This window comes from Bactrocera neohumeralis, chromosome 5 (genome assembly GCF_024586455.1).
Source record: "Bactrocera neohumeralis isolate Rockhampton chromosome 5, APGP_CSIRO_Bneo_wtdbg2-racon-allhic-juicebox.fasta_v2, whole genome shotgun sequence".
Taxonomy (NCBI): Eukaryota; Metazoa; Arthropoda; class Insecta; order Diptera; family Tephritidae; genus Bactrocera; species Bactrocera neohumeralis.
The window spans coordinates 41,426,838-42,510,835 of record NC_065922.1 but is presented as its reverse complement, the minus strand read 5'-3'; the positions used below and the strand labels follow the sequence as shown (position 1 = coordinate 42,510,835).

The following is a 1,083,998-nucleotide window of genomic DNA, read 5'->3' as shown; positions in this document are numbered from 1 at the left end:
TGTTGCCGAAGAAATTTTAGCTGTTGCTGACTGCATATAATATGCTATTTTAAAAAATATAATTTAAATATTTTTATCAGCTCTAGTTTCAGAGTTTCAGCTATGTAGGTATTACACAGAAAAAAACATGTATTTATTAAGAAAAATTTTATTAAGAAAAATAATTAATCATTAAGTTCTAAAAAACTTCGTTTGAAAGCTCTTCTAAGTTGTGTAGACTTTGGAAAATGACGTATTAGAGACCAACAATAGTCAGACATCATATTTGTATCCCAGAAACCCTGATAGCGCTCTTCCATGACGCGTAAGTCTTGATGCTTACGCTCTCCCTGCTCTTCGCTCATATCTCCTAAATTTTCCGGAAACCTCTCTAGGTGACTATGGAAGAAGTGGAGTTTTATACTCATATTGTATCCCAAATTTTTTAATTGTAGCAGAAGGTCTTCTACAAGTTCAATATAATTTTTAGATTTTTTATTTCGGAGAAAATTCTGCATCACAGACACGAATGCTGTCTAAGCCTTTAGTTCTGACTCAGTCATAGAATTTCTAAATTGAGTATCTTTCGTAAGGTGTCTAATTTGGTGGCCATCAAAAATTCCGGCTTTAATCTTTTCCATAGTGAGCTGAGGAAATTTTTGGCAAATGTAAGAAAAGCAGTTCCCATCTTTATCTAGTGATTTTACAAACTGTTTCATGATGCCCAGTTTTATATGTAATGGTGGAAGGATAATTTTGTTACGAGCTACTAATGAATTGTGGACTATATTGTGCTTTCCAGGCTCCATTTTTTCTCTCAAGGGCCAGTTTTTTCTCACCCAATGCTCTTGTTTAGCTCTACTGTCCCAAAGACATATAAAACAGGGAAACTTGGTATAACCACTTTGTTGACCGAGAAGAATGTTGACCATTTTTAAATCGACACAAATTTGCCACTCATGGTCATTGTATTTTATTTTGTTCAAGACTAGCGAAATGTTACAATATTCCTCCTTTAACTTTGTACTGTGGGCAATAGGTACCCGTATTTATTTCCATTATGTGATAGAATACATTTAAGGCTACGTTTTGAGCTGTCAATGAATAAACGCCAGTCGTTTGGTTCGTATTGCTTCAAGCCCATTTTTATCAACAAGTTTTTGATATCTGAACAAAAGGTAATGCAATTTTCTTCGAAAAAATAACGCCGTAATTCTGCATCTCTTTCACGATAAAAACTTATTTTAGTATCCGAGGATAGCAAGTTTTTTTCTTTTAGTCTTGATGCTAACAATTCTGAAGCTTGTTTAGAATGATTTAAATCTCTTACAAGATCATTCAACTCATTTTGGGAAAAGGGTTTTGGCTCATTAGACATACCTTCAAAATCAGCATTCTTTTTCTGATGAGCTTGGTCCTTCAATGTCTTGCCCTAATGGTTCAGATATATTTCTAGGCTCTGAAGAGTTAGGTGAATGCTGCACTAGACGTTGAACACAACTAGTACTTGGGTACTGCCATTTAGCTCGATTTTTAGTGTTTAAACCGTTTATGTTCACACTACAAAAATAACAGTCTACGAGATGATTTCGTGGTTCTCGCCAAATAGTCGGTGTTCCAAATTTAAAGGCACTTCTTTTACCACTTTTCCATAATCTTAAATATTCCACACAAGATTTACAAACACAATTGGGAGCCCAAGAATTCTTATTTTTATCCAAGAGCACCCCAAAATACTAAAAATAGGTATTTTTCACCAACTCTGATATAACTTTTCTACAATTTTTAAACACATACATATGCTGCGGATATGTAGCAAAAATGATCTGGTTTATTTAAACAACGTTTTCTTGAACTACTCATGACGCAAAAACTTGAGAAACTAATCTTAACACAGTAAAATACGCCTGTTTTCGATTAATATATGTATATGCTTAAATGATAAAAATCAAAAACAAAGTAACTCGAGTTGCTCAAACATTTTTGAGGGTAGATTTGACAAAAATACGTAATAAGTGAACAATATCAATCGCAGATATCGCGGCAACAGACAAAAAGTTCAATACTGTAAACTAGTGTTATCATTCAAAAAAAAAACATTCTTTGGCATTTACTTTTTGAATATTATCTATTTCAAATCTTGGCTGCGGCTACGTTTCAGATGATCCATCCGTTGAGTATGATTTTTGATGACGCGTTCGAGCATTTTAACTGGTAATTGAATCGAAGCGGGATTGTCCGCATAGACTTTAGACTTTACATATCCCCACAAATGTCTAAGGGTGTGAAATCACACGATCATGGTAGCCAATTGACCGGACCAAAACGTGAAGTTATCTGCTCAACGAAGTGTTCTCTTAATAAATCCATTGATTCATGCGATGTGTGGAAAATGGCGCCGTCTTGTTGCCGTTTTGATCACGAGCTTCAATTTCAAGCATCAAATAATCGGTTATCATGTCGCGATAACTATCATAATTGACGGTTACGTTCTCACCGGCATCGTTTTTGAAGAAATATGGACCGATGATTCCATTGCACTACAAATCACACCAAACCATTTACATATGTACATATATTCTGGATGAAATGGCATCTTTTGTATCTCTGCTATATTTTCTTCACAGTGTGCTAAACGTAGTCTATTCGGGCCAATATTATTTAATAATGAATGCTGGATCTCAAGATGGGTGACTGTGTTGCGAATAGTACGCTCAGTAGGCCGATTATGTATCCGCACACTCTTTTCACGAGTCTGAGCTGCAAGACGAAATATCTCCGCTGTCATCAATTAAACACTCTCAGCACTTGCGAATTGTCTTCCCACGTCAAAGTAGATTTCGTCTATCTTGAAGAAAAAATTTCTATTTTCATATATCATTCGAACCATTCACAATAATAAAATCAATAATAATAAAAAATGCAAAACAAAACTTGTCTTCTTCTTCTTTATTGGCACTTAGGCTGTTATAGCCGAGTTTACAACAACACGCCCGTCGTTTTTTCTTTTCACAATTTGGCGCCAATTCGAGATATAAAGTGCTGCTAGATCCTTCCACACCTGATCTCTCCAACGGAGTGGAGGCCTTTACTTAACTCTGCTTCCCCTGCGGGTACTGTGTCGAATACTAAATGAGCTGGAGTATCTTCATTTATTCGGACGACGGCGTAGCCACTGTCTCTTAATTCGCTGAACTACGTAAATGTCGTTGTATATCTCGTACATCTCTTCGTTCCATCGACTGCGGTATTTGCCGTCCATTCCTTCCTTAGCAGATTGGGGATGATAAGCGATTTGTAGAGTTTGGTCTTTGTTGGTCGAGAGAGGACTTTACGTCTGCTTAGCCCGAAGTAGCACCTGATGGCAAGAGTTATTTTGCGTTGAATTTTGAGGCTGACGTTGTTGTTGGTATTAATGCTGGTTCCAAGATAGACGAAATTATCTACGACTTTGAAATTATGACTGTCAACAGTGACGGAGGAGCCTCGGCGACTGTTTGTTCGGTGACACGAGATATATCGTCTTGCCCTCGTTCACTACCCGATCCATTAGCTGAGCTTCCCTATCCAGTTTAAAGAAAGCAGAACTGTTGTTGAGGCCTATGATATCTTACAAAAGTTGTTACCTTGTCTGAAACCTCGTTTGTTAGCGAACGGCTCGGAGGGGTCATGATGGAGCTTTTGGTGTTGCTCAACGTCAGTTTATACATTCGTATCAGTTTTGCGGGGATACAAATTCATAGCGGCATAAAAGCAGCAAATAAAAGCGCTGTCAAAAGTAGGTTTAACATCGACGAAGAGAGAGTATGTGTCGATCTTCTTTTCGCGGGTATTTTCCAAGATTTGACGCATGGTGAATATCTGGTCAGTTGTTGATTTTCCAGGCCTGAAGCCACACTGATAAGGTCCAATCAGTTTGTTGACAGTGGGCTTTAATCTTTCACACAATACGATCGATAGAATCTTATACGCGAAGTTGAGGAAGCTTATCCCGCGGTAGTTGGCGCAGATTGTGGGGTCTCCTTTTTTGTGGATTGGGCATAGCACACTTAAATTTCAATCGTTGGGCATGCTTTCGTCATATTTTACAAAGAAGCTGATGCCGGCAATCCTTATAAGTTCTTCGCCGCTTTGTTGTTCTTCAGGCGGTAATTGCTATTCGCGGCTTCTTCATGGTCGGTCAATGGAACGTCTGCTCCATCGTCATTGATTGGAGAATCGGGTACGCTCCTGGCGTTTTACTTTTACTGCCATTCAGCAAGCTAGAGAAGTGGTCCCTCCATAATTTCAGAGTGCTCTGGACGTCAGTCACTAAATCACTTCTCAAGGTTCTACAAAATTATCCTCCGGTCTTTAAACCTTCTGTTTATCTTCTCGTAGAATTTTCAGCATTACCCCTATTGGCTAGCTTGTCAAGTTCTCACTCTCGCATTTTGGTCTCTCGCGTCTCGCTTTCCTCTTCAGCTTTCGGTCTATCACTACGTTGCGAGGTCGGCTGTTGACTGTCGTAGTCCTCATTGTGCCAGCTGTTCCTTTGCATTTTACGAAAATCAATGACTTCGCGTGCAGACGTACGTAAGTACCTTGAAATGTTGTCCCACAGTTCCCTTATACCGAGTTGTTGATAAGCGCTCTCACAGATCAGTAGTGCAAGTCGAGTAGAAAATCGTTCGGCTCTCTGTTGTGATTGCAGCTTTACAACGTCGATACTTCCTTGCGTTTGTTGATGTGGGTTTTTTGCTGTGCAAAGGCGGGTGCGTATCTTGTCTGCAACAAAATAGTGGTAGTATCACAACATGATCGATCTGGTTGGTTACTTTTCGATCCGTTGACAGCCAGGTAGCTTCATGAATTCGTTTATACTAGAATCTAGTACCACAGATACCCATATTTCAGGCCCCGGCGAAGCCGATCAACCTCAACCATTTGAAGATTTTTCGTCGTTCCTTGCGGATACTGGCGTTAAAGTCGCCAAGTACGATTTTGACATAATGGCGGGGGCAGCTCTCTTAAGTGCGCTCCAAGCTCTTAGAAGGTATCTTTAGTCACATCGTCTTTCTCTTATTATTGTGGCTAGACCTTCATCCACCACCAATCTCACACTGAGTTCGCGCTATTAGTAAAAACAAATTATGCGTTTTTATACTTTTAGTAATCACTTTATTATAATTTTGCATATTGAAGTAACAAAATCTACTTCCCAAGGGACCATTTAAGATTTATTTTATAAAATTTAAATTTGTAAAATTTTTTTAAGCACTTTTTCATTACCTCAAACTGTTTATAACGTTGAATATTTTTAGCAAAATTTTAGTTAAAAATTTATGGAGGAATATGTCACGTGTTTTAGTATTGACAAGTGCATGTTTATACATGAATATTTTATGAAAATAACGGTTGGTTTTTGGAGAAATCGACAGGCGTTTAAGAGTTAAGTATTATATACGTTTATATACTCGTATTTTTACGATCATCCACATTTGCTCACCGTTTTCAATTTTTCTGATTAAATCCACAGTATTTCTGCGAATTTTTCGTAGTTCATTAATAAATGATGTTAGTTTATGATGATATCATTTGTATGAAATGAGTTATTAGCATTCAATCGGCTTGCATAAATCTTAATTTGCTCAGCACGTTTTCCTCAAGTGCATGTTTGTTGCACACATGTAATCACTTAATTCCCTACATTAGTATTACGCAAACTGTAAAAGTATCCACAACCCGGCACAGAAATCAGTTGTCAACAGCCAATTCAAATTATCGAAACTGTAAACACTCAATGCGCAAAATACTTAAGATAACACATGAGTACTAGAATCAAAACTAAATGCTCAGTACTATTATACATAGAAATATAAAAAGTTCGTGGGAATTAAAAAAGTAAGTATTCCTTAAAAAATAAATGGTTTTTATTAGGCGATATTGTCTGAGCGTTCCCATCTTTAACTGAATTTTAGCTTAAACTATAGTTAATACATACAAAAAGCTTATTATTCGAAATAACTTGAAGAGTGGCGAATCGAACAAACAACTGTCCCAAACCCAATAAGCTGTCATAATAAAATAGAGAATGAATTAGAAAAAATCGTGCTACACTAATGAGACATCCACTTGCTTTGGGAGTTTGAATCAACTGCAGAGCTGTGATATGTGAGGGAAGCACTAGAAAGTGTTGAAAATAGGGCAGTGTAACACGTTCAGCTAGCATGTGAAATATACTGAGTGGAATTGTATGGCAAGTTGCAAGGCAAAATCTAATTTTCTTGATTTCGCTTTAATCACGCTGTTTGAATGCAATGCATTGTTTTAGGATTGGCATTTTAAATTTTTTGCTGCAGGCGGCGTTTATCAGCAATTTATTTGCTCGTGTTTGGAATTGCATTGAGTAAGTTTTGATTTGAATTCCTGTAACTGCACCGACGGGTTCGTGTTTGTTTTTTAGAATTGTAAAAATTGCGATTTATCTAATCAATCTGGCAGCTTATATGTTAGTGTTTGTATAATGTTTGACAATGTGTATTATTATTTTATAGATTTACAGTGAATTACGAATTCTGCTTAAATTTAAAGATAATCTAATCGAAATCCGTATAGTCTTTCTATGTCAAATGCAATCTTTATATTATTATTATCACAAATTTGGATAATTTCTGAAAAATGTGTTGCTAAAGGTAAGAGAGCTATGTTTTAAAAATATCTGAAGTTAGTTGTGCCGAACTGGAATCGATATAATACAAATAATCCAATGTTTCTTTCGACAATTTTTTTTTCGAAATTTACCTTATAAAAGATAAATTTTGAAAACATGCATAGATCTACGAACAACAAATAGACAGAACCACAAAGTCGCCCATTTGATGCTTCTTCAAAGCGTGAGTTTAGTATTAAATGGACCGGGTTGAAATCTGAAAAAGCGCCTTCAAACACTTATGTAACATCTCATAAAGACCTTTGTGATCACCTCGACTTATTTGACTTTAAGTACTTTAGATTACAGAATATCAAAGAAGTTAAAACTTGTCACATCCAACAAATTTTATTACAATGGAGAGAAAACGCTTCGCTCAGGACAAGGCAGTTTGATAACGTATCCGGTTAATATCGCTCAACACCCTCCCCTAGACTGTCAAAGTATATAGACGCGGTGTATAATGGAACTCGGTTTGTACTATATGTCAATTAAAAAATTGTATTTGCGATGGTCTGAATTGGTTTACAAATTCACTAAATAACGAATGTTGTTTTGTGCAACATGTTGCTTCAGAGTATAATAGCTTAGTTCACCTCCTAAACACCTAAAACTAATCGAGGTAGTTACAGGGTTATACAAGTATGTATATATACATATGTAGGTACATATGTCCAACTGCCAATGGACATTTTTATTCACAAAACAGCAGCTATTGCGGCGATAAGAATAAAAGAATTGGGAGGTTGGAATCAGCAGAACTACGGACATAGTGTAATCCTAAACAAGCTCACCATTAATAAATCAGACAACATTCTCCCAAAGACATTTCAATAGACACTTCCAGGTGTAGGATACCATCTACACGAGAATGGAGAAGAGGTTGTGAAAGAGGAGGATACCATCACCCACTTTTTGTTAAATCGACGGGTTCAAAATGGACTGCGGAGTAGGCACGTCTACCGGGCTTAGCATTTTTCTCCATAGCTATATCAGGCGAAAAAGGCGAAATTCTATTACACAAATCAGGTGGAATGTAATATAAGGATACAATATTGAACGGATAATAAACCTGATTACCAAAAATTGCTCAAATCCAAGCAAAACTGTTCAAGCCCCTAGGTCCCGAATAAATTAACTCCAATTTCGATAGTTACCGAAAATATCGGTAAATGTTTGGGATAAACAATTGAAATTCAGATTCAAATTCCTTTCTTGAAAATAGTAACTTTGTGTATCCAAAATGGGTTGAATCGGTCAACAACAGTGAAATATCACTAATTTCAAAAGTTGCGAACTTCCAGGTGGAAAAACTACAAAATGCTTGATAGCTAAACAATTTGAAGTTACCACCATGAATATGACGCGAAAAGAACCAACGACTTATTAAATACTTGATAAGAAAAAGCATATATTTAATAACAGCTTTCAAACATCCGGGCTTTACTCCATTTGATTGGTGAACATGTGAGGTAAATTAATGAAACACAGGGACATTTTTTTTAGCCGAGGCATGATAATAGGGAACAAGGACACATTTCCACTAAAAGCTATATATCAGACTTTCGTTTTTCTAACAAACCTCGAAAATGGTTTGAGAGAGAAGGTAAAACGTAATAGCAGATACAGGAGGTTCTACGAATAGTGTATCAAAATGGCACATCAAGTGCTAATTGAGCCCGATAGGGCTGCACTCCTTCCTACCTACCTATAAATGATCAGAATGACTAGACGAATTGACATCCATGTGACTGTCTGTCTGTCCGTCCGTGCAAACTGTAACTTGAGTAATAAATGAAATATCTTGATGAAACTTGGTGTGCTCGTTACTTAGCAAAAAAAGAAAGAGTTCGTAGATTGGTGTTATCGAAGCACTGCCACGCCCGAAAACCTATAAATTCGAAAGATAATTCGGGGTGCACCATTCTCGATAATCGAAGAAAGCTGTTTTGTCGTCTTCGGCTCACCTTTGCCACGATCTGTTTTATGATCGTAAGCATAGATTCAAGACTCATCGTCATACATCCTGGCAGTCGAAAAGTATTGTTTCGCAGACGTTAACGCGTCGCGGTTTTCGCAAATATAGAGTGATTTTGGAACCAATCGTTTTCACTTTCCTTAAGCCTAAATGATCTTTCAAAACGGTTTCTACTGATCCCTCCGAGATTCCAACAATGACGGAGAATCGTTGATTCTCAAGCACCAATTCCTTTACTTTATTGACATGTTGATCATCAGTTAATGTTGATGGCCGTCTAGACGTGGTTCGTCGACAAAGCCTTCTCGACCCACTTTGAATAATTTGTTCCAATCAAAAAGACTTTCTCGAGACAAACTATTATCACGGGAGACCTTATCCAACATCAGACATCAGATTCCGCTCACAAAATTTAATGGAACTTCTTTGTTCAATAACTTCACTCATTGCAAAAATTGGCGGATGGACTCTATGTACATACTTCAGAAAGACAAGTGTGTACTAAACAGTAATAATTATTTTGATGTGATATGTGGCACAGATATCACTGACTGTCATACCAACATAGAAAAAGATATTTCGACGTATGGGTTTGTTCGCAATTTAAACTGTATCTGGCTCAGGTTTTACATCTTAAGGTATTTCCCTGGCGTTGATTTCTGCAAGTTGCAAGAGTATAAATTGTTACACTCGAACTTAGCCTTTCTTACTTGCTTTCCTTAGATGTTTTTAAATTTTTTATTTTATAAAATATTGCTATGTAGAAAGTGATTCCAAGATCATTTGAATCGTGAAACTGTCGGCAAAATTGAATGAATATGTATTATTGCTGGCTTATCGCTTATTATTCGGTATTTGATGCGGAAAATAGTTTTACAACAAAGTAAATGTTTACTGTGAAATAACAGGTCTCATATAAAAGAATCGGTACAAAAACAAATTTCTAAGGCGTCCGCGTAGTAGATAGTAAGAAATGTCAGATTACGCTATTTTTTGGTTTAAATCATTACGTCATAAACGAAAAAGGGGAAGGTCTTGTTTACAATTATTATGACAGTTTGGCAGTTCGTTTTATATTGTGATGTTGTGCACTATAATTATTGATGGCACTTCAACTTTGAAGACACCGCATATTTTTATAGCGTGAACAGGGTGTATAAAGTTTGCCATGAAGATTGTATATCAGGAAAGAAACGTCGGAGACACTATAAAATATTCTTGTATATGTATATGATCAGCTTTGCGAGCAGAGTTGATATAGCCATGCCCGTCTGTTCGTTGAAGACGCAATATATAATTTCAATAAAATTCTAAAAGTTAAAGTTTAAGTTAATTATTTCTTATAAATTGGTGAAATCTTCAAATTACATAATCGGAATTGTCAATAACTTTTCAAAAGGTAACATTGTGTTAGACTGTTATATTAGAAAATTGTAATAAGCAATTTTATTTACAATGCCCTTATTAATAAAATGTCTAATCAACAACAACAGAAGATACAAACAATTTCATTAGAAAGGAAAATAAAAATGCTAGAGTTTCTAAGAAGTGGCGAAGGTTCAACATCTGTTGTCAGAGCTTTTGGTTTAAACGAAGCGACAATAAGAACAATTTAGAAAAATGACAGTTCCATTTGACAATCAGTATCAGTGGGTCAGCAATTAGTTCAAAAACAACCTTTTATAGTCGAAATTCTACTTTGGAGAAAACTGAAAAACTTATGATGTTTTGGATTGAAGATTTACAGAAAAAAATCCTATCGATGGGAAAATTATTAAAGAAAAAGCCTTAGAAAACTTCAGGAGTTTGAACTATCTGTATCCCATCAGGGAACTAATAAAATTGCTTTCAATGCAAGTCATGGATGTCTGACAGGTTTTTTTGAAAAGACACGCTTTTCACATTGTAAAAATTCAAGTGGAAATGGCATCGAAGGCGAAAATGCTACAAAAAGCTATCCGGATGAACTAGCAAAAATAATTCAAGAGGGCAGATACACTCCAGATCAAATATTTAATGTCGACGAAAGATCGTGTGTTTTGGTAACACATCTGGCGATAAAAGAACCTTATTAAAAATTCAAAAGACAGTCTCTAGTCTTTTGAAGACAGCAAAATCAATTTGTGACTAGTTTCTATTCACTAAACAGTCTCTAGCATTAGTCTCAAAAATGACTCTTGAAAGCAAGACACTGCATAGAGATCATCACAGATATTAATCGATTGTAGTTATTTTCTATTTTGTAAGCAACTCAAACACGAAAAGGTTAAAAATAAATCAATTTTACATAAATTTCGTTAATATTATGAAACAAAGTCAACATATATTTTTACTTTTATTGATAATTATGTTTTTTGACTATGTTATAGAAAATTTAATATTTGTTATCGACATATTTATTTTCATTCAAGTTTAAAAGCATCTCTGAATAATGAAATGTAATAGATTTTGTGACTGTCACTTACAGAATAGCAAAATCGTCTCAAGTCTCAAAAATTGTCTCTAATTCAAAATCTCAAATTTAAAGACTTGAGACAGTATCACAGTACAGAATCGCACGGTTAATCAACAAATCCCTTATGCCAAGAGCTTTAAAAGGTAAGGACATTAAAAAACAACTTCCAGTTCATTTTTGGCGAATAAAAAGGCATGGATGACGGCTAATCTGTTTAATAACTGTTTTGTTTCTGAAGTCTAGAAATATACTATATGACATAAAAAGGTTTAGAATTCAAAATACTTTTGCTTGTTGATAATGCACCTAGCCACACTGCGCTGGCACAGTCGAATATTCAGTTGCTGTTTTTGCCGTCTAATATCACTTCTCTGATTCGGATACTCGATCAGGGTATTAAAGCAGCATTTAAAATGTACTACATATAGGTGGCGATGGGTTTGACAACATCCAAACGGATGACATCGATGAATTAATGCAAGAAGGTCCTATTGATGATGACGACTTAATTGAAATTAAGACTAACATTGATAATAAAGATGTCGATAACGACGACGACGAAGATAAAGGTCAGGTTTTAACGGCTAATTTAAATCATGAGGGCTTGAAATTCGTTACAAGTTTGGAACAATATTTTCTTGCTCATGATTCGATATGAAGCGTGCTTTACAATTCCAACGTAAACTTAAATCTTGTGTTGCTGGGTTCAAGAATTATCTAAACAACTGGAGAAACCAAAAAAACAACTTCTTTTAATAAACTTTATAACAAAAAAACCCATAGATGCCGCTAAGAATGAGGATAATTCTGCATTAGAGCAAAACCCAACAGTTGTGCTAGACATATGTATCTTCTGACGACAGTGCTATTCTTAAGCCAGTCCATAATAAAGTACATGATTGTTATCAACTACTGATGAGTAGCTGTATTCTTGTTTCTTATTTTTTTAAATTTTTTTTTGTACTTATAAATTGAAATTAAACTGTAAACTAGATTTATTTTCTTGTAATAAATATGAATTGTTTTGGTTTATTATTACTTAATGGAGATTAATATTACTTTTTTTTGCACGTTTTTTTAAGAAAATATTTGAATTTTTTTCATTTTACCCGATTTTTTAAAGTTGTGTAACAGATCTCCAAATTTACATATGAATCGTGTAATTTTTTACACAATTTTGATTTACACGGCTTTCTTAGGAACATATGTACCTACCATGTAAAAAAAGATTCTATTGCACATCATTTGGTTAGCATACAAACTGAACGATCAGAATCAAGTTCTTGTATGGACAACTTTTTCATTTGACGAGATATCCTCAACACATTTGAAACGGGTTATTATGCAAGGAAACAGTGCAATCACATAAGAAATTGTCGGGTTACTATAGCACATAGCTTCCTTACAAACTGACCGATCAAAGTTCTTGTAAGGAATCTATCCATTTGTGATGGATAATGGGACTACGGTGCATCCGAAACTACAAATAATTTCAAGCGTTGTCTCAAATTCGATTGATTCACTGATACACTGTTTATACCATTTATATATTTACTATGTTCCATTCTACAGAGATTGCTATTATACATTTGATATACAATTTTCAAGATTAACGTTTTATGGCAAAAATTTGATGCAGAAGTGTCAAGAATAAACCAAACAAAACAAAAGCTGGAAATCACTTGAGTCAATCCACCTACAGCAAAATCTCTACTTATAGTATATATGCGTATATAATCCACCGTTATTCATAAGTACATACCAGGAAATTGTTTCAAAACCTCACAGGCACTTCGTTTTCAATGGAATCGAGAGTGTGTGAGACTGTGGCGCTACAGCAACAAATTTCAACAAACTGATAAGGCACAGATGATTACGTTATTTGATTAAACAAAGCTTTTGTTTATTTATAGCGTATAGTTGTAACCGCTTATTCATATGACTTCAATATACATATATAAGTTTATACATATTATCATTTTGCAATGACATGTTGAACAACACACACGCGCATACGATTACGAGGGTTACGTCTGCTCCAGCACATTTAATTACTTAATTTAAGTTTTAGTTATATTTATATTTAATTATTTTATATACATTTTTATTTACACCTTAACTTTAGGTTTGCTAATTTCAATAGTAACTAACACAACTTTCAGTATATACAAAAATTAAGTTTTAACACACAAGCCTACAAGGAAGTTCCTTGGCTTCGTCGCTTAATGCCTTTGCTACCTCCAAAGTTGGCATTTGCGCGGTGGATGCATGCGACTGCCTACCTGGCAGTCATACACGCGTCCGAACTCGGCGAAATTCGCTAGCGCATCCAAGACGCGCTCTTTATCCGAGCCATGCTCACTAAACTCTAGGTCCCGCGAGCTGGTGACGGGAGAGCCGCAAAAGAACTGTGCGAAATTGAGAAAGAAGACATGCTCCGGTGAGAGGCTTGTGAAATGCAGTGGACGCACATTTGCGTTAGGATTGCTTTGATTGCCCTGAAAGTACGCCTCGTACGCCCAGCGTAGTCCGCTGACATCGGCTATTTTTTCATCGACAATTTGTGGATTTCGTAAACGCAAACAGCTCAGATTCGAATCGAACCTGTGATTCGATTTGATGCGATCGGAGGGGCCACGCATATTGCCGCGCTTGTCGAACTCAACGCCGCTGTCATCGAAGCCGTGCGTGATCTCGTGCGACAACAGGAAACCCAACGAACTGTATTTGAAGATCTCGTGCATTTGTGGATGATAGATAGGCGTGTGCAGCAGCGTCAACGGCACAATAACCACATTTGAGCGCAGCAGATAGTACGGTGAAGAGCTGGCGCCCGTTTCGGGATCTTCGAGGTGAAAGAAGGAGTCATCCTGTGCAAGTAGCTCATTTAAGCGGTTATGCTTGGCGCGTGTGTAGTGTTGCAGTAGGCGCAAATGATTGCCATAGAAGTCATTTGCTTCGATTTGCAGGTCAGCGTAGAATTCCTCGACTAACCGACTGGTGGCCGGACGTGGCAGGTTGCCGACCTTAATGCGCATTGTATCGATTTTGTCCTGCAAGAAACGTAAGATGTGTCCATCAAATTGATTGGCGTTGCTGTGCAGTGTTTGTGTAAAATGTTGCAATAACTTTTGAAAAAGCGCTTCAATGTGGGACTTTTCATCGATGAGTTCGGGATTGTGACGTTCGTAGAGCCAGGTCATAGCCAGCGGCATCATACTGCGTGTATGCGAGACGCAGTCGCCTTTAAGAAAGTTGCGCGGTCCGTCGATATTCAGATACCAGAGAAAGCGCAGCATCAAATAGCGGCAAATGAACTCGGGCTCATGCTCGTCCAACACGGTGAGTAGCAGGCGCATATATGGCAGGTTTTGTATGGTTAGTTTCATGTAAGGATCCACCGGCTTCTCCAGCAAGATATCCAAGTAGCGCGTCAGAAATGGCATATTCAGCTCTGCTAATGTAGTTTCGCGCTGAGCTGCCGCGCTTTCCTGGCCTTCTTCCGTTGTGTCCTCCACAAAATCCAAACTCTTCAGCTTCGTTTCGAACTCATGCAAATCATCCCACAGTTTATTCTTACGTTCCTCATTCGTTACACCCAAATATTCCATGATCAAGAGGAAGCCCTTATGTGGCATTGGCTGAAAGCCACCATTTAGCACAGGTTTGTCCAAATCAATGGCCGAAGCACGCGCATAATCTCGTCGCTGTATAACCGTCTCCTCGATGAAAACAGAATTCATGCCATATTTGCGTAGCACGGCCAGCATATGCAGCCAATCGTGGCGCAAGATTTTTCCACGTCGCTTCGCGGAACGACTTGGCAAAACTGTCGGCCATGCCAAATGCTCGTGCTCCTGCAACCAATCGAGATACAACTGCGGCGTGTATTCGTACACTGTCAGACAGGACTTGTAGTAGTCGAGCAGCTTGCGCACGAAAGCGTGTTCCTGCCGCAAACGCCGCCGCCGACGTATACTATTCAATAACAGCGCATATTCCTGATCCACTTTGTAGTCGATGAGACCGATGGTTTCGTAATACTCCGCGTCCGCGTGCACATGCTGCCAATTGCCACACGCATACTGGTAGTAGTCATCACAGGGGTCCGCGCTCGGATCCATATACCGTTCGATGGTCTTCAACTGCTGGCGATTCATGCTACGCGCCGCGTCGGCGTAGCTGAGCAGCGGCAGAATTAGGTGCAACAGCAGGAAGACAATGAGACCGGCGCGCATTTTAACTAGGTTATGCACTTGCTAAATTATCGAATGCGAATAAAAGTTCCATAAGTAGCACAGTATTGTGTAATTGCCGTATCGCGTTGTGGGCGCGCGCGTTTTCCGGCTGCCTCTAACAACCTTATAGTTTCTCGTGTCACAGTCAACTGTACGAGCAGTGCGCGTTCCGACTTCGTTCCGACTTCTGCGGCCTTGCTTTGTTTACGATCAGCAATCAAGTCGCTCTGCTGTCGCAGCACGTACGTACTATTCTCCGATTGCGCTTAGCGTTGTGAGCTATCAACGCGCCCTATCAATTTTATTTTAAATAATTGACAACAACAATAATAAAAAAACGCCAATAAAAACAACAACAAATTGTTTGCTCATTTCTATTTGCATTAGTTGCTTAAGCAACTGAGCCGCGAGATCACTAATGAATTAAGCTTTTATTTCGTGCTGCTCAGGCTGGCGTCGTGATGGGCGTTTGGCAATCGTCTTCGCCGTCCACTCGCGCTGCAGTCATGCATAAAAAATGTGAGCGTGAGCGCAATCGCGCAAAATCATCAAGTTTAATTGATAACCGATTTTCATGAGCGAGAACTCCTCAGCACATTTATGATTTAGAATAATTCTGTTTCTTTCAAGTTGTGCATGAATATTGCGCATCGCTGTTGGTGTTTCCGGAGTGCGGAAAGCGTGGGCTGTGGAATATTCATATTTGTAGCCAGCATTATATATGGGCCTATATAAATGCACAATGCAATAAGTCACATTAGGGCGATCCGAAATTTGAAAAATGCAAAAATTCTCGATTTCATTGTTGTGTATTTGAGTTCTCTCTTTTAAACTTCTTATTATCACTTGCTATTTTATGTAATTCCAGACTAAGTGCCATTAGAAACTATTTCGGCGAAAAGCACAACTTAACCATAACAAAACTCATTCTGAGTATATGAATGTCTTCTTTTAGTATATTTCGAAATTTGGGAACCCTAGTGTTGCAATCTGTCAACCTACAACTTTATCGAAAAGTGAGACATTTAAGAAGAAGAGACATTTTTGATGTACGAGCGCTATTTGAGTTGCTTACTTCTTCTTCTTTTTAATTGGCGTAGACACCGCTTACGCGATTTTAGCCGAGTTAACAACAGCGCGCCAGTCGTTCCTTCTTTTCGCTACCTCCAATTGGATATTCCAAGCGTAGCCAGGTCCTTCTCCACCTGGTCCTTCCAACGGAGTGGAGGTCTTCCTCTTCCTCTGCTTCCTCCGGCGGGGACTGCGTCGAATACTTTCAGAGCAGGAGTGTTTTCGTCCATTCGGACAACAAGACCTAGCCAGCGTAGCCGCTGTCTTTTAATTCGCTGAACTATGTCGATGTCGTCGTATATCTCGTACAGCTCATCGTTCCATAGAATGCGGTATTCGCCGTGGCTAACGCGCAAAGGACCATAAATCTTTCGTAGAACTTTTCTCTCGGAAACTCGAAACGTCGACTCATCGGTTGCTGTCATCGTCCAGGCCTCTGCACCATACAGCAGGACGGGAATTATGAGTGACTTATAGAGTTTGGTTTTTGTTTGTCGAGAGAGGACTTTGCTTCTCAATTGCCTACTCAATCCGAAGTAGCACCTGTTGGCAAGAGTTATCCTACGTTGGTGTTTACGCTGGTTCCCAAATATACGAACCTATCTACAACTTCAAAGTTATGACTGTCAACAGTGCCGTGAGAGCCAAGTCGAGAGTGCGACGACTGTTTGTTTGATGACAGGAGATATTGCGTCTTGCCCTCATTCACTGCCAGATCCATTTCCTTTGCTTCCTTGTCCAGTTAGGAGAAAGCAGAACTAACGGCGCGGGTGTTGAGGCTGATGATATTAATATCATCGGCATACGCCAGCAGCTGTACACTCTTATAAAAGATTGTACTTGCTCGATTGAGTTGCTTACAGCAATTTCAAATATTCATTATTATCGAAAAGATTTTTGGGCGATAATTTTTTACAACTTTCGACCGGTATAACTTAGCAATAATCCTGATAGCGCTCAGCAATAGTGCTTCGATTTAACTTACTTATTTACATTTTTGGCGATGAAGTTCCAAACCGAATTTCGTGAAGGTCGTACAAAATTAGTTATTGTTCCGAACACTACTAACGCTGCACGCTAGCTGATATTGCACAATCGTTATAAGATATATCAATTTGTTCATCGCCCAAAAAAGAACCGCTCGTGTCGATTGGTCGAAAAAGAAATACATCAGCGGTCGAAACGCAGCTATGACATCGTGACAGAGGATACTCTGTGGATTTACGTGTATGCGCCCATAAGTAAACAGCAGTCGACTGTGTGTGTTCCAAGATGAACCGAATCCAACAAGAGTTGTTGGCGTACAAAGCATTTCCTGTTTTTTTTTTGGAACAACTGAACATCTTGCTACCATACCACTATAGCAAGGCTGAACAATCAAATCTGAGTGACATACAGCCATTTTTTCCAATTGTCTTTCAAGAAATTTGGAAAACCAATTGCCGAAGATGGATCACTCATCACCACGCAATGTAAGCTCTCATACATCGACTGAAATAACTGCATTTTTGAGCACTCAAAACATCGATTTGATGAGTTATCCATCGTATAGTCTAGATTTTGCATCGAATGATTTATTTTTATTATTGTTCGTAAAAAATAAACTCAGAGATCAACATTTTTCGACACATGAATAGGCCGTTGATGCGTTCAAAAGGCATGTTTTTTGAGATACCTCAGTTGCAAAAGTTTATAGATTTTAATGGAGAATATTTTGAAAAATAATAAAGCGATTTTCGATCTTTAGAATTTGTTTTTGTTCCCGACTGTTGAAATATAAAAGGCAACCTACGTATAGGAACAATTCCAGATTAACGCTTTCTTTTACTCGTCTGTAAAGTGTTGTATGCTTTAAGCAAGAGTGATAGAAGATAGGGCATCAAAAGTCCACATTTGTCGATAACACTTGTTTCTTTTTCAGTTTTACAAAAATTGGGACATTTATGTAAACACGAGGCTACAGTGGTGTTGTAGTCCTAGTTATGAATTGGATTTTGGATACATCTGTGCTTATAATTCGTGAAACTATCAATCGATTCCATCAACTTCAATACCTTTCTTCTAACACTTTTACATCCTGGTGGAATCGCAATCCTTGTTCCACACTATAATTCTCTAAATTATTCGAGAATATATCCAAATGATTGCGAAGATATTTTAACTTGATAGTCATATTTGCTTTTCGAATTCGAAAGCTTATCAGCATATTTTGCACAATTTCTCCATAATTCACTTTACAGAACAGTTATATGTAACTTGATAAAGACTGTACCTTTCATTAGTTGATGTGCTTGAGAACCATAAAAACATAAAAAATTCTAACATTCAACACACACATCATCTACAACACTTCGAGAAATTGCTTTATCATTCCTAACTTGAACGCGAATTAATTCACTTAGTTAATATTGACAGTTTCACTGTTAGACTGTGCCGATTTCCGGGAGTTTGGAGACATCATTTTTTCTGAGAATATGCGCATCACTTTTGGTGCGAAAGTAAAATTTTCATTGAGCAAAACAAGACATTTTGTAGATTCTAAGTTTAGATTTGTTTGATGTTTGATTTTTTCAAACCTCGACACACGCTTATTTTGAGAGTGAGGCTGACGTGATGTTTATGTGCGTGAAAAAGGTGGGTAGAACCCAAATAATGACTGGAAAAAATAAATTTTGTTGCGAGCAAGTCGTTGTTTTATCAAAATATAAGACATGCAATAATCGTAAACACAGAAGCACATTGAATAAATTCTTAAATTCTTAATCTGAATACTTGAAGAAATCAAAATACATCATATCCACGTCAACAAAATGAAAGGTTTTTGTAGAACAGCAGGGGACTTTATTTAACGAAAAATTGTATCTAACATTGAAAATATCGAATACTATTTAGCTTACATTATTATGCCTATACAAGTATATTATAGTTATTTAAACACTCTAAAATCTTCACAGACACTCGTTACTGTAACACATTCTTACTGACAGAGAATTTCTTAGTTCAGTGAAAGCAAGAGAAGAGGAGCAAGGTGACGAAGAAGAAGATCCGACTGTCGTTGTTTCTAGAGAATACGAAGGATGCGGCAGCAATTTGCAATCTACTATAATCAATTAGGCTTTGCCAATAACGGATGTGTTAGTTGGTGCCTTATGATGGAGAAAGAGCTTTTTATTTCTCCAAATAGAACCTTGTTTTCTGCAATTTGATGTCGAATCAGTACAATAACTCGGCATAGTAAAACCCAGTGGCCAATTTTTGCTTCTCTAGGGAGTCGATGTAGTTTATACTTCTTCGCAGGTGGTTTGTAGTTGAAGTCCACTTTTTCGACTGTTGTTTTGTGTCAGGTGCGTACCTGTGTATTCATTCGGCGGCGGTCACGAAGGAACGCAGCAACTGCATCGGATTGTGTCTGGTTAGCGTCAACAAACGTGGTTGACAACACGCTGACAGCTTTCGCATGCTCGAAATTTCATGCAAAATTTGGCCCTACAATCTTTTAAGCCAGTAATCTAAGATGCTTCTTTCCCCTTTAATTGCTGATTACCAATATGAAATCGTGAACATTTATCACGCTCTCAGGATAGTATAATTTTCTGGCGCTATCAAGAGGTATGACTAGATGATTATCCAACTGCCCTCGTGCATACTAACATACATGTTCACTTTACATATGTTTAGGTAATAAATATGCAATTAATTTGAAAAATATAATTAAATTAATTACATTTTTCTGATAAAGACGCTATTCTGAAAATTTACTGCCATTTTCTTGTTGACAACATGCAAATAGAATGATTTTATTTGCTCGATTTTAAAAACTGATGAAGATAACCATAAACAATAATTGTTGAACTAACAAAGGCGATAATATGTGCTTATAAAAGACGAGAAATTACTGATGAGATCAGAATCGCGTGACATAAATGCTTCTGAACTTGTGAAAAATGGTCGTAGGTAAATAATGTATTTATAACAATAAATAGGTGTATAGTAACAGAGAAAGTCTCCCAAGTAAGAGCACTTCTGAAATATCTTCCTAAAAATAACTTTGAAAGCATACAAAGAAACGTAGTAATTTATCGGACTTGCCTACTATTGATCGCCTAAAAATCTGCCAATGGGTCTGCCTGCACATTTTTACTTGAAATGTATATCTCAAGAGCACTTGTCCCGCATTGGCAAGATTATGCTGTAAGTATCTGGGGTCCGCACGGTATGAGAAACTAGAAGTGGTATCGATAGTGAAGCCACAGAGTCTGTTGAAATTCGCGTCAAGCGCAGCCATCCTAAAGGATGACAACTCCTCATGGAGCTAGTAACTGAACTTCAGGTGGTATAGAAAGGATCAAAACTGGTCTATGCGCGGCTCACCAGACTAACCTAACCCAACCTATATCTCATGAAATCGTGACGGTCTCCACTGAATTGGAGCTAGCACTAAAATATATTAAATCGGCTTGTAACTTCGTTCAACTATCCTGCACAGATGGCTTTTAATTCTATTTAACTTTACTATCAATGTAGCGAAGCATAATTGAAATATTTTATCCGTAATATTGAATATAAATATAGCTTATGCTAATACCTAAATAAATAAATAATATAATACTACATACACGCATATACAAAAAAATTTTCTTGCATCAATTCCATGAAATAAAAGGCTGCCGAATAGTCTGCAATTTGCCGATAATGTGTGAAATTATGAGTTTTATTTGCATGACTAATTCTGCGAAGTAATGATTGTACTAATAATAATAATGAAGTCATCAACATTTGTACATATGTATGCAGTATGGACTGCTCGGAGAATTATATGTAGTTCTGTGAACTTACGAACCTTTATTTGAGTGAATACTTATGTACATACATATATTCACAAACAAATACACAAAATTATTAAAGAGTGGGCAAATATCCGGGGGCTACTAACTGAAAACTGGTACGATTCGAGCGCATACGGTACTACTCGTATCACTTGCTCTTCTTCGGATAAATAAAGAATACATTTTGTCTAGTTGATGCTTGTTGTCTCACGATTTTCTGTATTTCCTTCATTAACAATAATTTTTTACTTTCCTGAGAGGTCCTTAAAAACTAGTCAAAATAGTATTCGCATATAATGGGTAGTCGAAAAAGTCTTTTCGTATTTTGTCAATAGAAATGTCGTTGTAGTCGTATATCGCCAGTGCTACCAACCACATTGCCAAATAATATCCTTTATGCACTTACGTACATATGTCAGTTGATCAATTGGACCTAACCATCTTCACTCCCACAGACTTCACTTGTACAGACACAATTCTGCGAAGGAAACCTATCCATAAGTGGGCTTCTAAGCTAAACTTGATTGCCTTCTCTGAAAACTTGAAATCCACACATCTCCTTTAAGGATGAAGAAGATACTATAAGCACGCTATGCACAAAACTTTCTTTTATTTTCGCTTCTAACTGAAACCAAAATTTGATGGCAAACACATTTAATACCCGACAAATAATTCACATATGCTTTGTGGCTTTTAGAGAACTGCTCATGACCAATGTAAGCCCATTGCAATTTGCTCACTTTTACCGCAAAATTCGTATATATATACTATATGTCTGTTCGGTACAATCTTTACGATCTACATGTGATATTGAAAAGAGAATCAATTGGTCAGTAACGCTCGTGCGGCTTAGGATGCTTGTATCTTTTGTGTAATAGTTTTCTTTGTTTAACACATTTGGTCTTTATTTTCGTTTTCCATTTGCCGTAATCAACAATCACACTCTAACAAGTTTGGTTTGCAATTGAACATATGCTTTCACCATAAAACTCTATGCAATCAGCTTTGGGTTTGCTTGGATTTTCTTTATTTTCAGCCAGTCTGTAGATACAAACCTGCCTGACTGTCTGCTGATGTGTAAATGTTATGTTCTAGGTGTTCTCACAGAAGCAAGTACAATTTGCGCTTATAGAGACTAGGGTAGCACTAAATTGTTTGAGAATTTAAAATTAAAAAAAAATTAATCTCTGAAGAGAAAATTATAAAGGAAATATAAGCATATATATCAATATATATTGTCTTCTTTATTGGCGTAGACATCGCGTCTGCAGTTATAGCCGAGCATTTTGGCGACAATTGGAGCCTCCAAGTGTAGCCAGGTTCTTCTCCACCTGGACTTGCTCTTCCTCTGCTTCCCCCCAAGGGTACTGCGTCGAAAACATTCAGAGCTGGAGTCTTTCTTTACTTCTCAATTGCCTACTTCTTCCAAAGGAGCATCCGTTGGCTAGGTTTATTCTGCGTTGGACTTCGAGGACGTTGTTGTGGTGTTAATACGGGTTCCAAGATAGACGAAATTATCTACGACTTCGAAGTTATGACTGTCAACCGTGACGTGGGAGCCAAGTCGTGAGTGCGACGACTGTTTGTTTGATGACAGTAGATTGAAGAAGTCGCACAGAAGGGACTTGTCTGAAGCTAGTTTGGTATCGGAAAGATCCTGACAGAGCTTTTGGTATTGCTCAGCGTCAGTTTACACAGTCATACTAGGTGTGTGCCGATCCTCTTTTTACGGGTCTTTTCCAAGTTTTGGTGCATGGTGAATATCTGGTCAGTTTTTGATTTTACAGGCCTAAACTTACACTGATAAGGTCCGTCCAACATGTTGACGGTGGGCTTTAATCTTTCACACAATACGCTCGATAGAACGTTATACTCGATATTTAGGAGGCTTATCACACAGTAGTTGGCGTAGATTTTGGGGTCTCCCTTTTTGTGGATTGGGCAGAGCACACTTAAATTCCAATCGTGGGACTTATCAGTTCTTCGCCGGCGTAGAAGTGATGTTAGACTCCAAATATAACTGAATAACTAACTTAATATTAACTAATTTTTTTAACTATTTTAAGGTAATTTTGCTTGCGAAGGTGACTGGAAAAATGAAAGATAGTTTTGAGAGTCATTCGTGTTTTTGCTGAAGAAATAACAACACAGAAATTATGCGTGTATCTTTAAAAGAGAGTACCTGTCTAAACGTATGATTACGTATCAATTAGTCTCAAAGAGTTGACTTTAGTTATATTCATTAGTTGTTTAATGCTAAAGCCAATTTTTATTTTCTAACAATTGTTAGTTTAGACACTTTTCGGGTATAAAGGTACCATAATTCTTCACAAGAACGGTTCTTTAGAGGTAAAAATATCAAAAGTGACGTGAATTACAAGTTCTTTTGCGACTAATCGGAAAGTCATCTTAAACTTGTCGGGGAACCAACCTAATGCCAACTATACAAAATAGAGCATCTACACACATATGCATAACAGTAAGTGTGTTTAATACATATCGACTTACCTATGTGTATGAATATTCATTTCATTTATGCCGGCACTTGTTTGTATGTGTGTGTATGTAGGTAAGCGTGATTTGCGCATTAATTTCATGCCTCACAGGTGTGCAAGGATATCTAACACTCGAACACTTGCTATGTCTATACAAGTATATGCCTGGATATATTCTAGATCTTGGTATAAGAATTCTATTTAATTCCTCTGAAATTATTCCTGTAAATATATATGTATGTATGTATGTATAATTTATATTGTCCATTCTAATACGCACTATCACCTATCATACCTACATATGTATGTATGCATGTCTGTTGCTTATACCATGGCACATACTTATATATGTATTGGTATACGACGTTTATAGTGAGGCAGAAATCATTGAATTTTGAACACAGTTTATTTATAGTGAATGGCTGGAACGTGTGGGCGATGCGGTGAATTGTCAAACTATCAAAGAATAATTTTGGTTTGCCTGCAAAATACATCGATCCATGATTTGGATATTTGATACCGAACATATGTCTTTGATTACACGGTGTATCGATTGCCTATGTGTATGTATAAAGCGAAAAACATAAGCACACACACATATGATATGTGTTTATTTATATACATACATATATGTATATGGTATCACCAATGCTGCCAGGCTTATTTGTTGTTTGTTGCTGTTGTGTAGTGGATAAACAAATAAATGAGTTTGGACATACGTGACCTGACGTTGATTTATTATTTTAAGGAGATTGATTCAAGCTTTCCGAATGCATTAAAGAAAATTCATTAGACATGCCCTTTACTCATGAGGAGTATCTCCTTTGTTTTGCCAATTTACAAAGCACAAGTTGCAATTTTATCACTAATTAATTGGAGGCAGCGAACGTACTTGTGTTGAAAATTGAGCAGCTTTTGACAGACGTACAGCAGAGATAACTAAGTAACAACGCTTTCCGAATTATTTAATGTACTCGTATAAGTTTGCTTTTCACTTATTTTCGTCTCCGGCAAAAGACTGTTTCGGCTCACCTTCAGCAAAAAACATGAGTTTCAGCCAGTGGCATAAGCAGTATTTCTTTTCGTTCCAACAGAAAAAAATATTTTTTCCAACATTGCTTTAATATTTATGTTACTTCGTAAATTCTTCTGGATTTGAATTAAAATTACTTTCCTCACCCTGATATAAATGATAGCGAACTTTATGAATCGATCTAGTAACTACTTCGCACACGCAACCTTTTCTTTCAATTTCCTCAAGCAAGTGAAGTCCTAAGAAATTCTTGTTATTTTTGGTACTGACTTGTGAGTATCTCCGGACATAGTCCTTAGAACAGGGATGGCCTTCAGCGAATTTTGTTTTATCTCTTCGATCGACTGAAAACGGATTCCACGCAGCGGCAATTTCGGTTTGGAGAACAAGAAAAAATCACACTGAGCCAAATCTGCGTAAAAGCAAAACTAACTGCGCGGGTGTTGAGCCAGCAGCTGTACACTCTTATAAAAGATTGTACCTGCTCGATTAAGTTCTGCAGCTCGAATTATTTTCTCCAGCAGCAGATTGAAAAAGTCGCACGATAGGGAGTCGCCTTGTCTGAAACCTCGTTTGTTATCGAACGGCTCGGAGAGGTCCATCCCGATCCTGACGGAGCTTTTGGCGTTGCTCAACGTCAGTTTACACAGCCGTATTAGTTTTGCGGGGATGCCAAATTCAGACATCGCGGCATAAAGGCAGCTCCTTTTCGTGCTGTCAAAAGCGGCTTTGAAATCGACGAAGAGGTGGTGTATGTCGATTCTTCTTTTACGGGTCTTTTCCAAGATTTGGCGCAATGGTGAATATCTGGTCGGTTGTTGATTTGCCAGGTCTAAAAGCACACTGATAAGGTCCAATCAGTTTGTTGGCGGTGGGCTTTAATCTTTTACACAATACGCTCGATAGAACCTTATATGCGATGTTGAGGAGGCTTATCTCACGGTATTTGGCGCAGAATGTGGGGTCTGCCTTTTTGTGGATTGGGCAGAGCACACTTAAATTCCAATCGATGCTCATAACATGACTAATTCAGAGCTCCGATTTTTGATTTTTTTATTATCCACGTCTGCCTCGAGGATTTTATGGCAGGTTCGTAAGGCAAGGTAGCTAACGTTCTCTGAAATTGTAATTCACGGAAAATTTTGCTATTTGTGGTCATACGAATAATTAATTTGTTGACGTTGGCTGTGGTTTCTTAGTGGTCTTGGATTGGGTGCTTCTTGGTGCTGACTGATTCGTTGAAAATTATAGGCTGTTTTTGTTTGAACTCTGTAATTTATTTCATTAGGAAATTTGGTGTTATTCCGTGGCTCAAAAGCATACAAAAACAAAAACTAAACAACTCCGCACTACAAAAAAGAAATCGTGATTTTACAACATAGTCTATTGAATTTCTATGGATTTCGAGATAGTGATCTGACTCACAAATGGCCCGAACCCCTCTAACTCCATTCAAAAGTAATTTATATTGAAATACTTTTTAGCGCTATTTGTTAACAACAGCGAATGATTTTAGGTAATTTTATTATAATTTTCTTGCATATAACGAGTATTTTAAAAAAAATATATAGATTTTTCTAACAATTTAAGCTCAATCTTAACAACCGTGTCTTGCGAGAGTTAGAGTTTGTCAATCGCTGTTCGATTTGTTTTCAATATGAAATTCCGAAAACTTTTGCAATAAAAATAAGTGCTGCAAAACGACAGACTAATACATAGAAAAGAAATTGAGTGTGAATGCGTAAAGTCAAAAAATGTTTTGCATTAAATTACTTAAGGATTGTGTGCCGACGAAGACCTCTTTGTACATTGGTGTTGGTGCACAAATCAGCAACAAATCCTATTGATGGCATTAAGCCAGAGGAGGGAACTAATATAACGGACAAAGGAATGCAAAAGTAACATTAACTGTTGTGGAAAATAAAAGCGCCACTTATGAAAAGTAATTCAAAGTCCAACCGAAAGACCAAGAGGCTGCCTAAACCTTTAAACTTCAATAAATGCACAAAAAATAACAAAACAACAAGTAACAAGTAAGGAAGGGCCAAGTTCAAGTGCCACCGAACATATACCATACTCTTGCAACTCGCATGAGTCAAAGCCAGAATACCTTAAGGTCATCCAGAGGATAGGAATGCAAGCAATACGACTCAGCTCGATCATTTGTATAGGGTCTCTGACGTTCCATTTAGAGTGTAACAAACTCTGTGGCGAACTAAATATAGTATACCCTGTTTCATGATGGTATTATTAATAGAGTTTTAAGCTGACATCTTATAAGAACATTTGTCATGACAAAAATACACTTGAGTTTTGCAATTAACTGTCTGTTTACTACGAAAAGGCAAAATTACATTTATTTTCGAATTGCTTTGAAATCGTTCTTCTTCTTTTTTTGATTTAAAAAAATTTTACTTAAACATTTTTTTCCTCATTATGAACGTTAGCTTCATTCGTAGCCTCTTAAAGTGAAACTTATGCAGAAAAAAAATTGAAATGAAAGAAACCGAAGTGATGCCATGTGGACGTATGAATGCACACACAGTCTGTTATAAGTAAAATTTTCCTCTTTAGGCGGCAACTACTTGCACACATATGTACGGATACTATATATACTGGACATGGCATGTTAACATACCATATGTATATGTGTGGGCTCTTATGGATTCGAAAGTAGGTACACTTTCCAAACTTATGTCAACATGAATTTTTAATTAGAGCTATTTATACAGCAAGACTAACATTCTTTCACAAATAGCTAGTTGGTCGCAATAATGTAGAAATTATGCAAAATACTTAGGTAATTCTGAATTTTAAATTATATAAGGAGTTACATGGCTTTCCTCGGGTAAAACAGCCTTTTTCAATAATTTTTTCTTATATAAAAAATGAAATGTTTTGTTATAATTTTTTTATTGTTACAAACATATGCTACACTATTAACAAAGAAATTTTTTGGAAAAAAATATTTTAAACGCGGCCATCGCGATGTCATTTCCGTTGACCCTTCGGAAAAAAAATACGCCGGCGTTGACCTATAAAGTGAAAAAATATTTGTTTTAGTTAAAACCTTAACTTAGAACTTGAACGAAGGTAAAATAAAAAAATAAAAATTTCGCGGCATTTTTTTAAATAGATATAATAGAAAAAATCCTTCGTCCAAGTATTAAAGAATTGTATCTCAAAGACCTGTGTGAAATTTCATGAAGATCGGTTGAGTAGTTCTCGAGAACTCTTGACAAACTGACTTCAAAAACACAGTTTCGAGAAAATCGCGTTTAAAGACGGCGCACTTAGCCTAGCTAGCCTCGAGCGCACAAGTTATCAAGGCTGTATCTCCGAAACTATTCCTCGGATCAACTTGAAAATTTAGAGCAATATTCTAGAGGTATTGTAGAGCCTCACAAAACGACATGTATCTCAAATACTAATAAATATTTTGACGTGAAATTTAGCATAGATGTCATAACAGTGAAAACAGAAAAACAAATTTATCGATTCGAAAAACACGCGAAGTATAAATTAAAAAATTAACTTTCAATTTGATCACAGTAGTAGTATTAGAAGCCTTTTTTCTGTTTCAATAGGACTGTTTCGATAGATAGACAAAATCGAAAATCCGTTCTCAACTGAAACAAGAAGAAACATTAAATAGTACTGAAGCTAATACCCTTCACATGAACTTAATTCATAGTTATCCGATCTGATCAATCTTTTCGGTTATTATGTTATTGTCTTAAAGTTTTCCATATGAGAACCTGATTGCGATTGTTCAGTTTGTGTGGCAACTACATATATTCTATATGGGTCAGATATCGGCCATTTAAACAAATGAGCAATTTCGTGCTAAGAAAAGGACATGCGCAAAATTTTAGATCAATATCTTAAAAACTAAAGGACTAGTTCGTTCATATACGGAGAATCGAAGCAGTTTATTAAGCTGATCATATATATGTATATATGTATGTATACCCGACGTCAGGGTATTAAAGCGGTATGCTTACTTATAAATGTTCTACTTTTGGCTTTATTTTCTGTTAGACTTGTTCTCGTTTCCACGAAAGTCTGGTCTACGTAATGAGAACTGAACCGCAGCGAGTGTTACTGAAACTACAATTTATTTATTATTTTTTATTGTATATTTCTAAGTAAAAAAGAATAATGTGATGGTTAGGTTGAGTAGTGTTTACCATGCTTTACACCAGACGAAATCAGTAAAAGTGGTTTAACAACTTCCATACAAGTAATATATGCACCCAACACAATAAATTTAAGAGAGAACAGAGGAAATATCAAAAGTTCTAAAAATAATTGAATTTAATTTCAAATACATATATCGAACTTTGGCTGAACAAGTGTTTTTGAGGATGGTACTTTTTCATAACTTTAATGCAACCGAAAGTCATGGTATTTTTTGGTAGTTTATGGTGAATATGCACTAGTGGGCCCAAAACGATTAAAAGTGGCGATTTTGGCTAGGAAGACGAAGAACGTCCTTTGCGACCAAAAAAATCAAAGATGAGGAACTAAAGGCGTTACTCGTTTATTTGTTGGAAAACACTAGAAAATCCGCAGAGTTTTATAAGTCACTCAAATAATCGTTTTAAAATATTTAAAGGCAGTCGAAATTGAATTGAAATGAATTGAAGCCAATAGCCGTTTAAAGACGATTTGGTATGTTGGAAATGCAACTTGAATGCCACAAAAAGAAATCGTTTTTGCATCGCATTGTGACTGGTGAAGAAAAGTTTATGCGTTACGACAAACTTAGACACAAAAATTCATATGTGAAACTTGAAAGCTGAACGTTTGCCGAAAAATGCCCGGAATTTTCGACTAAATAGTAGGAATTTCCATCATGAAAACGTTCCGCCTCATGTTGCAAGGCCAAGGTATCAAAACTTGTCAGTTCTTTTGGGATGGAATCCACAAATTGAGAGAAAGAGGAAAAATGTTATACAAGTATGTTGTATCCGTCCCGATGACATCTAAAATCGAAATTTGCCGTACAAAATGAGTTTTTTTGTCTGATAAAAAATATTCAGTTTACCACTTATTCGGTTTCGAATTAAATTTAGTCTCCTCTTGGTTTATTGTAATCAGTTGAATATCAGAATGAAGATAAAATTAGTTGTCAAGTTCTTCAAAAAGATAGAATGAAAGAGGTTAAACACGTGTAATATCGGAAAAAGCTTCCGGAAGCATGCCAAGCAATAACTCAATTACAGTTTGCCATTATTTTTTCTGATCTTTCATATTTATATTTTAATTTTTATGTTAACTTGCCACAACTGTGTACCAGTATTTCCACATATCTGTTTATGAATACCGAAGTTCCATATAATTTTTCGCGTAAAATGTTTAATACACATTCCAATAACGTGGTATGAGTGATCCCATAAAGAGGACTCCCCGCCAACAGGAATCGTGTGTGCATACTCAAGTGCACTGGAGCCAAGAGTTCAGCTGATGATATTGAATATTTTATGCTCCAATTTATTGCTATGATAAGGTGCGCACACATGAGCTTCTCTTTAAAAAAGGCACCATCTTCCCATCAGAAGTTATTCACAGCAACAGTAAAGACGGCGCTTGGGCGAAGTGTCGGTGCTTGGCGAAATCATCAAGTAAAGTACATACACTTATAAAAATATCTTTAAATCGCAGAGTAATATTTACAGAAGAAGGGAAGAAAAGTGCGTGCTCCCGCTGTGTTGACAGTACACAAATCTTAAATATGTGTATGCTCATTCAGTGAAGCGGAAGTCAAACGGCGTCAAAATGACTCAAATGTTGTGAAAATAATTGAAAAAGTAAATAAAATAAAGCAAGGTGTGGGCGAAAATGTACTATTATTTTATTAGTACACCATTTTTACTCGACGGCATTGAAAGGTGTTCGAGGTCGCGGCGCTCACATATTGACTTCTTTGTTGTTGAACTTCTTTTGCAGGCGTCACAGTGAAATGAATAATGATGTGGAAATGTTTAACGTATAAATTTAAGGCTCCTACACGCGTCCCCACCCGCAGTGTTTCTGAACAAAGAGCAATTTGTTATTGTTCTCATTTTGTCCAATTTAAATCTCTGCGGTTTTGTTACGATATTGAGGTAAATTTTCTCGATTTTGGCTTTAGGAACTGATTGTTTTATACAAATGAACTTTCAAGTACAGGGAAATTAGATATTTTAGCATTTTTTCCATTTTTTTATGAGCGCACAAATGTTAAAACGGTAAGCAGTGAGTACTTTTTATGGAACTACATCTGAATACCAAATGAAGCACAACTATAAATAATATATAGCAACATTATTGGAGGTCAGGTCTAAAAAAACTCGGAAGTACTGATATAACTTTCCTTTCCATTCGTACCTGGTTCATAAAAAATAAAGTCCCAAGGTTTAAGCTGTAAAATTTCAAAATATCAATGAAGGATGGAGCCATGTATGGAAGTTCACGCAAGTGGGGAAAGTTCTCTGAGCGTCATTCACTTGGGAGTGGCCTGAAACGATTCTCTAACAAATGGGTCAAGCAGATCACGATTTCCCATCTTAAACCAAGTATCCTCTCGGTAGCCAAAAAACAGGCGATCTAAAGTGAGAAGGCGAACCATCCCTCTTTCTCTTTTCCCAAAGAAAAAAGAAGAAAATAGTCTTGGATGAGAGTCCCCTGCAAACGTGTTAGAGATTACAATTTAAGCGCATTCAATTGGAGTGCCGCTGCCCAGCTGGTTGATGTCCTCGTTGGAGTAAAGATTGACAACACCGCAGTCGAAGAAATGCGATGGGCGGGACAAGGGCTGAGGCGAGTAGATCTTTGTGACATTTAATGTGTATTGACTCTAACTCCGGTGGATAAATGTCTAGTCACAACTACACGTCTTCGCCGGGGCCCGAAATATGGTTATCTGTAGTACTAGATTTAAGTATAGAAAAATTCATCAAGCTACCTGGCTCTCTAACACGGCTGTGTAAACTGACGGTGAGCAATACCAAAAGTTCAATCAAGATCGGGAAGGACATCTCCGAGCGGTTCGCTACCTAACGAGGTTTCCTGAATCTACTGCTGGAGAAAATAATTCCAGTTGCAGAGCTAAATTGAGAATGCACAATCTTTTATAAGATTGTACAGCTGCTGGCGTACGCCGATGATATTGATATCATTGGTCACAACATCCGCGCCGTTAGTTCTGCTTTTTCCAGACTTAATAAGGAAGTAAAGCAAACAGTCGTCGCACTCTCGATGTCATAACTTCGTAGTCATAGATAATTTCGTCTATCTTTGAAGCAGTATTACACCACAACCATTGTCAGCGCCGAAATTCAACGCAGAATAACTCTTGCCAACGGTGATACCTCGGTCTGAGTAGGCAATTGAGACGTAAAGGTTTCTAAAATTCAGTCTCGAGACCAAACTCTACAAGTCCCTCATCATTCCTGACCTGCTATATGGTGCAGAGGCATAACCAGTCACATTGTCTGATCAGTCGGCCTTAGGAGTATTCGAGAGAATGGTTTTCCACAATATTTTTTGTCCTTTGCTCATTGGCAACAGCGAATATCGCATTCGATGGAACGATGAGTTGTATGAGATATACGGCCTCATTGACATAGTTAAGCGAATCAAGAGACAGTGGCTGTGCTGGCTAGGTCATGTGGTCCGGATGGAAGAGAACAGTCCAACTTTGCAGGTTTTCGACTCAGTTCCCGCCGGAAGAAGCAGTGGAAGAGGAAGATCTAAGGTCTAAGAGATAAGATTTTAATTAAATATAAATGACTCCAGGATATTCTTAATTGATTATCTCTAATATTTTTTGGGTTCAAATACTCTCTTGTATATCTAATTGGTAGCAGGGTGCAAAAAAAGTATGATTCCTTGTTCTATATGTTGCAATGTCGAAGAATTCGGAACGGGCGCCACCATAGCCCTTTCACAAAACCAAATTAATTTAGTACATTAAGATTATAATTAAGAAACCAGTTTTAGGCTGGTAGATAAACGAAGAGCTCGCTTAACGATCAGCTGTTATACTTGCTTGTGTTCTTGATTTTTTTTTTTTTTTTTAATGATTACAATTTATCAGCTGATTGCTAATTTATCAATGAGCACAACCTAATTTACAACCTGGACAACAATCGACGAGTTCAATACATCCTAATCTTCAGTGTGAACGGCAACCCGCAGAACTGTATTCCAGTTCCATCTCGATTATGAATGTAATGTAGCACAATAATATTTTATTTGATATGATAAGTCGATCTAAATTAGGGCTTTAACCGAGCAAAGTTTGGTTAGTCAATGGTGATTAATTAAATCCTGAGCGAAAAGGCTATAAGCCCTCTAAACGCGGTTTTCTCAAAAATGTATTTTCCATTTGGACTTTTGTCGGAACCTTCGCTTTAATGGGAGGTTTTTTGGTGTTTTTGCATGTTTTTTTTTCATAAACGACGCCCTTGCTTCCGTTGTCCATCTATGAGACTCGAATCGAAAGCGTTTTTCGCTGGAACATAATTTTCTATTGGTACAATATGGGCATTCATTGGGTTTTATGCACTCAACTATATTCATGTCACCGTATGGCTCTTCTTCGACATTCATCGCTCACCCGAACGTCTCCAAAGATCTTGCGGAGAATAGTATGTCGAATGCGGTAAGGGTTACCGCATTTCCGTTCATCCTGGTCTATGTTTCCATGCCGTAAAAAAGGATGGGAATGATAAGAGACTTATAGGATACGCAGTAATTCTTATTCGACGGAGCAGGCATCTGCTTCTCAATTGCTTACCGCTCCCAATGTAGCACATGTTGACCTGACTTATTCTGCGCATAATTGCCTGATTTAAATTGTTGGCGGAACTTAAGCTGGTTTCAAAATAGACAAAGTCATCCATTTTTCTAATTTAAAGCTGTCAACAGTGAAGTAGGAGGCTAAGTGTGCAACCTCTGGGTTTCTAAGCTGGAAAAGGCTGCACTGGCGGTTGTTAAGGACACTATTTCAATATCATTTGCGTATCTCGCAGAGAGGATCACAATAAAACCTCATCTGGCTTTGAACAGTTCGGAGAGGTCCTTCCCGATTTGGACGGAGGGAAGAGTTTAACAGGAGGTTCCGCATGTTGGTGTTCTCTCCCCTCTACTGTTTCATCAGTACATTCCGCAGCTCCCACAGATAATTAGACGATATAGATGTCGGGTAATGGAATTGATGTCTTGTGTTCCAATGTGAATGCCAATCTTTTAGATCTTTCTCGTTTATTCACTGCTAGGAGAATAAAACTCTCCCCTGCCCAATCCATGGCCACCCTATTTTAAAATCGGATAAAGCAGTACCTCAACATTTGCGTCGATTTCATAATCATCGACGCAAATGTTGAGGTACTGCTTTATTCCGGCGATAAACAACCGTCTCTGCACTCCTTCACTCCGCACACAACCCTAACTGAAAATATCCAACCGCAGCATCCGACGCATATTGAAAAATGAGATCAAGGTCAAGCCTTACAAGTTCCAAAGGGCCCATGATCTCACACCGAAGCAGCAACAAGTAAGACTTGAGAGTACCCGCCACAAATAATGGTCCGCTGTCACCGCAGATGGGCGCTCTCCAATTGTTTTCATCGAGCCTGGCGTCAAAGTAATTGTGACCTATTGTCGGGAAAGTGTTTTGGAGGCTGCTTTGAAGCCGTGGGCAAACAAACATTTCAGTCGCAAACCATGGACGTTTCAACAAGACTCAGCACCGTCTTACAAAGCGCGAGTGAACCAAGAATGGCTGAAAAACAACGTTCCGAATTTCATTACGACCACACAATGGCTCTCGAATTCACCAGATGCGACTCCAATGGATTGTTCTCTCTGGTCCATTTTGGAGAGCAAGGTCCGAAGTAAAAAATAAACCAATCTCAAGATGCTGAAGAGAGCCATTGTCCGTGGGTGAGCCGAAATACCGGCAAGTCACATTCGGGCAGCTTGCGATTCGTTTTTTGACCGTCTCAAGGCCATAGTTAAGGCAAAAGGTGGTCATATCGAGTAAAAGTGAACTGGTCCTGAATTTATGATTATTTTCACACATTTTGTACTTTAAAATAAATAAAAATAATTTTCCAAACCTAATTTATGGTTTTTTTAATTGGTTACACTTCGAGTGTCCCTGGACCCTGTACATGAATAGCATGCTTAGAGTCCAAAAACCACCCACAGCAGAACAAGAGTTCGAATCGCCGCGTGAAAAAAAAGTGACCCCAGCTCAGCTGCGTGCAATGAGTTCCCGCAGGACACTAATCGCCTTTTTGTAACCCAATGAAACCAACTCACCTCTCCCTACAATCCTAACTCGTTGAAACAACTTCTTGACTGGGCCTACCATTAAGTGATTTCGATGACAAGTAACTTATAGCTTTTCTACCCAGCAGGGTCTGGGTAATCATTACAACAACAAAAACAAGCGAATGTTTCATTGTGATTACTGGTTATGTTACCATCTGTTCTACTGCTTTCATTCATTCCTGAGAAGGTTCTGAATACATGTTTTATACATTTTTAATACCACATTTATGATATAATCGTTCGCCATATTTTATTTGTTTGAATATAGGTATATCACCGTTTCAGGGATCATTTTTTACAATGCCTCAAATTTACCAAATTTATTTATATAGTAAACCAAATAGATAATGAAAGGTGTTCACATGACATTCAACGTTTTTGTTTACATTTGCTTCTCAAATAATAAAGTCACAAAAATATTGCTAATCTTTATTTCCATAATACAAGGTCTGTCGCAAAAGAAACAGAACTTTTTAAATATAACTGTTTCTGGTGGCGCCACCTATTGGTGGGTATATGAAATAAAAAGTTTGATCTCTTGTTGACATTTCGTGAAAATTTTAAGACAATTGGATAACTACAATCGATGTTATCGATCAAAAAGTGTCAGCAGCTTTTGGTCATCGGTCGTAAAATGCATTTTGAACAAAGAGCAAATATTAAATTTTGTTTTAAACTTGGGAAAACGTTTACTGAAACATTTCAAATGATGAAAAAAGTTTATGGTGATCAGTGCCTATCCCGTAGTAATGTGCATGAGTGGTTTAAGCGATTCCAAGAAGGTCGTGAGGACCTCTGTGACGATCAGAAGTCGGTCGTCTTCAGAAGTCAAAAATAAAGACAATGCTGATTTGCTTTTACGATTCCGAGGGTGTTTGTACACCGAGAGTTCGTCCCACCTGGTCAAACGATAAATGCTGTGTTTTTCCTTGGTGTTATGAAGCGTCTTTTGTCACGCATTCGTCGTGCTCGACCACAATATCGTGAGGCAGGGTCCTGGCGCCTGTTGCACGATAATGCGCCGTGTCATCGGTCGACGCTTGTCACTGATTTTTTGACAAAAAACTCCATATTAACCATTAATCACTCACCCTACTCACCTGATCTGGCACACAGTGATTTTTACCTATTTGGAAATCCTCATTTGCTCATGAAAGAACACTGGTTTCAGGACATTTCAGCTATCCAAAAGGCGACGACCGGTATTCTCAAGAGCATTCCGAAAAATGACCTTAAACACTCATTTGAAATGCTAATTGACCGGGCTAAACGCTGTATCGAAGCACAAGGAAACTACTTTGAATAAAAAAAAAAATATAACTTTTGAAAAATATTAATTTTTTGTTGTTTTTTTTAACAGTCCTGTTTCTTTTGCGGCAGACCTTGTATATTCTTAAATTCAACAAGCATTTGCTTTCGAAGTGTTTCATATGTGTATACATGTACATATGTGTTTTAGCTTATCTGCATTAGGGAATTCCGTGCGTTCATCAGCTAAGTTAGCACATTCTACAGATGAGATATTATGCCAATCTGGCTCACACGTAACTAAAACATTTATTCAACGCCTCACACTTACAATTACATTTTTGCGTTTACGAATCTGAATTAAACACACTGCATTGGGTAATTTATGGTAAAATTTATCATGTCCTGACAACCGACAGCAGCCCGCCGGAGTACTTAGTCGAGCGCCAACAAAAAGCCTGATTTGTCTTCGAAGCAATTAATTGATCTATTAATTTTTTGCACAGACGCAGTGACTTATAGGTACGCCTGTATATACAGACATATTGGCCATAGATTGGCTAAAAGCAACAGCCTGCCTGAAGCCGGTAATTTGTTTGTGCAAATCGCGCTGGGAGCGAACGTAATTTTGCATAAATTTATATATTTATACTCCGACATACGTACAATATATAGTAAATATGCAGATGAACGCATACTTGTGGCGGTACGCTTAAGTCAAAGACTGCACGAGCCTGCTCAAAATTATCTGTATACGTAGCTGATTCTTGCGGCGCCTAAAAGCAGACTACATATATATAAATATAGTCACGAGTTGTTAATTCTGTTGGCACAAAATTGAATGCAACGACACATATTATATTTGCTATTTTCATCAAAAATCATTCAGCACGCTGCTAATTTTTCGGATGTTAATACGCAGTTACTGAAACGCTGCTAATTCGAAGACTTCATGAGACTCTTTATTATATTCGAAAGCATGTCAGCTGAAATTATGATGAAGAAGAAGACCGACATTTGCATATTATTGTTACTAATGATGTATGTTTGAATGTATTTATGTATATATATGTATTTATGTATATGATTTCAACTTTTCTATGGCGCATATTAATTTTGATGGAGATAATTGAGTAAAAGAAACAGTGACATTCATTCCCTGGACGGGGTATATTAAGTTTGTTACGCTATAAAGTATATATATAAATGATCAGTATGTCGAGCTGAGTCGATTTAGCCATGTCCGTCTGTCTGTATGTATACGAACTAGCCCCTCAGTTTTTAAGATATCGCTTTGAAATTTTGTAAACGTCATTTTCTCTTCAAGAAGCTGCTCATTTGTCGGAACTGCCGATATCGGACCACTGTAGCATATAGCTGTCATACAAACTGAACGATCGGAATCTAGTGCTGGTATGGAAAACTTTTGCATTTGACAAGATATATTCAACGAAATTTGGTGTAGATTATTTTCTAAGACAACAATGTAATCTCCGAAGAAATTGTTCAGATCGGATTACTATAGCATATAGCTTCCATACAAACTGGACACATAGTTACTAAAAGAAATGCACCTGCGAAGGGTATATTAGCTTCGGTGCAGCAGAAGTTAACGTTTTTTCTTGTTTCATTATTAAAATTAGGCCTATACGAGATTTACGACGACATTGACATAGTTCAGCGAATTAAGAGACAGCGGCTACGCTGGCTAGATGATGACGTCCGAATGAAAGAAATCGAAGAGAGGGACCTGGCAGCACTTGGAATCTCCAATTGGCCCCAGCGAAAAGGAAGCGCGTTGTTTTTAACTCGGCTATAACCGCGTAAGCTGTATCTACGCCAATCAAGAAGAAAAGTTGTGCTATTTGTGAGTCTCACATATAAATAAATAGAGATTGCAATTAATTAGAAAAAGTGCTTTACAATTAAGTTTATATAAATAAATAGTAAATAATGGTAACCCGCAATTCACTAAACATCTCACACATTACTCACTCTCACGCAGGTGTTTAAGCCGAAACCAAACACGCAAATTTGGCAAATAAACTCTTTCTCAATTCAGCAGAAGCGCCACATAATTTACAGAGTAGCTAATTAGAGCTTGTGGCATGCTGGCGATGGCGCTTACATACACAAATGTGTGTCTATGACTATTATTGATGTGTGCATACGAGGTTTGTTCAAAAAGGTTCGCTAATTTTGTATTTCTTAAGAAAATGTTTAGTTATTCATAAATACCAATTTTTCTCTGCAAAACAATCATCAACAATCCCCCTCCTCCTTCTGCCAGCGTGTTTTCCAATCCTCAAAACAGTTAAAAAAAAGTATTTTTTTATGATCTTGTTTAGCTCCTCCTTCCATGGATTAATCGTAGAGAGGCGTCGTACTTTAATGGGTATTTTCAGTTTTGGGAACAAAAGAGTCAAAGGGGGTCAGCTCTGGGGAATGCGGTGATTGCGGCACCAGTTAATGTGATGTTTTTAGCCAAAAAGCCACATCTTCTCGACCCTCAGAGAACATTTGTTTTTGTCTACGATAGTTTCAGCATATGCCACAGTTAACATTCCGAATGCTTCTGCGTACTTATTTTTGTTTTCCGAACACAAAACACCAAAAACAGACTGCAAATTTATCAAAACAATTATAGCTACAGGGTAATTGGTATCTTTCTAAATATTTGAAGAGGCTACTAATAAGAATCCACGTAGACCTCCATTGTTCCTAGAGGATGATTGCATTGTATATTGTACGTTTTAAACACCAATTAATATATCGTAACAAAAAATTGCACGAATAATCCCTTTAAAGTTTGCCATCTCAGGCTTAAACATTGTCAATTATTAAAAAAAAAATTATTATCGATATGTGAGATATATTATTGACGTAAGGAAAGAATCCTTTCCTGATAATAGTATGTCTATATCTCAAAACTAGGTTGAATCCGGTCAAAACTTCCCTGAGCCTTCATATACCTAATACAAAAATTTTCGAACTTCCGGCTGAGTTTTTATCCCATACATCGATAAGTATGTTTTCTTATTTCGTCGATTATGTAATAATTTTTGTACTCTTCCAACCTGTAGTTACAGAGTATTATAGTTTTGTTCACCTAACGGTTGTTCGTATCACTGTTAAAAACACTGTTAAAAAACACAACAAAAAATTAATATTTTTCAAAAGTTATATTTTTTTATTCAAAGTAGTTTCCTTGTGCCTCGATACAGCGTTTAGCCCGGTCAATTAGCATTCCAAATGAGTGTTTAAGGTCATTTTTCGGAATTCTCTTGAGAATATCGGTCGTCGCCTTTTGGATAGCTGAAATGTCCTGAAACCAGTGTCCTTTCATGGGCAAATGAAGTTCTCGAAATAGGTAAAAATCGCAGGGCGCCAGATCAGGTGAGTAGTTTGAGTGATTAATGTTTAATATGGAGTTTTTTGTCAAAAAATCAGTGACAAGCGTCGACCGATGAGACGGCGCATTATCGTGCAACAGGCGCCAGGAACCTGCCTCACGGTATTGTGGTCGAGCACGACGAATGCGTGACAAAAGACGCTTCATAACACCAAGGTAAAACACAGCATTAATCGTTTGACCAGGTGGGACGAACTCTCGGTGTACAATACCCTCGGAATCGTAAAAACAAATCAGCATTGTCTTTATTTTTGACTTCTGAAGACGACCGACTTCTGATCGTCACAGAGGTCCTCACGACCTTTTTGGAATCGCTTAAACCACTCATGCACATTACTAAGGGATAGGCACTGATCACCATAAACTCTTTTCATCATTTGAAATGTTTCAGTAAACGTTTTCCCAAGTTTAAAACAAAATTTAATATTTGCTCTGTGCATTTTACGACCGATGACCAAAAGCTGCTGTCACTTTTTGATCGATAACATCGACTGTAGTTATCCAATTGTCTTAAAATTTTAACGAAATGTCAACAAGAGATCAAACTTTTTATTTCATATACCCACCAATAGGTGGCGCCACCAGAAACAGTTATATTTAAAAAGTTCTGTTTCTTTTGCGACAGACCTTGTATCTTGATGAAACTTGGTATACAGGTTCCTTAGTATAAAAAAAATTCGAGATCGTGGATGGGCGTAAGTGGACCACGGGCACGCCCACAAATCGCCATTAACCGAAAACGTATAAAGTGCCATAACTAATCATTAAATTAAGATATAAAACTCATATTTGGCACAGAGGTCCGCAGTAGCAATGGGTGGGCAAATTTTTTGAAAAAGTGGGCGTGGCCACACCCTTTAATAAGTTTAGTTTACATATCTCCTAAGCCACTTAAGTTACAACAACCAAATTCGCCCAGCACGAATATTACAAGAGCTCCTACCGACAGTGTTAAAATGGATGAAATCGGATGAAAATCCCGTTGCCTCCCCATATAACGGTACTGTTCAAAAATGCGGGATAAATCAATAACTAAATGCGTCAGAAACGTAAAATTTTGCCGCCAGGATAGTATGAAAAAGTTTTATGGGAGCCGGTGCGAAATTGAAGGATGGACGTGGCACCGCCCACTTTTTGGTGAAATCCAATATCTCGGGACCCGTCTGACCGATTTTGACAAAATTTGGAACGTGGCATTCCTTTCATGTTTCTATGTCATACTGTGATAATGATTGAAATCGGACAATAACCACGCCTACCTCCCATTATATACAATTTTAAATTCCACTTTCTTTTACTTTCCAGTACACATATCAAGATGCAATTGTTAAAATGAGATTAAACGTTGCACGAATAATGCCTTTAGTGTATGCCACCTTATGACAAAATATTGTTCAAATCCAACCAAAACTGTTCAAGACCCTAGATACCGAATTTGTGGACCCCAGTATCTATAGTTGACTTTTGTTCGAAAATATCGGTAAATGTGTGAAATATGCAATAGAAATTCAGACAGAATCCGTTTCGTGCAGTAGTAATTCTGTGTATTCAAAATGTGTGAAATCGGGTCAATACTTCCCGAGCCTCCATAAACCTAATATAAAGATTTTCGAGCTTCCTGGTGATTTTATGCTGGATATATCGCCATTATTTGAGTTATCTCAATCAAAATTTCAGAACGTATTTGACCCATAACACTGTGGAACATTTTTGGGATTATTGTCTGGGGGGTGAGAAATTCCAAGTCAGGGTGATGGTACTAGGTCAGTATAGTAAAACCCTCAAAGGGTTTTTTTTTATGACCTTTTAAATTTTTTCCTTATCTTGATGCATTTTCGCTTAGTTGTAACATTTTGGCAAAAACGTAGTTTAACATAACTCGCGAACCACTATTATCTATTTTTCAATCCATTAGACGGTTGTAGCAGCTTTTACACACTATATTTGGTACCCAATTTTAGTTCACTATAACATATGTAAGAAAAAATTTAAAAGGTCATAAAAAAAACTGACACATACGAACGCCAAACCCTTTGAGGGTTTTACTATTCTGACCTAGTACCATCTCCCTGACTTGGAATTTCTCACCCCCCAGATTAGCTGTTGTACTGTGTAATTAATATTGTGCCTAAAATAAATACAACTAGGCGAAAACTTCACCTACCCCCCATATAAGCATTAATAGGATTTTCGAACATTCGGCTGATTTCGTATAAAGGTTACGTATAATGATTTTGGTATTTCTAACAAATCTGATGCCGAAAATATACGTATATATATGGTGTATGTATATATAAAATTGCTTGGATTCCGATCCTCTGGTTGACGTTGTACATCGTAAGGTATTTCCCTGACTTTGATTCCTGCAAAGTTGCAAGAATATAAAATGTTAGGTTGCACCCGAACTTTCTTACTTGTTAATATGAAGTTTGTTCAACACCTGAGGTATTTAGCCGGCTTCGATCCTTGCAAGTTCGAAGAGTATACAATTTTCGGCTGCATCTGAAATTAGCTCTTCCCAACCTTTCATGTATGCTTGCAAAACCACGGCCCTTGAGAGCTCTGTTTATTTTTGAAAATATAACATGGAGCCACGTCTGTCGAATATCAAGGTTGCGCCATTGCTACGGTGTTGTATTTGGTCACGAAAGAGGCGAAAATCGCCAAGCTTATAAAAGGACGTCCAACCTTAGCGGCTGCTACAGACAAAGTAAGCAAGGAATACAGGTGATATACGTATGTGTATTGAGTGGAAGTATCCACTGTTATTTGGTTCCTCATTTGTTTCTAGTAATTTGCTTATAACAAGTGAAGATTCCTTTCGGAATTGTATATTATAAATCCTTTAGCTCCACTAGTATTTTTCTTTCAAACGTATCCACGTTGTTATGGAGCTGTGGAATCGCTTGGTGTATTTTTATGTGCAATGTAGGAACTATATTTCCATTTTTAAGCAAATTAGTTTATCAAAAGCGTTTTGGTTACTCACAGACGTATCTATTTCCAAATAGGTACACGCAAATATGAAGCTTTCGTCGCGTTGCATCATGAAGCGCTACTGCAGTTGCTTACGGTTGTTGCTGAATTTGTGGCTTGTTACTGTTGTTATTGGGTGCATACATAGCCCGAATATGGGTTGAGCTGTTGGCAATGCACCTATAACATCGTTGGCGCTGAAATGTTCACAACATGAAACTAAACCACCACGAGAGCTTAAGCGATGACTAATACCACACACTTACATATGTCCGTAGCATCCACACGTGCGCCACAGCGCTGGTGGCAATGTCAGTTCCTCGCTTGGCTGCACAATTGATGCTGATGACGTCCGTGCTGATGACGACGCTGCTGTTGATATCAACCGCGCTTACTGCAAAATTCCGTACATGTATGTACGTTAAACTGAAATCAACTCCTTTCTACTCGCTGTCCGTTGGTGAGGTCGGTAGCATGCGACTACTATATCGTCGCAACTTGGCTGATTTTTACGGCGGCTATTAAATTTATAGTAGATAAGAAGAATAGTTTATGAATACACACATGTATACACGGAAGACTGCCACTTTCATATTAAAGTTATGTTACACATATACGAGTACATATACAAGTATGAAAAAGTTTCACTAGGGTAAATTTTAACGACCTCAGTTTGAGCTTCATTTTGAAGTGTTTTTAATTAAAATTGGGAATTCGACCATAAACGCGTTCACAGTGTGAAGTACACGACCAATACACTTGTTAGACTCATATAGCATACTAGGAAAGCAATTTCAGATTTTCCATGTAAATACTTCCTTGATAAGCGAGCTAAGTCTAGAATCCACACCCACGGGATTGTTAACAGGCATCAATTCTTTGAAGTAAAGTTAACAGGCTTCAGACGTTTTAATTCCTCGAATTCTAAGTTCATGGTTCCCCAAACGCTAACCTTAAGAGAGGTGTTTTCCAGCAAACATTTAATTTAATAATCAGTTCCATTTCTCATTATAATTTTACTTTACCTGCATACAGTCAGCTCTAAAGCCAACATCTTGAAATCACATGGTCCAAAATTGTTATATAACACATTATCCTTGGGCCAACGGTCGGTAAATTCAGCCTTTATCGTGAAACATCCCCAAATTGGTTGAGGCTGATCGACTTCGCCGGGGCGCGAAATATGGTTATCTGTAGTACTAGATTACAGCATAAGAAGATCCTAACATCGACTCGGAACACTATCTTGTTGCAGCCAAGATCCTCACCCACCTTTGTGTACCAAAAAACGCACGTCAACAAACACCAGGAAGAAGATTCGACGTCAATAAGCTGCAATCACAACAGATAGCCGAACGATTTCAACTCGGCTTGCACTCCTGTTCTCTGAGAGCACTTGTCAGCAACTCGGTACAAGAGAACTGTGAAGTTCGAATAGCAATTACCCGTCTGAAGAACAACAAAGCGATGGATTGCTGGCAGAGTTATTCAAATGTGGCGGCGAAGAACTGATAGGAGCATGCATCATCTTCTTTGTGGGATGGTCAGACGAAAGCATGCCCGACGATTGGAATTTAAGTGTGCTCTGCCCAATCCACAAAAAGTTAGACCCCACAAGCCACATAAGCCTCCTTAACATCGCGTATAAGGTTCTATCGAGCGTACTACGAGAAAGATTAAAACAGAACCGTCACCAAACTGATTGGACCTTTTCAGAGTAGCTTTAGGCCTGGAAAATGAACAACTGACTAGATATTCACTATGCGCCAAATCTTGGAAAAGACCTGTGAGGAGAGTATCGACACACCACCTCTTCACTAATTTTAATACGGCTGTGTAAACTGACTTTAAGCAATACTAAAAGCTTCATCAGGATCAGGAAGAACTTCTCCGATACGTTTGATACCAAACGATACTTCAACAAGGCGACTCTCTATGGTGCGACTTCTTCAATTTATTCCTGGTGAATATAATTTGAGCTGCAGAGATGAATAGATAAGGCAGAATCTTCAATAAGAGGGTATAACTTCTGGTGTATGCCGATGATATCGATATCATTGGCCTCAACAAGCGCGCTGTTAGTTCTGCTTTCTCCAGACTGGATAAAGAAGCGAAGCAAATGGGTCTGGTAGTGAGCGAGGGTAAGCCGAAATTTCTCCTGTCGTCAAACAAACAGTCGTTGTTAGCAGTCATACCTTCGAAGTCGTAGACACTTTCGTCTATCTCGGAACCATTATTAACACCAAACATAATGTCGGCCTCGAAATCCACTCTTGCCAACAGGTTCCACTTCGGGCTGAGTAGGGAATTGAAAGGTAAAGCCCTACCAAACTCTACGAGTCACTCTTTTTTCCCGTCCTACTATGTGGTGCAGAGGCATGGACGATGACAACGTCCTTTGCTCATTGGCTACGGCGAATATCGCATATTTGGACGATGAGCTGTATGAAATATACGACGGCATTGACATAGTTCAGCTAATTAAGAGACATTGACAACGGCTACGCTGACTAGGTCATGTCGTCGGAATGGATGAAAACTCTCCAGCTCTGAAAGTATTCGACGCAGTACCCGCCGGGGGAATTAGAGGAAGAGGAAGACCTCCACACCGTTGAATAGACCAGGTAGAGGAGGACTTGGCTGCACTTGGAATATTCAATTTCCACCAAAGAGCGAAGGGGAAGAACGACTAGGTCTGTATAATGAAAATTTATCTCGCCACATTTCCATAAGTTCTCACTGGATACTGACCTCATGGTACACAAGCTGTGATATTTAAAAATTGTGGCGGACGAAAATTTTCGAAGCTGGGTAGAAGAAGGCAATACTATGTCGCGACAGTTTCATTATTGTGATTTGGTTCGGCGCACAACTCGTGCGGACTTATTATCGGCTTCTTTTTGAATGAAGAAAATTTATTGCAAACAAAAAATTCTTAAATATAATACAAATTTTTTGGATTCAATATTTGCAGTTTGCTAAAAATATTGCACTTAAGCTAATTGCAATCCCAATGCCTTTATCTTGCTTGTCAGCCATCTCTGTACGCCGCTATTGAAGAATGCACAAAATTGCTGCAGGTTAGCAAAATGGAAAATATGTATTTGCATACTTAAATGGGTGTCATTCAAAGCAAACACTTGCAAAAGAAATGCCTGCGCATGCGTACCTACTTATCTGTATATATTTTTATGAAACGTGACATTTTTTATTTCAATAAACTTCAGGCCACTTAGCAGATACCCAGAAGCAAATGCAGGCCATCGCATGCAGCTGCGTGCATTTAAGTGAGTTCGGGTAAGCGAGCACCTGAGAATTGCACGCCCGTTTTCTAACGCTGTAAATGCCACTTTAGCACTTTTAGCCGCTTTGGCTGCTGCTATTGCCTTCGTTGCATTCTCTTTCATTCGCTCGCTTTCCATATCGCTTTGGTCAGCTTTGGAAAGCTGCCAGCTCGCCATTGCATGGCTAATGTGATTAGAACGCATACTAAAGCAGTTTGCAACTAACTATTTGCAACACTTTAACCGACATATTGCATATAACGGTTGTTAAACCAGCCAGCCGGGCGGCGAGTTGTTAGTTGGACGACGGGCTTTTCAAGCCGTCAACGCAACATCTGCACGGTTGATAATGCTCGGCTGCTGTTTGCTGGCTGTTAAGTGCAGCAGTTACTATAATTTAATAAAATATTTAATTACATTTGCACGTTGATATGAAATTAGCACAATTACCGTTATGACAGGCTAAGTGTTGTGGATACCGGTAAAAATGGTTATGGAAAATGTACGCGCTGGCAAACAGGAAACGACTAATTAACGGTGTTGTTGATAATTCGTAGTCGCACCGCTCATCCCTTGCAAAGCCCAAGCCCAATCCTCTACACAACAGTATTATGTGTCTGTGTAAGTTATGTAAAATATTTCGTTTTTCACTGTGGAGAGCACATGGCGTATGAGTAACATATGAGACAAGCGTTCTGAACAGGATTAAAGCATCAGAAAAAATTTTGAAACTATGATATTTTTAATGTAATGGTAAATTCTAGGAACTTAATAGTTTTAATGGTAGCACAGTTCTCCCTAAAGCAACTAACCAATATGTTGTTGAGAGGAATATGCTTAAATTTTTAAAATAATTATAATTAGGGTTTTATATAGTCTGATAAAGTTATAACGAACGGAAAGCATGGCGTTGAGGATTGTCATTGCGTAAACTCATTTTTGTATGTAATGCATCAGCAATTTTATTACACAAGTGTAAACATTTATGATTTTACGATGCGCTATGGCAAATTGTGAGTCCTCTAATTAAGACCTGAAGTATATCCCCTCACTTACATAGAACATTCCACGCGCGCAGAAAATTTGTATTATAATTTGTGTAGCCATTTTATTTAGTTTGTCTACAAAGCACTTGTTTTTGTAAACATAAATTAATCGAATTTTGTGTTTAAAGAAGCATATTGGAGGGCGTTAAAATTAGTTTGGATGGACTAAGTTCGGAAAGCTCAATTTTATAATATTAAAGACTAGATATACATAGATTAGCAAGAGTATATATTAAAATTAAATAACGATAACTGAAATAATCAGGCTTAACTATTTTTGTTACTCCGTCTACTGTCAGCCCTATCACAACGTTCTCATATGGTGCGGCATGGGCTCAAGGAAAATTATGGTTTAATTCCGACTGTTTTTATGTGCGAAGTTTTGTTCATTTATATATATTTCATACATTGTAAATTCACTTCTCGAGAAAAATGTCAAACAAAAAAATTAGTGGAAAGTATTTCGCATAACAAAACAAGATTTAAATAGCAGCGATACACTTTTTGGTGGTCCTGTTGAAAAATCATCATGTTTGATCTTCAAAAATAAGCACTAGAAATATTCTAAAAACACACATTTCGGTGAGAAAATTTAATGGAATACAAGTAGAAGAAAGACATTCATTATTTTTTTATTGACCAATATGTATATGAAAAATATTCAAAATTAAAGCTTAAGTAAGATTTCTTGGACTTTTATTTCGGCAAAACGTTTCGTCTTTATTCGTAAATACTATTTCCATTGTATTGTATTGTTTAATGTTATAGTATATTCATGTATGTTTCATTTATAAATCAAGCTGCGTAATTGGTAAAGATGTGAAGATTCCCCTCGTTGAGATTTTCTCCCGATTTATGATACTGCGTACAGCGCTTCCGTGCCATAATTAATGAAAACTGCTTCTGAGAGTTTTCTTCAATCAATTAAATCACCTTTAGTAGTATTCAATATAAAGTTTGTAAGAGAATTGGTCGTAGTTATTACAAATGCCCCATTTGGTGTGATCATTTGTACCAAACTTCAACTTTGTAGCTAGATTTTGCGCTGACGTATGGCGAATCATACATATTAAGGAGAGTATCTGGTTCGATAAATTTAAAAAAAGTGAGCATGGGCCCGCTCTTAATAGAATTAATGTTCATATTTCCCAAACCATTTAAGCTAGATCAACCAAACGTGAACAAATATTTTTGGCACTGAAATCGGATGATAACCACTCCCCATATAACGGTTATGTTGATAATTACTAAAAGTACATTCGATAAATAAATAAATCAGAAACAGTCGATTTCGCACCCAAAATGACACAAAAGAGCTTTACAGGAGTAGGTGTCAAAATTGGGCGATAAGCGTGGCACTGGTCACTCTTTGATGAAAACCTTTACCTCAGGGCTTACTCGACCAATTTCACCCAACTTTGGTACATAGTATCCTAAGATTCTCATATTACCGTGTCACGCCCACAAAATTGCGGAAACCGAAAACCTATAAAATGTCATAACTAAGCCATAAATAAAAAGTGAAATTTAGCACAAAGATTAATAGTATGAACGAAGTGGGGCGAATACAACTCTACAGAGTCGTTTTCTTCGAACAACTTAACCTACTTCCCATATAAACAAATTTTAAATTACATCTAATTCTTTCACTTTCCAGTATACAAAGCAAACACCAATGAATACATCGGGCTAAGCCTTTGCACAACTAGTGCCTTTAAGGTATGCCACTTTATGACCAAACGTTTCAAAAATCGGACTACTACTGTTCAAGTTTCAAGGTGCTGAATACGTGGACACCAGTGCTTGTTGCTAACTTTTAACACGACAACATCGGTCAATCTGTCAGATATACATATGAATGAAATTCTGAGAAAATTATTTTCTGTCAACAGTTTGCCTGTATGTCAAAAATAGGAGGAACCGGGTTGTTAAGTATTGACCTCATATAGCTAACAAACAATTTTTGTATTTCCGATTGACTTATAGCGCATAGTTATAGCGACAAATATGTAAGTTATCTTAAAGAAATTGAGAGATCGCGTTTTTTTAATAAAAGTATACCTTTGTGCCTAAAGTGGATAAACGGCTGGGTATCATATAACTAATACTTTACACTTTGGTTGAACTTATATAACATATACAGTCGTGGTCTTATAATTAGAAACTATTCTGAAGCATATATGTAATTGTAATTGAGATTAACAAAGTAACACATTTTATTTGAGTTTTATATAAAAACAGAAACAACATAAATCCTATTTTTAAGAAAATGAGCTAAACACAAGAAAAACCCAATTCTGCTCATATGATTTGAGACGATAGTAACAACTTAAATATATCTATAGAAAATTGAGCAAAATGGATTACATATTTAATGTTTTTTGAGATAACCCTTATTTTTAACAACAGTTTCCAGTCGTCGAGGTAAACTTTGAATTAAATGATTACACGTTCGCTCAGATATTAGGTTGTCAAATAACTTCCGCTCTTCCGCTTTTTTCTCTTTATTCAATGCTATATAAAAAGTGTTACAGTGATCGAATTTAGTTCAAATATGCGCCGTTTCCTTCGATAATTTGTTTCCATCTAGACGGCAATTTTATAATACCCCCTCGTAGAAGCCCCCTTCCTTATTTGCGAAGAACTCGGACAGCCACTTTTCACAAGCCTCTTTTGAGTTCAACTTTACACCAACAAGGGCGTTCGCCATGGACAGGAATAGATGGTAATCACTTGGCGTTATGTCCCGGCTATACGGTGGATGCAGTAAAACCTCCCATCCGAGCGCCCGTAGCTTCTGACGAATCATCAACGAAGGGTGTGGTCTGGCGTTGTCTTGGTGGAATACTACACCCTTCCTGTTGGCCAATTCTGAACGTTTATGGTCGAAGCGGTCCAGTTGTTCCCATATGGGAGCAACTCATAGTGGATGATTCCCTTCCAATCCCACCAAACAGACAGCAAAACCTTTCTGACCGTCAATCCCGGCTTGGCCACTGTTTGGGACGATTCACCGGCCTTCGACCACGACCGTTTTCGCTTGATATTGTCGTATGTGATCCATTTTTCGTCGCCAGTCACTATCCGCTTCAAAAATGGATCGATTTTGTTCCGTTCCAGCAGCATAACGCAGGCGTTGATTCCGTCCAGCAGGCTTTTTTGCGTCAAATCATCCGGCACCCAAATTTCAAGCTTTTTTGTGTATGCGGCCTTCTGCAGATGACTTATTATTGGATTGGTGACTAACTCCCATCCCATCATTTTTGGAGGACGCTTTACATATGATTTTCTATACTCTTTTTCATTGGCTTAAATACCGCTCACGCGGTTATCGTCGGCGAGCTTGCAACAGCGTGCTATTCGTTCTTTCGTTCTGATTGGATAAATTGAACTGGGATTCGTCACTCCTGAGTAGTATATTCCAGTACTGAGGGTCTTCTCTAACATTCCATTTGTAAGTCTTAACCGCGTCTCAATATTTTGTTTTTGATATAAGGGATTTTTTTTGGCAATCAACCCACGAATGTCCGACTCTTGTAAGCACCTTCTTATCCGAACTGAGATTTGTTCATTAATTGTATGTCCTACTTTGACCTTTATTTCACAAGAAGTCAAGAACGGATTGGTTTTGCTCGTCCTACAAATTATCCTATCTTCTGCTGGCGTGGTTTTTCGAGGTCTGGGCTTCTTGGTAAGTGTTTCAAAGTCCTTTGTTTTTTTAAACAAATAAATAGCTTCAAATACCATTTTTTGGAGAAAGCGAACCTTTGTGCGATAGGCGACATTTCTCCTTCTGATAGAACCTCACAATTAACACCTCATCTTCCTGTTAGTAAAATAAATTATTATGTCTGCAATAAAAATAAAAATCTTCTGAAAGTTCAATATTGTGAATTTTTTGGAATATAATTCTGTTCCAACATATGTATATCTATCTCGATGAGATGTTGCTAGCAACTTAGTTTAAATCTTAAATAGAATCAAGTTTTTATGTCCACCAAACCGGCTGAGATCGATACATAGTATCAGAAGGTCCAATCGACAAACCAGCAATATTTTACCGTTGTATGCAGTAAAAAAAATGATTCATGACACTAGGTAGACCAGCTAGCCCAACTATTTTCCATCATTTGTTGACTGTTCGTGCCAACGAAGAAAAGATGATACGAAAATAGAAACTGAATAGTTGATGTGGTCACACATTTGATTGATAGTAGCCGGTTCACAACACAAACCCTTTGAAATCATCAGTCACAAATACATCGATTTTCTCCACTCCCCTTAAAGCAGGATTTTCATATAAATTCTACACTCTCTCATAGATTGAACTGCAAGGCACACAACGGTAACTGCTCAACTGCGTTTAACAAATTTTTTCCTGCATCACTTCTGCGAAATTGCCTGACGTTAACTCAAGTTCACAATTGATAGATGAAAGCGACATTTTTACCACAGAAACACCTACTGTATGTGTGTTGCAAGTATTTGCGATATTCCTTTTATAGTCGCTTGATTCGTAAGCTCTTCGCATAAGCCCATTGACCATTTGATTTTGTGAAAAATGATCTGAAAGCGAACGGCGTTTGCATGACAAATATGAAAAATGTATGTATGTATGGATTAAAGCACACTGGCGTGACCACAAGTAGGTTGCACTGGCGATTACAAGGCATCAAAATATGCATAGCTCCTCTAAATGTCTACATATTACGAATTTTGCAATGCTTACTGAGGAAATACTCGTAGGCATATAAATTTTATAAGCTACGCACTTTGCACACAAATATTTATATAAGGATAATTTGTTTACTTAGTATTTCCCTTTACTTTATGAAACTTGGTACCCCTTTGTTGCCTAATATCAAGTTGCACTATAGTGGAGAGCTCAGCGAATATTGCTTAAAGGTTAAATGCTCCCTTTGTGATTAGAAAAAGTTGCAGTCTTTCTTAGTAATTCTATACAATGTGTTGGTTCTTACATAACTGTATACTGCATATACGAAGTATACACCATACCATTTGCAGGTGCTTTGCAAAATTCTGTACAGACCATATGAGCACCGAAGAAAATGAACGCAGACGTCCACTACAAAAGAGAAGATTGCGGTCGAAAATATTAGGTTGTCAAAAAAGTCTTGCGGTATTTTCGCTAGTTGGCGCTGAAAGCGCGTAGTTCTTTTCGCGTAGTTCTTTTCGCGTAGTTCTTTTCGCGTAGTTCTTTTCGCGTAGTTCTTTTCGCGTAGTTCTTTTCGCGTAGTTCTTTTCGCGTAGTTCTTTTCGTCGCATCGGCTCATGCTATACCTTTTTGGAAAGCTCATTTCACGCGCTAACACGTGTTTGATTGACTGTCGTTTCTTTTAAGTCGTTCGTAAGTTATAGCGTCGCAAACATGGAGCAAAATAAAGAGAAAATACGGCATATTTTACAGTACTACTACGATAAAGGCAAAAATGCATCTCAAGCCGCCAATAAAATTTGTGCAGTTTATGGACCTGATACAGTTTCCATTTCCACCCCACAACGATGGTTTCAACGTTTTCGTTCTGGTGTAGAGGTGGTCGAAAATGCGCCACGCTCCCGAAGGCCTGTCGTCGAAACTTGCGATAAAATCGCTGAATTGGTCGAAAGAGACGGGCATGAGTCATCAAAAATTCATTTCAATTTCAATAAAAAAAAAAATTCAATAAAAATACTGCAAGACTTTTTTGACAACCCATTATTAATAAAACCCAAAATTAGATGGCCACAAACAGTTAAAAAGCGAACATGTTTGATATATTTTTAGTTTGTATGTACGAAAGCTTTGTCCAAAGAAAATTTTTGCAACAATACTTGATAATGGATAAAACATGGCGCCATCATTTTGCCGCGGATCTAATCGACAGTCGTTTGAGTCGACTAACGTGATCAGCCGAAGCCAAAGCTTCGAAAGCACAACAGTCGGCCAAGACATCAGTATTTCGCGATACGCATGGAATAATTTGCAATGATTATCTTGAAATGAAAAAATCACCAACAAAAACTACATTATGGCACATTTGAAACATTTAACAGAACACTTAGAATCTATCTGATGAAGTTATATACAGTTAGAATTTTCAAAAAATCGATTTTTTTTATTTTATTTTCTTAATGTACATATATTTAAGAATACACACAGAAAATTTCATATCGTTCCGGTGAGTATTTTCAAAGTTACACGAAAATTTGAAAAGGCGTTTCAGAGTGCTTGGAAGTACAAGGCCGGAGCGACAGCGCTTACCTCGAACACTATTCCTTTTATGCACATGGTTGTTGTAAATGCTCTCTTCTAATGTATTTAGATGCGTAAATCACCAGTGTGTTAGCGTTTTTTTTATACCTGAAATCAATGTGAGCAGCCAAGCAGTAAACTTGCGAGTTCGTTCATATTTTTTGCTATAATTTTTTCGTGAAAATGAAGTCTTTCAAAGAAATGAGAAAATACCTTAAAATGCGTAAGTCGAAAACAAAACAAAACAAAAAAGCTGAAACCGATGAAAGTAGTTTCAGTGCCTCTGTAAAAAATTTAAATTTGTATAACAGTGTTTGCAGCAATTTCTGAATATATGAAATGTAAGATCTGTGACAGAAATATTAAGTTTCAAACTGCTTCCGAACGAAGATTTGGTTAAAAAATTGTTTTGCTGTGTGATAAGTGTGCAGATCGAAACAGAAATTCTAGCCCTTTTGTCGCGCACTCTTATGAAATACTACTGTGATCAAATTGAAAGGAGAATTTGTACATTTCATCTCCCTTAAGGTAATCCCCTCCTGCTTCAATACTCTTATGATAACGAATTTTCCAGTCATAATTGCACTTCGAAAAATCCTCCGTCTTGATGGCCATCAGAGCCGTCTTCTATACAGCTTTTAAATCCTCAATTGAGTCAAAACGATGTCCTCGGAGTGGTCATGTGTTACTCGAAGGTAAATCAGACGAATAACCAATGCAGTATGAGATGGTGCATTATCGCCCTTCTTTGTTCAATAAATTCAGAAATAGTAAAAATCGAAAAATTCACTTTCACAAATACTAATGAATATTTTGACGAAATTTAACATAGATGTCTCCAACAGTACCACCAGCTTACAGAAAAAAATTATCGATTCCAAAAATGCGCGAAGTATAAATCAAAGATTCACCTTTCGATTTGATCACAGTAGTAAATCAAAGATTTTTATTTATCGGTTTAAGGTTAAATTTTGTGGATTTATGGACCTGCGAACTTTTATATCACAGCTCACTTTCGATTTAGTAACGTATAATATTAACTTCAGTGTAAAAACAGCCATAGAAAAACTTTTTCGACAGGCTGGTACTGAAGAAAACAACTTGACTTCTGAACATCAGGGTGATGAACTTTCGACAGAATTAACTGTATCTGGCGATGGCACTTGGAAAAAGCGAGGGTTTACTTTCTTGTCTTGTAAAATGAGAGATATTTTTGTAAAAAGCGCCTACTGCAAACTGAAACTCGATACCGAATAATACGAGTATAATAAATGGTTTGCAAGACATGAAAATATTTGCACTGCAAATCATTCTGGTTCTTTTGGGAAAATTAAATTTAATTCAGTCATCGAAATGTTCTAACGTTCATTGGAAAAACTTGGAGTCATGTACAAAAAGTACATCGGAGACGATGACTGCAAAACATACTCGGAAATTTTAAAGACTGCTCCTTTAAGTGTTAAAAAATTTGTGAAAAAAGAAGGTACTAGACAATACAGAAACGATTGGGAACGCGACTACGAGATTATGCAAAAAAAAAAAAAAACTGTTGAAGCAGTTGAAAACAAAAAAGGGGGAAATAATACAAAAAAAAAGCTCTTGGTGAAAAAGGCAAACTTACTGGAAAGATGATCGATAAGTTGACAGTTTATTATGGCCTTATTGCTAAGGAGAAATTGTGATTCCGTTGAAAAAATGTATAATTCTTTCTGGACCACATACAAGTGTATGTATTATCATTATTGTTCAACTGACGAAAACCTCAGCACGACAAGTAACCGGATGGACAGCTTCCACATTCGAACATGATCATGAGCCATTACCAGAAGATGTTGCTGAGGCTATACGTTCGATTTTTACAGGTCTCAGCAATCAGAATTATTTAGAAAAATGTGCAGATGGTTTTAACCAAAACAAAAACTAGAGCTACAATCAACTGATTTGGAAAATCTCTCCCAAAATTGTTACGGCAGATTCGAAAACTATGAAAATATTATATAAAGACACTAGGAATTGCACTTGGGCCCAATGCGCATTCACATGTCGAAAAAGAAGATGAACAGCGCGTGGACATTTCCGATCGCAGAGGGCGTGAGAGCACCCGAGATGGAAGAATGGAGGGTGTGTTATATGGTCCTGGAATAGACGACTCCATGTAAGTTAAAAAAAAAATCATCCCTTAAAGGTGTTTTCAAAGTCGGTGACCAACATTACTCGAAAACGGCTAAACCAATAAGTCTCAAATTTTAACACGAGCTTTTTAAATACATTTTTTGGTAATTAATCCAAAATTTTTTCTCACCGATAAACATTTTCTTATAAATAATTTAAGGCCGAAATCTTGGTCAAAAGTGGAATTTTTTTAGAAACCGCCATTTTGTAAAAAAATTTATTTTGCTTATTCCTGCGATTAATTACTACATTTAACATTATTTTCACGAAATCTTTGGTTTTTTTAAATTTCAGAGGGTCTACTTCAGAGATAAGTGGTCTTTTTTGAGAGGAGCTCCCAGAGATCAGCTGCAGTTCCTTTCCAAATAAGTATTTTTACTCATATTAGATCTTAAAATACAGCTAAAAGATGCCATAATATGCGTACAAATTTTTGAATCAAGAGATTTAAAAGTTTTCTCAGAAAAAAAATAAGAAAGCAATTACAAAATTTTCTGAAAGGAAAAATATTATACAACAAGTAAGGAAGGGCTAAGTTCGGCTGGAGCCGAACATATTATACTCTTGCAACTTGAAAGAATCAAAGCCAGAGAAATACTTTATGGTGTAAAACGTCATCCTGAGGATCGAAATCCAAGCAATTTTAAATATGAATATACTATATATAACTCATACACTGGAAAACATATACAAGGTCACTCCGTGTTTCGAAAATCCTTGTATTAAGTATATGGGGGCAAAGGGAAGTATTAATCTGATTCAACTCATTTTAGACTTATAGACATACCGTTATAAAAGAAGGATTATCCCTTAATTTCAGTTATATATGTCACACATTGACCGACATTTTCGATCAAAAGTCATCTAATGGTACTGGGACCTAAATATTCGGTACCTAGGAGCTTCAACAGTTTTTATTGGATTTAAACAGGTTTTAGTCATAAGGTGGCACACACTAAAGACATTATTCGTTCAAAGACTTATCCCGTTATATCAATTTCTTCTTGATTGATGTACTGGATACTGAACGAATCAAGTGGAATTTAAAATTGTGCTATATGGAAAGTAGGCGTGGTTGTTGTCCGATTTCCATTTTTACAATGTGACATAAGAATGTAAGAAGAATATCACGTACCAAATTCGGTCGAAATCGGTCTTTCCGGTCCCGAGATATTGGATTGCAACAAAAAGTGGGCGGTGACATGCCCAACGTTCAATTTTCACACCGGCCCCCATAAAGCTTTCATATACCATCTCGATCATAAAATTTAATGTGTAGTTATTGATTTATCACGCTTTTAGTAGTTTTTAACAGAACCGTTATATGGGAAGTGGGTAGGGTTATCCTCCGATTTCATCCATTTTCACACTGTCAGTAGAAGTAGAAGATAAGATTTGTACTCACCAAATTTTGTTCTTTTAGCTTAAGCGGTTTAGAAGATATGTACATACATTAAACTTCTTAGAAGGCGGTGTCATGCCCACTTTTTCATAAAAGTTTGCCCGCAGCAACTGCAATCCTCTGTACCAAATTACAGCTTTAAATCTTATACTATATGTTTTCGGTTAATGGCGGTTTGTGGGCGTGGCAGTGGTTTACTCAAGTTACAGCTTGCACGGACGGATGGACAGACAGGCAGTCAACCGGATTTCAACTTTTCTCGTCACCCTGATCATTTATATATTTATAACTCTATATCTATCTCGCTTAGTTTTAGGTGATACGCACAACCGTTAGGTGAACAAAACTACATACATATCCTACTCTGTAGCAACCTGTTGCAAGAGTATAAAAATAAGAGTGAAATCAATTGAATACAAAGGGGAGATCTAGTGGATAATACCTTTTTAGTCTCCTATCGTCTTGGCTACTAAAGAGTAGTTGGATACCAAGTGCGTTATCATGGTCCTGCAATCGACAGAGGTAACGACTACTAAATCCTATAGTTATATTTGCTTTTACAGTGGGCATTTTTATGTCTCGATGGCGGACGTCATTTCTAACATAAAACGGTGCATCCACTATAATGTGAAGAATTTATTTTTAAAGTTTGAATAACTTTAAAATTTAGCTCCCCGCGGTTTGAAGAACATTCGGTCAGATCAATCTGAGTATTGTCTTATATGTGTATGAGTAGCTTGTTCTTTAGACAGATGCGGTATCTTGACCTCAGAAATTAGTGCCTCTACGCAAACCTTAACCTGAGCTGGATTGTTCTGATTCCATGAATATCTGTGTAATCAATTGTATGTGCTTGTTGAAAGAAGAAGCTTGTTGAAAGCAACTGACCATATTAAGCCACTCTGAACATTATTCGTGTCTGAAAACGTCACGTGTATGGACTTTTCAGTATTATTGGCCATGCTCCATTTGATGAGCCACGGTTCTAGAGCTATCAATTGCGCTTATAGTTTCCTAGAGGCAGCAGTACCATTGCTACTCGACGCCAGCAGTGCTGTTTCATCTGCATAGGTGGCCATAATTGGGGAATAGAGCTCGGCAAATATCGTAACTTGTTAGTTAACCACTGAGAGGTCAGCCGTGTAGAGAATGTACAGCACAGGCGCAAGAACGCTGCCTCGAGGTACTACTAGCGTAGAACGGCAGATTATGCAACTATGACTTCAGCAGAAAATAGTAAGTTATGGGCAGTTTTTCCTTTAACTCATACAACAAGCCTAGGTGCCAGACCTTGCCAAATGCTTGACAGAAATCAAGGAAAACTGCAGAATAGTGTTTGCAATTTTCTTTGGCATCAAATTCAAATTATACAAAAAATGTTGTCTCATGTAAACTGTTATTTATTTCTTAGAAAACACACAAATTATTTGCCTTGAGTTTCTTGTGCTTGTTAGCAAAAGAGTATTTGTGTAACACTTAATTCCTTTCCCCTGAAACTGAAGCACTGTAGGTTGCAGTATCTAATCGTAACCTGTCAAGAATCAAGCTTTATCCGGCAATATTCTTTTCTTTTTGGTCTTTTGCTTTCTGTCCTTTTGCCTTTGCAAGTTGAAAATTTTCAGCTTTTGTTTTGCTTTCAAATAACGGTTGCTGCACCTGCATAACTGTGTCGGTATTCAAATTTGACCCTGCCAAATCAGTGAAAATTTATAAGGAAAGCAAGTTGAAAGGAAATATTTTCTGCCGCTTCATTGTTGGAGGGCTTAAACTTGCTCATGTTTAACTTGCATTCCTGCATTTCTGTATGTAAAGAAAAATTTATATATACATATGGACATAAATTTGTAATATGTAGGAGTTTTTAATGAATTTTAAATGAATGTCAGCAATGTTTTGAGATGACAATGCAAGAGGGTCTCAATTGACTAAGAATTTAAAAAGGGTTAATCTTGGCAGGTGGATAACAAGACAATTCAAAGTGATTTATGTAAATAATGTTAAATTTATATATGCATCTTTGCCTTAAACACCGCGCAGTAAAAAGGAAACTCAACCCTAAGACTTATATAATATTTTTGTTTGCATAAACTAAATTATGTTATTTTTTTGTAATATTTTTTTTTACAAAAACTTGATATTACTACTTTTAAGACGTTTCAAGAGAAAAATTAGTAGTTATTAATAAATTCTACTTTTTCAGGAACGAGACTGTCTGCAAAATGTTAAAGTTAAGCAAATTAATATTTAAAATTTATTTTCATTTTTATTTTTCTAGTAGTTGAAAGTTGCTTCAATATAAATTTCTGTGTAATTCCAGCTGACAATTCAATTGAAGCTATCTGCTGCCTATCTGTATATATTCTAATGGCGCCTAATGAGCAGATCCAGCAGATCCAGCAGATTAAAATGACGTTGCTTGAATAAATTACGATTTTATTGCAAATACCATAATTACTGCAAACATATTTCCAAGAACATAGACTTAAGTATGCACACATTGGTTATACTCACTCGTTACTTATACGCCGTGGCGACACAATCGTAGCGTACAGCACATGAAAATTTCTTCTTTGATTGGGTTTTACTTGCAGTGGCTTTCGGTCACGTTCGACTTGCAAGTAGTAGCAATTTATGTCGTAAATTAATAAACTTAATTACGCTTATAATTTAGCACTAAGCGGTTGATGATTACAACTGCTTACTTAGTAGTTACAATGTCAGCCAGAATATGCTTCAGCTGGATTGAAGCTCACTACACTGCCACTCATAGAAACTTAATCTGAATAAGAGAATAAGACAAATAAGTACACTGTTGGGCAAATAGTAGAATTTTAGCTTACTTCTGTGTAAATCTGAAAGCTCATGACAATGTTTACGTAGGTGCGTTAGAAGATGTGCCACTTGCAGAACTTGAAACGAAAATCAAACATCATAATTTGTTTGGCATGTGCAGGGTGTATTTAGTTGGTCACGAAATTTGTAACACGGAATAGAAAACATCAGAGACCCAATAAAGTATATTTATATAAATAATTAGCATGTTGAGCGGTGTCGATTTGGCCCTAACCTTCTCTCTGTATATATGCGAACTAGTCTCTCAGTTCTTGAGATACCGATCTGAAATTTTGCGGCAGTTCTTTTCTCACCAAGAAGCTGCTGGTTTATTCGATATTAGAAATCTTCATTTTAGACCACAACACATATTGGCATACAAACTGAACGATCGGAATAAAGTGTGTGTATGGAAAACTTTTTTGATTTTATGGCCTTGGTTTGATATGGATTGTTGCCCAAGGCAATAATGCAATCTTCCAAGAATTATTGCTTAGATCGGATCACTGTAGCATATAGCTGTCATATAAACTGAACAATCGAATTTAGGTGCTTGTGTAGAAAACTTTTTCTTTTACTTTATTGTTAAAGGAAACGATGTAATCCACAAAGAATTGTTCAGATCGGTTTACTATAGCATATAGCTGCCATACAAATAACAAAGTTCTGGTATGGTAACTTTTTTATTACTTAGGCGTATTCAAACTTTGGTGCAATCTAAGTTAACATTTTTTCTTATTGATTTTAAATTCAAGCTTTAAAGAGATAGCACAGAACACTATAATTTTTAGCGAGTCCAATTTCATCTTTGAGATAGTAAGGCTAACAACAAGTCGAAACCACAACTGGACTCATATCTACTCTGTTTAGATGAGGAGGCTACTTTCTTTCATCTGCTGCCACCCAGTTTGCAGCGCGTTTATTCGAATGACATGTTTCAGTCGTGTAGCCTTACCTAGCCACATTAACGACGGGTCGCACGTGCAACACGCTGGGGCTTTGTAAGCGAACGAAAAATGCAATCACTGCAATGACAGTGAATTGTAATTTTGGCAATTGCGCTTTGAATGGCTCCTATCATCACACCACAATTCATCAGCTATTGAACGTTCGATTATGAATTTGTATTTGTCGCTTATGTACAATTTTATAGTGCTCTCTAGCGCTTTAAATTTCAGAACATCACTCGCAACAATTTTTCTGCGTAAAATAAATTTTTTTTACACGAAAATGCATTGATACTCCAAATTTTTAGCTTATTTTTTATCTCAAAGTTATTCATCTACTTTAAGTTCGAGCGATGACCCTTATCCCACTAAATTAATTTGAATGCTATGTTGAACGGTTCATCATAATAACAGTTTCTTTCTAAATTGTAAAAGGTTCAGTGCATTTAGTTGAAGCTGATGCCAATAGCCCCCGCCGCTTTGTTGTTCTTCAGACGGTTAGTTGCTATTCGAACTTTTTCATGGTCGGGCAATGGAACGTCTGCTCCATCGTCATCGTTTGGGGAATCGGGTTAACTATCTCCTGGTGTTATGCTTTCACTGCTATTCAGCAGGCTGGAGAAGTGTTCTCTCGATAATTTCAGTATTCTCTGGGCATCAGTCACTAGATCACCCCTGGGGGTTCTACAATAGTATGCTTCGGTCTCGATACTTTCTGTTAGCCGCCGTATCTTTTCGAAGATGCTGTAAGCGGATTTTTTGGCTACCCAGAAGTTATGTGATCTAAGACCGAAAGTCGTGAGCTACTTGAGTCATATATAAAAGAATCGTTTCTGGTCACTCCCACGTAAATGGCGCTCAGAGAACTTTTCACACTTGCGTGAACTTCTACTCATGGCATTATCCCGTCACTTAAAGACTTACGCCGAAGACCTGTCCATTTCAAAAGCGTTTTGTTTCAGCAAGATGGAGTAACTGCACACATAGCCAGATCGGATAATTTGAGATGTTCCACCACCGCGTGTGTATCATTATGTACATATATGTAGCTTTGTTAGTCTTACGAAAGTTAATAATATCACAAATGAGTTGCATATACATGTTGTCACGTTTAATAGTCCCAGAGGGCAAAGTGTTCGTAAAAAGTTAACCGTGCCTCGAAATAAACTTCCGCATATGTAAAACGATGCAAGCACATTGTTGCTCCTAAAACTATTATCATATTCAAAGTACGTGCCAATGGAAGGAATCGAACGGCTATAATTGAAACCGAAAGTAAATTTACTGCTAAGGCAGAAGTAAGTTAGCCAAGCTTATAAGCATTTACTCAACAGATTCTGGCAAAATCATTTCCACCAAATTTGAGGACATTTGTGCCACAAATGCAGGCAGACTCACTTTATATGCAGCACTGTGCTCCTTGGCTAAACAAAAATTTAGTTCGTGCATTTGCTCCCATGTGACAGACGCAAGTAACACTTTATTATATACACAAACATATCTACCTATTAGCTTAACATACGAGTACAGCATATCGTCGTAATTGTTTCTTAGATAGACATGCCAAATACGTTAACACAGCTATATTAACAGCAAATAAATAAGGAAAAGTCCTGGTGAAACCAAATATTAGATACTCTCCTGTTTGTTGAAGATACCGATTACAATCAACTATTTAGACCGATTTTAACCATTTTCCTATTGAAGCTATACGAGGGCTGCTATATATATTCTGGCCTAGAGCAACACTAAATGTTGCCAGGTGCAATCTGACATTTCCATTGGAAAGCTTGACATTTTTTAGCATAACATCACTCAGAACGTTTTGTCATTTAATCGTGAATTGTTTTATTTACAGGGAATTAAAAAATTCATCTCGGCCAAAAAATGGAATTAACTCGTGAACATTTTCGTGCGATCATTTTTCACAACTTTCGACGTGGATTATCACGACAAGAGTGCATCGATGAACTAAAATCTTTGTATGGCTATGAAGCACCATCCTATAGCACTGCAAAAACCTGGTACAACGAGTTCAATCGTGGCCGACGCACGCTCAAAGACGAATTCCGTGAAGGTCGTCCAAAAACAGCCGTTGTGCCAGAAAACATCGATGCCGTACGTGAACTGACAATGCAAGACCGTCATGTAACATACCTTCAGATAGAGGCATGCCTATGCATTTCTCCCACCAGCATACATTCTATATTGCATGAACACCTGGCCGTAAAAAAGGTTTGTTCTCGTTGGATCCCGCACAATTTGACAATCGCTCAAAAAAAGGCTCGTGTGGATTGGTGTAAAGAAATGCTGAAAAATACGATCGCGGTGCTTCAAAAGACGTTTATAAGATCGTCACAGGTGACGAATCATGGATCTATGCGTATGAGCCCAAAACAAAACAGCAATCGACAAAAAAAAAAAAAAAAAAAAAATTAAAAAAAACATTTTCGTTGATAAATATGCCTATTTACATTATTAGGCCAGAAATATATATAGCAACCTACGTATAGAGGTATTAATTATCTAATTATCTAATGTTGAAAGAAGTAATATCATTTTATTGAAGTATATAGATAATCTTTTGTATTGAAATCAACAAGAGAGCTGAGCTCAAAAAAAAGACCGAAAAGAACGATTCGAAGACAACTATTGAAAATAAAACAGATCACAACATTATAAACTTGTCTGCACTTAAGTCTTTTAATCTGGATTTACTTTGAATGGCTAGATAATGTCATAGATAGACTTAACCTAAACAATAATTATCTTAATCAAGAACATTTTAATATTTGTAACAAAATATCAGCTCAATTCCTATGTGTCGTATGGGTATATTTAAACAAAGTACTAACCTATGTATGTATGTACCATACAAGTGAGTATAAATTTACACATACATTTTGTACGTTTTCTACTTCGGATTCAAATTGTTTCCATATTTCCTGCGCCCATTAGGCATTTCTGAAGAGTTTAATTGTGTTATGCTGGTACCAGTATATAGTTAATGCCTTGCCATTAGTTATTAATGAATGGTGTGGTGGGAAACATGCTGGGAAATGCATGTGGTAGGGTGTCCGATTACTGAGCTCAGGACTCATAAGTAAATAGTCATTAAAAAAACCACAATAGCTCCAAATAATATTTGTGCAAATGTTTTCTATACTTACCCATACAGCTTCAAATAAGCTTATCTGCAGGGTAACCCTTAAACGTGTAGCATGGAGTTAAAGATGAACCAAGCACCGACGGAAGAGAACTTAATACTCGTACTCTACTATCGGAAATAATAATATTTGTAATCAACACTCAGTTTCATTTATGGTAGATCTGAATCATTTCATTTCATCTTCATTGGAAGACAGAAGAAAAGTATGAAACAATTTCACTTATTTTTAATAAAATTTGTTTGAGTTCTAAGCTAATTTATTAACATCATATTATTAAGACATCGCGCACATTGTCGGTAGATATGGCAAATAGTCAAAGAATGAAAGAAAAACTGAATAAATGAACATCGAAATAAATATATGTATATCGGTTTAAACAAAAACAATTTGTTTGACAGCATAATGCCTCGGTGATTACCTCTCAATTGTCGTTAAATATATTGTATTTCCAGCAGCAACGAGGTCGGAGAACAGGAAAGTATCAATGGAGCCAATACTCTTGATAAAAAAAGTATATTGATAATAACAATATTTTAGGTGAAATACCACACCTTAAAAAAATTTGGTCTATGACATTTTATTGACTTCAGTATTTTAAAGTATGAAAAGGTAGTACTTGTACATCCGTTAAGAACCACCTCAATCTGACCGCTGTTTGTTTACGATGCTAAAAGTATTTTTCGGCGCTTTAGCCATTAAAACCAATGAACAACGAGTTTGCGTGAAATTTTGAGCTTACAGTGGAATCACCGTTGAAAATGTTGCAGAAATGTTTTCGTGTGTCTACTTTATGAAGAGTGAAATTCCTCATAACCGGACACTCACTGTCGCAATGTCCGAATAAGGAAGCTGTCCATTTCTTGGGGCGCGACAGAAAGGAGTGTTTAAAATTTTTCAACTCAGAATTATTTTTCAATTGAACTAATAAATGCGAGCAAATGTCAGCCAGAAGTGAAGTGAATATAATTAACCCATTAGTTTCCGTTGAGATACTGCGAACCAGACGACAACGGCGCAAAGCAATTTATTTACTGTGATAATTTTATGTATTGTTCTTAAAAAAACTGTCTCAAAACGCCACAAATTAATAAGAATTTAAAAAGCGGAAACATTAAATAAATAAGTACACAATTTACTTGACAACTTTTATGAAATTTATGAGATTGAGATGAACGAAATATGTCCGGGTCTGAAATCTGCTCATGTCCGGGTATAGAAATTGGCTTTGTGTGAAAATAACAATAAATTAATCATTGGTTTTATATAAAACAAAAAGAACTAACAAGGTTTTATTCATCAAATTTGTTCAATTATGGCAGATGTCCGGCTATGAGGACTCTTCGTAATGGGAAATTTCACTATATTTGATTAAAATCGCCATAAAAAAAGACATACAGAAATCAAACTTCACATGTACGCGAAATACTATAAATATTATTGTATTAATATACGAAAAAATATTTATCGATTCAGTTTCCATGCGCAGTTATAAGGACCTGTCCGGGCTTAATTCGATTTTGTGTGTATATGTGAACTAGTCCCTCAGGTTCTGAGATATCGTTCTGAAATTTGAACACATCCTTATCTATCAGGAAGCTGCTCATTTGTAGTAACAAACTGAGCCATTAAAATCAAGTTGTTGTATAGAATACTTGAAAACTTTGACAAGATATCTTTACAAAACTTTAGAGTTTAATTTTGTCCAAGACAGATATAAAATTTCCGACCAAATTTTTCGAATCAGACCACTATAGCATACAGCTGTCGTTCAAACTCATCGGTCAAAATTTAAATAAAGATCTTCATAATAAATCTTTTTTCTTTAATTCGACTTAGAAGTTGAGGGTTAACAACGTGGCTAGAACTATCAAAACTTTATCCGTTGAATATAAACCGGAGGCCGGTTACGTTTTCGGTTATAGTAATACATACTCGTACATGGTAAAGTAAACAGAACTTTAAAAAAAAAGCAGAACAAATGGTTTTTTCGGCAAAATAAATTTATTTTATTCAAAATAGTCTTCTTCTGCTTCAATACAGCTTTTTGCACGGTCCAAAAGCATGTCGAACGAGTGTTTTAGCTCGTTGGCCGGTATGGCCGCCAGTATGCCGGTGCAAGCCTTTTGAATGGCCTCTACGTCTGCATAACGCTTTCCTTTCATGGGTAAATGCATTTTTCTGAAAAGGAAGAAGTCGAATGGTTAAAATTTGATTTTTGGTCAAATAATCGTCCTTCGAATGTAGGATTCTGAGCAATTTTTGGTCGTCAGTCAATTTGTGCGAAACAAACCGTGCACACACCTTTCGTAAACCCAAATGTTCGGTCAAAATGCGATAAATCGATGTTTTGGAGATGTTCAATTCCATTTCCTTGAATTTCAATGATGATTTCGGCTGATTTTTAATGAATTCACGCACAGTTTCGCTGGAATTTCCGGTGATAACGGATTTTGATTGGCCCACATGTTGGCCCAAAAAATGTTGCAAGTCGTGGAAATTTATTATCGGTTCACGCGACGCTTCGGTCGGTAATTCGAGCAATCAATGATCGGTTACGCAGCACGTTAACTCTATCTGAAACCGGCCACAATGTTATAGTCATTGGGAAACCATATATAGCCATGGGTAAAGATTTTCCAATAAATCGGCGCTTCATGCTATACAACTTACGAAATAATCAATTTATTGAAGGAAGGCCTATGGCGTGGCCTCGAAGATCATGCAATTTAACACCGCTGGACTACTTTTTTGTGAGGTTATGTGAAGTTGTTTATTTATGCATATAAGTCCTAGACAATTGATGCCTTGAAAGAGTAAACTTCGGCACTGCAATAAGTCTGGAATTTATTCAAGCCAGCCGCGGCGGTCACTTGCCCGAAATCATTTTTAAAACATAATATCAAACTCTTATTTTTATAATAAAGCAAAATTCTTGACCACAACTTTAAATTATAAGTGTTTTTTTTTTTTTGTTGAAATCCACATGACTGAAAACAACACCCTTTACTTATTGAAATAAACTCATAACAAAAACACGTTTACCATCAGAAATGTCGTCTTGTCCGTTGGCCTTAATTAACACACAATTAATATCGATTGCCAATTTTTGCTTTCGTCTGCTACCTTTACCTTTTACTCGGTGTGCACACACATGCATGCAATTTATTTATCCTTTTAATTACGCCGCCACAGTTGCTGTTGTTGAAGCTTGGCTCTATTACAAAAGGATTTTTTCCCACTTGGTGTTATGAAATTATTTCGCTTTTTGGCTGCGCATATAATTTCATTATCTCGTTGGCTACTCTTTGACACAAAGTTATGACAGTTCGCCGCCGGCTGTGAACGCATTTAAGCCTACGAATTCTACGCCGTCCAGCAAAGGACTTAATATTGCTAAAGCATATACTTTACGACGTGCAACACATAGGCACGTAGACTTTATTATGGCGACTCAATTGTCCTTACAATGCAAGGAGTGGTATTCCTTAATACATCTTTGTTTCCCATTTGCTGAATCATTTGTTGGACTTTTTACGACACGACAATGAATGTCTAAGGAACATAACTTGGACATGCTTGTTGCGTTTGAATGGGGATTTGTTATGCTGCGACAGTAAGTATTTAATATTAAAGAATAATATATTGTCCGTCAACCCGCAAATATATGTATGTATGTCTGCATGACTTTGGAAGAATTTAAGAGCTAGCTCTTTTCAACTAAACATACAATTTATTGTACACTTTTGGCTGAAATGGTGAATGAAATATAGTTGGAACTATTACAGCGAGCGAAAGCTCCATAAATTCCCTAACTTGTGCATAGTGAAATATTTTAAGAAAAAGGTGATAGAGTGTGTGAATAACAAAATCTGCTGATATATTATTCTTTATTATTTTTCATAAAATTTGAGGTTTTATAAGTCAAAGTTGAAAAGACAGAACCATAAAAGTGTCTTCATCCATTTTTTAAGTAAAATTCCAAAGCTCTCAAACCACTCGGTCGGTTTCCACTAAATTGTCTGCCAGTCTATGGTATTTAATACAAATTTTCGTTCTCATATGTGTGGTAAATCTCTTCGGATAATGCGTAAAATATCTTTTTTCTTGTCCCCAAAGAAACTGCAGGTAAAGTGGGTCGCAGAATTACCAACGACAAAACCAAAGAAATGCGTATCAATACCACTTATACACATTAGAACATCCAAGTCGATGGTACGGATCTCTATAATGTGAAATAATTTTTTTTTTTTTTTTTTTGATAGTGTTATATCTGCAAACGGAGGATCAAGAGAAGACATCATCAACTGCATAAAGGGCGCCAACCAAACTTTTAACGCCTCGAAAGCATGTTGTAGTTCCAGGGTCATTATGAGGCATACCAAAAGAAAAAGATTCAACTCCAATGTTCAGCAAACGCGAGTATACGAGTATGGCTGCGAAACTTGGAATCTCGTAGCCTCTGATACTATTATTCTCAGACATTTTTTTTATTTTTATTGAAAAAATTGCAAATTTCAAATCACTATACATATTTAATCGTCCAATTGAGATAATCAAACTTTGTCGCAGAAATTTTTAAAGTTTGAAAAGTGAACTTTCTGAATATGTGATGGTTATTTTTGAGGAACGAGAATTAGTTGATGAAATTTTAGTTTGAATGAAAAAACGAAAATTCCTATGTTAAACCTAAAACAATAGCGACCCCTGTGAGTTAACCTACATCGCCTGGCTTGAGGGAGGATTTTTTGTTTGACAATCACTAACATTTGAGGGTATAAGAGTTGAAAAAAATATTCAAAATATTTTTTTGAAGCACCCTAATATATATGGTACCCAAATATCAAAGAGCTTACTTTTTGGCTTTCAAACATCTCGTTTGTACTTGATAAAACATACTAACATAAGTGTGACAAAATGTAGTAATTAAGTTGTTGCTGTTGGTGTAAAGAAAGCTGGAGCCAAAACTACGAGGTTTATTCAAAAAGTATCGCGTAGTTTGTATTTCCTAAGAAATGTTTATTTATTCATAATTATCTATTTTGTCCCCTTCCAATCACTCCCAGATATATAGCACTTCTGCCAGAGATTTTTCCAATCTTCAAAGAACTTAAAAAAGGATTTGTTTGTGATACTGTTCAGTTCCTCCTTCGATGGATCAATCGTAGCGTAACGTCGTCCTTTTATCGGCCTTTTCATTTTTGGGAACAAAAAATTTCCAGGGGGGCAGTTATGGAGAATTTGATGGCTGCGGCAACGTTAATGTGATGTTTTTAGCCAAAAATGCCACATTTGCTCGATCATCGCTAAAGGTATGCCGTCAAAATGGTTCTTTTTTAATAGAAAGTTACACTTCATTAATGTGTTCACCGGGTCAAAAATAATTGAAACGATGGAGGAATTGATCTTCGAACTGTTTAAGCTTCCATCGTATTCTCCGAATCTGTCGAAGCGGCTCTCTGCTGCCTATTGAGAGGATTTTGAAGACAACGGCAGATCGTGCATCATACACTTGCAATCAAAATTAAGTGATAAACCCTTTAATTTATATAAACTCCGAGGTATTCTTTCGGTAAAGATAGTTTTTAACCACGCCCATACATTTTCAATGAGGGAAAAATCGGGATCTTATGGGAACCATTCCAGCAACCTCAAGTTGCTATTTGCAAAGGAGCTTTGCCATCTTGAAGGATAAAATCTTCGCCAATTAATCGCCTGCCTTCAGGTATGATGACTTCTGTGATTAAATTAAGATACACTAGAGCATTAACTTTGCCTTCAAGTATCACTATTTTTCCTATAATTTCGGCAGAAATGCAACCCAATTCTCATCTTAAAATGTACTATAGGCTTTACACACTTGAATATCAATGCTTCGCCTTTTTTACGCCACACATACATTTGGCTACGACTATATTTCATCCTTATCATTGATTCGTCCGTCCAAAGAACTTTTGCCCAAAAGTTATTTGGTTTCAAGACATAGCCTGCATAAAATTGCATCAGTTTTTCCAAGTTGACCTTGTTTATATAAGGAATCTCCTTGGTACCCTACCGTAGATATCCCCTTCGTGTAAACGTCTCAGAATCGTTGACAACGAGGGTGCACTTTTCCCTTGCGCCACCAGCTGAGCCTTAATGTTCGTCGCGGAATAAAAACTATTTGATTTAGAAATATTTATAATCCTGAAATCAACACGTTTTTACGTAATTCTAGGCCTTCCTGTGGAAAGCTTTCGAGCAATTCGATTCTCATTTATGAATATTTTTATAATTTTGTGCACTCCTGAATTAGATTTGCTGAAAGTTTTTACAGTGCGTTCCGTCGTACTTAAGGGAGAATACCCCCCTAGGATCTAGGATTTTGAAAAAATCGATTTTTTTTGCATACTTTGAAAGTTTAGATTTTCAAAAATATGACCTTAGAAGGATTTTTCAAAATTCAACTTATTTTCGGAGATACAGCCGATTTTGTTTCTCTCGAAACTACTTTTTTTGAGGTGGTTGACATAATTTCTCAATTTATACTGAACTGATTCCTTTGAAGTTCGGTATATATCTTCTTTATACAATGCTCTATCGTGTCTGCCTTGGATTTCTAAAAATTTTGATTTGAAGTATTTTTAAAAAATTCGAAAAGGTCGAAAAAATCGGGTCAAAAAATTTTTTTTTTTTTTTCAAGTCGAGGCAATTTTGTTATTATTATTTTTTTTTTTTTTGAAAATAGTCAACCCGATAACGACATCCTTACTAATGAAGAATCTTCATGTTTTTTGTGTTTTAGATCTCTACAAGGGTTGAAATCACGTCAACCAGGACGCACCGTTTTTTTTTTTTGAAGGCCCCACTCCACCGGCCCGTATCTCGAAGAATTTTGGTTTTTTTTTCTTGCAATTTGTTTTTATATTATTAAAATGTCAATAAAAAACATATAAAAAAATGTATGGTAAAAATGTTTTTCATTTTTTTTATCTTAGTTTAAAAAATGACTAAAATTCATTCGTCTAGACCAGAATACCCCCTTAAACGTTATAATTTTCCCATATTCATTAACTGAAATCAAATATTTACGAAAACAGGATATGATATAGAAATGTGGCTTAATAACATTTATTTCACTCAAGAGAGAAACTTTATATCTTCAGTAAAACCTATTTTCACTTCGAATGATTTTACACAGTTTTATTTGATAAAATGTTGCCTTTTCACTTATTTATGATTCACCAATTTTTCAATTTGTTTGCTTATGCGTCAAGAACTCGCTCTGAAATGAATAGCTAGATGAAATTTAAAGTAACTGTAAATTAAATAATGACGGTTATTATAAGGCCTTTGCACATTGCTCCTTACCGCAGAATACCCTAGGGCTACATGTTCACAATAATAAATAATAAATAATAAAAAGTAAAAAAAGTGTTTTTTTCGATTTTATTTCTAAATATACAAATATTTAAGAAAACACACAGAAAATTTCATAGCGTTCCGGTGAATATTTTCGAAGTTACACACAAATTTGAAAGGACGTTTCAGAGTGCTTGGAAGTACAAGGCCAAACTTTAAACGCGTTTTTCTCAAAATAAAAAGTCGGTAACCAACATTACTCGAAGACAGCTAAACGTTTAGTCTCAAATTTTAACACCAGCTTCTTAAATATATTTTTCAGTAGTTAATCGAAGATTGTTTCTCACCAATAATTTTTTATTTTTTATTAACAATTTAAGTTCGAAATTTTGGTGAACAATCGATTTTTTTAGAAACCACCATTTTGTTTTGCTTATTCCTTCGATTATTTACTAGATTTAATATTACTTTAACGAAATCCTTTTGCTTTTTCAATTTCAGAGGATCCAGTTCAGGATATAGTGATTACCGCAAAACGTATTTTTTGAGAGGAGCTTCAGATGATCAGCTATCTGTCCTGTTCCTGTCTGAATAAATATTTATACTAATACAAAGTGTTAAAATACTGTTAAAATATATCATAATATATACGCAAAGTTGTGGATTATTATATTAAAACGTTTTTTCAGAAAAATTCTGGAAAATTCGCTTTTTTCGGGCTTCCAACTGTATATAACCGCTTAAGGAACGAATATTTTTTTTCTTCTATTTCTTTTACCAAACTAATACACTCTTACTTATGTATATATGTATTTACAATAATGTTTGAGGAATCATATAGAACTATGTCTATATAAGTTAACTTATGATCACGGCTGGAATCTAAGTTATTCTACATTTACGAGCATTATTGAAAGTAACGTTTTTCTTTCGCAAAGTCAGTGTTTATGCACGTTTCGAACCGTTGACTCGAAATGCAATCAAATAGGAAGGAAAGCAACATGTACGACTATTTTACGGTTTTCAAACGTTTACTTTCAAATCAAAATCTTTACTTAAAGAACATAAACGTGTCCAAGCGTTGGTTTTTTGCTACATCCTAGAACCGCTTAGATCTTATCACGTAGCAATAAAATGGGTTTTGTTCTTGGCATCTACGTTCTACAACCAAATGAGAATTGTGTCGTGCAGTTCGCTGCACGCAACTTTTCCCTTTCAAATACGCCAAAATGAAATTCGGAAACTAAGTTCAAATGCATAAAAGTTTCATTCATTTTGAAGAGTATATATTTGCAGGGTCAATATGCCCTAACTCCGTCGGCCAATCGTATTAACGAGAAAAATGTATTATAATATCGTTTACTTTTCTCTCAAAAATGTTGCATTTATGCTGCCTTATTCTCGGGCTGTCAAAGTTGTGTGTTCATTTCACAATATGTTTTCAGGTTCGATTGTTCTTTTCTCAAAGTGTTGCCTTCTAACCAGGCAAAATTGCATATATTTTCTATCCTCTCAAAACGACAGAGCGTCAGTTGCCGTGAACTTTTTTATGTTTTCTGAATGTTTTAAAGTACTTTATTCAAGTTTTTGCACAAAGTAAAATTAGTCGATTAGTTTCAATAAAATCATTATTGGAAAATATGAGTTGGTCATTTCATCGTCATCATCTTCAGAGAATGAAATGAGGTTACTCAGACTCAGATGTAAAAGGAAAAGTTTTAAATGAGAATTATTTTCAATGGCTTAGAGTTTATAAAGTTTTTATTATTATCCTTCACAACCTTATACTGATATTATTTTTATGAAATCTAAGTAATATTTAAATTAAATTAAATTAAAATAAATGTTGATATAAGATTTAATTGGCATTGTCTTTAAGGGAGTATTCTGGTCTAGAAATTTAAAAAAATCGATATTTTTTATATTTTCAAAGTTTAACTATTCAAGAATATGTGTACAAGAAGATTTTTCAAAATTCAAATTATTTTCGGAGATATAGGCATTTTTCTGACCCGGCATCCAAACTGGTTCGGCCGGAACTAATCGAACAAAAGACTTTACGCGAAACTTCAAACGCGTTTTTCTCAAAACTGACTTTTTCGGAACGATACCTACGATTTCTCAGGTTCCACTAGACCGATTTATTTGAATTTTTTATACTGTCTTCTTTATAGGCTTGTCTATGGTTAGAACTAGCCCCATCCCCAAATTTTTATTTTTATTATTTTTAAAAAATTCGAAATAGTCAGAAAAAGTGATACAAAAAAACTCTTTTTTTCAGGCAGTCGCCATTTTGTGAAAAAAACTTTTCCCACTTTTCCGTAGTTCCGGCCATTGCAACATTATTACAGATTAATAATATTTTTTTTTTTGGTTTCACATAACTAGGAGGGTTGAAATCAGGTATGGTCACGTGGAAATTTTTAGAGACCCCCCACTTGGTCAGCTCATAATTTTGAAATTTTTTACTTTTTTTAGTTTTTAATTTTTTTCTGTACTCTTCTAAAATTAACAAATAACTAATAAAAAAATGGATAGTAAAAATATTAATTGCCTTTTTTTACGACACTTTAAAAATTACCTGAAATTCATGCTTTTAGACCAGAATACCACCTTAAGGGTTTGTACCGATTAATTTGACTTAAAAAGCTTAAAAATTTGATGACATGAGAAAGGTTGCCCTAGTATAAAATGAACAACTTAGACAATGTTAATATGTTGGCTGTTGGCTTTCCTCAGCTTAAGTATTTAAGCGTCGATGTAATATTATAATAACTACTAATACACAGAGTAATATGTATGTAAATGAATGCAAAAATAGTTCAAATATAGTTAATTATCAGTATAGTTCCAAGATCTCAATCTAACATGAAACTCTTAGCGATTGCAGAACATTTAATGGTAGCAGGAAGGAATCTCTTGAGGCTGTACGAAATATTACTACTTGACCAACAGACCAAAATTAATACTTTAAAACAAAAAATTTTATAATTTTACATGGCTTTCCTAATTCCGAAAGCTTCGACTATATTTTCTTGGATATAATTTTCAACGAGCGCGAGCCAATTCAAAGGCATGCTTGCCATATTCAATTATATAGTCAGCATATAGTCCATTTATACTTTGTTTTTTGCACATAATACAACATATATGTATGCAAATATATTTTTTTAGATAAATATATGTATATATGTATATAAGTACTTGGAATCCAAACTTAAATGCTTTAAAGTCATCTGACTGTACAAGAGTATTTTTGTTGCTGTGTGAAGATCGAAAGCAGGTTCGACTTCTGAATCAAAGTTATACAAGTCATTACTGCTTAAGTGCAACTTATAACGCTAAATACATGTAAAAGTTACTTATACTAATATTACATACTGGTAATTATCTAACATTACATACTGTTTACTAAACATTATTTTGAAACACTTTGCGATGGCAGTAGGCACTTCATTAGAGACAGGCAAGTGATATCGACATGGGTAATATCCACAAACATATATGAAATATTTCCTAAACAGCGAAAATACTGTTATCTGCAACAACCTTCACATACACACTACTACGTCTGCGTGCTCATATCACGCTGGCGGTATCGCCTATAGTTGCACCAGGCCTCCAAGGCGTACAAGCAGAATGCAACATAGCCGAAAAACTGCGGAGCAAAAGCATGCATAATTATTAGTTATTATATGTATGTATGTATGTGTGTGTATACGCACCGCTGCAATGGAGTAGGTCACCAGCGCCAACGTCAGCGCGGCGGATGAGGCAAGAAAGCACAGAACGGCGAGTGTGGCATGAACATACAGCTCAAACCTGGTTGCATTGCACAAGTGCCGCCTACAAAGCCGCATTTCGCAAAAATTATTCAAAAACACCAGCGCACTGCCGAGGCAGGCGCACGCCATCACACACATGTAGACGAGGCCGCGCAGATTCGTTACTGGCGCCGTGCTAACAGCAATGCATGTGATGCCAGCCACGGCACATAGCTAAGAGATGAAGAGAAGAAAAGCGGGGAAAATGTGAAGAAAAATATAATAAAAATTTACTGAATCATAGCTGCATTGCGCGCGCTTACCATACAGAGCAGTTTGGCTAAACCGGAAGAGCTGCGGACATAGAGTCGATCGTAGCCGGATGTAGAGAACATTTTCTGTGTATGACTGTTGCATAAACTGCAGCGTTATTACTGCGTGCGGAAGCGTTCCTGTTGCAAGCGAACACTTGGCTTATTTGAGCTTACTTTTTGACTGGAGGAATATATGGATGTCTACACTAATAATACGAACTTTGTTTACACAAAATATTTGGAAAATATTTATACAACTGTTATTTCGTGCATAAGCAAATACAAAAACAACTTCATATACTGCTTGTTTTCCGTTTGGCGTATACTATTGTCGGTATATTTCGTTTATCTGCAATATTTTTGTTGAAATATTTTTTGTATGGTTATGCGAGTCTCGTCCAGCAGTCTTATCAAATTTCGGAACACTTGTATCTTTCGCACTTCGCGGCGAACAACAAATTAAACGGCACAGCCGGACACACTCAGCCGCACTTATGAAACGCTCGACGGCAACTGCCCGGCGTAGCAGATTACTCACTCATCTCTCTTGATGATTTTCTGTTTTTTCCAAATTTGTATATATTGTATGTATGTATGTATGTATGTATAATAGAATGTTTATAAATTGAAATGTACCATTTCACATTGTTCTTTTCGTTGAAAAGAAATGCGCTCACTTAATCGCACACAAATGAGTTGAAATCGAAATGCTATTTTAAATTATTGTGCGTACTTAATGAGCGTAGAATCAAGCGCTCACACACACATACACAAACGTAGACGAACAATCGTTTTGCTCGTATGTATGTGCCATAAATGCCAACTTTCACGCAGCTTTTCAAAGCAAACCGACCGCTATTGTCGCTTATCAAATTTGGCTCAGCTGTAATACAATCGAATTCACACACGCCAGAGCGTTGAGCGGCACTCACTCCACTCGCCAATTCTCGCAACCGCTCTGGTGTGCTCCACGACGTTTGTGCACTTGATTAAACGTCGATTAAAATTATTGAATACCGCCTCAATATAGAGTGACCAGTTAAAGGGTTTTTCTTATCACGAACACATTTGGTACACACGACAGTCTGGTTGTGGACTTTTCACAGTCACCACACGATATGCAGAGCAGAGTCTCAGTGCATAATCACTTTGTGTATATACAATAGGGTGATTCAAAAAAAAAATTTTTTTTTTGCAATTGGTACTCGCAAAAATAGGTTCCTAGACACCTCTAAAAAAGCCTCTCCAAATATGAGTTTTTAATTGTAACGGGAAGGTCCTCCGCCTAACGGTTTTCTATTTTTTCTTATTATCAGATAGAAAAATTTATATCTCGCTTCCAACTACTTGAAAAAATATTTTGTTCCTTAGATTTTATAGGAAATTGAATGCTCTACAAAAAAGGTGAATTATGATTTTTTCGTAAACCCAACCGTTTAAAAGATATTAACAGTTAAAGTTTGATTATTTTTGGGAAATTTTTTTATTTCTTATGAATTTTATAACTCAATGAAAAAAAATTATTATGAATAGGTAGAGGTGTCTAGGAACCTATTTTTGCGAGTACCAATTGAAAAAAAAAAAAAAATTGTTTGAATCACCCTAATATACAAGTATGTACATATATAGTGAATTGTACTATTTATATATGTATGGTATGTGTGTGTGTGCATACTGAAAGAATATATTCGAGAAATTTGAAGCGCCTCAGACATGGAAACAAAAACAAATTAAAATGTAGGCACTTTAACAAGCGATTTTCTAAGTAGTAATAATAAAATGAGTAAATATTTCACTTGAATAAATATTTATATCAGCCTCTAAGAAGTTTGTCAGCACTTTCAAGAAATGTAATATCTAATTTTCAACAATTAATTAACGAAAAAGTAAGAGAAAATGTTTCGAAAGCAAAAGCATTTCAAATAGTATTGAATACACAGTGCAGTGTGCGGGCTTGAACCACCTTGAGGTCCGGGTCCGGTCCGGGGAAATCAAAATTCGATGTTTATTTACATTTATGTCTGAATTACATATATTAAGTACAATATTTATTGTATCGTAATCGTTTTCGAAAATCATCATAATTTTACACAATAATTGTATTCAAACTATTTGCTCATATTATTCAAACTTAGAGCAGAAAATGTGCATATAGAACCATATAGGAACATTTTCTTCTCTAATTTTCAAATATTCGGAAATAATAGTATTCAATTTCATCAATATTTTTTTACTCGCCTTATTTAAAAAAAACACAATTTACATGATTCAACCGACTGGCGTTTATAGTTTTATTAAAACAACTTTCTTAATTCAACTCTTAATTCAATTCTCAAATTGAGAAATAATGTTTTTAAATATTAAAATTTTTGATCAGCAAATACTATCACTCCATTAATACTCAGCTACAATTTATTTTACACGTTATGATACATTTCACTTCACTTTTTGTAAACTATATATTTTTACTATTAATATAAACTAAACAAATCCAACGTTCTTATTTATTTATTTATTAAATGAAAACTAATAATACAATTATTATCTTACAGAGTAAGAAGCACTAGCTGCCAGGGCTTATGGCTTCCAACGTTCTTAGTGTGTTAGTAAAATGAAAGCTCACCAAAAAGCACGGCAAAGAGAGTCATCTGGTCACCTTGCAGTAAGCCCTCTCTAAGGCATTAAATCCGCGTACAAATACTCTATGAAAATATTTACATTCATGTTTTACACTTAACACATGCTCCTGTTGTTTACTTAATTTTTATAAATAAATAATAAAATTGTACTTGTTCGCGATAGCTTGAAAATTATTCTACTTATGATAGCTGTTTTAGGTTTTGTTTTGTTTCACATGAAGGGGAATATACTTTAATAAAACTATTTTAAATTTATTTGAACGGTATTTTCCGAAATGTGTTGTTACTCAAAGAATAAGTTCTATCTTATGGTTTTCGAGAGAGTTATATAAATTCAAAAATTAAAAATCGCGTGCTTTTAAATTAAAAAAGAAAGAACGATTTAGTTGTCGACTATTCAAAATATTCTAAATTGCGTTGATAATTTGCAGAACTCAACAAAATATGTTATAATTATAATTAGAATAATTAGATAAGTAAATTAAAAAGTAATATTATACGTAATCCAGAATTGTTCGATTTCTGTAATTAATGTGCCTATCATTTCCGAAGTAAACGTCTTATATCAGTTAAATATGTTAAAACATTCATTTAATTTTGACCCAGATATGATTACCCCTATGTTTCCTTACAAAATGTGTTGAATATAGTATATTACAACCCTTTGCAGTCTTGACAGACGGCATTGTTAATCCGTATTAGTTCAGGAATTAGTGAAGTTAACTCCGCTGCTAAGTCCAAATTAATCCTCAAATGTTTAGAGAGTTACGTAGGTTGCTATATATATTTCTGGCCTAATAATGTAAATAGGCATATTTATCAACGAAAATGTTTTTTTTTTTTTTTTTTTTTTTTTGTCGATTGCTGTTTTGTTTCGGGCTCATACGCATAGATCCATGATTCGTCACCAGTGACGATCTTATAAACGTCTTTTGAAGCACCGCGATCGTATTTTTTCAGCATTTCTTTACACCAATCCACACGAGCCTTTTTTTGAGCGATTGTCAAACTGTGCGGGATCCAACGAGAACAAACCTTTTTTACGGCCAGGTGTTCATGCAATATCGAATGTATGCTGGTGGGAGAAATGCATAGGCATGCCTCTATCTGAAGGTATGTTACATGACGGTCTTGCATTATCAGTTCACGTACGGCATCGATGTTTTCTGGCACAACGGCTGTTTTTGGACCGACCTTCACGGAATTCGTCTTTGAGCGAGCGTCGGCCACGATTGAATTCGTTGTACCAGTTTTTCACAGTACTATAGGATGGTGCTTCATAGCCATACAAAGATTTTAGTTCATCGATGCACTCTTGTCGTGATAATCCACGTCGAAATTTGTGAAAAATGATCGCACGAAAATGTTCAGGAGTTAATTCCATTTTTTGGCCGAAATGAATTTTTTAATTCCCTGTAAATAAAACAATTCACGATTAAATGACAAAACGTTCTGAGTGATGTTATGCTAAAAAATGTCAAACTTTCCAATGAAAATGTCAGATTGCACCTGGCAACACTTAGTGTTGCCCTAGGCCAGAATATATATAGCAGCCCTCGTAGTTGCATTTACAATGGCTGTTAAAAATGGCCAACTGTAATCTGTCGGCTAACAACCGCAATGTTTATCTTCTATCCATTTTCATTGAAAATATTATAAAAACAAAAAATGACAATCAACATTTTTACTCTCGCATGGTAAAGTGATAATCGAACTTTCATTATCCGTCATTTACATATTTTTCAAATTTGTATTTGTGTAAAGTTTTATTCCGCTATCATCATTGGTTCCTAATGTTTATACTCGTATTATACAAAGAAGGCATCAGATAATTCAAAATAGCTATTTATTACATTAATATAATAAGGGTGTTAAGCAATTATAACATTGAAATCCTTCTCCATTTCTCCTGAGAATTTCTTATCCTCAGCACGATTTTTTTTTAAAAAAGCCTGGGTGCAGGTGCAGTAACTTCTTCCGTAAAATTTGTTTCTGACACATGTGTTGAGTCGGTTAACGCATTTACGGAGAATAACATAACCTTTGTATGGGATGTTATTATCCGGTTTCTTCCATTTTTGAAAGTAATGGAAGGACTGAAGAAAACGACTTTAAAAAGTTTATTGAAGCTATAATCGTTGCGAGAATTACAAAAAACTTAAAAAACTTCCAAAAAAAGCTCCAAATATGTCCCTCTAATGCGATCCTTTGTGCCAAATTTCACTTTAATATCTTTATTTATGGCAGTTATGACACTTTATAGGTTTTCGTTTTCCGCCATTTTGTGGACGTGGCAGTGGGCGTTCTCTTCGAATAACCTTGATGGAGCAAGGAATACGTGTACCAAGTTTCATCATGATATCTCCTCTCTTGTCGGACGGACAAAACGGACAGATTGCCTTTCATCGATCACTTTGGTATATATCTATATCTGACTCTTTTAAGGAAACAAAAATGTTATGTGAACAAAACTATCTGCTCTGTAGGTTAGCAACATTAAACGAGAGTATAATGACAATCAGTTTTTGGTTTTTAGAAACTCGCATATGCCATTGAAACTTAAAAACTGTAAAATAATGTGCTTTAATCCGGATTAAGCCATCTGTCAGAGGCTATAAGAAAACTATTTATAACATTAATATAATAAACTATTTGAAGCAAATATAACATACGAAATAACCTTCTCCAAATAAATAATGTATAACGTAATAAAATAATGTGCTTTTCCCACAGATCTGTAGACCTTACTTCATATGTAATACAAAACTTTAGTTTGGAGCAAGTATGCAGTTTGGTTGGTCTAAAGAATTTAGAGATCCGCTTTCTACAAAAATTCTTTTTACATCTTTGGTGAGGCCTATATTTAGAATGCTTCTGTAATATGGAACCCTAGTTATCGAGTCCATTCGAAGAAGTTAGAGTCCGTTCAAAAACACTTTTTACTTTTTGCCTTAAATCATTTACAGTGGGATACCAGGTTAAATCTTCTTCCCCTATATATGTATCAATCGTTTAAAACTTATAAATCTTCTTAAGCTCGCTAGTGGTAGGGGACTGCTTGGTTTAATATTTCTTATAAAACTTATGAATGGGTCAGTCTGTAACGTTCCCGTTCACTCAATCAGTCAGTTTAGAGCTTTAATTTTAAAATTTTCTAGAACAAATTTTGAGTTAAACGAACCTTTCAGCAAAGAACATATACGGATGTCACGATTTCAATGCTCATTCCAGCACAATTGAAATAACAGGACTCACTCTTTACCATTAAAAAATATATATTATTTATTCCAAACAAGTAACATGTAAAAATAATAAACTTACTTTAATCTAATTCTTAATTTTGGCTGTTGAAATTGTTTGTTTCTGTAGCTGAGCAGCTTAAGATCACAAAGCTTAAAAACTCTCTTGCCTTTTACCATGTGACTCAACTAATTTCGCTCGTTTGCGGATTGCGTCCCTCGCGTCGATTGGGCAAGTGGAGGGTAATCGTTGGGTATTATTATTATACATACGTACTAATATATGAAAAAGCTCATAAAAATCCTTTTTTTGATTTTTTTTCAATCTAACGTTCTTAAAGCTTTACCATGCAGTGTTGCACTTGCTATTTAGCAAATAGCATATAGTAATCAGTGTAGTAAAATGATAAGAACAATTTTGATGCGTTATACTACTGCAACTATTAAAGCTAGAAAATTTGATGGTTAAAATGATGGTTAAAAGTTAAAAATATGAAGTTAAATTCATTACATCACTATTCAGCGCTAAATCATCTCAATGTTCATAAATTAGTTGTTGACGAATTTTTTACCCAATTGTCATTACGTGCAAAGGAGCGTGATGTAGATTTCCAGTTCATTTTAGAATGTTAACCAAATGAATTGGTGATAAATACTCTTTCGATTTTTGCTCTATTTCGGTTGTTGCTCCATCCTGTTCGAGCCAGATGTTGTCAAGATCAACTTCTTCAAATTGCAGCATTAAAGGATGGTTATCATCGATATATACCGCTCTCCATTGACAGCAACGGTGTTGCCAGCTTCATTTCGAAAGAAGTACGAACCGATGATTCTACCCGTCCAAAAACCCCACCAAAATGTTAATTTACATGAATGTACTATAATAGTTGTTCATGAATAATTTGTTTTCGCACCAGAATCGACAGTTTTGTTTATTTAGCGCACCACTCAGATGAGAGTGAGCATCATCGGAGAAAATTTTTTTAAGTAGGTCCGAAAAAACACAAAAAAATAAAATTTAATATGGAATGTTTATTATCATTAGAAAGAACATTCTTTGGTATTTATTATTTGAAGTTTATCGCTTTCAAATGTTGCCTGCGGCTATGTCTCAGATGGTTCAACTGTTGAGTGCAATTTTCGATGATTCGTTCGAGTATATTGACTGGTAACTGACGAATGACACGCGTGATGTTTTGCTCCAAGGCCTGAATCAAAGCGGGATCTTCTGCATAGACTTAAGACTTTACACTTCCCCGAAGGAAAAAGTCTAACGGTGTGATATTAAACGATCTAGGTGATCAGCTTATAAAGTAAAATTATATGCTCATTGAAGTGTTCTCTCTATAAATCCATTAATTGATACGGTGTGTGGGAAGTGCCGCCATCTAGTTGAAACCAAATGTCGCCCAGATCACGTGCTTCAATTTCAGCCATCAAATAGTCGGTTATCATGGCCCGATATCTATCTTGAATCTCTTCAGGTTGCTCTTTGTCACAAATGCGGAAATTTTGCTTGAGCCGGAAATGGGCTTCATTGCTGAACAAAACTTAGATAGAAAACGTTGACTCTCTACGGTTTTCGTGTACACTCTCAGCTGCAGCTGCTATATTTTCTTCACTGCGTGACGGCTGTGACCTAGATGGGTGATTTTTTTTTTATTTTATTAATACATATTTGAAATAAAAGAAAGGGCTAATAAGCAACTTGAATATGATATAATCCTATAGTTATTACAAAATTACAAAACTACTTTGAGAGTATTTACTAATTTGAAAGATCGTTGGGTTTAAGGCATTTGAGCCGTCTTGGGGGTTCATCTCTAGAAGTTAACATGGCTACTTCTTCGTTGCAATGCTGTAGCAATCCTGCATTTTACGCCTAGATAACGCTCTATATCAACATATCTACAATACCAAGGCGCTTTGGCAATTAGTCTGGCAGTTCATGCGTGATTTGAATATAAAGAAGAGGGTCCAACACACTACCTTGTGGAACTCCTGCTTTTATTTTCCTAAGAATAGAATATTTCTCTTCTTGTTTATATTTGTCGTAATGCTGTTTCGGTAAAATCAGTTTCAGTTTCGAAAGCAGTCCGTTGTGACAAATTTTATCGAATGCTTTTGCAACATCTAAAAACAAGATAATATAGAACAGAATTTTTTCCTTAAAGGCTCTTCAGTAATGTGTGTAGTTCTGTAGATTTGATCAATCGTAAAATGGTTAGCTCGAAACCCAAACTGATGCGCTGGAATTGTGGTTTTCATTCAATGATTTTATTGAGACGTTTTATGACAATTTTCTCGAAAGGCTTCGATATTATCGGTAGACGTGATATGGGCCTGTAAGAAGATACATCATATCCTGGTTTTCCTGGCTTTTGTATCAAGATAACTTTAGCAATTTTCCAATAATTTGGCACGTATGTTGAAAAGCCGCGTTAATAATGTTGGTAATTTTTACTATACTTATTGGAGGAAGCTGTTTTAGAACCTCGGCATTAATCAGGTCGTAACAGGGGTTGTTTTGTTTTGCAGATTTTTGATTTCCTCACTTAGCTCACTGCTTGTGTAAGTTGAGATTTCTTCGCTTTCTTGACTGGAAACGTGTGTTTCATATGGGATAATATTTTGGTTATATAATTCGAAAATACTTTCGCTTGACTGATCTGTCAAAGAAAGACTATTGAAAAAACTACGTCTGCTTGGATCGCCCGTTATATTGCATATAAAAATATTTCTTTATCGGTTTTAGTGTAGTTTCGAAAAAAAAAATTATTGTAAAAAAGTTTCAAATATTACCAGTCTGTCGTTTTAATAATAGTCACGCTCTTAACTGAATTCCATAAAATATATGAAAAGCTATTTGTATTTACTTGGCCCACAATCCAGAAAAAAAATTTGTTTTAGTGTTTAGTCGTATTCGAATTACTTTATTAAAAATACAGATATTTATTTCTTGTTGGGAAAATTTTTTGGTTTGCTTTTACCTCGTTTCATACTCGCTCTCTTCTGGTTTAGCTGGAAATAATAAAAGTCATTTAACAAAGTGATGAATTGATAATTGTCAAAGCAACCCACGAATATTTTATTTTTTTGTCTTTTTTCGTAAGCCAATTTCAATAAATGAATGTCCAGAATTTCAATCCTCTTAATTTGTATAAATGCTGCCACCGACGCCACGAACACCAGGCAATAGGTAATAATAGCACAAATACTACAAAGAGTGATGTGCTTGTTTTTCCAAAATTGTTTATTGAAATAAATTATCCATGTTCCAAAGAATCCTGTGACCTGCAAAATAAACAATTTTCGTATCATGAAATATATCGAATTAATAATTCAATTTAATTAAATTAAAAAAATCTAAATTGATTGCAAATCTCTCTCATATATTTTCAACCGGAAATCAAAAGGACGCTATAAAGTATTTATGTATACTAGGTGTTTTTGTTTTTTTTTTTAACTTTTCTTGTTTTTCGCTCCCATTATGAAATTTCTATGGAAATATCCTTAAAATATAAACATTTTCCATTGAAAATATACGAGAATCGTGTTTTTTTATCTTTAAATTTCTATAGCTCAGGGGCATTTTATTGCGTCGCTTTGACTTTAAACACATATTACTCAGAATTGAACACTCTACAAAAGTGTCCATTGCGGCAAAGTCGAAACTCACACCGGCGAGGTAGTACGTGGCTCTAAACCGGATTTTTTCACGAAATTCCCATTTTTTTGTATATATCTCGTAAATGACAAGAGCTATAGAAGAAATCTAAATTACGAAATTGTAGGAAAGTTTATTTTCTATGTACAATAAAGGTCCGAGGTCAAAATGCTATCATTAATACTTCTCGAGATATTCGGCTTTTTAAGTAAGGCTGTATGAAATTCTCGTGTATTTTCAATGGAAAATTTTTACATGCCTTGGTCCAGTTCTTAATGTTAATATTAAGGGGTAAAATTTTCAGTGAATTTTTTTTAGGGTATCTCTAAGGAAATTTCATGACGGGATTGAAAACAATTAATAGTTCAAAAAACAAACACCTTAATGTATACATATATATAAATGATAAGCATATTGAGCAAAAGGCCCTTTGAGATATCGAATTGAAAGTTTGCATACTTTATTTTCTTTTCAAGAAGCTGCTCATTTGTCGGAATCGCTAATATCGGACTGTAATATACTTGTAGGGTAGTCGAAAACGTTTTTTTCTAATCAAACTTCATTTTATGTTTTTTTTATAATGAACCAAATATGTGCCATTTTGATCGACCACTTTTTACCATTTTTCCGCTAGAGAAATTATTCCATCAGTGTAAAACTTCTCTGGTTTCTCGGCGAAAAACTGCGACAAGTAATTTTCACAGGCTTTCTCTTTAAGCCATTAAGGGAGCTCTGCATTGACCGAAGCAAATGGTAGTCCAGGGCTATTTGGTGGATGCATCAAAACTTCCCCGACAAGCTCTCCTGTGTTTTGTCGAGTCATCAAAGGTGTGTGTGACCTAGCGTTGGCCTGATGGGAGACGAGGCATTTTCTGTTGATCAGTTCTGGGCGTTTTTTTTCGATTGCTTGCTTCAATCTCAGTTGTTGACAGTGAAATATAGAATCAATCGTTCGAGCAGGCTGGAGCAGCACAAAGTGGATGATTCCTTCCCAATCCCACAAAACACTCAGCATAACCTTTCGCACGTCAATCCTGGCTTTGCCACCATTTGTTGAGCTTCACCACGCTTGGACCATGATCTTTTTCGCACATTATTGTCGTATTTGATAAACTTTTCGTCTCCTGTTACCATTCGCTTCAGAAATTGTTCGATTTCTTTTCGTTTCAGCAAAGAATGTCAGATGTTAATTCGGTCCATTAAAGTTTTCACAGATCATTCATGTGGTACCCAAACATCGGGCTTCTTTTTGTAGCCAGCCTTTTTTAAATGGTTCAGAACCGTTTAATCATGAATGTTAAGTTCCGTAGCGATGTCATAGCTGATTATGTGACGGTCCTGGTCAATCTTTTCCATAATTTCATGGACTTTTTCAACGATAGGTCGATCAGAGCGAGGTGCATCTTTCACATCGAAATTTCCAGAACGGTAGCGAGCGAACCATTGTTGTGCTACACGAACTGATACAGCATCGTCTCCGTAGACTTCACAAATTTCATTGGTGGCTTGCGTGGCATTCTTCTCTTTTTTATACAAAAATTTCAAAATGTAGTGAATTTCTTCATTATTTTCACTCATTTTTGAACAGCTGTGACTTTTTTTCAAACTTCCCCGAATTTAATTTTTTTTGTTAAATAAAGCTTAAAATCTCACCTTTCCAACACAATATGGTATTGCACAATGTGATTACTGGAGATAAACGACTGCAACGACAACCATTTACAAAATACGAAAAGACTTTTTCGACTACCTAATAGTATATAGCTATCATAAAAACTGACCGATTAGAAACAATATAGACAATGATTCATGAATGAGAAGGGTATCATAGCTTCGATGCAAGTCTTAGTTTATCAAATTATGCCGAAATTATTCGCGATTGCATTCCATTTTTTGACCGAGGTGAATATTTTAAGTTACTGTAAATAACACAAAAAGCGCTCGTATGACAAAATATTCGGTGTATGTGTAACATAAAAAATTGTCAAACTTGACGATAATGTTATGAGTTGCCAGATTGCATCGTTTTTTTTTACCAAATCTCGAAATATAAAATCAGTAATCGCACAGATATTTTTTTTTAGGTAGGCATGGCATGCTCTTACCATAGTTTTAATCTTTTAAGCTATACCAACCAAGCTTGCCAAGAACGAATCTTATCTGACTGCCTTAAACACTTGGAAATTTGGGTGATAACCACGCCGACTCATCCTATAACGATTATGTTGAATATTACTAAAAGAGAGCTAACTCTTTAAATGAATGCTTTAAATGAATTGCACTCCAATATGGCCTTTAGAGGCGCCTGTGTGTAAACTGAACAATGGACGTGCAGTCGCCCACCTTTAGGTACAATCCTAAACCTTAAGACCGACTCGATCAATTTCAGGCAAATTCAGTGCATAATGTTACCTTGACATGTTGATATTACATTGTAAAATGGTCGAAATTCGCAAACTAAGAGTGACAATTCCCGTATAACGCAATTTTAAATTCCAACTGAATCTTTCACTTTAAATAAATAATATATCAAGAAATAACGCTTCTAAGGTATGCCACCCCATGACTAAAAATTCTGAAAATCGGATTATAACTTTTCAAGGTACCAGATAGCGAATATGTGAACCCCACTACCTATGGCTGACTTTTTAACGAACACGTCGCCAATGTGTGAGATATAATACTAAAATTCAGAGATAATCTTTATCCGATAATCCTTAATTAATGTGTTACAATTTCATTAAATAAAAGAAAATTAATTTGTATTTTAATTTCGTGAATCTCAGAAGAAGTTTTGAAGATAACTAGCACACAAAAACTATACTTGTAATACATATAAATATCATATATACTTTTAATAGATTTCTTACCAAACTCGCGAGTTTAAAGAAATCGCAAAAAAAGTGCAAGACTGGGTTGGCAACAAATGGTTTTGACGTTGTTTTCGCTGCTGTTGTTGTTGTGTTCGCAAACTGCCGGCAATCCGGTATCTCCTTCACTTGAGAACTCGTAGGTGGTGACATTGTCACAAGCCAACTGAAGAGTTTCTTAAAAAGATTTCACTCTGGAAAGTTGCACCGGTTCACAGTCGCTCGGAAAACAAACTGGATCGTAGATTTTCAATTTATTTAATGTTACACACAAATAAGAATACTGTAATGAATAGCTGTACATTGTGTAAGAATTAAAAACACAAAAGTCGTTGTGTTTTAGTGTGCTAAAGGCTTGATTTGAAATGCTTATCATACGCATACTTCTACATACATATGCCTAAATAAGAGATATGCATTCACGATTACATACTTTGTACATACTTATATACACATATATATTTTGCGGTTTTGTATTATATTCAGAACTCACTAAATATTTTTCCATTATTTGATTATATATTTCGAAGTTACGACTTTTATGTACATAAATTCTCCAAATTTCATTTTTATATGAAATTTCTCAACTTGAAACTCGAGTTCTTAATTCTTTTAGAACATTGAAAGTATCAAAATTACTAGACCGTTGGTTGACAGCTAAGGTTGTAGGGCACTGCATATAGAAGATTCAATAAAAATATTACTAGATATTCATTCCCGCGGTCAGACGGGAGAAATTTTCAACCTGTATTATTATCAGGGCAGGATGGCTGTCTCGTGTTCACACAAGAAATGGTTATCAAAGCATTTATCGAACGGTGCAGATCTACTGTCACATCGCTTTGCTAATATTTATAATGCTTGTGCCTTTAAGTTGATGGCCGAAAGCCAAAGTTATCTTCAAAAAGCTACTCCTTGCCAAAATCTAAGAGACCGTTCAGCCAAACATCCTTCCTACTAAAAAGATTCGTGAGGATCTGTGACGATCCCATCAAACAACAAATCCCGATAAACCATTTGGAGTTCAGGCAACATGCGTATATTAAGAGGAAATCGGTTGATACCGTCTTACATGAGGTAGTTGGGACAACCAAATGATGCTTAGAAATCCGAGAATTCACCTTAGCGGCATTCATTGACGTGGAAGGTGCATTCAACAATACTAACACAGCTGCACTGTTATTTGCTATTGCTACTTTTGACATATATTATAGGCATTTGATAAGCAACAGACAGGTATATACGATCACTTATGACACCTCGCAAGAAGGCATGCTATCACCCTTACTTTGGGTCACCTTGATCAGCAAATTATTACTTATCCTCACTGTCCTCTGTTCAGTGTTGAACCTTAATCGCCTACCCCGGCGCATAGAGAGGGTCTTGAGTTCTCGGCCGACAGGTTAGAGGTTAATCCGGAGAAAACAGAAATCTGTCTTTTCACAAGAATTGCGAAAACCTTGCAATTCAAACTCCCTTCCTCATGGGGTAGAACTATTGCAGTCTCGAGCTCGCTCAAATATACCCGAGTTATCCTAGGTAAAAAAACAAAAGAACACATTGAGAGCAGAGCTTAAAAAGCCCTTCGAATCTAGAACTCCTGCAGAAGAGCCATTGCCTCAAAGTGGTGTTCACGACCCTACACGGTCTACTGGCACTATATAAGTGTCATCCGTCCCAAACTAATGCATGGTGGAGAGGTGTGGTGGACGGCATTATCGAAAAAGTACCGTATTAAACCACTGGAACAGGTCCAACGGGTCTGCTTGCTGGAATTAGGGGCGCAATGAAAACCACTTCAACAAAGCCCTGGAAGCCGGCTCATGTTTTTAAGCCAGGTTTGGCGTCACTACGGAAATGGTATCATACTCGACCAAGTTAATGAACTCGGGTTAAGCTGGCAATGCGACCGAGGAAAGAAGACCAACGAGAACTGAATACATTGTTTTCATTCCGCAGTAGAGAAGATTGGGCCAATTGTTCTTTTATCGACAGTTCCGACAGTAAAATCTCCATATTCGCTGATAGATCAAAGGGTGGAACAAGAATAGGAGCGGACTTCTTCTGTAGTAATTGAGTTTCAAACTAAATGAATAAAATTCGTTATTTCAGGCAGGAATCGTGCGCATAACAGAGGGTTCTGCTCTAAGCAGCAAGTCTATAAATGTTTTAGTTGACAGCGAAGCGGCAGTTAAGGCCATCCATAGCGGCAATTGCGTCTCATTGCGTTAGTTTATGCACGCAGGCAATTACTAGACTGTTAGTAGCTAACTCAGTAAATATCATCTTGGTGCCGATTATATGTAGGTATAGAATGAAAAGTCAGACGAGCTGGACACCCGTGTTCCTACAAAGGTTGCTTGAATCAGTGGACCCTAGAAAAACACCTCAAGTAATGGAATACAAACTGCACAGGGTATACCACAAAGTTACTTTGGGATAGTGTTGATGGTGGTCAAACCAAAAAATTCCGACTTCTAATCAAAAGGGAGCTTAGCAACATTGTACGGGTCATCACAGTTTGCCTACCATTAATATCACCTCTTCAGAAAACGCGGAAATTGGATTTGGCGGAATGCAGGGCATTGGTGGAAGATAATAAAACACTGGAGCATTATCTATGCGAATGCGTAGCCTTTAGCCGGATGAGAAGGAACATATTCCGCGGTTTCCAATACTGCAACTTAAGACACATTGGGCAGCTGAGGTGGAAATCCTCACTAAATCATCTGAGTTGTTGTATAAGGCTTAAATCAGTTACGACCCGGGAGCACAATGGGTCTAATGATGGTCTAAGTGCGACCGCCGCGGTCCAGCGTTTACGCGAATCCCTTTTCAACCAATCAAGCAACGGCTACATATGAGTTGGGCTCGCTGATCAAAGACAACAATTCGCCAGGAGCGTTTAGGCATGCATCATTCCTTTACGAGATTCTCAATCAGACCACATATTTTTACAAAAATTTTCGTACAAACGATAGAGGCATACTAATGACGACTGCATAGAGAGGTGTAAGCACTAACAGTCATATTTATTTCATCAAAAGATTTCAACGCCAATGAGAGGTTTTGAAATCCTTGACAACAAATTTTTTAGTTCGGTTCGGTAAGCTTATATTTTAGTTACTCTTCGCTGGTTTCGCAATTTCTAATTAATTGTTTATTACGGAAACCATAGCAGTTATCCGAAAGTAGTCAAGCACGCTGGCTCCCACAGCCAAAAGAGAGTGTAATAATGCCGCAAAGCTTCAACTATTACTTGACAAAATAATAATTGCCAATTAATATCGGGTTAATAAAAGAAAATTTATTACAGTTGAACGATGTCCGCCGGCCGTCGCCCCCCTGTACATAAATGATTGATTGAGTAGTAATGCTGGTGGGCCAATGTAACTCCATAATAAAATGATATGGTGAAGCAGCGATGTAACGGTAGCACCCAAGAGAATGGTTTACCACAATAAAAGTTGTACAATAAAATCAAAGACGCGAAAAATTTGGCGCCAATTAAGTGCCGACAAATGCGCATTTACTGCAATGGAAAAACCCTTAAAATCGCGCGAGATGTCAAGGCAACCACAAGAACATAAATTGTTGAGCGAGTGGGTGGCCTGGGGATAAGACTAAATGCCATGCTTTTTACTATTTTACATAGATCTGCTGTTTTTGTTGTTGTAGTTGCTGTCATTAGGGGCTTTGCGTCGCTAATATCGATTAAATGTGAATTTGATTTGGCGCAAATAATTGTTTAATTAATTTAATTGATACGTCTGTATGTGTCAGTGCACTCGCCGGGCAGGAAGGCAGGGGTAAGTGTCGAAACAGCAATAATGGCAGCAGCAAGATTTTATTGACACATCTGCACGACACCCCGAACAAGGCAAAACAAAGTGCTGCCCCCGGCTAGCGTTCCCCAGTCTATATTTGGCAGCCCATTATTGCCTGCCGCTGCAGCCAGGCACCACCCGTGCTGCTTACAATAACAATATCGATGACTGCACTCGATTTGTTTAGGCTACCATTATGCTTGTTTACTGGGCTGTGTGAGTGGCTGAGTGGCAGGCTGGTAAATAGTGGTGAGTAATGAGTTAATTTGATTTCATTTACGTTCACTTAGTCGAGGAGCACCCTTCGCCGATGTCTGGTCCGTTGTCCTTCGGGATGCTGTGCGATTTCAGCAATAAACGCCTTTGTCTGCCGTTGATTTTGCCTTAAAGTCTGGCAGACTTTAATTCATCATCAATTCAACCTCATCACACCGCTTACAGCGCTACTACTAAACATGCTCGTTTTATTTTTGGTGGTATTTAGTGAGGTAATGAGATTTCATTGTCCCTCTGTACGTATGTATGAGTATGAAAGCATGTAAATCTCGCTCCTTCGCTATCAGATTTAACTTTGAGTGATTTTTTTGGTTTTGCGCGCGAATTTCTTTGCAACAAATCAACATGTTTGTTTATTCACTGATTTCACCTAAATTGGCAATTAAGTATTTGAGTTTGTTTTGCAATTGGCGAAAGTTTTGTCCATCACTTTGATGCGATTGTTTACCTGAAATTAATCGTTGTAATTAAATGACAGAGAAATTGAAATATTGTTAGCATCTTAATTCGACTCTGCTTGTTTATTATCCAAATTAAGCAAGCACTGTTCGGGGAATTATTATATTTTAGGCATTGCGCCAGAATTTAGGATACCTACGGTGTTAAATATTTAGACTTACTTACACTTCTGTGTAATTAATTTCATTTATATATCTATGTTGTATATGATTTATATAGCATAAAGCAATATTTTTGGGATGACGAGACAAATTGATTTTGATTGATGGCGATTAATTGTCCGGCAGGCGAAAGCTAGAGTAAAAATTTAGATATTTTATTGATATACTACTGTGCCCAAAAAATAAGGTGGCATTTGAATTTAAACTGTGTGCGTCGAAGGATTTGGAGAATTATTTTTTTTTTAGGTTGATATTATTGTCAGTCACATTTATAGTATGGTTACGAATTTCTGGAAAAAGTTGATGATTTGGATGCGCACAAATATATATTCGGACTGTTGACACGCCCACAAAATGGTTTCATTCGAAAAACCATGAAATACCATAACTAAAATATGGTTCGGATGATCACAGTAGGAAGTAGAAGTTGTTCAAAAAAAAGTTTTTTTTTTTTTTTAATAGGGGTGTGCGCGTCCTCTATAAGTTAAATGTACGTCAAGAAATATTAAAGCTATGTCCATCAAAGCTTAGTGGGGGAGGTGGTTTTACTGAAAAGCATTTTCAACTTACCTTTAAGATTGTTGTTATTTCATAAATTCTTCTGAATTTGAATTAAAATATTTTTCGGCGCTCTGATTTTAAGATAGTAGCAGACTCTATGAATCGATCTAGTAACTACTTCGCACATGCCATTCTCTATCAATTGCCTCAAGCAAATGACCGCAAACTAAGCTCAGAAAACCTTGCTATGCTAAGACCTGCATCTTGATATAGAAATCATCCGGATATACTTATAACTGAAACCACTGTGCTTGATGGTTTTAAATTTGACCCAAGGGTTGTTATACTCATTGCACTTTTGCTTAAAACTAAAATCCTATTTATGACGCATAATAAAATGTTTCGTCTCTTTCAACCGAGCTCTCCTAATAACCCGATGCAAAGAACAATCTACAATATATGTGACCTGGTCTACGAAAAGGTGGCTAACGTGCGAAAACTAGTTTTCTGGGAATAGCTGTAAAAAATAATCGTCAGTTTCTCGTTATCTCATTAATTGTTCTCCTTTTTTTTGACACCTAAGCCCCCTTTTCGTAGACCAGGTCACAAATATTGGCCGCCCCTACGTCTCAAATGGTCCATTCGCTATTCGACTGGTAACTGGCGAATGACATGCGTGATTTTTTGCTCCAAGGTCTGAATCGAAGCTAGATTGTCTGCATATACTTTAGATTTTACATATCTCCACAGGAAAAAGTCTAACGATGTGACATCACACGATCCAGGTGACCAATCGACCGCCCCTAGGCGTGAAATTATCTGCTCACTGAAGTGTTCTCTCAATATATCCGAATGTCGCGAGCTCGAATTTCAGGCATCAAACAATCGGTTAGCATGTCGGTTATCAAACATTTTAAAACATACATTTCTTACCCTCTTGTGTGAATTTTATGTTTTATGTAAGGAAGTCTGTTATAATGTATATACCAGTAGAAATTCGCATGTAAACAATTCCATGAATGCAGATTTTGGAAACTTATTTTATTAAAAGTTTTTTGGACAAACAGTTATGCAATGCTGCCGTTTTTTTAAATGCAAAACTGGACATCATATTCTCGTTAAATTTTTATTATGGCATTCTTTGTTGCTTTGAGCCCGAAGCAGCGTATTCGATAAAATAAGAATAGAACGAAATAGACGGCATATCTCCTCGAGATTAAATTTTTGTGTCTCGGTTGCACAAATTTCATTGTATTTTAATATTCTTTTTTGAGTGAGAATTTCAGCGAGTTGGAAATTTAAATTTTTGTTAATCCTTAAAAACCGGAAGGAGTTATTAAAAATTGGTTTCGGAAAAAGAGGGTTTGCCTATATAAGGCAGCATTTGAGAGTTAGCTTATTACAAGAATCGTTTTAAGGTGCCTGTTTACAACTTCCAGGCAGTTAAAAATGAATTGCAAATCAACTCAACTTAATATACATATAAGAAAAGGGTTGATCTCTGTTAGCAGATAGTCCAAGAAAAGTACCTTTACTGAAAAATGTGCTCATAAAACGGCTCCTTTAATTTCTTAGAAAAGTTGCCTCTCTCTCATATGATTCTATGCGGCGATGACACAAAAAATGTTCTATTTGGTAATATACACAATTAACTTACAATCGCTGTGAGATAAAGTTGAGACGCATTTAACATATTTTTTTTGTTTAATGATTGAAAAATGAAACACAGGTTTACCTAGATATCTTACCAAATTACACTTTGTCGATAGCATTTTGAATCATTTAGATGAAGAATTTTCCTATAAAGATCTTTGATAAAATGCAAGGAACAATAAGAACTGAATATTGTTGCTAGTCTATAATGAACGAGTGAGTTCTTGGGAATTAGTTAAAATTTTTTGATTATACATACATGTATATTGCCGTTCTTATACAGGGAGCAGGGTACAAGTCCGTTATTACTAAAATTATAGTCTTACATTGCTGTTTCGATTTAAAAAAAAAGTATTTTTGTTTGCATCCTAAAATGAGTCTATCAATGCACATATGTATGTACATATATTGATTTCAAGGTAAATACGGAGGACTTACATACCTTCAAAGCTATAATATGGATAACGATGCTTAAATATATTATTTGAACCAAGCTATTCGTTTTGACAATGTTATGAGTCGACATCAGAAAAGTTCCACATTAGCACCAAAAGAGAAACAAACTGGTGGACGATGGAACTTCAAAGATATGGATTCAAAGAGGATAGAATTGCTTTGCTAGTGCTCTTTACATGAAAATAAGGGAAGGCATCGCACAATCTAGACCAGTGTTTCCCAAAGTGGGCGATAACGCCCCCTTGTGGGCGCTGCAGGTATCAAGGGGGGCGGTAAGAGACCCAGAAAGAAAATGGGGGCGTTGTGTAGAGGCCTGGGGGTTATTTGTAATTTTATTTAGCTCGGAGGCCTCTTAGACAACGACTGCATGAGCTCTCGACTCTCAACAACAACTTGTGAACATCAAGCAAGATGACGACGGACTTCGAGCTTCGTACAATATCTCTTTGTTAATTGCTCAAAAAGGCAAACCACATAACATCGGAGAAGAGTTAATATTGCCAGCAATAAATGAAGTAATAACTACCGTGCTTCATAAGCCGGCCGCAGATATTATCCGAAAAATTCCTTTGAGTAATAATTCTGTGCAAAGACGAATTGATGAAATGGCTGAAAACATTGAAGAATCATTGTAAGATCACCTGAGGTCAAGTTAATTTTCAATTCAGCCCGATGAGTCCACTTTACCAACTAATGAAGCATTGTTGTTGTCTTACGTGAGCTTTATTAAAGATGAGAAAATACTATGTGAAGAACTATTATTTGATAGAAATTTGGAGACCGATACAAAAGGCGAAACCATATTCAATATATTGGAAAAGTTTTGCGATGAGAAAGAAATTCCTTTGAAAAATATTATTTCAGTTGCTACGGATGGCGCTCCGGCTATGACAGGGTGCCATAAAGGCTTCATAGCGTACTTAAAAAATAAAATTCCAGATGTCCTTGGTGTACATTGCGTTATTCATAGACAACATTTAGTTGCTAGAAACTTAAGTGAAAAACTATTTCAATCACTGCAATATGTCATCAAAGCAGTCAATAAAATCCGCAACAGCTCTTTGAATGATAGATTATTTCATCAGCTTTTTGTTACTAATGACGAGGATTTCAATCGTTTGTTGTTTCATACTGAAGTTCGTTGGCTATCAAGAGGCAATTGTCTGACTCGATTTTACAACCTGTTCATAACATCAAAGAATGATATAGCTTACATGACAGACCTGTATAAATTGTTCAACGACATAAATCTTCAACTGCAAGGCTATAAACTAAATTTAATTAAAACAGAAAACGTCGTTGCTGCTTTCGCAGCCAAACTGCTTCTACACAAAAAGAATCTGGGCAGACGTGAGTTTCACAATTTTCCGAATTTATCAGTATCATGCAGTAACGACGAATTGTTTGCCTAGTGCCAACATTTGAACCTCCACATTGACTTCACCGAACGATACCAGGACATTTTGAACTTGGAAATACCAGACTGGGTGTTGGATCCGTTATTCTCAAAGTGGGCGGTAGACAAAATAAGTTTGGGAACCACTGATCTAGACCATCATTATCGCTACTTTTCACTATTGGGCAGATAAACGGGTGGGTTTTCGAGTTTGAAAAATAAAGGCGTAAAAAATACTTACAAATTGGAAGGTAGAAAACGTAAGTAATTTAGGGAATGGCAAATAATTTAATTTCATTTGTAAATTTATTGAACGAAACCACACAAACTGACACAGGTGTTCCTACTCATTACACAAACCCACCAAGTTAAGATAAATATCTTTACATGGCATAATATTTCCCCTGCTCGACCAAGACGACACATTTATGGCAACATTTATGCAATAAAATTTAGGAGTACATTAACAGAGGAAGTTACATTAACATCTTTTAAAATTCTTATGTTAACTTTTGTAGAGTTTATATTATGGCAATAACAGACTAAACTATTATTATAGCAATGTAGCAGAGTTATGTTACAGAAATGTCCCCAATTTTATTGCTATGTAAAGTTAACATTGCTGAATACTGTGTAAACGGACGGCATGAAAATAGATATTTTATACACGCTAGATGGCGCTATAAATTATACAAAAGTTAACATAAGAATTTTGAAAGATGTTAATGTATTTTCCTCTGTTAATGTACTCCTAAATTTTATTGCATAAATGCTACTATAAATGTGTCGTCTTGGCCGAACAGGGCTTTTTTCTTTTCTTCAAATTGGAGTGCGACTCAACTGAAATTAAAAGGAAAGCTGCCATGAAACACTAATCAACAACAAAAAAAACTATTTTTTTTAACATTTACATTAATAATATTACCAAAATTTTCACAAGTTCAGTATTTAAACTATTTTCTTATTGTAAAATAAATGTCAAATATAAAAGCAATATTTTCCCATATGTATGTTTTGTCTGATAAGCATTTCATATTCTCAAATTAAAAGTCTTAATCTTTGTTTCAATATTTGTATTTATGTATATGAATGACCATGCTCTGAAGCAGGAAGGTTCACTGTTTTGGTAGAAGATTCAGAAAATCCATTTCCATATGCGCACGACATTACCATCTTAATAACGGATAGGTGTCTACAGCAGTATTATGACCACAACTCTCAATACAGTCCAGAATTGGGCATCGCAAGCGGGTCTGGGGTTGAACTCGTTCTTTCAATAAATGGGACACAAATCTCTCAAAGACTGCACCAAGTACATTGGGGTAGTATTTGAAAGCTAACTGTATATGTGGGCTTGAGAAAGGGTAGCAATGCTTTGTATGCGTGTAGGCAGATGCTAGGCACAACCTGGGAGCTCTCTTCCTCTCTCATGTACCGGTGCTACACAGCTAAGTAAGACGAATTCTGTTCTAAGGAGCAGTAGTATGGTAGACAGGCGTACGGAAATCCACCTACCGAAAGCCAATGGAAAGAACTTAGAGACTCGGTGAGACGTGCATAACGGGAGCTTCAACGGAGGCACTAAATCTGCCACCAATTGACCTCTTCGCTGAAAACTGCGCAGCAAATTCGGCGCGATTACTACTGGCTGCAGGAGCATTTACTTATAGAACCTTCAGGCATAGCTCGGTGGATAATGGCGGTTTAGCAAGCACCGATCCCTCTTTTCAACTGAGAAAGAAGGTTCAAAGTAAACATAGAAAGAGAAGGTTGGCCTAAAGGTATGTTAGCTGGGCGCAACACTCTAAACGGATGGCTTAATGCGGGAATGTATTGTCCAGATTGAGGCATAAGCCAGCCTTTTAAGTTGGCGGACCACTGCACTATAGTTCAAGCTGAGGTCTGCATGGCGATCTGGACAGAAGCATGTGTAGGAAAATCAAAACACGTTGGAAAGAGTTGGCTGAATGCAAAACTGCAAAAGTCATGTGTCAGACGGTAGATCGGAAGTACATAAAATTTCTATTGGCACTCTATAAAAAAGACTGTAAGAAAATGATCGTAATACTAACTGGTCACTATCTGGCGAGAAACGCCCGCAGAATGGGGCTGACCGAACGAGAAAACTGCGGCAAATGTCTAGAGAAAGGCACCAGGGAATCATTGGAGCATCTCTTGTACACTTGTCCCACATTGTCAAGACTACGTTGTAAGCATCTGGAACCCCTACGGTATGACACTGGAAGAAGTATCGATAGTGAGGCCACAGAGTTTGTTGAAATCCGCTATTCTATCACTCAGCTTACACCAAATTTAAACGATTTTTCAAAAAACCAAATTGTTTAAATTTAATTAAGCCGCTTGTATTCTAATTAATCATTTGGGCTAATGTGTGTAGGCTTCATTGCGGAAGCGACACAGTAATTCCGTCGAAAACATAATTGTTATGTTATAGTTCTTCAAGAATGCGAGATAACAAGATAATAGGCTTAATTATTGAAATACTTTAACTTACTTATATTAATACATATATGTGTATGTATGTATATATTTCGGTATAAACAAGAATGAAAACTTCTAATATTCGATGCTAAATATCGGTTATTTTAAATCGAGCGTTTCGAATTCGAATAACAACAAAGAAAATATTAGCTATTTCTACAAATACCTCTACATGTATGTGCATATGTAAATACCTATATACACGAATGAAGACACTTATCAATCATTTGAAAATATTGCACAATAAAAACTCAGATGTGCAAAATATTCTTAAGTAACTATAAGTAAGTCATTAAAAATATAAACATATAGTTTTTTTTTGTTCTTGAGTATTTTCCTTCCTAATACTGACGAGATGTACTGCTGTGATCAAATTGAAAGGTGAATTTTGTCCATTTCATCTCCTTCAAAGTAATGCCCTCCCGCTGCAATACACTTATGCCAACGAATTTTCCAGTCATAATAGCACTTTGAAAAATCCACCGTCATGATGGCCATCAGCGCCTTCTTCGATTCCGCTTTTATATCCTCAATTGAGTCAAAACGGTGTCCTCGGAGTGGTCATGTGGATTTGCTGAATAGCCAGAAGTTACACTGAGGTAAATCTGGCGAAAGCGGTGATTGCGGCACGATATTAGTTGCAAATGGTGCGAAATGATCACAAATAACCAATGCAGTATGAGATGGTGCATTGTCGCACTTCTTTGTTCAATAAATTCAGACATAGTAAGAATCGAAGAATTCACTTTTTGAGCCTCACAAAACGACGCGTATCTCAAATACTAATAAATATTTTGACGTGAAATTTAGCGTAGATTTTTAAGCATACTACCAACTTACAGGAAAAAAAATTTAGCGATTCGAAAAACACGCGAAGCTAGGTTAAGTACACTCTTATCAGTTAAAAACGCTCTCTCATTTTCATTGAAATACCTCACATGTTGGTCGATATATCCAGTATAAAGTCACCTGAAATTTCGAAAATCTTTATGCTAGGTATATGTCTAGGTAAGTTTTACCCTATTCAACTCATTTTTTTACACAGAGATACAGGAGATCTAAAAGATTTTTTCTAATTCAAAAATCGGTTTTTTGTCCAAAGACTTAGATACATGTGGGGTCCACATATTTGGTAGCTAGGAGTTTGTTTTGCTGGGATTTGGAAAGTTTGTGGTCATGAGGTGGCATATTTTAAAGGAATTATCACTGCAAAACTGTATCCTGTTTTATTAATTACTTCTTTATCTGTGTACTGAAAAGTGAAAAAATCAAATGGAGTTTAAAATTGTGCTATATGGGATGTAGGCGTGGCTGTGATCTCAATTCGGCACATTTTCGCATTGTGACGTATAAATGTGAGAAGAATCTCACGAAGTAAATTTAGTCGAAATCGGTGGATCAGTTGCTGACATATGTGATTTAACCTAAAAGTGGGCGGTGTCACGCCCAGCGCTCAGTTTTGATGACGGCTCATATATAGCGCTCTCATCTCATATCGGTTGTCAATTTTTATGTGTCTGGCATATTTAGTTATTGATGGTGGTTGTCTGTTTATCTTCCGATTTCACCTATTTTACAGTATCGTTAGGGGAGTTAAAGAGATTTGTACTGAACGAACTTGGTTATTGTAGCTTAAATGGCAAAGGATATATTTATATTAAATCAATTAGGTCGAGGCCATGCCTATTTTTTCAAAATCTTTAGCTCACAGGTGCTTATTGCGACTACGATCTCATGTGCCAAGGGTTCTGTAACTTAATTAAGAGCTTAGTTTTTGCACTTAATACGTTTTCGATTAATGGCGTTTTGTGGGCGTGACAGTGGTCCGATTACGCTCATCTACGTCTTACCTTTTTGCCAAGAAACATGTGTAGCAAGTTTCATCGATCAATGTCTTAAGTTTTACTCAAGTTGTAGCTTTCACGGACGGAAGGACGGACAGACAGATAGACAGTCACCCAGATTTCAACTTATCTCGCCATCCTTATCATTTATGTATATAATCCAATATCTATCTTGATTAGTTTTAAGTGATACATACAACCGTTGGTGAAAAAAAAAATATTATACTCTGTAGTAACATGTTGCATGATAAAGTAATAAATTTTATTTCTTTCCTTATTACATATTATATGAACCGGTAGTAAATATTACTGATATCAGTACATATACAGCTATTGACAACTAATTAGAAACGCGACTTATTTTGAAGTAAATGAAATTATTTTCGATTAAATCACTTATTTTTACCGCTTTTTCACTCATTTTTTTGAAACTTACATTAAAGTTAGACTCTAATAGTAAACATTTTAATTAAAAATCCGTTTTTTGTGAAGATTTTAACAAAAATGTGGGGAATCAACGATTTGAGTGCGACAACTAATTAGAAACAAAAAATTTTTATCGGCAAAAAATACTGCTATTAAAAATATTGCTTACTTTCAGTTAGTATTTTGTTGCTTAACCCTTTTACTTTAATACTGCTTCACATCCACTGCGAATTTACGTTATAAAACTCTGACAGCGCACCACTAGTGTTGCTTGCCATGCCGTCCTAATTTCATCAAAAAGGACATCTATATTTGTGATATTTTTGATACCTACAGCTTTTTTGACATCAACCCAGATGTGTACTCTTCAGGCCACTTCAAAACATTTATGGAATTTTCAACAAAAAACTTTTGTGTTGACTTTGCCGTGTGCTTTGGATTGTTATTTTGTTGGAATTTCTCTATATCAGGCAAATTGTCCTTAGTCCATGGCAGAATGACATTTTTTAGGATGTCGACGTATTTCTCCTTATTTAAAACTCCATCAAACATATGGAGCGGACCTACACCATTCCAGCAAAAAAACACACACACCACACCACGATTAATCCTCCACCCTGCTTATCTACGCGTGAAACATAGTGAGGATCAAATTCTTGATAGATTGGTCGGCAAACATACCGTCGACCATCAGGACCTAAGCGATTAATTTTTGTTACATCGTTGCAAACGACATACCTCCTTTGATTTGTTGTCTTAGACCAATGAGAGTAGGCAAAGCCTGCCAGTCGTTTCTACGAGTTTTAGTCAGCAGTGGTTTCCTGCGTGCTACCCTGCCGTGAAATCCAAATTCGACTAAGCCCCGTGCAATTGTTTTCTTGGATATTTGGACATTATGTTCGCCTTGAATTTCATGTAGAATGTCAGTGGAACTCTTTTTTTGGGTCTCCTCGGTAGATGGTCGTAATTCTGCGGTATATTTCTGTTGAAGTTTTTCGGGTTTTTTCTTTGCGGGCAATATTGAAAATGGTTTTAAAATTCTGTATATGTTTAAAAGTATTGAAAACAACTCTTCTTGAGCTTTTGACCGGATTCGAAATTTGTTTGTATGTCTTTCCAGACTGACGAAGGTCAAAAATGTAACTACGTAGGGCGGCTGTGTATGAATAATACATTTGAATATATTTTAAACCGCAACTTTGAAACACACCCTTACCAGAAATCAATAATATTATTAATAAAAATTAACACCTTGAGAAATTTTAGTTCTTTAAATAACTGTTTCTAATTAGCTGTCGCGCTTAACTCACCTTCACAACTACAAAACAGAGTGAATTTAGTAGTAAATAGAGTAACACGAACAATGCAAGACTTTTATATAAATAACAGTATATTAAAATTTTTTATCATTATACTCATCAGCCACCTACAAAAAAGGGAGCGTTTCTAATTAGCTGTCAACAGCTGTATATATTTATCCATTTTTTGCAGAAAGGCACATATAAGTAAAGAGTAAAAAGATGACCTTAGTAATCTTTGTAAATGATCGGGTTACGCTAGAATTTCATACCAAAAACTTCTCAAACAGTTTTCTAATAGTTTGACTCAAACAGAGTTTACATCTACAACGCTTAATTGTCTCTTTTACTAAAACTATTATGCCCTTCTGTAACATGCTGAAGAGGAAACGAATATAATATTTCAATTGCAATATTGATTTCTGCAGTAAGTATTTATCATTTTTAAAATATACGAGAAAAACTTGCTGAATTTTAGTTAGATTATTAAGATTAATAAACTCAAAAAAATATATACATATGTACATACATAGCTGATAACCATATAAAAGCTTTGATGCAAATACACCAACTGTGGAGACCGTATCAACGTATCTACCGGTAACAAAAGAGAAAAGCAAATTTGCGTAAACAAACGAATGATTGAGATAGCAAAAATCATATTCAAAATTAGTCATACATTTTGAGTCTGAGCTTGTTTGTATGTATATTAGCTGCTTCAACTTTAGCGCGCCGCTGTCAACTAAGTGATAAGTGTCATATCTCCATATGTTATGCATAAGTATAATAGCTATTATGAAATATGATTGTACGTGCAATAGACAGAACATGATTGCCATCGCGTCAACGGAATTACCACTTTTTCCATTTCATTAATTTATTAAAAACTAAATTTTTAACTTATGCTTCGTAAAGCCTGCATTTACCTTTTTTTATGTAAGAGATATTTTATCGAAAATCACTATCCTAATGTTTATCTACTACTCTAGTCTATAAGTATAGTATACCCTTATCGAAGTCATGGGTATTTCACTTTTCATCTTTCAATATAACATACTTCTATTATTCTGAAGTCAACAATTTCCATGTGAACTCGATCCATACCACTTCACTTCTCTAGATGTTACGCCTTGAGTACAGTGGGTAAATGGAGTTGATCAAAATATAAATAAATTATTATACCTAAACTGGATACTTAATAATTTAACTGTACTAAGTTTTGAAGTTGAGCAAAGAGCTTTGTTGAACTAAAACGCCTCGAGAATTTAGAAGGGTCATGCATTTGATTCTAAGTATCTCCAGGAAGCGGCCTTAAATTTTCCAAATGTGAGGATTTTCCGCTCGGAATTGACAACCAGTAACGGAATCCAATCCTGAGTGACCAAACTAGTCCATTCTTCCTAAAAATGAGAAAATTTATTGTACGGTACGGCTAGTTACACTATCCTGCTGGAACTTTCGATACTTAGACTTTTGATATTGCTGACTTTGCTAAACAATGCCGTACCATTTGTCTGTAGCACTCGTCATTGGCGGAAACGTTGACTCTATCTAGCGTTTTAAAAAAAGTGTGAATTCTAATGGACCATTGGCAACCATGAAGGTAATTACAAAATTATTTCGATAGAAAGTGCAGTTGAATGAGTTGTATTAACAAGTGAGACATAAGAGTTGCAGCGGGCATTACTATCAATTCGCCAACCTCTTGAGCTCACCGAGTAATTGCTCAAAGTGCCGAGCTTAATTGCGTCTCTTGGTGTCAGCTTGGCAATTAATCCTGCACCTGTACCGACGATTGAGAAACCACTTTTAATACCACAAGAAAGATATGCGTTAAGTAGAAAGCAAAATGAAAGAAATTACAAAAAAAAATATGCGTTTGCTTCCTCAAACCGTTTGAATTTATGTGGCGTCGCACTGGATGCGACACAAACAGCAGATACAAGTTGTTTCGAGACAACGCACATTTTCTTACGTATCATGAAAATTATTATTTAAAATTACTTGACAGGTATGTTGATACATTACATTAGACATTGCCAACTAAACATAATTGCATTTTAGTTTGAAATTTTATTAAACAATTTTAAGTGCTTGGGCTTAGCGCTGATAAATTGCTTGTGACTGCTAAGTCTTCCTAGTTTAATCACATGGTGGTATTTGGTGCGTACGAAGTCTAATATTCAGTAATTTTTTTCCCATTTTATGAAGAGAAGGATAGATCATTGACACATCCAACCGTCATTTCTCTCGATCCCTTACTAATGTTATGCTTTGTAATGTTTTTTCATACAAGGAATTCAAGGAAGGAATTCATTTTGATGCTTAGCAAGAGTGCTGCGTATTTCTGGATAATCCCCAGTTTGCTTCGCTCTCCAACATGACGCTGATTAAATTGTCAGCGTTTATTGGGCCGACCAGGTCTTCTACGGCGGTGCGTTCTCCTTGCCAGCGCTCACTGAATGGCTTCTTCGACTTTTCCCATTCTGTAGAGGTACTTTTTGAAGTATCCGTGGCCGGATAACAGCTGGGTTGCGTAAAAGTCTACATCTCCGAATTTACGACCTGTCCATAAATCTAGATCTTTTATCAGCCTGGCCGTCCATCTGCCGGACTTTCATTCTCCCATCTTTGTTGCCATGATGTTATCGTATCTTTCCTTATTTGTTGTTTTGCGGTCTTGTTATTGCCGGGTGATTTCTTTAGCTTCCACAGCTTTTTCCTTTCATATGCTAGAAGGTCGATTGGAGCATTGCCGATAACTAATATTGCGTCGCCTGATACTGTTCTGATGCAACTCTGAGGGCTGCGGTGCGGTACACTCTGGCCACTGCCTTACGCCATTTTTTTTTTAAGCGCGTCTGCTCAGATTTCGGCCCCATATAATAGGACGCTGATTGTCGTCGACATTAGGAGCTTTCTCTTTTCTCGGCTGGGGCCTCCTATGTTAGCCATTAATCGGCTCAGTTGAGAAGTGATCTTCGCTGCCTTACCTGCGGCGTGCTGGATTTGTACCCAGAAGGTTAGTCTGGGGTCCAGTCATACGCCTAGGTAGCTTACTGCTTTTTGTGTTCTAAGAGTATCCGTAGTCGTGTGCATGCTTATCTCGAAAGGTATGTGCTTTTTTGTTAGCAGTAGTGATTCTGATTATGGTTAACCTAATCAGAAACAGACGAATATAAAGGTCAACCAAAAAAATGTTGTCTTGAGCATGGTTTTACTTAATAATTCTGGTTATTTAAGCAAAAACTCTCATGGCCACGTAGTCCAGTGGCTTTTCTTATGGTAATATGCACTTTAGCTGAAATTGTAACAGTTATGTTCAAAATTGAATAAATTTTTGTTGTGATCTGTGCAAGAATCTTTTTTTGACATTGAAGTGTGAAATGTTGACAAATATATTTGAATAGTTTGTGATATATCCGATGAAAAACTTTTTTAAAAAATGAAAAACTTTGATTCTGCTTGGGGACTATTTTTATTTGGTCTTTCAAATTTTTTTACATCAAGTCGAGAATATGATATCATGTAAATGGCCGCCACCACAGTTGATTGTCATTTGAGCCCTTTTTATGGCATTTTCCATCCCTTTGGCCAGAACTTCCGGCGATAGGTCCTCACATTCTTGACGGATATTGTCTTGAAGAGCTGCAAGAGTCTGAGGCTTGTTGACATAAACACGCGACTTCAAAAAGCTCCACAGAAAGAAGGCTGGAGCGGTCAAATCAGGCGATCTTGCTGGCCAGTGCAAATCGTCAAAACGGGAGATTAGGCGCCCGGGAAATGCATCCTTCAGCATATCGGTTGTGGCACGCATTGTCAAAACAGAACTGACATTAGAGGTCAATTGCAAAATTTATAGCATCTTCTGACTTTTGCGCCACCCTGTATAAGCAATTAACGCATGATAAAAAATTGATTATTTTTACATTAAAGAAGGAAGGAATGTCGGTTCGCCAGATAGCGAGAAAAATGGGATGTAGCCTTCCAATTTTAATCAATTTCCTAAAAAAAATTAACCAGGACGATCTTTTGGAGCGTTACAGTAGATTTGGGCGTAGAAGGAAGACATCTCCTGGAACAAATGATGTTATCCATATAATCCCTTTTAAGGATCGCTTTACAAACTCTATAGAGACAAGACAGAACTGAGAGGAGTAATACAATTTGGCAATAAGTGCGAGGACAGTACGAAAGAAGTTGCAGGAATATGGTTTGAATGCGCGAAAACTAGCGGCTAAACCGCTTTTACTGAAGAAAATGTCGCTTGCTCGTTTGGAATGGGCGAAAACGCACCGAAACTGGTCCTTGAAGCAATGGAAAACGGTAAAATTGTCGGATGAAAGCAGATTTAATTTGCACTGCAACGACCATTTACCGTAAGTCCGTCGATTTCCGTTGGAACGTTTAACCGAAAATTGTGTGACGAGAGTGTTTTAACATCCTGAAAGCCAAAGAGGGGTATGCTTTTCATTTTATATCCGGGGTTCTCAACTTTTTATTGATGAACGCTCGGAAGTATGGAGAAGTTGTATACCATTTTATCGTGCCCGTCGTAGTTGAACAATATGGCCTACTTCTGGGACCATCTTCTAGGACGACTCCGCACCGGGTCATCAGGCTAAATCGGTAAATTTTATATGCTATTTCATCAACGATACATTTTTTATGTTTAAGAAACATTTCTTGCAGGTTCAGAAAATGTTTACAAACCTTGGGTTATCGCATACGACATGGCCAAGAAATTCTCACGATTTGAACCCGATCGAGAATCTTCGGCATGCCATGAAAAAGAAAGTAGCTCAACACGGGGCAAACTCAGAGACATAACTGAAAAAAATACCTAATACGATGTGTGGAAATTTCAACCGAATGCCTTGAAAACATCTTTGTTTCAATGCCGGCATGGCTCCAAGCAGTTATAGCCGCCAAAAGTAGATCAACTGCATATTACACCATTTAATGAAATATTTATCAATTTATCATTAAAAAAAGCAAAAATTACTCGAGTATTAACAAATTAGAATAAACAAGTAACGAAGGCTTAAGTTCGGGTGCAACCGAACATATTATACTTTTGCAAGAATCAAAACCAAGCGAGGTGGAAAACATCAACCTGAAGATCGAAATCCAAGCAATTTTTATATACATATAACGGGTTTATCAATAACAGCGCTACAAAAGATTGAATGTGCGTAAAATGATCAATATGATGTTGGTTTTCAATTTTGATCAATCACTTTAAATAACAAACTTTTAATAACATTTAACGCCATCCTACATCCCGACAGGGTAACGAAAGCTTCTCGGCTGTCAATTGCCAACTGCTGATAGGTAATGCTAAATGCCATCTAAGTTTACCAAGCCACTGGCCAAGTATTTTTTTACACGGTTTTTTTTCTACACGGATTTCTGAGGAACGTATCTACCGTGTAAAAAAAGAGTTGGGTGTATAGAATATTCTAAAAATTAGAAAAAATTCTGGTAATACCACATGGATTACACTAGTTTACTGTATTGAACTTTTTCTCTGTTGCCGCGAATTATGCGATTGATATTGTTATTACTTGTTTTTGTCAAATCTACCCTCATTGTAAATCTTGTGTGGAATATTTAAGATAATGGAAAAGTGGTAAAAGAAGTGCCTTTAAATTTGGAACACCGACTATTTGGTGAGAACCACGAAATCATCTCATAGACTGTTATTTTTGTAGTGTAAACATAAACGGTTTAAACACTAAAATTCGAGCCAAATGGCAGTACCCAAGTAGTACTAGTTGTGTTCAACGTCCAGTGCAGCGTTCACCTAACTCTTCAGAGCCTAAAAATATATCTGAACCATTAGAGCAAGACATTGAAGGACCAAGCTCATCACAAAATGATGCTGATTTTGAAGGTATGTCTAATGAGCCAAAACGCTTTTCCCAAAATGAGTTAAATGATCTTGTAAGAGATTTAAATCTTTCTAAACAAGCTTCAGAATTGTTAGCATCAAGACTAAAAGAAAAAAACTTGCTATCCTCGGATACTAAAATAAGTTTTTATCGTGAAAGAGATGCAGAATTACGGCGTTATTTTTCCGAAGAAAATTGCATTACCTTTTGTTCAGATATCAAAAACTTGTTGATAAAAATGGGCTTGAAGTGATACGAACCAAACGACTGGCGTTTATTCATTGACAGCTCAAAACGTAGCCTTAAATATATTCTATCACATAATGGAAATAAATACGGGTACCTATTGCCCACAGTACAAAGTTAAAGAAGGAATATTGTAACATTTCGCTAGTCTTGAACAAAATAAAATACAATGACCTTGAGTGGCAAATATGTGTCGATTTAAAAATGGTCAACATTCTTCTCAGTCAACAAAGTGGTTATACCAAGTTTCCCTGTTTTATATGTCTTTGGAACAGTAGAGCTAAACAAGAGCATTGGGTGAGAAAAAACTGGCCCTTGAGGGAAAAAATGGAGCCTGGAAAGCACGATATAGTCCACCATTCATTAGTAGCTCGTAACAAAATTATCCTTCCACCATTACATATAAAACTGGGCATCATGAAACAGTTTGTAAAATCACTAGATAAAGATGGGAACTGCTTTTCTTACATTTGCCAAAAATTTCCTCAGCTCACTATGGAAAAGATTAAAGCCGGAATTTTTGATGGCCCCCAAATTAGACAACTTACGAAAGATACTCAATTTAGAAATTCTATGACTGAGTCAGAACTAAAGGCTTGGACAGCATTCGTATCTGTGATGCAGAATTTTCTCGGAAATAAAAAGTCTAAAAATTATATTGAACTTGTAGAAGACCTTCTGCTACAATTTAAAAATATGGGATGCAATATGAGTATAAAACTCCACTTCCTCCATAGTCACCTAGAGAGGTTTCCGGAAAATTTAGGAGATATGAGCGAAGAGCAAGGAGAGCGTAGGCATCAAGACTTACGCGTCATGGAAGAGCGCTATCAAGGTTTCTGGGATACAAATATGATGTCTGACTATTGTTGGTCTCTAATACGTCATTTTCCAAAGTCTACACAACTTAGAAGAGCTTTCAAACGAAGTTTTTAAGAACTTAATGATTAATTATTTTTCTTAATAAATACATGTTTTTTCTGTGTAATACCTGCATAGCTGAAACTCTGAAACTAGAGCTGATAAAAATATTTAAATTATATTTTTGGAAATAGCATATTATATGTAGTCAGCAACAGCTAAAATTTCATCGGCAACAAATGTACTGTAAACTAGTGTTATTAACAGCGGCAAAGATTCTCTTGACTTTCGGGTGCTACGCATACATATAATATAACACATAGATCACAGTTTTGGGCAAATTGAGATTTTCTTAAACTAATAATTATCTACATATAACGTGGCAGGCAGCATGTAACTGATATGTACCTGCCACTAAGCTTATGGTGGACAACATCATCGGCGAGCCGTCTATTTATCAACCGCTTCCCGTCCCAGCGACGTCAATGAAAAATGTCACACTTCATGTTGCGTGCAAAGGCTTCCTGCTTGTTTTGCACTATTTTCGCAGGCGCGTTGCCCATCAATGCGTTGGTTTTTGTTTATACATAAAACATTTTTCAGTTAATTTATTGAGCTCGACTGCGTTTGACAGCGCAACGTTGTTAATTTTGCACGAATTTTTGTTTTTGCCCAAAGAAAAGTTGCTGCCTTGAGTTGCTACACTTTTATCGCATTTCCGGCAATTTCTCCCGAAACCAGCCAGTAGCATATCGGGCTACAGATGTTTTTTGTCTTATTTAACAATCCTGAACTCCATAAAATCGTTAATCGTTCGACCACTTTGTGAAAAAAGTTCGCATTTTGATTTTATGGGTTTGCTTATTGAGAGTTTTCCGCGCGAAAAACCTCTATGTGTATGTGTCCGTAAGTATGAATATATTGCTGGCAGCCGCAATAAGTATGAAGTGGGGCAGTTGGCCAGTGAGACAAACTCATTCGAGCGTGGTCAATTTGTCGTAAATTGTAAATTTATATTTTCCAATTTTTTGTTTCGACTGTGATTTGTTTTTGCTCCGCTCCGAACCTACATATGTATATGTGGATGTATATTTATGGGGTTTTCTCCATGGCTTGTCTGTCAGTTGTTGCTGCTGTTGTTGTTGGGGCGCACGCACTTGCATATCCGTGTCTCGCGATAACGCTGATTTCCTTAGTCGCTGGCCGTTCCACGCCGCTGCGAGCGTTCAATATTTATATGCATCATTTGCAATTTCCCGCTGCGACGACTTCGCTCTGCGCGAAATAAAAAAGTCGGCTTTTCAGTTGGCGCAATTCTCGCTTTTGTTGTTGTTGTTGTGCTTGTCGCACTTGTTGTGGCACTAATTTATGTATTTCAAAACAATTGTGGCGGTTTCTTTGTGCACACACACACACACAGCATGAACATATCGTTGCTGCCCGTGTTCAGTTATTGTGCCACACACACGCAACGCGGCCAGATTTCAGTAATGAATTGTGCGCGTACGCACTTCTCTCAAGCTGTGTGAAATAGTGCAAAATGGCTAAATTGTATGTAAAAAGTCATGCGGTGTCTTCCTGCTTTACACTTGTTATATTGATGGCGGTCATTGAGATTGTCGGGTGATGAAGGCGATTGCGCGCACGTCGCTTCGCATTTCACAGATCCTGCTTTGGCGCATAAACAAGCCGAAAATTAAACGAAACTCCATGCGAAATTACTTAACCAGCGATTATGCCGTTATTCATTACAATTGCATTTTTATAACTTTGTAATTAATTAATTTATGATGTCTGATTTATGAACTTTTCTATCGGATTTGGATAAACGCCTTTTGCCTTTTATTAACCAGTTCACAACGAGGAAAGCTTTATAGATAAATATATAGGCACATATGTCCATTAGTTCTTTAATTATAGCAATAACTGTTAAGCATTTTAATGGCAGGCCAAGCATAGCACTGGGTACCCTCCCTACATATAGCATAAGAGTTATTTGCTCTCAGGCATTCATTTGTATTCGAAGAAACTTCAAATGCGCACCTCTCCTAACCGTTCGATTCCAAACGAGGTTTCAGGCAAGGTGACCCCTAATCATGCGACTTCTTCAATCTATTCCTGTAGAAAATAGTTCGAGCTGCAGATCTGAATAAAGAAGGTACAATCTTCTACAAGAGTGTATAACTACTGACGTACACCGATGACATCGCCATTAGTATTGCTCTCTCCATGTTGAAATATCTCCTGTTATCAAACAAACAGTCGTCACACTCGCGTCTTAGGTCCCACATCACTATTGAATGTCATAACTTCGAAGTCGTAGATAATTTCTTATATCTTCACACCACCATTAACAGCAACAAAAATGTTAGATTCAAAATCCAACGCAGAATAACTCTCGCCTAAAGGTGCTACTTCGGACTGAGTAGGCAAACGAGAAGTAAAGTAAGTCACTCATTATTCCCGTCCTGTTATACGGTGCAGAGGCATGAACGATGACAATATCTGATAAGTCGACGTTACGAGTTTTCGAGAGTTCTGCGAAAGATTTATGGTCCTTTGCGCATTGGCAACGGCGAATACCACAGTCGATGGAACGATGGATATACGATATAAGACATTGACATAGTTCAGCAAGTTAAAAGACAGCGGCTACGCTGGCTAGGTCATGTCGTCCGAATGGATGAAAAAAGTTTGGCTCTGAGAGTGTTCGACGCAGTACGCGCCGGTGGAAGCAGAGGAAAAAGACCTCCATCCTTTGGAAAGACCAGCTGGAGAGGGACCTGGCTACACTTGGAATCTCCAATTGGCACAACATTGCGAAAAGGAAGAACGACTGGCATCGTCGAATATTAACTCGACGTCGAAAAGCACATGAAACATCTAGGACCAGATTCGAAGCTCGATATATAGGTTCCTCATGTTCTTACGGAACGAAATTTGCTTCGTCGCATTAAGAACTGATTATCAAACGTCCAAAGAAGTGGGTTCAACGTTTTCAAAGTGGTCGTGAGAACATAAATGACGATCAACATGTGTGCCAATCAAAATGCGTGATCACCGGAAATTCCATCGAAACTGTTAGTGGATTCATCAAAAATCAGCCGAAATCATCATTGAAATTGATGGAAATGGAATTGAACATCTCCGAAACATCGATTTATCGCATTTTGACCGAACATTTGGGTTTACGAAAGATGTGTGCACTGACTGACATTGACTGACGACCAAAAATTGCTCAGAATCTAACATTCGAAGGACGATTATTTGACCAAAAATCACATTTTAACCATTAACCACTCCCCGTATTCATCTGGTATGGCACCGTGCGACTTCTTCCTTTTTGGAAAAATGCATTTGCCCATGAAAGGAAAGCGTTATGCAGACGTAGAGGCCATTCAAAAGGCTTGCACCGGCATACTGGCGGCCATACCCGCCAACGAGCTAAAACACTCGTTCGACAAGCTTTTGGACTGTGCAAAAAGCTGTAGTGAAGCAGAATCAAAATAGTGGGCGCGTCATAAGTCCGATTACGCCCATCTGCAATATCCACCTTTTAGTCAATCTTTTATTCAAATCACTTTCCGCTTTCGTCTCACCACAATATAAACGAACAAAATAAAAATATATTTCCTATTATTTGTTAAGTTTTCTACGAAGTGTGAACCCAGAAGGAAACATCAGAGACCCTATAAAATAGGTAAATGATAAGCATGGCGAGCTGAGTCGATTTAGTCATGTCCGTATGTTTGTTTATAAGTGAACTAGTTTCCGAGGTTTTTGAGATATCGATATGAAATTTTCATACGGCCATTTTTCTCCAAGAAGCTGCTCATTTATCTGAACCACCGATATCGGAATTCTATAGCATATACTGGCCATACCAGCTGAATGATCGGAATCAAGTGATGAAGAGAAAAATGTTTTAGAGATTATTTCACGAAACTCTGGATAATGTTACTGTTTCATTTTTAAGAAATTTGCAAATTGAGTCATAAAGCCAAAAAAACTGACCGATGAAAATCAGATTTTTGAAAGGTCCTTATGTATGTACATACTTACCCACCTCTGGCTATCGAACTATTGTTTAAGAAACCGTTTACAATAATCCGCATTTGAAACGTGATTTGCTAATGTTTCTTGACATTTTTAAAGTAAACATAGTTTCGGCTAACTACTGTTTTGCGCCGCCTTTTAAGCCATTAAAAGTGGGCAATAACTACCCAAATGGTATTATGCAACTTGACATTGTGTTTGTGGTGAACGTGTGACTGTCAGTCTGTAGACACGATCGCTGAATGGCGTCTTGTTGGTTTCACTGAATGTTTGATTGGTTTTGCTTTCATTTAAGTGCAAACTTCCAATCACTACGCACTCATAATGGCAATTAAATCATTTGCCATTGGCAATTATTATATTTATTTTTGCTTATGAGTGCTGCTTTACGAGTTTACGTAGATAAAACGTTGTCATTGTTATCACAATGATATATGTCAAAATTGTCTCTGATTCAATCTTTTACGAGATCTTTAGAAGGACTTAATGGTGATTGATCGATTTCAAAATTAGCTGTTGTGCAAATATTGGTTTGCCTAAGAGACATAGTAATTAAACTCCAAGTTTTATTATATGTGTTGATTTTCATATGAAATGGAGGTAAAGCGTATTCCTTTATTAAATGCACAAAGTTACCTTGTTAGTAGAAGAATGTTTTTAAGTTTGCTGCTGTTTTTGCTAATGCAAGAAACTGAGGATCGGGTAAGTGGAAAATTTTTCCTTCGATTAACAAAAGACAGGAAAAGAAGAGAACGCAACTTAAACTGAAAGAATGGAGAATAATCAACGAAAAGCTCATTGGTCACTACGTATCGGACAGCAGAACTAATAGATTAATGGATAATAAAATGGTGAATCGTTGAAACTGAATTTGATTTATTTTGTTTAAATAAAACTTATTAGTGCAGAAGATAAAACTCAAAATATAAGATAGTTATAAATATTGAAGTAGACCAAACTCTGGCAAGCATTCCTTCAGCTGTTGCATATTGACTTAATACATATGTACAACTTAAACTTAATTTTAAGGATTTTTGTTATACATATATTGACCTTTGAAATGCCGCTTTAGTAGTTTAAGCAACTATCATCTCACATTATTTATTATATAATTAGTCTAGCTATAGAAACGTGAGCAGCTGAGCAATGCGAATTTAATATACATAGAAAGATTTGCCATAAGATCAATAATGTACATATGATCTAGTGTTAAGCTCTTGAGTTTCAGAGAACCAATACTCAAATCTTTGATGAGTCTCAAACTATATTTCAAGAGTACTTGTTTGGTTGTCCTTCCAGCCATAAATATACCACCAGTTCTTACAATCCATAAGTATTAGTAAGTCAAGAGCTTGGTTTTTTTGTATGTGGATTGGGCAGAGTAAACTTATCTAATTATCGAAGGGTATAATTATATTTCTTTTTCATTTGGGGTACTCACAACGTGTCATAAAGCATCGTAAAATCATAAAATCACAAATTTGTATACTAGTTTAAAAGATTTGTTGTTGTATTGCATACTAAAATAAGTTTAGGCAAAGACAACTCTGAACGCTATTTTTTCGGATTGTTATAACTTATAACTTTATGAGACTATGTGAAACCCCTAATTGTAAAATTTTTTTACATTCAAGCTTTTTCACTCTGGTACACTTATTAACCTTATTGTTAGATACGTAGATCTGGAAACGCAAAATTTCATCGTAAAATTTGATATTTTTAATGGTATACATACTCAGAACATTTTGACAAAAGAGCGCTTTTTGTGTTGTCTGCAGTAACTTAAAAGATTCTTCTCGACCAAAAAATGGAACTAAATCGCGAACATTTTCGCGTGATTTTTCAATTTTGACATGGATTAACTCATCAAGAGTGCATATATGAACTTAAATCACTTTTTGACGATCAAGAATCAGTGTTAATCGATGGTATGGTGAATTCGAGGTCGTAGATCACTCCAAGAAGAGTTTCGGGAAGGTCGTTCAAAATCAGTTGTTGCTCCGGAAACTATTGATGTGTGCAAACTGATATTGTATGATGGTCATGTGACCTATCGTGAGGTTGAGACAACTATAGGCTATAGTGAGACTAGCATAGTACATTCAACATTGTATGTATAAAAATTTGATTGTTGAAAAAAATTTACGTCTCACACAATTTGTCGACCGCTCAAAACAAGACTCATGTCTTTTGGTACAGAGAAATGTTGACAAAATACGATAGCGCTGCTTTGAAATATATGTAGTATGTCTATGACTCGTGGCAGGTGATAAATCGTATACTTATGCCTATGAGCCCGGAAGTAAACAGCAGTCGACTGTATGCATGTTTCAATATGAGCCGAATCCAACAAAAGCTGTTCGTGCATGAAATACTTCCAAGAAATTGGTTGCCTGCTTTTTTGGAAAAAATGGATACGTGTGGTTGCGATAACTGGAATAACGCAGAATAGTAAATTTAAAGCGGTACACAATCATTTGCCATTCAAGAAATCAGGAAAACAAACTAAGTTCTGGCTTTTCCGTTTTTAGCTTAATGACATTTGGTGGGCGTACCAATGCACTGTGGTTTGAAATTCAAATTTTTTGGCATAAAATAGAAGGAGTGGTACTAGGCCATTGAAATTTCGCATACAGGTTATATATGACTTAGTTAAGAAAAATTCCAAGAATGGATGAAATCGGTCATTCTCCAGGGGTACCTCCCTTGGACCTATAGTAAAAATTTTTGAATTTCAGCTCCAAAAATTGCGATATCTTCACGAAAATTGGTAAATATGTTGTTCTTGTAATACGCATCGTCGATACCGAAAACATTTGAAATCGGTCAGTCCGTAGGAGTACCTCCCTTGGACCTATAGTAAAAATTTGGTTTCATAAAATGAAAAATTTGCATATGATAGGCAAAAGTGGTCAAATAATTTTATTACGTATATCCAAATATTTATACATATGTTTTTACTGAAACAATTATTTTTATAATAACATTGACTGTACATCGGAAATGAGAGAGAAGTTACAGAAAGTAGCTTGCATTTAATTACTTCCTCATAGCTTGGATATATATTGCAATTCCTTTCTTTATTTAACAACCTCATGTTGATATATTGTCTTTTGCTTAAATCATTTTCAAGTAAAAATTCGAGAGCTTCTTCCGGAGTGAATGGATCTGCTTCCGGTTTTTTGGAGGTAACAGCTTTTCTTATTTCGCTTTGTTCTGCTTGATGTGCAGTTTTCTTTAAAATAAATGCTAAATGACTTTGTTTTGATTTTTTTGCCGCCACAGTAGCTGCATGAATCAAAAATCAACATCATTGTTTTCACAAGAATATACTTGTCAGCTTCCTCTTAAGCCGATTTGCATCTGTGTAGCTAACCTTTGGTCGTCTTGCTTTACTTGAACAGGGTTTTTCAAAATCATTGTCAGTCAATAATAGTTGTTGCGGAAACCCAGTATTTTCTTTAAATCTATTAACCATACGATTACATTTTTAATTTTTGGCGATATTAATAAATTTGTATTTTTTTTTCTTATTTCATTCTTAACTTAACTCATTAGTATTAATTTTTTTAAAAACCCAATCCAAAACAACATTAGTTTTGCGATCGCCCTCTATCCAAACTCCAAGATTTCTTCGTGTTGGAATTTAAAGGTTTGAAAATTACAAATATACTTAAATGGGGCAAAAACGGGTCAATGTTACATACATGATTTTAAAGAACATAAAATCCACCGAACATAAAAATCTGGAACAATACGGGTTAATACGAAATTTTCGGTTAAAAAAGCTAGCAAACAAAACTCCACACTATACAGTTATAACACAATAATCCAAATTTTTTTCCATTGTTAAAAAATAGATACCTTTCTTATATTCTTCCATTATAAATTTATTTCTTTTTTTTCCATTTTAACTATTATGGAACAGCTGTTTTCTTACAATATTTTACTGAACTGTTTTCAAGTTTGTTGTTGCTTCAGAAGCATCATGTTTTACAGCTCATATTTAGAACAGAGTTGCCATATCCAAATAATTGTTTGTATATTTTAGACCACTGAAATGTCTCAATTAATACTGCGTACCTATTTTTCTGAAATAAGAAAAAATAATTTTTGGATTTATGCCAAAAAATTTGAATTTCAGATCATAGTGCAATGGTCTGATATGCCAGTACACCACATATATATTCGATCGCTAATTTTGTCTAATTTTCCGATGCTTCGCTCTTTGAGAGAGTAATTTCTCTTCGCTTGCGCTTTTCTAATACCCTAATATATGGTATACCCTACCATATGTAGGTTTTGAGACAACTTTAGGGTGTCAATATACAAGTATTTACAGACATATAAATGGGTATATCGAATTCCGAGCTGAACTTACTATAATGACTGGACTAATCGGCCCGTAGCAGCACAGAAATAAATCTCCAGCAATACGAAACAAATGAAAACTGAACAATATAGTTAAAAGTATAATTAGATACCAAGATAATTAGATTGATAATTTAGGTGTGTCCCATAAAAAAATTTGGGTTGATAGGCTATTGAATTAATTGTAAGTACTCGTGCTTTAAATTCGCCACTGCCATATCTAAGAAAATCTGATTGGCTGTCAGGCATGACTAACAACTAGCTGAGCCGTGATGTTGCTCATGTAATGTTATTTATGAAGTCTTAAGGATCTATCATATATGAATATATGTATGTGCGATTTAAATAGTAACTATTAACGGTGCATAATGTAGTTTTAGGAGTATTGTTCATTAGAGCAGTTCAATTAATTGCGATATTAAAATTAGATTACATGCTTTAAGAGAATTTCAGAAGTATTGCTGTTGTAAATAACTTTTTATCTTTTCATATAATTAATAGAGTATAGCACGTACTTAGTCTACCATAATAGGTCAGTCAAAAAATTGTGTATAAAGTGGTAAAAGCTAGAAAAGCTGAAGCTGCTGAAAAATAATCTGCTCTACATTATCACATCTTGTAATTCATCGAATTTCTCTACACTTTACTTTCTGTGGTATTTTGTATAAAGCCTATGTACATACATACATTTGACTGCGTATGCGTAAATTTTTCGTTAACAACCTTGAGTATTCCATTGCAATTTGACAGCTTGTCATTAACAATTGGCTCTCAGTTCGGTGCTTTCTTGGAATTCAAATGCTTATTGTTGCTGTCAAATTATATTTGTGACAAATTTACTTTTGATAAAATGATTTACAACAATTTTTACTTTCAAATACATAGTGAACAATTTGTGCTACTCAAAAGTAATAATTGTAGTAATTATCAAATACAGGGTTTGTAAGAAAGATTTGGACTTTGATTACAGGGTCGAGCAGTTCCGCGCGCCATGTTTCTCTGAGTGGTGCAAGCCGAAAATGTAGCGTTCATTAGAGCAGAGCTCACTTTTGACAACAACGACAAGTTGATGATTCGGAACAGTGTTTGAAGATGTTCAGGTGTAATAAACCCGCCCCACATATCGGAGCGTCGATATGTGACAATTAATGAAACATAGCTCCATCATTTCACACTTCAGTCCAATTCACAGTCATCCGAGTGAACTGGAATCGATAAACCTGCTCAATTTTGGAAAAACGCAACCGTAATACCCTTAAATGGAATTATGTTGAATAAAAAAAATTAATTTTGCCGAAAAAATGTGTTTTACTATGGTAGGTTCATGGTAGGAACTCTTCAATTGACCTATTAGAAGCAATAGTGTTCTCTTCTGCTGGATAAAATTATACCTGTAATAGATTATTGCCTCAACAAATATTAGTTAAAGGCTAAATTAAGGCAATAATCTAAGCAAAGGTTGTCATTGCCTTATACCTTTAAGTTTTTTTAAATAATAATTTTTATTTCAATTTGTTATTTTAATCTTTACAGTAATGTATTTCTCATGATCGCAAGGTAATTAAAGAATAGTGCACTTATATGGCGATGAGCCATACCTATAAAATCTCTGGAACGGACGATGAGAATTACTTTTGCATCACCGGGGATGATCTACTTATTAATATTTACAAATGCATAAGCATTTGATGTCAGTTGTCTATTTGTGAAATTTCTCAATGAAAATTAAGTTAGCGTTACTCAAGCTACCTCAAAGATTCTGGGAAAGCTAACGATGCATTTCCATGCAAGAAACAAAATGAAGAAGGTGAATATTTACGCTAAAAGCCAAGTGGCAATAGATCCCATATCGTTTTACAACAGAGTATGTCCTTAGAAGCTGGGAGGGAATAGTTATAGTGACTGCGGAAAGCGACTGGCTCAAGAACACAAAAGGACATTCAGGGAAACGAAATAATTGATGAGATTGCCAAAAGTACCGCACCAGTTAAGGAAACACGCAAGTCGTTAAAAACGATATTTTCTAAAAGGCTGACAGACGGATCTGGGTTAGATGAAAAAACTTAAGGACATGCAGGATCACAAAGAGCATGTGCAAGGACATGATTTTTATTCACACGGTCTCAAAGAGATTACAAAACTGTTGTTGGCCTAGTGGTAGACAAAAACTTACTGGCATAACGTAGGAGACGGATGGGTTGTAGGAGTCACATATACAGAAAATGCAGGAAAGTATGCATGAGAGAGACACTGGAACACCGTTTTTGCTTTCAAAAGTCGAAAAATATCCACAATTTGTATTATATATCTAGGATCTTCGCCGCTCAGGAGACTAGATGAAGTATCAAAGTTAAATATGTATTAAGCCGTTGATTGCATAAGGAACGTTCATTTAGAATTATAAAGACCCTAGCGTGAAAGCCATTTGGTATAACCTAATATAAGTTAGCATATTTTATGATAATAAAATATTGATGAAACTTAAACTAAAAGGTGCTTTATTTCAAGGTTCCCTACTCGACTGATAATTGGCGAAACACGTGCGTGATGTTTTGCTACAAAGTCTGAATCGAAGAATCGAATTGATCGAAGAGTCTTTAAACTTTACATATCCCTACAGGAAAAAGTCTATGTCCGAAGATTCCACCGGCCCACAAACCACACCAAAAAGTTGTTTTTTGGATAAGATGATAGCTTTTGAATCTCTTCACTTCTCTCTTGTCGCAATTTTGTTTGATTATATACCCATTGTGCCAGAAATGGGCCTCATCGCTGAGCAATATTTGGCTTGAAAACTTCGGATCTTCTTGAAACTTTTCATGAGCCCATTCGGAAAAACGATGTCTCTTTGGAAGGTCGAGCGGCTTCAGTTTTTGGACAAGCTTTATTATGTATGCTTTCAATTTAAGATATCGACGTAAAATGCGCCAAGTCGTTCCATACGTCAGTCCGAGTTGCTGCGAACGGCGCCGAATCGACTCTCCACGGTCTTTGTGAACACTCTCAGCTACGATTGCTCACTGACGTGGTCAATTCTATTGAATATTATCCAATATTGAATGCTGAGCCTGAAGATGGGTGATGGTGTTGCGAATAGTAGTAAGCTGATTATGTTGAGCGAAGCGCGCGAAATACATTCTTTAATTCTTTATGAAATGCCAAACAATACTGAACAAAAATAACGTGACAGCAGAAAGTATTACCTAATCTAAGTTAGCATCTTTTCCTGATGATAAAAATATATGAAACCTTAATTACTACTTATAGTAATTTGTGTTAGATTAATTTAGTTAACCACAAATATTTCGGACAAGAAGCAATATTTAGAAGCAGATTCTTCATCTTTATTGCTGTAGAGACCGCTTACGCGTTTATACCCGAGTTTACAACAGCGCGTCAGTCGTTCTTACTTTTCGCTGCTTGGTGCAAATTGGAAATTCCAAGTGTGGCGAGGTCCTGGTCTTTCCAACAGAGTGGAGTTCTTCCTCTGCTTCCTCCTCCGGCGAGTACCCTTAGAGCTGGAGTGTTCTCGTCCATTCGAACGACATGACCTAGCCAGCGTAGCCGCTGTCTGTCAATCCGCTGAACTATGTCAATGTTTTATATTTCGTACAGCTCTTCGTTCCTTTAACTGCGGTCTTCGCCATTGCCAATGCGCAAAGGACTATAAATCTTCCGCAGAACCTTTATCTCGAAAATTCTTAGCGCCGACTCATCATATGATGTCATTGCCCATACCTCCGCACCATATAGGAGAACGGAATGATGAGGGACTTATAGAATTTGGTCTTCTCGGTCAGCTACTTTTTATGCTGTCAAAAGCAGCTTTGAAATCGATGAATAGGTGATGGTGTCGATCCTCTTTTCACGGGTCTTTTCCAAGATTTGGCGCATTGTGAATATCTGATCAGTTGTTGATTTTTCAGGCCTAAGATTACACTGATAAGTTCAGTTAGTTTTTTGACGGTAGGCTTTAATATTTATGTATCTTTATATGCGATGTTGAGCAGGCACGGTAGTTGGCGCAGATTATGAGATCTCCTTTTTTGTGGATTGGGCAGAGCACATTTAAATTCGAATTCTGACAAGCTTTCGTCCGACCGTATTCTACATAAAAGCTGATGCATGATGCAGAGCTTAACAGTTCTTCGCCGCCGTGTTTGAATAGCTCGGCAATCCATCGACCCCCACCGCTTTGTTGTTCTTCAGGCGGGTAATTGCTATTCGCACTTCTTCATGGTCGGGCAATGGAACGTCTGCTTCATCGTCATCGAGTGGGGATCTCCATAATTTCAGTATACTCTTTGCATTACTCACTGGATTACCTCTGGGGATGCTCTGGTCTTGAAATCTTCTGTTAGTCGCCACATCTTTTCATATAATTTTTTGGCATTACCACGGTCGGCCAGCTTGTCAAGCTCTTGGTACTCACGCATTTCGGCCTCTCTCTTTTTTGTCCGCAAATGCAGTCGCTTTTCTCGTTAACTCTCGATATGTTGTGGTGGACTGTAACGTAGCGAGGTAGACAGTCTGTTTTGAAATGAGATTAGGTCAACATATAAATAAAAGTTGATAAGTTAATACAAAGTCAATTATGTCTTTATTTTTATTCATTGTCAACAATTTTGAGTATTAAGTTTCACCAGCATCTGGAAATAATTCGCCGCCTTCGACCTACGCAAAATACGAGTGTATAAAACATTAAACTTAGCACTTCCTGACTTACTTAGTTACCCAGTTAGTTTTTTACGCTATCAAGTAACTAACTTTCGCTAACAAGCACCACTCCTGGCTTACTTTTGTATTAAAACCTGGTCGAGTTCTTGTATACCAAAAACAAAAGCTGTAAACTAGTTTACTGTTTTATTCGAGATTTCTTGTCAGTAAAGAACGGCTAGAGCAAGCAGTAACGGTCAAAAGTATTCGGTCGAGTAGCGGTAATTACGAATGACCACCACGTGCTCTTTCGTTCGTTGATATCCGTAAGTTTCGCTTAAACAAAAACACATACGAGAATTGGCTCGTAGGCAGGCAGATACGAGCGATCGAGCGGTCACTTACTAAAACTACCGGTTCGAAACAGCTGATCGAGCATGCCAGGTGTGCCACGAAAGGCATTGTAAACAAAAACCACGGCGCATACGCTATACACATGTTCATTTTCATTCATAAAAACCGGAGTCATGAGTCGATTGCTATCAGCCAATTCATCCGCTCGCCAGATCGTTCATTTCGATTTGATCGCGAGAGCCGCAGCTCAAATTTGAGCACAGCCCGGCCAATAGATTTAGCAAGCAGCTTAAAACACTGCAACCTTTATGGAGCAGCGAACAAACGGTGTTGGGCGTTCGTGAAGAGCGTACGCGTTCATTGTTTTCGTGAGGTAAATTGTTGGCTTAACAAGCTTAATGCGATTTTGCGCTGGTGTACTTAATTGAAAACGGTGTTGCAGATTGCTGACTTGTCGTAGAAAGATGTGTGTTCGAAAAGTGGAAAACGAGTGAAGTAAAACATTTGTTTACAGAAAAGAAAAACTGTGAAAAGCCGTTGACAATACTTAGTGATGCATCAATGAGAAATATATGCATACCGTTATAATATGAATATTAGTTTTCCCTCACGTCTCGACAACATGTCAGCTATTTCGTTTGAAAAACGTGTCTTTTGAAGGGAAAAGTCGTGAGCACGAATTTTGGCACTGTCGCTGCAGCACACACGTCTAACTGCGCATACTCGGGCATGCATATGTAGCGCTCGTTGCAGCTGCAGTGAGATAAATCACAGCGCAACGGCGACTTTCATCGGCAACAGTCAGTCATTATAGTATCATCACCGTCATTAGTGAGTGAGTGTTGCACTCGCTGTTGTTTCAACGCTTCGAAATAAGTGTTTTGGCAAAGTTGTTGAGTCGAGCGCGCTTCAGCGTCGAAAATCGAAAGTGCTGTGTGCTGTTACTAATGTGGCACGATCGCCACAAATATAACTGACTTGTGAGCAAACGAAGCAATCACCTTTTAGAAATAAAGAAAAACAATATAAAATGAAATGAAAAATAGCAACAAGTGATTGATCGGCAATTAAAGTGCGATTAGTGTTGATCTTTGAGCGGTGATCGGTGTTCGTTGATCGTTGATCTTTGCAGAAACGAAATGTAAATCTGAAAACGAGTGATCAAATGAGTGACAAAACAAAAAAACTGGTGTCGACGGAAATGTGTCTGCATGTGTTTGCATAATAATTTATAATTTAGCGTTTATTCATGAAAAATGTGGCAAGTGCATTGCCGTTATGTAGCAAGACAAAATTATTGATTTCCGTGTGCAGGAAAATGTGCATAAATATAACGCAATAAAGCGCGCACGAAAGCAAAATAAACAATTTAAAAATAGAAAAAAGAAATCAAAAATAAATAATTAAAAACAAAAAAGAAAAAGAAAGCAAAATAAGCAAAAAAAAATTTGAAAAAAGGAAAAAGAAAGACTGAGAAAAAATGCGCGAAACTAATAACGTTTTCAAACATAATTTAAATTTTATAATTAATCACAAACAATTTATCGCATTTTATTTATAAAATGTAGAAAAATAAAGAAATATTTTTTATAAACTTATTTTGTTGTTGTGCTTTTTGCAGTGTTACCTTCTCAATTATTTTTTTATTTTTATAATTTTTTTTTCTTTTTGTTAATTTTTATTTTGCATTCCAGTTTGCACGCGATCGCATTGAATTCGATAAGTTTCTGCTCTAATAGTTTGCAAAGCCGCGAAAAGTGTCGGTTTTCATAATTTTTACACGCCACTATTTATTTATTTTTTATCGAAGCTCGTTTTTCTAGTTTATTTTTGGTTTATTTCTGCAGTTTTTGCGCATATTTTCCTATGCATTTTTTATGTGGCTTCTGTTTGACTGACTGCCTGAATTACGAAACGCGCTTACGATTTTGCTAATTCCATTTGAAGTTTGTATGAAAAAAAAATTATATAAAATTTATATTAATAACTTCAAAATTACAACAAAATTATGCATGCGCCGTAGAAACACATGAATAAGAAACCAAATATGAAACTCGAGCGCCGCCGACAGCCATAAAACCGACTTTTCCTGCCAGTAATTATTGGTTTGGCGCACAGTAGCCACCGCCGCCGCACTTTTTTCTTTTTCTCTCTCTCGTTTTCTACTAGCTATACCGTTAGTCAATGGCATAACAGTGCGTTGGCCGCAACACTGACCCCACACACGTCAAATCGCATATTGGAGTCAACACGCGCACACACAGACACACATATTCACAAACACACAAAACAAAACTCAATGCACAAAAACAAAAATTGAAGCAACAACCAGTCGCCAGCCGCCAGCCGCCAGCTGCCACAGCGCTGTGAATAACTTGCTCAAAAACAAAGGAAAAGTAGATGCTGGCATTTCAGCGGCGTCACGATCATGTTAATTTCTGCTTAAACTTTTCCCGTTTACAAAAGTGAAATTTCTCCAATTTTCACCTGCGGTCGCTTTGTTTTTTTTTTTTTTGTTTTATTTAATTATTTATATTTATCAATGTCTGCAGCCGCTGTTGCTTTAGCTGTTTATTGGCGTTGAGTGTTGTCTTAAATATTATTTCCCATTATTTTTTAGTTAAAACAAGCATAAATTGAAATTTTTCTGCAACAAAAAAATAAAATAAACACAAAGAGAAAATTAAATAACAAAAAGGCGAAAATTCGTATAATATTTCATCTTCGGCGTGAGAATTAACTCTGCTCCCACTTGTGACTTGTGACTTTCGCAGTTCATTCAAATACTTTTACAAGTAATTTAAAAATGACTTTTGAAAAACAACGCTTCATCATCGGCCTGTGTTTGCTTTTGCTGCACTCGGCAGTTACCGTTACATGCTCCAAAGCCGATGTTCAGGCAGCTGTAAAGGAGACGAAAGATGATGCAAAGAAAGGTGAGTTTTTTAAATTATTTACTGAAGCTGATTGCTAACTGAAATCGTTTGCTGAAATTATTTGCTAAATACAGACGTAATTTGTGAAAAAATACATATTAATCATAATATACGCCAGTCAAAGCTATGTAGGAAACCAGGGTCAAAATTAGTTTTGTTTGAAGGGTTACATGGGTTTCCTCGGCTAGAAACAGCAATTTTTCAACAATTTTTTTCACATATAAAAAATTAAATAATTTATTATAATTCTGTACTGTTACAAACATATGTACACTGAAAAAAAAATTTAAACTCGGCCATTGCGATGCCATTTTCGGCGACTAGTCGGAAAAAAGATGCGCCCGCTTTAGCAGGATAACTCCTTACAAGGTCATCTAAAGTGGAAAAATAAGTTAAAACCTTAACTTAGAACTTGGACGAAGGAAAAAAATTTAAAATTGAATTTTTGGCAGACATTTTTACAAAAAAATTAAAATTTCAGTAAAAATTTGGCAAATTTTTTTTTTTCAAATTAGTAATTAAAATCGAAAAAAATTCTTTGACCAAGTCTTTAAGAATTGTATCTCAAAGACCTGTGTAAAATTTCATGAAGATCAATTGAGTAGTTCTCGAGAAATCTTGCCAACCGACTTAGCCCAGCTGGCGTCGAGCATACAATTTCTCAAGCCTGCATCTTCGAAACTATTACTTGGATCAATTTGAAAATTTAGGACAATATTCTAAAAAATTCGATTTTTTGAAACCGTAAACCCATTTTACCCCTTTTAACCGTGTTTTAGAAACTAAATAAGAATCTTTAGCATTGCTTTGACTACGAGTATCTTTGGATTTCAGATAGTCGATTTATTTACGTTCTTACATCTTGATACTTTTCACACGCCAAGGTGAACAGAAATTGAGAAAGCTAAGAAAGTTATGTTATGGCTGCAATAACAATACACTTGGCTGTGTATTGGACCAAACCAATATTTTTAAGATATAAAGAAATATTAATATTTCGTTATGTTATGCTTTCCGCAGATAGATATGGTTTGGTTCTTGATGGATGTTCTCCAAATGGCCAATGCCCTTTATGGTAGCTGTAAGGCTTTAGGCTTTCCTAGACCTATTTAACGCATTTCATTTCTCTGTTGCGCATACACAACATGTGCCCTATGTGTGAGGTATAGTGATAAATTTTTTTAAGGGTTTTTAGTTCTTTTCTTGTCGTATTTTGATCATATCTGCTTCGCTAACTTGCATTTTGTTACATATTTCCCTTTTTTTCTAATTCAAATTGTGTGTTGAGCTCCGTCTTGATAGTTCCTAGCGGGCACGGTATTACATATTTCTGCCACGAATTCGTGGAGGTTCCTGACTTGGCCAACTCGATGTCGCAAATGTTCTTGTTACCAGGAACCTAAATTTTTCTAAAGTCAAGTTGACCCGACAGTGACTATCAAGCCTTCATACATTTTTCGACCAAGCTGGAGTTTACTTTTGGCGACGATAAGACTGGAAATGCCGCCTGGATATCTGTGCATCTAGTACCTCTCAGCTTACTCATATAGTAATTCCGTAGAACTCTACTCTAACTGGAGGACGGATGGAAAGAGAGATTTCAAGATAGTCGGATCTGTTCCTACTCCGCAGTTTATTTTGAGCCCAAAGGTATAGATTTATATAGCATTCTCTTCCACTATTAAGCTGGTTTCAAAGTCGAGCCAGTGTTTATTTTACAAATAAAAAATATTTATTTTGAAGATTCGACTTGCAGCTTTATAGTGTATATGTACATATTGTATGCTATAGAAGCTTGGCCGAATATAACAACATATTTTAAAAACCATTGAAATAAGATGAAAAAGAAGATGTTGTCCATTTTTTTAGTTTTTGGGAACTTATATTTGATTCTCCATATTATACATATTTTTAATGGAATAATGAGAAATTTTTGATCTTAATGTCAAGGTACATTACTTTATATTCTGTTTGGTATGCTGAACTCACAAAGCATTGAATCAGCTTAAAATATTTTGATTAGTTAAGAAAAATACGGCTTTTTAAAATAGAAATTCCTTTATATCGAAAAAGAATTGGTGTTAAAATTTTGTAAAAGAAATTGTGTAGTAAATAAGTGTTTGTTATCTATGAAATTTCTAAATGGCTACAACCATACACCGATTTCCTAAAATTAAAAACGCCTCTCTAGATTTATTATGTTAATTCGCTAAATATCTGTAAGACAAGCGTACAATAGGACGGTGCATAAGGCTATACGAAGTTATAGATTCACTTCAACCACTTCTGGAACAGAGTTGCCACAAAGGAGAGTTGAGTTAGGTTAGGTAAGTTTAGGTTAGATGGCTGATTGTTCAACATAGCATCTGTTAAATGAGAATACTATAAGTGCTCTATTTTGTTTCGATATGCTTATCAAAAATTGAGTTCCCTATTATAAAACAAAACAATAAAAAGCACAATTAATTAGAGAGAAGGATAAACATTTTAACTCAAATGCGCCCATATTGCAATTCGTTTATTCGTCTAAAAGTAGGAATGATATATCTGTCTTACTACCAAATTTGTATTATTGTACATATAGTAGTATTGAATAATATTTTTATGCGAACATTTTTCGGAATACCAAAAAACTCTGGTACCATATCTAAATTTATACTTATTTTAAGCTGCCAATCACTTGTGCAAACATCTGAGTAGTAAATAAATGAATATATGAAAATAGCAGTAAATTATCAAATTTTTGAAAATCATCCTTGTGTTGATACGAACAACAAATGTCCGCCTTCATTAATCACCATCCGCTGGGAAGGTATTGCAATTTGCTCCACTTACCGACATTTGTGACTAATTAAGTAATTATAAACGGAATAAATGTCAATTAAAGACACATAAAGTATTAATATTTCGACATAAATCAATTTCCTCAATAAAAGCTATTAAAAATGCAAATCGCATTATGTAAAACGCACTTCATTAAAAACGCATCACTTCATTAGCAATTTATAGCTATTCATTAAATGAATAATTGGCACATAAACTTCCAACAAAATGTGTGGAGAAAGTGGGAAAGCGGAATGCAAAATTGAGATAAAAAACTTCAATTCAATGGGGAAGACTTTTGCTGATTTGAAAAATAATCTAAAATTTGGGTGAGATAGCAATTGTTAGTGAAGAAACAAGGGAGGAGACAAGGACAGTTGGCAAAAAATTAAAAGTTATATAGAGTTAGTAGGCCGAAAAAAACGAATTCTCCAGATTTTTTATAAGTAAACAGTTAAATTTATTGAACCCAAAATTTGAACACATATTATGGTATCTTTTAGCTATTTTTTAAGATTTAGTATTTGTAAAAAAATTTATTTGGAAAGGAACTATAGCTGATTTCCGGGAGCTCCTCTGATTGAATTGGATCCTCTGAATTAAAAAATCCAAACATATTTCGTTAAAATAAACTTAAATCTTGTAATTAATCGAAGAATAAGCAAAATAAAATTTTTTGGCAAAATGGTGGTTTCTAAAAAAAAATCGATTTTTGACCAAAATTTCGGCTAATTTAACTTTTCGATTAAATAGTTACTTGCGTTTGAATGGCTTTACAGGGAAAACAAGTTTATTATCTTACTGTCATTTCACATCTGACTTTTTATTTAATTTTATTTTATACATTTTCTTATTTCCTCTTCTCATTACCATAAACGCTTGCGGCGGATGCTTTGGCACGCACTGCCCATTTGAGCGTCAGCTGGCAACCCATACAAAGTGTGCCACATGCCGTCACGAAGCACACAAACTTATTTAAGGTACATAAGGAAATATGATAGAGCTATCTATCTATGTATCTATATAACATACATATGTATAAAATATATTATAAATTTACATTGATTTGGGGTTAGCTGAATGATAAGCAGAGTTCAAAACAAGCAAGCAATTAATAAGAAAGAAAGTGTTGATGACACAAGAAAAAAATTCAAAATTCATAAAAACTTGTTGAAAAGTGTTGGAGTAGTATTAGTCATGTTCTCTGGCAGATAGGTAGAAAAAGTTGTTGCTAAAATATCAGAATGGTTATTTAGCGACAGTACACACTCTTTTGGAGCGGAAGAGGTCAAGATTGCACTATAACAAAAATCTCTTTCGTTGACTTAGGAGAGTAACTAACACTTTCACTATGACATTGCATCGAACAATGCTCTAGTTATTGCTCTCAAAGCATAACAACGCTAGCGCTGTTACTTTTGTTAAAAATGAAGGAAGTGAAATTTGCGTTCTGTTACTAAAATATTCCTGATGGCAAAAGCAATGGGGCACAAATATGATAATTATGCCCCAGTATATTCGACGGTTTCTTGAGTTGCGAAGCAACCGTACAAGTAATGAACATAGTCAGAAAGATTACAAGCGGCTTTAACGTTCGAAACAAGAAAATTTCGCTGGGTGATCCTAAAATGAAATTGTATTGAAAGTGCCGGACAAATTGAAGGAATTACGCTATAAAATAGTGCCCCATTATCTTCGTCAGATTTGTCCTTATGCTTTGACTTATGGGGTGACTTTTCATTGAAATGATGACGTCAAGTTAAAAGTAAACTAATTTTTGAAGGCCTGGAAACTTCACACTATCGAATCGGTATCGAATCGTAGGAACACCTTTACAATTCTTTTACAGTAGAGGCCCGCTGATCCGGATCAATTAAAACCGGCCCCTATCCGGTATATAAGGAAATCCGGACTACCAAAGATATATCAGAACTATGTATTATGAAAAATATTTATAAATTTCTGTTTGTTTATTATAAGAAATAATACATATGTTCCAAAAAAAACTTAAACCAATAAAGCACAAACGCGAAAGTAGTGAATAATAAACATGTGATCCGGATTAGAGAATACGGATAGAGAATGTCGGTCCGGATTACAGGGGACATAATAGAAATTTTGAGTTTTTTAACTCTGTCCGGATTACAGTGGAATCCGGATTAGGCCATGTCCGGATTAGCGCCCCTCTACTGCATACAGATTTCGTAGAAGAATAAAGCCATATTTTTGTTCAAGAAAAAAACATTATTCCATTGTTGAGGGTTACATGGGTTTCTTTGGGTAAAAAAAAATATTTTTCAAAAAAAAATTTTCATATAAAAATTAAATATTTTATTAGAACATTTTACTATTACAAACATACTATTAACAAAGAAATTTTGAAATTTTTGAGAAAAAAAAACTTTTAAAACAATTTTAAACTCGGCCATTGCGACGCCATTTCCGGTGACCACTCGGAAAAAAATCTGCCCACGTTGGCAGGATCACTCCTTACAGGATCATCTTAAGTAAAAAAAGGTGTTTAAGTTAAATATTTAACTTAGAACTTGAACGAAGGAAAAAAACTGAAAATTGAATTTGTGGTAGACATTTTTACAAAAAAATAAAATTTCAGTGAAAATTTCGTGAATATTTTTTCCAAGTAATCGAAAATCAAAAAATGAATGGACTTTATTACGTTCACGTATATGTATATGTGTGTATGATTATTCAGTGAATTAGTGCTACAAGGTGCGTTCCAAAGTAAACAGGACTTTAAAAGAAAAAAAAACAGAACAAATGGTTTTTTCGGCAAAATCAATTTATTTTATTCAAAATAGTCTCCTGCTTCAATACAGCTTTTTGCACGGTCCAAAAGCATGTCGAACGAGTGTTTTAGCTCGTTGGCCGGTATGGCCGCCAGTATGCCGATGCAAGCCTTTTGAATGGCCTCTACGTCTGCATAACGCCTTCCTTTCATGGGCAAATGCATTTCTCCGAAAAGGAAGAAGTCGCACGGTGCCATATCAGGTGAATACGGGGAGTGATTAATGGTAAAAATGTGATTTTTGCTCAAATAATCGTCCTTCGAATGTTGGATTCTGAGCAATTTTTGGTCGTCAGTCAATTTGTGCGGAGCAAACCATGCACACACCTTTCGTAAGCCCAAATGTTCGGTCAAAATGCGATATATCGATGTTTTGGAAATGTTCAATTCCATTTCCATGAATTTCAATGATGATTTCGCCTGATTTTTGATGAATTCGCGCACAGTTTCGATGGAATTTCCGGTGATCACGGATTTTGATTGGCACACATGTTGATCGTCATTTATATCCTCATGACCACTTTGAAAACGTTGAAACCACTCATGCACTCTGCTACGGGATAGGCAATCATCGCCATAAACCTGTTTCATCAATTGAAATGTTTCGGTAAAAGTTTTACCAATTTCAAAACAAAATTTAATGTTGGCTCTTTGTTCGAAGCTCATTTTCGCATTGATAACACAAACATACTGACACTTAAAACGCAATCACTTCACTTCCAATCAATGAAATGTCATGAAATTCTCACTGAATAATCGATAAAGATAGCAAATTCTAACGCACCAGTCGACATATAGATGGCGCCACCAGGAGACGCTAGATTCAAAAAGTCCTGTTTACTTTGGAACACCCCTTGTAATTTAAAAATGTTTTATTTGCCTCACTTATAATATTCTGTTCATGAGCGTATTGTTTATGTGCCGAAGTACGCTATTCTAATTTAAAATAAAAGCAAGCGAATTGTTAGATATTATCCCAACATCATATGATAAATTTTAATTAAAGTTAAGCAATTATTATCAGAGTAAAAAGACATTGGAACCTAAGCCCAAAGCAATCATCCTACGCCAATTTTCTTTTATAAGCTACAACTATAACTGTATATTTTATGGCTATGCAGGAAATAATATTCTGATCATACCAAATATTCTTCAATGAGATATTTGAAATTCGGGTTATTAAAGTTTCTGATTCGAAATAAACTTTTCAAGAAAAATCTGTGTACTAATTTCCAAAAATTAATAAGTTTCAATTATTCATATAATTATTACTTTTTATTTATTATTTTATTACTTGTTATTGTATGAAATATTTTTATTAATAATAATTATGATATTTGATTATTTTACAAGTTATTAACAAGCTATAAAATAAGTAGTCATAATGTTGGCCAATCGATTTCAAGAGATTTAAACATTTAAGAGCTTAATTATCTCTGCAACAAGGCAAGCATATTAGTTTCAGAAGTTGATTAAACAATAATTGATTATTTAAACAACTGTAAAAATCACTTTGCCAATAAATAACTGCATTGTTTAGCTGCACATTATTTACAATATACCGCTGGCCACTAAATCCTAAGCGCAATCAATTGTAAAATAAACCTTTTATTGAGCCAATTGTTTGCTTATTTATATGCGCAGCGCTTCCTTATTACCAAATAATTACCTTTCCAAAAAAATACAACAAATAGCGTCAGCCTTTGTAATTTCTTATTTGGCAGCGCGAACGGCGTCTAGCGAATGCTACTTTGCGGCAGCAAACTTCCACAAGCGCCGCCTGCTCCCAAAGCAATGCGCTGTCTAATAATTTACGATCTCTGCCGCCCACTCCCCACCGTATTGTTGCCACATCGTCCCCCTTCCAGCGAACTGTGCCGCCTTGTACCTTTTGGTTAATGTGTCAATGTGTTAGGCGCTTCGCGAGGCGGTTGAGCCATTGTTTGCCTACTGTATTTCTAATCTTTATCTACATACCGCTGCAGCACAATGGAATCGCATGAATTTCGCTTTGGATTTACTGACTTACTGCACTTTCACTGTTTGTTGCTGTGAAATTGTGGCAAACAATAGCAAGACTTCTGCTTTTTCTCTAAAACAAAGTAAAATAGCACACATGCAATTTATTTTGCAATCAATGCCACACACACACATACATATACACGCATTAAAAAATATTAAATAAAACAATGCAATTGCGAAGAGTACTTCACTCACACGCTTCAACTGACTCACACACATTACAAAAAGCGCACAGGCAGATTCGCTGGCCATGCATAATGGCAGCCGAAACTTTTGCAATCTGCTTGACTGGGTTTTCTTTCAATTATCTTTTCCCCACATTTTCCAGCACTTATTTCATGCATTTACTGCGCATTGTGCAATCTTCAGCGCTTGCCACGGCTGCTGGTTGCACACAGCTTACTAAACTATGCGCCGCTTGGGTTGAAGGCACAGAGTTTGCAAAGAAAATCGAAATTCACTGAACAAACAAAAGACTTAAGCGCCGAACTTGCGCGCAAAAAAGGGCAAAATTAATTGCGGGCTAAAGTTTTGACCCACATTGTGCGCTACGCACAATTTACAGCCAAATCATACCGTTAAATATGAAGTTCGACAGCCAAGCAGCCCGCCAGCTAGGCGACAGAACATCGCAACCAAAGGCGCACTAAACGGCCATTAACCCGTCAAAAGCACCAGTGGCTGATACTGTTGAACGCTAAATATTGCAGCATTACTCAAATTCAATAATGCGCCAATGCAAAAATATTTAGGTGAGAGTTCATGCAGTTAATTGCTGGGATCACGCCGCACTCTTTACGAACTCTTTCTCAAAGTCACTTGAAATTTTTGCATCTTTCGAAATTAGTTATTGCATAGTTTATGTTATTTCACGGCTGGCAGCATTGGCAAATGTTGCGCTAAGATAATTGAAAATGCGAAAAAGTATAATTGCAGGTAAATGAAAAATCTGCGCTTAACCACAACACGATTTTAGTTGTGGTCACTGGTGGCGGAAGTGTGTTGTGTCGAAATGCGACAAAGGCGAACTTTTGTTTGTGTTTTTTGCAGAAATTTTTTTCAAATTTCGTTAAAAAAAGTGTTGAAATAATTTTAGAAAATATTTTATGTTTATTATTATATCCATGTATATTCGAAAATTAAAAAAAAAAGCTTCGAAAACCAAAAAGTAAGAAAAAAATTAAAATTTAAACTCTTTTCCTCCTTGGAGTTGCTTGCAATTTTCAACAGCACAAATCAGCTTTATATCGCAATTGAGTGAAGCGTTATTTTAAATATTTTGAAGAAATTCAAACAAGAAATATTCAATTGAGTGTTGAAACCTTAAGGAAGTTGAAGCCGCGGGTGGAAATGCATGCTTAATAGCACTCGCACACTGCCTTTACACATGCATCTATTATATGTCCGTATGCTTGATTTTATAAATCACTTTAAAGCTCACTGAGCACGCAATGCAGCAGCAATGCGAGTGACAACAACAGCAGGCAATCGCAAGCGGTGGCTGCCGCCGTCACAGCAGACACAGTGGGATGCCGTGACTGCCAACTTGCCGCACCAGCAAATAAACCGAAATCTATGTGAATTCATGCATATATGTCATGTAGATGTGTAGCTGAGTAATAGGCAATGTTAGCAGCCGAAAAACACTGACACACGCACATGCATACACCTATGCATCGCTATCAACTCTGACACAATATCCCCACATCAGCAGCAGTAACCCAAATTGACAAATGATTGCGTTACTTTACGCCGCTCTGATGGCAGATAGCGTCTCATTGTTTTCATGCCTGCCAAATACCACATGCGTCTGTATGTAAACATGCCGCGCCAGCTGTGGTTGGTTGCACATGCGCCAAGGCGCCCAGCAGCCGGGCCGTGCGGCTTGCGTGCCGAGGACAATACCAAAATCTACACACATAAATTATGAGCCTAAAATCATGCGCTGCGGCACCTACACAAATATACAGACAGACATGTCATTACATGAAAGCGACGCGCATGCGCATGTCCGTGCACATGCGCGTGATTATGAGTACTCATGCAAATGCCTATGAACATACTATACATGCACAGGCACATCTATTCGCTGGCACGATCGCTTGAATTGACTTCATTAGGGTCTCATTATGCACATAAATAATTGTGATTTTGTGATTTGTAAATGATGTGAATTTTCTCCGTTTCATAATTGAATTTCGCAATGTTTGCTTTTTTGCGCTTTCAATACTTTGAGCACAGACTTATGAGCTGTAACTTCTTTTTTTTTTGACAACTTTTTAACTTTTGTTGTAAAGCTGTGTAGTTGGCGATTGATGTGAATTTTCTTAATTAAGCCATTATCACATTAAGCTGGGCTTGTTGGGGTGTGGCAATATAAATTTATGCATTCCTTTGCAATATTGCAACTGCAAATGCATATATGTGATGATTAAGGTACACTTATGCACATATAATAAACTCGAGACGCCTCAGTAGTAAAATTCAAGTTTATACTGTACGGGCGCTTATGATGATGAGTCTATCATATAGGTATCATATAGGTAATAATTATAATATCGCAAAATTCAAAAATCTTTGTTAAAGAATCAACATTTTGTTTTGTGGGGAAATCTTCACCAGTTCTATAATAAATATTCCTTCCTTCAAAGTCTTCTATAAGTTTATCATTTAAATACCTTAAACTTTTTACTTTTATATATTATAATTTGGGGCCTTTCTTTCAGCTTTGACACCAAAACTCATAAGGGAGTTGTCACTGTAGCTTCCGTAAATGGTAGGAAATTAGTGAATCACTAAGGTTTTTTTTAAAGAATTTTATTATATTTCTTTGAACACAATAAATTCAACTTTTCGATTTTTACGCCGCTAAACCGTGATTATTAACTTAGCCCATATACTTTAAACAAGTAATTTAATATTGGTAGGCGATAGCTCCTGATCTCTTATCGAGAAATCATATAGAAATTATTTTTTTCGAAGCGATTGATATCCCTAATAAACGCGTATTTTTGCGTTTGGATGATGCGTTTGCGTCTCTAGGTCACGCTGTTTAGCATCTAATTGCCGTCAAAGGGCGATACGTAAAACTGCATAGTTTTTTGGGCCATTGCTACGCCCCTAGTAGTGCTAGACATAATTGTTAAAGACAATAGAAGACCTGAGTGTCGTTTAGCCGAAGCAATTTATTTGATCCATCTTGTTACATACTGCGGCTGTCAAATATCGCAGAAGGGTGGAGGTGACAAAAAAATCACATAATTCATTCTAAAGAATTTCAACTGGTAATGAAAGGCGGGTGATTGTTGATAATAATGGTAACCCGCAATATCCTCAAACAAACCAAAATTGCCAGAGCACCACACCTCAATAATCGAACAAAACTGTTAACATAGCTTTGCTTTTTTACCTGTTTTGACGTAATTTTTCCGGTTTCGGCTCACCTTTGCCACGATATTCGGCGATTGATCGTCTTTTTAAATGTCGTAGCATAGATCCAAGACTCATCGCCAGCAATAATATGTTTCATGACACCCTAGTGGTCGGAAAGCATTGTTTCACAGACGTTAGCGCGACCCTGTTTTTTGAAACCAATCATGCTTTCACTTATCTTAGGCCCAAATGATCTTTTACGGTTTTAGTGTTCCTCCGATATTCCAACGATGCCAATAAGATCTCTGAGTGTTAATCGTCGATTCTCTAGAATCAACTGTTTTATTTTATTGACGTCTTGATCATCAGTTGATGTTGATGGCTGCCCTATATAATTTGCACCAATGAAAAGTCCTTATTATTACAAAGTCTTACTATTTTTTGACCACAGTAGTACCTCGTAGAAAATGCATTGCACGCCAAATACTGTTATTTATTTATTTCTGAATTTATGCAAGTTGTTGGTTATTTTATATTTCCATAAATCAATGGCAACAACAAATATATAATAGCAACTGACATGTTATTACAAAATTATTCTTCTTCATTACATAATTGTCTCATCCGCCGTAGAAATATGCAATAATCGATGACTAAATGTGTCCACCAATAGCTATAAAACAGCAAGGCGAATGTTTTATTCATAGAAAAAGAGTATTTTTGCAAATGTGAGCATCATTTTTCAATCCCCTTGCAGTGCGGTTTACTCATGCATGGCTGAAGAGTTAATGCATGCATGAATATCTAATAAAAATATTGCATATTTGAGCGAGTCTGCATGGATTCTTAATGCTGTTCGGTGCAACATCTCTTGCATATGCTTACATTTGCAGTCAAACTTTCTTACATAATCGCTGAATGAAGAGAAAACCAAGCAAGTATTGATAGCATTGCATAATCGTTGACATTTAACTGCTGGTGGTAAGAAATTTATTGTCTCTTCATTGCTGACCATTGCATAACTATCTGGCCATCCAAGCACATTGTTGGCGGCATCATTTGCAATGAGCTCGCTTGTGTCTAGCGTGTATTTTTCGCCACGAGTTTATTGCTTTCGCTTCTAGCTGGCGACCAAGCGCTGGTCAATTTTGAGTTGTTTTTGCTTTTGTAGCTTTTAATTTCTATTGCCGAAATATTGCCTGCGTGCCGCTTACAACATTTCCGACATGAATGAAAACATATAAATCTCTTTTCCATTAATTAAATTGACGAATTCGTCTTCATCCGAGAAACAGAAAGCTTCAAGCGTTTACGTTGCCGAAGGCACAAAATTGCAAACAAATTCGGCATGAGCAGCGAAGATGTAGACGGACTTTCACAAATAAGAGCCGTTAGCAAACATTAATTGGTTTTCAACACCACCAAAAATTAGGCAAATTAAGGGTTATCATTCGGTAGAATTAATTATTTGACGCCCGGCGAATGGCCGAGCACCACATACATAATATGACTGCTGCACTTTTACTTTCGTGGCTGCTCGTGGCTACGAATGGATAGTAGGTCTTATGTTAATGAAATGCTTACAATTGATTGAACTTTAATTGATTTCAATTTCGATATTAATTATAAAGAGCTGTGAAGCGTGTGTCTGGGTACTTAATGTCTGTTTGCAATAAAAAGTACAAGTGAATTTTTAATGAATCGTGCTATAATTTACTCTAAAGTAATTTAAAGTCTTTGTAAAGTGTGCATTGATGCCATTCTTCAAATCATAGCCCTTCCAGAAATCGTTCAAGCATTGACAAAAATAAGCGATTGGTTGAAAAATTAGATGTTGTAGTCTAAAAACCCAGAACATGTGGTCGTCAGAGTCATCGAAACAATCACCCATCATCTGTGAAGACTTATAAAGGGTTTCTGCATACATTCCACTCATTAACACGGTCATACGAGATTTAAAAACGAGGTTTTCCGATGAAGTTCTTAAAATTTTCAATATGAGTCAGCTGTTACCAAAATTTAATCAAAATTAGAAGAAAAATTTATAACTATACTCACTGAATGTTTAGTTAGACGTTTTGGGAAAATCTTGCCTGGAAATAAAGAACTAGGACATTGCAGTGGAACCGGAAGAAGTAATAGAGATTTTTAGTAAAATTAGCAAACACCGTATTGATTTTATGTTTTAATGTTATGCTTAAATATGCATCAAAAATAAAAGTACGTAGGTTGCTATATATATTTCTGGCCTAATAATGTAAATAGGCATATTTATCAACGAAAATGTTTTTTTTTTTTTTTATTTTTTTGTCGATTGCTGTTTTGTTTCGGGCTCATACGCATAGATCCATGATTCGTCACCTGTGACGATCTTATAAACGTCTTTTGAAGCACCGCGATCGTATTTTTTAGCATTTCTTTACACCAATCCACACGAGCCTTTTTTTGAGCGATTGTCAAATTGTGCGGGATCCAACGAGAACAAAACTTTTTTACGGCCAGGTGTTCATGCAATATCGAATATATGCTGGTGGGAGAAATGCATAGGCATGCCTCTATCTGAAGGTATGTTACATGACGGTCTTGCATTATCAGTTCACGTACGGCATCGATGTTTTCTGGCACAACGGCTGTTTTTGGACGACCTTCAGGGAATTCGTCTTTGAGCGAGCGTCGGCCACGATTGAATTCGTTGTACCTGTTTTTCACAGTGCTATAGGATGGTGCTTCATAGCCATACAAAGATTTTAGTTCATCGATGCACTCTTGTCGTGATAATCCACGTCGAAAGTTGTGAAAAATGATCGCACGAAAATGTTCACGAGTTAATTCCATTTGTTGGCCGAGATGAATTTTTTAATTCCCTGTAAATAAAACAATTCACGATTAAATGACAAAACGTTCTGAGTGATGTTATGCTAAAAAATGTCAAACTTAGTGTTGCAACACTTAGTGTTGCCCTAGGCCAGAATATATATAGCAGCCCTCGTATAGTGAAGTACAAAATTATACAATTATATTCTGGATCAGCCCCTGAGGTAATTGCTGTCAAAAAGAACACTTACTTAAAAACCCTTTAGACAGGCGCATAATTGAGTCAATTAGTGAAAAGTTAAAGTTGAATTAAGGAACAGCATTTGGATATTTTTGTAAGCCAAATCCCTATTTTGTTCACCAGGGTCATCTTAATAACAACTGAGTTTGTAAAAACTGAGCACTAACTCGATTCGTAAGTTGTGAGAATATGACTTAATCTATTATATTAAAGATGGTTATTACCGAATAAGGATTTTTTCTCCGGCCTTATCTCTGCAAACAAAAAGCTTCTCAAAAGTATAAATGCTCAATTTATCGAATCTGTAATTAAAAACAAGAAAAAACGTTAACTTCGGTTGCACCGAAGCTAAATACCCTTCACAGGTGCATTTCTGTTAGTAACTATGTGTTCAGTTTGTATGGAAGCTATATGCTATAGTTAACTGATCGGATCAATTTCTTCGGACATTACATTGTTGCTTTAGAAAATAATATGAACCAAATTTCGTGAATATATCTAGTCAAATATGAAAGTTGTCCATACAAGCATTTGATTCCGATCGTTCAGTTTGTATGGCAGCTATATGTTATAGTTAACCGATCTAAACAATTTCTACGGAGATTACATTGTTGCTTTAGAAAATAATATATACCAAATTTCGTGAATATATCTTGATAAATGTGAAAGTTTTCCATACAAGCATTTGATTCCGATCGTTCAGTTTGTATGGCAGCTATATGTTATAGTGGTCCGATATCGGCCATTCCGACAAATCAGCAGCTTCTTGAAGAGAAAATGACATTTGCAAAATTTCTGAACTGAGGGACTAGTTCGTATATATACAGACAGACAGACGGACATGGCTAAATCGACTCAGCTCGACATACTGATCATTTATATATATACTTTATAGGGTCTCCGACGATTCCTTCTGGGTGTTACAAACTTCGTGACAAACTTAATATACCCTGTTCAGGGTACAATTAGTGAAAAAATACTCAATACCCAGTTATTATGAAGACACCTTTAGTAATTAGTATTATGTGATGGAGATTTCTTGAAATATTACTTGGGACATTTGGACTTAAAAATCTAACAAATAGAATTGAGTAAATTTACTATATGAGAGTACGGAAGCAAACCACAATTCGCTACAAGCTACATCTTTGTTGACATATTTTCATTTTCACGATATTTTGTCATATGTATGTACATAGACAATTGTATATTATAAATGTAAATACAAGCACCTACATGTGCATGTTCGCTCTCATATGTACATATAAAATATATTTAATATGGTGCTACCTGCGACTACTCAGTATGACTTTTTGTTGCTAGCACTTTGTGAATAAATCCGATAACTGTCAGCACATTTTGCTTTAATTCACATCAAGTGTCAAATATTGAATTTATTTTAACTAGAACGAGGAAATGTCTCAGAAGGTGACATGCGCTGCAAGAATTAATGATGTGTGCGTAAGCTTGTCGTGGAATATGTCATTGCGCTGCCAACTTCTTTTAATGCTAAAATTAAATCAAGTGACAAAATATCCGCGATTCTTGACGATGCTATTTTATTGAGTAATAGATTTGCTTAAGATGTGAAAAAAGGAAAACTGATTTCATTATTCTAAAAGGAATTTATGCATTTGCGTCATCGACAGTTAATTGTGTGACAAACAAATGGATTTTAAACACCAAAAATCCAATAATTAATCTAGTATTTGAAAATCCGTTAGTTAGGTATATGCGTTCCAAAGTAAACAGGAAATTTATGGAAATGGAATTCAACATCTCCAAAACATCGATTTATCGCATTTTGACCGAACATTTGGGCTTACGAAAGGTGTGTGCACTGTTTGTTCCACTCAAATTGACTGACTACCAAAAATTGCTCAGAATCCAAGATTCGAAGGACGATTATTAGACGAAAAATCTCATTTTAACTATTAACCACTCCCATATTAACCTTATATGGCACCGTGCGACTTCTTCTTTTTCGGAAAAATGCATTTGCCCATGAAAAGAAAGCGTTATGCAGACGTTGAGGCCATTCAAAAAGCTTGCACCGGCATACTGGCGGCCATATCGGCCAACGAGCTAAAACACTCGTTCGACATGCTTTTGGACCGTGCAAAAAGCTGTATTGAAGCAGAAGGAGACTATTTAGAATAAAATAAATTGATTTTGCCAAAAAAAAAGCATTTGTTCTGTTTTTTTTAAGTCCTGTTTACTTTGGAACACACCTTGTATATGCGATAATTAATATAAATGCACATAAATGTGATATGAATTAGTAAGGATGGACTTAGTTGTGAATAAAAAATTAAAACATCAGCTCTATTGCTTGAATATAGCAAAAGTAATTAAAAAATGTGTGACGGAAGTTTTAAAATATATATACATGATTAAAGTTGAAAGCGAGGTATGCAGTGTGTCATTTGATCTATTTCGCCATTCTCCTAATGTACACACACAAAAAATTTGTAGAAGGAAGTGATATTCTAGTAAAAGAATTCTCCCACACGTTTCAAAAGATTTAAATCCGCAACGAAACCGATAATCATTTTATGCGGTTAAAAACAAGCTTTGTTTCACTTTCACACGCCACTAATGAATGATCTGCTAATGCATTGCTATTGAATTACCAAACAATCGAAAACTCAAAAACACCCGAAATGGAACAAAGACCGCAACAAAGCTCTTTTAAATGGGTGTAAATTACCGGTGCGCGTGCGTAATTGATCGTTTCGATTTAATGTGCATATAATATGAAAGTATGTATGTATATTGTTTGCAAGTCTTTTTCGAAAAAATTGGCTTGTCTTTTATGGAATTGATCAATGTTTAGCGAGTATGCTTTCGGTGACATGAAATATTCAGTCATAAGATCATAAAAAACTTGGCTCAGGCAATTTTCTATACGACGATGTCATCGAGGTGAGAAGCGCTCAAGAAGAGTCGTACTAAGCGACCTGCGGCTTTTGTAAAAGAATGTTGAGCAAACGGCCCCTTACTATTAAAACGTCTTGGTCGCTACCAGTGTGGAATGATTAGACACTTGCTTACTTTGAAGATCATTATGAATAATAGAAATTACTATTTTTATTGTTTTATAAATGCAAACAGTTGGAAACACGGCTCAAGCAATATCTCCAGCATTAAATTTCTTAAAACTCTTTACTTTTCTTCAGCTTCATCTATTTACTTGTCTTACATTTTTCAAACTGATGGCGTGCATCCCCAGAAATTACATCCAAAAGGAGTCCGCCAACTCAAATGCATGGAATGCTAGATCAATCGTTCGCATATTCGTTTTGATGGCGATAATGAAGATAACCACCTTAAATAGTTATTTTTTAACGTTTCGGTTAAATTTGATGAGTTGGCAACAGGCTGCTTTGTAGAGATATTGGCATTAATTGCAGAAACTAGTGCAAAATATTGTAAGAAGTGTTGTACTAAGTCTGTCAAGGCCAAAAATTACGCCGAAAAAAAATATCACTAATTTCACGGTTACTTCGAACATTTGCACCAATAACGTGAAATCATTTCAAACCATTGTATCTAAGATATATTCATGTATATTGTACATACACTCGTACACTCGTATAATCGTAGACATATACAATTATCGCTGTTTTCTGCAATGCAGCCATGCAGAGTATTTGTGTTAAGTTTGATTATATCACTCAAGTTTTGAGTTATACGCGTTATTCAAAAAATATAATCACGCAGAGCAAACCTCATTTTGCAAAATCGTTATTCATTGGAAAAGGGCAGACAGACACATGTGGGCAACATTCGAATATGATAAATGAGTTGCACTACGCCCCCTTTCACCCAACACTTTTTGTGGATTTTCGGTTTACAAATTTCAGTGTGAGTGTATTGAACTTTTGCTGAGAAAAGCGATATTCGTTTGTGTGTTGGAATATGTGTCTACCATTGGCCGATATCGTGATTCGCCGCTTTGTAGACTTTTACAAACTAAAGTGCGTGCTTTGTATGTATTGGTAAGCACGTGGATTTGTTATTTTCGAAAAAAGGCATTACCGTATTGAAATTTAATTAAATTCGAATACCGATGGATTGAAACTAATTGTACGAAGAGCAAATTTTTGGCGAAAAATGGTGCTATCACAACGCCTAAACAATATATACAAAAGTAAACTTTTCACGTTGACCAAACTTTTGAATCTTTTTTTATACGAAAATTAAAAAATTAATTATTGTGGTTTGTACTTGGCCTACAATTTAAACATTAGCATTTAGTAGCAATATTGTAATATTTAATTGATTTTTATAATTTCTTTGATCTGATTACTTTCGTGCCCATAGGCATTATAATATTACGGTTTTTGATTTTTTTCCATACAATTAAAGTTTTTGTCGTAAGATTATTTTAGCATCTGGAGTTTGATATCAGTTATATAATAAGTCCTTCGTTTGCCTCCTTAGCTGAAATAATTTTCAGACAGTTTGCAACCTTGCTCGCACGATATTTTTCGCTCAAACTTTTTTAAAACCCATCAACCGGCCACCTTAAAGTCACATCCTATATCTCAGGAAGTTCTCAACCGACTTCAACCCAATAGTGCATTCCAAAGCAAACAGGACTTAAAAAAAAATGGAACAAATGGTTTTTGTCAATTTATTTTATTCAAAATAGTCTCCTTCTGCTTCAATACAGCTTTTTGCACGAACCAAAAGCATGTCGAACGAGTGTTTTAGCTCGTTGGCCGGTATGGTCGCCAGTATGCCGGTTCAAGCCATATGAATAGCCTCTACGTGCGCATAACGCTTTTCTTTCATGGGCACATGCATTTTTCCGAAAAGGTAGAAGTCGCGCGGTGCCATATCAGGTGAATACGGGGAGTGGTTAATGGTTAAAATGTGATTTTTGGTCAAATAATCGGTCACAAGCGTCGATCGATGAGACGGCGCATTATCGTGCAACAAACGCCAACTTTCATCTTCGCGATATTCGGGTCGAACACGTCGAATACGGCGCACCAAACGCTTCAAAACTCCAAGGTATGTAGAATGTCGCATTAACGTTTTGGCGAACAAATTTTTTGTGGACAACACCCTTGGAATCATAAAACAAATCAGCATTGTCTTCACTTTTAACTTCTCCAAGTGCGATTTTTTGGGTTTCGTTGATTATCATTTATGTCCTCACGAGCAGTTTGAAAACATTGAAACCACCCGTGCACTCTGCTACGGGATAGGCAATCATCGCCATATAAATTTGTTTCATTAATTGAAACGTTTCGGTAAAAGTTTTACCAATTTTAAAACAAAATTTAATGTTGGCTCTTTGTTCGAAGCTCATTTTCGCAACGATAACACAAACATACTGACACTTAAAACGCAATAACTTCACTTTCAATCAATGAAATGTCATTCTCACTGACATATTCGTGAAGTTTATTCTTGTTGGCGAAGCGCTTCTTCCAAACAATTTTTTAGTCCCATGTTAATATTCCGATCATGTTGCTAAAGTGTCTTCTATCAAGTTCCAATAGGAATTTTGTGTACTTCCGATCCATCGTTTGCACGACTTTCGCAATAGCAAAGGTCTCAGCTTGAAATATACTGCATTGATCCGGCAACTTAAAAGGCAACCTAATGCTTAACTCTGGACGGTATATCTCTGCACCAATTCCATGCTCCATTTTCGAGCCATCTTTTTAAGTGTTTAAAGTGTTACGCGCAGCTAACATCTACTTTTACGCCAACCATATTTTTCTATGCTTACTTTGAACCTTCTCTCCCAGTTGAAAAGTAGAATCATATAGTCAGTGTTTGCCAAAACATTACCCATCGAGGTCAGCCTGAAGGCTCGATATGTAAATTCTCCTGCAGCCAGTAGTCATCCCGCCGATTTTACTGCGCAGTATTCAGCGAAGCGGTCTCTAGGTTGCAGGTTTAGTATCAGTTCAAGAGTTACCATTGGAGTTGTTCTTAAAGCCTCTGAACCCTTTCCATTCGCTTCCGGTAGTTGAAATTTCTTACGCTTGCTCACCATACTACTACATCGCAGAACTGGTCTTACATATTTAAGTTTTGTAGCACCGGTGCCGAGCGAGCTGGTTATGTCGAGCATCTGTCTACGCGAATATAAATCATTGCTAGCTTTTCTCACGCTTTCTTCCACAGCAGTTTGCTGTCCAAGCTTACCTTAAGGTACTTGGTGCGGTCCTTGAAAGAGAGTTCTGTCTCATTTCGGCAAGCTCATAAAAATACGCTTAAGCTTAGCGGCTGCTACAAGCAACGTAGCAATCAATGCAGCTAAAAAATTTGGCGGACTTCAGATTTAGTAAACCAAAATTTTGGCAATTGAACTCTCTAAACCCGCGATATTTTAAATTCTAAAATACCAGTTATTTTCTGAAGACATGTCGTATACATAACCTAGGATACCGGTTATTTGTTTGGTATTTGAGTTAACTATCATATTGTCGAATAAGCATAAGTGATATTCGTGAAATACAGACCGACCGCTAGACCACAGCCGAGCAACAACTCTAGACACATTTCAGAAGTTTGCATGCGACAAGATAAACTATTATTTGAAGGCTACAAACTCAAAAGATTCAAGCAAGTAATAAACCATTCCATTAAGTCGCTGGACAGAACGTTGTATAAAGGGGTGAACCCACACCTCACTGGGCATACCTGGAACAATATTAATACTTGAATTAGATCTGTTACCATATTCGCGTATTTTCTATTTTTCAAAATTTTAGCACCTATTGAAGAGAAATATGTTCCGTAGTAAAAAGTTTAACATATTGCCTTTTTGTCTTTTTGGCAATTTGTGGATACCTTCTAAAAAGAAATGCGTCGGCTGAGCGGCCAGGAATGAATCAAACCATTTCAATATCCTGTTTTTATGTGAACCGTACTCTAGTGAGTACGGTCTGCATCGGTCTAAACAAATGGTAGAGAAATGGCAAGGTCTGGGCTATTAGGAGTGTGAGGCAAAGTAGTTTTCTAAATAGCTTTTGAGCGGTGCAACCTGAGAACGAACGTTTTTATGATGGAAAAAATTGTCTCGTGTCATTTTTCGACAATCAATCAGCTTAATTTGATGAAATGTTATCAGTAGCGCATCCCTTTTGATGGTTTTGGAAGCTTATAATACAGCACGCCCTTCCGATTCCCCCCAATATAGGGCATTAGCTCGACGTCATGAATATTCGGAACTTGGCTAAAAAGCACGGGGAGTTGTGAGAATTCAATTTGTGCTAAAATACTAACTTCTTTGCAGGGCAACCGATAGACATATACTTCACCAAACCAGTCACAAAATCACTTCCATCAATTCAACATTACTCAAGTGTAATCAACAGTCACTTGAATGAGTCACTCAATGCTTATACAATCTATGAAATGCCACGCTCGCTTTTTTCGCAACATATTTATTCATATTTATTTTTAATTTGCATTAAGCCAGCATTATACTTTTTTCGATTTGCGTCACTTTAATGTGTTCATAATTAATTTTTAAATACAGTGGCCGTTCTGCGCGAGCAACTCAACTATAATTCAGCTCGAGTACAATTAAGCACAGCAAAATGTGTGAACTCAGCGCTGCCACCTGTCAAAATGATAAAATACTCGAGTGCGCATTGAGTGAGTGACTGAAAAGTGCTTGAAAAAAGCAATTCACAAACTACTTAAAAGTGTAGCAATTCTAAAAAATAAAACGAATTTGTTTGCGCAGCAGCGGCGCATGCGCGGCGTCTTTCACCTACACCACCGTCAAGCAAAGGCACCGTACCTGAGCCACAGTTTGCCATCATAATTAAGAACAAATAAGCGCTTGTGGAGTAGAAGCGCCTGCGCCTGCGCAGTCGACCACTTGCTTAGAGACAAGCATATAACTATATTAATATATATATAGTATGCATATATTCATATAGATATATAACTGTGCAAGAGCATGTATTTACATATATATTATGTACATTTGAAGGTGTGTACGTTGATTATGCGCATTCGGACCAGCTGTGCACCGCATGCCGTTTAATTGTGAACTTTTTTGGTGTTGTTGTGCAACAGCGCGGTGCGGTGCGCTGCGTTGCGGTGCGCTGCTGTTGGACTGTTGTTCAATTAATTACGGAACAAATTGCTTGCGAGTGGAAAAATGCAAATAATGGGAAAAAATCTCGCGACTTTTGCGATTTGCACAATACGCTCGCACGTCTGAAAATCTTAGAATAATGAGCAAAATCAAATTAAAATTGTAATGCCATAATTACAGTGATTTCGTTATTCGGATTTATTTTAATTTCGGTAGCCACATCAGTGATGGCACATGCGTTGGAAACCATTGAGAGCATTTGTTCATTTTTATGGTTTTTAACAATGTTTCATAAGCAAGTGTGTATAACTCAAATAGAAATGTGCGAATTTCCAAGAGCTCCGTTATTTTGTCGTACACTATGTTAATCTAGTACCGAAAAACGTGCAAATTTTTCTGCAAAAAATTTTCTTTTATTTATTTTACATTTCTCATGTGTACGTTTCTATATGGAAATTAGAAACATTTGTGTTTCAGAGCATGTCTTGGCAGTTATTTTAAATAATAATACTACAGATAAGGAACATACATTGTACCAAAAAGATCCCGTGAATTGTAAATAAAACGCAAAATATTTCAATTCATCAATATTTATTTTGTCGAGTTCTAAGTAATGCCCACCAGAATAAACTTATGCCAACGATTTTTCCAGTGCTCGAAACCCTTTTCATAAGCACGTTTTAGGATTGCCTTTAGCTCCGCAGCGAATTTTATTTTATCTCTTCGATCGACTAAAAACGGATCCCACGGAGCGGCAATTTCAGTCTAAGAAACAAGAAAATATCACACGGAGCCAAATCTGGTGAATACGGTGTTTGATCGATGGTATTTATGGCGTTTTGGTTTGGTTTCGTGGGTGCATTATCATCACGTAAAGTCCATGAATTGTTCTGCCACAATTCCAGCCGTTTTCGATGGAACCCAAACGTCTGAATACTAAATTCATGATTCACCAAATGCTACAGTCCTACCAACTTTGTAAAGTATATTTTTTTGAAATATCATTTAATAAAATAAATTAATTAAAATACAATTTCCGGGTACTTTTTTGTCACATATATTAGATATATATACTGAATAGTTTGTAATCGGCAATCGAAGGCAATTTCAAAGAGTTACACTGGGAAAGGAAAAGAAGTACGCTGGATGCAAACAATAGATCTGAAACTTGTTATGATTCGAAAATACAATCAAAAACGTTGACTTCGGTTGCTCGGAAGCCATGATACCCTTCACAAATAACAAAGATTCCTTACAAGAATTTAATTTTGGTGGATCAGTTTATATGGCAGCTATATGCTTTCAGTGATACGACTGAAACAACTTCTCCGAAGATTTTACCATTGTCCTAAACAATAAATTATGCCAAATTTCATAAAGATAGCACCTCAAATTAAAAAGATTTCCATACTATATGCTATAGTAGACCGAAATCGGCGGTTCCAACAAATAAACAGCTTCTGAGGAAATAATTTGCGTATACACGGACAACGTCCGGGGTGTTTAACGTGGGTACCAGCTGACGACAGCCTTAACCCACGGCGCTTAAAAGCACAGAGATCAAATTAATGCGTTGATCAGCGCCCTGAAAATGCACCACCTGTCAAAATGATAAAATACTCGAGTGCGCATTGAGTGAGTGACTGAAAAGTGCCAATTGGCAGTGAGTAATGGGCACACTAATCACCTTGGTAGGGTTCGAGGCCCATCTAAAACCTCTGCCGTACTTTGGGTCGGGCATCAGCTTGCAATGCAGCAGGTTGGAGCGAACTCCAAGGGCTCCTGCTCTCCGTGGTAACAGAATTAAATCTCCGGCCAAACTTCGTAGCCGAAACTACTACCAGTTGAGCTTCCATACAGCTCTGTACTCGTGACCAGGGGTTGGACCCCATACGCACTTTACACGCACACACCCTTCACACAAGAATTTGTATACACAGACAGACGGACATAGCTAAATCGACTCCGCTATACAATTTATAGAGTCTCCAACGTTTTCTTTTGAGGCCTACCCTAGTTTGACTTAATTTGGAAATCATTTTATAAAGAACCGGTGGAGCGATATATGTACTATATGTATGTATATTATCCAATCTTTTTCAAGTACTTGGAACAAAAAAGGCTAGCTTTAGCAAAATGAAATCATATTCATTGATTAATACAAATTTTCTATTCGGAGGCATAATCTCTATAATAAATAAGTTTCTTTTAGAAAACTAGCGGTAAATAGCAAACAATTAGCCGAACTATCATATACTACTGATTAGCTTTCTTGCAACATTTACATATATATTTTTCGACATTAGAAGGCAACTCAAGCAGTGAGTTAATTATTTCTTAGAAACGCTACCACTGTACCCCAGAAGACTATAAATGTATCGTGGCGTAAAGTTATTTATACCAATTATTTATGTTGAAATCTTTGTATGTATGTGCTTTAAAATTTTTCAAACTTAAATTTCATTACATTATTTTATTATTAGTCGATTAATGTCACTTTTATTTTATTTTATTTATTTCAGGTAAGGCCCCTGATACACTTTATGCAAAGGTAGATGATATGTAAAGCTAGTCAATATAGAAGATTGCGGTGAGTCCTGACTTCAAACCTTAGTCACAGCGTAGAAGTAAATTTTGAATCGCCAATAAGATGTTGTCAAAGCTTGTGTTGTGTATAAAGTTCTTTTAGAATCAACTAAGTTTTTCGGATGAAACATAAACATCTTTGCTCATGTAAGAGTATGCAATGCTGATTAGTTACAGAACTGCCGCCTAAAACATTACCGAAAACTCATTAAGAAAGTTAGGTCACCGATTCTGTTTGGTCGCATCTGTCTCACTGTTTCAAGGCTATTGAAAGTGCGCTAAACTATCAAAGGAAATTATTAAAAAATTAAAGCTTTGGGAGGTAATTAATTATGTATGAGATATTGAGACATTTGAGCCAGCCAACAATGAGGCGCCAACAAAAACAGGGAATAAAATGCAAATGACTTTGGTGAAACGAAATATTCTCATATATGGAGTGACGAATGCAGTCAGCGGACGTCAAAAACGTTTAATTAACACCAGGCGTAACACGAGTGTTGACTGTCGTTTACGCTATTTAATACCGTGCGAACATGTGAGCTACTAAACTACACAAAGCGACATTAGCGAAAAGCGTTTAAAAGAAAATACAATAAAGTGAACATGATATTAAACTCTGCGACAGAATGCACCGCTAACCGCAGTTCGGTATAAATGCGGCACGTAACACCTTGGAACATATTCGGGCACTTAAACATGTGGAATAACAAATAAATAATAAAGTGGAGACAACACAAACAAAAACAAAACAGTAAAAGTAATTTGATACAAATGCTTTAAATAAACTCATTTTGACTCAGATTTAAATGGTTAAATTCATATACAGGTAGCATGTGCTGCTCATACATACATACATATATAATAATTATGAGCCATAATTATTTAAAAATGAAATGTGACATTAAAATTAATAATTTATTGCTTGATTAGATAACTTTATTCCACTCATTGCGCGCATGAAAGTTATTCCAATACAAATAAGTAATAACTTAACAATATAAAGTACCCAACAAAACTATGTATGCCCTGTGAATGTGAAGATCAATATGATTATATCTATTGAGAAGTGAAAATTATTATTTTGTGTGTTTTCCTATTTTCATGATGGGTATATAGCATTAAAAAATTAAATTTAAATATTGTACATTTGAACTATGTATTAGTTGCAAAATACGCGATCATCTCAAAAATGAAATTTTTTGGTACAACACAAATATAAGCGTATATATTATAAGGTTCCCTTCTAAGTAGAGCTTCAATATTTAGAGTTGCCACATTGAACGTTAATTACAGCCAACTAAAAGCTGTCTGCCAAGTTGTGAAGAAGCGATTGAGGTATGTTCTCCCAATATTCCGTCAATCTATTGAAAATTTATTGTTTATTGAAACAACAAGAAGATCGATCGAGTTTATCATCCAAATACTGCCATAAATGCTCAATATGTTTTGGGTCAGAGCTTTGGGCAGGTCATGATAAGAGTTCTATAGATTTTTGAATGAAAAATTCTTAAGCAAACTTACTTGTACGTTTGTGATCATTGTCCTGTGGGTATACAGTAGGTAGAAAAAGTAAGTTATCAAAGTGAAATATAAATCAGCGAAGTGAATAAAATTTAAAACTTTATATTTTTCAAACGAAATATTTATTTTTTATTGAGACCATATTTCAAAGTATCTAATTAAAGTAATTTTAAAACAAAAGAGAAGTTCATTGCTTTTATAAAAGGAAAACATTCAGTAAATTGCATGTAGAAAAAATCAGTTATCAAATTGTTTAATATCCACAATGTCCATAATTACGTCTTGCAAGTTGATCCAATCGTTATTTCATGAAGTTGGCAAGCTTCAAACACTAATTTTGAGGAACATTATTCCAAATGTTATAGATGCAGTTCTTCAAATCAACCAGGTTTTAGGGTTTCTCCTCAGTTATACGCATCTTAAGAATTACCAAAGCTTTTTCAATAGGTGACAAGTCAGGGCTTTGAGTAGGCCATTTCAATACATTCATATTTTCATTTTGTAGATGTTCTGTGATGATTTTTGCAGTATGAATGGGCGCGTTGTCCTGTTGAAGAAGGATAATCGGCCAATTTGTCGGTGATCCTCGGGGATGGTGTGCTCCTATAAAATATTTAAATAAATTGGAGCAGTAACTTTTCCTTCCAGGATTAAAATATTGCCAGGGCCATTCGCAGATAAGCATATCCAAACCATTAAGCCCTTTTTCACCCACTTAACTGTGGGTAGAGTGCACTTGTATGATAGTTCTTGTTCGGGTGAGCACCAAACGTAAACCATACCGTGGGAATAACGAAGACAAATCATCGATTCACCAGTCCACAGCACTTTATGCTAAAATTTTTAAGATTTTAATATGTGATCTTTATAAAATGCTTGTCGCTTTTTTTATTTGCCTCATTTAGGTAGAGTAACTTGCTTGCAATACGGCTGTGAATATTGGTTTGGGGCAAACTGTTACGAGCAGTGTGCACTTAGGGGCCATTCATGGCTTCGTTTGAAAGCTGTGCGCGAATTTTTTAAACTGATTTGAAGGGATCAGAATTGGAAATATCCGAAATTTGTTTATCAACTCTCCTGTTGTTATTTTTGGGCGCCCTTGCTTCTTCTTCCTGATGACTCGATTTTCTTTGTTGTAGCCGGCAATAACTTTCCGTATTGCGACTTGGCTTTTATTAAAATTTTCAGTAATATAACGCTGTGTGTGACCATCTTTATGCAAATTAATTATGGTTGAACATTCCTCATTCGTTAATTGTTTAAAATTCACCATTTTCAGATTTTTTTTTAATTCACCGTAAAAAAATCGCCTTAATATTTCAAAAAATTAAATTTAAAAAAAAATGAAAACTTTAGTTACCAATTCAATTTCAAAATTTATTAATATAAACAATTCTTGCACGTTTAATACTTTTTTGTAATTTATTTTCAAGTTTTAATATGAAAAACACTAATTACTGCACTTGATAACTTACTTTTTCCACGCTTTGTCACTGAGCATTTCTATAGAAGGCCACGAAAATTTCTTACCAGATAAGCGGTTGCCAAAAAATAATCAATTGCGGTACTTTGATAACGGTACTTTCCGAACATATACAAAAAAAAATTATATTCAATTAAGCGAAAAAGTATAGAGCGTTTCAAACAGCGCTGGCTGTTTTGAAAACTTATTTTTTCTACCTACTGTATATAGTAATCTTGTAAATAAATTTTTTACGCTGCGGGCTCTAAATTTGTACTCAGCATCTGTAAGTAGGACTCTCCCGTCATTTTGCCTTCGACAATTACCAGATTTGATAGATCACTATAACTAAAGTAACCCCAAACTAAACAACATCTTCGAACTTAATGGTGCTTTGGTTGCACTTACTTTGAAGCCTCTTATGACGCCAACTTTTCTCTGCCTTTCGTATTTTTAAATCAAAATTTTCTCTCATGACTCCAAATTACTTTTATCCAAAACTTGGCGACATTTGATACTACATTTTGGCAAATTCCAAACGTGGATTAAAGTTCGTTTTGCTGATGAATGGCTTTTTGATCTTGTAGTGACTGAAATAACGACCTTCTCGGATTTTACGCTGCATTGTTCACTCAAAAACCTTGCATTAAAGACTTTTCTGAATATATCGAACTGAAACAGTCGGGTCTTTCTGGACTTCTCTGATTATTTTAATCTCTTCACGAGCAGTGGTTTTAGTAAATATGATCTTATAATAATGACTAAAACACTTAATTGCTATTAGAATTATAAAATTTTACCTTTGTCAAATTTAGTGACTGATATACGTAGGTTGCTATATATATTTCTGGCCTAATAATGTAAATAGGCATATTTATCAACGAAAATGTTTTTTTTTATTTTTTTTTTTTTTTTTTTTGTCGATTGCTGTTTTGTTTCGGGCTCATACGCATAGACCCATGATTCGTCACCTGTGACGATCTTATAAACGTCTTTTGAAGCACCGCGATCGTATTTTTTCAGCATTTCTTTACACCAATCCACACGAGCCTTTTTTTGAGCGATTGTCAAATTGTGCGGGATCCAACGAGAACAAACTTTTTTACGGCCAGGTGTTCATGCAATATCGAATGTATGCTGGTGGGAGAAATGCATAGGCATGCCTCTATCTGAAGGTATGTTACATGACGGTCTTGCATTATCAGTTCACGTACGGCATCGATGTTTTCTGGCACAACGGCTGTTTTTGGACGACCTTCACGGAATTCGTCTTTGAGCGAGCGTCGGCCACGATTGAATTCGTTGTACCATTGAAGTCGTTGCACAGTGCTATAGGATGGTGCTTCATAGCCATACAAAGATTTTAGTTCATCGATGCATTCTTGTCGTGATAATCCACGTCGAAAGTTGTGAAAAATGATCGCACGAAAATGTTCACGAGTTAATTCCATTTTTTGGCCGAGATGAATTTTTTAATTCCCTGTAAATAAAACAATTCACGATTAAATGACAAAACGTTCTGAGTGATGTTATGCTAAAAATGTCAAACTTTCCAATGGAAATGTCAGATTGCACCTGGCAACACTTAGTGTTGCCCTAGGCCAGAATATATATAGCAGCCCTCGTATCTATATATATGGAAACCGCTTACTTTCCGATTTTTATTCGGATTGCTAGACAAACAAAATATCGCAAAAAGGGTTCAAATTAGCACAAAGGTTCTCTTTGTTATCCATAGTCAGTACATGCTCGGTTCATACTTGGGTTTTCTATGTACATATTTTAGAACTACTTAGCTCCTTATAGTAGTCGCATCATTTAAGGGAATAAAATTTAAAAATATTTTTAATTGCTAATCCTATTATATTCTAAATCATATCTTAAATCCAGAATTTCTTTCTGGAGGTGCTTATTTTCAATATTGAAGTGTCTTCGTAAAATCTTCTTTATTTGAATTTGAATTATTTTCCGTGCTCTGATTTTATTTGATGATAGTAGCGAACACTAAGGAATGATTTATTAACAATTTTGCCAATACAACTTTTCCTATCAATTTTCGAAATAGAACCGCCACCGACCTTACTAAACTTCAGTGAAGAAGTCGTGTATAACAGTAATTAAGTTTGGAAATAAATTTTCTCAAGAAAAAACTCATTTTGATAAGTTTAAGTTTATTTGTTTTCTAGTGATTATCTTCAGTTAGTTTTATTTTAAAAGCGTAGGCGCCGTTACAAACTCTTTGAATGCGTTGGAGATACTCTGGCGGCCTTGTAAACCTGAACAATTTAAAATTGAGCGATTGCCAATCGAAGACGACGCCGACTTCTTGTACAGTTTAAATTTTCTAAACATAAGCAATTACATTGAGGTGATTCTGCTTAAAATAAATAAAGCGCAACCCACCAAAGTGTTGGTTCAACTGTCAAACCACTAATTGTCAGCATTAATAAATCAACGCCTCAAACACCTCAGCTGTCAGCAGCTAAATTTGTCGACTTCGTTCGACCGCCGAATGATTGATCGCAACTGCTTTATGCTCGTATCAGCATCAGCTGTCAATGTCAATACTGAGTAAATATTTTCGAATGCCGCGCAGTAAAAAAGTAAAATAATTTTGTGTAAATAAACAAATCGTTCTAACAAAAAGCGCATCAAATGCCTTTGTGGCTTGACGCGCCTTCCGATGCTCCGGCTTACATTCCGCGTGTACCCAAAACTGAAAATTGCTGCCAAGGTTGCTGGAAACAATAATAAAAAATAAATTTGAAAATAGTAACAACAGCAAAATCGATAACAGCAAAAGAAATACATTTTCGATAATTTTTTGAAAGTCGAAACGTTTAGCAAAATGCGAACAAAAAATAAAGAAGCAAAGTGCTGAAAACAACAAAGCACTCGCAAACAAAGCATGCAATTACGCTGATAAATGAGCGTTTAAGTAGCAAATTTATGCTCAAAGCAAAATATGCGCGTAATATTTTGACTCCCCAAAGTCAGCCTAAATTAGTAAGAGATAATTTGTCTAAATTGTCTAAGTACTCGTCCTAGTTTGTGGAGCTTGAAGGCGACGTGGCAAAGATGCTCACGTCACAGCGCACAAATTATGTGGCATTTGTAGGTATGTGCTATGTTTGTCTATATGTACACAGCAATTATGCGTATATTTACCTCTTTGGGTTTTTTTTTTTTTGACTCACACTCTTTGATCTGCAACATATTCGCAAACATTAGTATGTGCGGCACGCGGAAAGCCAATAATTAAAAGCGTTTTATAATTCCTACAATTACACATAATTAAAAACAAATTAAAGGTGACCACAGCAGCCCAGTGTGCCAATCTTAAACGCTTATGACAGGCTCAGATGGAAAAGCAAAATGAGATATTCTTTGAACTGATTCTGCCATTTTGAGATTGCCACTGCCAATTGCCCATGGTGGTTGCCATAAATCTTCCGCTGACAGCAATTTGTCGGCGCTGCAAACAAGGCGACACCAGTGTACAAACGCACGCAAACACCCAAACAAAGATGCAGACATACAAGCCATTTAAAGGTGTGAATGTGTGTGGGCTAACTTTGTCTAACCATTGTCTTGGTTTTTCTTGTTCGCTGGCGCTTGCTGCATTTTGATTTCACTTGACTTTTTCGGCTTAACTCGGCTAATTTACACAAAGTGGCTGCTAAGTCAATTTATATGCTAATTTGTCGCTGGGCACCGAAAGCAAAGTCTGATAAATACGCGGCACACTCTAGCCACTCTTACCAATTCATAAGCAACAGTTATGATTTTACTTAATATGAGTAAAATATTGCTGCTTGTTGTGTCGCTTGTTCTGTGTGTGCGTGTGTGACCACGCATTTTGTATGCAAATTAAACACCCGCTAATTGCCATCGCTTGCACCATTTATCTCATGCATGCATTCAACTCCGACTTATGCTAATTTTATGCGCTGATAATGGCTACTGGTTAGTTGTAGTAACGGTGGCCGATGGCGGTCTTGGTCAAATTGTCAAATAAATTTTGATTTATTACTAACGGAGATCTACGAAATGTCTTAATTTTTTCAAAAACATTTATGCATAAATTTTTATACCCTGAACAAGGTATATTTTGTTTGCCACACCCAGCAGGAAACTTCAAAGACCCTATCAAATGTCAAAAATTTATATTGGTTTTTCGAAAATTTTCTATAAAACTTAGTGCCAAGACAAACAAGATCTAAATACTTATTAAATAGGTCCAAGAAAAGTAAGAGGGCATTAGACATTTGGTGAACATGCGTTAAAAGTAGGAGGGGCATTCCGATATTGAGATCCATTAGATACCAAACCTTGAATGGCTGTCTACAAAAAGCATATCGGAGATAAGTATAAGGTGTTTTTTTTTTTTTGGAAATTGTTTTCAAGAAGAAATAAATCGTACATAATTTAATGTTATGATCAATAGCCTTATTATAAAGATAAGAGCTTTGATCGCTCGACATAGCTAGAATACAATTTAAGCTAAGTTGTCGACAACTTTTTGCAGTAATTAGAGCCGTATGTCAGTAATAATGCTCCAAATATTCTCATAAAAGTCGTTAGTCATAACGGACTCTACGTAGACATAACCCCGAAAAAAATAGTTCAGTGGTATGATCTTAGAGGCAACGTCTCAGACTCACGAAAACTTCTCGTCAATAAATTGATTATTTCGTTATAGCATGTAGCGCCGTCTTGTCGGAACCAAAAGAAGCCCACATCAACATTCTCCAATTGAGGCACAAAAAATCATTAATAATAGCTCTATAGCGTTCCCCCTTTACTGCAACTAGTGCTAATTGAACCTGAATAGGCTGCACTCCTAAGGTGCGTATCTAACTACCAACACATGTAGTTCTTAATATTTATACCCTGAACAGGGTATATTAAGTTTGTCACGAAGTTTGTAACACCCAGAAGGAAGCGTCGGAGACCTTATAAAGTATATACATATATAAATGATCAGTATATTGAGCTGAGTCGATTTAAAAATGTCCTTCTGTGTGGCTGTCTGTCCGTCCGTCCTTTTGAAATTTTGTAAACGTCATTTTCTCTTCAAGAAACTGCTCATTTGTCGGAACGGCGATATCGGACCACTATAACATATAGCTGCCATAGAAACTGAACGATCGGAATCTAGTGCTGGTATGGAAAACTTTTGCATTTGACAAGATATATTCACGAAATTAGATTATTTTCTAAGGCAACAATGTAATCTCCGAAGAAATTGTTCAGATCGGTTAACTATAGCATATAGCTGCCATACAAACTGAATGATCGGAATCAAATGCTTCCATGGGAAACTTCCTCATTTGACAATATATCTTTACGAAATTTGGTATGAGTTATTGTTTACAGAAATAATGTAATGTCGAAAGAAATTGTTCAAATCGGCTCACTATAGCATATAGCTGTCATACAAACCTGAACGATCGGCATCAAGGGCTGTATGGAAAACTTTTGCATTTGACGTGGTATCTTCACAAAATTCAGCATACAATATTGCTAAGGCAACAATGTAATTTTCGAAGAAATTATTCAGAGCGGTTAACTATAGCATATAGCTGCCATACAAATTGAACACATAGTGACTTAATGAAATACACCTGTGAAGGGTATATTAGCTTCGGTGCAGCCGATTTCTTCTTTGTTTTTTGGGCTTTGGAAAATTTAGTATCTTATCCTTTGTCTATTGACAGACTTAATAAAGCGAAATTACTTGGTCTCGCTTGATTTATCCTTAAATTAAAAAATAACTTTGAATATTCACTAATTTAGTTTTCTCATGGAAATATTATTAGCCAAGCCAATACACATACTCCATATACCTATCTACATATGGCACATAAAAGTCAACAGTAAATTTTCAAACGAGATCTTAGTTTTGTGGGTACTAAAAACCAAACAATTTCGACAATGCTAGTTAAGAACTCTTTCTGAAATTATTAAAAATATACTCAGCACTTGGAAAAAATTGTTCATTAACACAATTACACAATTTACCCAGCAATGTTTTGCATTGAAAATATAGGCGCACCTTCATGTTACGCAACCGCAATGCATTATTTAACTTATAAAAAGCGGACGTGTAGCAAAAGAATCTATAAATGGTGCTTAGAATGCAAACCGGCGCTGTGCGAAAAACAAATTACTTCACCACCCATAAGTCACATTCTTCGGAGACATTTGAATTTCTGCGCCAATCCACCGTGCATTTAACACCACGAGCTTTGATCGATTTCAAGCAATAAATTGTGAATTCCAGACACGCCGTTTACGACAGCGCTGCATATTAATTACCATTGTGTTGTAGATAACGAGTCTAATGTACCCGCATTGTTGACAATGAATTCATCCTTGCCTATCAGGCATGCAGACCGCGCAGCACCAACAAAAGACTTAAGCGACGAACTTGAAAATAATTATTGGATAATATGTATTCTACAAACTGTTGGTTGATAGTGAAAATGTCAGCAATGCTGTTCACTTCGCTGCATTTATTTTGGTTAACGTGTGTTCTTGCATGCCAATCAACAGTTAATGGCTTTATTGGCTTAATGCGTTCGCTTAATGTGTGTAATATCTGATGGGCCTCGGGAAATTTATTTTTTCCAAATTAAAAGCGGTCAAGTAATATGCGTCAACCAGCGCCTACGTTTCATAATTTTGGATATATTATTTGTTTTGAGGCTAATCAACGTAAATATGAAATTTCAAATTGACATACAAATCTTCAGAGATGAACTAATAAGAAGCATTTCTGCCAACTGCATAAATAACGATCCACGCCGCAAACAGTGAAGAAAATGGGCTTGAACGAATAATATTAGCGCCAAATATATAACTTTATGTATATTAGTATGTATATACATACATACAATCAGTATAAAAGAAGACCCGCTTGAAATTTTTTGCTGCCACCACTCCGGTTGTATGAGATCACACCTAAATTGGCTATGCCATTGGCGCTTCAATGTTGCAACATTTTCGCCGTGACTGGATTATATTGCAAATGTCACTCTACCCACCTTTATACTCGAATTACTGAATAAATATTCCTATATAAATATGTTTAATTTGCAATTAATTGTATTGAGCGCCTGCTGGGTATAAAGCAGCGTTTGTCAGCGCCAAACCTTAAAGATGACCTTAGCATTATACTTTTTTCGTGGCAAGCAACAAGTGCAGCATAAAATTCTATAATTTTTTCTACACAAAAAATAATATTATTAATGACATTAAAGTTTAGAAAAAAAACCTAAAAATAGACAATCCACGCGCACCGTAGTCATACACATGCACAAATCATTTGAAAATGCCAAGTCAAGAACAAAAGCTTTTTAAATAGAATAATATATACCGCCTGTTAACCGCCAGCTACAACTTAGTTAATATGTGTGCTGGGGGAAAAACTAGCTGTTGCGGCAGTTGGTGATGATTTGTGGCACATCTTGTCATTGCCAACATAGTCATGCGCTGCTAAATATGCCAAACTCTACGAGGCGCTTCGCTAGCGCTAGAACGTTAAGCTGGCTTAGCGGCTTCAATGTCAGCGTAGACACAGCGAACTACTGGAATAATGAGCTAAGAAGCTACAGTGTCTAGAAAGATTCTAAACAAATAATTACACGTCGAATAATTTCATGACATAATATATGCTACGAATTAATATCTTTAAGTAAAACAGAAAATATGTAGATATTCATATAGTTTATATAAGTAAAAAAACAAATAAATTATATAGCTTATGATAATTTCAAATATATATATCGAATAAATATTTTAGTCAGAGTTTCAGAACAATTAAGAGTTTAGCTCCTTGGAGGCACTCAATACGAACGAATGCTAGAGATATTTTACAAAAATGTACATACATAAATTACTATTTACGATTTTAATAAATCTTTGTAGACTGTAGTACTTAAGTTTAGACAAACTTATCCGAACAAATGTAGCCACTTTTAAGAATTAAATTTGTTGAATTGATTGGACAAACAAAATCGAAACAGGCTTGGGCCTTACCTTTACTTTCAAGGGACTTAAGTCTTTTAGAGTTCCTGTCAGCCGAAATTAATACCACTTTTGTAGTTTAATCCAGGTAATCGGATACCAAACTTTACATTATGAATGGCAACTGAAGAACCTATCGTAATTTTTGGGCTACCATCTTTGCTTATCGTCGAAAATTAAAATCAAGACAACTGCATTAGCATAGAAGCCGATATATTTTAGCTTCATTAGTATATGAGATACGCGTCGTTTTGTGAGGCTCTAAAAGTGAATTCTTCGATTTTTACTATGTCTGAATTTATTGAACAAAGATCATTGCGCCACACGACGAGTATTTTTCCAAGTGCGATGATGACTAGAAAATTCGTTGACATAAGTGTATTGCAGTGGGAGGGGATTACTTTGAAGAAAATGAAATGGACAAAATTCACCTTTCAATTTGAGCACAGTAGTATATCTATTCTCTTTTTCATTGCTTATGAACCTTCCAATGGAATAATTTGCTAAAATATGTCTTCGAAAGCAATGTTTTCCTAAAACTTCTTCTTATACATAATGTAAACTATTGCTATGGTAGCCGTGATTAATAAACTGGCATATATTAATTCTTTCACAAATTTGAAAACGTTTTAATATATAGAACGAGGGAGTTTTTATATCTGAGCTGAGTCGATTTAACCATGTCCGTCTGGCTGTCTATCTGTCTGTCTATCTGTCACACAGTAGCGGCTATAATTTTCTTGCGGTATGGTATGCCTGTCGTAAGAGGCGACTAAAATCCAATATACACTATGTCTGTTATTTGGCTTGCACCCAAATTTCAGCGTAGTCTTGTCAGAAATAGTGCTATAATATGGCACTCAGCTTGAACTCATATTATAGACTTTGAATGAGGTTCCTTTTAATGAAAAAACATTTGAAGATCAAGCGACAAATGTCACCAGTCATTGAGTTTGTTGAGAGCTGGTACTAGCAAAAGCAACAATCTGTTCATTGTGTTGGCTTTGTGGTGAGATTCGTGGTGGCTGTGGTTTAAACCTAAAGGGTAGAATTGAAAATTCAGTTCAATGTGGAGTCCGAGTGGAGCGGCCGGGTGCCAGACCCACAGCACGGCAGAGATTTTAGGTCGGTCTCGAGCCCGACCAAGGTGGAAAAGTGTGCCTTCCACCTGACCAATTAGAACCAAATAATTTTTGCAAAAAGCATGTATTATTTGTGGCGCTGATCAACGCCGTGCGGTAAGGTTGCCGACTACAAGTACTCTCGTAAAAACACAACGACTGTTGTCTGTATAAATTCCATCTAGTCTCTCAGCTTTTAAGATGTCGTTCTGAACTGTTTTGTCTTTATAGCCATAAAAACTGGCCGATCGAAGTTCTTGTAAAAAAAATTTTGTATTTGTGACAGGAGGCTCTGATGGTTCAACCGAAGCTACCTTTTTTCATGTTTTATTTCAAAATGACATTCCGTAGTGGTGTCTTAAGAAATTTTAGATTTTCGATGACTAAAATGACTAACCATAAATATCTTAATGCTCACATACCACAATTTTTTTTAATAAAGACCTTTTCGTTTCACCCACTAAAAACTGTCGCCGTTATTACTAAACCCTAATTCCCACAAAACTTTAATGTTTTGACAAAATTTATTAAGTAATGATAAATTATATGATTATTATAAACATTTATCAAAATTAACTCTGTGCACTTAACATATTACTGTACCGTGTATAATAACTGTTTACGTGCGAGATTCGCTAAGATTTGCAAAAATTCTAATTCGCCGCCGACTCTGTAGATAAAAGCCAATTTAGCATATTTACTTACGTATATAGCAGCGTTTAGCTAAAAGTCAGCACGTTTTTAGCCCACAAATCGCTGCGTGAGAATATTATGTTTCAACATATGTGCACATGTGTGTGTGCGCAATATTATTCAAAGACAGTTTTGTAGGCATGAATGGCCTTTGTTTGTTGCCGCCAAAAATAGAAAAAATTTAAATAGATAACAAAAACACACACACAGTCTACTCTGTGCCCAAACACTATTCAGCGACATGAATGATTACCCGCCGCTACATTTGCTTTATGACAATCGCACATGTGTTGTATCGTATGTGTCGTGTACATTGACAATGAGAAAAGCTATAAAGTTGCATAGAAGCCACCTAATGTCACCAATGGCGATGCCACGCATTTGACCCCAGCACACCAGCTGTTGAATGGCTAAAGTCATGAACAACACGAAATATCATGGCTAACACTCGTACTCGCACTCGCATTAAATATTTTTCTGTTTTTTTCGTTTCTACTCGCTTGTGATATTTAGAGGTGGGGTATGCGCCGACGTTTACCCATCAGAACATCAAATTAAAAATTATGTGCGATATTCTTACAAGTTTCCACAAACTATGACTACTCCCCTCGGACTTACCAAGTGCACTCCATCTTGTATCGCAAAGGAACCAAACTGGTCTGTGCGTGGCTTATTGGCCTAACAGATTAACCTATCCTAAGCTTTTAAGAATTTTTTGTAAGGGCTTCATCTGAAAATAATCAGTAAATGTCGTCTGAGTTCACAGAAATTTATATTTTCACTAATCTTTACTATCTACGTTAACTTTGTTGTAATTTTTACCATTTTTACTAATTTTGACAATTTTGGGTACTGACAAGCCCATTGGTACCTTCTTTTTAAATAAGGATTCACCGTGTTTCCGAATTTCATGTGTCTGCCTTCTAATTGCTTCCGTATCCACCATATTTTCCGAATCTGGGTCTCATCGACCTTTTTCTGTTCTCAGATCTCAAAAGTATACTCCTTCTAAAGACATTTAACGACAATGAAAAATTAACCACCGAAACTGAGGTTCACTTTGGAGCAAAAGGAAAATCCTTTTCCAAAATTGTTATCGAAAGTTGAAGCTTTTTAAATCGATATATTTTACTGTTAAATAGTAAAATCAAAAGAATACAAACCTGTTATGTGATATAAAATATGAATTCTTGGTTAGAAAAGATCTCAAAAATTTCTGTTAGACCATCCACAAGGATACAACGTTACACAAGAGTTCAGGAGAGTGGGAACTGCAGAAGATAAGGTAGTTTTTTCTAGTGAGAGATCAAGAGAAGGGCACATATATAACCTAAACTCTACATATATGTATTTTGGAACCTTAAGAATGCCTATGATTTAATATTTAGTAAGGCGGTATGCCGATGGTCTTGTTATACTTTAGAAAACGAGTGTGCCACTTTGGAACACAGAGAGCTCAGATAATGCTATTCTTAAAAATATTGCTTCCAACATTGTTTGGGTTGAAAAAATATATCTTAAATAATCTTGTGTACATCTTACAACAATCTTCAAATATTTTTGTTTTTTTACAAATGTGGATGAATTTGTGTCTCGTTACCATTAATTCTAAAGATGTTCTTATCCACATACAAACTTTTTTCCGGCTGGGTTGAATGCCAATTACACTCCAACACACACATAATTGGAAACTTCGAGTCAAGCACCGCGTATGGTGTATTCAACATGCTTCATAGCTTCATAGCTCATACTTCTAGCTACTAAAGTTTCAGATAATTATTCTTGACGCTCCCATCGTTATTCTTGCGCATAATTATGCTCATTGTGTACACGAGTCATGCGCATTTTTGTTTGCGCCAAAGGCAATTTATATTAGTAGCATACACTTGTATAATTGATTTTTTGTAGCGGAGTTAGAGTTTCAAGGTCTGTTTTGATATGCAAAATAATTGTTCCGCCAAGTTGGAGTTTGATGTTGGAGAAGATTTTCATATAATATTCTATTTTTACAATTTGTTATAACATTATTAGACTCGCATACAGACATTTACGATTTTTGAATTAGTTGAAACAGCGGGTGGCAGCATTTATGGATGGCGAGCAGTGTTCTGCTTGCAGACATTTTAACGGATTTGTCTTCAATTTGAAGTTCAAGCAACTGTTGGTTTTGTTGTTCACCGCTTTCTAGCTGGAGCACATTCGAAAATGTTAATATTTTTCTATCTGGTGATGTGATTATAAGCGTTGTTTCAATGAAGATGTATCCGCTGAGTTTAGATATCTGTCAAAGTCTCATAGGTGGCTAAAAGCCTATAATTTAATGGCTTATTCCGATGGCTAAACATATTTTTCTTCTATGGTTTCAATACAACATATAGGCATTATCCTGAAGCCTCTAGACTAAAGAAAAGTCAAATCACCATAGATGCTACTACCACTTTAACTGCTAACCTCTTCACTGTTTGGATAAGATATTCACTGAAACCATTTTATGCAAAATATTGAAAGAAACAATAGAGCCTAGCAATAGATGATGATTGAATAAATTTTGGCATAAAATGAAGAACGATCAGATATACATATAAGGTGTTTGATGGACTTAAGATTTTTCTGAAATTTGCCAACGGGATATACAAAATTATATTTGAAATTGTTCAAAGTTTCTGTTAACCACACTTGAGCGCCCATCGGTAATTATATTTGTGTAAAACTACCTTCGATTTGCTTTAAGGTACTTACTAAAACAATGAAGTTAAGAAAACTTAGGGTATTTCAAAATGCACACTTTGCTATCCGTGCTCTTCTTTGATATTAAATGTTTCATGTATTGTTATTTTCATCTTGACAGATTCGGTAAACTAAACTTACACATATACATATTTTAAAAATGTATTTCGATCCAATTGAAAAGTAAAGGAAGTAAATTAAATATCTAATAATAATAATAAATCTTATCTGTCTATGCAAAATTCTCAAGAAAAATGGAAACAAACTTTTGTATCAGCCACAAAAGTCCGCTGAAGGTTGAAGGAATATAAGAAGAGCCTCAAGCAAAAAACACTACACAGAACTTTTACAAAATAGTAGAAACTTTTCGTTTTCATAATTTAATTGCGTTTTCATATGTAAAGAAAATAATTTACGGAAAAGGTAAACTGTGCCACTCAATAGTAAAATATAGTGTATACTCAACCCAAAAACACTAATATATAGTATTTCACTTAACTATAAGTTATATTATTTTTATTGAGTGAGTGTTTTAGTATATACATATCGTCACCTAAAATGTAATACAACGTAACATCAAAAAAATCGAATTTGAGTTTTTTATTGCTTACGATTCACTAAATAATATTACATATATGTATGTACATATGTAGCATAAACGGCTTCCGTCGTCAGATATAACCAATACATAACCGTTTTATAACCCAAACTCAAATTTTGTTGCAATACGAGTGGTTTCTATTATATCGTTTGTCTTTCATACTTTATGAAAAGTGATGTTACTTGATTTAGCATTTTAAGGGACGCTATATAGGATCTCATATAAGTATAGCTTTTAAATCAGCTGTCAGAGTAAACGCATGTGTTTGGCATTAAGGGGTCAGTAGGGCAATATTAATTTTTTTTTTTTTTTTGCATTTTCAGTTCTCTATGCCCTTAGAAATAATGTAGAAACCCACTTTACCATTGGAAGGTTTCGAAAAAGGCCCAAAAATAATAATACCGCTCGACGTTCGGAGCGCTCGGAGTTTCTCAAAACACATGATTCCGGTCGAACTATTCAACCGAATTGCTTAATTATTTTTTTAAATGTTCACAAAACGCCTGGCTATCGTCTCTATAATTTATTGACAATGTTATGACAAAAATTAATGTAAAAACACATGGGGAAAAATTAAAAAAAAAAACAAAAACAAAAAGTTAAATACTTTTTTTATTTATCAAATTTTTTTCATGATTCTAATAAATTGAGATCGTGTCCGCCAGTGAAAAAACGCATCCCATTCACCCAGCCATTTCTCCGGCAAATATCATCAAAAAATTCCGAAAAATTTTGTTTATACGCTCCATGATATACCTCATGATATGTCAAAAAAGTTCTATTGTAGAATAAAAATTTCTATGAAAGAAAAATGTCTAAAAAACAGTCCAGATTACCCTACTAACCCCTTAACATTAACACGGAACTACGTTTCACACTTGGCGAAATTTATTTGTAAACTCCAAACAGAACACTTCTTACACATCGGCGATAAGACATATTTCTAGCTTAATCAGTATGGTAATACGAAAATAAGTCGTTTTGAAGTGAGAACTATTCTGAAGAGACACCAGACTACAGTTTTTGCCAGCACGAAGAAGGAAGGATTAATTACATGGAATATTGAGCCAACGTTGTCGTCAATCATGAGCACTAGTGGCAAATCATAGGAAAATATTTTATTTTTTCCATTAATAAAAAATATCTAAGTGGTATTTGGTCTCATAATGATGAAGCGACAAGTGAAAGGAGACTGTCAACTGACCAACTGATATGATTTGGCATTAGTGAACTAGTGTTTGTGAGGACACGTTGAACCAGTGGTATAGATATGTACATATAATATGCTTGTAAACTGATTAAGACTTACGTGTTAGAAAACAACATTCGACTCATAATTATACCCTGAACACGGTTATTAAGTGGGCCATGAAGTTTGTAATAGCCAAAAAGAAATGTAAGAGACCGTTTACTCCGGCAGTTTTTGAAACATCAATCTGAAATTTTGCACACGTTCTTTTTTCCTCAAGAAGCTGTTCATTTGTAAGAATTATAGATATCGGACCACTATAGCATATAGCTGCAATTGAAACTGATACACAATAAAATACCTTGACTGACTTAAACAAGTTATCTTCACGACATTTGGCAAGAATTATTGTTCAAGGCAACGATGCAATCTCCCAGGAAATTGTTTAGATAGGACTCCGATAGCATTTAGCTGCCACACAAATTTAACGACCTTTTTTTTTGTTTTTAACGCCGATTTGAAGTTACAAATGGAAACAATAAAATTGCTTCTTTGCTAATTTCAACCAAAAACAGTCACAATAATTGGTCAAAATGGGGACTTGGGGAAACTGGTTCAGCGTACGTACTTTATTGAACCATTTAGGTAAAGAAAGCATTTCTTAATGAGAGATAATATAGTCCAAAACAATAAAATTGTCGCTGATATTTGAAATAAAGCCTGAAACTTTGACAACCTAACCAATTTCTATATAAACGAACGAATGTTGTTGTAGCTAAGCAATTAGTGAATTCTACCAAATTAAACGCATTGACCTACTTTCGTTAATCTCATAATGTAGCTGTAAATTTCGAGTACGAGCGTGTACTGTTAGCTCATTGTAAAGATTTCGATTTTCAGGTGAAGGGCGCCGGAGGAAATTCGATAGGCCAGCGTGGCTGTGCGTGCCAAGTGCAGGCAATGCGATATTTATCTAATGTAGCTGAGCGCCACATTTTATTTAACAGAAAATAAGTATTTATAAAAATTAAAAGCAACATTTTTATATTACGAAATCGCTGCCCTTGTACGCACAATTTGTAAAAACGCAATTAAATTTGCTTAATTTGCCATAAAATTGGTAAAAATAATTTTAAATAAAACCGAAATTGTCTAAGCTATTTGCATACAACAGTTTATCGCTGCAAATAATCACGAAATTTTCAAGCGTTAATTGCAGTTATTTACACAAGTCCAATTTACTTTCAAAATCATCATTATAAATCTAAGCTAATGCGAAAAGGGCAAACGTTTAGCTGCTTTAGAGGCTGTTTTAGTCATTAACGGATTAAGTCCGATTAACGGCGCTTACTGCCAGCGTTTAAATATTTTTCACATATAAGCATATACATACATATTTATAATATTTCTAGCATATGTATGTGTAAATATCATATAATATAGTACATATATATGAAACAGTGTTGAATACGTCAAGATTTTTTCTTTTTTTTTGTCTATACAATTTTTTTTGGAATTATTTATTGTAATTTTCTGCAGCAAAAGTATGCACATATACAATGTAGCGGTATATATTTATTACATAACTACTTTGAGTATGCTTATAACGGTATTTATGCAATTGCAACTTGACCCGGAAGATAGAAACTCGCAATATTTCTGCAACTTCAATGTAAGAAATTAAAGTTTCAAGGTGCAAGTGCTCCGGGTGCCAAGCGTAAACGTTAGATATTGACCACATGTTGCTGTTGTTGTTGTTGTTGTTATTGCGATTGAAGGAACGACTAACTGCCCATGACAGTGTGCCCGTTGGTAAGCGTTGAAAGTGGCGTCAAGCCAGTCGCTTGCCAATTACCCCCAGCAATAGCCTGTGCAAGAGCATATTTACATACAATACATACATACATACATATGTATATATGTAATATGTATTATGGTATATATGTATGCACTCATTTATAAACATATAGTTTATTTCTAAGTATAAATTTTAGCTTGGAAAGCCCGTTTAGCCATTTGGTGCGCTCCAATTAACTGCCGAGATCAACTGCAACACAACAGCAACAACAAGCCGATTACAACAGCTGACTGACGACAGCGATGACAATCAGCACATCGTTAGACAGTCCAGCTACCGAAGTGTTAGTAGCTCGGTTTCTGTGCAGTTACAGACGCGCGTCGCTTAGAGGACACAGTCCCTCAAGATTTATAGCCAGCCTGGGCTAATTTCAAATGCAAACGCGCCACTTTAGTTACACAATCGCACAAACCTCGCTACATACATACATACTAACACATGTTTGAGTATTCAAAGTTGCATGAGCAGGGGTTGCCGCCGCCGCGTTGCTGTGGCTGTGTGTTGCATTCAAGGCTTCGGCCATTGTCTTTGCGAGATTGTGGCAATTAAGCGCGGATGCAATGCTGCCGGTCTTAGTTCGTCGGTCAGCGGTTGCCTATGGGCCGCCAAACAAGTATTTTCGCATTGCATTTTGTATTGTGTTGTATGGTGTTGTTGTGCTTAAGCAAATGCAGAGCAGAGCAAATGTGGCCTGTAACAATTTCGTACGAAACTATTTGCCAGCATTGGCAATGAAAGCCCAGCGCAGCGCAGCGATTAACTTTAGCAATGCCAACGTGCTCACAAAGCGCAAACAATTAATTAAAAATGAAAAATGGTATAGAAATCGCTTGAAGAGCATTTAGCCGCACTTCTGACAGTCCATCAAGCGACAGACCTCACACACACACACCAACACTAATTAGCCGATTTCTGTTGGTGCTCCGTGGTCTAGAAAAGCTAAACGCCATTTAATAATACCATACTCAAATGCCTAACTCCATTGTTGTTGGCTGTGTAAACTAATAATTTGGTTTTTAGTTATTTAAGTGTATTTTTGAAATAGTCACACAGAAATATGCATGTCAACAATTTCATTGTTGCGCTAAATAAATAACAGAAAACATAACAAGTGATTAAGGGAAGGCCGAAGGCATTTTTTCGTACATTATCATCTGTTTTTTGAAAAAGTTGCAAAAGAATTGAAGTCAAACATAAATACGAAACAATTTAAAGAGTGAAAATATTTACTTCGAAGCAGATTCTTCAAATTTCAAAAGGCAGATTTTAGTCAAAAGAGAAAAAATCTCTTGCCTCGCTAAGTGGAGGTTTTTAACTGACAGTATTATCCCTTTACAGCCATTGTGAAATTAATATATTTTACGTCACTGACTCATCACATTGTAAAATATAACAGTCAATCCATGACACCAGCCGACTACAGTTATTGTGATCTTATGAACGAAATGAGTCAAAGGCTTTGTTTAGAATCATTATGAACTTTTGACAGTTTCTTTCGTTCCCATACTTTTCTAAAGAAAAAACACAGAAACATCAAATTTATTATTTATTTAATTATTATCATTCGATAAAACATTCTTTGGCATTTATTTTTTGAAGACTATCTCTATCATATCTTAGCCGCGGCTACATCTCAGATGGTCTATCCAATGAGTCTAATTTTCGATGACACGTTCTATCTTTTCGACTGGTAACTGGCAATCATAGCGCGATTGTCCGCACAGAATTCGGAGTTAACATATCCCCACAAGAAAAAGTCTAACGGTGTGATATCTCAAGACCTCGATGGCCAATCGACCGTCTAAAAACGTGAAGTTCTTTCAATAAATCGATGGATTTATGTGATGTGTGGTAAGTGGCGCCGTCTTGTTGAAACCAAATGTCGCCCAGATCAGGATCTTCATGTTCAGGCATCAAATATCAAATGGTCGGTTATCTTGGCGCGATAACTGTCGCCATTGACGGGTACATTCTCACCGGCATCATTTTTGCAGAAATATGGACCGCTGATTGCAACTACCCACAACCCACACCAAGTCGTTTATTTTTTCTGTTGAAATAACAGCTCTTGAATTTCTTAAGGTGGCTTTTCGTTCTAAATGCGACAATTTTTCTTGTTTATACACCCATTGTGCCAGAAATGAGCCTCATCACTGAACAAAATTTCGAAAATATCGGATCTTCTTGGAACTTTTCAAGAGCCCATAAGCGAAGCGATGTCGCTTGGGAAGGTCGAGCGGCTTCAGTTCTTGCTAAAGCTGTAATTTTATTTTCTTCACTGTGTGCTGGACGTGGTCTATTTGGTCGGATATTATCCCAAAGTGAATGTTGGGTCTCAATAAGGATGACGGTGTTGCGAATAGCAGCCACAGTCGGCCGATTATGTTGACCATGTGTTGAGCGAAGCGTCAGTCTTTCCATCATGAAATGCTTCTTATCGCCATGAGTAGGTTAATATTGGTTGAAAATCGACGCATTAATAATTATCACGCTCACAAAATGACGTTAATCAAAACATATAAAGTGCAATAACAAAGCAACACATTGTTAACCGATATGAGCCAAATTTTACATCGTGAAATCGGTCTATAATCATCACCACTCACAATGCATCTCAAATCAATGAAAACTATGACAAATTTTTATGAATTTGAATTGCTTTCGTAACCACCGGGTTTTCCGGATTCGGACAATTGTTTTCCATTTCCAGGCCTCACGAAAAAAATTCGCAGAAAAGAAAATCGAAAATGAAGAGATAAATAATACTTTTTTTACAATAGGGCTGTCCCAAGAACTACTGTTAAACTCCTCGAAAAGGTTGACCACTTTTAATAAAAGAAAAGTAAGTTCGACAAATCATTGATATGAAAAAATAGTGAAAAAAAGCCTAGGTACAAGTTGGCACGAGTTCTGTTGCTATTTTTGGTACACCGAGCGGCAATTCGTCATATTTAGTAACGATAAGAGTTTAATATAGATGGACCCAACGGTTTCAGTACTACGATCGTGATATTCGTCTTAAGAAGAATATCGATTCGGATCCCTTTCAAGGAGGAAAAGCGATCCTGAACCAACTTGGATGTCATGGAAAGGCTCTAGTACGTTTTGTGTCCACACAATAAACTAAGAAGAACACTTAGAGCTTCTGAATACCTTGCTTGTGAAGCTAACTATGTATTTGTAGTGAAACGTGGACTTTCCAACACAATAACGCACGAATCCATAGAGCAGCGTCTATCCGGGGATTTGAATTTGAATGCAAGAAATATATGTATTGGTATGGCCATCAGTAACCTAAATCCAATCAAAAACTTTAGAACATTCGAACCAAGAAAATATATGCCACAGGAACTCAATAGCAAACAGTTTTGAAATTGAAAATAGCAATCCTGAAGAAATGAGCAAATCTTTATTTGAAAATTGAATTAGGCCGATGCCATTTTGTATTTCTTCGGTGATAAATAAGGCCATACTGATTACAAAAATCTTTTTGAAATTTCAAAAATTGTCAATAAAAAATAGATGTTGACTATTAAACTGAAGTAGAGTAACTTGTACCATTTAACTATATCGCCAGTAACTTTGTTTGTTTAATGATTTGTTTATTAAATAGCTAGAAATTAGTTAAACATATACAATGCTTAGAACTGTAGCTTGGATTTCAAAATATCGAGGATATTTGGATTTTTCTGTTTCTGGTTAGAGTTTTCTGTTTCTGTTTGCAGTTTTCTTTTTTTTTAAATTAGTGGCAAACGGTTGTCGCACATAATTATTTCGCGCAGTGTATATCACCTTACATAATAATCGTTAAGAACTTATAACACATTTTCATATACATACATACCTATGTTTGTACAATTACTTACTATATTTGTATTTATAAATAAACGCTGTTACTTTCAATTATTTTCGAACATAAAAACTTCTTGCCTGTGCTTGTCACTTCTTCTGATTGTCATTGCAGGTGAATGTATTATATTGTTATGCAATTATAGCGCTGCACTTGCAATATGCACACTTGGAGTATGTGTGTGTGTGTAAAGCATGACTCATGGGACATCTTGTGCCTTACATGACAGAACTGGTTGCAATGTTGCATCGGATACATTGACATTCCACCATTTCAACATTGTATACTAGCACTGTCTTATATAATGGCAATTTATGTTTTATATGTAAATTTTTTATATAAAAACCAAACTCGTGCACGATGTAAATTAAAAACACTAATTGCATGTGGAATTAAATGAACTATTTGCTGGAAAAAATTATAGAAAATGCTCAATATGAGAACTGCATGCAAAGCGGCTTACATAACATTATATGTGCATACTTGTATGTAAAGAACAAGCAACATACCAGTTGGATGTGAAGCAGCAAAGAGTTATGAACATAAGTATTTAGTATTGACTGAAAAAAAAGAAGTTCAAACATAGACATAGACAGGTTGCATGCTAAAGTGGCAGAGAACACCCACCGTTGCTTACAGACTACTACTCACAACAACAAATTGTTGACGTCCCAGACCATGGCATAGAAAATGTGTTTTCAATATTAACACTTTGCGAATTCTAAGTGGAAATTCATAGGGGAGTCGTTTCAGAACGCATAAAATCACTAATTACCAATACAAAGCGCATAAAGTAGGCAAGAAACGATAAAAGTAGCGAAAAGTATCACAAACAAGCGAAACATGCAAGCTGTCAAAACAAAAACAAAGCACTGCAATGATTTCTCATATTCACATAAATGAATACAGCTCATAAACATTGAACTAAAGGCGGCAATGTTGTGCATAAAACCATGCATATGTGTATTGTTCAAGCAATTACTCGTCAACGCCAACGATTCTGTTGCTGTGGCTGCACCTTAGAGATTCTAGCGAACAATGCGCGTGCGCAGGTGATCACATCATTCAACGCCAACAGCCGCAGCTACAGCTAAAATTGCATCCTAGGCATCTTTTCGTGCGGCATACCTACAAATACATAGCTACATGTGTGTATGTATGTATTTACGTTTAGTTAGATATTTACAAGTATGAGTTTTGTATCTGCAATTAGTCGCATAAGGCTGCGAATATTTAGTACAAAAGTGTTTGCAGGTTAGGGCCGCCATTCGGGCGTGAACAGAACGCACAGCGCTTAGTTAGTACCATAGATGTAAGACCCTCAAAATAAAATATATTACTAAAAATAAAAACTAAATTTAAAAAATTCAAAATTCTTTTATTCAAAGTCTTCTGTCTACCGCTTCAAGCCTTCAGTGCGAATCGAACTCGCAATCAGCGTGAGCAAGCAGCTACGCGCAAACTCACTAAGACGCCGCCTTGTAATGAAGCGCAAATGAAAAATAGTAAACAAAAAATTTTAAGTTGAAAAAATATAATCACATACATACATACATATGTATAGGTGAGTCCGTCGTAGCTGTGAAGTTTAAGCGCGCAAGCTGTTTATCTTGAAATAATTTATATTTGTGCATTGAACTGACATTGACCAGAAGACCGTCAGCAACAATGTACACGACGCTGCTGCTGCTGCTGTTGTTGTAATGTAATATTCATACAACAACTGAACACGCAAGCACCGCATATGGTTTTATTTGTCGTCGACGTCCGTTGGCAATTCTAGTTTAAATTTATAAACACATAACAATTTAGCACGATTGCCTTCAGTATTAGTACCGTAGATGCTTTCTTCCTCCAATTTCAATCTACATAAATACTTCAGATTGATTTATTGTTGCTGCCACTCAGATGTACTGTAATTAAATTTGAACCATTTAAAGATATGTAAACGCCTTCATGCGATTAACTTGTTATTTAACCCATAATTTATGTCCCGGAACCTTCTTTCAGTCAGTTCTTGGTGAATAACAATAATGATAATATTATTAAGAATTAATATAACATTTTTTATTTCGCTAATTTAATACAAATAATACTGCTTAGGTAATGGAAAATATTTTTTTGGACGAGGGCTACTTTTCGATAGGCATATACTTATTATATTATAGAATATATGTATATATATACTATATATATGTACTCGTCTTTTAAGTTTTATTAATTGCTATTTCTTTGCTTATAAGACAAATTTATTATGAGTCATTTAAATACATTCACATTTAAGGCCTATTATCAATTACTTTTGCTCTTAATTCGAGCTTTTATTTAGCATAGTTAGGGTGATCCGATTTAGATCAAACACCATGACGTGTTTTTCGCAATTTCATATAGAAACCCTCGACCTTGTTAGCAAACATATTGAACAGTCGATTTTCACAAGCTTCTCTTGAATACATTTTTCACCAGGAAAATAAAACAATAACAGGTAGCAATCACTGCTGCCAGAACTGATGGATAGTTAATATCGTGTTGTGTGGCCTGGCGTTGATATGATGAAACACAATGTCCCTCCTAATGGCCGCTTCAAGGCGATTCCATCTTTCCATGAGTCTAAATGTTGACAATACATCTCTGATTGCCTGCCAATCAACCGAAACACCCGGCAAAACCGTCCTGACCGTCAGTTCTGACTTAGCCACCATCTGCTCATCGCGATTGTACCACTACCATTTTCGCTGGACGTTGTCGTATGTGACCTATTTTCAACACCAATGACCATATTCTTCAGAAATTTATCAATTTTGTTGCGGTTCAGCAGCAATTCGCAGATGAAAATTCGGTCCATGAGGGCCTTTTGCATTAATTCGTCTGGCACCCATACATCAAGAGTCTGGTTGTATCCAGCCTTATATAAACGGACGGTTTCTAGTCTTCCAGAGCGGCTTTTACAGTATCAGCACGTTTTCGCCTTTATCGAAGAAAAACTGTAAAATATAGCGTATTTGTTTTCTATGCTGGTGTCTTTGGTTCATTGGAAGCATAAAAATATGAGAACTTTTTTTTATAATGTATAAAGTGAGATACTAATTAAAGTAAAGGGTAGTCGAAAAAGTCTTTTCGTATTTTGTCGTGTAGAACAATAATGGTTCGCTCGCTTCCGTTCTGCAAATTTCGAAATTTCGACTTACACTGATGGTACATTTGATTTATTTATTATTATAAATTATAATAAGACTTTTCGACTACCAAATATATACCGTATACGTAAGTCATATGCGATTTAGTTTACAATTGGTATTAAATTAGCTTTCTACTTTTCTGTATTATACCAGCAATTCCTAAACATTCAATTGTTCCAGCCGAACAGTTTCGCTGTAGTTGTATCTGTTAATCCGCAATTACAATCGTTCATGTTTAGTTCAAATGAATAAGGAATACCTTAAGTTTCAGTAATGACTTCACCCCAGCCTTACTTAGAAGCATATTTTCTTAAAAACGTAGTTCCGTATTCTTTATGTATGTTACCAGACATTTTTTCGGATAGGATATTGAAATATAATGACTGCTATAATCAGTACTTCTCTCGAATGAATCTATTTAGGTGATTAAAAACGAATTTTGCCATAAAACCCTTAATCAGAGGTTGATCTCAAGAGTCATATCCACTAAAACTAAATTGTTTCAGAAGGTCTGTAATAACTTATAATTGCCAAAAGAAACTATTAATTCCACTAAGTTCTGCCCACCAACTAACACCACATTTAACGGAACTCTTCTATCGTCGTTTTTGCAATTACTGTAAGTTAATTTATTTGCACGAGGCACATCTTCTTCTTCTTGTCACAAGGACTTACTCATCTCAGTCTTTGCCCATACATCGCAATTTTTGGACGGCGGTGTTGTCAACCTCCACTCTTATGGGCACATCAACCAGCTGGGCAACGACACCTTCCTAATTAAAGGACCGGACATTCCACCTGCATGCCAACGATACTTGGTCTACGACCGGAAGTCGTGAGCTGCTTGAACCGTATGTAAAAGAATCGTTTCTGGTCCCTTCCAAGTGAATGGAGCTCAGAGAACTTTCTTCATTTGCGTGAACTGCTGCACATGGCTCTATATTCCACAAGGCATATCATTGATTATACCAAAATGCATCAAAATTCTTTTATTCCGAAGCGTATATCCATTTGTGAACTGCTAAAGATATATGATATGATGATATACTTATATCATATGATATACCAAATTTGTACGATTTAAACAAAGTCATTCTTTTATGATCATATATAAATAATATACATATATAACTTTAATAGACCCTAGTAATTATATATTCTTACCTTCTTCCTTGGCCTTTAGCATTCTCGAAAAAAGAAGGAATTAACCACACAATACTCAATAAGATAAACAAAATACACAGAGAAGATCCAGTTCACATTACAAACAACTCCCAGAGGAACTACGCAACAGTATTGCGACATGGAACGGTAATTGCAGCTTGAGAATCATTAGCGAATGTGTAAGACATTAGCACAGTTGGCAGTTATGCCAATTAAGGTCTCGCTGCAAATACTCTTTGGCTATGAATAAATGTATGAATGTAAATTACGAATAATGTCGATAGCAATCAACATTTTATTCAACAACTTGTAGCAATCATTAAGATCGCAAACTGTCAAATGGAGCAAGGAAACCATCAGCAGCCAGCAATGCATGAGCATGTGAGCAGTTAGTCAGTTAGCAGCCAAACCGCCAAAGGCGAACTTAATCTAGATCTTGGGAAGCAGAGTACTTCTGGCTTGCGCAGCGGTTGATTGGTATGTGTGCAAATATGCACTCATAAATCGACAACAACAAATTTATGCACTTCACATGGAACGTGATTTTTGACGTGACTAATGAGCAGCACATCAAAAATGTGGCAACTGTTCGCGAAGTACTCGCACCGATGTAGAACAAAAGCGGTGATGCCGTGGCATTGCAGAAGTTATGCATTATTCAGCAGAGTACCAAAGTGTAAACACAACAAAAAACAACAACAAAAGAACAAAGAATGAAAAGAGAGTTTGCGTAATTTATGCATTAATTATAAATGAGTTTGTGTAGCATGCAGCGTTCAAGTGAACGCACATCCACACTCACATATGTCCATAAACGCGGGCTAAAAGCAAAATCATATTCAATGGACGGCTATTAAACTTTATTGAAATAATAAATAACAGCATTTATCGTCAAATTAATCTGAAATAAAATGTAATTTTATTCTTTCTCAAACAAAAGCTTTATTACTTATTGAAGTATGTCCATATAAATGTATACACTTCCATGCTTTATATGAAATCACAACGAACAACTTTAGTGTAGCAGACTCTGCACCAGATTTAGACGAACGCTTGCATAACTACTTTATAGCGGTTGTGTATAATGATTATTACACATTTTCTTGCTCAGTTGGAAGCAGTATGAAAAGTCTAAGAAGACTATGAGAAATATAGCATTTATGTATGAATAAATTAGTATGTAGATATACGGTAGACGTGCTGTAATGATGCTTGTGGGTACACAATTATTTCTCCTAGGTTCGATCCCAGTTCCAATGAGCATTAAAGTTTTTTTCTTCTAGCAATTGAGACGGCATAGCACAGGCGCAAACCTTTGTGAACGTCTTTACACACTCTCGGTTTGACGTTGGCTTAAGGGGGTATTCTGGTCTAGAAATTTAAAAAAATCGAAATTTTTTTTTTTTATATTTTCAAAGTTTAACTATTCAAGAATATGTGTACAAGAGGATTTTTCAAAATTCAAATTATTTTCGGAGATATAGGCATTTTTCTGACCCGGCATCCAAACTGGTTCGGCCGGAACTAATCGAACAAAAGACGCGCTCAAAACTGACTTTTTCGGAACGATACCCACGATTTCTCAGGTTCTACTGGACCGATTTACTTGAAATTTTTATAGAGTCTTCTTTATAGGCTTGTCTATGGTTGGAACTAGCCCCATCCAAAATTTTTATTTTTATTATTTTTAAAAAATTCGAAATAGACAGAAAAAGTGATCCAAAAAACTCTTTTTTTTAGGCAGTCGCCATTTTGTGAAAAAAATTTTTCCCACTTTTCCGTAGTTCCGGCCATTGCGACATTATTCTAGATTAATAATCTTTTTTTTCTTTCTTTCTTTATTTTCATCTTTTTTTACCTAAATACTTTCACACTTTTGGATGTTCTAGGCAATTCCTTATGTTATGCTAGGAAAAATCTTAGATCAAAGACAAGGGAGAGAGACGAACGGCTATGAGATTTTGATGGGGTTCTCTTTAATTTTTACAAAGCGGAAAACTTGCCGCTGCCACAAAACGATCTCACCCAGTGTAAGAACCTTCAAACTAAAAATAGGCGTTTAGAGAGGAACCTATCAATTGGATCATCTATAACGTGGGTGTAGTAAGCAGCTAGTAGCGATGCATTCACGGTAAACTGTCAGCTTCAATAAGGTACTTGTAGCATTAAATGCTATAGCAACAACCAACCAAGAACTTATCTTATGTAAAATGGATAGAACATTATTCCCTTGTAGAACCTTTTCCATGTCGACAGCAAGTATGATAAGTATGAGCTAGAAAAAATGTTTGACATTAGGAAAAGTCTTTAATCACTGGGCAAAATTTTTGCCCTGAGTAAGAACCTTCAAACTAAAAATAGGCGTTTAGAGAGGCTATCGGGATATAGTAGCGAAGGCATTCACGGTGGAATTCAAAATTTATACCGTGGTCTGGTCGAGTAGTTCCTGAGAATGGTTTTTGGTAAGACAAGCCCATTTTCATATGATATGAAACAAATATTATTTTGAGCCAAGAAATACGTGTACCAAGTTTCATCAAGATATCATTTTTACTCAAATATAAAATTGTTTATTATAATGATGAACGCTGGGGGGCTGAAGGGCATAGACTTACTTTGCAAGGGCATAATTTTAAATTATAAGGTTACAAGCAATTATTGTTAGAAATGATAGTAATTCAGCGACAAGAATTGTAGGGAATTATTTGAGCAGAAAAAAGCAAAAATTGACAGCACCGGGCCCCCTGAGAAGTCTGAGCTCGGGATGAATTGTCCCCGACCTCTCCCTTCTCTTTCCTGCAATAAATATATATTTTACACACATGGTGCTTAATATTCCAGTCCGAAAGATATTGGATTGCTGGGGTGGGTTAGGTATAAAAGTCTTGTAGAATTTGCAAATCTGGCAAAATTATCAATATTCGTGCTAACCTGTAGCAAATAGTTGAACTTTTAAACTCGCAGTTTGACACATGAGAACCGAATTAATTTTTCTCAGTATACCGTAATTCAAGATAAACGGTAACAAAATGTATGTAAGCGAGTACTAAAACGAACATATTTGTATGTGCTATGTGTTGGAGCGGCTCACCGCAAATAGAAATATCAAAGTTAATTCATGGCTTCAACGCTAATCATAATAAACGATGCAGCGATCGATCGATTGTGGCAGAGATAAAACTGTTTTAATTTAAGAGCGAACAAGTAAATACGAACTTGCAGCGTGAATGCGACGGCGCGCGATTGTGATCGCTAAGCGTTCGTCGTTTTTATTCGTGCTGCGGGAAATCCTATGCATTTGACTTGTACGAATTAGCGCGAGTGAGTCGTGTGAGCGGCGCATGCGCGAAGCCTAAATGCATGAAAGCACATGTGAACTGATTTACTTTTGTGGTCTGTGCGACCATATGCCTTTGCTTTTGTTAATTTGCGCGCACAGTGTTGTATTTTATGGTGTTGCAGGCAATTAGACGGGTTTTTATGTCTTTTATTTACCTTTACTGCGATTTATTTTTTTATTTAGTTTTGTAATTTTTTCCCATTTCAATGCTGCGTCGCTGACGGTCAGCGCGGCACGACATGAAAATACAACGCACAAAGTCAAGGCATGAAGGAAGAGGTCAAGTTGCAGCTACCAGTTAGAAGCGATAAAGCGTTGCCACACATACTCATACTAAAAATAGCAAAAATATGCAGATATGTAAACGAGCATGTGGCGATACGAGTATTTACGCTTTCGTTTACTTTGCTGGCAAAGAGTTTAATGCCAAGTATCCGCTTGGGCCCCCTTGAGTAATTGGATTTGTGCCACTTGATTGGACACTAAAAATGCACGGACAAACGACAAATGCAAGCGTTGTGTGTTTGCTGCCACCAATGTCAAGCGCGTAAGGTTAACTTTTTTGCTCGTAAATGCAACATATTTAACTTTAAATGCACACAACATGCAACATGCATCATGTCATCGTCAATAAAAATGTAGTCACACACACAACGGCGCGAGCACAAACATATTCGCGGCCAAGAACACTTTGAAAGAGTTAATGTTAATTTTGGATTCACCAGTTTTCTGATTTTTTTTTTTTTATTATTTAATTTTTATTGGCAATTTATGTTTTATGTGCCACGCGTGGCATGCCACAGATAACATGCATGCCCCCGGCGACACGACAACAACTTCAAGATTTATGTGACCTTTATGGCTCGACAGTCGCATGACAAAGTTGGTTGGAGCAAAAGATGCACGGCATCGTTTTAAGTGGCAGCGGTTGCTGGTGGGACACACACCGACGCGCGATCACCATTTGCCACCATAAATGCCAACATTTAGAACTAATTCTTGACTTTAATCCGCAGACACGATCGTTGTGTGCATCTCCTTTTTCGGTGCTGCAGGCGAAAAAGTCAATGTCAAAGCGATAGCGTTCACATGTGAGTGGCAAGTTGCGCGATGATGCACGATCGTGATTGCCAAATTGTGAGAATTTAAGGCCTTAGAGCGGCTTCTCAACAAAAACATATCATCACAAGCAACATTCTAATTCCCACAGCCGAATGCTCGCTCCAAGCATTTTTACTGAATTATTGCAATTATGTTGCAAACAAGCGCTGGGTTAGGTGTGGCATGCATCTCCTTTGTACTTTAAAGCAGCTGCTGGCATCTGCCACTCTCCGTGGTGGCATTTTAGTTTTCTCGTGCACCTTTTTAGATGGGTGCACCAATAAACATGTTGTTGTTGCAAAGTTGAATAAATTTGTTTTGTTCGTTTTCTTATTCTGTTGTGGTGTGGCACTGCTTTTTAGCACATTTTGTTGGAGAATTCCGATTTCGTCCGCAATCAAATAAAATTGCGCATTTTTAAGCCAAAACTATTTACTAAATGACAAACTGGAGACGAGACATTAATTTTGAAATTCGGTTTTATTCAAACTTTAGAAGAGTAACAATTACATACATACTAATACATAAAATTAACAATAAGCAAACATTGAAGACGTGTTACATACGAGGGCTGCTATATATATTCTGGCCTAGGGCAACACTAAGTGTTTCCAGGTGCAATCTGACATTTCCATTGGAAAGTTTGACATTTTTCAGCATAACATCACTCAGAACGTTTTGTCATTTAATCGTGAATTGTTTTATTTACAGGGAATTAAAAAAATCATCTCGGCCAAAAAATGGAATTAACTCGTGAACATTTTCGTGCGATCATTTTTCACAACTTTCGACGGGGATTATCACGACAAGAGTGCATCGATGAACTAAAATCTTTGTATGGCTATGAAGCACCATCCTATAGCACTGTGAAAAACTGGTACAACGAATTCAATCGTGGCCGACGCTCGCTCAAAGACGAATTCCGTGAAGGTCGTCCAAAAACAGCCGTTGTGCCAGAAAACATCGATGCCGTACGTGAACTGATAATGCAAGACCGTCATGTAACATACCTTCAGATAGAGGCATGCCTATGCATTTCTCCCACCAGCATACATTCGATATTGCATGAACACCTGGCCGTAAAAAAGGTTTGTTCTCGTTGGATCTCGCACAATTTGACAATCGCTCAAAAAAAGGCTCGTGTGGATTGGTGTAAAGAAATGCTGAAAAAATACGATCGCGGTGCTTCAAAAGACGTTTATAAGATCGTCACAGGTGACGAATCATGGATCTATGCGTATGAGCCCGAAACAAAGCAGCAATCGACAAAAAAAAAAAAAAAAAATAAAAAAAAAAACATTTTCGTTGATAAATATGCCTATTTACATTATTAGGCCAGAAATATATATAGCAACCTACGTACGAATTAGGCACTCTTTTTTTTGGCAAATTTGTCAAATTATTGCTCTCAAATGTATCCCCGACTTGCATTATGCTTAGCAAAATATTCCCGTTTAATATTTTTTTTGATATGAATGTGGTATCGAGTGTAGGATAAACACGACTTTGTTACTGAACACAACTACGTTACTGAACACGACTATGTTATGAACACGACGAAATATATCTCTCAGCGTTAACCCATGTCATTACGGAACAAAGATCAAACCCAGATAAATAATTTGTAAAAATATATCTCTTATGTAATGTGAAATATTTTTGGGGACTAGGACGCCACGAACTCTTGATGAGAACATAACCATAACAAAATGTGAACCTCTTATTATAAGGCGGCTGCAACACCTCACCGTGCTCCTTTTTGGTTACAACCGCTACTTTGGATCCTAAATTCAATCATAATGATTTAAAAAATCAAAATGAGGAGTTAAAAATGAATAGCTTACAAAATAAACTAAAGTATAATTTTGATTTTAATGAATTTATTCATTGGTATTTATACAGAATATGTATCTAAGTCTAACGAAACCCATATGTCAGCTTTCTTAACAATAAATCTCATCTCCCTCCAAGCAACTTTAACAAGTTGCGTTCCCATTGAGCTTCAATCCATCCGTTAAAAACCCCACTGCGCCTCTTCTCCAGTGACTCCGCCCGCCCACAAATCCCTCGAAGCAATGTGCGCGAAAAACGGTCTCTATAACTCTCAACTTGAACTTAACTGTTATTCTCTCAAAGTCAATTATTTAATTTGTTTGCAAAGCGTAAGCTTAGAGGGTAAGCTGGAATTCAAAAATTCAAAAATGGTATTTTTACAATTAAATGGTATATATAATTTAAGCAATTCAACATTTCAAAGATACATATTTAAACAATATTTTGTAAAATATTACACTAAACTCCCGAAAATTTAGCCATTGGTCCCTCATTTCCCTTGACGTTGAAAAAATGTTCTTTCCATGGACAGTATAACTCAGAAGACAGCACAACGAGAAATCGTGTCCACCCACTTAAAAATTTGAGTTTAGAGATAAAAGCGCTTGAATTCAAAGCGCTGCACAGACGTGGCGGCACTTCTGAAGGGTCTAGGTAGGTAGGTAGGTATGAGTACTGCCACTTTGGGCTCAATTAGCCCTGGTTGCGCCATTTTGTTGCGCCGTCGGTGAACTGCTATAAACTTGTTATATCGTTTGATCTTTGAGCCCAAATCGCCTTAAAAAACTACTTATGTATGTCTGCTTTGCTTTTTGTGGGCAGCCCTTCAAGGTTTGGTGCCTGATGGGTTCTAAATTTTTGTGTCTGGTTTATGTTAAGGCTGGTTACTTAGAGAGAAAGTGGAAGACTTCTCGCGTGCAGTTGCGGAAAATATTTTAACAGGGCAGACCCATTTTAAGCACGTGTTATCCAAACGGCCAGTTGTCCGTTAAAGTTAGGTAGTAAGTCCTTGGTTCTAATCGCATTATATTTGCACCATATGTGCTTCATTATCTTGCCGTTGGTTACTGATTTCCATCTGCACTGTATTTTTTTATAGTTCCCAACGGACATGGTATTAACTCCGCTTCGAATGCATCTAAAGAGGCTCCTAGTTTGACCAACTCGTCTGCTTTCTCATTACGGAAAATGTTCCTGTGGCCGGGAACCCAAATTAGGTTGACTCGCCAATGAGCTTAAATCCTTTTTTCAATTGATAACTATGCTGGAATTAATTAGTGACGTCGACAACGCCAGCAGTGCTGCTAGATATCCGTGATAGATCGAAGAGTCTATCTGTTGGAATTTATTTTATATGACATTTTGGGAGAATATTTTAAATATATATTTTACTATTTAATAAGACACAAACAAAATCAAATAGATTCTTTAAAATTTTATTCGTTATTCTCTCATTCAAGATTTAGTTTTTGAACTTTTTATAAATAAGATGTTTTTCTTAAAGAAATATTATTATTTTAGTATATTCCGTTTCCAAATATGACCGGACTAACAAAAAAACACAAAATTTAATCCAAACACCTTGAAATATTTTTTACAAGTATGCAACTAGACAAACTTTTGATCATAAACCGCTGTCAAACACAGCTTAATTGACATACACAGATTTTTGAAATAAAAACGGTTTACCAATCTATAAATTTTTTTCACATACGTCCTCAGTTTAATGACCCACGATTTATTAATGTAGTATATATTGTTACATATGTTGTATTTGGTTATATAGAATAGTTCAAAAGTATCAGAATGGATCCACTTAAAATCCTCCTTTCCAGAGATATTGCTGTCGATAGCCAGTTTTCTGATGAAAAAACTCGCCTAAGTATCTTTAAGCCTTTTCAATTTTATAATCAAAGAGGGAACGAATAGACACCTTTTTAGTTGATTTTTGGATATCTTCAAACCCTAACTGAATGCTTTAAAATTAAAATTTTGCGTTTTCAAATTGCTTAATTTATTATGTTGATATATTTATGCCTCTGTAAAACAAAATCCTCAAAATTCTTTTGCTTATAATTATTTTTGAATGGAAAATGCCTGTTTTTATGAGCACAAAATTAAAAGAGACGGATCAACCATACTCCATATTCTTATTCCATATAAGGGAGATTAAAATGAAGAATAATTGTATATGTATATAAACTTTTGGGTCGTAAACAAACGCAGTCTCCATATTCGTCAGACATGATTGTAACACCTATTTCATAAAAAAAGAAAGAAAACCTTAAGAGGTTGTACAAGCATAGGTGACATTTTTTTTGAAAATTGAGTTTGAGAAGAGTTTCGACGACTGAAAGAAGCGCTAAGAGTATACTATCGAATGGGGACTATTTTGAATACGACAAAATTGTATATATATTCGGACAACATTGACGTAGATTAGAATGAATAGTTCAAAAAACGAAAATTCGCTATTTTTTTACGCCTGTGTATTTCAGTTTATAAAAACCTTTTTATTAATAATTAATGAAATAGCCTGCAAGCCTTGGAAATTTAATCAGGAGGTTAGGCGGTGATTCGAGGAAAATGTTTGAAAAAGTTTTCTTTTGAACGTTATATAACTTTTTAGTATAAACGAACGATCATTGTATTTAAAAATATTTTAATTTGTATTTTAAAGTTCAAAAAAAAATTTTTTTCGTTTTTTCATTTTTAATATGTATATTTTTTAAATCAAATATATATGCACTGGTCATGGTGATAGCGGCTTCAAATGTTGTCTGAAATAAAAAATCGAATGGATTATTATTCAGTAGTTTTGCGGCTATCGTCCTTACCAAATATAATCAATTTCATTAAAAACAAAAACAATGTAGAACTTCAAAAAAAAGTCACGAAAATGTTGTTTTTTTTCGTTAAAAATCGTTTAAAAAAAATAAAATATTTTCAAAATAAACAATTCTGGTGGAAGGATAACTATAAATGAGCATTGTTTAAATTTAAAACGCAATCGGTTGAATTTTTTTTTTTTTTTGACCCATGACCTCAGAAAATTCAGTTTACAAAAATAGTTTTATTGATAATTAGCGAAGATAGCGACTGAATATCGGCATATTCTATGAGCTGTAACTTATCAAATACTATGAATTTCGGTCTGAATTTTTCACAGCATCTTTTCAATAGGTTTTACTGTCTGAAACAAAAAAAAAATCGATTTCTTCACAAGTGATTACATACAGAATACCCGCACTAAAAATAGATTTTTCTACATAAGATTGTAAACAAGGTTCAAAGCAAAAATATACAAAAATGTACGTAAAATAGTTTATACAGAAACAAAAAGTTGCAATAAACAAAGAAAAAAATTGTAAATAGTTCACTAGACAAGATACGCTTCATAGCTACAAATAAAATATCAAGGGGATACTGGTGATAGTTTCCGAGTCGACCGATTTGAAAAATGCAGTTTCGAGAAAAAATTATTTGCTAAAGCTGACGAAGCCAAACTGTTCGACACTACACTCGAATATTTTTATTTCGGACTCTAAAGTACAGTTTAAGCTAAGATTTAATAGAGTTTTCTATTTTTTTGAAAATTTTAATCTGGCCTAATCTCTTAAAGCCAATAACAATTTGATTTCGTGCAATTGACTTTACTGTAAAATTCATAAATATACTACATTGAAATTTCCTAACAAAAAATGTGGAAAAATATTCCAAAAAGGTTCCTGTTTGGTAAAGCTATTTTGGAGAACTTTCTACTAATTATTAACTTGACCTTTTCTCGATATATAAAGTGTGAAATTAACTGGAGAAAATCCTTAAATTAGCCATACTTTTAATACATATACTCTAACGAATGCAAGATCAAAATTATTTTGTTTGTCGACTTTAGAATATTTTTTTCTAAAGTTGAGGAAATATTTTTTCGCTGTTTGTTGGACAATCGCGGGTATTTAATAATCAATAAATGTATACATATGTACATATATAACCAATTGCTTTGTCTATCCGACGGCTAGTAGCGAACAAGAGCCCCAGTTATTTACATACGTACATATTTATATGTGTATGTTTGCTCATAGGGTTCAAATAAATCGATTAAATGCAGTACCATTGGTTCCGCTTGATGTGGCGGTAGCGACCTGCAGACACTTTGGCTGCATATTTATGTAGTCAAATAAATGCATTTGTAATTATGCGACTGAGTCTGGCAAATAGCATGGAATATACCATACTTTGTCTGACTGAATGTGGCGCGAGTTGTTTTATGATTGGTCAGTGGCGTTTGACGCCTTTGTCGCTTTGTGCGCGCTGAATGTGTTGAAATCGCACTTAAGCAATCGACATTAAACAGAACTACTTACACAATGCAATAAGCTGCGGTTTACTCATGCTTTTGCGCTCTTGCGCCTTTGTTTATTCGATTTCCTCAGTACCTTGGTCCTATTGTTTTTATTTCTCGACTAATAACTGTGAACTGCCATGATTTATTACAATTTTTATATGCGCATGCGCAAATTCATATATTATATTATTTTATATGCATACAGTTTGTTAGGAAATCGCATGCGCACAAGTACACATACATATATACATATATATATATGTGTGGTACATGGCTGTGTATTGCACATTCTAAAAGCTGTTCACACTTATTCACTTTTTGATTTTTATTTCCCAATTTTGCAGCTTTTTGTGTTGAACTTGTCTGCACTTTTTGTCTGCTTGCCACAATTGGCTTTCGTTCCGGTGGCACGTGCTGGTGTGTTGCATGGCATATTACTTGACCGGCGTGCCGTTGTGAAACGCCTTATATTTGCATGTCTATGCATATGTTACTCAATTTTTTGTGCTCGTTGCTTTCAAATTATATCAATACGTGACTTTTATTGTGTTCTCAAACGTAAACTTGAAGTTTTGACCGAATTGCTTTCTCGCTGTTGCCTTGCATGGCGATATTTCATCCAAAGAGTGGAAAAATATACATATATGTATATATGTACCTACTAATATATGCAAATAAAGTCAAAAAGTGAAAGAGACTAATATTAAAGTGAGCCTAAATATTTCGGCAAGTGCTAAGAGATTTCGAACGAAAGATGTCATGTGATGTCCCATAAAACAAGTCGACGGAAGTCAATATCCGTTATGAAATTATGTAATGTTCCAGCATCGAATGAGTACGGAGAGACCGTAGCCAGTATATACAAATCTGGAGACTAATGAAAGCTGATCGCCGATTTAATCCGCATTTTTGCTCACATTAGGCAAATTTTTGAAAGAAAGTTGTCACATTACTTCGGATTTTACCTAAGCTGAAAACCAAAAAGACATTTTAATTCTTCTTCTTCTTAATTGGCGTAGACACCGCCTACGCGATTACAGCCGAGTTAACAACAGCGCGCCAGTCGTTTCTTCTTTTCGCTACATGGCGCCAATTGGATATTCCAAGCGAAGCCAGGTCCTTCTCCACTTGGTCCTTCCAACGGAGTGGAGGTCTTCCTCTTCCTCTGCTTCCCCCGGCGGGTACAGCGTCGAATACTTTCAGAGCTGGAGTGTTTTCATCCATCCGGACAACATGACCTAGCCAGCGTAGCCGCTGTCTTTTAATTCGCTGAACTATGTCGATGTCGTCGTATATCTCGTACAGCTCATCGTTCCATCGAATGCGATATTCGCCGTGGCCAATGCGCAAAGGACCATTAATATTTCGCAGAACCTTTCTCTCGAAAACTCGCAACGTCGACTCATCAGTTGTTGTCATCGTCCAAGCCTCTGCACCATATAGCAGGACGGGAATTATGAGCGACTTATAGAGTTTGGTTTTTGTTCGTCGAGAGAGGACTTTACTTTTCAATTGCCTACTCAGTCCAAAGTAGCACCTGTTGGCAAGAGCAATCCTGCTTTGGATTTCCAGGCTGACATTGTTGGTGGTGTTAATACTGGTTCCAAGATAGACGAAATTATCTACAACTTCAAAGTTATGACTGTCAACAGTGACGTGAGAGCCAAGTCGCGAGTGCGACGACTGTTTGACATGACATTTTAATTGGTATATTTGTAATTTCACATTTACGGCTATAACTGTATAAACCGTGTCTACACCGGTAAAAAGAAGAAGAAGAAGTTGAATTTCAATTCTGAGAATGTAACGAATAAATATTTTTTCTAGTTGGGGATATGAGAGACTGGCAGAAAAAGAAAATTCATATGATTTTAAAGAAAATTATTTTTTTTTGGAGGATTTTTTGTTTATATAAATATGTATATAAATCGAGAGAATAACGACAATCCTACTATTCGATATTAACTATGTAATACTATTATCCCTTTGCTTCGAAATAAATCTTGATCTCGGTTATTTATTATCACTACAATGTCTTTCCATAATGCGTTCTCTCGACGCCTTAAGACAAGAAAAAATCGTTGAGGTCAGATCTGTAGATTACGTATGTTGCCTTTATATTTCGGGATTTGGCAGCTCCAGTATTGCAATCTGGCAACAGACAACTGGATCGTATAGTTTGACATTTTTGACGGCATGCATACTCAGAACATGTTGGCATCCGGCTCTACTTTTTTATTTACAGTCACTCGAAATATTCTTCTCGTCCAAAAAATGAAATTAACCTAACAACTTTCTACGTGGATTAACTCAGCAACAGTGCATTGATGAACTTAATTAAATTTTTGGCGTTAAAGCTTCATCAAAGACTAAGCGATTATATGGTTAATTCATTCGAAGTTGTAGATGACTCCATGACGAATTTCGGGAAGGCCGTCCACAATCAGATGGTGTTCCGAAAACTATTGATGCTGTGCGCAAATTAATTCTGCCACATCGTTATGTGACCTATCGTGAGATAGAGACAACTATAGGCAATAGTAGGACCAGCAAACGTGCAATATTGCATGAACAATAAAAATATTTGTTCACGTTGGAGCCCACATAATTTGTCGATAGCTCAAAACACTTATCGCTTCAATTGTGCTAGAGAAGTGTTGAAAAATACGACAGCGGTGCTTCCAAACACGTCTATGACATCGTGACAGATGATAAAACGTGGGTTTACGCGTATGCGTCCGTAAGTAAAGAGAAGTCGATTGTATGGGTATTTCACGATAAGCCGAGTACAACAAAAGTACACAAGTGAATGGTACACAATCATTTATTTGCCAGTTGTCTTACAAGAAATTAGGAAAATCAACCGCCGAAGATAGATCACTCCTCATTACGATAATGCGAGCTCTTAAACATCGATTAAAAAAATTGCAAATCACCAGAAGGTCCTAAATATCAGATTTTCACTGATAGTTTTTTGTAGGAGAAGAAAGCGTGAATCAGTTCTGAACTTAGTTTCATAAAGAATTTTTCCATCCTTCGCTTTGTATCAAAAATGCAATCTAATACATTTAAGAATATCGGCTGTTTTCGAGAAAGTCGTCTTAAACCTTCCCAGAAAAACAGCAAGACCTCCAAAACCGATATTAATCTTTTTCTACCACCCTTAAGTCGGCACGGTAAATATTGCCTGTCGCCTAAAAAAATACACAAAATTCCCTTTGAAGTGAGTAGGCTCATTCCTGTTTTGGTATCATTACAAGCTGGAAACGATTAGTCCACAAATTTGCTGCCACGCTGTCGCTGGCGTTAGTGCCAAGCCAACAATCTCATAAACGAATTGGAATGCTGTAGTTGCCGCTTTCCTTCCGCTCCGGCGTTGCTGTGATTTATGCATTCGACGGTGGCAAGGCAAGCTGTGCACATGCAATAGCCGCTGTCAAACCGCAAAAAATCGCACGAGGCTACAAAGAGCAAATTTTGTTTGAGCAATTATTGCGAATAATTTTATCTTTGATTATTTCTGTTTTCAAATTGATACCTTTCTGTACTTTATTATCATATGTTGCTGTCGCTGACTCACATATTCACATTTGTGCTCGGTGTGTGCCCACATATTGCCAATTACCGAAAACAAAAAAGAGTAAGAAATATTATTTTGTGGGTTAGCAATAATCGCAAATAACGGCGTTGAGGTATTTTTTCTATAGGCGACTGGGCGCGTTCGCTGCCCCGTATAATTTTTCATACACATGTATCTACATACCGTTATGGCTTGGCAGTAATTTGACTTTTGATATATTACACGCATACAAACACTTGCACATATTTTGGAACAGCATATACACACACACATATATTTATGTGCGAAGTGGAAAACCGTTTTAGGCTTTGTCTTCGGTTCAGAAAACACACGTACTTACACGTATTTTTTACCTTCGCCTATTAATCCTTTGTTGGTGTAGATAGTGAATAGATTTATGGCCGATTTTGATTGAAGGCAGCTATTGTTGTTGCTGCGCTTGCGATTATCCGAAAATATCGCGTTTATGCCTGAAACTTTTTGTGTGTGGGCGCGGGTTTGATAGCTTACTTGCGCCATCGTGTGTTCGGATTTCATTGTGTTTATGTTTTATGTGTTTTTGCATCATTAATTGGATTGTTTGATAAGCTACTGGGCACATTCCGAACGATATAATATGTCTGAAATTATGTGAAAATTAGGTGGGTAACATAATCGGGACGCATTAGTAATGTGTGGTCTGCTTGAAATAAGTATGCAAAGATGCTTTCCCTACCAATTTTGCTGTCGAAACTTTACTTTCGTGTGTAAGGTCCCCAAAATTGGTGCAGAATATATTAAACAATATGTTTCTCTATCTAAACAGCAAACTTGATGATTCGATCTTGTAAATGTTGGATTGGCGCAATGCAAATATTGAAGGGAGAGAATTGCGTTGAACACTTTTCTTATTATACGAGGTATGACAATTAAGTAATGAGACTGATTCCATAAAAACCGTATATTTGAAAATAATTCTACAATCCTCCTTCAAAGTAGTCCCCTTGGGCAGCTATACAGCGATTCCAGCGCGTTTTACATGCTTCGTAACATTTCTGAAACGCTTCGACTGGGATGTCCGCGAGTACCCTCATCACGGCCGCCTGGATGTCCGTAATCGACCCAAAATGGGTTCCTTTGACCACCGATTTTGTTTTAGGGAACAAAAAACGGTCACAGGGTGACATGTCGGGCAAATAAGGCGGCTGTTGCAACACGGCGTTCCCTTTAGAGGCCAAATACTGGGACACGCTGAGGCGGTGTGGCACGGCGCGTTGTAGTGATAAGGGATCCAGTTACGAGCGATGTCTGGTCGCACCCTGTTGACTCGTTTTCGAAATCTTTTGAGTACTTGCAATAGAAGACTTGATTCACAGTTTAATTCACGGACTGGTCTCCCACTCCGCGCCTCGTCTTCCACGCTTTCACGCTCCTCCTTAAACTCTTTGCGCCATCGAAACACCTGGGCACGACTAAGAGCATTAACACCATACACTCTTACAATTTTAGCGTACGTTTCCGAAGCTGTTTCGCCCAATCTGGCGCAAAATTTTATCGCGACGCGTTGCTCTTGATTTCGTTTTTCCATTTTCGTGACGAGCACTACAAACACACGTCTACTCAACAGCAGGCGAACTGAATAAGCTAGAGCGATGGTACCTATATCAATGGAGAGGGGAGAGATGCCGGAAAAAGACAAAGGTAATTTCGAGGTCACAGTTTTACCACAAGCGCTGCAATAAAATCAGTCTCATTACTTAATTGTCAAACCTCGTATGCACACCGAGATTTCCCAATCGAACATTTTTGCGAAGAGACAAATTTTGTCCTCTGCATCTTTTGAAGTTACCGCCTGGAAAACCATCGTTGCCTATAGATTGAAAGCTTTTTCGTTTCAAGTTGACATATTTTTGGGTCATTAACCTTAAGGAATCGTCTCAGTGTGACCCTCCATCACTGATTTCCGCGATTTTTTTTTTAATCTTCAACATAACGAATACAAAATGATTTGTTTTTATATTTATTTATTGGCTCAATAATAGTTAAATAAATTGTTGAAAGGACACGTAAAAAATAAGATTCTCTAAGTTGTCCACGATTGCGGCCGCCATTTTGATCTAAAACAAAATTTTCAAAAAGACTATAAATCTGTAGGAAAGTCGCTATGGAAGCTTTTTTTTAAATTTGACAAAATGGCGGCGATTTGAACAAAAAGTATCGAATTTCGCCCTTTTTCGACAGTTTTTCGTAGGAAAAATAGGAGGATTTCAAAAAAAGAATAAAATGACGTTAAAAATGTTCTCTCCAAATTGGAACTAGATATCTTCAAAACTCTTCCTTTGAGAGTGGAAACCGTTTCGAAAAACACCATTCTGAAAAAAACGCGTTTAAAGATTGGAGTCGCTATGTTCCCCACTCTGTTCCCTTTCTACAAGAAACGCTGTAGCGACCGTAATAATTTGAATTTTGATTTCAAAATTTGAGAGTATATTTATTTTAGTGTATGCAATCCGATAATGCAACTTCGACTTCTCGAAAATTTCACACTGAGACGATCCATTAAACTAACAGATCTGCTGAATTGTGAAAGCGTACTTTCTCAAACGATTGACAGTAAATCACATAGCCATTGACAAACGCAATTTCTTGCAGTTCCCAAAAAGTTCGATGCCACCACCTTTTAGATTTCCAGTCAAGGCCACCCATAAACGAATTATAGTCTTTTACAACTATTGTACAATTGACATCATTAACAATATCTTTTTGATATTTTCTTAGAACGGTAGCAAATTCTGATCCATGGAAATTGGATGCCAAACATATCGTTTTTTTAACCATTCACTTGCTGAAACTTATGCCAGTAGAGGATAATCTAAAATCTCTATCTCCTCTTTTCATTTTTTTTATCAGCAATTAAATTTTTAAGATTTCACATGCGGTTGGCACGAATAGTACCACAAGATAAAACGCTTTTCGTTTTTAGTTTTTCGAGAAGATTAACTGATGTGAAGCACGACTCTTTCTCCAAGACTAAAGGCTGTGTACTTGCCTTCCAATTTCTCATCCTTGCCTTGATAGACAGAGAATTTTATAACCATGTTGGTCAGCCAAGCACTAGACTTTATATGCTCCTTTAATGGACTTTATTGGACAATATTGTTTCTTAATATTTCGTCCATTAAATAATATCATGGTCAAAGAGTAATAGCTATTCCTGTAGCCATTGTAAAGGATTAAAAAAATCCAGCAACAGGTCTTCTGGTATGAAGAATGCGGAGGTTTGTTTCATGTTTTAGCTGCCAGTTGCGATTAAGCTCTGTAATATTGCGTGAACTGTTGTTAGCGGCCATGAAGTCGTTTGTTTCCTTAATTTCAACTTCGTCATTGTTTTGATTGCCAACAGCGATACTGGTGTCTTCCTCATTTTCGTCTTGTTATATATCCTCCAAATAATGTTCTAGTATTTTGTTATTATTACGGCTCGATATGTCCTCGCAATCCTCCTTCAATATCAGTATCATTGGCTTCATCCCAAGGATTTGCTTCATTAATTTCTAAAATCTTATGGGAGTGAAGAAGTTTGGAATAAATTTCTGCCATTGTGCTATAATTTTTACCCACAAGAGGCCATAACGAACTTACTATTTTAGAGTCCACCACAGCACACATTTAGCAAAGACAAAAAAACACAGAAACAACTACAAGCATTACTTTCCTACTTTAAAACGGCAAATAACTAATCAATTGTAAAGATTGTAACACTTTTGCAATTCAAGTGAATATAATATTATTATTTTTTTTTTAAATTTGTAATAAGGGGTTAAGCGAAAAGCGCGGAGATAGCAAGAGCGATAACTAGAACGATTTTACGATATTCTATGAAACTTTTACGGTATTCTAGTTAGGTAAAGGTTAGCCTAGGTCACCTGGCTGGTGAAGTGACATCTCGATCAGAGCTGGGAGCTGGGCTACAGAGCTCGTATCTGTCAATACTATATATCGTTGAAAGGTCTTGACATAACCTACAAAACGACGCTATGCATAATTAGTTTGGATATTGCGTTCAACAGTTATAGACGTGTAAACATGGAGTTCTCTAACGCCGAATTTCACATCCGCTAGAGAAACATTCCGGAGATTAATGCTGTATTGGGAGATGGTACTATATCACTCGAACTGCGGAAGAATTATTTCGACGATTCAGAGCGGGCTGAAAACGGCACCATGGATAAGCCAGCCGGCGGAAGACCTGTGACGACTAATACCGACCAAATCATGGAAAACATCGAGTTAGACCGGCATGAGGCATCTCGTGACATCGCCCAGAAGATGAGAGTTAGTCACCAAAGCATTTTAAACCATCTGCAGAAGGCTAGATATACAAAAAAGCTTGATGTTTGGGTGTCGCATGATTTGACTCAAAAAACCTTCTGGACCGAATCAGCGCCTGCGACATGGTGCTGAAACGGAACGAACTCGACCCATTTTTGAAGCGGATGATGACTGGCGACGAAAAATGGATCACATACGACAATATCAAGCGAAAACGGTCGTGGTCAGGCCAGGAAGGTTTTGCTGTGTGTTTGGTGGGATTGGAAGGGAATCATCTACTATGAGCTGCTCATATAGGTCCAGACGCTTAATTCTACCATCTACTGCGAACAACTGGACCGCTTGAAGCAGGCAATCGACCAGAAGCGTCCAGAATTGGCCAACAGGAAGGGTGTAGTGTTCCATCAGGACAACGCCAGACCACACACTTCGTTGTTGACTCGTCAGAAGCTACGGGAGCTCCGATGGGAGGTTTTATTGCATTCACCATATAGCCCGGTCAGAGCGCCAAGTGATTACTACCTGTCCATGGCGAACGCCCTTGTTAGTTCAAAGTTGAACTCTAAAGAGGCTTGTGAAAAGTGGCTGTCCGAGCTCTTCGCAAATAAGGGGGGCTTCTACGAGGGGGTATTATGAAGTTGCCGTCTAGATGGAAACAGATTATCGAACGAAACGGCGCATATTTGAACTAAATCCGATCACTGTAACACTTTTTATAAAGCATTGAATAAAGAGCAAAAAAGCGGCAGGAAGATATTACAAAATTGCAGTGCCCTTAATATAAGACATTTATAACGCATTATTTATGCACAACGCACAAATGAGAACCGACTAAAAGAAGAGTTCAGTGCTAGTAGTATTCATTTTTAGAGATCTTCAGTTCTCAAGCTCTCCCTAAAAATTTATACTTCGCGTGATTTTTGAATCATTAAATTTTTTCCCTGAAAGTTGGTAGTACTGTTCGTGATTTCACGTCAAAATATTCATTAGCATTTGAGATACGCCTCGTTTTGTGAGATGATCGATTCTTCGAATCTTCGATTTTTACTGTCTGAATTTATTGAACAAAGAAGTGCGACAATGCAGCATCTCATACTGCATTGATTATTCGTAATCATTTCGCCACATTTTCAACTAATATCGTGCCGCAACCACCGTATTCGCCTGATTTACCTTAGTGTAACTTCTGGCTATTCAGCAAATTCACATGACCAATCCGAGGACACCGTTTTGACTCAATTGAGGATATAAAAGCTGAATCGAAGAAGGCTTTGATTTCCAAGTTCTATGATGACTGGAAAATTCGTTGGCATAAGTGTATTGCAGCGGGAGGGGATTACTATGACAGAGATGAAATGGACAAAATTCACCTTTCAATTTGATCAGAATAGTAAGTGTCATTTGCTGGAAAGATTGAGCTGACTTAAAAACTCCTGGCTTGTACCGTTTCCATACGAAGTAAAGATTCCAAAATACACGAGATTATGTACATGAAAAAATTACTAAAAGCAATGAATGTAATATTAAAAACTAAATTTTAGAGTCTTTTAAAGTAGCAATATTTCCTCGCTCAGTTCGGTTTCTCATGTAGTACACAAACTAAACGAAGTCTTATATGATATCATGTTATATCAGGTATGTCTATGTTTTTAATTTTGTTCATACGATAATTAATAATAATGTTTGAAGTCAGCTTAGTTTTGAACTTCGAAGGCAAATATTTTGATTTTGGAAACTAACTTAGAAAAACGAAGACATCACTTTTTTTACTACTGACTCAATCTTTTGAAAAAATTCGTTTGATCCAAAACCCAGCCAAAGCCATATTTCAAGCGTTTATATCTCTACAAAAGAATTTATAATGCCTCAGTTTTATGTTTTATGTTTGGTTATACAAGTAATTATGACTCGTAAAGTCATAAATCTTCACACTGTAGTAAATACACTTTCTTTATACATCACACCTACATGTACTAAATTTCTCTTAGTCTACGATCATTATTTATAGCCTCACATTCATCAACTGACGCTAATTTTACAATCTAAATATCAAATTATGACATTTATTAGTGATTAAATCTTTTTCTGGTGTCTGCGCTGGGCTTTTACGCGTTTGTTCAAATGCAGGAAATTATATTGACACGAGTTTACATCACGCTCCACCTAGTGCAGTTGATACTCCAATTCCAATTTGACTGCCGCTGATAAAAGCTGTTTTTTTCTCGTTGACGACGAATTGTTTTTCCTTCTGTCCATGCGGCGCATTGATTAAGTGAAATTTCGTATAACTTGGATATAAATACTTATACTTGAATAAGTAGTTGTGCAATGGAACTTGGGAAAGTACTGAATATATTTCATATTTTTTTTTTTAATTTATAGTTCGGTTGTCTCAACCGAAACTCCACAAAACAGAAACTTTTATATAAGAGCATAATACCTAAATCGTTTGAAAAGTTAAAAACACCCATTAGTCAAGTCTTAATATAATCAAATTAAATTCTAAAATACTTCTAATTCAACATCAATGTTCTTGCAAAACCAAAAATACTTTCCTATCTCCACTAGTACTGAAAATTTGTATAAAATATTGACTTACCATATACTCTAACTAAAGTAGTCTCAAGGAGTCGCACCATGGAATGTAGTGGCCTATTAAAGTCCAATTTATTTATAATGATTTACCGAAAGCTCTTATCATTAAAAAGTTGGTTTCAGACTCTTTATAACTTGTTCCACCGACCTATGGAAACCATTTATAGTGGTGATGATTGATATTTTCAAGCGGATCTAAGAAGCAGCTATATATCGATATATTTGTTTAGCTCAGCATTAATGGTAGCTTTGTATCAAACTTCACTTTGAAAACAACCATGTATATAATAAGAAATTTCTTCAGTATTTCAACAAACCAATTCGGCAACTTTGAATAATTGTGCACATGTTAGGCTTCTTCATTCTTCCATTGCTTGCTTTTGCCATGTTAAGTATTTGAGAGTTATAATATCGTACTATGGGTTTATGAACCACATTTTATCGTTTGCACTCGAATTCAGATTTTCCTGCAGACCCGTGCATGTTGTGTCTCCTCTTTTTGATCAAGATACCAGCTTGTCTGTCAACTATTTAAAATGCTGTTTGCTGTTTTTCCTCAATATACATTTTCATGATCGATTTCCATGTCGATAACTAAGTCTAACCACATTGAAGTAGACTTTTGGCCTGCAAAAGTGAATCGAAAACAAGTTTTTCGCGGAAAGTGCGTGAAATGCGTTTTCGCGGATGGAGTATAGTGTTCACTTCGATTGTATTTCAACTGACAGTTGATGTAAAGCGATTCATGGAATCACTTTACTTACCATACTACTTTAAGTGCGGTGGTTACGGGTTATGTGTGAGGATATGTGAGTGGTTTTCCGGCACGTGATCTACACTGTGAAAAACGAAGAAAATTTTCAAAAAACTCTTAAATAAATTAACAAAGATATGAGTACATATACGTAGTGTATTCAAAGCCTCTTCAATTGAATTTTATGTCCCGGAAAAGTGCCTTTTATGTACATTGTATGAAGTACGAAGATGTCGCAATGTTGGTACACTTAACCACGTACGAAATATTAAAGTAAACACGGATTCTCTCAAATGAGCATAGAAAAGCTGTTTTCTTGTTTATCATCGCTTGATTGTGCCTTATAAATATCACAACATTTATTTGTTCATGATACACTGAAAAGTGTTTTCTTTTTTTGGCCCTCACTTTCACTTGAGGCCTACCTCTCATTGTGCTTACTTGCACGTACATATGTCAAAATGAAGGCATTCAAAAATGATGACAAGGGCGAACAGGGTTGAAGCGAAAAGTAAACCAAACTGAACTCGCTTATAAAATTTATAGTTTCCTCAAATAGGCATGTGATAATATTTACTTAACCTATTGAGTGTGTGTGTATTCATATGAAGAGATTTTTACGTGCAAATGAAAGCAGAAGTCTTCCGAAGTCAGTGATCTCACATTTTACAACTTTGTTTTTGCTTTCTTCATTTTTTTTTACAAGTGCTTTTATATCATATTATTATTTTAGTTGTTTATTATGCTTTTTTGTGTAATTCGCATGTTGTCTTCAAAGCAACAACACTAACAACCTAGTATCAACTGCAAGAGAAGCACACGCGAACGACTGCCGACGACTTTAGTACGCCAAAACATTTTATGTCAACGGGGCATGGCCGTAAAAATGGCCTTTTAACCATTTTAATTACGCTTCATGCGAGTACAAAACACATACACATACACATACGTACGTTACATTACAATACCTCATATTTTAAAGCCCTGCCCAGCTGCCACTCAAATTGTAGCGGAGATTAAAATGGAGATGGGGACGGATAGTGAAACCGAAGGTGTGAAATGTACGCCAAGGCGCGAGTAAACAATGCTAAATTATTTTTAACATTACATACATATGTTAGAGCTTTTACAGCTGTGTTCATGAAACTAGTAGTGCTCGTGGTGCATAACCCTTAGGCAAGAAATTCCTTTAAAATGTACAAAATTCATAAAAGTAGTAGATATATGTATGTAACTGAACTTATTTTGATTTTAAGAAGAGTTATTTCAATAAAATCAGGTAAATTATAAAAAATAACGGGAATAATATTATGATAGGAAGAAGACAATGGTCTACTTTATTTAAACACAACCCTTGTTGCTCTTGCAACAAATCGCCAAAAATTCCCATATAAGTTTTCTATAGGACTCTATTCCAGAAATTGTCTTGCCACTGGACTTCTAAAAAATTTGCGATGTTTGTATATTTTATAGGCATCTCTAACTTATGCCAGCTTATATAATGGAGAACGTCCTACCCGATTGTTGAATATTGCTTCCAAGAAATGGTTAGATCCAACAAGAGTGTATGAAAACCACCCGACACATTCCTTAAAGTGTAACTGATTTTGAGGAGAACAAGGAAGTGTTCTATAAAACAAACCCACTTTCTGACATCTAAGCATATCATCATACTCTATTGTGACTAGCGAGTTCAAATGATTTTGGCCAATTTATATTTTTACAAACACAAGCTTATTAGTCCAAAAGTGTAGTTCTAACTCTCTTTAATTTATTTTTATTTAGCTGTCTTTGAACTATTATAGAATTAAGTTTCGAATAAAAATTGTTCACCACTCATATCTATCATTTTAGTAAGTAGCATATTTTTTTTTGTTTTTTTTTTGTTTTGTAAATCTTTTTCCAAATTTGTATATTTAGAATCTTTTAAGGAATTATAAAAAACAATAGCTACTTTTCCTGAAAACACAATAAGGTTGAATTATGGTAGTAAGACATTAAATAAAATTAAACAAAATAAAATTTATACATCCATTGAATCGAAAGTGGAAGTCTAGCGAGTAATATCTTCTCAATTTTCTAACGTTGTGAACTATTGTCCAGCAGTTGAATCGCAAACATAAGTATGTATTTTCATGTTGTTCGAAACGGAAGAGGTAGCGTCTGCTAATTTCTTCGATTGTTTCCCTTACAGTGAACAACTTTAGCTCCCGGAGGAGAACATTTTTTCTCACACAGAAAGGAGCCCCAATCTTTCTTTTACATATTCATTGGCAACAACTGACTGTATAAAGCCACTTGAGTGCAATTTTTGTGCTTGAGGGTATATACTACTTTTACGGACTTTTCGGTGTTGATGGCAACTGCATCTGCAGTTTTCAGAAAGCACTATTAGGGCTGCCACTTGATGCCAACAATGCAGTATCATCAGCATAGGCTGCCGCCATTGTGGAGTCAGAGTTGTTCGCTGGAATGTGTGCAGTATAAAGAATGTAGAGCACAAGGGCGAGCTGACCGCAACTATGAACATTGGTAGATCCATAAATTAGAAGTAAACGTGCTTTGGAGGTGTGTGGCAAATACCTCAGCTTTCTCTACATTGGACATGCACCAATGGCCTGTGCTGTTTTAAATGGTGGACGTCTAGATATCTAGCATAATTGTTATAAAAATAAATGGTTAAGCAATATAACAAAAAAGAGTTGCGCTACTATTTTCATGAACACAACTGTCCCGCTGTTAATATAACAAAATAATCCCAGCTGGACATTGAGTTAACTTCTGCGACATTTTTAAATAGGCAATACGGTGTTAAAAATGTTCATATATATAGTAGCCTACTAAGTCAAAACTTTAATATAAATTAGTATTACAGAAATTTGAATTGTCGAACAACTACTAGTTTAGCCGAACTGCCAATCCATTATTTGCTACTTAAGGAACTAACAATTATTAGTGTCTCCTCTTCGTATGGTTTGGCGCATTTTTGTCCAAAGTTAAATCTAAATTAAAATACTAATTAAGTAAAAACCATGTACTTTACCTAATTGTGTGAATGAAAATTAATTAATAGATATGTATCTATTTGTCGGTCTTCAAAGTACTGGTTAGGTCACAAACAGCAAATGTTAGATTTAATTTTCATTTTAGGTCAAAGTCGTCAAAATGTTTACAGTGAAAGTATAAACTATTATTAACTGAGTTTACTTTAAAGCAAATAGGTTTAGATCTCCACATTCACAGTTTTCCCAAAAAAGGTGTAACTCCGCAACTGAATGTTATATGAAGGAAAGATGTAACATTTTTGCCTAAGACGAGTATATAGTAGTAATTCATTGCATGGGCTTGTGTGTTGTGAGCTACACATTCTCTTAAAATTTTCTCCGACTTTATACAGAACACTAAGAAAGACTTCAATTGTGTACAACTCTCAATGGAACACATTTTCTGTTGCTGGTGCTAGTCTGACTTATTGGATACCCAGAATCGATTTTAGAATAAAGAAATATGATATGTACTCCTGTGCCAATTTTCGCTTATTCGATATCGTAATATCGTAAATAAAATAAAAATATTTCTGAAACTACAGGGTCCGACACTCGAAGTGTAACCAACTTCAGACCGTTCGCGCAGCTGTCGCACTGGAATCAGCTGTTTATAAATTTGCTGAATGACAGCTCGGAGTATTGTTCACAAGTGTACAAAAGCGTTTTGCCAAAAGTGAACGCAAAAAAAGTGATCAGCGATGGAATTCAAACGTAATAGTGTGATTGCTTTATATTTAGCTGGAAAATCACAGCCAGCAATTGTTCCTGAGCTCAAACACCTTAATGTGAATAAAGTTTTTGTTTATCGCACCATCACTCGTTACAATGATACTGGTAGCATCGCAAAACGCCATGGAGGTGGCCATCAAAAGACTGCAACGTCACGTGAGATGGTTCGGAAAGTGAAGAAGCGACTCGAGCGAAATCCACGACGAAGTGCCAATCAAATGGCTAAAGTACTGAAAATAAATTGAAATCAAGGTCAAGCCTTACAAGTTCCAAAAGACCCATGATCTCACACCGAAGCAGCAACAAGTAAGACTTGAGAGAGCGAAAAATTTTTCCAATTAAGCAATTCGTAAACTCTCAAAACGATAGGGTTTACTTGACCGACCTTTCATACGAGAATCTAAGTCATCGGTTGGCCACCAAGAGGCAGCACCCGCCACAAATAATGGTTTGGGTCGCTGTCACCGCAGATGGGCGCTCTCCAATTGTTTTCATCGAGCCTGACGTCAAAGTAAATGCGAAATATTATCGGGAAAGTGTTCTGGAGGCTGCTTTGAAGCCGTGGACAAACACGCATTTCGGTCCCAAACCATGAACGTTTCAACAAGACTCAACACCGTCTCACAAAGCGCAAGTGAATCAAGAATGTGCTGAAAAACAACGTTCCGAATTTCATTACGACCACACAATGGCTCTCGAATTCACCAGATGCAAATGCAATGGATTATTCTCTCTGGGACATTTTGGAGAGCAAGGTCCGAAGTAAAAAATACACCAGTCTCGAGTTGCTGAAGAAAACCATTGTCCGTGATTGGGCCAAAATACCGGCAAGTCACATTCGGGCAGCTTGCGATTCGTTTTTTGACCGTCTCAAGGCCATAGTTAAGGCAAAAGGTGGTCATATCGAGCAAAAATGAATTGGTCCTGAATTTATGATTATTTTCACACATTTTGTATTTTAAAATAAATAAAAATAATTTTCCAAACCGAATTTATGGCTTTTTTAATTGGTTACACTTCGACTACCATAGAAATTATACAGAAGACATACTACTAAAAACTCTATATTGATACTATACTTATGTATTTGTTAATGTGCACATTATGCTTATGAAAACATCTCGTCATATAATATAAAGTAAATCCATCTATACATATGTACATATATCTGACTTGTTGAAGTCTTCAGAAACACCTTCAACATCTAAGAGACGGTTTGAAACTTGCAATTGCCTTGAACATGGTCACAACGCACCCGACAAAGACAAGATAAGACGGTACTTTGAAAAATATTAAATTAGAACTTTTGGAAACTTTTTAGTATTGCGTCAAATATCTGAAACACTTCGATACTCCTTGAATTTTCCGCTACTTACACGGTACTCCAAACCACACAGTGCTCCATAAAATTAGCGACATTCTGTAAAACTTATAAATATACAAAATAGTTTTTAATTACAGTTCACCACTTGAAAATATACATTGCACACTTACATATGAAGTGGTGTCAAATGATTTCAGTCCGACTGCTTAGAATTGACTCCCAACTGGGTTCTGCTGTTTATGAACTTACAGAGTTACCTGCCGGCTTCAGTTGACTTATTTTCGTTTCATTACCTTTTTTATTATTATGGCATGAAGTTTCTTTTGATGTTACATTGTAAATGCCGCGCGCTCAAGTATTTTAAAGCCCACGCGCCGCTCTGACAGCTCACTAAATAAACAGATCAAAAAAGTAATAAAGACGTGTTAAGTGAGAATGCAAACAATTTAGCAACTAAAGTGCGAATCCCAAAATTGTAGATATGGTGTGTTCGCATTTGTTGTTTTTTCGTTTAACCTTAAAATATTAATTTCTAGGATTCCTGTGGAAGAATTCGTAAACGGCGTCAAATCGTATGACCGAGGCTGCAAATTGACTGGGATCATTTCGTGAGATAACACGTTCACCAAACTTTGTTTTCAAATAAATTGATTGTGACATTCGCTGTGTGGCTTGTGGCGCCGTTGGAACCACATGTAGCCCAAGTCCATACCATCCAATTCGGGTCAAAAATATTCGGTTATCATTCAAAGTAACGTGCCGGTCTTGATCATCACGAAATAAGTAGGCCCAATGACGCCGCCGGCCCATAAACCGCACCAACCCGTAATTTTTTCGAGATGCAATGGTGACTCATGGAGTACGTGTGGATTGCTGCCTGACCAATAACGCATATTTTGCTTATTGATGAAACCATTCAGCCATAAATGAGCCTGAAGATGATTTTTCGATGAAAATCCGGAACATTTTTAAGTTGTTGCTCAGCCCAATTCACGAACATACGACGATTCTGTTGGTCAAGCGGCTTCAGTTCTTCCATCAATTTGATCTTGTAAAGATGTAGACCAAAATCTTTTCAAAAAACTCACCACAACGGCTTCACAAAGATGTCCAACGCTTGAGAATGACGTGTGGGAGACTGATTTGGGTCTTTCACGATTATCACGATTATAAATTGAACGTAGCGCTCTTAAAATTGAGGCCACTGACTCCGAATTTCGATATTTTAAATAATTTCAACACGTTTTTGGATCGTGTGTCTTTCCATAATGAAATGGCATACCTTACGAATAGAAATATCAAAAGAGCGGAAAAAATGTGGCGTCGTTTGCTGCCCCTAACAGTCTACTTTTGAAGCGTCCCTATTGAAAACCCCGTTATATGACATGACTATAACTTATAAAGAAAGGAGAGAGCTTTACCAGCCATTTCGTAAGTGTGATGCTATATATTCAGATTTGATTATGTGGACTTATATACGTATGGAAACGAAAAGAAAAAAAATTATGGAGCTGTCTAAAAAATTGCTTTCTTCATTTCTTTGGAGGCTATTGCTATCATTTAGAAGCCTCTGGTTTGAATCATGTACCAGGGAGTTAAGAATAGAGGCTTCTGTATTAATGATAGCAAGGCATACTCTTACTAATCTATAAACACCTTACTTGATTATTCCGAATTTTCTTTTACATAGGTCTGACACAGTAAATTGGAATATGCAAATATTAGTTTTGTGATTGATTAATTGTGGCTTAAGGTTTTTGGCATGAAAACCCTAAAATCGCTCGTAGCAATTGCAATTTCTCAACTTGCTTTGTTTTTTTACCAAATAACGGCGTTTGGTTGCGTTTGCCATGACTATTATTATCGCATTATTCCACTTTTTGCTTCGACATTTGCGCTTGCGCATAACAATTTTATTATTATTGCTGCGACGCGCTGTGGAAGATGAGTTCAAAACCATGCTAACGTATGCTTTCATTTATACCGAAATTACTATTACAAATATGGGTCAGATTTAATTGTTGCTGTCGGCACTTTTTGGCAACATTAACTTAAAGTTTTTGTCTTTTCATCGCCCACAATCACTGGCGGATTTATGAGTGTCGAGCGCTAGTAAGGTGAAAATATCTATGCCGCATTTCAACACTTTGAGAGACTTCGGTTATCGGCAGGTTTGGTTTTCGATATGGAAATGTGTGACAAAAAAATTTGCTGATCTTTCCGAGACGTTTGAAATGAAAGTATCGTCGAAGTCTCAGATTTAAAAAATACATAAATATATTGCAGGGGGTTTGGAATTGAAATTTATGAGTTATCATTTTGTATAATTTTGCCGATCAGGCTATTAGTCCAACAGACTTATAGTTTTAAGAAAAAAGGAACAGAGAAACATGTTACATATTGTGTTAGGGACAGCTTCAGTCACTAGGTAATGTAAGATGGACAAAACTCAGAGCTTGATAAAAATTAGAGCATCTGTTCTGAAAACCCCTAAAGAGTTTTATCAATGAAGGCAAATCTATCAATCGTTAGCCCTCAGAATATGGGTATATAAATATATTAATTTGTGAAGAAAACTCAATATTAATTAAAAGGTAAATTTAGGCAGGGTACAATTATACTTGGATCCGCCACTGTCTAAAGTCGTTAAGTGCTCTAAAATTTTTATAGAGTGAACACGTTATGAAATAAAGCAAAATAACAGTTTGGAAATATTTCGTTTTCAACACAGCTCAAAATTGATACAATAAAGTATGTAATTAATTATGTGTGACATGATTTATTAATTAGTATGAATTGATGGCGCTGTGCTGTCACAACGTTTGTAAAATTTCGGCGGACGTTATCCGATGGCGGTTACTTTCAAGACAAACTTACATATGCTCTCTGAAATCAAACGAGAAACGGAAACGAGTTTGATCTGCGTTGCCATCTTGCGATTTAGTACTGAACCTATGGACTTCTCGTGCGCTTAGCAGGCGTTGGTCGACGACCCGCATCCGACTGCAATATCATTTTGGCCTAAAGCAGAGAGAGTACCCTGCGAGATCTACTGAACTAATTGCCCCTAGCAAAGTTCATCTTGCTGCAATCGTAGGAGTTCTTACATTGTCCAATTTGCATACATGCGGCAATGCCAAAAACTTGTTGGACACAATTTGTAAAGTTTTATGTACGAAGGTAAGCAGCAGATCTCCTACTCCGGAGTGCAGCCTCCTTCAGAGAACTAAACATTCACTCAAATAGCTGAGCGGCGATACTAGCCTTGAATTAATTAGCAATGCGTTGAGATTGGTCGAGGAGTGCCTAACCTCGCTATCAATAGCATCGAGTGTTTTTGTAATAAGGCTGGTATGAGTGCCAGGCCACAACGAAATCACAGGAAATCGCAAAGCTGATGAGCTAGCAAGGAAAGGTACCCTAGAATCGCTACCGATAGAATGGGAGCGGGTCAGTGCTTCCGTATCTTCTTGTGTTCTATAACTAGATAGCGGGACTTCGCAAAATTCGGCCACACTGCGCCACTATCGGTACATGCTCTGTCGTAAAATTATTTTGGCCAAAGATCGATCGCAAGAGATCTAGTGATCTCTTTAAGGCTAGCCTCTCCCTAGATGTCGGGCTTTTAACAGGCCATTGCCCCATTGGCGTCCATCTGTAGAAGATGTATGAAAGAAGATGAGGTGGAAACAACTCAGCATTCCTTCTTGACTGTCCCGCGTTTTTGAGGTCAAGACTTAAAATCTTTGGAGCGCATACTTCGAACATCCCACCGAACGGGCAGGAGTGGAAATTAAAATTGGCAAATTTGTATTGGCTACTAAGCGTTTTGCTAATTTATAAGTTCGAACACAGGAGTTCTTTCTTTCTACGGCTTGAACTCATTCTGGCTTTAATCTGGGCCTCGCAATGATCCATTCAGCTCATAATCCCTTTAGAAACGTTAATTAATTCAGTTAAACACCGAGAGAGACAAATAATCTTTATCGTTTTAACTAGAAAACCTTCAAGATTTTACCAACGGACTTTGATCGTCAAATGCTTGATTCAAAAGACAAAATTATTTAGAATATTTTGAAAAAATTAAACGATTTTCGATGTTTAATATTTGATTTGTTCTCTAATCCCGAAATATAAAAGGCAACCCTCGTACTTACGGCTAATACCTGGAAGCGATTACATTTACATGTAATTAAAAAGTGCAATATCATTATTCCACGGAGGGCGGGCGCTGACTGTGAGCAATTTAAACATGCCACTTGACCACGATCTTGTCTTGGGGACACTAAAAAGAGCAAAAGCCGTAGATAACATGAACTATTGTGGACAAGTAATGCATAAATTTATTTATATATGTACATATGAGTTTCGCGCTACTGGTCGCTTGCCCGCTACAAGCAATACAGACGAGGAAAAGCGCAAAAAGTTCGCAACGCTCGTAACTCGCTAACTGAAAAATCAAGTTTTGCGCGAAATCCCTGCTGACAGCGATCTACCGCTGACTTTCAATTGCCACAAGCCATAATATGTGGGTTGCCGCAGCCTTTTGGTCGTTGCAACGCTTTCACCGTATTGCTCGGTCATTGCATGGCTTTTGTCAACACTCTCTCGCTGGATACTATCAATACAGGTTTTTGAGGTTGAACATTTTTTTCATTTTGCTTTAAATGTTTTACATTTTGGTACATAAACTACCGTTGTCGCTTTATTAATATTTATTGCGGTTCAATGGCAATGCTGCGCAGCCATATCAGCAGAAGAAATGTCTATAGATTGGTCGCTGTCGGCTTCGTGCTCACATTTATATAAATTAATCCATTGTTAACGAAGTCAGAGCGTTAAACAAAAGCATAAGAAGATAAATGAAGACAAGTGGTGAAAGTTTTACCGATTCCAAAATTGAGAAGAATTGATGAAGCGGTGTGCCAGAAGCGATAAGTCCACAAATTCGACTTTTTATGAGGCAAATATTTTTTAAAAGTGGCTAAGAGTAGATAATTGCATATAAGTATTTGTATATAAAATATTAAATCATTTGTAAAAGTCTTGTAGTTAAGTTGCCAATCAATTTTCAACATTCATTCAACATATGCTTTTCTCTTTTCTCCCTAACAGCTGAATTCCCCGAAGAGGATGCTGATATGCTAATGGAACCAAATGACTTCACCCCAGTTACCGTTCTGCGCTCACAGGAACAGCAATTCCACGTACCACCCACCTACCAGTTCCGCCCATTACCACCCAATCCCCATGTCGTCGCACGTTCCGATGTACACCCCAACGTACCACAGCCAACGCCTGTTGACTCACACACACAAGCTGCACAAAACTACTATCCACCTTTCTTCCGTGAGGCGCCACCACTGGGCCACTCACGCCCCTACTTCCCCATACCCGATAGCCCGGTGATACCGAAATTTGCAGCGCCACATCCCGAACAAGTGCCACTAGGTCCAACACAACGCAGCTTTGATCCCACTATTTTAGGTTCCGGCGACTTTGGCGTGCTGCGCGGCGGCACTTTCTACCCCGAGGAGGAAATGCCTTATCACACCGATGATAATAGCGATTTCAATCAATACTACGGCGATGCGAATGGCCACGGACGCCCCTCGAACGAGGAATTCGTGCAGAAGTATACCTACCCCGAAGAGCAATTTGCCGATTTTCGTGACTTTGCTGATATAAATACGCCGGCCGATTCGGCGTTTTCGCAGTTTGTTGTTGTTTATGCGGCGAAAAATTCAACCAAACCAAGTACACATCCACGTCCGAAGAACATCTTTGAGCAATTGGAGCTGCTTGATCGCGAGAAGGAGCAAGAGGAGAAGGAGGAAAAGAAGCGACGAGCGAGCAAATCCAAATCGAAGCTTTCCAAAACGAAATTGCAAAAGAAGTATAAGAAGAAGACGAGTCCCAAAGACCTGGACTATGAGCCGCTCTTGGCCTTAAGTTAAGCTGTTAGTGGTAGGGGTGGTTAAGCAAATTGTAGTATATGACATTATTTATAAAGTAAGTGAAAGATGGCAATACAGTTAAACAAAAACTACGAAAGTAAGAAATAAACTTTGGCAGAATACATGCTGAATAGCATGAAACCGTTAATGCGAGCGTGGCAGTTATCATATTCATTATTTTCTTCCCTTTCATAACATTCACTGTACAAAATAGTTTCATAATTGTTGTTGATAACGGTTCGAAATGGAGTGCGCATTTAAAGTTGGATGCTGGACGTAAAAACAAATTCAATTTGGAAACCACTTAGTGCCGGCTAATGCCTTAGTTTAGGACTAATCATTTGATGAAACTTGCTCACTGCCGAAATGGTATTTATCAAACTTTCACTTAGCATCGTATTTTATATTACTTGAAACCTTTTCAGTATAGCCGAGCTCAAATATAGTTACATAATATGTATTTCATACGTTTATCGCTCACAATTTTCATGAAGCTTTCATTTTGCCGCATTTCAAAGCAATGCTATGAACGGAAGCTTCGTTTACAATAATAACAAGAAATTAGTTTATTTTTCAATAACGGCTCATTTTCATAACTAATGATTTCTGTTTCTTATTCAGAAACTTTAACCTATCATTGAACCTTATTTATCTAAATTTTGTTCTACGTAACTTTCAAAAAAGTCATACAACCTCTAGAAATTAAAAAAAAAAAAAAAAATTCAAAATATTTTTGTTTGGAATTTCATGCACTTTTGACTCATTTACATGTCTTTACATTTAATTGCACAAAAAAAAATTTAAAAATCGCATTGTGTTTGAAAATTATAAATTAAGAAAAATTCATTAACTTTTTACGTTTTCATTTTGCCCTCATCCATTCGTTCCATAACTAAAATAGGTTTAAACAGGTAATTTAAAAACAAATTCCATTTCACTTTGCTCTAGATTACTTGTGTTTAGCTTGATAATTTTAAAAAAAAAACGCATAAAATTAGCAAAATCTCATCGGTTCTTTATTTGAAACGTTAGATTGTTTGACATTTACTTTTTGAAGATAATTTCATTTAAATGTTGACCGCGGCTGCGTCTTAGGTGGTCCATTCGGAAAATCCAATTTTGGGCAACTTTTTCGAGCATTTCGGCCGGAATAGCCCGAATTTCTTCGGAAATGTTGTCTTCCAAAGCTGACTTTAGACTTGACGTAGCCCCACAAAAAATAGTCTAAAGGCGTTAAATCGCATGATCTTGGTGGCCAACTTACGGGTCCATTTCTTGAGATGAATTGTTCTCCGAAGTTTTCCCTCAAAATGGCCATAGAATCGCGAGCTGTGTGGCATGTAGCGCCATCTTGTTGAAACCACATGTCAACCAAGTTCAGTTCTTCCATTTTTGGCAACAAAAAGTTTGGTAGCATCGAACGATAGCGAACGCCATTCACCGTAACGTTGCGTCCAACAGCATCTTTAAAAAATACGGTCCAATGATTCCACCAGCGTACAAACCACACCAAACAGTGCATTTTTCGGGATGCATGGGCAGTTCTTGAACGGCTTCTGGTTGCTCTTCACCCCAAATGCGGAAATATTTACGTAGCCATTCAACCAGAAATGAGCCTCATCGCTGAACAAAATTTGTCATAAAAAAGCGGATTTTTAAAGGGCCCATTCACTGAAAATTTCTTGATTGGACTTTCCGAATTAAGACGCAGCCGCGGTCAACATTTAAATGAAATTATCTTCAAAAGTAAATGTTGAACCAATCTAACGTTTCAAATAAAGAACCGATGAGATTTTGCAAATTTTATGCGTTTTTTTTTAAAAAAAGTTATCAAGCTCTTAAAAAATCGATATTAGTATATATGGAGTATTTTATTTACTTTCATAATTAATTATTTTATTTACTTTCACTTCTAATTTTAGTGAACAAAAATCTATCAGCAAATTTTATTTTATTCAAAAATTATTTTACTTTATTTTCATTTTGTAATTTTGGTATAAACGATATCTGAACATCTTATCAGAACACAAATGCTAGACTATAGTTGTAATTTTAAGCATAATTAAATTGTTGTAATTTGTAATATCGAGATTATGTTCATTTTTTGTTATTATAGGAAATAAAATTATTTTAAAAATATTTTTTTTTGAAATTTTAAGTTTGAGAGGATGACAAATTGGAAGATATTGAGTTTAATGGAAACAGATAAGTATATTGGAGATAGTCTTGACCCGATTTTTATCTATTTTTTGCCAGTAGTTAAAAGGCCGCAGATTATTAAAACTCTGCCAAGGCTCATCGAGGTGCCTCACATATAATCACCGATCGTATGTAGTAAAGTCAACTGGGAATTCGAAACTACAAATGTTTTTCAACTAACGTGAAGTACAATCGATACTAAAACAAGTCGTATGTCATGAATAGTATAATCAATATTGACTTCTTAAGCTTGTAGAGCGTATATTTTATTGCTTAAGACCAATCACTTTAAATAACCTCGCAAGAAGTAATCTAATAGTGTTAAATCACCACTTCTTGTAGGCCATTAAATGTCACAATTTCTTGAAACAATCGAATCTCCAAACTTTTCTCGCAATAATTCGGTTGTAGCACGTGCTGTGTGGCAAGTTGCTCGATCTTGTTGGAACCAGATATTTTCAAGATCAACTTCTTTCAATTTTGGCCATGAAAAGATGGTTACCATCGATCTATACCGCTCTCCATTGATAGTAACGGTGTCACCAGCTTCATTTCGAAAGAAGTAAGGACCGATGATTACGCCGGACCAAAAACTACGCCAAACTGTCATTTAGATGAATGTAATGGTTGTTGATGAATAATTTTTGGATTTTCTTCGCAAAATTAAATTTACGATCGCAAAAGCCCAAGATAGATCGCAGGAGATCTAGTGATCTCTTTGCCCTCAGCAAGGCTAGCCTCTCATTAGTGATGGGGCTCTTGACGGGCCACTGCCCTATTGGCATACATGCTGTGAGACTGGGAATCTTACAGGACGCCGTATGCAGAAGATGCGGTAGAAACTAGCCAACCAACACTTTCTTCTTGACTGCCCTGCTTTTGGGAGATCAAGACTTAGACACTTGGGGGCACATACCTTCAGACATCCCACCGATCTGGCGGGCGTAGAAATTAAGCGCCTTTGCAAATTTAAGCGGTTTGTCCATCTTTAAGTCCGAACACGGGAGTTCTATTTTCAATGGCTTCACAAAGGACTACATTAGTTCACGTGCGATCTCTGATCAGCCATCTACCCTAACCTAACCTAACCACCAGATCAAAGGAAGTCTCTTCGGAGAAAATGTTTTTTATATCCTGAACAGAGTATATTAAGTTTGCCACTTAGTCACTCACTCACTAAGTGGCAAACTTAATATACCCTGTTCAGAGTATAATTAATATACCTCGATCAGAATGAAATGATCACGATGACACGATGACAAAACGAGTGAAATTTCTTATAACTATGTTTATAAGTTGTAATCGATATCAGGAGTAATCTGGTACACTTTGAGGAGTTTAGTACTCTAGATGGTCGGACTAGGATCATAACGAGGCCAAAAATAAAGATACGAACATGTTAATTGGTACTTTTCAATTAAAAACATACATATACGTAGGTTGCTATATATATTTCTGGCCTAATAATGTAAATAGGCATATTTATCAACGAAAATGGTTTTTTTTTTTTTTATTTTTTTTTTGTCGATTGCTGTTTTGTTTCGGGCTCATACGCATAGAACCATGATTCGTCACCAGTGACGATCTTATAAACGTCTTTTGAAGCACCGCGATCGTATTTTTTCAGCATTTCTTTACACCAATCCACACGAGCCTTTTTTTGAGCGATTGTCAAATTGTGCGGGATCCAACGAGAACAAACCTTTTTTACGGCCAGGTGTTCATGCAATATCGAATGTATGCTGGTGGGAGAAATGCATAGGCATGTCTCTATCTGAAAGTATGTTACATGACGGTCCTGCATTATCAGTTCACGTACGGCATCGATGTTTTCTGGCACAACGGCTGTTTTTGGACGACCTTCACGGAGTTCGTCTTTGAGCGAGCGTCGGCCACGATTGAATTCGTTGTACCAGTTTTTCACAGTGCTATAGGATGGTGCTTCATAGCCATACAAAGATTTTAGTTCATCGATGCACTCTAGTCGTGATAATCCCCGTCGAAAGTTGTGAAAAGTGATCGCACGAAAATGTTCACGAGTTAATTCCATTTTTTGGCCGAGATGAATTTTTTAATTCCCTGTAAATAAAACCATTCACGATTAAATGACAAAACGTTCTGAGTGATGTTATGCTAAAAAATGTCAAACTTTCCAATGGAAATGTCAGATTGCACCTGGCAACACTTAGTGTTGCCCTAGGCCAGAATATATATAGCAGCTCTCGTACTATATCCATATCCGCCAAATTAACTATAGTGAGATTTAGAAGAATATAATATCCTTGTCTAAAAAAGGAGTTTCTCTCGACGTAATTTCTTGTCCTCTGCAGGGATGTCGGAAGGAGAAATCTACTTAATGAAATCACTAAGGTAATGCGCTGGATAATTTTGTCTAGAGAATTACCAAAGCATTTTGTCTACGAACATATATTTCGTAAATCTATTACGATCGCCTTCAGCTTCCATTGGCAGCTTAATCAGCAATGTAGAATAAGTATAATAGCAATCTGTGCTATCTCAATAATAACACTAGTTAAAGCTTAATTAATTTGATATCTTCTCAACACAATCGGCACGTTTTGTCACAGATGTTGGTATGATTGGTGACAACATGTAATGCTCAAGCAGCTAACTGGAGGTGTTCAAGCATTGTAGTGCAATTAATTGCACATAAAATCTGATTGAAGTGGCAACGTAATGAACTGTTTTACAAAAAGACAAAAAATTAAGCAAATCAGTTGAAATCGCGAAACCAGAACGAAATATGCCACGAGCAAGTGAATGTGTCGCATGTCGCGTAGCTGCCTAAAAAACATGTTCTCCGCTGGAATAAAAAGGCGAAAAAGTTGCTTACATGCCAATGCGTTCATTCTTATGTAAGAAACCGTGTGCCCGCCGCACACATGCGCGAAAATAATTGACAAACTGACAAATTGTAATAAAAAATTTTACGGCCCCAAGTCAGCAGTGAAAACAAAAGCAATAATTCAGCGCCAGTCAGATAATGACCATGGCAGGCGCACAATAGGTTAGGCAGCTGTGACCCGTTAAACTGAAGCTTGTTCCGCCTAGAAGTGTGTAAAGCGCGCGCCGCATGTTCTAGCGCCTCTGGCGATATTTGGAGGCTACAGCGCCAACAGTTGCCAGACAATCAAGAATTCGAGCGCGGTTTTCTAAAGCTTTTTGCAAATGATTTTACGCTTATTAAAAGTTCTATGTCTGCAAATTTTTTTAGTGAAATAGACACGTTGATGTTTCTAGACAAACTTATCGCCGTTATGTCCATTTTCCTGCACTTGGCAATCATTGAGAAATGTTGCAATGGGTGGGTCTGTGACGCTTTGGTAATTTGTGATAAAGCTCGCAGCTTTCACTATTATAATGCGAATATGCGAATTCCTTTTATCTGTAATGTAATTTAAATGATTTTTAATTACTGCTCTAAGTAGTATATCATTTGCTCTAAGCAAGTCAGTAGTCAGTGCCACAGGTACATATATATAATTTTAATATGTATAAACGCCGACATTTTGCTCTACATTCGTAGTAAATGAGTTTACAGAATCTTGATTGATTTATCACCACCAGAGCCGCGCATATATTATGTATGTCGATATTTCTTAGAGTCCACGACATAAACCCATGTAATTACCTTTATCTCTGACTGCATCTGGACATTTTTGTAGGTGTGACAATCTCATCGTTTGAATTATTCTTTATAGTGCAAGCTCACTCATTGCACCCAATTGAAATGCATGTTGACATATGGCAACAAATTAATGTCACCTATCACCGCTTATGGGTGTTGACCAAGACACCCGGCCGTGGGTGCGCGAACTCATAGCTTAACTGCCTGCCTACGTGTGGCACATGAGTGAATTCCTGCATTTTGATTGCATATTTGCGAGCGATGAAATAAATTAAATTATAATTTCGATGTAATTATGGTATCTGTATGTGCTTGAGCTGTTAATTTAATTGGTTGTGCACAGCCTCTGCATTGTTGGCAATAATAATCACACCTAAACCACATTGCTTTCTTGGATTTCAGTCGTTGCGCGTGATATACCGGCTATGAAATGATTATTGCCAGTGGGTTGATATAACATACTATACATTGTTAAATTCACGGAAGTAATAGAAGTTCAATAAAGTGAAATTGTTGCCGTTTTATGCGAATTTCATCTCTTTAAGCAGGCGAGTGCAAAACTAGACCTCGGAAGTTTTTGCTTAATTTCGGGATAGAATACGATATTTCAAGACCCTATTCAGTTATCCAAATAACCAATTTTCGAGCAAATATTTACTTAGTTATTTGCACTACCTAAAACTAACTCAATTTTTCAGAAATTTAACCTGTCGAAGAAAACTTCCGGCCGCTTTAGTCACTCGCCGACTAAAATCAAGTTTGGTTACAGTTTCAATACTCTGAGGCAAGTCAAATAACTCTAGGAAAGCAACTTACATTTGTTGCCGTTCAACCAAGCTTCCTAGAATATATGCTTCAGGCTGATATCCCAACCGGATATGTGACTTGAATTCAAGAAATTTGCTAGTTATTTGTATATCTGATCAAAATTGAGTACGACTGGTCCATTTAAATTGCACAAGCAAACCGAATCTCTAAAATTTGCTCCCCTATTGGTACAATTCTTTTTAAGTACGTGTGAAATTTGATCTCCGTACCGCCCATCATGATCTTTGGCATTCCTGCCTGCCAAATGAACGTAGGGAGATGAAGCTGGTGGAAGAGATAGACGATTCGACATCCTGCACAGGAATAACGAAACCCCCACCAGAAATATAAGAATGTGTAATAGTTCGCTCGATATTACCTTTGCTAGGGGTGGTCTGATAAGTGACATAACCTGGTGACCTATTCCTACGGACATAGTCGTCAAATCCGCAAGGTTACCGCAGCTGCTCCCGCTTGCTTCAGCTGTTTTAGCTAATAAGCGCGACACCTTACCCGAAGGCTGCGCAAAGTACTAAAAGACTGCGCACTGCTATTGAAATCTGGGAAACCCGCCAACAAAGAAGGACTCTACTCGACCGATAACCCTCTTCTCTTGAGTAGTCAACACACTTGAGACCTTGCTACTCCCAACTTTCACTCACCATCTGAGTCTAGCAAACCAACAACATGGCTTCCGAGAAGTGCACAGCACCACCACAGCACTTAGAGTCATAAAAGCCCAGACAGTTCATGTCCTCAACCGAAAACCACCCTACGATAAGACGATCCTCGGAGCGTTGGACTTGTCAAACACCTTGGACACAGTCAAACACACAAGGCTACTTGACAACAACGAAAAATCTACGCTCCCTCCAGGTTTGAAGAGGTGGACTATGAACTACCTGAGCTGTCATCCGTTCGGTTTCGTGGTAAAAACTCTAAATTGAGAAGAATTCAACAGGGGGTTTAGCAGGGTGGTGTCGTCTCCCCGTAGAAGTTACATGATGAAACTTCCTCAACCAACGGAGGGAATTTCTATCACCTCGCACGCTGATGATTTCACGATATTGACGTTGAGCAGTGGGATTCCTGGCATGTGCTCAAAAGTTAACGGCTATCTCTCGGACATTCCGCGCTTCCTCATGGAACCTAACACTCTCCCCCATTAAATCCACAGCGAACATATTCACAAACGAAGGAGTGCAGGAGTGCGTTAAAATTCCAACTGTTAATAGCTGCACGATTTGACTCTCGACAGCCTGTGCTCCATCACTCCTCACACGACCGCGATTAATTCTAAAGTACAAAATCTCCAAATCGCTTTTCGGCAGCACATGGAAAAAGACAAGAAACGTTGTTGGCAATATACAAGGCAATCGGCCGGCCAATCTTTAACTATGCCGCATCAATATGGTCGCCAGGATGCAGTGAAACGCAGACGAGGAATCTTCAGACATGTTAGAATACTGTACTCCGGACTATATAGGGATGCCTCTTGATATCTCGTATCACACATCTACACAGTGAGGCCTGTAAACTCCTAGTTAAGAAACATAACGAACTCCTCTCCAAGCAGTTTCTGTTGGGATGTTTTCGTAGAAATCATCCCTGCATTACCTGCTTGTAGCGGAGCCGCCTCCTAGGAGCATCAAGAGATCCTTCTTCGACTACGTCGACGACATAAGATAATACGCTGACCAGACTTCGGAGGCAACTAACTTCAGATATGCACAGACCGTCTTTCACAGTGGAGCCATAAATACCTTCACCGGCTCCCTCTTTGTGAATGGCATACTTGAAGTCAAACCACCACCCATTGCACAAACGACGGTTTAACTCCTACTTACCCAGAATCGACTCCGATATGCCAAATATATGTCCAGCACGCAACGGTCCTCGCATGACTCTAACCACCTCTTTGCATGCCCAGCTAACCCTAAACATCTGGCACCTCTCTCCCTATGGTGCGACCCAGTTGAAATAGCACGATTCCTGGGTCTACCGCCGGAAGACCTCGATGACAATTTATCTGAACCTTACCACCCTAACGGAGAGTAGACAATCGTTGCAACAACAACTCTTCGAACTTTTCGATCCGGACATTCCATTCGAAAGCTATCATGAATTTAATAATTAGAAAAAAAATCGCGTGCTGAACGGCGACAACTCGGCTAAGCTGCAACATAAAATATGATGTAGACGTCATCCGGACATTCCATTCGAAAGCTATCATGAAATAAAGTGCAGCGCGGCTCACTCGCTCAATTGGTTTCCTACGAAGCCGTGCGCGGAATTGCATATAAATAAAATTATAAGTTCGATGTTCCAAACTCATCATCTTCCTTCCCCAAGTGGTGTGGTAAATAGAGCGAACTGTTATTTCTTGAGATAAAGTCGAAAAATGGTTTCAGTTTTGTTTTAAATCATCACTTAACAGCTTATATTTTGTATAGTGAGATCTCTAAATACACAATAGACTTTTCCTCTGTTACGGCAAGTATTCTAAACATTTGTCGACAACCAGAAGATTTGATTGCCCTAAAATTGCTTCTAAATAATTTTTGTTAATATATTATTATATTCTATTATTTCTAAATAATTTTAATATATTTGATATCGTTATATCCGTATCAGCTATTTATTTATTCAACAAAAAAATTGATATTTCTATTCTTAATTGCCATCAAGTACTTAATTGAAGTTGATTTGTCTTTTCGCAACAGATTTTCGAAATAATATATTGTATAATATTTCGTTGTCAACAGCTTCTTATTAATATAATACACTGTCATGCAGAAAATAACGAATTTTGTTGCAATAAATTTGACTAACAGTGTCATCTTCTTCACAAAAAGTTCTCATTGCGAAATTAGTCATCATCAGAGCGTTTGATCTCTTCACTGGTGGTATTATTTTGAAATATTTAGTCAGACAATTTTTATTTCAACTTCTTAGCAATCCACACTTCGCAATTCTTAACCATAACGGTACATTTTGCGATCAAGTCGTCTTATTAATTACACAGAGTGTTTAATTACACCGAACTTTGTGTTTGTGACATATATGACACGTTGGTCCACCAAGCGATTGACCGTCACGCAGAACTGGTTTTACACTACGCCACTCAAGAAGCGAATGGCCAATACCACCAACAGTTGACAATTGCGAATTCATGACATTTTCGATTTTGCACAGGCAATTCCAGAACTCGTATATCTTCATTACGTTGACAATTTCGGCAATAAACATAATTATTCTCCTCTTATTTAAATGCATTTCTATGCATGTTTGTAAAATTGTTCGCGTTCGTTTTATTAATTTATAAACATTTTTAATTACAACTTTGCAGCACGAGACATCACATAAATAACGCATCAGTAACGGCCACGGCCACGATTACTTCATGTGGGCAAGACCGGCTCAAGCTTGTGGTAAGAATTAATGCGCGGAAGGCAGAAAATATTTCAAATAACTATATATTATAGAAATTACAAGTTTCTCAACTAGAGACGGATTTTGAGCGGTGTTAGATTTTTTATAGTAAACTTAAGACACCGGTTCCTAATATCTTGACTCATGTCGCTCAACCATTGACCGATACGCCGTGAGTTAATGCTTTATGACAAGTTGACAGTTAAAAATTTACATAAACATAGTAAGGAGTGACTTAGTTCGGACGGAAAGTATCCCGTTTGCCATTTCTTATAGAACTTATAGAACATGCAGACCATAATAGGCGGAAAGCTTTATTCGATAGATATGGATTTGGGAAAGTATTTACAGATTTAAAACCATTTTGCATGACAAAGTAAAATTATCGATTTCAAATCGGTATTGGGCTTATCGGTGCTTCCATTTCGTCGTAAATATATGTATGTATGTTTATTGATGGCTTCTGTCTTTTCAAGATACATACACTAATCCAAAAAATAAAGGATCTTAACTTTACCAGCTGATTACAGTGTTTAAAAAAAAAAACTACTTTCTGTTGTCGACTAACTTATTTTTTTTTGTCTCCCGCTGGATTCCACTCTTCGATGGAAGCAATATGTTGATTTGGCCATGGTCAAAGCTACTAAAGCACCTATGGTGTGCAACCGGCAAGTTATACACCATGATCGTACGAACGTTTATCACATATGGAGTTGTGACTTGGCCCTCGAAAGCATCGCAGACTTCGGTAGGACTATCGAAGCTGCAACGACTCACCTGCATCTGCATGTCGAGTGCAATGCGAACATGTCCTGCGGCGGCACTTGAAGTCATGCTGGATCTAATACCGCTTCACTTTGTAATCGGTCAAGTTGCCAAACGTACACTGCCCCAAATGACAGAAGAAGGATTTGGCAGAGGTAAGGTAAACTCTTCCCAGCGCATGAAGGACTTAAGTGATTAAATACATCTGGCTCTTCTCCAACGGGACAGCATTACGAAAAAGGTAAACGTCCCTAAGAAGTTCAAAGTTACCCTCAGCTGTAAGGCTGAATGTGACGATTCCCCTCTCGAGCTACTGCTTAGGGACCGCCGGAGTACGCTCCCTTCATATCTATAGGAAGTTTTCCGAGCATATTCCAAGCAGAGGTCTTTGCTATAACTCGGTGCGTTATACTCAGCACCAGTCAAGCGGCACTAAAAGCGATCTCAGCATACGAGATCATATCGCTATTGGTGCAGGAGTGTATAGAACGACAGAACAGTTTATTAGAAAGTAACCATGTGCACCTTATCTGGGTGCCCGGTCACAAACGTATAGCCGGGAATGAACTGACTAATCCACCAACATGGTAGGACCCGAACCTTTTATTGCGCTTGGTACCCATAAAATAAAAGAACTGCTCCGCAAGAATGAAGGATTGAGTAGAGAGGGGTACTGGCAACAATTCCAAGGCATGTGCCATGCCAAGTTGCTAATGGGTGGTTACAACCTTATAAGGTTTAAATATGAATCAACTTCCCAAAGGAAAACTCTGGCTAGTTGTTGTTTTCTAAACTGGCCATTGTAAGCTCAAGAAGCACATATAAAACATGGGTCAACCTTCTTCTCCAGAACACTTGCTAATTGATTACACAGCAGTCTGTAAGGTAAGGTAAAGGCCCTTGGATCCATGTTTCCAAATAAGCATCACATCGCCTCAATAGCGCCTAGCAATATGTTGGAATTTATCAATATGCTGAGGTTAAGTGACCAATAGACCTTAGGTCGCGGTGCAATCCTCATTTATTTATCTAATCTAACCTAATCTCATTTTAAAGTCCTTCACAATTATTTAACCGATAAATTTTAAGGTGTCATTTCGACGTAAATTGGGTTCAACACTTTCTGTTCATTCACAATGTGTTATCAACCTGGCGGATACCTATATAGAAATGAATCGCTCACGATGACAGTAGACATATACATAGTATAAGCTTATATCCTCGTCCTTTTCCATAGATAGTTTCTGGGATTTCGTAGGGAACGAAACCCAATTCAAAAAGTAATCCTCAAGGCAATAAAACTAAAAAGACTTCTGGATATCTAATATCTCACAATAGCAATTGATGGAGGTAACGGTCCCATTCCCCTTGCACTAACATCGATCAATATTAGCTCATTCAGCTTACTGTCCACTTCTAATGTCGAGCTTGTTCAACTGAAAAGCCACACACTGTGAGCCGCTTCGGCATTAATGAGTTCATTACCTGCGGCCAACTTCGCGCCAAGGGGGCCATTCATCAAACTTTATGCGGCAGGCAGTGAGCGTGTGGTAAAACGGTTATGACTGACGCACTCAGGCGATAAGTAAAAGGTGTTTTTAATTAAAGCCAATTTATAATATTTTCACCTTTCGATAGCGGCAACTCCCTTACTTACCTTCTAATGCATACACATTTACATTGTATGTGTATGTGTGTGTTTTCATGTATCTACGATATGTTTACACGCTGATTTCATGTGCCCAGCACCTTTTTGTGATTATTGGTTTCACTTTAACCCTATCGCCACACAATGATCTACGTCAACGCACGCTCTATGATTTGCACCACAATACAAGCACTCGACTGAGTCACGTTAGGAACTCCGGCACAAAAGCAACAAGGGAATGCTTCACAGACATCGCTACATAAGTATACACAATATTTCGCTTTTGTGACGGACTTACTGTTTAATTTTATTTGTTGTACTCTTTAAGCTTGCAAAGTCATGATTTTTCGTAGATAACATCAATATTTATTATTTGTTTGGGGAGTAGAAGAAACATGTCATATTCCGATAAGTCTTTACACGCGGAAGTGTCGGCATGGCTGGCGTGAAACTATTTGTGCTACAAATCACTTAGCAAAAGGTAAATTGCCGCAAACCCCATGAATATTATGAATATTTCATTTCTACTAAACATTCACTGAAAAATATTGAAATATTCTATAATCATGACTGTGTCTGCGGTATTATATATTCTACCGATATTTACCTACAGTTTTTATTATCACAACATGGGCGCGAAGCCCATACATCGCCCGAGTGTACGGTCCCATCTTAGTGGAATTTGGATAAAGATGCCTTTTCCTGCAAGCTCATCAGCTTTACAATTTCCGACAATTCCTCTGTGGCCAGGCACCCATAAAAGTTTACTATGGAAGTACCTTGATGATGCTGCTAGTCCTCGAGTAGTTTCGAGCTCACAGTTAGCGACCCCAAAACCTGTATAGCAGTTCTGCTATCGGAATTGATTATGTTTAAATGAGAGAAGTTCAACTGCTGCTACCTTGATTGTGGTTATATCAGTGATCTGATGGTCTGAAACAAGAGTGGCTTCAGAGCTCCGGACAGAATACTCCCCTACCAACTCGCTCCTTGAGCTTCGATTCATCCATGAAAAAGCATAAAAATTGATATGTATACTAGAGTGATTCAAAAAAAAATTCTTTTTTCATTTGCTACTCGGAAAAATAGATTCCTAGACACCTCTAAGAAAGCCTCTCCAAACATGAGTTTTTAATTGTAACGGGAAGGTCCTCCTACATACAGTTTTCTATTTCAATGAAAAAAAAATATTATGAATGATGAAACTCACAGTTTTGTAGGAAATTTACTGCTCTATAAAAATAGTCTCATATGATTTTTCGATTAAGCAATGCATATTAAGGTGGATCAAAAAAAAATATTTTTTTTTCGTTTGGTACTCTGAAAAATAGATTCCTAGACACCTCTAAGAAAGCCTCTCCTAGTGGGCTGCCAAAATTAAATTCTTTATAAAACCAAAATTTCGAAGACTGGCATCCGGTAAGATTTGTCCGATTGGACAAAGACTAACTAAACCCCTAAAAAGAAAAGCGAAGATTGCTCAGAAAGTTCACTAGAAGTTTCGCTCTTGCTCGCTCGTTTCGCTTCTTACTTTGAAACATCTTACGACGATGCTATACTTGCTTATACTTGATGAATACTTGGTACGCTCGTAAGAACTAACTACTTTGTTGCCAACTAACAGAAATTTTTAAAGTTTTCTAGACAGATAACCTATTTCTCTTTGATATTATATGTTATTTCCTTCATTTTATATTATCAAAATACAACTAACTGCCTCACAGTAACAACGACTGACTACCCACTCTGAGCATTGAGATTGTCAACCGTGTATTCAGGGCTTGTTAGGGATGTAAAAAAAACATCGATGCATCGGAAATATCGATGTTTGGTATCCGATGCATCGAAGAAAATCGTTGTTTTGGACCTTCCGATATGCATCGATATATCGATGTATTTTTTTTTTTGATGCATCGACTTGTGATTATAATGTGCTTGCACTATTTATAACTTTTCTAAAGAGTATTTGAATACATCGGCTTGTTATTTTTGACTTGTATCTCTAGGGCTTATTAAGGAATGACTAACCACGCCATCAATGGCATCGAGTTACTTTGTAATGGTTGCCAGACCACAGCGGAATCGCAACTACATATTATATATGTAAAGCTGTCGAGCTGGCAAGGAAAGGCCACGCAGTCAGAAAAATAGCAAGAGTTCTGTGCTCGCCTCTTCTAGTGTGTTCGACTACTGAATAGCTGGAAGCTTGGCCAGCGATGGGATAACATCGGTTCATAAACTGTCACAAGGTCCTTTTGAAAAAAGATCGTTCGTTTTTGCCCTAAGTCAGGCCAGCAACTCTTTAGTAGTGTGGGTTCTAACAGGCCATTGACCTAGCGTCCATGCTGAAACGCTGAGATTCTTACCGAACGTCACTTGCAGAAGCTGTATGGGAGAACATGAATTGGAAACACTTCCTTCTTGATTTTCTCGCGTTTGCCAGAACTAGGCCTAGACAATAACTAAAAAGAATAGAAATGAAGTACATGACCAAATGTGTATTGGTCACAAGACGCTTTGCTGACTCATAAGAGTTCTAGTTTTATGGATTCACAAAGGACTGCAACCACCTATCAACTGAGAAATGAACAAAAACCAATGTGATTGCTGCATATAATTAAAATAAAAACTTTATGGTTCCATTAAATATTTAGTTAAAATTCTTTTAATTTGACTTACTGAATTATCATAGCTTTTTTATAACAAATAAAGTGTTGTCAGCTGGTGCCATACATCAGAGAGGAAAACATAAAAAATGTATTAAACAAAATTAAATAAAAAGTTAATGGCTGCACATTAAAAGACAATAAAAAGTAAAGATACTGTGGCCAATGCAAAAGTAGCATAAAAGTTTGCACAATTTGTTCGTCTGTAATAAAGCAAAAAGCTAAACGAAGTCAGCACAGAACTGAAATGAAAAGTATTCATGAGGAAACTAAATGTCTCCATAAGAAGCGCAAAGAATGAATGCCAGCAAAAATAAAAACATAAACAATCTTAGTGTTGCTGAGAACTTTATTAATACGCAAATCGTGCGCCTAATTGAAATTTATTGTTAATGGTTTTGTAAATTACGGTAACGGGCTTGGCACGACTCACACTTTCAGCAAGTGCGCGCCCGCAGGTTAGGCTCTTAACCCTGCGAAAAATATATTTTGGTTGATGATTTACACCAAAGGTGAGCCTATGCTAATGACTCGGCAATTTTACGTCACCTGCAAATTGAAGATTTATTCAAAAATGTCTAAATGAAAGAGATGTGTAAGAACAATAACATGGAAAAAATAATTAAGACGTTGTGTTCGTCCATGTTAGCCATAGAAAAAGTATTTAAATTATTTTGAATTGTTTAAGTATATGTATTGTACTGGTTTGGAAAATTATGAGAGCTCAGAAACTACAAAAGTAATTATCGAAAATATTCTACAAAACAATCTTGTAAGTTTTGAAAGATTTTGTAAAGCACTTGAGGGCAAGCTGTTAGCCAAACGGAAGTATACACTGATCATTAAGTTCTCTTCTTAATATGTTTGTTGAGCATTGTTCTAGCAGATTCATTTACAAATTTCACGGTAACCATTATATGTAAAATTAATGAGCGCTTTGTCATTACATACTTAAGTGGGGCCTAAAGACCTTGAAATTACTAGAAATTTTAATATTAAATATAATATATACATATTTTTGTACACAAGTAAGTAAATAAAGCAGAATTTTGTATGACACCAAATACTTCTTCTTCTTCTTAATTGGCGTAGACACCGCTTACGCGAGCGCCAGTCGTTTCTTCTCTTCGCTACGGGGCGCCAATTGGATATTCCAAGCGAAGCCAGGTCCTTCTCCACTTGGTCCTTCCAACGGAGTGGAGGTCTTCCTCTTCCTCTGCTTCCCCCGGCGGGTACTGCGTCGAATACTTTCAGAGCTGGAGTGTTTTCGTCCATCCGGACAACATGACCTAGCCAGCGTAGCCACTGTCTTTTAATTCGCTGAACTATGTCAATGTCGTCGTATATCTCATCATCGATGTCTCGTTCCATCGAATGCGATATTCGCCGCGGCTAACGCGCAAAGTACCATAAATCATTCGCAGAACCTTTCTCTCGAAAACTCGTAACGTCGACTCATCGGTTGCTGTCATCGTCCAAGCCTCTGCACCATATAGCAGGGCGGGAATTATGAACGATTTATAGAGTTTGGCTTTTGTTCGTCGAGAGAGGACTTTACTTTTCAATTGCCTACTCAGTCCGAAGTAGGATGGAGTCATGTGTAGAAGTTCACGCAAGTGAGGAAAGTTCTCTGATCGCCATTCACTTGGGAGTGGCCAGAAACGATTCTTTTACACATGGCTCAAGCAGCTCGCAGCTTCCAGTCTTTGACCAAGTATCCTCTGGGTAGCCTAAGAACATCCGTTCGAAGGCGAGCTAAAGTGAGAAGGCGAAACATCCCCAACATAGGGTTGTGCGCTGGGTTTGGGACCCGCCACGTAAAAAACACCCCCAATGAAAAGGATGACACCAAATACAGCGGGCCAAATTATTTCCCCACAGCACGACAACTCAATTTTTATATATACTTTCACAACAGACCATACATTTTCCGCTAAAAACTTCCAACCAGTAACTGTAATCCGATATTATAAACAAATTGAAAATACTTTGTTCAATCAACAGTTTCGATCCATTTAAACCCTCTGGTATGGATGAAATTTTTCCAACCGCGATGCATAATTTATTAATAGTGTTGTTACCTTACATAATAACAACACTAGTCTAACCTCATTCATTATGAAAACATGTATAACGGTTCTAGAAGTCTACATTAAAGCAATTAAATATTTCTATTGGTTAACATAGCGAAGGTACAGCTCTTCTATACGAAAGGTATATTCACTGAGATTGCACTTCATTCACTAACTTGAAATATAGTGAGAGTTCTAGAGTATAAGTAATAATTCTAGGGGTCTTCCTTAACATAAATGGATCATTGAACAATGTCTTGAGCTCTGTCGTCTCAAAATGCTTGCCTTTCATTGGCCTTTTCAGACAAGGAAACAAAAAAGTCCGGGCGGGCCGCATTTGGATGCCGGCCTTGGTTAGGTAGCTGTTCACAAGAAATGCGGTGTGAGCCGGGGCGTTGTCGTGGTGCAACTTCCACTGCAATGTCTTGTCGGACCCAATTGACCCTTCGTTAGAGTCTCTTGAGGACTTCCACGTAAAACTTGGCGTTGACAGTTTGTCCAAGAGGAACAAATTCATAGCGGACGATGCCTTTCATGTCATAAAAGACAATGAGCATCGTTTTCACTTTGGATTTACTCATTCTTCCGGTCTTCATCAGCGACCTCTTCCCGGCCCTCCAAAAAGGCCTGGTGCCACCGAAACACACCACTTCTTGCTAAAGCAACATCTGGGTAAGCCTGCTTGATCATATCAAACATCTCTGTCGCAGATTTACCGAGTTTCACACAGAATTTAGTGGCTTGCACCACTCACAGAACCATGTCGCACGAAAATGTTGGTCCTGGCTCTCCAGGTTCTCGGAGACAACTGACCAGCCGAACGCTGTCGGTGCGCGCAGCTCCGAAGTACAGTCAGTCCTATTACTTTCCGGACAAACTCTGATGTCCTATGCAGACGGCATGCAAGTAAAGTAGTATTCTAGTAACGTGCAAAGTCCTAGACACAAATAATAATGTGATGGATAATGCTGTAACGGTCATACACCAATGTGCGATGTTGGCTAACCTAGAGGTAAATAAAAGATTGTCTACCAGTCCGAAGTAGCACCTGTGGGCAAGAGCTATTCTGCGTTGGATTTCGAGGCTGACGGTGTTTTTTGTGTTAATGCTGGTTCCAAGATAGACGAAATTATCTACGACTTCAAAGTTATGATTGTCAACAGTGACGTGGAAGCCTAGTCTATCTAGCTCTACAGCTCGATTTTTTTCTCTAAAAGTAGGCTGAAGACGTCACACAAAAAGGAGACCTCGTTTGGTATCGAACGGCTCGGAGAAGTCCCTTCAGTGGTATTTCAAAATTACTTAACCACTCCAGCTCATTCCAGCAAGTCTATTTATTTGTTCTATGATGTTCTAAATATTACGAGCTATATAATATGCTCAGACTGTGTAGACATAAGTTTATTACAATTACAATAATTTGTCATGCCTCATTTACAACAAGTAATATACGAATGAATATGTAGACAAATTATATTTTTGTGTAGTCTAATAACAACTTGCACTGTTTTCGCTGCACTTTGGAATAAAACTGTAAAACAAATAAAAAATATCATAAAACATTAATTTTGTAACGTGCGAACTGGCGTTGCAAATGGAATATTTGAGTGGTTGCATTTATATATAGGGTATTATTTTGAAGGTATAGAAATTTTAAGAGCGATATTCTTGAAAAAACTGCATATTGAGTTTAGAGGTTCTTGTAAATGCAGAAATAGTTAATTTCTATTGCGATTGCATGGCAAAAGCCACGTCAAAATAGATAAAAAATCAAGGCTATTTGGACAGTTTTCTTCGATTATCGAGACTGTCAACCTGTCAAACTGTCAACAAGCTTTGCTTTGCGTGCCTTAGCGGCATATTATTAAAGTTGAACTAAAAGGTTAATATTTATATCTTATCTTTATATCAGTGGTGTGTGGAGCCAATATTTATGGTCAAACATAATACTTGCTAACTAATAAAGACAAGACACTTCCAAACTTTTTTATTATAAATATAAAAAGACATACAAAATTACAAGCCTAATGAACGGTTGTCATATAAGACATACAAACTAACAACCAAAAGGCAAAATACCTGGCATTTCTTTAATTTGTCCATTGTTTTATCAAATATCAAATCCTTTAGTCACCTCTAAAATAAACACCCTTTAGTTTTGTGCCCATGTGCATTGTGTGACATACAAAATTACAAGCCTAATGAACGACAATTCTGTAATGACTTTTATGGCGTTAGATAAAAGAACATACATATGTACACCCACCACCATACAGATAAAAACAATTCAAATTTACTGCACCCAACGCTTCGGTACCCCTGAAACCTCATGAGCTGACTTTATTTCTGCGCTGCTTGTTCTTAATCGCGTGGTGACAGCTCAAGTTATTGTCAGAGCATGACATCGAAATTAGCGAATATCATTTTGTGTCACACATACTTAGATATATAGAAATGCCGATAGCCCCAAGCTAGACATTCAGTACGGCAGAACAGCTTGTTTGCATAATTTACTTAAATTGCCACATTTTCGACTGAATTATTGAGAATCGGCACCATTTGTTGTGGTTCATATGAATTATTCTATTAAGCATAGCCGACCTCAGGTGCACCAACAATTTTGTGGGCAAGAAGTTATTTGCTGACTGCATTAGATACTGCCACAATTTTATCATAAAATCCGAATATTTTCTGTTCTAAATGTAGTTCGTGATGGAAAAGAGACTCCGTCGCCGAGTCCTGACGTTCACCCCGGTAGATCAACGTCTAGCCACAATCCGGAAAGCCAAAATCTTCAACAATCGCTGGTTTGGCGCACACTCCGACGGAAGAGAGGGACGATGTGATCAAAGATGCCTGCTTTGAGCGCTTGGAGCGCACTTAAAGGAACTGCCCCCGCCACGATGTCAAAATCGTGCTTGGCGACTTCAAAGCCAGTGTGGGTAAAGAAGGTATTCAGCCTACATGAGGAAACATCCCCAAATGTATTGAGGCTGATCGACTTCGCCGGAGCCCGAAATAAGGTTATTTGTAGTACTAGATTTCAGTATAAGAAAATTCATCAAGCCACCTGGCTGTCTCCGGATCGAAAAACCACCAACCAGATCGATCATGTTGTGATAGATGGAAGACATGTCTCCAGTGTTTTAGATGTGCGAGCACTGTGAGGACCTAACATCGACTCGGACCACTACTTTGTTGCAGCCAGGATACGCACCCGCCTCTGTGCAGCAAAAAACGCATGTCAACAAACACAAGGAAGGTTCGACGTCGAGATGCTACAATCACAACAGACAGCAGAACGATTTTCTACTTGCACTCCTGCTCTCTGAGAGCAGCATATAGCTGCCATACACAGTGAACAACCAAAATCTTCTTGAATGGAAACTTTTTTATTTGCGAAGGGCATTGTAGCTTCAGTACAACTGAAGATAACGTGTTTTCTTGTTTAGATATAAAACTTACTAAGTTATACTATATGTTTGCCTATAAATATAGAAAACATATTAACAGTTAAGTTCTTTCTCTACCCACGAATAATATTGCCATCCTCAAGCATAAGTTGTAAAGTTGTATACACAAGACTGGCACGAGTATAAGATATGTCGAATCACTTCAAACATTTAAATATGAATAAATTCTCACAAAAATAATAAAATGAGAGCGTCGTTGTCAAAAATACGCGTAGGCAATTTTTCATTTGCTGGACACGACTTCGAATGCACTTCAATAAATGGCCACTTATGTGTAAAATTTAAAACATTTGCCGTTTCGCAATTGAAAAAACTCCCACATTAAATTCGGATATTCTTTAATTTTGGGCACTTTTCGTACATATTTCCGTTATTTAGAATGTAAATTCATTAATTCATTACCACATTTGTGTAGTACATACATATATTTGTTTATAGAGACGAGCTGTCAAAAAACCAAATTTGATCCGACAAATATCAGATGTTTGCAAAATGAATAAATAGAGGTACCCGATGCCATTCTGCATATAGTACTCATAGATATCGAGGGAAGCTGTATGGCCGCGAAACTTGGTATCAGACGAACAAAGCTTGGGTTTCGAAATGATCATGTGTTTGTAGCAAGTTTTGACTTCATAATGAATCTTTTGCATCATGGAATGACCAAACCAACCTCTAGTGGATCTTTTTCTGCCCGTTGGAGAAGAGTTGCAGTGAACTTTTTTTTATTGATGTGTCAAAGTTTACAGCGAAGGTTGGTGGAGGCTTACACTGTCAGGAACTGTCTATAAACTTCCGTTTCAGACTTATTGGCTTTTGTAGTGGTTGCTGCCATCAAGTTGGCGATAGATTTACTGCTAGATAGTGTAGCCTCCTTCAGAGAAGTGAGTATCCACTCTGATGACGTTACTAATCTTAAGCCCATTAACCATTCGTTCAAGGCCTGATATCAAGACACAGCGGAATTACAGGCTAACACGCTAGCACGGAAAGACACACTAACATTTTTTACCAGTTAGCTGGGCTTTTGAATCGATCAATCTTAAGAGACCCAGTGAGCTTTTTGCTTCCAGTAATGCGATATGTCAAAGTTGTTTGGTTGAGAATCCTACCGTATACCGGCTGCGAAAGATGTATGGTGGAAGACGAGGTGTCATCTCACACTTTCAGATATCGCCAAAGCTAATTTGTATTGGCCGCAAGGCGGGAACTTATAAGATCACAAACAGCAGATTCCCTTTTATGACTGAAGAAAGGACTGCATATAGTAGTCCGTACCTAACCTAGTGGAACCAGCAACCGCATTCGTCGGTAAATAACGAAAGTTCTTCAAAGAATGATATTCTTAGCTATCTGAAACCCTATTCCCTCCTCAAATTTGTATAAAACCTCAAGACCATTCCACAACAAGATAAAACTTCAACAAATACCAGTCGAAGTTGCCAGTTAGTACAATTTATATAATTGAAATTGAAAGTTAACCATCCATCATCGCGAATCAATCTTAGATAAGTGAGGACGTATATACAGGGTGTGTATGTAATACTTTTCCCACAAAGATATTTATTAAAAGAACCATAGAAAGGAACCTGACGGTATACCATTGTGAGCAGTATGATGAGAAGTGGAACCCAATTTATAAACCAAGAACCTTCGAACCTTAAACCTTGAAAACAAAAATATATTTTGCAAAAAAAAGCGATGGATGCGCTTTCAAAACAAAGTAATTATATATATGTATATATTATACAAAACATGTCTTTTAGAAAAACTGATTGTTATTTTTCTTGCATCTGCCCACCGACATAAAATAGTTAAAATATATACCCTGTATATTAACAAAATAAATCAAGCAGACTAATTCATTGTCTTTGAGTAAGCAAACTTCATACGCCACAAGGTGAATGTGGCAACATCTTCATACATACATACTACTTAAGCATAAAACGTATGTACATAGCATTTAACTATATAAATGTTTATATATGTACATTATGTAAAGGTACTCGTATATGTTTCGTAACATTAAATTAAAATTTTCACAATCACCAATCCAATTGTATTTGTTATACTTTTTTGCTGCCTTCACAGCACTAATTCTTGAATTTTTATCCTCTGGCAACATGTTGCGCAGAGTAGAATAGTTTTGTAAAAATTCTTTCTCTTCTTAATCGACGTAGACACCGCCTACGCGATTATAGCCGAGTTAACAACAACGCGCCAGTCGTTTCTTCTTTTCGCTACGTGGCGCCAATTGGATATTCCAAGCGTAGCCAGGTCCTTCTCCACTTGGTCCTTCCAACGGAGGTCTTCCTCTTCCTCTGCTTCCCCCGGCGGGAGTCGTACTGTCAGAGCTGAAGTGTTTTCGTCCATCCGGAAAACATGACCTAGCCAGCGCAGCCGCTGAACTTTTCTCTTGAAAATTCGCAACGTCAACTCATCAGGCCTCTGCACCATATAGCAGGACGGGAAATGTGTGACTTATAGAGTTCAATGTCGTCTCATTGGCTATCTCAGTCCAAATAGAGTTATCCTGCGTAGGATTTTCACATTGTTGGTGGTGTTTACGTTCCAAGATAGACGAAATTATCGACGACTGCAAAGTTATGACTGTCAACAGTGACGTGAGTGCCAAGTCGCGAGCGCGACGACTGTTTGTTTGATGACAGGAGATATTTCGTCTTGCCTCGTGAATTTGCTTTGCTTCCTTGTCTCTGTAAAACTATACTTCTAGCATATATTGTATTATATAAAATGAAAGTATAAACAAATAAATAAACTTCGTACCAATATTATACGTGACATATGGCCACTATGATCACTAAAACTTTGAAATCGGTACCTTCCTTCCCCTATACCAACTATGAAGTATATACCTGAAAGAAACCATGTCTCAAATATGCATATCATTGATTATGCGAGAATGATATTAAATTGATTTTTTATTTATCAGCGTTCTTCTGATTGACTTTGTTTCATATACGAGTATGTATATCAATCAGTATAGGAAAAGAAGATACGAACTTCATCGCATACCGCCCACTATGTATGCTTGACACAGTGGGAAACTCTATGAAAGACTGCTTAAACCCAGACTCGAAGCGGCTATCAACGAAGCTGGAGGACTCCCCCTAGACAACACGGCTTAGGACCCGACAAATCAACTCTAGCCGCACAGCGTAGATGACATAAATACAAAAAAAGTGTTCAACAGCGCTTATCGTCTTTCTTGAAATAAAACTTTAAAATCCCCGACTAGCTAAGATCTGTGGTGTGGAGCTACCTGCACCAAACTAGAGAGGGATCATGACAGATTGGACACAACAGGAGCAGCACAATGATCCATTCTTAGACTTCTGGCACATTAGCTGTGCGCTGTGCCATTAATCGGATCATGATACGGATGCAAGCATGGCTCAACTCACACAACGTCCAGCTCGCTGCAGAAAAAACAAAACTACGACTGCTAACAAATAAGCACATCCCCTCGATATAAGAATGCAAACGACTATGCATATTCTTAGGACACAAAAAGCAGTAAGCTACCTAGGCGTAAGACTAGATCCCAGAGTAACTTTCTGTGTACAAAGCATGCCACCAGAAAGGTAGCAAAAATCACGTCCCAACTTAGCAGACTGATGGCAACATTTGCGCAGAGTAAAATATTTTTGTAAAGATTACTTCTAGCATATATTGTATTCCATAAAATGAAAGTATAAACAACAACTACAAGAAAAAGAAAAGAAGACTTAAAGGTCCCCAGCCAAGGAATGAGAAAGCCTCTAACATCGCCCCCAATCAGCGGCCTATTATACGAAGCTGAGATCTGGGCAGATGTGCTTAAAAAGGAAACTTGCGCAAGGTAGGAACCAGAGCGCATCGCACCGCAGCCCTCAGAGTTGCATCAGCCTAGCGAACAGGTGATGTTAGGTCAGGTGATGTCAGGTCAGTTGATGCAATATTAGTTATAAGCGGTAAAGGCCCAATTGACCTTTTGGCATTGGCATAGAAAGGAAAACACTGTAGGAGCTAAAGAAAACATCCAGAAATAACAAGAGCGCAATAGAGCAAATAAAGAGAGATACAATAACAACATGCAGACTAATAAAAGACCTAAACTTAGTAAGCCGCAAATACTAAAAGGTCGACTTTTATGCAACTCATCTGCGATCCGGTTACGGATCTCAAGAAAAAGTATGCGACAATAAATAAGTATAAAATAACTTATTAAGAAATCCTTAATACTGTCAAAAAAAGTCGAAATAATTTTATAAATTGGAACGTACCTTATTTTAAACACTACGAACCTTTTCAAACCTCTTAGAGTCTTACTAATTGTATTGGCTTAAAATGTGTAGCTACTGCCGAATCTAGCACTTCCTTACTCGTTGTTTTTATTTTTATAACTGTGGTAATAAAAGCGTATGTATTTACAATTGTCTGTCTGCTTTATTCTCCTTTATATTACTCGCGTGCAACGCTGCAAAGAATTTTTCGCAAGCGCAAATAATTGCCGATGACTCTGTGCATTGTCGCATTGGCAATAAAGCAATAAGGCAATGAGAAGTTTGCAACATTGGCAATAAAAGAACAATCACTTAAACACAGATATAGATATGTATATAGGAATGTATGTGTTTTGTGAATGCATGAGTGTGGGGGTGCTCACCCAAGTGTGACGTTGCATTGCGCAATATTACAACAGATTGAATTGCTAGCATAAAATTGACACTAGGTATATGTATACTATATACATATATATGTATGTATTAGAGTGATTCAAAAAAAAAAATTTTTTTTTTTCGTTTCGTACTCGGAAAAATAGGTTCCTAGACACCTCTAAGAAAGGCTCTCCAAACATGAGTTTTTAATTGTAACGGGAAGGTCCTCCTACATACAGTTTTCTATTTTTTCTTATTATCAGATAGAAAAATTTATATCTCGCTTCCAACTACTTGAAAAAATATTTTGTTTCTTAGATTTTATAGGAAATTGAATGCTTTACAAAAAAGGTACATTACGATTTTTTCGTAAAGCCAACCGTTTAAAAGATATTAACGGTTGAAGTTTGATTATTTTTGGGAAAATTTTTTATTTCTTATGAATTTTATAACTCAATGAAAAAAATCATTATGAATAAGGTTTCGGGAGAGGCTTTCTTAGAGGTGTCTAGAACCTATTTTTCCAAGTACGAAACGCAAAAAAAAAAAAAATTTTTTTTGAATCACTCTAATATGTATACTATTTTTATGTTTATTTTAATTTTGGTGAAAAAACATTTTTTTATTTTTTTAAAGAAATACTATATTTTTGAAAAAAAAAATTGAATGTTGCTTCAGCCTCTCAAAGAAAAATATTGAATTGAAAAAATGCAATACAAACAAGAAAAGACGTTAACTTCGACTACCCCGAAGCTATAATACCCTTCACAAATAAAAAAGTTTCCATACGAGAACTTGATTTTGATCACTCAGTGTGTATGCTATAGTAGCCCGATCTGAACAATTTGTTCGGAGGATATTCAGTGGCCTTTGACAATAATCTATACCAAAATTCGCGAAGATAAAAAACTTTTCTATACAACAACTGGCTTTTGATCGTTCAGTTTGTATGTATATATACCGATAACAAAAAAAGTCAAATCGATATCTCAAAAACTAAGGGACTAGCCGCATAAAGAGTTATAATTAAATATTAATTACAAAAAATGTCTCAAAAATTAAAGAACTAGTCTCTCTCCTACGAGTTACAAACTTCATTGCAAGCTTAATATACAAGTACATACTACATGTTCGGGATGTACTGAACACCCAAAAATGCCAAAATATTTTTCGTCACCAAATTCCGTATTCAATCCTCTGATTTGACGTTGCAGACGACAACACACAATGTAAACATAAATACATACCTGCGCCCATATAGAAGATTCCGTCAAATCATTATTTTTGTTATTTCTAGCGATTTATTATTGTCTGGGTTTTATTTACGTTGCCACTGTGTGGCAGAAGCAACAATCGCTAATCAGCAAAGCGTTCGTCACGCACCCACTTCATAAATACATACATATGTATATGTGTATATGTGTGTGTTTATGCTGCTTCATTTACTCTGCTGCCAGTCGCCTTGTCAACGTTTTGTATTTGATACACAGGGCGCCCTAAATTATTATTGCGTGAGTGAGTGTTTGTGTGTGCATGCAGCTTTAAGTCTGCTTGCAATTGCCATTGCCAAGTGAAGTCGATGAGCATACCAACTGCAACTCATATGTCAAGTCAATGAAGTTTAGTTTCTGAAGTACACGATATATTCAGTTACAACATCCAAGTCACAGCGCAGCTCAAGCGTATCAAACAATGCCGAACCTAACCATCGCCTTATCCGATGTCACAAAAACTCTGCTTACCAAGCAATATTTTACACTGGTGTTGGTACTTTGGTCGTTGGTGATGGCAAAGCCTTGTATTCAACAAGAAATCACAAAATTTGTTTATTTACTTAGTCTATGTATAAAAAAGTTGAACTCCAGAAAAGTATTTATTAAGATAAATACCAAAAGAATATTTCAGTTCAAGGCATAGTGATTAGTAGATATATCTTCTTCTTCTGTAATGGCGTTCTCCGCCTGCTCTTTCCAACGGAGTGGTGGTCTTCCTCTGAGTCCCCCGGCGAATACTGCGTCGAATACTTTCAGAGCTGGAATGTTGTCGTCCATTTGGATGACATGACCTAGCCAGCGTAGCCACTGTCTATTAATTCACTGAACCAGGTCAAAATCTCCTACAGCTCATGGTTCCATCGACAGTGGTATTCGCCGTTGCCAATGCGCAAATGACCATAAATCTTCCGCAGAACCATGCTCTCGAAAACTCTTAACGCCGACTCATCAGATGTTGTCTTCGTCCATACCTTTGCACCATATAGCAGGGCGGGAATGATTAGCGACTTGTGGAATTTGGTCTTTGTTCGTTGAGAGCTTTACTTCTCAATTGCAGTCCGAAGTGGCACGTGTTAGCAAGAGTTATCCTGCGTTGGATTTCCAGGCTGATATTGTTGGTGGTGTTTACGCTGGTTCAAAGATAAACGGAGTTATCTACGACTTCGAAGTTAAGACTGTCAACAGTGACGTGGGAGCCAAATCGCGATTGCAACGACTGTTTGTTTGATAACTGGAGATATTTCGTCTTGTCCTCGTTTACTAACAAACCCATTTGTTTCGCCTATTTGTGCAACTTGGAGAAAGCAGAACTAACGGCGCGGTTGTTGAGGCCAATGATTTGAATATCACCAGTGTACACCAGAAGCTGCACATTCTTATAAAAAATTGTGCGTTCTCGATTCAGCTCTGCAGCTCGAGTTATTTTTTCCAGCAGTAGATTGAAGAAGTCGCATGTCTGAAACTTCGTTTGGTATCGAACGGCTCGGAGAGGGTCCTTGTTATTGCTCAACGTCACCAAATTCAGACAAGCGGCTTTGAAATCGATGAATAGATGATGGTGTCGATCCCCTTTTCACGGGTCTTTTCCAAAATTTCCAAAATTTGGCCTAAAGCCACACGATTCTACTATAGATGCTCATATTGCGGGTGAATGCCAGGACTCGACGACGCAGTCTCTCTCCCACCACAAATCCCACACCGAATTTGTACACCACTGTAGTAATAGCCACTAGGACTTACTCATCTCAGTCCTTGTCCCGTCCGTCGCAATGCTTGGATGGCGGTGATGTCAGCCTTTACTTTTATGAGGGAACGGACTTGATTTTAATATATAAATCTTACTTCATTTAAATAAGTTAGAATCATCTGTTAATTACGTTCCAGATATTATACTCTCATGTTTCCTCAAAATTTTACCAAATATATGTACTTTCCTTTGAGAAGGATAATTAATTTCTTTCTTAAGGTAGTAGTCTGGTATCTTGGGTTCAAAAAATCGAAATTTTTTTGCTTAATTTGAAAGTATAATGTCTTGAGAATATACAATGAAAATTTCAGACAAACATTGGAAATATTTCGGGAGTTATAACGAGTTTCCTAGAGCGCCTCGGAGTCCTCTCTCGGAGTTGTTGAACTTTAAACGCGTTTTTCTCAAAACATTGTTTTTCTGGTCGGCCCGGGTTCTAACTTTTTTTCTACTGAACCGATTGCTTTCAAATTTAAGCAGGCTGTTCTACACACTTATAGTTCTCGTCGGCACTAACGATAATTTTTTTTACCCCTAACTTTTTATTTTGCAACCCGTTCATTGCTAAAATAAAAGGGCTTTCCGCCGTTTTGTTATTTACCCTTGAAATTTAACTTCAGTAGTTCCGAGCAGAATGACATGTCTATAGATTAAGAATAATCAAGAATATTTGATTTCAGATAACAAGATAACATCAAAAGCCAAAATCACCCGGGTCACCCACGCCTATTTTTTTCAGGTTCCAACTTCGAGTGACAATAATAATAGTAATAAAGTATTAAATATTTTCAAATAAGTTTATTTTTTATATTTTCGAAATGTAAATAAAACACTCTAAATATTCAAAATAATTAATTTTTATTTTCCTATAAAAAACCACCCTCCAAAGAAGTCATGAAAGTAGGCATAAGTTACCAGACTACTACCTTAAACAAGGTATTTTTTTGCAACATAGAAACAGTAATTTATCATTATTTTAATAAAGTTAATTGTCATCCATTCAAAATTATAGGGGCATTACAAAACTATCAGCAACTCCTGAACTCTTGGAAGCTGTTAACTAAAAAACTTTTCAGTTGCTCCATTAATTTCATAAAGGGAAGTCGACTCCAAAAAATTTGCTGAGATTTCTGATACTTGTACGTGAGTTTCAGGGAACATATGGATGTCGTAAAAGCTAAGCTTTCGATAAATCAAATCTCTCTCCTCTCGTGCATAAACTTGATCTTTTTGGTCTTCAGCTAAGATGTCTTTAATTGGTATATTCTTATGTTAATAATAGAACAGAAAGAGCAATATTTAATGATACTCTTTCAAATGCAATTAATGTCTCTTGAAGTGTTGCTAAAGGTGGTCCCTATTCTGTTCTTGTTATTTATTAACGATATCTTTTCTGTAATAGAGTACTCCAAAATTTTATTATATGCCGAAGACGTAAGGCTTTTTAAGCTAATGGAATGTACTACTGGTATCAAAAGGTAACTTGATGGCTATACGTATTATCTATGTTCTATGGATGGCATACTCTTAACGAACTGAGAATGGACGGGATCCGTTTTTAACAAATTGCTATACAAAAATTTCATCTAAGCACTGTTAACATAGTTTCACACTATCTTACCACATAATGCCATATCGTATTTCTTAGGTTTTTTTTGGCTGCACTATTAATATCTTCTCCATCAATAAGCATATCATATAAAGAGTAATGTATGCGCAATATTATTCTGCTTTCTTTTTACTACATGTAATCTCTGGAAAATAATTAATTTAATTTTATTATCATTCTTCATTAGCAGTTTCAAATTATGTGTCTCTTCATGTTATTGGACGTTCGATGCTATTTGTTTTGGACAGCAGGATCAATTACTAAACTGCTGTGCCACTAATTTACTACTCAAGCCAAAAGCGAATTGCACAGAACGACACATACGCGCCTTTCGATAAACACGAAAAAGGCACCTAGGCGGGTGACGCAAGCTGCCCATGCCCAGTTGATGAGCCGCGCACTACCCAATTTGTACCAGCCACTTACATTGAGCATTGCAACATTTCAAACGCTTCGGTGAGTGGCTGCGCTTGCGCGTATCCACACTTGAAGCCGTATCGCGATTTTATACAGAAGTGGAAATATCCAACAGCTGACCACGTCGCTAGTAATGAAGAAGCAACAAACTAAAAACTAATTTTGCGCGAACGTGTTAGCCATTTTAACCGCATGCCACTAAATTTATAAACATATGTATGTACATACCACTTTATATATATGTATGTGCATGGTTATCAGTATCTGCTTCGAAACGACATAAAAGTCAATAAGTTCCAGAACAAAAAATGTAGTTACTTACTAGTCCCAAACCAATAATCATCCGCAAAGAAAAGAAGGTCCCAAATCGACAGATCCGGATAGCTGATCAATGCCAATTTCCAGAAACCTAATAGCTTGATTCGAAGTGTTAATCGTTGAGACAATGCAATACGGTCAAACGAGCAAACACTCACTTCTGAGTGAAGCTATGAGGCTTGATGCAGTTTGATGGGATTTTTTGCTGTTTTGGGATTTTCAAAATCGAGCTGTTCGTAAAGATCATAATATGTGACCTGGTCTACAATAGGGGAGCTAACGTGCGAAAAATAGTTTTCTGGGAAAAGCTGTTAAAAATAATCGTCAGTTTCTCGTTATCTCATTAATTGTTCTCCTTTTTTTTGACACCTAAGCCCCCTTTCCGTAGACCAGGTCACATATACACAAATATCTCCTTACGGATCTTGCGAAATAGCAAAACAAAGTACCAGGGAACTTATTTGACAATATGTGAACGCCGTCGTTGACTCATTTCTGTTGGGTGGCTCTTGGGTTGTACACTCTTGGCGATCTTTGTTATTCGGTTGGCTTCGCTGAAAGTGCATTTTAATAGCAACGATGAGCAGCCAACCTGTGGCACTGATGTGTTGCCGATCCGCTTTAACACGACATGCCGCGAACAACACCATGCCTCATCGCCATACAAAATCTTCAGTGTAACCACATCGGGCATATACACATAGCCACACGCTTCAGACGTAAGCAGTTGCGTAAATACGAGTATACTCAAGCATTTAACGGTAAATGAACTTTTTTGTTTTCTACTTATTTACAAATTTTTTCATTATTCCTCATTTTTTACCGCATTTTCACACTTATCAAATAAATACTTGTTTGGGTGTCTGCTGACGAAAATTTCCATTTTCTTCTCCAGCTACAACGGATTTAGTGTTGTGGCCCCGATGTACACACGTCGCATTTAAGTGATGAGATATTTTTTATGGCTTATTGTTGTTGCTGGTGATGAAGGCGACTTGGTATTTGTGTTCATCAGGTCAATTATTATATAATTGAATGTACGCACATGCCGTTATGTGAGGTGATGAGGAAGCAGATTTAGCTTTTCTTTGCAATAAATTGAGCGGAGTTCAATACAAACAGGTAGATCTTGAATCATTAGAGTGTCGGGCTATCACATAATTTCAAGATAAGGCGTATTCAATTTGGCGATTTATTTTGTCTATATAGTTTATTTTAGCTTTTTACACTTGACTCGTCGATTCCCTTACTTCTTTAATTAGTTTGGAAAATACTTTTTCGAAAGGCTCATAGTAACGATAACGGCCTTACTTTACTCAAACTTGTCCAGCGCGTAACTTCTTAAAGTTTGGGAACAAAGAGAATTTCCTCTCGTCCGTGTTTCTCTGCAATTCGTTGTCGAATCCCTTACCTAGGTAACTGTGTAGATCATATCGTTTGAACCTCAGGAAACGTTGAATTCCACTGTCCCCTATATTTCTTGGTCACCTATGTGTGGATCCATGTTTCGGTAAAACTATTAGTACGATTCGGTTGAAATTTTAAGAGTAGAGTAACCGTCAAAAATAGTGCATTCTTCTTTAATCGTTTCTTCTTTTCGCAAGGTAACGCCAATTGCAGATTCCATGCGAAGCCAGATCTTTCTCCACCTGATCTTTCCAACGGAGTGGAGGTCTTTCACTTCCTCTGCTTGCCTCGGCCGGTACTGCATCGAATACTCTCAGAGCTGGAGTGTTTTCATCTATTCGGAGGACATGGCTTAGCCAGCCTAGCCGCTGTCTGTTAATTTGCTATGTCAATGTCGTCGTATATCACGCAAATCTTCCGCAGAAACTTCCTCTCGGAAACTCGTAACGTCGATTCATCAGATGTTGTCATCGTCCATGTCCCTGCACCATATAGGACGAGAATAATGAGTGACTTTGTCCTTCGAAAGGGTCCGAAGTAACACCTGTTAGCAAGAGTTATCCTGCGTTGGATTTCGAGGTTGACTATGTTGTTGGTCTAAGACTTCGAAATTAATTAAATCAACAGTGACGTGGGAGCCAAGTCGAGAGTGCAACGACTGTTTATTTGATGACAGGACAATATTTCGTTTTGCCCTCGTTCACTATCAGACCCATTTCCTTCGCTCCTTATCCAGTCTGGAGTAAGCAGGAAGAAGAATGGAGGCATGTATAGAAATTCACGCAAGTGAGGAAAGTTCTCTGAGCGTCATTCACTTGGGAGTGCCTATAAATAATTATTTTATATATGTTAAATCAGCTGACGACTTCCACTCTTACACCAAGTATTCTCTGGGTAGCCAAAAAACACGCGTTTGAAGGCGAGCTAAAGTGAGAAGGCGAATGTTGCATTTTGCTTTTAAGATCCTTAGATACCTTAATACCTAGCAGTAGTCGATTACCACATAGGCTGGTAACTTAATTAAAGCCAAAAAGATATAAATGAGGCATTACTGAATCACCCAGTTTTGGTGGCCAATTTTTATATATAAAATCAAATGACTTTGCAAATATAGAGCTCTGTCGAAAAGTTACCTAAACTCATTTATGTGTAAAAAAATTATAATCCGACTCAAAATGATTTCATAAGTAGTTTTCTGCAAAAGCCCTATATTTATTGAAATATTTCTACCCTTTGACGAGAGTATAAAAAATAAATTAAAATTTATATGAGCTCGCATCATTTCTTTATTCGAATTAAGACTTTGTGTCTATCGAAATTAGTAACACATTTATCTTTCGGAGCCATATTGGATGTCAATCCCCTAACCCTCATTATTCAACTATGAAATCATTAATCTTTTTAGTAGATTTCAAAAAAACTCACATAATGTTACACACTGAAATCTATAGAACAAATGTTTATAAGTTTTAGAAAAATGAAAACTTTTTGGGCACTTACTGGTCCTTGAAAAGTCTTCACAAAATCTTATACTGACACCCACGTCGCTGGTTTGCACTCATTACCTAATCATTTTGGATTTTTAACCAACAAAAACTAGCAATCATTTAAAAGTGTAGTGTTTGAAAAGAACAAAAAACATGTTGAAAGCACTTGAAAACCATAAAGCCATAAAGCACTAAACTCATAAAGTTATGGCACGTTATATTGCATAAATAATTTTCGTAATGAAACAACGGAGATGAGTTGAAGAACAAGGCATTAGAAGTGGTGTAGTCGGCAAGCAAAGCGGTTGAAGAACAGCAACCGAATATTGAGGAAGCTTAAGAATTCTAACAAAAACATCGTTCGGTTTGGCACAGTTTCGTCAGTTTCGTCGCTTCGTTAACAATAAATCAGCGTATTAATTTATGAGGTGTACGAAATGCTTTGTGAATCTACTAATTATGCAATTAATTTGAGCAACTGCATAAAGAGATGTACAGACTTAAGTATCGCGGTAGTTGTTATGCATTATTCACAATCAATCCTAATTTTTTTATGACTCTTCATTGTATTTAATGGCTAATCATTTAATTAACAGCTGCACTTTAGTAGACCTGAAACATTTGATATTTTCTTACTCTCGCAACATGTTGCTCAGAGTATTATAGTTTTGTTTCGCCAATGGTAGTTTGCGTTATGTATACCAAATTTTTGAGGATGACAAGAAGTCATGTGGTATATAAATACTCCTTGGCTCCTTGGCGAGATGCATCCAAACCCCATAACTCCGTCGGCAAATAAGTTACAAACACGGTGTGTGTCTTACAGATCACTAGAAACCCATCCTCTAAGGAACCGCAGCCTACACTGGAGCCAAATTTGCATTACTTCAGGGTGGCGTTCTATTTATCTCATTGAGAGATTTTCATCAGCGCACTTGCGTCCAGCTGACTTAGCAAAATCGCAGCGAATTTCTTTATAATCCCTTAGCTTGCTTCACTCTCCACCATGACGCTGATTAAATTGTCCGCGTTTATTGGAACAACCAGGTCTTCTACGGCGTTGAGGTCTCGTTGTCGTCGCACAAATTCAAGAAAATATCTTTAGCCTCATCTTCTGTCATTCTGTGGAGGTGCTTTTTGAAGTATCAATGGCCAGTTAACAGCTGGATTGTGTAAATTCCACTTCTCCGAATTTACGGCTTGTCCATGAGCTTAGGTCTTTTATATGTCTGGCTGTACATCTACCGCGACTCTCATTCTCCATCTTCGTTGCCATGTTGTTATTGTATCTTTCTTTATTTATTTGCGCTTTTGTTATTTTCGAACATTTTCTTTAACTCCCATAAATTTTTTCCTTTTGTATGCCAGATGATCAATTGGAGTATTACCGCTTATAACTAACTTTTAAGCACATCTGTCCCGATCCCAGCTCCGCATAATAAGACGCTGATTGTCGTTGACAATCTTTCTCTTTTCTTGGCTGGGGCCATTATATAGTATTATAATATATATTGGCCATTAGTCCACTAAATTCGGAGGTGATTTCCTCTGCCTTTCCTGCGGCGTGCTGGATTTGTACCCAGAAGGTTAGTCTGGGGTACAGTCTTAAGCTTAGATGGTTTACTGCTTTTTGTGTCCTAAAAATATCCGTAGTCGTTTGCATACCACAGCTCTGAAGTAGTCAGGGATTTTAAACCTTTTTTCGAAAGCTTCGATCATATCCACCCATCTAGCGCTGTTGAATGCATTTCGGACATTTTAAGTGTTCCTCCTCTTTTGTATTTATGCCATTTACACTGTACGGCTTCTACACTTTCAATGATGTATTTTGTGGCTCCTAGAGTTGATTTTCCGGGTCTAAAATCGTGTTGTCTATGGGAGAGTCCTCCAGCTTTGTTGATAGCCGCTTCGAGGCTGGGTTTAAGTCAGTGGTCGGCATTTCTTAGCACAATTGTGCAAACTAACTTCACACGTACGCTTACGCTCTGTCGTTCAGTCGTTGTCGAGCCAGCAACGAATTAACATCACGCAAGACTATAGCGCAAAACCAAATATGCCCTTCGAGAAATATTTTATGATTCTAAATGCCTTTGGTGCCATGCAATGCCTTTTATGTTCCAAGTCTTTTAAAGATAATAGGGAATAATATCCTTAAAAGACATTTTGTTTATTTTCATTATACTAATAATTATTTATAAAATTTGCTTAAATTTAATTCCAATTTCTCACTGGGCTACTTTTTTTTCGTGCTCACCAACACAGTGACAGATCCTCTCATGCCGACCACTGGTTTAAGTAGCCTTTCATAGAGCTTTCCTGCTTGGTAAGGCATGTATAGTGAGCGGTATACTGACGGCAAGTCGGGATCTCCTTTTCTTATTGATTAGCACCAGCCGTTGCTTTTTCCAGGGTTCAGGGAACATTCCGGCTTCGAGGAAGGCGTTGTACATATTCAATAGTACTGCCTCCAGATATTGGTCCAAAGAATGTAACATATTTTAAATTATGCAGTGAAACCGAGTAGCTTTCCGGTATATAATATATTGAATACCGTACTTATACGGTAGAGACATGGTACGGGCCGAGACTAGCGCCATCTAACAAGGCTAGCTTTTATCAACAAACTGTGGACCATTGTGCAAAGAGTTGCGCTGGGGTATAACAGTGAGGCAATAGCTGTGAGATATTCCAGAAATTTGGAAAGCAAATAGCCAAAAGCAATCAGGAAGCATTTTTGAACGCCATTACGCACTCGCCGCTGCAGCAAGCATTGTAAACGCCGATACATATTCAAATACGCATATAATGACTACGCCACCAACAAGCCACAATTTAACAGAAGAAATAATTTCAACTGGAAATGGTTGAAAATTGCCGCCAGGAGAAAGCCAAATGCCGATACAAATAATCACACGACTGTTTTCATACAACTGCATATGTGCCGAGAGAAATTGACCGCCGTCGGGGTAAAAAACAACATGAGCAAATCACGAAACTTACTAATAAGGGATAAGGAAGCAATGCTGATGTGCTTTGTGCTTCTGCTGCTGTTGTTTCGTGCTTTCACTTGCCGTTAGAGATGCTGCAAGTCAAATGCAATGAAAGTGTGTTTGTTTGTTGTTCGCCTTCGACTGGACGACAGCCGCACTTAGTTCGCAATGACATAATTTTCTCATGTCTTCACGATTTAAGTGGGACAAGTGACTTCCTATCTTTGCAGTACTTCATGGTGCATAAGCTTTATATGAGCTTTGTGTTTTCGAATGAGAATGTCGTGCCTTCAAGCTCGCTTTAAGTTAGTTGGAGGCATTTGTTTACTAATCACGAAGGTAAATCCCATGCTAGAAACAATTTCTTTAAAGTTATGTGCATCTAAATGAACAAGGAATTTCCTTACACGATATGTAACTCCTTCTATGCAGGCGTGTAAATCAAGTCTTCTTTTTTTGCTACGAGGATGGTTCAATAAGTAGCCTGTAAAATATATACCACATAAAGTATACAAAGTTTCCTCTTAACTCATATGCTTGAGCAGGCGAATCTCCAATTCCTTCACTCGTCTGTAGAATACGTTTTCGGGATGCCTTCAAAGTAGTCATCCATGGAGGCGATAACCTACTCATTCGACTCGGACTTTTGCCCAACGAGTGACATTTTCTAGCTTAGATGCCAAAAAAGGTAGTACAGAGCCGAACTAACAGAATACAGTGGACGGGAACCCAATAAGTAAAGCAGCTTAGTTCGAACTGACCGTAGTGATGAAGTGCCTTAGGTGTGATCTAATGCGGTGATATCGTAGAAGGCACCTTTTGCTTCGCGGTTTTTTCTATCATTTGACGTCGAATCAGAGCTCTCTGAAACGTTTGCCCTAATCGATGTAGATTAGACCTTGTGAAGAGCAGAAAACGGTCGGTTATCGGGTGGTGAGGCCAAGTCATTATCGGACTGCGCTCGTACGAATTCGTTTCCCACAGCGCTTCATAAGAGCCGCCGTTAGGAAAAAAGAAAATCAATTCAAAATTTTCACAAGTAATTATTTCTTCAGTCTGGCAGCAATATGTTGCCAACGTTACAGTTGACTGACAGCAGACAACAATTGTTATCTACTTACATACATACATACATATATACCTAGATTTGATACCAGTGCCACACAAAAGCAGGCGCATCACATATTCCCACAAACATTCATCTGCGAGCCAGTGAATAAAAAGTTGCAAAAAATGTTTCTGTTTTGTCTTGTCTTCCCATTGATTATACATTTCACTTGTTGCTGATGTGGGGGAGTAACGGCAAACGTCGTCGCAACAATGCTAAGCAAAGACAAGTGAGTAATTGCTGCAATGGAAGCAAAAAAGACCAGCTCCAAAAGAGTAATAGTATGTTTCAAAATAGTAATTAGTGAAATGAAAAAAGCACACAATCTTGTCTGCACAGACGTCAGTGGTCTCAACACAAATCGCGTAGTTATAGTTTGGATAAGAAATACCAAAAGCCGACATACCAACACCAGTGGTGGCACTCCAATCAAGTGATTTGATTGATATGTTTATATAACTGAAATAATTTCAAAGCTTGCGCAATGATTTGTGGAACAAGGCAATACTACTTTTATTAGAGAAGGGTATTGAGAAAAAAAAGACTTTGGAGGCACTCGAAAGATATAAATACTTTTGGTTTTTCAAAGAATGTCAAATGTGCTTAATTGATGTCACAATCGCCAATGAAATCTCAGCCTCTATGAGATATTTTATATAATACATATACATATATCTCTTTCATGAGGAATGATTTATAAAATATATTATGAATCTGTCTTTTTGGCTGTACTTAAGATGTTAAACTTGAGATATTTTTTAGGGCACCAAAGCACATGTATCACAATATTGTCTCTTGTGGATAGCTTCTATACAATATATTTAAATATTTAAAACTGTCTAAGTTTACAGATAACTTCATATCCAATAGTCATAACGGATACATAAGAAAACAAGTACGGAAGGGCTAAGTTCGGGTGTCACCGAACATTTTATACTCTCGCATGATAAAGTGATAATCGAGATTTCATTATCCGTCATTTACATATTTTTCAAATACCGTATTTGTGTAAAGTTTTATTCCGCTTTCGTCATTGGTTCCTAATGTATATATTATACAGAGAAGGCATCAGATGGAAATCAAAATAGCGTTATATTGGAAGAAGGCGTGGTTGTGAACCGATTTCACCCATATTTCGTATATGTCATCAGGGTGTTAAGAAAATATTATATACCGAATTTCATTGAAATTGGTCTAAGTAGTTCTTGAGATATGGTTTTTGGTCCATAAGTGGGCGACGCCACTCCCATTTTCAATTTTTAAAAAAGCCTGGGTGCAGCTTCCTTCTGCCATTTCTTCCGTAAAATTTAGTGTTTCTGACTTTTTTGTTAGTCGGTTAACGCACTTTTAGTGATTTTCAACATAACCTTTGTATGGGAAGTGGGCGTGGTTATTATTTATTTCTACCATTTTTGAACTGTATATGGAAATGCCTGAAGAAAACGACTCTATAGAGTTTGGTTGACATAGACTTAGTAGGGGGCCACGCCCCCTTTACCAAAAAAATTATGCCCAAATATGCCTCTCCCTAATGCGATCCTTTGTGCCAAATTTCACTTTAATATCTTTATTTATGGCTTAGTTATGACACTTTATAGGTTTTCGGTTTTCGCCATTTTGTGGGCGTGGCAGTTGGCCGATTTTGCCCATCTTCGAACTTAGCCTTCTTATGGAGCCAAGAAATACGTTTAACAAGTTTCATCATGATATCTCAATTTTTACTCAAGTTACAGCTTGCACGGACGGACGAACAGACGGACGGACGGATAGACAGACATCCGGATTTCAACTCTACTCGTTACCCTGATCACTTTGGTATATATAACCCTATATCTGATTCTTTTAGTTTTAGGACTTACAAACAACCGTTATGTGAACAAAACTATAAAACTCTCCTTAGCAACATTGTTGCGAGAGTATAAAAAAATGCCGTACTTGCTTTGAGAGCAACCCCAATGAGTCTCTCTATGTTTTTTTGTGTTTAGAAAAATGTGTGTCCGATTGTTTTTCGCACAGCAGAAACTTTTGACGGAATGAAAACTTCTGACAAGTGTGAATAAAGCAATGTGACTAACAGCACTCATGAAACCCACTGGAGTATTGCGTCGAATACTTTCAGAGCTGGAGCGTTTTCATCCATTCGAAAATTACCTTTCCAGCATAGCCGCTGTCCCTTAATTAATTCGCTGAACTATCTCGATGTCGTCGTCTATCTCGTGCAGCTCATCGTTCCCTCGAATGCGATATTTGCCGTTGCTAATACGCAAAGGACCATAAATCTTTCGCAAAACCTTTCTCTCGAAAACTCTCAACGTCGACTCATCAGATTTTGTCATCGTCCATGCAAAGCAGGGTGACTTACATATATGGATGACTATTATACAAATATATCCCAATTGCCAACTCAGTCCGAAGTAGCACCTTTTCGGCAAGAGTTATTCTGTGTTGGATTTCGATGCTGACATTGTTGTTGGTGTTAATACTGGTTCCAAGATATACGAAATTATCTACGACTTCGAAGTTATGACTGTCAACAGTGACATGGGTGCCTAGTCGTGGAAGCCACACTGATAAGGTCCAATCTGTTTGTTGACGGTGGGCTTTAATCTTTCACACAATATGCTTGATATGTTATGTTGAGGAGGCTTTTGTGCATTGGGCAGAGCAGAAAATAAATTCCAATCATTGTTCATACTTTGGTGCGACCATATTCTACAAAGAAGCTGATGCATGAGTGTTAGCAGTTCTTCGCCGCCGTATTTAAATAGCTCGGCCGGTAATCCATCGTCCGCTGCCGTTTTGTTGTTCGTCAGACGGGTAATTGCTTTCGAGCTTCTTTATGGTCGGGCAATGGAACGTTCGCTCCATCATCATCAATTGAGGAATCGTGTTCGCCTTCTTCTGGCGTTATGCTTTCACTGCTATTCAGCAGGCTGGAGAAGTGTTCCCTATGTAATAATTTCAGTATACTCTGTCATCAGTCACTAGATCACCTCTGGGGGTCTGAAATATTATGCTCCGGTCTTGAAACTTTCTGTTAGTTACCGCATCTTTTCGCAGAATTTTGAGTTGCCTAGCTTGTTAGTTACCGCATCTTTTCGCAGAATTTTGAGTTGCCTAGGCAGTTTGTTTTCTTGTCAAGCACTCTCATCGTAGCTGTTCTTTTCACGAAAACATCGTTTCGTTTGCAACTGCATGTAAGGAGCTCTCTCTTTTTCTGTCTGCAAGCGAGTAGAAAATCGTTCGACTGTCTGTTGTGATTGCAGCTTCGACGTTCTTCAGCTCTCGGAGCATATCTGCTGCAACAAGATAGTGGTCCGAGTCACCTTAAAACACTGAAGAAGCCTATTACAACATGATTGTTGGCTTTTCGTTCCAGAGACGTAGTTTGATAAATTTTCTTACGCTGGAATCTTGTACTGCAAGGAACCATATTTCGGGCCGAAGCGAAGTCGATCAGCCTCAATCCATTTGGGAATGTTTTATCGTGGAGGCTGAATTTGCGCTGCAAGCGCTCATACAAGGCATCTTTGCTCACATCGTCCATCTTCACAATTAAGGGAAGGTACTGCCCAAGTCCATGCCCTCAAATTGGAATCCTTAATTCGTTTGTCATGGTCGCCATCAAGGCATCGGAGGCCTCTCTTCGAGGCTGTTTAAACTTTTTCATTGGGGCGTTTTTTACTTGGCGAGTCCCAAATCCAACGCAAAACCCTGGGGAGGGGATGTTTTGGCTTCTCACTTTAGCTCGCCTTCAAACGGATGCTTCTTAGCTACCCCTCTAATACAAAAAGTCGTGAGCTGCTTGAGCTATATGTCAAAGAATCATTTCTGGCCACTTCTAAGTGAATGGCGCTCAGAAAACTTTCCTCACTAAAGTAGACTTCCACACATTAATCCATACCCCATCGTCAGTTACAGATAACATGATTCCTATTAGTATTACTGCTAAAATAGAAACATCCAAAATTGATAATTGAGACGTAAAAGAGTAAAATTGAACAGCTTGAAGAACCACTTACTAAATGGAATCTTACCATTAAGACTTTAGACTAAGAATTTTTTTGATGAACAACTTTCTACAGAAAGCTCCATCATCATCAACTGTTATAGAGTCGGCAAACGCAAACTCAAACAAAGAAAATCAAAATTTACATGTCCCAATGTCAACACTATCACCATTTCCAAAGATGAAAGCTAAAAAACGTATACATCGGACTTCCTATGAAATCGAAGACTATTACTTCTGGTCCTTATACACAAGAAATGGAAGAGAAAAAAAAACTGATTTATACAAAAAACAAACAGAAAATTCTGAAGCCTCACTGAGCCTTTGAGACGTAAATGATCACAAATTGTGGGAGGTAGTTTCGATTGTGATCGCTGCCGAATATTTTTCGTCAAATTATTAACTAATTTTAAAGTTTCATTTAAAGTAAGCAAAATATACTCACAATTATTACAATGATACCATACATATAGTATAGTCAGTAAAAATTACTAATTGTAAAGGCAACCGTACTAAAAGTATGAAAACAAATTTACTAAATTATTGCTGTGACTGCATCTAATTGTGTGAACTATATGTATGTAAAGGTGTGGAAGTAAACTTATTTGGAAATTTTGACAACAAAGAAAACTAATTGAGGACCCAGTGAGCTTTCGTTATGCTTCAGGTGGTTTACAGTGAAAAATAAGCATAAAATCAGTTCAGATTTCCACTGCGTTGTTCAGCTGGTGTATTTTTCGCCGCGCTAACGAGCTGCGTAGCAGGTTACCTTGAAAGAGCAGCGGGCCACTGAAAGCAGTCAAAAGGCCAAATGCCACGTAAGTTTACTTTTATAAATGGCCTACAAACGGACAAAAGTGAAAAATAAATACATTTTTCTATGAATTCACTTAGATACGTTCATGCAATGTACTGCAGCCCTGCTGTGGAAAAGGTCACAAACTCAACACAAAAACGAAAAACTTTATGCGCCATTCGAAAAGCAACAAACCCAAAGCGCACACCACACAGCATTATTCGCCAACATTTTTTATTACCTTTTTCCTAATGTCTTTACCTACTTCGCATTTACAATTTGTATACTTTTTTCTGCTTTTTGCACACCACTTTACTGCGCCTGCCAGGCAACCAAGAAATGTTGCAATCAAACAGGCCAAGCAGAACTCAGCTGCAACTGGTTGTTGAGCATGCCACACAATAACCCATTTTGTCGCTATGTGCACGCGCCAGTTCCACAGTGTGGCATGCTGCTCCGCCGACTCATCCCACCACCAACATGAATAGCTTTTGCCATTTGGATAATCTTTCCTGACATTTACTTGCCTCGTGAAGCAACCGAATCTCTGGCGACAACGACGCAACCGCAAAAGAAATCGGCAAATAAACACGCGAGAAAGAAATAAATGACTTTAAAGCCAGCAAATGATGGTGTAGTGAATAAAACTATTTAGCTTTGTGGCTGGCAGTTGTGCGCATGCGCGGCGAACACCGCAACAGCCCCGAAAATTGATACAATCAAACGAAAATTGGTAAAGAGGCGCCTTTACTCATACCATTTGCTGCTTCTGCCATGAATGCAGTCGCCAGCAGCGGTGTGTGGACCTGCTGCTGTTGATCACCAGCACTACCACCACTAGATTGAGCCACAATGTGTATAATGGCATTACTTTATTGGAAAATCGCGCCCTTTCACGTTTTCTTTGAGCCCGCGAAATACAGCTTTTTGGATTAGGGATGGGTCGAGCGCGCAGGCGAATGCAAAGCAAATTCGATTTCATGCAATTAATGTTCAGAATGACATTTTGCTGAATTTTAGGTGGCAATGGCGTTTTTAGACTCCAGCATTCGACATTGTGGGAAAGCACTCGAATAAGGTTGGTGAAGCCTAAAAGCAATTTTGGTACCAATAATTTCATTTTTTTACAAGATACTTATAAACACTTGGAATTTTTACATATTGGAATTATTTATTGTGTTGTGAGCTGCGTTATTTTACTCTTCGTTGCGGCAGCAAATAATTTTAAGGAATTTTTACCGTGTACAGAGCTCTTGAATGGATTAGACTCCGAGTCCGCACTGGTTACATTACCGATTTATTGCAGGAATTGCACTAGTATACTCATGTTTCTATGCTATAGATTAGTTATTCAGAATCAGTCGGCTTGTAGTATGTGTCATATTTAAAAAGTGGAAATAGAAATCTAATGTCCGGTTTCACAAACATGGAGATTGACACCAAACTGTGCTGGAAAATAAATATAGAAAAAAAGAATAAATAAAGCATACATGGCCTACTATACTTGTAAGAGAATCGTCAGCAAGAATTGGGGTCTCAAACCTAGTATAATCATGTGGATGTCATAATACCTACATACATATGCTTACATATGGAGCTCTGGTATGGTGGCCAGCGCTAAACAAACAATACAACATTAGAAAAATAAATGGAATGCAAAGAGCAGCATGTGCAGGTGTTACTGGTCATGTCCGACTGATGCGCTCAATGTGGTCCTGCATCAACTACCAATGGACATTTTTATTCACAAAACAGCAGCTTTTGCGGCGATAAGAATAAAAAGATTGGGTGGTTGGAATCAGCAGAACTACGGACATAGTGTAATCCTAAACAAGCTCACCATTACTCGTAATAAATCAGACTACATTCTCCCAAAGCTGGATTTCAATAGACACTTCCAGGTGAGGATACCGTCTAGACGAGAATGGAGAAGAGGTTCAATAGGGGAGGATACCATCTCAGTCTATACCGACGGGTCCAAAATGGACTGCGGAGTAGAAACGGGGGTATCTCTCTCTATACGTCTACCGAACTCGTCTAGCATCTTCCAAGCAGAAGTACTAGGCATAGAAGAAGCCTGCGGAGTTCTATTAGAAAACCACGAGAACATATGTACATAAAGCAACTGTATTTACGGATAGCCAGGCGGCGCTCCTGGCCTTGTCTTCACCCATGACAAATTCCAGTATAGTTCACAACTGCAAGAAAGCACTAAGCTCAATAAAAGACAAGCTCCAACCAGACTTGATCTGGGTTCCCGGTCACAGGAACATTTTCGGTAACAAGTTGGCAAAGGCAGGAGCTTTCCTAAACGAATCCGAGGCGGAGTTAATACCAAGCCCGCTAGGATCAATCAAAAGAGAGATCAATAGACAATTTCAACAAGTTGCAAATAACAGGTGGAAAAACATTACAAAATGCATCATAACTAAACAATTATGGCCAACATATGACAGGAGAAGAACCAACGACTTATTGAATAGGTCAAGAAAAAGTATTTACAGAATAACAGCTACCACAACAGGGCACTGGACATATGGGGAACATGCGTCCAAAATGGGTATGCTCTACAACCACATCTGCCGAGGCTGCGGAGTAGCAGGGAACAATTAAACAATTTTCCACTTTCTCTGTGAATGCCCAGCTCTAGCACAGATCCGACACAAAACACTTGGAATCCATCAAGCACCAAACCTTGAATGGATTTCTACTAAAAGCATATCAGACATAAGTAGTTTCATCGAAACTTCAAAATGGTTTGAGAGAGAAGGTGAATCGTAACAGCAGATACAGGAGGTTCTACGAATAGTGTATCAAACTTATATCAAAGATATTTTGTGAGATGGGTTGCATAGTTTGTTTGCAGATATATTGTACAGTCGAAATGTCTATACTTATGCACTATGCGCTATACCTTTTAGATCAAGTGGATATAGAGAAGAACGGACCAATGGTTCTGTGATCGATATTTCCAATGCTCAAATCTACATATTCACGATAGAGACAGGAGCAAGCTCCTCTGTAGTATTTCATACGCAGAAGGTAACCGCAAACTAAATGACTTTCAGGCCGAATTTGGTTGGCATATCAGAAGTTGACGTAGCGCCATAGCAAACTCTCACTACCTTAGGCTATGCTTGCGGGCAATAACTAGACTCTCAGTAGGTAACTCGGTTAATATCATCTGGGTACCCAGTCATATAGGAATAGAAGGAAACGAAAAGGCAGAAGAGCAGGCACGCTCATGGGCAGCTTCCCAATCTGCCATAGACCACCCAGCTCCCAGCAAGGGCTCTTAAAACACAGAGCATACCACAAACTTACTTTAGTGTAGTATTCATGGTTGGCAGCCCAAAAAACTTCTACTTCTAGGCGAGAGGGTACTTAGTAATACTGTAGGCGTCATCACAGGGCACCTTCTCTTAAGAACCCATCTTCAAAAAATTGGATTCGTATAAATGCATAGCATGCACAGAGATAATGAGACTCTAGAACATTATCTATGCGAAGGCCCAGTCTTCAGCCGGATGTGATGGGATATATTACATAGCTCTCAACGCTACAACTCAAGAGACATTGATCAACTGGGATGAAAGAAAATAAGGTATTTTACTAAATTTACTTAGTTGCCGCATAAGGCTTAATTTGGTTACCACTCGGGAGCACAATGGGGCTAATGAAGCCTAAGTGCAACCGCTTGTGGTCATACGCTCCTCTGCCTCGCTTTTCAATCAACCAACCACGATATCCTTTTGGAAATCTTCCAGATGTAACCACCTAACACAATACCGTTCGATTTTAATAAACATTACAGATTAATTTTTCTTCGTAAAAATTATAATTCGCAACTACTTACGTTGAAGAAGAAGGCGATGCATCGCTTACAGTGACCTTCCAACTTTTTTATACAAATTTTTATTACGACTTTACGTTTACTTCAAAATACTTCACAGTTCAACACTAAAAGGTAGCCAGGGTCAGACCCTAGGGATACCACACTATTTCGAAGACCAACTCACGCAATAATACACGCTGTAATAGTGCCCAGTGATTCAGCCTTTAAATATTCTAATAAGGCTAATAAAACAATCTATTGCTTTTCTCAAGACAGTCGTTGAAAATTGCGATCATCCCAAAAAACAGTTCCAAACACTGACCTTAATCATCAATCCATTGTTATTTTTAGATGAGACTTAAAGTCTTTTTCTCTCCCATAAAGTAATATTTAATCCGGTGGTTCCGTGGGAGTTGGGAGTAGCTTAGGTTTAGCGGATCAAAGTTCTGCACTCCGGCTTTCGATGCTCCCTCCAACTATAAAAAACACAATATTTAGTAACCGATAAGTCCAAAACGTTCCTAATATATGTATATTTATACCCTGAACAGGGTATATTAAGTTTGTCACGAAGTTTGTAACACCCAGAAGGAATCGTCGGAGACCCTATAAAGTATATATTTAAATGATCAGTATGTCGAGCTGAGTCGATTTAGCCATGTCCGTCTGTCTGTCTGTCCGCCTGTCCGTCCGTCCGTGTGTATATATACGAACTAATCCCTCAGTTTTTAAGATATCGTTTTGAAATTTTGCAAACGTCATTTTCTCTTCAAGAAGCTGCTCATTTGTCGGAACGGCTGATATCGGACCACTATAACATATAGCTGCCATACAAACTGAACGATCGGAATCAAATGCTTGTATGGAAAACTTTCACATTTGACAAGATATATTCACGAAATTTGGTATATGTTATTCCCTAAAGTAACAATGTAATTTTCGAAGAATTTGTTCAGATCGGTTAACTATAGCATATAGCTGCCATACAAACTGAGCGATCGGAATCAAATGCTTGTATGGAAAACTTTCACATTTGATAAGATATATTCACGAAATTTGGTATATATTATTTTCTAAAGCAACAATGTAATCTCCGAAGAAATTGATCAAATCGGTTTACTATAGCATATACATAGCTTCCATACAAACTGAACACATAGTTACTAACAGAAATGCACCTGTGAAGGGTATTTAGCTTCGGTGCAACCGAAGTTAACCTTTTTTTTTGTTTTAAATATTGAATACTTCTGCCCTACAGCCTATTTTGAACAATTTGTCTCATTACATTATACCGTACCCAACCGTTTGATTTTTTGAATGCCCATATACGAATACAACATGTTACACTGTGGTATACCATATGTACAACAAACCAAATAGTTTCCGAAAATCTATTAACCAGAACGCGAAATTTAACCAAGACCTCAAGGACACACACTGTTTTTCTTATTACAAATTGGCCGTTGTAGAAACCCATCCGCAACAAAAGTGCAACCACACATACATAAATATTTAAATATAACGGCACACATTCTCATTTGAATGCCACTTTTATTTAGGTGAACCGATTGCCTAACGAAAATTAAAACAAATTCCGCTGAATACACTAATCGAAAAACTTTGCCAAAAACATTTAAGTTGCCATAAAAATAAATAAACCTCATTTGCATGCACACATATACAGTATGTATGTGTAGGCATGTCTGTGCGCATGCATTTTTCAGCTGAACTGTGAGGAAAAATGAGCCGACGTTCACTGCAAGTGTTGCATGAAATGCTGAGCTTACTAAGCTTAAGCTGGAAATCATACGAACAACAACAGCAAACTAACATATTTGTAAGTGCCGTTTTATATGCCGATTTCAAGACGACAATGGCGACAAAAACAATGGACGTTCGCAAAACAAAAAGAAAACAAAGCTGTTCGGGGTTCGATTTGCAATAATAAAAAACCAAAAAATACAACGGGAATTTCGGTCGACAAATGACATTAATATTGACTATTTCTGAGTTCATGCTGACTTATTTTTCTCATATTTATTTCGGCTGTTTTTGGTAAAGCGCTTGTAATCCGAAACAACTGTTGACAGTTGCGCTTGTGAGTGGGCAATCACAGAACCTCACCGCAGCATGCCTCCGTACATTTATCGATCTGTCATATGCACATACATACATATGTGTGTGTGTGTGTGTGAGTGTATGCAGTTGCTCTTGCGACGTTCATTAACGTCCTCACCCTGAACGCTTGCCTGCTCACATGCGCATACGCGAACGCGAACGCGACCGGAGTGCAATGAATCACCGCCGGAGGGGCAGAGAAAATGTTCGAGTCAAATGCAGGAAAAAAGTAACAAAGCTTAATTGCTTCAAAGTAAAGCGAAACATTTGCACCAGTGGCATTTGATGTGTACTTCGCGACTCGTGGGTTTTGGGTGAACGAAAAGGATATTTATGGCAGACAGACATGCGAAAGAGTCATATTTGCAAAAGCGTTCTGATTTCTGTGTTTATTTTGAAAATATTTGCTGCTTCGATTTTAATTGCTTTTTTGATATATTTTTGTTGGATTTGCTTCCATTCCCCCTTATTATTTTTATTCCGCCATGCTTCGCAGCTTCTGTTTTGTTGTAGTATCTGTCATTGAATCGCGCATTTGATTGCATTACCTGCTGAATTCGTTGGAAAAATTGCAAAATTACCGTTATTGCCTTTTATAAATTTACATAAACAGACATTCTCCATTCGCTTGTCACTAAAGTTCTACTATTTTTTCTTTTAATAGCATTGTTGTTGCTACCGCTATACTACTGAATCATTTAAGGCAATCTTGTGCAAATATTTATATGATTTGTGTCGAAGCCAATACTCCTCAAGTGTTTAAATCGGCTCATAAATATATGTTTATTTGCTAGATTTTTTTGGTCACATTTACCGTTGTCACTGTCAGCAATGGCGATTCAATTTATGTCATGAGTTGTGTGATTTCTCAAATTCAAAATAGTTCGCTTAATAATTTTGTTTCTGACTGATTTTCATTTAGGGATAATGTTATCCCCTATTTCGAGCATCAAACCTTAGTACGAACAAGATAATGCGTTAATTTCAATCAAATATAAACCGGAAGTTCAGGCAAAGCCGAGCCTTGGCCATTATTTCTGCCGAAAATATTCTCACATATTGCGACACCTGTTCTTATAATATAGAAGATCTCACTTTATGGAACAATTTAGACACAAATACGAGTTTAGTTAAACAGTTAGATCCTTTTTTCAGATAACCATTTCGTACGTAGCCCTCTAATTTTTGTAAAACAAACTTTTATAATACAATACATATTGACTTGTGTATAAGCAAGCAAAGCCAACGATATTTATCTAACATATGTTATTATCAAGCCTTCACTGTACTTATGTACGTATGAAGTTGAAGAAGTCACTTATCGCGCACCATCGAATTTTCACAAAGCATTACTCAATACACGAGACATAAAAGTAAGCGACAAAGTAAACAAAACAGCAAATAAAATATGTAATGGATTGTAAATATTATGACTGTGTTAATTATGTTATTTGACGAACAAATTTGCTGATAAATACATATCAAATATACAACAACACAGCATTTATTTAAGAGTTTTAGTTAAAAAAGCGAATGAAAGTTCATTTTTTTTACTTGTAAAATTCAGTTTACAATTTGTTTGCTTATAAAGATCAAATAAAATACATATGTATTATTTGCCTACCGAGCTTTATTAATGTAATTATATTCCCAAGGAACACACATTTCAGTCAACCGCACCGAGCGCAACAGTAAAATCGATATAATATAAAGGCTAAGAATGGACGTGGAGTAATTTCAATAAAACTTTTGTATCAAAAAACGGTACACTAAGTTTGATATTCATAAAAAATAGTAGTTCACTATGGAAATACTAGCTTACACGCTTAGCTCACCGATTACCTACTAGTTTAGTTTGAGTTCTGCTCTCTCGCCAAAACTTTTACCCATTACAGGTAAAAGATGTATCAGATTATCAGATTGAAATTAGCGCAATGTAGTTTGCAAGCGGTGCCCCGACTAAGCCTATTCCAGCTAAGTGAGTTATCTGACATCAAAACTCGTTGACAATTTCGCCTATTAAAAGATATTGACCCCATAAGCTGGATTTTTCGAAGAAAACCCTGGAAATATGTCAAAAATTAAAGACGTGTTCATTTTACAATTTGATATTAATTAATAGCCTCATTATTCCGTATTTAACATTATATAACAAGTGATCCAAGTAGAAGTACTTTTTTCAATAGTATTTTCTTTACTGATCACGCGTGAGTTGCGTCAAGCTGTCATGCTATTTTAATCAGTATTGTTTTTCATTTCATCATGAAAAGAATTACGCTTGAACAATGTTTACAAATCGTTCAACTTTATTACGAAGATTCACGTTCTATAAAGAATGTGTTTCGCGCGCCTCGCTCAGCTTATGTTCAATATAGTCGGCCTGCTACTACAACACCTTCACCCATCTTGAGACATAGCATTCATCTTTGGATAATAGTCGACCGAATAGACCACGTCCCACACGCAGTGAAGAAAATATAGCAGCCGTAGCTGGGAGTGCACACGAAGACCGTGGAGATTTTATTCGGCATCGTTCGCAAAAACTCGGACTATCCAAGAAAATCCGACGTTTTCGAGCCAAATTTTGTTCAGCGATGAGGCCCATTTCTGGCTCAATCTGTATGCAAACAAGCAAAATTACCGCATTTAGGACGCATTTAGGACGAAGAGCAAGAACCTGAAGAGATTCAAGAGCTGCCATTTAGAAAAAACAACTGTTTGGTGTGGTTTGTGGGCCGTTGGAATCATCATCACATATTTGATGCCTAAAATTGAAGCACTTGACCGCGGCGACATTTGGTTTCAACAAGACAGCGCCACTTTCCACACATCGCATCAATCAATGGACTTATTGAGAGAACACTTCGACGAGCAGATAATTTCACGGTGTAAAATCACAACGTTAGACTTTCGCCGGTGAAAATATGTAAGGTCAAAAGTATACGCGGAATTCGCTACCAGTCGAAATGCTCGAACGAATCATCGAAAATTGGACTCAATGGATGGACCATCTGAGACGTAGCCGCGGCCAATATTTGAAAGAGATAATCTTCAAAAAATAAATGCGAAAGAGTGTTCTTTCGAATGATAATAAACACTCCTCATTAAATTTAAAGTTTCTGTGTTTTTTTTATTTGAAAAAGTTGGAACCTTGAAATGAACTAAAAAATAAATTTTACTATTATTAATAAAGGTATAGATATATACATGACTAGTATTGAGAATGACGATAAATCAACAGCAGACAAGTTAGTCAAAACAAGCACATCAGTATGCCACTAAAACACTAACATAAAACAACATAGACAGATGTACAAACACGTGTGAACAATATTAAATTTGTACAGGTATGCTCCCCAGAGAAAATTGTCTGATTCAGATTTGAAAATCAATAAATTTTTAATATATAGGAGAGAAGCTTTATTCCACAACCTTGAGTATTACGATAGCTACGTTTAATGAGAGCAGAACAGTTAAATTAAAATATCAATTTTGAGCCAACCATACTCATAGTACCAGATTATTTGGTAATATTAGAAAAAATCAAACCTTTATATTATTCTACTATAATCCACAAAACCTCAATAAACAAGAAATAGATTATTTAATAATTTAGTAAGGTATCTAACTTACAGGTAATCGTATTTTCTGCTATAATATCTCACTAAACTCATCGACAGATGCGGCTAGCAACCAAAGGCTCGTTGGCTGCGAGGAAGAAGCGCTTCTAGTCGAGATTTACTGTATTAAATCTTGAGAAAGCATTGAATGAATATTTGTGCATGTTAACGATTAAGGTAAAATGATGAAAAAAGTAATTTTGTTGCATTCCAAATGTCCATATAGCAAAATAATGGTTAACGTGCGGGTTAAGTATTGATTTCCTGCAATTTTCGTTGCAACACATGTGTATAATTGCACCTCAATCACATCTTCATTCTTGGTAATTTGCAGATCACACATTTCAAACTCGCAAGCACCGTTAATTCCTCATTATTTAATTGAAATTCAAATTTTCAATTTAGCGTATGGTTTTCAATATAATGCTCACGACTTTTTGATAGCTGAATGTTTGGGAAACTAATTGCTCACATTTCCTATTAAATGGCAAATGCAATTCATTTGACCTTTTCAATTAAAAGTGTGTCGAATTTGATGCGTCCATCTTCCTTCCGTATTAATAATGTGTTGTTGTTTTTTAGAAAACAACTAGTTGATAAATTGAAGCTTCTATTTCATTGCACGCGACTGAATATTTCAATTAAAGTTTTTTTTTTATTTTTACTGCAATATTTTAACAGATGGGAGTGGCTCGCCATAGAAAATAATCCTCTGAAGCACGCTAGCTCATTAATTAAGAGTTATACGTCATGTCCGATATTTACCAGAGCTTGATATAAATTTGTATATTTTCATTCACCATGCATTTGCACAGATTATATTATAATTGTTCTAACAGTACATATCAAGTTCTCTGCGCTTATTATTGCAATACAAGAAAATTATCGAGACAAGAATGGCATTATGTATCAATTGAAAGTTTCTACTTTCATTTTCACTTCATTATTCTGTCTTCTACAATAAACTGCGTTTAAATGTTGGATTTGTAGAAAATACATTGTTTTGTTTTAGTTGAATTTTATTTGCAATTATAGCCTGACATCTTTGATGGCAACTTTCAACTAAATTTTCCGCATATTCCACAGAAAGCGATTTTCAGGTATGTTGAAGCAGCCGAATGAAATCTTTTGTTGATGTTAAATGTTCTCTTGATATTTTGGCTTTCTTTAAAGCCCAAACATTTTTTATTGGATTGGCGTCATATGACTGGGATGGCTAGTCTAAAGTAAAGCAGAGAACCTTTCATAAACATACACCTTTTGAGGGTGTTTGGCACTCATTAAAATAAATGTTTGTCCTTTTCTTAGCCAAACACGTCGCAAGTGGTTGAACAATTAACTTATACCAAAGCTAAGATCACTTATCCGAAATTCGGTTTCTCAGTTTGGCTCTCCATTTTCAATACAAGCATGAGCAATGTGAGATCTTTTATAAATTTTTTGAGAATGAAGCATTTATATACATATATGTAAGTCAGCACTTCCCTCTGAATTCATATAACTTTCTGTGCAACAACAAAGTAGTATTACAACAGGGTTAGATATTCAATCACCGCATCTTCTTATTAAATAGATCACTACTATATATTTGTGTAATTAAAAAAATACTAAATTTTGATTTTACTTAATGAATTTGGGTAAATTGGTGAAACCACAATAATCCGCTCAACCATGAAGGCCACCCGCATTGCGTAACATAGTTCTAAGTTTGAATTGATGCAGTAAATATATATTTGAAATTTGTATTATATATGTATATACATTTTCAAAATCCATAAGCTTCTTACAAAATCCATTAGAAATTGATTAATTTTCATAATTTTGTCCTTGATAGACACAGCTTGCCAACACTTCCTACCCGAAATTCCGAAGTACATCACGTCGTGCCAATGGCAACGTCCAAATGATAACACCCATCTCAGAATTAAGTAATTATATTTATAAATTACTTATAGCCATCTACAAACATCAAAACAAATTAGATAAATTACTATAAAGCAATCATAATTTCTGGGTAGCACAGTAATTTTTTCGTCAAGCGCGGGTCAAGCACCTTGTCAGCTCACCTTTGCCACAAACGTTTTGTACCCAATGTTTTGGTTTTTATGCGATGCTGAATTAAGTAATTTAATTAATTATCTACACAAAACACCGTTTTATCTAACATCAAAGCCGTCTGTGCATGTGACTCACTAAGGCGGGGCGAACGAACTGTGCAAGCGTGTGTTAAGCTTTTGAACTTTTAGATTCTTAATCTTCGGCTATTTCCTCGTTATATCGTAAACTATATATAAATTTGCAGCAACAATTATATACGGCAAAATTATTACATACATCTTCCACATATACATATACATATGTACGAAAGAGAGCTCTTCAGTGATTGACTGAAGAACTTTTTGTAGCTGCAATATAATTTACCGGAACTAACACATTCATTTCCTCATGTCGTGGGCGTTTGAGGCTTCTGTTGATAATTAATAAAGGTATATGAGAAAGACATAGAATGACACAGTGGCTGTTGGCTTTAATATAACGTTATATAAAACATTTAGAAGTAGTAGTAGTGAGGTTGCATAAAATAAGCGAACTACCTACGAGAAGTCTAATACTTAACAGTATTCAGTAGTTTTTTAAGCTTCATAACATAAAAGCTTCCTCTGTGATTTATAAAAAAACAAAAAAGTGGGCGAAAAACCCAATTGTCAGCTTGAGACAATTTAATATTCTGAAAGGTAAATATGTCATTAAGCACAGCATAAGCATAATTGTGGCCTTATTGGCTCCAATTCAGTCCTAACCGTCTGATAAAAACGAATTAAATTTTTGTATACGTTTTTCGTTGAAAAATATAAATTTTCACGTATTTTTGGAGATTTACAGAGTTGATGTAACCGAAGAAATGTTGTGATTTTATTGTAGACTCAAAATTGCAAAAAAAAATCTTTTCTAAACACGGATCCCTATAATGGTGACAGGGATCAAGACAAGCCCCTACACAGTTTGCTGAAAACAGTTCTAAACACTTGAACATTTTTGAAACCAGGTAATTTTTAATGTTCAAGAATGTTACAATAGACAATTGAATAATAAAGAAAAAAACGAAAACTCCCATTACTTTTTGAACACATCATCAAACAAAAACTTTTGATTCTCATATCAGCACACTTTGGTCCCACTTATCCAATTTCGGAGGGTTTTCTCACAGAAGTGAACCAAAGGGTAATCCAAGTATATGTACTTTTTTCAATAGCAGTTTTTGACAGAGCACCTGTGAGTCGTGTCAAGCTGTCATGTTATTTTGTTCAATATCGTTTGGCATTTCATCATGGAAAGACTTACGGCCGCGAAAATTCGCGTTTTGTTAAGGAAGTGTTTCGCGCGCTTCGTTAAACTTATGGTCAACATAATCGGCCTACTGATCTCGAGATCCGTAGACCATCTCCAGCACGCACTGAAGAAAATATAGCAGCCGTAGCTGAGACTGTTCACGAAGACCGTGGAGAGTCGCAATAACTCGGACTGACTGGCTCTTGAAAAGTCCCAAAATTCGATGTTTTCGAGCCAAATTTTATTAAAAACTCGTCCTGTCTGAAACCTCATTTGGTATCAAACGGCTCGGAGAGGTCCTTCCTGATCCTGGCGCGCTTTTGGTGATCACCAGTTACCAGTCAAAATGTTTGAACGAGTCATCGAAAATTGGACCCAATGGATCGACCATCTGGAAATCTTCAAAAAAAAGTGCCGAAAAATGTTCTTTCAAATGATAGTAAATATTCCTCATTAAATTTGAAATTTCTGTGTTTTTTTCTTTAAAAAAGTAGGGAGCCTCAAAATTGATCACGCTTTACAAGTGATATTTGGAAGCCCCAAACTTATTTTAATAATAACTAATATATTTTTTATGAGGGGTACAATGCGCCTAACACTGGCTTAAGTGTATCGGCATGTGGTCCGAAGCCTATGCGCCTCCTTTTCTAACCAACCAATTTTTTTGTTGAGTAAACTTTTAGCACAAAATATTTACTAAGTCCGCTGTAAGAAACCTTTTAAAATACCCAAAAATTATTGCGTTTCTTTTAATATATTTCCCTTCATTGCCTTTCAAGTTCTTCACTCCATCATATTTCAAATTACCGGCAAAGGCAATGTATGTAACAATTTAGAATAGACACGTACGTCTAATTAAGCCATGTAGCCATCAATTAATTTCCGATCAGCGAAACGGCATCAAACTATTAAAATTCATTACAAGCATTTGCCCCGCTGACATTTAACCTTCCGTTAGCCAACATACATTACAACATTTAAGCAGAAGGCAAGAAGCGTCTTATTTATTTCAGCGTCGCTTTTGGCACATTGATAAGCATCTTTTTAGTACTCCATGTGAGTATGCACAAGCGTATGGAGTCGGCGCACAAACAAGTTCGTTGCTTAAGTCTTTTGTGTCACACGTGAACTAGCTGAAAAATCCAAAATCTTCAAACAATCTTGGATGCTTGCAATTAAGGCAAACAACCACATTACGAAAAGGTGTTAATACACCGTGTTTTTTCCATTTCATCCGCCAAAAGCGTAGCTACTGTAAAATCACGAAAAACGTCACGGTGAGCAATTAATTCGATTTAATTTATTTCTGTGTGTGTTTAGTATGTAACACCTTCATGGCACATGGACAAGTTAGGCGTAAATGATACAAGAGATTTGTACGTACCGCATAAGCGAGTGTGTGTATGTGCTCTGTGATGACTTAGCAGTCCAGCTGATTCTTTAATAAACGTATCAATTTTTATTTGTGCTGGCAAATTGCTTCCTCATTCGGCACACAAGCACAGGCGAAGCAAAAGGCAAAACAAAAGACAAAAGAAAAACGTTGAAGAAATAATAATGATTATGAAAAATAAATACACAACTCGAAAAAATGTAAAAAGCACACTTTGGCCTGCTGTCAACAAGACAATGGCTGTAATGGCAATAAAAACGGTTAAGATTAATTTGCCACAAATTGCCGCCAATGGGCAATTGAGGCGGCTTGTCGAGCAAATGACCGACTGCGTTTAGACAAATTATGGAATTTTAAGTGCGCATGTGTGTGTGCTTATGTATTCCTAAGAGGCTTCAGCGCTGTGCTTCGCTTGTATTTTTTGCTTCTCAAGAATAGCGTAAAGCGGAACAAAGGCAACGGCGCATAGAGGCTGTGAAGTGGGTTGTGGGCGCGCTGCATGCCACTTACCTTAATTATGCTACGCCCAGCAAACTGGTGTACTCAATGTTTATTGTTTGAACTTTTCGAAATCGTATGTAAATCATTTAAAAATAAGCAATGAACAGTTATTGTTGGCAGAACATTTATTGCCGTAAATGATCTCAGTTTATAAACGCTGTCGTTGCCTCTTACTTAGTTTTTGTTTTCCCAAATGTTTTTTTTTATTTTTATTATTTTTGTTTGCAATTGTGGCAAAAATAATTAGAATGGCAATTTATTGAAAGATTACGTCGAGATATATGGTTTTTGTAGGCATCAAAATATTTGAAATATTGAATAAAAATATTTACGCATACATTCTGATAGCATGACCTTGAAGTAAAATAATGTTATTTGATGTCTTGGCACTTAAAATTTATTTATTTCAAATATTTAAGTTTTGTCATTTTGCATTGAATTTTAACGGAGCTATACCGTTTGGCTTAATATTCGTTAAAGAGTTAAATTTTGTAGACATATGTATGTAATTATCATATAAAAATTAAACAAACTTTTGCCAATGTGTGAATATGTACCTACTTGCCTTATCTAACCGACTCACTTCAACAATTTAGCATTGACGTGGCGCTTGGCAAAGTGTGAATTGTCACAACTAAGCGCATATGTTAAGAGTAATCAGCATTAAAAGCTTTCAGAGCGTAGTGTCCAATTTTACATTAATTTCTCCTTACATACATACATTTTTGACAGCCCCTAATTGCTTTGCATTAAATAAATTCCTTTTTTATGACAACTGCTTATCTGACAAATTTAAATAACTATCTTTCGAACTTGGCGAAGTATTGACGGTTTCTACTGTTATGTAAGCAAACATGTAAAGAAATATTTACAATACCAAGATGTTGTGTTGAAAGTCAATATTTTTTGCAAAGTCAATAATCTTTGCTAGGATAGATTTTGGAACTAGGCGCCCATTTCGAATAAAATATTATTATATAGCAAAGTACACATATAGACTTTTCATTACGACATCTTATTTACATTTCTAACCTTTGCTCAGTAACCATGGGAACATAAATCGATTACGCCTATTTTCATTAACAAAATACAATATTGCAATTCCCACATCATCATCCAGTTTTGCAAAGGCATATCACTACTGATATGATGGGCGATGAAGACATCTGTAAAAGTTCACGCAAGTGACGAAAGTTCTCTGATCGCCATTCACTTGAGAGTGGCCAGAAACGATTCCTTTACATATGACTCAAGCTCACGACTTACGGTCTTAGACCAAGTATACTCAATACCAAGTAGCAAAAAAAAAAAAATACGTTTGAGGGCGAGTTAAAGTGAGAAGGCGTGGCATCTCCAGGGTTGGGCGCTGTGTTTAGGACCCGCCACGTAAAAAACACATCCCAACGGAAATAAGCATACCCGCAAAACAAAGTAGTATTTTCATCCATTCGGACGACATGCTCTAGCCAGCCTAGCCTCTATCTCTCAATTCGCTGAATTATGTCAATGTCAGCTCATCTTTTCATCGACTGCCGAATTCGTCGTTGCTAATGCGTAAAGGACCATAAATCCTCCGCAGAATCTTTGTCTCGACTCGTCAGATGTTGTCATTCTCTGCACCATATAGCAGGACGGTAATAATGAGTAAATTATAGAGTTCGATCTCTGTGCGTCGAAAGAGGACTTTACCTCTCAATTGCCTACTCAGCATCTTTATCCGGTTTGGGGAAAGCAGAACAAACGGCGCAGGTGTTAAGGCCAATATTATCAATATCATCGGCGTACGCCAGCAGCTGTACACTCTTATAGAAAGATAGTACCAACTCGAGTAAGCTCCACAGCTCGAATAATTTTCTTCAGCATTAGATTGAAGAAGTCGCACGATAGGGAGTCACTTTTTCTGAAACCTTGTTTGGTATCGAACGCAGAAGTCTTTCCCGATCTTGACGAAGCTTTTGGTGTTGCTGAACATTGGTTTACTCCGCTTTATTAGCTTTGCGAGGATACCAAAATTCAGACATATCGGCATAAAGAGAGCTACAGCCACACTGATGACGTTCGATCAGTTTATTGACGGTGGGCTTTAATCTTTCACACAGTACGCTTGATAGAACCTTATATGCAGTAGTTTGTAGATGTAGGTAAATTTGCAATATCAAGCACTTCTCGAAATTTCAGATTTTTTTACTTATTTTAATAACGGCATCTTGAGCCCAAAGAAATTGTTAAATTATACCCGTTTGGGAAAGCTTTAATATATACGAGGGCTGCTATATATATTCTGGCCTAGGGCAACACTAAGTGTTGCCAGGTGCAATCTGACATTTCCATTGGAAAGTTTGACATCTTTTAGCATAACATCACTCAGAACGTTTTGTCATTTAATCGTGAATTGTTTTATTTACAGGGAATTAAAAAATTCATCTCGGCCAAAAAATGGAATTAACTCGTGAAGATTTTCGTGCGGTCATTTTTCAGAACTTTCGACGTGGATTATCACGACAAGAGTGCATCGATAAACTAAAATCTTTGTATGGCTATGAAGCACCCTCCTATAGCACTGTGAAAAACTGGTACAACGAATTCAATCGTGGCCGACGCTCGCTCAAAGACGAATTCCGTGAAGGTCGTCCAAAAACAGCCGTTGTGCCAGAAAACATCGATGCCGTACGTGAACTGATAATGCAAGACCGTCATGTAACATACCTTCAGATAGGGGCATGCCTATGCATTTCTCCCACCAGCATACATTCGATATTGCATGAACACCTGGCCGTAAAAAAGGTTTGTTCTCGTTGGACCCCGCACAATTTGACAATCGCTCAAAAAAAGGCTCGTGTGGATTGGTGTAAAGAAATGCTGAAAAAATACGATCGCGGTGCTTCAAAAGACGTTTATAAGATCGTCACAGGTGACGAATCATGGATCTATGCGTATGAGCCCGAAACAAAACTGCAATCGACAAAAAAAAACTAAAAAAAAAACAAAAAAACCATTTTCGTTGATAAATATGCCTATTTACATTATTAGGCCAGAAATATATATAGCAACCTACGTGTAATATTTAGTTTATAATATTAGTAGACAGATTTAACACCTCTAAACCAGAAACATAGAAAATCATATATTTATTTATCTAATGCAAGCTCTATGCACGGCACACTAATTTCTATAAGTTGAAGAATATAACAGCATTTGTAGCGTGACGTAAATTGTCACATTTACCATGTCAGCTGAACAGAATGTGATTTTTCACATGCTCTTTCAAAAAGACGTTTCTATTTAAGTATGAGATTAATCGCTTAGTTGCGCATGATTTGCAGACACTATCGAAAGATTACACTAATTTGCGCCACAAATCACAATCACCAGCAAAACAAAGACGTGAAGCGTAACGATTCTCAACCTACATAAATATATCTTTTTGTATTTATACTAAAGTCAAATGCACAAAAACTGTAATGCCCATCATTCAAAGTTCAAACGGTAAAACGACAGACATTCATTGGTAATTTGTGAAACAGATTGCATTTGACGGCGCAGCCATTGCAGCGAGGCTTCGAAGTGCATCAGATTCGAAACTGGGAGTACGCGGTGCAGCCAGATGCAATTCATGTGCATGAAATTGATTTAAAGCCAAGTTAATTTCGTGGATGTCAACGTACTGACAAGTTCAATAACGCATTAGACGACGTGATAAATTGAATGCTTGCACTAGGATCTATATAAAATACAGGGTAGGATTGGATACGTAGCTCAACTAGACTAAGTGTGATTTAAGTGTGATTTAGAGGAATTTAAATAATGCGAGATTCAGGGCTTTTCGTGAGAATAATTGCCAAATAAAATGATTAATAAGGTTTTTTTATGTATTAGCTCAATGTATATTAAAATTTTTTTAATATAATGCTTGTTGACAGCAAACACTCTGTGGTTGATAATGATACCAAATAGTAAGTACTTATCGTTTAAAGAAATACAAGAGGTACAGTGTCCGACTATAATCGGGTGTTGTGAAGATATTTTTAATTTTTCAACCCCGTTATACAGACATCTAAAATCACTCAGTAGAACATATGATTTTTCCTCCGTAAGACCCTCTTCTTGGCCTTGGTTTTAATCTAATGCAAGTAACGTGCGATCCAGTAGAGGTACTTTTTCCAATAACGTGAGCCGTGTCAAGCTGTCATGTTGTTTTTGTTCAGTATTATTTGACGTTTCATCATGGAAAGACTTACGCCTGAACAAGGTTTACATCGTTCACCTTTATAACGAAAATTCACGTTCTGTAAAGAATGTATTTCGCGCGCTTCGCTCAACTTATGGTCAACATAATCGGTCTATTGAGCGTGCTATTCGCAACGCCATCACCCAATTTGAGACACAGCATTCATCTTTGGATAATAGTCGACCGAATAGACCACGTCCAACCCGCAATGAAGAAAATATAACTGCCGTAGCCGAGAGTGTACACAAAGACCGTGGAGAGTCGTTCGCAGCAACTCGGACTGACGTATGGAACGACTTGGCGCATTTTACAGCGAGATCTTAAATTGAAAGCGTACAAAATACAGCTTGTACAAGAACTATAGCCGCTCGACCTTCCTAAGTTACATCGCTCCGCTCTATGTGCTCTTGAAAAGTTCAAAGAAGATCCGACGTTTTCGAGCCAATTTTGGTTCAGAGATAAGGGTCATTTCTGGCTCAGTGGATTTTTAACAAGCAAAATTTCCGCATTTGGGATGAAGAACTACCTGAAGAGATTCAATAGCTGTCATTTCATTCGAAAAATCCAACGGTTTGGTGTAGTTTCCATATTTCTGACTGACCGACTATTTGATGCCTGAAATTAAAGCTCGTGATCTCGGCGACATTAAGTTTCAGTAAGACGAAACCACTTCCCACACATCGCATCAAACAATGGATTTGTTGAGAGAACACTTCGGTTTGCAGATAATTTCACGTTTTTGGCCGGTCGATTGGCCATCAAGATCGTATGATACCACATCGTTAAACTTTTTCCTTTTGGAATATATATGGACAATACTGTTTCGATTTAGACCTTGACAAGACTACCTGCTCAAGAAGATTCTGAACGATATTTGTAAAAAGAAAATTAAGTTTTTCCTGCATGAGGATTTTGCTGAATATACTGAATTTTCCTCCATCTTGCCTTAATTTTAATAAGAAAACAATGCAATTCAGAAAACAGGGCTTTAGCTTTCATGGAGGACTACTCGCAGACACAAGTAGAAGGATCAAGTCGAAGACAACAATGTGGAGCACACAATCTAGAAAAAGATATCACCTCAAGCATTCAAAGCAATGAAAACTAACTCAAAGACTGAACTATTCAACCACATTTTCAATGTTAATATAGGTAATAATAAGTATTGAACCTAAAATAAGTACATCCAACCACATATAAAAATAATTTTAAATTTTATTAAGTTTCACCCACTAAAAATATCTTTTGTTTACTTGGCACACCGACTACAACAACTATCAAAGCCGCGACACCCTGTATTTGGAACTTGAAACGCAGCTGGTGCATCATTCACTTTAATTTGCTCCAATTAACGCAGTAATTTTTTACATATACATACGTATGTCCGCTACATAAAGCATGTTTGTTAAATATGGATTAGACCGAACAGAAATACATACTTATGTGCACATCATTAACGCTGTCGTTTCACCACAAATATCATAACATACATGCTAGCAAGCTCACTAAAGTGCAGCATCATTCTGCTTATACCCTTATTTGTATCTGTTACCTAACTATTAGCAAAATCACAGTAAAAAATAATAAAATAGAAATAAGAGCATTAGCGGATTAAATCGGATGCACAGATGCAACTAATTACGATCACAATTGAGACACTTTATTTATGTAGTCACAAGCGCACTAACGGCGGCTAGTAAAGCCATTGGCTGCAACAAGCAGTGCTCGTATTTCCAGCAATCAAATACAGTCAGCTAAGCTTTGTCTTAAGACATCGTCGTACCGTAAAGTGAACGTCTTTTTGTGCCATGAGATTTTATAAATAGTTGTTGAAGAATTGTCTTATATTTGTGTTTATGGATGTGTGAAGCAGAACTAAAAAGCGGAATAAACGATTCTTTAGCTGTTAAGTTTGCACGTTAATAAGAAGCTAAAATTGCAAGAATTGGTCTAACAAAGTGGGATGCAATTGTCAGTCAGCGTTTCGAATCAATAGCTCCCTCAATGCTTAAGAAGTTGGTTGGCATGATCATCCGAGTTTATATAACCATACTAATATTATAATTTCTACGTATTAGTTAAGAGAATTCTTTAAGTTGAAACCTGCCTTTAAATGTCTGAAAATTGCATAGAAGCTGAAGGCAAGTTTTAAGGGTTCATTAGCGCAAAAACCCAGTTGTTCATAGAAAATATATAAAGTAAATAATTACTATTGAAGAGTAAACTCCAAAATTTCTAAAATATCTTTTAACGCCGAAACGTAAAAATCATCAAATGGGTCACATGTACAATGTATTATTTTCTTAAATCTACAACGAATTTCGACTTATAGCAGACAGGCAACATTTCATAACAATCACGCCATGAGTTTTGCTTTCTCCAGAATGGGAAAAGAAGCGAAGCAAATGGGTCTGGTGGTGAACGAGGGCAAGACGAAATATCTCCTCTCATCAAACAAACAGTCCTCGCACTCGCGGCTAGGCTCCCACGTCACTGTTGACAGTCATCCCTTCGAAAATAATTTCGTCTATCTCGAAACCAGTATTAACACCAACAACATGGTCAGCCTAGATATCCAACACAGATTAACTCTTGGCAACAGATGCTACTTCGGACTGAGAAGGCAATTGAGAAGTAAAGTTCTCTCTCGATGGAAGGAAGCCAAACTCTATAAGTCACTCATTATTCTGGGCCTGCTGTATGGTGCAGAGGAGACGATGACAACATCTGATGAATCGACGTTACGAGTTTTAGAGAGGAAGGTCCTGCGAAAGATTTATGATCCTTTGCCTCTTAGCCACGGCGAATGTCTGATGGAATGAGCTGTATGAGATATACGACGACATAGTTCAGCGAATTTAAAGTTAGCGGCTACGCTGGCTAAGTCATGTCGTCCGATTGGATTGAAACACTCCAACTCTGAGAGTATTCGTCGTAGTACGCGGAAGTGGAAGCAGACGAAGAGGAATACCTCCACTCCGTTGGAAAAACCAGGTGAAGAAGCACCTGGTTTTGCTTGGAATCTCCAATTGGCGCCATATTGTTAAAAAAAAAAGAAACAACTGGCGCGATTTTATCCAAAATCACTTAATATTTTCGTAAAACAGTGTCGCATTAACGTCGGTGAAACAATTCCTTCCGACTACCAGGATGACGTCAAAAGTATTACTACTGGCTATATAGTCTTACTATAGACCAATAGGACAGCAAACCATGCCATATTTTTCCCGCTCTTTCGACATTTCTCTTTAGTAAGGTTTGTCATTTCATAATGGAAAGATATACAATCCAATAATAAGTCGAAATTATTAAAATTTACTACCGAAAATCGGAGTCAGTGCCCTCAACTTTAAGAGCGTGTTTTTCAATAAGAGCGATACAATTTTTTTTTTTTTAATAAAACAAAAACTGTTTGCGATATCAATGAAATTATTTATTACTGTGAAAGCACATTCGTACGTACTCCATGAATATCCATTGCATCTCGAAAAAATTACGGTTTGGTGCGGTTTATGAGCCGGCGGCGTCATTAGGCCGTACTTCTTCCGTGATGATCAAGACCAGCATTTTACTGTGAATGGGAATCGCTAACCGAATATTGCTGACTATTTCTTGTGGGGCTATGTCAACTTTAGGATCTATGCCAACAAGCCAGCGACGATTGATGAACTTCGTAAGAATATCGCACGTGAAATTGCAAGATTATCGGCCGAATATGCTTGAAAACCGTGGAAAATTGGGTTCAGCATCTGGACTTCTGCAAGCTTGTCCGAGGCGGCATGCAAAAGAATCGAGTTCCATACATAATGGCATCGAATGTACTTTCATATGATTAAAGAATTTTTGTTTTATTTAAAAAAAAGGTCAGTCTACGAATATGACATACTTATAAGTGTGGACCGAACTTAGCCTAACTAACCATTTCGATAATTCCATTTATTAATATTTTGAGGCGCAAAGTTGCTACAAAAACTGCTATACTAGCCTTCGTTGTGTTCACCATTTTTATATAGCTTTTGATATTTTTCACTTTTTTGGACTTTAAATTTTTATTAGCCTTTAAGTGCCGTGTATAATTGGCATTTAAATGCATTTGGTTATGGCTAGACCATAACATTTATTATGACTTTGTCGGTCTGCTCATATTTCACAGATACTGTGTGAGAATTTGGGGAAAAGCTTTATTTATTTATTTTTAATATTATGCCATACAAACATAATCTTTTGAAAACAGTGAGCTCTATGCAGATATTGATACTAGACGGTGTCAATTCATACCAGGGCTATTGTTCTAATATTATTGTTATGTACTTCTTGAGCAGATGTCGAGTTCTATTGTCATCTCTCTAACACTTGCCTGATGATTTTGAAGCACCATATCCTTCACTTTTTTAATATTTTCTTCAGTTGAAGAGGTCGAAGGTGCCTCAACCATCTTTGAAAGCTTTGTACCACTTGTAGCTTTGTGTTTTTGATAAAACTGAATCACCGTGAGCTTTTTCAGCACTCGCAACGATTCCGCACATGAAATTTGGTTAGAAACACAAAATTTGAGACAAATTCTTTGTTCGATATTTTTATCCATTATAAAAATTGCAACGCACAATCGGAATCAAGAGCTTACATAGAAAACTTTTTCATTCGACGAGATATTTTCAAGAAATTTGGCATGTGTTATTTCTGAAGCGATCTCCAAAGAAATTGTTCAGATCGGTACAATAGCATATAACTGCAGCAAAAATTGGCCGTTCAAAATCAGGTTCTTGTATGAAAACTATAACCTGAGAAGGGTATTATAGCTTTGGTGCAGCCAAAGATCATCAGCCAGTAACTTCGACAAAATATTTTAGAAACGTTTATATTCCTAAGTAAAATTGCTTTTATGACCATTTAACTATATGCTAATAATAATTCATAATAAATACATCAGTATATGGTAAGTATATATGTATATGTATACATTAGAGCGGGTTTATCTACAGTGAGCCAAAAACAGTCGTGTTTGTGGAAAATGTTCTACAGTTCATTCTGAACAACTAGGACCAAGGACACTTTGGTTCTAAAACTACTTTGAAGCCACGGATTCTTATGGCGATTTTTTTTTATTATTTGGTATTATATTGAACATTTGTCGGAATCGATCAGATGGTATGATATCTGCCGTTATTCAGATTTTTTTAACTTCTTCTATAAAATTGGTGGCTCAAAATGATTTTAGACCGATAGTATCTTAGTCAAAGTTGTTCAGGATGGTCCATAGAATATTTCTATCATACGTGATTTTATAGAAAAAATCGACTCACTCTAATGTACACAACTTTATTTTCCATACTCTTACAGCTTACGAATTTTGTAAATAATGATCTGTCATTGAGTACTCAGAAAGCTTCTTCACTTCGCGCATCTTTTTCACAGCATGAAACAAAAGCTGCTGCTGACTACTGAGGCAGCACACGCTCCTGTCAAGCAATATTCACTACCTAGCACTTGCTTTTCTATGAGTGATGATGATGATGTGGAAAATTTTTCACAAATCTGCTGATTGTCGCTTAAGTATCACTCTTTGGTGCATTGAAGAGGGACTGCACGCACTGCGCTCCATCAAGTGGCTACTAGAGACTGTAGACAGTGTGGCGAGTTGGATGAAATTGGAGACGAAATTATTATTGATCAAAATGTATAACAACTCAAGTAAATATTTTTTTTTTAATTTCGGAAGTTATCGACTTTAAAACCAAGACAGTGTGGTTGGCTAGGAATTTTAGCGTTTTAAAATACAAGAATATCTATTTTTCTGAATATTTTATTAGAATTTCTGAAAAACTGGTTATTTTATATAGCTTTCTTAGATTCACCAAACGTTGGTCAGCAGCGAATCGAACAATCTATATCAGATATTCGAAAAACCCGACAGCACTTGTGGCGCAACGCCACTAACAATGTCTTCTGAATGGAAACCCATTCAGTGAGAGTACTCGACGCAGCACTCGCCGGGGAAGCAGAGGACCTGGTGGAAAAGAACCTAGCTACACTCGGAATCTCCAATTGACGCCAAGCAGTGAAAAGGAAGAACGACTGGCGCGCTGTTGTCAACTAGGCTATAACAGCGTAAGCAGTGTCTACGCCTATAAAGAAGAAGAATAAATTTGCGTTTTCTTGTCTCATCACCACTGTGCATCGGTTCGCTCGCATCTTCAACGTATATCTAATAAGATCTCATATTTCTTTTGGCAATATATTCACTAAAGTTGTCGGGCTCAAGCTACCAGACGTTGTGTGACAATGTGGTCAGTGAGTTTTGCACTTCAGTTCGGCGCTGTGATTTCCATTTTTACTTGATGTTTACATAATCACAGTAGCAAACGTTCACACTTTTTATATCGACAAAGCAAATAATGATCGACGATGCTTAAGCGGATTCGCAAGTAAATTTTATCAACATTATTTCTGCATCTTTAAAGCAGAAGTAATATCAAAGCATTCCATTTATATTGGTTTTTGAATATATGAGGGTATTCTTCATATTCTTATAAAAGAATTTGAACCCAGTTTGTGATAAAAGAGATCTCTGACACTTGTGACGTAACAAACTAATGTAGGGTTTTGCCAAATGCGCTTTAAAAAACAAAACGGGACTAAACTGTCATTTTTTGTATAAACACAATGACGCTGAGTGAAGACCATTACCACCCATATATAACTTATAAGCTCAAAGTTCAAGTAAAAATAATATTTCTACAATAAACTAGTTTGTACACTTATCCATTCCTAACTTAAATGTCAGAGGAAGCATTATTAAGGACCGACGGCTCGAAAGCAGCAGTTGGTGTTGGTACGGCAAAGCGATTAAGCTCATCAAACCAAAAAACAGATGTCTGAGCGTTTTTCAAATGAGGCTATCCATATCGTTATACTGAGCACATTGAGACAAAGCTCAAGGCAATCTCGCTGACTGCTCGGAAGGAAATTTGCAGCGAAGGCATGTCGAAAACTTATTAAAGGTTTTCTTACAACAGAGCCCTTATTCGCAATAAGCACCTAAGGTGTTCTTAGAAGTGAGATCTGACAGCAAATAATCAACTTGTCCAGAAATAAAGTAAGATTACTGATGACATTAGTACAGGCCACTACAAGCTTAGGGGAAATTAGGGCACATTCATATTATAATATTATCGTTATTAGAGTTCTTGATTGGAAAAAATGCAATGTACATACATAAATTTAGTTTTTTATTGGTTTATTCGAATTTTTTTTATCCAAACATGTTCCTAAAGTATTTCGATTACCCTCGGGTAGTTAGCATTATCCTTATTATTGTCGGCCGCACTGATGCTTAAGTTCTCGCCTGTTTTACGAGCTATTTGATTCCATACAAATTATACCGCTAGATTTTACCATTTTTTTCAATGTTCAGTGTCCATATTCACAAAACTCTTTGCAGATATCATCGATCACACTGCGTTTAATCCTTTTTAATGACATTCGCTGTTTTTTGGAATCCAACATGTATGAAATGAGTGCATGGACACAATCAAAGTAAAGCAAACCAGCAGTGCCCTCATTCAAATCCAGATACCGGAAGCGATTCACGTTGCAAGTGCAGCCGTCATATATAAAATATATTTTGTTATGCTCATCGTGTGCGCGAAATATCACATAATTGCCCCAGGGCGTCATGATGAAAACGCGATCCGCACAGCGCATACCAGCGCGAACCAATTTACAAAGACTCTCGTAACTACCGCTCTCCGAGCCAACGACAGCCATGCGTTCAGGTTCTTCTAAAATTCCGGGATAGTGATTTGGTCTACAAGCCACGGCTCCTTTGCAGCAAGCGTCTTCCGTGTAACGGCACGGATCATCAGACTTTATCTTATCATTGCATTTAGGCTCTGGTGGCGGCGGAGGTGGTGGTAAGGGCGCTGGTTCCGCGTGAACCATGGCCGATGCCGCTTTCGATTGACGCACTGACATTTTGCTCTTCTTTCGTTTGCCTTTGTCCTTGCCCTTACCCTTTTTGCCTTTCCCTAACGAGGGTTCTTCACTTAAAGCACTTTTGCGGTCTTTTTTGCCTTTCTTGCCCTTTTTTCCACCATCGGCTTGGTCATCTTTTTTGCCTTTCTTATCCTTTTTGCCTTTCTTAGCCATTATGATAGTGGAGGAGAGGGTGTGCCTTTTTTTAACTTTAAATTTTTTTAATTTTCATTTATTTCAAAATATTGCTCTTTGTTTTTATTTAATTTTGATTTAAACAATTATTGCAACATACTGAAATATTTTGAAAAGTTTGAAATGTTTGAATAACTTTTATTTCTACGTAAAGTTCAGAACGCAAAGCGTGTGAATTAGGGCAATGGTCTGCTTATAAAAATTATTTCTATTATATTCATTAAAATATAAACAAAAGCAGCTTTGAAATGGGCGAAAAGGGGTGTGTCGATGGTCAGTTGTTGATTTTTCAGGCCTAAAGCCTCGCTGATAAGGTCCCAGCAGTTTGTCGACGGTGGGCTTTCGCTAATACGATCGATGCGTAGGATTGAGACGGCTTATCCCACGGTAGTTGGCGCAGATTATGGGATCTCCCTGTTAATTGATTGGGCAGAGCACACTTAAATTCCAAACGTCGGGCATGCTTTCGTCCGACCATATTCTACAAAGAAACTGATGCAAGCTTCTTATCAGTAATTGCTGTTCGAACTTCTTCATGGTCGGACAATGGTACATAAGCTCCATCGTCATGGATTTAGGAATCGGGTTCACCATCTTCTGCTGTTATAATTTCACTGCTATTCTACAGGCAGGAGAAGTGTTCCCTCCGTAATTTTAGTATGCTCTGTGGCCAGATGAGCCTTCACACACCACACCCGCACACGACCTTATGCAGACGCATAACGCTGACACACTGCATTCACCATTTTACAAGCGGCAGCGCATGTACCGATGGTGGCACAGCTGGCTGGCCAAGCTCCCGTGATGCCGAGCTATCTAATAGTAGAATACTAGAGGATGCGGAAGCACCGACCCGCCCCCATTCTACTGATAGCGGTTTTAGGGTGCCTCTCCTTGCTAGCTCATCAGCTTTACAATTGGCTGCGATTCCACTGTGCCCTGGCACCCATACTAGTCTTATCACAAAGTGAGCCGACGCTATTGATAACGAGGTTAAACACTCCATGTCCAACCCTGAACACGCTGTTAATGAGTTCAAGACTAGTATCGCCGCCCTGCAATCTCGGCTCTGAAAACGCTGCAATAGTCAGAAAGTCTGAAGTTGGAGCTCCTGACAGTAAACTCCTCCACAACTCTCTCGTCGATATATGGGCATTTAAGTAGCAGCCACAGTTCGGATTGGTGACTCCATGATCCAAGTGATCCTGTATGAAGACAAAGTATGTGAGGATTTCCGAGTGTTCATACACGTGTTCTCTTAAGAACCAAGTTTATCTGAGTCTGACAGCAACTTTCAACACCTTCCGACGATGTCTACGGGTCATGGTAGGAATGGACCTTAGTGCATCACACATGCTGATGAGCGTCACCCGTTCAACGCTCTCAAGTTTCTTTGCAAGTGTAGTATTTTCTAGAGCCCTCCACCACATAAAGAATCCCTAGAACTTACTGTGTTTGACTATGGTATCTTAGAACTAGAGAACCAGTTTCGATGAGAGCCCCACCTTTTGCCAATGGCTCCTCTATTATTACAGTATTTAGCTCTGCTGGTATAGTATGATTGGGCAATGAACATTCAGAAAAAAACGAATCATAATACGATGCGTGTATTCCTAAAATGTTCGCACAGCGCTTGTTAGTAAGAAGTTGGTCGTACACCTGTGTCTGCAGCATAAAACCTCGTTGAAACGGATGCAATATTCTTACTTCTGTCTTCAAAACAATGTATGTATGTAGATGTTTATTTGAAAAGAGACTGTGTGAATGGACGCATGCAAATCGGGATTACACAATGGTTCAATGCAACACCGAAACCGTTTTATGGATGAACACATCGAGATATTATTATTCTAAACGTTTACCCGATCGCATACAATATTTTAATAGCCTTTCGTGTATTTTAGTGTCGTTACATTTTTATAGATTGAAAATAAAATAAAGCAAATGCAATCATAAAGCTCCTCTTCGCACACAACTTCCTCACATTTATGAGGAAATACGCAGTTAACCCTAACGGCATTCGCTTTGTAGCGTTAGTGACCGGACCGAGACTGTAAACTTTACCGTTATGGCTACATTCATTCATAGATATAAACATATGGTTATCTACTTATATTTATTTCTGCTGTTTTAGTAGCACGCGCGTTCACATATTACAAGCAAATTTTGGTCGGTGAGTTGTCTTCGGTTGCGTTTTAAGCCACGCTCATCGCTTGTATGATGCTTGTGTGAACAGAAGATGTGCGATTGCGTCAGGATTCGACGAAACCGCGAAGCGCTAACAACCGAAAAAGTGAATGGATAATTTTTGTTGTAAATGTAATGAATATACGCGAACAGCGCTTGCCGAAAAAACGAATCAATTATGTGGATAAATGCATTTAAGTGGCAGACAGAAACAGCTAGAGTGATTGTAATTTATACAAGATTCTATTGTATTTCCAGAGTTTTGAATATCGTAAACTGTGCGTTGATTTATACTCGTATATTTGCAATCCTAAGTTAGATCAAGATCAAATGTTCAATCGAATCAGTTGCCATGGTATGATTGTATTCAAGAATTTCACAGTTACTTTTTGTATATTGAATAACAGTTACCATTTTTTTATAGGGGGAGGAAGCATCGAAACCCGGAGTGCGGATCTTTAATCCGCTAAATCTAAACTACTCGCCCAACTCAAGACGCTCCCATAGAACCCCCGGCTAAGTATTACTTCGTGGGAGGGACAGAACATTTAAGTCTCCTCTATTGTTCGGATTTACGGACGCCTAATCTGTTGAAAAAGTCTCAGTTTTGTCATTAAATTGTCACCGTAAAACTACCACCGAGTGTGACTTTTAGTTTTCCCTTGTATTTGAAAAGCGAGAGCAATAAAATAATAAATGTTCAGGGCCTTCTACATATATACTCTGTACACGTCGGACAGATCGGATGTCTGGAATGTCTGGATGGAATCTGTAAAGGTACTTTCTAAAGCACCCATGCCCACTAAGTATTTGAAGTCAGATGGAAATCTTGGTGCCCATGCCGTCTGTCTATTCACAAGTGGATGTCCGGTATAAGTCGGTGGGTCCTGCGCTCTTTGGATGAGGAATTCCATACTGATACTGCATACAATACTACGGAACTCTTTACTTTTGCTATTAAAAATTATATTAGTTTCACGTCTGTTGGTTACTGCCTTCTTAGCACCCCGTCATACATGAGGTTCCATAATAGTAGGCATAATACTGAGAATTGGGGTACTCCACTGGAGATAGAGTAGCTCTTGGTACCTTCGTCCGTATCAAAAATCAGCCTTCTGTTTTTAAAATAACTCGTTATAATGTTTATGATGTACTCAGGGGCACATTTCCAGGGCATTGATTATGTGTGCCCATTTTGCCCTGTTGAACGCATTCTTGACATCCTGGGTAATCACCACGCAGATCTTTTTCGTGCCATCTCTCCATCTATTGCCACTTATTCATCAACTATCAACTATCGCTCGACGTATTTAGTCCGAAACAAATTTTATTATTTATAAATTTACCGGCCGGCTTTCGTACTGCCAAAATTTCTATGAATCGTGATAAAACTAAAGTGGTCAAGTTGAAGGCGCATCTACCATCGTGGGGAGTTAAATACCTAGAGTTGATCCCAAACAAGAAGCTTTTCGAGAAAAGACCAAAACAAGTTATCGGTTGCCCTGATTTGCTGGAGATGAGTAATTGGCAGAAGGCTATTGTACATCCAAATTAAATAGCGAAATTAGAAATAAAACATATAAGCAGATTTGTGAAAGCTTCTGGACGTTTTGACAATAGAAGCTTTGGAGTGTAATATGTCCTTAAAAATACATCTGATGGACTCTCATCTGGATTTCTTTCCGCAAATTTAGGTGTAGAGAGTGACGAAGAAAGCGAGAGATTCCATCAAAACCTTTATTAGAGAAGCCCTATTAAATAAAATGAGTGTAGAAATGCTTGCATATTATTGTTGGAGACTTAAAACAGACTTTCAAAAAGCCAAATATTCACGAAAATGAGGCTGATTTTTGTTCTTACTGGCCCTAATGCATTGAAAACGTGATTAGAGCTTTGATGCGACAAAAAATGTTAGAATTTTGTTAACCAGTGTTGTTTATACGAGGATAACATATAGTAAAGGGAAATTTAAGCCGATTGTGAACTTAATCTGAAATATGGAGATCGATTGCCAAGGAATACCCAAGATGGGTATTCGATGGGCGGATGGGCGGAATCGGATCATTCCCACGTGCGTAAAACGCTATTAAACGAAAACTTATCTTAGCCATCTTTGAATTTCATTAGGAAGAGGCATCTATTGTTGAAAATATTTTTAAAATATTTTTAAAAACCATACAGGGTCGGCTAATGGTTTTGTCATCTCTACCTACCCTCTGAAAATGGGTGAATTCGGGTTATAAATTCGGCTTTTTATCGAAAATTTTGGTCAATCTGAGAGAAAGATTTTAAAGCTTAAGGATGACTTTATGCCTCATATACATATACGCATATGTATGTATAGGCTAATATGTGAGTGATCTTAATAAAATTGCTTAGAATGGGACTATTTTTGTACTAAAATACCAAAATACTAAAAAAATATTCCTGGGTTTCATTAAGGTACCTTACATACAACCACCAATCACATGGAGCAAAGTCAGCCGGATGTTCGAAAATCCTGATATTGGTTATACAAGTACGGAGGGTAAGTCAAGTTTTCGTCCAATTTTATTTATTTTAGGCACAACGACGTAGTGTTATGAGTAAAACACGCTTTGTAGTTTTCATTGAGATAACTCAAATATTGGTCTATATCCAGTCACCCGGAAGTTCGAAAATCTTCATATTAGATATATGGGGGCTCAGCGAAGTATTGACCCGATTCAACATATTTTTAATGCACAGAAATACAATTCCCAAGAAAGGATTCTGTCTGAATTTCAATTGTATAATATATACATTGACAGATATTTTCAGTCAAAAGTCAACAGGAGTCCACATTTCCGGAATTTTGGGGCATGGACAGTTTTGGTGGGATTTGGACAATTTTTGGTCGTAAGCTGGCATAGTTACTTTAAAGAATTATTAGTGCAATATTTTATCCCGTTATACTAATTGCTTCTTGATTTGTGTACTAGAAAGTGAAAGAATCAAATGGAATTTATAATTATGTTATATAAGAAGTAGGCATGGTTGGAGGTTGGTATAAACAGTGTGGTCTGCTTCGAAGAAAACGAAGAATGTCCTGGAGAAGTCCAAACAGGTCACAAGACTCTACTATGGCAAACTATTTGGTCGATTTGGCTAAGAATTGTAGAAAATACGGAAAAGAAGAATGTAATCTTCTGTTATGACCGGATTAAAGAAGTTTAAAGCATCACTAGGTCAAAGCCAAGATTAACGAGATAAAAAGAAACTGTCAGACAGGTAAATTACAATTTTCCAAAATTTTCGTTTTTCTTTGTAGGCTAAATATTTACCGAACCAGCATCGCAGATATTTATGTATTTCCATACATACATGGGACTCTTTTTTTCCAAGTCCCAAGTAATGTACTTAAAATCACCTGTTTCGAAAGCTCGAAGCGAATGAATGCCTAGGTATGAAATGAAAATTTCAAACGCAGTTTTATTTATCAACGGAAAATTCATGGCAACCGCGGCATTTCCGTAAGTGGAGAAGAAATATTGAATTGTTCACCGTTAAATTGAACAAATGAACTTATGTAACCATATGTTAGCGATCAGAGCAATTATGTATGTATTAAAAGTTGTCAGGTGAAGAGGCAGGTTGGATACAGAGTGAAGCAACTAACTGACAATTTCAGTAGTTAACCGTTACTATCTTTCAACTGACTCACTGACTACTTGCCCCGGTGATGACACTCGCGGTTTATGCTTCTGGCTTTCCTGTCATGCCACACCATAATTATGCACTTAAACACATATGCACACATACATTTTTATATCTACCTAGGTATATATATATACATGTATTTTTGTCAACTATCGCATGCATCTCCAGTGGTACTCGCCGCGAGTTTACTGCCGCTGCTACCATACATACATACTCGTATTTACATGGAAGTACATACATACTTACAACCGGACAGAAAAACATGCCGGCCTGTAATCGACGTGACGTGGGAATTGCCTTTACTGCTGTTCAAATTTAGCTTTTATTTTAGACACTGTGACATTTCGTTGCAGTTTTTGTTGTTGCTGCGATTGGTTATACTGGCTTGAGTCTGGCGTTGCGGAAGCGAGTAGCGTCGTTATGGCAGCATTTCCTCACCTTAAGCCCCTCTGGTGGTCTGCTAAGCGCCTGTCGACAGACAACTCTTGCATTCACTTGCATTAACGGCGCTTAATGCATCTGCTATTTTTATATCGCTTTTTGTTGTTGTATACCAAGATGCTGCCAGTCACCTTTCGTGTAGTCAAATGTTTGCCGAATTTTCGGATTTTGTGCGCTTCATACTATGCCGTAATTGTATTGATTGCTTTGTTGTTATTTATCAATTGCGAGAAAATGTCTAGTTCACTAGCTTGTGGACATGCTTTAGTTACTGAATCCTGAACGCAATGTTTCCAATTGTTGCCGATTTACTAGTTGACGAAAATCCAATCGCAAGACTGTTAAGTAAATGCTCCATAACGCATTGGCCTGCTGGATGATTTTGCTTTTTTATGATACTTAATGATCATATTATATAAATATATTGCATTATAGAAACGGAAAGGGAAAACTTAATATCCAACTAATGAATAAAGCTATGTATATAAAGTAAGACAAAAAAAGCGAATTTTCCAGTTTTTTTTCTTTTAAATTTATTGATCCAAATATTTGTGCACATATTATGGTATTTTTAACCTGTATTTTAAGATTTAGTATTGGTAAAAATATTTATTTGGCTAAACTCCGGGAGCTCCTCTCAAAAAAAACGTTTGACCCTTATGTCTATGAACTGGATCCTCATAAATTATAAAAACCAAAAACAGACTTCGTTAAAGTAATGTTAAATCTAGTAATTAATTAAAGAAATAAACAAAATAATTTTTTTTTTCAAAATGGCAGTTTCTCAAAAAAAAATCGATTTTGAAAAATATTTCTGCTTTAATTGATTGTAAAAAAATATTTATCGGTGAGAAAAAATCTTCTATTAATTTCTAAACAATGTATTTAAAAAGGCTCGTGTTAAAATTTAAGACTAGTCGGTCAAGCTGTTTTCGAGTAACGTTGGTCACCGCCTTTGAAAACATTTTGAGAAAAACGCGTTTAAAGTTTCGCCTTGTACTTTCAAGCACTCTAAAACGCCTTTTAAAAATTGCTTGTAACTTCAAAAATATTCACCAGAATGATACGAAATTGTATGTGTGTATTCCTAAATATATGTAAATTAAGAAAAATAAATTAAAAAAAAATCGATTTTGTGAAAATTCTAACTGTATGCTATATAACCCCTTAAAATAACTAGAGTATTAGTTATTTCTGATCAGTTCCTTAAATTTTCAAGTGTCAAAAATTAAGGTGTAAATGAGGCAGCAAAAATATCAAATCGATATAGAAAGAAAGTTTAGCACAAATAGTGCATTAAACAACTGGCCCCTCTTATCTACACAAATAAATGGTCGAAATTGGGTCTTGGTATTTTTAGCCCTCATACTTGTATATAGCAAATATGAGGACTTGTTTAACTACAACTGAGTTTATGCCGAAAATATCAGGAAATTTGTGAAATATGTTAATTAACATTATTTGGAAAATTGTTGTGACAATAATGTGGACTGAAGAATCTCACAGAAAATTTGGAAGTCACTCAAGCAGCCGTTTCCAAACACACGTTTAAAAGCAGTCGAATACATTCAAAAGTAAGAAAATTGGCTGATTTGAATTCAAAAGTCGTTGAAAGACGACTTTGCCGGTCAGAAAAGCTACTTGAATGCTGCCAAAAGATATCCTTTTGCATTGGATAGTGACTGGTGATAAAAGAAATATCCATTACGATAACCCTAAACGCAAAAACTTATATATGAAACCTGGCCACCAGCCAGCAAAATCAAAAATCCCTTAAACCTGGTGAAACCATTAATGGGGAAATCTACCGACAACCACACAACAAATTTAAGAGAGTAATTGCCAAAAAACACTCGGAATTCACGACTAGACACGAGACAATAATTTTCCATCATGATAACCCCCCATTTTGCAAGACTGGTTAGACAATATTTTTTCCGGTCTATAGAACGCCACCGTCACATCAGGAAAGGTATTAAAAATTGATTCGATTCATTATTAGCGCAGTTCGTTTGGAATGAAATTCACACATTATGGGAAAATGTTACAGCTTGAGATGGACAATAATTTTAAAAAATACTATTGTAAGTACATGTGCTTCTTAAATAAATGTCGATATTTTGAAAATCAAACAAATATGCACGAATATATGTATGTATTCTAAGAAAATTAAAGATAAGAAATTATTATATTAAGAGTTTGATCCAAGGTTTGAACCAATTTCATTCATATCTAACGCTAAACTACATAAGTTTTTAGAAAACTTGTCCAGTTATATTTATTAGAATATCACATGCTATATAGACTATGAAAAACGGTTTAAAGTTAGTTGAAATGACAGAAATCACTATAAAACATATAGGGGATAGAGAAAGATAAGAACCGAAAGTCAACCAGAAGATCAAAAATCTTCATATTAGGTGTACTCGTAAGAGGGTATAGGGGAGAGAGATTTGGTCTATTTTTTATCTATTTTTGGCATAAGAACACACTGTAATCATAAAGACATTTTCTCCGAAGATTAACACTACATCTAATAGATTGATTCAGCAAAAAGTGTGCACTCAGAATTTAAAACTTTATTATGCTTGGTTATACTGTGTTTTCTCACATTTCCATACTGTATGATATGGATGACAGAATAACGTTATGTGTCGTATTTGGTCAAGCCGTCCTTCAAGTATTGAATTTCTTCTAAAGATGGGCGGCGGTAGTCTGATTACACCCATCTGCCATACCAATCTATGCACAAAATATTTATATAAACTTTATTCAAGTTATCACTTGCACGTGCAGATGGACGAACGGACAGACAGTCACCCGGATTTCAAATAGTCGCATCATCATCACATCAGAACTGTCACAATAGGGATATGTAAACCCTAAAATCACCTGGTTGTCTATCTTGATAATGAGCCATGCCTAAGCACAGTATCCCTTTAGAAAGGCGTGCTGAATATAATATTCTACTGAAAAGATAAGAATAGCGGAGTTAAGCTAAAAAAGTGCGTCGACGGCATGTACATATATACCTTAATAATAAAATTGTATTAACAGTAAAACAAATTTTACAGAAATTACATAATTTGTAAGCTTCAATCGCCGCTTAATGGTGGCTTCACTGGCGTGCATTTTCGTTGCACTAGTCAGACCGCACACTTTATAACTTAACCAAGCGCAACAAAATACGTGTACGCTAACATAACTGTATTCAGGTTGAATTGGAAGTATATACATATGTATATTGTGGACGTGGTAGTCAAGTCTAGCAGAGTCAATGTTCAAAAACCGTCAGACTGCACGCCGTCTAGACATTCGCTTGCTAAAATGACCGCACCAATTGAGTAGCGGCAAGTCTTCTTTGCTTCACCAATTTTATAAACGACTATGCGAGTGATCAACCAAACTCTCTATTGCAACTAGAAACTCATCATATACTAAGTTATTATCACAAGCGCTCTCTGCCACCGATCATCTTTTCCGTTCCATGCGCTCATTACTTTTATTGATGACTCGTTCAATCACAAAGAGATCGCTTTTGACGCTTCACTTGGCTCTACGCTGAAATGTTATTGATTTAGAAAGGTATATTTTATAACGGTAGATCAATAAATGTTACAGTAATGGAATTCGACTATATCATAAAGCTTAAAATAATTGGCACTTATGCAATTGAGATGTAAAATGTGACTGATTGAAGAGACTGACGATTTCAGAATGCAATTGAGTTATTAAAGATTATAAAAATATTTAGATATTTTTTTTTAAATATAGAGATCTTATTAATTTATTAGATTTGCACTGTACTTATTTTTGCAACTACCCGGTTATATTCAAAAATGGTCTAAGCTCTTAGCAGGATATTATTATTAAGTATTTTGAGAACTACTTTGCAACTGACGAGGAGATCCTCAGCTCAGTCAGTACTGGTTATATCACATTGATTTGTTCTAATAAATTTGTTCGGCTGGTGTCTAATATTGCGGACTGTGTTTTAATTTCAAGTAATTGATGTGATTATTATTCGGAAACATGAATACAAGGGCCTTAAACTTGCAACTGCAAACTGCTCTGCAGTCTAGCAACAGGTGCTCGAAATTTTCAGGCTCCATATCGTAGAACCAGTACTATGCACAGGATGTTAGACCCATATTAATAGAAGCACCAGTAGAGCTTTAAACTCATAAGCAGAGTGTGCCACTTGGCTATAGTTGAGTATGACGATAATTTCTTTTTCCATACTTTTTATTAGAAAAAGAAATGAGACTGATTGGTCTAAAAGATTTTACTAGTGAATATTCCTACTGCTTTGGGTATGAAGATCACCTTTGCAGTCTGCCATGGTTCAAGGATATACGCCAACACTAGGCTATCTATCATCAGCCGAACAAGGTGGAGGTCTCCGTCCCCGAAGACTAATATTTCGTGAAAGAGGTCATCGCATTTAATCGTTAACATAGGTCTTCCGCATTGTCTCCGGGAAATACGTAAGCAAAAGTGACATAGCTCTTACTTCTACACTAGTTGTATAGCCAGAAGCCTTGTCTAGTGATGTCTAGAACAGAAGGGAGTTCCTTGTAACAAACAGTGGTTCACGACCCGTATTCTCAATATTTACAAGTAGATTCTTCTTCTTCTTCTTTACTGGCGTAGTCACCGCTTACGCGATTATAGCCGAGTTAACAACAGCGCGCCAGTCGTTCTTCTTTTCGCTACATGGCGCGAATTGGATATTCCAAGTGAAGCCAGGTCCTTCGCCACTTCGTCTTTTCAACAGAGTGGAGGTCTTCCCCTTCCTCTTTCAGAGCTGGAGTGTTTTCGTCCACTCGGACAACATGAACTAGGAGGATGAAGTCATGTGTAGAAGTTCACGCAAGTGAGGAAAGTTCTCTGATCGCCATTCACTTGGGAGTGGCCAGAAACGATTCTTTTACATATGGCTCAAGCAGCTCACGACTTCCGGTCTTTGACCAAGTATCCTCTGGGTAGCCTAAGAACATCCATTTGAAGGCTAAAATGAGAAGCCGAAACATCCCCTACATAGGGTTGTGCGCTGGGTTTGAGACCCGCCACGTAAAAAAAACACCCCCAATGAAAACTACAAGTAGATTGCTGCTAATAATAATGTGTTGCAATTCATTCTGCCTCATTCCGTATGGTGAGCGTTCGCATCGCCCCCTAAATAAGAAGCAGCTTCATTCCCCTGCCTTGATGGAGGCTAGACCAAGGTTCCGTTTCATTAATATTTAACGCTTAACTCTGCGCTACATGTTTCCAGAGTATAAAATTGTGTATATTGATGCCATTTATTATATTGCTTTCGCTTGCCCAAAATTTATTTGAAAGAAAACAGAAAATCCGCCATACCATGAACATAACATAACATATGAGAATAACAATCTACTCCTTATTAAACTAATTCTTTGTACTGGTAACTGAAAATATATTTTTGTACTTTTGGATTATATTTTGTTACGATATGGTTCATAGATTTTTTTGTTTCGAAATGTCAGTAATTTTTTTCGTTCATTCGCATGATTCAATTATTCTTTATTATAGAATCAAACGAGTTCACTCGCATTTCATCCTTGCATATATTTCATTTGACTTTTAAAGACTATAATTAATTTAAACTGAAAACATTTATTTATTAAACGTTTACTGTATTTAATTATATAATCTTATACGATCCATTATCATGCCAGATCCAATACCAACATCTGCAATTTACGCGCATCCTTGCTCCGATCGCAATGTGAAGCAGGCGCCGTCGAATGATCTTCGTAAATTCAAACGTCTCAAGGGTCCCGTATATGAGGTTATTCTTAAGGAGTTCTACGAGGATGGCTGTTACACATCGGCACGTTATTTTGAATATTTAGTGGCAGTGGAGCGCGACCTGATCGAACAGAAACATGAAATACATTATGTCTACGAGGATATGGATTTGCTATTTCAACTTGTCGACAATGTAAAAATGGCAGAGCAAGTTTACCATTTGGACAAAGGACATGGTGTTTATATGATGAGGAGAATACTTTACCAGACTATTGGTATGGTTGAGAAACAAAACTTTGCTTGGTTAACTAAGCAATTGTACAACATAATATCTAAGTATATGCTCGAATCTACAACAAATTATTCAGCAAAAGAACAGTCCTCGAGATTCGTTTTCAAATACGCCAAGTTTCTGAAGCAGCAAGGAAAACGTTGGTCATATTTGTAAAAATCTGAGAATTAGACTTTAATATACTTTTTATTGAGCAGCGGAGCATCTTCGCAAAGCTACGCTTATTTTACCTGTCGCAATGGATGTGGCTTGTAGTGAAAGATGGAAGCCGGATACCAGCCCTGAAAATGAGAAGTTTCCTACGCTGCATGCAGCTTTGGGTACATTATTGGCCGAAATATACCTGGTCAAAGCCAAAGAACCTGGCATAACGCGGAAGCACGCTTTGAAACGAACACAGAAAGCAATCAAGGCTATTGCTCAAGGTTTCCAAAAGCTTTATAATTCACTCATATTATTTAAATACTCATGAATTGAAATATTTTATCATATTTCTTACAGTGGGCATTAAGGCAAACAAACTAATGGCGTTCAAAGCTTTTCTGGTAAAGATTGAACTTCTAATGGAGGCTGATAGATTTGACTGGGCATTGAAAGAGATACTTCTACTGAAAGAAAGCGTCATGAAAGCGACGGGTGCAGAGTTTCTGGAATCCAAGTTGGATGTTCTCAAGAAGCTTGGCACCACACTATATTGGTAAGATGGTAACTGAAAATATATTTTTTCCTTTCAATTAATAAAGTAAATTTTCAAAACTCAATTTGAAATTTATATTTTCCAAATATGTTCTTAAAATCAACGTTTATACTTCTCTTTTTTCTTAATAAACAGCCTTGACCAGTCGGTTGGTGCCATAGAAGTTTTCGCCAAAGCTCTGGACATATGCAAAGAGAATGAATACTGGCAAGGTGAAGGTGATATTCTACTGGAAATAGGGCATGCACAACGCCGCTTGGTCGGTGGCGAAGTAAGGGGACGTTTGGCATTTGAGATGGCTAAAATCCATTTTGATCATCAAGCCAATCACGCAAAAGTCTTGAGTACTAAATATATGATAGCTGCTTTAAGATCCGATCTCATACATCCCGAGTTAGTGAATTTAATGAAAGCTAAATCGTTTTGTAACTTCTATCGACTACGACGTTGGAAGAATCTTTGCGAACGTTTTTGGGATGAAGACAATCAAGTTGGCTATATAAAACAAAATACTTTGAGCAACATATCGAAGTACTCATCTCAAAACCTATATAGATTATACAATCTCGTATTGAACACGCGTACTTCCGTTTCTAAAATAAGAGCTTCGGAAATAGAAAACATAACATCAGAGGTCCCCAGTAGTGAAGAGGAAGTTGATTTGGAACGTATTGTTGCTGATAATTTATATTACAACGAGAAGGACTCAGTAAGTGACGTGTATGTAGAGAAAAACATGATACCGGAAGAAGAAGAACAAGAGGAGGAGTTCTTTAGTGCAGATGCTGAGCTTTCCAGCAGTTATACAAGGGATATAGAAAAAGGCGTTAGAACTAAATATGTGAATATAGTAACTCAAGCAAGAAGATTTTCAGAAAGTACGGTTTCAAGAAGATCTACAAACAAGTGGGTGGTCAGGGATTCGGATCCGATATGCTGCCTACTACGTGAGGAATGAGATGTTATTGTACTTCATCTTTTATACGTTTTCTCAAATAATATTCCTCTTTACATACGAAAATATTGTAGAAAAAACATATTTAAAAATATTTATTCTGCAATTGTTATTTAATTGAACTAAATAATACTATTTATAAACATGTGTTTAATTCAGCGTCGGTTGGGTTAAGTATTTCAATGTTACATCTTGATTTGATGCTTGACGATGGCGTGAGAGGATTTAAAGTTGTATGGAAATTATTGGATAATATTTTCTTGCGCTACTTTCTTCTTCTTCATTGATACTGCTTCTCCCAGCGGGTACTGTGTCGGATAGACTCCAAGCTGGAGTGTTTTCATTTATTCGGACGACTTGACCTAGCCAGCGTGTTCGCTGTCTCTTAATACGCTTAAATATGTCAATGTCGTCGTAGGAAGATAGATCCATGTGTAGAAGTTTACGCAATTGAGGAAAGTGCTTAGAGCGCACATAAGAACTGCCCCCCTACGATGTCAAAATCGTGTTTAAAGACTTTAACGCCAGGGTGGGAAAAGAAGATTTCTTTGCCACAACGGTCGGTAAATTTAGCCTCAATGAAGAAACATCGCCAGATGAGTTGAGGCTGATCGACGGAAGACAAGTCTTCAGTGTTTTAAACGTGCGTATGACGTGCGTGACGTCAAGAAGCTACATACAATCCAACAGATAGCCGAACGATTTTCTCCTCGGCTTCCACTCCTGCTCTCTGAGAGCACTCATCAGCAACTCGGTGTAAGAGTAGCTGCAAACAAACGATTCGTTGACGACTAACAGAAGGTTTCAAGACCGGATCATACTCGCATAGAACCCCCGGAGGTAATCTAGTAAACGATGACAGAGCATACTAAAATAGTGGAGGGAACACTTCTCCAGCCTGCTGATTGGCAGTGAAGGTATAAGATGGCGCACCCGATTCCATAATCGATGACGCTTGAGCAGACGTTCCATTGCCCGACCATGAAGAAGTCCGAATAGCATTTACCCATCTTAAGAACAACAAAGCGACGGGGGCCGATGCATTGCCGGCCGAAATATTCAAACACGGCAGCGAAGGACTGATAAGGAGGTATGAAAAATTAAAGCCCACCGTCAACAAACTGATTGGACATTATCCAGATCCAGACAACTGACCAGATGTTCACCATGCGCCAAATCTGGGAAAAGACCCGTGAAAAGAAATTCGACACAGCAGGATCGGGAAGGACCTCTCCGAGCCATTCGATATCAAACGAGGTTTCAGACAAGGCGACTCCCTATCGTGTGACTTCTTCAATCTGTTGCTGGAGAAAATAATTTGAGCTACAGAGGTTATTCGATCAGGTCCAATTTTCTATAAGAGTGTACAGCTGCTGGCGTATAGCGATGATATTGATATCATTGGCCTCAACATATGCGCCGGTAGCTCTGCTTTCTCCAAACTGGATAAGGAAGCGAAGCAAATATGCCTGGCAGTAAACGAGGACAAGACGAAATATCTCCAAAGAAACAGTCGTCGCACTCCCATGTCCCTATTGACAGTCATAACTTCGAAGTTGTAGATAATTTCGTCTATCTTGGAATCAGCATTAACACCAAAAATAATGTCAGCCTCGAAATCCAACGCAGAACACCTCTTGCCAACAGATGCTACTTCGGACTGAGTAGGTAATTGAGAAGTAAACTCCTCTCGACGAAATAAAACCAAACTCTATAAGTCACTCATTATTCCCGTTCTGCTATATGGTGCAGAGGCATGGACGATGACAACATCTGATGAGTCGACATTGCAAGTTTTCGAGAGAAAGGTTTTCGGAAGATCTATGGTCCATTGCAACGACGAATAACGTAGTCGATGGAACAATGAGCTGTATGAGATATACGACGACATTGGCATAGTTCAGCGAATTAAAAGACTGCAGCTACGTTGACTAGGACATGTCGTTTGAATTGGCAAAAACACTCCAGCTCTGAAAGTATTCGACGCAGTACCCGCCGGGAGAAGCAGAGGAAAACCTCCACTCCGTTGGCAAGATCAGGTGGAGAAGGACCTGGGTTCGCTTGGAATCTCCAATTGGCGTGACATTGCAAACAAAAGAAACGACTGACGCGCTGTTGTTAACTCGTCTATAACCGTGTAAGCGGTTTCTACGCCAGTAAAGAAGAAAAATGTATTTATAAAAGTTAGGTGTGGTTCAACGAGTTGAACAGAAGAGAAGTCATATTCGTTGAGAGGTTAGAAAACCGGAATCATAAATTACCTCTCACTGATCATTTGACCATAAACACAGGAACCTCTACACCTTTGCTTAGGCTGGGGTTAATGCAAATATCCCCTTATTTCATTTGACGAACCATAAAAGTTGTATATAAATATAAATTATAGTAGGTTTCTGAAAACTTTTCACATTTCTTTGTGTTTTACGATTTGACGCACAAATATATTTTATATTTTTATTTAACGACAGAAAAGCAGACCAATACAGACCAGACTTCGACTCGAAATAAAACAAAGGGACAATTGAATTACTACTAATATACCTAATTATATACCTTACATACTTACAAATTGTGAATATCTTCAAGGAGTGTGTTACAAAATGCCGATCCGGAAAGCTGTAGTCTTCTACAATCGTGAAAAAATTCGTTCTCAACTCGTTGAGCTCGACTATATTCAGGCACGGCGACTAAAGGGACCCATCTATTGTGCTCTAGTGAAGGAACTATATGAAGAAGGCTGCAAAATAGGTGCTGGGCACCTGAAAAACTTGGCAGAAAAAGAAGATTTCTTCTATGAAACTAAAGTCATACGAGATCGTGTTTGCGATAATGTAGAACTCTTAATGGCGCTGTTTGAGAATATACGTGTCGCCGAGAATGTGCATATACTTGGCCACGCACAGAGCTACAAAACGACCGCCATGTGCCTTCATCAGATTATTCAATTGCTGGAACCTCACAAACTTAAATTCGATTGGCTGCTCGAGGATATATATAGTGTAATAATACCAATCTGTGAATATATTGAAAGCATTGCTAATCACAATGCTGAGGAAACGATTGCTCGCATATATTTTAAAACCGCAAAATTTCATAGTTCAAGTGGTAGGTTGCCGAACAGCAAAATTAACATAAACGAATTTTTAATTTATTTTTCATTTGCAGAAAACTCCTTACCAAATGCAATCAAGTTTATGGAAAAAGCGATGGTATTGAGCCGAAATGAAGAATGGCTTTCAGACTATATAACCGAACGTGAATGGGGTGTTTATCCGACGTTGCACTTGGTGGCGGGACGTGAATTCGCTGAATTATTGTTGCGCTATGGAAGCGTTGTGGCAAAGAAAGATGCCAAGGCTGCGGAGGAGTTGTTGCACAAAGCTACAATAACCATCGCTGAAAGTAAGTTACTTCCCCAAAATTGTACCCTTTTGTCTTTCGAGTTTTAGCCTCAATGGTATTTTCCTTTCTGGCAACACAAAGCCCGTTACCGTTTTTAATCCCTGGTAACACATATCTGTTTTATGGTCACCTGAGCAGGGCAGAGTTGGTACCAATTGTGGGTATCTTTCACGTTAGACGTAGACTATAATTTTATTTAAGTAGTTTCAAGGCGTTCGGCGTCTCATAGTGTGCGCGTTCGTTAGAATGACGGCAAATCTTGGTGAATCATAATCTGATCTAATCGACTTTTTTCGATCTGTAGATAAACCAGTAGTTTTTTTCTTCCTTGTTTAGAAGCCGTTCCTTAGAGATAATCTAAATGGGCACCTTCAATGTGTAGTTTTTTACCGTTAGCAGAGATCGTCATCATAACTAGAGACCATGTGGAAAAATTTTCACACAATCTCGGCGGCTATGATGGGCACTTTCAGTCACCTTTCGTAATTTAAAATCTCTAATTATCTAATCAACCTTTTCGTTTTCAAAGTTGGTGTAGAGAAGAATAAAATTCAATACATACGTGCGCTGCTGTCACGGACTCAATACATGTTGCAATCGGAAGATTTTGATGCTGCTTCAAAAATGCTGCTAAAAGTGCGGAAAGATATGACCTCGGGGAACGAGGTGACCGATCTGAAACAGTTATTTGATCTATTTCTATATGAGGGGATATGCTTATGGAAGTAAGTAAAAAATTCAGTAAAATTGTCATACTCTCGCATACTCTAAATGGCTGTTGGTCTGTCCGAAAACTAAGATATTTGAGAAAGGAAATGTGTTCGACTCGAACTACCTTGACTAAACTCGTTGAAAATACGAACAAATCATTTACTAATTTTCACTTTCATCTCCCAATAACGGTATTGCTCAAAGGAAGATAGCTATCTACAAAAAAAATGTCAGTCATGAATCATATATCGCGAATTTTGAATTTGTTATCGATTTTTGATTGTTTTGTTGTTTAATGTTGGTATTCATATCCTTTATTTATGCTGACAAGATCGGCCAGATTTAAATGTTTAGATAGTTTTTGACAGCTGAGTCGGGTCGCCGCGAAGTTTGTATCAAAATTGCTTGCTTTCAACTAAAAACAGCTTCGCGTTGACATTGCCCTGGAGATGTTGGACTCAGTCAGCGACGAGCCAGATCTGGACCAGAAGGTCATAACTGGTGAAAAATCATGGGTTAACGGTTATGATTTCCAAGTCCAAAGCTTAATCATCCCAATGCAAGCTACCGCTTAGCCAAGACCAAAAAGTCCTCAAGTTAGGCGGGCTTGCAGCCACCGCTTCTGTGATTTTTTGTTCTCAAATCTAAACAGACCCATGAAAGGATAACGCTACGCTTCGAGCGAGGAGATAAAAACTGCATTAATAGTTATTAATAAATAAACACATTTTAAGAAATTTTTCTTAGTTCCCGAATAAGAGACAGGATCTATATATTTTCCTAACTACAATGTCAAACATAATGATCTCATTCTACCGGATACATCGGTCAATATGTAAGTCATTCTCATGAAATTAGCATTAGGCGTATTTACTGAGCACATTTCGATACCTATGAATAAACTGAATGAAATCCGTTCATATCTGCCCTATGTCCCTAAATAAATAGTTGTGTTGATTTTAATGAGGAATACTTCAGGCAATAAATCAGCTAACTTAAGCAAAGTACAGTTCGATTATTAGGTTATTGCAGACTTTGTAAAACCTTAAGATTTGCTAGAGTATCTAATGTTCGGTTCCCCCGAATCTAACTCTCCCTTAAGGTCCTTATGTACTCAAATTAAATGAAAATTATTTTCAAGCTCCAAGGATAAAAACGGTGCTATTTTGAAACTGCAAAGAGCTTTAAAATATGGACTAGAGAGTGGTTCCAAAAGCAGAGAAGCCGAAGCGCTTGTGGCTATAGGCAAGATTCATGCGGAAAACGCCTTAGAAAAAGGACCCGCTCGTCAGGCTTTCACACGTGCAAAGCAAATTTATGGGGAACTCGGTGACGTCTTGAACCGTAAGAAGGCCCGCTATATGTTGGCCAAGTTGAAAGCCGATGAGATATTCCCATTTTTCATGGATTTGCTTAAGGATAGTAAGGAGCGATTTTGTGGATTCTATAACTTGAGACAATGGAAAAATTGCTGCAAAGCGTTTTGGAAAACAATGGGTGTTGAATCATTGGAAACTGATGAAATTTATTGCCTGTTAGAGGACGATATTAAAGATACATTCGCTTGGAAAGGTGATATTTTCACTTGAATACCAACAACACTTTCCACATCACTTTCAGGCTAATCAAAATTGATTTATTTAATAAATGCAATTTCAAATGAATATCTTAGAAAGTGAATGATCTATTCCAATTAGAGTTTACATAGGACGGATTTCAGCTATACCTCAATAAGAATGAAATGGGAGTAACAGACGCAATCGCCTTGTGAAATCTCTGAGTGAATTCCGTGAAGTAGACGGAGTTTACTTTGTTACATATGTAAGTGTTGGCTATGGTAACTACTCAACTGTCTTGGAAATCATTCCTCACCATATTATTATTTGAGAGACAATAATGTGGTGCACGTTGAAGTCTGCTATAACCAACCAACTTTTATTATCCATGTTCGGTTGATATCCGGTAAGGTAACTTGCCTTCTGCTTCTTTATTGGTATCGACACCGCTTACGCTGGTCATCCTCCATCTGATCTTTACAATAGAGTGAAGTCTTCCTCTGCTTCCCCGGCGGCTAATGCGTCGAATACTCTCGGAGCTGAAGTGATTTGATCCATTCGAACGACATACCGGCATAGCCGTTGTCTCTTAATTCGCTGAACTATGTCAAAGTCGTCGTATATCTCGTACAGCTCATCGTTCCATCGACTGCAGTATTCGACGTTGCCAATGCGCAAAGGACCATAAATCTTGCGCAGAACCTTTATCTCGAATCATGCATGCCTATGCACCATATAGCAGGACGAGGATGATGAGTGACTTGTAGAATTTGGTCTTTGTTGTTCGTCGAGACAGGACTTTACTTCTCAATTGCCTACTCATTTCGTCGTAGCACCTGTTGGCAAGAGTTATTCTGCGTTGGATTTCGAGCCAGACATTGTTGTTGGTATTAATGCTGCTTCCAAGATAGACGAAATTATCTACGACTTCGAAGTTATGACTGTCAACAGTGACGTGGAAGTCAAGTCGCGAATGCGACGACTGTTTATTTAATGAAAGGAGATATTTTGTCTTGGCCGCGTTCACTACCAGACCCATTTGCTTCGCTTTATTGTTCAACCTGGAGAAAGCAGAACTAATGGCGCGGTTGTAGCCAATGATATCGATGTCATCAGCGTACGTCAACAAATGTACACTCTGGTAAAAGAAGGATGGAGTCATATATAGGAAGGATGGAGTCTTGTGTAGAATTTCACGCAAGTGAGGAAAGTTCTCTGACTGCCATTCACTTGGTAGTAGCCAGAAACGATTATTTTACATATGGCTTAAGCAGCTCATGACCTCCGGTCTTAAAACAAGTATCTTCTGGATAACCAAAAGACATCCGTTTGAAGGCGATCTAAAGTTAGCAGGCGAATCATCCCTCCGCAGGGTTGTGCACTGGGTTGAGGGTTCGCGACGTAAACAAATTTCCAAAGAAAAGGACTTTTGGACCACTTTTTAAAATACAACATATAAAACATAAATATTTCGATCTTATTTATAACGGTTAACCGGACAAAGTTCTAAGGGACATTTTAGCTTGGTTTTTAGCCCGCAACTATTGTTCAAAAACAATTCCCACAACAGCCGGACCTACGTTACCGACCCGGATCGACCCGGATTTGTCAACCATTGGCTGTTATTTCGGCGATCTAACCCTGTTTTTATTGGTGAGTTTAAGGTTAAGTTTGTCATCACTGGAGCAACTGCTAACAGTAGAGTTGCACAGTATCATCCTAACTCGTGCTGGCATTGAGTCCAAATAGAGCCTTAAGATACACAGGAAGTGGGCCACAAGTTACCTGACCCCATGCTGCCAAAGCACTACGGTGACATTAGCCCCTTCGGCTGTGCAATCTGCACCCAGTTCGCACACTTCGAAGCCACTTCAATCGAGATATTTTCAGAAAAATTACAATTTCTTTCTTTTCTCCAGCCAACTTTACTTCTTAACGCACGGGTTTTTTAACGCTCATCGCCGTCCTTATGGGCATGAGGAATATTTTGCCGGCAGTAGCACCCCCCATCGAAACTGCAGCTTTCCTGGGACTACCGTCAGGTGACGTGGATTAGATAACCTCCACAACAAAAGTTATTTATCAAAAATTCTCAAATTCTCACTCTTTCAAATACGATTTATCTTGTCAAAGTACTAGATTATGATCACTTTATTTAATTTTTTTTAAATTTCAATTCAATTTTATTATATATCATTGGAATTTAGAGGTTATGCTCTAAAGAAATCCAAAACTACAAAAATCGCTAGTTGAAGATGAAGACACGAATCACATATCGGCAGTGTGTTTATAATCATTTAGCAAGTCAAGGTACGTACATAACATTTAAATTACGCAATATACATATATAGGAAAAGTCTTACCAACATTTATATTTTTCAAATTTATTTATATATTTTGTTTTGCAATTATCGGTACGGACATTATTTTATTGTGAAATTCTTATAAAACCAACTTATACTTTAAGTGTCCAAAACTTGGATGAAATTACATTTGTAGATGTTTGTATACAGGAGACTGTATATGTTTTTCGTACTTTTACACAATTTACGTGTAAAATTTCGAACATTTTTCTTCGTAAATGAAATTACAAATTTAGCAATATTAATATAATGATATAACCATTTTTCATTAAATTACTTTAAGTAACTTTAAACTAAGTGAAACAGTAATGGTCTTATGTACAAACGTTAAAAAGAAAGATAACGCAATTTTAGTAAATGATATTCGATCAATATCATTGCAAAAATAAAGGCACCGAATAGTTGGCTAGTAAACACTAACAACTACAAACGCCTGCAAGAATTTCAAACATAAGTATAACAAATTGTCTTGGTTTTAATTTCGATTATTCAATGTAAAATACACAAATACACGTGTGTATACTTAAAACATAGGGTGAGAAGGAAGAGGGTTTTATAAACAAAATGAATTGCGGAATTACTTTTCATGTTTTTGTTTGTGTTTTTTTTGTTTTTTTTTTTTGTATGGTACCTAATTAATTAACGATCATACTGCTAAATTATCACTCGGTTGTCACTTTCGAGCTCAAAAGGTTCGTAGCTTCAACAGTAGAACCCAAATGCTTATCTTTAGAAATCTCATCAATTCGTTCCTTTACAATTCCGTCTACTATTTCACTATCTTCTATTGCTCTGTCCCCTAAGAAATTTGAATTAGCAGTGGTATCATCTGTAAAGAAAAGTTTTTTTCATTTAAAGCAAAAAATAAAACTGGCAAATTTCAAAAAGCGAATATAAATTACCATCAACAAACAACTGTAGAGATATGTCATCGTCTAATGTATCTCGCAATTTTGTATCGGTTATACAAATATTCTCAGGTGATTGGTTGTCATTTGTTTTTAGGTCGGAGATGTTGTTTGTATTCGAACTCAATTCAATGTCATCCTTCATTGTTTGCAGTGCTTCCTTTGAGCCAACAGCATTTTCATTGCACATAAAAGTGTTGACAATGTCGTTCAACGACTGAGAAGGTGACACTGAATCAATAGGTGTAAGTTGGGGAAGCTCTACTAAGTCCACGTCTATTGTTTGCTGTATTGTTTCCCCTACCACATTTTTATTATCTTCAATAGTTTTAATTTCATCGATAACCTTGTCAGTGGTGGTCAAGTTCTCAATATTTTTCATTGCCTCAGCTTCCGTATTACTAGATTGATTGGTGCTAGGAGGGAGCGGACTATCCACAGCCGATGCGAAACTTTCTCCTGATGTGTCTTGAACAGTGTCGGTATTGTCAATTGCGTCAATAGGTGTAGGTTCTAAATCACTATTTGATGCTTCATTAGTTTTTTCCGGAACAACATCATCCATGGTATTGGCGGAACTAGTTCGAGATATGCGACGTTCAGGTATTTCAATGGGCACTTCAACAGATATAAAAAATAGTTAATATGCTTCAATTGGAGAAATTTTTTTATAGAACTCATCATTACCTATATATTCACACTCGTCGTCTTCATCGTCCTCCTCGTCAACTTCAGCCGCAGTTAATCGCCGTAAGCTACTTGGAGGCATTTTTTCGTTCGCCAATTTAAGCTGTTCTTTGCGTGGGCTGGGCGTACCATCCCCTTTTAGTGGACTAAAAGATTTTTTTTCACGCTTTTTTTTACCTGGCGAAGCAAATGGCGTGCTTGAAACTACTGGAACAACAAAGAGCGAGGGGTCTAATTCGATATCGTCGACAACTTTACCATTTTCCACTTTTTTGAGACGAGCTGGAGTTACCGTTAAAGAGATCGGTACCGGATTCGTTGATTTCATGGCAGCTTCCGATGTAGACGCTACATCTGGATCACATACCGAACTCATATCTGCTTCCTCCGAATCACTGCTATCTCCAAATATTTCGACCTGATCGCGAAAAGAGACAGACAGATTTTTCGATTTTGATCGTTTTGCTTGTAACCGGCGAGCACGGGCATTAGACTCAAATATTAACATCATCGGATGCGAACACCGTTCGATTTTAACACGAGAACAAAATACGCGTTTGCCATACATTTTTATAAGATGTGTTCTCGTAAACTTAGTTGGTTTGGTGCTTGAAATTGCGGCGGCTGCATTTACTTTTTTCGCAATTGTTCCAGCACTCAACTTTTGTGATAACCTTTTTTCTTTTAGGAATCCTTCAGCTTTTATTTTTGACTTGGGTGAGCGGGTAAGTGCATTTATTTTTATGAAAAACCCAGCTGAATGTTTGGATTCTTTTTCATCACAAATTCCGCCATGTTTAGAATTAGATGACTTTTCTGAAGGTAGAATTCTATTGCTTTTATTATTTTTACCGCTATTAAGATATGATTTTTTATTTTGCGTCTGTTTCTTTTCTTTTGCATGGAACTCTTGTTTAAGTTTTGCTAAATCCTGTCTTAACAAACGCACCTTACAGCGTTTTACATTAAAATTTGTTAACTGTTGTGCTTTAACAAGCACATCTGGATCGAATAGCTTTTGTTGTGCCTTCGTGGGTGTTGACTTTTTAGGTGACTTTTCTCCATTTTTTACTGCTGATCCAGTAAAGTCCGCTGCTTTCTTGGTAAATGTTGTAGTTTTTGATGCTTTAGTAAGCTTCGGATTTTTACAATCTGAGCTTTCAATTTTTTTCCTCTCTAAGAGAACTTTAAATGGTCTTACAATTAGGCCTTTTGGAGGTGATAAACTGCGACTTTTGCTTATATTCTTCCTGACAAATGTCGTCGCAGGTGGAGGCATTGATTCACGACGCACCGCAGCATTATCTAAAGGCTTGGTTTCTGTCGATATCTTCTTTATTTTATTGGGAGTTTGCAAATTTGTATGTGATTCAGGAGAAGGTGACCTCTTAGAAGCCTTTATAAACTCACGTATATTTGTAGACTCGGCAGTTTTCAAATTTGCCGGCGTCTCTGTTTTTAGTTGGTCGAATAGCGTATCCATTTTTTATAAGTTATACCTCGCGGCACAAGCTAAAATACGCAAAAATATGTTTAGTAAATATTCATTCATAAACCGCCATTACATCCCGAATTTACACTTACTATAGTTTTTAATGTACGGCGTGTATTTTACTGTGTCAGTTTATTTATGCCTAAATAGTGATTTAAGATATATATGAGTATTTATTTAACATTTTCCTTACAATTTGCGGAATTTATGCTAAGAAAACCACCGAACTTTTTGTGCAGTGCAAAACAGACGCGTTCTTTAATGCTCTTTTCGCCGCAATGGTTTTCGCCGTTCCGATTTTGACAATTATTTTAATTGTAGAAGAGTGAAATGGATATTGCTGGCAAATCAGTGTTGTAAATCAATTTGAAAACAAAACTGCTGACTTGGAAGCACTCAAAATATTGTTGCATTGGTTTTGTGTTGTGATTTGGTGCGCCGAAGATAAAGTGAACGTTTGAAGAAGGGGTTAAGAAATGTAATTATTTAAATGAAATTTGAATAAAAATAACTCTTAATTTTTTTACCTAGTAAAGCATTTCGAATTTAGTATTGTGTATTATTTTGACTGACAGCTATAACTTATGTAATAATGACATGCGTGCTGTGCCAGTTTTCTAAAAAAGAAAAGATCCGAAAAATCTATTTTTAGCTTTTTCCCAGTATAGAGCCGCACCGAAAATTGTGCGAGACGCTTAAATAATTTTTTTGCTTAGCTCAATTCTGGTCAAGTGTACTATCTATACATTTTATATAGTGATACAATTTAAGCCGGCATAACTATATACATAAGTATATGTTAAATCTAATCTTGTCAAATAAATCTCATAAATTTGTTTAATAATTTTATTTTTTAGTTCGTCGACAAAATGGATCCAGAAGCATTCTTGGATATGGCCAATCAGGTCATAAAGTTGAAAATGTTTCCTTACTTTGACATTGCACACAGTCTGCTTGCCGCACTAGCAGTTAGAGAAGATCTAGGTTCGAATGCACAATCATTTTCACGTAAACATCCGCTTGCATGTTGGCTATCTACGATGCTTGTAATTTTCTCTGGAGGCATGGTCGCCAATGCCCTGCTTGGTGAACCTATATTGGCCCCTCTGAAAAACACACCACAATTATTCGTTGGCACAGTTGTATGGTGAGAATTTTATTATATACATATTTACATACGTACATAACATTTGGAAACATTTACTATTTAACAATCATTTAACAGGTACTTGGTTTTCTACACACCCTTTGATATCGGTTATAAAATTGGCAAGTTCCTCCCAATTAAAGTAGTTGCTAGTGCAATGAAAGAGATTTACCGTGCAAAGAAAGTTTATGATGGTGTCTCCCACGCTGCTAAGTTGTACCCAAATGCCTGGATAATTATGATTATAATTGGAACATTGAAGGGCAACGGTGCTGGATTCACAAAACTTTTAGAAAGACTGATTCGAGGAGCCTGGACACCGACAGCTATGGAATTCATGCAGCCTTCATTGTAAGACCTTAAAAAGGCATACGTTTAAAATTATTTGCTTATGTTTTTAAATATTAATTTCAGCTACACCAAAGCTTCTTTATTAGCTTCAATAATATTTGTACTGGATAAGAAGACAGACTGGATTTCAGCGCCCCATGCTTTAGTTTACTTCGGTATTGTTATATTCCTGGTATACTTCAAACTATCTTCAATTCTTTTGGGTATACATGATCCTTTCCTACCATTTGAAAATCTGTCCTGCGCAATATTCTTCGGCGGTATTTGGGATAGCTTAGCAAAAATTTTGGGACGTGGTCAAGCAAAAGAAGGTGAAGTAAAAGAAAGCAAAAAGAGCAATTAAAAGACCGATACTCAGTGGCTTTGTCGAAAATTGAAAAGACGCTAAAAGTGGTTTAAATCTATAACATCTAAATACAGCAACAACAACACAACGACCTTTTTTCGAAAAGATGAAATTAACGTAAACGATTTTCCTCTTTTTGTAATTTTGTTTTGACCACAGTACAGTTATACTACAATTGAATATTTTTCAGTTTGAAAACAAAAACGTCCTAAGCAATGTATTCTAGTCACTTTTATACCATAGTGCTCAAAATGAAACTCAAATATGTACCATAAAGTCATTCTTGTGATTGAACAACAAGTGGGTGTGCTTGCTCAATGATGAATTTGACTTTAGTGCAAAAGCGTTTTTATTGGAGTTTAATTATTATATTGTTGATTTTAGTAATTTATTATATTTTTATTTTATGATTTTTTCATAAATATCAGTAACGAGCAGAAATACATTTAATTACAAATGACTTCGAATTTTAACATTAGCATTAATGATTATATGCTAAGATCTTGCCAAATTTAATTTAAAAACTTACGTACCATCGTTTGTATATATTTAAGAAGTACGAGGAGAAAATAAAACAATAAGCTTTATATCTGATATGGCCACGAGAAAAAGTTCTCGATGTTAAATATATTTAAAGTAATTTTACAAAAACAAAAAATGAAAATAAAACAATACCTTTGAGATACCAAAATATAACTTATTTTTAAATGTTTTTGAGACGGAAACTGCGATGCAATTAAACCGTCGGGTTATTGTTATGGGAGCATTGATCAATCAATCCAATTCCTTTTTGAAAATTTATAAACTATTATTTAATTTCAAGGTGTTAGAAACATGGAAAAATTACAATTTTATTTTGCGGTGATGCAGTTCCACTCAAAGCGAAGCTTCTTGCGGTGACCATCACTACGTGGAGATCGTTTTATTAACAAATAATCTTGCGCCTGATCGAAGCTTTGTATTTTCTTTTTTATCGGGTGATTTTTTAAGAGCTTGATAACTTTTTTTTAAAAAAACGCATAAAATTTGCAAAATCTCATCGGTTCTTTATTTGAAACGTTAGATTGGTTCATGACATTTACTTTTTGAAGATAATTTCATTTAAATGTTGACCGCGGCTGCGTCTTAGGTGGTCCATTCGGAAAGTCCAATTTTGGGCAACTTTTTCGAGCATTTCGGCCGGAATAGCCCGAATTTCTTCGGAAATGTTGTCTTCCAAAGCTGGAATAGTTGCTGGCTTATTTCTGTAGACTTTAGACTTGACGTATCCCCACAAAAAATAGTCTAAAGGCGTTAAATCGCATGATCTTTGTGGCCAACTTACGGGTCCATTTCTTGAGATGAATTGTTCTCCGAAGTTTTCCCTCAAAATGGCCATAGAATCGCGAGCTGTGTGGCATGTAGCGCCATCTTGTTGAAACCACATGTCAACCAAGTTCAGTTCTTCCATTTTTGGCAACAAAAAGTTTGTTAGCATCGAACGATAGCGATCGCCATTCACCGTAACGTTGCGTCCAACAGCATCTTTGAAAAATACGGTCCAATGATTCCACCAGCGTACAAACCACACCAAACAGTGCATTTTTCGGGATGCATGGGCAGTTCTTGAACGGCTTCTGGTTGCTCTTCACCCCAAATGCGGCAATTTTGCTTTTTTACGTAGCCATTCAACCAGAAATGAGCCTCATCGCTGAACAAAATTTGTCGATAAAAAAGCGGATTTTCTGCCAACTTTTCTAGGGCCCATTCACTGAAAATTCGACGTTGTGGCAGATCGTTCGGCTTCAGTTCTTGCACGAGCTGTATTTTATACGGTTTTACACCAAGATCTTCTGTACGCACTGTACGCATTCGTGTGGTTGGTTTAATGTCCAATAAAGTAAACTGAGTGCGAAACTTGGTCACAATCGCATTAATTGTTTGCTCACTTGGTCGATTATGTAGACCATAAATCGGACGTAAAGCGCGAAACACATTTCGAACCGAACACTGATTTTGGTAATAAAATTCAATGATTTGCAAGCGTTGCTCGTTAGTAAGTCTATTCATGATGAAATGTCAAAGCATACTGAGCATCTTTCTCTTTGACACCATGTCTGAAATCCCACGTGATCTGTCAAATACTAATGCATGAAAATCCTAACCTCAAAAAAATCACCCGATATTAACAAAATGGCGTTCTCAGGAACAATTTTTCTAGATTAAAAGAAAAAAACCAACAGATAATTATTAAAAAAAATTGAAATAAAATATTTTTTATAAGGCACTAGTTTTATATTTAAAAAAAAATATATTTTTTTTTTATTTATAAAAGCTTATACAATGTTAATAACATATGTATGTACAACCTAAAACATGCAGCGATAGCTACAGAGGCTATCAGCTGGAAAGAAAAAAAATATATAAGTATATAGTTAATTGAAATCTATCGAAAGATTTTCGAGTTTCAAATGTCTCCAGTTGCCTTTGAAGTGTTATTGTTGTTGTATTGATATACCGTTAACACTAGAAAGACGGGAGCTTAGTTAAACCTCTATTGCCTGAAAGCAGTCAAAATGGCTGCCTTTGGGCAATGTTGGTATAACACATACTATATACATACATATATATACATATATATATTGGAAGTGAAGGAGGGAGAAAACAAATGATTAATTAATCCATTTATATCTTGTAGAAAAAGTCACAAAATTATTAGAAGCTATGTCTTTATTTAAATCACTATTTTTTAATTGAAATTCGAAAGCAGTCAAAATGAATTGCTTAGGCAATTTAGTGTTCAAACAGCACGATAGTTCTAGAGCGCCCGAGAAACTTTTGCTAATTACCGAGTAACTCGAAAAGTACTTTCCCAATTATTTTAAATCATGGACTAATATTTCTTCGATATAAGGCAAAAAACATAATTTTAAAATTTTTTTACTAATTTCTACTATTTATTATATATTATTCGAAATACCCAAAACTGGTCTAAGTGTTTTTGAGCCCTTGAAAGTATATAAAGTAATCTAACTTAAAAATCCGCAACAATCACCAAATAAGAACAGCAAACATCGGAGAACTAACACAATTTTTTGTCGAGAGCGAACGAAACGGGTTTCAATCAAGTTTATTGCAATTATAAATTAATATAGAGAAATAATATAAATGGACTTTTATAATTAGTCACCTTTATGACTTTATGTTGGAAACTGAATTGTTTTCTTAAAAAAATAATCCAATCAATTCTAATATTCCTTGTTAGGACGGCATTTGCTGAACACAGCAACTTTTTATAAATTCTTACCTTAATTTTTTTCGTTCTGGCAATGCTGTATACGTATTTTTCTTTTGACATTTTATATTTTACTGATTCGCCGCAATTAAATTATTATATAGTTGGCATAAACGAATGTTATTGTTTACAAAGCAAAACTTAACTTAATTAGAATCTTTGAAATACATTTTTAAAATTTAATTGAATTCAATATGGAAATGGATTATGAGGATGCGGGTTGGCAAGGACGTCAAAAGCAACCTGGCGAGGATGAGGTCAACTATATCTTTATTCTCTTGAACCATTGAAGAATTCATACGTTTGTAATTTTAGGAAATGCCCGAGGATAATCCACAGGAAACCATTCAAGAATGTCTTGAAAAATTTCTTACACCTGATTATATAATGGAACCCGGAATATTTACGCAACTAAAGCGCTATTTCCAATCCGGTGGATCTCCAGAAGAAGTTATTACAATGCTGTCGGAAAACTATAAAGCTGTTGCTCAAATGGCAAATTTGCTTGCTGAATGGCTTATTCTTGCTGGCGTAAAAGTCACCGATGTACAAGCAATGGTGGAAAACCATCTCAAAGATATGATTTTGAAGACCTTTGATCCTAAAAAAGCGGATACAATATTTACAGAAGAAGGTGAGACGCCTGATTGGTTAACTGAAATGATTGATCATCATACATGGCGTTCGCTTATTTATCGACTGGCGGAGGAGTATCCCGACTGCTTAATGTTAAACTTCACCATAAAATTAATCTCAGATGCTGGTTTCCAAAGCGAAATCACATCAATTTCAACTGCCGCACAACAAATTGAAGTATTTTCGCGCGTCCTTAAAACTTCCATTACAAAGTTCCTTAACAATCCCGAAGACATACAAGGCGCTATACAAGAATGCGCGCGCATGGTATGCCACGGACAGCATACATATGTTTACTCACAAGTACTAATTCAAGTATTAAGTCAGGAGACCAAAGGTGGCTTCAATATGAAGCGTCTATCACAAGAGATCACAAAGTATGCGCTGCAAAAGTAAGTTTAATTGAAGTAAATTAATTTAAACTGTGTTATAATAATTATTTTGTGAAAATATTTTTCTGTTTTTTTAGTAATCAAAATGTAACTCCCATCACTATGGCTCTTAATGGCTCTGCGGCATATCCACAAGCATGCCTAGCTCTGTCATCGATGCTTTCACGCAACACGCTTAATCCTGCAGATATTACTGTTTTGTTTCGAAATTATTCTGCGGCAGACCCACCACCAATCGATTTAATACGCAATCCTCAATTCCTGGAATTGCTCGTAGATTCTCTATTCAAAGCTGGAGTAAAAATTAATCCTGAACACAAGTCCAAGTATATCCATTTGCTGGCTTATGCGGCTTCAGTAGTTGACACGCCGGCAAAGAAGCGCCCTATGACCGAGCGTGTACTCAATAAAGATGAATTGAAAAGTACAATACAAGCAATCGAAAAAGTTCACGCAATTTGCAATGTTAACAAAGGTTCCACCGAACTAATTGCGGAATTGCAAACCCTCTACAATTGCATTAAGTAAATTATAAATTGAAAAAAAGAAAAAATATGTACGAATTTTACTTACAAATTGCAGATATCCAGTGGTTGGTGTTGGTGTTATACGTTGGATTGAGAACACAGTTACTGAGCCGTCTTACTTCAAACTATCAACCGACAGTTGTCCTACTCATTTGGCCATACTAGATGAAGTCGCTGCTGTGCATCCCACACTGCATCAACAGATTTTAAGGTTACTTATAAGGCTATTCGAATCGAAGCAGGATGAGCTTGAGATTTTAGTACAATTAGAAATGAAGAAAATGTTATTGGACCGAATGGTTAATCTATTGACCCGCGGCTGTGTAGTGCCCGTTGTAAAATATATTAAACAGTGCTGCGCTAAAGGTGATACAGACATATCACTCATACGGTACTTTGTTACTGAAGTACTTGAGACTATAACGCCACCATATTCACCAGAATTTGTGCAATTGTTCCTGCCAATGGTGGAAAATGAGGAAATTACGGGTACTATGCGTGGGGAGGGTGATAACGATCCAGTTTCAGAATTTATCGGTAAGTATTTTACCAATTTCCTTTTAAAAATTTTATATGAATTTTTGACACTTGTTATTTCTGTTTTAGTGCACTGCAAAGCTCGTTACACCACCGTTTAAGTTCAGTGATTACAAGTTATGGAAAATATAAGCATTATCCTGAAAGCTTATCGGACTTTAATAACAGAAATTTCTACTTCAGTGACTATTCACCACTAGGCGATGGCGGAGATATAATAATATATTTAACAATGTTATCTGCTGCAGTAACTTGTTTAAATTGTATTTAACATACAACTACACAATGTATTTCAGTTTTTACTTTTGTTTTTTTTTTCAGTTTATTTTTATGGCTTAATTCACAGTACAGTTGTATCTAAATATATTTTTGTATGACTAATTTATCGTTTTCATAATGACATAGGAGATAATGAATAATATTAACTGTAATATATTATAAAAGATTCAATATATGTTTCGTGTACAGGCTTATTGAAATTATTAATAGGGATTCGTTCCAAAACCTACAACAAATAGAAACTAGGACCTTCGCGCTTTATTACATATTGCTCGTATTATAGATCTATCTTGCAGTTTTGAAGAAAAAGTTTATAGAAAATGAAGCTAGAAACCAAAAAGGTCGAGCTTGTGAGAATAACCTCACGAAATCTTGAATGTTATACATATGTTTCAAATCTTTCAGTCGAGGTCAGGATTTTATAGTATTACTAGCACTTCTCGCGGCCGCTCTGCATAGATTTAATTTTATACTCTAATCAAAAAAGCTTCGATTCAGTACAGGCACAGGGTCAACAGACCTAATTCGTTCATTACGTTCACGCTGCGATGTGTTAGCTTATGCGCGTTCATCTGTAGTCGGTGATCGTCTTAGCAATGCCACATCATTTGCATTAAACATTCGCCGACCTACTTATATCGACCTAGCTCGTCTGGCTCGTGGCTGTAACTTTAGTTAAAATTGAGATATCTTGATGCGGGTTCTTTGGGAAAAAAATCTAGTTCGTAGATGGGCGTAATCGGATCACTGCCACGCCCATAAAACCCTATTGACCTAAAACCTACAATTTCATAACTAAGCACTAAATTAAGATATAGCACTGTAATTTCGCACAGGAGACTGAAGTGGTAACGGGCACATGTCGGCCGAAAGTTTTGAAAAAGTGGGCCCGCGCTCTTAAAGGTTTAATGTACATACTTATGTCCTAAAATCTTAAAGCTACAACGACCAAATTCGTCCAGAGCACTATTTTTAGAGCCTTTACCGACGGTGTAAAATGGATGAAGCTACTACCATAAAAGCGCGATAAGTCAATAACTAAATACGCCAAAGACAATAAATTTTACACTCGATATGATGTGAGAGGGCTCAATAGGAGCCCGGGGTAAAAACCTTACTTGACTCTCTCCATAGTTGACTTTTCACCGAAAATATTTTTCAATGTGAGAGATACATTGAAATTTGCAATGAACCGTTTCCTTAAAATAGCTTGACTTTTTCGCTAGACGATTTTATATAAAAAAAGACTGTTTACTTTTAAAAGTTTCCGAATATTTTTTGGGACTTTTTGTTGTACCTGATTTATAGGATTTATAGACCCCATTTAGGTAATAAGTCTCAAATTTGTTATCATCGAAATCAGGTCAACGTCTGATTGTGTTTAAGGTGGGATCCTGCTGTCGACAGCTTAACTCCACGGTGCTCAAAAGCACAACGGATCAATACAATGCGTCGATCAGCGCCCTGAAAACTGGGTAAACATGTTCAGTACCAATTGGCAGTGTGGCATGGACACACTAACCACCTTGGTAGGGCTCGAGGCCCATCTAAAACCTCTGCCGTACTTTGGGTCCGGCAACCGGTTGCAATGCAACTCCACATTCGACTGACAAAGTCAGTTCTTCCCGCGATTTGGGTTTTAACCACAGCCACCACGAATCTCCACAAAGGGCCAAACCAAATGAGCAGACTGGAGCGAGGGGCTACTGCTCCCCGTGGTACCAGGTTAAAGTCTTTGGTATGACCTTGTAGCCGAAGCTGCGACCAGTTGAGCTTCCATACAGCCCTGGAGTGGTGGCCAGGATCTTAGTCGCCTCTTACGACAGGCATGCCTTACCGCGGGTATATTCGGTTTCCCCCCCAATACGGCAGAAGCGTCTCGACTTAGGAAAATATTGGCACGATCGATGCACATCTTTCGATACCTTCAGAAGCCAGATCACTGTTGGAAGGTATCTAGTGAAGAGTCTAATGAATATTTGCTTTCCGGACGGCTCTGGAGACAGTAGAGACAGGGTCCTTTCCGGTAGACATAGTGCCAGATACTAATGTAAAATGGGCAATAGGCCGTTCCAAAACCTTTAAATCGCGGGATCCGATGGTATATTCTCGGCACAGTTACAGCAGTACCAGAGCTACAAAATAGCCTGGTTAACAACCATGCTTAATGGGGCATTGCTATTCAACTACTTGTATATTCCCTTGTTATGGAGGAAGCAACGATGTGCAGATCTGTCCGAAGGAGTACACCCTAAAGAGAAGGTGGTGATACCTCTCTGGACCTTAACAATGAAAAAAAAGTCGGTGGAACAGCGTAGGCTGCTGATGTGACAGTACCTGTTGGAGGAATTGAATACACTCGTTAACCAGACAATATTAAATGTTATTAAAAATGCCCGTATCGTGTAGACTGAACTTGTATGCTAACAATGCAGAGCTAGTATGTTCACTAGGAAACACAATATTCTATAAATTTCGCCGTCGTTATTAAATGGTACTAGGTTTGTTATTGGCTTCTTGGGACTAATTTTGGACAGCATGGAAAGCAAATATGGAAGCTAAGGTAAGGAAGGCAGCTACAGCACTTTACATGTGTACAAGAATGATGGGCCCAAATGGTGATTAACGGAATGGAAAATAAATACACGGTAAGACGTATAACATACAAGAATAGTCAGTATTTGCATCAGTGGAACTTTCGAAACAACGTCATGCCTGGAACTTAACGTAACTTTACACCTATTTCCGCAGACTTGTTTTGTAAGCAAATGACAGTGAAGTAAGCTCTTAGACTGAGGGAATCTTCCGATTTATTCGCCAGCAACAAGGGGCATTCTATGATACTTATAAAGTTCTCTTTTTCATCCCATTACCACGGTTTTTAAGAAATCCTACACAGTTGAATCTAAATCAGATCCGCAATAATACCCATTCTCAATATTGCCTTTCCTTCCATAGAAGAGTGGGAAAAGGCGAGGTAGACAAGAACGTAAGGTTAAGTATCTATAAGGATAACGCAAACTAGATAACCGAGTGAAAGGTGGTGTCTTCTCTGCTAAACTAGATGCCAAAATCGCCTTTTAACAGACCGCAGCAATAATAGAAAGCCTGCTTGTTCTGACAAGGAGTATGCTCATCACAAGGAACATATCTATAAATCCAGATAGCCAGGCCGCTTTCAGATCACTAAAGTCTCTTAGGGCTTCGTCTAAGTTAGTGAAAGAACGCATTGATCTCTTAATGAATCTAACGTCCTGTTTCACAACAAACCTGTAATGTGTTCCAAGTCTCAGTGAAGTCTCAGGGAATTGTGAAGCAAATTAATTATCCAGAACGGGCTCCAGCCTACAATTAAACTCCGGAAAAGTATAGATTTTATGCCTCCGGCTACTTGCAGATATCTAATCGAAAAATATGTTATAAATTTAGATGAGTCTCGGTAGAGGCAGTCTCTGACTTGTTCAACAAGCAGGCTAACGTGGCATGAATGGAATATGGGCCGCACATGCCGGCTATTAAAATTCAAAAGGAGAAATTAACTACTATGAATACTAACAGGTCCCTATATATAAATATAATATATATAACGACTATTGTAGAAGCTGTCAGGAGGTCAAAGAAGAGGAGACTATCAAGCATGTTCTAAGCGATTGTAAAGCCGAGTGTTTCTTGATGTCTCGGAGGTTGCTCAGATAAACTTTTCATGCTTATGAACTTTATCAGAAACACGCAGTGATTCAAAAAGAAGCCGATATAGTGGGAGGACTTTAGTTCCAGTGGTAATACAATGAGTCTTCTAAAAGCCTAGGTGCGTCGTAGTTATCATTTTAGATTCTCAGAAAGGACAATTATTCCTCAATTAAGAATTGAGTGAGTCCCAAAGTAAAGTACAACCGTAACAATTCTTTGGCATAACAAAGATTGTATTCATATTCAAAATTTTATATTCGCCTGCAACCGAACCTGGCACTTCCTTACTTGTCAGCAATTATTTTTGACTTCAACAGCTTACAACCCGAATACCAATAAAAAATATGTATACATAATACATATGTACATTTTTATTCCAATAATTCGCTTCGTCCTCTTTCCCAGCAAACTAATTTCTTGATTTATTTTACCGACTCATCTTAGCATTGATAAAATTTCTTTATCAAAATCATACAAAAGCACAAACACAAACATACTACTCATTCATACCTGCATACTTGCTTGCCCATTGACATATGTATAAAAACATGATTGCGAGCGCCAAGCGCCTTTACGTACATACATACATATGTAGATATGTACTCATGTCGCCGTGCTGATTATTTGCGATCTGTGAAGAGCACAACAATAACGTCCTCTCAGCAAGAACTACTTGTAGTATAATATCTACAAATGAGTGGCAGTGTTATTAGCAATTTTGCTTATACATACATACATTTATATACCGGCATTATCATAGCAACGGGACATGTCTGTATATAACGGATTATAGTGACACCTGAGAAATTTATGGCATGGTCGAGCGAGCATTATGAAGGCCTCTACATGCTTTCTATTTGACACATTCAACAGTTTATCAATAGATTCGGCGGCTGAAGAACGCCGAGTATAAGGAGCGGAACTACTAACCTATAATTCCATGTGATAGTGAACAAATGTTTAGACGAAATTATTTGTTGATATTTGCATATTTTAAATTCGAAATAGTTATGGAAGAAAGCTTAACTGCGCGTTACGTTTAAAGAGACTTAAAACCCGTTAATTGAAAGTTTGTGTTAAACGATTTCTTATTATTGTGTTATATTGAAGACAGAAGAAATAACGGTAGTGTACTTAAGGAAGCAACTGAGAAATATAGTAAGTTAGAGATGGTTATGTCTTTATGTTATGTATACGCCGCGTATACCCATTGTACTAAGCGATTATTTGAAAATTGTAATATGCTCAAGTATGAGTTGCCTGTTTGTACTGCACTATCCTTAAAAATATTTTGCTGTATGGAATTTTTATAAGAAAGCAAATTAATTCAATTTTGTGAAATTAAAAATATATTGGCGGGGCATATTTATACACTTGCAACCTGTTGCTGCAGAGTACAATAGTTTTGTTCAAAACTAATCGAGATAGATATAGGGTTATGTATATATAAATGATCAGGAAGACGAGAAAAGTTGAAATACGAGTCTGTCTGTCCGTCCGTCTGTCCGTGAATGCTGTAACTTGAATAAATATTGAGATGTCTTGATGAAACTAAGTATATGCTTTGCTTGGAACAAAAAAAATTAAGAGTTCATAGATGGACGTAATCGGACCACCTCCACGCCCACAAATCGTCATTAACCGAAAACCTAGAAAGTGCCATAACTAAGCACTAAATTATAATACATTATAAAATTCTAATTTGGCATAGGGGACCTTAAATGGGGGAAAAAATTAAAAAAGTGGGCGTGGCGCGCCCTACTTTAAGATTAATTTATATATCTTCTAAACTACTAGAGCTACAACAAATAAATTTGCTGAACGCAAATATTATAAGAACTCCTACCGACAGTGTGAAAATGGGTGACATCGGAAGATAGCCCCTTCACTCCCCATATAACAGTACTGTTAAATACTACTACAAGCGCAATAAGTCAATAAATAATTACGCCAGAGATATTAAATTTTACCTCCTAAATGGTATAAGAATTTCATTTATAAGAACCTGTATGGAAATTGGACAATGAGCGTGGCACCGCCCACTTTTTGGTGAAATCACATATCTTGGAACACAACTCACCGATTTCGACTAAACTAGGTAGGTAGCATTTTTCTCATATACCCGAATTCGGATCACAACCACGCCTACTTCCCATTTAACACAATTTTAATTTCCATTTGATTCCTTTAAAGTATGCCATTTCACGAACAAAAATTGTTCAAATCCAAGCAAATCTGTTCCATCCCCTAGGTACCGAATATTTAGACCCCGATACCTATAGTTAACTTTTGACCTATCGATCAATTTGTGAGATATACAATTGACATTAAGAGAAAATTCTTTACAGACAATAGTATTTCTGTGTATCAAAAATGGGTAGAATCGGGTCAATACTCCCAGCTCCCATATACCTAGTATACAGATTTTCGAACTTCCAGTTGATTTTATACTAGATATATCGATCAATATTTGAGTTATCTCAATGAAAATTACAGAACCACATGATTGGTGAAACAGGGAACATTTTTTTAGTATGTGGCATGATAAAAGTTAATAGATAAAATCGGCTCGATACTACCCCAACTCCCATATACTATATGTATATGTAAAATGATTTTCGTTTTTCTGACAAATCTTATGCCGGATTTGTCGGTCAGTGTATAAGTTATATAGAGTTTATGTATACATAAAATTGCTTAGATTTCGATCCTCTGGTTGACGTTTGACATCTTAAGGTATTTCCCTTGCGTTTATTCTTGCAACTTGCAAGAGTATAAAATGTTCGGTTGCATCCGAGTTTTCTTACTTGCTTTGATTTATAAATAGCCAATACAAATCAATTCCATAATCGTTTAAATTTATGGCTTGGTTAACATTTTCACCGGATTGTTATTCTAAATCGGTTATCTATAAAAAATCAAGAAACATTTCTGACATCAAATAATTACTTCGTTCAACAAAGCAAACACACAACACACAAAATATGCTCTGGACATAAAATAATTTGACGCTTTGCTAATAGTTTCATATCCAAATATATATATACATACATATAGTATATATGATATATGAATCTAACGTAAGATTGCAAAATATTACAAGCTTTTGGCTGCCAATGGGTAGATAAATATCGGAATCTCGTTCGGTCTCGATCAATAAGGAGATATTTTTTTCAGTAACTTTAAGGAATTGGTGATCTTGCTATGAAAGCTAAAGCATACATATAATGACCGGATTGTGTCCAGCTATGTATTACGAAATATCTTTACTAGAAACAGATAATTATGAAATAACCGCAGACAGTGGCGTAGCTACAACTTCGGGCGCGCGGGGCCAAGGATGTTCTGCCGCCCCCCTTTATCTACTTACCTACAAGTTTCATGAGGTGGTTCGAACAAAAGTGAATTTTTACAAAATATCTTCGAGGTATTAAAAAGAACTAGAAGCCACGCAAATTCTGAAGTTCCAAAAATCTCACAATACGGTTTTTGAGGAAATTGATAGTAAATTTACAAGAAATCTTATTTGTTAAAGTATTTTTTTGAATATTAAAAAACAGCGAAGATCGTTTTGCCGCCCCCAAGACGTTGCGCTCGGGGCGACCGCCCCCCTAGCTGCGCCACTGACCGCAGACATAGACAGATAGATGCTGAATAAAGGAAGTTTGAATGTCTTTGTATTAATTTAAAATTTTTATGTATGAATAGTAAAATTGATCATTTGTATACCGGAAAGTAATACAGTCGATTCTTAAAAAAATTTAAACGTTACAATTCTTTAAAAAATCAAAAGGCTCCTTTTGCTTCGAGCAGCGCTGATGATTTCCAAGCATTAGAGGCGTTACGGAAGAAATTCTCCGGAATAGCCTTGAGAACCGAGATGCATGCTGGTTGGATCCCCTTTCATAGGCCTTTTCAGGCAAGGAAACAAAAAACGTCCGCGAGGGCCAGATCTAGGCTGTAAGCCGGCTGCTCTTAGTTAGGTAGCTGTTCACAAAAAGGCGGTGTGAGCCATTTTTTGTCGTGTTGCAACTTCTAATCGGCTGCGAAGGCTTTGTCGGATCCGATTGACCCTTCGTCTCTTGGCGTTGACGGTTTGTCCAAGAGGAAGAAATTCATGTTGGACGATGCCTTTAATGTCAAAAAAGACAAAAGGCATCGTTTTTACTTTGGATTTACTCATTCTCCCGGTCTTCATCAGCGTCCGCTTCCCGGCCCTCCAAAAAGCCCTATATCAAACCTCTCTGTCGAAGATTTACCGAGATCCACACAAAATTTAATCGCTTACCTCTGCTCTAACGAACGCTGCATTTTCGGCTTGCACCACTCACAGAAACACGTCGAGCAAAAAAATTTGTGGTGACTCTTCAGGTACTGGAAGACAACTGCCCAGCTGCTCGTTTGTTAGCTAGGAACGCCCGCTACCGAATCCAGTCGGCGCGCGAACGCTCCGAAGTACAGTCGCGGCGGAAAAAAATCAGTCCTATTACTTTCCGGCCAAACACTGTATGTACCAGTATATATAACTCTATATCTATCTCGATTAGTTAGGTGTTACAAACAATCAAAACTTGTGGGAGTATACAAATTTATATGAAACAAAAACAAAACTTAACGAATCTTAAAGAAAAATTTGTGACATATGTGCTCAAAGGTTTGTGGGGTATTACAACTATGTACATACTATGTTCTGCTTCTCTAGCAAAAAACAGTTGTACATCATTCGGAAAGCAACCCACATACATATGTACTCGAGGTTAGGATGACGAGACGAGTAGAAACACGCGTTCCTTGGCAAAAAAGTAAGGACGAGTTCGTAGATGGGCGTAACCGGGCCACTGCCACGCCCACAAAACCCTATTAAAGAGAATCTAAAAAGTGCCATAACTAAGCACTAAACTGGCACAGATGATTGCAGTAGCAAGGGGCACCTTTGGGCAAAAGGGTTTGGGAAAGTGAACGTGGTCCCGTCCTCTAATAGGTTTAACGTTCATATCACTTAACCTAAGCCGGATAGGTGAACCCCAAAGCCTACAGTGTGCTTTTTACCTAAAATATCGGTCAATGTATAAGATATATAATTGAAATTTGGAAATAATCCTTTTCTGATAATATTATCTCTGTGATCTCTGTGATTTCTGAGTATTAAAAATTGTTTGAATCGGTTCAATACTTCCCTGAGCCACCATATATCTAATATAAGCACTTTTGAACTACCGGGCCAATATGTGCGTTTTCTTAGTAAAATTGAGCGAACGGGTTTTTCCAATAACAGGGTATGTAGTATATTTGTGTTTAGAATGAATAAAATCAGTTGAAAACTTGGCCTATACCCCATATAACTAACTAGCTTATGAACCTCAAGGTAATAATCAAGAGTATGTTCGGTTATGCCCGAATTTAGACCTTCCTTAATTGTTTTTTTTTTTAAGAAATAAAGTATAAAATATGATATCAATAGACTGATGGACAGGGAGCCTCGTCCTATATCCCCTATTATACACAAATTAAAACGAAAACGTTATTTCCGATATAAGAATTCAAAGAATTCGGTTCCACATAGTGCGTCCAAGAAAACTGACTTCCTTGTTCATTAGAAACATTAAATATACCTACAATGTATGTATGTATGTAATCTACTATATATACATATGTACATATATTAGTTTCGGTCAAGCGATGTTATGATGATATCCATTACCTTAAATATTATTACTAATATAAAAGCTATCCAATACAGTGAAAATATTATTGACGAATGAAGGCGAAAACATAATTGCCATTATAAGAATCCAAGGGATTGTGCCTAAGGTTTAATTTCGAAAACGGTTCCTAAAAATTTTTGTCAATAATAAATAAAGTATTAAATTTTTTTCTTCGAATTATAAAAACATGCTTATGTTTAGAAATATATACATGTTTTTTTTTGAATATTTTTCTTTTAATGTAATGATATTTAAACTATCCTTTAAGTTGACTCAAACTGTGCGCAAAGTGCAACATTTTACTAAAATCGGTTTAGTAGTTTGGTAGATAACTCCGGAGGAAGCATGACGTGTTATTGTATATATGTATTTATATGTAGTATTTAGTATATAAAGCAACAGAAAAATCTATTTTTAACACTTTCCCAGCTTATTTTTTCCTTAGCTTAATTCTGGTCAAGTGTACTATCTCTATATTTTATATAGTGATACACATTAAAGCCGGTATAACTATATGTAAAATGTAATTTTTTTGCCAAATAAATCTACCAAAATTTTTTTCAAATTTGTTTAATAATTTGATTTTTTAGTTCGTCAACAAAATGGATCCAGCAGCATTCTTGAATGTGGCCAATCAGGTCATAAAGTTGAAAATGTTTCCTTACTTTGACATTGCAAACAGCCTGCTTGCCGCACTAGCTGTTAGAGAAGATCTAGGTTCGAATGCACAATCATTTTCACGTAAACATCCGCTTGCATGTTGGCTATCTACGATGCTTGTAATATTCGCCGGAGGCATGGTCTCCAATGCCCTGCTTGGTGAACCTATATTGGCCCCTCTGAAAAACACACCACAATTATTCGTGAGCACAGTTGCATGGTAGGCTTTTATTATATACATACATATATGTAGAATACTCGTATACGTACATAACGTTTGAAAACATTTATTCTTTAACAATCATTTAACAGGTACTTGGTTTTCTACACACCATTTGATATCGGCTATAAAATCGGCAAGTTCCTCCCAATTGAAGTAGTTGCTAGTGCAATGAAAGAGATTTATCGTGCAAAGAATATCTATGATGGTGTCTCCCACGCTGCTAAGTTGTACCCAAACGCCTGGATAATTATGATTATAATTGGAACATTGAAGGGCAACGGTGCTGCATTCACAAAACTTATAGAAAGACTGATTCGGGGAGCATGGACTCCGACAGCTATGGAGTTCATGCAGCCTTCATTGTAAGACCTTCATCTAAGACCAAATGTGTAAAATGTAAATTGTACCTGTAAATATTAATTTTTCAGTTTCACCAAAGCTTCTTTGTTAGCTTCAATAATATTTGTACTGGATAAGAAAACAGACTGGATTCCAGCGCCCCATGCTTTGGTTTACTTCGGTATTGTTATATTCCTGGTATACTTCAAACTATCTTCTATACTTTTGGGTACACATGATCCTTTCCTACCACTCGAAAATCTGTCCTGCGCAATATTCTTCGGCGGTATTTGGGATAGCTTAGCAAAAATCTTGGGACAAAGTCAAGTAAAAGGAAGCAAAAAGCGGAACTAAAAGACCGATCAGCAGCGAAAGACGTTAAAAATTGCTTTAAATCTATAACCTCCAAATTCAAAACAACACAACGACCTGTTTTCGGAAAGATGACAGTTACGTAAACGATTTTTATATTTTTGAAATCTAATTTTGTTTACATTTAAATCGAAGTATATCAACAAAGTGCAGTAAATATTACGCTTATTTTGCAATAAAAAAGTAAACGATTCATGCATTTGTTTATAACGGGTAATCCAAGTAGAGGTACTATTTTCAATAGCCTTTGTTTTTGTAAATTCAGGTTCGTATGTATTTCGCGCGCTTCGCTCAACTTAAGGTCAACATAATCGGCATACTATTCGCAACACCATCACCCATTATGAGACCCAGAATTCATTATTGGATAATATTCGAACGAATAGACGGGCCAGCACGCAGTGAAAAAATATATCAGCCGTAGCTGAGAGTGTACACGAAGACCGTGGAGAGTCCATACGGCGCCGTTCGCAGCAACTCTGACTGATGATCTGATCTTAAATTGAAAGCGCACAAAATACAGCTTGTGCAAGAACTAAAGCCGCTCGACCTTCCCAAGCGACATTGCTTCGCTCTATGAGCTCTTGAAAAGTTCCAAGAAGATCCGACGTTTTCGAGCCAAATTTTGTTCAGCAATGAGACCCATTTCTGGCTCAATGGGTATGTAAACAAGAAAAACTAAGATCAAAAGCCACCTGAACAGATTCAATAGCTGTCAATCAAAATAAAGCAATGGTTTGGTGTGGTTTGTGTGGAATCATTGGTCAATATTTCTTCAAAATTGATGCGCACCATAAAAGACAAGCATATGTACTTATACATATATTTTGATTGGAAACGGAATTATAGTATTGTTCTACAGGCCATTGTCGTTGCTGATAAAAAATGTATTGACATTTATTGTGGGGAACCCGGATCATATCATGACTATGGAGTTTTAAAAAGGTCAGCATTTTATAGAAAAGCGGAAAGTAATATGGAAAGTTTATTTCCAAATTCTACTTTTATTCTTGGGGACTCGGCATACCTTTGCAGAAATTACCTCATTCCGGTGTCCAAAGAGTATGGTTCGTTAACACCTAATCAAATCAGCTTTAACAAAACACATTCTGCAGCAAGAATAGTTGTGGAAAATGCATTTGGAGCACTAAAAGGACGATTTCGAAGGCTTCTTAAATTTACGGAGCAGAGAAATAATGTGCAATTTCAAATTTAGTGGCAAGTGCATGCATTATGCACAACATATGTATTATAACAAACGACGATACTATCATTGACCATCAAATTGAAAGTGCCGTACCGGAGTCGAAACCTGCTAATGAGGGGGGGATAGAAACGAGTGGAGATCGTCGGAATCAGTTGCTTACCATTTTAATAGGAGGAAACGAATAATTATTTTAAAATGCACTTTTAGAACAACATTTTTCTAGTGCATATGTTTGTATGTATAGGCACGAGTACATAATTTTTTATATAAACGCGTACATATATGTACGTATGCATTTTTTCAAGATATGTAGTATTGTACATTTTATGATAGGCTTGACTGTGTATTTCCGTGAAATAAAACAATTCAATGAAATAAAACAATATCTGTTGTTTATAGAATCAATTAATTTTGCTATCTTTTATTCATAACATACTGTTGTAGAAGTTTTAGTTTTTCTTCCTCTATTTTTAGTTTTTTTTTGTTCGATTTCCATCTGGAGATCTCGTTTTTCCAGCAAATCCAGCGTAGAACTTCGCCTTTTCTTCTGTAGCTCGATTTTTTTTTTTTGAGCTCGATTATTTGTTCAAAATATCGTTCTCTAGCACTTTTCCGATAACGGGAATATGGAGTAGTATTTGCTGTGTTCGGCTCTTGTGGATACACTTCAGTTGGTGTGCACATGCTACGATTTAACACAGACCGGCTCTGCCTAGAGGTACTTGACATATCATCGAGCATGGCTTCAAAATCAGTCGACTCTTTTAAAAACTGATTTACTGTTTAAAAATATAAAAAAGCGAATTCAATATAAACAATACGTAATGAAAATTAAATTTGAACTAACCACTTGACTCAATCAATTTCTAGAGGATCTATTCCAATGTCTATGGTGTGGTTGTTGAACATTAAGCAACTTTCGCCAAAAATTTCGTCCATTTTCGACATGTATTGTATTGATAGATAAACAAAATAAATAAATATTTAGTTTGTGAAAAGTTGGCTTACAAATTAAAAAATTCAAATTTACCTTTTCTCCATTTCAAACATTCCGTCGCAATAAATTAAATATCAGCTGATTGTTTTTGCCCACGTTGCCAACATAATTCATATATAAGCGAAAATATGAAAAAAGCTAAATGCGTTTTATTTGTCCATGATTTAGCTTTTTAGCTTATGATGTTCAAATAAAACACGGCTATTATGAAATATAGTTCATTTTGAAATTTAAATTTTGTATAAAATTTACCAATCTTCATCCACATTCCTTAAATCGCAATGAAAAAATGTATATACTTACACACATAACGTGCTGAACACATAGAGAGCGACAGACCTCAAGCGACATCTGTCAAATATTAAAATACACACGTTCTTCAGGATACAGTTATGTAGTCGTGCAGCTCGTTTTATGTGGATCATTCACAATGCGTAACCACCTGTCAAAATTACTTGACTACAGCTCAAGGAATAAGGATTTTTTTGAGTAATTACTTAAGAACTGAACCTTAACGCAAACAAATTTTGTTTTTTAAGAATTTTGACTAATGTCTAATATTTCCTTCTATTATTTATTATTCAAAATGATATGAATGGTCTAAATTAATTTGGAATCTAACTTGAAATTCCGTAGCAATCACCAAAATTTGAACTTTATAAATACTATAATATTATTCCTCGGCTTACATAATTAGTCATCATTATAGGGGGATTCTCTTGCTCTTGCAAAACCCTTGCACGGTGCAAGAATTGCAACATTTTCTCTTGGTGCAATGGCACAACAACAAACACACGCAGAAAATTATTTGCAATGGCTTTAAAATATGTCAGACCAAAACCCATGTTTATTTTCGTGCAATGACACGTAAAAAAATAATTGCAACCCTGTGCTAGCTGTCATTTTACTTAAATACATATTTTGACGTTAAATTGTTGAGGAAGTTAAATTTTAAATAGATTCCATGTAAAACGTTAGCCAGAGGATCGAAATATATAACTTACACACTGTCCTACGTATATATTTGGCATACGATTTGTTAGTAAAACCAAAATCATTATATGGAATCATTATATACAATCAGCCGGATGTTCAATAATCCTGGTAATGGTCATAAATTAGGTGAACTTTCCCTCCCATTATATTCAATTTAGGCACAATGATATAGTGTTATGCGTAACATATGTACGTTCTGAAATTTTCATTGAGATAACTCAAATATTGGCCGATATATCCAAGATAAAATCACTAGAACTTCGAATTCGATACCAAGTTCAATCCCATTATATCAATTGCTTCTTTATTTCTGTACTGGAAAGTAAAATAATCAAGAGGAATTTAAAATTTTGCTATGTGGGAAGTAGGCGTGGTTATTGTCTGATTTCGCTCATGCGAGACAGAGGAATATAAAAGGAATGCCACTATCAAAATTTATGGAAATCGATTAGTCGGGCGCCTAGATATTTCACCATAATGTGGGCAGTGCCACGCCCATCGTAAAATTTTTACCACGGTCCCTTGAAAACCTTGTCATACCATCCCGGCTGCAAATTTTTACGTTTCTTCATACACTAGTAAATAAGTAGCAATCGCACACATACCGATCGAACACACATGTGGGCGTGGCGGTGGTCCGATTACGCCCATCTACGAACTCCGTCTTAAGTTTTTGCTAACATGTGTACAAAGTTTCATCAAGATATCTCAATTTTTACTTAAGTGGCAGTCAACCGGATTTCAACTTTTCTCGTCAGCCTGATCATTTATATACATACATACATATATGCGCTATTGACAGCTAATTAGAAACGACACCTATTTTGAAGTAAATGATGGTGTATTTTCCAATAAATCACGTATTTTTATTGTATTTTCATTTATTTTATTGAAACCTATGTTAAACTTAAACTCTAATGGTAAAAATTTGTTTAAAATTCGTTTTTGTTTTGAAGATTTTAACAAAAACATGTGGAATCAACGATTTGAGTGCGACAACTAATTAGAAACGAAAATATTTTATAAACAAAAAATAATGATATTACAAAAACTTGCTTATTTTCAGTTAGTATTTTGTTGGTTATCTCTTTTACTTCAATTTTGCTTTACATCGATTCCGAATTTACGTTAAAAGACTTTGACGGCGCACCAATGGCGTAGCTTGCCATGCCGTTCTAATTGCATCACAAAGGACATCCATATTAGGGATATTGGTGCATATGACTCTTTTAACATTACCCAGAGATGTTCTATAGGGTTTAAGTCGGGCTAGGTGATTCCCACTCCAAAACATTGATAGTATTGTCTTCAAAAAACTTTTGTGCCAACTTAGACGTATGATTTGAATTGCTATCTTCCTTATAACAGGCCAATTTTCATCAGCCAATGGCAACAAGACATTTTATAGGATGTCGATCTATTTCTACTTGTTTAAAATTCCATCAGTTTTATGGGATGGACCAACACATCCCCACACCATGATTGATTTTCCACCATACTCAACTACGCGTAGAATAAAGCGGAGATCAAATTATTAAGTTATTAGACGGCGAACATACCTTCGAGCATCAGGACCTATGCGCTTAATTTTTGTTACATCGTTCCAAACGACATACCTCCGTTGATTTGTTGCCTTAGACCAATAAGAGTTGGAAAAGTCTACGCGTTGTTTACTTTGCATTTTAGTCAGAAGTGGTATCCTGCTTGCTGCCCTGCCGTGAAGTCCAGATTCGACCAAACGCCGGGCAATTGTTCTCTTAGATATTTGCATGTTGTATTCGCCTTGAATTTCCTGTAGAATGTCAGTGGAACTCTTTTTTGGGTCTCTTCGCGAGAAAGTATAAATTCTGCGGCCTATTTCTGTTGCAGTTTTTCAAGATTTTTCTTTGCGTGTAGCATTGAAAATAGTTTTAAAATTCCGTATATGCTTAAGGACATTGAAAACAATTTCTTCTGATCATTTGAACTGATTCGAAATTTTTTTGTACGTCTTCCCGGATTGCCGAAGTTAAAAAATGTAACCAAGTAGGGCAGATGTAAAGCTGCCGCTTTTACTTATTAAAAAACTTGAATAATACATTTGAGTATATTTTAAACTACAACTTTGAAACACATCCTTACCAGAAATCAATAATTTTATTCATAAAAATTAGCTCCAGTATATAAGGTGCCGCGCAAACTTCATTAAAAAGCAACGTGACTCAAATTATGATAATAAAATTAATGCTCACACATGGCAGCAAATCAGACAAAACACCAGCTCATTACACCAACCTTTAAAGCAGTGATTACAAGTTATGGGAAATATAGGCATTGTCCTAAAAGCTTATCGGACTTTACTAACACAGAGGAATTTCTACTTCGGTGACTAACAATCTTATCTGCTGCAGTAATTTGTATTTACATACAACTATACAATGTTTTTCAGCTATCATTTTCACTTTCTGAAGAGAGTTTGTCATTTTGTACTTTTGTTTTTTTTTTATGATTGTATCTAAATATATTAATACATTTTGGTATGACTAATTTAGCGTTTTCTTAATGACATAAAAGATAATGAATAATTTAATTGTAATATATTATAAAAGGTTCAATATAGGTTTGTTGTTTGTAGCGGCAGAAATCTGCCCAGTTGACAGACCATGCAGAAAAAAAATCCCGGTCCGTTCCGGTTACGTAGACCCGACTGCCGTGGGAACGGTGCATGATTCGTTTTCAGTGCAATTTATATTATTCAATAGGACTCGTTCCAAGATCTGCAACAATTGAAAACTAAACCTTAGCACCCTATTGCATTAATGGACATCTTTCTGCATTAGTATTAGAGATCTATCTTGTAGGTTTGAAGAAAATTTTTATACAAAATAAAGCTGGAAACCAAGAAGATCGAGCTTGTGAGAATGACCTTACGAAATCTGGAATGTTACGAGTATATGTTTCAAATGTTCCGGCCGAGGTCAGGTATTTTATAGTAATACTGACGGATAAGGCGGGTAAGGTAGTAAGATCAGGTAGTAAGGCTTAAATTAGTTGTCAACGAAATCATCTAACGAGAGACCAGGGTAACGTGCGTTTCGACGGCGTCCGGACATAGAGAAAGAGGGAGAGGTATTGGGTGAGTGGGATTCATTGGGCATACAAAGAGGTGGTTAAAGATCTGCTCATCACGCAGAACATATATTTACTGAGTCGGGAACGATTATGAATAGATAGGAGTTTAAACAGTATCCAGAACGAAGTTTGTTGGTTACTCTAGATTCGCAACTCGAGCAATTCGTTTACAGTGGGTGGTGGTTTGACTCCACTGTGTATGCTGGTCTGTGCGTGTATGGAGTTAGTTGTAACCGTAGTCTGGTCGGTGTATTATGTATGTATTGGATGTCGACGTAATGAATGATCTCTTGATTCTCCTAGGAGGCAGTCTCCTGCAAGCAGAAGAAACACTTAACTTACATGTGTTTAACGCTAGAATATCCCAATCAGTGTTGTTGTGTTTGCAACGCTCCCTGCTGTTTATGACTGTCTAGGTCGAAGTACTTAAGTTCTCATTTTAATAAGCCGAACACCTAGTCAGATTATTTACCTGCGTGGGAGTTAGCAGTATTTCCTCCTCTCCTGGTACAGAGGGCTAGAGCAGTCTTCGTCGCCCAGGATGATGCTTCCTTATCTTTGCAGTCTATTAGCAGTAGACCTGACCTGAAAAAGAAACCCGAGAAGAAATAAGGTATGCTTCCAGCCTTTCAGCAGCAGATTCATAATGGAAGGGTAGTCAACATCTCAGCTTCCATAGGCTCAGCTGGATAGTTTTTAGGCAGTACCGCCATTCTGATGCCTGATCAGAGTAACAGCCTACGCTACATGTGCAGCAATAGCCGTTTGTGTTGGCCTCCTCTTGTTGCAGTCACTTGTAGTTGAGAGAGCAGTTTGTACCTCTTCCTCACAGGTGAATTTAGCATAATTTGACCGCTCCATCACTTTTCAGCTGGGCGCGGAGTTTTGTTCTAGAGCGGACCTGCAAGGTGAGGTTTCCCTCTAATACGCTCAGTTCTTTGAGGAGAGTCGTTGTCTCCTCTATACCTGTCCAGTGTTAGGGTCCTTGCTTTATTGGTGGTTTACCCTTCCTCAGGTTCCTGATGTACCATTTTACACTGGCTAGAAACCTCCTTCACAACCTTCCGTCGGCAATGGTGCTGGCCATTCTTCTTGCTACTTACCCAGCTGTCCATACTGTTCTTACGAGCTACCGATAAGACAAGCATTCACTGGTCTGGTTGAACCGGGGAACTGATAGTCCAACGCACCAGAGCACCATAGCGCTATAAGGCTACCGCACTTCTTAAGGCGGCCCTGTATTAGGAAGGCGCCGTCTAAATACAGCCGAATTTACCTCCTACAAATTAGTCCAGTAGGCAGGGTGCGTGTAACACCCTCGGCTAGGAGGTGTCAGATCTTCGTCATCGAACCACTGACATCGGTTGAAAGAGACAGAATGACTTTATACATGTACATATGTACACTTTTACTTCAACACTCGCTTCGTTCACTTTCCCTGTAAACTAATCCCTCGATTTATTTTGCCGGCTTATTATTGCATTCACAAAACTTCTTTATCAAAATTATATAAAAGCACAAGCACAAACATGCCATTCATTCATACCTGCATTGCGTATTGACATATAAAAACATGATTGCGAGCGTCAAGCGCCTTTACGTACTATATGCATATGTATGTATGTATGTATGTACTTATGTCGGCATCGTGATTAAATGCGATCTGTGAAGACAATAACTCCAACGGCCTCTCAACAAGAACTAGCGGATGTCAAGCAACTAAGCGATCACTAATATTGTCACCCCTAATGGTGAAGTGGGGAGAATCTGTTTGCTCAGACGTGAAATTTCTAAGAAAAAACTATGAAACACAACAATTTTGCAAATTTTATATTTATATACGATAATATCTACAAATGAGTGACAGTGTTATTAGCAATTTTGGTTATATGTAACTACACATGCATATTGGTATTATCGGAGCAAGGCGTCCGCTGAGAGCTAACGGAGACATGTCTGTATACATATGTACGTACACGACGGACTATATTGATAACGGAGTAACATGTGGTGTGGTCGAGTGAATATTATATGGGCCTCTATATGTTTTCTGTTTGACACATTCAACAGTTTATCAATAGATTCGGCGGCTTAAGAATGGCGAGTATAAGGAGCGGAACAACTAACCTATAATTCCATGTGAGAGTGAAAAAAAACTAAATGTTTACACGAAATTATTTATTGATATTTGCATATTTTAAACTCGAAATAGTTATGGAAAAAAGGTTAACTGTGCGTTTCGTTTAAAGTGAATCAAAATCCGTTTATTGAAAATTTGGTGTTATTCGATTTCTTATTATTGTGCAATATTGTGACAGAAGAAATAACGGTAGTGTACCGCGCATTTTAGTGACTTTAAGGAAGCAACTGTGAAATATGGTAAGTAAGAGTTGATCACCCACAAACGCCTGTCCATCAATTAAACCGAGCTTTATGTTACGTATACGCAGTGTAAGTCCATTGTACTAAGCGTATATTTTAAAATTGTAATATGCTCAAGTATGAGTTGCCTATTTGTACGGCACTAAGCTGAAAAATATTTAGCATGTATGAAATTGAGAACAATTGGATGCCATTTTGTGAAGTTAAAACTATATTGGCGTGGTATGTTTTTGATTTGTGATTGGGCCGAGCAAATTTAAGAATTGTGAAATTAATTTCACAATCGATAAAATTTATTACTTGACTAACGTTTATCAGCGTATTGTTTCAAAACAGTTATCTAAAAAAAATCAGCAAACATTTATGACAACAAATAATTATTTCATTCAATAAAGAAAACACATAAAAATATGCTTTGCAACTAAAATAATTTGACGTTTTTCTAATATCTAATCTAAGCTAAGAATGCTTTGCACTAACATTTTTATTCGTGTTTGATACGACTTCGATTTTTCGTACTGTACGTCCCCAAGTTTTACCAAATTTTTACCATTTTTCACCAAAAAGTGTTAATTTAGCCGCCTTCGACTTCAGATGTGTTTTTATAGAATTTTACCAATTTTCTTTTTAAGTTTGAGGATATTAAGGATAGTCTTGCATATAGTATACTAGTGTATAGTGCAAAAACCAATAGAAGAATATATATTTGCAGTAGCGACAAAATCAGAAACTCTGCGCTTCGGCTAAAACACTCTTGTTATACCGACGGAAAGGTGGAAAATGTGGTTGTGGTGAACCGGACCAGATCAGACTCATTTATATCGTATATCTTCCGAGTTTCATATAAAAAGTCAACTGAACTTAATGTGAGAATTCAGGAAGTTGTTTACAAACGTCTACAACAAATAAATTCGATGAAATCGAGCACAGCTTCCACACAAATTAGGTTGAAATATATCCAACAGTATTTATAGTAAAATATTTTAATTTAATGGAGGGGTGTGGGAAACTAGAAGTTGATCGACAAATTAAATCGTATTCTCTGGAGTCTAATGAAAACTCCGAACACTCTTTGTTCAATAGAACCCTGTGTGGATGGTTGAAGAATAAAGAAATAATAATCCGTGAAACATAGTAAGTCCTTATACAAAGTCAGGTCAAAGTTAGGTATTTCAGGAACTTCTACCTTCCAATCATTTCGAGGTTAACAACTTGTGTTAAGTACACCAGCAGAAATATACTACAAACTTTTAGGAATCGTACGATATCAACATCTAAATTGATAAATATATTTGTGTTAAAATATGAAAAAATATCAACATCTAAATTGATATATTTGTGTTAAAATATGAAAATGGAATATTTGGGGATGAAAACTGATTAGCAATCGATAAGAAGTCAGTGAGTTATGGTTATGGTTAGACAACTTTTTAGTTCGATACATTTTAATTTTGATTTGGCAGTCTAAGAATTACTAGTCAAAACTGAAGGGCTACCTATACATATGTAAATATGTACAGCTTATACGATATGTTTGTGCTTCCCTTTTATACGGCTTCTTATCTCAAGAACTACACAATTTGTAAGTAACTAAGTATCTATCAAGCCTATTGGCTCTGCAAATAAACATTTTATTTACATTCAAGTTTATTACTCAACTTCATTCTTGACATTGGCGTAAACATCCACCCGGCATTTAGTTTTCAAATACTTATTGCTATGAATGAAGTTGTATTTAGATTTCTGAATGCTACAAATCTACAATTTGAGAATAGCGTTTGTATTATTATATCATCTTTATACCCCTACAGGGTGTATCAAGTTTGCAAAGAAGTTTTGACGCCAAAAAAGAACCGTTGGAGACTCCACAAAGTATATACATGTATATACACGAACTAATTTCTCAGTTTTTGAGATATCAAGCTAAAATTTTGCACACGTCCTTTCACCCCAATAAGTTGCTTGCCGGAGAAGGCCGGAATCATCGATATCGGGGCACTAAAGCTGTCATACAAACTGAACTATCCAAACTAAATTCTTGTATGAAAACTTTTCTTTAGACATAAACACTATATTATATTTGTATAATCCGACTTCGCTTATTTTCAGAGTCAATCAACTCAGAATACAGATTTTAAAATTATTTTTTATTTTTTACTGGCGAACATAGCGAACAGCGTGCTTCTTCCAGTTTTTTCGCTTTTATCTGAATTCACTTTTCTTTAATTAAAATATTCGTATACGCTTCTGAATGTTCTTCAAATAAAGTGCTTGAATTAACTTCTGTAAAGAATAGGGTGTTTTTTTAGAAGTATATAAGTTTTACTTTAAACAGACAGCAAAAAAATTTAAGATATTAACTAACTTCAATCTTATTATTTGCAAAATTCATGGTACTTAGTCTTGGAATAGAATTTTGGCCATAGGGTTCTTATACTGCATCTTACTCGTATTAGGGCCGTTCTCTTGGTTTTATTTTGTAGTCGGTTTTGCTCTCGGTTTTATTTTGCAAACGAAAAATACACGCAATAGGTTAGGGGTGGGTGCAAAGCATATCTTCAAGCTGGGTTTCACTCAATATATAGAAAAGTGTCTCAAGGCTGAATATGACGGCAAGCAAGCTTTAAATAAATATATAAACAATACCTTCCTAGTACAAAAATGAACTTACTTCAAACAACACTTTAACTATGGTGTGTAAAATACAAAAACTGTAAAACTGTAAAGGTTTAAAACTGTATTATACTTATACTTATACTTATATGAGAGATGCTATATATATATAGCATGTATACATGGGGTCAAAGATGTATTTTTTGAAAAGCACTAGCCTGATTTAAAAAATGTTGGTATCGAAAGTGACAAAGCGTTCTTGCCTCTGATGTACGTACTATGTACTCTCTTATAAAAACTCTCTATAAAAGATATCTGAACGGAGGTTGCATTGCCCTACATAATAACTCATGTCAAATTTCTTGAGGATATATCGTCCACTACAAAAGCTTTCCAAAAACGCACTTTATTCCGCTCGTTCAGTTTGTATGGTAGCTATGTATATGCTAAAGTAGTTCATTTCAGCCGTTCCGAAAAATTAGCAGGTTCTTGGTATGGGTGCAAAAACTAGTTCGAATGTACATATACATAAATTATTTATAGCCAAATAATTTTCATAATTAAATATATAAATTTATTGAATAATTATTTCACAAGTCTTTGAAAGCAACGAGTAGTGAAACTAACATTCAAACTATATTCTGCTTCTAAAATGAGTTTGCAAATATTTGAGTCAGCAAATGGTTACGCCCTCCGCCTAACAAAGAAAAAACATTCAAATTATCTCGTCTATGTTCTCCTCACTTTAATAATAACTTTTATGGACCATCTTAAAGTCGATTTTGAAATAAAAATGCTTTTTTCGAGTAAAAAAAGTATATTAAATATTGGTAGAGGGACATAAAAGGTGCGTTCCAAAGTAAACAGGACTTTTTGAATCTAGCGCCCCTGGTGGCGTTATCTATATGTCTACTGGTGCGTTAGAATCTACTATCTTTATCGATTGTCCAGTGAGAATTATTGATTGGAAGCGAAGTTATTGCGTTTTAAGTGTCAGTATGTTTGTGTTATCGGTGCGAAAATTAGCTTCGAACAAAGAGCCAACATTAAATTTTGTTTTCAAATTGGTAAAACTTTTACCGAAACGTTTCAACTGATGAAACAAGTTTATGGCAATGATTGCCTATCGCGTAGCAGAGCGCACGAGTGGTTTCAACGTTTTCAAAGTGGTCGAGAGGACATAAATGACGACCAACATGTGGTCCAATCAAAATCCGTGATCACCGGAAATTGCATTGACTGTGCGTGAATTCATCAAAAATCAGCCAAAATCATCATTGAAATTCATGGAAATGGAATTGAACATCTCCAAAACATCGATTTATCGCATTTTGCCCGAATATTTGGACTTACGAAAGGTGTGTGCACTGTTTGTTCCGCACAAATTGACTGATGACCAAAAATTTCTCAGAATCTCACATACGAAGGACATCATTAAAGAGGTCAAAAAAGAGAAAAAAATTAAATTCCTTTACAATATTGTGACCGGTGACGAAACGTTGTGTTTTCAATATGATCCCGAAACGAAACGCCAGAGTGCTGAATGGAAGGCACCGGACGAGCCGAAACCCAAAAAATCGCACATGGAGAAGTCAAAAGTGAAGACAATGCTGATTTGTTTTTATGATTTCAAGTGTATTGTTCACAAAGAATTTGTTCCACGCGGCCAAAACGTTAATGCGGTACTCTACCTTGGAGTTTTGAAGCATTTGGTGCGCCGTATTCAACGTGTTCGGCCCGAATATCGCGAAGATGAAAGTTGGCGTTTGTTGCACGATAATGCGCCGACTCATCGATCGACGCTTGTGGCCGACTATTTGACCAAAAACCACATTTTAACCATTAACTACTCCCCGTATTCACCTGATATGGCACCGTGCGACTTCTTCCTTTTTGGAAAAATGCATTTGCTCATGAAAGAAAAGCGTTATGCAGACGTAGACGTAGAGCCATACCGGCCAACGAACGAGCTAAAACACTCGTTCGACATGCTTTTGGACCGTGCAAAAAGCTGTATTGAAGCAGAAGGAGACTATTTTGCATAAAATAAATAGATTTTGCCGAAAAAACCATTTGTTCATTTTTTGTTTAAGTTCTGTTTACTTTGGAAAACACTTTGTATATATAATAATAAACAATTAACAATTTTTCATTCATTCTCTGTAGCTCTCGTTTAGTTTAATATTGTAGTAGTTAGGCACTGTCAGACTGCAAACAAATGTAAATTCTTCACTCGAAAAGCGCAATTACCGTTTTTATGAAACGCTCACGATTCTTATCTTCCTGATAAGCTCATTTGCAATCAGTAGATATGGGACTGAGTTCACTTGTTGCCTCAGTGCGGGAGAACCGACTCACGCGGCTTTATCGGTGTACTGAAGAGCAAACGATATTGGGGAGTTGAAGTTCCTCTGAATGGCATTCAGTTACACCTTTAGTGTCAGTTGGTTTTGTCGATCCCACTTTTGCACGAGTATTAAATAAAAAGAGTGTTACATTTTGTACCTTGTTTGTTTGTACTCATACACATTGTTTATTTACTGCAAACTTTGATTTTGGAGTGTCGATGTGCTGTTTTCGCTCATTCTCAGGACATGTGTACGCGCACTTGAATATTACGGCAAAGAAAAATAAATAACTGCATGAAATCGGTTAAAAATTGCCGTATGAAAACAGCAGAAACATTTAGCAACGATTGTTTATAAATGAAACGTCGTGTATTTTTTGTTAACGCCGCTCTTTTTAGTCAGTCAATTTTATCAGAGATTAGGAAATATTTTTATGGGTTTGCGATAGTGCTTTTAGCGCGTTGCTATTCCCACATTTCATTGAAATCAATAGGAAGAGTCGATTTACTAGAATTTGAAAATACTAAAATAGGTACATATGTAGTCTAGAAGTGCTTGTGCTGGTGGATTAGTCGGTGAAATTGTGAACATTGCCTTAGCGCAAACGAACGGATGTGTTTTTGTGATTCGTTAGAGAAACAGTTTTATTTTGTACGGAAAAGAAACTCGCCGATAGTTCATTTCTAAGCTCGTGATAAATCTCACAATGGAAAAGGTCTTAAACACATTATGCGGTCGAAGAGTAAGTAACACCAGCAAAAACTATAAAATACATATTTAATACATTATTGACGTTAGCAAATTATTTATTGAAAGTAAGCAGGGCTAAGTTTTGAACGGAACCGAGTGTTTTTAACCGTCTAATGCTGGAATATGTAAAATGGTTATTATTTAAAAATATTTATAGCAATATAAGGAACATAAAATAAACTGTACGCTATCTGACTAGGTGACTGTAGTAGTGATATTTCGATAAGATTAAAGGAAGGTCTTAGTTCGTATGCAGCTGAACATTTTATATGTACTCTCGCACTTGGTGGGTGTCGAAGGGTGTGAAATGCTTCAAATTTTGTGTTAAAAGATCTTGCGTATGAAATTAATGCTCGTTACCCGAAGAAACTATGAATCGATTTCAATTATATTGGGTATCTTACAAGCTTATAACATAGGTCATGGAGTCATTTAGATTTATTACTTTATTTTACTTTATATCGCCTTACCGATTTAACTAATTTTCGCAAAAACAAAAAAAGGAAAATCTGTATTTAATTACCTAGAGATACCTGACTTACTGAGTATATATTATAATATAATACTAAATCATAACGGAAGTCAACCGGCAGTTGAAGAGGTCTTAATAATGGGGACTAGGGGAACTAATGAAACGATTATAGCCTAATTATTGTTATAGTGAAATAGCTTTATAAGCTTTCAGCTTAACTATAACTTGTGGCCGTGATATTGGTTCGATTTTCATCCACTCTCTTCTGTGTGTCGGAAGTCAATATCATTCACCATAACAGCGTTCGTGGTTTTAGCCTCCTATAGCCATTCAACTGAGCTTGGCACTGAAAAGTCTCTTCACATGTCTTTCCGAATTATCTAGCTTTGTAGCTATATACTTTGAAAAACCCATAGTCCATTTGTTAATTCCTTAAACCCTCTAACATGTTTAAAAGTACATATTTGCGTAATTATTTATAGATAAAAAAGTTATGTTGTGTTTGGTATGACTAATGCTCATATTGAAATGTTGGTAATTCAAGTGAACAAATAATAACAGCAAGTCAGTGGTGGTGATATCTGCATTTACGATTCCCGGTATTTGATAAGTTATCTCTGTTAGCAAAGGTTGTAAAGGGGCGCCAAATTCGATAGTGGGTAACGAACATGATAGTGGGTAACGAACATGATTTAAATTTAGAATACCTTAGTTTCTTGTGTTTTTTTTTTGTTGTTATCGGTGCCATTTGTAATCGTTTGTTATATAACTGTGTTGACCTGTGTCTTAATTGAACATCAAGTATATTAGCGCGGCGTTAGGTACATGTAAACAGAATATTTTTATTTGTTTGCACTTCTGCATATAGACTCAGTGCATGTGTTAGTGAAACCGTTACATTTCAATATATTCTGATTTAAGGAGGGTAAAGGGAAATAAGAACAGAGTAATTTTAGGCACCGCGCGTGAGAAACTCTTCCTATTTGTAAGAATTAGAGGTGTGAAATAACGGATTTTTCAATAACGACACTACAAAAGCAGGGACAGCAGGTCTTTTGACTTTTCTCTTCAGTAGGGTTTGCTATTTCATTATGGAAAGATATACGATCCAAAAACGAGTCGAAATTGTTAAAATTTACTACCAAAATTCAGGCCACTGAATCTCAACTTCCAGAGCGCTATGTCCAATTTGTGGTCGTCATAATCGTCTTGTCAGATTAGCAATTGATCTTCTAGTGGAAAAAATTGAATTCACAGGTATAATACAGAATGTACTCGTGCCAGTGAGACATAGAAGTGCCCGCAGTGTCGGGAATATTGCTGCAGCTAGCGTATCAATTGAGACAGATACAAATCAGTCTCTCACACATCGTTCTCAAGCGTTGGCCATCTCTGTGATCCTCGTTGTGGTACATTTTTCAAAAAGATCTTGGCCTACATACTTACAAGATCAAATTGACGCAAGAACTGAAACCGCTTAACCACCAGAATCGTCCAGAGCAACAACTTGAAAATGATCCCGATTTTCATCGAGAAATCTTCTTCAGCGATGAGGTTGATTTCTGGCTGAAACACTTTGTCAATAAGCAAAATATGCGCTATTAGTTAGGCAGCAATGTACTCCATGAATCAGCATTGCATCCCGAAAAAATTACGGTTTGGTGCGGTTTATGGGCCGGTAGCATCATTGGCCCATACTTCTTCCATGATGATCAAGACTGGCACGTTACTGTGAATGGGAATCGCTACCGCTCAATGATAACCGAATATTTTTGGCGCGAATTAGATGATATAGACTTGGCCAATATGTGGTTCCAACAGGACGGCGCCACAAGCCACACACCGCCTCGGTCGTGCGCCAAACCATTACATTTCAATATACTAGTTTGATTTAAGGACTATAAAAGAAAATGGGAACTCAATTTGTCTCCAGGAAAGGCCTGTTTCTGCAACTCTGCTTCAGCTTTCGTCTCCACGTATTGCCTGGTTTCCCTTATTTGCGACTCCCTTGAGGAACCCAGTCTAAGGCTGTTCTTGTGTTGACGTCTTGGATCTTACTCAACGATCCATTTTCATTTAGCTAGTCAAACTTTTCGCATTGCAGGGTCAAACAGTAAGTTAAATAAGAAAAAAAAAATAAAACACAGCCTTGTCTCACACCAGTTTGAACTTCGATACTATTCTTCTTCTTCTTAATTGGCGTAGACACCGCTTACGCGATTATAGCCGAGTTAACAACAGCGCGCCAGTCGTTTCTTCTTTTCGCTACGTGGCGCCAATTGGATATTCCAAGCGTAGCCAGGTCCTTCTCCACCTAGTCCTTCCAACGGAGTGGAGATACTACTATTCGATACTATTACTCAAATAATTTTCGTGCCTCACATGGCATGTAGCGTCTGAGTACAAGTCTTTTATGAGTTAGTTTATTTTTCCTGGCATGCAAGAGCTCGCCAAATTGCCTCATGTTTTAGAGCGTCGAATGTTTTTTTCAAGATCGATGAAACAGAGATAATGTGGAAGCAGGTCAATTTTTTTTGGGGGTGTGTTTAAGTAGGGAAGATCTTCAAGAATAGCTGGTTATTTCTAAGGCTCGAAAGTTTATATTACTGCTTGCTAAGTGAACTGTCAGGTGGTGCCATATTCGAATAATTCTAAAATCGTATTTATGGTCCAACTTGCTTAACCCATTTCCTTCCTCGTACGATATACATTTTTGCTATTTGAACGATATTCCCCTTAATATCTCCATAAGTTTAAATTAATATTTATATGAATGGTCTTAATCTCATAATTTGTGGGACACGTTTTCTCCGTTAAACAAAAGAATATCTATTATTATATGTTAACTTAATCTTGCAGATATCTTACTAATGAACTGATATATGTATGCCCGGTATAGTGCCAACCGGAAGCAGAAATTAATACAATATATAGTATTAGGTATATGAAAGTTAGCCTTAGTACTACAAGAGCAAAAAATAGAAAGACAGTTTTGTCGGTCGGAAGGAAGTCGGAATGCACCGCACCTCGATAATCGAAGAAAACTGTCAACATAACCTTGATTTTGACCTGCTTTTACGTAATTTTTTCGACTTAGGCTCACCTTTGCCATGATATTCGGCTTATTGATCGTCTGTTTCTGTGTCGTAAGCATAGATCCAAGACTCATCGCCAGTAATAAAACGTTTCATGACATCCTGGTTGTCGAAATGCATTGTTTCACAGACCTTAATGCGATGCTTTTTCGAAAAATATTTGAGTGATTTCAGAATCAATCGTGCTTTCACTTTTCTTACGCCCAAATGCTCTTTCAAAATGGTTTTCACAGATTCTTCCGATATTCCAACGATGCCAGTAAGATCTCTGACAGTTAATAGTCGATTCTTAAGCACCAATTCCTTTATTTTATTGACGTGTTGATCCTCAGTTGATGTTGAGGGCCGTGCTGGACGTGGTTCGGCGTCAACGCGTTTTCGACCATCTTTGAATAATTTGTACCAATTAAAAACACTTGCTTGTGACGAACAATTATCACCAAAGCCCGTTTTCAATATTCTGAACGTTTCGGCATTAGTGATTTCGCACACAAAATTTTATGAAACTTCATAGTTTTGTAGGAAAGTTACAGCTCTTTAAAAATGGTCTCTTATGATTTTTCGATTAAGTTAAGCGTTTACGAGATATTCATCGTCAAATGCATATTAAGGTGGATCAAAAAAAAATTTTTTTTTCGTTTGGTACTCTGAAAAATAGGTTCCTAGACACCTCTAAGAAAGCCTCTCCAAAAATCTATTCATAATAATTTTTTTTCATTGAGTTATAAAATTCATAAGAAATAAAAAATTTTCCCAAAAATAATCAAACTTTAACTGTTAATATCTTTCAAAGGTTTGGGTTTACGAAATAATCATAATAGACCTTTTTTGTAGAGCAATCAATTTCCTACAAAATCTAAGGAACGAGATATTTTTTCAAGTAGTTGGAAGCGAGATATAAATTTTTTTATCTGATAATAACAAAAAATAGAAAACTGTATGTAGGAGGACTTTACCGTTACAATTAAAAACTCATGTTTGGAGAGGCTTTCTTAGAGGTGTCTAGGAACCTATTTTTACGAGTACCAAACGAAAACAAAAAAAAAATTGTTTGAATCACCCTAATATGTACATATGTATATTTATTTTCACTGTATTTTTATTTCTTCATTTAATAAGATTTATGGTTCTTATCTTACCGACCAATTTTAGTAGCTTTGAGAGATATTATTTTAGCACCCACAATAAGCGAGATCTGACTGGTGCAGTTTAATAGACATTTGTAAGAGTATAAGCTTATGAATTTACCGTTTGAATACAAAACTACTCACATAGACATGTGAGAAATTGAAAGCTTGTTCTCAAAGTCATGCTCTCACTCCGGTATATGCCACAATTAAACTGAAAATAAAGTTAATTTAAAAGCACATAGCACGTATTTGTTGCATAAACTCACATGACGTCATAGTTGATTGAACTGTAAGTAATAAACGATGACAGAAAGAAATATTTTATTAAAAAAATAAAATGAAAGTAAAGTGACGTCTAGATACATACTACATACATATGTATGTACAGCAAATATATGTATATAGTTCTGCCTTATGTACATATTTACTTACTTTCATTAATTAAATAAAATATTGCGATTTGCCAATATTTACGCATATACATATTCGTATATGTTTTGAATATATGTATGTAGGTCCATTTGGAATTACACATTTTTGTACACATTTCCGCCCTAACAACTAAAAGCCTTACTATTATGGAGAGCTTGGAATTATGAGATTATTTTTAGATCATCAACCGAAAATAACAGTTACGATGAAAAACAAAAATCAGGTTAAACAAAAATTTGATAACAAAATTGAATAGCTCGCATTGTCAGAGAGCGACTAGCTTTGAGAGAGAACAAAACATCTTCCGGCTGGTCTTGATTTGTTGCAAGACCCGTTTATATCTGTTTGTATGCTACATAGGTGTATTTATGCCGCTGCTTGCCCCACCATAACAGTACCAAGTGGAACTTAAGAAAATGGACAATTAACTGTGCCAAGAAAGCATTGCTCTCAGCTAAAGATGTGCGCCAGACTCGAAGTGTGCCGAACAAACATGCAAACACACACACACATGCGCATGAAAGAAATGTGAGTTGTATCGAAGAAAACTGAGGTAAATGAGCGTAAAATCTGTTTTGGTTAGAAGATTTCAAGTTCAGCATTCGCTTGAATTGTTTAGTACTAGGGGAATCGTGCGACTGAAAGCGTCTAGGCGTCTATTCCGCGGATAGTTACTCAAGTCCATATAAACGCGCCTTCATACCTACATATGTAGTTCATGCAGTTCATGCTACATCGAGCGTTTCAAACACGAATATGTATGTAAATTTGGCTTTCGATCGCAGCGCATTGCCGGAGTTAATTGATCAGCTGGACCGGTCGGCTGAAAGTCATTAAGAGGAAACCGTTTGTGTGGATGTGGCATTTGAAAATAAATATCATGGTGATCAAAAGAAATAAAAAACAAAAGAGAAATATTAAATATGATGTTTAAATTATTCATAGTGCCCGAAAATGCATTGAAGCATAACAACTGATTGAATTTGAATTTATAAGTGAAATGATTGGAAAAACACATTGAGATGATGAAATTTGTGAAATCCTAAATTAAATCTGCTGTTGCATTTCGTTTTTGAAATATTCGGGTATAGATGAGAAGAAGATTTAATCATTTGTTTGTTCATTGCAGTATGTTTTCTAAAAAATCCAAAAATACATAAATTTTTCTCGACCATTTCTTCTACCATAGATTTGGCAGAGGAGCAAGTAAAGTAGTAAACTGATGATTAATAAATGTGAGAATATTTATTGTTACTTAGATCTTTTCTTAATATTTTTAGTTCACCTTCGAGAAAATTATGAACCTAACTTTTTCATAGGATAAGTACTTTATTAGAAGAGAGTATGGTACTGTAGAGGGTGATCCATTTCAGGATTCCCTACTTTGTTAAAGAAAAAACACAGACGCTTCAAATTTAATGGGAATGTTTATTATCATTCGAAAGAACATTTTTTGGCATTTATTTGTTGAGGATTATCTCTTTCAAATGTTGGTCGCGACTACGTCTCAGATGGTCCATCCATTGAGTTCAATTTTCGTTGACTCGTTCGAGCATTTCGGCTGGTAACTGGCGAATAACACGCGTGATATTTTGCTCCAAGGCCTTAATCGAAGCGGGATTGTCAGCATAGACTTTACATTTTAGATATTTTCACAGGAGAAAGTCTAACTTGTAATATTACACGATCTTAGTGACCATTTTACCGGCCAAAAACGTGAAATCATCTGCTCGTTAAGTTCATGAAACTTTACCTTAAACATTCTAGCACTTTCTGCTACTTATCGCAGGGACGAACTCTATGAGTTTAAATGTTATTAATTTTATCAAATTAAAGTTATTTGGATACTCTTGGTTTGTTGAAAAACTATAGCAAAGCATGTTCTATAAGCAGATCGGTCTGCTCCAAATCTGTGCCCTCACAAAGCATACTTGGAACACTCAAAGTAACAAATCTCTTTAAATCCATATAATTTTGGACCATTTCCTGTAAGGGAGCACAATACACAATTTCATTGTGAACTCCGTAGACTGTCCTAAAGGAATATAAAAAGCTTATTGGGAGCTTGAGTGTCCAAAAAAAATTGTACGACATACTTAAGCGATTATGCACGAGCCAGAAGTTAAGGATTCAATTCACATTATTGGCTTGTCTCAACTTTTCGTTCTTCTTTCGATACAAATAATTATATCAATCTTTGTCTCACGAAGTTGCCAATCCCAGTTGGTGGCCTAAATATAACTCGTTACATTAAGATTGTTCAAGAGTGACAAGCTGGTGAAGTAAGGCTCGTGTGTGTCAATAAAAACTTACGAACCTATTTATTTTTATAGCTTTGAGACGAGCTGAAAAACTTGCCATACGCTCGGTATACTTTTGCCAATAATATGTTAATTGAAAAGCTTTACAAACCTTTGTTCAGAGTTCCTTCTAGCATTAGGTGTTAACTAATGCCATTGAATGCTCGAGGCGCAAAGTGAAACATAAACACAATACTTATTTGATTTGATTCAAACATACGTAGACTCATCTGTAGGCCTTAGCTACTTCTAGGTTCGCCAAAAATGGATCGCGGGTGGCCAGCTTGCTATTTGACGATCAGTTAAATAGGTGTAAATAAGTGGTGCAAATGTTTTGAAAACAGTAAAAATAAAAAGTGTGGCAAATAAATTCTTCCACCGTTATATAAAATCAAAAGCAACAACAAAAATAATAACAAGCCAAAAACAGCATCAACCAATAAAAAAAAAACTATTAAAAAAGTTCGCAGAAAGTGATGATATTTAACATATTTTAAACTCGCATACTCGCGTAAAATTGCGGCAGCGTAATTTTCTGCAACAGTTTATACAGGCTAACGCTAAACAGACTTTAACTGTGATTTGACAACATGTTCGTTACACTGGTGGCGCAGGTGCATGCGCGGAGCAGCAAAGCCGCATGAAATTGTATGCGACGTTCCAGTGTATTTAGTTGAATGAATCTGAAATGGAATTCCTTATGACAGTTCAAAAGCAGCGCTGAACAAAATCACATTCCAACAAATGCTACGCATAACGCGCCAACGAAATAAAGTGAAATTTTTTGCGGAAATCAAAATCCTATTCAAGCGTGCAGTTTTACCTTTTGTTTCTTTGTTTTTGCAACTGTGATTTCGTTAATGTGTTTTAGAAGAAAATATGTATGATAATATCGGCAACAGTTGGAATATAAATATTTCGTAGAGTTCCGTTTTGTTTTTGGTTGTCGTGTTTTTGTGATTTTGGCGCGGGTTTCCAGCTGAAAATGAATTTTGTGGGTCGGCATGATCATCTTGCCGGCGGCTATCGACGCGTTAACACAGCAACTTATGGGTTTCCACTATTTAGCAATACGGATGAATCGAAGACCTTCGTTAAAGATAGCCTCTCTTGGAAATGGCATAAGGTGTGTGCAAAATTTATATTGGAAAAAGAAAAGTGTAAATAAAATATGTAGCACCAAAAAATAATATAAGTGGCACTCAACTTTTCTGCAATATGTCGCTCACTAGTTTTAAGTTTTAAGGTGGGGACTACCAAGCAGAGCTCGACCAACATAAAAAAGTTTATTTAAAAGTAATCGATAGATATGGTGTTATGTATACTATATATAAATGATTAGGATGACGAGACGAGTTGAAATCCGGGTCTGTCTGTCCGTCCGTCCGTTCGTGAAAACTGTGCTTGAGTAAAAATATAGATATCTTGATGAAACTTCTTCCTTGGCAAAAAGAGCAAAGTTCGTAATTAGGCGTAATCGGACCACTGCCACTCCTACCAAACGCCATTAACCGAAAACGTATAAAGTACCATAACTAAGCACTAAAATAAGATATATCTAATTTGACACAGGGTTTGCAGTGGTTGGGGCACCTGTGCGCTAAAAAATATTGAAAAAGTAGGCGTGCACACGCCTCGTAATAGGTTTCATGTACATATCGCCAAAGCTACAATAGGACTCATTCAGTACAAAACCTTTAAACACTACTACCGACACTGTAAAAATGGCATAACACCGTCTAGTCCCCATATAACTGTACTGTTAAAAACTATTATAATAAAAGTGTGATAACTCAGCAACTACATAAATATGACAGAGACATAAAATTTTACACACGAGGGCTAAAAATTGAATGATGGGCGTGTCACCGCTCACTTTTCGGTAAAATCATATATCTCGGAACCCGACCAACCGTTTTCGACTAAATTTGGTGCTAGACATTCCTCTCACAGTGCGAAATTCGAACTACAATTACGCCTACTTTCTATATAGCACAATTTAAATTCTATTTGATTTCACTCACTGATTTTCACTTCCAGTACACAAATCAAGAAGCACTTGATATAACGGGATAAAACTTTGCCCTAAGGCATGCCACCTTATGACCAAAAAATTCTTTCAAAACTGTTCAAGCCGCCAAATACCAGATATATGGTATACTCTATTATTTATAGATGACTTTTGACCAAAACTTCTCAATTTATGGAATATACAATTTAAACTTAGTGAACATCCTCTCTTGATAATAGTATCCCTGTGTGTTAAAAATGCTTTGAATCAGGTCAATATTTCCCTGAGCCCCCTTAATATAAATATTTGCGAAATTCCGGGTGACTTTATACTGTATATATCAGACAATATGTGAGTATTTGACCATAGTTCATATGATACCGGTACCAAAAACGATTATCGCAGCTTCCATAAATAAAACGAGCGCCCAGTGGTTACCCCGTTTATTATGTAAAATGTCGTTAGGAACTTGTACTTGAATTTACATTTGGAATGGGCTAAAAAAAATACTTCCATTAGCTTGTTGACGTCAGAATCAGCACGCAAGTCACATAAAGATATCAGATATATGTATGTACATAGAGTGACACGTCATAATTTTTGAGAGATAACGGTGCTTGCTGTGGCAAGCCTCAGCTTTAGTAAGCTCTAAAAATATATTATTGTATTTCCTTTGAGTACAGAATCGTCATAAAGCAAATAATGATATTTAACAACTATTGATTCTTTCGCTGTTTTTAGCTGCTTTATCTTTGAAAATATGAAAAAAAAACACCGTAAATTGTTTGCGAAAGACAACTGATTGTTGAGCTGATAAAATCTTATAGAAAAACGAAGAAAATTGTGATAATGAAAGCATGAAGTAACAAGTAAAGAAGTGCTAAGTTTGAGAATAGCCGAATTTTGTATACTCTCCAAGTTTGTATGACCCAAAGTTGTGTAAATATCTCCTGGCAACCAAAACTTACATTACAGCCATAACCTATTAACTGATAGTATTGGTCAAATCATTAATTAGAGTTACTACATGCACTGTTTTACAACCGATATCTATATTAAAATCACACTATATGGCGGAAATCATTATATCCATCATATGTATTAGTACTGTGGGTTTCTTCTGAATTCCATAATGCTAATCGAAATGTTATCGATTATATTGCGATATCTTGCGCTATACCGATAAACTAGAAATAACCCCAACCAAAGAGATGAAATTTAATATATTGAGTATATGCGAGGAAGGACAGGGTACGTAAATCTCAACTCGTCAAGTACCAAAATATAGGTAAATATATTGACGTATTTATATTTAAGTCTATAAATTCCAAATCTACCAAACTGCAATTAAAAAGTAAGCTAGTTAGTATAAGCTAACCGATAATTTATACGCATTTATTTAAATTCGTCTATTAAATGCAAATAATGGGCTTTGTAGATTCGGATTTTCGAACTTTGTTCCTCGCGTTTGCCGCTAATGCTGTGAGCTTTTCTCCACGCGTATAGCGCGAAATTAAGTACGGACAATCGCTCGTTCGGAGCGCGAATGATGAAGATTAAAAACGAACTTGATTCAGTTGGTTGGCAGCTCTATGCCATAGCGATCCGATCCGAGCAATTTCTACGAAGTTTGCATTATTATCTAAGGCAAGAGACCATGCCAAATTTCGTGAAGATATCTCATCAAATGAAAAAAAGATTTCTCTGCAACCACTTGATTCCGATCGTTCAGTTTGCATGGTAGCTACATGCTACAGATATCGGCGGTTCTGCAGCTTTTTGTGGAGAAAAGGATGGGTACAAACTTTCAAATCGAAATTTTAAAAACTATGGGACTGGTACGCAAATGTTTAAAGTACTCCTTTCTTGCTTTGAAATTTTTAAAAATCATGACTCCAAAGTTTTTGAAATTATGTCAAAAGAAAAAATACGTTTCGATATTTTGCCTCAAAGAATCAATCAAAAAAAAAATTGGTTTAAATTTTAGATGGAATTCATAATAAATCATAAAATCAGGGCTAACTTAAGCTATTGTTTTAGCGCCTTCAAAAAATCGATGTTTTTGAGGATTTTTCTGAACATGGTAAATAAAGAGAAAGAAATTTCGTGTTTATAGTTATATCTGATAAACATCAAAAAATTTCTTGGAACGAAATCTTGATATTATACCTTTGGGAAGCAATTGGCATCGTTCATTTGTATGCTGGTTATATATTTGACAAATGAGCATCTTGTTTAATTGGAAAAAGTGTAAAATTCTATACTTTTTTAAAAATTGAAAAAATGTGGTATTTGACCAAAAAAAATTTTACTTTATGTTGTGTAAAATATGTTCAAACTTGATTTTTCTTATTTTTTTTGGTTTAAATAGAATCTTTGATAATTAATGCCAAAGATAATAAACAATTCCATGCGTTTAGTTTTTTTCTATCCATGTGCATTTGTAAAAATGAGGGCGGGCGAGTCAAATGCTGGTCGCAATTTCTGGCGCTCGGAAACAATATTTCGAATTCCCATCTATAACTTTGGGACATATTCTTAGATAATTTTTAAAGAGATTCAAGCAAAAAAATCGATTTTTTAAGCTTCTAAAGCAGGCTCCCTCCTTAAGATTAAAAATAGTATGCGCTAGTTTTACTTTTATATTTTTATTGTGTCTAGAGCTATGTAAGCTAATGATCCAAAATAATTATTATATGATATTATATCTAAAATAATTATTTATTATATTATATTTGTGAGATATACAATTTCGCTTTGAATTGATTGCTTGCAGTTTAAGATGAGTCTTCTACAATTTTGCTGCATCGAAAATGAATTAAGTAACTCTTGAAACCATAAATATGTAATTTCGGTATTATAAATATGCTTATATATTGTAATTAATTTAATTTTTTTACAACATTTGAGTATTTTCGAAATTGTATTTCCTCAATAACATATGCTTGCAACTGTAAATGATAAATACAAATATTTTTTACACCGCTTGAATGTGTTTACGTTGGAAGCACTGACCGAACAAAAAACGGTTTTCGTATATGCATATATGTATGTAGTAAACAGCAAGTAAATTAAGATAAATCTACTAAGCAAGTGAAAAATTAAAAACATATTGGAAGCGTTAATTGATTAGGCGCACATCATTCGAAGTGCTATGAATAGTCATAAGGCTTGGTGGAAAGTCGAAAACTGCAAACATAATAATAATAATACATATTTTTATGTGAAAATGAGCTTAATCGCGATTGTGGGAGAACACCTGATCCTTTCAATTGTTCACAAAACCGGTTTTGAATTTATTGGAGCATTAACTCATTTATTTGCAAATTTAAAAATTATGACATTCGGTTTCTGTTGCCAACGGATTTCCTCCCAATAGAAAGCAGTGAAAGCAGCTTAATTTTGCTCTTAATATACATTTAGCACTTCTGTAAAAAACTTAACGGAAAATTTTTGTCTACTGTATCGCTTGCAACATGTTGCTACAGAGTACATATAATAGTTTTGTCCACCAAACGTTTGTATGTATCACCTATAACTAATCGAGGTAGATATAGAGTTAAGTATATATAAATAATCAGAATGACCAGAAAAGTTGAAATCCGGTTGACTGTCTATCTGTCCGAGCGTCGGCCGTCCGAGTAGCTCAGTAAAAATTGAGATTTTCATGAAACTTGGTATGGGCGTTCCTTGGCAAAAACAAGTACGCGTTAGTAGATGCAACTGCCAAGCCCACAAAACATTATTAACCGCAAACATATAAAGTACCATAACTATACACCAAATTAAGGTATAAAACTTTAATTTCGCAAAGGTGATCGCAGTAACAAGGGACATCTGCGGACAAAAACTCTTGAAATAAAGGGCGAGGCCCGGCCCTCTAACTAGTTTAATGTACATATCTCCTAAGCCACTAAGGCTACAATAACCCAATTAGCCTAACACAAATATTATAAGAACTGCTACGGTGTGACGGTATGAAAATTAATGAAATCGGGTGGTAACCCCGCTCCCTCCACATATAACGGTACTGTTAATATCTACCAAAAGCGCGATGAATCAATAAGTAAATACACCAGAGACACTAATTCTATCCCCGAGATGGTGTAAGAGGGTCAGTTTGGGTGAAAACTATACGATGGGCGTGGCACCGCCCACTTTTAGGTGAAATCTCATTTCTCGAGATCCGCCAGACCGATTTCAACCAAATTTGGTACGTGATATTTCTCTGACATTCTTATGTCACAGTGTGACAATGGGCGAAATCGCATTACAACCTCCTTTCATTATACTCCACAGTATAAAAAATTAAAATCAAATAATATAACGGGATAAAAGGTTGCACGATTAGTGCAATGGAACCAAAACTATTCAAGGCCCTATATACTTAATATATTTTGACGGAAAATATCGGTCAGTGTGTAACATATATATAATTAAAATTCAGAAAGAATCCTTTCCTGACAGTTGGACATATATAAGTGTAATAAATGGGTTGAATCAGGTAAATGTTAATATGAAGAAATCTGTGTGACTTTTGCATATATGCAGTTATCTAATGAAATTAAGAAAGCATGTTAACTCATTTTTAGAATGAATAAAAGAAAAAAATAACTAAAATAACCGTTACCTGGCTTTAAACCTTGCATGTCGCAAGAGTATGAAATGTTCGGTAATACCCGAAGAGGTACATAAGTTCTACGTTCGATTACGTTCATACGGATTAGCTACGATAGTGGAAAAATCGTATGAAATTCTTAAACCCAAACAATAAAAATAAAGTTTTCTATAAAATTCCGCTATAAGTATGTAATAATATCAAAGTTCAAAATTCAACTTGGACGCCATGAATAAAGCTGTGATCGCAAAGACGGCGGCACGACACGAGCTGCGGAATATTTTTATTGCAAATGTCTCCATTTTCGTTGACAGTGATCAGATTTGTTATACTAAAATTGTTTTCTTGAACGAAATTTAAATGTTTTGTTCAAAACGAAATTTTTTGTGCTTTTATTGGTAAAATAACGATAGACTTGATAGAGCTTTTAATAATATTTTTTATTTGTCAATTTGAAATGATTTTAAGGGACAAATATGTCGTCTAAATACTAAGAACGTCGGCACTTTAATTTTTTGACAGATGCTGTATGCTGCATTTATGTTTTACATACATAAATATAAAAAAAAACAAACTACTAAACAAATGAATAATCAATATGAATCTAAGGATTTTAGGCTAAACTTGACATAAATACTTCAGTTGGGAGCTTGGTATAGTAATGAATTTTCCTAAAGAGTTTTTATAGTTCTTTATTATTATTTTACACGCTCAAATGAAAGCTGTTTTATCCGCGGCCGATAAGTATTGTTAATAACAGTAAAATTACTCGATAAATGTTGTTAATACAGCTGGAGCTCCATCGTTGACGTATCGATTTGTATCTGGGATAATTAGAAATATTACTAAGTATATTTTTTATTTGGAATTTGGAAAGGAAATAGTTACTAGTTATGCTCTACAAATAAATGTGAAATGAATTTGAAATAACGGAAATTTGTGTGAAATATTTATATCCCTAATTTAGTTTGCACTTACAAAAAATGTACTTTCATTTAATTATTTAATTTAATTTAAATTACTTTTGTTTTTCTTTTGTTAGGGTTCCCGTGTGAGTACAATTAATGATTGGCTACAAATCAAAATTGGCGGCGATGAGGAGGTGAAGAAGAAAAAGGGCCGACAGCAATTAAACCGCATCAAATCCACAAAATATACACTAATTACATTCCTGCCACAAAATCTGCTCGAACAGTTTCGACGTATAGCGAATTTTTACTTTCTAATTATGACTATCATATCACTCGTAATCGGTAAGCCACACTTAGCCTAATCTTAAATATAACTTATTTATGCCACAATTATTTTACTTAAAAATTAGATAAATAATATATTTAAATAAACTGAATATCAAATGGCGGGAGGGTGCGAAAATATGTGTTTGTATGAACTGGCGAGTGCTAAAAGCCAGATAACGAGTAATTAGCAAGTGGTCTTACGCGACGTGAATGAACAGAATTTTGCAAAAATAACGCGAAATCTTTAACTACGCGACGGTTACATTGAGAACCCTAAGGGGGTATTCTGGTCTAGAAGCATGAATTTCAGGTAATTTTTAAAGTGTCGTAAAAAAAGGCAATTAATATTTTTACTATACATTTTTTTATTAGTTATTTGTTAATTTTAGAAGAGTACAGAAAAAAATTAAAAACTGAAAAAAGTAAAAAATTTCAAAAACTATGAGCTGACGAAGTGGGGGTCTCTAAAAATTTCCACGTGACCATACCCATGATTTCAACCCTCCTAGTTATCTGAAACCAAAAAAAAAAAAGATTATTAATCTAGAATAATGTCGCAATGGCCGGAACTACAGAAAAGTGGGGAAAAATTTTTTTTCACAAAATGACGACTGCCTGAAAAAAAAGTTTTTTTGGATCACTTCTTCTGACTATTTCGAATTTTTTAAAAATAATAAAAATAAAAATTTGGGGATGGGGCTAGTTCCAACCATAGACAAGCCTATAAAGAAGACTCTATAAATCAAGTAAATCGGTCCAGTAGAACCTGAGAAATCGTGGTATCTTTCCGAAAAAGTCAGTTTTGAAAAAAACGCGTTAAAAGTTTCGCGTAAAGTCTTTTGTTCGATTAGTTCCGGCCGAACCAGTTTGGATGCCGGTTCAGAAAAATGCCTATATCTCCGAAAATAATTTGAGTTTTAAAAAAATCCTCTTGTACACATATTCTTGAATAGTTAAACTTTGAAAATATAAAAAAAAAAATTCGATTTTTTTAAACTTCTTGACCAGAATGCCCCCTTAAAGCATGTAAACCAAAAACAAGCATAAAACATCAAACATTTTATTGATTTCAACAGAGTTACCCAGAGAATATTTAATTTCCACACTTCCTTGGAATTACCTTTCTGTTTACTATATTTTCGTATGTTTTAATGTTTAAGTATTAAAATAAGGCAAAGTTTTAATTTATTTGTAAATAATTGAATTTCATGAATTTTTAAAACTTAACGCTAAATTATAATACTTTCAATTAGATTGAAAAATCACTGCCTTCTGTTTTCATATCTTTTTAAATAATATGAGCAATTGGTATGTTATAGTTGTTTGATCAGGTCAATTCCGACAAGTGGTCAATACAACATCAAAATGCAACTGTGTATTAAATTTCATTCGGATATATGGAAAACTAATGAATAAATCTTTATAATCCATAAAAGCTAAAGTTTTTTAGAACCATAGAATAACATATTATATTATATGTTAAAGAGTTTTTCCGAATAATCCGTAGGGCATTTACTGCATATGCAATTTTATGGAAAATCGACCCGCTTTAAGTAAAAGTAGACCGATAGGGACAGCAAACGACGCCATATTTTTTCCCGCTCTCTTGACATTTCTCTTCATTAAGATTTGCCATTTCATCATGTAAAGATATACGATCCAACAACGAGTCAAAATTATTAAAATTTACTACCGAAACTCGTAGTCAGTGGCCCCAACTTTAAGTGGGCTTTTCAATAAGAGCGCTACAAAAGTTTTTTTTTTTAAATAAAACCAAAACTGTTTGAGATATCAATGAAATTCTTTATTCCTGTGAAAGTACATAGGTACCTTACTCTATGAGTCACCATTGCATCCCGAAAAAATTACGGTTTAGTGCGGTTTATGGGCCGGCGGTGTCATTGGGCCAATATTGTCCAAGTCCATATCATCCAAATGGACACGCTCACTTCTTCCGTGATGATCAAGTTCGGCACGTTACTGTGAACGGGAATCGCTACCGCTCATTGATAACCGAATATTTTTGGTCCGCATTGGATGATATGGACTTGGACAATATGTGGTTCCAACCGGACGGCGCCACACCAGCGAATGTCACAATCGATTTATTGAAAACCAATTGGCCGCCTCGGTCGTGCGATTTGACGCCGTTAGACTATTTCCTGTGAGGCTACGTCTAGTCAATGGTGTGTGCCAACAAGCCAGCGACGATTGAAGACTTCATATGAATATCGAGCGTGAAATTGCAGCAATATCGACTGATTTATGCTTGAATGCTTGAAAACCGTCGAAAATTGGGTTCAGCGTCTGGACTTCTGTAAGCATGTAATTAACTCCGCTCCAATCATCTAAAGAGGCTCCTAGTTTGGCCAACTTGTCTGCTTTCTCATTACTGAAAATGTCGCTGTGGCCGGGAACCCAGCCAAGCTTAAGTCTTTCTGCAAATGCATCGATTTACAGGTAAAACCGTAAAATCGCGTATGCGGGAATATTCTACGAATCATTCTGAACAATTTTTCCCAAGAGGCTATAAGTCTAAAGCTGGTTTCGAGCCAGCGATTCTTTAGGTGAACTAAAATTTTTCGAGTATCATAAAAGTTTCTTCGTCCGAATTCGAGATATCTGAATGAAATTTAATGCATAGGTACATATTAATATGCTATTGATCATTGTCGAGATCGGCCAGATCGGACAACTATGTATATCACATTTCACGCTTACATGCAGTTATTGAGATATTTTTTGTTCCAGCATCCTGCCTTTAATTAAAAAGCTAAGAGCACGTAATTTTGCAGATATTTAATTGTTCAAAGAAGAGCACAGTCCATTTTGGAGCTGTTCACGTTGTTTTCTCGAGACCTTCATTGCGGTCAAACTGTAGAAATATAATCAAAATTTTATTCCAATATGACTTAGGTTAAAGTTCACCGCATTTGAATATAAAATAGTAGTAGGAATTGAAAATTGAAAGCTCAACCAAAATGCGGAATGTAGAGAACTTGCTTAGATATAATATACATAAGTATATATGTATGTATTTCGATACGACTTTTCGAAAATGAAATGCGTATTACGGTCGCTTTTAAAAAATGCTCAAATTCCTTAAATACATACATACATATACATTATATACTTCTTTGTGCACTTATTTCTGCGGGCTAATACTCGTATCTAGAGTAATTTTGTAGAATGTTTGTTGATTGAAATTGCTGCAATTAGCATTTTTTTGTTAAACGACAGAAAATTCATACGCTCCTCTTGCAGCGCTAAGCATCCAATGGCGGTGTTTGGCGGACCTTGACCATCACCTTCGTGCGCCAGTTCGCACCCAACGCTGCAGCTCAAATTAATGTGGCACAATTAAAGTATCTATGCATGTATTGTTGTTGTTAGTGCTTTGTTTGTTTGCTTGTTTTTGCATTCTCTGCTCATTGATTCTGCGTTTTCAGCTCTTTGATTGATGTAGGCAAATAGGAATAGCTGTGCGCGCGGGAACTTCATGCTGGACAGCGTCGCTTGCGTAGCTCAATATTCTACAAATACTTCTACATATGTACATATGTATCTGCATATGCTATAGGTACACATACGCATGTACAAAATTTTTCTATTTGCGTCTTCGCTCTGTGCTAATATTCGATCATACTCAGCATTTGTACATATTGTATATTGTTATACCCTGAACAGGGTACAATACGTTTGCCTCGAGGTTTGTAATACCCTGAAAAAAACGTTGGAAAACCCTATAAAATATGGACAATTTCTTGGGGATAGAGGTACGTGGGAAAACTTACAGATTATAACTCTTTTAAAAAAAAACGAAAATGAAAATCATTTCTTGGGGATAAAGGTACTGAAATGCAAAAAACTTACGAAATTGAATGTCTTATTGATTACGCTTCACTCAAAAAACATAATATTAAATATGTTCAAAAGATCAAAATCTAGTTTTAACCAATACTAAAATTTTGTTTCACTCATGTTCCATTTTATTTCGTGTTTCATTCATGCCTCTGTAAATTTCGGAAAATGTTGTTACGTTATTTTGCATTTCAGGTGACGATATGTATATGCAGACTAATCCCTCATTTTTGTCGGAACCACCGATATCGGACCACTATAGTAGCTTGTAGCTGCCATACAAACATACAGATCGAAATCAAGTTCTTTTATGGAAACTTTTATATTTGTGTAGGGTATTATTGTTTCGGTGCAACCGAAGTTAAAGTTTTTTCTAGTTTTTGTTTTTGTTTGCTTCTTTCTATTGCATATTAGAATTTCAGTTCACTGATTGAATTTATGCGGTGACACTCTTATGTGCAATCAATTAAACTTTTATTGCTATGAATTATGGTTTTCGAGTGCTTTGTTGTTGGTACGCGTGGTACTCGAACTGTTGTTGATTATTAGCATAGGCGAATGCTATACATATGTATATACCTAGGAACATATGTAAATATATATGTATGTATATATGTTTATAGCTATATACGGTGCATATATATACATATACGCTTTCTTACAAGTCTAATGGATACGATAAACCCTAATTCCTCATTTATTTCAGCCATAATCTCCCGAAAAGTTTTAAAAGCATCAGCCTCACATTTTCTGATAATGGCTCTATCAGCATATTCCGTTGTTTTACGTTCAGGAGCTTTGTCAATTCTTTATTTTTCAGCAAATTACGATCGCTTTTAACAAAATTTAGGGGTTATATACCATTTCCTCGAACAATTCATTATTTTGGCAATCTGAGTTGGATTTTTGACTAATTTGTGTATATCAAGAATCATTATCCTTTTTTCAGTGTTAAAAACCAATTTCTAATCATTTTTTAACATTTTACCTTTATTAAATAGCTACAGTTAAAATATTTTCTTTTTTTGAATAAGATTATTGCATATATATTGTGACAAAAAAGTACCCGGATATTGTAAGTAAAACGCAAAATATTTATTTTGTCACCTTCAAATTAATCCCCACAGGATCACTTTCCATAAGCACTTTTTGGGATGGCTTCTTCAGCTCTTTCAGCGAATTTTGTTTAATCTCTTCACTCTACTGAAAACTGGTGCCACGGATCGGCAATTTCAGTTTGGGCAAACAAGAAAAAATCACACGGAGCCAAATCTGGCTCATAAGGGTTGGTTGATCGATGGTGTTTATTCAATTTTTGGCTTTAAATTCGGATACAATCGTGGCTCGATGCAACGTTGCATTATCATAGTGTAAAGTGTTCTGCCATAATTCCGGCCGTTTTCTACGAATGTTCTCACGCAAACACCTCAATACGGTCAAATAGAACACCTTATTACCGTCTGTTCTTCCGGAACAAAATTATGATGCACCAAATCACAAATATCGAAACAAACAATGAGCAGCACCTTGGTTTTTTGCGCGGGTTTTTGCTCCGATAAATGTTGACTTGTTTGCATGTTGAACTCATAAACCCATGTCTCATCGGCAATTATAATGCACTCCATGAATGTGCATCAAACATGTTCAGGGACACCTATTTAGCGTACTCTTTAAAAAAAAACATCTTTATCGGGACGCGTCGAGCAAGAACGCGTTCATACTCAAAATTATTCTAACGGACTTGTGTGAGATGACGAGCTCTCTTGGCGTCTCACTAACACTTGCCTGACGATTTTCAAGCACCATATTCAGAACGAGAGATGTCTTCAACGATCTCTCGACGTTGAAGGCTTTGTACCACTCGTAGGCTTGTGCTCTTGATAAAACTAAATCGCAAGCCTTTTCTAGCATTCGCAACGATTCAACACACGAAATTTGAAATACAAAATTCTTTGATCGATATTTTTAATTTAAAATTATGCTATTTCTCAGTTCATGACTGTATGTACATTTTTGATGCTCATACCTTTGCAAGATGCTTGATTGGTCTTCTCCTACCCTCAAAGTTATCAAACACATACTCGTATAAAGTTGTGTATCGTCTTTGATTTTAGAATTTTGTGAGAAGATTTTACATTAACTTATTAATATATTATATAATTTAATTAACACAACGAATGACAACTGTGTACACTTACATAAAATTGTACTTGAATTACCTAACGAAATCCACGGAAATTTCAATGTTTATTTAGCTAATTGAACGATAATGAAACCAAAGCAGATTCAATAATTAAAATTTTATTCATTGAGCTGTAAAAATGTCTGGATGTGGAGGAAAATATTTTAATTGTTTTTCACTTAATTTATTTGCTGTAAAATTGCCGCATTATTAGCGTTGCATTAAGTACTTTTTTGTACACAAGATATGTGTATATACATATATCCGTATATATATATGTATGTAGTAATGTAGATTGGTAAGAATAGAAGCTTAATTTCCACACCAGCTTTCAATCCATGCAAAATTCGAGCAAATATTTATTTTGCGGCAAAAATAATTAGGAAATGTGTATGACATATTTACTCATATTGTATCACTGCAAAACAAACCAATGCAATTAGCCCCTTTCTTTCAACAAAATATTTGAACACAATAACTGTCATTACTATTATATAATGCAGGAAGTAATACGAATGTTACTCTTTACTTCATTAGAACTGAATAAGAATTGATGGCATGGAAACCTATTTATACATGTCAGCTTGTTAAGTAGGAGTACAATATGTCATAAGGAAATATTAGCACGATATTTGATTTCGCGGTGTTCGAAGATGTTATATAGATTGTCCAACAGTTGTGAAATTTACACACGTATTTTTCTAACGACAAAGCATATGAATTCAATACTATAGGCACACTCTCTCAATATCGATACAACATTTACATCCTGTCTGGTATAGTTGAATTCGGTTAATAATAGGTTGTCAAAAAAGTCTTGCGGTATTGTCGCTAGTTGGCGCTGAAAGCGCGTAGTTCTATTTTTATTCGTCGCATCGGGTCATGCTATATCTTTTTGGAAAGCTCATTTCACGCGCTAACACGGTGCTTGGTTGATTGTCGTTTCTTTAAGTCGTTCGTGAGTTATAGTGTCGCAAACATGGAGCAAAATAAAGAGAAAATACGGCATATTTTACAGTACTACTACGATAAAGGCAAAAATTCATCTCAAGCCGCCAATAAAATTTGTGCAGTTTATGGACCCGATACAGTTTCCATTCCGCACAACGATGGTTTCAACGTTTTCGTTCTGGTGTAGAGATGGTCGAAGATGCGCCACGCTCCGGAAGGCCTGTCGTCGAAAATTGCGATAAAATCGCTGAATTGGTCGAAAGAGACCGGCATAGTAGCAGCCGTAGCATCGATCAAGAGCTGGGCATGAGTCATTAAAAATTCATTTCAATTTCAATAAAAAAAAAATTCAATAAAAATACCGCAAGACTTTTTTGACAACCCATTATTTTATCATTTTGTTACGAATCCAACAATAATATCTATGTTATGATAGACCATACAGAACTAATTTCCCATCCGAACGGAAATTTCATTCAATAAGCTCACATATTGAACAACATAAATGGTGTCAAGTAAGTTGGGAAGTCCGAAAACCTATAAATATAGGTTGATCTAGGGAAAAAGCTTGAGTTGACGAACTATACAAGAGAAAATGTTTCGACCCAATTTTAGAAAGATAACTCACACATTGACCGATATATTCAGTACAAAATCTGCTTGAATAACAAATGTTATAATATAATGTCAACCGGAATGTTTGAAAACACTTAAATAGGTGCCTAAGGAAAGTATGCTAATGCCGATATATCAATTTTCTAAGTATCGTTTGCATGGACAGACAGATATATAGTCAGTCAGCCGGAATTCAATTCGTCTTGTCACCGTGATCATTTTCATTTATATCGATATGTTTGAGATGATAGAAATAACAAAACTATTATACTCAGTTACATAACGTAATGAGTGTATAGAAAGAGGGATAGTTCTTCTGAGAATTTTGTTCATTTTTAACTAAAATAAAATCATGCATAAGTTTTGTTTGAATTGTTTAACATGTTTAATATAAATTAAAATTTTGTCAAAGTAGGTTATGTCACTTCCACTTGGATTAAAGGCCCGGTAGTTGTGCTTTCAATAGTTAATGCCTTGTCCTTCGATGGAAGATATTAAGTTAAAGAAAGCGATTCTGAATCTCACGCATAAATAACGATTTATTCTTAAATTTTTAATAACGCATCAAGTTATTGAAGTAATTCAGATTTCTGTTTCTGTTGATCGTCTCAGTATGGAAGTAATATAATACATATTTCTGTTGGTCATCAAAGTAGAAATTTCTGTTTCTGCTGATAGCCTAAGGATTCATGTAATACAGATACAATAATATAGTTCAGATTTCTCTTGATCGCCTAAATTAATACAGATTGATTGACGTAATACAGATTTCTGTTTCTGGAGGTCGTCTAAGTATTGAAGTAATACAGATTTCTGTTTCTTTTAATCACCTAAGTATTGAAGTTATATCGATTTCTGTTTCTGTTGATCGTCTAAGTATTGAAGTAATACAGATTTCGGTTTCTGTTGCTCGTACAAGTACTGATGTTCTACAGATTTCTGTTTCTGAAGTGTTGAAGTTATATCAATTTAAGTTTCTGTTGATCGTCTAAGTTTGCTACTTTAGCACAAATTACTTCTGACATTTTATTATTTGCATACATTTATGTATTAATTTTTATCAGACGATTACACGTGTAGCTTAAAATTATCAATTCGTTATAAATCAAATTGTTTTAACAACGATTGCAAATGCAACAAAAATTTGTGTGCGATTTTATCAAACAGCTACAGTGACTAATTTGTATGGAAGCTATATGCTATAGTAATCCGATCTGAACAATTTTTTCGTAGATTATATTATTACCTTAAGCAGTAATCTATGTCAATTTTCGTGAAGATACCACGTCAAATTGGAACGTTTTCCATACAAGCTCTTGATTCCGATCGTTCGGCTTGTATGGCAGCTATATGCTATAGTCAGCCGATATAAACATATTCTTCGGAAATTACATTATTTCTATGAACAATAACTCATACCAAAGTTTGTGAAGATATATCGTCAAATGAGGAAGTTTCCCATGCAAGCATTTGATTCCCGATCATTCAGTTTGTATGGCAGCTACATGCTATAGTTAACCGATCTGAACAATTTCTTCGGAGATTACATTGTTGTCTTAGAAAATAATCTATACCAAATTTCGTGAAGATACATTGTGAAATGTGAAAGTTTTCCATACCAGCACTAGATTCAGATCGTTCAGTTTGTATAGCTGCTATATGCTATAGTTAACCGATCTAAACAATTTCTTCGGAGATTACATTGTTGCTTTAGAAAATAATCTATACCGAATTTCGTGAATATATCTTGTCAAATGAGGAAGTTTTCCATACAACAACTTTATTCGATCGTTCAGTTTGTATGACAGCTATATGTTATAGTGGTCCGATATCGGCAGTTCCGATAAATGAGCAGCTTCTGGAAGAGAAAATGACGTTTGCAAAATTTCAAAACCATATCTTAAAAACTGAGGGACTAGTTCGTATATATACAGACAGACGGACATGGCTAAATCGACTCAGCTCAACATAATGATCATTTATATATATATTTATATATATACTTTATATGGTCTCCGACGCTTCCTTATGGGTGTTACAAACTTCGTGGCAAACTTAATATACCCTGTTTAGGGTATAAAAAGACTCGTATTTCAAAAATAGGTCTCACATATTGACAAGTACGAAATAGTTCTGCCGATTTAAAATTACTTACTATTATATGTATCTTATATAAACTAATTTAGTTTAACACATTTTTGTTATTTTGTAGACAGCCCGGTCTCTCCGCTGACATCATTGCTACCGCTAGTTTTTGTGATCGCAGTGACTGCCGCTAAGCAGGGCTATGAAGATTTCTTACGGTACAGAACCGATAATGTTGTAAATCGTGCGCCAGGTGCGTATTTATGAAAACTTAAGATTCAAAGCACATTTTCAATTGTTCTATTCAATTTAGTGACAGTCATACGTAACGGAGTGGAAGCAAATATTCAATCGCAATATGTCTGCCCAGGCGACTTGGTGGTGGTGGAGCGCGATTGTGATGTGCCCTGCGATTTGGTGTTATTGCGTAGCACCGATCCACACGGCAAATGTTTTATAACGACCGCCAATTTGGATGGTGAATCCAATTTGAAGACGTTGATGGTGCCACGTGATTTGCCGTTGGTCGATATAAACCAGCTGCACAAATTGGGCGTCATCGAGTGTGAGAGTCCTAAGACTGATCTGTATAGTTTCAATGGTAAGATAGAACTGGCCGGTGGCGAGGGGCGCGTGCTGCCGCTTTCAACCGACAATGTGCTGTTGCGTGGCTCACGCGTCAAGAATACCGAATGCGTTATTGGGTGTGCCGTGTACACGGGCATGACTACCAAGCTGCAGCTGAACAGCCGGCTAACGCGCAATAAGTCTGCCTCTAGTGAGATATACGTGAATCGTTTCTTGGTCGTGGTGCTGATGTTGATGATAGCAATCGTTACTATGTTATACTTCTTCAAACGGTGAGTCACTCGTCCGAAGTTGGAATTTCGAAATGTATTTTAGGCTGTTACTCTTATTTGTCTTGCAGTTATGAAGAGATCTTTGTGATACCTAAGCTTGCATATTTGGGTCCTGCTGCTGACGGCTACAGTGTCAAGCAATTCCTACAGGATTACCTGTCTTTCTTGATACTTTTTAATTACCTCATTCCAATATCGTTGTATGTAACCATTGAGCTGCAACGTGGTATTAGTGGATTGTTCATGGAGTGGGATCTTCAATTGTATGATGAAGCAACCGACGAACATTTTATAGTAAACACTTCCAATTTAAATGAAGAACTTGGTCAGATCAACATTTTGTTTTCGGATAAGACCGGCACATTAACGAAAAACGAAATGGTTTTCCAACAGTGCTCGATAAATGGACGAAAATATACCTTTAAAAAGACACGGTTGCTGGAAGATGGCAGCGGCGCATTGGTAGATATAAACAAGTTCAACGTAAGTTTTCTATATACTTATGTGATAAGACGTAAAGTTTGAGGATTATAAGAATCAGAGGTGTTTTACTTTGATGTTTAGAATCAGGCACTATCGCCAATGATATGTATATTGTACAATATTCATAAAACCGATAAGTGATCTGTTCATTTTACTTCATATATCAAATATTTACAAAGTCTGTACCATTTCGAGGTTCTCTACTTTTTTAAAGAAAAAAAAAACAGAAACTTAAAATTTAATGGGGAATGTTTATTATCATTCGAAAGAACATTCTTTACCATTTATTTTTCGAAGATTATCTCTTTCAATTGCTGGCCGCGGCTATATCTCAGATAGTCCAACCGTTGAGTCCAATCTTCGATGACTTTGACTGCTAACTGGCGAATGACACGCGTGATGTTTTGCTCTAAGGTCTGAATCGAAGCGGGTTTGTCCGCATAGACTTCAAACTTTACATATCCCCACAGCAAAAAGTCTAACGGTGTGATCTTGATGGCCAATCGACCTTCTCAAAACGTGAAACTATCTGCTCTTCAAATTGTTCTCTCAATAATTTAATTAATTGATGCGATATGTGGGAAGTGGCGCCGCCTTGCTGAAACCAAATGTTGCCGAGATCACAAGCTTCAATTTCAGGCATCAAATAGTCGTATTATGGCACGATATGGACGCCATTGACGGTTACGTTCTCACCGGCATCATTTTCGAAGAAATGATTCCATTGGTGCACACACCTTAGCAAGCCGTTGTTTTTACGGAATGAAATAGCAGCTCTTGACTCTCTTCAGGTTGCTCTTCGTCCCAAATGCGGCAATTTTGCTTGTTTACATACCCTTAAGTCAGGGCGTTATCGTTGAAAACAATTTGGGTCGAAAAGGTCGGAAACACATTCCTTACAAAACGTGAATTTTCGCTATAAAGTTAAACGATTTGTAAACGATGTTCCATGATGAAACGCCTAAAACACTGAACAACAAATAACATGGCAGCCTGACATGACTCACGTGCGATCTGTCAAGAAAAGACTATTTAAAAGTACATCTACTTCAATTACACGTTAAATATATATCCCACGCTCAATTGAAAATAGTTTTACACTGTATTGTAAAAAACTCCTTATTCTTATTATTTCCAGAAAGACCAAAGAGTTTTCTTTGAAGCATTGGCTATATGTCACACCGTTCAAGTAGCAGGGGAATCAAACGCTGATGCTGCCTATGAAATTGAAACACCCGACAAAGAAGTTAATGGCAAGAGTGCACTGGCAAAAATGTACTCTATTTCCGATATCACCGAGGAGAGTCATAATTCCAGTCGACAGAGTGGTGTAGATTCCGATCATTCGCAAACATTGGAAACAAGCCTATCCAATAATCCTGATGGAACAAAAACTGAGGGCATCATCTCCAATAGCATTATGAACATGTCCAACGGTACAGATTTAAGTCGTTCGAATGGTACGAATGGTGCAAATATGACATCTGACGTCAATCCGCTGCTTAACGAAGCAAATAAAGAAGAGAAACGCAAACGACCGCTAATTGTCAAACGAAGCCCAAATTTTACGCGCGCCTCCTCCAGAATACATCCAGCGCCAATGGGAAATGACGGACAGTTCTCTATAGAAATGGTGAACCGCGCCACGAATGCAAATTTGTTAGCAACACCCGGTTCACGACCCACTTCATTACCGTTCACACGTTCTACATCAGCCATCGATTTGCCAGATCTAGCAGTTGCACCCTCACCGACTGGACACAAGCGATCGCATTCTTATGGCGCACAAAATGCATATTTAACACCACCAGGTGAGTTTGGTGCTTTGATATGTGTATTTGGCTTTAATAAAGTAAAATAAATTATATTAATAATTATTCGCAGTGCAACAAGGCGGAGTTGTCATTCGCACAGCCAGTAATGTGTCGCGTGAGTCTTATGCAGCACCTAACTTTCAACGTCAACCAACCCTGCTGTTGCGTGCGGAGTCACAGCGTCGCAAGAATGAGATCGAACAAGTTGTGCAGTGAGTTTCTTACTTTATTGGTTATATAAGTGTATTTACTAATAACAATTTCCTCGCAGCATCCTCGACTACCAAGCCTCAAGTCCAGACGAAAAGGCGCTCGTTGAGGCTTCCGCCAATCTGGGGCTCGTTTATATGGGTGATGATGACGAGGTCTTGCGAATCCGTGTCGTACCTCCACATTTGGATTATTCACGACCTTTTAACGTTGGTAAAGTCAACGAAATACGTTTCAATCGCTTGCACGTACTGGAATTCTCTTCTGATCGTAAACGTATGAGTGTGATTGTGAAAGACGAGAACGGCACCAAATGGATTTACACAAAAGGTGCAGAAAGTTATGTGTTCCCGCTTTGTGCCAACAATCAGGCAAACAATGTGTCGCGAACCGATGCACACATAAGCGATTTCGCAAGGCAAGGTCTGCGTACATTGGCCGTAGCGAGGCGACGGGTTGGTGATGACGAGTACCGCACCTTCATCGACGAAGTGAATGTGGCAAACAGTTCGTTGGAAAATCGAAAGGAGTTGTTAGACCAGAGCTATGCCAAAATCGAGTGCAGTGAGTAGCATCCCTTCTTTCTTATAAGTAAAAAGCTTTCAAACAAAATTCGTTGCAGATCTCGAGCTACTGGGTGCCACCGCCGTTGAAGATGCCTTACAAGACGATGTCGCTGACACACTGATCTCACTGCAAAAAGCCGGTATCAAAATTTGGGTGTTAACCGGTGATAAGGTCGAAACGGCACTTAACATAGCGTTGTCTTGTGGTCATATACCTCCTGACGCTATCAAGTATTTTATAATCGATTGTAGATCGAAGGAGGATATGATGGTGCACTTGAATGCATTGGATCGTGAAATTATTTTCGGGATTGGTGCACAGTGTGCGCTACTAATCGATGGAAAGAGTTTAAGTATCGCATTGAGCGAGACGCCAGAGATGTTCCGCGATATAGCAATCAAATGCACGGCAGTACTTTGTTGCCGCTTAAGTCCATTGCAGAAGAGCGAAGTAGTAGCTTTAATTAGAACTTCGTCGGAGGATTACACAACGGCTGCCGTGGGCGATGGTGCAAATGATGTGTCAATGATTCAGGAGGCACATGTGGGGCTTGGCATCATGGGCAAAGAGGGTCGACAAGCGGCACGCTGTGCTGATTTTTCTTTCGCCAAATTTTCTATGCTGAAACGCTTAATACTAGTACATGGACATTATCATACGACGCGCCTGTCGCTCTTAGTGCTTTATTTCTTCTATAAAAATATTGTATTTATGGGTATAATATTCCTGTTTCAATTTTATGCGCTCTTTTCAACGCAATCCGTGTACGACTCTCTGTTTCTGACTCTATACAATGTGATCTATACTTCGTTGCCGATTCTATTTATTTCTCTTACAGAGAAAGCTTACAGCGAGGAGACGCTTTTGAAGTAAGTGCTGAAGTTTTCCTATATACTATATATTTAAATAATATGATTTCTTCTTCGCAGGCAACCAGAACTTTATAAAAAAAATATAAACAACAAGGGACTTCACTGGCAGTACTTCATCGGTTGGATACTTTTTGCCGTATACCACACATTGATCACTTACTACTTCACTTACTATGTGTTTTCCACAAACAATATTCTACTAAATGTTGGCCAGCCGGCGGAGTTTTCTTGCTTTGGCACTTTGCTCATTGAGATCGTTGTTGTTGTGGTCAACTTAAAACTGATGCTACAGTCCAAGTACCTGAGTTATTGGTATATAGCGACGATTTTGGGCTCCATTGTGACGTTCATGATAACTACTGTTATCTATAACGTAATTGACTTGTAAGTATATTTGAAACCAAACACAATTTTTATAATTTCTTCATTAAAAGAATCGTTGCCTTCTTTTTTATTTACGAAAATAACTCGGCCAATCGCGAGTGAACTTTTTTTGTTGATTAAAAACTCGCCGAAAAAACACAGAAAGCTCAAATTTAATGAGTTATGTTTATTATCACTCGAAGAAACATTCTTTGGTATTTATTTTTTGAAGGTTATCTTCTTAAAATGTTGACCACGGCTACGTCTCCGATGATCCATTCGTTGAGTCCAACTTTCGATGACTCATTCGAGCATTTTGACTCGTAACTGGCGAACGACACGCGTGATATTATGCTTCAGGACCTGAATCGAAGCGGGATTGTCCGCATAGACTTTAGACTTAACACATCCCGAAAGAAAAAAGTCTAACGGTGTGATATCACAAGATCTTAGTGGTCAATCGACCGGTCCAGAATGTGAAATTAACTGCTCACCGAAATGTTCTCTTAATAAATCCATTGACTGTTGCGCTGGTTGGGAAAACCAAATGTCGCCGAAATCACGATCTTAAATTTCAGGCATCAAAAATCGGTTATCATGGCGCGATAACGGTCGCCATTGACGGTTATGTTCTCATCGGTATCAGTTTTGAAGAAATATGCAGATAAGATTCTACCGGCCAGCGAACCAAACCAATACGTTGTTTTTTCTAGATGAAATGGCAGCTCTTGAATCTCTTCAGATTGCTCTTTGTACCTAATGCGGCAAGTTTGGCTTGTTGACATACCTATTGAGTTAGAAAGGAACCTCATCGCTGAATAAAATATTTCTCGAAATCATCGGATCTACTTGGAGCTTATTAAGAGCCCATGGAGCGAAGCCATGTCCCTTGGGAATGTCGAGCAGCTTCAGTTCTTGCACAAACTGTATTTTGTATGCTATCAATTTAAGATCTCGACGTAAAATGCTCCATTCGTTCCATATGTCAGTCAAAGTTGCTGCGACCGGCACCGAATCCCCACGGTCTTCGTGTACATTTTCTTCACTGAGTGCTGGACGTGGTCTATTCGGTCGAATGTTATCCAATAGTGAATACTGGGCTATCGAAAAAGTACCTCTATTTTTATACCTCGTTATTACCTTTCCTTTCCGTTGTGTTTCATCCTGTTATAATTGTTTTACTTTCAAAAATTATTATCCCTGATTTAGAAGCAACAAAATGTTTAATCTTTTCACATTCGAGTTTCTGTTAGGAAATTCATTTTAACAAAAATTATTTTAAATGCTGACAACTTTAATCTGTTCTTTTGCAGCGACTACGACACCGATATCTATTGGGCATATAACAAACTGCTTTGTTCGCTACCCGTTTGGCTGTTCACTATAATCACAGTTATTGCTTGCCTGTTGCCGGATTATGTAATAAGAATTATACCGAGAGTGATTAATTTCCCGAAACACTTTCGCTTTTTTCCGAACGCGGGACGTTTAATGATGCGACGTAACATGCAAACGACACATTTATGAGTTGCAGTCAACTACCGTTATATAAATGTAAAGTGTTGCTATATATTTTTTTAAATCAGTTATAGTATATGTACTATATATCGTCACTTTAAAGCAAAATAACGCAACATCACATTTCATAAGTTTACAGGCAAAGAAAAAACGTTATAATAGAAACCACAGATATTGAAACAAAATTTGAGTTTTGGTTATAAAATTGGTTATATGGTTATTTATTGGTTATTTATTGGTTATATATTGGTTATATCTGACAGTGGAAGCTGAAAATTTTATGCTACATATATGTAACATGATGTAGTGAATCGCAAGCAGTGAAAAACTCAATTTCGATTTTTTTGATGATACGTTGTTCTGCATTTTGGGTGACGATATAATTTTATATATAATATACCCGAGTGGGTAGCGTGCTTTTGAATTTAACTGTAAATTTAAATCGGTTTTAATAATGCTCAGTTCAAAGTTAATGCAACGTAAATGAAATAAATGTGCCAGATTTTTGTGTTAAGTTATCTTGTAGATATGTATGTGCCTCCCAAGCGATCGCAACCTCGCTTCCTACATTCTTCAATACGTAGTATGTGTATTGATAGTATTATTGTAAATTTAATTAGCGTTGAATTTAAGGATGTATGCCTTAAGGTGATTACCAAATATAGTTACGTAATTATTATTTATATTATTTTTATATATATTATATTTATTATGTATATATTTATATTTGTTAGCTTGTTAATTTATGCCATGACAACTACTTCCTCCATGTACATACATACATATGTATGCATAGTATTAGAACAAAATTTTTCGAAGCCGAAAAATTAAAAAAAAAAATTGTCAATATTTTAATAAAACAAAGACAATTTTGGATGTGAACGACTTTTTATTAATTAATTATTATTATTATGTATATATATTTTTAATAAATATTTATTAATAAATGATGATGTTGAGCAAAACAATGTCAAGTGCACAATATACAAGATTTTCTAGTGTATTATTAAATGGTAAATCGTAAGTCGTACGTAGTAAATATAATAACAATTTTAAAGATTTTTTTTATAAATACAATATAAGCACAATTGAGCAATTTAATAAACACAACACCATGCTTACGTCCTTAAGTTCTTAGTTTTTATATGCGCTTTTATTTTTATTTTTCTATTTTATTTTTCATTTTTATTTTTCTATTTTATTTTTCATTTTTATTTTTCATTCATACAGCAACACTTTGTTGCATAAATTAGCTCACATTTTTTTTTATTTAATATTTTTTTTTCATTAAAATTTTTTTATTATAGTAAAATATTTCGTAAAACGAGCACAAGTACGTAAGTAGAATGTATTTGTGTGTGTATATAAGTTTGATTGTTTTAGGGTACATTGTTGCTAGTTTTCTGTAAAATTCGTAAGTACAACACGCTAAGTTATGGTTTGAATGTTAGGCTTTTAACTACCTTATCCGATTTGTTTCACGATCGCACAATCGCACTGGATCCCGCTAATTCACTGCGTACAAATGCTTCACAAAATATAGTATATATATGTATATCCCACAAAATTTGCTAATTCTTTGTACATGCTGTTCATCACACTTATCAAAAACCCTGAAACATTTATTCATAAGTCATTCTGCAATTTATTCTAACTACTTTTGCTGATATGATTGACACTACAAGTAAAATCAGGTACAGCGTACCATTGCTGCATGAGCACTTCTTATTAGACATATCTTCCTTTGAAAGTTTTGATTTTTATGGAGCTTAAGTATTTCATTTTCAATTACCTTATAGTTTCTAGGTTTTACTTTTACAAATATACATAACAATATTGCAAATTATAGCTTACTACACTCTGAATGGTTCTTCAAAATTCCTACGCTATATCGCGCATATAATTTGGTTTAAGAATCCTTTCAAATATATTGTAGGTATTTGAGTATTGCCATTGTTTTATGTAAGAGAATTAGCCATTACCTTCCTTACGCTATCCCTCGCCTTTCGCGAAAACTCTCTCCCGAATAAAATATGGCGAACAAAAAAAATTTGTCTGCACTTGCAAAAAGAACAGAAAATCAGCTGAGTTTGTTTACGAATTTATGCGCCAATTTGCTGCCTTTGTTTAAAAACCTGCTTTTCTCTTCTTTGGCAGGAAAGCTAATATTAAGAATTTGCCATAAATAGTGGCAAACAACTAAATTCCATATTCTATTCTATAATTACAGCAAAAGAGATGGCGCCATTTTCGTGCCATTACTTTGGCAAACTTTCCCGAAACAAAATAAACCGGAGTTTTGCATAAAACAAACAATTTGTCTGCAATTTTTGAGTTGAACATAATCTGAATCTAGATAATAAGCTTTAGAAGATGAAAATATTGACCGAAATACTATTTAAGCTTGATAATTTTGATTGATTTGAAGCATTCAACACTCGTACTATGCTTCACCTTAAGCGCCTAGCAAGCGCTTGACAGAATATCCAGGCACCGAATAAACGAAGAGAATTATGAAGAAGAAAATGGCAAATATAAGCAGCGCCTTTAGTATGGCCCATTTGTAATTATGCCAGACAATGTAGCGTATAGATTTCAGCGGATTTAGGAACCACATGAAGGAAGCATCTGGGCGGCTGTAAGCATAGCAGGAAATTAATTAGAATTATGCACAATACATATGTTGCAATAAAATAAGTTTACTTTGGTTTCTCTAGTGGGTCCGGCTCGCTGCGTCCATAACCGGCGGGATTCTGTTCGGCCTCTTCTTTCGTTAGCAAATGGAACTCAGCTTCCACCTTGCCAGTTAGCTCCATTTCTTCATTCTGTTTCTTCACATAGAACGGCCACCAGCCACGTACACGTTTTTGCTTGAATATATTCACGGTGGGCAATGCAGTGTCCGATTTAAGCATGTCCAGTGTACATAGTTTGGAGGTCTTTGCGCCACGTGGAAAACGATTCAGATTAAAGGAAATCGCACCTGTCAAAATTATTTTATTAATGAAAGATAACGCTAATTTGTGCAGTTGTCAAGTACCTAGGAAATCATCAGCTGAAAAGTGATCCGCATCCCATACTTGTAGTTCGAGTCGAGCTGGTATTTTGACCTCGGTTTCGTCCCAACTGAATAGTGACTCGCGCCGAGAGAGCACAATGCGTTCTTCTGCCGCCAGGTACTCGAATGGAAATATGAAACGCCAATTGAAATTGCCCTCACCAGTAAGTGAGCGATAATGTATATCTGTTGCCTGCATATCTTGCGGACCCGTAAGCCAACTGTGCCATAAAAACGGTACAAAATAAAATTGATTTGTTGTTGCAAACAACAACTAATTACATACCCTTTTACATAAATATCTGACATTTTTTCTCCTGTGAAGAAAGCATCATCTTCCAGTACAACATCGTCGGTGTTCCATATCACGACGCGCAATTCGTACTCCTTTGGTTTGCGCGGTGATATATCCACAGGCGGACCTGGTAAGGGCATATCCATGGGAAACATATCGACCCACATTTCGATCTTACCCTGCTCAATACCAGGCTTTTCGGGATTGTACAGTGGTCGTGATTCTATATGCTCGGGCACAATCTGTTTAGAAAAGGGGTAGATTACAATTACAAATTAGACTTCTTACAAAGAAAAACCGGTTATATTTTCTTTAGCAGCATAGTTCGGTGCTTTGTATCTTCTGCTTACCTTGCAACCCACTTTGGGTATTTCACTCCATCTGTGCAGCACCGCAAGCGCCAGATGTTCATCACGATTTCTACAAGTTGTAGGTCCATTCCATGCTATTACCTCCTCATCAGAAAAGGTCATGCAGTATTTGCCGATGGCTACACGATCTTGAAAGTAATGTGGGGTGTCTAATTTGTTTTCTTTGCACAGCTTCGAGAGTATCTGTGTGGGTTTCATGGGGTCGCGCCACTGGTTGTATCCACAGCTGAGGGGGTTGAAAAGACATAGTTAATAAATACTTCAAAAGAATCGTTCTCACTTACACTTCATATCTCAGCGCTAATCCGCAAGTTGCTCGATGCTTACTATAATAGCGATTTTCTAAATCGATTCTCGTTTCGCCAATCAGATCATCAGATCCCACTAAATCCCAGTCCAATATTTGCACCGTAAGCATTGAATCTTGCGGAAAGATTGCCTCTACTTCAAAACACTTTCCAAATATCGGGTTGAGTTGTTTGCTAACGTAGTTCTCCTTGTCCGATATCCTCTTATTACCCAATTGTAACACAACGTAAGGATCTGCTTTTCCATTTAAGTCCATTGGATGTAAATCGGTTCCTTTTATTATATATATACGTACAAGTACATGAAGTGGATCATTGGTGGGTAAATTCGGTATAGGCAGTTCAGTGCCTTTTGGTGGCGGTAGTTTGTACACTTTTATGGCCCCTTTGAAAAATCCAACAGTGCGATTGTCGTCCTCGGTGGAATCGCCCGTCTTCTTTCCACGGTAAAGCGGAAATGAATGAAGCCATTCGCGGAAGTAGTTGTATTCTAGTTGGGTCTCCAGTTCATTGGGGTAGATCTAAAGGTTATGTTTTAGTAGGCGTAAAATTCTCTTACCGACTTTATTATTACTTACCTGACACATAGCTGTCGTGTTCATATTGTTCCTATTAGTCTGCTGGTTTGGGGATACCTTTTCGCTATTGGGGTCATGCTTATCACGCGATATACCCGTCATTCCTTTTGGGCTCAGCTTCTGCACAAACTTGGCTCCTTTGATGCCAAATTTCTGTACATTGGTAGTGGTGGCGTTGGGCGGCGGGGCTAGAAATTTTTCGGAGGCGTGTGACTTTTCCGTTTTTGTCAAATCGATAAGCCGTTCGTAAGACCAAAAATACTTAGTCCACCAATCTCGGCTAAGCTGGTCATCATGATCCTGATCGATCATTATCTCATTTGCGTTATTTAATTGCGCGGATCTTTTCTTCGATGCTTGCTTCTTGGCCCTAAAGGAAATATAATTAGTGATTCTTTGGAAAAAGATGTAAAAGTTTACATACAATTTTGTAACGCAGGCGGCACCGTAGAGCGTAAATTGATCACAGGATGAACGACGATTTCCATAAAAGTCTTTCATATTCGCCTGATGCGCATTGGCCGCAATCATGGCTTGCATATTGAAACCGTCTACGAGATTACTCAAACCCTCCTCATTCAGCGGTGCTGAAAGTATAATCTGTCCACCCATTGTTTTATATTTAGTGATGTCTTCCTTTGGCGGGGGCTTATAAATGTAGCGGTGCATCGATGTAATTTGATGTGTCCCTACCAAAGTATATCTACCGAACGAGCGACAATCCACACAACGTATAGTTATTGGTGGTGCATACGTTTCTTCCAGTGGTAGTTCTAACTCAATGGATTTCAGCATACTTGGAAAATTCGGATTTTTCTTTGCATTCTGTATAATATTGGAACTCAGAATTTTGCCCGAACACTCCACATCAATGCGTGGTTTGTCAACTGACATCAAGTGTACACGCTTGAGATCGCGCAAGCCCCAGAATAACACTTCTAGTTTGAATTTGGCCAAATGCGGACGCACTTCTTTCGGCACCGGTAAAATTGTACCTGGTGGCGGTGGCGCATTTTTCTCCTTCAACTTCTCCACTTGTTGACCACTCGGTAGTTGCTTTGGCTCTGTTAGGCGTGGCATATCAGTGGAGCCGATTTCGAGCATTTCAAAAGCTGCTAATAATTCGCCAGCATTCTCATGACCCCGGATAATATCAAACCATTCTAGCGTTGGTGTGGTGTAGGGATTCTCCCGTAGTTTTACACGCGGTTTCGCAATGGCGCGTCCAATAAATTCAGATTTGCCAACTTTATCTTGATCGTAAATCTCAATAATAATTGTGGGTGGATCTTTCTTGATTTCATCTTTGCTGCCGAAAACCAGAATTTCATCAAAAACCAGTAATTCATCCCAAGTGGGACTCAGTGTTTCCTCGATGACTTGCGTTGTCTTAGCGAACTCTGTAATATATACAGTGGCGTAAGGGTCACTGAGTCCAGACGCATCGGAACCTATTAGAGAACGTGCCTGGTAAATATGGGCGCGTAGTTGAAATGTCTGCAGAAGGAGACACAAATTGTTAAAAGTCTAAATTTGTATTGAATCTAACTTACAGATTTTTCAAGATAATGTATATTGTTCGGTGCCATAGCGCCAGGTCTTTCTGCATTACGCAACTCGTGCGACAGATCATAGCCGATGGGTAGACCTTCAAAGAAATGTCCTTTATGACTTACAACGCCTAACCAGAGGTAAATAGAAAGTTTGGCCTGTATAAACCAGCTGGCTGGACCTATGGACTGTTTGCCAGGTAATCTCAAGAAGATGGACTGTATTTTAGCACAATGCACTCCACTTTCCTCTTCGATATTAGAGTAAATTAAATCGCGCGCCGACATGCGATGGTAAGCATATCGCTTGCCATTGGCGATGAGCCAAATGAAAATATCCGGTAACGAGTGTTGCGGCTGAGAAGTAATAAAGTATAAATATAACAGCATTAACATATAAGTAGTAGAACCGAATATTTTGACCTACATCGTCGATAAGAAATTTAAGCTTTTGTTGGAACGTCAGTGCTGTTTTAAAACGCTCTTTGAGCGAACTTCGAGTCACCAGCGCGCGAAGATTGCGTGCCAAGTTGCCCAAACTTTCCTAAAATCATTAAATCATATTTATAAGTATGATATTACATATGTATAATTTTAGATTACTTTAGCAAGAAGTACTCACGATTTCATTCTGACAGAGTTTCATGCGTTCCTTGTCTAGCTTCGTTTTACCACTTCCCGGTCCGACAGCATTCGCCTTGGTTATGCTTAGATATCGAGCACAGGCTGAGGCGAGATCTTCAAGTGTGGTGCGTAAGCGCACTTCCGCCTTCACATCTTCGTCTTCTATCAGCTTTTTCGTCTTCATCAAACCCTCCTCCTACAGGTCATAAAGGGCTCTTTTATATTTACTTTCCCTTTGTTGCTTATATTTAAACTTACCAACTTCTCGGACATTTTCGATAACATGTTGCTATTATACATACGCCGTCTTAGATCTGGAAGTGTGCATCGCACGTCCATGCATGGCTTATAGTCCCAATAAGGCAAATAGTAATGCGACTTATCATGACTGATAGGCTTGCAAGCGTTTGTGACGCTGCTGAAGGATGTCGTATCGACCGTTTCCAGCACACAGCCATCCTCACCATCCTCTGTTGCCGTAGAGAAGCTTTCATTATGCCCGTCTAAAGAATTACCTGCATTGCCCATACTAAGTTCGAAGAAAACCGTTTTGTCGCTAACTTTCTTATCTAGCATTGAAGCCTCTATAATAGAACCAAAAAGAAAGAATTCTTCATTGCGTGAGTAGGAGGACTCTGAAATCGGATATGCTGGTTCCAGTTCGACATTCTTCTCCGTTGTCATTTCCACGTTGTCCGTTATTTCAGTGCGTATAGCGAGTAGCAGACGTGCGCGGTAGCTGACGCCCTCCCCCAAGCCAGTGTTCAAGTTCGAATGTTGATCGAGCAGCGTGTAATCACGTGTGGAACCATATAGATGTATGAACGACGGTCCAAAGGTGGGAAGAAACCCTCTATCACCGTCGTTCGAAATCTGTTTAAGATCAATGTAATGTGTACCAATAATGGCCGGTTTCATTGGGTCGGCATCGCGCAGCTGAATCTAAAATAAGATGAATCAGATATCGTGATAACTTACCCATAGATAAAGTTTTCATGATTGGTCTAACCCACCTTAATACGCTGACAGAGAGGAGGAAACATTTCGGTGAATACTAGTTGTTCATTCCACACGGGCGCGTAAGCATTTTTCTTAACTGTCGTCTTGCCCTTTGGATAACAATAATTCTATTTAAGCACGCCTCTAGGCTTTATCTTCGAACAACTTACCATTAGCCCAGCGAAGGAGACCTGCACATAGGGGCTCACCAAATCTTTCGCTTCGCCCGTAAAAGCTTTCTTTACATTAGCCATAAGTGAAGAATTCATGCGCGGTAGACCATCGGCACGGTATATTTTCACAATAAACTTAGCACGTTGACGCTCAATAGGTACGCCAACTGGGAGCAGTAGATTACTGTTTGCAAAACAATTACAATTATTATACAAATGTATCTCAACAGTGGACAACAGACAGATTCTTAATTATTTAAACGAGTTTATGTAATAAAGAGTCAACATAAAACGGCGGATCGAAGTACACAAAATTCCAACTGGCTCTCGATAGACTGTAGGAACATGATCGAAATACGAACTGGTCACTGTAGCGACAAACGCCTACAGAATGGGGCTGACAGATCGAGAGGCCACAGAGTGTATTGAAATTCGCGTCAACCGCGGCATTCTAAAGAATGACTACTCCTCATGGAATTAGTAACTATTAGTTAGAAAAGGCTCATTTTACATAATAAGTTTGTATTAGCAGTGAATTAGAGTGATATTGAGGTTGACGCTTTTAACTGTGATTGATGTAATTGTCGATAATACTCACGCTTCGATGTCATCAGGATCCTTTTCAGATTTTTGAGGCACCTTTACGGTATCACCTTTGCCAATAATACCAATATCACATTTCAGATAACCTTTCGGACCGCTATAAAAATCGTCGGGATCGGTAAGTAAAGCCCATTTGTGGTAGAATTGATGATCTGTAGAAAGCATTGTAAGAGACAAAGTTAGTACCCATAAACATTTATAGTACAAGCGTTCAGTTTGGATATTTTAATAATAAACAAGTAGAAAGAAAAATATTGTGGTGAGAAACATGCAAACATTTAGAAAATATTTAAGTGTATATATATATAGTATATAAATGAGTGACTTTAAACTGTAAAAATTGTGCGTAAGTATGGTTGCATTATGAGTTTTCAGAATAAAAAACCGAATGATATGTACAAACCGAAACCTAATTCCTCAATTAACATCGTTAATGGGATTAACTCAACGAACCAATAAATTTTCGACTGTAATTTAATTAATCAGAAAATTATTAGTTTTACACCCGAGTTTCTGGATCGGTAGCACTAATTATTAGATATTATGCTAATGACGTGCAAACGATTTAATATTTTCCACTAAATTAGTGGTTTGGTTCACAATTAATGGATTTCTCCTTAATCAAATTTAAACTAGTTTCAGACTAGTAAGTTACTAATCGAAATGTAGCAAATAAATCTCTGTCTGTGTACGCCCGTTGAGATGGTTGCAGTTACATGCTAATTTCCCACTAGTTAGCTTACTACAGGGAGTTCATAGCATTTATGCATTCTGCCTCCTTCCACCTTTTTGGTCTTCCTCAACGTTTGTGTTCAACTTAAATTTTATGCATGTATGCGATGCAAAGCTTTGTCCTCAGATGCGCCTAAAGTTTCACTCATTGAATTGTTGACTAACGGAGAGGCGAAAACTTGATATGACTGCAGGCGTGCGTAACCGCTAAAACAATCTGACTGATTTCCGCCACGCACTGCCTGGTTTCCGCCACACACTGTCATACTTAAATAAAAAAGTACGAAAACTTCATGTAAATGGTCGAAATTTTGAACTCAATGTACGTTTGTATGCTTTTTGTCGGAGGAGCGTGTGGTATTGACATACAAAAGAACAATCATGTCAAGTGACATTTGAGAATGCATTGAAAATTTGTCGGTTGACAGGCGTAATGGGACTATTTACTGCATTTATTACTATACAATCAATAATTGATACATGCAAGGGAGTGTTTCAGTGTTTGAGTGTCAGGATCATATCACATACGATGTCATACGAGTATAATACGATTAACAGCTATCAAATACGGTTAATGCTTGCCAAAGGATTTAATAGCTATTAATTGAACCTGGCAGTAAATTCTTTCACCTCTGTCTATACTGTCGGAAACTATCTATCAGCTTTTTTTTAAGCTTCCTGGTGACTGCTTTCCAAGTAGAATTGGCTGTCATAAAGATTGCGGTATTAGCCTTGAACTCGCTGACTGTACGCTTAAGACTAGTGAAGGCCATTTTAGACTTAACTACTAGCAGCTGTACAATCTTCTTCTGACCTAGAGTAAATCGTAAGATCTCAAGTGAACTCTTCGCTCTCAGCAAAGTCCACTTTACAATGTCTGAGCAGGATTCATGCGTTAAGATTGAACATTTTACCGAATGCCAGATACATCAGCATTTGCAGTTAAAAAAGAGAGAGGCTGAAATGCGTAAGTACGAAGAGCTTTACAAGCTGGCCCACAGGGGAATACTCGAAAATTCTACGAAAAGATGTGGCGACTAACAGAAGGTTTCTCGACCGGAGCATACTCTTCTAGAATCCCAGACGTGATCTAGTGACTGATGTCTAGAGCATAATAAATTTGTGGAAGTAATACTTCTCTAGCCTGCTGAATAGCGGTGAAAGCATATCATCAGGAGATGGCGAAACCGATTCTTTAATCGATGATGATAGAGCAGAAGTTCCATTGCTCTGCCATGAAAAAATTCGAATTGTAATTACACGTCTGAAGAATAAAAAAGCGGCGGGGCTGATAGACTGCCGAGCTTTGCAAATACGACGGCGAAGAACAGATAAAGAGCGTACATCAGCTGCTTTGTAGATATATGGTCGAACGAAAGCATACCCGATGATTGGAATTTGAGTGTGTTCTGCCCAATCCACAAAACGGGAGATAATCTGTACCAACTACCGTGGGATAGGCCTTCTCAATATAGAATATAAGGTTCTATCGAGCTTACTGTGTGAAAGATTAACAACTTACCAGATATTCACCATGCGCCAAGTCTTGGAAAAGACCGTTCGATACCAAACGAGGTTTTAGACAAGGCGACTTTCGATCGTGCGACTTTTTCAATTTACTCCTGAAGAAAATAATTAGAGCTGCAGAACTAAATAGAGAAGGTACAATCTTCTATAAGAGTGTACAGCTGCTGGCGTACGCCAATGATATTGATATCATTGGCCTCAACAACCGCGCCGTTAGTTCTGCTTTCTCCAGACTGGACAAGGAAGCAAAGCAAATGGGTCTAGCAGTGAACGAGGGCAAGACGAAATATTTTCTGTCATCAAACAATCAGTCGTCGCACTCGCGACTAGGCTCCCTCATCATTGTTCACAGTCATAACTTCGAAGTCGTAGATAATTTCGTCTATCTTGGAACCAGCAGCAATTTCTCCACTCCGTTGGAAAGACCAGGTGGAGAAGAACCTAGCTACACTTGGAATCTCCAATTGGCTCTAAACAGTGAAAGAACTTTGTTACAGAACAAAAAGTAAGTTTATTCCGTAAAAATGGATGGAATCGTAAAAATTAATAATTTTGGTTAAAAAATATTGTGAACAGGTCATGCTTATTTCTTGGAATCGAAATCTGTTTGGTTTGTTTTTAGAGAGGATCGATGGCGTCTTCGATGTGTGCCAAAAGCTTTTTGTCCTAAAATACATCATAATATGTGTAAAAACTTTTGGATGAATAAATTTAAAAGTTTTCTCAGAAAAGTTCTAAAAATTCACTTTTGTTGCAGAACAAAAGTAAGTTTAAAATTAATAAAAATCAATTCAAATATGACTTTGCATCGTGTATCGAATCATACTTTTGTAAAAAATCAATTCAAATATGATGAAGGTATCTATACTAAAACCAACTATAGTAGTATAATATTTTGATTTACGAATTTCTTCATGTATACTTCATAATTAATATGCAATGACAACGTAATAATCTTATCTCTAGAAGGTACTTTGTTCTACCGATATTTATACATCGCTTACACAGTTATTTGTGTTTACCTGTATGATGCCAAACTGTGGCCACATCCAATTTGAAATTGCCAATCAATTTATTACGCAGTAAAACATTACGACTTTGAAGGACCTAAAATCGCACACACACGCGAGTATTTTTAAGTTGTACATAAGTATTTTGGTGAGGTTATGTGCATTCAGTCCAGAGGTTATTGAATATGAGCAAGTTAATGATTATTTGGCACGCCAATTTCATGATAATTGTTAATGTGTTGTTATTGTGGTTTAGCGGTACTTATGTTAGTCATTTAGTACGTCGTTTGTTGAGTTTACAAATAGAGACAAACATTTTTCGGCGCGTTCGATTCGGCCAGTGATTAGAAGTTGAATTTTGGTGTGTAACGATTTTCATTTCATTTGCAAAACATTTGTGTCCGCATCGTTGAGATGCGTGAGGTTAGTTTTATTGGTTTGTGTCACGTAGATTTGTTATTGTAGTTTAGTTTGGAGCATAGTTTTGTTTTTAGTGTAGATAGTTCAAGGCAAGTGTGTAGTGATAGCGGATAACGAGTAGAACGCAGTTAAGATAGCAAACATTTAGAAGAAGAAACAAATAGAAAGAGGAATAGTTCAAAATACCGATCAAAATAGTGATAGTAATAACAATACATTTAATAATATTTAAATGATAGTGCTTACTGAAATGCTCGTGTACCTAAAAGCCTGAACCTTAAAATTAATATTTTAAAACCTTTGTATTACGACACATAATGTCGAACATAGGGAATATATGAAAGCTAAGTAAGGAAAGAAGAATCTAGATATTAAACGAAAATTAATGTCTCGTCTCATATTGAAAAATAAAATACCAGCGCTTGAATCAACCAACCGAATCGAATCTTGTAACTAATAAACATTATAAGGTCACACTTGAACAGCTAAAGACAAGCCTTTGTAAAACCGAAACGCAACAGTTGAATCTCAAGTATCGGCTTGCCCCTTCCTATGATTTGACTTCTTACTTCTAACGCTAATCTTGATGGCGGAGTAGAAAATTGACAAATCTAAGGATGCTAGTGATGAAATAGAAAGAGAGAAATGTATATACAAAGGGTGATCCAAGTAGAGGTACTTGTTTCAATAGCCTTTTTTTAACAGATCACACGTGAGTCGAGCAAAGCTGTCAAGTTATTTTTGTTCTGTATGGTTTGGCATTTCATCATGGAAAGACTTACTCCTGAACAATGTTTACAAATCGTTCAACTTTGTTTCGAAAGTTCACGTTCTGTAAAGAATGTGTTTCGCACGCTTCGCTCAACTTATGGTCAACATAATCGGCCTACTGAGCATATTATTCGCAACACCATCACTCAACTTTAGACCCAGAATTTATTACCGGTTAATATTCGACTGAATAGACTACGATCAGCAAGCAGTGAAGAAAATATAGCAGTCGTAATTAAGAGTGCACACGAAGACCGTGGAGAGTCGATTCGGCGCCGTTCGCAGCAACTCGTACTGACCTACCGAACGACTTGGCGCATTTTACGCCGAGATCTTAAATTGAATTCGACCTTCTTTGAATCCCATTTCTGGCTCAATGGGTATGTATAGAAACAAAATTGCCGCATTTGGGACGGAGACCAAACTGCCGAGATTGAAAAGCTGCCATTTCATGCAGAAAAAATAACGGTTTGGCGCATCAATCAATGGATTCATAGGTGAGCAGATAATTTAAACTTTTGGGACGGTCGATTGTCCACCAAGATTGTGTAATATCACACCTTTAAACTTTTTCCTGTGGAGATATGTAAAGTGTAAAGTCTGTACAGATAATCCCGCATTGATTCAGGCCTTGGAGCAGCACATCACGCGTGTCATTCGCCATTTACCAGTCGAAATGATCGAAAGAGTCATCGAAAATTGGACTCAACGGTTGGACCATCTGAAACGTATCCGCGGCCAACATTTGAAAGAGTTAATCTTCCAAAAATAAATGTCAAAGAATGTTCTTTCGAAAGATAGTAAATATTTCCCATTAAAGTTCCGAAGAGAGTTCCATAATGTTAAGCATTTTACCAAATATTCTATTATAATTGAAATATCTTAAATTTACCGAATGTACATATATATCTTTCTTACGGAAATATTTGAATTTATGCTATAGAAGTGAATACAGTGCCAAATATATTTTCAAAAAAGTTATTAAAGATATTACTATATAAAATAACTGTTTAAAATAGAAAAATCAAATAAACGTTCAACATTTATTAAGAAAATCGAAATATGAAAATTACGCTAACATACAAAAAAATGAAACGAGTGTAAATATATCAACATTTAAATCGCAAAAGTTATTCATAGATTCAAGGGAAAAACTGTTAAACAAATTTCAAATATTCTAAAACAAATATTCTTAAAGAAATTGTGATTTATTTTTCGTTTGTGAAAATATATGTAGCATTCCATTTAATGAGAATAAATTTGAAATACCCGGTGCATCGTAAACGGTAGACAAGTCAATCTTAAAGGAACCAACAAGCGTTCCCGATCGTAAAAATTTCCGTGATTGAATGACCTGAGGATAAATTTTCAGCAAAAATAGTTATTAGCAACTATTTCCTACCGCATTTACATATTTAAACTTAAAATAAGTATATTATATTTTTAATGAAATGAAGCTAATCTTTGGCATAGCCTAATGCAAACGATGATGAAGATTTTTAGTGAATCATGATACCATACATATTTGTCAAGCATTCAAAAATTGGTGAGATATTAAAACCCTAAAGCTTCATGAATCTTTTGGACCATACCCTAGAATATAGACATATCAGTTCAAAACTGAAATACCAAAGATTTCACTAAGTCTGTATTAAGTAGGACTTAATCGACAGATAGCTGAAACATATTTCCGCACGGTTTGGAAAAGTAATTAAAGTAACCTGAAGAAACAGGATTCATTCATAAAAAGTAAAGAAATAAATATACCAATAGTTTTTGATTTTTTTAGTTCGAAATTATTGCAGTTGGTTAAACACACTTTCTCGAAAACGGAGTAAAAGTTGAAATTTTAGCTCTTTCAGGAGCGGTTATATACTATAAAAATCACGAAAGTCGACATTGTGGAATCGAGTCTGTCAATATCATTAATTTGGACCTTTAAACTGCACATACCATATTAGGTGCGCACCTAAGTTCCCGCTGTTTGCCAATAAATGGTTCCACCAGTTAAAGCTGATCGATTTTGAAATATTCAAAACGTGGTAAACTTAACTACGAAATTTGAAAAAGTAACTGAGTTTTTATCTTAGAGACTTTATTTTATCATAGTTTGTTTTATCTAGTGTTGATTTTCTTCTTTCAGTCAAAAAAATCAGCGGCTGAAGCATTCCAAAAAGTTTATGGAAGTATTACCCCAATTGGAACAATTTGTCGTGATTGGTTTGCTTCGCTTCAAAGACGGCTATTTCGATATTCACGGCCGTCCGTGTGAAAGACGGCTAAAAACCTTCGAAGACGGTGAATTGGAGACGCTTCTCGATGCGGATCCCTGTCAAGCGCATGAAGAGCTTTGCTTCAGCATTAGGTGCTCAAACGCCAAACCATTTCAAAGCGACTAAATGCGCTGGGGATGACTAAGAAACCTGGGTTCTTTGTGACCTCAATATCTGGAAAAAATGCCTGCAGTAAGACGACATAGAAAACAGGATTGATTCACATCAAGCGTCACAAGATGAACCGAGCTTTGCCGGAAAGAAGGGAAAAAGTTGATACTAGCGATGAGCGTTTGTAACCTTTTCCTTACAATAAAATTGCATTTTCATTGAAAAAAAGCGAGAACTTAGTTGCACACCTAATAGATATAACTTATTACACTTTATTTCAGGGTGGGGTTGGGTTTTTCATTTTTTTCGAATATAATTTTTTGTTTTAAATGAATACCTCAAGAATGTTGAGTCTAAATTTCAAATCGATCCTACGAAAATTGACGACAAGTTATGAGGGGCTCATACATCTTTTTTCCGAGACCCTCTTAAACTATAATTTTCTATTTGGTTCTAGAAAAAGTGGTTCGTTGTTAATCTGTCTAATTTTAACTACACGCCAGGGGGCAGCATTTTGTTTATTTGCAAATTTGTAATTGTAATTTGCGCGCAAAAAACGCTTCAGCTTATGGCAACAACAGAAAGTTTCTAATTATATGCAGAGTTTTTACTCCACATTACTCGTAAAGTTTTGAATGCAAAGTAAAAACACAAAACACAAGGAAAAACGATAACTTTCGTTGAACTAAAGCTCTAATACCCTTTAGAAATAAAAAAGTTTCCATACAAGAACTTGATTTATATGGCTTAGTTTTGGCGGGAGTTATATGCTATAGTGGTCCGACATCGCCGTTTCCGACAACTGAGTAACATCTTGGGGAGAAGAGAATGTGTGCAAACTTTCAGATCGATATCTCCAAAGCTAAGGGACTAGATCGCGTATATGTAGACATACTAATATGAGAAAAAATGGTAAGACTTCGTTCATAATTTTAAAGTTCTTAATTTATTCTGCAAAACCTACATCATGCCCCTCAAAATAGTCCCCCTTGGCCCCAACTTGTGCCAACGTTTTATCCAATCCTCGAACCAGTTGTTAAAGTCAATTTCCGAAATAGCCTTTAATGCGGGTAGCGATTCACGTTTAATGTCTTCAATTGAACCAAAATAGTTTCCCCGTTTGTCGTCGGTCGTTTGAGTTTGCTGAATAGCAAATAGTGTGAATAGAAGTCACACGGAGCTAAACAAAGCGAATACGGTGGTTGCAAAAAACAAGAGTTTTCAGCACATTACTCCGACCTCTTTTTACGAATAGTTTCGCGCCGACGACGCATAACACTCAAATAGTATTCCTTTCGGTCGGTCGGAAGGAATTCGGAGTGCACCACACCTCGATAATCGAAGAAAACTGTCAACATAACTTTAATTTTGACTTGTTTTGACGTGGTTTTTTCGGCATCGGCTTATCTTTACCAGGATATTCGACCGATTGCTTGTCTGTTTCCGGGTCGTAATCATTGATCCAAGACTCATCGCCACTAATAATACGTTTCATGACATCCTGGTAGTCCGAAAGCATTGTTTCACAGACGTTAACGCTACCCTTTTTGCAAAAGGTACAAGGCCAAACTTTAAACGAGTTTTTCTCAAAATAGTGTTTCCAAAGTCGGTGACCAACATTACTCGAAAACGGCTAAACCGATTAGTCTCAAATTTCAACATGAGCTTCTTAAATATATTTTTTAGTGATTAAACGAAAAATTTTTGTCACCGATAAATATTTTGTTATAAACAATTTAAGGCCGAATTTATTTCTTGAGAAACCTCCAATTTGACAAAAAATTTTATTTTGTTTATTCCTTCGATTTGCTTTACTAGATTTAACATTACTTTAACGAAAACTGTTCGGTTTTTTAATTTCAGAGAACCCAGTTCAGAGATATAGTGGTCACCTCGAAACGTCTGTTTTGAACTGGGCTCCCGGAGATCAGCTGTAGTTCCTTTCCAAATAAATATTTTTACTAAGTCTTAAAATACAGGTAACAGATATCATAATATGTGTACAAATTTTTGAATCAATAAATTTAAAACTTTTCTCAGAAAAAATTCTGGAAAATTCGCTTTTTCAGACTTCTAAAGGAACTTATTTGTTGTATAATTTCACTCTTCGCTACAAATGTCACTGACGGTCATACCAATCTGGAAAAAAATACTTTGACAATTGGTTTTTCGCGCGAAATTTAAATTAAAGGGTCTTACTATTTTTTGCCCACAGTAACTTTAATCGAAATATTGAAAATTTTCGAATGCGTAGATTTGAATATTTATACGGCTATAAATTTAATTGTGAAATCGTTGACATATGTATTTTTGTTCAATATATTTGGAAATGATTAGCTTTTGAGGAATTGCGCTTCTCCCGCAACAAGTCATTGGACATTTTGCTACACATACGCCAAAGTCTGACGCTTTCATTACTGTAATGGTGGCTATTATCGCATTTATCTAATGTAAATAGCCAAACAGGTTTAATTGATTTACGCTGTCAATTAATCTAATTTATTAATTTGTTTGTATGTGTATGTGGGCGGCTATAACACGCGAATGAAACAGTGGTGGTCTAATTAGAACATATTCTACTCACCGACAAAGTTATAATCTTATCAAAGAGCATCACCGGAGGCATGTGAAAGTCAAACACGAAATACTGAAAGAGGAAAGAAATGTGGAGTGTGAGAAATTGATGAGAGTAATACTAGGAGTTCTTACAATAATTAGATTGAATTAAAGCGAGTTTCTTCAATTCATACATAAATGTATATTTATGTATTCATGTAGATATGTATATACATATATAATTTGTATTTGTAGATATATATTTGTATGTACCTCATTATAGTAGGGGCAATTGGTGCTCTCCTTGACGCTGGTGTACTTCTTTTGATCACCCACTTGAATGCATACAACTGGATCCATGTTGAGGCCAGGCAGCTGACGCGCTTCAATCACTGTAATGCAAACTTGAAAGTCCTGGGACTTGAGATGGTCGGTAGCGCGTGTCATTGCTTTGATCCTGCGTTGAAAGGTGAGCGGTGCACAGGTGAAGATTTGAAAAGAAATGCATAAGAATCGCCATTATAATTTGTCTATTTATACAAATGTACGTGTATATGTATATTGGCAGCGGAAAATGAACTTATTTACATTTTGCCTTTATCATAGTGCTGTTGTTGTTGTAGCTCCTCAACGTCACTTGATTGATTCGATTGCCCACTGTCGGCACCTGTTGCGTGGGCAGGCACACCCTCGCCACATCTGTCTCTAACGGTGAGGCGGCGTGTGTGCAACGCATCATCGGTTTCAGCTTCGGTTGCCGAAGTGGCGGTGGTGGGCGCCGCATCCGGTTCGAAAATTAGCGGTGATCTGTGATGAAGTACACACATACATATGTATAAAGTGTATGTAAATAATTGCTATGTGTTTGGTTTTTATTAAATTATAAAAATTTGTGATTTGCGAGTGCTGACTATCTCGTTTAAATGATGAATGAGTAGCTTGTAATAGCAAGTGCAATTAAATTACTAAACATAATATATGTCAGAGCATATTAAGGTAACATCTGGTGTGAAATTTATATAAAAAAATGGATTTGGGAAATCTCAGCAACACGCTAGGTCACTTTAGTGGCTAAAAAGAGTAGATGATGGAAAAACGGGGTGAAAAGAGCCTCCAGCCAGCCACGTCAAAGGTCGCACGAGGGAGAATCTTGTTTAGTGTAATCGCTAAAGTCGCCAGTTCAGTAGAACTTGGCGTACACGACCCCGCAGGGGAGGTGAAGTCATCTCCCTGGGCGAATGGAAGTGGCTGCTATTTCCTCTGTTTTTATGAAGGAAAGTCAGAGAAAATCATGGGCCACCATCTAGATGCGTGAATGCCGGATGACACAACAGTTTGTACAAATTAATAAGGTGTGCCGAAGAACGGTAATTCTTCTCTTCCTACCCTAGGCTGGAGAGTGAGAAGGTTGATGAGGATTAAGGAATGAAGGGTTTCAGGCGAATATTCCTTCTCTGATCAAAGATACAGTAGCTTATTTATAAAAACATTAGGAATACTAAATGGGAACTGTAGTGCAGGAAGCTTCGATCAGTTTAACCCACCCCGACCGACAACGATGCGATCATATGCGATTAATGCGTTCGTCGAGGTTTTCAGCTCTGTATGTAGGACTACTCTTGAAAGCTCTTGTCCTCTGAAAACTCACAAAGTCAAAAGGAAACATAATAGGGTAACATCAATGTTAACGGAGATCAGATCTTCGAGCAGAGGGCTCTTCAACAAAGCTCGTTGGGGTGGCAGAATAAAGGCAGTACTGGCTGAATATAAATCTGAGTTAAAGAAAGCCAAGAGAGCCTCATGGAGAGCCTTGTAAGAGTCCTCACGATTTAGGCGCATTCTAGCGAAAAGTCGTAACAAACTGCGCCAGCATCGAGGAGTCGTTCGATCTCAGTTTTCGTTGTACCATTCCTCGAAAAATGTCACTGGAGAGCTTTAAGTGGGCTGGCCCCCATCTACGCGAACTGCGTTAGATTAGGCCATGTGCCGTTAGCCTGGAAAATGGTTAGGTTTGCGTTTATACCGCAACCCTTAAAGAGCTCTCTGTCGGTGGCAAAGATTTCGGGCACATTAGTTTATCTTCGTTTTTGTTGAAAACTCTACGGTTACAGCGGAGGGGGTATAGTATCCAAACGAATAGAAACGGCTTAGCCGTCAAAGAAAAATGTGCCTCTCTCCTCTTTCGCAGGTTCATGTCTTCAACCTGTTGACAAGGTGAAACATCTAAGGCTTCTCGTTAATAGAAAGCTTTCATGGAGGCCAAATATTGAAGAGAGAGTTAGAAAAGCAAGGGATTCCTTATAATTCTGTAGAGGAGCTATAGGGAAAAGACGGGGATATTCACCAGAGGTTGTGTTCTGACTCTACGAAACAGTAGTGAAGCCAATAATATTCTACGGTGTATTCGTCTGGTGGAAGGCGCTAGAAAAGTCTACATTTGTCAAAAAGCTTGAGCGTGTCCAAAGAGGAACTCTTATACTAATGAGTCGAATACACTACGGACTACATCAACAACAGCAATTAATGCCATTTTAAGCTTGGCACCTATGGACATTGCCGGTAGGTGTATGGCTGCGAAGTCTGCTTTAAGGCTCAGGGAAGCTGGGTATAGAAGGGGCCCAAACTAGGACACTCTGAAATTATCTCCTTCTTCAACTGCATTCCTGGAAATTCGGACCACTGTGTCGCAGAAGCCACACGTGGCGGAATTTTATCTGCTCACATACCAACGAGGATTATGTGGATGGATAGAAGTCGCAGAAGAAGAATCGTAGTGGACTTTTTCACAGTTGGATCAAAGAGAGCTTTTTCACCGATGCACTGTGGTCTGAAATTCAAATTTTTTGGCATAAATTAGAAGGAGTGGTACTAGGCCATTGAAATTTCGCATACAGGTTATATATGACTTAGTTAAGAAAAATTCCAAGAATGGATGAAATCGGTCTTTCTCCAGGGGTACCTCCTTTGGACCTATAGTAAAAATTTTTGAATTTCAGCTCCAAAAATTGCGATATCTTCACGAAAATTGGTAAATATGTTATTCTTGTAATACGCATCGACGATACCAAAAATATTTGAAATCGGTCAGTCCCTAGGAGTACCTCCCTTGGACCCATAGTAAAAATTTGGTTTCATAAAATGAAAAATTTGCATATGATAGGCAAAAGTGGTCAAATAATTGTATTATCCAAATATTTATACATATGTTTTTACTGAAACAATTATTTTTATAATAACATTGACTGTACATCTGAAATGAGAGAGAAGTTACAGAATTATTAAATTCACTTGAATATAATATAAAAAGTTATATGTACCAAGCAAATCATTCGAAATCACAGTCTTCCGTATCTAAAACTAAAGCGTTCTCCATAATGTCTGCTTCCGATATATCGGAATCAGAATTATCCGAATCGTATTCAGATCCCGCGGATAAAGACAAGCTTGAAAGAAGGGGGTCTGAAGAATCCATTGCTCTATTGAAAACATCAGTCATATTATTTTTTCTTGCATGTGCTTTGCGATCTCTCTTGTATAATTTATTTCGAACTTCTGACGCATTTTCACCAAAACAACCAACAGGCATTACGCAATTTTGTATAATCTGTGAGCCGTGAACAAATATTTTATGAACTGTTGCTGACATTGGAAACCATAAATATTTTTATAAATTTTATTTTTAAATAAGAAGGCAGTTCTTTTGCAAAAATCTTCAAATTTTGTGGTATCTATAGAATACTCGCAGGAAATAGCAATTAATACAACTCTAAAGCTATTCAAAATTTCTATATCAATATTTGTAATTAAAGAAAAGAGTTCCAAATTGTTAAATGATCATTTGATGTTCCACTACCATTTGCTTTAGGCTTATCTACATGAAGGCCAATTTCTTCCCAAAACCTCTTTTGTACTTCTTTTTTACGAAGTTGGAATGCTTCTTTAACTGAAGCTTCCCTTATTTGCCACTTTTTTAATTCGATTCTATAAGCAATGCGTACAACGAATTCAAATACTCGAACCCATGCATGTAGTGGGCTAATACCATATCTAAGGGATGTAAATTTGGGTTTAAAAACATCAGAATTAAAATTTTTAGTTGTTACGAATTGTTTTGATGTAGCACCACATATTGGGCATTTTTGATTAGAATTGGTGTTTGTTATAACATTTAGTACTTTTCCATCAATTAAAGTCATATGCAAATCATAATTGACAATAATTTTTTCTCCGTTATCAAGGTAATATTCAAATGGATTTAAATAAGATATTTGCATATCTAGCTGACTATTTTCTGATAGAATTAGAGCTGTAGATTCTTTTGCTAATTGCATTTTTAATGGCCTGCAAAACCGCACTGATTGCGTAGTGCGGTTCCTCCAAATAATTTTGCCGGAACTGTCCAACATTTGTAAAGGTATAATGGTAGTTACAAACAGTGATTGGTCAAAAAGTTGATGTGTACTTGTCTCAAACCTTTGTTTAAACATATTTTGTCCCGTTGTACCGTCAAACCCATAGCTAGCAATTAAAACAACACTCGAAATTTCTGCCATGACGTGCAAAACATCTTTTTGGAATAAAAGAATGCGTTGTGCGGTATGGTCTAAGGGATTTTGCAGTGATACTTCTGCTGAAGGCTCCGGCTGGCAAAGTAGCTTGCATTTAATTACTTCCTCATAGCTTGGATATATGTATGTATATTGCAATTCCTTTCTTTATTTAACAACCTCATGTTGATATATTGTCTTTTGCTTAAATCATTTTCCAGTAAAAATGCGAGAGCTTCTTCCGGAGTGAGTGGAACTGCTTCGGGTTTTTTGGAGGTAACAGCTTTTCATATTTCGCTTTGTTCTGCTTGATGTGCAGTTTTCTTTAAAATAAATGCTAAATCACTTTGTTTTGATTTTTTTGCCGCCACAGTAGCTGCATGAATCAAAAAATCAACATCGTCATTGTTTTCACAAGAAAGATCACTTGCCAGCTTCCTCTTAAGCCGATCTTTTGCATCTGTGTCGCTAACCTTTGGTCGTCCTGCTTTACTTGAACAGGGTTTTTCAAAATAATTCTCAGAAATTTCAATAACAGTTGTTGCGGAAACCCACTGGGGGTATTTCTCTTTAAATCTATTAACCATACGATTACATTTTAATAATTTTTGGCTAACATATGCTAATAAATTTTGTATTTTCTTTCTTATTTCATCTTTTTTCTTTAAACTTAACTCATTAGTATTAATTTTTTTAGAAACCCAATCCAAAACAACATTAGTTTTGCGATCGCCCTCTATCCAAACTCCAAGCATTTCTTCGTGTTGGAATTTAAAGGTTGCTGAAAATTACAAATATACTTAAGTGGGCCAAAAACGGGTCAATGTTACATACATGATTTTAAAGAACATACCCCAAACTTCCACCGAACATACAAATCTGGAACAATACGGGACAATACACACAACTTTCACTCCACAGAACACAGGTCAATACGTAATTTTCGGTTAAAAAAGCTATCAAACAAAACTCCACACTATACAGATATAACACAATAAACCACATTTTTTTCCATTAAGTTAAAAAATAGATACCTTTCTTATATTCTTGCATTATAAATTTATTTCTTTTTTTTCCTTTTTAACTATTATCGAACAGCTGTTTTCTTACAATATTTTACTGAACTGTTTACAAGTTTGTTGTTGCTTCAGAAGTATCATGTTTTACAGCTCATATTTGAAACAGAGTTGCCATATCCAAATAATTTTTTGTACATTTTAGACCACTGAAATGACCTCAATTAATACTGCGTACCTATTTTTTTGAAATAAGAAAAAATAATATTTGGATTTATGCCAAAAAATTTGAATTTCAGACCATAGTGCGATGATAGAAAGGAAGGTTGAAGGGAGAGTTTTCTGTAAGGTTAACGCCTCCCTTAACTTTAGGTTACCCTGTAGTGTTTTCCAGAAAAGTGGCTGCTATCGAGGTGGCGGTAGACGTGCTACAATGAAGTGCAGCTTCTTGCAAGAAGGTGAGCTTTCACTCCGACAGCCGAGCGTCGATACTAGCGCTGAGCTCACTAACTGTGCTCACTAGAAATAGCTTAAAACTACTTCATCATCAGGCTCGTTTATTTGCCTGTTCACAGCGGAAGCGCTGGCAACTGCAAAACCGATATGTTAACCAAAGAAAGCACTCTTGAACCGCTTGCATCTGAATTGGACATAGCTGGATCTTCATTGGCGTCTTGCGTTCTAGCACTGCACCAATGGACCTAACGTGCACTTAACAGGCGCTGGTCAAAGACCAGTTCTTGTGTTTTAGCGAGGTCCTTCCCTCCTAGAGTAGAACGCAAGAGATCTACTGGACTACTTGCCCTGAGTAAAGTTCATCTTGCCGCAAGTGTAGGAGTTCTTGCTGGACACTGTCCAATAGGAATGTACGTTAAGGTCTAAAATCTTGTCGGACGCTGGTTGCCAAAGTTGTATGGAGCAGGGGGAGATGGAAAAATCTATGTTCTTTTTAGTCCAGCCTTTGCAACACTGAGGTTGAAACATCTCGGTAATCTTACCTTCTGCGAACCAAAAGATATAGCCGAAACTAATATTAGCCATTGGTGTCTTATGACCCAGTTTTTTAGGAGTTTATAGGTACCACAACGGACTGGCATTATTCTCGGATCGAACTTTTAACCTAACCTTTAGAATTTATGGTACTCAAGTGGTTTTAATATGGGCTCATACAGAGATATGCATACATATATCCATACCCATATACTCAAATTGCAACTAAATGTGTAATAACCCATTGACGACTCGAAATGCTTTTAACATGGAACAACTTTTATATATGTATAGTATAATACATTTGTAATGCAACACATTTAGCAATTTTTAGAAATTGTGTTAATGCTTGTGTTCAGCAGGGAGGAAAATTAATTTTTCATTGTTAGACGTACATACAACTCAAAATGAAACTTCACCGAAGTTTCACATCAGTTGGTATTTTATTAGCATATAGGTCGTTCGGTGTGTGAAAATATTAGGGTTGGTAGAATTGGTTAGTTTTGGTTAATTCTAAAAAGAATACGATGACTAATAATTTAGTTGACATTAGTGAAAAAGCTCTCCTTGCATTGGAAATGGGGGGCGTAATCGCGCTGAAAGATAACATTTAATGTAATTATACCCTGAACAGGTTATATTAAGTTTGCCACGAAGTTTGTAACACCCAAAAGGAAACCTCGGAGACCCTATAAAGTATATATATAAATGATCAGTATGTTGAGCTTAGCCATGTCCGTCTGTCTGTCAGTCCATCCGTCTGTATATATACGAACTAGTCCGTCAGTTTTTAAGATATCGTTTGGAAATTTGGCAAACATCATTTTCTCTTCAAGAAGTTGCTCATTTGTCGGAACGGCCGATATCGGGCCACTATAACATATAGCTGCCATACAAACTGAACGATCGGAATCAAGTTCTTGTATGGAAAACTTTCGCATGTGACATGGTATCTTCACGAAATTTGATATAGATTATTTTCTAAGATAATAATGTAATATACGAAGAAATTGTTCAGATCGGCTTACTATAGCATATAGCTCCCGTACAAACTGAACACATAGTTACTAACAGAAATGCACCTGTTCTGTTAGCTTTGATGCAACCGAAGTTAACGTTTTTATACTCTCGCAACAATGTTGCTAAGGAGAGTATTATAGTTTTGTTCACATAACGTTTGTTTGTAAGTCCTAAAACTAAAAGAGTCAGATATAGGGTTATATATTCCAAAGAGATCAGGATGACGAGTAGAGACGAAATCCGGATGTCTGTCTGTCCGTCCGTCAATCTGTCCGTCCGTCTGTCCGTCCGTCCGTGCAAGCTGTAACTTGAGTAAAAATTGAGATATCGTGATGAAACTTGGTACACGTATTCCTTGGCTCTATAAGAAGGTTAAGTTCGAAGATGGGCAAAATCGGCCTACTGCCACGCCCACAAAATGGCGGAAACCGAAAACCTATAAAGTGTCATAACTAAGCCATAAATAAAGATATTAAAGTAAAATTTGGCACAAAGGATCGCATTAGGGAGGGGCATATTTGGACGCAATTTTTTTGGAAAAGTGGGCGTGGCCCCGCCCCCTACTAAGTTTTTTGTACATATCTCGGAAACTACTATAGCTATGTCAACCAAACTCTACAGAGTCGTTTTCTTCAGGCATTTCCATATACAGTTCAAAAATGGAAGAAATCGGATAATAATCACGCCCACCTCCCATACAAAGGTTATGTTGAAAATCACTAAAAGTGCGTTAACGGACTAACAAAAAACGTCAGAAACACTAAATTTTACGGAAGAAATTGCAGAAGGAAGCTGCATGCAGGCTTTTTTAAAAATTGAAAATGGGCGTGGCCTCGCCTACTTATGGACCAAAAACCATATCTCAGGAACTACTCTACCGATTTCAATGAAATTCGGTATATAATATTTTTTTAACACCCTGATGACATGTACGAAATATGGGTGAAATCGGTTCACAAGCACGCCTTCTTCCAATATAACGCTATTTTGAATTCCATCTGATGCCTTCTCTGTATAATAGGAGTACATATATACATTAGGAACCAATGATGATAGCGGAATATAACTTTACAAAAATACGGTATTTGAAAAATATGTAAATGACGTATAATGACGTATATAATGACTCTCATACGAGAGTATAAAATGTTCGGCGACACCCGAACTTAGCCCTTCCTTACTTGTTTCTTTTTGCGTTTTACTTTTAATTATTTTCTTCTGAAACGTAAAAAGTGTAGAACAAACGCACCCTAAAGTAAATGTACGCATGTATGCACATGAGCGAAGGCAAACTGATGACAATCAAATGAAAACATAACGGAAATTGGTAAATTGACATTTTGTGGTAATGGCTGCTTTTCGCGGAAAAGTAAAGTAAAATTGATGACACGAGTATAATTTCCTACATACATACGTAAGTACAACTCGCAGAGAAAGTTCAATTATCGAATCAATACGAAATTACTGTTTCAATGATGGAAAAAGCTGTGGAGGTTGGAGTAGAGTTAATCAGCTAGGAGTTGTCGGATATACGGAATATTTTTCATACTACCAAACAAACTGTTGAAGTAATGTGTGTATATGTGTTGACACTTAGCTGAAAAACTTTACAGTAGAATAAATCATAAATACTTACGCTTCGGATACAAATTATTACAAAGCTTGTACTTGAGCAGTATCCTTCCATCATTAATTAAGCAATTTTATAAATTTGGCCTTGACTTTACCGCATCCTTAACTTTTGTCCATCCTAAGGGACGTCAACAAACCTTAAGTTAATCAACATTAAGCAACGTGTGTGAAGCCACACTCTTAGAACGTTTTAAGAGCTCAATTCTCAACTGACTTCTTGCATCTTTAGGGAGCAACCATCTCATTCTGCGTTTAAATACTTTGAATTTCATGTCTTTTAGCTGGAACGGCTGCTCTTATCGCTTATTTAAATTACTAGCGAAGCCAAACGCTGGCATAAAAATGAGAAAAGACAATTGACGAGTCGTAAAGTAGTGAAACAGGAAATGTGTTGTACATAAAAGTGAAATTGTACAAGCCCTGAAGGTTTGTGCTCACATACCGACCAGGAACGTTTCTACGTCAAGATATCGCCACATAATATACAATTGGATTAATTATACTTGACGCACACAAGAAACCGAGGCTGAGGGTGAAGAGCTTAAAGTATTGAAGTTAGAAAATAGTACCGGAAATCTTACAGTTCGTCATATGCAACGAAATGCATATGATCTTAAGTTTGATAAAAATTTGTATCAGAATGAGGAGGGATCGATTTCCGGAACATACTCAAGGTTTTAAGTAAATCGTTCTCTAATTTGCTGAAGAAAACAAAAAAATATTTACTTACATCAAAAACAAAACTTAGGTCACCTTAAATTCATGGTGGTTCCCAACAGGTTCAAAAATTTACTTGGACACACTATCTTATGAAGGCATAGTAACTTCCGCTACTACCAGCCAACAAATCAACATATAAATAAATATGTATACATAACGGGTTTATCAATAGAGACGCTACAAAAGTAGACCGTAACGACCTGTGCAACTAATATTGATATTATACAAAGGTTCCAATCAAAAATGCTTAGAACAATCACGTCTTCACCATGGTACATGCGTAATGAAAATATCCATAAAGACCTTGGTATTTCTATGGTAAAAAAAGAAGTAGAAGATAGCAGAATTAAATATTTATCTAAACTCCGAGATCAGCCAAACCCTTTGGCTAATGCTTTGGCACATTCCTGCGATCAAACACTCCTTAAAACAAGAGATATGCCTGCGTACTAAGGAGCAACGTATCACCAAAACGGCTCAATCACTTACTTGAGCTTGTCTATTTTTAAATAGATTTAAGATTTTATAACTTATTGTTAGGCTTTTAAAACAAAAAGCAGATACAATAAATAAAAAAAAGATATTGCAAAAAGAAAAAAATGTTCGTGAATTGGGCTGAGCAACAACTTGAAAATGTTCCGGATTTTCATCGAAAAATCATCTTCAGCGATGAGGCTCCTTTCAGGCTGAATGGTTTCGTCAATAAGCAAAATATGCGTTATTGCTCAGGCAACAATCCACACGTACTCCATGCGTCACCATTCCATTCCGAAAAAATTACGGTTTGGTGCGGTTTATGGGTCGTCCATATATCCATAATGGCATGGCATGTACTTTCACAGGAATAAAGAATTTCATTGATATCCCAAAACCGTTTTAATTTTATTTTAACTTCTGTAGCGCTGGTTTTGAAAACCCCGTTATTTATGTTGTTTGTAAATATGTATTCATTATACAAAAGCCGCTTTTCCCCGTGTATTTTACAACAGCTCACTGTGTTCACTTTTTGTCGTGCGCTTTAATTTCTTAACAAGCATTAAGTTAACAATGGCGTATTATCCGCCGAGACACAGGTTGCGAAGCAACAAAAGATAACAAAAAAAGTTCATAAGAGGGCGCACACAAAGTATGGTATGTGTTGCAACTTTAGAACATAAATACATATACCATATAGTACGTACTATAGAATATATATATATACAGATTCATGTGCAAAGTCGAATAGGCAGCGGGGGTTCGATAGCTGCATTAACTCACTTCCTTGGAAACTTGAATTGGTTGCAATAAAAACACAATATTTTTTATAAAAATATTAATAAAAAAATACTTTTAATATTTCGAACTTTTCGAGTTCGAAGAATTCTAAACAATCAATGTTTAAATCTTCAACAATTTAGGCATTTGAGAACATATGGCTTTGCAAAGCTCATCATCAAACTTATAATATAATTTTTAAAATCGTATCTTCGCACGACTCCTGGTCACAGTAGCATAAGGGTTAAGGCATATTACAGCAAAACTTTTCCCATGCAATGCTGTAATCAAATAATTGCAGAATGTGTAGAATGCAAACTTATGCGAGTAAGAAGAAGAACGCATGCAATTTAAATAACTTTCCTGTAATCTCGAATAGTTTATTGAAATTCGAGGAAAGGAATCAGAGTTTATATTGCAGAACACAATCATGAAATTCTATTATGCCACTTGATTTCATACGATTGCGTAAGTTGCTGACATGAACCTTTTACTTTGTGGCGAACTTGAATTGATACTTGCGTTGACTTGAGCAGCATTCTCTTTTTTACTTTTTAACTATTAGTAAAGATACGAATTATTGCAAGAGGTGCAAGGAAACTGGAGCGTATACTACTACCACAAAATTTAGGAAAAAAACAAGTATAGCTGTAGTTTGCTTATTGACTGAAATGGCTGTGTAAAAGTTTAGTAAGCCGACGGAAGATACTAAATGGTTTTATTTGTATTAAGTCCAGGATCTAACTATCACATGTCTCTTATATGTATTATATATAAATTTCTACAACTTTTGTGGACAACAGCCACGACCACAAAACGCCATTAAACGAAAACATATAAAGTCTCATTGGAGGATGCAGCCATGTGTAGAAGATCATCCAAGTGAGGAAAGTTCTCCCTGAGCGCCTTTCACTTGGGAGTGGCCAGAAACGATTCTTTCATATATGGCTCAAGCAGCTCACGACTTCGGGTCTAAGACCAAGTATCCTCTGGGTTGCCATAAAATCATTCGTTTGAAAGCGAGCTCAAGTGAGAAGGCGAAAAATCCTTCCCCTTTTAATGACGACCACCGCAAACGCATTAAGGATTACGATTTAATGGCATCAACTGCAATGTCCGGTCCCTTAATTGGGAAGCACGGGACAAGGACTGAGACAAGTAAGTCCTTGTGACATTTACCACAGTATCCATATAAATGAGCGCAAATTCGGTGGAGAATTCGTGATGGGAGAGAGATTGCATTGCAGGGTTCTAGCATTCAAGAAGTTCTTCAATGACGCCACGACAGTGGAGAAGGACGATGTGGTCAGATATACCTTCTAAGCACTTCAACAAACACAAAGAATGTTCGACGTCGAGAAGGTACAATCAATCACAACAGACAGCCGAGGAGCCTTGCACACCTGCTCTCTGAGAGCATTCATTAGCAACTTGGTATAAGGAAACTGTCGGACGGCATTTTAAGCTCCTTACGTATAGCTGCCAAACAAAACCATTGGTTTTCGGAAAAGGCAAAAGAACAGTTGGTACGATGAGGAGTGCCGTGTCGCAGTGGAGAGAAAACACACTACCCAACTCGCAATACTTCTTTGTACATTTTAAAGCTGCCTTTATGCCTGTTGAGCAATACCAAAAACTCCATCCGGATCGGGAATAGCCAACGGGTGCTACTTCGTACTGAGTGGGCAATTGAGAAGTAAAGTCCTCTCTCGACGAATAAAAATCAAACTCTACAAGTCACTCATCATCCCCGTCCTGCTATATGGTGCAGAAGCATAGACGATGACAACCTCTGATGAGTCAGCGAATTTTCGAGAGAAAGGTTCTACGGAAGATTTATGGTCCTTTGCGCATTGGCGATGGCGACTTTCGCAGTCGATGGAACGATGAGCTGTATGAGATATACGACGACATTGACATAGTTCAGCGAATTAAGAGACAGCGGCTACGTTGGCTAAGGTCATGTCGTCCGAATAGACGAAAACACTCCAGCTCTGAAAGTATTCAACGCAGTACCCGCCGGGAAGGAAGAGAAGACCTCCACTCCGTTGGAAAAACCAGGTGGAGAAGGACCTGGTTACATTTGGAATTTCCAATTGGCGCCAAACAGCGAAAAGGAAGCACGACTGGCGACCTGCCGTAAACTCGGCTATATTGTCTACGCCAATAAAGAAGAAGATATTTATCACTACATACTATAAAACAAAATCGCTTTCTCTGTCCCTATGTCACTGGTATGTAAGCTTAAATCTTTAAAACTACGCAACGGATTTTGAAGCGGTAGATGCAGTGATTGAAGAGGAAGGTTTATGTGTATAATAACATCCATAAATAGTGAAAAATACTGTTATTTAAGAGGTTTCTAAAGTGATGTCGTCAATAATTAAATTTTTTCCGCTTACATTGCAAGCGTAGGCTGAACAATGTGCTAAGTATTGTACACACTGAAAAGGTCTACAGAAAACTCAGCGATGGTATATGTGTGTCTATGTCTTATGGAAATCCTACAATAACATTTTTTTGTCCTTTGCTTTTTACGACAAATAATGGCTAAGTAGAGAAGTGATTTTAACCAATACAGCATTAATTTTTGTCCAATTAAATACCTTAAATACATTGTTGACAAAACTTTGAATTGATTTTCCCAAATATGTCATTTTTAAAGTCGATGACCAGCCTACAGAAAAAACTACTTTATCGATCGTTTTGAAATTTTGTACAAATATTCTACATATATATATATAGCTCTCGAATGACATCGAGTTTTTCCAAACATTTTAATTTCTAAGAATTTTACAATAACAAATAGGACGATTTTTTCGTCCAAAATCGTCATTTTGGCTTGAAAATGGTACCAAAAATTGAAAAATTGAAAAATTAAAGAAAAACTCGACGTCAATTGAAAGATAAAGTAATAAACTAAAGAAAGCATTTTAATTTTTTGGTTTCAGATGATCCAGTGATGCTGTAGGCTGGTCACCGTACAAAAACTTTTTTTCGAGGTGCCTGCAGAGATCGACGATAAATCCGTTATTCCTCGCTATTTTTCGATAAAACTTTTTTTAAGTATCCTTCAAATGTTGTACTTTCATGTAATAATAAGTAAAATAAACCTACAGCAATATTTTTTTCTAAAAAAATTCACGAAAAAAGGTCTTTTTTCGACGAAACAAACCTTAACCCCCCCTTAAGTTTGCCGCGAAGTTTGGAACACTCAGAACGAAACCTCGGAGTATATATATAAATGATCAGTTTGTTGAGTTGAGTCGATTAAGCCATGTCCGTCTGTCTGTCTGTCCGTCCGTCCGTCTGTATATATACGAACTAGTCCCTCAATTTTTAAGATATCGTTTTGAAATTTGGCAAACGTCATTTTCTCTTTAAGAAGCTGCTCATTTGTCGGAACGGCCGATATCGGACCACTATAACATATAGCTGCCATACAAACTGAACGATCGGAATCAAGTCCTTGTAAGGAAAACTTTCACATTTGACACGGTATCTTCACGAAATTTGGTATAGATCAGTTTCTAAGATAATACTGTAATATGCGAAGAAATTGTTCAGATCAAGGGCTTGTATGGAAAACTTTCGCATTTGACTTGGTATCTTCACGAAATTTGGCATGGATTACTGCTTAAGGTAATAATATAATCTCCGGAAAAATTGTTCATCCGTACAAACTGAACACATAGTTACTAAAAGAAATGCACCTGTGAAGGGTATATTTGCTTCGGTGCAGCCGAAGTTAACGTTTTTTCTTGTTTGTATAACGTTTACGTTTGGGTTAAATATGTCTTCTTATAAGGTATGATTCATCATTACAACATTTTTCCAAACATAAAACAGATAGTATGCAAGTGTAGCTAATTTTCGTGCGATTTATATTCGAGGTGGCTGCAGAAATATTTTGAAATACTTTCCCGGAAACATTACATATTTATTAATTTTGATTTAATTACAAAATTTCCAGTTCCAATGAAATTTATCGTCATCATACACATACTTATAATGTCCATAAGCAAAACACAGTCACGACATTGTCTCCATGGATTATAATGCAAATTTGTATTAATTAAAACACACATAATGAAATTTTATGGTTTCTTATGTGCATAGATAATTATACATACAAGTATATAAATATATATATATATATATATTTATAATATGTATGTTCAAGTTAGCTATATGTTGTATAATAGCGCCCACCACTGCTTGGTGGTTGGAGTTGTATTCATAACTTGTCATTGAAGCCGTTCTAAATTACTTATGTACCTTAGATTAGGGTTAGAATAATATAATTGCGTAAGTGTATGCGTAAACTGTCGGTTTCAATGACAAGTAAAATGAAAAATATATGTACATATATAAAATATAGATAAATGTTTTGGTATAATTTAGAAAGATATACTATTCTACAAAAATTTGTTATGGCAAGTCAGACCAAAAACTTTTAAAATAATTTTATTGTTTGTTATTAAAAGAATATTCAGTGCTCAATAGCTCAGAAACGGGCTTTGAAGTTTTAACCGATATTCGTTTTAAGTGGCGTGGTGTTAGTGCAAATCACTGTCAATACAATGCCGGCAAGTTTTCTCCCTTTAAAAAAAGGAACGAACACACGACAATATAAATCTTCAAAAATCTTCATTTCACAAAGAAAGATATATGTATGTAAGTAGTGCATATATGTATGCAAACTAATAAGGTAAACAGAGCCGACTGGCAATTTTTGTCTATTGCTTATAAGGAGCGCTATGGTAATACATATGAATACGAAAAACAAAACTCACTTTATTTTCACACTCAAGTTTATTATAATCCTTCACATGTACAAGTAAGGAGGGGCGAAGTTCGGGTGTAATCGATATATACTCCCTCAATGTCGAAGGATGTAAGACGAGGAAGCACAGGTACATTTATTCTAGCAATTATATTTATAACAAAATCCAATGGAAAAGAAAATGGTTGTTTATTATTGCCACGGTGGTTGATATAAATAACCATCAAGTAGAATTTAGATTACTTAATAAGACAAATAAATATTTTTTGAAGATCGATATGTTAATTTTGTTCGGTAATTCGATCTAAATATTATGTTCAGATTGTAGCATTGCCTTTAGCCACAATTCATATCAAATTCGTGAAGATATATGTCGAAGTGTTCCATATAAGGTCTTGATAGTCTTAAACCATAGTAGTCTGATATCGGTTCTAAAAATGGAGTCTTTTTAGGTTATCAATATATATTTAGGTTATCAAAAAAGTCTTGCGGTATTTTCGCAAGTTGGCGCTGAAAGCGCGTAGTTCTAATTCTATTTCACGCGCTAACACGTGTTTGAGATTGATTGTCGTTTCTTTTAAGTCGTTCGTGAGTTATAGCGTCGCAAACATGGAGCAAAATAAAGAGAAAATACGGCATATTTTACAGTACTTCTACGATAAAGGCAAAAATGCATCTCAAGCCGCCAATAAAATTTGTGCAGTTTATGGACCCGACACAGTTTGCATTTCCACCGCACAACGATGGTTTCAACGTTTTCGTTCTGGTGTAGAGGTGGTCGAAGATGCGCCATGCTTCGGAAGACATGTCGTCGAAAATTGCGATAAAATCGCTGAATTGGTCGAAAGAGACCAGGATAGTAGCAGCTGTAGCATCGGTCAAGAGCTGGGCATGAGTCATCAAAAATTCATTTCAATTTCAATAAAAAAAAAATTCAATAAAAATACCGCAAGACTTTTTTGACAACCCATTATTAAAAATTGACAGATTAACCGGCTCAGCTTGTCACGCTGAATATTAATATATACTTCTGGTTATTACAAAATCAACATTTATTATTCGACGAAGCCATGAATAAGTTTTCACGTTTAACTATTGATATTTATTTATACATAATCTAGGTCGTAGACTCACTTATTTTTAACCCACAACATAAAATGAGATATATGTGAAATAAAGCGGAAGTTTGAAATTGTTATATTAGGTATATGGGTTTTACGCGAAATATTAGTCCGATTTCGCCCGATTGACAAAAGCGTATTATTCTAAAACGTTCCATCGAATTTCAATAATATACTATATCTCACCGATTGATAAACATTTTCGGCAAAAAGTCAGCCATAGAAACCGGAAACCTACATACTATATATGTATATTCGGTATGTTGGGCCTTGAAAAGCTTTATATGTATATGTAAGTAAGGTATTTCGGCGAAAAGTGAATGTTACAACGTCAATTGTGTTATTTTTACACCAATTCCTTCGAAACTCTTTTGCACAAAGTTCACAAATTAAAATTTAATTCTGCTTTGTTTTACTAATTAGAATATTGTTTGGGGAGGCGCTAGTGAATTTCGAAATCAGCAGGATTCATGCCCACTTTTTTAAAATATTTAAGGCACAGATGATCTTCGTAGTATTAAATGTACCAAATTACAGTGGGGGACAGGGTTTGTCCGGAAAGTAATAGGACTGATTTTCTTCCCCTTCTTCTTTTTCTTTTGGACTTCAGAGCGCGCGCGCACCCACTAGATTCAGTAGAGGGCGTTCCAGCTAACCAACGAGCTGATCAGTTGGCTCCCAGCATCAGGAGAATCAGGTGAAACATATTCGCCCCCGACAGCCCAGATATTGCCTCCGAACTTTTTTAGTTTCCTTGCTTGAAAAGGCCGAATAAAGGCAAGCATTTTGAGACGACAGAGGGAATCCAAGCAGCATGCACCTCGGCTCTCAAGGCTATTTCGGAGAATGCCTTCCGTGACGCCTTTAAAGCTTGGAAATCCGCTGGCAGCGCTGTATCGACGCAGAAGGAGCATATTTTGAAGGTTTTTAAAGAATTGCAACAATTGGATCAATAAACTTTTTTAAATCCACTCAGGCCTATTATTTTCCGGACAAACCCTGTAATGTAAAGTGCCATAACTAAGCACCTAATTAAGGTATAAAATTCATATTTCGTACAGGGGATCGCAATAGGAAGGGTCACCCGTGTGGAAAAAATTTGGAAAAATGGGCGTGCCCTCGAATAAGTTCAATGTGCATATCTTCCAAACCGCTTAAGCAACCCACAGTGTGAAAGTGGACGAAAACTGATGAAAATCCCGTTCACTGCCCATATAACGGTACTGTTCAAAACTACTAAAAGCGCCATAAATCAATAACTAAATGCGTCAGACATTAAATTTTACCACTAATATGGTATGAGAGAGCTTATTGGAGCCTGCGTGAAAGTTGGACGATGGGCTTGGCTCCGCCCACTTTTTGATGAAATACCATACCAACTTACCGATTTCCACAAAATTTGGTACGTGGCATTTTTTTCATAGTCTTATGTCACGTTGTGAAAATGAGCGAATTCGGACAATAACCACGCCTACTTCCCATATAACACAATTTTAAATTCCATTTGATTTGTTGAGTTCCCAGCACGGAAACCAAGAAGCAATTAATATAACGAGATTAAACTTTGCCCTTTGTGTGTGCCACCTTATGACCAAAAATTGTTTAAGTCCAATAAAAACTGTACCGAAATTTCGACCCCGGTACCTATAGTTCACTTTTGTTTGAAAATATTGGTCAATGTCTGAGATATATAATTGAAATTCAGGGATAGTACTTCTCTAACAATGGTATGTCTGTATGTCAAAAATAGGTTAAATCGGACCAATACTTCCCTTAGTCCCCATATATCTAATATAAAGATTTTCCATCTTCCTGGTGACTTTATGATTGATTTATCGAACAAAATTTGAGTTATCTCAATGAAAATTACAGACCATATATTACTCATAGCAATCTATCTTTGTGCCAAAAATAAATAAATTTAAGCGAAGACTTTACTTACCCCCCATATAACTAATATCAGGATCTTCGAACATCCGGCTGACTTTACTTCATATGATTGGTTTTTTAGTATGTGACATGTCAAAGTATGTGGTATTGGGAAAAATTGATAAAATTTGGCCGATACTACCCCAACTTCCATATACTACATACAAGTATAAGGGTTTTCGTTTTTCTTACAAATCTTATGTGTTTGTCAGCATATGAGTTACATATAGTATGTATATGTAAATAAAATTGCTTGGATTTCGATCAGGTTGACGTTTTACACCTTAAGGTATTTCCCTTGCTTTGATTCCTGAAAGTTGCAAGAGTATAAAATGTTCGGTTGCACCCGAACTTAGCCCTTTCTTACTTGTTCTATATATTATAGTTTCTCCATAAAAAATTAGAAAAATTAAAAATAAAATCCTAAAATTTAGTATTGTGTTTCGTTTTCATATATCAACCACCGACTCCACTAAATAGAAAAAAATTGAAAAGCTAATTTTCAAATATGGATTTTAGAAAGCAGTAAAAGAGGCTTTTTTATATTAAAGTATAGAAGTATAAAGGTTATCGTAGAATTTGCAATCAAAACTCTTCACAAAAGTAGATTTTCCAACATATAAACAAGCTGTAAACTCTTTTAAAAGTTGTAAGTATAATATTTTATCGTATATCAAAAAATTTTTCCAACTAATTCAATATTTTTCTGTAGAAATTTGACTATGTATCAATTACAAAATATTGCAAAATCGAGGTAATCTTTTCTCTTAAAGTATACTTTATTCAATCATAAATCCGGCATTGAAATTCGCAAAATATCTGTAAAGTATTTGTTTTAAGTAAATTGAAACCTTAATGCATATGTGAGTATTCGTCAGCAGCAAGCTACAAATATGTTAAGCAACGCTGCATACATTCTCAACCGTTGCGAAGAATTTAAACCACTCAAACAACATTCCTCGCTGCAGCATTCCACTAACATACTATTTCTGTAAATATTTTGCAAAGCTTTGTACTTCATTCACTGCATATCAACATAACCCCGCGGGCAGCTTCAACAAACTAAATACCTTCCACATCTTCGGTTGGAATGGCAGAGAAGCGGGTAGTATATTTATATATATACATGTGGGTATGTAAGACATATACGATGCCGGAGCAGGAGCACAACGCCGGAGCTGTCGACACGTGAATTTAGCAGACGGTAAATAAAAAGTGCTCGATATGAAAATGGTAAACACTTCACGCAGTCTAGTACGCATGCATATAAGTATGTTTACATGTATGCATATTTATGCACTTCACCGGTGTGTAAACAACGGCTGCCCTTAATGTTGCTCATACGCCGCGTCGACTGCGTTTTTGCTGAGAGCTTATTGGAGAATGCAAATTTGCACTCCACACATGCGGTGTTGTTGTACATTAGCCTGCAAGAATGCATATGTGTGTCTGTGCCAGCCAGCTCAAAGCCATAATATATGCATATATACATATATATATATATATACGGATGTTAGTAAATAGCAAAACCGAGTCGTCTGTTAAAACTGCAATGCCAATGATCATGGACGCGTGCGGACAGCTCGATTTCACGCACACAGATGCACATTAATATAACCTTGTCTGCGAGATTCTTATACAGTTAGTCGAAATGTCGGTTGGCGTGCTGTTAATGTTGTTTGAACGTGTCTGGTAGGTGTAACCGGAAATGTGTACATAATAAAATTGGCCAGCGCGGAGCAATTTGTCGCAATTTGTATAGCTTGCGTGGGTGTGTATACAATTGTGGTTGTGTATGGGTGTGTACGTAAGGCAGTTTGTTTGTTTAAACTGTGTTAACAAAGTGGGATAATAAGACATGTGGTTGATCAGCTATACATTAGCTTGTGGCTTGGTTTCATTTATACAAATTTGTGGTTATTCGGATGATTTAAGGCGCTCTAATTAAAAACTTTTACATAATTAGGGGAGTTTGTAGCAGTTTAGGTTATCTAAGAAAACCTTTTGGGTGAACGCAGTCACTAAGTGGGAATTCTAAAACGTAACTGTGACTAACCGTTGTATTCCTATGCGGGTCTCACTGTTGGCATGAGTTAGTCGTAAGGGAGACTGTTAGCATAGTGTACTTGTGAAATACCATAGTCAAACTGAACTAGCGAACCTTCTTTTATCCCGATTTTCAAGAAATATATACTACAACACACTGAGAAATATTTAATCGACCTCAAGCGACCAAAAACGCCCCTTTTAGTTGAAGCGAATCGTCGAAAAATTTGCAAAATGTAAATGTTTAATATATTTTGTGTAAACAGTTTAAGAATTTTAAGCTTTTCTCTCATTAAAAATGAGTAAAAGTGGGTCAATTATTATAAATATTTCTTAGAACTTTCGGTTGATTTTATACCGCATACTATAAATATGAAAGAAATGGACGAAATTAGGGCAATACTTCCTATGGTCCTCATATACTACGAGGGCTGCTATATATATTCTGGCCTAGGGCAACACTAGGTGTTGCGAGGTGCAATCTGACATTTCCATTGGAAAGTTTAACATTTTTTAGCATAACATCACTCAGAACGTTTTATCATTTAATCGTGAATTGTTTTATTTACAGGGAATTAAAAAATTCATCTCGGCCAAAAAATGGAATTTACTCGTGAACATTTTCGTGCGATCATTTTTCACAACTTTCGACGTGGATTATCACGACAGGAGTGCATCGATGAACTAAAATCTTTGTATGGCTATGAAGCACCATCCTATAGCACTGTGAAAAACTGGTACAACGAATTCAATCGTGGCCGACGCTCGCTCAAAGACGAATTCCGTGAAGGTCGTCCAAAAACAGCCGTTGTGCCAGAAAACATCGATGCCGTACGTGAACTGATAATGTAAGACCGTCATGTAACATACCTTCAGATAGAGACATGCCTATGCATTTCTCCCACCAGCATACATTCGATATTGCATGAACACCTGGCCGTAAAAAAGGTTTGTTCTCGTGTTAAAAAAGGCTCGTGTGGATTGGTGTAAAGAAATGCTGAAAAAATACGATCACGGTGCTTCAAAAGACGTTTATAAGATCATCACTGGTGACGAATCATGGATCTATGCGTATGAGCCCGAAACAAAACAGCAATCGACAAAAAAAAAAAAAACCATTTTCGTTGATAAATATGCCTATTTACATTATTAGGCCAGAAATATATATAGCAACCTACGTAAACACGGATTTTCCCAAAAATACTTGACTTTATACCTCATATATTATTCAATCGTTTCTTAATAAAAATTAAAGGGCATCTATTTCTACAAAACTAACTGACCGCTTATATATATAAGAAAATTAATAAGAATTTTATAAGATTTTTATTCTTCCGGTTGGCTTTATGTCGTATATGATGATCAATATTTATGATATCTCAGCAGAATTAAATGAAAGTACATTAACATAGTTTAATGGTTAAAATGTGTGATATCGATTCACATATTATCCCAGCTCCCATATCTTTATATGTATATAATTATTTTCATTTATCCAGAATGAAATTGGGATTTCCCATTCCATTGATGTTTAGTTGAGTGGGCATTTAGGTAAACATTTTGAAACTCATTGCTGCAGCATAGTCTCAGCAATGTTTTTATATATTTTGCGCCAGTTTCACATAAGCGTTGCACTAACCATTTTCATCAATCGTAAATAAAATCAAATTACATAAGCTCAAATTCTAAAACCAATAACTGCACAATCAAATCGAAATGATAGCTTTAAATTACAGAACTGAAGCTAGTTCAACCCTTTGCTGCAGAATGTATACAAATAAGTCCTAAAACTCGAAGGATTTTATGCAAAAATTTATCCACATATTTATTGTATAGTAAATATTTAAGATAATTGTAATCAATTTTTTCAGTTAATCCCAATAATACTTAAAATGTGGATATTTTAAATATTTTATCATAACCAAAAGTTTTTTTTTTGAATCAATTTGCAATCTTCAAAGACAAATTCTAGAATAGGCTACACTTTGGCCGATACAAAAATTTACTTTTCCTTTGATATTAAATATTTTCAATTTCCCTTTCTCTGCTCGCTATCTTTGTGTACTTTTCATGTAAAAGAAAACAAAAAGTCAGCGAGTTGAACTCGTGTAAGAAAATATGTAACAGGTTACTAGAATTAAATCCATATTATTTTTAGTTAGCCCTAACCTTCAAAAGGCGCGTGTATAAATTTGACAGTTGTCGAATCATTAGTTTGGAAATTAAATAATTTTTACCCAAAATCAAGCTTTAATATTGTAAAAAAATGGATAAAATTAAATTCCGCGCGTTGATAAAATGTTGCCTTTTGAAGGGAAAAAATACATTTGAAGTAAAAATTTGGTTTGATGACGAGTTTGCGGAAACTGTTCCAGGAAAATCAACCATCAATAATTGGTATGCTATCTTCAGATGTGATGAAATAAGCAACGAAGAAGGTGAACGCAGTGGTCGCTCAAAAGACGAAACCGACGAAAACATCAAAAAAGTTCGCAAAATAATTTTGAATGACCGTAAAGTGAAGTTATTCGAGATAGCAGACACTCTACAGATATCAACTGAACGTGTACATTATATCATACAAGAGAAAGCTCTGTGCAAAGCTCACTTTTGACCAAAAATGACATCGAGTTGATGATTTGGAGTAGTTTTTGGAGATATTCAAGCGTAATTAACTCGAGTTTTTACGTCGATATGAGCCAATGGATGAAACATGGCTCCAGTATTTTACTCCGAAGTCCAATCGACAATCATCCGAGTGGACGCGATGAATCCGCTCCAAAGCGTGGTCAATTGCAACAGTCGGCTGGCAAGGTTATTGCGTCTATATGTTGGGATGGGCATGGAATAATTTTTATTGACCACCTTGGAAAAAGAAGTATGATCAACAGCGACTATTACATAGCGTTATTGGACCATTCAAAGGGCCGAATGGCCGAAAGGCGGCCACATTTGTAGAAAAAGAAAGAGTTGTTTCTCCAAGAGAATACATCGTGTCTCAAGTCAGCGAAAACGATGGCAAAAATTCTTGAATTGGGCTTTGAATTACTTTCACATTCACCGTATTCTCCATATTTGGCCCACACGGCTGTTCCCTGTGCTCAGACCTCAAAAGAATGCTCGCTGAGAAGAAATTTTTGTCGAATGATGCAGTGATCATTCAAACCGAGCCCAATTTTGAAGCAAAGAACAAATCGTAGAACAAAAATGGCAACGAAAAGTTGAAAGGTCACAATAATCAGTGGATCACTCTTGAAAGGAACTTAGTTGAATCAAAAAACGATATTTGGAAAAACTATATGTTTTACTATGGTAAGCCGCGGACTTCTCATTGACTTGTTATTCATATAATCGATTTCTTCGATGCTACAAAGTATTGTTTTACAAGTTTGCTATTGAATATAAGTTCATGCAATAAATAGGCGGATGGACAGGTATGGTATGATAAACTAAATAGGTTACGCTACGAGGAAAAAATTCCGTGCCATAAGTTGCCAGATGAAAATTAAAAATATTCTGCACAGGCGCCTTCCAGTCAACATTTCAATTACAAGGTTTCCACGGAAGAAACAACAATTTTAAGTACAATGAAGCTGCTTACAACTTGATATCCGAGCACCAACTTTTCTCTTTAATCTCTGTTTTGCCATAATTGCTTCAATATTGCGCAAAAAGTATCAAAATATGAAAATATACAATTTTTCCCTTCCACACATTAAAACAGGCATTAGCTGCAGGCGAGCAATGTGCAACTCGAAACTTCATAGGCACTTACACACATACACATACATATACATACATATATATAGATAGACATGTGTATGAGTAGGTAGAAATATGCAGTTACCCTTCGAAGCGCACAAGTAGCATGGATTATGAAATGAAAATGTAAAATTTTAGCTACAACTCAGCATGCCGTTAAAGGTCAACACAGTATGTGTGGGTTGTTGGTTGCAGCCCAGAGCTGAAAGCCACCACAAAGTCATTCCATAATCAAGGTTTTGACAGCCCCTGGAGAGCCAATGTTTTAGACACGACTCTGGCGAGCAAAATTGCTTGTAACGACTAGGAATCGTAGCGCTGCATATTTCCAGGATCCCTTGCTGACCTGTTGAGTACTTGATAATTTTATTTCAAATAAATTATATATAATAATATATAAATTAAATTTGAAATGTCACATGCGTCAGTTTGAGCTTTTATACGCCAGGTAGCTGTGTATCTGTGTTAAAGCTACCGTAAGGGCCATCAAAAACTTGAGCGTTAAGTGTCAACAAGTGGTCAGTGGATATTTTGCAAACATTAAAATGAAATACACGGCGTGCTCAACTTTTAGCATCAATTTTCATTTGGCTCAAAACGAGCGTCGCCGCAGGCAGGTGGCTTACCGCACGCCTCAACAAGTGGACACTTGTTGCTGATTATAACTTATTTCCTTGCGAGCTATGTACCTCCGGTTGCTATTCAAGAGGAAAAACACGCAAAACAAATATTTTCCGAGGGCGTATGTTTGGATGCTTCCGTTTCTTATAAATTTGCGGTCTGTTGTTAAGGCGTATTTGTGTGCCTTGCGGCAGCGTATAAGTACTTGATACATATCAACATAGCCGTAGACATAAATGTGGGTGTGCGTGTTGTAAATAAAAAGATAAAATTGTTGTTATGTGCCCGCGGTGTGTAATGCCACTTACCTGCCCTCATCTTCGGTGCTGCTGTCACGCGACTGCGACGTCTGTCTGCTGCGACCCAGACGCATAATGTTCCGCACGGTGCGCATACTGAGTTTCTTCTCCTTGCACGGTGGACTTTCGGTGGCGCGCATAGCGGCGGCCAGTGCGCTAGCGCTTTTGCTGTCTGTGGCGGCGTTGGTGTGGGCATTTGAGTTGGGTGTGGTGGTGAGTAGTGTTGTGATGCTGCCGCTGCGGCCCGTTGTAGGTGATTTGCCGAATTTATCAAATTTCAGTTCGATTCTTTGGCGGTTTGTGGTGACGCTTGTCGTGCTGTGTTGGGCGGCGGTCATAACGCGGCGCAACAGATGCCGCTTCTTTTGTGTGCCGTGCGATTCGCTGCCGCTGGAGGCGGTTCCAGCGCCGCTTGTGCCATGACCGCCCGGTTCTGTGGGAAAGCGAGAGGTATACTGAGACTTGGACGTGGGAGGGGGCATTGCTACGTTGTTTTGGTACAGTTTGTGTCAACATATGTTGAGTGGATGGGAATTCTAGTTTATTTACTTATTATTTCACATTTTTTAATATTTTACGAGCACTAACATTGTATAAATCTTAGTTTCATTACATCTGTAATTGAGAGGTGTGAGTAAAAATGTGTTTTAAGCCATTTAAGACACACTTTAACGGAATTTCTACATGTTGTTTCGCCATTATTTGCTAACATTTTCTTTCACAGCAATCCATTTATCTCATTTTAGAAAACACCGTTTTTGTATTAATTTTAAAAGGCTCTTTCAACAGCATTTACACATTTACCGTAAGCATTTTTCCATTAAAAAATACTTAAATGCAACTTTGTCGACTTATTCGCCTTGATTCGGAAGTATTTATGGTAGAAATATGTAATCTCAAAGTGCAAAATTTATATGTGTTTACTATTTTCTCTCCTCTTGATTCCTCTTTGCTCTGCTCTTGATTACTGCGTCCAAAGTTTTACTCTTACGAAATATCATTGGACCAAATTAAAACTAGAACTTCATAGCTTTACACACAAAGTACAGTCTAATCTTAAATTATCAGAAATTATTTTGCTCCTAGACTAAGTACTTTTGTTCTACTTTCGCTACTAATCCTAACTTCGTTGTCTACTAAACCGGACACAGCGCAAGCATGAAAATGAAACGACGCTTAAAGTCAAACACTTAAAAACTCTTGTTCTCTCGCTCTGCTTTCGTAGAAATACTAGAAACTTGCTACAGTCAGCTGCTTAACTTTGTTTGCGCTTCCTTTTTTTCTTTAAAATATGCAAAAACCGTTTTTGTGCTGTAAAAATGTGTGGCCATTAGCCAAAAAATTGTGCGTTTCACTTTTATAATTTAATATGCAATGATGATTTGCATGCCATTTTGCGCTTTGTGTTGAATGAAACCTTTCGCCTCTGAAGAAATGAAATGTTTTGAACGAAACTTTTTTTCAAATATTTATTCATCAATTATTCATTTCCGTGTAACTGAAGCATAAATGATTGCTGGCTTATGGCCTGAAGCTTGCTTTATTAAACGGTACTTGAATTTGTGAAGTTTTCGGTTGCCTTGAAAAGGTTAACACGTGAAACCCTTTCGCGTTTCGCAAATGCTACATATAGGTGTATTGTAGGTGCGTTTGTAGCATTAGCCTATCATTAGGGAAATATTGTATTTTTGTTATTCTACGAAACTTTTTTTTCGTTCAAATGTGTTTTTTTCAGTTAAGAGTTACAACAAAAAAAATAAAAATCAAAATCTTAAATTTTTTTAACACATTTGTGTTGTCCTTAAAAACAAAAATTTTCTATTTCTGCTTCATAGATATCAGACTTCTCCTTCCTAATATATTTTTTTTTGATCAAAAATTATGTAATAACTGTTTTTTTACCACTAAAAGTATATTCTTTTTGACACATATTCTGAAATAAATTTTGATTTTATTTTTTTAGTCAAAAATTATGTAATAACTGTTTTTTTAGCACTAAAAATATATACTTTTTGACACATATTCTGAAATAAATTTTGATTTTATTTTTTTAGTCAAAAATTATGTAATAACTGTTTTTTTAGCACTAAAAATATATGCTTTTTGACACATATTCTGAAATAAATTTTGATTTTATTTTTTTAGTCAAGAATTATGTAATAACTGTTTTTTTACCACTAAAAAAATATACTTTTTGACACATATTCTGAAATAAATTTTGATTTTATTTTTTTACTCAAAAATTATGTAATAACTGTTTTTTTAGCACTAAAAATATGTGCTTTTTGGCACATATTCTGAAATAAATTATCTGATTATATTTTGAATTCTGAAATAATTGTTTAATAAAAAAAACGCATCTAAAATCATTATTTTATATTTAAGAGACAAAATTTTAACTTCACCGTTGTAGAACACTTTTTTAATTAAATATTTTGTTTTTAGAACTTTAAGGCTCTTAACATTTTGTTATACGTGATTTTTCTAGCGCATTCGAATATTGCAATTTTACACTTAACACAATTATATGCTTTAAAAACACACTAATACACCGTTTTCGTTGTTTTTAGCTCAAACCGTTTCCACTTTCGACTAATTAAAGCAAAGACACTGATTGCTGCCTACAATGCTTCATTATTGCCAAAAAGCATTAATCCGCGACTGCTTTAACATGTGTGTATTTAATTTAAAAAAAATTAAATCCCGTTAAACGACACAATTTTCTCAGAATTTTCTACCGATTTTCAACATTTAACCACTCAAAATTCGAATTTTCACTTTACCTCGATTCAGACTACGCTCCAGATTAGCTATGTTCTGCTCGATGTCGAGAAGCATCTGTTGATCATCGTCCAAGCTTTGGCTGCTGCAGCTAATGTTGTGCTGCTCCTGTATGGGTCGCACCAGATTGGTCGGCTCAAAATTGCCAGCAGCATCGTCGGGCGATGTGTATCTCGCTTCGAATACAACAAGTGCCTGCGAATGTAAAAATATAGCGTACATTTATGGAGAGTTCATAACAAAGAGCGTAAATACAATGAAACTAAGAGAGTTAAAATACGGTAGTCGTTGTTGTAGCAGTAGCACAACAAGCGAACGTTGTAGCTGGCTACGTGGGCGCACGAAGGGCCCTTACATTTGGCGCGCATTTTCCATTGAACACGAGTATGTATGTAGCAGTTAAAGATATGTAAAGGTGGAGCAGCAATGTAGCGGTGGTGGCTGCTGGCACCACCTTGCCACATTATGTCTGCAAACACGAGCCCAGCTGAAGTTAGTTGTCACGACTGCCTGGCTACCCGGCAGCTAGTTGTACGAATACATATCGTAGAACAGCTGTGCCGGCCACCTTGACTTCCGAAGGTAAACATCAACTTTACGCGAAGTCGTCCGCCGTCAGTCGTCAGTTTTCTCCTTGGTAAGCCAGCTACTTGCAAACATATAAATATTAACATTGTAGAGCAGCCCTTGGCTTCGACCACGTGCGCAAGTTAAGCATTTGTAAGGCCATTTGCAACAGGTTAAGCGAAGCTGCATGGCACGGACTAGCTGAGTACATATAAATGCACAAATAGAGCTAATAGAGAGCGCCATTGAAGTCCTGGCAAAAGGGCGCGTTAGTGTTAAACGTAATCTCAGAAGATAGTGACCACGGGATAATAAAGCCGGCGTAGTAGGCAAGCACAACTTCGGATGGAAGTCTGCGCACGGGTTCGAGTTATAAATTTAGTGAAATAGGCATAATACATTGAGGCAAAAAAGATTCCGGAAATTGCAAATAAATCGCAAAACATTTAATTATTCATCAGTATTTATTTTGTCGTCCTTAAAGTAATCCCCAACAGATATAATACACTTAGATCAAAGATCTTTCCAGACCTCGAAACTCTCAAACGCCTCAATTCGGTCAAATAGTACTATTAATTGTTCGTCTATCCCTCCGGACAATAACAATTTCCGGGTACTTTTTTGTCACAATTTATATTTTATGGTGTCTTCAATCGAGTGTAAAAATTTTGCCAGAAAACTTGATAATATTCAAAGTAACCATAGCATTAAATAAAATTTTGAGGCTTGTACTGCGATTCGTAGTTATTTTGCTCTATAAGTAACCACACGCAGAATGCTTTCCGCAGTTCGTTCCGTTATTTCAAAGCGCTTGAGTCTTTGCTTTTATTTGCTTCAAGTTTCATGTTACAAATTATTAAATCATATTCAAATTATATAGTCTTATATTCTTTTAAAATTTCGCTCGAAAGAATAATAGTTTTTTCATAATTCAGTTCTTTGTAATACCATGAAAAATTGGGCTGGACTTCAATGTGGAAGAGGTTAAATATACACATCTCATAAACCATTTGTTGAAATAGTTCAAACAGCAAATAAATGGCGTGATAATTCCCGGATTCTGCTGTGATATTATATTTTAGCAAGAAATAATGTTTTATATAAAATTCCTTTCTATGTTTTGATGCAGTTTTAAAAATAATGTGTTGATATGCTTTTGTAATAAAAAATGGTTTGGTAAAAATTGGTCGCCTAACAACCGTAATGTTTATCTTCTATCAATTTTCATTGAAAATATTATAAAAAGGACAATGAGCTGTTTATGAGAGTTTCAAACTGCTGCCGTCTGTCACCTACAAATTTGGATCTGATTAAGTGCGCAGTTAATCCGGATTAACGCTGCCGTCTGTCAAGGCTATTAGTCAATATATGAGATATCTACATAAAATGTATCTACATACACACTACTGTGATCAAAAGATAAGCTTAATTTCTTTATAAAATGGAAATTCTGTATTTATTCTTCCAAATCAATTTCCATCGCTTCGAAAAATCGCCTTCTGATGAAACGCACTTTGCCAACGCCTTTACCAGTTTTTGAAAGAGTCGGAAAATTATTTTTCCGGCACAGCTTTCAAGACCTTCTCCATGCGGCTTTTATCTACTCAAACGTGTCAAAGCGACGTCCAACATTGGCTTTTTGAGTTGGTTTTATACCCGGAATGGCACGGAGCCAAATGTCGAGAATACGGTGGAACGATATGAGTCGAGTTGCAGTATGACATGGTGCATTATCGTGATGAGGTATCACAGAGTTGTATATAAATAGACTGCATTAAATAGGATTATTTTTTTACCAATGCTTATGAACGGAATAAAACGTGCCCCTCCCACAATAAGTTAATTCTATTTAAAGGTTAACTAGGTTGATATCATTCCAAAGTTATAAAAAAAATTGTCTCCTGCCTTAATATAATTTAGTTCCAAATATATAGGAACTCAGTTCACATCTTTTCCCAGCTTTCATATACTGAAAATAATTATTTATACTGCAATGGACTTTTATTTCAAATTCGAGGTGATCTCTACATCTCCCTGCTGTCGATTGACTGGTCGTCTCTTGACAACGCGCTTGAAGATAATTAAGCTCAACAGAGCCTAGCGATCTCTTCAGCAAACAGGGCAAAAACCAGACCAGAAGTGACTTGGAAACAATTTTCTTGATTTCAAAGGTACTGACGATTGACAGTCTGAAAGTCCAGTTTTGAATCCATTTGACTAAAGTTTGTAGACACAGTTGAAGAACTATCGAATACCCCACAGAAATTTGTAGAGTCTCAAAAAATGTGCTTGGTTCTATTTATCAAGGACCGAATCTTTTGAGGGATTGTGTGAAAGCAAAAAGTGAGCATATCGAATACAATTTTGTACTTCGCCCACTTAATATATGGATTATTAAGTAAAAGGAACAATAAAAATCTCCAAAAATTTAAATAATTATTATAAAAATAATAAGCAATTTTAAAGAGATTAAAAAAAAATTTAAAAGCAAATAAAAATTAAAACAAGAAATAAATGATCTAATAAAACAATAAATAAAAATTTAAAACCGAATTTTAGAAATAAAAATCTCAAAAATAATAAAACAAAAATGTAGAAATGGTTAAAAAGAAATTAAAAAAAAAATTGGGAAAATTAAAAAAAGTACAAATCTAATAAGAAAATAAATAAATATCTCAAATAAAAAGAATTTAAATATCAAAAAATGTAAAACAAAATTAAATCCAAATTATAAACGAATTAGAAAGAATATTTTTAACGGTTTGGTATACAAGTATACTATATACTAATATTTCAGTGGATTTTCTTTTTCTTTAGGTTTATAAGTTATATATCCGTTATGCCTGAATTAATTTGAAATTAAGAAAATTAAATGTGAATAATGATTTTATCTGAGTATAGCCTAAACGTTGCTTACAGTCAGGCGCCGACATGAGTATGTACATATATATGTGAGCAAATGTAACCCCAAATAATGGTAGATAATGTAAAAGAGCATAAAAAGTCTCTCTTAAGTAATATCGCTCTTAACTGTATGGCTTTTCCCGTTTTAATTGCGCTCAGCAGGAAGTGACGAGGCGTCCGCATAGCACAATTACGTGCAACATGTGCTGCTGCCGAAGGCTTACACATTATATACATTATCTGTTTCACGTACTACGTGCTTTGCTCCCCAATCCAACGAGGGAGCAGAGAAAAGTATTTGCAAATATTGGCGAAGGATAATCAAAACAAAGAGCAAAAATGGCGTAAACTATAAAATATATGTTAAAATGCTGCTCGTAAATCGCAAATGAAAATGTAAAATGAATATGTCCATGCGTTGAGCTTCGTGCATATATATACTTACATATATATGTATATACATACATTAGGGTGTCTTTTTTTTGAACTATTCATTTTTTTCAATCCCATCATGAAATTTCCTTGGAAATACCCTAAAAAAAATTTCCTGAATATTAAATTTAAGGACTGGACCAAGGCATGTAAAAAATTTCCATTGAAAATACACGACAATCGTGATTTTTTATCTTTAAATTTCTATAGCTCAGAGGCATTTTTTTGTATATATCTCGTAAATGATAAGAGCTATAGTTGGAGGTCAAATTCGCTATCACTAATAGCTCTCGAGATATTTGTCTTATTAAGTAAGTCTTTAGAGAATTTTCATGGATAGTATGTAATAAAAAACTATGTAACTTCCATACAACCTTACTTAAAAAGCCGAATATCTCGAGAAGTATTAATGATAGTGTTTTTGACCTCGGATCTTTTTTGTAGCAAATAAAATTTTCTACAAGTTTGTCATGAAAATATTTTCTATAGCTCTTGTCATTTATAAGATATATACAAAAAAAATCGAATTTCGTGGAAAAATCAGGTTTAGAGCCCGTACTACCTCGCCGGTGTGAGTTTCGACTTTGTCCAATAGGCACTTTTGTAGAGTGTTCAATTCTGAGGAATATGTGTCTAAAGTCAAAGCGATGTCATAAAATGCCGCTGAGCTATAGGAATTTAAAGATAACAAATCACGATTGTCGGGTATTTTCAATGGAATATTTTTACATGCCTTGGTTCAGTCCTTAATGTTAATATTAAATGCCTAAATTTTCAGGGATTTTTTTTTAGGGTATTTCCAAGGAAATTTTCGTGATGGGATTGAAAAAAATGAATAGTTCAACAAAAAACACCCTAATATACATACATATATATATATTATATATGCATTTATGTACACATAAATTTGCGTTTGTAGTTGGAATGCAATAGCTGTCATTGACATGGACGCGACATGCGTGGGGCAACATAGTTGGACATGAAAAACAAATGGCAGCAAATGCCAAAGCGACGCATATTTTGAAAACTTCAAAGCACAAGCAGACAAACAGATTTTAGAGATGGACAGCACACAAGGCGGGAAAGATATTTAATAGCCCTTAAAGCGATATTTCATTGCTGGCAATTATGGCGAACCACTTTTTCAAATGAGTAAGCAAACAGTTAAAGACAGCAAGAAGCGTTTTCTGAATTTGTAGAATTGCGATAAAATATTACTTATACGCCATGACAGCCAACGGAAGCTTTTCAGTAACATGTGAGCTTCTCTAGCAAAAAATGCTGATGCCAAAATTTGTTTGATCAGTATCACTCATCAATATTTATTTCTCACGACAACGCCACATCTAATTTGTTTCTTTCTTAAAAGGACACGCACTTTTCAGCCTGTCTAGTTCGATACGCACGTGTAGCTAATTGATTTGATTAACTCAGTCTCATATGCGTGTACAGTACAGTAAAAAAAAAAATATGTCTATGCCAATTCATCGGCCTTCAACAATCAATTACTAGAGGTGTGGGTGTATTTTTTAGCTTTAAATTGCCGTTGATTATTCGCAACGACGTCGTTTAGTAATCACTCGTGCTTTTGCTATCATAATTTGCTGCCATTCCTTTTCATTACTCTCATCCGTGTTGCCATCAGCAATTGCTAACAACTTGCTGTGTTGTAATAAGTAATCCGTCAGTGCTTCTTTCACCAGGAAATGCTGTTTTTTTCTATTATTAACACACACCCACACATTTCTATTGAAGTTACTTCGCGCTTGCTTGGGTTACACAAAAAACTGGCGGAAATAGTAGAGTGTGTAACTTCTGCAGATAGCTTTAGACTCCGCTGATTCACTTATGTATCATATAATGTCGGATTAGATGACACTGTTGTGGCAATAATGGTCACTTATATCCATAATGCATAACTTAGAGATGCTGAAGCAACATACATTTGAAGGCACATACTTACGCAAATTACTTTTATATAATTTGCTTGCTTTGCTTTTGATTTTTCTTTCACTGACTTAAAAAATCGGAATAAAATAAATATTTCGGCTGTTCATAGCCATGAAGTGTTTGAAGCAAGCTGGTTTAAATAGCTATTATACATACAAGTACATACAGCGAGCACAATTTGTATTTATATACCCTTTGTTTTTTATTTCAATGCAAACTATTAAACACAAATTCCAAAAACTAAACCAAAATTATAAACCAAGTTAGGGAAATATACTAAATTTAGTTTCTTATAAAAAAAATTTCACGACAAGTAAAATTGTGACTGAAAAATTCATTTAGGAAACGCAATATTCGTCTTCATAAACCCTTAAAAGTCATTAAATTTAGCAAAAGTACAGCAAAAAATAGTTTTTAATTAATATGGTATTCAGTTGTATAACCACTTTGTTCATATGCAGCTCATAATCACCGTTGCATTAACTCCATCAATTTCATTCTAAGTACTTCCTCCATTCCTATTGTTGCCGTTTTGTGTCACCAATTCTCTTTTAACATTGGACCATACAGTCTCTATCGCGTTCATATCCAGGTTTTAAGGGGGGGGGTAAGGTTTGACAACTTTTTTTTCCCATTTTTTTTTATTTTTTTTTTCTGAACCATCAACATCTCAAGAATATTGCGTTAAAGTTTTAGGTCATTCGGAGAAAAACTAACGAAGTTACAGCAGGTTGAATAACGGTACTTCCAGCTACCTGCGCTGAGTGTACAAAACTTTGAATCGATTTTCCCAAATATGTCATTTTTAAAGTCGGTGACCAGCCTACCGAAAAAACTACTGCATCGATCGTTTTGAAATTTCCAAAAATTTTAATTTCTAAGAATTTTACAAAAACAAATAAGTCGATTTTTTCGTCTAAAATCGTTATTTTGGCTTAAAAATGGTACCAAAAATCGAAAAATTGAAAAATTAAAAAAAAAACTCGACGTCAATTGAAAGATAAACTAATAAAGTAAAGAAAGCATTTTGGTTTTTTGGTTTCAGATGATCCAGTGATGCTGTAGGCTGGTCACCGCACAACAACTTTTTTTCGAGGTGCCTGCAGAGATCGACTATAAATCCGTTATTCCTCGCTATTTTTCGATAAAACTTTTTTTAAGTTTCCTTCAAATGTTGTACTTTCATATAGCAACGAGTACTTGTGGGTAAAACATTTTGAAAGTGGCCCCGCCTCTAATAAATATAATGTACAGGGTGCGGCAGTCAATCCCGCATTTTTGAAGTAGGTGTAAAAAAAACACGGACACGATAAAAATTATATTCATAAAATATTTTTCTACATTAAAAAGCATTTAAGAAACATTGAAAATAATCACTGTTTGAAAATAAATCAGCAAATGGAGCATTTGCACGGCATTCGCGCAGGCGAAGTATAACATCACGAAGCAAGGCTATTCTCTCAATTTCTAGCCGGATTCTTGCCTTTGAAACCAAATCCAAGTCTTTCTTCATTAGAACTTAAATTCCCACAAGAAAAAATTCAAAGTCTGGTGAACGGTCCACGGAATCGTCCATTGTGGAACTGCAGTAACCTCTTTTTCTTGTCGTAAAATATTTTCAAAGTTTTCGACCCACAACTTTATTGCGTTTACCGAAGGCATGGTCTATTGCGATTAATTTGAAAACAAACGACGCCGAGCAACTAATAGCTACCACTTTGATAAAAAGCTTTCACGGCAAACGAACGTTGTTGTTAGTCCACGGCTCCATGTCTACTGAAATGCTTGAATAGGACAACACAATTGACCTTGGCTGCTCGCCCCCCACCACTCCTACGCTCCTGCGCGCTATTTATAATTGCAATGACTGCCGCACCCTGTATATATCTCCCATACCAATAAAACTACAATAACCAAATTCTCCCAGCGCAAATATTATTAGAACGCTGGTGTGAAAATTGGACAATGGATGTAGACCGCCCACTTTTTGTTGAAATCACATATCTCGGGATTTGACCAACCGATTTCGACTAAATTTGGTACGTAACATGTTACAGTACGAAATCGGATTACAACCGCTCCTACTTCGCAAATAACACACACTTTTAAAGTCCATTTGATTCTTTCACTTTCCATTACACAAATCAGGAAGTAATTAAGATAACGGGATACTATTTTGCAGTAATAATTCCTTTAAAGTATGCCACTTTATGATTAAAAATTGTGCAGCCCCTAGGTACCGAATGTGGCCGAAACTATCGGTAAAAGTATTAGATATACAATTAAGATTCAGATAAAATCCTTCCCTGACAATAGTAATTCTGTGTATCGGAAATGGGTTGAATCGGGTGCATACTTCCCTCATATACTAATATAACGATTTTTAAACTTCCAGGTGACTTTTCATCGCATATTTCGGCCAATATTTGAGTTATCTCAATGAAATTGGGAGAGCATGGTTTTACTCATAACAGTGTATTTTGGGCCTAAAATGGATAATTTTGAGCGAAAACTTGACCTAGACCCCATATTACTATTACCAGGAACATCTGGATGATCCATATGATTTGTGTTTGTATGTGAGGTACCTTAATGAAACACAGGGAGCATTTTTTTAGTATGTGGCGTGATAACAGTTAATAGATAAAATCGGTTCGACATTACCCCAACTCCCATATACTACGTATAATGATTTTCTATTTTCTAACAAACCTTATGTCGAATATGTCGATCAGTGTATGAGTAATAGAGAGTATATGTATAATAATATTAAGCGGTTATAGCCGAGTTTACAACAGCGCACCAGCCGTTCTTCCTTTTCGCGCTTTGGTGTCAATTGGAGATTTCAATTGTAGGCAGGTCTTTCTCCACCTGGTCTTTCCAACGGAGTGAATGTATCCCTCTTCCTCTGCTTCTCCGGGCGGGTATTGCGTCGAATACTTTTAGTGCTGGAGTATTTTCTTCCATTCAGACGACATGACCTAGCCAGTATAGCCGCTGTCTCTTATTTCACCGAACTATATCAAGGTCGTCATATATTATATATCGTACATCTCATCGTTCTATCGCTTGCGGTATTCGCCGTTACCAATGCGCAAAGGACCATAAATCTTCCGCAGAAACTTTCTCTTGAAAACTTGTAACGTGGACTCATCAGATGTTGTCATCGTCCATGCCTGTGCATGGTGCACTAGTAGAATTTGGCCTTTGTTCGTCGAGAGACGACTTTACATCTCAATTGCCTACTCAGTACGAAGGAGCACCGTTGGCAAGAGTTGTTCTGCGTTGGATTTCGAGGCTGATGTTTTTGTTGGTCTTATTGCTGGTGATAGACGAAATTATCTACGACTTTGAGGTTATGAGTGTCAACAGTGACGTGGGAACCAAGTCGCGAATGCGACGACTGTTTGTTTGATGACAGGAGACCCGTTTGATTCGCTTCTTTGTCCAACTTAGAGAAAGCAGAACTAACGGCACGGTTGTTATAGCCAATGATATCGATGTCATCGTCGTACGCCAGCAGTTATACACTCTTGTATAAGATTGTACCTCCCTATTATTTTCTCCAACCAATTCAGATTACGTTGATATCATATAAGAACTCAAATTTTGATTTCTTATAGGGTAGGCCCGAATGTTTATAAAAACTATTTAGTTAATAATTGGAGGTTATAAAAGTTAAATCGCCGTAGTCCCAAAATCTATTTCATGATGCGTGAATAGTTCTCAATGCAACAGCACTAACATTCCCTTTGAATATATTCAATGTCCATGATGATGTCGTCTTGGGGCACACGCCACTAATAAACACTATTCATGATCTAACTATAATCTAGGAAGTGACAAAAAAGGGTGGAATTGCTGAATATTCAAAATGGCACGCAAACTTTCACTCTACTTTTACATTCACATATATAAGTATATGAAGACCAACAACAACACACCACTATACAAGGTAACGAAATTATGCTTCCGCTCTGCGCCCCCGCCTCCAGCGCTCCTCCGAGACTAAAATGAATATTTTATGCGAAAATGTCCCACAGCAGTTCCAAATCACCAAAAAATGGCCTGAATAAAAGATAAGTTTATAAAGCGTGGCAAACAGAAGCAGAGAATAGTCAAAATAAAGAAGAAATAAAATAAACGAAAATTTCACCCATCGTAACCACATACTTGTAACGTAAAACATAAACGTGTTGGGCGGACGAGCGAGCGGAACGCGACAGCTTTTAGGAAGTTAGGAAGTGAATTAGGCAAACGGCTTAAAGACTCTTGCTTACACGGTTGGCTGAGAGCATATAAGCTGGCAGACATTGAAGTTTAGTAAGTGCATGTTCTCCGAGTTTTAAGAATGTACATACAGATATACACACAACTACATCTGGTGTACGCGGAGGGTAGTTTTGAGGTGTTGGACTTAACTTGTCAAAACGCGGCTGTGCCTTTTATCTGTTGCCCTTTGTTTAGACAGCGTAAATATGTGGTACGCAAAAGGCAACGAAGTTTTACGGCAAATTGAAACTGTATTTAAAAGCGAACAAAATAGCGAATTTGTAACGGATTATCATGGCACGGTGTTCACGGTTCATTTCGCCCGACCTTCGTCATTTTCCTTTTCAACCTTGCCGTTATAACTTTCTATTTGACTTTGTTCTACCTTTCTTCTCTTTAATTACTTTTCATGCTTTTAGAGATTATGCTCGTACTTGATGTCGTTGAAAATAAACTTCGTGCATACCGTGGCATATTTAGTGTATAATTATAGGCGCGACTAATGATTGTACACGCAAATTTTGTGGAAATTTCTGAAAATTAATAATCATTATACCCTGAACAAGGTATATTAAGTTTGCCGCGAAAATTGTAACCACTAAAAGAGAAAAGTCGAATATCGAGAAAAATATATTTTAATATTATTTTATGCTATAAAAATACACATGTGAAGGTTATTATCGTGACTATAAGGTTGGAATCATCTACACTTCAAGAAGCACACTTGACTAAGATTAAAAAAAATCGATAATCGAGAAATTTTGCCTAGAAAGACAACAGGAGTAGCAACTTGTAGTCTGCTTTTAGCGAACAGAACTGAAAATTTACTACTGATTCTATGGAAAAGGTTCAAAACTGAGATAATATTTGAGCTTTGTTCGAATCTGACAATATTTCTGGATGGATTTTTAAGGATAGCCAAAGTACACTGAAATGTAAATTCGATTGTTTTTATTTAAGTTTGTGTTTGTGGGTTAGTATGAATTCAAAAGTAGCCAACAAATATAAGTTGTCAAAAAAGTCTTGCGTTATTTTCGCTAGTTGGCGCTGAAAGCGCGTAGTTCTAGTTTTATTCGTCGCATTGGGTCATGCTATACCTTTTTGGAAAGCTCATTTCACGCGCTAACACGTCTTTGATTGATTGTCGTTTCTTTTAAGTCGTTCGTGAGTTGTAGCGTCGCAAACATGGAGCAAAATAAAGAGAAAATACGGCATATTTTACAGTACTACTACGATAAAGGCAAAAATGCATCTCAAGCCGCCAATAAAATTTGTGCAGTTTATGGACCCGATACAGTTTCCATTTACCAACGATGGTTTCAACGTTTTCGTTCTGGTGTAGAGGTGGTCGAAGATGCGCCACGCTCCGGAAGGCCTGTCGTCGAAAATTGCGATAAAATCGCTGAATTGGTCGAAAGAGACCGGCATAGTAGCAGCCGTAGCATCGCTCAAGAGCTGGGCATGAGTCATCAAAAACTCATTTCAATTTCAATAAAAAAAAAAAAATTCAATAAAAATACCGCAAGACTTTTTTGACAACCCATGATTTTCCTCTTTACTAAAGTAGCTAAATATGTTGTAAATGTGTGCTGCAAAAAGTTACTTAAGCATGAAATTGCTGTCCGTGCACATTCGAAGTTCATCGCTGCTAAAAGCTAATTAGCCAACTTAATACTTCGAGGGGTATTGAAATTCGAATTATTTCCGGCGATTTGATTTGCTTTTCTAATAATAAAGCAAAGGCATAAGTGTGTATATATAAACAACTATATACATATATTATATAAGTACATATGTACATACATATGCATGTGTAAATGTTCATAAGTACTTTTCCATGCCCAACAAACAATTGTTCTAACTCTAGGCACTTTAACTTTTAATTATGAGTTTTCAATGCACCAAGAGAAAAAAGTTTCAACAATTTGCGGAAATTGGATTGCTGCCACTTCTTCCGTTATACTCATTTGCCATATATGCACCGACATCTGTGGAGTATGCACTTACATTTCAGCAGAAACTTTCATTGCATTGTTACAACTGATATTAGTATTAATCCCACAAACAAAAACAAAAGTTATTTTGCTCAAAAATATTTATGATGGTGCTGAATTCGGTCTATTTTTTATACTCTCGCAACATGTTGCTACAGAGTATAAAGGCCCATTGACATACAACTTTCCTCGTTTTGCCTGACAGTTCATACTGAAACAAAGAAGCGCAGAAAACAAAGGGTATGCCACAATAAATGCTTTGCTTTCAGCGTTTCGCTTACATTTTGCTTGGCTTCGGCTCGAAAACTTTTTATCTAAACTTAAGTTAAGATAATTTGTGATTTGGCGCGGAGATCGCAGTTGCCAGAGAACCCTGAGCTAAAAATCAAAAAGCTTTCAAAATCCACTCAAGAAAGCTTCCTAAATGTTTTTATACAATGTGAAAACGAGTAAAATCAGATCATAACCACGCCCACTCACTATAACTGTTATGTTGAAGACTACTAAAAGTGAGATAAATGCGCCACAATCAATAAATTTCAAAACCTGGTTGTTAGGGACGAACTTTATAAAAGCAGGCGTAAAAATTGGACAAAAGGCGTGGGCTGCCCACCTAATGTGAAGTCAAATTTAGTGTGTGAGGTTATTCATATTATACGCCCAAAAGTTGTCTTCATCGGACAATAATTTGTGTCAAAAAACGGCAAACGTGGATGTATTGAAATAAAGATAGCTATTTATAAGAATCTTTGGATTTTTGACGAAAAAAACTCCTTATTAACCAAGTCCCCTGATTCTGTGCATAGTACCATCGAATCAACTACTATATGTAAGTCGTACCGTTATAAAACCCTTCACAGCTGCATTTCTTATAGCAACTATATGCAATGGATGATCCAAGTAGAGGTACTTTTTTCAATAGCCTTTTTTGACAGATAACGTGGGAGTCGTGTCAAGCTGTCATGTTATTTCTGTTAAGTATGGTTTGGCATTTCATCATGGAAGGCCTTACTTTATAACGAAAATTAACGTTCTATAAAGAAAGTGTGTTCGCGTGCTTTGTTCAACTTATGGTTAACATATTCGGTCTACGGAGCGTACTATTCGTAACACCATCATCAATCTTAAGAACCAACATTCATTATTGGATAATATTCGACCGAATATACCACGTCCATCACGCAGTGAAGAAAATAACCGTAAGCTCGTAGCTGAGAGTGTACAACAGTAACTCGGACTGACGTATTAAACGATTTTGCGCATTTTACGCCTAGATCTTAAATTAAAAGAGCACAAAATACAGCTTGTGTAAGAACTAAAGACGCTCGACTTTCCCAAGCGACATCGCTTCGCTCTATGGTCTCTTGAAAAGTTCAAGGAAGATCCGACGTTTTCGAGACAAATTTTGTTCAGTGATAAGGCCCACTTCAGAGTCAATAGGTATGTAAATAAGCAAAATTTCCGCATTTGGGACAAAAAGTAAACTGAAGAGATTCAAGGTTTGGAATCGTCGGTCTTATTATTTCTTCAAAAATGATGTCGGGTGGTCGATGGCGACCGTAATAACTGACTACATGATGCCTGAAATTGAAACTCGTGATCCCGGCGACATTTGGTTTCGACAAGACGGCGCCACTTCCCACACCTCGCATCAATCAATGAATTTATTGACAGAATACTTCGGTAAGCAGATAATTTCACGTTTCGGGTCGGTCGAATAGCCACCAAGATCGTATGATATCACACGGTTAGAATTTATCCTGTGGGGATATGTGAAGCATAAAGTTCATGCTGACAATCCCACTTTGATTCAGGCCTTGGATCGAAAATTGGACTCAACGGATGGACCATCTGAGATGTAGCCGTGGCCAACATTTGAAAGAGATAATCTTCAAAAATTAAATTCCAAAGAATGTTCTTTCGAAAGATAATAAAAACTCCTTATTAAATTTAAAGTTTCTGTGTTTTGCCTTTAAAAAGTAGGAAAATAGGTGGAACACCATTTGTAATTAAATCTAAAAACGTAACAAGTGTTTGCCTACGATTTCTATCCAAAGGAAAACGTGTTGACGTGGCTATGTTTTATAAAATAATTTTCAATTCGAATTAAGGTTACTTTCAATTAAGTTAAGCGTTTACGCAATAGTCATCGTCAAACATCAATGCCTTTCAAAGAAAAAACAAACAAAATAACAAAAAAGACGAAGGAATAATTTTTGTAGAGTAGTAAACTTTCTAGAAGCCTATGAGCATTGTCATTTAAAATGATGTGTTTTCATTCAGTTACAAAATTTAAAAATAAAAAAAAAATTTGTATCTTTCAAACGGTTAAATTTATGAAAAAAACATAAGAGATAATTTGTCGAGCTTTAAATTTCCTACAAAATAAGAGCTCATACTTGGAGAGCCTTACTTAGAGGTGTCTATCAACCATTTTTCTAGAGCACGAAACGAAAAAAACCTATTCGTTTGTATATGCTATAGTGGTTCGATATCGGCGATTGCCAGAAATGAGCAAGTTCTTAATGAGAAATGTGCGAGAATTCAGATCGATATCTCAAACACCGAGCGACTTGTTGGCGTATATACAGATGGACGGATAAACGGACATGGCTTAGCCGACTCATCTCATCACGGTATATAGTACATATGTATGTACCTACCTAGAATTTCGGGGCAAACTTAATATACTCTTTTCATGATATAAAAATAAATACCTAACTAACTGTATGAGTTCCATTCCATACTCAGATAGGACGCAAATGCCGCTCTCTGAATGCAACGCTGGCTTGTTTTTTGTAATTATTTTTATAAATTTATACTCACTAATAGTCCAGTCATTATAGTAAGTTCATCTCGGAATTCGATAAACTCATTTATATGTCTGTAAATACTTGTATAGGGTATACCTACCATATGTAGGTTTTGAGACAACTTTAGGGTGTCAATATACAAGTATTTACAGTATGGGTATATCGAATTCCGTGATTCTTACCTAATTTAAGCTTAAATGACTTATTAGGGGTTCGAAGAGTTTTTAATTAATTTACTCACATTTGTCATAATTGCATATTCAGGATGGATATTCTCGTCATCGTCTTATTATTCTGATGTAATAATTACCACATTAATTAAATACATAACGACAACGAACAGACTGAAATTGCACTAATTTTTACTTTTTAAATTCTCAATTAATTAACGCTTCTCTGTTCGCCCCCTTCTACTTCTCTAATTACTTTCACACATTCAAATTTTTATTGTATAAAAAAACCTAATTTTTGCTTTACCCCAGATGGGACTCGAACCCACAATCCTCGGCTTAGGAGGCCGATGCCTTATCCATTGGGCCACTGGGGCTCTTAATAAGTATTATAACCGAAAATTCTTTCATTACGCGGAACATGCACAAGAACCAAAAATGATCACTAATTATAAAATTAAATACAAGCAACAGCAACAAAAACAAAAACTCAAAGGAGAAAAATAACGAATAGATCATCGCGAACATTCGTGCTTACTGATGTGTTTCTAAATTATTATTAGCAACTGAAAACAAGCACAACACCTCAATACATTTTGAAATACAAACAAATGGTCAAAACTGTTTTTGAAACCCCTAAAAAAATAAAAGTGGCTTGTCAAAATCCACTATAGCGGTGTGCTTTGTTGAAACCAATGTTTTGGCATAATTGGAAAAGGTCAAACCATTCAAATAACGAAGAGGTCAAGCAGAAAAATTCAAAACTTGCACGAATTTTAAGCCAATGAATAGAATTTAGTTAAAATTGTTATTGCTATTAAGTGCAAAATATATAGATAATAATTTTTTTTATATTATATACATAACGTATATGTATGTTTGTATGTACACACTTAGTATATTTTAATTAAAGTACGTTCCATGCCACATAACAGTTTAACAGCACATCTCTTTGCGTTCGTTATCGAAGCTGGTGAGTAGTGAGTGGTTAGTTCCAGCGTTTTATTTCTAACATTGCTCTCCGTGGCTCAACATTGCGATACACAATTACAATTACAATTTAAATTCACCTTAACGAGTAGATTTCAGTTAGTACATAATACATCATTAAAGCTTAAATTAGGTGTGTCTCGGAATTCGTTTTACCCATTGAAAATATGTCTGTAAAATACTTTGTGTTCAACGCACCCTACCAATGTTTTTGAGACAACTTTATCATCCTGAATGTTCAAACCGAAAATTTAAAAGATAATAGATTATATTTAAGAACTTTTCATAACCCAACAGTGTTCTTAATTTGTGTAATTAGCAAAAAGGGTACAAAAAAATCAAAAAAACAGCTCGTTAACATTGTCATTGTGCTTGAATGTTTGTTTCTTAAAATGCATAATTATGCTTTAGGAAAACAAAACTTGGAATAAACGTTGTTAAATTTAATAAAAGAGATTTTCTTTTGCAGAAAACATTAGTTCGGGATGAAAAAGTGGAGACGTAAGGTAGTAGTCTGGTAGCTTATGCCTATTTTCATGACTTCTTTAGAGGGTGATTTTTTATAGGAAAATAAAAATTAATTATCTTGAATATGTGTGTTTTTATTTACATATTCAAAATATAAGTAAAAAAAAGTATTGAAAAAATTTAATATTTTATTACAATCATTATTGTCACTTGAAGTTGGAACCTCACAAAAATGGACGTGGGTGGCCCGGGTGATTTTGGCTCTTGACGTTATCTGAAAGCAAATATTCTTGATTATTCTTAATCTATAGACATGTCATTCTGGTCGGAACTACTGAAGTTAAATTTCAAGGGTAAATAACAAAATGGCGGACTTTGAAAAAAAAAGTCCTTTTATTTTAGCAAAGAAAGGGTTGAAAAAATTCTCGCTAGTACCGACGAGAACTATAAGTGTGTAGAACAGCCTGTTAAAATTTGAAAGAAATCGGTTAAGTAGAAAAAAAATGTTAGGACCCGGGCCGACCAGAAAAACAATGTTTAAAAAAAAACGCGTTTAAATTTCAACAGCTCCGAGAGAGAGAACTCTGAGGCGCTATAGGGAACTCCCGAAATATTTCGAATTTCTGTCTGAAATTTTCAATATACAAGTATTTACATACATATAAATGGGTATATCGATTTCCGAGGTGAACTTACTATAATGACTGGACTAAGTTAGTATCAATTCATACGTTTTTATTGCAATGTTATATGTGTTTGGTAATAATTTGTTTTGGCGTTTTGGATATGTACATATGTACTTAAATACATACATATATAAATAAACATCTAATGTGATTCAAACTGGGCCGTAAATATAATTTTTAGCAACACAAACGAAATGAACAAATCTATTAAGGTAGTAGTCTGGTAACTTATGCCTATTTTCATGACTTCTTTGGAGGGTGGTTTTTTATAGGAAAATAAAAATGAATTATCTTGAATATTTAGAGTGTTTTTATTTACATATTGAAAATATAAAAAAAAAGTTATTTGAAAAAATTTAATACTTTATAACTGTTATCATTGTCACTCGAAGTTGGAACCTCAAAAAATAGATGCACATGTGGGTGGCCCGGGTGATTTTGGCTCTTAATGTTATCTAAAATCAAATATTCTTGTTTCTTCTTAATCTATAGACACGTCATTCTGGTCGGAACTACTGAAGTTAAATTTCAAGGGTAAATAAAAAATGGCGGACTTTGAAACAAAAAGTCCATTTATTTTAGCAATGAAAGGGGTGTAAAATAAAAAGTTAGGGATGAAAAAAATTCTCGTTAGTGGCGACGGGAACTATAGGTGTGTAGAACAGCCTGTTAAAATTTGAAAGCAATCGCTTCAATAGAAAAAAAGTTAGGGCCCGGGCCGACCAGAAAAACAATGTTTTGAGAAAAACGCGTTTAAAGTTCAACAACCTTAAAGTTTTACTCCGAGGCGCTCTAGGAAACTCGTTATAACCGCCGAAATATTTCGAATTTCTGTCTGAAATTTTCACAGTATATTCTCAAGACATTGTACTTTCAAATTAAGCAAAAAAAAAATTCGATTTTTTGAACCCAAGTTACCAGACTACTACCTTAAGTCATCGAAACCCCAATACATTGAACGAATCAGCGCGGAAACTAACATATATACACATATAAATATGTACATACATATGTATATACACCGGAAACTAATAGAGTATTTGCCTAAGAAATATGTGAACGATCAGCTCGTGCGAGTTTCGGTTAGATTTGTTAATTAGGGCCTGAAGAAACTCATCAAAACTTTAACAGTAATCTCTGGTAGCGCTTTTGGTATTTAACTGGTTACTTAACCTATAAATGTCTTGTAAGGATTTTCCAAACCTATGGAAAGAACTATATATGTTCTATGACCATTCCTCGTAGTTAAAAGTTAAAATGTAGATTTTACAAGAAGTTCAATTTTTGGAATAACTATGTTCTCCTATTTTTATATAATGTATTTTTTCTGACATCGACTGTAAGATTCGCAAAGGACCATTTCGGATCGTACCAGAAATTAAGGGAACTATGGCAATAATAAACATCTTAAAAATAAAATGTTAGACATAATAAGTTCTACAAGTCTCTGTGAAGTTCAGTTTTTTCGAATAACTATGTATGTTCTCACATTTTGGTATTAACCAGACGGCACCAGCGCAAGACAATTTGTTAGCTGTGCTCATTTAATCAATTTTTTTCTTAAAACAAACTGTGTCAAAATATTGAAAACAAAAAATAATAAGAATTTAAAAATAACGGGAATTATTAATTTTACACAAGTTTCTTGACAAATTGTATGAAATCTTGTCTGTTTATCAGATATAACTTCAGCGAAATGTTACCAATATAGAGTCCGTCTTCGGTCATTGGAACGTACTCATGTCCGGTTATAGGAATTGCTTTCTTATGAAAATAATAATGAAAACGTCGCGTTCATAAAATTTGTCCAGTTATGGGAGCTATCCGTCTATGAGGACTGCCCGTAATGGGGAATTTCGCTTTACTTCTTTTATTGAACTTCTAAGAGCATTGTTCATTCAGTAGACTGCTGTGTGCTCTTGTGTTGTGCTCGACTATTATACAACACTGTACAATGTATGCTCTCAAATGGCACACGGTCTCTCTAACTATACGTACAAATATATATATACTCGCACTTATATGCATGTACCTACTATGTATACTTTTCTTATACGCATGCTGTTAGCTACGATTGGCGCGCACGCTTTGCCGACACTGCTTGTTCGCTACTCGCACGACAAGCAATACACGCAATACACTCGTTCGTTAGCATATACAATTGAAGGTAAATCGATGTAGCGTTGCATTGTGTGAGTGTAGCGTGCAATGACGTCGGCCAACTTTGCTATTGTCTGCTGTTGTGTGGTGAACGCTTTCGCTTGTTTATCAGCAGCTGTGTTTCGTTATTATTTATTTTTCGCCTTTCTGCTGAAATGAAGCGTACGTAAGTGATACTTCGTGTATTCGATTTTCTTCCGTGCACTGTGCTGTCGTCACAATTCTCGTGTGTGCTGTTATATTTGCCTTGCGTTGTTGTATGTATTCTGGCTACATAATATGGCAAGCCCCAGTGGCCCAATGGATAAGGCACCGGCCTCCTAAGCCGGGGATTGTGGGTTCGAGTCCCATCTGGGGTACTAACTCAGCATTGTCTGTTTTTTTTTAATTAATTAAAATTAAAATAAATGTAATATACATTTTTTTTATTTATTAGGGGAATATAGTATATAAATATGTATGTTTATACATACATACATATTTGTATTCAATGTATGTACATATATTTTGAACCAATGCGTGTATTACGGCTATACACATACATATACATACATTTCATTTTCATTTGAAAGCACCTATGGATAATTCTAATACTATGTAATGTTTATTTACCTGGATTGGCTTGTTGGACGATATATCCACCAATTGGTCTTCAACTCGTATGTAGCCAGCGCTGATTAAACCTGCGCCAATGGAGAAATACAGTTAAAGTAATTTGTTTATATATATATGTATATGTTAAAAATAATTTTTCATACTTTGCGTAAATATGTATGTATGTTCGTAAGTGAATATCTACTTACTTATGTATATATACCATATACTGATAAGTCACCTATTTGGAAGAAATATACTAACTTTAGCCAATATTTTCGCTTAGATTTTGCCAACATTTTAGTCAGTTATTTTAATAGTGTACTTTATATAACCATGTGAGAGCTGTGAAATGTCAAACTGTTCAAACTATTATCTTGTGTCATGAGTTCCATGAAGCAATAGTTAATTATTTCGCACAAAAACTTCATTTAAATTTTTTTTTAATTGTCCTGACTTATTTTTAATTAAAAATATTAAGCGACGTTTTTATCTAGAACTTGTTTTTTTATATGTGACCTGGTCTACGAAAAGGGAGCTAACGTGCGAAAACTAGTTTTCTGGGAAACAGCTGTTAAATCTCATCTTCCATCCGAATCAACTAAAAAGTGAAAATTGATTTTTTGACACCTAAGCCCCCTTTCCGTAGACCAGGTCACATATAAAGATATTTCAGCATTTTTTCAACAATTTTTTTCTCATACGAGAAATGAAATATTTTATTAGAATTTTTTATTGTGACAAACATACACTATTAACAAAGAAATTCTGAAATTTATGGAAAAAACTATTTTAAACTCCTTACAGAGTTATCTAAAGTAAAAAAATATGTGTTTTAGTTAAAATCTTAACTTAAAACTTGGGCGAAGCAAAACAACTTTCTACAAAAAAATTAAAATTTTTGACATTTTTTTTTCAAATAGTTGTAATCGAAAAAAATCTTTCGTTGAAGTCTTTAAAAATTGTATTTCAAAGACCTCTCTAAATTTTCATGAATATCGGATGAATAGTTCTCGAGAAATCTTGCGATTTTAAAAACAAAGTTTCGAACAAAAACGCGTTAAAAGACAGCGCATTTAGCCTAGCTAGTCTCGAGTGCACAAGTTATCAAGGCTGTGTCTCCGAAACTACTACCCGGATCAACTTGAAAATTTAAGACAATATTCTAGAGGTGTTGTAGAATTTAATAAGACAATAAAAAATTCGAGGTTTTGAAAACCGTAAACCCATTTAACCCCTTAAGATACAAATGAAAACATCGTACTTAGGGGTATATTAGGCATAGAACAGATAGGAGTGGAAAAATCTTAAAATTGTGTATATGATCTGGACTAATTTTGTTTTCATTTAATACTAATGTGTACTCGGTAAATTGAAGCCAAGTCAGAGACTAATTTAGGAAAGATTTACGTTCGTCATTACCCATTTCAAACAAGAATAACGAAAATCAATACAGAGTGTGGTTACTCGTCCTTTGTCCACCAGTTTCACCCTAGCATTCTCGCGGTGAAGAGTGATCCGTCTTCGGTGGTTGGTTTTCCTGATTTCTTAAAAGACAATTGGCAAACAAATGGATAAATACCACTCAAAATTTGCTGTTCTGCATTGTTTTAGTGCTACGGTTGCGGCATGTTCGGTTATTATAAAAAGCAAGCAACCATTTTTTTAGCAGTGCTCTGTAGTCAACCAGCTTTTGTTAGATTCGTCTCATTTTGAAACACCCATACAGTTGACTACGGTTCACTTTCGAGCTCCTTCGTATAAATCCAATATTCACCATTTGTCACGTTGTCATAGAGATGTTTTGAAGCATCGTTATAGTATTTTTTTTAACATTTCTCTCGGCCAAACGACAGGAGCCTTTTTTAGCGATCAATACCTGTAAATTGTGTGGGATCTCGCGAGAAAGTTTTTTCTACAATGAAATGTTCAATCAATATTGAATGTATGCTAGTCCCACTAATGCCTATTGTTGTCTTTATCTCACGTTAGGTCAAGACGATTTGGCAAAATTAGTTTGCGAACAGCATCAATAGTTTCCGGAACAAGAACTGATTTTGGGCGACCTTCACGAAAATAGTCTTGGATTGATCTACGACCTTGATTAGATCCACCATACTTTCGGCAAGCACCGGTTCTTGATGGAGCATTATCGTCAAAAGTTGAATTAAGTTCATTGATATACTATTGCTGCGTTAATCCACATCGAAAGTTGTAAAAAATAACCTCGTAAAAATTATCGCGATGTAATGCTATTTTTTGACCGAGATGTATACTTTAAATTACTGTAAACAATACAATATGTCAAAACCTTTTTAAGAAAGCATTCCAACAAAAATGTCAAACTTTACGATAAAATTGTGAGTTTCTTGATTTCAACATCAGCGTTTCCAAGTCCTTATATATAAAAGGCAGCCTACATAGAGGGCGAATATCGTCCATTTGTTTTTAATTTTACCGATGACTTCTTCTACGTTGATTATCTGCACAAAAATTGAATTTTGAAACTATACTTACATAGTTTATCACTTTACAGCTTATCTTATATTGGCATTTTCTGGTCGTTTGCTACGGTTCAATTTGCTATCTGCAAAACCAACCTCCTTAGAGCATCAAGGAACACTTGTACCAAGTTTCATCACGATACGTATATATCAATTGCTTATTTTATTATCTATCTCTATACGTTTTAGGACAACAGCTATTAGGTGAATAAAACTATTGCATTACTTTTAATTTTCAATATCCAAATTGAACACTGGAACTACGTCCAATTCCAAGATATTCCGTGATGCCAGTTGACTCTATTTATTATAAATCTATCAACATATGATTTAACTTTATAAATTTAAGTGTGAAAGTTAATTGCTATGGACATCCAATATAAGCTAACCAGCATCTGAAATTCAAGTGTACCTCGCCAAATGGTAATATCTTTATTATAATTAATCCTTCGTTTAACTTCGTCTCCAATAGTTTAATTAAAATAAGGTAGTACTCCAGTCAAATAGTCGTCAATGAAAATGTTAAATAAACTGTAGTTTTGGAAAGCATTTTTTTAAGACTTTTTGAGAACAACAAGCCCTTAAATTAGCACATCAGAACCTGGGCATGCACTTAGTTATCGCTAACTGTGGTTACAGAGTTATAGTACTAATTACTATCTATATTTGCTAGTTATCTAACTTAACACTCACTACACGGGAAAATTAGTTGACTAGCCTTGCAATCCAGTTCACATATTTGAAGTATCTGCAATCTTATTTTAATTTTGAGTGTAACTCAGCTTGGAGTATATTCAGACGTAGCCACATTCAGCATTTGACTGGCTTGCGTGTTTTCATGCACAACACACAAACAAATTCCTGTATAAGTGGATAGTTTTTTGTGCAAACTTCAAAGCCATCAAGTTAGAATGGGTCCACATCAACAATTTGTTCGTGCTTGCGTGCTTTTAATGTGATGTACATACATACAAGGTCTGTCGCAAAAGAAACAGGACTTTTAAAAAAAACAACAAAAAATTAATATTTTTCAAAAATTATATTTTTTTATTCAAAGTAGTTTCCTTGTGCTTCGATACAGCGTTTAGCCCGGTCAATTACCATTCAAATGAGTGTTTAAGATAATTTTGCGGAATGCTTGAGAATATCGGCGTCGAAATGGATGAAATGTCCTGAAACCAGTGTCCCTTCATGGGCAAATGAAGTTTTCCAAATAGGTAAAAATCACAGGGTGTCAGATCAGGTGAGTAGGGTGAGTGATTAATGGTTAATATGGAGTTTTTTGTCAAAATATCAGTGACAAGCGTCGACCGATGACACGGCGCATTATCGTGCGACAGGCGCCAGGACCCTGCCTCACGGTATTGTGGTCGAGCACGACGAATGCGTGACAAAAGACGCTTCATAACACCAAGGTAAAACACAGCATTAATCGTTTGGCCAGGTGGGACGAACTCTCGGTGTACAATACCCTCGGAATCGTAAAAACAAAGCGGCATTGTCTTTATTTTTAACTTCTGAAGACGACCGACTTCTGATCGTCACAGAGGTCCTCACGACCTTCTTGGAATCGCTTAAACCACTCATGCACATTACTATGGGATAGGCACTGATCACCATAAACTTTTTTCATCATTTGAAATGTTTCAGTAAACGTTTTCCAAAGTTTAAAACAAAATTTAATATTTGCTCTTTGCATTTTACGACCGATGACCAAAAGCTGCTGTCACTTTTTGATCGATAACATCGATTGTAGTTATCCAATTGTCTTAAAATTTTTACGAAATGTCAACAAGAGATCAAACTCTTTATTTCACATACCCACCAATAGGTGGCGCCACCAGAAACAGTTATATTTAAAAAGTTCTGTTTCTTTTGCGACAGACCTTGTATATGTACTAACCAAACATGCAAACATTTCAAGTATTTATGTTATGTTAATTTACTTTTTATTCGCTAAAAGTTTAAACGAGAAAGTTGAATTTGATCTATGTTATTTGAAAATATATACATATGTCCTTGTATGTAAAACTTTTTATTTTTAGAGATATCTTCACGAAACCTTGCATCGATTATGGCAGCTACATGCTATAGTCATTTGATCTTAACAATTTATTCGGAGATTAAAGCGTTACTTTGGGCAATATTCTGTGCCAAATTATGAATATAAATTGATAATAATATTGGCCGAAAAATACTTGTATTATTGTGAGAAAATATACGACATACGAAAAATATGGCACAAATCATCCAAGAGCGAAAACAGCGCGCCAAAGGGTCGCACGGTCGATAAAGAAGATTACCTGCAAGTTATGCGGAATATACAATCTACTTCAGGTAGGCCCCAAATTGGTTAAAGGACTAAAATTGGCTTTTGCAGCAAGATAACGCCCCTGCTCACGCATCGTTGCACAATAATTGTACTGCATAATTTTTTTACCAATTTATTCCTTTGAACCCTTAAAACCATAAAATTATCGTCAGAATTCACAAAAAATTTTATTGGATTAGTTACATACGATGTATGTATTTTTTGTATTCGAACCCAAAAGACGTAAGTTAGTGTGACAAAAATTAACACAGTAACCGTAAGCCGTAAAGAGGTGAGGTGGTGTTACGATTGGAGGATGTCTGGAATGTAACGGAGTGGTTCAGATGAAATTTGTTGAGTCAAACATGGGCTTATCCTTGTATTACAATATTAAAAAAAAATTATCATTTAAAAGAGGGATTACGGAATTGGTATACGAGGTGTGTTCAAAAAGTATCGCGAATTTTGAATTTTCGCGGGTTACGTATATTCGAATTTCGAATTTTTTGTGGCGTTATGTTGGTACTCATGTCTCTCACTTATGCCGACAAATTCGGCCATTTTGAATGTTCATTTAATTGTTGACAGCTGCTTTGCTTGCACGTGTTTTGGATCGTCTTCGATTTTTACCTATTCAAAAAAATGGATCAAAGAACCTGTATCGAATTTTGTGTGAAAAACGAAATTAAGTGCGCGGATGCATTCCGAATGTTGACTGTGGCATACGAAGAAGCTACCTTGGACCGAAGCAACGTTTATCGGTGGTACAAAATGTTCTCAGAAGGCCGAGAAGATGTGAACGACGAAGAGCGTGCCGGACGCCCGAGCACTTCAACAACAGACGTAAAAATTAATGAAGTGGAGAAAATGGTATTGGCCAATCGTCGAATCACAGTTAGAGAAGTTGCTGAGGACCTAAACACCTTTTGCACCACGATAACGCCCCTGCTCACACATCGTTGCTTGTGCGCGACTTTTTGGCCAAAAACAACACACTAATGATGCCGCAGCCACCGTATTCCCCAAATCTGGCCCCCTGTGACTTTTTCTTGTTCCCTAAACTGAAGAGGCCCATGAAAGGACGACGTTACGCTTCTCTTGACGGGATAAAGACGGCATCGAAGGAGGAGCTGAAGAAGATAAAAAAAATGATTTTTTGAAGTGCTTCGAAGATTGGAAAAACCGTTGGCACAAGTGTATAATATCTCATGGGGATTACTTTGAAAGGGACAAAATAGATATTCATGAATAAATAAATAATTTTTGAAAAAACACAAAATTCGCGATACTTTTTGAACACACCTCGTATAGTTGAATGCCCAATTTTTCATGCATAATCGTACGTACGCTTTCGTCTGACATCTCCAATTTATGGGAAATCTCTCTCAAGCTCACAGCTATTTTCGGCAACAATTTTTCAACGTTAAATTTTTATACTCTCGCAACAATGTTGCAAGGAGAGTATTATAGTTTTGTTCACATAACGGTTGTTTGTAAGTCCTAAAACTAAAAGAGTTTGATATAGGGTTATATATACCAAAGCCTTCTGAACATTTTGACGAGTATTGGCACACGGAAATTCGTTCTGCAACCAAAATTTAAAACAAATACGTGGATCAATATCTTCGGTCATTATAATATGCGACAAAAACTACTGAGGTCGACTGACATAAATAGCTGCTGTAAATACACTGGTTGGCAGATCGCGCTAATTTTTGGCATCTTAATTAAGGACAGTTGTACCAACCTAGGAAAAAAAAAATTATCTGTCACCATATTATCATATTAGATTTAAATGAAGAATTCCCAATACTTTCTTGGCAGGGTGTATTTGATGATTGCTACTGTCCGCAGGACAACGTCACAAAACTGAAAACGTTGATGCTCTCGTCACTATAATATGTACTTAACAAATTGATAAGATCATTCAAATCACCCCATTTTAATTCTAATCAATTTTTGAGAGTTCTGCTGGAGTGTAAATTTCGTCAGTAGCCAATATCGAAATAAACGCTCAAAGAAGTAATACAAGAAAAATATAAAAAAATCAAATTAATAAATTTGTTTATGCAAATAGTTTGTGAATCAGAAGTTTCCATGATTCAAATATTGAATTTTATACCGAAACAACTAAAATAAAAAATAAAAAATTTGAATATTTTATTGCTAAAAGCGGTTTTGTCTGTATATGAATCTAGATGACTGTTATGAACTTTTTTAAAGAAATTTTATTGAGCTTAGGAGGATATTTGTTATACTCTTGCAACTAGTGCTTAGTTTTATTCACCTAACGGTTGTATGTATCACCTAAAACTAAGCGAGATAGATATAGGGTTATACTCGTATACATATAATATACTATATAAATGATCAGGATGACGAGAAAAGTTGAAATCCCTTTGACTGCCCGTCCGACCGTGCAAGCTGTAACTTGAGTAAAAGATTATATACATATCTCGAAGTAACTTGGTATGTGCTGTACTTAGTACAAAAGTAATTACGAGTTCGTAGATGGGCGTAATCTGACTACTGCCACGCCCACAAATCGCCATTAACCGAAACGATATAAAGTGCCATAACTAGGCACTAAATTAAGACATAAGTAGCAAGGGACACTTTTTGGCAAAAATTCTGTAAAACAAGGGCGTAAACATATCTCCATCCTCTTAAGCTAATAACGAAAACAAATCTTATAAGAACTTTTACCGACTGTGTGAAAATGGATGAAATCGAATTATAACCCCGCTCACTTCTCATATAACAGTGGTGGAAATTGGACGATGGGCGTGGCACCGCCCACTTTTTGGTGAAATCGCATATCTCTGAACCCGACCAACCGTTTTCGACAAAATTTAGTACGTGAAACTCTTCCTACATTCTTATATTACATTGTGAAAATGGACGAAATCGGACAACAACAATTTTCAATTCCACTTGATTCGTTAATTAATATAACGGGATAAAACTTTGCACGAATAATGTCTTTAGAGTATGCCACATTATGATCAAAAATTGTTCAAATTCAATAAAATCAGTTCGAAACGAATATTTAGCCCCTGTACCTATAGTTGACATTTAATCGAAAATGTCGGTTAATGTGTGATATACAAGGTGCGTTCCAAAGTAAAAAGGCCTTAAAAAAAAAACAAATGAAAAAAAAATTAAAATTAAAAAAAAATGGGTTTTGCAAAATCAATTTACTTTATTCAAAATAGTCTCCTGCTGCATCAATACAGTTTATGCACGGCATGTCGGACGGCCGTTTTAGCTCGTTGGCAGGTATGGCCGCCACTATGCTGGTGCAAGCCTTTTGAATGGCCTCTACGTCTGCATTCCTTTCTTGGGCAATTGCATTTTTCCAAAAAGGAAGAAGTCGCCTTATCAGGTGAATACGGGGAGTGATTAATGGTTAAAATGTGATTTTTGGTCAAATAATCGTGCTTTCGAATGTTGGATTCTGAGCAATTTTTGATCATCAGTCAATTTGTGCGCAACAAACAGTGCACACACCTTTCGTAAACAAAAAATGTTGGTCAAAATGCGATAAATCGATGTTTTGGAAATTTTCAATTCCATTTCCATGAACTTCAATGACGATTTCGGCTGATTTTTGATGAATTCACGGAAAGGTTCGATGGAATTTCCGATGAATACGGATTTTGATTGGCCCACATGTTGATCGTCATTTATGTTTTCACGACCACTTTGAAAACGTTGAAACCACTCGTGCACTCTGCTACGGGATAGGCAATCATCGCCATAAACTTGTTTCATCAATTGAAACGTTTAACTGAAATTAAGGAATAATCCTTCTCTTTGAATGGTATATCAAAAATGGGTTGAATCGGAACAATACTTCCCTTAGCTCGCATATACCTAATATAAAAAGTAAGGAAGGGCTACTTTATTCATAGATCACCAACATTTTAACTCTGAAAATGATAAAGTGTATTTTAATCAGAGATCTGTGTTCATTATCCGATCAGTTTTTCAAAAACGTATTTGTGTGGTTTTATTCCGCTATCAGTAATTCAGGCTTTCGAAATGGATATACATATAAAAGTATCGGTATACAGAGAAGGCACTTTCTTCTTATTTTAATTACATTTGTTGAAAATTTCTGGATATTGGAAGAAAAGTTGAAACATGGAATTGCTAATAAGCAATTAATGAAAGATACACCCATAGTTCGTGACATGTTCGGGAAAGGCATTCGATGAAAAGTTTTGTGTTATAGTCGAATGTTTCTAGATAACTATAAAATCAAATTATGTAGGAATTGTGCAAAAAATGCTAACAAATTTTCAGACGCTAAGAGAAAATATGGGTATCAAGCTAGACTCCATCCGCAACCATCTGAATAAATTTTCCGCTAATTTACGAATTTGTAATGAAAAAAAATGAGAGTAAATCCACCTGAATCTAAAAGCAATTAAAGACAACTCTTTTATGCTTTCAACACATGATAACAGATTACTGCTGGTCCTTAAAAACAAATTGTCAACTGGAAAAGTATAAAGAAAACGAAACCAGCGTATTCGCCTGATTTACCTTCGTGCAACATCTGGCTATTCAGCAAACTCAAAAGACCACTCCGAGGACACTGTTTTGACTCAATTTCGAGTATATTAGAAGAAGGCTCTGATGGCCATCGCGACGGAGGATTTTTCAAAGATGACTGGAAAATTCGTTGGCATAAGTGTATTGCAGCGGGAAGGGATTACTTTGAAGGAGATGAAATGGATTTGCAAGAATAAATAAAAATTTTAAAAATAAAACAAAATTCACCTTTCAATTTGATCACAGTAGTATATTTGACAGATCGTTTGCAATGGTAATTGCCTGCGGAGATGCGGCGGTAATATTCTCTGACGAACATATGTGAAATTATGTTGCGATTCTTTCTTCGGAGAGGAAATACTTTTCTTCTTCAGTTGCCCTCAGCGCCTCAGCCTTGTATTTTGTATACAAAATTTAATTTTTCAAGTCCTACGCGTTTCAAATCAATAAAAGCGGATGTTCGATTTTAAGTTTTTGACAGTAATTTGTCATTTCAGCCATTCATAATAGTAAAACTCTTTTAAATCTGTGAACCAAAACTTGGTAGCATAAAATATGCAATTATACTACTTTAATGGTCTATCCGCATACTCCCTTGTATCGCTACTTTGTTGTTACATCTTTGACAAGCGGGCAAAAGGTGGCGAGCAGAGAAATAGCGAATCAAAGATTGCTAATTTTACACAAATAAAAGTTTGTTTTACAAGGATACTCTTACAATTTTCATCAACTCACTTTGCCTAAAACTAACTGCGAGAATGTGGAGCTAAAGAGAATTGCAAAATGGCAATATTTGCTTTTATAATTAATTATTCTGTGCGTGTACCCCCAAGCCAATTTATTGAAGGTCGCAAACCCTTGCGGTGCAAAATCGAAATATGACCATAATAAATATGTTTACTTCGCGTGCCTTTCGTTTTAAATTATTCAACATACTCTTTGACCGAATAAACGCTCCCCGCTGCATTTGCAATGAAGTTTCATGATTATCAGTGCCATTACAATCATAATCATCATCCTCGTCATTAATCATTATGTATTAATCACTTGCAGGCCCGACCTGCTCGCCCACTCGGAGCCGGTTGCTTCGCCTAGCACTTTGTTCTTGACCTACATACTGTGTACGTTGTTGCAGTAAGTACGACGACGTACATATATGCTTATATTGTGTAAGTGTGCGTGACAAGGACGTACTCAAATTTGTTGCCGCAATGGCAAATAAATGCGCTCAAACGCAGAGCAAAGGTATTTTTAAACATCAAAACAAGAACAACAAGTCATTTGCAGAAATAACCAACAACAAAACCAGCAGTTGTTGTTGCATATCTTGCTGTGGCTGTTGGTGTTGCCTTTGCTGTTGCTGTTGCATTTTCATTGACCTTGTCACTAACTGCTGGTAGCCTTAAATCCAGTGCATGGCCCGCATCAAGGCCCCGAGTGGCGCTGCTTGCGTTTGTGTGCGTGCATGCAGGTGCTATATATTCGTCTGTTATGTAAATATGTTTACAAGTGTAGCGTAATTTGCGTAGCCTAATTAGAAGGTGTTATTTTACAGCTTTACACCCCTTTGAAAATATCAAAATTGCACCTTTGCATCAAGCATATAAATATATAATTACTTAAAACGAAATTTGTACGCCAAAAAATTATTTCTGTTGGAAAAAATTCGAAGTTATATTTCAGCATAAAGCTCAACCTTTATACTACACATAATGCATCCAATTCGAAAAAAGTAGTAATATTTCTTATCTGGTTTTTTTGTTTTTGTGGATATTGATAGTAAGGCTTTTTTGAAAAAAACCAAGCTTCAAGAGAAATTCTTAAGTTGTATCAAAGTTTACCCTGAACCCGCAATGGTCTAACTATGCCAATTTATGGAATGACGGTTATTACAAGCCATGAAGAAAAAAACATTTTTAAACTAAGAACTCAGCCGTCTCCACCCGGACATGTTGGCAACTTTGGGTAACCACGAATCTACTATTTTTTAAGAAAAAATCAAGCTGAGTTAATTTAGATACAATATCTCACACATTGACTAAAATATTTTGCCCATAGGTTATCAGATTCCGAAAAACTTACTTGAAGTATATAGGGAGAGATGTAGGTCCTTGTGGGAGAGATAATCCTTCGCCGAACCCTGGCATTCAGCCAGGTGGATGAACTTCTAGCCACAATCCGCATCAAAGCGAAGTCCTTCAACATATCGCTGATTTGCGCTCACCCCCCGATGAAAGAGAAGGAGGATGGGACCAAAGACGTCTTCTATGAGAGCTGCCGTCGTCATGATGCCAAAATCGTGTTTGGTGACTTTAACGCCAGGGCGGGCAAAGATGGTGTCTTTGGAGCAATGGTCGGTAAATTCAGCCTCCATGATGAAACATTCCCAAATAGGTTGAGGCTGATCGATTTCACCGGGGCTCGATATATGGTTATCTGTATTACCAGCTCTGAAAGTATTCGACGCAGTACCCGCCGGGGGAAGCAGAGAAAGAGGAAGACCTTCACTCCGTTGGAAGGACCAAGTGGAGAAGGACCTGACTTCGCTTGGAATATCCAATTGGCGCCACGTAGCGAAAAGAAGAAACGACTGGCGCGCTGTTGTTAACTCGGCTATAATCGCGTAAGCGGTGTCTACGCCAATTAAGAAGAAGAAGAAGTATTACTACATTCCAGCACTGGAAAATTCATCAAGCTACCTGACTCTTTCCGGATCGAGTAGCCACTAATCAGATGGATTATGTTGTGGTATACGTCTGCGTACGCAGCGAAGCCCTAAAATTGACTCGAAACACTAACTTGTTGCAGCCAAGATACGTGCTTGCCTCTGCGTAGCAAAGTTCGCCCGTCAACAAACACAAGGAAGGTTCGACGTCGAGAAGCTACAATCACGACAGACAGCCCAACGATTTTCTGCCTAGCTTAACACCACGAGAGGGTGACCCGTTTCCACATTCGATGACGTTGGGGCAGACGTTTAATTGCCCGGCCATAAAAAAATTCGAATTGCAATTACTCGTCTGAAGAACAACAAAGCGGCGGGGGGATTGCCGGCCGAGCTATTCAACCACGGCGGCGAAGAACTGATAAGAAGCATGCAACGGCTTCTTTGTAAGATATGTTCGGATGAAAGTGGAATTTAAGTGTGCTCTGCCCAATCCACAAACAGGTAGACCCACAATCTGCGCCAACTACCGTGGGATAAGTCTCTTAAGCATCGCATATAAGGTTCTATCAAGCGTACTGTGTGAAAGATTAAAGCCCACCGTCAACAAGCTGATTGGACCTTATCAGCGTAGCGTTAGAAAATCTATAATCGACCAGATTTTCACCATGCGCCAAATCTCGAAAAACAGCCGTAAAAGGAAGATCCACTCACGCCAACTCTTCGCCACCTCTTCGCCGATTTTAAGCGGCCTTCGACTGCCTAAATGCCGCTATTCTGAACTTGGTATTTCCGCAAAGCTAATACGGCTGTTTAAGCTAACCAAAGATTCCGTCAGAATCGGGAAGAACCTCCCCGAGCAGTTCGATACCAAGCGAGGTTTCAGACAAGGTGACTGCCTCGGCTATAGCCACGGAAGCGGTGTCTACACCAATAAAGAAGAAGAAGATCATTTATTTAAATACTGTCCTAATTCTATCTCGTTTAGTTTTAGGAGATACAGGCAACCGTTTGGTGAACAAAACTATTATACTCTGTAGCAACATGTTGCAAGAGTATAAAAAAATAATTTTTCAAAACTTCAAACTTGATAAGTGTTTCATGATTTCTTTGAATAAAAGATTATATCACGAGAAAAATTCATGAATCTGTACTTATTTGTATGCCCTCTACAGTGGCCCTTAAGTCCATTTATCACCGAAAACCGATTTATGGCTCGCATGACCACCCAAATTCTGCATATATCTATGTATATTACAAAGCCGCTAGAACTACTATCAACACCATTTGTTCACCAGAATTATTGCTTTTTTCCAAAATTAATGATTATGTAATAACAGCAATTTAATTACTTATAATAGTGAATTCGATCAATACCCGTGTGCGCATGCAATTATATTAATGCATTTAATTTAATTCGTTTTTAATAAATAAACAAAACAAAATGTTTCGTTCACTCTTACCTTGCATCAACACAATGTATTGGCCAACACATTTGCTGCTACTGCTGATGATGCCACTCATGCTGCCGCCGCTGCTACTATTCCCACCGCCACCCATCAAGCCGCCAGAGGCATGACTGAGCCCGGTGCGTAGCAATGTCTTAGTGGTCTGTGTGCGCAACTCGACGATGAGTGGCTCTTCATCTGTGGCCGGTCGAGCCAGCGGCCAAATAAACGACTAAAAAGGAAGAGACAAAAGGTAGAGGTGAAATACCATAGAAAAAGAATTGTGAAAATAAATACCGTAGAGAATCGCAATAAATTCGGCATTCAAGCCTGAACAAGTCTTTTGTAGAATTGTGTATATTATTCGAATAAAAAATAAAATGCATATGTATAATACTATGACTTGCAATTTATTTTCGTAAAATCTGATAATAAAGACTTCCTTAGTTCAAAAGCCACATCATTGGTATACAAAAGGCACTTGTTGGTAATTTTGGGTATTGAGTTTGTTTTTGCTGAAAAGCAAAAATCGACTTTGCTGATAATTGGTTTCATAGCAATTTCTACTTTTTGACAGCACATGAAGTTTAAGATTAGTTTTGTTAATGGAAAAAATATGTCACGAAAAGATATATACATATATCGTCCCCTAAAATGCAAAATAACATAACATCACTTTTCATAAGTTTATAGATGAAGGAAAATCGAGATAATTGAAACGAAATTTGAGTTTCGGTTACAAAATAGTTAAATATACATATGTTGTTTTGCGGTTTAGATGATGATTTGTAAGTATCAGCAATTTTTTGTTGCCGACACCAAAAGATCCCAGCCTGAGCAGACATCGACGACTTAGACTAGGCTGTTATGGATGCAAACATAAAAACCTCTACAAAATACTTTACGATGACCATAAAATGAGGTTGATTGAGATTGCTGACACCTTAAAAGTAAAGAAATATGTGGGCGATATTCTTCAAGAATATGTGGGTATAAGAAAGTTCTATTGAAAGAGAGAGTTCACAATCAACCGATTATTTTTATTACAAATAAATAAAAGCGATAGCAGAATCGCATGAAGTTTTCTAAGAATTACGTAGGCACCTACCGTTTCCTAGAGATGTGCCTCCCTGTCCTGAGAACTCAATCGCTGGAAAGGAATCCCCGATACTGAAGCTCATTTTAGCGTCAAACATATGTATTATATGTACGGCTAAAATGAGGTCGAAAAGTGGGAATATCACTCTCATCGGTATATCGTTCTCAACGACAATTCGAAGGTCCCCAAATCTTATTGGGGTTTTTTTAAGATACACATTTTTTAGTTTCCGTCATACTATACCTATGCTTGACAAAGGGTGAGTTGGCTTTTAATATGAAAACCAAGCCAATTTTGCTTTTTCAATGTAGTGTACACAATGTACACTGTTCTGCCACATAACATACATATACATATGTACATATACCCACATTTGTAACGTATGTGTGCTGAATGGAGTCAATTTGATTTTCTTTCCAATGAAATGCACAATTTCTGTCACAAACAACAATTCAGTAGTAGCTATTGAAGCTTTATTAAATTACCTTTATTTGCTTTGATTTCAAGTAATGTGAATGAAGATGTCTGTAGGCATGTGTGCGAGCTATTTTTGTACCTTTCCCACACATCTTACAGCCTTAACATGGAGTGGAGCATTGATGAAATCCGGAAATGAAATTCGGCCTTCATTCACTACATACTTGTATTCATACAAGAGATTCAATGGCAAGCTCTCATATTTTACGTGTTTTCAAGGTTATTATGAAAATCAAGAGGAGGACAGGTGTGTGCAGGTTGAAGCGTGCTGGAAAGCTTATGATTTCTTTTCATGTTGGATTTTAAAGATATGTTGCGGTGTAAATTAATTACTTTTAAACATTTTCGTTTGAAATGTTGAGTTTAAATTTTACAAGGAATTGGAAATGATTAATTTTTGTTGTAATTTTCAATGGGAAATTAGTGTCTATACAAGTATAGTCTAAAAACAGTGCAGCGCCTACAATTTAATACCAAAACAATGTTTATTTAAGTCGATTTATTAAACAATGTAAGGATTTACATTTATTTGCTGAATTCCAAAAAATGTGTATTTTAGGGAAAATTATATTCGCAAAACACTAGAAAACGTTTTAAGAATATTAATTGCAGGCAATTGTTCATAACCGTTAACAGATGATCCAATTTCGAACTTTGGAAATCTAGCTTACAGTGAACAACTGAGAATTAGCTTTTTATTTATTTCGTGATTTTAACGATAATATGTACAGAATTTAAAAGTAATCGATATTTCCATTTACATTATCTATGGAATTATTATCTATTTGCGGCATTAAAAAATAAATAAAGTAATACTCTTCGAAAAGCTGGTAATTGTGCCGAAACTGAGCTTCGTGGAAAAAGCTCAAATTGAACTATGAGTACGTTGATTGGGAGATTACAGGGTAACCAATTAAAAAACCCATAACTTCGATTTGGAAAATTATTTTTAATTTTATAAAATGTGTGAAAATAATTATAAAATCAGGACCAATTCACTTTTGCTCGATATGACCACCTTTTGCCTTAACTATGGCCTTGAGACGGCCAAAAAACGAATCGCAAGCTGCCCGAATGTGACTTGCCGGTATTTTGGCCCACTCACGGACAATGGCTTTCTTCAGCATCTCGAGACTGGTGTATTTTTTACTTCGGATCTTGCTCTCCAAAATGGACCACAGAGAATAATCCATTGGATTCGCATCTGGTGAATTCGAAAGCCATTGTGTGGTCGTAATGAAGTTCTGAACGTTGCTTTTCAGCCATTATTGGTTCACTCGTGCTTTGTGAGATGGTACTGAGTCTTGTTGAAACGTCCATGATTTGCGACTGAAATGTTTGTTTGCCAACGGCTTCAAAGCAACCTCCAGAATACTTTCTCGATAATATGTCGCATTTACCTTGACGCCAGGCTCGATGAAAACAATTGGAGAGCGCGCATCTGCGGTGACAGCGGCCCGAACCATTATTTGTGGCGGATGCTGCCTCCTGGTGGCCAACCGATGACTTAGATTCTCGTATGAACGGTCGGTCAAGTAAACCCTATCGTTTTGAGAGTTTACGAATTGCTCAATTGGAAAAATTTTTTCGTCAGAAAACACAATGTTCGGAATTTGACCACTTTCGGCCAAGTGAAGCAACTGCTTCGCTCTCTCAAGTCTTACTTGTTGCTGCTTCGGTGTGAGATCATGGGCCTTTTGGAACTTGCAAAGCTTGGTCTTGAGCTTATTTTTCAATATGCGTCGGATGCGGCGGTCGGATATTTTCTGTTCTTTAGCCATTTGATTGGCACTTCGTCGTGGATTTCGCTCAAGTTGCTTCTTCACTTTCCGAACCATCTCACGTGACGTTGCAGTCTTTTGATGACCACCTCCATGGCGTTTTGCGTTGCTACCTGTATCATTGTAACGAGTGATGCTGCGATAAACAAAAACTTTATTCACATTAAGGTGTTTGAGCTCACGAGCAACTGCTGGCTGTGATTTTCCAGCTAAATATAAGGCAATCACACTATTACGTTTGAATTCCATCGCTGATCACTTTTTTCTGCGTTCACTTTTGGCAAAAGGCTTTTGTACACTTGTGAACAATACTCCGAATTGTCATTCAGCAAATTTATAAACACCTGATACCAGTGTGACAGCTGCGCGAACGGTCTGAAGTTGAGCACTTTGAGTGCCGGACCCTCTACTCGCTTGGCGAGCCTTTGCGCTGGGTTTGGAATCGCCATGTAGTAACCACCTCGAATGAAAAGATCAAAACAGTTTCGGAGGAAATACCCCATTTTTCATGATTACAACAGCAAACGTAATAAGGGCTATGATTTAAGGGCATACACATGTCCGGTATTCATAAAAGTAAAGGATGACATCAACGACACAATAACACTGATTTGCGCCCACTCTCCAAAGATGCGGACAACCTTCCCCGCACTGTTGCGTTGATCAAGATGGAATATATATTCCATTGCTCAACTATTATGAGGTTCGAATAGCAATTATCCGGCGGAAGAACACCAAAGCTACATAAATGTGCTCTAATCCACAAAAGGGGGGACAATTACCGTGGGCTAAACCTCCTTTATATCGCATATAAGGTCTTGTCGGGCGTAGTGTGTGAAACATTAAAGCCCACTAATTGGATCTTATCACTGGAAGGACCTCTCCGAGCCGTTCAAAACCAAACGAGGTTTCAGGCAAGAAGATTCTCTATGGTGTGTTTTCTTCAATTTACTTCTAGATAATTCGAGCTGTAGAGTTAAATAGAGAAGGTATGATCTTCTATAAGAGTGTACAACTGCTACGTCTGGCGTACGTCGATGATATTGATATCATTGACCTCAACAATATCAGCCTTGAAATCCAATGCAGAATAACTCTTGTCTGTACCTGTTGGTACTACTTCGGACTGAGTAAGCAATTGAAAAGTAAAGTCCTCTCTCGACAAAGACCAAACTCTGTAAGTCCCTCATTATTCTCGTCCTGCTATCTGATGAGTCGGTCTTAAGAGTGTTCAATAGAAAGGTTTTGCAGAAGATTAATGGCCCTTTGCGCATTAGAAACGGCAAGCAGCGCAGTCGATGAAATGATGAGCAGTACGAGATATAAGGCGATATTGACATAGTTCAGTAAATCAAAAGATAGTGCCTGCGCTGGCTAGGTCATGTTATCCAGATGGAAGGGATTACTCCAGTTTTAAAGGTTTCCGATTCAGTGCTCGCTGTTGGAAGCAGAGGAAGAGGAAGACCTCCACTCCGTTGGAGAGATCTGGTGGAGAGGACCTGGTAGTGTCTTTTACGAGCTCGTTCTTACTTTTTTGCCAAAGGACGCATATACCAAATTTTATCAAGTTTTTTTTCAACTCGTCTCGTCACCCTGATCATTTATATATATTTAACCCTATATCTATCTCTTTTAGTTTCAGGTGATACGTACAACCGTTAGGTGAACAAAACTATAATACTCTGTAGCAACTGCTTGCAAGAGTATAAATATTAGATTTTATAGTTATAGTTGATATGACGGCGAGACACTCAGTTTTGTGTCGCCTTAGCTTATCATTGTTACTAAATTTCTTTTCAGTGAGCATTCTTTAGGATATGGAACATTATACGACAAAATGGGATATGTCATCGAGAAACAAACAGAGCTCAGACAACAATATATTTTTTTTTTAATGCCAGCTGCATTTTGACTTTATGAACACTAAATTAACCCACGAAATTTGTTTCCAAAAAAAAACTATTTATGCATAAGTGTTTTAAAGCTTAGGTCTAACCACAAAACATATGGATACAATTCTAGTGACGTCCCTCATAGAAAACACATGCATTTTTTAGGCTGCTGGTAATTCGGTTCATTACCTTCAATGTCCTTCGCAAGTAATGTATTTCAATATGCCAGATATCCATTATCAAAGAATTCTCGCTATTTCCGCACTCTCCATTTCCAAAGGAAGAGGAAAGATACCACAGCAAAAGAAATAAAGCTGACGTGCCAAATTCGTCATAATGTTGTTTATTTTTGCCGGCTTCGTGCAATTTTTTCGGCCTTCAATGCGGTTTTTCAGCTACTCAACTGGAGAGGCATCTGGTTGTTGCAGAAGAAACTAGAAATTTCAGCTTGTGGTTTGTGGTTATGTGCAGGCCAAAAGGACATAAATCATAAATATTGGCAGAAGGTTATATAAGAATATATCGCCTGCTGCTGAAACGCACTTAAGATTGATTTACAGTAATACAAATATTGTTACATAACAAGATTAAGTTTTTTATTTAGGAAAGTTAAGCTGTTGAATTTTCATGTAAGTGTTTATTTCGCTGATATACCGTAAAACTGATTGCTTGACATACGAAACGTGCCTGCACTTAGAAAAAAAATTTGAGCGAATGAGCATTAAATTGTATTATTTGTTGGAATGTGTACATTATGAAACCGAAAACTGTGTTTAAAGAACTGTAAGTTTCTCCACGAATTATAAAAAAAAATATTTACTCACCTGATTGACATCTATAATGTTCGAGTCTGCACTCAGCTCCGATGTAATATGAGCAACACCTGCAATAAAAATAAAAGTATTTTGGTGTTAGAAGAATTTATGAGGTGCTAATATGTATTTTTGTCTGTAAGTCAAAATATTGTTTCTAGAGTTCCTTTATATATTTCTGGCTTTGAGCAGTACAAATATGGATATATGTTATCCGATGTTTTCATTGAAATGCCTGCCATATTTTACCTTAAAAATAGCTAAAATGGTGTTAAAATATTTTCATTCAGTATTTAACTTTAATTATTAATAATTACTGATGGAACACCAGTGTGTCTCCAAGTTAATTTTTTATAACGCTTTATTAGCTTCACCTGTATATTTATATTTTTTCCTTGGCACTGAAATGCAAATACATATATTTAAGAGGTACTGTGACAAAACAGCCAACAGTTTGAGAAGCACTACAAAAAAATATCCCTAAAACTATGCAACGTGTAGCCAAAAGCATAAACTAGCAATTTATTTATTATTATTTGTATTCATTCGAAAAAGAAATTTATTCAAAAACATCTTTACAGACATCCACGTGGAGTTAAATGATTTGAAAACTTAAAAAAAACACACTTTTTAAGTATTTCAAGTTAAACAGTTAAAGATGGATCTTTATATAAAAGACAGTAATATTGACCGAGAAATATTTGTATTATTGTGTGATAAACGTGGGATGCTTTAAGTCATATTTTTCGTAAATTTAACATATCTTACATTTTTAAGGCCATTAATAAGCCCACTTGGGCAGCTAGAAATGCCAGCTTGTTGTGATCAACAGACCGTCGCATATAGACACAGTGGCTTGGGACTGTCACAAATTTGTTGAAGCGGCAATATCAACAATCTAGCCAAATTGCCTGGTTCGTAGTGGCTTTTTTAGTAAAATTAGGACAAAAGTATCTCGTTGTTTGCACCTCACCTTCCTATATAGTTTTCATAATTTGCAACCTTCAAAATCCTTACCTTCACCATCTAAGTCCTTTAAGAATTCCTGTCATTGTGAAAACGTAAGAAATTCAAAGTTCCTTTTAGATTCCTCTGTGAACTGGAAAGATCTCGCTGCCGCTCAGGTGCTGGCTGCTAAACGACGCTTACTGACCTCACCGTCCACAGTTGTAATGGAAATTCAAGAGCCGAGCGTAGCACCATCCCCGCCGGAAGACATTGAGGTAAGGGTGCCATTTCTCAGCTTATCAGTTTTGCAGTTTCCAGAGATTTCGTTATGATCAGATACTCAAAGGATTATTACGAAGAAACTTGACGCTGTTGTAGTGAAATCATATAGCCCTTGAGTGCACTGCCAGCGAGTTCAAGGGCAGCATAGCCGCTCTGCTTTCGGAATGAATGAACACTCAAATCACACAGTTTGAAGTATTTAAAAACGTGCATTTACTAGTAAGATACTGCAATCATTAATACTTGAAAAATACTACAGTGGTTTGGTGGTCTGCGGCAAAAGTTAAAGCGGACTCTTTCAAAGGAAAACTGCCTTGTAGGTTTGTAGGTGGAGAGGAAACCAAGCGTTAAATGTTGTTCGTTTTCAAAATACATTTAAATATGTGAATTCAGTCTTCAGTGCAAGGCATTTCACTTCGATATCACTTTAAAATTATTCGATTTCAGTAACAGGTACAAAATAACTAACGGAAATTAAGTATCTGAGTACCAACAATGGATGAAATCGATCTTCATAAAGATTCACCACAGTTTTAAAAAGTTCTCCTAGTTGTTTATAATATAGAAACTTTTTTTAATTTGTCTTTTGCGAACTTTTTTCAATGGAAGTTCCTTCGATCATTCTTTCTATTATTCTATCAGCCAACATCGTATCTTCAACGCGCCGGCAAAACAAATCGTTAAATCGCTCATCATATCCATTACGTTTATCTTCACCAAACAGTTTATTATGTGTGGTAAATTGAGCCAATTTTCACCCTCTCACCATTTAGAATCTTCAACAGATTGCGAAATTTTATTAAAACTATCCCCATTGACGTTGCGCTGCATACAAGTTAAGAGTTTCATTATACAAACAGTAGCCGCACCACACTTGTTTACATTCAATTTTACGTAATTCACGTACATATGTATGTATCTTAAACTTGCCACAGCGCAGCGCCAGCATCGAAAACGAACAGAAAAGTTGTAAATATAAAAAACGGAAAAATGTCCGCAACTGAAATACGTACAACCAGAAAAAGCCAACGGCGCTGTTTACATAGGACATAGTTTGTACATTAGGGCAGCATTTGACCAAAGAACTAAGTTTGAATTTTAAAGTATTGGCTTAGCACCAACCATTCCTAGGTGAAATATGAAATTTCTTAAAGTTATACAACAAAATTTATGGCCATGCGAACTTTTCGGTCATAATGGATCCAAACCATTGCTATTTACTGTAAGGCAATATTTGAAAACTAGATCTCTCCTCCGGGTTGTGCGCCGGGATTGGAAGATTGGAAATAAGAAAACAGCCTCGGATGATAGTACCCCTTTTTGATGACGACTACTGTAAACGCATTAAGGAAGAGTAAAGGTCTATATCACCGCCATCCAAGCAATGCGTTGAACGGAACGTGGACTCTGATGAGTAGGTCCTCGTGGCATTTACTACAGTGGCCATATAAAGGAACGCTAATTCGGTGTGAGATTCGTGGAGGGAGAGAGACTCCGTTGCTGAGTACTGGCATTCACCGCGGTAGATGAACGCCAAGCCACAATCCGCATCAAAGTAAATCGTTGATTTTCGCCCCGAATATGCTCGGACGAAAACATGCCCGACGATTGGAGTTTAAGTGTGTTCTGCCCAATCCACTAAAAGGAAGACCCCACAATCTGCGCGTGGGATAAGCCTCCTCATCAACGCATATACGGTTGTATAGAGCGTATTGCGTGAAAGATTAAAGCCCACCGTCAACAAACTGATTGGATCTTTTTCAGTGGGCTTTAGGCCTGGAGAATCAACAACAGACCAGATATTCACCATGTGCCAAATCTTGGAAAATACCAGTGAAAAGAAGATCGACACACACCACCTCTTCGTCTGTTTCAAAGCTGCTTTTAAAAGCACGAATAGGAGCTGCATTTATGCCGCGATGTCTGAATTTGGTGTCCCCGCAAAACTAATACGGCTGTGTAAACTGACGTTGAGCAACACCAAAAGCTCCGTCAGAATTGGGAAGGACCTCTCCGAGTCGTTATCAAACGAAGTTTCAGACAAGGCGACTACCTATCGTGCGTCTTCTTCAATTTACTCCTGGAGAAAATATTTCGAGGTACAACAAATAGTCGTCTCACTCGCGACTAAGCTGCCACGTCACTTTTGACAGACATAACTATGTAGTTGTAGATAATTTCGTCTATCTTGGAATCAGTATTAACATCGACAACAATGTCAACCTCGAAATCCACGCAGAATGACTCTTGTTAACAGGTGCTACTTCGGACTGAGTAGACAATTGAGAAGTAAAGTCCTCTCTCCACGAACAAAGATCAAACGATATAAGTCACTTATTATTGCCGTTCTGATATATGTATGGTGCAGACGATGACAACATATGATGAGTCGACGTTACGAGTTGTCGAGAGAAAGGTTCTGCGGAAAATTTTTGGTCCTTTGAGCATTGGCAACGGCGAATAATATGGATGAAAACATTCCAGCTCTGATAGAATTCATCGCAGTACCTGTCGGGGGAAGTAGATGAAGAGGAAGACCTCGCCACCATTGGAAAGACTTGGAATCTCCAATTTGCGCTAAACAGTGAAAAGGTAGGACGAAAAGGGTTTCTCCTCAAGAAGATTTGTCCGAATACGAATTATTTTATATTTTACAATAATTTTTCCAGAAAATTTCAAATTCGAACTTACCGCCATAATTTCGTTCGCTCCGTTTTTTAGATGATTAGAGAGGAGTACAAATTGGTACCAGATTGTCATTTCCTTTTATGTCCATCCTATTTCAATAAACTGTTGAAAGAAGTGAATAACGATTGAGCAAAAGCATAGAATATTAGATTGTGGAAAACGACACACCCTCATACGAAATGTTCATGGTATGCCAAAGCATATTTAAAATTCTCTCCACAGAAGCGCAGAAAAATTTCAGTTCTTGCTTTCTTTATTTGAGGCTTGATGTAAATATATTTGCTATATGTCCCTATGTATTCGTCCACATTTAGGTTGTCATATGCATATAGTCCTGATACGCATACTCCTTCGGTAGAGTTGATATATTTTGTGTGTGTGTGTGTTGGAGCCGACGGGCGCCAGTGATTCTTTAGTGCAGCAAACGACAGCTGCAGTTCCCCTCATTCGCAATGCCAAATGCATGAAGAGCTGCAGTGAGTTGCCAAAGGCAGCATAGAAAATGGCGCGCTTTTAACTTCTGTGTGGGGCGTGCTGGTGGGTAAACGAGACTAGTTAGTTGGGAGTGGGCGTAAATCTCGCAAATTTCAACTCAACATGCGCGTCTATGTGCGAAGGGGGTTGACTGCAGTTTGAATGTCATTTAACAATTTCAAAGCCCGTTGTATGTCAAGTAAAGCACTGGCTTAAATTTGACAACTCAATTAAAGTCTTCATAAATTGGTGGAGCTCTCTGTGTGCATTATATTAATTATTTGGATAGGGTATTACAAGGATTCGATGTAAGTGAAGTACAAAATACAGTATTGGACATCATTTGATGGAGGCTTTCCAATATATTGCCATTTATTTGCATTCAGATGTGTCCGCTGTGGTGGAGGTTTTTTCGACACTAATTCAAGTAGTATTACTTGTAAATGCTTGAAGCTTAGTAGAGAATAAGTTTTTGAGAGAACGAGTGCAAGTGGTTGAAAACCTTGTGAAGTTGTACACTATAGTAAGATACCAGTGATATAGATATCAGGCTAAGTAAACTGAAAGCCATAAAGTGAAGTTATCAAACTAGTCTTAACCTTGATTATTATTTTGTGCATATGGAGTAAAGATAAACGTACTCATTCTATAGTAGAGATTCTATTGAGAGTTCCCTCCGACCTGTAAACAGTTATATACTAATGATAGAGGTCATATAACATACGAGAAGGTGCAGGTTCGACAGTGTAATAAAACAATGTCCGAAAAATTTCCCCGGGAGAATTTACCTTACGATGACAGATTCCAGAAAGGAGTTTGTTGAAAATTGGAGCGCAAATATGTGAAATAAGATCACTGAACACAAAATAGATTTTTGGAATTAAATATTATTACATAGCAGAACTGCAGCTTAAACTAATTTAAGAGGACTTGGCTCTATTCTCTTATAACACAGTACAACAGCTAATCTGGGTGGTGAGAAATTCCAAGTCAGGGTGATGGTACTAGGTCAGTATAGTTAAACCCTCAAAGGGTTTGGCGTTCGTATGTGTCAGTTTTTTTTATATCCTTTTAAATTTTTTCCTTATCTTGATGTTTTTTCGCTTAGTTGTAACATTTTGGCAAAAAAAAAAAACAAGAAAAAACGTTAACTTCGGCTGCACCGAAGCTAATATACCCTTCACAGATTACATTGGTGCCTTAGAAAATAATTCATACCAAATTTTGTGAAGATACCGTGTCAAATAAAACAGTTTTTCATACAAGCACTTGAATCCGATCGTTCAGTTTGTATGGTAGCTATATGCCATAGTTAACCGATCTGGACAATTTCTTCGGAGATTACATTGTTGTCTTAGAAAATAATCTATACCAAATTTGGTGAAGATACATTGGCAAATGTGAAAGTTTTCCATACAAGAACTTGATTCCGATCGTTCAGTTTATATGGCAGCTATATGTTATAGTGGTCCGATATCGGCCGCTCCGACAAATGAGCAGCTTCTTGAAGAGAAAATGACGTTTGCAAAATTTCAAAAGGATATCTTAAAAACTGAGGGACTAGTTCGTATATATACAGACAGACGGACGGACAGACAGACGGATAAGGCTAAATCGACTCAGCTCGACATACTGATCATTTATATATATACTTTATAGGGTCTCCGACGCTTCCTTCTGGATGTTACAAACTTCGTGACAAACTTAATATACCCTGTTCAGGGTATAAAAAAGCCATTGCATTAAAGGCGTCACGGAAGGCATTCTCTGGAATAGCCTTGAGAGCCGAGGTGCATGCTGCTTGGATCCCCTTTTGTCATTCTTTTCAATCATGGAAACGAAAAACGTCCGGGGGCCACATCTGGGCTGTAGAGCGTCTGCGGAAGCGTTGGGATGCCTGTCTGGGTTAGGTAGCTGTTCTTATCGGACCCGATTGACCCTTCGTTTGAGTCTTTTGAGGACTTCAACGTAAAACTTGGCCTTGACAGTTTGTCCAGGTGGACGAAGCCTTTATTGTCAAAAAAAAAACAATGAGCATCCTTTTCACTTTGGATTTGCTAATCCATCAGCGACCTCTTCCCGGCCCTCCAAAACGGCCTGGTGCCACCGAAACACATCACTTCTTGCTAAAGCAACATCTGAGTAAACCTATATCAAATGTCAGATTTACCGAGTTTCACACAGAATTTATTTGCGTACCTCTGCTTCGGCTTGCACCACTCACACAAACACATCGCGCGAAAATGTTTGTCATGCTCTTCAGGTGCTCGGAGACAACTGACCAGCCGGTTGTTCGTTAGCTAGGAACGCCCTCTACCGAATACAGTCGGTGCGCGCACGCTTCGAAGTAAAGTCGCACCAGAAGAAAATTAGTCTTATTACTTTCCGGACAAACCTTGTATTCGTTAGATAACGTTAAATCTCACTAAAATTTAATGAAAATGTTAGATTAAGATAAAGCGATTTGGTACTAAAATTGCAAGTAATTCCCCTCTCGACGAACAAAGACCAAACTCTACAAGTTACTAATCAGACAGCGGCTCCGCTGGCTAGGTCATGTCGTCCAGCCCAGTACCCACCGGATTAAACAGAGGAAGAAGAAGACCTCCGTTCCGTTGGAAAGACCAGGTGGAGAAGGACCTGGCTTCAAAAAGTGTAAAGGAAGAACGGCTGGCGCGATGTTGTAAACTCGGCTATAAGAAGAAAAAGATTTTCTTCGATATACTATTATTGGTTCTGGGAATGAATCAACTCGGTTAACTTCATCTCTTGGATCTCGTATTTCCAGCATAACAATTTTACAACTCATGGTTGTCTTAATAATTACAAATGCAGATAGGTTAGTGAAATTAAATGAGCAGTTCCATAATTAAGTCAACATTAGTCATAAGGAAATCCGAAATGATTTTAGATTACAAATTACGGGAATGTCTAATGTCAAGCTGCTCCCGATTTCAGCTACTTTAAATGTTTTAATATGTTTTACTGTATTCATTTCTCAACGGTCGGAATGAGGACTTTTCGGGTAGGATGAAAAAGGCAAGAAACGTTTCAATTGGATTACTTATAGATAAGGTATTCGTCAGAATTTTATTACCGTTAAACCATTAAAATATTTTATAATTTGCCACAATGCTGAAGCCAATCTAACTTATCTGATTCGCTTACACTTATTTGTTTTTGATAAAATTCACACCTTTATTCGGTTTACTTAATGTTTATACCTAATATTTTTCCACTTATGTATGTGTGTAAGTAGTGAAGGAATTCTTGTCACATATATATATATACAACAAATAAATGCATTCTCACATTTATGAAGCATGGAGTATGGCAAAATTATGCTGAAAGCATTTTGGATATCGCACGTCCTTTTACACAGCTTTCATTTCAAGTATTCGTGGTATTTTTGTTCGCCCAGTCTAGGCAGCAGAGCTCTCACCTACGTGGAATGACGCACGTTCAAGCATGTGAAAAAATGTTGCATATTTTAAGTAATAACAAATTATATGAGAATGTGGTGGCTTTGCAGCTATGTGGCGAAGTCAACGTGTGGTTATGCACACATATTTGCAATGTTTACCAAAGGTGTATTAATATTATTTAAAGCGATATTGCCGGTGCGCCTCACTTATGTAAATATTTGTTGAATGGAATTGCGGGCTCGTGACGAAGTCACCATGAAACATAATATTCGAATACGCGTGCAAAAGCTATCACATAAATTCAGTTATGACTACGCGACAGGATGACACCGTCGTTCGGAATCCACAATTAGAAATATCAGATTTAGACAGGTTTATGGTTATGGGAATGTTGGTGGTTATGGGAAAGTTGGTGGTTATGGGAAGGTTGATACGATTGCTTAACGAAACCAGGAAGTTATGTTATACTGGGCAAATGGAAATTAAGTGTTTAAGTCAGTTCGAAATACATTAATATTTTTGCTTCCATCATATATTAGTGCTAGAACGCCAAGTGTTTATACTTTGCGAGTAAGCCTGAGAGGATGCAAGTTTGTTTGAGTTCGTTACTGTCAGATTTCAGCGTTTTAAATGCATAAGTCCATGAAATCAGCCATTTTTCATGATTAATGCGTGACTTTAGATAGATAGATAGAAAATAATTGAGGTTTTGCAATGCGACCTATGGTCTATTGCGCCTGCTCCTATATCACATATTGTCGCAAAGGTCCAGCACTCTGAACAATTTCAGGAGCTTGCTGGGCGTGATGGAGTTGACGTGATCCCTGTCCACATAGATAAATTCAAGGGCCTTGATCCTGTTTCTACAAATTACTGGGCAATCTAGAATCAGGTATTTTGGAGTTTCCGGTTCCATGTCGTAAAACCGTAGTTTGTACAAGAGACTATGCCCATGTTGCACAAGTGTTGATCATATCTTTAAACTTTGCTAGGTTGTAACCTCCCAATAATTACTTGGCGTGGCGCACTTCTGTTGCCTGCTGCCAGTGCCGTTCTCTCCCCACTCTCTCCTCCGTGCTTCGCTGTCTGTCTTTACGTAAGATTTCAATGGTCAGCTTTCAGTCAGAAATATACCACTTCCAGACCAGCTAAAACTGAACACGAAAAACAGAATTCATTTGTGGATGAAAGTCATCGCTGGTATGTTAATCAGTTTAGATTGTTTTTCAATTTATATAATTCTATAACCCGATCATAAATGTATTTTTCGGACTATTTTATTCTCAGTTTGAAAATTATAGCTGTTTTTTGTGTGGAATTCTAAAGGATGATTTGAATTTATTTCCATATTAAAAGCAATTTAGATAGATATCGTACTAGAAATATGATCTAACAGGTCTTGGACTTACCTCGAAATTCGACGCGTGCGATTAAATTTGATTTGGTCTTTGGCAATTGAAATTGCACAATTTTTACCGTTAGTGACATTTTGGCGTGCCGCAAGTTATTTGCTTCGGTGAAATATAGTTTCTTTATACCTTAGAGTTTATAATCTAGTTATTTATACATTTGAACTTAGCAAATATGTGTCGCAGGTAAATATCTAAAATATTTTGTATTCCATATTTTTGTTGTTTTGGTGTTTTTGTTTGTCAATTCATCACACAAGTTTTCCATGCATTAAATTATCCCTTGTAGTTTATTGCTTTTCGTAATGTTTGCCGTTATGTTTTATCTATAATATATATTTAGATATTGCGAGTTCCGTAATTAGTGTCACGATCCACATTTTTTTTTTTCGATATAATTCCCGCGGTAGTACTGTAAATATAAATTAAGGAGCAGGTTAGTTAAGAATGATCAAAAACTATTGGCTTTTAAAATATTTATTTGTATAAAATATATTTATTAAAAAAATGTATTTAGACTTTCGTAGTGATGATATACATATGTATGTACGTAGGTTGCCCTTTTTATTTCAATGTTTGGCGAACTTAGATTTGCAATTTGGCAATTAACAACTTTCTCGTCGAGAGGTTGAAACAGTCAAGTGCAATTCTTGTACTGGCTAGTGTCACTTCACGACGTGTTGCGGCTTAAGCACCACATGTGAGTGGAGTGTGTCGTATGTTGCCCCGTGCTGCAGGAGTCTGCCCCCGCAACACTCAACAGTGGCGTCGCCAACCAACACCACAGTGCAACCACTACCCCTGCGGATTCTACAGCTGCAACAAATACCACCTACACGTCACTCCCTCACTCCCATGATCACTCACGGACACCCGCGATAAACGCGCATTTTACACTTTAACTGCAACGGACTCCAGAGCAAGATCGAGGAGATAGTTGCACTCATGAACCGGGAACGCGTATCGATAGCTATGGTAGAATGTCATCGTATACGCGTGATCGGAGGCGATGTTGAGCTCGAAATATTTAATATATGTATACATCCCCCAGTTACATGTTGCCATACAGGATATCACTCGAATATAGGTGCGCTACTTCGTGGTGAAAACTGTTTGGTACTAGACAACTTTAACGCGTACCACGATCATTGGCATTCCTGCCTGATCGCGATTCGACATTTTGCCAGAAACCCCCACTAGAATTATGGACATCTGTAATAGCTCACCCTATATTACCATTTCCAGCAGTGGTCTGATAAATAGCATAACCTGGCGACCTCTTGCATCATATCACCTACCCATAATTATCTCGATCGCGAAACCACCTTCACCGCTCCACCCATTCTTACGGATGTAACCGCTTGCGATCGTTAACTCCGCAAGATGATCGCAGCAGCTACCGCTCGCTTAATCTCGGCTGGAAGATTTGCTTAACTCCGCCGTAATTTCCCAGCCGAAGCAGCCGATTAGCTAACGAGCACGACATCTTACGTCATGCCGATCCCGGTGATACCCGAATAAGGGATTTCAATTTGGAGATTTTGACTACACATTTGAAGTTCTGCAACCTCTCAGTCAGTCACATAACGCTACTGCAGAACTTGAAAAAACTACGCTTCCTCCTTCTTCTTCGTACTGTTTCGAGGAAAAAAATCAAAACTGAAAAGAATTTAACAATGGGCCCCGCAGGTTGGTGTCCTCTCCCCGCTATTGTTTAATTTCTATATCTCGAAACTCCCACAACCACTAGAGGGAGTTTCCATAACCATGTACGCTGATGATTGCACCATATTGACGTTGGGCACGAAACTTAACACCCTCTCCAACAAAACCCCTGCGATCATATTTACAAACTGGAGGAAGAGTGCAAACTTTACCTTAATAATACAGTCGACGGCGTCAAGATTCCGACTGTCAATAATCTTAAGATTGTAGGTGTAACTTTTGATAGTCTATGCCTCTTCACTTCTCAAACGACTGTGATAATCGTCAAAGTACAGAGCGGCAACAAAATCCGGCCGGCCGGTCCTAAACTACACCGCATAAATATTGTCGCCTGGATGCAGTGGAACGCAGACGAGAAAGCTTCAGACTTGTTAGAATACTGCACTCCGGACTGCGACAGGATGCCTCTTGATGTCTGCTATTGAACACCTACAAAGAGAGGCCCGTATGCTTCCTGTTAAGGAGCAAAATAAACTCCTTTCCAGACAGTTCCTGCTGGGATGCTTTCGCAGAAATCACCCCTGCATCACCTGCTTGGAGCGGAACCGCACCCTAGGAACAGCAAGAGGTTATTCATCAATTACGTCGACGACATTAGACAGTACGCCGACCAGACTTCGGACGCAACAAACTTCAGTTATGCATTTACCGCCATTCACAGTACAGCCATTAACATCTTTACCGACTCCCTTCCAGTGAATGGCGTACTCGGAGTCAAACCACCATCAATCACAGACGTAGAGCTCGAGTTACCGCGTGAAACGAGAGTGACCCTTGCGCAGCTTCGTTCTGGATACTCTAGCAGGTTAAATTCCTACTTATCCAGAATAGACTCCGCATGACACTGGCCACCTCTTTGCATGCCCCACCAATCCCACTCATCTAACACTCCTCTCCCTTTGGTATGACCCCGTCGAAACAGCATGGTTCCTGGGCCTTCCGTTAGATGACGTCGACGACAACTTGGCTAATCCTTACAATCCTAAAGAGGACTAGGTACCAGCTGGAACAACAACAACAACAACATCTATGGTTAATAAAATTTACTGTTAATGGCTTTGTCAGCATAGTAGGAATGCGTCTTCTATTATAACGTCTTATTATTCTTCAAGGGTGGTACTACATTTGTCACGTTAATGTTGGACAGAAAAACTTTGATATTTACTTTAAGTTGTTAACACACTCTTGCTGTGCTTTTGCAACATTCCCTAAGTAGCAAAGGGAAAGTGGATAAGAGTCGCACAAAGAAAGCGCACTGTTAGACATACATCGATGTGAGGAGTTGATAACTCACTTTTCGTTTTTACATTTTGACACACCGGCAGCTGACTCAATTACTGACACTACACTGCACTGTAGACGTGTTTAAGTTTTTGAGTAACGAACCGTATTTCTCCACATGTATGTAGATATGTAGAGCAAATTGGCAGTAATACATTTACTTTGAAATATATGTGCAAACATATGGCATTGAGACCAAAGCCAGCTACAGATGCAGGCAGGTGAGTGCATGAACGATTCCGTGTAAGCAACCCGAAGTTCGATAAAAAAAAACTTCCACATGTCCACAAGGACGATGAAGATGACGCCAACATTACGAGGACAAGGTTAGTCAATATTGTAGTCCATTTGTGCAGACTCAGTCGCCAACCAATCAGGGATTATGGAGAGTTGCTTAGAGAGGCAAACTTTTACGCATATATAGTACTTTAATTTGTATGGCTTTTTGATTTTCTGTTGCAAATGTTTTTATTTCTTTTAAAAGTAGTTTTTAACGAATTGTAAGTTATGTTTGTATTAATTATTTAACTTACCGAAGATAGGCGTATCTTTTATATTCTGTAAAAATGACGGATACTGCGGAAGAATACTAGAAAGCAAAGAAATTTAAATTCCAAAAAAAATTATAGTGCTTTAAGGCTGTTCCATACATTCTGAGATTTAGGTAACATCGAAATAATCATTGACTGTTTACAGCAGACTATTTTTGAAACTACTTTCGAGTCGTATTTCTAAACGATACCCTCTGTATTTTGTAATCTTGTGCGTGGGATAAGCCTCCTCAACATCGTATATAAGGTTCGAGGTTTCAGACAAGGCAACTCCCTATCGTGCGACTTTTTCAAACTGTTTCTGGAAAAAATAATTCGAACTGCAGAGCTCAATCGAGGAGGTATAATCTTCTATAAGAGTGTATAGCTGCTGGCGTAGGTTGATGATATAGATATGATTGGCCTCAACACCCGCGCCGTTAGTTCTCCTTTCTCCAGACTGTATAAGTAAGCAAAGCAAATGGGTCTGCTGGTGAACGAGGGGAAGACGAAATATCTGCTATCATCAAAGAAACAGTCGTCGCATTCGCGACTTGGTTCCCACGTCACTGTTGATACTCATAACCTCAAAGTCGTAGATAATTTCGTCTATCCTGTAACCAGTATTAACACTAACAACATGTCAGCCTCGAAATCCAACACAGAATAACTCTTGCTAATAGGTGCTACTTCGGACTGTGTAGGGAATTGAGAAGTAAAGTCCTCTCTCGACGAACAATGACCAAACTTATTATTCCCGTCCTGCTATTTGTATAGAGGCATGGACGATGAGTTGACGTTAGGAGTTTTCGAGAGATTTATGATCTTTTGCGCATTGGCAACGGCGAATATCGCATTCGATGGAACGATGAGCTGTACGAGTTATACGACGACATTGAAATAGTTCAGAGAATTAAGAGCCCGCGGCTACGCTGGCTATTGCATGTCGTTCGAAAGAATGAAAACACTACAGCTCTGAAAGTATTCGCCGAAGTACCCGCCTGGGGGAAGCAGAGTAAGAGGAAGACCACCACTCCGTTGGAGAGATCAGCTGGAGAAGGAGCTGGCTGCACAGGGTATTTAGAATTGGCACCAAATTGCGAAAAAGAGACACGACTGGCGCCCTGTTGTTAACTCGGCTATAACCAGGTAAGCGCTTCCTACGCCAGTACTTGAAATACAATATTTGAAGGAAATTATAATGATTGGGTCATTACGACTGGCCGAAAACGCATGCAGAGGGTCTTAAGAGATCAAAATATTCAATTTCTGCAGCAAAAACGAAAAATTCTTAATAATTTTTCACCCAAATCTCAAAGTTTTAATCCCCTAATTTATTGTTGTGGCGTTATTTGAAATATAGTTTACACCATGAAAATTCATTTAAAATTCCTTTTGATTCTTTCACTTGTCAGTACACAAATTAAGAAGTAATTGATAAAACGGAATAAAACTTTGCGGTAATAATTCCCTTAATGTATGCCACCTTTTGACCGAATATTGTCCAAATCCAACCCAAAATGTTCAAGCCCATAGGTACCGAATATGTGGACCCCTGTATCTATAGTTGACTTTTCATCAAAAATGTCAGTCATTATGTGAGATATGCAATAGAAATTCAGACAGAATCCTTTCCTGACAATGGTATTTCTGCATATCAAAAATGGGTTGAATCGGGCCAATATTTCCCTGAGTACCCATACACATAATATAAATATTTTCGAACTTATGGGTGACTTTATGCTGGATATATCCGCCAATATTTGGGCCAACTCAATGAAAATTGCGGAACATGTTTTCTGCATAACAGTGTATTTTTGCGCACAAAAAAGATACAATTGGGCAAAACTTGACCCTTCCCCCATATAAATATAACCAAGATTTTCGAACATCCACTTGACCTTGCTCCATATGATTGGTGATTGTACATAAGGTACCTTAGTGAAACCCAGGGAACATTTTTTGAGTATGTGGCACATTAGTAGTATGTGGGATGAGCAAAAATAGATAAAATCTGGTCGATACTACCCCACTAAAATTTATTCAATACAAAAATATTCAAATAAAAATGCACCCGAAATTAGCCCTTCCTTACTCGTTTTATTTTAATATATAACATTATTATCTTCAATCATGCATTTTTATTCATTTTTATTCATAAAATCAGTTTAAATAATTTTGTCCGGTTTTTGAGACCAAAATGTGCGTCGCTCAGCTAGATGAAAATCTGATCGGAAGGGGCTTTCGACATACGTAGAATTATTATAACCGGCGCTTTCACTTGTGTATTATTAAAACTTTTTAGTTTTAGCTAGAACCATGGCCATATTTGTGATTACTTAAAAAAGTCGGATTATATGTACGAGTATTTCTTCATACGAATAAGTAAGTTCATGAAGACAACAATTTTATGCTGTAGTCTTCGCATTAAATAGATGAATAAGCTAAAACATTTGTTAAACAGTGCATAAAACAAAATTGAAAAGCTAAATTTATCCGAGTATAAAAATATTATATCGATTTTAAACATCATCATATAGCACAAACACATACGAGGGCTGTTCAAAAAATATGGTAAATTTTAATTTTTCTCAAAAAGTATTTATTCATTCATCAATTTATATTTTGTTGGCTTCAAAGTTGTCGCCCTCACATATACGAGAGCTGCTATGTATATTCTGGCCTAGGGCAACACTAAGTGGTGCCAGCTGTAATCTGACATTTCCATTGGAAAGTTTGAAATTTTTTAGCATAACATCACTCAGAACGTTTTGTCATTTAATCGTGAATTGTTTTATTTACAGGGAATTAAAAAATTCATCTCGGCCAAAAAATGGAATTAACTCGTGAACATTTTCGTGCGATCATTTTTCACAACTTTCGACGTGGATTATCACGACAAGAGTGCATCGATGAACTTAAATCTTTTTATGGCTATGAAGCACCATCCTATAGCACTGTGAAAAACTGGTACAACGAATTCAATCGTGGCCGACGCTCGCTCAAAGACGAATTCCGTGAAGGTCGTCCAAAAACAGCCGTTGTGCCAGAAAACATCGATGCCGTACGTGAACTGATAATGCAAGACCGTCATGTAACATACCTTCAGATAGAGGCATGCCTATGCATTTCTCCCACCAGCATACATTCGATATTGCATGAACACCTGGCCGTAAAAAAGGTTTGTTCTCGTTGGATCCCGCACAATTTGACAATCGCTCAAAAAAAGGCTCGTGTGGATTGTGGATTGGTGTAAAGAAATGCTGAAAAAATACGATCGCGGTGCTTCAAAAGACGTTTATAAGATCGTCACACGGTGACGAATCATGGATCTATGCGTATGAGCCCCAAACAAAACAGCAATCGACAAAAAAAAAAAACATTTTCGTTGATAAATATGCCTATTTACATTATTAGGCCAGAAATATATATAGCAACTTACGTAAGACACTTGTGCCAGCGTTTTTTCCAATCTTCGAAGCAGTGCTGATATGCTCTTGAGTTCTCTTAGCGATTTGTTTTTGGCCATCGCTCTCCGGTGCTCTTCCAATGGGACGATTGGACTTTGGTTTCCATGTCATAACCATAAACCCATGATTCGTCAGCAGTTATAAGCTTTTTAGGCAAATCTGGTTGCATGCTCATGCGCCAGTTTCTTTGGTCAAAATTCATCAATTTTGGAATAAACCCGCTGCCACACGCTTCATGCCTAAAATTTCCTAAAAGATTGGTTGCCATAAGCTAACCGATAAAAGACATTTTCGCAGCAACTTCTCTAATAGTGATTTGATGATTGCCCACGATTTTCTTCACTTTCTCAACATTTTCATCGGTTGTTAATGTGCTGGGGCGTCTAGGGCGAGCGTCGTCACTCTCATTTTTCCGACCTTCTTTGAATAGATTATAACAGTTGTAAACATTTCTTTGACTCAGATTACAATCACCATATTCCACTGTCAAAATTTCAAGTATTTTTGCGCACTCAATTCCATTTTTCACACAAAATTTAATGCAAATTATTTTATCGATTATTTTCGACAGCAGGACAGCACCGAATACGCAAAACGCGTCTAACTTTTATGCCTCTCACAAACAAAATAAAAACTCGATAGTCAAAATATTTTTTTATTTTTTGAACATACCTCGTACTTATGTATGTATGTATGTATGCATGTAACTATATACTATCATGTAAAAACTTGAGAGTGGACCTGTGTGATCCTGAATATGCTCAGCAAAACATAGACAAAGCGTGAAAACAGAGAAGAATGGCAGTGTGAATATATAAATATTAAATCGCCATTCATCAAAAAACTCTAGATGCATTGTATCGTATTGTTTACATAAATACTTAAACAATAAACGAAGTAGGGAGTACTGGAATAACTTCGCTTAAGAGTGAATACGTTGGTTCGGAGATTAGTCAATATGTGCACATGAATATAGGGAAAATATTTTTTATCATACGAAAATGGAGAGCACTGTTCTAATGGCTTAACTTTATACTGACCAACATCTTATTGGTTCTAAGGGCTTTTACCAAAAGAAGGAGTTTGTGTTAACCAGAACTTAACTGACAGTTGGCTGCTAACCAGACATTGAGAAAATAGCCCTAAGTATTATATGAACTGTCTTCGATTCGCCAAAACTGCAACATTGAAGATAATGTTTATCGATTTAATGGGATGATTTTACATGCAAATTTTTTAACACGAGAACTTCGTGTAAAAATATCGAGGAGAGAAATGACGAATCCAAAACTGTTGCCATCAAATAGCCGTTAGTATCTTAGAAATCATATACAATTCTAACATAAAGGGAACAAATATTGAAAATGATGTTTCTAAATCTGTACAACGATTTTATATATTTATTATAGAAAAGGAAGAATGTGGATTCCAAGAAGAGATACACGCTTATAGGGTCCGGTTTTAATCAAATTTAATCGTCCACATCAACTTCCTCCATTTTAGGCACGAAAAAGTCATTAATCATAATGACCGGTTTTGTTTGAAGAAATATGGACAAATGATTTCCTTTGCATATGTGGCTATACAGAGCAAAAAAAAACAGTCTTTTTCAGGATGTAACGGCGTCTCAACAGAAAGTGGATTATCATGACTCCAAAAGCGACAATTTTGTTTATTAACCTACTAAAATTTAGCTTCATCGCTGAACAAAACTGTCTTGTGAAAATCGGAATCAGTGGCTATCTCGTTTGGAACCCATTCACCGAGAAACCGAGGCGCTTAATGGTCGTTCGACATTAATTGTTACACGAGTTGGATTTTTAAGCCCGCAAGCCAATATCCTTCTGCAAAATCTCCCATAAAGTGTATGGAAACAGCTCTATTAATTGCGGGCGATGGCAGATGAACTCATTGGTGTCTTCATCGATACTCTCCACCACAGCGGCAATAACGTCTTCTGTGAGCACTGTACTGTGTCTCTGAGAATGCGCATTATCCACTAAAGTAAACGTGGTGAGAAACGGATACATGTTTGTTCGAATTACTAACTTGTCAGGGCTATTGTGTCCACCGAATATTGGACTGTTCGGTTCGCGCGAATCGAAACATTAGTTTGGTAATACATTTCCACGAGTTGCCAACGTTGTTCCAGAGTAAGTGCGTTCATTAAGAATTGACAAACCAAACTGAATGTAAATCAAGGAAATTCCATCGAAACTGTGCGTGAATTCATCAAAAATCAACCGTAATCATCATTGAAATTCATGGAAATGGAATTGAACATCTCTAAAACATCGATTTATCGCATTTTGACCGAACATTTGGGCTTACGAAAGGTGTGTGCACGGTTTGTTTCGCACAAATTGACTGATGATCAAAAATTTCTCAGAATCCAACATTCAAAGGACGATTATTTGACAAAAAAGTCACATTTTAGCCATTAACAACTCCCCGTATTCACCTGATAGTGCACGGTGTGACTTCTTTCTTTTGAAAAATGCATTTGCCCATGAAATGAAAGCGTTCTGTAGACGTAGAGGCCATTCACAAGGCTTGAACCGGCATACAGGCGGCCAGACCGTCCAACGAGCTAAAACACTCTTTCGACATGCTTTTGGACTGTGCAAAAAGCTGTATTGAAGGAGACTATTTTGAATAAAATAAATTGATTTTGCCGAAAAAACCATTTGTTCTGTTTTTGTTTTAAGTCCTGTTTTACTTTGGAACACTCCTTTTATATGTATATAAGACCACAAAATCTAACTTTTTAAAAATTTTAGGAGATTGGACAAGGACACTTTTGAATTCCTTTGATTTATACAGCAATTATCGCTTCTCTATTGGGAGCAGTTTAAAATATTATCTCTTAATAGCTTTGTGGAAAATCAGTTTTTAACAAAAAAAATAATGGAATCAACAAGCATTATGAGCTTAATCCACTCGATAAAAATATTGCGGTGCGTGCAGTCGCTGGGTTTTACTTGCAGTTATGACATTATTCAAATAAATTCAATTTGATCTTGTAAGCAAATCTGGTTTATTGCGGCTTTAATCGGTTGAATGGTTACACTTTACTGATACATACGTACATATGTGTAATTGGAAAGACAACAAAGATAAGCCAACAGTTATACGAGTACATAATGTCAACAATAAAATGGCAGTAAACGAAGCAACTGATTGAATGCTAATTGAGTGTAAACTGCAGATTAAATAAAAGATAGTTAACATGGCAATTTATTGCAACTCAAATAACGGCATTAAATGCAAATAAAACATAAACCAACAAGTGATTCTACATGATACATATGTATGTATGTATAAGCTATGATGACCAGCACACGTTGACTTACTGGAATGTCAATATTTTTGCATATATGTACATACATATAAGTAAATGCATATGTAGTTGTTAGTAGCCACTAAAACTTTAATATAATATATACTTGTAATGGACGGAAATAAATTAATATAAAATTTTATTGTTCAGAAACAATGCATTCAAGGCTAACTAAGGAATGCCCAACTAGGCTTTCAACCACATCGAATCACTTTGTGATAATACTAGTACGAGTATAGGTATCAGAATGGCAACTGGTTGGCCCTCAGTGCCTTCGTGCGTTCATCTACTGGTTAGCGGGTTGGAAGGGTGTTTACCAGCGCTGGGTTACCAATTTTTTTTGCAAGATATTTTTGGCCCCAAATGAATCACAAGAGGTCTACTGAGGTATAAACATCTAGGAGCTCACTGTTTTAGACATTTCATTGAGCTGGAGATCAATAAAACGCTTAAACAGATTTATATTTGCCTCAAGTCGCTTTGTCGACACGTTTGAGCTGATTTTAAGAACTCTACTTGTATCTGTATACTTTTGTATCACCAATCACGGCAGATTTCGTTGGTAAATTAAAGGCTTTGCTCAATGAGGTTCCGCGTCAAATGTGTGTCGATGTGGGTCACCCGTCAAACCATTTCAACACGACTACATGTGCTGGGAATGGTTGAGAAACAAGGAACTTGGCTTCCTCTTGAACTCAATATAAGGAGAGGCATGAACAGTGATGCTGCTGTATGACAACGCTCGGCCTCACGTTGTCAAACCCGTTAAAACCTACCTGGAAATGCTTAAATTGGAAGTTTTACCTTACCCGCCATATTCCCTAGCACCGTCCGGCTATTATATATTTCGTTCGATGGCACATGGCTCAGAAATCCTTAACCGGATAAACGAAGAAGGGCCAAATAGACCTTGCTTTCACTTACAACGCTCACTTAAAGTTCAAAAAAATCTTCGCAAGCTTTGAAATACTCGACATTTGAAAAATTACAGTCAATGGAATTACATTTTTTGTAAAAAGAATTTAATAAGACGATACAAAATTTTTTAGTAATTTTTTCGTGGTTTGGTTCGTTAAAATATATTTGAAAATTGTACTCAAATCATGAGTCGCTGTATGCGACCGGGCCCTATCACTAGCAATGGTTACTTAAATTTTCTGCGCGAATTCAGAAAGAAATGCTGTGGTATGTCGGCAGTGGAGACAGTGCGACAAGGGGCGAAGGCTTGGAATCGACTCTCCTGCTCACAGAAAGCCAAATATCGGGCAATGGTATGTAAACAAATGAACTAACCATTCAACTAACTACGATTCAAATTAAACAAAATCTTTGTGTACAGGCTTGCAGAAGACCTCGGCGCAAGAAGCGTCGCAGCTGTCGTCCTAAGCGCAGACGCCGCTCATGTCGGCCCAAACGACGAAAGCGCCGTAGTTGTCGGCCAAAGAGACGTAAACGTTCTGGCTGCCGCAGAAAGCGACGACCAAAGCGTCGTCGTAGTTGTCGCCGTCGATCGCGACCACGCAGACGTAGATGTGGTGGTAGAAGACGCAAACGTTGCATGAAACCAGGTCCAGTGACAGCGAATGCTTATTTGAATTTCTTACGCGCCTACAGACGTAAACATTGTGGACTCAGCCCTCAGGAGACGGTGCAAAAGGGCGCACGTAGATGGTGCTCATTGTCGCCGGAATGTAAACGGCGTTACATGCGACAGGTACTTAAAATGCTAATAGTTGCAAATCAATACCAAATATTTCATACAAAATATTTCTCATTTCAACAGGCTTGTAAAATGTCGAAGAGCAAGCGCAAGAAGAGGAGCGCCATTTGCCGCTCGTTCCGAAAGAAGAGGCGGTGTTAAAATCTATAAGTGAAGTTATTTAATGTCTGTCCAATAAATTGTTAATGTGGAACTATACTATTTTCTGAATAAAAATGTGTAAATTTATAGTGTGTAGAATACAGATAAGCCGGTAATTTTTATTAATTCTCACTTATCGTAACCGTTACTTTTGTCGTTATAAGTCGTTTGGCGCCAGTTATCTATTTCTTCAAACAAAGCAGCTAAGAAGATGCACTTCACGCTTTTAAGCTTTTCATTTTATTTGTTTTTCCTTTCGTGTCTACTTTTTATCGAAATCGAGTTGTCATTTGTCTCTCGAATTCTCTGCGAAAATTTGCACCCCCTAAGAGGCATAACCGCTAAAGTCGATCTAAAGCATCAGCTGTTGCAGGAGCATAAAGCTGTTATGAGCGCGAAGTTCTTCAAATACGTTATGGAATTAAGAGTAAAGGGGTAAGTCAATCTCGAGGGCGAGTTTCGGTAAAAAATTCGAATTGTTTCTAAAAATGATTTTTTTGATTTGTTTACAATCAAACTTTTGCCTTTCGACAGGTAAATTTACAAAAAAAAACCAAAAAAAAAAAAGGCAATGAACTTATCCGAAGAAGAGGCTTTACAAATAAATAGATAATTATAGACCAAATCAGACCAATATTTCCCAAAGTCATCTCATATACATATTGGTCAATAAGTGAGTTTTTTTTTTAAAATTCAGAGAACTTGTTTTTCTAGTCTAACGCTGTAGTAGCAAAAATGAAGTAGTGAGTCATGTATAGAAGTTCTCAAAAGTGAGGAAAGTTCTCTGAACGCCTTACACTTGGGAATGCCCAGAATTTCTTTTTTTACATATGGCTCAAGCATCTTACGACTTCCGGTCTTAGACCAAGTATCCAATAGGTGGCCAAAAAATTCTGTTTGAAGGCGAACTAAAATGTGTGCTGGGTTTCGGACCCGCCACGTAAAAAACACCGCCAATGAAATGATCAAAACAGGCTCGCATGAAAGACTCCTATTTGATGACTACCCCTACAAACGTGTTAAAGATTATGATTTAAGGACATGCACCTTAATTGAGAAGGTGCCGCTGTTCAGCTGGTTGATGTCCCCGTAAGGGTAAAGGATGATGGTGCGATGGACGGGACAAGGACTGAGACGAGACACACACCACCTCTTCGTCGATTTTAAAGCCGCCTTCGACAGCACGAAAATTAACTGCCGCTGTGTCTAAACTTGGTATCCTCGCAAACTAATAATACGGCTGTGTAAACTAACGTTGAGTAATACTAAAAGCTCCGTCTTGATCGTGAAAGACTACTCCGAGACAAGAGGACAAGACGAAATATCTTCTGTCATCAAAAAAACAGTCGTCGTACTCGCGACTTGATGCCCACTTCGCTGTTGACAGTCGAAACTTCGAAGTCGTACATAATATGTCTATCTTGGAACCAGCATTAACACCAACAACAATGCCATCCCCGAAATACAACGCATAATAAATCTTGCCAACAGTCTTACTTCAGACTGAGTAGGCAATTAAAAAGTAAAGTCCTCTCTCGACGAACAAAGACCAAACTCTATAAGTCACTCATTATACCGGTCCTGCTTTATGGTGCAGAGGCATAGACGATGACAACATCCAAAGAGTCGGTGTTACGAGTTTTCGAGCGAAAGTTCTGCAGAGGATTTATGGTTCTTTGTGCATTCGCAACCGCGAATACCGCAATCTAGGGAACGATGAGCTGTACGACGACGAAATTGACATATGTAGTTCAGCGAGTTAAGAGACAGCGGCTACGCTATTTAGGTCACGTAGTACAAATGGACGAAAACACTCCAGCTCTGAAAATATTCGACGCAGTACCCGCCGGGGTAAGCAGAGGAAGAGGAAGACCTTCACTCCGTTGGAAAGACCAGGTGGGGAAGGACCTGGTTGCACTTGGAATCAACCAACTGGCGCCAAATAGGGAAAAGGAAAACGAATGGCGCGCTGTTATAAACTCGGCTATAACCGCGTATGTGAACTAACTTTCATAATGTCCTTGCATTTTTTTAATCCTTGCAAACTATTTATTGCGGCAACTTCAACGGAATACGAATAAATAAAGTTTTGCTGCACCCTTGAGGAAATTATGAGGCAATCAGTGGAAATCGTTGTCGCAATATCTTTTAATGCATAATAACAAGCAACTTCTGCTAATGCGAAACATGTGTACCTGCTTATTGACACCAAAAAGTATAACCTTTCACCTTTACATGTACATACAAAAATTAGAAAGAAGCGAATGGCAGTTACTCCCAAAAACAAATCCAGAACTTTTGGCATTTCCCGGAAAGGCATTATACAAATATTAAATAATATTTATGTAAGTCGGCAGAGGCGGGACTTAAGCTTATCGACGTACATATCATATGTATATAAATATACATATAATGCTATGTTGTCTAGAAAGTGGGAATACATACATATGAGAGAGTTAACAGTTAGATAAATACCACCAATTTCAGCAAAGTGATGACTCAAACGTGGTCAAATAATCCGGTGAAACTTTCGACGCAGGAAATGTCTACTTATTTTTACATACATATGTATACATATATATATATTTATATATGTGTAACATACATCTATAATCCAATAAAATTTAATGGCGTTGAAAATATGTAGTGTGTTATGCAATAAAGTTTAGCTTTCATAGTGGCGCATCTATAACATTTCTATACATCAAAATTGCTAGAGGAAGTGAAATTGAAGGCAATCGAAACGGATTTGCGTGCAGGATTTCGCTTACGTCAACAGCTGAAATAGCAAAGAAGGATTAGAAGAGATTAGTTGATGGGATTTCCGACGCATAGTTTTACAAAATTTAAGGCAAAGCAGTTGGCATGCAATAATCTCACATATATTTTTAGGGTTTACTGAGAAATAGTGAAATTTTATCAAAAAGTAAGGTAAAGCTTGAACTATTCTGATAGGTGATTGAGATTGCATGGTGCTATGAGCACTATAATTTCCCAAGATCTTGGTGCAATCACAACTTCCGAGCAACATAAAGACTAAATATTATTTAATAGCAGTTGATCCACGGCAGAAAATAGGAAATCTCTGGCTATATTTTCATTATGAAATATGATTCTATGAATAATATCCATCAGCCGTTCAGAGCCTATATAACACTCGACTCCATTTCGTTCAATTTATAATGCAGTCGACAGATAATTAGAATTGTAATAAATTTAGTTTAATTAATAGTTAAAGGAAATTTTTTTGGGATTAAATGATGCTTCAAGAAAATATATTTTACTAAGTTGTCAACCAGTTTGTCTACAGCGGCTGCTTAAGTCTGTACACCTCACTAGTGCGTTACGACTTTTACAACGGATAAAAATATCAAACAAAGAATTTACCACAAATTCAGGTTTCTTTGGAGATGCTTCATGGTGCGAATTCCGATGCCACATTCATGGAGAGCTTTTTTAATGCCGACGAGGCATGGGTTTATAAGTTTGACATGCAAACAAGTCAAACATCATTGGAATGGAGGAAAAAAAGGAGCCGAAACCAAAAAAAACCACACCAGAGCCGCTAAAAATCAAAATGATGCTCATTGTGTTTTTTTGATATTCGTGGTTTGGTGTATCATGAATTTGTTTCGGAGGGACAGACAGTCAATAAGGAGTACTATTTGGCCGTATCGAGACGTTTGCGTGAGAAAATCTGTCGAATGCGGAAGAACAATTCATGGACTTTACGCGATGATAATGCACCATCAAATCGAGCCACGATTGTGACCGAATTGAAAGTCAAAGACGCAATGAATACCATCGATTAACAACCGTACTCATCACATTTGGCTCCGTGTGAATTTCCTTTGTTCCCCAAACTGAAATTGCCGCTCCGTGGAACCCGTTTTCAGTCGATCGAAGAGATGGAACGAAATTCGCTGAAGGAATTGAAGGCCATGCCAAAAAGTATTAATGGAATGTGTCTTGAGAACTGGAAAAATCGTTGGCGTAAGTGTATTAACTACATCTGGTGGGGATTACCTTGAAGGCGACAAAATAAATTTTGATGAATAATTAAATGTCTTGCGTTTTATTTACAATTTTAGAGATAATCTTTTCCTGATAGTTGTATATCTGTATGCTACAAATAGGTTGAATTGGGTCAATACTTCGCTTAGCCCGGATATACCTAATATACATAAAGATTTTCCAACTTCAATTAAGTAAGTTATCTCAATAAAATTGAGGGTGCGAGTTTTTCTTATAACGGTGTCGTAACACTTCCTTACTTGTTGATGATAATTATTTCATTTAAAGCTTTTTTGAGAATAAGAGCTTGGTTTGTATTAGTATGGTCCGAAATAACTATACTCAATTCAATAGGTGCTAAGCACGCTCACACTTAAAACATTTCTTCTTTTCATTCTGAATATTTTACTAACTAAAAACAACAGTTAGATAGGCTTTGCCTACATTTATTATCTTGTGAAATGTAAATTCATACTTGTTTCAGGTAAGAAACGAAAGATGCATAAATACATTTTGTTACATTTCCTGTTATGAGAGTTTGAAATTAGTTTTGCATCATCTCGCAATTTATTCCAGCGTATTCAAGTTTCCAAGCTGAATAGATACTTATGCGCTCAAGTGGCAGCTGCGATTCATGCTTTTCATTCCCATTATTTGAAACAAAGTAAATACAAGTTGGCGTATATGCAAAGGACATGTATGTTTGTATATGTATTATATACTGGGGATATAGTATAACTAAACATAAATGTACATACATATACTATATTTCATTGTAGCGTCGCAGCTGCATCACATTCACAAGCCACGAAGATGAATTGCGTTGAATTTGCATTGAAGGTATGCCAATTATAATACATATATTCCTACCTATTCATACCTGTATATGTGTTACAAGTCTCTCTATGCATATCCTACTACCTGTACTAAAGAGGAGGACAAGGAATAAAAGTGTTTTACTAGCTTTGGCTGTAGACACCGTTTTATTCAACTACAACTACAGCAAAAACTCAATGGTTAACTAAAACGCAAAAGCTTTCGCCGAACCCTTGGGAAAAAGAACTAGGAAAGTGCTTGCATAAATTTGTATATAAAGAGTCCCAAGAGCAGGAATGACGTAAGTAACATATTTTTCGAAATAAAATGTTTAAATTATAATTGAGTTAATTGCTTCAAACACAACATAGTGAAACAGGGCAGCTCTAATTTTCCTAATTTGAGAGATATTAAAGAGAAGCATTATTTTTACTCGCGATATTCCATTTTCGATACCATTCTTGTAGTTACATTTGTGTTTTGTCGGTTGCCTGTAACATTTAAAACTAATCGAGACAGATATAGAGTTCTATATATAAACTGATCGGAGTAAAAAGTCGAATTGGTTTCTGTATGTCTGTTTCTCCATTCAACTTTATTAAACTCTTGCTACACAGGTCTTTCTGATATTCAAGATAAATGTTTTAGACTACTAGCAGCATGATTATAAAATGCTATTAATCGAAAATATATGAAAGAACTAGAAAAAAAATAATATAGAAACCCAAATTTGGTACTGAGATTCGCCTTTGAGAAGAGAAGCTGTAGTGTGAATGATTACTAAAGTGTGCGGGGTTCCGCCTCTAGTTTACGTATCCCATAAACCACTGAATGTATATAAACTAAGCTTGCTGAAATAATTTCCCGCCAACCTTCTAACTTTGACACGTTATTTTGAAGTTCAGTTCTAATAACGGAACATACGTATTCTATTTTTAGGGCTTCCTTCATAGAATCGATCGGAGCTTTTAGCCTATGTGTCATCGAAGGAAAAACAGGGTTTCCTTATATTGGAGTCAGGACGTAATGCGGCACCGATTTTGTACTTAAGACAAACAAAACTGTTATACTCTTTTCACTCTTTTAAAATTTGATCCAAGTAGAGGTACTTTTTTCAACAGCCTTTTTTGACAGATCTCACGTGAGTCGTGTCAAGCTATCATATTATTTATATCCAGTATTCGCAATATTGGATAATATCCGACTGAATACATAACGTCCCGCACACAGTGAAAAAATATAATAGTCGTAGCTGAGAGTGTACCCGAATATCTTGGAGATTCGATACGGCGCCGTTCGCAGCAACTTTGCGCATTTTACATCAAGATCTTAATTATTCTGGTCTAGAAGCATGAATTTCTGGTAATTTTTAAAGTGTCGTAAGAAAAGGCAATTAATATTTTTACTATCCATTTTTTTATTAGTTATTTGTTAATTTTAGAAGAGTACAGAAAAATGTTAAAAACTAAAAAAAGTAAAAAATTTCAAAAATTATGAGCTGACGAAGTGGGGGTCTCTAAAAATGTCCACGTGACCATACCCATGATTTCAACCCTCCTAGTTATCTGAAACCAAAAAAAAAAGATTATTAATCTAGAATAATGTCGCAATGGCCGGAACTACGGAAAAGTGGGAAAAAATTGTTTCCACAAAATGGCGACGCCTGAAAAAAAAAGTTTTTTGGATCACTTTTTCTGACTATTTCGAATTTTTTAAAAATAATAAAAATAAAAATTTGGGGATGGGGCTAGTTCCAACCATAGACAAGCCTATAAAGAAGACTCTGTAAAAATTTCAAGTAAATCGGTCAAGTAGAACCTGAGAAATCGTGGGTATCGTTCCGAAAAAGTCAGTTTTGAAAAAAACGCGTTTAAAGTTTAGCGTAATGTCTTTTGTTCAATTAGTTCCGGCCGAACCATTTTGGATGCCGGATCAGAAAAATGCCTATATTTCCGAAAATAATTTGGATTTTGAAAAATCCTCTTGTACACATATTCTTGAATATATAAAAAAAAAAATTTCGATATTTTTAAATTTCTAGCCCAGAATACCCCCTTAAATTGAAAGTTTACAAAATATAGCTTAAACAAGAATTGACCTTCCCCAGCGACATCGCTTCGCTTGATGGTCTCTTGTAAAGTTCCGAGAAGATTCGACGTTTTCGATTCAAATTTGTTCAGCGATGAGGGCCATTTTTGGCTCAATGGGTATGTAAACAAGCAAAATTGCCGCATTTTAGGCGAAGAGCAACGCGTAGAGATACAAGAGCTGACATTACATCTAGAAAAAACAACGATTTGATGTGGTTTGTGGGCCGGTGGAATAATCGGTCCATATTTCATCACAAATGATATCGATGAGAACAGAACCGGCAATGATAACCGTTATCGCGCCATGATAACCGACTATTAGATGCCTGATATTGAATCTCCTGATCTCGGCGACATTTGGTTTAAATAAGACGGGGACACTTCCCACACATCGCATCAGTCAATGAATTTATTGAGATAATACTTCGTTGAAGAGATAATTTCACGTTTTGAGCCGATGAATTGGCCACCAAGATCGTGTGATATTACACCGTTAGACTTTTTCATGTGGGACTATTTAAAATCTTTAGTTTATCTCGCTTCGGTTCAGGCATTGGAGCGTTCGAGTCTCATTCGTCAGTTACCAATTGAAATGCTTGAACGAGTCATTCAAAATTGGGCCATAAGAGACTTAGACGCGGTCAACATTTGTAAGAGATAATCTTTTAAAAATAAATGCCAAAAAATGTGCTTTCGAATAATAATAAACATTCCCCTTTAAATTTTGAGTTTCTGTATTTTTATTTGAATCTCGAAATGGATCACCCGTTATATCGTTAGAGCAAGTTTGTCAAAGAAATTCAAACTCAATTCTTATTCATAATTTTTTTAGGCATCTCGCGACAGCGTCAAAAGTGTCTAACCGGCTGTAAAATTGGCTTAAATGTTATACAGCTGCTACAATGTTTGTATGTGTACGTTTCTGAGGTATATTTACGATAGCAAAACAAAAAATTATATATCAAATTATATTTCAAGCAAGAAAAGTTTGCTTAAAACTTTGGCGAAATAATACTTAGTCGTCTGCTGTTGCTTGTGTAAATTGGTATTTTTAAAGATTAGAGGATAGCTGACAAGTTGTCAAAATAAACATTTACGTTCAATATACTTTGATGGATTATTAAGAAAAGATCTTCATTGAAAAAACGTTCAAAAATCGAGAATTTATAGTATTGGACTGTCAAGTTAGCTTCAGCGATAAGAAAAGTCATTGTTGGATACTTGGCGAAAGCTTTTGACCATATTTTTAAAATTGAATACAAAAGTTTGGTCGAGTTTAGACAGATTATGTTAAAAATTTGCAGAAATATTTGACTAACGGAATGGCTTTCATAAATGAAATAAAAATTTTAGCAATTTCATTAATTTTTCCGCATTTCATTTATTATGAAAGGAATGTCTACACTCCAAAACACCCTATACATGACAGAATATGTGTGTTGACACAAGTACATTGGGTATTGATGCATATATTTGAGTAAACATTGCTGGCGATTTCAAAGCGTAGAGTTCGTCAACGCAGTCAACTGAAGCTGTCACGCGTCAAATGTTGTCAAAGTCTGCTTTCTCATCATAATAACTGTATGAAAGTTCACAACATATACGCGCAGACTGCATTTCCGAAGACTGTGGATACACAGAAGTATGCTTCGCATGGTTTCCTAAGCTGTAATTAAAAGTTTCCGTCTTGGCAAGAACTTGCTCGTTGTTGCAAGTTACGTAATAACGACCAGGAACGATGAAAATCAAACAGGGCAAACGGACGACCTTGAAATGACTGCGGTTTATAGTTAATATTTAGTATAGTTTTATATATATTTATGGCTTAGTATGTGTAGACATCTTTATAATCCTAATCACTTTGATATATAAAATATATAACTTGTTTATTTCTAGGTCTCACAGATGGCCTTTAGGTAAACAAACCGTTATGTTCTGTACAAAATGTTGCAAGCGTATAAAAACAGCAATCGTACCACCCTGTATTAAAGCGGAAGTCATCTCACATTTGGTACACGTACAATTTCTGTGCTGGGTATTTTTATCTGAATGATTAACGACTATTTTATAGGCAATCATTAGCTGTTTTTAATATGCTACATCAGTGAAAAAATTTAACCTCACTTAAGCGGGTAATAATTTTTATAACAGTATTAAGTTCTCACAGCAGTTCGATTTAAAATTGTCTAATAAATATGTGCTCATTTGTTTGTTAGCAAAAAAATGCTTAACTTTTTATATGAGTCATTAAATGGTTTCAATTAAACAGAAGTACTTTTCGCCACACTTTTATTATGTACGAGTCCGGCACGATAAGTACTTAGATTCATATACCAATGGTGCTATTGCAGTAATATCGTGAAGTAAGTACATATGTTCTCGTAGATGGCTGCTGTCGAATTTTCAGCCGAACCATAGACCCACTAACACATCAAAGACCAAGGAACAGTCGAAATAGTGGGCTTTACTAAAAGTATATCATACCGGTCGGAAAGGTATTACCCACCATCTTCTGAATTTACAAACTTTGACTACTAGCAGAAGGACGAAGGAGTCACAGGGCTTTATTATGCTAAATTATTTAACCAATTCAATGCCGACTAGTACTTTATAGACCTCCAGAAAACGTTTTTTTCATACGAAATAAAAGTTGTGTATGGAGCTAAAATTAGACTATACTTAAAAATAAATCGTCCCGAAATTTCTGAGATATCGATATGTAACTTTTACACGTTTTTTCCTCAATAAGCTGCTTATTTGTCGGTACCGCCGATATCAGGTCATACAGATGCCATAGAAACTGCCCGAGCAAAATCAGGTACTTGTGTAAAAGCTTTTTTACTTGCGAAGGTTATTAAAATTCGGTACAAACGAAGTTAACATACAATATTTTCTTTGTATTTATATAATAAATATTTTATTGTATAAATGATTATAAAATAAAAAAAAAATAAAAAAATATTTTCTTGTTATTTTGTAATTTAAGTATTAATCGGATCGCCCTCGCAAATATATCCATGAGGAAACTAACTGTAAACGACACTTCCACTTTTAATGTGTATGTATGAGCCTATGAAGCCTGTTTGCGTCTGACTCTAATTAGTTTACATCTGTAAGAAAGTATATATTGCACATAGAAAATATTGCTCTTGTAGAAAAATAAAAGAAATACACGAATAACTTTATGTATTGAAGCAATTCGTCTTGGTAAACTTAGAAAGAGAGTGAGGGTCACTGCACTCAGCTGTGTTCAAAATAATAACTCAAAGAGTTGACTTTAAATACTTTTATGTATTTAATAAAATCTAGCTTTTAGAAAGCATAAGTCATTCAAAGTCATTTTACACACTTTAAATTGTGAAGTCTAAAAACCAATAGTCAAAGGTATTTTTCCAAAGACTACATTGTCGTTAATCAAAATTCTGGATTTTTGCTGGGTTTTATCTAAGAATTTCTCGACAAATATCTGTATGGGAAGATTCTCTGTCATCTTAACGCCAGGCACCTATAGTAAATATAGAAGTATGAACCGAAACGATACCCTGGCTAACGTTCTATTGTGTTTCGGGTCGTTACCGATTTTACCGACAAATCAAGATTCAAAGATCATACACAGGGAGATGATTCATAATAAAATCAGTAAGACGTACTTGCCTCTATTAGAATGTTTAATAATCCAGATCTCTTGTGATGCCATACATCCTAGAAAAAAAAGAAAGACGAGATTTTAAAACGAAATAAAACACTTAAATTTGGTGAAAATAGGTTCCTTTTTGGGTTATCCAGCTAATTTTATGCAATTTATGATTTGAACAAAATGTCGTTCAAACACGGCTTTGCATACCTCCATCCGTTTACGACAATTTTCGATGACCTGTTGCAGCACTTCGGCTATAGTACGCTGAATTTTGTCTTCGAGCTCCTCGAAAGTTGCTGGTTGATTGCCGTAAACCTTTGATTGAGAAAATAATCTAGAGGCGTTAAATCCCATAATCTCTGCGGCCATTTGAATGGACCATTTCTCGAAATTAACGTGTCGCCAAACTTTGCACGTAATGTATCCATGTTTAGACGTGAAAAATGAGGCAAGACACCGTTTTGTTGGTAATAGAGATCGTCCTCGTAGATTTCGCCAAATTCGGGAGAAAAATAGGTAAACACCGTGTATAACCAGCGCTGTTAACGGCAACAATTTCTTGTTTCATTTGGAAAGAAATAAAGCACGATGATGCCGCCATACTACAATCCGAACCAAACGGTTAATTTTTGGGAATGAAGCTGTGTTTTCTGAATCATAGCAAGATTTGATTCAGCCCAATAGTGACAATTTTGTTTGTTGATAAAACCATTACGCCAGACATGGGCGTTCTCTGAGAAGATGATTTTTTTCGAAAACGTGAAGCATTTCCAAGCGTTGTACCAAAGTGTGACGAGCAACGAAGACGTAGGTGTAAGGAAAGACGATGTCACGGCCATAAAAGTTTCAGTTAGTTTTGTCAATTCGACCTTAAAAACTCATGGAAACTTTTGCAAAAAACTCTGATAATTTTATCTAGTAGCTAACACATGTTCTTTAGGTATTGTCATATATATTTTATACAAGGTTACTATAGATAGCTCGAACTATCGCTGATCCTTAAATGCATGTGAACTGCTCATATTTAATACTTTCTTAAATATATTTTTAAGTAATTAATCGAAGGAATAAGCAAAATAAGACTTCTTGACGTTTTCTCAAAAAAAAAATCGATTTTTGACCAAAACTTCGGCATTAAATTTTTTATAAAAAACAATATTTATCGGTGAGAAAATTCGATTAATTACAAAAAATATATATTTAAGAAGCGCGTGTTAAAATTTGAGACTAATCGGTTTAGCCGTTTTCAAGTAATGTTGGTCACCGCCTTTGAAAACACCATTTTGAGAAAAAAAGTTTGCCCTTAACTAACTTTGAAAATATTCACCGGTACGATATAAAATTTTCTGTGTGTATTCTTAAGTATATGTACATACATATGTACATTAAGAAAACAAAATAAAAAACATCGATTTTTTGAAAATTCTAACTGTATATAATCCCTTAATCATGTGTACAGAAACTATAGTTTCAGCCTAAGAAGGTTAAGCATCGTGAGGCTTCGTTAAACTGTTTTAGTTAGTTATAGGATCGTAGTAGGAAATTGTACATTGCATTATACAAGGTCTGTCGCAAAAGAAACAGGACTGTTAAAAAACAACAAAAAATTAATATTTTTCAAAAGTTATATTTTTTATTCAAAGTAGTTTCCTTGTGCTTCGATACAGCGTTTAGCCCGGTCAATTAGCATTTCAAATGAGTGTTTAAGGTAATTTTTTGGAATGCTCTTGAGAATATCGGTCGTCGCCTTTTGGATAGCTGAAATGTCCTGAAACCAGTGTCCTTTCATGGGCAAATGAAGTTTTCCAAATAGTAAAAATCACAGGGTGCCAGATCAGGTGAGTAGGGTGAGTGATTAATGGTTAATATGGAGTTTTCTGTCAAAAAATCAGTGACAAGCGTCGATCGATGACACGGCGCATTATCGTGCAACAGGCGCCAGGACCCTGCCTCACGGTATTGTGGTCGAGCACGACGAATGCGTGACAAAAGACGCTTCATAACACCAAGGTAAAACACAGCATTAATCGTTTGGCCAGGTGGGACGAGCTCTCGGTGTACAATACCCTCGGAATCGTAAAAACAAATCAGCATTGTCTTTATTTTTGACTTCTGAAGACGACCGACTTCTGATCGTCACAGAGTTCCTCACGACCTTCTTGGAATCGCTTAAACCACTCATGCACATTACTACGGGATAGGCACTGATCACTATAAACTTTTTCATCATTAGAAATGTTTCAGTAAACGTTTTCCCAAGTTTAAAACAAAATTTAATATTTGCTCTTTGCATTTTACGACCGATGACCAAAAGCTGCTGTCACTTTTTGATCGATAACATCAATTGTAGTTATCCAATTGTCTCAACATTTTTCCGAAATGTCAACAAGAGATCAACCTTTTTATTTCATATACCCACCAATAGGTGGCGCCACCAGAAACAATTATATTTAAAAAGTTCTGTTTCTTTTGCGACAGACCTTGTATACAGCTTCACAAATTCGAATGTTTTACTGATATTTACCACGATTCTTCTGGATTCAGCAACCACTACGCAGAAGCGAAGGCTGATTTGCCTACCATTGTAACAAATTTTGGTGTATAATTATTCAGCTTTATTCCAGAACTTTGCCGTCATTGCATACAAATTTGGTATATGGCATATAATAAAAATACATATACTATATGTATACGTCCTATTTGGCATTGCGTACTATTGGCATGGTTTAGGGATTTCATAACGTTGAATGCCCAACTTACAATTCAGTTTGCAACAAAGCATACATTTCGCTTGCATTCCTTTGAAAGTACTTTGATGGTATATTGCCAGAGGCATCAATATACCCACCATATGTATGATACATATTTACATATGTAAAAGTAAACAAGGCCGAACGCATACACGTTTATTAAATTGGCGCATGTGTTTTGGCGAGTATTAGAAGGCAGCTTATTTATGCTTGTGCATTAGGGCGAACCATAAATATTAATTTTTTTAGGACTCACTTTTTTATTCTCTAAGGCTAAGTAAGTATGTGTATGATTTGGTATATAAATTTTGTATTTGAGATATATGTAGATAAAGGAGATTCTGTCAGATTCTATAAAATTTAGCGACTGCAATGCTTCAAGAGTTTTTGTGATATCTTTGACTATGTTAATAACTATTCTGGTATGGCGAGGAAAAAATTTAAATTTTTTGGTAGCATACACAACAGGAGTTATCAATTATACTTTTGACTTAAGGTTGATAAATATAGTATCTGCTGACATTTAGTGATTTGATAATATATACATATTCCTGTATTTAAGGACCATTCTAATGTTCCATCGCTCAATTTGAGTGCAGGAATTTACATTTACCTAAAAATAAATAATTTCACAAAATCTGTACATATACACCATGCAGATATGTAAGCGAGTGCCATTTGTTTTTACTCTCAGCCACAAAGTCCTAACATCGTTAGCGCTAATGGAAGAATATAAAAACACCTTTGTGAAAATGTCTACATACATTATTAAAATTTCTCAGATATTTATGATTTATGCTAAATCAGCTCACAACTCAAGTTTACAAACATATTACATTTTTTTCATGTTGTTATACTATATGTACATTAGAGTGATTCAAAAAAAAAAAAATTTTTTTTTTTCGTTTCGTACTCTGAAAAATAGGTTCCTAGACACCTCTAAGAAAGCCTCTCCAAAAACCTTTTTCATAATGATTTTTTTCATTGAGTTATAAAATTCATAAGAAATAAAAAATTTTCCCAAAAATAATCAAACTTCAACCGTTAATATCTTTTAAACGGTTGGGTTTACGAAAAAATCATCATAGACCTTTTTTGTAGAGCATTCAATTTCCTACAAAATCCAAGGAACAAGATATTTTTTCAAGTAGTTGGAAGCGAGATATAAATTTTTCAATCTGATAATAAGAAAAAATAGAAAACTGTATGTAGGAGGACCTTCCCGTTACAATTAAAAACTCATGTTTGGAGAGGCTTTCTTAGAGGTGTCTAAGAACCTATTTTTCCAAGTACGAAACGAAAAAAAAAAAAAATTTTTTTTTGAATCACTCTAATGTACATACATATGTTTATAGGGGGTCTCCTGCAGGGATTAGCTTAATCCATTAAGAGCATCCAAAATCATCTGAATCTTTACTTATTTGCTTTATACCATGTCAATGACCTTAACAATAGTCAAGTAATTTATTCAAAAAAATCGAACTTTACAGTTATGTACCCCAGATGGGACTCGAACCCACAATCCCCGGCTTAGGAGGCCGGTGCCTTATCCATTGGGCCACTGGGGCAATATATAAGCACATAAGAACTGATTAGAGAAACGTTCAATATTTGTAAATATACATATATATTTCACTAAGATATATTTATGGATAAATGTTCATATATAAACTAAACAAGAGTAGGTGTATACAGTCAAAAGTATTCACCTGTATTTACACAGATGTTTTAAAGGAAATAATGGAAAACGTATTTTCGGTTGTACGCGGTATTGCTGAAAGCACAACGGATGCCGCATAAGAGGTGGATACGAGTTGGCAGCCACAATTAATTACATTGTGCGGCAACAACACAAAACGGCAAGGTGTGATAATGTGTAATCAGATGTAATCGTTTCAAAGTGAAATAATTTAAGAATTTTGAATTCCAAATTATTAATCTCAAAGAAAATTTAATTTTTTTGTTGCAAAACTCTAAGCTTATATTTTGTAACCGTGTTGAAGATAAAAGTACCTGACCAAAATATTAATTTTTAAGCTTGATAAAGAGCCTCCTCGACCGACACTTTGACACCATACTTCACTTGACGAGTGCTCTGTGCCGAATTGACAGTCATGACAGCATTATTTGCGGCTTAAAAGCATTGGCTGAATCAATACGACTACAAACGATGTGAACACCACTCGGCCAGTCTAATGAAGACCAAGAAATGGCTTCATTCTTTATTCAGATGATTTGGACATTTTTACTTCTTCATCATTTCCACAAAAGCTAAATGTTTTTTCTTTGTGCCAATGACTTTTTTAGGAAATATTCACATACATATGTATATTAGCGTCTACCATATGTGGAGCATAATGCACATACGTACATATGGAGCACAATAACTCATGATTTTGTTGCGCAAAAAATAATAACGATATTTCCAAAGCATGAATATGCCACTTTTCAGAAAGGCCGTAAGCGTCTTTTACATTCTTTTTAGTCATCACATATCTTATGAAGTCATAAAAAAATGTGTGTGTATGTAAATATTTATTTCTAGCAAATGTAACGAAAGTCTCAAACTCCGACAGTGTCATAACCTTAACCATCAATATTTTATATACATATGTACAATAGGATACAAAAAGGATTCGTATCAAAAACATTGAAATTTAAATTCTTATGTAAATTTAGGGAATATGAAACTGTAGTCCGTCAATCTGGGCATTCAAAGAAACATAAATATTCAACAAGCTAAATGTGAGTGCATATGTTCAAAAGATGTTTATGAAAATTTAAATACTAAACGACCTCATTGTTTTCGGTAGATCAAATTCTTAAAACTAACTCGAGGTCGAAGGAAAAAAAAAGTGTGGTTTTCACGATTTGGAGCGAAACAGTAGGTTAGATGGCTGATCCAGAGTTAAGCCTTGACCCAAACGCTGGAGAGTCAAGAAAGATATGTTGAGTTGTTTCCACCTCATCTTCTTTTATACAGCTTCTGCAGATGGCGTCTGGTTAGATTCCCAGTCTTACAGCTTGATCGCCAAATCTCCACAACTAGGTGGCCGAGCCTTGGCCGAGCTCCCGCGACGCCCAGCTATCTATTATTAGAAGACAAAAGGATTCGGGTGCACAGACCCGCTCCCATTCAACTGAAAGCCTTTCTAGGGTGCCTTTCCTTGCTAGCTCATCTGTTTTACAATTTCCTGCGACTCCGCTGTGGCCTGGCAGCCTTACCAGTCTTATCACAAAGAGACTCGATGCGAAACGGTAAGTTTATCATAAATTTATTCTAAACTTTATTTAAATATAATAAAATGATCTATAAATAAATAAGGAAGGGCTATGTTCGGGTGTAATCGAACATTTCATACTCTGCAACTTGCCAGGATCAAAACCAGGGAAATACCAGGTAGATAAATAAAAGTCTTCCAGTTGACGATAATCCGATCCGATTAGTTTTGGTTCTTCCAGCAGAGTCGCAGCTATTCCAGATTAAGGCAACGCTAGAGCTACATCATTTCACGAGCTGATACTCGCCAAAGCAGTGAAATTAAGAACGTTTTTCGGGCTCCTACGGGAGCATCAAGGAAATAAACTGCACCAGATCTTTGTTCACAGCTTCCAGCAAAGTGTCGTACGCAATTCTTTGTTGTTGATTTAATTGTGGAACATTTGTGCGAACTGTTTCGGCGGTCCTTGGGGTTTAATGCATGTTGCATATAAGGATTGGGTGCTGGCATTTCTAAACACGACAATACTTTATTTGCCATCAATAATACACATATCCACTATCATGATCAATGTTTCATTGTAAATTTCTGCAGTCGTTTGTAGTAGGATTTAAAGTTTGGTGGCGCACCAGATGCAAAACATCCTCAGACTTGTCATCTCTATACTTAACCCACAAATCTTTTGGACTCGAGGGGAAACATGTCAATGTCATATGAGGCTAATAATTTTTGAAAGAAAATTATGTATTCCTCAAAATTAGATTTTGACGGTCAGCCTAGTCGCGTTCTAAATTGTCGCCGCAAATAATTATTATATTATAACGGCCTTCCAACTTTTCGATAACATATTTGTGGTACGCTGAGTGGTTTACCTCATAATATTCTTTATTTATTTTTTCCACGAGCATTCTTTCGAGCTTGGTTGACAGGAAAAAGTAATTAATTCTCTTTTATGTAATTTTGCCCTTGTTTTCATTTGCGCCTTCGTGTGATTTGTGTCATGGTGATCAGTCTAGGTTCTTATGTACATTGAGCCTTCGGAAACTCAAATTTTCGTGAACGTTATATCTAACTCTTTTCTTTTATATCTTAGGCCAGCTATCGTTCAGCATCGTTTTGCTGTCATTCAAAATTAATTTTCCTTCATTATTGTCAAACTAACTTTTTCATTAATTTTACTTGTAGATTGTTTTTACATTTATCAAGGTCATAAATAGCTTCCGCTTCGTATGAGCGCTTGTCTCTCACTCTCGCAGATAATAAAAAATAATTTCTTGTTATCCTTCCATTTATTACTTCGCCATTGCCACATTTTGTTTTTCGCCTTCCTTTGGGAGATAAACTGCGTACCTTCGTCAAATTCACTTAATCACACATACTCAACACAAATGGACCCTTACAACAGTATTGCGGATACCATTTAATGAAAATGTAGGAAATACGCCTGTTCACCTGCCACTCAATGCGCCTCAGTGGCTACACTTCGATGCGAGCAAGCTGTCGCGGAAGCTGCGTACATACACTTCTATACACACATACATATATGTTATATTTATAGATGCTTATGCTTCCGTATGTGTGTCGGTATGTGGCGATATGAGCATGCACAATTATTGAAGAGCTGGCAGCAGAGAAAGCACTTCGCCTGTGTTTTGTTTGTGCGGCACTGCTTTTGTTGTTGCGTGCCGAGGGTGTTTGCACAGCACAGCAGCGCTTCTTTAAACTATTCAATTATGTTATTTATTTTCATTATGGCAATAAGTAGTAATATTATCCTTCAGCTTAATTAGTTTAATTTACACTTTTAAGCATGCCGGCAAGCACAAAGTTTTCAGCATCATTTTATATATTTTTCGACTCGCTATTAAAACTCAATTAACGCCCGAGCCTTGGGTGCATAATTCATGGGCAATAAAGTGCTCTGATATTGCATGAAATTTGCATTGCGCTTCCGACACAAAGCGTGCGCCTAAAACTCTTGCAGCTACCTAGCCGCTTTCACGCTGCATTAAACTTTAATGACACTCAATTCAATTCAAGTGCACACTCATACGCCCCGTGGCACCCGTGCCTATCTGCCCACTTTTGTGAGTGTCATGCTGAGTTGCCTAAAATCGCTTTGCTTATTGCTTTCGCTCGCCGGATCGTGCTCATTTTGCGTTCTTCATTATGCATTCTCGAATTGTGCCTTTTCGTTTGGTCTCCTGCCCGCTCCTCCATCCTGTCGACGAGCGGGTTAATAGACAATTCATGTTGCAATGTGTAAGCGTTGCGTGCTGAAGGAGCAGCGACGGCAGTGGCAACAAGTGAAAAGGCAGCATATTCGAGTTGAGTTTCGTGCTGCCGTCGGCTGGTGACTGCTGCTGGTGGCACAGCAATTGGTGCTGACCCATTCAGTTCAGCTAAATGGAATAACAAAATGCAAAATATGCGGGCGCAGAGTACTTGGATCAGCACGGAGAAGCTGGCGTACGTGTGGCTGATGGCGGCGGTGGGAATTTGTGCAGCCGTCTGACTTTTGTGTACTCGTATAAGTCATTAATTTAGCGAAACAAGAGTTAGACAGCGGACGGCTTGCGGCTAACTATTTGGCATAAGCTTTGCTTTGTCACTTTCGGAATGTAGCTTTGTTTTTATTGCTGCTGGTGCTCGTTGTATTGCTTTTTAATTAATTGTTTGCGAAATTGTTTTCATTGAAGGCATTCAGGGCACGTTGCCATCCGTCGCAGCGCATTTGCTGAACGGAATGGATATTGGAAACGAAAGTGTTGATGAGTTCTTCGGAAAATAATGAATGCTATTTCTTAATTTATGACATTGTGATTATTGGTTTATGCGTTCAAATGGCTTTTGTGTGCAACAGTTCGGTTTTTATCGATTACGGCTTTAAGAAACTTAAAGCTAAAACAATGGTATAAACATGAAAAGATGAAAAAAATATTTTATAAGCACCGTTCAGAAGTTGATCGGCTATAAAGAACTTATATTACCCAACTAAATAGCATCACGATCTCAACAAATAGAGTGCCACTACAATAAAGATTGAACTGATAAGAATATTCTTATTGATATTGTTTGGTGTAACAGTTGGATGTTTTAGAACAAAAGGTTGAAATTTGTTTGAAACATGTCAATCAACAAATAAAACCTGAATACTTGCAGTTATAAATTACACTGTGGAACATTTTTGGGATTATTGTCTGGGGGGTGAGAAATTCCAAGTCAGGGTGATGGTACTAGGTCAGTATAATAAAACCCTCAAAGGGTTGGCGTTCGTATGTGTCAGTTTTTTTTTATGACCTTTTAAATTAGATTTTAAATCAGATTAGCTGTTGTACTGTGAAATTTCTTTTTTACCATGATTACCACTTGTAAGTGTCAGTAAATTTCTACAAGAGGATGAAGATCTACAACTGAAAATATTTTCGATCTCTTTGAATTTTGATTCACTTCTGTTATCCGACTGATATTTGGCATTTTTAATTGATTTAACTTACCAAATAAGAGAGGAAACAAGTGAGGAAGACCTTCAATCAAGTCTCGCTGGAAATCTATATTACAGGTAACATTCGAAAACTTTTGCGGAAACATTCTTTGCTTGGATATCCCAAAAAGTGAAGGCTTTGCTAACGAATCGTTATTGGAGGAAGATAATATAGTCTGAGTAGAAAAGAACTAATAAAATAATAGATGGAATGACAGGGATGTAAAAAACGATTAATGCCATATCTCTGCGGTGATCATCGCCAATACGATAATGGAAGTAACTTCTGGGCAAATCAAAATATCCAAGTATATCTGTAAAAAGTCAAAAAGGTGGCCTCGAACAGTAATTTACAAGTCCTCCAATGAATATATCACATCAATCTTCATACTTCCCCATCTATGTGGTATGTGTGATAGGTAGGTAGGAGTACGGCCTCCCTGAGATCAATTAGCGCCATTGGACCGTTTAATGTAATATCGCGAGATCTTGCTCTCAATGAAACTACTTACATATATATATGGAACTACTTATATCTGGATTTCTAGCATTCTATGACGTGTCCTTTAACAGGGCCGGGCATTCAAAGAGAAATTGGAAATTTTTTGCCTATTCCTTTACAGTTTGCAGGCCGTATCTGATTCGTTATATCGCGATTGGTTAAAGTTTTCCATCAATTATGAGTAATTTCTTTGAATCCGGTATAAAGCTCTCTCTTGATTGTTCCTAGCGACATGCTATGTATTAGCTCTGCCTCGGATTCGTTTAGAGAGGCTCCGGATTTAGCCAGTTCAGATTATGAACAATTGCAATTGACCTTCCAGTGAGCTTAAATTTCCATTTCTTCCTTCCTGCATTGTTGACTACTTTGGAATTAATCTTTGGCGACGACAAGGCTAACGACTGGCTATCTGTACACATGAATGCTTTCTGTATTATCCATAGTTATTTAATAGTGCTTCACAAATCTGCTCTATGTCTAGTACTTCCGCTTGGAAAATGCTAGCTGAGTTTGGTAAACGGATAGATAAAGAGAGAGATAACAAGATCCTTGGAGTATGTATATTCCCACCCCAACTCCGCGGCCATTTTGAACCCGTCATTATAGATTGAGATAGTATCTTCTTTCGCTATATATGTATGTCGGAGGGTATCCTCACCAGCAAGTACCTTTGAAATTTAATCTTGGGAGGATATAGTCTAAAGGAATACTATTTCTTTCTGTGGGACATTATCAAACATATAACTGATGGTATACAAAAAGTACATTGACTTCTTGATTCAAAATAGAAATATTGAGTTCTTTGCAATCACAATTTTCATGAAGGTCTCTACTGTCGACAAAAAAATTGTACAAAATAAGAAATGGAAATTTAAACCAGATGCGCCTTGATAGCAGAGTACGTATGTTTTAAATTTAGTTAATTTTTAGTAAAACAACGAACTTGCGAAGAAGATTAAATGGAATGAGAAGTAATTTCTTAATTAAGGAACTGCTGTAATAATAATAAAAAATAAAACTGAAGCTGTAGTTATAATTTGAAGCAGGTACATGAAAAATTCAGTCTCAAAAGAAACACGTTGAAATTTGTATGTGCTTAAACTGTTCTAAAGCCTGAACTTAGTCTTCGACTTTTCGTGTTCAGCTTATGTAAATAAATATTTTATGTGCTATACTTCAAAGTAAGAGGACATACTTTCTCCACCACCAACATTATTTATTTCAAAATTGAGGAAGTTAATCTTTGAATAAATCTTAAAGCATTTTCAATTTTATTTTGTTTACAGAGCATTGAAGAGATGAAAAAGGCACTTTTATTTTCACATTAAGGTTTTCCCTGAAAATTCGTACATACATACATACAAAATGAACATTTATTTTTCTGACAAACTGGCTTTATTGGATATTTTATTGGGATACAATCTCACGCTCATTGAACAGCCGACAGCTGCTGATAGCGCAGCAGGTGTAAAAGCGGCTGATTGAAAACCATTGAATCGTGCATTTGATTTGTGTACATTTTACGTATAAATATTAATGGCTGTTTGTTAATGTTTTGTCGACAATATTTGATTGTTATCGAATTTAAAAGCAGAAGCACATGCGGCACAAAGGGATCTTAAGGATAATCTGATTATCTTGCTGGCTTAGGAAAGATAATTGTATTGTATTGCAGAATATTCTGAGCCGTTCGCTAATGCTTGCACTCATACAATATAAAGAAGAATATAATGAAAAAGGGTTACTTAAATATTATCTGTCTAAATAATGGCGATTTTTGCAATATGTGTTGTCATGTGGGATTTCTACAGTCAGCTGTAGGCTTATATATATCAAAATGTTCATGATAATGTCACGATTTGCTTTCCAGTGTGTGACTCGCCTGAGATAGCTTGATAATTAATCTGGAATGTACATCTCTGTAAGTATTTGTAGCTATTTATTATTTCTGGAAGATTAACATGGACATCACCAAATTGAAAATTGGATACAGTTTATACCCACACTCCGCACTTAGTATTTTTTGAAATTACCGAAATCGCTACACTTTACATTGGCATAATATTTCCGACCCTAAATCACAAAACTGAGTTTAAGCCTCCGATTTTGCCTTATTATTAGGTTAAGAGCTAGTGTACACACAATCATAACCACTTATATACACATACGATGCCATTTTGAAACCAAGCTGTATTTTACTTCACAATAAGTCAACCAAAATTGGTAAAAATTGTACCTTTCATACTTCGAAACTGTGATTCAAAAATATACTACATACCGTTTGCAAGAATATCAGCGCTTCAGGTTAATCTTATGCCATATATGGTGGTGGACACATATTTTTGTGACTTGGTGTCAAAAATTTGTGCAACTGGTTCAGAACTTTCCTGGTCGCTATGTGTCTAATATTAAGATTTATTTTCTTCCCATTGACTTTGTACCGTACATATCGGTTAGTGAGGGATATGCCTTAAAGGGGGTATTCTGGTCTAGAAACATGAATTTCAGGTAATTTTTAAAGTGTCGTAAAAAAAGGCAATTAATATTTTTACTATACATTTTTTTATTAGTTATTTGTTAATTTTAGAAGAGTGCAGAAAAAAATTAGAAACTAAAAAAAATAAAAAATTTAAAAAATTATGAGCTGACGAAGTGGAGGGCCTCTAAAAATTTCCACGTCACCATACCCATGATTTCAACCCTCCTAGTTATCTGAAACCAAAAAAAAAAAGATTATTAATCTAGAATTAATGTTGCAATGGCCGGAACTACGGAAAAGTGGGAAAATTTTTTTTCACAAAATGGCGACTGCCTGAAAAAAAATTTTTTTGGATCACTTTTTCTGACTATTTCGAATTTTTTAAAAATAATAAAAATAAAAACTTGAGGATAGGGCTAGTTTCAACCATAGGCAAGCCTATAAAGAAGACTCTATAAAAAATTCAAGTAAATCGGTCCAGTAGAACCTGAGAAATCGTGGGTATCGTTCCGAAAAAGTCAGTTTTGAGAAAAACGCGTTTAAAGTTTCGCGTAAAGTCTTTCGTTCGATTAGTTCCGGCCGAACCAGTTTGAATGCCGGTCAGAAAAATGCCTATATCTCCGAAAATAATTTGAATTTTGAAAAATTCTCTTCTACACATATTCTTGAATAGTTAAACTTTGAAAATAAAAAAAAAATCGACTTTTTTTTTAATTTCTAGACCAGAATTAGCCTCTTAACACAATTAAACGTGAATGTTGTGCTTAGCATTTATGAAGTATGGTGCCAAACCACCTTTTAATAAAATTTTTAGTTAGCATAACCTGACCCGGTGTCAAAATTGTAATATTTTGTATGACAAATTTTTGAGACAGAGTTAGTAATTATGAGATTATTTGAAATAATCGATATAAAATAATATTTTTGGCTTATTCCGTAAAATGTTGCCCGATATATTGTAACTAATAAATAAATATAAAACTTTGGAATGTTGTGAGTTGAAGGTAGGCGTGTTTTGTATCCGATTGAAGTTTTATGAGTTGTGTACTAGTATTCCGTCTGCATTTTGGGCCTGTTACTGTTTGACTCAAGTACAAGTATGAATCGCGTAAAGGTCACTATTATTGATATTTTAGGCCTATACACATTCTAAGCTTCAAAATTGTTGCTTCGACGACGTTCTTTATAAATTTCTAACTACTGCACGCGTACGGTTTCATAGCCTAATATATGTATTTAATGGTTATTTGTTACTGACTCGAAGAGAATTATACTCTGTATATTTAAAGTGTAAGCCTTTAGTATTGCAGTATTACATATTTTGAAAACTTTTACTGTATTTTGTGTGGCGTTGTCATAGGAATAATCGCACAGCTTTTACCTTTTCAACTGTATTTTAAATTAAAATATTATAAATAACTCAAAGATTTGCAATATGAACAAGTAAGAAATGGCTAAGCTCCGGTGCAAACGAAAATTTTATACTCTTTCAAATTGCAAGAATCAAAACGAGGTAAATGCCATAGGTCGGAATCCAAGCATAACTCTAATCATACACAGCGTCATATCCGGCATAAGGTTTGTTAGAAAAACGAAAATCATTATACTACGAGTATATGTAGTACTAAATGGGAATTATTATACGTTGAGTTAATTTTGTTGAAAGTTTGAAGACTTTTTCTAGGTTCGAGGTCAAAATCGCTATCATTAATACTTCTCGAGATATTCAGCTTTTTAAGTAAGGCTGTATGCAATTTTCATAGATTTTTTTAATACATACCATCTATAAAAATTCTATAAAGCCTTACTTAAAAAGCCGAATATCTCGAGAAGTATTAATGACAGCGATTTTGACTCGGAACCTTTTTTATAGCAAATAAAATTTCCTACAAATTTGTCATGTACATTTTATCTATAGCTCCTGTCATTTACAAGATATATACAAAAAAATGCGAAATTCTTAGAAAAATCGGGTTTAGAGTCCTGTACTTCCTCGCCTGTGTGAGTTCCAACCATAGGCAAGACTTTGTTGCACTGGGCACTTTTGTAGAAAGAACAATTCTGAGAAATATGCGTCTAAAGTCAAAGCGATGTCATAAAATACCTCTGATCTGTAGGAATTTAAAGATAAAAACTCACGATTGTAGTGTATTTTCTATAGAAAATTTTTACAGGCCTTGGTCCAGTTCTTAATGTTAAATGCTAGAATTTTCAGGGAATTTTGTTTAGGGTATTTCCAAGAAATTTCGTGACGGGACTGAAAAAAATTAACAGTTAAAAAAAACACCCTAATGCTACACATATAACATACTAATAAAATGTTTCTGGGTTTCATTAACTTACCACATACTGTGGTGGTCATATACTTAGCACTAAAAACTTAAATTAAATTAAATAATTTTCACATATATTCATATTTCACAGATAGATTAACTTAAATAATAACATAAAGGACGATGTAATCAAAACCTACAAAAAAAAAGTAAGAATAAATGATTACTACGTTGGACACATACTTAGCACATTTCAGGTTTAGCAATAAAAACTTTGGCAATCCGCTCCGAACCAAATTTTACTACAATATTTCGTTGGAAAACCCTTATTTAGATCACTTCAGACCATCTTTTAGGCAAACTCTCCACCAAACGTCTACATTGTTCCACAGGTATATCCAACCATACACTTTTGATGTTCTGTCACAATTCTTCTAAATTTTTGGGTTTTTTTACCTCAATCCTTCTCTAAACTTCACTCCACAAATGCTCAATTGGATTGAGATCAGGAGACTGAGCTAGACACTGCAGAATAGGAACGCATTGCTCCTCCAAGAAATTTTTCACCAAACGCGAAGTATGTTTGGGGTCATTATCATGCATGAAGTGCCACCTTAGAGGCATATGGTCGTCGACAAATGGAATAATGTGTTCTGTTAACATGCCCTTGTAAACAAATTGATCCATTTTTGACGTTATCCTAACGATAGGTCCAATACCGTGCCAAGAAAAGGCCGCCCACACTATAATATTTCCTCCTCCATGATTCACTGTTTTTTGTGTACACCTAGAATTGTTCTGCTGGTCACTCGGGCGCCAGACATAACGTTTACCGTCAGATCCAAATCTACAAAACTTAGATTCATCACTCCAGAGAACGTTCTTCCAAAAAGAAAGTGGTTTGTTGATGTGGGCTCGTGCGAATGAAAGGCGTGCCTCCAAGTTCTTCTTAGAAACAAGCGGTTTCTTCTGTGAAATGCATCCACGCAGTCCACCTTCATTCAAACGACGTCTGATCGTTTTAGATGAAACCTCTATTCCGTATACAGCATAACCTTCGGTTTTAATTTATTTAGAGCTCTTGAATGGGTCGTTTTTTGAAACCCAACGAGTTAGATTGTCTTCTTTGGAGGTGGTTTTGCGAGGCCTAAGAGCTCGCACCGTGGATTTAACTGTCCCAAATTCGTCAAAATGTTTAATTGCGTTATAAATGAGCTTCCTTGAACACCCAAGCGTTTTTGCAATCTGGGTTACCGACTGCCCTTCACTTCTTAACTTCACAATTATAGCCCACTTTTCTTCCGTGCAACACAAACCTCTAGCCATATCTAATCAGTAAATTTAAATTTAAATTTAATTCAAAACCACAGCTTTTATATTAAATAATCTCTCACGAACAAAATTTTTTGTATTCGAAAATAAATATTTCTTAAAACTTTAAAAAACTTCGACAGTCTAGGAAGTGTGCTAAATATGTGTCCACTCACAAAAGCTACTGATCGTTAAATAATCCTTCTATTTACGACAGTAGCAAAAAAAAAGCGACGAAACTTTGGGATATCTTAGCTTGGCGCCTTGATCATGTCTAGACAAAGTGGCGTCTTTGAATTTTGTAACATTAAGAAGAAAAAATCGTTTGCATTTAGGTAGAGTGATGTTCAGTATATGACCACCACTGTATATATTATATGCAGTCAATCGGATGTTAGAAAATCCTGATATAAGTTATGCGTGGTTGGGTCAAGTTTTCGCTAAATTTGGGTTTGTAATAAACATTTACTTGAAACTAGAAGATTATTATGTTATAAATTGTAGACGTGCAATGTATAATACTGTAGTCAGTGCGTGGATTGAATAGAAAAAATTCACAAAATATGTGGGCGATGTGGGCCAAGTTTTGAGAATCTTTCAAGAACCTCTACTGCATTGTCTTCAATTTCATGAAGTGTGTGCAGCAACGCCAGGCCGATAAATCTATCTTGAAGCATGTTCGTCTTCAGCCACGTTTTCATGCGGCGAAGTGCTGAAAATAAGCCTTCAGCGCTCGCATTCGTCACAGGAAGTGTGCAGAACATCCGAAGAAAACTATGTACATAGGTCTACAACGCAGTTCTTCAACGTTTCCATTGCAATAGTCGGTAACTTGTTGTTTTTTGACTTTTGCCTTTGCCCCCAATGGCGCTGCCAGTGATGAAGTTCAACTTTGAGCTTCAAGCGTCGTATGACGTTATCATTATTCAAAAGGTCTTTGAATCTATCTATTCAGCATTCAATAGGAGTTTCCATTTGTTTTGTTTTGTAAAGCATATAATTTTTCTGGAAGCAGCAAAGTTGAAATCCATTAAATACTTCTCTAGAAAAGCGCGTTTTCAAATCTGCTGTCTCCAACAGAGGAATGTACCCTTAGACCTTGTAGTGTTCTTCACAAGTTCTCACTCAGAAATTTTCGCGCTTTGTTTGTCGGCCGCAGATTCTTGGTTTTTCTTCGTCAATTTTCAGTTCTTTCGCCATTTTTTTGCTGTTTGCATAAAGGAATTGAAAATGTTCTGGCCGAAAGCCGCCAACACAAAAAGTAGCACTTCGCGAATGTGCCTCAAACACCCCGGGTATTGGCTCGAGTAGAGTTATTTTTTTAGAGCTAATTACAATTTATCAGTTTCAGTTACGGATCTGATTGGATTTATTAACAATTTAGTACGCATGCGTTGCTATAATTTGTAATTTTAATGGTATCATCATTATTTATTATTAATATAATAGTCTTTAATTTTAAAATAGAAAATTCTGAATTATGTTTCTGTTACTTTCAGAGCAGTAAAATTGTTAAGGGGGTATTATATTCTAGAATTTTGAAAAATTCGTTTTTTCTTCATATATTTAAAGCTTAGACCCTTAAGAACATATTCAAAGGAGTTTTTAAAAAGTATTTTAAGAACCGTTACTTTTTGTGACTACCTAGCCGGTTCGGCCATATCGAATTTTTTAAACGCGTTTTTCTCGAAACTACTTTTTTTCCGCACGGTACCGGCATTATCTCAAGTTCTATATAACCGATTTACTTGAAATTTTGTGTGAATCTTCTTTATATAATCCTTTATCGTTTTAGCATCGTGTGAAAATTTTTGTTTTTATTTATTCAGGAATTTCAAAAAGGTGAGTAGCGTAAAAACTGATTTTTATTTTCAGGCAGTTTTTTCAAAAAATGTTCCCTGGGACTATCGACCGTTGATAAAGAATTTGATTTTTTTTTTCAGACCACCCAGGAGAGTTTACACCTGTCTCTCCCCTCTCTAATTATTTTAATTTTTAATATTTTTTTGTAAAATTTTTCTTCTGTATTCTTAAGATTTCAAAAAAAAACACCATAAAAAAATGGATACTAAAAATATTAATTGCCTTTTTTTGTACGACACTTTAAAAATTACCTGAAATTCATGCTTCTGAGTAGAATAGATCCTAATAAGCCATTTAGCCCTTGGGGCGAAAATGTCGTCATATAAATATAAAATGTTTTGAGCGATTTTTTTACGTCTTTTATAAGAATGCTCTGCTTAATCATCACAAAATGTGCCTTCCTTGTTGGTTTTGAGTTTTGTATGTAGTAGATAGTTACATGATGTTAGGTTAGGCGAATACAAAGGATGGTTGATGAGGGAAGTCCGTTTTTCATCGAAACCTGCTTCACTTTTTTGGTATTTAGTGTTTTTATTCATATCTAATCTCCAAGCCAACATTCTTTTAGTAAAATTAGGACTTTTTCCACAAATTCAGCAGAATTACTAGCTTGTGGATGACTTAGGTTTTTGTCCTCATTTAAATCCTCAAGAACATTTTAATACGATATAAATCACGTATAAACTTGAGTATGATTCGTTTACAATCAACAACATAAACTCTTTTTATCACTTAAGGGGGTATTCTGGTTTAGAAATTCGAAAAAATCGATTTTTTTTTTGTTTTGCTTATTTTTATAGTATAACCCTTCAAGAAAATGTCCCGAAGAGTATTTTTCGAAATTAAAATTATTTTCCGAGTTACAGCTCATTTGTGACTCCGACTCCGACTGCGCGCAACTAGTTCTCAAACTTTAAACTCGTTTTTCTCATAACTACTTTTCTAGAAACGGTGTGCATGATATCTCAAGTTCTACTCACACGATTCACATGAAATTTTACACATAGCTTTCTTATACATTACAGTATCGCACTACGAAGAGCTTACGAAAGAATTTTTTATTTTTATTTTAAAAAAATTCCGAAGCACAAAAAAACAGGAAAAATACGAAACTTTTTTTCAAACCACCACCGTTTTGTAAAAAAAATTTTTTTTTTTCAAAAACGTTCAAAATCATGTAAAAAACGGATAGTCAAAATAATTTTTGATTTTTTTTTTCGCGCCAAAAAAAAAAAAAATACCTAAAATTCGGGCTTCTAAACCAGTATACCCCCTTAATATGTCTTAGGATTTTTTTTTCAAGTTCGACACAAATTAATAATTGAAATATAATGTTAGGTTTTTGGGACAAATCTTGTATAACTGACGTAAAAATCATATCAGAGAGTTAGATTATGCTTTGAAATTTTTAATTTATTTTGTACCTAGAAATAAGCAAATCACGTGTGTACAATAATATCACTCAACTTGCAACGGCTTAAAATAACAATGGCCACACAGCAGCATTAAGCTACCATAATCCACGATTATAGGAATTAGTGAAACCATTTTTTACTCACCTTCAGCCGCCCGCATAAGTATACTTCAGCAATGCATTAAAGTACTACAATTTGTTAATCGATAAATATATTGTGCGCGCTTTTGATTGGTTGCTTTAAATTTACCACTAATACTATGTGATTATACGTACGGTACTATTTGATTCAGGAATTAAGTGATTGCAAACGGTAATTTATGTTACTAGTAAGCCACACAAACTTTTACTAAAACTACTGAAAGCAATTTTTATATTATTATTTATATTGTATTTTACCGTTTTAATAACATTAATAAATATTTAACGCATAGTATCCTGCGCCATTAACTCAATAAATCCTCTGCTAGGCTACACTAGACGGACTAAATTTATATTGGTAAGTTTTACTGCAAAAAAATTTATATTTATTCATGAGTGCACACAACTCTCATCATTTAACGGTTCCCGCTGGAGAGCATAAAATTCACATTTCAAATTTTCCAGGTTCACATAAAAATTCAATGGCATGTTAGATGCGGGCGTGAGCAGCACGAAATTCACGAGGCAAGGCTGTAAACATCCAACGCTTACATTGTTACATGTGAATGAATATAAATTATGCATAACGGCAACACGTCACGCGCACCAACACACTGACGGTAATAAACAAGCTGCCTTAGCATAAGCATAGGCGCTAAAGCACAGTTAAGAAAACAAAGCGCACAACCGCAAAAATACGCGCAGCCTCTGACCCTGCGCTCGTTGCGTTGATGCTTCAGCACTGACACTGACCTCAGCCCGCCACATGTAGTCATTACATTGGTGGTGTTATTCTATTATTTGCTCGACCACATTATCATAAACAATATATTTTCGGAATTTTTCTAAAATTTTTGCACGGTGAACACATTTCAAAGCAAAACATTGTTTTTGCATACACCTTTGGTAAACAATGGCACAAGCATATTTACTGTTATAATTGTATGCACATGTATACATATACTTATTTAAGGGATACACTTATTTTTTTCATATATGTACATATATACTCATATATACTTATGTGTATATGTAAACACTTTGTTGTTTTTTAATAAGCGCGCTTAGTATTTAATTAAGCTGAATGCTTTGGCTTTGTCACTGTCGCTGACGATTTTGCTGGCCAGCAGAGAACCGACTTGATTTCTGGCCAACTCCAAACTGAGTCGAGTGCATTGCGATCCCTGCGTTTTATACGAGTATGTTGTTAGTTTTCACGCGCCGCCATTGATGCCGTTGTAATGTTGCCGCTGCTGCTGCGGATATTGGCGTTTGTTGTTGCTGCCGCATGCACGTTGTTGCTTCCTTGCGTAAGTACAATGTTTATTTAGTTTCGGATTTTATTTTTATTTGTTGTTTCGCCAAGCCATGCGCCTGATAGAGCTTTCTACAACAAATCTTTGTTTTCAACTCATGTTATATGCAACAGCAACGACGATAGTGAGCTTGCCGAAGCTTTTTGAGAGTTGCCAACGCGGCATAGAATCGCAATTAGACCAGAGAACAATTTAAATGTTTCAAAACAATGAAAGTGAGTAATTTGATATATGTTGCTGCTAATAATTAATTTTCCCCAAGAATAAAAATTTTCCTCTATTAAATGGTTAAATTGAAAATAATTATTAGATTTCAACACATTTCTAGGCCCAATCATAAACAAAGTAAACCAAGGAAACCTGAAGAATTGTTGATTAATCCAAAAAGAAGTCGAATTAGCACTTCCAACAATTTCTTCTTCTCTCTAATGGCTTAGACATCGCTTACGCGGTTATAACCGAGTTAACAACAGCGCGCCAGTCGTTTCTTCTTTTCGCAAGGTGGCGCCAATTCTAGATAGTAGGTTTTTCTCAACCTGATCTATCCAACGGAGTGGAGGTCTTCCTTTTCCTCTGCTTTCCCCTGCGGGTAATTCGACGAATACTTTCAGAGTTGAAGTGTTTTCACCCATACGGACACCCATCTTTTAATTCGCTGAAATATGTCAATGTCGTCGTATATCTCGTACAGCTCATCGTTCCATCGAATGCGATATTCGTCGTGGCCAATGCGCAAAGGACCATAAATCTTTCACAGAACTTTTCTCTCGAAAACTCGTAACGTCGACTCATCAGCTGTTGTCATTGTCCATGCTTCTGCACCATATAGGGGTAGGTGTAGTACGGGAATAATGAGAGAGAGAGAACTTTACTTCTCAGTTGCCTACTGAGCCCGAAATAGCACCTGTTTGCAAGAGATATCCTGCATTAGATTTCAAGTCTTACATTGTTGTTGGTGTTAATACTTACTGGTTCCAAGATCCAGACAGAGCTTTTGGTTTACACAGCCGTATTAGTTTTGCGGGGATACCAAATTCAGGCAAAGCGGCATAAAGGCAGCTCCAAAGAACAAATTGATGTGTGTCGATTTTCTTTTCACGGGTCTTTTCCAAGATTTGCCGCATGGTGAATATTTGGTCAGTTTTTGATTTTCCAGAGCTAAGGCCACACTGATAAGGTCCAATCAGTTTGCGTTATATGCGATATTGAGGAAGTTTATCTCACGATAGTTGGCGCAGATTGTGGGGTTTCCCTTTTTGTGGATTGGGCAGAGCACACTTACATTCCAATCGTAAGGCATGCTTCCGTCCGACCATATTCTACAAAGAAGCTGATGCATGCTCCTTATCAGTTCTTCGCCCTACGTATTTGAAAAGCTCAGCGCCAATTCATCGATCTCCGCCGCTTTGTTGTTCTCCAGACGGGTAATAGTTATTCGTACTTCTTCATGGTCGGGATAATGGAACGTCTGCTCCATCGTTATCGATTGGGGTAGCGGGCTCACCATCTCCTGGTGTTATGCTTTTACTGTCATTCAGTAGGCTGGAGAAGTGTACCCTCTAAAATGCTCTGGGCATCAGTCATTGGATCATCTCTGGCGGTTCTACGAAAGTGTGCTTCGGTCTTCAAACTTTCTGTTAGTTCTGCTTGTCAAGCCTTTCGTACACACGCATTTCGGTCTCTGTCTTTTTTGTTTCTTCTTACCGTAATTTATTATTACCTTAATTGTTGCATTATTTAATAGTTTTTAAGGAAATGTGTCATTTGATGAATAAGAGTTCGAGGTTTGAGGAATATAATAAACGATTAGAAGACACTGTCAAAGTTTTCCATTTTCATTTATATAAGTGAGAGTGTAGTTTTCTTTTCACAAAAATTAAACGTTGCTTAAAACAGACATATTTGAATCAGTCCAACTACAAATCGAGAGCTTTGAGCTTTTTAGCATAACGCACACCACGAAATGTTGTACGTGAAAATCATGTTATTTACTATAGTAGAAACGGAAACATTTCCGAGAGCATAGCGCTTAAGGATTCTCGCTCACTCACACACGTTTAGTGGATAGAACGATTTTTGGCGGGAATCCGTGTGCCGTGCCGTGACCGGTATGCAGCAGGATAAACTCGTAAAAGCTTCACATAACACAATCACGCATATGTATGTACATATGTATAACACATACTCATTATCACCTCACGCGCGACTTTGCGTATGGAATGTGAGGATATATGTGTGTACGTAGATACGTTGTTTGCTCGCGTGAATGTTGCTTTCAATGTGACGTTTCTTTACACGACGCTTCTGCCATTGTTGTCGTTGTTTTTGTGAGTTTGTTTGTTGACTTGAGAGTGCTTTACACTTGTTCGCAAACTTTTACCCCTACACTTTTTCACGTGTGTATGTATGTATGTGTGCTTATTCTTCGTTTATCACATATCCAGTCATATAAGTGCGTATAAGTACATACATACATACATATGTATCACTCTGAGCTCGTGCTCGTGAAGGTGTTTCAGACACGTGAAAAAGCAAACACTTCAAATGCTTGATTTCACGAGAAAGAAGCTTATCCTCAATGTCTGTTCACGTAATTCACTGAAAGCGACAATTATCAGAGTCAAGGCGTTGGGAGTTACATGAATATTTAAAGGGTATACATTAAGTATATGGAAAGTCCACAGACTTGAACAATTTCATACAACTTAGTATTCTAAACCTAATCCAGGTTGGAATGCTATATTTCTATACTAATCAGATGTTGTCATCGTCCATACCTCTGCACCATATGGCAGGACGGGAATAATGACTGACATATAGAGTTTCGGTTTTATTCGTCGAGAGAGGACTTTACTTCTCAATGGCCTACTCAGTCCGAAGTAGCACCTGTTGGCAAGAGATATTCTGCGTTGGATTTCGAGGCTGACGTTGTTGTTGGTGTTGATGCTGGTTCCTACAAGCAAATAGACGAAATTATCTACAACTTCGAAGTTATGACTGTCAACAGTGACGTGGGTGCCTAGGCGCGAGTGCGACGACTGTTTGTTTGATTACTGGAGATATTTCGTCCTGCCCTCGTTCACCACCAGACCCATGACTGTCATTTGTAGAAGCTCACGTCAGTGAGGAAAGTTCTCTGATCGCCATTCACTTGGGAGTGGCCAGAAACGATTCTTTTACATATGGCTCAATCAGCTCACGACTTCTGGTCTTTGACCAAGTATTCTCTGGGTAGCCTAAGAACATCCGTTTGAAGGCGAGCTAAAGTGAGAAATCGAAACATCTCCTACATAGGGTTGTGCGCTGGGTTTGGGACCCGCCACGCAAAAAAACACCCCTAATCCCGTTAAAGCCTGGCAGGCCTGAGAGTATGTTCCCCCCGTCTTCATTAAGTCGGTGTGATAGGTGTTGAAGAGTTTTTCTATATGCTGTTCGGATGTGGACGAATAACCTCGTGAGGCCGCACGTCAATTCTTGTATTGTCTTAGTGAGAGACGGGGAGAGTTGGCAACTCTCTATCTAGACACGTTTAGCATGGATTCTAAAAGGAAACCAAAGTAGGATAAGCGTGGAGGAAAGATGGGAGTATAGGATCCAGAGTGATTGAACCGTTATTTTCCATAATTATTAAAGGGGTAAGTGGTAGTGGGTGTTCAACGAGTGGCTTGCGTTAGCATGAACGGTGCTCTGCGAGCCACATCAAATATGACGCTCAACGACTTGTAGCACCCGTGGACCCGTGGACTCTGAAGTCCTCGAACAGTTTGATTTTACTACAAACTAGTTCGATTACCAGGCCACCGAGCCTAGCCCTGGCAGTCTTTTTTCTGCATACACGCCTTCGAGGAAGGCACGGGAGGAGAGGACTAGCTGGCAACGAATTACTTTAAGATTAGCCTGGTTTCGATACCTGGTCACAGCGGAATTGTAGGACACTGCAAGGTACTAGCAGATTGGGAACGGGTAAGGATACCACTGGCTTCTTACGGCTCACTGATGGTTACAACGTAAGGTGACTCAACAGTTATAGTCGTTCTAACGACACTACCTTATCATTCATGCGCTGTGATTGAAAACTTTACCGGCGGCCAGTAGTATTACATAATATTATTTTTTATCTTATTTGAAATTTCATATTTTTTTTTAATTGAGGAGACCGTTCTCTATATTATATGTGAAATTACAATATAAAAGACAAGAAAAAACGCAAACTTCGCTAGCACCGAAGCTATTATACCCTTTACAAATATAAAATATTTCTAACATGAATTTTATTTTTATCACTCAGTTTGTATGACAACTTATGCTATATCTTGTAAAATAAAAAAACTTTACCAGCACTTTATTCCGATCGCCTATATGCTATAGTGCTCCGGTAACGCCGGTTCCGACAAATGGGCTGCTTCTTGGGGAGAAAATGACGTGATCAAAAGTTCAGATCGCTTTCTCAAAATCTGATTATTTACTACTCTGATCAAATTGAAAGGTGAATTTTGTCCATTTCATCTCCTTCAAAGTAATCCCAATACACTTATGCCAACGAATTTTCCAGTCATCATAGCACTTGGAAAATTCCAAGAGCATCAGAGCCTTCTTCGATTCAGCTTTTATATCCTCAATTGAGTCAAAACCGTGTGCTCGGAGTGGTCATGTGAATTTGCTGAATAGCCAGAAGTTATACGAAGGTAAATCTGACGAATGCGGTGGTTCGGCACGATATTAGTTGAAAATGTGGCGAAATGATCACGAATAACCAATGCAGTAGGAGATGGTGCATTATCGCACTTCTTTGTTCAATAAATTCAGACATTTTAGAGCCTCACAAAATGACGCGTATCTCAAATACTAATGAATATTTTGACGTGAAATTTAGCATAAGGGGGTATTCTGGTCCAGAAGCATGAATTTCAGGTAATTTTTAAAGTGTCGTGAAAAAAAGGCAATTAATATTTTTACTATCCATTTTTTTATTAGTTATTTGTTAATTTTAGAAGAGTACAGAAAAAAATTAAAAACTAAAAAAAGTAAAAAATTTCAAAAATTATGAGCTGACGAAGTGGGGGGTCTCTAAAAATTTCCACGTGACCATACCTATGATTTCAACCCTCCTAGTTATCTGAAATCAAAAAAAAAAAAGATTATTAATCTAGAATAATGTCGCAATGGCCGGAACTACGGAAAAGTGGGAAATTTTTTTTTCACAAAATGGCGACTGCCTGAAAAAAAAAGTTTTTTTGGATCACTTTTTCTGAATATTTCGAATTTTTTAAAAATAATAAAAATATAAACTTGAGGATGGGGCTAGTTCCAACCATAGACAAGCCTATAAAGAAGACTCTGTAAAAATTTCAAGTAAATCGGTCCAGTAGAACCTGAGAAATCGTGGGTATCGTTCCGAAAAAGCCAGTTTTGAGAAAAACGCGTTTAAAGTTTTGCGTAAAGTCTTTTGTTCGATTAGTTCCGGCCGAACAAGTTTGGATGCCGGTTCAAAAAAATGCCTATACCTCCGAAAATAATTTGAATTTTGAAAAATCCTCTTCTACACACATTCTTGAATAGTTAAACTTTGAAAATAAAAAAAAAAAAATTCGATTTTTTTAAGTTTCTAGACCAGAATATCTGCATAAATGTCACTAACAGTACTACCAACTTACAGAAAAAAAATTTACCGATTCGAAAAACACCCGAAGTATAAATTAAAAATTCACCTTTCAATTTGATCACAGTAGTATATACATATATGAGTTTTTATAGAGTCTTCGATGTTTCCTTCCAGGAGTTTCAAACTTTATGGTAAACTTAAAATACTGAGGGTATACAAATTATGTGTTTGTGACTCATAACATTGCAATTTAACCAACAATTAAGGGTGTCCATTCTAATAGTTTTTGTCACCGCAGAATTATTGGATATTTATGGCAGCTTATCACAGTGCACACACACATTTGTATATAATAAGCTTGTCTAATAATTGAAAAGGGTTACGAGCTGCTTGAAAATTATTCACCCCTTTTCGCTTAATTCTGATAACGACGAAGTCTCTGCACCGCGTGGAGCTAAAACCAAGTCTACAGGTGAATTATAAATACATTCGCGACAACTACGTAGATTCACATACATACAATGTACTTATGTATGTAGAAATATGAGCGATCACACACGTAAAGTGTAGACGCGAATATTTCTGCAAAACGCAGACAGAGTCACACTTTCATTATCATTTCTTTGCATTTACTGTTATCGCAATTTAGTGGCTATGTATTATTAATGTTGTTATTGTTGTTGTGCTGATAACAAAGGCACAAGCAAATATAGATACGCTTATTTGTATGCATGTGTGTGGGTAAATATTTAACAGATATTATGACATACGAAGTGTTCTCACATATGTTATTGTTGTTGTTGGATTTTATAGCAATTAATTTCCCTGTAGTTGCGCTATTATTATCTTTTCCTTTACTGTTTATGAAATTTTTGATAAAACTCTCATTGAGTTCTTGTTTGTTTTCATTTTTCATGTGTTGTTCTTTTTATTGGCCTTTTTTCATCCACCCATTCGGCTGCGGTTGCCTACATTCAATTGAGAAATTTAGTCGTCAAAGAGTTGTATCGCTTAGCGATTCGTTGGCATTACGTTTTGTGAATTGGTTCAGCTTCCGCACAGCCGCGACGGTGCTTGTGGGACGCGCGTAGGTAGAATGTGTCAGAAGTGGACGGCGGATTTACTCGTATATTGTGCATATATAGAAATATAAGAAGTTATGGACATACTTACAAGCCAATTATTGCGACAGTAATTCTATATTACTTTGGGCTCTTATAACATATACATATGTATATATATACATACATGTACCTGAGTGGTCGTTTGTGTGAACGTGTGTGTAGCTGTCTTCGAGCAGAGCAATTGAGTTAATTGCTACAAACCAGTTGGAAGTGTTAATTAGTTGTCATAATTAAGAGCGGTGAATCGATGTGAAGTGCTAGCCTTTTGCCTTCGTTAATGGCAATGTGAAAGACAAGTGAAATTGAGTGAAGCTGCGTACGAATTACTTTAATTTAAACACACTCGCATAAGAATTAGAAGTAATTTCTTCATCACTTAACTACTTCTACTACGAACATACATACATACATATAGTACCCATATTGATTATGGCCACGAACGGCAATGGTTATTTGCGCAATTCGAATGGCGCTTTGCCGTCAAACGGCACAACGACCGTTCTTAAGTACGAGAAATCGTCATGTCTCTTCTGCAACGAATGGTTCGACTCACAAACTTTTACGGTAAGCTTTTGCCACCGACAATTATCACGGTAAACATCATCAGAACTGATAATCACTTGAACAAACAATTTTATGGCTAATCACTTTTTTCTATTTTTACTGCTTGTTAATGTGTATTTTTTGTTTATATTACATTGACTGTTTATGATAATTTTATTGTTGAAAACAATGAGTGGGCGGTAGCTTTTCAAAAACATGAAATTAATATACAACGGATTAAAGCCCACTGTCGACAAACTGATTGGACCTTATCAGTGTGGCTTTAGACCTGGCGAATCAACAACTGACCAGATATTCAACATGCGCCCAATTTTGGAAAAGACCCACGAAAAGAGAGTCGACAGTCACCATCTCTTCGTTGATTTCATAGCTGCCTTTGACAGCACGAAAAGGAGTTGCCTTTATGTCGAGGTGTTTGAATTTGGTATGCCCGCAAAACTAATACGGCTGTGTAAACTGACGTTGAGCAAAACCAAAAGCTCCGTTAGAATCGGGCAGGACTTCTCCGAGCCGTTCGATACCAAACGAGGTTTCGGACAAGGCGACTCCTAATCGTGCAACTTCTTCAGTCTACTGCTGGAAAAAATAATTCCAGCTGCAGAACTAAATAGAGAAGGTGCCATCTTCTATAAGAGTGTAGAGCTGCTGGCTTACGCCGATGATATTCATATCATTGGCCTCAACCACCGCGCCGTTAGTTCTCCTTTTTTCAGACTGGATAAGAAAGCGAAGCAATTGGGTCTGGTAGTGAACGAGGGCAAGACGAAATATCTGCTGTCATCAAACAAATAGTCGTCGCACTGGCGACTAGACTCCCACCTCACTGTTGACAGTCATAACTTCGACGTCGTAACTAATTTCGTCTAATTTGGAAGCAGTATTACAGCAACAACAATGCCAGCCTCGAAATTCAACGCAGAACAACTCTTGCCAACAGGCGCTACTTCGTACTGAAAGTAAAGTCCTCTATCGACGAACAAAAACAAAACTCTATAAGTCACTCATTGCTATATGGTGCATAGGCATAGACGATGACAATATCTGATCTGAGTCGACATTACGAGTTGTCGAGAATACCGCATTCGTTGGAACGATGAGCTGTATGAGATATACGACGATATTGACATAGTTCAGCGAATTTAAAAACGGCGGTTACGCTGGGTCATCTCGTCCGAATGAATGAAAACACTCCAGCTCTGAGAGTATTCGACGCAGTACCCGCCAGGGGAAGCAGAGGAAGAGGAAGACCTCCACTCCGTTGGAAAGACCAGGTGGAGAAAAACCTGGCTTCGGTTGGAATCTCCAATAGGCGCCACCTTGCTCCAAGAAGAAACGACGGACGCGCTGTTGTTAACTGGGCTATAATCGCGTAAGGGGTGTCTACGCCAGTAAAGAAGAAGAAAATACTGAAAAGTCTATGGCCAGACCGACAGCTGCGGCTGCCAACAAAAAATCTCTAAGCGATGAGGCCGCTTTTCTTGAACACCAAGGTGTGTGGGTCAAAACTTCCCAGCCTCTGTTTTCCAAAAAGTTTTTAAACTGACATGAAACATGAGACCGAGCGTTGTCATAATGGAAAATTATTGCCTCAAATCTGGTCGCAAATTCCGGGTGTTTTTTTGTTTGATGAGTTGTTGTACGTAACGTTCCCCATTAACTTTTGCGCCTACTTTTAGAAGCTCATAGGTAAAATAGCACGCCCTTCTGACCTCACTAAACATAGAGCAGTTGCAAAATGATGAAAAGGATTTCTTTTTATAGTGTTCAAGCAGTATTTCTGGCATGCAAAATCATCATTCAACATCGCTTTGCCTTACCTCTTACATCATCCAATATCCTTGCTTTTGAATATATCCGGCTGCTTTTAAACGTCTTGAAATGGCTGCTTAAGTGGCTCCCAAAGCCTGCGAGCTCTTCTTGTGTCTGGCTACAATCTTCTGCGAGTAAAGGTCCAGGCCCAATGCTGCCTTACTTTACTTGCTTTCGTTGACTTTTCGTACTTTTAATGGTAGTATGACCAAATGAGCGCTTTAATATGTTACAAGCACGGTTGCCACTTACTTAATATCTTGTGGATCAAAACGCCAAACAAAACATTAGTAATAGTTTAATTATTTTTTTTAAATTTAATTTGAACTAGTTGTTTGTCAAACGTTATTTTAAGACTACATTTGGTCTCGTTTCATATTATCTAGTATACTTCCATTCAGTTTTAACAGTTCTGAGCAAAGCAAGTAAATCCACAATCGAGGCCCGAAACGAAAAAAATTCAGCATGATCGTGACGAGTCCAACAAGAACGTGTTTCATACCCAAATTTATTCGAACGGACTCGCGAGAGTTGCCGATATCTCTTGCCATCTCTCTAACACTTGCCGGACGATTTTCAAGCACCATATATTATATTTCAGTTTTTTAATATTTTCATCAATTGAAGGGATCGAAAGTCGTCCAGTACGAGCCATGTCTTCAACGATCGCTCGACCGTCTTGATGGCTTTGTACCATTCGTAGGCTTGTGTTTTTGATGAAACTGAATCATCGCAAGCCTTTTCGCAACTATTCTGCACACGAAATTCCGTTAGAAATACAAACTTTGAGACAAATTATTTGTTCGATATTGATCTATTGTAAAAATCGCAACGCACTATTGAATTTTTATACTTGTGCAACCTTTTGCTACAGAATCTTGTAGTTTTGTGCACCTAAAGGTTGTACGTATCACCTAAAACTAATAGATATAGGGTTCTATATATATATAAATGATCAAGATGATGAGAAAAGTTGAAATCCGGGTGACTGCTTGTCTGTCGTCCATCTGTCCGTACATGCTGTAACTTGAGTAAAAATTGTTCAATCTTGATGAAACTTGGTGTGTACTATAGGTTCCTTAGTACAAAAAAAAAATTCGAGTTCGTAGATGGGCGTAAGCGGACCACTGCCACGCTCACAAATCGCCGTTAACCTAAAACATATAAAGTGCTATAACTAAGCACTAAAGTAAGATACAAAACTATTATTTGGTAAAGGGGATCGTAGCAGCAAGAGGCACTTGTGGGCAATAATTTTTGGAAAATTGGACGTGACCACGCCCTCTAATACATTTAATGTGCATATCTCCTAAACTACTAAAGCTACAACAACCAAATTCGCTGAGCGCAAATTATATAAAAACTTCTACCGACAGTGTGTGTCGGACTACAACCACGCCGCTTACTTCCCATATACCACAATTTTAAATTCCATTTGATCTTTAACTTTCCAGTACACAAAGCAAGAAGCGTTTAATACGAGTATAACGGGATAAAACTTTACACGAATAATGCCTTTAGTATATGTCACCTTATAAACAAAAATTGTTTAAATCCAATCATAACTCTTCAAACTCCTAGGTACCGAATGTTTGAACCCCAATACATATAGTTGAAAAATATCGGTTAATATGTTGATATATGTATTATATAATTGATATTCAGGGATAATCGTTCTCTATCTTCTGTATTTCAAAAATGGGTTGAATCGGGCTATACTTCAATAACAACGAGAGAGCGTGTTTTACTCATAATAGTGTATCATTGCGTCTGAAATAGATAAATTTGAGCGGATACTTAACGTAGCCCCCATATAACTAATATCAAAATTTTCGAACATCCGGCTGACTTTGCTCTATATGATTGGTGGTTTAGTATGTGGTATTGGGAAAAATAGATAAAATCGGGTTAATTTCAACTTACCATCTTTCTTATACTACATACAAGGTCTGTTCCAAAGTAAACAGGAATCTAGGAATCTTTTTGAATCTAGCGCCCCCTTTATCGATTGTCCAGTGACATTTCATGACATTTCATTGATTGGAAGTGAAGTTATTGCGTTTTAAGTGTGAGTATGTTTGTGTTATCGGTGCGAAAATGAGCTTCGAACAAAGAGCCAACATTAAATTTTGTTTTAAAATTGGTAAAACTTTTACCGAAACGTTTCAATTGATGAAACAAGTTTATGGCGATGATTGCTTATCCCGTAGCAGAGTGCACGAGTGGTTTCAATGTTTTCAAAGTGGTCGTGAGGACATAAATGACGATCAACATGTAGGCCAATCAAAATCCGTGATCACCGGAAATTCCATTGAAACTGTGCGTGAATTCATCAAAAATCAGCCGCAATCATCATTGAAATTCATGGAAATGGAATTGAACATCTCCAAATCATCGATTTATCGCATTTTGACTGAACATTTGGGCTTACGAAAAGTGTGTGCACGGTTTATTCCACAAAAATTGCTCAGAATCCAACATTCGAAGGACGATTATTTGACCAAAAATCACATTTTAACCATTAACCACTCTCCGTATTCACCTGATATGGCACCGTGCGACTTCTTCCTTTTCGGAAAAATGCATTTGCCCATGAAAGGAAAGCGTTATGCAGACGTAGAGGCCATTCAAAAGGCTTGCACCGGCATACTGGCGGTCATTCCGGCCAACGAGGACCATGCAAAAAGCTGTTGAGACTGTTGTGAATAAAATAAATTGATTTTGCCGAAAACACCATTTGTTCTGTTTTTTTAAGTCCTGTTTACTTTGGAACGCACCTTGTATAGTGATTTTCGTTTTTTCTAACAAACCTTATGCCGAATATGTCGGTCAGTGTATGAGTTATATACAGTATATGTATGTATGAATCTCTAAAATTGCTTAAATCCGATTCTCTGTTAGACACACCTTTAGTGTTTCACCTGAACTTGGCACTTCCTTACCTGTTTTTTTTTTTTGTATTTTTTTAAATTAATTTATCACACCTGTGGACCGAGTAAAACTAAAATCAAGCGCAACCCAAGCTAATATGGTAAAATGCGAAATAACACAAATTACTAATAATAATTTCTACTCAATCACATATAAACACACACATGTACGTGTACGGCAGAGTTTTCAGATAAGGGCATTCTATAGAAATTTTCTGGTTATCAATAGACCATCACGTCACCTAGTGCCATTAGTCAATTACGGTATTTATCGTAACGGCAACAAACTGACCCTAAATTTATTTAGTCAACAACGCGCAGTCAAACGGTTACTTGGCAGCAAGTTAGTGCGCTCAAAATTAAGAAATCGATCGGCAAATCGGAAATTTTAAGTAAGAATATCGTTCGAAAATGGTTCAAATCTTGTATTCGTGTTTAGTGAAAATGAAAGTTTTTGAATAATGTGCTTATTAAATTATTCAATGGAATTCGGGTATATCTTTATGTTAAGTATTAGTGACCTTCCCCGATAAGCAACTTGATAGCAGTCAAAATTGTGATAAGCATGGAATTTGTCTCCAAACTCTTATCGCTCTTTCCAAATATTTGCATTTTTTGGGCAACGAGTTTTAGTTGGACCTACCAAAAGACTCAAAGTGATCCATAGTTGTTCAAGTTCAGCAAACACACTTTTGTGTGTAAGAGATTTGGCATTGAGCATATCTGCCGCATACTCATGAGTACATAAATTGTTTTGAAATACAATAATTAGATAAGAAGGGTAGATAATATGTTTAGCACTATCTATGTTTGCTGGATAACAGTGGAGCATTGTTATGTGCAGTGTTTGTATATAAAACTGCAATACACTAACAGAAGTGTTATACTTTGCTATAATATCAGAATGATTTAAGGAAAAAATTTTCAGTTTCTTAATTATTATGCTTAGATGGAAGCTCAAAGATAACCAAATACAGTTGTTCAGGCGATGAACATGGTTTCTCACACTTTAGCTCACAAATATATGATGTTGTCCTCTTGAGAGAGAAAATAGTATGATTTGGTAACCAATTTTCATTCTTCTGTCTTCAATGACATTATCCAATAGCTTTTCCTTCGAAGATTTTTTACTTTGACATGGTTTTCGTGGATGTCGATTAAAACATTTTTCTTCAACATTAAAAGCTATGATAATACACCTGACAAACCCACAGATTTACCGACTGCTCTTAGGTTATAATTATATGTGGCTATTTCGAAAGGTATATGTTTTGGAGTGTTGACATTCATTCCATTAACACTGTTACTTGTTTATAAAATTCATGGGGTAGTTCTGTGTATCGCCGTCTCTTAATATCCTGTTATTGATTTCCGAAACTTTCGGCGAATAAATCGTAAAAAATTAAGGAAAATATTAATTCTCAAAGTCGGGTTGATGCGGTGTCATAACAGTTCGAGGTATCGTTTCGTCGTTTTTCTCTTTCGCTGTTTGTAGCCAATAAGAGATATCATGTGCAGCCAGGTCCATCACCACCTGGTTTTTCCAACGGAGAGGAGGTCTTCCTCTTCCTCTGTTTCCCCCGGCGAATACTTTCAGAGCTGGAGTGTTTTCATTCATTCGGACGACATGACCTACCCAGCGTAGCCGCTATCTGACTTATGATATTCCAAGGTTCCACCACTGATCATTTTACGAATATGCGTAGAGTAAAATGCTATGTAGGAAGTGCGATGACCCTTTTTCAATATTTTTAACAAATATTTTTCGAGATATTCTTATTAGCGGTGCAACAGCCACTCGAAATATATGTGACATGCAACAAGAACAGGATGAAATCTGTATCCGCTGAATGTGTTTTGCTCAGGGAAAGTCGTCCAAAGCGTTTTAATGCGCTACAATCGGCCGGTATGGTTTTAGCCAGTATTTTTTGGCATCCATATGAATTTATTTTCGACGTTACTGTGCCTTATTGGGTCGATTGGAGATCGGAGTCAGGTCAAATTGTTACGCCAAAGTTTTATAGTTAACTATATCAATCTATCTATTTTTTACCATTTCCGTAGTGAGAGCGAATATCAGAGGCTTTATCTAACTCATTTATATAATATTTATCTACAAATCTTCCTTCCAAACCAAACATAGAAAAAAATAAATGAGTCAGTGCTCAATTTTTTTGTATACTCAGGCATATTTTATCTATATATTTCTAATTTTGACAGGAACACCTCATACATTGCGGCCAAGTACTAGAGCAGTGTCCAAATAGCTGCAACGCCTTTGTGCCACGAATTCGCATGCGCACACACCTAAAAGAGTGCCCCCGAGCCAAAGCACAGCCACAACAATCGAATAGCCTCGAACGTCTCGATCAATTCATGGACAATCGAATAAATCAGCTGGAAAAAGATTTGAGCGCGCTGCGTTCGGTACTCAATGAGGAGATCGGCCAACGATTGCATCTGATCACAGATGTTGGGAATTTGCGTAAATACAATCAGGTCTTGGAGGATTGGAAACACGAAGCCGATGAAAGTGTCAGAGGCGTGAAAGCTTTACTCAACGAGGAGATTGTGCAACGACAGTTCGAGGTGGGCGAGGCCTACAAGGACAATGTGGCCAATTTCGAAATGATAAAGGTTGAATTGAACAAACGAAATACTATTTGAAATATTTTATGAAATAAAATTATTGTAGAAAGTCAAAGCCGACATACAGGGGGAAATGGATGTGTTGCAAAAGAATATACAACAATTGTCGCTGGAAGTGGCAGAACATGTGAACCATTTAAACGATAACACCATGAAACTGGAGGAGATGATCTTGGAAAATGAGAAGAAGAATCTGTTAGTATGTGCGGAAATCAAAGAAATTTTTACTCAGACTTTTATCTTACCTTGCAGTGACAAATTCATCGAAATCGAAGAGTTCCTAAATGTACTGGATGGAGATTTGAAAACCAAGTTTGTAGCCAATAGCGATTTGAATGCGAAACAGGCGAATATGGATCTGGAAGTGAAGAGCATGAAAAATATAGTTTGCGAGACGGAAGAACGCTGTGAAAAGTTGGAGGGCATAGTGAATCAAATCGACACTAAACTGCATCAGACCATGCAAACGCTGGCGGATTTGGAGAACCATTTGGCCACTCAACAACGGCTCACCAGCATACAAAACACAAGAGGTAAGTTCCACCAATCAGCGCTTCCTAAATATTGTATCAAAGTCAAAGTAATATTTGCACTCGTGCGCAGGTCACTTGATTTGGCGCATCAAAGACTTCTCGAAGAAACTGGAGGAGGCGAAACAATATGAAACGATACTGCATAGCGCCATGTTCTCCAATAAGCCATATGGTTATGCGCTGCGCGTAAGTTGACGCCCTCTATTGATCACAAAAATATGTGTCACATGACTGTGTTGGCAATGCACTTATCTAACGATTTCGTTATGACCTCACTTGCAGCTCGACATACACCCGAACGGTAAAGGTACGTGGAAGGGCCGCAACTTGATCGCCTGCCTCAATGTAATCGCCGGCGAGTACGATGCGCTGCTGTCCTGGCCGTGTCGCCTGCAAGCCGACATAATCATACGCGCGCAATTCAACAATGCCGAGGAATCGCAGGATTATGTCAAGACGATTCTGGTGCGCAAGAAGAACGACGAGTTCATACAGAACAATCAGTACTTTCATATACCACATAAAATTATAACGAATGCGAATTTCTTGCGTAATGATTCTTTATATGTGGAGGTGCGGGTTTTAAAGTGACACAAATACCTTCCAGGGGAAGACGTAATTCTACTTTTACTATAAGATATACATATACGTATGATTTCTATATAGAAGTAGCTAGGTAAACCAGTTTGTAAGCTTAGAACTTTTACTTATTTCAATTTAAAGTAAGAGAGCATCATAATTTTGTATATATGTACATACGTATACCAGATTCTGTTTAAATTAATAAACGTAAAAATTTGTACTAATATATTTTATGTTTCTTATCGATAGTTTGGTATCAATTTCGTCTGCTTCAAATGACTATTGGTCTACCCATTTGGACTCTAGTAAACGTCAGCAAAGTTACGAGCACTTATGATAGTAGAAGAAACCATTTGCGCTACGAAAGTGAAACGTCTGTGCTCTCTTATCTCGAAGTAAAAGTCAACCAGAGTATTGGAAGTCATCATTTAGGCGTATGAAGTTTCAATGAGACTTGAACCAATTTTAATCATATTCAGCGTTAAGCCAGATGATTTTTACGAAAACCTGTTTTCATTAAAATATCACACAATTCGTCCGACTCTCCACGAAAACCGCTTTATAGCGTATTTGAATCTAGAGGAAGGTCTGGACTGTTTACATTAGCTTTTGGCATTGTTCAAGTATACTGAATAATATGTTTCCATGTGATTTTATGATAGTAACAACACACTGACAGACTTATTCAGTCAATTGAATTTTAAGACAACTCACATATTAACCGATAAATGCAGGAAAAAGACAACCGGAAGCTCGAAAATCTTTACATTAGGTATATGGAGCCTAGGGATAGTATTAATCCGATTTAACCCATTTTTGACAGGAGGACATACTGATGTCATGAAAATATTCTCTCCGAATTTCAACAATAAATCTTACTTATTGACCGATATTTTGGTAATAAGTCAGACGTAGGCAGTGGTGTCCACATATTCTGTATATGGAGACTTGAAAAGTTATGGCCCATTTTCGAAATTTGTTAAACGTGAGATGGAGTAGGCATAAATGCACTATTTGTGCAAGGTTTTATTTCGACTCTCGACTCCAGGCCAAGTCTGGTCAATTCGGCGGATGGGGTAGCAGCTCCCAGCCAAATACTTTGATTGTATCCTGAACCGTTTTGCTTTGTGTCCAAATGCATTGTCGTGTAACAAATTTTCTTTGCCGTTTCTTCTGGCCCATTCTGCTCGTTTTTCGATGAATGCAATGTTCAAATTGATCATTTCTTGTCTGTAGCGATTAGTATCTACAGTTTAACAAGGTTTTAGAAGCTCATGGTATACCACGCTCTTCTAATCCCACCAAACACAGAGCATTGTCTTCTTACCGAATGGATGTCGCCGATTGGCCCATGATTTTCACTGCTTAGGATTCTTAAAATAAATCCATTTTTCATTGCCAGTGACAAGTGGGAAGTTTTGGCTCACCCACCCTATAGCCCAGACTCTGCCGCTTCTGACTACCATTTGTTCCGGTCGATGCACTACGCCTTCACTGGAATACCAAATATTTTGATATGGTATACATACTCTTGCTGGCATTAAGTCTAACCCGAGACCGGTGGAATATTTCTGCTCCGTCTGCGCCAAAAGGCTCCATCCAAACTCCACCTCGGTTAGGCGTAATACAGGGTATTGCTATTTGGTCAGGCGATGTCGAGTTCCCCAGTTAGCTCCCCTACAGGGTATTACCCGAACATACTAGGCAACTTTAAATGGTCGTAGTGGGATGGAGCTGGCAGAACAGATAGACGATTCGACATTCTGCACAATGAATGATGAAGCCCCCACCAGAATTATGGGCACCTATAATAGCTCGCCCGACATTACGATTGCTAGTGGTGGTCTGATAATATGCATAATCTGGCGACTTGGTTTAACTCTCGCATCAGACCATCTGCTCATAATTATCTCGATCGAGAAACCTCCCGACTTTATTTCTTCGGACAACCGTACCTTCGTTAACTTTAACAAAGCTGACTGGGTTGGCTTCACAGAATTTACCGAGAGCATCTTCACCGCACTATCCATTCCTATGGACGTTATCGTTGGTGAACTTGAATTCTGCAAAGTGATCGGAGCTGCTACCGCTCGCTTCATCCTGGTTAGAAGAATCGCGGAACTCCGTTCCAATTCCCGAGCCGAAGCAGCTTTTTTAGCTAATGAATGCGACAACTTACGCCAAGCCGATCCCTGTGATCCCCGAATAAGGTCTGGATATTCGTTAAATGGTAAATCAACATAAGCATCGGAAGCCTTGCAACTTCTCCACCGGCGGGAGTAAACTTTGGACTACTGTTAAGGCTTTGAAGAGCCATGATTACGTATTATAGTTGAAATTCAATTAAATATCCATGCTTCTTTGGACACGAAGAACTGCGCGAGCTATTTTAGCCGGCAGTTTACACTGCCAGCCCAGAACACTGCACTCCGGACTATAACGGGATGTCTCCTATCGAACATCTACACGGTGATGCCCGCATCTCTCCAGCATGTGTCCCCGCTTGATTCTAACCACCTATTTGCATGCTCAGCTTACCCTACAGCCCTCTCCTTATGGTCCGACCCCGTAGAAACCGTTGGAGGACCTTGATGACAATTTATCTGAACCAAAAAAAAAAAAACAAAAACAATCAAATGCTAGCTATTATATAATACATATATGTATACAAATTCGTCAAATTTCATATTGAGCGGACATCTGGAACTGCTTAGTTAGTAGATAGTAACTAATACAAACGGGTACAGAACTGCTGCACCATCTTAAATAATCATATTGTGCACAAACTAACATATTAAATAATTTGTCATCGATTTTTTGTACATTTATTTGTTTATTTAAAATTATTTTTTCAAAGTTGATGTACATTCATACATACATATATAAGTGTAAATGTAATAAATTTGTTTTTGTTTTAAAAGATATAAAGATCGCAAAGACATAGCATTAGGAAAATTTAAGCATATAAATGCACATTGATATTGTCAATAGTTGTTGTACGACACAAAACATAAAATTGGAAATTAAATTTGCGAGATTTTTGATTGAGATTTTTCCGTTTTTTTTAATGTTTTCAAAAAAAAAAAAAGATCTTTGAAACATATTTCATTATGTACTACACTAAGTTAGATTCACTTCACTTATGCAGTTTACAATATTGGGTGCTTCCATTACATGAAGCAACTCTGCATATTGACTGTAATATTTGACATATAAAAATAGTGTAAAGTTTATATATTTTAAGGCATTTGAATTGCATATATTCGAAATACAAAGTAATCATACATTCCAGCACAGGAATTTTTCAATATCAGATGAATAACACGCAATTAGCAAATTCACATCGAAAGAAGCAAAAATTAACCAACAAATACTGTTGTAGATTTCTAAGGCGTTTTGTAAGTGCTATTTATATATGTATATGTGTATTTGTGTTATAAGCGCTGATTTTGGTACTTAGGAGGAGCGTTGTTCACCGACGAGAGCGTATAATGCGTGCTTATAGTGACCAGATGTGTCACCCTGTGTGAGGAGAAAAAATAAGTCAGTTGTATTAGTAAAAAAATAATTATTTCGAAACAAGTAGGATGCTACCTTTATCCAACTCTTTAAGCTCTTGCCATATATACGCTCGAATTGAGCCTTAATATCAGCCAAGTCGATCTGAAAATAAAATTGAACCATATCATTAATGAATTTTCGAAAGAACACTTTTAAATGTATTAACTCACTTCGGAGCGCGTGATCACGACGCGTATCAGCTGTTTATCATTTGTACCAATGCCAGCCATGCTCTTGTGCAAGCGCGAGGCGAAGTATTCCGTTTTGTTGGTGACACACTTGTATATGGCTATCAATCCCTCCATTATATCACCCGAGAATTCTTTACGTACTGCCTTCTCCAATGTGTGGCCAGTCATTTTTTCATATTCTTGGAATATCTGCAGAGATAAAATACATAAAATTGTATATAAATAGAAAGAACGAGTAAAGATTAGCTAAAGCACTCACCAAACGTAACTGTTGGTAGTTACGTTGACACAAAATCATGTTGAACATGCTCTCATCAGTGCCGACACGCAGTTCGCCTGCCTTGAGCAGCTCACGTGCATCCGACTGCGCTGCGACCGGGTCAATTTGACCGCTCTCATCACGTGCTGCTGTGCACAGCGACACTAAGAGACGCTTAAAGTTGCCAGACGTCTCCGACTTCAATTCTGATTCCAAATGGGCGCCGTACACTAAAAAACACAAAATTAGTATTCTCTATTGACCTTTGCCGATTCGCAGTTCGGCTTTTTACTTACGGCGCAAGTACTGGTTTTTGATGGTGTGAATTTCCACATTCGATAAAGTGCATAATATTTCGATGAGCACCTCCTCGTCGGTGCCGATCCCCGCCATGGCGTCATTTAACTCCGCACAGTAAAAGTCAACAATTGGACGCAAGAGACCAACAAGCAACTTTTCAAAATTACCGCTAGTCTCGGATTTAACATCCTCGATTAGGTCTTTGCCAAAATGAGTTTTATATTGGCGTTGGATCTCCTGTAAGAACCAGAGAGAAAGCGGTTAATGTTAACGTGTTAAGCCTGTCTAGCATGTTGAAAAGGTTTAAATTTGTTGTTGATTTAAAGTATACCTATCTCGTGTAAGCGAGAAAGGTCGGACTTTGAATATAATTCATCAGCATAAATTAATAAACGGGCTATTACTAAGTTTCTTCGATGCCAACTTTTGAAATATAATAACTTTTAAGCTTAAATAAGTTCCTCGTTTTGTTAAAAGCTTTCCGCTTTAACTTAGTAAAGTTCAAAACCACTTTGTTGGCCTAGCAAAGACAAAACTTTTCAATAATCTATGTATGTATATATTTTAATGAAAGCTTCAAAACACACCCACACTTTTAGACCACAGAAGAAATAAATATTTCTATTATAGATAATGGAATATCTAATATAATACACTACACTCTACAAACTCTCAAATGAGCGAATGCCACAATTAGGTGTCTGATGTTTAGTCCATTACTCTTTTAATAATATTTTGTTTAACTAAAAAATGCAAAAACAAACAACTTGTGCACATTCTACAATACTATATTTACACGAGACAGAAGCGGCGTGCCAGAAATGGTCCTAAAAACGGAATTCCAATACAACTTCCTTACTTTTCAATGATTTCACTATCATGGACCTTAAGAAGATTAATTTCAAGACTATATTTTAGAGCTTACCTGTCTCTGCTCGTTGGAACGGCGGCAAATGATGTTAATTAAAGCATCTTCATCGGTTCCAAAACCTTTCATGGCTTTGCGCAAATCATGGGCATCCTTGACCGGATCGAATCCCTGTGCAGGGAGTACAGTTGGTGTGCCCTGAAATAGATAATACATTGTACTATATCCGATGCGATACCTATTTCACTTAGTATATATGACAATCATATAATTTTAGCTTAAAAATAAATAATAAAATATAAGCGCTACTTGAGCTATCAAAATGCAATTTTTTCATTCTAATAACTTTTCGAAATATGTCTCATAGCAAGAATTTTACGCGCCAACGCTCGTGCTCCATGAAGTATAATTAGATGCTAAAATATGTTTGTGCATGCGTATTTTTGTATATAGCAAGTCTGTTACTGTACGATATTGAAAATGCAGAATGCGACGAATCGAACACACCATTGGCATAAATATAACAGACTGGCATAATCAAAAAGCAAGCGAAGAAACGTTAGAGATTTCCAAGGCTCAAAAAATATATAAGATATTGGTGCTATTAAAACAAGAATTGAAGGCGAAGCTATAATACCCTTCACAGCTGCATTTCTTATAGTATAAAAGAATAAAAAACTACTTTATTTCGATTTTAGTTGGTCAGTTTGTATGGCAACTATAAGATATAGTGATCCGATCTAAACAATTTGTTCGGAGATTATAGTAATGTTTTGGATAACAATCCATGCCAAATTTCGTAAAGATAACTTGGCAAATACAAAAGTTTTCAAAACAAGGATTTGAGTTTGATTGGTCAGTTTGTATGGCAGCTAAGTATATGCTCTATCTGTCCGATATGGATGGTTTCGATAACCGAGCAGCTTTTTGGGGATAAAATGACATGTGCAAACTTACATATCGATAACACGAAGTCGAAAGGACTAGTTCGCATGAACACAGGCGGACCGACAGATTTGGCTGCATCGACTCAGCTCACCATGCTTTATAGGGAAGGAAAACTTAATATACCCTTTTATGGGTATAGGTAAATACTGAAGTAGTATTTCTTTCCTTCGAAAAGCGCACATATAGAAGTAAATATATTCCCGGATAAGTCAGTAAAGTGGTATAACCGCCAATTTTACCACTACGTGATTCTGCCAGTTCATTTGATTTATACCAGTTGGTTGTACGATTCGTCACATTCAAGTTACTTATTTCCAATATGAGACTAACAAAGAAGGTTTTATAATACTGCTATAGCATAGGTATTATTATATTGCTTAAAAGCCTCAAAAGCAATAGTTTTTTTTTACTTTATACATATAACGATGTAGCACTACGAACACAAACCTCTCTTCGGGCAAACGGCTGATGTTGGTGCAGCATGTGGCCTTTCAGGTGGGCCAATTCTTGGAAGCAATGGGCGATATTGCCAGCTGGAGATTCATAACCGACCGACGTCGGCACCGGTGTATATCCATGTGTTGGCGCATAAGATGGTTGCGTCGGCGGATGCGTGTAATGCGGAGAGTGTGCGTTGCCGCCCATAGCGCCGTATGTTGGTGATCCCGTAGCGAACGGATATGGCGCTTGTGCATGTTGGGGATTATGTGGGTATGATGAACCCGGATAGGGTGCATTAGATGGCGTATTAATTGGTGGATAGGGCGCATGATGCTGAGGAGTATGTGGAATATTGTTGGCGGGTGGGTAAGGAGTTTGATGATGTGGAGACAGTGGCTGATAGTGTAAGCTATTTTGCTGCGGCACATGTTGTGGCGAAGAGTGTTGTGTGGGGTGTTGTGGGGGCGCTATCCAACCAGCGCCGAATGGCACGCCAACAGGCGCACCAGGATTGGGATGGTTGTAACTATTGTTATATGGTGTATTGGATTTGGGTTGTGGCATGCCGGAACCCTACAAAAGATGTATGAATTATTCTATGAGAAACAGTTGGACCGCTGCGCTAGTAAGCGGCGATGCTTTACTGAATTTGATGGTGCTTTAATACTCATTCTACATTAAGCGGTTTCTGTAGTTAAGTTTAGTTCTATTTTGTCAAAATATTCTTATACACACAGCTTTGTACATTTAATTAGAACCGTTTTAAACAAGTGTAGCGGGAAGTGGCAAAGGATGTGATGTATGTATGTGTATATATCTAATAGGTGGGTTAGAAAATTCGTAAAATTTTGAAGAAAAAATGTTTCTTCCTATAAAATTTGATCTTTTAATTCGTTAAAGAGCGCTATTGAGCGCGACACACGGATTACAATGAATTCCTTTGGTATTTTGCTAGGAAATAATTTGGCTTTATTCACGTCGATAGCCTTTTCATTGAAGCGAAAATTGTTTTTCAACTGAATGTTTACGTCTGCGAACAGAAAAAAATCGCTTTTTGCTAGATTCGCTGAAAGCAATGTTTGCGGAAACTTTTCGAAGCATTATTTCATTGATTTGTATCAATTGTGAGTTCGCATCGCTCACCGCTCTTTTGAAATTTCTCTTTAGTAAGGTTTGCTATTTCATCATGGAAAGATATACGATCCCAAAACGAGTTGAAATTATTAAAATTTACTACCGAAATTCGGAGTCAGTGGCCGCAACTTAAAGAGCAGGTTTTTCAATAAGAGCGCTACAAAAGTTTTTTAAATACAGGGTCCGGCACTCGAAGTGAAACCAACTTCAGATCGTTCGAGCAGCTGTCGCACTGGAATCATTTTCTAAATCATTTGCTAAATGACAATTCGGAGTATTGTTCACAAGTGTACCAAAGCGTTTTGCCAAAAGTGAACGCAAAAAAAGTGATCAGCGATGGAATTCAAACATAATAGTGTGATTGCTTTATATTTAGCTGGAAAACCACAGCCAGCAATTGTTCGTGAGCTCAAACACCTTAATGTGAATAAAGTTTTTGTTTATCGTACCATGACTCGTTACAATGATACTGGTAGCCTCGCAAAACGCCATGGAGGTGGTCATCAAAAGACTGCAACGTCACGTGAAATGTTTCGGAAAGTGAAGAAGCGACTTGAGCGAAATCTACGACGAAGTGCCAATCAAATGGCTAAAGAACTGAAAATATCCGACCGCAGCATCCGACGCATATTGAAAAATGAGCTCACGGTCAAGCTTTACAAGTTCCAAAAAGCCCATGATCTCACACCGAAGCAGCAACAAGTAAGACTTGAGAGAGCGAAGCAGTTGCTTCGCTTGGCCGAAAGCGGTCAAATTCCGAACATTGTGTTTTCTGACGAAAAATTTTTCCAATTGAGCAATTCGTAAACTCTCAAAACGATAGGGTTTACTTGACCGACCGTTCATACGAGAATCTAAGTCATCGGTTGGCCACCAGGAGGCAGCACCCGCCACAAATAATGGTTTGGGCCGCTGTCATCGCAGATGGGCGCTCTCCAATTGTTTTTATCGAGCCTAGCGTCAAAGTAAATGCGACATATTATCGGAAAAGTGTTCTGTATGCTGCTGTGAAGCCGTGGACAAACAAACATTTCGGTCGCAAACTATGGACGTTTCAACAAGACTCAGCACCGTCTCACAAAGCGCGAGTGAACCAAGAATGGCTGAAAAACAACGTTCCGAACTTCATTACGACCACACAATGGCTCTCGAATTCACCAGATGCGAATTCAATAGATTATTCTCTCTAAGCCATTTTGGAGAGCAAGATCCGAAGTAAAAAATACACCAGTCTCGAGTTGCTGAAGAAAGCCATTGTCCGTGAGTGGGCCAAAATACCGGCAAGTCACATTCGGATAGCTTGCGATTCGTTTTTTGACCGTCTCAAGGCCATAGTTAAGGCAAAAGGTGGTCATATCGAGCAAAAGTGAATTGGTCCTGTATTTATGATTATTTTCACACATTTTGTACTTTAAAATAAATAAGAATAATTTTCCAAACCGAATTTTTGGCTTTTTAATTGGTTACACTTCTAGTGCCGGACCCTGTAAAACGGTTTGGGATATCAATGAAATTCTTTATTCGGTACATACTCGATGAGTCACCATGACATCCCGGAAAAATTACGGTTTGGTGCGGTTTATAGGCCGGCGACGTCATTGAGCCGTACTTCTTCCATGATGATCAAGACCGGCACGTTACTGTGAATGGGAATCGCTACCGCTTAATGTTAACCGAATATTTTTTGCCCGAATTGGATGGACTTGGACAATATGTGGTTCCAACAGGACGGCGCCACAAGCCACACAGCTAATTTCACAATTGATTTATTGAAAATCAAGTTTGGCCGTTAGACTATTTCGTGTGTGGCTACGTCAAGTCTAAGGTTTATCCCAAAAATCCAGCGGTGATTGATGAACTTCGTACGAATATCGAACGTGAAATTGCAGCAGTATCGGCCGGTTTATGCTTGAAAACAGACGAAAATTGGGTTCAGCATCTGGTTATGCAAAAAAAAAAATTTAGTTCCATACATAAATGGCATCGGATGTACAACTTTCACAGGAATTTGTAGCGCTCTTATTGAAAAACCCGTTACTTCCTTATTTGCATTTTGACCGTTTCGTTAAATCATAAAACATATGGATTAGATTTAGTGTCAACCTTTTATAGAAACAATACGAACTTTTTAGTGTTAAGTTTTCCTGATACCACAAAGAGACAATGATTAAAAGTTTTAGTTATATAATTCCTAAACATATTATTAACAGTACCTTTTTAAACGTCAAACGTCATATGACAATGAAAATAATGCCGGAATCTCAATTACTTTAACCATAACTTTGAAAATAATTTGAATTTTGAAACGTTTTTTGGGCGAAATATTTTCAATTATCGAAATATAGCCAAAAAATGTCGATGTTTTTTTTCGAATTTCTGAACTAGAATTATTAGACGATTAAAGTGAAGGCGGAACCAAATGCCACTTACCAATCCACACCAATTCAACGATAATAAAATCCATGCACGGATTTATGTACATAAACTTGAGTATATAGATTACAACAACATTATTTTCGAAATATGCTGGATGTGGTTTTAATTTAAATAATTCCAGGAATTTTGTTTGCGCCAAAGTGAGGATGTGCGTGTATGTATAATTACGTCTGCAATACCGCAGAATTATGCAGAATTATATATAATATATTCATATGTACATATATACATACATATATACAATTGTATTTCAATGCAGTTCTGGAAATGATTACTATTTTCTTATAACAAAATACTTTTGCAGTTAGTAAGTACTTTTGTGCATATAATATTTAATATATGCATATATGGTATATATGTACATACTATATATACATATGTATATACGTATAACATATGTATATGTAGATAAACAGCACTTAAAGTTTAAGTTAGTAAGCACGATGCAAATTCAGAGCATGTAATCGCTAAAAAAATTTGAAAAATTAGAAAAAGTTGTATTACTTACGAATGGATACATTTTAAAATATTGCGTTTCCTCCTTTTTGCCAAAAATGCTTCAAAGCTCTAGTCACTGGGAATTTAGCTGTAAAGCAATGAGAAACAAGAACATTTCATATTTAAATGCGGTGTAAACAAATATTTATTGTTTGTGATTATATCTGCTAGCCGCACTATCGCACTAATTACACGAGCGCTGTCAATAGCTCGGTAGTTAATTACTTATCGCCAAGTTCACTTAAGTTTATTGTCAATGCAGGCACACTATGCATTTGCAAACACTCACACATACGCGTGTATATACATATGTATGTATATGCGGCTATATGAGCGTTAAAAAGCTTTAAGGTGTGTTTGAAAGAGTTTTGTGAAAATATTCATTGCACCGTTTGCCGCCGCTGGCCGCGTTGCCAACGTGGTGCATGGCTGCAATACATTTTATTTGAAGTTAGCTATATGTATGTGTGTGTACATGTGCACAAGTGCATGTATGAGTCACGTGTTTGTGTTCGATTTTTGTGCGAGTCAATGCTCTTGCAGTCACGCATTCTTTGTTGTTGGACACTTCCGCTGGGCTAGCAGCCGGTTTTAATCTGTCTTGCCTTTGTCATTCACCTTCGCCTCTCTCAAACCATATTTCTGCAGTTACTATGACGTTATGCACATTACAGTAGAGGCCCGCTAATCCGGACATGGCCTAATCCGGATTCCACTGTAATCCGGACAGGGTTAAAAAACTCAAAATTTCTATTATGTCCCTTGTAATCCGGACCGACATTCTCTATCCGTATTCTCTAATCCGGATCACGTGTTTATTATTCACTACATTCGCTTTTATGCTTTATTGGTTTAAGTTTTTTTTTTTTTGTTTTTTTGGAACATGTGTATTATTTGTCATAACAAACAAACAGAAATTTATAAATATTTTTTCATAATACATAGTGCTGATATGTCTTTGGTAATCCGGATTTCCTTATATTCCGGATAGGGGCCGGTTTTAATTGATCCGGATTAGCGGGCCTCTACTGTATTGACGAGTCAATACATATGTACGTCGCCAAGAAAAACTCTTGAAAAGCATTATTTTTTGGAGGGGTATATATCTACATATATACACACATACATACATATGTATATGTATTTTTTTGGTATTTTTATATAATATTATAATCAATGTAAAATTCATATGTAATTCTTATTAAGACGTTACATGGGTTTCCTCGGGTAAAAAACAAGCTTTTTTCAACAGTTTTTTTTTCTCCTATAAAAAATGAAATATTTATTAGATTTTTTTATTGTTACAAACATACATTATTAGCGAAGAAATTCTGAAATTTTTGGAAAAAAATATTTTAAACTCGGCCATTGCGCCGCGTTTTCCGGTGACCCTCGGAAAAACATGCGCCTGCGTTGGCCGGATAACTCCTTACAGGAACATCTAAAGTGAAAAATGCGTGCTTAAGTTAAAAACTTAACTTAAAACGTGGACGAAGGTAAAAAGCTGAAAATTGGATTTTTGGAGACATTTAAAAAAATAATTTAATTTCAGTGAAAATTTGTAATCGAAAAAAGATCCTTCGTCTAAGTCTTGAAGAATTTTATCTCAAAGACCTGTGTAAAATTTAATGAAGATCGGTTGAGAAGTTCTCGAGAAATCTTGACAACCGACTTCAAAAACACAGTTACGAGAAAAACGCGTTCAAAGACGGCGAACTTAGCTTAGCCAGCCTCGAGCGCACAAGTTCTCAAGGCTGTGTCTCAGAAACTATTACTCGGATCAAAATTTAGGACAATATTCAAGATATTTTTTCCTTATCTTGATGTTTTTTCGCTTAGTAAAAAAAAAAAAAGTCTAGGCAATATTTCTTAAAATAAATAAAAATAAATAAATTAAATAAAAATAAAAAATTATGAAAATGCTTACTTTATTTTTTTTAGTAGTTTATGGCCAGAAGTCAGGAGTTATTGGGGAAAATTTATAAAAAAAAAGGCGATAAATGACACTTTTTTGAATAAAAGCAAATAAAAACAAATAGAAATTGTAATTCTTAATTTTTCTAAATTTGTTTCATCAAAATCGGACAAGTGGTTCGCGAGTTATGTTAAACTACGTTTTTGCGTTTTTGTATGTTACAACTAAGCGAAAAAACATCAAGATAAGGAAAAAATTTAAAAGGTCATAAAAAAAACTGACACATACGAACGCCAAACCCTTTGAGGGTTTTACTATACAGACCTAGTACCATCACCCTGACTTGGAATTTCTCACCCCCCAGATTAGCTGTTGTACTGTGTAATGGGATAATTTTTTTTAAATTTTGTTTGTAAAATTTTTAAGGAGTTGCCAAGTAATTGGTACATCATTAATAGCTGGAGCTATCGCAGAAGCAACGACTTTAAATTAAGCTAAGGATGTGCCACCATCCATAATGAGTGTGCAATATACGGCGTCTTATGATATGATTAAAAACTACCGATAGTTAAATATATGTATATTGATATAACAGCGTTTTATCGGAAAAAAATGTAACGATCTGCTCGTCTGGTTCTATTAGCAGAAACATGTAGTATTTCCCCGACTACTGTGGCAGCAGTTAAGATCACAAAAGAAGTACTGCTTCGAAGTGCAGCTTTATTTAGAGAGGTGTGCATTAAATCCGATATAGCGGAATCGCTGAAAAGTGATGAGCTCGCAACAAATGGCTCAGCTAGTCTGTTGCATTTTAGCACGTGCCCTGTGAACATTGTGTGAGCTTAGTAAGCATTGGTTAACAAAAAGCACCTGTTGAAGAGTGATAAAATGTGATCAAAACGGAACGTAAGAGGTCTTATTATCCACACAAAGATAGGTATCCTAATTGGACACTGTCTTACTGTGTCTCACCAGCTACATCTTGAACTATCCAATTTTTGTAAGATTATGGCTGAAGTACCTCATTAGTCACACCATCTTCGAACCTGGCATAGCGGCTGAAATTGACATTAGCAGCTCAACAAATTTTTAGCAGCCTCAAGGCGCTTTTTTAATATGCGACGGTCTTCTAGCTGTCCAAGTGGGGTCATTCATGACTGTCAGATTACGTAACCTACCCTCTATCAATACAATCAAGTCCTTCCGATCATATTATCATTGTCATGCTTAATATCAAATCGGAAATCTCAGCCAAATATAAAAAGATCATGAAAGGATCAAAACAGTTCTTCAGCAATTTCAAACGGATACGAATTATACTAAAAAACTCTACTTCTAATCCTTGGTAACGTGAAGTCATTGGGATGCGCATTACTTAGCATAGAAAAATTACGAGTTCGTTAATGGCTGGAATCGAACCACTGCCACGCACACAAAAATATCACTAAATTAAGAACACACGATTTCGACTAAATTTAATACATATTTTAATCAAGTTTTTGCACAAAGTAAAATGAGTCGTTCCATTTCATTAAAATTATTTTTGGAAATTGCAAATGAGTTCGTCCATTCAACTTCATCAATATCAGAGAATGAAATGAGTGGGTTAGTTATTGAAAAAGTTGCCCTACCCATGGTCAAAGAATACATAGAAGACGTTGTGAACGCTTACTCAGACCCAGATTTAAAGAAAAAATGTCGAATGAGAAACTTATTTTTATTATGTTCGTAAATTACAGTTTATAAAGTTTCTTGTAAAGTATGTACTAATTATGAACGAAAACAATGCAACAACTGATTTACAATATGACTTTTATGGTTTTTTCATCATTCAAAAAATGGAACATTTTGATGAAACGAAATATTTGTACAAAGTTGCCATATATTGGGACAACATTTTCATCGAGAAAGCGAAACGCTATTACTTTTGGCACATGCTTCACTTTAGCCATAATATGACGATTTTATAAAACAATCAGAAGATTTGTCAAAACCTATGTGTACAATCGCTCGATTGTTAAATAAATCACTAAATGTATTTTACGATCTTTTAATAAAAAAGAGTTTATGCTTTATTTAGAAACCAACCACTTTAAATTTTACCTGGTATTTGCACATCAGAAGTGTTCTAAACATTAAACCTGCAGACTTCGCCCCACTTATCTATAAAGCTTGCATCAAAAAACTCTCGAAAATCTCAAAGTCCAAAACCTTCCCCTAAGTGAGCATACATATGTATGCACTAACAGACAATGCATTTTAATGAATTAGCACATTTGTTGTAAACGTTGAAAATCGGCAGGAGCTAGATCCATTTTGTCGATTAGGTCAATGTTAATGCAAAAATGCAAAATTCATTTCGCATACTTTCTGCGGGGTGCTCACTTTATTAGGTATGTCAAAATAATTGCCCATTTATTGGCGGTGTATGCACACCCCAGAGCGCAGTGGCGGCAAGCAACAGGTTGTGATAGGCGGCAATGATGGCACTGCTGATAGCTTTCTAAATGAATAATTAGAAAATTTCCGTATGCAGTATCGAATTTGACACGCAAGCGTTAAATATACCTGCACGAGAACTCAATTTTCTGTATTCTGAAAAAAACACACACATATGTACATAAGTACATGTGTATTATCTGTTATTTTCGGTATATGCGAATTGTTTTCGTCGAAATTTTTGCGAGGAATCGGCCACATGGCCCACTATCGGTGAGGGAAGCAAGAAAGTGAAGCTATTGGCGTCTCGCCAGCTTGCACTTGCTTGCTTGCTTTCGGTCATTGTTTTTTTGGTAATTTGTTAGTTTACTTTACTTGCCTAGTGGGGGTTATTCAACAATTACTTTCATTATATGAGACATAAATTGGAATTATTGACTTTGCTAGAGAAATAACTGTGGAACTAGCTGTCAAAGTAAACATCTGACATAATAATGTCAGCGCGTGAAATGAGCTTTCCAAAAAGGTATAGCATGACCCGATGCGACGAATAAAACTCGAAATACGCGCTTTCAGCGCCAACTAGCGAAAATACCGCAAGACTTTTTTGACACATTATACCATCCCGAGCCTACAATCATAACATTGTTTGAATATCGAGAAAATTTATTTCTAAAAGTCCAGTTTTATTGCGTAAACTTACAGGCTTAAATCACCTTTTATGTAGATGGTGTTCATGTCGAAGTCATTAAGCAATCCATACCTTTTAAAAAAGAGTTAGAGTCAATGTACCTTCGATATCAATCATCTGAATGATAATTGATTCCATCAGAATAGGCAACAAGATAGAGAGTGCGTGAAAGTGCCAGTTCATTGAACTAAATATTACGTTGGAAATTTCTTTTATTTTTAGGTAACTCAACCACGACCAGTTGGATACCAAAACAAGAAAAAACGTTAACTTCGGTTGCACCGAAGCTAAATACCCTTCACAGGTGCATTTCTGTTAGTAGTATGTGTTCAGTTTGTATGGAAGCTATGTGCTATAGTTAACCGATCAGATCAATTTCTTCGGGGATTACATTGTCGCCTTAGAAAATAATATATACCAAATTTCGTGAATATATCTTGTCAAATGTGAAAGTTTTCCATACAAGCATTTGATTCCGATCGTTCAGTTTGTATGGCAGCTATATGTTATAGTGATCCGATATCGGCCGTTCCGACAAATGAGCAGCTTCTTGAAGAGAAAATGACGTTTGCAAAATTTCAAAACGATATCTTAAAAAGTGAGGGACTAGTTCGTATATATACAGACAGACAGACGGACATGGCTAAATCGACTCAGCTCGACATACTGATCAATTATATATACATATACTTTATAGGGTCTCCGACGATTCCTTCTGGGTGTTACAAACTTCGTGACAAACTTAATATACCCTGTTCAGGGTATAAAAAGGTCTCACATATATGTATATGTAAACATATTTTCACTATAACTCTCGATTCGTCAGTGGCTCTCTTTATCAAAGCTCCACTCAACTTTACTTTCATTTGAAATATTATGTATGTATTTCGTTTTTTCTACCCTGGAAATTCGAACCAGCAATGCTTCTGTAATATCTGTGGTGTTTGTCAATGTTCTCTATAAAATTTCAGATAAAAAACTTCAACATAAAAACCGAATAATTATATTTTAATCACTCCTATCAGAAGTATATTTCGTGAGTACTCGTGAATATGTTGAAAATGTTGAAATTATAACCATGAAAGTAAACAGCATTAAAAATGATTAATTGTTTGCGTAAATATATTACATTTGCATATGTATAGTATGTATATGTATGTAGTATATAGTACATCTGTTTTGTCTGTAGAGATGGCCATACATTTTCAATGACTCATCTAAGTTGGTCTAGTTAATGACAAAATATTTTGATACCACTGTAGTGCTTGCTTAAATGAAATTACGACTTACTTCTCAAACATTTTTTACAAAAGGAACACATTTTCACCATAAACTTAACTGCTTGTCGTTTTTTCGAATAACCCGAAAATTCATCTTCAAACATATAGTAGTGTGAACAAACTGTACATTCGTACAGTGTGCGACTTTTGTGTAGCCAGTCTTAAAGTTAGAAGAAATTTCCTAAGCAAGCGACGTCGCATGTGGTGTAGGTGCAAAGTTAAATCTTCCGACTAGAATAAGACTCTCATAAACACAACTCAAGCATTCTCATAACAGTCACAGACTTAAAGTAGCTCTTGAGCTGGACGAAACAAAATTTTAGATGGCCGGATTATGAATAGCAATATTAATAACATAACATTGGCGAAAATAGTCTACCAGGATGTAAGGAGTAATTTAGTTGACGAATCTGTAGTGATATAAGATGAGTTTTCCTAAACTAAAACTTAGAAAAATAAATTGGCTGTATTTGAAGACTGGGGAAAAATAGAAAAAATTTCTTCGGAGATTACATTGTTTCTTTAGAAAATAATTTATACCAAATTTCGTGAAGATACCACGTCAAATGCAAAAGTTTTCCATATACAAGCACTAGATTCCGATCGTTCAGTTTGTATGGTAGCTATATGCTATAGTTAACCGATCTGACCATTTCTTCGGAGATTACATTGTTGCCTTACAAAATAATATATACCAAATTTCGTGAATATATCTTGTCAAATGTAAAAGTTTTCCATACAAAAACTTGATTCCGATCATTCAGTTTGTATGGCAGCTATATGTTATAGTGATCCGATATCGGCCGTTCCGACAAATGAGCAGCTTCTTGAAGAGAAAATGACGTTTACAAAATTTCAAAACGATAACTTAAAAACTGAGGGACTAGTTCGTATATATACAGACAGACGGACGGGACAGACGGACATGGCTAAATCGACTCTGCTCAACGTACTGATCATTTATATATATACTTTATAGGGTCTCCGACGCTTCCTTCTGGGTGTTACAAACTTCGTGACAAACTTAACATACCTTGTTCAGGGTATGAAAATATTTAAGAAGCTCGTGTTAAAATTTAAGACTAATCGGTATAGCCGTTTTCAAGTAATGTTGGTCACCGACTTTGAGAAAAACACGTTTAAAGTTTGGATCGCACTTCCAAGCACTCTGAAACGCTTTTTCAAATTTGCGTGTAACTTCGAAAATATTCACCGCAACGTTATGAAATTTTCTGTGTTTTTTTTTTTAAATATATGCACATTAAGAAAATAAAATTAATAAAATAGATTTTTTGAAAATTCTAACTGTAAAACCTTATATTACTGGATGCCTTGCCATTGAAGATTTTTGGGGCATCATGACTACGTATCAAGTTGGAACCAATACTTATCTTCACAGAGCCTAAAAATATTAATTTTGCATAAGTTTTTAGAGCTGGATGAAGGCACACTACACAAATTAATCGATGTGCTCCATACGGCAATATTTCATTTAATAAATGGTAGTTTTCATGAAGACCACAATTCATGTGTGGCTAAGCTGAGTTGTGACCACTGTAAAGTGTTTTATGCACGCAAAACAGTTTTCCATATACAAACAACACATACATATGTACATAAGTGTGTATGCATGTGCATGGAGAATAAAATAACATTTTCATTGTGTCTACGTTTCCACATGTACATTCCTAGTTTATTTATGGAGCTTCTGCGAAAATAAGTAAATACGTGCCCGCTCGAATATGATTGTGAATAATTATTAACTCAATTTTTGACAAGATTGCGCTACTAAAAAATTAGTTTGTAAAAATAATATATTATAGATTTTGTATGTATAGATCTTTACAAGCAAACGCGTCAGCAAAGAAATCGCAAACTGTATGACAGACATTTATTTCTTGTGGCGGACGCGTTTTCGGTCAGCGAAATGACGTGGTCCGCACACTTAAAAGACAAATTAATATGTACATAAGAACACACAACAATGCTTATAATCATATTAGCCAGAGAGGCGTCTAATGATGACGTGTCCACCGGAGCCTAAAAAAAAAAAACGAATTATATACATATGTATGTATGTATGTATAGTATGAAAATTAAAAGCAAAAGTTAACATTTGGAAAGAGCACATAGGCCAAATCATGACACGCCGGCAATATTGTCAGAGAGGCTGTAGTTTTTTTTTATTCTTTAGCTATGTACGTATACGTATGTATGTACATACAGTATATGGTACACTCATTTCATAATTTTTATATATGATACATACATACATACACATTTGTTTAAACCTGCGTGATGTCACTATCTTTTCTAGCGATAACAGCTTCAATTGGAAATTCCTACATACATACATACATATGTGCAAGTAAATACATATACATGTATGTATTTTTAATACATATATTTATCATGCGAACAACGTCTGTTGTAGGCGCCCGTCTGAGTAATTCCCAAAGCGGTTCGGTGATTCAGTAGAGCACACAATGAATTGAGAACTTGTGAAATTCGCGATCTGTATCTGCGTTGTAGGTGTAATTGACTGCAACACCTCTGAGCAATTTTCACTTCCTCTAAAATAGTGCATTACTAAGGGCGTTGATAGTATTTTTCAAACTCAATTTTGATACGTATTGAAAACTTTTGAGACTGCATTTGCTACACTCAAACGCATGCCATGAATATACAAATGATGAGCACTATTAACAGGCATACTCAGTTATACAATATTGGATAAATCTAAACCATAATCTAAGGCGACTTTTAAAGCTGATGTTTTTTCCTAAAAGAAAATAATTAACAAGAAAAAACGTTAACTTCGGTTGCACCGAAGCTAAATACCCTTCACAGGTGCATTTCTGTTAGTAACCACATATGTGTTCAGTTTGTATGGAAGCTATATGCTATAGTTAACCGATCTGATCAATTTCTTCGGAGATTACATTGTTGCTTTAGAAAATAATGTATACCAAATTTCGTGAATATATCTTCTCAAATGTGAAAGTTGTCCATACAACTTGATTCCGATCGTTCAGTTTGTATGGCAGCTATATGTTATAGTGGTCCGATATCGGCCTTTCCGACAAATGAGCAGCTTCTTGAAGAGAAAATGACGTTTGCAAAATTTCAAAACGATATCTTAAAAGCTGAGGGACTAGTTCGTATATATACAGACAGACAGACGGACATGGCTAAATCGACTCAGCTCGATATACTGATCATTTATATATATACTTTATAGGGTCTCCGACGATTCCTTCTGGGTGTTACAAACTTCGTGACAAACTTAATATACCCTGTTCAGGGTATAATAAAAACTTGATCCGTATATTAATAAGGTTTTATAATCACTTACAATAAAGCCAAATAATTGCTATTAATTTCTTCTGAATTTGTAATGCTTCGTCGAAAGTGTTTCATAGTAGTCAACAATTCAATATTCTAACTTAATCACCCAACTACAGGTATATTGGTGTCAACATTACGTTTCCGCGGTTAGAAATTGTTGACTTTGAAGAACTGCGATATCGAATACGCCTAGTTTCTATCTTTATTCTAAATCTAACAAGTTCTGAGAATCTTAAAAAATGTTGTTTGAGAGCAGAAGAGTAAGCCGGATCAAGTCACTAGGAAGCAGGTCGAAGATGTATTAGTGAGCACTAACGGCCTATTACTCCTAATATTCTGAGAATTGAACTGATCTCCTTTTCAGAGAAAAAAATTCCACACCGCTATTATTGTACAAGCATACAAATATCGCAGTTGATATAAAACTGATCATTAAGTCTTCTGCCTATTTTGTCCATTGATATATTTGAGAATAACACAGTTTTCAATTTCTGAACCGTTCAATCAATTTGGGTTTAGTAAAAGCTTGCCGGAACAGATGTCTTCTTGGGCGATCATGGTTTGCAAAAAGATATTACTACACAACCTTATTCATATTTTCTCTAATTTAATTTGTTTGGCGGAAATAATCTGGTAAAACTTGCATTCAATATTTTATTCACAAGTCAAGATTAATAGTTAAGAGATTAGATTTTATTTGAAGAGATTAGGGAAGAAGATTGAGTTCAGTAATCTTTGTTTATCATTCATATCAATTCCAATCTGCTCCTTCCGCTCCTAATAGTAATAGTGATAATAGTAATCAAATTTTTTGAAAACTGTTTTATTCTATCGCTTTTTCAACAATTTCTATTGGTAATAGCAAGTAGTTGGATAAAAAACTACCGTTTAGATATTAGCCATAGTATGGTCATTTTGGTAAGTAGTTTTCAAACATTTACTCAAGAGAATTAAAAACAAGTAATAAAGAAAAAATTACAATAAGAGTTCTGATGCGGAGATACTGCAAACTTTGGAATATTGAGAATAGTGTTCAACGGCAAAAATATATGCTGGAATTCAGAAATAACTAGCTTTATCGGATTTTTATTTTCAAAAAGACAAAACTATTACCTACCTATCACAAACCTAGTGCTGTTGCGAGATGTCACCAGGCATATATGTAAGTATATATATATTTCTAGCTTTTAGATATGCTTATATTTACACATACATATAAACCTAAACAATTTCAATCAGAATGATAATAATTTGGCACGCAATATTTCGTGAAAATAGAAGTTTTGTAACTAGATGTATGTACCTATGAATAAGCATGTGCCCATCCTCTGCTAAATGAAATGATATCACATAAATATAATTATAATGATATATCTGGTGAAACTATAGAAAGCCAGTAGAGAGAAACATTAATTATTGATTTTATTTTTTTTCAAAAATCTGCCAAAGTAAATTCGTAAGGCGTTCTAGCAATATTTTATCATCCACATGCGTCATGTAACTCTTGAAGATATAAGTATGTATTCTGGATGCTGAATTTATTTCCCACTTCTTTCAAATATTTGAACCAATTTTTTCCAAAGCTTTCAGAAACGAAAATAAAAGTTGGAATCCTTTCAAGCTCTCAAATTAAAAAATTATGACTTGTGACAATTTCAAAAAGTTAATGAAATTCGAAAGACGGTACCAAGGCCATTATACAGAAAGCATGATTGGGGATTGTTTGCAGAGTTTACTAAGAGAAACTTCTACGGGAAATTACGGTTCATTTTTCAATATTAAAAATCTTTTTTAAAATGTACATACATATGTATGTATGTATATTGTAAGAATAAATTTCTTAACAAATTATTTATATGCAAAATTATTGTGTAGTTTTGTTACGTTGAATTTTTCATTTTTTATACATGAAAGCAAATGTTAATTGGTATTATTTGAGAAATATGGAAAATTGTGGTTAGTGTTGGCCTTCTGTAAAATATTTTTTTATTTTTTAAGCTTTCCTGAGCGGTTTTATTTGAGCCTTTCATTATCTTATAACCTAAACCGAACTTAAGGGGTTCTATACAGTCAGAATTTTAAAAAATCGATTTTTATTTTATTTTTTCATATATAAGTATGTATGTACATATGTATATTTAAGAATTCACACAGAAAATTTCATGTCGTTCCGGTGAATATTTTGGAAGTTTGAAATGGCGTTTTAGAGTGCTTGGAAGAGCGAACCAAACATTAAACTCGTTTTTTATACGTTGTTCACCTAACGGTTGTACGTACATAAAACTAAGCGAGATAGATATATAGGGTTATATACATATATATATATATATAAATGATCAGAATGACGAGAAATGTTGAAATCCTGTTGACTGTCTGTCTGTCCGTCCCTCCGTCTTGAGTAAACATTGAGATATCTTTATGAAACTTGGTATGCGGGTTCCCTAGTAGAAAAAAAATTACGAGTTCGTAGATGGGCGTAATCGGGCCACTGCCACGCCCACAAATCGTCATTAACCTAAAACATATAAAGTGCGATAACTAAGCACTAAATTAAGATATAAAGCTGTAATTTGGCACAGGGGATCACTGTAGCAAGAGGCATCTGTGGGCTTGGCCCCGCCCTCTAAACTTCTAAAGTTACAATAACCAAATTTGCTGGACGCAAATACTATAAAAACTCCTACCGACAATGTAAAAATGGATGAAGCCGGAAGATAACTCCACTCACTCTCCATATAGCGGTACTTTTCAAAACTACTAAAAGCGCAATAAATCAATAACTATTAACCAGAGATATTGAATTTTACCTCCGAGATGGTATGAGAGGGCTTTATGGAAGGCGTGGCACCGCCCACATTTTTGTGAAACACATATTCTCGGGACCCCATCGACCAAATTCAACCAAATTCGGTACGTAGTATTCCTCTAACATTCTTATTTTACGGTAGGAAAATGGGCGAAATCGGACTATAACCACGTCTACTTCCCATACAACACAATTTTAAATTGCACTTGATTCGTTCACTTTCCAATACACAAATTAAGAAGTAATTAATATAAAGCGATATAATTTTGCACTAATAATTCCTTGCAAGTATTCCACCTCATGACAAAAAATTATCCAATTCCAACAAAAACTGTTGGAACTGCTCCTAGGTACCGAAAATGTGGACCCCTGTATCTATAGTGGACTTTTGACCGAAAATATCAATCAATGTGTGAGATGTACAATTGAAATTTAGACAGAATCCTTTCCTGACGATAGTAATTCTGTGTATCAAAAATTGGTTGAATCGGTTCAACACTTCCCTGAGCCCCCATACACCTAATATAAAGATTTTCCAACTTCTAGGTGACTTTATTCTGCATATGTACATACTTATATCGGCCAATATTTGAGTTATCTCAATGAAAAGTGTGCCTAAAATATATACAATTGGGCGAAACTTAACCTAGTCCCCATCTAACTAATATCAGGATTTTCGAACATCCTGCTGACTTTGCTCCATATGATTGGTGATTGTTCGTGAGGTACCTTAATGAAACACAGGGAGCATTTTTTTAGTATGTGGCATGGTAATAGTTAATAGATAAAATCGGGTCGACACCCCCCAACTACTATATACTACATATATTTTCATATGACAAAATAACCGTTGCTTGACGTTTTACAGCGTATTTCTGGCAAAACTTAATGTTCGGTTGAACTTGATGTTCTTTACTGTTAAGCATCAAGGTAAAATATTTATTCAACTGTTCACACGTGCAGACAACAGCCACTTTCTTTTTGTTTCTTTTTTGGCGGTTGTCACCATCTCGACAAATAGAAGTTAAGCCCGTTAAACAAGAAGGTGTGGTGAAGCGACATTGAGTCGCCGTGTTCATTGACATTTGGTTGTAGTTGTTCAAAAATGAATGAAATTGTACCAATCTATGAAAAAGAAAATTTGGTGACGTAGTCTTATAAGCTTCGGGCTAAAGTTATTAAGTGCAGTCTACCCATTTTAGTATATTTGAGATAATGTATGAATTGTATACTCTTATTAAATATATATCATAAATTATAATATGTAATTTCATAAATTACAATGTCTCCGTTTGGCAAGATTTCAATCTAGCCGTTCCAGTATTTCAACAAACCTAGCCAATGCAGTCAACTTGATTTAGGACCTCAACTTGAAATGAGTGTGCACAGCTCTTTTTTTTGGGCTATAGAGCAACATTTCTAACTATTTATTTTGGGATAAAAGTACTGGTTTTTGGCCTGAAGGGCTTCGTAACCTTAGACCAAATTTTTTTAGGAGGAAAGTTCAAACCAGTGAGCGCCATATCTAGCTAAATCATTAAGAAAACTATATTCACACAAAAGGCGTGGTTGCCACTTGGACTATAGCAAAACTCACGTTATATTTATTGTAAGGTCTTCTTTAACCGGCTACATAACATAAAAAACTGGTGGTTTACGACCGCCTATTCAATCATTTTGAAAGCACATGCCTATTAGTTTATTATCAGATTCTACATACTTCAATGTGGAACCTTGAGTGATATGCAGATTGGTATTTAGAAAATTATTAATTTGTCTAAATTTAATTATTGATTAAGTTTTCAATTTTAAGTTCTCTAAAGTCATTAAAATTGTTTTCTATAAAATGCTGATATTGGAATCTAAGGTTCTTTCTATACTACTCCATGGTATTCTCTCTCTCTCTCTCTCTAAGAGTGGCTCAAACATATAAACGAACGCATTATGTGTGAATGTATGTATGTATGTATGTACAAATATGAATAAGTAGCATATGCAATAAAAATTGATATAAAATAGAGGTGGGCAAATAAAAAGGCAATGAATTCAGACAGAGAGTCATGTGATGAGAGAAAACACGAATATACTACCTAAAGGGAGTTGTCAATGGGTAAAAAAAAGAGGAGATGAATAAAGCTAAAACACAACTGATCAAATATCGAAATGTAAACTGATCTCGTTATAGTGGAAATGTGCATATGCACCTATCAAGAGGGTACTCTAACATGGATTTGTGTTTGTACGTATGTACATATATCTGATATATTGCAGTTTAGACCGCCTTACGTATTAGCGAAGCAAATATGTGTGTACTATAGCGGAGTATATAAAGCTCTATATTTATGTATACACTTGTGCAAACATACATATGTATACATTCATATGTATGTATGTATGTATGAAGTTTCGAAACATTCAAATAATTTTCACACGATCACGCACAATGGCCTTCAAACTGTGCGCCGCTTTGCAGATGGAGCAATTCACACACTCCCGATGAATTGTGAGTTTGCAAGTGACCTTGATGCAGTAAACGAGTGGCGGTATTTATGGTAAGAGCCATAAATATTTTCGAAGCGGCTGCGAGTGAAAAACTTACATTTCCAATTAGCAGTAAAATATTTCAGTTGCAGTGAAAGTCCCGCAGATGTATATATGTATGTAGAAAGTTTGCTCGTTTGCTTGGATTGCAGTGGTTGAGTATTCGAATAACTTATGAGGTGTGTGTATAGGCACAGTAGTGTGAATAAACTTCGTTTAGCTTTTAGATGGAAATAAAAATAATACCAGCTGTATTAACAATAGAAACACGCACGCACTGAGCTTCACTTAAAGCGTTTTATGCACAGAATTATTATTATCTTATAATACACGGCTATGTGTATGTATGTACATATGTATGTATACGACTTGTAGTCAAAGAACAATCGCGATATTTTATCTTTTCCACACTTTTCTTTACTTCTTTGTTATTCTGTTGTTGTTGCACATTAAGAGCGATCTACGTTTCCTTTTATGCTGGTTCGTCCGCAGCTCATACACAATCACACGCACACATAGAAATTATATTTTTACTTGAGGTTGAGTGGCTTAAAACCGGTAGATATAGTAAATATTACTACCCACAAGAATTACTTTCAATTAAACAACAAAGCGGCGAAAATTATTATTTCTTTCAAACATCAATTGACGTATAACCAAATGCCTTACCGACAAAAATGACCAACCGTCTCACTCGAAAGTTGTTAGTGAACTGAAAACAAATGAACTTTTTAATGGACTTTAAATGAATACAACAAGTTTTGTCGCTGTTCGAACGTAGCTGGGTTGCCAAAGTGTTATATTAAAATGGGCATGATGCGAGAGCTTTCAACAAGACAAAAGCTTTGCAGGTTTGAAACCTTGATAAATGAAAAATATGGTGTTGCCAGAAAAAGTAAATGTTGGGAGCAAAAGTAGAAAACACTCTGAGCCAAAAATTCTCAGAATAACCCTAGTAATAATAGCGAAAAATTAAGTAACAGCGGGTTTCTGACTCTAGTCTCTATTTGAGACATTTTGAGGTAAAGTCTCAATTTGTGACTAGTTACTATTCACTAAACAGTCTCTAACGTTAGCCTCAAAATATTGCCTCCGATTTGAGACCTGATCGTTAACAGGTCACAACACTAAAAAGCACTCTTTTCTGCCATTTTGAATATACTGAATAGAGATCATCATCGATATTAATCGCTCGTCGTTTTTCTGTATTTTGTAAGCAACTCAAACACGAAAATGTTAAAAATAAATCAATTTTACATAAATTTCGTAAATATTATGAAACAAAGTCAACATATATTTTTATTTTAATTGATAATTATGTTTTTTGACTATGTTATAGAAAATTTAATATTTGTTATCGACATATTTATTTTCATTCAAGTGTAAAAACATCTCGGAATAATGAAATGTAATAGATTTTGTAACTGTCACTTACAGAATAGCAAAATCGTCTCAAGTCTCAAAATTTGTCTCAACTTAAAGTCTCAAATTTAGAGACTTGAGACTCTGTCACACGACAGAATTGCACGGTAAGTCTGTATACGCAGACAGGGCGTGAGCGTGGAACAGATCGATTTTTAGTGTATCGCTAAATTTCGATAATTTAAACGCGTTATGACCGAGCATTAAATGTTCCCAAAATATGTTGGAAGCAAAAGCTTCAAATAGTTAATAATGCGACATACAAAAACATGTGACATTTATTCCGAATCGACGATTATTATATTTGTCTGCGGATTAACCTGTGACATGTGGAAACATTCCTAACAACTAACTAAGATTTAGAAAAAAGGTTAACTTCACAATTAAAAAAAATTTCAGTTCAAGAACTTTAGTTTATATGACATATATGTATGTATATGCTACATATAAAGGTCCTATATGAACAGTTCCGACAAATGGGCAACTTTTTGGGAAGAAAAAGACTTGAGCAAAAATTCAGGTCAATATCTCCAAAATGAGGGACTAAATGAACTTAGATAGCCAAGCTGATCTTTTATATACATACATATCTACATTATAGGGTGTTTTCTTATGGGTGTTACAAACTTTGTGTTGAATCTAAAATACACTGTTCAGGGTAAACGAACTTGACAACTTGAAAACTTTTCAAATTCAAAACATTTGACAAAAATGATATCATACATATTTCACATTTATTTTCATTTCAAGTAATAAGTAAAATCATCTTGATTTGGAGATATTCCTGTTAACTCTAGATATGGTGTTTAAGGCGTTTATATTCTGAAATCAAAGTTTTTTCTCGGTATTCTCGTTGATACGGTATGCGTTGTTTTGAAACCAGTGCAGAATATGTTAAAAAGAGGCTTCGCATGAGGATCAACGGTTCATTCTGTGTAAGGAAACAAACCTTCCTTCTCCATAACGATATTCAAAACTTGATCATTTCTTAATGACATCTTTTTCATTAAGCCATTGCATAATATTTGACTGTTATAACCATTAAAAGGCTTCAATGGCCGACGACACGTGGCTAATGGTTTTCTCGCAAAAAATGGATGCTGCAGATAATAAAAATCACACACGCAGAATAGAGATCCACATTTTATATGTTCATACCTTTTTACCCAAAAGAAGTCCATTTGCATTTGCACCTTTTTGAAATCTCCTTGCAGTCACTCGACGCACAACACATGGGAGTCGCCTCAATATCAAATCGAAAATTGGACGAATAAAGAAGAAGTAGAAGAACTCAGGTACTGATATAACCCCGAAACCAATCATCAAGCTCATAATGCCACCAGTTTGTGCTAATTAGTGAACAAAGAAGTGAATTCCCAATTATTTAACATTAATTTCGAGCAACTTACAGAGGTAATCCGTAAAGCTGGTATACGGTGATCTAACTTTGGATCTAAACAAATCATCGGCGAAGTAAATTTGCACCAAAACGATGTTTTCATGTATTTCTTGCTTTGTGAAATTTGTAAAGAACTCATCTCTAAAAACAAACGACGTGTTCGCCAGCGGTGTCCGGTAGACAGTAGGAAAGTATTCCAAATTGAAACAACCCGGTAAGCACTCACGCTTACAAGCCACATGTTGCTCATCGTTGACCTCCGCCTCGGCTTTGGCTTCACAATTAAAATCTTTCACATTGCAGACACTGGCGTTCGGGTAGATGAGTGGCATGTGATATGGAATGCACTGACAGCGACGTAGATAATATTTGGAATCACATTCCATTTCGCAATTGCGTCGTGTGTAGTAACGGAAATATAACAATTCCAGTTCGTTATTGAAGAGACATTGGCGACGTTTTGGCGTTATACTACGTGTCGAAGGCAGCGCTTTTGAACTGTCGATATTCAATCGAAAGCGATGTTGATAACCTGGTTGGACGGATAACCCGGTCTCTTTAACGTGCGGTGTGTCGATTGGATTGTGAGTGATCACCTGGTGTTTAGAGTAATGAAATCTTTATAATATATGATCTATAAACACTGTAAAATAACCTCAATGATTGTCTCTGGTTGAAAAAATCAGGCTGCGTCCAAGTTAAGCCCCATTTGGAGAGCGTAATTTTGCTCGCATAGTTTTATATTGAACTAAAAACGGGTCTGTAGATGTTTGCAATTCGCCCTTCTAAAGATTCAATTGTCATAGGTCAACTATGCGGACTGAGTTAAACAAATACTCTTCTATATTTATCGAAATTAACTAATGTTTGTTTGTTGTTGTTTGAAACGAGAGCAGAGCTCAAAAAAAGAAAACAGAGAAATGGCGAATCAGATACGATTATCATAATGTCACAACTATTACGATCTGAACTTCGAAGGCAATAAGAGAGTTTAAAATAAAAGCGAAATAAGATTACATGAACATAAGGAGTGAAAATTCTAGCTCTCTTGGAGTAAGAACTTAAATTGAATTGAGATTCTACGTCTAAATATGGGAAATACGTTCGACGTCAGTTAATTTGGAGTATGGGAATTTTAAATTGACGAACGGCTGAAAAGGAAACATCTTATCCCCCAATAATATGGGATTCATAGATATTATAAATGTTGAATTTACGATCATATTACTAAGAATAGAGATACGTAATAGGGGACTGTCAAATGTTCTAAGACATTTTGACCTAAAACTGATACTTATACATATTTGCAACTCGTAAACTTACCTTCAACCCGGTACTAAACGTTGACGAGCAAAGATATTCGCTAAGGTTAGCATTGAGTACGAAAGTAAACCCCAACGTAACACCTGCGCCTGAAATAAGAACATGTTATTATTTCGCAATTTCTCTAAGTTTGCATCATTGGGAGATAAAATATTTATTACCGACGGCCGTACGAGGATAATAGTAAAGCGGCAGCTTATCAGCATAACCAGTCTCCAAATTCCAGTCTACAGGTATGGTGCCAATAGAAGAAGTAAAATCACGCACAAATATATATCTGAAGAATAAACAAATACTTTTAATGAATTTAGAGCTTTTGGTACCACTAAGTAGGGCATAACCCACTTTCCCTTGTATAAATAGGATGGATGTAAGATATTGAAGGCACAGCAAATTCCTTCATCCATAAGTACCTCTCGGTAGAAATCAGTACAGCGGTCCTCCTTGTTGCCAAAGCGGCAATAGACAATCATTTTGTCACACGTTTGACCATTCTGCGGAGAGAAAGAACCACTAATACTACAATTCAATACAAGTTGTCTTTGTTTTCACCACGCGCCAGATAAAATTCGTAAACGTGTCGTCCTTTGAGGCGGGTTTTAAGTCATCGAACTGACTATAATCCACGTTTTGAAAGCATATCTTTTGAGTCATCGCGTAGCCCAACGAATGACTATAGAGAAAGAGAGAGACTGTTTCTGCGTTGAACATTATAATATTTAATGGCAATTACCGCGAAAAGTTTTCAGTTTGGCTGCGCAGCGCTTGGTTCATGTTACAGATAGTGATCGCTGGAAAAGGGGTGGTGCGTATTTGAGTAGTATGCGCCTCCAAACCTATAATAATCGGTGTAGTTTCCCAACGCGTGTACACGTTCCTCGCAAAGCTTATGGCCACAGTTATAACAGTCACAAACCAGATGAGAAAGTAAGCCCTATTTTTGGTTGTTGGCATTTCTTAGAAGATTTTGTGATACAAACACATTTTTATTTACCTTTCCCAGATGCGCAGCTGCGAATTGCCAACATAAATGAGTCCTTGCAGTGTTGTTTGGCCTAAAAATTGTGTTACGTAATCGGCAATGATTTGAAGAATCCCTTTGCATTTATTGTTTTTGTGAAGCTTTTTCTTGCCACCAATCGAACTGCTGTTCATTTTTGGATTACTTTTTATTACGCTGCTTAAGATATTCTTCCACAACTGTCTACACCTGAATGGACTTTGAAATTACGAAACCGTGTGAAGTCATTGAAGTTTGTGGCTAATTGCTACCGTTAGAATTACGTGAAAAGGCGTGACAACTGGGGTTAATTAGGTTGAAAGCTCTGTTAAATACCGTAACTCTAGTAATACCTTACAAATGGGAATTTAAAACTAATTATGTGCGCTATACAAAGGCTGTCGATTAATTTTAGATTATTTTTAGCTGAACAGGAAATACGCAAGAACATATTAAAGAACTTTCGGAAGGCCACACCACTTGGTAATATTTCCCATTACAAAGTGGATGTGTCTTATTATCACTAATATTTCAAAACTTGATTGTTTTACAAAATGTAAGCGTCATTGATAAAAAGAACACAAGAACAAAAGAAAAAAATAGTAGAAGTACTTAAAAGCTGAATCGAAGAAGGCTCTGATGGCCATCAAGTGCTATGGTGACTGGAAAACTCGCTGGCATAAGTGTATTGCAGCGGGAGGGGATTACTTTGAGGAGATGCAATGGACAAAATTCACCTTTCAATTTGATCACAGTAGTATATTTATATTGCAGTTGATGAGACCACTAATTCGATCAAGTCATGGTGTCAATTTCTTGACAGTATAACTCAAGCACACTGCTTTAGAAATATACTATTTTGCTATTCATTATTGTTATTATTGTTCGAGTGCGATGCTTTGATGGGTATTTTCCTTCAAACTAGGCCTAGATTTGTTCAATTAAGTTTCTACTAATCCAGCGGACAGCCTATCTCGAAATGTTGCGATTGACCACAACACAATCGGTTTGGGACGACTAACAGAAGGACCGGAGCACCGGAGCATAGACCCAATGCTGAGAGAATATGTGTAATATCTGGAGATGGCGAACCCAATCCCCCAATCGATGACGATGGAATAGATGTTCAATTGCCCGGCAATGACGAGGTTCGAATAGCAATTACTCGCCTGAAGGATACCAAAAATGGGGCCAATGGATTACCGGCCGAGCTATTCAAAAACGGCATCGAAGAAGTGACAATATGATTGCATTAGCTTCTTTGCAAGATATAGTTCGATGAAAGCATGCCCGATTATTGAAACCTAAGTGTGCTCTGCCCAATCCACAAAAGGGGGAAACCCACAGTCTGCGCCAATTACCGTGCCATAATCCTCTTTATAAGGTCTTACCGAGCGTAGAGTGTGAAAGACAGAAGCCCACCGTCAACAAACTGATTGGACCTTACCAGTGTGGCTAAGACCTAGAAAATCTGCTATCGACCAGATTATCACCATGCGCCAAGTCTTGGAAAAGACCCGTGAAAGGGAAATCGACACACATCACCTCTCCGTCGAATTTAAAGCTGCCTTCGACAGCACGAAATGGAACTGTCTCTATGCCGCTATGTCTGAACTTGGTATTACGCAAAACTAATACGGCTGTGCAAGCTGACGTTGAGCAACGCCAAAAGCTCCGTCAGAATCGGGAAGGACCTCTCCGAGCAGTTCGATACCAAGCGAGGTTTAGAACAAGGAGACTCTCTATCGTGTGATTTCTCAATCTATTTGCTGGAGAAAATAATACGAGCTGCAGAGCTAAATAGAGAAGGTCCAATCTTCTACACAGGTGGCACACCCATACATATTCCAATAGTATTGCTTGAAAATTGAAGATAACAGTATTTTAGGAACGGGACAAATGTTAGCGAAATTGCCCGTTGCCTTAAAAACTCCCGGAAAAAACGCTCTCAAAAATAATCGTAAGAATAAAAAATTTGCAAATAAAAAGAGATCTAGACGCAAAAAGACACAAGAAGAGAAAATTCCCTCAAATTCCTCACAAATACGAAAACGAGGAATATGGCGAAAACATTGTCAGTAGGACTGTTAGACAGCGACTTTTGGTAAAGAAGCTTCGGTGATGCCATAGTTTAAAAAAACTAAAAATTAGACACAATAATCGAAAGGCGCGATTGGAATTTGTAAAGATGCATATGGCTTCTCCTCTTTCTTATTCGGAATTCTGTAGTTCGAAGCGTAAGTTGAATTTAGATAACTTACAAGGGTCTGATGGAAGAACTTATGTGCCATGCCCCCCAAATAAAGAATTGGACCCAAAGTATACAAGGAACACGGTTAAGTTCGGCCGGCGAAATGTTACGGTATGGGGTTGCTTTACGAAGCATGGTGTTGGTCCTATAGTGCACATAAAGCTAGCTAGATTCTGCAGCATACCAAAACTTGCTTGAAAACCATCTCGTACCCTTTTTGGAAGACTTACCGTTATCTGTATATACCTCTGCAGTTTTTTAACAGGACAATGCGCCCTGCCATAAGTCAAGGTCTGTGATTCAGTGGCTTCAAAATCAGTCGATTCCATTACTGAATTAGCCTACCTTAAGCTTCCATTATGTTTTTGTCTTGAGGACAGGATGGAATATCTGCTGTCATCAAACAGTCATCGCATTCACGACATCATGACAGTCATAACTTTTCGTCTATCTTACAACCAGCATCAACACCAACAACAATATCAACCTTGAAAGCCAACACAGAATAACTCTTGCCAACAGGTGCTACTTTGGACTGAGTATGCAATTGAAAAGTATAGTTCTTTCTCTACAAACAAAGACCAAACTCTATAAGTCCCTCATTAGTCCAGTCCTGCTATTTGGTCCGGAGGCATGGACGAGTGCAATTGAGAAGTAAAGTCCTCCCTCGACGAACAAAGACCAAACTCTTCAAGTCCCTCATTGTTCCCGTCCTGTTATATGGTGCGGAGGAATGGAGTGTTCGAGTGTGCGGAAAATGTTTGTTCCTTTGCGCAGTATAGACGGCAAATATCGCATGTCGATGGAACGATGAGCTGTACGAGATATACGGCGATATTGACATAGTTCAGCGATTCAGACAGCGGCTGCGCTAACTAGGTCATGTTGTCCGGATGGAAGAGAACATTTCAGTTTTGCAGGATTTCGGTTCAGTACCTGCCGGTGGAAGCAGATGAAGAGGAAGACCTTCACTTCGTTGGTGAGATCATGTGAAGAAAGACCTGGCTGCACTTGGAATCTCGAATTGGCGCCGAATAGTGAAAAAAAAAGGATTGGCGCGCTGTTGTTAACTTGGTGTCTACTCCAGTAAAGAAGAAAGAAGAAAAAGAATCTAGATAGATGAAAGATATAATTATATATACATATATGACAAGTCGAGTTGAATTCCCAAGTAACAATTGTCATACCGAGATGTTGAAAATGTCAAATGTGTGTTAATCAGACCATAAATAGAAGTTTCGGTAATACTTGTACTATGGAATCTATCGATTCTATTGTATCGGTGTTATAAACTAAGAACATTTAGACTGATTTGAAATAACAGGTTTGATTGAAACTTGTTACATTCTGATATTTTTGTCGCAGACTATAATTTATTTGAGATTAGATCTTGTTTAAATTTTATGGAGGGTTTTTAGTATTCGGCACTGTATTTGAGCTTGAAATCAGTAATATATTATATTTGTATAATTTACGATATTTAAATAAAGTAGCGCAATAAATTTCAACAAGTCACTAAGTATTATTTTATCATATAATTTGGATAAGGAAATATTATTATACTATAGTACTCTCATTTCATATTTATCATATTTATTTTCTAAACACGATTTTGTTTATAAGCGTAATACTTTCTATTTTTACGATTTTGTCCTTCAATATTATCACATTTTATCGATATTAAACTGTAGAGCTCACATTCGAAGTTCTTCGTTCTTAGAAACCGCGAACATCGCCTTCTTTACGATAGTCGGCATTACCAAAAATTTGGCCCTTAACCCTTTCAATGCCACAAACGGCCGAACCACGCTCCCGATAACGTTTCGTTCGGTGCCCCTTGGCTTCCAAAGCCTTAACCACATTTTGCAAGATCCCATACTCATATTCAAGTATATTCGGTTCTAGTTGATGATGAAAACGAGGTGCGTCAATGGCCTGTTTAATATTCTGCTCCAGCCAGAGTATGCGAACCAAAATATGTACCAAAACCGATATTATTTTTGTGCCACCGGCGGCGCCCGTCACCAAACGCACTACGCCATGCTGATCGGTGACAATAATGGGACTCATTGAAGACATCGGCGAAGCACCGGGTTTAATGCGATTCTTATGCGGCATATTCGGTAAATCGAAGTAATTTTGAAGGCCTTCGATGGTGAAGTCCGACATGGCGTTATTGAAAAGAACACCAGTGCGTGCGCCCATCTTGCCACTGCCAAAACTATGTTAGGTTGTGTTAGTTTTTTTTTGGAATTCTTAAATTTAATTCAGTTATAGTGGCGCTAACTTACTAAAAGTTAATGGAACTTGTTGCGGCGACGGCATCACCATTCGGAGCCATAACCGATATATGTGCTGTTCCATGCTCTACACGTGTAACAAGAGATTCACTGGCACCATAACTTGTAGCATCCCTGAAAGTGCGCTCTTCGTCTATCAGATAAGCCAAATGACGTGCATATGAGGAGTTTGTAAGATTTGTCAGCTCCTGCGAAATACGGAGAAGCAATATACATGTGACAACTACTCAAATGAACAACAATAACTTTCGTACCTCTTCTTGGTCCTCTACATCCAGATTCCAACGTTGGACGAAACCAAATTTCAACGCCTCAACTATATGATGCATCCCGCTGGCATCAATGTCACTTTCCTTAGCGAACTTCTTACTAAATTTCTGCAAAATCTTCATCACAAAACCCACGACATAACCACTACCGGGCGGTGGTGTGAAATGTAGCGTATACGGACCTAATGTAACATTGGGTGAGAATGTCAGCTCTGCCGTCAGATTGCTCAGGTCCACTTCACTGATGGGACTACCTATATCGTGCAAATCTTTCACTACTTTTTCCATCAGATAGCCATTATAAAAGTCACTGGGCCCGTCACGCGCCAGCGCTTCATAGGTGCGACAAAGGACATCCGGTGGATGTACGTGCGCGCCCGTCCTATAAACTTGCCCTGTTTCCGGGTCTACGAACATTTTGCGCAAAACTTCATTTTCCTTAAGCAGTTTGCCATTGATATACACGGAATCCCGCTGGTGTTTAGTGAGTGTGTAGCCTTGGCGGCAGAGCCTTGTTGTCGGTTCCACCAGTTGCCGCCAGGGTAACTTTCCAAAATGTTGATGGGCCACCGCATAGCCGGCAACTTCAGCAGGCACTGCAATACCCAAAGCGGACTGGAAAATTGTGCTTACATTTCCCTCCGGCAATCGGAAGTCTAGTGGTGCGCGTTCTCTGCTCAGTATGCTGTAGCCTCGCTGTTCGCTGCTTGAGTAAATATTGATGAGTACACCGCCACCGAGCCCCATGCTCTGCATAGCAAGCAGTCCATTGCAGAAGAGCGTCGCGATGGCGGCGTCAACTGCGCTGCCACCCGACTTTTGCATGACATCTCTGTATTGGAAAATTATTTAAACACTTACTACATACATACACATATATTTATGGGAGCACGTGAAATCACCTGCCAATTCTACTGCAGACATCGCTGTCAGAGCAGACCGCCCCATTTTCAAACACGTGTAGCGGTGAGAATGAGGGTGGCTGCGGCGTTTCCGGATTCGGCGGTCGCAATAATTGGCTATTTTGCAGCGAAGAATTCCTTTGCTTAGAGAGTTTGTAGAATAAAAATACTACAGCGCTTAGCACAATTACACCGCCGTGTATTAAATTCATCACTACAACGTGATATCGAAAAGGTTGCGCAATAACTCAACAAATACTTTCTAGCAATATTTACTTTATGGCCGTTTAATGAGCGGCAAATGTCAAGTTTCGGAAAACGTCCTGACATCTAGGACATGCGCATTGCCCAACGCTTTTCTTCATCAAAGCCAAACTGCTGGTCATGTTAGAAATCGATAAAAAGGATTCTTTGTCTTAATGACATCAAACGATCCATTCAATATTCACTGTTATCTACAAAATTTTAAACAAAAAAAGGTCCTAAGTTATACAAGCAAAGAACTTATTACACTTTTTCCTGAAGAAAATACTACCCTTTCCTTATCTTGATTGCCCTAGAGGTGTTCTTGGTTACTCAGATTTTTATCTGGAAGGAAATCTGAAATTTTGCCTTTGGATTTGTGAATCAAGCGTGTTGAAACACAGTCTTGAAGATATTATTCATTTTTTCCTTTAATGCTTTTGGGCAAGTGGAAGATGAAATTATGTACTGCATAAAGTCATTTGGAACAATATTCTAACGGAATTTATTTGGCCAAGGAATTGTATAGACAATTTTATGCATTTTTAGACTAAATGGTTATATATATATTCGATTCCATTATAAAGCCTTAAAAGTTTCTCGTATTCTTTACATGAGGCCTAGAAAATATAAAACATTCATACAAATGAAAATTGCAAACATATTGAATATGGCCCAAAAAAATTATGTTTAAGGCCTTAAAATTTTCGAAAAAAAGTTAAAAAAAGGCACAAGAAGTTACTACGGAAGTCGATAAAAATATTGCAAGATTGTCGATGCGCGATTTCCAGTATTCCGTTTAAGGAGAAAAATCTCTTTGGCACATTGTCTCAAAAGGTGCCAATGCTGAGAACAGGGCATAGATGCAATCGTATTCAGTTTCCAAAACGAAACATTAATTAGGGTGGAGCTTAAATAAGGACGGTTCAACATTCTAAGGTCTGAATGCAAAATTAATGTGATAGAAATGATGGTTGGACATGAGTCCGACGTCCAGAAAACAAAGAGATGTGCGTCCGCTACCCGACTGGTTATCATATTGTGGTGTGAGACCTATTTTTTGCATATTAGAATACATGCACCGCCATATATACGTTATAATTTTAGATAAGCTCATACTCCCATATGCTGAATGGAATTCGCCTATCATTTTGGCAATTCCAACAAGAGAGCGATGCGAAAAATACTTCGGGTCTTGCAAAAAATAGTTTTCAGATCACGGTATTAGCGTTATGGCTTGTCCAGCGCAATCATCAGATCTGAATCCAAGCGAAAGCTTATGGGGAATTGTTAAGAAAAATATTGGACCCGTTAAAGTGATAAATAAGGCGGAACTCTGAGAGAAGGTGCAGGTGAAGTCTGGTATTCTGTTCCACAGTATTGTATTAGACAATAAAGGGTACGCTACAAAGTACTAATAATTTTTTCTTTTAGTTCTCTTTAATTTTTTTATGTAAGATATTATGATTCTATTTCTTTCACCTCCGAATTTTTCAAATATGTATTTAAACTTTGTTTTTGTAATATTTATGAATTGTTGTTTCCCATATTTTTACTGCTGCGGATAGCACTGGACATGAAGTAAAAAATAAAAATGTACATATTTTAGTTGAATTTAAATTATATTCATATTTTTTTAAGAACGGAAAATTAGTACCATGGATGATTTTATTGTCCCTAACTGTATAGACCATTTTCATTTGGAAAATGCAAAAGAACAGCTGGTACGACGAGAAGTGCCGTGTCGCAGTGGAGAGAAAACAGACTGCCTACCTCGCACCGTTACGATCAATCACAACACGTGCGGGATGGGATAGATACAGAGAGTTGAAGAGGGTAGCGAGACGCATTTGCAGACAGAAAGAGAGAGGCCGAAATGCGTGAGTATGAAGAGCTTTACAAGCTGGCCAACAAGAGTAATGCTGGAAAATTCTACGAAAAGATGCGGCGACTAACAGAAGGTTTTAAGACCGGAGCATACTCTTGTAGACCCTAAGGAGGTGACCTATGCCCAGGTAACCGATGCCCAGGGCATACTAAAATTGTGGAGGGATCACTTTTCCAGCCTGCTGAATGACGATGGAGCAGACGTTTCATTGCCAGACCATGAAGAAATTGAAATAGCAATCATCCGTCTGAAGAACAGCAAAGCGGCCGGGGCCGATGGATTGGCGACCGAACTATTCAAACACGGCGGCGAAGAACTGATAAGGAGCATTCATCAGCTTCTTTGTTAAATATGTTCGGATGAAAGTGGAATTTAAGTGTGCTCTGCCCAATCCACAAAAAGGGAGACCCCACAATCTGCGACAACTCCTCAACATCGCGTTTAAGGTTCTATCGAGCGTGTTGTGTGAAAGATTAAAGCCCACCATCAACAAACGTACGTTGGGCCGTATCAGTGTGGCTTTAGACATGGCAAATCAACAATTGACCAGATATTCACCATGCGCCAAATCTTGGAAAAGACCAGTGAAAGGAGAATCGACATACACCACCTCTTCGTCGATTTCAAAGCATCTTTCGACAGCACGAAAAGGAGCTGCCTTTATGCCGCGATATCTGAATTTGGTATCCTCGCAAAACTAATACGGCTGTGTAAACTGACGTTGAGCAACACCAAAAGCTCCGTCAGGATCGGGAAGGACCTCTCCGAGCCGTTCGATACCAAAAGAGATTTCAGACAAGGCGACTCTCTTCCGTGTGACTTCTTCAACCTTCTTCTGGAGGAAGTAATTCGAGCTGCAGAACTAAACCGAGAAGGTACAATTTTCTATAAGAGTGTACAGCTGCTAGCGTATGCTAATGATATTGACATCATTGATCCCGCCGTTACTGCCTTCTCCAGAATGGATAGGTCAGCGAAGCAAATGGGTCTGGTGGTGAACGAGGGCAAGACGAAATATCTCCTGTCATCAAAGTCGTCGCACTCGCGACTTGGCACCCACGTCACTATTGACAGTCATAACTTTGAAGTTCTAGATAATTTCGTCTACTTAGGAACCACCAAAAATGTGGTTTCCAGCCTAGAAATTCAACGCAGGATATCTCTTGCCAAGAGGTGCTACTTCGGGCTGAGTAGGCAATTGAGAAGTAAAATCCTCTCCCGACGAACAAAAACAAAACTCTGTAAATCACTCATTATTCCGTCCTGCTATATGGTGCAAATGCATGGACGATGACGGTACTACGTCGAATACTCTCAGCGCTGGAGTGTTTTCATCCATTCGGACGGCACGACCTGGCCAACGTAGCCGCTGTCTTTTAATTCGCTGAACTATGTCAGTGTCGTCGTATATCTCGTACAGCTCATCGTTCCATCGACTGCGGTATTCGCCATTGGTTCGCCACTGGTGACACCGTTACTGTCCATGCAGAGTGGTATAGATCAATGATAACCAACACTTTATGGATGCAATTGGAAAAAGTTGATTTTGGTAACATCTGGTTCCAACAAGACGGCGTTACTTGCCACACAGCACGTGCAACAACCGAATTATTGCGAAAAAAGTTTGGAGATTCGACTATTTCAAGAAATTGTGACTTTGAATGGTCTCCAAGAAGTTGTGATTAATTACCATTAGACTACTTCTTGTGGGGTTGTTTGAAGTCATTGGTCTTTAGCAATAAATCAGACTCTCTTCGAGCTTTAGAAGTCAATATTGAACGTGCTATTCATGACATACAATTTGATTTAGTGGAAAAAGTATTCGAAAATTGGGTGCATCGAATTTGTTCTTGCAAAAGAAGTCGTGGAGGCCATTTGAATGATGTTTTATTCACATTTAATATAAAACAGTTGCAGTTTCTTAACAATTTGTGTGTTTTTTAAAGAAAACATATCACTCTTATTGGAAAACTTTGTATAATCACACGATGTTAATCAAGTACGACCATAAACCATTTCCTTCCAACTCACGTTTTAATCACCCTTACAATTTATTTATGCCTCAAAGAAAATTCGCTTGCAGATCTTGATCTCGTTCTCCTTTTTTACTATTATCAATTTATAAAATATTTTTGATTATAAATTTGTAGAAGTTAAAGCTTTTCGTCTATTTATTTTATTAAAGTTTTTTGAAAACAATGCATTTTACAAGGTGGCTTACAGCAATACTGCTTCAATATCTAGATAAATACGCTTTCCTGCATTGATTAGCTTTATTTGTGTTTTAAATTCAGCAATATCTCGGTAATCGTGTATATAGTATGTAATAGATTGGTATGTATTTAGGTATGTATGCACATGATATGAAATAATGCTAAGAATAATACTTAAAAAAATACAAATTACAAATACAAATCCAATACTACAATGTACAAAGTGTCCAAAATGTTTAGAGCTCGGATTGGAGTAATCGAGTGCTAATCTTTCTTGTTTTTGTTATGTTTTTGTATAAGAATTACCTACTGCAATTATGCCTACATATATTTATATGCAAATCTTAAAATATACAGCTTAAAAATGGCTGCCGCGATTGTTTCGAATTTTGCAGTTCGTGTTTGTGTAAACTTGTTTCATTGACTCGGTTGTAGATAATAAATAATCTCGTATCTTTTTTTTTATTTTGGACTTAGCGCACACTTATGCTAAAAAACCGTTGAGGATTAACGGTGGTGGTCTCAAAAGCCAGCGACGCCGCCCCGTTTTCGGTAGTCCGCGTTCGCATATATCGCGGTATCATTTTGTGCGATGGCGCACACAACGGAACCAATATCCTTGAATGGTTTTAACTCATGTCCTTTGTTCTTTAGCAGCGTTAAGATCTCCTGCGAATATTTTACAGTCAATTATTATTATATTTAACCTTTACCTAATGCCACTTACTTCGCTAAATCGGCCAAATTCGTATTGCAACACATTGGGCACGAGTTGATGATGGATGCGCGGCGCGTCAATAGCTGATTTTATATCCTGTCCAAACCACAAATAGCGCGCCGCCACCTCAGTAACACCCGATATGATTTTCGAGCCGCCAGCAGCGCTGAACGCTAAACGCACGTTACCTTTACGATCGGCCAAAATCATTGGCGACATCGAAGACATGGGCCGCTTGCGGGCATCAATAAAATTGCTCGGTGCCGCCGGCAAACCAAAATTATTAGATGTGCCTTCCACAGAGAAATCATTCATGGCGCTGTTAAACACGATACCGGTACGTCGCCCCGCCTGACTGGCACCAAAACTGGAAGCAAATTAGAAAGAAACTACTCAAAAAATCTTCGTTGAGTTGTACTCAATAATACTGACTATTCGTTAACGGAACTTGTCACCGAGACTGCATCTCCGTTGGGCGCCAGAACGACTGTAGGAGAGGTGCCTGCATCATCTTCGCCCATAAATTGTGCGCCATAATCAAAGACCGCTTTGTGTACTTTGTCATCGTTTATCTTTTCGCGTATGCTCATTCCGTACTCAAAAAAATATTAGGGTCAAAAAATTTGCGGTATTTGGGAGGTACGGCATATTTTACAGCTCAAGCCGCCAATAAAACCAGCTGTTGAGCCTGGTGTAGAGGTGGTCGAAGATGTCGAAAATTGCGATAAAAATTGGTCGAAAGAGAGTTACAGTTCATGAATGAGCAAAAAAATACTATATATACATACATATATACCTTGCAGGCATAATGCCGATTGTCTATCTCAGTGAAGTCACATGAGAAACAATATCGGCATTACCCGAGTAAGTACATACCTCACGAACATCATTGAAGCGCAAATCTCCCAGCTCCCATCGTTTTGCAAAACCATACTTTAATGCCTCTGCGAAGCGATGCAACGTCTTAGCTTCGTTTTCGGCGCCAACGAAATCAGCTTTAGTTAAATTAAAACCTTCCAATATGCTGAGAATATTGGCTACAACAGTGCCGCTACTAATTGGTGGCACCGCATAGAGTATATCATCGCCCAACTGCATTGTTATTGAACTGACCATGTCGGCGGAGTAGGATTCCAGATCGTACGCTGTCACTGTACTGCCCAGATCTTTGAGGTCTTCCACAACCAACTGCGCTAAGGTGCCATTATAGAAATCAAGTGGTCCATTTTCTGCTAGAAGCTCATAAGTTGAGCAAAGCACTTTTTGCGGTTTTATTTTGGTGCCGACGGGAAACAGCTGCCCAGTGGTGGCATTAACGAAAACATCGCTGCAAAATATAAGTATATGTAGGCATTAAAAAGGTTAGATATTTTTTCGCATTTGTTACTTACGTCAACACCGTGTTGTTCTTCATGTGATGCCAACGATAGTTTAAGGCGTTCCATTGATGATGTGTCAAATAGAAGCCTTCATGACACAATTTAACCGATGGTTCGACCAGCGTTTTCCATGGCAACTTGCCAAAACGTTCGTGCGCCCGATGATAGCCCATCAGTTCTCCAGGTACAGCAATGGAAAGACCACCATTCAACGACAGTTCCAGTTTGCCATCGAACATCTCTTGGAACGCTGCGAACGGCGCAACTTCGCGGGCGTCGATAGAGTAAGCGTGTTGCGTGTCCTTCAAAAATATGTTCATAAGCATGCCGCCGCCGATACCCATGCTATGCATAGTGAGTATTCCGTTACACAGTAATGTGGCGATAGCGGCATCCACAGCGCTACCCTTTTGATCGAGCATGTGACTATGCAAAGCACAAAAAGAGATCTTAGTGAGTGGGTCAAAGCGATAAAAGCAGCTGCATTTGCTTATAAACATATCTTATTATATGATATACTATATAATTACATGTTGCTACGTAGTATAATAATTTTGTTAACCTAACGGTTGTTTATATCACTTAAAACTAATCCCGAGAGATTTAGGGTTATATATACATATGTACATATATAAATGGATCAGAATGATGAGATAAGCTGAATTTCGAGTGACTCTCTGTGGAAGCTATAATTTCGGTACAAATTGAGATATCGTAATTAAACTTAGTACACGGGTTCCTTGGCAAAACAGAGAGTTCTTAGGTGTGAGTAATCGGACCACTGCCACTCCAACAAACGAGGTTAAACGAAAATCTATACAGTGCCAAAACTAAGCATTAAATTAAGACATAAAACTGCAGCTTGGCACATGGGATTGCTGTAGCAAGGAACACTTGTAGACTCAAATATTGAGAAAAAGAGCTTTTCTCGCCTACAGAGAGGTTTAATGCACATATTTCCTTAATTACTTAAAATACAATAATCAAATTCACTCAGAACAAATTTCTTAAGCTTCTTTACCGACACTGTACAAATGGATGAAATCGGAAATGAGGGGAGTGGGCGGACCCCTCATAACGGTTTTTTAACAAAACTACTAAAAGTACGACAAATCAATAAATAAATACGTGTAGACATTAAATTTGACATCGAGATAGTACGAGATGGCCTTATAGAAGCCAATGTCCAAATAAGGCAATGGATTCGGCACCGCCTTTAGGTAAAAACTCATATCTTGACCTACTCCACCGATATCTACCAAATTTGGTACGTAATATTATCTTGACATTCCTATGCACCAGCGCGAAAATGAGTGAAAACAGACTACAACCACGCCTACTTTCCATATAACATGGACGGAATTTTAAATTCCATCTTTCCAGTATGAAAATCAAGCACCAATCAATGTATCGGGATATTAGTATCTCAAAAAAGTATATTTCGAGTAACATAGTGAAAAGCACCAATTCAACATGGATATATCTCTTGTGCTAACTGCCGGTTCTACGACATGGAGCCGGAAACTACCGAGCACCTGTTGCTAGACTACACGGCAGTCTGTAAACGCAGGATAAAGGCCCTTGGATATGCAGATACATATGTATCTGAGTAGGGATCACATCGCCTCAGTAGCACCTATTAGGAACTGGAATTTATTACTGTGCTGGGCCTATGTGATTCGTTGTGACAACACGAAACTTTCTGTGAGGAGAGGGCACAATAACCGTTAAGACACAGTGCTTGCCTCAATTAATTTTTATTGTAACGGAGAGAAATGTGACTGCTTAGCTCAGAGAGACACACACACAAGATGTTAAAGGATGTAACTATTAAGGGATTAAGTAAACGTTCCGAAATAGTCGATAATAATTAATTGGTACGAGATTAAGTTATAATTCGGCTGAAGTACTAGGTACTACTAAATATAGTATCTATAGAAATGACATTTAGGTCCTGGAGGTAATATTAACGGACAGTCTAAAACGAATATGTATTCTTACGGAGAGCGCCGTATTTTGGCTAAGGCTGAGAGTGTGTGAGATGACAAACTATATACGTTAGAAAAATTTGTATTCAAAAACACTTGAAGTTGGTTGTTTTTACGCTTGAAGCGATTGAAAGCAGAGAAATTTTAGCTTCTCTGCATTTAAACTTCTGAGGAATGATAGAAGTGACGCAAACGCTTAACATAGATTTTCTACAAAGAAAAACTTGATTTCTCACTCAAAACTAAAGGGCTTATAAAATTGTTGAACCATTAAAAAATTAAAACAGCTACCAATTATAAAAGAGGCTAGATTTGTACGTATAACAATAAACATCACAAATTGTCAAATTATGGTACCTATTCAATTTTAAAAGAGCTAAAATACATCCAAAAAAGTTGCAAGTCTAAACTCTAGCAAACCTTGTTTCTATTATTCTCGACTCGTTGAGTGCCACTTCGTTGTCACGGTCTACTTTAGTACCGTGCTTAAGGAAGTTTCCATTAAAAAAATTCCATTGAAATTGTAACTTCGAACAGGCAAGGCTATTTTTTAAATGAGTATAATTCTGATAAAAATATTCAGCTGTAATATAACCAGTACCAGGTGCAGATGGTATCTCAAATTGGCGCGTTGTTGCCAACTCGGCTTTAACCGCGTAAGCATTGTCTATGCCAGTAACGAAAAAGAGGAGTACAACTTCACGGTAAATTCTTGAAAGGAGATGATACATAATGTTGGCTACCCACCTTCATAATTACATATATAAATTAAGCAACCAATTAATGTACTTTGCCCTGCCCTGCCCTGCCTCAATTTAAAATGGCTATGGCCATTTATAACCAAGCATATCACTTTCAGTAGCTCATTAAATGCTTAACTGATATTTCTTGTTGGCGAAAATAAAATTTTAAAAGCCTTCCTTTCACCAGGCGGTGCCACATTTTAAAATACATTTAATGGCCTACTTTTCGATAACGCTATCGGGTTGCATGCTCACAGCTCGTAACCGTTTCCTCTACGAGCAGAATATGCCTCAACTTTTCATCAAAACTGTCTATCAATGAGCTAAATATGCTATTTAATTTAGTTTTGAAATCAAGTAAGTTTTTGATCAATAAAGATTTGCTTCCTAAGTTGGCGTGGACTATGTCACTCACCTGCCAATTTCGCTGCAAACTTCTCGGTCCGAGCAAACAGCCGCCTGCTCATAAACGCCCAATTTCGATTCGAATTTGTCACTTATCAATGGCGGCGAGTCCTTAAGCACCAGCGCCTTTCTCGTCGGTTGCGCGGCGCTACTTTTTGCTGTTGTTGCGCCGGACGCAGCTGTGCTGGCGGTTGTTTGCGGTGTGCCGGGCGCAGTATCGACTGTTGTAGTTGTTGGTGCCGCGCCAGTTGTGGTGGCGGTGTATGTGTTAGTGGGCTGTGCCGCTGAGTCACCGAAACCAGCTGTGGCGATGGTGGCCGCCGTTGTGGTGGCAATAGCGGCTAATAGGCTGCCATTTCCTTCACTTGTTGAGTTCGACGCCAGCGCGCCATTTTTACTACTACTGCTGCTGCTGCTGCTGTCATCATCTGGCGAGAGAGAAGAATTATAGGTGGATGGAAGAGTGAAGGATGTATCATTGTTGATGCTTGTGTTGTTGCTTTGTGCATTTGACGTTTTAGACCAATCTGTTAAGTGAAGAGGGGTGGTGGAGTTGGTGGTGGTGGTGGTGGTGATGGTCGTGGCGGTGGTATATTTGTTTTGTAGGTGGTGTGCATTTATTTAGAACGAAAGAGTTGGGAGAATGAAAGAGAAAAAATATGCAATGCAAATTATCAGTAAATAAGGTTGGTGTTAATTTGTGTAGTGCAAATGCGCGAAGACATTACGTTTCTTTTAATCTTTAGCGCTCTTCAAATAGTCTACTATAATTTACATTAAGCGAAGTGAATCGAAATATAAACAAATGGTATGAACTAATTTCTCTCTTTGAGAGTGCACTTACCGCTAAAGCAGAGGCTGATGATAACGTAGGTGATGAGCGCTACACCGATGAAGCAGATGAGAACAATCGTCAGCTTTTTCATCCATTTCAGAATGTTCGCGCGCCTAAAAATATGCAACCACGGTTATTTAATGTGATTTTATAGCTACAATTATTCAATAAATTTATGTTTGGAGTATCGAAGGCAAGCTGAAAGCTATTTAAATTCGATATTCTGTATCTTTTCGAAATTGTTCGATTTCATATACATATGTATTTTTAAAAAGTTCTTCGTACATAGAAATTATATGCGAAAAACATATGTGACCTGGTCTACGAAAAGGGAGCTAACGTGCGAAAACTAGTTTTCTGGGAAACAGCTGTCTCATCTCATCTTCCATCCGAATCAACTAAAAAGTGAAAATTGATTTTTTGCAACCTAAGCCCCCTTTCCGTAGACCAGGTCACATATATTAATACAGAGCTTTTAAATTAAAAAATACTATTAGAATTTTAAAAATATTCAGTTATAAAATACAAAAAGGGGTTCAAGCAGAAACCCTAAACTATTTTTGTTCACAGCTATGGTCAATAGATGGTTTTAAAGTCGAAATATTGCCCACTTTCTAAACACACTTTTACCATAATCCTAAACATATATTAGCAATACTTATTTCATTCAAGTGTCTGGCATACCAATGCTCGGTTTCATTGAAAATTCACGTTTTGTTAGGAATCGCGCGCTTTGCTTAACTTATGGTCCACATAATCGGCCTACTGAGCGTACTAGGCAACACCATCACCCATCTTGAGACTCAGCATTCATTATTATATAATATTCGACCGAACGTCCAGCATGCAGTGAAGAAAATATAGCGGCCGTATCTGAGAGTGTACACGAAGACCATGCAGAGTCGATTCGGTGCCGTTCGCAGCAACTCGGACTGACGTATGGAATGACTTGGTGCATTTTACGTCGAGATATTAAATTGAAAGCATACAAAATATAGCTTGTGCAAAAACTGAAGCCGCTCGACTAGCGGCATTGCTCCGCTATGGTCTTTTGAAAAGTTCCAAGACGTTCCGACGATGTAAACTAGAAAAATTGCCGAAGAGCAACCAAACGAGGTATAAAAGCTGCCATTTCATTTATAAAAAAACAACGGTGTGATGCCGGTGAAAACGTAACCACCGATGGCGAACGTTATTGTGTAATGACAACCTACTATTTGATACCTGAAATTTAAGCTCGTGTTCTCAGCGACATTTGGTTTCAACAAAACGGCGCCACTTCCCACACATCGCATCAATCAATGGATTTATTGAGAGAATACTTCGGTGAGCAGATAATTTCACATTTAGGGCTGGTCGATTGGCCACCAAGATCGTGTGATATCACAATGTTGGACTTTTTCCTGTGGGAATATGTAAAGCCTGAAGTCTTTGCGGACAATCCTGTTTTGGTTCAGGCCTTGGAGCAACATATCACGAGTGTCATTCGCCACTTATTAGTCGAAATGCTCGAAAGAGTCATCGAAAATTGGACTCAACGATGGACTCAATATTTGAAAGACATAATCTTCAAAAACTAAATGTCAAAGAATGTTCTTTCGAATCATAATAAACTTTTCCCCATTAAATTTGAAGTTTCTGTGCTTTTCTTTAAAAAAGTAAGAAACCTCGAAATATATTATCCTTAACAATTGGCTCGGTCCCTAAGTAATTTCGTTTGATGACAAAAACCGATCTCATTTAATTTTTTCGCAGCCATCTTCACACTTAACCGCTTTACCGTTATATATTTAAGCAGGTGGTGTAGTAAGGTTTGTTTGTAAAAAAAATTTTTTTTTTTTCGATTTTGAGGACACACTACGCTCTAAAACGAGTCTTGAAGCCGATGTGAATGAAATAAAGTCGTTGGTCGATGTAAGTAGTCGAATAACAACTCGAAAGATTGCACATGAAACGTCTAGTATTAATCTCAAAGCTTAACATATGAGTTTCTCATGTTCTCACAGACCGCAATTTGCAGCAAAACAGTTAAACATTTGCGAATGTGATCTGTTTATCAAACGCCAAAGAAGTGATGCATTTTTGAAGTGCATTCTTACTGGCGACGAAAGCGGAGTTATTTGCAAGAAAGTTAACCGCAAGAGATTATGGTCCAAAAAGGATGAACCAGCTCAAACCACTTAGAAGGCCGACAGTCACCAAAAAAAAAGGTTATATTGTCAGTTTGATCGGTTTTCAAAAGGATCGTTTATTTTGAGCAACAATACCACGATTAATTCTGAAGTTTATTGTGAACAGCTTGACAAATCGAGTGACGAATTCAAACAGAAGAGACTAGAATTGATCATTAGAAAAAGCATAGTTTTCCACCAGGATAATGCGAGATCACATACAGTACTATTTTTTTGAACAAAACTTTTATTAGCGTGGAATCAAAAGGCATTGGAGCAAAGTTGATGACATGTAATTTTATAAAATGCACAATAAAAAAATGCTTAATTTATACTAAAAAATGAAATTTCTTAACTTTTAACTTTTTTTTATACTTCTTGACTCGATTTCACCAAACTAGGAGATCAAAGCAGTACTGTTCTGAAATTGACAATGATTAATTTGACGACAGTTGTCATTGAATTTGATTTGTCTGATTAAATTCTACAACATCTCCAGAATATTGTCCTAAATTTTCAAGTTGATTAGAGTAAACGTTTCGAAAATACAGCTTTGAAAAGTTGTGCGCTCGAGCCTAGTTAGGCTAAGTGCGCCGTCTTTAAAGGTGTTTTTCTCGAAAATGAGTTTTTGAAGTCGGTTGGCAAGATTTCTTGAGAACTACTCAGCCGATCGCCATGAAATTTTACACAGGTCTTTGAAATTCAATTGTTAAAGACTTGGATGAAGAACTTTTTTTCGATTACAACTATTTGAAAAAAAAATTTCTGCCAAAAATCCAGTTTTCAGTTTTTTCCAATGACCAAGTTCTAAGTTAAAGTTTTAACTAAAGCTCGTATTTTTTATTCTTTAGATGATTCTGTAAGGAGTTATCCTGGCAGCGCGGGCACATCTTTTTTCTGAGAGATCACCGGAAATGGCGTCGCAATGGCCAAGTTTTTTTAATAAATATTTTTTTCCCAAAAATTTCAGAATTTCTTTGTTAATAGTGTATATTTGTAACAAACGTTAACTTCGGTTGCACCGAAGCTAATATACCCTTCACAGGTGCATTTCTTTTAGTAACTATGTGTTTAGTTTATATGGAAGCTATATGCTATAGTAATCCGATCTGAACAATTTTTTCGGAGATTATATTATTACCTTAAGCAGTAATTCATGTCAAATTTCGTGAAGATACCACTTCAAAGAAGAAGGTTTTCCATACAAGAACTTGATTCCGAACGTTCAGTTTGTATGGCAGCTATATGTTCTAGTGGTCCGATATCGGCAGATTCTGACAAATGAGCAGCTTCTTGAAGAGAAAATAACGTTTGCAAAATTTCAAAACGATATCTTAACAACTGAGGGACTAGTTCGTATAAAAACAGACGGACGGACAGACAGACAGACGGACATGGCTAAATCGACTCAGCTCAACATACTGATCATTTATATATACACGGGGACTCTACGCTTCCTTCTGGGTGTTACAAACTTCGTGACAAACTTAATATAGCCTGTTCAGGGTATAAAAATTATAGTAAAATATTTAATTTTTTCTTAAGAAAAAAAATGTTGTAAAAAATGCTGTTTTTTACCCGAGGAAACAACTGCGACATTTAAGTTCTTATAATTTATCCATCTTCCATTATTTATGCAAATATTAATTTATCTTCTGATTATGGCTGGGATTAACTTTTCTCTGTACAAGGTCAATATAGGGCCTAGGTGAAGGTAATGTAATTCAAACTTTTGTGCCATCATAAGGGTTTGAATAATTGTGCAGTTAAAAAAACACCACTTTTTTACTTTTGTACGTGACTGTACCAAAACCAAGCTTAATGATGCTCATAGAAATGTATGCCCTTGTCATCAAATAATTTATGCTTACACATTATTACGATATCAGAACTAAAGCAATCATTACTAATTGCTGAATCATTACAATATTTCGATTTATATCTTTTTGACACATTTATTTTTGGCATGTTTAGCTTATGTGTATTTAAATTGCTCGGCTCACACAGCGGCGCTGCTGTACACAAGTGCCGCTAGAGCATTGCTTTAACTTGTTGATGGATTTATCTTGATGCTTTTGTTTTTATCATAATTACAATCACAATTACAAACACAACTGCAGTTATAATGAAGTCATTAGCAGCTTGTTGAACATTTTGCATATCCGCTAATTTGATTATTAATTTGCGTTTTTCTTACTTTTTGAGCTTATACATTTTGCACTTACATTTGCTCGCGTCTCGCCTCCTCCGCCGCCGCCGTATCACTGGTGAATTCACCACCATTTTTCTCCTCATCATCCAAGCCGCTGGCAGATTTCAGTGGAATTTTGTTGAGCGCATCTTCATTGGAGTGTACCATCTTTAATCCATCAGTTCTGAGAAAATTAATTTCAAATAAAAGTTTATCAAAAGATGCACCGCTTCAATCTCATTTGTTCAATATGTCCATGTAGGCGCACAGTTCACACACAATCACAATTGCTCTCTACACACCGCGAGTCTAATGCCAACTGATTGCAATGCCGACCATAATATAGCGCTAAGCTTTCGCAAATATACAAGCACGCACCGACCAATACACACGCAAGCCATACCTTGCTTTCGCTCTCTCACTCTCTCTCTGAAATGTGAAAAAGGAAAACGTAGACGCCAAATTTTTGTTCCTGACATATGCTCTTATCCTTGCTGACGCGCAGTTTAGTGACGACACAGTACACGACACGCCATCCTTCCAGCTTGTGAGGGCTGGCAGGAGCAATAATTACCACACACAACACACACACTGCATGAAATCGAGAGTGAGTACTTGATGAAAGTCGGGTAGAATATGAATGTAAGTCAACAGGCAAGCGTTAGATTGGCGTCGTGACGTTAAAAAGTGAACTCCCTACCCATTAACTTACCCCATCTCCTCAATAGTGCAGAGCCGGGGAGCTTCACATGCATGTCATCTATTTGTACTACAAGCATGTACTACTTATATATGCTCATATACATAGATGTACGCTCGTATGAGCGTCAATTACCAAGTTGCTTGTATGGGGGTTCCCACTTAGCTACTGTGTTAGCATGTCACAAATCGGCTCAATCGAACGCCGCGCGTGAATGGTCAGCGGGTCAACAGACCCAGCCCACAGAATTCCGTTGAAAAACAACATGCAATTTATTAGAGTGGGTCACGTCGCGTATTTGGGTCACGTGGTTTTTGCAACTGCAGGCGCCTCCAACCTTCCGCTTCCTTACGGCTTTACCCGACTAACGGTAGCACTTCCGACAGCACTTAATGCTTTCAGCGCGCGTAGTGCTTTGTTGTGTATTGGGCCGTGGCGAAAGTGCAAGGACCTGCAGCGCTACATGGATCACCACACATACATCTGTATGTGTGTAGTTATACATAGACATTGCCTTCGCAAGTGGCATTAATTAAGTTAGAAAATCTTTATTGGAATACAGTATTCCTTGCAATTTGCAGGTGCGACTAGTAGTGCAAACCAGCAGATTTCATCAACAGATTGCAACTGAGGTTGTCGCATGCACGGCGCCCATATGTGGGTCAAATTGCATAGGAAGTGCCAGTGATTATGTTATGACTGAGTGTCGGGACACGGAAAACTGTTTGCATGTCGATTAACGGAAACAATTACTGGATTGGAGCACAGACATGAAATGTTAAAATTGAGTCCACATTTAAATGACCGCCTTTGAGTTTGTTAAAAAAATAGCTAAAGCGTTTATAAAAAGTGGGTTCAAACTGCATAGTTCGAATGGGAACAGACAGGGCCATATCAAGAAAGACTTATTAACATTCGGCTGGCAATAAGTGTCATAAAAAATATAAGAGTCCTTGGATTCTGTATACGGTGCTTCTTCTCCATCGTTGGTGACTTTTAATCTAACAAAAATTGGTGTGATGAGTTTCGATGATATCCTCAGTAAATGACTACCGCGATCCAGCATAATATAGCGGACACGAGAAAGCTTTCGACCCGATGGGTAATGCGTTTGCTCAATTCAGACAACAATTGCATTCGTGAGGCCACTTCACAGCATTTTATTCGGTTAAAGCGCAGTACGAAGGACACTCTTCCTCGGACAAAACATACATATATTCACTCGAGACTAAAGAATAGTTGAAACAAATGTTAGATCAAAATTAAGTTCAGATATTTGTTTGAGTATACCGAAAATGGATGAAACCAGTGTTAGACAATAGTCAAGCTCCATATCTATCATTTTGTGATTCCTTCTCCTCCGTGTAGTTTTTTATCTCATAATCAATATATTATACTTTGAGTTATAGTTTTGTCAACATCTGAAAGTTATTTTCCCGTCTTTGATCCGAGCAAATTTCGTTGGTATGTAAATTGTTAGGTACCCTAAACTTCTTGAACATATTCTAATGACGAGATTATAAGTTTAAATTATGTTATTAAGGTTATCAATATAGAGAACATTGAATATTGGTATGGAATAGAGCTCCTCGCAGAGAAAGTCCACAAATTCGGTAAATATTTTTAATACTCTCGCAACATGTAGTTCAAGAGTACAACAGCTTTGTTCAACTAACGGTTGTAAAACTAATCGAGATAGATATAGAGTTATGTATACATACATATATGTATAAATAATCAGGATGACGAGACGAGTTGAAACCTGATGACTGTCTGTCTGTACGTCTGTTCATCTGTATGTCCAAGCGCCATCTTGAGTAAAATGATATATCTTGATAAAGTTTGGCGCGCATATTTCACGGAACATTGATTACAGACGGGGGAATCGGACCATTGCCAGACTCACAAAACGTTATTAGTCGATTTTGTATCACGAGTCGCCTTAAGGAGGGACATCTGTGCTTTGAAAATGTTCTAAAAGTGTTTATATAGTATACTGTTGGATGAAACCATACAGTGGCGAACGAAGGAAAAAAATTTGGGGGGGGTTTTAGGTAAAAAGACAATGTTTCATTATTTTATTCACAAATTGAAGTCTAATCTTCTTTTATTTTGGGCCATAACATTTAAAATCTCTTCCTCCGTCACGTTTATATCTCTATGGATATTCAAGAGAGCCATTCCGTTCAGGCGTGCTTCTCCAGTTTTATTTCTTAAATGTGTTTTAAGCCTGCGAAGTGAGGAAAACGAGCGTTCACTTGAAGCGACAGATATAGGGAATTGTTGCTCCAATCTTTAAAAACGATGCACTAAAAAAGTTTTGGATCTCTTTGTTTGATTTAACCAGTTCCTGAAAATATATTCAAAATTTTAGTTAGAAAATATAATCTGAAGAAAACATTTTTAACGTTTTCCACATTCTAAATTCAGCAAATGAAAAACAAATAATAAGTAAAGTTGTGAATCCAATTCAGACCAGTTTTTTCTGGTTGTTTTTATTAAAAATATAGACATTTTAGTTAAGACACTCAAGTATTTTTTTGCAAATAGCATAATTTTTTTTAATTTAAATTTATTTCACAACAGTTTGCTCATGGAACGAAAACTGAAAGTCATAATAAATGAGTTTTCATTTTTCCTTTATTATGATTAACAATAAACTCTAAAAAAATAATAGAAACCTTATTGTTGACTTTTCAGTTCCGAACTAATTTTCAAAAAGAAGTCCATTTTCGTCTCACAATTCCCCTTAAATCTAAAAAAAATCCAGTTCAGTAGCCACATAGTTATAAGGCAAGCTCATTACTTTGAAGCCAATTAAAAAAATGTCTCTGTCCAGTTTATATTTTTCTGGGTTTTTTAATTGGCCTACATTCCCACAACTTTTTAATACTCGCAGATACAATAGGTTTGTGTTTAACATTTTCATAGTTTCAAAAAATTAATTCTATCAGCAGAAAAGTATCAAAATAGACCGTTTGTGAACAAAAAAGTATCAAATCACAAAATTTAGAAAAAAAGTATCAAAAAAGATACAATTGTATCAAAACGGCAACGCTGTTAGTGACTAATGTATTCATTTATTTTACATATTCATACATTGTCGGCAGAAAGATTGCTTTGAAAACAACAAATTACAATTTTTCAAATGACTATGTAGAATTAAATTCTATTAAAATTACTTTGGGGGGTTTGACACCCCAAAACCTGCGTTCGCCCCTGAAACCATATCTTCAGAACGGCTTGGCTATTAAAAACCACGCCCACTTCACAAATAACACAATTTTAAGTTCCACCTAATACTTTCACTTTACAGTATGCAAAACTGGCACCTATGAATATATTGGGATAAAACTTTGCACAAAACTTAATTGACAAAAATGGGTTGTAACTTTTCTATTCCCCATGTATCGGATATGGCTGACTATGATTGACTTTTTGCCGAATATATCAGTCACTCTTTAAATATATTACTGAAACTTGGACATAATCTTTTGCAGATATTAATAAATATACCCTTGCATCTAAAATGGATAAAATTCTTATTTTTATATAAAGCCTTTCGACTTTATATCGCCTGTCGGACAATATGTGAGTTATATTCATGAAATGCAGAGGGCGTAAGTTTATAATAACAGTGTGTCTTTGTGTCAAAAATAGATAAAATCGGTTCAGTGTCTCCCCTAATGCACATATAATATATACAATAAGAATTTTGAAACTTCCGGTTCACTTTAAACCATATACTACATCGGTCAGTCTGTGAGGTTAAATACTACGCTTAGACTCGTTTATATTGGTCAATGTGTTATATTATTTAGTAGAATTAAGTGAACGTATAACACCGAATACACTTTAGTTTAACGGAGAACGTTTGATTTCCATAACCGCCAGTTCGGTGGGATTTGTGAACGTATGCGCTCCCAAGTGTTTGACCTCGCAAACGCAGGGCAGTCAAGACGGAAGTGTTGAGTTGTTTCCACTTCATCTTCTTCCAAGCTCCCACAAAGCCTATCTAGTAGTAGAACACAAGAGTATAAGTGAGAACCGACCCGCTTCCATTCTACTGATAGCGGTTACAGAGTGCCTTTTCCTGCGTTTCAGATGTGGCCTAGCACCCATACTAGTCTTATAACAACGACACTCCATGCTATTGATAGCGAGGCGAGGCACTCTTTGACTAACCCTGAACGCATTGTTAATAGGTTTAAGTCTAGTATCGCCGCCCTGGAGGCTGCACTCCGGAGCAGTAAATCTACTGCTATCTTAATGGCTGCAACATCGGCTTGGAAAACACTGCAATAGTCAGGAAGTCGGAAGCTAGAGTTGATAGAGAGCTCTTTACAGTATACCTCTTCACCAACTTTCCTCCCAAGTTTCGACCCATCCGTAAAGAAGTTCACTGCCCCTCTCCTCCAACGGCTTCTTCCCACCCACAACTCTCGCCTTTATATGAGGAGAGAAGGAGCCGCCAGAGTTCGGTTTGGCGGCTCCATGATCCAAGTGATCCGGTATAAAGTCAAAGTGTGTGAGGATTTTCGAGTGTTAAGAGACGTGTTCTTTGAGGAACCCAGATTATCTGAGTCTGGTACCAAGCCATACACCTTCCGACGATATCTACGGGCACTATGTGCAAGATGGCGTTAACGTGCCATGGTTGTAGTGGACCTTAGTGCACCACACATGCTGACGAAGGTTCTCGAGTTTCTTTGCAAGTGTGTTCTTTTCTATTCGGCCTTCATGAAAGCATCCTATCCTGGATGAACCATAGATATTTCCCTAGATCCACCGGTTACAGACGAATGTCTGCCATTTGCGGCAGGGGCGCGACCCGAATCTTGTATCTTCTAATAAATACAACCATTTCGGTTTTATTTGTGCTGATGGCGACACCAATACCGAATGCCCAATTTGTTATGACGCTGAGAAACCCTTGCGTCAATTGGAACACGGTACTCGGAAACTTTCCTTTGATCTTAAGTGCTACATCATCTATATAAGCAGTCACTGGACAGCCACGATCTTTAAGTTTTTTAAGCAGGTCGTTAACGACCAGGATTCATAGAAGAAGGGAGATAACTCCGTTTTAGACTTACTTTAAAGTGTTTATGTCGGTCTGTATGAGGGAAATTGTAATGAAATTATGTGGATATTTTTTCTTTAAAGTAATGCGGGTTGGCTCAGAATATATATCGATGTCTTGCTATAATCCTCATATCCCTAATATACTGATTTCCGATACTCTGGTGGATGCTTTCTTCCTATACCCCATATATTAAATTTAGTATTTTTGGTTGTACCAAATTCACATATCTTCCATTTGTGGTTAACTTGAATGAGAATTGAAATGCTGTAATGAAACTAAGAATAATATACCAAATATATTTGAAATCCATTCTTATATTGACTGCAATATTTTATAGTTTTCAGTCGATTAATTATTTTTCCATCATCCCATAAACAAAAGTTTTGCCAATAGTTTTTACCAATAATAAATCTCGCAATGACAAGCAACGCCTCCGTAAATGTTTCACTTCTCACAACACACCATTATTTCCGCTCCGTTCAAGGTAAGCGATATTCAATACATATTTCAAATATTGACGTCATAAAGAAAACATTAGCGCAATAACTGCTTGGTATATATATATGGTACTCTATGGCTTATGGATCCATAACGAAAATAGTTTTTGTAAATCACGCACACGAAATAATTTTCCATATATTTAAAGGTGTGGCAACAAGTAGGCAATTAGAGGAAATAATGTTTTTGCTATGTACATATATATTGTATATATAACATATACATGCATACATATAAATATATGCCTACGTGTGTTCAATTGGAAATGAATACAAAAATTGCCGTTCAATGATGTTTATTAAACAATTGAATAAAGCTTTCTTTACGATTAATCGTTTACTGACACGATCGTCGATCGAGAGTAAATTACCACCTGTGCCTCTCTGCTTCAAATACTGACAGTTACTTGGCATTTGTTCGCCTGTCAATTTCTTTCTAAGTCAGCTGGCGCCCGTCAAGGGGTTAATATGCAATAACAACGCTCTGATGAACTACGTGATCATTAAGCCAACAACAACATGTACAATTAAAAATAAGCAAATAAGCGCTTGCATTGACTGTAAAAGTCCAAACTAGCCACCATAACAATTACAGCAACAGCTATTAATTGACACGACCACAACCAGGCAGAGGCAGTTCGGTTAGGCATGGCGTCTTGCATGTCAATAATGAGTGGACAATATGGCAACGTTGAATTCGTTAATGCTGCGCTTATGCTTTTGAAAGTGGTCGAGTGTGTGTTGCAAGCACTGTACTACACAGCACTTACAGTTGTTTTGCGATTGTCTCATTCAACAAGCATTTATGCCTCAACATATACGGTGGCTCGTGCAGTAATAGATTGGAGCAATGTAGCACCTGTTCTTGGTTTCCCGCTTTTTAATTTCTTTTTACTCGCCATATATGCTGTTAATGCAATAAAAATTCAAATGTTCAATTTGGCAGCGTTCCAAATGAGTACTGAAATATGCAAATGAAGCGACAACTTTTTACTTTTGTTGTAAGTTATTGAACACAAAGTATATTTGTTATTAAAATAATTCGTATAAGCTGTGCCATGTGGACGTGACATGTGCCTCCTTGCCACCAAGTGCCACCCATTGCTATAAATCATCACGGTTTATATATTTTAATTCAAATTGCTGTGCTATTATTGATCGCTCGTAGAAGTTACGCGCAGCAAACTTCAGTTAATTTCTTTAGCAAACTAAAAAGTGATTTTTGCTTCCCACACACTCTCAACTTTCCCTGCTTTACTACCGCCAAAGTTTGATTGACCACTAAATTTATTAGCATTTATCGAGGTCTAATAAAACAGTTACAAAATTATATATTTTCTAACCCGTAATGTACTGTTGAGTTATTTGTGTCGTTTCCTACTTTGAAAGTATGACTGAAAATACATATGCATACATACATACATATATATATACAAGCATTATATAAATCTTTGAAAAAAGTATGTGATTATATATTTATACCCTGAACAGGGCATATTAAGTTTGTCACGATGTTTGTAACACCCAGAAAGAAGCGTCGGAGACCCTATAAAGTATATATATAAATGATCAGTATGTTGAGCTGAGTCGATTTAACCATGTCCGTCTGTCTGTCTGTCCGTCCGTCAGTCCGTCCGTCTGTATATATACAAACTAGTCCCTCAGTTTTTAAGATATCCTTTTGAAATTTCGCCAACGTCATTTGCTCTTCAAGAAGCTGCTCATTTGTCGGAACGGCCGATATCGGACCACTATAACATATAGCTGCCATATAAACTGAACGATCGGAATCAAGTTCTTGTATGGAACACTTTCACATTTGACAATGTATCTTCACCAAATTTGGTATATATTATTTTCTAAGGCAACAATGTAATCTCCGAAGAAATTAGTCAGATCGGTTAACTATAGCATATAGCTACCATACAAACTGAACACATAGTTACTAAAAGAAATGCACCTGTGAAGGGTATATTAGCTTCGGTGCAGCCGAAGTTAACGTTTTTTCTGGTTTTTACTACAGAATTCGCTAAATGAAGCTTTGATAACTTCTCAGTAGATAAATATAGGCACATACATACATACATATGCATATGTGGGTAAATTTTTTCTATGTAAACGGGAAATTTCATATCTGAAACTTTTTGATTATGGTGTGTAATAAGATCGGGTTTTCTTGCTCTTCCAAATCCTTTGCACGGTTTCCACCGACATGCACGAATTGTGATAGGAAAAGTACACCAAATTCCTAGTTAAGGCTTAGCAAAATAAATCCAATTATGTTCATGTTACACACACACACATACATCTTGCTGATATTTCTGTAATGGGTCGCTCTCGTGCTCTGAGTATAGGATTTGTACATTTCGGGGTATCATGCAATCCTGCAAGAGCAAAAGAGAATGTATTTATGTATATAGGCAATCACTGTTTCCATACAAAATGCGAATACAGAGTTTGTCTGAAAAGTAATAGGACTGATTTTCTCTCGCCGCGACTGTACTTCGGAGCGTGCGTGCACCAACTAGATTCGGCAGAGCGCGCTCCTGTCGCTTATATATATGATCAAGCAGGCTTACTCAGATGTTGCTTTAGCAAGAAGTAGTGTGTTTCGGTGGCACCAGGCCTTTTTGGAGGGCTCTCGCCCATAAAAAGGATGAATAAGCAAATCCAAAGTGAAAACGATGCTCATTGTCTTTTTTGACATCAAAGGCATCGTCCACCATGAATTTGTTCCTCCTGGACAAACCGTCAACGCCAAGTTTTACGTGGAAGTCCTCAAGAGACTCAAACGAAGGGTCAATCGGGTCCGACAAGACATCGCAGCTGATTGGAAGTTGTACAACGACAACACCCCGGCTCACATCGCCTTTCTTGTGAACAGCTACCTAACCAAGGTCGGCATCCTAACGCTTCCGCAGTCGTCCTACAGCCCAGATGTGGCCCCCGGACTTTTTGGTTTCCTTGTCTGAAAAGACGGATAAAAGACAAGCAGTTTGAGATGACAGAGGGGATACAAGCAGCATACAGCTCGGCTCTCAAGACTATTCCGGAAAATGCCTTCCGGGCATCAACGCAGAAGGAGCCTATTTCGATTTTTTTTTTAAATTGTAGCGATTGGTTCAATAAATTTTATTAAATCGACTCAGCCCTATTACTTTGCGGATAAATTCTCTAGTTTCATTCGACGTTGAAGTAATGTTGTTAAAGTGGTCTTTCGATTCGTAAAATTGCTGGTTAAATAAAGTTAGTCTATAAGAAAACGATGTAATGAAGTTGGTTTCTCGAACATGGCATAAGGCAAATAGTGCGACGACTCACTAAAGCGGATAATAAAATAAAGAAGGAGGCTGTAATCGCCACAAATAAACCTGCCAGCGAATGGACCGCTCGGAGAGCTCTTTGAAGAATTGGTTTTTTTTGGCCGCCTTTAAACAGAAGAAACCTGCTCTGTCTAATAAAAATATTAAGGCACGTCTAAAGTTTTGTAAGGAACAAAAAAACTGGTCCGTGGAAGCGGTTATCTGATCGAATGAAACGAATTGCTTCCAATCGGATGGCAAACAGTACTTCTGGCGTCGTTCAAGGTTTTAATTTCAACGAAAAAAGTCAAATTTATCGGACTTTGTGAAACGAAAGAAAAAAGGCAACGTTTTTCAACAGGATAACGATTCGAAACACACTGCCAAAACTTTTACTCGCTGGCTCCAAAGTGAACAATTTCAACTCATCCAATAGCCAGTACAAAGCCCCGACTTTAACGCGATTGAAATTTGTGGGCTACTGTGAAGATGATTGTGCAATTACCAAACAGCGCCGAGCAATATGTATGAGCTATGGAGTAGAGTACAAACCAAATGGAGAAGCATACTGAAGGAAATAATAGGAAATTTGTTTGAAAGTGTCCCTAGACTTCTAGAAAATGTAACTGAACACAAAGGTCTTTGGACCAAATATTAAATAATGCAATTTTAAGCCATTTTCATTTAAATTTTCAAAAAATAAGGCACACTAACCACTGTATTCCTCTTTGGACGCCAAGGAACCTATGAAAAATTTGATCAAGATACCTCAATTTTTACTTGGAAAGTCGGACAGTCTTAACGCCATTAGAATGACAAAATTGTGCAAAAGGATTTACTGAAGTTAGCTGAAGTCCTCTCTCGACGAACAAAAACCAAACTCTATAAGTCGCTCATAATTCCCGTCCTGCTATATGGTGCAGAGGCTTGGACGATGACATCAACTGATGAGTCGACGTTGAGAGTTTTCGAGAGAAAAGTTCTGCGAAAGATTTATGGTCCTTTGCGCATTGGCCACGGCGAATATCGCATTCGATGGAACGATGAGCTGTACGAGATATACGACGACATTGACATAGTTCAGCGAATTAAAAGACAGCGGCTACGCTGGCTAGGTCATGTCGCCCGAGCGGATGAAAACACTCCAGCTCTGAGAGTATTCGACGCAGTACCCGCCGGGGGAAGCAGAGGAAGAGGAAGACCTCCACTCCGTTGGAAGGAACAGGTGGAGAAGGACCTGGCCGCGCTTGGAATATCCAATTGGCGCACAGCGAAAAGAAGAAACGACTGGCGCGCTGTTGTTAACTCGGCTATAATCGCGTAAGCGGTGAAGTAGAAAATTGTTACTTTACAGCGCAAGTGGGTTAACTAAATATTTCATTTATTAATATAATTCCGATACTTCCTGGCTAACATTTCTCGCTTTGCTGTGTATCAGAATTATTAGTAGTAAGTTTTTTTGTTGATTCACTATAGAAATTATATTTCGCAAAAAATAACGTCTGTCTGATCTGGAGTATAAATTATTTTCATTGCAGCTTGTAACTTATGGTTTCATATTGTTAAGTGTAGCCACTGCAGTGTATCATATTTCATAAACACGAACGTATGTGCAATTAGTTTCATTTCCCACATGTAATTTCCAGAATAAATCAACAAACCACTCGCCTTTGATTTCGCGCAATTAAAACAATTAATCCATCAGCTCGACTGCTCAACTGTCCTACCTCAATTCACAACTCGTAACTCGATAACGACGCCGTCAGTGAACTTGCGTCGCGGCGGCACATCTGAGCGATAAAATACGAGTGCATACAAGGCACGAATATCACGCTCGTTTCGTTGAAATTTCACAGACATCATGATATTTAACGATTAAGTAAATATTATTGAAGTTTTCACGTATGATTTGCCTATTATCCGATAGCATGCAACAATTCAGACATTACATCTGCCAATTTTACAATTTTGGCGAGTGTGTGAGTATGTGTGTGCGTAGGTATGTATCTAAGAGCGCCATTAATTGCACTTTTATTGCTCAACTCAATTTTAGCACATATTCCATACTGAATATGGATGCGAGCACACACTTGCATATCACAGACACTTATACACATTCAACTACATACACATACAGACATATTGTTGCAAATGCGTCTATTTAATGAGCAAGAATTTCAATGACTTGCGCTATTTATGCCACCGTTTTTATTAGTGCTAGCAATGGCTTTTGTCTAAACTCTTGCGATGTGAACTTTTGAGACTTTATTAATTGGGTTGCACTTTTACACTTAAGTGTACAAAAGTGCATAGAAACACTTTATGTGTGTGTGTGTGTGTGTGTGTGTGCAAATGCCTCGTATTCGCATTATTGTTGCAAATTCACATTAAAGAACGGAACTGTGGCTGTATATCACGCAGCCCCACGCCTGTCACACAATGAGGTCAGAGTTTTTAAAACATCGAAATTAAATACAATTTGTTAACATACGTATTATGTATATATGTATGTATGTATGTACCATATATGCGGCGTAATGTGTGATAAATTTATCGGCGGCGTGATAAATTACTTTTTGCAAAATACGTTTTCGCTTTTGTTGGGAAGCCCAACTCGATATAATCTTCTATTTTGCAAATTACTTGCGCCCACTTTTCCTTTTTCGGCGTTGAAGGTTGAATACTGAAATTATTCATTTTCGTTAAGAAGTTCCACTTAAATATGCAAAGTTTATGAAGTTCTTGTTGACTTCGAATGGAAAGATGATGCAGAGTGATGTAGTTTGATAATTTAAATGGGGTATACGTTGTTTGTGAAACTCATATACTACTTTGATCAAATTGAAAGGTGAATTTTGTCCATTTTATCTTCTTCAAAGTAATCCCCCCTCCCGCTGCAATGCACTTATGCCAACGAATTTTCCAGTCATCATAGCACTTAGAAAAATCCACTTTGGCTGCATTTAACTCATATTCACCCACTTTTTTCCATTAATTGAGTCAATTAGCAAATCGATATATAAATTAAGCGGTTACATGGGTTTTTACGGCTTCAAAAACTGAAACGTATTGCCTTATTTCATGCTATATAATATAATTATTTTGGAGATATACCCTTAAAAAATTTTTCCATTAATTGAGTCAATTAGCAAATCGATATATAAATTAAGCGGTTACATGAGTTTTTACGGCTTCAAAAACTGAAACGTATTGTCGTGTTCATGCTATATAATATAATTATTTTGGAGATATAGCCTTAAAAAATTGTTTTCCATTAATTGAGTCAATTAGCAAATCGATATATAAATTAAGCGGTTACATGAGTTTTTACGGCTTCAAAAACTGAAATGTATTGTATTATTTCATTTTGCTTTATTATATTACATCGATATATATTTTGGAGATAGAATTTCCTTGAAAAGCCTTAAAAAATTTTTTTCCCATTAATTGAGTCAATTAGCAAATAGATATATAAATTAAGCGGTTACATGGGTTTTTACGGCTTCAAAAACTGAAACGATTGTCTTATTTCCTATATTATAATATAATTAACAAATTGATATACGTATAATTTTTATTTAAGGGATTACATGAAGGTTTTCACGGTTTCGAAAACAGAATTGTATTGTCTTATTTTATTCTATAACATCTCTAGAATATTTTCATAAATTCAAATTGGAGTAACAGTGTTGGAGATACAGGTTTGAAAAGTTTTTTAATTGAGTCAATTAGCAAATCGATATACGTATAATTTTTATTTAAGGGATTACATGAAGGTTTCCACGGTTTCGAAAACAGAATTGTATTGTCTTGTTTTATTCTATAACATCTCTAGAATATTTTCATAAATTCTGATGTTGGACCGAGCAATAGTTTTGGAGATACAAGCTTGAAAAGTTGCAAACTCGGGTCAGCTATATAGTCACACTCACTATAAGCGTTGTTCTCAAAACTGTGTTTCAAAACCGGTTGTCCAGATTTCTCGCGAACTGCTCAACCGATATTAATAAAATTTGACAAAGGTCGAGCTATAATTTACAAAGTCAATTAGAACCAATTAAAAAAAAAAAACATCGAGAAATTTTCATCAAGATTTGTACGTCTGCCAAAAATATAACTTTCACTTTTTTTGCTTTTTCTTCAACCAATATCTACAAGTAGTTTCTGATCTTAATTAAAATACTGTTTTTTTCTTTTGGTGACTCTGTAACAAGTTCTACTCTCAAAGCGTAGCCACCTATTTTCCAAGGGAATGCCGGAAATGACGCCATAATGGCCGAGTGTCGAATATCTTCCTTTGAAAACTTCATAAAATCTTTGTAAAATATGTGTCTTTGGATAATAAAATGTTTGAATAAAATATTTAATCTTTATGCGAAAATATTACACCTTAAATCAATCAATAATTTTAAAAGCCTCTTAATTGAGTAAATTAGATTTATACGTTTTATCCATTGCAACTCTGGAAATTAAGTTGAAAGGCGTTTCTTAAGTACATTCTAACAAGTTTGAATTTATATTAAAGTAATTATAATAAAAACATGAATCATACTTGCAAATGTGATCACTACTGGATTTATGTTAAATCCAAGAAAATAAAGGTAAAGATCATAAGACGATAGACATCCCATTAACTGTCTAAATTAGATAATTTATGGACACTACTGAATTAAATTAAAGCTGGTCTATGAGCGCGTAAGCGACGTCTATGTCAATAAAAAAAAAGAATACTCAATTAAATGGCCGTAAGTTTAGTTTTATAATGAATTAAAAATATGTATTGGCTTCAGACAACTTCTTAATTGAGTCAATTTATAAGCGTTTGTGTAGACAATTTGTCAATATATTATATTAAACATTATTTTCTCTTATGAGACATATCAGATATATTTTATAAGACTTTTATATTTTTAATTCGATTTCCTGTTATCCATTAAATTGAGCGACTAATGATGTTAAGTACTTTTTAATAATTTTTTTCAGTGTACAAAAAAAATCATATCCAATTGCTGATTTAATTCAACAGATTATTTCGTTTATTGTTGGCATCATAAAAAAGACATTTCATCTGCCATTTGGACGGAATGTGGTAGGGTGGCAGTGGAGGAAGCACATTTGCTATACCTCAGCAAGCTTTGGATCAACTGAAAAAAAATTAATGTGGCAGATAATTTAAATGTATTTGATATTAGCGACCTTCATAACAGTGCGGACAGTGCACAGTGAGCCAGCTGTAGCCAAAAATGGTTAAAATTAAATTTGTCGAAATGCATTTTAATGCAATTTAAAATGATCTCTGAATTTTTTTGAGTATTAGTTTTTTAGTTATTAGAGCCAGCTTTTCTTTCAGTTCATGGTGGCCTATTTAAAAATGTGCTCACATGAGAAAAGGCACTGACTGGTTCGTAGAGTCTACATATTTTCGTTTTCTTAGTTTATTAGGGACTAATATGAAGGTATAAACACTAAGGTGTCACCTATTTATAGCCAAATGAATATATAGTAACTGCAACGATTAGTTTGTTGGGTGAGTATTTGCACTTTTCACGATTCGGATGTATTCTTTCTAAATAAGAGAAACATCAACGTAAACTATTAGATGCTCACCAAACTTATCTTTCTGTAATATTTATTAATTGACGAAACGACTTTCCCTTCCAAGAGTTATTAGTTTTAAACCACTTCGGAGCGGCTGTCGAACACATTTCGTGGCTGATATACAATCGACAATAATACAATACAATATTTATAATAAAATTAACATACAGTCGATAACTCTGTACAGATATGGCGCTCTACAAATTCGAAAATGTTGCATTTTAACAGCAGACACTGTTGATAATGTTCCATAAGGGATTACATGGGTTTACGGGTTTTAAAAGATCGAATTTTTGCTATTAAATTCTACAACACATCTAGAATATTGTCCTAAATTTTTAAGTAGATTCGAGTAATAACTACGGAGATACAGCCTTGAGAATTTGTGCACTCGAGGCTAGCCAGGCTAAGTGCGCCACCTTTAAACGCGTTTTTCTCAAAACTGTGTTTTTGAAGTCGGTTGGCAAGATTTCTTGATAACTACTCAACCTATCTTCATGAAATTTTACACAGGTCTTTGATATACAATTCTTAAAGACTTGTACGACGGATTTTTTTCCGATTACAACTATTTGAAAAAAAAGATGTCGCGAAATTATCACTGAAATTTTCATTTGTTTGTAAAAATGTCTACCAAAAACCCCATTTTCAGTTTTTTCCTTCGTCCAAGTTCTAAGTTAAGGTTTTAACGGAAACATGTATTTTTTCACTTTAGATAATCCTGTAAGGAGTTATCTTGCCAACGCGGGCGCATCTTTTTTCTGAAGGGACACCGGAAATGGCGTCGCAAAGGGCGAGTTGAAAATATTATTTTCCAAAAATTTCAAAATTTCTTCGCTAATAGTGTATGTTTGTAACAGTAGAAAATTCTAATAAATTATTTAATATTTTATATGAGAAAAAAATCGTTGGAAAAATGCTGTTTTTTATCTGAGGAAACTCATGTAACCCCATAAAGGAATGTGGTAAATGGAATCGGTTTATACTTTTAAAAATGCCAAAATGAATTGTACGGATTCAAAATGTATATCTTGTTACTGTTATTGTATGTATAGTACAGTTGGATCTGTATAATATTATATTTATATTGTATTATATTTAAAAAATCTAATTTTGATTAATCTCCAAGCGTACGGTTGATAAAATCTTCGTAAGATCAGCGGAATAAGTCTAGTATTTATATATGTAATCGTATGTTGATATCTCTCCACTTTTACCACATATAGTATAACAGTAAGAAAAATTAAAATAAATGCCGCTTGTATTGGGAATGGTTTGAAGTGAGGCCTGTGCCCTACATGAACTGATTAACATAATTTCATAAGGATTTCTTGCCGTGATTTACATGGATGGATGCCACTAAACTTGCGTAGATATGTATGTACCCACACACACACAGCCCACTATCATTTACGTCAGAATATCTACATTGAGTGTCATTCAAAGTTACGCGAATCAGCGCACTTGCTGCAGTTCACCGCTGCAAGTCTAATCACAGCAACAAAAGAAGCTGCTATCAATCAGGCTTCATATACATGCGATTAAGTGTACATATATATATGTTAAACGTTGGTGATATATTCAAATTGTGTTGTTGTTGTAATTAATAAATAAACTTTGAGGTGCATATGGTCTGTTGTGGTGGGCGAACGCGTCGCCGCTGCGATAGTGCCGGTTCAACAAGTGCTCGTACACATTCAAACACTACTTATATGTATACACTTCGCCTACAACACACACACATGCACATTGAGGTGTAGGTAGTTGGTGTTCTTGTGCCACAGATAGGCGCGCGTTTAAAAATACATTATTTGTGTCTTACTGATGCTGTTACATGGCCAAGTAGCAGTCGAACACACATTTGAACAAACAGTGGCACAAAAACGTTCACTAAATAGACGCGCACATACACACATATGGACCGTGGACACAAACATAAGGTGATATTTGACAGATTAAATGAAACACGCACAGACACAAACGATTGATAAATGCAGAATGTCGAAGCAGTCGCTGTAACTGCGAGTTCACGTCCAAATTGCAGAGGTGTATTGAGGCGACGACGCCTGCGTTAGGCCCACGTACGCGCGTCTAGGCTAGGTGACTTGTCAGAGTCACCGGATAGAACGACTGACTGGCAAACGGACTGAAGCGTACGACCGAATCTAATTTATATTGAATGTAATTGTCGCTTTTCGGTGGAGTGGATGGCTGGATTTGCGCGCGTCTGTCGCCAATGCTGGTTGATGGTCAACTGAATTAAGCATGGGACGATGCAGAGCTGGAGACTCGCTTGTCAGCGCCACACCCACACACAAGCGTATTAAAGCATAGTGTCTGCATGTACGTATGTATGTATGTAGGTCTGAACAAGTAGATATGTAAATGCCAGCGCTTGAACAGCAGCTGACGCGTACGCGTGCCGCTTTATTCGAAAGTGTGTGTGTGTATGTACGTATACGTGTGTGCGTGTGAGTGTCAGTGCGTGTGCGGAAATCGCAAAATAGACGAAACTGTGCGGACACTGCCGGGTCGCGTTGCGCGGCTGTGGTTCTGGCGCAATGAAATGGCGCGCTAACAGCACAGTTGGGTGGTAGACAGCCCGGCAGGCCGACAGTTTATTATCACTTGTGGATACTTAACTCAGACGCGGCTGTTGTGTGTGCCGCCTGTTCTACTTGGCGCTGTGATGGTGTGCGAAAAACGTTGCGATTCGCTGATGACAGTGACACAATTATCACAATTGCACTTAAAGCTCCACTGACTTACATACTAGTAATCTACTAAATAATATATGTATATACATACATACATATGTACACATACATATATATAAGTAGATACATATATACATACAATTATGTATGCGTTTGTTTTGTCGGTTAATGTTGCATGTGGCATGGAGATTATTTGAAATGTGCGCACATAAGTATTTAGATGTATAAAATCAGCATTGCAGATGAGACTCACTGCCATAGAGCGCGCCGAATTCGAGTTTTTTAGCCTTTGCAATGAAAGATGCTTACTTCAAGCAAAAATATTAATGAACTAAATATTCAATCATTTCTAGTTCATTAGTATCCCAAATAATCAAATCCGGTTCCAAATTGGCTTTACTTCATATACGATTATAATGGATTGTCAAAAAAGTCTTGCGGTATTTATATTGCATTTTTTTTAAATTGAAATGAAAATTTTTGATGACTCATGCCCAGCTCTTGACCGATTCAGCTGATTTTATCGGTTCTTTCGACGACAGGCCTTCCGGAGCGTGGCGCATCTTCGACCACCTCTGCACCAGAACGAAAACGTTGAAACCATCGTTGTGCGGTGGAAATGGAGACTGTATCGGGTCCATAAACTGCACAAATTTTATTGGCGGCTTGAGATGCATTTTTGCCTTTATCGTAGTAGTACTGTAAAATATGCCGTATTTACTCTTTATTTTGCTCCATGTTTGCGACGCTATAACTCACGAACGACTTAAAAGAAACGACAAACACGTGTTAGCGCGTGAAATGAGCTTTCAAAAAAGGTATAGCATGACCCGATGCGACGAATAAAACAAGAACTACGCGCTTTCAGCGCCAACTAGCGAAAATACTGCAAGACTTTTTTGACAAACTATTATCGTAGATAAAGGCATGGAAATTCGTATTGAATCAAATGCCATAGTCGAAACATTAATGTAATTGTAATTGTGCTGTGTTTAGGAAATATTCAGAAGCAGACATTTTTTCTTGCTTGGAAGAAAACACTTAGCAGTTGGGCTGAAGAATTGTCTCAAGTGACACTTGCTTTAGCCAGAGCTTTCGCAGATCCAAAATTTCATGTTTAATAAAATATCTAAAATGTTGCAGCAACATCTTTGAGGAAAGAAATCACCTTGTGGATTATTTGATTCCGCCTCTAACAACTTAAATACAAATAACACCCACCACGGCACATTTTTAGTATCAGCAGAACGTTTACCATTAAAAAACTCATAATTCCATAATTTTTTAAGTACCTAAATTTAATTTACTTTAAATTCTTTATTGCAGGAACCGGGGTTTCCATAGCATTGACATCTGCTTTGATGGCTAGAAACTTCAAACCAAGTGGTTTCAGTACTTGAGGTTCCTCCTTATAGTAGGCATGTAGTTTTCAGTCTGTCAGATAATCCCGTCGCCCCGGGCGCAACGTCTTGGGGGGGCAAAACGATCTTCGCTAATTTTGAATATTCAAAAAAATACCTCAACAAATTTTTTTACAAAATTTATTATAAAAGATAAAGGGTTGTACACTCACAATATAATAATCTGAATAACAATGAAAAATATTAATTTTTACTCGAATACTCTTCAGTCTTTGAATTTGTCTTATATCTATCTTAAGGATGTATTCTACTCTAGAATTTTGAAAAATTCGATTTTTTTCATATATTTAAAGTTTAGACCCTTAAGAACATATCCTCCAAAGGATTTTTAAAAATTAAAATTATTTTAAGAGCTACAGTTACTTTAGTGACGTAGTACCTAGCCCGGTTCGGCCGTATCGAATTTTTTAAACGCGTTTTTCTCGAAACTACTTTTTTCCACACGGTACCGCCATTATCTCAAGTTCTATACAACCGATTTACTTGAAATTTTGTGTGAACCTTCTTTATATAATCCTTTATCGTTCCTACCAGCATCGTGTCAAAATTTTTGTTTTTAATATTTAAAAAAAATTCAGGAATTTCAAAAAAAGCGTAAAAAATGATTTTTATTTTCAGGCAGTCGCCATTTTTCAAAAAAATTTTTTTTCGTGTTCCCTGAAATAGGGACTATAACAGCATTCTTACTGATTAAGAATTTCTTTTGATTTTTTTTTTCAGACCACCAGGAGAGTCAGGTTCAATGTCACCAGGATGCGCCATTTTTTTTACACCTGTCTCCCCCCCCCTCTAATTATTTTAATTTTTAATATTTTTTTGTAAAATTTTTTTCTGTGTTCTTAAGATATCAATAAAAACACAATAAAAAATGGATAATAAAAATATTAATTGCCTTTTTATACGAAACTTTAAAAATTACCTGAAATTCATGCTTCTAGAGTAGAATACCCCCTTGAAAATAGTGATAGAACTTAAATATGCACTTTTCTAGATTTGATCGCTGCAAAATCACAAATCATATCATTGTAATATAAAGTTGAAGCAGTTTCACATTCTATTGAGAGAATCGCAAGATTGGACATTTAATCTGACTGGTCGATCTCATTTGATCAATTTATTATTTGCTAAAAGATAAATGCAACTCACATTATAGTGAGTAGTATTCTTAAATAACGTCTTATAGGCTTGAGTCCCATTGAAGAAATGTATAATAAAAGTAAAATCAATTTGTTCTTCCACCAAATGAAACTTGTAGGTAGGTAGATAAATCGACACACACCACCTTCTTTTGACAGCACTGGATTGATGATACACGTCTCTCGTTAAAATTGATATATCTTCTACGTTAATGTCTGAATTTGGTATCTCCGCAAAAAAATATGGCTGTGTTAACAATGAGCAATACCAAAAAGCTCGTTTTGTTTCAGGATCAAAAGTAAGAAAAGACTTCTCCAATATTGCCACGGAGCCGTTCGACTTCGTCATTTTGCCACTATTCAGACAAAATGACTCCCTATGGTGCGATGTTTTTCGGGTCTGAAAAGTCGTGAACGAGGACAAGACCAAATATGTCTTGCTTGTCATTGTTAACAGTCATAACTTCGACGTCGAAGATAATTTCCAACAACAACGTCAGCCTCGAGCAATCCAACGCAGAATAACTTCTTGCCAACAGTTGCTACGTTTCGGACAATGACTGGAGCAATTGCAGAAGGTAAAGTCCTCTTTCGTAAGATACATTGAAAACCAAACAACCGCGCAAGTCACTCATCAGAACCCCAATCAAATGATTTGGTGCAGAGACATGGACGATGACAACATCTGATGAGTCGACGTGGCGAGTTTTCGAGAGAAGAGTTGCGAATAGTACGCTCAGTTGGCCGACTATGTTGACCATATGTTGAGCGAAGCGCGTACAAAAAAAACAAGTCACTCATTCTTTACATGGACGATGACAACATCTGATGAGTCGACGTTGCGAGTTTTCGAGAGAAGAGTTGCGAATAGTACGCTCAGTTGGCCGACTATGTTGACCATATGTTGAGCGAAGCGCGTGAAAAACATTCTTTACAGAACGTGAGTTTTTAAAAAAAAGTTGAATGATTTGCAATCGTTGTTCAGGCATAAGTCTTTCCATGATGAAATGCCAAACAATACTGAACAAAAATAACTGGAAAGATTGACACTACACAAGCGGGATCTGTCAAAAAGAGGCTATGGAAAAAATCACTACACGGATCACCCGTAAGTTGCATATTGAGCTAGATATTTTAGTGAAACTAAATAGATAGAAGCACTAGGGCATTAAATAATATGGTACTGGAAAAGAGTTATCTATTTCGCTTAAAACCGAATAATGAATACTTCATATCGTATATGTATGGTATATAGCACTTGTTTATATGAATATTGTTGAAATGAATATTTGCGAACAGAGTACAATATTTATATGTATTGAAGCATTTATTTTGGGACCATCCTCAGTAATGATGTCTAGCATATACTGCATTAACAATATTATACACATCATATATTATTAACTACGTATGTGTGTATGCAATATAATTTATAGAGAGTGGCTGCGATTTGCTGTATGCGCTAGAATATACTAAGCGCTTTCATCATGAAAACAGATTCTTTGGCTTAATTGAATAATATATGAGAATTAAGATGCAACTACTACAAAAAATACACATGAACATATACGTATATATGTATATGTATAAAACTGATGAGTAAATATTTTAAATTTTCTAGCAAATGTTTGCTTTTTTATTATTTTATTCCAATGTTTTTCAAACATATTTTCAAATATTTACGACACGCTTTATGAAGAGAATATAACAAAATAAGATTTATCTCATGTGAAGTTCATCGCGCGAGGGTAATTTTAGCCAGCGACTTTATAAACATTGAGATATGTATTTATGTATTATTTTCAATATGTTGTATTTTTATTAAGAATTCAGACAGTAAATCTAATTTCTCGCGAAAGAACTCGTTTCTTTCTGCATCACATTTGGTTTATTATACATTTTGACTTAAATTGTTGATTAGCAAATACTCGATAGACGTCGTAATACACAGACATCACTCAATTGCAGCAGTGAACGCAACTAGATCCTATTAGAGAAGATATTTATGGTCAATAAAATATATAACCGATCCTTATAAATTTTTTTCTTTTTTTTTTTTTGAAATCTAATCTTTCTCTTTCTATTTCATCTGGTTTCCAAAAAATTTGTTATTCCATTAAACTTAATAATGGGTTGTCAAAAAAGTTTTGCGGTATTTTTATTGAATTTTTTTTTTATTGAAATTGAAATGAATTTTTGATGATTCATGCCCAGCTCTTGACCGATGCTACGGCTGCTACTATGCCGGTCTCTTTCGACCAATTCAGCGATTATATCGCAATTTTCGACGACAGGCCTTCGGGAGCGTGGCGCATCTTCGACCACCTCTGCACCAGAACGAAAATGTTGAAACCATCGTTGTGCGGTGGAAATGGAAACTGTATCGGGTCCATAAACTGCACAAATTTTATTGGCGGCTTGAGATGCATTTTTGCCTTTATCGTAGTAGTACTGTAAAATATGCCGTATTTTCTCTTTATTTTGCTTCATGTTTGCGACGCTATAACTCACGAATGACTTAAAAGAAACGACAATCAATCAAACACGTGTTAGCGCGTGAAATGAGCTTTAGAAAAAGGTATAGCATGACCCGATGCGACGAATAAAACTAGAACTACGCGCTTTCAGCGCCAACTAGCGAAAATACCGCAAGACTTTTTTGACAACTTATTATATAACAAGAAAAAAACGTTAACTTCGGCTGCACTGAAGCTAATATACCCTTCACAGGTGCATTTCTTTTCGTAATTATGTGTTCAGTTTGTATGGAAGCTATATGCTGTAGTAATCCGATCTGAACAATTTTTTCGGAGATTAAATTGTTGCCTTAAGCAGTAATCCATGCCAAATTTCGTGAAGATACCACGTCAAATGTGAAAGTTTTCCATACAAGCCCTTGATTCCGATCGTTCGGTTTGTATGGCAGCTATATGCTATAGTAATCCGATCTGAACATTTTCTTCGGAGATTACAATTTACAAACTTCGTGGCAAACTTAATATACCCTGTTTAGGGTATAAAAATAAAATATGTATGTACCTACTCAAGTGAAACGAAGTGTTGCAGTAGATGTACAAAGTAAGATATAAGCTTTTCCGCTCAGATATACCAAAGTTTTGGCCATAATTCTAAATAAAAATCATCAAGTACATGATTTTCACTCGTTTGTTTTTGTCTTCTCCTGAAAATGGTGAAAAGTGATGTTAAGTTATTTTGCATTTTAGGTGATGATGGATACCTAACATCTTTTTTGAATTCCACTGTAAATAAAGTACTATCTAATATTTTTATAATTTTCGTTTTTGTTTTAAGACAAATAGCCGCAAGTATTTGTATATAGTTTATGTATATATATCAATTAACCGCAAAATTGCTAACATCTGGCTGAAAGTAAACTACAAATTGGCAAAAGGTCAGTGACTTCATTCAATAAATTTTGGTAAATATGTTCAGACGTTTGTAGTGAAAGATCTCTATATTAAGAAGCGGGGAAGCTCCTCTAATTTCGTAACGGCAGGCAGTGAAGAAATCGTTGACCTCACATTGAGATCAAAGGAAATAGCTCCCTTAATCTCTGAATGACGGTTCTTAATGACCATTCCCTTTCTAATTTTGGACAGAGCAGATTCGGTCAGATAACCATATAGACACTTTAGAAACACGGACTGGGATGTTTACGAAATGAAGTTTCGATCAGATCTTCCTGTAGTGCCAAGTCGAAGGCTATCTACCATCGCGATCGATGAGCGCGTCGAAATCTTCAGTTATGTATATAGGTCTGTCCTTGAAAGCTATTTATTCTTTTAAAACGTGTATGTCTCTGGGATCCTACAGCATTATACCTGCACAGCTTAAGCGTGAAACACAGTTGGTTGACCCCCATCTACGAAAACATTTCGGCGACATGGTGGCCAGTTAGAGGGGTGTTCGTCTCGAAGGCCGATAAAAGTTCTCATGTCACTGCCAAAGACTTAAGACCTATCAGTCTCTCCTCCTTTCTTTGAGGAGTAGAATTGCTTCGAATGGGTTACTAAGATCTCAGCATATCTACAGCAAAGGCAGGTCGGTCGACATTACCTTGCACTTAGTAGTGTCATGGCTAGAGGCAGCCCTTATACCTTAAAGCTTGCTGTAGTACATTTCCTTATATCGCAGCGGTCTTCAACTACGTAAGGCCGGAGGAGTTAATGGGAGATCTTAAAATGTTTGGGATCGAAGCTAATCTCAAGCATATTATATATAGTCTCCTTGGCGACAGAACGGTTCTGGTGGAATGGAGATGAGAACGGGAGCATCGGAAAGTAAGTAGAGGAACTCCGCTTTGGATACTAGTAGTAGGATGTAGCTCTTTTGGTAAAACGAAATTTCGTGAACACTTTCGATCTTACCCAAGCGTATCTAAATGTGTTTATCAAGTGGGCAGAGAAAAATGGATTAGCCAAAAATCCCAATAAAACTGAGCTTGTGTTTTATTTACTAGGAGACAAAAAATCGGTGACGTTACTCTTCAATCATCCAATCAGTGGATCAGGTGAAGTACTTGGAGCTTATCCTTGATAGGAAGCTCTTATGAAAGCAAAACATCGAGGAGAGAGAGAGAAAGGCTTCTGTCGCCGTATACTGTAGTACAGGAGCATTTGGACAGAGGTGGGGTCTCTCACCAAAAGTGGGTCTTTGGCTCTATGAAACCATAATTCTTTCCAATTTAGATCACTGCACCGCAGAAACTTCCCCTGACAGTTCCTTCTCACACACCTGCGAGGGATTTATCGACGGGGTGAAGCCGTTGGAGTAGGTGTGCAGTGAGTTTCTACGCGGACTGGTCGCAATTAATGGGGAGAATAGATGGTTGACCCTTCTATCTGAAGCACTCCATCAGCTCTAGTTTCATTGTATCAGATCACTGTAGCGTATTTCCTGAATTTCATCCGATTGGAGTCGAGTTGGTTTTCCGGGGTTTTGCTTGCGTTTTGTCGTTGGACCATTGAAACTCTTGGGAGCTTTGCAAGTCCTGCTCTATAATCAAATATGGAACACTGTATACAATAATCCACATAATGGCCAAAAGTTTTGCCATTTATTTATATACTATACATATGTATGTTTGTATATTTTCAAAAGCGAATATTTAAAAGAAATATAAATCTGTATAAACATGTTTGCATGGGCGGTTAGGCAGTAAAGTCATTCACTTGCAGTCACTCATAAATTCCAGTACATACCAATGGCTCCAATTATACCAGTATGAACTTAATAAAGTTTGAGCGGTATTAGATCTTACGATGGGAATTTTCGTATATCTTAAATGTCCAACATTGTTTTTCAGTAGTAACTCTACTGGGGAATCATAGCCTTCACAACAATGAGGGCAGTTTTGCATAAACATAGCATATAGGTTTTTAGTTTTCAGAATGAACTCTACCATCAGTCACTTTTTTTTCCTCTTTCCCGATAAGGGTTTCAAAAGAATGTTTTGCATAAGAAGTTTAAAAGCGTCCATAGTAATTTTTAATTAATAGCGTGCAGTTTTCAACTTTTTTAAATTTTTTTTATTTGTTTGTTTATTTTTCTCTTGGACAATTGTTTAAATATAAATAATTATGGTTCGTTATGAAGTAAAGAAATACGCTGACATAACTTAAAACTTGAAAACTTATGACACGTTGGGTTTTCAAAACCGCTATCAACTTCGATGCTTATGTACTATATATACTCGTATACATATGTAAGTATATAATAAATTTCTATGTTGTATTGATATTCTTGATGCATTTAATTATTGCTTATTTTGCTAAATTTTAATTTGCCTAATCTAAATGGTGTGTGAATTTCCGCTCATTGATGCCTACGTGTTATTTTTGCTATGTTTGCTTGAATGCATATTTTATTAATTGCTGTTTTATGGTTTCGTTACGATCGAAAGAACAATTGTGCTGATCGTGCTGATCTGCAACGATTGGCTGTGTGAATATCGAGCATTTAGTTTTTCAAATTGAACAATAAGCACAACGGACACACAATTGATTTATGGTTGGCAGTGACATCACCTTTTGCTAACAAATTACACACATAATTGGGTTAATATGAATACATAAACGATTAAATGTAATAATAAAACGATAATCTAATTAAGCTTCTTTCGAAAATAATTATTTCAATACGCTGGTTTCAAGTTGGTGGGTATTAAACAGTATTTTTAAGCTCTTGCAATATGTAGTAACAAACGATTATACTCTGTAGCAACATGTTGCGAGTGTATAGAAGGAAATTTGTATTTCCATTTGTCATTTGAACCATTTATAATAGTAAAACTGTTCTAAAATATGCAAAACCAATTTGGTGGCACTGAACATAGCGACTACGCCACTTTAGGGGGAGCCTGCTTTAGAAGCTTCAAAAAATCGATTATTTTGCTTAAATCTTTTTAAAAATAATATAAGAATATGTCCCCAAAGTTTTAGATGGGAATTCGAAATATTTTCGGAGCTAGAAGGGAAATAGTGACCGAGCGTCTAGCAGATACATATGTATATGAGCGATTGGGCAGAAAGCGAAAACTTTGACACGCGATTTCTCGGTTTTTCATTTTTACGATTTTTCTAATTGGCAGGCGGGATAGAAAAAAAAGTAAACGTCCTATCGAAACGAATCAAAATGCGTTGGATTTGGAATTAAATTCTCTTCTAGGTGAACCTAAAATACCTTAAGAAAGTTAACACTAATCCGGTTTTTTAACGATTTAAAGTAATTTTTTTTTAAATGCATTTTTTTTTTAATCTGCGAAAAATTGTTGAATTTTTCACTTTTTGTTGAATTTTCTTGGTTCACCTAGGAATTACACTATTGAAAATTAAAAATTTCTTTTTTTTTTTGTTTCAGATGAAAATTGCGACCTGCATCTTGCCCGCCACACAGAAATTGCACACTCGAGGCGCCTCCGTAAATTTTTTCAAACATGAAGAATATCTAATGTATAATAATAAAAAAATTTGAGAAAACTCCTCAAATATATAAAAACATATCCTAAATGTTTCATTTCAATCAGACATTTCTTTCCTTTCCAAAAAAAAACCTTGAAAATATAGATTTTTTGAAGCCTCTAAAGCAGGCTCCCCCCTTTAGTAAGGTATCCGTATAGTCTTCTCCACGAGCCAACCCGAAAATTTTATTGCTGCTTCTTCATGCGATTTTTTTGACAAGAGAGCATAAGCGAACAGAGAAATGGCGAATCGAAGACAGCTAATATTTCATTTCAATGAGCTAATTCTTTTCAGTCTACGCTGAATGATGCAGTCTCACCACTTAACGAGCAGACCTCTTAAACAATTTCAAATTTGAATACTCTTTTAAGTGCTCGCTCGTATCTTATGTACGAAGTTCAGTATTCAAATTACCAAATGAGAATTTAATCGCTAATATTTCGCATTTGTCATAAACATGGTACACATACATTTACATATATTCCTACATATGTTTATGTATTATACACGCTTGAGGTTTGACAATGAGGGAGTAGTGGGCGGCGAAACGATCATTAAAATATTGAAATACAAGCCATACATAGAGATAGGTGAATATGTATGCATCTATAATTGACATATGCAATACGTAAGCATGACAATACATCTTATAGACGGCACGCAACAACTTTTCAAGGGCAAGAAAGAGATTATTTATACTTAATATTAAGTGGCTTAGCGAGAACAGGGTGTGGAAGTATACCGTCTGCGAAGTTGTGTGCCATATGGGGGAATGCTGTTATTATTGCATAACTTGATCTCTTAAACAAAAAAAAAAAAACAAAAAGAATTAAGAATAAAAACAACAAGAAAAGCTTTTAAACTTAGACAGCATCAACAGTTTAATAAGGTCACAAGCGAAATAATTGAACTTGTCATTGAGCTAATTTATTTGATGGGTTCCCTCGCCAACACGAGGATGTACGACTTCATTATGATTAACTTATGAACTGCCAAAGCTTACGGCCCATTAGAAACGACAGCAGACGCAGCCAAACAAATAAATTATGTAAGAGTAGCGTCAGGGTCTCTGCCAAAAAAGCACTAACATAATTTAGACAGCAATTAAAGCACGTTATGGTTTTTGGCGAGTCGATTTTCGATCGGCGCGATCAGTGAAGGTTAAGCAGATGGCTGAAGACACATGTTACACTCCATGTGCAAGTGCGTAAGAACTATGTATATGCTAGTATGCCTCAGGCATCCAGTTAAACACATAAATTCCAAACTCATTAGACCATAATTTATGTGCCTATTTTCGGAACTTTGTTCCACATTTTTACACTGATACACCCGTCTATACATTTTATTTCGAAACAAGAGATATATACACATGTACGCACATATCTCTTATGCACAAAAAGAACATTTGGAAAATTCACTAAGGCATAACCAAAACATAGCAAGTACTCACAGTAATAAATATTTTCAAAGCACATTTCTATACAAAACTGTCGGTATGTATGTATGTATTTCAATAAATTTCCTTAACTAAACAAGACAACAAGTGCAGATCCACTTACGAAAATAGGCGCGTATAGAATAGAATCTATATATATGTATACTCGTATGTACATAAGCCATTCTATTCCTCCTCTTTAAGAATTGTTTGCTATATGTAGGCGTGTTATTGAAGGTGCATCCAGCGGATATGCAGTCCAACTCAGTGGAGAAATGAAGATGGCTACAGTAAGTCTTAAGTTGAGTGACGAACGGGTGATTTGATCAATTGGAGGTTACTGAAGTTGTGAACATTAATCGGTACTAAGTTTTGTAGTATTAAATGTTATATGCGCAGCTTGTTTTGTTACAATATATTAATAACAAGATAAGGTGGATGGAGATGAGTTAATGGCGAGATACGAAAATGAGAACCGCTTTTTTCGATTCTTCGATTTCTTCTTTTTCGGGATTTCTTCCTAATATCATAGCTATAAATGGACTGGAAAGATTTTGGCCTGGCGAAGAAATCGCGCCGTTACTGGAATGCTATTAAAGACTTATGAAATTTAAAGTTACCTCTGCTAGTTTTGTTGAATATAAAAAAAGTAAATATCAAAACTTGGTAAAATATTGTTTTCTGATGGGAAAAAACACTGTTGATGCAAACAATGGATGGTACATTTCACAGAGAATCTGAATCTGTTTTAATGACCGAGTACGATGTAGTGCTGCCGGATAATATATACATAAATATACCATATACAAGGTTCCAGATCACAAAGGAATTCCGGGAACCAAATAGCTAGTGAGATTGCGAAAAGTGTTACCAAACTAGTACAGGAAATACATAAATCAGTAAAAAACGGTGCACAATGAAATTTCCGAAAGGGCTGATAGACGCAACGAGGTAAGATGGGTCTTATGCAACTATATGTAGGATCATCAACATCGTTGGCAAGCACGGCAAAGAAAAACACGAAGGTTCGAAAGGACTGCAACACGGTTATTGGCCTAATGACAGATCACAATTCTCTTTCATCACATGCGAACAGTAAGCATGAGGGAGAGGCTGAAGCACCTCCTATTCTTCTGTCCAGTCTTATCTAGAACTCGCCTTAGATATGTATCTATGAACTACACAGTTCTAGTACCTTGATTATTAAAATTAGGTAATAAATCGCGCTCAAAGTTCGCAAAAAGCATGGAGCTCCTGTATGACGAATACTTCAGCTCAAATTAAATGGAACCTTTATCTGGCATTACTAAGGACTAGTTCGTCTATGAATAGCGTGACAGTATAACCTAACCTAACCTAAAGGCAGAGTACAGGTTTGTTATGTTGTGGCCCGGTGAAAGTAGTTCAAAGCGCCCGAAAATGCAGTAGCTGATCGTCGAGTTTTTTTCAGTATTTGGGAATCAGATGCACATAATTCGACGATTACCTCGACCACAGTAAAAAAATAATGAACAGCATTAATGTGCGTCATTAGATCGATTTTACATCGAGATCAAAGTTGATGTTAAAATAACCAAGTTAATAAAGTGAAACTGCATACAAAACTTTATCTCTCGGTACAAAAACAAATTATAGATTTTAATGTTTTTCTTTCTCAACAATTTGTTGACTAATCTCAATGTAGCTTGATCCCATCCAAATATGTATAACATTTTAGTTTATAAGTATATGCAAATCTCCAATTGAATTTTGAACTCCCAAAAGGTGTCTTGCATCCCATCCAAATATGTATAACATTTTAGTTTATAAGTATATGCAAATCTCCAATTGAATTTTGAACTCCCAAAAGGTGTCTTGCATATCAACTTCTTCACAAAACTCTTGCTGGGTATACTTCTATCCTTAGATACATGCTTATGTGGGTGTTTGTAAATTTATACTAGCTTCACATTTTGTTTACATTTGAGTTACTAAGCATCACGTCACCGCCACTTGACTGCAGAGAACCATTCAGATCAGATCTGATGAAGTCAATTCCCACATGCTTTACACACTTAACACGGAACCACAAGCGTATAAACAAATAAGCAAGCGGATATCTACTGCTGGATAAGTGTCTACAGAATTTGAGATTACTCATTGTCGATTAAATTGTTGCATGTACTTTTCACTCTATTTGCACTTGAAGAGTGGTCTCTCACAGTAAACTCTTGAAAGAGAGCTATGAAGCAGATATTACAATTGTAACATAGCAAAATATCTTGATAAAACTAGTATACCATGTTTTTAATGTATTTTAGTACAATTAAAAATATATTTTTATATATTTTATACACAATATTGCTGATATTTTTTGCTTCGGCGTAGTCGCACTTCTGCGTGCAAATACGAAACAGAAGTAGAGCGACAACACAAGATGGCTAACGTAGTCAGTGAGGAAGGCGTATCTAGCTTTTACGGAAATTGCCTTTTATATTTCGGGATCCAAGAACAAAAGCAAATTTGAATCGAAAATCGCTTAATTGTTTTTCAAAATATTCTACTTTATGATCTATGTACATATCGTCACCTGAAATGTAAAATAACGTATCATCAAAAAAATCGAAATTGAGTGTCTTATTGATTACGATTTACTACTTCAAATTATATACATAATATTACATATGTATGTATGTCCAACATTTTCAGGTTCTGCGCTCAGATGTAAACCAGTTTTAACAAATTCTAAATTTTCTTTTCACTCAGGTTCCATTTTATTTCGTGTTTCATTCATGTCACTGTAAATTTCCGAAAATGTTGTTACGTTATTTTGCATTTCAGGTGACGATATATACTTTAGCATGAGTTTGAATCAATTTTCGAAGCACTTTTGCCATTCTGAATGAGGTATGCGTTCTGAACTCATCAGCTGCTTCTTCAGCTGTCGAAAAAAGTTTATTTTTAACGAGCGGAAATAAAAAGAAGTCATTCGGTAAAAAGTTAGACTATTCACGGAGGATGTCCATCAAATCGAAGTGTTGAGTGCTCAAAAATGCCGTTGTGTGAAAGCTAGCATTGTAGTGCAGAATAGTAATCGTCTTCGGCGGTGATTTTCCCATTTTCTTGAAAGACAACTGACAGACATAAGGATATGTACCACTCAAAATTAACTGTTCCTCATTGCTCTAGTGATATGGTTGAGATATGTCCCGTTGTTCCAAAAAAAAGCAGGTAACCATTTTCTTGGGAGTGCTTCGCGAAGAAATTCTATTGGAATCGGCTCATCTTGTAACACCCATTTTGTCGTCTGCTACTTACTTTCGCGCGCATACGCGTAAATCCACGTTTCATCTTGTCACGATTTCATAGATGTGTTTCGAAGTATCGCTATCGTATTTTTTAACACTTCTCCAATCCGCACGAGCTTTTTTTACCGATCGACATCTTAATGCAGCTTCTTCGTCAAAAATTGAGTTAAGTTCATCAATGAACTGTTACTGAGATAAACCACGTCGAAAGTTGTGAAAAATTGCAATTATATTTCATTTCTAAACAAGACCTAAGCCATAATAACCTTTACGATTTAAAAATATTCCTTAGAAGAACTTAGTTTTTAACAGTCAGTTTGTATATCAGCCATTTGCAATAGCAATCCGATCTGAACAATTTCATTGGAGATTGCAAACATTGCCATAGACAATAATCCGGATGGAAAGACAAATGGATATGGCTAAATCAACTCACTGCTCGTGTGACACTAGCACCAAAGTTCTTCTTTTAAGATTCTGCAAATGATTTTATATATTACAAATGATTTATTTTTTTCCGAACTATTGTTGCCAATTTTTTTCAGGTGAAACTAGCAACATTTCATTCGATTAAAAAGTCAGCTTTCTCACAAAAGTTTTCTCTTTTTGCTAATTACATAAAATAAGTGAAAAAGGCCTAAGTTCGAGTGCTGTTGTAATTAGATACTCACGAAACTCTCAAGAATGAAAGATATGTGAAATATTTCAAGGTCGTGAAAAAGAAAATACATTAAAATACCATAATCGTAAACCTATTAGTGTCATATTCATTTATACTATACATACATATGTAGGAAATGTGCCAACTTAACTTTATTTATGTAAGTATCTCCACTCCCATATTAAAAGTATTTATTTTGAAATCAATCTGATTAAAATTAAACACTTTTTGCACAAGTATTGATAATTTAAGTTAATCACCTCATAATGCTATATATTTTCCTCACTTAGTACCAAGGTACAAGGCACAAAATCAACCGAAAATCTTTGTACTTTAAATAGGCGATTGGAAGCAAATCTGACAACTGTGAGAAATGTCTCCCACTCAGTCTCGTTAAGATATTTTAAGGGGGTATTCTGGTCTAGAAATTTAAAAAAATCGAAATTTTTTTTTTTATATTTTCAAAGTTTAACTATTCAAGAATATGTGTACAAGAGAATTTTTCAAAATTCAAACTATTTTCGGAGATATAGGCATTTTTCTGACCCGGCATCCAAACTGGTTCGGCCAGAACTAATCGAACAAAAGACTTTACGCGAAACTTTAAAGGCGTTTTTCTCAAAACTGACTTTTTCGGAACGATATCCACGATTTCTCAGGTTCTACTGGACCGATTTACTTGAAATTTTTATAGAGTCTTCTTTATGGGAACTAGCCAAATTTTTATTTTTATTATTTTTAAAAAATTCGAAATAGTCAGAAAAAGTGATCCAAAAAACCTTTTTTTTCAGGCAGTCGCCATTTTCTGAAAAAAATTGTTTCCCACTTTTCCGTAGTTCCGGCCATTGCGACATTATTCTAGAATAATAATCTTTTTTGTTTTTGTTTCAGATAACTAGGAGGGTTGAAGTCATGGGTATGGTCACGTGGAAATTTTTAGAGACCCCCCATTTCGTCAGCTCATAACTTTTGAAATTTTTTACTTTTTTCAGTTTTTAATTTTTTTCTGTACTCTTCTAAAATTAACAAATAACTAATAAAAAAATGGATAGTAAAAATATTAATTGCTTTTTTTTACGACACTTTAAAAATTACCTGAAATTTATGCTTCTAGACCAGAATACCCCCTTAAATATTGATGGATGTGTTCATAAAAATGGGGGCTACATATCACAACTATGAACAGATGTCGACTATTAACATGAAGTCCATGAAATGTTACCCGCTAGTGATACTATTTTTATTGTAAATAATTTGATAGGATTTCAAAATGACTGAAGTGAGAGACAGACGTGTTTGTAATTCGATCTCGTCTTTTTTGAGAATATGGTATGTATTGAGCTAAACTTCGCCAACAATAGCCTATAATATATGACATCTCAATCAAAGCTACAAAGTCACACCCTTGTTACTCTGGTTTGGTAGCTTATAGAGTGGCTGAGTTATAGTATTTCCTGGTTTCGGAAAAGTTGCATTAATTAATGCTCTGATTCCATATAGGCACACAATACCGCCACAGGACTTCAAATGCTATGAGAGGTACTTTGAGACCTTGAGAGGATGGACAGGTGGAAATTAATTTGTCTATTCATCCCAATTTTATAAATTTTTACTCCATTCTTTATTTCAAATATTTTGTGGTGTAACCAACAACCGTTATATGAGCAAAACTATTATACTGTCTTTGTAAGATGTAATATGAGACACATTTTGTTGACTTATTGTTGAAATCTAATCCACAGTGTTGAGTTCAGTGCGGTACATAGGTGAACTAACTCTTTCTACGTTATATATTTCTGAGATTTTTCCACATGCATTCCATTAAATTTTTATCCGTTGGCATTTATGCTTTCTCACACTTTATTCCACACGAAAATGCAAAACGAACACTAACTAAGTAGTTAAGATTTGAACAATGCAAGCTTACGTATTTGGCGATGATGTGCTCGTAGAGTTCGTCGAGTTTAAAGCCGACGCACTGCATGCCGTGGAATGCATCTCAAAGCTTTGCTGTTCGCTTTGTGTTTAACTGCAGGAATTAAGAATTTCCGCTTTGCAGGAAAAACTCTGATTTGCACACTTTAACGGAATGCACTGCTATAGTTTTTCACACACACTTCCACACAGCGTTATGCGAGGTTGCACAGAATGCCACGCACAAGCGCTAGAATACGACAAGTTTGCTATTTTCACTAAGTATACGAAATGAATTGCCAGACATATGTATGGCTTTGTGTTTTTTGCGAGCACTGATTGCTGATGACACGCGTCGTTTGTGCTTATGAATTAATTAATATTTAATATCTATTTTTAAAACACATGAACACACAGTTGTTATTGTAAATGCGACGTTGCGCGGATAATATTAAAATTTTGGCGATTTTTTGTTCACTTTTTACTTTAGAATATTTGAATATTTCTTGGTATTTTGCACTTTCTTAGAAAATCTTTCGGTTTGTGTTTCCTCTGCATCCGGTACACAAGTGCTTTGCAAACTGAAACCGCTCAATACCGCACGCGTACGCGACGAAACTGAAAGTGAGCCGCTATGACGGTGAGTTTCTACGGCAAAGCCCCAAAAATGTAGCAACAACTTGAACAGGCAGCAGACAGTAAACAAACAGCTCCAGCATCCAGGTTGGGATGTGTGGCTGTAGCAGATCAATCTAGTGGTGAACAGTAAGCGACTGCCTATTTGAGAATGTGTGTAGGCAGGTATATACAGATGTACATGGGCGCTCGCTTATGTGGGTTTTGTTTATTTGTACATTGGCCAGCTTTTTTGGCGGCGACTGCCGCGCGTTGCCTGTTGCCTGCTCACCATTGCCAATTGTTTGCTCAGTGAGAGCGTGTGTGTTCAGGTCGCTATTTTTCGCTAATATATATTCTTAAATACCATTCATGTCGTGCTGGCATTGCTCATCGCACCTCCAAGTTGTCGGCGGCAGCGTTTGTTTACGTACATATGTATGTCTGTTTGTGTACTTTTTCGTGGTTTGTGTGTATTATTGTTGCTCATACGATTGCTTTTGATACTGGTATTTGTATACTTATATATACATACATATGCACATACATTCGGAATATTTGATATTACCAAATATTACACATACGCAGTGGCGCTCAACTGCTTTTCAACAAAATTTCCATAAAACATTAAAGAATAAAAATAACAACAAGAAGTAAGGAAGGGCAAAGTTCTGGGTGCAACCGAACATTTTATACCCTTACATCTTGCAAAGATCAAAGACCCGGAAATCAATTCAGTTGCTGGCAAAACTTTATAATAAGTATCGACTTTAGTATTGACCCGATTTTGCCTATATTTGCTAGTACAACATACTATTAACACACACTAAAAAATGCTCCCTAGGTTTCATTAAGGTACTTGTCATACAATTACCAATGATAGTAAACGCAGCCAGATCTTCGAAAATCCTGATATTAGTTCAATCAAGTTTTCGCCCAATTTTATCTTTTTGAGGCATAAAGCTACACTGTTATGAGTAAAACGCGCTTCCTCATTTTCATTGGGATAACTCATTTATTGGCCGATATATGCGGCATAAAATCACCTGGAACTTCGAAATCTTTATACTAGATATGTGGTGGCACAGGGAAGTATTTACCCGATTTAACCCATTTTTCACACACGGAAACACTATTGTCAGGATAAGATTCTTTCTGAGATATCTATATTAAACCCAATAGATGGCGGGCCACGCCCACTTTTTTAAAAAAGCCCACTGCTGTCACTTGATGCTGCGATCCCCTGTGACAAGTTACAGTTCTATATCTTAATTGAGTGCTAAGTTATAGCATTTTATAACTTTCTGACTAATGCCGTGTAGTGCGTGAGGCAGTGGCCTGATTACGCCCATCTACGTACTGGTACTTTTTTGTTTAATATGGAACATACATACAAATTTTTTTCAAGATCAAGATCTTACTCAAGTTAAAGCTTGCACGGACGGACGGGCAGACAGACAGTCACCTGGGTTTCAAATCTCCTCATACATGACTTAATGTGGAAAACTTCAACCAGAGGATCGAAACTAATTATATTTGGGATATGAGGTTCAGCCCACTTCCATTTTAATTCAGCGCTAAACCACGTTTTTGTAAACTTGCTAGTTCCCTTATACCTAATAGAAAGATCTTCGAACTGCCAGTTAACTTTATACCGCATATAACGGCAATTGTGTGCGTTAAAAATATGTGAAGTTCAATATACGAGAAATTAAAAAAAAAAAATAGAAATTAGAGTTATTTTGAATCAAGACTGACGTTATTTGTTTATATACATATCTACACTTATTGAGTAATCCATAGATTGCTTAAATTATTCTTGTCCGTTTTGAGATTTATTGTGTTTATAGATATATATGAATCATTTATACGCTAGTTCCAACTACATCCATTTTTTAACTTAAAGTTAGAGTCTTGTGATTAGGTCTCCACTCAGTTTCTTCAAAACATTTTGACATTTTTATGGCTAAAGATTTTATATAACGAAATTTGATGTAGTAAAATTTTGTTTTCTCATTCTTATTCCTCTCGATGCATTGTCTTGTTTTAAATCTTTCAATACACATGTCGATGAATTTAATTGGACAATTGCTTCTTTTTAAGATGCCTCTAACTATTTTCCCTTTTCTTACTGTCGTGTGACTGGAGATATAATCGTCAAGCACTTGTTGGTTTACAATACCAGTTTGTCCTCAAACTGCCATCCTCCATCATTATCACCACCGTGTCGAGAAACCCAATTCGACGTTCACATACCACATCCAAAGTAAATTGGAATTGATTATGTACCTTAATAAAATAGTGCAGCAGTTGATCTTTTTTATCCTCAGGGAAGCAGAGAATCAAGTATTATGCCCCACACTTGTAAACTTTCCTTGATTTCTACATCCACCGATTTTTCTGGACATTTCAGTTGTTGACAAGTGTACAGAAACTTCAGTTTCAAAATTCGCGTTTACAGTTAGGGTTTTCTTATATCAATATTAATAAAACCAGTTAGCTTAGCTCGCAAAAAATTGGTTTAGTAATTTAAGAGCATTTTCCGAACGAAAACAAGATCCGATAACTCTTTTTTTTTTTCAATCTTGCGAAATAGCTGTATAAATGTGAATGGTATATTAGTAAATTGTACAAAAACAAAAAAAAAAACGTTAACTTCGGTTGCACCGAAGCTAAATACCCTTCACAGGTGCATTTCTGTTATTAACTATGTGTTCAGTTTGTATGGAAGCTATATGCTATAGTCAACCGATCTGATCAATTTCTTCGGAGATTACATTGTTGCTTTAGGAAATAATATAAACCACATTTCGTAAATATATCTTGTCAAATGTGAAAGTTTTCCATACAAGCATTTGATTCCGATCGTTCAGTTTGTATGGCAGCTATATGTTATAGTGGTCCGATATCGGCCGTTCCGACAAATGAGCAGATTCTTGAAGAGAAAATGACGTTTTCAAAATTTCAAAACGATATCTTAAAAACTGAGGGACTAGTTCGTATATATATACAGACAGACAGACGGACGGACAGACAGACGGACATGGCTAAATCGACTCAGCTCGACATACTGATCATTTATATATATACTTTATAGGGTCTCCGACGATTCCTTCTGGATGTTACAAACTTCGTGACAAACTTAATATACCCTGTTCAGGGTATAAAGATACACATATTACAAGTAACTTTCAATAAGCAGCTAAAATTTGCTCACACTTATTTATGATCAATTGAAATATAATTTTCGAATATATCCAACAAAAATCTGTATATATTTTACGATTATCCTTGACTAGCTGTTAATTACAGTTTTCGAAAGCCTAAATTTGTATTTATTTACGTTTGCTTATTTTTGGGCGTGCTCTCTTTATTGCTTTGCTCTTCTTGCCTTTCTGTTGTGTACATACATACATACATATCTACATACAAACATTTTTGCGTTCAATTTTTCTTTTTTATGGTAAATTTTCAATAAGTTCACTTGTGGCATGGCGTCATGTGAGATTTTCCATATGGCGTTACTTCCTCACTCTTCCGCCAGCCACACTTGTTTCTAAACGCTCCACGCACTTTTCCTGCCACAATCTGTGTTATAAATTTCAAACGTCTTGGCGCTCCGGCTGGTTCATATTTGGTGTTTGCTTTAATTTTTATTCTTCATATGAAGTGCTGTCTATTGAATTGTGGCCTATGCGCTTCAATTGACAAGCCGGCGCAGCTGGGCGAGCGGGGTTTCATGTGCGACTACTTAATCTAAAGCGATCCAAATTGCCGAATACATAGTTAAACATTCATCCATACATATTTACACACATACATATATATATTGTAATACGTATGTATGTGTACATCTCAATGTGACAAGTGGTCACTTTAATGTCGTCTCAAATTGCCCCCGCGCAACCAACTAGCCACTGACTGCTTTATAACATGCTTTAGTTCAGTCTCCACATACTAGTACGCATATAATATTTATATTAGCATACTTATGTACATATGTGTGTACATATACAAAGTGAGTTCAGAAAGACATTTGAATTGTTGTGACAAGTGCTCTGTTTGAGTTCTTTAATTGATGTTCGTATTTTTAGTACACTAGAGAACATCAGATAAAGAAGAAGAAAGCATATTTCCACGCAATTTTATGAAGACAACGCGCCCGCTGAACGACATATTCGGCGGAATGTCTACTAGATTAGAGAAACCCATTCATGGAACGATTCCAAAACTTTTCGGCGTTAAACTTTAGTATATCCAATATACGCCCTTGCATAAGTTTGCGAAGATATCTTGCATATTGACAGATATATTCGGTATAGAGCCAAGTGGAGCTTTGACACTCTTATATTAGATAAGTGAGACTATCGATAGTATTGGTCCGATGTTATCCATTTTTGCCATTACAACATTTCATTAACATAGAAATAGGTGCTCTGAATATCATTAGATATTTTAAATATTGAGCAATATACAAGGTCTGCGGCAAAAGAAACAGAACTTTTTAAATATAACTGTTTCTGGTGGCGCCACCTATTGGTGGGTATATAAAATAAAAAGTTTGATCTCTTGTTGACATTTCGTAAAAATTTTAAGACAATTGGATAACTACAATCGATGTTATCGATCAAAAAGTGACAGCAGCTTTTGGTCATCGGTCGTAAAATGCATTTTGAACAAAGAGCAAATATTAAATTTTGTTTTAAACTTGGGAAAACGTTTACTGAAACATTTCAAATGATGAAAAAAGTTTGTGGTGATCAGTGCCTATCCCGTAGTAATGTGCATGAGTGGTTTAAGCGATTCCAAGAAGGTCGTGAGGACCTCTGTGACGATCAGAAGTCGGTCGTCTTCAGAAGTCAAAAATAAAGACAATGCTGATTGGTTTTTACGATTCCGAGGGTATTGTACACCGAGAGTTCGTCCCACCTGGCCAAACGATTAATGCTGTGTTTTACCTTGGTGTTATGAAGAGTCTTTTGTCACGCATTCGTCGTGCTCGACCACAATACCGTGAGGCAGGGTCCTGGCGCCTGTTGCACGATAATGCGCCGTGTCATCGGTCGACGCTTGTCACTGATTTTTTGACAAAAAACTCCATATTAAGAATTAATCACTCACCCTACTCACCTGATTTGGCAGCCTGTGATTTTTACCTATTTGGAAAACTTCATTTGCCGATGAAAGGATACTGGTTTCAGGACATTTCAGCTATCCAAAAGGCGACGACCGATATTCTCAAGAGCATTCCGAAAAATGACCTTAAACACTCATTTGAAATGCTAATTGACTGGACTAAACGCTGTATTGAAGCACAAGGAAACTACTTTGAATAAAAAATTATAACTTTTGAAAAATATTAATTTTTTGTTTTTTTTTAACAGTCGTGTTGCTTTTGCGACAGACCTTGTATGCTGCATAAAGTCAAGCGGAAGTTCGAAAATCTTTATAGGTCTACGGGAAGTACTGATCCGATTTATGCATGCTGTTTTCATAAAAATATTCTCTCCTAATGTGTATATAATAGATACTTAAATAAACTCATATTTTCGGTAAAAAGTCAGTCATAACCACTGTGTTCCACCTATTCAATATCTGTGGCCTTCAAAAGTTATGGTCCAAGTTTTTGGACGTTAGATGGATATCTTAAAGGCACTAATTGTTCAAAACTTTATTTTAATATTATCATTCTCTTTCGAATTACATACTGGAAACTGAATGAATCAAATTGCATTTAAAATTGGTGTGTAGTGTAGTGTGTGAAGTAGGCGTGGCGTATAGGCGTAGGCGTAGGCCCATTTAAACTATGTATATTTTGCACTGTACCATAAGGACAATGAAGTCATGTGAGGAAGTTCACGCAAGTGAAGAAAGTTCTCTGTGCGCTATTCATTTGTGAGTTGCCAGTAACGATTATTTTAAATATGGCTCAAGCAGCTCACGACCTCCGGTCATAGACCAAGTATCACCTCGGTAGCCAAAAAACATCCGTTTGAAGGCGAGCTAAAGTTAGAAGGCGACTCATCCCTCCCCAGGGTTGTGTGCTGGGTTCGGGACCGCCAATGAAATGAAGAAATCAGTCTCGAATGAAAGATCCCACCTTTTGATGACGACCACTGCAACCATATTAAGGATTACGATTTCCTAGTACGAGTAAAGGTTGACATCACCGCCGCCAACCGTGGACTAAGCCTCATCAACATCGTATATAAGATTGTTTGAAGCGTATTGTGTGAAAGAGGAAAGCCCACCGTCAACAAACTGATTGGTCCTTCAGGCTAGGAAATTCAACAACAGACCAGATATTCACCGTGCACCTAATCTTGGAAAAGACCATTGGCAAGATGATCAACACACACCATTTCTTCGTCGATTTCAAAGCTGCTTTCGACAGCACGAAAAGTAGCTGCCTTTATGTCGTGATGTCTGAATTTAGTAACCCCGCAAAACTAATATGGCTGTGTAAACTTACGTTGAGCAATACCAAAAGCTTCATCAGGATCGGGAAAGAACTTTCAGAGCCGTTCGATATCAAATGAGGTTTCACACAAGCCGCCCTATCGTGCACCTTATTCAATCTACTGCTGGAAAAAGTAATTCGAGCTGCAGAACTGAATTGAGAAGATACAATCTTTTATAAGAATGTACAACTGTTGGCGTACGCCGATGATATTGATACCATCGGGTTCCATAACCGCGCCGTTAGTTCTGCTTTCTCCAGAATGGATAAGGAAGCGAAGCAAATGGGTCTGGTAGTGAACGAAGGCAAGACGAAATATCTCCTGTCATCGAACAAACAGTCGTCGCACTCGCGACTTGGCTCCCACGTCATTGTTGACAGTCATAACTTCGAATTCGAAGATAATTTCGTTTATCTTGGAACCAGTATAAACACCACCAACAATGTCAGCCTGGAAATCCAACGCAGGATAACTCTTGCCATCAGGTGCTACTTCGGACTGAGCAACTGAGAAGTAAAGTCCTCTCTAGACGAACAAAAACCAAACTCTATAAGTCACTCATTATTCTCGTCCTGCTATATGGTGCAGAGGCATGAACGATGACAACAACTGATGAGTCGACGTTATGAGTTTTCGAGAGAAATGTTCTCCGGAAGATTTAGGTCCTTTGCACATTCGCAACGGCAATAACCGGAGTCGATGGAACGATGAACTGTACGAGATATACGACGACATTGACATAATTTAGCGAATCGATAGACAGTGGCTACGTTGATTAGGTCATGTCGCCCGAATGGATGAAAACGCTCCAGTTCGGAGAGTATTCGAAAACTCCGTTGGAAAGATCAGATGAAGAAGGATCTGGCCACATATGGTGTCTCCGATTGCCGCCAAATAGAAAAAAAGGAAAACGGTAAGCGGTTTATTCACCAATAAAGAAGAAGAAGCATAGGGTAAAGGTGGGCTCCTCTCGTCATCTTGATTATTAATATTATTTATAACTTAGCTTAAAGTATTGCAAATAACCGTTAGTTTAACAAATACTTTATGCTCACTGTTTCAACAAGTTGCAAATAATAAACAAATATTTATGGTAGGCATATAAGCCTAAAATTAATTTCGCTGATACATTCTAAAAGCCGTTAATGCTTTGCAGCGGTCGGAAAATTTATTTGTTTGAAAATTGCTATAAACGGATATCATAATTTATGCTATCGGAAAGTATAATACTAGGCTTTTGTTTACTTAACTGAAATAATCTGCAACTCTAAGAACTAAAATGAACATAATACATAAGATTTGGCATATAAAATAAATTAAGCGTGGAATATGCTTACGTAGATGAATTAAAAAATTCAATGCTGCCAGTATGCAAAAATATTGCCTGAAACATATCGGCCTACTTGCGCTACGAATAGCTTCTAAGCACCTGCAGAGAAAACTTAATATTTTAGTATGGGTGAATGCCAAAAACAAAAGAAGCATAATTTTTACAAAGTATTTATATTCATACATACAGACAACATATTGCATAGTGTATACACTTTTGTTTACGTTTAGAATGACCGTCTGCACGCTGAGTTTTAAATACTGTAGTCCAATTTTGTACGGCCATACTATACATAGTATGTAAACAAATATTAGTGAATATGTGAGATTATAAATTTGATGTAAAAATAGCACGATTTTTTTTTAGATATTTAAGCAAATTTGGAAACAATGTATGCAACTAAAGAGTATTGTTTCAGATTAGGCGCAAACTCAGCCTGTGCCCTTATGGAAGATTTTCCATATTCCGTACAAAAATAGTTGAAGGATAGATATTAAACAAAGATTTTAGTTTTTAGCATGAGCCTACGAAAATGTGTGACTACTTAGCCTGCGAAGTGAAACAACAACAGCAGGAACACATCGTTTCATATCTATTTCACTTATCGACGGCGATGTGTATTATTGATATCAGAGTTTTATACCACCTAATCATATGCTAACAAATTTCGCCTTCACTTTAGTATGTTGCGCTTTACTTATTCGCTTGTTTTGAAAGTTTTTTGGATCTTAGTCCGGTCTTTTTCAATTTAAAAATTAGTACATATTTAAAACAATATAAAAGGAGGATAGACACCTGAAAGAGATAACACACCTGTAGGGCGGAAAAAAGCAAAAACTTAATCAAACAAAAAAGAAACAGCGAGCCACCTTTGGTTTTTTGTTTGAAGATTTATATTATAGATATGTATACACCAATTTTATATATTTTTGGCATCAAACAACAACTGACTCCTTCATCTCATTATTCGGTAGTCGAAGATCTCCATATTTGGTATATGACATTTAGAAGGAGCATCGATTTTGACTATTTTTGGAATAGGTACAGTTGCCATAAATGAAAATATGAAAAATATGAAAAATTTATTGTAAAAGAGAAAAAAATGGGGTGACTCAAAAGGTTTGTTTTAAAACTTTGTAAAACGGTTATATGTATATTATTTTGATATACCTAGTCTTGTCATAAGTTCTGTTACAAAGTTTGCAATGCTTACAGCGCGGACATATTTGTAATACCCAGATGGAATAGTCATTGGCCTTTCCAAATAAACATATGTATGTATACTTATGTATAAACGATCATTATGACTAGTTGAGTCGATTTAGACATGTCTACTGCCTATGTACTGTATAGGGATGACACAATTTCTAAGTGTCGCTGTTCGTCGAATTTTTAAAAATTGCGAACGTACATTTTGCATAATATTCAAGTGCCAATAAGATTAAGAACCGCTCGAAGTAATGAAAATACAGCTGCCGTTCAGGCAAGTGTTGCTGAAGACTGCAATTTGTCGATTCCAAGACGTTCTCGGGAATTGGGATTGTCTCAAACCACAACCTGGCGAATTTTGAAAAAGGATTTGGGCTTGCATCCGAATAAAATTGTTCTCACTGAAGAACTGAAGTCATTGCGCTGCCGTAAACTTTTTTCTCTTGACATCAAAGTCATCGTCCAATATGAATTCATTCCTCCTGGAAAAACCGTCAACGCCAAGTTTTACGTGGAAATCCTCAAGAGACTCAATCGAAGGGTCAATCGGGTCAGACAAGACATCGCAGCCGATTGGAAGTTGCACCACGACAACGCCACGGCTCACACCGCGTTTTTGGGGAACAGCCATCTAACCACGGCCGGCATCCCAACGCTTCCACAGCCACCTTACAGCCCCGGAAGTTTTTGTTTCCTTACCTGATAAGTTCGATGAAGGGCATGATATAGTTGATACCTAAAATTGAAGCTCGTGATCGCGGTGACATTTGGTTTCCATAAGACGGCGCCACTTCCCACACATCGCCTCAATCAATGGATTTATTGAAAGAACACTTCGGTGAGCAAATAATTTCACATTTTAGGTCGGCCGATTGGCCACCAAAATCGTGTTATATCCCACCATTAGACTCTTTCCTGTGGGGATATATAAAGACTAAAGTCTAAGCGGACAATCCCGCTTCAATTCAGGCCTTGGAACAAAACATCACGCGTCATCAATAATTGGACTCAACGGATGGACCATCTGAGACGTAGCTGCGGCTAACATTTGAAAGAGATAATCCAAAAAAAATAAATGTCAAAGAATGTTCTTTGGAATGATAGTAAACATTTTGCATTAGGTTTGTAGTTTCTGTGTTTTTTCTTTAAAAGCTGGGAAAGCTCGAAATGGATCACTCTTTCTAAAACCAAGCTTTCAATTTCTCAAATCAACTAATCAACGCAAACATTTTGTTAATCGCTTTCTTTAATTATTTTTAACCTAGTATATACTGTATACGCAGTTGCAATATTTTTTATTTTTAATTCGAGTTATTTCTCATATCTTCATAAAGACTAATGAGGCACGTGATACGCATACGCTAAAAGTAGCGGCAATTTTCAGAAAGATTTCACTGTAACGATAAAAGGAAATTCAAACACATCAACTATGTACAAATGTGCTTACATACACACGTGCCTATATGGCATGAATGCAGTTTATATGTAGACGTATGCGTGTCGTTCATATTATAGCTTAAAAATGATTGGATTTATTTGCTTTCAACCAATTTGTATGCTTTGGGTTCCTACAGTACTCCCTTTGGTGTAATATACTTATTGTAAATGTATCCATAATAATTCACTTTCTAAACAGAGCTGAGTTTCTATTGCATGACGCACTCACTAATTAAGTGTCAATTTCGATTTGACAAGCGATAATGTCAGTTGTACATTGTTTTGACTTCTATGGTCAGCGCCATGACCACAATGCGCATATACAAGTACAGTATTTCGATAATATTGGTGCACTTACATACACATATGTACATATATTCTCAACCTAAACAAGTAGAAGCGTTAACTTCGTTTGAGCTGAAACTATAACCCTTCAAAATTATTAAAGCTTCCAAGTTAGAAGAACTTCATTTTGATCAGTTTGTATCGGAGATTATAGCGTTGCCTTGAACAATAATTCATGCCAAATTTCGCAAAAATATATTGTCAAATTTATTTTTATTTAAATTTTCTATATTCACTTAATTTTGATCGCTCAGTTTGAATGACAGGTATCCGATACCTTTTTTTACAAATGAGCAGCTTCTGTGCGCAAAATTTCAGATTGATATCTCAAAACCTGAGAGATTAATTTTATATGTATATGTACATACTTAGATATAGACAAGGCTAAATCAATTCAGCTTCATATACAAGTATATTTTATAGGTCTCCGACGTTTCTTTTTGTATGTTTTTTTTAGCAAACTTAATTTAGCCTGTTCAGGGTATAAGGCTTAAAATACTTCATAAAATATATTATTTTTAAAGGACTAATGGAATGGAGATATTAATATCATATAGACAAAATCGACAAGTATCATTTTGTTTTGCTTTGGCGCTATTTGACTATGTAAAACTTTGACGTCCTTCAGTTTAGTTAAACACAGTCGCCATTGGAAAAATCTATAAACCAGTATTCAATAATCCATATACTACTTACTTTCATACTTAACCTACTTCCTTAACTCAACAAAGCCGTCATCTGTATCTGTACGAATTGAAATCTTTCGAACTATTTGCAAATTTCTTTTATAAAAATTAAATTAGAGTTCATTATTGTGAGAAACTCTAAACAAATGGTTTAATTCATGATGTCTATATAAATTATGGTGTAGATAAAAATTCTTTACAATATTATCATATTATCTTTTTTAACATTCAAGATGTCTAACGCAACATAAGAAAATCTATTCCTTATTCATTATACAAAGCTAAGGAAAGTAAAAATGTTAAATTCCTGCTCGTAAATTTCGGCTGAACATAGATATATGTACATAAGTGCTTGTTGGTTTCAGTGCAAAGAGGTTCTAATCTGTTTAGTGTTTTGTAGTGATCGTCAGTTGTATTAATATTCGTATTTAAATAGGAATATTAAATTGCAAAAGAATGTGTTACCTCATTTTTGGATGGCGGTTGAATAATTTACTCTTCAGAATCCTAGTCGTTTTTCATGGCGCTAGTAGTCATATTTGTGGGGTCTGAAATATTCGGTTCTACGATATAAACTGTTATAATTCCAGCTGAGCAAATCTCATTGTCCAATCTGAAATAACAAAATTTAAACGGATAAATACGTACGCGGAATTCTATGTGAGCAGGTGTTAACAAAGTGGGATTTCCCCGAAAATTGCAACATAGAGAATCAAGTGCCTATTAGAAGTTCGGTTTATGTAAGGAAATTTGTATGAAATAGGACTTTTAAACGCTTTGCCTTATGCAATGGCATTCGAGTTATGGAGAACTTCTTGTTATAGCAGTTCGAGTTTTGGAAGTTCAACTGTATATCAATATACGCAACTGTAGTTCATTACCAGATTTGAATAATTTGATAATACGGAAATATGAAAGTAGAAAGAAAAAGGTAAGTCCTCCTCTTCACTGAGGGATGCTAAAACTCTCGGCTGTATCTGAATGATCTGGATGTCGCGGCACCTCCTATTCGGGAGAAATCCGCATAATATTTGAGTAATTAAGGTTAGGACTTTTTTAATGTAGTGAACAGCTTGTTTTATGGATAAACTTTCAAATGAACAGTTATAGGAAATTAAATTTCTGACAAAAAAGCTCTAAGCGCTCATGTGATAAGTCTGTTTTTTTTTAGAGATACACCCGTTTGAATAAAAAAGTGAAAAATAATATAGAATTTAATAAAACGTTTGTATATAAACCTTGATTCAATGGCTTTATACCATTTAGATTTAAATATATCATTTTATGTGTCGGCGAAAAAAAAAAGTTTGTAATGAAACACCCTAATACTTGTATACGTACATACGTATTTATTAGCATAAGCCGCTTAACGGTGCAGAAGACTATGAGCTCAATTTATTTTATGTTTATTTAAGCAAATTTACATGTTTAGTTTTTTGCATGACGTAAGTGAATTCATCTAATTTGTGCTGAAATCATAATTATTTAAGTACTGTTGTTAGTTTTCTTTTCTTCTTCTTCCTCGTCTTCACTCCAAATAGGGGTACATTGGTACGCCATCATTATTTTGTAGGGCTTGTTTGTGTTGTAGAAAGATATGATTTAAATTATTTCGGTAGTTTTTGTAATTCGTGACCTTCTTCTGTTGCATCTCATTCACCCAAAATTTGGAGGAGCCCTCATATTTCGCGGGTTTGACTCTGCTTCGAAGAGCGCGCAGCCACTGAAATAAATAGCAGTCACATTAATCTGGTACTTATGGTAACTACTTCTAGCGCTTTAAATCATAAAGCAAATTTACTTTTACGTTATTATGACGACGGCGACGAGACATTTGCATGTTGCGGCTGGCGCAATACGGGCGTAAAGTGACGTAATACACTATTTCGATAATCGAGAAGATACTAAATCCCATGAACAAGCCCAATAGACCACCAGTGTTGGCTGCGAAGTAAAAAAAAAGAAATATGGGTCGCCATTATTTGCATTTTACACACACATTTAGAGCTTACAAAGAAACTCAGTGAAGCCGAACATCTCCGACTTCGTTGTGCTGCGCAATATACTTGATAAATAGTAAAAGTTCACTATAGATATCTCAGAAAAGTTTGTAGCCGAACTGAATAACTCCGGTGGCCATTCATCGGCTGTCAAGAATTGTCCATAAGTGATTGTCGTTGACGTTACGGTTGCCCTGTAGCTCAGTTCAAAGCATGCCGGCCAGCAATTGGCGCAAGTCACCTTTTTATCCGACGACTCGATTTGTGTCTGTATCTCATTCGTGCACGCATTGTCATTGGGTCCACAAATACGTGCTGAGGCATTAATGCGTGGCAAATAGTAAAGGACACAGTCGCATTTATCAATCAAAATTTTCGCCTCGCACTCGATTTCGCAATTCCTGCGCGAATACGTGCGGTAGTAGGTTAGGTCACCCTCGTCGGAAAATAGGCAACGCCGTTTCTCCTTACGTATGGAACGAATGCCAGGAACAGCGTTCTCATAAATCGGTTCGATTGGAATGCGTGCTTCGCGTCCGGCTGTGACCAAAAATCCGTAGTTAGTTACCCTGGGTAGTTCGGCGGGATTATGCACCAAAATCTGGGATTGGATTACGAAATGTTATTTTGCACTCAAATGTGTTAATCTGAAAATTTCGAGCAGCTACCTTGAAGCCAACACTCTTAGATTTCGTGCAGTAATACTCGGACGCTGAAGAGTTCAAGACAACAGTTAGACCTAGCCGACTTCCGGTACCACCTGATACACGTGGATAATAGTTTTTCGGCAGATCAGCATTGTAACCCTTTTCGGGTGTCCAGTCCATTGGTACAAAATGGTTAGATGATTTGGGCGAGATGCGGTCTTCATCGCTGCATATTATACCGTTAAAAGAATTATTCGTACCTATCTGTAATTTACCTAAAATTTCGCTGCATAAAAATTGGATCCAACGCATTAAATGTGCAACATAAGCCATCGTCAGTTAAGGCAGAGTTGAAGATCACTGAGCAATTCTCTTGCTTCGCTCCATAGCTGCAGTACAAAAGCATTTCATCGCAGGGCTGTGCCACCTGTGTTTCATTAAGAAGAGAATACTTCAACAAAAATGAGTAAATACTAATTTTTATAACATTATTATACCGCTTTCAGAATGGTTTTAAAATTTGCCCAAGTACCTCTAACATTATACGATTCTCCCAACTGGTTCTGTCCACAGAGGCTCATGAGTAGAGAATAATTTAAATTTTGTCTATAATAAGATCTGAATAAAATGATTATACAGACAATTTCGAATTTTACTTTTAAGTTTCTTGAATTAATGTCTTCTTACGTCGGTATGCCTTGCACTTTACTTCTGGATGCCTGATTAAGATTACATATGGTTATTGCTGGGAAGGGTACATCGCTGGCGAGAGTTTGTTTGGCGCTTGTCGAAATTATTATCGGCGATGCAGACCATTTCACATAGACATTGGATATAAAGTAAACGGATAATATAACCACACCAATAAAAGACAGCCCGAAGAATACTCTAAAATGCCGAATTCAAAAATTATAAATATGTATATAGGAAAGTTATATCATCGAGTTCAGTGGAACCACAGTACAAAATTAAAGAGCTGGAAAAGTTAAAATGCGGTGAATAGTGCTATAGCAGTACTATTAATAGCATACTCATCGAATTTCACACGGTATCTCGCTTAGTATCTAAAATATCCGATGATCCAAGTAGAGGACAAATCACGCGTGAATCGTGTCATTGTTATTTTCTTTCAGTGTTGTTTGGTATTTCATCATGGAAAGACTTACGTCTGAAGAAAGCTTACAAATCGGTCAACTATATTACGGAAATTTACATTCTATAAAGAATGTGTTTATGGAACGACTTGGCGTATATTACGTTGAGATCTTAAATTGCTAGCGTAAAAAGTACGGCTGAAACCGCTCGACCTTCCGAAGCGACATCGTTTCGCTCTATGGGCTCTTGAAAAGTTTCAAGAAGATCCGAGGATCCGACGTTTTCGAGCGAAATTTTTCCAGCGATGAGACTTATTTCTGGCTCAACGTGTATATAAAGAAGTAAAATTGCCGCATTTGTGCGCAAAGCCACCTGAAGAGATTCAAGAGCTGCCATTTCATCCAAAGGTTTAGTGTGGTTTGTGCGCCGCTGGCATCATCCGTTCATATTTCTTCAAAATGATGCCAGTGAAAACCTAACCGTCAATGCCGACCGTTTTCGCGCTAATGTAACCGACTATACGATGCCTGAAATTGAACGTCGTCATCGTCTGATGACAATTGGTTTCAACATCGGATCAATCAATATTTTTATTGAGAGAACACTTCGATAAGCAGATAATTTCACATTTTGGACCGATCGATTGGCCACAAAGATCGTGCTATATCACACCGTTAGACTTCTTCCTGTTTGGATATGTAAAGTCTAAAGTTAATGCAGACAATCCCGCTTCGATTCAGGCCTTGGAATAAAACATCACGCATGTCCTCAGTCCAAATACTCGAACAAGTCATCGAAAATTAGACTCAATGGATGGACCGTCTGAGACATGGCCGCGACCAACATTTGTAGGAGATAATTTTCAAAAAATAAATGTCAAAGAATGTTCTTTCGAATGATAACAAATATTAAATTTAAAGTTTCTTTTTTTTTCTTTACAAGCAGGAAACCTCGAAATTAATCACATTTGATTCAGATTTTCCCTTTGGCTAGAAAAAACTGCATTTAATACAGGTACGCAGAACCGACTATCATTGGGACGGTTTTCAAACATTTTCACAAGATTCAGCCCTTTAAAAAAGTGTTTTCGTTTTCTGAGATTTAGTGAATTATATATCTATCTGTTTGTAATGATGTTCATGACTAGGAAGTTATATAAATCGCTCAACTTGATATTCACCTCTCGGGCAAAGTAATTTTGTCCTCCGCAATGTATTTCAAGCCATGCAAGGTGGTATTTTGCAAATAATATTTGCAACTTTTCTTTGCAGCCTCCTTGGAACAGAAATTATCATCCTCGATTTCCTCGCTGGAGCAATCGCTGCTTTTATGTTTTGGGCGTCCTAGAAGTATGGAAATCTGAAAATGTAAAAAAAAAATTCAAAATTTTCTACTGCTCACCGGATACTTTCGGCTTTTCGGGCGTGAATTTCGGTTTCAATTGCACCAAACGATCTTCGGCATAAAAGTTCATGTTAAACCAGCGGCTTAGAGTTTTTAGCTATAATTGAATGAAGTATCTAAAGTTGTATCGATTCGAAGAGCTCTCGCACATATGAAGGCACAATCATACTTGCATATTTAATTTTTAAATGCTAAAGGACTCATATTCGCAAAAGCAGCGAGCGCAAATCATATTTACTAATGGCAAATAAGAAATCAAATAGTTATAATATAGTCACAGGCATGTCATGTAATCGGTATATACGCACCTCTACTCAACGCTCGGTGTATGTCCACATGTCCAATGGTCAGCTGTATTTGTTGCCACACGCCTCTACTAAATATGGCGCGACTGTTGTTGGCTTGCAAATATTGGTCTATGACAAATAATACCGTTACTAACGATTTCAGGTGACCTTTACAAATATGTGGCGCGTAAGTGTTTCACTTTTCGGTAAATACTGCTATCTATGCGAGTGGAAGGACAATTTTTGCGAAGTCAAACCGTTATTTGTGCATATATAAGTGATTACTTGTGATTTAACGTGATTAATGAAGCGCCGTTATTTAGCAGTTTTTGGTGATACATTGCGCTGAGAGTTAGTATTTAAAATAGCGAAAGTGCTGAAGAGTCATCACATCTACCGAGGTGATTTGAATTTATTGTGTTGATATAACGAGTTTGCTGGTTTTTTTAATATGGCTTGATGATATGGCTTGATGAAACGTGTTTTGGGTCTATTGGCTAAAAGTGCACACGGTTTGCGCCCAGAATTGCCAATTTTCCGATGCGAGTTTAATCGCCATGATCGTATGCAGAAAAAGTAAATAATTTCAGCAAACGAAATGAAACTAAATCCCATAAAAACTCCAATGAGACCTCCGACACTAGCTGAAAAGTTGGAAAGAAGTAAAAATTGTTTACACATATGACAGAAAAGTTAAACTTCATAACAACATAGTACTTTCTTACTTAAGATAAGTTCAGCTTAGGTTAAAATAATAGTATAATACACTCTTATACCAATGAATTCCAGTGACAAGCACACAATTTCTAATATGTGTGCTGAATTCTTTAAATCCAATTACTCTTCAAACTCCCCTAAAAATGTTCCGTATCAACATAAATTATGTCCGATTTCTGCAATTAATGCACATACCATTCGCAAAGTAGACGTCTTCTATCAGTTAAATATCTTAATACAAACATTTAATTATGACTCAGATATGATTCTCCCATGCATCGAAAGCGGGAGTGCGGGACTTTAAGCCGCTAAACCTAACCTACTCCCACCTTATGTCTCTCCCACGGGACCACTGGACAAAGTATTACTTCATGGAAGAGAAGAAGACGTTTAAGTCTCCTCTATTGCATGGACTGACTGACGCCTAATGTGTTCTAAATGTCTCAATTTTGTCATAATTAGATTTGCCGCTCCGCTAACAGTTTTCTACTTTACAGAGGACTCGCATATAAGTGCAGTCAAATTTTCCACCGGGAGACTAGCCCCAAGGGTGGTTTTCAGCTTTTCCCTAATACTTGAAAACCGAGGGCAATAAAAGAACACGTGTTCAGAGTCTTCTATACACTCTGTACACGTCGGACAGTATGGACTAAAGTCATGACGATATTTGAATAGGTAGCTTCTGAAGCAACCATGCCCACTGAGTATTTGGGTAAGGTGGGAATCCAGGTCCCCATGTTGTCTATCTATCCACGAATGTATGTCCGAAATCAGTCTGTGCATAAAATATGTCACCATTTCTGCCACATCGCCATGCTTTAATTCTCTCTCCTCTTCTTGCTGTGGTAGACATCTCTGACAAGTTATATATTCGCGCGAATTCGTCTCCCTGGATGTCAATCGGCGTCATACTGGCTAATACCTCAGCAGCGTCATTTGAAATGGTTCGGAAAGCACTTATCACGCGTATTGCTGAAAGCCACAGTACATAGGTGTGTTAGGACTGATATGCCATTGAAACTTAAAAAACGTAAAACGATGTGCTTTAATCGTAAATCTGTACGTCATGCGTAATACAAAACTTTAGTTTGAAGCAAGTGTGCAATTTTGTTGATCTGGGAGCTACTATGGACCCTAAACTCAATTTTAATCTTCAAGCATCTTCCATGGTTTTTAAAGCTAAAGCCGCTCTTTGTTTTGTTAAAATGAATTAATTGATTAATTTAAAGATTATTGAATTTAAAGATCCATTTAGTACAAAAATTCTTTTTACATCTTTGGTGAGGTTTGTATTGGAGTATTATTCTAATATGGAACCCTATAAGAATAATTTTTACTTTTTGCCCTAAATCATTTACATTGGGATTCCAGGTTAAAACTTCCCCAATATACTAATCGTTTAGACCCCATAAATCTACCTAAAACTTTCTGTAAAACTTATGAATGGGTCAGTGTGTAGTCCACCTCTGTTATCTGATATTAATTTTAACGTCCCCTTCGCTCAATCAGGCAGTTTTCTATTATACAAGTAGAAGGTTATTCGACGCTGACGAGGTATAGGATATTTAGTTAGTGCTTTAGTTAATGATTAAGTTAAAATGTGCCAATTTCTCCTTTATGGCATATTATATAATATTAGATGTTATGAATTTCGAAACCAGTTTCGGATGAAAATAAGAAAAAAACAAGAAAAAACGTTAACTTCGGTTGCACCGAAGCTAAATACCCTTCACAGGTGCATTTCTGTTAGTAACTATGTGTTCAGTTTGTATGGAAGCTATATGCTATAGTAATCCGATCTGAACAATTTTTTCGGAGATTACATTGCTGCCTTAGAAAATAATCTATACCAAATTTGGTGAAGATACATTGTCAAATGTGAAAGTTTTCCATACAAGAACTTGATTCCGATCATTCAGTTTGTATGGCAGCTATATGCTATAGTTAACCGATCTGAACAATTTCTTCGGAAATTACATTATTGCCTTAGAAAATAACATATACCAAATTTCGTGAATATATCTTGTCAAATGTGAAAGTTTTCCATACAAGCATTTGATTCCGATCGTTCAGTTTGTATGGCAGCTATATGTTATAGCGGTCCGATATCGGCCGTTCCGACAAATGAGCAGCTTCTTGAGGAGAAAGTGACGTTTGCAAAATTTCAAAACGATATCTTAAAAACTGAGAGACTAGTTCGTATATATACAGACAGACGGACAGACGGACAGACAGACAGACATGGCTAAATCGACTCAGCTCGACATACTGATCATTTATATATATACTTTATAGGGTCTCCGACGATTCCTTCTGGGTGTTACAAACTTCGTGACAAACTTAATATACCCTGTTCAGGGTATAACAAGTAAGGAAGGAATAAGTTTGGGTTCAACCGGTGTAAAACCAATCATATAGAGTAAAGTCAGCCGGATGTTCGAAAATCTTGATGTTAGTTATATAGGGGCTAGGCCAAGCTTTCGCTCAAATTTATCTTTTTTAGGCACAAAGATACACTGTTATGAGTAAAATACCCTCTCTTATTTTCATTGGGAAAACTCACATATTGGCCGATATATGCGGTAAAAAGTCACCCGGAGGTTCGAAAATCTCTGTTTAAGTATATGGGAGCTAAGGAAACCATTTTTCACATACAAATATACCATTATAAGAGCAGGATTATCCGACATTTTCGATCAAAAGTTAACTACAGCTACCGAGGTCTAAATATTCGGTACCTAGGGGCTTGAACAGTTTTTATTGGATTTAAACTATTTTTGGTCATAAGGTGGCACACAGTAAGGACATTATTCGTGCAAAGTTTAATACCGTTATATTAACTGCTTCTCTATATGTGTACTGAAAAGTAAAAGAAACAAGTGGAATTTGAAATTGTGCTATAAGTATGGGAAGTATGTGTGGTTATTGTCCGATTTTGTCCATTTTCATGACGTGACAAAAGAATGTAAGAAAAATGCCAATTACTAAATTTTGTTGAAATCGAATAAGTTATATACAACGATAGTGATGGCATAGAAGAGTAGTAAAAGCACTTACTGACGTTAAAGTAGACTTGAAAGAAAATATTCTATATAAAAAACAGTACTGAAAGGTCTCTATCATAGAACTCCTCTGAAATACATCAAGAGTCAGCTTCCTAAGCACATATTTCGTCACCTTACTAATGCCAAAAATGATATAACAAAAACACCAATGTCATTATTTTTTATTGACCTTGAGCCCAGCGTCAACAACAAACAAATTCTGGATGTCAAAAGAATCTGTCGTGCAGTTGTATGTTTGGAACCACTAAGAAAATTTTATGATCTAATCTAATGTCTTAGATGCCAAGAGTTAAGGCATACATAGAGATTCTGCAAAAAACCTTTTAGGTGTGTTAAATATGCTCAAAAACACTAACATCTGATTGCACTAACTAAAAAGAAACAGTAGCCTGCTGTGTGCACTGTGGAGAGGAGTACACTGCATCCTATAAAGGTTCCAAAGTATATAAGCAAGTACCACAACGATTTTTTAAATTGCAAGAAAAAAACTACCAGCCCAGTATCAATAGAGAGATCGGTCTATTCCATCCAGTCTAATTATTCCTTATACCTATATCAGCTTGTTGGGGAACGGCCCTCAGGTCCCGTCATGTAACCCTTCTCAACTCATGTCCTCATCAATCGTTAATGGGGAATCAATACTAAATAAAGTGAAAGTATTTATTCAGCAAATGGTAATGCAGGTTACATCTCAATTTACACAAATGAGTACTCAACTCATGACGTCAATAAATCAGAGCAAGTAAGACTTTAAATTAAGGAATGCCAACAGCCTATGCAGACGCAGGTCTGAAGTCGAACACTATGTCAAAGCCAACAATATCAATGTGTCTTGTAACAGAAAATTATTTCAATGATCGGTCATATTTTAAAATCGCAGAGTACGATTCTTTTAAAATCAAATCACTCTGGTGGCAATGCAAAAGGCTGAGCAGTAGTTCTTTAGGTAGCAATGTTCATGTTGATTTAACGATAGCTGCCTGAACCCATTTGGTAATAAATTCATTGCTGGGGGAAACCATAATGCCAAAAACACGTGGTGGGGTTCATCGCTCACAAACACCAAACATAGAGCAATTTGAATTGCATTTTGAACAAAGGTTTGATGTGTCATTCAGCTGGTGAACCAACTTACTGGCCTTCCGACCTAACAAAAAGTCCAAACGTTTTTTATTTTTCTTTTTCGAAAGGTTTCAAATTATGGTATATATGCTCTGCTAACTTTTTAGATCTCCTATCTGATTACAGCGCACTTCTGTTCGACGTAAATACAAAACTATTTTGAGATCTAAAGATAAATTGTGAACATGCATCAGTAAAAATCACATAGACATTTAGTCTGGTATTTTAGTATTCAAACTTCGTATAATCAATGCGAATTAATTAAACGGTGAAGTATTAATTGTCCTTTAAAACAACCCCTCATTCCAAACTAAAAATATTTACTTACATAACACATCGATGGAGTCGATGTATGGCGACTGTTTGGTGCTCTTATAGGAATATCGTTTCAGGTAAAAGTTTGCAATCGCAATATTTTGTTCCACATATGTGTCAGTCATATTCGCGAAAAGAGTGTTGCTTTCCTCCATTAATGATTTCTTTAAGTTGGCTGAAAATATATCAACCTTGTAGTTCTTATAAAAACAATTGATCCAACACTCTTCACCACATGGTATTTGAAATCTTTTATTTTTCATTAAGTACCGGATCTCTTGAACGCATTTGAAATCTTTATAGCCACATATTGTATGATTCGAGTATCTCGTAATCATGTAAGGTTCAACGCAACCGCAAATAGAAATTGTAGTTTTTGTTCTACACTCATACATACAATTCACGTATGAATAATGCGAAAATATTGATAACTTCTGTTCCGACCCGAAAATGCAATTCCTATACTTCCGACTCAAAATGCGTAATTTTCGATCTGCTTCTTCATGTGTGGGTATAATGCGAATCGATGACTTAAGACCTGGCGCAAGTAGTAAAGCAGATTCCGACATGTTTGGCTCTTCTTCGGGGTTGTCTAATGCGACTTTGAAACCTACACTATTCCCTGACGAACAATAATATTCATCTTTCTCTACGTTTAAAATAATATTTAACCCGAGCGTTTGTCCAGAGCCGACGGCCGTCATTGGTGAATAGTATTTGGGTAGAGGGTTCTGATAGCCATTTTCCAAAGACCAATCACCGGGCTTGACGTTTGGTGGATATGTTTTGCTATAATTAAACTTTGTTGACATATTTGTAAATTTGTCGACCTGATCCAGTGAATTGAATGTGCAGCACAATCCCTCGTCCAATATAACTGGATGAAAAAGTTCTGTACAATTGTATTCAACGCCACCAAAAATACATTTAAGGAGCATTCTCTCACAAGATTGCGATGTCTAAAAGTATATAAATGGATTATTTGTGTTGTTTCTGGAAAAATATTTCATTTCATTTTGTAGCTTACATTTACAGCAAAATTACTAATGAAACTCCAATCTTTTAATGGCATTCAGTACTGTAATATTTGGGTCCGAGCGACACAGAAATTTTACAAATGAATATTCCATGGAGGATCTAGAGCAAAACGAATTAAATATTTTTAGCAATATAGATTTCTTCTGTAAGTAGTTCAAAAGTTATTTTTGGAAGATCTGGCTCGTAAAGTATCAATAGGGCAATTCAGGATCTTTTGCATCTGAGTTTGCAAAATTATGCAATTGCAAATATTTACCATCAACAATGAACGCCTTTTTTGTGGATTCTGTGCAACCCTTGCAAAGACCATTAATTCACAGCTGATCGGTGAAGAAAAACATTGTTTCGCACAAATTGGAAAATATGCCGAAAAAAAGTTTAAGGGAAAAATTAACTGACGCTGTATTTGATGAAGCTGCTGAAGAAATTATGGACATTGAAGCTAAGAAATAATTTTATGCGGCACATACATAGCACAAATTTCACTTTTACTTCTGAGCTTCCTGCAAGAAATCCAGTATACTCTGGATTTCTTTTTCGCTCTACTTTTTATTCGGCTTTTCGTGTTTTAGCCTTATACTCGTATTTATACCCTGAACAGGGTATATTAAGTTTGTCATGAAGTTTGTAACACCCAGAAGGAAGCGTCGGAGAACCTATAAAGTATATATATAAATGATCAGTATGTTGAGCTGAGTCGATTTAGCCATGTTCGTCTGTCTGTCCGTCTGTCTGTATACATACGAACTAGTCCCTCAGTTTTCAAGATATCGTTTTGAAATTTCGCCAACGTCATTTTCTCTTCAAGAAGCTGCTCATTTGTCGGAACTGTCGATATCGGACCACTATAACGTATAGCTGCCATACAAACTGAACGATCGGAATCAAGTTCTTGTATGGAAAACTTTCACATTTGATAATGTATCTTCACAAAAGTTGGTATAGATTATTTTCTAAGGCAACAATGTAATCTCCGAAGAAATTGTTCAGATCGGTTAACTATAGCATATAGCTGCCATATCAAATTAAACATCATAGTTACTAAAAGAAATGCACCTGTGAAGGGTATATTAGCTTCATACTTCAGCCCCACTTATTTTCTTAACCATAACAAAAGCTCTGCAAAATTTACTATGACGATAAAAATTTCAACTTGTATGGAAAACTTTTGAGCGTCGAAGAACCTATAAAGTATATATATGACAAGATATATCTGACAAAATTCAGTTTTCAAGATATAGATTATTTTCTTCAAGAAATTTGTCGGAACAATGTAATCTCCGAAGAAATTGTTCAGAAAATCATTTGACAAGATATATTCACAAAAGTTGGTATAGATTATAGCATATAGCTGCCATATAAATTAAAATCATAGTTACTAAAAGAAATGCACCTGTGAAGGGTATATTAGCTTCGGTTTTATACTTCATTACCCCACTTATTTTCCTAACAAGTGAAGCTAAGCCAAAAGCTCTGCAAAATTTATTCTATGACGATATTTGGCATATCTAATTTACAACAAGTAAGAAAATGTCAAGTTTGTATTTAATCAAACATTTAATACTATAAAAGCAAAATGTAGTAATAAAACTAAGTGAGTCTACGACTTAAAATATATTTACATACAGTGAACCAAGGAAACTCGTACAGAGTGAAGTTTTTGAAAAAAAACGGTAAATAATCATACATCTCAAAATTTACAGGCTCTCGTAGTCAAATGTTGACAAGAGCACAAGAGTACTTGCGAAATAGGCTATATTTAAAAAACACATATCACTGTTCAGTACATTTTTTCTAAATTTAAAAGGGCTGGTGGAGTTGGAAGACTTGATCGTAGAGGAACGCCCAGAAAATTAGGACGTCTCAGGCTGAAAGTAAAGTTGCTCGGAGTATCAAAGAACACCGCAAAATATTTTCTTTCGCTAACGAAAAGGAGTTGGAGGAAGCTGGCATTGCAAAACTCTACCCTCAAGCTGTTCGAAACAATCCGCATTTATTGCAGAGAAATTTTCGAAAAGTTTACTTTATTTCAAAGAATATACGGAGTCAAAACATATTAAATAAAAATTTTAAAAATTTACTAAAAGAGATTTGATTAAATTTAAGGATATAGAATGCTTCAAGCTTATAATAATTCTAGAAGCTTCTTTTGCTACATTCGCGATTGACACCGAAAGTACAGTGAAATGCCATGAAACATGATCCAAAAGCAATGAAAAAGCATGTTGCTATCACTTAAAGTTCATTTTTGGAATCGTATCAGACGAGCATTTGAATGTTGGGAAAGGCTCAGCAGCAATGCTTGCTGGTTTGTCGTTGTTCGATTTGTCGAGAAAAGTAAATGATCTATACTAACGTCGTTAGTTCTAACTAAGCCTAGCTTCTATAATTTATTTGTTTTGGCTGTTCTTTGACTTTAGGTACACAGGGTTATTGAATTTTTAGTGAAATACACGCCATATGAATGTGACGTTCTAAACTTACTTAGAGAACTTCGATACCTTGCTCCTGAGCGCTTGGTTCATATTGCATATGGTCACAGCAGGAAATGGATAGTCGGTAACGTAACTGGGTACGGGGTTGATGCTGATTATTGTTGGCGAGTATGACCATTTCTGAGCAACCAAGCAGACGAAAAGTACACTCGCCCCAAAAACGAGCACACAATTTGCAATGAAGAAAATTCTAAAAATATATTAATAAAAGAACATTAAAATAAGTAAATCGATATTCCAATTTATTTGCTTAAAAACATTTACCATATAAATTTTAAATATTGAAACAGTTAAGGGAAAGTTAAGTAAGTTTTTTTACAAGAAAGTATGCAAGGTAAATGTTATAAATCATTTATGACATCGAGGAATAAGGTTCTGATCTGTCTGACAAACAACTTCCTAAAATACAAATAATGTTGACGAATGCTGCCGGGATAATCCATGGCGGAATAAAAATCCGAAGCCGTTCCAAATACAAAGTACCAACTGTGGTGGAAACACGAAGTTAGTATATAACCACGGCTCGTTTTCCTAAGTAAATCTATAGCACTACTGGAGTATAGTATATAATTCTCAACATAACTTAATTTGTTGGAATTATATTAATATATAGATGCAGTCAATACAAGAATTAATGTCAAATAGTTTTTATAATGTTAAGAATCTCTTCTCTTACCTCTCAAATATACTTAAATTTTGTTGATTAGTGTAGCGCAAGCCATGTATCGTCGAGTTTTTTTAAAAACTCATTCAAATTTTGTACAACACCAGATTTAAATTTTTGTATTCTTTGTTTACGTGCCTCAACGGAGAACGTATTATTTTTCACAGCCATGTTTGTGCACTGAGCACTTGATGTAAATTTTGGAAAATTTATATCTTATTCTTGGTAGGTGTTTATTAGTTATAATTAGTTGCAGTTCACCAATTACTTTCGTAAGTACTGGTTTTACCACATAATTTATGCGCAAGTATCATTTACAAAGTTGCTAATCAAATCAAAGAGTGGAAACAGAAAGTTAAATATAAACTTTCCTTAACCATTACACCCTTCCAAGCATATATTTAGCATCCAATTACCTTATTGCACCAAATGGGAGCCTTACAAATTAAATTTTCCAATATGTGGTTGACCAACTCACGCTTTTGGAGGTTGATCAAATCGGAATAACCATACAATGGAAAACCATACACATATGCAAAGTGAGTATATGCAAAAAGAAACAGAACTTTTCAAATATGGTGGCGCCACCTATTGGTGGGTATGTGAAATAAAAAGTTTGATCTCTTGTTGACATTTCGTAAAAATTTTAAGACAATTGGATAACTACAATCGATGTTATCGATCAAAAAGTGATAGCACCTTTTGGTCATCGGTCGTAAAATGCATTTTGAACAAAGAGCAAATATTAAATTTTGTTTTAAACTTGGGAAAACGTTTACTGAAACATTTCAAATGATGAAAAAAGTTTATGGTGATCAGTGCCTATCCCGTAGTAATGTGCATGAGTGGTTTAAGCAATTCCAAGAAGGTCGTGAGGACCTCTGTGACGATCAGAAGTCGGTCGTCTTCAGAAGTCAAAAATAAAGACAATGCTGATTTGTGTTTACGATTCCGAGGGTATTGTACACCGAGAGTTCGTCCCACCTGGCCAAACGATTAATGCTGTGTTTTACCTTGGTGTTATGAAGCGTCTTTTGTCACGCATTCGTCGTGCTCGACCACAATACCGTGAGGCAGGGTCCTGGCGCCTGCTGCACGATAATGCGCCGTGTCATCGATCGACGCTTGTCACTGATATTTTGACAAAAAACTCCATATTAATCATTAATCACTCACCCTACTCACCTGATCTGACACCCTGTGATTTTTACCTATTTGGAAAACTTCATTTGCCCATGAAAGGACAGTGGTTTCAGGGCATTTCAGCTATCCAAAAGGCGACGACCGATATTCTCAAGAGCATTCCGAAAAATGACCTTTAACATTCATTTGAAATGCTAATTGACCGGGCTAAACGCTGTATCGAAGCACAAGGAAACTACTTTGAATAAAAAAATTTAACTTTTGAAAAATATTAGACTCGTAGGATTACCATATCGGTCTCAGTCAAAATCAGTCCCGTTGCATATGTCGTCTGATATTTCTCGGTCCTCTTTTTCGATTTCAAGAAAGCATTCGCCAAGTGATCGATCAATTTGTTGTCGTCAATATGAACATTTTTCGAGTCTAAAAAACGGAATCGTCTCAACATATGATGCAGTCGCATTTCCATGCGACGGTATACATGTATGTATGATGACGATATCATATGGTGTGCGTTCCAAAACTCAACTGAGTTCAACTCGCGCAGGAATTTTATACCGAAAACAGCGCGAGTTGTACTCGGTCGAGGTTTGGAATGCATCCTACGCGTGACGTGCAAATTCAAAACGTCCAATAAGACTAAAACGCTGTGATGCTTACTTTTTTCATGCACTCGCTCAAAAAATAATAATAATTAAAAAGAAATCGCCGATTCAGAAGGAAACCAGCGAATCAGTGCATTTTTCATGAAAATCAGGGAAATTTTACGAAAATCAGGGAATCAGTGCCGAAGGTCAAAATCAGCGAATTGCCTGACAAATCAGGGAATATGGTAACCCTAATGACTCGTCACCTGTGATTACGTTATTTAAAATTTGGGAGACACTTTCAAACATGTTCATGTTGCTTGTTGGCACACCTCCACTCGCCGCAATTTCTAGTCGTTAGTGGGCACTTTAGGCACCATCTTCGCGCACACCTTGCGCATGTTCAAGTGCTCCGTCACAATATCATGAACCACAGATTTTGATAAATTTAACATCTGGGCAATTAAACGAATACTTACTCAACGGTCTGAGTTCAAAACTTTGCGCACACGAGTCACATTGTCGGTGCTGGTCGAAATCGCAGGTCTCCGAGCACGGTCTTCATCAGCAACCTCGTTCCGGCCCTACAAAAAAGTCTGGTGTCAATGAAACTCACCAGTTCTTGCACTCATATCAAAGGTCTCTGTCGCAGATTTACCGAGTTTCACACAGAATTTAATCGCGTACCTCTGCTCTAACGAATGCTTCATTTTCGGCTTGCACCACACACAGAAACACGTCGCGCGAAAATGTTTCTTCTGACTCTCCAGGTGCTCAGAGACAACTGACCAGTAGTTCTCCATTTAAGTTTAGTAAAAATAATTTGAAGCGGTCTTAAAAATGAGAAAAATGTCAACTCTGCTTAGGAGATGAATCTGAAGAAAATCTTTACACTAGTTTCGAATTAGAATTTTCGCGCATTTTTGCTGAAGAAATTAGGTACTTTTTCCACTCGATCTTTTCGAGTAGTATGCGATTTTTGGTCTCAAGTCGAGACGAAAGTAAACTATCACGAGTTTTATAGTGGGATTTTAAAACCGACGCTCTCGGCACAGTTTTCAGGTTCTGCGGTTTGATATAAAACTGGGGTATAACAAAATATTCATTGAAAATGCCGTAGATTTTAAAATTTCTATCAGCTAAGTCGTATGCTCTTCAGGACACAAAACAAATTTGTAAAAGTGATTATAATATTTATTATTCTACTGAAGTAAAAATTTTGTTTGTTTTGCACGAGCTGGTGAATTCTATTTCTAAACATGTAGTACCTGCATCACCTTACCACTCTTCATAGTGCTTTTAATGATGTTCATGACTAAGAAGTTATATAAACCGCTCAAACTGATATTCACCTCTCGGGCAAAGCAATTTTATCCTCCGCAATGTATTTCAAGCCATGTAAGGTGTTATTTTGCAAATAATATTTACAATTTTTTTTGCAGCCTCCTTGGAACAGAAATGATCATCCTCGATTTCCTCGCTGGAGCAATCACTGCCTTTATGTTTTGGACGTACTAGAAGTATGGAAATCTGAAAAGTAAATAATTTATCCGAAATTTCCTACTGCTCCCCGGACACTTTCGGCTTTTCGGACGTGAATTTTGGTTTCAATTGCACCAAACGATCTTCGGCAGAAATGCGCATGTTGCACCAGCGGCTTACAGTTTCTAACTGTAATGGAATGAAGTATCTAAAGTTGAATCGATTCGAATGGCTCTCGCACATATGACGGCACACTCAAATATTTAATTTTTAAATGTTGAAAGGATTCATATTCGCCAAAGCAGCGCAAATCATATTTACTAATGGCAAATAAGAAATCAAATAGTTATAATATAGTCACAGGCATGTCATGGAATCGGTGTATACGCACCTCTACTCAACGCTCAGTGTGTGTCCACATGTCCAATGGTCAAATGTATTTGTTGCCACACGCCTCTACTAAATATGGCACGAATGTTGTTGGCTTGCAAATATTTGTATATGACAAATAATACCGTTACTAACGATTTCAGGTGACCTTTACAAATATGTGGCGCGTAAGTGTTTCACTTTTCGGTAAATACTGCTATCTATGCGAGTGGAAGGATAATCTTTGCGAAAACCAACCGTTATTTGTGCATATAAGTGATTACTTGTGATTTAATGTGATTAATGAAGCGTCGTTATTTAGCAGTTTTTGGTGGTAAATTGCGCTGAGAGTTAGTATTTAAAATAGCCAAAGTGCTGAAGAGTCATCACATCTTCCGAGGTGATTTGAATTTATTGCGTTGATATAATGAGTATACTGGTGTTTTGTATGGATTAATGAAACGTGTTTTGGGTCTATTGGCTAAAAGTGCACACGGTCTGCGCTCAGAATTGCCAATTTTCCGATCGGTGTTTAGCCGCCTTGATCGTATGCAGAAAAAGTAAATAATTTCAGCAAACGAAATGAAACTAAATCCCATGAAAACACCAATGAGGCCACCGACACTGGCTGAAAAGTTAGAAAGAAGTAAAGATGATGATAAAAAGACATATGACAGAAAAGTTAAACTTCATTAGATAAATTTATATGGCTTATCAGAACTTAGTAATATTAAGAACTTACTTAAGAGAAGCTCAAATAGCACTGAAGTTATAATCAGAGATTTTCTAATAGAATTATGCGGTTAAGGTTTCCTGATTACAAAATGACTTAGCGTCAAAAATTTATAAGATCATTTCAGGCCTCTCCCCATTACCCATATACGAAATTTAACAAACAAGTAGAGGTGCCAGATACCCTATGATTCCAATTTTGATATCTCCGCTCTGCTAAATATTATTAAAAGTAAGACTTTTTGTCATGAGAAACTGAACTTTGTGTGGAGGTTCACCACGAAAAATATTAGTTTAGGTGTTATTTTGGAAAGGATTATGCCGGATTATTAGGTTAAAGGACTTATACTATGCCTCGAGGGTAATATTGCTTTTAAGATTTCTTAATATGGCAGAAAATACTAAGAAAAAACTATACTAACAGAATTAATAATTGTTTATATTGATTGTTAATAAGAATTAACTAATATTTGTTAATTAAATTAAATTAAATTATTTAAGTTAAAATTAGTTAAGTGAACGAAAGCTCTATTTGTTGCAATGAAGTGACCTGCCAATCCCTTACTTTTAACCTGTTAAACAAATATGGTATTTCAACAAATCAGTTCTCTAGATTATTAACAGAAAATCCAGTTGAATAAATTAGGTTAAAGAAACAGTGAGCATTGAGTGAGTTGTCGTGTTGACAACAGAGTGCTAGCAGAGGATCTCAACACCTCTTATGAATCGACTCAACTCGTTTAGTTAATGTTTTGGGTATAAAACATTTCAATGCTACATCCGTACAAAAGAACTGAATCTTATTCAAAAACCACATCGCATAGAGATTGCAAAAGAGATGCTTGCCAACGTAGCTGAAGACCTTACATTCATCAAACGCATCACTTTGGGTGAGTAGGCGTGAATTCATGAAAATGACTACGGAACTGCTCTAAAATCCAGTGAATGAAAAAAAAAATTATCTGAAAGTAATCAAGGCCATCCCATCCGAGGCTTAAACAAATTTATGGAGAGAATCGAATTAAAAGTTGGCATCTAGATGGAACCAAGCTAAACAACAGTCAGGTTTGGTAATTTCAGCATTTTGTTGAGTTTAATAACTCAAAGAAAAAATAAGATTGGACATACGTTTGGTAAAGTTGATAAAATTGTTCCCGTCATATACCTATACTTATATATGGGAAGTATAGGTATATGTACTAATACATTTTATTAAATATTATAGGACATTCTCTTTATATAAACGATATTTTAATAACATAAGGCGATAATTTAAATTATCACTATACCATTCGGAGGTCGAGTTTATGGGTCTGTACTACTGTGATCAATGTGAATTTTTAATTTATACTTCGCGTGTTTTTCGAATCGGTATTTTTTTTTTTTTTTTTTTTTTTGTAAGTTTGTAGTATCCCTAACATATCTATGATAAATTTCACGTCAAAATTTTCATCAGTATTTCAGATACGCGCTGTTTTGAGGGGCTCTAAAAGTGAATTCTTCGATTTTTACTATGTCTGAATTTATTGAACAAAGAAGTGCGATAATGCACCATCTCATACTGCATTGGTTATTCGTGATCATTTCGCCACTTTATCAACTAATATCGTGCCGTAACCACGGCATTCGCCTGATTTACCTTCGTGTAACTTCTGGCTATTCAGCAAATTTACATGACCACACCGAGGGCACCGTTTTGACTCAAATGAGGATATATAAGCTGAATCGAAGCAGGCTCTGATGGTCATCACGACGGACGATTTTTCCAAGTGCTATGATGACTGGAAAATTCGTTGGCATAAGTGTATTGGGTTTACTTTGAAGAAGATGAAATGGACAAAATTCACCTTTCAATTTGATCGGAGTAGTACCTTTCCACAGCATCAATTCTAATAAATCCAAACATTTGCGTTAGATAAAGATATTAAGTTGTCAAAAAAGTCTTGCGGTATAGTTGGCGCTGAAAGCGCGTAGTTCTAGTTTTATTCGTCGCATCGGGTCATGCTATACCTTTTTGGTAAGCTCATTTCACGCGCTCACATGTGTTTGATTGATTGTCGTTTCTTTTAAGTCGTTCGTGAGTTATAGCGTCGCAAACATGGAGCAAAATAAAGAGAAAATACGGCATATTTTACAGTACTACTACGATAAAGGCAAAAATGCATCTCAAGCCGCCAATAAAATTTGTGCAGTTTATGGACCCGATACAGTTTCCATTTCCACCGCACAACGATGGTTTCAACGTTTTCGTTCTGGTGCAGAGGTGGTCGAAGATGCGCCACGCTCCGGAAGGCCTGTCGTCGAAAATTGCGATAAAATCGCTGAATTGGTCGAAAGAGACCGGCATAGTAGCAGCCGTAGCATCGGTCAAGAGCTGGGCATGAGTCATCAAAAATTAATTTCAATTTCAATAAAATAAAAAATTCAATAAAAATACCGCAAGACTTTTTTGACAAGCCATTATTATATATGTCGCACCATAGCATAAGTAAATTCGATCAAAAATTAATTGAAATACATTCCCACATATGTTCCTTAGAAATTGCGAGAGTATAAGATATTCGGTTTTTGTTTAAAAAATAAGAGGCATTGTCTTCAACTTGAAAATCATACTTATTCGGGACTTCCTCTAAGGTATTACCACGGCCTTAACCCTAGCAAGTTGTAAGAGTATGAAATGTTCGGATATACCCGAACTTAGCCCATCCTTATTTGTTGATATTTAAATTTGTCACAATTAATGAAAATTATTAATGACCTATTAACATATTCCTTGGACAACTAACAAATTATATTCTGACCAATTATCAATATTTACTTACATAACACATCAATGGAGTCGATGTATGGCGACTGTTTGGTGCTCTTATAGGAATATCGTTGCAGGTAAAAGTTTGCAATCGCAATATTTTCTTTTACATATGTGTCAGTCACATTGGCGAACAGAGTGTTGCTTTCCTCCATTAATGATTTCTTTAAGTTGGCCGAGAATATATCAACTTTGTATTTCTTTAAAAAACAACCGATCCAACACTTTTGACCACATGGTATTTGAAATCTTTTATTTTTCAGTAAGTACTGGATCTCCTGTACGCATTGGTAATCTTTATAGCTACATATTGTATGATTAGAATACCTCGTAATCATGTAAGGTTGAACACAACCGCAAATAGAAAGTGTAGTTTTTGTTCTACACTCATACATACAATTCAAGTATGAGTAGTGCGAAAATACAGATAACTTATGCTCCCTCTCAAAAACGCAATTTCTGTACTTGCGACTCAAAACGCTCAATTTTTGATCTGCTTCCTGATGACTGGGTATAATACGAATAATTGATTCAAGGCCAGGTCCAAGCAATAGGCCCGATTCGTGTACGTTTGGCTCGTCTTCGGGGTTGCCTACTGTAACTTTGAAACCGATACTTTTTCCTGACGAACAAGAATATTCATCTCTCTCTACATTTAAAATAATGTTTAATCCAAGTGTTTGTCCAAAGCCGACGGCCTTCATTGGTGAAAAATATTTAGGTAAGGGGTTCAGATAACCGTTTTCCAAAGACCAATCAACGGGCTTGACGTTTGGTGGATAAGTTTTGTTAAAAAAGACCTTTGATGATCTATTCCTGAGGAAAAATGTAAGAAAGCCGTATAATGAAACACTAAATGAAATTATTTGCAAAAGACTGACATATTTGTAAATTTGTAGACCTGATCCAGTGAATTGAATGTGCAGCATAATCCTTCGTCCAGTATAACTGGATGAAAAAGTTCTGTACAATTGTATTCAACGCCACCAAAATTACATTTAAGCAGCATTCTCTCACAAGATTGCGATGTCTAAAAGTATATAAATGGATTATTTGTGTTGTTTCTGGAAGAATATTTCATTTCATTACATTTAGAACAAAACTACTGCTAAAACTCCAATCCTCAATGGTATTCAGTGCTGTAATATTTGGGTCCGAGCCACACAGTAATTTTAGAAATGAATATTCCATGGAAGATCTAGAGCAAAAATGAATTAAATATTTTTAGTAATTTAAGTAATAGAATAAGTAAAGATATCTTCCGTAAGTAGTTCAAAAGATATTTTTGGAATATATGGCTGGTAGAGTATCAATATTTTTCTTATTTCCCTTTTTCTGTTTTGAGTATAGTTATTTTTTACACTTTTTGCACTACATTACCCCATTTATTTTCCAAACTAGTGAAACTAATCCAAAAAGCGTTATAATTCTTATTCTACGACGGGGCCGTGCGTAAAGAAGGTTTTAGGGGTTTAAACTTTAAACTGAAAAATCGAAACAAGTAGTAACATACGTGCAACGACGTGAGATTCGTGTGCACGAATGTTAAAAACTTTGTCTCGGAATTAATTTCTATGGAATTAGCTTACGTACTAGCGCTGATAGTCAGCTGTCATATGGTGACATGACGGCAGTCATGAACGCCATCTTACCTTCTATGCTTTCCTTCCCGTTCGACCGCAAAAGATGGCTCGAAGAACGAGCCCTGGGCCTCGACCAATCGACAAATTACTCGTATATTCATGCCCGTACTGTAAATTTTATTTCAACGTGTGTATAACCATGCCATATAACAAAATTTTAAACTCCATCTGAGTCTCTCACTTCATATGTATTATACAAATCAAACAACAAAGAAGTTATCAAAGTTAAACTTTGCACAAATAGTGCCCTGAAGGTATTTCATCTTATTTCCAAAAATTGTCGAAATCGCACCATAACTTGTGTCAAAGCTGGGTAAAATCGGGTTAAGCTTTCCTTTTGCTCCCATATACTTGTACATATGTACCTAACGTTAATATTTTCGATCTTCCCGTTCACTTTATACGGCGTCTATTGCCACAATATGTAAGAAATCTTATTGTTATTTCTTGGGAACAATTGTTGTCGGCCTATATTTTTCAGAGCCCATATCTAGCCATGGTCTTTGGTTATTGTGCAAAATATCTCACATTTTTAGAAATACTGTATTTTGTGTGATCTTATAAACTCCGGCTCTACTCGATAAATATGTATTTTCATAGGATACAGTAGAGGCCCGCTAATCCGGATCAATTAAAACCGGCCCCTATCCGGAATATAAGGAAATCTGGATTACCAAAGACATATCAGAACTATGTACTCGTATTAAAAAAAAATATTTATAAATTTCTGTTTGTTTATTATAACAAATAATACACATGTTCCAAAAAAAAAACTTAAAACAATAAAGCATAAAAGTGAATGTAGTGAATAATAAATATGTGATCCGGATTAGAGAATACGGATAGAGAATGTCGGTCAAGGGACATAATAGAAATTTTGAATTTTTAACCCTGTCCGGATTACAGTGGAATCCACATTTTTAGCTGTATGCCCGGGTTAGCGGGCCTCTAACTGTATCAGGAATCCATATCAAAACAAAATTTTCTCTGATCAGCGTCGCTAAATTAGATGAAGGAATTTTTGTAGATTCTATATACTATATACTGAAAAGTTTCCATAAACTTATATATAGTATGTACGCAGAAAATATTTTATGGAAGTTCAACGCTTGCTAGTCGAATAGTCGACAAAGAACAGTTAACCGTATGTATTGTCGTAAACGAGCAGTAATCGACTAGTCGAAAACTTACGACTATCCGAATATTGTTATTCAAATGATGTCCTATCCGGTTAGTTCGGTTAGTCGATTATTCGAAAACCAAGTGCCCTAGAACACATACTTACTAAATTATTAGTGAAATATACGCCATTTGAATGTGAAATTTTAAACTTACTCTGAGTTGTTAGACACCTTGCTCTTGAGCGCTTGATTCATATTACATATGGTCACAGCAGGAAACGGATTGTCGGTAATGTAACTGGGTACGGGGTTAATGCTGATTATTGTTGGCGAGTATGACCATTTTTCAGCAACCAAGAAGACGAAAAATACACTCGCACCAAAAACGAGCACACAATTTGCAATAAAAAAAATTCTGAAAATAGATTAAGAAAAGGTTAATTTGCTTAAGGACACTTACCTTATAAATTTAAAATTTTGAAACAGTAAAGGAAGAGTTAAGGATGATTTTGCACAAATATTATAAACAGGTTTATAATATCTCGCAACATGTTGCTACGAAGTATAATAGTGATGCTCACTTATTGGTAACGTGAACGTAATCGAAGGACCAAGGTATTAGTATTGTCGATGTAATGGAGTCATTGCCACGCCCACAATATGTCGTAAATCGAAAATTTACAAACGAAAACTGCTTAAACTTAGCTCTAAATTAAGACATAAAACGAATTCTTAGATCAATCGCAGAAGTGAGGGGCATGTGTGGGCTAATGAATATCGGAATGAAACTTTACACAAATAGTTCTTTTGAGGTATGCCCCCTCTTAACTAAAAATTGTTCAAACCAGACCATAATTTTCAGGCTCGCCGAATATGCGGACTATGGCTGGCTTTTCAACGAAAATATTATTTAAGATATCTTGTCAAATTAAGTGAACAGCATTTCCCGCACGTAAGGCCGTCGCGAGTAAAAGGGGCCCCAGGAGTAAAAAAAGGTGGGGCCCTACGAAATTTGTTTTGTACGATTTTGAAAACGATTTTGATGGGTAAATCAGTTTAGCTTTCTGTCAAAAATATTTCTTTTGTGTTTATCAATATAAGCAATGAAAAAGCAGTTCTTTTGAAACCTCTTCACTGTCATGATTAAGGTTTTGAACACGCAGGCTAAAATCCTCAGATCTTCAATTAATAGAAACCAAATGTGAGCTTTTCCAACTTCTTGGCTAATTCTGCCTCTAGGCGTAATGTAGTAAATCCTGAAAATACGCCCTGCTACGAGCATGACGATGTAAATTTTTGATTCTTTTTAAAGTATTAAACGAAACTTCACCAAGTGAAATAGAAACATGTCTGAGGTGATCTAACGTATCTGATACATCAACTCATTACTATAATATTTGAACAAATTCAATAAAGATGCATTAACGGATGGTATGTGAGGGCTTTAAATGTAGTAGGAGTCAAGGTCAAACAACATTCTACAAACATTTTTATCTCACAGTACGAAAATGAGTGAATGCGATGAGGTCTCAAGATGGGTGATGTTGTTTCGTTTAGTAGGCTGATTATGTTAACCATAAGTTGAACGAAGTGCGCGAAACAAATTCTTTACAGAACATGAGCTTTCGTAATATAGCTGAACGTTTTATAAACGTTGTCCAGGTGTAAGACTTTCCATGTTGAAATGACAAACAATACTGAATAAAAATAATACATACAAGGTCTGTCGCAAAAGAAACAGAACTTTTTAAATATAACTGCTTTTGGTGGCGCCACCTATTGGTGGGTATATGAAATAAAAAGTTTGATCTCTTGTTGACATTTCGTAAAAATTTTAAGACAATTGGATAACTACAATCGATGTTATCGATCAAAAGGTGATAGCAGTTTTTGGTCATCGGTCGTAAAGTGCATTTTGAACAAAGAGCAAATATTAAATTTTGTTTTAAACTTGGGAAAACGTTTACTGAAATATTTCAAATGATGAAAAAAGTTTATGGTGATCAGTGCCTATCCCGTAGTAATGTGCATGAGTGGTTTAAGCGATTCCAAGAAGGTCGTGAGGACCTCTGTGACGATCAGAAGTCGGTCGTCTTCAGAAGTCAAAAATAAAGACAATGCTGATTTGTTTTTACGATTCCGAGGGTATTGTACACCGAGAGTTCGTCCCACCTGGCCAAACGATTAATGCTGTGTTTTACCTTGGTGTTATGAAGCGTCTTTTGTCACACATTCGTCGTGCTCGACCACAATACCGTGAGGCAGGGTCCTGGCGCCTGTTGCACGATAATGCGCCGTGTCATCGGTCGACGCTTGTCACTGATTTTTCGACAAACAACTCCATATTAGCCATTAATCACTCACCCTACTCACCTGATCTGGCACCCTGTGATTTTCGCCTATTTGGAAAACTTCATTTGCCCATGAAAGGACACTGGTTTCAGGACATTTCAGCTATCCAAAAGGCAACGACCGATATTCTCAAGAGCATTCCGAAAAATGACCTTAAACACTCATTTGAAATGCTAATTGACCGGGCTAAACGCTGAATTGAAGCACAAGGAAACTACTTTGAATAAAAAAATATAACTTTTAAAAAATATTAATAATTTGGACTGTTAACCTCTTTTTTTTGTGACAGACCTTGTATATTGAAAAAAACACTTCTTCTTGGATCACCGGCCAAAAAAATTTGTTTGTAATTTATTCACGTTTTTATCGAATAATGGATTTTTATTCTTCCGTAATATTTTTTAATATCAAGTTTTGCCAGCACTCAAACGAATTTCACCGGTTTCGATTCCTGTAACTTGCAAGGGTATAAAATGTTTGGTTATACTCGAACTTAGCCCTTCCTTACTTGTTATTATTATTATTTTTTTTTTATTGATGTTTGACAAGTCTTAACTGAATCAATGTATTAAAAAATACAGCAAGTAATATTAAATAGTTTTTATAATGTTACAAATCAATTTTCTTACCTCTCAAATAAACTTAAATCTCGTTGATTAGTGTAGCGTAAGCCATGTATCGTTGAGTTTCTTAAAAACTCAATCAAATTTTGTACAACACCAGATTTAAAATTTAGTATACTTTGTTTGCATGTCGCAATGGAGAAATTCTTATTCCTCCCAGCCATGTTTGTGCACTGAGCACTTGATGTAAATTCCGGAAAATTTATATCTTATTCTTGGTAGGTGTTTATTGGTTAAAAATTAGTTGCAGTTCACAAATTACTTTCGTAAATACCGGTTGTACCACTCAATTTATGCGCAAGTATCATTTACAAAGTTGCTAATCAAATCAAAGAGTGGAAACAGGAAGTTAAGTGTAAACTTTACTTAGCCATTACAACCTTTCAAACATATGTTTAGTATCTAATTACCTTAATGTACAAAAAACAAATTTCAATTATGTGGCTTGCCCAATCATGCTTTTGGAAGATGACAGAATCTGAATAACTTTGCATGATGAAAGATCGGATCGGATCGGATATCTATCAATGGAATAGCAAACTAACTGTTAAGAAAATAAAATAAATTTAGAGAGAAATGCTCTTTTAGCCAACTACTTAGAGTTAATCCCAATTTATTTCCTGAGATTTCTCCATTGATCATTATCCTTTTAAACATCGAGAGCGGTTTTTGGGGCAAAAGATAGCAGCCTGTTTTTGCATCAGAGTTGCAGCACATTGGATGAAATCGCTTCCAACATTCTCCTAGACCATACATGTAGGAAAAGAAAGTATGTCTGTGCTTATGGTTGACCTTTTACGCTATATTTAGGTAAACATCCAAGTTGGTCAAAAAATTAAGATTTGATGTTTTCTTTGAAACTATGCGACTCTTTCTAACTTCTTCCGATTCCTGTAAAACCGCATATGTCGATATTCAAGGGATATATCTAAATTATATCTTAAAGGACTGATTTCTTTGAATGAAGCAAAGAAATTGAAAACGTTATTGCCGGTTTAAATTTGAAAATGATTAACACAAATATTATGAAATGAAAGCAATAATTAATTTTCAAAGTCTATGTATGTATTCCCTATGTATATTCGTCTGAATATGCTGCAGCAGGATCATTTCTCCATTAAGCTTAATTATTGTGATGATCAAATGTTTTTTGCCATTTACATTGTGACAAAAAAGTACTCGAAAATTGTAAATAAAACGCATTTAACTATTGAAAAATATTTATTTTGTCGGTGTCAACGTAGTCTCCACCAGATATAATATATTTATGCCAACCATTCTTCCAGTCCTCGAAACGTTTCTCATAAGCAGTTTTTGGGATGGCCTTAAGCTCCTACAGCGAATTTGGTTCGATCACTGAAAAGGGTTCCTTTCCCATGATTGTTGATTTGTTTGTATGTGAAACTCATCGACAGTTATAATGCTCTCCATGAGCATGGGATCAGAATTGCACGTTCAAGGAGAAAAGAGACTTTTTTTGAAAAACAATTCAGCTTTATCGGCAGAAGTCGAACAAGAACGCGTTTCATACTCAAAATATCCACCTAAGTCATTCCACGGACTCGAGAGAGATGTCGAGCTCTCTTGCCATCTCTCTAACGCTCGCCCGACGATTTTCAAGCACCGTATCCAGTCGACCAGATCGAGGCATGTCTTCAACGATCTCTCGACCGTCTTTGAAGGCTTTGTACCACTCGTAGGCTTGTGTTTTCGATAAAACTGAATCACCATAAACCTTTTCGCAACGATTCTGCACACGAAATTTCGTTAGAAATACAAAATTTGAGACAAATTCTTTGTTCGCCATATTTATCCATTGTGAATTCTTAATAGCCGGCATAAAGTTTAAATTTGGAAATAATTAGCACGAATATTGGTTGATGGAAAATATAATGAGTTTTCAAAGTATATGAGTATGTATGCCGAAAATTGATATTTTTGTGTTTGAGACTTATTTATAGACAATTCCACTCTATTCCAGTGATCATTGTGATGATCAAATGTTTTTTCCACCAGTGCTACCGAGAAGCTCATGGTTGCCATTTAAATCGTGCATTGTTCTGTGCAATGCTTCAATTGAATGTTAAGGTTTCATTTCTTCTCGGCATTTATCATTTTACTCAAAATAATAATAACTATTAGTTTTTATTTTGAATTTAAAACACAGGCTTATTAAAGTTTATTAATACATTTTTTATGAATTAAAATATCCCATCTTTCGAGTTGGATAGATAGTGTGCTAAATTTTACTAAAATCGTTTCAGTAGCTGGACAAATGTGACACTTGATTCTTATTTATCTAGACATATATGTACATATAAGTGTTACAAGTAATCGATTCAATATAGTTTACCTACGGTGTGTACTCCATTCCTGGTTGCCATGGCTCTGAAGTTTTGGGTCCGTAGGCAGATATACGTTTTTTTCCTAACACTACTTGCCAAGCGTTGCCTTTTCGAATGGTGTTTTGAGTAACGAAAGGATTTCGCTCCAAACTACCGTATAGACCCACCGAATCCTTTTTGAATAAGGGTTGGATTGACTTTAGTTTTTGTAATTTCGCCGACTTAGCGATTCCCCATTTCATTTGAGTTAAAAGAACCCGAAGCGGTTTTAAAAAAGCGAAAAATATCATCTCAGCTAAGGAGATGAAGCTGAAGCCGAAGAAGAGGCTTATTATGCCGCCAATGTTTGCTGAAAAATATTTGGCAGACAATATATATTTGTAGGTAATCAGATATTATAATGTCTCACATAAAAAATCCGTTATTCCAATAAAATCCGAATTTTTCTGGCTCCTGTAGATAGTGTCTTTAAAGTAAATATTCACAACAGCAATATTTTTCTCCAAATAAGTATTGCTAATATTTGCTTTGATATTATCATTTTGAAAGCCGGAAAGAATTAAGGGTGCAGAGAATAATGTCGGCATATAGGAGAGATCATTGCAAGATGGTAGGCAGACATCGGAGCAATCTCTTCTCATGTTGTCTATTAGCATTGTTTCTATACGAGTCCGTTCAGCACATTTGTACGCACTCATGCTACATGTGGTTTCATTGCCGGAAAACTTTGGCACGTAGTGCGGCACACAGCCACACTTTTCTAATATTTCGGCGACACAGCATTCGATACCACAATTCCGTTGCGTATATTCAATATACATTTTCAAACGCTTTTCGTTTTCGAATAAGCATTTTCGTGCATTTTTGTTGATGTAACGAAGGTACTTTTCCGACTCGACTTTTTCGGGTTGTATGCGAATTTTCGTCTCTAGTCCAGCCGAAAGTAAAAGACCAATTTCGTGCATGTTCGGCACTTCGAGTGGATTGTGTAGTAGGATTTTAAAACCAATGCTATCTGATGCTGAACAGTAATATTCCTCGCTTTCAACATCCAGTATTAGGCCGAGTCCTACACTTTCGCCTGTGCCTACACTTTTCATTGGTATGAATTTTTCGGGTAAATCGTTAGGATAACCTGCCTCTGAACTCCAATCAACTGGCACGTATCCTTCGGGATAGTTATAATTCAAATAAATATACGCTTTGCTGTTAAAACTGAATAATTTTATTTAAAAGTGAATTATTTAAAAAAAAAAATATTATATTCAGAGCAGTTTACTTACTCCCGGAACATAAATTTCGGATCTATCATATTGAAGGTGCAGCAAAGTCCATTGTCAGTGATAATGGGGCGAAAAAGTTCTGTACAGTTAAAGATTACTCCGGCGTATTTACATTTCAGTAGCATTTTACTGCAGGGCTGTGAGATCTGCAGATTATGAACGAGTATACATATGTAATAAATAACAAATATACACGTATAGTAACTTACTAGTCACTTAAAAGTCTTAACTTTACAAAACAAGAAACAATTTTGCATCCAAAGTTCCTAATACCCTTGTGATTGTCAACGATCTAACACATTTTAAATACCGGTTTTTCAAACTTATCAATCCTAAAGCCACTGGGAACACGTGGCTTATTGGTCAACTACATTAGATCTTGGCGCAGAACTCGAGCTAGACTGGCGATGCGACTGGAAAAACGAGATCTTAGGGAGAATAAATAAAACTTATTCCAATCAACTCAGATTCAACTATAAAGACGAATCGGTTCTGTTGGTTCTGAAGGCTTGTTCTAGCATCTACGCAAAGGGCAGTGAAAAATTTAACAATATTACTCGAAAACTAAAGCAATTAAAATAACTGGAAATAAATGTTCTTATTTTCTAATTGATTTCTCCCGAACTGTTCTTCTTCTTTCCTTAAACGGATACAAAAGTACACTAAACTTAGTAATTCGGTGCCTGGGTTCCACTTAACATTAATTTTGTTACTCACTTCGTGTATAAAATCTCTCAAATCACTCCAATCCTTAATGGCATCAGCTACCGTTAGATTGACCTCACGCTTGCAGAGCATTTGTGTTTTGGTATATTCGTACGAATCGCTGGAATAACATGCATATATTTCATTTAATAAATGCGGCCCCGTATGTATGTATGTATGTATGTATGTTGAAACTTACATTGAAAATTGCTGAACCTTTGCTTTATACGCTTGATTAAGATTGCAAATGGTAACTGCTGGGAACGGATCGTCTGTAATTTTCGTATACTTCGGATTAATGCTCACGAGCATAGGGGAATAGTTCCATTTTTCATAAATTTCTCCAACGAAAACTGCTGCTCCGTAGACAAGACATACAAATGATATGGCGAAGAACAACCTGCACATAACAATCGAACAAGAACACTACTAAACAAATCGGAAGGAATAACTTGAGACTGATGTGCTAAGAGGTCTGTGGTATATTTCAGGTATTCTGTTTACGAATTTGAGTACAAAAATTTTCCTCACATACAGCTATTTTTCTTATACTTCTTGACTAATCAAACAATTTTGATGACAACTATAGGAACTGATATTTTACACACTTACCAAGGGCGTTAGTCTTTTATTAATAAACTCTGTTTTTGGAACTAATGTCCAGAAGCCATAGTAGAATGTCATGAAATTCCAAGAAAATTACTTTCGTCTACAAATACTTTTAACAATAGTGTATAAATTGAGGTCACTCTCAGTGAAATGTAAAAACACCGACAAAAGACTGCGCTAATATACAAGTATGACTCTAATATGTGGCCTTAGAGAAATATTTCACTAAAAAATTTTGTAATGTGTTAATTTAGGCAATGGAACCCATATAATCAATATGTGAGCAGTACTAACTTTTGGATGCCTGGTAGAACATAAAGTAAGGTGTTCTTGTTACGGAAACACCAAGCGACCAGTGTTTCGAATTGCTCACGTAGCACAAGAAAACGATCAGAGCTTTGTTTTGGGTTTTTGATTTGTTTCAAAATAATACAAACACTATGTAACGAGCATAGGAAGTATAGTTACCCATATCATAATCTATAAGATATACATACCGTTCGAGAGGGAATAAACTTCTATTCACTATGTATTTTAATCCATGTATCGATGTATTCTCGCAGTACTCCTTAAAATTGTCGAACAAAATATATTTGAGTTTTTTCAGCTTTCTCTTTTGGAAAACTTTTTTATGTATATTGTAACGTTTCATGTTGGCATGTTTTGTTCCCAGGTATTTTACTCTCAATGACGAATCCATTGCAAATGAATGATGTGAAATTTATCGCGCCAACTATACCATCTCATATGCAAGTATTCATATATTTATTTAAGTCTACTCATCCATATACTCACGAATACGCACGAACATAATAAAGCAATTTATGAAAATATTTTCCAAGACCCTTCAATCAAACGTATATTTGTGTTAGTAATAAGGACAACAATAAATTAAATACTTTACTCACTAAGTGTGAACTGCAAGAAAGTGGTGTAATTACGTCGGAAAACGATTGCCAGCCATAATTTGTAGAGTTTTCAAACTCATTATTGAAGGAAATATGTTTCCTAGAAACAACTTTTAAGAACGGGACCACAGTATGCAGGGCTAAATGGAGTAGCTAATTGATAAAAAAGTACCGTTTCATTTGTCTGTTATTTTATACACTTTTATAGAAAATAAGGTACTTCCAAAACTTTAGATAATGGTTAATAATTGTACGTTTTCAAAACTACACAAAATTGTAGAAAATGTAGAAAATGCGTTTTAATCAACGAGTTCTGTATCTAATTTTCGATTGCTTTACATTATAATAATGATATATTATGTTGTCTATTCATAGCCTTCACTTTGCATATGTTGAGGAAAATGTGCGTAAAATTCTCAAGGAACTTTTTTATATCCAAGGAATTTCGTTTTGAAAGAAAACTCGAAATGCGATAACTTACGGAATGATATAGTTATTAAGTTAATACTCTAGATTTAAAACATTGAATTTCCCGGCAAGCTGAAATTGTAATAAAATTTTATATTATGAAGCTATCACCCCTTAGCACCACAATACGCTTTTTCTATATAAATACATTTGAAATCGGTTCTAAAAAATCGATACGTTTTATTAAATATTTTCTCTGTACTCCAAAGTCAAACTCCAAGCAATTTTATATACACATTTACTCTATATAACTCATTTATATTCCGAAATACTCAGCATAAGGTTTGTTAGAAAAAACCCTAATAAGCCGTGTGTTCGAAATCCTGTATATACTAGGTCAAGTTTTTGTCAAATTTAATCTATTTTAGGCACGAAGATACAATGACATGACTGAAAGTATTGATGCGATTCAACCCTCTCTTGATACACAGAAGTACTATTATCAGGAAAGGATTCTCTCTAAATTTCAATTATACTTGTATATCTCACACATTGATATTTTCGGTAAAAAGCCAACTTTAGGCTGGGGTCATATTCGGTTTGGTTTGGCCAACTTTTGGTCATAAGCTGGCATATTCTAAAGGCATTCTTCAAGTCAAGTTTTATACTATTATATTAATTGCTTGCTGATTTGTGTACTAGAAAATGAGAGACTCAAATATAATTTAAAACTGTGCTATATGGGAATTAGGCGTGGTTGTAGTCCGATTTCACACATTTTTGCATGTGATATAGGAATGTGATAAGAATGCCATGAACTAAATTTTTTCCGGCTCCCGAAGGAACGAAGGAGTAATCTTCCGATTACATCCATTTTTACAGTGTTCATAGGAGGGCTAAAGAGATTTGTCCTGAGGGAATTTAGTTATTGTAGCTTATGTGGCTTAGCAGACATTTACATCAAACTAATTAGAAGGCGGGGCCACTCTCACTTTTTAAAATTGTTAGCCCACAGCCCCTTGCTACTGCGATGTACCAAATTACAGTTCGTGACCTTAGTATAGCGCTTAGTTATGGTAGCTTATACGTTTTCGACAGTAGTGCGATTACACCTATCTACGAACTCGGCCTTACTTTTTAGCCAAATAACATGTGTACTAAGTTTGATCAAGATAGCTTAATTTTTACTCAAATTATATCTGGCACGGACGGACAGACAGACAGTCACCCGGATTTCAACTCGTCCCGTCATGCTCATTATTTATATGTATAATCTTATATGAATTTCGCGGTGGGATCACACACTCTTAAGGAGCTGCTCCGCACAGAAGAGAAAACGGAGAGAGAACAGCACTGGCAGTAGGTATGCGCAATGCAAAGCTGCTTTTAGGGGGGTACAACCTCTCCAGGTTCAAAGGTAATTAACCTCTCCCGTGACAAATTCCGCCTCCTCCTCGCGATCTACACAGGGCACTGCAAGCTCAGGAAGCACTTGTCCAACATGGGCATAGCTTCCTGCGCTAAATGCGGGCTCTGCGACCTGGAACAGGAAATACCAGCACACCTAATTCTGGATTGTACAGCAATTTGCAGAAGAAGGCTTAAGGCCATGGGTTCCATGTATAGTACATTGACAGGGATCACGTCACCTCAGTAGCGCCAGGCAAACTCCTGGAACTATTCAGACTGCTGGAACTTGGTGAAGACATGTGATATAGGAGAGGGCACAATAGCACATTACCTCGTTAATAATCAATCTATGTACTTCGTTTCGTTTTAGGTGATACATACAAAAGTTAGGTGAATAAAACTATTACCATATACTTTATAGCAACATTTTGCAAGAGTAAAATAATTTACCGACCAGCTGTCCAATAAGATATATAGTACATCAGTTTTATTCGACTTTTTTTTATAAAAGAGTCGAAATGCTCGAACGACTCGAAGGATGGACCATCTGAGACGCAGCCACGGCTTACATTTGAAAGAGATAATTTTCAAAATATAAATAGCAAAGAATGTTCTTTTGAATGGCGATAAACATTCCGCATTAAATTTGAAGTTTCTGTGTTTTTTTCTTTAAAAAAGTAGGAAACCTCGAAATGGATCACCCTTAATAAAAAGAAATTAGCATGAATGCTTGTTATGTGCTGGTGTATGTATTTATATTTTTATATATGTATGTATGTATGTGCAATAATATAACATAAAATAACATTTTGTTAATAACATATATTTTAAAATACCCAACATTTTTTTTACTTTTACTTTCAAGGGGTATATTCCATGCCAGGCCTCCATAGGCTGCTGGAATATTGTGAAACTTTCTGCTTTGAAACTAGAAAAATATCTTTCCGACTTTCAGTTATATTAGCTTCGTAACTCGGCAGTTTCCTTTGCTCAATTAAACCTGCCTTATCCGTGACCTCTGCATCCAACAATGTCAATTTGTTCAATCGCTTCTTATTTCTAAGCATTTTTCGTTTCGTCCAAGCTGTCGCAATAATTATTCGAGCGGGTTTCAAAACAAAGTAGTATATGACTTCAGCCAAGGATATGAAACTAAAGCCAAAGAACAGTCCAATAATACCGCCAACACTTGCTGTGAAGTGAAACACAAACAGAAAAGAAATTAATTTTTTGTTTATAACACTCAAGACGTTTAGGTTATAAAATTACATAAAAAATCCGTTATTCCAATATATTCATTTTGCTTGTTGCTTCGGTACCAGCTCTCTTTGAAATAAATATTTACGACGGCAATATTTTTTTCCATATAATTACTACTCATATTCTTACTAAATTGGTTTGAGCTTTGGAATCGCGCATGTGCTAGTGGTGTGTGGAAGAAGTCCGGCAGGTATGAGAGATCATAGCAACTGGACCAACAGATTTCCGGACAACCGTTGCCATTCTTAGCCAGCATGGATTGCTGCTGAACACGATTGACGCACGATAACTCATAAATGCTGCATACGGTTTGGTTAGCAAAAACCAGAGGCGCATAATGAGTGACGCACCCACAATAGGCCAGTAACATATTCATAAAGCATTCTACCTCACAATTCCGTTGCGTATACACCTTGTAACTCTTTAAATTATATTCATCCTCAAAAAAACATGCGCGATTTTTCTTATTCATGGAACGCAAATGCTTTTGCGATTCGGTTTTAACCGCTTTAATTCGCACTTTCGTTTCTCGTCCGGGTGACAGCAATAAACCGATCTCACGCATATCGGGCAACTCAAGCGGATTGTGTAGTAACATTTTGAAGCCGACACTGTTCTCAGAAGAGCAATAATAGTAGTCTGGTTCAGCATCCAAAGTTACCGATAATCCCAAAGATTCGCCTGTGCCAGCAGCAGGCATTGGAATATAACTTTCGGGTAAGTTTGCAGGATATCCTTTTTCGGGGGTCCAATCCACATAAACAGTGCCATTCGGTTTGACGTCCTCACAATTAGCGCACGGTAACGGTCTAAATGAAATATGCACTTGAAATCTTAGAAAATTCAGAAATGTGTAAATGAATATGTTTGTTTGGGACTTAACTTTTTCTGTAAGAACTTTGCATGTACCATATTAAAGACACAGCATAAGCCGCTGTCAGTTATGATGGCATGAAAAATGTCTTCGCAATTGTACTTTACTCCGCCAAAATAGCATCTGAGCAACATATCACTGCATGGTTGAGAGATCTATAGAAATTATTATTAGTAAACATATTTACGTCAATACATTTTTTATTAGCGGTAATAAATGTAGACAAATTTACACTTGCTTTTATAAAAAAATATCTAGCTTATGAATGAATAAAGTTTATAAGTGGTTTAAAAATGCAAAGTATTAAAGTATGAATGTCTTATTATGATATACTACTATGAGCAAAAAAAAGGTAAGATTTTCTTCATTATTTAAAAATTCTTAATTTGTTCAAAATCTATGTGGTGCCCCTCAAAGTAACACCCTTTGACCCCGATACAATTGTGCCAACGTTTTTTCCAATCCTCGAGACAGTTGTTAAAGTGAATTTCCGGAATAGCCATCAATGTGCTTAGCTATTCACGTTTAATGTCTGCAATACTATGTAAATCAGGCGAATAAGGCAGTTGCAGCACGATATTCGTTGAAAATTTGGCGAAAGACTCACGAAAAATCAATGCAGTATGCGACGGTGCATTATTGTGGTACAAAAACCAAGAGTTGTCGCCCAATTATTCCGGCCTCTTTTTATACTCCTCCAACCAGCTGCTGCAGAGTATTGTAGTTTTGTTCACCGAACGGTTGTTCGTATCACATAAGCCTAATCGATATTGATATGGGGTTATATACATATATATATATAAATGATCAGGGACGAGAAAAGTTGAAATCCGGTTGACTGTATGTCTGTCCGTCCGTCCGTCCGTACAAGCTGTAACTTGAGTAAAAATTGAGATATATTGACGAAACTTGGTATACAAGTTCCTTAGTACAAAAAAAATCGAGTTCGTAGATGAGCGTAATCGGACTACTGCCACGCCCACAAATCGCCGTTAACCGAAAACCTATAAAATACCATAACTAAGAACTAAATTAAGATATAAAACTGTAATTTGGCACAGGCGATCGCAGTAGCAAGGGGCACCTGTGAGGTAAAAATTGGACGATGGGCTGGCACGTGCCCCTTTTTTGGTGAAATCCCATATCTCGGCACCCGACCAACTGATTTCGACAAATTTTTTAACGTTTTATTCTCTTCGTATTCCTATGCCACGCTGTGAAAATGAGTGAAATCGGACAATAACCACGCCTACTTTCCATATAGCATAATCTCCAGTATACAATTCAAGAAGCAATTAATATAATGGGATTAAACTTTGCACGAATAATGCCTTTAGTGTATACCACCTTGTGACAGAAAATTGTTCAAATCCAACCAGAACTGTTCAAGACCCTATGTACCGAATATGTGGACCTCAGTATCTATAGTTGACTTTTGTTCGAAAATATCGGCCAATGTGTGAAATATGCAATAGGAATTCATACATAATCCTCTTCCTGCAGTAATAATTCTGTGTATCAACAATGGTGAAATCGGCTCAACACTTCCCTGATATGCCAAATATAAAAATTTTAGAAGTTCCTGGTGCTTTTATGCTGTATATATCGGCCAATATCTGAGTTATCTCAATGAAAATTTCGGCACATATTTTACTCATAACAGTATAACATTGTGCCCTAAATGTATACAATTGGGCGAAAACTTGACCTAGCCCCCATATAACCATTACCAGGATTTTGGAACATCCGGCTGATTTTGTATAATGACTATGTATAATGATTTTAGTTTTTCTAACAAATCTTATGCCAAATATGTATGTAGGTCAGTGTATAATTTATATATGGTGTATGTGTATATAAAATTGCTTAGATTCCGATCCTCTGGCTTTGATTCCTGCAAGTTGCAAGAGTATTAAATGTTCGGTTGCATCTGAACTTAGTCCGTTCTTACTTGTTTTAGTATCAGTTTGAGTTTTGTTTTAATTGTCAAGTTTCCGATAGCACCATTATGTGGCTCATTTTTACTGTGACTCACTGTATATATAGTATATAAGTAGATATACCAAAATTATGAGGACTACGACACGAGTTGAAACTCGGATGCCTATCTACGTCCATCCGTCTGTGCGTGCAAACGAGAACTTGACTAATCAACACGTTGCCCCTCCCACAAAAATTTCAAAAAGCCATAACTTAGCCACGAATTAAGACACAAAAGTATAATTAGTACAAAGCATAGAGCTTTTGAACAACTAATATAAGGATCTCAGTGCCTACGCTGATTTTTTATCGATAATATCTAAAATATCGCTCAATCTGTTCTATACCTAAGTCTTTCTTCATGGTAAAAATGGAAATACTTCTCCTAACTCTCATATACCCATTACATTTATGCATATTAAACTTTCGGTTAGGTTTATATGGCAAATATCGGTCAATGTGTAAGAGCATTTCGGAAATAAATTCAATAAATGTACGAAAATCTTTGTATAAAACTGGATAAAAAATAATGAGTGCCAAAAATATTTATGTAAAGTATATTCGTAATCTCATATCGCAATAAAATTATGAAAAACATATTTTCAGTTTTAGTTTAACATCCAGACCCCCTTGCTCTTGCCCAACTATAGTCACTTTATATTTGAATGTTTACATTTCAATTTGCAATTAATTTAATGGGATTAAACTTTTTTTGCACGAATAATGCTTTATTTGAAACGTTAGATTGGTTCATGACATTTACTTTTTGAAGATAATTTCATTTAAAATTGTCCATTCAAATCCAACAAGAACTGTTCAATACCCTATGAACTTCGGAAATGTCTTCCAAAGTGGAATAGTATCTGGCTTATAGTTGACTTTTGTTCGAAAATATCTGCCAATGTGTGAAATATGCATAGGAATTCATACCAATCCTCTTCCGAAAAATGCAGTAATAATTTGTGTATTTTTCCAAAATGGGTGAAATATGGAAGAACTGAACTTTTCTGTTTCAACAAGATCAATCTGATTCTATGGCCATTTTAGGGTCGGAGAACAATTCATTGATGCTAAAATCATGCGATTTAATACTTCTCAAGTTCTAAAACTCTCACATACCATTTCGGTTAGCTTTCGAATACGGAAAATACTGTCAATGGTAAGAGCATTTCGGAAATAAATTCAATGTAAAAAACTGGATAAATAATAACAGGTCAATTTGTGTTATATTTGGGTAAAAAAGTGGACATGTTTTCTCAGCTATGGTATTTTTTAACATTAAATATAAACGAAATCGCCATTTACCGTGGTCGAGACCCCAAAAATTGTTTTGCGAAACTCCCAAAATGGGAGAGTATAAAATAGCTTTGAACTTGTTTTACTTCTTTCATAGTTCTTTCTAGCCACGTTGTTTGGTATATGCTTGATTTTGATAAATTAATTTGAATGACAGCTATATACTGTAAAGGTCCCATTTGAGAAACATATTTGGATAATAATCTATGCCAAATTATTCAAAGATAATTTGTCAAATAAAAGAAGTTTTTAAAACAAAGACTTCATTTTGATCGATCAGCTTATGCCACAGCTATGTGATATAGTGGTCCAATATCGGCGTTTCTGGCAAATAAGCAGCTCCTTGGAGAGAAAAGAACGTATACAAATTTGCATATCGATATTGCACAAACTGAGGGACTAATTCACGTATATAAAGAGGGACGGACAGACTGGCAATGCCAAATCGGCTCAGCACGTCATTTATTCACACACATATGTGGTGTATGCTTAAATATGGTCTCCAACGTTTCTGGACTTATAAAAACATACAAAGTATTTTGATAGTACAGTCTTCACTTTGTGAAACTTGCAAGAATTCATAAATTTTTTAATAACTTAAGAAAAGCCCATAATCCTTTAGGCAAAGTTAGAACATCAAATAGTTTTCAATGCATTCAGAGTAGTCTAGTATAAAAGCAAGTGTGAAAAGATCTAGTGTTCGGTCTTTACTTCTTTTATGAAATGTCTCAAGTTGTTCCAATTGGGGATTGAGTTCGCCATTGTTGCATTCACTTTATGTTTACATATTAATTGCATCTTCACATATTCCGGGGAGTAGCTGAAAAGTATGAAGGAGTTAGTGTAATAAATGTACGAAAATCTTTGCAATAAATAGTACCACTTATATGATATATGTATAGTATATATCTATATACCTACACATATGTACTTATTTTCTACTTACATTGAGAACTGTTCAACCTTCTTTTTATAAACCTTGTTTAAGTTACAAATAGTTACTGCGGGGAATGGATCCGTGGTTATTCCAGTGGTCCTTGCATTTATGCTCACAATAACCGGTGTATATTTCCATTTTTCATACGCTTTATTCACGAAGAAAACTGCTCCAAAAACAACTAATATAAATGAAACTGCGAAAAATATTCTGAAATAAAAATACATAAATTTGTTTTGTAGTTTCATGCGAAAGTTCAACGAAGCATTTTGAACAAGATTTCTCCAGATTAATTCAAAATCAGTTTCGAGTCTTTAGGGAAAAGCTTCGACCTTTTAGGGATTTATTTGCCGTTATGATGGTTGTATGAGATTTATGTTTTAATTGTCCAATCTAGCCGATTCGAACAGGTGATCAATAAAAGCTAAACATCGCCTTAAAAATCGCTGGTTCGAAATTGCTTTTAAGCCCATAATTCTTGAGTGGAGTTGTTCAAAATGCTCCGTAGAATATTAGAAATTAAAGTATAAGACATATTTCCAGTTGTTTATGAAATATTATTAATGAATTGAAATTTTTTTGAAAGTCGAAATTGTGAATCGATTGAGGTAATTCTTGGTATTAGATTAATATAAGTCACGTAATCAGTTCAGCCTTATATCTTTTCATATCCAAAATATTATCTTAAATAAAAACATCTCAACCATTTAATATTAAGGGGTCAGTAGGGTAGTAGTTTTTTGACATTTTTTTCATAGAAATTTTTATTGTGCAATAGAAATGTTTTTACACATCATGAGGTATATCGTGGAATGTATAAACAAATTTTTTCGGAATTTTTTGATGACATCTGTCGGAGAAATGGCTGGGTGAATGAAATGTGTGAATTTTTTCGGAGATTATGTTATTGCCTTAAGCAGTAATCTATCTCAAATTTCGTGAAGATACCACGTCAAATGCAAAAGTTTTCCATACAAGCACTGAATTCCGATCGTTCGGTTTGTTTGACAACTATATGCTATAGTAAGCCGATCTGAACAAATTCTTCCAATATTGCATTATTTCTATGAACAATAACTCACACCAAATTTCGTAAAGATATATCTTTAAATGAGGAAGTTTTCCATACTAGCACTAGATTCCGATCATTTAGTTTGTATGGTTGCTATATGCTATAGTTAACCGATCTGAACAATTTTTTCGGAGATTACATTGCTGCCTTAGAAAATAATCCATACCAAATTTTGTGAAGATACCTTCTCAAATGCAAAAGTTTTCCATACAAGCACTTGACTCCGATCGTTCAGTTTATATGGCAGCTATATGTTATAGTGGTTCGATATCGGCAGTTCCGACAAATGAGCAGCTTCTTGAGGAGAAAATGACGTTTGCAAAATTTCAAAACGATATCTTAAAAACTGAGGGACTAGTTCGTATATATACAGACAGACAGACGGACATGGCTAAATCGACTCAGCTCAAGTATATACTTTATAGGGTCTCCGACGCTTCCTTTTGGGTTTTACAAACTTCGTGGCAAACTTAATAGGGACGATAGCCAGTCGTTTTGTGAACATTTAAAAAAAAATAAGCAAATCGGTTGAGTAGTTCCACCGGAATCATGTCCGCCAGTTTAAAAAAGTGTGTGTTTGTGAAAAACGCGTTTAAAGTTTGAGGTGTGCACTCCGAGCGCTCCGAACGTCGAGCGGTATTATTATTTTTGGGCCTTTTTCGAAACCTTCCAATGGTAAAGTGGGTTTCTACATTAATTCTAAAGGTATAAGGGAACAGAAAATTAAAAAAAAAACATTTTTTTTGAAAAAAGATTACCGTACTGACCCCCTAATAAATATATTAGATATTGACTAATATATGCGATTTAAAATAACGCTGAATGATAATGAAAATTTTAAAAATATTTAGGCCATTTTGATGCGAGTTACTGCTGATGGGATTGAAAAGGACATTTGGCATTAAGTAGGTGTGGGTATACTCTCATTTTTATGTTATTTACAAACTGTTGATTAAAATATGTTTAAATTTGTTTATGTAAAAGTTTATGGGTTACGAAATTGGTCTTAAAGTGGGCAGCACCAAAACCAAATCTCAGTATGTGATTTAATGTGAATTAACGTGTAATGAAGTGCTCTCGCTTTAATGCGAAAATTCATGTTTTATAAAGAATGTTTTTCGCGCATTTCGCTCAACTTATAGTCAACATAATCGGCCTACTGAGCGTACTTTTCCAAACACCATCACCCCCCTTGGGATCCAGCATTCATTATTGGATAATATTTGAACGGACAGACTACGTCCAGCGCGCAGTGAAGAAAATATAGCAGCCGTAGCTGAGAGTGTACACGAAGACCGAGAAAAGTCGCTTCGGCACCGTTCGCAGGAACTCGGACTGACGTACCAGGTTGTTCAATAAAGTCGCTAGGGGTCAAATCTGGTGATTACGGTGGATGCTCCAACAATTTGAACTTTAATTCATGGATTTTAGCCATTGTCAAAATGCTCTTGTGACAGGGTGCATTGCCCTGATGAAAAAGGATTTTTTTCTTCTGCAAACCGGGTCTTTTTTCACGAATTTTTTCCTTCAGCTGGTCCAAAAGTTGCAATAATATTAATTAATTAATTGTTTTACCAGTTTGCAAGTAATCCACAAACAAAATTCCTCTCGCATCCCAAAAAACTGATGCCATAAACTTCTTGGCCGGTTTCCGGACACGAATTCATTTCGAAGCCGAACAACCAGGTTCACAACACTCTTTAGCTTCTTGTTTTGATTCAGGATCATGGTGATAGACGCAAGTCTCATCCATAGTGATGAATCGATGCACAAAATCCACTTCATCTTTTCTAAAACGCTCCAAATGTTGCTGAGAAAGTCGCATTCGAATGTGTTTTTGTTCCACTGTTAGCGAATGCGGCACCCATTGTGCACACAGCTTTCTAAAACCCAAAATTTCACTTAAAATATGGCTCACACTGGCTAATGGAATATTAGAGCCTCTACTAAATTTCTCTCAGTCAATAGACTATCTTCCAAAACCATATCCTATATTTTGGCTATGATTTCTGGTGCTGATGCGCTTTTTGGACGTCCTTCACGTGGTTCGTCTTCAAGGCTTGTACGACATTTTTCTACTTTTCTAATTGTAGGTGAACAATCATTATACACTTTTAACATTCGATGATGAATTTCGTTTGGTGCTATACTTTCCAGATATAAGAATTTTATCACTGCACGATATTCAATTTTTCCATTGTAAAAGAATATTGTGACACGGCGACACTAAATGGCTTATAAGTCAAGAATGAATTGACAGATTGAAATGAAACTTCACATACGCTCATATGAACAAAAACAATCAAAATTTTGGGCTAGTAGCAAAGCCCTCTCATATCGAACGAAAAACTTATTATTGAACAACCTGGTATGGGGTGACTTAGCGCATTTTATGTCAATATCTTAAATTGAAAGTAAACAAAAAATACAGCTTGTGCAGAAATTGAAGCCGCTCGACCTTCCCAAGCGACATCGCTTGGCTCTAAGGGCTCTTGAAATGTTCCAACAAGATCCGACGTTTGCGAACCAAATTTTGTTTGCGCAATGAGGCCCATTTCTGTCACAATGGGTATGTAAATAAGCAAAATTGCCGCTTTTGGGACGAAGAGCAATCTGAAGAGATTCAAGAGCTGCCATTTCATCCAGAAAAAACAACGGTTTGGTGTGGTTTGTGGGCCAGTGGATAATGAGATTGGATCAGCCGGATTTATAACAGATGATATTGCAGAAGCGAATATTTCAGGCCCAACGAATATGACTTCTAGCGCAATGAAAAACGATGAGGAGTCTGAAGTAGAAATTATTCAACCGTCATCCAAAAATTCCTTTGCTATTTTAAATTCCTATTTAAATACGAATATTAATACAACTGACGGTCACTACAAAATACTCAACAGATTAGAATCTCTTTGCGCTGAAACAAACAAACAAAAATTATATGTTGAGCCAAAAATTACAGAATACATGTTTTATGTACGTAAAGAAACAACTTTATAAGAATTAAGTAAATAAAACAGTGTATACATATACATATTACAGCTTTTTGAAAAATTTAATGTTTTAATGAAAACTTCTAAACCTCGAAGTCTCTCTAACACGAAGTTATTTGTTGATTATGATGATTCGAGTTAGGAAAGTTCAATTGTATCATGAAAAGCAAGTGTATATATGCGACTGCGAGATGCTTCTAGCATAGCGCCAACGCAGCAGCTCCACAAAACAACTTGCTCTCAGTAAGAGTTAACTTTCCGCAATCGTGGGAGGGATTGTTATCAGCCGTCTCAACAAATTTGTGGCAGGCTCAAAGCGCTTTGCCGGGTTTTGAGAGTCTTTTCGATCAATACTTAGGAATAATTATGTATTACAAAGAACTGCCGTGAGCTAACCTAACCTTACTTTATTTTGAACTGCTGCTATTGAATGTACAATATTTTCTTACCTTTCACGTAGCAAAAGATTGCTATTGGCTATATATTTTAGCCCGTGTATTGTTGTATTATCGCAATAATCTTTACAGCTCTCAGCCACAGCCAACTTAATTTTCCTATATTTCTTTTTCAGCGAAACTTGATTTTTCTCCATTTCAATCGTCACTTTAGGAAGTTCCTTTGGTATTCACCTTGAATAAAGACTGCTGAGCGGTTCAAGTTTCAACTTGTCACTGTGCCATTCAATTTGAACTACATTTGTTTATATACTCATAATTTTAGACATTTAAAAGTTAATCATAGCAGAAAACATATATTGCTTACAGAAGAAGTCACAAAGTGGACAATATTAAAAGTGACTTAAGTGTAATACCCACACATATACAAATGTGCTGTAGGTGTTAATTACATAAATTAATAGCATTAGTTCCCACTGAAGTCGAAAATGAGTTAATATACATATCTAGTAAGTAATGTCATCGCATATTCAATAAGTTATTGGTCATTCCGATTGACCGCCTGTCATTAAAGCATATTTCATTGCCATGTCAACCTCTGTTCCACCTCACAAGTCTACGTCCTTATGTCCTGTTCCTTTTTCAAAGTGTCCGTTATACATTTAACGGCATTATTGCTTAAACGTTTATAACCAGCCCTTTGCTTGTTTGACTTATTAGCTTTGCCATAAATTGCACGTAAACGTAAGTATTTTCGCAAGCGTTTGTAACGTTGCACCGAAGACCACTGACGACACACGGTGGTCTTGTCGCATCTGATCAGCTTTTCCGCAATATCCGGCTTTCTTGAGTACTCGAACTGCAATAAAGTACGTATGGGGTGTATGATGGCATAGTACACCAACTCGACAATTGATATGAAGCTAAACCCCAAAAACAAACCCATTAGTCCACCAACTGCGGCTGCAAATGCATAAAAGGAATGGAAAAATTAAAAAATTTAAACAATATGTGGCTGATACGGGATCCTACACAAAAAATCGGTGGTTCCTATGAATTCCGTCTGTATGCTGCTGCGAAAGGAGTACTCCTTAAAATACATATTAACTACCGCAATATTCTTTCGCGCATAGGTCTTGTTGTATCGCTGCACGCGCTTATTTTCAATAAAGAATTCGTCACTCCATAACGGTATTGCAAAGACATCTACAAGGAAAGTCAAATCGTAGCAACTCGGCCAACAAGCGTCCAGACACGAACCGATCGTCGGATCTTTACGCAAACGCACCATTTCCACACAGTGCAAGGAGCGTATGTTGCAGATCGTCGAGTTCTTGTAGATCTTCGGCATATAGAAGCTTATGCAGCCACAGTGTTCTAAAAGCATTTTAGCAATGCATTCCATTTCACAATTGCGCTGGGTGTAATGTGCAAAGTAAAGTAGCTGTCGTTCATCATGGAACAGACAGCGTCTGTATTTGGTATCCACCGAGCGCAGCTTTTGTGTCGTTTCGGTCTTGTCAGGGCGTACACGAACCTTAGTCTCCTTGCCAGGCGCAATCAACACACCAGTCTCGTGCACGTTGGGCGACTCGTTCGGACTGTGCAGAGAGAGTTTGAAGCCCACACTATTTGTGGACGAGCAGTAATACTTGTCAGCCTCCACGTCGAGCGTGATGGAGAGGCCTAGCGACTCTCCGGTGCCCGCTATACGACGTGGGTAGTATTTATTTGGTAAATCAGGGGGATAACCCCGCTCGGCATACCAATCAATAGGCTCATAGTCACGTTCTGGTATGTTGCGCATGCTACGCGGTATGCTGTGAAAAATTACAAATTAATTATTTTGATGCAGCAAAAAATTATTCTTAAATCTCACTGTGATATGAACATAAATTTCGGATGCAGCATATTGAAAACACAGCACAGACCCTCATCGGTTATAATTGGTATGAAGTATTTAGAACAGTCGTATTCATTGGCTGCAAAACGACAAGCCACCATCATATCCTCACAGGGTTGCGAAATCTATGGTTACATTTGTCCGGATATTGTTTCAAATTTCATAAAACAAAATACATAAATATGTTATTTCTATCAAGAATAATAGAGACAAGATTGCGACACAACACGTCATCAATGAAACCGGCTACCAAAGTTTCGTAGTAATCAAAGACAAATTCTTATTCATGATCTCAGCTACAATTGCATTTTTCTGTCAAATACACTTAAAAAGGTGACGGGACGAGGATGTCGTAATCTCTATTTCTCTCATTCTTAATCTGTATGAAACTTACATTCATTATAATGCTTTCCAAATTACTCCAATTAGAGCTAATTGTAGATTGTTCCTCGTCGGATTCATTTTTACATAGCAACTTCAGCATAGCACGTTGTTTAGGATTTCTGTGGATAAATAAACAGCATAAGCCCAACTGTCAGAATTTCGCAGAATAATAAATTAATAACCAAAGAATTATACTCTTTCTCTAAAAAGAGTATATCATCTGATGATTTCCTAACTAACGGGTGATACAACCAGAGTTTCTTTTTCAAAAAGCCTTTTTTGACAGATCACGCGTGAGTCGTGTCAAGCTGTCATGTTATTTTTGTGCAATAATGTTTGGCATTTCATCATTGAAAAACTCACGCCTGAACAACATTTACAAATCGTTCAACTTTATTACGAAAATTTCCGATCTGTAAAAAATGAGTTTCGCGCGCTGCGCACAACTTATGGTCAACACAATCGGCCTACTGAGCGTACTTTTCGCAACACCGTCACCCATCTTCAGACCCAGCATACATTATTGGATAATATTCGACCGACTATTGGACGTGATAGGCAGTGAAGAAAATATAGCAACCGTAGCTGAGAGTGTACACGAAGACCTTGGGAGTCGATCCGGCACCGTTCGCAGCAATTCGCACTGAAGTATGGAACGACTTGGCCCATTTTACGTAGCATCTTAAATTTAAAGCGTACAAAATACAGCTTGTGCAAGAACTGAAGCTGCTCGAACTTCTCAAGCCATATCGCTTCGCTCTTTGGGCTCTTGAAAGGTTCTGAGAAGGTCCGATGTTTTCGAGCGAAATTTTGTTCAGCGTGAAGCCATTTCTGGCTCTATGGGTATGTAAACGAGCAAAATTGACGCATTTGGGACGAAGAGCAACCTGAAGAGATTCAAGAGCTGTTTTTCATCCAGAAAAAACAACGGTTTGGTGTGATTTGTGGGCCAGTGGAATCATAAGTCTATATTTCTTCAAAAATGATGCCGGTGAGAACGTAACCGTCAATGGCGACCTTTATCGCGTCATGATTATCAGATGTTTTATCCCTGAAATTGAAGCTTGTGATCTTGGCGACATTTGGTTTGGTTTCAACAAGACGGCACCACTTCCCACGATCATATCAGTCAAGGGATTTATTGAGAGAACACTTCAGTGAGCAGATAATTTCACGTTTTGGGCCGGTCGATTGGCCACCAAGATCTTGTGATATTACATCGTTAGACTTTTTCCTGTGGGGATATGTAACATCTACAGTCTATGCGGACAATCCCGCTTCTATTCAGGCCTTGGAGTAAAACATCACGCGTGTCATTCGCCAGTCACCAGTAGAAATGCTGGAACGAATCGAAAATGGGACTCAACGAATGGATCAACTGAGACTTAGCTGCGGCCAACATTTAAAGATATAATTAAAAAAAAAAGGTAGATCAAAAATAATGTTCTTTCGAATGACAATAAACATTCTCCATTGAATTGAAAGTTTCTGTGTTTTTTCTTAAAAAAAAGTAGGCACCTCGAAATGGATCAACCTTCAGAAGTCATGTAGAAAAAATAATGGAGATTAACTTCTTACGATACATTGAAGATAATATTGTAATAAATATATAATTGAGTGCTTAAAATATAAAAGAATTGTTATCGTTGAGACAAATATATTTTAGCATTGAAAATCAGACACAGAGTTCTTTTAAGATATTCTATAATACATTATTTTCCTCAAAGAGTCGACTTTATCAAATGTATGAAACCCTTGGCATATCCAAAATGTTAACAAGCGAAATCACACGGTTAACTTTCATCAAATTCAATCGCTGTTAAGCTGTGAGATATAGATAAGTAAGATCCAGTAATATCTTCAATCTCAAGTTCACTTCTTGACTTTAAATAATTTTATGAATACAGCTAAAATTTTTGGAAAAGAGAGAGAAAGAGAAAAGAGTATACCTGAGGTCCTCGTGTTTAATGAAAACATTTTTAGAATATTTTTGTATAACGACCTAAGGTCTATTGTGCTCTCTCCTTTATCACATACATATTCACAAAGGCCCTGCACTCTGATGAATTCTAGGAGCTTGCTGGTCGCTACTGAAATATCTATCCTTGATAGATACAAGGGTCTTGAGATTGCTGGCAATCTAGAATCAGGTGCTTAGTTTTCACAAAAAGCCATGTCCATGTTAGACAGGTGTTTCTTGAGCCTACAGTGCCCAGTATAGAGTGCAACAAGTAGATATAATTTGTATCTGGGAAGGTTAATCATGTCTTTAAACCTTGTAAACTTCCATTAGCAGCGTTGCATGGCGTATACCTTCCTCACTTACTGCCAGTAAGCGGACGAGTTCGGCGGCCAGTTCATATTCAGCTACCCATTTATGTCCCGCCACCCAAATAGAATGTACACGGTTAGTGACTGATAGACTGCTCAACCTTCATATGTACCCCTCCATTAATAGCGATTTAATTTCATAAGCTGATATATCTTTTTGAGTTTCTTGACCATCGCTGAGTTGCGTTAGGTATTAATCGCTTCACACTGACTTATAGCAAAGACCTCTGCTTGAAATATGTTCGAAAAACATCCTATGGGTATGGAGAATTTGGTATACGGTCCTGCAATACCTGTACCAAAACCTTCCCAACTTTTTAAGACGTGCCACTAGTTTTAAACATACCTACAATTTCTTTAACTGTCCATATTTTCTGATTTTACTCTTTACTCACTTATTTGCTTCGATCGCCTTCGATTTCAATGCCTGGTTCAAATTGCAAATGGTAACAGCTGGAAAAGGTATATTTGTAACGAAGTTCGGTTCGGGATTTATACCAACAATAACCGGTGTGGTAGCCCATTTTTCGTACACCTTTAATATGTAGAACGCTGATATAATGCAAACAACTATAACCGATATTATAAAGAACGAACTGAGCGAGAAAGAGATACATATGAATTAAAAATAAAGGGGGCTTGATAATCGTAATCGTGTACAAACCGCTCGGCCGGATGTAAAGACTGATTGTTGACATATTTCAAGCCATGTAAAGTGGTATTCTTACAAAACTCATCCGTGTTTGTGGCCAAAACGCGACGCAAAGTAACACATTTCTTTTGTGCCCTTCTCACACTTTCTGTAGATTTGGTTGCCCATTTCTTGGGACTCACACGGCAAACAAAATTCCTCAAACAACCCTCCATTGTGAGGGTTAAACGTTAACTAACTCTTTGAATTAATAAAAAACCTGTAATCCTTAACCAAGTTAGACACACCGGGCGGACATACATTGACGAATGTCCATACGTACGAGTGTCCTTTCCTTTCCTTTTGGAATATCGTATATTGAGCTATTTCATATTAGCATTCGCAAATGTCTGATAGTGAAATATTGTCAATTATATTAATGTGTTATTGTTTTGCGTATGTGTGTGCCGTAATTTTATTTCAAAGTAGTTTCATAGTAGTAACGTGCCAAATCCATCATTTTATACAAATGTAAATGTCGCGTCTACAACTTATATATAGATCTAATATACTAGTATCAAGTAAAAGTAAAAATTGCTCACGATTTAGCTTAACATCAAAATTTTGAAAGAAATGAGTTGATATCTGAGATTTCAACTATCATTGTAAGAGAACAATATAGATAATAATCCTCAGCAAATATATTTTTGATTCGAGGACGGGATTCTGGAAGAAAGCCGACTATTAAGACGCCCCAAAACATTAGGAAGCGTAAGACAGCGTTTAACAATAAGGATTTGCAAAGGTCAAACTGAAGCCGCACGAAAATTATAAATGCTCACAGCCATATATCTACAAAACGTTGAATAGACTTAACATTAAAGCCAGAAAAAAACCTTTCATACATAAACAACATAAAAACGATGAAATCGTATTTTTGCCCGACAAAGCCTCTTCTCATAATGCAAACGCCACATTGGAGTTATTGGTCAACAAAGCCTGAAGAAAAGAATCCGATAAACTTAGCACAATGCCGATTGATTAGGATTTTTTTGGAGTAATCTAAGCTTTAGTGTAATTTTAGAAGTCCCAAAATTTGCAGCGGTGTACAACGTGCCTGCTCAAGTAAAGGGTTTGTCCGGAAAGTAATAGGACTGAGTCGAATGTATTGAACCAATCGTTACAATTCTTTAAAAACTTTCAAAAGAGGCTCTGTTTGCGTCGATGCAGCGCCGCGAGCGCGATTTCCAAGCATTGAAAGCGTCATGGAAGGCATTCTCCAGAGTAGTAGCCTGTCTTCTCAAAATGCTTGGAAGATTGTCTCTTTGTCTCGGGATCATACTCAAAGATCCATTACTCGTCACCTGTGATAACGTTATTCAAAAATTGGGGGTCACTTTCACACATGTTCAAATTTTCTTGGCACACTTGCACCCGACGCAATTACTGGTCGTCAGTGAGCACTTTTGGGACCATCTTCACGCACACTTTGCGAATGTTCAAGTGCTCAGTCACAATGTCATAAACCACAGATTTTGATAACACGTCGCGCTAAAATGTTTGTCCTGACTCTCCATTGCTCGGAGACAACTGACCAGCCGCTCGTTCGTTAGCTATGAACGACCTCTACCGAATCTAGTCGGTGCGCGCACGCTCCGAAGTACAGTCACGTCGCAAGAAAATATAACTTTCCGGACAAACTCTGTATCTTGACTAAAGTAAGACGGTTGCCGACAATAGCCCATATTATGAAGTTCATTATTTTTTTTCGTTTTTAAAATATTATAATTATACTAGATGGATTAGCTTATATTTCTGTACATACTACATGAGTATGAAGAGCTTGACAAGCTGGCCGACAGGAGTAATGCTCGAAAATTCGACGAAAAAATGCGCCGACTAACAGAAGGTTTCAAGGCCGGAGCATACTCTTGCAGAACCCCCAGAGGTGACCTAGTGACTGATGCCCTGAGCTTACTAAAATTATGGAGGGAACACTTCTCCAGCCTGCTGAATGGCAGTGAATGCATAACGCCAGGAGAAGGCGAAACCGATTCCCCAACCGATGACGATGGAGCAGACGTTCCATTGCCCCACCATGAAGAAGTTTGAATAGCAATCAGCCGCCTGAAGAACAAGAAAGATGAATTGCGGGCCGAGCTATTCAAACACGGCGGCGAAGAACTGATAAGGAGCATGCATCAGTTTCTTTGTAAAATATGGTCGGACGAAAGCATGCCAAACGATTGGAATTTAAGTGTGCTCTGCCCAATCCACAAAAAGGGAGATCCCGCAATCTGCGGCAACTACTGTGGGATAAGCCTCCTTAACATCGCCTTTAAGGTTCTATCGAGCGTATTGTGTGAAAGATTAAAGCCCACCATCAACAAACTGATTGGACCGTATCAGTGTGGCTTCAGACCTGGAAAATCAACAACTGACCAGATATTCACCATGCGCCAAATCTTGGAAAAGACCCGTGGAAGGAGAATCGACAGTCACCACCACTTCGTCGTTTTCAAAGCTGCTTTCGACAGCACGAAAAGGTGCTGCCTGGTATCCCCGCAAAACTAAAACTGTGTAAACTGACGTTGAGCAACACTAAAAGCTCCGTCAGGATCGGGATGGACCTCTCCGAGCCGTTCGATACCAAACGAGGTTTCAGACAAGGCGACTCCCTTTCGTGTGACTTCTACAACCTTTTTCTGGAGCAAATAATTCGAGCTTCTGAAATAAATCGAGGAGGTACAATCTTCTATAAGATGACGTGTGCTGATGACACTGATATTATTGGCCTTAACCACCGCGCTGTTAGTTCTGCTTTCTCCAGAATGGATAAAGCAGCGAAACAAATGGGTCTGGTGGTGAACGAGGGCAAGATGAAATAACAAACAGTCGTCGCACTCGCGACGAGGCACCCACGTCACTGTTGACAGTCATAACTTCGAAGATGTAGATTATTTCGTCTATTTAGTAACCAGCATCAACAACAACGTCAGCCTCGAAATCCAACGCAGGATATCTCTATCTCTCTATCTCTCACCTATTGGCAGGTGCTTCTTCGGACTGTGTAGGCAATTGAGAAGTAAAGTTCTCTCTCGACGAACAAGAACCAAACTCTATAAGTCACTCATTATCCCCGTCCTGCTTTATGGTGCAGAGTCTTGGACGATGACATCATTTGATGAGTCGACGTTGCGAGTTTTCGGAGAAAAGTTCTGCGAAAGATTTATGGCCCTTTGCGCGTTGGCCACGGCGAATATCGCATTCGATGGAACGATGAGCTGTATGAGATATATGACGACATTGACATAGTTCAGCGAATTAAAAGACAGCGGCTACGCTGGCTAGGTCATGTTGTCCGAATGGACGAAAACACTCCAGCTCTGAAAGTATTCGACACAGTACCCACCAGGGAAAGCAGAGGAAGAGGAAGACCTCCACTCCGTTGGAAAGACCAGGGGGAGAAGACCAGGCTTCGCTTGGAATCTCCAATTGGTGCCATCTTGCGAAAAGAAGAAACGACTGGCGCGCTGTTGTTAACTCGGCTATAATCGCGTAAGCGGTGTCTACGCCAGTAAAGAAGAAGAAGAAAGGTTACAAAATATTAATATTTTCATAGCTAACTGTGGATCTTTCTAGAAATTCCAACAACTGTGTAGATCTTTTTTTACTTTCCCTTAACACTTTTTAATTTCTTAAGGCATGAATTAAGCCAAAGTACTTATCCGTATTCGTATCTCACGATAAGATATGCAGTACAAATATGGGTAACCAAGTCAGGAAAGGAAACTTCAATTCTAAAAGTCAGTTGATGTTGATGGTGTCCCGGACGTGGTTCGTCGTCAACGGGTTCTCGATCCTCTTTGAATAATTTGCACCAAGTCTTACTATTTTTTGCCCACAGTAGTATGTAATCGTTTCTCCATTTCTTATTCAAAGACTACTTGCTGGATAGTTATCGCTGAAGTTATAGAAAAATAATTAATACACTTTATTTCCAAGTACCTTTTGAATACCTAGTTTCTATTAGGAGGGATACACATTGAGGCAATTCCTGGGTAAACTGATAAATTATTATATACTTCTATATTTTTTTAAGGCCAAAGTTCAAACAGTGTAAATAAATAGGATTCAAAACAACGAAGCTGCGAAGTATTAACACCGAAAAGAACTTCGAACAGATCATTGAAAAGATTTCGCAATAATATGGTATAGTGCCGGTTTATAGCGTGAGGTGTCCACATTGCTCGTTTGTGAGTTGAAATCCTAGCCGAAGCAAACGCTAAATTAGCATATTCTTTATAAAAAAAAACGGTCGGCTCTAAGCTAATAATGACAAAAAGAATGTTTAGGACTTACAAATAACATTAGAATTCTACTGTAGTGACTAAGTAAATTAATTGCAGATACAATTAGCAAATATTTTTCAATATTTTCATCTAACAGGCGCTTACAAATTATATGTTCGTGTGCAGACATATAAATGTATACATATCTGTATATACATTCATTAGTCATTGAGTATTTATGGAATTTAGTAATAATGGAGTAGCGATATTTACATAAATTTCTATAAAGAGTGTAGCTTTATTATTTTTTTCCTTTTTCCGCAGTGTTAATGAACTCTACCATGCAAATTCGTGAATCGCTTTATTTAACACTGAAATACATAGCACCCAATTTTTGAAATGTTGTAACGCAAAAGGCTGCTAGCATTATTTTGAAAGTAGCTTATTTCCGTTTCCCATTAAACACCTTCGCAAGGGAACACCTTCGTTTGTGAGCCGCATTTTGATAAACAGCTTTTAATATCTTTTTTATGCAATAAATGGTAATCGATATTAAATATACTATATACATATGTGTATGTATATATACATATATCAAAGGCAACAGAAAAGAAGTATTTCGTCACCTGAAATGCAAAATAACGTATCATCAAAAAATTCGAAATTGAGTGTCTTATTGATTATGATTCACTACTTCAAATTACATACATAATATTACATATGTCCAACATTTTCAGGTTCTGCGATCAGATATAAACCAATTTTAAGCAATATTAATTTTTTTTTTCACTCATGTTCCATTTTATTTCGTATTTCATTCATGCCACTGTAAATTTCCGAAAATGTTGTTACGTTATTTTGCATTTCAGGTGACGATTTATTACAGTCGCTATTACAACAACAGCATGAATATACCTATAATAATTACTGTCTTGGTACATTTCGATGCTTTTTATTACATCCGTATGCAAATTTTATAGAATATAAAATTAAGTAACTGAACTTTGTCATTCATTTATTTGAAAAACTATTATAAATGACATTTTTTCTTAAACCTTAACTAAGGATTTTTTTTTCGAATTTTATCGAACGAGTATGTGAATAAAGTATTTTTGCTTTTTTTCGCCAAATCAAAAATTCCTAGTGCACTTAATTATTTTTGAACTGAAAGAAGTCAACTTTCAGGTCTAGTAGTGACGTGCCCTCCTGCGGCGCGTTATCGTCTTTAATAGTTAATGCTTCCACAGCATTGTCGCTCACATGATCATATTGCTGCACCAGCGTTGAGGTTACGGTTGATTGTACAACTGATCGCGGTGGATGCAGTAGATTGGCATCTACCAATTTCGTTATACCATCATGCACCAAGTCACCTACAGCACGCAGAAGGCTTTCCTCAGAGGGTGGTAACAACTTACCACCAGCTGATAAATTTAATTTTTGCGCTGCTTCATCTGTTAGGGTATCATCCAAACTGATTGCTGTGTAATCTAAGCTGGGAGTGCTTACAGTAACCACCGGCTGTATGACCTGATGTCGTTTGCTCTCATCTCCGTTTGAACCGTTATGCTCTGCTTCTATAAAGGGGACCTCACTGTCTATAGCAGACATATCGAGCGCATACTGACCCTCCGGTATGCCTAACAACCGGGCTGTTCGCGCACTAACGAAATGCAAACCCGAAGTATTACGTATAAGTCGGGTGCTCCGCAACTGTAATTGCTCCACCAAATCATTTAGTTCATTTAGAAAGAGATCAGCACGTTGATCTTCATTGAGTAAAGGTTTCTGCAATTTCGAAATAAGATATCGGAAAATAGTCATGTCTTCGTTGGTATTGTCTGTGACAATTTCGACATTTTGTTGTTGCTCCAATGGGTTCTCAGCAATTTTTGCTAACATATGGTCAGGATGTTGCATGAAGTGACGATTTAAGCGACGGCCCAAAAATATTTTTCCACATTTGGGGCAAATCGCTTCCGGTGGTACTCGGCGATTGTTTGTTAAAACACTTGTTTCAGATGTTTTTACAGTCAAATTGTGTTCTTCGGGGGATGTTGGAAGGGGTTTTACTTTGCATTGAAAATCCTTATCTTTTGATTCACTAATTATATTTTTTACATTATCAGTTTCCAAATATGAGGCTTGGTTAACAAGTCGTGGAGTCGTTAAAGATTTAACCACGCGTCCGGACCGTGTACGCGTAAATGGCTGCTGAAAATTAGTCTCAGGTTTACTTGTCTCCCGTTGTTTGACAATGGGATCGATTTTCAGTCTTTTAAACACACCTTCTGATTGCTGATTATCCTCATTTACTAAAGAATGCTTTTTTGGTCGACCTATTTTAGCTTTTGCAGAAAAGATTTTGCTCCTGGCGGATGTTGGGTGAGTCAAAGTTTGATTAATTTGTAGATTTAAATCTTCGGGACCTAGAAGTCGGTACAAAATTTGATGATTGCTCCCTGCTCGGATGCGCCTTATTTCATTTTTATCCCTAATAAAAAATAATTTTAATTAAATCTTTGATTATATGTATGACTTAATTACCTATCAATCATGATACAATCGGGTTTTGCTGATTTGTGTATATTATATGCAAAAGTTAGAAGGTTATTAGAAGGTGTACTATTATTAGAGAATTTTGCCTCAGTCAAGCTGGTTGCTTCAACATGGTTTAATTTGTAGCCAGTGGACTCCTCGGTAGACGAGACGCCTTCAAAATCAACCCGTGATATAATCTTCCCCTTGGGACATTTTGTCGTCAATATAACATTCGTCACATCGATAGCATAATTTTGTGGTGGAAGTTTACTGATAGCTCCCGATGCATTGGCGATTTTTTTATATATACCAGGAACCATGAATGGTGCATTAACAGGTTGTAGTTCATTTTGATTAACTGAGAACAGTGAAAGTTCCTCTTCTGGCAAGGATTGAGAGTCCGTGGATACAAGAAAATCATAGTTAGAGTAAGCTGGCAAAAAATTCGAAGCTTGTTCCTCATTTATAATTTGTTTGCCATTGACGTAGGGACCTTCTTCGTTTCCATTATTTGGTTTTGTCGTTGATTCAACATGTTCATTGAGTGCTTTTAGCGCTGGTATTGCTGTATCTCGTGTTGATGTTTCTAAACCCTATAGAAATTAAATCAATTAATTAATATGTTTGTTGTGTTATTTCACATTCAACCTCATTATTTTTAAGAAGCTCCTCGAATTCCTCAAATATATTATTTACTTCTTCACCGGTTTTTACCATACCTTTGGTGTCACTAGTAATATTATTCATAATATAATCAGTTTACAAAATACCTCGTTTCCGATATACAATTATAGCAGCTTTTGTTTTGTTCGATCCATGGAGGTAAACAAAAATATGCTTCTTCTACATGAATGATAACAGAAGTGTTGCCACTTTATATACGAAAACATTTCGTTTTAACATCACCCAGTTTTCATTTACTGTAATCTCATTTAATATTGTTACGCACCGACTTTTTCGTTCTAGTTTGAGTTGTGATATTTCAATTACAATGCCATCAATTTATTTTGAAGGAAACTGAAAGAAATAGAAGCGTAATTAACGAAAAATTAATTATGGAGTTGTAAAGAAAACCTTAAAGTCTATATTTATTGCACAATTATATTGCGCAATTAAGTTACTTGGAATACAACCCTACGAAGAGAACAGATGTTTTTTGTTATCATTTTGTATTCTCCCTTTATCGCCATTTGTTTATCCCACACTTTTATTATGTTGAGGGGTCAATTCAATATCTTTTCAAAAGTACGAAAGAGATCAGAAGAAAAAGAAACATAAATATTGTGAACACAGAAAAGGAAACTAGCAAACGGAAAAACAAACATACGAATATATTCATGGGTAAAAGCAAGTGGATTGATTGCGTCGAATATCTGGGAATTTGAATTTGTGCAGAATAAAGCGCAGTTTTAATTATTCATGATAGATTTGTGAATTTGAAAGCAAAATTAATTAAGGTGCGCTGTTTTATAAAATAGAAAATTTTTGTAAAGAAATCAGGAGAATTGTAACAACGCAAGAAAATATTTGTGACGAAAAATCTGAAAACAGAGTATACTGCGACATATGGAATACAGGTGAAAACAATTTGTCAAGTGAGACATTCACTTTTCAATCGAAGTGAATACTAAATCAATAGTTGAAAATCTAGCAAATTATTAGGTGCTTGAAAAATCGAACTTCTAAGCAGAAGAAAAAGCTTCAATACATTCATAGTATATCAAAGTGCATTCAGTAACAAAATTTGACGCATATAATCCGAGTGAATGTCAAATATTATAGTTGCTAGAGGAGTGGATATATAGAGTGTACGAAAACATACTGTTTTGAATTACCTACGCTCATATTGTAATTAAATTAACGTTAATTGGCTGGTGAACGTATAATGTTTTGAAGAAAATACATGCATATTCTTATATTGGTAGCCCATTAGCTAACGATTCAAGAACTATTGGAAAGACAGGTAAGAAAATAGCTTTATTGTAAATGTATTCAAACACAGACATATGTATGTATGTACAATCAGCAGCCAGTTGCATTGATATAAGAAATAGAAGCGTAGTCAATATTTATTTGTGCTCTTGTACATACATATATAATAACAGCAATGCCCTTTAAATAAAGAAAATTTATATTTCAAGCTATGTACATATTTTTATTGTAGCATATGATTCTGCACATATAAATATGTGCAAGAGTGAAATCTTTATGAAGAACAAGGTCATTTTTCGACTTTGACCCAATTGTAATATCTAGTTGTAAAAGAGGTTATCAGGGCTTTCCAAATCATCACTAATAGCTTCTAAAACGTAATGGTGCATTGATTAATAAGAAAAAACTATAAAGTTGTAAAGTTCAAAATGCAATTATAAATTTCGCGTTATATCAAATTATACCTAAAATGGGTGTTTATTATTATTTTCTTACAATTGCTGGGTAGGACCTGCATTTAAGAAAATCGCCAGGATCACTATCGCTAAGGTTGAGAGTTATAGATTCTGCTTCTATATACAATATAAGAAACTCTTTAGCCAAAGCTTTCGGAAGCATTATTATATTTAGACTATTTATTAGAAAAAATCGTATGTTCGTGTATGAATTAAATGCTATATCCGTGAACTCCTTTATTATTTTTAGCCACATCTGGCATCTTTCGTTTTAGAAAATATAAATTAATCACCAATAAAGTTATTAGAAAAGTGCTTTGAACAAATACTGGCCTTAACGTGGGCCATCTCACCCCAAAAAATTAATTAAATCGGACGATTGCTTTTCAAGTCTTCAGATACATATGTCAACGTCAGTGTTTATATTTAGTTTTTTCATCGAAAATATCGGTAAAAACAGGATTATATTATTGAAATTCCGACAGTACATTTTCCTGATAATATTACACCCTGGGGTAAAAACGGAACAATACTTCCATTAGCCACTATATAATCAATACAAAGATTTTGTACTTCATACCGCTTACACTCACGATCCAATTTGAACCGGTTTGATCCATTAAAATTGCGCGCACAAATCTAAGCGGTATAATTTTATCTAGATTAGTACAAGCTTTTTTAATGTTCGTGTGAAGTTTGATCTCTAAATATGTTAATAAGAGTAAATTAGCAAAATTAACTAATTAACAAAGTTTTCATTCTAGTAGCCCTTATACATAAATAATATATTTTCATAAAATAACTTGGAAAAGTATAAGTTAGGACAATTTGTGCAAATCCTACTCAAGCCTCAATATACGCAACATACGCGATTCCCATCCTCTTTAACTTTTGACTTCAAATCGTTTATGAAGAACATCAAAATGTGTGATATTTTAATGAAATTACGTGAATAATTTTTCTTAAAAATAATGAGTAAAAATGAAATAAGCAATGAATGACCTTAATATAATGATTTCAAATTCTAAAGTATTATTTATAAGGTTTTGCCAACGGCTGAAAGTATCTCCCTGCTTTGCAAATTGCGAGTTTATAAAATGTATTTACATGCATGTATAAAAATATAAAAGAAAGCAAAGCTCCTTGTTAATAGTATGCCATTTGGGTAGTCGTTAATCATATCTAGTTACTTACACACATACAAAGCTCTAAAGTATAAAACGCAATTTCCACACGCCATAGATAAGCGACATATTGTATATGGAAAACTGCTGATAACCGCCTAAAAGCCAGTATTAATGCGAAATTCATAGCGATTAACAATAGCAAAATGCATTGAAGTGTGTACACAGTAAATGCTCGCTTAATAATATCTGATTTAAACTTAATACGCACATATTAAACATACATACATATGTATGTACATATACATAAGTGTGTTGAAGAATGACATTAAATGTGCAGAATATGGTATTGTGTCAAATGATCGTTTCTTGGGAACTTATTTCTCTATAGTTCATTTTTGTTTTGTTGTCTGCCTATTGGCTTTTCCCAGTTGGTTGGTTATCATATTTTTATACTGTGAACAGGGTATATTAGTTTGCAACGAAATTTGGAACACACAGAAGAAAACGTCGGAGACCTTATAAAATGTATCTATGTACATATATAAGTATAACAAGAAAGGAAGTGCTCAGTTCGTGTGTAACCTAACATTTCATAATCTTGTTACTTGCAAAGATCAAAGTCGAAGAAATACTTACAGGTGTTGGACAAAAAAGGAGAATTCAACATTAATTGTTCGACGATTTGGATTTATAATTCAGTATTATACGTTCAGTTAAGGGATCGTTTCAGTGTGAAATTTTCGGGAAATCGATTTTTTTGTTGCATTATCGGATAGTGCGTACTTATTCTCTCAAATTTTGAAATCGAAATTTAAATTATTACGGTCGCTATGTTGTTTTGCTCTTTGTTGTTTTGATTCTGGTTAAAAAGTATTCTTTGCCGAAAGAAGGAGTCTTGGTTCAGTTAACCAGAACCTAAATGACAGATGGCTGCTAATCAGACATTGACCTTTAGTAGTTTTTAACAGAACCGGGCAGAAAAATCTGTTGACAACAGGTGCCCTTCATTATTGCGATCCGCTTTAATAAATTTATTGTAAGGGTACTATAGTTTCGGTGTAACAGTATTTTCCTGTTTATAAAGACCATTGTAGCTATGTAGCTGGTATCCATGCACAAAGAACCAACATCATAATTGCCGCGACCAGCTCACACATTAAACTAAAAGGCCAATAGCCGATTCTTAACTGCTGGTCATCGGCATTTCCAGACCGGGGAAACAAAGCAAAGGCAAATACAATAAAAAGTTGAAATTAATAATGAGGAAATTACAATCACAGACAGAATTCGAACATGCGCTGTTGGCGACGCCAACGGCAGTCGGCTATACTTAGGGAATTGTTAAGAAATTATGAAGCAGCAATTTAATTAGAGTATGAAACTCATTGCTTATACAACGAAAAATGAGGAAAATACTGAATTTTATGTAAGAGTCTATTGACTCTATCTACGCCATAGATAGACGTCAACCGAATCGAGAACAAATACAAAACGCTAATGAATAATAATAATAATATGTATTAAGAATTAAATAACGAAATCTGAAAGCTCGCACAATCATCATAAGTTCATACATCCATGCATACATATATTTATGTTTGTATGTATTTTGCATGTAAATTGTAGCCATTGCATTGTATTGTTTTCGTTCTGATAGAGAGAAACAACTTCGAATACGTATCGGTCGAATTGAGAGGCAATGCATGAATAGTATGTATTAACATATATGTATATAAAGTGTACATAAATTTACAAATGTGCATACATATGTACTTTAGTATAAAAAATATGTAAACAAAGGAAATTAGAAGCATCCATCGATGGTTGAATTAAAACTCAGAAGTTTGCAGGGACATACATATTCCTCAGATCCTTTCATAGAAACATACTTAAGCCAATAACGGTTACGTCGTGGAAACGTTAAGGTAGGCATGGTCTTAACCTAAAATTTTCATATACGTATATTTGTAGTAAAGTTGAATATTTCCCTTGATGCCTAGCGAACTTTTACTGTATCACAAAGAAATCTGGTTAAACAAAGTATAAAAACTTGCCCAAAATTTAATTTCTGTTATTTTTATACTGACATTTCGAAAACCTTATGCGGCAGTAAAATCAAATTCAGTTCTAAAATGTTAATATCTGCAATCCGACAATCGCTCTCTTCCGTTACTTCCTTTTTATGTAAATTGAAATTAATTTAAATTTGGAGATTATGGCACCTTTGCTTATATTTAAGGGGTTATATACAGTTAGAATTTTCAAAAAAATCGGTGTTTTTTTATTTTATTTTCTTAATGTACAAATATTTAAGAATACACAAAGAAAATTTCATATCGTTTCGGTGAATATTTTCGAAGTTACAGGCAAATTTGAAAAGACTATCAGAGTGCTTGGAATTACAAGGCTAAACTTCAAACCCGTTTTTCTCAAAATGGTGTTTTTAAAGTTGGTGACCAAATTCTTAAGTATATTTTATAGTAATTAATAAAACATTTTTTCTCATCGATAAATATTTTTATATAAACAATTTAACGTCGAAATTTTGGTTACAAATTTATTTATTTTTGGGGAGAAATCGACATTTTGTCAAAAAAAATAATTAATTGCTTATTATTTCGATTAATTACCAGATTTAACATTGCTTTAACGAAATCTGTTTGGCTTTTTAATTTCAGAGGATACAGTTCAGAGATATAGTGGTCACCGCAAAACGTCTTTTTTGAAAGGAGCTCCCGGAGATCAGCTGTAGTTCCTTTCCAAATAAATATTTTTACTAATACTAAGGCTTAAAATACAGTTAAAAGATACATAATATGTGTACAAAAGTTTGGATCAATAAATTTAAAAGTTTTCTCAGAAACAATTCTGAGAAATTCGGCTTTTCGGCCTTCTAGTGTCGATAATCCCTTAAATACTCGTACACATTAATTTGAATGCTTGATTAGATCCAAGTGACTATAATAATAAATTATTGGAACGGTTTATGTACATATGTCTTTGTTCCAAATGTTATTATAATCGTTTAAAGTCTATTTCCGCCACATTATTGTTTTCGGTGGTAAATAAACGCGTATTTACACATTTTTTTTAAGGATCGTAATCGCATACTGTATTTTGAAATTAGTGATTATCGAGGTTTATGGTACCATACCTACAACAAATTCAAGCCCGTTATTTAAGATGTTTTAACCGCTTATAGGGTGCATTATATATGTATGTATGTACATATGTATTCGTCGTTTGAGTCGTTGTACTCATTACTGCAACTGAAATCTTCAACACGTTTACGGTTAATATCCCTTATGCGGTATATGGATACGAATTGCATTTTCGCTCGCGAAGTGGTGTATGATGGTGCGCATGCCGTGGGAGAACCGTGCTCGCATCACTTTGTGTTGTTTGTTTGGTGCCGTGTTTATGTTGCTAGGTTCATCGCCTTCATATATAAATGTATGTACATACACAACATGTTAGTCTTGTTTACTTGCCACACTGTTGTTGCGCTGTTAGTGACTACGCTCATAATATAGTGCTTATACAGTGGCATACAAAAGTATTTTCTAAATTCTATTTTTTTTATACCTATTATTTATGCTGCATTTTTAGCTTTTACTTGTTTTTTTATGTTTTTTTTTTTTTTTTTTTTTTTTTTTTTTTTTTTTTTTTTGTTTAGTTCAATGTCGAAAAGCAATTAATTAGCCTTATCTGAAAAAAATATATCCTAACGATTGCGGGAAATCCACCAAATGCATAAGCGATATTTTTGGCTATGGCCAATCGCCTACAAATAAAGAAAATTTGCTTTTATCGCTCAGGAAAAAAAGTCGAGTAAGGCTTGTCGGATACCAAATAAAGAGGATACTGTAGTATTAGTAGCAAAAGTAGTAGCCTTGATCGGATAAAAAATCCGGGTGGGTTCCGGTTACGTTGACCTTACTGTTCTGGGAACGGAAATGGAAATTCTGTCATTTCGTGCGGTTGTGTGATCAAAGTGTCGGAAACAAGCAACTTGTAAATACATTTTCATTTTCACAGAAAATAAGCATTCTAGAGCAAAAATTTTCCTTGATTTTAAAATTTGACACATATTTATTTAATCATTTTCTTATGCCAAATATTTGTGTGAGCCACTGTACATCGATAGAAATTTTCTTGATACCAAGAGTTGTACACTAAAAATACCACTTAACTTGTATTTTATTCAAAAATTCATTAGAATAGTTACTTAAGTGCGGCATGTCAAATTGAAATATATTAAGAACTCGTTCTGATTATAAAATATGGTCAAACAAATATTGTCGACTACTTATGTATGTTTAAGGAGTGTGATTATATCTCCAAACAATGTTCTCTGCTGTAGACATTTAAAAGATCTTTGTAAACGAAAATCGATAAAAATGTATAGAATACTGGTACTCGGATGTTCAGTACTTGGACAGATGTTCAGTGCATTGTAATAATGTCCGGGGGAAGTAGAGGAATACTTCCACTCCGTTGGAAAGACCAGACGGAGAAGGACCTGGCTTCGCTTGGAATCTCCAATTGGCGCCACATAGCAAAAAGGAGGAACGACTGGAGGAACGACTCGCTGAACTCGAGGAACGACTCGCTGTCGTTAACTTGACAATCGCGTAAGCGGTGTCTACGCCAGTAAACAAGAAGAAAAGAAGCTACGATTTTTAAGATTCGTTAGCATATTTCCTTCCTTCTTTCTTTAAAGACTACGACTACGTTTATTCAAAAAGTATCGCGAATTTTGTACTACCTAAGGATAGTACAATATACCTTCAAAGTAATCATCCCCCGATATAATGCACTTTGTTTTTTTCATCGTTTTTTTCCAATAAGCAAAAATCGAAGACGAACCAAAACGCGTCCCAGCAAAACAGCTGTCAAAAATTAACATTTACTGTAACCAGTTGCAGTTCAGCAATATATGTACATATATATATGTATGTATATGTATATATTTTTATCTAAACTGGCCCAGAATTCTCATTATCATAGTTCAGTGCTAGATACCGTAATAAACATCCATACAGAGGTTCTTATGCGAAGTTTTTACATATTCAAATACTCGTTGTTCGCAGTCAAGTAAGAAGTAAACTTTTAAATGTAAATAAGTGGAATTATACTATAAGTTTTCCAACACCGTTCTTTCGCTCTTTTTTGCCATTCTTACATGCAGACACACACCTTTCGCAATCGTCGAAAAATAACGAAGAAATAAACAAACCGGTACGACAAGCCGTCCAGACAGTCCATCAGCTGGTTGTGCCGACAGTTTTTATATTCGTATATAAATGCACATAAGTATGTATGCGTAAATACAGTTTATATATGTATGTATGTATATAGTACTTATGTATCTTATAACTTTCCATGTAGGCAGCTAAGCACATGGATATTTGCTCGTTTGGCCACTATTTCTGCTCACTCACTTATTCTTATATACATACGTACGTGCGTATTTTAATACTGTGTTTCTGTATTCATATTTGCCAACATTGGACTGGTCATGTCGGTCAACTCAATGCCTCTAGACGCCAACCACAGAAACCACAACTGAACTTTCCGTTGCAACATTTGCGAATTGAATTGATATGTGCATATGTATGTATGTATATACAAATATAAAATGCATTCGTTCATACATACATACATATGTACATTGTATCTTTGCATGGGAGGTATCTACAGCTGCTCAAGCTATAGTATAGTTAATGGCTCGCCGTCAGTGCGCTAGTGGTGACTTTTTGTTTGGCTGCGCATATACATACATACACACACACTTGCGCAGATATGTACATATACATTTAGAGTTGTCTCGCAGATAAACAAAGGCACACATTTGTACCTACAGTTTCTTGTTGTTGCCGCCACTGTTGTTGTCATTCATCATCATCAACAGCGAACAGCAACAGTCGAGCTCATTTCGACTGCACCGTCAGAACAGTTGGTGTTTTGCTGCCATCGTAAACGTGTTCATTGTACGCTGTCTGAATTTAAGTGATTTCTATTGAAGTCAGTTAACTTTGCCGAGTTGAAAAGTTTCGCCTAAGTTGGTAAGGTTTCAGACGGCGTTCTACGATTGAGTTTTTTCACCTGCCTTCCTGCGCTCTTCTTTATTAAAGTGGTGTGCTAAATAATTTAGTGTTTTGTTATTCTTCTGTTTTTGATTTTTGTATTTGTTTACAATTGTTGTTGAATCGCGCTCGCTCTCTCCGTATTCGCCGCTCCGTGTTTTGTTGCGTTCTCGTGTCACCCCTTCAGCGCACATCTCTATGGCGAAAACAGCTGTGAAATTTGTGAATTTTCAAATTTATAAATTTAAATTTGCTTTTCTTTTGTGTTTTGTTTTTTTTATTTTTGCACGTATTTGTGTTTGTTTATTTCGTTTTAAAATTGCATATGCTTATTTTTCACTGGGGCGCGAATTACTATACTCTAATACAACAAATAATATATCAAAACAGTGGATAAACAAACGTGAGTTCTTTGTCCGCGGTTAAAGTTTTGTATGATATTTTTTTTTTTTAAGTTAAGCACATACAACCATACCCTTTATGTACGAAAAACCTCTGGGTGGTCACGACTTTTTGACTGTATGTGTATTGTATGCATGTATGCGTAATTTAACCACTTCCGTGGAAAGACGAAATTTACGTCGACGCTGTAGGAATGACTAACTGCGATTATCTGTAAATTTTTACCATTGAATAGCATTCCTATCCCGGATAAAATATACAAGTATGTTCCGGTATCGTAAACGCAGATGCCAAGCCATATCTATTGCTTTAATCCCTTTAAGAATGGTCTGTCAAAAGCACTCTAGCGTTCTTGTATTTTCGTTCATAAATTGTGCAATCATATCTTCTGAGTTCATCGAACTATTTTGTGTGTGCTCTCGTCTTCTTCGACATAAACGCTTTCATATTGTAATTTCATGTGTCATTGTCCTCTGCGGTTATTGTGTTTGTCTTTACTGGTTTTACGATTGTTTGCAATGTTCTAACTATACTTAGCGTAGTTACTGATGTAAAGACAGTTGCGCTCAAAATTATAGGTCTGCCTATGTGAACTTATTTGGAGTGCTCACAAGTGCTGCATGCGAATAAATTTTTTTATTGTAATATATTCTACATAATATTGATAAACATATGTAAGGGATTTTCAGTGGCGTTGAGCCATTTCAGTCGATGCATAAAGTTCGCACTAAAATGAAAAATGAGATAACATTATTATATGGCCGTCGACCGATTTCACCCATTTCGCCACCAGACTTAAGTCTACCCAAGATTCAACCGTTCAGCCAATTTCCGACTTGTACCATATACTACTAACTGTAAGTTTAAAAATCGTTTCCTTATATTAATTATAAAGGGAATGATTTTTATTATAAAATACCCTCAGTTTTCATCATAATATTGGGTTCGGTGTGGTTATCAAACGTTTTCACTCATTTCCCCAAAGGAATGGTCAGGCGTCAAAAGAAAATGCTTCCTCCATGCGTGGTTCATATAGCTTTAGTGGTTTGTGAAATGTATACATACAACAAATTGGGGTGTTGCCATGCCAATTTTCCAAAACTTGTTCCTCTGCAGCAATAATAGAGGATGATCTATCAGGAATTCTGATATATGTATGTATGTATATATAAACATTTCTATCTATTCGTTTTAGGTATAAAAACTATTTGAAATGATATGCAAATAATTTTAGAGTTTCGTTTTTTTCTTTAAGTTATGTCTAGGACGGATACAAATATATAGATAATATTAAAATTCAATGAGTATACTCTATTAGTGCAAGCATGACATTTTTGGTATTCGGCTTCGGTTTGACGGTTGCTTTTTCGGTATAGATATGCAAATGCAAAGCATACGCACAAAGGTTGACAAGAATAACGCAAACGGATAAGGCAGAAATCGAACACTTATTATTCTCCACAACAAAAGATGTAATCAATTCTCAATTTTTATTCAATATATTCATCGATTTATCAGTATACATACATATTTGTGGATCTAAGAAAGATTTATAAGATTTAGTGAGGCAAATAATCTTTTCTCATCCGTACTCTGAGATCCTAAGAGGTATGATCTATCCTGTGTGGGTGTATCTACACATTTGATCTTACAAAAAATGTTTTATGAGCAAAACGAAAAACCCAGATGTGCATGTTGCATTTTTGATATACAAATGTTGCATTTGTGCTGGCTTTGTCTCACCATTCTTGGTTCCCATCAGAATTCTTTGTTCTGTGTGTGCGCATTTTTGCATGCGATATTAAAGATGCATAAAGTGCTGAAGAATATTAATGTGATTTGCAACACATTTTGCACTCGTCTCATATATGTACATATGTATTTCAATCCCTACACTGGCTTATGCAGCACATATTTATATAAATGCATATATGTATTATCTGTATGTATGTATTTATATTAGAGCGGGTCTGAACAAGTTTGCCTAAGAGAATCTGGTCTGAAACCGGTTTCGAGCTAGCGATTTTTAAGGCAATGTTTAAAAAATCCGAAACATCGGTTGTATGGGAGATACATACATATGTATGTACGTGGTATAGTTTTCCGGTCTGTACAATTCTGACGAATGATCAATAGAATATGAAAATACACCTACTTATTAAATTTCATACGTTTATATCAAAAACTGACAAACAAATTTTTATAGTCCCTAAAAAACTTCGCCTTAAAGACACGGTTTATAGCCATAGTTTCTTCGGCAAAGTTGTTCAGTATGATGCAAAGGACTTTTCCCGCGTACGCGTTTATTCCGTTTTTTGGCTTTCTGTAAATGGACCCGCTCTAATGTACAGAAGTATATAAATTTATTTTAGGGAAATGTCCATTTAACTCTTAAAGAGTTTGCCTCGAAAGAAGCGTCGAATACGCTATACAGTGTATATATATTAATGATCAGCATTAAGCCAGATGGTCATGGTGCACCCATCCGTCCCTAATAAGATGTTCATTTGTCGGCACCGGCGATACGAACAACCTTCACTTGTAGCAATACAGCTTATATGGGTGTTCAAGAAATTTGGCATGGAATGTTTTCCAAGTTAATGGTACAATACCCGAAGAAATTGTTCAGATCGAGAAACTATAGCTAGAACACTGCGGTGTCTTACAGGGTTCTATTATTAATATACATACATATGTATATGTCTATGGTTTTTGAGGGTTGTCAACGAATTTATGTTTCGTATACTTAAGTTATTAAAAAGCTCAAATTCGAGCTGCCGAAATTTTACTTTTATTACGCTTTACAACTCCACTCACTAGAGTTGAAATTAAAACAACTCAACTTTACAAATTTTCAACCAATTTCTGTTGAAGTTTCCATAGTGCTCGGAAGTTCCCAGTGATACAAGTGATTTGCTTTATATACTATATTTTGTTATTAAAAACTTTTTTTTCTTCACTTTTTATTCATAACTTTACGAAAACATCTGCAAAATCCTCTTTGTTGCCAATGTTTCTTTTTATTTAACGTTTACATACATGTACTGTGTAAACGTTTGTATCACAAAAAAGTTGTAGGGTGTTGCCAACTCCAATTATCGAAAATATTCAGTTGAAAAATTTCAACAGAAATGGAGTGGGCTTTAGCCTTTACCAGTTGTAAATCGTAATAGACGCATTTACTTAAAAGAATTGAGAACAAAGAGATCCCACATTTTTGGCTCAACTTCAATACACTTCCAGAAAAAGTTACTGTCTGAGGTGGTGTGCAGTAAGAAAGCATTTTATGTGCTCATTCTGGTTTACGCCGAAGGTCAAGAAATTGATAGGTTGAAAACCAACTTTATATACGTTTTTGTCGATAAGATCCATATTTTTTTTATTTGTACAAAAGTCTCTTAGATTTGCTGGGAGATATGCTAAATATATATCAGTGTGCGCTTGGCCCCTGTGAACTGTTGACATTGATACTTTACGTCAGCAGTGTGTTTGCTCAGGAACTGTGTACATTGCTCCACAGTTTTTCTAGTTTAACGCCATTGTTCAGCACACATGTAGACGCCCCTTTTCCACACCACACCCACTCATGTTCTTTGTCCTGTGAAGTCATTAGCCGCTCTTGCTGCTTTCTGTCTGCAACTTCGCTGCGTTGATCCGCTTGCCATATTCTGCCTTTGTGTCTACCATCTGCGCTCTCTAATTATAATTTGTCGTGTTTGTTGTAATATTGCAGTCATCGAGTTCTCTGTTTTGTTGCAATTGCCGTTACAGAAAATTTTATCGTTCTTTGTTTGATTTATATATTATATATGGATGCATGTACTTATGTTACAATATACATATATGTACATATATATGTTTATATGCAAACACACTTATATATGTTCACTCAACTTATTATTTATTCTTTGCGTGTGTACCTATATGCGTGTTCAGGATTTATTATACCCTATTCTTATAGACTCTGCATTCACACACGGTTAATATACTTGAATACAAATGATTTTCATCAGATACTGTGGTACTTATATGAAGACATCAGAATAAATACATACATACATATGCTTGTGTGAAGTTATTGAACCTAGTATTCTCTATAGCGCTCTTTTCGCCATCGCAGCTGCTAAACGTGTTATATAGTTAGGTTAGGTTTAGGTTATTCAAAAGATTTCTCAAAATTTGTATTATTTCAATAATTTATTTTCCATCAAATCGACTAAGCTGGTTTGGTGGAGAAGTGTATTCTGCAAGCGGAGCCTACACCAATTACTACATAAATGATAGAAATCTTGTCTCATCAACTGTTTACAGTTTGAAGGGGTCTGCAACTAAGTACAATGATTTTTAGGCCTTATCAATGTCGATAAGAGTGTGATAATCTCTGACGAAGGCTCGCAAAATATTGCATAAAGTAGTAGATTTTTGTTCTCCTAACGGTTGTTCGTAACACCTAAGACAAGACGAATTGACTGAACTTTGTCATATGTTTATGAAATATTGCTCACAGTTGATTACCATGAGTGGAAATGCTTTAAAAAATGGAAAAAATAGGAGGACTGCACTAGGTTTATTATACCCTGAACAGGGTATATTAAGTTTGCCACGAAGTTTGTAACACCCAGAAGGAAGCGTCGGAGGCCCTAGAAAAAATATATATAAATGAGTAGTATGTCGAGCTAAGTCGATTTAGCCATGTATGGCTGTCTGTTCGTCTGGCTGTCTGTCCGTCTGTCTATATATATACGAACTAGTCTCTTAGTTTTTAAGATATCGTTTTAAAATTTTGCAAACGTCATTTTTTCTTCAAGAAGCTGCTCAATTGTCGGAACTGCCGATATCGGACCACTATAGCATATAGCTGCCATACAAACCGAACGATCGGAATCAAGCTCTTGTATGGAAAACTTTCGCATTTGATGTGATATCTTCACGAAATTTGACATGGATTACTGCTTAAGGTAATAATATAATCTCCGAAAAAATTGTTCAGATCGGATTACTATAGCATAAAGTTCCCATGCAAACTGAAGACATAATTACTTAAAAGAATGCACCTGTGAAGGGTATATTAGCTTCGGTCGAGCCGAAGTTAACTTTTTTTCTTGTTCAAATTCATAGGAGTCACCGTCTCTCATTTCCCATGTAATCCCTGCTTTAAAACTAATAAAAGTTTCATAGTCCCGCAAAAAATATCCCCACGAATTAGGGGGTTTTCAAAAAGAGTGGTAAGATTCTTTCTTAAATAAAACAAATCAATAAAATTCTTATTTCCTGTGAAAGTAGATTCGATGCCATTATGTGTGGAACTCGATTTCTTTCGTATAGCCACCACGGGTACGCTTGCAGAATTCCCGACGCGGAACCCAATTTTCGACGGTTTTCAAGGATAATCGGCCGGTACTGCTGCAATTTCACGTTCTATATTCGTACGAAGTTTATAAATCGCCACTGGCTTATTGGCATAGACCATAGGCTTGACGTAGCTCCACTGGGCCATTTCGTGAGATAACGTACACCAAATTTGGTTTTCAATAAATCGATTGTGACATTCGTTGTGTCTCTTGTGGCGCCGTCCGGTTGGAACCACATATTCTACAAGTCCATATTATTCAATTCGGGCCAAAAATATTCGGTTATCATTGAGCGGTAGCTATTCCCATTCACAGTAACGTGCCGCTCTTGAAGTTGAGACCACTGACTCCGAATTTCGGTAGTACATTTTAATAATTTCGACTCGGTATTGGATCGTATATCTTTCCATGATGAAATGGCAAACCTTACTCAAGCGAAATGTCAAAAGAGCGGGAAAAAATATGGCGTCGTTTGCTGTCCCTATCGGTCTACTTTTGTAGCGTCCATATGAAAAAAAACGGTTTATTAAATAATTGGACTTTGCATCAGATATTTGGCTTAATAATCGCAATCTCTGGCATTATCACAGTCGAATTTGATTTGATGCCGAAAATAAATCGGTTGTTCCATATATCGCGTGATTAAATTTCATTCGTTCCTTCTGGTCGACTTGATTATGTACTTATATCTATATGAATCAGCGGGAGAAATATCTCAGTAAAACTTTTTGAAGATTTGAGAAAATTGATAAAATTAGTGACATATTTGCAATTTGCTGAAACATGCTGAAAATGTTATCAATAGTATTTCCTTCTCGTAAATTATTAAGTGCCTTATTGTTAAGAGATTAGGTAAAGATCACTCTTCGATTTGAACATGTACGTCATTGGCTGCGCTTAATATAAATAATATGATTAGTTTTGTTTGTAAATATTGCCTGTGATTTGTTGCGCTATTTTTCATAATAACAACTCTAACACTTAACCTCTTTATATTACAGGAAATTTGATATTTAATCAGTGGCAAAATAAACAAAATAAACAGAGGCAAGTTCGATTGGACCCAACCCATTAAAAGTGTTTCGTACGCGTACTTGTGACTAAGGCTAACTGATAGCCTTAGATCCATAGACAGACAATAACGTGCCAGTGTCGCTGCAACAAAAACAAAACACCATAACAAACCCATTGCGGGAGGCGTGCCATCACAAACGGTGCTAGTTTTGTTCTACGTCGTACTTTTTGTATTTTCTGTGGCTCTTGAACTGATAAGGTTGTGTGCAGCGACACAAGGTAGGTGCAGAGTGTAAACAATCACTTATCAGGGTGTAGATATAGATCGCAAAGCTATCGCCGAGTGCACACTCACAGACATTTATGAAGACTTAACAATAACAATAATCGGTCAAAAAGAGCTGGAACAAACGCAGTAACACCAGCAACAACATCGCCGCACAAGTACAAACAAATAAGATAAATAATAATAAAATACACAAGTAAAGCCCAATCGAAAACAAAACAAGACCGCAAATAGCAAAACAAAGCGTAGCACACGAAAAGCGGGCAAAATAAAGAGCAACGCTCCATTGATGCCGTTGAGTTGTTGTTGAGCCATAGAGCTGCAAGCTGGCGAACTAAATGGTCGCGCGAATTAAACAGAATCGCAAATATACACACATTGCTGAAGTGAATGTTGTTGACTAGTTGTGATCGTTTTGCTCCGTTTGTGTTGCTCTAATTGTTGCAAGTGCTTTGGAGTCTGCAGTGCACACATATCCACACGCTGGTGGCACTTTAGGCATTGGAGCGGTGCAGTCGTGCGGTTGCTATTGTGATTTCCTCAAAAAGCAAGCGAAGCGAAGACTCAATTTTACGTAGGACGGTAAGTTGAAAATTTATTTTAAATTCCTCAGCTCGATCGATCGAAGTTAATTGAAATTATTCTCCGTTCTTTAACAGCAGTCTTCGTTGAACTAAAAACAAGCGCTTTCTAGTCAAAGAGACGGCATATACATTACACTCGCCACATTTTTTGGTGCGTGCAGCAAAACAAAATGGTGAAGACCTTTCAAGCCTACTTGCCGTCCACGAATCGAACGTACTCTTGCGTGCATTGCCGTGCGCATCTTGCGTCCCACGATGAGCTCATCTCGAAATCGTTCCAGGGTAGTCAAGGACCTGCCTACCTCTTCAACTCGGTGGTGAATGTGGGCTGTGGCCAAACCGAGGAGCGTGTGCTACTCACCGGTCTACACGCCGTCGCAGACATATTCTGCGACTGTTGCAAAACACCGCTGGGCTGGAAGTACGAACACGCCTACGAGAGCAGCCAGAAATACAAAGAGGGCAAGTACATAATAGAATTGGCGCACATGATCAAGGAAAACGGCTGGGATTGAGCGAAAGTGTTGGTATTTATACGATGGAGCAGAACGCCTATGATGAGACGAAGCGTAGCGATGTCGAGCGAATGCAGTGCGTGTTAATGCAGAGGACAATGTGGATGTTATACAATCTATGTTAGTGATATTGTGTTTGAAGATGAGCTGGAGATCGGTATTGGTATTATATTGCGAGGAATATTGGTGAATGCGATTGAAGTATTTTAGTGGCTAGACATGAATTATGTAGTGATAATTGAAGTGACGGTTTGGTAATGTTTAAGATGTATTTTGTGTATACACTTTTGACATTATCCTTAAAAACAAGGCGAATGTCTGCTATAAACCTCAATAGAGCAAATGTGTTTAAATTAAAGTTATAATGTGATTTTAAGTTTAAAATTGCCACCGCCTTCTCTTAACACCATTAAGGATCCGAACACAAAAACACAGAACCGATGGCCGCATACGTTCATAAATCTACATCTATCACTATCACTTCTGTTGTTCCTTCCTCACAAAACCGATACATTTTCAATACCTTTTCATAAAACAACACTTACAAAGAAACATAACAAAAACAAAAGCAAACAACACTTATAGTTAATCCACAAGACAAGCCCTGCAGAAACTCGCTTTTGTAAACCAGTTGCAAGTCTTGCTGGTTTCATTTCCAGAATCGTTGAATGATACGAAAAGCATATACCCGGCAAACCGTACTAAAACTTTTGGATAAATAAGCAACAAAATGAAAAAAAAAAATTCACATTGGATAAATGTTGAAATGAAAGCACACAAACGCATGCAATTGAGTATCAAAGCGTAGAGCGCAGACGATGTCGCTAAGCTAATGGGAATGGACGCATATTGTGAAGTTGATAATTTTGAACTGTCTTTGCTGTCACTGCCACTGCCGATACTTTAAATCTTCTAACAACAATTCTACAAACTCAAACTTTTGCGGTTTACTTTTGCTGTAAACGTGACTTCTGCTGATAGCACCATTGATGGCACAGCGCTTTCAATGAACAAACTACATGCTAACCAAAAATCTGTAGACACGGCTTGGATGCGCCCGCAATTGGAAAGTTTAACTTACCTCTCCGATTCAACGGCTCAAGTCGTAAATACCCTCATATAGTTTCCGACATCAGCACACAACCAGTCCTAACAATCTTCAGAAATGAAGTAAACTATTTGGAGAAACCAGTCGCTTTTTCGTTCTATAATAGTTAATGATAAATTATTGATAAATACCTATTATTTTACTGTTATAATTAAAGAGTATGGTACACTATATAAACTTATGTGTCTACATGTAATGAGTGTAAGCTTATTTTTATGTGTATTCGTGACAGAGACGATGTATTTTTATTTTTAAGTTTTATGTGCATTTTTATTAGCTCAACAAGAACAAACATAATTAAATTTACATAGAACTGATATTATGTGTAAAGTAAGTAATATACATACATATATGATAGAAATTCAAAACCTGTGTGTATTTTATTTTGGTAGTGCCAGCAGTTGTTGTACCTACAACAATAATAACGATTACACACAACAATTTCATTTGCTAGCAGGCAACAACGAAGTAAACAAAAGGGCACGCAATACAACTCCTTGCAAGGACATTTGTTGTGACTGCCCGCCACATTTTTCATAAGAAGATTGATTGCGGTGTATGAATAAATGTGTTGAATTAACTACTGCTGTATAATTTAAAATATATTCACTAGCAGGAAGCACACGCAATTGCTTTAAGCTTGTAAATAGCAAAAACTACATTATCTACTAAATATACACATTTATGTATGCACATATGTATGCCCACGAAGTTATTCAAAACCGATTACTATCGTATTAAAACCCGACTATTGTATTCTAAAGCAAACGTTTGGCAAATGCGTTGCAGCCTGTTGAGAAGAATTATCGATAATAACAGTTTGGAACGGTGAGGTGATATTTTAAAGCTTTCACGGAAACTTTTACGCAAAGCTCGTCGAAGACTATATACAAACATTTGCATGACAGTGAAATAAGTATTTGATAAGAACGCAGTTTAAGTGATAGCGTGAGCTTAGCGTTTTTTAAGAAAAATTCAAATTGAAGTAAAACCGTTTTAACTTGCGCACGGAATATAATTCCAACTAAATTATAAATATGACAAGTCATCACCTGAAATGTCAAATGACCGCATTTATCTGACAAGTTAAGCAGCAAAACAGCAATTGTGAAAGTTAGCGTCGTTTTCTTTAAAAATACATTAAAATTCGTAACATGCTTTTAAAGTACCGCTAAAATATTCCGACAAATGATTGCAGCAAAGAATGCTGTCGGCATGTGGTAAAAAATGGAAGCAGCATTTCATTACTGCATTAGCTGCAAGTGAGGTTAGCGCTGAACTTTTACCGGCTGGGCACATGCTGCTGATCATATTGCTTTTCAAAAAAACTTAGTATTTTAAAGACATGCTTAAAATTAATAAATTCGGTCAAATGAAGCTTATTTATACGAAGCATTAATTTTGAAAATTTCAATATCCCGTTATTTGTTTTTGCAGGTGATGACATTTTCGTATGGAGACAAATAACAATTGGCAATGTGTAGTTGGTAAAGTTTTAATGAAATTGAGGTTTCAGGCTGACGATGTAGTTTAAAATAAAATGCATAAAATTAAGAATTATATTGCAATTATTAATTTTCATCTAAGCTATTGATGGAGTTAAATAAATACACTACTGCAATATTTAATAATTTAATTTAATGTTTAAAAATATTAACTTTAATGCTTAACGAAGAATATAAACATTTAAATATTTGCATCCTATCAGCTACGCCCGCATATTGAAAGTTGTGTTGTAACTAAATTGATTTATCATTTAAATTATCCACACCTGCGGAGGGTGAGCAGCATTGTAATACCCTTCTTGTCTATATATTGGAGGTATTATTCCTTTAATTCCGATGTAATTACTTTAAACTAAATTCTATAAATGACAACAACTCATAAAAATCAATAAGCTCAATTTTATTTCAATTTATTTGTTCAGAGTAATAATATTGCAACTCAATAAATGATGAATGAATGGAAATATTAAAAAACTTATGTAGAAATGATCAAATCAATAGCACTGTAACTGTCACCAATGAAAAATATGACGAATGAACATGCAACAACTGTTAAAAAGTCTTAGCAATGCGGCATAAAACATTTAAATTTCTTTATAAGTTTCGAATTAAAAGAATCAAAAATAATAATAGTTTCTAAATATTGCTAATGTCGCTTTCATTTGCTTAAAATCTAAGAGAAAACTCATTTATCCACATTAAAATGAACATCAAATCGCTTTAATATAGTATGTAAACAGCTTGCGAGCGTTTAATTATATGGTAGTATAGCATAAAACTGTAAATAATGCATATATATGCATATACATATATATAAAAAACTGCCAAGAACAAATTCGCGTCATAAATGTCGTTGGTTCTCTAATAACAAATTAACATACAACCAGTTAGAATATCGAATTAGGCGATATATATTTTAATATAGGTTTATACTTTAGAAAAGAAATCATTGCATCTCCTTTTGAGTTAAATTATTGCGACCTTAGAGACAAAATACTTGGAAAATGCTGTAACAAGAAATATAAAATTCTATAGTTTCAATGAAAATATTACGAAACTACATTCCCGTTAACTACTAATTGCATTATATATCCGTCATTAATCTAAATTCTTAAAAACAATATAAATATATATTCAAAAACTTTAATTTTCGAAGAGTTAAAGCAGTTCGCAAAGAAAAAACCAAAAACCGTTTGAAACATTAAAGAATGGGTTAGTGATACACAATGCAATAAAATTAGAACGTTCTAAACTGTGCTTCTGTTTTTAAACAAAAAATAATTGTATAAAAATATACCAAATTCGAGGTGTGGCTTAAAACAATTTTCCAATGACCAGCAAATTTTTATGTATTTGTTGACTGGCTAAACAAAATAATAAATATATACACATATATCAATATCTATTTTCTCTACACTATCATCATAGATGTATCATAAATATTATAATTGAAATATGAATGTACTATCAGCATATGAAAGATTATATGCCGATTTTATTAAGATAAAGTTATGGCTTTATTTAGCGCGGAAACACTGGCACGCCATAAAACATGCTATTTCATACAAAAATTGTTTATTGATTCCCTCAAACATAGCCGAATACATAAATACATCCGAAAATAATTTCGCTGTTCACACACACATATACATATAACACATACACAAATTGTAGCTACTTAGTTTTAGGTTATAATTGATGGCAAAACGTGATAAATAAATTATTAATATACAGTAATATACAGAAAATTATATGTACTTATCTACATCTACTTAATTTCTAATTACTATGGTGGGAAACATATTACTCGGGATCTTATGAGCACAAATTGCTAGTATGTGAAATTAAAAATGTGAAATAATTTTAAAAATTAATCGAATTAACGGCAAATAGCGAAAGATTAGCAAGAGATTGGAGTCCCTATTACTTAAACGCTTATCTCCCAGAACTTTCTCCCTTCCTCACTACTAGGAGCCTAAAACTCTCTCCTGGTAATTCCACGGTCACCCTATTCACCAACTGATCGAAGGAGTGCAGACTAGAACTCAACAGTTCTGTCGGTGGAGTCAGAATTCCGACGGTAAACCACCCTAAAATTTTAGGAGTAACATTCGACAGACTGCACGCCGCTCACAACCGCGATCCTCGAATCACTAGCCGTCAGCACTTGCCTATACAAAGCAATCGGCCGGCCGGTTATAAACTACGCCGCACCAATATGATCGCCTGAATGCCGTAGGATGCAGATGGGGAAGATACAAACTTGCCAAAATACCGCACTCCGGACAATTACGGGATGTCTCCTGTTGTCTTCCATCGAGCACATATACAGTGGGGCCCGCATGTTTCCTGCAAAGGAGCATAACATCCTACTCTCTAAGTAGTTTATGCTCGGGTGTTTTCGTAGAAATCATTCCTGCAGCCACTTGCTTGAAGAGAAACTGCCTCCTAGGAACATCAGGAGAACATTCCTCCAATAAGTCGGCGATATACAACCATACACCGACCAAATTTCGGACGCGACTAATTTTCGACAGGCATTGAACGCCATTCATAGTGGAGCTATTAACGCAGTCACTGAATCTCTTCCAGTGAATTGCGTATTGGAGTTCAAACACCACCAATCGCAGAACAGGCGCCTCGAGTTGCCGCGTGAAACAAGAGTGACCCTATCGCAGCCTCCTTCTGAGTACTGTATTAACCTGCTACCTATCCAGAGCAGACCTCGACGTACTCAACTTATGTCCTGCATGTAACGAGTGCTCACACGATACTAATCGCCTCTTTGCATGCCCGACAATCCCAACTCACATAACCCCTCTCCAACCAATCGAAACTGCTCGTTTCCTGGACCTTCCGGTAAGTGACTTTGATGAAAGCGAACTTGTTACTTTCCCCAAAACAGGGTATACAACAACAATGACAGCCCCTATTACGGTTTTCAATTCGACTACTTGATTGAAGTTTAGTATTTCTATGTTATTGATATAAACTCAGCGACTAAACTTCGTGTTTCAATAAAAAAAAGAAAATAAAACAGTTATTTCAAATATTGTGTAAATGAAATTAAATTTAAAAAATAAAAAATATCATTTCTTTATCGCATGTCAGTTTCTTATATTTCGAGCTCATTTTGTAAAGCTTACTAACTTTCATTTCATTTGCCTATAGTTGAATGTGTTTTGTTTTTAATTTTTAATATTTTTGATAAATGTCATTAACTTAATTCTAAATAAAAAATGTCTATACCGCAAAAAGTACCGCTATAAAGCATTGTCAAATATGCACAACACTAGCAAATTTTGAGTGGTAAGTTTAGCGTGGCCACGAGTGTATAAATGAGTTAGGTTGTTCTGAGGTTGAATTGCTTTTACCTCAATTCAATTCTCCCTTTCCATATTTCGATATACCGTTAGCAAAATTGTAGATATACTGAACTATTTCTGATATCGAACGTAGCATTACAGTTTTCGGATAAAGACATTTTTGAACTCTCAGGATGGTTGGAATTCAATTCATTTACTATATGGGAATAAATTTAAACAATCCAGACAATTTTTGGAGAAACCTAATCTTAAAGCCATCTTTGGTTTCAACAAGATGGCGCGTTCTGCAAAATTTCATATTGACGACGATCATTTGAGCGCCCATTTTGGTAATCGTGTTGTTAGCAGTCTCTAGCAGCAGAGTTAGCCTCTAGCATCAATTGGGAGGGTTGTAGACTTCGACCATAAGGGGTTTCCTCTATTTTTAACAATTAATTGAGATAGAGCAAAACAGTTAGATCTCAGTAAAATTGATTAACCGGATCGACTTAGATTTTATGACGGGAAGGGTGAAATGACAATAACAGACACTTAGAAAAGGCGAGCAGTGAATAATAATAATAATAATAAAACATGAACATATGTTTAATATAAATGATAACGAAGGTGCGCTCCTCTTATGTGCTAGTGCTTTAAATACTTATCAATAGATAAACCTATCAGATCCAGATAAAAAAGTGCAATACTTTGCTTTGCTTTGTTATCACTTTCTGACTCAACTGACTGCGATTATTAAGTTATTGCGTTACATTTTTTCTATTCGTTGTCAAACAAGTGTGTATGGGTGTACGTGACGGAGGTGGCGTTGTGGTTCCACATTAAAGGGGGTCAACTAATATGACGGCCTGTTTTTAGGGACTTTTTTCTCCGATCAGTAAAGAGATAGAGCTTTAAGTTGATTGTCATTTATTAGCATATATAAAGACAGTATGAGTTTATAGAACATGAGTTACAGGGCTCTGAACAGCCCCGCCTTGAAAAAATGTTTCGCGCTTCCTCCACGATTCCGACTGATTGGCTTATTCGAAACTAAACAATTAGCGGCGTTTTAATCTGTAAGCCTAAAGGAAGGAATGAACTATTATCAAATGAATATGCCTAAAATTTGACTTTGGTAGACATTTGAAAAAACAAGTTTCGAATTTTGTGGTTTTGTTATTGCTTTTGCTATAAAAAACCTCAATTTTGGGAATATTTGATTGATAACAGTTCATTTCAGGCGCTAAAATGCGCTGAGTGTTCGTGAAAAAAACGCTTTTAAGGTAGTAGTCTGTTAACTTGGTCTCAAAAATCGAAAATATTTTTTTTTGCGTAATTTGAAAGTACAATGTCTTGAGAATATACTGTGAAAATTTGAGACAGAAATTCGAAATTTTTCGGGAGTTATAACGAGTTTCCTAGAGCGCCTCGGAGTCCTCTCTCTCGGAGTTGTTGAACTTTAAACGCGTTTTTCGCAAAACATTGTTTGTCTGGTCGGCCCGTGTCCTAACTTTTTTGCTACTGAACCGATTGCTTTCAAATTTAAACAGGCTGTTCTACACACTTATAGCACGCGTCGGTACTAACGAGAATTTTTTTTTCACCCCTAACTAAGTCCGCCATTTTGTTATTTACCCTTGCAATTTAACTTCATTAGTTCCGACCAGAATGACATTTCTATAGACTAAGAATAATCAAGAATATTTGATTTCAGATAACATCAAGAGCCAAAATCACCCGGGCCACCCACTTGCATTTTTTTGAGGTTCCAATTTCGAGTGACAATAATAATAGTAATAAAGTATTAAATTTTTTTCAAATAATTTTTTTTTTTTTAATTTTCGATATGTAAAACACTCTAAATATTCAAGATAATTAATTTTTATTTTCCTATAAAAAACCACCCTCCAAAGAAGTCATGAAAATAGGCATAAGTTATCAGACTACTCCCTTAAAGTTTCAAGATCGATTAAAGAAGAGCCGAACAGCTACTGCTGTACCTTTAAAACGACCTCGAATTTTTAAAAATCACTTTACTACACACTTTATGAAAAATAAAAAAATCGATGTTTTGAGCCCGTCACAAGGGATGACCCCCTTAAAGTGGGGGTTTCGGTGCATTTGTGCCCACTCACCTCTACTGCGTAATTAGAGTTTATTCACTTTATGATTTACTCGCAATGGGGCTTTGCTTTAAAAATATTTCCTAAGTTTTATAGAAGTAGATTGCACATAAACAGATCTACATACAATTACAAGTATGTAGTACATGAGACAAAGCGGTTTGCTAAGTTGATTCACAGACAGGTGTGAAATTGTACTGTTTAATGATGATGCTTTGCTGATAAAAAAGTTGAGTAAGTGCCATGGTTGGCTTCCTATCCGCAAATATGTAAGTACTTATCAATAGTGAACCGTGCAGGAAAACGTATAGGTTGTCAAAAAAGTCTTGCGGTATTTTATTTTTATTCGTCACATCGGGTCATGCTATACCTTTTTGGAAAGCTCATTTCACGCGCTAACACGTGTTTGATTGATTGTCGTTTCTTTTAAGTCATTCGTGAGCTATAGCGTCGCAAACATGAAGCAAAAAAAAAAGAGAAAATACGGCATATTTTACAGTACTACTTCGATAAAGGCAAAAATGCATCTCAAGCCGCCAATAAAATTTGTGCAGTTTATGGATCCGATACAGTTTCCATTTCCACCGCACAACGATGGTTTCAACGTTTTCGTTCTGGTGCAGAGGTGGTCGAAGATGCGCCACGCTCCGGAAGGCCTGTCGTCGAAAATTGCGATAAAATCGCTGAATTGGTCGAAAGAGACCGGCAGAGTAGCAGCCGTAGCATCGGTCAAGAGCTGGGCATGAGTCATCAAAGATTCATTTCAATTTCAATAAAAAAAAATTCAATAAAAATACCGCAAGACTTTTTTGACAACCCATTATTAGTCCGTGCTGTTAAGGCGCTTTTGCGGTGTTTTTTCACGGTGGCGTATTTGTATGTTATATCATCAATTTCAGGTCAAAAACTCGAATGCGTTGGCTCTGAAAGCAAATAGTTAATTGCTTGTATGGAAAAATATAGAAAATGTGTTCACTTCATCCTAATTTCTTGCAAATAGTTAAGTAGCACCACAGTCCCCAGATGCCGAATATGTGGACCCTAGTCCCTACTACCAACTTTGTATCGAATTTTGAAAAAATGTTTCTTTGATAATAATATACCCTTGTGTCAAAAATGGGTTGATTTATATTTATCCGATCCCTTAAACCCCATTTACCTCATATAGAATTTTCAAACTTCAGGTTTACCTTCTACCATATACACGAATTACCCCACTTCCACTTACTACATATAATGATTTTCGATTTATAAACTTGCTTGAAGATATGTTCGCAAGTATTTGAGTAATGTCAAAAATTAATGCAATCAGCCCTATCATTTTTCTATCCCCAATATGACCCTAATTCCTACCACCTGACTTTGAACCGTTGACCTATTATTTATATTAGCTTGGCGCTCAATATAAATTGGTCTTGATCTAAACCTAATTTCGATCTTTTGATTGACGTTTTCCAAATGAAGTCAATATATTAAATTTAGTCTCTTTGGATGAGTTCATATCACATATGTACATATGTACATATATCTCATTTGAGGACGATTTTGGTATAATTTTTGCCCACGGGAAGTAAAATATAATAATAACCCTAAGACAGTCTTTTACCGTTGAGTTAATATGATGCAAAATATTCTGAAGATATTTGCCCGGCTTTGATCGATGCAAGTTGCTTGAGAATAAATTTTTCGGTTACACCCGAACTTAGGCCTTTCCATTTTTTAGTCGATACAAACCATTCATACAGCTCCTGCTGCGGACATTCACCCTCCAGCTATTCCAGATTCTTGGTGGACCATTAAATATTAAACTTTGAATCATCCCTGAATAAGACGTTCTCCCAAAACGACCACGGCTTATCGAAGTGAAGCTTACCGAAGTCTAGTCTCTTGTTCTTTGTTTACACCAGAAATTAATGTCTCCCAGCGAGCAGCTCTTTCATGATAACCAGCATTTTGCAGCCAATTCCAACTTGTTTGCGGACAGCTTTTTTTATTCATTGACTCTTGCATGTTCTGGCACAATGGTGTAGAGCTAATTTGACTGCTTACTTGGCAAATTTTTCTAATTGGAGACCACAGAAGCTACTAGCGTTTTTCTCTTGGTGTGAGGATACTATGATGATGATCATATCCCGACTTACCAGTTTCTCCATATTTTGACAGGAGTGTACAAGAGTTCTGCGATTGTCCTCAAACTTTTCTTCTCCAAATACTACTGTGGTAAAATAGTAAGACTTTTTATTTTAAATTTCGCGCGCAAACCCATTCACCGAAATATTTTTTTTTCCACATCTGTGCCAAATGTCACATCAAAATAATCATTAGTGTTTGGTATACGCTTATCTTTCTGAAGTAAATAAAGTGCATTCGGCCATTCTTACGAAGAGCGGTGTTATTCATGAAAGCAGTGTCATTAAATTTTGTGTCTGGGATCAAATTTCTGATGCTGAAACTCTCAGAATGTTGGAAAGGGCAAAAATTAGGCACAAATTATTCAACATTAACTGATGATCAACGGGTCAATAAAATAAAGGAATCGCTGCTTGAGAATCGACGATTAACAGTGAGAGATCTTACTGGCATCGTTAGAATATCGGAAAGATCAGTAAAAACCATTTTGAGAGATCATTTGGTACGAAAAAAGTGGTTCCAAAGTCACTAATTTTTTTCGAAAAACAGCGTCGTTTTAACGTCTGTGAAACACTTTGAGACTACAATGATGTCATGAAAAGTATTATTACTGGCAATGAGACGATCAATCAGCCGAATATCGTGGCAAAGGCGAGTGGAAGCCGAAAAAACAACATCAAAAGCAGGTCAAAACTCTAGGTTATGTTGCCAGTTTTTTTCGTTTATCGAGGTGTGGTGCACTTCGAATTTCTGCCGACCGGCCAAACTGTCAACAAGGAGTACTACTTGAGTGTTGTGCGTAGTTTGCGCGAAGCTATTCATAAGAAGAGGCCGGAATTATGGGCCGACAACTCTTGATTTTTGGACCGCGATAATGCACCGTCCCATACTGAATTGATTCCTCGTGACTTTTTCGCCAAATTTTCAATCAATATCGTGCCACAACCACCGTATTCGCCTGATTTAGCTCCGTGTGAGTTCTGACTATTCAAGAAACTCAAATGACCTCTCCGGGGAAAGGGTTTTCAGTCACATTAGAAGTGAATTGCGCCGCGCACTGAAGGCTATTCCGGAAATTGACTTTAACAACTGTTTCGAGTAATGGAAAAAACGTTGGTGCAAGTGTAAACAAAGTCTTATTTTTTTTGCTCATAGTAATATAATTCTGGTATTAGCTTTGGCATTTCCAAAGAAACATCTTGACCACGTTTCACGATTCCCTGATATACTTACTTCACGCTCAATAGCCGTTGAAGTGTAAAATTAGGAGTGAACGAATAAATGTGCTGAGTGTAATTACATACATACAAGTATGTATGTATGTAAAGTATGTCTGCACTTAAAATTCTAAAAATATTTCTTTGAAAATTTGCGTGTAAACTTAACTCCTTATCGAAAAATACTTAAAGCGCACATGCCCATGCACACGATAGTGATAGCGCGAAGTATATTTGCACTCATTTGTTATTTCTATCTTTTCGTTGTTAGTAAACTATTGTGCTTCATGTTGTTTACCTGTTCTTTTGTTGTGATTATTTTTGCCGCTTTTATCTGCATTTTTTGTTGGGTATAAACTAAATCAGTAGGTCAAAGTAAACAAATAAATTCGTAAAAAACGTGAGAATTAATTCATACCCTGTAGGCAAAACAACTGGTTACAAACTAAAGGGTGTCCCAAAATTAACGCAAGATTGGAATTAAATAGAAAACATAGTTTTTAGTCTTTCGATTGCAATTCTTTTATGGAACCATAAAGTACATAGAATAGGGTCAATTATGAAATAACACATCGGGCAAATGGTCTCCACGGCTGTCAACACACATTTTTTTCATGACTTTTCTGAATCTCCTCCTTTAAATCAAGCGTAATAGTGGGATTGTTGTAGTAGATCAGTGATTCTAAAAATTCACAGAAAATCACTGATGGACATGAGCAACCCTTTTGATGAGGACGAAACAATGTACAGTTCAAGAATCCATAGAAATACATAGTTAATTTTTATTAAAATTATTTTTCCAAAACAGGTTTATTAAAAACTAACGCTTAAATAAGGCGGTCGTTACGTATGTTCTCGGCGTTCTAGGGAGAAATGCAAGTTCTTCAAGATCGTAATCTATTTCTTTAGATCATCGATTGTCTTCGGTCTTACGTTTCTTAGCTAAGGGAGGCTATCAACATAGAGCGGGTAAAGCCTTCGCTATCTATGAGAAAAACATGGTATCATCTCAGTGTTTGTAACTTATTTTTGCATTTACTTTACGGCTCTGCGATCTCCCAACCATCAGTACCTATTGCAACGCATTTCTGAACATCCAGCGCCATATCTTATACTTATATATATACAATACTTATATACTTCAATACTAATATACTGTGGTGAAATTGAAAGGTGAATTTTCAATTTATACTTCTTGTGTTTTTTGAATCGGTATTTTTTTTTGTAAGTTGGTAGTACTGTTAGTGACATCTATGCTAAATTTCACATCAAAATATTCATTAGTATTTGAGAACCGCGTCTTTTTGTGAGACTCTAAAAGTGAATTCTTCGATTTTTACTGTCTGAATTTATTGAATAAAGTCGACTAACAAACCCATCAAGGTGATAAACACTTTATCGCTCAAGATGATTTAGCTCGAAAAATCCGAATCCATGTTTTCTTTATTTTTGAAATATAGTTCAATAATAAAGACACTCTAACCCTAAACTGTAAACTGTCAATTTGTTTTTTTTTTGGGTTGTCAACACACTACTACATAAATGACGGCAAACATAAATGAGCTGTCATACTCAACTTTCCAAAAGTGGAGGCACAATTTTACATTTGGATTATGTTGCAAAAGCCTTACTCTAATAACACAATTTCCATTAGGAAATCATTCAATATCTGGGTAATGCCTTGTTTTTCATGTTTTCTGTCTGGTTCGAGCTCAGAATGGAATATCTGTAAACTGTATATTTCCTGATTAGTTTGATGCCTCGCTATGCTCTACCTACAATGCACAGTACACATTTATTGTGTTTCCTAGCTGGCTCAGTGTGTGCACTGTGCGTACGATGCACAATGTATGTCCTACATATCGTCACCTAAAATGCAAAACAACGTATCATCAACAAAATCGAAATTGAGCTTTTTATTGCTTTCGATTAATGATTCATGATTATGTAGCGTACAATTTTCAGCTTCCATTAACAGATATACATAACTAATATATAACCATTTTATAACCAATACTCAAACTTTGTTTCAAAATCAGTGGTTTCTGTTATATCGTTTTTCCTACGCCTGCAAACTTACGAAAAGTGATGTTACGTTATTTTGCATTTTAGGTTACAATATGTATATTTAGATGCATTTTTGAGAATAAGAAATATATTCATATGCACATAAATATATTTACATATTTACCCACGTAATAAATATTCCCAAATCCCAAAGGTAGATTATGATAATAAAAAAGGAGGTAAAACCAGACGTATTAGTCCTGCATAATTAATAATAGCGAACTATTACTGGAAAACAAGTAAGAAGGTCTAAGTTGAAGTGGAGCCCCATACTAAAAACCGAATAAAATTGAAAATTTTTAATTTTTTTAAAAAGTTTTAGGATTTTAGTTTATATTATTAGAAAATCGCGCTGTATCACATGAGAAGTACTTGTGCCTTGGCGTAATTTTACATTCAGTACGAGGAAAAACTGCAGTTAGGCAATTAGATAATCCCATACATATATGATACAGACTTTAAAAAGTAAAGGACTTACGCTGTTAAAGTTTCAAAATTATTGAACAAATGAAACACTTTTGACTATATTCGATAGAATGTTTTTAATTTGAGATTCGTAAGTGAAAGCATTCTCCAATCATTCCATAATATGGTAAGCAATAAAACAATGGTTCTTATCTTCACGTCAAAATAAGACGATTAAAAATGGTAATTTTCGCGGCCTCCTTCGTTGGCGGACCTAAAGTATACATTTACCAAAACAATTTACTTCCAGCGGTCCTTTTCGTAATCCCATTTGGAAGCTAATCCAGTAACGGGATTAACCTCCAGCGCAATCATTCTCTTTAATTGTGCACTACGACGTTTTTCTTCGAATGTTTCAGGATATTCTGGATAAATGCCATGAGCATAAGATTGTGATAGCCATATACCAATCGACACTGCAATCAAAGCTGCGCCTAGAGAAAACTTCCAATCGGAAGTAGGAGCCTTCATTTCCGCAAATGTTTTACGGAAGCTGTAACGATAAAGTTGCTTCTTTTCGTCTATGGACAACTTCCGCCAATCGCCGGTTTCTTTCTCGCGCAACGCACATATCTCAGGGTCAGGTTCCCGGAAACGCACTGCTGGCATCGGATAATCTAAGCGGTCATGATAGCAAGGCGAGCCATTCCAGCCGTAGCCGACAATTTCACGCTTCCCAATGCGTTCCATCACTTGATCGCTATGAGTTTGACGACATATTGTTAAGCGTATACCAAATCGGCTCGCAAGACGTTCAAGTGGATGCTGTGAAAACTGCATTATCTTATTATGTGTTTCCTAATTGATGAAGATTAAGCATTTTTCAATATAAAGTGGCACATCCCTTGAATTGAAATTATTTACCTTGAGAAATGTTTGAATTATTGAATATTTTTGATTTACCTTTAACGACTGAAAATAAAATTTAATTTTTTTGACAAAAGAAGTCAGGGGTAGTAGTTTTTTCATTCAAAAAACACCATGAAAAAGATTGAAAATAATAATTATTTGGCTTGCAAACATGCTTGCAATGATACTTTTATTTCTTAAGACTGAGCTGTTATACATTTATTTGTTACACATTCCACTTTAGACTCTTTCCACATGTTGCTAAAGGGTGAGTTATTGTAATGTATATGTATATTGATTTCACCAGTCCGTCTGTCTGTGTATAATATGAGTTGCTTGTACAAGATCAGTACTTATATATTCAAAACTACTAAATCTAAGTGAACCAAACTTTCTGAAAAAAGTGCTTCTACCATCTCCTTATATACTCGTACATATGTCAAGGTAAAAATGGCGGAATGGAAAATAATAACCACGCGCATCAATGATATGGAGCCGCCCACTTTTATGGAAAACTCTATATCTCAGAAATTAGTCCATGTAAAACACATTTTCATATTTAAGTTCGTGCTTAAAGGCTACATAGAAACCAATGAACGTTGCACCGCCCACCGTAAGGCGAATTCCTATATCTCAGGAACTAACTCGACTCATTCCAACCAAATTTGGTGTGTAAGATTACCCAAATATTCGTATATCTTATTGTGATATCGACGAATCGACGATTGTAGGTGGTCGTAATTGGTACATCCACAACAAGCCGTTGATCCAAGGCCTATACCGGGAAAAACTAAACTGCGCAATTTCATATAAAACTTTTATTTGGTACAACAAATTAAGTAGGGCCACTTGTGGTTTGAAAATTTTGAAAAAGTGCGCGTGGCCCCACCCTTTCACAGGTTTAATATACCGTCCGGTCCGGCACTCGAAGTGTAACGAACTTCAGACCGTTCGCGCAGCTGTCGCACTGGAATCAGCTGTTTATGAATTTGCTGAATGACAGTTCGGAGTATTGTTCATAAGTGTACAAAAGTGTTTTGCCAAAAGTGAACGCAAAAAGAAATTGATCAGCTATGGAATTCAAATATAATAGTGTGATTGCTTTATATTTGGCTGGAAAATCACAGCCAGCAATTGTGCGTGAGCTCAAACACCTCAATGTGAATAAAGTTTTTGTTTATCGCACCATAACTCGTTACAATGATACTGGTAGCATCGCAAAACGCCATGGAGGTGGTCATCAAAAGACTGCAACGTCACGTGATATGGTTCGGAAAGTGAAGAAGCGACTTGAGCGAAATCCACGACGAAGTGCCAATCAAATGGCTAAAGAACTGAAAATATCCGACCGCCGCATCCGACGCATATTGAAAAATGAGCTCAAGGTCAAGCCTTACAAGTTCCAAAAGGCCCATGATTCCCACCGAAGCAGCAACAAGTAAGACTTGAGAGAGCGAAGCAGTTGCTTCGCTTGGCCGAAAGCGATCAAATTCCGAACATTGTGTTTTCTGACGAAAAAATTTTTCCAATTGAGCAATTCGTAAACTCTCAAAACGATAGGGTTTACTTGACCGACCGTTCATACGAGAATCTAAGTCATCGGTTGGCCACCAGGAGGCAACACCCGCCACAAATAATGGTTTGGGCCGCTGTCACCGCAGATGGGCGCTCTCCAATTGTTTTCTTCGAGCCTGGCGTCAAAGTAAATACGACATATTATCGGGAAAGTGTTCTGGAGGCTGCTTTGAAGCCGTGGACAAACAAACATTTCGGTCGCAAACTATGGACGTTTCAACAAGACTCAGCACCGTCTCACAAAACGCGAGTGAACCAAGAATGACTGAAAAACAACGTTCCGAACTTCATTACGACCACACAATGGCTCTTGAATTTACCAGATGCGAATCCAATGGATTATTCTCTCTTGGCCATTTTGGAGAGCAAGGTAAAAAGTAAAAAATACACCAGTCTCGAGATGCTGAAGAAAGCCATTGTCCGTGAGTGGGCCAAAATACCGGAAAATCACATTCGGGCAGCTTGCGAATCGTTTTTTGGCCGTCTCAAGGCCATAGTTAAGGCAAAAGGTGGTCATATCGAGCAAAAGTGAATTGGTCCTGAATTAATGATTATTTTCACACATTTTGTACTTTAAAATAAATAAAAATAATTTTCCAAACCGAATTAATGGTTTTTTTATTGGTTACACTTCGAGTGCCCTGTTCGGACCCTGTACAAACATTTTTAGTAAACCGACGGTGTGAAAAAAGTAAAAACCAAGCCCTCTCCCCATATAAGGGATATGTTGAATATTACTAAAAGTGCGATGACTTACTAAATAAATGCTTTAGAGACATTAAATATCACATCCAAGAAGATATAAAAAGGCTTTGCAGAAACCAGTTTCCAAATAGGACAATGGGCGTGGCGATGCCTGGTCTTAGGACGGACGAAAGGACAGACATTCATCGAAATATGAATTCGTCTCGTCATCCATAGCCGCTGTGTCCGTCCATCGTCTAAATCTTTAGCTGATGTGTTATCATCTATGCCTTTATACATCGAGAGAGGACTTTACTTCTCAATTGCCTAATCAGTCCGTAGTAGCATCTATTGGCATGAGTCATTCTGCTTTGGATTCCGATGCTGGCATTGTTGTTGGTGTTAATGCTGGTTCCCAAATATACGAAATTACCTACGACTTCGAAGTTATGACTGTGAACAGTGACGAGAGAGTCAAGCCGCGAGTGCTACGACTGTTTGTTTGATGACAGGAGATATTTCGTCTTGCCCTTGTTCACTGCCAGACCCATTTGCTTAGCTTCCTTGTACAGTCTGGAGAGAGCAGTGCTAACGGCGCAATTGTTATGGCCAGTGATATCGATGTCATCGCCAATTAGGTAAATATAAAAATATTTCCAATTAAACCATTACGATAGAGTCTTCTTTCTTCTAGACTTTGGATAATAATAAGTTTAGCAATAATGTAATATATGTAAGTAAGTAAATCAATCACGGCACGTTGCTTCACTTGGAACAACACCTCCATAAACTTCTTGGTATTTCCGATGTGCCTTAACCGCCGATTTCTTTCACTGAAAGATAATCAACACTTCCCGAAAATGATGATTATTTGGCAAAATTGAACATATTCGCACAACCAAAAATATATGACAAGTTTTCGATATATCAAAATCGATCACCACTAACTGTTGCAGCCATCTATTGACGAACAGCGAGGACTTTGTTGCGCACCTAATAGATAATACAGAGATTTGGGAAATTATTTTAAAGTAACATCTTTTATATGGAATAATCCAAATACTTCATATCATGTGAGATCACAAGCCTTAAATTCCTTCTTCCATAGAACATGTGGGGTATGTTCCATACAATTGTAGCCTTTTGTGCCATCCCCTTTCCATGGTACAAATTAAAGTTGATATGGCTTTCGACTGTAACTGAAGAATTTGTATGTTTCTTTTGAACTAGAATAAAATTCATATATTTATTGACAGAAATTTGGCTGTTAATATCTCGTAACATAACATGGTAGATATACATATAGATATTATACTGATTCACATGTCCATTGTGTAGGAAAAATATGGCTGGTTGACTAGTCGGACGTAGGTTTCTTGCCACCTGGTTGTAAAATATATACTTTACAACGCGCCTTTTGCCTGCAGGGCACAATTCAATTTTTATTTGTTTTTATTTTCCATGTATAATTGCAATAAAACTGTCAACCACAGTTGAGTGAACCGTGATGTACCATTTAGTGCATTCGCAATTGACAACTGCCAACCGAAAGCCATGGAAGTGAAGAATTAATATGAAAATATAAAAATTTCTCTGTTGCGGTTTAATGTAAAACTGGACGCTCAGAGTGAAAAACAAATATGGATATATAAAAAAAGTGAAACCTGAGGCAAACAAGAGGTATTTATATTTATATTTGTTTTTTATTTTACATCATTTTATATAAAGAAAAAATCACGACAGTTAAAAACCTGAAGCATTTCTATGCTATGGTGGAAGATTCCTTGATGAAAGATGTGCGTGTAATTCTTAGTTTGTGTTGACAGATTTTTAAATATTATATACCAATAGATAATATCTCTAAAGTCAGCGTATAAGCAGTGGTGAGTAAATTTTGTATTTCGTCTTTTCCAAAGAAACTTTCTAAAATGTTTTCAGAAAAAGAAAGTTTGGAGTTAGTGTTGAGTTCTTTGAATTGCAAGAGAAGTACTTTTGCACAAGGACCTTCCATTTAAGGGCCAACATATTTTCCAATTAATATCGAAGAAAAATTAGAGGTAAAGCGCAATTATTCTGACAGATATTTTAGGTAGATGATAAACCAAGTACCCCATCATTAATCTCGATGAAATTACTTAGTTTAGGCTTAATTTATGCATACTTACTCTAATATTAGCAATAGTAATCATGTAAGGAAGGCCTAAGTTTGTGTGTAACCGAACAACATACTCTTTGCAATAGATTCTTGCAAGTTGGCTAAATACCTTCAAGTGTTGGCAATATTATCAAGTAAAAAAGGGTGCAACCAAACATTTCTTACTCTTGCTACTTGTCACGATGATTTTGCTATCATTGGCCTCAACACCCGCACCGTAAGTTCTGCTTTCACCAAACTGGATAAGGAAACGAAGCAAATGCGTCTAGTAGTGAACGAAGGACAATATCTCCTGTAATCAAAGAAACAGTCGTCACACTCGCGAGTTGGTTCGCGCGTCATTGTTGACAGTCATAACTTCGAAGTCGTAGATAATTTCGGCTATCAGGTAGCCAGTATTAACATCGACAATAATGGCAGCCTCGAAACCCAACGCAGAATAACTCTTGCCAACAGGTGCTGCTTCGAACTGAGTAGACAATTGAGAGATAAAGTCCTCTCTCGACGAACAAAGACTAAACTAATATATAAGTCACGCATTATTCCCGTCCTGTTTTTTGGTGCAGAGGCATGGACAATGACAACATTTGATGCGTCGACGTTATGAGTTTTCGAGAGAAATGTTCTGCGTGTTGGAAACGGCGAATATAGCATTCGATGGAACGCTGAGCTGTACGAGACGTAAGACGAAATTGACATGGTACAGTGAAGTATTATAAGAGACAGTGACTACGATGGCTAGGTGATGTCGTTCGAATGAATGAAAACACTCCAGCTCTGCAAGTATTCGACGCAGTACCCGCCGGGGGAACAGAAGAAGAGAAATACCTGCATTTTGTTGAGAAAACCAGGTGGAGAAGGACCTGGCTACGTTTGGAATCTCCAATTGGCGCCCAAATAGCGAAACAGAAAATCGATTGGCGCGCTGTTGTAAACTCGGCTCTTCGCGTAAGCGGTGCAGAAGAAATGCTTAGTTATGGCATTTTATAGTTTTCCGATATTCCATCTACAACATATGCCAATTTTTTCTCAAGTTACAGCTCGCACGGGCAGACGGATACGCGGATCAAACAACTGTTAAATTAACAAAACTGCTTCCGCAGGAATTTTGAAAAATCAAATAATTTAACCCTCTTTGTGAACGATGTTTAGTATCTGTTTGCATTTAGCCATTTCCGAAAACTTCAAGTCGGTAAGGTATCGAATGCTGTCGGCGTATTAAAAGATATATGTTATGTTCTGTTAATAACGGGTCTTTTGACAGGTCCGTAAATTGGAACCAGGCCCGTTGACGGTGAATTAAGACTTCAACTGTACTCCTTCGTCCCATTAAGTTCGATAAGTGGGTGGATGCAATTGATTTTTGCAGAGAGAGTGTTAAGCTTTCTTAGAAATGATGCAGGAAATATCGGCGAAATATGCTTTAAATCAATAAGGTACAGTTTTAAACATATGTATTATGAAATTTCCTCTAGTGGTGGGAGCATGGCGAAATACTAAAGTTATATAAATGAAGGACAGGACAAGCCATGAACTTCAACTATCCTCTTAATTCTGAAATTCCCCCTCGAAAAAATCTTGATCATTGCCGACAACTCAGATAATTCGTGGTGCACCTCTTCGGAAGTCCATACATACTACACTTTGCTAATTTTTTTTTAAATTTTTAAATATTTAATCTTTTCATAATATTCGCTCACGATGGATAAATAAAATTAATCATTCAAATTTCAGTTTTTTAGTTCAATCGTAAAATACTAATGCCATGGGTTCACTCATTCAATTCACTTCTCACCAAACATCCGACATTCGATGTCAATTTTAGATTAACGAAATCCGCACAATAAATAAGAAAAGGGTTGGTGCTAAACGGGACATGATAAAATGCCCAGCTTCAAACTATTGTTACGCCCTTCGTGGCTTATCCAAAAGAGAAGTTAAACCTTCAAAAATTATTTCATTTGTTAAAAGAAGGACGAACAAAAAGAAATTGCGTCAATATAAATTTATCAAATATCTCATTGAATGAGCATCGTTGGAGGTACCTACAAGCCTAAAAAAAGGGGAAACAAAAAATGCCAGTAACCGGCATTAAACGGCTAAAGGCCAAAAAACGAATTGCAGTAACTTTCTACTTTCATTTGTTTCACAATTCACAAATAATCACTATGGACGAGCAAAAACGAAGCGAACAGGAAGTAGTAAAATAATTTTCCGTTTCAACAGTTGAAATGAAGTTACGGATTAAATTGCCTCGGCAAAATGAGCAAGCATATACATACATACACAAAATATGTGCGAGTGAGTTGCAGTTTATTGGTGATGCCTCTGCAAAATTTTTGAGAAAGACAAAAGGTAAGGATAAATGTTTGAATAATAAATTTGCGAACTGCTTTCCGGAGTACAACTGTTGAAAACAATGAGTAGTACAACGTATGGACACTCTTACAAATTGAAATATGTATGTATATTTGTAACAATTATGAGTTAAGAAAATACTACGGGTGATAGTTGCTATGTATGTACATATGTATATTCATGCTCAAGTAGTTTTCTTGTCAGCTTATGGTTGTTTGTAAAATACTCGTGTTACAAAAGGCACTGTGTCAGTCGTTCTTATGTGGGTTGACTTTCGGTCAGATTCCACCAATAACAAATAATCTTTAATCCTCTTCGAAACTTAACGTTAGCAAGAATAATATCAAACCGATAAATATTTTTTTCAATTTAGTGATATCAAAGGACTAACATTTGTTTAACATATGATTTGCTTCTGGAAAGTACATCTTTGGATACTTAGCAATGACTCGCTGTTCTAGCAAATCTGCAGCAGCATCTTCAACGACAAAGCACTGTATTGTTCCATTTTTTGTTGTCGTATCAACAGAAATACAGCAGAAAGACCAGAAAAAAATTTTGGACAATGGCTGCCAGGTATTTGAACATTAACCGAAAATACAAACCTGTTCGACTTTTACAGGACCATCTGACTTCCATTGGGAAGAAACATGGATACAACTTTATACACCGTAGTTCAATCGGTTGTCCTCCGAATGGTTGTAATCCGTTGAAATCAGTCCAATTCACCCGAAAAGACACGGGGTCTTCCAATAACAGCCATAAGATTTCTTTAAAAAACACACACACTAATTGTTAGGGAAATTCAAACGTTTTTTATTTAATGTGAAGTACAATCGATACAATTAATTGCTGAATATAACATCATTAAAATGGCCTCCACTGCTTTTTTTTTGCAGGAACGAATTCGATGAACTCAATTTTCGAGTACTTTTGCCACCAAATGAAGTCGTATGTCTTGCATATCCCATTCAATATTGACTTCTAAGGCTTGAAGAGAGCCTAGTTTATTGCTGATGACCAATGACTTCAATTAACCCCAAAAAATGTAGTCTAATGGTGTTAAATCACAACTCATTGGAGGCAACAATTTTCACAATTTCTTGAAATTAGCGAATCTTCCAACATTTCTCGCTAAAATTCCGTTTTGCGCGTGTTGTGCGGCACGTAGCCCCGTCTTGTTGGAACCAGATGATATCAAGATAAATTTCTTACAATTGCGGTCATAAAAAAAATGATTATCATCTCTCTATACCGCTCTCCATTGACAGTAACAATGTTACTAGTTTCATTTCGAAAGAAGTACGGACCGATGATTCCACCAGACTAAAACTCACACCAAACTGTCAATTTGGGTTAATGTAATTGTTGTTCATGATTAATTTGTGAATTTTTTGGCACCAGAAGCGACATTCTTGTTTAATTACCGCACCACTCAGATGAAAGTGAGCCTCATCGGAGGAGATGATTTTCTTAATTTTTATACTCTTGCAACCTGTTGATACAGAGTATAATGATGAAATATATACATATTAGGGTGTTTTTTTTTTAACTATCGAGATATTCAGCTTTTTAAGTAAGGCTGTATGGAATTTTCATAGATTTTTTATTACATAATATCTATGAAAATTCTATAAAGCCTTACTTAAAAAGCTGAATATCTCGAGAAGTATTAATGATAGCGATTTTGACCTTGGACCTTTTTTGTAGGAAATAAAATTTCTTACAAGTTTCTGATAAACATTTTTTCTATAGCTCTTGTCATTTACGAAATATATATACAAAAAAATGCGAATTTCATGGAATAATCAGGTTTAGAGCCCCGTACCACCTCTCTGGTGTGAATTACGACTTTGCTGCACTGGAACTTTTGTAGAGTGAACAATTCTGAGAAACATGCGTCTAAAGTCAAAGCGATGCCATAAAATACCTCTGATCTATAGGAATTTAAAGATAAAAAATTACGATTGTAGTGTATTTTCTATGGAAAATTTTTACAGGCCTTGGTCCAGTTCTTAATGTTAATATTAAGGACTAAAATTTTCAGGGAATTTTTTTTAGGGTATTTCCAAGGAAATTTCGTGACGGGACTGAAAAAAATTAATAGTTAAAAAAAAAACACCCAAATATATAAATACAAATGATCAAGATGACGAGAAAAGTTGAAATCTGGGTGACTGTCTGTCTTTTTGTCCGTCCTGGCAAGCTGTAACTTGAGTAAAAATTGAGATATATTCATGAAACTTGGTGAGTTCCTTAGCACCGAAAGCTTATAAAGTGCCATAACTTAGCAATAGATTAAGATATAAAACTTTAATTTGGCACATGGCATCGCATTAGCAAGGGGCACATGTGGGCAAACAATTTTGAAAAAGTCAGCGTGGGCCCGCACTCTAATGAGTTTAATGTACATACATATCTCCTAAATCACTAAAGCTATAACGATGCATAACTGTATTAATCAATGCAGCTCCGAAAATCTCAAAATTTCGAACGAAACCTTAAGAGTGGGCAATACTGTTCAGGGCATTACGGTTAATTAAGAATGTGAATGCTTTTAGCATAGCATACTTTTAGGCTGCAAACCGACGTGGTTGAATCACCAATTTCCGATTGAATAGAATCATCCAAGCCGCATACATACATACACATGTTTCAATGCACACAAATTAAAACTGTACTTTAGCGGATTTCCTGTCTAGTTACATGCAACCACTCATGCAAACATATGAGTATAAGTTAACAAAAGAGAAAGTTCTTAAATAGCTGAGCTCCCTAGACAGCATATACAATATTTAACATTCATATATATGTGTACACTGCATTCATTCTTTACACGTCCATCTGCATCATCAGACGGTTGCCTTTCATTGTGCCAATAATAAAAATACATCCTCCTGGTGTGTGTTGCGGCCAAGAGAAATAGTCATGACGGAGGTGTGATAGCTAGCGAGGGGAGGGTTGTACAGCATAGCCGCTTCAATATTACTGTGCTTCTGACATGGGTCAATTTAATTTGAGGAGATTGAAAGACGTCACATTGAGCATGTGTACGACTGTGGGCTGGACTACCATGAGTAAATAAGAAACCGCAATGAATAAAATATGTTTGTAATCGTAAAAACCAATATAACTAAATCCTAAAAATTCTTCCTACTAAATCTTCTATTTATTTGCAAAAGCGGCCACCAACAACATTATGTATTAGAGTGTATGCCGTACACTTGCGAAAGTGAGCCAATAAGTAATTGAATATTTGTACCATGGAACATTTTATCAATGAAGTACTTTGAAGCTATCGAAATATTGTCGACACTTTTCCAAAGTTCTGTCTATTTCAGATGGTTCATTCAGTTTGTGTTAAAGTAGAGGAGTTACCTGAAACTAGCTGACAGAATAGACGGCAATGAAGAGACTTCCGTCCGATTTTTAAGAAGCAGCAAATAATAGGATTCATGAAGCTAACATATTATCTGCATTTAACATCAATACCGATTGAAAAAAATGTATTAAGGTAAAATATTAATTTTAATTCCTTTCATTGTTAAGGGAACACACTCATACGATGATTATACTCAAGATGGTTGGGTCCATATTACCGAATGGGCACAAGAATTTTGTAGCGATTCTGATCTCACTTGAGGAGCACAGAGTTTTCGAAAAATAGAATCTTGTAAATAGTTAAAATTGTGGACCTTTTCCTCAATGTTCGGCTAGCAGAAATCTGTCAGTTAAATTGTGGTTAACTTAATCAAGTCTCCTTCTTTCCGTTAGGAAACATTTTTTTAATCAGAACATAAAAGACAGATGACTGCTAAGCAGACATTTATAAACCGGCCCTAAGTAGGGAAATTTATTTTTCGGGCATGATTGTGAACAAATAATTAATATTTATTACTTAGGCAACGTTAGAAGAGGTTACAGAAGTTATTGTTTCCGATTTTATAATAAGTCTGGCAGCAGCTCACTAATCGATATAAAAAGAACCTTGCAAGTACGAAGTTCTTCAATGGATTTCTTGATCTCTAGGTCAAAAGAATCTTGCAGCCGGGCAAGTACTGCCTTCGCTCCAGAGCATAGACATAAAGGCAACTCCTTTTCGTGCTGTCAAAAGCAGCTTTGAAATCGACGAAGAGGTGGCGTGTGTCGATTCTCTTCTCACGGGTCTTTTCCAAGATTTGGCGCGTGGTGAATATCTGGTCGGTTGTTGATTTTCCAGGTCTAAGGCCACACTGATAAGGTCCAATCAGTTTGTTGACGGTGGGCTTTAATCTTTCACACAATACGCTCGACAGAACCTAATGTTGAGGAGGGTTATCCCACTGTAGTTGACGAAGATTGTGGGGTCTCCTTTTTTATGGATTGGGCATAGCACACTTAAATTCCAATCGTTGGGCATGCTTTTGTCCGACCATATTTTACAAAGAAGCTGATGCATGCTCCCTATCAGTTCTTCGCCGCCGTGTTTGAACAGCTCGGCCGACAATCCATCGGCCCCGCCGCTTTGTTGTTCTTCAGGTGGGTGATTGCTATTCGAACTTCTTCATGGTCTGGTAATGGAACGTCTGCTCCATCGTCATCGGTTGGGGAATCGGTTTCGCCTTCTCCTGGCGTTATGCATTCACTGCCATTCAGAGGTTGGAGAAATGTTCCTTCCTTCCACAATTTCAGTATGCTCTGGGCATAAGCCAATAGATCACCTCTGGGGGTTCTACAAAAATACACTTGAAACCTTCTGTTAGTCGCCGCATCTTTTCGTATAATTTTCGAGCATTACCCCTATCGACCAGCTTGTCAAGCTCTTCATACTTACGCTTTTCGGACTCTCTTTTCTCGCTTGCAAATGCGTCTCGCTTCCCTCTTCACGCCTTAATCCTTTAATATAGCAATGTATTGAATTCAAATTGAAATGTACTGGATTTAGAATATAATTTTATGTATGAACCAAAACCAGGTAAAATTGCGAAATATTAAAATAAATTGTTTAATACTATTTGTAATTTTTGGGAGTTGTTTCAATGATATACAAATATATGCCTAACAAGGCCGACGGGACATATTTGAAAACCAGAACAGGACTGGGCGGGCAGGGCATTGAATATTTATTTATTATCTCTATTTTATATTCTGCACAAAATGAAAATACTATAAATTGGCACTGTATGCCAGCGCAAACTAGCATAACCTACAAATGCATATGTATGTATATGTGTGTGCATGAATAAGTATTTAGCTGAGGGCGATGATGCATTAGTCCGTTAGGCTTATTCGTAGATTCGTCGGCAATATAGACGCACGCTGCCCTTTTGAATTTGAATTTAAATATGACTTCGTTGAATGTGGAATTTTATTTGTTTTGTTCTTTTTTTTGTTTCGCCTTAAAAGGGAATGAGTGCACGCCAAATATGTATGTATGTATGTATGTGTGTATTCGAATGTGGCTGCTTGTGTGCGCATATAAGCTTCTATAAGTGTTTGTGCTTGATTTGAAAGGCATGAACGAAATGCGTCTGGACACTCACCGATCCATTCACTGACTGACGCATCGCTCTTTTACACACACACACACATACACACATCAATGCATACTGCCATTGGTGAAGCGCACTTTAATTCTAGCCTAGGCTTTCGAGTATTTCACAATATTATTGCATATTTGTGTGAGTGTGCATACCACACGAATATATATTTTTATATATGTATATGTATATAGTCCTATGGACCTACAAAAATATGTACCAAAGTGCAGTCGGAGATAGTGTGGGCCTTGTGTCCGAAAATCCTTTGAGCGTTGCCTTCGTGACTGCCCAGTACATAATTCGTTTTGACGTTTTTGTTGCGCGTGCCGCAATACTGATTTGTATTTTGTGCAGCGGACTGGGTGAGTAAAATGTAGCAGCAAATAAGACCAACACCAGCCGATGTGGTAGCTGGCCAACTCCTGCTGCTCGGCTTTGAGTGTATTTACTTTGAGTGTAGAAGGGTAAACATAATTTTTGTTATTTGCACAGCGTGATGTGTGCCTCTAGTTAAGCTTTACTTTGAGAGTCATTTTCGTGTGCTTGCTCGTATGTGTGGCCGTGTGTGTGCGTGTTTGCCTACTGCTCAACTGTGTCAGCTGCGCCAAGGCTATTTGGCTTACCGGATTTGCTAAGCTACTTCTTAAATAGAGAAAATAGCAAAGCGGCAGTGTCATCATCATTATGCTTTCACAGTCAATGCTAGCACATAAAAATAATATTTTTACTAGCTTTACAGTAACGGGTCAGCGGGCATACTAAACATGGCTACAGTGTGGTCATGCGCCTGCATTTATTTAGGTTAATTTTCCCACGAAGTAGCCAAGGGTTTGGACGAGAATTTTACAACTGAGATTTGAATAATTTGCGGATGCCATTAAACATCTACAAAATAATTAACTAATTAACTATACATTATAAAATAATCGAAATATTTATCAAGTAAATAATTTTCTGATTAATAAAAAGAAATATTTCTTGAAATAAAAGTCAAAAGTGAGGTATACTATCATCCAGTTTCGATTGCCATTTATTCCATACTCAAGGTCAATATCACGCCCTGTTTACAGCTGTATACATGTATCTACTGTAAATTAGGCACTTTTATGAAACAATTTATTTCATTTCGAATATTCTTCTCATCATCATATGTCTCATCTTCTACATATTTATGTATTACACAGGGCAACAATTTTTATTTTTTGTTTGCATGGGTTTTACTTAATATATTCTGATTATATAACCAAATATATATATATCGAATAAGACACTTCTCGACTCTATTTCTACTTATAGCGATTAGACCATTTTCGATTTTAGCGCCCATATAACGTCGGTCCTCGCGCTGAAATTTGGAGCGAACCAGTTGATCAGCACTCAGACTTTTTTATAGTAGGGGAAAGCATCAAAAGCCGGAGTGTGAAAGTTTAATTCGCTAAACCTAACCTACTCCCAAGTCAGGTCTCTCCCACGGAACCACCGGATTAGCTATTACTTAATGGAGGAAAACAAGATATTTAAGTATCTTCTATTGTACGGATTGACTGACTCCTAACCTATTGTAAGTTTCTTAGTTTGTCATAATTATAGCTGACGCTTCGTCACAGTTTTCCATTTATCAGAGGGCTGATATATACATATGTGTTGTCAAATTGTCCACCGTTTCATTACCGTACTGTAGATTTTAGCTTTCTCTTTATGTTTGAAAAACGGCGGCACTGCAAAAATACTTGTTCAGAGCCTTCTATGCACTTTGTAGACGTCGAACAATACGGCCTAACGTCATGATTAATTTGGAACAAATACTTTCTAAAGCACCCATGGCCACTTAGTATTTGGGTAAGGTGGAAATTCAGGTCCCCGTGTCGTCTGTATATCCACGAATGGATGTCTAGGATCAGTCAATAGATTAATCGTCCTTTGCATAAGGTTTGCCACTGCTGCTGCCACAATGTAAGGCTCTTGGTTCATTCTGCCTTTTTCCGTATTTTAGACGGCTCTAAAAGCTGGGATAGTCGCGTGAATTCGTCTCCGGATGTCAATGTTACTGGCTAGTACTTGAGCAGCATCGCTTGATATCGTTCGGAAGTCACTTATTACTCGGATTGCAGAAAGCCTATTCACTGATTTTGTTGGTCTTGCATATGATTTTATATCCTGCGTCTGTATCCATATTGGTTCTGCATTCAAAATAAGGGAAAGCTCGCAGCCTCTGCAGGCTATCATTCTCGATAGAGCATTATATATTTTGTTTCCTTTGCCGGAAGGATATACTAAGTGTTCCTTAAATTTTAACTTGGACTCCAATATTACTTCCAAATACTTCAGCTGCGGCTGTGAAGTAATCTCGCAATCCCATACGATGAGTGATACCCTTTCTTCCACCTTCCTAGTGCTTTTGCGCAAGACTTCCGATTTCTGCTCAGCTAGCTTTAAACTCGTTGTTGTAAACCATTGACGCAAAACATTTATGCAATCATTGCATTAGAGCTAGAGGTCAGCTCATGTTTAGCCACTGCTACTAATATGAGACCATCCGCAATGTATTCTTAGTACGCCCGGTCGTACATCAAATTCTATAGAAGAGGGATCTCATTTAGATAAACTCAATGATAATATGGTAGCTTATTCGGAAGAACAAGGATAACAGTTGTATCAAGATATAATGGAATTTGAGAGACTATACCAAGGCTAGTATACTGAAAGCATGATTGGGTGTTGTATTATATTTGGTAGTTAATAAGAGAAAGCTCTACGAAACATGACAGGAAAAGTAAAATTTTTAGTTTTTACTTACATTGTTAGTCTACTTTAAAATTTCTATTGTATAAATGAATCAATTATTTATATCGAAAACTTGTGTATATATGTATATTTTTACTGAGCTTAATTTTAAAATTTTTATACACGAAAGCAAATTTAGAACTTTCTTTTATTCTTATGTTGAGGTATAATATAAAAAATAAGGTATTTGTAACCCATGCTCAAAAATTTTGTAGACCGGTGTTGTTAGAAAATTTTCGCTTTTTGCTATACCCAAGGAAGGTAATAGCCTTGACAGACGGCAGCGTTAATCCGGATTAACTGCGCACTTAATCAGATCCAAATTTGTAGGTGACAGACGGCAGCTATGCGAGTTTGAAACTCTCATAAACAGCTCATTGTCCTTTTTATAATATTTTCAATGAAAATTGATAGAAGATAAACATTGCGGTTGTTAGCCGACCAATTTTTACCAAACCATTTTTTATTACAAAAACATATCAACACATTATTTTTAAAACTGCATCATAACATAGAAGTTTTATTGATATTATATTGAGAATTTGATAAACAGCTGTCAGGGTTGCTTGTATTTCATTCACAATAGATGAAAATTGGCAATTTTTAACAATGTTGCCAACGAAAATCTCACAAACTCCCTAAAATTTTGAGAGTTATTTTTGGATTCAGCAACGGAGTTAGCTGTGGTAACTCCTGAATTAATCCCGAAAAATGCAATTAATCTGGTTTAACGCTGCCGTCTGTCAATGCTATAAGCCTACTTAATGTAGCAAAGATAAGATGTAAAGATCTTGCAACCGTTTAATGTATAAGATAAATGTTGTTTTTGTACTCTGCAATAGGGCTAAATAGTTTTGTTTATCTAACAAGCATTTCTAGCATATATCTCACTTCAAACTTGAACTCATTTGTTGCTCATTACGGCAAATTCTCCTTTGCTATTGCTCAATACATTCACACGGTTGACTCGCGTCCAGCAACTGGTATCGGTCTCTAGAAAACGTTGGAGATTCTACAAAAAAATAAAAAAAATATATATTAAATAATAAGTTATGAGCTTAGTCGATTTACTCATTTCCCTCTATGCATCTGTATATACGCGAACTAGGCCCTCAGTTTTCGAAATATCGATCTTAAATTGTGCACACTTTCTTTTCTCAGCAAGAAGCTGTTAATTCGTCGCATTCCCTGATATCGGTCCACTAAAGCATAGAGCTGGCATGGAAACTGGTCGATCAAACTCAAGATTGTCTTGCCTTATTGTCTCAGGTATTAGCACGATCCCCGAACAAATTATTCAGATCCGACCACTATAGCAATAGAAGCTATTCAAAATTATCCATTCTATGTACACTTTCTGAACGATATCTTAAAAAAACTGTTTGCGTATAATTACACCGACGGACATGGGTAAATAAACTCAGCTCACTCATTTATTCATTTTTAGGGTCTCCGAGGTTCGCGTCTTGTTGTTATACATTTTTTGGCAAACTTAATACTCGTATAACCTGTTCACAGTATAAAAATATTCAAAAATATTTAAATATTCTTGTGAAACTCGCTGCAATTGCAATCATGGGAAAAATTCAAATTGAAAAGGAATGCAGAATTACGTAGCAGCGAACTGTTTGCTCTAAGCAAGGAGCAATTCGCTTAACTCCATCTTTCCTTCTTGCCACCGCCTATACAAACTAAGATTTGCTGCAAAAAGTTTTCGTATGTGAAACGAATTGAGGTATATTCAAAGATAAAGATATATACATAGATGAGGATTGCACCGCGATCTAAGGTCTATTGTCCCCTCGCCTAAGTCACAACGATCCATTTAGCCCCAGCATATTGATAAATTCCAATATATTGTTGGTGATAGTCTGGCGATGTGATCTCTATTTGGAAACATGAATTCAAGGGCCTTTATCCTGCGTCTGCAGTCAATAAGCAGGTGTTTTGGAGTTTCAGGTTCCCTGTCGCAGAACTGGCAATTTGCACAACAAGCTAGGCCCATGTTATATATTTAAGTGCTTCTTGAGCTTACAATGGCTAGTGTAGAATGCGACAAGTAGCCTGAGTTTGTCCCTAGGGAACAAATATATTTGAACCTACTGAGCTTGTAACCCCTCATTAGCAACTTGACATGGCACATGCCTTGGAATTGTTGCCCATACTACTCTCTACCTACTCCTTCTTCCTTGCGGAGTAGCTTCTTTTTGATATGACCCACTGCGATGAAGGATTCAGGTCCCACTGTGTTAGTGGTTACTTATCTCTACACAGCGACTTATGACAAAGACTTCTGCTTGAAATATGCTCGGAAAACTTCCCATAGGTATGGTACACCAATTCCCTTCGACCTTAACACCCTTAGGGCTTTAGTAGCACTGACCTGACCATGGGTCAGCATGCTGCTTCTACCACAGAGCGGAATATACTGCACCATCCTTTAGCTAGGTTTGAACCCACTATTACTAAGTCGCAGAGAGTGTCCTCACATTTGCCTCTAGCTACAATAACACCGGATACCTTCGTTAGTTAGGAGAAATAGTAGGTCGTCCAAGGCAACGGTCTATAACAGGGGAATAGCACTACACCCTGTGGGCAGCCTCTTGTAGTTGCCCTGGTATCCCCTACTGTGGTTTCGACTGTTCTGATGCATAGTGCGGCCTCTATCCATGTGCACCGGTGCTGCCACATTCCCTTTTTCCAGTGCTCTTGCTACGATCTTGTGAGACGTGTTGTCAAAAGCACCTTCTTTGTCTAGGAAGGCGCATAACATGACTTTCCCTCCTTCCAGCGAACTCTGTATCTCTGAAGTTAACTTGTACAGGGCAGTATTAGTTGACCTGCCTGCTCTGTAAGCATGCAGTGTTGCAATTTTCAGAGTCTTCGGCCTTATTTCATAATATTCGATTTCTTCCATACTTTTTAATAAGAAGGACGTTAGACTAATTGGTCTGAAGGATTTTGCCAGTGAATAGTCCTATCTTTGGCATAAAGATCACCTTCGTGGTCTTCCATATTTCAGAGATATCCGGCAGTGCAAATCTATCCCTCAACAGACGAACAAGGTGTGGCAGTAGAACCTGTTCTCCCTGTTGTAAAAGTGCTGAAAGGATATTTAAGAATCAGAGTTACCGCTGCAATTGAGTCCAACAAAATCTGTAAACAATATTTTCTGGCATCTATTACTTTGTAGGGCTGTATAAGACAAATGGTGTATTATGTTTCCATTGATACCTACAAATCCTACATGTGCACTCGAATAACAATTCTTAAATTGAAGTGAAAACTGAAAAACAGACTCTGTACTTTGTCGTGAGATTAATAATGAGAATAAAATGAGTGCAGACATTTTTAAAGAGAACGCTGTAAGTCCGCAGGTGTGATAACTGTAAAGTTGGACAATGACACAATAACAAGCAAAAATACACCAACTGGTGTGCTCAAAGAAATGCAAAAACACTGTTGGCCGTCAAGGTTTTGCCAGAGTGCAACTTGGCTTATGCGCTAATTGCGGGAAGTTGTCCCATTTATTGCGAGGTTGTTCTAATGCAGTGTCTGTGTGTGAGCAAGAGCAATATGCGACGTACAGCGTCACCAAACTTAAAACGCCAAAAGGCGAGTTGCGCAAGTTCAGAACTTGTAAGAAGAAGATGCCGCCCAGAAGTTTTATTACCCTTTATGTCTTCAAGAACATGCACACCCTATTGTTGTTAAACTAATGGCTAAATAAGTACCTACAAATGCTAAGTATGCCCTGCAGGAAAAAATCAAAGGAACCGGTTATGCCTATTCCACGCATAGAAATAGGAAGGTCAACTCATTTTGCTTTACTATGACAAAGTTGTCTAAGAACGATACAACTCGTAATACGAGTATATGTAAATAATTTGATTGTCGCTTATCCCCTCCATCTTATTTTGTTCCGTTGCGTTTAAAGTGATTTGGAAATAATGTGAAGTTAACTGTAGTTTCAATGAATTCTGTATACTCTCAGAAACCGCAAAATTTCATAACGAATATGATATCTAATCTGAAACACCAATTTTAAAATATATATTGATGTCTATAAATCAAAATGAAATAGGTATTTGAGAAAAAATATACTTGAGAAAGGGATTCGAGTGCACTATGGGATAGTTTTTCTGAGTGGTAAGCAGTTATAGCTGCAAGCCTATACTAATATTCCTATACATATTATTCTAAACACACCTAATACTGGTAAGGATTCCAAACGCTTGAAGCCAAATTTGACAACACGAACAACTTACGGTTTCTCTAAATCGGATAAAAAAACTGTGGGTATGGGGATGAAGCACAACAGGGTGATCTAGAGGAAGTACACATTATGGAAATTGTAAATAAAAGGCAAAATATTTAATTATTCATTAATATTTATTTCGTCGTAAAAAAAAGTAATCTCCAACATTTATAAAACATTTATGCCAACGATTTTTCCAGTCCTCGAAACGCTTTTCGACAATTTCAGTTTGGGAACAAGAAGAAATCACACGGAGCCAAATTTGGTGAATACGGTGTTTAACCGATGGTATTCATTACGTTTTAAATTCGGTGACAATCGTGGCTCGATTCGATTATGCATTAACATCGTGAAAAACCCATGAATTGTTCTTATACGAATCTAGCCGTTTTCGACGGATGTTCTCACGCAATCTGTTCAATAGATCCAAATAGAACACCTTATTGACCGTCTGTCCCTACGGAATAAATTGATGATGCATCACACTACGAATATCGAAAAAAACAATGAGCATCACTTTTGGTTTCAGCTCGTTTTTTTACCTCCATTCCGATGATGGTTGTCGGGCTTGCATGTCAAACTCATAAACCTATGTCTCATCGGCAGTTATAATGCTCTGCATGAATTCGCACGATCAAGCATGTCCAATGACTCTTTTTGAAAAAAAAAAATCAGCTTTATCGGGACGAGTCGAGCAAGAACACGTTTCATACCCAAAATATCCAAAATCATTCGAATGTCGAGCTCTCTTGCTCTTTCCTGACGATTTTCAAGCAGCATATCTGTGCAGAACGAAGGATGTCTTCAACGAACTATCGGCCATCTTTGAAGGCTTTCTACTACTCGTAGGCTGGTGTTTTTGATTATACTGAATCACCGTAAGCCTTTTCCAAAATTCGCAACAGTTTCGCAGACGAAATTTGTTAAAAATATTAAATTTGAGATAAATTTTGTGTTCGATATTTTTATCCATTGTAAAAATCGCAACGCACTACTGTACCGACTTAAGCAGGTGCTCCACTCATTTTCGGCGCAGTAATTAAGGACAGTCTTACCAACTTAGCCAAATACATTTTGTTTTGAAATATCATTTATCCGGGAATTTAAATTACAATTTCCGGGTATTTTTTGCTGTCACAATGTAGCTTGGAACTATCATTAGCATCAAAAATAATACCAGCCTTGCCAACAGCTATTATTTAAAAGGGGTTTCCCACAAATCAATTTGAAGTTGGCAACGTCGAATATCGGAATGAAATGAGCAGAGTAGCAATATAGAAGCCTCACTAGTGTTGGGAAAGCCAAGTAAGGGAGGATTTGGCTTCACCTGTTCTTTCAAGTCAATGTAAAGTAGACGAGACAACTCAAATCATCCAGTACAAATAATAAAACAAACGTACAAATATCAATTTAGTCACAACATAATGACGATTTCTCGCAGGGCACACATGCATACATGCAAAAGTTTCTATGTAGGGGTGTTGCCTTACTTGTTGAGGGCTTAAGAAATTTCAACTTTCATTACGCGTAAAGAACGCTGTGTTGATTCTGCTACAGCAAATGCAATTTACGAGCTCTGTGAGTGTACATGAAGTTCGTCGACTGTGCCCAGTAAACACAATTCCGTACTTTCCAAAGAATTATTTCGTAGTCAATTATTTTTGTTTAGGGAATACCTCCTGGATACTCTAAAACCGTAAGCTAGAAACTAAAAGTGTTTTCAAAAACATTCAGAAGAGTGACCAATCACGTGTTGCGATAAGGGAACAGAAGGTTTGATATCATAAAAGCTTAGCTTAAACGTGGAATTGGACAAGATTTTATACTACTTGTGTATGTGTACCTCGCCCGGTCGAGCGAGGATCGCACTAAAGACAATGCTTTTCAGGGATAGGTTTCCAGTTTTCGCCATTCGCTGCTCTCTATCTTTCCGCACTGCTCTCTTGGCTACGAGGTTATATGAGTAGTTTGTTCGATTCGCCATTTTCTAACGCCTGAAGTCAGCCAAACACATTAGCAATCGTTTCTATATTTAACAGTAAATGCACATATGGACATATGACGTTGAATTTTGTTGCACAATGTGTGCTAATGTCATCTGTCAGCTAAAGACTCTCAACTGCAATTGGATTTGCGAAGCAAAGCAATGACAGCAAAAGTCATGGCAATGGTTGCTGCAACATTTCGCACAAATAACTGTCTAGAAATAAATGTAACAAACTTTTTTCACAAAGATGAATGAGATGAATGGGCTTTGGTAAAAGTTTCGTGCGAAAATTTCATTTACGCAAAATGTCCGACGATTTTCGGGTTTGATCCAATCACTTGCATAGAAACTGCAGTTCAGTTATACGCTCAAACACATATCTACATACGATTGTGTATTTATACATATCTACATACATATGTTTAAAAGCTTGTGAAGTGGAGCAGGAGAAAATGTTTGTGCAAATGCGAGTGGGGCAATACGGGGAAAATGGATTGTAGGTATGTATGTTAAGCTCTCGCAGGCGAAGTTTTCTAAAGTTTATTGCAACAAACTAGTTAAATGTGCAAATGCCGGTAATTTGCGATTAATTTTTGATTTTCTCTGACGACAACCAAATTCAATCACTTAATAAAATAAATGTTGTAAATAGTAACAACAAGCAAATTCTTGAAGCTTAGGGTTTATACTCAGGACAGTGTTGATTCACAAAAAACTTTCCTTAAGTGCTTCTTCTGGTAAACATTTATTAGGAAGGGCACAGCATGAAATTCCCAACCATTCCATATTTTAACATATGCCAAAGAATATATGTAACACCTTCAGGTTTTGGAGAAATTCATATCAAACTAAGGAAATTATTGCTGTTATTTCTTCCATTGTAGAAAAGAGGATGTACGGTTATTAGAAAGAGTTTCTTTCTCAATTTATGAATTTAGATGTGATATAAAATGAACCGGAGGTTCGAAAATACACTTTGTTTCATTTCTATAAAGACACTATAGGTCTGCGAAATATATGGGAGGATGGAGTTATGTGTAGAAGTTCACGCAAGTGAGGAACTTGGGAGTGGCCAGAAACGATTCTTTTACATTTGGCTCAAGCAGCTCACTACTTCCAGTTTTAGACCAAGCATCCTTTGGGTAGCCAAAGAACATCCGTTTGCAGACGAACTTAAGTGAGAAGGCGATTCATCCGCGGAGTCAAGCGCTGGGTTTCGGACAATGAATAGAACACAACAGCCTCGGATAAGAGACCTCCCTATTTATTACGACCATGGCAAACGCATTAAGTATTATGATTTAAAGGCATGCACCTAGAATGTCCGGTCTCTTAATTGGGAAGGTGCCGCTGCCCAGCTGGTTGATGTCCTCGTCAGAGTTAAGACTAACATCACCGCTCTCCAAGAAATGCGATGGACGGGGCAAGGACTGAGGCGAGTAGGTCCTTGTGACATTTACTACAGCGGCTATATAAAGGAGCACGAATTCGACTTGAACGGCCTGGGTAGGCAAAGAAGGTATCTTTGGCTCAACGGTCGGAAAATTCGGCCTTCATGAGGAATAATCCCCCAGCGACCGAAATACGGTTATCTGTCGTATTAGACTGCCGAACAGTTTTCTACTCGACTTACGCTCCTCCTCTCTGAGAGCATTCATCAGCAACTCGGTATAAAGGAATTGTTGGACGGCATTTCAAGCTCCTTACGTACAGCTGCAAACGAAGCCATCAGTTTTCGGAAAAGGCAACAGAAAAGCTGGTACGACGAGGAGTGCCGCGTCGCAACCGAGAGAAAATAGACTACCTACCTCGCGGGATGGGATAGATACCGAGAGCTGAACAGAAAAACGAGACGCATTTGCAGACAAAAAAAGAGAGAGGCCCAAATGCATGAGTATGAAGAGCTTGACAAGCTGGCCGACAGGGGTAATGCTCGAAAATTCAATGAAAAGTTGCGGCGACTAACAAAAAAAATCCGAATAGCCCATCCAAAGAACATCAAAGCGGCGGGGGACGATGGAATGTGGGCCGAGTTATTCAAACACTGCGGCGAATAGCTGATAAGGGGCATCCATCAGCTTCTTGGTAGAATATGGTCGGACGAAAGCATGCCTGACATTACTGTTGACAGTCATAATTTCGTCTATCTTGGCACCAGCGTCAACACCAACAACAACGTCAGCCTCGAAATCCAACGCAGAATATCTCCTGCCAACAGCTGCTTCTTCGGACTAAGTAGGCAAATGAGAAGTAAAGTCCTCTCTTGACTAACAAAAACAAAACTCTATAAGTCACTCATTATTCCCGTCCTGCTATATGGTGCAGAGGCATGGACGATGACAACATCTGATAACTAGACGTTATGAGTTCTCGAGATAAAGGTTTTGCGGAAGATTTATGGTCCTTTGCGGAAATAAATGCCACGGCGAATATCGTATGGACGAAAACACTCCAGCTCCGAAAGTATTCGATGCAGCAACCGTCGGGGGAAGTAGAGGAAGACCACCACTCCGTTAGAAGGATCAGGTGGAGAAGGACCTGGCTTCGCTTGGAATATCCAATTGACGCCACGCACACTTGTTAACTCGGCTATAATCACGAAAGCGGTTTCTACATCAGTAAAGAAGAAAAATAATGAAGATTTCGCCAAAGGATTTTGAGAGGAGATAAAATTCAGATTGATTCGCTGTGCACTTGCAACTGAATTCAATAGCCACTGCAATACTGTAGTAATAATCTGACCTGCTATCATTCCCAATAAAATGCCAACTCCATTAGTTAAGTAAGTACTTTCTCTCTCTTTTGCGTTCACTTTTGGCAAAGCGCTTTTGTACACTTGTGAACAATACTCCGAACTCTCATTCAGCAAATTTATAAACAGCTGATTCCACTGCGACAGCTGCGCGAACGGTGTGAAGTTGGTTACACTTTGAGTGCCGGACCCTATCGGTCAATATCTAAGCTATCTTTACAAATTTATTGAACATATATTATTGGAGATTCTATAGTTTTATGCCAAAACCCCCACATACAAAAAAAAAAATTAAACATCGAATCACTTTATTGTTTTTCAAAATGTTCACAATTAAGATCTATACACTTTTGCAAGCCTTCGAACTCAATAGCACTTTTGCCACTGTGATTGAGGTATCTCCAAAATATGCGTTTTGAACTCATCAATCGCCTCTTCAGGTGTTGAACGTTGACTTCTCAGTTAATTTTTCGTACTTTTGCAAAGTGTTGCTACAGAGTATAGTAGTTTTGTTGACCTAACGGTTATACGTATCACCTAAAACTAACTGAGATAGATATATGGTTATGTATATATAAATGAACAGAATGGCGAGAAATCTAGACCAGAATACCGAAATATATGATAGTTGAGCTTTGACCGAAAATATAGATCAATGTATGGGATATACAATTGAAATTCAAGATTTTTTCTGACAATAGTAATTCTGTGTATCAAAGATGTGTTGAATCAGGTCAATTCCGAGCCTCCATATCATATAATCAGGCCAATACTGAGCCTCCATATACCGAATATAAAGATTTTCGAACTTCCGGGTGACATTATACTGCACATATCGGCCAATATTTGTGTTATCTCAATGAAAATTACAGAGCGTGTTTTACGTATAATTTTGTGCGTAAAATGGATAAAAGCTGAGAAAACTTGCACTAGACCCCATATGAAAACAAACCTTATGTACGCGAAGGTATTTCCCTGGTCGCTGGATTGTGGCAAGTTGCAAGTGTATAAAATGTTCGGTTACCCCATAGAGGCTTCTCGAAAAAGAGGATCTCGAAGTTTGACCCAGTAGCCGTAGGAAAAATCAGGAAGAAAAGAAATTTCTTAATCCCATCTTCTTGAATGACGTGTCTTACTTATTATGGTTCCTTTACTTTTATGGTTCCATCAAGTTAAGTAAAATCTTCTGACTTCATTTGATTAAGATGTACTCGTATCGTACTCACGCCGATATACATGTAGTATATACCTACCTACATACATGTGGTAAAGAAGAAAGGACACACTGGAAAAGGACGTACGTACGGACAGCGACATGCTACACTGACTTCAAAAAGACAGCGAGTAGCGATAAAGAAATATAAACACAAAGACTTTTAAAAAAGACACGGTCAGTCGACACACGAACAAGCACTGAGCAAATTGAAATAAACTTTTGTTAAAATAAACGTAGACTTTAATAAACACTAACCCACCTGTGTTACTTTAAGTCAACTGGCAGGACGGAGATCGCTATGCTCGCAATACGTTAGGTTGAGGACTCGACTATTTTTGTCAGGAAAACCATTTGTACAAGTATTCATTAAAACTATGTTATATTAAGAGTGACCGATTTCGACCATTTAGAATATAATGAATAAGAATTGGTTCAAATTGGCTAAGTAGCTTTTATTATATGAAATATATTTACAATGCCAATAAGTATTGCTACTTTGTTACCTAAAACTGTAGGAAGTCATACGAGTATCTCCTTACGCCCGCCAATATAGAGGCACATTCACTTGGAAAAAAACGCAATAATTGCAACCTTGTGCTTAATGCTTCATTTCTTGCCACAACTACTCGTAAATTTATATTACATTTTCGAAAACTCATCACCACATGCTGCATTGCAATTCATTAAAATAATCCGTATGTTTCACTTTTCCGCAATTCATTAAAACAATTGGAAGAGCATAGCTTTTCCCCTCAACTGCGAGCGTACAATCCCTTTGGCGCGCGGTGGGTGATTTTTCATGCAAATTACTCCGCAAAGTTGTTGGTCGAAAGTGGCGAAGCGTTTAGTTTGCAAACTTTTTAACCGAATGATTGCATTTGCTGGTTAGCTTGGTCGGTTTGAAGTGGAACAACGCAACTTTTGTATCAACACAGTTATACATATGTACGTATATACTAAGTATGTCTGCATAAATATCTGGAGGGATGTGAGTATTTGGCTCGTGCAAGGAACTGTCCGTAGCTGATTATTTGTTGGCTATTTTGGTAATGGTGTTGAATATTTTAATGGTCTCGCAGAGCACCAACTTTCACAAAAAATTATGGCCCAAATGTATGTATGTACTATATACATACATATATGCATGGACATTATGAGCATGTATGTATGTACTGAAAGTTTTTGGCTAGAGCCACGTACATATGTAGATGTACTCGTCTGTGGTATTGTGGGAGTATCTGCACTTGCTTAGCCGCTTGGCGCCCAGTGCTGGTAACTATTTCATTATATAACTTTATGATGTGCCGTAAAACTAATTTCTATTCCCAAAAATAGCAAACAACAATAGCAACAAATATGACCACACAAAAAATGTGGTAGATAAAAAGGATTTGTGGTCGCTTTTATTTGAGTTTTGCTTTGTTTCATGTGGCAACCAGCTGTGGAACGCTGCGCATGTGTGTGTAGGCTCATATATGTAAAATGTGTACTTATATATGGGTACATATGATATTGTTTGTAAAACTTACAGTGTTCCCTTTATCACATTATATGTAAATAAATATAATTTGTAAAAAGTTAATAAAACAATTTCTTGTCTGTAAATGGCGCAATGAAATTCTGCTGAAGCTAAATTTCATCGGCGGTCTGATTTTAAATCCAGAATTGGTTTTAAGAACGTACAACTGAATTAATAATAATGTCTATTAGTACAATTCCTGATTCTATGTTTGGAGTATACGTACGTTCTTTATATTATTTATAATTATCACTATCCTCCACTGTTTTCATTGACCTTGAGTTTTAAAATCCTTCAGGTAAACATTTCCTTGTCTAAGAATTACTTATGGCAGTTGCCTTTTCTAGAATATTGTCGAAATTTCATTATAGTTAATTGTATCGTTGGCATCTCAAAGGAACAATGCCGTTTACGAAGTGAGGAGTGTTTTAAACATAAGCGACGATATTGAGTTTGTGATACGACCGATAAATTGGAGGAATTACGCTATCAAATGTTCTCTTCTCCACCGTATTCTATTACTTTTCATTTTGTTCTTTTGCTAAGACTCAAAAAGCGATTCGCTGGTAAAAGATTTCAGTTAAAGCTATAATCAAACGCCTATGTTGAAGACCTCGAATATTTTCTCTATCGAACCGATTTTGAAATTTTTCGATGTTGATTCTCGAGATGGATATTATAGTATAGCAAATAATAAAACCATTTTTGTAGTAAATAATTTTCAGTTAATGGAATAAATCCTATATAATTATAAGCTTATAGTAATGTTAATTATGTCTTCCTCCAATAATAACTAATTTGAATACCTGCCATTCCAACAATACATTATGAAAGAGTATGTAAAGTTTAAAGTTGATAAAAATTGATAAAAAATTAAAATCAATACCTCGTTATTTTTCAGCATTTTCTATAATTTTTAAACCACTTATTTTATTTTTTGCAGCGCGATATATATATATATTGTTTTTCTTTCATTCTTGACTTATGTCAATTTTCAAAACCTTAACACAACCCTTGCCAATACGAAGCCAAGTGGGTGCCAATATCGAAATTGTTGGAAAATTTTTGTATTTAAAATTTAAACTTTTTTGAATGAAAACTGAGACAACAAAAAAAAATTCACATCGCTCACTAATGAAGGTACCAGGTGTACCGATGTGACATGAGCGTTTTTTCTTTTGAAAATCAAATACTAATTTTTAATGGGAAAATAAAAACAAATAATCAAAGCATTGACCATTGTTTTTTACACATTTGGACCACCTTTCTGGCAATTTGTGGGTACCATGCCAATAGAAAGCTTCGTCTTTTGAAACAAAGCAATCAGACACCCAATCTTCCAATTCTGCATAGGAATCGAAGTGCTGCTCAGCCAATGCGTGTCCCAACGATTAAAACAAATAGTAAGCGGAAGAGGCCGAGTCTGGTGAATACCGCGGGTGGGAGACCAGCTCCTAGTAAAGTACTTTGATTGTTTTCTGAAGCAATCTTGCTTTGTATGCAGGTGCATCGTCGTGTACATTTTTGCTGTGTCTGGCCCATTTAGCTCGTTTTTCGATCAATGCATGATTAAAATTGAGCATTTGTTGTCTGTTTCACCCGGTTTTAGAGGCGCATTATATATCACGCCTTTATGATCGCAACAAATACACAGCATTGCCTTCTTACTGAATGGATCTTTTGATGGCTGTTCCGGTTAAACCCATGATTTTCTCCGTTTAGGATTCTTGAAATAAATATATTTTTCATCGCTAGTGATAATTCGATGCAAACCTGATTTTCTTACGCGTCTTTGAAGCTAAATTCTACAAGTGTTTTTTCGGTTTTTCATTTGTTTTTCATTCAATTCCTGTGACATCCATTTTCCATACTCTTGAATCTTTCCCATAGCTTTCAAACGGTCTGAAATCGTTTCTTGTGCAACATTTAACATAACCGCCATTTATTTTTGACTCAAAGTATTATATTCATTCAGTATTACTTGAAATTCGGCGTCTTCAAATTTTTTTGGTGGTCTTCCAATTTCTTCATTTCTCACATCAAAATCATTATATCTGAACCGTTGAAACATGTTTTGCATGTTCCATTCTGATAGAACATGATCACCACAGGCCTCGAGCATTCGATGCGATTCTGCAGCACTTTTCTTCAACTGGAAACAAAAATTTTATGCTTTCCGCAAATCATCACTTTTCAATACAAAATTTGACTTTTTCAACACAATGAAATAATATGAAGTTATTTGTTTTAATAACTGTAAGGTTATTGAATATGTTTGACAGATGTCATGCCAGCCAAACAGAAAAAAATTAAGGCTCGTTCACAACAAACGTTCAAAAATACCAAGACATTTGTATCTTAACACTCACTTCATACCAGTTCCAGTCGATTTCATTATTATATTGGCTGCACGCTCTCGGCAGATAAGGGCAAACCTTCGATAGTACTCTACCATAAAAATGCTGATCGTAACTCTTACCTATTCGTGGTCTGCGCTAAATTTGTTTCTCCATCATACTAGTACTGTGAAGCGTCTACGCACACTAACTTTAATTTGACTATTAGATCAGAAGGAAGAGCAAATTTGGAATGATGCGTTTCTTTTGTTTATACTCTGCCATTCTGACTATTTTTTTCTTAATTGGGGTCAAAATAGCCTACAGTTCCGTTTGGCAGTCTCCCAAACCCATATGTATCTCTTTTTAACAGTGTATTTGCCCTTACATCCCATTGCCAGTGTGCATGTCTAGACGATATTTATTGTGTTGTTTGTGGAAAAAGTTAATTAAAGAGAAAAAATATGGAAAATTGCCCGGAAAAACTGTGCTCGCACGCATGCTAATGGAAAATTTATTTTCCATATTGTTAAATAAATATGAGCTTCCGAGCCGGCACAATGTAATTTCGGCGAATTTAATTTAATTTTAATGAAATAATTGTCTCGTCACGTGGTCCAGGCAAATTAAATAATTTATGTAATTGTTTGTTTAGACGTTTTTTGTTTATTTTAAATATTTTTAATAAGCGTATGTATGCGTGTATGTGTGAATATGGAATGCACACATGAAAGGCCTTCAGCAGTAGGTGTTGGAATAAATGAGAATGCGGTTGTTAATTAATTAATTCAACTACGGGGTTTATATCAAAATAAATTGTAGATAAGTTATTATTTTTTTCATATAAAATTGGTAGTAAAATTAAGTTGATATCATACAGATAGCGAATATTAATGGAACCAAGCATTGTTTGAAAAAGTGGTTCAAGGCCCTCCCATATTTTTCTTTTTTTTTAAGTCGTTGGAAGGTTATATTAAGAATATTGGTCAATACGTGAGATGGTTGAATGCAATTACGTGGAAATGTTTTCTCGGCCATACCTGCACCTAAACACCCATTTTAATGATGTCGTCCTCCCGCCCATTTACTATATGTGACCTGGTCTACGGAAAGGGGGCTTAGGTGTCAAAAAATCAATTTTCACTTTTTAGTTGATTCGGATGGAAGAATTATTTTTAACAGCTGTTTCCCAGAAAACTAGTTTTCGCACGTTAGCTCCCTTTTCGTAGACCAGGTCACATATGTATATGTATTTGACCTACCTGTGAAATATGAATTTAAACCATATGTATTGTGCTATATCAAATACAAGTGAATAAAATTAAAAGATTCTACTTTCTGGAGCATGGAGTCAAGTGTAGAAATTCACGCAAGTGGGCAAAGTTCTCTGAGTGCCATTCACTTGGGAATGGCCAGAAACGATTCTTTTACATACTTATGGCTCAAGTAGCTCACGTCTTCCGATTTTAGATCAAGTATCCTCTGGGTAGCCAAAAACCGTCCTTTTGAAGGCAAGCTAAACTGAGAAGGCGAAACATCCCTCCCCAGGGTTGTGCGATGCTTTTGGGACTCACCACGTAAAAAACACCACCACTAACAAAACGTATCAAGACTAAAGCATATTCTTGTAGAATCTACAGAGGCGATCCAGTAACCAGTGCCCAGAGCATTCAAAATAAGAATGACAGTGAAAGCATAACACCAGGAGATGATGAACCCGATTCGACAATCGATGACGATGGAGCAGACGGCCAATTGCCTGACACTGAAAAAGTCCGAATAGCAATTAGCCATCTAAAGAACAACAAAGCAGCGAATACCGATGGATTGCTAGCCGAGCTATTCAAATACGGCGGCGAAGAATTGATAAGGAGCATGCATAAGCTTCTATGTAGAATATCGTCGGACCAAAGCATGTCTGACGATTGGAATTTAAGAGTGCTCTGCCCAATCCACGAAAAGGGAGACCCAACAATCTGCGCCAACTACCGTGGATTAGCCTCCTCAACATCGCATATAAGGTTCTATTAAGTGGATCGACTTACACCACCTCTTTGACCACCTGCCTTTGACAGCATGAAAAGGAGCTGCCTTTATGCTGTTATGTCTGAATTTGGTATCCCTGCAAAACTAATACGGCTGTGTAAACTGAGTTTAACCAATACCAAAAGCTCCATCAGGAAAGGCCTCTTCGAGCAGTTCGAAACCAAACGAGCTTACAGACAAGGTGACTCCTTATCGTGAGACTTCTTCAATTTACTCCTCGAGAAAATAATTCGAGCTGCAGAGCTGAATAGAGAAGATACAGTCTTCTACAAGAGTGTACAACTGCTGGCGTACGCCGATGATATTAAACACTTTGGCGTCAACAACCGCGCTGTTAGATTTGCATTCTCCAGAATGCACAAAGAAGCGAAGCAAACGGGTCTGGTGGTGAAGGAGGACAAGAAGAAATATCTCTATGAGATATAGTACGACAATATTGACATACAAGTAGTTCACGGAATTAAGAGTCAGCGACGCGCTGGCTAGGTCATGTTGTCCGTATGAATGAAAACACTTCAGCTCCGAGAGTCCCTTATATTTGTATCGTGTTATGAAATATAATTTGCGTATTTATAAAGAAATTCTCAAACGTTGAATTTAACTATAATTTTGCTTTGCATAGATAACTAATAAATTTATAAGCAATTTTATTCTAATAATTTTCAAGACTTCTGCAGGCATATGGACACACTTAGTTGGATTGAAAAACAAATTTTATTAGTTGCAGCTTGCAGTGGTCTCCTATGAAGTGGCCTTTTTCTAAGTATGTATACCTACATGTACACTTGTTACGGAACACTGAAGTGTCAATGAAATTAAATTAATTATTGGATAATAAGTGTCGCACAAGCACACCAGTAAATGTTTTTTACCTCCTTGAAACAAAGCCATACTTGTTCATATATTGCTTAAACACCTATAATTGCATTAAGGTGTGAGCGCAAACCTCGGACCATTACTTCCATTTTAATTAGAATGCGACAATGAGAACGGCAGCATGAGCGTAACGCCTCGTTTCCACACGCAAAAATTATTGCCTACCAACTGCTACGAGTACTTTTATTACCTGACCAAACTATGATCTGTATATTTTTGTGTAGCTATTTCAGGATATTATATCTTTATCTCAATGAAGAAAATGAAAGAATGGGAAAAAGTAAGGTAGGTTTTTGGAAAATAGAGTACGGTTTGATTTGTTGGAAGTATATCTTTTTGTAAGGTATTTATTATTAAATATTTCGTACATCTCTCTTTTATTTAAATAAACCAGGGTAATTAGCTTAGAGTTCATGAAAAAATTTGTCTGCCACCAAAATTTTAGTGATTTAAAATTCTTAAAGCCTTAAAATTTCTGAAAAGATGTACTCATATCGAAGAGAAGTTAATTTTCTTCGGATACGGTTTATAAAATTATATTTATCTATCGCTTTATGGTATTTACAGTAGAAAATCAAAATTGCCCATCAAATTACACAAGTTTGTTTTCATCTTTATAGATAAATGTATAATGTTAGATGAGCCCTAGCTGCAGTCAGGTTTTGAAAAAACGTTAGAATTTAGGTGGGTTGTCTTTATATTTTATTGAATTATTATTTATCATCGAAAATCACTGTATTGCATTTGTAAATATTATCCATTAAGATATAAACACTTTTGCATGCGTTTTAAGCAATTGTTGAAACACTTTTGCCACTCTGATTGAGGTATCACCATACATTCGTTCTAAACCGCCTCTTCGGATGTCGGAAAACGTGGACCTCTTAGTTCATTTTTTACGAACGGAAATAAAAAGAAGTTAATCGGTGTCAAGTCAGGACTATACGGAGGATGACTCATCAAATCGATGTTCTGAGTGCTAGCATTGTCGTGGTGAAGAGTTTGGTTTGTATTGCGTTTGGTTTTCCTGAATTCTTGAAAGACAACTGGTGAACAAATGGTTGTATAAAACGTTAGAATTTACTGTTCTGTAACTTTTGTTGAATTCGGCTCATCGTGAGACAGGTATACAGTCGACTGATGGGTTCTTACGTGTAAATCGACTCTCACCACGATTTTTGGCGGAAACCGAAAACCTATAAGATGTCATAACTAAGCCATAAATAAAGCGATTAAAGTGAAATTTGGCACAAAGGATCGCATTAGGCAGGGGCATATTTGGACATAATGTTTTTGGAAAAGTGGGCGTGGCCCCGCCCCTACTAAGTTTTTTGAAACTACTATAGCAATGTCAACCAAAGTCTAAACAGTCGTTTTCTTCAGGCATTTCCATATACAGTTCAAAAATGGAAGAAATCGGATAATAACTTGCTACCTCCCATACAAAGGTTTTTCAAAATCACTAAAAGTGCGTTAACCGACAGTAACAAAAACGTCCTTCCGCCCAGAAAACTAAAGTTACGGAAGAAGTTTTAAGCCATCTGCAGAAGGATAAAAAATGTTCGGTGACACCCGCAGACTTAGCCCTTCCTTACGATATGTTTAACATTTCTTTCGATCAATCGACACGAGCATGTTTTTGAGCGATTGACAAACTGTATGAGATCCAACGGGAAGAACATATTTTTACAGTCAAATCTTCATGGAACATTGAATACATGATAGACCCACTACTGTCTATAGTTGCCTTTATCTCACGATATGTCACACGACGATTTTGCAACGTAAGTTTGCGCATAGTATCCGGAATAAAAACGGATTTTGAACGACCTTTGCGAAATTCGGCTTGAAGGGATCTACGACCCTAATTGATTTCACCATACCATCGATAAACACTGGTCCTTGAAGGAGCTTCATCGTCAAAAATTGAATTAAGTTTATTGATGCACTCTTAATGAATTAATCCACGTTGAAAGTAAGTTGCTAACAAAGGCAGAGTAATTTTTATTTAAATAATTTCCAATTAGATCTTCAAGTCACAGTATATAAATATTTCAATTCAATCAGATTTTTTTGTAATAAGAGGCGAGAAAGTGAATTGGTTAACGAGAGAAATTCGTATTTAAAAGTTAACTATTTTTCGACCAGTTTATTTTTTTCCTCCATTTGATTGTAATATAATTTAGGACTGAAGTCCTGCTGATTAAGAACAAGTCAGTATTTTATGTTTATAACAACGATTTTATCTCTTCAAAGTTCGCAGAAAATAAGCTTTATTGCATATGCAATTAAACAAATAAAAAGTAATAGTAGTAGTAAATGTACTTCGGAGCGTGCCCACACCGACTGGATTTGGTAGAGGGCGTTCCTAGCTAACGAACGAGCGGCTGTTCAGTCAGGACAAACATTTTCGCGCGACGTGTTTCTGTGAGCGGAGCAGAGGTACGCGATTAAATTCTGTGCGAAACTTGATAAATCTGCTACACAGACGTTTGATATAATCAAGCAGTCTTACCCAGATCTTGCTTTAGCAAGAAGTGGTTGGTTTTGGTAGGCCGGAAAGAGGTCTCTGATGAAGACCGTGCTGGGAAACCTGCAACTTCAACAAACACCGACAATGTGACTCGTGTGCGCAAAGTTTTGAACTCAGACCGTCGACTAAGTATTCGTCTAATTGCCAGATGTTAAATTTATCAAAATCTGTGGTTCATGACATTGACGAAGGGTCAATCGGGTCCGACAAGAGATCGGGGCCGATTGGAAGTTGCACTACGACAACGCGCCGGTTCACACCGCCTTTCTTGCCCCCCGGACTGTTTTTTTGTCTATGCGGCATGCATCTTGGCGCTCCAGGTTACTCCAGAGAATGCCTTCCGTGACGGCTTCAATGCTTGAAAGGTCCTATTTTGAAAGTTTTTAAAGAATTGTAACGATTGGTTCAATATTTTTTTTAAATCGACTCAGTCCTATTACTTTCTGGACAAACTCTGTAATAAAGTAAGAAAAAATGTTAAAGCGTGCTATGCAAACTAGAAGATAATTTTGTTGGAAGAGTTTGCAAATATTGTCAATTTAGTCTTGGCTTGATTTTCGTCTATCAAATTCCTGAAAGCTTATAGAAACTTGTTTTTACATTTGTGAGGCAAGACTTGAGCAATCCTTGCAGGTTGTCCATTGCCCAAAGTATGCGAAGTCATAAATGCTACATGTACAAACAAACTCATGCCAAACATTGTTATTATGAAATAAATATAATGTATTTATGTGGTTTCGGATCAAGATTATCGGGAGAATAACTATTGCCTGTGCAGCCAGCGAGTAAGCAATTCACAGCTTGTTGAGAATATTGGCCACTAAGGCTCTTTTGTTGTACTGTCGCCTGAGCCATTCAGTTTGTTGATGCTGTTGTTGTTTGTTGTTGGCAGTTTGGGCTGTGTGCCTGTAATTCACTTATCTGCACTATTATTATTTTGCACCACAAAATTGGTGGCCATGGTGATGGTTGCGGCGTCTTGGCATAACGAGCCGGATCGAACTAGTTTAACCTGCTGTAATGGCATTATTATTATTAAACACGTCAGCATTGCGGCAGCTGCATTATACACCTGAACATCTTGCTCATTAGTTCCGCTCAGCAGATCAGGGGTTGCGTCAATGGTACAATCACGCAGATTACCCAACATACCGAAATTGATGCGCACCATTGGCTGGTTGCTGCTAGCAGACCGAGTAGAAGGGTTAAGTCTATATACACATATGTACCTCACCATTATGCTGTTAGGCACAGGGTGGCAATAGGTGCAGTTACTAAAATAATTATAAATAATACTTTGCATACAATGCATTGGGAGGTTACCATATATTGGGGGGTAATTGTTGGTGTGATATGCTCGCCTATTACGGCAGCACAGTTTGCACTTGCTTTGTTTGTGGAACTGTATGTGTGTGTGCGTTTGTGTGCCGGGCACCCGAATTGCGGTTTTAAATATTCTGTGCAGCATCCGAGCGTGCATGTGTATGGTTGAATTTAAATGGCAGCACTGCGGATACGGCATACTACACATCTGCATAAACCCCAAAATTGGAAATTCCAGCAAAACCAAAAATGCGAAATATGCTTTTAGGCGTACTTTGGATAATAAAACAATTTCCGTTGCACCAAACAACGATTGCTCGCTCTACTGTGATGCTATCGATTGGTTAAATTAAAGGATTAGATTAATTGAATTGAGTAATTGAGTAAAAGCCTCAATCTGAGTTATTGAGAGCTGTGAAAAATGTGATAACGTGAAAGATTCTTTCCCAGTCCTTGGCTATAATCATTTTATGGTGCTTCAAATCACAGTTTAATGCTGAAAGATCACCAAGATACAAATATCGGCAGGCAGAAAAGGACTGCATGTAAGTGGTTTGTGGTTAGGCTTAACTTTCCAAGGACATGTGTATAAAATTTCGCAGCTAATATTCAGTTTAGTATTCTAAAATAATTATGGGTATATTAAGTTTGTCTCTACAGGGTAAATTAAGTCTGCCAGAAAGCTTGTTACACCCAAATGGAAACGTCAGATATCATATATAGTATATACATATATAAGTTATCAGCGAGATGAGCCAGGTCTGTATATATGCGAACTAGTTTTTAAAATAATGATCTGAAACTGAAAACTGTTGCTTTGTCGGATCTGCCAATATCGAACCACTATAGCATAAACCTGCCATACAAACTGATACTTTCACCATACAACAAAATATTTAAGCATCAAAGAAGATATCAAGATTTAACTGTGAGTCGTTCCATAAATTCGAAGCCGCCATATACCGAATGTGGCGCCAGTGAGCCCGGCTGACTTTTTACCGTAGATATTAGTCATATTTTAAATAAATTAAGAGTACGTATTTTGCTCGGGTTCCGGAAGTCAACAAACAACAGTGGCGCGCCAGGAGCTCCGTGAGTTTAGTCGGAAGGTTCTCATATGAGGTATAGCGGACCTGGCACCAAGGAATTGAATTGATGAATGAGATTGCTGTTGAAAACACGCCTAAAAAATATTGTGATAATCGGCTGTCGCGATTTTGTTTTGAGGTTAACATTATGAAGATATTTTTGTTTTTTTGAGTGAAACAACTTTTGTGAATGTGAAAAAAATGGATAAAAACGAATTTCGTGTGTTGATAAATATTTATTTTTGATGAGAATAACCACAGTTGAAGCAAAAACTTGGTTTGATAACGGCTTTGCGGACACTGCCCCAAAGACAACCACCATCAAGTATTGGTATTGGATTTAGCTAAGTTTAGAGGCGTGGTAAAAGGAGCACCGAAGACGGTGGACGCTCAAAGAGGTTGTTACCGTCGAAAACATCAAAAGAGTCCACAAACTAATTTTAGATGACCATAAAGCGAAGTTGTACGAGATAGCATGCACTTTAAAGGTATCGAATGAATGTCGATCATCATATCATTCACGAATCTTTGGGTAGGAGAAATGTTTGTGCAAAATACCACAAACAAAGGCGAATTGATGATTCGGAGCAGTGCTTGGAGATGTTCAAATGTAATAACCTCGTGTTATTGCGTCAATATGTGACAATTGATGAAAAGTGGCTTCATTATTTCACTCCGCAGTCCAATCTCAGTCTTTTGAGTGGACTGCATGTGATGAACCCACATTTTCTCGGTCGATTTCGCACAGAAATACAATGCCTTTGTTAAAAATAAAATTAATTCATAAGATTGAGTTATGATTTTCTCGAGACAGTACTCGGAATCAGAGGAAAAGGAAGACCTCCACTCCGTTGGAAAGGTCATTTGCAGAAGGAACTGGCTACACTCTAACTGACGCCACATTGCGAAAAAGAAGAACGACTGGCGTGCTGTTGTAAACTCGGCTATAACCGCGTAAGCGTTGTCTGCGCCAATGAAGAAGAGAAGGCATCATCTCTTGATAATGTTGAGCTGGCGGTAAAGTCGATAATAATAGTTCAGTACTTCTCACAGCTCTAAAAGTCTCACTTAATGTTTTGAGTAAGTCTATAGTAGGCCGATTCATCGATATACATACATATGTAAGTCGGAATGTAGTACTATATGTTAACAAAATTAGGTGAGCAATTATTCTGGATACTTATAAATTTGGAGCTTGAAATCGAATCGCCATCAGTTAAATACATTTTATGATTTTGATTATTCTAGTTGACTTTAATGCGGATTTATTATAAATCGAAGATACTTAATATCGGTTGATATATGACATAATTTAAGGATGTTAAATGAACCGGATACTTTTTACGTAACTATCTATCTGCACTACCTAGTTAGGAAATTAGCTCTAATAAATTCTGTAAACTTGTATATAAGACAACTGAAACTACTAAATAAATTGAAGTGACAGAAACGCAATGCAGCTACACTATTCATTATCATTTAGCGCCTTTGAAGTCAGCGAAGTGTATGGTACAGTTTGAAGCAATCGTCCAAATGGATGCTTTGCTACTTGACGATTTTGCATTAGTCTCAATTCGCGCTTTACAATGCGCAGAATGCATGGGCCCAAGTGCGAAATTCATATCGGCACAGTTCTCTTTGACGCCGCTGCTTCGCGTTTTTGCGCGCGCGTCGTCTGTTTTATTGCCTCAGTATCGACGAATTTCCGATTTGACTTGATTTATGTGAGCTGCCACCGAATGCATTGAATCACTAGGACTTCGTATGCATATATAACATCATTTCCATTATACATATGAGGGATCATGGAGTGCATTGGTTTGAAGATATCTCTGTATACCGATAGAGAAGCTTTATATATACACATGGATCATTCCTAATGAATGCACATCTTAGAAAAAGAGCGGATATACAAAGGTACGGTATCTAGTATACATACATATATTATGTATCAAAGTATTCACAGCAACACCAGATGTTTCATTGTCAGCCATTTTGGTGAGTCTGCCAGCCTCTTTATAGTTACTAAACTTGCCAATTTGTTCAGTTTTTATCCTTCGCCTAAAACTTGAGATTTTCACTTTGCTAGTTTTTTGCATGGAGTATGTTAGTTGTTGTTGTTGGTGGCTGTAATGGTTGTCGCTTTATCAACGTTCATTTATTGCGCTCGCAGCACATTTGAGCACTTGAAACTGCATGGCAAACAATTTCGCCGCATGACATTTGAGTGAAGCCTGAAGTGCACCGACAACAGTTACAGCACCCAACGAAAGCGGCACCCAGACAGTCGGTGGCACCTGAGTATATAACTATATACATATGTATATGCAAATATGAGTGTACATACCTTGTAGGAAATTCTCGAATTCCATTCTAATAATTGCGCGTGTTGAGCCGGCACTGCGAAATATTGTTTAGAAAACAATTCAGTGGACTCACTGAAATATTGTGGAAAGTTCATGGAGCACCAGAGGAAATCATTTAGAGCATTAGACATCCGACATAAAAACCATCGGTTTTTTTAAATTGAATCCGAAAGAGAATGGGTAGCGGTCTCAACTCTCGAGACTCGAACGCAGTTAAATTTATTGGGGACAGAATTTTATATTTAAAAGTATTGTAAATGTATGTATTTAAAACTCATTATTTTACGAAGCTTTGAAAGTATCAGTATCATATTTGGTATTTTAGTAACCGATATTATTGGTCATTTATCTATTTTAAAATAAATTTAGTTAACTAAATAAATGTAATATAAACCAAACCTGAGGGGAGGATACAATTTAGTAGTCAACATATACCAACTTAAACGGCTTAAAGTAAGATCGTACGTCGAAAATCCCTATATTGCGTACATTTTGGTTAGGGGAAGATCTAGACTGAATGTGTTAACTTTTACCATTACCCAAGTACCATACTATATACACGAGTTCATGTTTCCACACAATTTTAAGAAGATAACCCACACAATGGCCGTTAATTCGGAATAACTTTTGCTAGAATGAGGAACATCATTATATGTGACCTGGTCTACGAAAAGGGAGCTAACGTGCGAAAATTAGTTTTCTGGGAAACAGCAGAAGCATCTCATCATCCATCCGAATCAACTAAAAAGTGAAAATTGATTTTTTGACACCTTTGTTTCCGTAGACCAGGTCACATATAGTATGTATGTAAGAGCTGTGGTATTTCAGGATCAGTTTCACACATTTTCTCCATTAAACTACAATAAATAAAATATTATATTCTCACTTAATATTGTTAGAATATCTTTAATATTGATCCATATATGTATACGGTAAAAACCAACCGGAAGATTTTCCTATATTATAGGTGCTATTGATCCGCTTTCATCAATTTTTATCAGGAACATATGTAAGTAGTTGTGACTGTAGTCAGAATCAAAAAAAATATTTTTCAACCATTCGTACGCAGTATATGTATATACGCAGTTTTAATAATTTATAACGTGAGAGTTGTGTTCTATATATGAGGATGGTTATTATCAGATTTCATTCATTTTCTCTCTGTATGAGGACAGACTAGCAGAAGTTGTTGGCTCATTTAGCCTAGAGGCCTGTGAGACTTTTACAATATTTCTATTATATGGACCGACCACGTCAACTGTTTAGAAAGTTTAGAACACAGATGCGTCTCCCTACTCCCATGCCTCGTGCCACATTACAGTTTTGAAACTAGCCCAATTCTGACCATCTGTAATATGGTAATAACATCTTCATGGTGCCAAGACTCAACCAGATATTTTAATGTTTACTGTAAGGTGGGAGGATGGACGGACGTTCAGACGTTCTCTATATATATATCTCGACTAGTTCTGTTCTTTATAAATAATCGTCGTGTTAACGAATCATTATAATCTACCCAAAATCTTGCGAGAATATATAAGTATTTGTAATATTTAAAGACAGAGAAAAATTTAGAAAATAATTAATGTTCTAGGTTCAAAGAAACGTTATTTTATTAATTTCCTTTGCCTTATTTCAGTTTATTTTGACTACAAAAAGGATAAAATAATCTGAAATTAGATGTGCTTATTGAAATTTTTCTAACACACATGCTATACATTTTACAACAATTTAGCTGTCTTCGATTCATCACTTCTCTGTTAAGAGATTTATAAATATTTTTTGGGATAATGATGCTAAGCATACTTCTGGATTTCAATGTTGGCACGATTGCCAAAACATATGTGGTATGTTTACATTTAACTATGAATTTTTGAAAATGGAAATACCTAACGTATGTTCTGCTAAATTTTCTGAAGAGGATATAAACCTCTTATTAAAATTTGTAGAACAGCATAAAATACATAATAGAAAACAAAAAAAAGATTATGTGACTGCAAGTGAAAAAAGGAAACATGGGAAAATACATATGTGACCTGGTCTATGAAAAGGGAGCTTACGTGCGAAAACTAGTTTTCTGGGAAAAGCTGTTAAAAATAATCGTCAGTTTCTCGTTATCTCATTAATTGTTCTCCTTTTTTTTGACACCTAAGCCCCCCTTTCCGTAGACCAGGTCACATATGATAAATTTAGTCGGGAAAGTAAAACGCGCAGCCCATTGAAAGTTTTGAGGACTATATATTTTTACCTTTTTAAAGTTCATGCAAATTTCCTAAAACAACACGAAAAATATTCTCTTCCTTACTGCATAGGACCTCTTAATGCAATTTCTTGTCCTAATATTATATTCATTGAATAAATTGAACGTGTGTGGGTCCTTAACAGAGGCGTTATCACGACATTCGAGTTTTCATAACCAGTGTCAGTAGTTACAAGACTTCGTCCAAATTCTTTAGAATTCAAACGGTGGTAAGTTAAAGATTTTCGGAAAATCGTGGTATTATGTGTAGAACCTGGCCAACGATAGTCTCGATATTTATGATTTTAAGCTCACTATCACAGTCAATATCACATGCATGCATCCGGTGGCTCAGGTAGCAAACATTATTCCTGTAAATATTTCCATATATAAATGTATCAAGTTCATTTTTATAAAATTTAACCAAGTTGTTTTGCTTTGAATTCCAGGTCGTATACGCTCCAGAACTTGCCGCGTCACTTCTTTGCTCAGATGGAACTGATTCCGAAACTCTACGTGTTAATACACTTGGAAAAAGTTTGGACAATTACTAATTTTTTTGACGACGATTTATAATTAATGGGTTGTCAAAAAAGTCTTGCGGTATTTTTATTGAATTTTTTTTCTTTTTATTGAAATAGAAATGAATTTTTGATGACTCATGCCCACCTCTTGACCGATGCTACGGCTGCTACTATGCCGGTCTCTTTCGACCAATTCAGCGATTTTATCGCAATTTTCGACGACAGGCCTTCCGGAGCGTGGCGCATCTTCGACCACCTCTACACCAGAACGAAAACGTTGAAACCATCGTTGTGCGGTGGAAATGGAAACTGAATCGGGTCCATAAACTGCACAAATTTTATTGGCGGCTTGAGATGCATTTTTGCCTTTATCGTAGTAGTTCCGTAAAATATGCCGTATTTTCTCTTTATTTTGCTCCATGTTTGCGACGCTATAACTCACGAACGACTTAAAAGAAACGACAATCACTCAAACACGTGTTAGCGCGTGAAATGAGCTTTCCAAAAAGGTATAGCATGACCCGATGCGACGAATAAAACTAGAACTACGCGCTTTCAGCGCCAACAAGCGAAAATACCGCAAGACTTTTTTGACAGCCATTATATACCAAATGTCCTCGATAGCGATGTCTTTCAATATTAGACTCAATATTATATTCGCAAGACATTTCAACAAATTATCAGTGAAAGCATTTGTCGATAATTTTCTTACAACATCAGCTGTTATTTGATTAGTAGTTAACCAACAGAAATTGGGGGTTTAGCTAATAGCTAATTAAGCATTCATAATAAAAAGTTGGTTAAGCCGTTGTTATTGGTTAACTAATCACCGTGAATTCGACCCTAAAGCGCTGATTGCCATCGTTATATGCAACTGGCAGATTTTCCGGCAGGGCATGTGCAAATATCAAGCAGTTGCGCATGAAAGCGTTCTGCTGATAGCAAAATTTGAGTGCGACTTCTCTACCACGGCAGCATAACGCATATGTTAATATACTTTTTCACATAAACGTAGTATGTAAAAATATACATATCCTCATACATATGTATGTGTGAATGCCTACATATATGTGGTCTGCTAACGTTCTTTAAAAGGGGCATTCCACGTTGCCTTGTACTACAAAGTTGCACCAACAGAAGTTTTCTAAGTATTGAATAGCGCTATTCAAAGATCCGTGATAGTCCGCGAGCTTTTATGGCTTTCTAAAACCTAAATTCTTATTCATTAAGCGGAAATGGTTCAAAATTGCACTGTTGAATGAACGTTTAGGTGAAAAACGACGAACCATTATACCAATTTTAAACAAACTTTATGCATTGTTTTTTTCTTAATCGGAAATCGGACGACAACTACGCTTAGGCCCCTTAGAAACTAATTTCAGATAGCAATCAGCTCTATTATTTTAACAAAGATAACTTAAAAAATGATAAAGTCTCTTAATGTAATTTTGAGCCTGAAATTGTTGTAATCTGTCGAATTTTTTAATAATATAAATTCTTGTTTTCAAAATTACCGTATTTTAGAAAATTTTAGAGGATTTTAAGCCTCTGTATGAGATTTCCTTGCTTTCATAGAATTAGGTAGCTCCACTTAACATTTTCTAATTCTCATATAGCTACAGCTTCTCCTCTCAGGAGTTTTCAAATTGCATGGTTTTACCGCAATACTTTTGCAAGTTGCCGTTAAAAAGTTCATATTATCATTAATGACACTAGACTTTCGTTAACTCGTTTATCCGGTATTCTGTTGGAAGAAACTCAGATCGTTTGCGGTATATGGATTTGATTTTTAGATCATTCTCAATAAGATTAGAAAACAAATTTGTCCATCAAATTGCCCTTTTTAAATATAATAGTTAGTCTTTTATGTATAAAACCAAAAGGCTTAAAAATGTAGTGCGGCTGTAAACGCATACAGCGGCGGAATAATATACCTTTAACCAGTCAAGTGCGCTTAAAACCGACCACAAGGGTGATGGGCGTAGTGACTGGCAGCTCAGATTCGGTGACAGCACACTGCCATTGGCACTATTCTCACTTCTCTATTATGATCCGTATATTCGTCACCACGCACTTGATATTTTTTGTGTTTTGTAATCTTTTCATATATATTATGGATTTTGGTGCTCAACACTTTTTACAGCTAACCACTTGGGCACTGCAGTTTTAATTCTAGCATTGCAATAAAATATGAGAGGAATATTTGCATATTGCATCATTCTGTAGTGACAGTTGGTTTTGAGGGCCAGAGTGTATTTTCGATTTCGCACACTTGTACGAATACTTTCTTTGTGCCTTTGTTTACCTTACCACTGCAATATAAACCAATCAGCGGCTATCGAGATTTTGATAAAATTTAATAAAAGATGGCAAAGAAGTGCTGCGCTGAGGCGAAACTAAACACTAAATACTTTTGCGAGAGTGTATGAAGTGTGAAATACTAGTTCGAAGTAACTAGAAAATTATATGACAAAAAATGTAGCTTGTTGGAATACAACACCCGTCGTTAGCCGAAATTTTGAACCGATCTCACATGAAGGACCCAGCCATGCCCACATATCACTGAAATTGAGTTTCGAATAACTTTATAGTAAAGGCAATTTATTTTTTACCGATATTATTACTAATTTTTCACAAAACCTAAGATGAACATGGCGAGCCAAAAAACATCTTCCATACTTTAGCTTCCTCTCTGCGCATATTTTGTGTTAAAAAAATTTAGAAATATTCCTATAATGGGTTTCAACTCCACTCACTTGAATTGAAGTAAAAGCAAACCAACCTCAGATAAAACCAACTTTTTTTTTGTGTTATGAACTTCAACTATTTTCAGTCTAAGTTTAGTTAGTTTTGCCGAACTAAACTATATTTGAGAACAAATAATAATAAAAAATTACTGAAACACAACAGCTTCCTTTTTAATATCTAATTTTTGTAAGTTTTTTAATTTTCTTTTCGATTGATTGCAACGGAGCGCCATCCTTTCCGTCTCTACACATTTTCTCCTCTCACTTGTCTCCGTTGCATTGAAATTGGACGATCTGTCACTATCTGTATTTGAGGCAAGGTTTCTACGAGCAAGTAAGAAGTCTTCGGCGGTAAATTTTCCACTCCAAACTTGGCCGCTTTGCGCAACTTGAATTATCATTAATTTGGAGGTTCTACGCCACACTTTCCTCCAGGCAGCTTAATGATTGTCTTTGCGACGGTCCACTACCAGTCTCAAGATAGTTCCTGCGGTTGTTTTGTAATTTTCTTTTTCAAGAGTGGATATATTGCACATAACCTAAATAAAGAAATTCTCATTTTACTCCTGATAAATTTATCTCATATTATTATTACATTTCAATCGAAAATTTTTCGACGGGTCGGTGGTACCGAACAAAAACTTTAACCAAAATGCAGCTGGGCCGAAATATCTAAAAAGCTTGGAACAGAAACTTCAATTATCTTTATCAAACTTATGTTTGTAATATCTATATATCTTCAATCAAATACATAAAACAGCTGTGGTTCGTATCTATTTCAACTGAGTTGTTTTGATCTAATCTTGTTTACATTCAGTGCATATTTAAAGAGTTAACTTAATATTTACTCTTATTTTAATAATATTTGGATTATTTCGCGTGCCAGCCCACAGTTGTTTCAATCTTTGCACAGTAACTCCCTGGGTGGGACAACTTGTATAAATTGACTTCTTCTGATGTGATAACTCACACTCGAAATCTGTCAGTGCTTTGAATGCGAAACAAAATGCAAATCCTTAATGTCTCATTGTTAATACTTGTTTTCCAGTGCATTTTAGTTGCTGAGTGTTTAGAGGAAGAAATTACTACTACTTCAGAGGATCCAGAAGTCACTACAAAAGATACTACTTCTAACGGGGAAACTACTGTTAGCACAACACCTCAGTCGGAATCAAGTGTTACAAATAAGGCTGCTGGAGAAACAGGGGCAAATGCTGGTAATGGCGACAACAGTGGAAGTGCTGGAAATAATCCTAGCACCGATACATCGACTCAAAAGCCAAGTGGCAATAATGGCCGAAATCAAGCTCAAATAAATAAACAACGACGGCAGCGTAGGATGAGACAACGGCAGCTACGTAGACAACGAAGAAGACAGCGTCAACAGCGGAGGAAGAGGAGGAAGAGGAGAAGGCAGCAACGTAGAAGACGTCAACGTAGGCGTGGCAGAGCTGGCAATGGAATAAACAACTCTATTGGTTAACGCTCAGCCTATGAAAAACCACAACACAACGCTTTATTTCTTTATTTTTGTTTCCAGAGTAATTTTTTTTGAATAAATCACGAAGATCTTAAAGTTATTGTCAAATTGCAGCATATTTGATCGATTTTATTTATTTCTCACAATTTTCCTCGAAGTATAATAGTGAAGTATAATAGTTATAAAGGGTGATCTATTTCGATGTTCCCTACTTTTTTGAAGAAAAAACACAAATTTCAAATTTAATGGTGAATGTTTATTATCATTCGAAAGAACATCCTCTGACATTTATTTTTTGAAGATTATCTCTTTCAAATGTTGGCCGTGGCTACGTCTCAGATGGTCCATCCATTGAGTCCAATTTTCGATGACTGGTTCGAGCATTTCGACTGGTAATTGGCGAATGACACGCGTAATGTTTTGGTACAAGGCCTGAATCGAAGCGAGATTTTCTGCATAGACGATATGGAAAAAGTCTAGAGCCTAGAGATGAGAATGATATTTGGATAGGTAGATAAGTGTATTACATATTGATATATGAATTGATTTTGAAAGTGTTTGAGTTATAACTCTTGTAGTAAGTGTGCGATATAATTCCTCTCTCGGTTTATTTCTGACGAAAATTCCGGCTTAAGAAATTAACGCATGTAATACTGAGTCTGATTGCGAGTTGCAATAAGGGTTCGCACATATGTATGTACATGTCATCAGTGTGTTTAAAAGAAATTTTTCAAATGTTTTATAATATATACATACTTATACCCACATCTTTCATCAAAGTATCTTAAGTTTTATTTCATAAAAAATAGCATGCTAATTTTTTAACACAACAAACAATTTACAATTAACCCCTCGAATCTTGAAAATTTTGTGTGCTGCTTCATCACCACGATTTCTCTGCTGCCTCAACGCGTCCTGATGATGTGTCCGACTGCGTGGATGTTGCTGGTTTTTTATGCTTCTACAATTACTAATAGATATTTAAAACTTTTATCCAAAGCAGATAAGACAGCTGCCATACTTAAGGGAGAGAAAGCGTGCTTAGCAGCGCTACCAGAATTCCTTAATAAATTCTTGCAAACTTATAATATTTGTTTTTCTGTCTTTTGGCGAAATGGGTGACTGGTCGTAAAACTCACACTTTTCCTTAGTAAACAAAAAATACCTGAAGATTGAATTTGAATGCTTCGTTAAAGGCAAATAGCGGGAAGAATAATGAATTGGAAGAATAATTGAATTGTCATTGCGATGAGCGTCATTAACTTGTTATCATGGATGTCTTTATGTAATGGAGTAGAGTCATGCTTCTGAGTAAGCAGTAGTTGTAGGGCTATACTGAATTCCCACTGAAGAACTCATGTGCAAGATGCGGTAATCTACCCCTATGGAGCTTGGGGTCACGACTGAAAGAGAAGAAGGTCCAGCGGAGCCACTCTGACATATTCGGTTTCGCTGAAGTCTAATTGCAGCGTTTGTTCACAAGCGAGCAGGCGTCGGCTTGAAACAAGCGGACTATGATTTAATGTAGAAAGACTCAATCGTCGAGTCCTGGCATTCGTATCAGAACAAAATTTTTTAACATACACTACTTAAATGTAAAATTTGTGCTTGGCGATTTTAACACCAGGGTGGACAATGGAGGCATCATTGGAACAACAGTTGAAAAATTCAGCCTCCATGGCAAAATCTCTCCGAATGGATTGAGGCTAATCGACTTCACCGGGGCCGGACCGGCTTTTCGGTAGCAATAGATTCCAGCACAAGAAAATTTATCAAGCTACTTGGCTGTCTTCGGATCGAAAAGTTCGAATCCAGATCGACCATGTTGTGATAGATGGACGATATAACTCCACATCAAGTACAGTGCATACGCTCCGAGGATCTAACATCGATTCGGACCACAATCTCGTTGTAGTAAAAATACGCACCATACTTCTGTACGGCAAAGCACACACGTCTACAAACACAGCGACAGCGAAATGATTTTCTACTGGACTTTAATTCCTGCCCTCTGAGTGCACTCAGCTACTCAGTATAAGGGAATTGTGGGACGGCATTTCAACTCCTTACCTACAGCTGCAAACGAAACCATAGGTTTTCGTAAACACAGGTGGTAGAATGAGGACTGTCGTGTCGCAGTAAAGATAAAGTGAACAGCCCCCTCTCAATATTGCGGTCGACCATAACTCGAGCGGAATGGCATAGATACTGAGAGTTGAAGAAGCCGAGAAGGTTATGCTCGAAAATTGTACTAAAATATGATATACTAGTAACTGATGTTCAGAGCATACTGAAGTTATGGAGGGAACACTTCTCCAGCCTGCTGAATTTCAGTGAAAGTATAAACTCTGGAGATATCCAGCCCGATTCCCAATCCATGACGATGGAATAGATGTTCCATTGCCAGACTATGATGGAGTTCGAATAGCAGTCTACCGGCCGAGCTTTTCAAATATGACTGCGAAAAACTGACAATTGGCATGCGTCAGCTTCTTTGCAAGTTATGGTCGGATGAAAGCACGCCCAATGATTGTGGCCCAATCCAGAAAAAGGGTCTACAGTCTGCGCCAGTTAGCGTGGGATAAGCCTCCTTAATATAGCATATAAGGTCTTATCGAACGTAATGTGTGAAAGACTGAAGCCCACCGTCAACAAATTGATTGAACCTTACCAGTGTGGCTGTGGACCTGGAAAATCTACAATCGGCCAGATTTTCACCACGCGCCAAATCTTGGAAAAGTAAAAAAAAAAGATCACACACACCACCTTTTCTTCCATTTTAAAGCCGCCTTTGATAGCACGATTTTTTTCCTAAAACACTTTTCTCCTCCATTAAAGCCCTCGCATGCCATATCCGGGGTAAAATTTAATGTTTCTGGCATATTTAGTTATTGATTTATCTCGCTTTTAGTAGTTCTTAAGAGTACCGTTGTATGGGGAGTGAGTGGGGTTATCATCCGAATTCATCCATTTTCACACTATCGGTTGGACTTCTTACAATATTTGTGTAGAGCGAATTTGGTTACTGTAGATTTATTGGTTTAGGAGATATGTACATATATTAAACTTGTTAGAGGGCGGCGCCGCGCCCACTTTTTCAAAACTTTTTCTCACAAGTGGCACCTTGCTGCTGCGATCCTCTGTACCAAATTACAGCTTTATACCTTAATTTAGTGCTTAGTTAAGCACTTTATACTTGTAGGTTTCCGGTAAATGGCGGTTTGTGTGCGTGGCCGTGGTCCGATTACGCTCATGTACGAACTGTTTCTTAGTTTTTTGCCAACGGACGGACGGGTGGAAAGACGGACAACTGTCAATGTGTTTAACGTGGGTATCTGCCTACGAAGGCTCAAATCCACGGTGCTATCTATTGCTAGTAGCACATAGATCAAATTAATGCGTTGATCAGTGCCCCAAAGTGTAAGTGCATGCACGACACTACACTCTGGAAGAAACCGTGTTTGAATATCGGCCGGCAATCCGTCGGCCCACACACGCTTTGTTGTTCTTCAGGCGGGTGAAAACCAAAGGATTCAACTTCTTTGGTCGGGTTGGAGGCCCATCGTCAAAACGGGTTCTCCTTCTCCTGATGTTGTGCGTTCACGCCATTCAGCAGGCTGGAGAAGTGTTCCCTCCATAATTTAACAATGCTCTGGGCATTTAGGTCTAAACCACAGCCACTACAGGAATCGGTCTTGAAACCTTCCGTAAGCCGCCGCATTTTTCGTAGAATTTTCGGCGGCTGCTCCTGTCGGCCATGTTATTAGTCTTTGGTGTGACCATTTAGCCTTTTTCTTCTTTAAGCTACTGCCAGTCGAGCCCTCAAAAAACTCTCGGTATCTATCCCATCCCGCACGTGTAGTGGTCGATCGTAACGTTGCGAGGTAGGCAGCCTGTTTTTTGTTATCCCTCCTTTCATTTTTGTGTTTGTTATATAATCGCAAACCCATTCAATGAATTGATAGTATTTCAATATAGCACTTTTCTGACATCTCTGACCATGCCGACATTCAAGAAACCAGACATGCGAATGTCGGACATAGTGCATTTGGATTTTAGTCGCCTCATACGACAGGCATGCCTTACCGCGGGAATATTCTTATCTCCCTCCCCGCAGGGAGGGCGGAAAGACGGACAGTCAGTCACCCGGATTTCAACTTGTCTCGTCGTTTTAATCGTTTACATATGTATATATCTCGATTAGTTGTAGGTGAAACATACAGCCGTTAGATGAACAAAACTATTATACTCTATTGCAACATGTTGCAATAGTATAAGAAGCTTAACTTCGTCTTCACCGAAGGTTTTCAGTTTCTAGCCACGATTTGTAGTAATGGGTTGTAAAAAAGTCTTGCGGTATTTTTATTGAATTTTTTTTTATGCTGAAATTGAAATAAATTTTTGATGACTCATGCCCAGCTCCTGACCGATGCTACGCCTGCTACTATGCCGGTCTCTTTCGACGAATTCAGCGATTTTATCGCCATTTTCGACGACAGGCCTTCCGGAGCGTGGCGTATCTTTGACCACCTCTACACCAGAACGAAAACGTTGAAACCATCGTTGTGCAGTGGAAATGGAAACTGTATCGGGTCCATAAACTGCACAAATTTTATTGGCGGCTTGAGATGCATTTTTGCCTTTATCGTAGTAGTACTGTAAAATATGCCGTATTTTCTCTATATTTTGACTCGTCGACATCGTTGTGCAGTGGAAATGGAAACTGTATCGGGTCCATAAACTGCACAAATTTTATTGGCGGCTTGAGATGCATTTTTGCCTTTATCGTAGTAGTACTGTAAAATATGCCGTATTTTCTCTATATTTTGCTCCATGTTTGCGACGTTATAACTCACGAACGACTTAAAAGAAACTACAATCAATCAAACACGTATTAGCGCGTGAAATGAGCTTTCCAAGAAGGTATAGCAGGACCCGATGCGACGAATAAAACTAGAACCACGCGCTTTCAGCGCCAACTAGCGAAAATACCGCAAGACTTTTTTGACAAACTATTATTAGTAACCTTCGGGCCGAAGGGTTCTTAATAAGGAAAATATTTTTTTTATTTAATTTTTATAGGTTAGTTTGAACAGTAGCTGTATCCTATAGTGATCCGATTTAACTATAATAATGTGTTCTGGGATTGTAGCGTTGCGAGTAATAATTTTCCCCGAATTTCGATAAGATTTTTTGTCAAATAAAATTTTTTTCCATACAATTATACTGGTTTGTTCCAATGGATCCTTGTTTCATATACCGTCCTCTCGGTCGCCATTAAAATAAAAGAATCGCCATATACAGTACAAAATCAAAGTTTACTTTGATTTCTCTTTGTGATTTCCGTTCTAAAGTAAGAACCAAATCAAGGAGAGATACTGCCATTTAAATTTTTATAAAATTCGCAGGAAATCGGTCGAAAGAAAATTTTGACCATAGCCGTATGTATGTATATGCGATTGTGAGTTTCCATTAAGATAATGGCGTCCGCTCCCGCATGTAGGAATGTGTAAGAAATGGATCACTGTTGTAAAATTCGAGGTATCTTGATGTATCGTGGCATTTTTTTAAGACTACTACTATGTCTGATGAGATTTTAAAGAAAGAAATTTTGGATTTGCAAGCATACACATATTTTAAAATATTTCGGGCTTTGGTAACAATTGAACTTTTTCTTAATATTTTCTAGTGTCTCTAGGATAACACATTATTGGGACAAAGCATAATAAACTGTTCTGAGTATTATGTCAAAAGTGAATTTTACCTACATTAGAATTACGCAGTGATATTAACTACGCGTGTCGCTGTGATAATAAAAGCGGGAAAAACCTTTGACGCAAAACTCTCAGCACTTGCAGCTAAGAAGACCTTCTATTTGAAGAAGACTTATGGCTGTATTTTTAACAAATAACGAAGAATTGCTAAGACGCTATTACCCGACTGTTGCATGTGCAAATTGTGATTCGTTTTAACATTTGGTTCTAATATAAATATAAATAAACGAATGCGTAAACAAGACACATACATATGTTTTCATAGTAAATATTTACTAATACAATAAAATTTGTTTTTCAAGGAAAGTTTGTACGTTCGCAACATGTTCTATGGAGTATACATACGTTCACAAACAACTACTAAAGACCATTTACGATTTAAGATAGTGACTATCTAAATGACGATGTCTGAATGTTTGAGTTTAATGAATAGCTAAATCAGGCGAATACGATGGTGGCACGATATTGGTTGTATTATCGTGATGTAAAAACCAAGTTTTGTTGCCCATAATTATGTCCTCTTTTTATATAATCAAAAAGTATTCCTTGTTCGCACTTTGGCCGGTCGGAAGGAATTCGATAATCGAAGAAAGCTGTCAATATAACTTGATTTGATCGATTGTGGTTATTATCCGATCTCATCCAGTAACAAGTTTGGTTATTACAACTACTGTTGTTTGGGAGGAATGTACATTAAACCCATTAGAAATTTGGAACCATCCCACTTTTAAACCAAGGACATTCCTCCCCTCTGTGGTTCATCGTACCAAATTTCACATAATCAACGCTTAATCTTTAGCTTAATTTCTAGTTTAAAAAGAATTGTGTTGATATGGCAGTGATAAGATTGCGAACATCTACAATACCAACCTTTTCATAGTGCCAATGAACACGTGTACTAAGTAGATAGACAATCGGAAATAAATGCTCCAAATTATCCTGATCATTTTAACATACATACGTAGGTTGCTATACATATTTCTGGCCTAATAAGGTAAATAGGCATATTTATCAACGAAAATAATTTTTTTTTTTTGTCGATTGCTGTTTTGATGATTCGTCACCTGTGACGATCTTATAAACGTCTTTTGAAGCACCGCGATCGTATTTTGTCAGCATTTCTTTACACCAATCCACACGAGCCTTTTTTTGAGCGATTGTCAAATTGTGCGGGATCCAACGAGAACAAACCTTTTTTCGGCCAGGTGTTCATGCAATATCGAATGTATGTTAGTGGGAGAAATGCATAGGCATGCCTCTATCTGAAGGTATGTAACATGACGGTCTTGCCTTATCAGTTCACGAACGGCATCGATGTTTTCTGGCACAACGGCTGTTTTTGGGCGACCTTCACGGAATTCGTCTTTGAGCGAGCGTCGGCCACGATTGAATTCGTTGTACCAGTTTTTCACAGTGCTATAGGATGGTGCTTCATAGCCATACAAAGATTTTAGTTCATCGATGCACTCTTGTCGTGATAATCCACGTCGAAAGTTGTGAAAAATGATCGCACGAAAATGTTCACGAGTTAATTCCATTTTTTGGCCGAGATGAATTTTTTAGTTCCCTGTAAATGAAGCAATTCACAATTAAATGACAAAACGTTCTGAGTGACGTTATGCTAAAAAATGTCAAACTTTCCAATGGAAATGTCAGATTGCACCTGGCAACACTTAGTGTTGCCCTAGGCCAGAATATATATAGCAGCCCTCGTATATAGTATGAGATTGTAAATGAAACGAAAAAGTGAGAATGTTGAACTAAACCACATGAATACCAACAGAGACTGTTAATGAAACATTATTATTACTAAATAAAATATCCCTCAGTACTGGGCACTAGTTCGAAGCTGGTGTCGCTAAAAAGATTACTTAAAACATAATTTTTTTCTGAGCCTATTTTAATTTAAAATGGCGTTGCTTTGACGGACTGAATTGACGGCATCTGGGAATAAGAAATATTATAAAAGTTTCATCAGTTTAAAAGGATTATTTTTGTTGATTAAAATAAGTTCATTTAAATGGCAATTAAACCTATTAGAATTAATTGTTTTATCAATTGATCAATCTACCTACCTAATGCCTACCTCTTAATACCGAACAAATTTTCTTCACCTTTTAAGGCAGCTTCCCCTGAAACGCTATCGACATTACAGACCAAAACCGATGGATTGACCATAATATTTTCAAAGGTCTCATGGCTTTTTTTGAGTATTTGAATCACTTTGTTAAATGCAACCGTGCATTGTTTACAGTTTACTAGAAAACGGTGCGACATTATTATTCGGGTTTTCCGCGCGCTTGGAGTTCACACGTGTAAAAAGTCAGCTAAAAGTGATTTTATGAAAAAAATTGTTTAACGTTGTATAAACAAACATTTACTCTACACTAGAATTGCTTCAAATAATTTGATTTGAGACAGAAAATTCCAATGTGACGCAAAAGATAAAAATCTACTTTGGAGTAAATGCAGTTGGTAATTTTTCATCAGAAGAATGGGAAAACTTATAAAAAACTGCAGAATTGGTCAATATGAAAGTCAATACAGTGGGAGATAGAAGAAGGCAGTGGAGTGAAAAATAAGGGCTAACCTAAGTGCACCAAAAACTGCAACAGAGATTGTGGAAGAACCCTTAATACTAGGGGCTTTATTGGTGGAATGACGTTTTATTCGCGGATGAGAGCAAATACAACGTCTTTGGGTCAGATGGACGCGTAAAAGTATGTCGAAAACCTAATGAAGAACCGCAAAATTTGAGGCTACAGTAAAGCATGGCAATGGTCATGTTATGTTGTGGGGGTGTTTGGGTGTAAATGGGGTCGGGAAACTAGTTTTTATTGACAGGATAATGAACAAAGAGTCATATCATCAATTTAATCACGATAACGACCCGAAACATAAATCGCGACAAGTACAAGTGTGGCTTTTTATAATTGCCAAAACTGTATATCTGAAGTTATTTGTTTTTGTTTTTAGAATGGAATTCTATATTATTTTTTTTATGTGCATTATTTGCTATTGAATTATCCTAAATAATAAAACAAACAGCACTAAATTACATATTTTTTAATTTTTTAATTTGGTTTGAATTGACTAGTATGAGAAAACCGAATATTAATGACCCTGACTGTACATATATACAGTTGAACTTCCATAACTCGAATTTCTATAACTCGAACTCTTGAATGGCCAATAGAAGTCAAATAGATTCATTCAAATTTTCTTCAATAACTCGAAGGTTCAATTCGAAGCCTTTTTGTGGATTATGGTGATTCGAGTTAGGGAAGTTCAACTGTATACTAACATTAAAACATACTCATACCTCTTAAAGTCTGAATTTCATCGACAACAATATCAAATTTTTCGGCGACCACTTTCGTTTCGCAAATAAAAAACTTTTCAATTGACTGAGTTTAATTAATAAATAACACAGTCATCCCATGAGGAAAAAACTTATTCGGTAAGTTCGAAAGCCATTTTCCCAAGGCGCTTAACCCATTAACTCCCAAGGGTACAAATAAATGCATATTTTATGGTTTTATTGTTTATTATGTTTAAAAAAAGAGAAAATCATTTAAAAAAAAGTATTGATTAATTATTTCTCATTCCGTGAAATGTTGCGCCTACTATAGCGATTAGCGTGAGTGAAATATTTTCAAATAATCAGCATGAAGATGTATTTGACATTTTTTACACATATAAATTGTTGTACTTCTACACTGTCTGACAGAATATAGGTCCAGAACAGTCCAGAACAGTTTTTTCTCCTAGACCTAAATCATTTCTATTGTCGTTACTATCCTCTCCGCCATATCGAATAAACCGATACGGATAACCATTTGAACTACACAAGCACCATATCTTGAATCCAAATCTTACAGGCTTTCCTTTGATGAACATCTTGCAACTATGACGTCCAAAATACGGCACCATTTCTTCGTCAATTGACAAGTTGTGTGAGAATATTCCAAACTGCATATTTTTTTGGTTCATTACATCGAAAATAGGACACAATTTAGCGAATTTATCATTTTTATCCAGATCCGCATTATCACATGGATGAATGTTTCCGTTTATAGAGCCAAATTTCGTTGCTGGTAAAGAATGATAGCCAGACAATAATAATATACCAAAAAATCTTTTGAGTTCTGCTACCGTGAGGATAAATAAATGACGGTTATGGTAACGAGCATATTTTTCCGAGAAACATACAATCTGTTCCCAAACTTCATCACTAGAAAATAGTGAAAATACTTCAAAAGGTGTTTTTCCACCTACACGTTCTTCAATATTTTGTGTCATTGCTGTTTCATCACTTGTAGGACAATTCATATAGGTCGGGTGTTCTTTTTTCCAGTCTGGAACACATTTTGGTGACTTCTTTGACAGTCTTGGCTTCTTCGATGTTGAAGAACCGAGTTCACCTTGCGTGTTTTCAGACTCTGCGGGTAAATCGGTGTGTATTTCATATGTTCCAGCGATATCAGTGGACACAATATTGTCAGAATCACTTAAGCGTCATCATCTAGACCTTCCTCGTCTGTAAGATTGTCAACCGTCGGGGGGATGTACACGGCATCGATTTGAATGGCATCTTGTAAATCCTCTTCCTCTTCTAAGGTACTCAGAATTTCTTGAGAAGATAGTAATCGCTGCCAATCCATAATATTTCGCCTTATTATTTGCTGATTTGTATACACTCACTTAACGTTTATTAGAAATTACTATGTGATACTATTAGCATTTATGCTATTTGCTCAACGTTCTAGAACCAACTGAATAATAAAAACAAAACAGAACTACTCCTTGAATAGCGAGAACCCATTATTGACAATACATTTCTAACACGAATGGCATGCTGAGTAACAATAACAACTGACTATTGTTACTCCCAATGTTGCGTATACGCAATGTTTTCTAGAAATGTAAGATAAACAACCACCAAAAGGGTTTATATCACAAATAAGATATTGTTAAAGCTTTGTACAGTGTAACAAGTAAAGCTTTATTTAAATTAGTATTTTTTATGATTGGATGAATATATCGATCCCGAGATGACGCAATTAGCAGTTTTTGAATGATAAAAATAAAATGCATTTGTATTTGAAAAACCATAAAAAAAAAAAATTTTTGTCTATCTGTTAGTTCTTCTTTTTGAGACTGGCTTACATTTCATAGATTTATTTCCTTATTTTAGAAATAAAAAAAACAAATTTGAAATGTTGCGCTTGCGCAACGATGGCTAAAGATGGGTTAACAGTGTTACCACACTAGCATTTTTAATCTAAAAATTAAGAGTTTTCTTAATTTGTTTTAGCTGTTTGAAATCATTTTTTCTATATTGTCGGTGTTAAAAAACGACAATTGTTTAGTTTTCCTGTCTGACCTGTCAGACATATTTTCCTTCACCTATTATATAAAAATCGCTTATAAAATAAGAATAACATATATATTTTTTATTACTAATATATTTAATTCCACTGACTTAATAATATTGGGCTTGTAACACTTCTCTCGTCTCGACTGTAATGCTGCCAAAAATTTCCTCAACCGACAAACACAGCTAACTTGAGCATTGTAAATTCAGGAACGGTGGATTGAAGACGCGTAAACAAACATATATTTATGTTGTATATGGTCTGAATGTCCAGAGTTTTCCCATAAGAATGATAGGATTTCTTTAAAAAAAAAAACACGCACACTAATGGTCAAGTCAATGTTTTTTATTTAATGTGAAGTACAATCGATACAATCAAGTCTTGAATATAACATCATATGAATGGTCTCCACGACTTTTTTGCAGGAACGAATTTGATGAATCTAATTTTCGAGTACTTACTTTTTCCACTAAATCAAGCCGTATGTCATGAATAGCACGTTCAGTATTGACTTCTAAAGCTTGAAGAGAGTCTGGTTTATTGCTAAAGACCAATGACTTCAAATTGCCGTTGGAACCAGATGTTGTCAAGATCAACTTCTTCCAATTGAAGCCATGAAAGGTTTTTTATCAACGATCTATACTCTCTCTCCATTGGGAGTAACGGTGACACCAGCCTAATTTCGAAAGAAATACGAACCGATGATCACACCAAACTGCCAATTAAGGTGAATGTAATGGTTGTTCATGAATAATTGTGGATTTTCTTCGCACCAGAATCGGCAGTTTTGTTTATTTACCACACCGCTCAGATTAAAATGAACCTCATCGGATAAGATGATATTCATAACTATTTATTACTATTTTGATAATAAAACTGAATAATTTGTAAACGTTGTTCTTGTAAAACATTACTGAATAAAATGCAAAAAATTACAGATTACGACATATCAAAAATGGCCGACACGACACTTAGAAATCATATTATCGCTAGAGGAAAAACCGGTATAATAAAGTTATTATCCAATGATTAGGACGACTTAATTGATTTCCACATGTTGGTCTGTTTGTCGCATAACTTGAAAGCCTGAAAGTATGCAATATTTTGTATTTAAGCTGTTGTAGGCTTTAGCAAGAATATATGTAACTACAATACTATGAATGAATGCATGTATGTATGTGTAATAAAGTTGATGTCCAATGATTAGGAACATGGTGTAGGGAGTAGCGAAAGTAGCCATTCACAGTCCTTTCCCACGTCCCTAGTGTACGTTCACAATGAAACCAACATGGTCGCCTCAGGGTGGCGAGTGGTTCAAAAGGGTTGCGCAAAGCAAAAAATTACTGGAACAATTATTTATAACTTTTCTTGATAAAGATAAAAATATTGTATATTTTTAAGTGGGAACAATTATTTTCATAGAAACTTGTATGTTTTAACAATTTTTCAGCTTCTTTAAAATGAATTGTTTTTTGTCAGTTCATCACTTCCAATCGAAAACGAAATAAATCATTTAAAGTATAAATTAGGTTAAATGATGTAAATTAGGTTGTTTATTTCATAGTTTATAGCAGAATTCGAAATCAACTAGATGAAGTAAGGAGATTTAAAAAAGAAAATGCATCTGTATAGGTAGCAGCTGTGTAGTGAACAAGCTAACCACGGGCTGGGCGCCTGTTATTTCGTCGGCGCCTATTATTTTGTTGACGTCGTTTTTGATTCTGACGTCTTTTGTTTTGGCGACGTTTTTTATTTTGGCGCTTTTTTCGATTTTGGCGTTGTTGTCTCTTTGCTGCTTGGCGTTTTCTTTGAGCTTTGCGCTGACTAGACGGGCTTCTTTTCCCTGATGGATTGCTGGCACTACCATTTGAAGGACTGTTATCATTATCATTCGTAGACGCGTCTTCAGTTTGTGAATCGTCAAGATCACCATCACTATCACTACTGTCATTGTTGCTTGTGTCATCATTGTCAACTGCGTCATCACTTGTGTTATCATTGGTATTTGCATCATTACCCGTTTTATCATCATCGCTTTCGCTATCATTATCATACCCGTATTAGCTTCATTGTTGCTGCTCGAAGCATCACTGTCCTCATTACTTGCGGCATTGCTGGCGTCGTCTGCTGCAAATGCGGAGTGCTGTACCAGGCAGAGTAAAGCCACAAGGGCGAATAACAGTATTGTTTGAGGTCTCATTTCACCTTGCCCTCAAATGGAATTTAACTTATGAATCGAGAACTTGAACTGTGAAAGGCCTAGCATTGCTCGCGCACTTTTATACAGAACACGGAAGGCCCGTTAGTACCAAATATTCATATATCATTCAAAAAATTGGGTTGAGACGTGAAAAGCCATATGCTGACTTAAAAATTTTTTCACTTTCATCAACCGTTCGTCTAAAGACAAATACAAATATTTAATGACCTAATGAATAGAATAAAATAAACACTACGCCACACTTAAAGTACACAATTTCAGCAAATACTAAGCACTTGTGCCAATAGAACCATTTAAAATTTTCCTTCAAATACAAACACACACTAACACTTACAAAGCACGAATTGAGAATCAGTTTCGGGTATTTAGTCGGGTTGCTGGCAAACGCTGAGTTTTGTTTTGTGAGCTACAATTGGAACGAAACAATAGTGCAAATAGGTCCACGATGCTGCTGAAGAGACTTCTGGAAAGTAGCTGGAAACTCAATAAGTTTGCAAAAAAAATTGTTAAAGTTTGTTGTAACAAGTGCGGATCCAGAAATAGTTTTTTGTGTGGGATAAACATTTACTTGAAAAATTAAGAGTATTGTATTAAATATATATATATACAAGGTACGCTCCAAAGTAAACAGGACTTTTTGAATCTATATGTCGACTGGTGCGTTAGAATCTGCTATTTTTATCGATTGTCCAATGAGAATTTTATGACATTTCATTGATTGCAAGTGAAGTTATTGCGTTTTAAGTGTCAGTATGCTTCTGTTATCGGTGCGAAAATGAGCTTCGAACAAAGAGCCAACATTAAATTTTATCTTATAATTGGTAAAACTTTTACCGAAACGTTTCGATTGATGAAACAAGTTTATGGCGATGATTGCCTATCCCGTAGCTGAGTGCACGAGTGGTTTCAACGTTTTCAAAGTGGTCGTGAGGACATAAATGACGATCAACATGTGGGCCAATCAAAATCCGTGATCACCGGAAATTCGATCGAAACTGTGCGTGAATTCATCAAAATCGGCCGAAATCATGATTGAAATTCATGGAAATGGAATTGAACATCTCCAAAACACAGATTTATCGCATTTTGACCGAACATTTGGGCTTACGAAAGGTGTATGCACGGTTTGTTCCGCACAAATTGACTGACGACCAAAAATTGCTCAGAATCCAACATTCGAAGGACGATTATTTGACCAAAAATCACCATTAACCACTCCCCGTATACACCGTGCGACTTCTTCTTTTTCGGAAAAATGCATTTGCCCATGAAAGGAAAGCGCTATGCAGGCGTAGAGGCCATTCAAAAGGCTTGCACCTTCATAACCGCCAACGAGCTTAAACACTCGTTCGACATGCTTTTGGACCGTGCAAACTGTTGTATTGAAGCAGAAGGAGACAATTTTGAATAAAATAAATTGATTTTGGCAAAAAAAAACCATTTATTCTGTTTTTTAAGTCCTGTTTATTTTGGAACGCACCTTGTATATAACTGTCCGCAGTTCACCGTGGATCCGCCCCTGCTTTAATCTTTGACATGTGGGTGACATACTTTATTGCAATGTTTAATATTATAGTCAGTTCGCGTATTGAACAGAAAAATTTCACAAAACAAAATGATGTGAGCCAAGTTTTGAGAATCTTTCAAGAACTTCTTCTGTGGTGACTTCAATGTCATCAAGCATGAAGAACGTAACGTCAGGCCGATCAATCTATCTTGAAGCATGTTCGTCCTCAGCCACGTTTTCATGCGGCGAAGTGTCGAAAAAAAGCATTCAGAGCTCGCATTCGTCATCAGAAGTGTGCAGAATATGCGAAAAAAACTATGAATTATGGGATATAGGTCTATATTACAGTTTTTCAACGTTTCCAATGGAGTAGTCGTTAACTTGTTGTCTTTTGCTTCTGCCCTCAATGGCACTGCCAGTTCACCTTTGAGCTTCAAACGTCGAAAGACGTTGTCATTATTCAAAAGGCTTTTGAATCTATCTATCAAGTAGGCAATAAGCTTTTACGTTTATTTGGTTTTCAAAGCACATACTTTTCTGGAAGCAGCAAACTTATTTGAAATCCATTCAATACTTCTCTAGAATAAATCAAATCTTCGCCGATTCGAATGTATGCTGAGATCCTGTAGTATTCTTCGCAAGTTCTCACGTACAAATTTTCGCGTTTTGTTTGTCGGCTGCAGATTCTTGGTTTCCTTGGCGTCTGAATAAATGGATCGAAAATGTCCCTCAGCTTTTTGTTTTCGATTTCGGAACTTACAAGGAGCATATCTATCACATTTGATGCCTTCGCAAGATCGATCGATTTTTTCTGAAGAATCACGCAGAGTGCATGAGTTAGAGATGGAATATCACTTAGACGAAAAATCCCAATTATAAATTGAAACTTGGACACGGCTGTGATGAGTATTATTGCTTTTCCCCCTGATTCCTTATTTTTTCAGTTGCTAATTTGTCTATGTTAGAAAACTTGGAGGATAAGCCGCGGAGAATGTATCAATCGGAGGATCTTATCTTGTACTCACTTGGGAACACAATCAGCCTAGTGATGGCTAAAGTGCGACCACTTACGTTGCATTTTTTGAGGACAAATTTAGGTAGGCTTTATCTATAGTGGTAGCTGAAATATGGTTTTGGGTGACAGTTGTCATATGTTTTATTTTCGTTGTTCTCGAGTAGCTCAGCGCAATTCATTAGATAGTCATTCTGATGCATAAAGTCATAATTTTCTAAGTATTTCCTGTTATTTTATATAGTGGATAGTTTGAGCTCAATCCGTTGAGTTCAATTTTCGATGGCTCGATCGAGCATTTCGACTGATAACTGAAGATTGTCACGAATAATGGTTTGCTCCAAGGCCTGAATCGAACTGGTATTGTCCGCATAGACTTTAGAATTTAGCTATCCCCACAGGAAAAAGTCTAACGGTGTGATATCACAGGACCTTGATGGCCAATCGATCGGCTCAAAACGTGAAATTGTTTGCTTACCGAAGTGTTCTCTCAATAAATTCATTTATTGCTGAGATGTGTGGGAAGTGGCGCCGTCTTATTGAAACAAAATGTCGCCGAGATCACGAGCTGCAATTTGGGGCATCAAATAGTTGGTTTTCATTGCGCAATAACGGTCGCCATTGACGGTTACGTTCTTACCTGCATCATTTGTGAAGAAATATGGACCGATGATTCCACTACGCAAAGCAAATCAAACCTCTGGTTTTTCCGGATGCGGCAAATTTGCTTGTTTACATACCAAAAACGTCAGTCCGTGTTGCTGCGAATCGACAATCCACGGTCTTCGTGTACTCATCTACGGCTTCTCTTCATTGCGTGCTGGACGTGGTCTATTCGGTCGAATATCATCCAATAATAAATGCTGGGTCTCAAGATGGGTGATCGTGTTGCGAAGCATGCTCAGCCGTAAGCCTTTCCATGATGATGACTCACGTGTGATCTGTCAAAAAAAGGCTATTGATAACTCCACATTTTGTGATTTACTACTTATCTGTCTCTAATCCTACTGCTTGTTTAAGCTTTTAATTAGCTGCCTGATTTGCTAACACGGTCATTTAAGTATATAAAAACGCTAAATTTAATCAGAAAAAAATCAGATCGATGAAATTGGGAAATGATGCTTGCATTGGTGTACTCGTTGCTGGTAGAAGTTTGCGTAATTAAAAGTTCCAAACCGTTGGCAGCAGCAGCAGCATCACCAGACACACAGTAACTGGCAGAGTCTTTGCTGTGGTTAGCTGGAAACAACTGAAGTAGCCGCAGGAAACTAGTAATAAATTTTACGAAAATCAATGTAACTACATATGCAGGTGCATACATATGAGGGCGGTCCGATAAGTAATTGGTCTTGTTGCCCGATGAATCCACAACCATAAGTACCTCTCAAACGACTGTAACTTCCTGCGTAGTATTGGTTGTTCGTGTATTCGTGTGATCAAAAGACTCTATTATGCCGAAATAAATGGCTGATTTGTCGCCAAATCCGAGAAAAGGTGGCGCTATTTGGCGAAGAAAAGATTGTTATTCCAAACCGCTCAAAACCGTGAAAAATGTGATCGAAGTAGACTACAAACTGCTGCTTTCCTCCACAGTATTGGCCAAATTTCGCTCAGTAAGACTTCTTTCTTTCTTTTTTCCAAGCGTGATAAAGCCGCCGTGGCCGTGGTGTACTTTGAAGATCTCCAGAAAACGAATATTTCCGTCTGGTTAAAGAAGTTGGAGTGATTCGCCAAATAAGAGGATTCCCCAGAGAAACAGATCTCCATTGTTTTAAAATTTTAATTTTTCTTTGTTAGGCTACTATATTATTGGACCACCCTCGTATTCGTATACGTATTGAACTGAGCTAGGCAAACTTTTATTGGGGCATAATTTATGCATGCCACTCAATTGGTTAGGCGATGTTTGTTTTGCTTCGGCTGCATTGAGTATTGGAAACTCCGTTATTCATTGAATTTAATTTATTTTACTTAACATGATTAGTACACTCACAAGATATGTGGCACAAGAGGGCAGGACTTACATCCGAGTTAATCCTTGGAGTACTCAGGTGAGCTGGTATTGTTTCCATTCATTGAATTGATTTATAACTCATTGCATTCGAAGAAATAGTATTAGTAATACATAACAGTTCTTAGCTACAGTTTTGAGTTAAGGTCCTTAGAGAAAATTCAAGCAATTTTTGGTAATGTTGGCATATTTTAACATCTCTTCTAACAGATTTGTATAATTGTGAAACTGTTTGTAGTTTAACATATTCTGTCAAATGCTCTCTTTAAGCAATAAAATTAAGTTTTAAGAGACCATCATACCCGTTTAACATACGACGCAGCATCGGCCACGATGACAACATTCGGCAAATTTTTCATTTAAATTATTTGTTGATAGCATTATTGCTCGATAATTCTGAAAATATTAATAGGAACAAATTTAAATGGCACCTTCGAAGGCTTAAAGTGCACTACAATCGAAGTAAAGCCAACGAAAGTGACAGAGTCACACCCCTACCACATGCTTCTGTTCGGGATTTTTCTGGCGTTTGGTTGAGTTTACATTGATTGAGCAAATCTGCGTGTGCTGCATTTCAAATACATATCTGGCAGATCGCGCTGGTTCGTCCAACTATGCACACTTGCCATCACAAACACCGCCGCGTAGTTGGCTTGGTGTGCGTCGGTGAATCACGTTCCATTTACTTCTTAAACCAAACAAGCAAGTAAATGCACTGAGGTAACTTGCATTGGTGTTGGGTAACGGAACTTGGTTGCCGGATGTTGACAATTGGAAAAAAGTGTAAAATCGCTTAGTTTACGTGACTTACAAATTATTCGAGACTCTATTGATACAATGCGGTACAAAAAATGCAGTACCAGCGGTATATACATATATACAGTTGTGTTCAATCTAATAGCAGTGCTAATATCCTGCTAATTCTGATTCGATTTGGGTTGTTTATATTGAATTTAGATTGAAATGTGTGTTCACAAAAATAGCAGTGTCCCACACTTGATTAACCAAAACAAAAAAAAAATTGAACATTTTGCTTTCTATTACGGCGAATTTTGGATTAATCGAAAAATATTGATCTGGCAAAGGCGAAAATGTGGAGATCATTTCTTTCAACAACTGCCATCCGATAAAATTTTTGATCTTACCAAGTGAAACCCGATCGGAGAGTGGACAGTTAAAATCCCTACAACTAGTAGAAGAAAAACTTTGTTTGGTGCGAAAAGCCCAATCTTTCTCTTATAATTTACCTCGGGGCAGAAAGGTGACCAGCATATACCAAGCTCATTTGAAGTTAAACCATCTAGTAATAAACCGCCAGAAGAGAGCGGCGGTCCTACTTCTTTTAGGCTAGTGAGACTGCACTTTTTGCAATTCCCCCCATGGTCACACAAAATATTCGAATTATGAAGTAACGAAATGCCACTGGGATTAGATATTTCTTTAGTTGTCTTAAACTTACGAATTTAAGCGTCCTACTATCAGGGTGGATGGAGGATGGATGAGCTAACGAGATATATGACGACATGGACAAAGTTCAGCCAATTAAGAGACAGCGATTAAGCTGGCTAGGTCATGTCGTCCGAATGATCGAAAACACTGCAGCGCTGAGAGAATTGGCCGAGAGAAGAAGATGGAGAAGTAAGACCACCAAATCTGGTAGATACGGTGGCTTTACATTCGGCCTTGCATTAAAGCATGTACCAACTCGCAGTTCTATTAATATGTACACAACTGTATATATAATATGAAAAATATACAAAAGTAAAATATCAAATGAGACTGTGTGGAGCTGAGGCGCTGCAACTTGCTACTGTAAATGTCACTTACAAGTGTATTGTTGCAAAGTAACACTGACGCAGTGTCAGCAGTTTGCAGGGCACTCTGCTCGCAGTTTGCGAACTTCTGAAATGGCATGTGTCATCAACGCGTGTGGGCATGTGAGTGTGACAATTGTGGCAGGCACGATTTTTCTCTTCTCGCTGCCGTTTCTCTTTTTTATTGCATATTTTAGTTTGCTTTACTTCGTTTCCACTTCACTTTCCAGCGATGTAACGCTAGCAAGTGATTTTCCCATTCAGCTCTAGCTCTCCTGCTATATACTATATATATTCTGTCTGGATTTTGTTTGGTGCTGCACTTGATGATGATGCATTTAATGTATTGGCAAAGTGCTTACATTAGTGGAATTCCTGGTGTTGGAGTTTCAGATTACACTTTCGTGAAAGAAAAGACTAAAAAGTGAAGGACGAATAAATCTTTCATCTCTATAAATAAAAATCAATGTTTGGTAGTATTAAAGAAGTTCGAAAATTGTTATAAGCCGACGTGTATTTATTGTCCGGACAAGATCAAGTTCATAAGAAATACAAGTTGGACATAAATCTTGGCTATTCTTAATTAGACTCTGGTAGAGTCTGCTGTGCTTTCTGCCATATAAAGTTAATATTTAACTCTTAGAAAGCTAATTATGCATTTTATAAAGAGAAGTCAAAGAAATATACATAAGGAAAAGTTTCTAGCAGTTTCTCAAAGATGTAAACTGGTTGCTCGATCGAAAGTGGTTCAGAAGTTCTTATATACCTAAAATCACAAATTTGAAATGGCTTCTTGCTTTCTGTAAAAGTTCCACCTCTACACATGCGTTAGTCTCAAATTAATCATAGTGGTATATAGATCCATGGTCACGGCAAGTTCAGCTATTCAAATAGCAATATCAAGATCTCGCTCACCTCACCTCAGTATATCAAGGATCGATATAAAAATGGGGAACATGTTCTGAATTGGTACATCAAGTTTCACATTTAAAATCTCAGCATAAAATTGTGAACAATACAAGGAATTCTTTCTTAAACTTTATTATAATATTTAAGGAGAAAATGGTGTTTAGTCACTACAGCAAAAATACTAATATTTTAATAATTAATAAAGGAATTTTAGTAGCCAAGTGTCTGAAAATTTTAATTGCTGCTCCTGATATGAACAAACATAAGAAAGGTGCGACGACGAGAAGCTGTAATCACAACAAAGAACCGAATGATTTTCTGTTCGAATTGCACTCTTGCTCTCTGACATGTGCGGAATGGGATAGATACCGAGAATTGAAGAGGGAAGCGAGACGCATTTGCAGACAAAAACAGAGACAGCATGAAATGCGTGAGTACGACAAGACAAGGGTAATGCTCGAAAATTCTACGAAAAGATGCGGCGACTAACAGAAGGTTTCAAGACCGGAGTATACTCTCGTAGAACCCCCAAAGGTGATCTAGTGACAGATGCCCAGAGCATAAATACTTATATTATGAAGGCAACACTTCTCTAACCTGCTGAATGGCAGTGAAAGCATAACATCAGGATGTGGCGAACCCGATTCCCCAATCGATGACGATGAAGCAGGCATGCCATTGCCCGATCAAGATGAAGTTTGAATAGCAATTACCCGTCTGAAGACAACAAAGTGTGGCTTTAGACCTGGAAAATCTACAATTGACTAGATTTTCACCATGCGCCAAATCTTGGAAAAGATCGTGAAAGAAAGATCGTCAATTTTAAAGACTTTGACAGCGCGAAAAGGTACTGATTCTACGCCGCTATGTCTGAACTTGGTATCCAAGCAAAGCTAAACGGCTGATACTACAGCCGATGGAACGAAGAGATGTGGGAGATGTACGGTGACTTTGGCAAGTGAATTAAGAGACATCGGCTACTCTGGCTAGGTTGTGTTGTACAAATGTATAAAAACACCCCAGCTCTGAGAGTATGCGCCGCAGTGCCCTCGAGGCGAACAAAGGAAGAGGAAGATCTCCACTCCGTTGGAAAGATCAGGTGGATAAGGACCTGCCTAAATTAAGAATATCCGATTAGCGCCAAACAGCAAAAAGGAAGAACGACTGGCATGCTGTTGTAAACTCGGCTATCACCGCGTAAACGGTGTCTACGCCAATAAAGAAGAGGAACGGAACGTATTACACTATTTTAGGATCATTGTAGCCACATGAGGAGCTCTGTTGGTTTTTATTTGCATATCTTAATTGAAAAGCTATATTTATTATATGTATTGTAATACGCGATGTATTACAGTTTGTCTTAGAAAATGGCGAAAACGCATGCCAAGTTGCTGAAAGCTTGAATTTCTGATCCTGATGATATCGGCGCCAATCGAACAATTTTGATTTCATCGATTCCGTTCTGAAAAATTTGATGTCAAAGATGCACCACGCTCTGGAATTGGCGATACATATGTACTTGTAGATAAAATAATGGAAATCGTCGATTCCAAAAGTGCGGCATTTAAGCATTCTTATATTTTACCATTTTAATAAGGCTGGATATAAAATAAGCTCAATAGAAGGGTAACACACGAATTAATTAAAAAACATGATGAACAAATTTTCATCTGCGAAACGCAGAAAGATCAATCCATTTCTGAAGTGGATGGATGCTGGTGATGCAAAGTGCATTACTTACGGGAATTTAAAACAAAAACAGTCTCAGTTGAATTGCGGTGAGCCGGTGCAAACGATGGCTAAGCCGGAATTAATTCAGGAAGATTTTGTAGACAGTCGTCTACTATGACCTATACTGTTAATGATTATACTTTTTGTAATAAGCCATCTTCGGCTAATAGCATAGTAACTGTGTGCCACCAGGACAAAGCCGCGCCACACACATCGATAGCGACTGAGCTAATCTATAGCGTTCACCTCATAGTTTGAACCCAACATCAAGTTATTACTACCTTTCGTGTATAATTATACCTGACAACATGTGGCTACAGAGTTACCAACAGTTGAATTTTTAATGCAAAAGTAATGGATATTTCATTAGTCCTAATATAGTAAAGTTTGATGTTTTTGAGGTAAGTCAGACCGTTTTGACATAGGAGTGCCATATGTGTTTTCTGCATTAATTTAAATTACCCATCGATGCAAAAAACATAATTAAATGGCGAACATTTTCGCGCGATTTGTTGTAAAACTTTCGATCTGGATTAATTCAGCAACAATGAATTTCATTCAAGTTTTGGCGATGTGGCTCCTCTAAGGACCAACTATTATAGATGGTATGGTGAATTAAGTCGAGGTCGTAAATCACTTCAAAAAGAATTGCGGAAAGGTCATCAGTTATTGTTCCAGAAACTATTATTGCTATACACAAACTAATATTGCCAGATGTTATGTGATCTATCGTGAGAAAGCGGCAACTGTAGGCAATAAGGTACCGGCATATATTCAGAATTGCAATTAGTTGTAGAAAAATGTCTGGTTCACGTTCAATCCCACACAAATTGCCGATCTCTCAAAAAAGTCTCGAATCGATTGGTTAATGAACAAGTAAGGAAGGGCTAAGTTCGGGTGTCACCGAACATTTTATACTCTCGCACGATAAAGTGATAATCGAGATTTCATTATTAGTCATTTACATATTTTTCAAATACCGTATTTGTGTAAAGTTTTATTCCGCTATCATCATTGGTTAATAATGTATATACTATACAGAGAAGGCATCAGATGGAATTCAAAATAGCGTTATATTGGAAGAAGGCGTGATTGTGAACCGATTTCACCCATATTTTGTACATATCATCAGGGTGTTAAGAAAATATTATATACCGAATTTCATTGAAATCGGTCGAGTAGTTCCTGAGATATTGTTTTTGGTCCATAAGTGGGCGACCACGCCCATTTTGAATTTTTAAAAAATAATGCAGATTCCTTCTGCCATTTCTTCCGTAAAATTTAGTGTTTCTGACGTTTTTTAGTCGGTTAACGCACTTTTAGTGATTTTCACATAACCTTTGTATGGGAGGTGGCATGGTTATATCCGTTTTTTCATTTTTGAACTTATATGGAAATGCCTGAAGAAACGACTCTATTAGAGTTTGGTTGACATTTTAGTAGTTTCCTAGAGATATGTACAAAAAACTTAGTAGGGGGTGGGGGCCACGATTAATTCAAAAAAATTACGTCCAATATGCCCCTCCCTAATGCGATCCTTTGTGCCAAATTTCACTTTAATATCTTTATTTATGGCTTAGTTTGACACTTTATAGGTTTCCGCCATTTTGTGGGTTGATTAAACTTTGATTTTCCCATTCTTCGAACTTAACCTTCTTATGGAGCAAAAAAATACGTGTACCAAGTTTCATCATGATATTTCAATCCAGAAACTCAAGTTACAGCTTGCACGGACGGATGGACGGACAGACGGACGAACGGACAGACAGACATCCGGATTTCAACTCTACTCGTCACCCTGATCACTTTGGTATATATAACCCTATATCAGACTCTTTTAGTTTTAGGACTTACAAACAACCGTTATGTGAACAAACTATAATACTCTCCTTGGCAACTTTGTTGCGAGAGTATAAAAATATACGATAGCAGTGCTTCGAAACATGCCTCTGAGAACGTGACAGATGATGAATCGTGGATTTATACATATGAGCCCCGAAGTAAACAGCAGTCGACTGTATGAGAGTTTCAAAAGGAGGCGAATCCAACAAAAGTTGTTCACTGTATATAAATATAAAGTATCTTGATAACTGACTAAAGTGTGTGCTTTCTTAAGAGCTTCCAATCTTTGCTTAACGAATTTTAAACAGCTTTTTGCCATTGTAAATGACTCACAATACAAATTACTGTAAAAATTAAAATACATAATTTGTTACTAAAGATTATTTATTAATATACTAGAGGACCCGTCCACGCTTCGCTGTGGCTGATACATAGATAATATTACTACTACGAACTATATGATTTCTTTTAGTTGGATTATAACTATTAGTTAATGAGATATAGAATTTTTGTAATCGCAACTTGTGTTAGTTTACAAAAAAATGGATCATAAAGCATTTCATGTGTTAATAAAGCATTGCTCTTTTGGGGAAAATACTGTTGAATTTGGGCTCACCGCTGAAAAGATATTTGCTAAGCTGGAAACAGGCGAAATGAGCAAAGTTGGTGCCTCGCAAGTTCTGAGAAGTGTTTAAGTGCTCTCTAATCGAAATAAAGTCGAACTTTTGCGTCGGTGACAGAAACATAGCTCCATCATTTGCCACTGTAGTCCAATCGACTGTTATTCTAGTGGACTGCAATGATGAACCGGTTCTCAGGCGTCGAAAGACGAAAACGGCCGCTGGAAAGGTTATGACATCAGTCTTTTCGGATGCACGTGGTATAATACATAGGTTAGGTTAGGTAAGATGGCTGATCAGAGATCGCACATGGACTAGAAGTAGTCCTTTGTGAAGCCATTGAAAATCGAATTCCCGTGTTCGGACTTAGAGATCGGCAAACCGTTTAGTATCCAATACAAATATAATACATACTCAACGATTGATTACTGAGCCAGTTATAATCTATTTCCCTGCGTATTTGGTTCAGTTCTTTTCTTCTATTCCAAATACTTAGCAATTGTATTATTTTTGAGGAAGAATCTGTTTAAAATTGTACGCATACATATATTCAAATGATTCCTACAAACATGAATTTTGAACAAATGCTTATTATTCGAAATATAATTTTTGTATTTATGAGTTGTATTAAACTTTGACATAAAGAAATAAAAGGTATCCTATGTCCTTACCCTGGTTCTAAGCGACCTCTTCACCAATTTTCAGCCGTTCTTGAGTTATAAAGGGTGTAACTAACAACAACTTTCTTTTATATACATATGTACATAGATTAAGTAAATGAATGAACTGGTGTTCAGAGGAGCTTTAGTGCAAGAGGCATTGTTACATTACTCTTATAACTAGCATGCTTCAACTACAAATTGATTGAGCAGTTTGTAACTTAATTAGCACTTGCATGAATAATTAATCAATATTAAATTGCATGTATAGGTTAATGTAATTAGCAACTGTACATGTGCGCATAACTTGACGTGCCTAATACATATATATGCAATCTCTAATTGATTTCGCAAAAATTATAACTTATTTTGACGCCTAAAAGTGCGCTAACATTTTCAAATGTCATGCGATTGTGTCTGTGTGTGTGTGTGTATGTGTATGTGAGCCATTAAAGTGCCAACTTACTTTCACATCTGTTGTTTAAAATATGAATTCCTATGTATGTATGTGTGTACATTCTCCAAAGCTTCATTAGCATAAGTAACATTCTTCCCTTTGGGTTGGCTTAAAGACAAACTTTTTAGGCACATACCCTGCAGTGAGGACAGTTTGTACGCGACTGGTTAACGGTTCGCAGATGCTAACATGTTTTTGTAATAAAGCAAGATTTCTGAAAGCATTAATTTTCGGAGGGAAAACGAAGGCTTTGTGTAATTAGTATGCTTTTAGGCCACTACTGGAGGGCTTGAACTTGGCGAAATTTTTTCCACCCTTCCGACACAAACATGGAGAGTTTTGTATAATAGAATCTTCCTAAATTCATGGCAGTATTGTTGAGTCATAGTATATTAACGATGTTTCTTCTGGCGCCTTTCCACAACTTAAGTCCTATGAAATCGAAACTAATTTAATAAATATATAGAATTTTTGTTTAATAATTGTTTTCTTTGGTGATTTTAGAATTTATCTTATCAGACTCTACGAAATAATTTACAGCATAGACTTTCGGGTACCATGAACCACATTTTGTATATTTAATGGATATCGAGCTGCTGACAGACTCTGCGGTAGTGGTCAATGCGGAACACATATTGTCTGGCTAGTTCAGCTTTTCCTAGAGGGGTCGCATCACATTTACACTTCAATGAGCGATGTACATGGGAGCGTGCATTATAACCTGAGAAATGCATAAGAAAAACAGTTGCGTATGCTTTATATGTGTGTGCATTGTGCCATGTATGAGTGAGCACATTTTGCGTTCATGCATACAGTGATGAAGACAAGAGTATTCCATTTTCTTCAACACCAACAATTAGAGTTGGAAAAGAGCTTTGGCGTAAATTACTTTTGCTCGAGACGGCTGAGTCCATTGTTCGTTTGAAACAAAACGCGTTTAATGTTTTGTATAGTACAGTTATGTTATATAAATATGTGTATCTAAGTATATATCTTTTGTATTTGCGGCTTGCATACTTATGCACTTCGTGCTGTAAATGTAACGAAATAGTTTCGCAATGCACAAAAATTCTCCATCCATTTGGTTTCGAACAAACTCTGTCCCAATATGGTATGTTTATACACTAGCGGCCAGATGAAAGTCCTACAGGTAGCTTGTTAGTACATATTTGTATATTTTACACTAACTAAAATTAATTTTAATTGCATATATTTTTCGAAAAAAATGCCCGATTCTGCAAATCCTGCAGCAAAATGTTCCGAGCGAAAATATATAAGCTTATTAGTTCAAAGGAGGAGAAATAATTATTGCCAATTTGCTGTGGATTAGCTCCTGAAGAGTAGTAAGTAAAGGAATGGAAATTATTTGTGTGGTTTCAATTGAATTTTTTGTTATATATGGATATGACTATTTCCTTAATAACATTATTGGATTTTATGCCACGATCTATTGACACCTTTACCTGAACCTTAGTGTATATATAGCATATATGTATGTAGAAATGTGGGTCCAACGAATCCTTGCATGCGTAAGGTGTATCCGTATTTGCATTATGTTGCACATTCTCGCATTCTTTCCGCTGTCTCATGTCGACAACTACCAACAACAGTCGCCACACCATTGCAACACGGATATGCTACGGCAGTATGTTTAGGTATTGTATTGTGGCTTTAAATCTGCATTCAGAAATTTAAGACTTATTTTGCTTACTTTTCTTTCTATTTCATTTATTATGGGAAAAAATTAATTGAAAAGTTCTTTTTAATTATTTTTCGAGATAAATCAAGATTACCCCCGGGCCCGGAGTTCTTGAATTCAAAAAACATCTACTAAAGGGTCTTCAATTTCGAGGTTTCCTACGTAAAAAACATAGATACTTCAAATTTAAATTTAATGTTTATTATCATTTAAAAGCACATCCTTGGGAATTTATTTTTTGAAGATTACTCATTCAAATATTGACATATCAGATGGTCTATCCGTTGAGTCCAATTTTCGATGACTCTTTCGAGCATTTCGACTGGTAACAGGCGATTGAGTCGCGCGATGTTTTGGTCTATTCGGTCGAATATTATCAAATAATGAATGCTGGGTCTCAAAATGGATGAAGATGTTGCGAATAGTAGCACAGTAGGCCAAATATGTTGACCATGAGTTGAGTGAAGCTCTCGAAACACATTCTGTACAGAACGTGAATTTTCTTAAAAAAGTTGAACGATTTGTAAAGGTTGTGTACTGAACAAAAACTCGGCTCGCAGAGCTACGATAATGGTAGTAAATATGAAGGATCGCAAAATCACATGCAACGTCAAAACAACTAAACAGTTCTTTCGCCCTGTGGTGCCAACAGACTGAATTTGGCTGGAGCCTCGGCTGAACACTGTACTTGAGTTTCAATATTTTCAGTAGCAGCACAGAACGTAAGGAGTTTCTGAAATCCAAAATACCCAATTCACTTCACAGTCTTTCTAATATAAGGAGGTCTGCCAGAAACGTGGACGTCAAAACATTGGTGAAAAATCTTACCAGATTAATAAACGCTTAGAAAGAAGTTAAAAAGCTCAACCTTATAACGAAACTTGTCGAGACGTTGATGGAATTTTGAAATACTATATATGAGTCAATTTGAGTGCACTTTGATGGTCTGCATATGGTTTAAAACTTTTTAGTCAATCAAAGAGAGAAAATTGGTTCTTCAAAAGATCAATGCCATCATCGATGCTCAAGTTAGAATTATATAATGCCTTCTAGTGGATCGCAGAGATGTTATCATCAAGAAGAAAAAAAAATCATGGAAAAGACCTCATTTAGGTAAAAATAGATGAAAATTATAGTAAAGAAGAAGAAATTGAAATAAACAAATTGTTCTCATTTCCATGGCTGTTCCATGCTATGAAAGAAGCTGAAAGTACTCCGTTGATGTATCTGAAAATTTGTTCAATGAACCACCCACCTCAGACACGTTTCCGATGCAAATTTTGAAACTCTTACTCCATAGGATGAATTCTCCCAAATACTTGAATCGCTTTGAGAATATTTTTCACTTTATCTGTTTCTGTTGTAAGTGGTAAGTTCGTTTAGTAGTTTTAGCAAATATCAAAAATCTTCGTCATCATGCGCGCCACAGGACAGGATTTTAGGACTAGTCACACTGTGCCTAAAGACAAAATTAGCGAAGAAGTTGGCTTTCCAGACGCTAAAGCGCACCAAGCTCATCTTTAGGTTCCAAATAATTGAAGATTGGGAGATTTTAACTCGCATGTTCTAGAACTTAATTTTAATAATGAACAGGTTTCCAAAGAACCGATTTTTCTTTAATTATATCGATAAATACAGTTTTGAATGAGATATTCATGCCTTCTTATTAGCTGTCAAGTATTGCTATCGCTATATTCATTTATTCCGCAATAAGTTATATGAATAAAAGTTTATGGGTGAACAGATATTCCGTAAAATCATAACTATTCTTTCTATAATAAGCAATAATTTCTCTAACAGTAGCTGATGTTTGTACTTTTTTAGAAATTATATGCTTTGATTTCACAAGACAGCAATGGGACTTTAAGTCCGTAGGCTAACTTAAGATAAATTATATATCTTTTCGAAAGCAATAAGCAGCTTCTATTGCTGAGAAACTAAACCAATTGCGTAGTGTATCATATTATAATTTATATAAAGAGCACTTTGTGGTGCTTGCGGGTAGGAAACAAATGTTTTAATGAGCTGAATTCTGCAGCTTACGTAATCAGTGCGCTGAAATTCGACGCGGATTCGGTTAAGTAGAGCTTTTCTACCTTTACATGCTAAGAACTAAGTAAGAATAGAATAGCAAAATTTACTTCATTCGGAGATTATTCTAAAACTTGTTAAACAAAGCTACTAGGATTATTCTCTTACAACTTGAATTTTCAAAAAACTCAAGATTTTTTTGGGCGCAAGCGCGAAAAATCATAATAGTCGGTATATGGGGACTAAGAATAAGTGCGACTTCATCTCACTTTTTTAATGACATAACAAACCACAGTAAGACCAATATATATTTTTCCAAATAACCAGAGCGGTTCTAAGAAGAACTTGCTTCTTGCCTTCCAGCATTTAGAATGGTTCAAATGAGTTGTTCGATTAAGCGGTGGTGCAGTATTACCTGAGTAAATCACTTTATGCAAATTGTAACGCATTAACAGTTCATCTATTCTCAAAGGTGCTTAAACATTCGCGCAAATTAAAACTTTAGTCGCCCTGTATTGAAGAGTAAAACTTTCAGCGCAGAAATAAATGATTATGCCCACGGCGTTGCGATGTGTGAGTGAGCTAATACTTGAAGCGCAAATGCGAATGTGTACCAATTGCAGTTGAATTTGCTTAAATGTACACAGTGTGTGTACTTGTGGATGCACTTGTTTGCCTCAAGTGTGTGGCAAGAGAACTCGTAGCTGCAACGCTACTGCACTTCAGCCGAGCCATTGAGGCCCCAAGGTATATGTGTGTACTCGCAGATCCATTTACAGCTGTGTATCTGCTTATGTGCTTTACATACTACTTACACTATATATACTTGTATATATATACTTACATATAAGTTGGTTGAAGCGCTGATATTTCGTCTTCACTGTTGCTGTTGTTGCTGTTAGGACAGTCGCGCGTTTCACGCGTTGCATTTCATTTAACGCAGCCATTTTTGTTGGCGCCCACACATGCAAATGGTGGTCGCACAAACGTTTGAAAATGCCCGTACATATTTATAGTACTTTTGCCCGTTTTTTTTGTATATTTATTTAAAAATGTGCAATAATGCGTGCGACACATCGATTGGCAGCGATAAAATTTTATTTACCACCTATAAATGGTGGCCCGTCAGCAGTGCTACAGCCCTGATATCGTTAATATAGTTAATGGCGTATATATGTATGTGTATCTGAATATATTCCCGTATATATCATTGCTGAATGCATATTTGTTTTCTCCTTGTGTTTGAAGTGTTTGAAATGCGTGTTGATTTAATCAGCTGAAATGAGGGTCCTACCTTCTACAGTTTAAAGCGGCCTCCATGTAGCTAATGGATTTTTAATAAAATCACAAGGCATAAATATACTCGGAGTCTGGTCGTCAATTGAGGTACGATTCCAAATATATGCATATCGTGGAGATATATATTAATTTTTTTCGCTTAACGGTAATTAATATTATAAAAAAATTCAATATAATGAGATTGTGCTGAGTTACAACTTTACCTACCTACAAGTATTTAGGATTCCTAAATAAAAATTGGCACGCAATTGAAAGTCGTATCTATTATGATAGTGCCGCTTTCTTAAATGGCCAGAATCGTAACGCTGTCACGTACACAACATAATTATAAAGGGTGATCCATTTTGAAGTTCCCTTTTTTTTAGAAAAGACACAAGACTCCAAATTTATTGAGGATGATCTCATATGAGTCCAATTTTCGTTGAGTTCAATTTTCGAAGACTCGTTCGAGTATTTCGACTGGTAACTATCTAATGACAAGCGTGATGCTTTACTCCAAGGACGGAATCGAAGAGATACTGTCCGATCTTGGTGGACAAAAATTACTGTGATTTACGTGAGTACCTGCCGGCGACGCCCTTACCTCACGCTGCTTTCCTTGAAGCACATAGATCAATACAATGCTTGATCAGCGCCTCAAAATATAAATGCATTTGCACGCATTTTTGACTCCAATTGGTTAAGGTGAATAGGGACACCTTTACCACCTTGGTCGGGTGCGAGGCTGATCTAAAATCTCTGCCGTACTTTTAGGTGCGACTCCAAATTGGGTTTTTGAACCCTACCTGCCTTTAGGTTTCAACCACAGCCACCACGAATCTCCACAAAGGGCCAAGCCCAATGAGCAGATTGGAGTTAACTCCAAAGGCTAACAGCTCCCCTTGGTACCAAGTTAACGCCTCTGGTAAGACCTTGTAGCTTTTGCTACTACCAGTTGAGCGCCCACATTTCAATGATTGGTGACATTTGTCGCTTGAACGTTAAATGTCTTTCTTCTTCTTTATTGGCGTAGACACCGCTTACGCGATTATAGCCGAGTTAACAACAGCGCGCCAGTCGTTTCTTCTTTTCGCTAGGTGGCGCCAATTGGATATTCCAAGCGAAGCCAGGTCCTTCTCCACCGTAGCCGCTGTCTTTTAATTCGCTGAATTATGTCAATGTCGTCGGATATCTCATACAGCTCATCGTTCCAGCGAATGCGATATTCGCCGTGGCCAACGCGCAAAGGACCATAAATCTTCCGCAGAACTTTTCTCTCGACTCATGGCGCCATTGACGGTTACGTTTTCACCGGCATCATTTTGGACGAAATATGGACCGATAATTCTACCGACATACAAACCACTTCAAATCGTTGCTGTTTTCTGGATGAAATGGCAAATCTTGAACCTCGTCAGGTTACGCTTCGCTTAAAATGTGACAAGTAGTTCCATACGTCACTCCGCGTTGCTGCAAACGGCGCCGAATTGACTCTCCACGGCCTTCGTGTTCGTGTACGCTCAGCTACGGCTGTTATATTTTTTCACTGCTTGCTGGAGGATATTATCGAATAACGAATACTGCGTCTCAAGATGGGTGATGGTGTTGCGAATACTATGCTTAGTAAGCCGATCGAAAGTACCTATATTAGGATCCCTCGTTACTTTACTTGCCCCTAAACTGCCTATCTCAGCAGGTAAATAAACTATGAAATTGATTGGTTGTGGTCTTACTCTCTGAAACACAGCAATAGTTGGAACTGACCGATTGGAATTAAGTGAGCCCAACTGCGACTAAATTGATATAGTCCTTATGAATGCAGTCTTTCTAATCATAGCAAGTCTCCAATTTGTTACCAGCTTGTCATATGAAAAACTTAGGTGCTTTCTTCTGTACGATATCGAAACCGGTTCACAATTTTTCCTAACCCACAAGATCGCTAATGACGGTCTCTGTTTTTTCCACTCTCTACAATGGTTATTAGATGAGATGCCGTAAATAATGAAGGTATATTTTCGGTAGCAATCGGTCTATATATTAACTTAGTCTCCGTTTTTAAAACTAATGATTTGTTGAATATCCGTTGTACTTTATAACTTATGCTAAGTGCAGTGACTGCGGATGTAGAATAAGGGTGGTGTTCGTTTCGCTTGAAGGTTTAAGCATTGTCGTGTAGGCAGTAGTAGTTATCAAATAACTCAAATCCACAAAACTCTCCTTCAAATTATTTTATCAAATATTTTAACACAAAATCTTGTCCATATTTGACCCAATAAACTACATCCGAACCAGGGGCTATATACTCCCTAATCCATTACCACATCCTTTATCGTTCACTGTTGTATGAGGTTCTCTTTGTTGAGACCTTCGTCAGGTTTCCACCATTTCAAATTGCGTTTGATACCAAATATTTAGAGGTTAACCCTTGTGTGTGAAATGACTTTTTGCTAGAACGATATTGACTTATTTAAATGGTTTCTAGTGCAAGAAAGGCGGGTGCTTATCTCCGTTCGTCCTCAGAATAAAGGACTTCCTACAGAGTACACTGCCTGAATAACCTTGTTTTTAGGAAATTTTGTGCACGGCATCTCAAATGATTATTTTTGCGTCTTCCTCTATTTTTTTCGAGCAATTTTTAATGCTGATTCGCTCTTTTTATTTCCACAATTTCACTACGGTTTCTATATAAGCAGGATTAAGCTCTTTCTCTTTTGATGTTTGAGTATTTAAAGTCTATCAAAAAGTTGTTAAAAATCAGCTGCAAAAGTTTATTTCAGGTTGCAGTTTCATGTCATTGCGTTACCTTTTGCGTTGGTTTTTCTTTGTAAATGGGCATACATGAATTTCACTTAAAACATAATAGCTTATACTGAAAACTTTGAGTGAAAGCTATTTAAGTTTCGCTGAGGTTTTAATCTGAGTGTTAAATCCATAAAAAGGTAGAATTAAATTGCAAAATGGTTTCGTTTTATTGTTGATCACAGTTTTCTGCATTTAGTGGGCTTACGTGCTTTCATAAAGCTTTTAAATTAAAGAGATTTAAATCTCGCTGTTAGTCTGCCTACGCACCAACATACATAAATCAAAAGTCGCACATTAAAAAAACTCTAAATAATGCTTCTGTTGAAAACTATTCTACAATTGCAGCAAATACTATTGTTAGTTTTAATATATGAATTATTACGATAAATTCAGCGAATGCCATGACACAAGTGGTGAATATTGAAAGTGTACATTTATGTGCTGTGGTTGTCCAATAACATAATAGCGAAGGGTCAAATCATGCATTGAACAAAACATTATTTATTTGTTAGGCATTAACTAAATTTATAATAATATTTGACCATTTTACAACGTGACTTTTACCCAACAAATGAAATGTAAAATGTTACGCATACGCCCCGTGGTGCCATTTGTGACCTACTTTAGTGGCAGACGGCAGTTGGAGGATACTTAGAAAGTGTTGCAGGTTTGTGTTTGAGTAAAATTGAATATTCCCGCTGAAAATATATAAAGATATATTAGAAGTAGAAATCAGTGTCGAAAATAAATGTTTCAAAGAAAGTGTTGCGTTGGTTACGACAAGAGTGAATTGTACATATAAATTTTTGATCAAAAATTACGCAATACAATGTTTTTTAATAAAAATAGCTAAATAAATGTTTATGTAGGGACATTCACATCCCATATTGTATCGATTTCATTACAGTAGATACTATCTTACCGGCAGGAAATAAGTATTTTCCCCAAAGGAACGCAATTTTCAAGTACTTATGCTGTATATTTCTAAATAAATGCTTTGTACATCAGAATGTGTGTAACGAATGAAACGTTTGAGAAACAGACGTAGTTCCGTGTGCCAATATTATAGCCTTTCAAAAGCAAATATATGCTATAAAAGATTCTTAAACTTTTTTCAAATAAATTGATAGAACAGATCGAATGCGAGCGTATTTCTCATTATTATACTTACAGTTACTAATAACAAGTACAACCTTGCCCTTTGACTTTAAATGTTGCATCGCGTTGTATTAATTGCTGCTTAATTTGTGTACTGGAAACTGAAAGAATCAAGTAAAATTTGATAATGTGCTGCATGGGAAGTAGGCGTGGTTGTTGTCTGATTTCGTCCAATTTCGCAATGTGACATAAGAGTGTAAAAAGGATGCCACGTACTAATTTTTGTTGAAATCGGTTGGTCAGGTCCCGAGGTATCGGATTTCACAAAAAAATTTCATACCATATCTGCGGTAAAATTAAATGTCTCTGGCGTATTTACTTATTGAGTCATCGCGGTTTTAGTAGTTTTTAACAGTCTCGTTATATGGGGAGTGAACGGGGTTATCCTCCAATTTCATACATTTTCACACTATCTTTTCGGATTTGTACTTAGCAAATTTGGTTGTTGTAGCTTAAGGGGGAGCCTGATTTAGAAGCTTCAAAAATCGATTTTTTTTTTTGCTTAAATCTCTTTAAAAAAAAGGTGCGTGGAGTCCCTACGCGCGGATGAAGTTATACTTTTTAGTGATATTCCAAGAAATGCATATCATTTTGTATGAAAGAAAACTTAAATTCACATTTTATAAATTTATTATAATTTATTAACTCCCCGAGAATGCCTTTGCCAACAAGTCGTCTTTTCGCGACGATGGCAAAAGCTAAAAATCATAAATTGCACAACTTTCTGGTGCTTCTCGCAAAAATCTGCGTCGATATGTATTCACGATCAAACGTATTTTAATAGCATGTTTGTTGTCAAGGGGTGACAATCGGCGGCCATTACTTAACTTATGCCATAGAAATTCTATTTCTACGAATATGGAAATGACAACGAAATAATGCAAATATGCATATTTCTAAAGGTCATTAATTTCTTTGAAGAAATGAATGATCCTGAGAAGTATAGTCTAAACTTTTCAACGGCCAACGCAGAGCATTTCAACCAAAAGGAATTCATTCATTAAAATAACCACTCAGAAGTCGTTTTATCCGTTGTAAGCGAACGATTTTCGAAGAAACATCATTTCTAATATGCCACAAGACAAAATTAGAAATGAACTTCTTAAACCTCACGCTGTCAGATAAAACGATATACCTCGTCATCGCGGGTCGATTTCCAAAAATGTAAATGAAGACTAACTCAGAAATAATACTGAAGTATGACTTAATTTTTCAACGGCCAAAGGGTATTTGAGAGTTCGCAGAAATGAAAGACAAAGGAAAGAAATAGGAGTATAACTTCAATAATGAACAAGCATACAAACATACATATGCGCAGCAGCAGCAAGGAAAGAGGTAACAATCGGCGATCCATTGTATATTTTTTTCATGCAAAACCAAACCATAATTAGGACAACGCAATTCAAGTGTCAATGGTGGTGTTGGTGGTAAGCACTTCAAAAGTGACGACGAGCACGTAGGTACGTAGGTTCGAATCCCAACAGAATTGATTTTTTAATTGAATATTTCACCAACCAAAAATTTAAACATTGTTCTACAAAAAAACAACAGCATAAGCATGGCACCATTGTGTTGTTGGTAGAAAAGCCGAGCTGTGCAGAAAGAAACGAACAAGCGATCGCCGATTGTCACCGCTTCGCTTGCTGCTCGAACATCTTCGCAGACAAGGTTGCGTAGATTCATATTGAGCAAGGTTGCGCAACCTGAATCTATCGCAACCTTTTCCGAACTCGTATAAGAAGTATAACTTCAATAATCTAAGAATATGTTCCGAAAGTTTTAGATGGGAATTTGAAATACTTTCGAAGCTAGAAGAAAAATAGTGACCGAGCGTCTAGCAGATATATATGAGCGATTGGGCAGAAAGTGAAAACTTTGACGCGCGATTTCTCAGTTTTTCATTTTTACGATTTTTCGTAATTGGCGGGCAGGATAGAAGAAAAAAACTAAACGTCGTATGGAATTAGGGCAAAGTTTATTACCTTTGGCATTAAATTATCTTCTATTTAAACTAAGAAAAATCAAGTTGGAATATATTTTTAAACAATATAAATTAAAATTTTTTGGTCAAAACCCACTTCTTTTTTAATTGTTTACAAAATTTCTAAAATTTTACAATTTTTTTCGGAATTTTTTTAGTTTAACTAGAAGATAAATTATTAAAAAAATATGAATCTCTTTGCATTTTTTGTTTCCAATAGAAATTGCGACCTGCATCCTGCCCGCCGTCCGACAAATGCACAAGCCAGATGCATCGGGCAAATGCTTCCAAAAGGCAGATTATCCAAGATTTCGTATCAAAAAAAATTCTGAATGTTGTTTAAATATATAACTATAAACCCTAGAAATTTTGCTTTAATCACTTATTTATTTCCTTCCCAAAAAAATTTTCAAAAAATCGATTTTTTGAAGCCTCTAAAGCAGGCTCCCCCCTTAAGTGGCTTAGGAGATATGTACATCAAACGTGTAAGAGGATGGGGCCACGTCCACTTTTTCAAAAATTTTTGCCCACAAATGGCGCTTGCTACTGTTATGGCCTATGCAGAATTAGAGTTTTATATCTAAATTTAATGCTTAGTTATTGCAATTTATATATTTTCGGTTAATGGCGATTTGTGTTCGTGGCAGTGGTCCGAATCTACGAAGTGGAAATTTTTAGCTTAGTTTTAGGTGGTACATAGAACCGTTAGGGGAACAAAACTATATTAATATGTAGCAATCGGTTGTAAGAGTATAAAAACAAAGGAAATTACTCACGTTTTACGAAAACTTAAATCTAACGATTCCACCACAATTAATTATAGAATAAAATGAAAAACTTGAAATGCAGCGCAATATTACGGCAATCAACACTTTTTCACAAATACAACTAATAGATCACATGCCTTTTTCCATATTTATAAATATTTTCTGAAAATGAAAGGAATATTTTCGTTAATTTCGCTGGCAAACTGGCATTTTATAAGCCTACTCAGTCAACTTATATTTGTATTTTTTATTCAAAAGTTTATTTTAGCAAAGAAAGAAACAAATATAATATGTGATCAAATAGTGAACATGCTGTATGTAATGTTACAATATCTAGCGATGATAAATAAATATGCAAAAATCGCACCAGTTGATGCTGTTCGCATGCTTGGGAGTATTGCTTTTCAAGTGCACAAAAACATTGCATTAAATCCGATATGCCATACATATATTTGGATACATTTGTGTGAGCACACTATCTCTATGCCACATTGTGCAACAAATCATTGCCACAGCATTTGGGCGTCGAAATCGCTTGCTATTTAATTTCATTTAAGTTTAATTTATTATGCTAATGCAAAATCAAATTAACTTCAACCAAAAGTTCATGCATTACTGGTCATTTTGTACCCAATGCAAAAAATGGGTTAAGTTGTTTATTTCCTCTAAGACTTCAAGTATTTGCGGGATTATTACTAGCAGGTGACTTACTTAAATATAGAATGTGCCCAAAAACTAAGGTGACATTGTATTTGTTGTGAAAATTCTTTATTTATTTTTCCAAATCAATTTCATCCCCTTCAAAGTAATCCCCTCGATGCAATGCACTTATGCCAACGGATTTTCCAATCTTCGAAACACTGGTTGTAGTCACTTTCCGGGATGGCCTTCAGTTCCGTCTTCGCTGCGGCTTGAATCTCCTCTATCGTATAAAAACGGTGTCCCCAGTGCGGTCTTTTGAGCTTGGTGAACAGCCAGAAGTCGCACGGCGCCAGATCAGGTGAATACGGTGGTTGTGGAACGATATGGGTTGAGTTTTTGGCGAAATGATCACGAATTACGAGGGCAGTATGGGATGGTGCATTATCGTGGTGTAAAAACCAAGTATTGTCTTTCCACAATTCCGGCCTTTTTAGGCGGATAGCGTTACGCAAACGACGCGTTAAACGTTCAAATAATATTCCTTGTTGACTGTTTGACCGGTTGGAAGGAATTCATAATGCACAACAACACGATAATCGAAGAAAACAGTCAACATGACCTTGATTTTTGAGTGACTTTGGCCCGATTTTTGGTCTCGTCTCTCTTTTGGCACGATATTCGCTCGATTGATCGGATGTTTCGGGGTCGCAAGCATAGATCCAAGTCTCATCGCCAGTTATAATGCGTTTCATGACACCCTGGTAGTCGGAAAACATCGTTTCACACACTTCAACGCGACGCTTTTTTTCCAAAAATTCAATGTTTTCGGTACCAGTCGAGATTTGACCCGCTTGAGGCCAAAAACATCCTTCAAAATGGTATTGACTGAGTCTTTCGATATGCCAACTTCATCAGCAAGGTCTCTAATTGTTAATCGACGGTTTTTCAATACCAAATCTTTGATTTGTTGAATGTGAGCTTCGTCGGTTGAGGTTGATGGTCGCCTGGACGCTCGTCGTCTTCGACACGTTCACAGCCGGCTTGGAACTCACTATACCACTTGTAAACATTTTTTTTAGACATAGCCTCATCACCAAAGGCTTTCTGCACCATCCTCAACGTATCCGCAGCAGAAAATTGATTCCGTAAACAAAATTTAATCCAAATTCTTTGCTCAACAAATTTCGACATCGCAAAAAACGAAAAACTCACTTTTAGCAGCTCACAAAACGACACATATCTCAAACACTAATGAATATTTTGACATGAAATTTGACATAAATGTGACTGACAGTACTACCAACCTAAAACAAAAATAATTCTCCAAATCCTTCGACGTGCGCAGTTTAAATTCAAATGTCCCCTTATTTTTTGGGCACAGTATATGTTACGTCGACCTGTTAACGATTTCTTAAGATTGTATGTCGATATGTAATCATTAAATAAATTAAAAGAAATATGTAATAAAAAAAAATATGTATTTAAAAAAAGTTTGAGTCGTTATAATTTAATGGAACATTTTTTAAGTATACTATCACCAATCAAGACCTCAATATGAGCAAAATGTGCCTTTTTGCTGCGTTTGTTTTGTGCTCATCAGAGCATGCTCATGGTTTGAGTATGCCCAATGTGTACTTTGCCCACAAAAAAATGTAAAGCGTATTTTTATCAAACTTTTTATTTTTGTTCGAAAAAAAGTTCTTGCGTCAAACGCGTCAAACATGAACCAAACAGTCACTTTTTAATCATGCAATGATTATTTATTGTAGGATAGAGTCATGTGTAGAAGTTCACGCAAGAGAGGAAAGTTCTCTGAGCGCCATTCGCTTGGGAGTGGTGAGAAACGATTATTTTACATGTGGCTCAAGCAGCTCACAACTTCCGGTCTGAAACTAAGTATTCTCTGGGTAGGCAAAAACTGTCCGTTTGAAGCTAAAGTGAGAAGGTGAATCATCTCTCCCCAGGGTTGTGCGCTGGGTTTGGGACCTGCCACGTAAAACCAAACACTAAATGAAAAGAACCCAACAGCCATCGTCGTAAACTTGCCTATATCCGCGTAAGCGGTGTCTACGCCAATAAAGAAGAAGAATAATGATCACATATGTATCTCGAAAGGTTTGCATTTTTGTCTTAAGCAAGCCCGTGCGTGGGAAACAAGCCTCATTGCTCATCAAACTGTGACTCTTACGTTATTTGGTGTTTCCCTCAACATGCTTACCAAACTAAATATACGTGTTATATACGGTAGAGTTACAAGTATGTTTAAATTTATTGTGCTAATTATATTTTTTCTATGCTTTATTTACCACAACAGTCTCAAAAATCTCTCGTATCTATCTAAATTGCAACGTTATAGTAAAAGCTCTTTTTTGAGAGCAAAGCGCGAAAGAGTAATACTACCCTTGCGTCTGTGTCTTCCTTAGCAAAAACACGTTTTTCAACAAAGTTGCAATATGATTGTGCAACATGTTGCTACGGATGCAACTAGTTAAAACACAAGTTAGTTATACAAATAAACTCACATAAGCGTAGACGAATAACTGTTTATACGGTCACTGCATACGCTTGTGTAGGCGAATATTTCGAAATTTATTGCACGTGTATTTTAATTCGATTCGTTTCATTGCAATTCATTACCGCTCATTTGCTTTTATTAGATTTCGTTTCCACACCCACAGAGCTTGCGAATAATTTATGTATGTATAAGCGCTTTATCAGGCAGGAACAACTGCACTCACACGCTTGGATTTGTATACAATTTGCAAAACATTGCAATTTAATTAGGGGGCACAACTAAAACGTGCACCATGAGGCCATTTGGCAAGTCGCTGGGAGAACTCTGTGATATAAGTGGCACAAGTGGCATACTCGTTGTTTGTGGCAAGCTTATAGCCAGCATATATTAGTATATTGTTCAATCTCGTGCATATACATACATACATATGTAAGGACTTCGCACAGTTAAATATTTAATGACATTTAAATGTGTTTCGAGTGGCTCATTTTAAAGCACGAGTTGCGAAACTTTAATTGGCTCGAGTGCGTTTAATTATTATTGAAGTGCTTTAATGGTGTGCTGTCAATTGATAAGTCATTGAGCACATAAATATTTTAGTATCTTATGCTTTTTAAGCACACATCATCAGACTTTTCAATAAAGGTGGTCCAGGTTTTGTGGACTTGGTCCTGACCACGCCAATATTTAAAATTATGAAGCAACTTTATTGTGTTAGGTTTGGTTTTCGTTGCAAAATGTCAAAATGATAATACTTAATTCGCCAGCCGTTCGGTTGCTGTACTAAATGTGTCCCTCAATTAATGAAAAATGTGAAAATTAGTAAACCATGAAGTATAGTCCGAAATAAGTATTGAAATATCCCATTTTTTGGCATATAACCTAATTATGCCAAGCGTGACATTCTTATCTAGTACTTATTATAGATATACAAGGTTAGTGCCAAAGGGAGGAGTAGTTATCATTGCTTAAGATATTCTGGAGCTAGAACATGGTGTGATCCAATTTCAAACCGTTTGTGTTTTAGTTGATATATGATAGGAGTGTATTTATGCTATATTTTAATATGGATGTTGGCGTGGTCATCAAACAAACAGTCGTCGCGCTCGCGACTTGGCTCTCTCGTCACTGTTGACAGTCATAACATCGAAGTTGTAGATAATTTCGTCTATTTAGGAACCACTGTAAGCACCACCAACAATGGCAGCCTGGAAATCCAACGCAGAATAACTCTTACCAACAGGTGCTACTTCAGACTGAGTAGGCAATCGAGAAGTAAAGTTCTCTCTCGATGAACAAAAACCAAACTTTATAAGTCACTCATAATTCCTGTCCTGCTATATGGTGAAGAGGCATGGAAGATGACAACAACTGATGAGTCGACGTTACGAGTTTTCGAGAGAAAATTCTGCGAAAGATTTATGGTCCTTTGCGCGTTGGTCACTGCGAATATCGCATTCGATGGAACGATGAGCTGTATGAGATACATATATGACGACATTGACATAGTTCAGCGAAAAAAAAAAAACTTTTGTAACGCAACGACTACGCTGGCTAGGTCATGTTGTCCGAATGGACGAAAACACTCCAGCTCTGAAAGTATTCGACGCAGTACCCGCCGGGGGAAGCAGAGAAAGAGGAAAATCTCGATTCCGTTGGAAGGACCAGGTGGAGAAGGACCTGGCCTCGCTCGCAATATCGAATTGGCGCCACGTGGCGAAAAGAGAAACGACTGGCGCGCTGTTGTTTACTCGGCTATAATCGCGTAAGCGGTGTCTACGCCAACAAAGAAGAAGAAGAAGAATAAATGTGTTTTAATTTGTTCACATTCATTTTGCGACTGCGTGACAACCATTTACTAAAATTACAAAAATAGTCGTACGTGTTTGAAAATTTTTCAACCCAAATTCCTAATCAAACACATCGAATACCCCACAGACGTCTTAGTACAACAGTCGCAATTTTTTTCGTCAGATTTGTTGAGTAGTTTTATTATTCCCGCCTGCGAAGTGGAACCTTTCAGTTTGGAACATTGGACGCAGTTGAAGATAGTCCGCCACAACTAGCTTATGGCTGCTTATTCTCAAAAGTATTGTTTTTCATTTTCTTTTTATACCCTGAACAGAGTGTATTAAGTTTGCCATAAAGTGTGTAACATATGGGTAGCCTGGAAACGTCAGAGACCCCATCAAGTATATATAAGTAATCAGCGTAACGAGCTGAGTCTATTAAGCCATGTTCGTTTATCTGACTAGCATGTAAACGATCTAATACCTCAGTTTTTGAGATATCGAGCTGAACTTTTGTAACGCACTTTTCTCAAGCTGCTCATTTGTTGGAACGGCCGATTTCGGACCACTATATCATATACCTGCCATTCAAACTGAACGATCATAATAAGGTAGCTGTATAAATGATTTTTCGTTTACATAATTGGCTGCTGCGAAATCAAAGGGTTTTTATTAAGAATAACTCCGGACAAAAGCTAAATATTGTTCTCAAGATATTTCAAAGTGGTGAAGAGAGTTGCGAGAGAGAGAGCTTTGTGTTGCTCAACATTTATAAAATGTGCTTATTGCTAAGTAAGTACATCGTAGAATCTGACTTATCTCTTCTTTCTTTTAAACACCTTTAAAGTACATTTTTCTTAAGGGGGTATTCTGGTCTAGAAATTTAAAAAACTCGATTTTTTTTTTATATTTTCAAAGTTTAACTATTCAAGAATTCAAATTATTTTCGGAGATATAAGCATTTTTCTGACCCGGCAGAAAAACTGACGTTTTCGGAACGATACCCACGATTTCTCAGGTTCTGCTGGACCGATTTACTTGTTATTTTTATAGAGTCTTCTTTATAGGCTTGTCTATGGTTGGAACCCCATCCCCAAATTTTTATTTTTATTATTTAAAAAAAAATCGAAATAGCCAGAAAAAGTGATCCAAAAAAAACTTCTTTTTTCAGGCAGTCGCCATTTTGTGAAAAAAATTGTTTCCCACTTTTCCGTAGTTCCGGCCATTGCGACATTATTCTAGATTAATAATCTTTTTTTTTTTGGTTTCAGATAACTAGGAGGGTTGAAATCATGGGTATGGTCACGTGGAAATTTTTAGAGACCCCCCACTTCGTCAGCTCATAATTTTTGAAATTTTTTAGTTTTTATTTTTTTTCTGTACTCTTCTAAAATTAACAAATAACTAATAAAAAATGGATAGTGACAATATTAATTGCCTTTTTTTACGACACTTTAAAAATTACCTGAAATTCATGCTTCTAGACCAGAATACCCCCTTAAGGCCACTGTGATAATTATGAATCTATTGGTCATGGAAAGCTTTTCGGGTACAATATCTATTAAATTTATATTCAGTTTAGGTTACAATATAACCGTATGCCTGATTCTATGTGATTCTTTGGTTTAAGCAGCTATATGCCTAGTGAATCGATCTAAATAGTTTGTTTGGAGATTGTAGCGTTGCCTTGCGCAATAATCTGTGCCAAATTTCGTGATCGTTTTTGACCAAAACATAAGATACTTGTATATATGTATGTACATATATATCATGATCTGATAGACTAGTTCGCGTAAATAGAGACAGGCAGGCGGACATGGCTACTATATTCTATAAGGCCACCGACGTCACCTTCTAAATGTTGCTAACTTCGTGACAAACTTAAGGGGGTACTCTTATGTGAACGCATACATTTTACCACTTTTTAGGAAAATTTTTTTTATGCGACAACAAAATTCAATTATTTTAATTTTTTAATATATTTTTATTTGTATTTTAAAATGTACAAAAAAATTTTTTTTTTCGTTTTTTACATTTTTAATATATTTTTTTTTAAATCAAAGTAGTCCCCAACAAAAAAAAAGTTCACTGGTCATGGTGATAGCGGCTGTTCATGTTGTCTAAAATCAAAAAATCTAATTGATTATTTAGTAGTTTTGCGGCTAACCCTACCAAATATAATCAATTTCTCTAAAAAAAAATGTCGAACTTCAAAAAAAGTCACGAAAATCTTGTTTTTTTTTCGTTCAAAATCGTTTAAAAAAAATATGAAAACATTTTCGAAAATAAACAATTCTGGTAGGCACGATAACTATAAATGAGTAGAAGAACATATGTAAATTTTAAAGCAATCGGTTGTATACTTTTATTTTTAGGACCATGAAAGTTTTAGAAAATGATGATTCGAGAAAAATGCGTTTAAAGTTTCAAAAGACTGCAGACTTGTCATGGCGCCTGGTAGACAGTCGCTTACGACACGTCGGCGACTATGAGCTGTAACTTATCGAATACTATGAATTTCGGTCTGAATTTTTCACAGCATGTTTTCAATGGGTTTTACTGTCAAAATATAAAAAAAATCGCTTTTCGAAGTGATTACATGAGAATACCCCCTTGATAAACCCTCTTCAGAATATAATTAAAGATATACTTAATCATAATGCAGAAAATTTTTTTACCCGTTATATACTGTTGGGCGCAGTTTTTACGACTAAAATTTAAATGAACAGCAGAAACAAATTTAATAGAGCAGTCTTACCTTTGGGATTGCAGATGAATTCACACAGAAAAGAGTTCAAAAAAGCAATATTTCACTTATTAGTATTAATATTTATTATATTTTTTGCGCATAAAAGTTGCTAACATAAGTTTATAATGACTAATTAATATGTATAACATACTCGTACATACAATGAATGCACTAAAGTGAACATAAAGCCATGGCTTACATTTTACATAATGGCTTCTGCTCGGTTTATCCATAATTTTTACACACTTTTTTCATTTGTATGCTGCACACAAATACATACATATGTATGTGGCTTACTTATGCATCGATATGTTACATAAATTAAACGCGCTTTTAAGTTTTTGCCGAATTACACCAAACGAAATAACGCAAAGGTTCCATCGATAATGCACCTAATAGCACAAATGACACAACTATCTCGCAAATGTCCAAAAAACGTATTCATGATATGTCGCACAGATTACTACTCGCATATCTACACTTGTGTTTACCGTAATGAGCATAAAACAAATTCTACAAATACATGTATATGTATATGTATATACACATACGCTTATATGTATGTATGTGTGCATGTAAATTGTTTTTTTGCAGATATTTATATTTTATTTGCGGAGTATTTTGCTTTAAAACCTTGTATTATTTTAAAATTAAAATTTCCGCAATAAATATAAAGCGTCAAATATTATATTAAAGTTATTTTATTTTGCGCTTACGCTGCAGTTTACGCTTAAGTTTAGCTGTCAACGTGAATTCTGTGAAAGCATGCGTTTTGAAAAAATTTAAAATACTTTCCAATAAAAACGTTTGTTCTGCGGCATGCGTTCACGACGCGCTGCCATTGTTAAAATATGATTTATATTTTTGTTTTGTGCGCAATGAATATTTTTAATCTTTAATTGATATTTAATATGCAATTAATATGTGTAAACGTGTGGTTTATGTAGCTGTATAGGTTTATTGCTTTTGTTGCCGTGGTTGCCAACGCTTTGCGCAGACACCAAAGCAATATTTCATAGGAAATAAAATGTTATGCGTGTGTGTGTAGGTGTTTTGTCTCTTTTTTTTTAACTAGGCTATATGAGTGTGTAATTAAATGCAAACACGTTTGTAAGTATATGATAATAATGCAATTAATTTACTGTTTATGAAGTTTATTGACACTGATGCTTAATCGATTTCAGCTGAACATCTAGTAATATAAAACCGCCGCCGGGCAACCATGAACTGTTTTCGTAACGCCTTCCCGTCTTTAACCTAACAGCTAATGTTACACTAACAATGTCAAAGCGCTTTGCAAATATGAAATATTATTCTAAAAACTTTTCTATGTAGTTGTGTGGTCAAATTGTGTACAGATTAGAATGTTGACTTTTCGTTTGTTTATGAAATGTCACCGACGGTAAGCAAGACCTTGATTGAGGCGTTCATGTTGCGCATGTAATTATGGCATCTTTGCCAAACTTTTTGCCTTTATTGCTTTTTAGCTTAATTTTCTTTTGAGGTGAAAACTTAAGAGGGTATTCTGGTCTAAAAGCATGAATTTCAGGTAATTTTTAAATTTAATTGTCGTAAAAAAAAGGCAATTAATATCTTTAGCAACCATTTTTTATTAGTTATTTGTTAATTTTAGAAGAGTAAAGAAAAAAATTAAAAACTAAGAAAAGTAAAAAATTTCAAAAATTATGAGCTGACGAAGTGGGGGGTCTCTAAAAATTTCCACGTGACCATACCCATGATTTCAACCCTCCTAGTTATCTGAAACCAAAAAAAAAAAAGATTATTAATCTAGAATAATGTCGCAATGGCCGGAACTACGGAAAAGTGGGGAAAAATTTTTTTCACAAAATGGCGACTGCCTGAAAAAAAAAGTTTTTTTGGATCACTTTTTCTGAATATTTCGAATTTTTTAAAAACAATAAAAATAAAAATTTGAGGATGTGTCTAGTTCCAACCATAGACAAGCCTATAAACAAGACTCTATAAAAATTTCAAGTAAATCGGTCCAGTAGAACCTGAGAAATCGTGGGTATCGTTCCGAAAAAGTCAGTTTTGAGAAAAACGCGTTTAAAGTTTAGGAGACAATTCTAGTGAACACGGACGCCACGTCACAAAATCGGCTGTATCTCCGAAAATAAGTCGAATTTTGAAAAATCCTTCCAAGGTCATATTTTTGAAAGTCTAAACTTTGCAAAAAAAAAATCGATTTTGTCAAAATCCTAGACAAGAATACCCTCTTAAAGTAGAAGTCCAAACCACGAGTGCCCTGTCAAAACTTGCTTTCATATAATTTGTTTAGCCATTTGTAGGATTTTCTCTCGTTTTCTGCTTCACTGTTAGTTATTTTGATAATAGCTGCTAGTCTCTGATGTATATTGAGCACAAAATTCAATATTTCAAAGTGAGCTCAATCTGTATTTGAACTTAGAAGCAAGCTATTGGTAATACTATTTCTTGAAAGGTGAAAATTTTCAAACTTAAACTCTACATCTTTAATATCATCAACCAAAGCTTTCGAAAGACTGTGGAAAAATATGAGAAATTTCTAATAACCTATTTATTTCACTCATTTCCATTTGGTATGCTATAAATTAAAATAAAGTGAACTTTAAAACATTTTTACATTTATTACCGCAGTGTTAACTCTTTAATAACTGAAATCTCTTAACTTTTGGCAATACCCACCAAAAGCATTCCTTTCGGGTCCGCACAAGTCCCAAATTCCTTCTATAAATATCTTTAGAATGTAGAAGAAATATTTTGATTCCCTTACTTCATCTGCTATCGCTTCGAATACTTTCAAAGCTGAATGCACAGGACCCTTTCAGTCAACATATCCGCCATATACATGTACTGTATGTATGTCTATGAATGTAGTAGTCGATTCAGATGTTTAGTAAAAGTAGAACTTGTTGGAGGGAGTTACTAGTCACCACAACTGCTCTTGGTTTCATACTATACATATTTCAAAATTAGCATGCAAAGAACTTATATTTCAAAAGTGATTAATTATTATTTAAATGCAGATTGACAACTGCACTCTTTGCCAAATATCCGCAAAACATCATTAGTCGTCATATTATGCTTTTCTGATATAAACAATGCGGTAGAGTCAAAATTATGAGTGTTTTGCCTAGCATAATACTAACGGTTAATCCAAGTACAAGTGCTTATTTTAAAATCCACGTTCTGCAAAGAATGTTTTTCTCGCGCTTCGCTCAACTTATGGTTATGGTCGCAGGTAATGCAAGAACTAAGCCGATCGGCGTTCCCAAACGACATCGTTTCGCTCTATGGGCTCTTGAAAAATTCCAAGAAGATCCGACGTTAGACCTTAGAGCAAAACATCACGCGTGTCATTCGCAAGTTACCAGTTAAAATGCTCGAACGAGTCATCGAAAATTGGACTCAATGGCTGGATCATCTGCGATGTAGACGCGGCATGCGCCAAAGGATGTTCTTTCAAATGATAATAAAAATTCCCATTAAGTTTGAAGTTTCGCTGTTTCTGTGCGACCCTCTAATTGGATTACGCTTTATATTGATATTGAAATTTGCAACATTTCTTCGTTAATGTGGAATATCGCCCTATATATTTTGTCCTGGTTGGTTTGGGTGATACCTGATAGAGTGCCATGTAGTCTCATGTAGTCATTGCCTCTCTGGTGTCTTGCTCTTGCATTTCATGCATACTTTTCGATCTGTCAGCCTTATTCTGTAGGCATGTGCCGCCATCAAACTTAGACCAATGAACATTCCAATCATATTTCTAGAGTCCCTTCTATCGACTGCTAGTCCGAATTTTCATCTGCCGTTTTACACATGACTTTTGCAGTTTTGCAGCAGGGAAGATCAGAACGTTGCGGTTTGATCTTTTTGCCATGCTCTGGTCTTGATCTTCTCAAAGATAATGCAAGGGTTTGCCAATGTCGATCACATTTTCAAATGACAGACGTGCACCACACGTAGCAATTTCGGTCACTGGCTTATTGCATTCGATTTTCATTAACTTGTGCACCAACTACTCCACCGTGGAGTAGAATTTATCTTACAATCACTGTGTAGCACCAGAGCATGAGAGAGAGAGAAAGCCCGCAGCTTGTGCCGAGCATCTGCTTACGTGTAAGTATAGTGTAAGGCATTGCTAGCTTTTCTTTCCCCTTTTTTCCACATTGTACTTCCACAGCAAATAGCTGTCTAAAATTAAAATTATTTGATGTGGTCATTTTGAGAGTTGTGTCGTATTTATTGAAGGGAGTATCCATGTAGAGAAAATAAGCAAAACCAGAGCCGTTTACTTTGAATTCAACACCGACCCGCTTGTGATGACAAATTCTAGACTATATTGACTGTGGTGGCCATTATAATGGTGTGTAGATACTTTGTCGTTATTAAGATGGAAATGCGTCTGTATGTCCCACTATCTTGGGTGGATTAAAACAAGATAACTTATTGCACCCAAGTAAGCCCTTCCTAATCTTCCTTATATAAAATTAATTTCCTGCTCATCATAATTCAATTGTGCACTTTGGTTAGTTCAAGATGCAAAAGTCTGTATTTTAAATTTTGGCGTTACTTGGTTTAATATGTTTTGAAGAAGATACTGTGCCCTTCGACTTTCGAAACAGTGTCCATGGACTATATACCACTTTACACCCAAGATGCACCATTAGATGACAAATCACTACATTTGCCTTTGTGAAATTGTTTGATAAAGAAAATCATTTTATTTCTTAGACGGAATAAAGAAAAGACTTGGCACAAGCTACGAGCCGGGCATACAAAGTGTGAAATGGAACAGTCACTTGAAAAGAAATACATATTTCTAACTGTATATAGTTACCACATATATGTACATCTAGTTACCGCATGCATAAGTACTGTATAAATAACCTACTACATGATTGTGATTATCTGTAAGATGCAACTTGTGAAGAGCCACTTTTGAATGTGCCATTTGACATATGCATGTCTATATGTACCGTTACTTAAATATTTAGTTGTCAATTTCTAAACTTAATAATTCATGTTAACTCTAATGCGTTTGTACACATCCTATTTGCTCTCACATAAACTATAGATGTTGTCCATTATGGCAAATATGTGTATATGCACTCGCATTTGTTAGACCCACTTGTGTAGCCGATGTGGTTGGCTTATCTCCAGTATTGATTATGAAACCCTTATACTCACAAATGTGCATCATATATTTACATACATACATCAGACTACGAGATGCATAAATGCGCATTCAAAGGAAATCATATTAGGAGGCATATGTATGTATGTGTATGTAAGTATGCTACAGAGCTGTCAATCTAAATCTCAATAACGGCATATTCAAGCTAATAATCAGATCATAATAAATATCAGATTTTATCATGATTATTATGAGATAAATAAATGTCGAGTGACAAGAGAAAGTGAGGCAATTGTGAAAATCATAAAAGCATGGGCATTAAAATTGTTGTTGTAGCAGCATATTTCCCCAAATAGTTTAGGACGATATAGTGTTAAGGAGTTAAAAGCTGTAATTATACTAATTTATTCATACTTTCGAGACGAGAATCCGAGGACAAAGTATGGAAGGCACGGACTTCGCAGCAATGAAACTGTCTGCACTTAAATACCGTCCTTCATGACACCTATTGCATATTGTCAAAAATTTGTGTGTCTTCAATCCTCTAAGGAATTATATGAGGGGACGAGGAATATTTGGAAATTTTTTCCATATTTTTTCATATATTTTGTAAGATTATATAAATTATCGCTACTTCCATGTTTCATATAGAACGCAAGGTCGCTGGTTGAGAAGAATTTCATATTTCATCCCAATGAACGGGCATCTTAAAAATCGTATGTTAACAGTTCACCATCATTTGATTTTCAATGTGAAAATACTACTTCGGTCCAGAATTCAGTCAGTATATTTTCAAATTTTTTTTGTGGTATTGAGAAAAGTAGTTAAATTGCTAACTCTCAACCCAATCCACAAAAAAACGGAGACCCTACAATCTGCGCCAACTACCGTGGAATAAGCCTCCTCAACTCCCACATAAGGTCTTATCGAGCGTATTGTGTGAAAGATTCGAATTCGATACCAAACTTCTGCAATCCACTCCTGAAAGAAAATAGTTCGAACTGCAGATCCGATGATATTGACATCACTGGCCTCAACAACCGCGCCGTTAGTTCTGCTTTCTCCAGGTTGGACAGAGAAGCGAATAAAAATGGGTCTGGTAGTGAAAGAGAACAAGACGAAATATCTTTTTTTATACAACACACAATTGTCGCACTCGCGACTTGGCTCCCACATCAATGTTGATAACAATCGTTGTGATTTCGTGAGTATCTGCCAGCGACGGCCTAATATCGCGGTGCTTTTTAAAGGCACATAGGTCAATACAATGCGCTGATCAGCGTCATAAATAATAAATGCTTTTGCACGTATTTTTTGGTTCCAATTGGTCGGGTGGAAGATATACCTTTTCCACCTTGGTCAGGTTCGATGCCGATCTAAAACTTCTGCTATGGGTCCGGCAACCAGCCGCAATGCGAATCCACACTTAATTGAATTTTTCAATCCTACCTGCCTTAAGGTTTAAACCACAGCCACCACGAATCTCCCCAAAGGGCCAAACCCAATGAGCAAATTGGAGCGAGGTCCAAGGGCTAACTCTACCCCGTGGTACCAGACTTAAGTCTCCGGTCAGACCTTGTTGTTTTTGCTACCCAACAAATTCAATGACTGTTGACATTTGAACTTCAAATGTTTCATCATTAGAAGTAATCTTATTCAAAGTCTATAACAAAGACTATGCTGAAATTTCTAGGCAAGCCAAGAATACAGACATAGTGCATATGGGTGCCTCTTACGACAGGCGTACCTTGCAGCTGAAGAATTTCACCCACTGCGAGATAACCTCGTCTATCTTGGCACCAGCATTAACACCAACAAAAGCGTGAGTCTCGAAATCCAACGCAGAATAACTCTTACCTACAGCTGCTACTTCGGACTGAGTAGGCAATTGAGAATTAATGTCCTTTCTCGACGAACAAAGACCAAATTCTATAAATCACTTATAATTCCCGTCTTGCAATATGGTGCGGAGGCATGGACGATGACAACATCTGATGAGACGGCGTTACGAGTGTTCGAGAGAAAGATTTTGCGGAAGATTTATGGTTCTTTGCGCATTGGCAACGGCGAATACCGCAGTCGATGAAACGAGATGTACGACGACATTGACAAAGTTCAGCGAATTAAGAGACTACGTTGGCTATGGCATGCCGTCCGAATGGATGAAAACACTCAAGTTCTGAGAGTATTCGGCGACGACGGGGAAGCAGAGGATGAGGAAGACATTCAGTCCGTTGTAAAGACTAGATGGAGAAGGACCTGGCTACATTTGGAATCTCCAAAAAGGAAAAACTACTGCCGCCAGCAAAGAAGAGGAAAATATTGATTTGAAATATAGTATATCCCACTTAGTTAAAAAACTATAAGGTTCATCTTGAAGTCTGCTTAACAATTTCATTTACGATTTTGTTTTATATCGAAGTCGTAGTTGTCCATGTCTTGTAGTGGAAATGAATAATAAGTATATTCTTCCGTTCCAATTTTTCAAAAAAAAAAGAAATCTGATTTGAGCCAAGGACTTCTGTTTGTCAAACAAGACTTTACTGACTGATTTAGCGTGGTAGGTTGAGACACATAACTTTTAATTTTGATCTAACGATATTTCATTTGAGCATGTTGCTTGCAGCGTCCTTGCATATATTAGTGTAACATTGTGTTGATTTTGTGTTTGTTTTATGTAAAATTTAAAATGATTATACGACTGCTATACCCACAGAATGTACGAGTATTGATATGTAGTAAAATATGTATTTATGTATATATTTTATGCTAGCAAATAATTTAAGAGCTAATTATATTGTTATGTTTGTAGTCTAATTTTGAAAGTCAAACGCCAGGAATTGGAAAACAAGAAAAACACGAAGTGTAGCAAAAAGAAAAGGTCAAAAGAACGTGCCGTTAGTCAGTGCTTACTACAGAGCGTTCGTGTCCTTTTGAGGCAGCTGCAACAATTATTGTTTCGATTAAACAAAGAATACTTTTTGAATAGTTGGAATAAAAGCGAAAGAGAAATCTATTTAACAAAATTTAAAAAAGAAAATAGTTTAAATGCTCTGTTGCAGCTGTGTGTGTGCGTGGAGTTGCGCAAGCCGTTTGCTTTGGTGGCATTTGCCTTGCTCTGCCAGCGTATGTAGCGGTGGTGCAATGGTGTTGCGCTTGTTTCGTTCAGATATGGCTTAACACTGTAAGCTTTACTTACTCCTCACCTGTCTTAAACTTCTGTTAATACTATTTACTGTTTTCGATTTTCGATTTTCGTTTTCTTCTTTTTTACTTTCTACATCTCCATCTTCATTAACGTCTTGGTCAACATTTTTTATTATCGTTTGCGTTTCGGTCCTGGTGTGAGTGTTTGTTTGTTTTGTGCTGCTTGTCCGGGTCGTCTCCGTCCACGTCTCTTTCGCTGCCGCAGTCATTGAAGTGCAGTGAATTTAAGGCATTGGGTAGTGATTTTGTTCGAAATCTTTCTGTCGTTCCAGCTGCGCCTTCTTTGTGGTCTCCAGCCGACGATCAGTGATAGCCACAAATGGCAATCGTTGCTTGCGTCCCGTATTACCGGTACCCACTTGTCGCGGTGACGCATCAATCACACGGTGGTAGACAAACGAGCTAATAGTACGTCCCATAACGGCATTAGCCACTCCCCCCTCTACGCCATCAGCGTCATCACTACCAAAGCCACTCGGCGTTGCCGCAACCGCAGTAGTTGTTGTGGCTGCCGAGTCGTCACCATTCATGCCATCATCACCGTTGGCTCTGGGAGTCGTCGTCGTGGTTGAAGCGGCTGCTGCTGCAGCGGTTAACGTTTTATAAACACTCGGTTTGTAAGCGCTGAAACGTGACAACGATTTGTGGTAACTGCCGCGTGTGCCAAGACCATTGACTCCAACATTACCAGCAGCACTTGTACCATTTTCACCGCCTAGGCCATATATATTGCCCCATCTGTTACCATTGAGCTCACTACTGGCTGGCGCTAAAAACGCTAGTTTGCCACGACTGCCGCCGCTCGGTGCGAATTGCGCGCTACGACTGCGTGGCTTGCCGATGAAATTGCCAGCGATGGCCGGATATGAGGGCAAACGAAAAATTGCTGCTTTTGGTGCGCTCGACACTGTGGCAGCGTGCGCGGGGTTGGGTGTTGTTAATTTTTCGATTTGCCATCTCATTTGTGCGCTTCCTGCCAATTCGTTTGCATTCGATTTATTTTCGATTTCCTTTTGCCAAAAGTCAATGTCGCCATCGTCGGCAGCATAAGCGTCGAGGTCTGTGTCGGCTGAAATGCTGACATCCTCGTCTGGCAGCTTGTTGTCTGATTGTGCTGCCGTTTTGTAGGTGCTGATTACATCTGACTTGCCGCTCACATCTGGGTTGGCGGAGATTGCCTCAGATTTTGTCAACACACCTGTTGTTTCCCCTGTCGTCTGGGTAGTAGCAATTTGCGTCAGTCGTTGCTGTGCAAATAAATCTTGATAGTGATGTCGGTCCTCCTTGCGGTTATTGTTGTTACTTGCACTAATGCTGCTACTGTCAGCGCTGCTGATATCACGATTATGATAGCGCTTGCGTTTCTCCTTTAGGTAGTCGTCATCGATGCGTATTCTACCCGCAGTACTGCTACCGCCTGCGCTTCGACTGCTTGCATGCGGTCCCGGCTGCAGTACCGAACTAGACCAACTGCGCCCCAAAGTAGGTGGAAGACGCGTCGGTGGCGGCAGAGTGCCTTCAAGCAAATTCAGCAATTGCTTATTGCGTCTGTTGTACTTCTTAATGTATGGCGGCAAGTTTGCGTCTTCATCATGACTATTCTGTGCTTCCTCCAACTCGGCAGCGCTCTCATAATCATCGTCGTAGTCTTCTGCAGCATCAGCCAAGTCGCTAGCGCCGACCTTTAGTTCGGGATAAAGTTCAGGGTGGTCCTCGCGGAAGTGTTCATCGTACAACTGAAACTGTACGCGTGCCAAGTGGGGCCACTTGGCATAGTAGCGTTCCAACTCCTCCAATTCTGTGATTTGATGGCCCAGTTGAAGCGTTCCCTGTTCCACCCTCTCGTGCTCAGTTTGCTTTAGATGTTGTTTTGTATACGAGGGTGGCGGTATCGGTGTCTGCACCATGCCCAACTCCACTGCCGCCTGTGTGTCTGCGGCGTGTGGTGAGGGTGGATCATGTAGTTTTCGTTCTTTGGAATCTGTTGGATGTTGTTGCTGGAGCTGTCTGTCGCTTGATTGATAATGTTTACTATTTTGATGATGCTTGTGATGATTACCGCTGCCACCTCTATGTTGATGGGAGTCGTGGTGTTGTTGTCGATGCTGATATGGTGGCGTGTGCAGTCGATGATGATGACTCCAATGTTTTCCGTGGTGTGTGTGATAATGTTGATGTTGTTTTGCGGCGTGTTGTCGCTGCAGGTGTTGATGATGCTGTTGCTCCTGCACATGCGGTAGTTGGCTGGCTGCTTTCTCGCGCTGCACTTTGTCTTCGTTGCCGTAGACTTTAATGCCATTACGTAGCACCGGGCTTACACGTCGGTACCAGTTATTATTGTCCGCTGCTATCATGTGCTCCATGCTGAGTTCGTGCGCACGCAAACGCTCTTCGTCTTCTCTAGACAGCGCTACCTCAGTAATAGTCGTACCCTCTCCTTCGACGCCAGTTGGCTTGTAGCTTTTCATCGACGCTGCTTTAGTCTGCATACCCTCGTCGTCCGCCGTCTCTAAGTAATAGTTTACCTGCCCTTCGTAGAAATGTTTTGTGTCTCCACCTGTGGACCGTTCGCTGTTCGCTCTGCTTGTAGCCAACTTACCAGCGCTCTGATTGCCTACAACAAATATTGGTGATGCTGGTAATCCACGTGATTTTTCCGCTTCAATTTTCCTTGCATATTTTCTTAACGTTTCTGCATGTTTTTGCTCTCTAGCGTTAGCAATATTCTCTCTTGTTTGTTGTTGTTCCCGATAGTAATCGGTGTAGTTGTCATTTGTCAACTTCGCCTGTGTCGAGTTGAGTGTGTGCTTAGCACTCATTTCAAATGCATTTCCCATAGGCGGCAATCCTGTCGACATGTGCGGCGCTGCTGTTATTGTTGCTGCGTCAATTGCTGTTGTCATTGCTTTAGCTGTCAAGGAGGCTATCGTTGCATGACGCAGGTAATCCTTATATTTTTTCTTGTACATTTTATGTCCGTAGCGCCGACTGTTCCGACGTTGCGCCTTGTAGCGCTCAAAGGACGAGGAGTGTGCTGCATGAAGCTCGCCAGCATCGGCCACTTTACCTTCATTGCAACGGTGTTGATAATTTTTGTTGTTTGCAATTGGTTTCGTATGCGAGTGCATATTGTTTGTGTGGTCATCAGAGTCATCAGGTTGTAGAGCGGGCGTGAGGAAAAGAGAAAAATGTAGAAATCGTAAGCATTTTTGCTGTTAAAATTTTTATAAACTAGAAAAGTCGATTGTATATGTTTTTGTGTAGTTGTTAAGAACAATCGGTTTTATTTACATCTCGCTCACAATACAGCATTCAGAAACAAACATAGACATATTATTTGAGTTAAATAATTCTTCTAATGATTTCCAGAACAACAACTTTACTTATTGTTTCTAATTTAGTAATGTGTAATTTATTCGATAATACCATTAAAGCTTTTAAATCAAGTGAGATTTAGTTCCAGTCCAATTGAGTTTTAAATTTTTTTTGAATCACGCCTAGTAGGCCGCACTTCTTACTATTCGTCTGGAAGAAATCGCACATTTAACCATTTCAGTTTCAAGTTGAATGGATAAATTGGCTAGTTAACTTATACTGTCTTTCCTATGATTTATATCGGGTGATTTTTTAAGAGCTTGATAACTTTTTTTAAAAAAAAACGCATAAAATTTGCAAAATCTCATCGGTTCTTTATTTGAAACGTTAGATTGGTTCATGACATTTACTTTTTGAAGATAATTTCATTTAAATGTTGACCGCGGCTGCGTCTTAGGTGGTCCATTCGGAAAGTCCAATTTTGGGCAACTTTTTCGAGCATTTCGGCCGGAATAGCCCGAATTTCTTCGGAAATGTTGTCTTCCAAAGCTGGAATAGTTGCTGGCTTATTTCTGTAGACTTTAGACTTGACGTAGCCCCACAAAAAATAGTCTAAAGGCGTTAAATCGCATGATCTTGGTGGCCAACTGCCCATGCATCCCGAAAAATGCACTGTTTGGTGTGGTTTGTACGCTGGTGGAATCATTGGACCGTATTTTTTCAAAGATGCTGTTGGACGCAACGTTACGGTGAATGGCGATCGCTATCGTTCGATGCTAACAAACTTTTTGTTGCCAAAAATGGAAGAACTGAACTTGGTTGACATGTGGTTTCAACAAGATGGCGCTACATGCCACACAGCTCGCGATTCTATGGCCATTTTGAGGGAAAACTTCGGAGAACAATTCATCTCAAGAAATGGACCCGTAAGTTGGCCACCAAGATCATGCGATTTAACGCCTTTAGACTATTTTTTGTGGGGCTACGTCAAGTCTAAAGTCTACAGAAATAAGCCAGCAACTATTCCAGCTTTGGAAGACAACATTTCCGAAGAAATTCGGGCTATTCCGGCCGAAATGCTCGAAAAAGTTGCCCAAAATTGGACTTTCCGAATGGACCAAGACGCAGCCGCGGTCAACATTTAAATGAAATTATCTTCAAAAAGTAAATGTCATGAACCAATCTAACGTTTCAAATAAAGAACCGATGAGATTTTGCAAATTTTATGCGTTTTTTTTTAAAAAAGAAATCAAGCTCTTAAAAAAAGTTACAAAAAAGTACCACGAAATTGTAATTCAAAATTCCGGGGTAAATGATGCATCAAAATATTATAGTTTGTTATGTTTCTAGGACTGTTCTAAATTACTTTGCCAAATGTGAGCGCGATCTGTCAACCAGTTTATTTATAGGACCTACTTAAGTCGGTCCAACTCAGTAGCGCGTTGAGATTTTTACAATGAATAATAATATCGAACAAAGAATTTGTCTCGAATTTTGTATTTCTAACCAAATTTTGTATGCGGAATCATTGCGAATGTTGGAAAAGGCTTACGGTGATTCAGTTTTATCAAAAACACAAGCCTACGGATGATACAAAGCCTTCAAAGACGGTCGAGATCGTTGAAAATATGCCTCGTTCTGGACGACCTTCGTCCACTTCAACTAATGCAAAAAGTGAAGGATATGGTGTTTGAAAATCGTCAAGAAAATATTAAAGATAATTGGAATGAGTTTGGTGGATATTTTGGGTATGAAATGCGTTCCTGCTCGACTCGTCCTGATAAAGCTATATTTTTTTCAAAAGGAGTAACGTAAACAGGTCTCTTTGGACATGTTTGACCATGCGAATTCCGGTCCAATATTTATGGAGAACATTATAACGGCTTATGATATATGGGCTTATGAGTCTGACATGCAAAGGATTAAACAATCATTGGAATGGAGGGGAAAAACGAAACGAAATGAAGCCGAAACCAAAAAAAACACGCCAAAACCGCTTAAAATCAATGAGATTTGTTTTTTCGATATTCGTGGTTTAGTGCATCATGAATTTGTTCCGGAGGGATAGACGGTCAATAAGGAGTTCTATTTGGAAATATTGAGGCGTTGACGTGAGAACATGAATCGAAAACGACTTGAATTGTGAAGGAACAATTCATTGACATTACACGATGACAATGCCACGATTGTGACCGAATTTAAAGCCAAAAACACAATGAATACCATCGATGAACCACTTTCAAGGCGACTAGATAAATATTAATGAATAATTCAATATTTTGCGTTTTATTTACAATTTCCAGGTACTTATTAGGGTGAGTCCAAGAAACGATTGTTTTTTTTTCAATTGGTGGATAGACCTCTAGGAAAGACTGTACGAGTATGAGCTCTTAACCGTAACTAAGTTGACTTAGTTCATCACGCGAATCATTTATATACCATAGACACTGCATACGGTCACCGAATTTCTTTGTGTGTGTCTCAAACTTCATGGCAAGCAGGTTACTGCGGCAGTTGAGTTAATTTTTATATACCACTGTGGATAAAAAATAGTCAGACTTTTTTAATTTAAATTTCGCTTCTAGGTTAATATGACGGTCTGCCAAATGTCAACGCAAAATAATCAAGATTTTTTAGTATACCCTTGTCTTTCAGAAGTACAAAGGTGCATTGAGTAATTTTTACGATAAGTGAAATTTTTCACAAAGGAGTTCCATTAAATTTTGTGTGCGAAATCAAATTTCTGGTGTTGAAATGTTTGGAATGTTGGAAAAGGCCTTCGGTGATAATTGTTTGTCGTGAGCAAGTGTGCTTGATTGGTACCAAAAATATTCAAAGAGGGTCGAAACGCGTTGACGATGAACTATATCCAGAGCGGCCATCAACATTAACTGATGATCAACACGGAAATAAAATAAAGGAATTAGTGCTTGAAAATCGACAGTTAACAGTCAGAGACTTAACTGGCATCGTTGGACTATCGGAAGAATAGTGAAAAGTGAAAAGTGAAAAGGCACAATAGACCCAAGGTCGCGGTGCATTCCTCAATTATTTATCAGTGAAAACCATTTTGAAAGATTATTTGAGTCTAAGGAACGTGAAAGCACGATTGATTCCAAAATCACACAGCGTCACGTTAACGTCTGTGAAATAATGCTTTCCGACTATTAGCATGTAATGAAACGTATTTCACACCGGAAACAAACTATCATTCGGCCGAATATCGTGTCAAAGGTGAGTCGAAAATGCCACACAGCTCAAAAATGAAGGTTATGTTAGCAGTTTTTCTTCGATTACTTCGAATTTCTTTCGACTGTCAACAAGGATTACTATTTGAGTGTTATACGTCATTGGCGCGAAGCAATTCGTAAAAACAGATCGGAGTTAAGGGCCGAAAATTCTTGGTTTTTGCTCCACGATAATGCAACGTCGCATGCTACATTGATTCTTCGTGAGTTATGGCCAAATTGTTAACCACTATCGTGCCCCAGCCCCACTGTATTTACTTGATTAAGCTCCGTGTGACTTCTGGCTATTCAGAAAATTCAAGCGACCGCTCCGGGGGAACCGTTTTGATTTAATTAATGATAGCAAATGTGACTCACCACGCACAATTTTATAAATTTCCAGAAAATACACAAAAAAATCAATAAAAAACAATATTATTTTTTGGATCATTAATATCATACTAAATTATAAAAAAAATTTGAGAGCAACCACTATAACCGCGTAAGTGGTGTCTACGACAATAAACAAGAAGAACAAAATATTTCCAAATATTATATGTGAACTGAAAAGGCTGGGCTCTATTCAATCAGATATATTTTTATAAAATTACAAATGCCTCTGTATTAATCATTGATACCGCTTGTGGTACATTACTTCTTCAAAGACCGTGCACTATTTTCTCGGGCATTTTCGCGTTTTCAGCAACACACGCTTTCAACCGTGCTAACCACGCCGATGAATTTCAATTGAGCAATACTAAACATACACAGTAAGAGAAACAGTTGCGGTTTACACGCACGTCGCGCTGTCAATCACCAAATCACATACCCGCCAACACTGCGTATGAGCAACAAGGCTCTGTAACTAACCGAACAGTAAGCTGTTGTAGCGCACAAATAAGGTCATTGAAATACGCCAATAAGAAGTGGCAATAAGATGTGCATAAGCAGCTTTGTGTACGTGGAAAATGTGGCGACGTCTTAAGTGCGTTAACGGCCGTCATTTGGTATTCGAATGGGCCGAAATTTCTCTTCGCTATTGATCGGTTGGCGGTGGTTGGAGAGGCAGATACACGGTGATGTGAATCATTTTGATGCGCTGCAAGGCGGCGAATTACATAATTCACATATCGGCACGTAGACCACAGTGGATGGTGTGCCTTTACTTTTGGCTACATTGTCTGCATTACTGATTGCCTGATGTGCTGCTGGTGTGCATCCCGCAGACCGAATGGGCTCAAGCTGTCGCTGCGCACACGCTTTCTCTGTATGCCTGCAAACGATTCCATATAGGACAGGAAGTGGTAATGGTAACTGTGCCAGTGTACTGGCGCAACGTGTCTGGCTTTCACAATCGCTCACAAAGGAATACTCATTGGCAGCATTTCAATTTGTAATATTTATTTTGTATATTATTTTCACGCCGCTTTGTGGTGTTTTGTGGTGGCGCAGAGAAGTTCGCCACTTACATATAAATGTACGCGCAACAAAATTCCAGGCATTCTTTGAAAACACTAGTATAGATGGTTAGTTTGTTAGTAAGTACGTTCTACATTAGCTACATTATTAATTACAACCTATCCCTTAAAGCGCAAGCGCAAGCAGCAAATTCTGATATGGAAGCAAATTAAATATTTGCTTGGGCTGTATTTGTTGTTGTCCGCTGATCGCTACAAGTTTGCAATGATGAGGCCATTGAGAAGAGAAAGTATAACTTTTGCATTGTTTGTTTGTGGCATCAATTAAAGAAAGCTCCGGGGGAAACAAGTATTATTTAATGAATTGGCCGTAAATGTAAGAACAGAGTTGTAGGTTATTAATAATATTTGGATTCATTTTAATTTTTATACCCTCGCAACATGTTGCAAACCGATTATAAAATTGTATAAAGTAACGAATATTTCCTCTTTTCATATTCATATTTCCTCAACTTAATTGAGAGTAAAATTTTATATTTTTGAAGTTATACACACTCCAAACGTTTTGGCGTAGAAGTGCGTTTTGTGTTGTTTACAGTTACTTAAAAAACTCATCTCGATCAAGAAATGGAACTAAATTTTAAACATTTTTTTACAACATCGACTAAGTGGTCAACGTTTCTCGTAATCTGAAAAGCCGGTTGATGCGCTCAGAATATTTTAAGAAACCAAAAACTGAAATAACAGTAAGGCAGAATAATCGTATTTCAAACTTTCATGTGCTGGACACGTTTTATATTTTTATTTATTTTATACTATTCATACATATAACAGGGAAAAAACGTTAACTTCGGCTGTACCGAAGCTAATATGGAAGCTATATGCTACAGTAATCGGATGTGAACAATTTTTTCGGAGATTACATTGTTGCCTTAGAAAATAGCCTGTGCCAAATTTTGTGAATATATCTTGTCAAATGTGAAAGTTGTCATACAAGAACTTGATTCCGATCGTTGAGTTTGTATGGCAGCTATATGTTATAGTGGTCCGATATCGGCCGTTTCGACAAATGAGCAGCTTCTTGAAGAGAAAATGACGCTGGCAAAGTTTCAAAACGATATCTTAAAAACTGAGGGACTAGTTCGTGTATATACAGCCAGACGGACAGACAGACGGACATGGCTAAATCGACTCAGCTTCCTTCTCATCAGAAATGCCGGCTCCGCTTTGCCGTTAAATTTGCAATTTTCGTCACCAGTCACAATACGATGCAAAAACAACTTCCAACAGGCGCAATCGTCTTTCAACGTCTCTTGGCTTCAATTCATATGGCCAACAATTTGATTTTGAGTGTATCTCACAGTTTTTAAACATTTTAAAATGTCTGCTTGATTGATTGACAAAATTTTTTCTAGCTCTTTATGGGCTTGGCGACAATCTTAATCCAGCAATGCTTCCAGTTTCTCATCTTCAAACTTTTTCGGCTTCATCTCTCAAACAAAATTCACCACTTTTAAATCGCGCAAACGACTTTGGCAACCAGAGTATGTTTACCGTGGCCTTACCCCAAAATACGATGACTTTCGGCTAAGGTTTTCCCTTATTCAAGTAATGAAGAAGAACTTCCCTAAAACCCCTTCTCGACATATTTAAGTGAAATTATTGTTGTTTACGCTACAAGTAATTGATATATGCTAAGATAGACGCACAAGGACAGTAGCTTTTCAACGCATGTTCAGCATGTCGGAACAATGAAATACTAATCAAGTTACGCCATCTCTTGGCAAATCACACGAATATTGTTAAAGACCTTATAATATCATCAGGTCTGTCCGAAAAGCGGAACATTCGAAAGCACGTGCAAGTATTGAGCTTCAGATGGACGTGCAGCTTTTACGCTTTTACTGCAATGAGCTTAATTACTTTAAGTAAGTAAGTATTGTTTAGCATCCTCATAAAACAGCAATATTATGAGTAAATCAGATTGAAGTCCAAAGTTGCGCGAAAGCAGCGAACCGATAACCGCAATGTTGTTCATACAGATTTCATTCGGCAAATATTGCTTTCCAAATATTTTCCCGAATTAAACAAACTTTGGCTGAGAGCAACTTAAAGACAACCAACAACTTCAACACGATCGCACAGCGAACACTTGCAAAAACAATAAACCAACAAAGTGCTTAAATTCACACGCAAATGTACACACAAGCCCACACACGTGCCCACGCACACATACATACATATGTATGTACACTCGAGATTTGAGATATTTTATACTGTCTAAACATCCAAGGCAGCGGCATCTCCACACCCACACATTCCCACGTCTATTCAAACGCTCGTACAACAATTGTTTTTTGGCAAAACCAAAGTCAACACTTACCCGTTAGCGATTGTTGTTGTTGTTGTTGTTGCAACTGATTTCGTGTTGCATGCACAGCACCAAGTTCGGCCGCATCGTCGTTGTCAGCAGTTTTTGCAACAATGTCTGCTGTTTTGGCCGAGTTTCTAACGGTGTTCTCGAGCTCATCCGCATCTGCTTGCTCCTCGGCGAACGCCGTTTCGCGCTTCTTCGAGCTGTTTGTTAAGATGCCAAAATAGGTTATTGAGTAATCGGCTTGTGGCTCTGCCACCGCACCAGCGCTGTCAGCAACTTCAACGTGCTGCGGAAGTTTTTGTAGTTGTTGCACATGCCTGGGTTGGTTTTCAGACGTTTCAACTTTCTCTGCGTCCGACATTTGCGTGAACGTGCCTGCCTCATATTCGCCTTCGATGTGAGCGAGTTCGCCGTGGTGATGGCGTTTATACGAGTGACTGTTGTTGTTGTCATGGTTGCCATTTTTATTGTTTTTGTTAGCATGGTCGTTGGCACTGCTGCTGCTGGCTCTTTCATTGCGCTTGAATTTTTTAATTTGTCGATGATCTTCTTCTACATGCATGCCGCTCATAGACGCTAGCCTCGCTTCTGCCCTGCCCTCTCGGCTTTGCTTGGCAATCGAAGCCGTTTGATGGCCGTGCAGCTCCCTTTGCAAGTGCTGCTGTTGTTGCTGCCCGGCGGCATCTTCTTCATTACGAAACTTGTCCTCGATATCGCCGATCGCCGTTTCCTCCGGTTGATTATCGTCCGTGTACTCCATTTCTGATTTATTGTTTACTTGTTTACTCATATTGTTGCCTTTATTTATAGCAGTGTTCTGGATGCTTTCGCTTTGCTCGTCAACAGCAGAGCCATTTATGCCAGCATTTTTCGTTAAGTTGTTATTGTTGCTGTGCATGTTGTCGTTCGCTTTGTCATCATTGTTTACCGTTTGTGCCGTTGCTTTATTAAATTTTTCTGCAACTAAGTTTTCAATAAATTGCTGATGCCGCGCGGTCACGTCTCGGCTCTGCTCTTCATAACTTTGTGCGTCCTCTGCTGCTATTAATTTGTGATTTTGTTGTCCTCTTGGATGTCGCGTCAATACAAAACTTTGCCTTGCTTCGGTCACGCTGGGCAGCGCCAATGGCTCCTCAGCCGTGATGTCCGACGCATCCGCTTCGTCCATGGAAGCATCATCATTGTAGACAGCTGTGTTGTCACTGTCATATTTTCTGTCATCATTTTTGTTATTGTTGTTATTGCTGTTGTCTGCATTGTTTTTCAATTTGTTGTTTCGCTTTCTTACAGTTTTCCTTAGCTGTGCGCTTTTGTTGTTGCTGCCTTTGTTTTTATTGTCTCCATTGTTGTTGTTATGCTCGTAATATTCTTCTTTCTCACGACTGCTTTCTGAAGTGCTGAATTTTTGCGCTGCAAGTATCTGCATAAATTGAAAATAAGCGAGAGAAAAAGATAATTGAGTCAGCAAAGGAAATTTGATGTTATATCGGAAATTGAAATGAAATGAAAAATTGTAATATTTTAATAGCTTTTAAGCAAAAATTACGCATTTGCGTCTTTCCGTTGAAACAATTAGTGTGAACGTTATTTTTAAGTTTCTTCCATCATATGATAGAAAGTAGAGTTTGGAGCTTGAAAGACGAATATAAGAAAATAGAATAGTCTATACCTTTTAAGCAAATGAATATGGAAGCCCCTGTCTTCAAAGAAACAGTAATCGAGCCGCCATCTTGGGCTCTTACTTTGTAACCTGTGAAGCGATAGCATATTAATCTATTTTCAAATCAACAAAGACCAGGACTCAACGGAGCTCGGTTCGAACTCGCAAAAGTCGGTGAAAAAAGTACAAAGCTGTATAGATGACTCGGTGGTACGAGATTTGATAATAACACTACTCAACAAATTTTCCGCACAACCTTTCTCTCGAAAACTCGTAACGTCGACTCATCAGATGTTGTCATCGTTCATGCCTCTGCCCCATATAGCAGGAAGGGGATTATGATGATATTTGGTCTTTGTTCGCCAAAAGAAAACTGTACTTTTCAATTGTCTACTCAGTCCGAAGTAGTACCTGTTGACAAGAGATATTCTGCGTTAGATTTCGAGACTGATGTTGCTGTTGGCGTTGATGCTGATTCCAAGAAGGACGAAATTATCTACAACTTCGAAGTTATGACTGTCAACAGCGACCTGGCAGCCAAGTCGCGATAGCGACGACTGTTTGTTTGACGACACGAGATATTTCGTTTTACCCTCGTTCACTATCACACCCATTCGCTTCGCTTTTTTGTGCAATCCGGAGAAAACAGAACTAAGCCCACGGTTTTATGGCCAATGATATCGATGTCATCGGCGCACGCCTGTAGCTGAACACTCTATTCAGATCTGCATCCCGAATTATTTTCTCCAGCAATAGATTGAAGAAGTCGCAAGATAGGGAGTCGTCTTGTCTGAAACTCGTATGTTATCGAACGGCTCGGAAAAGTCCTTCCCGATCCTGACGGAACTTTTGATATTGCTCAACGTCAGTTTACACAGCTGTATTAATTTTGCGGGGATACCAAATTCAGACATCGAGGCATAAAGGCAGCTCCTTTTCGTGCTGTAAAAATAAGCTTTAAAATCGACGAAGAGGTTGTGTCGCAGATTGTGGTGTCTGGGCAGAGCACACTTAAATTATAATCGTCCGGTATGCTTTCGTTCAACCATATTTTACCTCCTGGCTCTATCACCGCAGTCGCAAAATCACTGTGAGCTAGTGTAATTAATTCAGAAATTGTGGAATATGAAACAAGTTTCACTCGATTATACAATTCTGTGGAGCTGCTGATAAAACTGTGTCGACATTGTGTTTTTCAGAAGCATTTTTTTGATTTTTTTGAGAACACCAGATGTGAAAGCATTTTGAAACAATATTGACACGTCCGTAATAATGAGATACTGCTAATCTTTCGATTGTGAGCTTTCGGGCTCCTGATTTATGCAGAGCTTTTGCGTGATCTAATATTAATGAACCTTGTAACCAGCAATTTGATTTGAAGTTCTTAAACTGTCGGCTATTCCGATCAGCTGAATCTTAATATCATCACAAATACTTTTTTGTAACAGTCTATGGAATGCTCATAAAGTTCATCCTCTTCGGTGCTCATACCTGTAGCTGTAAGGAATTGAATTTATTTCTCTGGCATAGAGCTTAGACAGCACTCAGTATGCATTTTTTGTATGAAAAGATATTTTACTTTCCAAAAAATTAATACCAGATAAATTTGGCTAAAAAGACTTTGGTCTAAATATGAATGGACATATTTCTTATTCTTTGACTGAATCTTCACCTAAAGGATTTTATTTGGTGTAAGAAATTAGTTTCTGTGCCTTAATCGCGAGGGTGTGGGGCTTTTTCATAAGATGATTCTTTTATTTTATCGGTCATACTACAATTTGTACGATTCGACGCCTTAATCATAATAAATAGCATGACCCACGTTATCTCAAACACTCCCTACCATTTTGTTTTGTAACCCGTGCCTCTTATAAAATTCTCTAGAAAACTGGTCTAGTTAAGGAAGTAGAAGAATCGCTGGGTCATTACTATAATCACTAGTTTTTCAAAAATTTCCTTTTTCTTTTGTAGGCCAAATTGCTTTTGAACCACCCTCGCATATGTCTACATTGTGCATGCTTTGACTTTTCTCGTTGTCCTTAAAGTCTTTCATCTTTTGATTTCTCTTTTTTGACTTTCTTAAACTCAAGAGCATCGCATTGTTTATATTTTGTATTGAATAGTTTGAATTTTTGGCATGAGCTCATAAATTCCTTTAGAAAAGTTATTTTACCTCAGCTTCGTCTTGCACTCAACACGCATCGCATTTGTGTACATTGTTATGCAACTTTTGCCCTTCAACCTACCACAGCTTCAGTACTTTGGTGCCTGGTGCTGTTCGAAAACAACTGACTTCTAACTGACTGCTCTTCTTCCATGCACTTTACTTTCGTATTTTATTTAAGCTTATTTTTATTTCGAGTACTTTACGATTTGTTTTCTTTTGATAAACTTTTCATGGCTAAGAAGCTTATGTTAAACAATAGTTTGTTCCTAGCTGCAAGTGCACATTCGTGATGGCCACCGCAACTTGGTATATGGTATACATATTCAGTGTAGTTTAGTATGGAGCTAAGCGCAACCGACATATAAAAACAGAAAATTTAAGGAAAGCTTGAAATTTCTATGCGCTGTGTGTTTGTAGGTTTGTTAATTCGGCAAGTTAGTGTAAGGACTGTACATGTTTAACCTGAAGGCAACGTGGATGAGGCAAGAATCTCATTTATGTACCATATATTATAATTGTATTTAAGAAAACACAATCTTATAGCCAATTGAGCATGAAAACGGAAATTTCACATGTTTATATCCAAAAGAAAATTTAATAATATTGGTGAGTTTAATCAATCAATTTTTGTGTGAAATGTGTTATTTAAAACCAATTAAGCGATTACGAAACAAGGTTGCTTCATTGGCAATTGTAACATTTCCAGGTCTACAAACTTCAGTGCTTCACACAAATAAATATGGTGCAATATTGAAAGAGGCAATAAAATTTTTTTAAAACACTATAAAAAGGTTGAAGTCAAGGTTGAAGGCATTAAGAATATGTTGTTAAAGTCCGCAATGAACCTCAGTGCTGTGGATGACTTTTTAAGAAGAAATATGGTCTAAGGTTGGAATCTAAAATTTCTAAAAAAATTCTCCTTTGTGTCAAAATAAATAAAATCGGGTCACTATTTCAACTAGTCTTCATGTGTCTAATATAAAGATTTTCGATTTTCTTATTTGCTTTATATATTTGTATTATATACCCCACTTCCATATTGCAGTAGATTTTTATAATTTTTCGATATGGAACTTCCAGTATAGCTCTTAAATAATTTCTAAAAAAAAAAGCAATATTTCTTGAGCTGCAGTCAAGTAATTTTGGCTGACTTTTACGCATTGAGAATGATCTTATTAGGAAGGGAAAAAATAAACATTAATATTGTCTAAAGACTATTCAATTTAAGGAAATGAATAAGATTGGGACAGTTTTTTACAAAATTTTAAAATGAACTATATTTCCTAATAATGATTTTGACTAATTGTTGGATAAATTTAATGATTACTTTGATTTTCCTACAAGAAAAAATTTTTGATTTCATATTTCTTCGCAAAACCACGATGAAATCTCATTTTCCGCGAAAAATGTATTAAATATTAGATTATTCCATCATTCTTCTTTTTACCGAACTTTTCGGTCGATATGTGAATTATCTTCATAAAATTGCGAGGAGGTATTTGACGAGTTTATTTGAACAAGTAGAAAATCAAACAATCAATCCAATACCTGAAATAACTAATATAGTGACTTTCCAGCACTTTGTACCGTATATGTTGCCAAAATGTGAAATATTTTATTAAAATTAAAAGGAAATGTTTTCTTAAATATAATGCCGCTTAGCGCTGAATATGATATCAAATCGGTCTAGATATAGGGCATGATGCTGCGTCCAAATTCGGCATGACGCGCAACAATTGGATCTGTGCATCATCTGCTTTATGGAATATTTGGCGAATAATATTGGTTTGCGGGCTTACAGCTTGTGAAGCCGAAGAATTGAACGCACGTTCTGTGAATGGGCCGAAAATTATATGGCTACTTATCCGATTTTCAGATGAATTTTTTGTTCAATGGTTTTGAAGTGAAGATAAACAACCACTCATTGTTGAACCGCCGTTACATCCTCAAAAAGTCACTTTTTTGGTGTGCTTTTTGGGTAGAGATAATATTAATGATCAATGACTTTTGCGTGACTAAGTTGGAGAATGTTTATGCGGACAATCTTTGGACGACGGCGCTACGTGCTATACGGCCAACGAAAGCATCATTTTATGGAAGAAAACTTTTGGTGGGAACATTATCTCGCGTTTGATTTAATACCGTTGGAATATTTTTTTTTACTATCGGAAGTTGCTGGTCTACGCAGATAAGCCTGAGGCGATTAACGCCTTAGAAGAGAATATTCGGCGGCCCCAATCGTAGCGGGAAGTGGTCGAAAATTGGGCTTCTAGGGGTTATTCAAGCAAGCCTATAACATTAAAATAGTAGTGTGCTTTATTTCTTTAAAAAACCTCAAGTCTAACAAAAGCACCCTTAATTAGTTATTTTTGAAGCGACACTTTACAAAAAAACTCGAATAAATTGACCACTGGCCATTTCCTACATTTCCTTTCACTAGCTTTAGTAGTGACTAAATACTTCTAGCTTGTTTAAAAATACCTTCTGTGTACGTCGGTAATTGCTTTAAAGTATAAGAATCGAGTTTAGACTGCCATTTGGTTTCTTCTAAATATTTCTTTAAATTTACCTTCATTTCCTACGAGTTTTACATACATATCGTTAGCCATTAAATAAGCTGTATCCTGTTGCGGTTATTGTCCGACTTTTCTCCAATCCATTGGTATCTTGATCCCTTTCAATTATACTTGACGCAATGGGTGGGAGGGTGGTTCGGAAATTGCTTGCAGAACATACAATCGAGTACTTGAAAAGGTTACAGAGAGCATTTTCTTGCTCCTCTCTAACATTTTTGCAGTGGTTTGTACATACAAGTACGTTCGATTCACTTAATGGTACTTGTAGTATGCATTAAACGTTTATGTTTTTGTGTTAGGTTTCGACCTTACTCTACTTACAATATCAGCTTCGGGTTCAACAGCCTCATCGCCATCACCATCGCCATCGCCATCTCCAACATATTGCATACTGTCCGCATCAGTGGCATCGACATCTTGTATGTGTTGTTGGTCCAAAATATCCTCGGGTATAGCAGCTTCAGCTTGCATATTGAAATCTATAAGGCAAGAGAAAAAAATTTACAATATTTGAGACAAGTAAGTTGAACGCAAGTGTGTTTGGGTAAATATGGATGTGGCTTTTGAGCGAATGCGTGGATAAGAGAAGCCAAACTGAAACCAAATCCGTTTTGTACGTGTGCGTGTGGTTTTTTACCGCTGTGAAAAATCTCAACCACACATACACAGTTCGTAAATACTAAGGTTTGTAGTATCTCCACCAACTTTAATACCAACATAAAACGGCTACAAATGCCCGTAAACTCAATAGCAAATAACCGCTTTGGTGTGTGAGTTGCATAGCTGTGTATTCAGCTCTGACCGATGCATATGAATTTTGTGGCATTCATCAAAAAACAAAGTTTGGCATAAAGAGAAAACTTATACACTGAGCCATAGCATGTCGTTTAAGTATTTATCAACACTGTTTAAAAATGGGCTTACAAAATAAAAGTAGGTGAAAGCACTAACCTAAAAGTGTTATAAAGCGTTAGAGCTATAGAGCTACAGAATTTCCGGAAGGGATGTCTGTCAAACTAGCTGTCATCAAATAAATGTTTACAATTAGGTCTAGTGTCCTTGGCAAATTACCATGCGCAGGCTTACTGGGGAGCAACCTTTAAAAATAGTGGAAAATTTCTTTTTGCACATATCAGCGAACAATATAATCAATTCTGAAAGGTTTAAAGGCAACAATGCACAAAATCATTACTGGTCCTTTATTTTACGAGACTTAAGATGAAGCAAACGTTTAGATAAGCGTTTGACGATCGAATTTGAGCTAGAAAATCAGAATGTGAATTATTTAGCTAGCTTATGTCATTTGTCTCCTGTAATAGTTCTTTGAGGGGACCGTCAAGTCAACGGTCTAATGAAACAGCTAATCGTAATATGTATGTGTGTATGTGTATGGTAATTATTTTAGAATTTAAGAATGTTGTTGATGATTGGTAGGTTTTATACAACATTTCAAAATGGAAATGCAATATTTAATGCGATTTTTTAAATAAAATATAAATCACCCAATTTAGCAATGTCCGTCTATTCGTGCGTATATAAACGTATGCGATTTAGCCCTTCAGTTTTTGAGAGTTTTCTCCAAGAAGCCGCTTATTTGTCAGACCCGTCTATATCGGACCACTATTTCATACAGCTGCCATACAAACTGAAAACTTTTTTATTTGATAAGATATCTTCAACATATTTAGCAAGAGTTACTGTCTAAGGCAAAAGCGCATTCCCTGAAGAAATTGTTTAGATCGAGTCACTATAGCACATTAGTATCATACAAAGCGACCTATTTAAAGTTATTGTTAAATTTTTTTTTGTATTTATGAATGGAATTATAGGTTCGTGGTAACCGAAGGTTTCTTATTTTGTATTGATAATAAATTGCAAACTCAATTAAACATACTTGACTACTCACTAACTGTCAAGTCTTAACTTCTTTTTGTCATGAAAGCTCTGTATTGTATAGCTCGTTAAAGTAGTTTGTATAAAATCATTGCGATCTGTATATAATAGAATATTATATTTAATATGTATCAGCTGTTTGTTCGATTCGGCAATTTCCAAAGTTTGCTTATATTACACGGTGAGTTGCACACACCATTTTTTAATTAACACACGCGCCGGAAGTTGTTAGCCTAGCGAATGTTTGTTTCACTTTGAAATAATATGAGATTATGTACATTATAATGATAACAAGGAAGAGCTAAGCTCGGGTGTAACCGAACATTTTATACTCTTGCAACTTGTAAGAATCAAAGCCAGAGAAATACTTCAAGGTGTAAAAGCAATCATATAGAGTAAAATCCGCCGGATGTTCGAAAATCCTGATATTAGTTATATAGCTTCAGTTCCTGCACAAGCTGTATTTTGTGCGCTTTCAATTTAAGATATCGACGTAAAATACGCCAAGTCGATCCATATCTCAGTCCGAGTTGCTGCGAACGGCGCCGAATCGGCTCTCTACGGTCTTTTTATATACTCTCAGCTACGGCTGCTATATTTTCTTCACTGTGTGCAGGACGCAGTCAATTCGGTCAAATATAATCCAATAATGAATGCTGGGTCTCAACGTGAATTTTCGTAATAAAGTGGAACGATTCGTAAACGTTGTTCAGGCGTAAGTCTTTCGACGATGAAATGCCAAATAATACTGAACAAAAATAACATAACAACTTGACACGACTCAATCATGGTCTGACAGGAAAAGGCTATTCAAAAAAGTATCTGTGCTTGTGTCATCCTTTCTAACTATTGACCAATATGTTCAACAAAATTTAATTTATCTACAGATTGTAACAACAATGGTTCAGAATATACATATTTATGTCGGTGAGTGTATGGAATATCTTAATAAAATTTGTTGATCTCCTATGACATTTCACGTGGCCGACACTGGCATAGAGTATTTTAAGTATTCAGTACATAATAATTGTTATTTAGAACTGACTTCACCCTCAGAGATCGTAAGAAATAAATAGGGATTTAATTATTAAAGACGTTTTAAGCTATTATACCAACTATCGATGGTATGAAGCAAACAGAAGTCGTGAGAAACCGTAACGAATTTACAAATGTATGTGAATGCTCAATTGGTTGCAGGAGAGACATCTGAAAGAAGCCAAATGCATAAGTACATTTAGTGTAAATCGAACGCTTCTTTCGCTAGCTTCGACGCATTCAAATTCTCAATACATGTTATACATATCTTTATATATAAAAATCACGTGTCACGTTGTTTGTCCGCGATGTACTCCTAAACTACTGAACCGATTTTAGTAAAATTTAGCACACTGTATCCAGTTCGAACCAACTTAGGATATACATAGGATAGTAAAGAGCATTCATAAATAAAAAATACAGTGAACGTTCTATTAAGCGGACAACTCTCTTAACTAGACAGAAAGGCTGGTAACCAGACATTGAAAAAGCAGCCTTAAATTCGTTATTTTTTCCAATGAAATTTATTTGTATGAACATATTCAAAATTAAGCCTTAAGTACAATCCCTTAGATTCTTATAACGACAAAAACGTTTTCGCCTTCAATCGTATTAAAAGTTTATTATATAATTAATAGCATAAAATGTACACCACAGCAATGCGTGGTCGGATCCATTAGTATACTATACTATTCGTAGTAGATACTTTATATCTGCTGTTCTAACCCACTGTTGAAAGTAGTGACCCTCGGCAGAGGGATTGCAGATTGAATAACTAATCGGTTAAAATGCTACTGTCCTTTTTGCACCGTTTTTAGATCACAAAATGTTGTTATTTTAAGTTGTTTTTGTAGGTAAGTGTCATGTTTAGCAACCTGTAACCTGATGGCGAGACACTTACTTTTTATACGTCAGCATCAAAGTCATATATTAACTATTATCACCATATAACTGTAAATGGTAATAAGAAAGTTTTCGCTTAAATTGCGATGTGGTCGACTACATAGAATCCAATTTTAATAAGTGCCTTTGTAAATGAGTGCAGACGTAATGATAAAAGTATATATACAAACCAACGAAATAATATCAAAGTTGGGCTCAATGTAGTTCCATTTACGGACGTTTGCCATCGGCAGCAACACCCAACGCCCAAGTACGCAATAAACCGTTCGAACAGCGCTCAAGGCAAACGTTACTGCGCTTACGGGTCCCATTCCCAGATATAATTATAGTAATTAAACTCTAGAGAAACCAAACGAAACCCGATGCTGTTGAATGAGTGCCTGAACCGATGCCGCAGCTGTGCTGCAGCTATTGTATATATACATATATAGTTATGTATGTCGGTATATATATTTTATACATTTTACGTTTATATATTTTATACTTTTATTTGTGCTTGTGTGTGTGCACTGTGCATCAGCGCGTAGCGGCTTTCGTCTGCACCGTCGCTGACTGTCAGTGGATGTACTGAGGTTTGGCGCTTGACGGATTTGTGTGCCAACAGTGGACGCAGCGGTGCAAAAGTAATGTACTCGTAGCGCGCGAAAATTAAAATGTTAGCAAATGTCACAAGGGCACAGTGCAGATGGCATGGTGAGATGGACGGAGCTTGGCGGTGGCAGCTGCCGGCGTTGTGTAGCCGGTTTTAGACTGCTTCTCGCCTTTGCATGCGCCGCGCTGCGCAGACGTTCCACCTGCTAGCTGCGTAGTTGCAACAAGGATGTAGCATTCCACTTGCCTTTATTATTTTTGTTTTTGGCGGCGCTGTTGCACCCCGGGGTATGCATGTGACATTTACAACATTTGCGAACATTGTCTGGTGTGACCTGACCCGCAGGAGGGGCATTGGCAAGCCGGAACATTTCTTTTGGACTTTGGTAGCATGCTTTGCATCCTTTGGGCATACATTCGCCAACATAGTCACTGCGCTCAATATTATCATTACTTTTCAGCACATTTAGACAGACATACATACATACATATATATATATCAGTTTGTGTTGAGTTATGTGTACGAGTACAGTTGGTTAACCAGCGCGAAAAGTGTAAAATATGAACTCACTTTAGTGCCCCTATTGAAAGTGAATTTAATTTAATCCTGTGAAAATAGCGCAATTAATTACTTTCAGTGGTGTTGATGTATGTTTGTTGTTTGTGTGCAATCTCGCTTTGGGGGTGCTAAATTCGATGTTATAGCGCTTCAAAGTAGTTTGGGTTCATACCGATTGCCTCGAAGTGGGGTTTGACACTCCCACCCAAGTAAGTATACTTTAAAAGCTGCGTCTAATTTTTTGGAAGTTAAGATAATTGCAAAAAGCACTTAATTATCCGAAGAAGCTCAATTAAGCGTAACTTTAAAAATAATAATGAACAAGTGTAGAAAGACTACATATACGAACTACATACACCATAAATGGGATACTAAGGAAAATTTAAGGATATTAAAGCATTTGAAATATTTCACAGAGAAAGATTTACAACAAGCTTGAATTATCATCTAACAGAATGGGTATCTGAAAGATGGTAAATCGCTATCATATATTTATGAACGTTTTCTAATCAGCAAGAAGTGTTGTATTTGTACTACAGTATTTAAAAAATCAACATTGGTCGCCATTCACTTGGGAGTGCCCAGAAACGATTCTTTAAAATATGTCACAAACAGCTCACGTTCCGGTATTCGACCGAGTATCCTCTGCGTAGCCAAAGGACATCCTTTTGAAGGCGAACTAAAGAGAGAAGGCGAACCATTCCTACTGAGGGTTGAGCGCTGGGTTTAGGACCTGCCAAGTAAAAAAGCCCCCCATGAAAACTAAACAACAGCCATGGACGAGAAACCCCCCTTATGATGACGACCATGGAAAAGGCATTAAGGAATACGATTTCAGGGTATGCACCTGGAATGTCCGGTCCCTTAATTGGGAAGTTGACGGTGCCCAGCTGGTCGATGTCCTCGTAACAATAAAGGCTGACATCACCGCAGTCAAAGAAGTGGAATGGACGGGATAAAGACTTAGACGAGTAGGTCCTAATTGCATTTATTACAGCGGTGGCAGAGAGATTACGTTCTTCAACATTTCGCTGATTTGCGCTCACGCCCCGACGGAAAAAAAGGACGATGTGACCAAAGACGCCCTCTATGAGCGCTTTCAGCTCACCTATAAGAGCTGCCCCCGCCACATGTCAAAATGGTGCTTGGCGACTTTAACGCCAGGGTGGCAAAGAAGGTTTCTTTGGCACAAAAGTCGGTAAATTCAGCCTCCATGAGAAAAAATTACTAAATAGGTGGAGGCTGAGCGACTTCGCCGGGGCCCGATATATGGTTATTTGTAATATTATATCTTTGCATAAGGAAGTTCATCAGCCAATCTGACTGTCTCCGGATTGAAAAGCCACCAACCAGTTCGCTAATGTTGTGATTGTCGGAAGACAAGTCTCCAGTGTTTCAGACGTGAGTACGCTCCGAGGTCCTAACATCGACTCGGATCACTATATGCAGCCATTGATACGCACCCGCCTCTGTGCAGCAAAAAACGCACGTCAATTAAACACGAGGAAGGTTCGATGTCGAGGAACTGCAATCACAACAGACAGCCGAACGGTTTTCTACTCGACTTGCAGTCTTGTTCTCTGAGAGCACTCACCAGCAACTCGATAAAAGGAACTGTGAGACCGCATTTCAATATCCTTACGAACGACTACAAACGAAACCATTGGCTTTCGGAAAAGACAAAAGAACAGCCGTGTTGCAGCGGAGACAAAACCGACGGCCTACCTCTCAACGTCGATAAGAACATGTGCGAGATGGGATAGATAACTAGAGTTGAAAAGGGAACCGAGACACATTTGCAGATAGAAAAAGAGAGAGGCCGAAAGGCGAGGTGCCCAGGGCATACTAAATTATGGAGGGAACACTTCTCTATCCTGCTTAATGCATAACATCAGGAGATGGTGAATCCCCAATCATTGACGATCGAGCAGAGTTCCATTGCGCAACCATGAAGAAGTTCGAATAGCAATTACTCGTCTGAAGAATAACAAAGTGACGGGAGCTGATGGATTGCCGGCCGCGTTTTCAAACACGGCGGCGAAGAACTGATTAGGAGCATGCATCAGCTTCTTTGTAGAATATGGTCGGACGAAAGCATGTCCAACGATTGGAATTTAAGTGTGCTCTGCCCAATCCACAAAAACGGAGACCCCACAATCTGCGTCAACTACCGTGGGATAAGCCTCCTCAACATCGCGTATAAGGTTCTATTGAGCGAACTGTGTGAAAGATTAAAGTCCACCCTCAACAAACTGATTGGACCTTATCGGTGTGGCTTTAGGCCTGGAAAATCAGGAACTGACCATATATTCACCATTCGCCAAATCTTGGAAAAGATCCGTGAAAAGAAATTCGACACACACCATTTTTCTCCGATTTCAAAGGTCTTTTGGCAGCACGAAAAGAAGATGCATTTATGCCGCGATGTCTGAATTTGGTCCACCCTCAAAACTAATATGGGTCTGTAAACTGACGTTGAGCAGTACTAAAAGCTCCGTCTGGATCGGGAGGATCCTCTCCGAGCCGTTCGATACCAAACGAGGACAGACAAGGCGATTCCTTTTGTGTGACTTCTCAAATCTACTTCTGCAGAAAATAATTCTAGCTGCAGAACTTAATCAAGCAGGTACCATCTTCTATAAGAGTGTACAGCTGCTGTTGTATGCCGATGATATTGATATCATTGGCCTCGACACCCGCGTCGTTATTTCTGCTTTTTCCAGAATGGAGAAGGAAGCGAAGTAAATGGGTCTGGCAGTAAAGGAGGACAAGACGAAATATCTCCTGTCATAAAACAAACAGTCGTCGCACTCACGACTAGGCTCCCACGTCATTCTTGACACTCATAGCTTCGAGGTCGTAAATAATTTCGTCTATCTTGGAATCAGTATTGTTATCAATAACAATGTCAGCCAAGAAACCCAATGCAGATTAACTCTTGCCAACAAGTGCTACTTCGGACTGAGTATGCAATTGAGGTTCCCTCAGGTTTAACCTCATACGATTTTATTTGTCAATGAATTGAGTTCTGCAAGGTTTGTTCCAAAGTAAACAGGACTTCAAAAAAAAAACAGCACAAATGGTTTTTTCCGAAAATCAATTTATTTTATTCAAAATAGTCTCTTTCTGCTTCAATACAGCTTTTTGCACGGTCCAACTAGTGTTTTAGCTCGTTGGCTGGTCGCCAGTATGTCGTTACAAGCATTTTGAACGGGGAAAATACATTTTTCCGAAAAGGAAAAAGTCGCAAGGTGGCATGTCAGATCAGTATGGGGAGTGGTTAATGGTTAAATTGTGATTTTTGGTCAAATAATCGGTCACAAGCGTCGAATCGAATGCTGGATTCTGAGCAATTTTTGGTCGTCAGTCAATTTGGGCGGAACAAACCGTGCACACACCTTTCGAAAGCCCAAATGTTCGGTCAAAATGTGATAAATCGATGTTCAATTCCATTTCCATGAATTTCAGTGATGATTTCGGCCAATTTTTGATGAATATGAATTCACGCACAATTTCGATGGAATTTCCGGTGATCACGGATTTTGATTGGCCCACATGCTGATCGTCGTTTAAGCCACTCGTGCACTCTGCTACGGGATAGGCAATCATCGCCATAAACTTGTTTTATCAATCGAAACGTTTCGGTAATTTTAAAACAAAATTTAATATTGGCTCTTGGTACGAAGCTCATTTTCGCACCGATAACACAAACATACTGATACTTAAATACTTCCAATCTATGAAATGTCATGAAACTCTCATTGGACAATCGGTAAAGATAGCAGATTCTAACGCACCAGTCGAGATATAAATTCAAAAAGTCCTGTTTACTTTGGAAAGCGTCTTGTATAAGCATTTTAAATGCAATCTGTTGCATTCATTTTATAGAGTAATGGCGGTATCAAAAGAAAACTTACCACAAATACAGTGCTCAAGGTAATTGATTTTTAACTCCGACCCAATATTTAACAAAAATATCTGTCAATCTGTGAAATAGGATATTTTTATGATAATAGCACGCCATTGCGTAAAATGGTTAAAATCTAAGAGCATTCAGCTCCCAAATACCTAAGATAAGAAATTTCGAAATTTCGGTTTAGGTTACTCTACTTATGTATATCAGTCAATATACTTGTATGAGATATCTTAATGAACTTCAGAGTAGATACCTTCCTAAAAACTGTGAAGAAATCAAATTTTCTCTGTGAAAACCCAAAATGTGGACCGGAAAAGAAATTTTCTTTCATTCGGGGATTTATTGAGAAAAGCAAACTCGCAGTGTTAATGTAACCATAAATTTGCAAATAACTCGCAAGGTTACTTGAAGCAAATCTGCGCTGACAATTTCCCTTTTCCTGAAAGTGCTGTCAAACGATGTGTGTGTTGTCATAGAGACTGTTGACTAATTAAAGGAAGGCGCCGGTAGCATTTGCTTTGACATATTGAATAATATGTAGTATACTGAATATTTATTTGCTCTCAGCCACAAATTAATTGATCTAATTTTATTAATTGTGGCTAGCGCTGTGCCCTATATTGAGCAAGTAGCTTTTATGTTATTTTATTCAAAGCTAAAATATTTATTATTATTTATTTAATTCGGAAATTTCTACACAACATCGAAACATACATTGAAAGGAATGGAAAAGGAAAAAAATCAAACAAAATAGTGAAAATCGTCACAATTATGACCATTCTTGGATCAGTAATTTTACAAGCCTGGAACTCTATTTTTATGACTTTTATTTCAATATATGGCGGAGTTGAAATCCGATTTTACCCAGTTCTTATACTGTGAAAATAAAAAGAAGTTATTAGTTGGAAAGTGCGCTTAACTCTGTACTTTTTGTTTACAATGGAACAAGTGAGTTTCGTGTTTTGTTTTACTTTGGGGAAAACATCTGGCTTCAAATGGTGTAAGGACAAGTTTCTGCATCAAAACCAATGTTACAATGGTTACCATTATACATCTGAGTATAATCGGCAGTCCTCTGACTGGTTGTCGATCAGAATTTTAATCAGCTTACTCGAATATGGCAATTCTTGATGAATGTTGATATGGAATTAATTTTTTGTGTCAATTCATGAAAGTAAAGAGGTATCGAGATCTAAAAACTTTGAGCTATACAAGTATGTGAAAAGATACACCAAATAATATTAAGCTTATTCGAGATTAGACCTGAGATATGGGGTTTCTACGAGGCCCGTCTGTATAATAGAATACTAGAAATAAAATGGTTCTCACGTATAGATTTAGTGAGTTATCGCGAATATTTGGTTGACATGACTTTACTGGTTTGTAAGATTTGTACATTGAAACTAATAGGCCCGGATCATGGGTCACTTTTTAAAACTTTTCAAACCTCAGATGTCACTTTTTAGTTCGATTCTCTGTGCTCAATTAAAGCTTTGTTAGTAAATATGTGGCTTAGTTATGATATTTCATATGTTTCCGATTTCCGTCATTTTATGGGTGTGACATTGGTCCGATTCCTATCTACAATACTGATCTCCCTATGGTACCAACGAACACGTGTACCAAGTTTCATCAAGATATCTCAGTTCAAGAAAACAAACGTCAAAAGAGAGCAAGTTATGCCGCCTAAAAGTGCGAAAATAAGTTTGAGTAAAGAAGTCAATATTTTGGATAATTTCAAAGCGAGAGTAAAATGTCAAGCATTGCAAAAAGGAGAAAATGCAGTGGAGCAATTGCGCGTACTATAAAGAAAAACGAAAGTGCAATATGTAAAGTGGTTTCATTCAGCATTGCTGGCAGCTTCACCAAGGCATTTAACATCTGAGACATTGTGATGATAAAATCAGAACTCTCACTTGTGTTGTGGCTTGCAAACCACGCGCAAAACAGAATTCCAGTAGATACCACAAATCTCAAAGCGAAAGCTCAACAATTCTATCAAAAAAAGTGAAGAGCAAGTTTCATCTGGAAAACATGAAAAATTAATTTTTGCTCTAGCAATGGTCGATTAAAGCATTTTTTTAAACGGAACTCCTTCCATAATGTCAAATTTTAAATTGCCAGAAACATACTACAAGTAGAAGAGAATGATAGTGTGCAACATCATCGGCAAAATTTTTTGCTCATAATGAACTCAGTGTTTTAACATGTAATTATGTAAGTTGAGAATGATAAATAGGCGTGAAAGGATATTGTTTCAAAATCATTTGTAGAAGCTTAGTAGGGAAAAGTTGAAATGTAGGATTTTTAATAAACTCAAATATGGTAATTAATTAAATACACAGATTATATCAAGGTTATGATTGAAGCTGGACAAAATTTTGTGTGGATAGTCAAATATTTTCTAGGTAGCCACAAACCACTAATTTAAAAACTTTATAGATCTTGACATACAAAATCTGCTAGTAAATTGGGCTCCACATGAATCTTGGAAATTGATTTTAAAGACTGATTTGGTAATAAATATTTTAACCATCAAGTTTTGAGATATGTAGTCCTACTTTCGAGAATGCTTGGATGTCCCAATCACACTTCAGCCACTGGACCAGCGAATCTTAGCTAGTTTCAAGTCTTATTACATAAGGATGGAGGACAGTGAAAGTAAGGACTTGGGTACATGACATTGATCGTTAAATCATTCAACATTTAAAAAGGCACGAAAATAGCTAACGGTACCATAATTTTGTTGTCAAATATATATATTTGTTTTAGCTTTAATATGTAGGGATTTCCTTAACATAAAACGAATTCCGTAAAATTTTCCTCAACGAAACAATCGACCTAAATGTAGCGCTGTAGATATTGACCTTGTTCAAGCTGCCCCTAATCGACAACTCCTTTGGTGTTATCTATTCCGATCAGTTAGCCAAACTCGATTTGAATAGGTTTAGATCATTTCATTTTACCTAACTTTCAAGAATTTTTTTACGTTATACATACATATATTATACATACATAAACACATATACGAGGTTTGACAATTAAGTAATGAGACTGATTTTATTGCCGCGTTTGTGGTAAACCTGTGACCTTCAAATTCCCTTTCCCTTTTTTCGGCATCCCTCCCCTCTCCATTGATATACATATGTACCATCGCCTTAGCTTGTTTAGTTCGCCTGCTGCGTCAAGTTGAGTAGACGTGTGTTTGTAGTGCTCGTGACGAAAATGGAAAAACGAAAGAAAGGAGCAAAAGCAGCATCGAATGACCGTCGCAGAAGACTGTTTGGAACAAGTGGAAAAATTTTGAATGGTTTTTCCAATACGACCCGGAAACCAAACCTGTTTTAATGGTTGTTCCGGGCGCCCCCGCCCGAAAAAAGGTCCATTAGCAAGTCGAAGGTGAAAACGATGATTATTGCCTTTTGTGATAGCCGTGGAATTCCACAAATATTTTCCATGGAAAACTGTGAATCAAGTCGTTGCCAAATCGAAAGATTGAAAAACATTCAACAGGGTGCGCCCAGACATCGCTCATAACCGGATCCTTCATCACGACAACAACATTATCGGTCCAAAGTATTTGGAATTAAAGGGATCGCCGTGTTGCAACAGCCGCGTCACCCGACATGTCACCCCGTGACTTTTTTATTTAAAACAAAATTTCAAAAATCATTTTGAGTCGATTTTCGGCGGCCGTACGAGGGTAAGCGTTCCAGAAATGTTACGAAGCATATAAACGCGCTGGAATTGCTGTATAGCTTTAAAGGGGACTACTTTGAAGGGGTTGGCAGAATTGTAGAATAATTTTCAAATAACGGTTTTTATGGAAACTCATTACTTAAATACCTGTAAGTATGTATGTCTACTTTGCTTCCGCCGTTTTCCAATAGATATACAGATTATATCGATTAAATCGATTAAATAGTTTTATATGATTGGACATTTGTGTCAACCCAACAAAATATTTGTAGAAACATCCCAAACTTATTCTCAACTGGATTTGAGCCAAATTCTCGACATTTGCGGAAAATGCTTTTCGTTTTTAATCCCAGAAAAGTGCGGTGAGGACCCGTCCACGCTTTAAACTGACACATACATTTACCCTCTACTACTACCATCTATATGATTTCTATTAGGTATTAAAAATATAGAATTTTTGTAAAGCACCTTTTGTTAGTGTGCAAAAAAATGTATCATAAAGCATTTCGTGTGTTAATTAAGCATTGCTTTTTGAGGGAATAAGGGCAAAAACACCGTTGGACCGTTTTTATACAATACTGTTTGGAACAAGTGGAAAACGATCCCACGCTGCTTGATCGAGTTATTACAGGCGATGAGAGCTGGTTTTTCCAATACGACCCGGAAACCAAACGCCAAAGCTCACAATGGTTGTCTCCGGGCGCCCCCCGCCCGAAAAAAGCTCGCATGAGCAAGTCGAAGGTGAAAACGATGATTATTGCCTTTTGTGATAGCCGTGGAATCGTCCACAAAGAATTCGTTCCACCGGGGAAAACTGTGAATCAAGTCTACTATTGCCAAGTACTCGAAAGATTGAGAAAACGAGTCAACAGGGTGCGCCCAGACATCGCTCATAACCGGATCCTTCATCACGACAACGCGCCGTGCCACAGCGTCCTCAGCGTGTCCCAGTATTTGGAATCTAAAGGGGTCGCCGTGTTGCAACAGCCGCCTTATTCACCCGACATGTCACTCCGTGACTTTTTTATTGTTTCCTAAAACAAAATCGGTAGTCAAAGGAACTCATTTTGAGTCGATTACGGACATCCAGGCGGCCGTGACGAGGGTAAAGCGTTCCAGAAATGTTACGAAGCATGGAAAACGCGCTGGAATTGCTGTATAGCTGCCCAAGGGGACTACTTTGAAGGGGTTGGCAGAATTGTAGAATAATTTTCAAATATACGGTTTTTATGGAATTAGTCTCATTACTTAATTATCATACCTCGTAAGTATGTATGTCTACTTTGCTTCCGCCGTTTTCCAATAGATATAGATAGAAGACTCTGGGGTCAACCACTGGTCGATTAAATCGATTAAATAGTTTTATATCGATCTTGGACATTTGTGTCAACCCAACAAAATATTTGTAGAAATCTGTTTGCATCCCAAACTTATTCTCAACTGCAAATGTCACTTTTTGAGCCAAATTCTCGACATTTGCGGAAAATTTTGCTTTTCGTTTTTAATCCCAGAAAAGTGCGGCTGAGGACCCGTCCACGCTTTACTGAGGCTGACACATACATAGGTAATACTATTACTCTACTACTACCATCTATATGATTTCTATTAGGTATTAAAAAAATATAGAATTTTTGTAAAGCAACTTGTGTTAGTTTACAAAAAAATGGATCATAAAGCATTTCGTGTGTTAATTAAGCATTGCTTTTTGAGGGAATTAGGAAAAACACCGTTGGACCGTTTTTATACAATAACGCCTTAAATTTACAAAAAAAAACGACGGAAGCAAAGTTGTAGACCTCATCATATCCTCATATCCAAGGGGGGTGATTTGATTTCTAAGTGTCGTTTATTATTACAAATCTCATGATTTGTAACCCGTCGCAAAGCATCGTAAAATCGTAAAATTATAAATCTTTACACTTGTTTAAAAAAATTGTTTTTGGATTTCATACAAAAATGAGTTTACACATTTACAATTCTCAATGCTATGTTTTCGAATCGTTATAACTTATAACCTTATGAAACTTATGAAAACCCTAATTGTATTCAGTAATGTTTGCAATTTCATCATGGAAAGGCATACGCAAGGATAACTAAACGTTGTAAATTATTGCATTTTATTATCAAAATAATCGTTCTTGAGTTTACCTACAACCTAGCGGATTTTGAGAAAGTATTTCGGCTTGCATCCGTATAAATTGTTCTCACTCAAGAGCTGAAGCCGTTGGACCAGCGGAAACGTTGTGAGTTTGCTGATTTTGCCTTGGAACAACTTGAAAACGATAACGATTTTTTTAAGAAAATCATCTTCTCAGGGTATGGTAAATAAACAAAAGTGTCGTTGTGGTGCAAAGAAAATCCACAAATTATTCATGAACAATCATTACATTCACCTTAATTGACAGTTTGGTATGACAGTTTTGGTCTGGTGGAATCATCGGTCCGTACTTCTTTCGAAATAAAGTTTGTGACACCGTTTTGTTAATGGAGAGGAGAGCGATATAGAACGATGATAACCAATTTTTTATGGCCGCATTTGAAAGAAGTTGATCTTGACAACATCTGATTTCTACAAGATGGGGCTACGTGCCACACAGCATACACAAGAACCAAATTATTGGGAGAAAAGTTTGAAGATTATGTTATTCCAAAAAATTGTGACATTGAATGGTGGGGTTATTTGAAGTCACTGGTCTTAGCAATAAATCAGACCATATTGAGCATGCTATTTATGATTTACAACTTGATTTAGTGGAAAAAGTACTCGAAAATTGTGCTCATCGAATTTTTACTGCAAAAGAGGTCGTGTAGGCCATTTGGATGATGTTATATTCAGACCTTATTGTATCGATTGTAGTATGTATTTACATACTTATATAAGATGCCAGTATTTTATGCGCACATAGAGTTTAGGCAATTAAAATTATCGCTAAAGAATTTAAAGTACGAGTCTGCTTTAAACAAGGTGTCAAACTCCTCTAGGATGTGTTTGCATAGTTTTTGGTATCCAAAGAACCATTCCACTAGCAAGTGCGTGCTGGGTGTATATGAGTTTGTAAGTACACACATGTAGTTCTTACTCGCACGAACGCCCTTTGAAATGCTTGAAAGTCTCATGCTCTGTGGCATTGTCCTGGTGGACATTTTAATTATGCTTTGGTTGCTTTTCATTTCGTCCGACTACATGGTCGGTCCACATTAAATCATTTCCCAAAATTGTTGCGGGAACTGAATACTTTATTAAATTCAATTAGAACCGTATGGATGGCAACACGCCGGACTATGTTTGCTTTCTACGTATTACGTAAGCCGCTGTGACACTTTAAAACAGAGGCGCGTTTAAGGGTACTCACGCACGTAATCAGGTCGTGTTGACTGTTAATCGTAGGAAAAAGCAGAGCTTGGCGCTAGCAATATACGAATATCTAGAAAACAAATAAAAATACGAAAATATACAACATGCTCGTAAAAATTTAAATAATTCAGCTGACAGCATGACGCGTCGAAAAATGTGCCAAGTGCTGCCGTGTGCGATGCGCGTGGCAAAGCGAAATATGTAGAGCTTAGCGTGCGTGCGAAAACTTTCAGCGACCCCACGCTGAGAGTGGGGCGATATGTGGCCGGTTGTCAGGCAAGCCATTCAGTTGTCCACTCGTTTACATTGCTCGAGAAAGACTACACACACACACTCGTAAAGCTTGCAAACATCAGACACTCACATGCATATATACATAGACACATATATAATTGCCACACGAGGTTAATTTGAATTTTAAATGCGGCCGCAGCTGTTTTTGTTCATTTTCTTTTAGTTTTTTTTTTTTTGCATTTTTTTGTAAAAACAACTTTTGCTGGTAATGTTTTCGTTATTAGGATTTACTGTGTATTTACTATTATATGCTCATATGACTCTGTTTATCATTATGAATAAATATGCCCCAGCACAATTAAGGGCAGTTCAACAAGGACTCCAGGATCTGTGATACATTATCAGCTGTGGGTTGGCAAAGTCTGTAGAATGTTGCATTAACACTAAGCGAAATTAAAATATATCACTGTCATTATATTTTCTATGCATAAACATAAAGGATCTAAACTTACACACAGTTAATTCATAAAGCCAGGTACTAGCGATTGTGGCTTTAGAATAATACTGGAAATAGCTTGAAAATAACAAAGAGTGTTACTTTTGTCGCAAAGAACGACATTTCAACTTACTTGGCAAGCTGACTTGGTTTTCGATGGTCATTGAGGTTCCATAATGGATTTATCTAAAAATTAGTAATAGTGTTCAATAGGAATGTAAGAGTCAAGAGCGTAGTGTGCTAACTTTTTATTTGACTCCTTGTAAATTCACGCCAGCATTAGAGGTTGCGGTGATGTACCGCTTATTGATATTAACTAAAAAATTCGTAATTAACTTAAGCTGTCTTTGAGTGACCAAGCGTTGTATAGTAGCGAATAGAACAAACCCTACCAGAGGATCAAGCAAACGGAGAGCATTTGTGTTGCCTTCCTGCGCAAACATAACTGCTGAGGCATGCGCAAAAGTGATACGATTCTTTCTTAGCGGAGAAAGTAGAATGTAGAATGTAGCACTAATAAAACATATATTTTTTGGAATCTTTTGTATTTAACATAGTTCCTTTCAAGGGTGATATACTTATTAATAGAGGTTGGAGGGCCTTTTCGAAACCAGTCTTATACCCTCAATAGGGGAATATAAAGTTTGCCACGAAGTTTGTAACACACAGAATTAAGCGTCAGCGACCCTATAAAGTATATATATATAAATTATCAGTATGTTAAGCTGAGACGATTTAGCCATATCCGTCTGTCCATCTGTCTTATATATACAGACTAGACGAAGACAGAAGATATCGTTTTGAAATTTTGCAAACGTCATTTTCTCTTCAAGAAGCTGCAGATTTGTCGGAACTGCCGATATCGGGACCACTATAACATATAGCTGCCATACAAACTGAACGATCGGAATCGAGTTCTTGTTTGGAAATCTTTCACATTTGACATTTGTATCTTCACAAAAGTTAGCACAGGTTATTTTCTAAGACAATATTGCAATATACGAAGAAATTGTTCAGATCGGCTTACTATAGCATATAGCTGCCATATAAACTGAACGATCAGAATCTAGTGTTGATATGGAAAACTTTTGCATTTGACAAAATATATTCAAGAAATTTGAGAAAGATTATTTTCGTAGGCAACAATGTAATCTGCGTGGAAATTGTTTAGATCGGTAAACTATAGCATATAGCTGCCATACAAACTGAATGATCAAATGCATGCATGGGAAACTTCCTCATTTGACGATGTATCTTCAAATTTGGTATGAGTTATTGCTCATAGAAATAATGTAATATCGAAAGAAATTGTTCAGATCGGCTCACTATAACATATAGCTGCCATATAAACCGAACGATCGGAATCAAGGGCTTGTATGGAAAACGTTCTCACTTTTTTTGCTGTAGTACGATTTATCCCTTGCAAATAAGCCTCAGTCTCGGCGATCACCTCTTCATTCGACGAAAATTTCTTCCCAGCGAACATAATTTGGAGATTTGAGAACAGCAAATAGTCGCTGGGCGCCAGATCTGAAGAATATGATGGATGCAGAAGCGATTCGAAGCCAATTCAAGGATTTTTGCCATCGTTTTTACTGATTTGTGATACGGTACATTGCATTGGTGAAACAGCACTTTCTTCTTCTTCAAATGTGGTCGTTTCTCGGAGATTTCGTCCTTCAAATAGTTCAATAACTCTTTTACATGTACTTTATTTTTTTGACAACAGATCAGCGCGTAAAGGTTGCGAGCAGCAAAATGGCAAACCGATTTGGATATATATAATAAGAAAATTTTATAGTTTTATATCTTTTGATTTTTATTATCTTTTTTTATTGCTCAAGAACACAAAAGTATGAGCAACATTTGTTGTGGCAAGCTGAGCTGTATACATATGTACTACTGTGCCCAAAAAATAAGGGACATTGTATTTATTTTGAAAATTCTTTATTTATTCTTCCAAATCAATTTCATCCCCTTCAAATTAATCCCCTCCCGATGCAATGCACTTACGCCAACGGATTTTCCAATCTTCGAAACACTGGTTGTAGTCACTTTCCGGGATGGCCTTCAGTTCCGTCTTCGCTGCGGCTTGAATCTCCTCTATCGTATAAAAACGGTGTCCCCGGAGCAGTCTTTTGAGCTTGGTGAACAGCCAGAAGTCGCCCGCGCCAGATCAGGTGAATACGGTGGTTGTGGAACGATATGGGTTGAGTTTTTGGCGAAATTATCACGAATTACGAGGGCAGTATGGGATGGTGCATTATCGTGGTGTAAAAACCAAGAATTGTCTTTCCACAATTCCGGCCTTTTTAGGCGGATAGCGTTACGCAAACGACGCATAACGTTCAAATAATATTCCTTGTTGACTGTTTAACCGGTTGGAAGGAATTCATAATGCACAACACCACGATAATCGAAGAAAACAGTCAACATGACCTTGATTTTTGACCGACTTTGGCGCGATTTCTTTGGTCTCGGCTCTCTTTTGGCACGATATTCGCTCGATTGATCGGTTGTGTCATTTTGTAAGCATAGATCCAAGTCTCATCGCCAGTTATAATGCGTTTCATGACACCCTGGTAGTCGGAAAGCATCGTTTCACACACTTCAACGTGACGCCTTTTTTCCAAAAAATTCAATGTTTTCGGTACCAGTCGAGATTTGACGCGCTTGATGCCCAAAACATCCTTCAAAATGGTATTGGCTGAGCCTTTCGATATGCCAACTTCATCAGCAAGGTCTCTAATTGTTAATCGACGGTTTTTCAACACCAAATCTTTGATTTGTTGAACGTGAGCTTCGTCGGTTGAGGTTGATGGTCGCCCTGGACGCTCTTCGTCTTCGACACGTTCACGGCCGGCTTGGAACTCACTATACCACTTGTAAACATTTTTTTAGACATAGCCTCATCACCAAAGGGTTTCTGCACCATCCTCAACGTATCCGCAGCAGAAAATTGATTCCGTATCGCAAAAAACGAAAAACTCACTTTTAGCAGCTCACAAAACGACACGTATCTCAAACACTAATAAATATTTTGACATGAAATTTGACGTAAATGTGACTGATAGTACTACCAACCTAAAAAAAAATAATTCTCCAAATCCTTCGACGCGCGCAGTTTAAATTCAAATTTTTTGGGCACAGTAGTATATAAGGAACTTGCGCAAGAACTTTGCTGCTGTGCAGCAGTTTTTCATTCCATATTTTCAATTATGTATCTTTATATTTTCCCTAAATGATAATTAGTCTAAATATGCTAAAAAAATTAATTTAAATAATATCTTTGATATATTTTAAGTAAAGTTAGGTAAGCGACTTAACTGCTTTGGAAAGCTTGAATTTAAATGAATGAAATGTATTTAATTGAAAAGAACTCTGCAGAATCATTAAATATTTCCTCCTAAATTAACTTTTTATTAGAAATGTCATAATTAATTGATAACAAATCGAAAATTAAAAAAAAAATTAAAACAAGTTATTTCTACCAATTAGAAATATTATTAAACATACACACTCATTGAGCAAGCATTATATGGTGACATAATATAATATAAAATTCGGCGAAAGCATAACCCTACTTTATTTATATTTGACAGAAAACAAGTCACCTTCATGACATCAAATTGTCCCATATGTTAAAAAAAAAAGGTATAGTTGTTTTTTGTGGTCACAGCCCACACAGCAGTCTACCTAAATCCATAAACGGAGTCAAAAGGGCGCATACAAATAACCATTACCAAAAACATGGGTAATATTTGTAACAGTAATAGCAACCGCAATAAGAGCAAATGTGTGAATATATCCGTATTTTTGAAGAACTCATTTTGCCAAAGGTTCGTCTCGCAGGTCACTTAGAAATAAGACCTTTTAACTCCCTATCATTCCTTTAAAATTTAAGCCGATTTGGAAAACGCATTAGAGAATTGGTGCTTAGGCAATACTGAATTTTACATTTAGCCTCACAGTAATACAATTAATAGCACTACAAGCGTAGAAAGATTGAATTTTTTTTGTAAAGATACATTAATCAGAAGGAGAAAGGACATTGTGCATATGTTTACTCAGCCCTCAGTAGCTTTTAATAGCAAGCGGGAATCCCCTTCAGATATGGTGTACTGCCCTAAAGAGCAATCATGACTTTTTCCTATGACTATCAGCAGAAGTTTAATTGGAAACATTTAAAGAAGTATTATCGGCAAGATGGCTTCCGGATTCCATGATTTCATTTAGAAAAAAAATTGTTTTTATATTTCCCTCAAACTGGTCGAAAACAGCTAAAGAAGCAAATAACCCAAGTAAAGAACTACTTTATAACTTAATAAAAGTATAGTATTGCTTAGTGTCTTGTGAAACTATTTAGGCATTTGAACTTAAAAGTAGAAATCACGGAATTGTAATTGACATTAAAATTTAAGCTTATAATAGGATTACCTTTTATATTTAAAAACACTGAATCGCAACAGGGAATCGCAGTAGCAAGGGGCAACTGTGGATAAAAAATTTTAAAAAAGTGCCGAGGTCGAGGTAAAATTCAGGCAGAATCCTTTTCCTGCAATAATTATTCTGTGTATCCAAAATGGGTGGAATCGGGTCAATACTTCCCTGAGCCCGAATATACCTAATATAAAGATTTTCGAACTTCCTAGTGACCTTATGCTGGATATATCGGCCAATATTTGTGTTATCTCAATGAAAATTTCAGAACGTATTTTACTTATAACAGTATATCATTTTGCCTAAAATGGATAAAATTGGGCGGAGACTTGACCTAGCACACACATAACCATTACCAGGATTTTCAAATATCCGGCTGATTTTGTATAATGACTATGCATAATGAGTTTGAGTTTTGTAGTAACAAATCTTATGCCGTATATACATACATATATGTAGGTCAGTGTATAAGTTATATATGGTGTATGTATATATAAAATTGCTTAGTTTCCGATCCGCTGGTTGACGTTTCACATCGTAAGGTATATTCCTGGCTTTGATTCCTACAAGTTGTAAGAGTATAAAATGTTCGATAGCACCCGAACTTAGCCCTTTCTTACCTGTTAGACTATACTTCGCAGCATATTGCTCAAACTCAATATATCTACCATTTTCCGAATGCAGCTATTCTTGCACTTGAACTTAGTTTAATACAAACAACACATTATGTGTTCATATTTTTTGAGGATAAAGGTAACTTGTTTATTATTGTTAAAACCTTGAAAATCCTGAACGAAACCTTAAACACTATTCATCATAAATCATTTCAAATCCATATGCTCAACATGTTTTAATACAGACATTCATATGGTGCATGTACATAATTGTAGAAACACATTGTGTTACTTGGATGTAAGTAATGATATGTGTATATCTTTGCATAAGAATATATACATATATGTATATCAATACTCATGCACGTAAGCTTGTGAATGAGGCAAGTGAGTGTTAATGATCGGCTGGCCAGGATGCTTGGGAAGCAATGTCCGCGCAAACATATTTCATGTCACAACAGTGGTCAAACTTTTTCATCATTAATTTTCGTTATGTCAAATAGCAAAAAAGAAAACAACAACAAAACAAATTCGAAAATAAATATAAACGATTTCAAATTGTTACGATTTACCAGCAGAGTTTCTCAACTTTGATTGCCATTTGACATATTTAATTGCTTTTTCGCCCATGCGATTTTCTTGCTCTCTTATATACACAGTATTTAATTTTATACCCTGAACAAACAAAGTACGTAATAAAGTTTGTAACAACCAGAAGACCCTACAAAGAATATGTGTAAATGATCAGCTAACCTGAGTCGATTTAGCCATGGCCATCTGTCTGCCTTTATATACAAAACTACGCTCAGTTTCAGAAAGTTTGCTCTAATCCTTTTCTTCTCAGGAAGCTATTAAAGAATTCATTTGTTGGAATAATTTATATGGAACCGCTATAAGTGTAGTATAGTGGGTTATACAAAATGTTCGATCAAACTGAAATCCTTGTATCAAAAGTATATATAAAGCTGCCATAGAAACTGATCGATCAAAATCAAAATGAATACATTTTCAGTCCCATTAATGCTATAAGAAATGCAAATGTGTAGGGTATTAAAGCTTCTTTGTGGCCGAAGTTAAGTTTATTCTTCATTTGTATATATGTATGTGATTACTTTATTGCTTGCATTTACGCTTACATATTATATTATTCATAGGTTGCTAGTTGTAGGTGAAAGTTTGCATCCAAATGGTCCCTGAACTCGATCAATATTTTATTCCATTAGTGACGACTTAATAGAACTTTTCCAATTTCATATACTGTATACATAAGCTTTTCCACTTTAATGTTAAATTTTATTATGTTATTTTTGTGAGGTTTATTAAATCTATAACTACTTCCAAACTTATCGCATATAGTTCGCCCAAGGCAGAAGAAATATTTAACGTGAAGTCAACATGTGGTAAATAAGCAATCACAGAGAACCATATTTAATCTAGTTTATATGACAGTATAGTTATATCTCGTTTATTAACAAATTTAAACAATGTTTTAGATACTGCGCTATTAATCATCGAATCTTATTTCTACTTTGCCCTTTCGACTAAAAAATCTAACTAAAACTAATTAAAAATCAAACGTGGAGATATCTAGAACTAGAGTCTACAAAATGTCCTTTCTTACTCAATGGAAATTTAGCTTTCGTTTCAAAAGTAATTCGCACATACTACACGGAAACAGTGATGTCACCAAATACTCAGAAAGGGGCCGTCGCCCCGGGCGCAACGTCTTGGGGGCGGCAAAACGATCTTCGCTGTTTTTTAGTATTCAGAAAAATACTTCAACAATTTTTTTTACAAAATTTATTATAAAAGATAAAGAGTTGTACACTCACAATGAAATAATCTGAATAACAATGAAAAATATTAATTTTTACTCGAATACTCTTCAGTCTTTCAATTTGTCTTATATCTTTCTTAAAAATAGTGATAGAACTTAAAGATGCACTTTTCAAGCTTTGGTCGCTGCATAATCACATATCATATCATGGTAATTTAAAGTAATGTAATTAAAATTCCATAGTTTCTTTAACCGAACATTTTTTGAGAAACCAACGGATATGTCACAGTTGAAGCATAGGGCAAACTGCGAGAGCGACACATTGCGACATAGGAGTGACAAAAAAATTACAATTTTTATTTTTACTCTGCCGTCGCGACGTGTCACTCTCACTTTTATTTCTCCAAATTTTCAAAAATGGTATTTAAAAACTCCAATTCGGGCAAAAATTCCTGCAAATTGTGTCAAAAGTGTACAAATTATAGAAAATGGGTTTTTTCTATGGCTTTTAATAAGATGTCTTGTAAATTTACTGTCAATTTCCTCAAAAACCGTATTGTCTGAATTCTGTAACTTCAGAATTTGCGTGGCTTCTAGTTCCTAAATTTTATTTTGTAAAAATTCACTTTTGTTCGAACCACCTCATGAAACTTGTAGGTAGGTAGATAAAGGGGGGCAGCAGAACATCCTTGGCCCCGGGCGCCCGAAGTTGTAGCTACGCCACTGGATATCAAAGTTATGACTGTTGGAACTGTTGGACTGTGTCGGAACTGCCGATATCGGACCACTATAACATATAGCTGCCATACAAACTGAACGATCGGAAAAAAGCTCTTGTATGGAAAACTCTTCCATTTGACAAGATATATTCACAAAATTTGGTAAAGATTATTTTCTAAAGCAACAATGTAATCTCCGAAGAAATTGTTCACATCGGATTACTATAGCATATAGCTGCCATACAAACTGAACGATTGGAACAAATGCTTGCATTGGAGACTTTTTCAGTTAACGAGATATATTCTGCAAATTCGTCGTGGTTTATTCTCTAAGGCAACGCTACAATAGTTGATGAAATTTAGCAGGTCGGCCAAAACCATACAAACTGAAAAATCAAAATTTAGCATGAATTGTTGCCCAAGATATCGCTTTAATCTTCAAAAGAATTGTTAAGGTCGGACTGCCATACAAACTGACCAATCAAAATCAAGTTCATATATGCGCAACTTTGGCTAAATATCATCACAAAATTTGACACGAATTACTTTTTTCATTAAATAGCGAACCAATTTTCTCCGCAATGTAATATGGTTTGTAGGTGTAACGGAACTAATTAATATTCCACATTACTTTCCATTAAGTTTATGTTAATAATAAATCTTCTTAAAATTTTAAATAACTACATATAAACATCTAACATATCCATTTTTTTATTAAATAAGCTTAATGTTTCTAGCAAACTAGTAAAATGTTTTCCTTCGGATGAAAACCACTGGCCGGTTAGGTCTTTAGAATTACTTAAACACATAGTTACTAAAAGAAATGCACCTGTGAAGGGTATATATATTAGCTTCGATGCAGCTGAAGTTAACGTTTTGCTTGTTTTTCTTACAAGCAACTGTTGGGTTGCTTCGATTCTTTATCAGATGTTCCTCGGTATGTACTTCTGTCCATGTTATAACATTTCATATTCACATCCGTTTCGTAATTCAGTGATTTGGGGTCATATCCGGTGTGTCAATAAACGATTTGTTTGCCACATACGCACATACATCATAAACCGATATGTAAGACTTATTTATGCTTTCATTCTTATGCGAAAATGTTAATCAATGTGGCTGCTATGTTTTTCATGTCCCCAAAATAAACGACACAGATTTGCAACTTGCTAAATGTGTTGTTAAAGCAACAGCTAGTTGGTGAATGTACGATACTTGTTTGCTAGTTTTACCCAGCAAAAAATGGGAATAAATTCATGTCTGCAACATAAATTAGAAAGTAATCCGAGGGTAACCACAATTCATAGAGCACATGTGGTCGAATCAGCATAGCGATGTACTAGGGCAGAACCACATACTACATGTGTTGAGAGGAAAGATATTGTGGGAGAAAATCCCTAACTGGAATACTCTGAAGTTTTCGTAAATTTTCATCTAATATCTCTCAACTCATCGACCTCAAATATTTTCCCTTTTTTGTTTCAAATATTGGTTGCGAAAAAGAAAAAAATTATTGATACAAAAAACTGGCTTGGTAAGTGTCACGTCATATCTGATGACCCCATTCAGGAAGCCCAAAAGGGGAGTAATGATAGAAAATATAGCGACAATTTCTAAAATCGTTTTGACTGGCCGTAAAGCTAGTTTTAGGAGTTACTTAAATGAAAAGCCTGACTGCGTTTCCCTTTTATCAAGACAACGCTCAACTTATGATGCGACGGACGAATTCAAGGAATCACGTTAAATGCCCACGGATTTACCAAGTTTGGTCCTAGCGACTATTTCGTTTTTCCCGTAGTCCGAATGGTTCTTTTAAGGGCTTTTTATCCCAACTGTGAATAAATACTCCCCATTAATTATCAGCAGTATTTGAGAAAAATTATCTCGAGGGTTTTTTTTGGTGTCTCGTACAGCCCTTTTTAAAGTGAATTTTTTCACTTTAGTACATTTTACAGTCCATTTAAAATCGAGCAGTAATTCGAACGTTGTGGTCTAGTGTGAAGGCTTGAATTGTTCCGTTACAGCCCTAAAGAGAACCATTTTGTGGAGTACTCCAATGTTATTGGACCATGTGCAATAGTTTTGCAGAGTAATTTCGTAAGGGTATTTGTATATGTCTTCTTTGCTTGTAGAATCTGCCCACACAAAATTAGATAGTGGGTATAAAGAGAAAATCGCAAACGTGTGCCGTTATAGTTTGAATAAAAGTTTGTGACGTGTCATGAAGTGCGTACAGTAAGGCGATTCTAATTGGTGATATAAAAGCGTCTGCATGTGCACAGATTTACGTAATTCCATTTGGTGGATGTGGTAATGGCGATTGGCAAGCTACAAAGCCGGACATATGTAACTGTATACAAAGAATATAAGTTTGATTCATGCTTACACAAGTTAGTGCGCACGCAAAAGAAATGGGAACAGAATTAATTTGAAAATAGAGGGATTTGTGGACGATACGAGGATATAGAAAATTCCGAAGGTGCATTTCTTACATAATGGGTTGTCAAAAAAGTCTTGCGGTATTTTTATGGAATTTTGTTTTTTTTTATTGAAATTGAAATGAATTTTTGATGACTTATGCCCAGCTCTTGACCGATGCTACGGCTGCTAATATGCCGGTCTCTTTCGACCAATTCAGCGATTTGTGGTCCATAAACTGCACAAATTTTATTGGCGGCTTGAGACGCATTTTTGCCTTTATCGTAGTAGTACTGTAAAATATGCCGTATTTTCTCTTTATTTTGCTTCATGTTTGCGACGCTATAACTCACGAACGACTTAAAAGAAACGACAATCAATCAAACACGTGTTAGCGCGTGAAATGAGCTTTCCAAAAAGGTATAGCATGACCCGATGCGACGAATAAAACTAGAACTACGCGCTTTCAGCGCCAACTAGCGAAAATACCGCAAGACTTTTTTGACAACCTAATATCCGTATATCAAAAGAGGTTGAAAATGTCTTTATATTGATTTTGGTCGATCACTTTATATAGTAGTGCGATCTGCATAATTCTTTCGGCGATTGTATCGCTGCCTGAATAATAAGCCATTATAAATTTCTTGAAGCTATCTCGTCAAATGAAAAAGTTTTTTTGTACAATCACTTGTATTCGATCGTTCAGTTTGGGAAGCAGCAATGTGATATAGTAGTCTCATATCGATTATTCCGACAAATGAGCAACTTGTTTGGGAAAAAATGTTGTGTGCAAAGTTTCATATCGATATCTCAAAGACAGAAGGACCAGTTGGGGTACATACAGACAGACGAACAGACGCCGAAAATGGCTAAAATAACTCAGCTTGTCACGCTGATTATTTATATAACCACGAGTATATGGTATATATTTCATACGATCTCATACACTTGCTTCTCAGTCTAATAAACTTCGTGGCAAATTTAACATCACAGTCAATATTTCTGAAAATTTTAGTCGAAAATGTTGATTTTCCGCTTTTACGAGAAAAGCAAGAATTGGAGAAAGTCATATATTCTCAAACCACCGAAAGGAAATTAAAAATATGTGGTATATATCAATATTTTTAGTAATTTTTTTTTGGAATTTTTAGGTATATATTATATATGTATATTAATAAATTTTTTTTTGAAATTGATATGAATTCTTTCGGAAAACGATTGGAACAGTTGCTATATGGACCTACTGTAGTTCAGGATTTGTTAGATCAGGACTAATGTATTTAACCGCAAATTTGTATGTATGTACATCTCTAAGATAAGTATACCTCTGCAAACCACATTTATCGTACATGTGTTTGTGCACTTGAAATTGATGCACCAGCTGCCACTGTTTCGCAGAATTTGAATGTGGTTTTACTTGTGCTGCCTGCGACTCTAACGTAACTGTTTATGTGCATAAACGGTAACTCAGTTGTCAAAATTAGGATGTGCAGCGTATATTGACATGTTGCGGAGATAATTAAATTGAAGGGCGAAAATTATGATTTTCACTATTTGCAGGTTTAAAAAGTTATACACATATATAAATATATATTGAACTTAAAATAGCAATTTATTCATAGTTTTCCACATACAAGTATGTATGTAATAGACTAAATTACCTCTTTTGCAATCTTTCCAGTGAATTTCAGAATGGCTTGAGTGAGTGTTCGTCATAACAATTTAGAAAAGACTTAAAAACTACCAATTATATAAATTCGCATTAAACCTAACGACACTTTTAGTTTTCAAATATGTTTCGAAAGCATGTGCTTTGCTCCTCAATTTTTAAGACTGACTGGAGACAATCTTAAATGTTTAACGAAAGCATTAAATAACAAATTACTCAATTGTTCTTATTTATTGATTATTAATATTGATATATTTTTAGAAAAATACGGAAGAATTTACTTCTTCTATATGGACCCACCCTAATGTGAAAAAATACAAGTAGTGTATGCACACTGCGGCTGGCTGTTAGGACCCGATCGATTTAATCGGCAAAGGCAAGCGAAGCAAACAATTCTTGCGCAACTTGCAAAACCAACTGTTTGCCACCTCTTGCATCTTCTGCTTTGTATCCTTGTGAATCGCATAATGTTGCTTTGCGCCTGTTTGGCGTACTCCTGATGAATTCCAATTTCATTGTGCTCCTGTGCCGCTGTCAATGGGTCTCGCAGACATTTTGTCATGTGGCGGCAAGCGGTAGGCGGTCCACTACTTTCTGTTAAATACAGACAAATTAAAACGTCAAGTAGTGCTGTTTAATTGACTCGTTCGGCTTAGACCAATAGCAAACAAATTTTCCAATAGCAACATTTATGCGATTTTAGACTCGCACACAGACGAATATACATACGTTTTGATACAAAAGCCTGCGAAAAATCGTCCGGGTATACGGCGGCTTTTCAGCTTAAAACTATACGTACATGCATGCATGTGGAGGCGAAGCCGCACCGATAGTTAGCAAACGAGCAACACGTGTAAATGGAATGGAAATGGCTGCAATTTCATTTCTTTCCCAAACTCATTCGGGATGCATGTGCGTGTCGAGGCCAGCAATGCGTGGTTGAAGCCCTCGTCCGCATAGCTCGCAAATCGTCTTTTATGCATTGTGCGTGAAAGCGGTTGCGCAATGGCTTAAAGCCACATCATTTATGGTTAACGGGCATTCAGAGCGGAGTGAAAAGGTGAAATTCGGTAATAACACGAAGAGAAACAGCAGAAACAGTGGCAATCTGTGGTTTGGGCACAACAAAGGACCGCGCACATACTAAATACACTGTGGGATATAAACTTATAAATAGCCCCATACATACTTACTCCAATGCTATATGTACATATATATACTCTTACGCCATTAGCTTATTTCGTATTTTCGCTTAAACTGTGAACTGTGTTGGCAATGCGGGTAAGAACAGTCAGCTGATATGCAATTTATTTCAAAATGTCTGAGATGAATAAAAAGCTAGTTTAAATTTTTTAATTTGTGTAAGGAATATTAGTACATATAATATTATTAATTTGAAGTCTAGAATACAATAAACTGAAAACTAATGTACATAATTTGTCTTCATTATACCCTGAACAGGGTATATTAAGTTTGTCACGAAGTTTGTAACACCCAGAAGGAAGCGTCAGAGACCCTATGAAATATATATAAATGATCAGTATGTTGAGCTGAGTCGATTTAACCATGTCCGTCTGTCTGTATTTATACGAACTAGTCCCTCAAGCTGCTCATTTTTCGGAACCGCCGATATCGGACCACTATAACATATAGCTGCCATACAAACTGAACGATCGGAATCAAGTTCTTGTATGGAAAACTTTCACATTTGACAATGTATCTTCACCAAATTTGGTATAGATTATTTTCTAAGGCAACAATGTAATCTCCGAAGAAATTATTCAGATCGGTTAACTATAGCATATAGCTAACATATAAACTGAACACATAGTTACTAAAAGAAATGCACCTGGGAAGGGTATATTAGCTTGGGGGCAGTCGACACGTGTACCAAGTTTTATTAAGATACCTAAATTTTTACTTAAGTTAACGCTTGCACGGACGGACGGACAGACAGAAATATAGTCACACGGAATTCAACTCATCTCGTCATCCTGTTCATTTATATACATAACACTGTGATCAAATTGAAAGGTGAATTTTTAATTTATACTTCGCAAGTTTTTCGAATCGGTAAACTTTTTTTTCTGTAAGTTGGCAGTACTGTTAGTGACATCTGTGTTAATTTTGGCGTCAGAATACTCATTAGTATTTAAGATACGCATCGTTTTATGAGGCTCTGAAAGTTAATTCTTCCATTTTTACTATGTCTGAATTTATTGAACAAAAAAGTGCGATAATACACCATCTCATACTGCATTCGTTATTCGTGATCATTTCACATTTTCAACTAATATCGTGCCGAACCACCGCATTCGTCTGATTTACCTTCATGTAACTTCTGGCTATTCAGCAAATTCACATGACCACTCCGAGAACACCGTTTTGACTCAATTGAGGATATAAAAGCTGAATCGAGAAGGCTCTTATGGCCATCACGACAGAGGACTTTTCCAAGTGCTATGATGACTGGACTTTGATATCGTGGACATAAGTGTATTGCAGCGGGAGGGGATTACTTTGAAGGAGATGAAATGAACAAAATTCACCTTTCAATTTGATCACAGTAGTATATCCTATTGGCTAAGACTTTCATACAAAATAAGCTAATAGCTTAATGTGCTGATCAAATAAAACACAGCTATGGTTTACCACTTGACAAAATCCCAAAAATTGCCATAGAACGGCTCTCTCTCAAATAAAACCATACACCCAAAAAAATGGAGGCACACCGGTTGTACCCACGATGAATTTAATTTCCAGAAAAAAAGACGAACAAATAAAGAAGGGCCAAGTTCGGGTGTAACCGAAAATTTCATACTCGTTCAACTTGCCTTCAGGTGCATATGGTTTGTAAGTTATATGGGGTCTAGGGCAAGTTTACATCCGATTTTATCCATTTTAGGCACAAAGATTTATTAGAAAAGACGCTCCATCAACTTTGTCAAGATAACTTACCCATTTGCCGATATGTGGTGTGTACTAAAAAATACCAATATTTGGTATCTGGGGACTTGAATGGCTTTGTTCTGATTTGGAAAATTGTTGGTCATGAGACCTACTGTAAGCACACTATTCGACCAAAGTTTCACCCGATTTCGTCCATTGTTACAGTTGAGGTGCTTAAGTATATTGTCGTGATCGAATTTGGATATTGTACCTTAAGTGGTTTAGATGTTATGTACATTAAACCTCTTAGAGTCCGGAGCTAGGTCCATTTTCTCAAAATTTTTTGCGGTTCGCATTGGTACTGCTTCCCGTGGTAGCGATCCGATTACGCCCATCTAGTAAGTAGTCCTCACTTTTCTCACAAGGAACACGAACAAAGTTTGATTATCTCAATTAGGCGATTAAACATAGTGATTTGAAATTTAGAATTTTTTCAATATAAATAAAAAAGTTTCTGAGAATATAAATTTTGTTGCGGAAATTTTTAAAGTTTGAAAAGCCAACTTTATGAATATGTGGTGGTTAGTTTTGAGAAACGAAAATTAGTTGGTGAAATTTTAGTTTGAATGAAAAAACGAAAATTCCTATGTTAAATGTATGGGAACCTAATAAAAAAATAGCGACCTCTCAGAGTTAAGCTACAGCGCCTGGCTTGAGGGAGAAGTTTTTGTTTGTTAACATTTGAGAGGGTCAATTTGAAAACAAATTTTTTGAAGCACCCTAGTGGGCAGTATGCATCATCGGGTTAACCATTTGAACAAAAAACATCAGAACATAGTTTTATTTGCTCCATGCAAACAGGTGCGTGAAAAATATACAATTCTGAGTGAGTCATCGTCCGTCCATAATTCCATTATGCGGTACAGAAGCATCCTGAATTGAACAAAATCATGTCCATTGCCAATGGAGTCGTCTAGGATGATAAAATCAATTGTCATAATGCTCGTAAAGTGGGTATTGCATCTATGAGTATCTGTGAACAGTACCATGAAGATTCATGATGAGAAGGTCCCAATAGATCCTGTATTATTATTTCATGAGTATTACGAAGACATTTAAAGATGAGCTTGAAAAATTCTTCGAGTACGAATTAGCCCCTTACCCTTTATCGTCCTTTGATGCAATTGGAATGCGTAAGACACCGAAGTCAGTCATTTATGATTGCTTTGAATGTGTGAACATTGATATCGAAAGTGCAAATGCTACCTACATCATCGATGGAGGATACCTGTTACATCGTGTTGTGTGGGATCGAGAGAACACATTTGAGGATATTTTGGACAAATATCTTCAGTATGTTCGTAGACACTTTGGTCACAACGTCACTACAATATTTGACGGTTACACTGATTATACAAAAAATATCAAAGCTGCAGAACAACGTCGTCGAGCTAAACAAACATCTTCATCGTCGGATATCGTTTTTGATCGATCAATGACTGTTTCGACAAACCAACAGCAGTTTCTTGCTAATACTCACAATAAATGTTTGATTAAATGTTATGTAAAGAATTTGCAGCTGCCAATATTGCTGTGAAACAAGCTCAAAATGACGCTGATGTCCTCATTATTGAAACCGCAATTGAACAATTCAGTCGCACCAATCCAACTATCGTTGTTGGAGAAGATGTGGGAGAGCCCAAGTTCAAACAAAAATATATTCTTCACAAGGTTTAACTTATATATTATATTATATTAGGTTGTCAAAAAATTCTTGCGGTATTTTTATTGATTTTTTTTTTTATTGAAATTGAAATGAATTTTTAATGACTCATGCCCAGCTCTTGACCGATGCTACAGCTGTTACTATGCCGGTCTCTTTCGACCAATTCAGCGCTTTTATCGCAATTTTCGACGACAGAACGTGAAGACTTGACTGATACCGCAAAAGTATTTACAAATATTAACTCGTCAGCAGATGTTATCCTCAGAAATGGAATTCGTGTTCTCCTTGCTATGTATGGAGCTCCAAAAAAATGGAATCGATAGACAAGTATACATAGATATTTGAGTTTCGTGAAAAATACAAGTAACAATAGGAGAGTGCAGTTATCTTGTCTCCCTCCAACATCTGTTTCTGCTTCTCAACACTTGTTTCATGATCTAAATCCTGAAGATTGGGGCTGGAAATTAATGAATAATAGTTTGGAGCCAATCCAGACTTTACTGCCACCTGCTCCAGAAAAATTACTTAATACAATTTTTTGTAATTGCAAAAAAGGCTGCACAAACAATTGCGGCTGCAGAAAAGTTGGATTGTATTGCTCATCGGTATGTACCAATTGTCAAGGCCAATCTTGCACGAACATTGAATCAAATGCAAAAGATGAAGATTGTTTCGAAATTGATGAGGATATAACTGATATATCTCTCTCCTTGGAGCAGTCGACACAAATCGAACAAGAGGAAGATGACAGTGAAGAGGAAGAAACGAGTGACTATGAAGAATTTGATGATAAGTGATAACAGTGTAATTTTCTTGCTGTTAAAATTTTCATTAAATTTAAATAAAAACAAAAATTTCATCAATAAAATAGTGTCCGATTACATTCTTTAGATCAAAATAGTATATTGTGGAGTACGTTAAAAAAGAGCGCCGTTTACAGTGTGTGTGGGTCACATAGTGTGTGTGCATATAGTCGATCTAAAAAACGATTTTTCCTCGGTTTCAGAGATAAGTCACGATATCTCGACCTCGACTAAAAAACAATACTTTGTAGAGGAAAAAGTGTTGAAGATCTATTTTGACTGGACGAGATAAATGAAGAACATAGGTGTGAAGAATTTAGAGATCCCTGGTTACTAAATCCATTCTGACAAGTTAGCGTCGGTACAAAAACATTTTTTACTTTTCGCTTTAGGGCATTTCCGATGGTATTTTAGGTTAAATCTTCCTCCATACACTAGTCGTCTAAAACTTATAAAACTATTTATTTATTATCAATAAATAAAAACATAACAATTATTTATAACGCATTTTAAACCTTAGCTGTTGAAATTTTTGTTTCTGTAGTTCAGCAATTTTAGATCTCAATGCTTAAAAACTCTCTTGCCTTTCCTGGCTCGGCTAACTCCCCACGTATGCGGTTGCGACCCTGGCGTCGGCTGGGCGGAACGCGGGGAATCGTTGGATTATAATTAACAACTGACTATAATTGCCACGGAGCGCTCATTTAACCTAAGATGCCATTTTACTCTTTTACCACTATAATAAAGATGCCACAATAAACACCCTTATTATGTAAACTGATGTCACATTTTATGAAACACACATTTATTCCTTATAACCGTAATTAGAATATTATTATAAAAAAACGAGAGAAGCAACGAATGGTGGTACAACAATGAACGAAATCGGTCCATATCTTTCCCTGTAAGTGTTTCGATGTTCCAATCTATGAAAATTCAAATACCGACCGGAGACAACATCTGTATTTTACCATAAATATGGTACCGCATATGCCGCGCTCAATAGCAACTCAAATGAACAATGAAATGGAATTTTGTTTTGAATTCTTTCTACTTAATTTTCGAGCCATCTCTTTTATGTGTATAAAATCATGCTGAAATACAGTATAATTTTCGCAAACTCAGATTTTATGATTCAATGACTGATGTACGCCATTCACATATGCATATATCGAAAGGTGACATTTAAGTTTGTTATATCGACACAAAAATGTAATTCATGCATTTATGAAAAAACGAATTTTCGCTTAATTAAACAAATAGTACAATTCTATATGCCGCTTTGAATATACTCACACATTCAATACGATAAAAGCGAGTTGTGCTCCACTGATTTTGCACTCAACGCGCCTGTGGAAATTATTTACGAAAACTTTTATATGCAAAATAAATCGTTGCTAAAAATAACTACACATTTCGAAAATATTTGATCAATGGTTTGATGAATCGTGACAAATGGCTGCCATGGCGAAAGCGAGAAGTCACAAACGAATCGCAGTTCCACGGTATTGTGACACAAACAGATTTCAAAAGCATGGCAGTACATAGCAACTGCACGTGTATGTGTGTCTTTTCGCGGCAAAAATAGATTTACATATCAAGGCAACGCAGAACAGTTAGTAAGTAAGCTTAAATCGTTCAAGGGCGTATCCTTGAAGTAATCCTTGTGAAGTAAACCATTGGAGAGCAGAAAGAAAAATAAAAATATACACATAACGTAATCTAAAATGTAATATAACGTAACATCACTTTTCAGGAGAAGAAAAAGACGCTATAAAACGGAGTCTTCAAATTGAAAAAATAAAAATAAAATTTGGTTATAACTTGGTTATATGTATATGATGACACAGACTGAAAATTTTGTAGATATATGTATATATGTAGGAAATATATTGTTGAAGATCCTATTCAATAGACTCAATTTCAATTTTTTTGATGATATATTATTTTGCATTTTAAGAGACGGCATATTATACACTTTTGAAAACACAAATGGAATTATGTAAACCTTATCTGCAGTAAAGAAAAGCCTCTGATGATAAGTATAGAATCTAGAAAAGATGGAAGAAGGAAAAAACAAACTTTCCAATAACTCAGAATAAGACGTTTGTAATTTCTAGAAATTTGTACAAATAAAAAATTAACAAGGAAATCTGAGTACAAGGGGAACCGAACAGGAAATAAACTTATCTGCAATCACAAAAATTACTCTAAATCGTTATTTCTAGTAGAGCTGAATCGAGGCATGTTTGGATCATAATATCCAACACTTAAAAGTTTTATCCGTGTAGTTGAAATATTTTGCGAAGTCCGAAGGGTTTTCAAGCTCGCCTAGACACCTTTTAAACGCTACGTTCATGACAACAATTTAAGTACACATACACATATACATTGCATTAATACCAAATTTTATTGCTTAATATGTCTATACATGTACTAATGTGCACCTTTTGTGCGTAGATAGTCAAAATTTAAATTTTCTATTTACTTATGAAATTTGCGACAACCATTCATGACATGAATTATGGTTGACACTAACACACATAATTATATTTATATATATATATATATGTCGTAAATCAAGTTCTGCAGTGACGCCACCACAAAACTCCTTTTCCAACATATTTGGTTCCTTGAAATATTATAATTTCACTTGCTTTTTCTCTCATTTCCATATGTTGTCGTTGTGGCTGGTACTGCCGAATTTGTGGGCTGACGATTTGGCTAAAAATTTGACATACCTTTAGACGTCGATTTGATTTGTCACGTCGCAGGCATTAAATGTCGTCTGCGAACAAGTTGCTGTGTGTTTGAGTTTGCTTTGCTTGACAAGCAAATGATTGTATGTGAATTAAAATACAGTAGTCGGTTTATACAGACAAAATGTGTAAAGTAAAAACATATTGGTAGTTAGGGTAATAATTACACGACTTTGTAGGCGGAATTTGTTATTAAGAATACTATCGCGCCGAATACAGAACTGTGAATATTTAATGCGCAGATGTTTGACAGAAATCAGTATGTCGAGGTGCGCCTTTATTATCGGAGTTTTACATCCAGTTTTAGTGCAATTGTGAGTTAGTTGCTTACATTGTTCTCATTCTTCGTTTAGTCATAACCTAAAATTGGTTGGTAAGAGGGTATTCTAGGCTAGCGGCCCGAATTTCGAGCGTTTTTTAGTAATTGTTAAAAACAAGCATTTCATATTTTTACTATCAATTTCTAATCCTTTGTTTATTTATATTTGAAGCGTACACAAAACCTGTTTAGTGGCTTAGTCGCCATGATTTCTACCCTCGTGGGCATCAAAAAGAAAGCAATAATGGTTTGTTGATTAGTACAAATATCGATATGTATATCAAAAAGCTACAACAGTAAAAAAATTTAATAAATTAGTGGCCACTCAAAAAATAAATTTCACTTTTTTTACTAATTCTTTGTCTTATTTTTTAAACACATTAAAAATTTCAATCTAATTCGGTCCAGTTGCTACGACACTACATAAAACGGTTATAACCCGATAAAACTTTAACTCGAGATTAAAATTAAGACCAAACAGTATAATACAGACAAGGTAAATCGAGTTTCTGACACCCGGAAAGAAGCGTCGGACACCTTCAAAGCATATATAGGCAACCGCATTTACATTTATGTTTATAAATGTATTTTTTATAGTTTTATATTTATAAATATTCCACGTTTGACATTAAAGCGCCTCAAAATATCATAATTTTTCAGTAAAAGTTGTCTAGAAAGCTAAGCTTATATATACATTGAGTAGGAAACTTTGTCAGTTTAACGTCGAACTTTTCGTCAATACCAAATTAAGATATTTTAATTTTCTTTAAACCCTACGGAAATTAGCATAAGTTTCCAATATGTAGCTATATGTTATAGTGGTCCGATATCGGCATTTCCAACAAATGAGCAGCTTCTTGAAGAGAAAATGACGTTGGCAAAATTTCAAAACGATGTCTTATAAACTGAGGGACTAGTTCGTATATATACAGACAGAAGGACATGGCTAAATCGAATCAGCTCAACATACTGATCATTTATACATATATACACTTTATAGGGTCTCCGACGCTTCCTTCTGGGTGTTGGAAACTTCGTGGCAAACTTAATATACCCTGTTCAGGGTATAAAAATATAAGTCCTTGTTTATGAACTATATATGTATGTACTAAGTATATATACTTTTATTCACTATTACAAATTTTGTTATCTCCCATCGTTACCGGATCCCATCTAAATTGGTATCATTGTTCCATTGTTAGAATGTTATGGAGGAACCTTTCTTCTTTCTCATTGCTAACCTCACCCAAATTTTCAGGAAATAAGTTCAAAAGTGAGTGGAAGAATTCCTTTAAAAATATTTCATAGGTTTACAATTGATTTAAACGACTTCCATGCAGTCAATTAATGTTTGTTGAAATTTCTCAATATCCAGTACTTTTTGAGGTGCAACAAATATGTCTTCTTCAATCATTGCATTGCTTAGCTTCGCAAAATTTTTTTAAGGTATTTAAATGCATGACCGTCTTTATATAATGCTTTAGCACAATTTTTCATCAAGCTTAATATGTAATGGAGGTAACAAAACTTATTTGGAATCAATGAGAGGTACATTTGCTCTTCACGTTAGCCTGGCCTGGAATAGATTGATCTCTCTGAGGCCACTCTCTTACTTTATAGTGGCATGCTGTTGCTCTACTGTTCCAAAGGCACAGAAAGCAGCAATACTTTGTAAATTCACTTTGAAGTCCTAGTAACAAGTCTATGACTTTTAGGTTACCACATATTTGCCACTTGTAAGCATCATAGTTTATTGAATTTATAATCTGAGACATACTATCGCAAGTTTCTTTCATTTCAACTGCAAGAGCAAGAGCAATAGAGCGCCTTTAGTTGCCATAATGAAGCAAAACCGTCTTCAACCTTATTTTTTAGGGGTACATGAATAAATGCCACTCGTCCGTATTATGCGCAAGAGCCAATCTTTCTATAACACTATATGGACTAACACAAATTTGATCCTGAATGGGAACTGAAAACAGTATAGCGCCTGGGTTAGGGGTTTTAAAACTTTGGTTCCTGATACCAGTTCATTCCACTGGTGGAGGAGCAAGTCTTGTTGTTGATGGAATCTCCGTATATTCAATATTATGCTTGTTTTCCTTGAAATAGCATACAAAGGCAGCAGTCGTTGAAATGTTTAGTTGGTTCTCGTCAAATTATTCAAACCACAAAAGGCATTGAAGATCGTTTACCATGTGACCAGCTATTTAGATTTGCAGCGCAGTTGAGAAACACGCTCCCGATCTTGATTGCCAACAGCACAGCCAAAACATTTCCGAAAACCTATTTTTTCGCTTTAGTAATTATATATTACTCTCCTGTGATTTAGGGATAAACTCTCAACATATACAGCTGTCCGCGGGGTTACCACAACTACAATTCTGTACTTTAGACAAGAAAAATCTCAAAACTAAAAACACGTGTTCCCTTGTGTTAAAACAAAATTTCAATCTCATCTTAGCGACGGCGACGTGAAAGGGACCAAGGTTAAAACAAAAGCGGCACCTCCACAACACTCCATAACCTACATAACCTGATAAAAGAAGTGGTAGTTTAGCAGTTTGATTTATATGTGAGCTAAGACATAGGCAAAAATATGTATGTAAAAAATACTTAACATATTGCCTAAACTTCCTGGACTACTGCTGGTGGTTTGACCACTACACCCTCGATAACACTTCCAAAAGATTTACTTTTTCGATTTTTGTCGCTTTAGCCTGCTTTAGAAGCTTCAAAAAATCGATTTTTTTGCTTAAATCTCTTCAAATAATAATATAAGAATATGCCCCAAAGTTGTAGATGGGAATTCGACATATTTTCGAAGCTAGAAGGGAAATAGTGACCGAACGTCTAGCAGATACATATATTAGTGATTGGGCAGAAAGCGAAAACTTTGACGCGCGATTTCTCGGTTTTTCATTTTTACGATTTTTCTTAATTGGCGAGCAGAATAGAAGAAAAACTAAACGTCGTATGAAATTAAGGCACAGTTTATTATCTTTGGCATTAAATTATCTTCCATTTAAACTAAGAAAAGTCAAGTTTCAACATATTTTTAAACAACATACATTAAAATTTTTTTGGTCAAAAATCACTTTTTTTAAGTATAAAAAAATGTAAAACTTTACACTTTTTTTTAAATTTTTTTAGTTTAGCAAGAAAATAAATTATTAGAAAATATAAATCTTTTTGAATTTTTCGTTTCCGATAGAAATTGCGACCTGCTTCCTGCCCGCCGTCCGACAAATACACATGCGAGATGCATCGGGCAATTGCTTCCCAAAAGCAGAATATCAAAGATTTCGTATCTAAAAAAATTGTGAATGATGTTTAAATGTATAAAAATAAACCCTAGTAATTTCGCTTTAATCAATTATTTCTTTCCCTCCCAAAAAAATACTCAAACAAATTGATTTTTTGAAGCCTCTAAAGCAGGCTCCCCCCTTAAACACTATCACCCAATTTTATTATGAGCACAAACTGCTTTAGTGCATTCTGTAATTTAATCATAACTCAAAAATCCTTCGAGTTAGAAAATATTTATTATCATTTTCGTTTTTAGCAACCCAAAATTAGCAAGAAACAACCTTAACGTCATGTCGCAAAATGGCTGTAGACTAGTGCTATTTTTTGTTTGGCTTCCAGTACTTTTATTTTATTGTTTTTGTATGTATGTTTGTATCTACCAACTGCATTACTATATACATTTATTACTCAATAGTGTTTGCCTCACGTTCTTCTTGCTTTCAACACCCAGCTCGTTATTGCCTCATTTATCAGAGTGACACTTAGCGCAATCAGCCAAATTCATCAGTATATGTATAAACTGCTATTACTCATCGATTTCAACCATGGCCTTTTACTATAAATATTTATTATTATTTCATTTTTTACTACTTTATTTCACTATTGATTTTCAAATTAATGTTCAGACATTTTTTTCGTTTTGCGATGATTTTAATGCATTTATTTTATAATTCTATACAAACATATAACCAATGTAAATAAAAAATGTAGTCAAGACGAAGAGACTAATTCCAAGAGCCACCAAAGGAGCTTAAGCAATGCGTAAGAATTAAGACTATACGGAATATTATCAGGGAACAACAAAACTTTCTGTGAACTTAAGCCATGAAATCATACACGTTGGTTGGTGAAATTTCGAACCAATTGTTTTGAGTATAAAATTATATTAAGCGGCAAAGTGCTTGTCTGGGAAAAAGCTAGTGTTAGCGGGGGTTTATATTCATTAAGCGTTTCTTAAAGATTTTTTGAACAAAATTTAACCTTTGCCTTCTCCCTGTGACTCCTGTTTACACTAAAGAGGCTCTGGCGACCGAGAATTTAGCGGTATATCCATGGCTTCGGAAGGTTACAGCAGGTAAAATTTTTGATTCTTTTAGAGAGAGAGAACTTTCATAATTAAAGTCGTCACCGCAGTCGTCGGTAGGCTACATCTGAGATAGACGTCGAGAATTATCTAAAAATATCACACACCCTGGCGAGGTTTTTGTTAACCAAGTCTATAGAAGAGACGGTAGGATCATTTAAATGTCTATATTTTTTTTGAGCTGAGCTGAGTTTTAATTTCTAGATATTGAGAAACAAAAATGAAAATATTGATGCCCAGCTGCTAGAATGCGATTTAAAAAATTCATCACTATACTTTCATGTAAAATTGCGTTAACATTCGGAGTTGCTTCATCACCACATGGAGAGTAGCGACCGCTTTTTCTATGAATTTAAACAACTTCATAACTTTGAAACCAAATAAATATATTTTTTCTTTTTGTAATCATGCGACTAGCTATGACGAATTCGCTTTGGAATGATATTTATGCGACGACTACTCCTCTGTCAAATACTCAATCGAATTGGTCATGGAGTTGAAAATGTGGTGACAATTGTTTTTAACAAAGGGTCAAAAAAATATTTTTCATAATAAAATTTGCACTGTAATTTTATGAAATACGAGGGGCGTTCAGAATATAGCAGAAATTTTTAAATTTTGTGGGTGCGTAGAGTTAAATTGCCAATTTTTTATTATTATGTCCCTTGAAGTGCGATAAAATTTTCAGCTGCTTTCAAAGCTTACTTTGTCTGTGCTTTTATGAGCTTGGCAAATTTCGTTTGTCAAAAGAAATGCATCAAATAATTTGTTCGTGAATTCTTGGCCAAAAACAATACTGCAACGAGGCCCCAGCCTCTATATACGCGCGTTTGAAAAGTGTTTGGACGATTGGAAGAAGCGCTGGCGTAAGACATAATATCGAATAGCGACTATTTTGAAGGCGAGAACATTAATGTTGAACACAGCTCGTATGTGCTTGATATATTAGATAATAACGTCAACAGAAGTACTTTTCCTAAATATTTGAACTAAACATTCAAAATGAAACAGCAGCGGAAGTAAAATTTTCGCAGTTTAACTGAAAATATAGCCATTTTAAACTGCATGCATACATACATATATGGTACGTACAAGCAGCACAAGATAGGTGAACAGAAAATTTGTTAAAGTAAAATTATTCAGTACAACGAAATAAAACTTCCAATTTCAAGATTTTTTTCGCAAGTTTTGCTTTACGTGGCGAAGTGGCACGATAGTGAAAACATGCGAAAATAATCCTCATGGCTTACAAATAACGGAAGAAACCAAGGAAAACTTGCAAAATTATTTAAAATCTTAAATTAAGTTAGGACTGTAATTTGAATTCCACAAAATTTTCACGAGTGAATAAAATATCAGAAAAGTATAGTATGAAGGAATCACGTGCTTCGCTTTCATGGCATGCTGAAAGTTCGTAATGCAAAGCAAATATTTAAAGGAAATTATCCTTTTATTTATATTAAAACTTCAACAAATAGCTTTTGATTGTGGGCGGAACTTTTAGGTAGTATTGCAACTTTTCACCAAAACACAAAAAGGAATTCGAGGAAGGTAAATGTTTACAGACATATTTAGTACACAAACATACATACATTCATACATACATAACATATTGTGTATATACATATATAACTGTTCGCCGGCACCTTTTTGCTCCTGGCCAAAGAACTTTTTTCATTTCATTCCGATAAGTGTTTGCTTTTCGCTTCGCCGCTCGCCTGCGGCGCACAAACGAAAATTGACACTGAAACAAAAACACGGACGATGGTGACACCAGCGATGACAGTGAAATGATGGCGAAATATTGAAATGAGACAGATTGCGTTGACTACCTTGGTTATTGGTTGGCTGGGCGCCGGTACCTTTAGCTTGGCATTTGGCATTTCCCTTTGGCGAAAGTTTTAACCGCGATGGCGGCCATGAATGTACAATTGTTGGGGGAGGGGGGCTGGTGTGCTGGTGGCATGAGGTAGGCGTTGGGTTAGATCTTTCGCGCCATCCGAAATGGATTGCGGTATTGCGTACAACAGGCATTATATCAAAGGTAGGACTTATGAACATAACGGTTATTGCTGTTGTGACGACCCCTCACCACTTACCGCAGGAAAACTACAACTTTTCAGCGCTTTGTGCTGTTGAGGATTTCATGTGCGGCGGCAATTTGTTGACTCAACTCGCTTTCACTGCTGGCAATAATGCGTGTCACGGAGTAAACGAAAGGCAAAAGCAATGTAGCGAAAAACAATTATGATTAATGTTTATAACTTCTTACTTGTGAGGATTTCGCAAATAAAGTTGTTTCGACTTGCGTTATTTATTTTGCTGTTTCTGTACTTTTCAGTTTTCTTACTTTTTCTTTTGGAAACATAAAAGTTATTTCAAGGTGCTTTGTGTAAGCCAATATGTTGTTATCTAGACAATTAACATTTAGTTCGTGTAATGTCGTGTGAGCTGGCTTTAAAGGTTTGGATATTTTGTATATTATTATCGCAACACAGGGTGTCACAGTAATTTGTTTGTAAGAGTTTTCAGTGGTTACTGCTAATACAGTCAATATATTTGTATAATATTATTATAAAAATTTAAAATTTTAAAATATATTCTAGTACACGGAAATTGTAAAAAAAAACGTAAAATGTTTAATTATTCATCAATATTTATTTTGGCGCCTTAAAAGTGATCTCCACCAGATGTAATACACCTACAAGTATGTCAACGATTTTTTGATACAGTCCTCCAAACAATTTTCATAAGCAATTTTTCGGATGGCCTTCAGCTCTTTCAACGAGTTTTTTTATCTCTTCGATCGATTGAAAACCGGTTCCACAGAGCGGAAATTTCAGTTTAGAGAACAAGCAACAATCACAATACAAATAATACTGTGTTTGAACGATGGCATTCATGCGTTTTTCGTTTTAATTTCGCTCACAATCTGACTCTTTTTGAAAACAGTTCAGCTTTATCGGGACTAGTCGAGCAAGAACACGTTTCATACCCAAAATATCCACCAAAATCATTCGAATGGACTCGCGAGAGATGTCGAGCTCTCTTGCCATCTCTCTAGCACTTGCCTGACTTTCAAGCACCATATCCTTCACCTTCTTAAAATTTTCATCAGTTGAAGAATTCGAAGGTTGTCCAGTTCGAGGCATGTCTTGAACGATCTCGCAACCTTCAACATCGGACTAAATCGATGGATCAACCTCGAGTCCTTGTAGAAAGAAATTTTTTTATTTGACGAGATATCTGCATGAAATTTGGCACAGGTTTTACAACAACAAATGTTCAAAGCGGAACACTACAGCACTACTTTTCAATCTAATCGAACAAAAGCAGGAAGAGCATATTTTTATACCCATTTATGGTATAAAAGTGCACCCGTGAAGGGTCTTGTAGCTTTGATTTTTTTTCTTGTTTCAAATTGTGAAAGTGCAGTAATGATGGCTACAAAGACAGCCAAAATGAGATCCAGATGATCATTTAACTCAGGACTCTAGTAATTTGTCTTCGGGTCAGAATAGTCGACACAATTTCATCGTCTAAAAAATTTTTTGGAATGCTAATACTTATAATTTCAATAACCCAAAAATATTCAAAGTACGAAAGCTCGTGCTTATGGAAAAATTCATACCATGCAATATTTTTCAGGGATTCAAAGTTTAAGTACTTATTACGGTCACTATTCTGCAAACCAACTAATCCGAGGAGTGAGAAAGATATGTAAAACCGGGATCTGCTGAAAAGAGAAAAATCCAACATTTATGCTAAGACTAAAATAAGTTCATATATAAAATGGATTAAATGAAGAAATGGTTTTGAGTATTATTAACCTGCATGATTCAAATGGATATATCGAATGCTTCGCGATTGCTTGTACACTCAATTGATAGATCCTGAACCAATCTAGTCTTTTTTTTTTAATTTGTCTAAGTAGAATCCGTTTTCGTTGTAAACCACCACATTTACATATGTCGTGACTGTTACTGTTAAATATATCACTTTGAAGTTTTAAATAAATTTATTTAAAAATTTTGGCCGTTTAGGGATTTAGGATTTAGTTCAAATATGCGCCGTTTCGTTCGATAATCTGTTTCCATCTAGACGGCAACTTCATAATACCCCCTTGTAGAAGCCCCCCTCTTTATTTGCGAAGAACTGGGACAGCCACTTTTCACAAGCTTCTTTTGAGTTCAACTTCACACCAACAAGGGCGTTCGCCATGGACAGGAGCAGGTGGTAATCACTTGGCGCTATGTTTGGGCTGTATGGTGGATGCGATAAAACCTCCCATCTGAGCTCCCATAGCTTCTAACGAGTCATCAACAAAGTGTGTGGTCTGGCGTTGTCCTGGTGGAACACGACTCCATCTTTCTGTTAAAATTCTAAGATTGAAAATTCTGGTCGATCGCCCGTTCAAGCGCTCTTCAAAAATGGGTGTGAGTTGTTGGCAGTAGTGGTGGAAGGGTCAAGCCTCTGGCCATATCACTGATTCTCGGCATCGTTTAAATTCCGCATGAAATTTTAATCAACGTTTGTTGGACGCAATATCCAAACTAATCATGCATAGCGTCGTTTTGTAGGCTATGTCAAGACCTTTGAAAGATGTATAGTATTGCCGATGTATAGTATACGAGCTCTGTAACGCTTTATACATAGCCGCGAAATTCAAAAAACAAAAAGTCGGAAGGGAGATATTTGACAACCTAATATATATATTATGCGCTTCAAAAATGGATGTGAGTCCGTCATCCAAAGAGGCTTTTAGTACCTGTATTAAGGAATCGTCTCAGTGGGACTCTCCGAAAAATCAACGATTTTCGCGATTTTGTTCTTTAATGTTTGAATTAACTAATCAGTCCTATTTTTTTTTATTAATAAATATATTCATGACGAATACAAAATGATTTTTTTATGTTTGTTTATTGGGCGTATATCGAAAAACACCATTCTGAGAAAAACGCGTTTAAGGATTGGAGTCGCTATGTTCCCCACTCTGCTCCCTTTCTACAAGAAACGCTGTAGCGACCGTAACAATTTGAATTTCGATTTTAAAATTTGAGAGAATGTTTATTATAGAGTATACTGTCTGATAATGCAACAAACAAAAATAAATTTCTCGAAAATTTCATATTGAGACGATCCCTTAAGAGAAATCAAAGTTCCTAAAGTGTATAAGTGATCAAATAACGTAAAAGGTAGTTCAATGAAGTCGATATTAAAATTGCATGAATTTGGCTTTGAACTTCATATCGGCGACTCCTACAAATGAACATCTCCTTAGGGAGAAAACGGCGTGAACGAAATACCAGATCGATATCTCAAAAACACATGGACTAGTTGGACTAACTAAATTCACTCAGCTCGTCATGCGGAACATTTATATGATTGATGTTTCCTCCTGGATGCTACACAAGTAAGCCGCGTGACAAACTTAATATACCTTGTTCCAGGTTCAAGTTTCTCCACACGTCGTAATTTAAGCATATGTTACCAAAACCATTGTCAAAAAAATACAAGATTACGGGAACTTATCTATTTACTTTCATCTAGAATGGTGAAATTATTTAGAAATGTCAGTCTTCCCCCTCAAACTGTACCGAGAAATACAATATATATATTGATTGCCCAATCAAATGTTATTTTCTTCTCGGTAGGCAATGTAATTTAGGCGAGAGTGTTAAAGCCGCGTTTGTAAAATTACTTCAGCATGAGTATCAATCATTATGCAAATTCAAAAACATGAAGCCAGTATACATACAAACTTATTTAAGCAAAGTTTTTATATACTTGTACATATTGATGTTGATTTATGACAAGATGATTGTAACATCAATAAGTTAAACTCTCCAAGGCTTTATTTGGCTAACACTTGTTCAAATATATATATAACAGGAAAATCTCAATTCACTCAAAAATATTCTCAATTATTTCGTGTCGAGCCACGAGCATGGCGAACATTTACAATATTTCTACATGGAATGTACAGTACATTTGTATAACAAGAATGTGTGCGCCTGCATGTGAACGTGTGTGTGTATGTGTAGAAATGTGCATGCAATAAATAACTAAATGAACATATACATATAGTATCTTAAAATTGTACATTTTATTTTCACTTGGACCACCGGGGGCTACTGTTTTGTACATTCGGCAGTCTTTGCTGGAGCAATAAAATTCAAAAACCAAAGCCATGCCCCCTTGATGCCATTAAAAATTAGAAGCTGAGGGGAAATGAAGTCTTGGTGGAGGGCCATTAAACCGGCTCCCCAAACAAAATAATAACAAGTCTACACTGTACAATGCATGTGTATATATAACGGTATATTTTCAAATGTAGTCGTTTGCAAATTCATATTCATGTGTATATCTACATATATACTAAGTTGCTAAGCAACGTACACAAACGTAAACCATAGTGCTATCAGTAGAAGGTGCCGGCAACACTTTAATATTCGGCCATAACAATAAATTTTGCAAATTACGATTTTTTTCATTGCAAAAAGAGCAAAAAATTCAAGCAAACGGAGCAGTGAAATAAAAGTAGGGGCACCAACGCCTGGCAATTTAAAGGAAATGCAAGCGCTCGGCAGAAACAAAAATGGAAAACCAGCTAACAACATATCGTGTAGTGCACAATAATAAACAATATCGACCAGTTTGGAAACATGAACAGCAAAGTGACCTCATTCCTGGAGTACACTAATACAATTTTGCGGAGTAAGGAATTTCTAACTGCGGGCGCAATCGAATATTTAAAGTGCCTGAAGAGTTTATGAAAGGTTCAGACACGGAAGGCTCACACACTCTTATAATGGGTGAAATTTCTGACACCCTTTTCGAAATATGGAAGGGCTTAAATCACAACTATTGCCATAACTGGAGTAGACTTTGACGCTAGTTATACTCTAGTACAAGTAGAAAATAGTTAAGCTTCCAGTTTATAGCATGAACTTTAACGTTCATCGAATGACTAACATTTATTACAAAAAAATATAAATCTGCTATCTTTATCGCTATCTTTTTCGATTTTCCAGTGAGAATTTAATTTTAAAATAAATGACGATCAACATGTGGGCCAATCAAAATCCGTGATCACCGGAAATTCCATCGAAACTGTGCGTGAATTCATCAAAATCAGCCGAAATCATCATTGAGATTCATAGAAATGGAATTGAACATCTCCAAAACATCGATTTAACGCATTTTGACCGAACATCTGGGTTTACGAAAGGTGTGTGCACGATTTGTTCCGCACAAATTGACTGACGACCAAAAATTGCTCAGAATCCAACTTTCGAAGGACGATTATTTGACCAAAAATCACATTTTAACCGTGAACCACTCCCCGTATAGATGACACCAAAACAGACGAACTGGCATTAGGATCCCACAAGAACACAACAATGCCGCAGTGAGCGCAATCTATTAAAAACGGTTTTTTTTTTTTGAAAACTTTATGTTTAATTTAAAAAATTTAGTTCGGTGTATTATGTATACATTTTCGAAGGAGAGTAATAATTTAGACTAAGTTAGTCTGGTAGACCAATGAGCTACGCATAGGCCAGTTTTGGTTCTTTACGATACTGGATGGAGTTGAGTTACTAGATCCATGAGGAGTATTTATTCTTTAGGATGCCTGTACTTGACGTGAATCTAAGCAGACTCTGTGGCCTCACTATCAACAATTTTCTAGTGTATAATAATGTGGGAATCCCAGATTCTTCTAGCATAGTCTTGCCAAAGTGGTACAAGTTTACAAGAGATGCTCCATTGTTGCCTTTGTGCCTTGTTCTGGACATTCTACGCGCGTACGTCGCCACCAGACAGTGATCAGTTAGTATTCCGATCATGTTCTTACAGTCACTTCTATCGAGTGCTAATAGGACTACTACCGTTCTGCGTTTTGAATATGACGGAGGGTATTGATATACTGGTTAATATTGGATTTAGATTAGATTTTAAATATCCTGGCCAACTGTGGCAATATGATAAATAATTTGCTTTTTGGCAGTGATCTCTTGATTTCGATGAGCTACCAAGCTGATTGTTATTGTTTGTGTTTAATATTATTGTTAGTTCTTGTAAAAATTACCCTTAAAAATCGTTATTTAGTCGCTCTAAATTACTTTTCGTTTCACTGCTTTGCTTGTTTTCATTTATAAATGTATAATTAGCGTCATTTTCAGCGCTACCGTTATTCTTTTGCATTTTAATAGCTACAAAAAAATTTTCAAGAAATGTTTCAGATATAAGTGACGACCTGTTTATTGTTTTGTTTTTGTTTTAATAATGTACTTTACTGCTGCCGCGACCATTATTTTTTTTTTTTTTGATTTTATTCAATTCCATTGACACAATGAGTCATTTTCGATTTTCGAAAAAGTCTCACAGACACGGTTGGTAAGGACGTTCCGGTTTTCTGTATCCTTCCATGGTGTGAAAATGGACATACTGTCGCCTACCTCCCACATAAATAAATGATTTGAAACACTGAATGTGAAACTTAACTTCGCATAAAACAAGATAAAACGTTAACATACCGTTCACAAATACAAAAAAATCCTTACAAGAACTTTGATCGGTCAGATTCTATGACTGCTATGCTATATATGTTATATGACTCGATCTGAACAATTTCTTCTAGTAGAGATTTACTTTTTAGGTTTCATCCAAGCAGAAGGAGTTAATGCAGCAGTGGAGAACTTTTTCTCAGCGCGTGCAACTCGAAAAATATTTATTTAAGTGTGTATTGTTATAATATGTACAATATTTATATCTTTTTTATTCCAAAAAATCGCATGGTTTTTAAGCTGTCATACCTTTACACCTATAAAGTACTGAGTTGTGAACTTTCTTCCAAAAATAACTATAAACAGTCAATAACTTCTTTAAAACTCCACACACTGAATAATTAAGATTTCTTAATCAAGTCGGATGTTTTTTTCTTCTAAACATTAATAAAATCGTATTATACCATACCATCTTCTATACCACATATGGCGTTCATTTCGTGATAAAACTCGGTAAGAACGTTAACCATATGAAACAAGAAAAAGTTATACACACTTCGCAGTTTCAAGTTTTCCTTAGGCCAGGTTAGCTTAACTCTTGAGCAGCGCCGGTCTAAAAATTGTACCACTTATTTTTGATAACTTACGAGCATTTTCATTTATTGCAAGTAAATCACAGGTTTAAATGTCTACCAAATAATATAATGGGTTAATGGCACCATCATGTCAGATTTTCAGGCGCAGTTTTTCTGTTTCTATCCATTTTGTCGTTCATTTCACGTTTTTAACCTGAAGGTTGTGCATGTAAGTGGAATATGGTGTGAAAAATTGCGGAAGTTCTTGCCGCTGAAGGGGGTAGACAATTTTTGAAATCTTTGTCGCTCAAAGAGTTATGAGGCCGATCCATTGTGGTACTTAAAAACCTAAATAATCCTATAAACTGAGCGCTGAACCACACACAGTTTCTGATATATTATATTCTGGTTTGTCGAAGATAATATTACCGAGATGTTTCAGCCTGAGTCTGGCAAAGGCTTGACAATGGAGGAAAAAGTGCCTAGAGGTTTCCACATCACCTTTCAAGATGTTTCAGTCTGAGTCTGGCAAAGGCTTCACAGTGGAGGAAAAAATGCCTAGATGTTTCCACATCACCTTTCTTAATTCAACTTTTAGAACTTGCGTCCGACAACCGTATGGATGCCTCTGAATAGATGTCTCTGAACAGTGTACAGTAAGAACTCCTACGATCGCAGCAAGATGAATTTAACTCAAGGAAAGTATTTCAGTACATCTCTTGTATGCTACTTACTTTAGGCCAAAAAGATTTCGCTCTCGTACGTGAGCTCGTCTTCCACCAATCCCTTTCGAAAATCAGTCAGTTTCCAATGTAAACGTGGCAAGAATGCCCCTCTGGCTAGCCCATAATTTGCAGTTACCAGATACCCAAACAAGTCTGATACTTCATCATCATGATGCTATTTCCAGTGATGATGGACGTTTCGTGACCAACTTTGAGCGCGAAGTTAGTGAGCTCAGCGCTAGTATTGTCTTTTAGCTGTCGGAGTAATAGCAGCCACTTGTGTCTGAAAAACACTACAGTGATCCGTTTGCCTAAAGATCAGGTTGAGGAGAGCTTTCAGAAAACTTCCCCTCCAGCCTTCCCTACTAGTTTCAACCTATCCGTCAAAAAGCTGACTACGTCTCTTCTCTAGCGATTTTTTCCCATCCACAGAGGCCTTGTCAGTATGAAGTGGAAAAACCGCCACGAGCGACCTCTGCGACGCAATAATTTCCAGGGATGTAGTTGAAGAAGAAGATAATTTTAACGTGTCCTTGTTCGGACCCCTTTATGTACCCAGCTTCCCTGAATCCTAAAGCATATTTCGCAGCCATGCACCTATCGACAATGTCGACGGGTGCTAAGTTTTCCTTATAATAACTTGATTTTGATCGATCGGTTTGCAGAGTAGCTATATGCTAAAGTAATTTAATCTGAATCATTTCTTCGAAAATTGCACCACTTTCTTAGACAATAAACGAAGCCAAATTTAATGGTTATATGTTCAGAAATGGAAAAGTTTTCCATACGAAGACTTGAGTTTGGTCGTTCAGTTTATATGATTGCTATATGCTGCAGTGATCCCATAAAAAAATTAAACCATTGGTTGACACATGCCGAATTTCGTGAAGATGACTCGTGAAATAAAAAAAGTTATCATACAAGAACATCATTCCGATTGTTCAGTTTGTATGGCAGTTATATGTCATAGTAGTCCGATATCGGTGGTTCGGACAAATGAGCAGATTCGTATGGAGAAAAGGACGTTTAAAAAACTTTATGGTATATATATATATAATTTATAAACTACTAGGTTAATTTTCTAATCAAGAAATCATTGCGCTTCTTTAGTACTAAACGTGTCATATGCTTGTTCGAGCAGAGCTTTGAAATGAACATTAAGAAAAATTCCTAAGGATTAAATGATTCTTAGTACAATTTTATAGTATACATAACAATGACTTAGAAATATGAGTATAAATAACGCATATATTTGAATGAGCGTGTCATTCTAATTTCAAGCAGCTTAGTGCTTCATTCGGTTTTTCTGGTTATTTGATATCATACAACTTTGTATCATTGGCACACATTCAGACATAAAATTTTATGTCTTAAAATGGTTACATAAAACCACACTAGCACTAAATAGCTACTTTTATCGCATGTGACCTTTTCGAAATACCACATTGTGATTATGTTAATTGGAAATAATTATTATTACGTCACCAACCAGAGTCGCATATTTAGCTATCGTTTGGCGCTTACTCCTCTCCGGAGGTACCTTTGCGAGCGTACTTTTAGACATGTGAACAAGCGGTTTACTTAATTTGTATGGCTTTCATAACCTCAGTTGCAGACACTCGCTCTGCATGCGGCATTAGAAACGGTAAATGCTGGTGAACGGTCTCGGCACCTTTCGCTCTGCAGTCGACGGTCGACGGATAAGGAAAATGGCAATTATTCGTGCCATTTGCAAATACTCTCCGCCAAAATTAAATCTTCGCATTTACCATCACAAAGAGTTTATATGGTGTGCGGCACGGAATTGCATGGCATGCGATGGCTCATGGGATCGCCGGTCTTTCTGCATTCCTTATCGATTTTAATTCGCTTTTCGTGCTTTTTCATCCGCAGTTTTTTCGACTTTTTTGCCTAGTTGGCCATATTCTGCTGCAGCTGCCACAGGCTGTCTTCTCGAAATTTTGGTATGGCATTGTGCGCGGTATTTGGGTTTTATGCCTTTTCCTTCGGCTGCAATAAAAGCGAATTGACTGTAAAATTTTTACAGCCGACGCGTTTGAGGAAGTTAAGATGGCGCGTTGCCTTGTGGTGCCTCCTGGTGCATGCATCAAATGGCGTTTATTGGTGGGCGTGCGTGCGAATATCAGCAATTATGTATATGTATGAGTTGAACGTGGAGAAGTTGTGCTTAAAAATAATTACTATTTTTGCAATAAAAGTAAAAAAAATAACAACAAACGAGGCCAACAGTTTCGCGCAGCGGAAGTTGCTTTAACTGGCTGTGCCACACACCTCAAAAAGGCTGCCTTGATGCGTTCTTCCATCGTCTTCTGTGCATTTAATTCTCATATTCAAGTGGTTTCTTTATTTCTCACAATGCACAAGGCATTAAATTTTAAATTTCCTCGTTAAGGTAGTTGAAATGAAATTTAAAAGCAAAGCCAGACAGGCGCGGCACACTTCACAAATTTTCTTGCTGTTTCGCCGAAGCCATTGTCGGCGTGCAGTGCAAAACGAGCAGCAGGGACGAGCAAGCGAATGCAAACGGACTTGTAGTGTTCTTGTAAGCAATCGGCTTTCGCTTGCTATGCACGCCAGCACTATAATTAAGGCAGGCGGGCATAAATTACTGCCGACGACGGCAGCAGACACAGTAAATACTCCCAGCTACTAGCAGCTGCTACTGTTGCCACCGTCACCATCTGTGCGCTGTTGCGTCTCCACAACAACCCTTGTTCGTAGAACATTACCGCTCGTAACTGTTGTTGGGTGCCCGCTTTTGGCTATTTGCTGCCTTACAATATGTTGTGGTTGTGGAGTGTCGCTGCAGCTACTGCTAAGTGGAGCAATTGTATATTTAAATATTCCGCTCGAAAAGCAAAAGTGATGAGGAACGATTGGTGATTGTGCTATTGCAGCGATTTGGGTTGAGGGTACGGCAACCTTTGGAGAATAATGCGTAAAGATAAGAGGCAGTCAGGGACTGAAAAAGGCAACCGCATTAACATTTATATTTATAAATGTATTTTTTTATATTTTTATATTTATAAATATTCCACGTTTAACATTAAAGCGCCTCAAAATATCATAATTTTTCAGTAAAAGTTGTCTAGAAAGTGAGTAATTGGATCTGAGCTTAGTTATGTATACATTGAGTAGGAAACTTTGTCAGTTTAACGTCGAACTTTACGTCAATATTAAATTAAGATATTTTCATTTGCTTTAAACCCTACTGAAATTAGCATAAGTTTCCAATATGTAGTACTTTATTCCCTCTCTGCCATAATGCACTTCCTTTAGCACTAATTCCATTTTCTGAGTACTCAAATTCAATTTACAATTTGTTACTCCGTGGAGATATCGATTATCGTGATTAATTAAAGAAAAAAATTAATATACATAGCAAATATACCTATAATTAAAAACCTCCTTATTTAAGTATACTTATTTGAAGTTGAATTTCTCAGCAATTATGTTCAATTAAATACGGTTAAAGTGTTGCTTAGAAAACTTTAGTTTCAAGTACTATGCTTTATATAATAATATATTATTTCCTAGAATATTTGCCAATTAAACTTTTAATTGAGCACATGTGTTTTACAGCAATACTGTTTCCGTTCTTCAAACGTTTAAGCGCTATGAGTTTGCCATTGCGTATACGTAATTTAGTTCTGACTGCAATGAACCAGTGCAGTATTTTGTTTGGGTAAATTTATGAATTATAATAATATTTAACGTATTAAAACATAATTAAATATGAGTTCGTTTAATGTTCAGAGACAAAGCTTTCTAGAATGCCAACGTAGACCACTTGATCAAATTTGACCCGGACGAACCCAATGGAAACATGGGTACGAACGATATGGCCATATTTTATGTAGGTTTCTATAGCTGCTTTTACATTCATGTGGCATTTAGGTAGATTTTGAAACTAATGTAGTTTATTAGATTTGTTCAAGTGGTTATTCATATTTCGATACTTTATACCTTTAAAACCAACTTACTTTGATTTCAAAGCCATAGCTCAAATAGCTTTTGAATTACAGATTTTTAAAATATAGCCACTCGGTTCAAAAGCATATTCAATTTATCTCTAAATGCGTGTTTCTCGAAACAGCATTTTTATTACAATTTGTTGCAGTGGTTAACTTGAAGACAAATAATCCGATCATCGTGAAATTTTTTCTTCCTTTTCTACATATAATTTTCCATACAATGACGAATTTTGACAGGCCGACTAAAACTTGGGGTAATATTGAACACCAACCATTTTTTATCGTAGTTTAACGGGATTTATTTTCATGTTTTATCTACGGGGAAGGCCGAAATCACTGCAGCAGTGGATAGCCTTGGTTTTAGCGCAGTCGGCGATCTCGCATACCTCTCTATGTATTCTTGCAACATGTGTAAATATACCCCGGAAAATTCAAATTAATCGATTAATTAGTTGTTTTTTTTTTGGATTCTCAAAAACTGACGTTCTTTTTAGGTTATCATACTATGTGTGTTACTTAAGCACCAAAATGTTGCTTTCTCCTTCGAATTCAGAACTATTAAAAAATAGTAAATATTAAGATTTAATCTGTACTACTATTGCTTTTATCAAAAAAAACTGTCGTGATTTTATTCAAGTGTTTTTCATTTTCAGCTAGAAGCCCCTTTCACCAAAATTTTCCATATCGAAGGTTATGATAAAATCTGCAAAGTTTTTTCGAAGAAAACATCACATTTTGCTTTTAGGGTTAGCTTACTCTAGAATTTCGAGCGCAAGATCATTTATATATATGAGTCTTTATATAATATATACATATGTACACTTTATATATTAGAATATACTTAGGGTCTTCGACGTTCCTTCTGTATATTACCAATTTCATGGGAAACTTAATATACCCTGCGCATAAGCACTGATATATGTCGCAAAAATTTTTAAAGTTTGAAAAGTTAACTTTCTGAATATATGATGGTTATTTTTGAGAAACGAAAATTAGTTTCAGAAATTTTAGTTTAAATGAAAGAATGAAAATTCCTATGTTAAATGTATGGGAACTTAAAAAAAAATAGCGACCTCTTAGAGTTAAGCTACAGCGCCTGGCTTGAGGGAGGATTTTTTGTTTGTCAATCACTAACATTTGAGGGGGTAAGAGTTGAAAAAAAAATTAAAAAAAATTTTTGAAGCACCCTAATATATATATATATAAGCATATACGAAAACATTAACTAACTTATATTAAACACGCTATCATTTTACACAGCCATGGCTTTAGCAAATAATTTTAGATTTTGCTGTATGTATAGAATAAACTGTTTTTCATATTGGATTGACAACTTACACATTACATTTATAACTGCACTTTTCTCTGTCCCGGTTCTTTGGTCAGCCGTTGTTTTTTTTACATCTGTCTAAGTTCTGATATGCAGCTTACGTACAACTTTTTCGCTATAAAGGTGTACCAGCAGTGCCGAGGTCCAACAGACGTACAGCAGACTGTTATGCGCTCATTTTTAATATTTGATGTCACAACCAAAAAAAGCAATGCAACACAAACGTAAATAAATAATATGAAACATTTTGAGAAGCAAAAGGAAATAAACAAAATGTGAAAGAATTGCCAGAAGTGAGAGATGAAAGAAAATATTCCTTAACTGCCAGCACATTCAACGAATTGATTTTCAGACTAACGACACGATATTCACAGTTTCTTTTTTCGGTCCTGTCGCTGTGGCCTTTGCGGCTTGGCTTGCAATTTCACTGTTCATCGTGGTTCATTTCTCTTCAACTTATTTTCTTATCGTCACTCACTGCAATTCGCCTCCCACTGAGTTAAAATGTGTTTCCTTCGGCTTATATTATATTCAATTACACGTCCGTATGTAAGAGCGAGTACATAGTACATTTACAGTTTGCAGTACTGATTTTAGTGTCTAACGAAGGATAGAATAAGTTTATTACCCAAAATAGAAAATGATAATTTTGCTGAAATTCGATTAGGCAAAAGGAGCTGGTAAGTCTAAAGTAAATCGATTTTAAACTTCGTTTTTTTCCTTTTGACAAAATCACACTTTTTATCTAGTTTTTATATAGGTCTTTAAGCACTAAGGTTAGTTTGCATTAAGTTTGAATTTAGTACAGAAGTAAAAATGTTCAACAAAATGGAAAAATTAGCATTTTCTTATTGTTGTTCTTTTGTTTCGTGTTTGTGAAATATGAAAAACATTCATAAATAACGTTATTGTATATATGTATGTTGTTGTTTGTTGCCAGTGGCAAATGTTTTTAATTTCAGTTTGAAAGTCTGTTTGTGTTAAGGGCCAAATTTAAACTAGTCTCACATAGCCATTCCGTTAGTTAATATTTGTATTCTGCAACTGATATTGTCAGGAAGTTTGTAACATTCAAGACGAAACGACGGATAGCCTATAAAGTTCATGTGTAAATGAGCAGCACCAGTCGATTTAGGATAGGTATTCATCTGTCTGTCTGCATACACGCAAACTAGTGTCTCTAATTTTCTGAGATATCGAGCTAGAAGTCTGCACATGTCCTTTTTTTCCTAAGAAGTTTCTTATTTGGCGTAACTACGGACATTGGAAAAGTAGGTTCAAACATTCTTACACAATTACTTCTTATTAAAATTATATTCAAAACACTATAGATGGAATTTATCTCTTTATTTGATATGCTTCTCCCTTATTATGCGAACAGGGAAGTTTTAGGCAGCGGGTTTCACTAAAGAAACGGTACAGATTAAAAACTATAAAGCTACAAAATTATAAAAAAAATGTTATGTAATTATTTAACCAAATACTTAAGGAATAAGCCAACTATGATCAAAACTAAAATGATGTAAATATATGTACTTGCAAATACTTATTTATGTACATACTTAGTATATAAAATTAATCGGAAGGACCTTGCAAATGTAGGTTATAATTGAATACTGAATATAACACGATGCGGCTGAGCTGCTTGATACCACTTCCTTTATGTGAGCATTCTTCAGTTCTAAACTCATATATGGTAGATTTAGGGCATGCTGATATCCGTGCGAGATTTACAACAATGGTGTTCAAATGTTGTAAGTATACTTTCTAATATCTTTTACGTTTATTTGTAGCCTTTTTGAATTTTTATTATTGTTTTTTCTTAAAAACATTTTGTGTCTGAAGAATAGTGTTAATGATAATGTGCATTGGGCCCTGTTTAACCGAAGTGGTAGAAGAAACGTAGTCAATCGTTTTACGGCTGCTTGTGCCGCAAATGAATCCATCAGATATATTTTCTTCTTTCTTGTGTTCATTTCAGGTAATTTGATAAGTACAGAGCTATAGAATTGTATGGCAGCGCATATGCAACTGTGTTCGAAATAATAGCAGTGGTTTGTGAATAATAGCTGAAAAATGGCGCAACATATTGTGGTCCGAAGAAACAAAAGTTGTTTTATTTGGTTCACGAGTACGCCGACAGTATGTACGAAGGCTAGTAAACGCTTCATTTGATCCTAAATATGTTTCACGGACGATAAAACATGGAGGTGCCAAAATCAATGTATGGGCGTGCTTGTCTTACTATGGTTGAACTCCGTTATTTTGGATTAAAGGAAACATGGATGCCAAATTGTGCATTGAAATAATGTAGTCGACTATGCTACCACACGCTGAATGGAAAATGCCGTTGAAATGGGTCTATCAACAAGAGAACGACGCCAAACATACCAGCAGGTTGGCAAAAAATTGGTTTGTTCTAAATGGAGTTGAGGTTATGAGGTTGGCCGGCTCAGTTACCAGACCTTAATCCAATTGAGAATCTTTGGGCAGAGGTCAACGAAGCTGTAGGGAAAGAAAATCCGTCAAATAAGAGGCGATTATGGAGCGCTGTGAAGAAGGCGTGGAAGGCCATTCCTCTCGAGAAATGCAAGCGTTTGGTGAACTCCATGGCTATGAGAAGCGCTGCTGTGTTATCCAACAACGGTCATTCGACGAAATACTAATTGTTTAAACTTTATTTTATATTATTGTAATGAATTAATTGATTTTTGATGTAAAATCCTCAATACTGCTGTTATTAATCACAGCTGGTATTTTCATTTACAAACTTTATTTATTTAAAGAGAACTTTATCATACTCTTTAAAGAAATCACATTTCTTTTAAGCTTGAATATGAGCGAATTAAATACAGTAATAATAACCCATAATAAAAATCAATTACACATTTTATTTTTTCATTTGAATTCTTGGTTATGCCACTACTATTATTTCGATAGTTGCCTTCAAGGGTAATACACTGATTGTAGGGAACCTCCAACTTTCGATACCATTTTGTACAACGGTTTGTTCTTCGCTTCGAAATAGATCTCTGTTTCGGCGATCACCTCTTCATTCGACGAAAATTTCTGCCTAGCGAGCATTATATTGTTCTGCGAACACGAAATAGTCGCTGGGGCCAGATGTATAGAATGCGGTGAATGCGAAAGCAATACGAAACCCAATTCATGAATGTTTGCTATCGTTTCCACTGACTTGTGACACGGTGCATTGTCTTCTGGAAACAGCACTTTCGTTTTCTTCAAATGCAACCGTTTTTCGGCGATTTCGTCTTTCAAACAATCAAATAACGCTATGTTATAGTCGTTAGTGATAGTCCTGCCTTTTTCAAGGTAGTCAACAAAAATTATTCCATGCGCATCCCAAAGTACAGAGGCCAAAACCTTGCCAGCCGTTTGTTGCGTTTTTCCACGCTTTGGAGAAGTTTCATTATATGCAGTCCACCAAGATGGCTATCGATTGGACTTCGGAGTGAAATGATGGAATGATATTTCATCAATTACCACATATCGGCGCAAAAGCTCTAGTGTAATACGCTTGAACATCTCCAAACACTGCTCCGAATCATTAACTCGTCGGTGTTGTTCGTCAAAAGTGAGCTCGCCTAGCCTACACTTTGCACAGAGCTTTCTCATACCCAAATATTCGTTAATGATATGATGTACACGTTCAGTTGATCTCTTTAAAGCGCCTGCTACCTCGAACAACTTCGTTTTACGGGAATCCAAAATTATTTTTTTTGCTTAATTTGAAAGTACATACAATGTCTTGAGAATACACTGTGAAAATTTCAGACAGGAATTCGAAATATTTCGGGAGTTGTAAGAGTTTCCTACAGCGCCTCGGAGTCCTCTCTCTCGGAGTTGTTGAACTTTAAACGCGTTTTTCTCAAAGCATTGTTTTTCTGGTCGGCCCGGGTCCTAACTTTTTTTCTACTGAACCGATTGCTTTCAAATTTTAACAGGCTGTTCTACACACTTATAGTTCTCGTCGGTACTAACGAGAATTTTTTTCACCCCTAACTTTTTATTTTACAACCCTTTCTTTGCTAAAATAAAGGGACTTTTTTTTCAAAGTCCGCCATTTTGTTATTTACCCTTGAAATTTAACTTCATTAGTTCCGACCAGAATGACATATCTATATATTAAGAATAATATAATATATAAATAAAGAATATTTGATTTCAGATAACATCAAGAGCCAAAATCACCCAGGCCACCCACGTGCATTTTTTTTGAGGTTCAAATGTAAATAAAAACACTCTAAATATTCAAGATAATTCATTTTTATTTTCCTATTAAAAATCACCCTCCAAAGAAGTCATGAAAATAGGAATAAATTACCAGACTACCACCTTAATTTGTGGACTTTTTTTGACATTTTCGCCGGCAAAAACCTCTTTTGGACGTCCACTGCATTCAATGTCTTCGCTGCTCCATCATGTCTAAACTTAGCATACCAATCCTTGATGGTTGATCTTCCAGGGGCACTGTCCGAAAACTCGCCATCAAGGAAAGTTGTAACTGTATTTGTTCTCTTCAAAAAGCAATATTTTATCAATACGCGAAATTCCTTTTTATCATTTTTTTCTCATTAACAAAAGTGGTTTCACTTAAAATGATATAATTCACAAATTAAAGATGCGACAGCTGTCAAATTTACAAACGCGTCTTATAAAGCTTAGAGCTAACTAAAAATCATGTAGATTTAATTCTAGTAGCGCCGTCTACGTGTCAGGCCGGGGACTTTTCAATTGACTTTTTATAGTCACCATTAATGTGCTAAAGAGAGAAGCTGGATACAATATATGTTTCTACATTTCCACCTGGCGACAATAAATAAGTAAAGCCAGTCAGGCAGTCAGCAATCCAAAAGGACACAAGAAGCGCACTTAAATGGACATGCAAATTAGCAACGGGAGAGCTGAAGATGAACCAACTTTGTTGTTGGATTTATTAAGTGTCAAGTGCCAGCATCAATACACCACAAAACGGCACACAAAAACCTGCTGAAGAAGCACTCAGAAGGAAGTAATAAATTCGGCACGAGATTTATTACATTTGTATTTCTTCCATTTGCCAACACTTGGCAAATATTCCACTGCACGGGTCGTTCCAAAATATAATAAAAATTACAGTAGATAAAGTGCCGAATTTCTATGAGACTTGGGAAGTCTATGAGATGTTGATAGTTTACACCTTATTTGATCAAAATATATTCTATGTCGTTCAAAGTATATGTAACGAAATTAACAAATTAAAGAGAGGTATCGCTTGCTGCTGTTGCAGCGGAAGAACGAACTCATTCCCCATAACACTTTCAGCAATGCCGCAGAATTTACAGTCTTCAATTGGATAAAAATTAAAATCCGTCGTGTTACATAGACGCGGCAGCCTAGGATTTGGTTCTTTGATCTATATACTAAGCAATTTTTAACCAGTTTATTTCAATTTCTAAAGCACTGTGCCACACTTTAAAGCTTGAATATAAAAATCAGATATTCGTTTGTGATAGCTGGCAATATAGTTTATTCTTCCTTTGCATTATATCTGTGGACATATAAAGTAGCTTGCCTGTAATGCCTAAATCTTCTGCTTGTGTAATGTATTAATGTAAGTACTCGTATATTTTATTATATGCAAATTTTTCATTATTAAAAAGTCATGAAAGCTTACGTACTATGCATACAGTAGCCAAGCTAATTCGCACAAGTTGTCTGCGCATTACTACTTGCCTGCTAATACACGAGCTAACGCTCGCCCGACAGTAATTCAATGCGACAGCCTTAACAACGTCCCGTCGTCCTTGGCAACGCCGTGGCAGCTTTGAGCACTTCATGTTTGACACTTCTCCTTCTATGCTACTTCAAAATCTGTGCTGTACGTGTACATATGTTCTTTATATATTATATGTAAGTATATATATGGTAGTTGCACATATTTACAAATCATAAACATAGTTCATGAAGTCATTTAGCATGCACAAAGTACACATAAAATTGTCACTTTATTTTTATAAGTCACGTGCTTTGGATTTATGTATAAAGAACATGAATATATTTTTAAAAGCGGCAGCCCTGTTGCCGCCCGCATGTGAATATAAACATATGTGACTTAAGCCCGGGACGCAGTTGTCAGCAAATGCATGTAAGTGCTTGCCAAAATGTGTTGTAACTCGAAAAAAAAACATGAGTTCTAAACGGGGGAACGTTTCCACATTCATGGCAATGGGACTAGGATGGCAAATGTGCGCACATTTTATTCATTTATTTTTTGTTTAATAAGCGTGGACAATTATTAGCTTCTCTTCTACGTGCATTTCGTAAACACACTATTCTTCGTAAAATAAGCTTTATATATGGCAAAGTTTAGGGTATGTTGGGGCCTAGATCAGACTAAAACAAGCATAAAAGGTTAACTTCGGCAGTATCGAAGCTAACATACCATTTTTATAGCATTAAGGTAACAACAAGATTTTTATTTTGATTTTGACTGGCGAATTTGAAAGGCAGCTATTTGCTATAGTTGCTATAGTGGTCCAATATTAACATGAACAATATGTTGCTGACCATAGCGATTAATACATACTTATATTATTTCACATTTCCCGAAGACTAAACAAGTTTTCCGTACAAAAACTTGAGTTTAATCAGGCAGTTTACTTGAGAACTACATATGTATATGCTATAGTAGTTCTATATTAGCAGTTCCGACATACGAAAAGCTCATTTTAGAGAAGGTCTGCTGCAAGTTTTTGAAACGATATTTCAAAAACTGAGAGACTAGTTTGAGTATATACACACGGACAAGCGGACTGACTACTAGACCGACGGAAATTACTAAATCAACTCAGCGCGTCAGCCAAATTGCTATCAAATCAAATTTTATCTTGAGTGTATATACTTTTAAGGCATCCAACGTTTACTCTAAAACTTCGTGGCAAACTAAATATATCCTGCTCAGGGTATTAAAATATTTGTATGGTAAGGTTTAAGAGCCAAACAATAATATTTATGTCACGATTACCATCTTTCATAATAATTATAAAAACGTCGTTCAGTTTTGGTCTCCTTAATAAGCATTCCCTTCATGGTTTCAGAATAGAGCACACTTCATTTTTCTATTTCCAACCAAGCTCTTTATCCTTTTCTTTTCAATAAATTAGTATACGATATTGATTCTCTTATTCCTTAAAAGTTTTCAAAATAAATCAAAAAAGCAAATCATTGACAAATCTGCAAAGATTTCGTAATTTTCTTTTTCTTATGTAAAATTGAGAACTTCTAGTAATAAGTAAAAAATGAAAACTCCGAAAACGACTCAAACTTTATTATGCAAACAACTAAGCGATAGTTAGGTCTGGCAAAAAGGGACACAAAAAATTGTGAAAAACTAACACAGTTGACTTTAGCGGCTCAACGTCTCGAACTAGAAGTCAAAGTCAGAAATGTAAAAAAAAACTTTGGGATTGGTTTTGCTTCCCTTCCGCCATCGTCAGCTTGTTTTGAAAAGTAACTTTGCATTTTAAGTCTTTTATATTTTTTACCATTAATTTGCTTGGAGTTACGCTCTTGCGTAACTTTGTTGATGCAAACTTTTGTGGCATAAACACATATCCAGCAGGCTATGCCATGTTGGGATCTTAATATATTTGCATAATTTTTTAAGGAGTTAGATTTTATGTTTTACAGAAAAATTTAATTCGACAAAAATTATTAACAATTCCATTGAAAACGAAATATTGTTGTTGGCAAACATTGTTGTTTTTAGAAAATAAGACATATAACCACGTACATATTTCTTAAACACATACATATGTACTTGCATATCTTCTCTAACGAACTCTAGGCATATCACAAAGATTGTTTTTGCGTTTGCTACACCTTTGCAAATCATGTGGGTCTAAAACTTTTCTAATGTTTAAAAGTGCACGAGTAAAGCTATAGTTTGGCACAGGCGATCGCAGTGGGAAACAAATTTTTAAAAAGTAGGCGTGGCCCCATCCTCTAACAAGTTTAAAGTACATATCTCCCAAGCCACTAAAGCAACAACAACCGCATACCCCTGAAGCAAATACTATAAAACCTTCTACCGAAAGTCTGAAAATAAATGAGATCAATACTTTCCTAAGACCCCATAAACTTAATATAAAGATTTTCGAACTTCCATGCGACTTTATAACGCATATATTGACCAATATGTGAGTCATCATAATAAAATTAAGAGAGCGTGTTTTTCATATTTGTGCTTAGAATGGATAAAAGCGGGTGAAAACTCGTCCTAGACCCCATATAACAAACAAACCTTATGTACTAGAGTGTTCTTCCCTGGCATTAATCCTCGCAAGTTGCAAGAGTATGAAATGTTCAGTTATACTCGAACTTAGCTCTTCTTTACTTGTTTTTATAAAGAATTTAACTATATGAAATGCATAAATTTATAAATTTTTAAATTATTATTTCTCTTAATCTTAAGATACATTTAATTCCACTCGTTCTGAAACACAATATTATTAAACTAAAATTCGATGCCAGGAGCACATCTTCTTAAGACTCTTAACAATATTATTAATGGGTCATTCAACTTATACCGCCAATTATAAACCTTGAAATGAAGTTTTTGTCAGTATATACCCAATGTAAAACCCGATATATACCATCTTCGATGCTGTATCAATGAAATATTGAGGATATGCATATTAATATTCAACACATGTTTCAGCTTTTCTTTTAAGTTGAACCTTTAAAAATGTATGAAATATCTAAAAACACATAATAACTTTTGCTGGGTCTTGTTTACCACAACTTAACGTTAATTTTTTTGTTTGCAAAGGGAGTGGAATGCAACACTCATTCTTCAAGAGCTTCTAATAAGCTAATCTTAGCCGTCCTTAGTATAAAGAAATGTGTACCTATTAGCATAAAGATAACTTAAATTCTGCTATTTGCACTGTGAAGGGTGCCAATTGACGCCAATTGCTGCCGAGTTTTAGGCGTTAATTTGTGTTTCTAGGCCACATAATGCTGAGTTAATAGCAGTTTTTTCACTTATAATACAATACATATTTATACTCTGAACAGGGTATATTAACCCTTAACCACCTACCAGCGGTCATGGTGACCGCAACGACTTTTTGAATTTTAATTTCGTAGGAGTTCGTTATCGCCAGCAATTCAATTGTTCACATTTATGAGAAAAATATGTTTTGTTTTTGTTCCTTTTTCAGTTAAATAAATAATTTAATATATATTAAAGAGTTTTATTAATGTATTCTTATAATAAAACCTTAAAATCCTAAGAAAATTCAAGTGTATCCGATGCGGTCACTGTGACCGTGCTCAGGTGGTTACGTAACTGATATAGGGGTTAGGTGGTTAAGGGTTAAGTTTGTCACTATGTTTGTAACAACCAGAAAGAAGCGTCAGAGTATATATATAAATGATCAGTATGTCGAGCTGCCATGTCCGTCTGTACGTCTGTCCGTCTGACCGTCTGTCTGTCTGTCTGTATATATACGAACTAGTCCCTCAGTTTTTAAGATATCGTTTTGAAATTTTGTAAACGTCATTTTCTCTTCAAGAAGCTGCTCATTTGTCGGAACGGCCGATATCGGACCACTATAACATATAGCTGCCATACAAACTGAACGATCGGAATCAAATGCTTGTATGGAAAACATTCACATTTGACAATGTATATTCACCGAATTTGGTATAGATTATTTCCTAAAGCAACAATGTAATCTCCGAAAAAATTGTTCAGATCGGATTACTATAGCATATAGCTTCCATACAAACTGAACACATAGTTACTAACAGAAATGCACCTGTGAAGGTTATTTAGCTTCGGTGCAACCGAAGTTAACGTCTTTTCTTGTTTTTTGATTATTTTTGACAGCCGCTATGTTGATGGGAGCGACCTTTGGTACCAACAAGATATCGCTACATACCATAATGCCGACAAAACAATCAACTTATTGAAGAAAACTTTTGATGATATCCTAAGTGCAATTTAATACCGTTGAAATATTATTTTTTGGGTTATCTGAAGTTGCTTGTGTACGAATATTAGCCCTAGACGATTGACATATTGGAAAAGTATTCGGCGCATTATTGCTGACTTACGGGTCAGATTGCTTATAAAAATGAACGAAAAAAAATAAGTTTTAAAACATAATGACAAATCCTTATCTCCAACATATGTACATCCACTTTATTGACCTGCCGCGACTTCATTATAATCGTATTGTATTATTAGGTCATAATAACCCAGAAATTAACGGTTGGCCACGATGCTGCGGACGTTGAGAATACCAAAAATAAGGATTTTCAATGAAAGCGCTCGTCTATCGACGATCCTACTGTCATTCGGAGACAGTTTCGAAAGACTATGCCATTCCAAAAGATAATGACAGGTGCTCCAAATAGAGCTACCTTTTCAATCGCCTTTTTTTTGACAGATCACGCCTGAAACGTGTCAAGCTGTAATGTTTTTTGTTTAGTATTGTTTTACATGTTATCATGGAAAAACTTATGCCTGAATGACATTTACAAATCGTTCAGCTTTATTAAGAAAATTCACGTTCTGTAAAGAATGTGTTTCGCGCGATTCGCTCAACTTATTATGACCATAATCGGCCGACTGAGCGAACTATTCGCAACATCATCACCCATTTTAAGACCCAGCATTCATTATTGGCTAATATTCGACCGAATATACCACGTCCAGCACGCAGTGAATAATACATATATTTCGGCCGTAGCTGAGAGTGTACACGAAGATCGTTCGCATCAATTCGGACTGACGTGTGAAACGACTTAGCGCATTTTACGTCGAGATCTGCAATTGAAAGCATACAAAATATAGCTTCCCAAGCGACATCTCTTCGCTCTATGGGCTCTTGAAAAGTTCCAAGAAGATTCGACGATTTCGAACTAAATTTTGTTTAGCCATGAGGCCCATTTCTGACTCAATGGGTATGTAACAAGGAAAATTGATGCATTGGGACGAAGCAACCTCAAGAGATTTAAGAGCTGACAATTAATCCAAAAAAAAAAATAACGGTTTGGTGTAATTAGTGTTCCGATGGAATCATATCTCTTCCAAAATGATGCCGGTGACCGTAACCATCAATGGCGACCGCTATCGCGCCATGATAACTGGTTATTCGATGTCTGAAATTGAAGTTTTTGATTTCAGAGACATTTGGTTTCAACAAGACAGCGCCACTTCCCACACATCGCATCAGTGAATGGATTTATTGAGAGAACACTTCAAAGGCCCCCGAAGATCGTGTGATATCACACTGTTAGACTTTATCCTGTAGGAATGTGTAGAGTTTAAAGTCTATGCGAACAATCCCGCTTCGATTCAAGCTTTGACTTCTGTGTTTTTTCTTTAAAAGAGTAGGGAACCCCGAAATGGATCACCCTTTATTGATTCACCACCCAAAGCAAAGATTTTTCGCCTTTATCTAACACGGCTTGGCAGTCACTTTATTGGAATATTTGAAAGATATGGCTTTGCTCGGTAAAGTGAAATTGTTTACATACTTTTATGAACAGATGTGCATACCTTTAAGCGAGTATTATTCATTGTGGGTCTTTATTTGTTCCTTTCTTTATAAATTTGTGTACATACCAAAATTTTGTTCTGTTGTGTCCCTGGCCTTTCAATTGACATTCAAGGTTAAGCAGTCATATTTAAATATAGTATTGCATTGTGTTCGTGAGTTCTAGAGCTTTCTACAAAATAGAATGGCAAAATGGCTCAAGCGCAAGGCGAGACAAACTAAGCGGCTACAGAGAACTTGCAGCAATAGGGAGGGTAGCCAGCAAGGTGAATACTTCATTTGAATTCTCCATTTGTTAGACATGTTTTAAGGGTGAGAGGTGTTGCGCTTATAAAGACCAAACACAATAGAGCTAAAGGTCACACCGCTTTTGACGAGCTTCATAGCAATTGAGGGATTTGTTTTAATTTTACTACGAAACGTAAATATGTGAAAATACAATTGTGTGACCACAAAATCGCGTGGAATCCACAAAAGCGCAAATACTCGTGCTTATAAGTAAACGTACGAAAGTCACCTTCAGTTAGGCTGTCGATAATACTAGAATCTTGTGGATTGCCTTCTTCTACGAATTAGCAAATAAAATGATATATTTGCGCTCGTGTTCACATCTAGAACTCGAACATACAAACATAAAGATGCAAGATCAATATTTGCGATTAAACGGTACAATTCGTTTAATGTTACCCCTGCTAACCAAACACTCTTTTGTTTATCCAGCTGTTCTTGTACATTTGATGTGGATGAAACATATGTATCGATGTTATTTATAATTGCCTGCGCTCAGATAAAGCGATAAACAATAGGTTTGAATACGAGCACAAAGCAAAAGTGCTAGTCTGGACAAAACATAGTAAATATTTTCAATTTTTATTGGAATTAACCCATTCGCAGCTACAGGTCGATTCCATGACAAGTCACCTTGAAAAATCGCCGAGTCTAAAATAAGCGAGATACGTCATCTTCTGCTTTATTGACGTAGGCACCGCTAACGCTGTTGAAGCCGAGTTTACAACAGCGCGCCACTCGTTCCTCCTTTTCGTTGTTTGGCGCCAATTGGAGATTCCAAGTGTAGTCATATACTTCTCTACCAGGTCTTTCCAAAGGAGTGAAGGTCTTCCTCTTCCTCTGCTTCCCTCGGCGCTTACTGCGTCGAATGCTGCTGGAGTGTTTTCATCCGCTCGGGCGACATGACCTAGCCAGCATAGCCGCTGTCTCTTAAATCGCTGAACTATGTCAATGACGTCGCATATCTCGTACAGCTCATAGTTCTCTCGCATGCGATATTCGCCGTTGCCAATGCGCAAAAGACCATAAATCTTTCGCAGAACCTTTTCCTCGAAAATTCGCCGACTCATCAGATGTTGTCATCGTTCATACCTCAACATATAGCACGACGGGCATAATAAGTGACTTATAGAGTTTGGTTTTTGTTCGTCGAGAGAGGACTTTACTTCTCAATTGCCTACTCAGTTCGTGGTACCACCTGTTGGCAAGAGTTATTCTGCGTTGGATTTCGAGGCTGACATTGTTGTTGATAGTAATACTGGTTGCAAGATAGACGAAATTATTTACGACTTCGAAGTAATGACTGTCAACAATAACGTGGAAGCCAAGTCGCGAGTGCGACGATTGTTTGTTTGATGACAGCAGATATTTCGTCTCGCCCTCGTTCCCTACCAGATCAATTTGCTTCGATTCTTTGTGCAACATGGAGAAAATAGAACTAATTGCGCAGATGTTATGTTATGATGTCGATGTCATCGGCATACTCTCTATTCAGATCTGCAATCCTCTTTTCACGGGTCTTTTCCACGATTTGGCGCATGATGAATTTCTGGGACTGACGATATATGTCCTGAAGGATATATTTGTGTGTAATTTTTCATCTTTGTTTGCTTGACAAAAATTGTTATCTTGTCAATTTATTTCCTTTTTTAATTTTACCTGATGATCAAAAGACCCAAATTTTTGCACCCGATTAGTGATATAGTAGCATAGAATGATGACGAATGATCAAAATATAGTGGTCAATAAATCGACCACCAGCCGAAAACGATACGACTAATTTTTCCATATCGTTATTTTTGTTTCTGGGGAACTACACAGTACAAAATGAATGATGGCCACTAGGTCATTATAAGACCAACAGATCTGATTTTTGGACGATATTGCGCAATTTTAGGAACAAGCCATCCGATTCAAATCTATGGGTTCAGTATATATAAGCGCGAGATGAGATGATGAATGAAGAATTCCCGATACTTTCAGGGTGTACGAGGGCTGCTATATACCAGCTTCGAACTAGTGCCCAGTACTGTAGGGATACTTTATTTAGTGATAATAATGTTTCATTAACAGTCTCTGCTGGTATCCACGTGGTTTATTTCAACATTCTCACTTGTTTATTTCATTTGCAATCTCATACTATATACGAGGGCCGCTATATATATTCTGGCCTAGGGCATTACACTAAGTGTTGCCAGGTGCAATCTGACATTTCCATTGGAAAGTTTGACATTTTTTAGCATAACGTCACTCAGAACGTTTTGTCATTTAATTGTGAATTGCTTCATTTACAGGGAACTAAAAAATTCATCTCGGCCAAAAAATGGAATTAACTCGTGAACATTTTCGTGCGATCATTTTTCACAACTTTCGACGTGGATTATCACGACAAGAGTGCATCGATGAACTAAAATGAAAACTGGTACAACGAATTCAATGGCCGACGCTCGCTCAAAGACGAATTCCGTGAAGGTCGTCCAAAAACAGCCGTTGTGCCAGAAAACATCGATGCCGTACGTGAACTGATAATGCAAGACTCTCATGTAACATACCTTCAGATAGAGGCATGCCTATGCATTTCTCCCACCAGCATACATTCGATATTGTATGAACACCTGGCCGTAAAAAAGGTTTGTTCTCGTTGGATCCCGCACAATTTGACAATCGCTCAAAAAAAGGCTCGTGTGGATTGGTGTAAAGAAATGCTGAAAAAATACGATCGCGGTGGATCTATGCGTATGAGCCCGAAACAAAACAGCAATCGACAAAAAAAAAAAAAAAAAAAAATAAAAAAAAAACATTTTCGTTGATAAATATGCCTATTTACATTATTAGGCCAGAAATATATATAGCAACCTACGTATACTAATAAAGCACTGTTTGACATTAGCGAGCCTCAATTTCGACTGATAGTAGACTTTTCGACCACATTCCCGTGGCCTAACGTCCCAATATAAAAATCTAAAATGCAAACAGTCGAGTTGTTTTCATTATAAGCAGAATAGAAAGTTTGAATGAAAACAATGCAGTGCATCTAGGTGCCGCCGAAAATGGGTTAAATACGTCCCATGAACTTTACCAACGAATTCGACCCAAGCATAAAGTCAACCTGTTAATAACAAACCCTGAATTATTTTACATCGACAGCCGGAAATATTTTCTGCGTGCAAAATTGCTAACAAATTCGTGAAATTCCTGCTTATATATTTATAAGTTTATTTATATCCTGGCTTTTGTAATGGTTGAAAATAATTTACTGTACATTACATATGCCTTCACTTGACACCCACTGTTATAGTACACGCATATGTAAATACAAATATATATTGACCGCCTGTGGTCGCCTATGTACGCCGAAGTTTCCTTTATTGCGCTGCTTGTGTTTTGTTTTGCATAGCTTTTTTGTGATTCCAGACGCATAATTTGCGGTGTCAGCATTTTCCACTTCATAAACGTTTGAATTGCTGTGGCCAAATCAATGGACGGCTAGCTGCTGGCTTTCGAAGCCTTAGTGCTCCCCTTTGTATTGCTCAATGCTACACTTCATTTGGTTTACTAGTTTTGTTAGCGCATCATTAAGCATTTAGCAAATAAACAACATTTCCGACTTAACCAGACAAACCTTCTTAAATAATTTACTCGTAACAAGAAATATATTTAGCATTTAGGAAACAGCAATATTTGCAATGCCATTAATTAGTATTTTTGTCAGCCGATACCATCTGACGGTATTCACGGGTTTGGTGTGCCTTTTACAAAGAAAAAGTCGGCTCTTTGCACCTACTTATATACTATACCATTTATGTGCTTACTAATACACCGCCGTGCTATAACGTATATTATTTATGTACTCATGTATATATGTACTCGTAAATATTCTTGCCGAGAATTTATGTTCTTGCTCGTGTTTGGCGCTGTCTTTGTGGCTTACAAAATACCCACTTCCGACATTTTCCGACTGCCGCAAGTAAAGCGGTACGAAACTTACTTAACCCCTCACCCATTTGCTTACATACATCCATACATATGTATTTGTATATGTATATGTACTGGCTTCTGACAAAGACCGTCGTCGGCAGTTCAGAATTGCTATTAGTTAGCAGGCCGGTTAGGCGTTTATGAAATTAAATTTGGCAACGGCTTTGAATGCCAAAAAAGGTGTGTGCGCTGTCATTCAAAAAGCAGCAGCTGGCAGTTCCACTTGTCATTATTAATGAATTTTAAATGAGTAAGCCTTCAACGGTTTTGTGTACTTTGCCAAACGTTGTGGGTGTTAAAAAGCCATTATTATTTCATTTTTATGCATATTTAAATTTAAATGACATAATAATTAAATAGTGAGTAGTAAAAAGCCTATAAAAGGATATTCAACAAAAAAGGTCGAAATGAAACAAAAAGGGAAGGTCTGCGGTAAACCCAACCGCTTTTAAACACTAACTATCTGAATGCATACTGGAATATTCATAGCAACTGCTCTTTGATGAAAAAATTGAGACCATTACAAAAAGTGGTTGTCTCCATTTTGGATATTCGTATTTAAAGAACACTTTTATTTCATTTGAATAATAATAATGTATTAGCTTAGATTCGGTTCTGACTAGTTGGCTGCAGACGTTAGAATTCTGGTGCTCTAATCTTATCCTCTAAAAGCTTCGGTGGTGAGCATCAAGCGAAGTGTTCATCAATCGATGCCTAATCAGACTTGGTGAGGCCTAGAAAAACACTTTTCTTGTCAGACCTCTGGTGTGTCACCTCGAGCCAGAATGATATATCCTTAACTAGTTTCGAGGCTCAGTGCTATTATCCCTATTTTTGATATCCTTGCTACTGTTTGAAAATGAACGAAATCGGATTACAACCACGCCTACTTCATAAATAACATAGTATTGTATTCCGACTTCACTTTAAAGCAAAGAAGTTAGGTTCGGTTAGGTAATAGTAGTTGCCTGTCATGACATAGTATACATATGTATTAACTGGCAGGTCATTTGTAATCGCAGGTGGCGGTTCAGTTCAATTTAAGTTGAGGTAATCCTAATAAAAGATGTCAAGTTTATGACAGACTTGATATTTAGTTATAATACTTCATTTAGTAATTCGAACTGCGAAGCTCGCAGTTATCTAAGGCGAGTTCTCGAATAGCAAGCGTGCCCTTGCACACACTTGGCGATCGTGCATGCCCTTAAAACATTCCATCTCAGCCTGATCTGTCTGCTAGCCAATATGGAAACTTCAGTGTTTATTGTTTTAAGCGATTTGCGTAATTTCTGCACTGGTTCGATAGCCAAGTTGATGGCACTTTTCACAATCTTATCAGTTCCGCCTTCCGTAAGGCGCTCATTGCACGGAACATATGGAACCGTTATCTGACAGCCACATCCATCCTGTCTCCACGCTTCTAAGGGCATTCTCTGACCTCTAACACGATGTGAGATTATTGTCTTAGTTGCTGATGTTAAGTTGCTTTGTTGTTAACTATCTCAGCAACTTTCCTAACCGCAAAGACTTCAGCCTGGAAGATACTGCAATTTTTCGGAAGCTTTAAGGGTAGCCTAAAATCCAGTTTCTTACTACAGAGTCGTGTCCCCACTTCATAAGCCGTTTTTGATACTTGCGTGTATCCATCAGCCCCCTGCTTACCGATATATGTATATCTGAAGGTGCTTATAAAACATTCATTGATTGAAAATTTGATTTCGTTTCTGAGCTTTGCACTGCAATATTGACTGGTGGTAGGTTGGCTAACCTTTCAAGTGCAGCCGTTGAAGTGTCCTTAGCGTTTCCATTATGCGGAGAACAGCGGGCCGGTATATTTGTATGATTTTCTGTATAAGATTTGCAGCCAGCTGTCTACCAATTCCAAGCATAAAAATGCATAAGAACATGTTATAAGCCCAATGTCCTTTTTAAAAGCGTAGAGGACACCAGTGTCCTTTTTCAGTAGGATGGCGCTACTAGAAAAAAACCCATACGATTTTCCTTCAAAAGGCGCGTGTATAAAATTGACAGTTGTCGGATCATAAGTTTGATAAAATATTGGTTTTTGAAGTGAAAAACTGAGCTCCGAAGACGGTGAACACAATGGACGCCCGAAAGAGGTAGTTGCCGTTGACAACAACAAAAAATCCACAAAATAATTTTGCATGACCGTAAAGTGAAGTTATTCCAAAAATCAGGCACTCTAAAGATACATAACATCATTAACGAATCTTTGGGAATGAGCACTGTACAAAGTGGGGCCGCCAGAACGCACTTTTGATCAAAAACAACCCCAACTTGATGATACGGAGCAGTTTTTGGAGATGTTCAAGCGTTCTTGCATTTTTTCTCCGAAATCCAATCGACAGTCATCGAAGTGCACTGCACACGATGAACCCGCTCCAAAACGTCGAAAAACGCAACAGTCGGCTGGCAAGATTATGGCGTCTGTATTTTGTGATGCGTAACGACTTATATTTTTGTCACTACCTTGGAAAAGGAAAGATTATCAACAGCGACTATGACATAGCATTATTTGACCGCTTGAAGGACGAAACCACCGAAAAACGGCCGCATTTGAAGAGAAAGAAAGTGCTGTTTCCAGAAGACAATGCACCGTGTCAAAAGTCGTTGAAAACGATGGCAAAAATCCATGAATTGCACTTTAAGTTGCACCCGCATCCACCGTATTCTCCAGATCTCGCCCCTAGCGACTATTTTCTGTTCTCAAAACTGAAGAAAAGAGGTGATCACCGAAACGAATGGTATAGAAAGGTTGGAGGGTTTCTATAATCAGTGTATCGCCATTGACGGGACGATATTGCATAAAAAAAAAACAAATTTTGCCAAGCAATGTGCTTTACTAAGGTAGGCCGGGGACTTTTCAATTGAGTTATGCCACATGTTGACTGGATATTCACCGATATGGTGAAGGAGTATTCTATTGCAACTTTATTTCTATATAAATAACAAAATCTAAGAACATGCAAATTGAGATATTTTCCTACAACGTTGCACGTTGACACATGGGCCATAAACTCGGGTGTATGTTCTATATACACTTTACACACGGTAATAATTCTAACGCTCCAAAATCTCATGCATCGCGAGCTCAGTTAAAATTTTTCCACTTTTTTGCTCATTACATAGCAATTTCAAGCTTTATTTTGTTAAGGAATGGCACAACGCGCAAAATTCAACGCTCATCAAAATTTATTTCCCCCTTTGTGGTTAACCGCCATTGTTGCACTGTTGCATTGTTGTATGCGAAAATTGCGGAAATAACAATGTCGTCGTCATGTGACATTCGTGCAATACTTGCCACAACTAACACCGACTGCAGGCAATGCGACTGCTTGGCATTGCGGGCAGAGGCGCCATCTAAAATTATAATAGCGACGGAGAGGGTTGGGACTGGCGCGCAAACAATGAGTATGAGCTTCAGACTGCATTGCTAGTGGTGCGGCAGTGCTTCACCAGCACACTTTCAAAACTGACAAGCAACCAGCTGCAAAGTAGCAGCACAGTGACACTGCCGTTGGCAAAAAGTGGTTTGTTACACTTGTAGTAGTCGTGGTTGTGGCGACACCGACCAACGATGATTGCGGTGCAGTGCTTGATGCTTACGTTGCTCGGTAATGATGTCGGTGTCGGTGCTTAAGTATAACTTTGCGCTCCGCATTTCGTTTGCTGCTCTTACTGTTGTTATTATTGTGTTGTTATTGCTTGCCTCGCTCTGCACATTGCGATATTACATTTTTATATGGCAATTTTTGGAGCGCATGCACACACATAACATATGCATATGTATACTATGCACCTTGCCGTCTGCCATGTTGCTTTTTGTATTCATATATGTTATTCCGATTCTCATACGCCCCGTTGGTCTGCTGCCTTCCGCCATTAGTCTGCGGCACTTATCGCATGCCTCGCGGGGGCGGCGACACAAGTGTAGAATATCAGTACCTACCATGCATATGCCTGTAGTTGTGTGCGAGTGTGTGAGTTTATCCGAGTGTCGACTTCTCATGCTGCCTCTGCTCTTGTCGCTTTGAAGTTTCTGTTCGAAATATTGTTTAGCGCAACTAGAGCGCAACCTTAAAGAATGCCGAGCTAACGCACCAAGAAACTCTGTCTGCCATATGCTCACCAACAAAATTTAAACAAAGTTTATTATTTAAGGAAAATTGTAGCATAAACAGAAACTCATGAATTCATTAAAATTTAAATGCATTTAGGTGACAGTTTGCCAGGTGGCAAATCGCAAGATCGAGGAATGCTCTAAGCATTGCTTAAATGGACTGAAAGCATACAGTTACAGATTACTGACCATCGCTAATCACAACTTTTTCTTATCTTTCTGGCAAAACTCGTATATCATTACCTTTAAACAGTTCATCTTGTGATGTCAAGAATGAAGCCATTTTTCGATTGATTCTTGTGAGTGGAACTGCTTCTGCGCCAGACCATCGAACGGAGCAAATAGTAATTGGACGGTGCAATATCTGAGGAATATTATTTAGTTAGGACAGGACTTCCCACTTAAACGTTTTCAGCTTGGTTTTAATGGGTTTGGCAACGTGAGGACGAGCGTTGTCATGCAACAGAAACACTTGTTTATACCTATCCTGGTATTAAAGTCATATGGAACCCAAGTTCCTTATTTCAGAATCTTTTCCAGCGGATATACAAGCCGCTTTCAAATAGCTTGACGGGTGACCACCAATGCTGAAGCAAACTCTTCTCGCATTCGATACGAATTCTCTGAAGAAAACTCTCTAATTTACCGTCTAATTGACTCAAAGTGAAATAGATCCACCTAACACGTCTACCTTTGAGTGACTCTTCTTTTAATCAGCATCTACAGTTGATATCCTTATAAAAATGTACTGAATAAGTTATACCGTGAACAACTTTTCTTTGTGAGAATTTCCCTTATACTATAGTTGCACGGGTCTAGAGTGGTTTTGTGGTCCTATATTTCGCGATATTCTTTTTTAAATAGTTGTAATCGAAAAAAGCAAATATTTCGTCCAACTCTTTAAGAATTGTATCTCAAACACTTGTGCAAGGCTTCATGAAGATAGGTTGAGTAGTTCTCGAGAAATCTTGTGAACCGACTTCAAAAACATAAGTAGTTTAGAGAAAAACGCGTTTAAAGATTTGAGTGACAATAAAAGTGGGACACAAATTCTCAAGGCTGTATCTGCGCAACTATTACTCGGATTTTCTTGAAAATTTAGAACAATATTCGAGTGGTATTGTCGAATTTAATAAGATAATAAAAAAGTTCGATTTTTTTGCAACCCGTAAACCCATGTATACCCTTAAGGAGCTATACCAGTGTGACACTTTCAAAAAAAATGTTTTTTTTTTATTTGCTTTTTCGATAGCTTGTATTTCCATAAATATCCGTTATTTTTCAACATTTTTGTAAAAAAAAAAATCTTAAAATGTAGCTGAAAATATACCTTATTACGGTGAAAGAAGTTCGAAATATTTAATCGCATACTTTCTCTAAAAAAAAGTCATGAAAATCGCCTAATTTTTCATGTGTCACACTGATATAGCCGCTTAAAACAGCCGGACGTTTCAAAATCATTAATATCAGTTATATGGGGACCAAGGCACGTTTTCGCCTAATTTTATCCATTTTAAGTACAATGATACTTTATCTTCCTGATATTGATCAACTATTATATCCCTGAGCTGATTTTCAGAAAATATATTTGGCGTAGATGTTTCAAACTCCCTTTCACTTCCACTGGTGAAACGTATCTGGGAATTTGGCGACACCATAGTTTATGAAGGCATGAGAATCACTTTTAAAACGAAAGCGAAATTTTAATTGTGTAAAACAAAACATTTTGCAGTCTACGTTTGATTTTTATTAAAACTTGTAAACCTAAGAAGCCTGAGGATGAGGATCATGTGATCTAAGTATGCGCAAGGAAGCTCTACGGAACCCTCATCATGTCTGGAAAAATAATTTTTTTGCTGAAAAGCCCATAATTACTTAAAATATAGGATATGCATCAATAACAAAAAACATTGCTTTGATAATTAAATAGGTTTTCAGGGCATTTAAAGCATAAAAATTTGCTAATACTACATACATATATATACAGGGCAAGAAAAAAAAGTTATTTTTAAGATTGTTAGACAACCTGAATTTTTTATTTTGTGGGCGTCAGATTTTGCCCATTTTCAATTTTTTGTTGCACGGACGGACAGACGGACGGACGGACAGACAGACATCCGGATTTCGACTCTACTCGTTACCCTGATCACTTTGGTATACATAACCCTATATCTGACTCTTTTAGTTTTAGGACTTACAAACAACAGTTATGTGAACAAAACTATAATACTCTCCTTAGCAATGCGAGAGTATAAAAAACATTCGCCTTGAAATCACCACAAACTGCTGGAAATTGATTTTTTAATTATAAAAGTAATTTTTTACATTATTTGTTAATAAAGAATTTTAGAATTTCTTAAAATTCAAATCTGTTCCAACAACGCTGTATTTCTGACGCCTGCTAAAGCAAGTTTTCTTTATCTACATGTATTATACCTACATATACATAAACATATTTATATATATATATTTTTTTCCTAAAACACAATGAAGCAATTACTTTGCTAGCATATATGTACATATGTATTTACTCTTTAAGTTGTCGACGTTTCTTTATGCTTAAGCACAATGCCATCAAAATACGCATGTACATAAGCCAGAATCATTATGCGAATATACATGTACTATACATTTATATATTTGTGTGTATACATAAATGTCGCAATGTATTCCTTAACGACTTAAGCCAACAATGACATTTTGCACTCTATTATGGTGTCATAAGGCCTTTAAATAAGCTAAATACATACATATTTACAAATACTCACACAGAAGGAAAGTTGGTTGAACGTGCATTATCTCCGCCTATTCACACTACTTCCGCACTTTGGGTATCAATGTAGACGAAGTTGAGTGACTATCTTTGCACTTGTACATAAGCGCGCCTGTACGTTTGTATGCATGTAGATGAGTATGTCTAAATATTCGTTTTCTTGACCGGTCTTGCCTTTGTTAGCTTGACATACTTTCACCTCATTTTATTTCATTTTATTTTCGTAGACGTCCTTGTTAAAACGAAGAGTACGCGTGTCTTAAGTAACTATAGTACACTCAAACTTATATGTATATGTATATGTACCTACAATAGCTTAATGTTGCTCGCGTATTCGCACACATACATACTTAAGTATATGCAAATACAAGCAAACATTCCCGGTTGGTTAGTGAGTTGGTATCGCTTGCATCAACTTCCAGAAGCCGAGGCAGCAAAACGTGCTCTTAGCAATTTTGTAATTCAATTATTTGTTTAATTGGGTCGATTGAAATTAATTTAATTAAAACTGGGTTTTAGAAAAATGTGGAAAAACAACCGTAATTAATTTGCTAATATGTGGTTACAAATTTGTGTTCGGTCTGCCCGTAAGGCATAGCAAGAATATAGTAAACTAATTGGGGAGCATTTTATTATCGATTTAATCGTGCTCTAATTCCCGTTATGTTACCTAACGGTTACAAATAAAACTATTTGAGGCAGATGTAGAGTTACATATAACAAAATTATTAAATTGATGAGAAGAATTGATTTCTTGTGATCTTCATCAGACCGCGATATTACTACAAATATGTGCCACATAAACTAAAGGCCGTTAATGGTAAATTTAATAACTCAGTCGACAATTAAACTTGAAAGCGAGTTCGTTACGGGGACTCAGAGTGATAAAAGCCAGGGCGTGAGACCATTTACCGCCCAAGGCAAATACCCAATTCTACCCCCATTTTTAGACCATTTTGTCTTAAAAATAAGTTTATAACTGTTAAAAATTATTCACAACACTTATATGTATTCCAAAAATCTAACGTGATTATTAAGAACAAGTTAAAATGGGCTAAGTTCAATTTCAATTAGCCAAAACTGTTCAAGCTCTTAGATACCGAATATTTGTATCTATAGTTGACTTTTGACCGAAATATTCCTGATAATGGTATGTCTGGTTGTCACCCAATATGTAAGTAATCTCTATGAAATTGAAGTGGCTTGTTTTACTCATTAGTGGATGGAGTCATGTGTAGAATTTCACCTAAGTGAGGAAAGTTCTCTGCGCTACAGAAACGATTATTTTACATATGACTCAAACAACTCACGACTTTCGTGAATTTACATTTTTCTTCCGGTCTTAGACCAAGTATTCTCTGGGTAGCCAAAAAACATCCATTTGAAGGCGAGCTAAAGTGAAAAGGCCACACATTCCCTTGTCAGGGTTGTACGCTGGGCTTGGACCCGCCACGTAAAATACCCCAGCAATGAAAATAAGAAAATAGCCTCGAATAAGAGACCTCCCTTTTGATGACGATCCCTGCATACGTGTATCCTTAACACGATTAAGGGCATGCACCTGGAATGTCCGGTCCTTTAATTGGGAAGGTGCCGCTGCCCAGCTGCCTCGTAAGAGTAAAGGTTAACATCATCGCCGTCCAAAAAATGCGACTAGGTCTTGCTGGTATTAACTACAGCGGCCATACAAAGGAGCGCAAGTTCAGTGTGAGATTTGTAGTGCGAGAGAGCCTCCGTCAGTGATTCCTGACATTCACCCCGATGGATGAACTTCTAGCTACAATTCGCATCAAAGCGAAGTTCCATTAAACAAAACCTATAAAGTGCCATAACTAAGATAAAGAACCAAATTAAATCACAGGGGACATCTGTGGGCTAAAAATTTTGAAAAAGTGGGCTTGGCCCCGCTCTATAATTGGTGTAATGTAAATATCTCCCAAACCATTTAAGCTACAAAAACCCAATTTGCTCAAGACAAATCCGTTAAGCACCCCTATCGACACTGTAAAAATGGATAAAATCGGAGGATAACCCCGTCCACTCGCCTACCTTTCTAGCATCCCCAGGTATTTCCCTGGGTTTGATTTTTTTAAAATGCAATTTTTTATCAGCACGCGAAATTCCTGTTCAACAATTTCTACACATTAACAAAAGTGGCTTCACCCAAAATGATATAATTCACAAACTAATGATCCGTGACCTGTCAGATTTGAACACATGCTTTTCGAATATATAAGGACTAACTGAGAATGATATGGATTTAATATAGTGCCATCTATGGGCGTTTTTCAATTGCTCTTTCAATGAGATTCAGTCACTACTTCTCCTAGCATAAAAATTTCAAACTCTTGGTTGACTTTATACTGTATGTAGTGGGCAAAATATAACTACACCATAGTTTTGTGCCGAAAATGTTGAGAGAAATCGGCAAATGAATTACCTCAGCCCCATATACTAAACGCAATGATTATCGTTATTCCAGTCTCGTTGACTTTATGCCAAATAAATCGAACATAGTTTAAAGTATTTTTAAAATTTGGTGCAAGTATTTTCTTGGGTTTAACATACCAAATTTCCGATAGGTTTTATAACGTTTATATCAGTTAATGTGTGAAATGTCATTAAGTGAAAATGATATTTGAAATACTATCACTCATATGAAATAATTTCTTACTTCTTCCTTTGCACGCCTTTTGAGCGTATATTGTTCGGCTGCGCCCATACATCTTAACTTATTTATATTTATCCCACTTAAATGGTTTATATTTACAAATAATATTTATTTATTTACATATACCAACCCAATTCAAAATCTTACTCACAAAACATACTATTTTTTCGTAATTTGCTCAGTTATGTAAATAAATATGTCAGAAAAAACTTGTTAAGTAAATAATGTGTATTATAACCCTAAGTAAATACCTTAGCGAATATAGTAGTAGGCAAATATGAGCTTAGAACCCATTGCGAGTAACTTAAATATTTGCGTATTTCAATAAACAGTTATTATTATATTCAAATATCAACAGATGTGGTTACGCACTACTGCGATCAGAAAGCATGATGAAAGTGACTTTTAAAACTCCCGGACTTCAGAAAGTCATGTATTTTTTAAATTTTTTTTCTTGATTGGTGGGACTGTTGGTAACATTTGCCAAGCGCTCTGGACGAGCACCACGTTCAAAAAATCAGAGATTTGATGCTTCAAAATCGTCGTTTGACAATAAGAGACCCTGCTGATATTGTTGTCTTTGCGACTTCTGGCTATTCATAAAACCCAAAAAGCCAATACAAAGATGATTTTGGAATTTGAAAAATAAATAAAGAATTTACATTTTATAAACAAAATCGCATTGCTTTTTTGATCACAGTAGTATAATCAATGCCGGTGATATGGAAATGTGTACATGCATACAGAGTTGAACCCTTTCTAAACTAGGTAGTATCGATATGTTTCTCAAAACATTCTAGTTAATCATTTTTAAAAAATGTTAGCAAATAAATCATATATTATTTTTCGACTCAAAAATGGATATATACATTACAGTCTCAGCAATTTGTTGTTAATACTTCTTCATAATATATTATTTGAAAACCACGATCGTCGACTCATAAGACTTATGGATATATACATATTTACATACAGTCTCATGTGCCTTTGTAATTAGTTGTTATTATTTGTACAGTTCTCTAACGACCATAATGATGATAACAACTATTTATTGAAAACCACAAAGTTGCTAGTATGAATGGCACTCCTTTTCGAAATCCCGATATCTATCGGATAACATTTCTTTGCCAGTAGCGTTAAGATAATTGTACCCACAAAATTTATTTAATGATTTGCGTTAAATACAAACAAACCACTATAATTAAGGTAAGTCAATGAAGGTTTTCAAATCAAATTGTAGATTTCCAGTGGCAGAATGGTGAGTCTGTGCCCAGTAACAGATGGTGTCAACATTGAAACATATCCCTCGTTACAGAAATATATGTGCTACCTGCATGTGCATGTATTGGAAGAGTTCGGCAGTGTTACATAGCACTAAAAACAAACAACAACAAACTAAATATGTGATGTGAAAAGTAAACACATCAGTTTGCGTAAATAAATGGTGAGTGATAGTGGTGTATATTAGACGATATGTAAACGTAGTGACGCACAGTGTTTACCTTCCAGGTATTTGGTGGGAAAGCATACAGTAAGCATGGACTTTAATAAAAATTGATAGCTAATTTAATTTGAAGACGCTTTATTCAAGAAAGTTCTTGTCTTTTTACCATACTAACGGTTGATACTAGTTGCCTTCCAGTCGCTATATCTCTCTGTTCGATATCTTTGAGCGTTATGCTTTTGTCAAAAAGGTTTAAATAGAAACGCAATATAATATAAACGTTAAAGGGTTATATAAAGTTAGAATTTTCAAAAAATCGGTTTTATTTTATTCCCTTAATATATAAATACACAGAAAATTTCATATCGTTCCGGTCAATGTTATCGAAGTTACACGCAAATTTGAAAAGCCGCTTCAGAGTGCTTGGAAGTAAAAGGCCAAGCTTTAAACACTTTTTTCTCAAATTGGTGTTTTCAAAGTCGGTTACCAACATTATTTGAAAAAAGCTAAACCGTTTAATCTCAAATTTTAACATGAGCTTCTTAAATATAGTTTTTAGTAATTAATCGAAGAATTTTTCTCACCGATATATGAAACGATAGATCGGCAGTACACAAAATTCCTATCGGTACTCGATAGAAGAGACGGTAAGAATATGATGGGAATACACAAACTGGGTACTGTCTGATGGCAACACACAACAGCAGCATGGGGCTGGCAGATCGATAAGACTGAAGGAGATGTCGAGAACAGGGCAGCAGGGAAACAATGGATGTCCACTTGTCCCGCATTGGCAAGACTACGCTGTAAGCATCTGGGGGTATGATTGTCTGGAGAAGGCATCGATATCGATAAACACGTTTTCATCGAATTGGTGTTTTCAAAGTCGGTAAACAACATGACTTTAAAGCGGCTATTTTAACATGAGCTTCCTAAATATATTTTTTAATAATTAATCGAAGATTTTTTCTCACCGATAAATATTTTTTTTCAAAACAAATTAAGGCCGAAATTTTGGTCAAACATCGATTTTGTTTTTTCGACATTTAGTGAAAAAAGGTATTTTGTTATTCCTTCGATTAATTACTAGATTTAACATTACTTTAAGGAAATCTGTTTGGTTTTATAATTACAGAGCATCCAGTTCAGAGATGTAGTGGTCAACACGAAATGTCTGTTTTGAGAGGAGATCCCGGAGATTAGCTGTAGTTCCTTTCCAAGTAAATATTTTTACTAATACTAGGTCTAAAAATACAGTTAAAAGATACCATAATATGTGTATAAATCTTGGATCAATAAATTCAAAAGTTTTCTCAGAAAAAATTATGGAAAGATCTCTTTTTTTGTAGACTTCTAACTGCATATAAGTTGATTTGGTATAAGAGAGTACGGAGATACCGTACAATACAGCAGATGAAGTTCGTCCCGTATTATTTTTAGGGATATATATAATCCTTATTAAACAAAATTTGTTTATCTTCTCTTAGATTGAGCAATGGTTTCTTTTTAAAAAGAGAACCCACGTTTAGATGTCACGTATTTTCTTCCTCTTCCTGGCTCTCCAATGTTTTGTATCGATATTTTCTTTTCCTATGAATTCCCTAATGAATTTCACATCTTTTTTTTATTTTATGCTTTATTCTAGTTAACAGATGTTATTTTTGGCGAATTCTTTATGAGAAACTCTAATACCGTTTATTTCTTCAGGCGCCAATTTTATCAAACTCCTAACACTGGGTAAAATTCGCTTCCAAATGGGGCACTTTAAACTAATAATCCAATTTTAGATTATGCCTGCTAATCGAAACACTGTGTGTTGGCGGATTTTGTTGTTCAGCCGGGTGAAGGTAACAATGCACTTAAAATAAGTGTTAAGACCACTGATGGCATCGAATTCGTGTTTGGTTAAGCTTTTATTTCGCCTAGCCATGCGCACATATCCGCATGCTTTTAGCTTCGTCTGATTTGGTGTTTTGCATTTTGAGGTCACTGTCACACGGCGCTAATCCAACGCCATTCGTATAGGTATACGAGTAAACCGCAAAGATGACTCGCCTGAATTATTAAAAGTTTTCGGTTCAGCAATGTTTGTGATGAAGCAGTGCATTAGAACTTAAGCCTAAGCTCGGTTCTCGCCTAAGCCCGTGATTTCAATTTTCTTCGATGAGATTTAAGTACACGCCTGCACTGCATCAGTGCCGCAATATTTGCATCTTTCGACAAAAGTAAACAAAATTATACTAATTAGAATATCTGCCACATTCCACGCTGCAACGGGAGTGCTCAATATTGATGAGCATCTCAAACTGCGCATCTCCCTGTTTATGTATACATATTGTATGTATGTGCAAATATAATTGATTTGATTTGTACGCGCAGGTTGCGTATACGCTCTGTTGGCCGCCCATTTGCCATTGTCGCCAGCGCATTTGTTTTCAAATTGCAATGTGCGGAGGTTTTTATATGCGTCCAGCAGTTTGCGCTGAAATTGAATTAGCAGTTGTCAATATGCAAATTGAGTGGCGATAATTTCAGGTCGCAGTCAGATCGCAAATAATACCCGCATTGCAGTTACAGAAACACAATGTGGCTGCTCGTTTTCATGGCACGAATGGGTGCATGAGATGGATATTTTCACGCCACTTTGCGTTGCCTTGTCCTGAGCTAATTTTCATATGCCTCCCTCATGCAAATGCAATCACGAATTCGACGCACGGAGTGAGTTGTTGCTTCAACTATTAATCTTCCAAAAGGATTAAAGAATAAAAGCAAAGTAATACATAAGCAGTTTTATGAATATATTACAAGCGGCATACTAATATTGAAGTAAAATAATTAATCGCGATTATCAACGTAAAACTGAAACTATCCGGCATCGAACTGTGACCTCAGAGTTCTCAAACATTTAACCATTTCTAAATGCAAAATAATATTTATTCATTCAACCTGCAACTGGGTTCGCATCATTCGGGTAACAGATCACAAAGTCAATGCCGGAAATGAGCTGCCAGACGACATAGAACATTTAACTGTGGCTTTCAGGTCGATAAGGTCCAAACACTGCTTCGCAATTGAATTCAACGCAGGAGACATTTGCATAATATGAACTTCTTCATAGAAAGTAGTAAAATCTTCCGATAGCCTTGAATTTATAAGAGTATTGGGGCTGGACGAAAGCCCAGAGCAGCGCAGGTCGCCGTGCAAATCTCAATTAAATTTTCTAAGCTGCCGAAAATTTCCATTGCTTTCTTCTTACAAAATAATCCCATTGAATTATATTTTTCTAGGGAAACTAGGGAAAACTGTAAGCTCAAATTGTTGGGACTACGACTTATGACCACCAGGTCTGGAGTTAAACCCAGAGAAAATGGATCTTTTTGTGTTCACAAGAAAGCACAAAATTCCTCTATGGAGGTTCCTTTAGATAAATTGGACACAACTCTCTCTCAAGGGTCGCTCCAAGTACTTAGGGATAGACAGCCAACTGCAGTGCAAGCACAACGTGGAAAGAAGAGTGAGAAAAGTTAGCAATACTTTATATGCGTGCAGGCAGATTCTCGGCACAACCTGGGGGTTCTCTCCCTCTCTCATGCACTGGTGCTACACAGCTACTGTAAAACCAATGCGAAGTGCAATAGTATGGTGGAAAGGCGTACGAAAATTCTCTTATCGGAAGCCAATGGAAAGGGTTCAGAGGCCCGCTGAGCTGTGCATAACGGGAGCTTTAAGAACAACGCCAACAATGGCTCTTGAACTGGTACTATACCTGCTACCTAAGTATAAACCTCTTCGCTGAAAACTAGCGGAACGAATACCCTACAAGGCAAGTTGGGCAAGCACGGGCTCCATGATCCCACTTTTCAACTGAGAAAGAAGGTTCAAAGCTTCGCGCAACACTCTAAACATCTATACGTTTGGCTCGAAAATGGACGATGGAATTAGTGCGGGAATATACTGTCCAGCGTTAGGCTTAAGGCAACATTTTAAGTTGCCAGACCACTGCAGTATATTACAAACTCAGGTCTTTGATATTGCAGAAGCCGCGGAGCTGGCCTCTAATTTCAGGCAATTCCAGAGTCGGCATCAAAGTAGACAGCCAAGCAGCAATTAAGACAGTAACGTCGTACCGTATATCGACCAGAAGTGACTTGGAAAGCAGGGCAGCAGTGGAAAGTCTTGCAAGAAGTAAGTTACTTATCTTCTACTGGTTTCCAGGCCACAAAGGCATCGAGGGCAATCAAATAGTGGACGAGATACCAGCCGCAAACGTGATCAACATTGGGAAACCCATGCATTGTCTAAACGATGATCTCGGCAAAAGCATGGTGAAGAAAAGCAAAACCCGATGGAACGAGCTACCTGATTGTAAAACTGCAAAGGTCATGTGCAAAAGGTAGCTCGTAAACAAAACTCTTATTGGCACTCGATAGAAAAGACTGTAGGAACATGATAGGGATATTAACTGGGCACTGTCTGGTGCCAACACACGCCCGCAGGTTGGGGATAGTAGATCTTTTAAACTACAGGAAATGTCCAGAGCAGGTCACTAGGGAAACAATGGAGTATCTCTTGTGCACTTGTTGCGCATTGGCAGGACTACGCTGTAAGCATCTGCGGTCCCCACGGTATGATACACTGGAGGAGGTTCCGATAATAAGGCCGCAGAGTCTGTTGAAATTCACGTCAAGCACAGGCATCCTAAAAGATGACTACTCCTCTTAGACCTAGCAACCGAACTCCAGCTGGTTTCGCAAGGGTCCAAAACTGATTCATGCGTGGCTTATTGGCCTAACAGATTAACTTAACCTAACCTATCAATATTTTAACGTGTCATCAGCTTTTTGTTATTCTGTGGCAAACTGGAAGCTTCATAACGCAGGTCTTTCCCCACACGTGTGGTGAATAACGAAACGCTAATTGCTTAATTTAATGGATTCTTCTAGATTGTGGGATTTTTAATTTATTTCAGTGTTTTTTGCAATCAAATTTGTAATTAAAAAAAAATTGACAAATCTAAACATGATCGGGCCAGGCACTGGAAACATTCTCCAAAGTCGCCTTAACAAATGCAGGAATAAAAAAGTATGTAAAGCAAATGTTTCATTTCATCAATTGTCAATCTTGACAAATTAGCAAGATGTTGAGTTTGTCAAGTGCAAAGAATATCGGTTTAAGAAGAATTGCAAAGTTATTTTGTTAAAAGATTTTAAGAGAGAGAGCAGATACTATTTGCACCACAGATTGTAAGATCTCTTAAGCGTTGGGAATCAAACTGGCTTAATATATTCTTTGTTTATTATTAAGAACGCTCTATGGCAGAACTGCGTCGAATAAGGTATGAGATTTTATATAAAAGTGGATTTTTAAATAATCCATCAATACTTTATAAATTCATAGTTAAGGATACAGAGTGGACGATGGAAGCCGAGACGAGCGCAAAGCTGATTTCGATCAGTGCTGACACATTTTAGGTACCGCCGAGTACGCGGGTCGGCGCCCAATAAGGCTTCCAAACCATTTTCTCGCCTTGATCAGATTTACGAGTACGCTCGGCTTCGGTCAGCTTCCACTCTACACTGCCTGTACGATTTCGTATGAAAAAGTACGCCCACAGTTTTGACGTTTATTTCTCGCATCCGTCAGCTTTGCGGCTCGGCTTTCAGCGTCCACTCTACAGGTACCCTACATGAGTTATTATTCTTTATGTCGTTATTTAACCATTTAATTTTCATCAATTGGTTTACCAAAATGCAGTTTTACCTACGAACACTTTGCACTTTATGCCTTTTCGAATATTACCATTTTGCAGGCGTTTGCAGCACCAACTCATCTAGGTATCGCTACATCCACGTTTGGTTTTCGTAAGCTTTTTGGAACAGCAAAATAAATATAATAATATGTACAGTAGCGCTTCCGATGTGCGAACTTTCGAACTAAGGAATGAGTACCCTATGGAGCGGAAAGAAAAAGCAGGGCGCTCATGGTTACCGGCTGTTTGAAATAAAAAGCGCCAACCTCTATTCAAAGCGAGAGAATTGTTAACTGTACTGAGTCGCCGCCACAATGGCAGTTAGTCAACAAAAAAACTGTACTTATTGCATAAATCTTTAACTGTATTCTTACGTTGTGTCCCGTTTTTTTTTTACTTTTTACACTGGCAAATAAATTCACACGCTTGCCGTAATAAATTCCTTTAAATCGGCGAACTTTGCAGCTGCAAAAGCTAACAAAGCCATTCAAAAATTTATAGCTACACCATAAATGCTCACATTTGTAAAACGAAAACGCGCCAAATACACACACGCACATATTTTTGGCACTTTCTTCTCGCAACCTTGGCCATTGTGAGCACTTTTCCAAAGTGTAAGTGTTTACAAGTGTGTGCGCAGGCTGGCGGACGTGTAAGACGAGGGAGTGTAAAATTCACAAAGAGTTTCACCAAAAATCCACTGAAAATGCACGGTTTGCAACTACCGTTTTGCTTGTGTACTATATATGTGATATTGTTTGCACTTTGCATGTATGTATGTATATGTATATGGATTTGCATGAGACTCACCATTTGCATAGGCAGCGAAATCCACACCATCGTCGCCGGCAACGATACTGCTGACACCGCCGACGTTGGACTCAATGGCGCTGAGGTGGCGGCTCGTAGCGCGGCTCCCGGAATCAGCCTGTGTGGGTGAGTTTTTGTTGCTGCTACTGCTACCGTTATCGCCATGGCGCCTCAACAGCTGGGCTGTGGGTACAAATGCGGATGGTAGGGAATCGGTGAGCGCCTTTGACAACGCCCGTGTTGCCGGTGTTGTCGCCTCGATAGCTGTTGCAGCGCAGGCGACATGTTGGATTAATAAGGCAACCGCCACAAGATTAAACATCCATGTGCAGCTGCTGATGGTGTTGTTGCTCTTGCCACCGTTGGTGCACCGTCTGGTTTTGTTTGTGTTGTATTTGCAGTTTTTGTCGCACATTGTACATCTCAATGCTGTACAGCAGCGCTTCGAAAATGCGTTGGTGAAAATTAAAGGAAATAACGAACAATAACAATAACACAAGTATTTTTTCACTGGCAATTGTGGTTTATGCAGCAAAAGCTCCCACCGCGTTTTATTGCTTAACTTATTTCGTGTTCACTATGAAAAAAATTAATGAAAATGAAAAAATCAACGAAAATGAAAAAATTGCGTTAAGTTCAATATTACAATGCTTTGGAGGACTCGAACGTGTTTTCGACGATTACGTGGATCGCGGCGCTCACTGTTTTGTGTCTGTAAATGCGTGGGAACGTACAACTCACTTCACAAAACAGCTTTCATTGTTAAATTTTCATCAGCAGATGTTTTTAAATTAACGCATGTCAAAACTTTGGCGCCTGCATTGGGTGGCCCTTACTCCCTATGCGTTTTTGGTATCCGCGATAATTACATACATAACCGAATAAAATTGTCTCTACCTTGCACTGTTTGATTTTTGTAAGCAGCTATTTTGTCACTCAGATATTTCAATATAAATTACATATGTAAGAAGTTTACTTGTTTACTGCATATTTACCCAAAAAACTTTACTGATTTACGCGGTAAACATTGACTGATTCTGCTTTGTCAGCGTCCTACCCATTTTGGATTAAGACCATGTAGGAAATAATTCAGGTCTGAAAAGCGCTCGAAGACTAGTTATAGCCGATAAAAGCAGTTGGCTTTTAGAATATACTTTACCACCTACTTTATATTTTCCCTTGTTTTAATATCTAAACTCTAAATTATTGTTCCTTAAGGAGGAGCCTGCTTTAGAGGCTTCAAAAAATCGATTTTTTTGAGGATTTTTTTGGGAGGGAAAGAATTAATTGATTAAAGCGAAATTTATAGGGTTTATAGCTATATATTTAGACATCATACACAAATTTTTTGGATACGAAATCTTTAATATTCTGCCTTTGGTAAGCAATTGCCCGATGCATCTCGCATGTGCATTTGTCGGACGGCGGGCAGGAAGCAGGTCGCAATTTCTATTGGAAACGAAAAATTAAAGAGAATTCATATTTTTTAATAATTTATTTTCTAGTTAAACTAAAAAAATTCCAAAAATAAGTGTAATATTTTACAAATTTTTAAAAAAATTTAAAAAAAGTGGTTTTTGACCAAAGAAATTTAACTTTATGTTGTTTAAAAATATGTTCAAACTAGACTTTTCTTAGTTTTTTTTAGTTTAAATAGAAGATAATTTAATGCCAAAGATAATAAATTTTGCCCCATTTCCATACGACGTTTAGGTTTTTTTTACAAGCTGCCCGCCAATTATGAAAAATCGTAAAAATGAAAAACCGACAAATCGCGCGTCAAAGTTTTCGCTTTCTGCCCAATCGCTCATACATACTATATCTGCTAGACGTTCGGTCACTATTTCCCTTCTAGCTTCGACAATATTTTAAATTCCCATCTAAAACTTTGAGAACACATTCTTAGATTATTTTTAAAGAAATTCAAGCAAAAAAAATCGATTTTTTGAAGCTTCTAAAGCAGGCTCCCCCCTTAAAGACCGTTTTTAGATTTGGTTTTATAAATATCAGTTTAATATTCCAGATTCCGTTGAAAATCAGAGTATCCTTTTTCAAACGTTTATTTGATCATTTGGAAGTTTGTTTACTACGTGGGCTGAAAAATCATTGTCCTAAAATTTGGCATAGCTCTGATTTAGTTCTCCAATCGATAGCTGATATTACGAGCTACCTCCACTTCGTTAAGCGTTGGAAAGCAGTGAATCGCACAAACTATACCAGCTTTTTAAACAATTTGGCAGCAAATGAGCTGTAACCCTACGCTTTCATGTCCTCTGCGGCATGCACAACTGTGTTGCATTTCTCTCTTTGATAGAGAAATTATTCTATTCGCCATAAGAAGTATTTTGGCAACCTCTTAGTTTCAAGCCTTACGTTTTCTTTAAACAATGATAAAACTGGTGTAAAATGTGTGAAACGAAATATTGTTATTGGTAGCATTGAAAATAGCGATTTTGCCACTTTAATGACGTATCTATATACCATCTTATATCAATTCGGCTTGGTAACTTTGTTGTTGCCTTTACATGGAAACTTTTGACAAGCGGTCTACGCGCAAGAAAGCGAGCAGAGAACTGGCGAATCGAACACTGCTATTGTTTATTGTTTGTTTCACCTACTCCAAGATAGGTAGGATAAATTTTCGGACACTTTGGTTAACTGTAGTCGAGCAACAATCACTCAGCGCACTACTAGTGATGGTAACTAACTCACTCAATTTCTTTTCATTCACTAATTTTCAGGATGAGCTCTGTCGTTACATCCCTTTGTGTTCTTCCTAACTAGAGGGCAGCGTTAAGTTATTGCTTTGTGTCCTCCAAGACAAGAATAGACATTTATTTTATTAATGGAGATCGAGACATTTTAGCAAGCTAAATAATTTTGAGTCTTTTTATAATAATACTCTGTGAACAAAGAGTTAGGTGAGGTTGTGATCGTGTTAACAAAGAATGTTATTTAAGCGTTATGCGTCGTCTGAAAAGGCCGCTATTTTGGGCGAATTCTATTTTTTCGGAAAACTCAAAAGGCCTGCCGCAGTTATGGGGGCTTTCTGGTTATTCAGAAAACTCAGAAGGCTAATGCGGGGACACGGTTTTGACATTATTGAGGAGATAAAAACTGAATGGTAGAACGTACTGTTGACTATACCGCAAAATTATTCCGACTGTTTCGAGAACGGGAAAACATGTTGGTTTATCGGACGGTTATTACTTTGAAGAAGTAGAAATGGATTTGGAAGAAGATATATGTATGTACATATAAAGAATTCACATTTTATAAACAAATTCACTTTACTTTTTGAACACAGTAATATATAAGAAAATTAAACACACTTTGCATTAAGTAATGTTTACAAAAATCAGCGGTGCATTCTAGCCAACTTTCTGTTACCCATCACTAGCAAATGGAAATGACTTAATTTTGGTATATATTAATCATTTTATAGTTATTGGTATGCTCCAAAACACCAGATATATGCATTAATAAATAGAGAAAACCATAGTCGGTAAGATAACTAATCAGCTGTTTAAGCTATGTGTAACAGCTATTTGCGGTTAATTTATTTGGCAGTCGATATAATGTTTGCTTAAGTATATAATTGCGATTTGACAAATTGTCAACAATGAAAGTATTTGGAGGGAAACAGTCTTGCTTAATAATAACACCATAAAATACACCATGGTGTTTCTCTTTAAACTTGTTATTGACACTGTTATTTTTCCCTTTATACTGCTGTTTTTCCCTTTTTCTAACAACAAATCTTTAATTCAGTTGAGCATTGCTTATATTAAAGCTAATTTTTTCGCGCGCATTTTATTATGCCCACTGCGTCTGTTGGTATGCCGCGCAATTTCCATGTGTTGCACGCCCATATTCCCCAGACGCTCGTTAGCACAGAGCTTGCAAACGCGTTTCTATTTTATTGACTAGACAGACGAAGCGAGACGTAGGCAGAAATCAGGATAACACCGTCAAACAATTCCATGCGACACTGTTTGTATTTTACATGATTTTATCTCTGTTATCAGTGGAACATGTATTTTTTTATAATGGATTTGTTTGAAATTTGTCCCCACTACTTTAATCTGCTACAAATTTAGCGAAATTTCATTATTTTTTGCTTTCACTTTCCTTGTATTTAAGAACTGTTTGCAGCACTCTTCGAGAGACGTCCCTTGGGGACTTAACGCCACTGCTTATGCCTTGCAGCTTCTTTCGTTTCCGCTTTGTCTGCTTGTCTGTTTCATTTCCTTAGCTGTCTGCATTATAAAGCCCTGGAGCGCTTTCGACTTCACAGTGGCTTTGTAACCTCCCGCCCAGCAGGACAATGGCGGAAGTATTTAAATTCAATTTATTTACGCATTTAATCTCACACCAATACACACATGCATTTTATAGCCGGTGAACCGTCAAAGGTAAAGCAACAATTTGTACAGCCTTGTTTATATTGTACATACACTCACTTGTAAGCTTAAACACAAACTTCTTCATACACAGCACGCGTCATCCGACACAATGAGTATGTACCCAGACACCGTTATATATATGTAGCTGTGAATAATGTATATTGGCGCGTATAAATTCATAAATGCAATTTATAAATTGACCATTCGGTAAATGCCTAAGCCACTTTCTCGGAATATATGTGATCTGCACGCCGGCACGTTTGGAGTATAACTGACTGAATTTATGTCCTCGTGCAGTCTAATAAGGACGAATGCAATGTTGCTTTCGTGGCACTTCGTTGGTCGTCATTGTTCGCCAAGCTCTTCTGCGTTGATAACATACCTGCCGCTGAGCTTCTTATTTGTTGAAAAATGTCAACAGAGAGCAGAAATACCGCCAAAAATTTCTGAATGAATTTCCAAGGCATGCGCAGCAGTGATTCATTCCTGGTTTATGTGCCAACCTCCAATGCTTTTCAACTCTACATATGGCTGCAGTCGCTATTTGTTGCTCTATCAACATGCATTTGTCGGGAAGATTTCAAATAACTCCTAAGCAATTCAATTAATACAGTGTTCACGTGCTCGCTATATACAGAGACATATTGTTTGTTTGAGATATAATAACAAGACCACAGGTCGTGATAGAAGTCTCTGCTGGTACCTTTTCGGAACTTTTGCGATACGCTAGCAGTGTCTTACGAAAGATTTAAACCAATTTCAGTCAACTTAAGACCAGTGTTGCAAATAAAGACTGAAAATTCTTATTAAAATAATATTTTATTTAACCCCAAATGAAGGAATGAAATTAAAAAAATGCTGAATTTTTAAATTAATTCCATAAATTTTAATATTTTTTTTATTTGGTAACCCCGAAAATCTTCTTTGAAATTTATTTATGATCTGAAATATCGGATTTAAGAAATGTTAATAACAAGGTTATAACTAAAAATTAAAAATCCTACCATTTTGATTATTTGTTGAAAAGAAAAGCTGTGTTTTAAGGGATCGTCTTGGTGTAAAATTTTCGAAAAATCGATTTTTTTTGCTGAATTATCGGATAGTATACGCTGTAGTAAACATTCTCTCAATTTCTTGTAGAAAGGGAACAGAGTGATAGCGACTCCAATCTTTAAATGCGTTTTTCTCAGAATGTTGTTTTTCAAAACGGTTTCCACTCTCAAAGGAAGAGTTTTGAAGATATCTACTTCCAATTTGTAGAGAACATTTTTAACGTTATCCTCTATCGCGCTTTGGAAGCTCAATTTCAATTTAAATTTCTATCAAATCAATTTTCGGAATTAAAAATAAAATTTCTCCAAAGTCGGAATTAAAAATTTAAAAAATTTCAAGATTTTTGATCGAAAAATTCACACTAAGATAAGCATTACAGAGTGTACATATTCGAAATTTCGTCCCAGTTGGAGGCCCAGACAGATAACATGAAAAGCCCAGAGCGCACGTAGTACACTCGATAGAATCTTGTGTAATTGGCAAGCAAGTTGGCCTCACGATTGTTGTCCCATTTGTTGGATCGCAGCATGTCTGATTTTGCTACAAAAATTTTAAGTCCATATTGGGCGCATAATGAGCTTAATGATCAATACTTTAAAACCAATGAACACAGTGCCACTTTGCAGCGCTAGATATACTGAAAACTCTACGAAGAACTGTATATGAGTTCGAGTTGTCTTTATACCCTATTCAACAAGCAATATGTTACATAGATATTTCAAAGAATTCAGCCAAATATATGATATTTATTATGGTGCAATATGGCTTATAGTATGTTACTAACAACAACATTCTAATGATGCTAGTGCAACCTCGTTTAGAACATAACATTCAAGAAATTATTCCCGACTGTACATGCATTAAATTACGACTCCCATTGAGAGTAAAAAAAGAATTAAGCAGCAAACTTCGTTAAAGGTAGATATCAATATTACAAACTCAATTTCCACTAAGAAGAAAAAGTCACACGGCACCATGCCTGGCGAATATGGACGCTGTGGCATCGTTACAGTAGCGTTTTTGGCCAATAATTCACGAACATGCGAGGGAGTGTGAGCTTTCACCACACTAAAATCGCCAAACTCATAAAAACAAGTCTAAGCTTAGCGGCTGCCACAGAAAAAAGGAGCAATGGGGCATATAAGTAAATTTTGGCAATTGGACTCCCAAATAGAATATACAATGTCTATTAATATGATTCACCTAATATTTATGACACTAATCCTGCACTCTTTTAAGGAGGAGATAAAAATTTTGAAAAATCATTTTTTTTTTTTTCATAAAATGTTAGTATGGTTCTTTAAGCACATGAAACAAAATTTTGGAAAGTGATTTCAATTATTTCGTTGCATTGGCAGCTAATGACTAGTTTTTCACATACTTACATAGATGTAGTCAATATCAATCAACCTGAGCAGCTGTGTTTAATGTCCGTATATCTGTCGAATTCACGACGAACATGTAAATTTATTTAAACCTGCTATACACCTACAAAACCCTGATACACTTGCTTGGCCAAGTAGATCGACAACCACAAAACAGTTGCTTTACCTAATAGGGTTAAAATAATTATTTCATCTAGGTTCATCTAAGCAAGAATTCATGAAAAATATATCTTATGGCACACTACATGCATTTCAGAGTGGATATCGATAAATATCTTTAAAACTAGAGACTCGAGCCCTCAATGCCATCAATTAAACATTCGGCTTCAAATTGCACTAGTAAAGCTTTTTTGAAAAGAAGTTTAGTTTAGAATATTTAATAGCGGCTGATCCAAGTATAAGAACTATTTTTAATAGCCTTTTTTTGACAGATCACGCGTGAGTCGTATCAAGCCGTTAAAATATTTTTATTCAGCATTGTTTGGCATTTCATCATGGAAAGACTTACGCCTGAACACCGTTTAAAAATCGTTCAACTGTATTATAAAAATTCACGTTCTGTAAAGAAAGTGTGCGCGCTTCGCTCAACTTATGGTCAACAGGATCAGCCTACTGGGCGTACTAAACGCACCACCATCACCCAGCTTGAAACCCAGCATGAAACCCAGCATTCATTATTGGATAATATTCCACCGAATAGACTACGTCCAGCACGTAGTGAAGAAAATACAGCAGCTGTAGCTAAGAGTGTACACGAAGAGAATGGAGAGTCGATTCGGCATTGTTCGCAGCAACTTGAACTGACATATGGAACGACTTGGCGCATTTTATGTCGAAATCTTAAGTTGAAAGCGTACAAAATACAGCTTGTGCAAGAACTGAAGCCGCTCGACCTTCTCAAGCGACAGCGCTTCGCTCTATAGGTTCTTGAAAAGTTCTAAGAGGATCCGACGTTTTCGAGCCAAATTATGTTTTTTCTCTGTGGGGATATGTCAAATCTGAAGTCTATACGAACAACAGCGCTTCGAGTCAGGCCTTGGAGCGATACATCACGCGTGGACTCAACGGAAGGACCATCTGAGACGTAGCCACGGCCAACATTTGAAAGAGATAATCTTCAAGGTATAAATGCCAAAGAATGTTCTTATGATGACAATGAATGACAATAAGCATTCGCCATTAAATTTGAAGTTTATGCGCTTCTTCTTGAAAAAAGTATTAAACCTCGAAATCGATCACCCTTTAGTTGTGTGCAACAAAATCGTGGTTTAAATTCTCTTCACTGAGTTATTTATCAAAAACATAAGTGGATAAAGAAAATATTTGGAACTCTCCTTTTATTTCATCACCTTTTTGGACAGATAGTTAAATAATTCAGCTGTAAGTATGACATAGTATATACACATCGTAAGTATTTTATTGTAATTACAAATTGTAAAATTTCACATGACTAATTTATTATTTTCTTGAATTACAAAAAAACAATTAATAGTCTTCTCACATGCATACCTATGCGCATATTATAAATTGTTGCGGTATGTATTGCCAGCATTTATAGACTTAAACGCCACCAGGAGATGTGTTATCATTAACCATCCCTATTAATTATTACAGGTCTAATGCGTCGTATACATCTTTTATGGCGTTGAACTATAACTGTATGCCTTGTCCGCAGTAAGCGCAGCGCTCTTGTCCTTACTTTCAATGATTTCCTTAGTTTTACATTATTTTCCCTACATATTCTTAGCCTTCTTCTTAGACGTCTTATTTTCTTTCTTAATTCTTTAATCAGTTCAGTTTTCGCTGCGGTGCTGGAGCTGGAACTGTCAGTTTCAGTATCAGTTGCGGTAGTCGTAGAAGTGTCACTATCGTCCTCAGTAGTAGTGGTAGTATCACTGGTAGCAGAATCGCATTTTTCCATTTGCAGCAACAGTACAAATGATATAAACACAATACACGCAACCGTAATGCACCTCATTTTGCTTAACTCGATCAATTGCTGAATCCAAGATTTTAAATATAGCACTTCGCTTGCACAGTCTATTTATACAGAATATAGACCAAAGCAAGCACTCTAGAACGCACCAAAATTTATTAAAATAAATCGACAAAATAAGAAAGACACAATATTGCAATTCAAATAAATATGCTATTATTTGAGCGGTATCCAGACTTTGAACGAATATTGAGTTAAACAAAACAATGAAGACACTTAAGGAAGCGCTAGGTTCGAGCGAAACGGAACACTTGATACTCATGCAGATTGAAGCTATGTATAACGCATATGTTAGGCTAAATTACGAAATGGTTAAAATCCGAAACCACGCCTACCAATCTTTTTTTTTTAGCACTTTGTTTTGAATTTACTTTTATCCCATAAATAGACTCCAGTAGTGCTTTATGGAACTGACGGCTGTGAGACAAAATTAACTGTTAACCTTCTTAATAAAGGAATAATGCCTAACTAATATAACAAAAAGCGTACCTGGTCGAATTCGCCATTTTTTAAACTTTCCGCATAGTATGAGAAGATCACTCTTCAAGGTCAACTGCTTCATTTCTGGGAACCGTTGTGCATATTACAATATAAAAATAGTTCGTTCGACGCATTATTGTCATTGTAAATTGTAAATTGAAGGTCCATTAATGCAAATTATTAATATTTCGCTAATGTGCGCTGGGTATTAAAACTCCGGGACTTCGATGTTTCCACTTTGTTTATACCGGCATTGTTCTTTCATAGTATTGTTATTATTCTGATATATTTCTTTGATTCTGTTTTATTAGATACCATCCGTAACACTTAAATAAATAATTGCATGTCTGAATTTTTTATCAACTTTTATTCATAATAAAATTCCAATATTTCAACCAAACACATGAATACATATTTGCATTCGACAGTGCTGGCTGCAAAAGTGGGCTATTCATTAAATTAAATACTCTCCGAACATCATTTGTTAAACGAACCGCTGTTTCAAGCCGCACTAAGTAATCGCGTTAGACGTAAAATCGATCGAAAAGAACTTGTGTTCAACACAAATAATCGTTTTAGCACAGTTCCTCAACTGTGGAGAGCATTAAGGCAATAGTATCCTAGAGAAAAGGTTAACTATTTTATAAGTACTGAAGCTTCGGAGAGAATAAGTATTTGTTGGAAGAAATTGTATACTGTTTCTCTTTCTGCTTTGTAGCTTATGGTCTTAAAACGCACTGTTGTTTTTCATATACTGGACTTATATCGTTTTCTATTTTAGGTTTCATAACTTAATTATCGCTACCCCTTTTATGGCTATGCACGAAAGCAATCTTATTATACTCTCGCAATATGATGCACTGAGAGAATTGTTTAGTTTTTAACACTTTAAATTTATCAATAATAAATATGGAGTTATGTAATATGCTACTGTATGCAAAAAATAGTAAGACTTGAATTATTTAAACTTCGCGGGCACACCTATTCGTCGAATAATCTTTTTTTAGGTTGTTATGACTGTCAGTGACATCTGTGCCAAATGTCGCATCAAAATAATCACCAGTGTCAAGTATACGCTTGTCTTTCTGAAGTATATAAAGCGCATTCGGCAATTTTTACGATGAGTGAAATTATTCAACAAAGAAGTTCCATTAAATTTTTTGTGTGGAATCAAATTTCTAGTGCTGAAACGGTCACCTTCAGTGATAATTGAGCAAGTGTTTTTGATTGGGACAAATTATTCATAGAGAGTCCAGAACGCGTTGACTACGAATCACGTCAAGGACGGCCATCAATATATTGAATGGAATAAGGGAATTGGAGAAACGTAAAAGCACGATTGGCCCCGCCTCTTATAAGATTTAAAATACATAAATTACAAACCACTTAAGCTATATCAATTAAATTTGCTCAGAATAAATATTTTCGGCACTTCTTTGGAAAATGTGCAAACAAGTAAAATCGTTTGATAACTCAGCCCATTCTCCTTACAACGGTTATATTGAAAATTGCTAAAAAATAGCGATAACTCACTAAAAAGATACGTTATAAACATTTAATTTCACATTCTAAAGTATATGGGAGGGCTCAATAGAAACCGTATACAATGATGGACAGTGAGCGTGGATCGTCTCACTGTAAAATTTTCCAAAAATCGATTTTTGCTTTATTGCATTATCGGATAGTATACTCTATAATAAACATTCTCTCAAATTTTGAAATCGAAATTCAAATTATTACAGTCACTATAGCGTTTATTGTAGAAAGGGAACAAAGTGAGGAACGGAGCGACTTTAATCTTTAAACCCGTTTTTCTCAGAAAGGTGTTTTTCAAAACGGTTTCCACTCTCAAAGGAAGAGAAATCTAATTTCAATTTAGAGAGAATATTTTTAATGTCATTCTTTATCGTGCTATGGAAGCTGAAAAATCTCAAGCGTTTTTGAGATACGAAAAAAGTTAGGCATGCGCAATTTTAAATAACACTCCAATTACCTCAAAATTGCGGCCGCAATCGTGAACATTGTACAGGATCCTATTTTTTACGTGTCATTTCAACAAGCTATTTAACTATCATACATCCAATAAATAAATATAAAAAATGATTTTGTATTCGTCATAAATGTATTTATTTGTAAAAGAAAACCGCACCGATTAGTTAATTTTAACATTAAAAAAAAATAGCGAAAATAAGTGATTTTTCGGAGGATGACACTGAGACGATCCCTTGATATCCACCAAAATCATTCGAACGGACTCGCGAGGCAATTTTCAAGAACCATGTTTTTCACTTTCTTAATATATTCATTAGTTGAATAAGTCGAAAGTCGTCCAGAATGAGGCACGTTTTCAACGATCTCTCAACGGCTTTGTACCACTCGTAGGATTGTGTTTTTGATAAAACTGAATCACCGTAAGCCTTTTCCAACATTGACAACAATTCCGCACACTAAATTAGGTTAGAAACACAAAATTGGAGACAAATTCTTTGTTCGATATTTTTATCCATTATAAAAATCGCCACGCACTACTGAAGTGTACCAACTTAAGCAGCTGCTGTAAATAAACTAGTTAACCGATACGCGCTCATATTTGGCGTAGTAATTGAGGACAGTACTATAACTTAACAAATACATTTTTTTGAAATATCATTTTCTGGTGCTTTTATGTACCAATGTAAAACAAGAGCCAAACAATTCGAAATCGGGACATAACTCTTAAACATCTTAGATACCGAATATATGAACCCCAACGCCTAAGGATCTTATATGGAAATTCGGAAATAGTTTTCTCGTATATTATTGTATCTTTGTGTTCAAAATGGACAAATTCGAGTTATTACTTCACCTTGCCCCTAATATAGAGATTTTAAAACCCAGACTGACTTCAACCACATTTGGTGCGTGACTAACAGAAGGTTTCAAGACCAGAGCATACTTTCGTAGAACCCCCAGAGGTGATCTAGTGACTGATGCCTAGAGCAAACTGAAATATGGAGCGAGATGGTGAACCTGATTCCGCAATCGTAACAATGGAGCAGACGTTGCATTGCCCGTTCATGAACAAGTTCGAATTGCAATTATCCGTCTGAAGTATAACAAAGCGTGGGGGTCGATGGATTGCCAGCCGAACTATTCAAATACGGCGGTGAAGGACTGATAAAGAGCATGCATCAGGTTCTTTGTAGAATACGGTCGGACGCAAAAGCTACGTCAGGATCGGGAAGGGCCTTTCCGAGCCTTTTGATATCAAATAAGGTTTCAGACATAAAAATAATTTGAGCTGAAGAACAAAACATAGAAGGTACAATTTTCTAAAAAAGTGTTAAGCTGCTGTCGTATGCCATCGATATCATAGCCATAACAACCGAGCATTAGTTCTGCTTTCTCCAGGTTGGACAAAGAAGCAAAAGCAAAGGGTCCGACGTGGCTCCCACGTTACTGTTAAAAGCCATAACTTCGAAGTCGTAGATAATTCCGCCTATCTTGGAACCACGTCAGACTCAAAATAGAACGCAGAATAACACTTGCCAACAAGTGCTACTCCGGACTGAGTAGGCAGTAAAGTTCTCTTTCAACGAACAAAGACCAAATCCTGCGAGAAACTCATCATTCCCGTCTTGCTATATTTTGCGGAAGATTTTTGGTCGTTTGCGCATTGGTAACGGCGAATACCATTGCCATAGTTCAGCGTATTAAGAGACAGCGGCTACGCTGACTAAGTCATGTCGCTCAAATGGATGAAAACACTACAGCTCTGAGAGTATTAGACGCAGTACCCGCCGGGGAAGCAGAGGAAGTGGTAGACCTCAACTCCATTGGAAAGACCAGGTGGACCTGGTTACACTTTGAATCACCAATTGGCGCCAAACTGCAAAAAGGAAGAACGACTGGCGCGCTGTTGTTAACTCGGGAATGACGCGTAAGCGGTGTCTACGCTGTGGATGAAATCGAGTGAAAATTTTAAACATCCAGCTCACTTTACTCTTTATTTATTGGTAATGGTAGTGAGGTATCTTACTGAAACTCAGCTTATTTTCCTATTAATAATACAAGTATGTGATAATGCCAAAAATAAATAAAATCAGGTCAATACTACCCACATACGTAACACAAGTTGCAAGAGTGTGAACTACTCGGTTACATCCGGACTTAGGCCTTCATTACTTGTTTTTTATTTTGTTGAAAATCTCTTCCTGAACTACAATACAATTTTCAGTTGTATTCATTGCTTATTTTGTCTGTGGCAGCCGCTAAAGATAGATGTGTTTTTATGACTTTGGCGATTTTCGTATGGTAAAAGCTCGTACTTCGTTGCTTGTTCATGAATCCTTGGCTAAAAATAATATCGTATGGGTGCCCCAACCTAAATATTTAACAGACATGGCTCCACTTCACTTTTTGCTATTTCCGAGCAGTGAAGAGAACCTTAAAAAGCCCTCGAATAATAGATGAAAGTCGTAGAACTGAAGTGCATAATATTGAATGGAGACTATTTTATAGGCGGCAACATTAATGTAGCCCTCATTGAAGGACTTCAATAAACGAAAATTCCCGTTATTCTAGTCCGACATATATTACTGGTTTGGGTGTTTCTAAAATATTGAGTATTTTATACGCTTGCAACCAGTTGCTACAGAGTATAATAGTTCCGTTCATACATTATAATGGTTGTATGTATCACCTAAAACTAATCGAGATAGATATAGGGTTTTATATATAAATTATCAGGATGACGAGTCCGTCCTTCCATTCGTGCGAGCTGCAGCTTGAGTAAAAATTAAGATATCGTGATGAAACTTGGTATGTAAATGTGTTCCTTGGCAAAAAAGTAAGGACGAGCCCGTAAATGAGCGTGAAAATTACAAAGTGCCATAACTGTTACTTGGAACAGAGGCTGCCGGTAGCAGGAAGCACATTTCTCCTAAACTACTTAAACCGAAAACGCCAAATTTGCTCAGAACAAATCCGTCATAGCAGCCCTATGTACACTTTAAACATTGGAAAAAATCGGAAGATTACCCGTCCACGCCTCATACTCGTACTTGTGTAACGGTATTGTTAAAATTTACTAAAAGTGTCCCAAATCAATAACTAGATATACCACAGACATTACACCCGGGGTTATACTAGGACGATGGCCGTGGCACCGCACACTTTTAGGTGAAACCATGCCTACTTCTAATATAGCAATTCCCTTAGACCCCATATACCTAATATAAAGATTTTCGAACGTCCGGGTGACTCTATTACGCATACATATATCGGCCAATATGGGAGTTATCTTAATAAAATTGAGAGAATGTTTTTTTCTTATAACGGAGCATTTTTGTGCTTAGAAAGGATAAAATCGGATGAAAACTCGCCCTAGATCCCTTCTAAAAAGTGCGTTCCAAAGTAAACAGGACTTTTTGAATCTAGCGCCCCCTGTGGCGCCATCTATACGTCGTCTGGCGCATTAGAATCTGCTATCTTTATAGATTGTCCAGTGAGAATCTTCCAATCATGACATTTCATTGATTGGAAGTGAAGTTATTGCGTTTTAAGTGTCAGTATGTTTGAGCTATCGGTGCGAAAATAAGCCAACATTAAATTTTGTTTTAAAATTGGTAAAACTTTTACCGAAACGTTTGAATTGATGAAACAAGTTTATGGCGATGATTACCTATCCCGTAGCAGAGTGCACGAGTGGTTTCAACATTTTCAAAGTGGTTGTGAGGACATAAATGGCGATCAACATGTGGGCCAATCAAAATCCGTGATCACCGGAAATTCCATCGAAACTGTGCGTGAATTCATTAAAAATCAACGAAATCATTATTGAAATCCTCCCTGCTACGGTTAAACATCCAAGTTCAATGGAGCCGGCAAGTTTTGCGGTTTCGCTAAACGCTTGTGCCAAGCATTGGATCCATTACTCGAATGTGGTTCAAATTGGTCGAGTAGTCCATTTTTAATTTTAACTACTTTCTTGTACCACCTTGCTGTAATATTTGCGCTGTTAAATTTAATGCTTTTGACGTTTTTCTTTAGAAAGCTATAGCAAATTGTATGGTTTTAAACATAACCTTTGTAAGGGATTATTTTCACACCATATCAAGAAATACAGTCTAGATAAAAGTCGCCTTAAACTGCGAAAACCCGAAAATTTGTTTCCCAGATTGGTACAACCTTTTTTGTGTTCGTGTGACGTTGGATCTTAATATGTAATTTAGTGTGTCTTTGTCGGAAGTTTGTTCACGGCGTCAGAGGTTCTACGTTTTCCTTTTTTATAATAAATGTTTAAAGACAATTTGAAATATTAGGCACTAGAGAATTTAATATATGCCTGCGTCCACGCGCCGACAATTAATATTCACATTTTTAAACGCAATACATTCACTTGACGCATTATCGGGAAACAAATAAAAACAGCTGTATAAAACTAGCACTGTCAATCACGTGTATTTATTTAAAGATTTTCATTCAAGTATTTAAAGAAATTGCAATCTGTATACCGATTTGGTGATGGCGTTTCAGAATTTTGATATAGAGCAATTCAAGATCAGCCAAGCTTAACAAAGTGTACGTTGACATCTATTGATTCTCCTAAGGAGAGGCAGGTTGTCAATCTGCCACTGCCGAATGAAGACTTATTGACTGTTGGAACCACCGTATACTGAGTCTATCATTGTACATAGTACATAGAATTCGGGGAATATTTCGTAAACTTAACAAAACCTACTACTGTTTCTATAAAACGTACTAAGTTAACTGTACCTTTTCTTTACTTATACTTGTATCTATTTTGACAAATAGTAAAATCTATCCTACTGAATGACATCATACTAATAGAAATATTATTTTTTTCATTTTATGGATACATCTTGCGCTAATGTCGTTATTTCCAAAATAACCTCAGTCAAAGAGACAAAGTTTGAAAAGTAAAGTCCTCTCTCGACGAACAGAAACCAAACTCTATAAGTTACTCATTATTATCGTCCTGCTATATGCTCCAGAGGCATGTCCGACGGCAACATCTGATGAGTCGACGTTGCGAGTTTTCGAAAGAAAGGTTCTGCAGAAGATTTATGGTCCTTTGCGCATTGGCCTTGATAGAACGATGAGCTGTACGATATATACGACGACATCGACACAGTTCAACGAATTAACAGATAGCAGCTTGAAGGCTTTCGAGTTAAGGTGAAGAAGAGCCTGGTTGCGCTTCGTATCTCGATTTGCCACCAAATAGTGAAAAGATCGAATGACGCGCTGTTGAAAACTCGGCTATAACTAAGTAAGCGGAATGTCACTTATGATGGAAATAATGTATAACATCCCCAAATTAGTTAAAATATTAACTATGACAGTTGGTCTGTCTGGCTTCCTTTGATTCTGATCTTCTGCATTCTGCTGCATGCTGGCGTACTTGCTGCAAATTCTCTAGCTTCCTTCGACTGCTTGGCTCTGTCACTTAGTGTTGATGAATTTTTGAAATCTATATACATTTTATTGTTCCTGATATTTATGAATTCACAGCGGAAACCAAAAATAAATGGTAGTTAATCCAATATTATCACTTATGACAGTAGGTCTGACACATGCGTGAGTTTTCATTGCAGTTGTTTTTCGAAGGTGTATATTGTAGGCGTTTTGATCGTAAGCAATAAACTTCTATTATAAGCATAGCTTTGATGACAGAAGGTATTTCGTCTTGCCTCGTTCACTGCTAGACCCATTTGCTTTCCTTTCTTATCCATTCTGGAGAAAGCAGAACTATCGGCGAGGGTGTTTGCGGCCAATGATATCGATATCATCAGCATACGCCAGCAGCCGGGATACCGAAATCAGACATCGCGGCATAAAGACAGCTCATTTTCGTGCTGTCGAAAGCAGCTTTGAAATCGACGAAGAGGTGGTGAGTGTCGATTCTCTTTTCACGAGTCTTTTCCAAGATTTGGTGCATGGTGAATATCTGGTCGGTTGTTGATTTTCCAGGTCTAAAGCCACACTGATAAGGTCCAATCAGTTTGTTAATGGTGGGATTTAATCTTTCACACAATACGCTGGTTAGAACCTTTTATACGATGTTTAGGAGACTTATCCCACGGTAGTTGACGCAGATTGTAGGGTCTCCCTTTTTGTGGATTGGGCAGAAGACAATTAAATTCCAATCGTTGGGCATGCTTTCGTCTGACCATATTTTGAAAAGAAGCTGATGCATGCCCCCTATCAGTTCTTCGCCGCCGTGTTTAAAATGCTCGGCCGGCAATCCATGGGCCCCGCCGCTTTGTTATTCTTCAGACAGGTAATTGCTATTCGAACTTCTTCAGGGTCGGGCAAGGGAATCCTTGTTTAATCGTCATCGATTGGGGAATAGGGTTCGCCTTTTCCTGACGCTATGCTTTCACTACCTTTCAGCAGGTTGGAGAAGAGTTTGCTCCATAATTTTGGTATGCTCTGGGCAGCAGTCACTAGATCACCTTTATGGGTTCTACAAGAGTATGCAGCTTGTCAAGTTCTTCATACTCACGCATTTCGACCTCTCTCTTTTGTTGTATGCAAATGCGTCTCGCTTCCTTCTTCAGCTTTCGGAATCTATCCCATCCCCCAGTCTGTTTTCTCTCCGCTGCCACACGGCACTCTTCATCGTACCAGCTGTTTTTTTTGCCTTTTCCGAAAACCAATGGTTTCGTTGGTTTCGGCATGAAATGCCTTCCCTCAGTTTCCTTATACCGAGTTGCTGACAAGTGCTCTCAGAGATTCAAAGACAGCTAGGTGGCTTGATAAATTTTCTTATACTGGAATATACTACAGATAACCATATTTGAGACTACGGCGAAGTCAATCAGCCGCAACGAATTTGGGGATCTTTTCTCGTGGAGGCAGAATTTACCAACGGTTGCTCCAAAGATAGCTTCTTTTCCAACATTTTTCGCAAGTAACTCTTGCAGACGCCTCATACAAATTGCCAGAGTAATAGTTTAAGTTTTTGCCATCGAAACTCTGCTAGCATATGCATATGTTAGTTCTAAATGAAGTTTACCACACTAGTACATATTTGTCATGTGTTTCTTGGATAATTACCGTTTAGATATACTAGTATTAAGTTCAGTTAAACTATTGACAATATTTATATTTTTCTTATAAATTTCCAAGAAAAAAGGTGAAAGCTTTCATTTTTGCGTACGCAATAATGTTCTGCTGTTGCTTTGTAGTATTTGCTCAGGTGTCAGTTAGCCTGGACTTAAAAAAGCATGCTAATCGAAATACAGTACTAATACAGAGTTAGAGAATACAATAATAGTATAAATATCGTTGGTGGTCGCACTAGAGATTCATTCGAAGATAACTTGTACAATAGAGTGCATGGCAGCCATGAAAATACTACTGTTACTAGTCGTGAGCGTTGCGATCCTGAACTACGGTCAGGTTAACGGTGCCGGTGAAACGTCTGATACTTCATCGTCATCGTCTGGTAGTTCATCACCAGCTGATACTTCATCGTCATCGTCTGGTAGCTCATCACCAGCTGATACTTCATCGTCATCGTCTGGTAGTTCATCACCAGCGAGCAGTTCATCACCAGCGAGCAGTTCATCATCGTCTGGTAGTTCATCACCAGCGTCCAGTTCATCGCCAGCTTCATCTTCATCGGCAGACAGTTCTTCATCATCATCCTCTGAAACTACTACAGTAAGTTCCACGAGTAACGATGACACCAGAATAAAAGAAATAAGAGAAGAAAAGCGCAAGAATAGAACACTGCGTAAACAATTGAGAAAACAACGCAATGCTATGAAAAGAATGAAACTTCAAGAACGCAGAAGAAGGCTACGACGCAGGAGACGTCAGCAGAACCGCAGAAGAAGATCTAACAGAAGGAGATTTTAAGTCAAGAGACAATATAAAAAGCGACACCACAAAACAGTTGTCTCTTTTGGAATTTTGCAAAACACATCAATTCTTAATAAAATAAAATCTGTATGCACAAAATATCTAACTTTAAAGCCGTTAGTTTTGTTTTTTTTTTACAAAATTGCTGAAGTTACAAGAATTTTTATATATGGTATGTCTTATGAGAACGTTTTATATGCGATTTTTAGTGTTAAAAACTTTATAGCGTTTCCAGACTTTGGGAAACTATTATGTAACGAATTAATCTTGATTTTTTTGTTTCGAATTATCCAGCATAAGGTTATGAGTGGCAACGCAATTTCTCTTTTGGGATAATCGTTGGTTGCTACTATTGCCCTGTTCTTCTTCTTCTTTACTGGCGTAGCCACCGCTAGGCGCTTATATCCGAGTTAACAACAGCGCGCCAGTTGTTTCTTCTTTTCGCAATTTGGCGTCAATTCGAGATGCCAAGTGCAAATGGAGTCATTTATAGAAGTTTACGCAAGTGAGAAAAGTTTTCTGACCGCCATTCACTTGGGAGTAGCCAGAAACGATTCTTTTACATATGGCTTAAGCAGCTTCCGCCGCCTATATTCTAATATTTATCTGTAAAAATTTTGTAAAACATTCTTCTAATGTCATACTTTTACGTTTTTATACTCTTGCAACCTATTCCTACAAAGTAATATAGTTTTGTTCACCTAACGGTTGTACGTGTCACCTAAAACTAATCGAGATAAATGTAGAGTTATATATATAGGTATATAAATGATCAGGATTATGAGAAAAGTTTAAATCCGGGTGACTGTCTGTCTATCCATCCGCCCGTCTGTGCAAGCTGTAACTTGAGTAAAAATTGAAATATGTTGATACCTGGTATGCGGGTTCCATAGTACAAAAAGAATTACGAGTTCGTAGATGGGCATAATCGAATCACTTCCCCGCGCACAAATCGCCATTAACCAAAAACATATAGCTCGTGGCTCGAAAGACCGATTTCGATTAAATTTACAACATAACATCAAAAATGGGCGAAATCGGACTACAACCCCGCCTACTTTCTATATAAAAAAATTTAAACTCCACTTGATTCTTTTACTTTCCGGTACACAAATCAATAACTAATTGATATAATGGAATACAATTTTGCACAAATGATTCCTTTAAAATATGCCCCACAATGACTAAAAAATATGCCACCCAATGGTTGTACAAATCCAACCAAAACGGTTCAAGCCCCTAAGTACCGAATATGTGGACCCCAGTATCGATAGTTGACTTTTTATCAAAAATATGGTCTATGTATGAGATATACAATTGAAATTTTGAGATAATCCTGTCATCGCATTAGAAACTCTTTTGCGTCAAAAATGGGTAAAAATCAGGTCAATATTTCTCTGAGCCCCCATATACCTAAAATAAAGATTTTCGAATATATAACTAGCTAATATCACTATTTTTGAACATCCGGCTGAACTTACTCAATATGGTTGATGTTTGTATGTGAGGTACATCTAACAAATCTTATGTCGAATATAGTATATGTGTATATTAAATTGCTTAGACTCCGATCCTCTGGTTGGCGTTTTACATAGACGAGTTTTTAGGCAGTTTTCCATAAAACTAGTTCAAAAATTCTCTTAATTTTTGAAATCGGATAATTCTGGACCAGGGTTCTCACCTTTTTCCCATTGTTACAAAGGAATGAGCGTAGTGTGTTGTGACTAAATCGGGCCAAAATAATGTTGCGCGATGTGACTAACAAAAAAAGGTCAGAAACACTAAATTTAACGGAAAAATGGCAGAAGGAGAGCAAATGCATGCCAGATGAGTATTTTCCTGCAAATATTTCGGTGACACTGACTGGTCGATAGTACCATCTTTTTGTTTTGTATTAAATGGGAGACCTGGTAATGTTCTTGAGTCAATTTTATATACATACATATGTATTGCATTATAATGCAATCAACAGAATCTTTTAGCAAAAGATCGTACAACTTCCGCAGCCTTGTTTTCCCTATTTTTACTTGTCTTTCACTTTTTTTTGAAAATTTTGGTTTATTATAAGTTTTTATATAATTTCTTTGTTTCATTATTTAAATCATAGTAGCACTGGTTTTAGTTTTTTTCGTCAAATCGTGCACAGACATTGATTTGTTTAGGTTTATTAAGGCCAACACCTTTGCTTCAAGATTGGGATCATTAGGTACTTGTTTCGCCCACTTTTAGATAAATCTTTTAGATAACAGGTTTCCTTGAACCTTATTATAATATTTTTCACACCATTTTCTGTATGAAATACTTTTTTCGGTGCAGCATCGAGCATCTCGAAAATGATATTACAATTGGGGGAAAAAAACAATGGAAGCAGAACTTATCACGCTTTCCAACAATAGAGCCACTTTACGGTAAAATGGCTACTTCATAAGATATATGGAATTGAAAGTGTGCAGTTTCTTTTCTTTCCTTAAATACACGTAAATAAACAATGGTACGCTACACTGCTTGCCACAACCGATATACTGAAGAATGCATTACCCGGGCGCCATCGGAAGGTTTTGCGCCACCTGTAATATCGTACATACTTGTATTGACCGATATTTTTGGAAAAAATTCAACTATAAGCACCGGGTCCACATATGGATGGTGGCGATTATAGCCGAGTTAACATTTCTTTTTTTCACAAGATGGCGTCAATTAGAGATTCCAAGCGAAGCCAGGTCCTTCTCCACCTGGTCCTTCAAACGGAGTGGATTTCTTTCCCTTCTTCTGCCTCCCCCGGCGGGTACTGCGTCGAACACTTTCAGAGCTGGAGTGTTTTCGTCCATTCGGACAACATGACCTAGCCAGCATCGCCGCTGTCTTTTAATTCGCTGAACTATGTCAATGTCGTCGTACAGCTCTACATTCCATCGAATTCGATATTCGCCGTGGCCAACGCGCAAAGGGCCATAAGTCTTTCGCAGAACTTTTCTCTCGAAAACTCGCAACGCCGACTCATCAGATGTTGTCATCGTCCATGCATCTGCACCGCACTGCAGGATGGGAATAATGAATGACTTATAGAGTTTTGTTTTTGTTCGTCGAGAGAGGACTTTACTTCTCAATTGCCTACTTAGTCCGAAGTTGTTGCTGTTTGTGCTGGTGCCAAGGAAGACGAAATTATCAACAACTTTGAAGTTATGACTGTCAACAGTGACGTGGGCGCCAAGTCGCGAGTGTGATGACTGTTTGTTTTTTGACAGGAGATATTTCGTCTTGCTCCTTTTCGTGCTATCATAGGCGGCTTTGAAAGAGGTGGTGTGTGTCGATTCTCTTTTCACGGGTATTTTCCAAGACTTGGCGTATAGTGAATATCTAGTCAGTTGTTGATTTGCCAGGTCTAAAGCCACACTGATAACGTCCAAACAGTTTGTGGACGGTGGGCTTTAATCACACAATACGCTAGATAGAACCTTATACTGGATGTTGAGGAGGGTTATCCCACGGTAGTTGGCGAAGATTGTAGGGTCTCCCTTTTTGTGAATTGGGCAGAGCACGCTTAAATTCCAACCGTTTGGCATGCTTTCGTCCGACCATATTTTGCAAAGAAGCTGATGCATGCTCCTTATAAGTTCTTCGCCGCCGTGTTTGAATAGATCGGCCGCCAATCCATTGACCTCCGCCGCTTTGTTGTTCTTCAGACGGGTGATTGCTATTCGAACTTCTTCATGGTCCAGCTGTTCTTTCTGTCCTCGTCGTACCAGCTGTTCTTTTGCATTTTCCGAAAACCAATGGTTTCGGTTGCAGCTGCACGTAAGGAGTTTAAAATGCCGTCCCACAGTTCCCTTATATCGAGTTGTTGACGAGTGCTCTAAGAGAGCAGGAGTGCAAGCCGAGTAAAGCCCAGTTTCACTCTGTAACATAAAAATGTCAGTGGAATCTGACGTACCAAATTTGGTTGAAATCGGTCGGGCGGGTATTGAGACATGTGATTTCATCCTATCGTCCAATTTTGACACCGGTTCCATTAATACCCTTTTAAATTTAAAGTATATTGCGTTTAGTTATTGATTTATCGCGCTTTTAGTAGATTTTAATAGTTATCTGGGCAGTGGACGGAGTTATTATCCAATTTCATCCATTTTCACACTGTTAGTTGAAGATATGTACATTAAACCACTTGTTCAGAAGTGTTTCCCACAGGTGTCCCTTGCTACTGCGATCTTCGGAGCTAAATTACGGTTCTATCCTTATTTTGTGCTTAGTTATTACACTTTACAGTCAAGATAAAAGTCGCTTTAAACTATGCAACACCGAATCCTTTGTACATTTGTTTTCCAGATTTGTACAACCTTTTTGTGTTCGTGTGACATTTGATCTTCATATGTTATTAAGTATGTGTTGGACAGCAGTTTGTTTACGGCTTCAAAGGTTTTACGTTTTTCCTTGTTTGTAATAAATGTTTAAAGGCAATTTCAAATATTTGTCACAAACGAATTTAATATTTGAATACCACCACGCGCAGATACTTAAATGTTCAAATTCTTAAACGCAAAACATTCACCTGACGCAGTATGAGAAAGCAAATAACAGCTGTATAAAACTAGCACTGGCAGTCACGTGTATTTATTTAATGATTTTAATTCAAATATTTAAACACCTTTCGATCGGTATACCGATTTGGTGACGGCGTTTCCGAATTTCAAAAAAGCAATTCATGCTTCATGAATTAAAACAAATGTTGGATCATACTGGAAAACCACAACCAATTTGTAACATTTTTAAGATCAGCCAAGCTTAACAAAGTGTACGTTGACATCGGTGGATGCCCATAACATTGATCCGAGGCAGATTGTCAATCCAGTTATTTGTACGATACTTGTATACTGTTTCTAAATTTGACACTACCATTGCCGAATGAATGACTGTTGAAAACATTATATTATACATACTATGTCTTTCTTTCTGGGCTTGCTTTGAAATGTCAGCATAGTCTATGCCATAATACTCAGCTTGAAAAGATATTATCGATTTTATATGAAATTCCTAATATAAAGACATTTGAAGCGCAAGCGACAAATGTCACCAGTCATTGAGATGTGGGCGCTCAACTGGTAGTAGCAAAAGCTACAAGGCCTTACCAGAGACTTTAACCTGGTACCACGGGGAGCAGTTAGCCCTTGGAGTTTACTCCAATCTGCTCATTGGGTTTGGCCCTCTGTGAAGATTCGTTGTGGCTGTAGTTGAAACCTAAAGGCAAGGTAAAATTCAACCCAGTGTGGAGTCGCGGCCGGGTGCCGGACCCAAAGTACGGCGGAGGTTTTAGATCGGCCTCGAACTCGACCAAGGTCGTAAGGGTGTCCCTATCTACCTATACTAATTGGTACCAAAAATAGATGCAAAATGCATTTATACTTTGCGGCGCCGATCAACGCATTGTATTGATGTATCAAAGAAAGTACCGTAAGGTTAGGCCGTCGCCGGTAGGTACTCACGTAAATCACAACGATTGCTGTTATATGGAACGACTTGGCGCATTTTACTTCGAGACCTTAAATTGAAAACATTCAAAATACTGTTTGTACAGGAACTGAAACCACTCGACCTTTCCAAGCGACATCGCTTCGCTCTATGGGCTCTTAAAAAGTTCTTAGAACCGAGGTTTTCGAGCTAAATTTTATTCAATGGTTATGTAAACAAATAAAGGGAATTTTGACGAAGAGCTACCTGAAGAGGTTCAATAGCTGCCATTTCATCTATTTGTTGCCTGAAATTAAAGCTCGTGATCTCGGCGACATTTGCTTTCAACAAGGCGGCGCACACATCACATCAATAAATGGATTTGTTGAGAGAACACTTCGGTTCCAGATAATTTCTCGTTTTGGGCCGGTCGATTGGCAACCAAGATTGAGTGATACCACACCGTTAGACTCTTTTCTGTGGGAATATGTAAAATCTAAAGTGTTTGCGGACAACCCGCTTTGATTCAGCCCTTGCAGCAACATATCACACGGGTGATGCACTAGTTACCAGTAATTTCAAACGGGTTATCGAAAATTGGACTCAACGGATGGACTTTTTGAGATGTAGCCGCGGCTAACATATGAAAGAGATAATCTTCAAAAAATAATGCCAAAAAATGTTCATTCAATTTGTGTTTTTTTCTTTAAAAAAGTAGGAAACCACGCAATGGATCAACAAAGCAAAAGTTGATCAAATATGAGCTTGGCTAAGGGAGTAAAAAAACGCAGAAAGAAGTATAAAGGAGGCAGCTTAAAAAGTTGGGATCATAAATTTCAGGATGCATTCAGAGTAGGTTGAAATCGTAGATTTCATTGCCTTTTCTAAGCGTTGCTCAAGGAGAGGACTGATTCACTTCACCGAGCTCCGAAGCTTAATTAAATGGGAGGACAACCTAAGAGCTCGCCGCGCACTGTGATTGATTGTAAAGTGTGAACGAAGACAGCATTCGATGTGGCGAAGCTTGAGATAGTCAAGAGAAGATTGATAAGCATTAGGAGGTTTGTAAAGAATTTTATGTAAAATGAAGAAGTTAGCTATGTGACTTTTGTCACGACAGCGCCTCAGAGTCTTATAAGTCCTACCACCAGCGAAATTCTCGTGGGCATCATTGACGAAATATATGTATGTCCATATCTCGAAATACATTAAAAATGAAATAGAAAGAAAAAAATCAAATATATATAATGGATGGAATGTGAAATTTTATTTATAAAGTTTTTATAAAAATACTTTGTATGCATATTATATGTGTATATTTATATTTTTAAAACACGATGTTGTACTTAGCAGATATATTCCTGGTCATCTCTCTAAGGAAGATACGGTTCTTAATCTATTAACAATTGACAAAATCTCGCCTTTAATTACAAACTTAATAACATAAATGTGTTGATATTCGAGATTTTATAAATAATTATGGTATATGTAAAAATGTGGGTTTATAAGAGTAAAGTTAAATACAAATATAAGTAAATATTTTGAACAAAGAATTTAATGATTTTTTCAGTTATCTGTGCCTATAGCGTGTATACATAAATGTACAACTAATCTTAATCAGTCTATAAAGCTGGACTTCACGCTAACCTTAATCACTATCAATATATAACATACTTAAGCGATTTGCATTAATACATGAATATCAGTGGAGACATATCTCTATACTATATGTGTAGTCTTCAGCAATAACTATAAATGGTTTCTGCTGCTTATTTGTCACTTATACCACATTAGGAAGCATAATTATGTAATTATGTTAATATATCTTCGACGCATTCCTACGCCAAACACAACATCTTTTTCCATAATGGTGGCGTTGGTGTGGGAGGCAAAACAGTGGGTGTCAGTCCTTCCCAAATTGCGGTGTCGAAGACTTCTTTGACTTTATCCTGCAAAAAACAAAAAGTGAAAATTGAAGTCAATACGAATAAATTAAATTTTTAATCAAGAATATTAAAAAATATATATGTGGGAGTGGAACCTGTGGGTCAAAGGTCCACACGTAGCGGACGTGCCTTTTAAATGCACCTCTGACCAAAACTATACGAACATATGATCAATTCGAACTACACTCGAACAATATTCGAAATATACAGTCGAGCATAGTAGACAATAGTTGACTAAAACAGAAGTACAGAAGTATTCAGAAGTGGCAGACAAGCCGCTGCCTGACAATTAAAGTTATGATAAGTTAAGTGAATTTAATAAAATATTAAATTAATAATAAGTTGTGGAAAATGTGAATTCAATAAACAAAAACTAAAATGTAAAGATATAATAAGTTATGATAAGTTGACAATTAAATGTTAAATTAATAATAAGTTGTGGAAAATGTGAATTTAATAAACAAAACTAAAATGTAAAGTGAGTTTAATAAACTATTAAATTAATAAAGTTTATAAGTTTATAATCCAAAGACTACAAATGGGGACTCAACCGAGGTGTGAGCGTATGTGAGCCGTGCCTAAAATTAAAAAGTCAAAAAAAAAAAAAAAAAAAAAAACAGAAAAGTGCTGAAACGATTTAAATTCAGTGATGAGTAGTACATACATACTTATACATATATGCAACATTCCGAGCATGTGTACATAATGTGTACATAAGTATGTAAGATGTGCAAACGGTATACATATGTAAGTGTCCAAGAAGTTCAACATTCCGAGAATCATGTAACACATTAATTGGACGATCTTCAGAGAATTTTAAAGTGAAGCGATCTTCGAGCTAAGTAAGTTTTCAAGAAGTTCAACATTCCGAGAATCATGCAACACATTAATTGGACGATCTTCGGAGAATTTTAAAGTGAAGCGATCTTCGAGCTAAGTAAGTTTTCAAGAAGTTCAACATTCCGAGAATCAGGCAACACATCTATTGGACGATCTTCGGAGAATTTTAAAGTGAAGCGACTGTCGAGCCAAGTAAGTTTCAAGAAGTTCAACATTCCGAGAATCATGCAACACATCAATTGGACGATCTTCGGAGACTGTCGAGCCAAGTAAGTTTCCAAGAAGTTCAACATTCCGAGAATCATGCAACACATCAATTGGACGATCTTCGGAGAATTTTAAAGTGAAGCGACCGTTGAGCTAAGTGGTATGTATTACAAAATATAGTAATCCAAATTTTGAGAAAAGGAGAGAAGCTTTCTGGGAAGTGCGAGGCTGCAAAAATTTAACTACAATGAGGCAGAATGGTTAGAGAAGAAAAGGAATAATGTATGTATGTATAAAATATTGAAGAAATGAAATTAAAACAAAGTAGCAGAAGTAAAAAAATGTAAATGACAAAAATGTATGTTTGTATAAATTGGTATAAGTTTGTTGAAGTAATGTTAATGTACATTCCAATAAGAAATAGCTACATTTACAAATGCTGCGTAAAACATGCCTGTTAATTTAATTTGCTGATGTGTATGTGTAAAATTTACTTTCATAAAAATGTTGTAACTTAAAATGAATTGGTATTTACTTATGTACATATGTATTTAATTGATACAATATTGCTTAAGAATAATTTATTTTTTAAGATGTATATGTACTTATATATATTTTTTTTTAGAAATTGTAATCAACATAACAGGAAAAGACAATGGACGTACAGGATATTTTGAGTTTGACAGTGGTAGCCTTGAAGCATAAGTTACGAGAAATTGGACTGAGTGTTCAAGGTAGGAAATGTGAATTAAGAGATAGGTTGCTCTTACATTTCGGACATGTGTTAGAGGATGAAGATGAAGATGAAAGCGAAAGTGAATTACGTTCAGTGACAATGGTAGAGGCACCAACCTCTCGCCAAGCCAATATAGTGTCCAACCCGCAGTTCACACTGAGGGATGTGGAAGGAAGTATTTTCTTATTTAATGGTACAGATGAGCTCAGTATTGATAAATGGTTAGAAGAGTTTGAGGATAACGCGGTTATTTTAAATTGGAGTAGTTTACAACAATTTGTGTTTGCAAGGCAGCTTCTTAGAGGGGCAGCTAAATTGTTTGTGCGTAGCCAGACAGGAATCAGAACTTTTAGTTCTTTAAAATCAGCATTAAGAAGTGAGTTCGGTGTGAGGCCAACGTCACTCGATATTCATCGCACATTACAGAATCGTCGAAAGAAAAATAATGAAAGTTTTCGTGAATATTTGTACACTTTGATAGAAATTGCCAAGCCAGTGAATTTAGATGAAGAGAGTCTAATTTTGTATTTTATTGAAGGAATCCCGGATTCGAAGGTAAATAAAACGGTTTTATATCAGGCGAGAACAATTCAAGAGCTCAAAGAGCAGCTAAGAGTATACGAGAGGGTACATGATTCTCGACAGCCATCAAGCAGAGAGAAATCATGGCACGGCGCATCAACGCCGGTACCAAGGGTCGAAAGAAATTGTTTTAATTGTGGAAGTGAATCTCATTTGGCTAACGGTTGTGATAAGATAAAGCAGATAAAGTGTTTCAAGTGTGGACAGATAGGTCATCGTCAATTTGAATGCGATCGTAGAGGCGAGGTGAATATTAAAACAGAATCAAAACGCAGCAACGCTTTGACTGTTTGGAGTAAGAGTCACATTTTTAAACCAATAAAGATGGGTGACTTGATAATTAGAGCTCTAATTGATACGGGTGCTAACGTGTGTTTGATGAGACATGATATGTATAAGTGTGCAGGGATTTCAAAGCTTAGCGACAATCGTTTGTTCCTGGGAGGGATTAAAGGCAGTAAAGTATGTACACTGGGTAGTTTTGAAGTAAATATCGAAGTGGATGGGATTAATTTCGAAGTAACTTTCCATGTTACTGAGTTGAATGATTTGCCATGCAAAGTCATTCTGGGTAATAATATTTTGAAGAAAGTAAATAGTTGTTTTAGCGAGAAGGGCGCTGAATTCGGCAGGAAAGAGCTGAAAAGTTTAAGTGATGAAGATAGTTTAGAGACTAGGCATGCATGTCAAAGTAAAATCGAAAGCGATTTCGTAGACGATAAAAGATTTAAAATAAAGAAAGAAGAGGACAACGCAATTGCTAGTAATTTGGCCTTAACCGAATTTACTGCACTTTGTGAAGCCTTTGAAGAAAAAGATACCACTCCAGATACAGCTTCAAATCTTGATTTAGGTAATTTGAACGTAAAGATTCAGGCAATAGATGATATTCCTTTTTACCAAACCCCAACACGTGTTTCATGCGCTGATCAGAAGAGAATAGATAATTGGTTGAGTGAAAGGCAAAGTAACTCTGAGTATGCTTCTCCAGTTGTTTTGGTTCTAAGAAAACATGGTACGAAAAGGATTTATGGTGACTTTAGAAAACTAAAGGAAGACATAATACGGAACAATTTTCCAATGATGACATTTCAAAACTGGCTAAAAAGAACATCTGTAAGATACAAAGAGAAAATAAGCATAGACGGCAGGTATGATGTTTAGAGGGTGAGCGAGAACAAAGGGCCACGAAATGCTGTTTCTGTAGCAGAATATATGAAGGGGTGAAACACTTCATTCGGGGCGAATGACGGTGCAGGACGGCCGATTGTGGGAGTGGAACCTGTGGGTCAAAGATCCACACGTAGCGGACGTGCCTTTTAAATGCACCTCTGACCAAAACTATACGAACATATGATCAATTCGAACTACACTCGAACAATATTCGAAATATACAGTCGAGCATAGTAGACAATAGTTGACTAAAACAGAAGTACAGAAGTATTCAGAAGTGGCAGACAAGCCGCTGCCTGACAATTAAAGTTATGATAAGTTAAGTGAATTTAATAAAATATTAAATTAATAATAAGTTGTGGAAAATGTGAATTCAATAAACAAAAACTAAAATGTAAAGATATAATAAGTTATGATAAGTTGACAATTAAATGTTAAATTAATAATAAGTTGTGGAAAATGTGAATTTAATAAACAAAACTAAAATGTAAAGTGAGTTTAATAAACTATTAAATTAATAAAGTTTATAAGTTTATAATCCAAAGACTACATATATTATATTACTTAATGCCATATTGTATACTTATATCCTGTCTACTTTGCTTTTGTAAAACTTATTTTGAGTACAATCATATAATTATTCATCAGAAAATTAATATGACATTGATAGCTTGTATATTTAACACAAGTATTGTCATACGATTTAACCACCTACATACATTTCACGAAAGGGACAACGGGTTGAAGACTTGTAAACATTAATTAAGCTAATTGTATTAAATAATTCTTATATTAAATGAGCTACATACATATATGCAAGTATTTATTTGAAATGGTCATCTTTTGCTTTTACAGAAGTCTTCACACGATCGACCATTGGTGAATATCAACAATAATGGCCACAAACTGTAGTCCAATAGATTCAAAACTGAACTTGCAGACAACAACAGTCAACTGAGGCTATAAAACCAGAGATTTTGCTTTAAAACCTTTGCTGGGTGGTGGTTTTACCTTCAATGCTCTCCAACGAACAGAGTGTTACTAACTGCTTTAAAACGACTTCTAAACACTTTGCTGTTACATGTTTCTCCCTTTTCCAGTTGTAGTTGTAGACTAAATAACAAAACATATGGCAAGACTAAGTTTCGGGACGATGGACATAGGAACCGATTTTAGCCATGCCAACTTAATTTAATTGAACTACCGCACAAATTAATCGTCATTCTTGGTATAAAGTAGGTACCGGCTCGTAGGTACTCATATCTGATACTTGGGCCTAGAAAAGTTATTGATCGAGTTAAGCGTTGAGTTAAGGTTTCAACACTTTTTTATTATCTCTGAAGCATTTTCCACACAACTCATGTTTTCAAATTCTTTTCTTTTCATAACTTCAAAGTGACTGCATTGGTCATTTTGAAATTTTGAACAATATTTCTGTAATCAAGAGGTTAGGCCGGCGAGTTGTTTTCCCATTTGTTAAAACATTTTCATTTTACAGTACTTTTACTACATATTTCTCTTCTTTTAGCGTGTCCAAAAATAGTGTAAATAAAAAGAATTATTCTAACCTGTGTTGCTGATGAAGTCTCAATGTATGTCGCTCCTACGCTTGCAGCCAAATCCCAGGCATCGGCATGTGAAATTGGACTTTCGCCATTAAGCTGGAAATTAAAAAATAATATAAATTATTACAAAAATACTGTAGTTATAAAATTGTACATAAACGTTATTAACCAATAGTAATATACAAAGTGCGTTCCAAAGTAAACAGGACTTAAAAAAAAACAGAAAAAATGTTTTTTTTCGACAAAAACAATTTATTTTATCAAAATAGTCTCCTTCTGCTTCAATACAGCTTTTGCACGGTCCAAAAGCATGTCGAACGAGTGTTTTAGCTCGATGGCCGGTATGGCCGCCAGTATGCCGGTGCAAGCCTTTTACCAATTTTAAAACAAAATTTAATGTTAGCTCTTTGTTCGAAGCTCATTTTCGCACCGATAACACAAACATACTGACACTTAAAACGCAATAACTTTACTTCCAATCAATGAAATGTCATTATTGGATGATTCTCACTGGACAATCGATAAAGATAGCAGATTCTAACATTAGTCGACATATACTTCGTATACATAGATGGCGCCTACAGTGTGGCTTTCATGGCTTTTAAAGACCTCGGAAGTTCGCTTAGAGGCTGATTTTAAGGACAGCTGCTCTCTTTTAGATTATCTTGGTTTTAACTTCAGCAATTTGGATGATTTCTACATTCTCTAAATGAAGAACTAGGACAACTTTTGCTTTGTAAAACTTTTTTCAACCACAAATTAGTTTTTCGGAATTACAGACAGATATGGCAAAATCAATATATCCACTTATCTCTGTGTATATGTATAGAGAGCATAGAGAGCTATATACCACATATCTTAAGAAAGATGCATTAATATATTAAGGTTACAAGAAACCGTTGAGTGAACAAGACTTGTGTAATATTTTCCGATGGTAAACTAACCTGCAAATTTTTCAACACCTTCGTATTCTTGCGCAAATCGGCCTGTGTTCCAACGAGTATTAGGGAAGCTTTTGATTTAGAGAATTTTGGTGCCCATTTTGTTTTAACGGCATGAAACGTCTCTGGTCTCACAACGGAGAAACATAAAACGAATACATCGCTATCGGGGTAGCACAATTGCCTCAGATTATCCAGTGTGTCCTGTCCGGCCGTGTCGCAGATGGTTAGATGTACCGGATTATCGTTTACCAATACATCCGCTAAAAAGAAAAATTTAAGAAATTAGAAAAATGTAAAAATTTTAAAAACATTTTGGAAAGCTAGTCTTTGTAAAAATAAGGGAAGAAGCGGTAAATAAGACCGCAAACGAACATTAAATCCTTTGAGTTAAGTAAAAAATTATTCAGCTCGATTGAAACGGAACTTCGAATTCTCTTGCCACTTGTACATCATAACCCAAACGGCAATGAAAAGGATTTTGGAAACTTTTGAAATATTTTTCGCAAGTAACATACATACAAATTGCCAGAGTAATAATTTAAGTTTTTACCATCGAAACTCTGCTAGCATATGCATATGTTAGTTCCAAATGAAGTACACCACACTAGTACATATGTATTTGTCATGTGTTTCTTGGATAATTACCTTTTCGATATACGGATATTAAGTTTATTTAGACTGTTGACAATATTTATATTTTTCTTATAAATTTCCAAGAAAAAAGGTGAAAGCTTTCATTTTTGCGTACGCAATAATGTTCTGCTGTTGCTTTGTAGTATTTGCTCAGGTGTCAGTTAGCCTGGACTTAAAAAAGCATGCTAATCGAAATACAGTACTAATACAGAGTTAGAGAATACAATAATGGTATAAATATCGTTGGTGGTCGCACTAGAGATTCATTCGAACATAACTTGTACAATAGAGTGCATGGCAGCCATGAAAATACTACTGTTACTAGTCGTGAGCGTTGCGATCCTGAACTACGGTCTGGTTAACGGTGCCGGTGAAACGTCTGATACTTCATCGTCATCGTCTGGTAGTTCATCAGCAGCTGATACTTCATCCTCATCGTCTGGTAGCTCATCACCAGCTGATACTTCATCGTCATCGTCTGGTAGCTCATCACCAGCTGATACTTCATCGTCATCGTCTGGTAGTTCATCACCAGCGAGCAGTTCATCATCGTCTGGTAGTTCATCACCAGCGTCCAGTTCATCGCCAGCTTCATCTTCATCGGCAGATAATGCTTCATCATCATCCCCTGGAACTAGTTCAACAAGTCCCACGAGTAGTGATGACTCTAGAGCAAAAGAAGTAAGAGCAGAAAAGCGCAAGAATAGAACACTGCGTAAACAATTAAGAAAACAACGCAATGCTATGAAAAGAATGAAACTTCAAGAACGCAGAAGAAGGCTACGACGCAGGAGACGTCAGCAGAACCGCAGAAGAAGATCTAACAGAAGGAGAGTCTAAGACAATAGACGGTATAAAAAACGACACTACGAAACAGTTGTCTCGTTTGGAATTTTATCCGTAAAAATTATTATTTATCCAAGATTTAATAAAAGTTTCCCAACTAGGGACATAAATTGAAAAATATTTTATATAACCGAAAATATATACTATATATGTATTATATTTTCATATGTATTTGGAGTGTGTTAAGAAATCAAGGCATCAGGGGTGGGAGAGATTGCAAAGCTTCGATGAGTGAAGGCAATCATTTATTGGCAAGTGAATTGCTGGTTTTGCAATTTATTATTTGCTTCCATAAATAGTTGAAAGACTCTTAGATTTGTTCTATGTTAGATTAGGTTTGTATGTCTAATCGTAAAAACGAGGCTATACCATCTATGAGCAAGAAGAGAGACAAAAGAGTAGAAGACCAGAGTAACAACCCTACTAGCTTCAAACTCATTAACTGTAACTCTGTCTTTCCTGGCCAAGATAAAACATAACACAAATAGTGTCAGTATTATAGGATAACAGAGGTCCTTAACCCCTTCATATCCATTCTTCACATTGACTTTATACCGCGTATATAAATCCATATCATCACCTAAAATGCAAAAATTGAAGTTAAGATTTTTATTGATTACCATTCACAACATCGTGTTATTCTGCCATGAGATTTAACAGAGTTATTGTCGAAATTCCAAATATTGTATCATAAATTGAATGATTTTCGTTCTTCGTGTTTTTTTTTTTCTTTTGTTAACTGGTGAGAACTAATGTTACGTTATTTTGCATTTTAGGGAATATATCTTTGGTATGAAATATGAAATACTAGAAATACTAGAAATAGATGAAATTAGTGTACTTCTTTCTCTAACCCTTCAAATCCTATATCCTATAATCCTATATCCTATAAGCCCAATAACATAATTTTCACGACTTTACAAGAAATTTCTTGGAATGTTCGTGAAATTAAAGAAGTGACTATTTCGAATGACGATCAAGTTTAGCCATCCTAGTATACCAGTTCAAATTTAACCAAAATCCTAAAATATTATAAAAATGCTGTGGTATACTATTGCATGTAAAGACATCGTACCAAAAAAAAAATTAAAAACCGTAAAAAACTTTCCTTTTTAGAAAATTTGTCAACTAATTTTAACACCTTCATCGTCAGCATTTTAATAAATTAAACAATAAATTTCATCAGATTCTTTAGCATTACATATTGAGTCTATAACTCATATAATCATGTATTTTTTTACAGTTAAAATTTGAAGATTTATCTCAGCAAAACATTTACAGTAATATTATTTACAGTATTGACCATCTGAACTATACGAGTTTTCTTTTTGATGATTTGTGGATTTCATTCCGAAAGAATTCCAATATAATTCAGTATTACAGGTAGAGCGGTACACATGGTAGTCACATCGGGCAAGGTCTGGGCTATATGGCGGGTGAGGCAACACTTCCCGGCCGCTGCTTGCTAAATAGTTTTTAACCAGTCTTTCAACATGAGGCCAAGCGTTGTCATAATGGAAAATTATTGCCTCGTGTCTGATCGCAAATTCCGAACGTTAAAGTCCGCAATGGTACCGAGGACAACATGTGTGATTTATCTATTTAGTCTATAACTAAATTCGGGCGGTTTGCCAAGAGATGGCGTAACTTAATTATTATTCCATTGTTCCAATATTCCAAACATGCGTTCTTGAAAATTTGTTCATTTAAACATACATACATATGTATGTATGTATTTATATCGAACTTTGTGCCTGAAAAGGTTTTTTTTTTGCGATGCGTTCTTTCTCATTACTTTAATATGAGAATTTTTCCTGTCATAAATGCTGCTTGAAGGCCTCAAAAAATCCGTTTTTTGCATCAGATGGTGACTGATGATGAAAAATGGATCCTTAAACGCAAAAAATATCATATGTGAAACCTCAGCGGCAATGCCGAATTTCCAAGACGCCAATGCTTGGTATTTCCGGGGATTACAAAGGCGCGCTATATTATGAGCTTCTAAAATTGGGAGAAACTATTAATGGGAAACGCCACCGACGACAACTCGTCAAATTGATGCGAGCGACTATTTGGGACAACTGACTTTCATTTTTAATGGGTTAATTTGTTTCGTTGGATATTAATTTTATTATTTTGTTTCCTTGCATATCATGTGAGTTCCTGCTAAAAATGAAGCCAGTTCATATATATAATTTCCGGGCTTCTGACTGATTGTAATAAACTCACAATTTCACTAAATAACTATTTTTGAGTTAATATGCAAAATTAATATTTTTCACCATAAAGTTTAGCCAAGGCCTAAGAATAGTATATCCTTTGAACCTTGCAAATTGTGAGATTATAAAATGTTCGCTAACACCCGAACTTTAACTGCGAAAATTGAAAAAAATTACGCAAATTGTGTTATAGGTTGCACAGCTTTTACTTTGTTATTTATATCATGTGCCCGAAATAAAAATGCTTTTCTTATTAAATGCTTTAGTTCTTTTGTATTGTGTCTTCAATTCAAATTCTTCACAAAAGGGGATAATACTTTTCTTACAGCAGCATTTGACCGTTTGATGCCCTGCACTTTGCCAAAATCATACTGCTTAAATAGCATTTTTGATTCGAGATATTCGAATTCACTATAGATTGCACCCTTTTTGCAATCCTCGATGCCAGTGGATTGCAAAAAGGGTGGTAATACAAAGGGGCATAGAAAGAACTGGGTAAAATTAAGGTATTTCATTTTTTGTTTATTATATAATAATACGTATATGCTGCTTACTACTTCTTGTAGATTTCACTGATATATAAAATTCTCGCCAATTTCTTCCATATGTTTGAAAGCATTTAAACCAAGTGTTGTGCATAACCCTAAAAGAGAAATATAGATGAGCAACAAAAGAGCAACTACGCAATTTCATTGAATTAGAAATGAAACTGGAAACATTAACAGCAGACAATTGAAGTAGAAATTGTACAAAAACGAACTGCGCTCATGAAATGAGATAGTACGTCCATAAAAAGGATTGAATATCCAAAAATATAATACAAGAGTTTGGTAGTCATCCTAGTTGGAAGCATTGTGTGTGAAATTGCCGCTACCATCGGTTTCTATTATAGCTATAGATATGGGAGAACGTTCTTACAATGTCCGGCACTCGAAGTGTCGATTTCAGACCGTTCGCGCAGCTGTCGCACTGGAATCAGCTGTTTATAAATTTGCCAAATGACAGTTCGGAGTATTGTTCACAAGTGTACAAAAGCGTTTTGTCAAAAAACAGTGATCAGCGATGGAATTCACAGCCAGCAATTGTTCGTGAGCTCAAACATCTTAATGTGAATAAAGTTTTTGTTTATCGCACCATCACTCGTTACTGGTAGCATCGCAAAACGCCATGGAGGTGGTCATCAAAAGACTGCAACGTCACGTGAGATGGTTCGGAAAGTGAAGAAGCGACTTGAGCGAAATCCACGACGAAGTGCCAATCAAGTGGCTAAAGAACTGAAAAAATATCCGACCGCAGCATCCGACGCATATTGAAAAATGAGCTCAAGGTCAAGCCTTACAAGTTCCAAAAGGCCCATGATTCCCACCGAAGCAGCAACAAGTAAGACTTGAGAGAGCGAAGCAGTTGCTTCGCTTGGCCGAAAGCGATCAAATTCCGAACATTGTGTTTTCTGACGAAAAAATTTTTCCAATTGAGCAATTCGTAAACTCTCAAAACGATAGGGTTTACTTGACCGACCGTTCATACGAGAATCTAAGTCATCGGTTGGCCACCAGGAAGCAGCACCCGCCACAAATATTGGTTGGGGCCGCAGATGGGCGCTCTCCAATTGTTTTCATCGAGCCTGGCGTCAAAGTAAGTGCGACATATTATCGGGAAAGTGTTCTGGAGGCTGCTTTGAAGCCGTGGGCAAACAAATATTTCGGTCGCAAACCATGGACGCTTCAACAAGACTCAGCACCGTCTCACAAAGCGCGAGTGAACCAAGAATGGCTGAAAAACAACGTTCTGAACTTCATTACGACCACGCAATGGCTCTCGAATTCACCAGATGCGAATCCAATGGATTATTCTCTCTTGGCCATTTTGGAGAGCAAGGTCCGAAGTAAAAAATACACCAGTCTCGAGATGCTGAAGAAAGTCATTGTCCGTGAGTGGGCTAAAATACCGGCAAGTCACATTCGGGCATCTTGCGATTCGTTTTTTGACCGTCTCAAGGCCATAGTTAAGGCAAAAGGTGGTCATATCGAGCAAAAGTGAATTGGTCCTGAATTTATGATTATTTTCACACATTTTGTACTTTAAAATAAATAAAAATAATTTTCCAAACCGAATTTATGGCTTTTTTAATTGATTACCTGTACAATGGTGTCAGCCACTAAAGTGCCACTCATTCTGCTTTTTTTTAACGTGTAGCCTTAACAAGCTAAGGTTAAGTTTGGACGCGGTCAAACGTCAGGTAACACCGTAACGTAACAGTACAGCATCTTTAAAAATAAGAGCAAAGAAGTGAGGAAGGGCTAAGTTTGGGTGCGAACTTTTGCAACTTGCATGAATCAGAGTCCGGGAAATACCTTCAGACGGTGGCAAAACTTTATATTAAAATATTTTGCAAAAGATTTAAACTTAGCTTCATTGCTATAGTTTAGTTCGCGTCAGAAAAAATTATATTAAAAACATCATCAAATAAGATGTTTGTGATATTAACTCAACCGAAGAGGCTAAATTTAATATAGTGAAGTATTGAAGAGCAGCTAAGGGAACATGTTCTTAGTATGGAGATAATATCTCCCTAATGTACCTGATTTTTCGATAGTCGAGCTTTTCTGGTACAACAAACTTTTTTTTTATATAATATAAAAATAATAATAAAAATAATAATAAAAATAATATAAAAATAATAATAAAAATAATATAACTATAAATAAAAATAAAACTTTGACACTTTTTTCGAATATTGAAAAATTTTGAAAATTTTGCTATTTATATTTTTTTCATGCTTTTGGAAAATATTTATTTTCTCTTAACATGCCCAATCGATTGCGCTTGTATTAAGTACGATTATGAGTGAAAATGTCCGCTTTCATTAGATATTACTAATTTTTACAAAAAAAAAAAACAATATTTGTATATACATAAATAAAATTTACTAAAAGCATTTTTCGGAACTACTTTACGAGTATTCACACCGGAAACAATATTTTGGGTTAGTACGTTAAGTTAGTTGCGGAAAAGCTCTCTTCCATGATATTTTTGCCAATACATTAAGATAGCCGGTAGAGTTATAAAATCATTGCATAGTTTTAGGCGGCTTTAAATTGGCTAGTAGTCACTAATCCGCTTAGGTTTTTTATTTATACTTCCTTTCTTCAAACTATACAAGTACTAGTACCCACTAGAGCTTGCCTAACTGCTACGTAAAGTCAATCCATTCATTAGTTAAACGCGAAAGAATAGCGAAGGAAGATCTATTCCCATTCTACTGATAGTGATGTGGATTTTCTTGCAAGTTCATGTGGCCTAGCACCCATCTGGCCTTATCACAACATAACTCGATGCTAGTCTACTGCGTACATGCGCTCCTTAAGTCCGGTTGTTGAGATCTGCCTCTGTTTGAGGAACCATGCAATGGTCTAGAAGCCGGGAACTAGTATTGATGATTAGTTCCAACTCTTCCACCCACTTTCCCCAAAAATGTGACTCAATAATAAAAAAGCTTATTGCCATCTAATGCAGCGTCACTTTCACTCCTTCGCAGATTCAAGCACAGAGGAAAGCTCAGCAGGATTTAGTACAGCCACGACACCTCCACCTCCAGATACCTATCTCCTCTGAGTCTATATGACAATCCAATATGGCCATTCACATCTTAGTTACACCAAATGTTCTATGTGATGATTTGAATGAAGTGTCCTAGTTGATATGGGCACACATGCTCTAACGAATGAAACCTTTTCCAGTATTCTCTACCATACAAAAAAGTGGAATCTGTGTGATGTAATCAAATCTTATCCTCACTTAAATGCAACTTTAAAATATGGCCTTTAAAAGGATAACCCAATAGTCATTTGGATTAAACTCCCGCTTTGTAATAAACAAGACGCTTTTAAATAAAGCTATTCTGCAAAAATAACTGATTTAAAAATTTCTTATTTTCTCTTATTTTCTGGCGCTACAAATGCATTTAATCGCAGCAGCATTTAACTGCAGCAAACACGCATTGCCCATTTTGGTTAATTAACCTACTTCAAGACATTATTTACTCTTCAACATAATTGCCTTCATATCTGTCTAAGCGGCAATTTCTGTATACCAACACGAAATGATCCATAGGCGCAAAGTTGGCGCAATGGCGAGCGAATGAATGCGAGCCGATGGCTTGATTTTATGTGCATGACATACATTTCATGCGGCTGCCTCGAAAAGCGGCAAAAACTAACACACGCACGGTTAGGCATGTACGGAAGACTACACGCGGCAGTGAAACGAACTAGTTGCCGACCGCCTCTTGAACTTCAAGAATAACACTGTCTTTACATTTGAAAACAGCAACAAAGTTAGAGAACTGAATTTGCGTATAGAGAGTATTTGGATACATATTGAGGTAGTATAGCTGTTAGTTTAGATGTTACCAAATTTTGTCTTATGTATACTGGCGCAGATTTACCATCGCCTCAAATGACAACAAATACACATACAACTGTATTTTTATAGTCTATTTTAAATTAATATATTTTTTGTTTGTTTACATAAATTTTATAATTTTAACTACAAATCGATTTTGTTCATTTTCACTCCAAAAACACTAGCCCTAAACTAGTATATATCTTCACTAGAGGAATACTTCTTTGCTGCAAACATTCGTGAGTATATTTCGCCTGAACATATGAACAGTCCATCAAAAGGTCTGCTATGCCTAAGCGCGTTGACACACTGAAAGGACTGTGTGGGCTATAAATTGCAACAACTACAGCAGCGATAATATTGCCTGACTAACAGTAAATGGCACCACACGCAATGCAGTTGCGGCTGTGTTTGCATGTACGGTTAACTACACTGCACGCCATTGGATTAGCACAAAGTAATGTATTGTTTGCTTTTTATACTCTCGCAACAATGTTGCTAAGGAGAGTCATAATTCACATAAATTTATTGTTTTAAGTCAGATATAGAGTTATATATACCAAAGTGATCGAGAGGTGACGAGTAGAGTCGAAATCCGGATGTCTGTCTGTCCGTCCGTCCGTCTGTCCGTCTAAGTCCGTCCGTGCAAGCTGTAACTTGAGTAAAAATTGAGATATCATGATGAACTTGGTACACGTATTCCTTGGCTCCATAAGAAGGTTAAGTTCGAAGATGGGCAAAATCGGCCCACTGCCACGCCCACAAAATGGCGGAAACCGAAAACCTATAAAGTGTCATAACTAAGCCATAAATAAAGATAATAAAGTGAAATTTGGCACAAAGGATCGCATTAGGGAGGGGCATATTTGGACGCAATTGTTTTGGAAAAGTGGGTGTGGCCCCGCCCCCTACTAAGTTTTTTGTACATATCTCGGAAACTACTATAGCTATGTCAACCAAATTCTATAGAGTCGTTTTCTTCAAACATTTCCATATACAGTTCAAAAATGGAAGAAATCGGATAATAACCACGCCCACCTCCCAACAAAGGTTATGTTGAAAATCACTAAAAGTGCGTTAACCGACTAACAAAAAACGTCAGAAACACTAAATTTTACGGAAGAAATGGCAGAAGGAAGCTGCATCCAGGTTTTTTTTTTTAATTGAAAATGGGCGTGGCGTCGCCCACTTATGGACCAAAAACCATATCTCGGGAACTACTAGACCGATTTCAATGAAATTCGATAAATTTATTTATTTTAAGTCTTGAGCATTTTTTTATCGAGAGTGTGCTGTTAAATGCGTTTGGGGAGCAATTTCTACGGAACTTCCATATACTTTAAATCTATGTACAACGGTACGGCTCCGCAAACCATCAACTACTAAGAAAACGATTCAACTGGGGATTCTCCTTCTGTTAATAATGAGAATAATAATTCTAACCTAAACAGAATTTCTTCATATGGAAAACACGTATTTTAAAGCAGAATATTTAAGTGAGATTTTTCCTTTTTCCACCTCTTCATATGTCGACAAACTCCTATGTTTTAACAATGATTGGCAATATTCCTTTGTTTCCAGCATTTAATACTCGAGATTTCTTCAAAAATTGCTTCCTTATCAGAATCTGAAAACATAGAGTGGTTTCTGAGGTATCTCATTTTTTTTAAGTGGTTGGAGGCAAGTCAATGGATTTTGCTATAAGAGTTAATGACACCTTAGTGAGTAATCGCACTTATAAACATTTAACATAACCGTTTATTGATAGTGGGCGCGGTTATTATCCGATTTCTTCTACTTTTAAATTCTGTTAGGAGGTGCTTGAAAGACTTGCCATCAACAAGGTTGGTTGATATATTTCTATTAATTTGTGAGGCATGTAACCTAATTTTTCACGACACAAGTCCTTTCCTAATGTAATCCTCACCAAAAAATTTAACTTTCTTAGCTTTATTTTTGGCCGGGATTATAATATTTCATTTAACGACATTTCGTGGACGTGGTCCGTTTGTGCCTGTATACCAACTTTCCCAGAGCGGCAATTAATACGGCCACGAATTTTCAGTGACCCGAAGTACCTCGTCTCGTCCATCTTTTATGTACAATATGAAACTCTATGTCTATATCAACAAATTTTAGATGTTATAAATAATGGTTAGCTGAGCAATTCAGTGGTAGTACCGGTACTTTTTGATTGCTTGCTCTTTTCTACCATTGCGATAATATACAAAGCTTCAAAGTGTAAATAATAAGAACAAAAAAAAAATTTTATACAACTTATGCTTGTACTTGTATGCATACTGATGACGCGCAGTGTACTTTAAGTGCATATAGAGAAGCAAGTGAATTCGCCTGTCGCCTACCTCGGAGCGCAGTGATATGTGAGCACATCATAATTCAATCACTAGCAGTGGCATTAACTGTTCAGCTGAATGCACAAATATATATATACCATATATATGGTATATACATACATATGCACAATCATTTGTGATGCATGACTTCCAGCAAGCTATCCCTGTAGTGTGACATCAAACTTGTCCGTAAATATAACTGTGTACAAAGCTTGTCAGCGAGTCAGGAAGATATTTTACTAATTCAAATTGAGGAATGATTTTCTATAGGGTTACTTCCCATTACAAATAAATTTGTGTAATAATCCTATAAAAAATGTTATTTTCATTATATTGCGAACTGGTATGATGTTGGTCACAACACGGTGAAGAATCTTTCTCCACAAAAACACTATCCTTCATTAAAAGGTAAAAAGGACAGTCGGCTGCCCACGAGCTTCTACATAGTTCATACGGACAAAACTGGTCATGTGGCGACTGTTCCGCTTGAGCAACGTAGGACGGTCAATTCTGAGTGGTACACCACCATTTGTTTGCCTGAAGTCTTCGGAGAAATTCGAAAAACGAACAAGAGAAGACGAATCATTGTGCACCATGACAATGCGAGCTCTCACACATCGGCTCAAACCAGCGCCTTTTTGACCGGCCAAAACGTCGATTTGATGGGTCATCCGCCGTACAGCCCTGACTTGGCACCCAATGACTTCTTTTTATTCCCACACATCAAGAAAATAATGCGTGGTCAAGTTGAAGCATTCAAAAACCATGTTTTGGAGGTGTCTCAATCGGTGTGGAAAAAGTGCTTCGAAAATTGGTTTGAGCGCATGCAAAAGTGTATAAATCTTGATGGAGAATATTTTGAAAAAAAAAATAAAACCATTTTCGTTGATAAATATTCCTATTTTCATTATTAGGCCAGAAATATATATAGCAGCCCTCGTACCAGTTGTAAAGTAGTTTCTAACTACAGGATTTCACTATGAGCATACTATAACGCAGTCTTAGTAAGTTCTGCAAGCTAGCGTTTCCCTTACTCTCTAAATCAGCGACTCAGTCAGTCAGTATCAGGGAGTGGGCACAGTTTGGTATATGAAAAATGCACATATTCGAGTGACGTGCCTTTCAATATTTCATGCACAAAAATAGCACAGAAGTAGCAACGGAAAGGAAAAGGCACAGACAGAAAGGGGCATAGAAGATAAAATAGTGTTGAGAGGAAGAGTTGTGTGAATACAATAAAAATATAGGACAATGAAAGGAAAAGGAAATGAAAAAAGTGAAAAATTGGCACGCAAACGAAGCTATTATCTGCTTATACAGTATTGTGAAAACGTATGCAATTATTTTACTGTTAGAATACCATTTAGAGCTTTAGTATAGCAAAGTGTAACAAAAGTAGCTTTAAGAAAGTAGCTTTCCGAATAAAAACAGATTTGGAGTTGTGCTTCTCATATTATATAAACCCGATGAAAAAGCGAATGTGCTATGAAATGAAATAAAACCAACGAAACTATGGCTAAGTAGGCACGAGTTATTCGGACACGCCCACTTGTAAAATATATGCATATCATCTCGCAAACTCTTTTGAATTAAAAATTCCAAAATGATTTTGCAGTTAGATGCGTATGAACAACTTAAAATAGGTTAGGTAAAAGGTCGATAAAAGAAGGATGTCACTTGTATAGCTTAAAACGCCGGTCCGTTGTGGTACTTATAATCTGTTGAAAAAAACTGGATCATAAGACCCTTGCAGATCGAAAAAATTTGTAGAGACGGCTAATATTAGTTTCGGCTTTGACTTCTGTTTGGACGAAGGTAGTTTACCTAGATGTTTCAGCCTCCATCTTGCGAAGGCTGGACAATGGAAAACTAAGTCTCTGGATGTTTCCAACTTACCCTCCTCCCTACAACTTTGACAACCAGCGTCCTTTAAGATTTTAAGGCTTACCGCATAAATGCCTATTGGAGAGTGTCCAGTAAGAACTCCTACAATCGCGGCAAGATGAACTTTACTCAGGGCAAGTAGTTCAGTGGATCTCTTGCGTTCTACTCTGGGCCAAATGGACCTCGCAGAGCGAACGCTCATTAGACGAAACAATAATACTTAGATAGGTTAAAAACAATGTCGAAGAAGCGAACTGTTTTGCCCAGAACCAAATGTAAGAACTGGAGAGCTAGCTTATGTAAAACCGATAGACTTAAGACAATACGCAAATGAGAAGCCTTAAAAAGATCTCTGGTAATAATGGCTTAACTCCAAGATTGTGAATAGAGTTCGCTAGTCTGGCCGATTGCATTTCTATCGAAAGAATATTGCTATTACTCGTACTAGCTTAAGATTTGTTTACATTTTGTTAGGCATCTTGTACAATCTAATTTAATGTTATATGGAAATACCACCATCCAGAGCATCAACAACCCGGCAAGGCTCGGATATTGAAAGCATAGCGCGGAAACTAACCCATACACAACTCATAAAATATTTGCGTAAGAAACGATCACACATATGTACATAAGACTTTCAGTTAGGATTGTAAATTGGACATTAAGAAACTCATAGAAACTTTAACATAAATTTCTGTTAACGGCGATTTAACCGATAGGCGGCTTGCAGGAAATTTACCACAAAAAAGTTTCGCGACCCAAATCCAACTTCCAGTTAACTGTACGTAATATACACATACATATGTACATATATACATACATTCAAATATTATATTTATGATACCGTTACTTTGCAAAAATGTTGTGTGCTTTTAGGCGCTAACCTATTTAATGGCGTCGTACAGTGTGATCAAATGAATTAAAGCCGGAAGTCGAAATGTTTCATTTGGAAGAATTGAGCCAAGATGTTTGTTTAACTGAAAACAATTTTATATTTTCTATTTCTTTATGTCTTCATTCTCATATAATCAAACTAGTGCAAATATCAGAACTATCGAACAATTCAAAAGTTCTTTGGTTTTATAGAAAAATTATATATTATTATAAATTATAATTCTCAAAATTTCTATCTCTCCTTGGGCAGACTCTTTAGACTGTCGCTGTTAGCTAAAATTTCTAAATTCCGAAATTCCCTTTATAAGATGCACTTCTCTAACTTTTTGGAAGTTTTGAAGGTTAAGCTCAGTAATTCTTGAATTTTATGAATTTATAAAATTATTCTCATTCCCCTATCCAAATTTTTATACCGTGAACTAACATAATCAATGTATATATTTTAGCCATATCCCACTGTCTGTACGCCTATGTATTTGTCTTTATATACGCGTCTAGTCCAGAGTTTGACTCATTTAAAAATATATATTTGTATAATGTACGCTATGCTATATAATTTCCTCATAATTTCATATTTACTTATAAAAATCCAAACTGCCAACCAACGAGGTAACCCGACCAATTTTATTTCGATGGGTAGTTGAAGCTATATTTTTTCGTGAGCGAAGATTTCCACAACTACCCCAAGCAGCAGTTTTGACTGAATGAGATAATTAATGATCAATTCTTATCGAAGCTTACAAAAATAGTCAGGAATAGCGAAATTACGTTCAAAAAAGTAACTACAAAACTCAGCTTCTTGAATTATGATTTCATATGAAATTTTGCTGAGCAATCATGGAGTAAAAGAAGCGCAAAAAAAAGGTTATGTTTCTTTAAATTATTTTGGGATTCCAACTTTATGTTGGAAATCACTGTGCTTATATTTTGTACATATTTCAAATATCCAGAGTCACAGAAGTCATGACATCTACAAAATTTGTTTATCAGTTTCAATTCTGATTTTGATATCTGTCACAATCCGCAGCAGCACTGCTACTCGTATAGCTCATGGTATTGTGGCATTTACACAGACAAAGTAGTAATTAATTAACGCTAACGAAAATTGGTATTCGTTTTGAGTTTAAAATACTGAAATGTCATCTCATTTGCTCAATGGCCCTGGGTCACTATATATACTAACACCATGACATGATGTTAAGGGTGAATCAAGTGCAATGTTTACATGCATTAAAAAGTAGTTTTGTACACTTACCGTTATATATGTCCGATGCTGTTGGCACATGCTCCGTGTTGAAACGATTTTTCAAATAAGTCAAAATCAAATTAGTCTTGCCCACAGCGCCATCGCCAACAAGCACACATTTGATGGAAGGTGTTTTCAGTTGCTTCGGCTGAGATTTCGTTTGCACGGCCGACGTATCGTATTTTTTACCTACAAACGGCGAGACGGTAAAGTTTTATGTCAGCGCATAGAATATTATAACTAATTAAAAGCGGCTCAAGTGCAAATTATATACTTAAACGCTGAAATGAAATGCATCTTTTACTTTTACTGCATTATAAAGTCTTTCGTTTTGTACAATCCTTTCAATTGCCTTTTTTGCGCCAATTTTGCGCTAGACTTCTGCTGTTGCACCTTAAAACTTTTTAAATTACGGCAATTATCTTTCGATACACTTTCAAACACACATAAATATATAATTGCACATAAAAAAAAATGAGGGAGAGAGAGGTATTTAAATTTGCACTTCAGCTCACTTTTACAATACTCACCTTTGGCGCTTCGCTTTGATTTGCTTTTTCGCAGCAGAAACTTCACCCCCTTACCGCTGCTGTTACGTGAACTAGAACTGGTATCGCTGCTCAACTGCAAAGAGAACGAAATACGAAGAAAAATTATTAAATTACTGCAAGGCAGGATTTCAAACATAAAGAATAGACATACTATATGTCTCTATACACATAGTACTTATGTATACATACATACTTAATGGTTTTATTATATAATTGCTATACAAGGCTGTACTACTATCTTTTACCTAGCATTTAGCAATAGCGCGGAAAAAGGCTCGCAAGGCTTCAATGGAAACAAATGGCATATATTCTATATAGGCTGAGCATTTCACTAGTCACAAAGAACAACCTTGCATAAAAATTTATAAAAGCATATTATGGCTCTTTAAGAACATAAATTATAAATTTCTTTTTTTGCTGTGATTCGCCCTTATATACATAGGTAGCATTTCCTCCCAACTGACGTACTTGACTTGAGACATTTTACATCGAGATCTTGAAGTAAAAGCGTACAAAATACAACTTTTGCAAAAAACTCGAGCCGCTCGAACCTCCCAAGCGGCATCGCTTCGTTTTATGGGCACTTGAAAAGTCCCAAGAATATTCAATGCTTTCGAGCCAAATTTTTTCTTAGTCAATGGGTGTGTAGATAAGCAAAATTTCTGCATTTGAGACAAAGAGCAATCTGAAAAGTTTCAAGAGCTACCATTTCATCAAGAAAAAATATCGGTTTGGTGTGGTTTGTTGGCCGGTGGAATCATCGGTCCATATTTCTTCCAAGTTGATGCCGGTGAGAACATAACCGTCCATTGTGACCGTTATTGCGCCGTGATAAACGACTATTTGATGCCTGAAATTGAAGCTCGTGACCTCTGCGACAACAAGACGGCGCCACACATCGCATCAATCAATGAATTTATTGAGAGAACACTTCGGTGAGCAGATAATTTCACGTTTTGGTCCGGTCGATAGGCCACCCAGATCGTGTGATATCACAACGTTAGACTTTTTACCGGGGGGTTATGTAACGTCTAAAGTCTATGAGAGATAATCTTCAAAAAATAAATGTCAAAGAATGTTTTTCGAATGATAATAGAACTTTCACCATTAAATTTGAAATTTCTGTGTTTTGATTATTTCAACGAAATTACAAAAGAGTAGACCAAAGAGAACCGTAGGTGTTAACCCAATGCAGAATATAATATTCAGAAGAAAGAGTCTCGAAATCCTGACCACTTTGTTGAATTTATAGTAATTATTCATAGCAGCTAAGGAAAAAAAAAATTATATCTTTACTTAGGAGAAACATGAAAAACATTAACTTGTTACAGCGAAGCTTTTAAAATTGAGAAAGAGACAGAAATAATGCAAGAAAGGAAAGATATTGTTATTAAAAATGTAAGACTAAATACATATACTATGCAGCATAATTTAGGTATACCTATTTTCTCAAGCCACTAAACTGTTAGATGACGTACACTATATATCATAAAGGTGGAGTACCGAATGAAAATAAAGCAGAAAAGTCAGACGCTGTCTTCACTATTGTTCAAAGGATACAAAGCGTTAAAAGTTTTAAGAAAATAATTAATTTCTGCAGAAAGCATTAGAATATATGTGAAATTATCTAGGCCGCAGCAGACTGAGAAGACATTTGTACATTAAGAGCATACATGGTATCTTTAGATTCAGCAATTCGAGCGGCGAATGCCTTGCTTCCCTAATCGCTAACATAGTGAATTTATAAGAGTAAAGGGTAAGTGATATTGATATCATCGGCCTCAACACCCGCGCTGTTAGTTCTGCTTTCTTCAGACTGGACAAGGATGCAAAGCAAATGGGTCTGGCAGTGAACGAGGGCAAGACGAAATATCTCCTGTTATCAAACAAACAGTCGTCGCACTCGCGACTTGGCTCTCACGTCACTGTTGACAGTCATAACTTTGAAGTCGTAGATAATTTCGTCTATCTTGGAACCAGCGTAAACACCACCAACAATGTCAGTCTGGAAATCCAAAGCAGGATAACTCTTGCCAACAGGTGCTACTTTGGACTAAGTAGGCAATTGAGAAGCAAAGTCCTCTATCGACGAACAAAAACCAAACTCTATAAGTCACTCATAATTCCCGTCCTGCTATATGGTGCAGCGGCCTGGACGATGACACCAACTGATGAGTTGACGTTGCGAGTATTCGAGAGAAAAATTCTGCGAAAGATTTATGGTCCTTTGCGCATTGGCCACGGCGAATATCGCATTCGATGGAACGATGAGCTGTTCGAGATATATAACGACATTGACATCGTTCAGCGAATTAAAAGACAGCGGCTACGCTGGCTAGGTCATGTTGTCCGAATGGATGAAAACACTTCAGCTCTGAAAGTATTCAACGCAGTACCCGCCGAGGAAGCAGAGGAAGCGGAATACCTCCACTCCGTTGGAAGGACCAGGTGGAGAAGGACCTGGCTTGGCTTGGAGTCTCCAATTGGCGCCACCTAGCAAAAAGAAGAAACGACTGGCACGCTGTTGTTAACTCGGCTATAATCGCGTAAGCGGTGTCTACGCCAATTAAGAAGAAGAAGAAGGGTAAACTAGAATACAGGTCGCAGTGCGTACCTCTGTTTAATTCTGACTTTAACTCTCATTACTCATTAGTCAGAATTTTCACATTTCTTCACCAACCCAGTTGATTTCTCTAATCTAAAGGTTAATATACGCTATTTACTTTTTTTATTTATTTAAGCTTTGGTGCTTGAAGTTTATGCCACTTTTCAAAAACAGTAACAAATATGAAAATTTTTTATTTATTTTTTCTTTCGTGTTATTCGAGTTTTCGTATTTATGTGTTGCCTTCTCCCACATTATCTCGCACAAACGAGTTCATGCTGCATTCTACCGAGAACTTTATCAGTATTTGATTTCACTCACAATCAACGAAGATATTGCTTGCCGGCCAAAAGCACAGCAGCCTGACTTAGAGAGTGTATGAAATAAAGAGTCAAAATGTAAGCGTCGGAAAGCAATAAAGCAAATGACATGCAGACCCGATTATAGCCACCAAGTGAAATAAAAGTGGCAATAAAACGTTTGAGTATACCGTTAGGTATGTGTGAGTATGCACTTGCGAAAACATACTTCAGCGATGAAATAAAGCGTTAGGAAGGAAGAGCTCATGTGGAATTCAATTGGAAAAGTGTAGCGATTTTTACGTCACTGCTCGCATTTGCATTTCCGCATTAATCAGAATTATAAGCGCCTGTAGCGGATTGTTAGCTGTACGTATGTATTTATGTATGTATGTAGGTAAGCATGTAGGGAAGCATAGAACACCTTAAGATGTAACTGCGCTGTCAATTCGATAATGACGACAAGCTCCTGTGTGGTAGACACGGCTACTTGCAAGTAAGTAAATTTGTGGCAACACCTACTTTCGGGCTAACATTGTCATCTTCAATGCGTGCATGACGATGCATTATGATAAAATATACGAGCGAAAAAATTTATGCAGCCACACTAGTGGATTTAAGGCGTTGCCATTGTTGCCGACTAAATTAAAGACGTATTTCTTAGTCCAAAGAAGTGAGTGTTTCGTGGTATTGGTGCGGCAGTAGTGAGTATGAGTGTGCATGCGTGCCACAGAATTATGTCCAATTTAATATGCGCATATAAATTAGTAAAACGATGAGCTGAAGTTGCATGCCACACGTTCCTATACAAAGCAGTCGCACATATTTACTCGCATGTATATATATGTACATGAATGAAAGAAAGTATTTCCATTGGCGTATTTCTGCCGCCGCTGTCCTTCTTCTCGCCAGTTTGCTGCGGCAATAAATTTTAGCTGCTGAGTAGAAATAGTGCTGACACTGCAATATGTGTACATAAAGGTATGCAAGTTGTGCCAATTCACCAACGAAGATATATGTACATATTCAAAAACATTCATCATACATCGCTTTGTGTGCCGGTGAGTGTGGCGCTATCACATGTGAACACTAACAGCTGTCTACTAGCGCGCATACGGTGGTTATTCGCTTGCGGCTATGCTAATTTTTGTGCTTTTGTATGCCAAAAAGCTAATTGTAGCGCAATTTATACTCCTTCAACTTTTTTTGTATGAACCTTGCATAATAATGGCCACTTCTTTCTCTTAAGAGAGTATTCCGCTGTTTGTCACAATCGGACCCGAATGGGTTCGAATTAGTCGCAACTTGCTGCAAATGGTTGATTAATCTGTTGTTTGACAGTAATATGTATTTTTTAGACAGATTTCGGACCAAAAAAAGATATGTCGAAACTTTCTTTCAGCTATATAATTTTGTCGAACTTATATACGAGAGAAAAAAAATTATAATAGACACCCTTATTAAGGTAATCGCTCTCGGAGAATTTTAAATGACGCAAGTTTTTCCAAAACGGCCAGATTTCACCATGCGACAAATCTTGGTAAAGACCCGTGAAAGGAAGATCGACACACAGCACCTCTTCGCCGATTTTAAAGCCGCCTTCGACAGCACGAAAAGGATCTAACTCTATGCCGCTATGCCTGAACTTGGATCTCCGCAAAGCTAATGCGGCTGTATAAGCTGACGTTGAGCAACAGCAAAACACCGTTAGGATCAGTAAAGACCTCTCCGAGCCTTTAGATACCAAGCGAGCTTTCAGACAAGGAGACTTGTTCAATATATTGCTGAAGAAAATAATTCGAGTTGCAGAGATAGAGAGAGAAGGTACTCGTACAATATAAGAGTGGCCTCAACAACCGCGCCGTTAGTTCTGCTTTCTCCAGACTGGATAAGGAAGCGAAGCGTATGGGTCTGGTAGTGAACGAGGAGAAGACGATATATCCCCTGTCATTAAACAAACTCGCGACTTGGCTTCCACGTCACTGTGTACGACTTCGAGGTCGTGTATAATTTCGTTTATATTGGAACCAGTATTAACACCAACAACAACGTCAGCCTCGAAATCCAAGGCAGAATAACTCTTGCCTACAGGTTCTACCTTGGACTGAGTAGGCAATTGAGAAGTAAAGTCCTCTCTCGACGAGCAAAGACCAAAGTCTAGAAGTCGCTCATAATTCCCGTCCGGCTATATGGTGCAGAGGCTTGGACGATGACAGCATTCGATAAGTCGACGTTACGAGTTTTCGAGAGAAAAGTTCTGCGAATACCGCAAACGATGGGAAGATGAGCTGTATGAGATATACGACGACATTGATATAGTTCAGCGAATTAATAGACAGCGGCTACGCTACGGAATGGACGAAAACACTCCAGCTCTGAAAATATTCGACGCAGTACCCGCCGGGGGAAGGAGGGAAAAAGGAAGAGTCTGAGAAATTAAAAGAATTAAAATATCAACAACTGCAAACGGAAAATGTATTCCAGGAAAGGAGAGCTTTATGTCCACCTTCCTTCAAGGAACAGCGAAGAAATAAAAACTTTATGACATGTACACACATTTCACAAAATTGCCGATTAAACAACTTTTTCAAATAACAATAACGAAGTTATTAGCAAAGGATACAACTTTATCCATTCACACAATGGCTTTGCATGGAACATAGCACTACACAGCACGGCATGGCACACAGCGGACGCAATGCCTTATGATTTATCACAGTTGTCAACGCATTTAATTTAATGGCTGTTTCATTGAACAAAGGACTTTAAAATGTGCGTATGTGTGGCAACAACTCGAAGGATACACATACACACATACACGAGAGTACATTTGTTTTTTAGCTTTGTGTTTGCCTCCTCAGGTGACACAACATAAATTAGTGCAATTTATTGTAATTGTTATAAATTTCAATTATCCATGCAATTATTTTGCTCATAAAAATCAATTTAATTTTAACTACATATATACTTGTTTCTATAGGGTGCGCCAACATTTATGGCAGTTCTTAAACGTTGAATAATTTTGAAAACAAGAAAAAAGTTTATTTTGAGAAAATGTGACTCAATTACGGCAGCTCATGGATTTCGACTTGACGCAAAACAGTGTGACATTGCATATTTCAGCGAAAATATCCAAATAAAGCTGTCATATGTCGGTCCGTCGCATCGATGGGAATCGACTGATAGTAAAAAGCTAAAGTTTCCAAAACGTATCTAATAAAGGACCAAAAAAATTGTACAAATTAACCTTCTTCATTTTCAATAATATACGACAAAAAATTAATAATATACCCTGTTTATATACATACTATGGTATATACTTATATACTCGTGGCCACGCAAACCTTACCACTTGAAATTTTCAAGTGTTGTGCATATTTGACAACATTTTATAACGGTACTTTTTGCGGTATTGAAAATTTTTATTTAAAAATAAGTTATTTTATTGTTATTTATCAAAAATATTAAAAATTTAAAACAAAATAAATTCAGCTATAGACAAAATCATTTGGAAGTTAGTGAGCTTTACAAAATGAGCGCGAAATGTAAGAGACTGACATGCGATGAAAAACTATTATTTTTATTTCTTTTAATTTACTATCATTTACTTTATTAATGAAATTTATGTTTACTTTTATTTTTCTTTAATTGAAACACGACGTTTAGTCGCTTTATTACTTTAAAAACAATAAAATCTGCCGATTTTGTATAACCACAGAATAGCTAGTTTCTGTTTTACACATTAAACGTAATAAATTAAAAACTATATTATAATTAGACAATATAATTTAGTTTACTTATGCTTAGAAAAATTCAAATTGTTGAAAATCCCGTACGAACGAAAAAGTCCGAAAAAAATTAAGACAGTATAGTGGTAAGCTTTGCGCGGCCACGAGTGTATGTATGATACATACACATGTATGTAGATACACACATGCATACCAGTATACGCGAGAGCTCGAATTATCAACACGGAAATTTATATTTTCAGCACAGTGTTTGTAAATTTTTTTTATTAAAATTACGATGTATGTGCACTTTAGACCCTGCAGATAAATTTCGGCAGTTAACAGTTAATACAAATATTAATCTCACATTATAAATAACTGTTGAATAAGGCGTTATTACAATCCATGATTATAACTATAAATGGTCACATTTCAACTAACCAACCAAAATATATCACATAAAATAACTTACGCGAGAACTAAAATAATGAAAATTAATATAAAATGAGGTATTGCGTAATTCCTGAAACGATTGCACAATTCTATTTCGACGTCAGGTTTCGATATGTCCAAGGTAATACGCTCACTTAATTTAGTTAAGAAAAACAAGATAGGTGCATTTCTTTTAGTAATTATGTGTTCAGTTTGTATGGAAGCTATACGCTATAGTAATCCGATCTGAACAATTTTTTCGGAGATTTTATTATTATCTTAAGTCAAATTTCGTGAAGATATATCGTCAAATGAGGAAGTTTTCCATGCAAGCATTTGATTCCGATCATTCAGTTTGTATGGCAGCTGTATGCTATAGTTAACCGACCTGAACAATTTCTTCGGATATTACATTGTCGTCTTAGAAAATAATCTACATCAAATTTCGGGAAGATACATTGTCAAATGTGAAAGTTTTCCATACCAGCAATAGATTCCGATAGTTCGGTTTGTATGGCAGCTATAAGCTATAGTCAACCGATCTGAACAATTTCTTCGGAGATTGCATTGTTGCTTTAGAAAATAAGCCATACCAAATTTCGTGAATAGATATTGTCAAATGCAAAAGTTTTGCATACAAGAACTTGATTCCGATCGTTCAGTTTATATGGCAGCTATATGTTATAGTGGTCCGATATCGGCAGTTCCGACAAATGAGCAGCTTCCTGAAGAGAAAATGACGTTTGCAAAATTTCAAAACGATATCTTAAAAACTGAGGGACTAGTTCGTATATATATAGACGGGCAGACAGACAGACGGACATGGCTAAATCGACTCAGCTCATCAGTTTATAGGGTCTCCGACGCTTCCTTCTGGGTGTTACAAACTACGTGACAAACTTAATATACCCTGTTCAGGGTATAAAAATGTTGGTTTCTGTTGATTTGCAATACAAAACTCGACAGAAGAACAGTTGAGTTGCTGGTGGAACAGACATAGGCACATCCGGAAATCAATTATTCTCGTCATCTGATCGATGTAACTCGTATTTATATAACTGTATCACTCATTTAGTCCTAGCTGTTACAAACAGCTGTTAGGTAAGCTAGTCTTTTTATATTTTGGGCAACAAGTTACGGGGTTATAAAATAGTTTTTATTTTTCCAGTAAAATGTTGTAAAATTTGATTGTAAATCTTTGACAAAACTCATATGTAAATGTTTTTATATATTTATGTGCGCTTCTCCGTTTACCCAAACATCAAAAAGGAAGCGCAAGCTCACCATTAAAACTTTTGCTATAAATAATCTTCAAATGACATTCATAATAACTTAAACGTTATTGCGCAAAGCGAAGAAAGCATTTCAAATTTGAAAATGATAAGACAAATCAAATTCTACAGCTGTTTACTTTCAAAACTTTTTTGTCACAACCAATTAAAGCAACAAAATCATATGTGGATTTCGAGAAATGAACTCGCAAGTATGAATGATGAGTATGAACCAAGCATACACACACCTGAGGGTTTCCAACACAAGAAAGTTGTGTGTTTTGAATTGTTTCATAAAAAGTTCCTTAGTCCTAGTGCATTCAAGGTAAACATCTCTGTATATTAGCTAAGTAAAAAAGCAGACAATTAAAATTTCCATTATAAAGATGATTTTGACTGATACCTTTACTCGTTTAGCTATGCTATGTTCCAATTTTTGCATAAAAAAAATTTGGTGATTTTGAATATCACGATTTTAAACTCGCTGTCAATCATACCCCTATGGCTCTACCGATTTTCTATTGGACGCAAATCGAACATGGCGCACAAAAAGACGAAAATTCAACTAATTTTTTCACGATTTTCGTCATTGCAACATCCTGTTGAATAATGATTCGACTCTTTTGTTGGCGAAGAAAGTCTCTATGCTCTTAATATTACTCACAGATCTACGACCACTGTATGTATACACATTAATGCTAATAAGAAAATGCTCGATGCTTTTCATATTTCAAATCCGTTCTTTACAGGAAACAAAACGAAATTTAAAAAACTTTTGCATTCTCACAAATATTCCCTGTCGCAGGTGTAACAAGCAAAAGCAAATAACGATAAATAAAAAGTAAGCGCGTTTAACACAAATGCACGGCCAAGCATAACGCACAAATATTACTCATACGCCACGACACCCAATTCTTGCATACATATACATATACATATACATACATATACATATGTAGATATACACAGATGCTGGCTTAGTTTACAAACCAAAATGAATCCGCGCATATAAATGTCAAGTCAGCAACAATTTGCAACACATGTGTTTTATGTGTGTGTACTCGTATGTGTCTAAACGCAGGCATTTGTTTGTATTTAAGACCGCAAAGGATTGACTTTAATACGTCGGCGCTTGTGGAAAATACATAGATGTGTAGAAGTACATACATATATGCAGGCATTTGTACATTTTTGGTCGTTCTTGGTATTTTGCCGGTAGAATTTTGTTATTTATTTTCATTTTACAACACGAATTAGTAATTGGAATTTGCATTAGAAAAGCGGAACGAGTAAATTCCAAGCTCAGACGAAAGGAAAACAAAGACGCTCTACTTATACTTATGTATGTATGTGCGATTTTTGCAGTTCGGCGAGTATGCCGTGCACAGTGATCCATTTCGAAGATAAAAAATAGAGAATTCGTGCGAACTTCATGTCTGAATTGATCCACTTACTTCAAAAGAATGTCACAATAGAGAGAGCAAGCAAATCGTAGTGAAATTGGCCACAATGATGAGGTATTGAGAATTATTAAGCTAAAATATTTTTGAAATCTTTACATTAAAATTAAATTTTTTGATTAAATTTCAGTTATTTTTTCTTTCTTTTCGATTTTAATTTGTACCGTTTTATATATAAAAATATTAATATTCTCTTGTTTTAATTGTCTGTCTTGTCGTTAAAAAGTTTACAGTAATTTTTCGACTATGATATTAGAGGCTGTTTCTTGCTAAAACCGAAAATTTTAGTTAAAATTTCAAAACAAGTAGGACTTTTTGGGTGAGTCGTACCTTTCACCACGGACCTTTAGCTTCACTGACAGTATTTTTAGTCGCTTTCTGCTCTTAGCACCGACCACTGTGCAGTCAATGCGCGGAACGAACATATTTGCATAAAATGTAGAAAAAGGTATTTGAATGTCCACATGAAACCTTTGATTGATATCAACAGTTCAGCGAAGAATTACTGCCCAATGACGCCACCGGCCCATAAACCGCATCAAACCATAATTTTTCCGGGATGCAATGGCGATTCATAGAGTATGTACGAATGTACTTTCACAGAAATAAAGAATTTTATTAATATCCCAACCGTTTTTGTTTTATTAAAAAAAAATTTTGTAGCGCTCTTATTGAAAAAAATTTAGGCCACTGACTCCGAATTTCGGTAGTCAATTTTAATAAGTTTCACTCGTTGTTGGATCGTATATCTCTCCATGATGAAATGGCAAGCCATACTGAAGTGAAAAGTCAAAAGAGCGTGAAAAAATATTGCGTCGTTTGCTATCCCTATCGGTCTACTTTTGTAGCGTGCCTATTTAAAAACCCGTTACGCGAACTAGTCCCTCAATTTTGAGATATCGGACCCCAATAGCATAGAGTTGCCATTCAAACTGAACGATCAAAATAAGTATGAAAAACTTTTCATTTGAAAATATTTTCACAAAATGTCGCATAAATTATTGTAAGATACAACGACAAAATCCACGAATAAATTGGTACCAATCACGATAGGCTAACAAACTGATCGATCAAAATCAAGTTCTTGTATGAAATACTTTTTTAACGGGTGATACAAGTAAGAGTACTTTTTTCAATAGAACACTTCTTCGGTGAGCAGATAATTTCCCGTATTGGGTCGGTCTAGTGGCCACCAAGATAGTGTAATATTACACCGTTATATTTTTTCCTGAGGGTGTATGAAAAGTCTAAAGGCCAGGCCTTACCAGGCCAGTTACCAGTCGAATTGCTAGAATGAGTCATCGAAAATTGGACTCAACCGATTGACCATCTGAGACCTAGGTTAACCTTTGAAATACATAAGTAGATAATCTTCCAAAAATAAATGTCAAAGAATGTTCTTTCGACTGTTTCTGTGGATTTTCTTTAAAAGAGTACGAAACATCGAAATAGATCATTCTAAAGTTGAACTGACCGATTAAAATCAAGAGAAATACATATGTTTTTATATACATTTGGGCTATAGGAAAAATTACACCTATGAAGGGTATATTATAGCTTCGATGCTGGCGAAGTTAACGTTTTTTCGTGTATTCTGCACACTGTTCCGGTGTTTATTATAAAGATTTACAGCAACAACTAACGTAGAATTTGACATTTAAAAGTTTTTAAGTAAGCAATGGTTACAAAAGTATGTACAATGTACATTGTACATACATACATATATGTATATGTATACATTTGATGCAGGTGGCACAGAAATCTGATCGCTACATATACATAAATCAGCAATATACATAGAGATATACTTATAAGTACAGTTATATACTTATACGAGACGGCTATTTATGTTCTTTGTGAGCGCAATATAGACACATATGTACATATGTACATACGTACGTATGTAAATGACGTGCATCGTTTCAGAACTTGATGAATAATAATTTGTAGCTCTTCACCTTGTTTTCTCTTGAACTTTCAAATGCATATTTTCATAAAAAAACTGTATTTTATTTTATATTTTCAAAGCATGCTTTGAAACTGCTAAAAAGCAAATAGCGGTGAGCAAAGAAGCAGCAGCGAAAGCACACATATACACATACGCACACACATATGGCATATGACATGTAGCAGATAAACAGAACATTTCCGCATGATATATTGTGGTGCATAAATTGCGTTATGAGATGAAGTGCCCGATGATTGCCAGCAAGGGAACGTTAAAAGGCAAACTCTGCACGAGAATATGTTCTACCTTTGCAGGCAACTTGCTATACAGTCAACGACTAAAATTTAGTGGCAACAACTGTTGCATATACATATGTATATTCAACAAGTAGTGAAGAGCTTAAGCTAAGTCGATCTCTAATACAATTTTAGATGTTCGCTCATTCGGTAAGGAGGGAAGACGTGAAATCTTTACAAGATAATGTAAAGTCAGCATTCAGCTGAAGTTGTAAAATGATCGCACACACTTGGTATGGAATTAGCTTTCCCTCTATGTACTGCAATATTTGTCAAAAAAGTCTTGCGGTATATTTGCTAGTTGGCGCTGAAAGCGCGTAGTTCTAGTTTTATTCGTCGCATCGGGTCATGCTATACCTTTTTGGAAAGCTCATTTCACGCGCTAACACGTGTTTGATTGATTGTCGTTTCTTTTAAGTCGTTCGTGAGTTATAGCGTCGCAAACATGGAGCAAAATAAAGAGAAAATACGGCATATTTACAGTACTACCACGATAAAGGCAAAAATGCATCTCAAGCCGCCAATAAAATTTGTGCAGTTTATGAACCCGATACAGTTTCCATTCCACGCACAACGATGGTTTCAACGTTTTCGTTCTGGTGTAGAGGTGGTCGAAGATGCGCCACGCTCCGGAAGGCCTGTCGTCGAGAATTGCGATAAAATCGCTGATTTCGTCGAAAGAGACCGGCATAGTAGCAGCCGTAGCATCGGTCAAGAGCTGGGCATGAGTCATCAAAAATTCATTTCAATTTCAATAAAAAAAAATTCAATAAAAATACCGCAAGACTTTTTTGACAACATTATATCTTCTTAGTTTTATTACGATATTTCGTTTACTACCTGGAGATTTATATTCCAGTGACGAAATTCTACTCCATAAAAGATATTTTTGTGACAACTTCACTAGGATTCCTTAAACTGGTATGACTAAACGTCTGGATGACCTCCGGATCAAATGCAATGACTGCATAAATAGTTTTCGCCGATGGTTTGCTACCATGAGTCTAGAGCTGGCTGAACTGAAAACAGAAGTCTTGATCATAAGCTCCAGGAAAATTTAAGAAAATGATAGGGCTAACCATAGGAGAATGTGAGATTACTTCACAGCCACAGTTGATGTATCTTAGTGTAATAGTGGACTCAAGACTCAAATTCAAGCAGCACTTGAAATCTAGAGCAAATATAATCTATAATGCTTTATCTAGAATGATGCAAATAAAGGCTGGGTGCGTTCCAGCCGAAGATTTTTAATAGCTAATCTAATAAGATCAGTTATACTGTATGCGGCTTCAATATGGTACTCTGAAAAATAGGTTCCTAGACACCTCTAAGAAAACCTATAAGTTTCATCATTCATAATCATTTTTTTTTCATTGAGTTATAAAATTCATAAGAAATAAAAAATTTTCCCAAAAATAATCAAACTTTAACTGTTAATATCTTTTAAACGTTTGGGTTTACGAAAAAATCATAATCGACCTTTTTTGTAGAGCATTCAATTTCCTACAAGATATTTTTTCAAGTAGTTGGAAGCGAGATATAAATTTTTTTATCTGATAATAACAAAAAATAGAAAACTGTATGTAGGAGGACCTTCCCGTTACAATTAAAAACTCATGTTTGGAGAGGCTTTCTTAGAGGTGTCTAGGAACCTATTTTTACGAGTACCAAACGAAAACAAAAAACAAATTTTTTTTTTGAATCACCCTAATGGATACAGATACTAGAGATAAAATCATATGCTAGACCAATCAACGCAGAGCATAGACTTTCTGCAATACGCGTGATAAGTGCTTTCCGAACCATATCAAACGACGCTGCTGAGGTACTAGCCAGTATGGCACCGGTTGAGGTCTCCAGGGAGACGTATTCGCGCGAATATACAACTTATCAGAGACGTCTAGCGCAGAAAAAAGAGAGTAGAGAATAAAAAGCATTACAATGTGGTAGCAACGGTAGCAAATATCATGCAAAGGACGATGGACCCACAGACTGATTCCGGGCATACATTCGTGGATTGATAGACAGCATAGGGACTTGGATTTGAATTTACTCTGTGTTTTTTTTTTTTTTTGGTAATTTGAATAGAACAAGTGGAAAAAAGAGCTTAATGTATTCATGAAAAACTATTTTTTAACAAAATATGCTGTTGATACCTTAAATATAATTTGATGCGTGCTCCAAGCTCTGCACCAAAGGATCCAACGTTTCGTAAGTGCATCGCTAACTTCCAATCAGAACACAATATACATCGAAACTAGGCTGACCAAAACAACAAAATATCCACGTAAAATAAGAATTATCGAGAAAACTTAGTTTGCTTAAGTTAAAACACGTCGTGGGACGTATCGTTCATGAAAATTGGCGAAAATATAGCAAAATTGCGTGAAATGGTTTTCGAATTTGCAGACTCAATAACGCATTCAAGAGATATTAAGCGACAATAAAGTGCTCAACGCCAAGTCTGAGACATATTATAACGCAAATATGTATTTTACCATAAAAATGGCATTAAGAAATGCAAGAACGCTAGATCGGTATATCACCCCGGTAGCAGCCATGTTGAATAATAAAATCAAAACAAATTCTTTAGTCTACCCGTAACTCTAATGTTCCAAGGGCATTTCAATTTTCCTACTATGCAGTAGAGTCAGCAAGCCAAACGGCAGTCAAGCTGTTAGACAAGCGCACAAGCCGACCGGCCAGCCAGCGTGTCTGTTGCCTTTACGGTCATGTGTTAGAAATACACTCTTAGCCCGGCTTGTGAAATTACACACAGTTGACCAAGCATTGTTGGGTGAATAACCACTTAGTGTTTTTTGCTGTTGTTTGCATTACAGTGCTCAGTGCAGGTTTTCAAGCTAAACGCAGCTGTTTTTTGGCATTGGTTTCGTACACATTTGGAAGCGCGTTGACGCTTAGAAAAACACGCTCCGTCCTTGAGGGAAAAATATGCAACAGCGGCAACTAAAATAAGAATGAAAGAATGCAGCATTTCAGCGGCGAAAAAATGCTCGCAGTGCGGCAGCATTGCTGTTGCAACAATTGCACCGCGGCGGCAACAACGGCAAATACCAGTTCGCAGTTATATTTTGCGCAATATTTTTGTAGCTTGCAGCTTTGCCGTACTTGTTGGCTTATTTATGTATGCATTTATGCGATGTAGTTTTTAATATTTATTGTGCCGCTCATTTCTGTTTTTTATTTTTTTTATTTTTTTTTTTTGGTTTGTTGGAGCTTTGGAATTGAGTTGATGTAAATTGCACAATCACGACGTTGCAGGGAACGCTTTACTTTTTGTTGGTTTTTCTCTGCTTCTGCGTTATTTTCCTTTCTTCATTTATTTTATTCACTTACGTAGCAGCATTTAACCGCCTCAAATTGTATGTAAGTATTTTATAAAAGAGCTGCAGACAAGCTCCCCCCCCTTCCCCAGCGTCTACACGTTTCTCTTTCGACGCGGTTCGACATATGTATATACATATATATAAGTACATACCACAAATGAAGACACGACATAATATATTTATCACGGCAGCTCATCTAAGCGCGCTCAAGGTGGTGTTTATTCGCCGCTGCTGTTCGTGATTGGCGATGTTGCACAGCCACATCGTTTCTGCTTGATGTTCGCCACCGCTGCGGCGTTGCCTGCTTTTGCGACGGCTGTGCACATAAGCGGTTGACTTATGGCATAATCCATTTTCGCTTGGTAAATTCAGCACAGTGGTTTCCAAACTGTGTACGGTTGCCAAAAAAGGAATCAGATTTAACAAGAAAACGAAAACTTCGGTTCCATCCTTCACAAATACAAAAGATTCCTCATAAGAAATGTGATCGGTCTGTTTGTTTGGTTCTGAACAATTTATTCGTCGAATAAAAAAAATTTTCCATACAAGCACCTGATTCCGATCGTTCAGTTCCAATAGCAACTATACATATGCTCAAGCGATCCGATATCGGCGATGCCCACGAAATAGTAGTTTCTCGGAGAGAAAAGAACATGTGCAAATTTTCAGTTCGATATCTCAAAAACCAACTCAGCTCATCATGCTGATATTTTTTAGGGTCTACAACGTTTCCTCTTGGTGTTACAAAATCATGGCAAATTTAATGTACCCTGTTCAGTGTATAAAAAATGAAACGTCTTACTATTTGGAGAAGTTAAAGATCATTAGAAATCTTTTAAAAATTTATGTACGACATTCGGTCTCTTTGTGGTATTTAGTTTTAATGTCCCGCGAAACAACTCCTATCTTCTATATTGTCACTTCCACGTGTCTCTTTTCTAACACTTTTTAAGTGGAATATCCCTAGATGAAGAGAATGCCCAATCCTCCAAACTCAGGTTCGCGAGGCACAATAAAATCTACTGAGTTGAAACCAGCAGTTTTTATAAACTTCGACGCGATGCCCTCCCACAAATTTGCAAATTGGAGCTTGAAATTAAAACAGCTTGGATGTCATAACTTTGAGGAACCGGGCGAATTGATTGAAATAGTTACTAACGGAATCAACAAAATTGTGATAGGCAAAGCGTTTGCTCGACAGATCAGGGTCTCTTGGTCCATCTATGTGTTTGGTTGCAAAATGAACCGCTGTTTCAATTGTGAACATATTTATTTAATCTAAACAAAACATAACCATATAATGGGTTGTCAAAAAGTCTTGCGGTATTTTTTTTGAATTTTTTTTTATTGAAATTGAAATGAATTTTTGATGACTCATGCCCAGCTCTTGACCGATGCTACGGCTGCTACTATGCCGGTCTCTTTCGACCAAATCAGCGATTTTTTCGCAATTTTCGACGACAGGCCTTCCGGAGCGTGGCGCATCTTCGACCACCTCTACACCAGAACGAAAACGTTGAAACCATCGTTGTGCGGTGGAAATGGAAACTGTATCGGGTCCATAAACTGCACAAATTTTATTGGCGGCTTGAGATGCATTTTTGCCTTAATCGTAGTAGTACTGTAAAATATGCCGTATTTTCTCTTTATTTTGCTCCATGTTTGCGACGCTATAACTCACGAACGACTTAAAAGAAACGACAATCAATCAAACACGTGTTAGCGCGTGAAATGAGCTTTCCAAAAAGGTATAGCATGACCCGATGCGACGAATAAAACTAGAACTACACGCTTTCAGCGCCAACTAGCCAAAATACCGCAAGACTTTTTTGACAACCTATTATTAAACCATCTATTTAAAAACGAGTTTCCTAGCCTTCAGCGGGCTTATCGCAAATGGCAAATGTCTACTGTTATTTCCAAAACGGCACACTGTACGCTAAAAACGCATGAAATCACAGAAACATCCAAGTGTTAACAAATGCCTATGCATGATACATTCGGTGAAGCGCGAAAAGCTCACTTTTAGCGAAATTTTCGCAATACAGCAACAACAAGAAAAACTCAGTCGTTGCGGTTAATCAGCAACTCAATTCATGCACGCTGCGAAGTTGGATAAAATATGCAAGACAAATGCAAAAAAAAAAAATTTTTAAATAAAACTGAGCGCAGTGAGTTGCAGTCTGCAAATGAGGTAGTAGAAAAACCGTCAAATTAATTAACTCCACTCTACCAAAGGATGTACACAAAAGAAAAGCCGGAATACCAACTCGGCGCACAAGCGAATTAATAATGCATAATGACTGTGGAGAATTAGGGTGACATGCACACTTCTAATGCAATAACCCAGTTAGCGGTGATGTGATTTCAGTGTTGTCTTCGGTTTTTCAATATCAGAAAAAAATTCGGTGATTTTAATAAACCGCATTATCTCCTTACACTTATCTTCACGATTTTTCTAAAAACCTATGATTATTTTTCTGATGGTGTTCTTTAAAACGAAAGTCAAAGTCCAAAACTAGCCTATTTCAATTAGAATCCTGTCACAACAACAGCCTATAAGCTAAGCACAAAAAGTTTGGTGAAATTTCCATGTTAAAAGAGGAAGCAATCTCGAAATATTTTGGAAAATTTATTAACTCCAAAAATCGCAGTCGTTAATGCTAAAGGTAGAAATTGGAATTTTACTAGCAAAAATCGAAACACAATTGCAAGAGGGGTTTGGATTACATGTGCAATAAAATCCAGCAATGTGGTCCTTTTCTTCGCGGAGCTGAAACATCAAGCAATGCATCAAAGCACCAATGACGAATTTATCATCGGCATTGTCAAAATAACATACAAGTAGAGTGAGTGTCACTAAAAATCACTCAGAAGCACCTTCCAGCTACTTGAAGTTCATATATTTTTGCTAAATTTAGGTACAGAGGGTTCAAAAAATAACGTTTTCGTTGTCCAAAGTGTAGGGAGGAGTGCATTGTATAGTTATAGTTGACGTTATTTCAATTCTTGCTCAAATCTCCCGAGTTGTCTATTATAGCCTGGCATCTTTGATGGCAACATGCAACTACATTTTCCGCGTATTCCACAGGAAGCCACCTCCAAGAATGTTGCAGTAACCGAATGAAATCTTTGGCTGAAGTTAAATATTTTTTGATATTTTAACATTCATTCTTTAAGGTGGTATTCTGGTCTAGAAATTTAAAAAAAAAAAAATCTAAATTTTTTTTTATATTTTCAAAGTTTAACTATGCAAGAATATGTGTACAAGAAGATTTTTCAAAATTCAAATTATTTTCGGAGATATAGCCATTTTTCTGACCCGGCATCCAAACTGGTTCGGCCAGAACTAATCGAACAAAAGACTTTACGCGAAACTTTAAACGCGTTTTTCTCAAAACTGACTTTTTCGGAACGATACCCACGATTTCTCAGGTTCTACTGGACCGATTTACTTGAAATTTTTATAGAGTCTTCTTTATAGGCTTGTCTATGGTTGGAACTAGCCCCATCCCCAAATTTTTATTTTTATTATTTTTAAAAATTCGAAATAGTCAGAAAAAGTGATCCAAAAACCTTTTTTTTTCAGGCAGTCGCCATTTTGTGAAAAAAAAAATTTTCCCACTTTTCCGTAGTTCCGGCCATTGCGACATTATTCTAGATTAATAATCTTTTTTTTTTTTTGTTTCAGATAACTAGGAGGGTTGAAATCATGGGTATGGTCACGTGGAAATTTTTAGAGACCCCCCACTTCGTCAGCTCATAATTTTTGAAATTTTTTACTTTTTTTAGTTTTTAATTTTTTTCTGTACTTTTCTAAAATTAACAAATATCTAATAAAAAAAATGGATTGTAAAAATATTAATTGCTTTTTTTTTACGATATTTTAAAAATTACCTGAAATCATGCTTCTAGACCAGAATACCCCCTTAAGATAGTCCACTAAATAGCTGATATTCAATACAAATAATAAGAAGTTTTGGTCTGAATTCGATCAAATTTTTCTGAGTATTACCTCTTAAATATCAGTGGCACTATTTGTACATACATACGTACATTAGTAAAATAAAATCAGTAGATTTTTGTACTTGTATTAGGTGGACCGCGTCTCTTTCTCTCACGACACAGTTTGAATTTTTTTGCTGCCCATTTGATTGCACAACAGATAATTCCAGCATCAACAAAGATCTTACAAAACCAAAAAACAAATCCTTAAACTCTGCACTGAATCAATAATATTCTTAACAGGTGCATTTCTTATAGCAACTATATGTTTAATTAAACTGAATTGGTTTGCATCCTACAGTTTCATACTACGGAAAACGTTTTTCTAGGTCATGCTAGCACCATTCTTTGATGTAAACAACCTTGAAGTCGAATTTAGATTTCTTAATGACGAAGAAATATCCTTTGTGAAGATCTTTGTCTTGATTTTAATTGGTCAGTTTGCATGCAGTGTTGCGATGTGAACAAAATGTTTGGAGATTCTAGCATAGCCTTGGACAATAATGTGTGAAAACTTTGGTTCGAGAAAGCGTTGACGACGAACCACGTTCAGGGCGGCCATCAATATGAACTGATGATCAACACGTCAATAAACTAAAGGAATTGGTGCTTGAAAATAGACGATGACTAGTCAGAAATCTTACTACAAGTAGAATCGCTGGAATACCGGAAGAATCAGTGAAAAGCATTTTCAAAGATCATTTTGGCCTAAGAAAAGTGAAAGCAAAAAAGGTTCCAAAATCTCTAAATTTTTCGAAAAGCGGCACCGCGTTGACATTTGTGAAACTGCTTTCCAACTATTCTTAAAAAGAAGCCGGAATTATGAGCCGACAACTCTCAGTTTTTTTAACTAGCATAATACACCGTCGCATACTGCATTATTACTTCGTACGTTTTCGTCAAATTTCAACAAATATCATGCCGCATGCCACCGTATTCTGCGACTTCTGGCTATTCAGCAAACTCGGACGGCTCGGGAGAAACTATTTTGAGTCAATTGAAGCCAATAAATGAATCGCTACGCGCTTTGAAAGCTGTTCCGGAAATCGACTATAACAACTGTTTCGAGGATTAGAAAAAACGTTGACATAAGAAGGGTATTGGGTGGATAACTTTGAGAGCGGCGACATAGCTTTTGAAGAATAAATAAAGAATTTTAATATTATGAACAAAGTCTTACAACTTTTAGCTCATAGTAGTATAAAGATGGGCATGGCTAAAAAGAACAGGGTATACCAAATTGCAGGCCTTTCATACATAAGGAGTAATTCCCTTTCGAATATTAAAGCAATCTATAAAACGTTCTGTAGCTACGTCCTTTACGAAAGCTAGTTTGGTTTGTAGCAAGGCCTGGTAGACAGACTTTGGAATTTTTAAGAGCGACCTCTGGCAAATATAGGTCGTAGGATAATTTAATGTCAAGGCATTTAGTATCAAAATCTTATCCAGACAGTTTTAATTTGTTTATACATTCCAAATTATCCAAACTCTTTGAAGTGTGTCATACGGTTAGAACTTTGGAGTGACAAAACTTCAGTTTAAAATGTGTAAACTTACGAGAATTGCCACACAAAATTGATTTTGATGTGGACTAAAGTAAAAACAGCAAAACAACACACCTACGCCGGTTATGGTGTTAAATTCTGTGTAAAAATTGAGAAAATTTCATTACACCGGGCTCATTGAGTCTGCTAACAACAAAAGGAACAACAAAAACAAATTCGAAATTATAAAAGTAGTTAACTAGTTGACCCAATTTGTGCGCCAATGCATGCGTGTGCATGTTCGCACACATTCAAAGCATGGAAGCACGCAAGTTTAAGTGGTTGCTGCACACTTGCAACAACACTTTCTCAAGTGTGTGCGCACGAGTATTCACCGAAATGAGTATTAAGCGCGCGTGGGCGTTTCAAGTGGCCATTGTTCTCCGCACCATAGCATAGTTTCACTCTTTCACTCATTTATTCTTCTAGGCCAACCGCAAAATTAAGGCTTAAACATGTATACGCACACACGAAAACTTTCGAATATACTTATAGTGCACACAACAACACATTCCTGCCGTTGAAGTAGTCATATTTACAAATGAAATGAACGCTCAAATTTACCTTTTCACCTTAGCGATAATGCAAGTGTAGCTCTTGAGAACTTAATATTTGTCAGGCAGTCAAACAACACCCACAGTTCGTATGTCATTGTTACAATCAAACACACACTTACATACATACAATCAGGCATCGGTGGCAAATGACTTAGCTATTGGTGCAACATGCTGAGTACCATATAAGGCGCATTTCTAATGACAATAAGAGGTACAAAGTGCACGGTTGTTATTGTCGGTGGCAGAAAGCTTATTACACGCTCACATCTCCTTTACTGTTGGCCTTTCTACTTTTATGAAGACCATTAATTACACTTATGAAAAAAGATGCCGATCTTGTTATGAAAAGTAAAGCCTCTTTGCCAAAAAAATGTGAGAGATTTCTTTCAACGTGTTTTGCATCAGTTTGTTCAGACGGCCATGTTAGAATTTATTTCTAAGACAGTGTTCACATACTGACTCCTGTGTCGCTCATTGTCGGCAAATTCTCTTTTAGTTTCGCTTATTTCGTTAGCATGGGCGACACGATTCGAACAACTTTCTGCTTTCCTTTTCATATCACCTTATCCAATTCTTGTCAGAAAACCGGTTTATGCGACAAAAGAGTACCTGTGTGAACCGGCACTAAGTGCGAACATCAAAAAGCTACCACTTCCTAAAAGAATCAAACGAAATACACCACACTAAAGGACAACCAAGTTAATGTTGACGCCCTTACTAAGTTGTCTGGAGAAAATAAAATAACCTAATGCAAAAATATATTGATCGAGGCAAAAGCTGAATCTTTTAAAAAGATATTTAGCAATGCGTTGTTGTTGTTGTTGCAGCGGTAGAATTTTGGCGAGTTAACAGACCTTGTCCGGAAAAAAAACTCGGGTCCGTTCCGGTTACATAGACCCGACTGTGTGATAGTCGGATAAAAATATCGAACAAAGAAATTGTCTCAAACTTTGTACATATTTCTAACCAAATTTTGTGTGCGGAATCGTTGCGAATGTTAGAAAAGGCTTACGGTCATTCAATTTTATCAAAAACACAAGCCTACAAAGCCTTCAAAAACGGTCGAGAGATCGTTGAAGACATGCCACGTTTTGGACGACCTTCAACCTCGATGAAAATATCAAAAAGTGAAGGAAATGGTGCTTGAAAATTGTCAGGAGTGTGTTTGCGAGATGGTAAGAGAGCTTTACATCTCTCGCGAGTCCGTCGAATGGTTTTGGTGGATATTTTGAATATGAAATGCGTTCTTGTTCGACTCGTCCCGATAAAGCTGTGCTTTTTTTTAAAAAGAGTTCCTGGAAGAGTTGTCTTTGGACATGCTTGACATGAAAATTCCGATCCCACACACATGGAAAGCATTATAACTACCGATGAGTCATAGGTTTATGAGTTTGACATGCAAACAAATCAACAATCGTCGCAATGGAGAGGAAAGAACCTGCCGAAAACAAAAAAAGCCAAAGCCGCTCAATAATCAAGGCAATGCTATGCATCATGAATTTGTTCTGGAGGAACAAACGGTTAATAGGGAGATCTATTTAGCCGTATTGAGGCGTTTGTGTAAGAACATCAGTGGAAAACGGTCGGAAATGGAACAATTGACGGAATTTACGCGATGATAATACCATCGATCAACCATCGTATTCACCAGATTTGGCTCCGTGGGATTTTTTCTTGTTCCCCAAACTGTAAGTGCCGCTCCGTGGAACCCGTTTTCAGTAGACCGCAGAGATAAAACAAAATTCGCTGAAGCAACTGAAAGCTATTCCAAAGAATGCTTATGAAAAGTTTTTCGAGGACTGGAAAAATCGTTGGCATAAGTGGTGGGGATTACTTTTAAGGCCACAAGATAAATATTAAGGGGTTATATACAGTTAGGATCTTCAAAAAATCGATTTTTTTTGCGTTTTCTTAATATATATATATGTATATATCTGAGTATACACACACAAAATTTCAAGTCGATCCGACGAATATTTTCGAAGTATAGACACATTAGTGAAGGCGCGCCGACTACATGTAAAGTGCTTTCAAAACTTTAAACTCGTTTTTCTCGAAACGGTGTTTTCAAAGTCGGTGAGCAAGATTTCTCAGAAACGGCTGAACCGATCGGTCTGATTTTTACACAAGCTGCTTAACTATATTTTTTAGTAATTAATCGAAGAATTTCCCCATCCGATGAAAATTTCTTATTTTTATAAACAATTAAAGACCCGAATTTTGGTCGAAAATCGAACCTTTTGCTTTGAGTAGCCGCCATTTTGTCAAAAAAAATTTTTTTGCTAATTCCTTCGATCAATCACTAGATTATTTATTATATTAATGAAATTTATTTGGTTTTTGCATTTTAAATAATCCAGTCCAGAGATATCGTGCTCACCGCAAGAGGCCTTTTTTTTGCGGACCTCTGCAAAATTGGCAATATCAACGTTCCCGATAATTATTTTTGGCAATAAAAAATATGTGAATATAGTTTAAGGTTGTCATAATATACCTGCCAAGTTTCAAATCAATAAACCAAATAGTTTGCTTAGAAAGAATTCTTGAAAAATGCCTTTTTTCGACTTCCTAACTGTATATAACCCCTTAATGAATAATTAAATATTATGCGTTTTATTTACAATTTTCGGATACTGTTTTGTCACAGTTTACAGTTACTTTAGAAAATGTATCTGTGAAGAGTATTATGCTTTTGATATAGAAGAAGTCAACGTATTTTATTGTTCGGTCTTCAGATGACCAGAAGAGTGAAAATCGTGACGAGATGAACACAGCAGTAAAACCAAGTGAAAATAAATGTTTTTTTCTTAAATATTAATCGTTGTTTTTCACCGAACGTCAAAAAATAGCCGAAATACATTCATCAACTTCATTAAAAATCTATGTTGCTTTTCGTGAGAACTTTTGGTTCTGGTATTTAGTAAACCCTAAAAGTTGGCTAAATAAACTAAAAACCGAAAATAGTTCTCTATTGCCACAATAAATCTAAATACATGCTCGTATATGGAAACTATAGCAACTGTTTACTAGTGGCTCAAGTAACTGGCAGGTGTCAGGTGAACGTCTGACGTTTTACTACTTTTCACACAATGTACTAAGCTGTAACTATAGTATATGTACATATGTATTTGTATATTTGAAAACATTGCCGTATAAAAGCTAAAACCTGTTGCTACTCACTTGTTCCCAGAAAACAACATGACAGTGCACCAGACAAGCCCTTTAGTGAAACAGCAGAGTAATGATTTAAACACTAGTTTACAACTATAGGTTTAAAATTCGACGGAAGTTGCACTAGTTCGCTGCTGGAATTTGTCAACTATATATCATAAAAAACCCGCGAAAACAGCTGACATGTACCAATATTAAAACTGTTTATCTAAAACTTAGTTTGAGTCAACGATTTTAGATTTTAATACAATAATATAGAATAAATAAATAAATTAACTAGTTGCTTTGAATGTTTATTGTTTGGTAGATTGTGTGGTCAAAACGCAGTCGGCTGACTAGTTGGACTTGCGGTCAACACTAGTTTAGAGTAATTTAGAACTAACTGAATTCCCTGCAGGGCATCAATGTCCTTTCTTTCACCGAGTCGCCGTACTTCGACTTGTAAATGTCTGTGCAACAAGATGTACATATGTATACAACTTTTGCATCTTGCTGGACTCACTTTTAGCTCATTCGCTATTCTTGCGGATGGACAACGACACTTAACGACAGTAACTCTGCAACTACGCTTGGTAATCTTTCGCTTATTTGCAGTTAATTCACTTAATGACGCAACTAAATGAAAATGTTACAACCTTAAGGCAGTATAAAATAAGCTTGGTACTTTCGGTTGTATTAGCGTTTATTTGCAGAATCGCAGTATATAAATATTTTCCCGTCTGCCACGAAGTGTGAACATTTAAGGAATCAAATGGATCTAAGGATCCAAGTAGCTGACGACGTGCATATAGCTGGGTTACTACAAAGGTATTAAATTCATATGTCACTAAATAAAACTCTCGAATAAAGTTAGTGGACCGAGGACTAAACTCGAGCGCATTCAAACAGTAAATACTTGCGCAATTTGCAAGGACAAAGAACGGGTGTATTATCTCGAGCTTTTTGCAAAATTTTATAATAACTAAGTAAGGGAGAGCTAAAAGGTGCAGGATTGTGAACTGAGCTATTTTCAGTAGCATAATATTTTAGGTACTTACTTAGCTTTACTAAAATATTTTGGTTTATGTCTGAAGTACCAACTCTGAAGTAAATTTGAGTAACAAAATTTAGTATATGTGAGAGATAGCTTATGGTAACCTCAAAAGGAACCACGTTTCTCTTCTTAGGTCACCTTGAACAATAAATTAATACTTTAACTCGACAGAGAGAACTTAAGGTCGTTTGCTACGTGGATGAGTGTGCTGTCCTTTGCTCAGCGATGAATCTTAATCACCGTTATCTTGACATCTCCGTCAACTGGCACAAAAGCTTGGCAATTTAATCTCCCTGCTTTAAGGGATAGAGCTACTGAAAAGTCAAGTTCTGTCAAATATCTCGGAGTTATTCTAGATAAAAAAAAATTAAGGGGTCAGTAGGGTAATCTTTTTTCAAAAAAATTTTTTTTTTTGCATTTTCTGTTTTCTTATACTCTTAGAATTAATGTAGAAACCCACTTTACCATTGGAAGGCCCAAAAATAATAATTAGGGGTATGTCAATTTTCAACGTTTTTGTCCATCTTTGTATGCTTTTTCAGTACCTCAAACTTTAAACGCGTTTTTCTCAAAACACACTTTTTTAAACTGGCGGACATGATTCCATGCGAACTACTCAACCGATTTTCTTAATTTTTTTTTAAATGTTGCCAAACGCCTGGCTATCGTCCCGTCGTCTTTTATAATTTATTGGCAATGTTATGACAAAATTTATGTAAAACAACATGGGGAAAAATTAAAAAAAAATGTTAATTACTTTTTTATTTATCAAGATTTTTCATGATTCTAATAGAAACGATAACCATTCACGTACTTTTTAAGAATAAATTGGGTTTTGTGTTTCAGATGATCCAAAAATGAGAAATTGTGTCCGCCAGTGAAAAAACGCATCTCATTCACCGAGCCATTTCTCCGACAGATGTCATCAAAAAATTCCAAAAAATTGTGTTTATACACTCCACGATATACCTCATGATACAAGGTCTGTCGCAAAAGAAACAGGACTGTTAAAAAAAACAACAAACAATTAATATTTTTCAAAAGTTATATGTTTTTATTCAAAGTAGTTTCCTTATGCTTCGATACAGCGTTTAGCCCCGTCAATTAGCATTTCAAATGAGTGTTTAAGGTTATTTTTCGGAATGCTCTTGAGAATATCGGTCGTCGCCTTTTGGATAGCTGAAATGTCCTGAAGCCAGTGTCCTTTCATGGGCAAATGAAGTTTTTCAAATAGGTAAAAATCACAGGGTGCCAGATCAGGTGAGTAGGGTGAGTGTTTAATGGTTAATATGGAGTTTTTTGTCAAAAAATCAGTGACAAGCGTCGACCGATGACAGGCGCCAGGACCCTACCTCACGGTATTGTGGTCGAGCACGACGAATGCGTGACAAAAGACGCTTCATAACACCAAGGTAAAACACAGCATTAATCGTTTAGCCAGGTGGGACGAACTCTCGGTGTACAATACCCTCGAAATCGTAAAAACAAATCAGCATTGTCTTTATTTTTGACTTCTGAAGACGACCGACTTCTGATCGTCACAGAGGTCCTCACGACCTTTTTGGAATCGCTTAAACCACTCATGCACATTACTACGGGATAGGCACTGATCACTATAAACTTTTTTCATCATTTGAAATGTTTCAGTAAACGTTTTTCTAAGTTGAAAACAAAATTTAATATTTGCTCTTTGCATTTTACGACCGATGACCAAAAGCTGCTGTCACTTTTTGATCGATAACATCGATTGTAGTTATCCAATTGTCTTAAAATTTTTACGAAATGTCAACAAGAGATCAAACTTTTTATTTCATATACCCACCAATAGGTGGCGCCACCAGAAACAGTTATATTTAAAAAGTTCTGTTTCTTTTGCGACAGACCTTGTATGTGAAAAAAGTTCTATTGTAGAATAAAAATTTCTATGAAAAAAATGTCAAGAAAGCAGGCCAGATTACCCTGCTGACCCCTTAAACTGAATAGAACACACTAAGAGCAAGGCTTCAAAAGCCCTTCAAATCCGGAAATCTTGCAGAAAATCAATTAATGTGGGTTTACGACACCAAATGGTGGCTATATTATTATCTTTGCTATCCGGCCAAAACATATTCAAGTGAAGTAAGGTCGCCGGGTCATGATTTTAGGCCAAAGGAACCAGGTTCGGCATTACACCGAGCATAGTATCATACTTGAACTTGTTAATAAGGAATTGCAAAAAAAATTGACCAATGGATTGATCAAGGGTGAAAGAAGGACAGAAACGTACTTCTTATGAAGTAATACACACGCAGAAATTAGGTTCAAACTAAATGATTACAATTCAGTATTTCAGGCCGAAATTGTTGGCATAACAGAAGTCACCAAGAGGGCTTCTGCTCTAACCAAAAAGTCCATAAATCTCTGCGTTAGGTTATGAAAACAGGCTTTTAGTAGGTAACTCGGTTAATATCATGTGGGTACCTGGTCACATACGAATATATAGAAACGAAAAGACAGGCGAGTTGGCCCGGTCAGATGCTGGAACATTATCTTTGCGAATGCCCAGCCTTCAGCTGTCTGAGAGAAGATACATATAATCTACGAAGAATATTAGTCAATTTGAAAATGTCAACCCAGCGTTATGTCTATAACCAACGAATATTAAAATCAAAGCGGACAGTTTAACTATATTATAAATATATATATATACAGTATACATATTCGGTGAGCTATTTTTATCTGAATCAGAAATTTAATTTTAATTTAATGTAAGTTAATAATATGTTAGTATCTGGCCACCCGATCGCACGGATGCGAAATATCCTTGCAAGAGTCTCTCTCAATTCTCTTCGCGCTTCTAATTTCTTTGCGCTGTTAAAGTACAAATTAAGCTAATGAAGTGCTTGCCGTTTAATGGTGCTCACCCCCGCCCCTTTCCAAAAACAAAAACTTTTCTGCATACTGTGCTCTCGCGTAAAATAAGTACTTAGCTTTAAAATCCATTTTCTTCTTTGTTTTTATTGTATTGCATTGTTTTTTTCTTTTTTCTTCCACGCTCACAATTTAGTCGCTAATTTTTATTTTTTGTGTGCTTTATTTTTCCGTTTCATTTGTGCGCTTTAATTACACTTGACTTGCTTAATTGGTGTAAGACTTCCGCTTTCTTCTTCCTTTTCCGTGTCATTTTATTTTCTTTGTCTTTTGTTACTTTATTTCCATTCGCTTATTTCTATTCCTTAAATGCGTTTACAAATAAGTTTAACGGCAATTAACTACCACCAAAAGGACAGACAGACAGACAGACTCACTAGCGACTACAATTGCCTGGTGTTGTTGTTATTTCCAATTTGTGGTTGCATCTCTTCTTCTCAATATCAATATATATTCATTAGGTGTATATTCATATAAATATACATATATGTATGTAGGTGTGTTCGTGTGTGCAAATCATGTTATTGGCACTTAATTAAAATTCAATTTTTCAGCCACGGCAAGGACATTGAGCCACATTACGGTACTAGGAAAACTGTTTCGTATATGTACAGACACGAGGGCGTAGAAATGGTAATACATATGTGCACGTGCCACATGAAGTACACTTTAATAATAGCAACAACACTTTTTACAATTTTTATTTTTCTTTATTGGTCGAACTAATTGAAGGCAAAATTTCATGCCAATGGTTTCAAGACCTGAGCATACTCTTGTAGAACCCCTAGAGGTGATCTAGTGACTGATGCCCAGAGCATACAGAAATTATGGAGGGAACATTTCTCCAACCTGATTCCCCAGTAGATGACGATGGAGCGGACGTTCCATTGCCCGACCATGAAGAAGTTCGAATAGGAATTGCCCGTCTGAAGAACTACAAAGAGGCAGGGGCCGACGGATTGCCGGCCGAGCTATTCAAACACGGCGGCGAAGAACTGATAAGGAGCATGCATCAGCTTCTTTGTAGAATATGATCGGAGGAAAGCATGACCGACGATTGGAATTTAATTGTGCTCTCTCCAATCTACAAACATGGAGACCCCACAATCTGCGCCAACTACCATGTGATAAGCCTCCTCAACATCGCATATAAGGTTCTATCGAGTGTATTGTGTGAAAGATTAAAGGCCACCGTCCACAAACTGTTTGGACCTTATCAGTGTGGCTTGAGACCTGAAAGATCAACAGTTGACCAGGTATTCACCATGAGTAAAAGACCTGTGAAAAGGGGATCGGCACACACCACCACTTTGTCGATTCTAACGCCTTGGCCACAACAAACCAGGTAGTGAACGAGGGCAAGACGAAATATCTCCTGTCGTCTAACAAACAGTCATCGGCGACTTGGCTCTCACGCCACTATTGACATTTATAACTTCGATGTCGTAGAAAATTTCGTGTATATTGGAACCATCATTAGCACCAACAACAAAATCAGTATCGAAATCCATCGCAGAATAACTCTTGCCAACAGGTGCTAAGTTCTCTCTCAACGAACAACCCTAGAAGTCACTCATCATCCCCGACCTGATATAGGGTGCAGAGGATTGGACGATGACAACATCTGATGAGTCGGCGTTATGTTTCGCTTGGCTATAACCGCGTAAGCAGTGTCTACGCCAATAAAGAAGAAAAAACGAGCACTTAAGCGGTCATTATGGATCTTCCAATCATTCCGAAAATATTTGAAGAAATAATCTCTTCTCAGTCTTGGAACACAACCCTTCCACATAATTGCAAAAGCAAATTTTTTTTTTGTAGAAAATGGGAACTGTGTAGCACGATAGAAGTCATAAAAAAGCACTTATGTTGGGTATGGATGTCATACGATTTAATAAATTCTTTCGTTCATAAAAATTCCTAGAACTGAACAGATCACTTAAGTCCGCACATATAAATCAAATGAAAAGATTTCAAAAACTTAATTAGATTTGAGCACTCTTCCAACATGATTTAACCCTTTTTTGAGATGTAATTATCATTTCCTTTGATTTCCTGTGGTATTTATAATTTACGTATTTGTTCTTGAAAAAAATTGGAGGAGCCACTATTTGACTTATAAAAGGTTTGGAGACATTTTAATTTCATATAAAGCGCACAGGGTGTATGATCACTTATATCGGTGTGTAAGCATTGAAGAACTTGGAAACAGAAACTCAAAACAGTTATCTTTAATATATAACATATTTTATTTAATGTCAATAGTTTAGTACGCTCAGTGAAACGGAGTGTCTGTTTCTTTTTTAGTTTAAACAAGAAAAAACGTTAACTTCGGCTGCACCGAAGCTAATATACCCTTCACAGGTGCATTTCTTTTAGTAACTATGTGTTCAGTTTGTATGGAAGCTATATGCTATAATCCGATCTGAACAATTTCTTCGGAGGTTACATTGTTGCCTTAGAAAATAATCTATACCAAATTTGGTGAAGATACATTGTCAAATATGAAAGTTTTCCATACAAGAACTTGATTCCGATCGTTCAGTTTATATGGCAGCTATATATTATAGTGGTCCGATATCGGCAGTTCCGACAAATGAGCAGCTTCTTGAATAAAAAATGACGTTTGCAAAATTTCAAAAAGATATCTTAAAAACTGAGGGACTAGTTCGTATATATACAGACGGACAGATGGACAGACAGACAGAAAGACGGACATGGTTAAATCGACTCAGCTCAACATACTGATCATTTATATATATACTTTATAGGGTCTCCGACGCTTCTTTCTGGTTGTTACAAACATAGTGACAAACTTAATATACCCTGTTCAGGGAATAAAAATTTGCCCCAGTTTACAAAACATATCATATAATCAATTTCAAAGTTATTTAATTTTTACACACCGGGTTACAATTAGGCGTTCTCAGTATAAAATTTATACTCACATTGTAGGTTAGCTCGAATTTTTGAGCATAATATATAATTTAAATTTCTAAACTTAAATATCCACTTACCACAGTCACTTGGTCATTGTACGGTGGGTGCTTGTCTGCCACATCTATCGCACCGTCCGACGAGCGTTCGACTGCTGTCGGTGAACTAGTGTAAGCCAGCTGATTTGGTAGCTTTGATAACGTGTTATCGCCATTCTGTGGTCGGTGAAGGCTAAAACGTTCAGGAGGCACACCACCGAATATAAAAGGACCACTCATGTCATCAGTAACGGCGGTAATCGGAGGCGTCCAGTCCTGCTCTGATAATAACACCGGTTGCGGCTCAGAAAATGTGGCATTACGGCGAGTGCAAAAATCATCATCAAAGCGTGACGATTTACCCATATAATGCACTGCGGCCGGGAGACCATTACTGGCACCGTCCGGGCTGCCGCTACCACTACCACTACCGCTAACATTGTAAGCGTTTCGCTCATAATAAGAGTAATCCGTCTCATTAATGTCATTTCCTGTTTGTTGTATCCGATACTGATTCGCATTTTGTTGTTGGTGCACCACGTCACTCCCATATAAAGTGTGTTGCTGCGGCAACGGATCGAATACGAAATCATTAGACTTTGCCGATGGTGAAGGGGGGCTGCCGTAAGGGTAGCCTATATGCGGACTACTACGTAAATGCTCCGTATATTGCTGAGACAAAATATCGAAATCGTTAAAGCCATGCAAACCCTTGGCGCTATCACGTTTCTGTTGCTGCACGTACGGCGAGATATACGATTTCTGGTGCGGCAGCAATTGTGGTTTCCCTTCATGCTGTTGCTGTTGTTGTTGATGTTGTTGTAGCTGCAAGTGACGTTGCGGTTGATTAAAGCCAGTCGACTTCTTATTTTTCTTCGTTGCATTGCTACTCAACAACATTTTTGGCGGTTTCCTTTCACCCAACAACGGACGCTGTGAATTGTTGCATGAATGACCGCGCTGCGTCATAATACCACTGCCAGCGGTGGCGCTCGAATATAACGACATGTTGTCATCATCATACAAGTCATCGCTATCCATACCACCCGCAATATACGGATTATATGTTAGCGACGATTGCTGTTGCGTCTGTTGTTGCATAAATTGTATGTGTTGCTGTTGATGATGGTAGCTGGTGGCAGCCGTTTCACTGGAAGGCGATGCCGTTGTCATCGTTGGTATGGCGGCTGCGCTACTGAAAAATTTTGTGAGTTTTACAGTCATGGTGTCGCCGGGAAGCGCCAAAGCCTGCTACTGCGACTGTCGTAGGTGGAAAGTATTTTGGTGAAATGTGGATGCAACCGCTAGTTGTAGCTGCTACCGGCACGTTTTCAATTAAAATCACTGTTGTACAGTTGAGTAGAATAATAATAATAAGTACTATTGCAACTGTCTGGTTCTTTGCTTTTGCTCGTTTTTTCGTCCTCTATGTTAGTGCATCTCGTTGTGGTAAGTTATTCCGTGAGCCGAAGAAAAGGTGTTGGAATACTATGAATAAGAAAAAGTAATTAAAATAAGTAATAATGCAAAATAATTAAAAGAAAATGTAAAAATATCATATAGTGCGATGACTCATTTTTTTTTTTTTTTTCAAATTAATCAAGCAACATTAAAATATTTCAATAAAAAATATTACTGAACATTACAAAATTAATATTTAAAAAATAAGTAAAGTCTTTAATGAGCGAAATTATTATTCCAAAGCGGTCATTAGCAAGCCTGACCATGTTCTCTCTCGCATCATATTTCTTTTTCGACGTGGATTGCATTTCACTTGCAATATCCGGTGCAGTTGCAACAACAGTTTTTAGACTAAGCGCATAATTAGTTTGAAACCTTCGTATTCCTCACTTCTTATAGGCTTGCTACTTAATTCTTATTATTTTTCATGTCTAGAAATTTGATTACCGGCCAAAGGAGAAGCAAGGTAAACAGGTAACAAGTGGAAGTAAAACACAAAAATTTCATACATATATGTACATACATACGAGCGGAAGTGTATGAGGTTTATTTATTTACAACCTTTTTGATTATATCCGGCATATTCATCAAAGGTATCAAGCTACTTATGAGAAAGAGAAGCTTGAAACGAAGGAAGCGTTGCGGGTGCTTAACACTCCTTTTAATAAATGTTTCTTAGACAAAACGTTTCAAGAGGTTGAAGATTATAAAATTTTAGTCATCAGTAAATATTGATTGCATTGCTCCAATCACGGTTCAAACCTCCTGATACCGAATATGTGAATGAAAGTTCCAATTGCCAACTTTTTATCGAAAATATCGCTCTTCTGTCAGATATAAAAGGTCTGTCGCAAAAGAAACAGGACTGTTAAAAAAAAAAACAACAAAAAAATAATATTTTTCAAAAGTTACATTTTTTATTCAAAGTAGTTTCCTTGTGCTTCGATACAGCGTTTAGCCCGGTCAATTAGCATTTCAAATGAGTGTTTAAGGTCATTTTTCGGAATGCTCTTGATAATATCGGTCGTCGCCTTTTGGATAGCTCAAATGTCTTGAAACCAGTCCTTTCATGGGCAAATGAAGTTTTCCAAATAGGTAAAAATCACAGGTGGTTAATATGGAGTTTTTTGTCAAAAAATCAGTGACAAGCGTCGACCGATGACACGGCGCATTATCGTGGAACAGGCGCCAGGACCCTGCCTCACGGTATTGTGGTCGAGCACGACGAATGCGTGACAAAAGACGCTTCATAACACCAAGGTAAAACACAGCATTAATCGTTTGGCCAGGTGGGACGAACTCTCGGTGTACAATACCCTCGGAATCGTAAAAACAAATCAGCATTGTCTTTATTTTTGACTTCTGAAGTCGACCGACTTCTGATCGTCACAGAGGTCCTCACGACCTTTTTGGAATCGCTTAAACCACTCATGCACATTACTACGGGATAGGCACTGATCACCATAAACTTTTTTCATCATTTGAAATGTCTCAGTAAACGTTTTCCCAAGTTTAAAACAAAATTTAATATTTGCTCTTTGCATTTTACGACCGATGACCAAAAGCTGCTGTCACTTTTTGATCGATAACATCGATTGTAGTTATCCAATTGTCTTAAAATTTTTACGAAATGTCAACAAGAGATCAAACTTTTTATTTCATATACCCACCAATAGGTGGCGCCACCAGAAACAGTTATATTTAAAAAGTTCTGTTTCTTTTGCGACAGACCTTGTATTATAGAAATTCGTAGAGAATACTTTTCTAATAATAATATGCCTGTTTGTCAAAAATGAATTGAATCGGATTAATAATTTCTTTAGCTCCCATATACCTGATAGAAACAACTTCCAGTAGACTTTATACCACATACAATAATAGTATATCGGCAATAACTTACAAGCCTTTATACCTGAAAGTATTTAACTGGCTTTGATCCTGGTAAGCTGAAAGAGTATGTAATGGAGCTGCTTCAAAACGTTTCTAATACTGAGCACTCATTTTTATTGATTAGGTTAGATAAGGTTAGGTTCAACTGGTGGGCCAACAAGCCACGCATAGACCAGTTTTGGTCCTTTGCAATACCAGATGGAATTCAGTTGCTGGGTCCAAGAGGACCAGGCGAATTTAAACAGACTCAGCGGCCTCATTATCGATATCTCCGCCAGTGTATCATACCGTGGGGACTCCAGATGTTTACAGTGTAGCCTTGCCAATGCGAGACAAGTGCACAAGGATGCTCTACAGTTTCCCTGGTGTCCTGCTTTAGACACATCCTGCAGGCTTCTCGATCTGTCAGCCCCATTCTGTGGGCGTGTGTCGTCACCAGACAGTGACAAGTTAGTATTCCCATCATGTTCCTACAGTCTCAATTATCGAGTGCTAATAGAAATTTTATAAACTTCTTATCTACCGTTTTGCTCATGACTTTTGCAGTTTTGCACGCAGGTGAGCTGCCATCGGGTTTTGATTCTCTTTACAATGCTTCTGTCTATCAACTCTATCGTTCATTTTCGAGCCATCCGTAGAGATGTTTAGAGTTTTGTGCGAAGTTAACATACTTTTACGCCAGCCATTTTTTCCAATGTTTACTTTGTACCTTCTTTCTCATCTGAAAAGTGGGATCCTGTATTCGGTGTTTGTCGGAGCTATGCCCGAAGGTTCTGTAAGTAATTTTTTATTGAAGTATCCAGCATCACCAGACTTCCGTTTTAACTCTTTAACTTAACTTTAATAACGAAACGAAATCCTCTTATCATGCTTGTTTAGATAGCTAAAATAGTTTGGTAGAAACAAAAATTCCAAAGTGCCAGCCGTACTCTCATTTCAGTACTTCTGAAACCACACTTCTTCTTTCCAACAGTGGCTCTCTGTACCGCATTCGAGTGATGATATAACTTAAAACATTACCTGCACATAACCGAACTACCGAAGTTTTATTGTCTGCAGTTGCAGTTCCATAATACAGTCAACATCAAAGACTATTATGAAAATAGACATACTATACCATATGTGTTATACATGTGGAAAGAGAAGAGCAAAAACGCGAAGTACAGAAAAAAGTTAACCACTCTACATTTTTGCGGCTAGCTAGCGGAATCCGAGTTAAGCGCGCAAAAAGAGTCAACTAAGCATTACGTAGGTTGCCTTTAGTGTTTCGCGATTTAGCAATCCTAGTGTTGCAATCTGGAAATTCACAACTTTATGATAAAGTTTGACATTTTTGTATTGTTTACAGTTACTCAAAATATTCATCTCGGCCAAAAAATGGAATTATATCGCGAACATTTTCGAGGTATCATTTTTTACAACTTTAATTAGTGGATTAGCTCTGCAACAGTGCATCAATAAACTTAATTACATTTTCGGCGATGTAGCTCCGACAATAAAGCAATTTTCGATGATTAATATTGGTTTTTGTTCTCAAATCTGGATTTTTGAAATATAAAAGCCAGCCTACCTAACCTAGTGCTTAATGGTTTAACAAACTGTGCCTACATATTCGAATGGCAATAAAGCGTTTGGATAAAATTTTATCTGCAGAAAAAGGAACAAACTTTTGCATTCTCGAAAATAATTCGAATTTAAGTCGTTCGCATTGTTTGGAAAATATGACTATAGAAATTTTCTATTTTCATTATATTATTAGGTTAGGAGAAGGTGATTACATTGGCCAAATTTGAAATTCAGCCAACGATTTAACCTAACGGCTTTTTTGACCAAGGCAAAACTTTGCTATTTTTCCTTCTTGGCTTAATTCACCAGAAACTTTTATGGAATATATGCCCGTGAAAATGATAGGCGCACTAAAACCGAGCTGGTTTCCGACAAGCAGTATATTATATATAATATTATATATGATGTGTGTGTTAAATATTTCTATTACACAGTTGCCTTTGAGTTGCAAAAATTTGCATTTTTTGAATTGTTGCTTAATATTCCAAAACACATGTATTCGCACATTCTAACTTTCCCAGAGAAGCCTTTGTGTAACTTGTGGCTTGACTGTTTCTGTGTGTTGTGGATTTCTTTTTTTTTAATTTTGGACACAACTTATATGTCAACAAACATTTGCTTTTAGCTTTTTGTTATTTGGTTTGTTGGGTGCAAGTTTTACATTGAAATAATTACTCAGACAGGTGCACTTCACATGTACTTCTTCATCTCATGCTTTGTAAATGATGTGTGTTTTCCTGTCGTTTTTGTTTTTAAATTGTTTCTACTTCATTTATATACAACTGTGACCAAAATAATAGCAGCGACACAAATATATTTAAACTCGAAATAATAATGAGATGTCAACAACGAAATATCGTTGGTAACTTAAGGGGTTAGGGGTAGTCAGAATTTAAAAAAAAATTAAATTCCTTTTTTGCATTTTCGTTAAGTGTAATATCTTAAAAATATTCTCTAAAAATTTCACGTTGATCCGATAATTAGTTTTTGAGTTATTCGACAAATAACAAAGAGAGCGCGGGCACGTCAAAGCGCTAGTGTGAAACTTTAAACGCGTTTTTCTCAAAACTATGTTTTTTGAACTGGTGACAACTGTAACTCGAAAACCGCTCAGTAGATTTTAATGAAATTTATACAGCTTTTAGAATACATAATAAACTCGGGCCTGATCGAAGGATTTTTTGTTTCAAAAATTTCGATTTTTAAGACCAATTAACTGTTGACTTTTTCCCAAAAATTTAGACAAAAATTTCCTGAGGCCGCCATTTTGTTAATTTTTGAAAAAAAAAAAAATCTTTAGATCAGGCCCGAGTTTAACTATTTATAAAACTAATTTTTTTTTGTCCGATTGATTTTAGATGAATCTCCAAGGACTTATGGTTGTCACCGCAAGTACCTTTATTTGGAACTGGGTCAACACAAACAACTATAACTTTGGAAATTAATTTTGTTTTTTAATTTTCGTGACTTCAACCAACACATTCTATAATAATGCCATGTTACTACTTTTTTAAAATAACACGATTTAATAGCAAAAAAAAAAATACTGAAAATTCTCATTTTTTCGTGCCTCTGACTACCCCTAACCCCCTAAATTTATTGTAAATTTTTGAACTTGCAGTTGTTAATAATAGGATTGTTGCTTTAAAGGTTTGTATTTGAAAATTGGTAAAATATAGTACTTCACATATAATCAAATTGTCAACGTAACATACTGTGGGAGAATGAGAAAAATATCCTAATATAGTGGGAAGGAGTTCAAATAAAACTAATGTTACAGCAGAAGTGAGTATTTTCCTTATTTTTTGTATGAATTATAAATCAGCGAGTTCAAGTGAATACAGTAGATCAAACACTATTTTTATATGCCAAAAGGAATACGACTATGCAGAGTGACTTTTGAAAACGGTTGTTGCGAGTCAATAGACTGAGGTCATTGCGCAGCTTACTCAATAGCTCAACTTCTTACTAAATACCTCAACCTCATAGTAAATGTATGATTGTGAGTATTCCAAAGTACAAGCCTTCAAAGTTTAGTGGAAAGTAATCCAGTAAATCTGGATGTAAAATTCCTCAAACGCTGCCAAAGTCTTGTTTTATTGCTTTTCACACATTTGTGGGGATGTGAAAGCGGTACAACCACCGCTGGGTTTAAATATGTTTTCTAGAGGAAAAGATGATATTTTGTTTTCAGGACCGGCTCACTCCTATTATTTTGGCCGCAACTGTACATACAAGGTCTGTCGCAAAAGAAACAGAACTTTTTAAATATAACTGTTTCTGGTGGAGCCACCTATTGGTGGGTATATGAAATAAAAAGTTTGATCTCTTGTTGACATTTCGTAAAATTTTAAGACAATTGGATAACTACAATCGAAGTTATCGATCAAAAAGTGAAGCAGCTTTTGGTCATCGGTCGTAAAATGCAAAGAGCAAATATTAAATTTTGTTTTAAACTTGGGAAAACGTTTACTGAAACATTCCAAATGATGAAAAAAGTTTATGGTGATCAGTGCCTATCCCGTAGTAATGTGCATGAGTGGTTTAAGCGATTCCAAGAAGGTCGTGAGGACCTCTGTGACGATCAGAAGTCGGTCGTCTTCAGAAGTCAAAAATAAAGACAATGCTGATTTGTTTTTACGATTCCGAGGGTATTGTACACCGAGAGTTCGTCCCACTTGGCCAAATGATTAATGCTGTGTTTTACCTTGGTGTTATGAAGCGTTTTTTGTCACGCATTCGTCGTGCTCGACCACAATACCGTGAGGCAGGGTCCTGGCGCCTGTTGCACGATAATGCGCCGTGTCATCGGTCGATGCTTGTCACTGATTTTTTGACAAAAAACTCCATATTGACCATTAATCACTCACCCTACTCACCTGATCTGGCACCCTGTGATTTTTACCTATTTGGAAAACTTCATTTGCCCATAAAAGGACACTGGTTTCAGGACATTTCAGCTATCCAAAAGGCGACGACCGATATTCTCAAGAGCATTCCGAAAAATGACCTTAAACACTCATTTGAAATGCTAATTGACCGGGCTAAACGCTGTATCGAAGCACAAGGAGACTACTTTGAATAAAAAAATATAATTTTTGAAAAATATTAATTTTTTGTTGTTTTTTTAACAGTCCTGTTTCTTTTTCGACAGACCTTGTACATAGTTTGAAATGTTCATAAAAGCGAAGGGCAGATGCTTTCTGAAATACGTGCGATAATTGGCGACGCTTCCCAGAAAAATTATGAGCGCAAACAGCAGACAATTGTTGCCCAGTAATTTTATTTTTGTAGACCGCATATGGAAACAAATAGTTGATGCATATGTCAGCAAATGAACTTTATGTAGTTCTGTCATAACACCGAATGAAAAACAGAGGCAATTATTTTAGCAGAAGTTATTAATATTGCTGTATTTTTATGAAAAGTGGAACATGAAAATTTGAAGATGTAAATTATTCAGTTTAAAAAGTATGTATGCTAATACGATTTATTTATGCTTTTAGAGTGAGAAAGCTTTAGTTAAAATGAATTATAAGAATGTACATATTTCATTCAAAATCATCAATTTTTAAAAAGCATTTTATACTTTTCAAAAATTTAAAATATACATACATATGTAGAATACAGGAGACAAACTTTTCCTAAAATCGCCTTAAGCTGCTCTTTCCACAAAAACAGAGTTAACATAATATTCAGCAAGTGTTTGTAGATATATACTCATGTCTTCCGACATTTTTTTGGAATATGTTTAAACATAGCTGTAGTACCGTAATAATTGCCTATTTTGTTACATACGTGTGTATAATTAATTGTTATTCTATCTCAAGTGCAAAAGGTATTATCCGCTCGATGTTTGACAAGCTAGTTACTTAGTATGCAATCAGCGCTCACTGCATATAATTTCCTCTCCTCATACCGTAATAACTTCCCGGCTAATTTAGCTTAAACTTAAACGAGCACTTAGTATATACATATGTATGTATGTGTGTACGTATAACAACCGGCAGCTTAACCCTTTAACAATTGAGAAACTTGACCTGTTCACTTCAAAAGCCCAGTGCAATGGCTGCCAAATACAAATGAATGTACATACATATATGCAGTATATACACATGTGTTTTCCCCTTCTGTGTATACCGCTAACACCAAGAAAACCAGTTTCAACATGCACCACAGCAAACACTTATGCTGACATTCGCTACTTGCATAATTATGCATTCTTCACAATATCTACCATGTGAAATTTTGAAATATTACTTTTATGCTCAGGCAACATGTTGCGCAAGAGTATAATGGTTTTGTTCGTCAGAGGTGTCTCTTGGTTATTACATAAATAGATATTATTATATAAATAAATATTATATATTATCGTCGAGATTGCTACACGATTTGATTTCGCATTGACACTGACAAAGCGCAAAGCAGATTCGTTCGAAGAAAATGTAACAAAAGCCCAAACCTGACGAAGGGAGCACTGCAAGAGATGACATTTCTATTAAATAGACAAAAGCAGACTAATCTCTAACTTAATAAGCATTATATACCCAATATATAATAATGTTTTCTGGATGTCTTTATACTATATATGTACATACAAGTACATGTACTATACATATATTGATCAGAGGCTCTCATTGAAATGTTGTTCGTGAGAATGTTTCGCTTCGAAATATTCGAGGTAAAAGTTCCTACCTTTCACTAGCTCTAATACAAAGTATGATAAATACATCGGTTTAAGTCAGCTAGGCTAGCCTTTTAAATAGAATAAAAGTCGAATATTAAGCAAGACAACTTACTAAGAATAGTCCAATGTTCGAATGCGCCCGAACTAGATTCTCTCTTACTTATTTTTAATTATGTTTCTACACCATTGTTTGTATCCACCTCAAATTCATGCATACATAGATATATACTATACATATGTATATGCATACGTATATACTGGTGTAAGTCAGTAAAGCCGAACACAAAAAAGTCCTAAAACGACTATATAGTACACTTCCGGTTATTTTGATTGCTTCTAGCATTTTCAAACATTTCACCAATCATTTCATTACCAAGTAGAATATTCAAACTATGAGCAGTAAGCAGTAGCAACTCTACAAAATTTAGAATTGTATCAAAAAAGATGTGAATTTTGTCTTAAAATTAACAAAACTGAAGCCATGTAATTTAAACCTTGAAAATGGAATAATCAACGTGAGGAAAACCGAGCCCCATTCAGATGTTTAGACCTCGAAAATGATTGGTCCAAAGAGATCTCTCCTATGGGTTACGTCAAAATGTCAGAAAAGAGTAAAAAAAAAATTCCAAATGTGGCGCCAAATAGTTCAACACAGTATACAGTTATTAGATTTGTCCGCTGTGTGTTCTTTCTTGCAACTACTTGACCAATTTCAACTAAATTCGGTGTATGACCCTTATTTTACACGTCAAAAATAAAAAGATATATCAATTTGTGCGAAAAGATAGGTCCATCTGTGAGATATCTCAATGAAGGTGAGAGAGTGACTTTTCAAATCTTGGATATAGTTTAATGGCGAAAATGGGTAAGATCGCTCAACATATCTCTCCAGGTTTCATATACTACTACTCATTCATTCAGTTGGGCTTTAGGCCGAATATATCGGTCATATTGTGAGTTATCTTAATAAATATACTTTAGCAGTCGGCCCAGATGTTTCCATAGCCGCAATATATTTAATTTATAGTGACGAAATCGGTCTAGATCGGTTGATCTAATCCCAATGACTCAAATAAAATGATTTCTTCATATTTTGTAGACTGTTCCCTCATTTATTCAATATATTAAATTTCAATCCTTTTAGTTTTGTTTGTATCGCTTCAGCTTTATGCCATCCGGTTTTAATACTGCACTCTAACTATTTTCTAACACTTTGTCCCCGTCCGACGTCGTAGAAATTATAATATCCCTATTGCAACAAATTGTATATGAAAATAAAGAAAAATTAAAAAAAGGCGAGGACTCGCCCTCTAAGAACTTTAATGTACATATCTCCTAAAACACTTAAGGTACAATATCCAAATTGGCTCAGGACAAATCAAAAAACTATTAAAAGCGCGATAAATCAATAAATAAATACTCCAGAGGCATTAAATTTTACACCTGTGACAATACAAAAAGACTTTAGAGGAGCTGGGGTCAAAAATGGACGATGGGCGTGGTGCCGCCCACATTTCGGTGAAAAGCCATATCTCAGGACCTACTTAACCAATTTCAACCAAATTTGATGTCTCGAGTTACCCTATTCCTATTATACAGTAGTTCATATACAGTGAAATTCCCCTTTACGGACAGTGCTCAGAGCCAGACAAATTTTATGAACACAACGTTTTCATTACACTGTGGAACATTTTTGGGATTATTGTCTGGGGGGTGAGAAATTCCAAGTCAGGGTGATGGTACTAGGTCAGTATAGTAAAACCCTCAAAGGGTTTGGCGTTCATATGTGTCAGTTTTTTTTATGACATTTTAAATTTTTTCCTTATCTTGATGTTTTTTCGCTTAGTTGTAACATTTTGGCAAAACCATTTTTTTGTTTTTACTATACTGACCTAATACCATCACCCTGAGTTGGAATTTCTCACCCCCCACATTAGCTGTTGTACTGTGTTATTATTTTTATATAAAAGCAATTCCTATAACCGGATATGAGATCGTTCCAATAACCAGCCTAGTTCTCGATTTTTTAAATATTTATACAATGCGTAAAATGACTTCCGCTTTAGCCGTAAAATAACACTGCAACGGTGAGTATCAGGTTATGAGGAATTCACTTTAAATTCCATCTGATTCTTTCACTTTCGAAAATGCAAATCAAGCACAATGAATGTATCGAGATAAAACTTTGCCCGAATAGTGTGCTTAAAGTAGGCCACCTTATAACCAAAACGTGTCCAAATTAGACCAAAAGTAAAAAAGTCCCTAGATAACGAATATGTGGACCAATTGCGAACTTTTTACAGCAAATATCGGTCAATCTGTGAAATATGTTATAAAAATTCGTAGAGAATTATTATCTAATACTATATGTCAAAAAAGGGTTGAATCGTAATATTTCCCTTAGCCTCCAATAACCGAATAAAATGATTTCGATACTTCCGTGTGACTTTATACCGCACATCTCGGAAAATTTTAATAAAATTGAGGGAGCGTGTTTTTATAATAACGGTTCATCTTTGTGCCTACAATGAATAAAATCGGTTGTAAACATGCCATAGACCCCATATAACCTACAAACCTTATGAACCTGAAGATATTGCCCTTGCTTTGATGCTGGCAAGTGGCAAGAGCATGAAACGTTCGGTTATAACCGAAATTAGCCCTTGCTTAATTGTTCAAAAACAATTTAATTCTTAACGGTTCATGCAAGAGCTTTAACTACCCAAATAACACTTTCATATTCAAGTAAAATAACTAACACCAACAAATCTCAACCGAAAATTTTAAATTACATACAATCGCCCTAATGATATTAGGATATTTTTCCTCAAATCCCTCACAGAGCAAAGTTTGGAAGTAAAATAAAGCCATAAAATTATAGAGATAGTCGTAATAATAAATTGAGGAAAAAAAGCAAAAGAAATCAAAATAAACTTAAATATTGTATGTCTGGCCTCATAATAAAACAGTTGACTCTGCCATTATCGGCTATTTTGCTTCACCAGCCCAACACAGACTCAATGAAGACAACAATAAGCGCTGTGTTTGTTTTTATATTTTCTTTTATGCCAAGCGTTGCACCTTGATTAAATTCCGGGAATTATATATTGAATGCACTGCGGTTGCCTAGCAACATATATATGTATGTACTGCAAGTAAATACATAAATATGTACATATATATAAGCATGCATGTACTATATATGTATGTATGTAGTATAAAAATAAAATTGTGGGTATAGAGCGAAGATAGACGAAAGAAGACTACACAAAATTACGTTAATAAAAAATCACACAGCCGTTTTAAGCAGTTTCGGAATATCTAATGCTTAGATTTCCAGCATGCCGTAGCATATTTTGTCATAAATCATTAAAATATAATATTTTCTTTCAGCTCAATTTTCATCTTTCAAGACACGGATTTTTAAAATATTAATTCTGTGTCTTTGATTAAATACAACCGAGAGTGGCAAGTGTAATAAAATTCGAAAACTGATCACAACATCTTGTAAACTCTTTCTGTACAACTTTTACTTAAAATCACAGAAAATATGGGTTCCCTTTTTAGAACACAGAAAAGACTAATATTCGAGTAATAACCGAAGGAAACGGAGTTGCCACGAATACAACAAAAACCAGAAATACTTCAGATTAACACATTATTATTAAAAAAGTAAAGCAATATATTTTTTGTGAGTTTTACCGATGCACAGCTAAAATGTAAAATGAGTAAATAAAAATAAAATTTGAAGATTTTTTTTCATATTTTCAAAACATTTTCGCACCTAAATTATTTCAAGGAATTGTCGTGTTTTCTCCAACCAATTGCCCACCCATATATCATTTAAAATTTACTTAAGAAGTACAGCTAAATATGCCTAAAATATAAAGGGTAATCCATTTAGAGGTTCGTACTTTTTTAAAGAAATAACACAGAAACTTCTAATTTAATGGGGAATGTTGATTGTTATTCGAAAGAACATTCTTTGTCATTCATTTTTTGCAGATTATCTCTTTCAAATGTTGGCCGCAGCTACATCTCAGATGGTCCATCTGTTGAGTGCAATTTTCGATGACTCGTTCGAGTATTTCGACTGATAACTGCTGAATGTTTGCTCCAAGGCCCTAATCGAAGCGGGATTGTTCGCATAAACTTCAAACTTAACACATCCCCAAAGGAAAGAGTCTAACGGTGTGATATCACACGATCTTGGTGACCAATCGAACGGCCCAGAACGTGAAATTATCGGCTCACCGAAGTGTTCTCTAAATAAATCTATTGATTGATGCGATGTTTTGTTGAAACCAAATGTCGCCGAGATTCAATTTCAGGCATGAAATAGTCGGTTATACCTTTACGTTCTCACCGGCCCACAAACCACACCAAACCGTTGTTTTTTCTGAATGAAATTTAAGCTCTCCCAAATGTAGAATTTTGATCGTTCAGTTTCATTTACCAATTTTGGTCACCTGAGCCAACAAATTTTGGTTCTTTTCGTTTCTGATCTAAAAAATTTGGTCCCTAAAAAGTTACAAGAATTACACCGATGTTCACCGCAGGAAGAATCCAAATTCCATGTAAAATTCCATATTAAAATGTACGAAAATGTGCGACGTGGCCTAAGGGTAACATTTAAGTGTCGCATGAAAACGTGCGACGTTTCAATTTAAGATATTGACGTAACATGCGCCAAGTCGGTCCATACGTCAGTCCGAGTTGCTGCGAACGGAGCCGAATCGACTCTCCACGGTCTTCGTGTACACTCTCAGCTACGGCTGCTATATTTTCTTCAATGTGCGCTGGATGCGGTCGTATATTATCTAATAATGAATGCTGGGTCTCAAGATGAGTGGTGGTGTTGCGAATAGTACGCTCAGCAGGCCGCTTATATTGATTCTTTACAGAACGTGAATTCTCGTAATAAAGTTGAATTTATAAACGTTGTTCAGGCTTAAGTCTTTTCACGATGAAATGCCAAACAATACTGAACAAAAATAGCATGACAGCTTGACACGGATCACACGAGTGATCTGTTAAAAAATGCAATTGAGAAAAGTAACTCTACATGGATCACCCGTTACTTTATTTTTTTTTTTCGAACGCAAACCGATAACGGCAACAATTCAATTTTCATTAAAGAGCCTAATAATTCTGCTAATTTTTTTCAACAATTTAATGAACAATGGATTTATGTGTGTATGTATGTGCATTTTTTTGCAAAATAATAACAACGGAAGAATAATAAAAAACCACTTTGCGTGAATTTCGTTAAAACAAACGATTTTTTAAGCAAAATATATGCTCGTTTAACGGCGAAAAAACATTTTCCAGCACAGCGACTTCTTTATACGGCATACATACATACAATGCCGATGCAAACGTTTGTATGTATGTATGAGCATTGCTGTGCGACAGTAATCAATGGCGCATCGAAGCAAAGGCAATTCGTGAATTCAGTGAAATGAAATTAATTAATTGGATGATTTTACACAATAAGCCAAATATCTATACATACCTACATACATATGTACATAAGTGCATCTGCGTGGTAAGAGTGCTGAGTGGAATAAGTGAACCAACAAGCGGTGGATTATAGCAAGTGAAGCCTGAAAATAAGATTTTCAGGTGATCAACAGCTGCAATGCCTCGTAGGATAACGAACGGAATTACATACAAAATCACAGCTGTTTTGTTAAATTAAATACGGATTATTGACAGCAACCAACAGGTTTCCAAGAAGCGTATGTGCTGTGCAGACAATAGAACAAAGAAGATAGCTGCCAAGGGATTGCTGTGGCGAAGCGGCAAATAATAAGTTAAGGCAAAAAATGCAACACACTATGGCAGCGAATAGGGAGAAAATGACAAAATAGGAAAAAATAGATAATACCTGAATTCAAAGGAAAGAAGAAAAGAGACTGAAAGTCACTAGCGGTTTGAAGTGTAAACTGTAGATAATGACAGTTGGAGTTATTTATTTCCTTAATAAAATAACCGTCTGTATGTAAGTACAGAAACACTAACACTTTTGAAAAGAAACAAATAGATTGGCAGTTGTGGGCGAAGGTGTAAAGCATATTTTATAAGATGTACCTTTTGATTACTAAATTATTTTTCTGCGTCGATGCAGCGCTGCCAGCGCGATTTCCAAGCATTGAAGGTGTCACGGAAGGCATTCTCCGGAATAGCCTTGAGAGTCGAGTTGCGTGCTGCTTGGATCCCCTCTGTCGTCTCAAAATGCTTGCCTTTCATCGGCCTTTTCAAGCAAGGAAACAAAAACAGTCCGGGGGCCAAATCTGGGCTGTAGGGCGGCTGCGGAAGCGTTGAGATGCCCGCCTTGGTTAGATAGCTGTTCACAAGAAAAGCGGTGTGAGCCAAGGCGTTGTCGTGGTGCAATTTCCAATCGGCTGCGATGTCTTGTCGGATCCGATTGACCCTTCGTTTGAGTCTCTTTGCATTGACGGTTTATCCATACGGAAAAAATGTATGGTATACGATGCCTTTGATGTCAAAAAAGACAATGAGCATTGTTTTCACTTTGGATTTGCTCATTCTTGCGGTCTTCATCAGCGACCTCTTCCCGGTCCTCCAAAAAGACCTGGTGCCACCGAAACACATCACTTCTTGCTAAAGCAGCATATGGGTAAGCCTGCTTGATCATATCAAACGTCTCTGTTGCACACTTACCGAGTTTCACACAGAATTTAATCACGTACCTCTGCTCTAACGAAACCTTGAATTTTCTGCTTGCACCACTCACAGAAACACGTCGCGCGAAAATGTTTCTCCTGACTCTCGGAGACAACTGACCACCGCTCGTTCGTTAGCTAAGAACGCCCTCTACCGAATCCAGCCGGTGCACGCACGCTCCGAAGTACAGTGGCGGCGAAAGAAAATCAGTCATATTACTTTCCGGACAAACCCTTAATGTATAAGTAATGTGAGCGATCAAATATCTACGCCAAATAAACAATCTGTCATTTCCTAGGAAAGTCAAACTAAGTAAAAAAGCGAGGTACCGGTTCACCGTACCGATATTTGCAACATTGTCATTAACGCATTTTATTGCAAAGGATTTCCGTGATCAAAATAGTACAAGCGTTACTTTAAAGAAAATGCATTAATATTTGAGATATGGTTAATATTGCTGAATCAAAACATGGTAAATCTACCAGAAACAGAAGTCCCGTGAAAATAGAACGATACTTATGGAGAAATATAAGATACTAAGAGAGTTTACATTAAATAATATTTCGTGCCAATTAAATTGAGGCGAGGTTTATTCATTATCTTGACCACAGCACCATACGAAATCCGTGGTGTAGGCGTAAACTATGAGCAGTGTCATCCAATAACAATAGTAAATTCTATGTTGTTTGATTAAGAATTCATTTATTGAGGTTTGGAAAATATGAAGTGTCGATCGTTACCGATATCTGTGTCCATTCTCTGAACTTATTTTGTTCTGATGATCTCTACTAGGCATTCCCTAAGTAAATTTGCCAAATTTCCTTGCATAACTCGAAGTTTGTTCACAGGCGGTGACTCGAATCATCATAATCTACAAAAAAAAACTACGAGTTATGGAAGGAAATTTGTATGAAATTTGACTTCTATTGCCGATTCAAGAGTGCAAGTTATGGAGAAATCCGAGTTAAGGAAGTTGGAGTTATGGGAGTTCAACTGCTTTCTTTAGGAGTTTATATACACTCAGAAGTAAAAAAAGAAAAGTCGATAAAAATAAACTACATTTACAGAATTTAATCTTCACTAATCGCTGACTTATTTTGCAGGAGGATGTCCGAAATAAGATGTCCAGTCCAAAAACCACAATAATTTATTATTACGATAGATGAATATGGATCACTATCGAAGAACGACTAGTTTTGATTTAAGACAAAATGGTGGTTGCCAAACAAAACGTTTTTGTGAAAAATTCAGAGTGGCTTAAAAAATCTAAATTATTATTTCTTCGATCATTAGCTGACACATACAGTGAAGCCTCCAACAAGCGGGCACACAATTGTTGTCCGCTTATGGAGGGTGTCCGTCTGTAGGAATGTACGAATAAAAATTTTACAAAACAAAGAATACATACACACATTTCTTCTTAAAGAAATTAGATTTTCAATTAAATTTACTTATTCCAATTGTATTGTGAGATGGATCATATTTACTATAATATAAATTGGTTAATGTAGTTATTACATACATATTTATTTATGCTTTATTTATATTTTAAAAATGTCTTTGAGCATAGTTGGGCGCAACTTTCCTTGATTATGTTTTATAAAACAATTTTCAAGATGACTTTCCAAAGAAGTTCCACTAAATTTTGGTGCCGAAACGTTCAGAATGTAGGCAAAGGCCTTTGGTGATAATTTTTTGCCGCGAGCAAGTGTTTTTGATTGGTACAAATTATTCAAAGAGGGTCAAAACGTGTTGACGACGAACCACGTTCAGGACAGTCATCAACATCAACTGGTCAACACGTCAATAAATTAAAGGAATTGATGCTTGTGAATCGACAATTGACGGTCAGAAATATTACTGGCATCGTTAGAACATCGGAAAGATCAGTGAAAATCTTTTTGAAAGATCATCTGGGCCCAAGAAAAGTGAAAGCACAATTGTTTCCAACACCGCTAAATTTTTTGGAGAAACAGCGTCGCATTATATTATAGGTCGGACCACGCCTACTTTTTCAAAAATTTTTGCCCACAGGTGCCCCTGTGCCAAAATACAGTTTTAGATCTTAATTGTAGCAAAGAATTGCAAGAGTATAGTTTTACGAGACCATTTTATAGAGCAGTAAATCTTAAACAAAATTATGAGATTTCCGATTTATAATGAATTATTATTTATTAAGTTATATAGTTCATGAGAAACATTGCTTTAAAATAACCAAACTTTAAACGTTAATACGTATCCTTTAGACGGTTAAGTTTTCGAAAAAATCGTTAGAGACCTCTTTGGGAGCATTCCATTTCCAATAAAATCTATGAAACGAGATATTTTTTCAAGTAGTTGGAAGCGAGATAGGACTTTTTCTACCTGATAATAAGTGAAAAAAATAAATGTCTAAGGTATAGGAGGTTTCCTTTGCAATTAAGAGCTCATACTTAGAGATATTTTCTTAGACGTGGCTAAGAACTTATTTTTCTAAGCAGCAAGCAAAAAACATTCGGCCGTTTGGCTCAGCCTCAAAATGTACATTCATGTAGCGCCATCTTGTACCAAGTTCAGTTCTTCCATTTTTGGCAACAAAAAGTTTGTTTCGAACGATGATCGCCATTTTTTTGGGGCACGCAAAACTTTGAAAAAACGGTCCAAAAAAAACAATTTCACAAATCGCCTTAAGGCATCCCAATTATTAATGAATTATTTCTTAGACTTAAATTAATTCATTTCGCTCTTTAATACCATATGATATAAAGAGCAATTGTTACGCAATTTTTTACAACTATAGATTTAATTTACAAAAGGCATCATAGAACGGTCTAGCAATCATATTGAATTTTGTGGAAACTCTACATCTTCATATACTATGTGCATACCAAGTATAACTCATTTTCCTGCAAAATGTTTCAACGCAAAAATCAAGGCTACCTGTTTCTAGAACGAGTGAAATACAATACCTCGGCGGTAAGAATACATACAAGCATTTGTGTAGAGCACACATCTTTTATTTCTTACTTTCAAGAGCGACAGCGAATATGAGATGAATGCAGCCATCCTCATCTGGTGAAGTAAAGTGTAGATTTTATGAATAAAGCAGCTGGCAAATGGTGAAAACCAGTTTCCACATTGCTTCTTTTTGGCAGTCGTAGATTAGTTCTTTTTAATATTTACTTGTATGTGTATTCCTGATTCCATACATACTTACATCCTGCAAGCAATTGGGCGAGTAATTTGTATAGATATTCTGTACCTCTGGATTACTCTATATAAGGTACAATTGTACACATAATATTAGGAGTATAATTGAAAATTTATTACTAGAATTTGCAAAGATAAATTGCCTGCAAAAGCTTCAAAACGATTCACCCCTTTTTGGTGAGGAACATGACATGTTCTTTCAAAAAGGAACAATTTGTCTCATATTAAAAACGTAAATCCAACTTATCTTCGGTTAGATTATGACTTGCTAAGGGGAAGAGATGGCTAGTCATCTTGCGATTAACTTTGGGACAAAAGTATCTCGCGACCGTAGTTGCCCCACGCTCACGAAGTTCCCGCCAGGCGCAAATGTCCAATAGGAACCCGCAAAAAGACAGCCGAGCTCCGAGTTGCAACTCCAGCGATAGCGCAGCTGCGCGACCTGCTACCTCATTAGCTTTGTAACCTGCTATTTCGCTACCCAAACTAGTCTTTGTCTAGATTTTATAGCGAAGTTAGGCTTTCCTTAAGGAGGAGCCTGTTTTAGAAGCTTAAATCTCTTTAAAAATTATCTAAGAATATGTCCCCAAAGTTATAGATGGGAATTCGAAATATTGTCGAAGCTAGAAGGCAAATAGTAGTTGAGCGCTTGGGCGGAAAGCAAAAACTTTAACGCGCGATTCACCGGCTCTTCATTTTCACGATTTTTCTTAATTGGCGGGCATGATAGAAAAAAAACTAAACGTATGAAATTGGGGCAAAGTTTATTATCTTTGGCAATAAAATATTCTTAGTTTAAACTGGAAGATAAGTTACTAACAAATATGAATCTCTTTCATTTTTTCTTTCCCATAGAAATTGCGACCTGCATCCTGCCCGCCGTCCGACAAATGCACATGCGAGATGCATCGGCCAATTGCTCCCCAAAGGCAGAGTATCAAAGATTTCGTATCAAAAAAAAATTTAGGATGATGTTTAAATATATAACTAGAAATTTCGGTTTAATCAATTATTTCTTTCCTTCCGAAAAATATCCTAAAAAAAAATCGATTTTTTGAAGCCTCTAAAGCAGGCTCCCCCTTAATCAACCTCGATCGAATGGTCATTAAGTTCAAGGCTAGTACATTTATAATCGCTCTATTATCGGAGTCACACAGGAGCAATCCAACAATAGTCAGGAAGCATAAAGCTGATATTGATGGATAGTTCCCAACAGTATACACCTCCCTCAACCTTCCACCAACCCTTAATCCACGCGTAAATAAGCTCAGCGTACTTCTGCTCCATCGCCTTTTTTCTACCCACATTATTTATTTTATTTTTATTTATTTTATTTTTAAGAAATTTGTACAATAATAAATTATTTAACAAATAAATATTTAGCAGCGCTAGCAACAAGGGCCTTCGGCTGTTCTACCAACATTACCCTTGCATGTATGATGGAAAGGCAAAGACCACCGGCAGTTATACAATCTTTTTATGTATAATTACAATATATATCGGACCTCATTTTATTCAATACAGTTGTTTAAACTTTAAAGCATCCAGAAACTTATTCCAAATGAAAGCACGAATCCTCGTATGTATGTATGTAGGAGTGTCCTCCTTTCAATATTCCAGATTTCATTTGATATGGAGTTATCATATACAGTAGAGTGATTTTGCATAATAGCAGTCAGACAAGATGCCAAATAAATACTTATATATCTCATTGTATTAAATCACAATCATGAGCAATATGTCAATAGCGCAAAAGCTGATTTGCTATTCGGTCCTTAAATGTGACAAGTTTCCCTAAAAGGCTAAAGTCACAACTAAAATGGGACTGAGTTTAACAAGATTTTAATACAAAAATGGTAAAATCAACAAACTGCTTATCTCACATACGCATGTATCGAAAAGTGGAAGGTTACCAGTCTTAATATTCAAGGATATCTCAACAATTGTAACAATTAATTTATGCGATATATACATATGTATATATACAAATATTTATACATACATACATATGAAAATGAAGCAATTGTACGAATTGCTGTATTTCATGTGAACTAAATAGTCCTAAGTGTTTTAATATAGTATACTCTCGTCAAAGTGTAACAGTTGTACAGAGCTAATTGAAACAAGGTGCGTTCCAAAGTAAACAGGACTTAAAAAAAAAACAGAACAAATGGTTTTTTCGGCAAAATCTATTCATTTTATTCAAAATAGTCTCTTTCTGCTTCAATACAGCTTTTTGCACGGTCCAAAAGCATGTCGAACTAGTGTTTTAGCTCGTGAGCTGGTATGGCATACCAGCATACTGGCGGTGAAGCCTTTTGAATGGCCTCTACGTCTGCATAACGCTTTGCTTTCATTGGCAAATGCATTTTTCCGAAAAGGAAGAAGTCGCACGGTGCCATATCAAGTGAATACGGGGAGTGGTTAATGGTTAAAATGTGATTTTTGGTCAAATAATCGTCCTTCGAATGTTGGATTCTAAGCAATTTTTGGTCGTCAGTCAATTTGTGCGGAACAAACCGTGCGCACACCTGTCGTAAGCCCAAGTGTTCGGTCAAAATGTGATAAATCGATGTTTCGGAGATCTCCAATTCCATTTCCATGAATTTCAATGATGATTTCGACTGATTTTTGATGAATTCACGTACAGTTTCGATAGAATTTCCGGTGATCACGGATTTTGCTTGGTCCACATGTTGATCGTCATTTATGTCCGCACGACCACTTTGAAAATGTTGAATCCACTCGTGCACTCTGCTACGAGATAGGCAATCATCGCCATAAACTTGTCTCATCAATTGGAACGTTTCGGTAAAAGTCTTACCAATTTTAAAACAAAATTTATTATCATTTATTTCATTTTCGCACTGATAACACAAGCATACTAACACTTAAAACGCAATAACTTCACTTCCAATCGTTGAAATGTCATGAAATTCTCAATTCGATAAAGATAGCAGATTCTAACGCATCAGTCGACATATAGAAGGCGCCACCAGGGGGTGCTAGATTCAAAAAGTTCTGTTTACTTTGGAACGCACTTTTTATACGTATAATATTACATTACATTACAAATTTCTCATCTTGATCTCCAGACTTGATGACCACTTTTCCATTTTTAGTTTTTTGACCGAATAATCTTACAGCTGTTTAACAATTCAGTAGCTTGATTTTAAGCAAAGTATGCAAAGTTGTTTGATCAGATTGTCTATAAAATATTTAGAACACTTTCTTGACTTTTGCTAAAAATTTCGAACGATATCTCAATAAAAAGTACCACCACCACTGATCAAGAGATGAATATCTACTGAATTAGTCGGATATTTCAATATTGTCTCTATCATTCGTGGGTATAATTATAAAGTTAAAATTAAAAACATTCGAATTTCCAATTGAGGCATATTGCCAAAAATTATTATTAAGGAGAGGATGTAAGCAATTAAAAAATTAAAATTTGGATATTTGCCACCAAGTTTTCGAGCAAGCTTAGAACAGATGCTATAGAGGGTTAAAAATTAGCTCTGTTTATTCCTGATCCTTTCCTGTTAGCCCAATAATCACATATGACATATATGAAAGAATCCTACAAAATCGATCACCTACTGAAAAAAGTCACTCACTCTCGAACTCGCTAAGTATAATGTAAAATTTTTTGCCGTCAAAAATTTAAAATGTAATAGGTATAATTGATCAGTTGTTTGTTCGATTCGCCACTCTCCAAGTTCTAGCTTCACAACTACATAAATGAAAATAAAAAACTTTCACATTGGTTTGGCTTATCGCTGCGTAAAACAAAACAACACAATCATAATGATAACCCTAAAAAAACCAAGTTGAATAAGAATGAAATACCGAGAATAAAAAATAAATCCAACTTGATCGTGCTGAGCCGCAAATCGTGGCGTGTTGCAGTAAATAAATAGACCACTTGATAAACAAACCAAACCAAATGGTGAATACAAATACTACGCGGGTGAATGCGATCCATATTTACCAAATAGTGCATGGTGACATGGGCAACAGTGGAGGCCACATTGGCAAGGTGCGGTTTATGCTTTCCACAAAAGTATGCATGTACATCTGTGTATATATTAACGCACACGCTTATTTGTTCTAGCATATACATATGTACATAAGCGCAGTAGATGACTTTACATATCAGCAGCTGTGACAGCAACGAAGAGATGTTCTAGGCAGTAAGCCGCGGGCACAAGTTCAAGTGGATGAAAGCGAAATGACACATTCCGCGGCCTCATCATATACACATATGTAAATAATTTATATGTTTGTAGCTTTTGAGAGTGCATTTATTTATTTGGTGCTGGTGGCAGTATTTACTTTTGGAAATGCACAATTTACTTTTTACACAAACAACTTCGGCAACTTTTATTAAAACGGGGAGGCGTTACAGAGGTTATAAACATATAATGTTAGCATACATATTGTTTGATGTAGTGCGTGCATATTGTGTCCAACAAGTACTATCAACGAAACTTGAATTAAAAACCATTATCACTGGCCTAATGTAACATATGTACATATGTATGTATATAAATGATCAGCTTGAAGAGCAGAGTAGATTTAGTCATGTTCGTCTGCTGTCCGTCTGTGTAAAAGCGAACTAGTCCCTCAGTTTTTGAAATACCGATACATCGTTATATGGGGAGTGAACGCGTTATCTTCCGATTTCAACCAATTTCACAGTGTCGGTAAGGGCACCTAAAGGATTTATTATACTTGTAGCTGCAGTAGTCTAGGAGATATGTACATTAAACCTATTAGAGGGCAGAGCCACGCCCACTTTTTCAACATTTTCAACCCACAAATGTCTTTAGCCACGGCGATCCCCTGTGTTCTATATCTTATTTTAATTCTTAGTTATGCCATTTTATAGGGCTTCGGTTAATGGTTTTATGGGCGTGGTAATGGTCCGATTACGCCCATCTACGAACCCCGCCTTACTTTTTTGCTAATTAATGTGTGTACTAAATTTCATCAAGATATCTTCATTTTCATTCAGGCAGACAGACAGTCACCCGGATTTCAATAGCGTTTAGTTTTAGGTGACACATAAAACTTTAGGTGAACAAAACTATTATACTCTATAGCAACACGTTGCAAGGGAATAAAAATAATATACCCTTTCATAAATTTAATAGTATTCGAATGTTCATTTATAAATATTTCAATATATGAATTACTGCAAAATATCGAAACTGGCAACCCTGTGTTGTAAGAGGACAATCAGCTGACTCGTTTCTACATAAAAAATCTAATTGTCCCGGAGATCCAATTACACGCACGGTAGAAATTGTTATGACTGTCTTTATATACATAGATCGCATCACTGAATCACATCTAAATCATAAAAGCATGATTGGGGACTATATTTGGGAGTTAAAAAGAGAAACTTCTACGGAATATGACTGAATAATTAAAAGTATTCATTTGTAAACATTTGGAGTATATTCTAAAATGCCTGTTGTAAGAATGAATACCAAATGGATAATCGGTATTTTTTAAAATTTAATTTAATTAATTTAAAATTTTCTATTTTTAATACAAAAAACAAATGCAGCTCTTTATATTAGTATTCTGTTTTTCGGGCATACAAGCAAAAAAATAAGGTATGTACAAGGCCTGTCGCAAAAGAAACAGAACTTTTTAAATATAACTGTTTCTGGTGGCGCCACCTATGTGGGTATATGAAATAAAAAGTTTGATCTCTTGTTGACATTTCGTAAAAATTTTAAGACAATTGGATAACTACAATCGATGTTATCGATCAAAAAGTGACAGCAGCTTTTGGACATCGGTCGTAAAATGCATTTTGAACAAAGAGCAAATATTAAATTTTGTTTTAAACTTGAGCAAACGTTTCAAATGACGAAAAAAGTTTATGGTGATCAGTGCCTATCCCGTAGTAATGTGCATGAGTGGTTTAAGCGATTCCAAAAAGGTCGTGAGGACCTCTGTGACGATCAGAAGTCGGTCGTCTTCAAAAGTCAAAAATAAAGACAATGCTGATTTGTTTTTACGATTCCGAGGGTATTGTACACCGAGAGTTCGTCCCACCTGGCCAAACTATTAATGCTGTGTTTTACCTTGGTGTTATGAAGCGTCTTTTGTCACGCATTCGTCGTGCTCGACCACAATACCGTGAGGCAGGGTCCTGGCGCCTGTTGCACGATAATGCGCCGTGTCATCGGTCGACGCTTGTCACTGATTTTTTGACAAACAACTCCATATTAACCATTAATCACTCACCCTACTCACTTGATCTGGCACCCTGTGATTTTTACCTATTTGGAAAACTTTATTTGCTCATGAAAGGACACTGGTTTCAGGACATTTCAGCTATCCAAAAGGCGACGGCCGATATTTTCAAGAGCATTCCGAAAAATGACCTTAAACACTCATTTGAAATGCTAATTGACCGGGCTAAACGCTGTATCGAAGCACAAGGAAACTACTTTGAATAAAAATATATAACTTTTGAAAAATATTAATTTTTTGTTGTTTTTTTAACAGTCCTGTTTCTTTTGCGACAGACCTTGTATACCGCGTAAAAATGTTGTTGACCGGTGTAATTAACATTTTTTCTATCTCGCGTTCTACTATTTTAAACTAGAGCTTGAACAGAGCCAACATCTTCAATACCCTGGAGCTTTTTTAGAGATTAAAAATTTTCGAGATTAAAAAAACCAAATTTAATTTTTGCCAAATTGGTATTAAAAAATGGAAATTTCTTTCCTTTTTCTTATTCAAAAATTGTTTAATAAGTTTATTACTTCCGCAGCTACATTATCTTTTTGTCAAGTTAGCGCTGGTTTTCCAAGCAAATTATCCACTCACTATCTAAACGCTTTTGTAGGAAGTGAGCTGAAACGTCAGTACTTCATCTTTTATACACACAAGTGTACATTTGTTTAAAGTACTCGATAACCAAACTGTGCTTACACTATGTACCTGTTATGGTTAAACATGTGAGCATTTATTATAGTACATCGATACTTTAGTGTTGACATTCAACTGCTTTATTTGCCGGTGTTTAAACCACTATCAACTATCACTATCGTAGGTGTCAATGGCAATATTCTACATTAATTCCAATTAATTAATTGTATCTGCTTATAATGTGTATGTCTTCTTCTTCTTTATTGGCGTAGACACCGCTTACGCGGTTATAGCCAAATTATATAATGGATATGTTTGCAAGATAAAAGCTAAGGAAATATTAACCATGAAATTCCAAAATCCTACAACTGTCAGAAGCAATTGCAAGTGCAGGCAAAATGTATTCCCAAATAATGTTCTTGAGGTTATTTAACAAAGAGAGTAAAATAGTACATCAACGAATTACGGTAACGTCATCTTATTGGCTATGTGAATCTATCAAAAGTATTATTTGTTCAACTTTGTCTGTCTTAACTCAAAAATATCCGCTAATAAAAGTTCATATGGTGAATATTTAATTTTTCTCACCACGTCTAGTTCTGTTCATTAATTTAATTTAAAAAAAGTTGCAGGTAAAAACCTTTTGCACTTTTTCGAAGACATCTAATTTTTGATTCCACCTGCTCTCAGCATTTATATACTTGTGATTTAGGTACTACTCAAAAAAGACCCATTCACCTATGTAGTTCTGGTTGTATAAACGGGGACCAACACTAGTGCCTTACATTGTAGTCAAATTGTATATTTGTTATGCACGTTTCTAATTCACTGGCTTCACACAATGCGCACACTGTAATTTTTCCCCCTGAAATTGCCAGTTCACACACGGACTCTTTTGTCGCCCATACCGGTTATTATACTATGCGCCATGGTCTAAGTGTCGCGTAGTCGAACCGTACAAACATTTGGGAAAATTTTTGTGAATTGGAGGACAGAAAGTTGCTGGACTATTTTCCGACGTGTGAATACACAGAGTGACACCAAAAAGAATTTGCCGACAATGAGCGACAAAAGAATCCCCATGTAAACGCCATCTCAGCCTACAGCTGTTGGTGCAGTGTAAAATGACGACTCAGTACGAATATCAGCAACAAGAAAATGAAGACTGTAGAACAAATAAGACAGCATTTCAATAATATTAAGTCAAGGCACACATACATACATTTGTGAACACTGCTGCTGACGGAGTGCAATTGTTAAAGCAAACTGAAAGACGAAGCCAACTGCATTTCGCAAGAGAAAACAGGTACGCAAACTGAGAATGAGAGAAGTTGCAACAGTGAGTTGCTCTTATTGTTTTTCACTTTACGTGCGTGGATATATTATATCTGAACATTGACGTAAAACCACCCATACATATGGATGTTTCGACATGAAACTGCCTATGTACATACATACATATGTATGTATACAAAATGTATGTTCATAAACATATGCTTAAACAATTAGCTCAAAAATTAAAGGAGCGTGAGAAGTATAAACTCAACTAAATGTAAAATTACAGACCTATGTTTATGCATGCAATATGAAAATGTAACAGAATCCAGGTGTGGTATGAAAGGTCAACGTATTAAAGTTGTTGCGTACATACATATGTATGTATGTATGTATATTGTTCGTACTTCATTTATGGTATACGATTGCCGAATAATGACAACAATTAAAGTATTACATGATCACACAGATACGAGTAATAGTGACTACTACAAGAATCTTATGTATGTACATATGTATGTAAGTATTTAGTGAAACTGCTGTTCTTATTTCTGTTATGCCTCAAACAAAAGTAGAATGCCGCAAACGACTTGTGACAAACAGAATTATTATTTTAATATATTTACACATACTTATACATATATACATATGCATAATATATAAATTTATAGTTATTACCTCTACTAAAACAAATCCACTGGTGAACAATCTCAATGCAACAATTATGTGTGTCGGGTTTAAGGTCAATAGATCCTTTTTTTCAAACATACATACACTTCAACACTCACTATTTTAATAATTTTATTGCATCTTTGAATTTTTGACGATTTTCCTGTATATTAACACACCATTAAGACTTTCTAAATTTCACATAAAAGCACTTAATTACACATTCATAAGATTTTTCTTTTACTACACTTGTTTTTCACTGAACTGACTCTTGTAAAACTTCCACTTCCACTTTTACTTGATTTTTGACAAAATCATATGTTGTCGTTTTTAAATTTGCTGATATTTACACATTATTAATTTCAAATTAGCCTTAAGAGGACAATTTACAAATAAATTCCAAAGGAAACTGCACTGTCCGCAATAATTCAAACTAGTCAACAACAAACCAATCGCACCTTTTGCTTACACGCCGCGTTCAAACTAAAACCAGATTTCTCTTGTGTATGTTGATCGTTTTGTATACATGTATGTGGAATGTATTTTTAAATGCTGGATCAGTGGAAGGCATACTGTTGCTGGCCTAACAAAAAGAGACAAGCACTGACATGCATTACTTTGGCTGTTAGCTCCGTTTGTTTTGCAGTCGCTGAGATGTTGCCATACCAAAAATGTTTACTTACATTTACTGATATAAAATCTTAAGTCTTATGAAAGGATTTTGTTTTTTGATTTTTTATTTCAATTCAGTGCACTTAAATATGCAAAATTATATTTTTATTATTATTATTATATTTTGTTATTAAAACGGAAATTTTTTTAATATTCGTATTTTATTTGTAATAATGAATAATTTATTAGTTGTCAACAATGATTTTAATCATCTCTTCAGTTAAAAATTGTTAACAATTGCAAATTATGTAATTATATGTATGTATATTAAAAAAATGTTCATTATTATAAAGAGTACACCCAGTCAAATGACTGTTACAGCACAAATTATTGGAATGTGACCGTATGTAAGTACATAAAAAAGCTCAAGTAGATGGGAGCTGGCTGATAGGCTTTCGAAAAAGCAGCGTCTTCGCCTCCTCCTAGATGAAACAAGAGATCGGTGGAGACAGCCCTTATCTACTGGAGATAAATCTGAAGGACCTTTAGATTCCAAGCACCTCTCCAAAATTGTGTGCGCGTCACCATTATTTCCGCTGCGGTCTTAATACATATTTTGTAGACTGAAGAAAGATCCATAAATCGACGTTCCGCTTTCAGTGCATCCCATATCCGAAAGGGCATGATTTATTTTCGTACCAATTTAAGGCCTCGCCTACTATTTCCTCTGTCACTGTTGGAGTCTGCGGATCGTCCGTTGGACGTTGTGTATCTGAGTGTCATGAGGGACTAATCTGACTACTTTTCAGTCGTGAGTGTGTAGTAAAGAATTTCAGTATCACATTAACACGTCAATTTTTTCAGAGGTGAAAGGTTTAGGTGGGAGCGCGGTTTCTAATTTTGCTGCAATCCAAACTTCACCCATCCTCGCGACTTTATTAACTTCTGCAAACCTTGATTCCTCTCCTTGCCTTTTGGAGGTTCCTACCATCTTCCAATAATAATATGCACCTCCTCCTTTCACTGACGGAATTAGCATCGAGAAAAAATTTGAGGTCCAGACTGTATTTCTTCGTCTATTGTGTGAAAATGGTAAGCGTGCGAGGTAATTAATATACCATCTGGTTATTGGGTCAGTTTAAAGATGTAGCAATTAAACAGTGATGACTAACGTTCGCTATGGTATTCATGGACCATCTCTTCAGCCATGGAGGAAGCGTGGATTTCACCTTAACCATTGACAATGCCAAAAGCTTTGACAAGTCCGGCGCAACTGGTCCTCTTACAAGGTAGTTTTTGATTAAAGGCCACAAGTTATCTGGGTTTAAGTGCTGGCGTGATATTGTGAACTTTACGAAAACAATCTTGGTGGCTAATCAGACTTAGATTTTGCATAAAGATCGGGAGTAGCATGGAAGGAATGCCAAAGATCCCGATGCGCTTTAAAGTCGTCTAGTACCAATTAGTTCTCACCATGAAGTAGTTCAGCTATATTCGGGTGGAATACTGTTGGGAACATGTAACCAGGAGCATTAAGATTTGAGCGGTTGTTTAGATTGGTTTCTTGGACCGCAGCTATCGATATGCATTCCTTCCTTATAAAACCGACATCTCATCGATCCTGTTCTGGAGTCCGTTGTGGTTAATTAGTAGGACTTTGAAGTATCGAGGTAAAATAGTTTTGACATAGGTATATAGGGGTTGCTTGTTACAATGTGGTCGTTTTTGAGGACGCTATGGTTGGTAATTGAGGGAGCGACGTAAGACGCATTCCAAACAAGTCAAGTAGAACGATACGTATATTAGTGGCCATTTTCGAAGAGTCTAAAGTTGACAACAAAATCAGCTTCGGTATCCGCAAGGTGTCGACGGCAGCATGCTAGAAATCGGCTTGTTGTCATCAAAGAATACAGGAATGACCAAACAACTTAGATGCATGCAGGAAAATCTGCAACACTCGAAAACTAAATGCATTTCTTTGTTCGAATTACAGCACAAGATATAGACCATAGTGGTGCAGGTGCCATCTGAAACACTTAAAAAACTAAATAGCAGATGCGGAAACATATGTAACTTAATCAAATAGTTCAAAACTAATGGAATTTGAATACTACAATTCAATTTAAAGCTAGAACAGTATTTGAAAAAAAAGCATTATCGAAGAGTCTAAAGTTGAGCAACAAAATCCCAGCGTTCGGAAAGCACTTAGCCTCTTCGTTACTGTTTAATTTCAACATTTCGAAAATCTCTCAACCACCAAGCACCTCGTCGCTGATTGTGCGATATTGTCGGGCGGCTACCTCTCGGACCTTTCTTGCTTCTTCTCTGCAATGAACCTAAAGCTCTCCCATACTAAATCCGCAGCGACCATATTCACGAACTGGGCGAAGTAGTATAGACTAGATCTTAACCTTGCAGTCGATGATGTTAAAATTCCGACTGTCAATAATCCTAAGATTTTAGATGTAACAACAGACAGCCGGTGCCCCTTCACGATAACTGACTATGTACAGAGCCGCAATAAAATCCTCAAGTTTTTAGCCAGAAGCACATAAGGAAAAGACAAAGAACATTATTGGCAACATATAAGGCAATCAGCCGGCCGATCATAAACTGCGACGTACCAATATTGTCGCGTGGATGCAGTGAGAAATTAAACAATTTCTATTTAAACAGTACAGTATTGGTACAGTATTTTTATATAATATAATTGTAATAAACCACAGAAACTTGGTTAAAACCTCACATTTTTTACAAAGAGATTTTAAAAAGCGAATTTCAAATATTTTGATGTAATCGACTGTACGGAATCGAATGAGATATTCTATTTGCCGCACTTTCTTCTATCCCCTCTGAAGATGTCCTCGTTCTTGGTACTGACTCACTTGAATTTAATTTTATTAGAGTATGAATTAATCTTTATTATATACCTCTTCAATCGGAATTTTATGTATAAATGTAATAAATGTCTGGTTTTTTTACCGAGTTTGAGCCATTGGAAAAAACAAATACGATCGAGGACAAGAAAGGCGAAAGTGGATAGAATACTGCAAGGTGGAAGGCCTATGGAAGAAACTGAATCGTTCGAGTTCGAAGAGCGGGCAATGGAAACTTTAGGGAGGACCGTGGTGGATAGACTGCCTGATGTGCCAACAATTGGAGCAGAGGGATGATTAAATAATATATGTTTAAGTAGTCCTTGTTTATTATGAACATCTATGAAATGAAGTCTGAAAAATAAAAAGTTACAAATACCATGTTTTTGTAAAATGTTGTGGAAAATTGCTCAAGTATAAATCAAGAACGCAGCCATTGAGGGTCTATCCCTTAGTACCCGCCCTTTAACACACTAAGGGCTCTTTCAATGTTGGCCACCATTTTGAGAAAAAACTTTTAAAGCTTGGCCTTGTACTCCCAAGCACTCTGAAACGCCTTTTCAAATTTGCATGTAACTTCGAAAACATTCACCGAAACGATATAAAATGTTCTGTGTCTATTCTTAAACATATGAACATTAAGAAAATAAAATTAAAAAATCGATTTTTAGAAAACTCTAACCGTATATAATCCCTTAAACACCCCTCAACGAAAGCAGTATTGCTTAGCTGAGTTTCGCTGCGTGACTATTTTTTTTTCAGAACAATTTAGATATCTTCGAGTCTTTTAAAGACAATAAAAATATATTCCTAGGAAGTTCTGAAAAGTAGAAGTACCAAAAGAAAAAAACATATATTTTTAAGTAGCTTTGAATGTGTGCAAGTTATTTTCCAATGAAATGAACTGACCCGCCCCGCCCTCTAAAAAGTTTAATACGAGTATACATACATATCTCCATACCCCTAAAGCTACCACAACCAAATTTACCCAGTTCAAATATTATAAGATCTCTTACCATTGGTGTGGATGAAATCGGAAGATAGCCCTATAAATCAAAAACTAAATACGATAAAGACGTTAACATTTACCTCTAAGATGGTATAAGAAGGTTTTATCGGAGACGGGGTAAAAGTTGAACGAGGCACGTAGCACCGCACACTTTTTGGTGAAATCACATTTCTCGTGACCGACTGAGCGAAATCCGACTACAACCACTCCTACTTCGCATATACGAGTAACATAGCTTTAAATTCCTTTTAATTTTCTCACTTTCCAGTACACAAATCAAGAAGTAATTAATATAACGGGATAAAACTTTGCGCGAACAATGCCTTTAGTGTATGTCATCTTATGATTAAAAATTGTTTAAATCCCACCAAAAGTTTTCAAACCCCTTAGTAACGAATATTTTTACCCCAGTATTTAAAATGACTTTTAACCGAAAACATCGGTCAATGTATAGGATATATGTATAATTGAAATTCAGAGAAAATCCTTTCCTGATAATACTTGACATATATTTGTGTATCCAAAAATGGTTTGAATCGGCTCAATACTTCCCTGAGCCCCCTTGTTCTTATATCCTTAATAAAAATAAAATAATTAGACTCGAAAGTTCAAATTTGATACTGTATGCACATAATGAAAGGACATTTTATTTTAATTTAAAGGCTATGAATACTAAAATTATTGGAAATTCATTAGGGTAATATTATTGGTGAATTGGTTATGAGGATTTAATTTTTATTAATGCGGCTTTTTCTCTTTTGCTGCCTTCTTTTTTTGCGTTGTTGCTTTTTCTTATTTTGACGTCTTTTTTTAGCAGCTTGTTGTTTTCTTCTACGCTTTGCTGCACGTTTTGCGGCACGTCTTTTTTTGGCTGCAGCACTGTTGCTTCCAGAAGAGGCTGAGCTTGAAGATTCTGTACTTGAAGATTCTGAATCAGTAGTTAGTGTTGTTGACTCTGCCGCGCGTGTCGTGGTTGAAGATTCAGCAGATTTTGTAGCTGTTGTCTCTTCAGCAGTTTCTGCAGCAGTTGAGTCTTCAGCGGCCTCTGCTTTGGCAGTTGCGTCTGCAACAGCTTGAGTTGTTTCGTCGGCATCAGTATCAGATGATTCTGTGACGTCAGCTGCTATTGTGAAGCCAGTTTGAGCCGAAAGAACTAAAAGCCCCAACAAAAGTAAATATAACGATTTCATATTTGAAATAACCGTTATGCAAGGGTGTACAAGTACGACTATACTTCGATATGCACCTTATAGATATTTATAGTAAAATGCTAACCTTGTTTTAAAAGCCATACATATTTGCCCATCCCAGAAACACTTGCGTAGAATGTTAAATAAACAACTTTCCGAAATTGTTTAAATAATAGTATTTTTTTCGTGAAGTTTACTTAAAAGCATATCAAGTTATTATTTATCTTTATAAATACAAAAATTTTTTATACTCTTGCAATCTGTTGCTACAGAGTTTTGTTCACCTAACGGTTGTACTTAACGAAAAGTTGAAATCCGATTGATTGTCTATCTGTCAGTCCGGCCGACAGTGCAAGCTGTAACGTGAGTAACACTATGTTGATGAAACTGGGTATGCGGGTTCCTTAGTACAAAAAAATTATGAATTCGGAGATGGGCGTAATCGGACCACTGTCATCCCCACAAAACGCCATTAACCAAAAACCTATAGAGTGTCGTAACTAATCATTAAATATATACTGTAAATATACTGATTCTGTGGTTTTGTGAACGGGATTTTAGTAGCAAGCGGCACCTGTGGGCAACAGTTTTGAAAAAGTTGTATAATAAGTCTTTATAGGAGCCAGGGTAAAAATTTAACGATGGGCGCAACACCGCCCGCTTTTTGGGGAAATTTCATATCTCGTGATCAGGCTACCTGATATGAACCAAATTTAGTAGAAACATTCGTCTCATATTCCTATATCAAAGAGCAAAAATGATCAAAAATTGCCAAAATCCAGCCAGAACTGTTCAAACCCCTAGGCACCGAATATTTGGACCCTATATCTAAAGTGACTTTTGGCCGAAAATATCGAATATACAATTTAAATTTAGAGAGAATTCGTTCCTGACAATAATATCTCTGTGAATCGAATTGAAAATAACTAATATTAGGACTTTCGAACATCCGGCTGACTTTACTCCATGTGAATACTGATTGTATGTAAGGCACCTTAATGAAACACAGGAAACATTATTTAGTCACGTGACATGATAACAGTGAATAGATAAAACGGGTCGGCATAACATATGTACATATGTATAATGATTTTTGTTTTTCTAACAAATCTTATGCCGAATATGTCGGTCAATGGATGAGTTGTATATAGTATATACATACATATATATATATATATATATATATGCTTATATTCCGTTCCTCAGGTTGACATTCTATACCTTAAGGTATTGCCCTTTCTTTGATTCCTACAAGTCAAAAGAGTATAAAATGTTCGGTTGCACCCGAACTTAGCCCTTCCTTACTTGCTATTACATTTATGCAATTTTTTGTTTACATCAAAATGATTGCATATATGCTAGGAGTTTGCATATAAAAGAATACCGTTTGTTTGCATATAACCGATATATACGGTATATAAATTAAACTTTAGCCCAAGATACCGTGTACTCAACTGCACGACTTCTAAACGACTGTAACTATGCAAAAACAAGAAAAAACCTTAACTTCGGTTGCACCGAAGCTAAATACCCTTCACAGGTGCATTTCTGTTAGTAACGTTCAGTTTGTATGACAGCTATATGTTATAGTGGTCCGATATCGGCCGTTCCGACAAACGAGCAGCTTCTTGAAGAGAAAGTGACGTGGTCAAACTTCGTGTAACTTAATATACCCTGTTCAGGGTATAAAAAATTCATGTAAGCGGTTCGCAAAAATATTTTTCAGTATTTAATTGTTATCCTTTTCACCATATCCTTAAATATTTCTATTAAACCATGTAATTTTGCGTATAACCTAACATATCGGTTTGGTAGACGTATGAACGAAACGTTTCAGAGCACGTTTTTGCCCAATGAATTTTGTTACAAATGACACTTCTTCGGAATCCTAAGTTTGCCATTCACCTTTCGCCACAGATACCTGTAAATGGTCCCAAGCCGCCTGTGTTCAGTTCTGCCTGTACAGATGCTATTATTATCTGAGTTATTATGGGAAATCCATTCGGCATTCGGCATATAGAGGTTCAGCCAATTTGACGTCAAAAAGGTATCTGTTTTAAACCCTAAAATCTATGTCGCGCTAATGTATATGTATTGTTCTCGCGATACATAAGCTTTGCGGGAGACATGATATCATTCAAAGGTATAATCGTGATTGTATTCCAAACCCCTTTTAAAGTTATACACGCGACCCTCATCGAAGTACCACAGTAGAGCTATTACAATATTGTTAACAAGAAGTAAGAAAGGTCTAAGTGCAACCGAATATTTTCTACTTTTGGAAATTGCAAAACTCAAAGCCAGGGAAATACCTTAAGTTGTAAAACGTCAACCAGAGGATCGGAATCCCTGAATGGAAAATCCCGGAAACTGTTCCCTGAGATTCATTAAGGTACCTTTGATCCCATTACCAATCATATGGAGTAAAGTCGCCCGGATTTTATGTATTTGTTATATAGAGGCTAGGTCATGTGTTTTGCCCAATTTTCTCACATAGAAACACTGTCTTCAGTAAAACATGTTTCTTCATTTTCATATAAATACAAGTATAAAGTCAACCGGAAGTTGAAGCTTAGAGATAATCTTTTCCTAATAATATTATGCCCTTGAGCCAAACCGTTCATGAACTGAGATATCGTATCTTAAGAAAATCCATAACGCGTTCTTTCTTCCGTAATTGTTCAATATAAACTTTTGCAACAACTGAAGGAATTTCCCCGTCTTTGATCTTTGCGAATTTCCATAGTATTATATAAAATGTCCGGTTACATCCGAATATAGTTTTCTTTACTTGTTTTTCGGTACATTATAAGATATATGATTGTCCGGTCTCGATTCCGGAAATACCCATATTATGACGTACATTTTGTATAACCAATTTAGTCTTCACAAATAATTTGGCACAAAACTTAAATACAAATACATGAACAATTAATTTATATAACGGAATAATAACTAGAAAACAGTTATATAAATAATATCAAACAGAAATTAAGTTTTCAAAATATTATTATTGGGTGTGTGCCAAATTTTACGGTTCAAGGAAAATTTGCAAGTAAACATTTCGCCAATTGTTTGCTTTGAAATATGAAAATAATTCGCCAAGTAAAAATAACTTATATAAAAAAGCACCGTTAGGGTATATACAAAAAGGAGTAAGGGGTTAAATACAGTCTTACCATGCAGTACTGAACCATCTACAAACTAGCTGAGGCCAAGTCTTTCTAACATATATTATGAAAATGGATGACATGAGATGGTGAGATGATAATGACCAGGACTCTCTTATAACAGTTACGCTGAAAATTACTCCTGAAATAAACACGTTAAATTTTACAGTCAAAATACAGAATAGCTTCATACGAAACGGTGAAAATACATCAATAACTACTCGACCAATTTATAAAATCCATGACTACTAAAAAACAATTTTAAATTTCATCTGATTATTTCACTCTACGGAAGGGTTACGAAACTTTTAAATAAAATATTATTATATTCCGACATATTCGGCATTAGCTTTGTTAGAAAAACAAAAATAATTTTATCAAAAATTACACGCACGAGCTATTCACATTAGGAATAATCGCAGAGGTCAACCTCATCGTAGTGCAATGACCGACCCGATTTTATCTATTCACTACTATCGTGTCACAAACTCAATAATGTTCCTGGATTTCATTAAGGTACTTCATATGAGATCACCAATCAGATGAAGTAAGGTCAGCCGGATGTTCGAAAATCCTGATATTTAGTTATATGGAGGTTAGGTCAAGTTTTCACACAATTTCATTTAATTTAGGCACAAAGATACACTGTTATGAGTAAAACACGCTTTGTAATTTTTATTCAGATAACTCAAATATTGGCCAATATATGCAGAATAAAGTCATCCGGAAGTTAAAAAATATTTATATTAGGTATATGGGAGCTCAGGGGAGTATTGACACGATTCAACCCATTTTTGATACACAGAGATATTATTGTCAGGAAAGGATTCTCTCTGAATTTCAATTGTATATTGACCGTTATTTTCGGTCAAAAGTCACTATCGATACTGTGGTTCAAATATTCTATACCTTGGGGTTTGAGTAGTTTTGGCTGGATGTGGGCAATATTTGGTCATAAGGAGGCATACTTTAAAGGAATTATTATTATTTGAGTACTGGAAAGTGTAAGAATCTAATCGAATTTAAAGTTGCGATATATGGGAAGTAGGCGTGGTTGTGATCCAATTTCGCCCATTTTCGCACTGTGATATAGGAACATGAGACGAATGTTACGTACTAAATTTGGTTCAAATCGGATGGCCGGGTCCGGAGATATTTGATTTCACGAAAATGAGGGCTGTGCAACGCCCCTCATCCAATTTTTACCCTGGCTCCCATAAAAACTTCTTATACCATCTTGGAGACAAATTTTTACGTCTCTAGCGTATTCAGTTACTGATTTATCACGGTTATATTAGTTACTGATTTATCACCACCAACAATGTCAGCATGGAAATTCAACGCAGGATAACTCTTGCCAACAGGTGCTACTTCGGACTGAGTAGGCAATTGAGAAGTAAAGTCTTTTCTCGACGAACAAAAACCAAACTCTATAAGTCACTCATAATTCCCGTCCTGCTATATGGTGCAGAAGCTTGGACGATGACAACAAATGATGAGTTGACGTTGCGAGTTTTCGAGAGAAAAGTTCTGCGGCTGTATGAGATATATATATGACGACATTGACATAGTGCAGCGAATTAAAAGACAGCGGCTACGCTGGCTAGGTCATGTCATGGACGAAAACACTCTGAAAGTATTCGACGCTTAAGAAGAAGAAGAAGATATTAGTTTTTAAGCGTATCGCTAAGCATCGGTAAGAGTTATTATAATATTTGAGCTGGGTAAATTTGGTTTTTATATCTCCTGTACATTAAACTTAATAGAGGACGGGACCTCGCCACTTTTTCAAAATTTTTGCCCACAGATGCCCCTTTTACTCATGTTACAGTTTGCACTGTCGGATGAACTGGCAGACAGACAATCAATCGGATTTCAACTTTTCGTTAAGTACAACCGTTAGGTGAATAAAACTCTGTAGCAACAGATTGCAAGAGTATACAATTTTTTTTGTATTTATAAAAACGAATAATAACTCTGATATGCTTTTAAGTGAACTTCACGAAACAAATACAATTATTTGAACAATTTAGGAAAGTTATTTATTTAACATTCTACACAAGTGTTTCTGGGATGTGCAAATATGTATGGCTTTTAAAACAAGGTTAGCATTTTACTATAAATATCTATAAGGTGCATATCGAAGTATAGTCGTACTTGTACACCCTTGCATAACGGTTATTTCAAATATGAAATCGTTATATTTACTTTTGTTGGGGCTTTTAGTTCTTTCGGCTCAAACTGGCTTCACAATAGCAGCTGACGTCACAGAATCATCTGATACTGATGCCGAGGAAACAACTCAAGCTGTTGCAGACGTAACTACCAAAGCAGAGGCCGCTGAAGACTCAACTGATGCAGATGCCGCTGAAGACTCAACTGATGCAGAATCCGCTGAAGACACAACAGATGCAGAAGCTGCTGATTCTGATTCTGTTTCAAGCTCGACACCCGCGGCAGAGTCTTCAAACGCAGCCTCTTCTGGAAGCAAAAGTGCTGCAGCCAAGAAGAAACGTGCGGCGAAACGCGCAGCAAAGCGTAGAAGAAAACAACAAGCTGCTAAGAAAAGACGTCAGAATAAGAAAAAACAACAACGCAAAAAAAGAAGACAGCAAAAGAAAAAAAACCGCATTAATATAAAAAATAAACCCATATAATCAATTCACCAATAACATTATCCTAATGAATTTCCAATAATTTTAATATTCATAGCCTTTAGTTTAAAATAAAATGTCCTTTCATTATGTGCATACAGTATCAAATTTGGGTTTTCGAATCAAATTACTTATTTTATTACTATTAAGGGTGTAAGATTTGATTCCAAAAAAATGGTTCGTTCGTTCAGATAATTCCATTTTGTTTTTGTTTTTTTTATTCTGAATCCGCTAATCCCCGTTAGGAAGGTAAGGATTAGATAAGTTGTCGTCGACGTAGTAGAAGGCATCACGCTCATTTGCCAAAATTACAACTTCGGGTGGGAAACTGAGCGGATTTCCTCAATTCTTTAAGCAGGAACGAAGAAGGCGGTAATAGAACTAAATTGGTAATGCAATGAAGTTGTCCTTTGTGATTTTTATAAAACCGGCCAACTAGGTCTTTGCTTAAGTTAGCAAAGATATACTTGCAGTTTTCCACAGAAATCCAGTTTGAGGGTTTCTGGATGGTGATGATTATAGGCAGATCATCTGATGCGCGAGTTAGCTTAGGTCGTCAATTTGTGTTATTTATCAGACTACGGCTTTCCCGGCATCCCCCAGGATCACCACAAAGGCCACATGAACAGAGGAATTGTATATATTAAATATTTGGACTTCGACATTCGCTGACTGGAAACTTTTACCGTGGTATTGTAGGTTTATGTCCGTCGGTGTCGCCATCGAATTGTACAATTCTTTTGTCCGTAGAGTGCTCACCGATTCGAGTCAACAGTGTATGCATATGTGCCTTATATCACTACTCAATCCGAATTGTCTGAATCATTCCCTTAGTCTGACTATGGCCTTGCGTAGATACTACAGACTAGTAGGAAAGAAACCTTCATTCCATTAATGCTGCGATAAGTTGGTTGGTGCAAAATTTTGTTTACGGGATAATCTACGTGCAAAACACTGCATATCATGAAATTTACAACTCTTTTTAAAAACAAGAAAATACGTTAACTTCGGCTGCACCGAAGCTAATATACCCTTCACAGGTGCATTTCTTTTAGTAACTATGTGTTCAGTTTGTATGGAAGCTATCTGACCAATTTCTTCGGAGATTACATTGTTGCCTTAGAAAATAATCTGTACCAAATTTGGTGAAGATACATTGTCAAATGTGAAAGTTTTCCATACAAGAACTTGATTCCGATCGTTCAGTTTGTATGGTAGCTATATGCTATAGTTAACCGATCTGACCAATTTCTTCGGAGATTACATTGTTGCCTTAGAAAATAATCTGTACCAAATTTGGTGAAGATACATTGTCAAATGTGAAAGTTTTCCATACAAGAACTTGATTCCGATCGTTCAGTTTATATGGCAGCTATATGTTATAGTGGTCCGATATCGGCCGTTCCGACAATTGAACAGCTTCTTGAAGAGAAAATGACGTTTGCAAAACTTCAAAAGGATATCTTAAAAACTGAGGGACTAGTTCGTATATATATAGACGGACGGACGGACGGACAGACAGAAAGACGGACATGGTTAAATCGACTCAGCTCAACATACTGATGATTTATGTATCTACTTTATAGGGGCTTCTTTCTTGGTGTTACAAACATCCTGACAAACTTAATATACCCTGTTCAGGGTATAATTAAGGTCCGTCGTAATTGCTTAAAAAATATTAAACCAAGGCATACAACACATTTGAAATACAATGTTAAACTGATACAAAAAAAAACCGATAGATTCTGTTATTGACAGATAGGTGGCGCTGCATCATAAAAATATTATTACCGTTACATTCAAGAGTTTCCATTTGTTATTATTAATTAAATTATTAATTTATTATAAACTTAGAACCTCATTCTTGGTTTTTTGACTTAATTTTCAAGACGTAATTCGTTTACGGTGTCATTTTAATGACTTTAAAAAAACTTTAGACGGTGCAATGTAAACACATATAATACACATAAATATTCTCACTGGGTAGCTTTCGATATTTAAACTAGTGGCAAAGAGGTGGCGTGAATAGCTTGATTAGTATGTGGAGCGCCATCTAGTGTTGATTAGTGTTGCGATTTTTATGATGCTTTCCTGAGTGAGTCGATATATATGTATATATATATATATATATATATATATATATATAAGTATATACCCTACACACAGAACTTACTAATTCGTCCAACACACTTTCTGAGCAAATGATTGGTTAGATACAAAACGAAAAACAAAAAATCATACTGTACCGCATACTTTTCACACGATTTACTCCAATATATCGACGTTATAAATTATATCTAAAAAGCCAGTTGACCACTTGCAGATTGCTGTTTTTATTGTACAAATTATAGGCCCTGAAAGAGCAATATCCATTCGTTTAGATAACAGGATACCAAATAAAGTAGAATGTTGTATTCCAAACGTGTGCAGAGCCTTTTCATCAAACTCACACAAATATGAAGAAAAACGATAAAACGGAAAATCAAATATGACTCAAGCATGATTAACATTGTGATGTGATACCTCATCGTACCATGAACCAGAGTCCCATTGGGTTAGTCGAAACTTCTCCAGCAATCCACGGCTACCGAAACTTTTGAAAATTATTAGCGCGAAACAAATACATACATACTGTGTTTATGTACACAAGGGTATCAGATATAATTTTTAATTTAAGTAACTTAGAAAAACTTTAATCTCTGGCAGCATTGTTGGGTAGTTAACCCATGTTTTAACCGAAAAATGGCTTGCCGGGTAAACTACTTCTCTTTGTTGATTTGAGGTAAATAACAATTGTTTCATGAAGGAAAGTGACATCGGCGCGAGTATAGTGAAATTTATAATTATACAATAATTTTTGAAAATTAAAAAAATGGATGGAAATTTAAAAAATAATGACTCATCAAAATGCAACAATCGCGCGCTAAACTTTACAACATCGCAGATTAACATTTTTATAACTATTTTTTAATACTAAAATTTTTTGTACTGAAATGAAAACTAAAAGCTATAGTCTTGATGTTTTTAATTTGTATAAGATTAATGATATAATTTTAAACAAAAGTGGCATTGTTTTGCCAGGGAATAGATCCATTTGTAGAATTAATATAGTCTGTTAATATTTTACGTATATATTTGCCATAATCTGAATTTCTTCCGCGGTAAGCGGTTACGTTGGATTCATTTCGATTGCGAGTGTGTTCTTGTTCTTGCAACACTTCCCATTCTCCTGCTATCCAATTTCCAGTGCTATCTTCAAAACCAGAAAACGCATTCGAGTTATATGTTCGCCGACACTTATTTGTAAGAAAATTATGTAATAGGCAACATGCCGAAACAACAACTTGCGCTCGCTCAGGTTTGCAAAATAAAAGATTTCTAAGGCAAAGCCATCTTGCAGTTAAAATGCCAAAAGCATTTTTAATGCACCGCCTTGCTCTACTTAGCCTGTAGTTAAAAATCCTTTGCTCTATCGAGAGTTGTGTGGTGCTATACGGTTTTATTAACCGCTTACACAAAGGAAAGGCGGCGTCTCCTACAATGAAATGCGGCATTTTTCTTTTACTAATTACCGTGTCAGGAGGAAATAGACAGGTGTCATTCATAATGCTGGTACCAAACTTAGAACTTCTCATAATATTAGAGTCGCCTTCACTTCCATAAGCACCTATATCCAAATAGGTAAATTTATAATTTGCATCACAGGTAGCCAGCAACACAATTGAATTAAACCCCTATACATCCAAAAGTTAAAAATTTGTATTACTTTTTTGGTACAATCGAGGCACAGAATGTGATCTTATTTTGTAGTTATAAAATATACTTCCGTTTTTTGGAGGAGCTTTTACACTAATGTGTTTTCCATCAATGGCGCCAACACAATTTGGAAAATTCCACTGGTTTTCAAAACCATTAGCTATTTCTACCAAATTTTGTTCCGTCCAATCGGGCACTTCATTTTTTAATACGGTACATAGTACTTCACAAACGTCTTTCACGATTCTGCCAAAATGCTGTTTACTGATACGATAGCAAGAAGCCAAGTGTCGTTGCAAATCACCCGAAGCTAGGTATCTGTAAGAATATTTTTCAATAAAACATAACACGGTTAGAAAGACACTTTGGCAAAAATGTATAAAGCATACTCCAGTACCACTGCCAATTTGGCTTTGATTGGAATAAAATCTTTTGGCCTGCTGTTACGTTTCGGACGTAGATGCGGCTCCACCATCTCATAAAGTTCATCAAAAACTTGTGGTGGCATGCGAAAGTTTTCAACGAATAATTCAGGAGAATTTCGCAAGGCTTCGAAATCGGTCATGAACCTTCCCTTGTCGTTTCGTTCCTTAAGGTATGGACTCACCCAATATCTCGCTTTCTTTCGCTCTTTTTTTTGGAATTCAGCATCCATCTCCATGGCAGCCATCATGGCACCACAATTCAAAGTATTCATTAAATTCATCCTACAATTAGTTAAAATCATTATCATGAAATATAGTTCATTTTGAAATTTGATATAAAACTTACCAATCTTCATCCATATTCCTTAAATCGCAATACAAATATTTTTGCGCTTACACACAGAAGTTTATTTTCTTTGTTTATCTTCTCTTGCTCTTCTAATGTGGATCATTCACAATGCGTAACCAGCTGTCAAAATTACTTTACTACAGCTCAAGAAATAATGAATTGGTTAAATTTTAGAATAGCATCCCCGGTTTACGGGGTTAATGGGTATGTGCGGATAGAGGAGGCCCTCGAGATTAAGAAAATATATACATATAGTTGCCGACTTATGGTTTTTAAGATATTTGCATTCAAAGTTCAAAAATTCAACTATTTAAAATGCGTGTTTCTCCCATTTATAATGAATTTTATAGTTATATTTTGAACTTTTATGTCCACTAATAGCATTGACAGACGGCAGCGTTAAACCAGATTAATTGCATTTTTCGGGATTAAGTCAAGAGTTACCACAGCTAACTCCGTTGCTGAATCCAAAAATAACTCTCAAAAGTTTGGGGAGTTTGTGAGATTTTCGATGGCAACATTGTTAAAAATGGCCAATTTTCATCTATTGTGAATGAAATACAAGCAACCCTGACAGCTGTTTATCAAATTCTCAATATAATATCAATAAGACTTCTATGTTATGATGCAGTTTTAAAAATAATGTGTTTATATGCTTTTGTAATAAAAAATGGTTTGGTAAAAATTGGTCGGCTAGCAACCGTAATGTTTATCTTCTATCAATTTTCATTGAAAATATTATAAAAAGGACAATGAGCTGTTTATGAGAGTTTCAAGCTCGCATAGCTGCCGTCTGTCACCTATAAATTTGGATCTGATTAAGTGCGCAGTTAATCCGGATTAACGCTGCCGTCTGTCAAGGCTATAACACTTCACTAATTCGTTTCTAACCATTTATTTTATATCTGGAAGACCTCCTCTATCCGTACATCCCTATTTTAACCTCGAAATCGGGGGATGCTATTTACATACATATATTATATGTGAACTATCAAGCAAGGCGAGACAAGTTACAGGTAAATCTTATTATCCGTGAATATCATGATATAAAAATTCCGAAAGTGGCACCTCTGTAATGGTCATTGATCAGCTGATGGAATAGCATATATATGTATGTATGTATTAAGTTTTTTTTTATTATTTTGCTCTGAATTTCTTGGTAAATAAAAGCTAAAACGTCACGACATCAAGTTGTTTTTGTATTTCAGTTAATAAAACCGGTTTTTTGTTGATTAGTTTACTAAAGCGTATATAAGATAAATATATATAAACTTTCCAAGTGCCGATGTCTTGCATTTTATTGTCGACAATCAGCTTGGGACGTCGCTCGCTGCCGATAATCGCAAAGCGTTCAATTTTACTTAATCGTAATTATTCTTATAAAACCGATATGGCGAATGTTGATATTCCGGGTCGCACGCTTCACTATGTGCTCAAGATTGGAAATCGTGGAAAAAATGCATATTTCTTCCGAGATATACTCGGGATGAAGGTACTGAAAGTTGCTTTAATACTAATGTTTTGTTTTTGAACTACCTAGTCATGTGAGCTTCGTAAGTTTTTAATAATTTTAATGCAATTATTTTAAGGTGCTTCGACATGAAGAGTTTAAAGAAGGCTGTGAAGCGCAATGTAATGGGTGAGAACGGCAATTAGTAATTATAATTAATATATCGTTAATATTATGTACATCTGTATCGACATTTATATAGACCTTACGACAACCGGTGGAGCAAAACTATGATTGGCTATGGACCAGAATCTTCTCATTTTGTAATTGAGCTCACTTACAACTATGGTGTAAAAGAATACGAATTGGGTAAATACATTCATTAAATAGAACGTAGTTTACAGCAGATAATTGTTGCGTTTGTAGTAAATATATCTATATTCATTGCATGCTTGCATAGTAGGAGTATATCATTCGTGTACAAGTTTCAAGAGTTACGTATTATTTTTCTTATACACTTCTAGGAATTTACAATCGTTTTATTGTGTAAATTTGTATATATGTACATATAAATTATATTTATTAAAATGTGTATTAATTTGTAGGTAATGACTTCGGCGGTATCACTATTAAGTCCAAAGAGACTATTGAACGAGCGCGATCTCAAAACTATCCCATTTCACAGGAGCAAGATTTACATGTATTAACATCGCCTGATGGCTATAAATTCTATATAATTGAAGAGCCTCAACCTCAAGGAACTGATCCTGTAATGAGCGTCACTCTACACTCAAGCAATTTGGCGGCATCTAAAACGTATTGGCATGAATTATTAAAAATGAAAGTGGAGGTCGAAGATTCTAGTGCAATAACACTGTTCTATGGCGAAAATCAAGCACGTTTAACTTTGAAAAAATTAACCGATCCTATCAATCGGGCTAAAGCATATGGTCGCATTGCATTTGCCGTACCGTTAAATGTTCAACCTGCAATTGATGCGATTATTCAGCAAGCGAATGGCACTATATTGACACCTCTAATTACGCTTGACACGCCGGGAAAGGCGACGGTGCGTGTTATCATCTTAGCGGATCCAGATGGACACGAAATATGTTTTGTTGACGAGGAAGGATTTTCGGAATTGTCAAAAGTGGAAGAGGATGGTGATAAGAATCTGACGAAATATATTCAGAAAGATCCCTTCCAAGAGAAAGAATAAATTATTAGTTCTTAATATGTAATTCGAATTTAACTACAAAATAATATGTAATAAAATTACACTAAAATTGAATACAGTTATTATTACTTAAAATACAATTTAACGAATTCAAACTTCGTTTATGATAACGAAAATTGAAACAGCCTTCGAGTATATAATTTTATGACAAGACGATATGAGAAACGGAAAACTTCCACACTGTTTCTATTTTTAATTGGAGTAAATATGTACATACTTGTACATATACTATATATCTGTATAGCTCAATGATTGTTCGAAGAGAATTCACCATACACATAATATATTTTTATACTCTTGCAACACGTTGCTACAGAGTATAATAGTTTTGTTCACCTACTTAAACTAAGCGAGATATAAGGTTATGATCAAAAACTTACCAAATCATCGAAAACTGTTCAATTACCTGAAGTGTGGACTTCAGTATATATAGTTGAATTTTGACTCATAATAGCATCTCTGTGTATTAAAAATGGGTTGAATCGGGTCAATACTTCCCCAAGACCCCATATACCTAATATACAGATTTTCGAATTTCCTGCTGACTTTATACCGCATATATCGGCCAATATGAGTTGTCCCAATGAAAATGAGTGAGCATGTTTTACTCATAACAGTGTATCTGTGTGCCCACAATGTATAAATTCGGGGAAAACTTGACCTAATCTTCATATAACTAACATCAGAATTTTCGAACATCTGGCTGACTTTATTCCATATGATTGGTGATTAATGAAACCCAAGTTACTGGCAAAAATAGATAAAATCGGGTCAATACTTGCCCCGTCTGCCATATTTTCGTGGCAATTGGGAATTGCAAGAGTTTAAATCTTAGCTCTTCCTTGAAGACATTTCTCGAACTTTAATTCTTGCAGGTTGCAAGAGTATAAAATGTACGGTTCACCCGAGCTTAGCCTTTCTTTATTTGTTTTGCAATTAATTCTGGAAAACCCAACATTAGAACGCGTCAAACGATGTACATATGTATGTAGCTTTCTCGATGGAGTGCATAAAAATACCAAAACGGTAAAAACAACGTCAGTTTGCGAATCACTTCAATTATTAGAAGATATGACGTATGGGTAGCACGTTTTAATATCAAAATTATTGTCATTGTCTGAAGATAAGCTATTTTTAAATACAAGCTGTAAGGAAGGGTAAGGCTCTGGCGGAACCAGACAAGAAACAACTGTCTCTAACTCTTATAATTAACCTTCTTTGAATAAGTTGCTAAATTTGATATGCGACGTGTGCTTGCCCGAGTTACCCTTCCAAGTACGAATGAATGCTACCTAAAGCAATGTTTGACGGCTGATTACATAGTTGTTTTTTCACATATTGGCTAGTTAAAACTCTAAATGAATTAGAACACATTTTTTGTATAATTAAAAAGTCTTCCTTAAATTTTTTCTTCAAAACTAGCGAGCAGACTCATTGTATGATGCATTAAGAAGCAATGTTTACTGGCAAAGATAGCATCATTATCAGACGCAACAATGAACACGTAGAGAGATAAGAGTAACCATTATTTCTAAGAGCTCTTATCATTGATACATATACTACATACATATGTATGTGTATATATGAACGTATGCCCAAGATAAAACAACAGCACTTTCAAGTAGAAACTTTGTTTTTTTAAATAAAAAAATTGTATAGACTAGTACGGAAGCCTTTGAAAGTGGGGAGGAGCGTACTTGAACTTTTAAATGTTAAGAGTGGCTTATCTCCATTTCCAGTAAAACTACGACTCCTATAGAAAAAGGTTAACTGGCAATGTTGTAGGTAATAAAAATGCCTATAAGTTCGGTGCATAGACTTTTTATACCTTGAACAGGGTATATTAAGTTTGTCACGAAGTTTGTAACACCCAGTAGGAAGCGTCGGAGACCCTACTTGTATAAAGTATATATATAAATGATCAGTATGTTGAGCTGAGTCGATTTAGCCATGTCCGTCTGTCTGTCTGTCCGTCTGTCTGTATATATACGAACTAGTCCCTCAGTTTTTAAGATATCGTTTTGAAATTTTGCAAACGTCATTTTCTCTTCAAGAAGCTGCTCATTTGTCGGAACTGCCGATATCGGACCACTATAACATATAGCTGCCATACAAACTGAACGATCGGAATCAAGTTCTTGTATGGAAAACTTTCACATTTGACAATGTATCTTCACAAAAGTTGGCACATGTTATTTTCTAAGGCAAGAATGCAATCTCCGAAAAAATTGTTCAGATCGGATTACTATAGCATATAGCTTCCCTACAAACTGAACACATAGTTAATAAAAGAAATGCACCTATGTAGGGTATATTAACTTCGGTGTAGCCGAAGTTAACGTTTTTTTTTTTACTATGATTTTTTTTTTTTTTCAAAAATTATTTACCCTGATGTAGTAAGGAAAAGCTAAATTGAGATATTTTGATGAAACTTGGTGTATTTTGTCAATCTGAGGAGTTTCATATTGCAGATGGCAATTCTGTACTGGAATATGAATATACTGTAGCTTGTTTGTAACTATTAACGCTAATTGAGGTAGATATAAAGTCATTCATACATATATGCATAATGGTTCAAGATGACGTATCTCCTTTCCGCTTTTTTGCTCTTTATTCAATGCTTTATAAAAAGTGTTACAGTGATCGGATTTAGTTCAAATATGCGCCGTTTCGTTCGATAATCTGTTTCCATCTAGATGACAACTTCATAATACCTCCCTCGTAGAAGCCCCTCTCCTTATTTGCGAAGAACTCGGACAGCCACTTTTCACAAGCCTGAGTTTCTCTTTACACAAACAAGGGCGTTCGCATGGACAGGAACAGGTGGTAATCACTTGGCTGGGCTATTTGGTGGATGCGATAAAACCTCCCATCCGAGCTCCCGTAGCTTCTGACGAGTCATCAACGAAGTGTGTGGTCTGGCGTTGTCCTGGTGGAACACTACACCCTTCCTGTTAGCCAATTCTGGACGCTTCTAGTCGATCGCCTGCTTCAAGCGGTCCACTTGTTCGCAGTAGATGGTAGAATTAAGCGTCTGGTCATATGGGAGCAGCTCATAGTGGATGATTCTCTTCCGATCCCACCAAATAGCAAACAGAAAAACCTTCCTGGCCATCAATCATGGCTCGGCCACTGTTTGGGACGATTCACCGGCCTTCGACCACGACCGTTTTCACTTGATATTGTCGTATGTGATCCATTTTTCGTCGCCAGTCACCATCCGCTTCAAAAATGAGTCGAGTTCGTTCCGTTTCAGCAGCATATCGCAGGCGTTGATTCGGTCCAGAAGGTTTTTTTGCGTCAAATCATGCGGCACCCAAACATCAAGCTTTTTTGTGTATCCAGCTTTCTGCAAATGGTTTGGTGACTACTCCGATCTTATGGGCGATCAAATATCCTGAGGACCACCCTTTCGAACCCTTACCTTATAGCTTATGGCTCCCTTGGTTTCGTTAAGGGGACCGACGGACTCCTCTTTTAAATAAGATTCCCCGGTTCTCTGCAGCCTTATTACTCTCAATTCCAATTTGGCTACCTTTCATACCTCTTTCAAACGAGAGACTGCTTTCTTATATAGGACCGCCGATAGTTCGTCGGCACATCTGATGGGCTTATGAAACCCAAGGTGCCGTCTGGCACTCTCACCCCTTGGGCGTGGCCCAGGGTTCCGTTTGACCACCTTTAAGAAGGCTGAGGAGATAAGTATCACTACTCTCTTCCATTCATTCCGGGAGATGGCACCATCTTCCCTGACCAACATGCTAGTCACCGCAACGCTTCACGATTTTGACAGCCAAGCGGCAGTCTGCTTAGAGCTTCTTAGCTAGTGCTAATTTCCTTCTGCTCCCTGTAGAGCCTTCCATGAGTCTAGTGGACTCACGCCGTTTGCCGGTAGATTTCCACCGGTTTCTCCGTAACCAATTGTTCCCAGAAGGGCCTGTTGCAGAACTTTCTGCAGTTTTACTGCGTTTTGTCAGCGATTATTTCGTCGTCCCAGGAGCAGCACTCCCACCTGGTACGGATCTAGACATCATGTTTTGACCTCCTTTAGTTTCTATCGTCACCTTTCCGTCATCGTTCGTATTTTAATTTTTTTTCGTGTTCATGCAAATACGGTCCCAACTCAAAGCAGCTAACCATCTCCCGAAAATGTGAACCCTTTTAATCCCAGGGTTTTAATGGAATGGGGCGGTTGCGAGATTATCCCGCAGCCATTTCTGATGGGAGTCACTCTATCTTACTCAGGGTGCAGAATAGCGCATCCACCAGCTCAGGTTTCAGATAAATCCAGTAGCACCTAAAACTAATCAAGATAGATAAAGTATATGTATAGAAATGATCAGGAAGACGATACGAGTTGAAATCCGCGTAACTGTTTGTTCGTCCGTCCGCCTGTGCAAGTTGTATCTTGCGCGAAAACTGAAATATATAGTTGACATTTGGTACATATGTTTCTCGGCACAATAAGAAGGTTGATATTGGGCGTAAATGAACCATTGCCAAGTCCACAAAACGCTTTCATTCGAAAACTAATAAATTGCCCAACCTTAGCCGTAAATTAAGGTACTTAGATATTCAAATTTGGCACAAAAAGTCATATTAATGAGAGGCAATGTATGAGAAACATTAAATTTCACACTTCAGATGTGATGAGAAGGCTATATTGGTGCCGGTATCGAATTCGGGCGAAGAGCACATCTACATCTCGGAATCTACTAGACCAATATCAACCAAATTCGGTATATTACATTCTCCTGAAATTTTTGTCTTACGGTGAGTGGGTAAAAAGTGAAATTGAACTACAACCAAACATTTTTGCATAAATAGTGCCCTAAGTGCCGTAGAAAATGCAGAAATCCAAACTATAACTCGAGCCAAAAAAGTGTAAAATCGGGTCAAAACTTTTCCTTGGCGCTCATATACCTACCATAAATACTTTCGAACTTCCGATTCACTTGATACCGCCACTCTTGGGCAATATGTAAGAAATCTATTGAAATCTACAAGGAAACAAAATAACTAAAGTACTGCACCAGTTTTAGAGCAATCAAGAAATCGCCAGTAGTAGAATGCTTTTTTATTACGAGCAAGAAACATTGAAAGCTTAACCCTATGATAGTGTGCAATTTAATTCCAAGATAAATCTCATTCCGTCATGTCCTACCGGTAAGATCGTGAAGTTTAGTTAAGTAAAGTAATGGTAAAAATGCATCTCTTCACGTTTACTGTGCTAAGTTTTTGATTGTTCAGAAATTCTCTTCTCCGATGTCGTTATATGGTCGTTTGTGATGTCAGAATATTAGTGGCTATTTCGCACATTGACTCCACTAATTGATTTTCTAAATTTACAGGGTGAAACCATACTGCATGGGCTGAAAAGACCTTAAGGGGGTATTCTTGTCTAGGATTTTAAAAAAATCGATTTTTTTTTTTGCATATCTTGAAAGTTTAGACTTTGAAAAATATGACCTTGGAAGGATTTTTCAAAATTCAACTTATTTTCGGAGATACAGCTGATTTTGTGACGTGGCGTCCGTATTCACTAGAATTGTCTCCTAAACTTTAAACGTGTTTTCCTCAAAACTGACTTTTTCGGGACGATACGCACGATTTCTCAGGTTCTACTGGACCGACTTACTTGAAAATTTTGTAGAGTCTTTTTTATAGACTTGTCTATGGTTGAAACTAGCCCCATCCCCAAATTTTTATTTTTATTATTTAAAAAAAAAATTCGAAATAGTCAGAAAAAGTGATCCAAAAAAAATTTTTTTCAGGCAGTCGCCATTTTGTGAAAACAAATTTTTCCCACTTTTCCGTAGTTCCGGCCATTGCGACATTATTCTAGATTAATAATCTTTTTTTTTTTTTGGTTTCAGATAACTAGGAGGGTTGAAATCATGGGTATGGTCACATGGAAATTTTTAGAGACCCCCCACTTCGTCAGCTCATAATTTTTTAAATTTTTGACTTTTTTTAGTTTTTAATTTTTTGCTGTACTCTTCTAAAATTAAAAAATAACTAATAAAAAAATGGATGGTAAAAATATTAGTTGCCTTTTTCTACGACACTTTTAAAATTACCTGAATTTCATGCTTCTAGACCAGAATACCTCCTTTATCTTAAACAGTACAACTTTGACATCGACAAAGAATAAAATCAATAGTGCACAATTATATTATTTATTGATTATTCTATCATTGACTATCAATGTGGTCAATTCCATGAGAATCCCAAAAGAAAACAATTGGCGAAGCCTTGTCTGCTGACAGTTGTACTTTCGTGCGCTTTTAAAAGTATTCTGATTTTAGTGCCAGATTGTCGTTTGAAAGAAAGAAATAATTGAATGCAGGCTAACATAAAATGTCTATTTGTACAATCAACTTAAAAGAAAGTTACTTTAGGTAACTCACTATCTATTAAAGCAAACTTCATCGGGTAGGTCAATTGTCCGTCCCGTTCATACGTATGAGGAACCGAAAAGTATCTGAAATTAGAGAGAATTTCGCTTAGAAACGTAATAATGCTGTAATTTACTAAGCTCTTGGTTTGATTTTAGGCGCAGTAGCATATTTTTAGCTTAATAATAAATATGATTGCAGTTAAAACCAAAAATTTCCCTCTACCAATACATACATACATATATTACGGCGGAAAAACAATTCATTAGGGGAACATTTACAAAGTGATGCACGCATTCACGCGCCACAACAACAAAAGCAAAATTACTGCGAAAGTCACATTTATAAACCAGCAGCAAATTTCACCATATCGGAAGTGGTGAATTTTGAATGTAGTAAGGGTGGGAACTAATTCTCAATCTTATCAATTTTAGTGTTAACTAGAATGGTCTAGGCGGCTGATAAGTATAAAGTGAAATGTATGGGCTTCGTTCTTCTCTGTGTACGTTTTATGTAGTGGAGCCGATTTTCGATTTGGAGCATAGAAGTATCGTATCAATAACTGTTTTACTTTATTTTTTCAAAAACTGAAAAAAAAACATATGGATTCGATGGCAGATTAAGGAAATACATTTTAGTGTTGCGAAGACACATTTATAAATGTTCGTGATCCCATTTTATTTTTATTTGAACCATTAGAATTTCGAAAACGGAACACAATTGTTCAATCAACTAGTGTTGGTACGGTACGCTACTCGAGGGTACCCTGGTCGAACCAATGCTTATTTCAGTGAGTTCCAGTTTCCACTGCATAGTTAGTATACGCAATACCCTTTACACGTTTCGACATTTGAAATCCTTTAATGTGGTGTTTTATTACTATTTTATTTTATTTCTATTTCAGTATACGGCTCCCATACATACAACTACCACATCCCATTTACCCTTTTTTGGCGCAAGTCTGGGATTCGTTCAGCCACGTCTACCATTCAAGTGCCTGTTTCTCTCGGCGAGGCTATGCGGCAGTGACTGAAAGTTTCCGCGTGTATCCCTTTGACTTTATTGCCGCGAATATTTGCTGCAGTAACACCTCGTCCTCACACCGGCGCCGACTGTCACAATGTGTCGCGGTTGTTTTTGTCGTTATATTTAAATATTTATAGGATTGCCGAAACGTTTTAATGTTGATTATGATGAAGCTGCCAGTATTGCAGTTGTTGCTTACACACGTTTGCTGGAAACGACTGCTTTTGCGCTATTTCGCGACTGTTGTCATACAAATGAATTATATGTATGGGCATGTGTATGGAGTTAAGAGCAAATCGCTTCACAGTTATTTTTAATTTAGTTGCGTGTGAGTGCCATAGGGGACGGTGTGGCAGAAATCATTTTGTTAACCTGACAGAGCGAAAAATGTTGCAGGGTTTTAAAAAGGTGTTCTTTTTAGATGTATAAACACAGAAAAATGAATGAAAAAATTTTACTCTCATAAAGACGCATGGTTTCACGACCTGAGTTGCTTGTTGAACTGTCCTGCTCAAAACATTTAGTTTTAGACGATGGATAACCGCGTTTGGGACCAGAATTATATCGGGTGATTTTTTTGAGGTTAGGATTTTCATGCATTAGTATTTGACAGATCACGTGGGATTTCAGACATGGTGTCAAAGAGAAAGATGCTCAGTATGCTTTGACATTTCATCATGAATAGACTTACTAACGAGCAACGCTTGCAAATCATTGAATTTTATTACCAAAATCAGTGTTCGGTTCGAAATGTGTTTCGCGCTTTACGTCCGATTTATGGTCTACATAATCGACCAAGTGAGCAAACAATTAATGCGATTGTGACCAAGTTTCGCACTCAGTTTACTTTATTGGACAAGAAGAACTGAACTTGGTTGACATGTGGTTTCAACAAGATGGCGCTACATGCCACACAGCTCGCGATTCTATGGCCATTTTGAGGGAAAACTTCGGAGAACAATTCATCTCAAGAAATGGACCCGTAAGTTGGCCACCAAGATCATGCGATTTAACGCCTTTAGACTATTTTTTATGGGGCTACGTCAAGTCTAAAGTCTACAGAAATAAGCCAGCAACTATTCCAGCTTTGGAAGACAACATTTCCGAAGAAATTCGGGCTATTCCGGCCGAAATGCTCGAAAAAGTTGCCCAAAATTGGACTTTCCGAATGGACCACCTAAGACACAGCCGCGGTCAACATTTAAATGAAATTATCTTCAAAAAGTAAATGTCATGAACCAATCTAACGTTTCAAATAAAGAACCGATGAGATTTTGCAAATTTTATGCGTTTTTTTTTTAAAAAAGTTATCAAGCTCTTAAAAAATCACCCGATACAAATTGTTGGCCTGTTACGTCATTGCCATTGCAAGGAAGACCTGTTTCAAAGCGCAGCTGAACATTGAGACTCTAGTGAATCTGTTGCGTATGAATCAGTTATAAGTTATTGGTCGAATTTCATGAATCAAACTATTATTCAGTATTGTAATCCGCCATAAAGGCTGGCATAGACATGCTGTTTCCTTCAAAGAGGAGAGCTTTCACTTATCAAGGTTTTGTTCAAGGTTTGCTCCAATTGTGTGTGTTGTAACCGATGTTAATTGTAAAAATTGTCTGGGCGAGCAGAGCCTAAAACATGCTTAATTAAGTAGATTCGGTAGCGTAGTGATATTAGCTACTCTAACTTTGTGATATCTCAGGTTATCTTGATCCATAGCTAGGTGCTTTTGATATCACAATGAAACGTTATCTGATTTTTATCCACGCTCCAGTGCCGCTCGTTTCAGGTGTAGAAATATCTAACTCAAAAATTTTAGATCTCTAAAAAAATGCCCTATATGCCTACGTAGTTGACAGCTTTAAGAAATAAACTTTTACGTAATTTCACAAGAAATTCATTTTCATATTTACATTTTTAAAGGCAATTTAATGTTTTCATTTGTGAATCAGTCAAGGAAGACAGGAAATAGCTGAGTGAGAACGAATTTTGTTAATATTAAAAAATTGTTAATATTAGGTTGGAAAATATCTCCCTTTCGCCTTTTTGCCTTTTGAATTTCGCAGCTATGTAAAAAGCGCTACAGAGCTCTAACAATACTATACATCTTTGAAAGGCCTTGGCATAACCTACAAAACGACGCTATGCATGATTAGTTTGGATATTGCGTTCAACAGTTATAGACGTGTAAACATGGAGTTCACTAACGCCGAAATTCGCGCTATTTTAAAGTTTTCCTTCGTTAAAGGCAAATCCGCTAGAGAAACGTTCCGTGAGATTAATAGTGTTTTTGGGGATGGTACTCTATCACTTCGAACTGCGGAGGAATGGTTTCGACGATTCAGAGCGGGTGAAAACGACACCATGGATAAGCCACCCGGCGGAAGACCTGTGACGACGAATACCGATCAAATCATGGAAAACATCGAGTTAGACCGACATGTGGCATCTCGTGACATCGCTTAGAACATGGGAGTTAGTCATCAAACCATTTGCAGAAGGCTGGATACACAAAAAAGCTTGATGTTTGGGTGCCGCAAGATTTGACGCAAAAAACCTTCTGGACCGAATCAACGCCTGTGATATTCTGCTGAAACAGAACGAACTCAAACCATTTTTCAAGCAGACGACGAAAAATGGATCACATGCGACAATATCAAGCGAAAACGGTCGTGGTCGAAGGCCGCTGAATCGTCCCAAACAGTGGCCAAGCCGGGATTGGCGGCCAGGAAGGTTTTGCTGTGTGTATGGTGGGATTGGAAGGGAATCATCCACTACGAGCTGCTCCCATATGGCCAGACGCTTAATTCTACTATCTACTGCGAACAAGTGGACCGCCAGAAGCGTTCAGAATTGGCTAACAGGAAGGGTATAGCGTTCCACCAGGACAACACCAGACCACACACTTCTTTGATGACTCGTCAGAAGCTACGGGAGCTCGGATGGGAGGTTTAATCGCATCCACTATATAGCCCGGACATAGCGTCAAGTGATTAGCACTTGTTCCCGTCCATGCGAACGCCCTTGTAAAGCATTGAGTAAAGAGCAAAAAAGCGGCAGGGAACTATTTTCCATCCTAATATTTGGTGCCCATCTTCCTTGACACTCTGGGGAGATTAAAGTTGGATTATTGCGTCATTCACAAAACGGTGCATAAAGTACAATAATTCATACTCCAATTAAGCTTAAACTAAATTTGAGTAGAGTCACAATTTGGCACAAAAAAATTGTTTAGATACTTTTTTAACTCAGGAGCGTCGCCCCTGTCATTAATTATTTTGCCAAATATGAGCCCGATCTGTTAACCTGTTTGATTATAGCAGCTGCTACAAGGGATAAAAAAATCGAACAAAGAATTTTCTCAAATTTTGTATTTTTAACCAAATTTCGTCTGCGGAATCGTTGCGAGTGTTGGAAAAAGCTTACGATGATTCAGATTTATAAAACCACCAACCTACGAGTGATACAAAGCCTTGAAAGGCGGTCGAGAGATCGTTGAAGACATGCCTCTGGACGAAATTCAACCTCTTCAACTAATGGAAATACTAAAAAACTGAAGGATATGATGCTTGAAAACCGTCATGCAGGTGTTAGAGAGATGGGAACAGATCTCAATATCTCTCGTCTGAGTTTGGTGTATATTTCAGGTATGAAATGCGTTCTTACTCGACTCGCTCCAATGAAGCTGAATTTTTTTCAGAAAGAGTACGATTGTGACCGAATTTAAATCCAAAAACGCAATGAATACCATCAACTACCGTATTCACCAGATTTTTTCATGTGATGTGTGACTGATTTACATTTGAATAATATATTTTGGTACATCAAGGCAGTACAATTTTTGCTACAGCCATGGGTATCATCTTTTGTCACAAGGTTTACCTGACTTTAATGCATATACATATGTACATGTTTCAATGTACAAAATGTATACAATTGTGTCTACTTGGAATAACGGTCGGGTATGAATATGTTCAAAATAAAACTTCAGCAAAATACAATACAATCATAGCTATCTTTTAGCCTCAGTCAAAATGGAAACGGGGAAGAGTAATTTAATACTCTGACCTACTATGTTCATCTATATATCTAATAGTAACAATAACAAAAATGTCCTATACGGATATTATTAGCCTAACACTTGTTTGTAAATTTGTGTAACACGGTGCTCCAGTTTAGGTGGTCAAAGCGCTGTTGCCCGGAGTAAGTCCAAGCTACCGTTTGTTTCATTTTGCGCACTTTCACAAGGAAACGTATACTTTTTTGAGCCAATTTTCGTGCTGGTGTATGGTGTGCTCTTTGTATATGGCTGATTCGTGCTAGAGCCCTCAAATTCAACCGCAACTGTCATGCTCCAGAAACCTACTGAACCCCGTTGTGAGCGCTAATACAACACAGGTGTATGGACGCTGTGACAAGTAAAATGGTCAGAACTAAATTATTAGACAAAGCAGCGCAAAAAAAAAATAATAATAAAATAAAAAAAAAAACATGAAAACACACAAAGCTAAAGACAAAGTCACACAAAGCGCGGATCGTTCGCGTTTCACTGTGCCTTTGCTCTTCCACAAATCTGTGCACAAAGAAATTGAAGTCACCTCGGTGCAGCATAATAACAAAAGCAAAAGTTGCATAAAATGACAACGAAAAATGTGTTAGATTTAGGTGCTCCTGCTTTGCAAGTAAAAAAGTGTGCGAGAAAATAGGCAAATGACAAACAAAATGGGAGAAAGGTACGAGCAAAGCCAGCATGGCAAATGAACAATGGATAACATTTGCACCTTTTGCTTGGTAATGTAACGTGACCGCAACAACAACTGCGGTGAACATACTCGCCCAAACACAAAGTGCCTAACTGCACATTGACGACTGCCACAACAATATGACTTACAGGTGTAACACATATCTACATACATATGTATATATATATGTATATGTCAATATATATACATGTGTGCTTCAACGGTCCATATAAAGCACATTATGAGGAGTTTTTTCGTTGGACTATTGTATAGTGGAGAACGACTCATTTTAAGAGAAACAGAAGGCGCGAATGTGATTCGAAATATCCTCAGGGATGGGTCCAAACTTTTAAGTAGCATTGTATGTATTTCTATGGAAGGATTTAGGTTCATATTGTACGTATTACACATAGTATGTGCGCTTGACGACGTGAGAACTCTTTTATAGAGACAATTTTTAAACTGGATCTCTAGCTACGCATATGAAATAATCATATATACATATTAGAAATGACAGAATGTTACACCTTTCACAGCTAAAGCAAAACTAAGCAAAAAATTTGAATAAGAATTTCATCAGTTTTTAGAACAAAAAAGAAGCAATTCAAAAGCACTTTAATGTAAGAGGAAAGAGTGAGCCTTTCGGACGCCTCCGAACACTAGTAACTTTGACAATTTGTAAAAATTAAACACGTGGAAAATATAAAGTGGAACTAATAGAATATATTAGTGTATATCATACGGGTTTAAAAAAAACGATTTTTCCATTGTCTTATCAAATTCTACAACACCTCTAGAAGACTTCAGAGATACAGCCTTGAGCACTTGTGCGCTAGAGGCTAGCTAAGCTAAGCGCGCCGCACATAGGTTTCTGCTAGCGCATACTGCGGCTAAAAATATAAGGAGTTGTCGCAGGACAATGACATTTGGTACATCATTGTTCTGGATTCCAATCAAGAAAAAAATGAAAAAATCAAAATCACGCCCCCTATTTTACGCCCACCTCTCATATAAGGTGAAACTTAATTTTTGACCTACAGCACTGATTTTTGGTACATAGCATTTTTATGACATTATATATGTTGGTGTTAAATTTCAATAATATCCGCCCACTTTTACGCCCACCTCCCATACAACTAAATTCTCTTTTATCAAGTTTCTTTTAGCAACTTTTTTACATCTTCGTGACATTCTCATTTTTTTAATTTTATTTTAGTACGAAAAATGTTTATGTACGGATCCGAAGATATTAATAAGTGATGCATCACATCTTCGTTAGTGGATATGCGTCCAATTCTTCTGGAATGATACATCCTATAGTTCCTGTAATCCTTGTTGCGTGCTTCTTGTGCTTCCTCAGATAACATTCCTATGAAAAAACATTACAACTTGCATAAATTAAGATATAAAATTAAAAAAGGTTAACCAAAACTCACCTATTGGTAAAATAGCCTCTGAAATAATTTTGCTGCCATGAATTAAAACTTTGTGAACAGTTATGGGCATATAATACCAGCCATAAAGGTCAACATACAGTTTGGCGGTATCCAAACAATATCTATAGAATTTGTATGTATCAATCGACTTCCTGCAATTGATTGTGGTCAATATAATTTTAAAGCGATGAACCAGTTCTTCGTTTACTCCAGTTGCATCAGATGTTAGAGCAGGATTTTCAAAAAATCGTCTAGACATATTCCCGTCATTTGTTATGCCCATTCCTTGTTTCACTACGTCTACATTGATACCCAGTATTTGTTTCAGATTGTCTTGAATAGCTGCTTTATTTGCTTCCATCTCTAGCTTTACGTCCTTTGTAATTCTCCAAAATGCACTCCATAAATTTTATACGAGCATGAAGTAGAGAAATACCGAATTTGAGACTTTCATCTGAAGTATTTCTTAATATCAAGGCATCAATGTCATTCATTTCTGCGCGCCGTCTTTAAACGCGTTGTTTTCGAAACTGTGTTCTTGAAATTGGTTGGCAAAATTTCTCAAGAACTACTCAACCGATCTTGATGAAATTTTACACAGGTTTTTGAGATACAATTCTTAAAGACAACTATTTGAAAAAAAAATTCGCGTAATTTTTACTAAAATTTTAATTTTTTTGTAACAGTGCCTGCCAGATATCCAATTTCCAGTTTTTTCTTTCGTTTACAACTATTTAAAAAAAATTAACAAAAATTTTAATTGTTTTGTAAAAATGTCTGCCAAATATCCAATTTCCCGTTTTTCTTTCGATTACAACTATTTAAAAAAAAAAAATTAACAAAAATTTTAATTTTTTGGTAAAAATGTATGCCAAAAAGCCAATTTCCAGTTTTTTTCTTGGTCAAGTTCTATGTTAAGGTTTTTAATAAAACACGTATTTTTTCACTTTAGATGATCCTGTATCATACCAACACGGGCGCATCGTTTTTCTGAGGGTTCACTGAAAATGGCGTCGTAAATTTAGTTCGTTTAAATTTTTTACCCAAAAATTTCAGAATTTGTTTGTTAATAGTATATGTTTGTAACAATAAGAAATTGTAATAAAATATTTAATATTTTATATGAGAAAAAATTGTTGAAAAAAGCATGTTTTTTACCGGAGGAAACCCATCTTACACTAATAATAATAATGCCCATATACCTAAAGGCTAGCGATAGTACCTACTAATCTGATGGTAACCGTTTTTTACACCACTATGTATTAAGATTAAGATACTTCATATTTGATCAGTACATGCGGTATAAAGTTAACAGGAAGTTTGAAATCTTTTATATTAGGTATAGCATATGGGGGCTACCTGAAGTATTGATCCGATTTTAACGATTTGCATACAGTAAAGTAAAAGTATCAGAGGGAATTTAAATTTGTATTATATGGGAAGTTAGCAGGGTGAAGGAGTTAGTTAGTTATTGCACTTTTACACAATTACACGCATTTTCACACTGTCGAAGGAGGTGCCAAAATGATTAGTTCTAAGCAAATTTGGTTGATTTTGCTTTAGTGGTTTGCGCGATACACATGTATATATATTAAATATATCATCATTTTTTTTAATTTAAGCCTATTGGTGGCCTTCATTATTGCAATCCTCTGCACCAAATTTCAGTTTTGTATCTTAAATTTGAGCTAAGTTACAGCCTTTTATAGGTTTTCGTTTAATGGCATTTTGTGAACGTGGTCCGACTACGCTTGTCTACAATATAATCTTCTTTGGGCATAGAACATTTGTACAAAAATAAATCACGATTCCTATTTTTAGTCCAGCTATCGCTTGCACAGACAGATGCACAGACGGGCAGATCAATTTCAATCATCCTGATTATATCACCATATCTATCACGGTTCGCTTTAAGTTTTATATATTAAAATCAACAAATTTTACTGAAATTAGAAATATGTTATGTAACCATAATTGAAAGGAAGAGGTTGAGCAAAGTTGATACCTTTTATCTCTTTATGTCAAAATAACAAAATACAACTCATAAATACAAAAATTATATTTCAAATCATAAGCATTTGTTCAAAATTCATATTTGTAGGAATCATTTGAATATGTGCGTACAATTTTATACAGGTTCTTCCTCAAAAATAGTACAATTGCTAAGTATTTGGAATAGTAGAAAAGAACTGCAAACAAATACGCTGTGATATAGGTTACAACTAGCTCAGTAGTCAGTCGTTGAGTATGTATAATACCACGTGCATCCCAAAAGACTGATGTCATAACCTTTCCAGCCGACTTTTTCGTCTTTCCATGCCTGAGAAACGGTTCATCATGTGCAGTCCACTAGAATGACTGTCGATTGGACTCCAGTCGGAAATGATGAAGCTATGTTTCTATTGCCACACACCGACGCAAAAATTCGGTTTTATTACGATTAAAGAGCATTCAAATACTTCTCAGAATCAGTTATTCGTTGTTTTTGTTGGATTATGAACTTGCGAGGCACCCAATTTGTACAGAGCTTTCGCCTCTTTAGAGCATGATTGTCCTCGGTGCTCATTTGCTCCGTGGATTTCCCTGAGCCCAAATTCAACAGTATTTTCCCTCAAAAAGCAATGCTTTATTAACACACGAAAGGCTTTATGATAAATTTTTTTGTAAAATAACACAAGTTGCTTCACAAAAATGCTATATCTCATTAACTAATAGCAATCATATATGTAAATGGTAGTAGTAGTATTATCTATGTATCAGCCACAGTGAAGTGTGGACGGGTCCTCTAGTATGGATATAAATAAAAAAGACATTTTGTAGATTGATTTCTGGGTCGATTTTAATGAAATTTTAGGACGATCTTCAGGATGGCCTAGCAAGTGTTCCTGTAAAGTTTGGTGGCAATCGTATTTTTTTCATGTTCTTAACTGAATTATCGATGTGCAGTTTAGAATCTTAAATATATAAAGACATTGAGGGACATACATATGTACATACGTAAGTACAGTATGTGTATATATTTAGACATGCACATGATGGAAAGGCAATTTCGAGAATATTTACATCATTTTATATATCACTCAAAAGGTGGCCTGCCCACAGTCTTGATTTGAATCAGATGAAGAATCTTTTGGAGTACCTATCATGAAAAATTTGTAGCCAAAAAACCCAAAGCCATATTTAAAGGTCTGTATCAGCCCTCAAGTTGGACATTGCAGAAGCTTGTGAAAATTTTAATTAAACGAAACAGTGAACTCGATTTCAAATCATATTCTTGAAGTTGTTAATTAAAATGGAGAATAATTTATGTATTGAAAACTTAATAAAAATTAACATATGAAAGATTTAGTTGGTACGTTTAAATGAATATGAATCCCTTTTTTGCATTTTATTAAATGGAGTTGAATTAAATATAACAAAAACAACGAAAGGAGTTTTTGTAGTAGATACAAATTCACGCTATCCTAGAAAACCATATGACATAGAATTTGTATTAAGTAATCCATTGAAAAAGCGAGAGAAGGAGGTAAAATTAACATTCACATTACATTGACAAATTTGGAGCTTAAACCAAGGTATATATATAGTTATTCAGGATCTTTATACTTTCTAAACTTGAAACAAGAAAAAACGTTAACTCCGGTTGCACTGAAGCTAAACAACCTTCACATAACAAAAGATTAAGAACTTAAATCAGATCGTTCAATTTGTATGGCAGCTATACACTATAATGATACGATCTAAATTATTTATTTGGAAATTTGCCATATTGTCTTAAAAAACAACCGATGCTAATTTTCGTGAAGATATCTCGTCAAATGAAAAGTGCTTTTTCACAGAAGCACTTTATTTCGACGGTGCAGTTTGTATGGCAGCTATTTATATACTAAAGTAATCCGATCTGAATAATTTCTTCGGAGATTGCTTTATACGCTTATACAAAAATCCATATGTATAGCGATCCAATATCGGCGGTTCTGACAATTTAGCAGTTTCTTGTGGAGAAAAGGACGGGAGCAAACTTTGAAATCGATGCCTCAAAAACTGATGGTAAAACGACTCAGCTCATCATGCCGGTCATGTACATATATATTTTATAGGGTCTCTAGCATTTACTATGCCCTGAACAGGATATATAAGTGTATAGAGTAAACAAAGATATGTATAATAGCCGTACCATATATTTATGTGTGCATGCCATGGCGTATACGTAACTAAAAGCGAAAAGTACCAAAAACTATATGTAAAAGTATATATGTATGTACATATTTACATATGTATACTTTAACAACAGATAGCGTTCCACAACAGAAAAATAAGTTATTTAAATAAATTTTTGAATAATTTTTGAATTTATTTACTTAATTTAAGGAACTCTCCGATGATTAGAACAAAGCTCTCCTTGACTGAGTATTTTCAAAGCTCAGTTTTTGGCTATTAATTAGCGGTTTTAGAAAAGTATCAAATTTACTGTAAATGAAGGTGCCATATGCTTAAAATGGCCATATTGCTTTCTATGATTTTGTAACAGATACATAAGAAACACAGTTTTAGAATTCTGAGACGTTTCGGTATACTTGCTTTTGTTCAGTTTAGGACGAGCTAAGAAGATCTGTAGAAAGGCTATTTGTTCTAAATTATTTAAGTAGTTTGTGAGACTGCGGCCATCTAGTGAAAGTTGGGGCACCACCATATTTTAATTCTTGACCAAATCACCGACACTTTTCAGAAGAATTATTACATGTTTAGTAGACTTGGTAAAGGGTGGTTTTTAGCAATTCCAGAGTTAGCTTAGATAGTTATGTATATTAAATTGTGTATTAAATTTAACAAGTGACCTTGATTTTTCATCTCCAACACACTGTATTAAATTTGTGAATGCAATTTATTTGGTTACTTACCGATAACAATAGTCCGATTGAGCCTGTCAAGGAACGCGTACATCAAGTTCCACAAATTAATGAATACTTCCGATAGTTTTTTTGTGAATGTATCGAGAATCTACTTCGTTTCTAAAATAAGAACATTTCGAAAAAAAAATTTGTTCATTATACATCATAGTTGCCATCGAAGATCTTCCAACTTTTCGATACGTGAAGAAAACTGATGCAGCACATACTGCGGGCGCAAAAGCATTCTGAACAATTTTGCTATTGCTTTTGGTGATTTGTGCTTAAAGTTATTGACCCGATTGACAGTTAGCGAACTCACCTTTCGTATATCCAAGTCTTTATGTTAAACCTAATTTTAAAGTTATTAAATTTCAATTCAAACATCTCCTTACGGACGTCCGCTGGGTTCTTTGAGTTTGCTGCTGTTATAGTACGTTCGGGACTTAGGACGAGTGGTTGCTCGGCTTGTTGCAAAGCCCAGTTAAAACTAGTTAAGCACTTTTGCCTGCTTTTCATCAAGATATAGATTCCCATGAGCCCCACAAAATTCTTTTTATCCAGTTGTTGTCAAATAAGCAAAACTTGAGCCACACAAAAAGTTATATCTCCCGAACCATCGTCGGTCAGTTATAGATTTTTTTATGGTGAGATCTAGCTACATAACTTATGAGTTCAATATTAGTGGCGTCTTTTCATAGTAGCAATACGTTTGATATATGTACAAGGAGCGTTCCAAAGTAAACAGGAAACTTTTGAATCTAGAGTCCACTGGTAGCGCCATCTATATGTTGACTGGTGCGTTAGAATCTGCTATCTTTATCGATTGTCCAGTGAGAATTTCATGACATTTCTTTGATTGGAAGTGAAGTTATTGCGTTTTAAGTGTCAGTATGTTTGTGTTATCGGTGCGAAAATGAGCTTCGAACAAAGAGCCAACATTAAATTCTGTTTTAAAATTGGTAAAACTTTTACCAAAACGTTTCATTTTCTGAAACAAGTTTATGGTGATGATTGTCTATCTCGTAGCAGTGTGCACGAGTGGTTTCAACGTTTTCAAAGTGGTCGTGTGGACATAAATGACGATCAACATGTGGGCCAATCAAAATCCGTGATCACCGGAAATTCATCGAAACTGTGCGTGAATTCATCAAAAATCAGACGAAATCATCATTGAAATTCATGGAAATGGAATTGAACATCTCCAAAATATCGATTTATCGTATTTTGACCGAACATTTGGGCTTACGAAAGGTGTGTGCACGGTTTGTTTCGCACAAATTCACTGACGACCAAAAATTGCTTAGAATCCAATATTCCAAGGACGATTATTTGAACAAAAATCAAATTTTAACCATTAACCATTTTAACCATTAACCACTCCCCGTATTCACCTGATATGGCACCGTGCGACTTCTTCCTTTTCTAAAAAATGCATTTTCCTATGAAAGGAAAGCGTTATGCAGACATAGAGGCCATTCAAAAGGCTTGCACCGGCATACTGGCGGCCATATCGGTCAACGAGCTTAAACACTCGTTCGACATTCTTTGGACCGTGCAAAAAGCTGTATTGAAGCAGAAGGAGACTATTTTGAATAAAATAAATTGATTTTGCCGAAAAACCATTTGTTCTGTTTTTTTTTTTAAGTCCTGTTTACTTTGGAACACACCTTGTATATGTACCAATATAGATTTTAAAATGGTTTGATGTATACATGACCCAGAAAATTTTACTTCATAAAATATTAAATAGAGTTATCCTTTGGCGCACTCTCTTCGCTTACCGCTTCAGTGGCTGTCCTCGGATGACCGCAGGGTTCACCGAACTCTTTCATTGCGTACGTATAAACTACAACAATACTATTTCTTGTACGGCTGTATGTACCTGATGTATAGGGGCATGTTCCAGTGTCACACTTTTCGCACAATGCGCACAGACGATAATGCCAGCGTGTTACATATTTGCATATACAAATGTTGGTATATACAAATTTAACTTCAACCTTTTGAATAAAACGTGAATGGGCATATTAATCAAATAGGAAAAGGACACGGGCGCTTACATGCATGAATGCGTGAAAAACTATTTAAAAAATGGCTACAGTAAAATAAACAATGGTGCAAAAAACATGCCAAAAGTCAAAGAGCCAGACAATGGCGTTAAATTTATATAGGGTTTGTTCAAAGGAAGTCAAGTATAGATACAAATATAAAATATATTGTATATATGTACAAGTATATATATGTATGCAAATGCGTGTGCTTGGCTGTAAGCGGTTTATAAATGAACACCGCATACGCGAATTTCGAATTGGTCATAAATCAAATTAGCTATAGTCCAAAATGCGACCGATGAAGGATTCTGCACGATTTTCTGAAAAGAATTGATATTGATGTAAGCACGTTTGATTTATATATATTTGTGTTATTTTTTTCAGTTTTTCGCTGTTGACGCAAACAAATATTGCGCAATGTATAAGAATTTAGTACAAGTATGCCGTGAAAGCAACCAAAAGCACTTGATAATCAATAGATCTACTTGTTAGACTTGTAATAATTCAAATGCCTTTAGTTGACTGCACTTCGCTTCGGTCACTTCAGTTTGGTTTATTTCCAAAGTCGCCAATAAATTTTGATTGCGTGCACTTTTGGTCTCATTAAAGATCGAGCAGTTAACAAAAAATACTCTAAATGAGCACGAACTACAGTTAGGATAACAGCAAACAACTGTCAATACATATCACTTGCCCTCGTTTTCGCACAAATATACGAGTGTGTTTGTATATTTGCTTAACTTTTCTGCCATTTTCTGCGCTTTCATTTCCTCAGTAGCATCAACCGGGACCATTGCTACTTGCATCGAATCAATGTCCAGGTACCTGCAAAATGACGAGGTGAAAGTGCAATAATGCAATAACGAAAAGTGGTCGCAGACAAACGAATACGAATATACGAACATAAATACCAGCTAACTAACAGATGTTCAACTATTGCTGTATTGAAAACTTTGGAATCGAACAAGAAATCCAAGAAAGCTGTGGAGGGAATAGCAAAAAAAAAGGAGAACGACGACAAGTTGTCATCAGTTTCGATTGTCAGAAATAGCTACGTATTTTCGTCGAAAAGTCGAACTGAAAGAAACAGCAGCTGGCACAAATAAAAGTTTAATACAATTATATCGCGAATATTGCAACTACTTTGCTTTATTTGTATACTTGTAAATCAAATTTTGACATAATAAATATACATAGGTACATTATAAAATATTTTTGTTTGTTTGTGAAAAATAACAAGTAATGAAGGGCTAAAGTCGGGTGTAAAGGAACCTTTCATAATCTCGCCACTTGTCCGCATTAAAGCCGTAGAACTACCTATAGGGGTTGGTAAAAAATTAATTTAAAAATGTTGCTAAAGAGTTCAACAATCATTGGTCGACGAAATCGTGAATGGATTCGAATCTAAGTTCATCTTTATTAGCCTGGGCCAATTTTTTACAATTTTTAGCTTTCTGGCGCTCCTTGCTACTGCAATCCCCTGTATCAAATTCCAGGGTTATATCTTAAAAGTGCCTAGTTATGGCGTTTTTATATGTAGGTTTTCGATTAATGGTGTTTTGTGAGCATGTCAGTCTTCCGATTACGCCCATCTACGAACGTCTCGTCTTCTCGAAGAAGCAAACATGTTCAAAGTTTTATAACGATCTCTTAATTTTTACTCAAATTATGCTTCTACAGAAAGACGGACGGTGAATATCTGCATTTCAAATCGGCTCGTCAACCTGATCATTTACATGCTCCATATCCATCACGATTAGTTTTAGGTTGCCTGCAGAGTGAACGCTTAAAACTAAGCCGAGGGCATTTTCACATTTTTGCATCACGTGATACAAACAACCGTTAAGAGAAGAACCTACTCCTACTCTGTAGCATAGCAACATGTTGCAGGAGTATACAAATTTTGATATATTCCTGGTTCTTAGCTCACAGAAATGAAAACTATATGTTGATCCCTGCTACAACAATTCCTTGTGTACACTCGGCGGCAATACTAGAGCGATACCCCTATTTTAGCCTATTTGATCGTTTTTGGTGTCAACTGGTTAAGTTAATTCTGGGTCTATCAGACTATCTTCATAAACTTAGGTGCTTATTAGTATATATCTTACACTTAATATAGAGTGCTTATTTTAAGAAAATTCTGTAAAGTAAACATAGTGAAAATCCGAACGTATCGAAAATTTGATGGAGTTAAAAAAAAACAATTATCTTGCCAAAGGAGACTGAGACCTCTAATGGTGATATTGCTTTAGATTGCATCGTTATCAAACATCAGTAGGACTATATTTAAGGGAGTATGATCAGTCGAAACAACTTTGTGGCCGAAGTTATGAAGGAGGACCCCGAAAATTCGACGCAAGAGAGACATCTAAAACAATTATGCTGCAAGGATCGTTCTATCTCTGCTTCAAAACATCGAGAGAAACTCCTTGGCATCATGGAAAGCACTCAGTATGCAGCATATGGTCAATCCTAACAAGATTAAACGAAATGGGTGCGAAATCTTGCTGACCCGCAAAAAACCCTTTTCTCAATGTGAAAATGTGGTCTAAACAGCGAGTGTGGGCTAAAAAGCATGAAATGTGGACCTCTGACGAATGACAGAGTGTTATGCCTTCGAATGAATGCGAAATTAATCTTATCGGAGCTGATGGTGGTCAGAGAGTAAGACGGAGAAATGGAGAACGCATTTCAGATGAATGTGTAGTATTCTCTCTGGGCAGCGGTCACAACTCAAAGAGTGTATTTAATACTCTTCGAGTGTTTTGTGAATGCTGAAAAAAAAAAAAATATTTTGTAAGGAGTTGTTCTCAAAATAGAGGAGTTAAGTCTGATGCATTGTTTTAGGACGATTCTGCGCATTGCCATCGAGCAGCTAACTTTCACAGACATACGTTTTTCAAATGGGAATAAAGTCAATGGATTGGTTCAGCAAACAGACTGGACCTGAATATTATCGAAAAAGAAACAAGACCCCTAATTTACTTAAGAAACGTCATTGAAGATTAATGGAGGATTTATATGAGCCCAGACTACTTAAAAACTTTGTACATTTCAATGCCAAAACGAATAAAAGACGTTGTTAAGGCCAAGGAGGCCTAATATGTCAAAACTTCGGCGAATTTTAAAGAATAATCACAAAAGTATAAAGCTAACAGGACAATCATTGTAATAATGGAATATAGTTTAAAAAATGAAATAATCAAATTAAAAATTTATTCATTTAAAGATGAAAGAATTGTCTTCAATATAGCAAATGTCTGTGGCGCTGCGCTAGTATTGTCGCAGACTGTAATTATTAAAAGAAGAGACTCCGACTTTTCAGCTGTTGCAGACAAGAACGAATCACACAGAATTTAGCAAAGTCTATAGGAGATAGGCCCCCAAGTCTAATGTTCATATTTCAGTTATGCAGTTTTGAATTGAGCTTCCGGTTGCAAAATAACTCAACAATTATTATTCGACAAAATTAGTTCGTGGACTAACTTTTCCTCATTACAATATTTCACTTCATAGCCGAGTTATTGGTATTAAAATTAATTAAGTTAACTCTAATTACATACATACATCAGCAAAGAGGCAAAATTTAATATATGGTAGGGTAGTCGAAAAAGTCTTTTCGTATTTTGCCAATAGATGTCGTTGTAGTCGTATACCTCCAGTGCTACCAATCACATTGTGTCATACCATGTAGTGTTGAAAAGGTGAGATTTTTAGGGGGTATTCTACTCTTGAAGCATGAATTTCAGGTAATTTTTAAAGTGTCGTAAAAAAAAGCAATTAATATTTTTACTATCCATTTTTATGGTGTTTTTATTAATATCTTAAGAATACAGAAAAAAAAATTACAAAAAAATATTAAAAATTAAAATAATTAGAGGGGGGCAGAGACAGGTGTAAAAAAAAATGGCGCATCCTGGTGACATTGATCTTGACTCTCCTGGTGGTCTGAAAAAAAAAATCAAAAGAAACTCTTAATCAGTAAGGATGCTGTTATAGTCCCTACCTCAGGGAACACGAAATTTTTTTTTTTTTGAAAAATGGCGACTGCCTGAAAATAAAAATTATTTTGACACGGCTTATAGGAACGAAGGTTCACATAAAATTTCAAGTAAATCGGTTTATAGAACTTGAGATAATGCCGGCGTGTGGAAAAAAGGTACTGCGTCACTAAAGTAACTGTAGCTCTTAAAATTATTTTAATTTTTAAAAATCCTTTGGAGGATATGTTCTTAAGGGTCTAAACTTTAAATATATGAAAAGAATATCGAATTTTTCAAAATTCTAGAGTAGAATACCCCCTTAAGCTTCGGGGAAGTTGAAAAAAAATTACAGCTGTTCAAATATTAGTGAAAATAATTTAATAATTTATTAATTCACTTAATAAGGTAAGCGTGAACGATCAATGGTTTCATAGAAAGTGAAATGTGCTATTAGTTTTAATAATTTCCTGAATGCAGCGTTAACACACTTTCATTAAAATCGATGTTATTTAAAATAAATCCTGAAGAAATATAATTGTGTATAAGTTCATTGCAATTTTATGAACAATTTAATTTTTAAGCTCAGAATACCACGTGGAACGGAACTCTCAAGTCTTCAAAAAAATTATATATGAAAGTGAGCCTAAGATTGGACAAATTGTTAAAAGATAAAGCATAGGGGTGCCATATCAACAATAAGTAAATGCACCTAACGCCACTGAGGACATGATGAGTTATTGAAACATTGAAGCCGAACTAGCAATATTGGTTACTCTTCATCGCAAAAGGATTACTAGCTGACTTATGAAAATAAAGCATCTAAACCGCGCACATCTAACACCATAAAAATGCTCAGTGCTTTTTATGAAATATACAAATTTTGGAAAGACGAATTCAATCTGTTATTTTTAGCGATGAAAAAAAATTCATCTTGGATGGGGATCCTTGATGTATATATTTTGTGACTAATCGTAATGTGGATAAATATGGTATGTAGAACTGTTTGAAAGCGAGCTTATCCCATTCAATGAAGGTCATCACATGCAGAGGAGTTGTTCGAGTGGCCCGCCCTTGGTCCGGATCTTAAAGGGGGAGCCTGCTTTAGAGGCTTCAAAAAATCGATTTTTTCGGGGATTTTTTGGGAAGGAAAGAAATAATTGATTATAGCGAAATTTATAGGGCTTATAGCTATATACTTAAACATCATCCGAAAATTTTTTGGATATGAAATCTTTGATATTCTGCCTTTGGGAAGCAATTGCCCGATGCATCTCGGCAGGATGCAGGTCGCAATTTCTATCTGCAACTAAAAACTTACAGAGATTAATAATTGTTAATAACTCACCTTCTAGTTAAACTAAGAAATTTCCAAAAAACAAGGTGTAAGATTCTATAATTTTTAAAAAATTGGTTTTTCACCAAAAAACTTTATGTTGTTTAAAAATATGATCCAACTTTATTTTTTCTTAGTTTTTTTTAGTTTAAATAGAAGATAATTTAATGCCAAAGATAATAAACTTTGCCCCAATTCCATACGTCGCGACGTTTAGTTTCTTTTTATCATGCTCGCCAATTAAGAAAAATCTGAAAAATGAAAAACCGAGAAATCGCGCGTCAAAGTTGTTGCTTTCTGCCCAGGCGCTCATATATCTGCTAGACGCTCGGTCCTATTTCCCTTCTAGCTTTGACAATAATTCGAATTCCCATCTATAACTTTGGGGACATATTCTTAGATATTTTTTAAAAGGATTTAAGCAAAAAAACATCGATTTTTGAAGCTTCTAAAGCAGGCTACCCCCTTAATCTAATAGAATACCTACGGGACATCCCATCTGCAAAAGTTTTTGCAGCTACAAAACAGTACGACTCTTTAAAACAGTTGAAATATGCCATAGTTTAAGAACGCTCGAAAATTTGGAATGTTCAATGACCTAACGACTGAGAATGGTTCAAGTTCGCAAAGTCCAATCTATTTCTTAACTTTATTGAATAGGTTTTCTTTAACAAAATATCTGTTGAAACATGCGCTTTGCTCACATAGCAAATTTATATGAAATTAATTCTTGCTCTTATAAAATATATTTATGTTGTTCGATATACTATTTATATGTAGGCATTGTTACTTTGAGAAGTACATTTTAAATAAGAAACCAAAAGTTGAGAAATAACAAGAAAAATACATATTGCACAAATAGCTATTTTACTATTATATATTGACCAAAATAACTGCTTAAAGTCTGCTAGTAAGTCGGGAATTTTTATATCGGGTGTAGTGGAAGTATTTGCCTTATTTTGTCCATTATTAGCTACACGGCATATCATTGCTAGGAAAAGCTGTTCACTGAGTTTTATTAAGATATGTGAGGTATCTATCAATATATAAGATATATAGTCAAGAGGATGTTTGAAAACCCTCATATTAGTTATATGTATATGGACTAGAAGAAGTATGAACCAATGTTTTCTATTTTTGGCAATGCGACATATCATTTCCACATATCAATGCTATATTACATTCACTTAGGGACCTCACAGATTGACCGACATTTTCGCTAAAAGGACTGAGAGGTTTATATAGGTCAACATGCGTGATATTTTAATGAAATTAATCGGATATGTTTTCTTAGCCATAATACAGTTTCTTCTTCTTCTTTACTGGCGTAGACAGCGCTTACGCGCGCCAGTCGTTTCTTCTTCTAGCTTACTGGATAGATCCCCAGGTCCTTCTCCATCTTATCCCTCCAACTGAGTGTAGGTCTTTCTCTTCCTTTGCTTCCCCCGGCGGGTACTGCGTCGAATAGTCTCAGAGCTGGAGTGTTTTCATTCATTCGGACGGTATGACCTAGCCAGCGTAGTCGGTGAACTATCTCGTAGCATGGACTGCGGTATTTGTCGTTGCCAATGCCCAAAGGACTCTTCCGCAAAACCTTTATCTCGAACACTCCCAAGGCCAACTCATTAGATGATGCCATTGTCCATGCCTCCTTCCCATATAGCAGGACGGGAATGAAGACTTTAATCTTTGTTCGTCGAGAGAGGACTTTACTTCTCAGTTGTTTACTCAGTCCGAAATAGCATCTGTTGGCTAGAGTGATTCTGGGTTGGACTTATAGATTGATAAATTTAAAAAGGCACAGAAGTCTCCTTGTCTGAAACCTCGCTTGGTATCGAATGACTCGGAGAAAGCCTTCCCGATCCTGAGCTTTAGCTTTACGGGTATACCAAGTTAAGACATAGACAGTTCTCTTTCGTGCTGACGAAGGCGGCTTTAAAATCGAACTCGAAGAGTTGGTGTGTGTCGATCTTTCTTTCATAAACCTTTTCCCAAGATTTGGTGCATGGTGAATATCTGGCCGATAGTAGATTTTCCAGGTCTAAAGCAACATTGTTCAGGTATCATTAGCCTGTTCACGGTGGTCTTCAGTTTTTCCCACAATATACTTGATAAAACCTTATATGCTAGATTAAGGAGGCTTGTCCCACGGTAATGGACGCAGATTGTGGGGAGCCCTTTTTGTGGATAAGTAACTTAGATGACTAAAGAAGTGAGGGCCAAAAAACAATCTTATTTGTGCAAAACGGAACAATGAGCATCAATGTATTGATGTGGTGTCTTGAATATTAACATATTCCAATCTAATGCGACAGCAATCTAATTGGGCAGCAGGAACAGTTACACCATACTGCACGACCATACTGTCGTTCCAATCTATTTTCTATTACTTTTAGCTCGAATCTGAGCATATGCATAGGGATAAAACATTACTGATGACGATACAAATTGAAAATAACATCCTTATAATATACATACACCATAGTGCACAAACCAATCCGAGCAAATTAATGTTTGCAACTGTAAATGATATCGAAGGCTATGAGCAATGGTAGTCAGTTGCTTTGAAGTAGCGAAGCAAATGAACTGAATACGAAGGACACGCAAGCAAAGAAATACCTTTAAACAAAATTTTGTGACCTTAATTGTATGAAACGCGAAAATAATTGGAAAAATGTACGACAAAGACCTCGCCGCTGTGATATTAAGAAGGGAAAAATTGGAAGATGATGAAGTGCCGGTGCAATGGAAAGGAAATTGTTGCAAAAAAAAAGTTGGCAAAGCATTGATCCACCATTATCACTGAGATGTACCACAAATTGCAAAAGATAAAAAGTGCAAGAATATATGACTTCAATCGATATCAAAACGAAATGGTTATAATAAGTCTATGGGAAAAATTAAGCAAATTATTGACCCTTACAATTCATTGAAAACCATACCCAATTAATAGTTGTCATGTAAATTTATACTAATGAAAACGGTGGTCACGTTAATTCTACAGCAATTTGCGATAGCAAGATAACTTATATGGCGGTCAAATATAATGCTTATGCTTGGTATTCGAAATGATGTGAAATTTCAAGAAAAGGAAAATTAAGAGATTATAAAGGCCTTAAAAACACCTACACACCGTGTCATTATCAATTAGATTGTTTTTTGCCATCAACTTTGACTTGATGAAAAGCTTGCTCGCAGGCAGAAGTATGGTAAAAGTTACTACTAACTACATCCCATTACATTTTTCAGAAGCTACGTATCAAATAGTATGTATTTTTCAAAATTTTTTTGTTGTTATTAGTAAAATAAGTATGTATATATGTATGTATTGGATATAATCAATTTTACTTTTAATAACTTTGTGATATTTAAATAAATATTCTAAAATACTTATCACATCAGTATTAAGGATATGGTAATACCTTATTATAGGTATATTCTTCATTATGCACAACAAGTTGAGGGCGGTAAGGCTAGGTTCAGGAATAACATGGTATAAAATAACCATAAACAAGAAAAAACATTACCTTCGGTGGTATCGAAGCTATGATATTCTTCACAAATAAAAGGGAAATGTAAGAATACAAGAACTTTATTTTTATTGGTCAGTTTCTTGGAGATTGGACCATTGCTTTATACAATAACGCTCGTCCAATTTCGTGAAGATACATACAAGTATATTGTGAAATTAAAAATTTTTCCGTACAAACTTTTGATTCCGTTCGCACAGTTTGTAGGATAGCTAATGCTATAGTGATTCGATATCAGCGTTTTCGACAAATGGGAAACTTCTTGGGAAAAAGGCGGTGTGCAAAATTGCAGATCTATTACTCAAAAACTGAGGGACTAATTCGCATATATATATGACGCACATGGCTATATCGGCTTTTCCATTTCGAGATTCCCAACTTTTATAAGAAAAAAAAAACACAGAAACTTCAAACTTATTGGGGAATTGTTATTATCTTTCGAAAGAATATTTTTTTAAAATTAAAAATGCAGCTCTTGAATCTCTTCAGGTTGCTCTTCGTCCCAAATGCAGCAGTTTTGCTTGTTTACAGGGTTTGTCCGGACTTTTTTTATTTCCTTGCCTGAAAAGGCCGATGAAAGACAGGCATTTTGAGACGACAAAGTGGATCCAAGCAGCGTGCATCTCGGCTCTCAATGCCTTTCTAATGCTTATCTTGAAAGTTTTTAAAGAATTGTAACGCGTGGTTCAATATATCTTTCGAAATCGACTCAGTCCTATTACTTTCCGGATAAACCCAGTACATACCCATTGAGCCAGAAATGAGCTTCATCGCTGAACAAAACTGAGCTCGAAAACGTCGGATCTTTTTGATATTTTCAAGAGCACGTTAGTCGAAGCGATGTCGCTTAGGAAGGTCGGGCGGCTTCAGTTCTTGCACAATCTCAACGTAAAACGTGTCAAGTCTTTCCATACGTCTGTTCGAGTTGCTGCAAACGGCATTGAATCGACTCTCCACAGTCTTCGTGTACACTCTCAGATAAAACTGCTACATTTTCATCACTGTGTGCTGGACGTGGTCTATTTGGTCGATATTATCCAATAATGAATGCTGGGTCTCAAAATAGGTGATGGTGTTGCGAATAGTGTGATCAGTAGGCCGATTATGTAGACCATAATTCTTTACAGAACGCGATTTTTTGTAATAAAGTTGGTCGATTTATAAATGTTGTTCAGCGTGAGTCTTTTCATGATGAAATGTCGAACAATACTGAACAAAAATAACATAACAACTTGATACGACTCACCATGATCTGTCAAAAGAAGGCTTTTGAAAAAGGTACCTCTACTTAGATATTATATATTTTATAGGGTCCCCCAGCACATTTATAATTTACTGTTCGGTGTATAAAAATATACTAAATGATCAAATTGCGCGGGTCGTGAAATATAGATAAATTACAAAAAAGCTATTTACACAATTAAGGTTAGGTTTATCTCAACTTGCAAACTTCAAAATCTCTGGAATTAATATTCATGTCTCTTAGAAGAGATAAATTAACCGTAATGGAGTTACGAATTTTCTTATAAAAAAGGATTATATAGATTTAGTGAGGATACCAGCGTCAAAATCAATACGTAGAAGATCTATAGCAATGGAGCAGATATTTTTAATCATCACAGGGAAATTCTGAAACTGTATGAATTCGCTGTCTGTTTTCTGGTATAGGAGTTTTTTATATGGACTTTTTTTGTCTAATTCATGGAAGAGAAGACGAAATTGTATTTAGAAATTAGTTCGACAATCTTTTTGATCATGTTAATGATCTTGCTTCGTTTTTCTGGTCACTTTCACTTTATGTATCATACATATAATTTATATATCATACATATAAGTATTATATATTTATATATTACACATACATATATGAATGAAGGCATTTACATATATAAAAACGAAATTATATTTAATATAAAATGTGAGCAAATTCGGTATAAAATAGATTATACCTGTAATTTCCCGCCTGACCTCATTCTACATGGTACATTTCTTCTATTTTTCCTTTTTTGCGTTTTGGCAATTTATGCACCATTCATAATTTCGGCAATGTCATCAAAACAATTCGAAAAAATTGATGTCGCTCTGAAATTATCTAAACAATGAAACAATGTCAATGCAGCAAAAGTGAATTCAACCAAACATCAGGGGATACTATGGAAAATAAAGAAGACAATGAAAGTGACATTGAAACAGAAATCACTTTTTTGCCAAATTTGTATGCTGGTGAAATATAATATGTGAAAATAATTTATTTGACACGCCATATTAGAAAAATACATACATTTGTATGTTTGATCCGTGAGCTTATTTATATATGTACATACAAAAATTTTGGTGTATATAATACTTAAAATTAATATCAAAATTGCTGTGTACGCGAGTGTTTAGTCATTTGGTTACGTTTTCAGTGATTTTAGCTGGTTAATGCAACAGACAAAATTCCGGGTAAGGAACTATTAATACACCCATACATATGTACGAGTATTTCTGTTACCCAATGCAACTAAAACATGAATGATTTCATTGTCAGCGCGCCGTTCGAGCATTGTGACTTATTGAGCTAAAAGAGAGCTTCGTTGAAATATGAAAAAAAATGAATGGCAAATCAGCATTAGATATTAGACCGTGTGCCATATGACAAAATGCTTAGATTTGCTATTCTTAGTATAAAATAGTGTATTAGGGTGCTCGAACGTTTGTTATTAGAATGATATCCTTACATCTCGTTGTCATTCAGAGTACTTTGATGCTCATATAGTAGATATATACACATACATATGTATAAGCCTGTTTAGGTTAGTTATTTACTAAATGATGATAATAAGTTTAAAATCGCTTTCATTATTTATATATCTTCTACATATATATGTATGTGTGAGGGCGTGAGTCGTGTCAAGCTGTCATGTTATTTAAATACGGAATTGTCAGGCATTTCAGACTTACGCTTGAGCAACGTTTACAAATCGTCAAATTTATTATAAAAATTGGTCAACATAATTGGCCTACTGAGCCTACTATTCGCAACACCATCAACCATCTTGAGACCCAGCAATCATTATTGGATAATATGCGACCGAACAGAACACGTTCAGCACGCAGTGAAGAAAATATAGCAGACGTAGCTGAGAGTGTACACGAAGACCGCGGAGAGTCGATTCGGTGTCGTTCGCAGCAACTCGGACTGACGTATGGAACGACTTGTCGTATTTTACGTCGAGATCTTAAATTGAAAACGTATAAAGTACAGCTTGTGCAAGAACTGAAGTTGCTCGACCTTCCCAAGCAAAATCGCTTCGCTCTATGGTCTCTTGAAAGGTTCCAAGAAGATGTTTTCTTGCCAAATTTTGTTCAGCGATGGAGCCCATTTTTGCCCCTAAGGGTATGTAAACAAGCAAACTTGCCGCCTTTGGGATGAAGAATAGCCTGAAGATATTCAGGAGCTGCCTTTCTTGTTCTTTCGAATTAAAATAAATTTTCCTTTTCATACGTTAAAGTTCTTAGAGCATTCTAAACTGGTCGGCAAATCTGTGGGTTAGGTCCAATACCATGATTCACATACTTTATGATTTAGCGTTAAATATGAATGAAATCATTCCACACCTTAGCCCTGTGTCCCTAATATAATTCTGCCCCTTCGGACGACTTTTAACCCATTTACCCAAAAAATATTTCAGTTTGTTTTTTTTTTAGTTGAGTTTGTATCATATACATATGTACTACATACATATATCTCAGTAGAAGATGTCTCAATAAACTTTAGTGAGACCGGCTCGGGTTCTAGGATAATTACACTACTGAGACCCTCTTTCGACTCTCGATACATATACATACATACATTAAAATGAAATCTCAGCTTTCTCATAAATGAGTCACCCTAATGTGACAACATATGTGATATGGAAAGAAAATACAGTTATGTTTACCCATGTAGGGGTATATATGTATATATGCCTCATTTTGTTTTCAATTCTGTCAAAAATTGCCTGCTGAACTAATAATTTTTTGGCAACAATCACAACCTTGAGTTTGGCTAACAATGTGTGAAGGACGTAGCAAATTATTTGCTCTCACAAATGGTACTCATTCACATACGTCTATGTACATATGTACTAAATGCTGAGCTGCAGTCTTTTGCATTAACATTTTCCCGCTCTAAATCCATTTTACGAAAGTTCCTCAGCATCGGTACAAACGAAATAAGTGAATTAAAAGCTCGTTAGCAAATTAAAAATGAAAATGATAGTAAAGCTCTGCCAGGAGGCGGAGGAGGTAAGTGCAGATTACCTGAAATTAACTCGAATCAAATTAAGCTAATGAGCGCAATGCACTTTTGTGGCAGTGCAGATGCTCGCCAAAAACAAACACACATTTACGCATACACGCACACATGCATCCTTTGTTCCCGTATGTCTGCGGTATGCACACGTCCTTTAGGTGTGTCGTTTTAAATGGCATGTGACGAATTTGTGTCAGGCACTCAGAAGAAAAAGCAGACACCCACGCCTTTGCATGTTCGCACTTCGCATTCCCGCACCAATTGACAAATAAAGACGCAGACCTGTCAGGCAATGTCAGGATATGATGCATTTCCGAGCGTTTTGAGGCGTCAGTAGCGTGCAACATACGTTGTTGACTGCTGTTGATTGTTGAAGTGCGGTTTGTTGACCAAATAGTAAAATTATACTCGCTTCATTTCGTTGTAGTTGTGATATGCTAAATGGGCAATGAGTAGGCTGGCGGCTGTGGTTGCTGCAGTCATTTGTGGTTTTGATGGGTGTATTCCTGCTGTTGTTGTTGTTGTTGTTGTCGCAAGGCATGTGAGAACAATGTTCAGCGTGGGCATGCAGTTGTCTTCCGGTCTGTTGTTTTCGCTCCTGCAGACAGCATGGGACTAAGAATTAGCCATTCAACGATGCAACAATATAGAAGAATATATTTAACATATATTTAACAGGCGTAATCTGCAGATAACGGTCGTTGACTTTAAATATTTGTAAACAGATCGCTTCACAAGATATCCATTCTGAAAGATAATTTGTATGCATTCTTCATTTCTTCACACATCACACATTTTCTATAAGGCATATCATTCAAGTTATGTCACCTCGTCAGACAAGCGTTGTGATGAGGCTTTTAAGGCTGTTGACAGCTTGCAGATCTGCTTCCTAAAACTATTGTGCAAGGAAAATGGCTTCTTTTAATGACAATGCCTTATGGCAATTGAATTAGTGCCACTCACAAGTGATTTGAGTACAAGACTGGAATAATCTTTGCCATATACAACAATTACTTCTAAACTGACAAATAGTTAAAGAGCAAAGTCACAATATATATATACTATGCTGGCCAAAAGAAGTTATCCGTTAAAAGTTAGAAAAACTTTCTATTAGGTAAATGAGGTCTAAGATTGATCCGATTCAACCAATTTTCTGCATATAAGCATAAGTTAGGTTCGGTTAGGTAAATAAGCTGATATTCGTGAGACTCCGAAAAGTCCCGTTGTGATTCTCAGGACCTCTAAAACGGATTAAACGTCGTATATCTATATAGCTATATATATAGATATCTATTCTAGCCAATTTTCCGTGATCGTAGAAAGTATGACAATCGAGATGCGTAAACTTTAGCCTGACGAAAGCTGAACAGTGAAAAACAAAGTGTCTAGATGATTCATCATCTTCCTTCCTTAAACTTTGACAAGTTCCAAAACATTTAGCCTTACCGCGAGTATGCCAATAGGACACCTCTTATTGCCGCCATGTGAACCTTGCTAAGAGCTAAAAGGCTTTCGCAACCCCACAAATACTGGTAACTGACCAATGCTTGCTGAACTTACGCAAGGCCCATAGATCTAGCACTCGAGTGCTCGATGACAGGGAAACACCTTCTTGTTCCCATCCTAATTTGATTTGGGCTAGCTCATTATTCGACTTCATTGTGTCCAGGCACCTAAACAAGTTTAATATGAAAGTAGTTGATGCCACATATAACGATGTCATACTTTCCGTGACTAGCTTTGAGCTCACTGTCAGCGAGCTCAAGGCCTGTATAGGCGCTCGCCTATCGGAGTGGATGAATAGCTACCTAAAAGAAGCCACACTTTGTTAAAATACATCTGCTGCTACCTTCATAGCTGTCAATTCTTCTCCGAAGACAGTACAGTGGTCTTGTAGTCTGAAGCAAGAATTGATTGAGAGCTCCCGGCAGAATACTCCGCCTTCAATATTTCTCTTAAGTTTCGATCCAACCATGGAAAAGCTTACTGGGCCTCTTCTCCGCCGACACCGACCCATAAACATATTTGTCGAAGGTATGTGCGGAGAGAAGAAGCCGCAAGGAGAAAATTCCATAGCGCTCCAAGTTATCAGGAATGCATTCGAAGTGCGTGTGGATTTCGGGTTGTACCACTCGGGACCCTTATTGTGTACGGTTTCCTGGAGTCTGATAGCAACTTTTGTAGCATGGCGTTTGCCGGCTACGTCGACGTCTCAGCTAATTAGCGAGTGCGACTTTATCGAGTGCCCTCCATCAAATAAATACACCATGAAACAGCATTGGTTTAACTACGGTTTCGTAAAGTCAAAGCACACCCTTTGGTGAGGGACCTCATCGCTTCCCATTAGCTCCTTTACAGCAATATAAGGCAGTCAGTGTCTTCTTCACCCTCTTCTCAACATTGGGTTTCCATGATATCTTTCTATCAAGAATGAGGTCCAAGTACTTAATATTTTTATTAGGGTGAAACCGAGATTGACAAACATTGTGCCTGCGGGGTTTTATATCTTATCGTAAATAAAACCAGTTCAGTTTTATTTGGATTGACAGCTAACTCGCTTCTTTTGTGTTAATTCATAGAAGGTATCCTGAAATTCTCCTTTAATCATGAGAGCAACATCAACTATCTCTCATACGACAGCCTCGTAGTTCGAGCGCTTCGCATTCTCATGAGGGCTCTTTTCTGCTTTCGGTATAAACACTGCTCTTACCTGACTCCAAACCCTGAGAATATGGTTTACATTCATACTATAATTACAAAGAGATTCTCTCCGAATGATCAATTCACGGTTTTGTATGTTAATAGTGTTTTGTGGGCGTATTACACTCTGTAGAAACATGTTGCAAGAGTCTAAAAATAACGGAACTGTTTTGTTAATATGCCACATTTGTTTCTTATAAAGTTTTACAGACAGCGACAAATATTTGCATGGTAAAAATTCTTACGAATTACGATTGGTCTTATCTGAACTGAACACTTTCTTGTTTGCTTCCCTATTCATGGTTGTTAAAGGTCTTTTCAACGAGTCTTCTCTAGAACCCTCAAAACAGGAAATATCGAAACAAAGGCAATATAGTAAAATTATAAATATGTCTGCACTCTGCTTATGAATTTATAATTAAAAGACAAACGTAGTAGGAGATTACATACAGTTGAAGTTCAATATCTCCATAAAACATGTTAACATAATTTTTCAAAACGGAGAGTACATGCCTTCTTGCTGTGTAATATATGGGTTGAGGTCACATGAAAACTAAACCGCAAGCGATCAATATTAAAGCAATAAATTTTGACAGACATAATATATGTTTGTATGAATTTGCATTTATATTTATGTAAGCGAAATGGTGTAAATTCTTTAAAACAGAAGCGTGCTCTCCCATACGTACTTCTGAATGTGCTTATGTATGCATATACATATGTACATATATAATCCTATATTTTATTAGTGTCGTGACATAATTTACAAGACTTTTACTTTGAACAGCTTATCTTCGTCTGACGCTATCTATTCTATAAATTCTAAATAAATAACACGACTAATTCATGAAATCTATATTTCTGTGTATGTTGGGGAGTGTATATGCCCTGTAGGAAATACGCTATTATCAAAATGGTTCATTTCTAGTGTAGCACGCACCAATGCTAGTTCACGTTAAGGTCT

General features: G+C 36.5%; 31 protein-coding genes, 3 long non-coding RNA genes, 3 other non-coding genes and 2 pseudogenes across 59 annotated transcripts; 14 read left to right on the top strand and 25 right to left on the bottom strand.

Annotated features, from left to right (window-relative positions):
• Nucleotides 1–12,976: 12,976 nt before the first annotated feature.
• On the bottom strand, nt 12,977–15,582 carry LOC126758653 (neprilysin-4-like). Its single transcript, XM_050473006.1, has one exon. The coding sequence runs from the start codon at nt 15,339–15,341 to the stop codon at nt 13,338–13,340; it is 2,004 nt and encodes a 667-aa protein (XP_050328963.1). The 5' UTR covers nt 15,342–15,582; the 3' UTR covers nt 12,977–13,337.
• Nucleotides 15,583–27,745: 12,163 nt separating this feature from the next.
• On the bottom strand, nt 27,746–29,035 carry LOC126760003 (uncharacterized). Its single transcript, XR_007667134.1, has 3 exons — nt 28,957–29,035; nt 28,771–28,876; nt 27,746–27,801 (listed from the first exon to the last, which is right to left on the bottom strand). It is a non-coding gene; the product is annotated as an uncharacterized LOC126760003 (long non-coding RNA).
• A 43,988-nt stretch (nt 29,036–73,023) lies between these two features.
• Nucleotides 73,024–75,791, bottom strand: LOC126759994 (uncharacterized). The gene is made up of 3 exons (XM_050475307.1): nt 75,260–75,791; nt 74,898–75,170; nt 73,024–74,830 (listed from the first exon to the last, which is right to left on the bottom strand). The coding sequence occupies exons 1-3, from the start codon at nt 75,329–75,331 to the stop codon at nt 74,738–74,740; spliced, it is 438 nt and encodes a 145-aa protein (XP_050331264.1). The 5' UTR covers nt 75,332–75,791; the 3' UTR covers nt 73,024–74,737.
• An 8,243-nt stretch (nt 75,792–84,034) lies between these two features.
• Nucleotides 84,035–87,883, bottom strand: LOC126760002 (uncharacterized). Its single transcript, XR_007667133.1, has 3 exons — nt 87,666–87,883; nt 84,210–84,422; nt 84,035–84,149 (listed from the first exon to the last, which is right to left on the bottom strand). It is a non-coding gene; the product is annotated as an uncharacterized LOC126760002 (long non-coding RNA).
• Nucleotides 87,884–123,212: 35,329 nt separating this feature from the next.
• Nucleotides 123,213–211,850, top strand: LOC126759985 (uncharacterized). Of its 3 annotated transcripts, none has more exons than XM_050475293.1 (3): nt 123,213–123,275; nt 125,523–125,838; nt 210,059–211,850. In XM_050475293.1, exons 2-3 carry the CDS (start codon nt 125,709–125,711, stop codon nt 210,898–210,900), a joined length of 972 nt encoding a protein of 323 aa, XP_050331250.1. In that variant the 5' UTR covers nt 123,213–123,275; nt 125,523–125,708; the 3' UTR covers nt 210,901–211,850. The 3 variants fall into 3 exon arrangements, with proteins under 3 accessions (XP_050331250.1, XP_050331249.1, XP_050331251.1); XM_050475292.1 differs by having other exon boundaries at nt 123,238–123,882; XM_050475294.1 differs by lacking the exon at nt 123,213–123,275 and adding an exon at nt 124,615–124,852.
• Nucleotides 211,851–279,733: 67,883 nt separating this feature from the next.
• Nucleotides 279,734–280,716, bottom strand: LOC126759989 (uncharacterized). The gene has a single exon (XM_050475302.1). It carries the CDS (start codon nt 280,605–280,607, stop codon nt 279,870–279,872), a length of 738 nt encoding a protein of 245 aa, XP_050331259.1. The 5' UTR covers nt 280,608–280,716; the 3' UTR covers nt 279,734–279,869.
• Nucleotides 280,717–292,547: 11,831 nt separating this feature from the next.
• On the top strand, nt 292,548–294,659 carry LOC126759974 (uncharacterized). The gene is made up of 4 exons (XM_050475271.1): nt 292,548–293,143; nt 293,202–293,429; nt 293,506–293,701; nt 293,837–294,659. The coding sequence occupies exons 1-4, from the start codon at nt 292,633–292,635 to the stop codon at nt 294,657–294,659; spliced, it is 1,758 nt and encodes a 585-aa protein (XP_050331228.1). The 5' UTR covers nt 292,548–292,632.
• A 2,470-nt stretch (nt 294,660–297,129) lies between these two features.
• Nucleotides 297,130–300,384, top strand: LOC126759999 (uncharacterized). The gene is made up of 4 exons (XM_050475315.1): nt 297,130–297,761; nt 297,822–298,058; nt 298,588–298,783; nt 299,911–300,384. The coding sequence occupies exons 1-4, from the start codon at nt 297,257–297,259 to the stop codon at nt 300,356–300,358; spliced, it is 1,386 nt and encodes a 461-aa protein (XP_050331272.1). The 5' UTR covers nt 297,130–297,256; the 3' UTR covers nt 300,359–300,384.
• A 2,893-nt stretch (nt 300,385–303,277) lies between these two features.
• LOC126759968 (uncharacterized) lies at nt 303,278–306,041 on the bottom strand. Its single transcript, XM_050475266.1, has 4 exons — nt 305,868–306,041; nt 304,284–305,795; nt 303,591–304,214; nt 303,278–303,517 (listed from the first exon to the last, which is right to left on the bottom strand). The coding sequence occupies exons 2-4, from the start codon at nt 305,764–305,766 to the stop codon at nt 303,351–303,353; spliced, it is 2,274 nt and encodes a 757-aa protein (XP_050331223.1). The 5' UTR covers nt 305,767–305,795; nt 305,868–306,041; the 3' UTR covers nt 303,278–303,350.
• A 96-nt stretch (nt 306,042–306,137) lies between these two features.
• LOC126759986 (trimeric intracellular cation channel type 1B.1) lies at nt 306,138–308,315 on the top strand. Of its 2 annotated transcripts, none has more exons than XM_050475296.1 (4): nt 306,138–306,253; nt 306,633–306,922; nt 307,001–307,273; nt 307,337–308,315. In XM_050475296.1, exons 2-4 carry the CDS (start codon nt 306,645–306,647, stop codon nt 307,614–307,616), a joined length of 831 nt encoding a protein of 276 aa, XP_050331253.1. In that variant the 5' UTR covers nt 306,138–306,253; nt 306,633–306,644; the 3' UTR covers nt 307,617–308,315. The 2 variants fall into 2 exon arrangements, with proteins under 2 accessions (XP_050331253.1, XP_050331254.1); XM_050475297.1 differs by lacking the exon at nt 306,138–306,253 and adding an exon at nt 306,404–306,567.
• Nucleotides 308,316–310,968: 2,653 nt separating this feature from the next.
• On the top strand, nt 310,969–313,366 carry LOC126759975 (negative elongation factor D). The gene is made up of 5 exons (XM_050475272.1): nt 310,969–311,150; nt 311,209–311,921; nt 311,999–312,445; nt 312,504–312,985; nt 313,055–313,366. Exons 1-5 carry the CDS (start codon nt 311,088–311,090, stop codon nt 313,084–313,086), a joined length of 1,737 nt encoding a protein of 578 aa, XP_050331229.1. The 5' UTR covers nt 310,969–311,087; the 3' UTR covers nt 313,087–313,366.
• Nucleotides 313,367–317,925: 4,559 nt separating this feature from the next.
• On the top strand, nt 317,926–324,395 carry LOC126759987 (trimeric intracellular cation channel type 1B.1-like). Its single transcript, XM_050475298.1, has 4 exons — nt 317,926–318,112; nt 323,250–323,539; nt 323,632–323,904; nt 323,971–324,395. The coding sequence occupies exons 2-4, from the start codon at nt 323,262–323,264 to the stop codon at nt 324,233–324,235; spliced, it is 816 nt and encodes a 271-aa protein (XP_050331255.1). The 5' UTR covers nt 317,926–318,112; nt 323,250–323,261; the 3' UTR covers nt 324,236–324,395.
• Nucleotides 324,396–325,037: 642 nt separating this feature from the next.
• On the top strand, nt 325,038–325,645 carry LOC126758441 (uncharacterized; annotated as a pseudogene).
• A 7,192-nt stretch (nt 325,646–332,837) lies between these two features.
• On the top strand, nt 332,838–371,357 carry LOC126759962 (phospholipid-transporting ATPase IF). 5 transcript variants are annotated; one of them, XM_050475244.1, is made up of 12 exons: nt 344,418–344,544; nt 346,340–347,212; nt 353,758–353,968; nt 363,775–363,900; nt 363,961–364,507; nt 364,576–364,990; nt 366,129–366,801; nt 366,875–367,016; nt 367,076–367,578; nt 367,637–368,450; nt 368,511–368,837; nt 370,130–371,357. In XM_050475244.1, exons 2-12 carry the CDS (start codon nt 347,072–347,074, stop codon nt 370,341–370,343), a joined length of 4,113 nt encoding a protein of 1,370 aa, XP_050331201.1. In that variant the 5' UTR covers nt 344,418–344,544; nt 346,340–347,071; the 3' UTR covers nt 370,344–371,357. The 5 variants fall into 5 exon arrangements, with proteins under 5 accessions (XP_050331204.1, XP_050331202.1, XP_050331201.1 ...); XM_050475243.1 differs by having other exon boundaries at nt 346,330–347,212; XM_050475242.1 differs by having other exon boundaries at nt 344,418–344,669; nt 346,330–347,212.
• A 115-nt stretch (nt 371,358–371,472) lies between these two features.
• Nucleotides 371,473–509,085, bottom strand: LOC126759957 (otoferlin-like). Of its 2 annotated transcripts, none has more exons than XM_050475218.1 (26): nt 507,799–509,085; nt 465,593–466,004; nt 456,379–456,437; nt 450,321–450,537; nt 436,836–436,906; nt 416,820–417,012; nt 414,046–414,469; nt 388,882–389,100; nt 388,567–388,750; nt 388,322–388,384; nt 382,175–382,259; nt 378,889–379,045; nt 378,288–378,474; nt 378,132–378,227; nt 377,377–378,060; nt 377,117–377,314; nt 376,922–377,038; nt 376,498–376,851; nt 375,369–376,441; nt 374,945–375,314; nt 374,343–374,887; nt 374,038–374,284; nt 373,679–373,929; nt 373,375–373,613; nt 373,038–373,317; nt 371,473–372,970 (listed from the first exon to the last, which is right to left on the bottom strand). In XM_050475218.1, exons 2-26 carry the CDS (start codon nt 465,669–465,671, stop codon nt 372,790–372,792), a joined length of 6,573 nt encoding a protein of 2,190 aa, XP_050331175.1. In that variant the 5' UTR covers nt 465,672–466,004; nt 507,799–509,085; the 3' UTR covers nt 371,473–372,789. The 2 variants fall into 2 exon arrangements, with proteins under 2 accessions (XP_050331175.1, XP_050331174.1); XM_050475217.1 differs by lacking the exon at nt 382,175–382,259 and adding an exon at nt 384,623–384,707 and having other exon boundaries at nt 507,799–509,084.
• Trnar-ccu (transfer RNA arginine (anticodon CCU)) lies at nt 432,224–432,296 on the bottom strand. The gene has a single exon. It is a non-coding gene; the product is annotated as a tRNA-Arg (tRNA).
• On the top strand, nt 436,510–436,582 carry Trnar-ccu (transfer RNA arginine (anticodon CCU)). The gene has a single exon. It is a non-coding gene; the product is annotated as a tRNA-Arg (tRNA).
• LOC126759992 (protamine-like) lies at nt 476,901–477,906 on the top strand. Its single transcript, XM_050475305.1, has 3 exons — nt 476,901–477,209; nt 477,278–477,652; nt 477,722–477,906. Exons 1-3 carry the CDS (start codon nt 477,042–477,044, stop codon nt 477,797–477,799), a joined length of 621 nt encoding a protein of 206 aa, XP_050331262.1. The 5' UTR covers nt 476,901–477,041; the 3' UTR covers nt 477,800–477,906.
• Nucleotides 492,602–492,674, bottom strand: Trnar-ccu (transfer RNA arginine (anticodon CCU)). Its single transcript has one exon. It is a non-coding gene; the product is annotated as a tRNA-Arg (tRNA).
• A 5,163-nt stretch (nt 509,086–514,248) lies between the features above and the next one.
• LOC126759960 (uncharacterized) lies at nt 514,249–925,034 on the bottom strand. 4 transcript variants are annotated; one of them, XR_007667129.1, is made up of 6 exons: nt 924,839–925,034; nt 920,376–920,952; nt 830,928–831,085; nt 824,210–825,623; nt 807,535–816,933; nt 514,249–514,482 (listed from the first exon to the last, which is right to left on the bottom strand). XR_007667129.1 is itself a non-coding variant. In XM_050475240.1 (5 exons), exons 2-5 carry the CDS (start codon nt 920,788–920,790, stop codon nt 814,091–814,093), a joined length of 4,830 nt encoding a protein of 1,609 aa, XP_050331197.1. In that variant the 5' UTR covers nt 920,791–920,952; nt 924,833–925,034; the 3' UTR covers nt 805,579–814,090. The 4 variants fall into 4 exon arrangements, 3 of the variants coding, with proteins under 3 accessions (XP_050331197.1, XP_050331196.1, XP_050331198.1); XM_050475240.1 differs by lacking the exon at nt 514,249–514,482 and having other exon boundaries at nt 805,579–816,933; nt 924,833–925,034; XM_050475239.1 differs by lacking the exon at nt 514,249–514,482 and having other exon boundaries at nt 805,579–816,933.
• On the top strand, nt 515,720–525,087 carry LOC126759980 (TNF receptor-associated factor 3). 2 transcript variants are annotated; one of them, XM_050475287.1, is made up of 6 exons: nt 515,720–516,400; nt 523,360–523,776; nt 523,835–523,983; nt 524,041–524,321; nt 524,392–524,507; nt 524,604–525,087. In XM_050475287.1, exons 1-6 carry the CDS (start codon nt 516,266–516,268, stop codon nt 524,910–524,912), a joined length of 1,407 nt encoding a protein of 468 aa, XP_050331244.1. In that variant the 5' UTR covers nt 515,720–516,265; the 3' UTR covers nt 524,913–525,087. The 2 variants fall into 2 exon arrangements, with proteins under 2 accessions (XP_050331244.1, XP_050331245.1); XM_050475288.1 differs by lacking the exon at nt 515,720–516,400 and adding an exon at nt 521,436–521,531.
• LOC126759979 (annexin B11) lies at nt 527,706–551,280 on the bottom strand. 5 transcript variants are annotated; one of them, XM_050475283.1, is made up of 10 exons: nt 551,229–551,247; nt 550,618–550,779; nt 535,550–535,627; nt 531,478–532,044; nt 530,140–530,280; nt 529,211–529,451; nt 528,915–529,144; nt 528,635–528,844; nt 528,498–528,566; nt 527,706–528,425 (listed from the first exon to the last, which is right to left on the bottom strand). In XM_050475283.1, the coding sequence occupies exons 3-10, from the start codon at nt 535,559–535,561 to the stop codon at nt 528,360–528,362; spliced, it is 1,536 nt and encodes a 511-aa protein (XP_050331240.1). In that variant the 5' UTR covers nt 535,562–535,627; nt 550,618–550,779; nt 551,229–551,247; the 3' UTR covers nt 527,706–528,359. The 5 variants fall into 5 exon arrangements, with proteins under 5 accessions (XP_050331240.1, XP_050331241.1, XP_050331238.1 ...); XM_050475284.1 differs by lacking the exon at nt 550,618–550,779 and having other exon boundaries at nt 551,229–551,280; XM_050475281.1 differs by lacking the exon at nt 551,229–551,247 and having other exon boundaries at nt 550,618–551,222.
• Nucleotides 552,742–556,109, bottom strand: LOC126759998 (pickpocket protein 28). Its single transcript, XM_050475314.1, has 9 exons — nt 555,698–556,109; nt 555,437–555,637; nt 555,259–555,376; nt 555,049–555,197; nt 554,865–554,980; nt 554,704–554,792; nt 553,391–553,976; nt 553,140–553,330; nt 552,742–553,081 (listed from the first exon to the last, which is right to left on the bottom strand). The coding sequence occupies exons 1-9, from the start codon at nt 555,856–555,858 to the stop codon at nt 552,908–552,910; spliced, it is 1,785 nt and encodes a 594-aa protein (XP_050331271.1). The 5' UTR covers nt 555,859–556,109; the 3' UTR covers nt 552,742–552,907.
• Nucleotides 559,300–561,726, bottom strand: LOC126759973 (glutathione hydrolase 1 proenzyme). The gene is made up of 4 exons (XM_050475270.1): nt 561,426–561,726; nt 560,509–561,355; nt 560,246–560,442; nt 559,300–560,175 (listed from the first exon to the last, which is right to left on the bottom strand). The coding sequence occupies exons 1-4, from the start codon at nt 561,635–561,637 to the stop codon at nt 559,671–559,673; spliced, it is 1,761 nt and encodes a 586-aa protein (XP_050331227.1). The 5' UTR covers nt 561,638–561,726; the 3' UTR covers nt 559,300–559,670.
• On the bottom strand, nt 565,710–611,289 carry LOC126759997 (scoloptoxin SSD14). The gene is made up of 9 exons (XM_050475313.1): nt 610,950–611,289; nt 576,234–576,383; nt 571,847–571,950; nt 571,013–571,529; nt 567,879–568,292; nt 567,334–567,814; nt 566,920–567,083; nt 566,497–566,854; nt 565,710–566,438 (listed from the first exon to the last, which is right to left on the bottom strand). The coding sequence occupies exons 1-9, from the start codon at nt 611,018–611,020 to the stop codon at nt 566,292–566,294; spliced, it is 2,406 nt and encodes an 801-aa protein (XP_050331270.1). The 5' UTR covers nt 611,021–611,289; the 3' UTR covers nt 565,710–566,291.
• LOC126759981 (pickpocket protein 28) lies at nt 624,426–628,256 on the bottom strand. The gene is made up of 9 exons (XM_050475289.1): nt 628,163–628,256; nt 627,942–628,104; nt 626,354–626,554; nt 626,164–626,284; nt 625,942–626,093; nt 625,688–625,892; nt 625,032–625,620; nt 624,821–624,963; nt 624,426–624,742 (listed from the first exon to the last, which is right to left on the bottom strand). Exons 1-9 carry the CDS (start codon nt 628,233–628,235, stop codon nt 624,548–624,550), a joined length of 1,842 nt encoding a protein of 613 aa, XP_050331246.1. The 5' UTR covers nt 628,236–628,256; the 3' UTR covers nt 624,426–624,547.
• Nucleotides 641,836–648,123, bottom strand: LOC126758440 (pickpocket protein 28-like). The gene is made up of 5 exons (XM_050472700.1): nt 647,969–648,123; nt 646,080–646,188; nt 645,872–646,020; nt 645,004–645,800; nt 641,836–642,077 (listed from the first exon to the last, which is right to left on the bottom strand). Exons 1-5 carry the CDS (start codon nt 648,007–648,009, stop codon nt 641,836–641,838), a joined length of 1,338 nt encoding a protein of 445 aa, XP_050328657.1. The 5' UTR covers nt 648,010–648,123.
• LOC126758438 (pickpocket protein 28-like) lies at nt 653,470–655,374 on the bottom strand. The gene is made up of 4 exons (XM_050472699.1): nt 655,262–655,374; nt 655,075–655,183; nt 654,358–654,503; nt 653,470–654,289 (listed from the first exon to the last, which is right to left on the bottom strand). The coding sequence occupies exons 1-4, from the start codon at nt 655,372–655,374 to the stop codon at nt 653,470–653,472; spliced, it is 1,188 nt and encodes a 395-aa protein (XP_050328656.1).
• Nucleotides 659,258–669,398, bottom strand: LOC126758437 (pickpocket protein 28-like). The gene is made up of 3 exons (XM_050472698.1): nt 669,256–669,398; nt 659,667–660,466; nt 659,258–659,589 (listed from the first exon to the last, which is right to left on the bottom strand). Exons 1-3 carry the CDS (start codon nt 669,396–669,398, stop codon nt 659,258–659,260), a joined length of 1,275 nt encoding a protein of 424 aa, XP_050328655.1.
• On the bottom strand, nt 669,584–674,401 carry LOC126759984 (pickpocket protein 28-like). Its single transcript, XM_050475291.1, has 5 exons — nt 674,215–674,401; nt 671,499–671,607; nt 671,081–671,229; nt 670,234–671,021; nt 669,584–670,164 (listed from the first exon to the last, which is right to left on the bottom strand). The coding sequence occupies exons 2-5, from the start codon at nt 671,586–671,588 to the stop codon at nt 669,818–669,820; spliced, it is 1,374 nt and encodes a 457-aa protein (XP_050331248.1). The 5' UTR covers nt 671,589–671,607; nt 674,215–674,401; the 3' UTR covers nt 669,584–669,817.
• Nucleotides 679,732–682,286, bottom strand: LOC126759970 (uncharacterized). The gene is made up of 3 exons (XM_050475268.1): nt 681,932–682,286; nt 681,290–681,876; nt 679,732–681,236 (listed from the first exon to the last, which is right to left on the bottom strand). The coding sequence occupies exons 1-3, from the start codon at nt 682,028–682,030 to the stop codon at nt 679,892–679,894; spliced, it is 2,031 nt and encodes a 676-aa protein (XP_050331225.1). The 5' UTR covers nt 682,031–682,286; the 3' UTR covers nt 679,732–679,891.
• Nucleotides 682,552–703,408, top strand: LOC126759995 (protein yippee-like). 5 transcript variants are annotated; one of them, XM_050475310.1, is made up of 3 exons: nt 682,552–682,860; nt 697,641–698,521; nt 698,599–703,408. In XM_050475310.1, exon 3 carries the CDS (start codon nt 698,694–698,696, stop codon nt 699,036–699,038), a length of 345 nt encoding a protein of 114 aa, XP_050331267.1. In that variant the 5' UTR covers nt 682,552–682,860; nt 697,641–698,521; nt 698,599–698,693; the 3' UTR covers nt 699,039–703,408. The 5 variants fall into 5 exon arrangements, with proteins under 5 accessions (XP_050331267.1, XP_050331269.1, XP_050331265.1 ...); XM_050475312.1 differs by having other exon boundaries at nt 682,552–683,246; nt 698,602–703,408; XM_050475308.1 differs by having other exon boundaries at nt 682,552–683,246.
• On the bottom strand, nt 713,199–713,863 carry LOC126759993 (cytochrome c oxidase subunit 4 isoform 1, mitochondrial-like). Its single transcript, XM_050475306.1, has 2 exons — nt 713,823–713,863; nt 713,199–713,756 (listed from the first exon to the last, which is right to left on the bottom strand). Exon 2 carries the CDS (start codon nt 713,736–713,738, stop codon nt 713,199–713,201), a length of 540 nt encoding a protein of 179 aa, XP_050331263.1. The 5' UTR covers nt 713,739–713,756; nt 713,823–713,863.
• LOC126760000 (pre-intermoult gene 1 protein-like) lies at nt 772,882–773,536 on the bottom strand. Its single transcript, XM_050475317.1, is given in 2 exon segments — nt 772,882–773,346; nt 773,349–773,536. Coding segments are annotated over 2 exon segments (543 nt in total). The 5' UTR covers nt 773,525–773,536; the 3' UTR covers nt 772,882–772,979.
• LOC126760837 (small nucleolar RNA U3) lies at nt 796,084–796,282 on the bottom strand (annotated as a pseudogene).
• Nucleotides 925,035–925,336: 302 nt separating the features above from the next.
• Nucleotides 925,337–958,815, top strand: LOC126760001 (uncharacterized). 2 transcript variants are annotated; one of them, XR_007667132.1, is made up of 5 exons: nt 925,337–926,978; nt 927,651–928,626; nt 951,350–951,733; nt 957,033–957,207; nt 957,268–958,815. It is a non-coding gene; the product is annotated as an uncharacterized LOC126760001 (long non-coding RNA). The 2 variants fall into 2 exon arrangements; XR_007667131.1 differs by having other exon boundaries at nt 925,337–928,626.
• Nucleotides 946,254–1,028,487, bottom strand: LOC126759971 (uncharacterized). The gene is made up of 7 exons (XM_050475269.1): nt 1,027,949–1,028,487; nt 999,658–1,001,103; nt 968,014–968,107; nt 967,493–967,672; nt 953,004–953,263; nt 952,063–952,155; nt 946,254–946,959 (listed from the first exon to the last, which is right to left on the bottom strand). Exons 2-7 carry the CDS (start codon nt 1,000,837–1,000,839, stop codon nt 946,849–946,851), a joined length of 1,920 nt encoding a protein of 639 aa, XP_050331226.1. The 5' UTR covers nt 1,000,840–1,001,103; nt 1,027,949–1,028,487; the 3' UTR covers nt 946,254–946,848.
• A 13,973-nt stretch (nt 1,028,488–1,042,460) lies between these two features.
• Nucleotides 1,042,461–1,044,072, bottom strand: LOC126759990 (uncharacterized). Of its 2 annotated transcripts, none has more exons than XM_050475303.1 (3): nt 1,043,978–1,044,072; nt 1,043,596–1,043,913; nt 1,042,461–1,043,524 (listed from the first exon to the last, which is right to left on the bottom strand). In XM_050475303.1, exons 1-3 carry the CDS (start codon nt 1,043,989–1,043,991, stop codon nt 1,043,200–1,043,202), a joined length of 657 nt encoding a protein of 218 aa, XP_050331260.1. In that variant the 5' UTR covers nt 1,043,992–1,044,072; the 3' UTR covers nt 1,042,461–1,043,199. The 2 variants fall into 2 exon arrangements, with proteins under 2 accessions (XP_050331260.1, XP_050331261.1); XM_050475304.1 differs by having other exon boundaries at nt 1,043,604–1,043,913.
• Nucleotides 1,044,073–1,045,140: 1,068 nt separating this feature from the next.
• On the top strand, nt 1,045,141–1,046,721 carry LOC126759982 (glyoxalase domain-containing protein 4). Its single transcript, XM_050475290.1, has 4 exons — nt 1,045,141–1,045,472; nt 1,045,570–1,045,619; nt 1,045,693–1,045,799; nt 1,046,036–1,046,721. Exons 1-4 carry the CDS (start codon nt 1,045,266–1,045,268, stop codon nt 1,046,647–1,046,649), a joined length of 978 nt encoding a protein of 325 aa, XP_050331247.1. The 5' UTR covers nt 1,045,141–1,045,265; the 3' UTR covers nt 1,046,650–1,046,721.
• The last annotated feature ends 37,277 nt before the right edge of the window (nt 1,046,722–1,083,998 follow it).

Coding starts and splice junctions, on each gene's coding strand:
- LOC126758653 (XM_050473006.1), bottom strand. CDS start 15,341: ATGCGCGCCGGTCTCATTGTCTTCCTGCTGTTGCACCTAATTCTGCCG.
- LOC126759994 (XM_050475307.1), bottom strand. CDS start 75,331: ATGTTCTCTACATCCGGCTACGATCGACTCTATGTCCGCAGCTCTTCC. Junction 75,171..75,259: donor TAGCCAAACTGCTCTGTATG/GTAAGCGCGCGC, acceptor TTCATCTCTTAG/CTATGTGCCGTGGCTGGCAT. Junction 74,831..74,897: donor TGACCTACTCCATTGCAGCG/GTGCGTATACAC, acceptor TTTGCTCCGCAG/TTTTTCGGCTATGTTGCATT.
- LOC126759985 (XM_050475293.1), top strand. CDS start 125,709: ATGACTTTTGAAAAACAACGCTTCATCATCGGCCTGTGTTTGCTTTTG. Junction 125,839..210,058: donor GAAAGATGATGCAAAGAAAG/GTGAGTTTTTTA, acceptor TCTCCCTAACAG/CTGAATTCCCCGAAGAGGAT.
- LOC126759989 (XM_050475302.1), bottom strand. CDS start 280,607: ATGGCTAAGAAAGGCAAAAAGGATAAGAAAGGCAAAAAAGATGACCAA.
- LOC126759974 (XM_050475271.1), top strand. CDS start 292,633: ATGCCAGATCCAATACCAACATCTGCAATTTACGCGCATCCTTGCTCC. Junction 293,144..293,201: donor TCTGAAGCAGCAAGGAAAAC/GTTGGTCATATT, acceptor TTTATTGAGCAG/CGGAGCATCTTCGCAAAGCT. Junction 293,430..293,505: donor AATCAAGGCTATTGCTCAAG/GTTTCCAAAAGC, acceptor TATTTCTTACAG/TGGGCATTAAGGCAAACAAA.
- LOC126759999 (XM_050475315.1), top strand. CDS start 297,257: ATGCCGATCCGGAAAGCTGTAGTCTTCTACAATCGTGAAAAAATTCGT. Junction 298,059..298,587: donor TACAATAACCATCGCTGAAA/GTAAGTTACTTC, acceptor TCGTTTTCAAAG/TTGGTGTAGAGAAGAATAAA. Junction 298,784..299,910: donor GAGGGGATATGCTTATGGAA/GTAAGTAAAAAA, acceptor ATTATTTTCAAG/CTCCAAGGATAAAAACGGTG.
- LOC126759968 (XM_050475266.1), bottom strand. CDS start 305,766: ATGGATACGCTATTCGACCAACTAAAAACAGAGACGCCGGCAAATTTG. Junction 304,215..304,283: donor CGACGAGTGTGAATATATAG/GTAATGATGAGT, acceptor TATCTGTTGAAG/TGCCCATTGAAATACCTGAA. Junction 303,518..303,590: donor TCTACAGTTGTTTGTTGATG/GTAATTTATATT, acceptor TTTTCTTTACAG/ATGATACCACTGCTAATTCA.
- LOC126759986 (XM_050475296.1), top strand. CDS start 306,645: ATGGATCCAGAAGCATTCTTGGATATGGCCAATCAGGTCATAAAGTTG. Junction 306,923..307,000: donor TTCGTTGGCACAGTTGTATG/GTGAGAATTTTA, acceptor ATCATTTAACAG/GTACTTGGTTTTCTACACAC. Junction 307,274..307,336: donor GAATTCATGCAGCCTTCATT/GTAAGACCTTAA, acceptor TATTAATTTCAG/CTACACCAAAGCTTCTTTAT.
- LOC126759975 (XM_050475272.1), top strand. CDS start 311,088: ATGGAAATGGATTATGAGGATGCGGGTTGGCAAGGACGTCAAAAGCAA. Junction 311,151..311,208: donor AGCAACCTGGCGAGGATGAG/GTCAACTATATC, acceptor TTGTAATTTTAG/GAAATGCCCGAGGATAATCC. Junction 311,922..311,998: donor ACAAAGTATGCGCTGCAAAA/GTAAGTTTAATT, acceptor CTGTTTTTTTAG/TAATCAAAATGTAACTCCCA.
- LOC126759987 (XM_050475298.1), top strand. CDS start 323,262: ATGGATCCAGCAGCATTCTTGAATGTGGCCAATCAGGTCATAAAGTTG. Junction 323,540..323,631: donor TTCGTGAGCACAGTTGCATG/GTAGGCTTTTAT, acceptor ATCATTTAACAG/GTACTTGGTTTTCTACACAC. Junction 323,905..323,970: donor GAGTTCATGCAGCCTTCATT/GTAAGACCTTCA, acceptor TTAATTTTTCAG/TTTCACCAAAGCTTCTTTGT.
- LOC126759962 (XM_050475244.1), top strand. CDS start 347,072: ATGAATTTTGTGGGTCGGCATGATCATCTTGCCGGCGGCTATCGACGC. Junction 353,969..363,774: donor TATCATATCACTCGTAATCG/GTAAGCCACACT, acceptor GTTATTTTGTAG/ACAGCCCGGTCTCTCCGCTG. Junction 364,991..366,128: donor TAGATATAAACAAGTTCAAC/GTAAGTTTTCTA, acceptor TATTATTTCCAG/AAAGACCAAAGAGTTTTCTT.
- LOC126759957 (XM_050475218.1), bottom strand. CDS start 465,671: ATGTCACTAACGGTAAAAATTGTGCAATTTCAATTGCCAAAGACCAAA. Junction 377,315..377,376: donor CGAAAATGTCCGAGAAGTTG/GTAAGTTTAAAT, acceptor TATGACCTGTAG/GAGGAGGGTTTGATGAAGAC. Junction 373,614..373,678: donor TCAGATATTTATGTAAAAGG/GTATGTAATTAG, acceptor TTTATGGCACAG/TTGGCTTACGGGTCCGCAAG.
- LOC126759992 (XM_050475305.1), top strand. CDS start 477,042: ATGAGTCGCTGTATGCGACCGGGCCCTATCACTAGCAATGGTTACTTA. Junction 477,210..477,277: donor AAGCCAAATATCGGGCAATG/GTATGTAAACAA, acceptor CTTTGTGTACAG/GCTTGCAGAAGACCTCGGCG. Junction 477,653..477,721: donor AACGGCGTTACATGCGACAG/GTACTTAAAATG, acceptor TCATTTCAACAG/GCTTGTAAAATGTCGAAGAG.
- LOC126759980 (XM_050475287.1), top strand. CDS start 516,266: ATGGCCACGAACGGCAATGGTTATTTGCGCAATTCGAATGGCGCTTTG. Junction 516,401..523,359: donor TCGACTCACAAACTTTTACG/GTAAGCTTTTGC, acceptor TAATTTTGACAG/GAACACCTCATACATTGCGG. Junction 524,322..524,391: donor CAGCATACAAAACACAAGAG/GTAAGTTCCACC, acceptor ACTCGTGCGCAG/GTCACTTGATTTGGCGCATC.
- LOC126759979 (XM_050475284.1), bottom strand. Junction 529,145..529,210: donor CAAAAACCAGTACTTGCGCC/GTAAGTAAAAAG, acceptor TGTGTTTTTTAG/TGTACGGCGCCCATTTGGAA. Junction 528,845..528,914: donor ACTACCAACAGTTACGTTTG/GTGAGTGCTTTA, acceptor TTATCTCTGCAG/ATATTCCAAGAATATGAAAA.
- LOC126759998 (XM_050475314.1), bottom strand. CDS start 555,858: ATGAACAGCAGTTCGATTGGTGGCAAGAAAAAGCTTCACAAAAACAAT. Junction 555,198..555,258: donor TTACGAATTTTATCTGGCGC/GTGGTGAAAACA, acceptor TTCTCTCCGCAG/AATGGTCAAACGTGTGACAA. Junction 553,331..553,390: donor CAGCTTTACGGATTACCTCT/GTAAGTTGCTCG, acceptor TTCACTAATTAG/CACAAACTGGTGGCATTATG.
- LOC126759973 (XM_050475270.1), bottom strand. CDS start 561,637: ATGAATTTAATACACGGCGGTGTAATTGTGCTAAGCGCTGTAGTATTT. Junction 561,356..561,425: donor GTCTGCAGTAGAATTGGCAG/GTGATTTCACGT, acceptor TTTCCAATACAG/AGATGTCATGCAAAAGTCGG. Junction 560,443..560,508: donor ATGTAGAGGACCAAGAAGAG/GTACGAAAGTTA, acceptor CGTATTTCGCAG/GAGCTGACAAATCTTACAAA.
- LOC126759997 (XM_050475313.1), bottom strand. CDS start 611,020: ATGCATTCCACGGCATGCAGTGCGTCGGCTTTAAACTCGACGAACTCT. Junction 567,084..567,333: donor ACTCGGGTAATGCCGATATT/GTTTCTCATGTG, acceptor TATTTTTTTGAG/TACGGAATGAGCATACGCGA. Junction 566,439..566,496: donor AATTTGGCCGATTTAGCGAA/GTAAGTGGCATT, acceptor AAATATTCGCAG/GAGATCTTAACGCTGCTAAA.
- LOC126759981 (XM_050475289.1), bottom strand. CDS start 628,235: ATGAACTTTTATGCCGAAGATCGTTTGGTGCAATTGAAACCGAAATTC. Junction 625,893..625,941: donor TTTATGCAGCGAAATTTTAG/GTAAATTACAGA, acceptor TATAATATGCAG/CGATGAAGACCGCATCTCGC. Junction 624,964..625,031: donor CGGCTTCACTGAGTTTCTTT/GTAAGCTCTAAA, acceptor TTTACTTCGCAG/CCAACACTGGTGGTCTATTG.
- LOC126758440 (XM_050472700.1), bottom strand. CDS start 648,009: ATGAATCAAGCGCTCAAGAGCAAGGTGTCTAACAACTCAGA. Junction 646,021..646,079: donor GCAGTAGTTTTGTTCTAAAT/GTAATGAAATGA, acceptor ATATACTTTTAG/ACATCGCAATCTTGTGAGAG. Junction 642,078..645,003: donor CGACTCCATTGATGTGTTAT/GTAAGTAAATAT, acceptor CTAACTTTTCAG/CCAGTGTCGGTGGCCTCATT.
- LOC126758438 (XM_050472699.1), bottom strand. CDS start 655,374: ATGCTCGTGAGCATTAATCCGAAGTATACGAAAATTACAGACGATCCG. Junction 655,184..655,261: donor AAGGTTCAGCAATTTTCAAT/GTAAGTTTCAAC, acceptor ATGTTATTCCAG/CGATTCGTACGAATATACCA. Junction 654,290..654,357: donor CCGAAATTTATGTTCCGGGA/GTAAGTAAACTG, acceptor AAAATTATTCAG/TTTTAACAGCAAAGCGTATA.
- LOC126758437 (XM_050472698.1), bottom strand. CDS start 669,398: ATGGAGAAAAATCAAGTTTCGCTGAAAAAGAAATATAGGAAAATTAAG. Junction 660,467..669,255: donor AATCTTTTGCTACGTGAAAG/GTAAGAAAATAT, acceptor TATTTCATTTAG/ACCGTTACCGTGCGCTAATT. Junction 659,590..659,666: donor TGGAATAACGGATTTTTTAT/GTAATTTTATAA, acceptor TTCACTTCACAG/CAAGTGTTGGCGGTATTATT.
- LOC126759984 (XM_050475291.1), bottom strand. CDS start 671,588: ATGCTGAAGTTGCTATGTAAAAATGAATCCGACGAGGAACAATCTACA. Junction 671,022..671,080: donor AAATTTATGTTCATATCACA/GTGAGATTTAAG, acceptor AATTTTTCACAG/CATACCGCGTAGCATGCGCA. Junction 670,165..670,233: donor AGGAACCACCGATTTTTTGT/GTAGGATCCCGT, acceptor ATGCATTTGCAG/CCGCAGTTGGTGGACTAATG.
- LOC126759970 (XM_050475268.1), bottom strand. CDS start 682,030: ATGAATAATATTACTAGTGACACCAAAGGTATGGTAAAAACCGGTGAA. Junction 681,877..681,931: donor AGCTTCTTAAAAATAATGAG/GTTGAATGTGAA, acceptor TAATTTCTATAG/GGTTTAGAAACATCAACACG. Junction 681,237..681,289: donor GATTGTATCATGATTGATAG/GTAATTAAGTCA, acceptor ATTTTTTATTAG/GGATAAAAATGAAATAAGGC.
- LOC126759995 (XM_050475310.1), top strand. CDS start 698,694: ATGGTGAAGACCTTTCAAGCCTACTTGCCGTCCACGAATCGAACGTAC.
- LOC126759993 (XM_050475306.1), bottom strand. CDS start 713,738: ATGCAGTTTTCACAGCATCCACTTGAACGTCTTGCGAGCCGATTTGGT.
- LOC126759960 (XM_050475240.1), bottom strand. CDS start 920,790: ATGTGCGACAAAAACTGCAAATACAACACAAACAAAACCAGACGGTGC. Junction 825,624..830,927: donor TTGAACCCGAAGCTGATATT/GTAAGTAGAGTA, acceptor CAATTTATGCAG/ATACTTGCAGCGCAAAAATT. Junction 816,934..824,209: donor ACAACAACAATCGCTAACGG/GTAAGTGTTGAC, acceptor GTTGCAATGAAG/GTAAAGTGGCCGATGCTGGC.
- LOC126759971 (XM_050475269.1), bottom strand. CDS start 1,000,839: ATGACTGTAAAACTCACAAAATTTTTCAGTAGCGCAGCCGCCATACCA. Junction 968,108..999,657: donor ACAATGACCAAGTGACTGTG/GTAAGTGGATAT, acceptor TTCTCTTTGCAG/TTGAGCAGCGATACCAGTTC. Junction 952,156..953,003: donor AGGTGTTGAAAAATTTGCAG/GTTAGTTTACCA, acceptor TTTAATTTCCAG/CTTAATGGCGAAAGTCCAAT.
- LOC126759990 (XM_050475303.1), bottom strand. Junction 1,043,525..1,043,595: donor AAATTGGCAGTGGTACTGGA/GTATGCTTTATA, acceptor ATATTCTTACAG/ATACCTAGCTTCGGGTGATT.
- LOC126759982 (XM_050475290.1), top strand. CDS start 1,045,266: ATGTCTTGCATTTTATTGTCGACAATCAGCTTGGGACGTCGCTCGCTG. Junction 1,045,473..1,045,569: donor GAGATATACTCGGGATGAAG/GTACTGAAAGTT, acceptor AATTATTTTAAG/GTGCTTCGACATGAAGAGTT. Junction 1,045,800..1,046,035: donor TGTAAAAGAATACGAATTGG/GTAAATACATTC, acceptor ATTAATTTGTAG/GTAATGACTTCGGCGGTATC.